General features: G+C 44.7%; 5 protein-coding genes across 13 annotated transcripts in view; 1 reads left to right on the plus strand and 4 right to left on the minus strand.

The window, feature by feature from the left end:
- The first annotated feature begins 14,340 nt into the window (after positions 1-14,340).
- cfap92 (cilia and flagella associated protein 92 (putative)) lies at positions 14,341-176,243 on the plus strand. 3 transcript variants are annotated; one of them, XM_038812705.1, is made up of 15 exons: positions 14,341-14,541; positions 17,677-17,796; positions 35,197-35,260; positions 51,486-51,607; positions 74,052-74,192; positions 105,747-105,931; positions 134,341-135,245; positions 138,628-138,822; positions 149,652-149,922; positions 155,372-155,536; positions 158,566-158,778; positions 162,421-162,565; positions 166,865-167,067; positions 174,409-174,590; positions 175,837-176,243. In XM_038812705.1, the coding sequence occupies exons 1-15, from the start codon at positions 14,367-14,369 to the stop codon at positions 175,886-175,888; spliced, it is 3,138 nt and encodes a 1,045-aa protein (XP_038668633.1). In that variant the 5' UTR covers positions 14,341-14,366; the 3' UTR covers positions 175,889-176,243. The 3 variants fall into 3 exon arrangements, with proteins under 3 accessions (XP_038668633.1, XP_038668634.1, XP_038668635.1); XM_038812706.1 differs by having other exon boundaries at positions 74,064-74,192; XM_038812707.1 differs by lacking the exon at positions 74,052-74,192.
- acad9 (acyl-CoA dehydrogenase family, member 9) lies at positions 176,244-243,258 on the minus strand. Its single transcript, XM_038812708.1, has 18 exons — positions 243,026-243,258; positions 228,641-228,734; positions 224,568-224,669; positions 224,315-224,421; positions 222,931-223,031; positions 216,042-216,120; positions 214,435-214,609; positions 212,479-212,552; positions 207,776-207,851; positions 200,205-200,275; positions 198,581-198,700; positions 197,763-197,891; positions 195,147-195,226; positions 192,360-192,486; positions 189,662-189,739; positions 184,827-184,955; positions 180,936-181,008; positions 176,244-176,442 (listed from the first exon to the last, which is right to left on the minus strand). The coding sequence occupies exons 1-18, from the start codon at positions 243,194-243,196 to the stop codon at positions 176,342-176,344; spliced, it is 1,887 nt and encodes a 628-aa protein (XP_038668636.1). The 5' UTR covers positions 243,197-243,258; the 3' UTR covers positions 176,244-176,341.
- A 21,421-nt stretch (positions 243,259-264,679) lies between these two features.
- iqsec1b (IQ motif and Sec7 domain ArfGEF 1b) lies at positions 264,680-841,873 on the minus strand. Of its 7 annotated transcripts, XM_038812710.1 has the most exons (15): positions 841,327-841,873; positions 698,229-698,258; positions 348,908-349,190; positions 331,735-333,017; positions 305,761-305,922; positions 300,891-301,013; positions 298,452-298,618; positions 293,940-294,079; positions 285,588-285,617; positions 282,738-282,863; positions 275,444-275,543; positions 275,130-275,291; positions 274,676-274,852; positions 272,603-272,652; positions 264,680-268,566 (listed from the first exon to the last, which is right to left on the minus strand). In XM_038812710.1, exons 1-15 carry the CDS (start codon positions 841,578-841,580, stop codon positions 267,979-267,981), a joined length of 3,675 nt encoding a protein of 1,224 aa, XP_038668638.1. In that variant the 5' UTR covers positions 841,581-841,873; the 3' UTR covers positions 264,680-267,978. The 7 variants fall into 7 exon arrangements, with proteins under 7 accessions (XP_038668638.1, XP_038668639.1, XP_038668643.1 ...); XM_038812711.1 differs by lacking the exon at positions 698,229-698,258; XM_038812715.1 differs by lacking the exons at positions 698,229-698,258; positions 841,327-841,873 and adding an exon at positions 537,324-537,458.
- Positions 532,697-533,050, minus strand: LOC119973212 (reactive oxygen species modulator 1-like; the record flags this gene model as incomplete). The annotated part of the gene is made up of 1 exon (XM_038810871.1): positions 532,697-533,050. A coding segment is annotated over one exon (234 nt), but the record flags the coding sequence as incomplete, so codon positions are not given.
- A 59,123-nt stretch (positions 841,874-900,996) lies between the features above and the next one.
- nup210 (nucleoporin 210) overlaps positions 900,997-1,042,500 on the minus strand; it is a 164,504-nt gene continuing 23,000 nt past the window's right edge. Inside the window, exons 4-40 of the mRNA XM_038812717.1 lie at positions 1,029,803-1,029,899; positions 1,026,404-1,026,554; positions 1,015,301-1,015,433; positions 1,013,234-1,013,392; positions 1,009,389-1,009,457; positions 1,007,271-1,007,377; positions 1,005,709-1,005,849; positions 995,503-995,640; positions 993,508-993,663; positions 986,965-987,163; positions 980,426-980,571; positions 975,651-975,872; positions 974,233-974,406; positions 973,703-973,895; positions 973,510-973,616; positions 973,239-973,343; positions 973,040-973,141; positions 970,160-970,288; positions 967,918-968,045; positions 967,609-967,744; positions 967,339-967,401; positions 966,510-966,689; positions 955,807-955,887; positions 951,164-951,295; positions 950,805-950,963; positions 943,651-943,742; positions 936,205-936,379; positions 931,332-931,507; positions 927,348-927,568; positions 927,115-927,251; positions 914,256-914,382; positions 912,410-912,556; positions 911,924-912,174; positions 909,593-909,809; positions 905,047-905,166; positions 904,896-904,970; positions 900,997-902,587 (exon numbers count right to left, since the gene is read on the minus strand). Of these exons, the coding sequence (XP_038668645.1) occupies positions 902,466-902,587; positions 904,896-904,970; positions 905,047-905,166; positions 909,593-909,809; positions 911,924-912,174; positions 912,410-912,556; positions 914,256-914,382; positions 927,115-927,251; positions 927,348-927,568; positions 931,332-931,507; positions 936,205-936,379; positions 943,651-943,742; positions 950,805-950,963; positions 951,164-951,295; positions 955,807-955,887; positions 966,510-966,689; positions 967,339-967,401; positions 967,609-967,744; positions 967,918-968,045; positions 970,160-970,288; positions 973,040-973,141; positions 973,239-973,343; positions 973,510-973,616; positions 973,703-973,895; positions 974,233-974,406; positions 975,651-975,872; positions 980,426-980,571; positions 986,965-987,163; positions 993,508-993,663; positions 995,503-995,640; positions 1,005,709-1,005,849; positions 1,007,271-1,007,377; positions 1,009,389-1,009,457; positions 1,013,234-1,013,392; positions 1,015,301-1,015,433; positions 1,026,404-1,026,554; positions 1,029,803-1,029,899 (5,267 nt within the window). The 3' untranslated portion in view covers positions 900,997-902,465. The remainder of the gene's footprint in view (positions 902,588-904,895; positions 904,971-905,046; positions 905,167-909,592; positions 909,810-911,923; positions 912,175-912,409; positions 912,557-914,255; positions 914,383-927,114; positions 927,252-927,347; positions 927,569-931,331; positions 931,508-936,204; positions 936,380-943,650; positions 943,743-950,804; positions 950,964-951,163; positions 951,296-955,806; positions 955,888-966,509; positions 966,690-967,338; positions 967,402-967,608; positions 967,745-967,917; positions 968,046-970,159; positions 970,289-973,039; positions 973,142-973,238; positions 973,344-973,509; positions 973,617-973,702; positions 973,896-974,232; positions 974,407-975,650; positions 975,873-980,425; positions 980,572-986,964; positions 987,164-993,507; positions 993,664-995,502; positions 995,641-1,005,708; positions 1,005,850-1,007,270; positions 1,007,378-1,009,388; positions 1,009,458-1,013,233; positions 1,013,393-1,015,300; positions 1,015,434-1,026,403; positions 1,026,555-1,029,802; positions 1,029,900-1,042,500) is intronic.

The raw sequence follows: 1,042,500 nt of genomic DNA on the forward strand, positions 1-1,042,500 counted from the left end.
GCTGCAGATAGTGTGTGGGGGCAGGGGCCCGCTGAAGCTGAGGGTGAGGCTCTTAAGGTTTCATTGAAAGTCTAGGCCTAATAAGAGTGGCGCGCAGAGGTAGGGCAAAACATAGAGTTTGAATTTTGAGTAGCTAGCGCCTCAGATTGTGAGTGTCGTGGCGGTGCGTCCCTGGATCTGGACCGAATGGGAGCCTGAAGCGAGTGAGATAGTTTGCCGCACTGGGAAAACGGGGAGCGAACAACGTCTTACCAGGTCTGGATGTATGAAGCTCTCAGTGCTCCCGGAGCCGAAGAGGCATGATGTTTTGTACCCGTTGATTTGGACCTCTGCCATCGAATTTCGCAGATGCTTCGGGCGTGATTGGTCCAGAGTGACTGCGCTGAGTTGCGGGTAGTCGGCGGCTCGATCAGCTGTGTTGGAGTGGCCCCGTGATGACTGCCCTCTTGAGTTCATAGTCGTGCTCTTCCGATGAGTTGTCCGAGCGTGGAGATGCAGGTCGGGCCCGTGGATCACACGTGGCGGGCGGCGAGGAAGATGGCGTCCAAGATGGCGGCCCCCATGAGTCGAACATGGCCGGCCGCGTGGTGGAGGTTTGCCAAGATGGCGGCCCACATGGATTGCACGTGGCGGGAGGGGGCGGAGTCGGGGCATAGGCCGCAGCGTTTCGGGCCCTGCGGGTATGGGGAGCGATTACTTTGTGCCGCTGGGGAGTTGGAAGCTGGGGCCCTTTTAGCGAGGCACACTCTTGCGTAGTGGCCTTTCCGCCCGCAGCTGCTGCAGGTCGCATCGCGGGCCGGGCAGTGCTACCGCGGGTGCTGATTCTGGCCGCAAAAAATGGCAGGCTGGAGCAGCATAGTGGCTGGCTGGGGCAGCATGGTGGCTGGGCAGCCGCGTAGCACAGGCCTGGGGGAGTCGCTGGTCGAGGGCCCATGATTGGGTCGCGGGGTCCGCGGGGAACGAGTTAAGGCTGCGGAAGGAGACCTCCATCGTGGTTGCAGCTTCCACAGTTGTTTCTCAGTCTTGGGCCCCCTTTTCCAGCAGTCGTTGGCGCACATAATTGAGGCCCGCTACAAAAACATCGCGTACAGCAAGTTCTCTGTGTTCAGCCGCGGTAACCGCTTGGTAATTACAGTAATTTGACAAATTATTGAGTTCCCTTAAAAATTCGGCGAGTGATTCCGTAGGCCGCTGGCGGCGAGTCGTGAACACATGGCATGCGTAAACTTCGTTAATGGGCGCTGCAGTATATGAACCAGCCGAGTTTAGTTGCGTAGAGATTCTGTGGCTCACCCTCGCCACTTAACTTCTGTTCCTCTGTCATTTCGGCTGTGCTCACTTCTGCCAGGTAGGCCTTAAAGCACCGCAGCCAGTGGGAGAAGATTTCTTTTGCCTCTGCATCCTGCAGGTCGAGTTCCAGGCGTCCAGACTTGAGGACCGATTCCATGATCGATCTTGACTGTTTTTAAGTAGATTAAATTGATGGAACCATCAATTCACCTGACACGTGTTTTCCGATATGAATATAGGGCGCGATTCTCCGCAAATGCCCCCACGGCAGCCTTCACGGCCACTTCCGGGGCCGATTTCCCCCCCCCCCCCCGGGCGGGGCTAGGAGCGCGGCCCCGTGCGTCACGGCGGCGCGGCCTTGACGACGGTCATCAAGGCCACACGTCAAGCGTCACGGCGGCTGACGCGGCCGATGACGTCAGCCGCGCATGCGCAGGTTGGACAACGCCAACCCGCGCATGCGCAGTTGGCGTCTTTCTCCTCAGCTGCCCGACCCTGGATCCAACCACCCTCGACACCGTCCCCGCCACCCCCTTCCAGAATTCTTCCAGTGCCGGGCATGCCCAGAACATAAGGGCATGATTCGCTGGGCTCCCCGAACACCTGGTGCACCTGTCCTCACCCCCAAAGAACCTACTCATCCGAGTCACAGACATATGGGCCCGATGCAGCACTTTAAATTGGATGAGACTAAGCCTCGCACATGAAGAGGAAGAGTTGACCCTCTCCAAGGCATCCGCCCAAGTCCCATCCTCTATCTGCTCCCCTAGTTCCCCCTCCCATTTAGCCTTCAGCTCCTCCACTGACAACTCCTCCACCTCCTGCATTACCTTATAAATGTAAGACACCTTCCCTTCTCCGACCCACACCCCCGAAAGCACTCTGTCCATCGCCCCCCGCGAGGGCCGCAAAGGAAATTCCTCCACCTGTCGCCTAGCAAATGCCTTTACCTGCAAATATCTGAACATGTTCCCTTGGGGGAGCCCAAATTTATCTTCCAGTTCACCCAGGCCCGCAAACCTCCCGCCAATAAACAGGTCCCTCAATTTACTGATGCCCACCCTTTGCCACCCCCTAAATCCCCCATCAGTGTTCCCCGGGATGAACCGATGATTTCCACCTAATGGAGCCTCCATCGAGCCCCCTGTTTCCCCCCTATGCCGTCTCCGCTGTCCCCAGATTCTTAGGGTCGCCGCCACCACCGTGTTCGTGGTATACCTCTTAGGAGAGAGCGGCAACGGCGCCGTTACCAGGGCACCCAGGCTCGTACCTCTACAAGACGCCATCTCCATTCTTTTCCACACCGCCCCCCCCCCCATCACCCATTTACGCACCATTGACACATTGGCCGCCCAATAGTACCCCAAAAGGTTGGGCAGCGCCAGCCCGCCTCTATCCCTCCCTCGCTCCAGGAAAACCCTCTTCACTCTCGGAGTCCTATGTGCCCATACAAAGCTCAAAATACTGCTAGTCACCCTCCTAAAGAAGGCCCTGGGGATGAAGATGGGCAGGCACTGAAAGAGGAACAAGAACCTCGGAAGCACCGTCATTTTGACGGACTGCACCCTCCCCGCCAATGACAATGGCAGCATGACCCACCTCTTGAACTCCTCCTCCATCTGATCTACAAGCCTGGTGAAATTCTGCTTGTGAAGAGTCCCCCAGTCCCTGGCCACCTGCACACCCAGGTACCTAAAACTCTCCCTGCCCTCCTAAGCGGGGGCCAACCAATTCCCTCCTCCTGTTCCCCAGGGTGCACCACAAACACCTCACTCTTGCCTAGATTTAGTTTATAGCCTGAAAAGGTCCCAAACTCAGCTAGCTGCTCCATCACCCCCGGCATCCCTCCCACCGGGTCCGCCACATACAGCAGCAGGTCATCGGCATACAACAACACCCTGTGTTCCTCCCCACCCCGCACCAAACCCCTCCATCTCCCTGAATCCCTCAATGCCATCGCCAACGGTTTGATTGCCAATGCAAACAGCAAGGGGGACAGGGGGCAACCCTGCCTGGTCCCTCGGTAAAGCAGGAAGTACTCCGACCTCCTCCCATTCGTGGCCACACACGCCATCGGGGCCTCATATAGCAGCCTCACCCATCTAATAAACCCTTCACCAAATCCAAACCTCCCAAACACCTCCCATAAGTACCCCCACTCCACTCTGTCGAAGGCCTTCTCCGCATCCAGCGCCACCACTATCTCAGCCTCCCCCTCAATCGCCGGCATCATGATGACATTCAACAACCTCCGCACATTCGTCTTCAGCTGCCTTCCCTTAACAAAACCTGTCTGGTCCTCGTGTACAACCCCTGGCACACAGTCCTCTATCCTGGTGGCCAGGATCTTTGCCAGCACCTTGGCATCCACATTAAGGAGAGATATGGGCCTGTATGAACCACACTGCTGGGGGTCCTTGTCCCTCTTTAAGATTAAAGAAATCAGCGCCCGCGACATCGTCGGGGGCAAAGTCCCCCCTTCCCACGCCTCATTAAGTGTCCGCACCAGCAAGAGGCCTACTAGGTCCACAAACTTTTTATAAAACTCCACCGGGAACCCATCCGGCCCCGGCGCCTTCCCTGACTGCATCTGCCTGATCCCCTTAACCAGCTCCTCCAGCTCAATCGGCGCCCCCAACCCCTCCACCTGCTCCTCCTGCACCTTCGGGAAAGATAGCCCGTCGAGAAAACTCTCCATTCCCCTCCTCTCCCCCGTTGGCTCCGACCGGTACAGTTCCCCGTAAAAGTCCTTGAAGACCTCATTCACCTCTACCCCCTTCCGCACCTCATTCCCACTCTTATCTCTCACTCCAGCAATTTCCCTAGCCGCATCCCGCTTGCGGAGCTGATGAGCCAGCATCCTACTCGCCTTTTCACCATGTTCATACACTGCCCCTTACGCCTTCCTCCACTGTGCCTCCGCCTTTCTAGTGGTCAACAAATCAAATTTAGCCTGTAGGCTGTGCCTCTCCCGCAACAATCCCTCCTCTGGTGCCTCCGCGTACCTCCTATCTACCTCCAGCATCTTCCCCACCAGTCTATCCCTCTCACTCCTCTCGCTCCTCTCCCTGTGTGCCCGGATGGATATCAGCTCCCCACGAAGCCTTCAGGGCTTCCCAGACCATCCCCACCCGGACCTCCCCCGCCATAACGGGCACTGGTCCCGCACCTCCCCCATCTCCAACTCCATCCAATGCGGAGCGTGGGTGGTCTATCCGAGAATAAACCCTATGTACATGGGAGAAGAAAGAGTACTCCCGTGTCCTCGGCCTCACAAACCTCCATGGGTTCACCCCTCCCATCTGGTCCATAAACCCCTCAGCACCTTGGCCGCCGCCGGCCTCCTACCCGTTCTTGAACTGGACCGATCCAGTGAAGGATCCAACACCGTATTGAAGTCCCCCCCATAATCAGACCTCCCGCCTCTACATCCGGGAAACGTCCCAGCATACGCCTCATAAAGCCCGCATCATCCCAATTTGGGGCATACACACTAGCAAGTACCACCTTCTCTCCCTGTAGCCTGCCCCTTACCATAACAAACCTACCCCGCTTATCCGCCACCACCTCAGATGCCTCAAATGACACATTTTTCCCCAGCTGAATCGCCACTCCCCGGTTCTTCACATCCAACCCAGAGTGGAAAACCTGCCCCACCCACCCCTTCCTCAGACGGACCTGGTCCGCCACCTTCAGGTGGGTCTCCTGAAGCATTGCCACATCTCAAATTTCCCCATTATCTTCATGATACGTCCGATGCTGCCCACCGGTTTCGAAATACATAACAAGTGGTCCGCACAATGAGACCCTGTGCTCGACACCCCCCGCTCAATCCCTCTCCAGTCCATTGACACCCTATGCGCCATTGCCAGCAGCTCTATTGCCCAGGCGAAAAGCAACGGGTGAGCAAACACCCCTGCCTCGTCCCATGATGAAGCCCGAAGTACCCCGAACTCCACTCAGTTCATCCGCATGCTCACGACCAGCGCTTGTATAACAACCGGACCCAATCTACAAACCCCTGTTCGAATTCTAAACACCCCAGCATTTTCAACAAATATGCCCACTGCACCCAATCAAACGCCTTCTCCGTGTCCATCGCCACCACTACCTCCACCTCCTGTCCACTCCAAAGGCATTATGATTACATTGAGTAGCCTCCTTACCTTAGCGGACAACTGCCTCCCCTTCTCCTTGTCAAGAAAGTGGTGCATCACACCACCATCGCCTTCGGCGGCTTGTCCGCCTACAGCCTCCTCCTCAGCGCCCTGTGCACTCGATCCACCACCAGAGACTGACTGAAGGCCCCCTCCCCATCAGGTTTTCCAGCATCCTTGCCATATACACACTGGTTTCCCCACCTTCAATGCCTTCAGACATCTCAACAATCCTTAAATTTTACATCCTGGAGCGATTATCCCAATCTTCCACCTTCTCCCGCAGGTTCGTCCGGCTCTCTTGCATCACTCCTAGTTCCGCCACCAACTAGGTCAACTGCTCCTCGTGCTCCCCCACCACCTCCTCCACTTTCAGGATCACCTAGCCCTGGGACTCTAGCCTCTGCTCAACTCGCTCGATTCCCAGATCTCAGTGGTTCCACCACCATGGCTAGATCTTCCAAGGCCTCTTTCCTCTGTTGCTGAAACGTATTGATCAGGAGCACTACCAACTGCTTCTTCGACCACTGGGCAGGCAGTCCCCCTTGTCCTTCACCATCTTTTCCTGTGGCTCACAAAGACCACTAAGATTCTCCAGCTTCCGCTGCTCTTCCTTTCTTTCACCACTCCTTGTCCATGGATCCATCCACCAACCACACCAGAGGAGTATTATCTTCCCAGGCACTCCTGTTCCTTTTTCCCTCTAATACTATGCCCTTTGGGCAGGAAAAGTCCAAAACAATACGCCTTGAGCGTGAACCACCAAATGTGCGACCACTCAATCTATGGCTGCCACCAGAAGTCCTGACTGGTGCTGATTTAACCTGAGGATCACCATAGGCGAGGGGCAAGATTGAGAAGGCGGGCCTTCATGAATAAGCCTCAGCATCACAAACCTGCTGTCCAGCCAATTGACTAAACAAGCCACACTGAGGTGCATTCCCTCGTCCTACAGCACAACCCAGCAGCTTGTCCTCTTCCCTCATTAGTGTCTGATCGAGGGAACCAGCTTCGGGGCGGAGTCCCTGCTGAAAATCACCTCCCTACTCTTGCTGCCAACCCTTTCTCTCCCTCTGCCGTGACCCTCATCCCACCATTTCTCACCTTTGGCCTGGAGTCTCTCAGTAATCCTGCATCTCTGGTGGGTGCATTGTCGGTAGCTACCACCCTTCCTGCTGGCACTGCCTGCAATGTGGCCTCTCATTGGCTGCCAGCTCTCGGAGGGAAAGGATCTCCTCCCCCAAGACCATAGATCCCAGGGATGACCTGCTGCTGTCTGCTTAAATGCCTGATGGGCACAATGTGGTGGGCCTGCCCCAAAGGAGGGCACATGGGCCTTTTACTGGCTTTCCAGCCAGTGAGCAGACACCCATTGCCTGCATTAAATCCCACCCTCCAAATCTGTAGATCTAATACTGCGACTATCAGGTTGATTCATTTAATATGTTTCAATACGATAAAAAAAGATAGTGAGATACAATGCAAGCGTGTTGGAAATTTCGAATACAATTACATTATTGCAGTGTCTTTAATCATGTGTTTCATTCTTTCTTTTGTTCATAAACTTTTTAATTTCAGTTCTGAAGAAAGGTACAAACACAAAACACCATAACCATTGTCCCCGTTATTTTTTTCTTGCACATGGCTTGTTCATTTCAGTGCATGAGACCTTTAAATTTGCATGTGGTATTTTAAAGTTAATGTGAGCGGCTTGTGTAATAAATTCCAGGTTGCTTCAAACCAAGACTGATTATTAAACCATTTTTTTACAGATGCTGACTAATCAGCTGTATATTCATAGCATTTTCTGTTTTTATTTCTGCCTATCATTTTATCACTTTAAAAGTTAGATTTATGTTTTTCTTTTACTTTAATCTGCCCTTTATTCCACATGATCTAATTGCCTGGAGTTAAGAAATGACATTATTACATCTCCTATTACTATGTACACCATCAACAACATGCGTTTATATCACGTCCAAAGATGTGCGGGTTAGGTGGATTGGCCATGCTAAATTGCCCGTAGTGTCCTAATAAAAGTAAGGTTAAGGGGGGAGTTGTTGGGTTACGGGTATAGGGTGGATACGTGGGTTTGAGTAGGGTGATCATGGCTCGGCACAACATTGAGGGCCGAAGGGCCTGTTCTGTGCTGTACTGTTCTATGTTCTATGTTCTATCACACCTTTAATATAGAACTTACAATATATATTTCATCTTGAACATAGAAAAAAATGCCAAGGTACTTCACAGAGGTATATAAAAAAAATAAAAATGCCAAGCCAAAGAAGGACATTTTTGAAGGAATGACCAAAGGTTTGATCAAAAAGCTGGATTTTAAGAAAAATCGTAAGGGAGGTGACGAAGATGGAGAGACAGCTGGTTTAGGAAGTGAATCGGGCGGTCCAGGCTGCTGATAGCATGGGTGTCAATAGTAGGGCAAAGGAAGAGAAAAGCACAAGAGATTGGAGCAATTTTTATGGGTAGTATACAGGGCTAGAGGAAGTTATAGGCTATGGAATCTCTTAAATAGAAGGAAGGCAATTTTAAGTTAGAGATGTTGAGGGATTGCAAGCCACAGTAGACCAGTGATTATAGGAGTAGTAGGCAAATGAGAATTTGTGTAGGAGAGGACACAACAATAGAGTTTTGGATGAGCTGAAGTTTCAAAGTTGAAAAATAGAAGTCAGTCAAGAGAAAATTGCAATAAACACATTCGGAGATGAAAAGGCCAAGAAGCTGCCTTTTTAGCTCCATGTCCCCTTGCGGATCTCCCGAGAATCCATGCTTAACCCTGTCATCCATATTCTTTTTTTTTTCTTTTTTAAATTTAGCATACCCAATTATTTTTTTCCAATTAAGGGGCAATTTAGCGTGGCCAATCCACCTAACCTGCACATCTTTTGGGTTGTGGGGGTGAAACCCATGCAGGCACGGGGAGAATGTGCAAACTCCACACAGACAGTGACCCAGGGCCGGGATTCGAACCTGGTCCTCAGCGCCGTAGGCAGCAATGCTAACCACTGTGCCACCATGCTGCCCTTGTCATCCATATTCTGATCATTGGCAGCATCATCTGAAAACCTGGAGCAGCATCTACACAGAGGGCTGTATTTTCTGCGCCCCTGCCAGGCATGTTTTCGGCGGGGTGGTCAGTAAAATAGGGCCCACCCCATCATCTTCATACTGGGTTGGTGGGTGCTGAAATCAGTATCCCTTCTGCCATATTTAATTACGGGTCAATTAGTCTTGTTATCGAGCCAATTGACCCTGACAATACGCTTCCCACACCATAATGTGTTTGACATGGGTAGTTGGGCTGGACTGGGCAACCCGATTTAAAATAAAATCTCCTCAAAGGGCAGGAAGAAAGAGAGGGGTTCTATCTTTGGGCCTGATGTTTGCTGATTAAAGGTCCTCCCCTCGCCCCCTTTAAGTGTAACCCCCTCCTTGCTTCTTTTTCCCCTACATCCTCCCCTGCGTATTATTCAGCCTATACACTGCTGATACTCAGCCCACCTCTCTATGTCTCAGGCTACTTGTTACATAATTTTCTTTCAGATAATCGTAGTAATTCCTTTCATCAAAGTATTGGAAAGATTAAGATAGGGCAGCAGTTGGATGAGACCTCAGAAACTCAGCGGTGGTGGAGAGGAGATCAGAAAGTCAGTTTGGAGACGAACATAATCCCCAAAATCCTGAAACAATGCTTTAATCTTCTCAATGTTTAGAGGGAACACATTACCAAAATTACCTGAGACAAATTATGATCAAGTAGTCTGATGAGAGGTAGAGCTGAGACAAATGTGAATATTGTTCCAGTTTTGCGCATTATAGATTGGATTGCGCTCACTCGCTAGGAATGAGCTGGGAGGTGGAGGGCGGTAAAATGGTGAGGGTAGGTGTGGGGGGGGGGGGGGGGGGGGGGGATGGCGTGCCCATCTCTCTGCTACCAGCAACATGGAAGGTGGAGGACAACCCTCTTGCCCAGAGGCCAATTGTACCATTTCATTTGCAAGTAAAAGCCTCTTCCCACTGCTGTTGGCACTTTACCAGCAGTGGATGGGAACTCCACTGTATAGAGAGAGAACCATGGTAGTTTCCCTGTGGACTTGGAGTGGAATTTTCTTAATCAGATACTCTGTGGCCCACATAGAGACCACACCCCTGGGCAATACTTCCACAGTATCACAACCCCCCCCCCCCCCCCCCCCCCCCCCACCCTCTCCACCCTCACTGCAACCTGCCTGTGGTCCCAGTAACCCAAACTCTACTCACATAGTTGCAGGGGGTGGACTGATCCTATGAGATCCACCAGCTGTGTGCAGTCCAAGCAATCACCACCATTCCTGGTGGCACTGCTGGGACAGCTGAGCTTCCAACTCTCCCACTGACACATCTATCTTGGAAGCAGGCTCTCGTTCTCCGAATAGATGCAAGTTCCAAAGGCAATTAACTAGTTGCTGGACCACTGAGAAATGCAGCTGGAGGTCCCAAGATGTCTAAGCCTAACCCTAACCCTAAGCTTTTGGGTCCATTTCTGTGGCTCCACCAAACTGCCTAAATTCCAGCCTATGTTGCCAATAGGCAGCTTATGGATGAAGGAGCTGAGAATGGATTTGCAACTTGATTTACTGCAGTGCAAGGAGAAGCTATTGCTAAAGATTATCTGGCTCTGATTGGATAGGAGAGAGTCAAACCAAACAAAAACTGTTCCACTGTTTGGATCCCGAATGAGAACCCAATTACTTTCAATTTGTAAAACTGTGAGGAAATATTACTGCACCACAGGAGTGATAACTATGACCCATAGGTATCTTTTATGTTAAAACAAACTTTAATTTAATCACAGAATTAATCACATTAGGAACAAGAAATAGTTTTACAGTTAGCAATTACAACAGTTCTTAAATAAAAGAAATAAATTATTTCCTAAACTTGCCACTATGTTCCAATTAAGCAAACCAATGTATATTAAATACCACTCAGAAATAAAGTTAACAACCAGGGTTTTGCTTGCTTTTCTACATGCAAAATCTTTGGAGAGAGAACCTTTCAGACTAAACTGAAACACCTCTATGTAGCTTCGAGTTCTAGGACCTACTGACTCTTCAGACAGACCTGGCTCATCCCATTGACTACAACACCTGTACCCAAAGCATAAAGCATTCTTTTCTCTCTTAGATGTCTCTTGACTTGTTTAGCCAGAAACAAACATAATTTTCTGCACAAATTATCTATATGTCAGGGTCCTTCAAATCTAAATAATATTGCATTAGCGAGCTATCTGTAAACAAGTAAATGTTTCTCAAAATCTATTAGCGGAACACTTCACCTGAAAATCAATTATAACTTCACTTTTAAGACAACTTATATCAATCATGCTGTATGTATCTTAACCCAGGATTCAATAACATTACTGCAAAAAATATAAAATATGAACATTTCTTACATTCATCACACACACAAAGGCAGATAGTAGAGAGGTGTTTGAGAAGGGCAATACGATCAAATATGTCAATGGCTGTGGAAAGAACAAGGAGCAACTTTGAACAATTGGTCAAGATTTCATTTTTTAAGACAATTACTGTAACAAACCCAAGGAAGAACTGATTAGTTTTTCATGAAGATGTTGATCTAGATTCAGTTCCTGAAATATTTTTAAAGAATCTGTTAACATTGGGGGATAGGGTGAATTGACTTTTTCATTTAGATTGTTTGTGGGTTGCTTGATTTGGAATGTTATTGATTATTTTGCAATGTTTGGGTTGTCTCAGCTGTTGTAGTGGAATTTGCCACAGCTGTCACAATGTGAACAGTGTTTTCAGAAAACACTGTTGGAAATGGATTGATCTGTAACCTCCTCAGTGAGATGGAAGCTCGTTTTTAAAAAAATGTTTTTTATTCTCCATTTTCACATTTTCCTCCAAAATTCCCACCCCACCCTCCAAACAATAAACGGTAACAAATACAAAGTCAATCCCCTTAACAATAACAACGATCCCACCTTCCCACCACCACAAACACCGGCCCACCTGTCAATATATGCATCCAATAAAACAAACCCTCCCACAGTGGAAACAAAAAAAACAAAGGAGAAAAAAGAAAGGAGTTCAGGACCGCCGATGGTTACCCTAGAGTCCACTCCCCCCTTCCCCCCCACCCGCCCCTGGTCACCCTAGAATCCACTCCCCCCCCCCCCCCCCCCGCCCCCCACACTCAATGCCGTCCAACCTCCGAAAGAGTACCGTATGTGATACCCAAGAGTTATAAACCCCCACCCCCTACCCTCCAACTCCTCCCGCCCACTGCCTCTTGTAAAACTCCTTCCCCCCAACTTTCCACCCCGGCTAGACCACTCGGACCCTGTTCTGCCAGGCTCCGATGGCCGCAGCCCTTCCCCCCACCTCACTCCCGTTCACTGGCCGGTTTAAACCGGCCAGCGCGGAGGCCCCTGCCCGGGTCCCTTTCCCTCTTGCCCGGCCCAAGGAAAGCCCAGAAATCCCCTTTTAGCACGCACACCCTGCATATCCACCTACACCCCAAAGAGCCCTCGCTTCGAGTGCAAATCCCATCACTTCCCTTGTCCAAATATATACACCATTGACTCCTTTAGCCCATACCCCCGGACGCAGTGAAACAAAAAAAAGAAGAGACAAAAAGACAAAAAAGAAGAACATAAGAAAATACAGTCCTGAGATTACATCGGCACATGGCCATTTCCCAAATTCTCAGTTCTGCCACAGTCCTTCTGCCTTCGCAAATTCCTCTGCTGCTTCCGCCGTTCCAAAATAAAAGTCCTTGAGCTTATACGTCACCCTCAGCTTCGCTGGATATACAATGCCGCACTGCACCTTGCTGATGTACAGTGCCCTCTTCACCCGGTTGAAAGCAGCCCGCCTCCTCGCCAGCTCCACCGTAAAGTCCTGGTATACACGTATACCAGCTCCAGCCCACTGCACCACCCACCTCTGCTTGGCCCAGCACAGGACCTTCTCTTTCACACAGTACCTATGGAAGCACAAAGTCACTACTCTTGGTGGCTCACCCTCCTTTGGTACAAGCCTCCCCGACTGATGAGCCCGTTCCAGTTCATATCGGGAGGGATCCTCCCCCTGCCCCAATAGATTCCCCAGCATAGCGGCAAAATACTCCGTCGGCCTCGGCCCTTCAACTCCTTCGGGCAGCCCCACAATCCTCAAATTCTGTCGCCTGGACCTGTTTTCCAGATCTTCCAATTTTCCTCGCAGATCCTTGTTCACCTCCATCACCTTCCGCATCTCCTTCCCCATCGAGGTAAGTTGATCACCGTGCTGCACCGCCATCTCCTCCACTACCTTCAGCGCCTCCCCTTGCGTCCGCACCTTCGCCATTGCACTCGCCACCACCGTCGTCACCGAGGAAATCGCCTCCTCAACCAGCACACTCAAAACCTCCCTCATCTCCTTCCTCATCGCCTCCAGGTGTTTTGTAAACTGCCTTTCAAATTCTGCAGCCGTTACCTTGGTTATTTCTTCAGCCTTCAGCAATGCGGCCTCCCCTGGTGCTCCAGCCTCCTTTTTCCCTGGTGACCCCGTGGTGACCTCTCCTCGTCGGGCCCTCAGCTGTTTTTGTACCGGCCGTTTTCTTGCTGATCCTGGACATCGTCTACTGCTGTGCCTCCTCTGTTCCTCCTCCGCGTCTTCTCCCTGCCTTTGACGCCTCCGTGGACCCTGGGGCCGGAATTAAAGCCCCGAAAATGCCATTCCCGATCGGGAGCGTCCGTTGCGCGGCCGCTTGAGATGGAAGCTCTTAATAAAAATATTTACTTTTCCACTTGGTGGTGAAACCAGGTAGGGAAAAGCCTTGGGGAATAAATACATAAGTTGCAATAATAGTGAGTTAACATAACCTGATGGAGGTAGGTGCTCCACTATGCTCCCTCTTCACTATTACTAATTGTTTTGGAATGTTGTGTTTTGTCTCAACTGCTGTTCTGAAATTTATCACAGCTGTCAGAATATGAGCAGAATTTTCAGAGCAGGTTGTTGGCTCTGGGTTCGCCTGAAGCTTCCTTAATACGATAGAAGTTCTTTATACAAAGATTTATTTCTAGCTTTCTGGTTGCCGAGCATCAACCAGGCAGGGTAAAGCCTCAAGGAAGAGCTATTTATTGCAAGAATGTTAACACAGTTGAGCGGAGGTATGCACTTACTGAGTGCCCTCTTCACTTGTTGGTCAATGTAATCATGTGATTGTGAAATGTGTATATTTTTAATTATAAAATGAAATATTATTTTGAAACATTATTTTGGACATTAGAAATTTCAGTTACTGAGAATAGCATGACCAACAATTTCACTTTTGAAATTGGAGCCTGAATGATTTAGTTAGCATCAACAAATCATGGAGTAGACATACACGATCAATAGGAAATGTGGAATTACAATGGGAAAAGATGAGACAGAAATGTGACAATAGCAAGTAGGGTTTGTAGACAGAATATGTGTGCAGTTAAGATTTACATAGAAACCATTTGACGACTAGTCTCATGTTGTTGCTGAAATGCAATGTTTAAACCAATTGGGCTTCACTCGACAGCATCTCAAACAATAATCATTGGTATTATTTTCTGACATTCCGAGGCAACACTCCCTTGAGGCTGAGCAGTCACACAGCATCCACATGTTCCTGCAGAAGGCGAGCACAAGTTGTCCCCTTTAAGTTGCCATGCAAAATATTTCAAAGGTTCCATGCACTTAGACAGACTGCGCACAGCAAAAAGAAGTTAGAGGGGGGCATTGTTCCATTGTTCTTAATTATCATAAGAAAGTTATGAAAATGTACAGTTTTGACAGGAGATAAAATTAAGGTATGTTTAAAACTATTTATTTTATCATAATACAATTGTAGGTTCTAAAGCCTTGGGATGATGGTGAACGGATGTGGTTGGTCTTCCATCATACTGTGGAGCTGCCAATCACTAAAGAACTACTGTTAAGACTAGGCTCTCATCCAATGACACTTCAAATATGGGACAGTAAAGACAAAGTGAGCTCCAAGGCTAAGTTTGATCGGCCCAAGGGTTTGCGACTCCTCATGGAGAAGGAGATAACAGGTGAGGCGGAAGCTGTGAAATGTTCTGCTATCTCAATAAATCTAATAAATAATTTGGCAGATTTTATGGGAAGAGCAATTCAAGTCATTAAACAAGAAAAACAAGGCTGATGAGGGAAGTCAAGGACAGCACAAAAACAAAAGAAAAAAACATGCAAAGTGGTAAGGATTAGTGGGAAACCGGAGGATTGGGAAGCATTTAAAAGCAAGCAGAGGAAAACTAAAAAGCAATAAGGGGGGAGAAGATGAAATATGAGTGCAAGCTAGCTAGTAATATAAAAGAAGATAGGAAGAGATTTTCAATATATGAAAGATAAGAGAGAGGCAAAAATATACATTGGACTACTGGAAAATGTGGTTGGAGAAGTAATAATATGAAACAAAAAATGGCAGAGGAACTGAATAGTTACTTTGCGTAAGTCTTCACAGTGGAAGACACCAGGGGGCTGCCAGAGCTCCAGGAGAATCAGGGGCAGAGGTGAGTGTAATGGCCATCACTAAGGAGAAGGTTCTGAGGAAACTGAGGAAAAGGTCTGAAGGTGGATAAATCACCTGGGCCGGATGGACTACACTCCTGGGTTCTAAAAAAGATACCTGAGGGGATTGTGGAGGCATTGGTGGTGATCTTTCAGAAATCACTGGAGGCAAGGAGGGTCCCAGAGGACTGGAAAGTGGCTAATGTAACACCGTTGTTTAAGAAGGGAGGAAGGCAGAAGACGGGAAATTATAGGCTGGTTAGCCTGACTTTGGTCATTGGTAAGATTTTAGAGTCCATTATTAAGAATGAGATCGTGGACTGCTTGGAGTGCATGATAAAATAGGACTGAGTCAGCACGGCTTCAGCAAGGGGAGGTCATGTCTGACAAATCTGTTAGAATTCTTAGAGGAGGTAACAAGGAGTTTAGACAAAGGAAACCAGTGGATGTGATTTATTTAGAATTCCAGAAGGCCTTTGATAAGGTGCCACACAGGAGACTGTGAAATAAGGTAAGAGCCCATGGTGTTAAGGGTAAGATTCTGGCATGGATAGAGGATTGGCTGACTGGCAGAATGCAGACAGTGGGGATAAAGGGTCTTTTTCACAATATACATTAATGATCTGGAAGAAGGAACTGAGGGCACTGTTGCTAAGTTTACAGATGATACAAAGATCTGTAGTGTTGAGGAAGCAGAGAGCTTGGACAGGCTAGGAGAGTGGGCAAAGAAATGGCAGGTGGAATACAATATGGAAAAGTGTGAGGTTATGCACTTTGGAAGGAGAAATGGAGGCATAGACTATTTTCTAAATGGGGAAATGCTTAGGAAATCAGAAGCACAAAGGGACTTGGGAGTCCTTGCTCAAGATTCTCTTCAGGTTAACGTGCAGGTTAGGTCAGCAGTTAGGAAAGCAAATGCAATGTTAGCATTCACGTTGAGAGGGCTAGAATACAAGAACAGGGATGTACTTCTGAGGCTGTACAAGGCTCTGGTCAGAACCAATTTGGAGTATTGTGAGCAGTTTTGGGTGCCGTATCTAAAGAAGGGACCCAAAAAGGAAGGATGTGCTTGCCTTCGAAAGGGTCCAGAGGAGATTCACAAGAATGATCCCTGGAATGAAGAGCTTGTTGTATGAGGAACGGTTGAGGACTGTAGGTCTGTACTTGGAGCTTAGAAGGATGAGGGAGGATCTTATTGAAACTTACAAGATACGGTGAGGCCTGGATAGAGTGGACATGGAGAGGATGTTTCAAATTGTAGGAAAAACTAGAATCAGACGATACAATCTCAGACTCGAGGGACGATCCTTCAAAGTAGAGATGAGGAGGAATTTCTTCAGCCAGAGGGTGGTGAATCTGTGGAACACGAAGGCTGTGGAGGCCAAATCACTGCGTGTCTTTAAGACAGAGATAGGTAGGTTCTTGATTAATAAGGGGATCAGGGGTTATGGGAAGAAGGCAGGAGAATGGGCAGCAGGGTAGCATGGTGGTTAGCATAAATGCTTCACAGCTCCAGGGTCCCAGGTTCGATTCCCGGCTGGGTCACTGTCTGTGTGGAGTCTGCACGTCCTCCCCCTGTGTGCGTGGGTTTCCTCCGGGTGCTCCGGTTTCCTCCCACAGTCCAAAGATGTGCGGGTTAGGTGGATTGGCCATGCTAAATTGCCCGTAGTGTCCTAATAAAAGTAAGGTTAAGGGGGGGGGGGTTGTTGGGTTCCGGGTATAGGGTGGATACGTGGGTTTGAGTAGGGTGATCATGGCTCGGCACAACATTGAGGGCTGAAGGGCCTGTTCTGTGCTGTACTGTTCTATGTCTATGTAATGGGGATGAGAAAAATATCAGCCATGATTGAATGGCGGAGCAGACTCGATGGGCCAAGTGGCCTAATTCTGCTCATGTCTTATGGTGTTCTTTGTCATACGATACAAGTAAAGCTATAATCAACATATTTCGGAGCTGGAAGCCCATTTTACAATCTAAGTACCTGAATGCAAATGATTTAAATGAGATAGTTGGGTTTAGGAAGGAATTGACTGGCCCTTCAAAGTATCAAAGATAAAATACGTTACGGTTTGTTCCGTTGCTATTCATAAAACACTTGTGAAATGACACTGTGGTGGGACAGTCGATTGGCCCGGCAACACACTTTGCCTTTGAATGAAACATCTTTCTCAGCTGTGCCATCAAAGTAGGAGACAAAAACAAGATGATATTCACTGGGAGACATATCAGTTGGATTTCCTTTCAAATTTATTCTTATATATTTTTTAAATTCCGCGTCACCTATAAATGAATAGAAAACTTGTTGGGACAACATTTGTGTCTTTAGGAGTATTTTGTAAAACAAACAAGGTATATGTTGTTGTCATTATTTTTTTTTTAGAAATTTAGAGTACCCAATTCATTTTTTCCAATTGAGGGGCAATCTAGCGTGTTCAATCCACCTATCTTACACATCTTTGTGTTGTGGGGGCGAAACCCACACAAACACGGGGAGAATGTGCAAACTGCACATGGACAGTGACCCAGAGCCAGGATCAAACCTGGGACCTCGGCGCTGTAAGACTGCAATGCTACCACTGCGCCACCGTGCTGCCCTTTGTTGTCATTATTTTAACAGTGTGGAAGGATCTGTCTGACTGATTGACTTTCCTTTTGGCAGAAGCAGAAAAGGTTTTGGTTCAGGATCAGTTGAAACTGTTAGAAAAGAGTCCCCTCGTGACAACCTATAAAAAGCCTGATGATATACACCCTGAAGAGTTAATAAATCTCATGGAACAAGGTAAGAATCAGAGGACACAAAATCTAGTTGTTGTGCTTGACAGTATTTTTATTTAATTGGTGCGTTAGGAACAGTTTTCTGAATAAGAAAGTGAAAGAAGTAGGAAAGCTGACATCTAGCATGATACTCCATTAATCCACGGACATTGACGGGCTTGATGAAAAGAGGTGATTGTCGTTTGCAAACAATAGAATTTGGGTAGCATTTCATTTACTATTTCTGCAGAAAAAGATTTTCTCTTCAGAAAATGTCATGGCTTGTGCCCTCAAAGTGAACAGTGTTATGGGCCAGGGTTTAGAGAGCCCCAAAGTGTATCATGAAGTTCTGCTGACCCACAACATTTACTAGATTGTGGTAGGGGGAGCACACGGCCCACTCTACAGGTGTGATACAGCAGAAATGGACAAGTATTTTTTAAAGCAAAACAATGTTGATTCTATGAACTCATGTTTACCTTTTTAAAACATACAGTGAACTTCTTAACAATCATAAATTCAAATACAACCCCCAAAGAATATAACACTAAGTAATCCTTAATAACTTCCCAAACGACATCCAGAAGACAAAAGAAGCACCTTTTAACAGAAGCACATCAGGTTTGCATTCACTGCTGAGAACATTTATAATTCTGAATAGACCAAATGATCAAGAGATAGTCATTTCATGGCAGAGAGAACAGCAGGGCACCTTCTTTGTCTGACTTCAGCTCCAATACTGAAAAACAAAACCAAAAAAACACACCCCGCAGCAAACAGCCTAAAAGGAAAGTAAAAAGCTGACAGCCCAGCTCCACCCACACTCTGATATCACTGATAAAGACCTATTTTTTAAAGGTATGTTTCTTAAACACCCATTTCTTAAAGGTACTCTCACATGACAACAGAGCTCTAATATAGCAGCGGTATAATGCATGTGTCTTACATGGTATAATACTTTGCTTTCTAAAATGTAGTGTATCAGCCAATCTGTTTTCTCTCTCTCTCTCTTGCTCTCTCTTTCTTTCCATGCTAACACTATGGGGCAAGGCAAGGAGGTAGGGCCGAGGAACTATTTTAGCCAATACAGGGATTGAACTAATACTGCTGTTGTTATTCTGCAATACCTCTAGCTATCAAATTCAGGTGCTCCTGTTTTTGGGTGCATGGCAGGCTCAGGGTTCATGCTGGGGCCCAGGATGCCCCCAATATTGTACCTGTTGCCTCATTACAATGGAGCTAGCACAGAATGAACCAGAGTTGGAAAGAAGACCATGATCTGGTCATTTCTGGTGGAGGAAAGGTTAGCAGGACTATTTCAGGCAGCATAAGCAAATGCAGGGGCGGGATGGGAATTTAAGTGAGTAGACACCACAGGGATCTGTGCTGGGGCCTCAAATTTTTATAATTTGGATTGTTAACTCAGATGATGAGAGAAAAAGTATGGTAGCTAAATTTTCAGATGACACAAAATATGTAGGAAAGTATGTTGTGAAGAAAACATACAGACTTTGCAAATGGATATAGATAGGTTGAATGAGTTGGCAAAAATCTGGCAGATTGATTATAACGTTGGAAAGTGTGAAGTTGTTCACTTTGGCAGGAAGAATAAAGCAGAATATTAATTACGTAAAGCAGGACTTCAAAATACTGCGTGCAGAGGGATTTATGTGTTCCTGTGCATGTCGCAAAAGGTTAGTATGCAGGTGCCGCATGTAATCAAGAAAGCTAATGGAATGCTATCCTTTATTACGAGAGTAATTGAACATAAATGTAAGGATGTTATGCTTTAGTTATACGGGGCCTTGGTCAAAGAGTCATAGAGGTCTACATCACAAGAAAGGCCCTTTGGCCCATCACGTCTGTGCCAGTTCACAACAGTATTCTTTACCCATTTTCCAGCACAATGCCTTGGCATTGCAAGTGCACATCTAAATACTTCTTAAATGTTATGAGCTCTGCTTCCACCACCTGTTCAGGCAGCGAGTTCCAGACTCCCACCACGCTCTGGAAACAAGTTTCCCCTCACATCCTCTCTAAACCTCCTGCCTCCTGCTTTAAATCTATGCCCCCAGGTCATTGATCCCCCCACCAAGGGGAAAGTTTCTTCCTGTGTTCTATGCCCCTCGTAATTTTATACATCTCAATCATGTCCCCCTCAGTCCCCACTGCTCCAAGGAAAAGAACCCAAGTCTGCCCAATCTCTCTTCATAACTAAAACTCACCAGGACAGGCAACATCCTGGGAAACCTCCTCTGCACCCTTTTCAGTGCTATCACATCTCTCTGATAATGTCAGAACTGCACACAATACTCTAGCTGTGGCCTAACCAAAGTTTTATACGGTGGGGAGTATGATGGGGCATAAGAGAACATTCCTTGTGGGCTGCACCAGAAGCAGCTGGTGGCACAGTGATATTCTGAGATGTGGGCAACGGTTACACAGTGGAAACCAAATTCACATGAACCTTCTGAAAGGACTTTCAGCTGTTTCCTAATGACAACAGGAGACTTGCCTTTTTGAAGATGACAGTGGAATTTCTAAGGCTTTCTCATACCAAGGAAGAGAAGTGAATGAAATATACCAACGAGAGAAAATAAATGAACCATTAAAATCCCTTATAATATTTTATGTTGTGTTTTGAGGTGGCATCTAGTTTTTCTATTTGAAAATTGGCTGGGAGAAACATAACACTAAAACCAATAATAAAACGGCAGAATAATAGATTTATTTATGCTCTTGCCTTTGTGGTGTTATAAATCCCTGAAAAACATTTCCTTATCAACCCTACTCTTATTTCAGGAGCTTGTGGCTCAGCTTGTAATATATTTTTAAAAATAAATTTAGAGTACCAAATTCTTTTTTTCCAATTAAGGGGCAATTTAGCATGGCCAATCCACTTACACTGCACATCTTTGGGTTGTGGGGATGAGACCCACGCAGGCACGGAAAGAATGTGCAAACTCCACATGGACAGTGATCTGGAACCGGGATGGAACCCGGGTCCTCAGCGCCGTGAGGCAGCAGTGCTATCAGTTTGGAATACTTAACTTGAGATGTTATTCTAAACTTTCAATTTTGAACTTTTGCTTTGGCGAAAGTGGGTTTTCAAGATTCACCACATTATAGTTAATATGATTTCTCCTGCATTTGCTTTTATTGTGATATTGCCGACATTGTGCTCCTGTTTTGGTTATTTTGTTTTGTGTCATTTGTCTGCCAGCATTATTTCCACCGTGCTCCTGGTGTGGAGACTAGGCTGCTCTTATTCTCAATGTGTCTGCACTGAGTGCAGTTGGGGACCCTTGCTGAACTTTTACCTTCACCAATACTCCCACATCCTAAGAACCCCCATAAAAATCCAGTGCTGCCACCCCCCCCCCCCCCCCCCCCCACCCCCCAGTAGCACAAAAATGCAGGACTCCCTACGTTGCTTCCAATTTTCAGCTCCTCTTTGTTGTTAAACCTCAAAACTCCAGCTCTTCTCCATCCCCTTTGAATGTTCCTAAAGCCTCGGCCATGCCCAAGTGCTTCCAAATGTCAGTAATTCCTAGTGCAACAGATCAATGCTCCTCACAGAGGAGTGACAAACCCACATTACAGCTTCCTCCAACCCCACCCATTAAGTGGTACCAGACATTCGAGACCCAGCCTGAGGGACTACTCAACCTCAGACCTTTACTTCCAAATTCCAACTTTTAAGAGTATTCCCATATGGCAGCCCTCTCTGCTAACTCCTTTGCAGACCCTGGTATTCTGAGAATACTGCCTACCTTCTGCCGACACCTCTATCCCCTGACTCAGTGCTCGGCTTGTGTCCTCATACATATACTTCTCTGACCCTTCTTTGAAAGTCTGTAACTGGCTAGTACATCCTGGTATCTTTTTTTTTCTTTCTTTTTAAAAATAAATTTAGAGTATTCAATTCATTTTTTCCAATTAAGGGGCAATTTTGCGTGGCCAATCCACCTACCCTGCACATCTTTGGGTTGTGGGGGCGAAACCCATGCAAACACGGGGAGACTGTGCAAACTCCATACGGACAGTGACCCAGAGCCGGGATCGAACCTGGGACCTCGGCGCCGTGTGGCAGCAGTGCTAGCCACTGCACCACTGTGCTGCCCCATCCTGGTATCTTTTGCTAATCATCTTGTTTTGAACAAAGTAAGAGATAAAAGTTGAATTCATGGATAAAGGAACATCTTAGCAATCATGGGTTGGGTTTCCATAGAAAAATGCAATTTGATCCCTTAAATATGAATAAAAGCATTGTGTCAATAAAAGCTGAATTAGTTCATATAGTCGCTGGTATACAGCATGCCTCACACAGCATAACACTCACATGAAGAAATCTCTCATGTATATTTTGTAAAATCAATCACTGCTTGCCTCCTGGTACTACATAATTGCATGCTTACATCCTTTTTTATATTGACATTTTGTATTTTGACAATGATTGGTAAGATTCTTAAGCACACTAACTCCACAGACCAATTACAGCATTCAAAGCAGTGAATAGTTACAAGTTACTTAAGACCAATGGATCAAATATAAATTTGCAAAATCCCTGACCATCAGTTGTGTTTTTATCGTCAACATTGCTCAGACGGCTGTTTGTGGGTGGCACGATGGCACAGTGGCTACCATTGCTGCCCCACAGCGCCAGGGACCCGGGTTCAATTCTAGCCTTCCAGTCACCGTCTGGTGGAGTTTGCAAGTTCTCCCTGTGTCTGCGTGGGTTTCCTCCGGGTGCTCCAGTTCCTTCCAGAGCCCAAAGATGTGCAGGTTAGGTGGATTGGCCACCCTAAATTGCCCTTTAGTGTCCAAAAGGTTAGGTGGGGTTATTGGGTTACGGGGAAAGGGTGGGGGCATGGGCCTAAGTAGGGTGCTCTTTCAGAGGGTCGGTGCAAACTCAATGGACCGAATGGCCTCTTCATGCACTGTAGTGATTCTATGATGCTACCTGAAAAATGTGGAACAAGTAAGTTAATCACATAATTAGCAGCAACCAAGGAGATTGCCAGAAAGTGATATGAATAGTATGGCCTGAGGCTGGCAAGATGCTCAAACCAAACAAACACAAAACTGTTCAAAATTACGTTGGGCAGTCTAACGTCATTTCATTTCACATACCAGCAAATTGAGATCGGTGAGCGTGTGCATGTGTCATATCTGAACCTGCCAATAAAGGGACAATTTCGGCCATTAACTGGCCTATTCAATGCAATTTTACATTGCTGATGCAAAGCTGCTGTTCATTGCACAGGCAAAATGGATGGGCGTGTGGTGATATGCATCACTGTAAATACACAAGGGGTTAATGTAGATACACTAAGGCACTGTAAATACACAATGGGTTAATGTAAATACACTGGAGCTAGGTAAACACTAGAGGGAGCACCAGAGACATTATGACACACAGACATTCAACCAATAGGTCAGTAAGATAGGACACGACCAATGGGCAGTCAAGACACATCCAGAGGTGACACTACCACAAGGGGGCTACCTATGTAAAAGGACAGGGCACACATGCTCTTTCTCTTTCCATAGGCGACACTCAGACACAGGGGCAGATCAGGAAGCATCACACCCACCGCATGGATTATAACTGACTGGTTAGTTAATCTAACCATAGTTAGATTAGCAGGAGAATCGAACCCAAGTAGGAGAATTGTTAACTGTTCAATAAATGTGTTAAACCTATCTCCAAGTCTGAACCTTCCTTTGTCAGAGTATACATCAAGGAAGCAGCTTATGCTACATGAAGAAGGATAACACAACAGGGCGGTCAACATTAACTTGTTTTAAAATTATGGGCTAGTGGGATAGAAGGCTTTTGACATCCAACTTTTCAAGCCTACCTAGTGTAGCCATGCTGGCCACGCAAAATGGACACTGAGCCAAACTAAAATGGAAGGCTGCTGAGAAACAGACAGTTCAGCCAGAACAGCAGTCTGCAAAGAGCAGTTTGCATTCTGCAGCAGCAGAAACCAGTTTGGGCTCAGGTGAAGAGACCTTAGCTAGGTGCAAATGGCAAAACGCTTTGCATGCTAATGAGGCCATCAGACTTGAACACCGACACAATAGATACATTTGGTTCTGAATGGACACATTCCAATCAAGACCCAGACATCGAGGCACCAGAAACCTCCGAACAAAAGGACATAAGAAACGCCCCCCTCCATCACGGAGACCCCTCGCATTGGGGAATTAATCCAGTATCGATAAGAAATTGATCCAATAGGTAGAGCCCGCCCGAGAAGAGGGAAGGACAACGGAACCCCTATAAAAGATAGGGACCTCGTGTTGTCCGGTCTGTTAAACCTGTGCTCCGGCCCCGACTGACACCTGGTATCCTGACTCCAGCCGTTGAGCACCAGCCGCCGAAACCGTAAGTTCAACGCTCGCTACGCGATCCAAGCCCGCTAGACTCCCAAGTGCCAGAACGCTTGCTGAAGGCTGCAGACAAAACCAGGACGAAGGCCTCGTTCTCTGACCTTGCCTGTTCCTGTTAGATAAGTATTCTGTTTGCTTATGTTTAGTTGTAGCTTAGTCTCTTAGTGTGTGTGCATGAGTATTTATTATTAACTGTATAATAAATATTGATCGTTTGAACTTGACTAATCGGTGTATCGTCTTTATTACTTTGAACTTGACCTTGGAATACTTGTGACGTTGCCTATACGGCAGCTGGCGACTCCAGAGCTTAAATAATTACATAGAACAGAGCCTAGCAGTGTTAAGCACACGTCGAACTCGGAGGCGTGTTAATACACTCCAATAAACGCGTTTTACGCCCATAGTAAAACGTGCAACATTTAGTGGCGACTCCGCCGGGACCCTGTTGTAAGTGGAAACACCACAGTGTCCAGGACCCTGAAATTTGAATTAGAACTCCAAATTGCAGAGAAAGAAAGAGATCACAAGTATTCAAGGTGTTCAAAATAATAAGCGAAATTCGGAAGTGTGTTTAGTGCATGCGTACTAACAGGGCTGTAAGGTAAAACTGAAAGCTTTTTGTTGCGACAAACTTTCGGTAGTTTTGTAATCGGAAAATAGCGTAAGCCGTACCCTTTTTACGAAACACCACCCCAGCAACCCCCTGTTCCAAATTATAAAAAGAGAGTCAGAGAAAATGGCCATGCAGGCAATGGAACGTCTGATGGATCCAGCAAAGTTTGTGGTCGCAGCGACCAGCAGCAGTAGCAGAGTAGGCCAGTGTCCCACGTGGGAGCTGGAACTCCGCAAATATCTGCAGGGAAAGGGATGGCCCCTTTGGAAAGAGTTTTGTGCAAATGAGGAGACAGGTCCCGGAAGTATAGGTCATACTTGGTGGGAGAACCTCTCTCAAATACACAAAAAGAGTTTAGGTAAAGCACGCAAGCCGATGGCGATTGTGTCCTGCTTGGCACAGTTGCGAGGCGCAGAGGAGGTCATCAGGACGCTCCGGGCAGATTTAGAGGAAAGGAACCGAATGAGTAAGGTCGATGTCAGGGACATCGAGAAAGAAAACCTGGAATTAAAAGGGAAGTTGGCAGAGAAGGGTAGAGAGGTGGATGATGCCAAGAGGGCTCACCAGTCTTGTCTAGCTCATCTGAACAGTTCCCAGACCCAGTATGAGAAAGCCTATCAGGACGTGCAACGTGCCGTTCTGATAAGACAGGAATCGGAGAAGCAGGTGGAGGCATTGCAGAGGCAATGTTCCGATCTCAAAGCAGCTTTGAGAGCACTCCACGCTGCAACGACCGAACAAAGACAAAGCACAGTTGACCACGCGAAATGCAGGAAACAGATTGCGGAATTGCAATCTCTGCTTTCGGTGCAGAATGGCTTCCAAAGCACCTTTGGAGCTCAGTTAGATGGGGAAAACGCCCCAGATTGGCAGGAATTAAGCGAGACAGCGCAGCGTTATGTTCAGGGAACATGTGCGCCCGCAGCTCAGCAGAAACGACAGGCACCCCAACCCCCCACAGCTCAGATCATAACCGCACCCATGAATCCCGTAACCACACAGAGGAAAGCCGAATCAGAAGGCGCCCCAGACATAACTTACACCACCCCGTTAACAGTAACCCAGCTAAGGGACGCTTGTGAAAAGATCACTCCGTTCCTCCCCACCGCAGACCCCCACCAGTTCTTTGCTAAAGTAAAACAGCAGGCTACCATGTACGGCCTGGATGAGAGAGAGCAGGTTAAGCTCACCGTGCTGAGCTTAGACCAGAGTGTAGTGGCAGCCCTCCCCGACCCACAAAACGTGGCAGGAGGCAGCCTAGAGGAGATGCACACTGCCATTTTAGATGCCATCGGGTACAATAGAGGTGACCCCGTAGAAGGATTGAATAAGTGCAGGCAGAAGAGATCCGAACACCCCACAGCATTCGCAGGAAGGCTGTGGATTCATTTCAGCGCAGTTTTCGGACAGCTAGATAGAGCGCATTTAACCCGCGAAAACATGGTTAAGTGGACGCGCACAATTATCTCACACGCAACAGAAGCAGGACAGAGCGCTTGCAATAGTTACGACCCCTCAGAAGAGGCCCATAACGAAAAATGGGTCCTCAAAAGATTGTCCCGCGCTTGGGAGCAATCGCTTCAGGCAAAAGCAAAGGTTAGATCCCCAGAAGAGGCTCAGGCTGCTGCAGATATCCAAGCAGTCAGAGAGCACCAGAAGCCCGCATGGGTAAATGAAGGCAAGAGCAGCCCTCAACAGAAAGGACAGGAATGCTATAACTGTGGACAGTTAGGGCATTGGGCAAAAGAGTGCCAAGCACCCCAGCGATCTCAGAGAGGCCAGCAGACAGGCACTCTGAACCGCAGTAAGGCAAAACCCATCCACAATGTAGCAGTACAGTCAGGACCCACCAATGTGGACGAGACGAACTGACGGTGTTCGGGCTCCCCCACTTGGGTCTGTGACACACTATGGGACTCATCAGGGAGGCCCGTAGTCACGGCAAAAGTCAAAGGGAAGCCCATAGAGTTACTGTGGGACACAGGAGGATCCCGCACCACCATTAACTCCACAACCACGGCACACGCAGACACGTGGCCGACCACCTCCACCATCACACTTAGCGGGTTCACCGGACACTCGCAGCAGGGACATATCACAGCACCCGTAGCGATCCAGCTAGGGAACATTAGCACAAGACACCCCGTAGTTTTAGTAAATCTTCCCCGGACAGCAGAACACATCCTGGGGATAGATTTTATGAACGCTCACAGCTTGTCGTTCGACCCAGTGAACCAGTGTGTCTGGCGAATGGCGAGATCAGACAGAGCACCAGCCACCCTCACAGTAGGAGACTACGCTAATCGGATTAGCGCAGTGGGAGAGTACTCATTCGACCTGACTACACTCCACACCGACAGACAAATTAAGGCCCTACTAAACAAACACAGGACAGCATTTGCAAGTCACCGTCATGACTGTGGCAGAATGACTGGACAAGTTCATGTTACCGGACAGGACCCCCCGACCGCAAAAGCAGTATAGATTTCCCCTCGAGGCAGAGGTGGAAATAGAAAAAGTTATAGGCAGCTTGTTGGACCAAGGTGTACTGAGAACGGTAGCCTCCACCAACAATGCCCCTATTTGGCCAGTGAGGAAGCCCGATGGATCATGGCGTCTGACCATCGATTATCGGGAACTCAACAAAGTAACCCCCGCAGTAGCCCCAACGGTAGCTACTAGTCCCGAGACCATGCTCAAGCAGGGTCTCAACGCCAAGTACTTCACGGTATTGGACATCAGTAATGGATTCTGGTCAATACCATTGGCAAAAGCGTGCCAATACAAATTCGCATTCACTTTCAAAACTCAGCAGTACACGTGGACATGCCTCCCACAAGGATTCCACAATTCACCCTCCATTTTCCACCGACAGCTGGCAAGTGGATTAGAGAAATTTTCCCGACCCGATTGTCTGGTCCAGTATGTAGACGACCTACTACTGCAGACAGACACAAAGGCAGAGCACATTTCGCTTCTGGCCGAACTCCTAGAACTCTTAACTGAAATTGGCTGTAAAGTTAACCCGAAAAAGGCCCAAATATTGGAAAGTAAAGTGATGTATTTGGGATCAGTCATCACGCACGGCAAACGCGAGATCGAATTCAAAAGAATTGATTCGATCGTCAAATTGCCCCTTCCCCAGAATGTTTCAGCCCTCCGGTCGTTTTTAGGACTGGTTGGCTATTGTCGGAACCACATCGACGGATTCGCGACAAAGGCCGCCCCACTTTCAGACCTCCTTAAGAAAGGAGCCCCCTGGGAATGGCTTCCGCAGCATACAGGCGCTGTGGAAGAGTTGAAACGAGCCCTTAGTGCAGCACCCGCGCTGCTAGTCCCCGACCAACTTTCACCGTACGCAATCGAGGTAGCGAGCACAGATCTAACCCTCTCGGCCGTGTTGCTTCAGGAACGGCACGAGCAGCTAAGACCAGTGGCTTATGCCTCCCGACTGTTAGACCCAGTAGAACAAGGATTTTCGGCCTGTGAGAGGCACCTCCTTGCTGTCTTCTGGGCAGTACAGTATTTCTCCTACATCACCGGACTAAACCCCATCACCATTCTAACCGAACACACACCCACACAGCTACTACTAGACGGTCGACTGAAGGACGGTTCAGTTAGCCAGATTAGGGCAGCTAGGTGGACCCTACTTTTACAAGGACGGGACATTACAGTGAAACGGACACGCACCCACACATACTTAGCAGACAACCTCCAATACCCCGGACAGCCCCATGACTGTGAAATTGTAGCTCCCCTGCATAACACAGGACCCTTTTTAGCAAAAACACCCCCCAGGAAGATAGGGAACCCAAAACAAAGCCCCCAGCCCACAGACACGTGTGGACCCTTGAGGATTTATGTAGACGGTTCCTCCACAGTTTTAAATGGTGAGCGTATCACAGGATGCGGCATCTATGTAGAGGACGCGCAGGGGCGCGCTCTCGAAGAGATAGCTCTTAAGTTACCAGGTCACTTAGGCGCGCAGGCAGCAGAGCTAGCAGCCATAGCGTACATAGTGGACCACCCCGATTCTTTCCCCAGCCCAGCAGACATATATTCAGACAGCTTATATGTCTGTAATAGCTTGACAGATTTTCTACCCCTGTGGAGGACACGAGGTTTTGTCTCCGCAGACGGGAAACCCCTTCCATCAGCCCCCTTACTCCAGCATATTTTAGCGAAAGCGAAGGACAGGACCTTCGGCATTATAAAAGTTCGAAGCCACCATAGGTCATCACCCCCTGGGAATGTAAAGGCCGACGCGTTGGCTAAGGCAGGTTCCAGGAGAGGACACTTATGGACCCCCCCAGCTAGCGCACCAGCTAGCGCCCCTGTGAGCGCAGTCCAAGTCTCACAGACTGATATTAAAGATCTCGTGGCAGCACAAAAACAGGACGGAGACCTCAGGGAGGTTTTCAAGGGAAACTTTGTGCCTGCTTACGAGCACTTTAAACACGCACTGACCACACATGAGGGTGTGATCATTAAGGACCGACTTTATGTGGTCCCACAGCAGGACAGGAATCAGATGATTGCCTTGTTCCATGACGGACACGGGCATCAGGGAATTGATGCAACAACGAGGCACCTCAGGCAACTCTGTTGGTGGCCTAATCTCAGGAATGATGTAACGCACTACATAGAGAATTGCCTGATTTGTGCTCAGAATAACCCGGAGCGGTATTCTAAGAAGGCACAACTTCGGCATACTCGCCCAGTTAACGGCCCTTGGACAAACCTCCAGATCGACTTTATAGGTCCATTGCCCCCTTGTAGGAATGGCTATAAATACGTTCTGGTGGTGATAGATACCTTTACCAAATGGGTAGAGGCATTTCCCTCGCGAACAAACACAGCTAAGACAGCTGCAAAGATCCTGACCCACCACATCTTCACGAGATGGGGTTTACCCCGAAGTATCGATTCGGACCAGGGATCTCACTTTACAGGACGGGTCATGAGGAACGTCCTGACAATATTCGGAATCAAACAGAACTTCCACATTGCGTATCATCCACAGTCCAGCGGGATTGTGGAGCGCATGAATCGGACCCTAAAAACTACCCTTAGGAAAATGGTTCAACAGAACAATTCCACATGGGATTCAGTGCTCCCATTTGCACTTATGTTCATAAGGAACACTGTCTCCACATCGACAGGATACACCCCACACACACTCATGACCGGACGCCCTATGAAAGGTACAGAATTCCTTTTAGGACTGGACATGACAAGCCCCGAAGTGACGGCCCTCACACATGAAAAGGCAGTTACAGATCTAGTTGAGACTGTGAGGTCTGCACAGCTCGCAGCCGCAGTCCAGCTAGGGAAACGCCGACAGCAACGGACTGCCTGTTTCAATAAGACCGTACACACCACAGAATTCCAGGTTGGGCAACAGGTAATGTTATCTGTTTATAACCCCAGCAGTTTTTTGGCTCCAAAATATTCCGGTCCCTACTCAATTTCGGACAAAATTAGCCCCTCCGTATACAGGATAAAGTATCCTAATGGGAAGACCGCGTGGTTCCATATAAACCAGTTAAAGGCATATGGAACACAGGCCAACCATGCTCACCATGTCCTGCTAGACGCAGCAGAACACTTCACCCCGCCCACCAGAAACACTTTTCCACCATCCCCCTCACAGACCAGTTCATCCACGGACTCGCCCACGACTCCGCCCACAGACCACTACAGACCACGCCTCGACACGCCCACAAGCTGCCACAGCAGAGACAGTAGGACAGACACTGACTCTGAAGACAGCGACACCACACAGCCATACAGCCCACACTGCACCAACTACGACCCCGACTCCAGTGACCCCATGGAAGTCACTTACCTCAAAAACCCCGAACCACCACCCGACCCCGACTACCCCGACAACACACTCGACGCTACACACTGGCACAGGGACAATTCCTACAGACTTGTCCGCAATGATGAAAGTGACCCCCGGTCACACAACTCCAAAATAGCATGCCTGATCCACACAAGGGTGTGGGATCCGGGAGAGCAGGACGACACGGTGTCTGACTCCCGACACGGCAACCCCTTTGTGACCCTGTTCACAGAGGCAGAATCAAAGTGAGGTGTCCAGATGATGTAAGATAGGAATCGTTTGAGGGAAACGATGTCCTTTCTGATGGAACCTGCACGTATGTTTGTCTTCGTTTCATGTTTGTTTGTCTCAGGATTGTACATTGTTCAGCTGGAGGATGGACATCTTCTTTTCAGCTGAAAAGATTGTGACCACCTCACATACACGTTAGCTTGTCTGCCGAAACTTTTGAGAACTTCGGTTTGATTGGAGATCCTTTCCAACGTTGTAAGGCCACACGCCAAATAGTTTATCTGCAGATATCTCTGAGAACTTCAGTGATGTCCTCAGTTGGAGCATCTTGGCTCCCTTGGTTTTTTAGGTGCCCCTCTATTCGGCGAAATAGAGGCTGCAAGTCATGGTAAACACATTCGTACCCGTTTTTTCCAGGTTACTCAGGCAGTGGACAAACGGCACTGAGGACCCGCCCTGTCTGAGAACCAACCCTTGGTCAGCCAAGCTCGGGTATGGCACAGCACGCCCTACCCGGGGATCCCATCCAACTCATACCCGTAGCGGCCCATACGCAACTCATTCGGACGTTTCTTTCCAAATTTTGTTTTCATTTTACGTTAGGTAGCCCTTCGGCCACCATCCCACATGCTATTTACATCCGGGAACATTCGGATGGTAAATCAGCTAAGCCTGCGAGACGGCTCGCAGAAGGAAGGATTGTTAGGTGTATGCTGGTCTTTAAATTCGCTTTTTGAAAAAAAAAATGAGGGGAGTCACAGGGTGTGACTTAGCCAGTCATTTTAAAGGGTCAATTGGGATTTGAAAGACAGATGCACTAACAAGTAAAGGTCTTAAACTGTGTATTGACAGATACTGTGCTTGATCCCAAAGGTTTCAAAGGACGAGACAGAGGTCGAAGCCAGGATTGTCAATACCGGAGGAAGAAGGAAGAGAAAGAAGAAGAACAGCAAAATGATGGAAGCCCACTTATTACTATTTAATGTCATATGTATATGTGTGGAAACAAGACACGTTTCCCCCACAACCCCCACCGTAAATGTTAGTACAACAAACCCCCAGTGCTCAGCTCTGATCAGCGAGGTTCAGACCTGGTGTACTAAATTCATGACGTGGTACTCCATGTCCTACATAATCGAATCACTGTTGGTGATTGCGATCCTCATCATCCTAGTGCAGACCCTCAGGTTGAGGAAATGGAAGAGGAGAGCCTCTCGTTCCAGCACCTCACCCATCTATAGAGTGCAATCCCCCATCTTCGGATTCCACCAAACCCCTCAACCCCTCACTGATTACAACACTCTGTAAATAAAATTCAGCCATGTATTATATTGTTCCATACTCGACTGCCGAGTTGGGAAGTGTGATGTTGTGGTGTGAATGGTTAAGATTTTAGAGTGATTAAATGTTTAAGTTAAGGTTAAGGTTAATAGTGATAGGTAGAGGTTCCCAGTTGTAGTAATGCATGTCCCTTTTGACATAGGGCCAAGTAGAGATGTTAGTTAAAATTTTTTTCTCTTCTTCCCATAGTTTAGAACAGAGTAGAACAGGAACTGGCAAGAGGTCAGAACACAAGGAGGCAAAGTACATAGGTGATCCTTCACAATAGTATGATTGTGAGGATCACAAGGAGGGAATGTAGCCATGCTGGCCACGCAAAATGGACACTGAGCCAAACTAAAATGGAAGGCTGCTGAGAAACAGACAGTTCAGCCAGAACAGCAGTCTGCAAAGAGCAGTTTGCATTCTGCAGCAGCAGAAACCAGTTTGGGCTCAGGTGAAGAGACCTTAGCTAGGTGCAAATGGCAAAACGCTTTGCATGCTAATGAGGCCATCAGACTTGAACACCCACACAATAGATACATTTGGTTCTGAATGGACACATTCCAATCAAGACCCAGACATCGAGGCACCAGAAACCTCCGAACAAAAGGACATAAGAAACGCCCCCTCCATCACGGAGACCCCCTCGCATTGGGGAATTAATCCAGTATCGATAAGAAATTGATCCAATAGGTAGAGCCCGCCCGAGAAGAGGGAAGGACAACGGAACCCCTATAAAAGATAGGGACCTCGTGTTGTCCGGTCTGTTAAACCTGTGCTCCGGCCCCGACTGACACCTGGTATCCTGACTCCAGCCGTTGAGCACCAGCCGCCGAAACCGTAAGTTCAACGCTCGCTACGCGATCCAAGCCCGCTAGACTCCCAAGTGCCAGAACGCTTGCTGAAGGCTGCAGACAAAACCAGGACGAAGGCCTCGTTCTCTGACCTTGCCTGTTCCTGTTAGATAAGTATTCTGTTTGCTTATGTTTAGTTGTAGCTTAGTCTCTTAGTGTGTGTGCATGAGTATTTATTATTAACTGTATAATAAATATTGATCGTTTGAACTTGACTAATCGGTGTATCGTCTTTATTACTTTGAACTTGACCTTGGAATACTTGTGACGTTGCCTATACGGCAGCTGGCGACTCCAGAGCTTAAATAATTACATAGAACAGAGCCTAGCAGTGTTAAGCACACGTCGAACTCGGAGGCGTGTTAATACACTCCAATAAACGCGTTTTACGCCCATAGTAAAACGTGCAACACTAGCTGTATTTAAAGGCCTCGTCACCCCTGGAAGGTTTGCTTGAATATTACAGCCTGAGGAAGGAGCTGCGCTCTGAAAACACGTGTTTGAAACAAACCTGTTGGACTTTAACCTTTAAGACTTCTTACTGAATATTACAGCACAGTGCAGCCTTTGTTGCAAGGCACAGGTCCTTGTGCATCTCATCTAATGGGGACAGTATACTCAGCTGGTGGGGCCTCCTCTAAAGGGAAGAGAAGGGCAGATGGGAGAGGAGGCCAGGTGTGTATGGGCACATCCCAGGTGAGACCATTGAGCGGGGAGGCATGGGCTCAGTTGGTGCTGGGCAGCAAGTGATCAAGGTGGTAGGGTCTGCACAAAACACCATTATCCAGATGCTAGAGTCCGTCGGCAGTGCTCAATCTACCTCCAAATGTCCGAGGTCCAGTGCCACAGGAGGCTCCACCTCTCTAGGGACACATGACAACAATATGCCAGATGATTAGGCCAGAAATCACCTCCAGCTGTGTGGGTGAACACCCCATTCCAGTGGCTTTGAAAGCCACAGGAGACACAGGGTAAGGATGTTGAGGCAGATGCGAGGAACTTTCATGCCGGGTTCCCATTGGACCCAGCACCCGACTTGTTCTCACCCCGAGCCACACTCACAGGCCAACCAAGAGACATGGTTCATGCTGGTCAGGGCTTAATAGGCCACCCAGCGTGATATTACATGGAGAACGCATCTTGGCCAGGAACAGGTTCTACATCTGCTTTCATCCCTACTGACTTTGTGCGCATGCCAAGTGTAATATTCAGAGCTGTATGTTGTTTTTTTTCTCTTCAGGGATATGCAGAGATTAACCTAGTTCCTGTGTGTAGCAGGTTTTATTCACAGTGCTTTAAAATGTCTACTCTCTGCTTCAGCTCTAGATTCCAGCTCTTTCAGCAGTTTGTTTACTTTTTCTGCTCCACATCCAACTTACTAATCAAGTGTGGTGAGCATAGTTCAGTCAACAGACACGCACATAACCAAACACAGAACAATTGAGCCATTGAACATTACACTACAGTCACATATGCAATTGCTTTAAATTGTCAAACAAGTTATAATTATAGAATCATCGTAAAGTATCAGCCCATCTTGTCCATGCCAGCCCAAGGACACAAGGTGCCCTTTCTAATCCCACTTTCCTGCACCTGGTCCATAGCCCTGTAGTCTAGAGCACTGAAGGTGCAGATTCAAGTACATTTTGAAAGAATTTAGTGTCTCTGCCTCCACCACCAACTCGGGCAGTGAATTGCAAGCCATTATTTATTGGTTAGTGCGGGGGCAGCACGGTGGTGCGGTGGGTTAGCACTGCTGCCTCACAGCGCCGAGGTCCCAGGTTCGATCCCGGCTCTGGATCACTGTCCGTGTGGAGTTTGCACATTCTCCCCTTGATTGCGTGGGTTTCGCCCCCACAACCCAAAGATGTGCAGGGTAGGTGAATTGGCCATGCTAAATTGCCCCTTAATTGGAAAAAATGAATTGGGTACTCTAAATTTATTTTTAAAAATGTATTGGTTCGTGAGATTGTTAAGAGAACACAAACACAGCTTAAATTTTCATGATGCATCAGGACCTCATAATTCTCATTATCGTCATCATGAGATACTGGCAGTAAAAATGGTTATTTATCATAGGATTTTTATACTAGTTCTTTTTTAAAGTTGCATTCTCTCTTTTCCTCAAATTCTTTCCATAATGCTGCACAGATGACGTTATCACATCACACATTGGATTGCCAGAAACCATCACGGGTGCTCACCAACCACAGAGGTAAAATAGCCATTCACTTTCTACAAGAGCATTATTGAAGCTGCACTAGCCAATACAATGGAAACACCAAAGATAGATTTCCTTTATCACTACCAAAAATTAAGTGTTGAAATCTACTTTCTGTTTGTCTTATAGGCAGTGTTGCACTAAGTGCTACATCACTGTAATATATAGCACTACCTTTAAGTACATTTATACCCACAGGGTGGTATTTAATTGGCCATAGAGTCTTGCCCATGGGTCAGAAAACGAGTGGGGAACACCCCTCAGTTCCATGGGGGAGCCACAATGGTATTAGCTGCCGTTCAGGGACAATTAAGTGGCTCCCATTGTGCCTTTCCTGGGATTCAGAACCCTGGCAACAGAAGTACTGCATGCCAAGAGTGACCAATCAGAGGCTGACAGCTTCTTGTTGCCATCAGCGCCACTGGGAGTGCTGGCAGCTGCCAGCAATGCAGCCACCAGAAACCCCAGATTGCCGAGGGATCCCAGGCCAAAGGTGAGTGAAGGTGGGATGAGAATCACAGGATGGGGTCGGGGGGAGAGATGAGAGCAGAGAGGTTGGAGATAAAGAAAGGAGGGTGGTTTCCAGCAAAGCCAGGTCCCTCAATTGGACACAGAATGCCTGATAATGAGAGATCCCGCCTATAATGCCACTGGTAAACCTCACAGGGTTTGTTGGATGACCATCAGGAGGCACAGTTCCCACTTCATCCCTGCACCACCGGGTTTTGCAGCCACTGAGTGATTAATGTGGGGCCTCTTCTGCGGTTAAGTGGACCCAGCTAAAAAGCAACCACTGGGACAGGCTGGATTCAATTCCAGCCACAGAGTTAAAACGTCAAAATGATTGGCTGAAGAACCAAAGAGTAACCAAAGAGTATTACTTGTGAATTTATGTCAGTGATCTTTCTGTGCACCAAGTAATATGATGGAATCTTCAAACAGAAACAATTATTCAAAGAGATCCCAAAGCACAAATACCAACCAATACACAAATTGTGACATATATGTTTCTGTACAGTGATTGGCACTTGGGCATATTTAACACTGGTTTCAGAGAACTGAGGGAAATGTTTCCAAATTGGTAGTATGTTTGTTACAATTATTATAATGACTTAATATGCCATGTGTGTTGCTTAAGAATATAATAAAGAACTTTATGTCAAAGTTATGTTCATGATGCTAAGAGGTGTGTGCAGAAAAATGTTTCTCAGTGAATCAGAAAAAAATAATATTTAAAAAAATATAAATTTAGAGTAATCATGGGGAAATTCAACCCACATTTAGATGTATATATTTTTTAATGTTTAATAAAAGATATGGGTTAGCATAATTAGTACTCATGTTGTGAAGGATAAATTCTTGAAATATATGGAAGATGGTTTTTTTTGGAACAGCATGTTGAGGAATCCAAGAGTAAACAGGCTATTTTACATCTCGCGGTGTGCAGTGAAAAAGGGGCAATTAATAATTTTGTTCAGGAGCCTTTAGGAAAGAGCGAGAAATTTGGGCCAAGTTTGAAAGTGATGTCGTTAATCCGAGATTAGGGCCGGATGTTTTCAACACTGCTGCCATTGATTTCCCCGTGGCCAGCGAGACATTGAAATATCTGTTCACATCGGTGGGACTGGAGGATTCTGTTGGCATGAATGGCTTGAAAACTCTGAACTAGGGTCTTATATCTAAACAAAGGTAGCAATGAACGTATGAGGGGCAAATTGCCTATGGTAAATTGGAAAGCATTTATAAAAATAAATTTAGAGTACCCAATTCTTTTTTTTCCAATTAAGGGGCAATTTAGCATGGCCAATCCACCCACCCTGCACATCATTGGGTGTGGGGGTAAGACCCACACAGACACGGGGAGAATGTGCAAACTCCACACGGACAGTGACCCAGGGCCACTTGTTTTGGTTTCTGGGAATTTCTCCCCACCGAGGCCACACTTTGGCAGCTGTACTGCACCAGCGAGCTGCAGGAACAGCTCCTCGCAGATCAGCGTGCCAATTTGACTGGCTGCCCTTCACCTCCGCAACCTTTTCCAGGAACGTCAAATCCCCCCTCACCTCCCACTCGTATGGGTAAGGCCACCTGGGCCCAATCCCTGGCACTGCCAACCTGGCACCTGTGCACATTGGCACTGACAGTCTGGCACCCTGACAGTGCCAGGAGTTCCAGGGCATCACCCTGCCCTGTTCCCGATCACCCGGGGGTCTCGAATGGTCTGTGAGAGCCCTTGAGGTGCCATTATGCCTGGTCCATGTTTGTGTGGAGCAGTACTGAAAGGCACCCTGGCGAGGTCTTGCAGGAGCTGCCATTGACTCCCGGGCATCCAGGTATTTAAATGAGCCATTAGCGAGGGCGAGATCCAGAGCGAGTCGTGTGACTTGCGATCGACCCGATGCCCGCGCTGAGCTTGATTAACCCGTTGTGCCAGATCCAACACAATGGGGTCACTGAATCACCCCATTGGTTAAAACGAAAGTACATTCCTTTACTACATAAAAACCCAGCATGGAAAATATTCCAACCATGGCTAATGAAAGAAATAAAGGATTGCCAAAAATCCTGTATAAATGTATAAATTTGCCAAAAAAGACATGAGCCTGAAAATTGAAAGCATTTCAGAATTCTGCAAAGGACGACCTAAAAAATGATTAAGAAGGGAAACATGGAGAATGAGAGTAAAGTCTTGAGAAACATAAAAATGGACAGTAAAAGCTTCTATATGTATGTAAAATGGAAAAGATGAACAAATGCAAACGTGAGTCCATTTCAAGTGGAGTCAGGAGAATTTATATTTGAGAATCAGGAAAAGGCAGAGAAACAAACAAATACAAAGAACAAAGAACAATACAGCACAGGAACAGGCCCTTCGTCCCTCCAAACCTGTGCTGATCATGATACCAACCTTTGCCAAAACCCTAAGCAGTTCCTTGAGCCGTGTCCCTCTATACCCATCCTATCCATGTGTTTGTCAAGGTGCCTTTTGAACGCTGTTAATGTATCTGTTTCCGCAAGCACCCCAGCAACACGTTGCAGGCACTTATCAGCTGTGTAAAAAAACCTGCCTCGCACATCTCCTCTAAACTTTGCCCCATGGACCTTAAACCTATGCCCCCTGGTGACTGACCCCGCCAACCTGGGAAAGAGTGCATGCCCATCCAGTCTATCCATGCCACTCATAATCTTGTAGACCTCTATCAGGTCACCCCTCAACCACTGTCTTTCTAATGAAAACAGTCTGAGTCTATTCAGCCTCTCCACATAGCTAACACCCTCCAGACCAGCAACATTCTGGTGAACCTCGTTTACATCCTCTCCAAAGCCTCCACATCCTTCTGGTAGTGTTGCGACCAGAATTGTGCACAATATTCCAAGTGCAGCCGTACCACGGTTCTATACAACTGTAGCATGACTTGCCAGTTTTTATACTCGATGCCCCTGTGGCGTTAACAATTGTACACAAAGACTCAAGTGAAGTACAAGAGAGGCTTTATTGCTGTGAGATGCTATTCCTCCGGTGGCAGCTGGAGAATAGTATCTCAGTGAAGCTAGCGCATGTTTATACACAAGCTCCCTGTGGGCAGAGCTAGCCGGCAGGGGCTTACCGGAGAAACATCCCCCTACTGCAAGCACACATATATACAGTGGTTGTATCACCACATTCACCCCCTGTAAAAAATGAGTCCGGTGGGGGTGACGTGGAACTATAATACAAAAGGTGATCTATGTACAAAAGGTCCAAACAACAGAAAACCAAGAGTCCATCCGGTTAGCAGGTCACAGGTTGAGCCGAAGCGGCGGTCGTACGTTCCGTTGTGATCGGCATAGCTGTGTTGGCGACGACGGTGCAGGTGTTGGCGGTGTTGGTGCTGGCCAGTGGCGGGATGACTCCGAGAGCGAGCCGGAATCTTCCATGTCCTCCAGTATGGGCAGGGGGACGAGGGATGGACCCGGTGGGGACGAATACGGGGGCACAGGGGAAAAGGAGGGTGGCGCGGGGGGGAAAAAAGGCGTGTGATCAGCACCTGAGGGAGCCAGGTCCCGGAGCGAGACTGTGTCCTGGCGGCCATCGGGGAACTCCACGTAGGCATACTGGGGGTTGGCGTGGAGCAGGTGTACTTTGTCCACCAGGGGCTCCGCCTTGTGGTGCTGACATGCCTACGGAGAAGGACTGGGCCCGGAGTCGTGATCCAAGTCAGGAGCGACATCCCAGATGTAGACTTCCTAGGGAAGGCAAAGACACGTTCATGGGTGTACTGTTAGTCGCGGTGCACAGTAGTGACCGAATGGAATGGAGCGTGTCAGAGAAGACCTGCTGCCAGCGAGCGGCTGGGAGGTTCCTGGACCGTAGGGCCAGCTGGACGGCCCTCCATACCATCCCGTTCTCCCTCTCTACCTGCCCGTTTCCCCGGGGGCTGTAGCTTGTCGTCCTGCTGGAGGCGATATCCCTGCTGAGCAGGAACTGACGCAGTTCATCGCTCATGAATGAGGATCCCCTGTCACTGTGGATGTAGTCGGGGAAACCGAACAGAGCGAAAATGGAATCCAGGGTCTTGATGACGGTGGCAGATGTCATATCTGGGCATGGGATGGCAAAGGGGAACCTAGAAAATTCATCGACCACAGTTGCTGAACGCCGACGCTAAGCTGCTGGCAAAGATCCTGGCCACTAGAATAGAGGATTGTGTGCCGGGGGTCATACATGAGGACCAGACGGGGTTTGTGAAGGGAAGGCAGCTGAACACAAATGTGCGAAGACTCCTCAATGTCATTATGATGCCGGCGGTGGAAGGGGAGGCGGAGATAGTGGTGGCGTTGGACGCGGAGAAGGCCTTCAATAGGGTGGAGTGGGAGTACTTGTGGGAGCATCGAGTGTCACTGTACGCGGACGACCTGCTGCTGTATGTGGTGGACCCGGTGGGGGGGATGCCGGAGGTGATGAGGATCCTTGGGGAATTCGAGGGTTTCTCGAGGTATAAGTTGAACCTGGGCAAGAGCGAGGTGTTTGTGGTGCACCCGGGGGATCAAGAGGAGGGGATTGGTAGGCTCCCACTGAAGCAGGCAGGGAAGAGCTTCAGGTACCTAGGGGTCCAGGTGGCTGGGAGTTGGGGGGCCCTGTACAAGCTCAACCTCACAAGGTTGGTGGAGCAGATGGAGGAGGAGTTTAAGAGGTGGGATATGTTACCGCTGTCACTGGCAGGGAGGGTGCAGTCCGTCAAGATGATGGTGCTCCCGAGGTTTTTGTTCTTGTTCCAGTGCCTCCCCATCTTTATCCCAAAGGCCTTTTTCAAGAGGGTCAACAGCAGTATTACGGGATTTGTGTGGGCGTATGGGACTCCAAGGGTTCGAAGAGTGTTCCTGGAACGAGGCAGGGATAGGGGGGGCTGGCGTTGTCCAACCTCTGTGGGTACTACTGGGCAGCCAACGCAGCGATGGTGCGTAAGTGGGTAATGGACGAGGAAGGAGCAGCATGGAAGAGGATAGAGGCGGCGTCATGTGTGGGCACGAGCCTGGAGGCGCTGGTAAAGGCGCCGTTGCCGCTCCCTCCAACGAGGTATACCACGAGCCCGGTGGTGGCGGCTACCCTCAAAATTTGGGGGCAATGGAGATGGCATAGAGGAGTAATGGGGGGCTCGATGGAGGCCCCGATACGGGGGAACCATCGGTTCGTCCCAGGGAGCATTGATGGCGGATTCCGGGGCTGGCACAGGGCAGGGTTTAGGAGGTTGAGGGACCTGTTTGTGGAGGGGAGGTTCGCGAGCTTGGGGGAGTTAGAGGGGAGGTTTGGGCTCCCCCCGGGGAGCATGTTTAGGTACATCCAGGTGAGGGTGTTTGCCAGGCAGCAGGTGGAGGGGTTCCCCTTGCTGCCCCCATGGGGGGTGCGAGATAGGGTGTTCTCGGGGATGTGGGTCGGAGGAGGGAGGACCTCGGACATATACCGGGTGATGCAGGAGATAGACGAGGCCTCGGTGGAGGAACTGAAGGGTAAATGGGAAGAGGAGCTGGGTGAGGAGATTGAGGAGGGGACATGGGCGGATGCCCTGGAGAGAGTGAATTCCTCTTCTTCCTGTGCGAGGCTTAGCCTCATACAGTTCAAGGTGCTGCATAGGGCCCACATGACGGGGACAAGGATGAGTAGGTTCTTCGGGGGCGAGGACAGGTGTGCTAGGTGCTCGGGGAGCCCAGCGAACCACGCCCATATGTTTTGGGCGTGCCCAGCGTTGGGTGACTTTTGGAAGGGGGTAGCAAAGACGGTGTCGAGGGTGGTGGGATCCAGGGTCGAGCCAGGCTGGGGGCTCGCAATTTTTGGGGTGGCAGTGGAGCCGGGAGTGCAGGAGGCGATAGAGGCCGGGGTCCTGGCCTTTGCGTCCCTAGTAGCCCGGCGGAAGATCTTGCTCCAATGGAAGGATGCGAGGCCCCCAAGCGTGGAGACCTGGATCTCGGATATGGCGGGGTTCATTAAATTGGAGAGGGTGAAATTTGCCCTGAGGGGATCAGTACAGGGGTTTTTCAGGCAGTGGCAGCCGTTTCTGGACTTCCTGGCGGAACGGTAGGGAAATAGGCCGACAGCAGCAGCAGCCCGGGGGGGGGGGGGGGGGGGGGGGGGTAAGGATTGGGGGGAGGGAGAACTGTGCACATGGGTTTGTGGAGGGTGCTATCTCCCTCTTCTTTGTTTTTTTTTTCTTCTTTTTTTTCTTTGTTGTTGTTTTTTCTTCTTTTTGTTTGAAGTTGCTATTGAAGCTGGGGGTTATTGTTCATGGGGTGTTACCGCGGTTGTATGTTAATAGAGCTAAGATGTTTATATTTTGTATTTTATTTTGTAAAAATTTCAATAAAAATTATTTTTAAAAAAAGAAAAGAAAAAAGAAAATTCATCGACCACACTAAGGATGTAGGTGTTGCGGTCGGTGGAGGGGAGGGGCCCTTTGAAATCTACGCTGAGACGTTCAAAGGGGCGGGACGCTTTCACCAGCCGCGTGCGATCTGGCCGGTAGAAGTCCGGCTTGCACTCGGTACAGACCTGGCGGTCTCTGGTGACTGCCCGTACTTCCTCGACGGAGTAGGGCAGATTGCAGGCTTTGATTAGGTGATACAAACGAGTGACCCCCGGATGGCAAAGGCTCTCGTGCAAGGCAATGAGCTGGTTCACTTGTGCGCTGGTACATGTACCTCAGGAGAGGGCGTCTGGGGGTTCGTTGAGCTTGCCGGGGCGATACAAGATCTCGTAGTTATAGGTGGAGAGCTCGATTCTCCATCGCAAGATTTTGTCATTTTTGATCTTGCCCCGCTGCGTGTTGTTGAACATGAAGGCTACTGACCGTTGGTCAGTGAGGAGAGTGAATCTCCTGCCGGCCAGGTAATGCCTCCAGTGCCGCACCGTTTCAACGATTGCCTGGGCCGCCTTTTCAACAGAGGAGTGTTGAATTTCGGAGGCGTGGAGGGTGCGGGAAAAGAATGCCACTGGTCTGCCAGTCTGGTTTAGAGTGGCGGCAAGGGCGACATCTGAAGCGTTGCTCTCTACTTGGAAAGGCAGTGTCTCATCTACTGCGTGCATCCGGCCTTGGCTATGTCAGAGCGAATACGGGCATAGGCCTGTTGTGCGTCGGCCGTGAGGGGAAAATGTGTGGACTGGATTAGTGGGCGGGCCTTGTCCGCGTATTGTGGGACCCACTGGCCGTAGTAAGAAAACAATCCCAGGCAGTGTTTAAGAGCCTTGGGGCACTGGGGGAAGGGGAGCTCCATGAGGGGGCACATGCGGTCAGGGTCGAGCCCCAGTAGTCCGTTTTGGACTAAATATCCGAGGATGGCCAAACAGCCTGTGCGGAACACACACTTCTCCTTGTTATACGTGAGGTTAAGGAGGGATGCAGTGTGGAGGAATTTAGCAAGGTTGGCGTCATGGTCCTGCTGGTCATGGCCACAGATGGTGATATTGTCTAAGTACGGAAAAGTGGCCTGTAGTCCGTACCGGTCAACCATTCGGTCCATTTCTCATTTAAATACCGAGACCCCGTTTGTGACGCTGAAGGGAACCCTTAAGAAATTGGTACAGGCGACCGTCCGCCTCGAAGGCAGTGTAGGGACGGTCCGATTTACGGATGGGGAGCTGGTGGTAGGCGGATTTCAGGTCAATTGTAGTGAAGACCCGGTACTGTGCAATCTGGGATTGACCATATCAGATATGCGAGGGATGGGGTACGCGTCGAGCTGCGTGTACCGGTTGATGGTCTGGCTGTAGTCCACGACCATCCTGTGCTTCTCCCCGGTCGTAACCACTACCACCTGGGCTCTCCAAGGGCTGTTGCTGGCCTCGATGATACCCTCCCGAAGCAGCCGCTGGACTTCGGACCTGATGAAGGCCTTGTCCTGGGTGCTGTACCGTCTGCTCCTGGTGGTGACGGGCTTGCAATCTGCGGTCAGATTGGCAAAGAGGGAGGGAGGCTCGACCTTGAGGGTCGCGAGGCCGCAAACAGTGAGGGGAGGTAGGGGTCCGCCGAATTTGAGGGTGAGGCTCTGGAGGTTGCATTGAAAGTCCAGGCCTAGTAAGAGTGACGCGCAGAGGTTGGGGAGAATGTACAGGCGGAAACGGTCGAATTCCACGCTCTGTACAGTAAGTTTAACCAGGCAGGAGCCCCGGATCGGGACAGAGTGGGAACTGGAGGCCAGGGAGATCTGCCGGTTGGCGGGGTGGACCGCAAGGGAGTAGCGCTTTACCGTGTCTGGGTGAATGAAGCTCTCGGTGCTCCCAGAGTCGATGAGGCAGGAGGTCACGTGGCCATTGACGAGCACAGTCGTGGAAGAGGGTGCCAGGTTGCGAGGACGGGACTGGTTGAGCGTAACGGAGGCGAGTAGCGGGCGATCGGCATCCGAGTCTGATGAGTCCGACGAGTAGCGGCAGCGACCCGAGTCCCGTGGTCCCGTCCCGAGGGGAGGACAAAATGGTGGCGTCTGGAGTACCTGTGTGGAAGAAGGTGTCGGCGGACAAAATGGCGGCGCCCATGGAATGCACGTTGTGGGGGCGGGACAAGATGGCGGCGCCCATGGAACACACATGGAGGCGGAGGGTGAAGATGGCGGCGCCCATGGTGCGCACATGGCGGGGGCGGCAAAAAATGGCAGCGCCCACTGATCGCACGTGGGATTGGGGGCAGCGGACGGCAGGGGAGGGGGGAATGTGGGCACGATAGCGGCAACCGTTCGGGACTGACACACCGCTGCAAAGTGGCCTTTCTTGCCACAAGCTTTGCAGGTCGCGGTGCGGGCCGGGCAGCGCTGGTGGGGATGCTTCTGCTGACCACAGAAGTAGCATCGGAGACCCCCAGGGTGCGTGGTGCGGCGAGCAGCACAGGCGTAGTGCGCGGGGACGGCTGGTGGGGGGGGCGGTTGCGGGGTCCACAAGGGGTAGGATGGGTGGGCCTGGGGGGCCCTTTGCAGGGTGAACGAGGGGTAGGACGGGTGGGCCGAGTGGTTAGCTGGGTAGGATCGTGCACTACGGGAGGCGGCTGTCATTGATAGCGCCAGAGTCTTTGTAGCCGCGAGATCGAGGGCGGCACCTTCCAACAGTCGTTGCTGGATGGGGTCCGATGCAATGCCCGTAACAAAGGCATCCCGCATGAGTACGTTTGAATGTTCCGTGGCCATGAGGGTCTGGCAGTCGCAGTCTCGTACTAGAGGTATAAGGGCCCTCCAGAAGACCTCAATCGACTCACCTGGCTGTTGGACGCGAGTAGAGAGTAGATGTCTCGCAAACAGGGTGTTCGTCGACTGTGCGTAGTTTTCATTGAGCAGTTCCATGGCCCTGGCGTAGTCAGGCGCATCTCGAATTAGCGGAAAGACACTGAAGCTGAGCCTTGAGTAAAGAAGCTGTCGTTTTTGAGCCTCCGTCAGGGAAGGGTCCGCTGAAGAGATGTAGGCCTCGAAGACTGCAAGCCAGTGAACAAAGTCTTTCTTGGCGTGGGGCAACTGCAGATCCAGCTGCAGGCGGTCAGGTTTGATCCTGATGTCCATGGTGTAAGGAAAATCTCACAGCAATAAATTGTGGCGCTAACAATTCTACACAAAGACTCGAGTGAAGTACAAGAGAGGCTTTATTGCTGTGAGATGCTATTCCTCCAGCGGCAGCTGTAGTATAGTATCTCAGTGAAGCTAGCGCATATTTATACACAAGCTCCCTGTGGGCGGAGAAACCTGTATTACAGGTATGGCCATTCATCCCCCTATTGCAAGCACACATACATACAGTGGTTGTATCACCACAGCCTCGTCCAATGACGGCTAGCATTCTGTATGTTTTCTTGACTACCTTGTCCACTTGTGTTGCCACCTTCAAAGATCTGTGGACCTGAACGCCCAGATCTCTCTGACTTTCTATATTCCTAAGAGTTTTGCCATTTACAATATATTTCCCCTCTACGTTAGACCTACCAAAATGCATTACCTCACATTTGTCCGGATTAAACTCCATTTGCCATTTCTCTGTCCAAGTCTCCAACCTATCTATGTCCTGCTGTATCTTCTGACAATCCTCAACACTATCTGCCACTCCACCAACCTTGGTGTCATCCGCGAACTTACTAATCAGACCGGCTACATTTTCCTCCAAATCGTTTATGTACACTACAAACAACAGAGGCCCCAGCACCGATCCCTGTGGCACAGGACACTTAGAAAATAATGGTAGGAATGGGAAGAGTCAACATGGATTTATTAAAGGGAAATCATGTTTAACAAACCTGTTGGTTTTTTTTGAGGATGCAACTAGCAGAACAGATAAGGGGGATGATGGAACCATCAATTCAGCGAACACGTGTAGTTGGATCTGAATAGAGGCTTTAATACACTTACAATAGAGCCAGCCTATTCGTCATTGAACTTCAGGTGAACTGGCAGGCTGGCTCTAAGGCACTGATCTTTATACATCGGTCCCAGGGGGAGGAGTCCTGGGCGGAGCCAAGAGAGGAGCCCAGTACAAACTCTCGCGTACTCCCAGAGCGACTCCCCCTGGTGGTCGGATAGTGCAACTGCACTTACAATGGGTAGATAACGAACATATATACATGGAGTGATATTGGCAACTATATATAGTGTGAATCACATTCACCACAGGGGAAACCAGTGGATGTGGCATATTTAGATTTACAGAAAGCTTTTGATAAGGTCCCACACAAGAAGTTGTTAAACAGAATTAGAGCACATGGAATTGGGGGGAATATACAGGCATGGATTGAGAAATGGTTAATGGACAGAAAACAGCATTTTGGAAGGAGTGGGTCGTTTTTCAGGTTGGCGGGATGTGACTGCTGATGTACTGTGGGGATCAGTGCTTGGCCATAACTATTCAATGATTTGGATGTGGGGATTAAATGTAATATTACCAAGTTTGCAGATGACACAAAACTAGGTGAAAGTGTGAGTTCTGAGGAAGATGGAAAGATGCTTCAAGGAGATTTGAAGAGACTTGGTGAGTGGGCGAAAAATTGGCAGATGAAATACAATGTGGCAAAATGGGTGGCTATCCACTTTGGAAGGAATACAAAATGCAGAGTATTGTTAAGTAGTGAGAGGCTGAGAAGTGTTGCACTTCAAAGGGACTTGCATGTCCTTGTTTATGAGTCTCTGAAAGCTAACACGCAGTTACACGAAACAATTAAGAAGACAAAATGGTATGTTGGCCTTTTTTACAAGAGGATTTTAGTACAGGAGTAAATATGTTTTTTCTGCATTTCTATAGAACCTTGGTGAGACTGCATGTGGAGTATTGTGTGCAGTTTTGGTCTTCTTATCCAAGGAAAGATATACTTGACATAGAGAGTCTGCAAACAAGGTTACTAAATTAATTCCTGGGATGGAGTGATTATCCTGTGAGAAAAGATGAAATGTACTCAGCCTTTATTCTCTGCTGTTTGGACGAATGAATGGTGATCTTATTCAAATATATACAATTATTACAGGACTCGGGCAGTTGACGCAGGAAGGGTCTTTATCTTGGCTGGGGGTGGGTGGGTGGGGGAGATCCAGAACTGGGGACACAGTCTCAGAATAAGGGGTAGGGGGCAGCATGGTGGCACAGTGGGTTAGCCCTGTTGCCTCACGGTGCCGAGGTCCCAGGTTCGATCCCAGCTCTGGGTCACTGTCTGTATGGAGTTTGCACATTCTCCCCGTGTCTGCGTGGGTTTGCTCCCACAACCCAAAGATGTGCAGGGTAGGTGGATTGGCCACACTAAATTGCCCGTGAATTTGAAAAATGAATTGGTCACTCTAAATTTAAAAAAAATAAGGGGTAGGCCATTTAGGACTGACGAGGGGGAATTTTGCACTCAGAGCGTGGTGAATCTTTAGAATTCTCTGTGCCATGGCACTATGAAGGCTCGGTCTTTGAGTAAATTCAAGTCTGAGACTGATAGATTTCTGCATACTGTAAACATCAAGGGGATAGTGCAGGCAAATGGTGTAGAATATCAACCATGATTTCTTTAAACGGTGGAGGGGCTGAAAAGGCTGAATGGCCTCCTCCTGCTCCTGTTTCTTAGGTTCTTATGTTCAAATCAAGAACTGAACTTCAAGGAGGGCAGCATGGTGTCCCGGGTTCGATTCCAACCTCGGATGTCTATCTGCATGGAGTCTGCACATTCTCCCTGAGTCTGCATGAGTTTCCTCCAGCTGCTCTGGTTTGCTCCCACAGTCCAAAAATTGCAGGGTACGTGGGTTGCCCCTGCTAAATTACCCCTTAGTGCCCAAAGGTTAGTTGGAGTTACGGGGATAGGGCAAGGGATTGGACCCGGAGGGTCGGTGCAGACCCGATGGGCCGAATGGCCTCCTTCTGCACTGTCAGTATTCTATTCTGTAATTCTATTCTATAAAATAATACCTACAGGATTCTCTCCTCAGGTTTATAAATAGAACTTTGTGGGATGTGATTAGTTGAGAAAAACAACCTGAAAATGTTGACCTTTTAATTAAATTTGCATTGGTGTTACACTATACTGGGTGACATCATCGCCATAGAAGATCCAACTGATGGATAATATTGTGTTTGCAGTTTGTCATTTTGACAAATTGATTTTGTAGTAGAATGCAGCATCATAGGTTACAGCTGGCTTTCAGGAGGTATGTGGGGAGGTCAGGTGTTGGCTGCATTTTACATAGATAATATAAAACAGTTGTTGCCAATTCCTGGCTTGCTCCTTGAAATTTGGATTGATTGATTATCTGTCAGTGATAAAACTAAGCATTTAAAAGTCAAAGCATTGATGCTTTAAGTCTCTGAAATGAGAAAAAGTGGTTGAACCTTTAATAATCTCATGGGCAGTGTTGTTCACAATAAAAAAAAGTCCTCCTTGCACGGTTTGGACATATTTCTCTCTCTCCTGTGTTTGAATTTTTTGGTTTTGCTTCCCCCCTGTGCATCTCATACATTTATTTTATTATCTCTGAATGTGATTCTTCTTACACACTCGCGGTATTTTACAGCCCCTCCTGCCAGTGGGATTCTTTGGTCCCAACAAAATCCATTGCTTGCCGCACTTTCAGGCCCCATTGCGGCAGGGCTGTAAAACTACAACCTCAGTTTCTTTTTTTTGTTAGTCTTTCTTTCCTCTTGTGTGTGTCTCCTATTCACTTGAACGTTTCATACACAGAAATAAGTGTTTCTTTCACTTTGTTGGTCGGGGAGTTGGGGAGTGGGGTGATGGAGGGGATGGGAAAGGAGCATAATATTTCAGTTGCCATGTGAAGCAATTTTGCTATCAACCAGAGAAGTTATTTCCCGGCCCCTGTGAGGAGCAATGGGTGTCCCGTCTAGCGTTTAATGAACCGTTAGGAGTCTCACATTGCCTCCACGGTGTAGCCCAACGCTATTTTAGTTCCATCAGGCACTTAACTGGTTAGCGTCGGGCCCTCCATGTGATCAAAGGCCCAGTGAGGTGGAAATCCCGCCCCTGAAAGCTGCTGGCCAATCAGAGGCCTGCAGCTCTCCATTGGCAGCAACAGTAGCTACTGCCAAAAATGCTTCAAGGCCAAGCCAATCGTTTTTGAATCCCTGGACACTGTGATAGGGTGGGATGCAGGTTGTGGTAAGGGAGTCGCTTGAAAGGGTGGATGGGGGTGTCAGAGGCAAGCCCAGGGGCTGGCTTTCAGGAACCCTTTGTTTCTGATGCTTGACCCCTGACAATGAGGGACAGCCATGAGAACATGGACAACTCAGCAGGGTTTGCTGGGCAGCCTTAAGGAAGCAAGTGAAGCATGGATTTCCTGTCTAACCACCCCGTTCCAGCATTGTGACTGCTCTAGTGGGCCCCATTAAAGGCTGCCTACTGCACATTTATATAACACCTATCATGACCACAGGACACCCTAAAGCACTTCACAGTCAATTCAATACTTCTGAAGTGGTGTCGCTATTCGGGAAAATGAATTCCAAAAATCTGGTGTTATATGGCTTGGATCCACGGAGTGACATACTTTTGTCAAAACTGGCCACTCCTATCTCATTGGCCGACCTGTGTCCACACAATATGGTTGACTTCTAAATTTCCTAGGGCATCTAAAGGTGGACAATAGATGTGATTTTGTTGTTCCAGTCACATCCTGAGAAAAAGCATATAAAAAAGCCTATTTGAGAAAGGTATGGTACCATTTTCAACAATGAGATAAACGACCAGCTAATATGGTCCATGTGGTATTAATTGGGGGATTAAATGTTTGCCATGAAATAAACTTCCCACTCTTTGAATAGTGCACTGCAATATTTGGCACCCACTCAAGGAGGCAAATGGATTAACATCTCATCTAAGTGAGCCACAGCCTTTTGTGGACCTGCAAAGAGTGCTCCTGATTTGTCTGTGTCTACAGTGTTTAAAAATAACTCTCAGTCCTACAGGACAACAGTGACTGCACTTCGAAAGTATTTAATTCTGTTGTGAAACACTTTGGGATGTCCAACGATCATGTAAGGTAGACTAGCCTTTCTATTTCCTTGGCCACCATTTGAGCAATCTCGAGCGGTCCCTTTCACGCGTATATTTAAGGGGCTGGTGAACACCTGTTTCAAACAGGCACATTAAAAGCCACACGAGCCAATATGGCATCAGTTGAAAAGTCTGCAGATTATGATAGAAATTCCCATATCGATTACCGATTTTAAACCCATCCCCAAAAAATAATAATAACTATTGTTAGTGCAAATACTTGAAGAAAGTAATTGTTCAGGATATTTGCAGGAAATAAGTCAGGATTTTTACGTGAAACTCTTGAGGTAACTAGTGATAAGTTTTAGTTTAATTTATGGATTAATTTCCGGAGCTGTGATTTGTGTGTCGATGGTCTTCACATTAATTCAGTAGTCTATTCCCTGTGAATATATTTGTGCTGCTCTGTTATCACTTGGATGGCACCAGCTTTCCAAGCAGCAATCTAATGCCCTGCAGGACGCTGACACAAAACTGGTGAGAGTGATAGCATTTTTATGCTAAGCAATGGCTGCTGAAACATGGAAAACAAGCGTGGGTATGAAGGGAGATGGTACGAGGATGGTTCAGCTGTGAGAGTTCTCCTATTATACATCAGAGGCCTTGCCTCTGACATCTTTCAAGGGCATCCCAGTGGCTCAGTGGTTAGCACTGCTGCCTCACAGTGCCAGGGACCCAGGTTTGAGTGCAGCCTTGGGTGACTGTTTGTGAGGAGCTTGCACATTCTCCCTGTGTCTGCGTGGGTTTCCGCCGGGTGCTCCGGTTCGCTCCACAGTCCAAAAATGTGCAGGTTTGGTGGGATTATGGGAATAGGGCAGGGAGTGGGCCCAGGTAGGGTGCTCATTCTGGGGGTAGGTCCGGATTTAGTGCCCTCCTCCTGCACTGTAGGGATTCTATAATCTCTGATATTTGTCACAATGCTGAGGCTGAGTATTTCTGTGGTTGGCTGAAGCAGTAAGAGCTGTACTGGTTAAAGATGATTCTCTTAAAATCAATAAATATTCCAAGTAATTCCAGCTCTGATATCTGATACTCTGGATCAAGGCACGTTATTTTTTATTTTTAACAGAAATGTTTGTCACCAATTTGTTTCTTCTTCGCATAATGACATGCAATCATTAATTTTCGCCTCATGAAAATTGTAGCACAGCCTATTTAACCAAAGTAACACACATGCAAACAAACTTACATTACTATAACGTGCAGGATTTAAGTAACTTTAACCAATTGTCATGTGATTGCTTATTCAGTGAGGAGAAACTATGCGGAGACCTTAACGAAAATAAATTAAAGTCACGCAGTTTTAGGAAGAAAATGAGTATGTCATCACGAATACATGTAAAGCAGGAGTCTCGGATAAAAATCGCAGAAGGTAAGTAAGCAAATATAATTTCTTGTTATTGAAATTAATAAATGAAAGACAGGGGATAGTTTTCACATTTCCCAGCATGGAATGGACAGGAGATGAATGAGGTGAGAGAGATCATTTCTCAGCACAGTCAGTAAGGGGGACCATAAGACCATAAGACATAGGAGCAGAATTAGGCCACTCGGCCCATCAGTCTGCACCGCCATTCAATCATGGCTGATATTTTTCTCATCCCCATTCATAGATTATCATAGAATTTACAGTGCAGAAGGAGGCCATTCGGCCCATCGAGTCTACACCGGCTCCTGGAAAGAGCACCCTACCCAAGGTCAACACCTCCACCCTATCCCCATAACCCAGTAACCCCACCCAACACTAAGGGAAATTTTGGATACCAAGGGCAATTTATCATAGCCAATCCACCTAACCTGCACATCTTTGGACTGTGGGAGGAAACCGGAGCACCCGGAGGAAACCCACGCACACACGGGGAGGATGTGCAGACTCCGCAGAGGCAGTGACCCAAGCCGTAATCAAACCTGCGACCCTGGAGCTGTGAAGCAATTGTGCTATCCACAATGCTACCGTGCTGCCCCTGCCTTTTCCCCATATTCTCCTGCCTTCTCCCCATAACCCGATCCCCTTATTGATCAAGAACCTACCTATCTCTTCTTAAAGATGTTTGGCCTCCACAGCCTTCTGTGGCAAAGAGTTCCACAGATTCACAGATTCTGGCTGAAGAAATTCTAGGTCAATCTAGGTTTCTGGGACTCTCCACATTTTCATGGTCCAGGCGAGCTACCACTATAAACCGCACGTCCCTTATCAGCTTGTTAATTAAGAGGTGGGAAACTCATGCTGCTGCACATTCCTAAGGTTTTGTAGCAGCTTAAAAGATGGTGTTGCTTTGTGGCTAAAGTAGGAAAGAAATACCATGGAACTGAAAGACAAGGCCTCTGGCCAACATGCATTGACGGATACTGCAAGTTGTCAGATGCAGCCTTAGAGACGCTGATGAAGCAACTCGCAATAGAAAGGTGATTCTCTTCCCAGCAGATGATTGGTAGGCAGCATAGAAGATTAGCGAGCATGTAATCACAGAATCACAGAAAGTCACAGTGCAGAAGAGGTCCTTCGGCCCATTGAGTCTGCACCGACACGTGCAAAACACCTGACCAATCTACCTAACCCCATAACTTTGAATGTTACGACCAGGGCCGGCTCAAGGCACCGGCAACTCGGGCTGTCGCCCGGGGCGCCATGTGCTAGGGGGCGCCAGACTCGGGTCCCGCGCATGCGCAGTTGGGCCGGCGCCAACCAGCGCATGCGCGGTGGCCACACTCCCCCAGTGTGGCCGCACTCCCCCAGGGCGGCCCCCCCCCCGGTCACACCCCTCGGTCCGCCCCCCGCTCGGGGTCCGCTCCCCCCCCCCGCCTCGGCCGTCCCCCCGCCCCCCCTCGGGTCTGCCCCGCCTCCCGCCCCCCCCCCCCCTCGGGTCCGCCCGGCCCCGCCCCCCCCTCGGGTCCGCCCGCCCCCCGCCCCGCCCCCCCTCGGGTCCGCCCCGCCCCCCCCTCCCCTCGCCCCCCCCTCCCCTCGGGTCCGCTCCTCCCGCCCTCAGCCCTCGGGTCCCCCCCCCCCCCCCGGTCCGCCCCCCTCTCGCCCCCCCCCCCCCCCAAGGGGCGCCGAAGTTCAGCTTGCCCGGGGCGCCAGCAACCCTAGGGCCGGCGCTGGTTACGACATGGCGAGTACCCATCCAGGTACTTTTAAAGGATATGAGGCAACTCCCCTCTACCACGCTACCAGGCAGTGCATTCCAGACCGCCACCACCCTCTAGGTAAAAAAGCATTTCCTCACATCCCCCCAAACCTCGCTTTGAACTTGCATCCTCTCATGACCCTTCAACTAAGAGGAACATCTGCTCCTTAAGCACCCTATCCCATACCCCTCATAATCTTGTGCACCTTGATCAGGTCACCCCTCAGTCTTCTCTGCCCAAATGAAAATAACCCAAGCCTATGGAACCTCTCTTCATAACCTAAATGTCCAATCCCAAACAACTTCCTGGTGTATCTCTGCACCTTCTCCAGTGCAATCACATCCTTCCTATAATCACACAGGTGCAATTAGCACTTTCTCCAGGGCCTGGTTGCAATGTTGGAAGAAATGTAATAATCATATTAGAAATTCCAAGACAGGACTCCCTTTCATGCTTTTTGCACAATCCCAGAGAACCCTTCCTTTGCCTCAGCACCATCAAACCTTCCCTTCCCCACTTGCCATGACCCTCCACTAATCAGCAGGGGAGACCTGACTTCAGCTGTTTTATAAAGATTCAAACCTCCAAATGCTGCTAATGCCTTCACTATTTCTCCTTCTTGACCACACCCACTGCTTCTTCCTGTTATCATTCACACAATGATCAGGCTCATTAATGTTGAAAAAGCTGAACCGGGGCACATCTATACATAAGTGACTTGGAGGAAGGGACTGAAGGTATGGTTGCTAAATTTGCTGATGATACAATGATAGGTCAGAAAGTAAGTTGTGAAGAGGACCTGTGGCCCAAGCAGCCATCTTTACCATAGATAAAGTGACTGTGAAAAGATCTGACAAATGGAGTATAATGTGGGAAAATGTGAAATTATCCATTTCAGCAGGAAGAATAAAGAAGAAGCATATTATCTAAAAGGTGTGAGATTGCAGGGCTTTGAGATGCAAAGGGTTCTGGGTGTCCTGGTGCATGAATCTCTTAAAAGATTAGCATGCCACTACAACAAATCATTAGCAAAGCTAATAGAACACTGTCATTTATTAAAAAGTGGAGAGGTAATGCAGGGAATTGGTGAGACCACATCTGGAGTACATTATACAGTATTGACGTCCTTATTTAAGGAAAGATGTAAATGCATTGCAAGCATTTCCGAGTATTCCCAGGCGAATACCTGGAACAGGCAGGTTGATGTATGAAGAAAGGCTGGACAGGCCAGGTTGTATTTGCTGAAGTTTATTAGAGTAAAAAGCGACTTGATTGAAATATGAGATTCTGAGGGATCTTGGCAAGGTGTTGCTAGCAGAGAATTTAAATATTTTTACGGCAGAGCTAGATAGATCGATTCTTGATAAGCAGGTGGTTGAAAGGTTATCGGGGGGTAGGTATGAATGTGGGGTTCAGGTTACAATCAGATATATTTATATTTGATATGCATATTTGGGCAGCATGGTAGCACAGTGGTTAGCACAGTCTGCACGTTCTCCCCGTGTCTGCGTGGGTTTCTTTCGGGTGTTCCGGTTTCCTCCCACAATCCAAAGTGCAGGTACGCTGGATAGGCCATGTTAAATTGCTCTTAGTGTCCAAAAAGGTTAGTTGGGGCTACTGGGTTACGGGGATAGGGTGGAGGTGTGGGCTTGGGTAGGATGCTCTTTCAAGGGCAGATGCAGACTCGATGGGCTGAATGGCCTCCTACTGCACTGTAAATTCTATGATTCCATATTGTCAGTATAGTGAAGGGTTAATAATTGCATCTATGTGCAAATCAAACACTACAGGGTGTTACTAATTCACTGTACATAAGACAGCCTCTCTAGGAATTCTGGGAGAAACTTGAAGGAGAGCTGAAGAGAACATGGAGAGAGCAGAGTGAAAGTTGAACAGAGGTATATAGCACGAGGTCAAGTTATAGTGTAGTTTAATAGTTAGATAGAATATTGAATACTGTAGTACAGATTCAATATCATTTGTTTATTGTCTATAACTCAGTAGAGTATGCGAACTCCATTTAATTAGTAGCGTAATAATAAATTAGTTTGATTCAATCTTTTGATTTTTATATCGTCTTTGTCAACACTACATCGGGCAATCCTGGATGAAAAGACAAAAAATACAACATATTACCAGTCGTGGTAATATAACAAGCAGGCTTGAAGGGCCGAATGGCCTACTGCTCCTAATTGATATGTTTGTACAATAGACATGGAGACAAGGGGGACAGGGGGACTGTTTTCCAAACAGCAAACATTCACTAATAATGAAGAGGCCGCTATCAACATCATTGGAAGATTCACAGGATTAAGCATCAAACATAGGGAGACTGAAGGTATATTTCCTTTATAATCTCTTTCGGCTCAACTCGTTCAGGTGCACACTGAGCATAATAAGATGGTAGTACAATGACCTGCTGATCTGCTATAGCTTTTTCTCGTAATTACGCTCTACCCCATAGCCCTCTCCTTGTTTCCTAGGTCAAATCAATTCTTCAGCCATTAGTTCCAGACTGCTAATGAAAAGCCTAGACATCATTGACCAGGAGCATCACATGGGAATGAGCACAGCCACTGCCCTCCTCCTGTGTTGCTGCCATTGGAGCAGAGTCTCCCTTGGAAGCACCAGAGCACTGAAATAGGTTACAGAGCAGTTTAACCAGGCACTATGGTCTTGCACTGAAATAAAGAATAGTTTCTAGTAGGAGCAGGGCTTGAGATACACAATGACCTGCACCCATTCAAAGTGATGCAGGCATCTTAATAATAATAATGATTAACACTTACATTAACACTGCAATGATGTTACTGTGAAAATCCCCAGTCACCACATTCCGCCACCTGTTCGGATACAGAGAATTCAGAATGTCCAAATTACCTAACGGCACGTCATTCGGAGTTTGTGGGAGGAAACCCACGCAGAGAGAGGGAGAAGGTGTAGACTCCACACAGACAGCGATCCAAGCGGGAATAGAACCCGGGACCCTGGAGCTGTGAAGCAACAGTGCCAAACACCACCCCACCGTTCTGCCCAAACTCATGGATTTGGAGATTGAAACACTCCCAAAAACTAACAAGACACTAAATGGGAAAAGTCTTCTGTTGAGAGCTTTCTTCCTCTTCCTTCTATGAGTAGCTTCTCTTCTCTTGTAATGATTATGGCATGCAGCACAGCACTAATTGCACAATTAATTGTGTGGCTGCATGCTATAGTTGGGGTTCCAAGATCAAACAAGATTAGTTTCACTTAAAGCTGTCCTACCCTAAATCCAGACTGTCTCTTGAAGGTGAGGTGCATTCTGGCTGTACAGAGGCTGGAACTGGTGAAGGAGTTGAAGAAACTACAGAAATGGCGCAACAATCCAGAGTGGGTTCTCCAAGACTCTCTCATGTAGCATTGGAAGCTGTGGTGCAGGAGGTGGACACCCCCCCCCCCCCCCCCCCCCCCCCCCCCCCCGCAACATGGAATCAAACCCTGATTGGAAAACCTGACACACCACCCCTTCCTTAGCCTAACCTGGTCCTTCATGCAGAGGTGCGTCTCCTGCAGAAAGATCACTTCCGCTTTCAAGCCCCTTCGGTACGCAAGGACCCCCGGGATCTTTTAACCGGTCCATGGAGACCTTGCACGTTCCACATTATCAGCCTTACTGGGGCCTTCGCCTCCATTTCCTCTACCATCCGCCATCCTCCCATTTTGGCTCTACCCCTGTTAATTTCACCCTATACCTGGCCCATCCAAGATGGCCCCTTTCTTGGCCCCTGACCATGTTTCTTCTCCAACCTCACCTCACCGAATCACCCTCCCTCCCCCCCTCCCCCCTATGGCCACCTCTTGGCCTTCTCCACCACCTCACTTCCATTCACCAGCATTACCTGCTAGTGTGGCAACTCCTGCCCAATGGCTTCACCCACTGACCCGCCCACCCCTCCCCTGCCCTCACCTCTCTGTTCTGTGAAGAAGGCCCCCCGCTGACCTTACTCTCCCCCACCTAAACAATGACTCATCTGGAACCACAGGTCACCTTTCCCAAGAACAAACAAACAGAAGGAGGGGGAATGGGGGCAGCTGTTCTCTTGCAAACATTTCATCCCAGCTACTCTTTGTCAACCCAACAGGAAAAAAACAGGAAAAAACCCTCCACATCAGAGGAAAAGAAAACCCCCCACTCCCTCCAACCCCCACTCTACCCATGCTCCCAATTACATCAAAGTGCCAGCACCTCGGTCTCCCAGAATTGTTCAGTTCAGTTCTCCCCCAGTGTATGCTCCTTGATAAGTCATTGGCCGCTTCTGGGGTCTCAAAATAGTATTCCTGGCCCTCATACATCACCCAAAGCTTCGCCGGGTAGAGCACCCCAAACCTGATCTACCATCGATATAGCACCACCTTGGCTTTGTTGAATCACGCATGACATTTTGCCAGCTCAGCTCCAATGCCCTGGTACATTTGGACTTTGTTCCCCTCCCATTCACAGTTGCACTTCTCCCTGGCCCACTGCAGAATCATCTCTATCTCCACAAACGTATGGAGCCTCACAAGCACCCCACATAGCGGCTACCCCATTCTAAACCTCTGCCTCAGAGACCTGTGCGCTCTGACCACCTCAGGGGCCTTACCCAACATACCCTCCGCCACCAGCCCCACCAGCGTCCTCGAAACATACCACGTGGCACTCACAACTTCCACTCGTTCAGGCAGGTCTACAATACGCAGATTCTGCACCCAATCTATTTTCCTGCTTCTCCACCTTTGCTCTCAACGTCTTGCAACGGTCTTCTAAGAACCCCACCTCCAATGCAACCACCCGATCGCTGTGTTACGATATCACCCTCTCAATCTTTCGGATCTGTGACCCCTGTGCATCCAAACATTTCTCCACACTCTCCATCGAGCCCTTCAGTGGTGCCACAGCCCCTTCGATGGCCTTCGAATGATCCTCCTGCATCTCCTTCCTCTGCTGGCGAAACCCTTCCTTGATGAAGGCCATCAACTGTTCCATCTGGGGCTTTCCAACTTGCACTAGCCCTTCCCCGTCCGCCATCCTTCTTCTGGCTGCTGCACCACAGGTCTCTTCCAACTCCTTGGCCAAGTCTTTCACCTTCTTACATAGAACATAGAACAGTACAGGACATCGGCCCACGATCGTGTGCCGACCATTTATTCGAATCAATCTAGCCTACACCCCTTCAATTTACTGCTGTCCATGTGCCTGTCCAAGAGTCGCTTAAATGTTCCAAATGACTCTGACTCCACCACCTCTGCTGGCAGTGCATTCCACGCACCCACCACTCTCTGTGTAAAGAACCTACCTCTGACATCTCCCCTATACCTTCCTCCCATCACCTTAAAATGATGTCCCCTCATGACAGCCATTTCCGCCCTGGGGAAAAGTCTCTGGCTATCCACTCTAGGCATGCCACTCATCACCAAGGGTTTTGTTTTTATTTCCATGCCTTCCGGTGTTTCTGTCTAAATCATTGGGTGTGGAACAGCTTATGCCGTTAATTTGGGCGAGTAAGTTGGCAAGAATCTGGAAGGCGGTCCTGCAGAGGGACCGGCAGTCGGGGGTTTGGCGCTGCCCAACCTGATTTATTATTACTGGGCGGCGACCGTGGAGAAGGTATTGCGTTGGTATGGGGGTCAGAAGGAAGTCTGGGTGAAGATGGAGGCTAGGTCGTGCAAGGGCACAATGCTGCGGGCACTCGCGACTGCCCCACTTCTGCTTTCTCCAGGACCTTTTTCAGGGAATCTGGTGGTGGTGGCCATGTTAAAAATATGGAGGCAATTACATCAGCAATTTTAATTGGGGCAGCGTCGAAGTTGGCTCCGATTTGGGATTATCACCTGTTCGAGCCTGCAAGATTGGATGCAAGGCTTAGAGGTTGGGAGGACAAGGGTATGATGGTAATGGAGGATTTATTCCTGGAGGGGTGGTTTGCAAGTTTGGAAAAGCTAGTGGAGAAGTACGGTTTTGTTGAGCCTGAAATGTTTAGGTACTTACAGGTTCGGGATTTTGCTAAGAGGGTTTTTCCAACCTTCCAGTGATCCCGCCATCATCGTTGTTGGGGAGGGCCCTGTCATTGGCGGGGGTGGAGGAGGGGAGTACTTTAGGAATTTACGGGGGGATTCTGGTGGAAGACATTGCGTTGCTGGTGGGGATTAAGGTCAAATGGGAGGAAGAGTTGGGAGGGAGATGGAAGAGGGGATATGATGTGAAGCCCTACGTAGGGTGAACGCGACATTGTCCTGTGCGAGGCTCGGGCTTATAATGTTAAAAGTGGTTCGTTGGGCACACTTAACAAGGGCTGTTTGAGTGGGTAGAGGATAAGTGTGAGCAGTGTGGGAGGGGCCCAGTGAATCATGTAGGTATGTTCTGGGCATGTCCTAAGCTGGCAAACATCTAGGGCTCCTTCTTCAGCACCATGTCAGGGGCTGGTTTAGCTCACTGGGCTAAATCGCTGGCTTTGAAAGCAGACCAAGGCAGGCCAGCAGCACGGTTCGATTCCCGTACCAGCCTCCCCGGACAGGCGCCGGAATGTGGCGACTAGGGGCTTTTCACAGTAACTTCATTGAAGCCTACTCGTGACAATAAGCTATTTTATATTTATATTTTTATGTCAGAGATCTTCCAAATGGAATTAGAGCCTGGTCTCCTACGGGCAATGTTTGGGGTGTCAGATTGGCCGGAGCTGCAGATGGGGCGGGGTGGGGGCATATGTCTTAGCCTTCGCCTCGCTGATTGCTCGCAGGCAGTTTCTGTTGGAGTGGAGGTCAGCTTCTCCATCCAGTGCCTCGACGTGGCTGGGGGATGTCATGGAGTTTTTGTACCTTGAAAAAATTAAATATCTGCTGAGAGGTTCGATTGGGAGGTTTTATATAAGATGGCACTATTTGTCACGTATTTCAAGGAACTGGTCACTGTCAGATGTTTGGGGGGCAGTGGGAAGTGAGTTGGGGGTGTTCTTTTGGGATGTTTATTTGTTTTATAAAATATAAGATGTAAAAAATGTTCAATAAAAATATTTTTGAAACAAAAGTTTGTTGGACCCTTGGGGCGGTATTCTCCACCGGCTCCAAAAATCGCGGAGGACGTCGTGAACTCAGCCGAGGTTCACGACGGCCTCGCGGCCTGCTCCCCGCACCTAATTCACCCCCACCCGGGGGGCTAGGAGCGGGCCCCCGTCGTTCCCAGTCGCGACCTCGGCTGCTGGAAATGACGCCCGAACGGCGCTTCGCGGATGACACCAGCACGCAAACGATGCGAACCCGCGCATGCGCGATGCCGTCTTTCTCCACCGCCGCTTGGCAAGACGTGGCGGCTTGATCTTGCCGGGCGGCGGAGGGGAAAGAGTGCGTCCCTTTTGGACGCAGGCCCGACGATCGGTGGGAACCGATCGCGGGCCTGTCCCCTCCGGAGCACAGTCGCGGTGCTCCCGTCCCAATCGGGCCCCTGGATGCCCCAAACGGGCATCCGGCGCCCGTTTCACAAATGCAGCGACCAGGTGTGGTTGCTGCCGTGGTGAAACGGGCGTGAAGGACCAGCCGCCCGGCCCATCGGGCACGGGGAATCGCCGTTCGCCGTGAAAAACGTTGAGCGGCGATCTTTCCGGGGGGGGGGGGGGGGGAGAATCGCGGGGCCAGGGGGGGGCTTAAAAAATGTCGGGAGGCCCTCCCACGATTCTCCCACGCCACGTGGGGAGCGGAGAATTCCACCCTTGATGTCCCACATTCACGGTTCGTTGTTTGTGTGTTCTACCGTGAATACAGGAACAAAATATTTATTTAACGCTTCTGCCATTTCTCTATTCCCCATTACAATATCTCCTGAAGCACCCATGTTTACCTTCAGTAATCTCTTCCATTTTACATATAAAAACATTTGCAACTATTTCTATATTACTTGCTTGTTTTTGCTCGCACTCTGTTTTCTCCCAGTTTATTAATTTCTTGGATATCCTCTGCTAATTCTTAAAACCTTCCCAATCCCAATTCTTTTGGCAACATTGTAATTTTTTTGTAATGTAATATTGTTAATTACTTCTCTCATGAGCTCTGGTTATACCAGATTCGGAGTGGAGACTTTTTTTGTCCTCAAGGAAATAAATAATATTAATGAAGAATTTTGAAATCTACTTGCGTTGTCCCTAGGGCAGAGGATGATTTGCTTCCACTCTGGTTCGATGTGATCTGAGGTGGCTGATAAGTCCAGTGCATGATCAGCCAATTTGCCTCACGCGAGGCAATTAGTGCTCCAAGGGTTGGGCAGATGAGATGAGGACTTGAGGTTTGTTCAACCTCTCTGACCCTTGACTTTGCACCTGCACGCTCCCAACCAATGCCTTCCCATTCCATTCTGGCTGGCCACAAACCGGGATTTTCATAGGTTGGGGATGTTGCTGACTTCAGGCGATACTTTGAGGACATCCCTGAAGCATTTCTGATATCCTCCTGAGAGTCTCCTGATGTGACCAAATTCTGAGTAGAACTGTTACTTCAGGAGTCTGCTATCAGGTGTATGAATGACAAGCGTGCCCATAGGAGCTGGTTTAGAGTGATTATTGGCTCGATTCTGGGCATGTTGGCTTGAAGGATGACTCTGCTGTTGGAGCACCTTTCTTGCCCATTGATTTGGAAGATCCTGCGAAGGCAGCGCTGATGGTACTTCTGCAGTGCTGTGAGGTGCCTGCTTATAGGTTGTGTGAAGCATATAGGACCACAGGATCACTGATAACCATGACTTGGTTTCAGGTTTGAGATTCTGGTCTTCAAATGCTCTTTTCCTCCGTCAGCCAAAGTTTGAGCTGGCAATTGGAGAAAATCATAAATTTTGTCATCCATTTTTTTTAAATTTAGAGTACCCAATTCATTTTTCCAATTAAGGGGCAATTTAGCATCGCCAATCCACCTACACTGCACATCTTTGGGTTGTGGGGGCAAAACCCACGCAAACACGGGGAGAATGTGCAAACTCCACACGGACAGTGACCCAGAGCCGGGATCGAACCTGGGACCTCGGCGCCGTGAGGCACAGGGCTAACCCACTGCACCACCGTGCTGCCTGAATTTTGTCATCCATGTCTGCCTTCGTCAAGAGGAGGCTTCCAAGGCATATCAAATGGTTCACATTTTTCACCGTTGACTTTAATCGATGGGGGAAGGTGCTGTGCCGATGGAGTCAACAATAAGCTGGGACTCATGTTCCCAGTGAGTACGCATACAAGCAACATCGGCATTCTGAAGCTCAATGACTAAAATGTTTGATTACAGTATTCCTTTAAATGTCATTCATCCTCATTGTCTTTAACGTTTGATCGAGTTTCACAATCTACGGATGCCAATTCGCACCTTTCTCCAACATGAGATAACCTAACCATCTCCCTTCGACATTCAATGACATTACCATTTCTGAAACCATACCCCCACCCCCAGCAGCAACATCCTGGGGGTCTGCGCCGAGTGCAAACCGCACTTCTACCGCCCCAAACGAGCGCATCTGATCAAGGCATCCAGCCCCTTTGAACGTCTCAGTATAGACTTCAAGGGTCCCCTCCCCTCAACAACCATAACACATATTTCTTGAGTGTTATTGACGAATACTCCCGCTTCCCTTTCGCCATCCCCTGTCCCGACATGACCACAACAACCGTCATAAAGGCCCTCCTATCCATCTTCTCCCTGTTCGGTTACCCCGCGTACATCCACAGCGACCGGGGGTCCTCCTTTATGAGTGACGAACTGCGTCAATTCCTGCTCAGCAGGGGCATAGCCTCTAGCAGGACGACCAGTTATAACCCCCGGGGTAACGGTCAGGTCGAGCGGGAGAATGGCACCATTTGGAAGACCATCCTGCTGGCCCTACGGTCCAGAGATCTCCCTATCCCCCGTTGGCAAGAGGTCATCCCCGACGCCCTGCATTCAATCCGGTCTCTCCTCTGTACCACCACTAATCAAACACCTCATGAACGTCTTCTTGTTTTCCCCAGGAAGTCGTCCTCAGGATCCCCTCTTCCGACCTGGCTGGCCACCCCGGGCTCATCTTGCTCCGGAAGCATGTGCGGGTGCACAAGTCCGACCCGTTGGTTGAGCGAGTCCAGTTACTCCACGCCAACCCGCAGTATGCGTACGTGGAGTATCCCGACGGTCGGCAGGATACGGTCTCGCTTCGGGACCTGGCACCCGCCGGCGTGCGGCCTTCTCCCCCTACATCAACACCTCCCCCCCAACTCCAATTCCCCCCGCGGCCCCACGACCCAGCGCACATGCCCCCTCTCCCCCGATTACAGCGTCACCACCACTGGCCCGGGGTACGGAGACACATCTACGACTGATGCTCCCGGAGGCAAGGACGACCATCAGCCCGATGTCACCAGCTCCATTGCGACGGTCCTCCAGAACACCATGGACACCCGACAGGCTGATCGTGTCCATCTGATGCGACCATGGGACATTTTTTTTTTGGACTTTGTTGTTATTCTGTTGCATCTTAAGTTAGTAGTAGTAGTATGGTTTTTTTGCCATGAGCCAGTGGGCAGCCTACCTTTCTCGATTTTCGCTGCTCATACCACCAGTCCTCGGACCCCCTCCCCCCTCTCTCTTCCACTTACACACCCCCCCCACCTTCTTTCTCCACAAGGGGTGAATGTGGTGGTATGAATGTGAGCACTGCCATTGGTGCAGAGCATTGGTTTCCCATTGGCTCTGGCTGGTCATGTGCCTCTCGTCCGATTGGCTGGGACTAGTCATGTGACTGCTCACCAATTGGTCGCGAGGCAAGTAGACCCCGCCTCTGAGGTGGGGTATAAGTACCCAGAGTTCCCGGCGGTCGGCCTTTCTCTGTAGTCGACCACCGGGCTAACAACTAGCTAATTAAAGCCACAGTTTGGATCTTCATCGTGTCTCGAGTCCAATTGATGGTACATCACTCACCTAACCAGCGACACCCACATCCTATGAAATAATAAGCTCTCTTGCCTTCGTAACTGACTTTAAGTTTAAAAGCCTGGTTTTAGATTTAACCATGCCACACTCAGATTTAACATGGAATTTTATAGTATTACGATTACCCTTTCCCAGAGGATTCTTTATTACATTTTTACTAAAGTAATAGCTAGCCCCTTGAAGGTGGAGGGGGTGTGAATTGGTAGGGTCATGTGACCTGATTGTCCACTGGGGAATGAGGGCGGGATCTCTGTGCAGAGTGTGGACTATTTCTGCCAGTCTCCTTGGTGATTCCAGTGCTGAGAAGGAAGGTATTGATTATAGTGCTCTGTATATAGTTGGTATTGATAATATCCCTGTTGTTGTTAGTTAGCTAACCGGTGGTTGCCAGTTATTGTATTTACTACACTGGCGACAAGGAGAACAACAGTGACTCAGATTGCAATGAGAAAAGAACTTTGAAGGAAAGTTCAGTTGCAAGAGTTTTAGCACAAGTCCAATCGAGTCTAACCTGTGAAAAAACAAAAAGTAGTCATGCCTCTCTTCAGAAAATTAGAAGCTTTCGATGCTGCTACAGAAGACTGGGAATATTTTTTCTGTGCTAATGAAATAGAAAGAGAGGATGATAAGAAAGTTATATTGCTGACTGCATGTGGGATCCAGACGTATAACACGATCTGAAGTTTCACATCCTCAGTTGCTCCCGGCACAGACATTTGCAGAGCTTGTTGAACTGGCACGAAACCCTCAGTAATATTACAAGGTACAAATTTAACTCCACGGTGAGAAGCCCAAGGGAGACCAGTGCAGTCTTTGTAGCAAGGCTAAACCAAATTGTGGATCACTGTGATTTTGGGTCAACATTGAATGATATATTAAGAGATAATAATAATCTTTATTAGTGTCACAAGTTGGCTTACATTACACTGCAATGAAGTTACTGTGAAATGTGGTGTAAACAATGCAGCTGGGCGACATGGTAGCACGATAGTTAGCACTATTACTACACAGTACCAGGGACCTGGGTTCCATTCCCGGCTTGGGTTACTGTCTGTGTAGAGTCTGCACCTATTCTCTTGTCTGCATGGGTTTCCTCCGGGTGCTCCGGTTTCCTCCCACAGTCCAAAGATGTGTAAGTTAGGCGAATTGGCCATACTAAATTGTCCCTTAGTATCCAAAAGGTTAGGTGGGGTTACTGGGTTAGAGAGATAGGGTTTAGGCGTGAGCTTGAGTAGGGTGCTCTTTCCGTGGGCTGGTGCAGACTCGATGGGCTGAATGGCCTCCTTCTGCATTGTAAATGCTATCATTCCATACAGAGAACTTTGTCAGCTGAATTAGGATTAACTTTTAAAAAGGTGTTGGAAATGGCACCAGTGATAGCAAGCGCCGAGATTGATGCTCAGGAGCTGCAAAGTGTACAGAATGACTAAGTCCACCAGTTAGGGCGGGAAGCTGCAAGCAGCAGTGGTGCCACGAGTGAAGGCACCGGTTTAAGTAGAGAGAGTAATGCAGAAGCCAGAAGAGCCACAAAGTAAAGTAGATTTCAACAACAGCCTAAAAATAATAGCGTCATTGGTGGGAGGGAAATCACTCCCCAGAAACGTGGAGATTTAGAGAAGCAGAGTGCTGCATGTGCAGAAGAAAAGGATATTTGAGGCACAAGTGTAAAAACAAGGAGGGGCTGCCCAGTACCAACAGAGTAATTAATCCAGTTCCAGTGTATAGTACAAAGGATTGCCCAGCTGGTGAATGGGACATTTTCTTGCTGAATAATGTGAATGCAGCCCTCCATCACAGTGGTGTTGTTAATGAACGGCCAGCAACTTAAGATGGAAGTAGACATGGGGGCATCAGTCACTGTCGTGAGCGAACAGATCTACCGATAACTCAAAGAAGAGGTTCAATCCCTGAGGTTGAGGGATACTGCAACTAGACTGGCCACATATACCAGAGAGGCTATAAAACTAGCATGGGTGACCATGACTCCTGTGAGTTATAGACAGTAATTTGCAAAGCTACCGTTGATAATTGATAAGGACTGAATTTCATGGGGCCGACTGGCTCCAGGCGATCAAGTTGAATTGGCTGGAATTTTTAAATTGAAAGAGGGGCATCTGCACAAAGTCATAACAAAATACCAAGACGTGTTCCAGGCAGAATTGGGAAAGATCAAAGGATTGGAAGCAAAAACCCACGTGGACCCGGAAGTCACCTCAAGATTTTTAGGGCAAGATCTGTTACCTACACATTAGAGAAGGTAGAGACAGAACTAAAACAAGTGGAAGACATGGGCATCATCAGGCCTGTACAATTTGCAGAGTGGACAGCACCCATTATCCTAGTAGACAAACCAGACAAGACCATCCATATCTGCAGAGATTACAAGCTGACGGTAAATCAAGCTGCAAAACCAGATATGACCTCATCCCCAAAATAGAGGATCTACATGCCAAGTTGGCTGGGGATTGGACATTGTATATGAGCCACGCTTCCTAACAGAACTGGACGATACTTCAAGAGGATATTTAACTATAAATACTCATAAGGGGTTATACCAATATACACGTCTACCGTTTGGAAGTTCATCTGCTTGTGCCATCTTCCAGCGAACTATGGAGAGTTGGCTGCAGGGTTTGCCTAGGGTTGTCTTTTATTTGGTCAACATTTTAATAACGGGATCCATTGAAGAAGAACATCTGGCCTATTTGGACAAAGTTTTGAAGAGATTTCAAGAGGCGGGAGTGCGCTTAGAAAAAGTGCACCTTCCATGCAAACGAGGTGGTTTATCTTGGTTATCGGGTGGATGTTCAGTGGTTGTAAGAAGATAGTACTCCCATGCGATGCATCACCTTAAAGGCAGGAAGCAAGTGAGTGAGTGGTGGGTCAGAAAGCCTTCTAACGGAAATACAACATGAAATATGTTATGAAAATCTCTAATAATATCCAAAGAATGACAGTATAGTAAGCTGCTAAACTCAAAGGGATGTTAATTGATTGTCAAAATGCAAAGAGAAATGCAAGCTGACTTAAAAAGAAAAGAGTTAAAGGGGGGATGTATTTCTTTCATTACTTTATTAAAATTGGGATCTGAAATGCTGGGCGTTTTGCATTAGTTGGATAAAGAAATCCCCACGGAGTTTGGAAATTGTTTGGCAGTAACAAATAAACTGTGCCGTTGAAAGTGCACACATCCTCACTTTTATGTTAAACAAGCCACAGGACAATTGAAACATCCTGTTCAAAAGAGAAAACAGTTGTTTCTGAAGCTCGGTTAATTCCCTCAAGGAAAGATCCTTTTTAGAAAACATCATGATCTCAACAAATGAAAACATATCCAATGAGAGATGAACAGCCTTTCTGCTTCTCAACACAAATTATTATATTTTTGTGTGGCTCAGCTTTAGTTGAGACCCTGGTTTCACTGAGGGTTTTTTTAATATAAAGTTAACAGCTTTGACTGACAAATTAAACAGCAGTGTGTCAAACAACAGTTTATCTAATACTACATTTCAAATTTAATACATTAGGATAATTACCTTAGCAGGTTTAGCACGACACACATTAAAGGGAATAATAGATCGATTTTAAATCAATAAGATCAAAGGATTGTAATGATATTAACAATGACCACAGAACAACCAGTTTATCGAACATTAAGAACACTTAACTTATGAAATGAAATGAAATGAAAATCGCTTATTGTCACAAGTAGGCTTCAGTGAAGTTACTGTGAAAAGCCCCTGGTCGCCACATTCCGGCGCCTGTTCGGGGAGGCTGGTATGGGAATGCTATGGCCGTTTTCATACCTCCATTTACAAATGGATTGTAATTCCATTTTGTATCTTTGGATGAACATTATTGCCTTGGTTTAAGTCTTTGCTTCAGACTACATAATTTGGCCAAGTTACATTCTGTGGCTGTTACAATTTTTGTCTGACTTTAATTGTTTTTACCTTGCGTACCTTTCAAACATGTTCATCCTTTTTGCTGATCCCAAGGTAAGTGAAGAATAGTAAATTTAGCGAGCTGAAGACGTATTTTCACCATGGAGGCAAGAATTGGGAGTTGGGAATTTTCTCAACATGGCAATCCCGCCTCCATCCTGACAGTGCCAACCAGTGAGATTTTCATTTCCCGTAGGGCAGGGTGGCCTGGGGTTGGGCCCGCCATCTCCCGCAATAGGTCTGAGACGGGCTGATGCAGAGGAGACCAGGTTAAGAGGCCCGCCTCAGTTCACCGAGGCATTGGCCTAGTTCTGCAGATCAGAGAAACCCCCCCCCCCCTCCCCCGCCTCCTTCACCTCCACTGACCCCCCCGCCCACTGCCTCAACTTATAATGGATTGTCATTTTGCATATGCCCCTTGGCTGGATGAACAGTTAGAGGAAGAGAAGTAGCAAGCTGGGTTGTTTGTAGAAGGCCCTACCCAACCCATATGAGAAAATCAACTTTCTTGGGTGTTTCTGGAAAGGAGTACAGGAGGAACCTATGCTTCACCAGACAGATGTAATTACCTCAGTGTAGTTGTGAGCAGCCTAGGCTAGTGAGGGCTGCATGAGTGGCCCTCCTTCATCTCACTGGGCTGCAAAATTGAAATTGGGTTTGTTCACTAACCATGACCCCATGAATAAGATTGGATACTTTAATACATGCCGAATATTTCATAACGAGTTATAGAAAATACTTCATGATTTATATGTTAATAGAACTATCATCAACTACAAATGGTAAAAACAAAATAAATACTTATACTTTCAATGCAGAGGGAGCGCATTGGCTCCCACAGTCAATGTTGTGTGCACGCACCTCACTTCACTTGCCCTTGCTTTACATGCATATTACTTAATGAAAAACGCTTATTGTCACAAGTAGGCTTCAAATGAAGCTACTGTGACAAGCCCCTAGTCGCCACATTCCAGCCCCGGTTCGGGGAGGCTGGTACGGGAATTGAACCCGCGCTGCTGGCCTTCGTCTGCTTTACAAGCCAGGTATTTAGCCCACTGTGCTAAACCAGCCATACCGGTAAGAAAAAAGCTAGATGGATGGAAATCAGCAGAATGTAGCAACCCTGCACCGAGGCAACAGTCAACAAAATGTCTTGTGGGCCACACTCAGAACCCAGATAGGTTGTCGCATGTGGCCTCTGGGCCACAGGGTACCCACCATTGCCTTTGCGAGTTTAGCTAGGTTTCACTTGACCTGGAACTTAACTCTGTTTATTTCCACAGATGCCTGAGCTGTTCATTGGATTTTCCTTGTTGGAGATAGCTATTGGCTGCCATTTGTGTGGCACAAATGTCGCTTGCCACTTATCAGGCCAAGCCCAAATGTTGCTCAGATCTGGCTACGTACTAGCATGGACTGTTTCAGCACCTGAGGAGTTGTTAATGAAGCTGAACATTATGCAATCATCAGTAAACATTACCAATTCTAATCTCATAATGGAAGGAAGGCCATTGATGATGAATGAAGATGGTTGGACCAAGGACATTATCTTGAGGAACTCCTGAAGCAATGTCCTGGAACTGAGTTGATTAGCTTCCAACAACCATAACCATTTTCCTTTGTGCAAGGTAGCTCCAGCCAGTGGAGAGATTTCCCCAGATTCTCATTGACTTCAGTTTTACCTGGGTCCAAGATGCAATACGTGGTCAAGTTCTGCTTTGATGTCATGGGCTGTCACTCTCGCCTCCCCTCTCGAGTTCAGCTCTTTTTTTTGGTCCATATTTGGACTAAAGCTGTAATGGAGGCAAGGAATCAAATCAGGTTACAAATTGTGGTTGAGTACAATTCTGCAGCTGCAGACATCCCATTGTCCTTCATAGATTCTCAGTTTTGAATTGCTAGGTTTCTTTCTAATTTATTCCATTTACCACAGTGTTCATGCTACACTAACAACACGATGGAGGCTATTGTCAATGTGAAGATGGAACTTTGTCTTCACAAGAACTTGTGCAGTGGTCACGTCTACCTATACTGTCATATATGCATCGGTGACAGGTAGGTTGGTGAGGACAAGATAGAGTAGCTTTTTCCCTCTTGTTGGTTCCCTCACCACCTGCTGAAGACCGAGTCACCAGGCCACTCTTGGTGATGGACATTGAAATGTAGCCAGAGTACATTCTGTGCTCTTGTCACCCTCTGTTCTTCCTCCATGTGGTGTTCAACATGGAAGAGGAGATTTTCTTGCTCATGTTTGACTTGATGTCATGCGACTTACTGGGGTCCTGAGGTTATGTTGTCGACTCCAGGGGAAACCTCTCCTGACTGTATACCACTGTGCTACCACCTTTGCTGGATTTGTGCTGCTAATGGGACAGGAATGGTGATGATGAAATCCCTGACATTGTCTGTAAAGTATGATGCGGTGAATATATTATACCTATAGTCAGCAACAATCAGGCTGTTGCTTGACTAATATTTAGCCAATTCTTTTATCACTCAAGTAATATATATGGGTGTAATTTCTACAGAGTGGCAGTCAGCGTCCGATTGCCACACCGTACCCACAAATTTCTTCCCCGTCTGTCTTGCCCGACCTTCTGACTCGGTCCAGGCAAGATCTAGGCAGAACAGTTGTCTCTAAAGCCCAACATTGAAGGTTGGGAGAGTCGGAGTGAAGGAGGACATGACCCCCTTTTTACTGCACCAGCTACTTTGAAGCAGGTAAGTTTAAAGGTCAGGTTGAAATCGACAGATGATGAAGTTAAATGGATAGAATGGGATGGGACGGTGGAAATCGGAGTTCCTGGATTGTGGTGGAAAGGTTGAACATTGAGGGAGGGCTGAGAACGTGGAGGGGTGGGGGTGGGGGGGGGGGGTGGGGGAGGGGGTTAGGGCATCGGGTCATGGGGTTGGGGATTGGGTCTGGCTGGGGGGAGAGTCACCTCAGGTCTGGGGGTTGAGGGCAGCTGGATCAGGGGGTGGTCCAGGCTAATTGGGTGGGGATTTGTGACAGAACATAGGTTGGGGGGGGGGGGGGGGCAGCTGAGTTGGGTCTGGGATGATAGCCAGGCCCACAGGTGTCAGGGGGTTGTATCATGTAGGTCCTGGGTGGGGTTGGTCAGGGTGTGGGGGTGTCCTCTAGGGGGTCGGGATGTGGGGAGGTGTGGTGGAATCCTGTGTGGAAATTGATCTAGGTGTTTAAAATAGTTATCCAGAAATTAGAAGAGGTTTTCATTCTTCTAACCTTCTTCTAACTATTAATGTAAACCTGGTGAATCTATCCAAAGTTAGCAATTTAAATCACATTTTTAGATGGTTCACAATGCACTGCAATTGCACAGAAGATTTTAGCACTTCTTGACAATTTCCGTACAAATGTTTACCTGGGAAGTTCCGAGAAGGATTCTCTGGTATACCTTTCAGCCGACTCTGGGGAGGCTAGAGGTTCTAGCCATAGGGTGTGATCTACCGGCTGCATTGCGATTGAGCGAGAGAGCAACGTGGCCAGTACATCCGGGGGAGGCCCTTCGCGGGCTTTCCGGCAGCCTTCACACCTCGCGGGATGTACCCAAGTCCTGCAAGGCTTCGGAATTAAAATCCCACCTAAAAGGGGTGTGGCCAAACGGCTCGTGCCTACATAGGTTTTAAATCTACCCAGGCAGACTTACTGGGGATCTACCAGCCTCCAGGATCTACTTCCTTGGGAGGCTGCAGCCGCGCACTGTTCAGTACTGGTCAACACAAATGTGGACCAGACTGAACAAGATCTAGTGGAGTATCCCGGACCATTGGAGGCCCCTGGGTGGCCAGCAATAGTGTAGGGTGGCCCCCGGCCCTCCCCCTAGAACATGGACACATTGGCACTGCCCAGCCGGTACCTTGACATTGCCACACTGTCAATGCCAAGGTGCCCAGGTGGCACTGCCAAGCTGGAGGGAGCACTACATGGGTGCCAGTGCATGGGTGCTCGGATGTCAGGGTGGCACTGCCAATGGTCAGGGCCCGAGAAGGGCCATGCCCGTGAAAGGAAGTGGAGGCGGAGTATGAAGGGTGGGTGGGGGGGGGTGGGGGTGCAAGACAGGCAAGTAGGGCCATCTGGGTTGTTGGGGGCCTGTAAGGGGCATGGGAAGGCTGAAGAGGGGGCCCCCAAGAACCTCAAGGCGGGGTGTCTTCACTTGGGGAGGGTTTGGGTAATGCCCATGTGTGTGAAGGGTGTATTGCCCATGGGTGGGGGAAGCTCACTTAGAGATCAAAGTACCCTTTCAAAATGGCGGCCCGATCTCTCGGCTCCCTAGGGCTGAAAGAAATTCCAAGTCTGGGTAAACTGGTGAAAAACTCCCCAGGACCCAAAAAGGTGTCGTTTTATAGCATTGAGGAACTTGCCAGCAGAGCCGTCGGAAATACTCCCTGCAAAACCCGCCACAAATGAACTTAGAAATGTTGCGGTTAAATGCCGCCCACAGTGTTTTTCTGAAAAGGTTAATTAGCTCGCGTGCAAGTTCTTTCCCTGATGTTTTAGCAGAGATGATGGGAGACTACTGTTACCAATATGATGACCCATCCATTCTTCTAGCCGGGCGGTCAGAGGCTGCAGACTGCAGCAGTATTGCACCATGAGTGGTATTGGTTGAGTGTGTGATGAGGAAGTAGATGTGCTGTGATCCTGAGAGAAGAAAACACACATTTCCGGCACCACTGTCACTCCAAATAGGGTGGGAACTGGCACTTTCAGAGAATCACCCTCTCCAATCCCTATAGGGAAATACTTTTGTCGTTTCCTCAGTGCTCAAACTGGGAACTTATATTGGAAATTCCGGGAAGAACCTTTCTCCATTCTTACTACTTTGTGGCACTGCAATTTTGGTGTGCCATTTTTTTTTGCAATAATGGTTAAAGGATCATGCACTTTCAAGGTAAAATAGTAAACATACAATTTGGAGTAAAGTTGCTTAAAAAAAATCTTTCCCCGGTGTTAAGGAGACAGGTTTCTTTTCTCTTGTTCCATTCAGTTATCTGGTGATCTGCCAGATTCCATCCAAAAGCTAAACAGCCTATCTGCTGCCATGTACCGGCTGCCCAAAAGGATAAGTACTGTTATTGTTGTTAAAAAGTATAAGGTCCTCAATAATTTTAGTGCCGTGCGAGTTTTGTGACAATTAGACATAGAATTTACAGTGCAGAAGGAGGCCATTTGGCCCATCGATTCTGCACCGGCCCTTGCAAAGAGCACCCAATTTAAGCCCACACCTCCATCCCATACCTGTAACCCAGCAACCCCTTTGGGCACTAAGGGAAATTTAGCATGGCCAATCCACCTAACCTGCACATCTTTGGACTGTGGGAGGAAACCGGAGCACCCAGAGAAATCCCACGGAGACATGGGAAGAACGTGCACTCTGCACAGACAGTGACCCAAGCCAGGAATCGAACCTGGGACCCTGGAGCTGTGAAGCGACAGTTCTGACCACTGTGCTACAGTGCCACTCATATTGCATTGGTGGGACCGGAAAGGATGCCAGCATTCACTCTGATTAGAGAAGCCCATTAGATCCCAGCTCAGTGAACAGCTCTTTTCTGTTTTTAAGAAGCAATGTGTGGCATTTCCAGCAGGCTGCTGGTACAAAGATAAAACACAAGCTGCCGCCCAGCAGGCAACACGTTTTCTCCCCTGGTCTGTGGGGGATAGTTGGTATCATATGTAGTGTTCTTTTTAATACACAAATAATGTTTGATTTTTCATTATTAAGTAGTCTAGGTAAAGGAAAGAATATTACGAGTCTAACTGAACCTAAGGATGCCCAGATTTCATTGCAGGCGAAGCAGCGAAAAAGGACAAAGAAAAAGCTCTACTTGGGAAAAAAGAGCAGCGTAATCTGAGAAAGAAAGGGGCAGAGAAACAGATCTCTGGTGTGATCAAGCTGGATAGCAGGCTTCTTCTTGCAGGTGTGTGGATGTATATAATACCAATATTTCTAAATGGTACCGAATAGGAAAGAGGTGCAACATATGTATTATTACAATTCTGGTGTGCAGTTGACAGTCATCTTCATCCCCATCTTGTTTATATAATTGTCCTCCTTTTGAAGAAAAATATTTTATTTTAACGAACTGAAATAACTGTTATAATACTTGTTATGATCCCAGCTGGTGTTATAAACGGACAGGAAGATCCCAGAATGGAACACTGGCTCAAAAGACTGTAACTTTGACGTTTTTTTCAACGTGGAGGAACAGTCACAGGGCCTCCAATTAGATTTTTAAAAATGTTTTTATTAAGGATCATTCATATTGTAGAAAACAAAGGCAAGCCTGACCCCACATCAAGAACAAAAGAAGGAAAAAAAAGAAATATATACACATCGGTTGGCATTCATAATTTACATCAGATGACTTTTGTTATTTGCAGTGTTTACTGCATCTTGATTTACTTTCTCCAGTGGGCGATCATTTCTAGCTGGGTTCCCTGCCTCCCTGTCCCCCCTTTTCTTCCTGAACCCCTCCCCTTCTGGTCTTCTGGCGTGCCCTCTTCCCTCATTAGTTTTTATGTCTTGTTTCTGTTTGGCTGGCGTGACGCCGTGTGTTATGTCGTTTGCTGGACATGGTTGGGTTCAACCATACTTACATAGAACAGTACAGCACAGAACAGGCCCTTCGGCCCTCGATGTTGTGCCGAGCAATGATCACCCTATTTAAACCCACGTAACCCGTATACCCGTAACCCCGTAACCCAACAATCCCCCCATTAACCTTACATTACGGGCAATTTTAGCATGGCCAATCCACCTAACCCGCACATCTTTGGACTGTGGGAGGAAACCGGAGCACCCGGAGGAAACCCACGCACACACGGGGAGGACGTGCAGACTCCACACAGACAGTGACCCAGCCGGGAATCGAACCTGGGACCCTGGAGCTGTGAAGAATTGATGCTAACCACCATGCTACCGTGAGGCCCCTGATGGATGGAGGATTACCTGGTGGATTACCTGGTGGATGCGTCCCTGCACTCCAGGGTTTCCCTTTGTTAGCGAGCCGTCCAGGATGGCTGCGGGGCTGTGGTCACCAATCTCCCCACGAGGTCGGGCCCCTGCTCTTCGGGCTTTCCCTTTGTCCAGGGCCGCCAACTCTGTGTGAGCCATGTGGGTGAGTCCCTGCACTCTGGGTTTCCCTTTGCTCAGAGACTGTCCACCGTGGTTGCTTGCGTGAGTTCCAAGTCACCACGTATGGCCTGTTTTAGCCAATGTGCTGCCTTAGCTGTTTTTGCTCCTATTTCTCCCCTATGGTACTTTCTGCCCTCCACTGTCTTCCACCCCCTCTGTTGTCCCCCCGTTCCTTCTCCTCATTGTTCCCTTGTTGCTGATGCGTATATCCCCCTTTGTCAGTTGCTCTCTCCCGTGCGGGAGGTGCGCTGCGGCCCATCTATCGCTCATGCTTCCTGGTGCTAGCTTTCCCACTAGTGAGGTGGCCCCCCTCCGGGTTCGGCTATGTATCCACCCATCGCCCGCTGCCTACTTTCCCTCCCTGCTGTTCTTCCCACCTTTTCTGCTGCCCTCGCTCTTTCCTTCCTCTGGTGCACCTTCCCATCCTCAAAACGAGAGAATGAAGTCCCGCGGAAATTGTCCTTCGAGAATGTTAGTTAAATTAATAAATAAATAAAGTCTCTTTGGGTGTTTTTTTCATCACTGTTCCTGCTGCCCTTTCTCCGGCCCATTCTCCAGGATGATTTGTGTACGTCGGCAGGAGTCTTGAAGAAGTACTCCCTGCTTTGGAATGTGACCCAGAGTTTGGCTGGGTACAGAATCCAAAATTTTACACCCACTCTTGCACAGGGTTGCTTTCACCCTGTTGAACTTTGCCCTACGCATGGCCAGGTCAGCCCCAATGTCCTGATAGATCCTGATCTGGTGACCTCCCCAGTTACAGTTTTCCGTCTGTCACACCCAGTGCAGGATTCTTTCTGGGTTTTGATACCGCTGCATTTTAGCGATTATCATTCTCGGTTGTTCTCTGGCCTTGGGTTTTGGACGGAGCGACCAGTGGGTTCTGTCTATTTCTGGTGGTTTGGCCCAGCATTTGGGCCACATAGTCTGTAGGGTCCCTGCCTTCGATCCCTTCTGGCAGGCCCACTGCAGGTTTTGGGGCCTTGATCGGTTCTCCCAATCCTCTACCTTTCCCCTCAGACGCCATGCGTCACGACCAACTTGTTTTTTCCAGAGCGGCGATCTGGTCGTTCTGGTCTGTTGAGGCTTATTCTAGTTCCTTTATAGTGCCCTCCTGAGCTTCCAGTCACCTCTCCGCCTTGTCCAGGGCTAACTGCATGGTCGCCAAAGCTTCCGGGACTGCCCCCCTGACCACTGCCTGAATGTCAGTTTCTGTCTCCTCTCCATGTTCTCTCAGTTCCCTTGAGTGAAATATCCTCCAACCGCCCTCTGGTGAGGGGGCGTTCCTTGTGTAGCGGGTCGGTCCTTCTCGCTCTGGCATGGGTTTTGTCGCCTTGTGCGTCCGTCGGCTCAGCCAGTTGTTTCTCCTGGATTTTCCCATTTCTTATCTCCTTTAAGCCTCTCAAGTTGTTGTTGCTCGGCAACTCCATTTATGTTGGTGTTGGTTTAGGTACAGGGATACTTTTTTTCACTGCATTGGCAGGCTATTTCAGGTAAAATTGCCTATTTTCGGGTTTATGGGATGTGCGACTACTCGGCACATCCCCATCACCGGAAGTCCTCTAATTAGTTTTAACAAGAAAAAACATTTATTCAACATGGAAAAATTGGATTATAATGCAATACTCCTCCTTTACTCCCCCATCTTAGCTTCACAATTCCACACTGATATTAAGGTTAACACGGATGGCAAAGCATATCTTAAGCTACAAAGGTCTCAGTAACATAAGGCCCCTTTAAACACACAAGATGGTTGTGGTCAAATACACTCTCCACTCTAAACTTCAAGGGAATGTTTGTGGATTTCTCCTCAGAATCCCCCAGATGATTGTCACGTGGGGGTTTCCACTTTTAACAACAAATCCGGTCCAGGATTTTACACCACCTCCTTTAGGATTTTTATGACTTGTCTGCTGTAGAAAGTGTTCACAATTATTTTGACTCCCAATTCCCATATTCCTACTGAAATGACATCAAATGTTTGGGTTACCTCTGAAGTCCCCGGTCCCACTTTAGATTTGGTTTTGCAATTGTCTCTTTAACTCAGAGCACTTTGTTTACTCTTCCTTGAATTCTACTGAAAAATACCCTGGTCTCTGTTTCCTTAACTCCAGTTGTCTTGGACATCCTTTCTGTCCCAATTCCCTGGTTATCTGGACAGTAACTGATACTCTCGAAATCCTGCCTCTTTGCCCCTTCCGTTCTATTTAGTCTTTCTTCTGGCAGAGTTGAGAGATGTTCACTTCCTTGTGTCCGATCCTCAATTGCAATATATCCAGCTAAAACTAAAACTTAAAAAGGTTTTCTTACAAGGCCCCCAGTTGCTAAGCAATACTTGCTAGTTCTATTTATTCTTCACACCGTAACCCTCTCTAAGCACAATCGAATCACAGTCGGAATTGAAACCAACCTCTACACATACAAACACCTTTTGTCCAGCATGAATCTAACTATGGGTATTGTAGTAATCCACGGGAGGCAGGAGTTCCGTCACCACACCAATATTTATTTACAATAACGATATTACAGGAGCAGCTACAAACAGTGCTGCTAGCAGTCCAGTCAACTTAAGACTGCTCACAAAGCCTACACATGTGATTATATGGGCCCCCTCAATGAGCTACCATTGAGGGAGCTCATACTCCAATTGGCCAACCAATAAAGCCAATTGGAGTTCATTACAGGGATTGTCCTTCAAGGCACGTAAACATTAAAGTAAACACACCTAAAACTATACCTTATTTCTAATGTTTATCATTAGAAATCTAAATCCCGTAAAACCACATTTGTTTTCCAAATATACTTTTTGTGTGTTTATATTTCTCTGTAGGATTTGTGCACTAACTGGAATAATTCTAGTCTTTCTTCCTGGTTGATAGTCTAGTTATGATTTACGGCTGAAGATGAGACAAATGAGATTTTGAAGTTTTCCTTTGTTAGCATTGCCATAATATTCAGAGCTGTGTGACCTGTGTCGTAATAATGGTAGGGTATTGCCTCAAATTAATGAATCCTCAGACTATTGGCATCTTTAGGATAGGCTCCTCGAATAGCCAAGAATCATGCTTTGATGCTGAAACAAGTTCTAAAGTTACAATAATATGCTACACATTGATAGGATTAACTTTATTATGTTAATAAAAAAAATAAGTAGAAATGAAACCTCAGTAACTCTACCCTTGCACTATTTTTTCAGTATTCTCTCTGCTCTCCTTGGACTGTGTCCTAGCTTCACCATTTAATTTTTTAATTACTTTTCACTACACATCTAAATACCCTACGTATCTTAATGCTTATTTTATTTTAACTTGTAGAAAAGATTCCAGAGAATGTATGATTAAGGTGATGATGTATCACTGACATCAGTCAGTCATGTGTTAGACTTGAGAGAGAGAGAGAGAAAGAGAGAGGTTGGAACACATACTGCTCAGGAGCAAGGTGTCTACTCTGTAACCTGTTTTGATGACGTACTGCAGCTTGGTGGCACAGTGGTTAATGCTGCTGCCTCACAGCGCCATGGACCCAGGTTCGATTCCAACCTGGGGCTGGGTGGAGTTTGCACATTTCTTTCCGTGTCTGCGTAGGTTTTCTCTGGGGGTTTGATGCACGATCAATTACACAAAGACAAGAGTTGAATAGAACTGAGGCTTTATTACACTAAGACAGGGGTGGGCGAACTACGGCCCGCGGGCCGCATGCAGCCCGCCAAAGGTATTTATGCGGCCCACCAAGTCATAAAAATAAAAAAAATAAAAAAAATGTAAAACAAAATGTAAAAATAAAAAAAAATGTTTTTTTTTTAAGGTTAATGGGGGGGGGGGGGGGGGGGGGGGGGGGCTGTTGGGTTACTTACTGGTATAGGGTGGATACGTTGACTTGAGTAGGGTGATCATTGCTCGGCACAACATTGAGGGCCGAAGGGCCTGTTCTGTGCTGTACTGTTCTATGTTCTATATGAGGCGCCCAGAATCATAACCGGGTGAAGTAATTATTTTACTTAATATACTATGCGGCCCTTTAAAATTGTGAATTTCTGAATGTGGCCCTTGCACGGAAAAGTTTGCCCACCCCTGCACTAAGATGTGTGGCCTCCTACAGCAGCTGGTGAAATGGCTGCTGTACATGGAGCACACCTATTTATACCCCGCCTACTGGGCGGAGCCAGCAGGCAGGGACTACCCCCGTACCAGTAGTATAGGGCCTTACCATACATACCCTAATATATAATGCAGTGGTTACAACCACAGTGTTCTGATTTCCTCCACAATCCAAAGATGGATTGAATATGATAAATTGTCCCTCGGTGGGGTTACAGACATAGGAAGGATGTTTGGGCCTCGGGTGAGGGTGCTCTTCCAGAGGGTTGGTGCAGACTTCATGGGCTGCATGGCCTCCTTCTGCACAGTAGGGATTCTATAATGAACACGTGTTATGCAAGCACTGACTACAATTTCTCCAGCAACCAAGAATCACACCTAGAGTCCACAGATCAGAAGGACCATCTCAGAATTAACTTTGTATTGCCTTAGTTTTAAGGCAGTTTTGGTCCAGTTTATCAGCTGAAATATTTATTATTAAAGCAAGTAGGTCAATCATCTCTTGTATTTTTGAGTTGCAGTTTTGCCATTCTATTGAACAGACAAGGTAATGTCCAACAGACGATTCTGTTGAAATGAGTTATCTTGTAATTGCATCAATCAGAATCTGCGATGTTTATATCAATTTCTTTTTAAAAAAAATAATTTTTATTGAAAAATTTTGTATTTATATAACAACAAACCACAATAAAATACCAACAATAACAATAATGATAACAGTCATAAACATTCGCCTATCCTCAATGAACAACAAAACATATTAACAACTTAAATTAACACAATATTAAGTTAAATAACCATAGAAAAAATAGAAACAATAATAAAGAACACCCTCTTCCCACCCCCCAGGTTGCTGCTGCTATTGACCAAGATACCTATCTTTGAGCCAGAAAGTCCAGAAAAGGCTGCCACCGTTTATAGAACCTTTGTACTGATCCTCTCAGGGCAAATTTGACCCTCTCCAATTTTATAAATCCCTCCATGTCACTGATCCAGGTCTCCACACTTGGGGGCCTCGCATCTTTCCACTGCATCAAGATCCTCCGCCGGGCTACTAGGGACGCAAAGGCCAAAACACCGGCCTCTTTCACCTCCTGCACTCCCGGCTCCGCTGCAACTCCAAAAATCGCGAGTCTCCAACCTGGTTTGACCCTGGATCCAACCACCCTCGACACCGTCCCCGCCACCCCCTTCCAGAATTCTTCCAGTGCCGGGCATGCCCAGAACCTATGGGCATGATTCGCTGGGCTCCCCGAACACCTGGTGCCCCTGTCCTCACCCACAGATAACCTACTCATCCGAGTCACAGACATATGGGCCCGATGCAGCACCTTAAATTGGATGAGGCTAAGCCTCGCACATGAAGAGGAAGAGTTGACCCTCTCCAAGGCATCCGCCCAAGTCCCATCCTCTATCTGCTCCCCTAGTTCCCCCTCCCATTTAGCCTTCAGCTCCTCCGCTGACGACTCCTCCACCTCCTGCATTACCTTATAAATGTCAGACACCTTCCCCTCTCCGACCCACACCCCCAAAAGCACTCTGTCCATCGCCCCCCGCGAGGGCAGCAAAGGAAATTCCTCCACCTGTTGCCTGGCAAACGCCTTTACCTGCAAGTATCTGAACATGTTCCCTTGGGGGAGCCCAAATTTATCTTCCAGTTCCCCCAGGCCTGCAAACCTCCCGCCAATAAACAGGTCCCTCAATTTACTGATGCCCACCCTTTGCCATCCCCTAAATCCCCCATCAGTGTTCCCCGGGATGAACCGATGATTTCCACGTATTGGAGCCTCCATCGAGCCCCCTGTTTCCCCCCGATGCCGTCTCCACTGTCCCCAGATTCTTAGGGTCACCGCCACCACCAGGCTCGTGATATACCTCTTAGGAGAGAGCGGCAACGGCGCCGTTACCAGGGCACCCAGGCTCGTACCTCTACAAGACGCCATCTCCATTCTTTTCCACAGCCGCCCCCCCCCCCAACCCCCCCCCCCCCCCAATCACCCATTTACGCACCATTGACACATTGGCCGCCCAGTAGTACCCCAAAAGGTTGGGCAGCGCCAGCCCGCATCTATTCCTCCCTCACTCCAGGAAAACCCTCTTCACTCTCGGAGTCCCATGTGCCCACACAAAGCTCAAAATACTGCTAGTCACACTCCTAAAGAAGGCCCTGGGGATGAAGATGGGCAGGCACTGAAAGAGGAACAAGAACCTCGGAAGCACCGTCATTTTGACGGACTGCACCCTCCCCACCAACGATAATGGCAGCATGTCCCACCTCTTGAACTCCTCCTCCATCTGATCCACAAGCCTGGTGAAGTTATGCTTGTGAAGAGTCCCCCAGTCCCTGGCCACCTGCACCCCCAGGTACCTAAAACTCTCCACTGCCCTCCTAAGCGGGAGCCTACCAATTCCCTCCTCCTGGTCCCCAGGGTGCACCACAAACACCTCACTCTTGCCTCGATTTAGTTTATAGCCTGAAAAGGTCCCAAACTCAGCTAGCAGCTCCATCACCCCCGGCATCTGGTTTAGCTCACCAGGGGCTGGTTTAGCTCACCAGGCTAAATCGCTGGCTTTTAAAGCAGACCAAGCAGGCCAGCAGCACGGTTCGATTCCCGTACCAGCCTCCCCGGACAGGCGCCGGAATGTGGCGACTAGGGGCTTTTCACAGTAACTTCATTGAAGCCTACTCGTGACAATAAGCGATTTTCATTTCATCCCTCCCACCCGGGTTCGCCACATACAGTAGCAGGTCATCACCCTATGTTCCTCCCCACCCCACACCAAACCCTTCCACCTCCCTGAATCCCTCAACGCCATCAACAACGGTTTGATTGCCAATGCAAACAACAAGGAGGACAGGGGGCAACCCTGCCTGATCCCTCGGTAAAGCCGGAAGAACTCCGACCTCCTCCCATTCGTGGCCACACACGCCATCGGGGCCTCATATAGCAGCCTCACCCATCTAATAAACCCTTCACCAAATCCAAACCTCCCCAACACCTCCCATAAGTACCCCAACTCCACTCTATCGAAGGCCTTCTCCGCATCCACCGCCACCACTATCTCAGCCTCCCCCTCAATCGCCGGCATCATGATAACATTCAACAACCTCCGCACATTCGTCTTCAGCTGCCTTCCCTTAACAAAACCTGTCTGGTCCTCGTGTACAACCCCTGGCACACAGTCCTCTATCCTGGTGGCCAGGATCTTTGCCAGCACCTTGGCATCTACATTAAGGAGAGATATGGGCCTGTATGAACCACACTGCTGGGGATCCTTGTCCCTCTTTAAGATTAAAGAAATCAGCGCCCGCGACATTGTCGGGGGCAAAGTCCCCTCTTCCCACGCCTCATTAAGTGTCCGCACCAGCAAGGGGCCCACTAGGTCCACAAACTTTTTATAAAACTCCACCGGGAACCCATCCGGCCCTGGCACTTTCCCTGACTGCATCTGCCCGATCCCCTTAACCAGCTCCTCCAGCTCAATCGGTGCCCCCAACCCCTCCCACCTGCTCCTCCTGCACCTTCGGGAAAGATAGCCCGTCGAGAAAACTCTCCATTCCCCTCTTCAATTTCAAAAGATAATTTTGATAACTTTTAATGTAGCTAGCATAATTGTGTGTATTGCTTTCATTTTACAACCGATTTCGCCAAAATGAAATGCATTATATTTAAACGAGAAAACATGCAAATTCCTGTCAATGTATCTGTGCTTCATTTTTTAAAGCAGTCCTGTATACATCTAAAATTGAGCAACTTTACAGTTTAAATTACAATTATTCCGCTAAACACTAATGTATCATATTTTTGTACTGGCATAGAAATTTTTGCAAAACTAGTCATTCAAATGTTCTAGATGGGGAGAGAAGCACATTCTTTTTGGTTCACTGGGATTCATTTCAGATGTATTAATGTCAAAATCCATCCTTTATAATCTGCTGCCGTTCCTTTCATTGAACTGGAATAAAAATACAAACTTTTAACAAAGAGAATGCACAAGCATCATCCCACATCCTGTGACAAATTAGCAACACATGGTGCACTTCCTAAATTCTTCAGCATTTCTTTAAAGATTTAATGATGCTTATTTTGAAGCTGTGTTACTGCATGGCTTTGAAGTCTTCTGCCAGGAGGTAGGGTTGGAAAGTTTTAATAACTGCTTGCAGACTGGTACCAGACCTGGCCCGTCTGCCTGACGGCTTTCTTTTGATGTGAACTTTTAGTTATTGCCAAAGCAGTTAACCTTGAGAAGAGTTTGTTTGTGAAAGCAGTGTTATGTACCTAAAAGGAACCAGACTAATCTAAATGTGGTAACTATTTAACTGGTATAAAATACCTAGAAAGTATATCTAAGGAGGCATATATATAAAATATTATACAAATCATATAGGTCTGAATTTTAGATCCCAAGCGGGAACACAGTAAAACATGTGGGTTGCCAATCTGGGTGTAGCAGCATGCAGGTTTAGCTGATTTTAATGGCTAGATCTCATTCGTATAGGGCTTCTAACATTTGGGACATATGGCTGGGCTGTCGGTGGCTGTCTGGCTGTTAAAATCAAACTACACGAGGTTACAACTACTGACCCAGGGTACTGTGGCCTGGAATGAGAATCCTAGGAGAGGAGCAGGTAGCTGGGGGCAGGGGAGCCCCGGTGTTTTCTTGTGGGGCGGCACAGTGGCACAATGGTTAGCACTGCTGCTTCACAGCTCCAGGGTCCCCAGTTCAATTCCAGCCTCAGGTGACTGTGTGGAGTTTGCACTTTCTCCCCGTGTCTGCATGAGTTTCCTCCGGGTGCTCCGGTTTCCTCCCACAATCCAAAGATGTGCAGGTTAGGTGGATTGGCCTTTCTAAATTGCCCTTAGTGTCCAAAAAGGTTAGGTGGGGTTACTGGGTTATGGAGATAGAGGGCTGGATTCTCCACCGGCGTGTTGCTCTGTTTTGCCGGCAGCCCGGGGGTTTCCCAATGGCGTGGGGCTGCCCCACAATGGGAAACCACATTGACTAGCCGGCGTAAAGGAGCATCCCGCCGGCGGGGTAAAATAGAAATGTGGTGCGGCGGGGTGGAGAATCTAGCCCACCGTGTCCAAAAAAGGCTGAGTGGGGTTATTGGTTACGGGGATAAGGTGGAGGTGTGAGCCTAAGTATGATGTTCTTTACAAGGGCCAGTACTGTCTCAATGGGCTGAATGGTCTCCTTCTTCACTGTAAATTCTATGATTCTTTCTCCTGAAAATTGTCGGAGTTGACCATGGAGGATGGCATCCTCCTAAAAGGCACCTTCGCCGTTACCTTCTTGTGTTCAAAGTTTCTCGTTCTGGTGGATGCCCACTCAAAGTAGCTGGAGGTCCACAAGATGGCGACGAGTACTTCCCAGCAAACCATCGAGTGATTGGGCCTTGCGTGTTCCACCCACAGAATCCCAGAGGTACTCGTGACCAATAACGGGGCTTCCTTCAAGAGTGAAAAGTAACGGGATTCACCACATCCCCACTGCCCCATACCATCCGGCATTGAATGCTTTGCCAGAGATGGGCGTGCAGACAGTTAAATGAGGGCTCAAGAAACAGATAGTTACTTGGTGGACACCAGACTGGCAAGATTTTCATTTTCATGCAGGACCATGCCACACGCAGTAACTGGGGTAGTCCCGGCTGAAATGTTAATAGGTCATGGATTTTGTGCATAGCTGAGTTTGATTCTGCCGGATATTGGCGTGGCGGTGCGTCATAACAAGATTTGCAAGGGCGTTGTCCAGTTCAATATTGGCCGCTTCGCACCTGACAATGCTGTGTTCATTTGTAACTTTAATGATGTGCTCATTGGCTCTCTGGGATTGTCATCCATCAAACAGGACCAGTCTCTTACCAAGTTAGAGTCCGGGGGCAACTAATGAAATGACACCTAGATCACATTTGCTCACGGAGATTGCTCCCTTATGATGTGCCTCAAAAGAAGCCTCTGGCTCTCTATCTGAACTAGCCTGCTGTGATGCCTCTGGTCTCTCTCAGAGCCGACATACACAACATTGTTTTATCAGACTCCGAGATGGAGACACAGACCTCGCAGGTCTCGGAACAGCGATTCCGCAGTTCAGCCGACTCCTGATGATCGCGCCACATTGTTCCTGCTGTTAATGCTGTTCAGCAGCGCGGTGTACGCCACCTGATCTGGTGCATCAGCTCTTCAAGACTTACCGGAACCGAAGAGACTCTGACGTTCTACTCCTTCTCTGTCGCTTGTCAAGGGAGTCTTCGGACTTTGGGGGGAGGAATGTAATATCGTGCACGGGGCCTACAGGGTGGGAATGCTTGTCTTTCCCGTGCTCCTTGCGGAGTATGAATTCCCCCATTAGGGGCAGGATATCTCAATTTACCCAGTGTATATAAGTTCGGCCAGTAAGGCACCGACCAAAGAAGTACCCAATTGGGGTCTACCGGGGAGTGTAAATATACTGGTTGTAAATAAAACTTTGTTCTTACCTTTACACGGTTTGGACTCCTGCATCCTTATTAAATCTGGATCTCTTCTGATTGTGGCTGCTGTTCTTAGTGGATTTTACCATTACTGCGTCTCTGTTCAAGCCTCTGGTTAAAATAGCAGAGCTCCTTCTGCATACTTAACAAATAAATTGTCTGCTTGGAGTTGGTTTCCTTGTCACCTGGAATTAAAATTGGAGTTGACCAGATCAGAGGGCGGCATTAATTTTCAACCTCTGAGCAAATGGCACAAAAGCAAATGGTAAAGTAGATGGAAAATAAAATAACAGCTATAAGACAGTATTTTTAACAATAAGAGGCCTAACCTTCCGTCTTCAGGATAGCACTGGGCGCTACCAGTTTTATATGCAACTCAACAAGACTCAATCTTGTTCTGTAAAGAGGTAAAAATTGATGAGATTGTGAAAGCTCGAAGATATATAAAAGTGGCGAAAGGTTGTTTGTGCTTCATATGCATCCTTGGTCAATTTGGAATGTGCTAACATTAAACAGTTTCTGACAATGCATACGAATGCTTAATCAACGTTTGCACATGGGAGTTGGCATTTAGTCTTTCTGCTCCAGCCTGCCAGGTAATGCAGAAAGTCGAGTAATATGACTTCCTGCCGTCCTTTACTTCACCTCCTCCGGAAGCAACTCCATGGCAGGTGCAGAACATTGGGCGCGATTCTCCGCTCCCCACGCCAGGTGGGAGAATCGCGGGAGGGCCCCCCGACTAATTTCACGATCCCCCGCGATTCTCTCACCCCCCGCTCGGAAGAATCGGCACTCGCCGTTTTTCACGACGATCGGCGATCCTCCGACCCGGATGGGCCGAGCGGCCTGCCGTTCGCGACCGTTTCACGACGGCGGCAACCACACCTGGTCGCAGCCGTCGTGAAATCACCGTGAGATGCCCGTTTTGGGGCTTGTAGGGGGCCTGGTGGGGAATGCTCGGGAGGGGACAAGCCCGCGATCGGTGCCCACCGATCGTCGGGCCAGCGTCTCAATCGGACGCACTATTTCCCTTCCGCCGCCCCGCAAGATCAAGCCGCCACGTCTTGCGGGGCGGCTGAGGGGAAAGACGGCCACCGCGCATGCGCGGGTTCGAGCTGTCAGCCGTCGTGACGTCAGCCGTGCATGCGCGGGTTGGAGCCGGCCAACTTGAGCATGCGCCCGTCGCGTCATTCTCGGCGCGCCGCCTTGACGCTAGCGTCAAGGCCCGGCGGCCGAGAATAACGGAGCGCTGCTCCTAGCCCCCTAGGGTGGGGGTGAATTCGGTGAGAGGAGCCGGCTCCGAGGCCGTTGTGAAACTCGGCTGAGTTCATGACGGCCTTCACGATTTTTCCCGGGAGCGGTGAATCGCGCCCATTGTTTCTTCCATTCAAATTTTTACTTTGCTCAACCACCTTACTAAGCTTGAACAAGTGCTTTCTACAAAAAAAAGTTAGGCGGTGGAAAATTCAGACACTTTACCTTTTAAGCTTTTAACAGCAGGCGTTTCAAAACTGCTGCTGCCATTCCTGAAAACCTACCCCCGCCTTCAGCAGACGTCCTCAAGAGCTAATTGGCTCCAGGAGCTTTTGAAGAATTATTATAATGAGTTGGCAGTGGGGATTCTCAGAAGTTGAGCTACACGTTGTCGTGTTAATCAGTCTGGGGTAACATGGACTGCAGCTGGATGCAGTTGTACTTCAAAGTAGACTCCAAACTTTGATGTTAGTTCAATATGCTTTGTGGAACTTGTTACGCATTGCACACAGTTCGCTGTGGGTTTGACACTCTACTAATCTAAGCATGCTTGCTATAACTAACTAGACCAGACTAGCTCTGAGCCACGTGTAGAAGGTGCTAACTGATATATACACCCTGACTGTCATTACACTTAAGAGGCAGAGTGATGACGCCTCGTGTGTTTTATAGTGGGAAATCCCCTTCTAGTGTTCTGCCTGGTGATTGGTTGTGTTCTGTCCTGTGTGTTGATTGGCTGTACTGGGTGTCTGTCACTGCCTGTCTGTATCTCATTATGTGCATGAGTGCATATCATGACACACATATCTCTGACTTCTGGTTGCGGCTATGCGGAGCTAAGCCGCACGTTCAGCAGCTCCTGCCAGGAACGGACCTTTGGGCTCTTTTTAGGGCCCCCAGCGGCACTTTTTCGACGATTCCCGACGTGGGAAGGAGTCAGCAGCAGTTCCCCATCGGTATATGGCCTGGACCAGGAGAGGGGCAAGCAAGAGAGCGGTGGCAGCGCCTAAGAAAAAGCGAGGGAAGAAGCACAAGATGGCGGCAGGCGGAGACCTAGAGGAATGGAGGCAGTGGGCGCAGGAGCAGCAGGAGACTCTCCAGCGCTGCTTTCAGGAGCTCAAAGTGGAGCTGCTAGAGCCGTTGAAGGCTTCAATTGATAAGCTGATGGAGACCCAGACAGCCCAGGGGGTGGCAATCCGGGAGATCCGACAGCAGGCCTCTGAAAGAGAGGATGAGGTCTCAGCCCTCGCGGTAAAGATGGAGATGCACGAGGCGCTCCACAAAAAGTGGCAGGAGCGGTTCGAGGAGATGGAGAACCGGTCGAGGCGGAAAAATTTGCGGATCCTGGGCCTCCCGGAGGGGCTGGAGGGGTCGGACTTGGGAGCCTACGTGGTCATCCTGCTGAATTCGCTGATGGGAGCTGGGTCCTTCCAGGGGCTCCTGGAGCTGGAGGGGGCCCACAGAATACTGGCAAGGAGGCCCAAGCCGAATGAGCCGCCACGGGCGGTGCCGGTGCGGTTCCACCGGTTCATCAACCGGGAGTGTGTGCTCAGGTGGGCAAAGAAGAAGCGGAGTAGCAGGTGGGAGAACGCGGTGGTGCGGCTCTACCAGGACTGGAGTGCGGAGGTGGCTAAGCGGAGGGCCGGGTACAACCGGACGAAGGCGGTGCTACACAGCAAAGGAGTAAAGTTTGGCATGTTGCAGCCGGCGCGTTTGTGGGTCACCTACAAGGACTGACACTTTTACTTCGAGTCCCCGGAGGAGGCGTGGGCCTTTGTGCAGGCCGAGAAGTTGGACTCAAACTGAGGGTTGGGTCGGGGGTCTGTATGTAACTGTGTTATTTTCTGAGGGGGGGCTTTCTGTTAAATGCTGGTTCTGTGTGGTATTCAGGGCGGGAGGACACTGTCTTTTTGCGTGGGTTCGGTGGATGGGCTCGAGGTGGGGGGTAGATTTGTAGTGTGGGGAGCTGATGGTGGGAAGGGGGCTGGGGCCCCGCGAGGGGCTTGGGCCGACAATGGGAGCTGCCTTCGAGGAGGTGGGGTTACGCAGGTGGAAAGCGCGGGCTTTTTCCCGCGCTGAGGGTGGATGGGGGCGGGGTTGGAGCAGAGAAGCGCGGGCTTTTTTTTTCTTTTTTTCCCGCGTGAGAGCGGGAGGGGGAGGAGGAGAGCCTGCTGGTGGGCACTGGGGAGGAGGGGTAGCCCCACGCTGAGAGGGGTCGGAGGAGTGGCGGGAGTTGCCGGGGTCAGCAGGAGTCAGCTGACTTACGGGAGTATTATGGAGGGAGTAACGCGGCTAGGATGGGTCCTAGCTGGGGGGGGGGGGGGGGGGTACCGTGTTGCTGCTGGAATGGCCAGGAAGGAGCTGGAGTATGCAGGGGGGGTCTGGATTGGGGTTTGCCGCCGTGGGGAACGGGCCGAGCGGGGTGCACTGGCCAGTGGCGGGCAGGGGAAGGGCTATGGCTAGTCGGCGGGGGAGGGGGGCAGGGAACCCCCTGATCCGGCTGATAACTTGGAATGTGAGGGGACTGAATGGGCCGGTCAAACAGGCCCGTGTGTTTACGCACCTGAAGGGGCTGAAGGCGGATGTGGCCATGCTCCAGGAGACGCACCTGAAGGTGGCGGACCAGGTTAGACTGAGGAAGGGATGGGTAGCCAAGTGTTTCATTCGGGGCTGGATGCAAAAAATCGGGGGGGTGGCGATCCTGGTGGGAAAGAGGGTGTCGTTTGAGGCGTCAAATGTGGTGGCGGACAGCGGCGGGAGGTTTGTGATGGTGAGCGGCAAGCTGCAGGGGGAGCGGGTGGTGCTGGTGAACGTATACGCCCCGAACTGGGACGATGCGGGTTTTATGCGGCGCATGTTGGGCCGCATTCCAGTTCTGGAGACCCCCATTGGATCGATCCAGGTCCAGGACGGGTAGGAGGCCAGGGGTGTTGAGGGGGTTTATGGACCAGATGGGAGGGGTGGATCCTTGGAGGTTTGCGAGGCCGAGGGCCAGGGAGTCTTGGACTGGCTCCCATGTGCATAAGGCCTATTCCCGGATTGATTTTTTTATTATGAGCAGGTGGCTGGTTTTGAGGGTGGAGGATGCCGAATATTCGGTGATAGTCATTTCGGATCATGCCCCGCACTGGGTGGACCTCGAGTTGGGGGAGGAGAGAGACCAGCGCCCGCTCTGGCGCTTGGAGGTGGGGCTGCTGGCAGATGAGGAGGTGGGCGGGCAGGTTCGAGGATGTATCAAGAGGTACCTGGAGGCCAATGATAATGGGGAGGTTCGAGTGGGGACGGTCTGGGAGGCATTGAAGGCGGTGATTAGAGGGGAGTTGATCTCCATCCGAGCCCATAGGGAGAGGAGGGAGCAGAGAGAGGGAGAGGCTGGTGGGGGAGTTGGTGAGGGTGGATAGGAGATACGCGGAGGCTCCGGAGGAGGGATTGCTGGGGGAGCGGCGTAGTCTTCAGGCCAAGTTCGACTTACTGACCACCAGAAAGGCGGAAGCTCCGTGGAGGAAGGCACAGGGAGCGGTTTATGAATATGGGGAGAAGGCGAGTAGGATGCTGGCGCACCAGCTCCATAAGCGGGATGCGGCCAGGGAGATTGGTGGAGTTAAGGATAGGGGAGGGAATGTGGTGCGAAGGGGGGCAGACATCAATGGGGTCTTCAGGAACTTTTACGGGGAATTGTATTGGTCTGAACCCCCAGCGGAGGGGGGGGGGGGGGGGGGGGGGGAATGGGGCGCTTCTTGGACCGGCTGAGATTTCCGAAGGTGGAGGAGGGGCAGGTGGAGGGACTGGGGTTGCCGATTGAGCTGGAGGAGCTGGTTAAAGGGATAGGGAGCATGCAGTCGGGGAAGGCGCCGGGGCCGGATGAGTTCCCGGTCGAATTCTATAAAAGGTATGCAGACCTGCTGGGTCCCCTGTTGGTTAGGACCTTTAACGAGGCGGGGGGGGGGGGGGGGGGGGGGGGGGGCTTTGCCCCCGACTATGTCCCGGGCGCTGATTTCCTTGATCCTTAAGCGGGACAAGGGCCCCCTGCAGTGTGGATCATACAGGCCGATCTCATTGTTAAATGTAGACGCCAAGCTGTGGCGAAGATCTTGGCCACAAGGATAGAGGACTGTGTGTCGTGGGTCATCCACGAGGACCAGACGGGGTTCGTGAAGGGAAGGCAGCTGAACACCAACATACGGAGGCTCTTGAATGTCATTATGATGCCGGCGGGTAGCGGGGGAAGCGGAGATAGTGGTGGTGCTAGACGCGGAGAAGGCCTTTGATAGGGTTGAGTGGGGGTACTTGTGGGAGGTGCTGGAAAGGTTTGGGTTTGGGGAGGGGTTTGTCAGATGGGTGAGGTTGTTATATGATGCCCCGATGGCGAGCGTGGCCACGAATAGGAGGAGATCGGAGTACTTTCGGTTATACCGAGGGACAAGACAGGGGTGTCCCTTGTCCCCCTTGCTCTTTGCGTTGGCGATCGAACCCCTGGCCATGGCGTTGAGGGAGTCGAGGAACTGGAGGGGACTGGTGCGGGGTGGGGGGGAGCACGGAGTGTCGCTTTATGCGGATGACTTATTGCTATATGTGGCGGACCCAGTGGGGGGAATGCCAGAGGTGATGAAGATTCTCAGGGACTTTGGGGACTTCTCAGGGTATAAGCTCAACCTGGGTAAGAGCGAGCTGTTCGTCGTGCACCCGGGGGACCAGGAGGAGGGGATTGGTAGGCTCCCACTAAAAAGGGCGGAGAGGAGCTTTAGGTACCTGGGAGTCCAGGTGGCCAGGAGCTGGGGGGCCCTACACAAACTTAACCATATGTTCTTATGTTCTTACAAGGCTGGTGGAGCAAATGGAGGAGGAGTTTAAAAGATGGGACATGTTGCCGCTGTTGCTGGCGGGCAGGGTGCAGTCAGTCAAGATGACGGTGCTCCCGAGGTTTTTGTTCCTGTTCCAGTGCCATTTTTAGGAGGGTCAACAGGAGTATTACGGGATTTGTATGGGCACACGGGACCCCGAGGGTGAGAAGGGTGTTTTTGGAATGGGGCAGGGATTGGGGGGGGGGGGGGGGGGGAGGCTGGCGCTTCCCAACCTCTGTGGGTACTATTGGGCTGCCAACGCAGCGATGGTGCGTAAGTGGGTAATGGACAGGGAAGGGGCAGCATGGAAGAGGATGGAGATGGCGTCCTGTGTGGACACGAGCTAGGAGGCGCTGGTAACATAGAACATAGAACAGTACAGCACAGAACAGGCCCTTCGGCCCTCGATGTTGTGCCGAGCAATGATCACCCTACTTAAACCCACGTAACCCGTATACCCGTAACCCAACAATCCCCCCATTAACCTTACACTACGGGCAATTTAGCATGGCCAATCCACCTAACCCGCACATCTTTGGACTGTGGGAGGAAACCGGAGCACCCGGAGGAAACCCACGCACACACGGGGAGGACGTGCAGACTCCACACAGACAGTGACCCAGCCGGGAATCGAACCTGGGACCCTGGAGCTGTGAAGCATTGATGCTAACCACTATGCTACCGTGAGGCCCCAAACAGCGCCGTTGCCGCTCCCTCCAACGAGGTATACGACGAGCCCGGTGGTGGCGGCTACCCTCAAAATTTGGGGGCAATGGAGACGGCACAGGGGGGAGGTGGAGGTCTCGATGGGGTCCCCGATACGGGGGAACCACCAGTTTGTTCCAGGGAGAATCGATGGCGGGTTCCTGAGTTGGCACAGGGCAGGTGTTAGGAGGTTGAGGGACCTGTTTGTAGATGGGAAGTTTGCGAGCCTAGGTGAGTTAGAGGAGAATTTTGGGATCCCCCCGGGGAACATTTTTAGGTATATGCAGGTAAGGGCGTTTGCCAGGTGGCAGGTGGTGGGCTTCCCTCTGTTGTCCCCACATGGGGTCCAGGACAGGGTGCTTTCGGGGGTGTGGGTTGGAGGGGGGAGGATTTCGGACATATGCCAAGTGATGCAGGAGGTAGACGAGGCCTCGGTGGAGGAGCTGAAGGGTAAATGGGAAGAGGAGCTGGGTGAGGAGATTGAGGAGGGGACGTGGGCGGATGCTCTGGAAAGAGTGAACTCCTCCTCTTCATGTGCAAGGCTTAGCCTCATATAGTTCAAGGTGCTACATGGGGCTCATATGACCGGGACGAGGATGAGTAGGTTCTTTGGGGGCGAAGACAGGTGTACTAGGTGCTCGGGGAGCCCAGCCCACATATCTCTTAGAAAGTAAATCATTGTATTACCCATCAGAACATGGCTCAGTTAGACCCACGAATGTGCTGTGGGCAGAAGCCATTGCTCCATTCTAAGTACACAGAATATTTATGCAGATTCTTGATCATACAATTTACAGTGCTGAAGGAGGCCACTCGGCCCATCGAGTCTGCACTGGCTCTTGGAAAGAGCACCCTACCCGAGGTCAACACCTCCACACTATCCCCATAACCCAGTAACCCCACCCAACACGAAGAGCAATTTTGGACACTAAGGGCAATTTAACATGGCCAATCCACCTGACCTGCACATCTTTGGACTGTGGGAGGAAACCGGAGCACCCGGAGGAAACCCATGCACACACGGGGAGGATGTGCAGATTCCGCACAGACAGTGACCCAAGCCGGAATCGAACCTGGTACCCTGGAGCTGTGAAGCAATTGTGCTATCCACAATGCTGCACCATTTATAGCCATGGAACCATTTAATCAAGTGACAGCCAATTTCAATCATTACCACTGTTTCATTGAAACACTCCTGTGAAAATGCAGAGAGACTGGTTTGCATGTTTGACTAAATAAAATGTTGCATATAACAAACAACTACTTGCATGTTGGACTTTCAACAATGACCTTTGCTTCTATTGTATTGCATTTGGTCCATACAGCTGGTTGTATTAATTGTGTGGGAGATTACCTCTCTGGAGATTTGGGAGCTCCGAGCTTGTATATCCAGTACTTCAAAGACCCAACTCATTTTACTATCAAGTTGGTTCATTATTATTACCTCAAAATCTGGAAGAAAAGTAACTGATATACTGAGTGTGATTTAATTTTCAATCTATCATCTGTAATTTTAGTTGCAACTCAAACTGATTTTTTTTTGTTTTATTTAGTCTTCTTTCATCTGTGGAATCACACAGGATTTTTATTGTGAGGAGGGGATACTGTGGACACTCCCACATTCTCGACAGTGCTGCACACTCTGGCCAGTTATTGGAGTGCTGAAGCATGGGAACATATTAATGTTCTCTTCCTCCTTTGCCAAGGCATCTCATCTTCACTAAGTGCTGCATTTGACCCAACAGTAATTGGCAGGCCTGCATCTAGGAAGGTCAGAGTACATATGTGAACCATGAAAATTTGTTCTCAATTTGAAGCATATTTCAGAATATGGTTGCACATTGTTCTGAAGAGTTTCATTTGCAGAGCTACAAAAATGAACAAGCTTTCTCTGAAAGTTCTTTTAAATGCAGACAAATGGATCATTTAATTTGGTAAGCGAGCAAAAAACCAAAGGAGCCAAGGCTAAATTTACAAGCTCCAAGAAAGATAAAAGATTAGAAGTAATTGTTCTACCCACAATAGTAACGGATATCACTTCCAGTGGCGGCGTTGTGGCAGTCGCACATACACGATGGCTCCTGCCAGGATACTTGGTTTTTGGCCTTTTCTACCTGGTTTTTGGGCAATTTATTTGAAGGAAATTGCTGTAATTTGATGGAATAAGACCCTCTTGTTTGAGTAATGTCCGGCAAAAGTAGTTCTAAGCAGAAGTCGGGCAAGGGAGCGCCATAAGAATCAAAGGTTCCCCGATCCTCAGTAGAGGGAACATGCTCCTACGATTGAGAGGTTGGTCAGCTTCTTAACCAAATGGAGGGGGCTTTGGCCTCAATTCAGGTGACCATGGACAAGATGGACTGGTGCACAGAGGTACATGCGGCAATGATTCAAAAGGTGGAGGCAGCGCTCTCTGACCACAGCGATCGGATTGCCTCCTTCGAGGCAGATTTGGCGGTGCTGGTGGAGGAACGAGTTCTAAAGGCCAAGGAAAGTCAGTGGGGAGGAGGTCCTTTCGACCCCTCTTGAGTTAGACCAGGCCCACAGACCACTGAGGCAGAAGCCCAGATCTGGGGAGCCATCATGGGTGATCAAAGTCGGGTTTCTTCGTTACGTGGATAAGGAGTGGATCCTGAGGTGGGCAAAGGACCGTCGAGACTGTAGACAGGAGGGGTGTGCCATCAGAATCAGATGTTGGGGCGGAGCTGGTGAGAAACTGTGCAGCATTTAATAAGGCCAAAGGTGTGCTGCAGAAGAGCTACGTGAAGTTTGGTGTGGTGTATCCGGCTTGTCATCAGGTAACGTTCGAGGATTGAGACTATTACTTTGATGCGCCAGAGGATATGAATGAGTTTGTCAGGAAGAACGGATGGAGGGTGAACTAAAGTGCTTGAGGACATTGGAGTTGGTTATTTGCTCAGTGTTAAGTTCATTTGTATTTGTTTTTGTGGGGGATTTTTGTAATGTGGACTGCGGACAGTGAAGATTCCTTTGTTTTGGGACTGGTTTTATGGGTATATGGTGGGCATCTTGGATGGGCCTGGCGCAGGTTGAGTCACTGCTGAATTTCCTCAAGGTGGATCTGACTAACCCTGGGTTGGGGGAGGGGGGAGCAGTCGAGGCCCCCGATCTGGTTGACAACTTGGAATGTGAAATCGTTAAATGGCCAGTAAAAAGGTCCTGGGTGTTTGCGCACTTAAGACATTTGAAGGCGGATGTGTTTTTTTTACATGAGACCCGTTTGAGAATTAAGCATCAAACAAGGTGTGGAAGGGATGGGTGGGGCAGGTATATCACTCGGGGATTTCATTGTAGGGCACTGAGGGCCGCTGTGATGGTTATTAAGAGGGAGGCTTTTTTTGTGGGCAATATAATGGCAAACTCAGGGGAGAGGTATGTAATAGTCAGTGGATCGTTGGAGGGCAAGCTGGTTGTGCTGATCAATGTGTATGCACCAAACTGGATGACACGGCATACATTAACAAAGTACTGGTGTCTATCCTGATCTTGATTCCCAGATTTATCCCTATGTGCTTTAAAATATATTATCGCCCCCCCTAACCACCACCATCAGGGCCTCCCAGAGTGTGGACGGTGAGATCTCCTTGTTCCTGCAGAACTCAACATGCTCTTCATTGGCAGAAGTTACCTGCTCACTCAAACTCTTAACCGTGAGCAGCGCCATGCTCTGAGAGACCCCCATGTAGATTGGACATGGTGTTGCTCATGGTTAAGAGTTTGAGTAAGCAGGTATCTTCTGCCAATGAGGAATATATTGAGTTCTACAGGAACAAGGAGGTCTTGCCGTCCACGCTCTAGGATGCCCTGATGGTACGGGTTAGGGGGGGAGATAATATATTTTAAAGCACATGGGGATAAATCTTGGAAGGTGGACAGGCAGAGGCTGGTGGACTCATTCTCGAGGTGCACCGCCCATACTCGATTGCCCTGATGCCAGAGTTATTGGCGGACAGAAGCAAGTTGCAAATTGAGTTTGAATTGTCAACGGGGAAGGCAGTGACCCACCAGCTGTGCCACTCGAGGGGAACTGTCTATGGGTATGGGAGGGAAGCCAATCTTTTGTTAGGTGAGGGTAAGCATGCGGAGGTCTATGGGCAGATGTTGGCGATGGAACAGGCCATTGTTGGACGAGGTAGGGAGGGGATGGGAGGATGAGCTGGATTTGGTCTTTGCACGTGGGTGTTGAGTGGGGCTCTTCACAGGGTCAACTTTACATCCTCGTGTGTGGGGTGTGGCCTGATCCAGTACACAGGGCCCATCTGACTGGGGCACATGTGAATGGGTTCTTCTCAGGGATGGGGTGTGGGTAGTGCTCTGAGGGCCGATGAGGCACGCACACATGTTTTGGTCTTGCCCAAAGCTTGTTAGTTACTGGGTCTCCTTTTTTGATACAAAGTCAAGGATTTTGTCCGTTTAGCTAGAGCCGTGTCCATTGGTGGCCATTTTTGGAGTTTCAGACTCGCTGGTGCTGCAGATGGGGACGTGGGCAGATGTCCTCGTCTTCACCATGTTAATAGCCCAGAGGCGAGTTATGCTTTGAGTGGAGGTCCCCAATGCTACTTAAGGCCTTAAGGTTCTCCATTTAAGCAATATTCTGCTTTATTTTATTCTTCCTCCCAAAGTGAACAACTTCACATTTCCCACATTATACTCCATCTGCCATATTTTTGATTACTCACTCACTCCACATAATTATATCTGTCTGCCAAACTCCTCAGGTAAAATCTTCCCCAAAATGCAGAGTGTTGGCTTGGCTCATGTGAGAATACCAGTGTGAAGCTCGCAGGCTTCCCAGCCGTCATTTCTTGTATTGAGCAACACCGTGAACTTTAAAAGGAGAAGCGAGATTCACACTGTCAGCTGAGTGGCAGGGCCTAAAGACACCGGCAAGGCCAGGAAAGCTGAGACTTAAATGAAAATCCCCCCTTCTTCCTCATGGGCATGGGGATCCTCTCCCCCCCAACATAAGAGAAACCTCCCCACAATGGGGCTGCCTAGAGTCAGGTTGGCAGGGCACAGCCCAGCCATGTCCCTCACCACCCAGCGGCTATACTTCGCTCCATGCCCCCTGCTTGGTCATCATGACTGGTTTTAATTTTTGAACACCAGTAGTGATCTCAAATGGAGATCTTGGCTGTGCAAATCTCATTTTTGCCCACAATGCGATTGGGCGGCCATTTCGGAATTTGTGCCCACGATCAACGTTTTCTGCACAACTTACTTCCCTACTTTCTTTGTATCATCTGCAAACCTAGCTACCATGCCTCCACTCCTGCCATTGATGTCATTGACGTAAATTGTAAAAGTTGAGATCGCAGCACAGACCACTTTGGGAGTGATGTGACCACCAATTCACTCGGAACACGATTGGAAGTAAACTGTGGTTTTAATAGTCTTACAACTGAGCCTGCCTGTGACCAGAAGAACTGAGGGCAGGCTCACACGGCAGCAGCACTTTATACTTACGGTAGTGGGAGGGGCCATGGGCGGAGACATGGGCGGAGCTGAGGGTGGAGCCCTGTACAAGCTCCTCATCTCCCCCTATGGGCAGAGCTGCGCAACGGCTCACAGACAGAGCCCACAAGGACACAATACCATACAATACAATACAGTGTGAATTACATTCACCACATTCACCCCCTGTAAAAAATCAAGTCCGGCGGGGGTGACGGGTCTACAGGTTGAGCCGGTCCGGTGGCTGAGTAGTCCATTGGGATCGGCGGAGCACCGGGGTTGCAGCCTCTTCGGGTAGCTGGGTGGTGACGGTCGGTGTGGGTATGGGGGTGGACTCCGGGGGTGTTTCGGTCTGAGCGCAGTTCCTGACCGGTGTGACGGACGAAGGGGGGGCGCAGGAAACCTATAGGCGCAGGGGTGCAGGGCGTGGGCAGGAAACCTATAGGCGCGGGGGCGCAGGGCTTGGCGGGTTGGGTGGGGTGTAGTGTGAGGGGTACCTCGGCGGTGGTGGTGATAGTGGTGGATCCTGCTGGCGCCAGGTCCCGGAGGGGAACGGTATCCTGACGGCTGTCAGGGTATTCAATAAAGGCGTAGTGTGGGTTTGAATGCAGCAGTAGTACCCTCTCTACTAGGGGGTCCGTTTTGTGTGTCCGAACGTGCTTCCGGAGGAGAACTGGGCCCGGTGTCCTCAACCAAGGTGGGAGTGAAGCCCTCGTGGTAGTGCCCCGAGGGAAAACAAATAATCGTTCGTGGGGGGTCTGGTTGGTGGCAGTGCACAGGAGGGGCCTAATTGCATGGAGCGCGTCGGGGAGGACCTCCTGCCAGTGGGAGGTCGGGAGATTCCTGGACCGTAGGGTCAGTAGGATGGTCTTCCAGACAGTCGCGTTCTCCCTCTCCCCCTGCCCGTTCCCCCTGGGGTTGTAGCTGGTAGTCCTGCTCGAGGCGATGCCCTTGTCGAGCAGGTACTGTCGCAGCTCATCGCTTATGAAGGACGAACCCCTGTCGCTATGCACGTAGCTGGGGAAACCGAACAGGGTGAAGACACTGTGCAGGGCTCTGATGACTGTGTGGGAGGTCATATTGGAGCACGGGGTGGCAAAGGGGAAGCAGGGAGAATTCGTCGATGACGTTGAGAAAGTACACATTTTGATTGGTCGAGGGGAGTGGCCCTTTGAAATCGATGCTCAGGCGTTCAAAGGGCCGGGATGCCTTTACCAGGTGGGCCTTATCTGGTCTATAGAAGTGCGGTTTGCACTCGTGCAGATCGGGAAATGCCTGGTGATGGCTTTTACCTCCTCGGTGGAGAAAGGCAGATTTCGGGCTTTGACGTAGTGGGTGAGCCGGGTGACCCCCGGGTGGCAGAGGTCGTTGTTGATAGCCTTCAGGAGGTCGTCTTGCGCGCTGGCGCATGTGCTGCGGGACAGGGCATCTGGGGGCTCGTTGAGCTTCCCCGGTTGATATATGATGTCATAATTATAGGTGGAGAGTTCGATCCTCCACCGCAAGATTTTATCGGTTTTTATTTTGCCCCTTTGCGAGTTGGCGAACATGAAGGCAACCGATCTTTGGTTGGTGATGAGGGTAAACCTCCTACCTGCGAGGTAGTGCCTCCAGTGCCGTACATCTTCAACAATGGCTTGAGCTTCTTTTTCGACTTGAGGAGTGTCGAAGTTCTGAAGCGGAGAGGGTTCGGGAGAAGAAGGCTACTGGTCTCCCTGCCTGATTCAGAGTGGCGGCGAGAACGACCTCTGAGGCGTCGCTCTCCACCTGGAAGGGGATGGATTCATCCACCGCCCGCATGGTGGCTTTGGCGATGTCTTCCTTGATGCAGTTGAAGGCCTGGCGGGCCTCAGCTGACAGTGGGAAGAGTGTGGTCTTAAATAGTGGGCGGGCTTTGTCCGCATACTGGGGGACCCACTGGGCGTAATAAGAGAAGAATCCCAGGCACCTCCTGAGGGCCCTGGGACAATGAGGGAGAGGGAGTTGTAAGAGTCCGTTGCATACGGTCCGGGTCGGGGCCCAGGACTCCGTTTTCCACGACATAGTCGAGGATGGCTAGTCTGGTAGTGCGGAAAACGCATTTCTCCTTATTGTAGGTGAGATTGAGTTTCTGGGCGGTTTGGAGAAATCGGTGGAGGTTGGAGTCGTGGTCCTGCTGATCATGGCCGCAGATGGTGACATTGTCCAAGTACGGAAACTTGGTCCGCAGCCCGTACTGGTCCACCATTCGGTCCACTGTTCGTTGGAACACCGAGTCCCCATTCGTGACGCCAAAGGGGACCCGGAGGAAATGGAAGAGGCGGCCATCTGTAGTGGCGGTCCTCTTGGCGGATTGGGAGCTGGTGGTAAGCAGACTTCAGATCCACCGTGGAGAATATGCGGTACTGGGCGATCTGGTTGACCATGTCTGCAATTCTGGGGAGGGGGTACGCATCGAGGTGCGTGAACCGGTTAATGGTTTGGCTATAATCAACCACCATCCGGAACTTTTCCCCGGTCTTGACGACCACCACCTGAGCTCTCCAGGGGCTGTTACTGGCCTCTATGACTCCCTCACGTAGGAGCCGCTGGACTTCAGCTCTGATGAATACTCTATCCTGCAGGCTGTACCGCTTGCTGCGAGTGGCTACTGGTTTACAGTTAGCCGTTAGCTTAGCGAAGAGTGGAGGGGGGTCGATTTTTAGAGTCGCTAAGCTGCATATAGTGAGTGGAGGTAGGGGTCCGCCGAAGCGGAGTGTGAGGCTCTTGAGATTACACTGGAATTTGAGCCTGAGTAAGAGTGGGGCACAGAGGTCGGGGAGTACGTACAGCTGAAAATGAGAGTAGCTGGCGCCCTGAATCGATAGGCTCGCGACGGTGCGCCCTTGTATGTGGACCGAGTGCGAGCCAGAGGTGAGGGAGATAGTTTTCCGTGCAGGGAAGATAGGGAGCGAACAGCGTCTTACCAGGTCAGGATGTACGAAGCTCTCGGTGCTCCCGGAGTCGAAGAGGCACGGTGTCTGTACCCGTTGATTTGAATGGACGTCATCGAGCTCTGGAGGTGCTTCGGACGCGACTGGTCCAACGTTACTGCGTTGAGTTGCGGGTAGTCGGCGGCTCGATCAGCAGTGCTGGAGTGACCCCGTGATGACTGTCTGCGGAGGTCGTAGTCGTCGAGGTGAACATCGGGTGATGGCCAAGATGGCGGCCCCCGTTGATCGCACGTGGCGGGTGATGAAGAAGATGGCGTCCAAGGTGGCCAACCCCGTGGATCGCACGTGGCGGGCGGCGAGGAAGATGGCGGCCCCCATGACTCTCACATGTCGGGCGGAGGCGGAGTCGGCAGACACGCTGCAACATTACGGGGTCTGCGGGCCTGCGAGTTGTGGGGGCGATTATTCTGGACTGCGGGGTAGTTAGAGGGTTTCGATTTTGCCAGGCATACTCTAGCATAGTGTCCTTTGCGACCGTAGCTGCTGCAGGTCGCGTTGCGGGCCGGGCAGTGCTGCCGTGGGTGTTGGGGCTGGCCACAAAAATGGCACGCTGGCGCTCCATGGTGGTGGGTGGCCGCATGGCGCAGGCCTGGGGCAGTCACTGGTCGGGGGTCCACGATGGGGTCGCTTGGTCCGCGGGGAATGAGTTTAGACTTTGGAACGCGACCGCCATAGTAGTTGCTAGCTCTACCATGTCCTCCAAGTTCTGGGCCCCTTTCTCAAGTAGTCGCTGGCGCACATAGTTAGACCGGAGCCCAGCAACGTATACATCACGGACAGCCAGTTCCATATGCTGGGAGGCCGTTACAGCCTGAAAGTTGCAGTCCCGAGCAACGGCTTTAAAATCGCGCAGGAAGTCCTCTCGTGACTCTGCGGGGCACTGGCGGCGGGTAGTGAAAATGTGCCGCGCATAGACCTCATTTATCGGCCGCACGTACAATCGGTCGAGCATAGCAAGGGCCTCAGTATAGGAGTCGGTACAATCTAGTTGCGTAGAGATGCGATGGCTCACCCATGCGTGCAGTAGACTGAGTTTCTGCTCCTCTGTAGTCTCGGAGATTATCGATTCAGCCAGGTAGGCCTTGAAACACCGAAGCCAGTGTAGGAAGATTTCCTTCGCCTCTGCAGCCTGCGGGTCGAGTTCTAGTCGATCAAGTTTGAGGGCTGATTCCATAGTAGTCTTCTTCAAGTTTTCTAAGACTATTAAATTGATGTGACCATCAATTCACTCGGAACACGATTGGAAGTAAACTGTGGTTTTAATAGTCTTACAACTGAGCCTGCCTGCGACCAGAAGAACTGAGGGCAGGCTCACACGGCAGCAGCACTTTATACTTGTGGTAGTACAAAGAACAAAGAACAAAGAAAATTACAGCAAAGGAACAGGCCTTCGGCCCTCCCAGCCTGTGCCGATCCAGATCCTTTATCTAAACCTGTTGCCTATTATCCAAGGTCTACTTCTCTCTGTTCCCCACCCGTTCATATATCTGTCCAGATGCATCTTAAATGATGCTATTGTACCCACCTCCGCTGGCAAAGCATTCCAGGCACCCACCACCCTCTGCGTAAAAAACTTTCCACGCACATCTCCCTTAAACATTTCCCCTCTCACCTTGACATCATGACCCCTTGTAATTGACACCCCCACTCTTGGAAAAAGCTTGTTGCTATCCACCTTGTCCATACCTCTCATAATTTTGTAAACCTCAATCAGGTCTCCCCTCAACCTCCGTCTTTCCAACGAAAACAATCCTAATCTACTCAACCTTTCTTCATAGCCAGCACCCTCCATACCAGGCAACATCCTGGTGAACCTCCTCTGCACCCTCTCTAAAGCATCCACATCCTTCTGGTAATGTGGCGACCAGAACTGCACGCAGTATTCCAAATGTGGCCTAACCAAAGTCCGATACAACTGTAACATGACCTGCCGACTCTTGTACTCAATATCCCGTCCGATGAAGGCAAGCATGCTGTATGCCTTCTTGACCACTCTATCGACCTGCAATGCCACCTTCAGGGTACAATGGACCTGAACTCCCAGATCTCTCTGTACATCAATTTTCCCCAGGACTCTTCCATTGACCATATAGTCTACTCTTCAGTTAGATCTTCCAAAATGCTTCACTTCGCATTTGCCTGGATTGAACTCCATCTGCCATTTCTCTGCCCAACTCTCCAATCTATCTATATTTTGCTGTATTCTCTGACAGTCCGCCTCGCTATCTGCAACTCCACCAATCTTAATATAATTTGCAAACTTACTCATCAGACCACTTATACCTTCGCCCAGATCATTTATGTGGGAAGGGCCATGGGCGGAGCCATGGGCCGAGCCGAGGGTGGAGCCCTGTACAAGCTCCTCATCGCCCCCTATGGGCAGAGCCGTGCAACGGCTCACAGACAGAGCCCACATGGACACAATACCATACAATACAATACAGTGTGAATTACATTCACCACAGGGAATCCACTCATCACTTCCTACCAGTTAGTCAAAGTTCCATCTAGTCAAAGCCCCATTTATTCATACTTTGTTTTCTGTCAACCATAAATCCCAATAAAAAGGTTAAATATGAACTCTCTTTCACAAAACCATGCTGGCTCTACCAGATTACCATGAGTTTTTCTAAGTTCCCAGTTATAACCTCCTTAATGATTAATTCTAACAACGTCCCCACGACAGACGTAAAGCTAAATGACCGATGGTTTCTTGTTTTCTGCCTCCCTTCGTGAATAGAGGGTTAAACTTGCTACTTTCCAATCTGATGGAACCTTTCTGGAACTTAGCAAATTTTGGAAATTGAACACCAGCATATTTTCTACCTCATTCGCCACCACTTTTAAAACTCTAGGATGGGGTCCACCACAACCCAGAGACTTGTAAGCCTGCAACTCCGTCAGTTTGCTCCGTCTCGCTTCCCTGATGAGTCACCAAGTTCCTCATTCCCTTTCACTGATGCAGTGACACAGGTAGAGCTGAGATTATTAAATATAAATGGAAGATGATCCCCATGCTTCCTGATTATTGTTGCAATGGCAAATAGATGGCAAAGAGGAGGGTGACTGTGTATGCACAGTGGTTGGCACTGCTGCCTCCCGGCGCGGAGGATTCAGGTTCGATCCCGGTCCCGGGTCACTGTCCGAGTGGAGTTTGCACATTCTCCCCGTGTCTGTGTGGGTTTCACCCCCACAACCCACAGATATGCAGGGTAGGTGGATTGGCCAATGCTAAATTGGATTGGATTTTGTTTATTGTCACGTGTACCAAGGTATAGTGAAAAGTATTTTTCTGCAAGCAGCTCAACAGATCATTAAGTACATGAAAATAAAATAAAATAAAAAGAAAATGTAAAAAAATGAATTGGGTACTTTAAATTTACAAAAAGAATTTATAGTTTTGTACTGAGAAAACAAGGAGAAATTGAGGAGAATTTCCTTTGCAAAGAGTCATTGAAATATTGTTTTGAGAATTCCAAGCATGTAAAAGATTAATATTTGAAGTAGATCAAGATACAGGATTATGAGAAGATGTAAAAGTAATGACACTGGCCTTGGATTGCTCTTGCAAAAGATCAGCTGACATTGAAATAGACAAAATCGCTTAATTCTGTTGAGAAGTGTTTATGATTTACTCAAATGGAAGTATTTCTCACTATTCAGCAGTTCTGCTGAAATTGGCAAGCTCTAAGTGACTCTGATTCATGGCTTATAGAATCACTACAGTGTAGAAGTAGGCCATTTGGCCCATTGAGTCTGTGCCAACCTTCTGAAGGTTGGCCCACACTCCTACCATATCCCTGTAACACCACCTCATGTTTTGGACATTAAGGGGCAATTTAGCATGGCCAATCCACCGAACCTGCACATAGAACAGAGAACATACAGTGCAGAAGGAGGCCATTCGGCCCATCGAGTCTGCACCGACCCACTTAAGCCCTCATTTCTACCCTATCCTCGTAACCCAATAACCCCTCCTAACCTTTTTGGTCACTAAGGGCAATTTATCATGGCCAATCCACCTAACCTGCACGTCTTTGGACTGTGGGAGGAAACCGGAGCACCCGGAGCAAACCCACGCCGACACGGGGAGGGCGTGCAGACTCCGCACAGACAATGACCCAGCGGGGAATCGAACCTGGGACCCTGGCGCTGTGAAGCCACAGTGCTAGCCACCTGTGCTGCCCTTGTGCTACCATGCTGCCCTTTGGACTGTGGGAGGAAACTGGAGCACCCGGAGAAAACCTACGCAGACACGGGGAGAATGTACAAACTGCACACAGTCACCCAATGTCGGAATTGAACCCAGTCCCTGGCGCTGTGAGACAGCAGTGCCAAATACTGTGCCACTGTGCCTCCCTTCTATCTTATCCTTGTCATATTACATATAATAAAATATTATAATATATATAGATTAGACATAAAATATTATATATTATAATAATATATTTAAATATATTATCCTTATAATTTGCGTAATTTAAGTGGTTTTGGTAATGATGCTCTTCATTCCACCTCCAGGAGATAAATCAGTCACAAATAAAATGGATGACTCAGTCGCTGGAATATTGGATGCCATTTTCACTGTATCAGTGGATAAATCACTCATGTCTGAGGAAATGGAGAGAGAATTGAATCCAATGGTCATTCGTATTATTTCAGCAAACTCAATGCCATCAACTCCTTTACCAATCCATGTACTAGAGGTAAGCTTGACTGGTTAGATTTCCATCGGAATGGATAACTTCACAAAAATAAATTTGAGTTTCCCATTAAAAGCTGAAAGAAAGACGCATTAAGATTTCACATTTTAAAACACTGACTGCAACAAATGACCAAAAACACAGGGTGAGATCTCCCAGCCCTTCACGCCGGTGGGATTTTACAGGCCCACCGACGGTGCATCTCTACCATGGGTTTCCCAGCTGTGTGGGATGGATTCAATGGGAAATCCCATTGACAGCAGTGGGATTGGCCACCAGCCAATGGCGGGCCACAATCCGTCGCCAACAAACACGACGCAGGGTGGCCAGAAAATCTCACCCACTGTTTTTGTAGGCAACTTATACTTTACACCGCTTAACAGAATTCCCCCTTTTCTTATTCTTAGCCCATCTGAAATAACACACTTCACAGGTGTAGTATACATTGTTCTTTATGTAGACATTCATTTTTTACAGAATCAATCCAAAGTGATTCTTAGCTCGCAAGGGTTTATTCCTATTATTTTCTCAGTCTGGTAACTTCTATCTTAAAATCATTTTTCAGAGTGAGATTTTCTTCTCCTGGAGACTCTCCCTCTTTCCCAAGCTAGATGACTCTTCCAGCCTCGCTTCCACTCTCCACGAATTTTGTCTTTCGATCTGAATGTGAGCTGCCCCCACAATCCTGCATGGTGAACTGTAGAGACTTTTCAGGCCTTTGGTTCGCTCTCTCAATCCAGACAGACGCAAAACTGCCTGTGATATTCAGTGACATTCTCGGAAAGTCTGTAACTTGACCTTTTCAGTGGCTTCCTCTGCGTCCTCTCCCATGGCAGTGTGATTCATGTGTGCCTTGTATCTGGGTAGAAATGATAACTAACTATCCTCAAGATCCCAACTCTCTTTCACTTTGGAACTAAAGGGACAGTTTAAAGTGCAACTATCATTCTCAATGCCTTTCTGGGATTTTGGAGACTCACAGCCGCAACTGTTAACATGTAGATGATTGTCATTGAAAGCATAAATATCTTGCACCTTCCTCTCAGTAAAACAAACTAAGGCTTCTTTTGAGCTACAACAATAAACTTCCCAGGCTTCTAGTCATGCAGACTTCGAAACATAACAATCTGATGCATCTCACAATTGTAATATGACATGACAAGCTAACTGAAAAATATCCAAAAAATGACTTTTAAAAATCTGATTTGAAATCTAAAAAGTACCTCAGACATATAACTTTGCGGTTACAAACGAGATGGCTCAAATTGTATTAACCATAGAATGGACTGAATTTTCCTGCCGGGACCCATTTATTGTCAAACAGTCTGAGCAACAATGGGAAGGAAATGGTTCAAGAGGCCTAAGATTGACTCTCCAGTACAGAAAGCGGGACAGATTTGCCTCTGACACCTGTCCCAGGCCTCCTCACTGTGGATGGAATTAGTTTTCCACTCCGTGCTTGTTATGCTGCATGCAAATGATGGCAGGTGAGGTTAACCAAAGGGCAAATTCATAAATTGAAAAGCAAGAAAGTTTTGTTGAATGTTTATAAAACTTGGGTTCAGCCACAGCTGGAGTATTGTTCTCAGTTCTGGGCACCACAGTTCAGGAAGGATGTGATGTGAAGGCTTAAGAGAGGGCGCAGGAAAGGTTTATGAGAATTGCTGCAGAGGTGATTCAGATACATGGATTGGTTGGAAAAACAAGGCTTGTTCTCCTTGGGGAAAGAGAAGGTTGAGAGGAGATCTGTTAAAGATGTTCAAAATCCTGGGAAACGTTGGACAGAGTAGATAGGGAGAAGCTGTTCACATTGGTGGAAGGGTCGGGAATCAGAGGAGACTGATTTAAGGCGATTGGCAAAAGAAGCAATGGTGACATAAGGAAGGATAGCTTTACACAATTAGGGCCTGGTCTGCACCAAGAGTATTGCAGATTCAATCATGATTTTCAAAAGGGGAGTCACATGAGCATCTGAAGAGGAATACTTTGCAGGCCTATGGGGAAAAGGGTGGGGGAGTGGGATTAGCAGGGTTGTTCTTGCAGAGAGTCGGCACAGACATGCGGTGCCAAATGGCCTCTTTCTGTGCTGTAACAACTCTATGATTCTTTCAGATATAATTAGCATTTGGACGGAGTTTTTGAACCAGTAGATGATGAAAGTTAGTTTTGGAAATTTCATTGATAATTTGGACATAATCTAGTTAAAACGGTGTGCTCCATTTGAGTTCAGGAAGGTTAGTTGCCAGGGGTGGCACGTGGCGCAGTGGTTAGCACTGGTACTATGGTGCTGAGGATCAGGTTCAAATCCTGGCCCTGGGTCACCGTCCGTGTGGAGTTTGCACATTCCCCCCATGTCTGCGTGGGTTGCACACCCACAACCCAAAAATGTGCAGGTTAGGTGGATTGGCCACGCTAAATTGCCCCACAATTGGAAAAAAAAAATAATTGGGTACCCTAAATTTAAAAAAAAGGAAGGTTAGTTGCCAGAGCATGGTGATGACATTCCACTTCCTAGGGTCAGAATTAACAGGAGAGAAACACGCATATTCCGAAACAGTCAAACGTTGAAAATAGATGCCACCCAGACAGGCTTTGGTCATCAATCCACAAAGCCTCCGGGCTCTGATGCTGGAGGGCTATTACTAATTACATTTTTTAAAGTCAGATTAGCTAAACCACCAATAGAGGAAAGCTTACAGCGTCAATTTGAATTATTACGGAAAGGTAAGGATATGGTTATAATCACTCCTTTATATGTTCACTTGCTGTCTATGAAGTAAAGCGGCTTAATGATTTTTACATGACCTAATTTTCTTGGCTAGCTGTCAAAAGGATTGGAGGAGGACATGGTGAGAATGTGTACAAAAGAGTAAGGCCACAAAATTGGAGAAGGCCCAGAAGCAGATATGATGACGCAAGCTTATTCCACATTTCTTGCTTCCGATATAGACAGCAAATAGACTTTGGCCTGCCTGCTAATTTAAATGAATGTAGCATATAGCCTGTACTATGAGCACTGTTGAGTAGCTGCACACCTGAGAAGTGTGCAAATTTGTGAGAGGTTAGCAGGAATTCCAGCTAACTTGCATTCCCACTAATTCCACCATCGCTTCCCTTCAGAAAATCCATCTCTTGCTTTACCGCCCTCATCAGGAGCCTACCATGTGCCTTTCAGATTCCAAAGAACTGCCACCTGGCCAGGCAGCTGTGCAAGAGAAAGAGGTGGTAGAGCATGTGCACAGTGATGAAGATGAAGCAGTGACACACTCCCTCATCCTTGCAACTACCAGCTTAGATTCTGATTTTGAGCATATTTCAGAGGATACCATCGAGGTGCAATTTGCATATGGTGAGACAAGGGGCTCAAATGGCCTTCAGCCAAGGTAGGGGAAAGGTTCATGCAGATGCCAGCTCTTCAGATAGATAATAATAATAAAAATAATCGCTTATTGTCACAAGTAGGCTTCAATGAAGTTACTGAAAAGCCCCTGGTCGCCACAGTCCGATGCCTGTTCGGGGAGGCTGGTATGGGAATTGAACCCGCGCTGCTGGAATTGTTCTGCATTACAAGCCAGCTGTTTAGCCCACTGTGTTAAACCAGCCCCAGGAGAGGTTGCAAATAGGTTCTGCTGCAGAGGACTAAGATGTAGGGACTTTGGGGCAGCTTACAGAATCAAGTTGATGGGTATGCACAATGAAATACTTGGTGCATTAGCAGGTCTTTGGAAGCATGTGGTAATGTCAAAAGACATAGAGGAGTCCAGTACCAAGGCTTTGCGAAGAACTTGGTATCCATCCTTTCCATTGTGGAATCGGTGGCCAACTGTACGAGCAAACCTGGCGACCTAACCATGAGGCAGCACGTGATAATTGGTGTCTCAGCTCCCACTGCAGCACCAGCAGAAGCCACCCACCCTCTGGGCGCTGCGTGGAATCTCCGACTGAAGTCATGCACGGTCAACTTGCTGCGATGCAAACTCAGATAGCGAACGTCATGGCTGCTGGCTCCAAAAGGGCTTTCAAGATATCACAGCAGCACAGCAATCTGTCCTGCAGTAGATTACCAGCATTGCTGAGGCATGGTTTGATTTATAGATTGAGGTTATAATGCAGATTTTCTGGTTGTTTTCATTTTTCCAGTGCAAGTTAGTGGATGTTGCAATGGTCAATAATAGAGGGAAGGTAATGTGTGGGATTGCTTGTGAATAGGGGTTGAGTACACAAGTGTCACAGTTGAACAAGCTCTTCACAGACAGCCCAGCCAGAAAGGGGTTGTGTTGGTTGCGTGTACACTAACTTCACATTCCCTGTACATCCGTGCGTTTGGTGTGAAATCACAGAGGAGAGATTCCTCCATTTTCTAGCTGCGAGCAAGCAAGGCAACAGGACTGTGAGGAATTGAAGATGGATTGTTTTGTTATAAGGAAGAGAGGGCCAGAGACACAAACAAGCCAGGATCTCACAACTGAATCTGCAGGATAGAGCTGTACAGGAGAGTCCACAGCAGGACAAAGCAGTGCTGGTGTGAGCTCTGTACAGAGCTCCACGGCCTCTGGTGACCAGCCAACCGAGAAAAAAAATTAAATCAGAAACAAAGCAGTATAAAGATGATTTCTTGAGGTACAACTTTGTTAATTTTTTCAGTTTATTAATCATTTCAATTCTAAACAAACTGAACCTCAAATTGTAAAGAAAGGATGATGATTACTTTTGCCGTGAAGAAATAAATGCTTTCCAAAAGTCATTGGATGTTTGGTAGGTGCGAATACAAAACCGAAACTACTACCTGTCCCACACACTGCTGCAGCATCAAAGATAACCGTGTTAGTAAGGGAATTGTCAATAGACTGGAAAGCCTTGTTCAGTCACATTTATCTGCGCTGATCAACAGTTTTTGTTGCTACATTCCAGAGGAAAAGTTTTCAATTTTAAAAGCAAAGAGGTGGGTGAAAAATCCTTTTGAGTTTGAGACCCCAGAGTCAATTATTAACTTACAGCTGACTCCAAATGAAGTGACTGGACATCTGTGCCTCACCTGTGACAGCACATTAAAAACACGCCACAAGTCCATGAGGCTGTTAGTATTCTGGAGTAGCGTCTTCGAGGAGTATCCAGTGGTGAGCGAAACAAGCATTCTGTTGCTATTGCCCTTCACAACGACCTACATGTGTGCAAAGTTGGACTTTCCGTCCTCACAAAGATGAAGACAGCACAAAGGAACCGGCTGAACTCTGCACCTGATATGCACATTGCCCTCTCCTCCTGTGAACCCGATTGGAGTGAGGTCATGAGGACCAAGTAGGCTTGCCTGTCACATTAAAGGTAAGCAAAAATGGTGTGTTGCGAAGGTTGGCTGACTGGGTCACAAAGGTTGGCTGGTTGGTAAAAGTGTGTCCCTGGAAAAAAATTGGAAAAACACTGAACTAAAATATCCTGTAAATTAATCTGTATGTATTTATTTCATTGGAAATGTATTCAAAAAATGTTAACAGCTTTAAATTTAAGGATTCTTTCATTTTGCATTTTTAAATATTTCAAATATTTGTTAGTTTTAAGATTTCTGACTTGAGCCTGGGGAGCATTTTAGTTTCATCTCTGAGGAAAATAATTCTGGGTAAATACAATAAAGTGGCCTTGTCTGACCCTGCAAACAAATGGACATGGATGTCAGAGAGTAGGTGCCACAGGCTAGCAGATACAGTGCTTCTTCACCACATTTCCAAGCAATGCATTCCAAATCCAAACTATTTGCTGTGTGAAAACATTTTTCATTCTTTTAATTCCGTCGCTCATTAATGTGTAGCTTCCAACTGGAGATACCATAGCTTCATTAGAAGCTGACTGAACATAAGAAGTAGGAAGTAGGCCACTTGGCTCCTTGAGTCTTTTTTTTTTTGCACAAGTATTTTCTGACATCGCTAAAATTGTTAAGCACACATTGGCAAAGAGGAAGCCCCTGAAAACAAATCTGACGAATTACTTACAGTTTAAGACCACTTTGCCTTTCCATTTCTTTGTGCCCCTTTCAGCCTTGGCCGCCAGCTTCTCTTGTGGCAGTCAGGCTTTTTGAGCTGCCTGGCTGATAATTTGCTGCAGGAGCCTTGGAGAATTGGAGTCTTACTTGCTTGTTTTTGTTTGTGGTCCATTCCTCTTTGAGAAGAAAGTAGGCACTCTGTGTGCCATCAGATGGAATGCAACCCACAGATTAGAAGACATTTTTTTCATAGGAGTGAGAACAGGTGCTGGCAATGAAATACCTACCTGGAGCTTTCTACTACTTCTGGATTGCGAAGGTTGGAGTAAAGAAACACTTGCAGGCTGAATAAACAGGTAAATATTATGGAAAATGTCCGCTGTAATAAAGGCAAGATGCAACAGCTGGAAAACATGCTTATTACAGGGCAATGTTGTATTGTGTAGTTGTCTTCTGCTGCTTTTGCTGAACATTGGTCCCATGTTTCTTATGTGCCAGTTTTGCCTCTCATTACCCAATACCTACCTATGTAATATTGCAGTGGACATTTACTGGAATTGGGTAGTTGTGTACTGGTTGTTGACAGTAGCACTCACTCCCAGTTCCACCTCCTTCCACTGATCTGGATTATACACTTTGAGAGCCGCCTTTCCATAGAATCCCTGCAGTGCAGAAGGAGACCAACCTAGCTAGGCCCACTCCCCCGCCCAATCCTTGTAACCACTACCTAACCTGCGCATCTTTGGATAAACAACCTAGTCTGATTTTCTGAATTCCATTCAGTAAAAGCTCAACTAGCTGGTTTAGCACACTGGGCTAAATCGCTGGCTTTTAAAGCAGACCAAGCAGGCCAGCAGCACGGTTCGATTCCATACCAGCCTCCCCGGACAGGCGCCGGAATGTGGCGACTAGGGGTTTTTCACAGTAACTTCATTGAAGCCTACTCGTGACAATAAGTGATTTTCATTCATCTCTGAACTCATGGTGGAGGCCTTGTGGCACAGTGGTAGCCCCCTGACAACTGAACCAGAAACTCTGGGTTTGAGTCCAACCCCAGGACTTATAGGTCACGGAAGAAGTGTTCAATACAGTTCAACAGGCTGATAATCAGCTCGGAAATCCTTCTACTACTACCCCCCCCCCCCCCCCCCCCCCCCAAACTATTCCCCAAGGGTAAAAAACTGTGGGTGTGAAGATAGGACAACAACAACTGAACCCACTTACTCTGGGACAAACAATTTAGTGTAATTAATTACACTCAGATGGCAAGTGGGTAAAATTGATCCATATTCACAATACGCACAAGGATCATTTATCTATCCTTACAGTGAATTGTTGAATATGAAGCCTGCTGGTGTATTTTAGTGAAATTGTAGTATGTTCACTGATTATCTAGCTTAAGGATTACTTTTATGGAAACAGTGTTTACAGCCTGGAAACTGAAAGGTGAAAGTTAGTTCATTGATTAAACACAGTTCTAAATGCCTGCAGCCAGGCTATAAGCACTGGTATATTCAGATAATTATAAAGTCAAATGCATATACTTTAGCATCATTTTTATTGCATGAACATGCTATGATTTAAAAACACCTATTACTTCCATGTAGAGTGAAAGAAACCTACCATGAGTACTATGCATTTATGCTCTCAAATAATAAACCATTCATGAAAGATCCTGGATGTCCAACAACCGTACCAGCTCCCTTTAGGTGCCTTGCCCAACTCCTTGAGAAGGGGCATGTGGAGAGAGGTTGAGTTGCCTAATCCCCCTTTCACGTAGCCACTGCAAAAGTTCACACATGGCTACAGGGATGGAGTGGACGTCTGTGTACATCTCAGGCAGGAACTGGGCATTCTGCTGGACCAGGTGCTCCATGACATCCATCATCCACCCCATAAAAATCTCGATGCACCATATTATCAGCCAGCAGGTGGACGCACTCCTCCATCTCATGGGCCTCCACCACCTCTGCTCGATATAACCCCCACCTCTCACAGCAGCTCCAGCACCTCTGGCAGGGTCAACCCCAGAGGCTTGTCACCCAACTTAAATGTTGCAGATGTCTCTTCCCCAGCCATCCTCCGAGTGCCAGTGAGGTTGACCGACATTGCCTCCTCCTGCTGCTGACGCATGTTTGTGCTGTGACCACCAGAATGCGAGGCCCTGCCTGAACTACATTGTGATCCCTGTAAAATGTGTGTCTCTCTGCTGGTGGAGAGTGCAGCTGAATGCTGTGATGTCTCTACAGGTACACTTTCTTCCCCCTACCCAATGTCCTCGGTCCTCCGTGGGCTGGAGGATTTATTGAACAGAGCATCCTTTCTGCCTTCCCGTCTTGCTGCCGGAACCTGTAAGTGAGAGAGGAGAGAGCGAGTGACTGAATGAGCTGGCTCCAAGATGGAGGAACGCATAACATAGGTTTCTGTGGGACTACGTTATGCATGGATCCTTACTGGATGGAGGCTTCCTACTGACTTCTCCACCTGCACAGGCTCAATCCAGTTCCTCCCCTGCCAGTTGGGATGCCCACTCCTCGAAATCCCTCTTGCTCTCTCACTCTCCTGTGATGCCTCAAACTTTCCTATGGAAAGAGAGAAGGTGAGGTTGCGAACAATTGGGTCTCATGTATCTTTCTCCGCCCCCTCCAGCTTGGTGATGGCGGAATGTGACTCAGTTGTCTGCTGAAAGGAAGCAGAAAGCCTGAACGCCAGAAGTTAGTAAAAGCAGTGGTACTAAAAAGTCCAGGTGCGAGTTAGACCAATATTGGTCACGGAATTGTCCATTTGTGAAGACGGAATACTACAGCTTCAAGAAGAAAGGTCATCTTGTCAAGGCATGTTGAAAGAATGTAAATGGAGAATATGCTGGCTGGTGGAAACATGCAGTCACTGCGTATTGTTATCGAACAGCACCAGGTCTTTGAGGGGTTGGTTGAGACCCAAATGTTCCAAAGCACAAGAATGTCCAGTGGAAATTCACAGGGCAGCATAGTCCATGTGGCATTGGATGGAGCTCTGGTAAACATGGAGGTCGACACTGGGGCATCAGTCACTGTGATTCCTGAATCGCTATAGCCTGAACTGTTGTGTCAACATCAATTGGAGAAATCACGATTAGAATTACGAAGTTATGGAGGAGAGAATAGCTCCACAATGAGAAATGTGTCAGTTCCAAACAAGGAGCAGTGTGCAAAATTGCCCAGCATTATCGTGAAGGGTAAAAGAACAGCCTTGTTGGAAAGGAACTGCTTAATAGCAACTTAAGTTAAACTGCTTCAAGTTTTTTTGCAGAGAAGTACGATGCAAGACAACGAGATTGGCAAGTACCCTCAGTTGTTTAGTAAAACTGTTGACCCAATTAAAGACTATAAGGGCAATGTAAGGATTTATAGGAATGCAAGTTTACTGCAGGTAGTGTCCAGTGCCTTGTGCTTCATGGCAGAAAGTAGAGCAAGACCTGAAAAGACTTGAGACTGAGAACACTATCTCAACAGTGGAACAGAATAATTGGGCTATTCCCATAGTGGCAGTACCAAAGTCAGATGGTGGTGTAAGGTATGTGGGGATCAGGGGCGGGATACTCTGTCCCGCCGTGCCACATTTATGCCCCGACCAGCCGGCGGGATTGTCCGTTCCGCCAACTGGTCAATGGGGTTTCCCATTGTGGGTAAGCCCCACGCCGTCGGAAAACCCCCGGGCACCGGCATAACGGAGAATCAGGCCGGCGGAGAATCCCGGCCCATATGGTAAATTGGGCACTAGAATTTAATCCACTTTTCCAAATGTGCCAAATGTTGCCAGGTGGCCAGATACTTTTTTTAAACTTAGATCTGAAAAATGCCTATTTTCAACTATACTTAAATAATGAGTTTAATTCTATTTGACTTTGTCCAATATACTTTTGTTGGCTGCCATTTGGTGTTTCTTCAGCCCTAGAATTTTCCAAGGTGTAATAAACCAAATTTTATAAGGAATTCAGGGAGTAGTGTGCCATTTGGATGAAAGTCTTATTACAGCTCCAAACAGCAGATCCTTGTTGACAGGCTGAATAAGATGCTCCAAGCTTTGGGAAGGCAGGGAGTTCAGGCAAAGGCGCATAAATGTTCCAAAATCCTGGAGAGAATTTGGGTCACAGGATAGACGGAGATGGGCTACATCCTACCAACAGTAAGGTTCAAACAATAAGAAATGTACCACATCCTCAGAATATGATTCAGCTGCGATTGTTTGTTGTCCTAGTTAATTACTGTGGTGCATTCAAACCAAATTTAGTAACCTTATTGCATCTATTGATGCACAGTACGGTGGCGCAGTGGTTAGCAATGTTGCTTCACAGCTCCAGGATCCCAGGTTCAATTCCCGGCTTGGGTCACTGTCTGTGACGAGTCTGCAGGTTCTTCCCATGTCTGCTTGGGTTTACTCCGGGTGCTCCGGTTTCCTCCCACAGTCCAAAGATGTGCAGGATAGGTGGGTTGGCCATGATAAATTGCCCTTAGCCTCCAAAAAGGTTAGGTGGAGTTACTGGGTTAGGGTGGAGGCGTGGGCTTAAGTAGGGTGCTCTTTCCAAGGGCCAGTGCAGACTCGATGGGCCGAATGGCCTCCTTCTGCACTGTAAATTCTGATATGGAGTAGGTGCTGTGATCTCTCATGTATTGATTAATAGTGAGGTGAGGCCGAATGCATTCCCCTCACAAAACCCTCAGTGCCAGTGAGCGAAATAATGTTCAGAACGTGAAGCATTGTCTTTGATTTTTGGAGTAAGGAAATTTCATAAATGCTTGTATGACCACTGATCAGAAGCCACTAATGGCTATTTTGCTCCCAAAGTCCCCAGCTTCAGCTGCGGCTCAAATGCCGAGATGGACATTGATTTTATCTGCTTATCATTCAGTACAGACCATCAAAAGATCATTGTAATGCTGATGAGTTGTCTAGTTTAGCATGCCCACCAAGGTAGGGCCCAACAGGGAAGATGTGTTTTTCTTTTCACACAGGGATGAGTTGCCAATCACACCTGATGATAATGGTAGAACAACTCATAGATACTGGATTTAGAAATCAGGCCTTTTATCATGTGTAAGAATGAGCTGCCAGATAAAGATTGTGTTATCATGGGGAGTAATTTTGAAAGGTACAGATTGCAGTTGCTATGTGATCTTTGTGATTAACACTTGGGTATGAGCTTGACAGAGAGTCTAGCGAGGAGTTATTTTGGTAGCCAGGATTAGATAAGTATATGGAATACACAGGGAAGGGAAAAAATGTAGAGAATATTCAGAAGCAGAAACAAAGCCACCATCGATACTTTGCAAGCATGGAAATGGGCAGCGAGAGTGTAGCAAAGCCTATGCATTGATTTTATAGAATTTGATGGGGGACAGCTATTCATTGTGATGGCCATTCAAAGTGGGTTGACAGACTCCTGATGAATTGAACAACAACTAGCAAAATTCTCGATATTTTGAGTAGTTTCTTTCTTGTTGCTTATGGATTTCCAGAGGAAATTCTGTCCGACAAGCAGCAAAGCAGACAGTACTAATTGTGAAATGTGCGTTTGTTGAACAAATGCTAGATAGAAGTTGGAGGAACAATGTCAGTTGTCATTGAATCATTTACCGGTGAATATTTTGTTTGTTTATTGCAACACACCTCACACTACTACCAGCAGAACGGCAGGTGAATTGTTTCTCAGAGGACAACCTAGAAAGGGTTTTCATTGCTGAAGCCACATTTAGCACAGTCAGTGGAAGAGAAATAAACTAGGCAGAAAGAGACTCTTAATGGTGTTAGAGTAAAAGAAAGACTTCTGAAGTTGAACAAAGAGGTTAAGATAAGCCATCATCATCATCATAAGGAAGAATCATGAAAATGTTTGGCCCTCGTACGTATTTAGTCAAGGTCTTTGATATGGATGGGTTAGGTTTGTACATCCAGATTGTTATGTTCTGTGTTGTGGCCATGGTGAAGAAGCACACAAAACATCTTGTTCTTTGACGTGGAAAGATAACTAACAAACTATAATACAAACGGTAACAAATAATCGAATTCTCCTTGAGCTACCTCTAATACGACTGTCCTATAGTACTACTAACTACCAACTACCGGATCTCTGGAGTCACATGGTGGATCTCTATTGCCACCTGCTGGCTGGAGGTCATATAGATAACTATATACATTAATAGATAACTACATATATTACTGTGCATATGCATATCACCGCACAGCTAACTTTTCACCTTCAGTTAGGCCATGGAGAAGCAGGGATTTGGGAAGAAGCGAATCAGTCTGTGATGAATAGGACAGCCAGTGTACCATGTGTTACTCCAATACAAGTTGCACCTGAAACCAGTTCAGATCCGAGTAAGACTCCGACAGACATGTCTAATGAAGTGAAAAATTCAATGGAAGATCAAGAGCAAAATTTGTCTTTGTTTGAGAAAACTTCTCCTCAGACTCAGGCCTAGGCCCAGATGGGTCAAGTTCCTTCCCAAAGTTCTGAAAGTTATTCTCTTAGGAATAAGAAACCATTTGTTAAGTTCGATTTTTAAATAAATGAAAAACAAGAGATGTAGTATACAAGTAGTATGGAGCGTAAACTTTCTCATTAAGGAGGAAGGAGTGTAATACCACCCTCTTATGGCCATTTGTATATATAAGCAAACTGGAGATCTATCAAACTAATACTAATAATGTTGATGCAATATTACTGGTTGGCTTGGAGCTAAAGCACAATTTTACATACATTTTGAAACGTATTCTGATTAGAATCTTTGTACCACTTTACCAGGCCCCTTCAGGTTACACCATGGCCCCCACAACTCAGTCATTTGGAAAGGCAAGATAATCATCACTCGAGTTATCTGTTTCCATGGTCACTGCTATTCAATAGTGAGCCAAATTAGTCCCTCCAATCTTTTTACTCTTTCTCCTCATTCCGGTGACTGGGCTGGCTGATGCACTGCATATAACGGCTTGTCCCAAGAATTAAGAGAACACATCCTATGAGATTTAGCATATTTGGAATATCTGTCAACGCTAATGATTATCTTAAAATTTGCAGCGTTGTGCTTATTTCTCCAAAATCATTATAATTATGTTGATGTATATATTGCTAGCAATTTGCAGTGATACGATGAACATCCATCTTTTTTTAAAATTTAGAGTACCCAATTCATTTTTTTCTAATTAAAGGGCAATTTAGCGTGGCCAATTCACCTACCCTGCACATCTTTTGGGTTGTGGGGGTGAAACCCAAGCAAACACAGGGAGAATATGCAAACTCCACACGGACTGTGACCCAGAGCCAGGATCGAACCTGGGACATCGGTGCCGTGAGGCGGCAGTGCTAACCACTGCCCCACCATGCTGCCCGAATATCCATCTTTACCCCTCGGTACCTTCCACCCTCTGTGATTAACAAACACATATATAACCCACAGCAAATCTGTATATTGAATTCCGAGATGGAGGTTGCAACTAACAATCCAGCTGAGAGATTAAAGAAAATGCTGCATTACATTCCCCATGTGATGTATGTTAAGTGTTTGGTGAAAGCATCCGAATCAAAACCTGCCTAGTCAGGGGCCATAGATCACCAACCCAACACGGTAAACGATTATGGGCGGGATCTGACGGAAAAGTTTCGAAGTGTCTTTTGTGGCAGGTTTTGCTGAGATTTTCCCGCTGGCTCTGTGGGTGAGTTCCCCACTGCCTGTTAACCACACATAGTCACTTTTCCTGGGCCCTGGGGCTAGCCCACACTTTGGGGAGATGTACTCACTGGCCAGACCAGCTCCTCCGAGGTCAGGCCACCATTTCGAAAAAGTGCCTCGATCTCTAAGACGACTTATGGGAGTGCCACACTCCACCATCCGTGGGCAATGATGCCCTGCTATGGGGTCACTGAGGGACCCCCTTTTCAGTACCCATACCCCTTTTTGGGCCCTGCCCCCTTCCAGGATCCTCACCCTTCACCCCCCCCACCTTCCAGCGGCCCTTCATATCCGCCCAGCACCCTCCCGCCTTTCATGGATATGGCTCCCCCAGGCTCTGACCTAGGCAGTGCCATCCTGGCATCAAGGCACCCTGGCACTGCCACCCTCACACTCTGGCAGTGCTCCTGCCGGTTTTGCAGTGCCACCTGGGTACCTTGACAGTGCTAAGGTGCCAGCCTGGCAGTGCCAAGGTGCCTGCGTTTCAGGGGATGGCCATGCGGCCACTGTGTCCTGTCCCTGACCACCCAGGGGCCTCTGAAGGCCTGGCAGACTCCCGGGGGCTGTTTCGCCTTGAGCGGACCGGTACTGAGCAGAGCCCGGCTGGGGACTCCCTGGGGAGGCCTCTGGATGTCGTGAACCGGTAGGTCCCAGGTGAGCACGCCTAAGTGGGTGTAAAATTTACTTAGGCACATTGTGGGCGGGATCCTGATCGCAACATCTCGTGAGACGCCGTTCGAGCGCGACGTGGCCGGTAGATCATGCCAGATGTAATTCACAGTGCCAAGATAAAAACACTTGTACAAAAATCGTAAGAGAGCTTAAAATGACCCCCTGCCGATTTATTGCACTTTTGCATTTGTACTAGGAATGTAAAGATGTACAGAGCCATAGAAGACTGTGTAGAGATCCATCTGGTCTGTTCCAATGTCTGCTAAATATCACACACACTTCTCAAATCCCTATTGTTAACTTTTCATCAGGTACTTATCCAATGATCTCTTGAAACCCTTGTCATCTCATGTCATTCCATTCTAAGCATTAACCCACACTTTGCATGGGATAATCAGCACCAAAGTAGAAAAAAAACAACTTTGGTCTACGTCCTCCTGTGGTGTCTGTAACTATGATAAACATAAATACGTTCACCTTGCCTGTGCCCTTTCGAACTGAGGAAACTTCAGTAAGATCACCTCGGATCTTCTCTTCACCAAAATAAAATTTTCTAACTTCTGCAACCTCTCTTCACAACTAATGTTCCTCATTTCAGCTATCAATTTAGTTGTCCCTCACTTCACGTTTTCCAATGCCGGGATGTGTTTCTCATAATCCAGGCACTGAGATTGTACACAGCATTCTGGCCAGAGTGGAAATAAAACTCTGTGCAAATGCAATCACCTCCTGAGGTTGTGCATCGTTCCTCTGACCATGCAACCCAAGATCTTATTTAACTGTGCTGGTGATCTCAGTGCTTTATCTATCTGTTTTTACAGATCATTTTCTTGTGACTCGTCCTGAACATAAGACCACAAGACATAGGAACAGAATTAGACCATTTGGCTCATCGAGTCTGCTCTGCCATTCAATCATGGCTGATATGTTTCTCATCCCCATTCTCCTGCCTTCTCCCCATAACCCCGATCTTCTTATTAATCTAGAACCTATTGTCTCTGTTTTAAAGACACTTAGTGAATTGGTCTCAACTGCCTTCGGCAGATTCACCACCCTTTGGCTATCATATGCCGAAACTGAACATTCTACAATCCAAACTATTGAACATCATGTGTCAATATGATGTGTAGTGGTATGATTAACATAGCTGCCTGCCATTGGTGCAGAACACCGGCTTACCATTGGCCCTGGTCGGTCATGTGCCTCTCGACCGATTGGTTGAGACCAGTCATGTGACGGCTCCCCGATTGGCCGAGAGGCTGAGTTAACCCCGCCTCCAGGGTGGGGTATAAATACCCAGTATGCCCGGCGGTCGTCCATTTACTGTAGTCGACCGCAGAGCTAACCTCTAGCTTATTAAAGCCATACTTTTGTACAGCAACTCGTCTCGCGTTCAGTTGATGGTACATCATGATGTGCGCGGCATAGTGGTTAGCACTGTTGCCTCACAGTGCCAGTGTCCCAGGTTCGATTCCCGGCTTGGGTCACTGTCTGTGCGGAGTCTGCATGTTTTCCCCGTGTGTGCGTTGGTTTCCTCCGGTGGCTCCGGTTTCCTTCCACAGTCCAAAGATGTGCAGGTTAGGTGGATTGGCCATGCTAATTTGCCCTTAGTGTTGGGTGGGGTTACTGGGTTATGGTGGGGTTGTGGGCTTGGGTAGGGTGCTCTTTCCAAGAGCCGGTGCAGACTCGATGGGCTGAATGGCCTCCTTCTGCACTGTAAATTCTATGAACTAAGGTTCAATTCCAACCTTGGGTGACTGTGGAGTCTGCATGTTCTCCCCGTGTCAGCATGGGTTTCCTCTAAATGCTCTGGTTTCCTCCTAAGCTCCATAGATGTGTACGTTGTCCATGCTCAAATGCCCCTTAGTGTCCAAATGGTTGGGTGGGTGTTCCGAGGGTAGGGCAGGGTCTGGACTCAGGCATGGTGCTCTTTCAGAGGGTTAGTGCAAACTCGATGGGGGGGGGGGGGGGGGGGGGGGGGGGGAGGGAGGGGGTAGTAATTGGATAGCTCTTTCAAAGAGCCAACATAGGCATAGAGGACCTGCTTCTGCGCTTTATGGTTCTTTCCATGCAAAACATACCAACATTATATTTTTTTGAACAAAATAGTAACAATTCTAACTGAATTGCTCATCTCTCTGCCCCCTGTTTTTTTGGTGGCATTAGAACCATAGAATACCTACAGTGCAGAAAGAGGTCATTTGGCCCATTGAGACTGCATTGACCCTCTGAAAGAGCACCCTACCTCGGCTCACTCCCCCACCCTATCCCCGTAACCCCATCTAACCTTCACATCTTTGGATACTAAGGGACAATTTAGAATGGCCAATCCACCTAACCTGCACACCTTTGGAGTGTGGGACGAAACTGGAGCCCCTGGAGGAAACCCATAAAGACATGGGGAGAAAGTGCAAACTCCACACAGACAGTGACCCAAGGGCCAGAATTGAACTCGGGACCCTGGAGCTGTGAGGCTGCAGTGCTAACCACTGTGCCACTGAGCCATTATAATCATTACAATGGTGCTGTTCTGCTTCTCAACTTCCCCACAGGGAACCAAGGTCTGGATTCTCCCAAAATGGGACAGGTCATGTCTCACAAACCTTATTGAGTTTTTTGAGAAGGTGACCAAACAGGTGGATCAGGGTAAAGCTGTTGATGTGGTGTATATGGATTTCAGTAAGGCGTTTGATAAGGTTCCCCACGGTAGGCTATTGCAGAAAATAAGGAAGTATGGAATTGAAGGCGATTTAGCGGTTTGGATCAGTAATTGGCTAGCTGAAAGAAGACAGAGGGTGGTGGTTGATGGCAAATGTTCATCCTGGAGTTCAGTTACTAGTGGTGTACCGCAAGGATCTGTTTTGGGGCCACTGCTGTTTGTCATTTTTATAAATGACCTGGAAGAGGGTGTAGAAGGATGGGTTAGTAAATTTGCAGATGACACGAAGGTCGGTGGAGTTGTGGATAGTGCTGAAGGATGGTATAGGATACAGAGGGACATAGATAAGCTGCAGAGCTGGGCTGAGAGGTGGCAGATGGAGTTTAATGCGGAAAAGTGTGAGGTGGTTCACTTTGGAAGGAGTAACAGGAATGCAGAGTACTGGGCTAATGGCAAGATTCTTGGTAGTGTAGATGAACAGAGAGATCTCGGCATCCAGGTACATAAATCCCTGAAAGTTGCCACCCAGGTTAATAGGGCTGATAAGAAGGCATATGGTGTGCTAGCCTTTATAAGCAGGGGGATTGAGTTTCGGAACCACAAGGTCATGCTGCAGCTGTACATAACTCTGGTGCGGCCACACCTGGAGTACTGCGTGCAGTTCTGGTCACCACATTATAGGAAGGATGTGGAAGCTTTGGAAAGGGTTCAGAGGAGATTTACTAGGATGTTGCCTGGTATGGAGGGAAGGTCTTACGAGGAAAGGCTCAGGGAATTGAGGTTGTTTTCGTTAGAGAGGAGAAGGCTGAGAGGTGACTTAATAGAGACATATAAGATAGTCAGAGGGTTAGATAGGGTGGACAGTGAGAGTCTTTTTCCTCGGATGGTGATGACCAATACGAGGGGACATAGCTTTAAATTGAGGGGTGAGAGATATAGGACAGATGTCAGAGGCAGTTTCTTTACACAGAGAGTAGTAGGGGTGTGGAACGCCCTGCCTGCAATAGTAGTAGACTCGCCAACTTTAAGGGTATTTAAGTGGTCACTGGATAGACATATGGATGAAAATGGAATAGTGTAGGTCAGATAGGCTTCAGATGGTTTCACAGGTCGGCGCAACATCGAGGGCCGAAGGGCCCGTACTGCGCTGTAGTGTTCTATGTTCTATGTTCTATGTCCCCACACTGGCGTAGAAATGTTGTTATAGAACATAGAACAGTACAGCACAGAACAGGCCCTTCGGCCCTCGATGTTGTGCCGAGCAATGATCACCCTACTCAACCCCACGTATCCACCCTATACGCGTAACCCAACAACCCCTCCCCCTTAACCTTACTTTTAAGGACACTACGGGCAATTTAGAACATATAGAACATAGAACAGTACAGCACAGAACAGGCCCTTCGGCCCTCAATGTTGTGCCGAGCCATGATCACCCTACTCAAACCCACGTATCCACCCTATACCTGTAACCCAACAACCCCCCCTTAACCTTACTTTTATTAGGACACTATGGGCAATTTAGCATGGCCAATCCACCTAACCCGCACATCTTTGGTCTGTGGGAGGAAACCGGAGCACCCGGAGGAAACCCACGCACACACGGGGAGGATGTGCAGACTCCGCACAGACAGTGACCCAGCCGGGAACCGAACCTGGGACCCTGGAGCTGTGAAGCATTTATGCTAACCACCATGCTACCGTGCTGCCCGTTGTTGTTGCACTCCCGAGTTTCACCTACCTTCAGGGGGCCAGCAGGGACCCCTGAGTGCTTCACACAGCTTTGGCTGCGGATACGGGCCGCCGCACTTCCAGTTTCGAGTCCGCCCATGCGCACGGCGGCGGCTTCCAGCGGCCGCGCCGAGCGCCATGGCAGACTTGGACCGCGGAGGCATCTGGGAGATGTAGCCCCCCCCCCCCCCCCCCCCCCCCCCGGATCAGCCATGCAGCTGAGGATCCGTCCAGCTCGATCACTCCCCCGGCCGCCCATAAGGCCCTCACCCCCCCACCCCACCCCCCGGTGCCTGATCCTGCCGCCCCCCACCAGGGCAGCTACGGGCTGAATCTGCAGCCACCACGCGACAGCACCGACCAGCCATAGCATATTAGTTCCATGCCATCGGGAACTCGGCCGGTCGGAAGCGGAGGATCACTGGGAGGGCCTTCGGCAATGTCCCCCCAGCTGCGCAGAGTAAATCCCAAAATCGCCGATTCTCGAGTCCCGGAGAATCGCCGGAGCGGTGCTGGCCCGATTTCGGTGCGAATGTTGATTCTCCGCCCCCGTGGAGAATTAAGGGGCAATCTAGCGTGGCCAATCCACCTAACTGCACATCTTTAGGTTGTGGGAGCGAAAGCCATGTAGACACGGGGAGAATGTGCAAACTCCACACGGACAGTGACCCAAGGCCAGGATCGAACCTGGGACCTCGGCACCGTAAGGCAGCAATGCTAACCACTGTGCTGTCCCGGCTGAGTTCAATTGTAATTCATCAGATTCAATTGGAAGCAGCAGCAGATCGGGAGTAGAACAGACCAAACATGTTCTATTTTTATAACTTTAATTTCAGTGCCAAAAGGAGCTGAGGCCTCACATGCAGTGGACTTGTTCCACCTTAGCATGCACGATGGCTCCAGATGTTGATTTTGTTACCTACCCATTGTTGTTGGGTGTGCTAACGGTGATGGGTCCAGGGTGGACCTATGTAGGTGCTTTTTCAGAGGGTCGGTTCAGACTCGATGGGCCAAATGACCTCCTTCTGCATTGTAGGGATTCTATGGACAAAAGAGCTGAACTCAAGAGGTGTGGTGAGAGTGACTGCCCTTCACAAGTGAGCAATTTACTGAGTGTTGCATAAAGGAGCACCAGCAAAGCTGGAGTTAATGGGAATTGTGGGAAAACTGCTGGTTGGAGTCATACCGAGTACAAAGGAAGATGGTTGCAGTTGTTGGAAGTCAATCATCTCAGTCCCAAATATTGGTACAGAAGTTCCTCAGGTGCGGTTCTGGGCCCAGCCACTCTCAGCTGCTTCATCAATGATCTTCCTTCCATCATAAGGTCAGAAGGAGGAATGTTCGCTGATGATTGCACAATGTTCATCATCATCTACGACACGCAATCTGAAGCAGTCGATGTCCAAATGCAGCAAAACCTGGACAAAATTCAGGCTTGGCCTGATAAGTGGCAAGTAACATGTGCACCTGATAAATGTCGCACAATGGACACCTCTAACTAAGAAAGAATCGAACCATCTCCCCTTAAAGGTTAGCAGCACTCACATTGTGAATGACGAGGACAGCAGATATTCATGGGAATACCCCCACCTGCAAGTTCTTCTCCAAGCGATTCACCATCCTGACTTGGAAAATATCACCATTCCTTCACTGTTGCTGGGTCAAAATCCTGGAATACCCACCATTCCTAACTATCACATGACGGCAGCGGTTCAAGAAGGTGGCTCGTCACCACCTTCTCAAGGGCAATTAGGGTTGGGCAATCAATGCTGGCCTAGCCAGCAATGCCCACACCCCATGAAAGAATAAAAACAAAACCAATGTGTCTGCTTTGTTTCAAGGATCACTTAGCTCTCATATCCTGAAACTGAACATTCTACAATCCAAACTATTGAACATCATGTGTCAATATGATGTGCGCGGCACAGTGGTTAGCACTGCTGCCAGGTTCAATTCCAACCTTGGGTGACTGTCTGTGTGGAGTCTGCATGTTCTCCCCGTGTCTGCATGGGTTTCCTCCAAATGCTCTGATTTCCTCCTAAGGTCCATAGATGTGTACGTTAGGTGGATTGTCCATGCTAAAATGCCCCTTAGTGTTCAAAAGGTTGGGTGGGTGTTCCGAGGATAGGGCAGGGTCTGGACTCGGGCATGGTGCTCTTTCAGAGGGTTAATGCAAACTGAATGGGCCGAATGGCCTCCTTCTGTATTGTAGTGATTCTATAAATATGATCGAAACTGTGTCCCCAGGATGGTAAAGTCCTATCTCCTGTGGTCATGTTACCATATGCAGAACAAGTAGTTTACAATTATATTGTTTGACTTAATAGCTCCTCATCTGTGGTGAGGAAGGGAACTGAATAAATTGTCAATACCCTGAACTGCTTCTTTGGTCCAAAAAATTGACAAGGAATACTTTCCATTGCATTACAATGACTGCAATTTGTGCTGGAGCTGTAAGTTTGGAGGAGAAGTGCTGATACAAAGTTTTTGCAGTTAGATAGTTATTGATTCTTTTACTGAAAGTATACGTTAATACAGCTCAAAATGTACCTATTTACTGTGTACAAACTCCACCTTAGGTCTGGATGCTTTTCCAGCCATTAGCAGCGAGCTTTTAAGAGAAGGGAAACACAATAAAATGTCTGAGAAAACCTGTACTTTTAACAATTTCATAAAATGCCAATAACAGCAACCTGTACTAAAACTTTATTGCATCTGTGGGAAATATGAATGATCGGCCTTGGACCAATTCAGAGCATCACCACTAATGGGGACTCCCTCAGCTCCCCCTCCAGAGACATCGAGGCAGTGTCCAGTACAATTTCCTCCTAACCAGATGGAAAATTGTGCTAGGCTTTATTGTTTAAACATTTCAACTGACCTCTGACTCGTCTTCAACAGGATCACTTATAGCCTGTTTAAGTAACCTGCCAGAAAATTGAACTTTGTACGAAAGCCATGCAAGCTCTATTGGTCTGAGCCAGATTTTCTGTTTTCCTGGAGTCTGTTTTACATCATGCCCCCCCACAGGCATTAATACTGGAAAAAACACACTTTAGTGTAGGTTGACCTTCCTCACCCATATTTTTCATGTGAACTTGGGGAGTGTTTCATTCCGACATTCATTCTTGAATGTTACTCTCTAGATAGCATGGATGGCAAAGACTAAATTAGTGTAGATTGCGTACGTTTGTTTTTTGTATTGAGAGCAGGTTAGATGGTTTGTGCAGGGTGAATACTGCTGGGGATACACACTGCAAAAGGTGTTGTGTTATGCTGCTCTGGATAACGCAGGCTGCTACTTGATGCAGTCTTAACTAAAGGATGCTCCAGACTCTCAAATGAGTTCAACTCTTTGCTAATCTAACTGTAATAACTCAGTCTAACTGTACCAGCTTGTTCTAAGCCACGTGCTGGGGTGTGATGCTGCTGATCAACCCCGTCTAACTCTCTAGATTTCTGTCTGTGGATATGTGGTGAATGTAATATGTTAATTCACACTGTCTTTGTAAGCGCAGTAGTGCTATCCTACCACTAGGGGAGCACTGGGAGCACTCAGGAACTTGTACTGGGCTCCACCCTTGGCTCCGCCCACGACTCCTCCCCCTAGTGCAGCTGTATAAATACCTGTGTCCAAAGTCAGCCTGAGTTCACTACGAGTTCATCGACAGGTAACAGGCTGGCTCTGAAGTAAGTCGATTAAAGCCTAGATTCACATCGGAAACACGTAGAACATAGAACAGTACAGCACAGAACAGGCCCTTCGGCCCTCAATGTTGTGCCGAGCCATGATCACCCTACTCAAACCCACGTATCCACCCTATACCCGTAACCCAACAACCCCCCCTTAACCTTACTTTTATTAGGACACTACGGGCAATTTAGCATGGCCAATCCACCTAACCCGCACATCTTTGGACTGTGGGAGGAAACCGGAGCACCCGGAGGAAACCCACGCACACAGGGGGAGGACGTGCAGACTCCACACAGACAGTGACCCAGCCGGGAATCGAACCTGGGACCCTGGAGCTGTGAAGCATTTATGCTAACCACCATGCTACCCTGTTGTTCACGTGTCTGGTGAATTCATGGTTCCATCAATTTAACCGACTGAAGAACAGTAAAGATCGATTATGGAAATCGGCCCTCAAGCCTGGACGCCTGGAACTCAACCCGCAGGATGCAGAGGCTAAAGAAATTTTCTCCCACTGGATCCGGTGCTTCAAGGCCTACCTGGCCGAAGCGAGCACAGCCAAAACTACAGAGGATCAGAAGCTAAGTCTACTGCACGCGAGGGTGAGCCACTGAATCTCTACGCAACTAAACCTGGCCAGTTCATATACTGCGGCGCTAGCAGTTCTCGAAAAAATGTATGTAAGGCCCATTAATGAAGTTTACGCTCGCCATGTGTTCACGACTCGCCGTCAGCGGCCTACGGAATCACTCGCCGAATTCCTAAGAGAACTTAATAATTTGTCCAATGACTGTAATTACCAAGCGGTTACCGCGGCTGAACACAGGGAATTGGCAGTACGCGATGGTTTTGTAGCGGGCCTCAGGTCTAACTATGTGCGCCAACGACTACTGGAAAAGGGGGCCCAGGACTTAGAAACGACTGTGGAAGCTGCTATAACGATGGAGGTCTCCTTCCGCAGCCTTAACACGTTCCCCGCGGACCCTGCGACCCAATCAATGGTCCCCGACCAGTGACTCCCCCAGGCCTGTGCTACGCGGCCGCCCAGCCACCATGCTGCCCCAGCCAGCCACTATGCTGCTCCAGCCAGCCACTATGCTGCTCCAGCCTGCCATTTCTGCAGCCAGAATCAGCACCTGCGGCAGCACTGCCCGGCCTGCAATGCGACCTGCAGCAGCTGCGGACGAAAAGGGCATTACGCAAGAGTGTGCCTCGCAAAAAGGGCCCCAGCTTCCAACTCCCCAGCGACTCGCAGTAATCGCCCGAAACGCTGCGGCCTATGCCCCGACTCCGCCCCCTCCAGCCACGTGCGATCCATGGGGCGGCCATCTTGGAAAACCTCCACCATGCGGGCGGCCACGTGCGACTCATGGGGGCCGCCATCTTGGATGCCATCTTCCTCGCCATCCGCCACGCGCGACTCATGGGGGCCGCCATCTTGGACGCCATCTTCCTCGCCGCCCACCACGTGCGATCCACGGGCCCGATCGGCATCTCCGCGCTCGGACAACTCAGCGGAGGAATTCGAATTAGACTATGAACTCAGAGGGCAGTCATCACGGGGCCACTCCAGCACAGCTGATCGAGCCGCCGACTACCCGCAACTCAGCGCGGTCACCCTGGACCAATCACGACCAAAGAAGCTACGAAACTCGATGGCAGGGGTCCATATCAATGGGTACAAAACGCCATAACTCTTCGACTCCGGGAGCACAGAGAGCTTCATACATCCAGACCTGGTAAGACACTGTTCGCTCCCCATTTTCCCCGCGCAGCAAACTATCGCGCTCGCTTCAGGCTCCCACTCGGTCCAGATCCAGCGGCGCACCGCCGCGACACTCACAATCTGAGCCGCTAGTTACTCGAAATTCAAACTCTACGTTTTGCCCGAACTCTGTATGGTGGTCGACTACAGTCAGACTATAAATAGATTTACGCTCCTCGACGCGTATCCCCTCCCCAGGATTGCAGACATGGTAAACCAGATCGCCCAGTACCGGCTCTTTTCCACGGTGGATCTGAAGTCTGCAGACCACCAGCTCTCAATCCGCCTGGAGGACCGCCACTACACGGCATTCGAGGCCGATGGCCGCCTCTTCCATTTCCTCCGGGTCCCTTTCGGCATCACTAATGGGGTCTCGGTGTTCCAATGAGCAATGGACCGAATGGTGGACCAGTACGGGCTGCGGGCCACGTTTCCGTACTTGGACAATGTCCCCATCTGCGGCTATGACCAGCAGGACCACGACGCCAACCTCCACCATTTTCTCCAGACGGCACAGAAACCGAACCTCACGTACAACAAGGAGAAATGCGTTTTCCGCACATCCAGACTAGCCATCCTCGGCTATGTTGTGGAAAACGGAGTCCTGGGCCCCGACCCGGACCGTATGCGCCCCCCCTTAGAACTCCCTCCCCCTCATTGTCCCAAGGCCCTCAAACGGTGCTTGGGATTTTTTTCCTACTATGCCCAGTGGGTCCCTCAATATGCGGACAAAGCCCACCCACTCTTTAGGACCACATGATTTCCCCTGTCAGCCAAGGCACGCCAGGCCTTCGACATCATCAAGGAGGACATCGCCAAAACGGCCATGCGGGCGGTGGATGAATCTACCCCATTCCAGGTAGAGAGCAATGCCTCAGAGGTAGCTCTTGCAGCCACACTAAATCAGGCAGGGAGACCAGTTGCATTTTTCTCCCGTACCCTCTCCGCTTCAGAACTCCGACACTCTTCAGTCAAAAAAGAAGCACAAGCCATTGTGGAGGCTATCCGTCACTGGAGGCACTACCTCGCGGGTAGGAGGTTCACCCTCATCACCGACCAAAGATCGGTTGCCTTCATGTTCGACAACTCGCAAAGGGACAAAATAAAAAACGATAAAATTCTGAGGTGGAGGATCGAACTCTCCACCTACAATTACGATATCAAATATCGACCCGGGAAGCTCAACGAGCCTCCGGATGCCCTATCCCGCAGGACATGCGCCAGCGCGCAGATCGACCGATTAAAAGTAATCTACAATGACTTCTGCCACCCGGGGGTCACCCGGCTCGCCCACTACATCAGGGCCCCGAAACCTGCCTTTCTCCAACGAGGAGGTAAAAGCGGTCACCAGGGACTGCCCGATCTGTGCGGAGTGCAAACTGCACTTCTATAGAGCAGACAGGGCCCACCTGGTTAAGGCTTCTAGGCCCTTTGAACGCCTCGCGATTGATTTCAAAGGGCCACTCCCCTCAACTAACAAGAACGTTTACTTCTTAAACGTTGTAGACGAGTTCTCCCGTTTCCCATTTGCTATCCCGTGCCCCGACATGACCTCCCACACAGTCATAAGGGCCCTGCATAGCATCTTCACCCTGTTTGGTTTCCCCAGCTACATACACAGCGACCGGGGTTCGTCCTTCATGAGCGACGAACTGCGTCAGTACCTGCTCGACAAGGGCATTGCCTCGAGCAGGACTACCAGCTACAACCCCAGGGGGAACGGGCAGGTGGAAAGGGAGAACGCGACGGTCTGGAAGACCGTCCTACTGACCCTCCCGTCTAGAAAGCTCCAAGTCTCCCACATGGCAGGAAGTCCTCCCAGACCCGCTCCACGCTATTAGGTCCCTTTTGAGCGACCAACCAGACCTCTCACGAGAGGCTCTTCATTTTTTCCAGGGGCACTACCACGGGGGTCTCACTTCCGGCACGGCTGCCACCCGGGGGTCACCCGGCTCGCCCACTACATCAGGGCCCGAAACCTACCTTTCTCCAACGAGGAGGTAAAAGCGGTCACCAGGGACTGCCCGATCTGTGCGGAGTGCAAACCGCACTTCTATAGACCAGACAGGGCCCACCTGGTTAAGGCTTCTAGGCCCTTTGAATGCCTCGCAATTGATTTCAAACGGCCACTCCCCTCAACTAACAAGAACATTTACTTCTTAAACGTCGTAGACGAGTTCTCCCGTTTCCCATTCGCTATCCCGTGCCCCGACATGACCTCCCACACAGTCATAAGGGCCCTGCATAGCATCTTCACCCTGTTTGGTTTCCCCAGCGACGTACACAGCGACCGGGGTTCGTCCTTCATGAGCGACGAGCTGCGTCAGTACCTGCTTGAAAAGGGCATTGCCTCGAGCAAGACTACCAGCTCCAACCCCAGGGGGAACGGGCAGGTTGAAAGGGAGAACGCGACGGTCTGGAAGACCGTCCTACTGACCCTCCGGTCTAGAAAGCTCCAAGTCTCCCAGTGGCAGGAAGTCCTCCCAGACGCGCTCCACGCTATCAGGTCCCTTTTGTGTAAGGCGACCAACCAGACCCCTCATGAGAGGCTCTTCATTTTTTCCAGGGACACTACCACGGGGGTCTCACTTCCGGCACGGCTGAGGACGCCAGGCCCCGTACTCCTGAGGAAACACGTTAGGGCGCACAAAACCGACCCCCTTGTTGAGAAGGTGCGCCTGCTCCACTCCAACCCCCAGTACGCATTCGTCGAGTTCCCTGACGGCCGTCAGGACACTGTATCCCTCCGGGATCTGGCACCCGCCGGATCCAGCGCCCCCTCTACCCCCACAGAAGGACCTCTCACCCTACACCCCATGCTGCCGCCCCCTGGCGCTCCCGAGCCCACGGGCTCGCTCCACCAGTTTCGCGCCCCCGCGCCGGCCAGCCCCCAGCGCCCCTAGTCCCCGGTCGAACCAGGAGAGTATGAAGCTCGGATACAACCCTCCCTGGAGTCCCCCATCGTACCCCAGCACACTACACCCATCCAGCCACCGCAAGAGGCTGCAACCCCGGTGCTCCGCAGATCTCAGCGGACAATTCGACCGCCGGACAGACTGACTTTATAGACTAGACCACCACCCCCGCCGGACTTGATTTTTTTGCAGGTGTTGAATGTGGTGAATGTAATATAGATGTATATATGTTAATTCACACTGTCTTTGTAAGCGCAGTAGCACTATCCTACCACTAGGGGGAGTAGTGCTGGGTGCACTCAGGAACTTGTACTGGGCTCCACCCTTGGCTCCGCCCATGACTCCTCCCCCTAGTGCAGCTGTATAAATACCCGTGTCCAGAGTCAGCCTGAGTTCACTACGAGTTCATCGACAGGTAACAGGCTGGCTCTGAAGTAAGTCGATTAAAGCCTAGATTCACATCGGAAACACGTGTCTGGTGAATTCATGGTTCCATCAGGATAGAGGCAGGGTGTGAGTGCCTCATCTCTTTTATTGTGTTTATGTCATGCCCCCTTGTGGTGATGCCACCTCTGAGTGTCCTGACTGCCCATTGGTTGTGTCCTATTCTGAGTGTTCATTGGTTGCATGTTTGCATATCATGACAAGAGGAACAGTAACATTTGCAGACAGACAAGGGTTTCAAATTGTGGACTGACAAAATGGAAGCTTCCCCAGAAGGTGATTTTGGATAATGTGACAGTATGAAATCAGATCATAAAGTCTGTATATGAAAGAAGCAAAGAGGTGTTCAAATAAAAAAAGTGAGAAAAGTCAATTACTTGTCATGTCCATTCATGATAATGGAATAATCAAGAGTTGATTTGAAAAAAATCCAAAAAACAGGTTGAGAATAAATTCATTTTAAAAATTGAAAGTTGCTAAGAATTTGAAAAGATTTGATTTTTTATTTTTGTGAATAGAAGAATATTGGTTTGTTAAAACTTTTAAGGACTTGCAATCCATTGCATCAAAGTATATTATAGTTTTAAAAAATTGTTTACAAAGCAAATTTTCCCAAGTTAGCAAAGAGAAAGAAAATAGCAAGACCATTTTTATTACACATTAAGCACATGCGATATTTTAAGGAACTCTTTCTTCTAGCATTGCAGGGTTTTTTTTAAACCTATGTATGCACAAGGTACTTCAATGTACAGCATCAGCATATATATAGTCTGAAGTTGTTAATCTAATAATACTATGCAAAATAAAATGACCTACTTTTTGTCCTAATTTTGTTTCTTTTCCTAGGAAACATGTGGCCCTGTGTACTGTCAGTATAAATTCTATGACTTGCCATGTCATCAGACTAAAGGCAGAGGGCATGGGACAGACATTTCCTTCAAGGATGTGAATGTGATTCTAACAGGGACCTACAATCCAGATAAACTCAGAGAGTATCTACTTGGGCCTCCACTAGAGATAGAGATTCATGACCGGGACAGAAGGCTGAAGACACAATCCCAGCCACCAGCGTTGTTTGGTTCTGAGACTGAAGATACCAAACTGAGCAATGTTAGCTTTGTCGGTAGTAAACGAACTGTCCACGATCCTTTCATAAAAACAAATAAATCTTGGGATCCTTATGGCATTGCTAAGGTGGCCTTTTCTGACCTTCTATATGGTGAAAAGTGTTTGAATGTTGCTGTATCCATACAGAACAGCAGATCACCAGATCCAATGGGTTACCAAACTGATGGATTGGATGGGCGCATTCTAGGTGTTTCAGGAGCCATTGATGGTCCAGATGACCACCCATTAACTGAAGGGCATTACTTGGAATCAAACTCTGTGCTTAATGTGAGAATTGAATTGGCTTATCCTTTATCGAGAAGAACGAATGTAACAAAGGAAATAGAGGCGTGCAAATTTGGTCGAGTTATTTACAATTTTGACTATAAAAACAAAGAGTTTCTTCACGATTTGCTAGGAATAATTAGTTTGATTAATTGTGAAGCACTTTGCCAGGATCCTATGTCAAATGATGAAAATGAAGCAGCCGATGCAGTACTTAAGATGGACATTGAGCCAAAGGAAAGCTACCATATGGATATTTTGACAGGCTTTCATTTAATGGATGGAAGAATCCATCTCTTCGTTTTGGAGGGACTGAAAAATAAAGGGCTCAAGAAATTGTGGGAAATGCTGCCAATCAGGTAGGATGAGCCAGTGCAACATACTGCTAAATTATATTTGACAAAGATAAAGCTACTAAAAATGTTTGCTTAAGCTTTATATCCAGGTAACAGAAAGGACAAAGAAGTAATAAAACCAAGAAAGACAGAAAGGATCAAGTTTAAACAATGCATTTATAAGTAGCTTTACAAAAAGTGGTAAAATGCCTGAGTTAGAAGTACTCAGCAGGATGTACTGTCGCAATAAATACGCTAGCAGGAGCTGGCACATGATTTGGTCCAACAAACTATCTTAATCTTCCTCAGCTCACTGACAGCGGATAACTAATGACCAGTAGGACATTTCATTCTGAAAGGATAATTTGTGTTTTTCTGTAGAAGGTCAAGCCACCATCTTTACCCATACCCAGAAAAGGAGGGAGGAGAGTTTAACAATCTGCTTGGAATTTGGCTTATGGCCTAAGGAGATTGACTGCTCATGCAAAGAGGAAAACGATATTGCACTAGATCAACTGCATAGATACATGCGGCACGGTGGCACAGTGGTTAGCACTGCTGCATCACAGCTCCAGGGTCCCGGGTTCAATTCCGGCCTCAGGTGACTGTCTGTGTGGAGTTTGCACTTTCTCCCCGTGTCTGCGTGGGTTTCCTCTGCCTGCTCCGGTTTCGTCCCACAGTACAAAGATGTGCAGGTTAGGTAGATTGGCCATGCTAAATTGCCCCTTAGTATCCAAAAGGTTAGGTGGGTTACTATGTTTCGGGGATAGGGTGGAGGTGTGGGTTTTCAGTAGGGTGCTCTTTGCAAGGGCCGGTGCAGATTTGATGGGCCAAATGGCCTCCTACTGCACTATAAATTCTATGGTTTAGTCTGAAACAGAGGCATCCATGAACTAAGTTATCTATAATTTATCATTTATAATATACATTGTATTTGCTGTTTTCTCAGAGTGGGAAAATATCTGATACATGTAAAAACAATAGTACCAAGAAACTGACCTTCAGTTAATCAAATTTTCAACTATGGAAGTGAGCAAATAGGAATGAATGCAAAAGAATTCAAAGAAAAGGCTGCATTTTGAGAAAGCTCTTGGAATGCTAATTGTTTGATAATTGGGGTTAAAATCTGTCTTTCCAGAAGCACCAGACACATTCCTTGTGAATGAACAGCCTGATTGACACCATGATTAATGGGAAAGGAGGGCAGCAGGATGGCGCAGTGGTTAGCACTGCTGCCTCATGGCGTCGAGGACCCGGGTCTGATCCTGGCCCCGGGTCACTGTCGGTGAGGAGTTTGCACATTCTCCCCGTGTCTGGTTGGTTTCACCCCCACAACCCAAAGATGTGCAGGGTAGGCGGATTGGCCACGCATATTGCCCCTTAATTGAAAAAATATTTTAAAAGATTAATGGAAAAGGAAATGGGACCTTGTGTAAAACAGGATGCCATTATAAACACATTTTACCAGTATCAATTTCACCAATATTGTATCTTTTATAACGTTTAAGTGTTCTTTGATCATAAATGATAGATTTATATACAAAGGTAACATCAAATAAAATTATTTAAAAAAAATATTTTTATTGAGGCATTTATATATCTACATCAAACACAGCCATATCAAAAAGCAAGCAACCTCCCCATCAACCTTTTTTAACCCCCAACACATCCCCCACTTCCACCTGCAAGTAGTCGCTGAACGGTTGCCATTTCCAGGCAAACCCCTCCACAGTCCCTCTCAAGGCGAACTTAGTCTTTTCCAACCTGAGGAATTCTGTGAGGTCGCTCACCCAAACACCCGCTTTCAACAGACCCGAGTCCCTTCATTCCAATAATATCCGTCTCTGGGCTACCAGGGAGGCAAAGGCCAAGACACGGCCTCTCTCGCCCTCTGCACTCCCGGGTCTTCTGGCACTCCAATAATTGCCAGTTCTGGACTTGGGACCACCTTCACTCTCAACACCTCAGACATAACGTCAGCAAACCCCTGTCAGAATCCCTCCAGCTTCAGACAGGCCCGAAACATGTGGACATGGTTCGCGGGCCCACCCACGCCCACCCACACCTATCCTCCACCCCCTCAAAAAACTTGCTCATCCTGGCCGCAGCCATGTGTGCCCTGTGGACTACCTTGCGCTTTGCATATGAAGTGGATGCATTCACCTTCCTCGGAGTCTCCGCCCACAACCTCCAACTTCCTTCCCAGCTCTTCCTCCCACTTCTCCTATCAGGGCTCCCTCCCAATCCATTAGCTCTTTATAGATTTCCAACACTCTACCTTTGCCACCCTGTTTTCGACACCACCTTGTCCTGCAGCCCTGGGGGCGGCAGGTCGGGAAAGCTCAGAACCTGCTTCCTAATGTAATCCCTCACCTGCAAATACCGGAACCTATTCCTGACAGGCAGCTCAAACACCTCCACCAACCCCTCCAAGCTCGAAAAGCTGCCTTGAACGATTAGGTCCCCAAACCGTTCAATCCCCACCCGTTGCCACCCCCGAATCTCCCCCCCCCCCCCCCCCCCCCCAATCCAGCTATCCCCCCAGAGAGAACCTATAATTCTCGCAGATCGGTGCCCAAACTGAAGCCCCCTCCAGCCTCAGGTGCTGCTGCCACTGTCCCACACCCTCAGGGCCGCCACCACTACCGGGCTTGTGGAGTACCTGGCCGGCGAGAACGAAAGAGGCGCCGTCGACAGTGCCCCCAAACTGCGTCGTTACAAGGGCCTGCCTCCATCCGCTGCCATACCAACCCCTCCCCTACTATCCACTTTCTTTTTTTAAAATATAAATTTAGAGTACCCACTTCATTTTTTCTAATTAAGGAGCAATTTAACGTGGCCAATCCACCTACCCTGCACATCTTTGGGTTGTGAGGGCGAAACCCACGCAAACACGGGGTGAATGTGCAAACTCCACATGAACAGTGACCCAGAGCCAGGATCGAACATGGGACCTCAGCACCATGAAGCTGCAGGGTTAACCCACTGTGCCACCGTGCTGCCCTACTACCCACTTTCAGACCATGGCAACATCAAGTAAAATTCTGACAGTGCAAATGTTTCGGTAGTGAATTGTACACAACTAAGATCATTCAGTGCCAGATTTACTTGTTTGTGTAACATTAGATATTCTGAAAAATATTACATTTATGCACATTCCCTGCCTATAAAATATTATTTACTGTTGGCACATTTTTGCCAGTCTTTTTCTATCGTTTGACTAAATTTCAAATTGAATTTTCCACCATTATGGTTTTGTAAGGAACCAATCAAATCACTCAAAATGCAATTTAAATTTTTCTCAGAACCTGGAAGTTATACCAGTAAAAATTGGCTTATGATCGCCCCTCTTCATATCAATCCACTTGTACAAAAAAATCTTTCTCTTTTTATTTACGTTTTTCAGATCTGTGGCTCATGAAGAAGAAAGGATTAAGGCTATGTACAATTCCGATTTCAGTTTTAAAAAGCGGTTGTATGGATACATGGACGATTATCTGTATCACGTCCATCTCCGTGAGCCCCTGCGTAATATCATAAAGCAACCGTTGCTGTATATCAGGGACATGACTCCTCAGGACTGCTTTCAGGCATTGTGTAGGTGAGATCTTCCTTTACATATGAAAATGAAATGAAATGAAATGAAATGAAAATCGCTTATTGTCACGAGTAGGCTTCAAATGAAGTTACTGTGAAAAGCCCCTAGTCGCCACATTCCGGCGCCTGTTCGGGGAGGCTGTTACGGGAATTGAACCGTGCTGCTGGCCTGCCTTGGTCTGCTTTCAAAGCCAGCGAATTAGCCCTGTGCTAATTAATTAATTTTAATTAATCAAAACATTGCAGTTAGTGGCCAGTCTGACAGAGATCATCACCATTTTCTCCCTTTCATAAAGCCTTCAATTTTGTCCATTCTTAAAATATCCGTGTGCAATGTCGCTGTTTTCAGTCACGAGAACATGAAGGAGATAAGTTCTTGGAATTTTGTTAATTGAGCCAGCTTGGAAGGAGTGCAAGAAAGGTCTTGGGTACCCCGTGTCATGCGAGTGTCCCTTTAAGAAAGGTTTTTGTCTTATCATGTGGCTTCAGTGATGCCAGTTTGTGGGTGGAGCTAGGCTGTGGTTGTGTATACATGGACGATTTCTTTATCATGTCCATCTCCGTGAGCCCCTGTGTAATATCATAAAGCAACCTTTGCTGTATATATATGGCGGCATGGATGCATTCCATGTCCTGCACTGGCGTGGGCATGCAAATCATAGAATTGAATCATAGAATCATAGAATTTACAGTGCAGAAGGAGGCCATTTGACCCATCGAGTCTGCACTGGCTCTTGGAAAGAGCACCCCACTTAAGTCCACACCTCCACCCCATCCCCGTAACCCACTAACCCCACCTAACATTTTTGGACGCTAAGGCAAATTTAGCATGGCCAATCCACCTAACCTGCCTTTCAGGACTTGTGGGAGGAAACCCGAGCACCCGGAGGAAACCCACGCAGACACGGGGAGAATGTGCAGACTCTGCAAAGACAGTGGCCCAAGCCGGGATTCGAACCTGGGACCCTGAAGCTGTGAAACAACAGTGCTAACCACTGTGCTACCGTGCCACCCCAGTAACATTTGTTCACATATCATTAACGGGCCCGACCCGGTAGTCTCTGCGGAGGTCTCCGGCCTCTTGCGAAGGAACCCCCTCCACCAGGCAGATTGACACTGGTGTGGTTCACTTTCTGTCTTTGAAAACGGGAACTGGGCATCATGGCTTCTGAGGGAAAGAGAGGAGGTAAGAAAACATCCCAAAGGTGAAACAGTGGGATGACAGTTGTTCTGCTGGCTGGGGGGGCATCTGCCAGGGCCGGGGCAGGAGTGGGGGTCGACCAGGAGATGGACCGTGGATTTGGGGTGTCCATGCACGAACAGGAGATGCTTGGGGAAGACCCTGCAGAACTTGAGCCTGCTCCAGAGGAGCTGAAGCCAGTGGTGACAATGGAAAAGCGGCTGCCTAACAGGCTGAGGAGGTGGGAATGAGGAGGTGGGAAGGAAGAGGTGGAAAAGAGGAGCTCGATCAAGACCTGTGTATACCGGCAGCGCCAGTCCTTCAAGGACCTGCCAGACCGAGCGTGTCGCCAATGACTACGGCTAAGCAGGGAGACCGTGCGACACCTCTGTTGGATGTTGGAGCGCCTGGAACTGCGAGGGTATGGGGAGAGGCCACCTGCTCCCAGTGGTCATCAAGGTGACAGTTGTAGTGACCTATACATACATCTGCCCATACACCCGGGGCTACAGAAAGATGTAACAGCCACAGCATCACTAGGGGGCAGCATCAGAGACGGGTCCAGCACAAGGGAGGATCCGCCTCTTTCAGAAGCACAAGGCTAGTGAGCAGCAGCAGACAGAGACAGCTCAGCACAGGCAGTTTACCTTAGCTTCACTGGTCATACCTCTTGACTGTATTATATCTAGTTAAGCTCTGGAAACAGAACAAACCTATTGAATAAAGTATTTGTGATAACTGGAAGTCTACAATCTTTATTCAGACTTAGATGATAACATAACAGTCACCCTGGATGTTTACACCAGGGGGTGCATCCAGGCACTTAGCGGGAACCTGCCTGTGATCTCCCAGACCTCCATGCACAGGTACAACCACATTGTTACGCATGCCCTACATCCCAGGGCGACAGTGTATCACCTCCAACATAGACTGAGCCCACCAGGTTGCCCGGGTAGTGGAATTTGCTGCAATCGCTGGCATGCCCCAGATCCGGGAGTAATCAATGGGATGTCTCCCTATGAGCACCAGCACACTCCCTGAATGTGCAGCTGGTGTGTGACCACTGGATGCACAGCGTGCACGTCTGCATCCGATAACCAGGCAGCGTGCATGAAGCCACTGTCCAGGCACACTCAACGGTTCATGGTACCTTTGTGGCACTCCTCCGGGTGAGGAGTTGGCTCTTGGGTGACAGGGGTTATCCGCTGCAGCCGTAGCTGATGACGCCTATTCCGGGGCTCCAGACCGGCGCGAAGAACGCCAAAAGCAATGCCCATGCAGCACCAGGGGCGTCAATGAGGCATGCATCAGCGTGCTGAAGGAGCGATTCAGATGCCTGGATCATTCTGGAGGGGCCCTGCAATACAGCCCTAGGAGGATCTTCCACATCGTCTTGACCAGGGTCTCCATGCTCACAGTCATGGAGCACAGAGAATGGGCCATGTCCCTCTGGGACTGAGACACATCCCTCTGGGGCTGGGCTCAGATCAGCGTGCACCAGGCCAATGCGCTCAACCCACCCCATCTGTAGCCCGTTGTGACCACAGCAATGTCCATTCGGCCCTGGTACATGGCTGCCTGTAACATGGCCGCCCTGTCCTGTGCCTCATCCACTGCCTGCATAGTGCCCCAGACCTTGGATACCCTTGATCCATAACCGTTATCTTTGCCCCCAAGACTTCCACCGCAGATGCCACCTGTGCAGTGTTGACCGAGGTGGCACACATTGTCGGCACTGCTTTCTGCTGCTGCAGTCGATTGGAAACCTCCAAGTGCACCTGCAGGTGCTGAATAGTTGCTGACATCCCCCTCATGCTCTGCACCTGCATCTCCAACATCGATGGGACCACCCTTTCCAGAAGTGCTAGGCCAGCCTGGACGGCAGATATTCCCTGGGTTGGCCATCCTCTGACCGTCTGCCCTCTCGGGTGTTCCTACCTTCACCTGATGTACAGCTGCATGTGTGTGGTGCGCACCAGATCGTGCTCCAGCTTAGCTGAGTGTCTTTGTGATTGTGACGTGCCGGTGATACAGTGACGAGAAGATGGTGTTGTCCCCAGACTTGTGTTCCGGTGTGTTGTGGGTTTGTGGCAGGAAGCAAGGGATCCCAGCCGGTCCCGCATCTTTGGGTAGTGACCCTGCTAGACACAATACAAGACACATGGTGATATTGCGGGTAGGTGTGGTGTGGAAGGGGGGCTGACGCGAGTGTCATCGGGACATCGCAGCGTATTGGGCGCTCTCTTGTTTGTCCCATGTCGGCCTCCGCCTCTGTGACTGCCCGCTCTGCCACCTCACCAACCAGGTTCAGCGCCCTCTGTTCCGCAATGGTGAGGACCCACAGATCTGGCGAGCTACCTCCATTCTTCTCCCACTCCCAGCGGTTATGGGTCGTCTTCTCCTGGGGGATAGATAATGGACAGCGTGAGACACACTGACGTGGGAAGGGCAGAGGGTCTGTGTGTGCGGGGCACCTGGCCATGGAAGGGGTATGGGTGCAGGGGACTGCTGGCGGCTAGGGTTTGGTAGTCCTTTATGGGAGGGGGAAATATGTTATGGTAGTGTGGGACGGGGGTGGACGTGGTGGTGGTGACTCACCCTGCCTGCACTGGGGGGTTGCCCATCCTCATCCAGTCTGGTCCACCTGGTGGGGCCACATGGGGAGGGGCAGGGGGAGTGAGAAGAGGGGTGTGGGCTGGGGAGTTGTAGGACGGGGTGGTGACTCACGCAGGCCGTCCTGAGGGGATTTTGTGGCTTCTTTCGGCACTGTTGGCTGGTCCTCGTGGCGGGGCCCAAAGCCTCTGCCACCTGTGCCCGGGCCAGTTGTCGGCGGTTGGCAGCCTCCTTCCCACCCTGGGGAATGGGACGCCCAGCCTCTTCTCTCCGTGGCATCCAGCAAGATCTCCAGCTCTGCCTCATTGAACTTCGGGGCCGCTCTTTGTGGTGCCATCTTCTTGGCTGTGTTGGGAGTGTTTATATGCAGCTCCAGCTTGTCAGGCTCTCCACTGCCAATCCTGACCTCAGCGAATCCGGCGTGAGTTGGAATTGCACGCGTTCCACATGCCGTGAGCGCTGGCCCCTGAGCAAGTCCTGAATGGTTCTGGGACTGGCACTCCAGCGGAACCATGGAACACCCCCATTCATTGCCCGCATCAGCACTTACTCTCTCAAATGGAGAATCCTGCATAGTGTTCCCGCAAGAACTGAAAGGCATGCAAATTGAGTTCCTGCTATAAATGCTTGCACCAATTTGTGACCGCGTGACCTCCGCGGAAGAGGGGTGGAGCATTGCGGAGGGGCGGAACTTGAAGTATCCAACCTGCTAATGAGATTTAAATCCATGCAAATGCTGTTCTGCTTGGGCCCGCCTGCGCAGGGCGTGAATTTCACCATCCCCGCCAGAGGGGGCACGGAGAATGGCGTTGAAATTGGCGCCCGGCTTAATCAGGATTTTTCAATTGCATGCTATTCTCTGCCCAATTGCAATTCTTGCTGCTGGTGGCGAGAAGACGAGAATTTAGCCCCATCTAAACAACTACATGTTCGCTCTAACTCAGTGGTTCTCAACCGGGGTCCACATGGACCCTGGGGGTCCATGTAACATTACTGGGGGTCCACACAAAAAAAATACCGAATTGGGGGTCCACGGTGATATTTTAGTGGTCCATAGAGCAATTCTACTTCAGAACAATTGTTATTACTGAGAATTAAATTTTTACAGTAATCTACGCCATATTAAAATACTAAAAGTAGAAAAATTCATGTAACTATGAATTTTTTATGGCAATCAAGTAGAAGAAAAAAACTTTACATTTGACAGTGTCGTAAATTTAAAGTTACCTAGAACAAACGGAGGTGAAAATCACCCATCTTTTCTCAGGTAGCAGGCAGCGACCTTAGATGTTTGTTTTCATGATGAATATTCACCTTTCTCTCTTTCTCGCACTGACAAAGGTCAAAGAGAGATTATAATCTATCTAATTTACCTTGAACGCCTTGTAATGCATACTGAGGTGGTTATCAAAGGGGAATTGTCTTCATCGTTTTACTGAACTTTGGGACTCTATTGTCTTATTTCTGGCTAACACCCAGCTTGGAGAACAACTGCTTGCAGCTAAATGTGATGTATTTTACTTATCTGATATATTTGAAAAAATCAATTTACTTAATAAACAGCTCCAAGGAAAACATTCTGATCTCATATCCAGTAAAGGTGCTATTACTGCTTTTCTGAGAAAACAGTTAGAGTCTAACTGCTACTCCAAATATAGAGTAGGAAATAATGTCAAAGATCAAAACTGCTGACAATAAAGTTAGTTTGAAAAGTCAATCTACTGATTCACAGCCTGTACACAATGGGCAACTCTTCACATTACCTCAGCTGCCAAATCGGAATGTAACGTGTGTGATAGAGAGTAAAGGTACGTTGAATGTTAGATTTGGTTCAGGAAGCCTTGAATTAGAAGGATGTGGGTTCACATCACACTCCAGAGGCTGGAGTATATAACCAGCCTGACACTGAATTTAATACAATTCTAAGAGAGTTCTGCACGAGGAGAGGTCCATCTTTTGGAGGAGTTGTTAGGCAGATACCATCTGGTATTATTTAGTGGATAAAGAAAATCTCACTATTTGAAGATGAGCAGGGAAACTCTCCAGTATCCTATTCGAAACATACTCCCTAACCAAAATGACTAAGTAAATTATCTGGCCATTTGTTTCATTGCTGTTTGTGGGATATTGCCGAGTTCAAACCTGACGTTGTATTTCCTCCAGTGAGCACACTTCAAAAATTCTTCATTGGCTGTAAAGCAGTTTGAAACAGCCTGAAAGGCGCCATTTAAATGCAAGTTTTTTCATTCTCTTGCCTCAAACTTTTTAGTTCCACACCATCCAGTTTTTGTTTTGAAAAATATTTTATTGAAGCATTTATATATATTTACACATCAAACACAATCATAAAACAAAAAAAACCAACAGGGCTGCAAATAATCAAACCAACTAAATATCTAACACCCCACCATCGCGCTTCCCGCTCTCCAACTCCCCAATCTCCTTTTGTTCCCCCCCCACCCCCGCTGACATCTTAACTGTTCCCAAAGAAGTCAATGAATGGCTGTCACCTCCGGGCAAACCCCTCCACAAATTCTCTCATGGCGAACTTTATCTTCCCCAGGTCACTCACCCACACCCCTGGTTTTGGCGGCCCTCCGGGCTATCAGGGAGGCAAAGGCCAAGATATTAGGCAAGACATTACGCAGAGGGTGGTGGGTGCCTGGAACGCTTTGCCAGCTGAGGTGGCAGAGGCTGGCACAATAGCATCATTTAAGATGCATCTAGACAGATATATGAACGGGCGGGGAACAGAGGGAAGTAGATCCTTGGAAAATAGGCGACATGTTTAGATAAAGGATCTGGATCGGCGCAGGCTGGGAGGGCCGAAGGGCCTGTTCCTGTGCTGTAATTTCTTTGTTCTTTGTTCTCTCGCCCCTTGGGCTCCCGGGTCTTCTGGCACTCCAAAGATCACCACTCCCAAGCCACTGCCAAGGGGCAGGAAAGGAGTTGCCACCTCCGGGCGAACCCTAACATCGACCCTCTCAAGGCGTCCTTGATTTTCTCCCAACAGAGAAAGCTAGCTATGTCCGATAGCCAGGTCTCCGACTTTGGGGGCTTTGAGTCCCTCCAAGCTAACAGTATCCGTCTTCGGGCTACCAGGGAAGCAAAGGCCAGAAGGTCTGCCTCTTTGTCCTCCTGGATTCCCGGATCTTCCAACACCCTGAAAATCGCCACCTCTGGACTCGGTGCCACCCTTGTTTTTAACACCATGGACATGGCATCTGCGAACCCCTGCCAAAATCCCCTAAGCTTCGGACATGCCCAGAACATGTGGACATGGTTGGCTGGTCCTCCTGGACATTTTGCACACCTGTCTTCTATCCCAAAGAATCTGCTCATCCGGGCCACTGTCATGTGAGCCCGGTGAACGACCTTGAATTGTATCAGGCTGAGCCTGGCAAATGTTGTGGACGCGTTGACTCGACTCAACGCGTCCGCCCATAGACCATCCTCTATCTCTCCTCCCAACTCCTCTTCCCACTTGTGCTTCAGCTCCTCGGTCTGCGTCTCCTCTGACCCCATAAGTTCCTTGTAAATGTCAGAGATGCTCCCTTCTCCCACCCACCCTCTGGAAACTACCCTGTCCTGTACCCCCTTGGTGGTAGGAGCGGTAAGGTTGAGACCTGCCTAAGTATGAAGTTCCGCACCTGCAGGTACCTGAATTTGTTTCCCCTCGCCAATCCACATTTCTCCTCCAGCTCCCTCAAGCTTGGAAAGCTCCCCTCTATAAACATATTCCCCCATCCTCTCAATCCCTGCTCCCCGCCATCTCCGAAACGCCCCGTCCATCCTTCCCGGGGCAAAGCGGTGATTATTACAAATTGGAGACCAAACCGATGCTCCTTCTGCTCCCACATGTCTCCTCCATTGCCCCCAGACTCTCAGGGCCACCACCACCATGAGGCTGGTGGAGTACCATGCCAGCGGGAACAGCAGAGGCACTGTTATCAATGCCCCTAAACTGGTGCCCTTACATGAAGCCGCTCCCATGCCGACCCTCCCCCCACCACCCACTTCTTGATCATGGCTATATTCATCGCCGAATAGTAGTTACTGAAGTTTGGCAGCACCAGCCCGCCCCCCCCCCCCCCCCCCCCCCCCCCCCCCACTCAAGCATCCCCTTCCTTAATCGTGGGGTCTTGCCCGCCCATACAAAGTGAGCGATCACTTTGTTGACCTGTTTATAAAAGGACCGCGGAATAAAGATGGGGAGACACTGAAACACAAACAGGAATGTCGGGAGGACTGTCATCTTCACCGTCTGCACGCTCCCAGCTAGTGACAACGGGCGCGCGTCCCACCTCAGAAAATCGTCCTTCATTTAGTCAACTAGTCGGGCCAGATTTAGTTTGAGCAGCCGTTCCCATTCCAGCGCCACTTGGATGCCGAGATACCGAAAGCTTTATCCTACCACTCTAAACGGCAGGTCTCCCAGTCGCCTCTCCTGTACCCTCGCCTGGACCGCAAACATCTCACTTTTCCCCATATTCAGTTTAAAACCCAAAAATCGGCCAAATTCCCCCAGAATCCTCATGATTTCCTCCATCCCGCCTGCTGGGTCTGATACATACAGGAGCAGGTCGTCTGCGTAAAGCGAGACTCTGTGTTCCACCCACCCAACCACCCCCCACCCCCCCCCCCCACCCACCCCCCACCAGAACACAATCCTCAATCCTAGAGGACAAAATTTTGGCCAGCAGTTTGGCGTTCACATTCAATAGGGATTTCTTTCTGCAGGACCCACACAGCTCCGGGTCCTTGTCCTGCTTCAGGATCAGTGAAATCATGGCCTGTGACATCGTTGGGGGAAGCACCCCTCTTTCCCTTGCCTCATTGAATGTCCTCATCAACAACGGCCCCAATATCCCAGAGAACTTTTTATAGAACTCCACTGGTTACCCGTCCAGCCCTGGAGCTTTACCCGACTGCATGGCCTTCAGACCCTCTGCTATCTCTTCCATCCCGATTGAGGCCCCCAGCCCTTCTACCAGCTCCCCGTCCACCTCATCCCCTCAGGCCCAGTTGGGGGTTCCGACGCATACAGCCTATTATAAAACTCGTTAAACGCTTATTCACCCCTGCTGAGTCTCCAACCAGGTTCCCATCTCCATCCTTTACTTTCCCTATCTCCCTGGCTACCTCCCTCTTTCTAAGCTGCTGTGCAAGCATTCTGCTGGCCTTCTCTCCAAGCTCATAAATCACCCCCCTCGCCTTTCTCAGCTGCTCCACCGCCCTCTCCGTGGTTAACAAGCCAAACTCCGCCTGTAGCCTCCACCGTTCCCTTAAAAGCCCTGCGTCTGGGGCCTCCGCATACCTCCTGTCGACCTGTAGTATCTCCTTTACCAGTCGATCCGTCTCTGCCCTGTCTACCTACTTCCTGTGGGCCCGTATCGGGATCCGCTCCCCTCTAACCACCGCCTTCAATGCTTCCCAGACTACCGCTACCAAAATTTCCCCCGGGTTGTTGACTTCCGGGTAATTCTGAATACATTTCCTCAGCCGCCCGCACGCGCCTTCCTCAGCTAAAAGACCCACATCTAACCTTAAGTGCGGGTGCTGGTTACTGTCTTTACTAACCTGTAGGTCAACCCAGTGCGGGGCATGGTCTGAGATTGTGATAGCCGAGTACCCCGTGTCCACCACTCCCGTCAGTAAAGCCCTGCTCAGAATAAAGAAATCAATCCGGGAGTACACTTTATGCACGTGTGAGTAGAAGGAAAACCCCATCACCCTCGGCTACCCAAATCTCCATGGGTCCACCCCCCCCTCATCTGCACCATGAACCTTTTTAGTTCCTTTGCCATTGCTGGCACCCTGCCCGTTTTTGAGCTTAACCGGTCTAAACCAAAGTCAATAACTGTGTTGAACTCCCCTCCCATGACCAATTTATGCGAATCCAGGTCCGGTATCTTACCCAGCATCCTCTTTATAAACTTCACATCGTCCCAATTTGGCACATACATATTTACTAGTACCACCTGTACCCCCTCCAATTTCCCACTAACTATAATGTACTGGCCTCCCACATCCAAAACTATTCTTCCCGCCTCAAACACCACCCGCCTGTTGATCAGGATCACGACCCCTCTCGTCTTTGAGTCCAGTCCCGAGTGAAAAACCTGTCCGATCCAACCTTTCCTTAATCTAATCTGGTCAGCTACTCTAAGGTGCGTTTCTGCCTTTGCGAGTACTTCTAGTCCTCCTCTCCATGCACCGATGTGGGAATCCAGTACACAATTGTCTCTTATCATCGAATTTTCAAATCAAGTCCGGTAAAAAATCGGGGGAAAAGGTCTGAAAGTCCCACCCGAGCGGGAGCCACCAAATGTGCGACTTACTCCTTCATAGCCACCACCGGAAATCGAAGGAGGGCTTTGTTGCCGGCGCCTTTGAAGTTAGGCACATCACTCTCAAAACTTATTTTTCTTATTTGTTCGTGGAAAGTGGGTGTTGGTAGCAAGGCCAACATTGCTGCACTTTGGTTAAAAATAAAATGTGACCCTATTATGATCATAAGTCTTACCGAGTAGTTGAATGAAGAATCTGGTGGTGAATTGAATGGTTTATGGTGGTGAGGTGATATGGCATTTGAAGATGCATTCACAGGCCTTGACCACTTGTGTGAGGTCATTGAACTTCTTGCAGCACACATGTAAGTGTTGAGTCTCTCTTTATGAGGATGTTAGCCTGAAGGTAGAATTATGCAACTGTCAACACAAATTAGATGATACTAAAGTAAGTACAGCAAATTTCTATTAGACTCTTCTGTCATCTAGTTGCTTGTAGTAATGTATAAAAGTTCAAACATGCCATAAATTATAGGTTGAGCTATTTGGATGCTTCCTAATCTATGAACAACAGCATTATACATTTAAAATCAGTGTAGAGCGTGCCCCCCACGCACTCATGAAAGCAGCAGAGCATGTTGTTGTTCCAATGGAGAATGAAGGTTCGTAAAAACCTTCTAATCAGTTTCCTTGCATGATATCTCAGCTGTGGCAGTTAAATTATAATTTAATCTTTCTTTTGTTTCTTAGACTTCAAGGTATATGCTCTGCGAAAAAGTTAAGAGAAGTAGCACAGTATGAACTCTTTCCTTCAGCAGAAATGGTAAAGACCCTGAGTCGTGAATTTGGAATCCCATCCTCTGAAACAGGTCCACTTACCACCAAGAACATATCAGCCGCCATAAATCAACCTGCTCCCAAACATAAACCATCAAAACGGATACATTATCCTGAGCTGGACATTTTCAATGAAAACTATTTACAGAGAAAAAAGGAGCAAATCATCACAGATCACATTCAGGTATTAGTTGGGCAAAATCAAAGTTTGCGAGGTGATATAGATTATTCCAGAGATTATTTTTCCAGGGAGAGGTGGTGGTGTGGTGGCATAGTGGGAATGTCAGTGGACTAGTAATCTAGAGGTCAAGGCTAATACTCTGCACCTTTTTGTTTCAAATCTCACCATGGCATCTGGTGGAATTTAAATCCAATGAATAAATTTGGAATTAAAGGCTAGTCTCGGTAAAGGTGGCCGTGAAACCATTGTTGCTTGCCATAAAAATCCACCTGGAGGGCAGCACGGTGGCGCAGTGGTTAGCATTGCTGCTTCACGGCGCCGAGGTCCCAGGTTTGGTCCTGGCTCTGGGTCACTGTCCATGTGGAGTTTGCACATTCTCCCCGTGTCTGCGTGGGTTTCACCCCCACAACCCAAAAGATGTGCAGGCTAGGTGGATTGGCCATGCTAAATTGCCCCTTAATTGGAAAAAATTGAATTGGGCACTCTAAATTTAAAAAATAATAAAAATCCACCTGGTTCACTGTCCTTAAGGGAAGGAAATCAGCCATCCTTACCTGGTTTGGCCTACATGTGACCCACAGCAATGTGATTTGACTTTTCTGAAATGGCCGAGCAAGACATCAGTTATATCAAATCACTATAAGAAAGTCAGGAAGGAACAAAACCGAATAACCACCCATCCCTGTCGATCTTGCAAATCCTCCTAACTAATATCTGTGGGGGTTTGTGCCAGAACTGGGAGCATGTCCTACAAACACGTTCTAGTCAAGCAACTGCCTGACAGAGGCATACTCAGAATTATACTTTACAGACAACATCTCAGACTCCACCATCATCATCCAAGGACAAGGCAGACCCACTGTACACAGTGGTATGGCACTTTGAAGGAAATTGCCCTTGGATTCCTCAACATTGACTCTAGACCCCATTAAAATTTCCTGGCATCAGGTCAAAATGGGCAAGGGAATCTGCTGCTGATTGCCGGCCACTGTTTGTGCCCCTCCATGTTGAACACCAATTGGAAGAAGCATGAAGGGTGGAAAGGGCACAGAATGTTTTTTATTAATCTACGGGATGTGAGGGTCGCTGGTTAGGCCAGCATTTATTGCCCATCCTTAGTTACCCTTCAGAAGGTAGAGGTGAGTTGCTTTCTTGAACCGCTGCAGTGATTGATGTGTAGGTACACCCATTGTGCTTTTAGGGAGGGAGTTCCAGGACATTGCTCCAGCAACAGTGAAGGAACGGTGATATATTTCCAAGTCAGGGTGGTGAGTGACTTGGAGGATAATCTCCAGGTGGTGGTATTCCCAGGTATCTTCTGCTCTTGTCCTTCTAGATGGTAATGGTCATGGGTTTGGAAGGTGCTGTCTAAGGAATCTTGGTGAGTTACTGCAGTACATCTTGTAGACGGTACACTTGGCTGCACTGTTCATCTGTGGTGGAGGGTTTAGATGTTTGTGGAAGGGGTAGCAATCAAGCGGGCTGCTTTATCCTGGATGGCATCGAGCTTCTTAAGTGTTGTTGGAGCTGCACTCATCCAGGCAAGTGGAAAGTATTCCATTACACTCCTGACTTGTGCCTTGTGGATGGTGGACAGGCTTTGGAGGGTCAGGAGGATTCTGATCAATGGTAACCCCCAAGATGTAGATTGTGGGGGATTCAGCGATGATAATACATCAAGGTGCAGTGGTTAGATCCTCTCTTGTATGAGATGGTCATTGCCTGGCACTTGGGTGGCACAAGTGTAACTTGCCACTTGTCAGCACAAGCCTGGATATTGTCCAGGCCTTGCTGTATTTGGGAATGGACTGATTCATTATCTGAGGAGTCGCAAATGGTGTTGAACTTTGTGCAGTCATCTGCAAACATCCCCAGTCTGACCTTATAATGGAAGGGAGGTCATTGATGAAGTAGCTGAAGAAGTTTGGGCCTAGGACACCACCGTGAGGAACACCTGCATGCAGTGATGTCCTGGAGCTGGAATAATTGCCCTTCAAACTCTACAACCACCTTCATTTGTGCCAGGTATGACCCCAGCCAGCGGAGAGTTTTCCAGCTGATTCCCTTTGACTCCACTTTAGCTAGGGATCCTTGCTGCCATACTCAGTCAAATGCTGCCTTGATGTCAAGGGCAGTCACTCTCATCTCGTGTACACTGATGTACAGTGAAATCCCCCACCCTGAGTACATCCAACCCAGCCAATTACCGCCCTATCAGACTACTCTCTTTCACCAACAAAATGATGAAAGGAGTCATCAACAGTCTATCAAGCGACACTTACTCAGCAATGACCTGCTCACGGATGCTCCGTTTGGGTTCTGCCAGTATCACTCAGCTCCTGACTTCATTGCAGCCTTCGTTCAAAGATGGAGAGAAGAGCTGAATGCTAGAGGAGGTGAGAGTGACCGAGTATGGCATCAAGGCAGCATTTAACCATGTATGGCATCAAGGAACCCTAGCTAAACTGGAGTCCATGAGAATCGGAAGGGGGGGGGGGGGGGGGGGTTGGACTCTCCACTGGTGGGAATGATACCTGGCACAAAGGAAGATAATTGTGGTTGTTAGACATTGGTGCAGAAATTTCTCAGGGTAGTTCCCATGGCTTCATCAATTACCTTTCTGCTATCAGAAGGTCAGGAGTGGGAATGTTCACTGGCGATTGCATAATATTCAGCATTATTCACGACCCTCATATACTGAAGCAATTCATGTCCATGTGCAACAAGACATGGACATCATTCAGGCTTGGGCCTAGGAGTGGCAAGTAACATTTGCAACCCACAAGTGCCATGAATGACCATTTCCAAAAAGATAATCCAACCATTGTCCCTTGACATTCAGTGACACTACCTCCACATCCTTGCGGGGGAGGGGGTTACGAGTTACCATTGACCAGAAATGAAACTAGACCAGCCATATAAGTATTGTGGCTACAAGAGCAGATCGAGACTGGGAATTCTGCAGCAAGTAACCTGCTTAATTCATGAAGCCTTTCATATATCATAGAATCATGGAATTTACAGTGCAGAAAGAGGCCATTCGGCCTATCGAGTTTGCGCCGCTCCCTGAAAAGAGCATCCCACCTAAGCCCACGCCTCCACCCCCCCCTCATCCCCGTAATCCAGCGACCCCACCAACCTTTTTGACACCAAGAGGCAATTTAGCACGGCCAATCCACTTAAGCACATCTTTGTGGGAGGAAACTGGAGCACCCGGAGGAAATCCACGCAGACACAGGAAGAATGTGCAAACTCCACACAGTCACCCGAGGCCGGAATTGAACCTGGGTCCCTGGAGTAAGGTGGCAGCAGTGCTAACCACTGTGTCACCATGCTGTCCCAGCTAAGTCCAGCTGCATGGGGCTGGTTTAGCACACTGGGCTAAATCGCTAGCTTTTAAAACAGACCAAGGCAGGCCAGCAGCACGGTTCGATTCCCGTACTAGCCCCCCCGAACAGGCGCCGGAATGTGGCGACTAGGGGCTTTTCACAGTAACTTCATTGAAGCCTACTCGTGACAATAAGTGATTTTCATTTCATATATAAGGCTCAAATTAATAATGTGATGGAATACTCCTCTCTTGCCTGGATGAATGCAACTCTTGACCAATAAGCTTGGCAAAATAGCTTGCTTGATTGGCATTCATCTATTACATTAAACATTCATCCACTCTATCACTGACATGCAGTGATAGCAGTGGATTACAGCTACAAGATGCACTGCAACAACTCACCAAACCTATTCGACTGCACCTTCCAAATCCACGACCTCGGACACCTCAAAGTGCAAGAGCAGCAGTGCACGGGAAACCACCACCTGCAAATTCCCCACCAAACCACACAGCACCTTGACTTGGAACAATATCACATTACCACTATCGCTGAGTCTAAACTCTGCAACTCCCCTCCTATTGCACTGTGGGTGTACCTACACCACTTAATCCAGAAGTTCCAGAAGGTGGCTGGACACTACCTCCTCAAGGGCAATTAAATGCTGGTCTTGCCAGCGATTTCCACACCTTGTGAAAGAATTTTAAAAAATCAAAAAAAACAAATTGCAAATATGAAAATTATAATCTTTATGGAAAAGAATATTCCAAGAATCAAGAATGTGCAGCACGGTGGCACAGTACTTAGCACTGCTGCCTCACAGCAACAAGGGCCTGGGTCCAATTCCACCATTGGGCGACGAGCATATGTGGTTTACATGTTCTCCCAGTGTCTGCGTGGGTTTCCTTCAGGTGCTCCGGTTTCCTCCCATAGTCCAAAGATGTGCAGTTTAGGTGGAGTGGCCATGCTAAAATTGCCCTTAGTGTCCAAAGTTTTGGTGGGGTTGCAGGGATAGGGTGGGGGAGTGGGCCGAGGTAGGGTGCTCTTTCGGACAGTCGGTGCAGATTCTATGGGCCAAATGGCCTCCTTCAGCACAGTAGGGATTCTATAACCGTTGAAAAAAAGATAAAACATAGAAAATACCTTCTGTTGCTCCAGCACTGCCCAATATTATTCTTGAGGTTTAATCTTGGTGAGAGGTTTAAGACTTGATGCAACATTTGTTTAGCACTGAATTCTTTACCTTGCCCTTCGTTGAAAATATTTAAGGCTGAGATGGATTTTTATTTTCTCAGGGAATCAAGGGATATGCGGAGAGGATTTAAGACCAATGATTGAATAGCCATGATTGCATTGCATGGCAGAGGTGACCCAAGGGTTGTATGGTCTATTCCTGCTCCTACTTGCATGTTTTTGCATTCTTATTATAAATAACTATTGTTACAATTGAGTTGCAAAGATAGGTTTCTACTGTTAGATTGTGAATACTTGCAGCAAATGATAAGCATGCATACTATAAACAAATGGAAACTGTGACTTGCTGGTGAAAAGCAGATTTGATCCTGTAGACCTTGTGGTCACGGGAGTATGCGGTTGTTTCGATCACGTAGACCCAGTGGTCACGGAAGAACGCGGCTACATAAGAGGTCACATGGTGGGAGGACAGGAGGTGTCCCCGGGATCTTGGACACAGCATGAGTACTGTATAAAACTGTTGAGCTTAGGAATAAAACTAGCTTTGTTGGGAGTCCTTGATGTCAGTGATTTAAGGAACCCGCAACATTCTAGCTCGCTCATGATGGTTCAGTCAAGAAAATAATTAACAGATATTTAAAATTGCATTTTGCTCCTATCCAAAAACAAAACACATCAGATGCCCAGGGAGTTAGCATTAAATATAGACCTACATTTCAAGAGGGCTCTTGCATTGGCCTCAACTACCTTGTATTTTGTGAAAGCTGGTGCACGCTTGTGATTTCAGGCTGAAGAAGTCTCACAGTTCAGACATTGAGGGTTAACTTAGGACGGTAAAATATTTTCAGATACAGGTATTCCACCCTGGTGTCTTCCCCCTTTTCAAACGCAAATAAGTCACTTGAGCACAAAATATTTTCATGTTTCAGGCTAACATTGACGCAGTTTACGAAGCTAGCAAAAAGCTGAAGAAAACCAAACGAGGAACAATCGCAACGCTGCCTCTTGAAGGAAAAGCTGTGTACATCTACTCCACTCAGACCTTGAACTCTGCTGAGCAGGCAAAGGAACTGCTGCGACAGGAAATGGCACTGGTAGGGACCAGCTTAGTCAACATACGTTACACACCAGTAATAGTCTCATCTGTAAATTAACAATTAATTTCCGACACAATAAATCAGTCATTTGTGACAAAGACGGAATTTGCATCAAAGTTAAAAATAAGCAACAATAAATGTCATCAACATCCTTAAACATGGGGACAATGGGCTAAAGAGAAAAACAATCAGGATATACATCTCAAAACTATTCTTAGAACTCAATGACTCCATGGATGAATGCAACTCGTGATGTGTGATAAAAAGCAGGAAATGTTGGTCCATATTGACCACAGCAAAAGGATGCTTTCCTTAATATTACTGCCCTTAGTTGAGCAAGGGTTATTGATTACAATTCTATGGACGCTGGAGCAAGTTTAGCTGTGGTGACCCAGACCGTGCAATAGCCCATCTCAGATATGAAGAGTGGCCACTTAGATGCATGCCAAAGAGCTGGCAGAGAAATAATATAAAAATGCTATATCGAGACTTAATGGTTTCTTCTGCATGTTCCAGACCCTAAATACTTCAGCTGATTTAACTTCTGCCCATGACACGTACTGCACATCTGTATCTTCAAGGTGTATAGCATTGCTACACTTTGATAGTGCTCGACCAGACAGCAACCTCAACATCCCCCCACAGGTCATGTGCAAGTTGCCCTTTTAATCTACTGCTCAGCTGAGGCACCACACACAAAAGCAAATCATGGGCCCGATGCATAAATAAATTGTCTATGGTGGTTACATTTTTGTACAGGGGGCAGCGCGGTGGTTAGCATTGCTGCCTCATGGCGCCGAGGTCCCAGGTTTGATCCTGGCTCTGGGTCACTGTCCATGTAGAGTTTGCACATTCTCCCCAATGTTTGCATGGGTTTCGCCCCCACAATTCAATGATGTGCAGGGTAGGTGGATTGGCCACGATAAATTGCCCCTTAATTGGAAAAAATGAATTGGAACTCTAAATTTATAAAAACATATATATTTTGGTATGGAATATTGAGGGAATGTTGAGGGCAGGGTGCCAGTGGTTAGCACTGGGCTCAGCCAGGGTCCAGGTTCAATTCCAAGCTGGGTCACTGTGCGGAATCTGCACGTTCTCCCCTTGTCTGCGTGGGTTTCCTCCGAGTGCTCCGGTTTCCTCCCACAGTCCAAAGACGCGCTGGTTAGGTGGATTGGACATGCTAAATTGCCCTTAGTGTCCAAAAGAGGATTAGGAGGGGTTATTGGGTTACGGGGATATGGTGGAAGTGAGGGCTTAAAGTGGGTCAGTGCAGACTCGATGGGCCGAATAGTCTCCTTCTGCACTGCATGTTCTATGAATAGGAGGTTGTACAAAGATGAATGAAATCAGGTGACGCAATGGTCCCAAGTTTCATGAAGAGAAAATCAGGTCGAGGAGCTTTATTTTGATTATATTTCAATCAAAATATTGATTATATTTTAAGTTTGAATTAGAGGGTGAGTTTAGTAGAATAAACTTTGTGTAATGAATCGAGGCTGGGATTGCAAGCTCCATTGGATCGAAGGAAGAAGGAATGCTTTCTTGGTGCTGAACTTAAAAGTGTTCAAAAATACTCAAAATGTTCAATTTCCAGCTTATCTTGTAAAATAATTTCTTTGGAAATCTTCATGAAACTTCCCTAGCTTCTTTTGCAACAATTCGTAAAAATATTGGTATTTAACGAACCCCCAGTGGAAAGACACTGGATGGATTCCAAAGACTTGCTATTACATGCCAGGGCTCCCCAGAATTGATTCAATAACCCAACCTAACTGAATAAGAGTGTTAGATAAATATTGGGTCCAACAGAAACAAATTTACACTGTAAGTAGAAGGTTTTTCTTTCTCTTCCTTCCCAGGAAAGATAAATTCATGGTTAACTGTACTCTGGGGATGATGTATGGCAGACAGTGGAAAATTGTGTATTGCAAAATCTGTATTTTCCCTGTGTGTACATTTTTCACTATTCCGTCACAGGTCAGTCATCTTGCTTGCCTACACAGCAGTGTTTGAAATGATAATTACCAAAGATGAATCAGTGGAGCGAGAAGCAAGTTATAGCAATTTTGTTTATATTATGGGCGATTTTCGTCTCACTACCACCATATTTCAATGCAAATGTAACAGTGACAAGTGAAATACTTCTGAAACAAACCTATCGTTCATTTGACAACCAAGGCCTGCCTGATGCAATTTTTAAGTGAGCCTTAAATTGTGAGACTAGTGGTGCTGCCCAAAACAGGCAGCATTGTTGTAAAAATAAATTCATGGTCCAATTTTGGTCTTATGCTGAGCCAACATTCATGATGCAACATTCTGCGTGGTCCTAAATGATGAGTGGCTGAACCAGCAGTCATTAAAGGGTCACTGGAGGCCACTCCAGCAAGATTCAGGTAAGCCTTTGCAAAAGGGCTTGAGTGGTTTGAGTGGTGCCACTGGGAATATAACTCTAGGCCCCACAAAAATCATGCAGCCTACAACCAATTGCTCCTTTGTCAGCCACTCACTACAGGTGTCCCTGCATTTTCCAGTGCAGCCACTGGATTCATTGCCCCTTGTCAGTTCACAAACTGACCGTCAGTGCTCGTTTAGCGTCCTGGTTTTGTAAGTGCCGACCATCAGCAACATGGGGGTCATAGAGTTTCACAGCACAGAAATAAGCCCTTCGGCCCATCATGTCTGTGCTTGCCATCAAGCACCTATCCAAATCCCATTGTCCAGCACTTGGTCCACAGCTTTGTGTGCTATGGCGTTTCGAGTGCTCATCTAAATGCTTCTTCAATGTGTGGTGTGGTAGCCATATCCACCACTTGTCCAGCGTTCAAACAAGACACACACACAAACAAAAATCGCACTCGCTGTCTGTAACCATCCCGTAAGGACAGGTGCAGACCAAGGCTTTGGGGCATTTATACAGACACAAACAGCTTAAGAGACAAACATGCCTATTTATTGAACAATGGTTTCAATATCTTGTAATAAAATATTAACGTCCATTTGTAAATGTTTTTTCTCCCTCACAGAAGCCAAATTATTACTTCACGTACAATCAAGAATTTATGTCAGCAACAGTGGCTCATGTGGATGTGGATATTGAGAAAAAGAGAGCAAAGGAAAGGTCAAAATCAGCTTGGTTAACCTCTGATGGATTCAGATATCCAGGATTCAAAAGCAGCCTCGATGCCAATGAACATTCAAAGAAACCTGATGACGCACGGATACATGACCTTAGAAAGGTTACATCCATGTTTCAATCTTTCAATTTCAGTGTTGAAGTAACTTGGTAATTGAAATGAACATTTGCAAAGTATGAATTATCCATAATGTCAACTCCCAACAGTTCAGAAAAGGTAGAATCAGTAAATTATTTGTTCTACAGGACACACGAGAATAAAATCACCCAAGAACCAATTTATTATTATAAAGATGAATCGCATTAATGTTCAATGAATTAGAAAGCTATCTTTGAGATTTGCGGGAAGTAGTAAATGTGAACAAAACAATTAATTTTTCCCTTGGTTTTCCATTACCATAGCTTACATTCTTAATAGGAATTAAAGTAATTTATTTGGGCCTCAAAAGAATTTGATACATGATTGAAATATCACAAATCTGGAATATATAGGGCGCGATTCAATGGACACGCAAATTGGGGCACCATTTTGGAAGGCTGCCCCAATTTTTCTCTCCCCCCACCCCTGTCCTCACCCCCAACCTTGGGGAGGCCACGGCATCCCACCCCCCCCCCCCCCCCCCCCCCCCCTCCACGACCCAATCCCCGGTAGTGCCAATTTGGCACTACCAGAGTGCCTGAGTGCCAGAGGGAGATGCCCTGTCCCCAGACCAACTAGGGGTCTTCAGTGGCCTGGGGGACCCCCCCGCCCCCCAGGTGCTGTTACGTCTGGTCCACATTTGTGTGGAGAGGGCCAGTACTGAATAGTGCCCTGGCAAGGTCTCCCAGGCACGACCATCGAGTTCCGGAGGTACTGGGTGAATCCGGCAAATGTATTTTTAAATGAGCCTGCTGATCTGGACCACGCCCAGTGAGGGCGAGATCCAGAATGTGACGTCTCGTGAGATTCTGTTGATGAGGTCGCTGAATTGTGCCCATAATGTATTCCATAAAATTAATAATTTCCTATATAGTTCAGCCACTTGTGTTGGAACACAATTTTTTACATGGACATGGAAGGAATCTGATTAAGATCCAGCACCTTTGAGACGTATAAACTGAAGAAGGGTCTAGGTAGGGTGGATAGGAAGAACCTAATTCTGTTAACAGAGAGGTGAATAGCCAGGAGCATAGATTTAAAGTAAAATAATTAAAGGAGAAGAAGTTGAGGGGAGTGGAGTAATTTTTTCCACCCGGGTGCGCTGGGAGTCTAGAACTCGCTGCCTGAAAATATATCTTAAAAAAACACTTGGTTGTGCACTTGTAGTACTGGAACCTACAGACCAAAAGCTGGAAGGTGGGATTAAACTGAATAGCTCTTTGTCATCCAGCACGGACACAATGGGCTGAAATTCTTTTTCTCTATGAAGCTTTCTGTTTCTAAATTAAGGTTAAAAAGGAAACTAAGGAAAAACACAGGAGGATGCATTAAGACAATACAGGTTAAAGGAATAGATAGACATCTGTCAAATGTAGATACGCTCGGCTACTTGCTCAGTTCAAAACTATTTAATTCAATTTATCAGATAATAATTCAACTTTGTTGTACTTATTCCTGCGCTGCTTCGAATCATAGAACAGTTACAGTACAGGAGGCCATTATGTCTGTGCTGGCCCTCTAAAAGAGCCATTCACCTAGTGCCATTCCCTTGCCTTTTCTGGGTACCTCTGGAAATATTTGCTTTTCAGGTAATGATCCAATTCCGTTTTGAAAGCCTCAGTTGACCCTGCCTGCAACATTCTCGAACGGTGCATTCCAGACTCTAACCACTCACTGTGTGAAGAAGATTTGACTCAGCTGGCCATTGCTTCCTTACCAATCACCTTCTGGTTCTCAGTCCATCCACCAACAAGAACAGTTTCTCCCCCACCTAATCTGTCCAGACCCCACATGATTTTGAACACCTCTTATCAAATCTCTTCTCAACCTTCTCCAAGGAGATCAATCCCAACTTCTCCTACATAATGAACCTCTTAATCCCTGGAACCACTCTTGTGAATCTTTTCTGCAGCCTCTCTTGTGCTTTCACATCCTTCCTAAAGTGTGGTGCACAGAACTGGACCCAGAACCAGTCATTTATACAGGTTTACAGAGCTTCCTTGTTGTACTTTATGCCTATACAAGAGAAAAGCCCAAAGGGAGGAATATCAGATGGGAAGACGTAGTCACAAAAAAGCCGAAAATATGAATGTCTCCATTGGCAAAAAATATGTTTAAGACAGATCAAAAAGGAATGTTTATTCATGGAAGATTTAAGGGGTAAATATTGAAAGGTTATTTCCATTGACCGGTGAATCTGTAATAAAACAAAGCCAGAATTAATACTTGGGGTATAAAGGGAATAATTTGGAAGGCCATTTTTGAAGCAGGATTATTTTTAATATGGAATATGTGATAACAAGATTTTCCTATAATCTTGTAAATCATCGCACCTAGCGAGGAAATTAGATAAACACTTGAATAACAAAGACACTACAGGTAGCAGTGGTGAGGAGCTAACATAGGCACACAGACCATATGGCTTCCTTCTGAAAAAGAAACATTTCTGCCATCTGCGACACAGATGCAGCTGCGATATTCCATCATTACAGGATGCAATAATACCAAAAAAGTAAGTTCATTGTAACATACAGCAGACTGCTCAAAACATTTATTTGACCCGCAATAAAATTTATACAACTGCCCTTTAAATTAATAGAACAACATTTTCTTGTCAAGGTAAATCCAAATAACCAGTACATCTACATGCACTCCTTCAATGCACGCTCTTCAATTACCACACACCAATTAATGATGCAGGTATCGTGTACTACGAAGCTACGTAGAGGAAATTCGATAACAGGTGCTCAGAATCATGAGGTATCTGGACACAGTCGATAGGGAAAAACTGCTGTCATTGTTAGAAGGATTGAGAACCAGAAGGCAGAGATGGAAGGTAATTGGCAAAGGAAGCAACGGCAACATGAGAAAACAACTTTATTGTGTAGTGAGTGGTTAGAATCTGGAATGTATTGGTAGAGAGAGTGGCGGAAGCAGGGTCTAATGAGGCTTTCAAAAGAGAATTGGATGATTAAGCAAAAAGGGAAGATTTTACACGGCGATGGGGAAGAGGCAGGCAAGTGGCACCAAGTGAATTGCTCCTCCAGACGACCAGCAGACGTTGCCATGACAGATAATAGGAGAGCAACAGGTGGTTCCTGATTTGCACGGGTATTCGGGCATTACTAAAGTTCATCAGCGCTTTTTTAAATAGGTCATCTCTTGCACTGTGCAAGTTCTCACTACACCTTTAGGATCTACAGCTGCCTAAACTCTCTGGAGGTGGCCAAAGAAACCACATTTAAAAGAAAAGCATTTACCTTAATGTGGAGACAAGAGGAACAGGTGTGCTTCTTCTATCTCCACATTAACACTGTGAGTTCCTATCCGCCTGCACTCAACCTCTACTCTGGACTTAACCTGCGGGACAGTTTGGCATCAGAAATCCAAATGGCCTGGATGAGTGTGCTGCATCAGAATGCTCAATTGATGCTTGAATCTCACTGGATTTACTCCAATGAAATCTGAGGATGATTTCAGCCTAACTTAGTCATCATTCTGGCACACAAATCCAGTCCGCCACTTCATAACTCATTTGCACATTGACTGCTTTGCTTTGTATTCTTTTTGTTACTGTTGATGGTGTGAATACTGGTTTTCATCTAGGCTTGGAAGGAACATATTCTGTATGCTAATGTGTACACACCAATCCTACCACGTGATAGTTGGAAATGGAATGAGAGGAATAAAGATTTTGACTTATACAAGAAGATAAAGTATTCACCACTACCAGTCAGTATTCATTTGGCAGGTATGTGCTTTGGTGATTAGCAATAAATAAAAAACGGACCTCATTGTAGAGTTTGTAAAGTATGATATGGAGGGTGTGATTCTCCCAAAAGGGAACAAAGCCCCCTAAGCAGGCGCGTTTGGCCGCATGTTTCCCAGCACTGGCATTGCTGAGATACACATGGCTAACTCGTGTTGAATAAGGGGCCTGAACGGGGAACGCGTGGCCAAGGCTGTACATAGCCCCGTTTTGCACAGTGGGGTGCTCCACTCGCCGGAACTCCCCATTTTAGCGAGAGGTCTCCAAACCACTCCCCAACTTCCACACCCTCCCCCCCCCAAACACCCAACCCAGCTCGATCGCACGCACGAGATTGCGTTGAATCGAGTAAGGCATTGTGAGTCACGTAGTTCCTGGGAGCAGGGTCTCCCGACTTTCAACGGGCACACTGCGCTGCAGTGAGCTGGTTTTCCGGTGCAGCGTGGCCGTTGGATCGTGCCCGGAATATTTATTAACTCTCAAGAAAAACAAAAGGAATATAGGAAAGAACAGTAGTGCTGAAACCACATGTATGGAAATGTGATACTTACATTTTCTTTTGAAACAACATTGAAATTAATATGAAGGATTCTACTGTACAAATGCTTAACATTTTACTTGAAATTCTCTCTCGGCTTATTTGGTACAAATTATATTTTAAATGTAGTAATGCATCTGCAAAATCAGTCATTGTTGTTGGCTGTCCCTCAATGCAATCAGAGTCACGGGTTTCTGGCATGGGGTCTTCAAGTGACTGAACAGGCCGATTCTCGACCTGCAGATCTTGGGAGCACATAGGACAAGGCTTCCTAGGAGGTAGCGGAATCCGAAGTGCAGGATGTGCTTCCTTTTCTTCTCTGCTGCCACTCCGTCTCATTAAGGCGTGTGGATTCAAACGTGTGACGCGATTTGATGGACAAGTTGTCGCCATTTTGAACAATTGGTTGTCATTAATGTCAATGTTGCCGCACCTCAAGGGGACCTTCAGATCGCCTTTGTAACATTTTCTTTATTCTCCCCTGGGACATTAGGCATTTGTAAGTTGAGAAAAAAAGTGCCTGGCGGGGAATTGGTTATCAGACATCTAGACTCAAGTGTCCATCAAAGTTGATTTTGCAGGAGTTTTGCTTGAAAGCTTGTGGAGCTGGCTTTAAAAAGGACAGCAGGGCTTTTTGATGGTCCTCACATTGATTCTGGAGGATGCGGCAGAGGCATTGCTGATGGAATTTCTTATGGGCTGCCTATCCATAGTCCAGGTCTCATTGCAGAACACAAGTCTGGTGATGACAACTGCTCTGTGTACTATGGCATTTATTGACTTGCAGAGGTCTTTGTTGTCAAACATTCAAGGGCAGTTTGTAGAAGGCTGAGGAGGAGCAGTTGATGCGGCATTGTATCTCCTCGTCAATAGTGACCCTTTGAGAGGTGGCTGCCAAAGTATGGGAAGTTCTCAACGTCTGGCAGTCTCTCCTTCAACATATACCAGAGGTGGAATATATGACTGACTAGGTCCGAGTTGTTATATGAGTTTTGTTTGGCAACATTCAAGGACAGGCCAAGTCCCTTGTATGCAGAATATGATCATGAAGAAGTTTCGTGGACATCTTTATCTAGACCCAACTATCTTCAGCTGCTTCATCAATTACCTTCCATCATAAGGGGTGGTGCACCATTCGTCACTCCTTAAGATACTGAAGCAGTCCATGACCTGCACAATATCCAGCTAGGCATGACTAGTGGTAAGTAACATTTGCGTCAAACAAATTAGTGCCAGACAATGATGATCTCCAATCAGAGAGAATCTAACCATAGCCCTTGATATCCAATGGCATTACCATCACTGAATCCCCCACTATCAACATCTTGGGGTGTTACCATTGACCAGAAACTGATCTGAACTAGCTTTACAAATACTGTAGCTACAAGGGAAGGTCAAAGGCTAGGAATCCTGCAGTGAGTAACTCATCTCCCTACTATCTACAATGTACAATTCAGGTGTGTGATGGAATCATAGAATTTACAGTGCAGAAGGAAGCCATTTGGCTCATTGAGTCCACACCTGCCCTTGGAAAGAGCATCCTAGTCAAGCCCATACCACCACCCTATCCCTGTAACCCCACCTAACCTTTTGGACACTAAGGGGCAATCTAGCATGGCCAATCCACCTAACCTACACATCTTTGGACTGTGGGAGGAAACTGGAGCACCCAAAGGAAATCCACACAGACACGGGGAGAAACTGCAAACTCCACACAGTCACCCGAGGCCGGAATTGAACCAGGAACACTGGACCTATGAGGCAGCAGTGTTAACCACTGTGCCACCATACTTTCCTGGATGAGTGCAGCTCCATCAGCACTTAAGAAGCTTGACACCATCCGGGCCAAAGCCTACTTGAATGGAACCCCATCCACATTCGCTCCCTCCACCACCAATGCATAGCAATAGTAGCGTACGCCACATGTAAAATGCATTACAGGAAGTCAGCAAGACTCCCTAGGCAGCACCTTCCAAACTCATGACCCCTCCATCTGGAGACAAGGGTAGCAAATACATGGGAAGTCTCCTTCTAAGCTATTCACCATCCTGACTTGGAAATAGATCGCAGTTCCTTCACAGTCGCTTGATCAAAATTCTGGAATTCCTCCCTAACAGCACTGTGGGTATGTCTACACCACATGGACTGCAACAGTGCAAGGCAGCAGCTCGCATCACCACCTTCTCAAGGGCAATTAGGGATGGAGAAGAAATGCTGGCCATGCCAGTGATGCCACATCCCATAAATTAAAAAAATCCCCAAAGCACATTTTTACGAAATTAGTGGAAGGGAAATTTCAGTCAAATACATGACATGACATGTTTCTACACAACTGATCCACAGCTTTATTTCAAAGCTAATGGGGTAGATTTTCTGTTTGCCACCTAGTGTATGGGTTAATTACCAAATGAACCACCTTCTTGCTATTTCCATTTATTATAGAATAGGAGTCGGCTATTCAGTTGCTTGAACCTCTTATGCTGATCTGTATCCCTACTCCATCGCCTGCCATGATTTCATATCCTTTAATACCCTTGACCAAAAAAAAATCGATCGGACTCCAATTTAAAATGATTAATTAACATAGTATTTACTGCTTTCTACAGGAGAGCTGACAGCATTGTTTGAATAATTTCCTAACTTTTCTCCTGAATGCCCTGGCTCTGATTTTAAGAATGTACCCTGTTGGCCTGGACTCCTGGAAAAATACTTTGCTAACCATCCTTTTCCCTGAGTTATTAGCTAAATCTGACTCTAAAGTCTCCATGCCACTGTCATAATAGCTGGAGTTGCAGATTTGGACATTTACTTGGCACTTATTAAGATCAAAAATCTTGCTGTGACTACAGTTATTAACATATCACACACTAAGCATTAAACATTGCATTTGACCATAAAAATTACAGGTATTTACAGAAAAATCACATTGGCTCTTTAAAATTTATTGGAACCTCAACTCATCTAACACTGAACTATTGTATAGCTTTTGCAGCAAAATGTAGCCATGCCAATGTAAATCATCTAATGGATTGTTGTTTAAGGAAAATTATAGCTGAAGAATGTCATAAAAGAATTGAAATATACTGAAGTGCACCAAAATCCAAATTGTTCTCCATAAGGAGTCTTCTCGTGCCAGATGGTACTCCCTGAAGAGTAATGCATTAAGCAGAATCAAACTTGAGCATTTAAACCATCTAAGTGCAGTTTCTTTCACTGGGTTGTGTGGTTCTTTATTTTGGTCAACCTTTTAATGAGTTCTTCCTATTCTTGCAAATCTAACCATCTCCCATTCCACTATGTGTGAAAACTATTATTTGGCTTTATGGGGTGGCACGGTGGCGCAGTGGTTAGCACTGCTGCCTCACGGCACCGAGAAACCGGGTTCGATCCCGGCCCCGGGTCACTGTCCATGTGGAATTTGTACATTCTCCCCGTGTCTACGTGGGTCTCACCCCCACAACCCAAAGATGAGCAGGGTAGGTGAATTGGCCACTCTAAATTGCCCCTTAATTGGAAAAAAATCATTGGGTACTCTAAATTTATTTTTAAAATAAATTTTTAAAAATATATTTTGCATTATGCCTTTCCCAAGAGATGACGTGTATAGTCATGGGACAGAAGTATACAATTGTGGAAGACATCATGATGCTATGGGACATCCTAGATGGAACAGCTGTCTTTTCCTGTTTGACATTTTTATATGTAATCGCAATTTAAACATTTCATGGGATCTTGCTTTTCAGGTGACACTTTAAGAGTTGAACAACTTGAAACTATTCATAAAAGTTTTGAGGATTGGCGCTCGAAACTTATAGCAGACAACACCAAGGATAAATGTTGTCCACGCCATACAGATTTTGGGTTACGGACAACTGAGCCAGATTCATGCACACAGCTAGACAAGCCTGCGAGAGCCACCCTCAAGCAGCCCGTAAGCTTTCAAAAGGTACTGTACATACAGTTTAATATATAGTACACAATTGTTTGAAGGATCTCCCTAAGTTTTGATTTCCTTTCAAGTCATTACAGAGTACATGCACGCTGAATTCCTGACATTTATATCTCACAACCTAGAGGTGGTCAACTTAGCCTCCTGAGGCTGTAATAGACGTTGTGATGTTGTAGTGTTTCTCAAGTCAAACACCATTATTTTGTTCAAGCTCTTTCCACAAAATGAAAAAATGTAGTCCCTAAATATATGTGGATTTAGTAATGCACGCTGACAAACATCAGTTCCTGAAATAGACCATTGAGAAAATTTACATCACATTATTGAAGGTGGAAATTAGAGAAAGGTCATTTGAGTTGTTCCCTTTGCGAGATTAATCCAAAACTTAATTACATTGCACTGCTCTCTTTCTGTAGCCCATACCATCTTCTGAAATATTTGTCCCATTTTTCCCCAAAAGGATACAGTGATCTCCATGTCAACTATTAATTAATTGTACCTACTTAAAGCAAGTTAATGAGGAAAGAAAATTTGCATTATCTGACAACTCTTCAGTTTGGAAAAAAAAGGCTTGATTCTTTCCTTTTTAAAAAAAATTCATTCATGGGATATGGGCGTTGTTGGTTGAGCCAGCATTTAATGCCCATTGCTAATTACCCTTGAAGTGGACGTCCCCCAAGGCCATAGGCTGCTCTCCCCTTTGAGAGAGAAAGCTGACTGGTGGTAATTTAATCTGAGGGACACTACACCTCAGGTGAGGCTGAGAAGGTGGAGCCTTCATGAATAACCTCAGCCAGTACAAGAATTGAACCCACACTGCTGGTGTCGCTCCGCTTCACGAACCAGCCAACTGAGCTAACCGACCACTGTCAACTGAGTGACTTCTGGGCTAATTAAAAGGTCAACCACAGTGATGTGGTTCTGGAGTCACATGTAGGCCAGACCAGGTGAGGATGGCAAATTTCCTTCCCTAAAGAACATTAGTGAACCAGTTGAGCTCTTTTGATAATGGTTTCATGGTCAACATTAGACTTTTAAATCCAGATTTTCTATTGGATTAAAATTTTGCCATCTGCCATGGTGGGATTCGAATCTGGTTCCCTGGAACATTACCATGGGTCACTAGATTCCCCTCAATTTATCAATGTGAGCAAGAAAGTGAAATAATATTAAATAGGCTAGAGTGATTCCTGGTGGAAAGGAAGAGTTAGCACCTGTGGTCAATGAAGATACGAGCCTTGGTTCAGTGGTAACACTTGTCTTTGAATCATAAAGTTGCAAGTCCCAGCTTATCCCCAGGGTTTGAATATAGGATGGCACTTCAATGCAGTACTGAAGGAGTGTTACATTAACTGCACAGAATTGTAAACGGTCACAACACAGAATGAGATTAACAAAGCTCCAACTCGTCTCTCAGATGGATGCAAAAGATTTCCTGGCACTTTTTGAAGATAAGAGCAGAGATCTCCTGGTGTCACTATCAACTATCTGTGCCACTGAAACATAATTTGGTCATTCTTCTTTGTCGACCATGCAATTTGTAAATTGACTGCCGTGTTTCCCTATTTTACAGTAAAAGCTTCCTTCCTTTTATCCAGATATTCTTAGAGATAGATGATAGCAGCCTTTTGTCCCATATTTGTCCGATTTTGGTTCACCCTCTAACTATCCAATGCTCCTCAAAATGATTAATTCTCTTCTTAAAAATATCCACAATTTTTTCCATACTGATATATTTGTGCATATATACCATGTTCTGACATCAGCCCTAAATTTGTCTTTTACTAATTTGATCCTAAACCACTTGTACTATTTAAGTAATTTCTTGAATCTAACTTTTTCATATTGCTTAGTATCTCCTTTCTCTCTATCAATATGATCAATTCTTTAAATGTGGTATTACTCATCTCTCAGCTTTCGTTTTACCGATTTGGGTTTCGCTGGCTAGGCCAGCATTTATTGCCCAGCCCCAATTGGCACTGCGAAGGTGGTGGTGAGCTGCTGACTTATACCGCTGCGGTCTCTGGTGTAGATGCACCCACAATGCTGTTAGGGAGGGTGTTCTTGGATTTTGTCCCAGCAACAGCTGCTTTCAGCTTCTCCATACTGAGGATTTGCCTCAAGACTGTTCTCTGAAAAGCCTTTAGTACTGCCCTAGTCAAGCCCTAAAGGTGTGGCCTGACGTGATACAATTTGATCGATTTCCTCTCGAGTTTTGTCTGCATATTTCAATATTCCAATTACTTTGCCGATGTTTGTATTCCTATGTGGACTCCTTTACATTTGTATTAGCCACTGTTCCACTTAACGGTTTTGTTTAATTTTACAGTTTGGGAGCTGCCTCCTCAGAATCGATTGTCTCACTCAATGGCAGCGAGCTTCTGAATCCAATTTGTTAATATAAAGTTGAAATAAGTGTAAAAACAATTCCTAAGATGCTCCATTAAACCACAACTCTTCTAACAAATGCACCTTTCTGTCTTCAGCAAACTCTTGGTCATTTGCAAATTTTACTTCCGAATTCTGCCTTGAGTAGTCTTTTGTGTATTACTTTGCCAAGTCTTTTTTGGAAGCCTCAGTATTCTATTTTGGTAGTTTTTTGTAGTTTATTGGAGATTGTATTTCCTCCAAAGAAAGTAGAGACTGTTAAGTCAATTCTGCGCAACTTTATCTGGACATGGTGGAAAATCAATGAATCTTTAGTTGCCCGTGTCTGCTTTGTCATCCTTTTTTCAAAAATGTACTACGATCTACCTGGAACCTATTCATTCAGCTCTCGCATAATGATCACGATGGTCACATAAATCTCTTGCATCTTGGTATGCTGGGATGAATAGCATCCATCCCAGGGATCGACTCATATTGATCCCTTTGAACCCAACTTCAATTCCAAATAATTCATATTGTAATTGGATTAATGCAATTTAGAATGCATACACCTCATGCCTTTGCTAGAAATATCCAGAACAAATAATCATTTGGTTTAATAACTATCTTGCGCCTAGCCGCTTCACGAGGACCTTTGATAGGGGTTCTCAGTTCTCCCCCGACTCTACAGAGTTGAAAGCATTTCTTAGTTACATTTTACATTTGCAGCCGAATAGTTTACTTGACCTATTTGCCCATCTTAACTGCCTGCTTCATATTGTTGCTTGTCCCTATATTCATCACAGTAACCTTTTTCACATTTCTGCCTTCAAATTTATTTTGCTTATCCTGATTTTGCTTCTAAAAAACTTGCCAGTCCATTGAGGATGAAATTCTTGACTTGCACTGTTAATTGATCCTATCTATATTTATCTTGCAGGCTCAGTCCTTATCCTGCAAAAAGTGTTGAATACGGTCCTTCCTTCCAATTTACATAAACTTGAACAGTTTGGGTTAAATGCTGGATCAGTGTTTTTTCCAAGTTTTTTTTTCCTGGGACCTAATTCTTCTAACCCACCGAACTTCAGGGCCTATGCTGGCTGCTTACCTTCAATGCAAAAGGAGAGCCTGCTTGGTCCTCACTATCTCACTGCAATCAGGTTCACAGGAGGGCAATGCACATATCAGGTGCAGAGTTCATTCAGCCTTCTTCATCTTTGCGAGAACGAAAAATCCAACCTCATGGATGTAGGGCAATAGCAACAAAATGCTTGTTTTACTCAGCACTAGATATTCCTGGGAGATGCTACTCCAGAATGCTGACAGCCTCATAAGCTTTTGCCTAATTTTTAATGTGCTGTCACAGGCAAGGTACAGCAGCATAGTCTTTTCATTTGTAGTCGGCTGTAAGTTAGGTGAATTGGACATTCTGAATTCTCTCTCTCTGTACTCGAACAGGCGCCGGAGTGTGGCAACTAGGAAATTTTCACAGTAACTTCATTGCAGGGTTAATGTGAGCCTACTTGTGACATTAATAAAGATTATCATTAAGTTAATGACGGACTATGTGGTCGCAACTCAAATGGAATTTTTCACCCGCCACTTTTCTTTCAGAATCTGAAACTTCTCTTCTAATTTGCCAGTACTTCCCTGCATAAGACACATTGGCTTTGCATCCTTATTTGCACTGGCACAATTGACAAAACCACACCTCAATAAATCATCTTTATACTGGTTTTCCCTGAATTAAGTTTTTTCTTTGTAAGCTGTTCACCAGAGGCCCAAGAGCTCTGTACTGAGCTAACCTAGCACTGCTTCTTGGGCTCTCCCGAGCAGCTTTCTCCAGCAGATGCAAGATCCTGGCTAGTAGGTTGACAGTCTTTTGTGCCTCTGGCCATCTCTTTCTTGTAAGAAAATGATTAATCTTCACAGTCCTCTTGCCTTGCTTGCTAACAGCTAGAAAATGGAAGAAGCTCTCCTCTGTGATTTGGCACCAAAAGCACTTGCATACAGAGCGCTTGATGTCAAGTGTACACGCAGGACCACCACGGGAATGTCGTCACTAATCGCTCCACAACCTTCCCGACACCCACCCACATGTCACAACCCATACTTTGAAAAACCCTCTCCTAGACTATTTAGAACACCACAATTTTATGATCGATGACCCTGAAGGGTGCAATGATTTCTATCTGCTGTTTGTTAATTGGGTCACTCATCATTACCAAGCCAAGATACTTATCACCTTTCTTGGCTTTTTTAATTTGCTTAGCAGACAATAAAAATGAATCTGATTTGCCAAATTCAATGCATCTACTTGAGTGTTTCCACATATAATACTGTTAAAATACAGCTAAAATACTGTTCTATTTTCACAGCATATTTCACTTTTAACTGTTGTCAAATATTTTCCTTCTGATGCTGGGGGGTGGACAACATATTTCTAATGTTACTCTAACCCATTAAAGTGGGTCTAACCACAGCAGCTCATTGTGCAAGTTTCCACAGGATTCACTTCTTTAATTTTTAAATCATGTCGGGTAATACAAGGCTATAATAATAATCTTTATTAGTGTCACACGGTAGGCTTCCATTAACAATGCAATGAAGTTACTGTGAGAATGCCCTAGTTGCCACATTACGGTGCCTGTTCGGGTACACAGAGGGAGAATTCAGAATGTCCAATTCATCGAACAGCACGTCTTTTGGGACTTGTGGTAGGAAACCGGAGCACCCGGAGGAAACCCACGCAGACACGGGGAGAACGTGCAGACTCTACACAGACAGTGACCCAAGCCGGGAATCGAACCCAGGTCCCTGCCACTGTGAAGCAACAGTGCTAACCACTGTCCCCTTTCCTGTCTACGTTTAGCTGAATGTATAGCCCAGTCTGTTGTTGTCATGACCATTCTCTTGTATCAGCTATATTCTTTAGTTCCCTAAGCAGCCTTCATTTCAGCCATCTTATTCGTTATACTTAACCCTCAATTGAGATTAGTTCAGATGAAAACATCAAAATAGAAAATAATGCATTCACAAAGGGATATTTTTGCTAATAATTTTTTCCAGTGCGTTTCAAAGCTTTGTGTCTAATTAGAATAAATAGTGTATAGTTATTCAATATGAGCTTCTTGTGTTAGCATAAACCCATCAAAACGTTTAATTTGAACAACCTGAGCCTGTTTGGGTGCTTGAGTCGCACAATTAACCCAGTGCTGCTGATAAATTATACTCTCTAAATCCACATAATCTTACAGCGTCCATAATATACACTGGTTTAATAAATCATCAGAAACTTCTTAACTCAATGCGTTTGCAAAAAAAAGATATTAAAATAATGTTTTATTGTGTTAATTATAAACATCATTTGTAAATTTAAAGGACATTTGTGCAAACAGGTGAGAAACATATTGTCAATGAAATAGGAGTATAGCCACATTTCAAAAGTTTAAAAAAACATTACATTTGATTTTTTATATATATATATATATATATATATATATATACACACACACACATTTTACACATATATAGTTATTTATATTTTGATTCACATTCTACACAGGATTTGCTGAAGGTGAGCGACCCAATTCTGACTGGTTAGTCGGAAGTGTGCACAAAAGTGCAATAGGTGATATTTTCTGTGACATTCCCTCTCTCATTGGTAACGCATCGGTTTCCTCCTCAGTGTCGGAAATTACTCGCATTGCATGTATCGACATTTAACTATTTGAAGGTTATCACAATACACGACAGTGGTGGCAATTTATGTCATAATTTAAATTTGTAGAGATTGGAAAAGCAATTGCTATATTCAAGCCAGCCTCAGTGACCTCTTTTTCAAATTCACATTGTGGTATCATTTTTGTTATGATTTTGAGAATATTCTTCACCGTTCCCCGCATTTTCCTTTGCCCATCAAACCAAACTGCACCCCACCCCCCACTCCCAAGACTCCATACACCGCCCTGCCTTAACCACGTACATGCATCTATTGAGTGTGTGTTGCCTCCCTTCATTCTCTCTCCAAGCTCATCTCATTCACTGGAGTCTCCCCATGCCCCCTAAATTTCATTTCCATTAAACTGCAGACTAACTTTTCTTTCTGGCCTTAAATGCTAGCTGAAATTATAAATGACTTCCCACTTCAAAACTATCAATCTCATCAAAAAAAAACTCTTGATTCATAATTCCATGCATACTACAACCTTATCTCTAATCTCGCTTTATTATCCAAAATACAGGAACATGTTATCGCCTCCCATTAAGTTGCCCATCTTTCCTCGAAGCGTTTTGATTCCCTCCAATTAGATTCCTGCCACAGCAATAAAATGGCACCAACCAAAGTCATAAATTATATTTTCTGTAACTGTGATGCATTAACATTCAATATTCTCCCTTTACCTTTGACAGTCCACCACTTCTCTATTGCTTGCTTCTCTGCTAATACTTTCAATTGGATTGCTTTCACATACCTATTCAATTGTAGCCAAAGAATCTGCAGCAATGCTCTAAGGATCTTTCCTTTCCTACAAAAGCCGCTCCATCTGCTTCCAGATCTGAAAACTCAAGACTAATCTAACATCCAGTCTTAAGACGAGCCACGATTTCCTCCAGTTGAAACAGGAATAAAGCAGAAGACAGTAGGTAGAATTTAATCACCCCCCCCCCCCCCCCCCAAACGAGTGAGCATGGAGATGTGAGGGGGGGGGGGGTGTTGATGGAGGTCCCAATGCCTTTTTGCCTCCCTCTGATTAAGTTTGGATGTGGCTTTCACACCCAGGGGCTAACAAAGACCCTTGTGGGGGTGTAGTTGGGTGGCCTTACAGGAGGGCATGTCCCCTGCAGTTTTCTCAAGGTTCTCCTCGTCTTAGAATTGCTATTACATACAGTAATTCTTTTTTAAAAAGCTTAAGACTTCAAATTTGTGATTAACAGTTTAAAGTGAATTGTGTGTTACTTTTGCTCTAGCATACAACTTACTCAGATGGTGAAGATTTGTTAAGGTGCAAGTCCCCAGATCAGCAAGAAATCACCAAAGGGTTTGCCCCTGGTTTAAATGATAAGCGTGGCTGGAAAATGAATTTGAACATAATTCCTCGTTATGACATGGAACACAAGAAGTTTGCTGACCTCAGAGGAAATGATTTCAAGTAAGAGAACCATAACTATAACGCTGATGTTTTGACAAAATTGATTTGAAACAGTATGCGCGACAGTGTTACTAAAATTAATTGGTTCAACCTTTGATTAACCCGTGCAACTTCTTTAATAGAAATGATATTTAAAATCTCATTTATAAACTAAATCAGTGAGGGGGTGGGGGGGGGGGGGGGGGGGGGGGGGGGGGAACACACCTGACTGAGGTATACAAAATTATGAAGACCAGAGATAGAAAATAACTTTCCCCCTTAGTAGAGGGGTCAATAACCAGGGGGAACAGATTTGAGCTAAGGGGCAGGAAATTTAGAGGTGATTTGATCATAAGCTTTTTTCACTCAGAGTGGTGGGAATCTGGAACTCACTGCATGACAGGGTGATAAGAGGTGGGATCCTCGCAACATTTAAGATGCATTTGGACAAGCACTCAAAAGACTACAGCATACAAGGATGCAGGCCCAAGTGCTGGAAAATGAGATTAGACAGTTAGGTGCTTGATGGCCAGCGCAAACACGAAAGGCCAAAGGGCTTCTTATTGTGCTGTAAAAGTCTATGACTCCATAACAATAGTATTGCACTTCTAATGGGGGCAGTTTCTGATTTAAGTATTTGCACGCAGGTTTCTTCTAGAATAAGATGTCCGTTCTTTCATGGAATGCGGGCATTGCTTAGGCCAGCATTTTCTGCCAATCCTTAATTGCCCTCAAGAATGTGGCGGTCAGCCAGCTCCTTGAACCGCTGCAGTCCATGTGGCGGAGGTAGACCCACAGGGCTGTTAGGGAGAGATTTCCAGGATTTTGACCCAATAACAGTGAAGGAACTTCACATTCTTCTGAACTAGATTGAATGAATTCTAGTGGCATCTTTTTGAGTAGCAATCAGTGTATTAATTAGTTCAACAACAAAAGGGTGCCACTTATTGGTCTTAACGTAGATATCAGGAGAGACCAACAGTTTAAAATCACTGAACAAACCTAGGACCTATACAACCGGAGAGAAGATCTTTATCCTCGATAAACTAACGTCAGACTAGCAGTGGCTGCAGACCCAGAGATGCCGTATTATGACCTCATATGCAGTTACTGTAGTTCAGCTGTCTATTACCCTATTCTCTCAAGTTAGTGAACAGTCTTAATCCTTGGTTTAAACCTGTGACAGTTTCTCTCAATTTATATCAATACCATGGCTTTATTCCATATTTAATCCATATTAACCTATCTCTACACTTTTATCCTTCAGCATATACTGCAATAAGCGCTCACGTATTTACAATCGGAACTCAATCCTTTGAATGGGGAAATGGAGAATAGCCACCTCTTCCAAGCAACTAATATTCTCACAGAAGTACTCTGATCTACTCTGAAAATAGAAATGAACGTACAACTAACCTGATTGTTTTAGACTTGGTGCTTTTGTACATTTCATCGATCAAACTGATATCTCATGCACTTGAATACTGGGCCACAAGATGAGTTGCAGTCATTCCTGCCACTGAAGTAAATTAACTTAAGACAATAGAATTGCCACAGACTTGTTAATAGTGAATCGGAGAGCTGAATGATATTGTATTCCAAATATGAAACAGATTTTATAAAATATTGCATAATCTTTACAGTCAAATTCAGTAAATCAGCTTTAAATCATTATTCGAATTTTACTTTCAGTTTTATTGCCTGATGTTAATATCCAGATATATATATGCACACACTTGGAAAGCTGTAGCCTGTTTGGGGTCAAATATGTTTTAGAAAGTTCGGTCAAGTGGATGTGAGCAAATATATGCTCTCTTATCCAGCACCTGTTGCGCTATTTTCTTAATGTTTTCATCAAGGTTTTCAGAAGAATCTAAAGGATAAAAACAAAAATGGAAGATGTATTATTACTGGGGGAAAACAGCTGATCCAGACTCTTGACAGTTGATTACACACCATCCTCGTCCAACAGCTCTCCATCATTGCACTTGACTGATTCCTTTCCTATCTAATTTTAGCCAGAAAATCACCATAAGTGGCTTATCTTCCCATTCCCACATAGTGACCTCTGATATCTCCCCCCAATAATCTATCCTTGCACCCCATCCATTTCTCATCTACATGCTACCCTTCAACGTCATCATCTGAAAACAGGTCAGTTTCCACATGCACGTGGTGACACCTAGCTCTAACGTACCATTACCTCGCTTGACTCTTCCACTATCCTAAATTGGCAACCTACATATGCGACATCCAATACCGTATGTGCAGAACTTTCCAGTAATTCAATATTGGGAAGACTGAAATCATTCTCTTTGGTCCACACCAGAAATTCTGCTCTCTCACCACCAATTTCGTACCTCACCCTGGTTTTAGGTTGACCCAGAATCCTCACAACCTCAGTGTTATAATAGAACTTGAATGAGCTTTCAACCACATAGCTGCGACATGACTAAGGCTGCTTATTTACAACTCCATCATGTTGCCCGTCTCCACCCCTGCCTCAACACTGAAATCTTCATTAGGTCATTGCTATCACCAGACCTAACTATCCTAATACTCTCTTGGCCAACCTCCCATGGTCTACCCTCCTCAAATTGAGGTGATCCCAAACTCTAGTGCCTGTGTCTTAACTCACACCAAGTACTGTTCATCCACAACCTGTACTCACTGACGTAGGTTGGCTCTCAGTTAAACAATGCCTTGATTTTGAAACCATCATCCTTGTTTTGAAAGCTGTCCATTGCCCAGCCCTTGCCTTATCTCTGTTATCTCTTGCATCCCTACAATCTTCCGCAACATTATTTTTCAATAAAGACAATTGTCTGTATCTGCAGAATTGTATCAGAAATATTTCCTTGTTTAAATGGCTCATTTCAGTTGATGTTTTTGTGCTTGCTCTCAGATGGCAAGTGTTACAAAGCAGCTTTATTCACCCAATGATGCCCAACCCAAGGACACCGAGTGTTGGCTGGACACACAACGGTACCCAGCTACATTTCCACAGTGCTTGGATTGGCATTCTTCTTCTTCTACCTTGAATGAGGTCACAATCATATTATACCAAAGATCTAAAATACGGAGTCTCTATGAGAAAAAATGACACACTTAACACACACTGCCAGAAAATGTTTAATCTTAATTTGAGTTGGAGGCCTTCAGTGGGGGCCACCATGCTAGCTGGGCGAGCTAGTTAATGGAGGTGAGGTGGGGTGTTGCCAGGAAAAAAATGTGGGGGAGGGGATTGGGGTTGGTTCTTTGTTTGGGGAGGAGGGGGTCGTTGACAAGGGTGTGGTTGGTGTGGCGCAGTTGGGAAGGGTAGTCAGGGGATAGTTCATATTGGTAATGAAGCAAGGTGGGGGTGGGAATGCCCCACACATCGTCGCAGGCTTCCATCTCCCTGATTTTAAAGAAGGATAAGGACCTGGAGCGGTGTTCGTCGTACAGCCCGATATCATTGTTGAATATAGATGCCAAGTTATTGCCGAAGATGCTGGCATTGCGGATTGAGACTGTGTGCCAGGGGTGATAGGCGAGGATCAGACGGGGTTTGTGAAGGAAAGGCAAATGTGCGGATGTTACTCAATGTAATTATGATGCCTTCAGAGGGGCAGGAGGTAGAGGTAGTGGCGGCGATGGACGGGGAGAAGACTTTTGATCGGGTGTAGTGGGCGTCTTTGCTAGAGATGCTGGGGCAGTTTGGGTAGGGGCAGGTGTTTGTGGACTGGGCCCTGCTGCTATTCAAGGCGCCGGTGGCGAGTGTGAATATGAACCAAGTGATTTTGGGCTACACTGTGGGTTGAGGCAGGGGTGCCCACTCTCCCCATTGCTTTTCGCCTTGGCGTTGAGGGATTGAGCTGGGGGAGGGTTTGCCAAGCATAGGGTCTTGTTGTATGTGGATGACTTGTTGTTGTATATCTTGGACCCGGTGGGTAGCATTGGAGATATAAATTGGGATATAAATGGAACATGGGAAAGTGTGAGGCGTTCCCGATTAATGCCAGAAGGCAGTAAAGGAGATTGGAGGAGCTGCCGTTTAGGGTGGTGGGGGCTAGTTTCAGATATTTGGGTAGCAGGTGGAGCTGGGCGGAGTTGTATCAACTGAACTTGGCTCGACTGGTGGAGTAGATGAAGGTGGATTTTAAGAGGTGGGATGTGCTGCTGCTGGCAGAGCGGCACAGAGTGAAAATGACGGTGCTGCCCAGCTTTCTGTTTGTGTTTCAGAACCTCCAGATCTTTGTCTGCAAGTCGTTCTTTTGGAAGGTCAGTGGGTTGATTACTGGGTTTGTGTGGGGCGGGTGCAGCGGGCTTTTTTGGAGACGGGGACGAGTGGCTTTGCCGAATATGATAAATTATTACCGGGCGGCGAACAATGCAATGGTGAGGAAATGGGCCATGGCGTGGGGCGGCATCATGTAGGGGAACAAGTTTGAGGGCTTTATTATTGGCACCTTTACTGTTCTCGCCAGCCAGGTACTCTGCAAGCCCAGTGGTGGTGTCGGCTCTAAGGGTGTGAGGGCAGTGGAGGGAGCATTTGGAGTTGGAGGCTGCCTCGCTGTAGGCACCGATTTGCAATAACCATAGGTTTGCGCCAGCGGGGCTGTATGCAAGGTTTAGGGGGGAACTGGCAGGCAGGAATTGAGCGCTTTGGGGACTTGTTTACCGGGGGCAAATATGCGGGGCTGGAGGACTTGGAGGAAGTGTATGAGTTGCCCAGGTGAATGGCTTTGGGAACCTGCAGGTTCGGGACTTTGACAGGAAGGAGTGCTGTCCTTTCTGGAGCTGCCGCCCCAGGGGTTGCAGGACAAGGTGTTGTCGAAGGACGAAATAGGGGAGGGAAGGTGTCGGATATATATAAGGAATTGATGGAGTGGGAGGGAGCCCTGGTGGGAGTCATTAAGCCTAAAAGGGAGGAGGCGCTGAGAGGTGGGGCCAAGACGTGGTTAGAGGCCTTGTGGAGGGTGACCTCGTCCTCGTTGTGCGCGAGGTTAAGCTTCATCCAGTTCAAGGTGGTGCACTGGGCTCATATGACTGTGGCGAAGATGAGTAGGTTCTTTGCGGGGGAAGAGGATAGGTGTGGGCATTGCTCGGGGGGGGGGGGGGCTGCAAATCGCGTCGCCTGTTTTCACCGTGTCCAAGACCAACGGGGTTCTAGGAGGGGGTTCTCGGACGTGATGTCTGCGGTGTTGGGGTGGTTCAGAGTCTGCAGGTGGCGATATTTGGGGTGTCGGAAGACCAGTGAGTCCAAGGGGTGAGAGAGGCCGACTTCTTGGCATTTGCCTCCCGAATAACCTGGAGATGGACTTTGCTAGGGTGGCAGGGCTCGGAGCCGCCAAAAGCAGGAGTGTGGGTGAGCAACCTGGCAGAATGCCCGAGGCTGGAGAAGGTCAAGTTCACTCTGAGAGGGTCGGTAGAGGGGTTCAGCCGGAGGCGGAAGCCGTTTATCGATTTCTTCAAGGAGGATTGATGGATCAGCAAGGGGGGGTGGTGTAAGGGGGTAAAAATGGGATGTTGCAGGGTGTTGATATCGGGGAGGGGGGGGGGGGCGGGTGTAGGGGGTTGTGGTTGTTTATTCAGTTGTTTTGCTGTTCTGATATTTGTGTATGTTTGAAAATGCCTCGAATAAAATAGTTTTAAAAACATTTTTAATTTGGCAGAAAAGGAAGATATAAGGCAGCACGGTATCACAAGTGGATAGCACTGTGGCTTCACAGCGCCAGGGTCCCAGGTTCGATTCCCCGCTGGGTCACTGTCTGTGTGGAGTCTGCACGTTCTCCCCGTGTCTGCATGGGTTTCCTCCGGGTGCTCCGATTTCCTCCCACTGTCCAAATACATGCAGGTTAGGTGGATTGGCCATGATAAATTGTGACCAAAAAGGTTAGGAGGGGTTATTGGGTTACGGGGATAGGGTGGAAGTGAGGGCTTAATGTGGGTCGGTACAGACTCGGTGGGCCAAAATGGCCTCCATCTGCACTGCATGTTCTATGTTTCTATGAGAGGAAAAGAAGAGCACTTCATATTTTAAGTAATTCTAACCTTTTCTTCTTTATGTATTCAATGAAATAATTTGTTTAACCATTCTGCAGCTGATATTAGTGATGGACACCAACTAATGTACACTCTCTGATTCCCTCCCTCCTTGTAAACATTTAGTTCATTCATCTAGTAGCACAGGCACATATCAGCTGAGCAAAATTCAGCGTCCTTTTTGTTAAAAAGCGATAAAGTTATTTACATTGTTCAGATTTTACTGTTGAAAACTACCCCTCCCAAAATATAGCACCAGAAATCACAGCAAAAGTAGTACTTATGCATATAGCACTTAGCAGCAGCCATTATCATCATTAAATTCATGAAATAACTCACTTTTCTGTAGTTGAGTCAGTAGGAAATTATTCTGGAAATAGACCCCAGAGCAAAAGGTGTTGGCAAGTAAAACCTAGGATAGAACGAGAGAACATCTGGAAAAGCCTTCAGGAAATCAAGTCAAGCCAAAGAGGAAGCAGACGCTGTCTGTCTGTCTCTCTTCGACTCTGGGAGAATGCCTTAAATCATACTTTTATACATTAACAGAGTATGCAATTCAACAGAAATACTGAATTTTACTCCTGTAGCCACAGCAGATTAACAAACAATCGAGAAATAAGAAATAGCCGTATTGTGCTTAAATGTATTACTGAAAATTTGTAACATTTTTGAAAAGGTCAAAACACTTAGGAGCTCGTAAATTAAATTAAACTATTACTGTGATAATCTGATACTCTTAATTTTTATTCAAGGAAAGTCCAGTTGTGAAGATGATCTCATTTGTCTAAACCTATTTCTGTAAACTTGTAATTTTTTGGAACGGATTCATAAGTAATGAATGTAAATTTTCCTTTAATTGATTCTTTGCAATTTTACACCCAATTTCAATCTCCGGGAAGTTAGATCTGTTTTACTTTGGGGTTTGTGTCTTCCAACATATGGGTTTATTAAATAAAATGGAAATTATGCCGCATAACATGTAATTTTGGAAATGAGCATAGGCAGGCATTTCTTTTGCGAATTTGATTATTTACAAATACTGTCTGTAAGCTTTGGAATGAAAGATTAAATCATTATTTTGGAACAGTCGTATTATTGTGAAATTTAATATGCACCACCTTTCAAGTAGACAAGTATGATATAATTGATTCCTTAGTTATCTTCTCTATGGAATAAACTGTGGAAACAAATACCCTCCATTTGTTTGACGGAAAACCAAAGGGGTTTTAAAATAACAACCATTTTATCTCACTTAAAAATTACAAAAGATAATAGAGGGACATTATAAACTTGACATAAAAATCATATATAGTCAGCGGGGGCGGGGTTGCATTGTTAGTAAGGAATGAAGTTAAATCAATAGCAAGGAGCAATATAGGATCAGAAGGCATAGAATCTCTGTGGGTAGAGTTGAGGAATCACAAAGGTAAAAAGACCCTGATGGTTGTTACGTACAGGCCCCCAAGCAGTAGTCAGGATGTGGGGCAGAGAATAAATCGGGAGATAGAAAAGGCATGTAAAAAGGCAATATTACAATAATCATGGGGGACCTCAATATGCAGATGGACTGGGAAAATCAGGTTGGTAGTGGATCTCAAGAAATGGAATTTGTGGAATGTCTAGGAGATGGTTTTTTGGAGCAGCTTGTGACAGAGCCAACTAGGGAACAGGCAATTCTGGATTTGGTGATGTGCAATGAGGCAAACATGATTAGGAAACTTAAGGTGAAGGAACCCTTAGGGAGCAGTGACAGCAATATGATAGAATGTACTCTGCAGTTTGAGAGAGAGAAGCTGCAATCAGATGTAACAGTATTACAATTAAATAAGGGTAATGACAAAGACATGAGGGAGGAGCTGGCCAGGGTTGTTTGGAGAAGGAGCCTAGCAGGGAAGACAGTGGAACAGCAATGGTAGGCATTTTTGGGGGTTATTAGGGAGGCACAACAGAAATTCATCCCAAGGAGGAGGAAACAGGCTAAGGCTGACGAGGGATGTCAAGGACAGCATAAAGGCTAAAAGCTTACAAAGTGGCGAGGATTAGTGGGAAACAAAATAATTGGGAAGCCTTTAAAAGCGGGCAGAGGACAACTAAAAAAGCAATAAGGGGGGAGAAGATGAAGTACGAGTGCAAGCTAGCTAGTAATATAAAGGAAGATAGAAAGAGGTTTTTCAATATATAAAAGGTAAGAGAGAGGCAAAAGTAGACACTAGACCACTAGAAAATGTGGATGGAGAAGTAATAATAGGAAACAAAGAAATGGCAGATGAACTGAATAGTTACTTTGCATCAATCTTCATGGTGAAAGACACCAGTGGGATGCCAGAGCTCCAGGAAAACCAGATGGCAGAGGTGAGCGCAGTGGCCATCACTAAGGCGAAGGTTCTGGGAAACTGAAATGTCTGAAGGTGGATAAGTCACCTGGACCGGATGGACTACACCCCAGGGTCCTAAAAGAGATAGCTGAAGAAATTGTGGAGGCATTAGTGATGATCTTTCAGGAATCACTGGAGACAGGAAGGGTTCCAGAGGACTGGAAGGCGGCTAATGTAGCACCACTGTTTAAGAAGGGAGGGAGGCAGAAGATGGGAAATTATGGGCTGGTTAGCCTGACTTCGGTCATTAGTAAGATTTTAGAGTCTGTTATTAAAGATGAGATCACGAAGCACTTGGAAGTGCATGGTAAAAAGGGACTGAGTCAGCACGGCTTTGTCAAAGGGAGGTCGTGTTTGACAAATCTGTTAGAATTCTTTGAGGAGGTAACAAGCAAGTTAGACAAAGGAGAACCAGTAGGCATGATTTATTTAGATTTCCAGAAGGCCTTTGAAAAGGTGCCGCATAGGAGATTTTTAAATAAGTTAAGAGCTCATGGTGTTCAGGGTAAGATCCTGGCATGGATAGAGGATTGGTTGACTGGCAGAAGGCAAAGAGTGGGGATAAAGGGGTCTTTTTCAGGATGGCAGCCGGTGACTACTGGTGTGCCTCAGGGGTCTGTGCTGAGACCACAACTTTTTACAATATACATTAGTGATCTGGAAGAAGGTACTGAAGGCACTGTTGCTAATTTTGCAGATGATACAAAGATCTGTAGAGGGACAGGTAGAATTGAGGAAGCAAGGGGGCTGCAGAAGGACTTGGACAAGCTAGGAGAGTGGGTAATGAAGTGGCAAATGAAATACAATGTGGAAAAGTGTGAGGTTATGCACTTTGGAAGGAGGAATCTAGGCAATGACTATTTTCTAAATGGGGAACTGCTTTGGACAGCAGAAGCACAAAGGGACTTGGGAGTCCTTGTTCACGATTCTCTTAAGGTTAATGTGCAGGTTCAGTCGGCAGTTAAGGCGGCAAATGCAATGTTAGCATTCATGTCAAGAGGGCTAGAATACAAGACCAGGGATGTACTTCTGAGGCTGTATAAGGCTCTGGTCAGACCCCATTTGGAGTATTGTGAGCAGTTTTGGGCCCCATATCTAAGGAAGGATGTGCTGGCCTTGGAAAGGGTCCAGAGGAGGTTCACAAGAATGATCCCTGGAATAAAGAATTTATCATATGAGGAACGTTTGAGGACTTTGGGTCTGTACTCGTTGGAGTTTAGAAGGATGAGGGGGGGGGATCTTATTGAAACGTACAAGATACTGCGAGGCCTGGATAGAGTGGACGTGGAGAGGATGTTCCACTTGCAGGAAAAACTAGAACCAGAGGACACCATCTCAGATTAAAGGGACAATAGTTTAAAACAGAGATGAGGAGGAATTTCTTCAGCCAGAGGGTGGTGAATCTGTGCAACTCTTTGCCGCAGAAGGCTGTGGAGGCCAATTCACTGTCTTTAAGACAGAGATAGATAGGTTAATAAGGGTATCAGGGGTTATGGGGATAAGGCAGGAGAATGGGGATGAGAAAATATCAGCCATGATTGAATGGCGGAGCAGACTCGATGGGGCGAGTGGCCTAATTCTGCTCCTATGTCTTATGGTTTTCTTCTTCGGGGGATTTCATCTGGAAAACAGATGAAAAGACTAATTTCTTGCTCCAACACTCAGAATTAATTTTCCTTTTGTCCTTGAAGACCCTTTGCCTTGCTAAAGGCAAAATTCCACATTATTATTTTTTGTCATTTTTAACTCAATTATTGAAATTGATCCTAAAATTTCAGAAGATCAATGTAATTCAGATGGTCTCATTGGAGATTTAAGGGAACTGATATACGTTGCATGGATAGAATGTACCTACCTCATGGTCATGATTGCGAAGACCAATACTGATGGAGCGACTAGCTCTCGCGATAACTGCCGTCATGGCATAAAGATTAATAAGAACATCAGCCACTCTCTTGACTACCAGTTGCTCTTCCACTATCGTCTGAGGAGGGGGAAGTCACAACTATGTTATAATAGGCTTAGGTTGTTAAAAATAGAACCTCACTAGAAATGCAGCAAGTTTCATCATTTCAATATATAACCCAATTTAGCTGAAAGCTTTCAAAAATATGGGGGTGAAATTCTTCCTTGAAAAGCAAGAGAATGTTTTGTTTTTCCCATCACAAACTACACATTATGCAATTTACAAACATGTGCTCTCTGACCTATCTAATTAAATGTTAGTTTAAAAATGACAAACAGGTTTCCCTGAAAACTACACTTTTGAGTGAAATAACCAAACTCTCTAAACCTGTGACAAAATAAGGGCTTTTAAATTAAGTACCAATCCAGTGGTTCTCTTCTTAACCTTTTCTCATGCTCTCTTCACACGATGGGAAGAGACCAAAACTAGACCCAGTACAGCTAAACAAAATCTTGTACAGGAACACTATTATTTTCTTTGTGCTATATTGATTGGACTATCCTAGCTACGCATCCCAGTCACCTGTTTTTTCTATTTCTTTCTGGTAGCTTTGGTGAACCTGCAGCAACTCATGCACTAAAACACTCACGGTTCTTTCATGTTCAGAGTAATTAGTTTAGAGCTCTGCATTATGCAACCCCATTACAACATAATTATCTGCAGTAAATGTAATCTGTCAAAAGCAGACCCATTCCCTCATCACACCTTGACCAGATTTGTCGTATTTTTTCTTCTCCACCAAGGTTTATTTAAGCACTAGCTTGTCATTCATGAATGCCCCTGATGTCTGGATCCAGATTATTACAGACTGTTAAGATTACCACTTTTCCATGGCACACTGTTTTAAAAGAATCTTATTTATCTAAAGACATCTAGCTTCACCATCAAATGCAAAATATTGCATTCAAATGAGTATTTCATAACACCATTAAATGCACAGGTAGTTTAATATGTTGGCCTGTTTAATCCCAGATTTATTTCCACCATTAAGTCGGGTTTGCTCATTCTTTTTATGATTGCTGCTCTCTTACTTGATTTTTTTCCCTCTCCATGCCACTTACTCCTTACAGATAGGCTGATCTGAATTAGCCCCATTCAATTTTCCTATTCTTGCTGCCCTCTTGTTAGAATTCATTCTCCGAACAGAGATCCAAGCAAACAAACATTGAGGTCCCAATATTCCACCCAATTGAAATGGGCCATATCCCTCATGTACTGAAATCTGACCAGAAAATACCAGTCCTAAAAAATGAAACTCGACATGCTGTAAAATAGAATGCACCTCAGAATAACAATGCTGCAACACAAACTAAATAACTGACAAAAGAGGCCCATTTCTCACTTGCAATGAGAATCCAAATGGAGGAGACGTAGGAATGCAAGGTGGATAGGAATGAACGATAGGAATGAAGGAATGAACGAAGGTCTGCGGTATGCACAATAATTAGAAAATCTACAACTCCTCTCCCGGAAGGGCCACACTCCACAACCTGGGTGTAGGTTGGGGTTTTTATACTGCGAGGTCCCGCCTTGTTAAGGGGAAACACTGCCCCCAGTTACCAGGGGAGTTCATACTTTGAAGTGAAGGGAGAGAATTGTATAGAGCATAGATGTTGGCCCCAGAGGGGGTCGTAACACAATTCATGACTTCATTTCTTTGTTCTTTTTGTTCTAGGAGGCAAGTTCTCCACATACATCCACTCTCTGTAAATGTATTTCTCTTCTGTAAAATGTGCTTTGTGGCTATTCCCAAAGCAAAAAAAAAAACATCCCACATGCATGCATCTCTACATAGATTTTACATTTGTGTACATTTGCTGTCAAAAAACCTGGTTTTACTTTTTTCATTATTTTACTCATTTAAAAAAAAAATCAACTCATCCCTTTATAAATTCTTACACCATATTTATATGTAATTATAGGGTGTGGTCATTAGATGGCACTATATTACATTTACTTGACAAATTGTTATAACTCGCGTTTCACCTTCAATTTTATACCTCAATAACAAATTTCTCATGACCAAAACAAGCTTGTAAAATTTTTCGAAAAAACAAAATGATACTTTTTCCACAATAAAATGGTTACATTTGTCCAACAAATGGTCTCGTGTCTCTTTTAATACCTTCATTACAGTTTTGCTTGATGGCCTTCCCTCAAGCCAAATATTGGTCTTGGTGGAATTCAGATTGTGGAGGCTAAAGTCTAAGTATGTGCAGTGTAGCTCATTTGCCAGAAAGCCTATCCATCAGTGGCTTGTATTGATGTGCTTTATTTGAAACTAGAGGCAACTTTGTAAAGCCTTGTGTGGGTAAAGTTGAAATGAAGGTTTTCTTTTTAAACAGCTGTGTGTGCGTATATGAATGATAGGAGTCTTTTTTCAGAGTCATCTAGACACATAGAAAATAGGAGCAGGAGCAGACTATTTGGCTGTACGAGCTTGTTCCACCGCCATTCATTATGATCATCCAACTCGGTAACCTGTTTCTGCTTTCCTTCCCATATCCTTTGATGCCTGGAGCTCCAAGAGCTATGTTTAACTCCTTGAAACAATGTTTTGGCCTTGACTGCTTTCTTTGGTAGCGAATTCCACAGGCTCATCACTCTCTGGGTGAAGAAATCTCTCCTCATCTTAGTCCCAAGTAGTTTACCCTGTATCCTTAGACTGACCCCTGGTTCTGGAATCACCCGCCATCAGGAACATCCAGCATATGCTCCGCCTCAGACAGGGTCTGCTGCCAAACAGCGCTGGGGACCTGGGTTCAACTCTGACCTTGGGTGATTGTCTGCGTGAAGTTTCCACGTTCTGTGTGGGTTTCCTCTGGGTGCTCCATTTTCTTCCCACAGCCCAAAGCTGTTTAGGTTAGGTGGATTGGCCATGCTAAAAAATTGCCCCTTAGCGTCCAGGAATGTGCAGATTACATGGGCTACAGGGATAGGGAAGGGGAGTGGGCTCTTTTGAAGGGTCGGTGCAGACTTGATGGGCCAAATGGCCTCATTCAGCGCTGTAGGGATTCCATGGTCCTGTTAGAATTTTATACGTTTCTAGGAGATCCCCTGCATTCTTCTAAACTCCAGTGGAAATGATCCTAACCTCAATCTTTCCTCATACGACAGTCCCACCATCTCTGGAATAAGTCTGATAAACCTTTGCTGAACTCCCTCTATAGCAAGTATATCCTTCCTCAGATAAGGAAACCAAAACTGCACACAATATTCCAGGTGTACCCTCACCAAGGCCGTGTATACCTGCAGCAAGACCTCCCTGCTCCTGTACTCGAATCCTCTCACTATGAAGGCCAACAGATCATTTGCTTTATTTACCACCTGCTACACCTGCATGCTTACCTTGAGGAATTGGTGTACAAGGACACCCAGATTCCATTGCAGATTTCCCTCTCTCAATATATAGCCACTCAGATAATCATCTGCCTTCCTGCTTTTGCTACCAAAGTGGATAATCTCACATTTAAATTGGTATTTTGTTGAAAAATTATTAATTTTCAATCAACAGAGAATGTTTCTAATCATCTAGGGGAGGTGGTGGCACAGTGGTATTGTTGTTGGAGTAGTAATTCAGATACCCAGGATAATGATCTGGGGACCTGGGTTCGAATCCCACCATGGCAGGTAATGGAATTTAACTCAATAAAATATCTGGAATTAAAATGAAACCATTGTTAACGGTCATAAAGACCCATCTGGTTCCTTTAGGGAAGGAAATCTGCCGTCCTTACCTGGTCTAGCCTATATGTGACTCCAGACTTACAATGTGGTTGTAAGGGCAATTATAGATGGGCAATAAATGCTGGCACAGCCTGCGATTCCCACGGGCAGCACGGTAGCATAGTGGTTAGCACAAATGCTTCACAGCTCCAGGGTCCCAGGTTCGAATCCCGGCTTGGGTCACTGTCTGTGTGGAGTCTGCATGTTCTCCCCGTGTGTGCGTGGGTTTCCTCCGGGTGCTCCGGTTTCCTCCCATAGTCCAAAGATGTGCAGGTTAGGTGAATTGGCCAGGCTAAATTGCCCTCAGGGTCCAAATTGCCCTTAGTGTTAGGTGGGGTTACTGGGTTATGGGGATAGGGTGGAGGTATGGGCTTGGGTAGGGTGCTCATTCCAAGAGCCGGTGCAGACTCGATGGGCTGAATGGCCTCCTTCTGCACTGTAAATTCTATGAAATCTCACTTTTTTGAAGACCATAAATTAAACATTCTAATTGCTATCACCTGAGATAGGGAGATGGCGCGTCTTTTCTCATTCTAATTTAATGTATTTTTAAATAAGAAAACAAGCTGTATTTTGCAGGCAAACAGAATTTCTGACGGTGATGGACAGGAAGAAGTATACAAGGCGTAACGGAGGGGAGGATAAGAGTGGATATATAATCAAGGGCAAGAATAGTAACAGTAGAGTAACAGAGGGGGGAGGATACATGGATTTTGTAGATAAAGTAAAAAACATAGGGGCTGAATTAGTGCTAGTGATAGAATTATGAGTACGAATGGATGGTGGAGGGAGTGAGAAGAACCCTGCTGAGGGTTACAATTGTCCTCCTGAAGCACCGACCAAAATGCAGCATATTTTCACGGCAACCTTTTCTCACTATAATCTTAAAAGATGCTGTCAAGAGCAGACTTTTAGCTTTAAATGTTTCAACTTTTGCAGAAAACGCATCTATTTTCTTTCCACAAGTACATTCCTTGGAATAGCAATATTTTAATTACCTTGCCATATCTGTAGAGTAAGCTTTCTACTGTGTTCCCCAAATTGTACACATTCTCTTCCATTTTCTTGGCACTCTCCTGCAGGAAACAATTCAAATATTGCCCTTAATTTCAAAAAGGAAGGATGTTATGCTAAACCTTTAGAAAGCAGTGGTTAGGCCTCAGTTGGAGTAGTCAATTACATGTCGCACGCCAGCACTTATTTGTTAAAGGCAAATCATATTTTATTAACTTGAGCAAGCTCATTGGTGAAGTAATGGTGCTGATTGAGGAGGACAGTGAGATCGATGCTGTGTATATAAACTTTCAAAAGGCATTTAACAAGGCACCATGTTATACATTTTAGAAAAATTGAAGCACATGGAATTAAAGAGACAGAGACAGCGTGGATACTAAATTGGCTGGAGTCAGAAAGCAAGTATTACGTTGAACATTTATTTTCCCACACTGGAGGGAAGCACACAGTGGTATCCACAGGAATCGTTATTAAGCCCATCGGTCTTTTTGATATAAATGTGCACATGGGTATACAGGAACAAATTGCAAAGCTTGCAGATGATCCAAAACCCAAAAATGTAGTAAACAATGAGGAGTTTACTAACAGATTTTTAGGAAAACCTGAACAGATTTGTAAAATTCGAAAACACATTGCAGATGAAAATTTAATGCAGAGAAGTGTGAAGTGAAGGTTTTGATGAGAAGAACGAGGTGAAGCAATTTGAGTTAAATGGCACAATTTTCAAGGGAGGCCTGGGCCTATCTCTGTCTCTTTAATTCCATGTGCGTCAAATCTTTGAAGACGGCAGGACAAGTTGAGAAGGCTGTTAAAAAAAAAACACAAATGGGATCTTGGCTTTGTTTAATAGAGGAATAGATTACAAAATTAAGGATGCTCCCAGAAACCTTTAGAAACACTGCTTAAGCCTCAGTTGGATAGTTAAGTTGAATTCTGAGCACCGCACTTCGGGGAGAATATCAAGTCAGGTATTTTAAATACACTTAATATAGGTAAAAAAAAAAGCTGTTTAAAGCATAAATATTAAATCCCAGTTTTAAAATGAAAGAAACATACAATTTCCAAACTCAGACATGAGTTTGGGAAACACAGAACCACTGATAAAAACATCACATTTTTCCAAGGGCAGGGGCTGAATCCCATGACAATAAGGTGGAAGCATTAAAGACTCCATTGTTCTGATTTCAGGCCACTTGTGATAACAGCCTGAACCACATTCCATAACATATGCAAGCCAAAACATTTTAGACTGTGTTAAGACAGTTTCAATTATATTTTCGGAATTATAGTATGATGAGATGACATAACGTCTCAATTGTTGCAGATAAGCAACAATTGGAAGTGGCGTTGCATCGTGAGGATGGACGGCTTGTTATCAAATCAAATGTGTTTTGAATATAGCTTAAACCAATTAGGATTATATTGGGGTGTGATCGGATCGCTTAAGACAGATATGAAATAGTATATCCATGGATGATTTGGCCACCATTTTAGACAGAAAGAGACAGAGAAAGAAAGGAAGAAAGAGACAGAGAGAAAGAGACAGGAAAGAGACGGAAAGAGACAGAGAAAGAAAGGAAGAAAGAGACAGGAAAGCGATAAAGAGAAGAAAGACAGAAAGAGAGAGAGAGAGAAAGGAAGAGAATTAGAAAAGAGTTCTGTATTCCTATTTCATTTTCATACTTTGACTTCAGCCGTTGACTTTTAAAGTTGTGTTCAGGCTATTGTCTCAGAAGATAATTCCTGTGATTCTTTGAAGAAAATCAAATTGTCTACAAACTACCTTTTAAATAAAATTCAAGTTGTAACCAATGAACTTCAAATAAAACAATTCTTATTTGCACCTGACAAGTTTTTAACTTGAATTTCTACTGAGTTTCAGCAATGTCTCAAGAACAACCGGTAAATTGAATAAAACTTCACAATCCGAAGATACAGCACCCTAAATTCTATCTCTCAACTAGTTAGTTTTGTGCATACATATTAACGGCATTGCTCTTGGTGCATCATAATACTCGAATAAGTCGCACTCTGCCCAAGAGTTTTGCGTCAACTGGGGACCCGCCATATATAGAAACCCATCGCCAGGCATAGGGATATTCAAATGAACCGCCACACAGTTTGCTCAAAGTGCAGAATTGTTTAAGAAGGACTGATCTTTAATACTGTTAATAATAATATTGTAAAATCAGTTCTTTAGTAACTGATAACGTTACATATAGCAGATGGGAAAATCTCTCGCCCCCAATTCCTACCCATGCTGCCTTTCTGCTATTTGCCTGCTTCACCTGAAATCTACATTTGAATTTCATTGTTTCATGCCAAAAATCAACAATAATTGAAATAAACCACGGATTTAATTTTTTTAAAAATGGAAAATGTATAGAATTGTAGACTTTAATCAGCAATGCATTGATAATAAGCCTAGAATGCCATTTAATAGAACACATACTTGGTATTATAAATCAGTGGGCCAAATTAACGGGCTTTGCATTACTCCATTTATTCCATACATACATAAACATTCTATGGAAACAGAAATATCAAAGTCTTTAATTATGTAATGCGGTTGATGACCTACTCTGTATATTCAATATTGGTTTCAGTAATTGCTGAAAAAATATTTCCCAAAATATATCTGATAAATAAAGACCAGAAATTGTGCTTTATAGGAATAAGTACCTCCAAACTCGGATGCACAACACCATTTTTGCCTGTAAGGCCGTAATCCACAGTTCTCCCAAAAGAACTTCCCAATCTTTTTCCTAACATCTCCAGCGCAACTCCAATGTTTCCTTTCTTCATCTGTCTGAAAGCAAACAGAAAAACCTCATGACTTAAAAATAGGGGGTCACAAAGAAATCACAGAGCCAATAAATATTACGTGCCGTTCCAGTTGCAATGCAACGTAACAGAAATTGCCAATAGGGCACAAGGACCCAGCTAACTGGAAATGAGATGGATGACCAGCACATCCATGTTGTTTGGTGGTGTTGGTTGAGGAATGTTAGCTAAGAACACTCATTTCTGCACTAAATGTCACTTCATAGAATTTACAGTGCAGAAGAAGGCCATTCGGCCCATCGAGTCTGCACCGGCTCTTGGAAAGAGCACCCTACCCAAGCCCACACCTCCACCCTATCCCCATAACCCAGTAACCCCACCCAACATTGAGGGCAATTTTGGACACTAAGGGCAATTTAGCATGGCCAATCCGCCTAACCTGCACATCTTTGGACTGTGGGAGGAAACCGGAGCTCCCGGAGGAAACCCACGCGCACAGGGGGAGAATGTGCAGACTCTGCACAGACAGTGACCCAAGCCGAGAATCGAACCTGGGACCCTGGAGCGGTGAAGCAATTGAGATAACCACAATGTAACGTGCTGCCCTGTTTGTCATAGTAGATGTGCTTTTAAATTTGGCAGCTTGGCTTCGACCACAGCCTTGTATTAGAATCATATCAGAGAATCCTCAGTGCAGGAGGCCATTCAACCCATCCAGTCTGCACTGACCCTCCGAAAGAGCACCCTACCTAGGCCCAATCCCCTGCCCTATCCCAGTCATCCCACCTAACCTTCGATCACTTTGGGACAATTTAGCAAGGCTGATCCACCTGAACTGCACATCTTTGGTCAGTGGGAGGAAACCCATGCAAACACAGAAGGCGCAGACTCCACACAGTCACCCGAGGTCGGAATTGAACCCGGGTCCCTAGCGCTGTGAGGCAGCAGTGCTGACCATTATGCCACCTTGCCGCCCAAGAAGCAAGGATACCACCGAGTTATTGTTAATACCATCTCAAAAGGCAGCACGGTAGCATTGTGGATAGCACAATCGCTTCACAGCTCCAGGGTCCCAGGTTCGATTCCGGCTTGGGTCACTGTCTGTGCGGAGTCTGCACATCCTCCCCGTGTGTGCGTGGGTTTCCTCCGGGTGCTCCGGTTTCCTCCCACAGTCCAAAGATGTGCAGGTTAGGTGGATTGGCCATGATAAATTGCCCTTAAGAGTCCAAAATTGTCCTTAGTGTTGGGTGGGGTTATTGGGTTATGGGGATGGGGTGGAGTTGTCGACTTTGGATAGGGTGCTCTTTCCAAGAGCCGGTGCAGACTCGATGGGCTGAATGGCCTCCTTCTGCACTGTAAGTTCTATGAAAAGCTGACAACTTTATTAAAGGTTCTCAAACGCGGTGTAGCAATTTCTGGAGTCCAAAGCCATTAACCGAGCAGGTAGGGGTATTAACCAATGGGAAAGAGACATGTATATTGCTTTGTCAAATTTTAGGCTTCTATATGGTCCACTTCTTGTTTTAAGCGCACAATCCACAGTGTCATTCTCGAACTCCGAAATAACCTGATAAAGTAGTTAGCCAAAATAAATGTTGAATTTCTTTCCACTTACAGTCTTTTGTATCAATAATAATGCAACTAGGCACCAATCATGATAGGTATATGAAGCCACAAATTTGAAAGCACAATTATTTCTTTATCAATAATTTCTAAAATAGGATATCAAGAGGCTTCTATGATGAACCCACCTGCCATCTGAAAACACAAGAAGCAAAACGTACATACCCAGCAGAGCCTATACAACAGAACAGATCTCAAATCAAGAATATAATTTTTCCCTTCTCAGAGAAAATCCGATCACTCTAATATGAATTAACATGTCCCTCTTTGTAACCGGCATCTTCCTTCATCCTATTGCCCCATGTTAGCAATTACAGTGTCAATGAAATTTAAGACCCTGGAGAAATTCGAATTTCTGAATTTATTCAATCTGTGAATGTGTCAAAATGAATATCCGAGTAGCCTGCTTAGATGTCTCGACCTCAAGAGCACTTATTTACTGTGTCCACCTGATTTCATTTTATACAGCATTTATTTCCTGAATTAACAGGAATATTGCATAATTTCCAAAAGAATGGCATCAAGCCTATTCAAACCTATTTCACATAGCTTTCAGCCTTTGTTACCTGATCATATTTCGTAACATAGTACTACAAAATCTTCAGTTCCATCGTTTGTCAAATTTTGTCCCAATATGAATGGTACAAGCTTTGATTTATTAGTAGAAATCCCAAGCTGACCCTTTTCACTTTACTTTAATTTGTTCTACAACAAGACGGGGCCCTCTGGATTTATATTTCGATATTGCAATTGCCGCATAATTACAGCCTTAAATCAGCCTTTAATCGCCTTTAATTACAGAATATTGGTAAAATTGATAAAAACATTCAAGTTTAAAATGAGCATAATTAAGGCAACTAACTCTGGGATCAGGGTTCAGTACTCTGGTTACAATGAAACTAGAGCTAAAGTCTAAGTTACATCAGTCATGGTTGACTCAATGGAATATCAAACACACTCTACACAGCTCTCAGTAACTGCACAGGCATGGATTATTTTTTGGGATGTGGTTCAGAAGGAAAATCTTTAGGACAAAATGAAAAATTGTTCAGGCTTGCATACTTTATTTTTCCAGTAAGGATTTTTCCTGCGTGCTGCAAACCTGTCAACGCCACGTACAACCGTAGAATTTCATTTGTCCCCTGCAATACATGAAAAAGATTAATTTATCCAACAAAAATGGAAGTTAGCCAATAATTTTTTTAAGTTGTAATTGTGAGATACATTTGATATGCCAACTAGTACATAAAGGTTTGGTTCAAAATTTTATTTGTGCAGAACACCCACCAAATTTCACAACCTATTACACTTGTTACTCGGTATAATCTCACCCCATCATACCCAGATAGGTCTGTATACAGCGATTTGATAGTGCTGCCAAACACTGCAGCCATACCATTGATCACAATGAGGGATGCTTATATTAGTATCATGACTCAACATGTACATCAGCAGCCATTCCAGAGATTTATGTTTTCATCACAAGAAATGGAGGTTTTGTAATCTGCGTTTAAAATATTAACCTCCAGTGACTGAACAAAAGCACAAACGCTGCAAAACTTAGCTCCATAGTGGCACTGCTATGGAAGTCCTAAAGACTTTGACTGCTGTGTGTTGCTGGCCATTGCCAATGAGGCTTGTTTAGTGCTCCATGCTGGGATGGGCACAAAGTGCAGGTCGTCACGTCAGGAGTGCTCAGATCGCGATGTCAAAAGGTCTTTCCAGTTGATTTGATGTACTTTGTGAAAACTTGCGACCACGCATGCCAAGTGTATGCATGTGCCAGTCACTTCCAGCTGAACACATGCACGAGGGACACCACACCCCTGCTATTTAAAGGATCAGCCACCAAATTTGCAATGAGGTGCTTTTTGACTTATTTCTTTGTGGAAGTATGGTAGCTTGCTTGTGGAGGCCACTTGGTGTATCCATTCAGGAATGCTGGTACTGGCAGAGTGTCAGGGCCAGGGCGCATGAATGTTACCATCCTGCGAGTCAGCACATTGTGCCTGGCAGTACCACTGCCACTCCCCCAGGGTGGCACCTCATTCAAGGAAAATGGAAGCTACCCAATATTTTTTTTTTTATAATTGTAATTGCGTGGCACATTTGAAACTCCAACTAGATTTCTTTAAAATATATTTGGTCACTGGATGTAGGCATCACTGGCTAGACCAGTGTTTATTGCCCATCCTAGATGTTGTCTCCTTCAATAGGGTCTCCAGCCTCACACTAGAGCGAGGATGGTACTGCTGGTGGTCGTAAAGGTCACAGTCACATTAAATTTTTATTATAACCGGCTCATTCTATCATTCTAGAGCGGGTGGGATGACAAAGAGCATCTCCTAATTGACCGTCTTTTGCTGTTCCTGGTGTTATTGGAGCCTCTTTGGGGATGGCTTGAAGGGATTCTTTCAGGGGTGTTGGTCCCATGCATTTGCTGCCCTTGTCCTTCTAAGTGGTAGAGGTCACAGGTTTTGAAGGCGCAAGAGTCTTGCTGAGTTTCTGTAGTGCATCTTGCTCCCACAATGCTACCATTGTGCGTTGGTGGCGGGGAGAGCGAATGTTTAAGGTGATGGATGGGATGCCAATCAAGTGAGCAGCTTTTTCCTGGTTGGTGCCAAGTTTTTTTGAGTGCTGTTGGAGCTGCACTCATGCAGGTATATGGAGAGAATGCCATCACATTCTTGACTTGAAGATCGTGTACATGAGTCAGGAGGGGAGTTACTCTGCAGAATTCTCAGCCTCTGACATGCCCTTGAGCAACAGTATTTATATAGCTGGTCCAAATCAGTTTCTGCTCAGCATGTTCACAATGGAAGATTCAGCAATGGTAATGCCATTGAATGTTAAGGGGAGATGGTTAGGTTATCTCTTGCTGACGATGGTCATTGCTTGAAACTTGTGTGGCACAAATATCATTTTCCACTTATCAGCTCAAGCCTGAAATGTTGTCCAGGTCTTGCTGCATATGGGCACGGACTGCTTCAGTTTCTAATTGAGGTATCCAAGATGATAAACCGTATTGATAAAGCAGACACAATATAGAACGGGAGATCATAGTTTTAAGATGGGGGTAGCAGATTTAAAACTGAGATGAGGAAAAATGATTTCTCTCAAAGGTTTGTGAATCTGTGGATTTCACTACCCAGAGTGTGGTGGGTGGCAGGACTTGAGTAAATTTGAGGAAAAATACAGGTTTTTAATTAATAATGGGTTGAAGGGTTATGGAGAATGGGCAGGAAAGTAGAGATGAGGCCGTGATGCGATCAACCATGATCATATTGAATGGTAGGAGCAAGCTCGAGGGGTTGAATTGCCTACTCCTGCTCCTAGTTCTTATATTCTTAGTATCCAAGTCTCAAATGTTGTGAACATTGTGAAATCACCAGCAACCATTCCACTTCTGACCTAATGATGGAGGGAAGGTCATTGATTTGATGCACATTGTGAAAATCAACCCGGAGGACCAACTCAAATCAGTGAGCGACTCAATCTGTTGGTAAAATCCATTAAAGTTACAACTTTGTTACCGTATACTTGTTGCAAAGATTTCTTTAAAAAATAGCGGCACACAATCAACGAGCTAAGTAATACCTCTCCACTTTTCAACATATTCAACTGTTAATCATCATTACCATTAAATTCAGTGACCAAACAATCGAGTTTTCAGCTTACCTCAAAAATCAGAAGTATTCTGCTGTCCCGGAGAAATCGTTCATAGGGATAATCTTTCATATAGCCAAGGCCTCCCAGAATCTGCAATGCTTCACTAATGCATACCCAGGCACCCTCAGAACTGTAAACCTGATCAAAATCACCATGATTAGGCATACTACACACAGAAAGTTAAATTAGTTACATTGAACAGCAAGGAAATTTGAGGGATTTGTTTTTAAAGCGATGATTGGAATTTAATGGCATTTTGGGGAAATAATGACCATAATAAATGAACAAGATTATAATAATAGCTCTTTGTGACATTTGGTACTTTTTATTCCAAAAAAGGACTAACGGCAAGACACTCTTAGCCACTGTACCACATACAGCAAGTAAAGCAAACTCAATTATGTAGGTACAAAGTTTGAGATGTGAACATTATAAAGCAGAAACATTGCAATTTAGTATTTCATTATCAATGGCTGATAAATGTCATGTCCTGTCACCAGCTGCCAACAGGAAAATGGTAGGAAAACACTAACTCCCAAGATTTACTTGGGGCCTGCAGAGGACCATTTTAATTAAATCCACAGTTGTTTAATCCAGTTATATATTTCATATTTTGACATTACATAGAGTTTACATTTTACAAGTCTACACATTGTTTCTGGATATTGATGTGGTAAGTTTAATTACTCATGCTCGCACATCTAAACTAATTCTCATGTAAAATGAGACATTTTTATATGAACACAGTTCCCCTTCCTGCTCAAATGTCACAAATCAAATCATCTAAAATAGTTTCATATAAATAAGTTTAGATTTTAGTCCACTACCTTCACCATGGCAGCTTCTACAGAACAATCTGGCTCTCCTGGCCGGTCCATCATTCCTGCAGTCAAGTAGGCCATGCTCTCCATTACATAGGCTTGCATTGCCATCAGTGTGAATTTCTCCTAAAGGAAACCACAACAGTAAGATCCATGAAAACTGACCAGCAAACTAACTCATATCATCTCCAGGTATAGCAAAACACTTTCCCTACTGCCCATCATTGGCAAAACAAACATGCTGTATTATTTTAAAATTAGTTCAAAAATTATTCTGAGGCTGTCAGCTAGTTGTTGCTGAACAAATGGCACCTGGTAGCACTGTCGACAAGACTTTCCATCACCCTCATGATGATTGGGAGCAGACTGATGGGGTAGAAATTGGCCAGATTGAATTTGTCCTGCTTTCAGTGCATAGAACATGTGTGAACAAATTCTCCACATGGTCGGGAAAATGTCAGTGCTCCATATTCTTCTGGAGCACAAGTTTTCACGACTACAGCCAAGGTGCTGTTAGCATCCACAGTTTTTTTCTGTATTCAATGCATTGGGCCATTTCTTGAGAGTGAATTGAATTGGCTGAAGACTGGCTTTTGTGATGCTAGGTAACTCAGGGAGAGGCAGAGACAGATCAGCTATTGGTACTTTTGGCTGAAGATAGCTGTAAATCACCCTCGTCTTTTGCACTGATACATCGGTTTCCATCATCACAGAGGATAAATAAATATATGGAGTCTCATCATCTGTTTGTTGTTAATTTATCTACCATAGCTTACTCAATGTGGCAGGACTGCAGAGCTTTGATCAGATCCCTTGATTTTGGGATTGTTTAACTCCTGGTTTCTGTTGAACATATAGGTAGTCCTATGTTGTAACTTCACCAGGTTGATACCTCAACTCTAAGTATTTCTGGTGCTCCTCCGGTCTCACTCTTCTGCACTTCTCATTGAACCAGGTATTTGCCATTGGTAGAGTGAGGGTTATGCTGGGTCATGAGGTTACAGATTATGGTTGAATACAACTTGCTGATGGTCCATATGATCCCATTGATATTCAGTTTTAAGTTGCAGGTCTCATCTGAATGATGCACGATATTAATGTCACACAACACAATGTAGGGTGTACTCAAGTGTGAAGGTAGGGCTTGGTCACCTAAAGACCGTGGTGTTCACTACTAGCAACAGCAATACTGCAATGAGCAGACAGATCGGTGAGGATAAAGTCAAGCAGTTCTTTTCCTCTGCTTGGTTCTCTCACCACCTGCTGTAGACCCAGTCTAGCAGTTATGTCCTTCAGGACTCCTCCAGCTCAGTCAATAGTGGTATATTGTCAATTTGCACTTTGTATGAATGTACACATTGAAAAATAAAGGAAGGTTATTTATACCATTTAAACATGCATCAATGTATCTCTACACAGAAATGATATAAATAGTAAACAATGAAAGGAGAACTGCTTTCTGCAAAATCAAGTTGTCACGGCTGCAAATGATCAACAATGAATAGATTCAATTATCTTTAATCCGGGTACCAGTTTTAAAGGCCATTTCGTTCTGTCAAAGTTATAACTCGATAAGCAGATTGTCATAAGCAGAGATTATTTACAAATATAGTTTCAACAAAAGGTGCACCTGAATCAGTCCAAACTCGCTCAGCTTCCTGTCAAATTGTTTGCGAGTGCAAGCGTACTCTGCTGTCATCTCTACAAAAAGAGAAAACCAAAGTGGAGATTTGAATTTTATCGCGTCTTATCCTGGCCCACAAAAACATTGCAGTGTAGTGACCATTAAGTACACAAGTACATTAGCACATCATCTAATCCCTACAGTGCAGAAGGCCATTCAGCCCATCGAGTCTGCACCGGCCGACTTCCGGTATGGACCATGGAGTAAGTGGTCACACACGAGGCAGCTCCTGCCCAAGGTTACAGAAAAGAGCTCTTTTTAATCAATACGGGGTGCAATTTTGATGAAAAGATGTAGGTGAAAGTTGGAGGAGTACTTTCCCCCGGAATGATATGTCTCTTGGTTACCAGACCCGGCAGAAACAGTGAAAGATTTGGCTGGAGTTGCAGCAAAGACAAAAGCCTCTTCCAGCATGCAGGCAGGGAAAGGGCAAGCTTAAAGGCTTCAAGCTGACTGGAGGGCCTTTATTAAAGCTGAATTCCAGCAGCAGAGGGAACAACTGTGAAAAGATCTTGTCAAGGCCATTGAAGAAGCGGTGATGAGACTTCTGGTGGCGGCCATGGAGGAGGTGGTCATGCATTCGGCAGCTCCCGTCTGGAACGAACTCTCGGACCTTTTTCAGGAGTTTTCACGGACTTTTTGGGGCAGATTGGTGAAGCGAACACTGCCAAAAGGATTCCCTCTCTGTTGTATGGATAGCTGGAGCAGGAGTGGCCGGGTGAAGTGTTTAAGTCCCAACAGACAGAAGCGTGCAGAGCGAGCACCGAGGCACGGCATGGCGGCCAGTATAGACCAGGGTGCTTGGGCGCAGTGGGCACAGGAGCAATAGGAGCTCCTTAGGGGCTGCTTTAAAAAGGACATGCTGGCCCCGATGAAGGCATCAATAGACCAAATGATCGCAACTCAGGTGACACAAGGGAAAGCAATTAAGGAGATGGAGAAAAAGCTATCCGACCATGAGGACGAGTTGGTCGAATTGGCCTTTAAGGTGGAGGCGCAGGATGACCTCCACAAAAAGTAGGAGAGGCTGGAGGACCTAGAAAACAGGTCCAGGAGACAAAACTTGAGAATTGTGGGCCTCCCCGAAGGTGTGGAGGGGTCGGATGCGGGAGCATTTGTGTCCAAGATGCTGGAGATGCTGATAGAAACGGGGGTATTCCCTCAACCCCTGGAGCTGGACGGGCCGCACAAATCCCTCGCAAGGAAGTCCAAGGTGAATGAACCACCAAGGGCCATGGTGGTGAGATTTCATCACTTCTCGGACAAGGAACTTGTCTTGCGGTGAGCAAGAAAAAGAACGGTGGAGCAGGTGGGAAAACAGTGTGATACGCATCTATCAGGACCTGGGTGCGGAGCTGGCCAAGAGGCGTGCTGGATTCAACCGGGTGAAGGTGACCCTCTTCAGCAAGGGGGGTGAAATTTGGGATGCTACACCCAGCGAGGCTATGGGTCACGTACAAGGAATGGCATCACTACTTTGAGATGCCGGACGAGGCGTGGTCATTCATCAAACAAGAAAAACTGGACTCGAATTAACTGACAGTTAAACTTTGGTGGAATGCGGCGGTGGGGCTGGTAACACGGTACCGTTTCTAACATAAGATTGTATACAATGTTGGGTGCGCGTAAGCGCTGTGGTGGTGGCTGGAGGGTGCAGTGTTTTCGGCAAAGTTGAGATACGGAGGGGGGAGGGGGTCCTGTACTTAGTGCGATTTTTCAGGAAGTTGGAGCCTTGGTTCAACAAGTGTCTCCTCACGGGGCAATGTTAGTGTCTTCTGTTTATTTTTAGTTTCGTATTGCTACTTACTCACTGGGGCTGGAGAGGTAGTATAATTGGTTTATTCATGTGGGGAGGGGGGTCCGGACAATGAGGGGAGGGGGTGATACTGCTTTGCTGACAGAGGAGGTATCAATTTCGGGGCACCAATTGAGAGTTGGGGGCGGTGGCTCCCATTGGGGGCGTTCGAGGAAGCGAAGGGCACGGGCCCGAGGTTGGCCAGAAAAGGGCGATGGCTAGTTGGCGGGGGGGTGTTAGCCCCCCATCCAGGCTGATCATGTGGAATGTGAGGGGTTTGAATGGGCCGGTCGAAAGAGCGCAAATGTTCACGCATCTAAAGTGGTTAAAGGCAGACGTAGCAATGCTTCAGGAGACACATTTAAAGCTCGCAGATCACACGAGATTGAGAAAGGGATGGGTAGGCCAGGTGTTCCATTCAGGGCTGGATTCGAAGGCCAGGGGGATAGAAATTCTGATCAGTAAGGGTGTGGCATTCGAGGCTGGGAGAATTGTGGCAGATAAGGGGGGGCAGGTATATAATGATGAGTGGAAAATGGGAGGGGGTCTGGGTGGTGTTGGTGAACGTCTACGCTCCGAATTGGGAGGATGTGGAATTTATGTGACACATGCTAGGCAAAATCCCGGACTTAAGAGTCACACAACCAGAGCATGGGGGAGACTTCAACAGTCATTGACCCCGAGCTGGACCGGTCGAAGTCCAGGACAGGGAAGTGACCGGCAGTGGCTAAGGAACTGAAGGGTTTTATGGAGCAGATGAAGCGGGGGGTGGATCCCTGGAGGTTCGCGCGGCCGAGAGCGAAGGAGTTCCCTTTCTTTCTCTCACGTTCATCAGGTTTATTCCCGCATAGACTTCTTTGTCTTGAGCAGGGCGTTAATCCCAAAGATAGCGGGGACAGAATACTCAGCAATCACAGTCTCGGAACATGCCCGCACTGAGTGAACCTGCGGCTTAGTGAGGAGAGAGGGCAGCGCCCACTCTGGAGACTGGATGTGAGGCTGCTGGCGGACGAAGAGGTTTGCGGGCGGATTAGCAGGAGCATTACCTGGAAACAAACAATACGAGTGAGGTAGCAGCGGCAACGGTCTGGGAGGCTCTGAAGGCAGTTGTCAGAGGGGAACTCATCTCAATTCGATCCCATAGGGAAAAGAGAGGAGGAGCAGAGAGGGAGAGACTGGTGGAGGAGATACTCCGAGTGGATAGGAGATACACGGAGGCCCCCCGAGGCGGGGGTACTGAGGGTGCGACGGAGTCTGCAAGCGCAGTTTGAACTGCTGACCACAGGGAAAGCAGCAGCACAGCTGAGGAAGGCAAGGGGGGCAGTCTCTGAGTACGGGGAGAAAGCGAATAGAATGCTGGCACACCAACTGCGAAAGAGGGAGGCGGCCAGGAAAATCAGGGGAGTAAAGAATACGGAGGGTAACACGGTCTTGGATCCAGGAGGGATGAACGGAGTCTTCAAGGAGTTCTATAGTAAGCTATACGAATCAGAGCCCCCGACGGGAGTGGAAGGGATGAGGCAATTTTTGGAACAGTTGAGGTTTCCAAAGATGGAAGAGGACCTGGAGGAGGGGCTGGGGGCCCCGATTGAATTGGAGGAGATTGTCAAGGGTACAGAGGGCGTGCAATCAGGTAAAGCCCCGGGGCCGGACGGTTACCAGGTAGAATTCTATAAGAAATTTTCGGAAATATTGAGCCCACTCCTGATGAGGACCTTCAATGAGGCCAGAGAGAAAGGAACCCTCCCCCCAACAATGTCACAGGCTTTGATCTCACTCATTCTTAAACGAGGGAAGGACCCGGAACATTGCGGGTCATACAGGCCGATTTCGCTTTTAAATGTGGATGCCAAATTGCTAGCTAAGATTCTGGCCACAAGAATTGAGGATTGCGTCCCAGGGGTGATAGAGGAAGACCAGACTGGGTTTGTTAAAGGCAGACAACTCAATAACAATGTCCGGAGACTTTTGAATATTGTTATGATGCTCTCAGAGGGAGGGAAGGCAGAAACAGCGATGGACGCAGAGAAAGCCTTTGACCGGGTGTAGTGGGAGTACCTGTGGGAAACGCTGGGGAGATTCGGTTTGGTGAGGGCTTTATTGGCTGGGTGAAATTGCTGTAACAGGCGCCTGTAGCAAGTGTATGTACAAACCAGCTGAGGTCAGGGTACTTCATGCTTCACCGGGGAACGAAGCAAGGGTGTCCCCTTTCCCGGTTACTATTTTCCCGAGCTGAGAGCCTCGATAAACTGGCGGGAACTGGTTTGGGGGGGGGTGGTGGAACATCGGGTCTCACTATACACGGATGATTTGCTCCTGTACATTTCGGACACTGAACATGGGAAAGAGCGAGTTGTTTGTGATCCAGGCCAAGGGGCGGGAGGAGAGAATGAAAGAGCTGCCGCTCAGGATGGTAGAGAAAAGTTTTCGTTAGGAAATGGGATGCCCTGCACAGGCTCAACCTGACCTGGTTGGTGGAGCAAATGGAAGGGGACTTTAAAAGGTGGGACATGCGCCTGCTGTCACTGGCAGGGAGGGTGCAGACCGTGAAAATGACTGTCCTCCCCAGATTTTTGTTTGTCTTTCAGTGCCTCCCCATCTTCATCCCCAAGGCCTTTTTTAAGCGGGTGAGTAGGATCATTACGGGCTTTGTGCGGGCGAAGACGACCCCGCGAGTAAGGAGATCGTTGTAGGAGCGCAGTTGGGTGGGGGGGGGGGGGGGGTTTGGCACTGCCTAACTTTTGCAACTACTACTACTGGGCGGCCAATATAGCTATGATTACGAAGTGGGCGGGGGGCGGGCACGTGGGAGCAGCTGGAAGCAGTGTCATGTAAAGGTACTAGTCTGGGACAAATTTAATCTGCCGCTAGGAAACACCTTTAAATATCTGCAAGTACGAGCCTTCCTGAAAAAACAGGTAGTGGCCTTTCCGACGCTGCCGCCACTGAGGATACAGGACAGGGTGGTCTCCGGCACCTGGGTGGGGGAGGGGAAGGTGTCGGATATCTATCAGGAACTACAGGAAGCGGAGGAAACTCCGGTGGAGGAGCTCAAGGGCAAGTGTGAGTAGGAGCTAGGTGAGGAGTTGGAAGCGGGTCTGTGGGCAGAGGTCCTGGGCAGGGTTAATTCCTCCCTATCATGTGCCAGGCTCGGTCTAATTCAATTTAAGGTGGTCCGCCGGGCACACATGACGGCAGTGAGAATGAGCAAGTTTTTTGGGGTAGTAGACAGTTGTATACCATGTCCACATGTTTTGGGCATGCCCGGAGCTTAGAGAGTTCTGGCAAGGGTTCGGGAGGGCAATGTCCAAGGTGCTTAACACACGGGTGCTGCCGAGTCCAGAGATAGCTATCTTTGGAGTGTCAGAAGACCCGGGAGTTCAGGGGCGAAAGAGGCCGACGTCTTGGCCTTTGCCTCCCTAGCAGCCCTGAGACGGATTTTATTAATGTGGAGGGACTTGAAGCCCCCGAGTGTAGAGACTTGGGTTAATGACATGACTGGGTTTCTCAGCCTTGAGAAAATAAAGTTTGCCTTAAGAGGGTCTACGCTAGGGTTCTCTCGAAGTTGGCAGCCGTTCGTCGACTTTCTCAGGGAAAATTAAAACGTCAGCTGCAGCAGCAATCTGTGGGAGTGAGGGTGGGGGGGTGAGTGCTTCATTGGGATGGTGTGGGAAGACTGGGTCGCGTGGGGTAATGTCTATTTAATGGTTATTGTATATTCTCTTTTTACGCTATGTTAATATTCACTCTAGTTTGTTCTGTTATTCTTGTTACTACTGTTTTATTATGAAGAATTCTGAAAACCTTAATAAAAAGAGTCTGCACCGGCCCTCCAAAAGAGCACCCTACGTAGGTTCATTCCCCCGCCCTATCCCTGTAACCCAACCTAACCTTTGGAGCCTAAGGAACAACTTAGCATGGCCAATCCACACAACATGGACATCTTTGGACTGTGGGAGGAAACCCATGCAGACACAGGAGAATGTGTAATTTCACAGAGACAGTCACCCAAGGTCCGAATCGAACCAAAGTTTTTGGCGCTTTGAGGCAGCAGTGCAAACCATTGTGCCACCGTGCCACCCCAAGATCCCACTAACTTCAATGAGTCTGACTAGTTCATCTATTTTTGAGAAGGGTGCAGGCCAGGAAACTCGTTAAACTCCTTACTCTTCTTCGGCTACTACTAAGGGCTCCTTAGCATCCTCCCGAGCTAACAGAACAGGGATTTTTAGTCGAATCCAGTTTTAGCTCAGAAGGGTTGTCTAGTTTTATGACAAGATTAGATGATCTCCTGTTTATAGTATGGAACTAGAAATCTAGAGACTGCAAGTTCAATTTCTACCACGGCAAATTATGAATTGTGGGCGGCTGATCAGTAAAACTACTGGGTCAGCGGACAAACTATTTGTTTAACAAGTAGAACCAGATCAGTAGTGTTCTTCAGGAAAATAAATCGGATTTCAGTTTAAATTGTAATCGACTCTGAATGCCTTGAGCATAAAAAAAAATAGCCCACCATTTGGCAATGTTCCCTGTAGCAAAGAGTGAGTGTCCAGATGGCTGTGTCACCTGCCCAGTGCCAGGGTTCAGGACATCTGCTCAAGGCTGGAGAGGAACGTCAAATGATTGGGGGGGGGGGGGGGAATCATGTTGTCCATGGTATAGAACATAGAACAGTACAGCACAGAACAGGCCCTTCGGCCCTCGATGTTGTGCCGAGCCATGATCACCCTACTCAAACCCACGTATCCACCCCATACCCGTAACCCAACAACCCCCCCCCCCTTTAACCTTCCCCTATCTAACATGTCGGCACCAAAGGTATTGGTAGAACTAGGAGAGGTTTATATAGAGAATATGAGGAGCTAGGCACTAAATTAAAAGGCAGAGCCTCAAAGGTAACAAAGCCTCGATTAAAAGAGAATGGGCTAATAGAATGTTCTCATTTCTTGCAAGGGAAATTGAATCCAAAAGTAAGAGACCATATCTCGCGTATTCTGTACGCTATTGGTCTGCTTATTTAACGGAGGATATAAATATATTGGAGTAGTTCAGAGAAGGTTTACAAAAATAATAGCTGGATTGTGAAGGTTGAATTGTGAGGAAAGTCTGGACCAACTTGGCTTTTTATCTACTGGAGCTTAGAAGAATAAAGAGGCAACTTGATTGAAACATACAAGATCCTGATGTATCTTGACAGGGTCAATGTAATCGGGATGTTTCTACTTGTGGGAGAATCTAGTACTAGTGGCCACTGTTTAAAAATAAGGGGTCGCCCATTTAGGACACAGATGAGAATTCCTTTCTCTCAGAGGATTGAGTGTTTTTGGAACTCTCTTCCAAAAGGCAGTGAAATCAGAGTCTTTGAACATTTTTAAGGCGGGGTAGATAGATTCTTGATAAGCAAGAGAATGAGAGGTCATCAGGGGTAGGCAGTAATGTTGGGGTGAGGTTACAATCAGATGAGCCATGATCTTATGGATTGGTGGAATCGGTTTGAGGGACGAAGCAGCTACTCCTGCTCCTAATTCATATCTCCACGTGCACCAATGTTTCAGGCCAACTAGGGATGGGAAATGTATGCGACCAGTGTTAAATAAACAAAAATTATACTCAAATTGTGCGGTAGAGCTCAGAGGTGTGAGCGTTACATACTTTACACAGCTGATGCTTATTCAGTTTTTAGTTGGTCCATTGGAATATTCATTTTTTGTAATCTCACCAATAAGCTTTTTGATCATTCCTGCAGATGCACTCCCCATGCTAAATCGTCCACTATTCAAGATCCTCATGGCCACCTGGAGATCATCAGAAATCACATTAATTCTTACTTCAATCAAAATTTCTATTGCATAAGGTTGGTTGTCCAAAATTCAACACGAAAAACAGTTTGATACAAAAATAGTTTTGGGACAAAAGAGGCAAGTTGTAAGTGATTGTGGACCGTATTATGTACTCTTTTATGTTCCCATTAAATAGCTGCATTATATTACAACAAATACATGTTCCATTTCCCTTCATCAATATAATTCCTACAGTACCACTGTATACATGATTCTCACAAGCCAGTTATCTTTTCAACCAAAAATAAAAATGGCGCAAGAGGAGATTTACCAGAATGACACCAGGAGAGACTTCCAGTGCCGGCCATGGAGTGTGGTCATACACAGAGTGGCTCCTACTTGACGGCATTGGTTTTATCTTTTTCTACCCGAACTTTGGGGAATTTGAACAGAAAGGTTGTGCGGAGAGTGCAGGGGGATTAGTTCTCCCCCAGATGGGCATGTCTGTTGGTTACGAAACTTGACAGAAGACAGTGGGAGCCCTGGTTAAGGAGTTGGAGGAGACTTGTGGCGCAGCATCAATTGCAAAAATGGCAAAGGGTTCACCGTTGACTGGAAGGCTGTCATTGGAGCAGCTGATGAGCATCATTAAGGATTAATTTCAGCAGCAGCGTAAAGAAATGCAGAGAACTGATTAAAGGCAATTGAGGGGGCAGTAGCACCTCTTCGCGGGACTTGTGGAATGGGTGAAGAGGAGCCTGGAGGTGCAGGGTGTGATGATCCAAGAGATGGAGAAGGTGGTGTCTGACCAGAGCGACCAAAGAAGCAAAATGTGTACTCTGCTGGTTGTTAAGGTTGTGCTATTATGTTGAATAGATTTGGAATAAAATATTTAAATAAAAGAATGACACCAGGGATGAGGGGCTTAAGGTGTGAACAGGCTTCACAAGAACCATTCAAACTTATCAAGCAACTTGGTAGAGTAAATAAGAAATTTATTTCACTGGCACAAAAGGTCAGTACCAGAGGACATAGATTTAACATAATTGGCAAAAGGATTTAGAATTTACTACCTGAAAGGGGTGGACAGCTTCAATTGTAACTTCCAAAAGGGAAGTGCGAAATTTGCCAGGCAGTGGAGAATGAGTAGGGGTGTGGAACTGATTACATAGCTCTTTCAAAGAGGAGGCGTAGATATGATGGGAGAAATGGCCTTCTTCTGTGCTGTATGATTTAATTAAATGTATTTTTCTACAGATAGTAGAAGCCCATAATAAAATAAACTCACTCTACATACAGGTAGGTTTTTGGGACGATACGTTATAGCCCCAAACATAAGCGATAATTGTTGTGGAGTGTCCAGTTCTCCAAATTGATACCAATGTACGTGCAGATATCTAGTTCTGTATATCTGCATGCTGGCACTAGCTATAATCTTCCGTGAGGTTTGGCTGCACTTGTAGTGTGGTGCATAGTCACATTATAATTGATCACAGCACCATAATGGTGATCATTAAATATCATCCAATTAAAGCAGCATTGGTATTTATTTTAAGCAGTTGATTCCCTATTGAACTCTATTATTTGGTTTGCGATGCAAATGTGCTCAGTATAACCAACAATTCCCAATATCCAAGTCTGACCTAAGCGAAGCTGACTGTAATCACACAAAACACCACATATTCTGTCAAGGAGACTGATATGACATTACCAATGAGAACAAAATTCAAACAGTTTAATGTCAATTTAAGCTGGAAGATTTATTTTTAAAACTGGTTTATAATACGCTGTGGGCACAAAATTCAATTACCCTAATCTTCAGACATGGAGTCGCAGTTGCAGTACGCCCACACCATTTTTGCAAGTATGTTGACTTAGACCAAAACTGGCCCCCTCACTGCATTTCCGTGATTGTGACATGGAATGGCAAAGCCCTGGTGCGCATTTCTGTGCAAGTGTCTTCTGCATAATTCTGTGGCCATGTAGCATTCAGTAGAAAGTGTGTTCGAGCCAGCCTCCCCTATTTAAAGACACAGTCCCCATTAGAAGAATGCTGTATCAATGCATTGCAGGCAGTTGCATAACTGTTATCGGCCATTTGCAGGCATTTGTATAATTCTTTTGGCCATTCACGGCAAAGCCATGTCACAGCAAGGAGGCAACTTCTAAATTCAACGACACATTCTGCTGGAAGTGCAAAGCCTGAAGGGAGGCCATGTCTGCTGGGAGTGCAAAGCCTGAAGGAAGGCCATGTCTGCTGGAAGTGCAAAGCCTGAAGGGAGGCCATGTCTGCTGGGAGTGCAAAGCCTGAAGGGAGGCCATGGCTGCTGGGAGTGCAAAGCCTGAAGGGAGGCCATGTCTGCTGGGAGTGCAAAGCCTGAAGGGAGGCCATGGCTGCTGGGAGTGCAAAGCCTGAAGGGAGGCCATGTCTGCTGGGAGTGCAAAGCCTGAAGGGAGGCCATGGCTGCTGGGAGTGCAAAGCCTGAAGGGAGGCCATGGCTGCTGGGAGTGCAAAGCCTGAACAGAGGCCATGTTTCCAGCAAGAAAGCAAGAAATACACCAGAGCAATCCTGAATTGAGTGGAAGGATATAGTAACGACAGTCAGTACCCAGAATGTAGCAGCATGGATCTGCCAGGGAGAAAGAAGTTTAATGACCTCACTAGAGTGGTCAAGATGGGTGAATTGGCACATCTCACAAACTCATTAATAATATTATTAGTGTCACAAGTAGGCTTACATTAACGTTGCAATGAAGTTATTGTGAAAATCCCCTTGTTGCCACACTCCGGCACCTGTTCGGGTATACTGAGGAAGAATTCAGAATGTCCAATTCACCTGACAAGCATGTCTTTCGGGACTTGTGAGAGGAAACCGGAGCACCCGGAGGAAACCCACGCAGACAAGGGGAGAACGTGCAGACTCCGCAAAGTGACCCAAGCCAGGAATCGAACCTGGGACCCTGGAGCTGTGAAGCAACAGTGCTAACCACTGTACTACGCTGCCTCATACCCACCTCTCATCCCTCAATGCACCAGCCCACCGCTACACCATGACACTCAGGACTCCTCCCTAACATCTAGACACTACACCTCACCCACACATACCTTTGAAGGACACCAATCACGTACAACATACCTTTGTCTCTACATGCCCCTCGTTATTCACCTACAGCAGGCATCATCCAAACATACTGACTCAGTCATTGACATTCTGCCCTCTCCCCTCACTCCTTGCAGGTGATGGTGGCACACAGTGGAGGGAAAGCCAAAAGTCTGATGCCGGACCAGCTTATTTACAGCCCCTCAGTACAGAGGAGGAAATGGTCCTTTGAATAAAGCTGGTGCAGCAGTGGCCACCTTGGATAATGCTACATTGCTGCCTTAGACACCATACCCACTAACCCCTATCCCTTGTCCTAATATATGCTGAGAAACTGAACTGCAGATGGAGCAACCATGAACCTCCTGATTTCCTCCCCACGCTCCTTCCCTTATTCCTCTGCTCCTTATGCTTTTGTGTTTTGATTGCCAGCTGCTCAGTCCATCCAACAAAAACGAGTCAAGGAGCAAGAAGAGGAAGCCCACTTGGAACTTGACCTAACCTCTCAGTCTAAGCTCAGATAGCAGCACAGCTGCATGCTTTAGATTCAGAATCAGCATGTGAAATGCCACCAGGCTTGGACAGGGGGAGAGATCATTTCATGTGCAAATGCCCTACAGCGAAAGGTCAGACACTATTTCTGCTGTAGAGGACTCAGATGAGGACCTTTTTGGGTTGAACTTATACACCAAGGTGCTTTGACAGGCCTGCCAGATAACCTTCATCGCTGGCTAGGAGCATGAAGGTGCGGCTTCACTATAGCACACAGCAACATCAAAGCTTGAAGCCCTAATTTTCCACTGGGAAATTGATGGGCACCTTTACGGTAGTTCTGCCTGACCAATCCAAGATGAAGCATTGGCTGGCTGCTGTCACTACTTCTACTGCAGCAGAGGCAAAGCCCTCCTGATGTAGCACTGCAGCAGCAGAAGCACAGGTCACAAGATCCCTAGCTACGGCTATTTAGTATATTTCTGCAGAAGCAGCTGCCATTGTGGATGGGGATCAGAGTGCTCGAAAGGACATGCAGGGTCTCACAGAAGTCCATCAATCTGTGCTCTAACAGATGCTGAGGTACCGCCCTTTGAGTTGCATTGACTTCATAGAGCACAATCCAGTTGTCCTCTATCAGGCCGAATCCATGGCTTGTTGGTACCTCTCACCCTGCCAGCCTAGACTGCTGCCACCTATGCCATGGTGGTGCAATCCAAAGTTGGGTCCTCAAGGGCCATCTGCAGTCTTCATCAGTGAAGTTATGAGCCTTCCACCAGCCGTGCAGCAGCTACTGGGATAGCTCTGCATAGGATAAGCAACACCCACAGGGCAAGTGCTAATGCAATAGACAAGGGTTTTCATTTCTGGGGTTTTTGGGTCATTGATTTGTTGCTGCGAAAAAGAATTGTGTGAAGGTTACTGATGTTGGCCTTTACTGAGTGATGTACGCTAGGGGAACTTTTTCATGGGGCGTTTAAATGGGAGTATTGCAAGGAGATGGGGAGTTAATATTTAAAATGAACGTAAAGTGAACCATTATTATTTACCTTAAATCCACCTCCTACTTCCCCCAGGACGTTTGCTACTGGGACTTTGGTGTTTTCAAAGTGAACTTCACATGCTGAAAAAGACAAGACCAGCATTTTGCTGAGTATAGAATATAAATCTTAATACAATAAACAGCAAACTAAAGGTTTTATAAAGGTTTCATCAAAATAGTTTACTGAAATTATCAAAGACTTTGCAGTGCGAAGGGCTTTTACCCATTTTCCACCCTCTAAATCACAAATTAATGAATACTCTCCCAGGCCCAACCATCTTCAGCGGTTTTATCAATGATCTTCATTCCATTTTAAGGTCAGGAGTGGGGATTCTCAGGATGACTGCTCAACATTCAGCACCATCCACAGCTCCTCAGATACAGAAGCAGCCTGTGTCCATATGATGCAAGACTCGAACAACACCCGGGCTTGGGTTGATAAGTGGCAGCTAAAATTTGCCATGCGCAAGTGCCACACAATGGCCATTTCCAACAAGAGAGAATCTAACCATTTTGCCATGTCATTCAAAGGGATTGCCATCGCTGAATCCCCACAATCAGCATCCTGGGGGCTTACCATTACCAGAAACTGAACAGAGTCAGCCAAATAAATGCTGTGGCGACATGAGCAGCTGGGAAATTTGGGTAACTCAACTTCTTACTCCCCAACGCCTGCCCATCACTGACAAGGCACTAGTCAGGAGTGTGATGGAATACTCTCCACTTGCCTGGATGAGTGTGGCTCCAACACAAGAACCCCTGAACTCTATCCAGGACACAACGGCCTGCTTGATTGGCATCCCATTGGCCACAATGACTATTCACTACCTCCACCACTGATGCACAGTGGCAGCAGTTTGTACCATCGACAACATGCACTGCAGCAGTGCATGAAAGCTTCTTCAAACACCTTTCAAATCCACACCTCAAACAATTATGATACAGCTTTACAAGTGTAAAGTGTCATTCCATTTGACATTAATTTTTGGAGAGATTTAAAACATTTAATTTTTTTTCAACTTTTCCTTTCTTGTTCTCCTCTTTATTTCCTTTTCTTTATTTCCATTTCTGCGCCTGATCTGACACTGGATTGTCCAGTCTTTGCTTCTCAGTACTGCACTATTCACTAAGGCCCCAAATATATTGCTTCCTTGTTGCACTCCATTAGCTTATCCTTTCAGCAGCTCACCGCAGGAAAAACTTTAAAAACCTGACACATGCAGGACCAGTTTCATTAACAGATGTTGTAAGATGCCCTGCTAAAGCAAATTATGGTCCAATATAGGTACTGACCATTTTTCGCAGGTGGTTAAAATGCAGAGATATCGAAAGCAAATTCTTCTTCAGTTAAAAGTACAGCAGATGAGACAAAGCGTATTTTAATTCAGATTTCTTAGAAATGTATTTCTGCATAAAAATGGTAGTGAAAATAATCTGATATATCAAGGGTTAAAAATGGGAAATGTGAGAAAATCTTTTACTAAATGTATAATCTTTGCCAAAGCACACATTTTTAAATGCTACATTTCTCTATCATGTTAGTCATAATTAATAGATTTCAATCTATCATGTGTTAAACATGCTTCCAGCTATACACTTCGAATTTCTCTGAGCGTCTGGGGCAACAATGATTCACCAATCATTGTTAGCATTCTGTACTAATCCTAAAAGTTTTCAATTCATACCGGTGAAAATATACGATTCGTTTTGCAACAAAATTCTTGTTCAAAGAATTTCCTTTCTGAAGATTAACAGCTGATAATCATTGTTACAATTTAACAGCTGAAACAAATCTTCAACAATAAATGGGAAAATTATTCTAACGGGTATTACCAATTTAACCAAAGATAGCAGCATATTAATAGAAACTCAATAAATAATAAGTCAAAACTCAAACTTGAAAATTCTTTATACAACAGTTAGAAAATCAAATGTTTTGATGTCAGCATTATGAGCATCTTACTATTGGATCCACGGATTCCTAGTTTGTCTTCTGGTTTCCCACTGGTTATGCCACCAAATTCTCTCTCCACCACAAAAGCCGTGATCTTGTCCTTGGTTGTACCATCTTTGTCAACCACTTCCGTTCGTGCAAATACTGTAAAAATGTCTGCAATTCCACCATTTGATATCCAGACCTGCAGCACAAGCCATTGGACAGCTGTCAGGGACAAGAATAACGGCTGCTGCTTTTCCCCCATCCTTACCACCAGATGTTGCACTGTTAGCTTAGTTCATTAAGTAGCTCTCCTATTTTGGGGTCAGGATTTCCGCAGAAATCGATAACATAATCTAAGCTGAACATAATCTTAACCGAACTCCGGTGCAGCAATAGAAAATTTCAGGCTCTTGGGATCAGGCATTCTTTTAATTTTCCTTTTATATGCTGAATTCAGATATTATCTCCCATGGCATCGCTCAGACTAAGACAGAAGATATTCAATTTGAACCAAACCAGCATATTTTCTTCACATTTTTTTCCTCCAAACCTACACCTTCATTTCCAGGACATTCTAAGGTTCCGGTTCGTTCCCCAGTTCTCTGATTGCTTCTTGGACATCTAACAATTTATGCCTCTATCGCAGACATTAACAAAAAATGTTATATTTTTTTTAGGCAAGTATTCAGATTAGGAGCTCTATCTCAAACGCGTAAGCAAATAGAAGTTTCACATTTTCTACCAACAAAACACAAGTAATAATTGGAAGCAATGTACATTTTTTTTTTAAGGTATCTCAGTTGGACCGGTGGTGCTCATCACTCTCTCGGTTCTGTACACGTTCTGAAATTTATAGTACAAGTTCAAATAACAATTAATGCTGAAAACATCAACTTTATAGATCAACCCCTCAGAAGTCATTGGACAGCCACCAGCAACAAGACATATAGCTGGTTTTTGTTTCCACATCCATCAGTTGTAGAGGCCCGGTGAGATTAGTTAAGCCTGCACAGATCAGGGATCAAACCAGGGGTTTCCATTTGTTTGGCTCAGCTACTCATTGCTGAGAACTACTTGACCATTAGGGACGAAAGAGAAAATGCTGGAAAATCTCAACAGGTCTGGCAGCATCTGTAGGGAGAGAAAAGCAGCTTTGACAAAGAGTCATCGGCGTGAAACGCTAGCTCTTTTCTCTCCCTGCAGAAGCTGCCAGACCTGCTGAGATTTTCCAGTATTTTCTCTTTCATTTCAGATTCCAGCATCCGCAGTAATTTGCTTTTGACCATTAGGGAGCTTTTACCATTTATTCTTAGTGAAAATCAGTGCAATGAAAGTCATGGAGATAGAATGAAAGAGCAGCAATTCCACATTGTGCAACGTTTGTATAAATATACAAAATATAATGGATTAGCTATTATGGTACAAAAGATTATGCAGCAATAGGAGTGGACTTTGTATATTAATCTTAAATACAAGAATGTAGGACATAGTTCTGTACTTCAGTCCTACAGATTACTAAAGAATCATAATAGTGAAGAACACTATAGTTTTAATTCTTGAATCCAACAAACAATTGTGAGATAAAACAAAAATGTTCAGGATTGTCAAAATTCTTTATGCGTTGTATTCACTTTTGAACCACTGAGTAAGTAGTGCTGTCCGTCATCGCTGAGAGTTGCCCTGGTCTGAATTGATGCTGCATCGCTCCCACTGAAAACACATTAATGAACATTTGTGATGGGTGTTAAGAATTAGGTATCAACATTTTTTATGCAAAGGAAGTTTAAATCAGCGAGTGTATGCCTTTTCTAACTGGAACAATACATGTATGAGTATCGCTAAAATAGACACGTGTTGAAGTTTTTCATCTTGAACTAATCAGGATATTCACAAGAATACCAGGTGTAAACAGAACAAGAATTTATACTTCATGAGAAGAAAGTGCTGATTGGTTGGCAAGTGGACTCTGACTGGTAGCTGCGTTGCCATGGGGAATGCACGGGTTAACTGATGATTGACCGTTAACTGTCAAGCTTTATTTAAATACAAACAGGCAGGTTGACTCGGCTTGGTGGGAAATGAACCAGAGAATGGCTGTCGCCTAGTTTGTTCAGCTGAAACAGGTGCAACGTGTGTACATGTTCTTTCTGTCTGAAAAGAACAGGGCTCCATGCATTATCTACTGGCATGAAATGTGTCATACTACAAGTCCAACTGATAATCTTAGATTGGTTGTCTGCTCAATTCTCAGCGCACTCAGGATTGTTTAGCAACTGTTGCCCAATCACAGAATGACATCTAATGTTGGACACTGTTTTGCTTTTTGCAAGCATGGGCTGGCTGGGTATAGTCAGTACCTCTCCTGCTGCAAACAGATGAAGGGACATGCTGGTTGATATAATCCACCAGTCTTTGGGACATATGGCCTACATACCTAGCATCACACCAGCACCGAAATGATTTGTGTGATAGGCAGAATGTCCGTTTGGCTTGATGGCAGCATCTAGTTAGTGGTGAACACCACTTGTGTTGCTCCTGTATAGTAGTAGCGTGAAATGACAAGCTTCACCTGTGGTTCACATTTTTGAATTACCTTACCCTACCAGGGTAATCGGAGGTAGACTGGGGACTTTTCAGGTCAAAAGGTGGCAGCATTAGGCCCACGACATACAGGGAGCAATGATCTGATCAGGGTAGCAATTACCTCACCGAATGGTTTTGAAGCGCCCTATTTCATCATCAAGCTGAAATTCTTGCGAATGGCCAGATGAGTGCAGGATTAAAAGCTTTGACAGGTTTTTTTTTCAGCAATACTAAAATTCTGTACTACCAAACAACTATATTTGCGTGGAGTATACTATTCTGACTAAGATGTACACATGATGTCCCAACATATGCTCCTGATTTCTCCATTTGGTGGATAAAAACCATATTGACAAACATTGTGTCTCAAGCTAAAATTGTTTAAACTTATTGCTTATTGCAAAGTTTTACAAAGATAAAATAAATCCAGATTACATATCAATCGAGTATTTAATGAAATAAAATATCATGAAACAAAATAAATAATTTCAAATAAACAAAAAGGTTACAAAGGTTTAAAAACATAAAGTCCATTTAGAGGGTGAACAAAACTATTTCATAGATAGCCTTTCATGAAATTGGAATGTCCCAAAGACTTTCATAGTCAATTAATGTTGACATGTAGGAAAATGTAGCAGCTAATGTACATTCAGCAAGATCCCATAACAGAAAATGAGACAAGTGATCAGTTTATAAATCAGCTTTGAAGATGTCGGTGGACCACTGTATGTCAGCCAGAACTCCTGGAGAACTTCTGCTCTTCTTTACATAGTGGCAATGAATGTTGTTGGCTGAAAGATTACTGCACCACCAATGTAGCATTACTTTAGTACTGCATTGCAATGCCAACCTTGGTTCCGTGCTTAAATCCTGCAGTGGAGCTCCTACTAAACCGTCACAAATGGAACTAAATATTCTGCTAAAGAACTGCAACAAAAGATGATCCAATAAAGAAAAGATAAAAAATTTTTTTTTTTTTTTTTTAAAAAGAGTACCCAATTCTTTTTTTTTTCCCAATTAACAGCCAATTTAGTATTGCCAACTCACCTACGCTGCACATCTTTGGGTTGTGGGGGCGAGACCGACGCAGACACGGGGAGAATGTGCAAACTTCACACGGACAGTGACCTGGGGCCAGGATCGAACTCGGGTATTTGGCGGCATGAGGCAGCAGTGCTAACCACTGCGTCATTGTGCCACCCCCCCCCCCCCCCCCGATAAAGTAAAGATGAGAGAATTATTTAATGCTGTGAACAGGTATGGCATTGCAGTGGATATGTTACCGTACCAACGATCCAGAGGCTTGGTCTAACTAATATCAGTCGGCAAGTTTACATACATGTTCGTTGAGAATTGGGAATTTTGTTTTAAAGAAGCTGGGAAAAAATACCGAGTTTGATCATGAAATGAAATGAAAATGAAATGAAAATCGCTTATTGTCACGAGTAGGCTTCAAATGAAGTTACTGTGAAAAGCCCCTAATCGCCACATTCCGGCGCCTGTTCGGGGAGGCTGTTACGGGAATCGAACCGTGCTACTGGCCTGCTTTCAAAGCCAGTGATTTAGCCCCTGATGGTGTCAGATTTCCATATGTCCTTGAGGGAAGGAAATCTGCAGCCTGTGTTAAGACTCCAGTTGTGTACCAAGACGGTACATTTTTGAACACCCTTTGAAATGGCCCTGCAAGCCACTCAAACTGTTGCAAAGATCACTGAACTTCAGCAAGAAAAGACATGGCCCATCGTCAACCTTTCAGTGACTGCTGCTTCCAATGAATGAAACAAATTGAAATCAAGATGTACAATAAACATGACACCTTCACACCATCTCTCTCAACGTCGCCGTTTCAATATTCAACAGACACACTAAATGTTAATCTGAAACAAATGCAGCGTGCATTTCAAATGCAAAATTCAAGGCTTCCATGAAACAAAACAATTTGTGGAATTTCACAATGTGTCAATAAGCCAACAGACCCGGACAGTCCTATGCCAAGTCTCTATTCTCGAACCTTATCCAACCCAGCTGAGATTTTGGGGTAGGATCAATATTTTGGGTCAGAGGGTCCATCTGATTGTTTTTCAGTAAATGCGGCAAGTGCACTTTTAGCAACCAGCTGACAACAGAATCGTCTTTGCTGTGAGGATCCAACAGTAAACAGCCCCTGACATACTGAGAACAGCCATTGGATTAAGTAGAAGCTGAGGCACGATGAAACTGCATCATTACATCACTATTTTTAAATGCTGACTGAACATAGTGATCATTAGCAGAAAGAGTAATGATAGGTAGGAGCAATTGAGAGAGAAAATAACTTGCAATATGGAGTATGATTAGGGGATGAAACTGCCCTCCTGATAAATAGCCAATAAAGGAAGCTCTGAAAGGATGTGTGTGCAGCTCTACAGAAATGTTTCTGACATCAACCACTTTAGAGGAAAAATGCATCATAAAATGTGAAAAGAAGAATCGAATCTATTATCCCATTGCTACTTCATTGTGTTGCTGCAAGCTGGAGTCTGATGCCACATGCGCTGATGATTTCAGAAAGTTCTGTTGAAGCAGATTTTTTGGTATCAGCTGGAATAACAAAATGATGAATAGAAGGGGTGGGGGGGAGGGGGGGGGGGGGGCTAGTTGACCCAAATGTTGGTAAAAAGAGTGTTTTATAGCTAGATGATCGTCACTGGTAGTGCACATGAATCACGTGGCTAAATAAGTACAGTTCAGAGCTGGGAACGTACCACAGAAGAAGCTGTTGTGTGCCAGCTTCTGAAAGAAACGTCCATCAATCCCACTCTCCTGCTCCTTCCCCCACATCCTTCTAAACCTTCTCCCTTCAAAGTATTTATCCAATTCGCTTTGTAAAGTTATTAATGAATGTGCTTCCATCACCCTTTCTTTCAGCCATTGCATTTTAGACCATATTGATGCACTGTCAGAACATTTCTGTCCTCATGTTGCCTCTGGTTTTGTCAATTAAAAGACAAAGGCAGAAGTTTGGTGTCCATGCACGGAAACAGCTCTTTGGAAGGAGATCAACGTTCTGTGGAAGCTGGCAGAAGCTAATCAGTGTAAAGCCTATGTGCTGCCTATTGCAGCCTGCCTGTGACATATGAGACACTGGGCAGGACTGTCCACGCAACCCACCGCGTGTTTCGTGGAAGTGGAGAGGACCGGCCATCTTCTGGTCCTGCCGTTGTCAACGGTGTTGCCTGTTGAATGTGTTAGAAAAACAAAGGTCGTTTTAAGGGACTTCTATTTGAATTGGTAAACATTAGAAATAAAGTATAGTTTTAAGTGGGTTTAATTTAATATTTCTGTGTCTGAAAGGGTAAACCTATAGCTAGATTCATGCCAGTCTAGGTGTTTGTCCGTGTGAGGTTGGGTTGAATTCCAATAGTGTTTCTATTGTGCTTAAAGAAGGCTAAGGCGTGAAGAATAAATAGGTCAAGAGCTATGCCACCAATGCTTAGCAACTGGGGCCTTGTAAGGGAGAGAAGCTTCTACGTTTTAGTTTAGCTAGTTTGATTGCAGTTGGAGACAGGATCTCAAGAAGTGAACATCTCTCAACTTTACAGGAGCTGCAACGAGGAAGGCTTCCTAAAGTAAAATGTACAGTCCAGATAACCAGGGAATTGGGACAGAAAACATGTTTAAGATAACAGGAGTCAAGTGAACAGAGACCAAGGTATTGTTCAGAAAAATTCAACGAAGAGTAAACAACATGTTCAGAGTTAAAGAGACAATTGCAGCAAACAGATTTAAAGTGAGACATCAGTCTTCAAACGTAAATTGCACATCTAATGCCATTTTAACCCAGTGTAGGAATCGATAGTGAAAGAAATTGTGAGCAGTTTGCACAGCAGTCAAGACAAAAAAATTCAAATAGGTTGGTTTACAGTGGGAGCCACTGGATTTGGTGGCTCCCACTCAAGGTGGCATTTTTTGGTCTTTTCCCCGCCGAAAGGCAAAGTTTTTGATGGAAAGAGGTGCAGAAATGCCTGTACAAAGTGTTGCTAGAGGATGAGTGCGCCGTTTGTTGCTCTTTAGGGGAGTATGGCTGGGGAGGGGGAGGAGGGGGCTCAAAGCATGAGCGTAAATCAGGTGCAATTCCACTCTGGCAGGAGAATTTCACCCATTGTGGAGGCAGCCATGTTTGACATTGTGACAACACCTTATATATTCTTTTGAGAAAACAGATATCACACTGCTGCAATAGCAATTCTTTAGATTTAACATGGCTTGAAGTTAGGACATTCTCTGCTATTTCACGGTCTTTTTGCCTTGTAGCCTTTCTGTAGGTTTGTCCAACTGTGATTGTGCAAAAATGGAGGTGACTCGATGAATACATCAAACCAAGCAACTGCTTTTAAACAATTACAAAAAAAAGTACCCAGGTCTGACCATATTGAAACAGACACTAAAGGAGAAAAGGACTAACCTCAGCTGCAGGCTATTAGAGGAGACAAATCCGATTACTGTACCCAGACTTCATAGAATAGATTTTCAAACTGGGGTTCCTTGACCAACACCCATCCTCTCACCGAAATCTAAGGAGTCCACAGGACCTTCTCAGGGGCTCACTGAATTTTCATTTTCTGGGAGGGCCCCCTGCGTTGGGAGCATAGCCGGGTTCAGAACCTGCACTACAGGTCTGATGCCCAATGCAATTTCCAAAATGGCCAATTAGTGGCCGGACGGTCCATTCACTTTCCAATGGAGGATGCTGGGCCATCTCTTATGGAGGCCGTCTGACACTACAAGTTCAGCAGCCACATTGGAAGCTGGACCTCTGGCATGTTTTCAACTTTACAAAAAACAAGGAGGCCCTAGCTGCCAGACTATCACTGGGGAACGGGAGCCACTCTGCAGGATGACTTGTGGCTGGATGGCAATTGCAGGCGTGGGTGAGAGGTGGTGCAGGCCCTGATCTTTAGCTAGAGGCCGGAACATGCCAATAACTCAGTATGACACTCTCTGACCACCAAGCTGCCTGCATGCCTACCTCAGGACCTGCCTCCACACCCCAACTAAAATTGAGCTTTTTGTTTGTGACGCTGCATAGGAATCCAAAAACCAATGCTTCTTTGGATGGTTTGAACTGCATTGCACAAATTAGGATCAGAGTACGAAAAACATGCATTTGAAAAAGTTTGTAAATTAGTTTTACGAAATACTCTGGAAACATGAAACAAAACTATGACCATTAAAAAGACCATCTCAGCTTCCCCATAAGCAGAAATAAATACTACACAGGTTGCCAATTGGGTGGAGATTAGGGAATGCCATAATGCCACCAACATCTTTTTTTTAAACATAAATTTAGAGTACCGAATTATTTCATTTGCCAATTAAGGGGCAATTTAGCGTGGCCAATCCACCTACCCTGCATATCTTTGGGTTGTGGGGGTGAAACCCATGCAGACATGGGGAGAATGTGCAAACTCCACACGGACAGTGACCCAGGGCTGGGATTCGAACCCGGGTCCTCAGCACCGTAGTCCCAGTGCTAACCACTGCACCACATGTCGCCCTCACTAACAACTTAATCCATTGATGTGCTTCATGAAAAACCTGCAAAACATGTACCTTATTCTGTTGTAACTATTCAGTCAAATAAATATTGCTGCAGGTATGATCAATCGTTACGTACACATTTTAAATACAATGCTAAAGACCAAAGGCTACAAAGTCAATAAATTTGTATATTTAAAAATAATTTGTAACAAGGCACCGAGACATCTTTGGGGTTGAGATGTTAATTAACTGACTTTAATTTTTCACAGTTCTAAGAATTTCTTCAAAATGTTACTTATTTTGGATAACACTACAGGTTAGTTGTCTTAAATAAAAGATGAAAAGTTTGTCCTTTCCTTAGGGAGAATGACTCTAACTCATTTAATAATTAATGAATACAGTTGGTTCCTATCTTACCTGCCTGGTTCTGTGAGACAAAACGCCGCAACGTGCTCTCCTGTTGCCAGTTTAGGCAGATACTTGGCTTTCTGCTCATCAGTGCCAACAATTAGGATTCCCTAATCGCATGCAAAATAAACAAGGATCAGTTTCTGATTCATTTGTGTTGATTACTCAACAGTAACCATATATACTCAGAGAATGTCCAGATTGCTTATACAACTGTATGATGGCACACAGCTGCAGTCTCTGAGACAGAGTAACATTAATTTTACGGCAACAAATATACTTACAAAATGGATCATGGAACAAGAGCACAAAGACAAAAAAGCAAACAGGGCAAATATTAACCAGTTTTAGGGCTCTTCAGTCCATTCCATGGAGTTGCCAATTTCATCCAGGATCATTCCGAAAGAAAACAGTTTATTGGACAAGTCTCATGCCATTTTTATCCCTCCACCTAGTTCCATTTCAGGTACTATATATAGGTATTAGTTTTCAATATGCAACATTTATCCAGAATCATAGAAAGTTGCATTGCAGAGAAAAGCCATTCAGCCTGATGAACCTTGACGCGTACTCTCTCCTCGAGTCGGAAAATTCAAAAACAACTAATCCACTGCAGTTTTCTGCTTCTCCTAAGTAAACTTGCATCTATTTTCTTCTCTAAACTCCTCCAAACATTGATTAATTTCTTCCCCTCTATTTGGACTAGTTGCATTTGTAATCTTGTCTGCTTCCATTTTCCCGATACAGCTGCTGCCCCAGAACCTATGCCTTTCCTCCTTTTACTACAGCCCTGTGCAAAAGCAAGGCTGATAAGGGACGCAGAGGGAAAGCAGGCTGGATTATGTTGAGAAACAGTCAGCTCAGGAAAAATTGGAAAAAGATCAAATTCTTGAGCCAAATGCAAGACTTCCTTCCCCTGCTTGCATAACCAAGGGCATGAAGCAAGGTGCCAACAATGCATACTGAATATCATACCAGGTGATTCTCTGCTAACTACATTATTGGTGTATCACAGGAATATATTTATTAAGCAACGGCAAACTAGGGTTTCAAATACTGTCTGAAAGGAGCTTCTGAAACCCTGTGTGAAGGAACTGAATGAACCCTAATTTACTGTCAATTTGAACTTTGCACCTTAATTCAACAGCCACAAGTCAGCCTCAGCAAGTCTAAACAATGTCACAAGCACCTTATTGCACAATTTCTTCTTTCACGGGGGGGGGGGGGGGGGCGGCGGGGAAACAGCACCCAACTTAAACCCACGCCTCCACCCTATCCCCGTAACCCCAACAAACCTTTTGGACAAGGGGCAAAAAGTTCTAGTCTTTTTCTTCAATTCAAATCAATAGTTTGCAATCTACATGGACAGTGCCATCACAAATATCTCAAATACCTTCAGTCCAATAGCTTGGTGAGCTGCCAGAGTAACAGCAATGGCCCCGTCCAATGAAGTGATCTCACCAATTCGTGCATACATGGTGTTTGATAGTCCGAGACCACCTGGAAAGAATATCCATCAACAGATAACACAATCACTGCATTGTGATGCTAAAATTCAAATAGGTCTGATAGTCAGAATAACTATTATGCATTATGTCGTTATTTTGCATAAGTAAAACACTTGTTACACGCGGTTACAAACTCACCATACTCGAGAGGAATCTGCTGTCCAAAGAGACCCAGCTCTTTGAGTCCTTTCATGGTTTCTGCCGGAATTATTGCCTCCAAATCAATGTTCTTTGAATCAACTGATTAAAAAGAAGACATTAACTTAAAATATTCATCTGAATATCTGCTAACATACATAACATGCATGCGCTACTATTTATCGATCAATTTTACCTCAAAATGAAAAGGTAAACGACGGATCATGTGCAAAAACCAATTCAAGGGGAGGACTGCTGCAACATACTGATTAGCTGCAGTCAGCAGTAAGGTCACGTAGTCCTATCGCCCACAAGTCAGCAGAAATAGCAAAACAAAGGAGAAACCAGTGTTATTTCCTATAGAATTGTAACATCTGGTATTCGGGCTTCTTTGTTCTGCAGCATTCTGGGTTGACCCTGTCGCACTGGCATAATGGGGCAATTGGCTGAAATTGACAAACCCGCACAAAATGTCATAGAATTGTAAGCACAAATTAAACCCAGTGCAAATCAAGTTAAAAGAAACAAAAATCCTGCTAAAAGTGAGCCCCCACTGGTGAAATGAATCCCCACTCAGGGTTTTTGCTAATTGCATTTGTTTCTGGCCCTGATTCAAGGAAGCTCGAAACATTTTGGGCGAATCGACATTATTGTTTTTACAAGCCTTTGACTGCAATTTTGTATCTAATTTACTAAGAAATGGACTCTTGTACCCGAATATAATCAGCAAATGGTTCTGTATTTAAAAGAAAAATAATTTTCAGTAATTTAAAACCAGGTTAATCTCGGGCAACACAAAGACAGAGATTAAAAGTGCTTATTTTAGTGATACTCATTTTTTAGGTGTGTTAATCACATCAAGTTACTATTCATAAATAGATCAATGTGTATATTTTAAAACAAGCTTTTTTTAAATTGTAGACTGCGAATTAAGACACTGGTTCTTGGCAGATTTAACATTTGGTGATATGAGGGTGTGTTTGAGCAGGAACCTGAGAGGGAAAACACTTCTCATATCTGGTGCAATTTGTAACTTCACCCAAAGTGGAAAGTCCACATCCATATCTCAAATCAGACCTGCACATCAATATTGCAATTTCGGATTGACTTACGGTGGCGGCCATTAAGTGAACGATCGCACACATACAAGGTGGCTCAAAGGTGTAAAAGTGTTGTAATTGGAGAGTTTGGATTCCTCCTCCGATGTGGGTTGTCTGCAGGCTATAATATGAATCGTAAGTTGGTACGGGGTCCTCGGCTGACTCAGAAGGCCCTTGTGTCGCGGGGGGGGGGGGGGGGGGGGGGGGAATTACAGACGTCTGTGTGTCATTGTTGCCCTCTCAGTGGACAACTGAGAGGCTGGTGGAACATCTGGTGGAGGAGTTCAGGAAGCGAAGGCAGGCGATCATGGGTGATCTGACAAAGGTGACTGAGGCCATTTGTGCAGCTCTGGACAGGGTGAAACAATGGTTGGAGGTATAAGGCCCGATGATTCGGAAAGTGGAGGAGGAGACTGTCATGCACCACGAAGGTTGGATTGCCTGCTTTGTGGCAGAGGTGGTGAGGTTGGTGGATCATGGGGTGGGGGTGAACATGGACTTGAAGAAATGGGATGCCCTCCGATGTCACTGGTGGGACGGGTTCAAATGATTAAAATGAATATTCTTCCAAGGCCCTTTTTTGTCTTTCAGTGTCTCACAATTTTTCTACTCAAATCGCTACTTATTAGGATTAACAAGCTCATTTTGACCTCTGTGTGGGTGGGTAATTCCTCCCCCCTCCGGTGTTGGGAGGGCATTCTTGCAATGGGATAAACAATGGGGGGGTGGGGGGGGGGTAGCATTATCTAATTTTATGACATCGAGAAAGTGTGGGGGTGGGTCTTGGATCTAGGGTCGGTTTGGAGTCAGATGGAGGAGGCTTCCTGTATAGGTCCGAGTTTGAGGGCACTAGTTACTGCTCCTTTTCTGTTTGCTCCAGCCATGTATTCTACAAGCCAAGTGGTAATGGCTTCTCTGAGAATATGGAACCAATTCAGACACAGCACTTTGCCAAGCTGGAGGAACGACAGATTTATACTGGCTGAGATGGAGTCAAAATGTAAGGTCTGGGAGAGGGAGGGGGGTGGAGAGTTTTGGGGACTTATTCGTGAAGGGTATGTTTGCTGGGCTGGACGATTTGGTGGGGAAGTTCCAGCTCCCAGGAGGGAACGTTTTTAGATATCTGCAGCTACTGAACTTTGTGAGGAAGGAACTCTCTTCATTTCCTCAGTTGCCAGTGCCCTCTCTTATTGATCAGGGGCTGTCCCTTAATGAGATAGGGGGAGGGAGGATATCAAATATTTATGGGCAACTGATGGAGAGGGAGAGGGTTCCGATGGAGGATGTAAAGGGAAAATGGGAGGAAGAGTTGCGTAGTATTTTTGACCGTGATTATGGAGCGAGGTTCATTCTACCTCCTTGTGTGTGAGACTGAGTTTAATTCAGTTTAATGTGGTATATTGAACAAACGTGACCAGGGTGCGGATGAACGCGCTGTTTCTGGGAGTAGAGGATAGATGCGAGCCTTGTTCAAGGGGCCCAGCGAACCACTCACATGTTTTGCTCCTGCCCCAAGTTGGTCAGGTTTTGGGCTTCCTTCTTCAAAACAATATCAGAGATCTTGGGGATTAGAGTACAGACATGCCCAATGGGGTCGGTCTTTGGAGCATCGGACTTGCTGGGGCTGCTGGAGGGGAAGAAAGCTGATATTTTGGCCTTCGCATCTCTGATAGCTCGGGTGGAGGGCATCGGTGCCATCTAAGGCAGCGGCATAGCTGGGGTCTTGGCGGAATTCTTGTACTTGGAAAAATTAAGTATGCCATGGGGGGGGGGATAAGGGATTTTACTCGAGGTGGATGCCATTCATTACCTTCTTTAAAGATTTGGTTGTCGTCAGCAAATAGCTGGGGGGGGCGGGGACTTTGGATTAAATAAGGGAAAGATGGGGTTGTGGGTAGCTTTTTATAGAAATTGTTTAAATCGGTTTGTCCTTTCTGTATGTTGCAAAATTGAAAATTTCTCAAATAATATATATTTTTTAAATAGCAACTCAGAAGGCAGCAGAACAAAAAAGCCCGAATTATAATTATGTAAGAAATAACACTGGTTTCTCCTTTGCTTTACCATTTTTGCTGACTTGTGGGCAATAGATTATGTGACCTTACTGCAGCTAATCAGTATGTTTCAGCAGTCCTCATCTTCAATTGGTTTTTGCACTGCTTAGATTTTAAGAGATACGGTTTTAACTAGTAATAAAGTTAGTCTTTACAAGGCTCATATCATCAGCATTTGAATGAGATTCCTTTCTGTACATTAAGCACTATCTGGCAATGTAGATCCCCATGACTACACACATTAAATAGTTTTACCTCTACACGATGGACCTAAAAGTCACCTAGAACAAGGAAATGGTCTGATGTTGTAGGGTATGATTTTAATACTGGAGGAGGACACGAAAACCCTTCATTCCTGAAGTATGACAGGCATTTTTACCAACCAGAAATAGAAAGCGGAGATGAGTGCATAATGCAACTGAACTCGGCATTCAAAGACCCAGGATAATACTCTGGGGCCATGGGTTCAAATTCCACTACAGCAGCTGGTGGAATTTAAATCAAATGATTGAATCTGATATTGCAAAGCTAGTCTCAGTGATGGTGATCATAAAACCATTGTTGATTATTGGAAAAGCCTTTCTGGTTACACTGATGTCTCTTCGGGAAGGAAATCTACCACCCGTACCAGGTCTGACCTACATGTGACTCAGTGCACACAGCAGTGTGGTTGATTCTGAACTGCCCTCTGAAAGGGCCTAGCAAGACACTCAATTGCAGGATTTGGGGAGAGGCAATAAATGCTGGCCTCGCCAATGATGCCCATATTCCATGAAAGAAATATTAAAAAAAGGTAGATGGTGAGCTCCTTAAAATGAACCTAGCCTGAAGCTTGAAAGATACTTATCATTAGGATAAATGACAACGCTGAACAGCGCGGCAGATTTACATAACCCACATTCGACAAATAAAAACACACCATCTTCATTGAAAAATCTTTCCACAGGAGCAACGAGTTGACTAATCTCCTCCAACTCTTCTTTACTGATCTCGGGGTAGGGGAAAACTTCTTGCTACAAAAGATAAACATAAACTGAAATTGCTTACAGCATACAATCCTTTTATAACACAGATTTAGATCAGCTATTTCTCCCTCCTCATTGGTGGCATTTTCTCCCCGGAAGACAAGGTTCACTCCAAAGAGTATATAATCCAGACTGACACTTGAGTGCAATGCTGCCTTGGTCACAATCTCGTTGTATTAGACTCAGATATGAGCTGCAACCACATACGCAATTGATAGTAATCAACTATTTCCTGATAGATCTAATAGGTAAAAAGGGCTATTTTTATGTAAATATGAAGACCCAGTTTTAATACCCAGTTTAAAATGAGCACTCATAATCAGCACTCATCACCTCAGGCCATGACAAAACACAGACACAAAAACCTGACACATGCATAAACTAATTGGAGATAAAAACAACATTTTCACTGAGCAAGATGAAAAAGCTATTGTTCTGATAAACATATTTTTGGGATTTGACTTTCGGTTCGTGAGCGGAGCGGCGGTAAATAAAAAGGGGCTCCCGCAGGACAACTAAGTCGGGGCATTTTTCAGGGGGTCTCCACAATGGGAGGAGGCGGGAATGGGAAAAGAATCCTAAGTCCTGCAAAATCGGTGGCAGGGTAACTGGGCCCTCGGCAGCGGAGCGATCCGGCGGCAGCAGCAGCAGCAGCAACAACAAACACACACACACCCCCCCCCCCCCCCCCCAACGGCACCAGAACGCAGGGCAGGACCGGAGCAGCGGCCCGGACCGAAGCGGGGCCGAGCCTGCAGAGAGGAGGGAGCGGAGGAGCGACCAATGATCCAGTCACCCCCCTCCCCAGCGGGAGAGCGCAGGGAGCGACGAGCGACAGCCGAGCAGCGGGGGCAGAGCAGCGGGGGGACCCCCCCGCAGTGACCACCACGAGGCAAGAACAAAGAGGCCTCTCACTCTCTCGACCCTGGGCGAGTGAGGGAAAAGGAAGGTAAAAAGGACTTTTGCAAAAACAAAACTCTGAAAAGAAAACTTTTAAAGAGGGGGGGGGGGGGGGGAGGATGTTATTATTTTTTCTCTTTTTGCACTCTTTTTCTCTCACCCAAAACAAGCCCACCTGAGAAGAGTTTTATAAAAGAGAAAAAATAAAGTTGTAAAGGAGAGAAGGGAGGAGAGAAGAAAAAGGGAACAAACAAAAAAAAATAGGGGGCGGAAAAGAAAAACAAGGGGAGAAGAAAAGAAAGTGAAGGGGGAGAAAAAATGCCAGAAGGGAGCCAAAGCAGAGGGAGACGGGGCAATGGGCGAGCCAGTTCAGAAGAGCGAACCAGCGCGCGAAGCGGCAGAACGGAGGTATCGCCGCATCAAAAAGAGCTGGACAGACAGGTGCCCTCTCCCCCAGGGCCAGGAGGGAATGGGAACTGGAAGGCAGCCTTTACCGAGGCACTGAGGGAGCATCAGCAGGTAAACAAGGCAGAGGCGAAGGCAGACATAGAGGCCGCAGTGCAGGCAGCAGTGGCCAAGGCCCTGACAGAGGTGCAGCAGGCCCTGACCAGATTTGAGGGGAAATTGGATGCCCAAGGGGAGAAACTGGAAGCCCAGGGGGCGACCATTAAGGAGCTGGAGAAAGCAGCGACTGACATGAGCGACCGGGACACGGCCCTGGAGAGAGAGGTGGCGAGACTGGGCGCAACACAGGGGAGCCTGAAGGGCAGAGTAGACGATGAGGAAAACAGCTCGAGAAGGCAAAATGTTAGATAGTGGGCCTGCCAGAGGGGATCGAGGGTAGAAACCTCACAGCATATGTGGCCGAGATGCTGGGCAAATTAGTGTGGAGGAAAACCTTTCCAAACCCACCAGAAATGGACAGAGCACATCGGTCGCTGCGCCCGAAGCCCAAGGCAGGAGTCCACCCGAGAGCAGTCATAGCTAAACTGCACAGGTACCAGGATACGGAAACAATCCTGCGCTGGGCCAGGAAAAAATAGAGCCTGCAATTGGGAAGGACACGCCATTAGAATTCATGAGGATATTGGGGCAGGTCTAGCTAGGAGACGAGCAGAGTTCAATAGAGCAAAAGCAGCTCTTCACAGGAGCAACGTGCATTTTGGTATGCTGTACCCAGCGAAACTCTGGGTCACATACCAAGAAAGAGAATACTTCTTTACAGCTCCCGCTGAGGCAAACGAGTTTGTCGAGGAACACGGGCTGGAAAACCACCAGCGAGGGTAGGGATGAGGGGCCCCTGGCAAAGGGCAACAACACGCCGACAGGGGGGTGATGAGGGGTGAAGCAATACCAGGTCCCCCACCCCCGCTACGGCAAGAGCACCCTGAACAAAGAGCAAACCACTGCCCGAGGGACCGCTCCAGATGGGAGGCCAGGCCCCAGCCCGAGGGAACGAGAGTAGTGGAGAAGGGAGAGCAAGCGAGAGGGGTGCAGAGTAGGATGGGGAAAAAGCAGGCAGAAAACCGCAGAGGCCAGGCAGGGGAGAAGCGAGACAGTAACTCCCGAGAGGGGGGCCACCGTACTAGCAGGAAAGCTAGTGCCGGGGGTACGCAACAAAGCAGGGCCGCAGCGCGCCCCCAACAGGGGGGAAGGCGCCAGGCAGGGGGTGAGGGGGACCACCCATCAGAGTCGGGAGAGCAAACGGAAACAGGAACAGGGGAAAGAGGGCCAAAGGAGGGGTATACGGGGGAGGAGGGAAAAGGGAGACACCGGGGGCAGGGGGTACACAGGGAGCAAGAGGCCGGTGAAGGGGGATGCAGGGAAGGATGGACAAACGAGGCTAGAAAAGGAACAGGGCTACACAGTGCCACAACCAAGGGCCTGAAACAAGGAACCGCTGCAAGCACCCACCCAGTACGGTCTCTGGGCAAAGGAAGACCCCAGAGTGCAGGAGACTGCCCGCGTGGCGGACGCACAGTGGGCGGCCATGGCGGGTGCCCCCGGGACAAAGGGAAACCCCGGAGGGCAGGGACCCGACCGCATGGAGAGAGCAGCGACAGCGGCCATCCTGGACGGCCCCCTAACAAAGGGAAACCCCGGAGGGCAGGGGCGCGTCCACCAGATAAGTATGGTTAATCCCACAGGAGCGAGGGGGCAGAAGCCCCCCATCAGGATAGTCACCTGGAACGCATGAGGACTCAACGGCCCAGTGAAGAGATCCAGAGTCCTCACCCACCTAAGAAATATGAAGGCCGACATAATCTTTCTCCAAGAGACACACCTGAGAGAGCAGGACCAACTGCGGGTAAGAAAGGGCTGGGTGGGACAAACCTACCATTCCTGTTATGGGACAAGGGCCGGGGGGTGGCGATCCTGATCGGCAAGAGGACAAGGTTTAGGGCGACAAAGACGGTTACAGACCCAGGGGGGCGGTACGTCATGGTCAGCGGGGCCCTGGATGGGGCGCTGGTAGTTCTAGTCAACGTGTACGCGCCCAACTGGGACGACACGAGCTTCATCCAAAAGACCATGGCAGAAATCCCGGACATAGCGACGCACCGACTAATCATGGTGGGGGGGGGGGACGACTTCAACTGTGTACAGGATCCAAAGACAGACAGATCAAACCCCAAAATGGGGAAAACCTCAAGCACGGCAAGGGAACTCAGTCACTTTATGGAGCAGATGGGAGCGGTGGACCCCTGGATATTCACCCACCCGGGGGAGAAGGAATTTTCCTTCTTCTCCCCCAGTACACAACGTATACACCAGAATTGACTTCTTTGTGGTGGGGAAAACGGTGCTTCTAGGGATAGACAAAGTGGAACACCCCGCAATTGAGATATCAGACCACGCCCCACATTACATGGACGTGCGGCTAGAGAAGGGCAGGGTCCAACGCCCCACATGGAGGTTGGACGGTGCCTTACTAACTGACAAGGCCTTCAACGAAAGGATAACGCGGGCCACAGCAGAGTACACTGAGAACAACCAGAACGGGGAGGTCTCACCCTCCAAGTTCTGGGAAGCGCTAAAGGCTGTACTAAGAGGGGAAATCATCGCTTTCAAAGCACGAAGAGAAAGGGAGGAAAGGGTGGTTAGACAGCAGCTGGTCGACTCCATACTGGAGGTAGACCGTAAATACTCCGAGGCCCCGACTGTAGAGCTCCTGGCGGAGAGAAAAGATTTACAAAGGAACTTTGACCTGCTCTCCACCAGAAAAGCAGTGCACCAACTCCGCCAGGCGCGTGGGACCCTGTACGAACACGGAGACAAAGCCAACCGCCTGTTGGCACACCAGCTGAGAAAGCAGGCAGCCACCAGAGAAATTGCACAAATCAGGGTTACCATAGGTACGTTAGAAACAGAACCAGAAAAGATTAACAAAACCTTCAAGGCCTTCTACCAAGAGCTGTACACCTCAGAGCCCCCAACGGGGAAGGCTGGGATGAAACGGTTCCTTGATGGACTGGACAGTCCAGTCGTGGGAGAGGGCAGAAAACGGGACCTGGAAGCACCACTAGCACTGGGAGAGATCATGGACAGCATTAGCTCCATGCAGGCGGGGAATGCGTCGGGACCGGACGGATTCCCGGCGGACTTCTACAAAGAATTCACGACAGCGCTGGCCCCGTACCTGCGGGAGATGTTCACAGACTCGCTAGCTAGGGGCACACTGCCACCCACTTTAGCACAGGCCTCAATCTCGCTGATACCTAAGAAAGACAAAGACCCAACGGAATGTGGGTCATACAGACCCATCTCACTGCTGAACGCAGATGCCAAAATCCTGGCCAAAATCCTAGCAAAAAGGCTGTGTACCTGAGGTGGTCACAGAGGACCAGACTTTGTCAAATGTCTGACAGCTTACCTCGAACATCAGGCGCCTGCTGAACGTGATAGTGACTCCCTCCGGGGAGAGAACACAAGAGGTGATCGTCTCCCTGGACGCAGAAAAGGCCTTCGACAGAGTCGAATGGAAATACCTCAGAGGTACTGGAGCGATTTGGGCTTGGAACAGGGTTCACCTCCTGGGTAAAGCTCCTATACAACGCTCCCATGGCGCGCGTACGGACCAACAATACCAACTCCCAATACTTCCAACTGCACAGGGGCACCAGACAAGGATGCCCACTGTCCCCGCTGCTGTTAAACCTAGCGATCAAACCACTAGCAATCGCGCTCAGAGCAGTAAAAAGCTGGAGGGGGATCCGAAAGGGTGGCAGAGAGCACAGAGTCTCACTCTATGCAGATGACCTGCTCCTCTACATTTCGGACCCACAGAGCAGCATGGACGGAATCATTGCGCTCCTGAAAGAGTTTGCCGCCTTCTCGGGCTACAAACTCAACATGAGCAAAAGCGAGATCTTCCCAGTACATCCGCAAGTAGGAGAGGGCAGCACTAAATGGGCTGCCGTTTAAACAAGCCCGATACAAATTCCGCTACCTGGGGATCCAAATAGCCCATGACTGGAAAGGGATCCACAAATGGAACCTCACCAGTCTGATGGAGGAAGTAAAAAAGGACCTGCAAAGATGGAACACACTCCCACTCTCCCTCGTGGAGAGTCCAGGCGATCAAAATGAACGTACTGCCCAGGTTCCTCTTCCTGTTTAGATCCATTCCGATCTACAGCAGGACGGAGGGACACTGACAGTCAGGGACCTATACACGGATGGCAGGATCGCAACACTGGACGAACTGACAGAGAAATTTCAGCTAGCCAGGGGGAACGAGCTAAGGTACTGCAGCTTAAAAACTTCCTACGAAGAGGGTTAATTCTTCCTCCTCGTGTGCGCGGCTTAGCCTCATCCAATTCAAGGTGCTGCACCGGGCCCACATGACTGGGACGAGGATGAGTAGGTTCTTTGGGGGTGAAGACAGGTGTGTCAGGTGCTCGGGGAGTCCAGCGAACCATGCCCATATGTTCTGGGCATGCCCGGCACTGGAGGAGTTCTGGAAGGGGGTGGCGAGGACGGTGTCGAGGGTGGTGGGATCCAGGGTCAAGCCAGGATGGGGACTCGATTTTTGGGGTTGGGGTGGAGCCGGGAGTGCAGGAGGCGAAAGAGGCCGGTGTGCTGGCCTTTGCGTCCCTAGTAGCCCGGCGAAGGATCTTGCTACAATGGAAGGATGCGAGGCCCCCAAGCGTGGAGACCTGGATCAATGACATGGCGGGTTTCATTAAGCTAGAGAAGATAACATTCGCCCTGAGAGGGTCGGTACAAGGGTTCTTTAGGCGGTGGCAACCTTTTCTCGACTTTCTGGCTCAACGATAGGGTACGGGGACAGTAGCAGCAGCAACCCGGGGGGGAGGGGGGGGGGGGGGGCGGACGATGACTATGTTTGTTTATTTAATTTAAATTTATTTTTAAGTTCTTCTGTTGTTCATTGGGTTTGGGGGGGGTGGGGGATGGGATACATGCGTCGATACGGTCTGGGGGTGATACAGTTATTATGGGTTATTTTGTTGCATTTCATTGTTTGTCGTTATGTTTTATATTTTCTGTAAAAAATTCCAATAAAAATTATATTAAAAAATAAACTTCCTACGAAAGGAGACAAGGACGTACCCACAACCGCCACGACAGACACTACTGGAAGAACTACTGGACGCAAGCATACTAGATAAAGGAAACTGTAGCGACATGTATGACCGACTGATAGAAAGAGCCGACACCGTACTGGACGCAACAAGAAAGAAATGGGAGGATGACCTGGGGATTGAGATAGGGTGGGGACTCTGGAGCGAAGCACTGCATAGGGTCAACTCCACCGCCACGTGTGCAAGGCTCAGCCTGACGTAGCTAAAAGTGGTACATAGAGCCCACTTAACAAGAACCCGTATGAGTAGGTTCTTCCCAGAAGTGGAGGATAGATGTGAACGATTCCAAGGAGGCCCGGCCAACCACGCCCAAATGTTCTGGTCTTGCCCCAGACTGGTGGAGTACTGGACAGCCTTCTTCGAGGCAATGTCCAAAGTGGTGGGGATGAGGGTGGAGCCATGCCCGAAAGTGGCGGTCTTTGGGGTCTCGGACCAGCCAGATCTATTCCTGGGGAGGAGGGCGGATGCCCTTGCCTTTGCCTCCCTGTTTGCCCGCCATAGAATCCTGTTTGGCTGGAGGTTAGCAGCACCACCCAGAGCTGCAGACTGGCTGTCCGACCTCTTGGAATCTCTCCAAATGGAGAAAATCAAATTCGCCATCCGAGGGTCAGACAACGGCTTCCACAGAATGTGGGAGCCATTCACTCGACTGTTCCGGGACCTGTTTGTGGCTAACGAACAAGAGGAAGGATAGCCAAGAATCAGGGGGAAATAGTCAAGAGTCAGGGGAACGTAGCCAAGGCATGAAAGGGAGAGATAGACTGGGAGGGAGGGAAGGAAGGGGGGGCGAGGGAAGGGGGGGGGGGGGGGGGGGGGGGGGGGAGGGAGACAGCTAAACCTGAGGGGGGGGGGGAAAACAAGAGAGGAGAACCAGCGAGGTGGGGGTAAGGGCAGGGAAATGGGATCCGGAAGGAAGGCACGGGATACCAAAACTAGCATGACATCTCAAGGAGTGGGGAACGAGGAAAATAAAGATGGAGGGTGGGAGGAGCAGCAGAAGCGGAGGCGAGCGCGAGACGGCAACGAGATCTGTCCGGGAGAAGCAGGCGACAACAACACGAAACACAGCCAAGTATAGCACACTGTAATTATCTCCCCGGCACCCAAATGTATATTTGCCTCCCCAATCCCCATTCCCCCCCCCCTGCAAACAGTCGCCTACTTACGTGTTGTGAATAATTTTAATAATAAACATATTTTCAAAGACAGTTTGACATTAAGAAATAAGCTGTACCAGTAATCGAGATCAAGGTCAAGTAAGCACCGTGGCAATATGAAGGCACCATTGTCCAGAATGTGGATAAAAGCAAAGTCAGCAGAAAACCAGTAGAAACCAGTCTTGATAATAGCACAAAATCGCATTCCATAGCATACACAAATATTCAAACATGAAACATTCAGAACTTATGTTGCACATTGAGGATTGACAGTTAACCATCAAGTCAAATGTATTTGATTCTCACCCAAACCAATTAGGATGACATAGAGGTGTAGACAGATAGCTTCAGACTGATAAAATTCTCTTTAAACACGATGGTCCGTACGGCCATCTTTATCCAGGATCATTCTATACTTTGATCTAACTACTCACTATCCTTATTTTCATATTTTCACTTTTCCACTCTAACTCTTGAAGTAAATGCAAGGTGTTTTGCTGTAAGCAAGAAACCATTTCTGTATTATTTTGAAAGTTAAATTGTTTATAAGTTACTTCCTTTTGCGAGCCGAACTTTTTAGATTTAAGTTTCTCTCAATTGTAATCAAGTAGAGGCAATAAAGATTCTTGTTTGCATCCGAGACGTTTAACTCCAATTTCTACTGAGTTTTAGTGTCGCAAGACTTCACTAATTCCGCATTACAGATCTCATCACCAAGTCGAGCATTTCCACCTCCGCACTATTGCCCAACATAGTCTCTGCCTCACGTCATCTGATGGTGAAACTTTCATCCATATCTTTGCTCCCTCCAGATTTAATTGTTCCAATGCATTCTTTGAGTTGGCCTCCCACCTTCTGCCCTCCATCAATTTAAGCTCATCCGAACTGCATCACCTGCATCCTACAGCGCATCACGTCCTCATTCACCCATCACCTGTACTCGCTGTCTTACACCGGCTCCTGGATAAGCAAAGCTTCAATTATAAAATGCTCATCCTTGTTTTCAAATCTTGTTATCTTACCCCTCCCTATCTCAGTAATCTCCTCCCGCTGCTAGGAAAACAAAGGTAGTTTTAAGGGATTTATATATGCACTGGTAAATATTAGAAATAAGGTGTAGTTTTATGGAGGTTTAATTTAATATTTCTGTGCCTGGAAAGGTAAAACCTGTAGTTAGATTCAAAGGTGTTGCATTTTGGGGATTGGTTTATTTCCAAATGGGTTTCTGTTGCGCTTAGAGGGGGCTACGGTGTGAAAGATAAATAAAAGGCACAAGCTTGTGGCTGTTGCTTAGCAACTGGAGGTTTTTGAAAGGTAAAAAGCTTATGTTTTAGCTTAGGTAATCTGAGAGAGGATCTCAAGGAGTGAACATCTCGCAACTCTGCCAGGAGAAAGACTGGATAGAACGGGAGCTGCAAAGAGGCAGGCTTCCTAAAGCACAAGATATAGTGCAGAGAACCAGGGAATTTGGACAGAAAGACTGTCTAAGAAGTCTGGAGATAAGCGAACAGAGACCAAGGTATTGTTTAGAAGATTTCAAGGAAGAGTAAACAAAGTGTTCTGAGTTAAAGAGACAATCACAATAACTAGATTCAAAGGGGACAGCACACTTTGGATGTAGATGAAGCATCTGATGCCATTTTAATAGTCTTGGAATCAGGAGTTAAGGGCGGCATGGTAGCACAGTGGTTCCACTGTTGCTTCACAGTGCAAGGGTCGATTCCCGGCTTGGGTCGCTGTTTGTGCGGAGTCTGCATGGGTTTCCTCCGGGTGCTCCAGTTTCCTTCCACAAGCCCTGAAAGACGTGCTGTTAGGTGAATTGAACATTCTGAATTTTTCCTCAGTGTACCCGAACAGGTGCCGGAATATGGCGACTAGGGGATTTTCACAGTAACTTCATTGCAGTGTCAATGTAGGCCGACTTGTGACAATAATAAAGATTATTCTTCAAGCGATTCTTCAAACATTCAAGGATCTTGATGGAATATAGGCACACGCACCATTTGCTGAAATTCACCACAAAAAATTCCCCAAATAGCAATACATTTTTCAGCACCCTGCCCAAAAAGGTCCTAAAATGTAAACTTGATATCAAATGTCTGATCCAATTAACACATTTCAACATCGCACAACCTGAATTCAAGGAAGAGTTAAGTTGCCCTTTAAATGCCACCATTTGATCTTTCTGAGCAGTCAGGGCAGTTTGACATATCTCCAGATGGATGTGCACCTCAGCCACTGCAACACTCACCCAAGTGTTAGCCTCATTATGTATTCAGGTTTTGTAGTGGAGTCTGAATCCACAACCTTTTGACTTGAGAGGTCAGATTGCTACTAAATGAGCCAAGTGACATTTAAGAAATGCACCCATCCACTGTCTGCAGGCGATCAAAATTCTTCATAAAATGCATCCACATATGGAGTTTAATTATGCCTGACCAGGCAGCAATGTGGAGAATTGTCATTTGCAGTAGGTACCCGCCAGGTTCAGGAGGGTAGAATCCTCTTCTGCCGAAATTCCATCAGGTAATAAAGTGGCATAACTTTGCGAGACCCCCCAACTTCTCTCAACGGATTGAAATGGGGAGAATATGGCAACTCAGAATCAGACCCCATGTCAGTTCATTTGAGCCATCTCCTCCCTCATCCACTCCTCCCCACAACCAGCTCCAGGACAAGACACTTTCCTTTCCACCTCAAAGACATCCACATTCACCACCCCACCCCTTCCCCCAGGGACAGGTACATCCATCTTCTCCGCCCCCTCCCCCTGCAGACAGGTATATCACCAGCACCCCCTCCCTGGAGAAGTACTTCAACCCCCTCCCCCAAACTCCAGGGACAGGTGCATCCTCCCCCCCCGGGGAACAGGTACTCCCCCCCCCCCCGGAACAGGTACACCCCCTCCCCCCCCCGGGAACAGGTACACCCCCCCCCCATGGAACAGGTACACTCCTCCCTCCCTCCCCCCCCCCCCCGGAACAGGTACACTCCTCTCTCCCCCCCCCCCCCGGAACAGGTACACTCCTCTCTCCCCCACCCCCCCCCCCCCCCGGGGACGGGGACACCCCCCCGGGGACGGGGACACCCCCCTCGGGGACGGGGACACCCCCCTCGGGGACGGGGACACCCCGACGGGGACGCCCCCCCCTCCCCCCCGGGAACAGGTACACTCCTTCCCCCCCCCCCCCCCCGGAACAGGTACACTCCTCCCCTCCCCCCCCCCCCCACGGGAACAGGTACACTCCTACCCCCCCCCCCCCCCGGAACAGGTACACTCCTACCCCCCCCCCTCCCCCGGGAACAGGTACACTCCTACCCCCCCCCCCGCCCCCGGGAACAGGTACACTCCTACACCCCCCCCCCGCCTTCGGGGACGGGTACACCCCCCCCCCCCCCCGCCTTCGGGGACGGGTACCCCCCCCCCCCCCCGCCTTCGGGGACGGGTACCACCCCCCCCCCCCCCGCCTTCGGGGACGGGTACCACCCCCCCCCCCCCCGCCTTCGGGGACGGGTACCACCCCCCCCCCCGCCTTCGGGACGGGTACACCCCCCCCGCCTTCGGGGACGGGTACACCCCCCCCCCCGCCTTCAGGGACGGGTACACCCCCCCCCCGCCTTCGGGGACGGGTACACCCCCCCCCCCCGCCGTCGGGGATGGGTACAACCCCCCCCCCCCCGCCTTCGGGACGGGTACACTCCCCCCCCGCCTTCGGGGACGGGTACACCCCCCCCCCCGCCTTCGGGGACGGGTACAAACCCCCCCCCCGCCTTCGGGGACGGGTACACCCCCCCCCCCGGCCTTCGGGGACGGGTACACCCCCCCCCTCCGCCTTCGGGGACGGGTACACCCCCCCCCCGCCTTCGGGGACGGGTATACACCCCCCCCCCCGCCTTCGGGGACGGGTACACCCCCCCCCGCCTTCGGGGACGGGTACACCCCCCCCCCGCCTTCCCGCCTTCGGGACGGGTACACCCCCCCCGCCTTCGGGACGGGTACACCCCCCCCCCCCCCCGCCTTCGGGGACGGGTACACCCCCCCCCCGCCTTCGGGGACGGGTACACCCCCCCCCCGCCTTCGGGGACGGGTACACCCCCCCCCCCCCGCCTTCGGGGACGGGTACACCCCCCCCCGCCTTCGGGGACGGGTACACCCCCCCCCCCCCGCCTTCGGGGACGGGTACACACCCCGCCCCCCCTCGGGGACAGGTACACCCCCTCGGGGACAGAGGTACACCCCCTCGGGGACAGAGGTACACCCCCTCGGGGACAGAGGTACACCCCCTCGGGGACAGAGGTACACCCCCTCGGGGACAGAGGTACACCCCCTCGGGGACAGAGGTACACCCCCTCGGGGACAGAGGTACACCCCCTCGGGGACAGAGGTACACCCCCTCGGGGACAGAGGTACACCCCCTCGGGGACAGAGGTACACCCCCTCGGGGACAGGTGTACCCCCCCCCCCCCGGGGGACAGGTACACACCCCCCCCCCCGGGACAGGTACACACACCCCCCCCCCCCCGGGGACAGGTACCACCCCCCCCCCGGGGACAGGTACCCCCCCCCCCCCGGGACAGGTACACACACACCCCCCCCCCCCGGGGACAGGTACACACCCCCCCCCCCCGGGGACAGGTACACACACCCCCCCCCCGGGGACAGGTACACACCCCCCCCCCCGGGGACAGGTACACACCCCCCCCCCCCCGGGGACAGGTACACACACCCCCCCCCCGGGGACAGGTACACACCCCCCCCCCTCCCCGGGGACAGGTACACACCCCCCCCCCCTCCCCGGGGACAGGTACACACCCCCCCCCTCCCCGGGGACAGGTACACACCCCCCCCCCCGGGGACAGGTACACACCCCCCCCCCCGGGGACAGGTACACACCCCCCCCCCCGGGGACAGGTACACACACCCCCCCCGGGGGACAGGTACACACCCCCCCCCCCCGGGGACAGGTACACACCCCCCCCCCCGGGGACAGGTACACACCCCCCCCCCCGGGGACAGGTACACACCCCCCCCCCCGGGACAGGTACACACCCCCCCCCCTCCCCGGGGACAGGTACACACCCCCCCCCCTCCCCGGGGACAGGTACACACCCCCCCCCCCTCCCCGGGGACAGGTACACACCCCCCCCCCTCCCCGGGGACAGGTACACACCCCCCCCCCTCCCCGGGGACAGGTACACACCCCCCCCCCCTCCCGGGGACAGGTACACACCCCCCCCCTCCCCGGGGACAGGTACACACCCCCCCCCGGGGACAGGTACACACCCCCCCCCGGGGACAGGTACACACCCCCCCCCCCCGGGGACAGGTACACACACCCCCCCCCCCCGGGGACAGGTACACCCCCCCCCCCTCCCCGTGGACAGGTACACACCCCCCCCCCTCCCCGGGGACAGGTACACACCCCCCCCCTCCCCGGGGACAGGTACACACCCCCCCCCCCCTCCCCGGGGACAGTACACACCCCCCCCCCCCCCCGGGACAGGTACACACACACCCCCCCCCCCCCCCGGGGACAGGTACACACACACCCCCCCCCCCCCGGGGACAGGTACACACACACCCCCCCCCCCCCCCGGGTACAGGTACACACACACCCCCCCCCCCCGGGGACAGGTACACACACCCCCCCCCCCCCCCCCGGGGACAGGTACACCCCCCCCCCCCCCCGGGGACAGGGTACACACACACCCCCCCCCCGGGGACAGGTACACACACCCCCCCGGGTGACAGGTACACCCCCCCCCCCCCGGGGACAGGTACCCCCCCCCCCCCGGGGACAGGTACCCCCCCCCCCCCCCGGGGACAGGTACCACCCCCCCCCCGGGGACAGGTACCACCCCCCCCCCGGGACAGGTACACACACCCCCCCCCCCCCCGGGGACAGGTACACACCCCCCCCCCGGGGACAGGTACACCACCCCCCCCCGGGGACAGGTACACACACCCCCCCCGGGACAGGTACACACACCCCCCCCGGGGACAGGTACACACCCCCCCCCCCCCGGGGACAGGTACACACCCCCCCCCCCCGGGGACAGGTACACACCCCCCCCCCCCCGGGGACAGGTACACACCCCCCCCCCCCCCCCGGGGACAGGTACACACCCCCCCCCCCCCCCGGGGACAGGTACACACCCCCCCCCCTCCCGGGACAGGTACACACCCCCCCCCCCCCCCGGGGACAGGTACACACCCCCCCCCCCCCTCCCCGGGGACAGGTACACACCCCCCCCCTCCCCGGGGACAGGTACACACCCCCCCCCCCTCCCCGGGGACAGGTACACACCCCCCCCCCCCGGGGACAGGTACACACACCCCCCCCCCCCCAGGGACAGGTACACACACCCCCCCCCCCCCCCCCCGGGGACAGGTACACCCCCCCCCCCCCGGGGACAGGTACACACCCCCCCCCCCCCTCCCCGGGGACAGGTACACACCCCCCCCCCTCCCCGGGGACAGGTACACACCCCCCCCCCCCCCCCTCCCCGGGGACAGGTACACACCCCCCCCCCCCCCCACGGGGACAGGTACACCCCCCCCCCACGGGGACAGGTACACACCCCGCCCCCCCGCCGCGGGGGATCATCCACCCACCTGGTTGATTTTACCCAGCATCAAATCCTTGGCATAAGCCAGACTCCGGCCGTCAGTGCTGAAGCAGCGGGCGGGGAGCAGCCTCGCGGCGGCGCATTGCTCCGGGAAGCGCTTCCCCAAGGCTGCGAGCAGACGGCAAGCGGACACACGGATCCAGGCGGCTCCGCTCATCTTCCCACCGAGGCTGCGGCCGGCTGCTCGGCCCTCACCTTTCACCCAGTGCCCTCCGAGCCGTCGCACTCTGATAACGTCACAAACGCTGGGACGATCCCACTGACTGCCGGCAGAGGGCAGGCCTGGCCACCTTCCAAAAGGGAACGTGTCTGAAGCCCACAAAAAGGCATTGGGTTTGGCTCAGTGTTAGAAAAGAGCCACCCAGCATTAGTATCCCCTTGTTTTGGACGGGCTCAACCAATGGAGCCATTAACAAAACATATAAAATGAGTATCATCACCCATGTCAGTGCCCACCGGCGGTGGAAGGTCTAAAGTGTGCCCAGTTGAGCCATAGTGCTTCCTCTGCATGGACACCAGAAGACAGAAAAGATCACAGAAGAAAGGCAAGAAGCCAGGTCAACCATCTCTGGGTTATATCTAAACTTGCAAATCGATTTTCATGTGCCAGGCTTTTAATAGTGTAGCGAAGATGTCTCTTTAAAAGCATTGGCTCCAGCCTTGCCTCCCCCAAAGCCTAAATTTTTAATTTGTGCCAAATGCCTTCATGGCCTCATCCCTCCCCGTCCCACGATCTCCAGCCAAACAGCGCTCCGAGAAATTAATGCTCCTCCAATTATAAGAATCTATGCAGCATTTTCTTCCCTGCACCATTGGTGGACATGCAGAGCAATCCCAAATGGAGGCTCCAGGCTCCCTCCCAGTCTCCTCCTCACGGGGGGAGACATCACTGAGGGAGAGACTTCTTTAACAGTAGCTGGCCATGTCACAAACCATAAAAGGTTGGAGGGATGGCTGGATGGAGGGAGGGCTGGCTGGATGGAAGGAGGGACAGTTGGAGGGAGGGATGGGAATTTGTGTAAATGTAAACCACGGCATCTCTCCGAAACTTCCAGTCATTCCATTGGGGATGGAAGCCCTAGATCTCATTGATAGGTGAGTGGGAAATAATGAAACATTGGATTAAAACAAAAACACAGAGGGTGTGATGGAAAAACAAATCCAAACTGCAAAATAGGAGTTCCAAAATAACAATTAGAAAAGATAATTGAAGCTTTGAGAACATAAGTGAATTGATGTATAAAAAAGAACTTGCAGAGCACTGGTGAGTAAAGATTTATGTTTGCAATTTCTTTTTTTTTAAAAGAACATAATAAATTGAAGCTGGAGTAAGCCATTAAGCTCTTTAAGTTTGCTCTGCCATTCAATGTGACTGACCTGCTACAACTCTGCTTTACCACAATATATCAATGTTCCTTGCTTCTTTCAGTATCCAAATATCTATCAATCTCTGACTTAGTTATTCTCAACAACTGAGCAAACACATCTCTCTGGGGGCTGAGATCCAAAGATTCACAACCCTCGGGAATGAAGAAATATTCTCTTTATTTTGGTCCTAAATGGTTGACCTCTTATTCTGAACCTGTGATCCTTAGTTTGGGATTTCCCCCCCCCCCAAAATTATATTTTATTTACAAAATTTATTTTAAAAAGTAAATTACACGACCAAAGTTGGCATTACATAAAGTGCAAGCCACATTAGTTTCCTGAAATATTGCTATGTTACCCTCACTATATTTACAATCACAAGCAATATTTATAAGATTCGTTACATGTCAAACATACAGCCAGAGGGATTTTACCCAGAGTCCAGCCCCTTGAAGTACTATAGTGGAAGGCCTTAGATTGTGGCCTATTCCCATTTTGCCAGCTGCCCTAAGCTTTAGTGAGTCCCCCAGAATGTAGTTCTGGAACTTGGAATAGAACCATAGGAAGGATACAGCAGAGAAGAGGGCCATTCGACCCATCTTGTTCATGCTGACCCAAAGCTACCTTAGGGTTCTTTCTAATCCCATCTTCCTGCACACGGCCCATAGCCCTGCAGTTTACAGCACTTAAGGTGTAATCCAGGCACCTCTTAAAAAAGAGTTTAGGGTCTCTGCCTCCACCACCAACTCAGGCAACAAATTCCACACACCCATTTCCCTCTGTTTTTCCTCATGGCCCCTCTCATACTTCTGCCATTTAGCTCAAATCTATGACTCCTAGTTTTTGAAATCTCTGCCAAAGAAACCAGGTTCTTCCTGGCTGCTCTATCTCTACCCCTCACAATTCTTTAATCCTCAATCATGTCACCCCTCAACCTTCTCTGTTTCAAGGAACAGAAGATGATGTGCCAGACAAAACACCAGGTCATGGACAACTCTTTGCACTGGAAGACTAGCAAGTTTTGGACAGACCAAAGAGTGTTTTTCACCGAGGTGATGGTCATCCAGCCACAGCTGATGTTTTTCTTGGTGTGTGAGCCTGAAAACAGCCCATGGTGCACCCAGCCAGTGGAACTATCCTCCCAAGCACCTACCCTGCCAACCCCATAAGAATGTGATATGGTTCAACAAAAACACCTCCATCTAGGGAATGTAGGCCTAGTCTACCCAATACCTCCTCACAGGTCAAATCCCTCATCTCAGGAATTAATCTGGTGAACCAATTTTTGCACAACGTCCAAGGTAAGGTTTTGTTTTTTAAAGGAAGCAATACTTGGGGCGCAATTCTCCGCACTCACGACGGTGCGGAGAATAGCGGGGTTCGTAAAATTTTACGGCCACGCTAGTCTGACGCCCTCCCGCTATTCTCCCCCCCCCCCCCCCCACGCCCGACTCCCGATACGAATCGCTGCCGCCGTTTTTTTACGGCCAGCAGCGATTTTCAGCTGGCCGATGGGCCGAAGTCCAAGCCCTTTACGGCTGTTTTTACGAACGGCAAACACACCTGGTCTGGCCGTTCGTAAAAACGGCCGTAAAGTGCCGATTTTTAAAACCATGGCACCGATTGGCACGGCAGTACCACGGCCGTGCCAAGGGTGCCATGGGCCCGCGATTGGTGGGCACCGATCGCGGGCAGCGGGTCCGATATCCGCGCACTCTTTGTCCTTCCGCCGCACCGCTGTATCACTTCGCGGGGCGGCTGAGGGGCATCCCGGCCCGCGCATGCGCGGATTTCGCGCAAATGCGCGATGACGTCATCCGCGCATGCGCGGGTTGGAGTCTTCCAATCCGCGCGTGCGCGGCTGACGTCATGTAACGCGTCAGCCGGCGCAAACTCTGGCAAGCGGGCTTAACGAAATTCGTTAAAGCCCGCGATGCCGGAGTTTACGGCGGCGGCATGCTAGCCCCGACCAGGGACCAGAATCGGTTCCCGGTCGGGGAGGGGGAGGCTGGCGTCAAATCCGGGCGGGTTTGACGCCAGCCTTACGATTTCTCCCTCTCTGGAAGAATCGCGCCCTTGGTATATCGTGAGCAGGATTCTCCAGTCTCCCAGCCATGTGGTTCTCGACAGTGCACTGTTCGCTGGCGGTGAGATTCTCTACTCCCGTCGCTTGTCAATGAATCCCAACGGCTGGAGAATTCTGGCCCATATTTTTGCTACATCCTTGCTCAAAAATACAGAAATATTCAGAGGATTGATCATGCACTTAATAATCTTAATCAAATTAGACTCCAGAAACTGCTAAATCCATATCTTGAACAATCTTATTTTTTTCCAATTTGAAGTATAACGTAATTTCCGTCAACCAAGACCATCAAAGCAATTGGTGTGATGACAGATCGGGGCACGGGAGCTCATCATCACAGGTTGTAATTCTGATCTAATGTACTTCTGGGTGTACAAATGTCAGCTTGCTTTGCGCTCACCATGTCCATTTTAGAATTCAATTAGTCATCTTTGTCCAAAGTCAGCAATAATTGACAAATATCCTGTTCTTTAGTTCTCTGTTGCCAGGTTACCCTGGGAACAGCAAGCTTTAAAGCATAAAACAAAGAAACACATACCAATATTTTCAGTGTGCTAAAGGTCAGGCAAGCTGCAATGGATGTGAAACTGCTGCAGCGTCGCGGTCACAGCCCAGTTACCAATTTGGTTTCAAAGTGAAGAAGACAATTTGACACTTTCTCAATCTCTCAATGCAAATGGAGTGATTCTCTTCATTCCCACGCAAAGGGCAAAGCCATGATTGTTGATATTTCTAGTTTTTCAGGTTATAGTGTCACCGTGAAGTCACCTATGCAATGTTACCGTGGGCAGTAAACTTCATAAATTACTTCCTCTCGCATGATTTTGAGCATCGACTTACGACAAATGGAAACCTGGCTTCTTCTCAAAAGCTACAAACATAACCCCCTTTAGGAACACATGCTCAACATCATTATGTTCCATCTTTATCAATGATCTAATCAATATTAATGATATGTCCTTTTTCCTGGTGGCCAACTTGACAAAATGATTAACTCATCATTTCAAAAACACAAAGAGGGTGATATTTCTCTCAGCAAGCACTTAATGGAAACTGAACTCTGAGTGGGCAAATATTACTTTAATGGACCATCATTTTTAGACAGACTTGCTGAAATGGCATAATACGATTTCTTTCATGTATTACAACAGTTTTGTGGGAAGTGCTATCAGGCTAACTGGCCTTTAGCTCTCCATTTTTTCACTCACTCCTTCTTGAATAGCAGTGTCAGATGTGCTATTTTTCAATCCACTGCGATTGCTGCAGAATTAAGGGAATTTTGCAAGATCACAACCAATATTTCTGCAGCCCCCATTTTTTAAGAATGCCAGAATGTAGACATCAGGTTCAGGGGATTTGTTGACATTCAGTCCCATTTATTTTATCCAGTACTTTTGCTTTACTGGTATTAATTAAAGTTCCTCAGTCAACTCTTAATTCCCACCATTTTTGTTTTTTTTTACTGTGTCTTCTGCTGTGAAGATAGTCACAAGTTGCTAGCTTAAGGTCTCTGCCATTTCCTTATCCCCCATTATAATTTATCATGTCTCAACCTCCAAGTTTATTTTTGCTTTTCCTTTTGACATAGATGTAAAAGTTATATTGTTCAAATATAGTTTGGACTAATTTATTTGCATATTCTATTTCACCCCTCTTTTGTTTTGGTCATCCTTGACTGGTACCTGAAACACCCCCAATCCTCAGGATGATTATAATAAAAGCAAAATATCACAAATGCTGGAAATCTGAAATAAGAATAGGAAATGGTGGAAAAACTCGGCAGGCCTGGCAGCATCTGTGGAGATAGCAACAGAGTTCATGTCTTGAGTTGGACTTTAAACATTAACTCTGTTTCTTCCTCCACAGGTGCTGCCAGACCTGTTGAGTTTTCCCAGCATTTTCTGTTTTCACTCAAAATGACTATTCGAGGCACTATTATTCGTCTCTTTTTATGTCATACTTCATTTTAGTTTTTATTTCAAAATGGAATGTAGGTTCGTTGCTCATCTGCCACAATACATTTTTGTTTAATTTCCCAATCTATTTTAACCAATGTGCCCCTCACACCTTTGTAATTAACTTTTACCTGCAATCATATTGTGATCACTTCCCTCCCAGAGGTGCCAGAACGCAATTGGGACTGGATTCCCTGATCTTTAGTAACGGACGCTCTTTCTCCAGATCATCCCTTCAATCCTTTCTGTATTGCTCCTGTCGTATGGCCTGATTTATATTACAAGAACACTTGTAGCTGAAGCTATAAATAATTTAGTAACATTAACTGTGGGTCAAAAATATACAAACAACAGATGAATAAATGTGACCATGCACAAGCAACCCCTCTCTCCCAGCTCCCTAGTCAGTCTGAGGTCACCTGACTCTAACATTCACTTCCATACTAATGAGATTCCTAGTGGTCAGTCGGTGAATTACAACACAACCATGATCTCACTACATCCCCTTTCCTTTGAAGGAATAAATTAATACACTATCATCAGTATATTTACATGTGATATCATTAGCCTGTGAGTCTAACAGTATTAATATTTTTCTTTAAAGTTTTAAAAACTGGTTTACCAAAAAAAAACATATAGACTCACATGGTCAGCAAGCATAGTATGTACAAATTGTCCAAATCTACAAATTGAGTTGATCAGGTTTTCTTCTGACTCTGGCTGATCTCCAAGTTTGACCTTGCTGCTCAGAACTTGTAGATTCAATGTTCTCCACGACATTCTCACGCTCAGGAACTGCTGAATTGTCTGACATTGCAGCTGACTTTAATTCTGACGTAGATTTGTCATCCATCACGTTATTGTGAAAGTCTTCTCTGGTTTTCAAGAGCGCACGACAATTTCTTTTTAAAACCAACCCTTCCTCTGTCCGTAAATTGTAGAAACGAGGTGGTACTTCTTCAAGTACAATGGCTTTTCTCGACCAATTGCCCGAAACTTGTATTCTCACAATGTCATCACTAAGAGGTGGTAAAGTTCTGGACACTTTTTCATAGAACTGCTTTTGTTTTGTTTTAATGTTTTGTATTTGCTGCAGTATCACTGCATTCTCCTCCTTTTCCAAGTATGGAATTGTGGTACGCAACCTTCTAATCATAAGTGACTCTGCTGGTGATCTAACATGTGACAATGGTACCTTTTTGTGACGTGATTTTGTAAGATATGGATCACATTGGCTGTCCATTGCATTCGGTAATGATTGTTTTACAATATGCACACTTTTTTCATTAAGATCTTTGGGATCCAAGCATCACCATTTTTTTGTTTCACACATACCATGGAATTTACCCCATTGGCAGGTTCTTCTATCTTCTTGATAACTTGTGGTTTCATATCTGATATGGGTGGTAGGGTGGATATGAGATTGAAATGCAAATCTACATCTTCAGCAATTTCACTACTAATAGATTGTATTGATGCTTTAGATAATGCATCTTCTTCAAATGGTATCTTGTTGGCAAATGGTGTGCACTAAAATCAGTGAACACATCAGAATTTGCTGATAATGTTCTCAGAATCGTTGGAGAGTTGATCCAATCCTTTGTGGATGCTATATACCAAACGAAATTAACTGTGTTCTTCACCACCAAACTCAGGTCACAGGCACCATAACATTTAATGCTTGAACCATTATAATCTCGCAGAGATATTTCGTGATTTCTTCTAATCCGCTGATTTTTTAGATGTTTTACATCAGTCATGCTGATTAAATTGGCTTTGGCACCAGTGCCTAACTTCAATTGGACCACTGTACCGTTCACTTCAAGTGGTAGCAGCCATTTCTCCTCATCGGCCGCATTTATTTTAAGTGCGGGAGAATTTTTTGATGTCTCCACAAAATTCTTCTCTGCTATTACTCCAAGAAACAATGATGTTTCATCACTGGAGACGGTCTCTTCCACTGTGCTGACTGATCTGGAGTTGAGCTTAGAGTAACAATTCTGAGCAAAGTGATTTCTTTCCTTTGGAACTGGAACAAAACAAATGTTAACTGTTTGTTCCAAGGACAGCTCCAATTCCCTCAGCAACCATTCCCTCAGCTTATTTTCATTTTTTTTTTTTTAAATAATTTTTATTGAAAGAGTTTTTCCATACAGACATTTACCCCTACTAATTTTTAAATTATTTACAACACAATCCCTCTAGGCAAATATCCCTCCCTCGCCCGCCCTCTCGCGCGCACCAGTCCTCCCCCCCCCCCCCCCCCCCCCCCCCCCAAGCAACAACTTAACAAACAAGGCAGCCTACAGTTTCAGACATGAGCAGCGAGCAGACTTGCCCGCGTTACAGTCGTGCATGTCCCCCCACGACCATTGCTGCCCCCCCCTCCCCCCCCCCGGGTTGCTGCTGCCACGACCCCGTACGCCTATCTCTGATCTAAAAAGTCAAGGAAAGGTTGCCACCGCCTGGAGAATCCCTGTACCGACCCTCTCAGGGCAAATTTGATCCTTTCTAGCTGAATATAGCTAGCCATATCGTTAATCCAAGTTTCAACGCTTGGAGGCCTCGCGTCCTTCCATTGAATTAATATCCTTTGTCGAGCCACTAGGGACGCAAAGGCCAGTATTCCGGCCTCCCTAGCCTCCTGTACCCCCGGTTCTACCCCGACCCCAAAGATCGCAAGCCGCCATCCTGGTTTGACCCTGGACCCCACCACCTTCGACACCGTCCTTGCCACCCCCTTCCAGAACCCTTCCAGCACCGGACATGCCCAGAACATATGCACATGGTTCGCTGGGCCTCCCAGACATCTGACACACCTGTCCTCACCCCCAAAGAACCGGCTCATCCTTGTCCCCGTCATGTGAGCTCTATGCAGCACCTTAAATTGAATGAGGCTCAGCCTCGCACACGAGGAGGAAGAATTGACCTTCTCCAGTGCATCCGCCCACGTCCCGTCTTCTATCTGCTCTCCCAGCTCCACTTCCCACTTGGCTTTCAGCTCCTCCCCTGATGCTTCTTCCGCCTCCTGCATTATCTTGTAGATGTCTGATATCTTCCCCCCTCCGACCCAGACCCCCGAGAGCACCCTATCACTCGCCCCCTTACTGGGGAGCAGGGGGAACCCCTCCACCTGCCGCCTAGCAAATGCCTTCACTTGTAAATACCTGAACATGTTTCCCGGGGGGAGCTCAAACTTCTCCTCCAGCCCTCCCAGGCTCGCAAACCTCCCCTCTATAAACAGGTCCTTCAGCTGCCGTATGCCCACCCTGTACCAGCTCTGAAATCCCCCGTCAATGTTCCCCGGGATGAATCTATGGTTCCCTCTTATTGGCGCCGCCAACAGACCTCCCATTTCCCCCCTGTGTCGCCTCCACTGCCCCCATATCTTGAGGGTGGCCGCCACCACCGGGCTCGTGGTGTACCTCGTGGGGGGGAGCGGCCATGGTGCCGTTACTAGGGCCCCCAGGCTTGTGTTGCCACAGGACGCCCTCTCCATTCGTTTCCAAGCTGCCCCCTCCCCTTCCATCATCCACTTGCGCACCATTGACACATTTGCCGCCCAGTAATACCCCGAGAGATTGGGTAGTGCCAGCCCTCCACTGTCCCTACTCCGCTCCAAAAAGACCCTTCTCACCCTTGGGGTGCCATGCGCCCACACGTAGCTCATGATGCTACTCGTCACCTTTTTGAAGAAGGCCCTAGGGAGGAAGATGGGCAAGCACTGAAATAAAAACAAGAACCTTGGGAGGACCGTCATTTTGATTGACTGCACCCTCCCCGCCAGCGACAACGGTACCATGTCCCACCTCTTAAATTCCTCCTCCATCTGTTCCACCAGCCTGGAAAAGTTCAACTTGTGGAGGGTCCCCCAGTTCCTTGCCACCTGCACCCCTAAGTACCTAAAGCTCTTTCCTGCTCGCTTGAAGGGGAGTCTCCCAATACCCTCTCCCTGATCCCCCGGGTGTATCACAAAAACCTCGCTTTTGCCCAAATTTAGTTTGTACCCCGAAAAGTCCCACCCCCAGCAGCTTATTTTCATGCGCACCAAACACAATTTTGTCCCAAATTAGACCATAGAATTTACAGTGCAGAAGGAGGCGATTCGACCCATCGAGTCTGCACCGGCTCCTGGAAAGAGCACCCTACCCAAGGTTAACACCTCCACCCTATCCCCATAACCCAGTAACCCCACCCAACACTAAGGGCAATTTTGGACACTAAGGGCAATTTATCATGTCCAATCCACCTAACTTGCACATCTTTGGACTGTGGGAGGAAACCGGAGCACCCGGAGGAAACCCACGCACACAATGGGGAGGATGTGCAGACTCTGCACAGACAGTGACCCAAGCCGGAATCGAACCTGGGACCCTGGAGCTGTGAAGCAATTGTGCTATCCACAATGCTACCGTGCTGCCCTCTACAATGATACCGTGCTGCCCTTATGGAATTATGGAAGATTCCACCGCAGAAAAATTACAGGTTTTAGCTTTTAACTTTAAATCAGTGATGAAATGATCTACGGACTTTTCTTGATTTGGGGCCTGTTGCTGTTTGAAGCGTTGCTACTTTATGCAAATCTGATTATCTCCTAAATTTACTGCACAAGAAACAGATTAAATTGTTGTTCAAACATACGCCAGTTGCTGTCCACATTGCCATGAAATCGGAGACTCAGTGGTGGCTTCAACGACTCCATGCAGTTAATTCTTGCAGTCTGAAAAATCTTCAAATCTCTGGACCTTGTGGCAGGCTTCACTCCATGATGTGATAGTTTTTTTCTCAGTGTTTAATATCATCGAGCCCTGGTACCATGTAATGTTCTTGTTGGATGGCCTGATTTATACTTCAGGAACACTTGTAGCTAAAGCTAGAAATTATTTATTAACATTAAGTGTGGGTCAAATATATACAAACAACAGATGAATAATAGTATGACCATGCACAAGCAACCTCTCTCCCAGCTCCCTCACACAGTCTGAGATCACCTGAGACTAACATTCACTTATATACTAATGAGATTCCTAGTGGTCAGTCGGTGAATTGCAACACAACCATGATATCACTACACTTTCCCTAAGTCCAAGCTTCAACATGTTCTGAAGTAGATCGAATGTAATGCATCCAAGTTTGTTGTCAATGTAAAGCTAGATGGTAACATGTGAGGGGGACACAAAGAGGCTGCAAAAAGATAGGGAAGGTTCGAGTGTTTAGGCAAGAAGGTGGCAGATGGCATATAGGTGGGGAAGCGAGAGGCTAATCACTTTGGCAAGAAGGATAGAAAAGTCGTTTTTTTTAATGTTAAGAAACGTTTTGAATGTTGATGTTGAGAGATTTTGGTGTCCTTGTACAAGAAGTGCTAAGTTAACATACAGGTAAAGTGAGCAAATAGGTAGGTAAATGGTGTGTTGGTGTTTGTTGCAATGGCCTCGGTGTGCATGAGTGAGGAAGTCTTGCTGCAATTGTACAGGGCTTTGATCAGACACATCTGGAATATCATGCATAATTCTGGTCTCCTTAACCAGGAAAGGATATAATTGCTTTTGGAGGAGGCAAGTGAGTGATTCTTGGAATGATAAGGTTGGCCTATAAGAGGAGGTTGAGTAGGACGGAACTATAGTCACTTGGATTCAGAAGACCAAGATGTGGTTGCCAGGATAAATGCTTAGAGTTTTGAAACAAACCGGAAATTATATTAGGATAAGGAGATGGCTGCAGAATGAGAAATCTCTTCTCTGCGGGTTAGGAATCTTTGGAATTCTCTATACCAGATGTTCAGTTGTTGAGCATATTCAAGACCGAAATAAATGGATATTTGGACTCTAGTGGTCACGGGAATCCAATGGGAAGTTGGAGTTGAAGCTGGGGATTAGACATGCTCTTATTAAATGGCAGAATAGGTTTGAGGTTCTATATTGCCCATTCCTGCTCATATTCCTTAAACTCAGGAGAGAGAAAAAAAAATCAGCCTGTTAAATCTTTTTCTTTTAAGATGTATAACCTCCCAGTTTTGGTATCTTCCTATTCATTGATGAGGACCACTGATGCTGCAGCTCTGGGTTTACCATTATTAAGCTCATAGCGCAGTCAGGCTCAGTGTTGATGAGAATCAAGGCACTGATGTTGTCTGAATCAACCGAGATGGGCAGAAGTGAGGAGTTTGAACGTGAAGAGTGTGAAGAGTTTCAACAGCAAAATTTCCAATTGGGAATGACATTTTGCCTATTTCCACCTTCTGTCTCACTGCCGACAGGCAGGCCACCTCAGCTTCAGCCCCTACCCACAATGAGAGCTCCTCAAATCGGGACGTTTCTTCAATTTTAAACCACCTCGATAATAGTACAGGTTGCAAATCCCTTATCCGAAATGCTGGGGGTTGAATCGGACTTCGGAACTTTTCAGATTTCGGAATATACTCTGCAGGTACGCCACGCGTTGAGAACTGCACATGCGTGCGGGAAGCGCTGGGAACTGCGCATGAGCAGCACACACGGCGAGAACTGCGCATGTGCGGCACGCGTTGAAAACAGCGCCTCACCCAGGCACCTTGTGGGATTTCCCATTCGTGACGTGCCGTCAGCGCTCAAAAGAAAGTGCAGATATCAGGATTTTTCGGGTTTCAGAGTTTCGGATAAGAGGGATGCTTAACCTGTAGTAAATCTGACTTTAAATATAATGTTAGTCTTAGTTAGAACTTGCACTATGCAATATTTTGAAAAAAATGAAGTGACTAAACAATAAATGTGATATTATAATGATCCGTGATGGGGTAGTGCTGCATACTTGAAACAAGTCTCGTTAATGGAGCAATATTTGATCAAGTGTATGGCCGTCAAACAGGTTACTGCCATTGTTTCTCCTCACCTTGACTTTAAACAGCACAGCCACTCGAACTTAACTGTCTTCTCAGGGTGTGGGCATTGGAGGCAAGGGCAGCATTTATTGCCCTAGGGGGTTGTTAGTTCACTCTGGAGAATAGCCTCGAGTCAACAACACTGATATGGGACCAAAGTCACACGGAGGACAGATTGGATAAACCCCACCGGTTGTTTTCTCTTAATGTAAACTAAATGAACCAGCTGTTTTCTTTTAACAATAATCCAACAGCTTTTAGCTTTTCATTTCCAGCCTTTTAAAAACTGATCTCAGATACTCACTCTACCATGGCACGATGTGAACTAATTCTCAGTAACATGACCACTGGACCACCGTACCAAATAATAATCACATGGCAAGCAGACTACGCTTTCGTCAAAATTAGAAAGCTGGATAGATTAACTTTCCCTTTGATGTTTTGTCTTTCCTTTGGCAAAGTGTCGTCAAAAATGAGAAGAGGCTTACATCTTACTTTGAATCTTTGACTCCATTTTAAAATCATTAGACACTTCATTAGCTAAAGGTTTTAATGCATTTTCTGCAATTTCCATGTCCAATTTACTGTCCTATTCTTCTCATTTCAATTAATTATCTAGATTTCTTTCAACAAGGTTTTTATGTTTAATTTGATCTTTTCACCAATTGTCTTGGCTTCTTCCATTAGTTTTCATACATGTACAGTGCATTGGCACTTTAACGAGATGAACGTGCCATTATAATTTTCCAAGATTCAGACCAAATCTTGGAAAACAAACTCATGTTTTCCTTCCATATGGCTATGTTAAATTGAAAACCTCTTTGATTTAAACCATGTATTAAAAATAGTGCACTTGCTTTGGAATGCATTACATGGTTTCATCATGAGCTGCGACATTTTAGTTGCATTTATTTATTTTCCTCAAGACCAATTTGGACAACCAGTACCAGTGCAAATCTGGAAAAAGGTTTGCTGCAAGGAGGCGAAACACATCAAATGGCCTGGTTCGCATTCTGTTTCCTTATGTTGTTTGGATCTGCAAGAAGTGGGTAGTACGGTAGCACAGTGGGTAGCACTGTTGCTGCACAACTCCAGGGTCCCAGATTTGATTCTCGACTTGGGTCACTGTCTGTGCAGAGCCTGCGCATTCTCCTCGTTTCTTTGTGGGTTTCCTCCGGGTGCTCCGGTTTCCTCCCACAAGTCCCAAAACACGTGCTTTTGGGGGAATTGGATATTCTGAATTCTCCCTGTGTACCCGATCAGGTGCCGGAATGTGGCGACTAGGGGCTTTTCACAGTAACATCATTATGGTGTTAATGTAAGCCTACTTGTGACAATAAAGATTATAAAGATAAAGAAAGGATTGAAAATATGCAGCCCTGCCGACATACTCCTGTCAGAACCCTTGTCAGAGTGTCCCTAGAAGTGCCAGAAGTTATCATCCGAGGTCCCAATCTTTATATCGTGGATTTCACCTTTTGCAAACAGCAACGTGAACTGCAGGATTGGACGATGGGTCAACCAAAGGATGTAGTTCCCAAATTCCTGGCCCCCAATCAGTTGGGCACCTCAACAATCATATCAGGCCATCGAATGGTGAATGACAGCTCCACCTCAGAGAGGAAGCTGGGTTGTGGTCTTTTCCATCAAGGTTTAATGGATGGCACTACCTTTGTGAGATAAGTGGTCCTCCCTCTTCCAAAAACACTGGACGTGTGACCAATTTACAAGGTAGCAAGAGTTGGTTCTATATAACATGCCCCACTTGGGCCCAGTACAGTATACCACTTCTCAGCTTTTAGGGGAAGGTGGGTATCCATCATTATCACTGCATTTAAGGAAATGTTTGCAATGCCACAGATAGACATCCTCAGTACGCAACCTCCATTCCCAATAGATTTTAAGCCCGAGTATGTTACATAAGGCATCAGTGGAGGTCTTGTTACGCATGACTGAAGATGGACCAACAGTTAATCATATCAGCATAGTATTGACTTACCTAGCCACAATATCTCGAGCAATGACTTATCTTCTGTTTCCTCACATTTAGGTCTGGAGGCAGTGAAGGATTTGTTCTTGTCCATTACCTCTTTATTTACAACTGTACCCTCAATAACACCTTCCATATCTACATTGACCTCCAGCACTACCTGTCCATTCAGTGTCACTGTGCTACAAGACTACTTGCCAGGTAGCCACTTGGATAATCTGTAATCTCATACAGTTAATATTAACTGGAGTGGGCATTTCACTCCCTGGCAAGCCCACTCTTTGGCCAGTATTTTCCGCTCCCATTAGCGTTGTGCAGGTTCAGCGATGGGAGTGGATAATATCTCGAGAAGTCCAAAGCCCTATTTTACGTTGGCGTGAAAGCTTGCCGTGGTTATCACGTGCTCCTTCAGTGACGGGCCACGTTTCCCACTGTTCAAATTTGGGAATCTCATTTGAATATATTTCCATATCATTATGGAGATCAAACATTAGAATCATTCCCCCTGCCCCAATACCGTCAAACAAAACAATCGATCCACGAGAGGTGGCACAATGGTGAGCGCTGCTACCTCACGGCGCCGAGGACCCGGGTTCGATTCTGACCCCGGGTCACTGCTGTGTGGAGTTTGCACATTCTCTGTGTCAACGTGGGTCTCACCCCCACAATCCAAAGATGTGCAGTAGAGATGGATTGGCCATGCTAAATTGCCCCTTAATTGGAAAAAGAAAATCGATCACGCCGACGTGATGTCACAATGACGTGAATCACGATTGACTTCAAAAGGTGTGCACCTAACAAGCAGCCCTCTGAGAGGAGCTCAGAGACGAGATCCCCTGTGTAACAAAGGGGGTTGGCCTGAGGATGCCAAGTCTTACTGGGGGTTAGCAGCCTTTTACTCAGGGGCGACCGGCCTGGCACTGGAAGGGGATAAAGAGCCTAGTTGAAGGATACTGGGGGTGTGGGTCAACTTGGGGGCCAGGTGCTTGAGTTTGGGGAAGAATGGGGGGTTGAATCGGAGGAGATCTGGGGGCTGACTAGTGGTAAACCAGTTTTGGCGGGGGTGGGTGGGTAAGACTGTCAAGTGCGAGGAGGTGAAAAACACCATTCCTGTGGTTGCCTTAGCTACTGGGGCAGTGCAGTGGGTCGGCGGGTAGTAATCACAACCTGATGTTTCTACTCAAATGTGGGAGAAGGCGGAGGCTTCTGGGGGTGGGATGTTGACAAGGGCAAGGTTAATGAAAGGACATGTCAGCGGTCACTACCCTGTTGCAGCTGCGATCGTTCAACTATAACTTAATTGACACGTCTGCAGTTAACTAGCCACAATTATGGCCACTCAAGCACCACTTGTGTATGGCGACCACCCTCTAGAAATTTGAGGCCCCTGGATGGCCCTGACCTTTTTTCAGGGCACTGTTGCATGGCAGTGCCACCATCCTCAGCCTGTGGAGCTTGAGCTGAAGTGATCACAGCAAGAGGGGATTCAGATGGACAAAAACACTCCCTGAGTCACGTGGATGGATGTCCCAGGGTGTCAACCAGGTGCTCCTCCGCCCCCGCGTGGTCCAAGGTTCCTAGTTTCCTCCTTGGGTTAAAGGGGCAGCTATTGTGGGCTTGAGAAGCTCCATCATCCTCTGGCATTGGCACTGCAAATGCCTGCATCATGGAATGCATGTCCTGCACCAGCGCAGGACAAATGTCTTGCACCAAGGTCTCCATGGCTGCCACTGCCCTAGCTATTTTGACCTCCACACAATCACCTCAGACATTGCCGAGAAGTCATCCCTTGCTGAAATCAGACATCCCTTTCTGATTTTCCCAAGTTTGCCTTTGGAGCTCCAGCAACTGAAGCATACCAAGTCCAGAGGCACGTTATCTAAATGGGACTCACCAATTCAGTATTCCCGAGTGCTGGGACCCTGGGATGACCCTGCCTTCATCTGCTGTGGATCTGAGTGTATGATGTGTTCACCAGATCGTGACCCTGAGGCTACTCTAGAACTAGGTCTCACCGAGGTGCATGCGTCTGCGCTGGTGAAAGGTGTGTTGTGAGTGTTGTGATGGTTCTTTGATATCGGGGTCCATTAATCCCTCCTCTGCTGATGTCAGGGTTGGAGTCAAGGACCTGACTGGTGGACTCCTTAAGCTGCTGCCCCGATGTGCCTGTGATAGAAAGGAAGTCATTAGTGCATGGCAGGGGCCTTTGGAAATAGGAGGCATGACTCTCAAGCATTATTGTTTGATTAACAATGCAGTGCTGGATCCCCACTTGGTTTATCGAGGCCGAGCTCACCATCAGTACAGGAGTGGTCAATGTCCTCCCTGGCCGGCTGGATGCCTCGGTTCTTGAGGTCTGTGAGTACCTCAAGTTCCGACATCCCTCCACCTTTTGGGATCTCTCCCTCTTGCCAGCTTCTCCTGCATGAAAACAGATGGAGTGTAAGCCGAACGTGTGCTCGGGCCGATGATGAGAATGCCAGCCATGTGTGGATGATGAGTGGGGCCAGCGAGATGATAAGAACACAACCCTTGAGGGTGATGAAGATGCATGTGGGTGAGCGAGTAATGGTGCCCTCGAGATAGCAACAAGTGAGATCACTGTGGATGTGTAATGGGGGTGAGTCGAGAGTGATGGGAAGGGTGAATTACTCTGTCAACACTGAATGGCTGTCCTCTTCTGCAGTGCGTTGGCCCTCCTGACACCTGCCACTGCCTCCCATACTAGGTTGGTGACCTTACTGGGGCTGGTTTTCTTCCTGTACAACGGTCAGGGGACATCACATCGAGTCTCCATTGCATCGAGCACTCTCTGCATGGAGGCGTCTGGCCGGATATCTTGGCAGTCATAATTTCATAGTGACCTACGAAGTGTGGCTGGTGTGCATTGGGGTGGCCTGTAAATATGGTGCCTCAAAGCGTATAGTGCTGAGGCGATGGCAAGGTGGGCGAATCCGAGGCCATCCACCAGCGATGTGGCATGGAACACATAGATGGAAATAATTGGCCCCAAGAGTCAGGCTATAGTGCAGGGGAAAACCTCAATTGCCATCAGCAGGCTCATCGCCGCTTTTCCTGCCTGCCATCGGCCTTTGTCAATTTCCAGCAGAATATCGCCCTTTTGTTTCCCGCTGTAATATTCGTGCCCTCACTGCCAATCACAGCGACTGTATCAGACTGAACCAAACGGTTTGCAAATGAGTCAGCCTGTTTGTCCAATTCATGCTGATAGCCTTTGTATCACTGCCCCTACCTTAATCTATTTGATGCCAAAGTCCTCTTCCACGATGTCATCTCCAGATTTCAATATCCCAAGGCTCTGCTGGACAATCTCCCATTCCATAAACCTCCCCGCCATAAACTGAAACTTATCTGGGCTTTTGCTGCTGTATCCTGTCCCGCACAATGTCCTCCTTTGTCTATCAGTCATGTCCTTGCCTTGCTGATTTATATAACTGTGTCGACTCCCCAAACTTCTCAACATGGCGTTTAGATATCTTACTGCCAAGCCCCATCCCATCTCTAAACCTCCTTCAGTCCTACAATGCCAACCCCACCAAATTCGCAGTTTTTCTGATTTTCTTCCATGCACCTCAACGTTTTGTGTGCAACTGTGCTTTTAGCCATCTATCAGAAAGAAACCCAGCATTAAATCCCTCCACCGTTATACCTCTTTTCCTTTAAGGTTCTTCTTGAAACCCCACCCGGGTAAGGTTTTGGTCATCTCCTCAGATGCGCTGATGTCCGTTTTGTGTCAGAAAACATCTCTCCGGCACCAAGCAATACTTTTTCTACATTGAAGATACTTCACAAGTAGCAAGTTGCACGAGTACAAATGAAAAGATAACTCTTCTGAAACAAAGATTTGACATGAAAATTAACTTTAAATGCATTAAAAAAATTATATTCAATGATCCGTGTGTACACACTTCCAAAATTATGAGCTGCAAGTGAATTTCTAACTATGGGTTTCCTCTGTGCTTCCAAATTATTTTGCCTCAGTGGCTTGATTGAAATTGGAACCCTGGCGTGTACACCCAATATATCCATACTTTAAGTTTTAGTGAAACTTCTCAATGGAGGACTTTTCAAATCTGCCAGGAATTCGTAGCACACAATAAACACAAAAATCATGGTGAAATAGATGATTGAATAGGAACAAAACATTTACTGATTTGTGTCTCTTTTGGTCAGCTGGATGGCTGAGGCACATGGAAACCCCATAGCCATACTTAAGAGTATCCAAACTACGGAGGGTAACCCATTATTGCCATTTAACCTCAGTGAACATGGTTATAATGCATGACGTGAGATACTAAATATAAAAAATACTCATCATGTAAGTGTGTCTGCAATTTAGCTAGATAATCTTCTAGGTAGGGGTGAAGATTCATGGAATTTTCCCTCAAGAATTTAAGCAAGCTAAAAGTAGAATCTACGGGCCCCGATTTTCACGATGGAGGTGTGGACTTCAGTTGGGGGAATTTCCTGGCTTGGCGTCCTGCCTCGGTTTAAAGGACCGTGTTAGATCTAATTTCACTTCAAGGAGGCAGGGGCAGGATCGTGTCATGTCCTGCAATCCTGAAAGCAGATCCTTTGTGGACATGAGAATGCCAAGACAGGTTGGTTAGAATGCCTGCCTCAGCTCCCGGGGACTCTGTTCCGGTTGTTAGGCCTCTACCCCTCACACTCAACCCCTGCATGCAAACTGCATCCCATGCCCTCTCATATCTCCATGCCACTCATGCCTCCACCCATTCCCATGCCACCTTCACAGCCACTCACCCAGTAACCAGCGTGGCCTCAGGACATCAGGAGCCATGTGGAGTCTTTTTTTAAAAAATTGCAACAATCAAATACAGCTCTCATTTCTACAATTGATAGTGAAACACAAATCCATTTTTTTAACCCAGTAAATCAAGTCATTAATCTCTCAGGAAAAAACCCCCCAAACAATTCTGTTATGAACATTCAAAGACAGCTAATCCTTTAATAGCATGTTTAAGCTGTCAATCAAACGGTGAAGTCAGAACTCCCTGCTGAGATAACTGTAGCTTTTGAAACTCAGCCAACCATTGATGTCAAAATGGACGAGATTCTCTCCTCATGCTACCAGTAGCAGAGTTCCTGGTGAGGCAGTGAATCCTGTCTGAGTGACGAAAACTGGGTTGACCCCAGACCCCCGCTGGCAGCAGGATCGAGGTTCACACCGTGCGCCAGCGGGAGGATGCAAATGAGTCATTAAGACACTTAGCCGGCCACACCATTCTCCAGTAATTTATTTCACTGCCTCGGACTGGACTGCTCTCCAGATTCCAGACAGGAGTCTATTTTCCAGGAGGCTTCCTGACATGGGTCTTTCTCTGGGGGGGGGGGGTCTCTGAGGTAGTCTGTTGGGGGGGGGGGGGGAGAAAGAGAAGATGTGGGTCGAGTCATCCCATACAGAAAATCAGGGGTGGGAGGCTGAATTGCGATGCTGGGGGGGGGGGGGTGGGCAGCCACAGGAATTTGCCATCAGGCCGCCCGCTCAAAATGGTGGTCCGATAGCAGGATTCCCTTGGGAATCCCTCGCAATGCATAAATTTGCATAACCAAGGATTGGGAATCGGTTCCCAGCAGGCGCGCAAATCCATTGCAATTCAGCTCCGGCAGGAGAAAATAATATCCCAGATGGAGAGTTGTGCCCAATAGCTCTTGGGAAATGTCAACAAAGAACTCTGTTGAAACTGCATGAAAACATCATCCTTTTTTAAAACCTACACCAACTGGTCTGTGAATCAAGGTAGTCCAACAGATTTTATTTTAACTCTCACTGATAGGTTTAGCCTGTTTTAAAAAAAAAACATCACATCATGACACTTAACAGGCCTGATTCACCATTCAAGAGTGTTTATGTCTACTCCCACCAATTTGTGACTCTCAGTACAGGTTCTTGGGCCAGGCAGAATGGGGCTTATTTGGACATAGCATTATTCAATTGACCCTGCTGAGTTTGGGCTTCCCACTTGTGTGAGTATAACTTTCCTCACAGACAAAAATTGGATCTATTGGAACAGGGGCAGGACTGACGCATCCAACAAATTTAAAGGTCTGTGGAATCTTCCAAACTCCACAGAAGACCAGCTCCATGACGTAAAGGGCTGCAGGTATTAAAGATTTTGAACTAATCTGTTATCTAGAAGATCAAAACAAAGGCTGGGACTTTCTCTAATGTCGGCAAAGGCCAATGTTGGGTGGGAAAAGCGGCATTGAAGCTGTCGACAGCAATGGCAGCATGCTCTGCCATATAATCATAGACTCATAGAATTTACAGTGCAGAAGGAGGCCATTTGGCCCATTGAGTTTGCACCGGCTCTTGGAAAGAGCACCTCACTGAAGCACGCACCTCCACCCTATCCCCGTAACCCAGCAACCCCACCTAACCTAAGGGCAATTTAGCATGGCCAAGCCACCTAATCTGCAGATCTTTGGACTATGAGAGGAAACCGGAGCACCCGGAGGAAACCCACGCAGACACAGGGAGAATGTGCAGACTCCACAGAGACAGTGACCCAAGTGGGAATCGAACCTGTGACCCTGGCGCTGTGAAGCCATAGTACTAACCACAATGTTAACGTGCTGCCCCGTCCAGCACTTAGAAAAAAATCTAAAGCCATTGGTCTCAATGCATCACTGACAGAACAGCTTCTCATTTGCCTGTCCCGCCATCAACTTAGACACTCGATGACCCGGGTGGCCATTCCAGCACACAGTGAGCAAGGCATGTGCAACCCCAGCACCTTCCCTGGCATAAAGGTGGCACTACCTGGGCATTACACAGGCTTTACCCAGGCACAACCCTGTCCTCCCCTGAGCACTACATTCACCTGACCTCCCCTGAGAGTGCTGCTCACCTGGTGCACATCTTCGGAGATCAGTCGCGCTTCACGCCATCCTGCCATCGCACCACCGTGGATGCATTTTTTGAGTGGGGGGGGGGGGGAGAGAGATACCAGCGTGTGGGTCTGATATTGATATGTTAATTTATTATAATGCTGTTCCAGAGTTCAATGTCGGGAAACACGGCCTGACACTGACCGGGGGGGGGGGGGGGGGGGGGGGGGGTTAGGGGACAATCGCGTCATGCTTTCATGTCAGCGAAAAACATGACTTTGCACTTCTCGCAATATTTTGCGCTCCCGTCGCCGAACCTGCCTGGCGTGAACGGGAACGGAAAATCCCAGCCAAAACATAAAACACAGCAGTGATAACCTTACAACAATCCCAGATATCTAGAACAGTACATTTTTAGAAAATATGAACGACAGTATGAAAACAACAGGCAGCTTCAAAAATGTTATCAAAATTCCAAGGAAGCCACTAAATAAAAAAAAAGACAAAAGTAGTAGTCTTGTATGGTTTATTTTACGTTCTCCACATTGTCACAGTCATAGTTTGACATGGATAGGGTTGTATACTACTTACAACTATAATGCATAATAAAACGAAAGCACTGCTCTCTCCTCATGTACACAAAAAATGGATCATGAGCCTTGTAGAACAGTTGCAATGCATGACTAGTTGAAAGCAACTGAAAATGAACTAACAGTCTGTTTTCAAGAACTCATCACTTGCAATAAGCAAACAATTTGGCATGGGCTGCCACAGATGTACAATAGACCCAAGCATTATGGTAGTTTATGGACAGAAGGAACGCAACCCCAAAGCGACTGGGCATATTTGTAGTACTGATTTACACGCTATGTACAAATTTGAAGGATTGCTGACTCATTAGCCCCATCACCTATTTCATTTCCTATGTCCCTCCCCATCTCACCCTTAAGATATGGTATTCCATTCTTCGATTATGTACACATTTACTTCTTTATGTTTGCAGGCAGAGGTGGCATTGCCAAATGATATTTTACAATGGGTACAAACCAAAATGCATGCTGGAACTGTAGCAACACACAGCTTTACATGAGACAGTAATCTAACATCAAGAGTTTCACTTTGTATTTGCCGACTTTCATTCAGTTCTTTGTTACGAGAAGCAAGCAGCTGCTGCAGCATGCAGTGCACGATGGGAAAAGATTTGACATCAGATGGTTGCATTTTTCTTCTTTTTTTAAAAGCAATACAATACGTGTACACGAATATTAAAGTGATCTTATCCAAAAAAATACATCGTCATACATTTCCATTCTTAACTTAAAAAAACAAATACAAATACACATTTTTCGGGTTATTCCAGAAAAGATCAGGTCCGCAAGATAAGGTGGGGGATTACAGGCCACATAGTGTATTCTTCCTCATCTGGCATCATCTGGTAGAAATTATTTGCATCAGCCAAATATGTATGTTAAATATCCAACACATCTTGATGAAAGTATACAGTCTATTCTGATTTTGACAAATTAAATATGCCATGTGTTTGAACTTGTTTACACATCAGCACCCACAAAACGTGCACAGTTAAACATCAGCTTGGACAAACTCATTATACAGGTGTTTAAGCAGTAGAAATAAAAAGAATCCACACTATTCCCAATTTAATTACATTTTTATTTACAATGAAAATTCATGATAATTTCAAACAATTTATGCACAGTATATATGTAACAGACAAAAGTCTTCATATGAAGGAGCTATTGTGCAATTTATCGAGGTCCAGGGACCTTGAAGCTCACCCTTCCCACCACTATCATCTAGAATGGCAACCAGATCTTTTTTGGAACAGATTTGAGATTACAGTTAGACTATACTTATAGATACAGAGGTATGAAGAAACAGTCTAAGTATTTTAATATGAGATCATCTCACCTCAATTACACTTAATGCCAACACTGAAATTTTGCAAATATACAGTATGTAGAGTGTAGCCTCACCATATTAACATTAAATGTCATGCAAGATAGCCTGTTTCATTGAGAGCTTAGTCGTTCTCTATACTGCAAGGAACAGAATCTCAGGAATCAGTCTGACTCCAAGAGATAAGACTTCACAATCCGAGATGTTTTAAGAATGATTAAATCAACAAACCTGACATTTATTCTCACCTCTCAGTACATAATAAGAAAAAATATTGCACATACAGGAAACAAAACTTAAAAAAAAGGCTAAACTCTATTTGCTGTATTTGCTCATTATAGCACCTAACAAAGTGCTCAGTTCATACGTTTGCTGGTATTTATGTTTGGTGAATTTTCTTTTTGTCAGAATAAAAAATATTAGTCTGAGCTAGTCTTTTATCTTGGAATGGTCCAAACCAGAAATGTTCCTTCAGTTTTCAGCAGACCTCTCACTTTTGTCACGGAATATATTATTTTGCAAGCTTACTATTGCCGCTCGCTGAAACAGTGCGTCTGCTGTAATAATTTGATATTAGATGGGATCACCAATCTATTTTTGAAATATAGGGACCACGTTTTAAATTTCAAAAACAAGTATGATAGTGATGCGAGTGAGAGATGTACTCAGCCTGCTGAGTGCAATGTATTTTGAAGCAAAAAAATATATATATTTATCTTCTGAAAATTATCTTGTAAGAAAAAAAGGAATTTTTACCTTTGTGAATTTTAATGCTTTATTCCGCAAATTTCTCTTGAGTGGGCTTCTGAATATTCATGAGTGCACGTATGTACATGGGATTTTGTTTTTTTTATACTGGACTCTCAGGTGTAAATGGATGAAGTAAATCTGGATCTATTCTGAACGCATTCCCTTCATTTTCTCTGCCTGATAAACTGTTACTGTTGTAACAACGGATGCCAAATCCAGATGACCAGATGCCATTTCAGTAGCAAACTGCACCAAATTGCACAGTTAGCTCACTATACTAATTTCAATACTGATAAGTCAAATAGGTTTTCATTTTTTTTCTATTAAAATATGCATGTTATACACAAAGCCGATTTTGATTAAAATAGTATGTGATGATATAGTTGGCACACTTAATAAAGATTACAATCTTGATGTATTTGTTAGTTACGGGGGAGGGGCTACCGTTGAATAAATACTGGAATTGTTTAACAATGCTCAGAATTCCACAATTTTACTTTAAGGTTCTTTGCTAAAAGTAATCAAACCCATAACTTTCTTCTTAAACTTGAGGCTTGCTTTGCAGCTCCAGGGTGCTAAGCATTACTTTCCATGCGCAATCAAATTATTTTATCACCAAAGAAACAGAATTCAAAAAGCCACCATAACAATCTTCTGCCTACACAAGGGTTTCGTCAATTGTGAGAAACCAGCATCTTAAACCAAGTTTAGAATCATTTGATCCACAGCATATTCTTTTGTAACAGGTTCCTATATCTGAAATAACAGAAACGCTATCAGGCGCTCCAAGGAAAAGAAAATAATGCTGTAACATCTGCTGGAAGTGTAATAGCAAAAGCACTGTAAAGTGAGCAGAACAGAAGGCAAGTCTGCCTCAAGCAATGCAAAAAAAAATGATACCAAGGATAGCTTTAACCCGAGCAGCCTAAGGGATGTAGCCAATTATTATATTTTACTGGCATTATGCTGGGAATGTGAATTCTGATACTCTGATGGGATGCTGTCTCTAGCATACAGCAGTAATTTGACTGGTTAAAATTAGGAAGTCAGATTGACATATTGCTGCATTTAAGTGTCTTCACAACCATCAGTGCAGCTTCTGCAATATTATAAGTGTACAATGTTCTCAGTTCTATCTTTTCACCTAGACTATTGTGCTGATGCCACTTGTGTGTTTAGTCTTGCTACTGGCAGGAGCAGAAGGGGTTTGCTGGCCATGGAGATGCTGCGGGTGCTGTGAGTGAGCAGGATGCTGGGCGTGGGGAGTGGGCACAGGAGGATGAGCTGCGTGGGGGTGTGGTTGTACATAGGGAGCATGTTGGGAATGTGATGGGTGTTGGGTGTGCTGTATGTGCTGGTGAAGCTGATGGGGGAGCTGTGCATGCTGAGGTGGGTGATAGTGGTGGTGGTGATGATAAGGAGGTGGGAGAGGCTGGGTCTGTTGCATGTGACAGAATTGGGAGTGAAGTGCATGCAGCTGCTGTGTCTGCCCCTCTGTCTGGCCGGGGTGATGTACAGCTGAGGAATGTTGCTGATGTGGTGGATACTGAACCTGCTGAGATGTCCCTGGTACAGAATAACCCTGGGAAGAGGATTTCCCTCTTCTACTGCCAAACAAAGAACCAAGCAGTGATGATGAATTTGTCAACGTCTGGTGAGGACGGATTGGACACTCTGCTCGTGTAGATGTGGTGGCTCTTCGACGCGCATGAGGACTGCTAATGACTGATCCCTGGAAGAAAAAGGAAAATTATTTTATTTACTGAAGGAAGCTATTGAAAAGTAATTTACACAAATATTGATATAAAATATTACTTATTTTTATGGACCAAATAAAATTTAAAGACCAATGAATCATTATAACAATTGGATCCCTTCTCCAATGAAATGTTAAAGATTATTTATGTATTGTATCATAAGACTTTATGATTTATTTAAAGCACAAAATGGGATGGGTTTTGATTAAATGATGGGGAGTACTAAAATTCACTAAATATTATGTTTTTATAAAAATTAATGCAGCCAACGGATTAATCCAAAAATATATAATCTCTCAAACTAAATCTTTGGGGACGCAATTTCCTCTGTGAAAGTTAACAAGTTTTTGTAGTTTTCTAGTTTCATCTGAACTTTCAATTTGGGTATTTTTTTTAAACATAATTTTGCAGAGAGAAAAAAAAACTAAACACAAAACTCAAGCGTACTTTAGCATCTGAAGTGGCTGCTAGAGGTGGTTCACGTTCGTCTCAAAATTACTTTTTTTTTTTACGGTTGGCATTTACAAGTAATATACGAGCCTGGATAAGTCAAATCCTGTTAAAATTGCATGAGCAAAGGACAGCATGGTGGCGCAGTGGGTTAGCACTGCTGCCTCATGACGCCGAGGTCCCAGGTTCAATCCCTGCTCTGGGTCACTGTCCGTGTGGAGTTTGCACATTCGCCACATGTCTGTGGGGGTTTCGCCCCCACAACTCAAGATGTGCAGGATAGGTGGATTGGCCACGTTATATTGCACCTTAATTGGGAAAAATGAATTGGGTACTCTAAATTAATTATTTTTTTAAATTGCATGAGCGAAGATGAATTCCTGACTATGATCAGAGAAAATATTTTCACCATGATGTTGCCAGAGTCTTTGGAATAAAACCGGAATGTTTAAATGACATCGTGAGTTGAAACTTTCATTTAAACATCACACTCTTCAAACCTACAGCTGTAACTGTAACCCAGTCTAGGAGGCATGATCCACAGCTAACCCACAAATCCCGTGGACTGCATATGTGGGCTTGTTGCACAGGGGTTTTGTAATAACTGATTCGATTAGTGGATTTCTTGATTTTAACAAATACAGAGCAAGGGAACTTCAACTGCAACAACTGAAAGTCAGCCACACTAAATGTAATGACTAAAAGTCAATTGTGTCAGGATAGCTTGAAAATTAATTGGGCTAAGGAATTCTCAACATCATGAGAATAATGTGATGAAGTGATAACTTAAAATGCAGCACTTTTACCTAACTGGGAGGGGGTAACAGGCCTGGTCTAACTAGTGTTTGCTTCAGTCTCTTTGAATGCTGGCTAGTTATACAAGTTTCACCTTCCTATAGAGACCTTTGCCATGCTGTTCTCTGAAATTCCTCTTCCTCAATCTCTCCACTTTCTCTACCTTCACAAATCTTCTCGTCTTTTTTTCAAGTAAGCCTTCAGTTATCGTGGCTTTTCATTCATCATGAAGCGGCACGATGGCACAGTGGTTCACACTGCTGCCTCACAGCACCAGGGACACAGGTTCAATTCCGACCTTGGGTGAACGTTTGTGTGGAGTTTTCACGTTCTCCCCACATCTGTGTGGGTTTCCTCTGGGTGCTCCGGTTTCCTCCCACAGTCCAAAGATGTGCAGGTTAAGTGAATTGGTCATGTTAAATTGCCCATTTGTATCCAAAAAGGTTAGGTGGGATTATGGGGATAGGATGGGGGCGGGGGTGTGAGTGGGGTGCTCCTTTGGAGGGTTGGTGTAGACTCGATGGGCCAAATGGCCTCCCTCTGCACTGTAGCGACTCGATTGATTCATTCATTCCCTTTACCCATTTTAATTCTTGACTCAACAAAACACCTTTTTATGATATCCTGAATATAAGTGCAGATTTTTAATTGACTCATGCCTTGGTAGCATCAGGCAAAGTTCATCAATTGGGGTTAACACCAAAACAGCCCAACTGTGCAGTATCTGTTTGCTCAATAAATGGCCACAGATGTGTACACCCTGCATGCACTAATACTTTGCCATCAATCTTGCCAAACTATCTGTTGAAAAAATTAGCGGCTTTCCCTCTGGCTCTTAATAAGTGTACCCAACTGCAACTTGGTGAGCAACATGGTAATAAACAAGCAAAGAGACTTTTTCAATGAAAAAAAATACTGGTTTCTAAAACTACTCTGTTTATCAAATTATGAAAGTTGTGTCAGAGCATGCATACATCGTGGCTTTGCCTGGATATTAACTTCTCCCAGGTAAATATGCATAAAGCAAAGAAAGACAACACAAAAATAAAATTTTCCTGTTACGAAAGCAAAATGGTCAGTAAGCTATTAGGATTAGAACGCCAACAAAAGCAACATTTTAAGATGGAATTGCTTTGTCCGGGGGTGGTGGTGGTGGGGGGAGCAGAACAGATTGTAATTTCAGCATTCTTTTCAGATTTGTGGTCTGAAATCCTTCATAATTAATGCATTCAAGTTATTCTGCAATCACAGTATCCCCCTCAAAAAAAATGTATACTTTTGTTCTGTCGTGATTCCCCATCTCCATCCTAATTCAGGAGAGCAGGATAATCTAACCAGCCACATTATCCAATGTTTTTGCTGGCTTTCCTGGATGGAAGCAGCCGGAGGGTTTAAGGGACCAACATTTCCTCTTCCACCAGAACTCATTTATTCTTTCCCTCCATGCCCGTATTTTGGATGAGGGTGCCGGGAAACCCCAGGTGATTGCAGAGTGTGAACGTCCGTACTCTTAGCTTTGGAGTCATCGGCTACATGTTAGGAAAACAGATAAATGCAACATTCTTAAAACATTTTCCTAATTTTTGATTAATGTCCTGACCAAAGGGCATTCAGCTGCATGGTTCTGTGATGTTGCGCACCATCTTTGTTACTAATTGCTCAGCTGAAATAGATCCCTGAAATATAGCTGCTAAATTTATAAAGGATGATTCAGTTGTGCTACAGATTCATAGCGAGCAGAAATCTTGAGTTTATCTCAGAACCCAGCAGCCACCGTGGTGAATTTGTTTGTGTTTTTCTTCAACTCTTCCATCAACATAATATTTAAACAGAATGAACACTGCCGTGGCTTTTCTTCTGACATCCTACTTATATATACAGTCTAATTGTTCATTTCAGAAATTTAGTAGAAACAGGACCAAAGGACTGGACATACTGTGATACAAGCCATTTGCAAATGGAATACAAATTTCAATAACACCTTTCAGAATGTACAAGACTATCACAACAAAGACATTTGCACAGACAATAATCAGTGAAGAAATCAAGAAAAAAGAACAGGTTGAGAGAAATAAAAATTGTATACATAATTACGGACGTTTTTGTGTTAAAGTAGCAAGTTTATTAACCTTAATGCCATTACATTGTAAACATGCATGGGCAATACATGAACTTGGGACAGGGAGGTGTGGGTGAACTTGGGACAGGGAGGCTTGGATAATGAATGAATTTTCATGAAATCCACAATCAGTTCATCTACTCTATCCAGTTTTTCTATGTGTTTCCATTCAATGCGTTCAACTAAAGTACAATGGTGCTTTAACAAAAAGAACTAACAACTTAAGAACTCAAAACCTTGACTGAGAACCTTAAGTGTTATTCTGCAAACTGATAGCCAATAAAACAAAGGAGAAAGTATAAGTGCAGCTTATACAAAGCAAAAAAATGATAAAGCGAGTCCACGTTCCAACGTTCCAACATGGCACGTGTTAGTTTATTCAGCATTACACATGCTGATGATTTCAAAAGCTTCAGCCTAATCGCTGCCAGCAGAACCACATTTAGCTTATTCCATCAACAATGGTGTGCCTTGTCAAGAAGCCTAACTATGCGCGCGAGCATTAGGTGCACATGGCAAGCAATTCACACATGCATATTCTATGTGGCAGGCAGGTTACTTGTTGGAAGAAAGCAAAAGGATGCAAAACAAATGCTTTAAAAATATACATTATACATCCAGCTACAGATCAATTACTTCCTACTTACTTCCATATTGCTGTCTAGCGATCCTGCACTGCTGCGGCGCCCACGCTTGCCTGCCCAGGACATGCAATACCAAAGATTAGAAACTGAGAATTAACCCAGGGGCCACATCTTTGTACCCAATGCATATGAAAGGGTCTCGGCACACAGTACAAGCTGAGCACATCTAGTTGGGAACGAGCAGGCAAACTCGAAGGAAACTGAACAGCATATTATGGGGGATTGCTGCAGGGTGTCTAAATATTAAAGAAAGAACCTAAAAGTAACAATGCATCATTGTTACATCTCATTGTTGATTGAGAAAACTTAGCATTTTAAATGAAATGATCCAAACAATTAATGCTACAGTTTTAAAAGTTGATTCTTTTTTGTTTAGAATTCATACAAATACGGGTGTATATTGTATAAAAACATACTGCAGATGTAAAAAGAAAAAAAAAAATCAGCAACATGGGTAATGGCTATTTTATTTTCATGGAAGCTACATAAATGATGAGCTTGACCAGCATTTGTGGTTAAGTATAGGCAACAGAATGAACACATCACTAAGCCTTTCCTTAATGTAATCTTGCACTATTTTGTTTTTAAAGCAGCATCCATTGATCTGTGAAAAACTGGACCTCCAGTGGATTTCATTTTTCTACTCTGAGTGGGTTTTAAAAAAAGTAGCGAATAAGAATACTGCGGAACTCAGGCCAAATGGTGAAAGATGACAAGAGTCTCTTCAAAAGAGGTGCAAATCCCAGCTTGTAACCAATGACCTTGCCTAAATATGGCATGTTTTATTGAAATGTGGGATGTGTAGAATTGAACACTCCATGTCAATGTTTTGCTAACATGAGAAATATTTGAACCTTTTCAGAGAATGGAGTTAAAAAAAAGCAGAGGTTAGAGATCCCGGACTAATTTGGGAAAGCAGTCATTTTGGAGTTTAGCAAATCAGCAGCTTTAAGAGAATCAGTGTATATCACATGAGAAAATAACTGTGCAACATCCATAATTGAAATCAACTTTAAAAGAGGAAACAAACAGACTCGATACCAAACATTACTCTGCAAGCGCAATAAACTAAGCTGTTTTACTGGAGCTCCCTTTGATTTTGTACTGCCATTATACATTGCCATATTCCACATTAAACAAAAACAATGCACTTGGAAATGGTTGAACATATACTTGAGTCAAGCACAACACAGAGAATTTCCATTCAGATACATTGCACAGGACTTCTCTATCCTAAATGTAATCCTTTCGAAGAAAAAACATTTCCTGAGTGACCGGAACACACAACATGTTAATTTGATGACTGGGAAGTTGCAGTTTATATTATCCAGCATTTCAATAACTTAAAATTTGAATCAGCAAATAATTTTATTTAAAATGGGCGAGATCGTCTGACTGTCCACACTGGCAGGATCTTCCGGCCCTGCCAAAAGTGCACCCCCGCCGCAGATTTCCCGGCAGCGTGGGAAATCCCATTGATCCCACTGCTTGCGAACGGCGGCAGGCTGCCTCCCGCCACCAAGAAACCCGCTACGGGGAGACCTGAAAATCTCGTCCAATATGTACTTCGTAGTTAAGATGCTGCAGAGTGTATTTCTGGATTCATCATCCGACAATACTAAACTTCAATGGTTTGCTCTGGTCAAAGAAACAACAGGCAGGCTCATATTTCCCATAAGAAAATAACGTCTGTACTGATTATTAACTATATTAACAGAATTTATTTCACAATGTACAATATAAATTCTTTGATGTTGCTCAAAACGTCCGAGTACCAAATTTGCAGAAGATTATAAAAGTCTACATGCAACATTAATAAAGTTAATACATAACTGAGAATTAGGAAATACATTTGGTCATTCTCGAAATAAACCTGGAAAAGATTGTAAGTGTGTACGTAGTATGTGACATTTTACAGTGTTGAAAAGTTTACTCAAAGGCGATGTTTGACCATCAACATCTGTTCCTACTGCAGAACAGCCCTCTCATTTTCACCAGGTCAAGCAACAGCAAAATTATATTTAGCTTTTCAACACACTAACAAAAAAAAATCACAATAAACAGCTAGCCTCTTACCTGCTTCTGAGAGATCCCTCAGGGAGCTACTTAATGCAGTCCTCTTCAGCCCCTCTCCAGTGGTATAACTGTCATCCAGACTGGTCCTGCCTAATGTGCCAATCCCAGGATCCTTTTTCAGGCCTGAACTCTGAGAGATACTGGGGCGTACAATTCCTTTCTGTTTCTCAAGTTCAGCTGAAGACAAAATGTTGAATTACATTTTCTTGTAGTGCAAGACGAGAAAGGGCAACTGTGCTAGATTAATACAAGAGTTGCCATTGAAAAGCATGATTCTTTAGTTTTTCAAGTTTTCAGTAAGTATATTTCAATAGAGCTTTCAATATTAAACTGCTTCAGCCAGCAAAATGATAGGCAAGGTAGATTTGCAATTTGAAGCCAATGAGCCAATTGCGGTTCACAGCTTGAAATAAAAACTACACCGAAAGTTGGTTAGATGCAATTTTGTACTTACATTCTATTCTGTACTTTTCCATCTCTTGAACTTCTGCAATAGACTCACGAAGGTCATCAGTGAATTTCTTGCGATCCTGTGGGTTGGGGGCATTGAAGTTTATCAGGATTTTGATGTCAGCACCGGAAATAGCTGAAGTAAGTCGGATTCCATTTGGGTAATCTATGAAAAATAAAAAGGAATACGTCCCACGTTAAAAACTTTTTCTATTGCAATGCAGAAGCCCAATCACCAGCAAAGATATCATGGTTTCTAGATTTTATTTTGATTTGAGGTATTTGAAAAAGCAGACTGAAAGTTGCTCAAGTCCTTACACTGATTTTCAAAGAGAAGAACTTGTATCCCATACAAGGAAAAGGATTGCCGGAAGCTGTAGGTCACTGAATTTTTCTTCTTTTGAAATATCTTTGTAACCTGGACAGATAAAGTTTGAGGTTATAAGATGATCATGCAAAACTTAGATGACCAACATGGCTGCTGAATAAGCAGCATCAGATTCTCAACATTCTATGAAGCAGAGATTTCAGAATTCAAATATTTTATTTATGTTGACCTTTAGAAGTCCTCCATTTGGGAACATGTTAATCAGTGTTTTTAAACAATGTCCTTGCATTCCTTACTTTAATGTTTGCATGCACTTGAACTGTGCTACTCGTGAAAAGTCCATTTACAGATTAGGTTTGCACAAAACACACACGCACTCCTGGTTTTTCATAATTAAACTTCCTAACTGTCATCAAATCAGGAAGAAAACCATTATCAGGCATTCAGTTATTCGTGTCATTTGCTCGGGGGGGGGGGGGGGGGGGGGGTCAATGTAGCGAAGATTTACCAGGCTGGTTCCTGGGATGGCAGGACTGTGATATGAGGACAGACTAAATCGATTAGGATTATATTTAGAAGAGTGAGAGGGGATCTCATAGAAACTTACAAAATTCTAAACGGATTAGGAAGGGTAGATTCAGAAAGATGGTGGGGAGTCCAAAACTGGGTTATAGTTTGAGGATAAGGGGTAAACCTTTTAGGACTGAGGTGAGGAGAAATTACTTCACCCAGAGAGTGGTGAATCAATGGAATTCACTACCATAAAAAGAAGTTGAAAAGGCAAAAACTTTGTGTAATTTCAAGAAGGAATTAGATATAGCTCTTGGAGCTAAAGGGATCAAGGGATATGGGGGGAAAGTGGAATCAGTGTATTGAATTTGAACCTGATGATCAGCTATGGCCATAATGAATGACGAAGTAGGCCTGAAGGGCGAAAGGCCTCCTCCTGCACCTATGTTTCTACGTATTTCACTGATAGTCATAAAAATCCCCAGTGATTAAAGTATTGTTTTGGAAATCATTGTAGATTGGTGTAAACTTTATATCGGCAAATATATTGCAAACTGTAATTCCTAAAATTCAAAAATTGCTCAAAAGATTTACTTCCTTTGAGGTGAACCCTGAAACATACTTATTTCAAACCATAATCTTACTTGCAATCTTTGGAAAATCATTTGCATGTGCAAATTGACTTTTGGAAACGGATCAATTTTTTTGTTATTCAATTTTTTAAAAATGCTCTGAAGGACTTTTTGAAAACAATCTGAATTATCGAACAAAGGTAAAAAATATAAGTGCTCAGCTGGAAACCAAGTATACTAGTTACCCAGAGGTATACTCCAAAGAGATTATCCTGAATCCACAACAGGATGTTAGATACCAACATAATCATACCAGGCAGCACGGTAGCATTGTGGATAGCACAATTGCTTCACAGCTCCAGGGTCCCAGGTTCGATTCCGGCTTGGGTCACTGTCTGTGCGGAGTCTGCACATCCTCCCAGTGTGTGCGTGGGTTTCCTCCGGGTGCTCCGGTTTCCTCTCACAGTCCAAAGATGTGCAGGTTAGGTGGATTGGCCATGATAAATTGCCCATAGTGTCCAAAATTGCCCTTAGTGTTGGGTGGGGTTACTGGGTTATGGGGATAGGGTGGAGGTGTTGACCTTGGGTAGGGTGCTCTTTCCAAGAGCCGGTGCAGACTCGATGGGCCGAATGGCCTCCTTCTGCACTGTAAATTCTATGATAAAAATACTCTATGATTCCATTTATAAATGAAAACAAGGCAACTGAAAAGGAGACCAAAGCCTAGAAAGAGAAACGGTAAACTTATAATGAAAATTTGCAAAACCAAATGGAAGTAAAGGATCTGCAAAAGATGTAAAGCTCTTTATATTTTTAATCCACATGGCAGCTGTCATGCTTGTGTTAATAACACTGCTATTTTCAGGGTTTAATTCTATATATCAATGTGCCACAATACCATACAGACTATTTTTAAAATAGCAACATTGGCAATGCTTTAAGATTACATTTACCACCAAAAGTTTGCAAATTATTCTGGGACAAAAATATAAATTCCCCTTTTAATATAATGTACAAAAAACACCCAATTTGAAATGTTTAGATTTTCAACAAGAGACTTTGCTATTTCCTCATCAGCAAAGGAAAAATGTGCATCAAAGACTGAAGGAAGGAAAATGCATCGAGAAAAAAGGCTTGCATTCCATGCTGTTCCAAGACAAACAATGTGAACACCATTCTTCATCTGTCTCAATAGGTGGAACGTTCACCTCAAGAGTCAAAATCTGTGGGCTCAGACCCTAATCCAGAAGTGGAACACACACTACAATTCAATGGAGAACTGCACTGCCCGAAGTGCCAGCTTTTGGATATGAGTTCCTGGGATTTCAGTCACTAAAAGAGATCCCCCAGCACTATTTAAAGAATTGGGGTCCTGCTGGCTTACATTCCCCCCCTCCCCCCCCCCCCCTTCGACAGTCACCACCAGAAGCGGATGAATTTTCTGGTTAGGTTGGCGACCCCGGGTGGAGGATCATCCACTCGGCATTTTTGGTTGAAGATTACTGCAAATGCTTCATCCTAGTCTTTTACACAGATGTGCTGGGCTCCTCCATTATTGAGGATGGGGATATTTGTGGAGCCTCCTCCTCCAGTGAGTTGTGTAATTGTCAACCATCATTCACAGCTGGATTTGGCAGGACTGCAGGGCTTAGATCTGAAATGTTGGTCTGGAATCACTTCGATTTGTCAATTACTTGCTGCTTATGCCATTTGGCATGCAGGGAGTTATAACTTCACCAGGTTAACACATCATTTTTAGGTATGCCTGGTGTTGTTCCTCACATGCTATCTGTACTCTTCATTGAATCAGGGTCAATCCCCTGTCTTGGTGGTAAAGTGGAGGATATGCTGGGCTGAGGTCACCGATTGTGGTCGAGTACAATTCTGCTGCTGCTTGTGCCCCTCTGTGCCTCATGGATGCAAAGTCTTGAGTTGCTGGAATCCTTTGAAGTCTATCCCATTTAGCAGGGTGGTAGTGAAGCATTTTGCGATGTTCCTTTTGTTACCAAAGTTCTATTCAAGCAGGTTTAGGAGAATATTCGGAATAGAATTTATATTTCTTATTGTGTTTTTAGTATGAGATGAAAAGATATTGAACTCTCTAGCTTTGCTATTATTTAATCTGACATTAGATGCACACGCAGTAATTTAACAGTTAAAACTAGACAAATCAAACTTTCAAAAATAGAACAAAGCATCCAAATACCTAATCTGGGGTGGGATTCTCCCCTACCCGGCGGGGTGGGGGGGGTGGGGCGGGGGGTCCCGGCGTAGCGGAGTGGCGCCAACCACTCCGGCGTCGGGACTCCCCAAAGGTGCGGAATTCTCCGCACCTTTAGGGTCCAAGCCCTCACATTGAGGGGCTAGGCCCGCACCGGAGTGGTTGGCACCACGCCGACTGGCGCCAAAAGCGGCACCAACGGCCTTTGATGCCTGATGCCCGGCACCGGCCGAAAGGCCTTCGCCGGTTTGCGCATGTGCCGGTGGGTCAGCTGCCGCTGACATCACCACCAGCGTATGCTCGCTGGGGGATTCTCTTCCGCCTCCACCATGGTGGAAGCCGCGGCGACGGCGGAAGAAAGAGAGTGCCCCCTCGGCACTGGCCCGCCCGCCGATCGGTGGGCCCCGATTGTGGGCCTGGCCACTGTGTGGGCACCCCCTGGGGTCCGATCACCCCGCGCCTCCCCCAGGACCCCGGAGGCCCGCTCGCGCCGCCGATCCCGCCGCCACCAGAGGTGATTCAAACCACGGCGGTGGGATTGGCCTCTCAGCGGCGGGACTTCGGCCCATCGCGGGCCAGAGAATCTCCGCAGGGTCTTGCTGATCAGCAGGCCGTGATTCCCGCCCCCGCCAATTCCCGGGTGGCAGAGAATTTCTGCCACGGCGGGGGCAGGATTCACGCCGGCCCCGGGCGATTCCCCGACCCTACAGGGGGTCGGAGAATTTCACCCCTGATATTTTAACTAAAAATGGTCTACTGCCAAATTAAGTTGTTGTACGTACTTTGGTTATTAACGATTTTCATTGGGGCTATTCTGGATCTTAAATGAATCATTAATATGCACACATACAAGAACAGATTTTCATTCATCTAGTACTTCAGCATCCAGGCAGATTGAAATAATTGAATTGAAACTTTAGCAAAGGCAGAAACACAATTTAAATTTGGAAGCCATTTAGTCTATGGATGCATAGAGAGTTCAGATGCTGATCACCCAGGATGTAATTGAATAGAAGGTCTTGAAGGGTTGAATGACCTACTGCGGATTCCTACATTCCTGCTCAAGTTTCCTTGCTTTGCCTAAATTCTAGAAACTTTATTTCACAAATTTCTGCCATTATTTGCAGTAAACCTGACTTACAGTAGATGGGAAAGCTTGTTTTAGAATTTCTTTCAGTTGTATAAATGCAAATATTTATGCATCAAAGATTAATAATCTGGGGCACGGTAATGAAATGGTTAGCACTGCTGCCTCACGGCGCTGAAGATCGGTGTTCGATCCTGGCCACGGGTCACTGTATGTGTGGAGTTTTCACATTCTCCCAGTGTCACCCCAAACCAAAGAAGATGTGCCGGGTAGCTGAATTGGCCACAATAAATTACCCCTTAATTGGAAAAAAAAAAAGAGTTGGATATTCTAAATTTAAAAAAATCAAGGATTAACAATCTGCAGTTATGAAAAGTTTTGTCCAGTGCTTTGAAAGGAAACTTACACATAGTCAGATCGCCAATGTACTAGAGATGATATTCGAGCAAAGAATAATTTTCCTATCAGGAAACTTTTAGTGAAGGGGATACTCAAACATTTAAATGGAGTACATGACTCACAGATTCCTCTTGATGGAACTTTATATTTACTCTTACAAAGTGAGAAGCACTTCCCCAAAATAACAAATATCACCAAAATAATAAATATCGCAAAGAATTATTATCAATTTAAACGTCCCTTCGTGGCTGATTTTTGTTAAGGAGCATCCAAGCTATGCGCGAATGAGATTGTTAGGAAACGGACTTGTGGGTGTTTCTCAGCTCAAGGCACATAAAACAATCTAAATAATCAAAAGGCTTTGAAATAAATCAAAAAGATATATATAACATGCTGCTGAAATTTGAATGGGATCCAGAGCCCTTGCCCTCTCGAACAGTGATACAGTTTAAGAACCTTAATTTCAATATTCTGATTTTCTAATTTAAATGGCCCTACAATTGCTTCAAATGTATTTAAATGACACAGCACACAATTAGTGACCTTTACAAATAGATAGAACATGCTGTGAATACCAAATCATTACACTGTTCTTTCCAATGTTTAACGGAAGATGGATTAACTCTGATATGAATATTAGGGTAATTTTAATTACTGTTTTCTAACAAAGTGATTAGTTAATTGTTACCAATTTTTGCTAAAGCCGAACATACTAATAATTAATTGTTCAGCGGAAAGAATCTCAAGCAAAGCAGATTTTATTTCAATTTTATTCAAGCACAAAAACATTTCTCAAACCGTTGCCTTGATTAACCAGAATTGTGCAAATCTATGGGCAGTGGAAGGAAAGGTTGGCTTTTCTCTCCCTTAGTCATCTGTGGAACTTGGAAGAACAATTTCAACACTAAAATGTTCGAATGCTCATTTTACTCATCTTGTAAAAGCATTCTGTACATTTCAATAGAAGATAAATGTATCACAAGATTCCTCTCTCTCCTTCTCATTTTATTGTTAGTTATTTTATATGTGCAACAAAACAGAGTTAATTATTGATTTTTTTAGGGTAAGGATCCTTTGAAGAAGAGTGATCATAATATTTTGAATTTCATACTGAGTTTGAATGTGAAGTGGTTAAATCCAACCTAGGGTCTTAAATTTAAACAAAGCCTATTATCTAAGTATGAGGGTTGAGTTGGATAAAGTAGAATATACATGAAATGTGTCTTATGCTGAGAAATACCCACAAATCTGTTCCATAACAATCTCATTCCCACATAACTTGAATGTTCCTCATCAACAAACAAGAGACCAATATCTAATAAAAGTAAGCAACTTGAATTGATTAAAATTAAAGAACTAGATAAATGAAATGTGGCTAAAAAGCTATCAAGTCCCTGAACTTAATGTCCTATAGTATAGGGCTTTAATAGAGGTGGCTGCAGAGATAGCGGGTGTATTGGTTTCCACCTTCCATAATTTTCTAGATTCTATTACAGTCTGCATGTATTGGAAGATGGAAAATGTAACCTTAGTGCTCAAGAAAGGAAGGAGAGAGAAAACAGAACTGTATGTCAGATAGCCAGGCATAGTTTGTAAAGAAAATGCTCGGTTTTATCATTAGTGACGTGGTAACAGGGCACTTAGAAAATCAGAAAATTATCAGGCAGAATCAACACATTTTTGAGGAAAATTGCATTTGAAAGATCTATTAGTTTTTTGAGAGTGTAACTAGCAGGGTAAATACGTGGAGGGGGGTAGGGGTAATGATAGTGGCAGTGAATGTAGTATATTTGGATTTTCAGAAGGCATTCGATGAGGTGCTACACAATAAATCATTCCACAAGGTTAGAAGGCATTGGATTGGAGGTAATAAATAAGCATGGATTGAAAATTAGTTAATGGGCAGTAACCAGAGAGTAGGAATAAACAAATCTTGTAACTATGAAGTACCACGAGGATCAATGCCTGGGCCTCAGCTATTTATTATCTTTATCAATGAATTAGCAGGGGGGAACCAAGTGTAATATATCCAAGTTCACTGAGGATATAAAGCTGGATGAGAAAGTGAACAGTGAGGATGGCATTAACAGTGCAGTTGGATATAGACAGGTTAAGTGAGTGCGCAGGAACATGACAGCATAATGTGAGGAATTGTGAAACTGTCCAGTTTGCTACCATCTGCCAGACTTTGATAATGGGGGTCAATAGGCTTTCAACGCACAAAATTTAACTTAATCACCACCCAAGACAGAATTTTTGATTCCCAATATTTGAGCAGTGTCGAGTTATTCCAATATCAATCAATGGAATGCCCTAATCAGAGAAATCAAGTGAGACAGTCCAAATTTGCTAGAATTAAGTCTCAGAATTACCTGAAGATGATAACAACATTACAAAGTACTGCACTAAGGAACAGTTTGAAGATTAGGAGTGATGCGGTGTTAAAGCTGTTTTAGCATCCAATTGAATCTTAGTTAAGTTGAATGGTTACATACCACAAGGAGGTCATTAAACAAGAAGATTTCTCGCTGATGTAAGCCAAGTTTCTGTGGTTTGTTGGGATCTGGAACCTCAAATAATCGGCAATAGCAGACTAATCTTCGATGGGGTAGGGAAAGTACCTGAAATGACAAAGATCAGCAGAGCATTTCAATACCATTCATACTGTCACAACAGATCATGCAGGTGACCTTGAGGTTTATGTTGAGAAAACTATCAAGGTGCTACGGATATCTTTAAAACTTAAATGTTCGAAAATTGGGATTAACCTTGTTCTCATAAAAACATTTCAACTACACAAATTTATTGTCTAGATTGAATACTGATCGCAAAATATGTTTGCGCAAAATCACCATGTCAACTTTCATAGAAACCTCTCACATCAATAATTCCTTTTCACAGAAAATTATTTTTCTATTTCTACAGGCTTTTGTTATCTTTCAAGAATGGTACATTATTAACTACATGCATATTATTTTGCATTCCTTGAAGATGTTTAAACTCCATGATCAAATTGAAGCTTTATTATCCCATTAGACCTATTCCTTTAACTTTGCATCATGTACAATATAACCAATTCAAATAGATTATCTGGTTATTATCTCACTGCTTGTCATTTCTGGGAGTTTGCTTTGCACAAATTGGCTGCCATGTTGCCCTCATTATAACAGTGATTACACTATAAAAGTACTTTATTGGGATTTCCTGAGGTTTTGAAATGTAAGTTTATTCTTTCTGTTACAGTCCTTTTGTATCCTTCTCCCTGCCATCGTCCACTCTCATCTCCAACAAATACGAGGTGCTCATGAATTTATTTGTCACCAAGGCCAACTGATGAGCTGCCAATTCTCCTCCCTTGCCTTAGCCCACATGCCAAACTTCCCTTCAGGTTCCTCCCGTCAGCCCCAACCTTGAACTGACATCTTTCCCTAGCTCATCTTCTCCATGAGAATTACCAACTGCTCTATCAACCTTACTTGCATCAAACTGCTGACTACCCAACTTACCTTCCTGATCTTCATGCTTCTTATATTGGTATAAACTCCCAAATCCGTGCCCATTTTGCTGGCAACTCTATCTTTTGAGCGCCCATTATCAAGTTTCCTCCCCTGTCACAGGCAGAGTAAATCAGCAGAAACTTCGGGCAACTGCACGTTTGCAGTTAAACTGTTGAAATCTGAAAGTTGTTGTTCAAGTTTGCAAGTTGTTGTTCAAGTTGGCTGGTTCCTTCAGATGAACATAGAACATACAGTGTAGAAGGAGGCCATTCGGCCCATCATGTCTGCACCGACCCACTTAAGCCCTCACTTCCACCCTATCCCTGTAACCCAATAACCCCATCTAACCTTTTTTGGTCACTAAGGGCAATTTATCATGGCCAATCCACCTAGCCTGCACATCTTTGTACTGTGGGAGGAAACCGGAGCACCCAGAGGAAATCCACGCACACACGGGGAGAATGTGCAGACTCCACACAGACAGTGACGCAGCGGGGAATGGAACCTGGGGCCCTGGCACTATGAAGCCACAGTGCTATCCATTTGTGCTACCATGCTTCCCTACACTGGTATCTCAGAGTTGGCATTCAAGATAAAATTGGTGTATCTAAATGATATTCACTAAACTTGACTGATCAAATTAAGGCGTGTCCAGAAATTTTTTAACCGTGTGATGGGTCTTAATTACTACCGGAAAATTACTCTGGCATGGAAACTGAATATTTAAATGTGGAGTCTCATTCCTTCAGAATTTAATCTTTTGGTGATACAGGTTTAAAAAAAAATCTTTTTTTTTCTTGTCCAGGTCTCTTGTGTCCAGCAATCTGATTGGTTAAGGAGATACACGGTCGGTTGCAACAGTGAATGCTGGGAATATTCAGCAGGTCAGACAGCACCTCGAGAGGGAGAAACAGTTAGCATTTCAGATATGATAAGAAGCCATTGATCTGAACTTTTAACTGTGCTTCTCTCTCCATAGATGCTGCCTGACCAGCTGAATATTCCCAGCATTTTCTGCTTTTGTTTCAGATTTCCAGCATCTGCAGTATTTTACTTTTGTACACAGTGTTTATATCACAACAAATTCTAGAGCAAACACCCAGAAGGTCGTGGGCAAATGTATGTGTAATGAAAGGTTTGCGCTGTTTGTTGGCAGCAAACCACAAATACTGGACCAATGTATTTTCTGCAATTCTGACACTGTGGTGTCATATTGAGGGAATACTGCTCTGCCGGAAGTGCCTTCTTTCAGATTCAATGTTAAACTGAAGCCCCATCTGCTTGCTCAGGTAGATGTTAAGAACCCCTGGCACCACTTCCAAGAAGAGCAGGTGAGTTAACACTGATGTCCTGGGCAAAACTGATCCCCCAATCAATATCACAATAAAAGATTATCTGGTCATTATTACATCTCTCATTGTGGGAGTTTGCTCATTTACTGTGTTTCTTACATCACAACACTGATTATATACAAAAGTACTTCATTGGTTACAAAATGTTTCAAGATATGGTCATGAAAAGCACTACAAAAATCCATGTTTTTCTTAAAAATGCTATCGCAGTATTCAAATGGGCAGGCTAATACCACCTTTAGAGTGAAATCAAGGATGAGTGCTAAATATAGCCTTGCCACTATCCCATGAACAAATTAGAAAACATGTTTGCTTGCCAATTGCAAACTTTTAGCATTCCTAAAAATCAACATTGTGGTCATTGCATTGTCAGTATGCAAGACCTAATGCAGTTTCTATTGTTCCTACAGTGATACATTGAATTTATTTACAGCATCAAAAACCTGCATTTAAAATAATATAATGAAAGTAGGTCAAAACGAAAAGAAATACCTACACAACCAAGTCCATGATGTAGAGATCCAATCTGCAGAAGAAACACGGACACAGTAAATTAAGTTTCAAAGGGAAACGGGATTTCAAATCACAACACTGTAAGCATATTGTGCTTTAAAACTAATTTGGACCAAACAAAATATAGAAACATATCATATATTATAGATTTGTGCAGTGGTTGAAATTTAGTCCAACGACATTGGACATTTTAGGCTATTAAAAGTTTTGTCCGATTTTCAATCTTCCTTTCCTAAGGAAAAGTATAACTTCCCCACAACTTTCATTCTTCGTGTGAGCATCCTGGGAAATCGCTCCATCAAGTTTTCTTGCTAATTAATGGGAACAAACTCAAGTACTATTGCTGACTGTATTTCATTAATTTCATTATTAAACGGAATTAGATTTTTAATGTTTTTATTTAATGCAACCTCAACAAGAACGGTTGAGAGATGACTTAGTACGGAATTGTGACTTGGGACGCCATCGACCAAATATTCTATTGGCCTGAAAGGTGTAGAAAAGGTTAACTGATCAAAAATAAATAAATCAAGCTTCATCAGTCCGGTGAAGTGAGAGAGCAGACAACTTGTATGGGGAAAACGTGGAGATAAACAACTCCCAAGTGGATGGAGGTAAAATAGTGCCTTGAATCCGAGACAAGATATCTGGGTGTGAAGGTCACCATGTTCTCACTGTTTGGCATTGGAAGCCAAGATCTTGACAGTTCGATATGACTTGGGTGGGCACAGATGGTTTATTGACAGCCTTTGTCATTCGACCATTCAAATGATAGCTACTAGGCAATGATTTGGTTAAATTCTCCATAAACATTGGTGTGTAGATAAAGTACAAGGAGGTATACCTTGAACACAGATTGTGAGAAGTTTTTACATATGTTGTTGATTAATGCCACTGTACCTGGGGCAGAACAGGAAGCCTTTACATGGACATCAGCCTCGACCGAAAATGGAGTGGTAATGCGGTTACGTTTTGATACTCCTGTCTCAGACATTAGCATGTGTCAAGTTTTTTTTTTAAACCTATATACCAAATAAAATATAACGACTGTCACCAATTCCCATTATCTCTTCAAATTTGGGAAAAGGTTAACTGGCTCCCTATAATTGGCCCAATTTCCTTACACTTGTTTCTAGAAAGGATTTTTAGATATATTACCTGCAGATATGGCCTATAATGTTACCACTCTGTGAACCAAATAACTATATTCAAAATAAAGGAAATTCAACAGAAAAAGTGGACTAAAATGACCAATGGGTTCATTTAAATTGTAAGTCCTGTTTATTTAAAAAAATTCATTGAGGGATGTGGGTTTCGCTGGCTGTGCCAGCATTTATTGCCCATCCCTAATTGCCCTCGAACTGATTGGTTTGCTGAGCCATTTCAGAGGACATTTAGGAGTCAACCATATTGCTGTGGATCTGATGCCCAGAGCAGGTAAGGATGGTTGATCTCCTTCCCTAAAAGACATTAGTGGGCCAGATGGGTTTTTACGCCAATTGACAATGGTTTCATGGTCATCATTAGACTTTTAATTCCAGATTTTTATTGAATTCAGATTTCAACATCTGCCATGGTGGGATTCGAACCCAAGTCCCCAGAGCATTACTCTGGGTCTCAGGATTATTAGTCGGGTGACAATACCAAAGTGCCACCGGCTCCCTGAGTTAACATTTAATATGCAGTGTTGAGTGCTTTTTCAGTGTATCCAGTTCCCTTGAGTTCAGCAAAGCAGTGTTTAAAATTCTTCAATGTTAAGGGTCAATTTTCCCCCTTCCGGGCATTAAAACGGCAGAATTGGAACATCAAGTCAGTAATAGGGTTTGCCAAGATTAGATACAAAGTGCAGGGAAGAGCAGAAACAGCTTGTAGCTAAATCTCTTAAACAAGGCAGCCACAATTTAAAGGTCAAATTGCATTCTGCCGGAAAACTAAAATTGGCTGATGAATGACTTTGAACATTGTGATTTGCAGACACCGTTTTGAAGGTGGTTCAAGTAAAAGTGCAGCAAAGGAGGATTTCCTTTTTGGGACCTTGGTGCACACGTTGAACAGAACCCACGTTCAGCAGGAGGTATGGCAAACTGCCAATGGATATTGACAAAACAGAGAAGAAAGGTTAGTAATTGCCAAGAAGTCTGCCAGAGTAAGCTGAACCAGTATTTCACGATGCAAAGCATATGGGCAAATTGGGCACATCCAAAAGGGTTTAATCTCACCCCATTTTGCCACGTTTGCAGCTGAATTCGAAGATCACAGCAAATGCAGTTGGAACACAGGGCAACGTGATGCATAACAATCAAAATAAACCCAATCGAATCAAGGTGAATAGATCACACCCAACACTCAGGGCATGAGAATATAGCAGAGTGGAATTTGGAGGAGTCGCGAACATTAAGAGGTTAAAATATCACCCCTTTCTTGATCATTCTTCTTCCCCTTATTCACTCCTTTCTACACTCCAGGATACCACCATGACTCACCTCATCAGCAATATAACCTCTGTCTGAAGGAATGTCTTGGTAATCAACATCCTAACTTGCGTTTCTTTTCTGTAACTTTCAGTGAATTCAAGGATCAACGCGATCTCAATGCTAAAAATGCCAGCAATCTCAGCCTCCTCCATTAATCACTCATTTTATGGTGATCTTTAGGGGACCCAAAGCCTTGTCAAATAGGCAGTGTTTGCTGCCAACACGGCACAGACACACTTACACATTTCACTCTGATGTCATTGTGAGTGATGGAGATTGTGGTTGCACCAATTGACACAACTGTGATGTAAAGTACCAACTAATCAAAACAATCCAACGTCTCTACACACAAGTCCATTCATTTGCTGCAGTGTATATTCCATCCAAACTTAGTTTGGTCAAACAGGCAGTCCCAATTTGCGGTGTTCATCATCTTGGATGCACCTCATCCTCTTTATAGGATTCAGATCAATCTTGCACTCTTCTCAGCTTGATGCACTATCAATTGCGACGGGACGAGAGTATAATGTAATCGAGGCTTTATTACACAGAGATGTGTGGCCTCCTACGGCAGCTGATGAAATGGCTGCTGTACGGAGAGCACACACATTTATACTCCGCCCACTGGGCGGAGCCAGCAGGCAGGGATCTACCCCCAGACCTGTAGTACAGGGGCCTTACCATAAAACCCATATATACAAGATAATACATCAGTGTTGACCACCACATTCACCCCCTGTTAAAAATGAGTCCAGCAGGGGTGGTGGAAACTATTATACATACAGATTGCTTTTAAAAATTACAGAGGTTACAAATTTAGATGATCCGGTGCCTTGATCTGTCGTCGAGAGCGCCGCAATGCTGGTGGCGACTCGGGCGTCGGCTTGGTCTTCGGTGACTCTGGGTGCGTGTCGAAATCCTTTTCATCCCCGGGTGGGAGCAAGTGGGGGCTGTGCCGGGGGAAGGGAGGGTGGCGCCGGGGCGGGGGGGGAGAAACCAGCTGGTGCCAGGTCCCCGAGGGAGACTGTGTCTTGGCGGCCGTCAGGGTACGCTACGTAAGCGGACTGCGGATTGGCGTGGAGTAGCTGTACCCTCTCAACCAACGGGTCCGCTTTGTGGAGTCGCACGTGTTTACAGAGGAGAACAGGTCCTGGAGCTGCCAGCCACGTTGGGAGCGAAACCCCGGAGGTGGACTTCCTGGGGAAGGCAAAGAGACGTTCATGGGGGGTTTCGTTAGTCACGGTGCACAGGAGCGACCGAATGGAGTGAAGTGCGTCGGGGAGGACCTCCTGCCAGCGGGAGGCCGGGAGATTCTTTGGTTAGCGGGATGTACCGCGAGGGAGCAGCGCCTTACCGTATCGGGGTGGATGAAGCTCTCAGTGCTCCCGGATTCCAGAAGGCAGGATATCTCGTGCCCGTCGACCTTCAGCTTTGTCGAAGCGGTCGCGAGGTTGAGACTGGTCAATTGTGACCGAGGTGAGACGTGGCTGGTCGTCGGTGGTTGCAGGTGATGAGTGGTCTGATCAGGTGCCCGACGAGCAGGTGTCCTGAGGCGGGTAAGATGGCGGTGCCTATTGGTTCTGAGACAAGCAAGATGGCGGCACCCACGGGCCGCTCATGGTCCGAGTAGAGGAAGATGGCGGCGTCCACTGGCCGCACGTGGGGAGGCCGGGACAATAGCGATGATTGAGCGGGCCTGGCACACTGCAGTAAAATGTCCCTTCTTGCCACAGGCCTTGCAGAGCGCGCTACGCGCCGGGCAGCGCTGTCGGGGGTAGTTTTGTCTGTCTGCAGAAGTAGCATTTGGGTCCCCCGGGGTTGGTTGGCTGCCAAGCGGCGCAGGCGTGAGGTTGGCTGGGGGCGGTCGCTGATGAGGTCCATGATGGGTTGGCCGCCGGCGGGGCCCACGATGCACGGGGGGGGGGGGGGCTGTGCGGTTGGGGGCATAAGTCTGTACGTTGCGCGAGGTGACCGTAAGCGAGAGCGCTAGTTTCTTGGTCGCTGCGAGGTCAAGCGTGGCCCCTTCTAAGAGGCGCTGGCGGATGTAGTCAAACCCTGTGCCCGTAACGAACACGTCTCTCATCAGCAGGTTCGAATGTTCAGTGGCCAAAACGGCCTGGCAGTCACAGTCTCTCACCAGGGCGAGCAGGGCACGCCAGAAATCTTCCACAGACTCACCGGGAAGTTGGTGCCACATGGACAGGAGGTGCCTGGCGTAGATCTTGTTGGTCCACCGAGTGTAATTCTCCTTCAGTAGCGCCATGGCTTCTGCGTAGGTTGGCATGTCCTGGACGAGAGGAAAAACGTTGGAGCTCAGCCGCATGTACAGAATCTGGAGCTTCTGGGATTGGGTCTGGCGCAGACCCGTGTATGCTTCAAAACAGGCTAGCCAATGTTCGAAGTCATTTTTGGCGTTGTCTGCTTGAGGATGCAGCTGCAGGCGATCTGGCTTGATGCGGAGGTCCATCTCTGAAAAATCTCTGTGTAATAAATTAATGCACTATCAATTGCAACGAGTCGAGAGTAGAATGTAGTCGAGGCTTTATTACAGAGATGTGTGGCCTCCTACAGCAGCTGACCAAATGGATGCTGTATGGAGAGCATACACATTTATACTCCGCCTACTGGGCGGAGCCACCAGGCAGGGATCTACCACGTACCTGTAGTACAGGGGCCTTACCGTAAAACCCATATATACAATATAATACATCAGTGGTGACTACCACACAGCCTCAATATGCTGTGGATATATTGGTTTGGTAGGACCTGTGTAATAGAAACCATGCAAATTTATAATCCGCACAAAACAATTGTAACTTTCAACTCGAGTTCACGTTATCAGCACAGAAAATGCACCTGCTGTAGTGAGGCCATATCACTAACATTCCCAATAGTCCATGACTGCACCAAATAGTTTTAAACTTCAAATTGGGCATTTGCTTCAGCTTGTCTAGGACCCAAATGCTTTATCCCTGCACAGGACTGGTATAAATAAAGAGCTGTTTGCTGCTGACGTGTCCGACGAATGACAGAAATGGTGTCTGCGCATGTACAGTCAAGTGCTCATGTACAGACCTCTCCAACCAGGCTTACTCACTCTTCCAACGTCTTCCATCGGGCAGGAGATACAAAAGTCTGGGAACACGCACAAGCAGACTCAAAAACAGCTTCTTCCCCGCTGTTACCAGACTCCTGATGACCCTCTTATGGACTGATTAACACTACATCCCAGAATGCTTCACCTGATGCCGGTGTTATGTAGTTACATGGCGCACCATGTGTTGCCCTATTATGTATTTTATTTTCATGTACTCAATGATCTGTTGAACTACTCGCAGAAAGATACTTTTCACTGTACCTTGGTACACGTGACAATCAACAAAATCCAAACATAATCCAATCCAATCCAGAGGGTGTCAACAGCCATTTTGCGTTGACAAGGGACACAGTGTCAAGTATTGTATGCTCGGTTGCGTTTTAATGCCATGTGGAGTGAATCAAATTGACTTAAGATTGGCATGTGATGATGGGGCCTTCAGAAGGTCAAAACGATTATCCACCAGATGTTTTTGGTTAAAGATATTTGCAGATGCTTCAGCCTCGTCTTTTGCATGTGTGCTCAGCTCAGCTCCCCTGCCACTGAGGAAGATGTTGTTCTTGGTCCCTCTGCTCCTTTTACTTTATCAACTGCATCATAGTTTGTGACAGGATGTGTCAGGACTGCAGAGATTTTACTTGATCTATTGTTTACCTATGTCCATAGCCTGCTGCTGCGGCTGTTTGTCTTTCGTGCAACTGTGCTGCAGATTTGCCAGGTTGGCACCTCTTTTCAGGTAAACCTGCTTGAGTTGCCAGTATGCTCCTCATTGAACCAGGGTTGACAATCTTGTTTGATATGGTGATGTTGCAGGCCTGAAGGAGTGGCGGATGAGCCAGCATGGACTGCAGGTTGTGGAAGTTTAATGTTTTGCTGCTGCTAATGGCCCATAGCAACTCATGCATGCCCAGGTTTGAACTTGCATGCCCAGGTTTGAACTACTAGATTTATTCTTAATCTCATTTAACACTTGGAGGTTGGCTTTAGCATGAAGGCAGTACTTGGTCTCCACAAAGGACAATATAGTGGTCACTTCTACCAATGGTATCATGGACAGATGCATCTCCACCAATTCAATTAGTGATGAGATCAAACAGGAATTTGCTCAGGGTGGTTCTTGTACTGTCTGTTGCAAGTCCAGTTTGGCAGCTGTGTCCTTGACCACTGAATAGATGTGACAAGTTACTGAACATCACCTCGGTGACAGCCAGCCATGTTGGTAGGAATATAGCAGAAACATCTTCCTAATGTTCAGGGTCCTACTTTTCCCTATCCTGCAAGAGGGTAATCATCTCAAATCTGTCCAACACTTTTAAGTTCTCCAAATGGCAACAAAACTCACTGCAGCAGATAGCAATAATCTTGATTATCTTGGTGGAACCATTGTAAAGGTACTTTAAATCTGCTTTGAGTTGTTGACAATGTGTTGAATACTGATTCCTGTAATTGCAAGGGCACGCTGCTGAATGTGCCGCTGTTGCAATCTTCCTTGATCTTAGAATCGGATAATTACCTTACAAACAGGTTACTTGGCCCATCAAGATTGTGGCAGAGTTTTTCTACATAAGCTACCCAAATCATATTGTCGATAATTTGCATATCATTTCTAGGATTTTACATTAAAATGAGACTCAGGATCATTTTTGCCAAGAACTCTCCAGGCCATCTGAAAAGTGATGTAAAACGCACAATGGGTACACAGAGCAATCTCCATTCAATTTCTCAGCCCTAATTAAATGTTCCACTACAGTGCCACCAGCCATGGTAACTGGGAAATTAGCTGTATAGAATCTTGCACTTTAGTATGTTTTTTCTGCGGTTTAATTACCTTAATTTATGTGCCACTATAAATTTAATAGAGCCATTCTTTTAAAGGGTGTTAACAAGCGAAATACGGTGGAAGACGTAAATAATGTAAGGTCAGAATGGTGTGTCATTTGTACAGCCCAGCTCCCCTGGGAGAATTTTCAAACTTTGCATTTTAGTAGGTTGCTATAAAGATTCTCAGATCTCCATTCCAGGAATCTGGTTGCATTTTCAGCTGGGTAATATCTGACTGTTCCTTGCACTTTACAGCAGCTTTGATGCATCTCCATGATTAAGCATATTTCTGCTAAGTGAGTAATTTCAAGGTCAATGAATGATCATTTTAAATATTTCATGCATGCTTTGTGCCACATAATTTTGGAATCACACACTTATGAACAAACTGTGTCCACATTTAACTGACCACAACTGTCTTCGTGTCGACATGAAAAGTCAGGTTAGTAATTAGCCTTAATCCGAAAGGACTTTCGTGGAAAATAACTTTAAATTAAGTCCAAGGACAGGCCAATTGCACAACAATGTGCTGATGCAATCAAAATATTTCAGGTTAAGGGTCTAAACACCCATGGTTGGGGCAGCACGGTGGCACAGTGGTTAGCATTGCTGCCTACGGCGATGAGGACCCAGGTTCGAATCCTGGCCCTGGGTCACTGTCCGTGTGGAGTTTGCACGTTCTCCCTGTGTCTGCGTGGGTTTTGCCTCCACAACCCAAAGATGTGCAGGGTAGGTGGACTGGCCACTTAATTAGAAAAAATTATTGGGTACTCCAAATATACAAAAAAAACATTAAACATCCATGGTCCAGAGCTGCAGAGAACATTTTACATTCATGCCACCTCTTCTTTTGAATGGTTTTATCTGAACTCTTACCCTCCGTGCTAAATACACAATTATTCAAAGAGCATTATACTCTGCCATTGAATGTATGTGAACTTACTGGTTTCTTTCCCACAATCAACTTCTCAACCTTCTGAACCTGGGAGACATGATCTTCATTGGTCTTGAGTTCCCTTTTGCGGATTCGTTCATAAATTCCTGTAAGCATTTCTCGAGGGATGTCTTCTCCATCATCCACCCCTGCAAGACAATCCTGGTTAGTTTCCTAATTATACTTTATTTTCTTACAGCGACAGGGTGATCCTTGTAGTAACAGCGTCTATAAAGGGTTAATGTGTGACTGGCTTCAGGACAAGCCTCACAATGATGTAAGAGAACACATGATCCACATCTAACGGTCTGTCGAGTATTGGACAGAGCAGAGTGTACAAGTATGGAGCCAGCTCCTACCTTGAACTCTGCTGTACATATGTGCATAGTTCCTGTAGTTAAATATATACAGTTAATCCATTTAAGACTATGAAGACTTCATTAAGACCTACCTATCCAACACCCTACAGCAATCCTCGCTTGAAAGTAATAAAAGGTACCTCGTACAGATGAAACTTTGCTGTGGAAATTTTGTGCATGGTAGAATGGCAAAATTGTTCACAAAAGTCTTTCTTCCATGTAGATCTAAAGTTAAAGAAAATTGTTACATTTTATCTGCAACCCGATTATACTTTTGCAGATAAAATGCAACCGGGGAGCGTGAAGAGAGACATTTCCTATAATCCAGACACCCATCATGTCCGAGGACTGGATGTTGAACCAATGGCTACTACTGACAGGCACACCCAAAACCTCTTGCAAATACACAATGGGTGAAGGATTTCAAGGAAACACTGCCAGACAGTGGAGAGAGATTGCAAGTGACAAAGGAAGAGTCAAGAAAGTCTTCGGCAGAGGAAACAAGCTGCGGACTGCGCTCTCTCCCTTTTGAAATAAGCGAGTTGCCTGGTTTCAAGAAGCTCCAGCAGAAACACACCAGCGAACTGAGATCATGTAATAACTGCAGCATCCTCTACATCAGACTGCACCCAAGAGATCAGCTAACCAAAATTGATTGCAACATTTAAAATCTAACCCTCAAGAAGAAACAAAGGACAGTTAACCAAATATTCTTTTACTTTTTATTAGACCCTAATGCCCATCATCTCTGATACCTGTGCATTTGTCCAGTGTTTGCAGAGGGCCGATGCTTAACATTGCATTTTTATTGTCTATCTTGAGTTTAGTGGTAAATAAATTTCCTTTTATGGGCTCAAGAAAGCTTGTTTGATTGACTCATTATTTTTTATAGTCCAAATAGTTCACTACATTCAGATTTGGAAAAGGTATATACTTGTAAGAAAAGGAAACATAAACGTTTGTTATGACCAATCAAGAAGGTTTAATGGAGGAGAGCCAGTTCACCCCTTCTTACCTGGCCATAGCAATGCTCTTTCCACTGTGGAGCATGCATGTTGCAGCTTCATTAATTAGGGACCTCATTTTTAAGTCTGCATGGTGCTGTTCCTGGCATTTGCAATTTATTTACTTGTTTGGAAATCAATCTTTTAATGTACATTTACATTTGCGCCACACAAATGCCAGGCAATGATCATCTACAAGAGAGGATCTAACCATCACTCCTTGACGTTCAATGTCAGCCCTGGATCCCCCACAAACAACATCCTGAGGGTTACCACTGATCAGAAACTGAACTGGACTAGCCATATTAATACAGTGGTTACCAGGACAGATCAAAGGCGAGGAATCCTACGGCAAGTAACTCACATCCTGACCCCCCCCCCCCCCCCCCCCCCCCCCCCCAAGCCTGTCCACCATCTACAAGTAAAGAATGTAATGGAATACCCTCCACTTGCCTGAATCAGTGCAGCTCCAACAACACTAGAAGCTCTACATCATTCAGGACAAAGCAACCCACTTGATTGCTCCCCCTTCCACAAACATTCAATCGCTCCACCACAGATCAACAGTGGCAGCCGTGTTTACCATCTACAAGAAACACTGCAAGAACTCGCCAAGGCTCCTTAGGTAGCACCTTACAAGGTCATGACCACTACTATCCAGAAGGACAAGAGCAGCAGATACCCGAGAACCCCACCACCCGGAGATTCCCTTCCAAGTCACTCATCACCCCCGACTTGGAACAATATCGCCGTTCCTTCACTGCCGCTAGGTCAAAATGGAAATTCACCACCACCAACTGAAGGGCAACTAGGAATTGGCAATAAATGCTGGCCTAACCAACAATGCCCACATACCGTAAATGAATTTTGAAAATAGCATGTATGAAAAATCACTTATTTCAAAATGTAATCATTTCATATGTAGGAGGTCCATCAAAAAAATCATTTTAAAATGCAGCTGCTTGGAAATTGTGCGCTCTTTTCCTTCCTGGATTTCATAGAAAGAAGATAAATGTTTGGGCTTGCAGCTGCCTATGCTGTCAGAGTCATTTGTGTTCTTCATCTGCTACAAGTCACTGTCATCTGTATCTGACAACACAGCTTAAACAAACAAATGTAGACATTCCGTCTGATGCTTTTTGTTCTCGTTTCCGGTAACTTCCTTATTTGGGAAGTGAAACAATACAGGTACACCTATTTGAGCTAACTTTTCCATTTGCTGATGCCTGCATTTTCTTCCTCCATTCTTTTATTCTGTTCCCAACTGCTCACCACCTGTCAATGCTTACTTCCCATCACTGCTACAAGTCATTCCATCGACTTTCTCAGTTTACCTTAACAGATTTGACTAACCCATGGCTGAAGGATCCAGTTTTAACTCCTACGCTCCCAGTTTCTCTTGAAGTTTCTCAACTATTTGCAAAACTGTGCAATTTATCTGCAACTCTTCTTACCACCTTGGGTGAGCTAAACAAATATAAACAAATATATATCATTGCCCTCAAGCAGTTGAAGTTCAGGGCTCTTGATTTATTTTTTTACTTAATACACATGCACAAGCTCAACTGCCGCATTATGCTTTGTGCAAACAGTTTGTAATAATAATGTTTCAACTCATTTGACAAATTACATCACAGCTCCAGTGTCCCAGGTTCGATTCCCAGCTTGGGTCACTGTCTGTGCGGAGTCTGCACGTTCTCTCAGTGTCTGCGAGGGTTTCCTCCGGGTGCTCCGGTTTCCTCCCATCGTCCAAAGATGTGCAGGTTAGGTGGATTGGCCATGATAAATTGCCCTGAGTGTCCAAAAAGGTTTGGTGGAGTTACTGGGATAGGTTGGAAGTCTGGGCTTAAGTGGGATGCTCTTTCCAAGGGCCAGTGCAGACTTAATGGGCCGAATGGCTCCGTCTGCACTGTAAATTCTATGATTTGCAAGTCTGCTGATGGGCCACAAAAAATAGATTTGACAGCATAGGTATCAGTGGCATAAATGCCAGCAGCCATTTTGCAGACAGCCAGAATCAGAATTAAACCAATAGTTTGAAGGCAGCTTCAAGAACAGGTCAGAGGCTAGGAATCCTGTGGCGAGTAGCCCCCTACCCTTCCCCCAAAGCATTTTCACCATCTACGAGGCACAAGTCGGGAGTGTGAAATAGTCTCCACTTGGCTGGATGAGTGCAGCTCCAACAACACTCAGCTCGACACTATTTGGTTCAGTGATTGGCATCCCACCAAAAACATCCACTCCCTCCACCACTGGCGTACAGTGGCAGCAGTGTGTACCATCTAAACGATGCACTGCAGAAACTCATCAAATCTCCTTAGGCAGCACCCTCCAAACACACGACTGCTACCATCTACAAGGACAAGGGCAGCAGACACATGACCACCTTGAATTCCCCCTCCCAAAGTAACTTACAATCCTGACTTGGAATTATATTGCTGTTTCTTCACTGTCGCTGGGTCAGAATCCTGGAACTCCCTCCCTAACAGCACTGAGGGTGTACCTGCTCCACAGGGACTGCCCTGAACCGCAGGGACTGCAGTGGTTCACGATGGCAGCTCACCACGACATTCTCGAGGGCAATTAGGGATGGGTAATAAATGCTGGCCCAGCCAGCGACACCCACATCCCATAAATGAAGAAAAGAAGTTATTCATTGGGTTATCTTCAACTCACAATTATGTTTGCTAACTATGCAGACAAAAGCCTAACACCTATCCTATTGGCTCCCTTCATTATTTGAAAAACGTGCTCCTCATATTACTCATAATACTTGCATATTATTTCATTTCATTTTCATTTCATTTTTCATTTTCATTTTATTTTCATAGAGGTTTGAAATATACAAACTTCTGTGCCGCACTATATCCGTTCAAACATATGAAGCAGGATTCTCCATCCTGCCAGCCCTGTTCTCTGGTGCGGTGTGCCACCGCTGGCAACGGGATCCTCCGTTCCAGCAGCCAGCCAAAGGGATTTCCCATTTTGGCCAACCCACGGCATCAGGAAACCAGCTGGCGTGGGTGTGCTGTCAGCAAAATGGAGGATCCCGCCGACATAGAATCCCGCAGATGATTTTTCATGACAATGGGTGGAACCAGTTTATGAAAAACAACACTGTGGCCTATTAAAGAAAGTGACAGTTCAGTGCTGCTAACCTCGTAAGTTCTTGACAAAATCCTCCAGTTTCATCTTGCGTTCTGGTTTCACATTGGGGCTGTACATGTCGGTGTTCAACAAAATAATTGCAAAGGCTAGGATGAAGATTGTATCAGGATTTCGGAACTGTCGCACAACCCCAGAGTTGCAGATACAGTATCGTTGGCTACAAGAGAAGAATAGAAAGTATTGTATGTTATAAACAGGGAAATTATGTTAATTGAGAATTAGCTGTGCACAAGACTCTTTAAAAAAAAATGAAAACTCATATGTTATCATCTATAAGGGTGTGATTGGGTCAAAGAAAGAAAATCCTGAGCGGCAAGAGCGGGTGGGAGAGAACCTGTGATTGGAGGAGCTGAAGCAAGCCAATGTCGCTGACACACAATCAGTGATCTGAAGAGCAGTCCCTTCTCTCTTGTGTTGGTTCCTCCTCCAATCACAACTCTGCAGTCAGTTCCCACTCTCAGTCTGCAACGGCAGAAGTTGCAAATTTGTTGAAGCCCTATACCAGCACTGAAGATTACAATATATGTTTAAGATGGTCGGAAATCTCCTGGTTTATGAATTAAAACCAGGGGGTTGTTTGGGGGGGGGGGGGGGGGGGGGAAGAGAGAGAGTAGAGACAAAACAAGAAGGCTGGAAAAATCACTGCATCATTTTGTGTACGCAAATTTTATTTTTAGAATGAACCATGTTTACTACTGTAGCTTTATTTTCAAGCCAGCAACTTGTGATGCAATGATAATGGTCTTTGAAACTATCAGGAAGGCAATCAAAAGTAGTTTTCAGTATTATGATTGTCACACTGGAACAACTTTACGTCAAAATATAGCTGCGATGGCCAGAGTGAAAAAGAATTACTTCAGTGCAGTTAAAGATCAGTGTGATATGTGTGTGTGTGTGCACACATCAGTGTGTGCGCCATTTCGAAAAAATGAAAATGGGAAAAGAAAGGGAAAATTAAATTTTCTTTTAATGCAAAATGGAAGCCATTTGGAATCTTAATGGCAGGGCTTTGTCCATTCCTTCCTGGTTAATTATCCCATGGTGCAAAAGCTCATTTCCGCAGAGATCACTTTCCCCCCCTCCGAACTGCTGCACATTTATATGATCTTAATCCCCAAGATCATCCTGCATATTTGAAATCTCATAGTATTCAGGTATCCAGCACAAAGGTAAGGAACATATTTGCCATCTGTTTTGGTTTGTTTTTCCAGGGCAGATAAAGATGAAGGCAAGAATAAAAACTCATCGATTCCCCATGCCAGCCTCTTTTGTTGAGATACCCCAAGGAATTTGTTATAATTGCTTAGCTTCTTTCTATTGGTTGGGAAACTCCTATCCTGGAGTATATTTGCATCTTGAATTTATTAGAAGCCCCAAACCGAAACTTTAAAGAACACTGATTTTGCCTCAATGTTGTGTCCAATTCTGTGCACAGCCCTTGAGGAAGGATTTAGTGGGGAGTTCAGGAACTTTCTACAAGAATGTTTCCAGAGTGAGGAACTTTAGTGACACGGGTAGATTGAAGAAGCAGGCTTTGTTCCCCTTGGAGAAGGAAAAGTTGAGAGGACATTTGACAGAGGTGTTCAAAGTCATCAAGAGTTTGGACAGAACAGATAGGGCAACACGGTAGCACAGTGGGTAGCAATGTGGCTTCACTGCGCCAGGGTCCCAGGTTCGATTCCCGGCTGGGTCACTGTCTGTGAGGAGTTTGCATGCTCTCCCCGTGTCTGCGTGGGTTTCCTCTGGGTGCTCCGGTTTCCTCCCACAGTCCAAAGACGTGTAGGTTAGGTGGATTGGCCATGATAAATTGCCCTTAGTGTCCAAATAAAGGTTAGATGGGGTTACGGGGATAGGGTGGAAGTCAGAGCTTAAGTGGGTCGGTGCAGACTCGATGGGCCGAATGGCCTCCTTCTGCACTGTATGTTCTATGTTCTAGAAAAGTTGAAGGTTTTGATAAAATTGAAGAAAGCTTTCAAGAAAAGGTGGACATTACTGGACTATCCACACATTGGATAAAACAAAAACCTGAAATTACCCCTTTGATCATCACATATTTAAACATTTGGAATTGGAATTTAAAAGTCATTAAATAAGTGCAGAAGTTCAGCTATTTGTAGTCAGATATAGGTGTGAAGTTGAGAATTTGTAACTGAAGGATGCAAAGCCTCATGGAAGTTGTATGTGTAATGCCTCAATCATATTGTTAGTAATCTAAATGATTGAGCAATTTAGTCTTTTGATACAAGAATAAATGAGCACTTAACAACATTGCTTTTCATTTGTATTGTGTGAGAATGTCTGGAGACGAGGTGAAATCCAATTTTAAACTCTGTTGCTGAGTTACTTAGTCACTCAAGAAAAAAAGTGTTTTTTTTAAAACCAGTGGTAATTACGCAGGAATAATTTTCAATAACCCTGAATCCCAATACCTGAAAGCCTCGATGAGACGTTCTACTTTCTGAGCTTCTCCTTGGACCCGAATGTGTGCCTGGAACTTCCTGAGAGCTTCATCTAACTCCATTCCTGAAAAATCCATCTCATCAACAACACAGCTGAAATAAAACAAAAACCTGTGATGACTTGGTGTGTTTTAAACATTTGGAAAATACTCTGCTATTAAGAGTGCAAGAAAGGAGACCTTTTTAAGTGAGTATCTTTGTAAAATGCTTAGCTAATCCCCAGAGTGCAAAATTGTTTCGGAAAAATGTTACCCCCGAACCATTATTTTGGATATCTGCTGTTATTGTTCATTACTTATGACTGTCCCTCAAAAATTGGGTTCAGCAATTCAGTGGTTACAGAAACAGCCTTGGAATTTTTCCCGTCATAACAAAGCCATTTAGATTCCACTCAATGGAATTGATCCATTGAACTCAGTGACTAAGCCTTCGGTCACCCTTTCTGATATGTCCTACTTTGCCTCAATGTCTGTTTTCCTCATGGATGTGAAGCAGAGACCATTAAATTAGTCAGTCCCAGAGTTAAAAAGGCATGGATGAGGGAGAGTGGAGGCTCTCACCTTGCTGACATTCTTAAATGCCCCTCTAGTCAATCAGCTTAATATTTTGAACAAGTAACAGCCCAAGAAAAGTGGGAAAAGCCTTTAGTTGTAATATATCTAGTCTAATGGAAAAGCCTTTGATAAAGTTCAATTAGAAATGGTTGCTCTATACAGGTGATGGTGGTTCAACGTAAAGCCGTGAAATAATTGGCTACAAAGTAAAGAAACAGCATGGACTTATTGATGGAGCGATGCGGGCTTGCAGGAAATTGGGCATCTTCTGCCTTTGATGAATAAATGCAGAGCAGGACATCATGCATACTGACAATCAAATTGCAAGTCTATAGCCTGCATGAAATTGAAGAAAAGTAATGTAATCTTAAATGTATAGTGAATACTAATTGGGACTTGTTGCTACAATTAATTAACACTTATTGATGGAAGCAGGGAAGAATCATAGCATAACTAGAAAAGAACTGTACCACTGAATGTGTCAAGTCATCTCAATACAAACAAAAAAATCCAGCAATGGATTTAGGTATCTGAGCAAAAAAGACTTGTGAAAAACAGACTAGAATAAAGACACCTAGGGGCAAATTAATGATTTACCACAATCCTGGTGTGTGGTGCTGTGTTGTCTTAAATCTTTTTTGCAGCATTTAGTTATTCCTGTATTGCATCAACAGGCAGCATGGCAGGATTAATTGAATAGCTAATAACAGGTCCTCAGTAGTGAAGTTACAAACAAGTGGCTCAGCATCTATCCTGGGGTGCATATCGACTTCAATTTATATCAACAATTAAGGTCTAGAATCGCAACGTACTTTATGTATATTTCCAGATCATACTAAACCTAGGCAGGGTGTGGGGACAGTAGACTCTGACAAAGCAATCACTGACAGCTTTCGTTTGAAAAAAAATATGCTTGCATAAGTTTAAAACAGTACTTTATTAGACTGGAAAGTTAAATGAGCTCCTGTTACTTGCCTTTGGTGAATAAATGCAGAGCAGGACATCATGCATACTGACAATCAAATTGCAAGTCTATAACCTGCATTAATTGAAGAAAAGTAATGTAATCTTAAATGTATAGTGAATACTAATTGGGACTTGTTGCTACAATTAATTAACTGCTCCCCACTCAAGCTACAAACATGACTGCAAACATGCACCGGTAATGTTTCAGATCTTGTGACATGCAACAGAAAGGGAGTTTGGTCATATTTCACACCCCAAGAACATTTCCGTAATTTTAGTATCCACTTAGGATCAGTCCTGTCAAATTTGCTGTTTCGACAGGCTTATTTTCCTAACCCGAACCCTAACCGTAATTCCTTATAGTTGTCTGGAAACTGATAATGATAATCATCTTTATAAGTGTCACAAGTAGGCTTACATTAATGCTGCAATGAAGTTACTGTGAAAATCCCCTCGTCACCACACTACCGCGCTTGTGAAAAAAAAAAATGAAAATCGCTTATTGTCACGAGTAGGCTTCAATGAAGTTACTGTGAAAAGCCCCTAGTCGCCACATTCCGGCGCCTGTCCGGGGAGGCGTTCGAGTACACAGAGAATTCAGAATGTCCAATTCACCTAATAAGCACGTCTTTCGGGACTTGTGGGAGAAAACCGGAGCACCCGGATGAAACCCACCAGACACGGGGAGAACGTGCAGACTTCGCACAGACAGTGACCCAAGCCGAGAATCGAACCCGGGTCCCTGCCGCTGTGAAGCAACAGTGCTAACCACTGTGCTACCGTGTCACCCATATGTGTTTGCCTGATAGATATTGCATTGCTTGCATATTTTGATTGCAAATTCATTAATATATGCAACTCAATTCAGTAACCACTCAACTAAACCAAATGCACTGTTCGGCACACTCTCACTGGAGTCAAAAGGGAGTGTGGAAACAAGATGAAAAATTGAGATACGTCCAGCATTTATGTGACTGCCACTCCAGGGGCCAATCAACAGCCTCAGATGACATGCATGTTAGATTCTGCAGATGACTGACAGCTTTATTTCATTATGAAAAATAGTCCCACATTTAAGTTGAGAATTGGAAAGTATGTCTTCATCAAGTTTATTGCAACTCTTCAGTTCTTCTTGGCCCGCTGAGATGGACATGCACAACAGGAAACTGTTAGGATATAGATTAATCCCAATGTACAATTTTGTCTTATGGTCACTGATCCATTTTGTTAGGAGATAACTTAAGTGTTGTGTATTTTTGTAAAACCCGAGGAAGAAGTACAAGCTAAAAGTTCTGAAACACGATGGACCATACCGGTTATTTTTTAACTTAAATTTTTAGTAAGTTAGTATAATATTTTGTAGATAAATATGTACTTCTGTTCAACTCCTGGGTAAACATACATTAGCAGGCGTATATAAAAATATACATTTGTTCCAATGGAATAAGGCATTATCACACAGTGTGTTCTTTGGCACTGATCATGAAAAAATAATCTGTTCAAGCCTTAAAGATGAGACATGCACATCTTTAATATACAAAATAATATTTTACAGGTATAACCTAATCAGCAGTAAGAAAAATCAAAGTTGGAAGACAACTAACATTAGCTTTTTTAAAGCATAGAAAGCAACAGATAGGTAGATAACAGCAAGCAGCATCAAAATACATTTGTAAAAAAGCTATGCTTGCAGATGACAAGGAGGAGAAGTCTGGCTATGCCTGTCAAAGGACAAGTGGACAGAAACATTAAAGCATCCAGAAATTGCATAGTTGTCAAAACAAATCATTTTTAGATCATTCTTCACAAATCAATACTGTAGCCAAATTCCATATCCAGTCAATTTAGCTCAGGACTCTAACATACAAGGCAAATTCAACCTCAGCGTACACTCAGTTATGGGGAAAATGATGGAAGAAGCTGTCAACGGTGTTATCTAGCTGCACTTACTCACCGATTACCTGTTCAATGCTCTCAGCTTGGGTCCTGCAAGGACCACTCTGCTTCAGTCCTCATTACAGACTTAGTCCAAACATTGAAGAAAGAGTTGCATTCAAAAGGTGAACCAAGAGTGACTGCCCTTGACATCACGGCAGCATACAACTGAGAACCACACTAAGGGGCTCAAGGTCACTGAGAATAGGTAATGGTGGGGATCGGGGATGAGGAAGAAGGAGGAAGTGGCTGGACACTTACCTGTATGAAGGATGTAGTATGTTCATTGAAGGCCATTAATTTCAGCCACTGGACCTCACAGCAGGAATTCTTCAGAGCACTATTCCAGGCTCAATCATCTCAGCCACTTTATGAATAACCTCCCTTCTATCACTAGTGCAACACTTATCAGCCCGAGTCTGGGTGTCGTCCTGGATTGTTGCATGTGAACATGGGCTGGTTCATTATCAGAGTTATTTTTGGAAAGAACCTGAACTACTCTGCAATCAGTGAACAGACATTCTATCTACCACCAATAAGACAGTGCTGCCCGTGTGCAATGCCTGAAGGATAAACTGCAGCAAGTCATTGAAGTTTCTTCAGTCACACCTTCCAGAGCTTCAACATCCACAACCTAAAAGGACAAGAGCAGTCACGGCATCGGAATTTTAAGTTCCTCTCATATACCATCCCAACTTGGACACAGATCCCTTGTATTCCTTCTTCATCACTGGGTCAAAACCAAGAACCATGACAGTTTACTTACCTTAAGAATTCAACAATTTGAGAAGGCTCATCACAACCTCCAAGAGCAACTGGAGATGGATAATGAAGTGCTGGTCCAGGCACTTTCTTTCATATACAGTACTGAGGGAAGACTGCATCTTTTGAGGTGGCATATTTGATTGAGTTGTTAAGGGGAGGCTGTGGTGTAGTGGCATTGTCGCTGGACCCGTAATCCAGAGACCAGGGTAATGCTAAAGGCCCGAGTTTAATTGCTACCAAGGCAGATGGTGAAATTTGAATCCAATAAAAGTCTAAAGATGAAACCATTGTTGATTGTCATAAAAACCAACGTCCTCAGGGAAGGAAATCTGCCAACCTTACCTTGTCTGGCCGACATGCGACCACGGACTCACAGCAATGTGGTTAAATACATTTTAAAATGGTCACTCAGTTCAAGGCCAATGATTTTAAAAAAACAAGGCCTGTAGGTAGATGTAATAATTCTAATGCACGGTTCAGAGAAGCAGGGATACCTCCCAGTTAACAGTCAGCATTCCTTCCCTCAGCCACCAAAAGTAGATTATTTGAGGTTTACCCTCCAATATAGAAAGCACACAAAAGCTGAGTGATTTCAAACTAGTGAATGTTAGAATACTTACTCAAGTACATCTCGGTTGAACTGCTTCTGACGATTGCCTAAAAACTCGCCAATCATTTGCCGGCTGAGGCCTTTCCTCTGAAGAAGGAAGTGAGCAACCCCAACAGGGGTATCGGGAACAAATCCACGCTCAATTAAATACTGCACGCCTTTCTCAGGTTTTCTATGCAAAGAAAAGGAAAATGAGAGTCAGACATTGAGATTTTCTGTGTTCTGAAATATACACCTTGAAATCTCAAAATATTTATTATTACACAATGTGATTGCAGCACATCCATATTTTCAGACTGATATACAGTACTGGAGACAACAGGAACCAGGTAATGCCCCCCCCCCCCCATGGATACGGAGGACCAGTCCCCCTCACGGCCCCAGACCCCATGGACACAGGACCCCCCCCCCCTCCCCGGAGACCATCCCCTCAAACGCAAAAGGGAACCCTGACCAACAGATAAGGTGCGCCTCCCCCCCCCCCCCCCCCCACACACACACACACACCTCCCCCCCCACCCCCACAAACAATGGAGCTCCCTGTGGGGGCCCCCTGTCACTGCTATTTTACACCATGTGGTGAACTCGGGCAAGATTGCTGCCAGTATTTTAGGAGCAGATTCAGTTGTCATCCACTGATATTGCTAAATGCAATCTCCGCAACAGCATCAGGTTTGAATTGCTACTGAACCAGCAATGAAAATGCAACAGAAAGTAAAGCAGCACCTTTCAGCCAGAACCATCAAGGCAGCAAATTAGCTGGTCGAGCAGAAGCTTGCACTGCAAGAGCTGATTTGCCACTCAAGGTTGAACATATAGGCCTGGCCACTTCCCCAATACTCCCCATACTCTTATCTCATGGCAGCACCTCAAAAAATATTCATGTAAAACAGTCACACGATTTCCATTTGCTTGCAAAAGGTATCTTCTTTACAAGAAAATTTCAATAGAGCCCTTTCGAATGAATAACCCTTGCCCTACATACTCCAATCTTCCTATTCAGTTAATGCAGTATTGAAAGTCTTAATAGAATCCTCTTAATTTCTGTGGCGCTGTTTCTGGTGCACTGATGGAGACAGATTTTGATAAAATTCCGTGTGCCTATTTATTCATTTTCTAATGTTACACAACCTTCAATATGACAATTCAAAATTCTGCTGAATGAAATTAAGTGATTGACACGTAATGCCACCTGAATCAGGAAACAGAGTGAAAGGAGGTGTACTTTGTGCACTTCTCTCTAAGCAGTATTTAAGTAGATTTTGAGTCTTGACTGCACTTCCAAATGTAAACGGGCTTTGAATCATAAAATGGGTTTCAGGAGGCCATTAGGCTAGACATGTCTTGGCAGTTTCTCAGCCAGAGCAGCTAGGCCAGTCCTACTACCGCAAATCTTCTCTCTTCAGATAATTACTTTCAAGTATTGTTAGCCTTTCTAACACCTCTTTACCAATTTTTAGCCCATCCAATATCTCAGCTACCTCCCGTTTCCCCATAACTTTGTATCTTCTTCGTTGGTCAAAACAGCCATCTAATACCTCAGCCGTGCCCTCCTGTCCCCATGTGTAAATTTCTTTTGTGGTGTTTGATCAGACTCATTCTTCATTTTGCTACCCTTTTACTAGTTATATGCAGAGAGACAACTTTTGGTTTTCTTTTTATGTTATCTGTCTGTCTCTTCTCACACACTCTCCTTGGTTCTTTTAATTCTTTTTTCACTTCCCCTCTAAACTTTCTATATTCAGCTTGGTTCTCGCTTGTATACCACTTGAGCATACACATCCTTTTTCAGCTTCATCTTATTATCCATCTCTTCCATCATCCAGGGAGCTCTGATTGCCCCAACCTTATTGCAAGGAAGTGTAAAGTAATTCATTTTGGTTGTAAGAATGGCGAAGCACTATATAAACAGGCATACTTCTAAAGGTGGTGTGGGGGCAGAGGGACCGGGGGTATTTATGTATCTACAAATCACTGAATGCAGTCAGGCAGGTTGAGAAAGGTAATAACGCATACAACATTCTAGTCTTTATTAACACGGTCTAGAGTATAAAAACAAGAAAATTATGTTAAATTTATGTAGAACACTGGTTTGACTTCAACTGGAGTATTGCACCCAGCTCTGGACAGCCCATTTGAAGAAAGATGTGAAAGCACTCGAGAGAGTGCAGAAAGGATTTGTGACAATGAATTGCCTCATTCCTGGAACCATTTACATGGATAGTTTGGAGAGCCTGGAGATAGTCTCCAAAGATTGAGAGGAGATTTGATTGAGATATTCAAAATCATGAGGGGTCTGGACAGAGCAGGTAGGAAGACATTATTCTCATTGGTGGAAGGATCGAGGATGAGAGGACACAGATTTAAGGTGGTTGGCAAATGAAGCAATGGCGAACTGAGGGGAAACTTTTATTTTAAAGTTGTGTTACGATCCAGTAAGGGGCCGTTAACATTTAAAGAGAAATCCAAAAGCCCTATAATTAACTGATAGAACCACACCACACAAGTTCACATTTTAAATGTAACCAAACGTTATTATATACTAAAAAAAAATGATACAAAGCAAGCACCATTCGCCTAACAATATAGATTACAAAGAGGTATACTATAAACTCAGTTGTACTAGTTGGTTCTCCCAAATGTGTTCCTTTCCAAGAATCTTAAAGGTTCATTCACTTTTCCTGGAACTAACCCAAGGTATTGAGAGAACGTAGGTTTTTAAAATATATATTTTTGGGGAAAAGTGTGTCATTCTGTAAAGGAGGGTGTCCGTGTCCGTACATGTAAATGATTGAATTAATCTGGGAAAAGGTTAATGGAGACAATTTGTCTGCAAGAATTGAGACAGTAAAAGGAGTGAGGGTGCTAAAGGCATGCATTTGTAATGAAACTACGGTCAAGTTGTTATATAGGCTTTTAAACTTGGAAAGGTTTCATTTGGAAACAAGGGGAGATTATTTTAAAAAATTTTGAACCAAAAGCAGGGGCAATAGGAAAGACATGAAAGATTTTTATACTTTGAAAAGTTAAAAAAAGTGCGTAGAACAAAAGAAATGGAGGACAAACAGGCAAATGATATAGAAGACGCAATGCTGAGCTTTTTTATGATGTGGAGATGCCGGCGTTGGACTGGGGTGAGCACAGTAAGAAGTCTTACAACACCAGGTTAAAGTCCAACAGGTTTGTTTCAAACACGAGCTTTCGGAGCACGGCTCCTTCTTCAGGTGAATGGAAAGGCTTGTTCCAGAAATGTTTATATAGACACAGTCAGAGATGCCCCGGAATGCGAGCACCTGCAGGCAATCAAATCATCAAAGATGCAGAGAGAGAGGTAACTCCAGGTTAAAGAGGTGTGAATTGTCCCAAGCCAGTTCAGTCGGTAGGCCTCTGCAAGTCCAGGCTTGTTGGTGGGGGCCGAATGTAATGCGACATGAATCCCAGATCCCGGTTGAGTCCGCATTCATGCGTGCGGAACTTAGCTATAAGTTTTTGCTCAGCAATTTTGCGTTGTCGCGTCTCCTGAAGGCCTCCTTGTAGAATGCTGACCCGGAGATCAGAGGCTGAATGTCCTTGACTGCTGAAGTGTTCCCCAACTGGAAGGGAACAGTCCTGCCTGTTGATAGTCGCACGATGCCCGTTTATTCGTTGTCGCAGTGTCTGCATGGTCTCGCCAATGTACCACGCTTCGGGACATCCTTTCCTGCAGCGTATGGAGGCTGCTGTTTCCTGCTGTTCTGAAGGCTGAGGCTGAAGCAGGGGCGGAGAAACTACGACATCTTCTTCGCAGCCTCCAACACATCATCAGCGAGGATGGACATCTTGCCAAGGTCATCCCCACACCCCCACTACTGGCCTTCAAACAACCGCGCAACCTCAAACAAACCATTGTTTGCAGCAAATTACCCAGCCTTCAGAACAGCAACCACAACACCACAAAACCCTGCCAGGGTAATCTCTGCAAGACATGCCAGATCATCGACATGGACACCACCATTACACGTGGAAACACCACCCACCAGGTACGCGGCGCATACTCGTGCGACTCGACCAATGTAGTCTACCTCATACGCTGCAGGAAAGGATGTCCCGAAGCGTGGTACATTGGCGAGACCATGCAGACACTGCGACAACGAATAAACGGGCATCGTGCGACTATCAACAGGCAGGACTGTTCCCTTCCAGTTGGGGAACACTTCAGCAGTCAAGGACATTCAGCCTCTGATCTCCGGGTCAGCATTCTACAAGGAGGCCTTCAGGAGACGCGACAACGCAAAATTGCTGAGCAAAAACTTATAGCTAAGTTCCGCACGCATGAATGCGGACTCAACCGGGATCTGGGATTCATGTCGCATTACATTCGGCCCCCACCAACAAGCCTGGACTTGCAGAGGCCTACCGACTGAACTGGCTTGGGACAATTCACACCTCTTTAACCTGGAGTTACCTCTCTCTCTGCATCTTTGATGATTTGATTGCCTGCAGGTGCTCGCATTCCGGGGCATCTCTGACTGTGTCTATATAAACATTTCTGGAACAAGCCTTTCCATTCACCTGAAGAAGGAGCCGTGCTCCGAAAGCTCGTGTTTGAAACAAACCTGTTGGACTTTAACCTGGTGTTGTAAGACTTCTTACTGAGCTTTTTTAGTGTTGGCTGTATGGGGCAGAGCTCCTAGAAACAGCTCTGGGCTTGGAAAATATCTGAATCAGCCATCCAGTCATGTCAGAAAAGTCTTGCGCTGTAAAAAGCATTCTTGTCCTGAAATTTCTTGGAATTCCATAGCAGAGTGGAGTGAGTTTGAGACGGTCATGTGGTAAGCCTTCATTAAAGCTTTAGAAATTTGCCTCGAGTAGTATTACAGGATTTTTATAATTAACCATCTGTTCAGGGAGTGTTGCGTTGTAGATGTTTATTTGTGGGTCTGACTTTATAGGGAGTCTTTTCGGGGGAATGTTTTGTAAGACTAAGTTTAACAGTGTAACTGTAATCACGTGTGTTTACATTTTCTTCTTACTAATAAACCTTTTACTTTGAATTTTTTAATTCCCTAAAGTGTGACTGGATTTTTTTCTGCTGACATAAGTAGTTTCCTTCACATTTTTAGAATACGAATAAAAAGGCTATGGCCTTAAGACAAGTTTCCCGCTGAAATTTGGTTGCTCAGCAACTACAATCTGCTGTGGTCATAACAGTATGCCACAGCCCCTCCTGAAGTCACTTATATTTATTTTGTGTACCAGCTATTCTCCAAATTATGACACTTCATTGGATCCTTCCATTATCTTTTGGATTAAGCAATCTTCCAATTTTCTTCAAAGATCTCAATCCAAGCCAAAGCCTTGCTTCCTTCGTGCTTATGGATTTAAACATCTTGGTTACTAATGGCCCACTGTGCTCCCTCAGCTGCAGTTCTGTTCCTGATTCCTCAGCATGTTTCCAGTTCCTGATGGGTTATTTCTCTTTGCTCTTCCAAGCCGACTGCTTCCAGGCCAATTGCAAAGTGCCTTCTGCCACAAGGACCACGGTAGATTTTTTCCTCTAGTTTTGAGCTAAGCAAATCTCCCAGTTTTCTTTCCCTCAAGTATTCGAAAAATTAGCTTGAACCTCACCCGCATTCCATGCAGTGAACAATAAAGTTAGTATTTTCTCTGCTTAAGGAAAACCTATGATAGAATGCCACTGTTGTTTATTGCTTTGGCAATTCTACGTCGAAGGTAAATGTAAGGTAGCTTTTAAATGAATTGACTACAAGAATCTTTGAATTGCACTTACTTCAGGGCTGCTTTTTCTTAACTGGATGTTTCCATTCACCTTCATTTAACACTTTAACCACCAAGCTAAAGGTTATATTCTAAAACATATGATTCATAAACCAGATATTTGCAACAGCTGTGAATGGTTCAGATCTTTATGCACTACTTCAATGTGAGAGGCAGATTTAATCTTGGCTTCCAAAAGAGAATTGGATCATGATCTGAAGAGGATAGATTTGCAGGGTCATAGAGAAAAGCCATAGAAGCAGTACTTGTTCGATTACTCTTGCAAATAGTTGACACGGACATGACGAGTTGATCGACCTCCTTCTCTGCTGTAACCATTCCATGATCCCATGAACTCCTCTTTAAAGCAGTCATTGTTCTGTTACAGTTTTGCCTGGCAATGTTGGATTCTAATTTATTGGACCCCACTGAAAATTACCCTCCCCCAATTAAATACTTTTACTTTTTATCGTCCCTTTTCCACAGCCAACTTAAAACATATGATAACGGGGCTTCCGGTGGCAGCCTTGGAGTGAGTGGTCGCACAGTTGGTGGCTCTCGTCTCCTGCCTGAAGGGCATTATATTTGAGAGAAAAAGGTACAGGAGTGCCTGGGGAAGAGAACAGTCCTCTGGTGTGTTTGGTGGAAGGACCCACGGACAAGGAATAGTGCCTGAAGGCATTGAAGGTGCGGAAGCCGCGATCTATGTGGCAAGGATCCTGGAGAAATTGGTGGGGGAGGAGCCTTTGATCGGCCCATGGAGGTGAACCGAGCGCAGCGGGCACTGAGGGGGGAGGCTGCAGGCGGGCCAGCTGCAAATGGCCACGGAGGTACGCTTGCACCGCTTTCTGGACAAGGAGAAGATCCTTCGATGGATGAGGCAGACCAGGAAACGTACCTCGGAAGGGAACAAGCTGAGAGTGTACCAGGATTTGGTGTGGAGTTGGCGAAGAGAAGGGCGGGGTTTAATCGGATTAAGGCTGCCCTCTTTAAAAAGGGGGTGAGGTTAGGGGTATTGTACCCAGCCCGCCTGTGGGTGACTTTCCAGAAGCGAGAGCTCGATTTTGACAGGCCAGAGGAGGCGATGAATTTTGTGAGGGACAATGGATTGGGAGGAGTGTGAAGACATTGAACTTTGGAGGAGTTGGTGAGTATTCTGGGGCGGGTTTGCTGGTGAGTATTCTGGGCCAGGTCTTGGCAGGAGCGCAGTGGTGGGGAGAGTGCCATTGTTATTCTTTACGGGTTGACAGCTATGTTGGGGGGGGGGGAGGGGGGGCATTTAAAGGGAGTGAGGTGGGGTGTTCCCAGGAGGAAGTGGGGGTGAAGGTGGGGTTGTTTTTTTGTTAGAGGGTGGGGGGCTGCTGATATGGGTGTGGTTGGTGTGGCACGGTTGGGAAGAGATTGATGACAGTGGACACGAGAGGGCGTGCCAGGAGGGTCGCGTGGGCTGGAGGCTGGCCCCATGGAAGATGTGGGGTTGAATGGGCCAGTTACTTGGCCTTGTGTGCTCACGCATCTGAGGAGTTTGAAGGCGGACATGGCTTTTTTGCAGGAGACGCACCTGAAGCAGGGGTGTGGGTGGGCTGAGAAAGGGATGGGTGGGGCAGATGTTTCACTCGGAGCTGGACATGAAGACGTGGTGGGTTGCATTCAATATGGGGCATATTGTGGCCCAATCCGCCGGGGGGGGGGGGGGGGGGGGGGTGTGTCACAGCCACCACGCTGCGAGAGGCACTCAAGGCTGAAGTCAGGGGCTAGTCTATATCAATTCGGGAGCATAGGGTGAAAACGGAGGGGGAAGAAGAGGGCAAGGCTGGTGGACGAGATTGAGGGTGGACAGGACGTATTTGGAGGTGCCAGAGACAGAGCTGCTGAAGGAGAATCAGAGGCTCCAGGTAGAGTTTGGACTAGTTTCTAGGGGGAATGTGATGGGGCAGCTGCGAAGAGCCAGAGGCACAGTATATGAGTATGGGGAGAAGGCAAGTAGGATGTTGGCCTATCAGTTGAGAAAGCAGGTGACGGCGGGGAGATCGGTAGAGTTAGGGATGATAAAGGTAAGGTAGTGATGGACCCGGAGGGGGTGAATGGGGTGTTTGAGGCGTTCTACAAGTCGGAGCCTCCAACCAGGAGGGAGGGGATGTGACAATTCCTGGATGGAGTGGAGTTTCCCTCAAAGTGGAGGAGGGTATGCTTCAGGGACTGGGGGCCCCAGTTGGGCTGAGGAAGCTGATGGATGGTATGGGGACAATGCAGTCAGGGAAACCTCCGGGTCCAGACGGGTTCCCAGTAGAGCTTTAGAAAAAGTTTGGGGTGGACCGGAGGACACAGCTGGTGAGGAGGCATAATGAAGCAAGGGAAGGGGGAACTCCCCCCTACATTGTCGCAGGCGTCCATTTCCCTGATTTTAAGAAGGATAATGACCCGAAGCAGTGTGGCCCAATATCATTACTAAACATGGACATCAAGTTATTGGCGAAGGTGTTGGCTTGCAAATTGAGGACTGTGTCCCGGGGGTGATAGGCAAAGATCAGACAGGTTTTGTGAAGGGGAGGCAGTTGTCAGCGAATGCGAGGAGGCTACTCAATGTAATTATGATGTCTTCGGAGAGGTAGAAGGTAGAGGTACTGGTGGCGATGGACGCAGAGAAGGCATTTGATCGGGTGGAGTGGGCATATTTGCTGGAGCTGCTGAGGCGGTTCGAGAGGTTTGTGGATTGGGCACAAGCGGCAGTCGCGAGCATGCGGACAAACCGAGTGAGTTTGGGGTACTTTGGATTCCATTGTGGGATGAGGCAGGGGTGTCCGCTCTCCCCATTGCTATTCGTCTGGTCGATAGAGCCGTTGGCAATGGCGCTTTGGGCGTTGAGAGACTGGAGATGGATTGAGCGGGGGGTGGGGGTGAACACAGGGTCTTATTGTATGCGATGACCTGTTATATATGGTGGGCAGCATTGGAGGCCTTATGGAGATCCTGGGAGTATTTGGCCAGTTTTTGTAATACAAATTGAATATGGCAAAGAGCAAGGTATCCCCGATAGAGGCCAGAGGGCAAGATAGGAGACCAGGGGAGTTGCCGTTTAGAGTGGTGGGGGCAAGTTTTTGGTATTTGGGTATCCAGGTGACGCGGAGTTGGGCGCAGTTGCATAAACTGAACCTGGTTCCGTTGGTGGAGCAGATGAGGGTGGACTTTAAGAGGTGGGATGTGCTGTCGCTGGCAGGGTGGGTGCAGACTGTGAAAATGACGGTGCTGCAAAGGTTTGTTTGTATTTGAGGGCTTTGTTGTTGACACTTTAACGTTCTGGCCAGCCAGGTAGTCCGTGAGCCCAGTGGTGGTGTTGGTGCTAAAGGTGTGGGAGCAGTGGAGACAGCATCTGGGGTGGGAGGGTGCCTCACTGTGGACGCTGATTTGTAATCAGGTTTGCACTGGTGGGGCTGGCTGCGAGATTGAGGGGGTGCGGCGGCTGGCAGGGGTTGCGTGCATTGGCGACTTGTTTATAGGGGGCACATTTGCGGGGTTGGCCCCGCGAGAATGGATTTAGGTACCTGCAGGGACTTCGTGAGGAGAGAGGTACCATCCTTTCCTCGGCTGCAGCCCCTGCGATTGCAGGACAAGGTGCTGTCAAAGGAAGAAATAGGGAGGGGAAGGTGTCAGAAGACTATAAGGGGTTGATGGAGTGGGAGGGAGCCCTGGTGGGGGATTTAGAGCGTAAATGGGAGGAGGAGCTGGGAGGGGAGGTGGGGGCTAAGATGTGGGCGGAAGCCTTGCGGAGGGTAAATGCACCCTCGTCATTTGCCAGGTTAAGCCTCATCCAGTTTAAAGTGGTACACAGGGCTCATATTGGGCAGCATGGTGGCACAGTGGTTAGCACTGCTGCCTCATAGCTCCAGGGACCCGGGTTCAATTCCAGCCTCAGGTGACCGTGTGGAGTTCGCACTTTCTCCTCGTGTGTGCGTGGGTTTCCTCCGGGTTCTTCGGCTTCCCCCCACAGTCCAAAGATGTGCAGGTTAGGTGGATTGGCCATGCTAAATTGCCCTTTAGTGTCTAAAAGGTTAGGTGGGGTTACTGGGATAGGGTGGAGGTGTTGGCTTAGGTAGGGTGCTCTTTCCAAGGACTGGTGCAGACCTCGATGGGCCGAATGGCTTCCTTCTGCACTGTAAATTCTATGATATGATGGTTGAAAGGATGAGAGAGTTCATTGCGAGGGCAGCGGATAGGTGTGGATGGTGTGCGGGGAGACCAACAAATCATGTCCACATGTTTTGGGTGTGTCCACGATATAGAGGGTTCTGGCAGGGGATCTCAGACGTGATGTCCAAGGTGCTGGGTATGGAGGTGGTTCCGAGTCCAGAGGGTCGGAAGACCCGAAGTCCAGGGGTAAGAGGGGCCTATGTTTTGGCCTTTGCCTCCCTGACAGCGTGGAGACGGATTTTGCTAGGGTTCTGGAACTCGGAACTACCAAAAGCGGGAGTGTGGCTGAGTGACCTGGTTGAATTCCTGAGGCTGGGGAAGGACAAGTTCGTTTTGACGGGGTTGGCAGAGGGGTTCATGCGGAGGTAGAAGCTGTTTATTGATTTCTTTAAGGAGATTTAAGGGGGCAGCACGGTGGCGCAGTGGGGTAGCCCTGCAGCTTCATGGCACCGAGGTCCCAGGTTCAATCCCAGCTCTGGGTCACTGTCCGTGTGGAGTTTGCACATTCTCCCCGTGTTTGCGTGCGTTTCACACCCACAATCCAAAGATGTGCAGGGAAGATGGATTGGCCACACTAAATTGCCCCTTAATTGGAAAAAATTAATTGGGTACTTTAAATTTATATATATAAAAAAGGAAGTTTAAGGGACCAGCAAGGGGGTGCGAAGAGGGTTAAAATGGGGAAGGTGGCACGCGTGATGTGGGCGGCGTCAGGTGGGGTGTGGCTGTTTATTGAATTGCTCTGTTGGTCTTCTAATTCTTTTTGCAAATGTGAAAATGCCTTGAATAAAAATATTTTTGTCAAAAACAATCACTGCCCCCAAATGTGTTCCTATTGGCGCTTGACCCATTTGACCAACCTCACTGCCCAGAACCAGATACTGCAATGCCTCCATCCCCATTGGGTCAAAATCATACTGATCTTGAAAATTCTCTTGAATTTCTGCAGAATGAAAGGAATTATTATTACAGCATTATGAGGAGATGTTGGCATGGTGATTATGTCACTGAACTTGTAATCCAGAGGCCCAGTCTAATGCTCTGGGAACATGGATTCAAATCCCATCACAGCAGCTGGTGGAATTTGAATTCAATCGACAAATCTTGAATTAAACTAGTCTCAGTAATGGCGACAACGATCATCGATTGTCATAAAAGCCCATCTGGTTCGCTCACGTCCTTTAGGGAAGGAAATCTGCCATCCTTACCTGGTCTGGCTTTCATGTGACTCTTAACTGCCTAACAAGCCACTCAGTGCAAGGAAAATTAGGGACAGGCAACAAATGCTGGCCCTGCCAGCAACACCCATATCTCATGAAAGAATAAAGAAAAAAAAATAAGTATAACTGGGACAGCCAAATGTACTTTACAGAACGGAAATAAATTAAGATAAATTAGATATCAATTTCTACTACCCGAATTCCATTGATCACTGTTAAATTCACAATGATCATATTATCACTGTCTGTGACAATGTCACTGTCTGTGCATGTTCTCCCCGTGTCTGCGTGGGTTTCCTCCGGGTGCTCCAGTTTCCTCCCACAGTCCAAAGACGTGCTTGTTAGGTAGATTGGCCATGCTAAATTGCCCTTTGTGTCCAAAAAGGTTCAGAAGGGTTATTGGGTTAGGGGGATAGGGTGGAAGTGAGGGCTCAAGTGGGTCGGTGCAGACTCGACAGGCCGAATGGCCTCCTTCTGCACTGCATGTTCTATTTCTGGTCTCCTATGCTCTTTGTGGAGAGAGAGTAGAAAATTATTATCCTTTTGTTTCCTGCACTGTTGGCAGTGAACCAAGTGGTACAGTATATTATTTCTGACAGGCTGAAAAAATGCCCGTGCCTGTAATACTTGCACAGAGAATAAATAAATTATTTTATTCCCTTTCCTTCCATTCCCTCCAATAGGACATCTATTATTCACTTTCCCTAGCTGTCAGAATATCCTGGCGGCCCTCTCTCAAGCCTCTTTTCAATGCTGCCCTGTAACCAACAACCATCTAGGGACATTTACCCTAGAATCTGTTCATGCTTCGTGTAAGCGAGTGGCCAAGCAGCACTCCACCCAAAAACAGGACAGCTGACATCTGAAACCCAGCATGGAACTGGAACATGGTAGATACGCCACAAGATGTCAAGGTACATTAGTGTACAGAATTATTGTTTTGAAGGAAGACAAATATTTCTGCTTCTTTCAATTTCATCTGCCCAAGTCCTTGTATAATCGCAGTATGATACCCATACAGCAGGAGGCATCCTGATGACTGTCTAGAACAGCCCATTCCTTCTGCTACATAAAATATTGGAATTCATTAATCCACTTGATGTACCATTAATCCACTGCTAGACGATGAGAGCGAGAGAACATAGGCTTTATTACACAAGAACTTGCCTGCCTCAGGCGGCCGGTCTATGTACCGTCTGGGGAGGCGGAGCCCACCAGGGTTCCAGTAAACTAGATGGAAAAGGGATCATATTACAGTACTCCACAGACAACTTATTCTGGTGTATACATTCACCACATTCACCCCCTGTTAAAAAAAGTGAAGTTGAGCGGGGGTGAAGTGGGGTCATCAATTGTTCAGGCTCTCTGGGTCCAGACTGTTCTATTGGACCTCCTCAGCCCTGGCAGTGCGGCGGGTGCTGCCGATGTAGTTGTTGAATCTGGAAGTGTGTTGTCTGGAGCTTCGGTCCGGCGTGTCGGCGACGGTTGAGGATTGGGGGTAGGCAGGGGAGAGGTGGATGGCGGCAGGGGGTTGGTGGATAGCAGTAAGGGGAAGGTGGATGGCGGCAGCGTAGGCTCTGGACAGTACAGGAGCCCCCGGGGGGGGGCGTAAAGGGTTGGGGGGTGGCGGTGGGGGGGGGGGGGGGGGGGGGGGTTGCGTTGGTGTGGTGGTATGATTTGCATAGCTGTCTGCCATTGGTGCAGAACACTGGCTTACCATTGGCCCTGGTCGGTCATGTGCCTCTCGACCGATTGGTTGAGACCAGTCATGTGACGGCTCTCCGATTGGTCGAGAGGCTGAGTTAACCACGTCTCCATACCAAGGTATAAATAGTCGGAACGCCCGGCGGTCGTCCATTTTATTGTAGTCAACCGCAGGGCTAAGTTCTAGCTTATTAAAGCCTAACTTTTGTATAGCAACTCGTCTCTCGTGCAATTGATGGCTCATCAATTGGCATGGGATCCAGCAGTGGCCAGGTCCCGGAGGGAGACCGTATCTTGTCGTCCGTCTTGGTGCGCGACGTAGGCGTGTTGGGGGTTGATGTGCAGCAGCTGGACCCTCTCGACCAGGGGGTCGGTCTTATGGCTCCTTGTACGCTTCCGGAGACGGACAGATCCCGGCGATGTCAGCCAGGATGGAAGAGAGATCCCGGAGATGGACTTCCAAGGGAAGACAAAAAAACGGTCGTGAGGGGTCTCGTTCGTGGCTGTGCATAGGAGCGATCTAATGGAGTGGAGCGCATCGGGGAGGATCTCCTGTCAGCGGGGAATCGGGAGACTTCTAGACTGAAGAATGATGGCCTTCCATACGGCCGCGTTCTCCCTCTCCACCTGCCCGTTTCCCTGCGGGTTGTAGCTTGTAGTCCTGTTCGAGGCGATGCCTTTGTTGAGTACGTACTGACACAGCTCATCGCTCATGAACAAGGTGCCCCGGTCACTGTGGACGTATGCAGGGAAACCGAACAGGGTGAAGATGCTGTGCAGTGCCTTTATAACAGTGGTTAAGGTCATGTCGGGACATGGGATAGCGAAGGGGAAGCGGGAGTATTCGTCAATGATGGTCAGGAAGTATATATTACGGTTGGTGGAAAGGAGGGGCCCTTTGAAGTTGATGCTGAGGCACTCAAAGGGCTGGGAGGCCTTTACCAGGTGGGCCTTGTCTGTGCGGCTTGCACACCGCCCAGACTTGGCAATCCCTTGTCATGGCCCTGACCTCCTCGGTGGAGTCGGGCATGATGCAGGCTTTAATAAAGTGAATAAGCCTAGTGACCCCCGTGTGACAGAGGTCAATGTGGATAGCCCGAAGTCTGTCATCTTGCGCGCTGGCACATGTGCCGCGGGACAGGGCATCTGGGGGCTGGTTGAACTCCCCAGAACGATACTTAATATCGTAACTATAGGTGGAGAGTTATATTCTCCACCTCAAGATTTTGTTGTTTTTTATTTTTCCCCATTGTTCGTTGTCGAACATAAAGTCAATCGACCGTTGGTCGGTGACAAGTGTGAACCTTCTACGGGCTAGATAGTGCCTCCAATGTCGCACAGCTTCCACAATGGCTTGCGCTTCCTTCTCAACAAAGGAGTGTTGAATCTCGGAGGTGTGGAGGGTTCTAGAAAAGAAGGCTACTGGCCTGCCCGCCTGGTTGAGGGTGGCGGCCAGGGCGACATCTGGCGCATCGCTCTCTACCTGGAAAGGGATGGACTCGTCCACCACGTGCATCGCGGCTTTGGCAATATCTGCCTTGATGTGGCTGAAGGCCGTGCAGGCCTCAGTCGTCAGGGGGAATATAGTGGCTTTGATAATTGGGCGGACTTTGTCCGCATAGTTGGGGACCCACTGGGCGTAGTAGGAAAAGAGCCCCAGGCAGTGTTTGAGGGTCTTGAGGCTGTGGGGAAAGGGAAGTTCTACAAGGGGGCGCATGCAGTCGGGGTCGGGCCCTAGGACCCCGTTTTCCATGACATAGCCGAGGATGGCTAGCCGTGTTGTGCAGAAAACGCACTTCTCTTTGTTATATGTGAGGTTGAGGGATTGAGCGGCCTGGAGGAACCTCTGGAAGTTGGCGTCGTAGTCCTGCTGATCATGGCCGCAGATGGTAACATTGTCCAAGTACGGGTATGTAGCCCGCAACCCGTACTGGTCCACCAATCGTTCTCTGGAAAACCGAGACCCCATTAGTGACGCCGAACGGGACCCTGAGGAAGTTGAAGAATTGGCCAGCTGCTTCAAAAGCAGTGTAGTGGCGCTCTTCGGGTGGATCGGGAGCTGGTGGGAGCAGACTTCAGATCTATCGTGGAGAACACCCGGTACTGCGCGATCTGGTTGACCATCTCCGCTATGCGGGGGAGGGGGTACACATCAAGTTGCGTGAACCGATTAATGGTCTGGCTATAGTCCACTACCATCCGATTCTTCTCCCCGGTCCGGACAACCACCACTTGTGCTCTCCAGGGGCTGTTGCTGGCTCGATGACCCCCTCCCTCAAGAGTCACTGGACATCCGACTTGATAAAAATCACGTCTTGTGCACTGTACCACCTGCTCCTGGTGACGACGGGCTTACAGTCGGGGGTGAGGTTCGCAAAGAGCGAAAGGGGGGAGGGAAGGGTGACCTTAAAGGTCGCGAGGCTACATACAGTGAGGGGGGGTAGGGGTCCACTGAATTTTAGGGTCAGACTTCGGTGACTGCATTGGAACTCGAGTCCAAGCAGTAGCGCGGTGCAGAGGTGAGGGAGGACATACAGTTTAAAATGGCCGTACTCAGCGCTCTGTATCGCGAGGTTCGCAACACAGTACCCCCAGAACTGCACTGAATGTGATCCGGAAGCAAGGGAGATTGGGACACGGGGTAGATGTGGATGGAGCCTTACCATGTCGGGGTGGACAAAGCTCTCTGTGCTCCCGGAGTCGAAAAGACAGGGAGTCTCGTGCCCATTGACCCAGACGGCCATCATAGAGTTCTTCAGGTGTTTTGGCCGCGACTGGTCGAGGGTGACTGCGCCGAGCTGCGGGTAGTCCACGTGGTTGGAGGTATTGGGGTCGCAAGATTGTTCGCACGTGTTAGTTGGTGTTGAAAATGGCAGCCAATATGGCCGTCCCCACGGGTCGCACGTGTCAGGCTGGGTTAAAGATGGCGGCCCCCACGAGCTGCACGAGGCGGATGACGCGTCTGCAGGGGGCGGTACCGGCAGGCATGCAGCCACATTGTGGGTCTGCAGGCCCGAGGGTCCGTGGGTCGGGCCTGGTACGCTTTCGACTTCGGGGCTTTGGATCGGGCCGGACAGACTCAGGCGAAATGTCCCTTTTTGCCGCAGTCACTGCATGTCGCGGTACAGGCTGGGCAACGCTGCCGGGGGTGTTGGCCCTGACCGCAGAAGTAGCAAGGCGGTCCCCCGGGCTGAACGGGCAGCCACGCGGAACAGGCCTGGGACGTAGTCAGGTCTGGTGAAGGCCGCGTCTGTGGTGCCCACGAGGGGTTTGCTGGGTCTGCCGGGAATGCGCCGAGGCTCTGGTATGCCACCTCTAACAAGGAGGCTAGCTTTACCGTGTCCTGTAGGTCATTGGCCCCATTTACTAGCAGCCGCTGCCGGATGTAGTTAGACTGGACCCCAGCCATGTAGGTGTTCCGGCTCGTCGGCTTTCACATCCCTGTAGTTGCGGTCGCGGACGAGTAGGGTCAGGCTCTCCAGATACTCGTCCAGCGATTCTCCGGCGCGTTGTCGGCAGGTAGTGAGGAGGTGCCACGCAAATCCTTTGTTCACGGGCTTCACGAACTGTCTCTTTAGAATCGCAACCACCGCGTCGTACGTGGCTGCGTTCTGAATCGTTCCCGAGATTCGTTGGCTCACCCGGGCCGTGGAGGAGGTGCAGCTTGAGGGCGTCGGAGGGAGGCGTTGCAGAGGAGTCGAGGTAGGCATCAAAACAGCGGAGCAAGTGGGAGAAGATTTCCTTAGCTTCTGCTGCTCATGCGTCGAGTTCCAATTTATCAGGCTTCAGAGCGGTTTCCATAGTGATGTCTTTGTGTAATAAATTGATGTACCATTAGTCCACTGCTAGACGATGAGAGCAAGAGAACATAGACTTTATTACACAAGAACTTGCCTGCCTGAGATCGCTGTAACAACTGAGCGCCGCCCCAGGCGGCCGGTCTATATACCGTCTGGGGGGGGGGGGGGGGGCACGGGGCGGAGCCAGAGGCGAAGTCCACATGGGTTCCAGTACACGACATGGAAAGGGATCATATTACACTACTCCACAGACAACTTATTCTGGTGAATACATTCACCACACCACTAAAGCAAGGTGACGCCAATATAATTATCCAATGTTGATGCCAAATCTTTAAGCTTCCCATATTTCTAACATGCAAAAAGTGTAGAATATATTCACTTCTCAATAGTGTGAAAAATCCAATGAGCACATTGGGAAAGGAATACACAACTTGCAGTTTGAAGGTCATTTAATTGGACATCTTGGTTTTGGATTAGACTAGAAAACTGACAAATCATTACAGATGCAAGATCGCTACAGCAGCCCTGATATACACTGGGCTGGGGAGGATTTCAGTGTGGGGGAGAAATTGTAACTCTAGCATGTTCATTTAAAAAAGAAACTACAGATGGAGGGGTGGCAGGGTGGATGGAGCATGGTTGGTTGGGATTGATCCAACTCTACACTGAGACTTGCGCAGTCTAATCCGAGACACACACAACCTAAACCGGGAATGATGAATCAGAATGTATGCATTAGATTTAATTAATCTGCAGAAAGCAAATAAAGAGAGGGAAAGAAAGATAGGATTAAGAAGAGGTTAATAGAAAGGTGAGGAGCTGACAGAAATAGTTCAAAGAAAATTCATCTCCAATACTAATTATTTCTGGACAAGACTCCATACTTCTAAAATTAAATTTTCAGTACCAGATTGTTTGGCAATAATTATGACAAATCGCACCATTATAAATTCACTTACACGTGAATGCAGTGGCCCCAATGTTTCTGGTGTGTTTAAAGGATAACTAGTGAGCGAATCCTACAACTTTATATGCTTGCATGGATTCAAATGTCAAGTCTATTGGTAAGGCACTGTTATCTATCACTGTTATTATAGTCAATGGACAAGCAGAACTCCAATTACAACTTAAGGATTTCCACCTTTAACTGCACATGTGAGTACTCAGGAAATAACTGTGCTAATTGCTCCATAATAGTGTTTGCACTACTCATCTCACTGCTGCTCTCAACACCAAAACTGGCCGATCTTTAGATGCAATAATTTGCCACAAGCCATACATACAAGGCATCGACCCCTTGGTGCAGGAATGAGACACAACCTAACTCCTGTCCCCACCTGCCGTCCTCCCAGTAGCAGTTGCTCATTAACAAACAAAGGCTGTAGCCCTGGCCAATTTTCCCATCTCGTATCCTATGAATATTGAACAATTTGTTCAATTCCCAGTTGCCACCCCAAATGAGATCAACACAAGTTGGCACTGAATTCTAAACACTCATCATCTGCATGCAGACTCGGAAAAACACTTGAGCCATCCGAGGGGATTAAATGATGAATTTCGTCAAAAGCTTAATTACCATTTGATCAATTTCTTTCATGAATGCATTCGACACTGGGTAAAGTATGCAGAGGTTATCCCTAATATCCCTACAGTGCAGGAGGCCTTTCGAACCATTGAGTCTACGTGGACCCTCTGAAGGAGTACCCAATTTAGGCCCATTCCGCCTCCACCCTCACCAACACATCTTTGGACATTAAGGAGTAATTTTAGCACGGCCAATTCACCTAACAGCGGGGGCGGAATTCTCTCCCCCCCCCCCCCCCCCCCCGGGTGGGAGAATCGCTGGGGCGCAGAGCGAGTCCCGCCACGGCACCCGATTCTCCCACCCCCCCCAAACCGGCGCAGCGAAATTCACAGCTGGCCGCTGGGAGAATCGCCACTCGCTGTTTGTAATGGGCGAGCGGCAATTCTTCGGCCCGGATGGGCCGAGCGACCTGCCCAACACGACAGGTTCCCGCCGGCGCCATCCACACCTGGTCGCTGCCGGTGGGAACAGCGTGGGAACGCTGGAGGGGGGTGGCCTGTGGGAGGGGGGGGGGTGAGGGGGGTTCTTGCACCGGAGGGGGGCCTCAAGAGGGGTCTGGCCCACAATCGGTGCCCACCAATCGGCGGGCCGGCCTCTCTGAAGGAGGACCTCCTTTCCTCCGTCGCCCGGCAAAATCCATTCGACATCTTCTTGTAGGGCGGCCGCAGGGAGGACGGCAACCACGCATGCGCGGGTTGGCGCCGACCAACCTGCGCATGCACGGGTGACGTAATTTACCCGGCGCGCGTAAATTACACGGCGCCGCTCCTAGCCCCCCGGGGGTAGGAGAATAGGGGGCTGGGAGCGGCCTCCGACGCCGGAGTAAAACACTCTGGTTTTCACTCTGGCGTCGGCACTTAGTCTCCCGATGGGAGAATTGCGCCCCATATCTTTGGACTGCAGATCAACTTTATTGGCATCATAATGCATGCTTAAGCCATTGCTCAATAAGAACAGGATTAACCAAGAAATTTTAGATGTTACAGGGAATCGCTTCATTTGGTACTTATGGATTTTAGAGCTGATTCCTTAGGTGCTATATAACACCTTAGAGCCTTTTTATGAAAATGAAGGCAAATGGCATTAAAAAGAACATAACCAAACATAGAAAGGTGGCTTGGAGTAACAGATCAGATATCTAAGGGAGCTACATGGGTCTTTAAAAGCTGGAGTGCAGTTACAAAAGGCCATCAATTAAATTCTGGATATTGTAATAGACCCAGAACAACCAATCTTTTCGGGGAGGGGTGCATACACCAGAAGATGCAGTGGGACTGCCAGGGAATAGCCCGGGAAGTTCAAACTTCCAATGGGAAATTACCCTGCATCAGGAACCATCCAATACCCAGATTCAAATTGGAATCCTTGGATGGTACCGACTGACCAGCAGACCAGCTCCCCAGGAAAAATTAGAAGAATTCAAACCAATTCTAACTCTGGGTAACTCGATTACTGACTTCGCAAACCTCCCACATGAGGCAACCTTGGTCCCCCCCCCCGCTCCCCCCCCCACCCCCACCATCTCAGTCTAGCCTCCAGAATCCCGCTCCTCATTCTACCTCTCACCTCCTCCATCCCCATCCAACCTCTCACCTCCTCCATCTTGCCCACTTAGCTTCTCCATGACCTCGCCGAAGTGGCTGGGACCTTTAAACTGACCTGCTTTACGGCTGTTAGTGCCACAAAAAAGGGTCATGGTTTCACTTCCCCTTACACTTTTGCTCTAGACTGACTACCTCGAGAACCTACTGCACTGCACTTTGCTCACCCGGCCTGAATTGGATGGATGGGTCAGGAAATTGCTGGTCCCGACTAAGGTAGGGAAATGGGCCATAGTGGCAATCTGACTTGAAAGATTTTGAGAGCGTACACAATGAAATATTATTTCCATTGGTACACAAATGATCAACAAGTGAACACAGATCAAGCTTTATGAAAAGGTGATGAGCGTTGCCCTTCCTCATAATGGCTTCCCCCAAACCACTCCCCTTGCACCCCCAAGAATTCCGACCAGCGACACGGGTTAGCATTTGAAACAGGGACAATGGCAGCTTTTGATTAGAAACATATTTGGGTGAGAATTTGAAGGGCAAGGGTATAAAAGAATAATGAGCAAAGATCAGGAAAACAGGTTTGAAGTAAATCGTCTTGAGTTGAGAAATTGCACGAGAAGAGATGCAATGATCCGAATGGCCTCCTTTTGCATTGTGAGTACTATGATTTTATGAACTTTACCAATTTTGTTCATCACTAAGGACACAACAGTATCATTATGTGTTAGAGTTTCAGAATCACAAATACAGTCCTGGGCAGCTGTATTCAGGTGATCTAAACATTTAAGCCTAATTTTATCCTAACATCTATTATATTATGGTTATCCGTGCTCATTTGAATCCATCTAATGCAGCCTTTCCAGTCACTATGGCTTAATTCTCTACTTCAGGTTGCCAGTGTGACCATATCTGTTGTGGCTCGCATCGTATCATTCACTCCCACAATTTTCATTTGGTAGTTAAGGATCCAGTGTGTTGAATTGTAGACCCATTAGTAGCTACTTTTTCATCTAACAGTTATTTTGCAAAGGAAAAATCTTTGGCAGTGCCATTTGAGGCCATCCTTTTGTATACAATAGGATGACAAATACTCTAGTTCATGGAAATGTTGCAAACCTTTTCACTTTTAGTTCAAACCAGATTAAGCCAAGTGCATAATGGCCATTTTAATACTGCAGCACTAATGGGATCAACAACAAGTTCTGGTCACTAATATCAAACCAAGCTGACCTGGTTAGTAATGTCCTTTTTGACAATAATTAAAGCAACCAAAATCTGCAATAAAAAAGTGAATTAGGTTTCCACTAGGTGACTGAGAGTATAGTGATATACTGCTTCTGTGCTCAGGAACGAGCAGGACCATTTTTGCAAAGGTCCATTTCAGGTAATATAATTACATTCTGGATGTCCACTCTTTCTACAGAATTTTCAAAAAGGAAAAGTAAGATGAAATCAAAGGCTTCTAAATGAGCTAATCGGATATGCCACAAAAGGTAAAACAATTGTACAGCTAAATGTTAGATAAGTGCAAGTTATTGCTGATAATCTTATCTGTGCTAGAGAATAGAGGCACAAAGTTTGGCATGGTTGGGGTGGGGATGCGTGGAGGGAAGAGCAGGGCCTGCAAGGGGTGTGGTGTTCAGGCCTTTGGAATGAGGTTGGGTTCTGGTCTCGGGGTGGGATAGCGGCGCCTGCAAGGGGTTCAGACCTCTGGAAAGGAGCTGGGGGTGGGGGGTTGGGCCTTGGAGAAAGATGTGCATATGGGGGAGGGGGGGGGGGGGGGGGGGGGGGCTGCACGTGCTTGCGTGTCCAGCATTCCAGCAGCACTATTCCCATATGAACGAAAGGAGCAGCAGAACTCCTCCCATTAAAAATGACAAAAAGGCAAGATCTAAGAACGGTTTTTTTTTAAAGAGGAGAACTTTTCAGTTAGACGTATATATAGAAGAAATAAAGAAGTCTTCCCCAAGTTAGGCACAAACCTATTGCACAAAAACAATTTTTTTTGGTGGTTTGGCTCTTCAACACAATAGTAATATTCCTCAGCGGTTTTGTCAATACTCTTGGGAGGTGGGTTCCGTGGCTGGAAAAGTTTGGGAAACCCCGAGTTGTGGCGACACGCATCAAAATTTTGAAGGCTTGTATACACTGTCTCAGATAATTTATTACTTCACATGAACATTTTTTTGGCAACACGTGAAGGGAAAGTTTTAATTGAAGGGAAAAGGAGGAAGTCCTTGTAACTGAATGATATAAATAGATGTTTTAGCAGTCACCAGGCAAAGCTGGTTGTTATGAATATGGTTGTTGCCTTTTTAAGAAATCATGGTTCATGGAAGATTTTCCTCTGATAATCACGGTACCCAATTATTTTGTGTAAAACAAACAAATGAGGTAATACAAATAATATTGCCAAACACTTTTACCTACTAAAAAAGAAATTATTAATCTCTCATCACATTTCTTCTCTGACCTTTCCTTATCCTCTTTCAATTTATCCATCTTAATGGGCTTTTTTTGATTTATATATTAGTTTATATTGAATGGATGGGTGGTATGGTTCTTTTGAACTTTGTCTTTTGTGACCCACATTTGGAGTACACAAGTACTAATAGCAGTCAATTCCAGAATACACTCACTGAACTCTTAACTACACAACGCCATGGATTACTTTAGTTTTTACATTTTGAACCTCCTAAAATCTAATTCTGCATGACCAACAATGGGCACCAAACATTGTCCAGCCCCACTTGTACAGCTCACAATTAAAACAGAATGCACTTTTTACTACAATATAAAAACAGAGGATTACTTAGCAAAGCATTATGTATGCTTTTTAAATACTATGCTGGATTTTGTGTCCAACTGCTTGTGCATTCAAGCGAAGCAGTGAAGAGATAAACCCAAATGCCATAAGACCAAAAAAACCATAAGACATAGGAGCAGAATTAGGCCACTCGTCCCATCGAGTCTGCACTGCCATTCAATCATGGCTGATATTTTTCTCATCCACCTTCTCCTGCCTTCTCCCCATAACCCCTGATCCCCTTAATAATCAAGAACCTATCTACTTCTGTCTGAAAGGCACTCAGTGATTTGGCCTCTGCAGCCTTCTGCGGCAAAGCGTTCCACAGATTCACCACCTTCCTCCTCATCTCTGTTTTGAAGGATCGTCCCTTTAGTCTGAGATCGTGTTCTCTGGTTGTAGTTTTTCCTACAAGTGGAAACATCTTCTTCACATCCACTCTATCGAGGCCTCGCAGTATCCTGTAAGTTTCAATAAGATCCCCCCATATCCTTCTAAACTCCAACAAGTACAGACCCAGAGTCACAAACGTTCCTCATGCAACAAGTTCTTCATTCCAAGGATCATTCTTGTGAACCTCCTCTGGACCCTTTCCAAGGCCAGCAAGTCCTTCCTTAGATACGGGGCCCAAAACTGCTCACGATATTCCAAATGGGGTCTGACCAGAGCCTTATACAGCCTCAGAAGTACATCCTTGGTCTTGTATTCTAGCCCTCTCGACATGAATGCTAACATTGCATTTGCTTTCCTAACTGCCAACTGAACCTGCACGTTAACCTTAAGAGAATCGTGAACAAGGACTCCCAAATTCCTTTGTGCTTCTGATTTCCTAAGCATTTCCCCATTTAGAAAATAGTCTATGCCTCCATCCCTCCTTCAAAGTGCATAACATCACACTTTTCCACAGTGTATTCCATCTGCCACTTATTTGCCCACTCTCCTAACCTGTACAAATCCTTCTGCAGCCCCCTTGCTTCCTCAATACTACCTGTCCCTCTACAGATCTTTGTATCATCTGCAAACTTTGCAACAGTACCCTCACTTCTTCTTCCAGATCATTAATGTATATTATGAAAAGTTGTGGTCCCAGCACAGACCCCTGAGGCACACTAGTCACCGGCTGCTATCCTGAAAAAGATCCCTTTTTCCCCACTCTCTGCCTTCTGGCCGTCAGCCAATCCTCTATCCATGCCAGGATCTTACCTTTAACATCATGGGCTCTTAACTTATTTAGCAGTCTCCTATGCAGCACCTTGCCAAAGATCATGACCGCAGTTAGCAAGTAACTGGGACATAGATATGGAACTTGGGTATTTGCTTGGCCACATTTTCTGCTATATTTGTGCATTCAATTTCCTCATATTCACTTTTGTACAAGTTTTCACTAAAGTCCTAGATGGCTAGCTCCGATCCTGAACTGCCACAATCATATGAGCCAGCCATAAACCTTGAACTGCATTTAGTTTGGGCCAATATGACAAAAATAAATGCAACCATGTGGAGCTAATCAGACAAAGTGAGTAAAAGATCACAATTGTTTCCTGTTTTAACAACAGGACATTGAAATGTATTCCTTATTTAACACATAGATGGATTGATGCTGAAAGAAATATTCATAACAAGCAATGGATCACTTGAATAGAAAATGTATAGGTTAATCATTTGCATTTATCTATGGGGAAATTTGAAGAAAATTCTCCAAGATAATAAAATAAAAATTCCCTGCATGCAGAATATCATTTTCCCAAGAACGAGTGCAATCTACAGCCGTTGCTCAACAGATTTGTAAAGCGTTTCTTCCAAAACAGTGGCACATGACTATGCCTAACCGAAGAGATTGGGCTTTCCAATTTTTAGATGACCATTCACACCATGTGCAATGTGAGGATCTTTTCTTGAATTTCATTCAATTTGTATCGTAATTCGTATACATTGGACTAGTAATACCGAGACCCAAGTTAAGGCTCTGGGTGACCCGGTTTCAAATCCCACCATGACAGATCAGGAAATTTGAATTCAATAAAAACCTGGAATTAAAAGTCCAATGACCACGAAACCATTGTTGATTGTCGTAAAAACCCAACTGGTTCACTAATGTCCTGTAGGGAAGGAAATCTGCCAACCCTACCTGATCTGGCCTACATGCGACTCCACATCCACAGCAATTCCCCCTGAAATTGCCAGCAAGCCACTCAGTTCAACGGTCAGGCAATAATTGCTGGCCAAGCCAGCGACATCCACATTAATGCATTTTAAAAAGGAGTGGGCTAATCCACAGATAGTCAACATTTTCATTTTCAATTCATTTTCCAGCATTTTTCAAAAAAAAAGAGCAGTCTGCCAGCATCTTAAAAACATCCCAGTCCCAGATTCCAGCACACGCAGAAATTTGCTTCTTTCTTAAATACATACATGTATACAGATTTAATCACAATTTAAGAACCCCTCATGCAGTTGTCTATACTTTAATTATTAAGAGCTCAGCAGCCACAGGTCACTTCATACATGATTTCCAATCAAAGAAAAGACACCCGAGTTTATATTTATCCAAATTCCACACACTCTGAATGCTAACAACACTTTGCATCTAAATCATAGAATCCCTGCAGTGCAGTAGGGGGCCAATCAGCCCATTGGGTCTGCACCGACCCTTCGAATGAGCATTCTGCCCATTGACAAATGTCCACCCCGTCCCATCTCCGGAATCCCACAACCTAACCCGTACATCCCTGGACATTAACGGGCAATTTAGCATGGCCAATCCACCTGACCCACACATCTTTGGACTGTGGGAGGAAACCGGAGCACCTGGAGAAAAGCCGCGCAGACACGGGGAGAACGTGCAGACTCCGCACAGACAGTCACCCAAGGCTGGAATTGCACCTGGGTCCCTGGCAGCAATGCTAATCACTTTGCCACTGTGCCACCCTTCATTTCAAAATTGTGTCCCAGGCGTCGTCATAGGATCCCTACAGTACAGAAGGAGGAAATATTTAAGAAAAAAAAGAAGTTGAAAGGATATCCCTGGTAATAGCCAGGGAGCAGGCTGTCTACTCATGCTATAGGATGTTCAAGAGCCTTTAACCATTTCAAACATTTTTTGTTGATTTTTAATAAGGTGAATTAAAGGATGTTATCCTGGTGGGAGAATACTGAATCTACAAACTAACAATTTCCTCCTTTGCAATTTATTTTCTAAAAATCAGCAAATCCTCAAAAACTGTGAAACCATGGGGCAGAGAGATGCTGCCCATGACTATGACAATTAATCACAGCGCGGCACTTGGAAGTCAGCTTTAAAATCCACATCCCAACATTCGAATCTAAACATGGTGTGTGATAGAAAGATGAATGAAATTTCTACATACTTATTGAAGAGGTTTAGACCAATCCGGTAGTGACGTTTTCGGATGATATCATTGCTAAATGCAGGAGAATCCCAGCTGTTTCGGGTTTCCTTGTGGTATGTTTGTTTGCTCAAAGTTTGCTCTCGTAAACTGTCTCTGGAAGAGGACTCAGAGCTACAGTTTATTGTATCGTTGGAGTTTGAAGTGCTGTTGATACTGTCATTATCCCCATCAGAAAAATCAGACTCTGATTTGCTTTGCCGATTTGCCGAGCCATTGATAGCCAGGTGGCTGTCAATCTGCCGTGGTCGATGGCGGGTAGGTTCATCATCACGGTGGAATACTCTTGTGGGTATTGAATGTGGGATGTGCTTGGGACTTCCACGTTGGCTGTTAGGGCTATGCTCATACGCATTTTGTCTCTTTAGTGAACCTCTCTCTGAACGGTCACTTAAATCCACTGAACTATCGCTGGGTGGCTCAATAGTTAGTAAAGGGAGATGATCAACACGAAGCCTCGATTCCTGACACTCCAAAGAAGGGGTGCTCCTGCAGCTTGTGTCAGTGTCTGGCTTGTCATCCCTGTGGGTCATTGACCAGTATTCCTGGGCAGAATTGACAGACCGGAGACGGAAATCTGACTCTGTGCTGGATGGCCTATCTACAGATTGTAAAGACACAGGAAGTGGAGGAGAAAGTTCTTCCTCATCAATATACAAGGTAACATCACTATAAGAAGCAGACAATTCATCTAATTTTCTTCGCTCAGCATCGCGTGCAGATTTAGCATAAGATACACTATCCAGCTCTTCCTCTTTTTGGAAGTTGTCTTTGTAACGTTTACCCTGGTCAGTAGATTGCCCATCATCTGTGTGCAAGCTGCGACAATTCAGTGCATCATCTATCGATTCTGCAAGCGATTTGACTTGCCTCGAGAAAGCATCCTCAAGCTCAGTTATTGCATCTGCAAAATCATTGTTTGCAGCCGGAGATTTGATCACTGCTGAACCTCCGAGATCACCACAATCTGACTGAACGATGGCTCCGACCTTTCCTGCATCATCAGTCATGGACATCTGTTTCCCCTCAAAAAATGAGCTGTGGAGTTTCTCAGGTCCTTCAAAAGAAAACTGCATTCTCATATTGGACAGAACAATGCGCCTGGACATGCGATTCTCAGACATAGAACTTCGGAGCCTTTCAAAGTTTTTGTTCATTTGATATTGGCGGAATGCGGTCTGAATGGTTCGAGCGGCATGTCTGGTTATGAAACGTCCTCCATATTTACGCTCAAGCATCTCCACCTAAAACAAAAAGGCCAAACATTTAATAATCCAATTTCAAACAGAAATTAGACCAAACCAGACAGTAATTTTGTAATGTATTTGAAGGACCAATTTTGCATAGTTTGTCATGGCTTAATTCCTCCATTTACAACAGAGTAATGTTATTCAATTTTAATATAATGTTCAGTTGCTAAACTGGTATTTTAACTGAAGTGCGTTCAAATAAATAATAGGATAATTCACATTGGAATAAAGAGGATAAAAAAATAGGAACTACAGGATCAGATGGATGAAGCCTAATATTTATTGTGCCAAGGCATAGAAGGCAATGGGCCAAGTGTTGAGAAATGGGATTAGAAGAGTTTGGTGGTTGTTTTTGACTGGCGCAGACGTGATGGGCCAAAGGGCCTTTTCTGCGCTGTATGACTCTATGACTATGACTCTTATGAAGTAAGTGGGGTTGTTTTAGTGTAGTCTATTCTGAGATATTTGCTAATATACATCTTTCCTTTCTGGGAATAGTGGAAGTGTGAATGTATATTTTCTTCCAAGGACTGTGTGCCATATGGAAATAATGGTTTGGATATTGGCTGGAATTCTCTAGCCATTGCGATTCACTTTTCCCAGCGGCAGTGCATCCCCGCTCAGGGGTGTCCCGGTGGCGTGGGGTGGCTTCAATAGGCAATTCCATTGACAAGCAGTGGGAAGTCAGAATTCTGTCACCAGTGAATGGCACGCCACTAAGAAACACTCGGCTGGGGAACCAGAGAATTCCGCCCATTGTTTCTGGGATGACAAAAAAAATCCATCAATAGCATTTGCAGATAATCCAGTATCAGCATTCTGCTCAAGGTCGGCTTTGTACACATCCATTTTACTGAACAAATTGCTTTCCTCCAACATGCATAATTTCTGCCCACACCATTTATTTATCAACTGCTACTAAAATCTTAATGCATTTTCTCATTAACTCAATGCCTGACAACAAAAAGGTTTGCTGCCTGCTTCCTTGCATCAATCCTTAACAAGCTACAACTCATCCAAGATATTACTGCCCACTTCTTTACCAGCGCCAAGTGTCATCCTCTCATTACCCCACCTTCTGCGAAGCTTTATTTGCATCTTTTGCTCCAGCATATCAATTTTAAAATTAATGGTCAAATCCATCCTTAGCATTGGTCTAACTTAATTCAGTGATCTCCAGCGAGTGTGTAGTACGGTGGACAGATTTAAACAGTAGAAGGGGTGATAGACAAGGCAAAAGGGGCAAGGCAAAGTAATGTGCTAACACACCAAAAGATGGGTCCAAATGAGTTGTAAATAGTTACAGCAGAACTATTAACAGCACCTGTTGCCCAGAGAAACAAGAGTATCTGTTACGATCTGAAGTTGGAGCTCAATGTTGAGGCAGGAAGACTGCAAAGTGTTCCACAGGTTTCTCGTAAGCGTCATGGAATCAACAAAACAAGCCGATGACAGAGATCAGAGTGCAAGCAGCATGTAGAATTAAATTGGCAAACTCAGTATCGCACATGTTGACTGAACAGAGGTGTTCTGCAAAGCGATCACCTAATGTACGTTTTCTCTCAGTGTAAAGAACACTGCATTGTGAGCAGGGAATGCAGTATACTAATTTTAAAGCAGTACATCACTGTTTCATGTCGAAGAAATGTTTGGGCTTCTGGAGGGTGAAAGGAAGTGAAGGAGCAGGTGCTAAAGCTCTTGCACTTGCACAGCAAGGTACTGGAGAAGGGGAGTGGGCAGTGGATGAGATGGAACAGTGCTGACAGGGGATAGGCGGGGATGATGCTTTTGTTGGTGGCATTGCACAGGATGTGGTGGAAATGTCAGAGAACGATCTGTTGAATGTGAAGCATGATGGGGTGGCAGGTAAGGAGAAGGTGGGATCTTTTGAGATTCTGGGAGGGAGGGAAAGAGGCGAGAGTAGAAATGGAGGAAATGTAACCACACAGTTGGGGATCCTGTCAACCACAGCTAAAGAGAATCATTGGTTAAGGAAAAAGGAAGACATTTTGGAAGCTATGGTGTGAATGATGGCACAGGAGCAGATGTGCTATAGGAAGCAGGGTGGGGAAAAGTGCAGTCAAGATAGCTGTGGGAGTCATTGGACTTGTAATCAATATTGGTGCACACCCTAACCTCTGATAGAAATAACGGTAAGGCAGGAAAAAATCACTGAAGGGCTGTGTGAAGAAAATGGAAGAAACTGGATGGATTTTTCCCAGTTTGAGCTGAGAGCCAGAATCAGCACCATTGCTGTCATTCATGTAACAGAAAACCATGAGGAAGGGCATCTGAATAGGCCTGGAACAAAGAGTGGTTCACACACACAGCAAACTGGATACAAAATTGGGTCAGTGGCAGGAAACAAAGGGTAATTGTTGATGGGTGTGTTTGAGAGTGGAAGAAGGGGTCCTGTCGGGTTCAGTAGGGCTCAATACTTGCCCTCCCCCTGCTTTTTGTGGCATATATTAACAATTTGGACGTAAATGGAGAGGGAAATGATCAAGAAGTCTGCAGACCACACAAAAATTTGCTCTATGATAGTGAAGATAACTGCAGTTGTGAGGAGGATATCAATGGACTGGTCAGGTGGCAGAAAAGTGGCAAATGGAATTCAATCCGAAGTGTGAGGTGATACATTTTGGGAGATCAAAATAGGCAATGAAATACACAATTAACAGGAGAATGCCGAGCGATGTAGAGGAAGCAAGGAATCTTGAGGTGAACATCCACACGTACTTGAAGGGAGCAAGACAGGTTGATAAGATAGTTAAGAGAAAGCATATTTATTAACTTAGGCACAGAATCCATGCAGGGAGGTCATGCTGGAGCTATATAAAACATCAGTTAGACCACAAGTTGAGTACTGTGTGCTGTTCTGGTCACTTCATTATGGAAAGAATGCAATTGGATTAGAGGGGGTACAGAAAAGATTTACGAGAATGTTGTTAGGACTGGAAAAGTGCAACTGTGAGGAAAGATCAGATTGGTTGGTGTTGTTTGCCTTGGACCAGAGGAGGCTGAGGGGAGATGTGACTCAGATGTACAAAATCATGAGGGGCCTGCATAGAGTGGATGGGAAGGGCCTGTTTACCTTAACAGAGAGGTCAGTGACTAAGGGGCATAGATTTTTAATGATTGGTAGAAAGATCCGAGGGCAGATGAACAAAAGGTTCTTCACCCAGATGGTAGTTGGGGTCCAGAATTCACTACCTGTGAAAAAGTAGTAGAGGCAGAAAAACTCAATTAATTTAAAGATGTCTGGATACGTACCTCACTTGCTGTAACCTGCAGGGCCGCAGACGAAATGCTGGAAAGTGGGATTAGACTGACTGGCTTCTCTCTCAGCTATTTAAAATTTTGCTCGTTCATGGGACGTGAGCATCGTAGGCTGGGCCATCATTTATTGCCCATCCCTAATTGCCCTTGAGGGGGCAGTTAAGAGTCAACCACTGGAGTCACATGTAGGCCAGACCAGGCAAGGACCGCAGATTCCCTTCCCTAAAGAACATGAGTGAACCAGATAGGTTTTTAAGACAATTGTCAATGGTTTCATAGTCATCCTTTAGACTTTTAATTCCAGATTTTTATTGAATTCAAATTTCATCATCTGCAGTGGCAGGATTTGAACCTGGCTCTCCAGAGCATTACTCTGGGTCTCTGGCACAGGCACAATGGGCCAAGTGGCCTCTGTGTGCCGTACAGTTTCAATGATTCGATGATATTCCACGAAAAGTCCAGCATACCCATGGCCTACTTGAGATGCGGCGAGGCATTTTTATTTGGAGGAAGTTCAGCCTGATGGAAAAGAGCTTTGGTAAATAGGGGGACCGTTTGGACCTCCATTCAAGGAAGAATCGGCACTTGCAGGCCACTGCACAGATGATGGAAGTGTTGAAGAATTGAATGCCCGTGTAAAAAAGGAGACAGAATATGGAGGTTAAAATGCCGTAGAGTAATAGGAGAGTTGTGGGTGTAGATGTAGAATAGACTGGACAAGGGAGATATAAAGGGCTGAAGTAGGAAGAAATAAGATCTAACAATCATTTAATCATCCTTAGTATTGCAGAGCAATCTCAAAACAATCCCCATTTAGTAATGTAGCAATTAAAGTTATTTTCCATTTCCAAATCACTCACTATTGCAGGAACATACTGAGATTCTAATGAGGCTAAAAATATAAATTTATCATGCTATGATTATGCACAATGGGTTCACATAGCGGCCTGATGTACCATTTTAGAGCTCTCAAGTCCTCATTTCTTAGCTACCAAATATTGGTATCAATCCAAATAATAAAAATAGCTTTCTCCCTCCTCTATTACACATATGTATTGCCAAATTGTCAAAGAGAGATAAATATTGAGATTCAAAGTTGTGTTCACTTGTTCCAACCTTTGTGCAATAATTACCTTTAAAGCTATTAAATATAATTTCTTCAAGATTGAGAAATATTACTGGACATCACTCAGGACGAACATCCATTACTAATTTCGGAGTGGCTCAAATGAGACTGCAGTCAGATCCTTGTTGGAAACACATATTCCATTTTGAAAACAGCTAATAATGTAATCTAGCATTGTCTAATGCGAGGTCGCCATAAAATGCATATACGGAAAGAGTACGTCTTGATGCGTTTCACATTAATGCCACTTTGCTGTTTGACAATGCAAACCTAGTGCCATAAAGTGCCTTTATAGCTCATTTCAAATATTGTTTCATCTTCAGTTTTCAGAAAAAGCAGTTTGACGCGGACCGGGGAAGGGGAGGGGGTGAGGCTGACAGGAAAGGGGTGGGAGGGGCACGCGGACCTGAGAATGCAATGGGGAGGGGGGGGGGGGGGGGGGGGGGGGAGAAGAAAGAGTGAAGCAGGCCAAGACCGGGGGGGGGGGGGGGGGGGGGGGGTGATGTGGACCGAGGGGGGCGTGTAGAGCAAGACCCGGACCGTTGATTTTGGGGAGCAATGGACGACGCAGACTGGGTTGGAGATGAGGGGTGGGGATGCAATGCAGACCAGTAAAGGGGCGGGGGGTGCAACACGAGCATGGACCGGGGAGGAGGGGGACACAAAAGTGAAGCGAATAGTGATATCACCATGAGCTAATGGCTGATGTGTCTCCCTTTCTCCAAAATTAGAGATTGCTTCTAAGCAGCTGGGAGATTAAAACTATTAAAATTTTAAATAAAGCATTCAGTTAGCTCCCTTATATTTAAACCACATTAATAGCTGGGAAGTGATTATTTATTAAGTTTTCTCTTTGTATGGGGTATTAGCAAGGCTTATTATTAGTAGTTGATGGTTTATAAGTAGGAACAAAGTTTCTTCTCTAAAAGATAGATAAATGGCAAGGCTGCACCAAGATCGAGGGTGCATATCATGTGCTATGTGGGAATTTGAGGATGCACAGGTGTCCAAAATAATCATACATGCAGGAACCATCACCAGCAACTCAAACTGTGGGTTGTGGCCTTGAACAGCAGCAGGCATCACTGCAGAGCATCCATGAGTTTGAAAGCCTTGTGTACAGCAGGTTTATAGATGTACTCATGCTGTAGTTTAAGAATATGCAAGGAGGGGGGAATGGCTGGCCACCTAACAGCCTAGAAGAAACATGCAGATAGTGCAGGAGTCATCGGAGTGCATCTCATTCTCCAACAAGTATTCAGTTTTGAATACTGATGGAAGAGGTGGTGTTGCTACAGAGTGCAACCAGAGCTAAGCCTGTGGCATGACTGGTGACTCAGCAGTACAGGGCGGCAAAAAGGTGGCTGAAAGAGCAATTTTGTTTGGAGATTCGATAGATGAACAGGCAGGCATTTCTGGGGCCGCAAACGTGAAACCATGATGGTATGTTTCCTCCCTGGTGCCAGTATCAAAGATGTCACTGAGCAGTGAACAGCCAATTGTTGTGGTCCAATGAATGGGAAAACAAAAGAGGGCTGACATTCTGAAGTCAGGATTTAGGGAGTGAGGTAGGAAATTTGCATGCAGCACCTTAAAGTAGCAAACTCTGATGATACATGGCTAAGACAGCTGTGCATCAGTTATGCTCAAATCCACATTCGTAAGACTTTGCAGAGCCAAAATGGAGGTGAAACCTGGGTAAAGGGCTAGGATTGGAGAAAGGAAAGGTTTTATCGAGGACATGGAGAGTAAAACATGAAGATGATATGATGGTTGTAGCAAGTCAATTATTTCAAAGGTTTGATGATGAATGGAAGGCTAAAGGCTAGGCAACTGGGAGCTTGAAAGTGCAATTGTGATTTACCCGGTCAGAGATGATTGGGGAGAGGTCACTGGAGAAGGAATTGGGGTCGGAGGGATGTTGTTATGCTGATGTGTTACAAAACGTGGTCAGAAACGTGTTACAAAAAACAAGACTTCAGGTAGGCATTATGTAGGGGAAGATGTGCACAAGCTGATTCCCGCTAGGGTATTATTCTTTTATCTCTTTTCGCCCAGTTTCTGGGGGTATGTTTTGTTTAAAAAGCCACTTGTATATTGGAATAAAGTGCCTACATAGAGGAAATGCCCAGGAAGAAAACGCCTGAATGCAGAAGGTTGTAGAATGAATCTGAGGCTTCTTGGGGCTTGTCGGTGGAGAAAATGGTGGAGGCAGTCTCTATGACTCCGGCCACTCCACCTACGGCTCAGATGCTTACTGGCACCTTGGCGGCACAATTTGAGATGCAACAGTGGGTAGTGTTGATGGACCTCCATGAGTCGATGGAAAAGGCCAGGGCTCCCATTCGGTTGACGTTGGAGAAGACGAACGAGACGGTAAAAGTGCATGGCTTCGTGATAAAAGGTGTGAACGTGTCGCTTTCAAGGCTCAGATTGCCTCACTGGAAGCCGAGATATTTCTGATGGCTGAGGAAAATAAAGTGCTGAAGGTCGAAGTGAATCGTTCCGTGTTGTGGGGTTGCCAGAGGGGATGGAAGGCCCAACTCCCGCAGAGTATTTTGCAAAGATGTTTGGGAAAATGGTGGGGAGGGTGGACTCGCACCCCCTGCCGAGCTGGATCAAGCCCAACAGAAACTCCGACAGAAGCCCCATCCCAATGAACCACTGTGAGCAGTAATTGTGAAGTTCTACAGCGTCCAAGAGAAAGAGCAGGTCCTGAAATGGGCAAAGGAGCATCACAATGGCAAATGGGAAGGTCACACCATCAGGATTATCAGGCTGTAGGAGCAGAGCTGGAAAAGAAGTGGCCGGCATTCAACAAGGCCCACGCCACCAGTTTGGGTGTACCCAACATGGCTTAGAGTGACATTTGAGGGGAAACATTTTTTTTGATGTGCGGAAGAGGCGGATTATTTTGTAAAAAGCATGGGCTGGGTGCGGGTTGATGCAAGTTTTTGAGACTTTTTTGGATGTTGGGGGTGGGCATGTGGATTGGAGAGGTGTTGGGGTACCTTGTTCATGTTCATATTTGCATTTCTTTGTTCTCGTGTGGGTTGAATGTTTCGCAAGTTGGACTTGGCTGGGGGGGTTTTAATGCTATGGCGGGTGGGAGGGGGGGGGGTGATCTATTTGTTATAACTGTTGTGAAAATATGTAACTCCCTGTTGGAGTACAATATTTTTAAAGGATTTTTACACTTTGTATCCTTTTTCTGTGAAACTCTAGCTGCAGGGAAGCTCCCGCCCAAAGAGTTAGCTAAAGCGAGAGGCGGGGGTGACTGCAGCTCATTATATTAGTTTTGTTTTAGATAAAGAGCTTGTGTTTTGTTGTCTGGTGTTAGGTTTATTAAAAGTAGGTTTTAGTGGTTTTTGCTCTCTTTGTTTTTTATAATGCATATTTGGGTATTGTATTGTTTGAGGGGGGGGGGAAAGAGGGGGCAGGGGTAGTTTTCTGACAGTGGCTGCAGATTCTTCTTGGTTTAGTCTTGCTAATGGGTTTGACGGCCATCTTGGGCGGGCCTGGTTTCTGTATTTTCTATGGAACTGTTGGATAATCCGTCTTGGTGGAAATGGCTGACTCTGGATTGAGGTGGGGTGGGAGGTTCCCAATTAGTTTGATCACCTGGAATGTCAGAGGGTTGATTGGCCCAGTGAAATGGACGAGGGTATTTGCTCACCTTAAAAGTTTGAATGTTGATATGGATATGGCATTGTTAGCGGACAAGAGATTTTGCGAACATATGTCCACTGCCATTGGGGAATATATTAAATTTAATAAAAGTGAGTTCATCTCTACTTCTACGCTGTGGGAAGCCCTCAAGGTGGTTATTGGAGGTGGGGTTGGAGGTGGAGGGTGGGGAGGAGAGATAATTTCCTACAAAGCGCACATGGAAAGGACTGCGAGGGTGGAATGGCAAAGGCTGGTGGATTCTATCCCTGAGGCGGACCATCAATACTCATTTGCCCAACCCCAAAGTTGCAGGCAAGCAGGAAAAAGCTGCAGACACAATTTGAATTATCAATGGGTCAGGCGGTGGCCAGCTGCTATGTTCAAGGGGTGTATTTTACGAACAGGAGGAGAAGGCCAGTTACCTTTTAGTCATCAGCTGAGGCAGCAGGCAGCTTCCCGGGAGATTGTGCAGATAAGGGACTTGCATGGCAGTCTGGCATCCACCATGCTCAAGGTCAATGTGGCTTTTGAAGCATTTTTTGGGGATCACTATAGATTGGAGCCCCCGGCGGAGTGTTCAGCCATGATAGATTTTTTGAATGCATTATCTATCTCAGAGGTGGAGAGGTGGCAAGAGTTGGAATCCCAGAGAGGAAATTTGGAAATGTATTGGGTTGATGCAGATGGGCAAAGCTCAAAGCTCCTGCCATCTTGGCTTCCCCATTGAGTTTTATAAGAAGTTTGCTGATCAATTGATCCCCCTAATTTTAGATATGTTTGACTCCCTGTCCACGGGTTCGTTGCCCATTACACTTGTGCAGGTCTCTATTTGCCTGATCCTTAAGAAGGACCAGAAGCCTACCGCGTGAGGGTTGTATCGACTTATTTTGCTTTTGAACGTGGATGCCAAGATAGTCGCAGAGGTTCTGCCACTGCGGTTAGAGTCCTGCCTCCCAGAGGTGATCTTGGAGACCAGATAGGCTTCGTCAAGGGTCAGCAATTGTCGGCTATTAAATGTTGTCCTCTCCCCCTCCTCACTACCCGAGCTCTGGATGTGGAAAAGGTGTTTGATAGGCTGGAGTGGGGATATTTCTGAGATTCTTGTGAGGTTTGGATTTGGGCAAACTTATGTATTGGATTAGTTTACTTTATAGGGCTCCCACTGCTGGTGTTTACACAAATGCTTTGAACTCTGATTACCTGCCGCTGAATAGGGGCACGAGGCAGGGATGGCCATTGTCTCTGCTCCTATTTTCTTTAGCAAAAGAATCGCTTACCATAGCGCTGAGGTCTTCCAGTAAGTGGAGAGGGATAAATCAGGGAGGAGTGGAGCATAGGGTGTTCTTGTACACAGATGATCTGCTTCTTTATATTAAGGAGCCAGTATCCACAGCGAATTAGATAATGAAGCTACTTAGGTGTTTTGGCACCTGTTCTGCGTAGAAGTTGAATTTGGATAAGAGAGACTACTTCCTCATTAACCCCCCGGTGAGGGGCGCCCATCTGGGGATGTTACTGTTTCACCTTGCCAGATCTAGCATTCGTTATCTGGATATCCACGTGCCCCACGATTGGGACTTGCTTTGTAGATTAAATTATACTAATCTGGTTAATGGGGTCAAATCTGACTCACAGAAGTGGGTTAACCTCCCCCTGTACTTTGTGGGCAGGGTTCAGACTATGTTTTTTTTTTAGAAAATATTTTACTGAAGCATTTATAAATTTCACAGTTTAACAAATTAATATTCTAAACAACCTAGCGGCCCGACACACGCAACCACTTCACAATAACATATCCATAAGGGCAGCACGGTAGCCTTGTGGATAGCACAATTGCTTCACAGCTCCAGGGTCCCAGGTTCGATTCCGGCTTGGGTCACTGTCTGTGTGGAGTCTGCACATCCTCCCCGTGTGTGCGTGGGTTTCCTCCGGGTGCTCCGGTTTCCTCCCACAGTCCAAAGATATTCAGGTTAGGTGGATTGGCCATGATAAATTGCCCTTAGTGTCCAAAATTGCCCTTAGTGTTGGGTGGGGTTACGGGGATAAGGTGGAGGTATTGACCTTGGGTAGGGTGCTCTTTCCAAGAGCCGGTGCAGACTCGATGGGCCAAATGGCCTCCTTCTGCACTGTAAATTCTATGATAAATTCTATGATAACATAACATTCCCGCCCTATCCTAACTATCCGTATATTAGATTCCCTGTCCTTATTTTACACTGCCATGCCTCCCATTATCTACCCCCCCCTTCTGCTGACGTTCAGTTTTCCTTAAAGAAGTTGATGAACGGCTGCCACCTCCTAGCAAACCCAAGTTGAACCTCTCAAGGCGAACTTAATCTTTTCCAGCCTGAGAAACCCTGCCATGTCGCTAACCCACGCTCCTGACTTTGGAGGCTCAGAGTCTCTCCTTCCCAGCAAAATCCGTCTCCGGGCCACCACCAGGGAGGAGAAAGCCAGAACATCGGCCTCCGCCCCCCCCCCCCCCCCCCCCCCTCTCTTGGCACCCGTATCTTCCGATATCCCAAATATTGCCATTTCTGTATTCTGAGTCACCCTCCCTTCCAGGACCTCTGACATGACGTCCGCAAATCCCTGCCAGTATCCCCTCAACTTTGGTCACGCCCAGAATATATGCACATGATTTGCCAGTCTTCCCCCACAGTGTCCACACCTGTCCTCCACTTCCTTGAAAAACCTACTCATCATGGCTACCTCATGTGGGCCCTCTGAACTACCTTGAACTGGATCAGGCTAAGCCTGGACACGACTAGGATGAATTGACTCTCTTCAAGGCCTTTTCCCATAGTCCGACTTCCAGCTCTCCTCCCAACTCTTCCTCCCACTTCCTCTTCACCTCCCCGATTGGGACCTCTTCCCACTCCATCAATTCCTTGTACATCTCCGAGACCCTCCCCTCCCCAACCCCTGTTTTAAACATGACCTTATCCTGTAGTCCCGTCCGGGGGAGGTGAGCAAAGCTTGGAACTTGCCTCTGGACAAAGTCCCATACCCGTAGGTACCGAAACCCGTTCCCACCCGGCAACTCAAACTCCTCCTCGAATGCCTCCAGGCTCAGAAAGCCACCCTCAATGAAGAGATCCCCAAATCTCTCAATCCCTGCCCGCTGCCACCTCCTAAAGACCCCGTCCAGCCTCCCTGGCACAAACCAGTGATTATCACAGATCGGTGACCACACCGACGCCCCCTCCAATCTCATGTGCTGGCTCCACTGTCCCCACACCCTCAGGGCTGCCACTACCACTGGGCTTGTGGAGTACCGGCCGGCGAGAACGGCGGAGTGCCGTTAGCAAAGCCTCCAAACTCGTACCCTTACACGATGCCGTCTCAACTCGTTCCTACACCGACCCCTCCCCCACTACCCACTTCCTAACCATCAATATGTTGGATGCCCAGTAATAGTTCATGAAATTCAGAAGGGCTAAACCCCCTCCCCGCGCCCCATTCTAAAAGAAACTTCTTCCCCCTCAGGGACTTACAAGCCCATACAAGACCCAAGATCGCCGCGTTCATCTTCTTGAAAAAAGTGTGGTGATAAAAATTGGAAGACATTGAAAACTGATCACCAACCTCGGGAAGACTGTCATCTTCACAGTCTGCACCCTCCCTGCCAATGACAGCGGGTGCATATCCCACCTGCGGAAGTCTCTTTTCATATGCTAGACCGATCTGTCCAGATTTAACTTGTGGAGCAGACCCCAGTCCATAGCCACCTGAACAGGGTTCAGACTATTAAATGAATGTACTCAAAACATTTTTTAATTGATTGTTCAGTGTCTCCCCACTCACCTCCCCCCCCCCCCCCCCCCCCCACCCCCCACCACCCACCACCCCCCACCCCCCCCACCCCCACCCCCCCCCGCCACCCACCAACCCCCCCCCTCCCCCTCCCCCTCCCCGCCCACCCCCCCCCCCCCCGCCCACCCCCCCCCTCCCCCGACCCCCTCCCCCTCCCCCCCTCCCCCCCCCCCCCCCCCCCCCCCCCCACCCCCCCCCCCCCCCCCCCTCCAAGAGTCCTTGTTTGTGAGAATTAATAAATTAGTGTCCTCTTTCACTGGGCGGGTAAGACCCCAACGTTCACAGGGCCTTCCTCCAGAGACAGGGTTTATTTAGTGTTTTATTATTGGGCAGCCAATATTGAAAAAGTACTGGGGTGATTTAGTGATCCAGGTTGAGTGTGTGGGGGGGGCAAATGAAGACGGGTTCTTGTAAGAGTTCCAGCCTCGGGGAGTTAGTGACAGCAGTTATTGTTCCCTCCAGAAAGAGTTTCATTGAATCTGGCATTGGTGTCCACCATGAAAATCTGGAAGCAGTTCAGACAGCATTTTAAACTTAGCTCCATGTCTTTGCTGACCCTTATCTGCAGTGATCACCTCGTTTTGCTAGCGGGTGTAGACTCTACATTTAGATCATGGGAGGGGAAGGGTTTGGGGGATTTTCGTGAGGGAAGGTTTGCCAGCTTTAAGATGTCTGAAAAATTTCAATTCCCTGGTTCCATTCTTAGATATTTTCAGATTCGTTATTTTTTTGCGTGAGGTTTTTCCCTTGGCACCACTCTCCTCCCTGGTGAAGAGGATTTGGTCTTCAGTCAGGTCTGGTACGGGGAGCATTTTGTGTATTTAGGGCCAGATCCCATCATCGGAGTCGGCTCCGTTGGAGGAGGTAAAGGTGAAATGGGAGCGTGAATTGGGTCCAATTCTGGATGATGAGATGTGGAGCGAGGCTCTTCACAAGGTCAACTCCACATCCTCTTACACTCGACTTAGTCTGATCCAGTTCAAAGGGGGTGCACAGGGCTCATTTGACAAAGATGAGGATGAGCGTTTTTTTCTCTGGAGTGGAGGATAGGTGTGAGGATTATTCTCAGGGGCTGGCTAATCCACTCATATTCTGGTCTTTTCCAAAGTTAGTGAGCTTCTGGATCTCTTTCTTTAGCACCATGTCAGAGCTCCTTAATGTCAATCTGGAGCCATGTCTGCTGGTGGCAATTTTTGGGGTATCAGACTTGCCGGTGCTGCAGGCGAGGGTGAAGGCAGATGTCCTAGTAGCCCGGAGAGGAGTTCTGCTTGGATGGAATCTTCTGCGCCGCCCTTTGCCTCGGCTTAGCTTGGTGATCTCATGCCGTGTTTATATTTGGAGAAGGTCAAGTACATCATTAGGGGGTCGGTAGAAGGGTTCTACCCAAGATGGTGGCCATTCATTTCCTTTTTTCCCCCCCAAAGAGTTAATCACCATCAGTTGTTAAAGGGTTTGGTTTAATATTGGGGGGTTAAGTTAATTGGGGTTCTTGATTGTTTATGGTGTCCTTTTTACATTGTATCTTGTTCCAAAAACTGTTTCATATTGTTTGTTTATCATGAAAGATTTTCAATAAAAATATGTAAAATAAAAGAATTGCAAAACATTTTTACAAACAATGGTACGATGGGCAGTGGTTAGCACAGTGCCAGGGGCAAGGGTTCAATTCTGGCCTTGGGTAACTGTCTATGTGGAGTCTGCTCATTCTCCCCGTGTCTGCGTGTATTTCCTCCGGGTGCTCCAGTTTCCTCCCACATCCAAACATGTGCAGGTTAGTTGGGGTTATGGGTTACAGGACAGGGCGGCAAAATGGGCCTGGGTTGGATACTCTTTCAGCCAGTCAGTGCAGACTCAATGGACCGAATGGATCATCTACAATGGTTTTATCTACAATGAAGTGTATTCAAGTAGAGAAAGCACAAGAGGTGGCAATTTTGAGAAAATGGCTGTCAATATATAGGTCGGCGAGATAGTAGAGAGGGCAAGGTTATGGGAAAACATCAGTGAGTCAAAACAATGGAAATACTGAGGTGATTTGAAATCTCTGCAGATAAATCATCGGAGTACAGAGGCAAAGGGCGTGCAGCAAGTTTCGCGTCAAGTTGCCCCACTCAAAGTTGTTTTGTTTTCTCATTGTTTATGCTTGGGGCTCTTTTTTCAATTTACACCATCATTTCAGCTTCTTCTAATGCAATTTAGGCTAAAGGCCACAGGGAGAGAGGGAACAAGACAAGAAGCTGCTGGCTGAGAGAGAGAGAGAGAGAGAGAGAGAGACACACACAGGAAAAGGAGAGACAGAATGGGAAAGGAAAACAGGCAAAACGTTAAGCTGAGTTTCAGGAGTGTTGTGGGAGAGACACAAATTGTGCTACACAAGACTTGTTGGGGTGGTTGAGCGAATTTTAATTCATTCAGTTACAATCAGTGATTTAATTTATTTTGCATGTTATTCCAGCTGGGAATACACAGTGTTGCACATATACAATCCACTATTTCAACTTGTCTGCGCAATCCAAAACCATACCCTGGCATTAATTTCTAAAGGAACCCATGATTTATTTAAAGTTGTGATGTGGAGATGCCGGCGTTGGACTGGGGTGAGCACAGTAAGAAGTTTTACAACACCAGGTTAAAGTCCAACAGGTTTGTTTCAAACACTAGCTTTCGGACTGCTCCTTCCTCACCTGAGGAAGGAGCAGTGCTCCAAAAGCTAGTGTTTGAAACAATCCTGTTGGACTTTAACCTGGCGTTGTAAGACTTCTTACTGTATTTAAAGTTGTGTCATTCGAAGTTGTGATTTTCAGGAATGCGACCATAACATTAAATGAAGACTTCCTGGAAAGGAGAAATGATATCTTATGAAAAAAGTGGAGTGGGTATTTGGGAAACTAATAGGGAACAAAGATTTTAAAGGGGAGGCAAGAGGGAAACACGAAGGTGAGATGCTTATATGAGAAAATCACACTTGAAGTGTAGAGGGATAAGATCAGGTAGGTATAATATTTGGTAATAATAGCTACATTACTCATCAGAGGTTTGTGCTGGACAGAGGTTAGAAAATAACATCTGGAGAAATTTTAGCAAGCGGTAAATATACTATTTGGTAAGTCAATGGGAACATCGGAACAGATGCGGACCATTCAGCCGCAAGGCTGTGTCTGTGATTTAATTTCCCTTAATACTATTTTTAAAAAGATTTTTTCAAGGGGCAATTTGGTGTAGCCAATCCACTTACTCTGCACATCTTTGGGATGTGGGGGTGAGACCCACGCAGACACGGAGAGAATGTGCAAACTCCACACGGACAGTGGCCCAGGCCCGGGATTGAACTCGGGTCCTCAGTACCGCGAGGCAGCAGAGCTAACCACTGCGCCTTCGTGCCTGCCAACCTTAATACTCTTAACTTAATATTTTCAATTTAAAATTTTCAACTGACCTAGTCTCAATAGCTTTTTGGTGAAGAGCTTCAGATTTTTAATATTTCTTTTGTGAAGAAGTGCTTCCTTACATCACCCTAATTGTTCTGGACTTACCCACCACAGAAAATACTTTCCTCTCTACCTGCCCCATCAAATCCTTTAATTAGAGAAAAACCTCAATTAGATCACTCCTTCTACAGTAAAGGGAATATATATTTTCATCAGCGCCAGGATGTCCAAGCATGTGTCTGAATTCAGGTTGTGAATGGCAAAGGCCTTGTTTGCAAGTGAATGGACTGAAGAGAATTGTGGAGGGGTTGTCATCATTCCGCAAGAAATATTTCAAGTTAGCCAGTTAACTCAGAAGTGCAATCCAAACAAAATTGTTTTAAAGAGATGAAGAGGAATGTTGTTTGAAAGTTGTATCTCGTCGAACCTTTCATGAACAGGTCCTGTACCCTCACTCGGGCAATGAAGTACTACTTTGTTCTGTGCAATTCATAATTCATTCATTTGCCTTACGCATTGGCATATAGACCAAAATAAAAGCAACAGTAGGTTTGCATGCTCATTACCTGTTTATCCTGCAGATCTGAGGAGAGCTCATAGCTTTCTGACAGTGATCTGGAGCGCTTGATTGCGTCTTCCTCAGCTTGCTTTCGTAGTATGGAGGTGGAATGTTGAAGCTTAGGCCGCCTAGGCCGCTGCTGACCAGGTGAGGCAGAAAATGATACCAGAGATGAACCATCAAACTGATCAGGGCTGGCAGCAGCGCTATGAGTTATTGGCCCCTGGCTAAAGCTTGATGGGCTGTCGAGAGAGGTGCCAGTCTCACTTCCTGGGGCATCACCCTCCACACTAAAAGGAAGGAAAACAATTCCAATCAGCAAAGGACAGAATTTTTTTGTACCTATTCACAGATCTAAAGATTTCAGTCAGTGATACATACTAAAGTAAACTCTGGATGTATCGAAAGACAGTTGATACAAATGATCACGTGCGTCAGTCTTGTGGTTTTCTGATAATAAAATCGTTCAAAGTACACATTGGCTCGTAAAACCACAGAATGTTCAAATACTCCAAAGGGATCAGGGAAGCCCTTTCAGCTGGATAGTTCTGGTCGAATACCTAAATTCACTCAGCCTCAACCAAACTGGTGATCCTCCTGCTGAAAGCAAAGTTTAAAACTAGCTACATTGTTGCCTTCCATGGTCATCCAACATTTTCTTCTCATCAACGCACGAATCAACAAACAAGTTGAAAAATACACACAACCTCCACATGTGCGGCATTCTTCCCCAGTATCCTTCAAAGGGTCAGTTAAAGATAACAATAATTGATTGTATGCCTCTTTTTGACAACTGAAACAATCCTGTGAAATCAGCAGATAGTGCTGATCTTTCAGTGCTGATCTCACCCTGCAAGTACATTTCTACCATTACTTTCCTGACCTTTGGAGCAATGGCAAAGCAATTATCGTTTATGGTATGCACAAAGGCTTCCAGGATACATTTCAACAAGATATCAGAGACAATTCGGGTTTGTCTCAATAAAATGAATATATTTGCGGATAGAATGCATCTTAAACAAATTTAGAAAAAGGAAGCTGAATTTTTTTTAAAATGAGTCGGATAAAAATCATTCTATGCCAACCAAAGGTGGATTTACAATGAAACATACCATACCTAGGCTCAGGGTCTCGACCAGTGGGGGAAGGAGGGGGGCGGGGGTCCACACTGGCTGCTGTCTGTGGGCGCCAATCAGAGCCTGATAATTCTACATCTGCAGGCAATGCAGAGCGCGTCAGACACTGATTGGTCGAGTCCCCTGAGAGCAAGAAAACAGCCTGGCCCGAACGTTGAGGAGCGCGAGGCAACTAGGCGAGGAGGATGAGGGACATAAGCAGAAGATCCTGGGTGGGATTCTCCAATCCCACAGCAGAGTGTCTACGCCATCATAAACGCCATCGCATTTTACGATGGCGTGAACGGGCCGCTCCCACATCTAATTCTGGCCCCGATAGAAGGCCAGCACGGCGCTGGAGCGGTTTGTGCCGCTCCAGCTACGGATCCCGGCGCGAACTGGGCACTGTGGGATCTGCGCATGCGCAGCTGCGCCGGCACCAATGAGGAAATGCGCAGTGGCGCCGGTGCCAACGTGCTTGAGCGCAGTGGCCTCCTTTAACGCGCCGGCCCCGACGCAACATGGCGTAGGGCTACAGGGGCCAGCGCGTAGGAAAGGAGGCACCCAATCTCAGAGGCTGGCCCGCCGATTGGTGGGTTCTGATCGCGGCCCACGCTACATCGGAGTCCCATCCCAAGGTCAGACCTCCCCCCACCCCCACAGGCCGCCACCCGACCCTTACACGCCGAGGTCCCGCAGGCCCAGAGCAGGTTAGAACGGCGCCGGCAGGACTCGGCTCCTTTCCTATGGCCGCTCAGCCCTTTCGGGCCGGAGAATCGGCGGACCGGCGCCGTGCCAACCACGCCGGCGCCAATTCTCTGCACTGTGGAGAATCGCATGCTGGCATCGGGGCGGCGTGGCCCGTTCACGGGGATTCTCTGGCCCGGTGCAGGGCTGGGAGAATCCCCCCCTTTTGTGGAAAAAGATGCAGCCAGCAGGTCTCTGAACCCAGGGATGAGGTGGTCATGCCAGGCAGACGAGGCAAGACGCGAGGCAGAGGTCACCAGCCTAAGTGAGCCAGTTGGTCAGCAACCGCCGAGCAGTTATGGGATCAGGCAAGGTACGACTCTAGGCAGCCAGGACCGAGGGCAGGCCAGCCAGCAATAGCAAGGAGCTGAATCAAGCTCTATTAAGCATGGGGAGCTGACAAGTGAGGCAGGAGACTGCCTTGAAGAACACAGTCAAGCAAGGTTAGGGAGATTGAGAGAATTTGAAAGTGTGAGCGGAGACAGTGAGGTGATAGGGGGAGGAGAACGTGGGTGGGTGGGGAGGGGGGCTGCTGATAGCCAGACTTTCAGACTTGCACTAAAACAGTGATAAATTGGTATATTTGTGTGGCTTGTACATTTGCATTCTATGGGATGGGGGTTCCCAGAAATGAAGGTAAGCAGGGGACCAACCTCTGATTTCAACGTTACACTTAAAAAAAAATTTTTTTTTTTTTTAAATTCTCCTCCGTTTTCACATTTTCTCCCAAATTTACACCCAACAATAAACAATAATCAGTAACGAATGTAATGTCAATCCTCATATCAAGAACAACAATCCCATCCTCCCACCAAACCACAGGCATTGGCCCGCATGTTAACATAAACAAATGACAAAAAGGAATCAGGAATCACCCATAGTCACCATTAACACATACAGTCCCCCTCCCCACAACACTCCTAGCCCCCAACCCCCTAATGTTCGATGTGATCCAATTCTGGAAAGTGTATAATGACTAACGCCCATGAATTGTGGAACCCGTCCATCCTTCACCTCAGTTCAAATTTGACCCTTTCAAGCATTAAGAATTCCAGCAGGCCCCCCCACCACGCCAGGGCACAGGGTGGAGAGGTTGATCTCCACCCTAACAGGATCCACCTTCGGGCGTTCAACGAGGCGATGGCTACAACATCTGTCTCCGTGCCCATTTCCAACCCCGGCTGGTCTGACACCCCAAATATGACCTCCCGAGGGCCCGGGTCCAGTTTCACGTGCACCAAAGAACAAAGAATGGTACAACACAGGAACAGGCTCTTTGGCCCTCCAAGCCTGCGCCGACCATGTTGCCCGTCTAAACTAAAATCTTCTACACTTCTGGGGTCCATATCCCTCTATTCCCATCCTATTCGTGTATTTGTCAAGATGCCCCTTAAACGTCACTATCGTCCCGGCTTCCACCACCTCCTCCGACAGCGAGTTCCAGGCATCCACTACCCTCTGTGTAAAAAAACTTGACTCGTACATCCCATCTAAACCATGCCCCTCGCAGCTTAAACCTATGCCCCCTAGTAACTGACCCCTCTACCCTGGGAAAAAGTCTCTAACTATCCACCCTGTATATGCCCGTCATAATTTTGTAGACCTCTATCAACAGGGTGGGAGTTCCCAGAAATGAAGGTAAGCAGGGGGCCAACCTCTGTCCCTCAACCTCCGTCATTCCAGTGAGAACCACTTTAGACTAAACACGTCCCTACAGTAATCCTCCATCTTAGACAGGACCAAAACATATGAACGTGGTTTGCGGGGCCTCCCCCGCAACGTTCACTCACATCTTCTACTCTCTCAAAGAGCCGGCTCAACCTCACCCTTAAGGTGCGCTCTATACACCACCTTCAGCTGTATCAGCAACAACTTCGCACACGAGGTGGAGGCATTAACCCTCCTGAGCAGCTCACACCGGAACCCCTCCTCCATACCCTTGCCCAACTCTTCCTCCCACTTTGCCTTGATCCCTTCTAGCGGCACCTTCTCCTCCAAAACAGCCCCGTAAACCAACGTTACATTGTTAAAGCATATATGTTTTCTGAATCGTTCTACAGAAAAAAAACGGAACATGTAGCGGAAAAGTACTTTGATAAATGGTTCCCAAAGTGCATTTTACAACTTTTCATATTTCAACCGGCTAATGGCAGCTTCAAAGTTGGAGCAAAATTAAGAACTGCAGGAATAATAACGAGTGTGCTTTTACATCCTTACTCAACAAGACTATTATTTGGTAGGATCTCCAGCAGAAACACTAATTACAAATAAAATAAAAGCAACAGGTTTTTAATTCCAGACCAAGCAAAAATTCACAATTCAATGCCCTTGAAGAGTTTGTGCCAATTGATAAAACAGTTAAGCAGCAGTAAAGCCCATACTATTCTAAGCAGAAAAAAAATAAGCTGGAAAGTAAGTGCCTTGTGCAATCATTGCAGAATTGGAATTTAAAATGACCTCCCGGTGGCTTTGCTCATGGATAGCCCAGAACCTGGAGGAGAGTTTCTGATGTTTACCACTCTTGTGTGCAAACTACAAAAAAAAACGAGCTTCAAACATACTACTTACCTCGACTTTACAAAACATGCTCAAGATTCTTGGGTCTTAACTACAAATTTTGTCACAGTTATTTACACGATTACAAAAAATATTATTTTTCTACCTCCTATTTTACACTGAGATTTTGCAGTGTGTGCTGAACTAAGTGGTATTGCATTCACTGAGGTTTTCTTCCCTCCATTGACCCTCTAATGACCATCACTCACCACAGTTTGGGAACTGATTCCAATCACAATATCCAAGCTCAGTATCATTGTATCTTAAATATTCTTGTTTGGTTTGACTGGGTAGAGTGGTGGTACTTGTTAGAGGTCCTTGGAAGGTTTGGGTTTGGGGCAAAGTTCGTGGCCTGGGTTTGGTTATTGTAAGCGTCGCATTCCCTGTGGCAAGTGAGAGAATGAACAAGCCAAATTTGGGTTCTTTTGGGCTGTATGAGGGGACAAGCTGGGATGCCGGTCATCACCATTGTTGTTCGTGTTGGCGATTGAGCCTTTGGCAATTGCGCTCTGATCTTTGAATGTGTGGCATTGTAAGAGAGGGTAGAGAGCACAGGGTGTCTTTATACGCTGATGATTTATTGTTGTGTGTGGCGAATCCACTGGAAAGTATGGGGAGTATTATGGACATATAGACATAGGGTTTACAGTGCAGGAGGCCATTCGGCCCATCGAGTCTGCACCGACCCTTGGAAAGAACACCCCACACCTCCATCCCACCCCCGTAACCCAGTAACCCCACCTAATCTTTCTGGGCACTCAGGGCAATTTAGCGTGGCGAATCCACCTAACTTGCACATCTTTGGACTTATTGGGGAAATTTGTGTCTTTTTCCAGGTATAAATTGAATGTTGGGAAAAGTGAGATCTTCCCCGTGAATGCTGTGGGGCTGAGTGCGAATTTGGGGGCCCTGCCGTTTTAAGATGGCTCGGGTTAGATTTTGGTATCGAGGGATTCAGGTGGCACATGACTGGGCTAACATGCATACTTGGAACTTGATGGGTCTGACAGAGGGTTGGGGGGGGGGGGGGGGGGTGATTTCAAAAGATGGGACACCCTGCATTTGAGATTGGCAGGGAAGGTACAGTTGGTAAAGATGAATGTTTTGTCAAGATTCTTTTTTTTGTTTAAATCACTCCCAAAGCCTTTGTTCCAAAGATGGACAAACTGATCTCGGCGTTTGTTTGGGCAGCCAAGATACCGAGGGCTAGTAGGGGCCTATTGAAAAGGCAGTGGCGAGAGGAGAGACTAGTGCTCCCTAATCTGCTGCATTATTATTGGGTGGCAAACGGTGAGATGAGACGATGGTGGTGGTGGAGGTGTTTGGGGGGGGGGGGGGGGGGGGGGGAAAGAGAGAGAGAGAGAGAGAGAGGAGTCAAACTGGGTGCAGCTGGAGGGGGGATCTTGCAGGGAGACGAGTTTGAGAGCTCTGGAAACTGCTCCGTAGCCTTTTTCCTCGGGACGTATACGAGCAGCTCAGTGGTAGAGTCTTCAGTTATGATCTGGAATCAGTTAAGGAGGCACTTTAAATTAGGGCATATGTGGGAACCATGGGTTTGGACCAAGGGGGATGGATGGGATGCATGGGAGGTGTCAGTAGGAAGGAATAGAGAGGGATGGGTCCCATTTGCTGAGGGTAAGTTTGTGGGGTAGGAGGAAATGCAAAATAGGTTTGAATTGTCGACAGGGAGCGAGTTTCGATATTGGCAGGTGTGGAATTTTGCGGGGAAGGAACTGCTTTGATTTCCTTGGCTGCCGAACTATACACTGTTGGAGACGTTGTTGGTCCCAGGTGAATGGGGAAAGGGAAGATTGGGGATATTTATGGATGGTTGGAAGAAAAGGGGCTTGCCCTCGTGGACGGGATCAAGCTGAAGTGGGAGGAAGATTGGGGATCGTGATGGGTATGGGGAAATCTGGAGTGAGAAAATGCATCGAATCAACTCAACCTCCTCCTGTGTGAGAATGAGCCTTATACAGTCTAAGATGGTACATAGGGTTCATATGTCTTGGACCTAGATGAGCGGGTTCTTCCCAGGAGTAGAAGATGTGAGCAAAGGGTGTGGGAGGGGACAGGTGAAACATGTAGCTCTTGGGAGGCGGTGTTTGAGAGTCTGTTGGGGGTTGTGGGAGTCAGGGTAATGCCGGACCCTATGGTGGCCACCTTTGGGGTGCCGGAGGCGCTGGGACTGCAGGAGCATTCCGTGGCCTTCATCTCGGATTGCCCAGCGGCAGATACTACTGAACTGGAGGTTGGGGCTTGCTTGTGAGATTTGTATTAATTTCTTAGGCTGGAGAAGATAAAGTTCACTCTTAAGTGGTCGGAGAAGGAATTTTACATGCGTTGGAGGCCGTTTCTGTCCGTGATTGAGGAATTGTTGTCGCGGGTTTGAACAAACTGTACGTACTTTGTTTTTTTATGCTTTGTTGAGGTGCTTGAATGTGTTTGGATTTTTAATTCTCGTTTGGTTCTGGTGCGAACATCAGTCACTTGGCAAGACAAACTGTTGAACTCAAACAAACATTTTAACTTTTTGCTTCAACTACTCCAGTCTCAAAAGAAATATTTTCTACAGCAGTGAATATTGTAACACTGAAGGAGAATGGAAAGTGCAACTACAATGGTGCAAATGTACAGCGAAAGAAAATACACCATTTTATCTTAAATTAAATCTGTGGGAAGGTCACAAATGCCACATTTATGTCAGGAGTACTTAATATATTCAAAGTGTTCTATGCAATACATGTGAAGCGAACACCCAATACATTTTAATCCTATTCAGTTCAAGGGCTTATATCTAAAGTCATATCCTGATAACAATCCCAAATCATTTCATTCAATACTCGATAATGAATAAACCATGGGTTTATTTAGTCACTTAATGTAAGAAATCAATTATTCAGTAAAGAGTAGACAAGCTTCCCGTTTCACATCAAGCAATGGGATCAGCTGCCTTACAATTACCTCAGTCTTTGTTAAATGTTCTTTGGAAGTAGTAGGGTGGGTGCTTAGGGATAAAAAGTGGAAAAAGAGGTAGAGGCAGAGACAGCAAACAATATTTTTAAAGGTAAAAAAAAACCCTTCATATTTGTAGAGGAGATTAATCAGTGTTACCAAGCCCAAATAAGGGTAGAAATCCACACCTGATTTTGTTTGCCACAAAATTACGCTTCTTAAGCAAACTGGATTTACAAGTATCAGTACAATAGAAGTGTGGGTCTATCTTTAAAAAAGTCTAGAATATAATTAAACAGCAGGGGTAGAAATTTGAGGATGGGAGTGATTGCCGATCACTATCCCGAGATTTGGTGCCTAACGCACAGCGGCTGACTCTCTAACTCCCTCTGTCACTCAATGCTCAGTTGAGCATTGATTAGCAGTGGGGGTTGGGGGGGGGGGCTCAGAGCTCCAACATCTTTGGGGGGGGGGGGGTGAGAGGGTGCCCCAACCCACCCCCCTCTCTACCCGAGATGGGGCAAACTTTAAGTGTCACTTTCCCATCCTTACTACACTCGCCAGTTTAAAAATTGAGACTGGGATGGATCGGGCCTTCAAAAAGGCCAATTAAGGGCCTTGATGGTTGGAGTTTAAGCCCCTGTCCTCCTAAGCTTGAAATCGCATGTAGCTTCTCAGGGGAATCCCATCCATTTAACATTACACATCACACACCTCCGCCCCCCCCCCCCCCCCCCCGCCTCAGAACCCAACTTTGGTGAATGGGGGGGGGGGGGGTGTAAATGTCTGCTCTGCTGGTCCATGGGTACGGTGGCTTTGGCCAAGAAAAGAGTCCAGGCCAACTATCCTGGACATTTGTTCACAATTTACTCTTATGCAATAAGACGGAAAGTTTCTTCTCCCAACACATGGGTATGGCCGTACAGTAGTTTTGGTACTGGAACAACAATAGACACCCTAAACTAGTAAATCCAGAATTGAAATCCAACCTTGGCAGTTGAAAACTTGAATATGGCATGAAAAAAAGTCTACAAATAAAGCCCTGATATCTGTAAAAATTATAACTCACAGTGCTTCGGGAAGGAACCCTGGTTTAACTGCTTATTTGATTCCAGTCCCACATGAAAGTTGTGTCTTCTACTTGTCCTCTTAAGCTACTGTTGAATCAAAACTGTTTGCAGCAGTTTAAGGTGGCCCGGATTTATTTTTTCAGGACAATTGTGGATGAGCAATAAATGCCAGCTTTTCTAATAAATGGCTAACCGGTTAAGTCGATGATTCCAAAAGATATTTTTGCTAACCCATTCATTCAGAGACTCCCACCCCATGCCCAATCCCCTCATTTGAAAGAAAATCAATGGAAAAGAAAATTGGGCATATGTGTAAAATGGTGATTTGCTATGACTCCACTCTGCAGTTCTGGCAAAGACCAACTCCATCCCACTCCCACCCATCCTCTAGAATTTTCCATTGAGAAAATTTTGGTTTGCTCAGTTAACATGATTGCTCGAGATAAAAAGTAGCAAATAGCACAATATCAGTACTACACAACTTAATAAACTTAGAAAGATAAACAAACTATTTGCTGACTCATCCTTATGATTAAGAGGCAACGACTGTCTACTTGCCAAACACAAATTATTTTGAGTCTGGAGAATTTCAAATCCTAGAATAAACCGGGATCATTACACAAGAACATATGAAATAGGAGCAGGGATCGTCCATACTTCCCCGCAAGCCTGCTCTGCCATTTAATATCATGTTTGATCCTGGACTTCAACTCTACTAACCTGCCTGACCCCAAAATCCCTTGATTTCCATATAGCACGGGAATCTACCAATTTCAGTCTTGAATATCATCAATGGCTAAGCACACCACCCTTAAGGGGTAGAGAGTTACAAAATTTCACAACTTCAAAGCGAGATGACTGAGTCATCTCAGTCAGCCCTGCGGAACCCCACTTGCCACCAAGCCAATTTTGTATCCAACTTTCAACATCCCCTCCCCCTCCCCCTGATCCATGGGGTATTATTTCTTTAACCAGTGTCGGTCATCAAATCCAGGAGACCTGTCACTTTCAGACCCATTTGTTTTTTCATTACTTTTTCTTTCAAGTTATTTTAAATTCATCACCCTTACACCAGAATCTCGAGGGGCTGAGAGGCAGTGTTCCCTCTTCCTTCTGGTATGCTTTTATGTCTTATATGGTGAAGACAGGTGCAAAATTTTCTTCTCTGCTATAACTTTGCCTCTCTCAGCCTCAATGTTTACTTTTGATACTCTCTTCCAGTTTATCCTTCTAGAAGCTCTTACAATCTGTTTTTATATTTCTAGCTATTTTACTCTCTTATTCGATTTTCTTCTTGCATCAATCTTTTGGCTATTCTTTGCTGACATCTGAAACTCTCCCAATCACAGACACACCACTCTTCTTGAAAATATTATGAGACTTGTCTTTTACAGTCCTTAGCATCTTCAGTTAGCCACAAATGGATCTTTTTCGATGGAGGTATTTCTCAATGGAACAGATCAATTGAGAATAATGGAATATTACTCTGAATGTTGGCCTTCTACCATCATAGCTTTTAATCAAATTTCCCAATCTACCTTACCCAACAGTTCCCCAATACCTTTGTAATTGGCTTTATTCAAGTTCAATATTCAAGAGTTACCCTTTCCCCCCCAAAGCCCTACAATTGTTTTCCCTTTTCAGATAATGATTTAATTTCCTTCTGAAATCAAGAGCTGGTTTTTAAAGCAGATCAAGGCAGGCCAGCAGCATGGTTCAATTCCCGTACCAGCCTCCCCGAACAGGCGCCGGAATGTGGCGACTCGGGACTTTTCACAGTAACTTCATTGAAGCCTACTTGTGACAATAAGCGATTTTCATTTCATTCCATTTTCATTTCATTTCATCTGCAACTGACTCTGCCTCTATCAAATTTACAGGTGGTGCATTCCAGTTCCCAATCACTCGCTGTATCAAAATGCTTCTTTTGCCAATCATCTTAAAATCCATGCCCTCTGGTCCTCACTCTTTCTACCACTAGCAACAGTTCACTTTATATATTAAAAATTACCTTTTTACTTATTTATTGATTAATACTCCACTCAACAGTACAGCGTTTTATTGGGCAGTCCATAAACTACTGCCACCAAGTTCCCTTCCACTGGTTACATCTTATCTCCACTCATACAGTTTCCTCTTCCCAGCCAAGATCTTTATGCCCTTCTGCCATCTTTCATTATCAGGGCTATCCCACTCCTGCTTTTCTATTGCTTGTCTTTTCAAAATAAGTACCCCAAAGTATTTATTTCCCAATGCTCTGGAGCATCATATGGACTTAAAACATGAACTCGGTTTCTCTATCCCTCCACAAATGCTGCCAGACCTGCTGACTTTTTCCAACCTCGTCTGTTTTTATTTCCCAACCTTGGTCACCATGCAACCGTGTCTCTGAAATAGCTATTAGGTCAAAACCATTTATCTTGATTTGTGTCATTAGTTTTCATATCTTGTTATAAATCCTTCATGTATTTCTATAAAGTGTCTTTAATTTCACCATTTTACTACTCTTCACTGATTCAATCTTATTCAATAATGCATAAATACTGTTCAACTTTTTGGCCATTCTGATCATCTTTATTCAAACCGCGGCATAGCTCTGGTGGTCCCAACGTTTCCCTTAGATTTATAAATTTTCCCTCATTTGAATTCTCCCCACATTATCCTTATTTTAAAACTTTATCTACACAACTTGAATATTACAGTGACAGTTAATTCATGGATATAAATGCTGATAAACACTCCTCAATACACCAAACATCTGGGTATGATATAACTACATAGCATTTTAGGTTCTATAACTGCTCTGTCGACTTCCACAATTAGCAATGGCTGGAATGAATGTCCCCAAGCAATGCCAGAACAAATCAAATAAGAAGTGAAGAAACAACCCCATCTTTCTGTGATTATATTCTGATCCAAAGTGAATAAATCTGTTTTACACTTGTTTTCTCTCCCCAATTTCACCCCTCACTTTCTCGAATGTGCCAATTTCTGCAGAACTAGCTTTCTACATGTAACAACAGCCCCCCCGTACTTTACCAATGCAATCCCTCAACGACAACTGTCTGAAATACTCGATCACTATGCATCACAGCCAAGTCAATCCTGTTCCCCTGCTATTGTCCACAGATGGGACGTTTTACCAGACGTGGTCAGGGAAAGCCAACAGAGGTGGGGACATCAGAATGAGGGAGGAAACAATTTGTCAATGATGTTGCAGTCAGCTGAAGTCGACCAACTCCCTTCATTGCAGTGGTCAACTAATTTAGCGTAGAACACAGTTCCTTCTAGTCACTTTTACACTTGGATGATGCATGCATTTATCCGCTTGCACATTACCAGAATACTTCTGGTGGATAAACAAACCACTTCCATTTATATAGTGCCTTCAGTAAAACATTCTACGGTGTTACGATGAAAATGCGAAAGGCAAAACATTCCTTTTTCTTTTTGATTCTGTAAGCTGGTCCATTTACATGCTATGAAACTGCACAATTCCCTTTTCAACAAGGGGTTTAATCGTTCAAATCTCATACCAACACTTAGTTAGGGTCATGGTTTCAAATTGAATAAATAAGTATATGAATCCTTCAGTGGTGTATGGCCTATACTTAAAGGTCATTTTGCATTTGACTAATTATGCAGAATTGCCAGATTTATACAAAATGCATTCGTCAATCATGAAAAGGCAACTGTGATCAGTCTCCCAAGCAATGAAGCGTGGTCTGACTGTCAAATGTCATTGTTCCAGAAAAATATGAACCCTAATGCTTTTAACTATTCGCAAGCTAGCTTGTACAAATAATTGGGAAAAATTGAAAATGTAAATATGTTAATATCAGAAAATAAGTAGTGTATAACAAAGTTTCTGTTCTAATGCATCAATGCACTGCAACCAAAGCAGGAGTAATGGAACACATAGCAGAGCAATATGAGGAAATGCTCTGACTTCTAAAACAGTATTAATAAAACCCATTCTCACCTGCTGAACCTGCGGAGCGTACTGAACATGGTGCAGATTAACACTTGGTTCACCTAGATTCACTATCAAATGATACAACATTTGATAATCCAAAAGCCAGATGAATCAGTGTCTGAGACTGTGCCAAAACGGAAAGCTTTTCGACTCCATTCTGATACTTAAAAATGCCAACCTGCCTCGGATCTTGTTAAAGATGAGTGTAAGAGTGCCGCTTAAACAATTTGCGAATGGATTGATCTTTTCCACAGCTGAGACAAGTGAATACAATACAGTAAGTGTTCTAATGTTATTTCTTGCTGCTTCTTTCATTGCAAGCCCTAGTCTTCAGCTGTTCAGAACCACCAATCAGAAAGGAGTGCGACATAGGATGACATAGCCTGCAGATAAAATCCAGTTTTTTTTAATGTTTATGCTTCACAGGAAATCAAGCACATCCTGCTATTTCCATTGCTGTTTCCCTTATGATGGGTTTCATTTTCTGCTTGATTCATTTTACTTTCTGAATAGATATAATAGTAGCTTAAAAAAGGAACCTCTGCGGTATTAGCATTTTAATCAGAGTAAATGCTGCCAATGTATAAAATGCTGCCATTGTATAAATAGTCAGAATATCCACAGAATTTCAAAAATATTTTTGATGAGAGAATATTGATACACCAATGCCAACATTATCCTTATTGAATTATGATTGCTTTTGCATCTAAACATCAGTCTGAGCCTATTGGGCTCCACAACAGAGTCCAACCTGCGAGATTTTCTCTGTAGTGTTAACTGAATGAGCAACACGAGCCCCATTTTTCCTTTAGTCGTCAAACAGTAGAGTACCGATGTGTTATATTCCAAATGATTTCTGTCGTACAGATTTCTAAGAAATGCATTGCAATATCCTGCTTCTTGACATTCACATGAAGTGTGCATTACTATTGAGTCCTGTCTGCAGTGGTTAACAATCGAAAATCTGGGAGTGGGCTGTTTATATTACAGCACGAGGCGCCATACTTCTCTTCTGCAAGAGATAAATGTTCATGTGATTAGGAGGATGATCCTGCATGGTCATTCAGTTGAAAATAATCAGAAGTGAAATTCAAACCCAAAGGAAAAACACGTGGAGGAAATGGAAGGGAAAACCTGGAAATGAACTGAAGGACTCAGTGCAGCTCTGTTCCTGAAGCAATTCATTGAAATATGTGATTACATTCCTCCAAGTGCATAGAATCCAGCAGATCTGATTGCTGAAGATTGCACCCAACAAGGCAAATTCAGATCTACAGCCGTGAAAAGCCTAATAAACAAAAGTGGTACTAATAATGCTTTAAAATGGTTTAAAACAAATACTTGTACAGCTGCACAAAGTCAAATAGATGGACTTCATAAAACCAAATTACACTCGAGCATTGAGGACCACAAGAAGCAAAAATAATCACATATCATAAAGCAAACAATCTTCTTTACTGGCAAGGAGCAAGATGCAACCACTACATATATTAACTGCTGCGCTGCTGTCTGCATAGATATATCAACCTGCATAGCAGTCTCATTGCTGAACTGATGAAAGTAGACCATTAATAGCGAACACTGGAGTGTGACCTCTCAAATAGCAAAACATCATTCAGTTTCCTTCAGCCCAGAAAATAATTTGAAAACCTTAATCTGATAAATATTTCTCAATATCTGAACATAATCCTGCTTTCCTGAATGAATCAGAAGCATCTATTATTGAATTTATAGAATGTCTTTGACTGATTGTGTACTTGAAAGCTCCTTCACAAAATCTGCAAATCTAATATGCCACAAATCAGAAAAGTGCTTTAGCTTAGAAATCCCCTAGGTGCTCTAAATGTAATTTATGCACATTCAGCTTTGACGGAAAAGGTCTTTCGAAGCCACAATTCATTTTATGGTGCTTTATCAACCCAAGTACAAATTCGCAATACAACTTGCCGTGACAATTTAGAAAGATGCATTTTTCCGTGACATTCAAGAATCGTTCTGCGTACAGAAATGGTGCACAAAAGTATCTTGCAAAGCATGCATGATCAGTGTTGCATTACCAAGTGCCAATTAATTTCACTTCTTGTAGATTATAACCTGGGTTTTCAATACAGTCAAATATACTGCAAAAAAGTAAGTACGGACATGTTGGAAACTATTTGCACAAAACAATCCAGTCGAGCGTTTCCCACCCATTTGCCATACTGCAGAAAAATATTTGAAAGATAACTGCAATCAATCATATTTCAATTGATATTACTGTACTGCTGACTTAGCAGTAGAAGGTAACAGTGCTCATCTTGTAGGTGGCTGTAAAATGCATTGAACTGTCCAGCTATAATTAAAATTACATATACCTTTTAACAATAAAGCATCTACTTACAAATACTTTTTCAATAAAGGTTTAACATTAAAAACAAAAGTTTTGCTAATCATTCTAATCCTAGGTGTGCAGTTTAATTTACAATAATGAAATAACATAGAATACATGCTTACCTACTATCCAATTCAAGCTCCAGGAAAGACTGGGTTCTTTCAGATGTACAATGTAAACACCACATGGCTATAACAGTAAGTGGAAGGGGAGGGGGTGTCCAATGTGTTAACAAAACTCCAGTTCAGGTAAGCATTGTAAAACAATGAGGGCGTGACGTGCATATGTGGCAAAACCATGAGCGCTCCAACAGAACCCAGGAGACTCGAGCAGCTCAGTATCTAATATCCTTTTGGCTTCAGAAGAAAATGAAATTCAACAGTGTATGGCGAGGAGGCGATTGGCCTGTTTGGGAGTGGTTGATTGATCTAGTTAATCAACCTGATTTGTTAAAAGCTTTTCCCAGGGAGCTATTTACCACTGGAAGGCAATGCTGTAATCATATTTGATGCAGATTGTCAGTGCAAACAGCAATACAACTGGGAGTTGGTCCATGTGATGTTGTGTAGGCAGCTCTATTAATAGACGTTTTCAGACAGATAAATGTTCGAGCCTGTCTTTACCAATTTATTGATACCGATCAGCTTTGTGCAACTATGGCAGCCTGCAGTTGAAGGAGGTGGGTCTCCTTATCCTCAAGGTTTGTTAACTCTTTCAGGAATGCACAAACTGGACTTGTAATCACATTTCTGAAGGTTTAAATTGCTTACTCTCCTGCATTCAAACTTCAATCCACTGATTTTAAGGGAAATCATACAAGTAACAAAGAAAAGCTATGAACAGTTCCTCAAAGAGTTACTGCCTTCATGACAAAACTAAATAAACCACTTTCTCTCGTGTGAAGTTTCTACAGCATAATAGCATTTTTTATGTTCCTTTATGGGATGTGAACGTCGCTGGCCAAGCCAGCATGTAGTACACATTCCTAATTGCCCTTGAGAAGGTGATGGTCTTCAAGAACTGCTGCAGTCCATCTAGTGTAGGTGCACCCTCAGCGCTATTTGGGAGTTCCAGGATTTTGATCCAGCGACAGTGAAGGAACGGTGATATATTTCCAAGTCAGCTGGTGATGCATTTTGAACCAATTCACTTTGCGACAGCATTTTGTAAGGTTTTGCACCTAATGGGTTAGGTTTCATTACAGGCACGATGGACTGAATGGTCTCTTTTTATGCTCCATCATTCTCTGATTTGATGAAGCTGGTGCACTTTTTAAACTAAGGTCTCATAAGTCTTCAGTATCATTTTGAGCATTGCATCCACAACTGCTCAAGTCTAATCCAAACATTTCCAAACTACAAAACACAGTTCAGCATTTTTGTTTAAAGGAACAACCAAATTATATAGAACAAAAATCGTCTCTAATTGTAGGCCTATCAAATCTTGTTTTCTGGGTCAACTTGCTGTCTGAATCAAGCAAAAGGCCATCATGTTTAAGTCTCCATGCTAATTAGGAAGCAGATCAGTGGAGTATCTGCTTGTTTTTGAGAAAATAGATCTGTGGAGTTTCTGCTTGTTTTTGAGGAAGCAGAGTTTCTGCTTTTGTTGCTATGGAGTGCATATGGAGTCCACTTACTGAGTGAGCTATTGCTTAGGGGCTCCTCGTATACAAGGGGACTATTAAAGCTACACAGCTTACCAGTATAGTTCTGGCAAGCTTTCAACTGTCTGTTCAGCTAGGATGGCTCCATCAATTATTGGCTTACAGTATCGCCCAAGTTGATTTGGAAGAATCCTGGGATCCCTGGAATTCCCTCATACTCTGCCTGGTAGAGGTTTCAACTTACCAAATCATCAGACTGCCTTGATTCTGAACCTTCATCATCAGCTTCGAGCTAACTCAATCCATTAACCTAATTTCCATGAAAGATATTCATTACACAATTGAAGACACGTTTCAGTCCTCAAACTGGTTTGCAGTGGCTTCACATAAATGGCCTGGTCAGAGCACAACTCTAAACTTGTTATGGAGACTATAACTGAACCAGTTTTATAGAAAAATGCGTCTGCCATCACAATATGGGCATTAACTGTGATGTTTCCAGGTAATACCTGAAACAGGCAGATTCAAAAGTTTCTGGTTGCCACACTACAAAATAAATGTATAAAGCACTTGGAAAAAATGCAAAAACAATGTCCAAAAGTGACACCAGAGGAAAGAGGGTACAACTATCGAGAGAGAGAGAGAGAGAAAGAGAGAGAGAGTGTGTGTGTGTGCGCGAGAGAGAGAGAGAGAGAGAGAGAAAGAGAGATTAGGCTAGGGTTCTTTTCTCTGGAAAAGAAAACGCCGTGAAGTGATATGACGAAGGTCTTTAAAAATCACATGATAGGAAGATATTTCTACTTGTGGGAGAATCCAAAACCAAAACCAGAAGCCAGTTATAGTCTCCATAACAAGTTTGGGCAGCTCGGTAGCATAGTGGTTAGCACAGTTGCTTCACAGCTCCACGGTCCCAGGTTCAATTCCCCACCGGGTCACTGTCTGTGTGGAGACTGCACGTTCTCCCAGTGTCAGTGTGGATTTCCTCCGGGTGCTCTGGTTTCCTCCCACAGTCCAAAGATGTGCGGGTTAGGTGGATTGGCCATGCTAAATTGCCCTTAGTGTCTAAAACATGTTAAGTGCACGTTACTGGGTTATGGGGTTAGGGTAGATACGTGGGCTTCAGTAGGGTGTTCTTTGTAAGCGCCGGTGCAGACTCGATGGGCCGAATGGTCTCATTCTGTACTGTAAATTCTATAAATATATAAGATAGTCACTATTAAACCCAGGAGAAACTACTTTGCTCAGCGTGGAGCTTACTGATTGATGGTGAGACAAATAGCATAGATGCATGTAAGGGGACGCTAGAGAAGAACATAAAGGTGAAACAAATAGAAGGATATGTCGATAGGGTGAATGGAAGGAGTTTTGCGTGCAGCATTCGGCACAGATCTGTTGGGCCAAGTTATCTAATCACGTGCTGCAGAATTCTATGCAGCTCCGTGTAAAATGGCTCCCACAGTATTGCGAAGAATTAGTTCACACATCTGATATACGGGTGAAGTGTACATCGTGGTAAATTATCACATTTGACAATGTAATTTTCTGGTCAATTACTCCGCAGTAGCAGTACAAGATTCTGCAAAGGCAATTTTTTTTTATTTTTAATAAAGATACAAGAATTCTTAAAGAGAAAAATTACATGGTGTGAAGAGAGTCAAAAAAAAACATGTGACTTTTCTCATCAGTCCAACTACAGTGATGACACCATGTTTTGGAATTTCAGACAATGCTTTCACAGGAGTGCCTTGATGTAATTTATGGTGCCAAAACTGGGTTGCTGAAGTTGGACAAGGTTTAAATTGTTCTTCTAGCGGGGATCTGGGCAAGCATTCAAAGACAACAAACAACAATTTGACATGTTAGTTATTCACACTCAACATAACAATGCTATTCCTTTGGACTCAGCTACTGTCACTAGGTTGCTTGATTTTGTTCTGGAGGACTAAAAGCTGACACTGGCGAGAGAAAGAACTGATTGTGCATAGTCAAATCAGCTCCTTGCATGATTATTGGAATAAATCATTCTGTGGGGAGTTGCAAATTTCAAAAGTAAGATTGTCAACGTAACTATACAGAACTTACTTTTCCTTGACTAAGATAGAGGAATCATAAAATTCACAGTGCAAGAGATTGTCATTTGGCTCATCAAGTCTGCACTGGCCCTTGGAAAGAGCACCCTACCCAAGCCCATGTCTTCACCCTAACCCCATAACCCCACCTAACCTGCACATCTTTGGACTGTGGGAGTAAACCGGAGCACCCGGAGGAAACCCACACAGAGACAGAGGGAAATAGTGCAAACTCCACACAAGACAGTCACCCGAGGCAGGAATTGAACCTGGGACCCTGAAGCTGTGCTAACTACTGTGCCACCGTATATCAAGAATCATTTCAGAAGGAGCAAAAGGAAAAGTCAGCAAACTCAACTAAGTGTGCAGGACAGCTTATTAAATAATAATTTTATCTATAAATCTACACCAGTATTTTATCTAGTTGCAAAATGTTCACTGAATATCGCAGGTCACTTTTTCATTCGAGTTTATTCCTTTTTTCAGTCCCTCTTGCATATGGCTGTGTGGAGTTTGTACTTTCTCCCCATGTCTGCATGGGTTTTCTCCGGGTGCTGCAGCCTCCGCCCACAGTATAAAGATGTGCAGGTTAGATTAGGTTATGGGGTTACAGAGATAGGGTGGGGTAAGTGGGCCTAGGTAGGTTTCAGAGGGCTGGTGCAGACTCGATGGGCCAAATGGCCTCCTTCTGCACTGTAAGGATTTTATGTCCTGTACTCCAGCTAAGGTCTCACCAATGCCCTGTACAGTTATAGCAAGACTTCCCTACTTATGTACTCCCCTTGCAATGAAGGCAAACCTTTCATCAGCCTTCCTAATTCCTTGCTGTACCTGCATGCGACCTCTCTGTGATTCATCTACGTGGACACCCAGATCCTCCTGCACTGCAGCATTTTGTGGTCGCGCTCCATTGAAATAATATTGTGCTTTTCTAATCTTCTTGCAAAAGTGGACGAGTTAACATTTTCCCACATTATACACCACCTGCCAACTCTTTGCCCACACATTTAACCTATCTATATCCATTATCAAAATCTTTGCATCTACTTTACAACATGCTGTCCTACCCATCTTTGTCCCATCAGCAAATGCGGTTACAATAAAGTCAGTCCCTTCATCCAAGTCATTAATATAGATTGTAAATAGTGGAAGCAGTAGAAGTAAATCCGTGTGACACATGCTACTAGTTACAGTTTGCCGACATGCAAAAGACACATGTATTCTGACTGTTACTTGGCTAATCCTCGATCCAGGCTAATACATACACCAACACCACATGGTCTTATCTTGTGCAGTAACCTTTTATCTTGCACCTTTTTCAATGTCTTTTGGAAATCCAGATACCATAGGTGCAGGCATATTAAGATGACCTTCGAAGCCTCAAAAAATCCCTCCAAACACAGGGGACAACTTACAGCGAGTACAGAAGTAAACCACCGGTGTGGGTGGTCACTATTTTGAGATATCATCAGCTATCAGATATCTGACACAGAGCGCTCGTGTCTTAAAATCTGGTACATCATTGCAAGACAGCCCATTTCACTTGCTTGGTGCTGTGTGCCTGGCACTGGTAAGTAAAACGCACCTATGGAGTGAAAAATGCGAGCTAGCATGTCATGGCTCAAAGGAGCGGGGGGCAGGGCAGGGTGTCAACTATGTACAAAACATGATGTTCGGGGATGAAAAAATTGTGTCATTTCAGACACCGGGTTGACTTTTATGCCTAAACCACATCAAATGGTTCCCTTTTGTTTAGCCTTCTTGTTACATTCTCAAAACTCCCAACAGATTGGCCTACTCCTCCTTTTACTGTTTGTATGCCTATAGAATACATTTGGATGAAACCAGAAAATATTGAAGCTACCCAGTATCCCAGGCAGCATTGGTGGAGATAGAAACAGAGCTAATATTTCAGGTCATGACCTTTCATCAGAAGAGGTGGACAAGGGGAGGGGCCAAGGGAAATAAAGAGGGGAAGGTGAAACGCAATGTGAGGGAAAGAGGACATGTGGAAGAGGCGTCAAGAAGCTGGTAGGTACAGCGAGCTAATAATTTCCTTTTTTGACAGAAATACGTCATCAACAGGAAAAATCAATTGTCCTGCAACAAACTGCTCATAACAGGCATACTCGATATTTGTCTCAGCAATCTAAAACCAGAATAATAACCACATTTCCATCTGTTATTACTAAATCGGTAATTCTTAGCAAAGAAAAATTTTTTTTTTTTTTTATATAAATTTAGATTACCCAATTATTTTTTCCAATTAAGGGGCAAGTTAGCGTGGCCAATCCACCTACTCTGCACATTTTTGGGTTGTGGGGGCAAAACCCACGCAGACACGGGGAGAATGTGCAAACTCCACACGGACAGTGACCCAGAGCCGGGATCGAACCTGGGACCTCAGCGCCGTGAGGCGGTTGTGCTAACCACTAGGCCACCGTGCTGCCCTAGCAAAGAAAAAAAAAAGACCACCTCGAGGTCAAGATGAAAACAAATGAAAAGACCTGCGTTGCAAGACTTTTAACGCAAATTATTTTTAAAAATAAATTCTACGTCAAAAAAAGATCACACATCAACCTGATCTGGAGCTTGTAGTGAACGCAGACAAAGATATTGGCTAAAATAAGTTTTAAAAATGCATATGGCCTGAATTTTCAGAACAAATTGCCTCCTCTCACATTTGACCTTTGTAAAACCTGATTATTGATAAGCTGAAAAGTAAATGTTACAACACATGCATGGCCACTAACGAAACTTCAGTTACAATTACTTATTAACTTTAAGCTATTGACGGGGAATTATCTCATATAGAACAAAGAAAAGTACAGCGCAGGAACAGGCCCTTCGGCCCTCTAAGCCTGTGTCGAGCATGATGCCCTAACTAAAAATCCCTTCTGCCCTTACTCAGTCCGTATCCCTCTATTTCCTCCCTTTCATCTACCCATTCTGATGCCTCTTAATGTTGTTTGTGTGCCTGCTTCCACCACATCCTCTGGCAGTGCGTTTCAGACATCCACCACTCTGCGCGAAAAACTTACCCCGCACAGCTCCCTTAACTTTTCTCTCTCACCTTGAACCTGTGCCCTCTCATAGTTGACACTTCCACCCTTGGAAAAAGCCTCTGACTATCCACCCTGTCTATGCCTCTCATAATTTCGGAGACCTCTATCAGGTCTCCCCTCAGCCTCATTCTTTCCAGTGAAAACAATCCTACTTTATTCAACCTCTTCTCATAGCTAACACCCTAGAGATCAGGCACACAATACTCAAAATGCAGCCTAACCAAGGTTTTATATAGCTGCAACATGATTTCCCAACTCCTGTACTCAATGCCCCGGCTGATGAAGGCAAGCGTGCCATATGCCTTCTTAATCACCTCAGCCACTTGTGTTGCCACTTTTAGGGAACTGTGGATCTGCACACCCAGATCCCACAGTATATTAATGCTCCTAAGGGTACTGCCATTTACAGTATAATTCATACCTAGATTTGATCCTCCAAATGCATCACCTCACATTTGTCCAGATTAAACTCCATCTGCCATTTCTGTGCCCAAGTCTCCATTGTATCTATATCCTGTGGTATCCTCTGACAATCCTCAGCACTATCCGCAATCTTAGTGTCATTCGCAAACTTACTAACCTGACCACCCATATTTTCCTCCAGGTCATTTATATATACTACAAACAACAGAGGCCCCAGCACTGATCCGTGCGGAACACAACTAGCTACAGATCTCCATTCTGAAAAACATCCTTCCACTGCTACTCTCTGTCTTCTATAACCAAGCCAGTTCTGTATCCATCTAGCCAGCCCACTCTGAATGCCATGTGATTTTAGTTTATGTCCCAGTCTGCCAGATTTGAGGCATAAAAAAAGACAAGAGGTGAACAAAGTTTAAAGCAAGCCTATCTCTTCAATTCCAACACCCTTGTCCTCTGCATTGCATGCAAATGGCTAGGCTACTTCTGTTCTTCAAAAGCAACTAAATCCTGTGGTGTAAAACAGGACAAAGCCCCAGCAGAAATCAGAATTTGATCACTTTGTTTCAAAACATCTTACATTTGTTTTGAATGTAATAAATTGACATCTATAGAATTCCATAATTGTACAGGAGGATGGCCATTCTGTACTTTGCCTGTTCCACCATTCAATTAAGATTGTGGCTGATGAATGTCACAACTTCAATTACCTGCCTTGCTTCTGTGATTCTTAATATTTTTGCCTCACAATATCAATCTCAGTTTTGAAATTCTCAATTAACCTGCCTCTTGGCAGCCATTTAGGGGAAGAGAGAGATTTCCAAATTTATTTTAGCTTTTTGTGAGGAAATCCACTTTGGCATAGTTCTAATCTTACCTAATTGTGTTCCTGTTGCTCCTGTAAGAGGAAATGGATCATCTCTTTGATCCCAACAAATCATTTAACATCTTTTAAAACAGCTTCAGTTAGATCTCCTTTTAATCTTCTATATTCAAGGGAATACATACCTAGTCTATGAAACCATCCCTCATAATTCAACCCGTTTAGAGCTGTTCAATCTGGTGACTATGCGCTGCTTCCAGTCCAAGGTCCTATTCTTCCTGAGTTGCCCTGTCCGAGGTGAGTAAAAGGTAAAGTCGCTATCGTCCCAGATGACCATAGGCTTTGAGGGGGAGAGCCGAGTGGTGGTGATCTAACCTGAGGACCACCACATCTCAGGTGAGAGACAACGTTGAGAATGTGGTGCCTTCATGAAGGAGAGGTGAGTGCCCTCAACTAAATGTAGTGCTCCAGATGGGTTCTCACAAGAGATTGGCACAGGTGTAAGACAACTTCAACCTCTTTCAGTATTCAAACCCACCTTCAATTAATCTTAAAAGTTTTGCATCCGTCTGCTAGATTTTTAAGGATTCCTGAACTTGAATGCCTTGGTTCTGCATATCCATCATTCCTAACTTCTCAAAACCTATAAAATACCTCACTATATCTTTTAGATCCAAAGTGAAGGGTCTTACACTTTCCACACATTGAACTCGGCTTTCCAGTTTTGCCCAAGTTGTCTGCAAAATTAATACATGATTAAAGAATATTTCCTCTGTTCACCAGCAGGCATAATTGTAGCCATGTTATTTCTAAACAAATATACGAGTTTGCAACATCTAGCAAGTGCTGGGAATTGTCCCCAAGAGTGGTAAATGGGATGACGAACAGCAAGATGGAGAGGTCGCTTGTTCCAGCATCAAAAATGCCCAATGCAAACACACTCAGGACCTCAAGTCACTGGCCATCCCATCACCCCCTCCTTAGCGGCTGCAAGTCTGTTTGTAATAGACTGCAAATTTCCGTGAGCAAGTCCTTTGTGAAATGGAGACGTAACATTATCTTATCCACGAAGGTTGAGGCAGGGAAAGTGTTCCCTGATGACCTTGGGTGGATATAGTGTCCTGTTCAGAGCCCGTCTCCCTGTTCTCCCTCTTTCAGAAGCTTGTTCTCCTGTGTATCATCTCTGCTCACTCTCCTGGTCACAATATAAATCTAACAGGAATCACAACTACAGCATCCATGACTGGGAACAAATGCTATGAACACAACTCATGAAGCAAGAATCAAGGAGTTTTATCATGTGCCACACCACTTCTCGCAGACCTCACCAAATTTAATGGCAAACCTAGAAATAAATAACAGCCAATACAAATCAATGAGCAATCAACAGGAAATTCGAGAATGACCACTTGAAATAGCACAAGTTGGGGAGTAGCTCTGTGGACCATGTTTTGATCGGTTGCCGAAGGCTGCACTGCCTCTTTCATTATTAACAAACCTTTTGTTGCAGTTTTGTTTTGTTGCACTTCAGCTCCATGCTCCTCATCTGCGGGCCCCCGGTGCGGAGAGGGGTGGGTCAGGAGGCGGACCTTCTTATGAACCTGTTCCTCGGCCAGGCTTGAAACCTTAATTCTATTTCTCTCTCTACAGACTGGCTGAGTAATTTCAGTACTTTGTTTTTATCCTACAATTGTGTGCAGCAATTACATAGCTGTATCTTTATCTCCTCCAATAATGCAATTAAAATATTGTTGCATTTAAATCTTTGAAGGCAAAATTTTAACACGAGTGCCATTAATGGCTACTACCTATAATACTCCTGTTGACGACATTGCATTCATTACCGATTATTGTTTATTCCTGGGTGTAAATTTGGGAGAAAATGTGAAGAAGGAGGAGAAAAAAAATATTTTTTAAAAAATGCTCCTGTTGACATTTTCGTCCACCTCACCTCTTGGCTGCAAATCCCCATGTCTCTTTTACTGGTAAGTCTACCTCCAAAAGCATAGTTTCCATTTTCATACAATGTACAACTTTCCGTTGCAACATCTCAACTCTCCATTAATCCAAAATTTGAATACAAATTATCTTGATTTACATAAACTAGCTCCCAAGAGATGGTATTTGAAGAAAAGTTTTAAAGGAATACACTAGTTCAGCAGCCGGACAACACAGCTCTGCTTCTAACCCAAACCAACTTTTAGTCATGCCACAGGAAAGCCACTAATTACCCACTGATTTAATGTCTTTTCCTTTACCGTTTCCAAATTTGGTGTCATGTACTATTAATCTTGCCCCTTTATTTTGATGTTATTCAATACAATTCAGTCGTCTCAGTTCGAGGACAATACAACGATGACCATTATTTCAACAATAATTTGGAATAAAAATCGAAAACAAATTGAGAAAATGGGAAAAGAATTGAACAAAAGGAATCCTTCCAAATAGGAGCACAATGTCTCACATTTTTATTATTTGTTAAAAGTATGTAGGCTGTGCTGGCTAGGCCAGGATTTATTAGCCATCCCTAATTGCCCTTGAGAAGATGGTGGTGAGCTGCCTTCTTGAACGGCTGCAGTCCCTATGGTGTAGGTACACCCACAGTGTTGTTGGGGGGGGGGACTTTCAGTAATTCGACCCAGCAACAAGGAAAGAACAGCAATGTATACCCAAGTCAGGATGATGAGTGGCTTGGAGGGGTACTTCCAGGTTGTGGTGTTCCCAAGTATCTGCAGCCTCGTCCTACAAGATTGTAGTGAGTGTGGGTTTGAAAGGTACTGTCAAAGGAGCTTTGGTGAGTCTCTACAATGGAGGTGGAGAGAGTGAATGCTTGTGGCAGGGATGCCAATCAAGCGGCTTTGCCCTGGATGGTGTCAAGCTTCTAGAGCAGGAGTTCTCAACCTTTTTTAACCCATGGACCCCTTTTCCTCTTAATTTTTTTTTGTGGACCCCCATAGCCATTCCACAGAAAAAAAAGCTTCTTATATGCGTGGTAAACTAATCCTAAAGTCCATCTACCTTACCGTGAGGGTTGGAAACGGATTAGCGGTATTTTCGTACATTGCCAAACTTATTCTAATATGAAAAGTAATGAAAAAAACTTTTTACTGACTAAATTGAACTAAATTACTCTAAAAATAACCAATTCATATCAAATATACATATGTTTCTAGTGATTACTGTGTTAAAGAGAGAGAGAGAGAGAACATAGAACATAGAACAGTACAGCACAGAACAGGCCCTTCGGCCCTCGATGTTGTGCCGAGCAATGATCACCCTACTTAAACCCACGTAACCTGTATACCCGTAATCCAACAATCCCCCCCCATTAACCTTACACTACGGGCAATTTAGCATGGCCAATCCACCTAACCCGCATATCTTTGGACTGTGGGAGGAAACCAGAGCACCCGGAGGAAACCCACGCACAAACGGGGAGGACGTGCAGACTCCACACAGACAGTGACCCAGCCGGGAATCGAACCTGGGACCCTGGAGCTGTGAAGCATTGATGCTAACCACCATGCTACCGTGAGGCCCCGAGAGAGAGAGAGGTGAATATTCATCATGAAAACAAACATTTTTTTCATCTACTTAATTCTCAGTAATAACAATTGTTCTGAAGTAGAATTGCTCTATGGACCACTAAAATATCACCGTGGACCCCCAATTCGGTATTTTTTTGTGTGGACCCCCAGTAGTGTTACATGGACCCCCAGGGTCCATGTGGACCCCGGTTGAGAACCACTGTTCTAGAGTGTTGTTGGAGCTGTACTCATCCAGACAGGTGGAGAGTATTCCATCACACTCTGACTTGTGCCTTGTAGATTGTGGACCGGTTTGGGAAATCAGGAGGTGAGTCACTCACTGCCAGATTCCTAGCCTCTGGCCTGCTCTTGGAGCCACAGTATTTATATGTGGCTAGTTCAGTTCAGTGTCAATGATAACCCCAGGGCGTTGACAATGGGTGATTTAGTGATGGTGCTGCCAATGAATGTCATGGGGCAATGGTTAGATTCTCTCTTGCTGGAGATGGTCATTGTCTAGGACTTGCTACTTGTCAGCTAAAGCCTGAATGTTGTCCCGTCTTGTCGCATTTGGACATCGACTGTTTCAGTTTTTGGGATGTCGCGGATGGTGCTGAACAAATCATCGGCAAATATCGCCACTTCAGACCTTTTGATGGGAGGAAAGTCATTGACAAAGCAGCTGAAGATGGTTGTGTCGAGGACACTCCCCTGAGGAGCTTCTGCAGTGATGTGCTGGTACTGAGATGACTGACTTCCAACAATCACAACCATCTTCTTTGTGCTAGCTATGATGGAGCTTTTGTACCATAAACACTCTAATCAAACATTAGCTACTAAAGTTTATATCGTACCGACTAAATTCCCTTGAGTGCCCAGGAAATGTAGAGCTAATAGACTAAAGGCTGCCAGTCTTTGCAACTAATTGATTTGTTTTGAAGTTCTAGTTAATGTTATTAAAAATAGACAATTTATAAAACAGAGTAAGAAGAGCTATGTCAAACCTGGAATACACTAATCAATTGGTAGCATAAACTCCTCACAAAATACATTGATCTGTTATAAATGCAACTTAGTTATTAAAACAGGCAGCTTCAGAGTTTGCTACACAATGGTGCATAATGATGTGCCACAGTGCTTTCTTTTCTTTAAAAACATTACAATTTCAATGATGGGTGCAAAGTGAAATTGCATCATTCTCAACAAAAGGAAACTCCTCTCTCTGTGAGCATTCCTCATTTTAAAAAATCTTTAAGTGGCCCCCTTCTAATTGTAGATTTTTTTCTGACAGTATTCTTGCTGCGGTTCTCGTGTGAATGAGGAGGAACAATTCAGTGCGAGTAAACTTCAAATTGATCTACAACTCAGTACCAAAGATGTTCATGACCTAATCAAGTCAAGTCCAAAGATGTGCAGGTTAGGTGGATTGGCCAAGCTAAATTGCCCTGAGTGTCCAAAAAAGGTTAGATGGGATTACTGGGTTACAGGGATGGGGTGGAGGAGTGGTCTTAGGTAGGGTGCTCTTTCCAAGGGCCAGTGCAGGCTTGATGGGCTGAATGGCCTCCTTCTGCATCGTAAATTCTATGATTCTATGACTATAGCAACGAAAGGCAGAAATCCTTACCCAAGCATGGAAAATCCAGAAGTTAGTCCATGACTGCAGATAATTTGGTTCAACCAATTCTGTGTCATTGTTTACTTTTCATGCAAACATGCAGTGGTCATCATCCCCTTGCCTTTATCTATCTGGCAGCAAGGTGGTACAGTGGTTAGCACTACTGCCTCATAGTGCCAGGGTCCTGGGTTCAATTCCAACCTTGGGTGACTGTGAGAAGTCTGCACGTTCTCCCCGTGTCTGCGTGGGTTTCCACCGGGAGCTCTGTTTCCTCCCACAGTCCAAAGATATGCAGCTTAGGTGGATTTGCCATGCTTAAATTGCCCTTTACTGTCCAAAGATGTATAGGTTAGGCTACAGGGTTGCGGGGATAGGGCAAGGGAGTGGGCCTAGGTAGGGTGCTCTTTCGGAAGGTGGGTGCAGATTTGAGCGGCTGTCTAATCTTAAACGTTGATGGGCGACATGGTAGCACGGTGGTTCGCACTATTGCTTCATTACACCAGGGTCCCAGGTTCGATTGCTGGCTTGGGTAACTGTCTGCGCAGAGTCTACACGTTCTCCCAGTGTCTGCGTGGGTTTCCTCCGGGTGCTTCGGTTTTTTCCCCACAAGTCCCGAAAGACGTGCTGTTAGGTCATTTGGACAGTCGGAATTCTCGCTCCGTGTAACCGAACAGGTGCCGGAGTGTGGCGACTAGGAGATTTTCACAGTAATTTCATTGTGGTATTAATGTAAGCCTACTTGTGACAATAAAGATTATTATTAATGTAGTATCTGCTTTAATTATCAATCCTGGAAATGAATTCAACAGCCTCTTTACTGAGTGAAATGATTGTTGTTCTGTTTTCTGTTCCAACATATCTTGCATTTAATCTTGCCTCTGTGCAGCCCCTTATCATTTTAGATCCTTTAACTGCTAGAAATAGTTTCTTCTAACAGGATTTCAAATACTTCCATCATATTTTCCCTATAATCTTCTCGCTCTAATGAAAAAAATGTTTCAGATTTTCATGGCTTTCTTCTTATTTGTATTTTCTTATAACAGGCAGAATTCTAGTGTATCGGAGTTGTACCCTCCCTATAATCTTCAAACCCCTCCCCACAGTATGGCACACCATAATTTTACATAGAAACACAGAAAATAGGATTAGGCCCTTCGGCCCATTGAACCTGCCCCTCTATTCATTATGATCACGGCTGATCATCCAACTCCGTAACCTGTTCCCCCCATTTCCATTGCTCCCTTTAGCTCCAATAGCTGTATCGAACCCCTTCTTAAAAACATATAATGTTTTGGCATCAACTGCTTTCTGTGGTAGAGAATTCCACAGGCTCACCTATTTCTGGGTGAAGAAATTTCTCCTCTCAATCCTTCTTGGTTTTCCCCATATCCACAGACTGACCCCTGGTTCTGGACGCCCTCATCATCGGGAACATCCTCCCTGCATCTGCACTGTCTAGTCCTGTTAGAATTTTATAGGTTTCTCGGAGATCCCCCCTTATTCTTCTGAACTCCAGTTAATATAATCCTAACTGAATCAATCTCTCCTAATTCGTCAGTCTAATCTCGAGATGTATACAGCTTCGTTGTCATCATTCATTGGGATATCTTAGCATTTATGTTGCGCACCTCATGATAAAACAAAAGATTCCATTGGCTTTTTAAAAAATAAAGTTCATTAGTCCATGGTGCTTCCTTTAATACCCTGTGAACCTGTACCCTCAAATCCCTTTGATCGTTGACAGTAGTAAACCTACTTCCATTCAGAGTATAATTATCCAAAAGTATATCTTGAAGATGAGTGACATACTTTACACCGACAGCCACACCACAATACATATTTCTTCCAACAGTTGAATTATGTTAAATATTTGCAGTTGACTAGAGTATCACAACGTATGGTACACAAATATCTTTTGTATAATGCGGCACGGTGGCACAGTGGTTAGCACTGCTGCCTCACAGTGCCAGGGACCCGGGTTCGAATCCAACCTTGGGGGGACTTCCTCCAGATGCTCTGGTTCCCTCCCACAGCCCAAAGATGTACAGGTTTGGTGGATTGGCCATGCTAAATTGCCCCTTAATGTCAAATACAGGTTTGGTGGATTGGCCATGCTAAATTGCCCCTTAATGTCAAAAAGGTTTGATGGAGTTACGGCAATAGGACGGGGGAGTGGGCCTGGTTGGGTGCTCTTTCAGAGGGTTGGTGCAGACACGAAAGGCCGAATGGCCTTTTTCCTCACTGTAGGGATTCTATGAGGTTATTCCTGGTCATCTGTTGCATCTACCTGCTCATCAGTTCACTTAATGTGAGATGAAATCTCATTCTTCATGGATAAATTGTTTTGCTTCAAAGCTGAAAGGAAATGTTCAAGCAACTCAAGAAGAGTTCACATGCACCAGATAAAATTACATCACTTCATTAGTGATACAGAACTTCCTCCATGTCCGTGTGGAGTTTGCACATTCTCCCCATGTCTGCGTGGGCTTCACCCTCACAACCCAAAGATGTGCAGGTTAGGTGGATTGGCGAGGCTAAATTGCCCTTTAGTTGGAGTAAAAATAATTGGGTACTCCAAATTATAAAACAAAAAAGAACTTCCTCCAATTGAACATTCAGAATAGCTAAACCATCAAATATACTTGGCTCCATCATACTTTCTGGCTGATTACTCAGGTTGAATCAGGCTGTGTACATTACCGTGTACTGTTGGACTATTTTTGAATTCAACACTTCACGCATCACCAGATCAATTCTGCACAATATTACCTGTCGTTACTGAAACCCTGGTCATTATTCTTCTGGCTGCCTTCTGAATTACTTTCTCTAATAACTTGTTTATTGCCCTCCCAGAGTCCATACCAATAAGACTTCAATTGTTCCACCACTCACAGCTTCACCTGCTTTCCTCACAGCCTCACCCGCTTTCCTCACAGCCTCACCCGCTTTCCTCACAGCCTCACCCGCTTTCCTCACAGCCTCACCCGCTTTCCTCACAGCCTCACCCGCTTTCCTCACAGCCTCACCCGCTTTCCTCACAGCCTCACCCGCTTTCCTCACAGCCTCACCCGCTTTCCTCACAGCCTCTCACCTGCTTTCCTCACAGCCTCACCTGCTTTCCTCAGCCTCACCTGCTTTCCTCACAGCCTCACCTGCTTTCCTATGCTAAAGGTGCAATGTAAATGTTGTGGTGGAAGGGAGAAAGACTCACAGGGAATGAATAGAATAAGTTAAAACTGCATTTGGCACGGGATATCTTTAAAAGAGGGAATTATCATTTCATCAATCACTGACTTGTTGCGTTCAAGTTATTTAATATTATTTGTACTGCATGTCCATGTGCTTTCAGAAACAGGGGGAAATTGACATTTTAACATGTGGCATAATGAACAGGCCTGAGACAAAGATTCTGCATTTGTATATGTCTACCAGTTCCTTAATTGTAACTTACAGATATGAGATGGTACAAGTTAAAAATAGTTACAATGTTGTCAGAATTTCTACATTTCCAATTAGTTGAAAATTTTTAATTTTCTGTTGCAAGACAATCATAGCCAGGCTTACATTCAGATAATACCTTTCCTGAACCATCAGGCAAGCATGGTATTATTTTGTTCAGTTGGTGTCGATAGGAAGCAAACTGCAGCGTAATTAATGTAATTAAAACAGATCCATACTGGCAAAAAAAGTAACAGAAAATAAAAGAGCACTTCTACTTATCCGCGTTTAAGGAAATAAAATCGGATTAGCTCAGTGCATGCAACTATTCCTTTGGTAAAGCCCTGCCCTTTGTCATTTTGCTTTGCGGCAGTAAGACTGCCATTAACCTGTCATACAGAAACGGTTTTCTATAACGCATCCATCTTTTGCCTACTTTCAGATTATCTTTTAAGATTATTTCATGATATGGAGAAATGTAAAAGCTTCAGCCCATCAGCAATTCTCACTAATACTCTTTAAATGTGGCCATAATGGAACTTTCAATTCAACTATTAAGATTGCACCACACAATTCACATCAGGAAAAGAAAACACACGATAGACATTAGGAGGCTGAGGACAGAGTATGCATTGATGTTCAACTGGGTTTTACAAGACTGATTGCATGCATCCTGTCTAAATGATTTCTTGAGTGAGAAAGGAGGAGGAAACCATTCCATCTACCTCTCAAATTTGATCTAAATGCCCCTGTTCATGGCACGCATTTTGGAATGGTTGTGCAGAAAACTGCATCTCGTGATTGGCTGGTAAGGTTTGGGGATGTTCAAGTCATCCACTTTCCGAGTATTTCTGCGCATGCTGTGATATTATGAGAAATGTACAGAACTGTAAGGGTTAATGTTATGTCCGAATCAACCACTAGAGGGAGCTGGACGTAGAACTATATAAAGCAGTAATGCTAAGCCTTCTGGGAGGGTGCTGAGGAGAAGACTAAGAGAAAGACAACAGGAAAGCTAGTGTGAGTAAGAGCAGATCATAGTTATTGTATTAGTGTAGAGATTACTGGTGGATGTGTGTAGATTGTACATATATTGTCAATTGTTTGTTATATAGAAGTAAGAGGTCAAATTCAATTAAGTAGTGTAAATAAATCTTCAGCCTTGTTTAATACAAAAGCTAGTTGTGGTCTTTGTGAACACTATGCCAACCATCCTATGATCTGAATCTCAAAGAACACCACACACACTACGGAATTTCCGTGCAAGTGTTTAATTCTAAATGAATGAGGATTAATTCCGTTCATTGGTTAGTTATCTTGTGCTGTAACCTGTTCCAAAACGCCAGTGTGCAGTCAAATAGGATATACTGATAGTAAGTGATTGCTGCCAAAAGCTACTAAATGGTATATCGTTAACAGATGAGGAGGTAAAATATTTCATCAGGGATATAAATGATCATGTCCCATTTTAGATTTCTTAATAACAAGCTTCCCTGTAGACCAAGTTTTGAAAAATATCTACTTATTTAATTTTTTCAAATGAAGGAGCAATTTTAGTGTGATCAATCCACCTACCCTGCACATCTTTGGGTTGTGGAGATGTGACCCAGGCAGACACGGGGAAAATGTGCAAATTCCACACGGACAGTGAACTGGGGCTGGGATCAAACCTGGGAACTCAGCGCCGTGAGGCAACAGTGCTAACCACTGGGCCACCGTGCCGCCCTATTTAAAAAAATTATTAAAATAACATTTTACTGCATACAAATAATCTCAAAGACTACATATGAAAATTGGTGCAAAGATAGTATGAGGAAAGACTAATTAGGCAAGAGGACCAAACATTTTTAAAAATCCAATTTGAAATCCAACAGCACAATTTTCGATCTTGGGTTCTTGCTTATTTAGTAAATTCATTAAAACGAGGCAAGAACGGAGCTAGTCCTGTTAGGCAGGAAAGAACATTTTGCGGCAAAACCGGAGCTGATGGGCTACTTTCAAAACAGAAATGGTCCGGACACAGCGAAGGTCTGGGCGGCACGGTGGTTAGCACTGCTGACTCAGCGCCAGGAACCCGGCTCAATTCCAGCCGCGGGTGCCTATCTGTGTGAAGTCTGCACTTTCTCCCCGTGTCTGCGTGGGTTTCCTCTGGGTGCTCCTATTTCCTCCCACAGTCCAAAGAAGTGCAAGTTAGGCAGATTGGCCATGCTAAATTGCCCCTTAGTGTCAAGGGATGTGCAGTTTTGGTGGGATTATGGGAATGCAGGGACAGGGCAGGTGAGTGGCCTAGGTGGGGTGCCCTTTCAGAGGGTCGGTGCAGATTCAATGGACTGAATGGCCTCCTTCTGCACTGTAGGGTTTGTATGATTCCCTTAAATGGGAAAGGTAGGGCAAACAAAGATCTCCCTGGATGAAAACGGAGATAGAAATTAAGATGAGGAAGAAAAAGTGTGCTCATGACACGTGTCAGGTAGAAAGTACAGCTGGGAACAAAGATGAATACAGAAGGTTCAGAGGGGATGTATAAAAGGCACATCAGAGATGCAAAGAGAGATTATGAGAAAACATTAAAGGGAATCCCAAAGCCTATTATAAGCAAATAAATAGTAAAAGGGTGGAAGAGGGTATGGCTAATTAGAGACCAAACATTTAATTTACACATGGAGGCTGGGGTATTAAATGAATACTTTGCTTCCATCTTTACAAAGGAGGAAGATGCTACCCAGGACATGGTGACAGACGGGGAAACTCTGCCCCGAGAAGGGTTCTAAATTGAGAAGGAGGAAGTGCTGAACAGACTGTTGGTTCTCAAAGTTGACAAGGCACTGGGACCAGATGAGTTGCATGCAAGGAGATTAAAGGAAGTGAGAATGGGCATTGTAGGGCGCTGGCCATCTCTCCTATCATCTCCAGACTCAGGGAAGGTACCAGAGGGGAATTTCAAATGTTATGCCGTGGTCCAAAAAATATTGTAAGGATAGCTCCAGCAATTACAGGCTAGTCAGTGGTGGACAATCTTCTGGAAAATTTATTCAGGATAGAATTCATAGTCACATGGAAAAATGTGGGTTGATAAGAAGAGCCAACATGGATTTCAAAACGAGAAATCATGTTGAAATAATTTGCTTGAGTTTTTTGAGGAGGTAACAAAGATTCGATGAGGGTAATGCTGATTATGTGGTGTACATGGACTTTCAATATATTTGATAAAGTGCCATACAACAGACTTCCGAGAAAAGCTGTAGTTTATGGCATAGAAGGGATAGTAACAACATGGATACAAAATTGGCTGAAAAATAGGAAAGAGAGAGAGAGTAATGGTCAATGGATATTTTGGGGTTGCAGGAAGGTTGGCAGTAGTGTTACCCAGGGGTCAGTATGGGACCCTTGCTTTTCCTGATCTATCTTAATAATCTAGATCTTGTGTGCAGGGTACAATTTCAAAGTGAGTGGATGACACAATAATTGGAAGTATTGTAAACTGTGAAGGAGAGTGCAGAACTTCTTAAGGACATAGGCAAGTAGGAGTGGGCAGATATGTGGCAGGTGCAGTTCAATGCAGAGAAGTGTGAGGTGATGCATTTTAGTAGGAAGAACATGGAGAGACAATATAAAATAAGGGGGTGCAGGAGCAGAGGGACCTGGCTGTATATGTGCTTAAATCATTGAAGGTGGCAGGACAGGTGGAGAGAGCAGTTAATAAAGCATATAGTATTCTGAGCTTTATTGAGAGGGGCATAGAGTACAAGAGCAAGGAGGTTATGCTGACCTTATACAAGACACAAGTTAGGTCTCAACTGAAATTTTGTGTACCGTTTTGGGCGGCACACTATAGGAAGGATGTGAATGCATTCCAGAACATCGATTGGAGAGGACAGTCCCTTGCAGAGAAGGCAGCTCAGAGGAGATTTGATAGAGATGTTCAAAATTATGAGGGGGAGAAACTGCTGCCACTCATAAAAGGATCAAGAATGAGAGAGTACAGATGTAAGAAAGTAAATAAGAAAATCTGACAAGTAGTCCAGGTCTGGAATGCACAGCCGGGAAGTGTGATGGAAGTAGGTCTGATCAAGGCATTCAACAGGGCATTGGATGCTTATTTGAATGGAAACAATGCACATGGGTTGGGGGGGAAAGGCAGGGGAATGACACTAGTTTGTTCCAGCGGTGCAGTCACAATTGGCCAAATGGTCTCCTTTTGTCCCATAGCAATTGTGATTGAGTGCCATATTTATTGTTCCTCATTAAATAAAAATTACAGCAAAATCCATTCACTTCACTAAACTGAATCTTAAGTTTAAAATGACATAATGTTATGCATTTTAAGCAGAAAATGAAAAGACGCTACTAGAATCTGTCCTGTCACACTCCATCAGTATTGCACTGAAATCTTAGCCTTGTTTATGTACCCCAGTCCTGGAATAGGACTTCAAATCACAACCTGCTGAGCAAGAGAGGTGACCTTTCACGGAACCAAATGACACCGTTTTTTATATTGCCATCTGTTACAGTTCCATAGACTCAAATAGCACTTACACAGACTGAGCACACAATATCACAGCACCTTTATTCAACAGCAAAAATACACATAGCAAAAAAACAAAATGATAACACAACTTCAGAAATATAGGTTACTTAGACAGAAATGGGATGAGACTTTCTTAAAAGCTATTGTCATGAAAGCAGAGGTAGTTTTAAATGAGCTTTATTTGTATTGTTAAATATTAGAAATACGGTACAGATTTCATTGATTTTAATTTAGTGTGTCTGTGTAAGGAAAGACAAGCCCATGGTTAGATTCATGTTAAGTAAAGGTGTTTGCATCTGGCAGCTTTCGCTTCAGTTAGAACTATGGTCCTGTTGTGCTGAGGGGGGTTTACGGCATGAAACGTAGACGAGTGTGGAGAAGGGAAGAGATGTCGCTTAGCAACCAGGGCCACCCTTAGGGTAGGAAGACTTTTTGTGATTGTGTTCAACTGAATGTATAGCTGTTGGCAACAAACAGGAATCTAGAATGTGAGCAGCCCTCAGCTTTGCTGGAAGAAAAGCCATACAATGGGGGTTATGTTAAGAAAGCCAGTGCCAGAAATCTAAAGGACAGCTACTTACAGAGATTAGAGAAATTAAGAGAGGTTTTCAGGATGTCTGAGGTTAAAGGGATAGAGTTAAAATAATTATGGAGCAATCAGTGGCTATTTTTCAGAGTTTGCGTAAAAGCATTCAAGACATAGAGAATCCTGAAAGGAGAGTTTTCAATCCTGGAAAACTCCAGTTAAACTCTTGTTAAAACAGTGACAAGGAAGATTTGTTTTGAAAGGATAATTGGAAAACAGAGGATGATTATGGATGAAAACAGCTGATTAAAAGCATTGTTGAAAGAATATTGTAAAACATGTCTTTTTGAGAGTGGAGTTTGGAAACACTCATGTGTCAATCTTCTGGGGGTAGTTAAAGGAGAAATCTACGAAAGATCAAGCGAGCAGCATCTGCCATTTGGTTTCAGTGTGGGTGTTATCCTTGAGATCTGTGTACATTTTTGTAGATAAGGTGGCGTGAAGGAGTATTGTATGGTAATCAAACCTTTCATGTTTCATAAATGTATATTTCTTGTTTATGCTTCCACGTTTTCTACAAAAAATAAAACATTATGGTCTTCTGAGCCAGGATCTCAGTCTGGGACCTTCCCGTCCAGTAGTAACACCAACTGGGTTACTATCTACACATGATTAATATTCAGCAGAATCCTTACAGCATAGGGAGGTGGATATTCGGTCACTCATGTCTGCACTTAGTCTTCGAATGAGCACCTCCCCTCCAGCTATAACCCTACCTTCTCCCATAGTCCTGTACATTCTTTTTGTTCGGACAACAGTCTTGCTCCCTTTTTGAATGCCTCAATTGAACTTGGCTCTGCCAGACTCGGGCAGTGCATTCCAGGCTCCAATCACTCGCAGCGCAGATTTTTGCTTCTTTTGACAATTATTTGAAATCTGTGACGTTTTGTTCTCGATCCTTTCTCAAGTGGAAACGGTTTCTCCCTATTATCCGGCCCAACCGCCTCAGGATTTTGAATACCGCTATCTAATCTCCTCTCAGCATTCTCTTGCGACAGAAGCAAAATCAATTTATAAATGAAAATTTTCACAAGAAATTGCAATTGTATGTTAAGTGCACTTAGAAGTGTTGTATCATAACAATGTAACTTTATGATAGACTGTACGTTTTTTGTTTTTCTCTTTGCTCTTTAAAAACTCCCCAAAATGTTTATCTTGGGATATGGTGCAGGGAGGGGATTTGGTGGGATGGGGAGTGGCCTTCTTCTCGGCTCTGCTGCTCTGCAATTGTTGATTAAAAGATACAAAAGTGGCCTCAGGGCAATTTTTCTGTCGCCGCAAGGCCACATAAGATCCATGCTCAGCTTTGCCCTGAACACTAACAGCAGTATCAGCCGTCAGTCTCAGAGTGTCAGCTGTGGTTCAGTTGGTCGTACTGTTGCCCCTCAAGTCCCACCCCAGGGCTTGAGTACACAAACAAAGCAAACAATCCTGTACTGAGGAAATGCTGCACTGTGGAAGGTGACATCTTTCAGATGCGACAGTAAACCAAGGTCCTGTTTGCCAGCTTGGGAAGATCATATGGTACGGTTTTGAAAAAGAGCAGGGAAGTTAACCCTGTGCACTGGTCAATATTTATCACTTAATCAACATTATCAAAATCAGATTATCTAGTCAGTATCACAGTGCTGTCACTCGAGAATTTTCTGTTTGCATCCACAACAATGGCTACACCTGTAAAGCTTTGGGATGCTTAATAGCTGTGAAAAGCCCTCTATGAATACATATCTATAATATTTCCTTATCAGTAACCCCTCCACTGTTGCTTTTGGCACACAATTTTTGCAATTTGCAGGCTGCAAATTTTTACTGAGGTAAAAGTAAAAAGGATGTAATGATACATTTATCCAGTGCCATTTACCCAGTGAGCATAATGGTTAACTCGAAACATGTTTCTAAAAATTATTTTATGGGATGTGGGCATTGCCAGCTGGGCCGCCATTTATTGCCCGTCCCTAATTGCCCTCGAGGGGGCAGTTAAAAGATAGCCTGGAACCATTCTTGTGAATCTTTTCTGCAACCTTCAAATTTCACCATCTGCCATGGTGGGATTTGAACCCTCTTCCCCAGAGCATTATCCTGGCTTTCTGGATTACTGTTCCAGTGACAATACCACTGGGCCACTGCCTCCCCATATAAAATAAAATACGGCATCAAAGAAACATAGTTGCTTGAAAGTCTCTCTATATACACAAACTATTGAAAGGGCAAGGCAGTTTAAGTATGGGGTTAATAAAGCATATGGACTCTGGACTAATACGGGATTAAGAGTACAAAAGCAAGGGAACCTGTATTAACTATTGGTTTGGTCTCAACTGGAATATTACATCCAGCTCTGGCCACTACACTAAAGAAGACAATGAAGCTATGGAGAGGTTGCAGAAAAGATTCCAGGGATGAGGAACGTCAGTTATGTAAATAGATTGGAGAAGCTGGCGTGGTTCTCCTCGGAGAAGAGTCATTCAAGAGATTTGATAGAAGCATTCTGGACAGAGAAGGTAGGGAGAAACTATTGCCATTGGCAGAAGGATTGAGAACCAGGAGGTCTGATTCAAGGTGATTGGCAAAAGTAGCAATGGGACCCGCTGAATTGTCTTTACAGTGAGCTGACACAGACTTGGCAGGCCGAATGGCCCCCTTCTGTGCTACAATAATTCTATGGTGTTAATAAGGGGCTGGTTTAGCACAGTGGGCTGTTTAGCACAGCTGTCTTGTAATGCAGAACAAGGCCAGCAGCACCGGTTCAATTCCCGTACCGGCCTCCCCGAACAGGCGCCGGAATGTGGCGACTAGGGGCTTTTCACAGTAACTTCATTGAAGCCTACTTGTGCCAAAAGCAATTATTATTATTATTACATTCAATTTGATTGTGAAACGCAATTATAATGGCAATATTAAAATTCTAAAATTTGTACATCCATCTGCCATTTATAAAGTGCCTGCCAAATTTAAATTATTTCAATACTTCTTCTTCAATATCACAAAACCCAAACTTTTACCATCGGTGACTTCGGTTTTGGTTACGTATTTCCGTCTACTGTACATACCCTTGAGTTTAGTAGTCTCAATTGCTTCTAAAAATAACTTTAACTAACCTTCCTCACCTATTTTAAGACCTGTTTCTTTGACCAACCTTTTGATCAGCCCTGGCACATCACTCACCAAAAAGCACAAAAAAGGTTAAAATGTGTGCTAGCATTAACCAAAATATGCTCCTTACATGCCAGGATGAACCATGCTGTAAAATATTTATAATGAACAGTAAAATCCAAGGGTTTAACAGAATCAGATACCTTGGGTTGGATTCTCCATTTCAGTGGTTAAATGCTGGTTCAAATGGAGAATGCATGGGAGTTTTATGATGCCAAAATCGGTGCCTATTCCTCGATGATTCTGGGACCAGTGAGGGGCTGGCAGTGGTGCCGGGTGAAACTCCCGACTCCCATGCCGAAAATGGCCAGAGAAGGGCCGGGTCCCTGGCCGTGCATGTACACTGTGATGACCTGCAGCAGTCGCGCCGTACAACATGGTGCTGGCCGTACACATCTGCCATCACGACCCACAGGCCACCCCCTAGCCACCCCCCACCAGCCCTCGCGGAAGCACCCCCAGCCAGCAGCACGCATACCTACCGAGTGTGGCACTGCTGGACACCCTCCGCAGCCGCCACGCCGGGTTCCCGACCGCTGAAACCACACATCACCCACGCGATTGGGAACTTGGCCCATCGGGTGGAACATCACGGGAGGACCATCCGATGATGCACCAAAGCCGTTGAAACAGCATGCGGCGAGCAACGCGATTACGCCACTTCCGTGGGATTGGAGCATAGCTGGCCAATTTCAAACTGGCACCAGCCCCAATTTGGGTGTCGGAGCCCATTCTCCTCCCGATCACCGATTATGAAATCAGCGCCAGGGCGACAGAATCCCGCCCCTTATCTTTTGCATATGCCTCAACGTGCCTCTCTAATCATTTCAAAGGCAAAATGGAAATATGCTGGTTACGATCAAGGCTGGATATAAATAGTCACTCAGACACCACAAGCCCGGTGGTGGCGGCGGCACTGAGGGTCTGGGGTCAGTGGAGAAGGCACAGGAAGGAGGAGGGGGCCTCAGTTTGGACCCCAATACGGAACAACCATAGATTTGCTCCGGGCAAGATAGACAGCGGGGGGGGGGGGGGTTTAAAGTCTGGCATAGGCCAGGCATTAGAAGGCTGGGAGACCTGTTTATAAATGGGACTTTCCCTAGCTTGAAGGCGCTGGAGAAGTTCAGCCTACCCCTGGGAAATGCCTTCAGATACCTCCAAGTTCGCGACTTTCTCAAAAAACAGGTCGGGACATTTCCCTTGCTACCCGCTCGAAGGATACAGGACAGGGTGGTGTCTGGCATCTGGGTAGGAGGGGAGGATGTCGGACATCTACCAAGAACTGCAGGAGGCGGAGGAAGCGCCAGCAGAGGAACTGAAGGGCAAGTGGGAGGAGGAGCTTGGCAAGGAGCTGGATGAGGGCCTGTGGGCTGATGCCCGGGGCAGGGTACATTCCTCCTCATCCTGTGCCAGCTTCAGCTTAATTCAGTTTATGTTGGTACACCGGGCCACATGACAACGGCGAGAATGAGCAAGTCCATATTTCCATGTCCATATGTTCTGAGTATGCCCGGCACTTAAAGAATTCTGGCAGGGCTTTGCGAGGGCTATGTCCAGGATTTTGGACATGGGGGTGAAGCAGTCCAACAATAGCGATCTTTGGGGTGTCGGAGGATCCGGGAGTGCAGGAAGCGAAAGAGGCCGAGGTGTTGGCCAATGCCTCCCTGGTAGCCCGGAGACGGATCTTGTTAATGTGGAGGGACTCGAAACCTCCGAGTGTGGAGACCTGGGTTAGTGACTTTGCTGGGTTCGTGACTTTGCTGGGTTCCTCAGCCTGGAGCAAATAAAGTTTGCCTTGAGAGGGTCCTTGCTGGGGTTCTCCCAGCGGTGGCAACCTTTCCTTGACTTTCTAGGGGTGCGGTAAAATGTCAGCAGCAGCAGCAATCGGGGGGGGGGGGGGGGGGGGGGGGACTGTCTATTTAATGTCGATTTTCTTTTTGTATAATGATAACAGCCACCTAGTTTTGTTAAACATTTTTCGTTTATTTTTCTGTTATTAGTTATGTAAAAATTCTGTTTGAAAAAAGCTTTAATAAAAACACATTTAAAAAAAAAGTCACTCAGCTTTGATTCATAGCAAGTACTTATGTTTGAATAATAATGCAAAATAACCATCATGCAATACTTCTTCACATCAGATGGTTATCTTGCTCAAATTAAACAAAATAACTAACCTGCTCCTCCTCCTTTAAGACCATTTCTTTGACCAACCTTTTGATCAGGCCTGCAATATCTTTAGATCCATGCTTTCCCGATTACGCCTGAAAAACAACTTGGGATGAATTTTCATTTTCTAAGTTGCTATAAAAATGGGAACTGGTGCTGTTATGGACTTCCTCCACACCCTGACCCAGACAACAGCTTTTCCTCAAGAGCTTTCAATTTTAAGATGTTCCCTATTTTTGTCACTGTTGTTTTCAACGCTGTTCACAATACAAAGTGCGGGCCTGGGCCAGACAATCCCTGTTTTTTTTCACCCCCCCCCCCCACCCCAGACCAGGGACTTTCTATCAGAATGGGTGAGGTGCGCATCGATTGTTGATAGCCGAGCAACATTGTGGAATACGCTCGTCAGGGGAAAGTAACATTTTATTCTTTTATTTCAGTAACTCTCATCTTTTTTAAAAAAATGTGAATTTTGCTTCAACACAAAGCAGTTAAGTGTAACTTTTCTTTATCCCGCTCCCCCCCCCCCCCCCCACCCCCCACCAACCCTTTTTGCATAAAAATGATTTTAACATCCCAAAATGTGACAGTATATGTTGTTACATTATACAAGTGCAATGGAAGTGTCAGGCTTCCATTTAGATATGGTTACAATGCTGTAATCAGATGCTTTTTTTTTCTCTCCCTCTGTAATCATTATTAAAAGTCCACTCCAGTTCATCAAACATCAGCATGTTCATGTGCTGATGAGACAATTCTTGAAAAGCTGCAGCATCAGGTTTCTGTTTTACAGGGAATGTGGCCCGGATGAAGCAGGCAAAATTTCAATCTCAAATGATCAAAACTTACAATACATTGTTCTGAAACTTCAATGGTGCATAATCCTGGTGGCTTAACATTGGTAAATATTAGGACCAGGAATTCAACAAAAACAGATTTGAATTTAAAACAAAGCTGCAAACAAATTAAAATAGAGCCAGTATTATTTCAAATTCATCAACAGCAACGTCTTTTTATAAATGCAGCAAGCTCTAAAGTAGTGTTTTAGCTTTTAATCAAAAAGCCTGATTGGATCTTCTGATTCATTTCTAAGCTACAAGAGAACTTGATTTGTGTTTATTGCTTGATTTAAGAAAATGCCACCAGGATGTAGTCTTGCCGGTACACAAGCTAAACTTCCATTTGGGAGCATTTGAATATCCAATGCTGATCAAAAGTACAATACAGCTTTCTCTGTGGTTTTGTTTAGTCTTTGACAGCAGCATGGTTGATCATGCTGCTCCCTAGCAGGGTGGGACCTGTAAGCATATTGATTGTGTCGATGGAGATGTCCACAGAGATGCTCTCAATCAGCAGTGTGCTGACTCAAAGATACTGTGGATGAAAGACAACATGAGGATTAAGGGGAAAAATAATGAGGATTTTTTAAAAAAATGGATAATGCAGGATGAGACATGATTTTTAAAAAATCATTTAAGGAGTTCTTTATCACAATGTTTGACAATAAATCAAAACATTTGACAAAAAACTCGAAAAGCAATGATTTATGAATGCTGCTCTCACACTATTTTACTGAGCCATAAACAACACTCATCTCTTCACACACCCCCTCAGATCCATTCTCATTCACACTCCCTGCCCCATATGTTGGACAAGTTATCGGAACATCAAATGCTAAATTAACACATCTTGTCATCATTATGCTAGATTTCACATCTGGATCACCCAAAGCAAAAATAATTGATGCCCACCATACCCCCATTTCCAAACTCGCCTCAGGGAAGGGCATTTACTCAGACAGGAGGGTGTAGGTTCGTAATCCAGTCTCATTCCCGCCTCTGCCTTAATTACATCTGAGGTGAGAAGACTCGTTCACAGCCTTCCCAGCATGATGTCAACTGAGGCTTTTAAGTGGCCAATTAAGGGCCTTACCTGGGGCAATCATCATGCAGGGAGCACAAAGAGCCTGCGGGCTCCCATGAGGGGTCCGTTATTGTCAGCACTCGGTGCCTGATCGAGGGATCCGGTATGTGGAAGAAAGGGCCTACTGAGCCATCTGACCCCCCCCCCCCATCCTTTCTTCTGCTCCTGTGCACCCCCCACTCCAACTTGTGGCTTCCTCCCCCTCAACCCCAATCCTGCCCTCACCCACCTATGAAAGAGAGAAGTGGGCTGTCCCAAAAGGAGGCAATGGGAGCTCCTGCCATCATCAGTGGGCGAGACCCCCATCACTTAGATTAAATTCCACCTAATAGGTCAATTATTTTTTTGTCACTTGCTACCATTCATGTTGGAATTGTTATTATGTAAATACCAACATATTTCAAAACAAGCAGTAGCTTTGGAGAATCGCAAATTGCCAGCAATGTGAAGAACATTTTGTCGTTCAAAGACAGAAAAAATATTTTTCTCAAAGGTTTGCCAACATGTGTAGATTTAGACCCCGACACTGGTGTACATAACTAGTTAATGAATTGAAATATGGTTGCTGACTCAAACAACAAAATATTTCCTTGGAACCCTGGCTGATTTTCCCCTCTCGTGTCTGGGGACTCCGATGTTCTGCATCATCCCCACTGAAACCACACCCAAAATTCATACTTTAAACAATTCTTTTTGGAGTCACTTGCAATTTTTGACTGCAATCAGGAAAATGCCTGCAACAAATACAACTCAGGCTAAGTAGCCACATTTTCGGCGTGATAATTTAAGCCTCAGACTTTTAAAAATTTAATTAGGATGCTAATGAAAAGGAACAATATTCAAACGGAACAAATACAACGGGACAATGAATAAAAGTGCTAATAATAGTATGTGCTACCAGGGTATGCACTGTTGTCAGCAAAAAAGCCAACCAGGTATCATAACTATTTATTACAATGGAGGTTTTTAAGATTGTGGTTTTGGTACACTTTAATTTAGGTCAAAGTGATGTTGGTCATGTGATCTGTTCTGATGTCTGCCCAGGTTAGAGATTATTAGGGAAAGATGGTGCATGATGCTTATGCTTGGAGGCAACAAAACAGCCCGTATGGATAGACCGAGGGAGCGATCTACCGGCTGTTTACGCGGCGGGATACTCCGGTCCCATGCCAGCGCACAGGTTTCCCGGCAACAAGGGGTGTAGTCACCGGGAACTCTGTTGATAACAGAGGGGTCGATAAATCCCTCTGGCTGGCTGCCTCCACCACTGAAAAACACACGGCGGGTTGGTTGGTAAATCCCGCCCCGAGTCTCCAAAATCCCAGAAAGTGCCAAGCATATTGTTCGCAAACAGTGGCGCTTCTAACTGTCCATATATTTCTGGGGGCAGCACAGTGGTGCAGTAATTAGCACTACTGCCTCACGGCACTGAGGACCCGGGTTCGATCCCAGCCCCGGATCACGGTCCGAGTAGAGTTTGTACATTCTCCCCATGTCTGCATGGGTCTCACCCCCACAACCCAAAATGATGTGCAGGGTAGTTGAATTAGCCACGCTAAATTGCCCCTTAATTGGAAAAAAAAATTGGGTACTCTAATTTTCTTTTTAAAACCTGTCCATTTGGTCCCAAGATGAAAGAGATTTGGGCTCTCAAATATAGCTAATCACCATTTCTAACTGGAAAAAACCTAATTTGGTTCATATTGCCATGGAAATTAACCTCAAAAGGGGTAAGGATTTCTAAGATATCCCTGCAAACAGTTAGTCTGGCAGAGTCAGGAGAGAGCACAAGTGAGCGACACAAGCATCTAGGGCCAAAAGGTTCTATGGTTCACCGTTCCAGAAAGTAGGTGGAAGCTCACGCTTGGATTCCAAAGTCCAAATTTGAGGAGAGTTCAAATGACGCTGGAAGATTTGTCTAGCTTTAGCTGGAGGGAGAAATCTCCATAAAAATCTTGACCGACGAAAGACAGTTCTAAAGTTAAAAGTTTGCAGGCCCAAAGATCCTTGATATTAAATTCAGATTGTTGATATTTCTTGGCAAAATATCATGTGTCCTAAGGATTTGAAGGGAATACAGGAAACATCAATAGTATTATTTAAAAGTTTGTTGAAAGCAGTTTGGGTAATTAACTGCCAAATTTTGTTTGATGGCACGCTTGTGAAGCACCTGGAGATATTTTACTAAATTATTATAGTCAGTCCCAGAGATATTTCAATTTCAGATGAAACAATAACATCACTATCAGTAGCCAGAGTGTTGCAGCCTGCAGGAAAGCATCAAGGTTTACCACTGGCCTTTAAAAGAAAGCTGCACAAAATGATCTACCGATGTCGGTGATATGGTTTCTCCTTTTCCCGACAGCAGTTTAATCTGGTGCCAAGTTCTGGGTATGTCTTGTTGTGCAGCAATGTCAGCAAGCAGGAAACCAGCAATCACATTAAAGCATTCACACACAGCAAACCAGGAGGTTAAAAGCCCTCATCACCCTTGACACGTTTTTAAAAAAAGGCTTCTTTTTAATTTGACATTCCACAAATAGAAAATTAGCTTCTTGGAGCCAGTGAGGGCATTTGGCAGTATTAATGAGATTAGCATGCGTTAAAAACCCCAGTTGCATTTCATTCAACAAGGTGTTGAATGGGTTTCAATAGCATGGCAATAAGCTTAAGAGGGGAGGTTCTCGTCAATTCAAGCGATTTCCCGTGGATTGCAGTCTGGGTGTGCCAAAACAGTGCACCTCTAGAAAAGTGTCTAATCACTGACAGCATCTTCTAGATTTCTGTCTTATTCTGCAATCCAGACACTACCCATACATCGTTTTGTCGGATGGTTGCCAGTGCAACTCAATTGTCCAGGGAAAGTTAGCTCTTGTGGGCAAATGCCTGGTAAACTCTGACGCGGGAACATCCAAGAGGGATTCACGAGCACATCATTGGGGGACCTCCCCTCAAATGTGATAGTGGGGAGCAGACAGAATCAACAAACAGAATCTGGATTCATATGCCTTTATTTTCCTATTTCCACTAATTACAGTTAGACTGCTTTGGAAGAACAAGTTAGCAGAGTTATGCCATTCAGGAGGGAAATCAGAAAGCACTTTTTCATGTAAAGGTTTGCATAAATCTAGAATTCTCTCCCCGCAAAAGACTGTGGATGCTGGGAGAATTGGAGCTTTCAGGTTTTAGATTGATAGGTTCTTGCCTCCAAGCGATGTGGTGCAGAATTTTATGCAATTCATGTGGGTGCACACCTGACCTGAAAGGACGTGAAATTGCACGAGAATACATTGGGCATGCATCATCACGTCATCGCACAATCACTCATTTAGTGGGTGGACGCGAGAAGCACACCCATCGACAAACAAACAGGCATTTTAACCAATTGAGGCTGATTGAATGGAATTTTGTATGACCTGCCCACGTTTGTAGTTGGTGGTCAGACAGCCTTTATGCTTTGAGATGCAACCTTGATCCAGGGTCAGGGCTCAAATAAAATTTTAAATGGTGTCTGCAGACCGAAATTTGTGTTTCTCAGACACACTTTTGCAGCATTTTTCCATTGGAATTTTTTCTTTTAATAAGCAGGTCTGGTTTCCCGAGGCAGCACCACATCGACCGTCCCCCTAAGGGACCACATTAGAAAGGCCAGCCTGCACCCTCCCATTTATCCCTGCCCACCCTCCTCCAACCCTCCCCGGAAGCGCTGAACCTTTCACAGTGCCGCTGGCTGGCGCAAGATCATGCTCTGGGGCCAATCACGACCGGAAGCGCAATTCAAACCTGTTTTTGGTGCCAATTATGTGCACCCAACCATCACAAATTCAGTCCATGGAGTTAAGCTGGATAAATTAAATTGAGGTATGCATCAGTCAAGGTCAAATTCAATGGCTGAAGTACTTTAAATACAGTAAGAAGTCTTACAACGCCAGGTTAAAGTCCAACAGGTTTGTTTCAAACACAAGCTTTCGGAGCACTGCTCCTTCCTCAGGTGAATGCATCAATGGCTGAACGTAGTGTTGAAAAACCTACTTCTATTGTCACGAGGCTGTACCCCTATATTTTGAAAATATGGTCAACTGTCTGGACATATTGCAATTTGAAATGAGATGGAACAATTGCGTTAAAAATGCAAGGGCACTGCCAGGGTGAAGTGAAAATCAAACAAATCACCCCCAGGGATTGTGAACAGGAAGACATTTATTATAATTGAGAGATCCACCAGAATCCATCGCTGTCTAAGGAAGAGACATTAAAATGTAAAGATCTAAATATTGGAACAATGGCCGTCAAAGAAAGATCCACACAAAACCTCTTGGAAATGCACAATGGGCGAAGTATTTCAGGGCAAGGCTACCAGCCACTGCAGAGGGATTGTGAGAAGGTGTTCAACGAAGAAAGAGGCCGAAAGATGGTTCAGAAGTCAACAAGAGAACCAAAGAAGTGCAAAATCTTCTAAACCTGACTATATCCATGAAACCAGCTAATCTAAACTTGCCGCAATGTTTGAAAATCTACCCCTCAAGAACATAATCTTTTAGCATCTTTTATTGGACTTGCGTGCGTGAGCATGTTACCAAATGGCTGCATGAGGGCAGACATAATTTATTATTGTTTCTAGTGTTTATTGGTCAATAAATGTGCTTTCTTTCACTCAATATAACCTTGTATGATTGGCTCCATATTGATCTCAACTTAAATTGTTAACTACATTTGAATTTGCAAAAGGCAAATCTTCGTGAAAAAGAAACTCCAACCTTTGTTGTGGCCAACCAAGGAGATTGCATAGAGGGGAGCCAGTTAATCCCTTCTCACCTGGTCATATTAGTATGTAATAAAATAAATTGTGTCATTGGCAGAGATAATTAGGTTCGCAGAAATGTTCTGGTCCATTGATACCTACTTTAGGACAAAATGCATCAACAAGACAAATGATTGCTGCTTTAGAGTCTTTGGGGGGAGGGGGGTGGCAGAGAATAAATCACATTTACTTCATCGTCCTAGGTTTATACACAGAGATTATTTTTGATCAAATTCCAGATGAAGATTGAACAGAGGTATTGAATACTTGCAAGAATCCATGCAGCAACTAAATGGTGAAATATTACCAAAAGTTCAGTCCATCAGAGTAATGAATGTGATATTCCAAAAAAAGGGGACTGTCATTGGCGAGTGACAGAAGTAGTACAGCACTACCACTCACTTTATGATTGATAGTTGAGCAAACTTAATGACTAGATTTGCCTGTCTGAGGTTCACCTGTGATTTCCACTCGAGTCTGAGTAATGATTTTTGCAACTCCAGATACTTGCATATTTCTATTTTTGATACAGCAGTGCCCATGATTTTGAGTAAGCCCACATGATCTGGGATGTGGGGCAGGGGTGGGGGTCATTGTATCAAGAAAGAACAGGCAGAATATTGATATTTGGCGTGGAGAGCCTTCATTAGAACCCAGTGTTAACAGGGACATGAGTTTTTGGTTTAGAATCCTTTTTCAAAACTCTTTCACGGGACATGGGTTTCTCTGGCTTGTGATTGCCCATCCCAATTTGCCATTAAGGTGGTGGTAGTAGTCAGATGATGCACACTGCTGCCACTGTGTGTCAGTTGCAGCTGGAGTGGATGTTGAAAGTGGTGGATTGGATGCCAATTAAGGGGGTTGCCCTGACCTGGATGGTGAACAGCTTCTGGAGTGTATTACATCACACTTCTGACTTGTGTCTTCTAGATTGTGGACAGGCTTTGGGGAATCAGGAGGTGAATTACTCACCGCAAGAATCCTACCCTCTGACCTGCTCTTATAGCATAGTATTTATAGGGCTAGTCCAGTTCAGTTTCTGGTCAATGGTAACCCCTAGGATGTTGATAGTGGGGAATTTTGCCACTGAATGTCAAGAGGAGATGGTTGGACTCTGTCTGGTTGGAGTTGGACTTTGCTTGGCACTTGTGTAATGGGAATGTTACTTGCTACTTCGCCCAATGGATGTTGACCAGGACTTATGGCACTGGACATAGACAGCTTCCGTACCTTAGCAGCCGTGAATGGTGCTGAACACTGTGCAATCTATGCACATGTCCACCTTTGACCTCAAAATAGACGGACGGTCATTGGTGAAGCAGCTAAAGATGATTGGGCCGAGGACACTACCCCGAGGAACTCCTGCAGCAATGTCCTGGAACTGAGATGACTGACCTCCAACAACGACAATCATCTTCCTTTGTGCTCGGCATATCCCCAACCAGCAGAGAGCATTCCCTGATTCCCACTGACTCTAGTTTTGTTAGGAACCCTTAATGTTACACTCTTTCCAAGTGTTGCTTTGATGTCAAGGCCAATCACTCTCATCTTACTTCTCAGTTCAGCTCTCTCGTCTATGTTTGGACTAAGGCCCTGGTGGAACCTAAAGTGAGTGCCAGTGAGCAGGTTATTGCTAAGCAAATGCCGCTTGATAGAATTGTTAATGATCCCTTCCATCACGGAGTAGACTTATGAGGGAGGGGGGGGGGGGGGGGGGGGGTAATTGTCCAGGTTAGATTTGCCCTGTTTTTTGTGGACAGGACATACCTGGGCACATTTCTACATTGACAGGATGATTCCAGCATTGTAGCTGTTTTGGAACAGCTTGGGTGGGGGTACAAATAATTCTAGAGCACAGGTCTTCATTATTATTACTGGAATGTTGTCAGGGCCCATAGCCTTTGGAACATCCAGTACCCTTCAGCCATTTCTCAACATCACATGGAGTGAATCAAATTGGCTGAATAATGGGATCTGTAATTCTGGGAACCTCAGCAGGAGGCCAAGACGAATCACACATTGGGCACTTCTGGCTGAAAATTGTTGCAAATGTTTCGGCCTTTTCTGCTGCATTGATGTACTGGTCCCTCCATCAATGATGATGGGAATATATGTTGTGCCATGTCCACCACCATTAACAAATGGATTGCAGGACTGCAAAGCTCAGAACTGATCCGTTTGTTGTGGTATTGGGGTAGCGCTCTCTCCTACTGCCTTTGCTGTTTGGCATGCAAGTGGTCCTGTGTTGTCGCTTCACCAGGTTAATAAGTTATTTTTAGGTATGTATGGTCCTGGCATACCTTCTTGCACTCTTCATTGAACCAGGATGATCCAACTGTTTGCTGGTAATGGTAGAGTCATGAGGTTACAGATTGTGGTTTAATACAATTCTGCTGCTGATGATGCCACACAGTGCCTCATGGATTCCCAGTTTTGAGTTGCTAGATCTGTTCCAAATCTATCCCTTCGGAACAGTGGTCATTCCACCCAATACAATGGAGGGTAACCTTAATAATAAGAAGGGACTTTTTCTACACAATGGCTGTGCAGTGGCTAATCCCAACACAACTTCAAAGTTTGTGGAATCATCAGACATTCCTCCCACTTCACGCCAAAATTAATTGCCCAATTATCGACTGGGATAAAGTCCTGTAGCTGTTCGTCAATTTTGCATGGCCAAATGTAAATGTTACACTATAACTTGCAGCACTGAACATCACCACTTTCTTCAAATGGAAAAGGATTATTCATAGCCTGTGCATGGCTCAGCAATGATTAGCTGACAGGTAAATTCAAGACGTTTACAACACAACAATTTCACATAAACAGTTTCATTTTCAGATGTGGCCAAGGAAATTTATAATATTAATTTAAAAATAAACTTCAGCTGGGAGGGGTGGGGGTGGGGTTAATTACACTTGCACGCCCTAGTCTAACTATCCCCTAACCTCCAGCCTTGGATACTGCACTTGATCTTAACTCCCCATATGTAGCATTCTGGAAGACGGGCTAGTAACTTCAAATAGACTGCAAGTCCAGCAACCACTCCACAAATTACTTAACCAACTCTAACATCAAAAGTCTGAGTGGGTAGCCTTGCCCTGCATTTATTCTGGCAGGGCCACTGGATAGAACACTTTCTGGTAAAGAAGACTTCTTTTGTTGCAAGATAAGACTCCAAATCACATCTCGTGCTTATTTGTCAGCTGGTCATGTCTCAGTTCCACAGAGGCCTGGAACAATCTTGGCAGCAGAAGGAAGCAATGAAGACCTCCAGAGGCAATGGTTATGTAATGATTTCAGAAAAAGATCCATGGAAAGAAAACAAGCTTTAACTGAAGAATATTGGGAAGAAAATTACATTTTTATTCATCCAATTGTTTGTCAACAGCTTTCTGGAAAATATATTTCGGGACATGACAATTAATACATTACGTAATGAGATGGGATTAATCAATCATCTCAGGAATGAAGACACTAGGTAGCAGTGACCAAAATATAATTGAATTTTACATTCAGTTTGAGGGAGAGAGGAGTGGATCCTAGACTAGGTTTTTAAACTGAAAAAAAGGGCTATTATGAGGGCATGAAAGCAGAGCTGGTTAAAGTGAATTGGCAAATTAGGTTAAGGGATAGGTCAAACATTTAAGGGGATATTTCAGAATACACAGATTAGATACATTCCAATGAGTAAGAAAACTTCAAGGGATAGATACACCATCCGTGGTTAACTAGAAAGGTTAAATATAGTATCAAACTTCAAGAAAAAGCATATAATTGTACCAAGACAGATGAAAGGTCAGAAGATTGGACAGAATATAAGGAACAGCAAAAGATGCCTAATAGATTAATAAGGAGAAAAAAATTAGAGCATGAGGGAAAGCAAGTCAGTAATGATAAAAACATTTTAGTCTCTATAAACATAAGAGTCTCTATAAATATTTTAAAAAGAAACAAGTTGACAAATTGAGTGTCGGTCCTGTAGAAAGTGAGTCTGGAGAATTGATAATGGAGAACAAAACGTTGACAGATGAATTGAGCAAGCATCTTGCATGAGTCTTCACTATATGGGGAGAAGATGTTTCCATTTGTGGAACAATCTCGAGCTAGGGGTCACTATTTAAAAATAGGGATTGCTCGTTTAAAACAGATGAGGCAAAATTATTTATTTGACGGTCATGAGTCTTTGGAACACTCTTTCTGTGAAGGCAGCATGGAAGCAGAGCCTTTGAATATCGTTAAGGCAGGGGGGTGGGTAGACTTATGGTTAGCAAGCATGGCGATGGGTTATCAACAGCAGGCAGGATGCAGATTTGAAGTTCTCAGATCGATCATGATCTTCTTAAATGGCAGAGAAGGCTAGCCCTGTTCCTTGTTTGTCTGTTCATACAAATAAGAAAGAAGTTGTACTACATGTAGCATGCACAGTTAGGACAAAGATTGAGATTGGAATCTCAAAATTTCCTAACTGTAGATTAGGCTTCAAATGCTGTAGTCATAAACCAGTACCATCCAACAGAATGTGCAAACTGACAATAATGGCTTTAGAGGAGGCATCCTAAATCAATATGAAATTCCAATTTAGCTTGAATTATCCTAAGGATGTGGATGAATTAAAGATAGCAAAGTACAGGCTCTTCCATTGTGCTCGCTATCTTGTGATACAATACAGCCTCCCTTTAGTTTAGATTATAATTGTAGCTCACATTCCTAACAAGGTGCTCTGGTATTAATAAAAGTGTCTCTGCTGTTTTACAGCCAGAAAAAGAACATTTATTACTCCAATCTGAATGGAATTTATGCAAAACATCCAATAAACATACCATTTACTGAAACAAAACCAAGACACTCTTTAAAAAGCAGATAACGTTGAGTTCAAACTGTTTGCTTTGTAGGATATAACATTTTCATTACAAAACATTGGAAAAATGTGTTTTGCTAAAAGGATGTTTCCGGAAAGATTACTTCACAGGGAGTTACCCACAGCTCAAAGTACAATAAGCACCACAAGCATGGCTGACCCAAAACAAAAAAAAATTAACCAGACTAAAAAAAATTCAAACATTTTTAAAATAAGATTGTCAAGGACAGAAATGGTTGTTTTTATAAGGGGAGATGTTTAATTAAATAGATTCTATAGAAGCAGTCTAATCCCATTTTTATGTGGTACCATTTTACCAGAAATGCCAGTTTTACAAAATTAAAGTGATTGGGTTGTAAACTAACAATTGGCACTGGCTGTTCTCTTCAACCATGTGAAATCATTCAAACCCTGATAAGTTGTGGAGGAAAGCACAGAGCGGACATTTAAGGAGCGCTTACATGTTTAATGGGAGAGAATCCCAGGCAGAGGTTTTCTCTGAGTACAGGCAGATCTCTGATGTGGCAATGATTAAAGACAAAGACAGGGTCAAATTGGTCTATGAGAATCTAATAATAATAATATTTATTATTGTCACAAGTAGGCTTACATTAACACTGCAATGAAGTTACTGTGAAAATCCCCTCGTCGCCACACTACGGAGCCTGTTCGAATACACGGAGGGAGAATTCAGAATGTCCAATTCATCTAACAAGCACATCTTTTGGGACTTGTGGGAGGAAACCGGCGCACCCGAGGAAACTCACGCAGATACGTGGAGAACGTGCAGATTCAGCACAGTCAGTGACTCGAGCTAGGAATCGAACCTGGGATCCTGGCACTGTGAAGCAATAACCACTATGCTACTGTGCTGCCCAAATCTAGCTGAGCACTCGATGGACCTCTGTCTCTCTAAACAATAAACAAATGACCACCAACTGAGGGGGAGGAGGTTGGATCTCAGAACTAGACCGAGACTCAATGTCAATAGTTGGAGCTGCATCCACTGCAGCTGCTGTCTCCACCACCCCGGGAATAGCCATCTCCCCAAGAATCAGATTGCTGAGAGCCATTACTGCCACCTCACAGCTTTATCACGCATGATCCACCCGGATCTGCCACCCATCTAGGGGATTTTCATAAGGGGCTGGTTTAGCACACTGGGCTAAATCGCTGGCTTTTAAAGCAGACCAAGCCGGCCAGCAGCATGGTTCAATTTCCGTACCAGCCTCCCCGGACAGGCGCCGGAATGTGGCGACTAGGGGCTTTTCATAGTAACTTCACTGAAGCCTACTTGTGACAATAAGCGATTTTTTTTATCACCTCCAATGCATCCTCATCCTCCAGGTTTTCAAAAGCGATGAAGCTGACACCGTGGGTGCCATAGCTATGGATCTCAGAAGTATGACTCTTGGGGAGACATATATTCCTGGAGCGGGGGAGGACGCAGTTCCAACAACCAGCGACACTGAGTCTTGGTCTTGTTCCGAGATCCAAACTATTCCCTTTCAGTTACAGGTACATACTTTCTCTATTGTTTAGCGGACAGTTGGCGATCCGTTAACTTCGTAGCCCAGCTAATTGGCCAATTTGTCCACACCAATGTACCAGAGTGAGAGAGGCTGGCAGCTGCTGATACATCCAAGGTGAAAAATACCTATTTTATGGAAAATCCCTTTTCACAGAATAAGCTCGGCCTGACCCATTCTGTAAAAAGGGGAATTGCCCGCTCAAGAACATTTCAGTGGTTTTGGAATAAAATTTAGACTGCACCAATTTAATACTGGCTCCAACATCAAAACCAAACAAAAATGGAAATTTGGCTCCTTAATAGCGGGCCTAGAATTAGCCGACACATCCAACCGTCTTGGGCCGTCCCTTGGGATCAAGGGCGATTGGTTTTCAATCGAGTTGGATATGTTTGGAGATGGCTGGTATATCCAATGTGCCATCTGCAGACTCCACCGCACGCCAGGCAAGCGGTGCACAAGGGATCAGGCAGATAAGGTATTTGGAAGGCTGTACACTCCATCCATCAGCTTGATTGCTGCACATTTTCAATTAAGTCTCAATGTGTTAAGTATCTTCTCCATTTTCGTCAGTCACAAGCCAGGGATTCCCATGGGTCAGGGGTATGTTTGACCTCTTCGGGGATGCTCTAAGGACATCCCTAAAACATTTCCACTATCCGCCTGGGAGTTGCTGGCAGTTACCAAATTCCAAGTAGAGCTGTTGCTTCGGGAGTCCAGTGTCAGGCATATGAACGATATGCCTCACCTTGTGGAGCTGTTTCTGAGTCATTAGCGCCTTGTTGCGAGGCAAGTTGCCTTTGGAGAGGAAGCTGTTTTTGGACTGCCCTTCTTGCCACTAGATTTGGAGAATCTTGCGAAGCCACCTCTGGTCATGTTCTTTGGTGCTTTGAAATGTCTGCTGTAGGTTGCCCAAGTCTCCAAACCATACTGGAGCATGGGGATCACTGCTGCCTGCTAAACCATGATCTTAGTATTGGGTTCGAGATCCTGGCCCTCAAATAGTCTTTTCCAGTGGACACAATGAAGCACATTATCACCCGGTCCAAAATGCAAGACAGTTGTGTCATGTACAATGTCATGGCTGAGACCATTTGAAAGGACAGGCCATAAAACAAGGCTGGTTCCCACGAGTGTCGTATGTGCAATGATCCATGTCGTTTTTTGATTTTTCTTTAATAGATTGAAGACAAGTATTAGTTTCTCAGAAGATTATTGTGATGAGTTTATTTTGTTTTTTATTGATTTATGGAATGTGGACGTCTTTGGCTAGGTTAGCATTTATTGCCCATCCATAGTTGCCATTCAGAAGGTGGTGATGAGCTGCCATCTTGAACTGCTGCAGTCCCTGAGTTCCCGGGCTGACAAGTGGCAAGTAACATCCCTGAAGTGTAGCACACCCACAGTGCAACTAAGGAAGAAATTCCAAGATTTTGACCCAGCGAGTGACGGGACAGCGACATATTTCCAAGTCAGGATGATAAGTGACTTGGAGGGGAACTTCCAGGTGGTCCCATGTACCTGCTGCCCTTGTCCTTTTAGATGATAGTGGTCATGGATTTGGAAGGTGCTGCCTTCCAGTGTTGCTGAGTTCCTGCAGTGCGTCTTAGGGGCAGCAGGGTAGCATGGTGGTTAGCATAAATGCTTCACAGCTCCAGGGTCCCAGGTTCGATTCCCGGCTGGGTCACTGTCTGTGTGGAGTCTGCACATCCTCCCCCTGTGTGCGTGGGTTTCCTCCGGGTGCTCCGGTTTCCTCCCACAGTCCAAAGATGTGCGGGTTAGGTGGATTGGCCATGCTAAATTGCCCGTAGTGTCCTAATAAAAGTAAGGTTAAGTGGGGGGTTGTTGGGTTACGGGTATAGGGTGGATATGTGGGTTTGAGTAGGGTGATCATGGCTCGGCACAACATTGAGGGCCGAAGGGCCTGTTCTGTGCTGTACTGTTCTATGTTCTATGTCTTGTAGAGGTTCACACTTCTGGTGGAGAGATTGATGTGTGTCTGGAAGGGGTAGCAATGAAGTGGCTTTGTTGTCCTGGAATGGCATTGAGCTTCTTGAGTGTTGTTGGAGCTGGACTCATCCAGTGGAGAGTATTCCATTACACTCTGACATACGCCTTCTAGAAAGTGGACAGGCTTTAGGAAGTCAGGAGGGGAATGACTCACCACAGGATTCCTAGCCTTTGACCTGATCTAATAGCCACCATATTTATATGGCTAGTCAAGTACAGTTTCCAGTCAATGGTAACCCCCAGAATGTTTACAGTGGGGAACTCAGTGATGGTATTATCATTGAATGTCAAAATGCGATGGTTAGGCTCTCTCTTGTTGGAGATGGCCATTGCCTGGCACGGATGTTATTTGCCACTTGTCAGCCCAGCTACTATTCAGGTCTTGCTGAATTTGGACATGGACTATCTCTATTGGAATGGTTCATATAAACAGGTTATACACATTACTACTGGAAGTAAACACAAAATGCCTATAGTTTCTGGCATGAACAATTTAATTATATTCAATAAAATGGAGTGCATAACATTTATTACATTTAGTAGTGAAGAGACAGCAATAACTATTTATTAGTATAACGCTAGTTCCCATCAAGTCAGATTTTGTTTTTGTTGTCGAGTGGAAATGGGTGGGGTAAAACTGGCAGGTGGACCATGGGGCCTTTTTTCACACTTTAGTAGTTTGAAGACCATTGCATTAAAGGCACTATAAAAATGCATGGTGTTATTAATGCAAACTGTCAACTAGCACGCATTAACACTTAGCTTCGAGCAGAAGTTTAACCTGGTAATTCACTCAACACAAGACAGCAGAGATTCTGAATTAGACATTCCGTCATTATTAGAAACAATCAAGATATCCAAAATAACTGAGCAAGGTGCAGTATTTTAACATAGGTCATATGGTGAAGACCAGCATCTTTATCACCACAAAGGTCACCAGAAACCGATAATAGAGAATAGCTATTTCAAAATATTTCCTTTCAGATGCAGGGAAACATACAACACATGTGCTGTTATTTGAATGCAAACCATTGTTTTCCAAGGGATGGCGCTCCCTTTACAGCACAAGTGGGGAGATGAAACCAAAACAAGAATATTTCGCCATTCTGAAGTATTTTAAAGCTAGGCAATAAGGATGTGATGTCACAAAATATTTCGTACACAGCTTTGGTAGTCTGAAACGCACCTCCCCAAAATGCTGTTCCGTTTGGGTTAATTGAAGATTTCCAAAGTGAAATTGATAGATTTGTGTTCGATAAGGATGTTGAGGGTTATGCAACCAAGTGAAGTTACGATACAGATCAGTAATGATCTAATTGAACGATGGGACAGGCTCAAGGTGCTGAATGGTCTATTCATGTTCCTAGAAATTTATTATGAATCTAAACAGAACTCGAGATACTGAAAAGGGATTGATCAGTGAAAGGGAAGATCATTTTCAAGCAGATGCACCCATAATTAATTATTCTCTGAGTCACGCTATTGAACACACAAAACTAACCTTCTCACCTTTCAATTACCCAAGGTGCTTGCATAGTTGACGTTTTCATCTGCATTCTAATCCTGTCAACAATCAAGCTAATAAACCTCATTCCAAAAGGTGGAACATCAACGAATGTTTTTCACAGAACGGGCACGGAGCATCATTGTGGGTTATTTCTGACAATTTCCACTTGTATCGTGATGATTGTGCTACTGAAATCAGCAAATTTATGGAGAGGGTTTAATAGTTCCACTCAAACTTGCTTGAGAGTATATTTTGCACAGGTTTGGTGAACTGAAGCATATCTCTGCAGTTTCCAATACTTTAGTGTGCCCCCCTTTGTCTCAGGCCATTTGCCTTCTTCATCATTGCCTTTGGATCTTCACTGTCCCAACACTTAACTCCATTACTGTCAATTTCAAACATACATTATTCTTTTTCTTTAGGCATTATGACCTTGGTTCAACTTTAAATGCAGAGTTTGTGAAACTAATATTACAGGATGAGTATGAATTCTACTATTTATCCAACCCCATTTGATTCTGCAAAACAATTCCACTCTCACAAGAGAACATCCAATTCATATAGAGTGGGCTTGTCTAAAGTACAGCCTAGGGGTTGGATGCGGTCCGCCAAGCCCCTCAATGTGGCCCCTGGCAACAGTTTATAAAATCCATGTCAAACAGGTGTGTTTCAATGGAAGATTATTCTTGGAGCTGCTCCTTCAATCAAGGGCCAGTTCTCGCCCGCATTTCCTTATCATAGGTGGACTAATGAGCCTTTCAGCAGCTGGGACCAGGTTGGCACGTGTCCTTTTCAGGGTTCACAAGGGCGAGTTCGCGGTGGAGGCCAGGAGGGCGAAGTTTTAGTGGGCCTTGGGAGGGGATACTGCCATGGTCAATATGTGGGGGTGAGTGAGAGTGAACATGGGAGTGGGATTGAGTGAGTGAGCGTGTGGATGGAAGAGAGTGGGAGAGTGTGAGAGAACGGGTTGGTGGGCAAGTGAGAGAGAGGGGGTGGGTGTGTGCGAGCACATGGGTGAATAGGCGAGTGCAAGAGAGCGGGTGTGTGAGGGCATCAGCGAGAGAGATGGAGTGTGTGTGTGGAAGTAGGTGCGAGACTGCGTTACACTACCTCAGCTTTCTCACTCACTCTTTCACCAGACACAAATGCAGCCTCTTACACTGACCCACATCCACTGACCTCTTTGGACGTTGGTTATTTTGTTACTTACTCTTCCTTAACATAACAATTTATTGCTGTGACATTGCTGTACTATTGCTCAGAAATTGTTACTTTTCTTAAAACCCCAACTATTTATAAAATTTAATTTACTTTTGTGCCAAACTTGATCTGTCTGAAATTTGCTCATCGGCACCTAGAATGACAAAAATATGCAAATGTTCCCACCCGAGCGAAAAGGTTGGACAATCTGATACTGAGGAAATTAGTTGTTGATCTTTAAACAAAACCTTCTTTCAACCATCTTTCAAAATGATGGTTTATTTCTGTTGCGCATTTTGGGCAAGAGTGTCTCACCAGAGATGCACAATCATTTTTGTGCATCATTAATCTAGTAAGAAGTCTTCTAACACCAGGTTAAAGTCCAACAGGTTAGTTTGGAATCATTATCTTTCGGAACACTCCGAAAGCTAGTGATTCCAACAAACCTGTTGGACTTTAACCTGATGCTGTAAGACCTCTTATTGTGCCCACCCCAGTCCAATACCGGCATTGCCACATCATCATTCACCTAGTTACATTAGTAGCAAATCAATAATCATGCCTAATAATCAACACAATTTACAATAGATCTCTGTTTGCTCAGCAGATTGAATGCAGAATGCCCCTTGATCACATAAACTGCTGATAATTCTGGTGCTGAAACATCCACTCCTAATAGTCACTGACACACCAATTTTTAAAAATGCTTTCAGCTGAGGGGGTGAGCACAGAATTAACACTTAAAAAGAATTCCTACTTCAAACATAACGGATTGGAGTTACTTCTGGATCAAAGCTTTGTTGGGCTCTCAAATATTCAAACAGCAACCATAACAATGTTTCAGGGATGTTCTGTAGTCCATCAAGGTTACCACAACTTTGAAACATAAACACATCAATAGAATTAAAAATCATATTTTCATCACAGGATCAGCTCTACAAAAGGTGTCGAAACAAGAGTAAAGTTAAGATACTAAAGATAATTTCTGAAGCAATAATCTACAAAGCAAACAGAATTCTAAACTTATAGCTTGAAAAAGTATACACGTTTAAATACATGCTGCTTCAACAGTACAGTACTTTGACTAACCCAACGAAATATACTGCCCATTGCTTTGCTTATTGGGATAGGAGGGAGATCTTCAAGCCTTAGTCTAATAGCAGAGAAAACTCAGAACACTAACAGCAGAGATTTGCGTTAAATGAAAATACCATAGAAACTAGCACTCTTCTGCCTTGATTTGACGCAAGTGAGAGAGGCTCATAATGAGAATCCAAGATATTTAACGGTATAGTAGGCAAATCCATCAAATTATACCATGATAGTCAAACAAGGGAAGAAATCACATCCAACTCGAGCCCAATTTAAGATTGACAACAAACAAGTTTTTCACAAACTATAAATGGGATTCTGGGTAAGTTGATAGAAGTGGGGAAACATATAACCCGGGATTCTCTGATCCCGCGGCCAAGTTCTGACGCCGGCGTCAAAAGCGGCGTGATGACTCCAGCGTAAACGGGCATCCAGGCCCAGGCGTTCACCCCTTCCGCCGGGGCTAGTACAGCGCCGGAGTGCTGTCCGTTGCTCCGGCGCTCGAAAGCTGGCATGCCACGGCCAGCGCGGGTCTGCGCATGCACGTGGGTTGCCATTTCCTCACCGGCCCCCGGGCAACATGGCAGAGCCCTACAGGGGCCCAGTGCGGAGGAACATAGTTGCACCCCAAAATTAGCCCGCCCGCTGATCGATAGGCCCCGAACGCAGGCCTGGGCACCGTGGAGGCCCCCCTGGAGTCGGATACCCCCCCCCCCCCCCCGGGACGGCCCCCGGAGCCAGAACTCAGAGGTCCCGCAGGGTGGAACATACGTAACACACGGCAGTGGGACTCGGTTGAACTCTGCGGGCCATGCGTGGAGAATCGGCGGGGCGGGGAGGGGGGGGGGGGGCCCGACCGGCAAGGCAGCGACCCCATGGCAGAGATTGGCACCGATTCTCCAGTCACCAGAAAATCAGCGACCCGGCATCGGAGCGGCGTGGATGCGGTTCTCGCGCCCGACCCCCAGCGATTTTCCGATTCGGCGTGGGATTGGAGAAACACAGGCATAAAAACCTGTATTTACGATATGTGCTGAAGGCTTATTAAGGGTGCAATGGACTAAGGCAATGTGAAAGATATCTTCATCCATATAACTTGTGTGGTTTTCTAAAGAGAGGTTTGCGATGAGGCCCATGTAACAGAACCACTGTGTTTGCAGCAAGTTGTGCCTCACGCGAGAAAATCAGAGAATTGAAAAATTAGAAAACATGGTATTGTGCTAGCAGAATTAAAAACCAACTAGCACTTTCACTTCCATGGAAGTAATCAGCTTTTCCGTTTTCACACTTACTTCATATTGAATAAATGTTTCACTAAGTGAAATATGGCATATCTTCAAATTCTAGAGTGTTTCAAAATCTGCAATATAAAGTTGCAATTATAAAAATATTTCTCAAAAATTGAAACTTGTAAAAAATGAATTCTCCATACTTGCTTCACAATGAGATGCAGAAAAATGCAAGTTACTTGGAAATAGGCAGCCAGCAATTGAGAGAATCCAATATGTACTATTCTATAAAAATTATCTAATGTCAGGGTAAACTGATCCCAGTGGACTTTATGTTTCATCTACAAAGGCATGACATTCAGTGAAAACATAACATCTTCTGCCCATAAGTTTCAAGAAACCCCTCCATTGACTGTTAAGAGGAACCAATACTAAACACACACAACCACAGCTGACTTCAACGTACATCACCTCAGAGAGCCCTTATGTAAAAGAGGGCAATTTCAAAGGTGCATAATGTTTGATCTATACTCCTTCAGGAAACCCTCGTCACAGAAAGAATGGATCAGAACGTACCCTTCAAAACATTTATGTTTTATTGAAGTGCTCAATCATTGTAATTTCTAATAGGATGAAGTCTGAGAAATGAGAACGATTCTTTCCCTACACGTTTCACTTTTTGTTTTGAAGATGCACCACTACAAACATGAATATAGCCTTATAAATATTTATGTCTGCTTGAAGATGATCCAGGTCACAACATTAATGGGCCAAAACTATTGCAAATGTTCGGTTTTGCAACTATGGAAAAACTGTAATACGGATGATTCAGAATAGTTAATTGACCTGAGGATTTCTATGAAATTGGAATTAAATAATAACACAACGTGGGCTTTCCTCTCTCTTCCATTAACATGTTTAACCAAACCTATGGTGATTATAACTTGGCCATACTGCCCCACATAACTAAATTGCCCTGTCGATCTCAATTTATTCAGATTATCCACTTTCAAGACAGTAAATATTGAAAAATCTCAGGATCAATTGAAAGCTTATCAATATAAACTAGGATTTATTCAGTTTGGCTACACATCATCGACAGGAAACAAATGTATACATGACCTCAGCCGCAATTGATGCTGGGTTTATTGAGCTTTATCATCACACGTCAATTTCAATAAAAAAGTGTGCTTCTTCTAGAGAAATATAGAGTGCATAACATTATGCCACTGAACAACCACAAAACAAAAAGTAGCTAAGGTATCTTCAAGCTTCACTTTTTCTCCAAAGCAGAGTTCTAACTTACATCATCAAATCTGCCCTCTATCTGTTCCCTCCGTTTCATTCCTTCATCATATCACACTATGAATACAGGGTACTTCGCAAGGAAAGCTACTAACAACACGAACGCTGTCCTACTGCCGTACAGTAAGTAAACACTAATAAAGTAGAGGCTTCTGTGGACAGTGCTTATTCATCAGATTACTACTGTTACTGCAGTCACTTGCTGCACTGCATAATTCACCTACCTCTGACTTCATGCTTTTGCGGACCATGAATAAATAAAAACACACAGCTGGAGCTGTCAAGGTTCTGGATGCAGTGCAATTGCAGTGACTGTGCGGCCCAGAGGAGGATGAAGCTGTAAAGTGCCTCGTTGTGGAGCTCAGGGCAGGCCTAAATCCAGTCATCAGGATTTACTGATCAGCAAAATCATATAACGTCGATGTGAGGGGCTGTATTTTGTGGCTTTCTCAAATCAGCAGCTTTCATGATCTACTGTAACCCAATGCGTGCTTCTCCGATAATTGCATCTTTTAAACAATCAGGTTTCAAGGTCGCTGCCTGCTAAGCTTCAGCATAAATCAGAAACAGGCATCAATACTTACTGAATTTGAACGTCACATGTGCTGGAGCATCACGTACAAAAAGCCCAAGCTATTGTTTCTCTAAATATATCTCAGTGCCCTTCTATCCTTTAGACCTGCAGGTAAAAGTAAGTGGCTACCAGGCTGCAGAGCCAATGTATGCAGTTGGCATCAGTAAGGTCAGTGACAATGACATCTTGCACATCAAACCCACAAAGCATGCATTGATAAATCAAGAAAGATTTTGTTTCATTTTTTTATTGCCAGGAAAGGAGAGACTGAATTACTCATGTACAGTCTCACAGTCTGTACTTCAAAGCCAATGCAATTAACATGCGGATCGCTTTTTCTGATAGAATTCTGTTGAAGATTTTCCTTTCACTTAAAAACCTTGCATCTATTTATAAGCCTCAAGAGGATCAAAGTTACTTGCTCCAATTACATGTATAAAACAGATAGTTCTGCTCTATTGTTCCACAGTTCAGGGACACCATAACAAAATGCAACGAAGTAGTAATCTTCATTGCTCTCAAGCGGAGCAGTCTGGGCTGAAAGTTTCTCTCCCGACCAGGTGAGAATCCACATTGGGAGGCACAGTGTGGAGGCGTGCGGGGACACAATTTCTAAACTTCCCAGCCAATTCCTAATGGACACACTTTTCCCTGTGAGGTAGGGTGCATCACAAACCGACGCTCACAGCGATGTCGAGATTGACTTTTGAATGCCTGCAGGAAATCCAACGTCCCTTGACACCGGTATTTTCAGCAAGGCGGTTGGATAGAACATAGAACATAGAGTGCAGAAGGAGGCCATTCGGCCCATCGAGTCTGCACCGACCCACCCAAGCCCTCACTTCCACCCTACCCCCGTAACCCAATAACCCCTCCTAAACCTTTTTGGTCACTAAGGGCAATTTAGCACGGCCAATCCACCTAACCTGCACGTCTTTGGACTGTGGGAGGAAACCAGAGCACCCAGAGGAAACCCACGCAGACACGGGGAGAATGTGCAAACTCCGCACAGACAGAGGCCCAGCGGGGAATCGAGCCTTGGGCTTTGCAGCTGGCGGTGTAAAGCCACAATGCTAACCACTGTGCTACCATGCTACCCGTGCCAGAGGTTTGTGGGAACCATGGCAGGTAAGTCAATGCCAGGCATGTTAATTCATGAGCCTTTGGGGTTGCCTGCTGTGAAATCTAAAAACTTTTTGACAGTTAAGTTTAAAAGGCCTTGCCAACTTAAAATGTTAAATGTAATGGTGTATGATGATTTAAGTGTGTTGTCAATGCAATGGTTCATAATAGGCCTGACTCCTTAAATGCTAAATGACCAATAATTGGTCCTCATTGTTTAAGTGCTCAAATGCATGAGAATACTTTATCCAGTGGGTAAGGTGCTCTTCTGCAGTCAACAGTACTGAAAATCTGATTCAAATAGGTCATCTGGATACCTTGCTGCAGTTAAAATCTGAACAATTGCCAGATGTTTGTGATTGAAACTCCTTTGAGCTTTCGACAAAAAATGGAGCAGACTGCTGGACATCTGGTCAAGCAACATAGTGTAATGAAGTGAGTTCTTTAGGGCCAATTTATTCAGCTGTCTTATACATCCATTATGAATGCATGGCTGAGCTCCAAACTTCACTAATAGATCTAGCTCAGGAGGTAATGGTTACACAGCTGAAGGGGACTGTGTGCTTTGCTTTATTGACAGTTTTATCACCAGATATTCTGATTAATGCGTTGAAGATTTTTTTGAATTAGTCATTTTGACAGATTAGCGAGCAGTTGAGATGGGATCGTGCTTTCTCAAGCAGAGATTCAGTGGCTGAATTTGACTGACAATTTTCTTAAATGTCTCATGAGTTCAGTATGTTACAGATTCTGAGTGAATGGGCATGGAGGAGGCATGGGGGTGACACCCATGGAGGCAGCATGTGGATGAACCCACAAAGAAGGCATAGTGGGGGTAAAGAGAGCCCTTTGGAGGAGGCTTTAGGTGACCCATGGCAAGGTGGGGGTCAAGGAGGAAGCTTAGGGATATGACCACAGAGGATGAGAGGTGAGAACCTGAGAGTTTAATAACCATTCACAGAACTGGACCAATATCCCAGGGTTGAGAGGTGGGCCAATTAGCCACTCTGCCTGAGCAAATATCCGCTGCAGTTCCAGCTTTCATCCTGCATTAGGAGGCATCGACCCCGAGTCCAACCTGATCCCCACTATGGATGCTAAAAATTCAGGGTAAATGGCTGACTTTCAGACATTGGGAATGAGATATCATGAAATTACCCAACTTGCTCTTCCAGACTCAAAAGGGAACATCCAGGGCGCGATTCCCCCAGCCCCGCGCCGGGCCGGAGAATCAGCGCAACCGCGCCACGCTGCCCCGACGGTGGCGTGCGATTCTCCAAGGTGCGGAGAGTCGGCGCCATTTGCGCCGGCGCATTTGGCATGGCGCCATTTGTGGGCTGCTGTCCGCGGCTGGGCCGCCGATTCTCCGGCCCTAATGGGCCGGCGCCGTTCACCCCTGGGCGCTGCCGGCGGGAACTCTGCGCGAAGGATCGCGCTACTTTGTTCCGCTTCCGGCCCCAGAACTTCCGCGCCATGTTGAGTCGGGGCCGGAGTGTTGAAGAAGTCCCCCGCGCATGCGCGGGTTGGCGCAGCGCCCATTTGGCGCTTGGAAGGGAGGCTGGAGTGGCGTGAACCGATCCAGCGCCAGGGGGCAGAATTGGTAGTCCCCACGCCTGTTTTGCGCCGTCGTGAAATGCAACGGCGATCATGACGGCGCAAACACTTAGTCTCCATTTTGGAGAATTGCGCCCCCAGTGTCTTATTTCTCAGGTGAGGTCAGAACGTTGCATGTTTTTCTCAGCTTTGATTACAGTCATTTATCAGCTGCAAGGAACAGAGTCCTCCTGGCTTCCTCATTCCAACTTGATTTTCCCTTGTGTAATCCACTGGCTGGGTTGATGGTGGAGGAGTTTTCCTTAAATCACTTACATTTGCAGTACTCAAGACTATATGGATCTTTTAGAACTCTGAATGTACCTTCATTGATGTCACTGGGCTTTCTTACTGTACCAAGTTAATGAATTATGAAATGATGTTTAGTGAAAAAACCCCAACAATATATGGACATTAGATTGTGTAAAGTTATTTGACCTGATGGTAAATTCTATCCCCAAAGAGATCAGTAAGTATCCATCCACTGAGTCATTTGCAGAAATGTTTAAAACTTGTGCATTGCTTCTTAATAATTCACCTGGCATCACACTTGGCATCAAAAAGGGCATCAATTTTCCATGTCACTTATAAGCAACTTTTCTATCAAAGTTGACTTTAGTAACATTTCATTCCATTAAATTTTCTGTACAAAACAAGTCCATTTGTACAGTAGTCACGGACAAACGTAACTTGTATGTTCGGCTCTCATGGTCAGTTTCTGCTTAAACTTGCATGCATTTCTCTATACAGCTGGCATACTGCAGAAGTTGAGCATGACAAGAAATGACAGTAACATAGACCAAGTTATTAGCTCATACAGAAATCGATGTACTGAATAGATCACCAACAACACCATTTCTTTTTAAACATCCAAATGACAACAGTGGGAAATTGCTGAAGCACCAGTGGGGAATTTTCCGCTCAATCTCGTCAGTGGGATTTTCCAGTCCTCGGATGGTGAATGGTGAACAGCAAACTCCCGTCCACAGGTTTCTCAGCAGCAGGGGGGGGAAGGTGGCTGTGGATTCAGTGGGGAATCCCATTTACAGTGGGATCAAGTGGTGGGACCAAGACAAGAACACGCCGCTGGCCAATGGTGGGGCACGGGGGGGGGGGGGGGGGGGGGAATAAGGAAAATTCTCCCCCCCCCCATTCACCCCTTGATCACCATTGTTTTCAGCAAGGGAGCAAGGATACAAAAATTGGCTTCCAACTTGAAGAGTGGTGCAAGAGTTGCAGTAAAATATGGATACCATAATTGATGGCGTAAGTCACTTATTTCATAACATCTTTCTTCCACACCATTTAGAAATCTTCCATACCAAACTCATAAAAATAGTGCAAGTCTACAGGAAAACCAAAACAACTGTTATGCAAGCCAGACAGGGGGGGGGGGGGGGGGGGCAAGTTTAAATTAGACTAATTAAAGGAAAAGGCAACAAGACAAACAGATCAGCATAGAGCGTAAAGTGGCATTCAAAAAAGAAAAGGGGTAAAAATAAAACCTGAATCAGAAATATGAAAATTGGTGCTGGTGGTGACGGGAGTGCTGACTTGGTCAGAAACTTTTTACTTTGAAAAGAAAATACGTGAACAACAGCTGGAAGAGAAGAATGCCAATCCCACTGAATTACAAGATTGAACTTGGGAAACAGAAGAAAGGGTATAATAAGTTTGCCGATTGTGCTACTGGACCAGCAACATAGGTGACAAGTTGATATTCCACCGTAGCAAACAATGAAATGGAATTTAGTAAAAGCTGGCAGGTCATCTACGGGATGGCACCATAATGATCGTGGATGACCGGAACTGCCATTAAAAAAAAAACAATTGGTTCACTAATGTCCTTCAATTAAGGGAATCGGTTCCCCTTACTGGTCTTGTCTATACGGAACTCTGGTCAGGCACTAAAGGATTAACATTGATGATGGATAATAAATCTGCTTTACCATCAACACCATCCCAAACACAGATAAAAACAAAGCAATGAGAATAGGATCTTTCAAAGGCAGAATATGCCATCTGGCTACAGAACATTCAACTAATTTGGAATGCATTTAAATATACCCTGAATGGAGAAATTCATTGCAAATGCAACCTGAACCTAGGTCCTTCCAGCTCAGAGACAGGAGCTTTATCAACTGAGCTACTGTGGCTACATTGTTGTTTTCAAGTCAGCATTCTGAACAAAATCATATGGTAGTTAATTTTGATTCACTTGGGCAAAATAAGGATTGTACTATTGAAAAAAGTGTGAACTGTAATAAGACCTTAACTCTTTGATGTCTTAATTAAAATTGCTATACGTACCAGAAAATTAACACAATTATCAACATGCCTCCTTACCACCCTATTCTGAAACAAATGATAATATAAATACAAGTTATTGTTGTCAAACCTGCTGTCAATCAGAAAAATGGCCCAGAGTTTGTGTTTACAGTGGTGGCACAATTGTCCTCTCTTCCCGACATTACTCGACAAAACTGACAGCAGCTTCAGACATCTGCACATGTGCAACGAGATACAGAAGTTCACAAGCTGCTGTCAGTGACCCTCTGCTCCTCCATAGGATATGCTTATTAAAGTAGTTAGAAATTAAAAAAACAAACTAATCTGAACTCACACGTTTTGCATCATTATTCCGGCTGTAAAATTCTTCGAAAAGGTGATGCCTTTTGTAATGAGGGATAACTGAGGTTTTAGTAGATTACCAGCTCATCATTACTTCTGAACAACCTCTGTAGCCCTGAAAAACTAATTTTCTTTTGTGGAAAGTCAAATTTTGCTGTTCCATGCTATACAAATTCCACAGATTTTCAAAATAGTAAACTTTTTAAAAAGGTAATTCTACATTCCAGCTTCCAACTGAATTGTGTGCGTGTCACAATCGTTATTTTACTTTCTGTAAAATTCAGAAAAGTGAAAGATAAAACCAGCTCGTCGGCCACTGATTAAACGTCTGAAAATTTATCCACGTGATTGGCTTGACTACATCACTGTAGCTGAACTTCAGTGATCCCTTATTGCCGCCAGAATAAAAGTCATGTCAGGGAAGGTGAAATCCACGTCACAGGGCTCGCTAAATGTTTGTGAGTAGCCACGGTCAACACTGAGTGGTATCACTTCGCTGTCGACCACAAAATCCAGGTCCATAAAGTAATTTATCTGAATTTTAAGGGCATTTTAGCAAAAAATTGGACTGTAATTAAATTAAATCCATTGGGAAGGCTAATTTATTCTATCATCATTCCCACTGGCCACAAGTTTAACATTAAGCTTCATAGTCAATTACTTCAGTTAAAACATACTTAAATTTAATAAGAGATTAGCAAAATATAAATGCTAAGAAGCTGAACATTTTCAAACATAACGTTACCAGCATTGAGAAACAACAGGCAATGTTTTATTAGACATCCTATTTCAACCTAATAATCAGCTGCTTATCTTTTGATATGTGCAGGTAAAGTGGGGTATACAATATGCACAAGCAAACAGTCTACGGTATTTATTTAATAAACACTGTGTCAAGGAATGACCAAAACTAGTTTCATGACATTACACAAGGCTATCTTTTAGAGCATTAGCCAGCCTGCACATAATTGATTACTCCCAGTTTCAAAGGAAGTATGAAGATTTTTTGTAAATTGAGAGGATCACAATCATCCACACAGCTTTCATCTCACCTGCCCGTGGGGGAATAGGCGATCTCAAGTATTTTTCTGTAACCCACAAATACATCTAGGATTATAATTTGTACGTCTGTCACAATCTGTTATTGCCTGTGATGCCCATAGGTAATGAATGTCCCAATACAGGTTCCCGTGATGCTGAGACACCAAAATAGATTGGGAACCAGAACACTTGAGAACAGCACGGCTGAATGCAATTGCAGACTCTGACCACTGAATGGCATTTTCCCACAAATGGCTCGAAATTCTTTAAATTCATTTTGTAGCTTATTTTTCCTTGGTAACAAAGCTTCATTAAGTCCAAAATTAACATTTAAACAATTGCAAAAATATCAAAATGTTACACATTTAATATTAATATGATCAAATATATTCAGTGAATTGCCTTTTTCAACTTTAACTTTTCCATTAAAATTATATTCGAAGGCCTCCACCTTTCCCAAAAGCCTGGACTTGAAGTTGACAATTTTGCCCACGTCAGAAATGAATTTGGGTTCTGAAGAACATCTATTGTAAGGGTGGAATTTGAAGATAGAGTTTTTATTCAATTTTTCAAAATTATTCGAGTCAAATTTCCAACAGTTTGCATCCTAAAAATGAGAGATTTTGAAAAACTGAATTATTGCACCTTCGAGCATGACAGTAATTAATATAGGAGAAAGGCAAAAGATTTTACTCATTTTTTCTTTTAAAAAGAAAATTTAAAATCGGAGGCAAATGGTAGCACGGTAGCATAGTGGTTAGCACAGTTGCTTCACAGCTTTCTTTTCTCTTTGCCTGTACTAATTACTGTCACTCTCCAAGGCACAATGATTCAATTTTTCAAAAACTCAAATTTTAGAAAGTGAACTTTTGAAAATTTGACTCCTAATAATTTTGAAAAATTGGATGGTCTTTGCTTACGATCAAGGATGTTGATGAGAAAAGAATCATGTATTTTATCATTGCTTCCAAATTCCTTGGAAATACTGTTAGCAAGGGCAAGGGACAGATAAGCAGCAAATAACAAGGCCAGCTGCTTTGTTGAACTGTGAGCAAACCCATCATAAACACTTACAGTTTCTGAAAGAAAAACATGCATTTATATCATAGAATCCCTACAGTGCAAAAGGAGGCCATTCAGCCCATCACGTCTGCACTGACCGTCTGAAAGAGCACCCTACCAAGGCCCCACTCCCCCGCAACTCCGTAACCCCACCTAACTTTGAACACTAAACAATTTAGCATGTCAAATCTACCTAACCCACACATCTTTGACCTGTAGGAGGAAACCGGAGGAAAGCCATGCAGGAATGGGGAGAATGTGCAAACTCCACGCAGTCACCAAAGGTTGGAATCAAACCCGAATGCCCGGCGCTGTGAGGCAGCAGTGCTAACCACTGTGCTGCCTGGTGCATTCATGACCTCAGGGCACGCCAGAGTGATTTATAGCCTATGAAGTACATTTAGCGTGGTCATTGTTGTGATGGACGCAAAGCAGCAGCCAATTTGCACACAGGATCCTACCAACATGATATTATCCAGATAATCGGTTTTATTTTAGTGACAATGATGGAGGAAAAAACATTGACGAAACACCAAGATAACTGCCTCAACCTTCAAAATGATGCAATGGGATGTTTTACATCCACCCAAGTGTGCCGACAGGACCTTGGTCTCACTCTTCAACCAAAAGATATTTCACCAAGTAACACGCCTGAAAAAGATTTTAAAAGGTATTCAGCTCAATATCTTTGGGGTAAACCGCCTAGCCAGCACATCTTTGGGTTGTGGGGATGAGACCCATTCAGACACGGGGATAACGTGCAAACTCCACACGGATAGTGACCCGGGGCTGGGATCGAACTCGGATCCTCAGCACCGTGACGCAGCAGTGCCAACCATTGTGCCGCCATGCTGCCCCTCGCACAAATATATCTTGAAATAGCATCATGAAGAAGGATGGCATTAATAATTTTATCACAATATTTTTCTTCATTGCATAATTTTCTTCAAAATGTTTTGAATCGCGCTACAATGATTCTTGGCATCGCAGTGTACTTATAGATCTAATTGCAATGAATCAAAAATAAATACTACATTATATTTATATTATTAATGATCAATTACTGAATCTGAATAAGTTATTAGATGCTAACAGACTGAACATGAATGGTTCCAATTATTCACATCTTGGAAATCAATTTGGTTAACTGTTGCGATCAATGCAGTTAAATTAGGTTTCCTCAAACAGTACCCAAAATAAAAATGAATCATACTGATGTGATAACATTTCAGTTTAAATATCTGTTGCTGATGTTGCTATCGGACACAGGGACCAACACTTGAATTTCTGCTAATCCGCAAATGGTTGCTGGCAAAATTAAATAGAAAATAAGGGAAAAGATCATTAAAATGGTTAGCGATGCAAGTTTCATAGAAAACATTACTCTGTGCTAACATAATGATACCAGTTAATTCTTTTTGAATAAGGGAATGGAGGATGACTGCAATTGTATTTTGTTCTGATTAGTGATCGTGTCCGTTGCACATTTATTTCCTCCTTTTAAAATTTGAACCAGCATTGCATCCAAATGGAACCCTTGTACCAATCATTTAGTAACACAGAAGCAGGAGCAAGACATTTACACCCTTGGCTTGTTCCACCATTCAATCAGATCATGATTAATCTGCATCTCAGTTGAGGTTACCTGCCTTTGATTCATATTCTTCGAACACCGCTAATAATTCTCAGCTCTTAAGGACCTCATCATAACATTCAACTAGATTAGTCAGGCATGATTTACCATTCACAAGTCCATGCCAACTCTCTCTTGGTGAACTTGGATCTATATAGTACCTCTCATGTAAAAAGGTATCACGGTGCTTGACAGAGTCAAAATAAAACATACAGCCCATTTGGGAAATAAAAGTCTTTATCAAAGTGGTAGGTTTCAAAGAAAGTTTTAAAAGAGGAAAACAAGACAGAGGCATAGGGGTTTAGGGAGGAAATTCCAAAGCTGAAGACAAGGCCACCAATGGTGGAGCTAGGAAGCTCAAGTGGCCAGAAGCACAGATACCTTGGAGGTTCATGGGACTGGAGGAGATTATGGAGATGGGGAGGGGCAAGGTTGTGGAGGGTCTTGAAAACAAGAATGAGAATTGCATCCCATTTGGTTCAGTCTCAGACAATGTCCAGTGTGAGGGATGCAATCCGTGACAATGGAGCGGAGTGCGTGGCAAAGAGTGAAGACATGCTACAGTCTTCCAAATGTGTAACTGGAAGAAAGTTCTACTCATTCTATACTGGATGTCAGATCAGCACTCTAACAACTTAAAGACCCACAACCAAAATTTGATCAACAATCTTCTAATCTTCAATGTGATAATTCAACTCGGCAAGGGGATCCTTTCCAAGGCCAAGCAATGCATCAGGTCAGCCCTGGAACAAGAATCCGCCATCTTAACATGGAAGTAACTTTTGGGGCAAAATGCTCTTGGTCGTCCTTAAAATGCACTGCATCAACATCCTGAACTTCAAGAAACCCATGTCTCCAATGACCAACAGCTATCCGATCTATGGATATAACCTCTCAACCAGTGACTACCATTGGAAATATGGTTTGGCCACATATCTAAAGAACACCATTGAAGATCCCACCTCCCAAATGAAGATGCAGCTACCAACACGACTGCTATAAAGATAGCGGAGCTGAACATCAATAATGCATATAAAGTCCCAAACTCAAAATGGCCGAAACCAGCACTCCCAAGTGCACCAATCTCAGCTACATATGTTTTTGATTTTAACAGTCAGCACACTATTTGGGCTACGGGACAAATGAAGCCAATGGCATGCAGAAAATGATCTGCAACTGGTCTTCAATTCCAAGCAATAAGCAGAATTCCACGCTACTCATTGGCAATGAGGCTACATTTCAAACCTCACCATTTTGTCCAAAGAGTAAAGTCAGAACACAAATTCCACAAAATATTCTGACTTCCTCAACATTAGGCCCATCATCACTTTGTTAGCTTTGACAAAGGGTCATCCAGCCTCAAAATGTTCGCTCCCTTCCCTCTCCACAGATGCTGTCAGACCTGCTGAGATTGCCCAGTATTTTCTGTTTTTGTTTCAGATTACAGCATCCGCAGTAATTTACTTTCATCCCATCATCACCTACATCAGTTTTGAAATACTTGTGATCTCATAAAAAATAATTCCATGTGCGTGCCTATTGCTCAATAATGCCCAAAGATAGCACAGTGGCTAAGCTGACTGTAACTGCAATAGCGAAATCATGAAAATAATTCCCACAGTCCCGGATTATCAGATTGTTGGTCTCCTGACCACCACAGTCAAAAAGAGCATCCCTGAGACTTCAGGGAAGGCTGCACTCCCTGCTGGACACCGGAGGCCCAGAGCCTGTTTTAGAAATACAATCAGTCTGCCAGCCCACAGGTTGCAATGTTCTTGCTCGAGTCTCTAGATTCAGCCAGACGCCAGCAATGGATTGAGATCTGGCTTCACATACTGCAGTCAGTATGACTGGGCTCTCCTACATTGTCTTCCAGCCAATAGTCCGATGGACTATTTGATCTCAAAATGTCTGGCCCAACTCCATAGCCTCCAATTAGTGGAGTACAAAAGTACTTCTCAGCAAGAACACCAAAGGAGAGGTACATCATCAACTTCATTGAATAATGACCATGATTCCTCTACAAACCCTTCCCCCATCAGCATAAATGTGGTGAGGAAGGTTTTTTTTTTTAAAAAAAAATGTTTTTATTAAGGCATTTATAATTTTAACAATTGAAAGAAGATTTAATGACAAGGAAGAAAGGGAAAGGTGGATGGCAGAGATAGTATCCCCTGGAATTTCTTCAACAGCTAGACTCAAAAGGGGCTCCAGTGGCTTGTGGGACCATACAGCAATGCCATAGAATCAGGATGCATCCCAAAAGTAGGACAAGAGATGATGGTCTGTGCCATAAAATAGTCTGTTCCCTAGCTGATTCCACAATGTAGCATTCCAAACGATTGACCTTAAATGCACTTGACGGTTATGGCCTCAAGGTTACTTTGATAATTAAAATTGCCCACAATTATTGCAGTGCCTTTCTTAGAAGCTCCCACTATTTCTCAGTTTTTATGGTCTACAATTTATCTGTTGTTAGAGGGCCTATAAACTAGGCCCACCAGTGATTGCTTTCATTTGCTATTTCCTACCTCCACCGAAACTTGATCTTTATGAGCCAGGATCATTCCTCACTATTGTACCAAATTCATCCTTTATTAATAGGTCTATCCCACAATTCTTTTCCTTTTTTCTTATTCTTCAATAGTGACAAATATCCTTGAATATCCAGTTGTTTTTTCAGATGATGTTTATCAGGACCGTCAAGATTAGATCCTTGGGATATACCAGAGGTAATTGTGCAGGAATAGGAAGAGAAGCCACCAATGGTGGTTCCCTGGCCACAATTAGAATGGAACCAAACAAGTGCAATCCCATCCAGCTGGGCTAAAGAGCAGTGCTCTGAAAGCTAGTGATTCAAAACAAACCTGTTGGACTTTAACCTGGTGTTGTAAGACTTCTTACTCCATTGAAATTAACAACAAATTTGAGTCTGCATTTGTGCAGAATAATGCAAAAACCCATTAGTTGCCGTCACTGATTCGCTGCTTTTCCAGAAGGGGTATACCTAATATTGCTGAAAAGAGAATGATGATGCCAAAGTATTTTGTCTCACACTCATCAGGACAAATGCACAAGCCAAATTGTGTCCGCTCACAACAATTCATACTACAGGCGAAGTCATTGCTGATTGGTTGGCAAATCAACTTTGATTGGCCGACGCATTGCCTGGGAGAAATTAAAAGGAAGCACAGGTTGCCAAAGCTTTCAGGTAATTCAAAAAACGTCGCAAAGCTTAACCATAATATGTTAACAAAGAACGGGTCCCTGCCAATGAACGCATGTCACTTCTAGCGAGCTCAAAAGAGCCATCTTTAAGTGTTTGACTGAGTATCTTAAACTGGTTGCTTTTGTTGCTATCAATGCCCTCAGGGTTATTCAGCAAGTGCTACCCAATTGCAGAATCATATTTAACAGTAGACTTTTCATTTTGGCTTTTACAAGCGTGGTTGTTGGAGTATGGTCTGTATTCTGTCTATTTCGAACATGTTGTTTGATTCATTCAGCCCACTGCTAGGACATATGGCTTACATATCTGGTACTACACCGAAGTTCATACACAACATTGCTTAATTATATGGTGGGTAGAAGACGTTTTGGACGGACAGCACCAACTTATTAGTAGGAAATACCACTTGTGTTGCCCTTGCATAGCAGCAGTGTGAAATGGCATGCTCAATATGCTGTCCAACATTTAAAAAAAAAGATAACTTGCCTTTCCAAGGCAATTTGAGGTAGACAGGGCAGTTTTCAGGTCCGAGGCAGTCTTTGCCCTATTTGCCCTTGGTTTATTGTGTTTGTCCTGATAAGTGCAAGGTGAAAAGCTTCAGTAACATGTCTCTTGGGTTTCAGCAATGTTAAAGTTCTGTACTGAAGGGATATTGAGTTGCACTATGAAGCTTAAAATCCAAATCACTCCCAAAGACAATGGGTTGAATTTCGCTGTAGAAGTATCAGTGCTCAAAGATGATAAATCAGACAACCTTCCAGCAACTGCACATGTGGTGTTAAATACAGAAATCAGGAACTTCCAGGATCCTCTGCCCCTCCAGGAAGTTCTATAATGGTATCTCAATGAGACAATCCGCACTGAAATATATGGAATGATGTGGAGTTGCTGCAGTGAAATAATATAGAACAACTAAATTCACACAAGAAAGTTGGGCTTATCCAGTGTAAGTAAACATTTAGTGGTGCAATAAGACTTAGGTACTACTAAATAACCTCTCTGGCATTGAAAATTAACTTCTACAAGTATGGAGTCTCACCCTTTCAGATTTTAATAACTGTTACCGAATTAAAATGTTTTTCTGTTCCTTTTCATTTCTTAACTCTGAATACCATCTTAATTTTTCTTTCACTTCCTGCTTTAGACTTTGTGCTGTTCACCAACAAAACCTTCAACCTTTTTGGTTAAGGAGATGGTTTGTTTCTAGCTCTCTTTACACATCCTCCATCTCCTGTAGAGGGTGCCATGCTGAAATGGTACTCCAAAGTATCAATGTAAAATCCTTCAGTCTGTCAGCAAGTGCAAGTGTAACAAATAGTTGGTGCTGTTTTTTTTAATTATCATAAGCAAATCCAGCTCAATATATTTGAGTCCCAGTTACTTTCTGCAACCGTCTCATTTTTCTGTCACAACCATTCTTATGTCATGCTAGTTCTGTGACGCCAATCAATTTTAAGATGATCATACATTGACTTTTCAGCCCTCCCAACTTTTGTTGTGCTATTTTCTCTTTCTCCAAGGTTAACTCCAGTTGCTGCAACATAGCTTTATTTAGAATGAATTTTAAATGCTTTCACCTGTCTTCCTTATAGAAAAATAGGTATTTTTGCTTTCCACTGGCTTCCCCATTCAGCCCTGCTTGTCCTCCCGATTTCAGTGTTTTGGGATTCAAGTTGCCTGCCCTCCTCTGACCTGGCACCATACCTGCAACACTTGCCCACTTTTTGTTCCCCATGTACTCCTTCACCACCTTCTCTTTGGTCATGTTTGCCGTCCTCAAAAGTGCTAGCAACAATCACCCTTCCTTCACTTGGTTCCCAGGAATTAAGCCCAAGAAACAAGCAATTTTCCCAAATACATGAAGTATTTCCACTGTACTTTTGAAAAACTTGCCACTTTTCCATTTTACTACCAAGATGATAGCTTTCAGGCCACCCTGGTGGGAAGCAGGTAAGAAAATAACAGGAAGAATATACAGGGAAGGTACAGTAGGCAATGAGGATTGAATGGGAGAATGCAAGGCTAGATGGTGACAAATTGAACAATATCAGGGTGTAGAATGATTGAGCAAGTTAGGAGCCAGCAGATATTGAGAATGGGAAGGGGGAGATATGAGAGGGGCGATTGCAAGGCTGGCAGAGAGTTGGCAGAGGAGGAGGTGGCTATTGGGACAAGAATGAAGAGGGAGGTGAGAAAAGGCAGAAGGAGGAGTTGGAAGAGATGTGAAAGAGGTGAATATTGGGAATGAGGGAGAGACAGACGGAGAGAGAGGGATCAATGCTGGAAAAAGTGAGAGGAACAGACTATTAATGGGGAGGATATTGTGGGTAAGTAGGAGGCTCTGGGGGGGGGGGGGGGGTTGCATACATGTATCCTTTTTATTTTATTTTCTGCTGCTACCTGCAGCTCTCCCCGCACCCTCCTTACTGCACCTCCATCAAAATCCAATCTGCAGCCTTGGATAGACACTCCCTCCATGCAAGCTCAAAAGACACCCCTTGAACCCCAACTGACAGTGCCGCGAACAAGACCAATTTGAAAATCCTTTGTTTAAGTAGTGCTTTATTCTAGACAACAAGAATAAAGCAGAACAGACAAATGATTGAACAAAAGTCTTCATCATTGCTTTGTTATTGTAAGGTTACCCCGATAATGCTGATCAATTAAATATTTCCAGGTGCTGTGCCGTGAACCAGAAAATTCAATGAGATGAATTTAGTGAGGTGTGTAAAATAGCTTCTCTGGCAAAGGTACTGGCGGTTAGAATGGAGGACTGCATACCGAAGGTGATTGGGGAGGACCAAACTGGGTTCGTGAAAGGTAGGCAGCTGGCGGCCAACCTGAGAAGATTACTTAATGTGATAATGATGCCCCCGGCGGGCAGGGAGGTGGAGGTAGTGGTGGCGATGGACGCCGAGAAGGCCTTTGACCGGGTGGAGTGGGACTATCTATGGGAGGTGCTCGGACGGTTTGGGTTCGGGGAGGGACTGGTGGATTGGATCAAATTATTATATCAGGCCCCGAGGGCCAGCGTCAGGACTAACAGAGAAGTGTCGGAGTACTTTAGGCTGTACCGAGGGGCCAGACAGGGCTGCCCGCTCTCCCCGCTGCTGTTTGCGCTGGCCATAGAGCCGCTGGCGATTGCGCTGAGAGCCGCAGAGGGATGGAAGGGGATGGTGAGGAGCGGGGTAGAACATAGGGTCTCTCTTTATGCAGACGACCTGCTCCTGTACGTGTCGGACCCAGTGGCTGGGATGGGAAGTATACTGGGAATGTTGAGGACGTTCGGCCAGTTTTCAGGATACAAATTAAATACGGCCAAGAGTGAAATGTTTGTGGTACAGGCAAGGGGCCAGGAGAACAGATTGAGAGGGCTACCGTTTAGGCTGGTTGAGGAAAATTGCCGGTATTTGGGAATCCAGGTGGCACGAGACTGGGGCAGGCTGCACAAGTTAAATTTGGCCAGGGTGGCGGAGCAAATGAAGGGAGAGTTTCGGAGATGGGATGCACTCCCGCTGTCAGGGAGGGTGCAGACTGTAAAGATGACAATCCTCCCTAGATTTCTGTTTGTTTTTCAGTGCCTCCCGATCTTTGTTCCACAGTCCTTCTTCAAAAGAGTTAACAGGATGATCATGAGCTTTGTCTGGGCAGGAAAATCCCTGCGGGTGAAGACGGCGATGCTGGAGAGGAACCGCAGCAAGGGAGGGCTGGCTTTGCCGAGTCTGATTAATTATTACTGGGCGGCCAACATCGCTATGAGAAGGAAGTGGATGGTGGGTACGGGGTCTATCTGGGAGCGGGTGGAGGCAGCTTCGTGCAGGGGCTCCAGCTTGGCAGCCCTGGTCACGGCTCCTCTACCGCTGCCGCCGGCCAGGTACTCCACCAGCCCGGTAGTGGTAGCGACTCTGCGGATATGGGGCCAGTGGAGGAGGCATGTAGGGGAGGCGGGGGCGTCGGTTTGGGCGCCAATCTGCGACAACCATCGGTTTGCCCCCGGGAGTATGGATGGGGGGTTTTGAGTATGGCTGCGGGCGGGGGTGGGAAGGGTGGGCGATATGTTCCTGGAAGGGAGCTTTGCGAGTTTGAGGAGCTTGGAGGAGAAATTTGGGCTGGTAAGGGGAAATGATTTTAGGTACCTACAGTTGCAGGACTTTGTTCATAGACAGGTCCCATCTTTCCCACACCTCCCACCAATGCGGATCCAAGACAGAATAGTCTCTAGGGGGGGAAGAAGGGGAGGGTAGAGTCTCTGATATTTATACGGTGCTCATGAGGGAGGAAGGGTCCCAGACGGAGGAACTGAAACTTAAATGGGAGGAGGAGCTAGGCGGGGAAATGGAGGACAGGCTGTGGGCAGAGGCCCGGAGTAGGGTAAATTCGACCGCGACATGTGCCAGGCTTGTGCTGATTCAATTTAAGGTCGTTCACCGGGCCCACATGACGGTAGCTCGGATGAGCAAATTCTTTGGGATAGAGGACAAATCCGCTAGGTGCGCGGGAGGACCAGCGAACCACGTTCACATGTTTTGGGCATGCCCTAAGCTTAGGGGGTACTGGGAGGGATTTGCGGGCGTCATGCCCCGGGTGCTAAAAACAAGGGTGGCGATGGGTCCAGGGGTGGCAATTTTTGGGGTTTCGGAAGACCCGGGAGTCCAGGGGGAGAAAGAGGCCGATGGTTTGGCCTTTGCTTCCCTGATAGCCCGGCGACGAATACTATTGGCGTGGAGGGACTCAAAGCCCCCGAAGACGGAGTTGTGGCTTGCGGACATGTTGAGTTTCCTGGGTATGGAAAAAATTAAGTTCGCCTTGAGGGGATCTGTGCAGGGTTTCGCCTGGAGGTGGCAACCATTTATTGACTTCTTTCGGGAGAGTGAGCGTCAGCAGGGGGTGGGGGGTGGGGGTAGAGTAGAGTAGAGTAGGAGGGATAAAATGGCGGGTAGTACCAGTGGGAGGGGAGCGGGCTTGTGCAATATGTTACGGTGGAAGTATTGAAAGTACGTGGATGTTTGCACATTTTTGCCTTTTTTGCTTTCTTTCTGTTGATGTCTGTAACTGTTTACAAAGCCAAAAGCTACCTCAATAAAATTGTTTATTTAAAAAAAAGAAAATATCTTCTTTGTTATCATGCAACAATACGCAGGGCTTTCGCTGAAATCAGTTTCCTAATAATTCATTGCTGTTCAATGTTACTTTGCAGTCTGTTAACATAAAACTCTGAATTATAGCACCATCTATACGTGAATAAGAATTTTAATGAGAAACAAAGTAGAATGAGAAATGCTGATTTTAGGTTTTTAAAAAAAAAATTAACACAATTTAAATGACTGCAGACCTTCGAAAGGTGTTAGCTTCGGGACACAGTGAACTCCAAAATGCACTTTTGCTCTTGACTAACTAAAATGTGAATTTCATCAAACAGAATCATTTTTACCTGCTCTTCAGGGACTCGTGTAGGCCAGGAGAGCTTGTGCATCTGCTAGAATTGTAGCAGTAAACTCATACTTTCACATATTTTTAGGCCAGAGGGTGACTTGCTTCATTAAACCTCCTATCATTATCTTCAACTACTTTTCATATGGCTTTAACTTTGCATTCATTGCAAGGCCCCTTCTGTTTTAAGATGATAAAAAAAATCCAAACATTACTGCTATTTATTATTTGGTACTAATGCATTATGCATTAAGTTTCTCATGTGGTAAATAAGAAAACAATCCCCAATAAATAAAAAAAGTGTAACAGTATCCATATATTTCTCACTGCAAATTTTCTGATCGCAATAGACTCAGGAAAATAAAAATTGCAAATGTAAAGCATGGATGCGGTTATTGATTGGGTTTTACAATGCCATCAGTAAAATATTGAAGTCTTGTTAATTCCCAGAGGAAATCCATTTTAAGTCAATATACAATCACATTTTGCCTAAACCTCAATTTATTTTAATTGCTAGGAACCAGTATATCTCTTCAAGTAGCATTTCTGCATATCTTCCAAATGCAACACACGATTTATGACTAAGTTGCCCTTTCAAGTATCCAGCACGAGATATTTGCACAAGAAAGGCTGCACAATAAATTAGTAAAATAAAACTGCTGATGATCATTTCGATTGAGAGAGAGCATCTGATTCATGAAGTACTTGGCTGGTAAATTTAACATTTTCAAGATAAAGCATAACTTTGTATTATGGGCGGTGTTTTGTGACTGTCATTGGCTCAGTGTGTTCTTTATCCTGCATACTCTGGTGATATCTTGTTAAATGGATAATCACAAAGCAAAATTGCTTTAATTGAGTCCTGAGGACAGATTGCCTTATGGAGATCTACAATCTACAGTGGTGCTCATGCTGAAAGGTGTAACAAAGGGAAAAGCCACCAGCTGGTCCAGACACCCAGACAGCCCCTTCTGGAAAAGCCATCAGCAATGTAAAAACTAAAATGTCTTTGTGAGTCTGCTCATTATTCTGAGGCTAAAGAATGGCTGGAGCATCTGCAGAACCATGCTCATCACATTTTGATTGATGATAATTAGGAAATAATAAATTGAGTAAATAAGATCATCTGCTAAATATGACACTTGCTTGCAACACAATTACTGCAGGTCAACTCAATAAAGAAAATTCTACGCAGATTGCATTTCAGTGTGCAAAAACTGTACTCCACCTTTTAAACAATCATATTCCCTCACAGCACGATAGGACTCATCTTTGGCAAATGATTTAAGCCACAGGACCAAGTCAATGTGCGCTTCACGAAATTAAAAAGAAAAACAAAATCGATTAGAAGTTTTAAATAAACATAGAAAATGCCGTGAATACATGGTTTATGATATTTTCAGTGCATGCCCTTCATCAAAACCAGGTGTTCTGATGTGTATATATCCAAACCAGCATAACCCGCCTTTTTCCCTTTACAAATATAGACTGATCTGCTGTGCATTGCCAGCATATTCTAACCCCGTGGCTCAATCAGCTTTGCTTTTTCTATTTACTCGATCCCTTAACAAAGGTGTGAGGTCGGAAAAAAACGTTCACCCTTTGGCACTGCATCTTTGGCGCTAAAATTTATTCAAAGATGGGGATCTTCCATGTTTTGCATCCAGGTGTGCAAGAACCACCATTTTAGAAGATTGACATGGATCTGAGTGCATCCTTTTCACTGTACCTAATAAACACAATGTACCCAAATCATTGCTGCATCACCAGTTTACAGCAAGAAGACAGAGCATCTCTGTGCATCCTGCTTTACAGAGTGGGAGTCCATTCCAATACGGTTCCATGCAGAATTATAAAATGATCTGTTCATATACACACCCTACAGCTTGGCTTTTGTTCACATCAGTGTGAATTTCCACTACCACAAAAAACTGGATCCTTTTCAAACACACATTTATCAGGGTGAAGTCATAATTACGGCATTGTCATGTCAGTTACATGGAGGTGATAGGGTCATCACGACATGGGCTGGAACAGCTATATTAATCATTCATTTTAACAGAAAGGTGGTGTCGACCTGGAAGCAATGAGCACCATATGTTATTTCCCCCCCAACCCTTGCAGCTATTATTAAAGCCTAGGCAGAGTAACAGATGAGGGAACTGGGAAAAAAATCAATCAAACTGGGACAGAATCACAACACCAAACTGAGGCGAGAAACTGATCCAAGAAATAGAAAATACTATTTTATACTAATATTGAAGGATATTAAGTCACTATTTTTCTCTTAAAGGAAAGGAAACAAAAATTAAAACAGTTACTTCTGCCCACTTGCGTTCATGCCTGATGTGAGTTGTGTTAGTTACATGGTGGCTTCCCTGTCCCCATAATGGAAATGTTGCTGTGACATATCTACCCACACCAATGGGGATGGGTCAATAACCTTTATCATCATGGGAATAAATATAATTATGGGACTGTCTGGTCATTTTGTAAACCACCTGGGTACAAATAACTACCTTAACCTTGGAGAATAGCACTTTGCTACATATTAATTGGATTTTTACACAAGTGTAAATTATTTCTTTGAAAAATAATTTCAGGCTCAAGAAATTACAATGCCATTGGGAATGTTGTCTCAGCTTGTTAAGATGCATTTTTCCACCCTCTTGTGTCTCTTTTGCTCAGTAAGGGCACACGTACAGAAGTGTGTGCACAGGCAAGCTCTCATGGGACTACATGTTTGTGTAAATCATGGAATTGAGTGTGCATCAACAAAAAGGCCTGTAAAGGTTACAAAAATGCATTAAATAGCTTTACTTGTTCAATTACGCTCTGAAGAGACCACATGGGTTTACGGTCCATTTATTAGCATCAAAAAGATTGATAGCAACCATTATATATTTGAAAATCAGCACCTTATTCCTTGCTGCTCTAAAAAAAAAAATTCAGGCTTATGATGATGACATGGGAACTAGCTGCAGCAGGCCCAGGCTACAGAAGATAAGTGAAGAAAAAATATGGACTGACTTTGCATTTTCAGTTAAAATTAACAAAGCAATTCTGCACCAAACATTCGTACTGATGCCAAATGTCCTTTGCACAATAGCTGAATTCAAAATCGGCCGCTAACTATGAACTCTTGGTCTTCACTTCCTAAACTTAACAGTAGTAGCATGTTTAAGTTCTTTGTTTAAAATAGAGAGTTGAGTTGTTAAAGCATTACCAGATTTGTTCATGGGACAACCCTAAAGAGCAGAGATTTATTGCTTTTAATTGAGATCGGGCAACATATGCAGGGCGACTACGTTATGGTTCAGAGGGCTGAAATGGCTGCTACCACATAGTTTCAGGACAATTATGGTCTCTTAGATCTGTATTCCTACACTGGTGGGATTGAATAATCTCAATCTTGGTCAGGCTTCAATATTCATGGTGCCTTACAAACCTTTCACAAATTATTTGCAAAATAATGAGGTTTTTTTTAAACTGGAGAAAGATACCAGTCTTTAAAGGACATGACAAGAGAAGGCTATAACATTTTGTGGAGAAAGTTACAAAACTAAGTGAAATCTAGTAGCTCCCTCCAATAACATTAAATGTTGCTGAGGCACTGTCTGGATCTTTGGAAGGAGAGTTTCTGGACCAACTCCAAGACTTTATTGCTTCAGCTGAAGAAACATATTCATGAACTAGAGAGTAAAAATATACTTTGGTGTAACACATGGATCTGGATTTTTACTTCCCGGATCTACATGATGGACGCCACATAACAAAGACAGGTAGGTCTTTTGAGGGTCAAAGTAACAATATTTTCTAGATTTTGTTCAGGGAGTTCATTGATCTTTCAGTTGGTGCCTTGCAATTGGATAGCTTGGAGGCTACGCTCAACAGTTTTTAAGCATAGAAATCCAGATTATATTTCAGGTCTGGGGTGGCTTCAAACTTGCACTTGTGCTGGTAAGTGTATGAACATGAAAGAACAAGCTTGCATATTCTGTAGTTACTATGAATCACTTGATGAACAGCATGAACAAATTAAACATTCCACATCAATAAATGGGTTACTCATCAGCAATCAGGAGACAGGGTAGTTAAATCAATGCAAGCATTTAATATCAATGAATTATAGAGCTCTAGCTCCAGAAAATGGAAGTAACAGAAATATATAACTCAGAAACAACCGACTAGATACAAAAAGTGAAATGTTTCCAAATCCTGGTGGGAGGGCTTTTTCGGAATAAGGACAAATGGCTGACATAGTTTCTGAAAAATAACTGCAAACTGAAGCAAAGCTTCGTTTTATTGCCAACACTGGATAGCAGTGCTAATTTCACATTATCCAAATCCTCAGAAATAGATTTCTCAATTTCATGCTGTCAAACTTGTAACAGTTTACTACGAGAAAAAGACAAAATGTGGACAACACCATATTATATCCTCCTCATTGGATTGAAGGGAAGCACTTGCCTTTCTAAAATCTTTTTGAGTACCCAGTGTTTGGAAATAGTGGCCAACACAGAATTGGATTCAACATATCCACCTTTTGTGATTAACCTTTAATTTTTAGGATATGACTTTAAGCCATAATAATAACAGCTAAATTTATGACCAGTAATGGCCAAAAATTAATATTTCCCACTAGCATTATGTAGTGTGACCATCCAATTCCTGATATGCATTGATGATTTAATAAAGTCATGATAAGGGGGCCTCTAGGCAACAGTGATCATGACATGATAGAAGTTCATGTTCAATTTGAAGGGGAGAAGTTTGAGTCAAACAATAGTGTTTTAAACCTGACTAAAGATAATCATACGGGTATGAAAGCAAATCTAGCGAAAGTGAATTGGGAAATTAGGTTAAAAGGTAGAACAGCAGAAATTCAATGGCAGAATTTTAAGGAGATATTTGGTACCTCACAGTGAAGGTTTATCCCAGTGAGAAAGAAAGGCACTTTGAGGAAGATACGTCATCTAAACTCAAATAGGGCAGTTAAGGACAGTGTCAATTGAAACAAACATGGTACAAATCTGCAAAGATTAGTGGTAGGTCTGAAGGTTGGTCAAATTTTAAGGACTGGCAAAGAATGACTAAACATAAAGGGAGAAAGAAAAGTGAGAGAGAAAGCTAGGTAATAATATAAAAGCAGATAGCATTTAAATAATTGACACAAAAACAGAAAACACTGGACCAATTACAGCAGACCTGACAGCATCTGTGGAGATAGTAGGGAGTGAATGTTTCAAAGCTAGCGAGAACTGGAAATAGGGTCGTATTTATTCCGTTGTAGGGGTGGGTGTGGGGGGGGGGGGGGAAGTTGAGCGGTTGGGGGGATGCATGGAGCGGTGGGGCTGGGCCAGCGATGGATGGAGATTGACAAAGATGCCGTGGATAGAAATTCAAAAGGAATGTAAACGGGGGTGATGAACGAAATGAAAAGAAAATCGCTTATTGTCACGAGTAGGCTTCAATGAAGTTACTGTGAAAAGCCCCTAGTCGCCACATTCCGGCGCCTGTTCGGGGAGGCTGGTAGGGGAATTGAACTGTGCTGCTGGCCTGCCTTGGTCTGCTTTAAAAGCCAGCGATTTAGCCCAGTGAAGGATGCTGATAGTGGCACATAAAGAGATTAGAATGAGTGAATGGCAGAACAAAAGGTGAGCAATGTGTCAAAGGATAACTTGCTGCAGTTAACTCAAGTGGGATGGGGAGAGGGGGAATATTGATGAGGGCAAACAGATCAATGGAAGAAATGAAACTAAATGGGGTGAAGGTGGAGGAGAGTTCACAGTCGGAGACTGTTGAAACTCAGTGTTAAGTCCGGAAGGCTGTATCACGCCGATTCGGAAGATGAGGTGCTGTTCCTCCAGTTTGTGCCAGGCTTCACTGGAACATTGCAGCAGACCAAGGACGGACATTGGGAGCAGAAAATGCAACAAACCAGATTGAAGGAGGTGCACGTAAAGTGCTGCCTCACTTGAATAGTGTGTTTAGGCCCTTGGGTGGTGAGTATGGAGGAGGTAAAGGGGCATGTGTTACACCATCAGTGATTGCATGGTAAGATGCCGTGGGGACAGGGTGAAGTATTGGAGGTGATGGAGGAGTGGACCAGAATATCCCAAGAGGGAACAATCCCAGCAAAATGTTGACAGGGAAGAGTGAGGGCAAGATGTGTTTGCTGGTGGAATCATGCTGGAGCTGCTGGAACTGGCAGAGGGTGAATCTTTGAATGCAGAGGCTGGTCAGGATTGGGGGGGGGGGGGGGGGGGGGAGAGAGGGGGAAAGAGACCTTATCCTGCTTCTGGGAGGGAGGGGGTGAGAGCAGAAATACGGGAGATGGGTCGGTCGTGGTTGAGAGCCCTGTCGACCACACTGGGTGGGAAACCATGATTAAGAAAGAAGGAAGAATGAAGACATCAGCAGCACCATTTTGGAACGTGGCACCATCGGAACAGATGCGACAAAGGCAAATGAACTGGGAGAAAGGGATGGAATCCTTAAAGGATGTGGAGTGTGAAGAGCTTTAGTCGAGATAGCTGTGGGAGTCAGTGGATTTGTTATGTATACTAGTGGGCAGTCTATCCCCAGAAATTGAAATAGAGGGGTCAAGGAAGGGAAAGGAAGTGTCGGAGATAGACCATGTGAAGGTGATAGAGTGGTGGATATTGGAAGCACAATTAATACATTTTTCCAGGTCCAGAGAAGGAACATGAAGTGGATGGTTATGTAAAATTTTTGATATTTAGCAGGGTAACTGAAGCTAGCGCTGGTCTTCTGGAGTGTGTGTTTGGGGAATTGATCATGGAAAACAAGGAAATGGAAATGGCATTGAACAGGGTTCTCTAGGTTTGTCCTCATTATAGAACACTTAGAAAGTTTTCCAAAGACAGTTGAAAATTAAGAGGTGAATTTGAGGGAGAAACTTAAGATAATTACCATCACAAGGGAAAAGGTGTTGAGAAACATTTAGACCTAAAAGCTGACAAGTCCCCACAACAGATGAGTAAAATCCTGGGGTTTTAAAAGGAGCTGCGTTGGTTATAATCTTCAAAAATTCATTAGATTCTGGCAGTGTCCCACTGGATTGGAAAATAGCTAATGTAACACCTTTATTAAAAAATCAAGGGAAGCTGAAAGCAGAAAACTACAGACCAGTTAGCCTAACATCTAATGTCGGAAGATGACCAATGACCACTACCAAGCTGAAAAGGTAAGTTACCACCTCTCTCCTTCACGGCAGCACGGTAGCACAGTGGTTAGCATGGTTGCGTCACAGCTCCAAGGTCCTAGGTTCAATTCCCGGCTTGGGTCACTGTCTGTGCCGAGTCTGCACATTCTCCCCGTGTCTGCGTCGGTTTCCTCCGGGTGCTCCGCTTTCTCCGGTGCTCCAAAGAGGTTAAGTGGATTGGCCATGCTAATTTGCCCTTAGTGTCCAAAAGGGTTGTATGGGGTTACTGGGTTGAGGGGATAGGGTGGAGGTGTAGGGCTTGGGTAGGGTGCTCTTCCCAAGGGTGCAGACTCGATGGGCCGAATGGCTTCCTTCTGCACCGTAAATTCCATGTTAAATCCATGTTAAATCAGTTCCACCTGCCGCCCCAAATTCCCAAACACGCTGCCCCACACAAATCACTGGCTGACACGTCACACCCTACCACATCAGATTTCTGTGCTTCTTCTTCAACACACCCAGGTACCCACCAGCACAACCCCTTCATATCCAGGTGCTGTGCCCTCGCATACCACCTGCTAAAGACCCCCGATCCATCAAGTGTGCGACTTTGTCCCGGCACCACAGGAGAAGGTAGCCCATAATAAAATACAAAAGGACCAGGATGGGGGGGGCGGGATGCCAGATATCAGAGCCCTCACCCGAGGAACAGGCCCTGGCGATTGAGAACTTGACCGAGGAGAGAGCAGCCACCGCTAGTAAAGTTAGCCTGCACCACAGAGGTTAGGATCCACTGCTCCTACGCTATGATGACCTGTCTCAAGTGAGCAGTTCACGCCAGACAAAATGATCCTCTCTCTCTCTCACTGACTCAGTGTCCATTGTCTCGCAGAATCTCCGTCTGAAGAGTCCAGGTGTCCCCCCTCACCCTCAGCATGCAAGAGAACACTTTGGAGGAGGGCTCAGAGGAGGCAACCAGTGAGGCATCACATCGATCACCCGCACCTTCCACCAGTGTAGAGACACGCACCTTCCACCAGCGTTGAGACACACACCTCAGTGGGCGACATTCGTAGACAGGCGTCTGGCGCACAATTTAGTGAGCAACAGTTGCTGATGCACATCAGCTGGAGGCAGGAACATCCAGAGGAGACAGCAGTTGGAGGTCTGCTAGATCCCAGGACTCAGCTGGCTCCCAGTCAGATGCCGAGCCTCTGGACAAGATTCTCCCAGAGCTGAAGAAGATGATAGGGCAGAGACATGACATTCAGGAGGGGATGTCAGTGACGTTCCAGTGACTGCCTAGCCAATTGGAGGAGTCGCAAAGGCTTCGAGCTCAAGAGATGGTGCTGACAATGTGTGGCACCGAGGCCAACACTGACAGGGTGGCAACTGCAGTGGAAAACCTGGAGCACTGTCAGCATCTTGTGAGGTGGTGTCCAAGGCAAGGCTCAGTCCTTGACGTCCATGGCTGAGGGCCTCATTATCATGTTCCAGTAGCTGAGGGGCATGTCCCAGACACAGGTGGACATTACCAAGGCACTCCAAAGCATGGCTCAGTCACTGCCCAGTCACTGAGGAGCATCGCTGAGGGCGTCAAAATCAGTAGATGTTGGGTCACTGAATTTATTCAAGGCAGAGTCAGTCAGATCTTTGATAGACAAAAGAGTCAACGGTAATGTGGACAAACAACAATGTAGAGGCACAACTAAATTAGCCACAATCACATTGAACGTCGGAGCAGTTTCAAACGATTGAATGGCCTTATCCTGCTCCAAAGTCCCTGTTCCTAAGACTGTGTTTGGAAATTCATCCCTAATGTTGATCACTTCCTGCAGGAAGAGCATTATGATAATCTAACTTCTGCCTTTCACCAGTTCAGTTTTAATTAACAGTACAAGTCTTTCTACACTATGTACCAGCTAATGAAAAGTAGAATGATCAACTCCATTCCTCCTTTCAATGCTCAAAGCCCATGTGATGTTTTATAACTCATTCCCCAACACCAGGGTCCATCATGGCAGCTTCTGTATTTGAATGTTTTCTCAATGTCTCAGCGATCAGAACTATACATAGTATTTAAATTGTGGTCTGAACAGATACCAGTACAGATTGATCAGAACTTCCTCTGGCCCTCATTATTCCACCATTGTAATGATCTGTTCTTCTCCAGAAATCATCTTTTAAAGAAAGCAACTGCACCTACTTCTGACATGCACTGCCGGTACGCATTTGTTTTCCCAAACATCCAGGTCTTGGAAAGTAAAACAAACACGTTGCAGCACAAAACATCACGAGAGCAATAGCATTTTCACACAATTAATCTCAAAATTGCTGTGTAAATTTAGTTTAATATGTCTCTAAAATCCAAGCTACTTATTCTGTGAAATGCCCAACATAACTAACCAGTGAATACGCTGCAGCTTTATATTTTTCTTCGCTTAGATGAGAAGCCTTTGACCAACAAATTCCTGTTACAGACCATTTTGCAGGTGATCTAACAAAGACCATAAGCAGTCTTGCATTCATGCTGTGAAAGCCCATTCTACATCAGAACCCAGTGGTTTGCAGAAGCTGCAACTTGTTTTCTGATAGCATTAGTTGAGTTTCATTGTGAATTAGCTATTGGCGCAAAGCATCTCCTCTAGCGCCACCTTATGAAATATCTTGCGCCCAAATGTAAAATATGAATTGAATAAAATTTGCCAATCGTTGCTCCGCCTGAAGGATGTGCTTCCTACGCTTGGTGCCAGTTGCGTACATTCATGGACCAGAAATGCAGCACAACTGGAATCTTTCAGTAAAAATAATCTTTTTTGGCAGGAGTTTCTCAACATAACGTTTAAATAGGTAAGCATTCTGTTGTGAAAATCTTTTCTATTGCCCCAATAACTTTGAAACAACAAAATACAAGATTTGTATTGCAATTGTCACAGTGAGAAGCAACCGAGTTCACTGAACACAGTGCACGGTTTGAACTCCTTCAACATCATAACTTGTAAGAACTGAGGATCTATGTTGCTGATTACTTGGCCATCAGTAAATTGCTTGCATATCAGGTCCCAGAATCACTGGTCACCAGACCTCATCACACTGCAACTATTTTGAATACAAGTACAGGAGTTACCCATGGTATCCTGGCCAACATTCATCCCTCAATCAACATCTCAAAAACAGATTTTCCACTCATCATCACATTGCTGTTTATGGGATCTTACTATGTGCCAACTGGCTGTCATGTTCCCTACATTGCAGCAGTGATTATTCTCCTAAAGCACTTCATTGGCTGGAAAGTGCTTTGGAGGGGAGCTGCGTTTATGAAGGGTACTATATAAATGCAAGTTTTTTTGTAGAACCTTTCCCATTGTTGGGCCATCCCAAACTGCTTCATAGCCAATTAATTATTAAGTAAAACTTATTTTCTCAGCAAATGCAGAGCCCAGGTTCTATAAACAGCAAATGAGCTAAATAATCTGTTAATATATGTTGGTGGTTTTGGTTGAGAGATAAACGTTGACCAGATACCAGAAGTCCCTCCATGGGATTGCTGGCAGTCTCCTGAACATGCTGGTGTGGCCTCAGTTCAGCATTCCCAAAGTTACTATCTCTGAAAATGTAGCAATGCCTCGGTGCTCAGCTTCTCATTATTCACAAAATAAGATTAACATTAAAGAGTACCATTGCGGAACCAAACTGACTATTTATTTTATTCATTCAAGGGATGTCGGCCTCGCCAACCAGGCCAGCATTCATTGTCCATCCCTCACCGTCCTTGAGAAGCCATGATGTGGAGATACCGGCGTTGGACTGGAGTGAGCACAGCAAGAAGTCTTACAACACCAGGTTAAAGTCCAACATGTTTGTTTCAAACATGAGCTTTCGAAGCACTGCTCTTTCCTCAGTTGAATGGAGCAGTGCTCCGAAAGCTCGTGTTTGAAACAAACCTGTTGGACTTTAACCTGGTGTTGTAAGACTTCTTACCGTCCTTGAGAAGGTGGTGGTGAGCTGCCTTCTTGAACCACTGCAGTCCATGTGGTGTTAAGTGTACCCACAGTGCTGTTCTGGAGGAAGTTCCAGGGTTTCGAACTAGCAACAGTGAAGGAACAGCGATATATTTCCAGGTCAGGGTGTCAATGGCTTGGAGGGGAACGTTGGTGATGATGTTGCCATGCACCTGCTCCCCTTGTCCTTCAAAATGGTAGTGGGTCACGATGGATTCTCCCATCTCTTCGACAGAAATGTTCAGCAAAAAAAAATAAACAACCTGTTGACAATCAAGGTTGATGCGGTCTCTTGTGTAACGTTAGGCTGCATCCCGATTTATAAACAGGAGTTAATTAATAATAGACTGAAGCTAGGGGATTAATAAATTATCCAAAGTGTCCCTCCCACCACTAAACTTGCTGAATTTGACACCTGGAATCTTAACAGAAGGTGGAGAATACACAGTACATTTAGAGCTACAGATATCATTTCAGTTGATGAGCAAACTCATTCTTTTTGCTTAGCCGGGATTCATCAGCTTGCAGTTTTTAAATTCTTTTTTAAAATTCGCTGGAACTCCATTTCGGAAATCAGGCAACTTTCTTTTAGGAAGACTGGTCCCAGAAATACTGACAGTTACTTAAGTGGTGGCTGGATTAAACTGAAGGGCAAAACCAACTCCTACTGCCTTTTATTTGGCAAAGGTCTGATCTACACCTCTGCCTCGTAATTATGCAGCAACCATGGCAATTGTACCTCTGCTACAAAGTGGTTCGACCTGCTGTCAACACTCAAGCAGCTTGAATTTTGGAGGAGAGATTGACAGTTAGTGGAGTTGCTTTGCACAAACCTGCAGTGCAACTGAATCCCAGCCTCAGCATTGTGTCACATCAGATGTCCTAACATTAACCCCGTAATATTATTCAGTAGCTGTCAAAAACACAATGGCAGCTTTCAATGCAGATGTACAGTGATCCCATTGTTCGTTTGAGATAATCTCATCAACGAATAAAATAAAGGGGAAACTTGAAGGGAAATGAATAAAAAATATTTAAAAGATTGATTTTAAAAACAAAGAAAATTGATAAGGATAATTGAATAAATAGAGTGAACAAACAGGAAAAAATGCAACCGATCCATATTTTTCTGCAATTACTGAAGCGATTTATGTTTAATCTCACTATTGGAACTATTAACCATGTAATTTCTGGGGAAGTAATGCAATTCCAGATTGAAAAGAGGAGGGTTGAAACCTCACAGTTTATCATCTCAACAACAAAGTTTTATATGAAAATGAAAGTCACCATAGTCCCAGAGAACCATAGGCTGCTCTCCCCTTTTTGAGAGAGAGCACAATGTGATGTAACACAATGGAGGTGATTTAACCCAAGGGTCACAGCACCTCAGGCAAGGGTTAAGATTGAGAAGGCAGGGCCTTCATGGATAACCTCAACTGGTACAGGAAATGAACCCACACCGTTGGCCTCGCTCCACATCATAAACCAGTCATACAGGGCAGCCTCTGGCGCAGTGGTTAGCACTGCTGCCTCAAGGCACCAAGGACCTGGGTTCGATCCCAGCCCTGGGTCACTCTCCGTGTGGAGTTTGCACATCCTCCCAGTGGCTGTCTGGGTCTCGCCCCCACAACCCAAAGATGTGCAGTGCAGGTGGATTGGCCACGCTAAATTGCCCCTTATTTGGGAAAATAAACATTGGGTACTTTAAATGAAAAAGAAATGAACCAGCCCTCCAGCCAGCTGGCTCAGATGCATCATCAGTATCCAATTTTTTCCGTTACTCAAACAAGGGTAAGTAGCATGGTTGCGCAAGAAAGATAAAAATGTCAAGTATACGTCATGCAAAACAGTTTTACAATATCTTAAACAGTAAGTGAATAAATCCCATTCTCGTCGTGCAAGGCTGAGCCTCATTCAGTTTATGGTAGTTCACAGAGTACATATGACGGTAGCACGGATGAGTAGGTTGCTTTTTCAGGGGGTAGAGGATAGGTGTGGGCGGTGCACGGGAGGCCCACAAATCACGCCCACATGTTTTGGGATGTCCGAAGCTGAAAAGGTTCTGGCAGGGGTTTGCGGACATAATGTCCGAGGCACTGGGGGTGAAAGTAGCCCCCAGTCCAGAGGTAGCGCTCTTTGGGGTGTCGGACTACCCAGGAGACCAGGGGGCGAGAGGGCTGATGTCTTGGCCTTTGCTGTCCTGATAGCCCGGAGACTTCTTGCCTGGATGGAGGGACTCGGAGCCGCCGAAAGCGGGGGTGTGGGTGAGTGACCTGGCAGAATTCCCGAGGCTGGAGAAGGTCAAGTTCGTCCTGAGGGGGGTTGATTGATGGGTTCGCTTGGAAGTGGAAGCCGTCCACTGACTTCTTTAAGGAGGATTAAGGGGTGAGCAAAGGTGGGGGTAAGGGGGTTAAAATGTGAACGGCAGGATGAGAGAAGGGGCGATAATGGGCAGTGGATGTTGGTTATTTATAATCTAAGATTTTTCTTCTGCTTTTGTTTGTTTCTATGAAAACACCCAAGTAAAAAATATATATTTTTTAAAGTAAGTGAATAAACCTATCCATGTGAATGTGTCAATTAATGCAAATGGATAGTTGAGGAGTAAGGCATCATATATTTTTATGTGCAAGATTAGAAAAAAACACATGAGTATATGGGAGAGAATGCACAAATCTGAGCATGTGCCCAGAACGCAAATACACAAAAAATACGGTAGTCCAAAAAAGGGTTTATAATGGCTCCATGTTTGTTGTCAAAGTCGCAGTGAGACCAATGGCATTCCCCATTTTTTATGTGTAAATGGTCCTGCAAACAGCATGAGAGTAAATGTGCAGTTAAGTCACATTACCTAGAAATTGCTGTACGAGCTGTGCTACTCCACTACTGCTTTTGTGAAGAGTTCTGCTTTACAAATCAATTATATTGATTGATGTTAATTGCTATATTTGCACAATAAGTATTCACAAAATGTACCATAAAAGGCTCCAGTCTTTGCTTTACAAGTGCAAGTAGCCTATAACTTTGTTTTCAGAGGTTGATTCGCTGGAATTAACTATGACAAACATACACGCTTACTCCTTCAAGTATAAATCCATAGAGATTTAACAAATATTAAAATTGTTTTAAATTGTACTTTTCCTTTCTTGCTTTATCCCCAATGCAGTTTTCTTTTCTTCCTCGTCTTGTACCTGATTTGATGCCCACTCTACTAATTTTTATACTTTGTCCATTGTTCCTCTGCTTATTTCTCAATCCTTACATCTGGTAGGTGAAGGAGTTGCGCAGGTTCAGCTGTTCCCCTTGCCATAGCGTAATTAACTCACACGTCACAGAATTCTTATGGTGCAGAAGGAGGGTGTTTGGCCCATTGTGTCTTCACCGTCACTCCAAATGAGCATTATCACTTAGTGCCATCCCCCTGCCTTTTCCCCTTAGCCCTGCTCATGGTTTCTATTCAAATAATCGTCTAATGCCCTAATGAATGCCTAGGTTGAACCTGACTCCACCACACTTCCCGGCAGTGCATTCAAGTTCCAAACCACACTGTGATTTTTGCATCACATTTGCTTCTTATGCAAATCACTTTAAATCTGTGCATTCTCGCTTTTGGTTCTTTTATGAACAGGAACAATTTCTCATCATCTACTGTGTCCAGCCCCCTCATGATTTTCAGCATCTATATCAAATCTCCTCCCAGTTTTCTTCTCTCCAGGGGGGACAGCTCCAACCTCCCCAATCTATCCTAATAACTGATGTTTCTCATCCCTGTAACCATTCTTGTAAACCTCTTCTGCGCTCTCTCCAACCTGTTCACATCCTTCCTATATTGTGGCACCCAGAACTGCACACAATACTCCAGCCGAGGTATGTCTAGCGTCTTGTACAAGTTCAGCATAACCTCTTTGCTCTTGTATTCTATGCCCCTCTTAATAAAGTCCAGAGTACGATGGACGGGATTCTGTGATCCTGAGTCTAAGTGTTGACGCCGTCAGAAACGCCTTCGCGTTTCCCAACGGCGTTCACACAACCTCAGGATCAGCAATTCTGGCCCCTACAGGAGCCAGCACAGCACTGGAGCGGTTCATGCCGCTCCAGCTGCTGATCCCGGCATCAAATGGGCGCCGCAGGATCCTCACGTGGAGTGGCACCGGTGCCAAAGCGCTCATGCGCAGTGGCTTCATTCAACACGCCGGCCTCAACGCAACATGGCGCAGGACTATAGGGGCCGCCGGCCAGAAAGGCCGACCTGCCGATCGCGGGCCTGGCTACATCGGAGGCCCCCCCAGCGTTGGATCCCCCCCCATCCCCCCAAACACAGGCTGCCCCCCCACCCTTCCACGCCAAATTCCCACCGGCGGAGAGGTGTGGACAGCGCCGGCGGGACTCGGCGTTTTTACAACGGCCGCTCGGCCCATCCTGCGGGCCGGCCATGTAGAGCGGTCCCTGACTGGCGCCACGCCGGCGCCAATGGCACCGTTTCTCCGTTCTGCAATTATTGAAGCGATTTATGTTTAATCTTACTATTGGAACTATTAACCATGCAATTTCTGGGGAAGTAATGCAATTCCAGATTGAAAGGAGGAGGGTTGAAACCACACAGTTTATCATCTCAACAACAAAGTTCTATATGAAAATGAAAGTCACCATAGTCCCCGAGAACCATAGGCTGCTCTCCCCTTTTTGAGAGAGAGAGAGCACAATGTGATGTAACACAATGGAGGTGACTTAACCCAAGGGTCACAGCACCTCAGGCAACGGGTAAGGTTGAGAAGGCAGGGCCTTCATGGATAACCATGAAGCGGTCTCTAACCAGAGCAGTCCCTGACTGGCGCCACGCCGACGCCAATGGCACAGATTCTCCGCTCTGCAGAGAATCCTCGCGTGGCACGATTCGTGCCGGTCACAGGGATTCTCCAGCCCGGCCCCGGGCTGAGAGAATCCCGCCCTATAAACTTTATTGACTGCTCGCTCCACCTTTCCTGCCATCTTCAATTATTTATGCACATATACAACCAGGTCCCTCTAATCCCACATCCCTTTAAGAATTTTACCCCTCACATTGTCTCTACATGTTCTTTCTAGCAAAGTGCATCACCTCACATTTCCCCGCATTGAACTTCATCTGCCACCTATCTGTCCACTCCACCATCTTGTCAAAGTCCTTTTAATGTTTGACACTGTCCTGCTCACAGTTTACAATGCTTCTCAGTTTTCTATCATTTGCAAACTTTGAAACTGTCTGCTTCACACCAAGATCTAGATCGTAAATATATAACAGGAAAAGCAATTTACCACTCAAAACAATTAAAAACCCAGTTGTGTGTGAGGAAATCGGAGATGTAGCAGATGCCATTATATATGCCCTCCGACAGCAAGACGGACCATTATATATTAGTCAAAAAAAATCTAACGTCGTAAACTAAAATAGAAGAGCACTGGAAAATTGCAGCAGAGAATGGAACAAACAAAAATAAACCAATATGTTGGACTTGTTTATATGGAAATAAACAGTAGAAAATTAGTCACAAACTGGCGTTGAAGCTCTTTAGGAGAGCCATAATTAATTCAGTTTCCTACTTCTGCAACCACTGATGCAAGCCACATACGCAATACTGTTGATTATAGTTGCCTCCTACCTTCATAGGCGGACTCCAGGTTTTAGATTTGTATATTACTGTCTGTTAGAAACATGATCATGTACAGAGATTTGTCAGTTTTGCTATTTCCCAAAACCTCTGCTCTCCCAAAATCCACAACTACCCCTTGAAAACAAACGTCATGCAGGTGACAACTGCACCAGTGCACAACTGGTGACAGACTAACCAAACAGAACCACACAATCAAGTAAACAAAAAGGAACACAATGGCACCCAATCAGCAGCTGAAGGTTCCAGTTTCACCATTACCTCACTTGTTTGAGACAGCCAGCCAAAAGTTGAAGTGATGGACTCAATCCAAGTGTGGCTCAGTTTGCTAGCTTGGACATTCATTCTAGACACACTAATGAAAAAAAAAACGGGAGCAGTTCTGTTTGGAATATGTACTTTGCACGCTCTAGACATTCTTTCATGAGGACGTCATTGTAAAGCAGATTCATGTCCTATTTACAGCAGACAGCATCTATTAGAGATAGACGTGGCATTTTATAAAAGGTTTTTTTTAGTTAATCACACTGATCACTGAAATAGAGTAAAATCCTGAAATTTCAAAGTTAGAGCTGATGACAGTCTGTCTTTCCTTTTGGGGCGGATTGCTCAATTATCGGTCATGTCGAAGTTTATATATTCTGGCATCCTTCTGGTATGATCGCTGCTTGGTTGGTTCGCCATCAGTTTTCCTTCAGAATGTACTGTGCGCAAATCCAACCCATTGAAATGAAATAATCTGCCATCAATTCTGAACAAAAATGGACTGCCAGCTACTTCCCCAGTGATCACACATCTTAAATATTAACCCAGTGTCAGGAATGCTCAACAGCTGCCCTGAATATTCACCGATATCGGTAGTCACAGAATCCCCTTCAGTATTTTGTCCAACGTTAGAACCACACCTACTTTCCCCAAAACAAGGCTCAGCAGCTCAACTGGTTCTCTCGCAATCCTCGCCATGCATAACTTTGCATGGCGAAGGACAGTGAACTGCTTCCTAATCTGTGCTCTCAGCGCAGTTGCAATTCACCTCCGGCAGGAGAACATAGGGCAGGATTCTCCATTGCCATCGACGGAATCGTATTCAGTGATCGGGCGGAGAATGGGTTCCGATGCCCAAATCGGGGCTGGCGCCAGTCCACCCCCTTCAAAATGGCATAATTGTGCTGCACGCGCCATTGTAGGCGTTGGCACATCACGGGCTTGCCCTCCCCCGATGCTCCGCCGCCGATGGGTCGCATTCGAGACAGCACCTGACACGTGTCATTTCAGCCGTGCAGAAATCCGGCGTGCCGGCTGCGGACTGGGTCCAGCGCCGCCACATTCAGAAGATGGGATCCGTGCTGCTGGCTGGGGTGGGGGGGGGGGGGGGGAGGTGGGAGGCTTCTGCTAGTGCTAGGGGAGAGGCTTCGGCGAGTGCTGGGGGGGACTGGTGGGGGGTGGCCAGGGGGTATGGCGGGTCAGGTCCTCGCACAGCAGGCACCATGTTGTACGGTCTGACCACTGCAGGTCGTCAGCCGTCGCATGCGCGGCCCAGGACCCAGCCATTCTCTTGCCATTTTTGACGCAGGAGGAGTTTCACCCGCACCGGTCTAGCCCCTCACCGGTCCAGGAATCGGTGTCAGTTTCACGCAGATTTTTTGGTCGTAAAAGAACACACATGCTCCGCTGGTGCTGGCACTTAGCCGTTGAAACAGAGAATCCAGCCCACAGTATCCCAAACAGAGAATACTGGTCTTTATTTATCATGGGTCCAAATACTCTTTGTTGCACTATTCAGAAACCACAGGAGATCAAATGCTTCCTCAAGGACAAAGGACTGCTCTCATATCACAAAAGTGTGCTATTGCCAACTCTTTAGGAATAGTTTGCTAATCTTTTCTCCTACCATGTGACATGAAAAAGAACTGGAATAAAGAAAGAAACCATGTATAACTTAAATCCTAAAGTGTAATTAAACCCAAACCTTTAACTCTCACCCACAGTCCATTTCAATGGAAATAGTTCGAATCTCTTATGACTTCCTTTGGCGACATCATTGCAGATTCTAAGCAGTGTGAGAGGTAATGCTCAATACTGCTCAATGTATTTATACATACCATAATAAAAATCTAATTGCATGAAATTGTCAACTTCACAACAGTTGTTTCAAAATCTCCTTGCGGCAGTTTTCTGAACACACTTACTCACTCAAATGCACAGGCCCATGGAGACCAGGTGCCTTTTGACACCCCAAGTTCAGCACCATTCCTCATGTCTCACATTTAACTCAAAGGATTGAATCTTTCAAACTGTAAAAATATTCAGCAGTCGGGATGATTGTGAGGTCCCAATCTCATGTGTAGTGGCAGTGCGCCTCCTGGGGTAATTTTACAGATGCGCCTAATTAAGAAGCCACCTCTGGGAATGGCGTCCAGTGAGGGACTGGTGACACGCTGTTCAGGCGAGAGGGTAAGTCAGCACATGATACTGCAAGGCTGATGCAGCCTGTGTATGCAGACGGCGTGCTGCTCGTGTGCAGGAAATGCAAGATGAATGCACAAAATGGAGTGCACAAAATGGAGTGAAACGGCTACACGCATTGAATTCCACTTCCTAACACCAGCACTATTTCTTATTGCAGTCTCCAGGAGATTGGAAACAAATTTCAAGTCTTTGCCTGCGGTGGACCTCAAGCTTGCCAATTTGCATCTTAAGTGGGTATATTTAATTTATTTGCCTCAATGCTCCAACCGCCCACTCTGCATCTCCTGATACCCAGCGGGGAGGGGGCCCTACGGAATATCTCATTTATTCCAGAAAATTGCTGCTGATTGGTTGCTGATGGGCCTTAATTGAATAATTCTCACTGTTGCCAGGCAGGTTGCCGCCACTGCATTGAAACTTCCAGGAAAAGTGTGAGGAGGCAGGAACACATCGGGGAACTGGCATGGCCTCTTTCTCCATGTTTTTCCTAGCCGCCCACCTTCCAAGTGGGCCGAGTCCCTGGAACAACCCCCCCCCCCCCCCCCCCCCCAAACAAACATTGAAAGTTTGTTTCAACTGTGGAAGGAATCGAATCAGAGCCTATTCCAGCACTCACGAGAACGGTGGCATATATATTTTTTCTTACTCGGTCATGGTACTGAAATCAATTGTAGTGGCCCTAGTGCTGCCCCCATCATCAAGACTTAAAACTTGTACTTCTTGATCTGTACAGCTCAGCACCATCATGGCCAGTGAATTTACCAAGGAAGCAATAAGAAATCTGCACATCTAGGCCAGGCACACAATTAGAAGCCATCTGCCTAAAGAAATTGTACATTAAACCGCAAGAATTCTATATTTGCCAACAACTAAACAGCGTCACCCCATTCTATAGACGATCAGCCTGTTTTTCCGGAGAGAAACAAAATCTTCAAGAGGATTCAAATCCTGGAATGTGATCCACATGTAATTCTGTCACACCAAAAGATAAATGAGCTTGATGTCGTACCTGATTGTCCTCACAGAGATGCAGTACTTCCACATTAGATTCCACATGGCATTGGCATTGCCAATTTCAGCATTTTATTCTTGTGGACGCTGGAGTTCGATGATTGCAGCAGAGAAAAAGGCTGCTTTCAAGAGCAAGCAAATGATTTCCTGGTGCAGCCAGTTAATGACTCACAGACATGAACTAATTTCCACCGCAACTTCTTTTAAGGAAAATGCACAAAGCATAAAACGAGAAAACAGTACAGAGTTACTTCGTTTTGTTTCTCATTGTACTTGGCGACGTGGAATTGTTTCCCTGATCCACATTTTGTTGACCGTTGAAAACAATGCCGAAAGTGAAAATGCATGACGCTCACAATTTACCAAGTAAGGTAAAAGTCCAAACAGTCCTATGAGGTTTGACTGTCGAGTTCACCATTGGGTAAAGCTGACTGACTGTGGGGCCCCTGAATATCACTTTCCAGAAGACAGCGAGCATTCAACAATACACCCTAAATCATCTGGTGAGGACAGTTTACCCTCGCAGCTGCCTGCATTTCTAACTTGTCTAGTATGATAAAACATTACATATGTAGCTAATGACGAATAGTTCTGCATTTTCCCATAAAACATTTGACAAGAAACTGTAAATTGTGGTTTTACAAATTGTTTGCATCAGTGAAGTCACTACTTAAAGATTTCACAATTTCAGAGTGCAAAAATTAATATATTTAGAGCATTATGAATCCAAATCTGGAAGCATTTTGCTCAACAATCCCTCCAGTAAAAGTTTAAGTAATAAGACTGCAAAACACGGACTGGACTTTAGGCTACTGTAACTTGCAGCAAAGTCATCAGAACAGATTGTCAGAGCACATCAGCAGCTGTCAGAGTTCACAAATATTGCAACTGGAATGTTTCATTGAACCCTTCCCAAAACATCCAGAATGTTCCATTTTTCCATTTACGTAAACAGTGCTATTTGCTGATAATTTAGTACGAGATAAAATATTTTGTATACTTTTAAAGAGCTCTCTGAAGTATATATTCTTTTGGTAAATATAAAACTACTCACATTTTGCTTAAGTGAATAAATTATAATTCATTAAAACTGTCAGGCGTCAATTTTATTTTAAATTGTTCCTCATTAATAGCCAAGGTGGCAATCTTCTTGTGGCTGCTGAGGTTACTACCTACTGTATTTTAAAAATATTAATTCTTGGGGCTGTGGGCATCGTTGGCTAGGGCAGCATTTATTGCCCGCCCCTAATTGCCCTTGAGAAAGTGCTTTCTTAACCTGCTGGAGTCCACATAGCGTAGGTAAACCACAGTGCTGTTAAGGAGGGAGTTCCAGGAATTTTACCCAGAGACAGTGGAGGAACGGCAATGTATTTCGAAGTCAAGATGGTGGGTAGCTTTGAGAGGAACTTCCACATGATGCCATTGCCATGAGCTGGATTGTCCTTCGGGATCCTCCGCTTCACTGGCAGCACACTTCACGCCCACTAATTTCCTGAAGGCGTAGGGGTGCCCACAATAGGAAACCATTGGATGGACGGAGGATCCCACCTCATGTGTTTGCTGCCCTTGTCCTTCCAGGTGGTTATGGTTATGTTGTTGAAAGGTGCCATCTAAGGAGGCTTGGTGAGTTTCTGCTATGGTTGGTACACACTGTTGCAATGGTGGAGGGAGTGAATTTTGAAGATGATGGGTAGGGTGCCAATCAAGTGGACTGCTTTGTCCTGCATGGTGTTAAGCCTCCTGAAAGTTATTGGAGCTGCACTCAAATAGGCAAGGGGAAAGAGTACTCCACTCCATTACACTGATTTTTGCCTTCTAGATTGTGGACAGCTTTGGGGAATCAGTGAGTTATTCATTGCAGTATTGCTAGCCTCTGACCTGCTCTTGTAGCCACAGTGTTTATATCGCTGGTCCAATTCAGTTTCTGGTCAATGGTAACCCCCCCTGGATGTTAATATCTGTCCTCACAAAAAATAGTCACAGTAGAAGAGGCAGTACAGAGATTGCACAGGATAAAATAGAGAAAGAGTTGATGTTCAAAAGGTGGCAATGTGCAAAATAGAGGAGTCACCAGGTTCGAATGGTTTGCTGAGAGGGAAAGATGTGAATTGCAGAGACTCTGTTCACGGTCTTCCAAGAGGACCCGAAAATCTGCAAATGTCACCGTCCTGTTCAAAAAAGATAATTTTTTTTAATGAATTTTACGGGAGGTGGATGTCACCGGCTGGACCAGCATTTATTGGCTGTCCCTAATCCCCTAAAGGGGATAACACCAGTCATTTCAGGCCAGTTATCTTAATATGTCAATGGTGGTGACTCAAAAATAAAACCAGAACATACTCAGCCAGTTTGGCAGCATCAGTAGACAGAGACACGAGTTCTGGTTTCAGGTTGATGATTTTTCGTCAGAAGTGGGAAAAAGTTTGAATGTAATATGTTCCAAGTAGGTAAAATGCACCTTAGAAGAGAATAGACAGGTTATGAATGAGAATTCCAGAGCCTTGGGCCTAGGCAGCTGAAATGATGACCGTCATTGGCCAGCAGTTAATATCAGGTATGTGCCAGATGCCAGATTTGGGGGCGGTGGGTTAATGGAGATCCTGAAGAATAACAGGCTGGGGGAAGATTACAGAGAAAGGGAGGGCCAAAACCAATGAGGCATTCAAAACGCAGGTGAAAATGTTAAAACTAAAACATTGTTAGAGCAGGAGCCAATGTAGGTCGACAAGCACAGAGCTGATGGTCAACAAGCACGCAACCTGGCGCAAGTTAGGAGACGGACATCATGCTTTTGGATGCTTTCAAGTGTAGAGAGGGTAGAATGTGGAGGCTGGCCATGAGTAAATTGGGATAATCACGTTTAGTGGTAACAAAGGCATGAATGAGGGTTTCACCAGATGAGTTGAGGTATGGGAGCCAGCAGACTTGGCTGTAATGTGGATGTGGGGGTCAGAAGCTCATTGCAAGGTCAGATGTGAAGCCAATATTGAGAATGGTCTGGTTCAGATCAAAAGGAGTGGGAAGCTGTTGGTGGCTCAGGAATCACGTTAGGTGGGGACTAAAAACAATAACTTTGGTCTATCCAGTATTTAGTTGGAGGAAACTTTTGTCATTCCAGTATTGGAATTATACTAGCAGTCTGACACTTTCGAGAGAGGTGCTGGTGAGGTGGAGCTGAAAGTCCCCAACGTGGAACCTGACATTGGGTTTTTGGATGATATCACCCTGGGTAACATGTAAATGAGAGAGAGGATGGGTCCAAGGATAGATCCTCAAGAGATTCTAGAGGCAGCGATGCCACGGCAGGGGTTTAAAGTTTAAAGAGCAGAATATTTTTTCAAACTTCAGATCAGGTCAGTTATACAGACCTGATCCGCCTTTCAAAGAGCATTTACGTCTTCCATCAATTTGTGATTCCTGTCTTATATGTTAAGGCCTTCGCAACTGCTAAAACAGGGCCCACTTGAACTCAGCCCCAAGATCAAATCCAGTCCCATGTTCTGGAGTGAAGTGCAAACTAAAATAATCTATGCATTTTCTATCTGGAAAACAAATGCCACCAAGATGGGCACAGAATTTTGATAACACGGCATGTGGTTCAAAATTGCTTTGTTTGAATAAACTATTTATATTTAAAGTAAGACTCACTTCCCGTGGGCAGCACAGTTGCACAGTGGTTAGCACTACTGCCTCACAACTCCAGGGTCCCAGGTTTGATTCCTGGCTTGGGTCACTGTCTGTGCGGAGTCTGCATGTTCTCCCAGCGTCTGTGTGGGTTTCCTCTGGATGTTCCAGTTTCCTCCCACAGTCCAAAGATGTGCAGGTTAGGTGGATTGGCCATGATAAATTGCCCCTTAGTGTTCAAAAGGTTAGGTTGGGTTACAGGGATAGGGTGGAAGCCTGAGCTTAAGTAGGGTGCTCTTTACAAGGGCAGGTGCAGATATGATGGGCCGAATGGCCTCCTTCTGCACTGTAAATTCTATGATTCCCCTTTAAAAATGATTATTGCATTGTAAGAAAATGGTAAACTTTTCAGTACACAATGCAAAATGCATTGATGGTCAGCCCTTTGCGGTTAACGCCTTCTGCTTCCAGGCAAGCAAGTACATTACCCTTTCATGCAGTCTTCGGAAATCAGTCAGAATAAACAACATAAATAATTCTGAGACTTTCATGCATAATTAAGCCCGGTTCATCTGTTTATGGCAATTCAAAGATAACAGCACACATTTTAGAAATTGTTGGCAACGGGAAAGCTAGTAACATTCATTTTTGAACATATGTCGCCAAGGATGGATTTAAACATATTATTAAATGGGAGTGCCCCTAAAACAATGATTTATTTTTGATGGTCAAGAACAGTTTCTCATGACTTCATTGTTTATTAGGGAAATTGATTGAGCATTGTCTAAGGTTGGTTCTGCCAGAACTGTTGTATCCATTAAGATACTAGAGTTACGCAGATGAACATTTCCAAAAACATTAGTTTACACGTAATTTCTATAACAATTCTTTGCATCGAATTCTAGCAATTGCAGCACATTTCACTGAAAACTGGAAGTATACAAATAGGACCTTTGGATTATGGGCATCATGATAAAACATGTATTGCCTCGTGATTAATTCCGCTGCAAATACATGTTATAGTGCAGCAACTGGACTTAATGGCTTTGTTAAACTGGTCAATGCTGGTCACATCCAATTATCACTTGCACTCCAATATTTAAATTCCAAAATTTAAAATACAGGTTCTGGAGTGAAAATGTTGTAAAAGCCGATCTCAATAACCTTCAGCAATAAATGAAATCCCCATAAATAAACGTTCCTCACATCAGCCTGCACCTGGGTTTAGAAGTTCAACTGTTTTTGTTTGTCGCAACGCACTTTTGTATCAATATTTCCAGGGCGATGAATATATTTCCCATGGCTGGAAATACAAGCTCATCATTCAGGGCATTGAGAACCCAGGTTCGATCCAGGCCCCAGGTTACAGTTCTTGTGGAGTTTGCATATTCACCCCGTGTATGCATGGGTCATACCCCCACAACCCAAAAAGATGTGCAGGGTAAGTGGCTTGGCCACGCTAGCTGAAAAAAAGAATTGGAGTGCACAATAGCAAGTACATTATGGGTTGGGGTTTGTTGCACGTTTTGTTTTTAGATGTCCTCATACAAATTATAATTCGGATTAAAAAGTAATGTTCAAAAATGGCATCTCATCACATCCCTGGGATGTACCAAATCTTTCATTTTTTTTTAAATTCCCTCTCGGCAGCACTCATTATTGATATATAGGCAAACATGCCCGCTAATTTGCGCACAGCAAGGTACCAGAAATCAGTAATTATATGCTTGACCAGACAGACAATAGGGTTTCCCAACTCTTCCCGCCAGCGGGATCTTTCGGTGCCACCAAAGTCGACCTCCTGCAGCGTGCTCCCTAGCTTTGGGGCGGGCGAGCCATGCGAGAGCCCGTAGGCTTTGGTGGAACGGGAAGATCCAGTTGGCGGCCGATGGCTTGTCATAGCGTCCACTGTGGAGAAACCCACCGCCGATGGGGGAAGAGGGCTGACAAGGCCAGCCAATGTTTCCGATGCTGCTGGCTGAGGAAATAATGGTGGCTCAGGCAGAGGTTCTCATCCATTGCCTTTCCTTTTACAATAATTTCCATGGCACCTCTTAATGCTTGCAAACATTATACAAACAAGTAAATGTGTCTACTTATTATTTTTTGTTTTATTTAATGGGAAATTCTTGCTGGTACTGAGCAACACTTTTGCCCAGATGTGGAGCTTTTCAGCCCAACACATTTGCATGTCATGTTCAAAGTTCATCCTGCCTCTGTATGCTCGAGTTAAGTCACATGGAGGTGGGTAAATTGTCACTGGATATGGCAGGCTGCCCATACCATCTCTCACTTTGGTTCAGTACCAAGTGGAGTGGAATGCACCTGCTGAAAATGGATGCCGTCTCCCTGGCAACACGCCATGGACCAAGTAACATGAATCCTGAGACCAGGCAGCAGTTTCAAGTTCCTCACATCCTGTGTAAGAAGGTGGCTGGGGACCAAAATGAGACTATGTCGGTGATTAAACTTCATGGCCTAGATGTTATAATCTTCAGGGATCAAGATTAATTTTACTTAAACTCGTTTGCATTGGTGCGTCCCAGGAAATCTTCAAGTGAACCCCAAAGGGGTTACGGATTCACAGCTGAGATCCCTGGATTTAAAAAAAAAAAACTTCATTTATGGGATGTGGGCATCACTGGTTAGGCCAACATTTATTGTCCATCCCTAATTTCCCTTCAGAGGGTGGTGGTGAGTTGCCTTCTTAAACCGCTGCAGTCCCCGAGGTGTAGGTAGAGCCACTGCTGTTAGGGAGGGATTCCAGGATGGTGCCTCAGCGACAAAAATATGGCGATATATTTCCAAGTCAGAGTGGCGAGTGACTTGGAGGGGAACCTCCAGGTGGTGGGTTTCCTAGGTATCTGCTGCTCTTGCCTTTCAAGATGGCAGTGGTCGTGGATTTGGAAGGTACTGTCTAAGGAACCTTGGTGAGTTACTGTAGTACCATCTTGTAGATGGTACACATGGCTGCCACTGTTCACCGGTGGTGGAGGGTTTGAATGTTTGTGGAGTGGGGAGCAATCAAGTGGGCTGCTTTGTCCTGGGTGGTGCAAGAGCTTCTCGAGTGTTGTTGGAGCTACACTCATCCAGGCAAGTGGAGAGTATTCCATTACACTCTTGACTTGTGCCTTGTGGATGGCAGACGGGCATTTTTTGGGGGCGTGGGGTGTCAGTAGGCGAGTTACTCGCCATAGAATTTCTAGCCTTTCACCTGCCTCGACAGCCACAGTATTAATATGGCTAGTCCAGTTCAGTTTCTGATCAATGGTAACCCCCAGGATGTCGATTTTGTTTTTAAAATATTTTTTATTCTCCTCCTTTTTCACATTTTCTCCCAAATTTACACCCACCAACAACAAACAATAATCAGCAACTAATATGTCAATCCCCATATCAATAACAGCGACTCCATCCTCCCACCAAACCCCAAACATCAGCCCGCATGTTCACATAAACAAATGACAAAAAGGAATCAGGAAATCACCCATAGTCACCATCAACACCCCCCCCCCACCCCACCCCACCCCCCGTCCCCCGTGTTGTTCCTCGTGTCTTAATAAAGCTCGTAGTCTCAAAATTGGAGAAGATGCTTTATTGTGAATTCGTTCTCTCTTCAGAGCTTAACTTACGGCTACCTCAAATGCTGCCTGCTTGTCTCTGTGTCCTGCTATGAGTTCTGCCTTCCGTGAAGTGTGTCGTCACTTCCTGTTCCTGTGTTGATAAATAGCTCTCCCGTGCTCCCTCTAGTGCTTGCTCAGTTGTATTGCATCTACTCAGATCTACGATCACCACACCCCCATCCCCCCAACCCTCCCACCCACGCCCCAACTAGTCTTCGATGTTATTCAGTTCTTGAAAGTGCATGATGTATAATGCCCATGAATTGTAGAACCCCTCCATCCTTCCCCGCAGTTCAAACTTAACCTTCTCAAGAGAAGAGAATGCCAACAAGTACCCCTGCCACACCAGGGCACAGGGTGGAGAGGCTGCTCTCCATCCCATCAGGATCCGCCTTCGGGCGATCAATGAGGCGAAGGCTACAACATCTGCCTCTGCACCCGTTTCCAACCCTGGCTGGTCCAGCACCCCGAATATGGCCACCTGGGGCCTGGGCCCAGTTTCACACGCACCACTTTAGAAATTACCCTTAAAAACCTCCTTCCAGTAATCCTGTGGCTTTGGACAGGACCAAAGCATATGAACGTGATTAGACCCCCCCCCCCCCCCCCGGCAACGTTCACACATCCTATACTCCTTCAAAGAATTGGCTCATCCTGGCCCTCGTGAGGTGTGCTCTGCATACCACCTTCAGCTGTATCAGTCCCAACCTCGCGCACGAGGTGGAGGCATTCACTCTCCGGAGCACCTCACACCAGAACCTCTCCTCCATATCCTCTCCCAATTCTTCCTTCAACTTTGCTTTGATTCCTTCCAGTGGTGCCTTCTCCTCTTCCAAAATATCCCCGTAAACCGCTCACACTGCCCCCTTCTCCAGTCCCCCTGTCGGCAGCACCTCCTCCAGCAAAGTGGAGACCGGTTCCACTGGGAAGCTCTGTATCTCCTTCCTGGCAAAATCTCAAACCTGCATGTATCTAAACATTTCCCCCTGCTCCAGCCCATACTTCGCTTCCAGCTCCTTCAACCCTGCAAACCGACCCCAAAGAAACAAACCTTTTAGTGTCTTAATCCCTTTCTCCTCCCATTTCCCAAAATTTCCATCCCACCTACCTGGCTCAAATCTGTGGTTCTCCCGAATTAGCATTTCCCTTGACCCTGCCTCCAACCCGAAGTATTGGCGAAACTGCCTCCAGATTTTCAATGAAGCTATTATTACCCAACTCCCTCAGTACTTCCCGAGGCCATCGGGAGCGGCGCTGTTGCTAGTGCTTTCAATCCCAACCCCCTCCACAAACTCTCCTCCATTCTGACCCACTGGGAATCAGCCCCTCTGACCCAGCCCCGCACCTTCTCCACATTCGCCGCCCAGTAGTAATAAATCAGGTTCGGAAGACCCAAACCCCCTGCCTGCCTTCCCCTCAATAGCAGCACCTTTCTCACTCTGGCCACCTTCCCTCCCCACATGAACAAAGTAATCCCTCAATCTCCCTGAAAAAGCCTTTGGCAGGAAAATCGGCAAGCATGGAAAAATAAACAGAAATAGTGGCAGCATATTAATTTTAACCGCCTGTACCCAACCCGCCAGTGACAGAGGGAGACTATCCCACCTTGCCAGATCAGCTTTCACTCTCCCCACCAAACTAGAAATGTTGTACCTTGTGTACAGGACACACCTGGGCAATTTTCCATATTGCCACGTAGATGTCAGTGCTGCAGCTGTACTGGAACAGCTGGGCTAGGGGTGCAGCAAGTTCTGGACCAGAAGCCTTCAATATAGTACTAAATTGGAGCCAACATCGCAAAGCTAAGTCAAATGTTATTGTAGTTTTTTTTGTTAAAGATTTACATTTCATGTCAACAGGAGTTCCATCCAGATGATTAGAATCAAATGTTTCAAAAACAATGTTCACAATATTAGAGTTCTGCTGATAGGTCATCGATCTGAAATGTCAACTCTTTCTCTCACCTCGGATGCTGCCAGATCGGACCATTTCTGGTTTTATTTCAAAATATTTTGTTCAGTTTAAAGGAATTGACAAAATATTAAATTTGTTCTGAATTAAAACTAAACAAAATGAGAATTAAATACAAGCTTTAGCATTATCAGAGTCCATAAGTAAAGGTTCCTTTAATTAGAAACATAGAAAATAGGAGCAGGTGGAGGCCATTCGACCCTTCAAACCTGCTCCGGATTCATAATGATCATGGCTGACCATCCAACTCCCATATCCTTTAACCCCCACGCCCTAAATGCTTCTTCTCTAGCTACTTCTTGAAAACATGCAATGTTTTGGCCTCAATGTCCACAGGGCTGCCACTCTCTGGTGAAGAAATCTTTCCTCATCTCAGTCCTGAATGGTCAACCCCATATCCTCAGACTGTGATCCCTGGTTCTGGACACACCCACTATCGGGAACACCCTTCCTGCATTTACCCTGTCTAGTCCTGTTAGAATTTTATAGGTTTCTATGAAATCCCTCCTAATTCTTCTGAATTCCAGCGAACACGATCCGAACTGATTCAATCTCTCCTAATACATCAGTCCGTCATCTCAGGAATCAGTCTGGTAAATCTTTGCTACGCTCCCTCTAGAGCAAAAACATCCTTCCTCAGATAAGGAGATCAAAACTGCACACAATACTCCAGGTGTGGCCTCATTAATGCCCTTTGTAACTGCAGAAAGACATCCCTGCTCCTTGAAGCCTCTTGCTATGAAGACCAACATACCATTTGCCTTCTTTACCGCCTGCTGTACCTGCATGCTTACCTTCAGTAACTGGTGTGCGAGGACACCTAGGTCTTATTGCACATTCCTCTCTCCTAATTTATGGCCACTGAGATAATAATCTGTCTTCTCGTTTTTGCTACCAAAGTGACTAACCTCACATTTCTCCAAATTATACTGCATCTGCCATTCATTTGCCGACTCACTTACACTTGTCTGTTTAATTCCTTCCAGAAAATGGATCAAAGACCCTCAACAATTATTCCACAACCCAAAGAACATCTGCACTCTTAACATTGTACCTGATCAGTACCTGTGCCTCACAGGTCAGGAAGTCGCCAGGTTTGGTCGCTGGTCTGCATGGTAAATGGCCTCTGAACTCCAGAAATTGAGAGATTTGAGTGTGTTAGTTGAGGAGAGCGTGTCCGATTAGTACCAATGGTTCAAATGTCTATCTTTATGGATGAACTAATGGAAAAGAGTCAGCTGTTTTATGGGACCCAGTATCAAAAGTAGCTCTGAAGAGGAGTCATACAGACGTGAATCATTGACACCTTTTGTCTCTCCAGAGATACTGCCGAGTTTATCCAGCATTTTCAGTTTTGATATCAAAAGTAGCGGCTTCTTTAGCAAAATAGTCTGGAGGTGACCTCATTTGACTTGGGTTTAATCTTATCAGGTCTGCTAGGAGTAAATAGTGCATTTTAAATGCAAAGCTTTCCAAACTGGGAGGAATTTGGAATATATCCCTAGCCTCACACCAAACAGCACTTCCTATCAAGCAACCCTAAAGTCATCCCCAGTACCACAGTCATGAAATCATCCACATGAGAACTGAGGAGGCTGGATAGTCTCTAGAGAGATTTATGAATGAAATTGGAAAGAAGAAAATTACAGCCATTTAATTCATATTATCCATTTGTAGGCCAGAGCTTTCCAATTCTGTGCTCATCAGTCCAGGATTTTCCCTCTATACAAGTGACAGGGAGGAAATACCCAGGCTGGTAAGGACGGAAGCAGAAATCTCCTGACTATAATCTTCGGCAGTATTATCAGTGCTTTTAACTTCATATAATTACACTTAACATACAACTACATTTCAGCACATTGGTAAGCTAATCATTATAATTTAATTGCATTAACACTGCTTATGTCAATATCACAGTCTCTTAAAGGAAAATGAACAAGCAGAGTTGTCAACTTATAATATTTATATTGCGCATTTAACAATGAAATATCCCAGACACTTCAAAGGACATTAAAAGGGAAATATATGTAAGGAACTATTAGGTCATAAGGCCAAAGGTTTTGTCAAAGAGGTAGCTTTTAAAAGAACGATCTTAAAGGAGGAAGTCAAATAGAGAGGCAGAGACGAAAATACCTGATGGTGGGGCAATTACAACTGGGAGATCCCAAGAGGTCAGAATTAGAGGAGCTCAGATATCTTGGAGAGTTGTGGGGCTGGAGGAGATTACATAGATAGCAAAGGACATGGTCATGAAAGGACTTGAAAGCAAGGATGAGAATTTCAATATCTGGATGTTGCTTGACTGGGAGCCAATGTAAATCAATGAGCGCATGGGTGATATGTGAACAGGATTTGAACAAAGTTAAAACTTTAATCTTGGGTGATCTCAAGATTATGGAGGGTAATGTGGGAGGCCAGGAGTGAGTAGAATATCAAGTTAGGAAGCAGCAAAAGTATGACTGAGGGGATGGTTGGAAGCTTAACGTGGGATCGAATGTGACACCAAGGTTTCAAACTGATGGTTTAATCTCATATTGCTGCCTGGGAGAGAGATGGAGTCAACGGTAAGGGAACAGAGTTTGAAATGGGAACCAAAAACAATGGTTTCAGTCTTCCCTATATTAAATTTGGAGAAAATTTCTCCTCCTCCAGGACTGCATTCAAATAAACAGTCCGATAATTTAGCAACAGGAAAGTAATCACAAGAGGTGGTGGTGAGGCAGAGCTGTGTTTTTATTCAGCATTCATGCAAAACTTAATGCTGTGCTTTCAGAAGATACAGACAAGGGGCATTGTGCAGATGAGAAATAGGAAAGGGGTAAGAGCTGATCCTCAGGGGACACCAATGGTAATGGTGTTGGGTCAGGAAGAGAAGCCATTGCATGTGATTCTCTGGCTACAATGAGGGAGATGATAATGGAACCCGTAAGAGCAGTCCCCCACCCAACTGGATAACCATGGAGAGGAGCCAGGAGGAGGATGGCGTGATCAAATGTGTCAAAGGCTGCAGACAGTTAGAAAAGGACAAGGAAGGAAAGTTTAATCTTTGCCACAGTCACATCAGGATGTCTTTTGTGACTTTGATAAGAGTTGTTTCAGTACCATGGCATGGGCAGAAACCTGATTGGAGGGGATTCAAACATGGGAGTTCCAGGTAAGATGGGAATAATTTGGGAGGTGACAACAAGTTCAATGGCTTCCAAGCAAAAGCAAAGTTGGAGATGGGACAGGAGCTTGCAAGGACAATGGGGGGACCAAGGGGTGGTTTTTTGAGAGGAGTAATGAAGTGCAGATTTAGAGAGAGAGGAACAGCACATGAAGCGAAAACCATTTACAGTATTGGCTAACATCAGGACCAGGAGGGAAGGTTGGATGATCAATAGTTTAGTGGGAATAATATCAAGGGAACAGGAGGTGGGTAAAATGGGTAAGGTGAGCTAAGAGGACATGAAGGTGAGAAACTGAGAAAATCTGGAATAAAGACTTCGACCATAATTTCTAATATTTCACTTCAAAATGCCACACCGACTTTGCCATGCAAGGTCATCACTATTTATCGGACAGGATTCTCCAACATACTCCAGCGACACCATTACTTGATTGCGTGTGATTTCTGAATTTACAGAAAGATTAGCAGACACCAAGATATCCAACAGGGAAGTCAGATGAAATTTATTTACCAAGGAATGGTAAGAATGTAAAATGAGCTACCACAGGGGGTGGTTGAATTGAATAGTATAAATGCATTTAAGGGTGAGTTGATAAGCATGTAAAGGAGGAGGAAATAGAGAATCATGACCAATTTAGATGAGGAAAAATAGGAGGAGGCTCAAGTGGGGCATAAACACTAGCATTGACTACTTGGGCAGAACGGTCTGTTTCTGTGACTTTTTTTCCCCATGTACTCCTGTGTACAAAGCCAAAGTAGTGTTTTAAAGACTTGATAAAATATGGCATCACAAGTTCCTTACAGCAAACGGATAGCACTTGGAAGTCTTGCTTATCTAACAAATAGTCAATCAATGCCAGAATTTAAAAACTGATCCAGCTAAAAACATTACAAAAAGATTTCCAATTTGTGATAAAAAGTCAGTACTCAATTTCTACAAAAACATCAAGCTGCTCCAGAGGAAATAAAGCAGCTGCTGACAATGAGTCATGACAACATTGTGGGGCTGAGTGACTCTACTTGTTCAGCTTCAAGCAACAGTACCACACCAAACAAAATCCTTGTAGAGGGTCAGAGGCCCTCTGACTGGATCAAAGATATCAAAACAAACTGCTTTGAAATTTCCTCTTTCTTTTTAAATAATATTTTATCCAATTTTTCTTTGGAAAGCACAAGAATTTAAGCGTAAAATGGCAGGTTAGTATTATAATAATTCTTCAGAACAAAATTTGGAAAATAAAGAATGTTCATGACAGTAGAGATTAATAGGGTCATTTGGGGAAAGGGTAAAGCTGTGTTGAATCTCTACAGGGCTTACTATCCCATCGACAACTTGCATCAATAGAGATTGTAACAGAGGGCAAATAAAGAACCCTAAACAAAATGAACAATGAGCCAAGGAAGGGTGCTAAAAATCATGGTCAAACTGCTGAGCTTCAAGAAAGGTAATCAATATGGAGAAGGCAGAGAATGAGGTGGAGGGTTTTGGGAAGGAAGTGTCAGACTGTGGGGACGAATGGACTGAAGGACTGCTGTCAATGCTGAGGTGAAGAGAAGGCGAAGGATGCCCAAGAGGACAAAGTAAGAAGTCTGACAACACCAGGTTAAAGTCCAACATGTTGGACTTTAACCTGGTGTTGTCAGACTTCTTACTGTACTCACCCCAGTCCAACGCCGGCATCTCCACATCGTAAGAGGACAAAGCCAGAGAAACTGGATAGAGTTCATTATTTGGGTGGAGGATTACAGAGATAGGGAGTGGCAAGGCTAAAAATGAACTCTAAAACAAAGATGTTTAATTGAATTTTGAGGTATCGAGGTATCAGAAGTCAACGTAGGTCAGTAAGGTCGGAGATGATGGGCAACTACAAACATTTACATAATGGCAGCAGAGTTTTGATTGAATTATAGTTCAGAGGGTGGAGGAGGGGAAGCTAGCTAGAACATTATTGGAATTGTAAAGCCCAGATGAGACAAGGCATGGGATGAGTGATTCAACAGCAGATGGGCTGAAGCAGTCATCTTTTTAGCATGTTGAAATCTTCCAAGAAATGTCAAAGATGTATGTAGAAACGGCAACACATCAAGTTGCTCAACCAGAAATCATTGTACATTCATGTCCCTGTATAAATAATCCAATCAGAATTTGAACAGATGCTATGGCTCGTTTTGAACTGAAAACTAAAAAAGTAAAGACATGATTGAAATGCTGTTTAGCTAACATGCAATAATCAGATCATGATCCATGTAGCATAGATTAAATACGACAGCCGAGTGCTAAAACTTAAACCAATCCATTACTTTCACACCATGTTAAAATTATGCAGGATTCATATAGAAACACTAGGTTCCCCCGCCCGCCGCAGGAACGCCAAGGGCGAGCTGTTTACAACGGGAAAATCCATTCGCCTTAGGCGGGATTCTCCAGTTGCCGGGCAAAAACGTGTCACAAGTAGGCTGACATTAACACTGCAATTAAGTTACTGTGAAAAGCCTCTAATCGTCATGCTCCAGTGCCTGTTCAGGTACACAGAGGGAGAATTCAGAATGCCCAATTCACCTAACAAGCACGTCTTTCGGGACTTGTGGGAGGAAACCAGAGCACCCGGCAGAAACCCACGCAGACACAGGGAGAACATGCAGACTCCGCACAGACAGTGAGCCAAGCCGGGAATCGAACCTGGGACCCTGGAGCTGTGAAGCAACAGTGCTAACCACTATGCTACCGTGCTACCCATTTAGGAAATATAGAAGAGTTACAAAAACATCAATGATAAAAAGCAGCATTTTAAAATCTAATGTTGTATTCAAATTTCATTAAAGTGTCTACTTGTTGAAAAAATTCTAAACCAGACAGTTCAGCTCATTTTAATTCCAAATCTGTCTTAGTGGCTCTAGGAAATGTCTACATGTAGTTTTCTTCCAGAAAAAGGGATGCGTCCATTAGTACAGTCTTTATGCAGGATTTTGGCAAAAGCCAAACATATTCAAGATGCTTTACCAGAGCGATGTCTGAGTAATTAATCAAAAAAGTCACAAATTAAGCATGCAACTTAATGTCTGGAAGATTTTCCACCAAGGAACCCAAAATAAATTTGAAAATTATTTCACCAAAGTTCATGTCGCACTGATACGGAGAGACTGATTAAACAATTGTATTGAACATTTTAACAGATGTCAAACAAAAGTGATAGCTGAAGTACATGATTCAAGAAATAGCTATACAAACACTGCGCTTATTCTTAATTACCAGTGCGCTCGATCAGAACAGACATTAATCTGCATTTTCCATTAGCATCAAATTCCTGTTAACAGTAAATTTTTGGGCCTCAGTAAGCACTTACGCAAAACACTGCAAAGTTGACCAGATGTATTAATATTTAACTTGCAAATCATATTTACTTTAAAAATTTAGCAAGGAACAACCAATTGTAAAACATTTAGGTTGACTTCTCCATACGTTCTTGGAGATGCTTTCAAAACAGATCAGATATTGTTCAAAGAATTAGTGATGAGGACAGGCCGAAATGAATGGAGTAGTGGAGATTCATTTGTTAAATAACTCAATTTGTACCATAGCAAAATACTGCAGATGCTGGAAACCTGAACACGACAGAAGTGCTTGGCACGCCTGGCAGCATCTATGTACTCCCCCGTCAGGCTCAAAATGGGGTCAAAAGCCCACAGTCTTGTGGGCAAGTCACGTGTTACAATTTTCCTCGATTTTGTCAATTGTGGTCTGAGAGCAGGCTTGCTGTCCAATTATCATTGAATTTACAGTGCAGAAGGAGGCCATGTGGCCCATCGAAGCTGCACTGACTCTTCAAAGAGCACCCCCTACCCAATCCCACACCCCCACCCCATCCCCACAACACAGTCACCCCACCCAACACTAAGGGCAATATTGGACGCCAAGGGCAATTTAGCATGGCCAATCCACCTAACCTGCACATCTTTGGATTGTGGGAGGAAACCGGAGCACCCGGAGGAAACCCACGCACACACGGGGAGAACGTGCAGACTCCGCACAGACAGTGACCCAAGTCGGGAATCGAACCTGGGACCCTGGAGCTGTGAAGCAATTGTGCTAACCACTATGCTACCGTGCTGCCCCAATTAATGACATTGTATAGGTTTTTGCAGCTGGAGGGCCAATTCGAGGCCTTCAAACTTGAAAGCAGCAACGGGATGCAATTCAAGCAATGAGGGAAGGGGGCACTTGAAAATGAGACACCCTCTTCAACTCTTTAAAGAATGGCCTTTGCAGCCAAGTCTGCCCCCAGGAAGCCACCTCCAGCTAAGCTATACCTACTGCCTCATCACGTGCAGGTCAACATGAAAATCCCAGTCAGTCTTCCTCAGCAAGCCTGTAAAATCGCTCAATAGACTACTTGTTTGCACGAAGTCCAGGGATGGAGTGGGAGTGGGAGCCAGGAATCGGCATGCAGGCAAGGGGCACAAAATTCACATCCACCTGCCTCCAATCCCAACACAAGCGGAGCTCAAAACAAATAGCCTACCCAATGTTTTAGGTCATGGATCATCAATTTTGTTCAGCCAAATTTATTTTGCTCTATTTAAACTTGGCACCTTTTAAACAGCTTATGGTTGGCAGTCAGTGTTGGAGAGTGGGATTTAAATGATCACTGGATGAAAGGAGATGCAATAGCAATAACATCAGAAACAGCCCGTCAAGAAGCTGCTGAAGCAGAGAGAGAAAATGGGAGTCTTGGATAAGAAAGAGCAACATATGGAACCACAAGCTGGCTTGGTGATCCTGTTCATGTTGGACTAAGATGCAGAGCCTAACAGTGCTGCATGTAGGAGTTGTTGCAACATATGAAGAGGGGGCAACTAATGGCAGGGAATGTAGCATTAGGCCAGGAAGAACCAGAAGCTGGAGGTGATTGTAGAATCAACAGGGGCATGAAAGCTTCAGCAAGTTAAGTAATGCCAAATGACATTTATAATCAAGATCAGGAAACCAATAACCAAAATCAACATGCAAACAAAGGTCAGAATCAGGAGCATCTAGTCTGGCTATACAGGACAGGTGGAAAAGTGGTTAGCACTATGGCTTCACAGCCCCAGGGTCCCAGGTTCGATTCCCGGCTTGGGTCACTGCCTGTGCGGAGTCTGCACGTTCTCCGTGTCTGCGTGGGTTTCCTCCGGGTGCTCCTATTTCCTTCCACACGTCCCGAAAGACATGCTATTAGTTCATATGAACATTATGAATTCTCCCTCTGTGTACCCGAACAGGTGCCGGAATGTGGCGACTTGGGGATTTTCACAGAAACTTCATTGCCGTGTTAATGTAAGCCTACTTGTGACAATAATGATTATTATTATGTAACTATTGGGCCAATACTTTATTACAAACAGATTTTTGAAAACAAAACAAAATTCATTCTTATTCACTGTAAAAATCGTAAACCTGTTTGAACCATGTCTCCTGTCTCAAAGCCGTTTCATTTGTTAATGACAGGGCTGTTGGCTCCACTAGCTAACTACATCCCAAGTATTCACACTGGCATATTAATTCTTAATGTGCACTAGGAGTTCCAAAAAAGATTAATCGAATTTTCAAGTTGTACAAGACAAGTTGCTTGCTCTTAAGCTGTCCTTATCGGGGCCATTGATTCCAAGTTAATGAAATGTAGCTCTGATGATTGTTATGTGGTGGCTATATGGTACACACTGCTGGACATGCACATATGTGGACGCTGAAGATAATTGTGAAGCCCCATCAGTGTCATGTCACCATTCACCGTTTATGCTCACACATGAAGACTGGCTAATTAGGGAAAGGAAGCAGAAGACCACCAAAGTAAATCTTAAAGGTTAGTAGAGGCGAGACTGGGGAAGAAAAGCAGAAAGGCGAGGAAAAGTAGAAAATAAAACAGCGAGTGCAAAAGGGGAAGAGAGAAGAAATAAGAACACAATTGCCAACTGACCCTGGAAAAGCAAGGAGTGTGCCAGCTTCAAACTAGATAACAGTTGGTTTGATGTTCACCACTATCATTTTTTTATTCCTCCGCTAAGATCTGAAACTTTCAGTATGATCCAGTGCCAGAACTTCAGCCATTTTTAATTATCACAAAACAAAACAATGTACTGGGTGGTCCATCTGCCCACTTCTTGCTGGCAACGACCAAGGAGAAATTTAATCTCACAGATTTTTCAAGCTCATAGAAAGGTAATTTTATATTTTGATCCTGGGATTTGGTGGGTAGGAATGGCAGCTTCCGGGAGAAACCGATCTTTCAGTTGTTGCGGTCACCAAAATATTTACAGCTCTATGCTAAATGGAAATAGTAAACGCATGCTTCAACTTGGAGCCTGTACAATGCTGAAAACTCCATGCTGTTATTCACAACCCATTAGTTAACGCTCCTGTATCTCCCCTGAATTTTAATCCATCACAAAAGGGCAATCCTTTGGGGAGCTCTGAGTTCAATGTAACATATTCAGCTTTTTGTTTTGGTAGCTATGATGTAAATAGCTACCATAGCAGCGAGCAACAATGAACTTCATTGGCATTACCCTCACATTATAGCTGTTCTTTAGAAATCAAATTGCCACATGAAACTTCCAGGTTTGGAGTTCCTGAAACTGAATCAGTACCAAGTTTTAAAATAAATTTGGGAGGTTTTGTTCCCACATTATGATGAGCATACTGAGGTAATTAATTCTGGTTTCTCAAATGTATATGTTTTCGAATAGGAATTAAATCCTTACAAAAACATGCATGCACAGAAACTTGCAACAAAATCAAATCCAATTCATTGCAATATCCTTTTCATTAAGATAGAAAAGACTATTTGCGGAGCCTAAACTATGTGCTAAATTGTGCTAATGCTTGGATCTCTTGTGCAGCTGTAAAAGCAGACCGAATTAAATTAATTCAAGTGCAAAACAAAGTTAATGCAACAGCAAAACAGATAATTATAAACGCACTCTTTCATACGATGATTATGATGCATGTGGATCATCTCCCTCAAAAGATACAATTTAAATAATGACTTACCTTTTATAGAATCCATGAATTGGTTGCAGACACAAGAACTGCCAATAATCCAAACAAAAAGATTTTAATTTCAACATTTTTAATTTGTTGAGCTCTTCTTCCAGGAAGTTGCTTTAAAGAATCCACAATAAAATTCCTGTTTCGTCTTCAGTATTAGGTTCGCATTAGCATTTATACTCACAAAGCAGTTCAGAACAAATCTTGGGGCTCCATTCTTCAAAACGCCAATATTTTTTTAAAAAAGAGATGGTTATGAAGCTCTCATACTCATTTAGCTTCCTGGGATGAAAACTTATGACAAGGACAACAGCACATTTTTACCCCAAGTTATTGGGGCTTTTTAAAATCGACTTGTGCTTACAGAGCCCACTCAGCATATCACGCGTGGTAATCAGTCCCTCTTTGTCATGTGAAACCTGCTTTTACCCTGCAATTTTAATCCAGGCGTGAGAAACCTTAAATGCTCATTGTTTTCCTGGATTGCTAAAGATGCATCAAAAAAAAAATACTGAGATCTGGGAAAATGCACGATGATTTTCCACACAAGACCAGATAGCTCCAATTTAGCTTTCCTTTTCTACTGAAAGAATAAGAGGCTGAGCTGTAGTAAGTACAGTACGAACACAACTGTGCCTTCACCGGACACTTCAATTCAGAACTACAGCTGCTCCATTGTCTGCCAGTGAGTATGAGAAATGTGGCTTTCCCAGTACCCGGAATGACAACGAAAACAATACCTGACTCAATCAGGGTGTTAATTATGCCTTATCTAATTCCCAGCACCCATTGCCAATCAGCTCTCGGAGCAAAGGAGCTAATCATTTGTACCACATGGTGCTCAGTGGGCAATTTCCCAACCGTAGGAGGTTGCAAGCGAAAGCTGTATAGATAGGCTGATGGTCGTTGCTGTAGCAACTGGATCACACGGATAAAATCTGGAGTGGAGCATGGGTGACAGTTCACTCACCAATTATGAAATAATGTGCTTATTATGGTAAAATTGCAGACATCACAAGCAACTATAATAGAATGACAGCATGAAATCAAATACTAATGGAGTTTTAACATTAATAAGTTCACAAAAGTAGATGTATGTTTACATACAGATGTTTGATAGTTCCTGAATTCATCATATTTTTTTCTTCTGTAACAAGGGGGATCACAAAGCTTTGCTCCAAACACCGTTATTTAACACTTATAAAATTCCTCTACAATGCACAACATAATTTAAAAGTGAAGACTCTTGGTAGAAGGGCAAGTTATTGAAGCATCATCTAAGATATGAGTTTGCTTTTATTTAACAAAATAAAAACTACCCATTAGTCTACAGTAATAGATGCTCCTTCACATCAGTTGCAATAGTTGGTCAAATGTCAAGTGCTAGTGGCTCTGCTCTTTTGTGCTGGAAATCTAAGTTATGATAATGAGTAATGTTAGAATCTGCAGCAAACACAAAAGAGCTCGGTTAGAATGCAGTATGATTGGCCACAATGTAACGTTACAAAGCAATCCTAAAACTGGCCTGCCCCTAAAATACAGAAAGGCAAACAAATGCCACTGTTTTTCTAGATTCCTCCTATGATATTTAAATTTATTTGAAGATTTCTTCATATATTGCCATCGCGATTAGAAAAAAAGCGATGGAATTAGAATAAAGGCCTGGATTTTCATCCTCGGGTGTTGGGAAAATTCCCAGCTTGGCCCACCCGCCTGGGCAGGAAATTCCCGCAGAGGCAGGATTTTCATTGCTTGGAGTGGACTTGGGCTGGAGTCAGGCCAGCTGACCTGGAAAAAAGTGCGGAGACAGCCATAGGGTCTGCCGGGTGCGGAGGTGGGTTGCTAAATAGGCTCTCCTCAGTGCCATGGGACTTTTTTCTCCAGCGAAACAGAAAGCCCTCCAGCTCTCACCCCTCACTTTCCCTTCACCCTCCAAACTTGCCCCTTTCCCCATCCATGCCACATCATGCCCCTCACCCACCCATGTCTCCTCATGCTCCCAATGCCAAGCTCTACCCTTCTACCAACCTACACAGGCTCCTGACACCTATGCCCATTTATCATTTGAATACTTTCTAGAGCTAATGAACCCCAAAATGCTATGTATTACAAAAACTTCCCAAAAAATGAATCCACTGACCATCCACTGGGGCGGCACGGTGAGACAGTGGCAAGCACTGACTGCGTGGAGTTTGCACATTCTCCCAGTGTCTGTAGGTCTCACCCCCACAACCCAAAGATGTGCGGGGTAGGTGGATTGGCCATGCTAAATTGCCCCTTAATTGGAAACAAATAAACAAACAAAAAAAAAAAGTAAAATCAAGGATGCACAAGTGGCTCGATTTGCAGAGACCACAGAAGATTGCAGGGCTGGGGGATGTTCCCAAAGTAGGGCAGGGCCAGGCCATGGAGTCAATTTTAAAATCAAAGCAATGCCGAACCAGCAGCCAAAAGGAGCACAGGATGAATCGGACTTGGTGCGATTTATGATACATGTTTGGGATTAAGGTTCCAAATGTCAGATTTGTTGAAAGGATGATAGGGCGGGATTCTCCAGTCGCCGATACCAAAATCGCGTTCGGCGATCAGCCGGAGGATCCCTGGTTGTGGCAAGGTTGGGGGCGGCGCTGCTTTTGCAATGCTCTGTCCCCTTGAAAACGGCGTACTCCCACCGTTGGGACGTCCTCGGGACGTCACCCAGGGCCCTCTCCCAATGGGCCGAGTTCCCGACGACGTGGACCATGTGTCCTTTTTATTTTCGTGAACCCGGTGTGGCAGCTGTGGATTGAGTCCAGCGCTGCCACAGTCGGGGGGGGGGCTGTTACCTGGGCAGGGGCGGGCTTTGGCAGGGGTTGGGTACACTGGTGCGAGATGTTCCAGGGGTGGCAAGGCTGATTACAGGGGGGCAGATTTTGGCAGACGGGTCCGCACGTGGTCAGCGCCATGTTGCACGGTACAGCCGCTGCAGGCCACCGCTGTGCTCACGAGTGCGACCACAGACCCAGCCATTCTCCGGCTGTTTCCGCAGATAAAGCCGGGGGCTTTGCGCTCTGTGCCTGCTAGCCTCCCATCAGATGAATGATTGGTGCAGCTTTTGAGCCGTTTTTTTCTGCGGTAAAACGCCACTGTTGCCATGCCAGCATCAGCATTTAGTTTTCAAATTGGGGAATCTAGCCCATAGTCATTGGTTTGACAAAATTCTGCAATATATTTGAACAAATAGTCAGATAAATAGTGCCTTGTCCTGCAATCGGATTTGATTCAACCTACTCAGTATTACTATAGTACTATAAATCGGTGATGGTGGCATAGCGGTATTGTCACTGCTAATAAACCAGTAGACCCAGAATAATTTTCAGGGAACCCAGTTCAAATCCCCGCCACTGCAGATGGTGAAATTTGATTTCAATAGAAACGAGGAATTAAATGTCTACACATGACCATGAAACCATTGTTGAGGTTCGTAAAAATCCATTTGGTTCACTGATGTCCTTCAGGGAAGGAAATCTGTCATTCATACCTGGTCTGGCCTACATGTGACTCCAGACCCACACCCACATCAATGTGGCTGACTCTTAACTGCCCCCTCAAGGGAAATCAGGGATGGGCAATAAATTCTGTCCAAGGCTCCCCACGTCCCATGAACAAATAAAAAAAAATCAACACCATGGTAGAACATAAACCAACATCCTGCTTTTGGTGTACGCAAAGCTGCAGTTTTGGAACAGAATCACAAAGCTTTCCTGATGGTTTAGGAAAGTATTCCTCTCTCCAACAAAACTATTACGAAAATCAAGGTTTATAAATTAATATCTCAAAGGAGTTGCCATTCTATACCACCAACGTGGCCGGGTTCACCTACATGGCACTGCAAATGTAAGTGTGTGTGTGCACTCGAGATGTTTCAACATGGGATAAAACATGTTTTGCTACAATGCTGCAGTTTTATAGATTCAAAACTTTTAACACGGATCAGTCAAAATGGAGAAAAAAGGACTCAAACGTATTTGATGATTCATGTCACGATGACATAGAGACAGACGTAATATTAATACACAGAGTAGGTATTGCTCCTTTAAAGCACAAAACTGTATAATCAACACTTATAACTTTCGAACATTGTCCTCAAAATAAGCCCACAACTAATATTTATATCGCACCGGCATTCAGACTTAAAGTATAACCATGGTCACATGGATACAGACAGAAAGGTATTATCTCTGCCAGTGCCTCTAGCTTTATTCCACATTTCACCGATAACAGCATCTTCAGTGAACATTGGCGGCCGTTAATCATATTGCACGGATTTCCTTTTCATCTTACAACTGCATACTTATCTTACCTACGCACACATTTCTGTGACACATGTCAAAACTGATTTTAAAAATGAAGTGATTCTATTTTAAGATTTCTGACGATGCCACCAAAGGAGGATCGTGGTGGCAGTTTTGCTAAAACACGACTGTTTATGTTGCTCAGAAAAGAGTTTGTTTTGCAAAAGAACACAACTCGGAAATACAGCAATGCATTCAGATGAGTTTAAGAAAAAGTTTAAAACATTGGAAATTAGTCGAGATACACTGCGTGTACACAACCATTGTGGTGTGGACATTCTTAATTTTGCGCGCAGGGTATAAATTATCTGTTGCGACTCTCTGAGAGAAGGGGCAATTTGATTGACGTAACTTTTGTGAAATTCTGCAACGAAGGAATCAGAAGGCAACCCATCTATTTCATGTGAACATAGGAACTGGAGTAGACCCTTATAGCCCCTCAATCCTGATCTGCCATTCAATAGATCATAACTACCTGTACCCTAACTCTATCTACCCACCTTGGTTCCATATCCCCAATATGCTTCCTTCACAAAAATCTATCAAACTCTGATATAAATTTGTTAATTCAGCCAGCATCTACCACGTTTTTTGGTAGTTTCACAATCCAAAACGCTTGGTGTGAAGAAAAACGTTTACTAACCTCTATCATAAGTGGCCTGGCTTTGACTTTCAGGTTGTGTCACCCTGTCCAACTTTCCCCCCCCAGCAGAAAAAGTCCCTCTCCATCTACTCAATCAATTCTTTCAAAAGCCCCGGAAAAAAAAACACAAACCAAAACATTTCTGAACTTTCCCAGAGAATACGAACCTAGTTTATGAAATGTTTCCTCATAAATCTAACCCTTCAGCCCTGGCACCACCTTCATGATTCTGCGTAGCAATCCTTCTGAGGTCAGTGGATCTTTTGCGAGGTGTTGAAACCATATACAGTACTTCAGATGTACTTCCTTAAAGAATTCAACTAGGTTTGTTGGACTTGACCTACATATTACAAATCCATGTTGGCTCTCTCTAGTCAGTTCATATGTCTCTTCTGTCATGTGAGAATGCCTTTAAGAATTGGATGTTTAAGAAATGTACCTTTAGGAAATGAAGCTGATCATATTACTAAAGTGATGTCGCGGGGGGGGGGGGGGGGGGGAGGAAGAGAAGAGCTGAGCTCACTTCTGCTTTTTGGGAGTTTTAGTTTCAGTTTGATAGAAGCTTGAGTGTGGCTGTGAGCTGCATTGCTGGTGATCTCTGCCATGAAGGACTATCTCTTAATCCTTTGGTGAAATCGGAATCGTAAAAAGGTCTCAGTATTTAATATAAATCGAATATGCTTCTATTTGAATAATTTGTTAAGTCTTTTGGATGTGTAAAGGAACAGTTTTCAGGATTGGGTAGCGTTGTATTATTTTCAGGGTTATCTTTGAAGTAGGGGGCGTTAAGAAATCCAATGTTTATTTGAAAGGTTAGTTTGAGTTCATGGAATAAACATTGTTTTGTTTTAAAATCCACGTGTCCATAATTGTAATACTACACCTGGGGGAACAAGCCGTCTGCTTCAAAAGCAACAATCCATTAAAGCTGGGGGTTGGTTGAACTCCATGATACATTTTGGGGTTCTGAAAACACCTCTCTCCATAACAATTGGGGGTTCGACCAGGATAAAAGTCTATCTATTGGATTGGCTTTTGTGAACTTAAATACAGTGAAGGATTGTTGCTTTTCCGGTGTGGTATTTTAGTTTAAGTGTGTTGTGGACAATGGCTCTTTCAGAAGCTCAGATGTTTTGGGTGGTGGAGACTGTCACACGCAGTACCTTGCGGACAGAGACTAAAAGCAAAAACATTGCAGTTAACATTACCTGACAAAATGCGAAAAGATGAGGTAATTATGGCGGTGGCTAAGCATTTAAAGTTGCCTGAGACACAGTTTGACTCATTGGAAATGGCAAAAATTCAGTTGCAAATTAAACAAATGGAACATGAGAAAGAATTAAAGCGGCTTGAATACAAAAGAGAGAGCGTGGAAAAAGAAAGAGAGGAAAAAGTAAAGGAGAGAGAGGAAAGGAGAAAAGAAAGAATAGCCCCAGTAGAACAAAAAGAAAGAGAAAGGGAGATACAGATCAGGGAAAAAGAAAAAGAGAGAAAGTTTGAACTTCAGAAAATGGCCATGAAACAAGACAGTCAGTTAAAATTGGCAGACATAAAGGGAAACGTACAGTTGGATGATAGTGATGAGGATAGTGAGAAAGAGCGTCAAAGTCGAAGGCATGGCGGAGATCTTTAAATACGTCCAAGCATTGCCAAGGTTTGACGAGAAGGAAGTGGAAGCATTTGTTTAGCTACCTTCTCAAATGAAATGGCCACAGGACATGTGGGTGTTACTAATTCAAACAAAGATGGTAGGTAGAGCATCACTACCGGAGGAGGTATCTGGAACGTATGAGGAGGTGAAGAAATCCATCTTAAGTGCATATGAGCTAGTGCCTGAAGCTTACAGATGAAGGTTTAGAAATTTAAGGAAAGAATCTGGTCAAACATACATGGAGTTTGAAAGGCTCAAACAGAGTAATTTGGATAGGTAATTTTGATAGAAGAAATCCAGGAGGGTGGAAAAGAAATGAAAAGTTTCAAATGTTTTCACTGTAATAAACTAGGCCATGTAAAGTCACAGTGTTGGTGGTTGAAGAAAAGCACTGGAAAGGCTGATGTGGTAAAACAGGATAAGACAGTGGGATTTGTTAGAGTGGTAAAGGAAAGCTCAACGGAAGCGAAGGAGGTGCAAACAATTGCACAGCCTATTCAAGAAGTAATTGTTAAGAAGGTGCCAGATGTCTTTAAAGAATTTACTTGTGTGGGTAAGGTTTACTCATGTGCATCAGGAGGAGCAGGTAAAGAAGTCACAATTTTAAGAGATACAGGGGCTAGTCAATCGTTTATGGCAAGAGATGAGGAATTATGTAGTTTGGGAAGAATGTTGCCAGAAAAGGTGGTGATATGTGGATTTCAGGGTGAGAGGAGTAGCGTTCCATTATACAAGGTAAGGTTGGAAAGTCCAGTGAAGAGTGGTGTAGTAGTAGGAGTAATAGATAAACTATCTTGTCCAGAAATACAATTTATCTTGGGTAATCATATCGCTGGATCGCAGGTGGGAGTGATGCCTACTGTGGTTGATAAGCCAGTGGAAAATCAGACAACTGAAGTGTTGAAGGACGAATATCCTGGGATTTGTCCGGATTGTGTAGTTACCCGGTCGCAAAGTCCCAGGTTAAGACACGAGGAGAAATCAAAGAGTAAAGATGAAGTTGAAGTGCAATTATCAGAAACGCTTTTGATCAGATGGTTGAAAAAGAACAAGAACAGGTGGAGGATGAGGCGGATATTTTTAGTTCAGGAAAATTGGCGGAGTTACAACAGAAAGGTGTAGAATTAAAACTGATGTATCAGAAAGCATATACGGAAGAGGAATCTGAGAGTATACCAGAGTGTTACTACCGTAAAAATGGCATAATTGAAGTGGGTTGCAGCCAATGGAGCTCACCCATTGTGATGGTACCTAAACCAGACTGTACCCAACGGTTGTGTGTGGACTATCAAAAGGTGAATGCAGTTACAAGAACGGACTCTTATCCTATCTCACATTTGAAGGATTGCATTGAGAAAGTGGGACAATTTGCTTTTATTTCCAATTTCCAGACATGGAAAGAACATTTTAAACATCGTATGGAGTTCTTCGATCGACTTCAGGCGGGGGTATGGTGATGAACCTCGCCAAAAGTGAATTTGGAGAAGCCCGAATCACTTTCCTTGAGGAGTTTCCGATACCCACAAGACGAAGGGAAATAATGCAATCTCTTAGCGTGAATTAATTTGATCAAACCTTTGTAGAAAGGATTTGTAGCGTGGTTACTCCACTGATGGAATTGCTGAAGAAAAGTAAAAAATGTCAATGGACAGGGGACTTTCAACAGGCATTTGACTACATGAAAGCTGTAATCACCAATGCTCCTGTATTGGAGAATTACAAGGGGCTCTGTGGTCAGATTGAACTAAAGTTTCTGATTCTAAAGATAAATGCTGAGGAGTAGAGGAATGGATGGATCGTGCAGAGACTTTGTTCAAAGAGACTGTCAATCGAGAAGGTTTTCGGTTGGAGGAAGACTGGGAAAAATTGACTTTATTATTATCCCTGTTTGCGTGTGTTGTTTTTTTCAATGAAAACATATATTTACTGTGTGCATTTCTTAGTGGATGGTGCAAAAGTGAAAAATGAAACCACCTTGAAGTTGATGGTTTATTTTTTTTCTTGGGGGGAGGTGTCATGTGAGAGTGCCTTTAAGAATTAGATGTTTAAGAAATATACCTTTAAGAAATGAAGCTGATCATATTACTGAAGTGATGTCATGGGGGGAGCTGAGCTCACTTATGCTTTTTGGGAGTTTTAGTTTCAGTTTGAAGAAAGCTTGGGTGTGGCTGTGAGCTGCATTGCTGGTGATCTCTGCCATGAAGGACTATCTCAATCCTTTGGTGAAAGCGGAATTGTAAAAAGGTCTCAGTATTTAATATAAATCTAATGTGCGTCTGTTTAAAAGATTTGCCAAGTAAGTCTTTTGGATGTGTAAAGGAACAGTTTGCAGGATTGGATGGTGTTGTATTATTTTCGGGGTTATCTTTGAAGTAGGGGGTGTTAAGAGATCCAATGTTTGTTTGAAAGGTTAATTTGAGTTCATGGAATAAACATTGTTTTGTTTTAAAAACCATGTGTCCATAATTGTAATACTACACCTGGGGGACAAGCCATGTGCTTCAAAAGCAACAATCCATTAAAGGTGGGGATGGTTGAACTCCATGATACATTTTTGGGTTCTGAAAACACCTCTCCCATAACACTTCATTTTTTACATTTTAAATTTTTTTTCCCAAGGGGCAATTTTAGCGTGGCCAATCCACCTACCCTGCACATCTTTGCATTGTGGGGGCAAACATGGGGAGAATGTGCAAACCACACTGACAGTGACCCAGCGTCGGGATTGAACCTGGGTCCTTGGTGTCGTGAGGCAGCAGTGCTAGTTCATATTTCTCGGAAGGACTCAGTCATTATTCTTAATTATAGATTCCAATAACGTTCCTCCAACAAGTGTGAATAATCAGCAAATTGAATTAAAAGGACATTGGCTGGCTGATTTGACCCAACCAGGTGTGGCAAAATAAAAGGTTGGCCTTGGAACAGGAAATTTGGTCAATCGAACAGATTTCATCAGACAAAATATTACGTTAAGCTGCTTAAAAAATAATTTCCAGCATTCTCCGGCCATTAGGATTCTCTTTACCCGCTGGCAGCGCACCCCCACTCGCAGGTTTCCCAGCGGTGTGGGGCGGCTTCAATGGGAAATCCCATTGACAGTTGCAGGAAGAGAGAATCCCGCCGCAAGCGAATGGGGCGCGGTGGAAAAGCTCACAGCTGAGGGACCAGAGCATCCTGCCCAATGTATTGAAAAACACAATCGCATTTTCAAAGAGCTCTGCAGCAAATCGAAGGAAAGGGGAAATCGGATTATGGCTTCTCGATATGCTCACTTGTTGCCTTGTAAAATAAAACAGTTTAACAATTCTTATCGCCTTGTTTCACATCTTTCAAACAAACTTCAGAAAGCTTGGCCAAGCACATGTGAAGAAATGCTCAAATAAGTCACTGCAACTAAATCATTGAAAGTCTTTGAAGTTTCCACAATCGAATGATGAAGACAAGGATTACTAAAATCTAATATACAGGAAATTATTGACAAATCAATTACATTTTAAACAACTCTGACTCTGATGTCTTCTAGGGTTCAAAAGAAAACTATTTAGTACAGGCTTGCTATTTTCAGGATTTGATCTCAAGTGCCTCTATTTATTTGAAAGGTTGTAATAACAAGTCTATTTAGAAACAGTTGTATAAATAACTACTAATTATGTTAGCGTTTGATGACATGCAGCTGCAATGAAATGCTCCTTAGTTTGCTCAAATGGCTGATGCTTCACCAATTTACTCAAATATTAATTTTCTCACACAACATTAGGTTGAAAAGTGGATTTGGAGCCATTGTGAAATAAAGAATGTGAACAAAAGTTTGCTATTTTGTGGTCCATTGTTCAGGTCCGTTATCCATTTCTGAAATGATTCTTGCATTGCTCTGCCATTGGATTTATACAGTGTTCTAACTAGATTAAAGAAGTCCTCCTTATCCATGTTATATATCGTCATCACTAGCTAAAATCACTAGGTCTCAAACAATACCACAGATCATGGCAGGTAAGTCCACCCAATGGACCAGACAACCCCATATTTCCAGCCATGAAAATTATATTTTTGCATGTTCCACCCTGCTTTTCAGCCACATCCTATACTCGCATTAGTAGCCAGCCTCAATGTTTCTGCCCACAAACACATGTTGTACCAATTGGTACCTTATAACTGGGTTCAGCATGACGTGCCCACTCTGTATCAGATTCCACGGACAATGAATTTGAAGGGATTTAAAATAATCTGATTGTCGTCAAGAGTACCTTTGTACGGCTAATTTACTCAGTGATCCGTGTCACATGAATTTAACATAGATTACCCATGTTCTTTTCCCACATTTCAAACTGACATGCACCCAGACAGGCGATTGGTTCAGTCAACCCCTGTTTTTGGAAGGATTTTTCAAAGCTTCGAAGGTCGACTTGTACACCGACATCTAGGGCACGCATTCCAGTTAAAAGAAAAGGGGCTTGATCAAGCCCTCTTGAGCTGAACGTTCTCACTTCTAAATAAGGAACATCTGGTGTTTCTTTCAGCAATGACTTCATTGTCTCATTTAGGAGAGTTAACTAAATTTATATCTACTCTTGACATAATCCACACCCAGACTGTTCCAATAATTTGATTATTCTCCACCTTCAAAGGCTGAAAACAGTTTGTTGAAACCAGGCTATTAGCCTAATGCAGAATATAAACATTACTCTAAAAACCTCACACCCTTCCCCAGCAGTATTTTGACAGCATTTTATGCAGCTGGGTAATTGGTGTTATTATGCCGTCTTTGTCTCCAACAGCTGAACTTCCAATTTCCTCAGGCTTCACATTAGGTGATCCCATGATGACAATGTTACAAAGCCGTTCTATGGATTTTCACTTAGAAAACTAGAGCTATCTAGTTGGAGATAGATACACTGCGAATATCAAGAAAATCTATTGTGATGCAGTATGGTAACTAAGCAGAATAATTCAGAAATATTCCTTCAGAAGAACACCCTCTCTCTAAGATGACATTGCTGATAGGTTGGTTCCGTACACAATAAGTACCAATACTCAGAAGATGATTGGGTAGTAGAAATAAAGCTCGCAGTTTAAGCACAGTAGAAATTAATTTCATAAAACCGGGGCTGGATTCTCCATTCCTGCAGTTAAGTGCCGATGCTGATGTGGGACCCATGGTGTTTAACGATCAGCAAATTGGTGCAAACCCCTCACTGATTCTGGTACCGGTGAGGGGCTAGCACCAGCGGTGCATGAAACTCTGGCAGATGGCGCAGAAAACGGCTGGAGAATAGCCGGGTCCTGGGCCGCGCATGCGCTTGGCTGACGACCTGCAGCGATCACGCCGTACAACATGGTGCCTGCCATGCACGTAACCAAACCCGCAAATCGCGACCCCATGTCACCTCACACCAGTACCCCCAGCTGTTGCAGATGCCCCCCCTCAGCCAGCGGCACGGATTCCGGCCCAGTGTAGCAGCGCTGGACACCGCCCGCAGCTGGCACGACGGGTTCTCGAACGCTGCATACACGTGTCCCGCGCCGTCGGTAACTCGGCCCATCGGGGGTGGAACATCACGGGTGCAACCTAATTAAACGGGCAATGTCATTATCTAGAATTCTTTTTAATGACTCGTTTTTAATAATCAAGTAATTAAGAATTAAAAATTAAAAAATGTGCATCATCTATGGCATAGCCAATAAAATACATCTGCGGTTAGTACGGATTGCTGACTAATTTAAGGGTCAAGATTTAGGTTTACACATGTGTGCAGGCTTTGGCGTAACCCAAGATAACCTGGCCAATGACTTTTCTATAGAAAGAAGAGTGGAAAAAAAATTAAAGGTGGGGGTGACAGGGGAACCCAGGGCGAAGGAGACAAAACCCAAGCAAACCACAGAATGGCAACAGACAGATATTGAACCACTTGGAAGTCTTAAAATAAATAATTTAGAAAATGCCAACACATCACCCACACTGCAATTGTTGGGCGGCAAAGTGGTTAGCACTGTTGCCTCACGGCACCTAGGATTCAGATTCGATCCCGGCTCCGGATCACTGTCCGTATGGAGTTTGCACATTCTCCCAGTGTCTGCATGGGTCTCACCCCCACAACCCAAATATGAGCAGGTTATGGGTAGCACTGTTGCTTTGCAGCTCCAGGGTCACTGGCTTGATTCCCGGCTTGAGTCACTGTCTGTGTGGAGTCCGCACGTTCTCCCCGTGTCTGTGTGGGTTTCCTCCGGGTCTTCCGGTTTCTTCCCACAGATCCCAAAAGACGGGCTGTTAAGTAAGTTGGACATTCTGAATTCTCCCTCTGTGTACCCGAACAGGTGCGTGGAATGCGGCGACTAGGGGATTTTCACAGTAACTTCATTGCAGTGTTAAATTAAGTCTACCCGTGACAATAAAGATTATATTATATTATTATATTATTGCTGGATTGGCAATGACAAATTGACCCTTTAAAAAAAATCCTTATCCACACTGCAACAGCAGGTGGCCGTGCTGAGTGAGCAGATGGCTGTGAATGCAGGAAAGGTATTTGATGTAATCCAAAAGAAACAACTGAAAACAGAAGAGACGTTATGGAGGAAAAGTGGAAGAACAGCAGAACAAAGTTGACGAGACTCAGCTGAATTACAAGAAAACACAAGACGAAGAAATTGAGATTTACAAAGGAAAGAAAGGATTTTCACAGGCAGCACGGTGGTACAATGGTTAGAACTGACCTGGGTTCAATTCCAGCCTTGGGTGATTGTGTGGAGTTTGCATTTTCTCCCAGTATCTGCATGTGTTTTCTCCGGGTGCTCCGGTTTCCTCCCACAGTCCAAAAGTGTGCAGGTTAGGTGGATTGATCATGCTAAAATTGCTCCTTGGTGTCCAAAGATATGCAAGTTAGGTGGGGTTGTGGGAATAGGGCGGGGGTGTCAGCCGAGGTTGGGTTCTCTTTCAGAGGGTTGATGTAGACTTGATGGTCCAAATGGCCTCCTTCTGCATTGTAGAGTTTCTATGGTTACCCTACAAGGACCTCTTGGCGCAAGTTTATTCCTGTGGAAAATTGCGAAGTAAATCAAAATGAATTTAGTTTCCCTTTGAACAAACTGAGAAATAATTGGCTGCAAAGACTCAGCAATGCTCTATATTCCAGGTGGAAGCCAAGAGGTACAAGAAAGAGACTGAAGAACCAGCTGAATGGAAAAGAGGGGCCACAAAGGGAAAAGTCACAGAACTTTCAGAGTTGTGAGCTGATAATCGAGCAATGAAAAGCATGATTACAGAACTAAAACAAGACTCCACCAGTGACAGACCAGGTCAGCAGTTAATCTAAAGTGAAGGATGTGGTAGTATGACTAGGGGTATTACGGTACCTTAGAAGTGAGCTGCTATTGGTGCAGAGGACTCGCTGCCCATTGGCCCGGGTAAGTCATGTGCCTCTCAGCCGATTGGCTGAGAGGTAGGTAGCTCCGGCTACACGGCGGGATACAAGAACCCGTGCTTCCTGGCAGTCGGCCATTCTTCTGTACGCCTGCTGCCGGGCATACATCTTGTGCATGAAAGCCTTTTGTTTGGATCTCATCTTCGTCTCGTGTCCAATTGATGGTGCATCAAAGGACAAGGACAAAGCTCTGCTGCAGATGGTAAAAGGAATGACAGAAAGAGGATCAATTCAAAGTGGTTCATATGGAGCATACGACAGTGGCCAGGATGAGCAGGTTCTTTGAGGAGGTGCGAGGTTGGGGGGGGGGGGGGGGCACGGACCATGTCCACATATTTTGGGCTTATCTGAAGCTGGAGGGAGGCAGGGAAGGTGGGGTGTTATTGGTTATAAGACTTCCTGTTTGTTCTCTTTTTCTTGGTTTTGTTTTGTGTATATTTATAAATCCCTTAATAAAAATATATATTTTTTAAAAAAGTGACATGGCTGAAATGAGAATCAATAACTTAGAATGTCAAGTTAAATCATTGCAAGAGAAAGCAAACGTTCTCACGAAAGAGCGTGAAGAATGTCAGAACCAACTAGCAGAAGTAAATTTGCAGAAGGTGAGCTGGAAGGATGACGGAGAGAATTCGTGAAAGGGAAACTCAATAGAAAGATGTTGATGCTGGGAAAAGGAGAGAGATTACTGGTGAGTCACAACTGCTGATTTAATGCAGAATTGGCAACTAAAGCCGATGAAAAGTTGAAGAAAAGCCACGACGTTCTTGAACTTCGATCCATCCTGAAGAACATGACAGATGAGATGCACAGTATGAAATATCAAATCCAGACTTTAAAAGATGATGAGGAAAATTCTAAGAAACAGGTTGAGAATCTAACAAAATAACTGAAAGAAAGGAAGTAAGGGGGAAAGTGCAAGGCAGAGAAGACATAGTCAAAAATCAAAAAGGGCAGCAGTACAAGGTACAGTGACTGAGGGGAGCTCAGTGAATAGGCCCAGTAATACTAAAAGGAATAAAACTGGAGATGTTAAGATTCAAAGCAGAGGTAAAAAACCCAACATAAGTGTACTTTACTTGAATGCTCGTAGTATTCGGAATAAAGTAAATGAGTTGATGGCGCAAATCATCGTGAATGACTATGATTTAGTGGCCATTACTGAAACATGGTTAAAGGATGGTCACGACTGGGAGTTAAATATCCGAGGGTATCAAACTATTCAGAAGGACAGAGAGGATGGTAAGGGAGGTGGTGTAGCTCTGTTATTTAAGGATGACATCCGGGCAATAGTAAGGGATGACATCGGTGCTATGGAGGATAAGGTTGAATCCATTTGGGTGAAAATCAGAAATAGTAAGGCGAAAAAGTCACTGATAGGAGTAGTCTATCGGCCACCAAATAGTAACGTTATGGTGGGGCAGGCAATAAACAAAGAAATAACTGATGCATGTAGAAATGGTACAGCAGTTATCATGGGGGATTTTAATCTGCATGTCGATTGGTTTAACCAGGTCGGTCAAGGCAACCTTGAGGAGGAGTTTATAGAATGTATCCACGATAGTTTCCTAGTATGTAATGGAACCTACGAGGGAACAAGCGGTCCTAGATCTTGTCCTGTGTAACGAGACAGGATTGATTCATGATCTCATAGTTAGGGATCCTCTCGGAAGGAGTGATCACAATATGGTGGAATTTAAAATACAGGTGGAGGGTGAGAAGGTCAAATCAAATACTAGTGTTTTGTGTTTAAACAAAGGAGATTACAAAGGGATGAGAGAAGAACTAGCTAAGGTAGACTGGGAGCAAAGACTTTAGGGTGGAACAGTTGAGGAACAGTGGAGAACCTTCCAAGCGATTTTTCACAGTGCTCAGCAAGGTTTATACCAACAAAAAGGAAGGACGGTAGAAAGAGGGAAAATCGACCATGGATATCTAAGGAAATAAGGGAGAGTATCAAATTGAAGGAAAAAGCATACAAAGTGGCAAAGATTGGTGGGAGGCGAGAGGACTGGGAAATCTTTAGGGGCCAACAGAAAGCTACTAAAAAAGCAATAAAGAAGAGTAAGATAGAGTATGAGAGTAAACTTGCTCAGAATATAAAAACAGACAGTAAAAGTTTTTATAAATATATAAAACAAAAAAAGTGGCTCAGGTAAATATTGGTCCTTTAGAGGATGAGAAGGGAGTTTTAATAATGGGAAATGAGGAAATGGCTGAGGAACTAAACAGGTTTTTTGGGTCAGTCTTCACAGTGGAAGACACAAATAATATGCCAGTGACTGATAGAAATTAGGCTATGACAGGTGAGGACCTTGAGATGATTGCTATCACTAAGGAGGTAGTGATGGGCAAGCTAATGGGGCTAAAGGTACACAAGTCTCCTGGCCCTGATGGAATGCACCCCAGAGTGCCAAAAGAGATGGCTAGGGAAATTGCAAATGCACTAGTGATGATTTACCAAAATTCACTAGACTCTGGGGTGGTCCCGGTGGATTGGAAATTAGCAAACGTGACACCACTGTTTAAAAAAGGAGGTAGGCAGAGAGCGGGAAATTATAGGCCAGTGAGCTTAACTTCGGTAGTAGGGAAGATGCTGGAATCTATCATCAAGGAAGAAATAGCGAGGCATCTGGATAGAAATTGTCCCATTGGGCAGACACAGCATGGGTTCATAAAGGGCAGGTCATGCCTAACTAAGTTAGTGGAATTTTTTCAGGACATTACCAGTGCAGTAGATAACGGGGAGCCAAAGGATGTGGTATATCTGGATTTCCAGAAAGCCTTTGACCAGGTGCCACACAAAAGATTGCTGCATAAGATAGAGATGCATGGCATTAAGGGTAAAGTAGTAGCATGGATAGAGGATTGGTTAATTAATAGAAAGCAAAGAGTGGGGATTAATAGGTGTTTCTCTGGTTGGCAATCAGTAGCTAGTGGTGTCCCTCAGGGATCCGTGTTGGGCCCACAATTGTTCACAATTTACATAGATGATTTGGAGTTGGGGACCAAGGGCAATGTGTCCAAGTTTGCAGATGACACTAAGATGAGTGGTAAAGCAAAAAGTGCAGAGGATACTGGAAGTCTGCAGAGGGATTTGGATAGGTTAAGTGAATGGGCTAGGGTCTGGCAGATGGAATACAATGTTGACAAATGTGAGGTTATCCATTTTGGTAGGAATAACAGCAAACGGGATTATTATTTAAATGATAAAATATTAAAGCATGCTGCTGTGCAGAGAAACCTGGGTGTGCTAGTGCATGAGTCACAGAAAGGTGGTTTACAGGTGCAATAGGTGAATAAGAAGGCAAGTGAAATTTTGTCCTTCATTGCTGGAGGAATGGAGTTTAAGACTAGGGAGGTTATGCTGCAATTGTATAAGGTGTTAGTGAGGCCACACCTGGAGTATTGTGTTCAGTTTTGGTCTCCTTACTTGAGAAAGGACGTACTGGCACTGGAGAGTGTGCAGAGGAGATTCACTAGGTTAATCCCAGAGCTGAAGGGGTTGGATTACGAGGAGAGGTTGAGTAGACTGGGACTGTACTCGTTGGAATTTAGAAGGATGAGGGGGGAACTTATAGAAACGTATAAAATTATGAAGGGAATAGATAGGATAGATGCGGGCAGGTTGTTTCCACTGGCGGGTGAAAGCAGAACTAGGGGGCATAGCCTCAAAATAAGGGGAAGTAGATTTAGGACTGAGTTTAGGAGGAACTTCTTCACCCAAAGGGTTGTGAATCTATGGAATTCCTTGCCCAGTGAAGCAGTTTAGGCTCCTTCATTAAATATTTTTAAGGTAAAGATATAGTTTTTTGAAGAATAAAGGGATTAAGGGTTATGGTGTTCAGGCCGGAAAGTGGAGCTGAGTCCACAAAAGATCAGCCATGATCTCGTTAAATGGTGGAGCAGGCTTGAGGGGCCAGATGGCCTACTCCTGCTCATAGTTCTTATGTTCTTATGAAAGAGTCTAAGGAGCAGTCAGTGACCGTGGAAGAAAATACCTTGGTGAAGTTGTTAAAAGAGATCTGCAGATATCTCAAACAACTGAACTCACCAGAGTTGTTGTTGAGCTGAATGAAAGCATTAATACGCTTTCAGGAGAATTGAAAATTAAGAGTAGACAAACATTTGGGTGAAGTCATGAAAGAAGTGGAAATGAGGGTTTCATTTTTGAAAAGTAAACTTCCAAGTAGAATATGGCAGACCCCACAGAAAAAGAAATACCCGCCCATTCTGGGAATGAACGGAATGAACATACCTTTAGGAAGGAGCAGGACAAACCCAGTGTCTGAACAAAGCAAGCGGGTTGTCGATCAAGAGAAATGCAACTCAAAAGAGTGCAAAAAGTGAATCAGACGATGACCTCAAAGCACTGGCCTCACAGAATGCTACGAATCGAACTCTGACGGCAAAGTCAGCCTGAAGCAAATCAGTCTATCACTCCTCCGAATGTGAAAAGATTGAGACCTGGAAGAATTGCAAGGGCTCCTGCATTTATAACACACAAGAACACAAGAAATAGAAGCAGCAGTAGGTCACTGGGGCCTCAAGCCTGCCCTTTAATATGATTATGGCTGACCTATGCTAACCTCAACTCCTTTTCTGTGCCAAAACCGCACAGCCCTTTATTCCTCAAATCTATCAAATATTTATCCACCTCAACTTTGAACACTTCTAACGATCCAGCCACCACTAGCCCCTGGGATAGGCAATTCCAGAGATTTACCACCCTCTGCTAAGAAATGTTAATGCATCAGTTTTAAATGACTGGCCCTTTGTACGAGACTCTCCCACTAGTGAAAACATTTCACCATCTACCCTGTCAAGCCCCCTCAGGATCTTATACAAGGAATACAGGCACAGACTATTTAGTCTCTCTTGATAGGACTACCCTCTCACCCCAGGAATCAACCTGGTGATTTTACGATCCGTTCTTAGGTAGGGGGATCAAAACTGCATGCAATACTCAAGATGTGGCCTCACCAATACCCTGCAACAAAATCTTCCTATTTTTAAACTCCATCCCCTTTGCAATAAAGGGCAAAATGCCATTTGCCTTCTTAACTACTTGTTTGACCTGTCCGCTAGCTTTTTGTGATTCAGGCACTAGAACACCTAGATCCCGCTGTACTTCCCATGATCGAATAACAGTGATGTGGGCGTCGCTGACTGGGCCAGCATTTATTACCCATCCCCAAGGGCCTTCAAGGGAAAACCACATTGCTGTGGATCTGGAGTCACACGTAGGCCAGGTAAAGGCGACAGATTTCCTTCCCTAAAGGACATTAGTGAATCAGATGGGTTTTTACGACAATCGACAATGATTTCAGGGTCACCTTTTTTGACTTTTAGTTCCAGATTTTAAAAAAAATTGAATTCAAATTTCATCATCTGCCTCGGTGGGATACGGACCCAGGTCCCCACAGCATTACCCTGGTCTCTGGATTACTAGTCCAGCGATAATACCACTACGCCACTACCTTCCCTAGACCTGCAGTCTCGCACCATTTATATAATAATCTGCCTTTTGATTCCTCCTAACGAAGTGCATGACCTCACACTTTCCCACATTAAATTTACATTTCGCCCAATCACCCAATTTACCTATATACTGTAGCAGAATTACAACAGTCTCATCAAAACATACCCTTTCATCTATTTTCATATCATCGGCAAATTTGGAAATCTTACATTCTATTCCATTCCTCTAGGTCATCTATGTAAATAGTGAACGATTATGGGCTGAGAACGGACTCCTGCAGCACTCCGCTAGTTACATATATTTCCATTTCACAAATCCTTCTTGTACGCTACCCTGGCTGGTTTGGTTTGTCCAACCAATATGCAGATTAAAATCTTCTACAATAATTGCAGTTCCCTTCAAACATGCCTTTGATATTCCCCCATTTATGCTCTGACCACTTGAGGGGTCACTTTTTGGGGGTCTATAGGTTACTCCCACCCTCATCTTCCTTCCCCTGCTATTAATTATTTCAACCCAAACCGATTGTACATCACTATCCGCTGCCTTTACATCACGACTCAGCACTGCTCTGAAACCTTTCTTGATTAACAACGCTACCCCACCTCCTTTCCCCTTTGGCTGTTCTTTTAGAACATTGTATACCCTGGAATGTTGAACACAGTCCTGGTCACCATGCAACCACATTTCTGTAATAGTTAATACATCATACTCATATATTGCAATCTATGCTACCAACTCATCTATCATGTTGCAAATGGGGCAATGACTTGAGGGATGGCGGGGGGGGGGGGGGGGGGGGGGGTGAAAGAAGGGGTAGCACGTAAAGAAGATTGCATTATAAACGCATGTTGGCTAAAGGCTCGGGTGGAGGTGTAGTATAAAAGGTGTTTGGCAGGGCAAGGGTTATAATAATAATCTTTATTAGTGTCACAATTAGGCTTACTGCAATGAAGTTACTACAAAAACTCCATAGTCGCCACACTACGGCACCTGTTCGGGTACACTAAGGAAGAATTCAGAATGTCCAATTCACCTGACAAGAATGTCTTTTGGGACTTCTGGGAGGAAACCGGAGCACCTGGTGGAAACCCACAGGGAGAACATGCAGACTCCGCACAAACAGTGACCCAAGCCGGGAATCGAACCCAGGTCCCTGGTGATGTGAAGCAACCGTGCTAACCACCGTGCTACCGTACCAACCTAAAATGTCAGACCGGGAAAACAGAACCACCTCATAGTGATGTAAGGAGTCATGTAGGGAGTCACATGATAGTAAAGAGTGTAGAAGAGTCTGGAAGAAGCCAGCCAACTTGTGGCTGCTCCCAAATGTGTCATAAATGCTCTTTATCAAAAACTTGCTTCTGTCAGGTAACCATAGTACTTATTTTCTACGGCCCACACAAATTGGTCTCTGATGACTTGGGTATTGACACACAACGGTATGAGTTTCAACCATTTGCATCTCCTTGCAATAAAATGGGTTTCTTCTTGCATCCATTCTGTTGGGAGTCCATACCGAAGCCAAGAAGTTTACAGGTCCATTGTGAAATAAAGTTATTTGGACAATGACAGCCCTTAATCCACACAATACATTTGTTGGATTTTAATGTCTTCTCAATCAAATGTCATCCTGAAAGGTCATTTGCATTTTAGAAGTGAAAGGAGGGCATCTTACCTCTCAACTCCATTGTTTCAAACTATTCTCCATTTTGTTTTAAGTAGTTTTATAAAACTCCCATGTGTGAGCGAGAACAGTTCAAACATAACCTCCCTGCTCTTATATTTATGGTCACGCATCCCGTGTGGAATCTCATCCAACTTGCCTATCTATCCTGCGAGAATGCCACCAGAATGTGACACTCCTGAAACGTTAAACTCTGTTTCTCGCTCTAAAATATTCTGCTAGACCTTTTGAGTATTCCTAGTATTTTGAGTTTTTAGGTCAGATTTCCAGCATTTGCAGTTTTTCAGTTTTGCATTTCATCCAGGCTGACAATATATCCACTTCCATAGATGCTAAACCATCTCATATTCTCGGTCACTGTTTATACCATCCCGTATTTCACACTCCTCCCAAGCAACCAAAATAGCTGCATTGTCCCCCTCTTTCTATGTTCTGTAAGACAAACAAAACCATCTTCTGCCTTCACATGTACAAATTACCTTTTCTTGTCTCTAACCAGCCTCTGCTGTGAAGAGGTTTAGATCGTCATCCTAGTGTTCTTTATGTACTTGTCTTTAGGTTATCCTCAGTTTGATTTGCCAATATTCTTTGCATTCCCTCTCCTTGCATTCTTAATTTCCACTCCAGCACTTTATATTCTCCTCCATGCTTTTCGAAGTCTTAAGTTCTTGACATCTGACATAAGCTTCCATTTTTGTCTTATCTTATGTATACTCTATGACTTCCAGGAGTCCCTCCTTTTCCCTCTCTGGGAACATACTTGCTCTCTTCTTTGGATATGCCCCCCCTCCCACCCCACCCCCCCCCAAAAAAAACACACACACACACACACACACACACACACACCCTCCTTTGAAAACCAGTTGATGCTCAGATATTGATTTACCATCAAGCAGCTTTTTCCAGTTCACTTTTGTTAAATCACAGCTCGGTTTAGTCAAATTAATCTTTTCCTAATGGATCTTTGTCCTTTTCCATAACTTTGCTAAATCTGACTAAATAACGATCACCAAAATGTTCTTCCACCGGCCTCTCTTCAATACCAAAAGGACTGCCCCTTTTCTTGTTGGGGTCGTTACTTGCTGGCAAAAGAGAGTTCTGAATGCATTTTTGGAATTTTTCATCCCCCATGATTTTATCATGGCTAATATTAGGGAGTTGAAGTCTCTTAATACTGTCCAATTGTTTCCGCACTTCTCAACAATTTGTCTACATCTCTGCTCTTCTAACTCCCTCTGACTGTTTCATCGTCTGTTACATACCAGCTGAGCAATTGACCCATTTATGTTCTTCAGTTCAACCCATAAGGCGTCATTTGATGATCCTTCTGACCTCTCTAAAGTTTCTTTAATCACTCATCTCCCTTCTCAATCTGAAAAGCTTGTAACTAGGAATGTTGAGTTACCTTTCTTTCCCTTTAAGCCACGCTTAACTAATAGCTACAATGTACATTCCAAAGTGCGCCTTCAAACTGAATAGTTTGTTTCATTTGTGGCGGGGTCTGCTGGGAGTTTCTCCCTGGCTCTGTTGGCTAACCACACTTAGTCACTTTTTTGGGCTCTCGGGAGTTACTCCTGCACAAGCCCACACTTAGAATCGCTGGGGAGCTGAACTCACTGGCTAGACCTGCTCCTCTGAGATCAGGCCACCATTTTGAAAGGGTGCTCCAATTTCCAAGTGGGCTTGTGGGCCCCCCACAACCCCCACCATGGGCAATGTCACCCCCCACACACATGGACATTATCCCACAACTCTCCAATTGATGACACCCTGTTATGGGGTGGCAGAATGCTCCACGCCTTCTTTTCGGGTCGTCCCCTTTCGTTAGGTCCTCGTTAGGTCCCTTCATAATCACCCTGCAGACCCCAACACCCTTCATACCCACCTCCACTGTCCTTTCATGGGCATGGCTCCCCTGAGCCCTTGACTTTTGACTCTGTCACCCTGACACTCAGATGCTGCCACCCCTGGTAGTGTTCCTCCCGGCTTCACAGTGCCACCCAGGCACCTTGACAGTGCCTGTTTCCAGGCACAACGAACAGCAGAGCAGGAATTTGGAGCAGAAAAAAAAAATCAGGTTATCACAATTTGACATATACCATACTGGGAAAAGCTCCAGTGTGTTCAGGTACTGCAGAGTAGCTAACCAAACAAAATAATCACTTATTTTGCACAACAACTCCCTCTAGCTGCGTGTACATCATGTTTTCACCGCCTCCAGTAACACTAAACCATCAATTTAAAAGTACTCAGCACATGAATACAAACAGCAATGTCAAACAAGTTGGTACCTTGGGATTTGAGCAGGTGGAACACCCTCTTATATCTTACTACTAAAATCAGAGTACTTCCTTGTTTATGGAGGTAATTTTCAGGATGTCACAGCCAATATAGGATTTGGAATGTTGTCAAGCATTAAATGTTTCCATTCATTTGCCCACTCATCGATCAGAATCCTTTGGAAGCTAATTGCAATGTTAATTCTGCTGCGTGAAACCAGATCATCTTCTGAAAATTTAGAGGAGATTTTTCTTTTGATATCCTTTATTTATTAGGAATGTTGAAAGAAACTTATGTGGAATTCAAATTGCAATTTTCCCATTTATGGATCCGCATCTTGAGCTCATTTTCACTGAGATATTTTAACAGTCCTGATCTTAGCCATTTGTCTCTTGAAATGCACCCATATCAAATGATTTTTGAATAACTAATATCCACTAACTTTATTCTGCGGACTGTAACAGCAGTACCTTTCAAAGGCGTGGCATGATGGTAAGCACTGCTGCCTCACAAGCACCAGGGCCCGCGTTCGATTCCAGCCTCGGGTGACTGTGTGGAGTTTGCAATTTCGCCCTGTGTCTGTGTGTGGGTTTCCTCTGGGTGCTCTGGTTTCCTCCCACAGTCAAGATGTGCAAGTTAGGTGGATTGGCCACATTAAATTGCCCCTTAAGTGTCCAGGGACGGTTAAGGGGTATTGGTATAGGATGCGGAAGTGGACTTATGGGCAGCACAACAGCACAGTGGTTAGCACTGTTGCTTCACAGTGCCAGGGACCTGGGTTTGATTCTTGGCTTGGGTGCCTGTCTGTGCAGTCTGCACGTTCTACCCGTGTCTACGTAGGTTTCCCCCGGGTGCTCCGATTTCCTCCCACACGGCCCGAAAGACATGCTCGTTAGGTGAATTGGACACTCTGAATTCTCCGTGTACCTGAACAGGTGCTGGAGTGTGGTGACTTGGGGATTTTCACAATAACTTCAGTGCACTGTTAATGTTAGCCTACTTGTGACACCAATAGGGGCTGGTTTAGCTCACTCAGCTAAATCGCTGGCTTTTAAAGCAGACCAAGCAGGCCAGCAGCACGGTTCGATTCCCGTACCAGCCTCCCCGGACAGGCGCTGGAATGTGGCGACTAGGGGCTTTTCACAGTAACTTCATTGAAGCCTACTCATGACAATAAGCGATTTTCATTTTCGTTTTCAGACTATTTTTATTAGGTGCATGACTCTTTCAGAGGATCAGTGCGGACTCGATGGACTGAATGGCCTCCATCTGCACTGTAGGGGTTCTACGATTTTTCTACTTCTACGATCTAGAATTCCCCTTCTCAAGTTCAGTTTTTATCAAATTGCACTCCCTCAATAATTTCTCTATTGGATGCCTTGAAATTATTTCAAAGGTTTTTAATGTGTTTTTTAATAAACTGGCTGGTCTGTGGTTTCCAAGTTTATTATAGGAAAGAAATAACTGGCCCAAAATGTCTCGGCACAGCAGAGAGCAGCATAACACATTTTTGGTGAAAGGATGTGTGCAATTGATTGACACAGATTTGAACTGAAAATTTCCTCCATTGTGCCACTTCCAAAATTCGCCAAACCACTTGTCATTCATTCACACAGCTCCAATATAATTTCACTCAAATTTCTACTAGTTATGCCAGGATAAGCCGGAAATATATCCTGAATGACCTGGGGTAAAGTGGTGTGTTGGTGGGTGGGTGTCCATGGTTGGGTTTGTTTAGATCAAGTTGGACTTCAGATGTTACAATGCCAGTGGAGTGAGATATGCGAGAAGGATCATCACTGATGAGCCTGAATGGGTGAGGGAACAGATGGCAGATTCACTGGACAACGTGTGGAATTGGATGGATATCGCAAAGAAATAACAGAGCAGGTGAGTTGCATGGAGAGCAAGAGTGAAAGCTGGACTTTTGATTTCACACACAAAACGGTCCACAGGAAGTGTTCCTCCTAAGCTATGTGACTAGATGGCAATCCATGAGCTTCCACATAGGCAATGCACAAGTCCGCTCCTTTAGGTTAATTTCTTTAATGGGTTGTGGGCATTGTTGACAAGGCCAGTATTTGTTGCACACCCTCAATTGCCCCTGAACTGAGTGGCTTGCTTGGCATTTCAGAGGGTAGTTAGGAGTAGACCACACTGCTGTGGGTCTGGAGTCACATGTAAGCCAAACCAGGTTGGGATGGCAGATTTAATTCCCAAAAGAGCATCAATGAACCAGTTGGGTTTTTACACCAAAACGATGATAGTTTCAAGGGCATCATGACCGAGACTAGATTTGAATTTCAGATTTATTTTTCTTTAATTTAAATTCCACCAACTGCCATGATGGGATATGAACCCATGTCTCCGGAGCATAAGCCTGGATTACTATTCCAGTGATATTACCACTACATGGAATCATAGAAATAGGTGCAGAAGTAGCCCATTTGGCCCTTCGAGCCTGCGCCACCATTCAATATGATCTGGGCTGATCATGAAAATTCAGTATCCCACTCCTGCTTTCTCTCCATACCCTTTGATCCCTTTAGCCGCAAGGACCATGTCCAGCTCCCTCTTGAATATATCCAACAAACTGGCCTCAACAGCTTTTGTGGTAGAGAGTTCCATAAGTTGACAACTCTATGAGAGTTCTTCCTCATCTCAGTCCTGAATGGCTTACCCCTTATTCTTAGGCTGTGACCCCTAATTCTGGATGTCCCCAACATCGGAAACATTCTTCCCACATCTAGCCTGTCCAGTCCCATCAGGATTTTGTATGTTTCTATGAGATCTCCTCTCATTCTTCTAAACTCCAGTGAACACAAGCTCAGTCGATCCAGTCTTTCTTCATACGCCAGTCCTGCCATCCTGGGAGTTAGTTTGGTGAACCTTCGTTGGACACCCTCAATAGCAAGAATCTCCTTCCTCAAACTAGGAGACCAAAACTGCACACAATACTCAAGGTGTGGGCTGGATAACTGCAGCAAGACATCCCTACTCCTATACTCAAATCCTCTCGCTATGTAGGCCAGCATGCCATTAGCTTTCCTCACCACCTGCTGTACCTGCATGCCAAGTTTCAGTGACTGTTCCACCATGACACCCAGGTCTTATTGCACTTCCCCTTTTCCTAAACGGCCACCATTCAGATAATATTCTGCTTTCCTGTTTTTTGCCACCAAAGTGGATAACCTCACATTTACCCACATTATATTGCATTTTCCAAGTATTTGCCCACTCAGCCAGCCTGTCCAAGTCACCCTGCAGCCTCTTTGAATCCTCCTCACAGCACACACTGTCACCCAGCTTAGTGTTATCCATAAATCTGGAGATTTTGCATGCAATTCCATCGTCCAAATTATTAATGTATATTGTGAACAGCTGGGGTCCCAGCACTGAATGCTGCTGTATCCCACTCATCACTGGCTGCCAATCTGAAAAGGACCTGTTTATTCCCACTGTCTGCTTCCTATCTCCGAACCAGTTCTCTATCCACATCGATACATTACCCCAATGCCATGGGCTTTAATTTTGCTCACTAATTTCTTGTGTGGGACCTTGTCAAAACTACATCACCATCTCCTGAGATGAGCATGGCTGAGCAAAAAAATAAATAAATAAAAAATAAAGGTTCCATACATTTAAACTATAAGCTATACAGCCCAAAACAAAAATTATAAAGCACAATTTCCATGTGTCCTTTGCATTTAGAGATAAAGTTCATCGCAGAGTGATAGAAGAACCATTGTGGCAGAGAGGAGTTTACATTTCTCTAATTGTTATGGGCCAGGGTTTGGAGAATCCCAAAGCGTATCATGGAGCTCACCTGAACCACAACTTTTAATAGATTGTGGTATGGGGAGCACATGGCACACTCTACAGGTATGGTACAGCAGACATGGACCCGTGGTTTTTTTAAAACAAAACTGTTTATTCTATGAACAAGTTAACCTTTTTAAAACAACCAGTAAATCAAATACGCCCCCCAAAGAATACAACACTAAGTAATCTGCATGCCATCCTTTTAACATCCAAAAGACTTAACAAACCTTCAAATAGGAGCACATTAGGGTTTACATTCAATACTGAGACCTTTTTACAATTCTGAGTTTGCCAAATGATCCATAGATAGTCTTTTGATGGCAGAGATCAACAGCAGTGCAGCTCACTTTTAACTTCAGATTCAGCTCACTGAAAAACACAAGACACACCCAAGCTCTTTCTCAAGCTGAAACTAAAAAGCAGAAGTGGAGCTCAGCTCCACCCACACTGACATCACTCCAGTAACATGAGCTGCTCCATTTCTTAATATACATTTCTTAAACACTCATTTCTTAAAGGGTGCTCTCACATGACACTAATGATAAAAAGGAATGAAGCCAAAGTGAGCGAACAATATAACTAGGTGGCCCAGCTGACCAGTTTAATGCAATGAACAGTCTACCTTACAATCTGCGGATTTGAGGCTATAAAGGTGGTCTGAGAATCCTGGGTCAATGATCCAAACAACTGAAACAGAGAAATGAGCAGCCGCTCACACAGATTAAATAAAAATAACTACGTTGGTATTTTCTTCTCCCTTTGCAAGCAGCCTCCTGCTGGGTTTCACAACTATCGAGCTTTTGGGTGGACTGGAGCAGCAGCATAACTCTACCTCCCCAACCTTAGGTGCCCCATAATTGTCACTAACACATCTTGGAGGAAGTTTTAAAATGCTGCACTGGCAATTCCACTCAAATTGCCAATTTGAATTGAAAGCTATTTAAAGAGGCAAGAGGGATCGTTCTTCTTTTTGAAAATGGAGCTGTACTGTAGGTTGAACAGTCATTATCTCACATGGCATGCATATAAATAAGGGATGCCAGAAAATCCGCTTTTAGTTCAAGCAAAAATCTTGCTAATACGATATTTTTCTAATTAAACTTGAAAATTTCAAACACAGAAAAGTAATTTGAAATTTCACAAACTATACCCAGTTGATCAACATGCAGGTTTCTACTGACTAACAGAGGTTACTAGTCTTGCAATACACTAGGGGAACAGGTGCTGCTCAGCGGATATCAGTTGCGACACACAAGGGCAAATGATCTTTTGTTTTTCACTTGGTGCTGATGAAAGCAATCTCTCAAAACTGATGGTGAAATGTATAGAACACTAAAATCCCAAAATAGAACTGACCTAATGGTGTCAGGGAATGAAAAGATTTATTCTTGCTGACTCAGTAAAAGAAATATTCACCTTTAACAGATATTCGTATAGGTTAGTCTGAAGAATAGTACACTAAATATATGTATACATACACACACCAGTTTTAAAAAATGTTGCTGGGCACATCCTGCAGAACGAAGCAACAATGTTATCACTGAATCCAAACAATCGTTTCAAGCAATCGAGAAGCTTAAGAATATTATCCATATGCTATAGGATCCTCTCCAGGACTTGAAAAAGTTATTACTGTTCAAGGGCACAATAGAATAAAGGCACCCCAAAGCAAACTTTTTTCCTCCAGGACCAAGCTGTTCATTTGAAATTATGGGCTGGATTCTCCGGTCCCCCAGCCGCGTGTTTCTCCATGGTGCGCAGTTCGCTGGCGGCGGGATGCTCTCTTTCAGCCAATTGTTAATGGGATTGCCGACTGAAGTCACCCCAAGCCATTGGGAAATCCAACGGGGCTGGGGTACACTGCCAGCAGGAAAAGGGGGTTCCAACGGCTGGAGAATTCCAGCCTATATCTGACAGGCATGCTTCAATTGGGGGAACATTTGTGACAGTAATGCAAAAAAGCAGGATATCTCGACTAGGAAAAAAAAAATCCCCAGTCTACTTGTGGTGAACAGCTTTTAATCACATTATGCTTCCACTATTGCATAAAATAAAAATACTATTTAATAGATGGAATATTGGAGATTGAAGTGCAAAGGCTGTGCGTGTGTGTAGGTGTGTGTGTTGGGGGGGGGGGGGGGGGGGGGGTGGAAACAAGGCAAAAGGGGAGGCAGCATGAGGTGGCAACTTAACTTACTCTTCCATAATACTCTTCCATAATACTTCAAATTCAAATAGTTAATTTTGAAGATAAACGTGACAGCCAGCAAGATCCCAAATTGGTGACGATTCAATGAGAAATGTTGACAAGGATACAGGGAGAATCCCACATTCGTCTTCCATTAGTGCCATGGATACTTTTACATCCACCTCATCAGACAACTTTAGTTTAACTTCTCATCCAAATAAAGAGTTTGATGATAACGCACAGCCCTTTAAATACTCTATTGGTGTGACAATCTGAATTATCTACTTAAACCTCTGAGTGGGTTGTAATCCGGGTTACATTTACTGATGGCATTTCTTCATTCAGGGTCATCACCTACAAGTATGTAAGATCTGATGTCAGCCATTTAGGAGTCTGGATTTTAGTTTGCATTTCAATTATCTTAAAATTTAAAAATGAATTGAATTAAATCAGAACAAAAAGGAGATATGAACTGTGCTATAATTTAAAAGATGTAATTATTTTCACATAATTAGTAGTTTGCATACTTTCAAAAGGAGTTAACACAAGCTATTCAATGAACTATAATCTTTTATACTTTATACATGTATATTCTTCAGATTACATAGGATATATGGCACAGAAAGAGCCCATGGGCCGAACCAGATATTCAGTAAAAACATTAAAAAATATAATTGTGTGCCATTTAATAAATTCCTGGTTGATCCATCAATAATCTCAAGTCTGCATCCCTCCTTTATAAAAAAAAAAAAATTTCGAGTACCCAATTAATTTTTTCCAATTAAGGGGCAATTCAGCTTCGCCAATCCACCTACCCTGCACATCTTTGGGTTGTGGGGGCGAAACATGCAAACAAGGGGAGAATGTGCAAACTCCACATGGACAGTGACCCAGAGCCAGGATTGAACCTGGGACCTCGGCGCCGTGAGGCTGCAGTGCTAACCACTGCGCCACCGTGCTGCCCTAAAGTCTGCATCCCTCCTAAACCTCGACAACCTGTCACCCCCTTGCTTACAAAGAATCAAATCACCTCTACCTTAACAATATTCAAAGCTCTGCTTCTGCCACCTTTTCAGGAGGATCCCAAAGACTTTCAAACTTCTGAGTGAAAAAAATTGCCTGATCTGTTCAAATGAGCGACCTCTTATTTTTGAACAGTGACCCTTAGTTCCAGATTCTCCCATAAAGAAGAAACATCCTCTCCTCATTCACCCTGTCAGGACCTCTCAGGATAGGATCTTGTGTGTTTCAATCAAGTCACCTCTTACTCTTTTAAACTCCAGCAGATACAAGCACAAGGTCTGTCCAACCTTTCCTCATAAGACAACCCACTTGTTCCCAATATTAGTCTGGTAAACCTTCTCTTAATTGCTTCTAATACATTTACATAATTCCATAAATAAGGTGACCAATACTGCACACAGTACTCCAAATGTAGTCTCTCTCATGCCCTGTTGAAGCACAACTTAGCTATTTTTGTATTGAATTCGCCTCGCAATAAACAATAACATTCCATTAGCTTTTCTAATTATTTGCTGTAACTGCATAGGAGCCTTTCGTTTTTCACGTCCTAGGACACATAGATCACTCTGCACCTCAGAGCTCCACATCTCAGACCAATTAGATATGCTTTGCTATTCTACGTACCAAAATGGACAGTTGCACATTGTCCCACATTATATTCCAGATCTTTGCCCATTCACTTGACTTGTCCATATCTTTTTGTAGCCTCCTTATGGCCTGCACAATCATCCCTTCATCCAAGTCATTTGTATAAATTGTAAGCAGTTGAGGATCCAGCAGTAATTCCTTTAACACACCAAAATCTTGAAAACCTGAAAAAGACCCATTTATGTCTACTCTCTGCTTCCCGTTAGCCAGCCAATCTTCTAATCATGCCAGTAGGTTATCCTCTATAAAATTAGCCTTTGTTTTCCACAATAACCCTTGCTGTGGCACTTTATCAAATGCCTTTTGGAAATCTAAGTACAGTACATCCACTGGCTTGCCATTATCAACAGCGCATGTCATTTCCTCAAAGATCTCATAAGTTGGCAAAGCACGATTTTCCTTTCAAAAATTATGTTGACTCTGCCTGATTAACTTGAGCTTATCCAAATGCCCTGCTGTAACCTCTTTAATAATAGCTTCTAACAGTTTCCCTGTGACAGATGTCAAGCTAAGTGGTCTGTAGTTTCCCACTTTGTGTTTTCCCTTCCTTTTTGAATAATGGCGTTACATTTGCACTCTTCCAATCAATTGGGACCTTACCAAAATGTAGGGAGTTTTCTACCATTTATTTTTTTCAATTTCCAAGTAAAGGGCAATTTAGCGTGGCCAATCCACCTACCCTGCACATCCTTGGGTTGTGGGGGCGAGACCTACACAGACACGGGGAGAATGCAAACTCCACACAGCAGTGTCTCGGGGCCTGGATCAAACCTAGGTCCTTGGCGCCATGAGACAGCAGTGCTAACCACTGCGTCCCCATGCCACCAGCGAGTTTTGTAAAATTTAAACCAACGTATCGGCTATCTTGCTAGACACTTCTTTTTAAGACCCGAGGATGAAGTTCATCAGGACCCGAGCTCTTGTCAGCCCAACAATTTACTCAGTACCACTTTTCTGGTGACTGTAATTTTCCTGAGTTCACATCTCACTTCTGTGCCCTGGATTTTGGCTGCATCTGGGATGTTATTTGTATCCTCTATAGTGAAGACTGATGCAATACACCTATTCAATTAGTCTTCCATCTTGGTTTTCCATGATCAATTCTTCACTCACTTTCTATCGGGCCAACACCCACTTTGTTCACTTTTCTTTCTTAAGCATTTATAAATACTCTTTCTATATGATTTTAAATTTTTGGTTGGCTTTCTCATACTCTTTTAGTCATCCTTTGCTGTTCCTTATATTCTGTCCAATCTCTATGCCTTCCACCTGTTATCTGCACAATTATATGCTTTTTCTTTAAGTTTGAATTAGCCATTCTCGTTAACCATGGATAGTGAGTCTGTCCATAGCATTTTTCTACTCATTGTGAAGTCTGAAATATCCCCTTCGATATGTAGCTGTGGAGAAACGAGTTTTCACTGCACACTCTCTACCTTCCAAGAAATATGCCCACAAAGACTTAGTGAATGCTGGTATAGATTTCCCCTTTGCAGGCACGAATGATTTTTGGTATCAGTTCAAGGAGATTTCCAGCGTTCATCAATAGCAATGTCATCAAGCAGGCTAATCAGTGCATCACTTTGAACATTTCCCACAAAGAAAACCAGGAAGTGAAAGGCAGAGAGGGATATTGATACATAAAAATGGGATTAAGGCAAAAAACTGAAATATCAAATGCATTTTTATATTTTAAAAGAAAATATAGGGATGATCATACTGGAGATTTTACACAAATATAGGATTAGGTTTTCAGGGACAGAGAGGTTGTTCTGTACGATTTTAGTTTACCATTAAAAATCCAGTTACTCCTCAATCGACCAGACATAACCTTTTCAAAAGAAGAGTCTGTTCCTCTCTCCACAGATGCTGCCAGACCTGCTGTGTTTTTCCAGCATTTTCTGCTTTTGAGAACTTTTTCCACGGGGTTTTTTTGGACAGTGAAACTATTAGCATACAAATAGAAGCTGACACCATTTCAAGTAATTTCTCCAGATTTATACCTGGAGGGATTGCAACTGGAGAACTCACCAAAGCAAGTTCTGGATTTTTGTATTGAACTGAATCTGCAGACATCAGAAGTTGCTGTCAGTTTCACAGGCCTAATGACAGCAAATGCTGACCGCTTTTGCCATGATTACACCTTCACGGTCCTGGCTGGCATTTCATTTAACAGATGCAAACGGCAAAACGAAAACGTCATTTGACTTTTTTGACCTGCGCTTCCGTGGGAGAGAACATCAAGAAAAGGAGTAGAGAACAGCATAACATTTAATGCATACAGCTGTGCGTGTGAATACACTGTAATAATAATAATCATTATTGCTACAAGTAGGCTTACATTAACACTGCAATGAAGTTACTGTGAAAAGCCCCTAGTCGCCACAATCCAGCACCTGTTCGGGTACACAGAGTGAGAACTCAATGTCCAAGTCACCTAACAGCACGCCTTTCAGGACTTGTGGGAGGAAACCACAGACCCCGGAGGAAATCCACGCTGACATGGGGAGAACGTGCAGACTCTGCACAGACAGTGACCCAAGCCGAGAATTGAACTTGGGACCCTGGCGCTACATCTGTTGGCTTTTTTTTTTTAAAAAGCTTGACGAGCTTGCTCTCAACATCAAATTACATGGTTTGAAGCACCTCTGTCACATGCAATGGCATATTTTATTACACTGCTTCTAGGGAGGAAAGCTAGCTCCCATATGACCGAAACATCAATCCATGACAGTGAAGGACATTTATGAAGACAATCTGAACTTTGTGAATTCAATAGCTGCAAATCAGAAGTGAAAGAAAAATCAGTTACATCGCCCAGAATTAAGAGTTGAACAGATTCATGAAATAGAAAGGTGAAGATTACAATCTTCAAAAGGCAAAGATATAGAACCCCAATATGAAACGGATGCACCAAACACCTCTGCTTTCATAGCTAATTTTTCTTTGCATCTATGTTTACCAATTAGAATTGTAACTGAATCGCAACAGATTTCAAAAGTCACTGAGCATATTGACCCAGTGTCACAGTTCAATTGTGTCCTAAGCTGGGTGGCATGTGGCACAGTAGTTAGCATTGCTGCCTACAGCGCTGAGGACCCGGGTTCGCATACTGATCCTGGGTCACTGTCTGTGTGGAGTTTGCACATTCATAGAATTTACAGTGCAGAAGGAGGCCATTCAGCCCATCGAGTCTGCACCGGCTCCTGGAAAGAGCAACCTACCCAAGGTTAACACCTTCACTCTATCCCCATAACCCAGCAACCCCACCCAACATTAAGGGCAATTTTGGACACTAAGGGGAATTTATCATGGCCAATCCACCTAACCTACACATCTTTGGACTGTGGGAGGAAACCGGAGCACCCGGAGGAAACCCACGCACACACAGGGAGGATGTGCAGACTCCGCACAGACAGTGACCCTCCGAGTCTGCATGGGTTTCAACCCCACAACGCAAAGATGTGCAGGTTAGGTGAACTGGCCAATCTAAATTGCCCCTTAATTGGAAAAAAATTATTGGGTACTCTAAATTTATTTATTTTTTAAAATTGTGCCTCAAGGAATGGCAAAAGTCAACAGTAATCTACAATTCCAATGGTTCGTGATGGAAACATTACCTTTGCAACTTGTTCCGATCAGCTTAAGTTGAACATTTCTTTAAACAAACATCCTTCATTTATAACAAATATTTGATCTTGTTATTTTCTGCTGATTATAATTCCTGTTATGACACATTCCCATATGGTTTGATACACACACCCACATGCAAGCCAATGGTTAATTCAAAGACAGAAGAAACCCTTTCTTTCAGTCCACGTATTTCCAAGATAGGTTTTTTGTTAATTTGTACAGGATGTGAGCTTCACTGGCTAGGCCAGAGTTTGTCACCTATCCCCAATTGCACTTTAGAAGGTGATAGTGACCTGCTTTCTTCAACCACTGAAGTCCGTGTGGTGTTAGGTACACTCACTATGCGGTTAGGGAGGGAGTTCCAGAATTTTGACCCAGCGACAGTAACGGAATGGCAATGTATTTCCAAGTCAGGATCGTCATCATGCCCGAGAAAGACCAACAAGAAGCAATTTTGTTTTCTGGTTTCAATCATGTTTCCATCCTCCCTTCCTTAGCTCTGCAGCTGGGGTGGGTCCAATTTTTAAAATCCCTTCACAGTGCCTCCAGGTTTCTTTGGCCATTTTAAAAACAACAAATTTAAATGCAGCTAATCTAGTGTGAAAAAAATGAAATGAAAGTCGCTTATTGTCACAAGTAGGCTTCAAATGAAAAGCCCCTAGTTACCACATTCCAGCGCCTGTTCGGGGAGGCTGGTAAGGGAATTGAACCGTGCTGCTGGCCTGCCTTGGGCTGCTTTCAAAGCCAGCGATTTAGCCTTGTGCTAAACCAGCCCCATTGATATGGTGTGTCACCATGTTTGCATCAAAATGCACATTATTATTACAATGGAAATGGACAATGGCCATGAACATAGCTCAATGCCAATTTCCCATAGAATTCATAGTATCCCTAAAATGCAGAAGGAAGCCATTCAGCCCAGCGAGTCTGCACCGACCCTCTGAAAGAGCATTCTACCTACAGGCCAATCCTCCACCCTATCCCTGTAACCCTACACATTAATCATGGCCAATCTACCTAACCCGCACATCTTTGACTGTTGGAGCAAACCCTTGCAGATATGGGGAGAGCGTGCAAACTCCACACAATTACCCAAGGCCGGAATTGAACCTGGGTCCCTGGCGTTGATGCAGCAATGCTAACCAATGTGCCTTCGTGCTGCCCAAGATAAAATATGGTAACTAAAATAAGAATCTACAGTAAGTGAAATCAAAACCTATTACTTAGATTGTTTTCCTCTTATGTAAAGTTCATATAGAAAGTCAGTCTTCAGCTCACTTTGCCAACAGCCTTCCATCAAGTGTCCAGATAAACTGGTAGCAAATGACAATCTGAACATATGACAAACAGGAAATGACTTGGTGGCTCCAGCATAATGGCCCCACAATCATGATAACTGCAGTACATCCCACCTCAGTGGCCAGGTAATCATCTGGGAGGTTAAAATTAAACGGGGCTAACCAGGGAAAACAAAACTCAGAAATTCCTCTCTGGAGGGGGAGGCTGAGATAGTGGTAGCACTGGATGCGGAGAAGGCATTCGATAGGGTGGAGTGGGAATACCTGTGGGAGACGCTGGAACGGTTTGGGTTTGGGGAGGGATTTATCAAGTGGGTGAAGCTGCTGTATTCGGCCCCGATGGCGAGTGTGGTTACAAACGGGAGGAGGTCAGAGTATTTTGGGCTCCATCGAGGTACCAGGCAGGGATGCCCCCTATCCCCCTTACTATTTGCATTAGCGATCGAACCGTTGGCGATGGCACTGAGGGGTTCAGGGGGGTGGAGAGGACTGACAAGGGGAGGGGAGGAACATCGGGTATCACTCTATGCGGATGATTTGTTGTTATATGTGGCGGACCCGGAAGGGGGAATGCCGGAGGTAATGGAAATACTAGCGGAGTTTGGGGACTTTTCGGGATATAAATTAAATGTGGGTAAAAGTGAGGTCTTTGTGATACACCCAGGAGATCAGGGGGAGGGAATTGGGCGGCTCCCCTTTAAGAGAGCAGTAAAGAGCTTCAGGTACTTGGGGGTGCAGGTGGCAAGGAACTGGGGGACCCTCCACAAGCTGAATTTTTCAAGGCTGGTGGAGCAGATGGAGGAGGAGTTCAAGAGGTGGGACATGGTACCGCTGTCGCTAGCAGGGAGGGTGCAGTCAGTCAAAATGACGGTCCTCCCGAGGTTCTTGTTTCTGTTCCAGTGCTTGCCCATCTTTCTCCCCAGGGCCTTCTTTAAGAAGGTAACTAGCAGCATTATGGGCTATGTGTGGGCACATGGCACCCCTAGAGTGAGAAGGATTTTCTTGGAACGGAGTAGGGACAGTGGAGGATTAGCGCTACCCAATCTTTCCGGATACTACTGGGCGGCGAACGCATCGATGGTGCGCAAGTGGGTGATGGAGGGGGAGGGGGCAGCTTGGAAACGTATGGAGAGGGCGTCCTGCGGCAATACAAGCCTGGGGGCGCTAGTAACGGCACCATGGCCGCTCCCCCCCACAAGGTATACCACGAGTCCGGTGGTGGCGGCCACCCTTAAAATCTGGGGGCAGTGGAGGCGACACAGGGGGGAAGTGGGGGGTCTGATGGCGGCGCCACTGAGAGGGAACCACAGGTTTGTCCCGGGGAACACTGGCGGGGGATTCCAGAGCTGGCACAGGGCGGGCATCAGGCAACTGAGGGACATGTTCATAGAGGGGAGGTTTGCGAGCCTGGGGGAGCTGGAGGAGAAATTTGAGCTCCCCCCGGGGAACACGTTTAGATACCTGCAGGTGAAGGCATTTGCCAGACGACAGGTGGAAGGATTTCCCTTGCTTCCCGATAGAGGGGTGAGTGATAGGGTGCTGTCAGGGGTCTGGGTCGGAGAAGGGAAGGTCTCGGACATCTACAAAATAATGCAGGAGGTGGAGGAGGTATCGATAGAGGAGCTGAAAGACAAGTGGGAAGCGGAGCTGGGAGAGCAGATAGAAGATGGGACATGGGCGGATGCCTTAGAGAGGGTTAATTCGTCGTCGTCGTGCGCAAGGTTGGGCCTCATCCAATTTAAGGTGCTGCACAGAGCCCATATGACGGGGACTAGGATGAGTCGGTTCTTCGGGGGTGAGGACAGGTGTGTTAGGTGTTCGGGAAGCCCTGCGAACCATGTACATATGTTCTGGATGTGCCCGGCACTGGAAGAGTTCTGGGAGGGGGTGGCGGGGACGGTATCGAGAGTGGTGGGAACCAGGGTCAAACCAGGGTGGGGGCTAGCGATTTTTGGGGTTGGGGTGGAGCCAGGAGTACAGGAGGCAGGGGAGGCCGGAATATTGGCCTTTGCGTCCTTGGTAGCTCGGAGAAGGATCTTGATTCAGTGGAGGGACACAAGGCCACCAAGTGTTAACACCTGGTTAAACGACATGGCAAGCTTCATCCAATTGGAAAGAATCAAATTCGCCCTGAGAGGGTCGGTACAGGGGTTCTTCCGGCGGTGGCAGCCCTTCCTGGACTTTCTGGATCAGAGATAGGAACTGGAGGCCGAAACAGCAGCAACCCGGGGAGAAAGGGGGGGGGGGGGGGGGAGGGAGGGGGGGGGGGGGATAGCAACGAAGGGAGCACGTCAGCGGGGGGTCGCGGGCAATGACTGCCTGAGGCCATCAGCAGAAAGGGAAAAACGGTTTGGTTGCTAGACTGGTAGCGCGGGGGGGGGGGGAAGAGGGTGGGGGGGTGCGCGCGGGGGAGGGCGTGGGGAGGATTTTCCAGGGGGGATTTGTTGTGTTATAATTTAAAATGTAGTAGGGGTAAATGTTTGTATCGAAAAATTTCAATAAAAATTATTTAAAAAAAAAAAAAGAAATTCCTCTCTGACCTGTGCAATGTCAGCACACAATGCAAACTGCCAATGCATTGGAGGCTTACTACGTAGAATCATATCAGCACTGATGTAAGCCATTCAACCTAAATCCATGCCAGCTCTCACATGGCAATTCACTGGGCCTCATTCCAACATGCTATCCCTGTCGACCTGCAAATTAATTTCCCCCAATTGCTGTCACAACATTTTCTTCACTTCGGACTGACAATGTTAGCAAGACTGTTACTTTATCAATAAATAAATTATGAAAATGCAACTTAATATCAAAACCTTCCTGGCAAACATCCAAGCTAGGCAAGGATGGCAAGATATATGGTTTTCCAATTGACTCTTATTAATTTACCCACCGTAAAGCTGCTCAGAGGGAAACCAGAGTGAACAGGATGATAAAATAATGTTTAGCGTTAAGCGGAAAAGAGATTTCAAAATGGGCATTATTGAGAAGGAAGGATGGAGGAGGGGAGGAAGTACTTGTTATTTGAAATTCTCCAAAATATTATTTGCCTGTATTTTGCAACAGGAATAATGGATAGGCTACCAGTCCACAATGTTATAAACAGTAAATCGGACAGCAACTTCCAGTGCCTGCACAATTATAGTTAAAAATAGAAATCCAGATACTAGTGTGCAATTTACCTGCTCCTCCATAGATCTTATGATATCATTATCTCACCAAAAGACTTCACATTCAAACACACGAAGGACAAAGTTGGAAGTTCTGGTACTTATCCGTGCGAAATGCCAGAGAATAAGTTAGGGCTTGTGCACTCATTTTAATAAATTTTAACTGTGAAACAACTTCTCTGTACAATAACATTACTTCTAAAGGAATGTTAATTATAGTAGATTTTTTCTCTGCATTCTTTGCAAGAAAAAATTCTTTGCATGCTTTCTCTCTCCCTATTTCAGTTTTTTTTCCCTCTCGGATTACTGCACTTTATGTATATATTACATTGAGAACTATTCAAACTTACCTTCCCATTCAGACTCTGGATACGTCACTGAGGAGTCTTAATCTGATTTTTGAAGACACATCTCATTACTCGCCTTGTTTACACAGTAATCTGTAGAGAACACCTTGCTGCCTCAGACTCCCGATGACCAAATTGCTGCTTGCTCCACAGTCCAGATTATATGGGCAGCTTTATGCATAAACTAACAGCATGCGCAGTTGTTGCTGATGGCAAAATGTGGCCCCATGTGTTTTCCTTTTCCTGCAAGTATTGTGACGCATGCAGGATTATAAACATTTGGTAATTTATGGGTTAACATCCTGGGGTTAGAGTGTGTTTGACTGCAGTAACCATATTTTTAAAAATAATATAGTTTTGCAAGACCAGAAAGTTTTTGGAGCCAGAGGTGAAATTGATCAGAGTTGAAGGCCTGGGCTAATGTAATGTTTGACTAGGGAGAGTCCCTGGGGAGTTAATTTGTTTTCAGCTTGTGGCGATTATGCCATTGCTGGGTGGAGCCAAGGTGTTCAGGCATTTCGAGAAAGCTTGAGTTAATTTCTAATCTGTCTACCCTATTAAACCACTTGCTCTCTCAGTAGGATAGATTTGAAAAAAAAGAGTGAAGGTATTTAAAGCAGTGCAGACTTGTCTGAGGGTGAGAAGAAAGTTGAAACAGACTAGTCGAAACAGCTTTTTGGGGGCATCTAGCTAGATTCTGCAGGGGTTCTTGCAGGAACCAAATTCATTCTGAAAATCAAGCATTACTCTGTGCCATTGAGATGGATTCAGAGCTGTATTCTTTTTCCTTTCTTGTTTAATTGGGAATAGATATAGTAATGAGAGGTATGGTATTTACAGTATTGAGTAGGATTGTTTAAGGGGTAATTGTAAGCTATTTTCAGGTGTATGGTTAAAAAGTTTAATACTACATGAATAATATAGTTTTACTTTAAAATACCAAATCCCTATTTCTTTGTACAATCACTCCTGGAGCGAAGTATTCTTTCCGCACAGTCTTGCAAAAATAAAATATTGGCGTTTCGGTCCAGTATCCTAGCCACCATTGGGGTCTGGTCTGGGATCGTAATAATCGGCCAACGTGCCTTTTCAGGACGTAGACACGCAACATTTGCACGTTCAATGTGGAAATAGAAAATGATAATTGGTTCGATTTTGTAGATAATAACAGTGAGGCTAACAGCTGCTGTCATTATGCAATAAGTCAGACAGTACCATAACTGCATCTGCCCATGCACAGTTAAACTTGGGAATCCATAAATTGCTGTTAATCTGCTCCTCCACAGGCTCTGCTATATCAATCATTGCCAATAGACTAGGAACGGGACAGTTTCCCACTAAAGATATCACAAACAATATTCAGCCAGGTGCATTCAGGAATAAGTGATTTTTAAAAAAGTGTGTCACAAGTGATAATGATAGCTGAACAACTTCTCTGACTCTGAAAATTAAGTATTTAGAAGTATTGCCTTTCATTCTTTTCTCTTACACTCACGCTGAACATAATTTGCTTTTCCCAAATTTTATTTTGCTGTGTGTGAGGTTTAAATCTGGGTTAGGCACTACATGCTCCAATTAAGATCCTTCCAATCTATTGGCTGAACAGTCATACTGCTTCTGCTCACAAATGCCCTGTTGAGGGCAAAGCTCGGGATCAGACACTGAATTTGGACAAATCCCCACTCGAAAGCCAACCAAAGCTTTGTGGGCAGTTGTCAGTGCAATTAATGCCAAACGTCATTCCTCTTCTGTTGATTGCAAAATCAGGATCAATGAAGAGTTAATGAAAAGGTAATGGCTATAAAAAGGCCACATTGTGAGATAAGCAGTACTTGGCCAAATATGACAAGGCAACAAAGTCACTGAACAGGACAACGAATCAGCAAGATAATAGAATCTCCAAAGAGGAGAAAGAGAGGTATAAAAAGTAATTACAGATATTACTATCAAGCAGAAAGTAAGTGCAAAGGATAATTCTCCCAGACAAACTAACACTAAATTGGAACTCAAGAATTATATGGTGACACGAGGGCCCACTAAAGACGATTATGAGAATCATAGAAAATCGTGTAGTTGGGAGGTAAAAAGGTACATTATAAGGGCCAAAATTAAACCGACATGAATGATAAAACACATGAAAGCAAATACCAAGGGTTCTTATAAATCAAAAGAGCAGACATATTCAGTAATGGGATGGAAGAGGAAAGATGAAAGTGGAAACATCAAAGTCTGCTGAGAATATTGAATTTTGTCCTTAATTTCTGGCATGTATTTTTCTTTCCAGACCAATTTTTAATCCAATTTCTATCTTCCATATCCCTTAATCTTCTTGTATAATAATTATCCTGTTAAGAGTCATATTTGATTTGAAATGTTAACTCTGTTGACTCTTCCCAGAAGCCACCAGACTTGCTCAGTACTTCCACCATGTTTGGCTCTTAGTTCAGATTTCCAGTAACTGCAGTATTTTGGTTTCATTCCCTTCCACTTCTTTGATTTACAATGTTGCACCTTCTCAAAGCTTTCCTATAGTCCACGTGCATCCACTTAATCCACCTCATCTATTATATATCAGTTTTGACCCTGGATAAGACCTTCCATGTTATTGTATGATTCGTTTAGGGACCAGTAATCTTTTGTGTAAAGTAGACAGAGTTTGAGATCCAAACCACTTGCTAAGAGATTAAAGCCACCAGATTCCATGGTTTTGACCAAACAAAATAAACTTTATTATACAAGGTCAGAAAGATAAAACAATTCACAATATCTAAATTGTATTCAAACATTCAGGGCTAATATGTGTTACATGTGAATTAACAGGCAAGTGTGGTTTAACAGCCACATTACACATTAAATAGTAAATGCGACCAAGGTAGATCAGTGGATTTATCAGCAGTCCAACCTGGCATCAGTAAACACCGAGTCAGCCAATCTCATTGAAACTTGCTCTCTCTCATGAGGGATTGCAAACTTCATCTTTGAAGACCTTGCATTGGAATTCTCTCTAAAAATCGCTCCGGCTGCCTTAACAACAGCTGACCTCTCAGGGTTTTAATCTGGTCTCTTGACACTCTATTCATGAGTCTGCACTCCAGAGTCAACAGACAAGCACAGCATGAGCTCTTCAACTACACTGAGCAGAATACTAGTGCTCTGGGCAGCAGTGGCGCCGTGGTTAGCACTGCTGCCTTACAGCGCCAAGGTCCCAGGTTCGATCCCGGCTCTGGGTAACTGTCTTGTGTGAAGTTTGCACATTCTCCCCATGTTTGCGTGGGTTTCGCCCCCACACCCCAAAGAGGTGTAGGGTAGGTGGACTGGCCGCACTAAATTGTCCCTTAATTGGAAAATTGAATTGGGTACTCTAAATTTTAAAAAATAAATACTACTGCTCTAAAAGGTTACCTTTACCCCAGCAGCCCAGAACACACCACCTCAAAGAATCCTATCTAGATTTTCCAAACGTGATTTTTGTTTTTGAAGTCGATGTTGGTTATATCTCTCTATTTAGGTACGTGTCAATGAAGACATTTAAAAATTTTCCTCATCAAAGATTTTAAAGTAATTACTTGGATTAGCTTGGTCTCCCTTCTCAGATCTCTTCAGTCTGCCAGAGCACTTCCACCCACAAGCGTCAAGGTGCTGAAAGTTAACTTCTAGAGCCTTGGTAATTTTCTCCCATTTCCTTAGAATCATACAATGTGTCCCATTGAGTACCAGCTTCCTAGTCTCCATCATCATCTACCTCATCTTGCTCTCAACCACTTCAATATACCCCTCCCCTCAAATATTCATCTCTCGCGAATAAAAGCGAAATACTGCAGATGCACTAAATTAAAAAGAAAATGTAGAAAATGCTGGAAAAACTCACCAGGTCTGGAATTGTTATGGGCCAGGGTTTAGAAACTCCAAAGTATATTATGAAGCCCAACTGACCTACAACCTTTATGTTGAATTTGGCTAGGATGAGCACAAGAGCCTTCACTTCAGGTATGATTCAACAGTCTTCCAGGCACTTTAATCAAAATAAGCTTTATTCCAAGAACTTAGTTAACATTTATATAAACACACAGTAAGAATTTTTAGCAATTACAAACATAAAGACACCCCATAGCTACAGTAATCTATGTATTACACTTAATGAATTCCCCCTTAACTGTTCCAATTCAAAACCCAAATCCCAGAAACCAAAAACCCCTTTACAAGGGCATGGCCCAATACTCTGCATTCTCACTTGAATAAGACTGGCTTTCCCCGTGATTCTGACCCCATCTTACTAGCAGGTTTAAACTATTCTGGAAAGCAAACAATATCAAATGCCACCACCAAAGTGATTTTTACTGGAACAGATATTTAAAATGGAGAGAGAGAGAGACAGGTAAACACTACTGGTCTCTGTATGAAAGCAAAAGCAAAAACAGCTCACAGCCACAGCTCAGCTCCACCCACAAAATTACATCACTGAAGCCATGTGATAAGACAAAAACTTGTCTTAAAGGGACACTCCCATGACAGGCATACAGACTTGAATGTTAACACTGTCTCCACAGATGCTGCCAGACCTGCTGCATTTTTCCAGCGTTCTGTTTTTATTTCATCTCTCTTCAAGTGCCATTTTTTGATTATATGTCAGTTTGCCTTCAGAGTCCTTTCATCAATATGGTTCCTTATTCTGATTTTTAGTCTAGTTTCAGAACACTCCCCTCCCTCCCCAGCTTCACTTATTGCCACTCAACACATTTTCTGATTCTCCAATAGTTTTTTCATTATTCTAATCCTTACCAGTACTCTTTCACTTTTCATTGGTTTCTAATCTACCTAGCCCTAACATCCTAAAACTACCAGCAGTTGCACTGTCTTAAAGTTTGGTGTTCGATTTCCATTAACGCTATTAATGCAACGTCTTCTGTAAAATAATTGCTTCCAGTTTTCCAACTTTATTTCCCACGTGAGTTGCAATTCATGCTTTTTCTCCTTTTTGTTCAGTTATAAAGAAGTTATCTTTCACTCAATACCTTCTCATTTATAACTTGACTGTTGAATTTTCATATCTGATCACATCCTTTCAGAATTCTGAAAGGTTCCAGGATAACGGACTCTTAACCTAATGAAATTAGCACAAGTTTATCCAGTCTCCATTCAAAACCAAAGCTTTTTATCCTGGTAGCAGTCATTTTCTTCATGGTTGAAACATCCTTTCTCAACAGCACCCAACCCTTTCTCTACAAATATCTTCAATAAACCAGATTAACTGGTCATTCATCTTTGCTGTTTGTGGGACCTGGATGATGCAGAATGGCCACCATACTAACTATGTAATCAATACTGCTTAAAAATTATGTAACATGAAGTGTTTTGATCACCTGTTTTGTCTAGAATTGCAGAAGGAACGCAACAATAATCCTGCTCCCAATTAATGCCATTGATTATTAAAATCATTTGTAATTTTGAGCCCATTTTTACTTTTAACCATTGTACAATAAATCCTTGCTTAACATTGTAGTTGCGTTCCTGAAGACAACAATAAGCAATCAGATTTTCCCATTATAACCAACATAAAAGTTGTAGGTTCTGTTGGGCCTTTATCAGAAAAGCATAAGAATGTTATACCCTGCAATTGGAACTACTTTACATATCTAAATTCCTATATTTTGTAAATTAAATAACTTTTGAAGTAAAATTAAATATGCTCACTGCCCAGCTCGCTGCTTCCCCCTTTTCCCAACTCAACGTCTCTTCTGTTTCCTGACCCTCCCTCTCCCAAACCCCACTATGAGCAAGGATTCAGCAGTGGCAAGAGACAGGAGGAACAACATTGAGCTGTAGGATTGCAGAGGTATGCCACAAGCTGGACAGATGGCAAGAGGGAAGGTCAGAAACAACAGAGAGGATCGGTTTGAGGGAAGGGCGGCAGTGGGAGGGAATATTGACAGCAGCCGAGAGGGCTAGGGAGAAGAAAAGGCTGCTCCAACATGGTACTGATTGAGTCGCATGGCCCTCTGTCAGACCCAGCATGAAACATTAAAACTAAACTTGCGATGCTAAACAAGAAAAAGGGAGCTATTAACTCGTCAACGCAGAAGTGAAACAACTTCAACTGGGGTTGACTGTATTTACAAACTCAAGTGTACCCAGCAACTATAATTACTAAATCAGTAATTACAGAACTAAGATTTAATATCTAAATCAGTAATTACACAAAATATAATTACTAAATCAGTAATTATAGAACAATAATTTTGAGCAATCCCTTATCTCAACACCATGCAATACTTTTGTAGTGCATTAGGATACACTGGCCAGGGGAGGGGTTTAGTGGGGGAAATGAAGTGTACATTTACCAAAATGGTACCTGGGTTAAATGACAAAGAAATGGCACAACCAGGGTTGTATTCCCCATCATTTAGAATTTAAGGCGTCTTATGATCGAGGTTAGAGAAATACAAAGGCAACACCTCGGGTAGATAGAAATTATTCCTGCTGGTGGAAGAGTCTCGGGTGAGGGGGAGGCTTAATCTAATAATTAGCAACAGAACTTTCAGGAATGAAATGAGGAGACACTCCTGCACATAACAGATGATCGAAGCTTGGAACTCTCATCTGTCAGATCAATTGTTAATATTCAATCTCAGATTTTTGTTAACTAAAGATATTATGTGGAGTTATGTCATAAATCAGGAATAATTTCAATGAATGGTGGAAGAAGCTTAAAGGGCTAAATGACCAAACCTTCTGTTTTAATGTGGTTCAGAATTTCAAAACAAAGTTGAATAAATCTCCATAAATCCTTGGCTAGGAATAAGACCAAAATCAATCTGACTACTTTAGAATATTATAGTAGATGAATGGCATTCTTCATTATTTTAAAAATATATTAGGAGTGTAATCCATGACATGTATTTCTGTTTGAGAAGCATTTATTTATCTCAAGTGGCAAAAAAACTATTAATTTCAGAGCAGGATTATTAATTAAAATGATGAATCCATTGTATATTATTGAATGTATTGTTTAACACTGTTCAGAAATAAAAGATTTCTCCAAGTTGTCTTTCATTCAAGTGATGCAGCCGATAACTTTACAGATATTTTGAGACAAATGAAATCCATAGAATCCTTGCAATGCAGAAGGAGGCCTTATGCCCAACATTTTTATTTCAGATTTCCAGCATCCATAGCATTTTGTTTTTGTACCAGTCATTTACATTATTTGGGAATGACATGGGATTTACTTCACTTCAAATATCTTACCAGGAAAGATTACACAGCTAACGCAGCTGGTCTCCAAAACAAATACCTTTCAGTGGTTCCTTCAAATATCGATCCAATTATTTCACAGCATCCACTTCCCTGGACAGTTGATAACGTGCATTCACCACCCTCTGCCACGAGTAACTAACATTAAATAGCTCACCTTCACTGTCCCCACGTTCCTTCATTCTAGATATGATGAGAATCTCAGAACCTATTATCCAGTTTCAATGTACTCATTCCTTCGGCATCTTCAGTGTTTCGTGGGCAGCATGGTAGCATGGTGGTTAGCATAAATGCTTCACAGCTCCAGGGTCCCAGGTTCGATTCCCGGCTGGGTCACTGTCTGTGCGGAGTCTGCACGTCCTCCCCGTGTGTGCGTGGGTTTCCTCCGGGTGCTCCGGTTTCCTCCCACAGTCCAAAGATGTGCAGGTTAGGTGGATTGGCCATGCTAAATTGCCCGTAGTGTCCTAAAAAGTAAGGTTAAGGGGGTGGTTGTTGGGTTACGGGTATAGGGTGGATATGTGGGTTTGAGTAGGGTCATCATTGCTCGGCACAACATCGAGGTCCGAAGGGTCTGCTCTGTGCTGTACTGTTCTATGTTCTATGACCATGTGGAGGGCAGAATCAGGAAGTTTGTGGAAGACACAAAGATTGGCCGGGTGGTTAACAGTGAGGTTCAGTGTCTTCGGTTACAGGAAGATATAGACGGGATGGTCAAACGGGCAGAAAACTGGCAGACGGAATTTAACCCTGAAAAGCGAGAGGCTTTTCCAACTTTATTGTCCTGCAGGGTGTCCTGCACTTTGGAAGGAGTAATTTAACAAGTAAGTATTCGATGAATGGCCTGACACTGGGAAGTACCGAGGAACAAAGGGTCCTCGGCATGTTTGTCCATAGATAAGGCATATGGGCCACTTGCCTTTATCAATCGAGGCAAAGATTATAAAAGCAGGGAGGTCATGTTGGAGTTGTATGGAATGTTGGGGAGGTCACAGCTGGAGTACTGTGCGCAATTCTGGTCGCCACATTACCGAAAGGATGCGATTGCACTGGAGGGGGTGCGGAGGTGATTCACCAGAATGTTGCCAGGGATGGAACACAAGTTATGAAGTGAGGTTGGTTAGGCTTGCGTTGTTTTCGCTGGAGCACAGAAGATTGAGGGACAACCTGATCGAGGTGTACAAGATTGTGAGGGGCATGGACATTATGAGGAGAATTATGAGGAGCAGCTGTTCCCCTTAGCTGAAGGGTCAGTTATGAGCGGGCACAAGTTCAAGGTCAGGGGCAGGAGATTCAGGGGGATTTGAGGAAAACCTTTTTTTTCCCCCCCCAGAGGGTGGCGATGGTCTGGAATGCACTGCCTGGGAGGGTGCAGAGGCGGGTTGCCTCACATCCTTTAAAAAAGTACCTGATTAGGCATTTGGGACGTCATAACATTCAAGGCGATGCCCAAGTGATGGCAAATGGGATTAGGTAGGCAGGTCAGGTGTTTTTCATGCATCGGTGCAGACTTGAAGGGCCGAAGGGCCTTTTCTGCACTGTATTATTCTGTGATTGTTTCCCCGGAGCCTTCTCTTTACCAGAGTTAAGGGTTCTTGGCTATTGAACCTCAGTTGCCTTAAATGAGGTTAGCTTGGTTGCTCTGTCCTGTTCTACCTCCAGCAGCTGGTTTTCCATGCTGTGGCATGCACCCACAATCCTATGTAGTACTACAGGCATTGGTGCAAAAAGCACACTGCCTGCTAATCACATTTTATGTCAACAGGTCACAAGTCAGGCACAATGTTTGCATGTCTCTATTATCCACATGACTCAAAATCTCTTGTGCATTTGTTTACAATGGTCTTAATGTGCCTCCTCGAACTTTGCAGGCTGCATCAATGGCTCATAAGAAATACAAGAGAGAGTCCTAGGCATTCCAGACTCCAGAGCGTTCTGCTGACAGGGGGGGCTGGTTACATCAGTTGGCAGTACCTGAAAGTATGAGTCACGTCAACAAAATTGCAGAATCATCCATCTTCCAACAAAAATCGTATCAGTTCTGCATGATCTTACCCAGCATAGCATCTCAGCTACGACCCACTTTGTGGGATCAATTAAACTAACAATGATCGATTATTTAAAGTTGAATCCAGCTTAGGCTATGATACAACAATTATTAAATTAGCTCCACAAGAGCAAGGGCAGGTCATTCAGCCGATTATTCCTGTTCCAGCAATTCTACTACATCATGACTGATCTTTTCCAAAGTCTACCCGCTCATCCTTGCTGAGGTACCTAGGCGATTAGTAAGAAAGGGTTGACCAAAACATGGTCAAGGGGGGTGTCCTGCGCTGATTCAGTGACCGTGAAGGACTGTTGGGAAGCCTAGAAATACTCAGCAGACGAGACGGAAGATAATGTATCACCCAGAATCTCTCAACGGCTGTTCTGCTAGACGAAGGCTGCAGCATAACAACCCCCCCCCCCCCCCCCCCCCCATCATCTTAGTTCCTTTAGCATTGGATCAAGGTTTAATTTTGTCAAGACACGCATGAAAGCTGGTGTGCAATGGTTTCTCCACACAGATGTCATGCACAGGCTGTTTCCTTCTGTGCACACCTCTCAAGTCCTTTTGCAACCAGCCAACGGCGACATAAGGAGTGCGACGTCTGGAAGTTTCAAGAACAATATATGGCCGGACAACACACATGACAACAAATGCCCTACATGCCATAAAGTCTGCAGGTCCTGAATTGGCCTCACCAGCCAGATTTGGGCTCATGGAAAGGAATATCCTTACTTAGATATGGGATGCTCCTTTAATCAGTCTTTACTCAATATCCCTCTATTGATCATAATCATGAATAACTCAATTGAATCAGCATTCACAGTTTAGTTGGCGGGGTGGTGCTATTTGGAAGAATCTTAATCTTCATGAGAGGCATAGAAACATGGAAAACAGGAACAGGCCATTTGGCCCTTTGAACCTGCTAAGCCATTCAATGTGATCATGGCTAATTATTCCAAATCACTAACCTGTTCCCGTTTTCCCCCAATATTTATTGATCCCTTTAGCCCTAAGAGCTATATGCAACACCTTCTTCAAAACATACCCTGCGGGATTTGCCGTTGGTGGGATCCTCTGCTTCGCAGGCAACGCACCATGCCCGCGGATTTCCCGACATCAGGGGGTGGCAATAATGGAGAAGTCCCCCCCCCCCCCCCGGCCGACTGCGGGAACGGAGAGAATCCCGATGCCGGCAGGAGTGCGCCATGCTGGAAAGCGGGACTGGCAGGACAGAGAATTCCGCCCAGTGTTTTGGCCTCAACTACTTTCTGCGATAGCGGATTCCATAGACTCACCACTCTCTGGGTGAAGACATTTCTCCTCATTTCAGTCCTAAATGGTTTACCCTGTATCCTTAAGACTGTAATACCTGGTTCTGCACTCCCCTACCATGGGCAAGATCTGCATCTATCCTGTCTAGTCCTGTTAAAATGTTATAGGTATCTAGGAGATCCCCCTCATTCTTTAAACTCCAGAAAACATAATCCTGATACATCTGTTCCGCCATCCGATGAATCAGTGCAGTAAACATTTACTGCACTCTCTTGAGAGCAAGAACAACCTTCCTCAGATAAGGAGACAAAAACTGCACACAATATTCCAGGTGTGGTCTCACCAAGGCCATGTATAATTGCAGCATGGCATCCCTGCTCCTGTACTCAAATCCACTTGCTTTGAAGGCCAACATACCATCTGGTTTCTTTACCGCCTGCTGTAGCTGCATGCTTATCTTCAGTGACTGGTGTACGGGGACACACAATTCTGGGTGCACATTCCCCTCTTTCAAGCTATAGCCATTCAGATGGTAATCTGCCTTCCTGTTTTTGCTACCAAAGTGGATGATCTCACATTTATTCACATTATACTGCATCTGCCATACATTTGCCCACTCACTCAGCTTGTCTGAATCACACTAAAAATTTCCATCTCACAGCTCACCCTCCCACCCATCTTTGTCTCGTGAGAATTTGGATACATTATATTTTGTTCTCTCATCTAAAACATTAATATATATTCTGAATAGTTGTGATTCCAGCACTGATCCCTGAGGTACCCCACTAGTCCCCATTTGGAAAATGACCCATTTATACCTACTCTTTGTTTCCAGTTTGCCAACCAGTTTTCTATCCATCTCAATACACTATTCCCAATCTCTTGTGCTTTACTTTTACACGCTAATCTCTTATGTGGGACTGTCAAAAGTCTTCTGAAAGTCCCAATAAACCACATCCACTGGCTCCCCACCGTCAACTCTACTAGTTACATCCTTGAAGAATTCCAATAAATTTGTCAAGCATGATCACTCTTTTGTTAAACCATGTTGACTCCGTCCAATCCTGCCATTGTTTTTGAAATCCTCTGCTATTAAATATTTTACAATGGACTCCCGCATTTTTCCCCTGCAAATCACATTCATATGATTTGATCCTGCCCAAAACTGTTAGGGGTATTGGAGGGAGGTCTTTAGGGTAATCTCAAGCGTGGTGCATATGAGATTCTAATCAGATCCCCTAGAAGCCGTATTCGGAGTGTCAGATGGAAGCGGGTGTGGAAGCAAATGTCTTAGCCTTCGCCTCACTAATCGCCCAAAGGCAGATTCTGTTGGGGTGGAGGTTGGCTTCTCGGCCCTATGCATCGGCATGACGAGTGGACTTCCTGGAGTTCTTAACACTTGAGAAAGTAAAGTTTAAGTTGAGGGGGAGGATGGAAGGGCTCTACAACTCATAGGCCTTGTTCATCATGCATTTTCACGAATTGGATAACATTGAATATTAGGGTGAGGGGAGGGTTTGGAATGTATAAATTAATGATGATTCTTTTACATTGGTGTCTGTATTCAAAATAATGGGAGCTGTTTGAGGGTGGGGGGGGGGGGGGATGAGGAGAATTGTTGGCTAGGGATTGCCATTGTATTTGTTGTTACTGTTAATTATTTGTTGTTATAAATATGAAGAAAATGTGAAAAAGGAGAATAAAAATATATATAAATACAATTGATACAATTCAAGGTCGTTCACCGGGCCCACATGACAGTGGCCCGGATGACAGTGGCCCGGATGGCCCGGGTTAGAAGATAGGTGCGGAAGGTGTGCGGGAGGGCCAGCGAACCATGTCCATATGCTCTGAACATGCCCGAAGCTTAGGGGATCCTGGCAGGGGTTTGGGAATGTCATGTCCAAGGTGTTAAAAACAAGGGTGGCACCGAGTCCAAAGGTGGCAATTTTCGCAGTGTCGGAAGACCCGGGAATCCAGGAGGAGAAGGAGGCAGACATGCTAACCTTTGCTTCCCTGGTAGCCCGGAGACAAATTCTATTAGCTAGGAGGGTCCCAAAGCCCCCAAAGACAGAGACCTGGCTAACTGACATGGCTAGCTTTCTCTGTTTGGAGGAAATAAAGTTTGCCTCGAGAGGGTCAATGTTAGGGTTTGCCCGGAGGTGGCAGCCGTTTGTCGACTTCTTTGCTGAAAATTAACCGTCAGCAGAAGTGGGTGGGGGGTGGGGGGGGGTCGTTACATTAGTTTAGAGCAGGGGATTAGTAAAGGTGGGACCTAACTGTAAGGGAGGAAGACGGCTTTTGCACTATGTTTATAAATTCATGTACATTGTTTATTTTGTTGTTGTAAAACCATAACTAAGTCAATAAAATGTTTATTAAGAAAAATAAATACAATTGAATCCCCTATAACTGTTGCATTCCCACACTATTTACTCCTCCCCTGTGCAGCAGAGCCAACTGTGGTGCAACAAATTTGGCTGTTGCTGCTTTCCCCTTAGAGGCCATTCGCCCCAACAGTATCCAAAGCGGTATATCTGCTTTGCAAGGGAATGGCCACAGGGGATTCCTGCACTGCTCTGCCTGGTGGTTGCGCATTCCCTTCCTGTCTGTGGAGTCTTAGCCTGCAGTGTGACCACCTCTCTATACATGCCACTCTAACTCCAAAATCCATGCTTCCCACAGCTGCAGCTGGAGACACTTCCTGCACACATGCTGGCCTCAGGCACTGGAAATATTCCAGGCTTCCCACATAGGGCAGGAGGAGCACACCACTGCTTTGAGCTCTCATGCCATAACTTACCCCATTAAATTAAACCTTTTGGATGACATTAGACAAACAATATCAATTACTCTAGGGCCCCTCTAGTCCTTGTTACTAACATAGCCCTCACAAACTGCAGACCACACAAAATATAGACAGTACAACTATAAGCAATGAGAATAGAAAATACTTAACCGATTGCACTCACCCAATTAGCTGCTTCCCCTTCCCCGAATCATGTTTGCATCCTGATGTCACCTCAGAAGCACATGCTAGCACTCTGCTCACAATCTCATTCTTTCTTGCACTCCTTTATCCCCCTTATCCTATATTCGGTCTTGCGCTCTTTTATCCTCCCATCTCTGCTTTCCAAGAGGAAATAAATTCTCTGCAAATATCCTGTTGATTTTTTTTTTGCTATCATTTTTTACACCTTGATTAGCCTTCAACCTTCTAAACTGAAAGAATTAAAACAGGTTTATGCAGCCTGTCCCCCAATTTACCCTTCATACCTGGTATCATCCTGATGTGTGTTGTCACGCATTTATCCTGAGGGGCAGCATCCAAATTCACACAGGGGTCTGATCAAAGCACTGCCAAACTGAAGGATCATATCCGTATTTTTGCGCTCCAACTCTCATGAAATAAAGGCCAATGTTCGATTAGCCTTTTTTATTTTTTTTTATACATGTGCACTAGATTTTAATGATGAATATTGCGCCTAATCTCTCCTCCATTGCTCCAAATTTCGTACTATTCACAAAACATTTGGATCTATCTTCTTTGAATTCTTGCGCTATTTTGTATTGAACACTTATTATTCATCCAATATCAAGTTATTGATCCATTTTTGATAACTAAGTTCGTAATCAACTAGCCTCTGACTGCATAATACTGTAACGGAAGAGTTTCTATTTACACGTTAAACTATTTTCTTTGTGTCTGTAGTGATTCCTACCGAGTAGAAATTATTTGCAGAGGAACTAAGCACAGAGCTGATTGATATGACTATGTCCTTTTACATCAGTAGCTTTAAGCAAGATGACCAAAAAAATAGAACATCTGGACACCTTTCTATACTTCTGGCATCACACAAAAGCTCTGGACCACAAGCTCAATCCATTATTCCTACAACCTGGTTGTTGACAGAAAAGTAACAAATCGTAAATTATGTTGCTACTGTTAAGTGTTTTTATTGTCTCAAACAAACCAAAGGATTTATGGTATTTTCACCATAAACGCAAGATATATTCAATTCTTCAATGATGATCACGAAACCTGTATGTCTGCTATACTTCCTTCAATAGTGCTCTATGTCTTCATAGGCACAGAGGTGAGTAGAAATGGGTACACTGCTAAATAAGGCCATATTTAGTTTAAAAAAATGAATAAATGTTGCCACAGTCCCAGAGGATGATGTAGGCTGTTGAGAAATGACTGTTGGTGCTCCAAACTAAAGGACACCAAACATCAGACGAGGGGCAAGGTTCAGAAGGCAGGGACTTCATGAATAACCACAGCCAGTAAGAGAATTTAACTCAGGCTGTTGGCATCGCTCTGCATCATGAACCAGTCATCCAGCTAACTTGAGCTTTATTTAAAAAAACATTATTATTTTTCCAAGGGGCAATTTCAACACGGAGAATCCACCTACCCTGCACATCTTTTGGGTTGTGGGGCTGAGGCCCACGCAGACATGGGGAGAATGCGTAAACTCCACAGAGAGTGACCCGGGGCCAGGATTGATCCCGGATCCTCAGCACCGTGAGGCAGTAGTGCTAACCACTGCACCACCGTGCCACCCCAGCCAACTGAGCTAACCGACCCCTCTCATATCCAGTACATTTTAAGCAAAATGTGCAAAACAACTAGATACATTTTGAAAGAATACTACAAAATTAACAACCAATGCTTAAAAAGAACTTACCTTTGCAAGATCACCAAATGATCGGTCAGAATAGAAGCAGCAACAAGACACGAATAGATCTTTTCAACAAGAACTGCACTTAGTTCTTACCATGCACTCCCATTGTACATGAAAAATTTATAAATGGAGGTCAGTTAAATATTTTATAAGTAACATGATTCATAAAGCACAGTCCCGATTAAGTTTCAGGATTAATCTAGTTAATAGAACTAGTTGCACAACCGTTAAGGAAAGCTCAGCATCAACACATCAAGAGCTGTCCACTTCCATGCTTGTTTGAGGATGCTTCGTATTTAATGGAAAAGTTTAAAGTGGCACTGATAAACACAGCAGCATAATGGCATAATTGGCATTGAAAATAATTTAATTTAGGGCTGAAATCTGAAAAATATTGCATCACTTTGCACAGAACATTGAAGAGCATTAAACTCTTCAGTGCATTTGGGAAACAGCAGCAACCCCTTCAATCAATTCTGCTGAACAATTGATTTAAGAAACCTGTTCAGGTAGCACAAGGAATCGTTATATTGATGGAAAATTAAAAGATTTAGGATGCAAGATCTGGAGGTTTTGTTGAATCCGGTCCAATGAATCCAGCCTAATGAAACTACATAAGTTTTGAGAATTGAGTGTCTGGTTTGGCCATGTCAATGGGCATTTTAAGAGTCAATCATATGGGTTTCATGGTATTCATTAGACTTGTAATTCCAGGTTTTATTGAATTCACATTTCACCACCTACCATGGTTGGATTCGAACCTGGGTCCCCAGAGCATTACCCTGGGTCTTTGGATTATGAGTCCTGCGACAGCACCACTACGCCACTGCTTCCCTCTCTACAAATGCTAATCTGGATGAACTTCACTGTAACTCCCAGGTAGAAGTGTTAAGTATTAATATCCTCTCTTGCTTTACTTATAGATATTATAATTTAGGATCGGACTCAAAGATCTCATGTTCTTCAAAATTATCAAGTTAGTACTGAGAGCTGCTGGAGATGAACATCTTTTGGAACTTAAACCACGGCCCTCCAGCCTCCTAATTTCCAACAATATTCTTGGGCAGCCACAGGCGGTAATGTAGCCTGAAACTTGCCATTCCAGAAAACCCATGACGGAGATCGGTAAGTGTTTCCTTCCTGCCGGCATCCGACCCTCATTTGTGTATAGAAATGGGACATTTATACAACTTCAATATTGTAAAACATTTCTGACGACTTAAAAAAGATGCAAAAGCGCACACCAAACATTTGTGGGAGTCAGAACAGGTACCCAAACACTTTGTTGAAGAGGTGAATTTTGCAATTGCTTTAATAGGGAGTCCTGGTAGTTGGGGCCAGACCCTAAAGGCTTTGGCAGCAATGATGGAGCAGAGAAATGGGGATAGAGGGGCCCGGAAGAGCTGCAGTACTGACGTTACTGTGAAGGAAGATGATTTTTAATTATGACGCATAGGACCACAAGATGGGGCAAGTGAGTTTAAGTGCAGAACAGAAATTAAGCACTGGAATTTTTGATGTTGGGTATAGAGACGTGGGAGGACAAGGAGAATGCTGGAAAAAAAACAGATGGGACAGGCAGAGATAAGGATTTTAACTCCTTTTTCCACCAGCTGTCCTTAATTGGAGGTACTCTTGAAGGCAACCTCTTAATAGGATTCCTCCAGTAAGATCATGCAAGCAGATGGCCTGCTGTTGTTCCCGATCTCAATGGGTTTATTTTATCATAAGCCGAGTTAAATCTTTGTTTCACTCACTGAACTACTTTTCATTTTCAAATATGCTTGGAACAGGAACCCTGACGAGCTATTTCCCTTGCAAGACCGTGGCACTAAAAGTAAGGATGGCATCCAATTGTTACTCTGCCTCAGACCAAACAACGCCTCACAAACCGGAATCTTCTGGAACGTGTAAATTAGTGCTGCATTAGGGGAGCCTCACCTCTGGGTTTCGTTTGAAATTGAAGCCACATGTGTCCACTGCAGCACTTTGTAATGCCCTGCATTTTAGTACTTTTGATTCCTTAATTTTGGGGTAGTGGGGCAAAGTATTCATATTTTATCATTTTGTATCCTGTACATAATGAACTCCTTCCGTTTGATGAGAAGATTATAAATATATGAAACCTATATTGAGGTGAATTATAATCGGACTTGATTGTAAATTAGATGCATTGAGTTGAAATTAAGAAATGTATTAAATTTTGCCACACTGCTCATTAATAATTGCGAAACATCTTTGAATCGGAAAATAAGAAAATATCGAAATTCCTGTTTAACAATGCCTGATAGCTTAAATGATTAAAACCTTGCTCCAGGTAAATTGCTTTGTTGACTTTTGATCTGTGGTATTTGATGTACAAAGCCATAGAATCATTTCTTCAAAATGTCAGAAGAAAATTGATTCCTGAACATAAATGACTGCATAAAAAAATAAAGTGATGGCAAAACTCATCTGGCAGTGTCTGTGGAGAGAGGAATAGAGTTTAAATCCAGTATGACTCTTCTATGGAATAAATGATTGCATCTTAGCGGAGTAATAATACTACTTCTGTAAAATGGCACAGTCATCGAGACACATTTATTTTCCATTCTTAATGATCAGAGAATCTTCGTTCTTAAATCAAATTTCAGTATGTAGTCCATCGTCACCATCCAAGCAGTTCCCAAAATGTATATTTGTTGTTATGACAATTCAAAGAACATGGTGCGAGACGATTTACAGTTTTGCATAAATAACATTTTATTGAGGCGGGATTTTCTGGCCGTTCACACTGGTGGAATCTTATGATCCCGCTGAAGCCGCGCCTCCACCACAGATTTCATGGCGGAGGGGGGTGCATTTGTCGGGAAACCCCGTTGACAACACCGCCACGAGCGAGCCGCCCTCCGCCGGGGGGGGGGGGTCCTGCCCATACACATTTGCGGCACCCGTTTTGTTTGATGATGTTACATAATTTCCAAGTAGAGGATATTTATAGTTTTAAGGATAATAGATATTACCTACCATTTGTATACAAGCCCACCTGTTTCCAAAGACCATATGAAGAGATGTTTGACAATACATGAAAACAACACAGTTGGTTCAACTTAATCATTAAACGTGGTGCCTCCGTATGTACCAATGGATAAACTAGAGAATGAGGGAGAAGAGAATAAGACCATGATAGCATGGCACACTCCTTCCCATGTCGTGAGTGCTCGTCCAGCACACAAGAATATAGGATACAATCTTTGCGCTAAATTCGGGCGTGCACCAGAAGACATCTCCCCCAACTCAAATTATACCAGAGGCATCAATTGTTACGTTCCTTGTATTGTTCTCCAAGATAGCAAAAGTCGTACTGTTTACTGTTGAAGAATATAGAGTTATAGGTTTAAATCAACGCTAGTCTATTTTACATGACTTGAAATGGTTCACCCACTCTACTGAGTAACAGCTAACAAAATAATAGTATTGAATCTATGCTACAGTATTAATTATCTCTCACTAATACAACCTAAATTCTAACTCAACCTCACACTATCCTTCTTCATCAACTTCTCCAACAGCTTCTCTAGCATGCAGCCTTTTATATCTACATGAGCATCATCTTGTTAACCCATAATTACATATCATGCATCAATAACATTTTATTTTTTTTAAATAATCTTTATTGTCACAAGTAGGCTTACATTGCAATGAAGTTACTGTGAAAAGCCCCTAGTCACCACATTCCGCTGCCTGTTCGGGTCCACAGAGGGAGAATTCAGAATGTCCAAATTACCCAACAGCACATCTTTCGGGACTACTGGTAGGAAACCGGAGCACCCAGAGGAAACCCACGCCGACACGGGGAGAACGTGCAGACTCCACACAGTGACCCAGCCGGGAATCAAACCTGGGGCCCTGGTGCTGTGAAGCCACAGTGCTACCCACTGTGATACCGTGCAGCCCTGATGCCCTTTTCTAAGGTACAAGACCTTTCTGTACTTTTGCAGTAACCAATCAACGATTCTTTAACCCCAAAATAATGAAGAAAAAAAAATAGAAAAATTGCAAGAACATTAGTTCTAAGAGGATATTTTTCGTATGACTAGAAGACACAACAAACCTCCAGAATCGTGCATAGCGATCATCATTCCATATATTTACATCGAGGACCAGAAAATGTTCATGTAGTGGGTTCAGATTATATTCATTGCAGTCAGCACCTCCCAACACACCAGCAATGATGGGATAAAAAGATACTACCAAGGGCAGAGGCTCTCAGGATAACAGATTACCAGGGTATAGCCATGTGCACATGGCCCCATGGCGCACGTCCTTAAGCACAAGACAAATAAGGAAAAAGCTGTTCATTCGGATCCTCAGTCAGCCTCCCAAGACACTCAGGCCAAGAAGGAATATCCAACGCATAGGTGAGCTAGAGGATACCGCAATCAGTAAGATATGACTTGGCACTGTACACGCTCATAAACAGGAGCCAGCAAACCAAGGAAATCCACACTGTGCCGAGACTTGCTACACAACTGACCACACTCCTCTCTAGCCACATCGGAAGCACCACTCTGGCCCCGTCGACACAAGACTCTAGCGATGAAATCCCACAAACGAGAGGAATCGTCAAGATACTCACCGAGTCATGAGGGGTATGACTCTCCCCCCTCGATTCAATAAGGGAAACCCCCGAGACCCAATATACCAAATCGGGCCTTGTATCAGCATCCTACCTGGTGTAGCACAGTGGGCTAAATAGCTGGCTTGTAATGCAGAACAAGGCCAGCAGCGCGGGTTCAATTACCGTACCAGCCTCCCCGAACAAGCGCTGGAATGTGGTGACTAGAGGCTTTTCACAGTAACTTCAGTGAAGCCTACTTGTGACAATAAGCGATTATTATTATTACTACCTAGAATATAGCACAGGATATGCACTCCAGGAATAAATAATTATGGGTTGTGAATCAGGATAAAAAAAGTATTAAATGATTAGTCGCACGAGAGCTGGCCAAAACACAGCTGCTCCCATGCTCACATCATGTGATCCCCCCCCTCTCGCGCCCAGGAGCAACTAGGTTGGGCTATGTGCCAAGAACGGACATGGATTGATTTTTATGCTCCCACGGAGAATTTGTCGTCGTTAGTTTTAAGCTGTGGAGTCGTAAATTTTAAGCTGTGGAGTATCAGGAGAGGCCAATGCTGAGGTTGCCCTGGCTCCGATTGGGTAGAGTGCAGGTAAAGTGATTACACCCTCGCCGAACTGAAAAGCAAAGATCAGACATTGGAAGTGGATAGTGCGATAAATCACGCAAAAGCTACAAAATGGCTGAGGGTGATGGTCAATGTGATCAGTGATCCCCTTGACATACAGAATTTCATTTTGTTATTTGGCCACGGAGAAATTAGTTTATGGCAGCAATCAACATGGATTGGAGAGGCAACAAGATGTTTAAGAACTTTAAACAGGAAATAAAGGGTGGTATTTCGTAAGGACCTTCTATTACACAAGTGGGGAAGCAGAATTGAACAGATTGAGGTACCTAACACTGCCCCATTCGCATATCACAATCCTGGCAAGTAACATTACCTGTACAGTGTCTAATATTGTACCACAAAAGGAGAATATGTATATTGACTAAAAAAGAATTTTGTATCAGCTTACTTATGTACAATAGTTCTTCTCCACTGAACTGTCACTTCTCTTGAAAGCTTTTGGTCTTTCTACCTCTCCCTACCTTCAAACACATCCAAAGAAACTAGGTCTTCAATAGTACTTTTGGTCCTATGCCATAAATCCCTTTACTCTCTACTGAGCACATGCCTCTTTCCTTCCCTTCTTCTTTTTTTAAATAAATTTAGATTACCCAATTATTTTTTCCAATGAAGGGGCAATTAGCGTAGCAAATCCATCTACTCTGCCCAGTTTTGGGTTGTGGGGGCGAAACCCACGCAGACACGGGGAGAATGTGCAAACTCCACACGGACAGTGACCCAGAGCCGGGATCGAACCTGGGACCTCAGCGCCGTGAGGTGGTTGTGCTAACCACTAGGCCACCGTGCTGCCCTCTTCTCTTCCATTCTAATCAAAAACTCAAAACATTCGCAGACATAAAGGTTACGATGAATAATGTAAGGTTTTGCTGGTGAATCACCCAAAACAGATAATGCCCTTCTTTTGTTAGGCATTGAAACTACTAATGTGTTTTTGGGGAGAGAATGGGCAGAATCAGTGACATCCTGATTGAAAAATAGCTTGAAAATGAAATGAAAATGAAATGAAAATTGCTTATTGTCACAAGTAGGTTTCAAATGAAGTTACTGTGAAAAGCCCCTAGTCGCCACATTCCGGCGCCTGTTCGGGGAGGCTGGTATGGGAATTGAACCTTGCGACTGGCCTGCCTTGGTCTGCTTTAAAAGCCAGCGATTTAGCCCTGTGCTAAACCAGCCCCTTCCTCAGTGATGGTAATTTGCTTAAACCTTTGCAGCATTGCACCTCTCTGTCCCTACCTTATCGCCACTGCAGTGAAAATCCTTACCTTTGCCTGTGTTACCGCGACATTTTTCCCAACACTCACCTTGTTCCATAGCTCACGGGAGGGCATGCAGTGGTGTCCTGCCGCTAGCCCCACCAGGAGATGGCTGCTACTCCGGCAAGCAGAATGACGAGGTGCCCTCAGAAGATGCATTAATTAAATTATTAAAATTTGCAGCCACAGTTGCCAGGCTGACATTGTGATGGGGGACCTCCTCCCCAGAGTAACCTGAAACTGCAGCCCTGTGGCAGAACCATCTTGGAGGTGCTTTAGATATAACTAAAAGTGGCCTCCCTGGTCTACCAGGGAGGGACCACGAGACTGTCTCCAGGGATTTGGGGCTGGTTCACCCTTGGTATAATCCCAAAAATGTTCCCAATTCGACCCCAAGTGGCCTGTTAATTGCCGCTTATGGGATACTTGACACTGCTGGATGGGTAACCATTTTGGTTGCTCACTCTCCTCCTGCAGGATTGCCCAGAAGTAGAAACGTATTGACCTGCCAACCCAACAGTGATCCTTCAGATTTCCCTGTTGGGTCTGATCAAATTCCGGCCATCATCTGGGTTCATACAAGATGAATGATGCAATACTGGAATTCAGCCAATACAACAGAGGAAGGGGGGGGGGGGGGGGGGGGGGAGAGAGAGGAGGAGGAGGGAGAGAGAGAGAGAATGAGAGAAAGAAAGAGAGAGAGTGAGGAGTGGAGATTTGTCTTGGAAGCGATCTACCAATTCAAACCAAACTGGAAATTTACCTTCTAGCTAATACATTTTACTCTGTGAATCTAAAGCCTGACTTCAAAGTTACTGCAGCACATTTCTATTTCTTGACAACACAGAACACCAACAGGGCCGCATCAGAAATATCTGACAGCTTCCCGCTGCCAACTATCGAACATGCTTAGTATTTGGACACGCAATGCCCATTATCAGTAATTGGAACCACCCTACTGTGATGAACCATAGAGATTCATGTATAAAGGTAGTATAAACTTTAAGAGAGAGCCCTGGTTGCAACTCTATTTTCTTATCAACTCATTGAACTATTCTTAGTCACATTTTTTAAATGTCTTTGAATATATAAAGTTTAGAATTTGTGCTGACATTTCCACGCTATTTCAGCTAATTCTTTTTTTTTGATGCAATAGTAATTCATACACTTTAATCTCCATTATTATACAGCTGATAATCAAAGGGACAGAGACCGGTGATACATTATCTGCAAGTCTTGAAATTTCAGCAGAAAGAGAAGAATGGTCGTTAGCATCTGATTCCCATTCCAATCGCCATGAAGGTTCCAAATGTGCCTCCGCTCTGCATCATGGTCTTCCCCACACCACCCAGCTTCTCTCGCCCCCTCAGTCCCAGCCGGAGGCATGAGAAACTGCCAAAACATGCACCATGCATACCAACTGCACAGCCCATCATGAAGCCCATTCGAACTCTGTTGAAGTAGCTGGGCTGTGACTGCCCGTATGGTCCCACTGTGACTGGCAGCACGGTAGCATTGTGGATAGCACAATTGCCTCACAGCTCCAGGGTCCCAGGTTAGATTCCGGCTTGGGTCACTGTCTGTGCAGAGTCTGCACATCCTCCCCGTGTGTGCGTGGGTTTCCTCCGGGTGCTCCGGTTTCCGCCCACAGTCCAAAGATGTGCAGGTTAGGTGGATTGGCCATGATAAATTGCCCTTAGTGTCCAAAATTGCCCTTAGTGTTGGGTGGGGTTACTGGGTTATGGGGATAGGGTGGAGGTGTTGACCTTGGGTAGGCTGCTCTTTCGAAGACCCGGTGCAGACTCGATGGGCCAAATGGCCTCCTTCTGCACTGTAAATTCTATGATAACCGTGGGCTTGGGGGGGGGGGGGGGTCTGATTCCCAGTCCTTCAGGCTGACATCACCCTGGGGGAAGTGATGCACGTGGCTGGAGGGGGCGTCTTCAGCTAACTCATTCAACAATCTGCGCCCTAGTTGCCACATTCCGGCGCCTGTTCGGGGAGGCTGGTACGGGAATTGAACCCGCGCTGCTGGCATTGTTCTTTATTACAAGCCAGGGATTTAGCCCACTGTGCTAAACCTTAAACTTTGTCAAGAGGTAGGCTTTAAGCAGCATCTCAAAAGGAGTAAAGCAAAGTAGAGGGGCAAATCAGGTGATATTGCAGAGATGATAATGCTAGACCTTCATGGTGGTGCTAATGTGGGATCGGAAACGCATCTTGGGGTTAAGTATGACACAAAATTGTGAACAGACTGGCGTAGCCTTGAACTGTCGCCCGAGAGAGGGATGGAGCCGCTGGATAAGGAACAGAGCTTGGAGTCTAGATGAAGAACAATGGCTTGGTCTTCCCAATATTTAATTGGAGGACGTTTCTGCTCATCAGATCATGGATAAGCAGCCTGATAATTTAGCAACAGTGGAGGTATCAAAAGAGTTGGGTGGGTGGTTGAGCTGGGTGTCATCAGCGCATTGTGAAAACCCATGCGCTTCAAGATGATGTTTTTATGGAGCGGCAGGTGGTTGAGAAATAGGAGAGGGGCAAGGGGTAGATCCTTGGGGGACACAAAGGTAACAGTGTAAGAATGGGAAGAGAAATTATTGCAAATGAGAGCTGGATAAGAATGGAACAAGTGAGAGCAGTCCAGCTGGGCAAGGGTGGAGATGTGCTGGGAGAAGATGGTGTTGTCAACCGTGTCAAAGACTGTGGACAAGTTGAGGATGATGAAGATTACCTTCTTCACAGTCACATAGGATACAATGTTTGAATTTGGTGAGAGCTTTTTGGTTATTGTGGCAGCGGTGAAAGCCTGATAGAGGGGGCACGGTAGCAGTGGTTAGCACAGTTGCTTCACAGCTCCAGGGTCCCAGATTCGATTCCCGGCTTCGGTCACGGTCTGTGCGGAGTCCGCACGTTCTCCCAGTGTCTGTGTGGGTTTCCTCCTGGTGATCTGGTTTCCTCCCACAGTCCAAAGGTGTGCAGGTTAGGCCATGCTAAATTGCCCTTGGGTGTCCAAAAAGGTTGGGTGGGGTTGCTGGGTTACAGGGATGGGGTGTAGGTGTGGACTTAGATAGGGTGCCCTTTGCAAAGAGTTCAGACTCAATGGGCTAAATGGCCTCCTTCTGACTGCAAGTTCTATGAATAGAGTCGGACCTCCAGTTCCGGGTTAGATGGGTGACGGCAACACATTCAAGGACTCCAGGAAAAAGTGAACTTGTATTATGGTACTGTCGCTTGCAAGGACAGTGTGGTCAAAGGGTGGTTTTTTCAGGAATTGTGAGATTATGGCAGGTTTAAAAAGGAGAGGGGGACAACACCTGAATAGAGGGAACCGTTAACCACATCAGCCACCATGGGAATCAGAAGGGGAACTTGAAAGAGATGAAGAAGCAAATACCCTAGATTTTTTCTGCGATTTTTCATAAATTAATGTTAATGCTTCTTTTCTCTAACAATTCAAGCGAACTAGACAACGGCAGAAACTATTCTAATTTGCAATAAATGCAAAAAAGCAAACTTCAGAAATTAATGGTATTGCACAAAGAACACTTGAAATAAAATATAAGTAGGCAATTTGCTGCATCATGTCCTCTCCGACATTCAGCAAGATCGTGGCTGATCTGACTGTCGCCTTAATGGCACTTTGACCCCCATAACTCAGGCAGCACAGTGGCAAGCTCTGCAACCTCACAGCGCCAGGGATCCTGTTTCAATTTTGGCTGTGTATGACTGTGTGGAGTTTGCACGTTCTTCCTGTGTCTGCGTGGGTTTCGTCCCACAGTCCTAAAGATGTACAGGTTAGGTAGGGTTACGGGGATAGGTTGGGGGAAACAGGCCTAGGTAGGGTGCTCCTTCAGAGTGCCGGCACAGACTGGATGTGCCGAATGGCCTCTTTCTGCACTGCAGGGATTCAATGAACCCTAGAATCCTTTACAGATCAAAAATCAGGTTAACGCAGCTTTGAATATATTCAATGACAGCCTCCATTGCCCCCTAAGGAAGAAAATTCCAAAGACTAATGGCTGCTTCAGAAATTCCTCCACATTTCCATCTTAAATGGGAGACCCCCAACTGTGCCCCCTAGTTCTTTATTCCATCACAAATTAAACATCCTCTCGGTATCTACGTTGTCAAGCCCCCTCTGAACCTTGTGTTTCAATACAATCTTCTTCAATTCTTCTAAACCTCAATAGGTGTAGGCCTAACATTTTCAATGTTTTCCTCATAAGATAACCCCTTCATCCCAGGAATCAGCATGGTGAATCTTCCATGAATTGTTTCCCACTCAATTATATCCTTCCACAAAGACCAAAACTGTATACAATATCCCAAGTGCGGTCTTAATGTCTGTAACAAGAATTCCCTGCTTTTATACTCCATCAACTGTTGATTTAAAAAACTGATGATTTAATTGGAATTGTATAAAAAACAGTCCATTGACAAAGAAGAATTGTTAACTTAGTCTTTTCTTTTAAAAAAAAATGCTGTCCCTAACGAATATTAATAGTTCGTGAGGTCCAAGGGGCCAAAAGACTGAAAGTGGTTAATAATAAACATGACCTTGGATGCTTAAACAGAACAACGCAAGGAGAAGGAAGCACACATCTACATACACACAAACACCCAGGTGAATCAACAGTATTTCAAATTGGAAGCTTCAGATTTCTTGGAACTGAACAAGCTGGAATTAACAATCGCCAGCAATATTTGCTCCAAACTGCAACTACAATTTCTGTGTTACCTGACACAGTTGCAATATAGTAAGGATGGCAGTCTTTCATGACTTTTCTCTCCATAACCGATCATCCACAATTTATTTGTAAATGACACCGCCAAATGCTTCGGCAACAAATATTGCAGGCATTCCATTTTGACCTTGGATAAAAGATCAGTCTGGGCATGCATGGAAATGATCAATTTAAAAACCTGACTTCTATTGAATTCCCCTATAATTTCTCATTTATTACACAAAACATTTGGTGATCTCTCTCCATACTAAATGTAGACAAAATAACCACAATATGCACAGGAACACCAATGGCTTACAAATCAACACTGAAGACGATGAAATGCAAGATTTGTCCAGCTTGCTCATCGACAGGAAACTATTTTTTGATTTATCATCAGAAAGCCATAAAATATCTGTACGCCGAGATTCAAATTCTGAGATGTGCAGTATCCCCCATTGCTCTTAGTGAGTTTGACATGCAATTGTTTTTCACTACATCAAGCTAAAAATGTACGACAGCTTCTTGATTAAAGAATCCCCCATTCCTCACTGCCACCACCGTGTTGAAAATTATTTGACCCCTCAGGTTACAGATTTTGTTTTAAAACGGTTCAGTATATTTTCAAACTGTACAAGATTATGTGGTGTCAAGATATATTATGCAAATTGTCATCCTTACCCGTGGCTATATGCTTACGCATTTGCCACAACGTTTTGCAATGAGCCACTAAGTTAGACAGTCCCCATAAGCTTTAAAATGTGGCTTTGATAGCTAATCGCATTATTACTGCATACCTGGCTGCAACCATCTTATACGCTACCTTGTACATTATAAGTTATATTTAAGCATTTCTAGCACAAGTGGAAAACAAAACGTCCATTATAGCATTAACATAGAGCCAGTTGCTACAGCCGTTTAAATCACTGGAAAGGGCTTCCAGTCACCAGATGACCCTATGTCCATCTCTTAATGCTATTACCCACTAACTATTCAAGACGTAACCTGTTATATGCTGCAGAAATATATGGGGTAACTGTGTACTTACAAATGACAATGTCTACGGGCCATTTTGAAGCTGTGTCACCTTGATAATCAAATAAAAAGCAGAGCTGGTTGATTGGGTTATTTCCAAAAACTAATCACTGGACTTCCACATTTCTTCCAGCTCAATTAAAAGGGTGAACATAACAGAGGGGCTTGATGCAACCACAGAACAACTGCATCAGCTGCATACAGCATTGGGTTAAGACATGAACGGGTTACAATATTTCATCAACAGCTCGGTGCTGTGCCATATATTCCAAGCTATTAAAAATAATTTTACCCCAAATAAACAAGGTAATCATTTAATTTACACTAATCAAATATTTAAGTAACGCAGTCACATATTAATCTATTTTTCCACCTCTGTTGAACCAAAGTAGTTCAGTCCAAAATAGTGACTGTTGATTGGTGTTTCATCACCATGGAAACCACAGTTATCTGTTGAGGCAAATCATAGTCCCTTTGACACTGGCAAATCAATTTATAGGCATCGACTACGTAACAAGTGGTGATATATTTTGGTTTGATGAACAATTGGATAATTAGCAAGGTTGAGGAAGATTAATTTTAAAATCCTTGAGATTTCAATTACAGCAATTATTTAGAAAATCTTTCCAATTTACAGAGTGAAAAGACAGTATGTTAGAACCCATTATATTTACAGGTATAAAGCAGTTTTCAAAATTGTGCTCGTTTTAATTCCACATCGGCATTTCTTTTACTTGATGCATGAGCAGTTTTTTCTTCTATTATCACAGCTGCTGTAATTCCCTATAGCTGCTCAAATTAAATACAGTATTTCACTGTTCACTGATAAAATTGTAAGACAGAAAATGCGTGTGTTTTATGGTATATCATAAAAAAGTCTCTTTATATAATAAAATCATAACATTTGGCATAGTAGTAATGTCAGTGGACCAGTAATCCAGAGCAAGATCTAAGGACCCAGGTTCAAATCCCACCATGGCAGATGGTGAAATTTGAATTCAATTGAAAAGTCTAACGGTGACCATGAAACCATTATCGATTGTTGCAATATGTCCTTTGGGAAAGGAAATCTGCTGTCCTTACCTGGCCTACGTAACTCTGGAACCACAGTAATGTGGTTGGCTCTCAAATGCCCTCTGAAATGCAGGACAGTTTGGGATTGGCAACGAAATGTTGGCCCAGCCTGCCACGTCCTGCAAACGGAATACAAAAAAACTCCCCCAATTGACGCGGTTAATTTCCTAACGCAAGATGGATTAGTACTAGTAATGCCACAGATTCAGTCCCCATTTTGTGCAGATACATCTGCACATCTGATTTCGACAGGGTATTCAAAAAGGCACCACATTTAATCTTGGCATAAAGAACCGAAAAACTAATCAGCCATGAAATGCATAAATATTTCTGCTGATCAATGACCTGCAAGAAGTCGAGGTAGAACATTGACAATTACCTAAAGTATTGACTAGGATAATAAGAAAATCTAATGAGGGGCACATTTTTCCGAGGTGGCCGCCAGGTAGTTCCTTCCTCGGTATATTGAAGGATCGATAAAGGGTAAATGCTCCATCTGGATGCAGTTTGATAATGGTCCAATTATGGTGCACAAGTCTTGGGGAATTCTATTTTATCAATGGAATGAAAGCACATTGCAAAAGGAGTCAAACGTGAAAATTAGACTTAGAGCAGGTTTTGGGGGAATAGGGTGTTTAGAGTCAGAGTCACAGCATGGACACAGTCCCTTCGGCCCAACTTGTCCATGCTACCCAATTTTTAACCACTAAGCTCGTCCCAATTCCCCACATTTGGCCCGTACCCTCTATACCTATGTAACTGTCTAAATACTTTTTAAAAAGACAAAATTGTACCCACCTCTACTACTGCCTCTGGCAGCTCGTTCCAGACACTCACCACCCTCTGAAAAAAACGCCCTTTTGGACCCTTTCCCCTTGCACCTTAAACCTATACTCTCTATAGTTTTAGACTCCCCTACCTTGTTGACTATTTGCCTTATCTATGCCCCTCAGTATTTTAAAGACTTTTATAAGATCACTCCTAAGCCTCCTATGCTACTGGGAAAAAAGTCACACTCTATTCAGCCTCTCCTTATAACTCAAACCATCAAGTCCTGGTTGCATCCTAGTAAATCTTTTTTGCACTCTTTCTAGTTATATAATAGGGGTCCAGAAATGTACACAGTATTCAAAGTGTGGCCTTACTATTGTCTCCTACAACTTCAACAAGACGTCCCAGCTCCTGTATTCAATGTTCTGCTGAATGCCTTCTTCACCACCCTGTCCACCTGTGACTCCACTTTCAAGGAGCTATGAACCTGTACACCTAGATCTCTTTATTCTATAACTCTCCACAACACCCTACCATTAACTGAGTAGGTCCGGCTCCGATTCGAGCTACCAAAACGCATCACCTCACATTTATCTAAATAAACTCCAACTACCATTCATCTGCCCACTGGCCCAATTGATCATGATCCCATAGCAACCCTAGATAACTTTCTTCACTGTCCACTATGACACCAACCTTGGTGTCATCTGCAAACTTACTAACCATGCCTCCTAAATTCTCATCCAAGTCATGAATATAAATAACAAATAACAGTGGACCCAGCACTGATCCCTGAGGCACACTGCTGGTCACAGACCTTCAGTTTGGAAAAACAACTTTCCACAACCACCCTTTGTTTTCTGTAGTCAAGCCAACTTTGTATCCAATTGGCTACCTCACCCTGGATGCCATGCAATTTAAACTATGCAACAACCTACCATGTGGTATCTTGTCAAAGGCCTTGCTAAAGTCCATGTAGACAACTTCAACTGCACTGCCCTCGTCTACTTTACCCCTTCAAAAAAACTCAAATCAAATTCGTGAGACATGATTTTCCACTCACAAAGCCATGCTGACTGTCCCTAATCAGTCCTTGCCTCTATAAATGACTGTAGATCCTGTCTCTCAGAATACCTTCCAACAACAGCAGATGTTAAGCTCACCGGTCTGTAATTCCCAGGCTTTTCCCTGCGGCCCTTCTTAAACAAAGGCACAGCATTTGCTACCCTCCAATCTTCAGGAAACTCACTGTGGCTGTCAACAATTCAATTATCTCTGCTAGGGGATCCGCAATTGCCTCCCTAGCCTCCCAAAACATCCTGGGATACATTTCATCAGTTCCCAGGGATTTATCTACCTTGATGCGCTTCAAGACTTCCAGCACCTCCTTCTCTGTAATATGTACATTCCTCAAGACATCAATATTTATTTGCCCAAGTTCCCTTAGATCCATGCCTTTTTCAACAGTAAATGGTGATGAGAAATATTAATTTAGGATCTCCCCCATCTCTAGTGGATCCGCATATAGATGACCTTGTAGATTCTTAAGAGGCTCTACTCTCTCTCTAGTTACTCTTTTGCCCTTTATGTATTTGTAGAAGCTCTGTGGATTCTCCTTTGCCTTATCTGTCATAGCAACCTCATGTTCCCTTTTTGCCCTCCTGATTTCGCTCTTAATTGTACTCCGCCAACTTCTATACCCTTCAAGGGATACACTTGATCCCAGCTGCCTATGCATGGCTTTTGCCTCCTCCTTTTTTTCCCCAGGGCCTCAATATCCCAAGTCATCCAGGGTTCCCTACTTCTATCAGCCTTGCCCTTCAATCTAAAAGGAATGTGCTTATCCTGAACCCAGGTCAGCACCCTTTTGAGAGCCCCCCCATCATTTTAAAGTTCTTGTCTAATCCCATCAAAATTGGCCTTGCCCCAATTTGGGCCAGACCGATCATGCTCCATAGCCCTTCCTTATTCCCCAAAAGGAGGTCAGGTTTTGCTCCCTCTCTAGTCAGGCCATCCACATACTGAATGAGAAATTCTTCCTGAATACACCCAACAAATTTCTCTCAATCCAAGCCCTTAATGCTATGGCTGTCCCAGGCAATGTTGGGAAAGTTAAAGTCCCCCGCTATTACCACCCTATTTTTCTTGCAGCTGTCTGTAATCTCCTTACATATTTGATCCTCAATTTCCCACCGACTATTTGGGGGCCTGTAGGGCAATACTATCCAAGTGATCTCTCCTTATTTTCTACCCATATAGACTCAGTGGGCGAACCCTCGGATATATCCTCTCTCAGTACTGCCGTGATATTCTCCCTAATCAAAAATGCAACTCCCCTCCTCTCTTACCTCCTGCTCTATCTTTCCTATTGCATCTGTACCCTCGAACATTGAGCTGCCAATCCTGCCCCTCCCTTTGCTTGTCATATGAGGAATGGTTGAACATCCTGGGTCTGTACTCATTGGAGTTTAGAAGGATGAGGGAGGATCTTATTGAAACTTACAGGATATTGCGAGGCCTAGATAGAGTGGACGTAGAGAGGATGTTTTCACTTGTAGGAAAAACTAGAACCAGAGTACACAACATCAGACTAAAGGGACAATCCTTCAAAACAGAGATGAGGAGGAATTCCTTCAGCCAGAAAGTGGTGAATCTGTGGAACTCTCTGCCGCAGAAGGCTGTGAAGGCCAAATCACTGAGTGCCTTTAAGACAGAGATAGATAGGTTCTTGATTAATAAGGGGATCAGGGGTTCTGGGGAGAAGGCAGAAGAATGGGAATGAGAAACATATCAGCCATGATTGAATGGTGGAACAGACTCGTTAGACTGAGTGGCCTAATTCTGCTCCAATGTCTTATGGTCTGAGCCATGTTTCAATAATAGCTGTAATATCCCGGTCCATGTATCCATCCATGCCCTGAGTTCATCTGCCTTGCCCATCAGGCCTCTTGCATTAAAATGAATACAGTTTAATCTGAACTTCACTTGCTCTATGCCCTGATTTCTCAGACCATCTGTCCAGTCATGTTTTGTATACTCTCCCTATTTTTTATTTCTCTTAGCCTTACTGGACCCATTCACTGAGTTCTCCACAGTCTCTGTACTCTAGCCCTTTTTGGTTTTGGTTTCTCTGCCTTTCACTTTTCCCCTTGCTGCCTTTTGAGTTGGAAAAATAAAGGGCGAAATTCTCCGACCCCCACGACGGGTGGGAGAATAGCGGGAGGGCCTTCCCGACATTTTTGCCGCCCTCCCGCTATTCTCCCCCGCCCCCGCCGAAGTCCCGACCCGAATCGCTGCCGCCGTTTTTTTACGGCTGGCAGCGATTCTCAGCTGTTAGATGGGCCGAAGTCCCAGCCCTTTCCGCCGTTTTTATGAACGGCAAACACACCTGGTCTTGCCGTTCGTAAAAACGGCGTCACAAACTCGCTTTTTATAACCATGGCACCGATTGGCACGGCAGTACCACGGCCGTGCCAAGGGTGCCATGGGCCCGTGATCGGTGGGCACCAATCGCGGGCAGCGGGCCCGATGCCCGCGCACTACTTGTCCTTCCGCCGCCCCGCAGTATCCATTCGCGGGGCGGCTGAGGGGCAACCCGGCCCGCGCATGCGCGGGTTTCACGCAAAAACGCGATGACGTCACCCGCGCATGCGCGGGTTGGAGTCTTCCAAACTGCGCATGCGCGGCTGACGTCATATGACGCGTCAGCCGGCGCTAACTCCAGCAAGCGGGCTTAACGATTTTCGTTAAGCCCGTCTTGCCGGAGCCTACGGCGTCGGGCTGCTAGCCCCGACCGGGGACCAGAATCGGTCCCCGGTCGGGAAGGGGCGCGCTGCCGTAAAACCCGCCCGGGTTTTACGGCAGCTTTACGATTTCTCCCGTTTTGGGAGAATCTCGCCCAAAGTTTGGAACAACATGGTAATTGGAGAACTGAAGTAGAAAAACATTTGAGGAAATGTGGGTGAAACGCCACTTATTTATCTCATGCAAATGAAAACAGGCTTAAAAGGCCAAAAAGACATTAAAAGACTTAAAAGGAGGGGTGGCATGGTAGCACAGTGGTTAGCAATGTTCTTTCACAGCTCCAGGGTCCCAGGTTCGATTCCCAACTTGGGTCACTGTGGAGTCTGCACGTTCTCCCCGTGTCTGTGCGGGTTTCCTCCGTGTGCTCCGGTTTCCACCCACAAGTCCTGAAAGACGTGCTGTTAGGTGAAGTGGACATTCTGAATTCTCCCCGTGTACCCGAACAGGCGCCGGAATGTGACGACTAGGGGCTTGTCATAGTAACGTCATTGCAGTGTTGATGTAAGCCTACTTGTGACAATAAAGATTATTAATTATTATTAAATGTCTATATGCTTAACAAATTGTTACAATTCAGGCCATTGCATCATGTCTAATACAACTATTTGCTTCAATAGGTATCTTAGGTCGTGGTATATAAGTCGACCCAGCATTTAAGTTGACCTGACATAAAATAACAACCTCATTCTCCCAGCGCCAAAAGCCATGCCTTTGCACGTACTCACCATAAACTGGTGAGAATTTAGTGAAGATTTTAGACCAACATCTTGCAGCCGCTTTAAGTAACAAAACAGCCTGTTGTGGCAGAAGTCCAGAGCCTACCAAAAGACCTCAATGCCAAAATTACCTGTTTCCTGTAATCCATCATCAGTGACAAAAAACATAGAGGACCTATTAAATCACATCGGAAACATGGATGAAATACCCACATGAATTTCGATCTGGCCAGAAGCTAAACTGAAGTGGAAAGTTTTGAAAGTAGTTTCAGAGAAAATGACAGAACATGAAAAGATAACCTCCATTGCCAGATGAACAAAGTTAAAGTGGAGGGTAATTATCAAATGTGAAACCATACTCAACATCAAGTTTTCTGCAGGAGTTTGTGTACATCCATGAAGACAGTTGGATGGATGAGGATGAAGTGAAGTTATGGATCAGTAAGTAACATGTGGTAGGCAGCCGGAAGATATACATAAAGAATGCAATTTAGTTGAGGCACATTCAAATAACCGATGAGATCAAGAGGTGGGTGTGGAGAAATGACACCCAGGGATTCTAATATCCATGGTTCAATCTTTGGGTGCGAGCCTCAACAAGCCAATCGAGGATCATGTTTGTATCAAATTAAACAGGCGGATGGTTGACAGAGAAAAAAACCTTCACAAATAGCAACAGCATGTGTGCTGCCCCGTTTGATGTGTGTGGCTTGATCGTCAAATTGTGGGATGCTATTACTGCACCAAGTGTCATCAGATCACTCAAAAAACATGAAATGTCAAATTCAACAGATGGAAAGGAAGATGATTTGATATGGAGGATTAATTCTGAAGCTGAAAGCACCACATCTGATCCAAAGTGGGATCCTTATGATGATGCCATCGCCAACGTAACTCGGAACTAATTCTATTAGCTTTGCGTTGGATGTTGAAGACAATGAATCTGACTATTTTAAAATGTTCGGATTGTGGTTAAAGGTATCATTGTACAATTAATTCATTTAATAAACTGCACCACACGAGTTCAGGAAGAATTACTGGTATTATGTTTTTGTTTCAAAATGGCAACCATACTGGGAGTTCATATTTTAGTCTTGGTACATAAACTCAACTCATGTTTTTGGGAGGATTGTTGAGGCTTCAAAAGGTCAACTTATACACTGTGATCTATGGTCAGCCCTTTCTCGCAGTGATCAAAATGCAACTTTACGTAGGCCACAAATAATGGAGTCCCATAATGGCTGAGCTTGGGATACCAACATGCGTTCTTAATCTTTCGGATTTACAGAATGTACGTCAACTGACCACAAGGTCAGGCAGAAAGCTACAATCCATGCTTAGAGCAACAGAAGCAAGATAAAGAATAAACAATGACAACAAAAAATGCTGGAAAGACTCAACAGGTCTGGCAGCATCTATGGAGAGAGAAACCATTTCGATTCCATATGACTCTTTTCAGAGCTCTGATCCCTCAACGAAAACATATTTGGCAACTTCTCAATGCTATTTGGGAGATCATGATATGCACAGACTGCCACATATTTTGCTACAGTGGGGAATTTCGATAACTGCTTTACTGGCTATAAAGTTCTTTGAGATGTTCTGACTTGTGAAAATCTAGATATACAGCAAGTAATTTATTTACATCTATGTGCAGAGAATTAGAGCATGGTCGTGTATCAAAGTAAAGCAGTTTCAAATTGAAGTTTTATACATACCTTTGTAATGCCAGCCGTGAGTATGTGCCAAAGTCTCGGGGGTCATGATTCTTATGCAGAAAAATAATTTTAAAAAGTGGTGCAATGTGTTGCTTTCACAAATGTAGCTGTAATAGATGGTCTGAACGGAATAGAAGTATCACCACTTCCTTGATGTATATTTCACAAACATATGTGGCAGAAATTGTAGTATTAAAAATATCAGATACCTATTTGCAGTTTGTTACCATAGTATGCAGGTAGCCCACGGATTTTTATCAAGTGTTGAGAAAATCAGACAGTCAATTTAAACTTGCTCACCTATGCTAAGCTCAACTTATTTTTGTCTAACAAATTCTCTTGAACTCCATGGACTTATTATTGCAAAGAGTGGGACTTGAATCCATACACCATGCAGGACATTGTTAAGGATGAAGATTCTTCAGTGAGGCAAATGAATCTCACACGAAAACGTGTCCATTCTCGGACAAACAAAATTCCAATTTTCAGTGCTGACAAATCACTGCTACAATTTAAAATGATTCACAAATAGGAATGGTGTCATAAATTCAAAAAGCAACCAAGATCATCCAAAAAAATGCTGAAAATACATATGGCAAAACATAATTTGTTCAGGCAGAAATAATCTTGAATACTTTCCTGCAAGGGTTAAAGCACACAACTTTCAAGCCATATTGGTACTGTTAAGCTCTAAGGCAGAAGAGCACAATGAGAGACATGGAATGATTTAAAAAAAATGTTTATTAGAATATTTTTCATAATAATCAACCCAACCAGAATAAAAGAATGCAAAAAATCCACTAGCAATTATAAAAGTAAAAAGAAAACACTTGAATACCAAAACTAACCCAAACCCTCAACAACGGATGGTGACTAACTTTTAAAAAAGGACAAAATGGCTGCCATCTCAGATAGAAGCTCTCCGCCGATTCCCAATGGAGAGTTTGAACTTCTCCAAGTGTAGGAATTACATTAAGTCACCCAAACAAGCAGGAGCACTGGGCGGAGAGGAAGACTTCCAAATAAGCAATATTCACCTCTGGGCTATCAGAAAATGGCGACAACATCCGCCTCTTCCGCAGACTGAATCACCAGAGAATCCAGCACCCCAAATATGGTCATCAGCGGACACTGGTCTAAATCACATGGAAATCTCTGACATGGTCTTAAAAAAGGAAGTCCAGAAGCCGATAAGTTTGGGGCAACCAGAACAGGTGTGTGTGGCTAGCCAGGACAAGAGAACAGCGATCACACCTCTATCAACATTTGGGAGAAATCCACTCATCCTTGCCCTAGTCAAGTGCATCCTATCTACCACCTTAAACTGAATTAGGCTCAACCCAGCACATGAGGATGTGGAGTTGACCCTGTGAAGGGCCTCGCTCCAAACCACCCCTGTAAGAATGGGGCCCAATTCACTTTCCCACTTTGCCCTCACACGCTTAACGGAGCAGAATCCGATGAAAACATATGGTCACATAGGTCTGAAATAGACTGCCTTTTACCTACCGGTGGACATTCGGGACCCAAGCCAGCCAACCTTCACGACACACCATTATTGCTTACCTTAATGCGGCAGATGAGCCTGCTTGGTCCTCACAATCTCACTTGCTTTGTCATTCAATGTTACATTTATGCTAAGGACGTCAGCTGACGATTTAAGTTCCCACTGTATCCATTGAAAAAGTTTTTTCCTCAAATTCGCCATGCCTTTGAAGGTTTGAGGGTTTTATTATTTGTCAGTACTTCCCTGCATATAAACACACATGGGCATTGCATCCTGATTTGCATCGTCACAATTAAAGCCATACCACAAGAGATCATTTTTGTATTGCTTTGTTCCCGTTTTCAAGTTCTTCTTAATTGTCTGCTCACAAGAGGCCCTGGAGCTCCGAACGCAGCTCACACCAGCACTGCTTTGTCTTGCCGTGGACTCTCCTGAAAAGCTCTCTCTAGCAGATTCAGTTGAGATCCTGGCCTGTTTGTGTCACTGGCCCTCTCGTCCTTATGACAAAATAATCCATCTTCAGTTCTTCACACAGCCCTGTTGCTTGCTTGCCAGCTGCTACAAAATGGAGGCATCTCTCCCCCATGATTTTGGGCCCAAATCACCAATGTACAGGGTGCGTGGCGTCAGTGTACATGGTGGGTGTGTGACCTTCTCTCTGCCGCTGCCTCTGGTGGAAATAAATTTTATTAAAATTTAGAGTACCCAATTATTTTTTCCAATTAAGGGGCAATTTAGCATGGCCAATCCGCCTACCTTGCACATCTTTGGGTTGTGGGGGTGAAACCCACACAGACACAGGGAGAATGTGCAAACTCCACACAGACAGTGACCCAGGGCCGGGATTCGAACCCAGGTCCTCAGCGCTGTAGGCAGCAATGCTAACCACTGTGCCACCGTGCTGCCCTCTGGTGGAAATACTTCATTGTTCATACTTAAAGGCTGGTCACAGCCGGCATTCTTTTCTTTTATTTGAAAATTTATTTCCAATACTTGATTTTTCCAAGTTTATGACTTTTTAACTATTGAAAATTAAAACAATTTCAGTTGAACATCTGCACCCTGTGGGCAGCAAGTTAGCACAGTGGTTAGCACTGTGGCTTCACAGCGCCAGGGTCCCAGTTTTGATTCCCAGCTTAGGTCGCTTGTCTGTGCGGAGTATGCATGTTCTCCCCTCGTCTGCGTGGGTTTCCTCCGGGTGTTTCAGTTTCCTCCCACAAGTCCCAGAAAAGACGTGCTGTTAGGTAATTTGGACATTCTGAATTCTCCCTCTGTGCATCCGAACAGGCTCCGGAATGTGGCGACTAGGGGCTTTTCACAAAAACTTAATTGCAGTGTTAATGTAAGCCTACTTGCAACAATAAAGAATATTAAAATTTAAATTAAATTACATTTAGAAATTTTAACAAAGATAGAAAAAAGTACAATTTTGTTTTTATCTTACAAATGATCACTTTGGACAAGATGAAATAACTTGTCAAACACACATGTCACAATACTGGTTCCACTGCATTGCACTATCCTAACATCGAAGTCATCTCCTTTTCCATTCTGACCAAAAGCTGGGTTCATCCTGGTTTCCAGACAGTGGTGACACAAACTGATGACTTTGGAGGTTTCTTCAGTGTTGACATGTGTCAGCCATATTGACTGGTCTTGTTTGATTGGTATTCCTGGCTGACAAAGTTGGCCTAGCTTCCCTCTCACTGTCCAGTAGATGCATCCAGTTACAGACTGCTGACCACTTCCCAACCAGTACTTCACATTGTGGGAGTGCAAGCGGACATTGTGCTGGCCATTGTACAGCTTGACCACGGAGCTGCAAGTCGCACCTGGCCAATCAGTGGCGGGGGGCAAGCCGAGCAGTGCATAGAGGGCGAGCACCAGAGCGAATCTCCAAGCTGAGGTCACCACTGTTAGCATCGCGCACCCACATGGACACTCGTTATCCACTGTCCCCACCCGCTGTGTGCGTGGTGACCAGCACAAAGCGCAGCCTTGCACCACCACCTCCCCCCCCCCAAATCGCCACAATCAAGGGCTGCATTTTTAAAAGCCGGACGCAGCCGTTGTAGGCTTCTTCCCGCGATCGGGAATGCTGCAACCAATCGCTCCGAGACCCTCCTGACATCCACCCACTGGTCGCAACCCTGAGTTTGAATAACCCTGGCATAGAGAGGCACCCAATGCTCCACCCCATCCAGACTAATACCCTGACACTGACGAGAGGACCTCAGCACTATAGAGTGCGGCTCTAGCATCAAGGGGAAAGGGAGTGGAGCAAGTGGGCTACCCTGCCAAGTGCCCCTATTCAATGAAAACCTTCATACGGACACTGGCAGGAGGCTCATTATACATTGGTGCATCCAGGAAACAAATTTCTGCCCAAATCCAGACCTCCGAAGAATCTCAGGTAAATACTCCTATTCCTCTGTCAATTGCCTTCACCAAAGATACTATCACCTCCTGTTTTGGGGGGGGGGGGGGGGGGGGGGGGGGGGGGGGGGGGGGGGGGGGGGGGGGGTTTAACAGGTGACGTATATTGGCCGACAATGGTCGACCTTTCGTGAAGCCCGCTTGATCCTCCGACATTATATTTCAGGCAAAGATCTAACCAGAGCAGCAACACCTCAGCGAACAGTCGGACGTCAGCATTCAAAAGTGAGATACGACGGTATGAGAGTGCAACGCTCCGTCGGGTCTTTGTCCCTCTTCAGAAGCAGAGAAATAGAGGCTTGAGTGAGGGTCGGAGGCAGCGACCCCGGGATAGGGACCCATCAAACATGTCCAACAATAAAAAGGTACAAGCTGCTCCAAGAACTTCTTGTAAAATTCTCAATCGGAAAGCCAACCGGACTGGGTTGACATCAGCCTAACATATTTCAGAATTGGATCAGGGCGTAACGGGGAGTCCAACTCACTGCTCCTATCCACCTCAACTGGGATGGGCAGAATGTCCACAAAATCAGACATGACCGATTTATCTGCCGGGGGCTCTGATCTATAAAGATTGCGATAAAAGGATTTAAAAGTCGCATTAAGGGAATAGGGATAACCCTGGGAATTACAGGCCAGTTAGTCTTACTTCGGTGGTAGGCAAAGTAATGGAAAGGGTACTGAGGGATAGGATTTCTGAGCATCTGGAAAGGCATTGCTTGATTAGGGATAGTCAGCACGGATTTGTGAGGGGTAGGTCTTGCCTTACAAGTCTTATTGAATTCTTTGAGGAGGTGACCAAGCATGTGGATGAAGGTAAAGCAGTGGATGTAGTGTACATGGATTTTAGTAAGGCATTTGATAAGGTTCCCCATGGTAGGCTTATGCAGAAAGTAAGGAGGCATGGGATAGTGGGAAATTTGGCCAGTTGGATAACAAACTGGCTAACCGATAGAAGACAGAGAGTTGTGGTGGATGGCAAATATTCAGCCTGGAGCCCAGTTATCAGTGGCGTACCGCAGGGATCAGTTCTGGGTCCTCTGCTGTTTGTGATTTTCATTAACGACTTGGATGAGGGAGTTGAAGGGTGGGTCAGTAAATTTGCAGATGATACGAAGATTGGTGGAGTTGTGGATAGTGAGGAGGGCTGTTGTCGGCTTCAAAGAGACATAGATAGAATGCAGAGCTGGGCTGAGAAGTGGCAGATGGAGTTTAACCCTGACAAGTGTGAGGTTGTCCATTTTGGAAGGACAAATCTGAATGCGGAATACAGGGTTAATGGTAGGGTTCTTGGCAATGTGGAGGAGCAGAGAGATCTTGGGGTCTATGTTCATTGTTCTTTGAAAGTTGCCACTCAAGTGGATAGAGCTGTGAAGAAGGCCTATGGTGTGCTAGCGTTCATTAGCAGAGGGATTGAATTTAAGAGCCGTGAGGTGATGATGCAGCTGTACAAAACCTTGGTCAGGCCACATTTGGAGTACTGTGTGCAGTTCTGGTCACCTCATTTTAGGAAGGATGTGGAAGCTTTGGAAAAGGTGCAAAGGAGATTTACCAGGATGTTGCCTGGAATGGAGAGTAGGTCATACGAGGAAAGATTGAGGGTGCTAGGCCTTTTCTCATTAGAACGGAGAAGGATGAGGGGCGACTTGATAGAGGTTTATAAGATGATCAGGGGAATAGATAGAGTAGACAGTCAGAGACTTTTTCCCCGGGTGGAACACACCATTACAAGGGGACATAAATTTAAGATAAATGGTGGAAGATATAGAGGGGATGTCAGAGGTAGGTTCTTTACCCAGAGAGTAGTGGGGGCATGGAATGCACTGCCTGTGGTAGTAGTTGAGTCGGAAAATTTATGGACCTTCAAGCGGCTATTGGATAGGTACTTAGATTAGGGTAGAATAAGGGAGTGTAGGTTAACTTCTTAAGGGCAGCACGGTAGCATTGTGGATAGCACAATTGCTTCACAGCTCCAGGGTCCCAAGTTCGATTTCGACTTGGGTCACTGTCTGTGTGGAGTCTGCACATCCTCCCCGTGACTGCGTGGGTTTCCTCCGGGTACTCCGGTTTCCTCCCACAGTCCAAAGATGTGCAGGTTGGGTGGATTGGCCATGACAAATTGTCCAAAATTCTATGATTAACCTAGGACAAAAGTTCGGCGCAACATCGTGGGCCGAAGGGCCTGTTCTGTGCTGTATTTCTCTATTTCTCTATTTCTATTAACCGGAGGAGTGGCGGAAACAAGGTTACCTTTAAATGGAGTATCTGAGTGATCTCCTGATAGGCTGCTTGCTGTTAGAGTTGTTGGGCCAGAAGATGACTGGCCTTCTCCCCTTACTCATAAAAAGGGCCCCTGGAGTGTTGTAACTGACATACCGCCCCGCTAGTAGACAATAGCTCGAACTGGGTCTGTCATTTTTACTTACTTGCCAATAGCTCCAGAGTAGGATCAAGCAAACGCTGGTGATGCGCCTCAAGAATGCAACCTACCTGCCTCTGCTGCTCCACTTTTTGTTGTTAATATATATGCCCTGTAGAGATACCTTCCTCGTGTGGGAGCCTTGTAGGGGGGAGCTGTAATTGAATCAGATTTGTTAGATTATATAGTGGTCTATGGAAGTGGACACGCTCACTTCCGGTAGTGGCCATGACCAGCTAGGTCACACAGACGGCAACTCCTGCCGGGACCAGGATTTCGGGCCATTTAACGGAGCGGCAGTGGCACTTGTAGGGCGGGTATCGGCGTGGGAACAGACGCTGGAGATGTTCCCCCTGTTACTGTATGGAAGGAACCAGGAGCGGGGCCGTAAAACATGAAATTGCAGGAAGGAAGACAGAGCGGGTCCAGGAGTTCAAAATGGCGCCCGTCACAGATTGGGAAACATGGGCCCTGTGGGCCAGAGAGCAGCAGAACTTCTTGAGGATCTGTTTTGCTGAGCTAAAATTGGAGATGTTGACCCCTATGGAGGCCTCCATGGGAAATATGGCAGAGGTTCAGAAGGTACAGGAGAAGGCAATCAAGGAGGTGGAGAGGAAGGTGTCAGAGAACGAGGACGAGATCCTGGGCCTGGCGGTCAGGGTGGAGGCGCATGAGGCCCTACACAAGAGATGGCAGGAGAGGCTGGATGACCTTGAATATAGATCTCGGAGTCACAATCTGCGGATCCTGGGCCTCCCTGAAGGTGTGGAGGGGGCGGACACGAGCACATATGTGACCACGATGCTGGGGACGCTGATGGGTGCAGGGGCCTTCCCACAGCCCTTGGAGCTGGATGGGGCGCATAGGGTCCTCGCCAGGAAGCCAAGGGTGAACAAACCACCGAGCGCGATGGTGATAAGGTTCCACCGCTTTACAGACAGGGAATGGGCCCTGCGTTGGGAAAGGAGCAGAGCAGCAAGTGGGAGAACGGTGAGATTTGCATTTACCAGGACTTGGGAGCTGAGCTGGCGAGGAGGCATGCGGGTTTGAACCGTGCCAAGGCGGTCCTCCACAGCAAAGGGGCGAAGTTCGGGCTCCTGCATCTGGCGAGACTTTGGGTAACGTACCAGGACAGGCAGAATTGTGCTGCTTTGCTGACTGACGGGGAGCCAGTTGTTGGGGATAGATGGAGTCGGGCTGGGGGCCTCCGGCAAGAGAGCTGGAGCGAGTGGGGGGCGCGGACATGTGGCTGGCCGAAAAAGGGAGATGCCTAGCCGGCCGGGGGGGGGGGGGGGGGGGGGGGGGGGGGGGGGGGGGGGGGGGGGAAAGGAAAGAGGTTACGTGGAATGTGGGGGGCCTGAACAGGCCGGTCAAGAGATCATCCCGCGTGTTCTCGCATCTAAAAGGGTTGAAGGCAGACCTGGCTATGCTGCAAGAGAAGCACTTAAAATTCGCTGACCAGACGAGGTTATGGAGGGGATGGGTGGGCCAGGTGTTCCACTCAGGGCTAGACTCAAGGACCAGAGGGGTGCCAATTTTGGTGAGTAAATGGGTTGCGTTTGAAGGAGGGAGCATCGTGGCGGACAAGGGGGGCAGGTACATAATGGTGAGTGGCATGTTACAGGCGGCCCGGGTGGTTTTGGTGAACGTGTATGCCCCGAACTGGGATGATGCGGAGTTCATGAGGCACATGCTGGGTAAGATACGGCGAAGGAGTTCTCCTTTTTCTCCCACGTCCATAAAGTCTACTCGCGGGTTGACTTCTTTGTGCTGAGCAAGGCGTTAATCCTGAGGGTGGAGGGGGCTGAGTATTCAGCCATTTCGGTCTCGGACCATGCCCCGCATTGGGTGGACCTGCGACTGGGGGCGGAGCGGGGGCAGCACCCTCTTTGGAGACTGGATGTGGGGCTGCTGTCGGATGAAGAGGTGTGGGCAGATAAGGAGGAGCATTCAGAACCATGTGATAATGAATGACACGGAGGAGGTAACAGCGGCAGCGACTTGAGAGGCTATGAAGGCAGTCATCAGGGGGGAGTTAATCTCTATTAGGTCCCACAGAGAGAAGAGGGCAGAGAGGGAGAGGTTGGTGGGAGAGATACTTAGGGTGGACAGGCAGCACGGTAGCCTTGTGGATAGCACAATTGCTTCACAGCTCCAGAGCCCTAGGTTCGATTCCGGCTTGGGTCACTGTCTGTGTGGAGTCTGGACATCCTCCCCATGTGTGCGTGGGTTTCCTCCGGGTGCTCCGGTTTCCTCCCACAGTCCAAAGATGTGCAGGTTAGGTGGATTGGCCATGATAAATTGCCTTTAGTGTCCAAAATTGCCCTTAGTGTTGGGTGGGGTTACTGGGTTATGGGGATAAGGTGGAGGTGTTGACCTTGGGTAGGGTGCTCTTTCCAAGAGCCGGTGCAGACTCGATGGGCCGAATGGCCTCCTTCTGCACTGCAAATTCTATGATATCTATGATGAGGTACGCGGAAGCCCCCGAGGGGGGGGCTGTTAAAGGAGCACCGGAAATTACAGGCCGAGTCCGATTTGCTGACCACGGGGAAGGCGGGGGCACAGTTGAGGAAAGTGAAAGGGGCAGTCTGAGTATGGTGAGAAAGCCAGTAGGATGCTGGAGCACCAGCTGCACAGGAGGGAGGCGGCCGGGGAGATTGGGGGAGTGCGGGATAAGGAAGGTAACACGGTGTTGAGCCCAGAAAGGATCAATGAAGTCTTTAAGGAGTGCTACGGGAAACTATATGAGTCAGAACCCCCAAGCGGAGGGGAAGGGATGAAGCAATTTATGGATCAGCTGAAGTTCCCAAGGGTGGATGAGGAGCGGATGGAGCGACTGGAAACCCCAATTGATTTGGAGAAGGTAGTTAAGGGACTGGCATATATGCAGCCGGGCAAGGCCCGGGTCCAGGCGGCTTCCCTGTCAAATTTTGTAAGCAGTTCTCTGAGCTACTGAGCCCACTCCTGCTCAGAACCTTTAACGAGGCGAAGGAGAGAGGAGCCCTCCCCACGACGATGTCGCAGGCACTGATCTCGCTCCAATGTGGGTCGTACAGGCCGATATCGCTCCTGAATGTAGATGCCAAATTGCTGGCAAAATTTCTGGCCACCAGAATGGAGGACTGTGTCCCAGAAGTGATTGAGAAGGACCAGACAGGTTTCGTTAAGGGCAGGCAACTGTACACGAATGTGAGGAGGCTCCTGAATATTATTATGATGCCCTCGGAGGGAGGGGACGCAGAAACAGTGGCTGCAGTGGATGCGGAGAAGGCCTTTGACAGGGTGGAGTTGGAATACCTCTGGGAAGTGTTAGGTAGGTTTGGATTCGGGGAGGGATTCATAGGGTGGGTCAAGCTACTGTATCAGACACGAGTAGCGAGCGTGTCCACGAACCGGCTGAGGTCAGAGTATTTCAGGTTGCACCGAGGGATGAGGCAGGGGTGCCCCCTGTCCCTGTTACTATTTGCCCTGGCAATTGAGCCGTTGGCCATAGCGCTTAGGACTTCAAGGAACTGGTTCGGGCGGGGGGGGGGGGGGGGGGGGGGCAGGTTTCCCTCTACGCGGACGACCTGCTGTTGTATATTTCGGACCCGCTAGAGGGGATGGGGGAGGTCATGTGGATACTGGGGGACTTTCGGAGCTTCTCGGGGTACAAGCTGAATGTGGGGAAAAGTGAGCTGTTTGTAATCCACAGGACGAGACACTGGGGGTGCTCCCGCTCAAGATAATGGAGAGGAGCTTTCGATATTTAGGTATACAGGCGGATAGGAACTGGGATGCCCTACACAGGCTCAACTTGTCTCGGCTGATAGAGCAGTTGGCAGGGAGACTTTAAAAGGTGGGACATGCGCCCACTTTCCCTGGTGGGAAGAGTGCAGACTGTGAAGGTTATGGTTCATCCCAGATTCTTGTTCGTTTTTCAGTGCCTCCCCATTTTCATCCTCAAATCCTTTTTCAAGCGGGTGAACAGGATTATCATGGGATTGGGGGGGGGGGTTTGGCACTGCCGAACCTCTGCAGCTGCTATTGGGCGGCGAATGTGGCCATAATTAGGAAGTGGGTAATGGAGGAGGGGTCGGCGAGGGGTCGGCGTGGGGGCGGCTAGAGGCAGCATCATGCAAAGGCTACCAGCCTAGGGGCACTAGTAACGGCACCGCTGCCGTTCTCACCGGCATGGTACACCACAAGCTCAGTGGTGACGGCAGCACGGAGGGTCTGGGGTCAGTCGAGGAGGCACAGGAAGGAGGAGGGGGCCTCAGTTTGGACCCCGATACGGAACATCCACAGATTTGCTCCGGGCAGGATAGATGGGGGGTTCCAAGGCTGGTGGAGGGCAGGCATTAGAAGGATGGGGGACCTGTTTACAGATGGGACTTTCCCCAGCGTGCAGGCACTGGAGGAGAAGTTCGGCCTACCCCCCGGGAAATGCTTTCAGATATCTCCAGGTTCGGGACTTTCTCAAGAAACAGGTGGGGACATTTCCGTTGATGCCCTGAGCAGGGTGAATTCGTCCGCATCATGCGCCAGGCTCAGTTTGATTCAATGTAAGGTGGTGCACCGGGCTCACATGACGGCAAGAATGAGCAGGTTTCTTGGGGTGGATGACAGGTGCGCGAGATGTGCAGGGAGTCCAACGAGCCATGTCCATATGTTCTGGCGCTTAAAGAATTCTGGCAGGGCTTTGCAAGGGTTATGTCCAGGATTTTGGACACGTGGGTGAAGTCGAATCCAACAATAGCGATATTTGGGGTGTCGGGGGATCCGGGAATGCAGCAAGTGAAAGAGACCGAGGTGTTGGCCTTTGCCTCCCTGGTAGCCCGGAGACGGATCTTGGTAATGTGGAGGGACTCAAAACCCGAGCGTGGAGACCTGGGTTAGTGATATGGCTGGGATCCTCAGCCTGGAGCGGATAAAGTTTGTCTTGAGAGGGTCCTTGACGGGGTTTTCCAGGCGCTGGCAACTTTTCCTTGACTTTCTAGGGGAGCAGTAAAGTGTCAGCATCAGCAGCAACGGTGGGGGGGGGGGGGACTTGTTGATATAACGTGTATTTTCGTTTTGTATAATGATAGCAGCCACCTCGTTTTGTTAAATATTTTGCGTTTATTGTTTTTCTTTTTGTTATGTAAAAATCCTGGTTGAAAAAAAAGGAAGTGGACATGCTTACAAAACGTATTAGCTGACAATGTGGTATCCAATCTCCTGGATGGAAGGTCAGTGCACCAGAGTCTAGCAATTAATCAGAATTTTGCAGATTCAAGTTGTATTTCAAACGTGGCCACATAATCTACTCAAATCTCTGTCCATTACTGATGTAGTGCTTGTGTATTAGTTGTGCCACCTTTGAGAAGGGGCATGAAATAGAAACCCCATCTAGCTATAATAGTGATGAGGTTGATATAAAGGACCCATACATGACCCAACTACACTACTGTTGCATTGGTCAACATTCTCCTTCAGAGACAAACAAAATTACTTTGTTTGATAACAATGACTGCCGTTCAAAATCAATGCTTTCATCAAATTCTAAAGAAAACCTGGTCCTTCAGTAAACAAGGCAGACACACACACAATATTCTGATGAAGCCCTGATTGCTTTCAACCGAAGCCATTTGCAACACGTACTAAGGGAAGTCATGAAAAACACTGGTTCATTTAAAATCAATTCTGTTCAAGAGCAAGTGACATATTGTGCTGGCAACTGGTGCATACATGGATTATCACTGATAGCTTTTAACATAAGCCATTTACCAAGTCAATGGGGGTACCAGACATTCCAGTATCTCACCATGCAAATCAATAGCCGCTGCATCCGAATGACAAATTTGAGGGGAATCTGAGTTCTGGCTTTTGCACAATATTCCACAGTACCTGGACATCGTTTTATTTTTTATTATTATTAAAATGATTGAATTATGACTTCTTGTTTTATTTTTGTCATCACATTTTGGCACTTACCACCTTTTTCAATAAACTAATTATTTAACTACTTGCACCTTTGCCTCAACAGGTCTAGACAGAGGATGCCAACACCTGTATGAATGGAATAATACTTCATAATGCATTAAGCAGATTCTATCACAGACAGTAACGAACGACCTATGGGAATGCTATCCTTGATGTACAGAATAGAGAATGGAGGGATTTCCTTCAGAAGTTATGCAATAGTTCGGATTTCACCTGGTTTGGGTCGGGTGGAAAATTGGGTGTGGATCTACCCAGTTGGATCCACTCATTTATTATCTTAGAACTGACTTTCAGATTTTCACATTGATATTTTCTGTTGTTAGAACACTGGACATAAAAATCTTTGGAGTCTCTGCTTTGTGTACTTTGCATTCATTTTGTACCAAGGCATATGCTGCAACAATTATATGCTTCCAAATAATTGGCTTACAATACTTTTACAAGTGACAAAAAATTTATGTATTAAATGTAGGATTCCACGAGTTGCACACATCAACAATTATAACTAGAATCACTGTATTGCTGAAAAAAACATTTCATCAAAGCTTTTTACCTTGCACTCATCAGGGCAACCCACGAATACCAATGTCTGGTGAAATTACAACTTTATATTGTATGACAGGAGGGTGCTGACTGTTTGGCAAGTGAACTACGACTGATAGAGGCATTGCCATGAAGAATGCAACAGTTGATGGTGACTGACAGTTAAACGTCAAGCATTGTTTGAAAATTAAACTAGGCAGCTCGACTGAGCGGTCAAGCATTGCCCTGTGTAATGAACCAGCAAATGGATATTACTTATTTTGTTTAGCTGAGGCAGGACAATGTGTGTTAATGTTCTTTCTGTCCACAAAGAATGGAGTCCTGTGTTTTCATGTATGCAGCTTCTAGTACGTGCCACAATGCAAACGCGAAAGTATTTTGCCCATTGTGAACAGCGAAAGGGACCTGCTGTTTGACACGATCCACCAGTCTTTGGGATACCATGCTTGGAAAACGCAAAGCAGTGCACAACATTTGCTAAATAATCATCAGTGTACTAAAAATTACGGTGACAAGCAACTTAAAATAATCAGTCGGGACAATTGCGAGCGACAATTTTTCACCATTTACGATGATATCAAAGAGATTGGTTCCATCATCACAGTTGCTCCTTTGAAATCTGCAGTGGGCAAGTATTCACTGACAGGAACAAGTAAATACCCCACTAAATAGAGTGCTGTTCCAAGAGATACTCGAGACATTTCTCAGAGCTTGATGACCTTCGACAGCTATCAGCCATATACGAACTTGATGCAGAACTCTCATTATGTGACTTTTGTTTTGCCTGTTGACATGGAAGGAGTGTACCTTTCACAGACAATCAGATGTGAAATGCCTCAATCTAGCAAGACTATCAAGACAAAAAAGTTTGGCATGTCGTAATAGTTTCTTCAGCCATCAAAAGGACAGCAGCAAATTATTTCATCTGACCTCGCCAAGTTCTGAGGCTGCCTTCCCATCATTTCTCGCAGATGGAAAAATACAAATCAGTGATTACACTTTCGCCACAAGGTGAACAAGAGGGGCTGGTTTAGCTCACTAGGGGCTGGTTTAGCTCACTGGGCTAAATCGCTGGCTTTTAAAGCAGACCAAGCAGGCCAGCAGCACGGTTCGATTCCCGTACCAGCCTCCCCGGACAGGCGCCGGAATGTGGCGACTGGGGGCTTTTCACAGTAACTTCATTGAAGCCCACTCGTGACAATAAGCGATTTTAATTTCATTTCATTTTCAAGTAGTGGGGTAGGTTTTCATCACCATGTCAATAATCTGACAGAATGAACGGACTGTCTTTTATTGAACTCACTGGACTTTTGAACAAGTGCAAGGGAGTTCTGTATTTGTATTTAATTGTTGTAAATGGTGGATGTTAACTAGGGATTCACTAGTGCTCCAATAAATAGGAACAGGCTGAAACTGTAGTAGTTTGGTTAGAAAACACATGTTTGTAAAGAAATGCTTACAAAATATGTAAAGATGGGCTCCGGTTCCATTCTTTGTCACCGACCGCTTGATTTACCAGAATTAAACGCCGAGCACTACCAAACATTTATCCCTCAAACCACATAACTGAAAAGATCATCTAATTCAAGTTTCTTTATTTTATTTTCTGTCTCCAAGACCAGTGGCAATTAGCTTGAAAGATCAGTATGCCTCATGATAAAGCTAAATCAACATAATTGCCTCATTGGAAACAGGAAAATTGAAAAAGAACTTCTAATGAGGCAGATTTATGTCGTACACTATTTTTCATGAAATAATTTTGTAGATAGTACTCATTGCCATACTCTACAGCACTGTCAAAATAAACATTTCTGGCAGACTGCCAATAAATCAAATGTGACAGATGAAATTTTTCAACAGGAGGAGGAATAAATCAAACATATATTAAAAAACTTAGACTTAGCCCATTGGGTGAGCGGGAGCCAGGAGCTACAATTGCCAGCATGCCTTGGGTATTTTCACACGTGTGCAGATTGGAAGAGGGCAGCACAAGGTTTTGGAATTCCCAGGGGGCATGCGTGAAGAGAGGGGGGGGGGGGGAGAATGGTGTTAAAAGCAGGTCATGTGACCCAGGTGGCGGACACTATTTCGGAAAGGGGTCCCAGGGAACAGGGAGAGGGGTCACAAAGACATATCAATTAAGAAGAGTAGAGAAAAAGGCTCCAAGTAGAAAAAGGGTTGGAGTTGGCAGACATAAGGGGTCACAGCTCATGGGCAGCCACACAGGAGGCCAGCTGAGGATAGGCCCGGGCATTGCAGGCCCAGGTTCGCAAGGAGCTATGGCCATCATTGAGGGCGGAGGACTGGCCCCGGGCATGACAGAAGTCTGAGGAGATGTCCTGGCCATTGATGAGGGATCATTGAAGCCCCAGCCATTGAAGAAGGCAGGGGCTTTTTGGTGACTGTTCTGCAGGCTATTGGTGCAAAGGCCCTTCTTCAAAACACAAGTGTCTGCTTGGTGCATCTGAAGAGCTGAAGTGGTGCGTTGAGTTAATGATTGAATGCTGACTCAGGAATCCAGGTGAATGGAGTCTCAAGAGAACGAGTTAGGAACCCTGTGAGATTGGCTGTCTTTTAGGCCATTGAAGATGGAGCAACATTTGGAGAGAATTCCAAAGTTAGATGTTCGAGGGTGAAGACTGCGATCCTTCGTTGTCCAGTACTTTCCTGGAGCGGAGAAACGACGACATCTTCTTCGCGGCCTTCAACACATCATCAATGAAGATGAACATCTTGCCAAGGTCATCCCCACACCTCCACTACTGGCCTTCAAACAACCGCTCAACCTCAAACAAACCATTGTTTGCAGCAAATTACCCAGCGTTCAGAACAGCGACCACGACACCACACAACCCTGCCAGGGCAATCTCTGCAAGACATGCCAGATCATTGACATGGATACCACCATTACACGTGGAAACACCACCCACCAGGTACGCGGCACATACTAGTGCGACTCGACCAATGTAGTCTACCTCATACGCTGCAGGAAAGGATGTCCTGAAGCGTGGTACATTGGCAGACACTGCGACAACAAATGAACGGGCATCGTGCGACAATCACCAGGCAGGAATGTTCCCTTCCAGTCAGGGAACACTTCAGCAGTCAGAGGCATTCAGCCTCTGATCTCTGGGTAAGCGTTCTCCAAGGCGGTCTTCAGGACACGCGACAACGCAGAATTGCCGAGCAAAAACTTATAGCTAAGTTCCGCACGCATAAGTGCGGCCTCAACCGGGATCTTGGATTCATGTCGCATTACATTCAGCCCCCACCATCTGGCCTGAACTTGCAAAATCCTACCAACTGTCCTGGCTTGAGACAATTCACACCTCTTTAACCTGGGATTATCCCTCTCTCTGGATCTGTAATGATTTGATTACCCGCAAATGCTCGCATTCCAAGCATTGTCCGGCATCTCTGACTTTGCCTGTATAAATGTTTCTGGAACATACCTCTTCATTCACCGGAGGAAGGAGCAGTGCTCCGAAAGCTCGTGTTTGAAACAAACTTGTTGGACTTTAACCTGGTGTTGTAAGACTTCTTACTGTGCTCATCCCAGTCCAACGCCGGCATCTCCACATCATGGCACTCCTTTGGGAGCAAGAACATCCTTCCTCAGAAAAGGAGACCAAAACTGCACACAATATTCTATGTGTGGCCTCACCAAGGCCCTGTATAAGTGCAGCAACACATCCCTGTTTCTATACTCGAAACCTCTCGCAATAAAGGCCAACATACTATTAGCCTTCTTTAATGCCTGCTGCACCTGCATGCTTACCTTCAGTGACCGGTGCACAAGGACACCCAGGTCTCGCTGCACACTCCCCTCTCCCAATTTACAACCATTCAGGTAGTAAGTAATTTTCCTTCCTGTTTTTGCTTCCAAATAACCTCACTTGGATTCATCTGCCTTTTATAGGGAATTTTGGTGTGTTCAACCACTGTTTGCCTGTTAATTCATATGACACTCACGTTAACCCTTAATGTTCCAGTACTGGGTTGATACTGTAAATTGTTTATCTTTCTGATATTGCATAGTAGTCTATTTTGTTGTTCAATATCCATGGAATCTTGTGGCCTTATTCACTGAGCAAGTGATTTGAATCTCTGTCTACGCTAAACAAAATGCTATTTGTCCCTAACTGGATTGTACCAAAAACTTGGTGACCTGGTCTAGAGTTGGAACACAAAATAATCTGGTAGTTACAAAATAAAGTGTAAAGGCAACAAAATGATTTTTATCAATTACATTTTATGTTGTCAGTTTTACTGTTTTACTGTTTACGTGGTCTTCCAGAACATTTGAAGCAACAATTGGGCATCACACATGCTAGTGAAGCACCTTTTACACAGCTTTCTATTGTTAACATTTAAGCAAGCAAGCCCGTGTGTTGTTTCGTGAAAAGCTCTCATTTCTTTTACAATTCGATTCAACAGGGACTGAATAACAGCACTTCATTTTCGACATGTAAACAGATCATTTATCTTTCATTTAAATACCACTGCCGTGGGAAGATCTGCCCTGTGTTTTTTTTTTAATGTTTGCATGTCTTGAAATTTAGGAATGTGCGCATTAACACTTGGATGTTTACTGTGCGTGTAACTCCACATCTAACATGATGGCTCTCCAAATTTCTTTATAAAAATTGGCTCTCTCCAGTGAATTTCCACTGAATCAGATGATGTCCCAAATAAAACTCTGGGTAGGTCGCCGATCTTGTACCAAATATCAATAGTCAGGAAACTAGGATTCCATGGGGACTTCAAATTAAATTTGTGAACATACTCTTCATAATTTAATTTACAATTTTGGAACAGCATATATGGGCAACCTGAATATTATATGCAGTGAAGTATTTTACACGGGAGGTGGTGGGGTTGTGGTATTGTCACTAGTATATTAATCCAGAGACCCAGGGTAATGCTCTAGTGACCTGGGTTCAAATCCCATCAGGGCAGATGTTGAAATCTGAATTCAATAAAAATCTGGAATTAAAAGTCTAATGATGACCATAAAACCATTGTCAATTGTCGTAAAAATCCATCTGGTTAATTAATGTCTTTTAGGAAATGAAATCTGCTTTCCTCGCATGTTGGCTCTAAAAATGTTATTCACTGCAATTAGGGATGGTCAATAGATGCCCACATCTTGCTGTAAAATTGAAGACGGTGTTGTCTTTTCGCAACTTGTTAAAAAGATTGCCAGCCAACTCAAGGGATACCTTACATTCAAATCAGTTCACCCTGAATGTACAAAGGATAGAAATGTATTTGCTACTCACAAATGCACCCCCAAAATCTGCATCCAGAGGAGACACAACCTTTGGGAAGACCAAAATTAAAGGTCCACAAGGAGCAAAGTGTTTTGGGATGAGTGATTAATTTACACCAGTAGAATTACTTTAATTCTGCTCCCAGAAAGCTGAAAGTGAATTAAAGTCACAATTGATCTTTAAGAAAATTTACTTAAATGCTTAAAAAGGTATCAATTGAGGGCTAGAGTTCCCACCCAGTAGATACCATGACACTCAAATGTTAGAATGAGTTCAGATGAAAAAATAAAGAAAGGAAGAAAATAAATCAGGAGATAGAAAAGATATACAAGAAAGGCAATATTACAATAATCATGGGGGACTTCAATATGTAGGTGGAATGGAAAAATCAGGTTGGTAGTGGATCCGAAGAAAATAAATTTGTCGAGTGTCAAAGAGATTTTTTTTGGAGCAACTTGTGGTAGAGTCCACGAGGGAACAGGCAATTCTGGATTTGGTGATGTGCAATGAAGTAGACTTGATTAGGGGATTAAGGTGAAGGTACCCTTAGGGAGCAATGACCATAATATGATAGAATTTACCCTGCAGTTTCAGAGGGAGAAGCTGCAATCAGATGCAACAATATTACAATTAAAGAAGGGGAACTAAAAAGACAGAGGGAAGAGCTGGCCAAAGTTGATTGGAAAGGAGCCGAGCAGGGAAGACAGCAATGGCAGAAGTTATGGGGTTATTCGGGAGGCACAACAGAAATTCATCCCAAGGAGGAAGAAACATGCCAAGAGGAAGACGGGGCATCCGTGGCTAACGAGGGAAGTCAAGGACAGCATAAAAGCAAAAGAAAAAGTAGATAAGGTGGCAAGGATTAGTGGGAAGCCAGAGGATTGGGAAGCCTTTAAAAGTGAGCGGAGGATAAGTAAAAAAGTAATAAGGGGGTGAAGGCGAAATTCAAGCATAAGCTAGCTAGTAATATGAAATAAGATAGCATCCGAGTTCTTTTTTGTTAAGGGTAAGATACTGGCATGGATAGAGGATTGGCTGATTGACAGAAAGCAGTGAGGAGGGATTTCTTCAGCCAGAGGGTGGTGAATCTGTTGAACTTATTGCCGCAGAAGGTTGTGGAGGACAAGTCACTGAGTGTCTTTAAGACAGAGATAAATAGGTTCTTGATTAAAAAAGGGATCGGGGTTATGGGGAGAAGGCAGGAGAATGGGGATGAGAAACATATCAGCCATGATTGAATGGCGGAGCAGACACGATGGGTCGAATGGCCTAATTCTGCTCCTGTGTCTTATGGAAAACAACCTCACTTCGGCCACTAAAGAAGAAATCAGTTTAGACTAAATCAAATTTAGGTTCCAAGCAAAAGCAGCTCAATTTTGTAGGAGGAATCCAAACGCCCCATCGATCAGTACCCGAGATAGGACGCGTATCTCTGGTTTAGTCAACAAGCTCAAAATAAAAGGGCTCACATATGTAAAAGCACATCTGCAACTTGCTTGATTGTACTTTGGACCCTTGCACTGAGCAAAAACTAAAATTCTAGGAATAGCTGCTTAGTTACATAAATTGCTAGAATGTCTTATTACATAGAATCATTGAATTTACAGTGTATAAGGAGGCCATTTGGCCCACAGAGTCTGCACTGGCCCTTGGAAAGAGCACCATACTTCAGTTCACACCTCCACCCTACCCCCCGTAACCCCATCTAACCTAGCGGACAGTAGTAGCAGCAGTAGTAGTAATAATAATAACAACAACAATAACACCAATAATCTTATTGTCACAAGTAGGCGTCAATGAAGTTATTGTGAAAAGCCCCTAGTTGCCACATTCCGGCGCCTATTCATGGAGGCTGGTACGGGAATTGAACCTGCGCTGCTGGCATTGTTCTGCATTGCAATCCAGCCGTTAAGCCCACTGTGCTTAACCAGCCACTGAGGGGAAACTTTAGCGTGGTCAATCCATCTAAACTGCACATCTGTGTACTGTGAGAGGAAACCGGAGAATGCGCAGGAAACCCACGCAGACACGAAGAGCAAGTGCACTCTATGGGCCAAATGGCCTCCTTATACACTATAAATGCTATGATTCTATGTAACAAGATATTCTTGCAAGTGCACACTCCACATAGACAATCATCGGAGGCTGGAACTGAACCCAGGTCCCTGGAGCTGTTAGGCAACAGTGATAACCATTGTGCGGTCCCAAATAAGCAATATATGTTTCCTGAATTCTGAGACAGTTCCTCAAAAAGAGGCTACTCATTTGGCAAGCACCCAGAAAAACAGGGCTTACGCTTTCCTGCTTTGAGTGCAATTGTATATGTAGCACCAGAACAAAACCCATGCAGACAAGTGCCTGTGCCATGTCTACTTAAATAGAAGTAAATGGGAACACTTGTAGATCCTTGGAGGCTTTTGAGTTATACAAAAGTGCAAGTCTATCTTTCTCTGTGACCAGTCATCACCTCTATTTGCTGCTTCGGAGCGCTCCGAAAGCTAGTGATTCCAAACAAACCTGTTCAATTTTCACTTGGTGTTGTAAGATTTCTTACTGTGCCCACTCCAGCCTAATTCCGGCATCTCCATATCATGTAGCAACAATAGCGTGAATGAGGGTCTTGTGTTAGATGGGCATAGACAGGGAGGGAGGAGTTTGGCAATTTTATTGATCTGTGATGGAGGGGTACGAGATTGGAAGCGTAGTTTTGGATTGAACAGCACATGGCTATATGAGGAGAAGGATAGATAGACTGACTCAGTGGCAAGGGTAGAAAGTTCATTGTGGAGTCAAAGGCAATGATTTTGGTCTTCCACTTCTTGGCTGCAGAGTTAATTATTGCCCATCTTAGACAAAATACTGGCCAAACAGTTTAAAGATGATCAAACAAAGTAATACAAAGGTGGAGCTGGATGTAAACAGCTGGAAGTTGACCCCATGTGTGCTGATAATATTGCTAAGGGAAAACAAAGAAAACTGGTTTCCTGCAAGCATGGCTAACAAGCCATTATAAATACTGAAGTTCAAGAATAAATGCGTTGGAGCCATTATAGTGACAACTTGTCCCATCTGGAGATTCAATTGATTAACCGCAGAAACATTGCTCTCAAGTATCATGGTGCTCGCCAAACCTCAGCACTTTGTGGTATTCACTCTGAGCTGTAAAGCTTCATATAACTTATTGTGAAATTTGTTGATAAACTGTCCTGGCCTGCTGTTTCATTGCAAGTGCATTTTTAGTTCAGAATCAGCCTTGTAATTGTGGTGTTCTCAAATACACATAAGCAAACAGTTTTGCTTAATTAAAAGGGAACAGATCTAAATTTGCAACAATTAACTTTAATCTAAGCAATGATGCATTTCATTAATATTAGATTACAATACATTAGGAAGGAAATACATTCAATATTTGAATAACCTCCAAAATTAAGTGTGGCTTGGTTATTTCGAACACACCATTTTGTTTCCTGCAATTTGTATAAGACATCAACTTGCAACAGAGGCACAAAGAAATGGGAACACTCCCTTGTAACCTCAGATGCCCCTGTAAACTATTTCTTAAGGGAAAGGCTGTCTAGACAGGTTAAACAATACTCGCACTGTTCCTTGGATGCAGAAAATTGCATGCTAATTTTAAAATATTCAAAATTATCTGAATCAGAATGACTGAAAAGAAAACAATTTATTGTCTTCTCCCATCTGTAGGTATAAAAGCTGAGGGACTCGCATGGATTGTGTTACTAAGACTTTTGATAAACTGTAAACCAGGGTGGCAAAGTGCACTGCTGCCCCAGAGTGCCAAGGACCCGGTTCAATTCCAGCCTTGGGTGACTGTGTGTGGAGTTTGCACATCCTTCCTGTGTTTCCTCCAGGTACTCTGGTTTCCACCCACAGTCCAAATAGGTGGATTGGCAATGTTAAATTGCCCCTTGGTTTCCAACGGTTAGGTGGGGTTATGAGGATAGGTCAAAGGAGTAAGCAAAGAGAAGGTGCTCTTTCAGAGGGTTGGTGCAGACTTGATGGGCCAAATGGCATCCCTCTGCACTGTAGGGATTCTATGATGGTTTAAAATTGTCAACTCGCCCTCTCTCCCAATGTTAACGAACATTTAAAAAAAAAATCCAGCATCTGAATCCACATCTGCACCAGAAACGAATCAGCTCTTCCTTGGGTCATACGGTATTTGAGTATTAAGTTTGGTTGAACTCCCTATTTGTTTTTGAAGTATATTGTTTACAGACTAACAGGGGTGAAAACATTACCTCTGCCCACTTTCAGTGTTAGTGGTAATAATAGCTTTGCACACATCTGTGTGGGTTTCCTCCGGGTGCTCCGGTTTCCTCCCACAGTCCAAAGATGTGTGGGTGAGGTGGATTGGCCTTGCTAAATTCCTCTTTAGTGTCCCAAGATGTGCAGGCTAGGTGGGGTTGTGGGGATAGGGAAGGGAAGTGGTCCTAGTTAACTATTATGAAGTTTTGGATGTCCCATTATAGAAATAACATTAAAGAATTCAAAGAACACAGCATCAGGTTTTCAGTGATACCCATGATGAGAAACCATAGTTATGAGGTGAGGCGGTCATATTTACAACAAATGAATGCAAGATGAGAATTATTATATTTATTTTTAAATCATGAATAGGTTTGATGGACTGAAAGAGGAAAACTCATTTGGTTCAGAAATCAAGGGATGTGGGCGGACTGCCTGTGTGGAGTTTGCACGTTCTCCCAGTGTCTGCGTGTGTTTCCTCCGGGTGCTCCGGTTTCCTCCCACAGTCCAAAGATGTGCAGATTAGGTGGATTGGCCATGCTAAATTGCCCTTAGTGTCCCAAGATGTGCAGGCTAGGTGAGGCTACAGGGATAAGGTGGTGAGTGGCTGGAACTGCATTGGGATGCTTTTGAACTTATATAATGTTTGAAATTACTCTTGAAACATGTACATCTGATGTGCTAAGTGTCATTTGACCAAGATGACCAAGGGTAGGTTTTGGAAGCAGATACATTAATGGTGTTCAAAAGGAATCTTGACAAATACATGGATAGGATGAGCATAGAGGTATACGGCACAAGGAAGGTTGGTATCATGACCGGTGCAGACTTGGAGGGCTGAAGAGCCCGTTATTGTGCTGCATGTTCTTTGTTCTTTGAGTGGTCTTAGGTAGGATGCTCTTTCGGATGGTTGGTATCGACTATATGGGCCAAATGGACTCCTCCTGCACTGTAGGGATTCTGTGAACATCAATGAGGAGAGGCATAGAGAGCAAATAATTTGGATCCATCATTTTTGTATAGAGTATTATTGAGACGGATACTTAAGGAAATATTAATTAACAATTGAAATAGAGGAAGATAGAAGGATGTCAGGAGGAGAGTGGGATATATTGCACTTATAAAGCATCATTACGCATGAAGGGCTAAGTGGTTGTCCTGTATCCGTCAACAGCTCCATGGGATAAAACATGCTCATTAAAGATCTGTTCAGAATTGACAGGAACAACAAGGTGTTTCATGTGAAACATCAAAAAGACAATGATCTTAAAGCCATAAAGACAACTTCTTTTGTTTAGGCTTGCAGTCCCGTTTTGAAGACCAAATAAAAATTGCAATTTTTCAGTGTCCCTTCAATTACCAGGTGTAGCAGGGGAGTCATGCGGAGTGCTGACTCCGACACATGCCGGGCAACAGGTTTCACCTTCTGCAGGGCACTCACTGTGGGGCAATCCTTTGTGTCCTGAGTGTCAGACCAGAGTTATCCATTTTAAACTGTTCATGGTTCAGATTTTCCGGTCTCCGAATGGTCAAACCTCAAAGGTATTCTGGAAAATGCGCTGGCAGACCCCTCCGGAAGTCCCAACACAAGGACATTGTGGGAATTGCCCAGGAGTTTCAACTTTCATTGAGCCATTAATCTTCGTCTGGAACCCTCAAACTCGGATTTAAGTTTGAAGACTTCAGATGGTTCTGACTTGCGAAGCACAATAGTTACCCAGGAAAAGTTAAAAGGATTAACCAGCTCCAACTCCTGCTACTGACTACCCTCCTCAACTACACCTAACCCCTCCCCCCGCCCCCCCCCCCCCCCCCCCCCCCCCCCCCCCCCCCCCCCCCCCCCCCCCCCCCCAAACCCTTCACCTCCGTACCTTCCACATATTTATTTTCTCTTAGCTGGTCAAAATGGTTTTGGGACATTTAAACTTGCCAGTATATGGCATCTAGTGACGTAAAATGATGACATGGTTTGGCTTCCCCTGACACTCCTACACTACAAAAGGAGGATTCCAGAAACTGTATGCTCCACATTTCTCAGCAGGCCAGGTTCGGACGTCCAGGCAAGATATCTGGAGCTCCACTAAACAAATAGGAGCAGAGCAGCAATTCGACTCTGATTGCCACTTGTCTGAAGATCCAGTCCCATTTATTTTAAGGTAACCTTTTGCATGGATGCACTTATAGGTTTGACGCAAGGTGGAATAAAGGGCCACTGTGCAGGAAATATTCCATGTGCTGTATTCCTGCATTGTACAATACCAGTGGGCATTCTCAGTCTTATTGATTTCTCCTCTGCTCGAGATTGAAATGAATTCTAATGTAGATTCTGATTAAGATACTGCAGGAAAAGCAAATAGTCTAAATATTGCTACACACTCAGATAACAGTGAAAAGAATATAATCAAGCAAAAAATACAATGAAGATCACAAAACACTGGGTAATACGTATAAAATTTGAAAATACAGTAAACACTGAGTAAGCTGGGCTGTTTATGTATGCAGGGTGGGAAAGTCTGAAATTGAGGATGAGGAGGAAACACGAGTGTGATCGAGAGGAAGTTAGGAAAAGACATCGAGTAGAATTTGAATACAGAAGAAATCAGAGTGAATTTTGTAAGAAGTCTTACAACACCAGGTTAAAGTCCAACATGTTCGTTTCAAACACTAGCTTTCGGAGCACTGCTCCTTCCTCAGGTGACAATGCATTGTCTAGCATCTTTGAATTTGTCTATATAGATGTTTCTGGAACAAACCTCCTCATTCACCTGAGGAAGGAGAAGTGCTCCGAAAGCTAGTGTTTGAAACAAACATGTTGGACTTTAACCTGGTGCTGTAAGACTTCTTACTGTGCTCGCCCCAGTCCAACGCTGGCATCTCCACATCAAGACTGAATTTTGAATAGAGAAGGAAGCAATTAATGTGCCTCTGACAAGTCAGAAATAATTCCAAAACAATATCAGATTTAGCAACAAAACGTCAATGCATATCACCACAGACTGCAAACAATGAAGGGAAACTCCAGGACTTTGTAACAATGTTGTACGAGACAGGCAAGTGATGGAAAAAAATACTGCAGTTTAAGTTCCAGCAAGTCTTTACCCCATCACATTTTCAGCAAAACTACCTATCACAGTCGATGGTCTAGATTACCAGATGAAGTGTTGGCTAGTGTAGACATGGGAGATGAACATACACTTCCAACACTGATGAAGGTTGAACTCAATTTTATTAACTACTTCTAACTAACTAACACACGATGACTGTGGGTCTAAATGATGCTAACTTAAACTAGAGACCTAAGCCTTGTCCGAACCAGTTGATTCTCTCAGTACATGGTGTGAGTCTGTGCTGGGCTGGTTGAGTTCTTGTTACACTGAGAGGCAGTACCCAGAATGAGCAGGAGCCGTGGTGCCCTCTACCTTTATAGTGTGTGTATTCTAACTGGTGATTGGCTGCGGTGTTTGTACATGTTGATTGGTCCCAGTGTGTGTCTGCACCATGATATACAGGTGTATATTATGATACCAGCAACTTTGAAAGGTCTTTTTTTTAAGCTGGTCAACTTCTGAATATTCGAGTCGGGTGCATATGCAGGAAGGCAGATAATACAACACTTGAGACATCTCTCTTAGAATTGGTCAAGTTACTCACATTTTCCACAGTTTGTTATGATGCACCTTAACACAACAGGGCTAACCACTGCATCTCCCATTGAGCAACAGGTAACCCCAGCATTGGCTGCTGGAAATTTCCCAACATGCAAGTTTCCCACTTAATTTCCAACTCAAATCCCCGATAGAAAATCACACCATCTGGAATTGAAAAACTATTTACTGGCATTTTATTTTTAAAAACAGTGAATAATTAATATCAGAATTAGATTGAGCAAATTGCTTTTCATAATTTTACTTGCGTCATTTGTAGCATTTTAAGTATTTTAAGCAGCTTCTACATGGTCTTTAAGTGAAGAAAGAAAATGGCAACTTAAAATGGCACAAAGTATTTGAGTGATTCAGTTTATTTTATGATAGTCACTGGATTCACATTGCAATGTTTGTAACAAATTAATTTGGGGGTTTCCGGTGCTTAATGGTTATGAATTGGAAGCTTTCCGACCAGCCAAGTTAATGTTTTTTCTCCCCCAATTGCTTTACATTTGAGCCAATAATTACATTTTTGCCTGTTGTGTGTTTGAATGATCTGACACTATGCTACACTCCTGCGACACAACTTGTAATTTGATTGAAGCAAACTGCCATTTGCCTTTCTACAATCGACCTGCAGAGGGAGCCACACAAAAAATAATTGTGTTAAGTTGAAAAATGAAAATGGAAATTTAAGTCGAGAGAAATTAAAGGGCCACAACACAGATTCCAGTTCCCTCACTTTCCCTCCACCTCACTGGAAATCAAAGTTAGCCCCCCCTCCACCTCACTAGAAGTCAAACTGATTCTCTGCCTCCCCCGCCCCCCCCGGCCCTCCACCTCACTGGAAGTGAAACTGATGCCCCTAAACGATCTTCTAACTTAGGCATGTTAATTATTTCTTGGCTGCAGTGAATTCTTTTACACTTGTCGCCAGCTGATAGAATCGGCCTCTCTAAAACCACAGAATTATTTGTTGTAGCGACTGTGAACTAGTGTTCTGTTGAAAAACACCCAATACAAATGAGCGATAAAATCTAATTCTCAGTTTTTCATTCAAATGCATTTATTGCATTTATTCAGCTTAAAACCATAGATGCTCATTCTGCTGGACTAAAATAAGTCGTTCATTTCTTAAATCTGGCAATTGCACATTTTGAAGACAAATAACCATTGTACATAACTGGAGAATCAAATCGAATTGTTGTGCCTGAATAACTGAATCTGTGAAAAACCAACTAACAAATCATCACGTGGTCAATGCAAGCAAATGCACGGAAGATTCAGTCAGCTTACAAATTTGCAACACGTCTACAACAATCCAAACAATTCATAACATATTCCTCAATGATCTGATTGCGGAATTAGGTGGAAGCTCGGTTTACAACTTAATTTCTAAAATTATTTTCATGGGATGCGGGTGCTGCTGCCAATGTCAGCAATAATTGTTGCTCCCTAACTGCCCTGGAGGGTGGTGGTGAACCACCTTCTTGATCTGCTGCAGTTCCTGTGGTTCACGTGGTTTAGCTACACCCATCGTGCGGTTAGGATTTCACCAAGAACAAGTTAAACAATAATCTTGTAGTTTACACCAACACCAAAATATTACACGTCTGGGCTGGGTAAGATGATGTCGGGAGCGTTTCCTCAATATCTTTGCACGTACCGATTCCCGGCTTGGATTACTGTCTGTGCGGAGTCTGCACGTTTTCCCTGTGGCTTGCCTCCGTGTGCTCATTTCCTCCCACATCTCCTGAAAGACACACTTGTTAGGTGAATTGGACATTCTGAATTCTCCCTCAGTGCATCCGAACAGGCACCATAGTGTGGCGACTTGGGGCTTTTCATATTAGCTTCATTGCAGTGATAATGTAAGCCTACTTGTGACCGTAATAAAGGTTATTATTATTACATACTCGCGGGTGCTTGGGCAAATTGGATCATTGCCCATCGGCAATTTAAGAGCCAATTAAGGTCATTAAAAATCCAACTGACAGCAATTTGACGCTGCCTGTGCGATTTTGATCTTATTGTACAGGCAAAACATGTGGGCCCCCATTATTGTTTTGCACTTCCTCATACAAAGATGGGATAAAATGTCCCCTGCTCTTGCAATCTAGCCCTCTTGACATGAATGGTAACATTGCATTTGCCTTCGTAACTGCCGACTGAACCCGCACGTTAACATTGAGTGAATTATGAACAAGGTCTCCCAAGTCCCTTTGTGCTTCTGATTTCCTAAGCATTTCCCATTTAGAAAATAGTCTATACCTCTATTTCTCCTTCCAAAGTGCATAATCTCACATTTTTCCACATTGTATTCCATCTGCCACTTCTTTGCCCACTCTCCAAACCTGTCCAAGTCCTTCTGCAGCCCCCTTGCTTCCTCAATATGTACCTGCCCCTCCACAAATCTTTGTATCATCTGCAAACGTAGCAACCGTGCTTTCAGTTCCTTCCTCCAGATCATTAATGTATATTGTGACAAGTTGTGGTCCCAGCACTGACCCCTGGGGTACACCACGAGTCACTAGCTGCCATCCTGAAACAGACCCTTTTATCCCCACTCTCTGCCTTCTGCCAGTCAGCCAATCCTCTAATCATGCCAGGACCCTTAACACCATGGACTCTTTATTTATTTAACAGTCTCCTATGCGGCACCTTGTCAAAGGCCTTCTGGAAATCTAATCACGTCCACTGGTTCTCCTTTGTCTAACTTCCTTGTTATTTCCTCAAAGAACTGTATCAGATCTGTCAGATATGACCTCCCCTTGACGAAGCCGTGCTGTCTTAGTCCCATTTTATCATGCACTTCCAAGTATTCCGCGATTTCATCTTTAATAATGAACTCTTAAATCTTACCAATGACCGAAGTCAGGCTAACCGGCCTATAATTTCCCATCTTCTGCCTCACTCCCTTCTTAAACAGTGCTGTTACATTATCCACTTTCCAGTCCTCTGGGACCATTCCTGCCTCCAGTGATTCCTGAAATATCATCATCAATGCCACCACAAACTCCTCAGCTATCGCTTTTATAACCCTGGGGTGTAGTCCATCTGGTCCAGGTGATTTATCCACCTTCAAACCTTCAGGTTCCCTAGAACCTTCTCCTTAGTAATGGTCATTGCACTCACCTCTGTCCCCTGGTTCTCCTGGAGCTCTGGCATCCCACTGGTGTCTTCCACTGAGGCAAAGTAACTATTCAGTTCGTCTGCCATTTCTTTATTTCCTATTATTACTTCTGCCGCCACATTTTCTAGTGGTCCAATTACTATTTTTGCCTCTCTCTTACCTTTTATATATTGAAAAAAAATTCTTCCTATCTTGCTTTATATTACTCGCTAGCTTGCACTCATACTTCACCTTCTACCCCCTTTCTCCCCCATTATTGCTTTTTTAGTTGTCCTCTGCTCGCTTTTAAATCCTTTGGCTTCCCACTAATCCTCACCACTTTGTATGCTTTTTCTTTTGCTTATATGCTGTCCTGGACTTCCCTCGTCAGCCATGGATGCCCCGTCTTCCTCTTGGCATGTTTCTTCCTCCTTGGGATGAATTTCTGTTGTGCCTCCTGAATAACCCCAAAACTTCTGCCATTGCTGTTCCACTGTCTTCCCTGCTCGGCTCCTTTCCAATCAACTCTGGCCAGCTCTTCCCTCTATGTCTTTGTAGTTCCCCTTCTTTAATTGTAATATTGTTGCATCTGATTGCAGCTTCTCCCTCTCAAACTGCAGGGTAAATTATATCATATTATGGTCACTGCTCCCTTAGGATTCCTTCACCTCAATTTTCTAATCAGGTCTGCCTCATTACACATCACCAAATCCAGAATTGCCTGTTCCCTAGTAGGCTCAGTCACAAGCTGCTCCAAAAAAAACATCTAGACATTCCACAAATTCCATTTCTTGGGATCTACTACCAGCCTGATTTTCCCAGTCCACCTGCATATTGAAGTCCCCCATGATTATTGCAATAATTGTCTTTTTTACCTGTCTTTTCTATCTCCTGATTTATTTTCTGTCCCACCTCCTGACTAGACATCCACCACATGGAGGTAGACTCAACCCAATAAAAACATTGTACTTGCAATAAAATGTTCCTTAAGAGTCCAACCTAGAAATGCTGCACTACACAAAGCCCTCCGCTTACAAGCCTGTGCAACATCTGGCCAATATACAAAGCATGCAACCAACTCAGCCTATTGATTTGGGGAACATGTTTATGAAATCTAACATAAAAACAGCATACAAATGTGCCACATCTAACAAAAAATGCAAAGTAATTAACACAAACATTGTCACCCATGGCATGCCTCCGTTGTGCTCAAAATGCCTTAAACCTACGCCTGTCAGTGCTGTGCCTTGGTGTCCCTCTCCCTGGCTGGCAGGGGAATTGGAGGCAACCTGCTGACTTTGCTGTTGTGGTGGCCGTGATGACTCTAGCTGGCTTCTTCTGGCCACTAGTGCCAGAATTGGCTCCAGCTGGGAAGAAGCATCTAGCCGCATGGCGTAGCACTCATCAAATGTCACAGCATCACAAATACAGCAGTGGCTGGTAGAGGGGCAGAGGAGCTGCTGTATCCATAGTGTAGCTGGCCACCCAGCACAAAACGTGTTTGGGTGGGAGTGCATTTTGCCTCTGTTTCCGGCTGTGCCAATCTCAGGCAAACGCCAAGGGGAAAGTTCATGCAGGTATTGACACCTTTATTCTACAACAGGATCAATTATTTTGAATTACATTTTGTGAAATCTCAATTGAGTGCACTATCCTCTCATCTCCAGGAGAGGGAAGATAGATCCTAACTTCTTAAACTGGCAGGAGGTCATTAATTTTTCAGAGCAATTCGTTTAATGACTGAAAGGCTGTCATAAAATGTTTTACAATACATTTCACCGGGTGTAAGTATAGAGGAAAGTGAAATGTCATTACAGATAGACATTTTGCACTACAACTTTCCAAAAGTCTATCTGCCAGTAATTAAACAAGGCTTACTGGTCAGGCTGTTTTCTGGCTTCTCCAGGAATGAAATTTTCAACTGATGTCTTACACAAACCTCCAAATTGTAAGTTCATAATAAGCAAGACTGGCATCAAGGCATTTGACACTTGAAATTAAAGAGGTTTGTTCCGTGGCTTGCACAAAAGCCACTGGTTGGGGGAGGGCGATCACAAACCCCCGCCATAGTTCAAATCCTGCTGTCCAGTCCTATTAATTGCACACAAAAAAAGGCTCTAGAATACACAACATAATTTTACCCACATTGTGTGTGTTTGAAAACATACAAATGAATAGATTATGCAAACTAAAAATCTACCAATTGCATGAAATGAGCTCGGCACTATTTTCCCGTCCTTCAGCTCTGCAATAGCCTTCCTGAAATTCTAATTCTGGTCATGCCAGAGTATTGACGTTGCTTCAAATGTAAATAAAATTTATTCCATAATAGCTCAATGGGCTGCAGCAGTTGGTTGTTCACCCATTGAACAGGAAACCCTATCAGAGATTTCAACTTCACTGAAGTACAACACCATATATGCATTTTAATGTTATTTAAATAAAGTGGGAAAAATACAAAGCAAAGAAAGGAGTGACTAGTTCTGAAGTAATTTTTGCTTGCACTGTGGCTAACGGAACAACATCTTCTGCACCATTACCATTATCTTAGTCTATTCAGCTCAATGTGCTTTCATTATTCAGTAACAAACTACATTAACTAAGACTTACAAGAAAAACATGAAGTTAATCTATTGAAAACAGTGTCAGCTGTTGACGCTCTTAACTATCGTTAACATTAATTTGCAACATAGTCACTCAATTGTCTTTCTGGTACACCGCTAACAATACACGGTGCAGAATATTAATCCAAGTGTATAAATTCAAAATTGAGGAATGAAATCAAAAAACCTGCTGTTTAGTTCACATGTCAACACTTTTTTGGATGTACACAACATCGATATTGAACAATTTCAACCTATTATGTGAAAGTGTATTCCATAACGCTGTTCAATTACATTTTGACAGCTCACAATGAATGCTGTACCATTCAATATCAAGTATAGATCATTGAAAGATGTTCTTGCCGTAGAGAGAGTGCAGCAAAGGTTTACCAGATAGATTCCTGGGATGACGGGACTGAAATAAAATCTGAGGAGGAATTGAGTTGGTTACGGTTATAGCTCCTGGCGTTCAGAAGAATGTGGGGGTTGGGGGGGGAAATCTCAGAAACCAATACAATTCTCACAGGACTGGACAGGATAGATGTGAGAAGGATGTTCCTGATGATGGAGGAGTCCAGATCTAGGGTCACAGTGTGAGGATACGGGGTACACCATTTAGGACGAGAAGTGAAATCTCTTGAAAGTATCACTCTCTGGTAGCTACACAGAGTGGTGAGCCTGTGGAATTCATTACCGCAGAAAGTAGTTGAGGCCAAAACATTGTATGCTTTCAAGGAGGAGTTAAATATAGCTCATAGAAAACTTGGGCGGGGGTGAAGAAGTTGGGAAGAGGCTATTGAGTTGGATGATCAGCCAAGATCATAATAAATAGTGTGTCACGATACCAGACCAGACCCCAACTTTTGATAGAATCTCAGGCAATAACCTCAAACAATTTTTTAATTTGTAAAATTGTGTGGAAAGGATAATTCACACCTGGAATGATAACTCTGGCCAGAAGGCATCTTTTATGTTTAAAAAAACAACAATTTAAATGCATAATTTCAAAGAATTTACAGTGCCATTCAGCCCATCGGGTCTGCACCGGCTCTTGGAAAGAGCACCCCACCCAAGCCCACACCCCCACCCCACAACCCAGTAACCCCACCCAACACCAAGGGCAATTGTGGACACGAAGGGCAATTTAGCATGGCCAATCCACCTAACCTGCACATCTTTGGACTGTGGGAGGAAACCGGAGTACCCGGGAGGAAACCCACGCACACACGGGGAGAACGTGCAGACTCCGCACAGACAGTGACCCAAGCCGGGAATCGAACCTGGGACCCTGGAGCTGTGAAGCAATTGTGCTAACCACTATGCTATCGTGCTGCTCAAATAATGAACCATATTATCAAAGAAATAGCTTTACAAATCAGTTAAATAGTTCTCAAGGAAAAATTGGAACTTACTATCCATGTCTGCTACTAATTCCAATTAATCAACCTAATACAGTTCAAATCCCACTTATGAAGTTAACAAAATTATCTGTGTAGATACTTTTAGGGAGTGACCCAATAGATTTCACTTCAGTCTGAAATGGTACACCCCATATCCTCAGACTCCTCCCATTAATTACATCATCTGTATCCTACTACGTTCCATGTCATGCTCAGCTAGGACTAAATGCACTCCCTCAAAATTATCTACACTCCAAGGAATGACCCAAAATATAAGAATTGTTCCATTAGCTCTTTATCTGTAACCCAGTAAGTGGTTGGAATTAATGACACCTCACCTTTGACACCTTAATTACAGCTTTAGCAGATGTATTCCCGGCATGCATTTTAAACCAGGGTTTGTAAATAATATTACTGCCACAAATGTGAAAGGTAATGTATATCAATGTCTTCGTCATCACAGACGAGGCAGGCTCAAGAGGCTGAATGGCCCACCCCTGCTCCTATGTTCTATGTTTTCATGTAAGCACGTCAAGGATAGTGCTGAATGAGAGCAGTAATGCCTTGGTACCACCATTCCTAGTTCCTTTACACCACTCTCAACATGGAATATATCATTGTTGTTTTTTCGTTCTGTGTCAAAGTCTAGGAATTTCTTCCCAAAACAAGGTCACAATGAAAGGAAAACCAAGAAATAATTAACAGAAGTTATCAAAAACACTACAGTGTGATCTCTTATTACGGAGGTGTACAATATACTGTATATGATGTCACTTGTGAATTGTGTATTCAGAGATTTCCATAAAGAAGCCTCAATTTTTTTCTCTCTCTTAGCAACTTGTTGCAAGTTCTTCTTTAAATCATTGAACTTCAAATATGAACAGCATTAAAATTCAGTAAAACTCCCCATAATTTCTCAGCACACTTGCCATATGTTGACGCATTGGGTGCTGGAACTGCCAATGACAACGCCAATAGAGGTGTTCAGTGGAGAAATGGCTAATAGGTAGTATTAGCTTTTCAGTTCCATTATTCCATAGAAACATGGGACTTAAAAGCAGGAGTAGACAATTCAGCCCCTTTGAGCTTGCTCTGCCATTCAATAAGATTATGGCTCGTCTGGTTGGGGTCTCAATCCCACTTTTCCATCTGCTCACCCCCCCCCCCCCCCCCCCCATAACCCACTGAAAAACTGTCTGACTATGCCTTGAATAAATTCAATGACCCATCCTTGCTGAAGAGAATCCCTTTGATAGAAACAAATTCTCCCCATCTCTGTCTTAGACTGTAGATCTCTCACTGTTAAACCATGTCCCCTTGCTCTAGTCTCCCCCACGTGGAAACATCTTCCTGTTATCTACCCTATCAAATCCCCACAGGATCTGCTATGTTTCAAAAAGATCACCTCTCATTCTTCTAAACTTCAACGTGTATAGGCCCAACCTGTCCAGTCTTTCTTCACAAGATTAACCCCACAATCCTAGGAATGAACGGAGTGAAACTTTTCTGAACTGTTTCTAATGTATTTATATATTTTGTTGAAAAAAAAGAGAACAAAAAAGGTGCACAGTATTCCAGATGTGGCCTCAACAAAGTCCTGTACAGCTGCAGTAAAATGGCCCTACATTTATATTCCATTCCCCTTCTCAGAAGTTCTGACGTTCCATTTGCCTTCCTGATTATTTGCTGTACCTGCGCACAAACGACAAAATGATCTGTCACAGGCATTCCCATCACTGCAATGATCCCGCCAACAATTAATATTCTCACGGGGTGAAAAAGGAGATTCACATACTAATTCAGCCAAGTATATCTGGAATGAAAGCACATTCATAGTTATTTTATCAAGCCACCCACCGGCATATGGAGAATGAGTGTGCGTGACGATATGGCACCATAGGTGATTCACATACCATGTGCTCGCAATCCTGATGCCCTTGGCTATTGTTGTTTTATCTTGTCTCACCCCAGGAAATATATAATTCATGTGCATAACTGTATAGCACCCTCAGAAAGGACACAGTAGTTAATTAATTCTTTTATAGACATGAAGATACTCAATTAAAATAAAAGCGAAATACTGCGGATGCTGGAAATCTGATATGTTATAACCTGCCTGCTTACCACTGGCTGGGGACTAATGGCAATCCCACAATCCTTTGGGAGTATGAGCTTCCCCAATGCGGAAGGTGGAGAAATCATTAGCAGATTCCCTGCATAAATAAAGCTGGCCAGTTTGAAACTGGCTAGCGGAGAGTGAGCAGCGAGTAAGTTGCTACTGCTGTTGTATATATATGTTATTGTAAATAAATGTTATTTCTTTCTATCCTTCAACTCGTGTTGGATTCTTCGTGGCCCTCACAAAATGATACTTAATAATTATCTCAGAGTACCCCGTCATTCAACATGCTTTAACTTTTTCTTCACCGTTTAAAAATAGGGAAAATACCAAGACAAACATTTCAGAGATTCAGGTTGCATTTCCTAAATGTATACAATGCAAATGGGAAATAAATGTATTATTTAGAATCCAGTTATTGATAAAATGTATGCAAGTAACTGTTTGGAGACTTGTATGTTGCTCATATCTTTGCTTGTGAATTCTTGGAGGAAGTAACCAGATTTTCTTTTTTACTAATCCCTGCTTAGCCTATATTTAAACTCTAAGCATCTTAATAGCTCCTACCAGCTCACTGACCACCCTCTGTAATTTTTCTTTTTATTTCCAAAACAGTGGGCGGGATTTGCCAGCAGAGGCGGCCTGTCATTGGCCAGTAGCAGGACCTTCTGGATCCGTGACTGTCAACGCATTTACTCATTGTTCTCACCCTCTGCCATTGGGGAATCCATAGTGGGGGGAGAAGAGGTCGCCATCGGCGGGAGCGGACGATCCCACCAGCAGGAATGGCCAGAAAAGTCCATTCATTTATTTCCCTCATGTCTCTGCTCTTCCAATCAACCCTTTCTAACAAGTTTCTGCAAGTTCATATGGTCATCCCAGTGAGCACTATTCCCCGTCAACAGATGTAATATTTTTGTACCAGTAGTTTCCTATTAATGGTTCATAACCCATTAGACTCTTGATAAATTTCAATTAACCATACAAATTGTAGGGTGCCATTTAACTGACCATGCATGCCAAGGTTGCAGCTTTGTTCAGAACCATACAACTTTGAATCTTGTTCTCTGCTTCCTTGCTTAGTATCCTTTCATATATTCTCCAAATACAGGAATATTTGGTTCCCTCTTGTGTATCATTAACACATCTTAAAAAGCTAGTTATGGCAATACGGTCTATAATTGAATTGCACCTGGGCCAAGTAGAGGGGCAGCTAATCTTACAACAGATGCATCGAAGCTAAAGCCCCTCACATGAACAACTGAATAAAGCAATTGGGCTAGTGAGTTGTAGTATTCAACTTGGGCATCAAGGTGGCTGGCACTACACGTGCTACCCTGTCCATTATGCTGAAGTTTTAGCTAATGAGGAAATTATGACAGTTGAACGGCATTACCTGGAGACCATATATGGGATCATGCACCCCTACATCCAGAACTTAATCCACATCATGATTAGGTTTCAGTCAGGGAAGCAACTTCTGCTGATGCTGTGCATTTGATGGGATATAATGTGCATCCATGCTGTTTTCAGCACTGTAGTGGCAAGGTACACATTTTACTGTGAACAGCACTGCTCAATGCCATAAGAAATCCAAGAATATAAAAAATAAGACCATTGACAATGCCCCGCATTAAACCTTGCAGTTTGCCAACTTGAAATTGTCCCCTTTATCACTACTCTGCTTCCTGTCCATTAACTAACCCCATATCCATACTAATATATTACAACCAACTCCATGAGCCCCTGTGGTGTTTTGTATTACTTTATGAGGCACCTTATTGAATAACTTTTGGAAATCCAATTTTTCAACCTTTATTGGTTTGCCTCTGTTAGAAAAGAGTTAGTACTGAAATTGAATGGGGGCTTTAATTGTTTAATAGATTGCACTCATTGTTTAATAGACTCCAACAATATATAAAGGAGAGACAGGTGGCACTGTTGTTGTGGAGAAGTGATTACTGAACATAATAAACACAAAGTCGAAGTCAGACCTTGCTGACCAGTTTTTATTGCAGAGCGGCCTTCAGAGCTCAACATACACCTCAAAAAAAACAATACATTTTTCAAACAGGATTTCCTTTTCATAAAACTATGTCTGATCAAGCTATGATTATTTTTTTTTTAAGTGCTTTATCAAGACCTATGCTAATAGATCCCAGCACCTTCCGGGCAACTGGTGTCAGGTTAACTAGCCTGGGATTCCCCCTCTCACCCTTTCTTGAATGGTGGTGTTACATTTGCTGCCTTTCAATCCACTGGCACTTTGCTAGAATCTAGTGAATTTTGTAAAATGATGCCCAACACATGCACCATCTCGGCAGCTCTCTCTTTCAGAACCCTAAGATGTAGACTATCAGGTCATGGGGATGTGTGGATTCTGGTCCCTTGAATTTCCCGTTTTACTTATTATCAATCACTCATTTCCTCACACTCATTAGCACCTAGGTTACCCATTATTCCTGGCATGCGCCACTTGCGAATAGCACATGTTAAACATGCACATATTAAAGTTGTCTAATGCCTAGCTTGTGACTATCCTTTCTTTTGGCGGTAGGTGGGGTCATTTTAGCTTTAAACAGCTTCAAGCCAGCAAAACTGGTAATGGAAGCATAGAGTTGGGGTGACCTGAGCCAGAAAGGCCTATTGTACTCCAGGGCTCTAAGTCAGTCTTAGAACAAAACCTGCAGGGTCGACAGGTTAACCTGCGCACAAAGACCTTCCCTTTTTCACTCTTGGCTGAAGCTATCTGTGCAGCCCAAAGACCTATTTCATCAGGTGGCCTCAGCTGGTTGAGCAATATAAATTTAACAGTGCTCTGTTGTGGTGAAATGTGGCAATATGAAAAGGGTACAACTCTAAGATAGGTGCTGGAACAGAGACACGTTGGGGTACGTCCACAAATTGTGGAAGGTGGCAGGACAGGTGAAGAAACCAATTAAAATAGCAATGGGAATCCTGATTCTATAGAGTGAGAATGTACAAAAACAAGCAAATTATGAAAAATCTTTATAAAGCACTGATTCGCCCTCAACTGGAGTTGTGTCCAATTCAGAGCATCAGACATCATGAAAGCCAAGGCAGCAATTTACTGGAATTTTTTTTATTTCGTTCATGGGACGTGGGTTCCGGAGGCTGTGCCAGCATTTATTGCCCATCCCAAATTACCCTCAAGGGAGCAGTTAAGTATCAACCACGTTGCTGTGGATCTGGAGTCACATGTAGGCCAGACCAGGCAAGGATGGCAGATTTCCTTCCCTGACGGACATTAGCGAACCAGATGGGTGTTTATACAACAATTAACAATGGTTTCATGGTCATCATTAGACTTTTAATTCCAGATTTTTTTTGAATTGAATTCAAATTTTCACCATCTGCAGTGGCGGGATTTGTACCTAGGTCATCAGAGCATTACTCTGGGTCTCTGGTCTACTAGTCTAGTGACAATACCACAATGCTACCGCCTCCCAGCAACATGTTCCATGGATGAAGAAATACATGGATACCTTTATGAAAGCCTGGTTAAGTAAAGAAGGAGATTTGATAGAAGTGCTCAAAACAATGAGGGGTCGAAATAGGAACTGCTCCCATTGGCAAAACTGTCAGGAGCCAGAGGACGGACGGACGGGCGCACATGCACACAAAAATATGAAGCAGTTTCTTACGATCTGGAAAGCATTGCCTGAAAGGATAGCAGTGGCAGATTCAAGTGCGACTTCCAAAAGAAATTTAGATAAGTACACAAGTTGTATAATAATAATCTTTATTATCACAAGTAGGCTAACATTAAGATTGCAATGAAGTTATTGTGAAAAGCCCCTAGTCGCCACATTCCAGCACCTGTTCAGGTGCACTGGGGGAGAATTCAGAATGTCCAATTCATCTAACAAGCACATCCTTCGGGACTACCAGAGCACCTGGAGGAAACCCATGCAGACACAGAGAAAGCGTGCAAACTCCGCACAGACAGTGACCCAAGTTGGGAATCGGATCTGGACCCAGGTGCTGGAAAGCTACAGTGCTAACCACTGTGCTGGGGGGAGTGGGGCGAAGAGAGATGACAGAGCTACAGGGAAAGGACAAGGGATTGGATTTGATTTATTGTCACATGTACCGAAGTACAGTGAAAAGTTTTTCTGCAGCCAAGGGAACGTACACAGTACGTACATAGTAGACAAAACAATTTTTTGATTATGACTAACTGGATTGCTCCAGCAAAAGGCTGGCATGGTCATGATGGGCTGAATGGCTTCTTTCTCCACTGTAACAATTCTATAATGATGCAAGACACAGCTTGTCAAATTCACATGCATTGCATACATGTGATAACTTGGACATAAGTATTTTTCGTAATCATGGGGTTATATTTTGAAAGAGATAGTCTGCACTTCATAGACAAACAGAAGACCTATATAGGGTGTATCTGTGGCTTAACTAGAGTCTTGGGCTCGATGGTGAGTTTCCATGCATCGTTCATCTGGTTGCTCGCCAAAATATTCTGTACTTTTTTTTCTCAAAATGTACTATTTCATACTTAACAACAATAAACTGCATTCACCACAATCCTGTCCAGTAAAAAAATTGTACATCTACACTTATAATTTCTTTCATTTCCCCCAACAGTTTGCTATTCCCCAGTTGCTTACAACAACATTTTGAGATTACTTCCTTTGTCTAAATCATTTACATTCATGAAGAATGGAAGGTCACAGTGCAAATCCTTGAACCACATCATGAGCCACATTAGCTGCTGTGTACTGTTAATATTTTTTTCTTTTTTGCAAATCTAATTTGTCAACTCAAAGTGTAGTGTATTAGCATTGCACAAGACTGCATTTAATCCAGTAGGCAAGTGGAATAATTGTTGATCTTCAGGGAGAGAGACTTCTGCAAGAGCAGATTACTGAAAAAGGAAAGCATCTAAATCGTAAGAGACAAGGTCTCCTTACGGACACTGCAGTGAAACGATCAGGAGAAAATAACTATAAAAACAATCTATTTTTTCATCAGAATTGAATTAAACGCTTGAAGGTATAATTACAAATGGAGTAATTTCAAAAGACTCAAAGCTCAAGCGAGGACCAGGATAAATACAATAATAAGTCAAGAGGGGAAGAGGAAAATGAGATTGGCAAAGACAGAACAGGAGCAAAGAATGGCAGTTACATGAAAGCGAACCCAAAAATATAATTGGGGTGAAAATTAATACACTGCATGTCCTGGAAAGATGGATTCTGCTTAAGAGTGGATAAGTTGCCTGGTCTGGATGGCATTCCAGGTTGCTGAGGAAGTTGGAATGGAGGTGAAAGACATTGTCATAAGCTTCCCTAGATATGAAGGAGGCGCCAGAGGATTGAAGAGCAGCACCTTTATTCAAGAAAGGGTGCCGGTTAATTCATTAACTATTATTAGTTACTGATGGACAGCTTAATATGAGCGATGGGCAAGGTTTTAGACACAAAAATCTGGAGGAAGAAAAATCAACAGGAACTGGGAGTTGTTTCGGTTAATTAAGGATTTGTAAAAGACAGATCATACTTGACTGCTAAATGAAGTTTTTGACAAAGGAAACACCATAGATGTTATCAAGTGCCTTCTTGAAATCCATGTAGACAATGTGGTTCACAAAATTGAATCTCATGTGGTATAGGATGGCGTATTTAATTGGACTTTTAATAATCGGCTGAAGGACAGAGAACAATGAGTCACAGTAAATTGGTGTTTTTCAGCTGTTCACGTTAATTGATGGTACAAAGACTAGGGACGTCACAAATTTAAGGTGTTGAGCAGGAAATGATGGGGAGATGCCAGGAAGAAATCTTTTATGCATGGGCTGGTAATGGCCTGGAACTCGGTGCCTTCAAAGGGTGGTGCAAGTGGAGATAATGAGTGATATCAAAAGGAAATTGGATGGGCACTTGGGGGTGGGGGTGGAGGAAGAGAGAAGAGAGAGAAATAAACTTCCAGGGTCAAAAGGATAGTGCAGTGTAATGGGACTGACTGGATTACTCTGCAGAGCTGGTGGAACCGAGAGATGGGCTGACTGGATTCCTCCTGTACCATAATGACTTTACGACTCCATGACAATGAGCTGCTGGGGGGGGGGGGGGAGAAGATAGCTCAGAGCTTACAGCTAGAGAATCACTGACTATTACACAAAAGCGAGGATGCTTGATCTTCTAATTTGTGTCTGATAGTATAATGCTCTTTGGCTTTGACAAATTGCATTACAAGCTCAGACAAAATTTGATTAGGTTCACCTGTTCATTAAAAATACCTGAAACTTTTTTCAATTAACATATCCTACCATTTAAATAAAGGAAGCATTGCTGTGCCACTATCAAAGCTGCTTCTGGCTCAACTCCAGCTATCCAGTGTGGTTTTCGGTACTGAGTATCACATTGGACTTGAATCTGGATCAATCCCCAAGTGATCGTTGGTATTAAAAGTAATCTTTACGTTTTGCTGCCAAAATCAGCTGTGGTGTTAATTAGATAACAGAGGCAATGTAGTGCTATTAAATTTTGAGAAATAAAGCAAATGCATAATTTTCACTGCCTTCCCTGAATCTGCGGTTGGATACAAGGCCTTATCTCTTGGTAGGTCTCTTCCATTTTTGGGATCAGTCCAAAATGATATTACTTTTCCAAATATACCTTAAAAGATCAAAATGATACAATATTAATATTTTGTCCGGTTTTAAAAAGAAAGCCATTTGAAACTACTTTCCATGCTATAGTGAAGCGTTATAGTTTATTTAATGTACAATCTTAAATTAAGGATATTATATAAAAAGATAAATTAAATGCAGCAGACTGTACACCCAGGTGCTTAAAGAATCTGTTGCATTAATACATGCAGAAAAAAACAGAAATTCCCATGTTAATAAATTGTTATTCTTTCAGAGCTGATATTGATCCGGGTCAAATTGTTTGAGATGCAATAAGAAAGAATTGAAAAATTATGAGGCACTGTTCAGCCGAGATCCAAAAGTCTTGTTTATTGTTGTTCCACGTAATGGAGTTGAATCTTAAGTTTGAAAACAAAATTTAGCTCTTAAAACGGTTAATTGCCAAAACATGTGCATCATTGAGTACATGTAGAGTATAAGTAATCAACATTTTACTTTCTAACACATCTCATTCATCTGTATTTATTTTTAATTAGAAATGAGCTCAGTGGTATTAGCGAGTTGTAATCAGCCTTTGCAAATGTTTGGAGAAAGTAGTAAAATAGTCATATGCCCGTCATCAGCTACAGGGAGATTCTTAAAATTCCTTATTTAACTCATTTATATTCCTTTGGTTACTCATGCCTTGCATACAAATACAGTATTTGTTCTTTACTTGGAGGGTGAATCTGTCAATCAGCTGGTACCATGCATGCTCGTAAAATATGGAAGTCAAAATTAACAATCTGTTCCAGCTCATTTGATTCTCCAATTAAATTAGTTTGACCAGTCCGGTCAAAGCAAAATCAAATGCATTCCATTGGGTCTTAAATTTCTAGTGCCACGTGTTCAGCTATCTCAATGTTATCATTACGTAAAGTCTCTACACAATGCAAAGAAAATATTGTTAATGAATCCTGTATCCAGGGAAGCCAGAGCCTTATCAATACTTTCAATTCTGTGTAAGCTGAAAGTACCGATTCCATCAGCTGTTTTGTGTAATATTTTGGTTGCACTCAGTTTTGAATTGCCCCAACCCATTAAAAACTGGAACAAATCTCTTGTGCTTGTCCTTGTGGTTTCAGAGCACTTATCTTCTTTATTTATTCTTTTGTGGGACGTGGGCATGATTAGCAAGGCCAGCATTTGTTGCTGATCCCCAATTACCTGTTTGATGGGCTCTCTCTCTTTCCAAACTCCTGCCACTCCATGGGATCTCCCTCTCTCCAAACTCCCATGTCTCCCTCTTTCTCTCTCTCTCTCTGGCTTCCATCTCTGATCTCATGGCACCTCTCAAGCCTACGTCGCTCAAAATCAGCTCTTTCTCAAATTCAGAGCCTATCACTCTCCTCCTTTCTTCTAACTTTATTTCACTGGACATACTCATAACCTATGTCAGTGCAGTTTGGCCATAATGTGCATCCTGTGAGATGTGGGGAAGTGGTGCAGGTACAAAGTGCACTCAATAACTTAATCTGCAGGAAATATCACCAGATGAAGAAATTTGAGCACTGGAATTGCAGCACCCGAATAGCACTAGGAGTCATGGTGGTGCATTTGCAAGGCTGAAGATTACGTGGATGGTACATTTATAGAGGCGAGCACATCGCAGCTATGAGGGGTAATGGGGGATACCAGAGTATCGAAGGGAAACAGGCAGGTAATACAGGAATCCCCTGAGGCTACGTCGTTCCTACCACATTTTCATTTTGCATATTGGAGAGTGAGATGGTTTCTCAGAGGACTGTAGCAAGAGCCAGGTTTGTGGTACCATGAGTGGCAAAGGTGTACAGGAGGAGAGGAGGAAGAGTGCAAATGCTGTAGTGATAGTGGATTCCATAGTTTAGGGAATGGTCGGGCATTTCTGCGGCTGCAAACATAGAAGCATAGAATTTACAGTGCAGAAGGAGGCCATTCAGCCCATCAAGTCTGTACCGGTCCTTGGAAAGGTCACCCTACCTAAGCCCACAGCTCCACCCTATCCCTGTAAACCAATAACCCCCATCTATCCCCGTAACCCAAAAGCGCCACCTACACTTTTTTAAATTTTGGACGCCAAGGACAATTTAGCATGGCCAATCCACCTAACCTGCATATATTTGGACTGTGGGAGGAAACCGGAGCACCCAGAGGAAACCCATGCAGACATGGGAAGAACATGCAGACTCCACACAGACAGTGACTCTAGCCATTAATCGAACCTGGGACCCTGGAGCTGTGGAGAAACTGTGCTACCGTGCTGCCACATGACTCTAGAATGGTATGTTGCCTGCCTGCTGCCAGGGTCAAGGATGTCCGTGAGGGGCTACAGAATATTCTTTCAGGGAGGGTGAACAACGAGAGGTAATTTGGACATTCTGAATTCTCCCTTAGTGTACCCGAGCAGATGCCAGAATGTGGCGACTAGGGGATTTTCACAGTAACTTCATTGCAGTGTTAATGTAAGCCCACTTGTGACACTAATAAAGATCATTATAATAAAATGGTGGTAAAGAGTAGGGATTTAAGAAAAGGTGGCTTGTATGAATGAATGAATGAAATCGCTTACTGTCACAAGTAGGCTTCAAATGAAGTTACTGTGAAAAGCCCCCAGTCGCCACACTCCGGCGCCTGTTCGGGGAGGCTGGTACGGGAATCAGGAGAAAAAGCAGAGCTTTTAATCAAGTACTTTGCATCTGTCTTTACAAAGGAAGATGCTGCTACCCAGGCTGAGGTGAGAGAAAAAACACTGGAAAGAATTTGCGAATGAAAGGGTGGTGTAAGAAAGACTAGCTTTACTTAAATTGATACAGTATCATGACCGGCTGAGGCTCATCCAAGGATACACAGCAAGGTAAGACTGAAAATTGCAGAGACACTAGTGATAATCTGACACAGGGGTGGTGCCAGATGGCTGGAGAATTGAAAATGTTATAGCAGTGTTCCTAAAGGGGTACAGAGATAAAGGCAGCAACTACAGACCAGTCAGTTTGACATCAGTGGTAGGACAACTTCTGGAAACTATAGTTCGGGACAATATCAACAGTGATTTAGAGCAGTGCAGGATAATTAAGGAAAGTCAGTATGGATTCATGACGGGTAAAGAATGTTTAACTAACATACAGCAGTTTTTTGAGGAGGTAACAGAAGGTTGATAAGGGCAATGCCATTATATGGGGTATGGATTTCCAAAAGACATTTGATACAGTTCCACACAACAGACTTGAGAGCAAAATTCTAACCCAAGGAATAAAAGGGAAAGTAGACACAAGAAAATAAATTGGCCGAGTGACAGGAAACATATAGTAGTTAGCATTGGCGAGAGTACAGAGGAGATTCACAAGAATTATTCCAGGGATGAGGAATTGCAGCATCAAGGATAGATTGGAGTGGATGGGATTATTTCCCCAGAGAGAATAAGATCCTGAGAGGTCTGGACAGGGTAAATGGTGAGAAATCATTCCCACTCAGAGAGAATCAAGAACTAGAGGGTACAGATTCAAAATAACTGGCAAAAGGAGCAAAAAAGAAGCACTGCACTTTTCAACTAGAGGGTGATTGGACTCTGCAAAAAAAACTCCTGCAAGGGTGGAGGCAGGTTTGATTGAGCTATTCAAATGGAAATTGGATTGCTATCTGGAAAGAAAATGTGTGCAAGGTTATGGGGGTAATCAGGGGAGTGGGACTAGATAAAATCCTCTTTCAGAGAGCCAGTGAAGACTTGGTTGGCTGACTGGTCTTCTGCACTGCAAAGATTCTGTGAAGGGTGGTAACTCCATGCTGCAGGCCATGGGGGCAAAAGGTACCCGTTTGGAGCAGCGGTGTTCTGAAGATCTGATATTGTGTTTGGAAGATGAAGCTTCTGTGTATTCAGGCGATACAGGGGAAAAGAATCTCAAAAAGTGAGATTGAAATTCTGAAAGGTGGGTCATTGCTGAAGATGGGAGAGACCTTTGAAGAGAATTCCAAGGCAAGATCATTGGATGTGGGTTTGGAAACCTTCATGACAAAGACAAAGTTCCAAGTGAGATTGCTAATCTCACAATATGGCTAGCGTCTGGGTAGGTTGAGAAATCCATGGAATCTATTTTGGTCACACATGTTATCTAGTGTGTAGTGTGCCGAACCAAAGTTTGCCTGTTAATTCATATACATCTCATAATTACCCTGAATGTTAGAGTACAAGATAGATAGTGTAAATTGTTTTTAAACTTTGATGCTTGTTTGCTTCTAACCCATGGATTCTTGTGGCTTTATTCACCTTGGAAGCATTTACAACTCAAATTTTATCTACCTTCAACACAATGCTATTAGTACCTAACTGGATCTTGTCCTGGCCAAGGATCATAACATTCATACTTTACCGGTGGAGCAAGTAGCCACATCTTCCCTGGTCCATACTCAAGCAGTTGAGAGCTGTCCAGATTTGTTAAAACCTGGAACATCACCGCTCAGAATCAAGTTATCAGGTTGTGGCTGGTGACGTCTGAGGTCAACTAGCAAGTGTGCGATTGCGAAGTGGAGCAAACGTTATTAGGGTGTGGAGTGTGTACCAGTGGGATTTCAGATGCCTGAATGGGATTTTTATTTTGAAGTCCGGTGTCAGAGAGAGCGCTTCAGTGGCTGCCAGTTGATGACATTCTTGGAGGAGGATATTTTCACTGTGGACATCAGGAGGCTCAATGGCTGCTAACATAGGTTGCCTCTTCAGTTGCATTCCAGAATAATCCTCACGATAGGGAGACCATAGCTTTTGCGTGGTCCCACTGCGAAAGCAAGCATTTTAACTTGGAACTAACACTGTCAAGAAGGCGACTGAACCCTACCCACCAGGCTCATGGTTAAGTAGTAAAGGTCTGGAGAAAGGGAGTACATAACTGATGCAACATTTATTTGGTTCTCTATTGAGTTCACAATTCACGATAGATCCCGGTTACCAAGCTGTACTATTCCAGCATGACAACAGCAAACAGTGGTTTGCACTTAAACCTTATACCAATTCTAGCTTTTGATCCCTACATTCCACACCTGCTAATATTACATTAAGGTACATAATGCAGACTTCAGATAACATGGAACCAGAAAGACACAGTCATGTCTGATCGCACCCAATGATTCCATTACCATGGTTACAGATCCATCCGAACATTTGATTACTCTTCTACTATAAACAGTTCCCAAAGCTTTCTGACCCCATTTCACTTTTTCAGTTTCTCATCTGTCTACCAAGGGCCAGTGGGACAACTCGCCCACAAAACCACAAACGCATGTAAAATAAAAGAGGGAGGTGCAAAGTTCTAAATATTAAAAGATTACAGCCATGCATTTTGGATGAAAGAGTATCAAGAATAATTAAGGCAGAATCTATGAGCAGCTGCGACACGGTGGCACAGTGGCTAGCACTGCTACCTCACAGCCAATTCTGGCCTTGGATGACTGTGTGGAGTCTGCACGTTTTTCCCGTGTCTGCGGGATAATATATAAAATATATATGTGTACAGATCTATAATGTACAGATCTAATGTATAAATATTATAACATCCTTCAAGACAGCAGAGGAATAGCATTCCCCCGTATATTAGGGCTAGGTTTAAACATCGGTCATGAAGTGCTTTGAGATCTGGATTCATAGATGGGCATAAAAGAGCAAACTTGGGTGCGCATAATCACATAAGTAATATACCTGTGCCAACATTTTTTATCTTTTACCACTAGGTATGCACTTTATGTCCAGTAGTAAGTGCCTCTGGCCACAAACAAATAGGAAATTCCACCCCTCTGAAACAGTGCAGTGTAAGCACAAGCTAAATGGACTGGTTCAAATTTGGGATGGGGCCTGGTTCCTCTTTCTTTTTAAGCAAAAAATTATGTTGTGAAATTGTAATCAGGGTGCCTGTCGCTTTTCATTCAGATGTTGGGAATAGTCATTGTCACCATTCCTGCCTTACTCTTGCCATGGGGCAGTATTCCTACATGGAACTGGGATACAAACCATTCTAAAGTAAAGTTGGGCATAAGAATCTTCAGATGAAATCAACATTTTTATCCCCCGACAACTTAACTCTTTGGTTGGAACAGCTCCCCATCCACTAAGTATACCATAGTCCATTTCCAATATTCAAAGTCTAAGTCTGCAAGGCAGTACTTTAAATGGTGCAGACGTCTACTTATTTATGTAAAGGACTTGACAGCTGGTAATTGATAGGAGATCAATATTGCAGTCGACTGATGGCTGGATTGTTCACCTCACTGCACTTCTAGAGATGGGTTACGGCACTAAATTTTCTGCCTGGCAGATTTACTGCTTGCCGCACAACTATAAAGCTGGCATTGCGGGCAGATCAGCTTCCCACTGTAAAAAGTACCTGATCAGTGCAATTACGGGGATCCATTGCCAAAGTGGTATAGGTGAAAATAACCAATATTTACTCTCTTGTCTATACGCATCAGAGCCAGAGAATTATATTCCATGACAAAATATCCGTCTCTCAAAGTCGGAATTTAAATATAACGGGATTGCATCCAAACAAATTTCAGGAAGTACTATATTTTCTAAGTCCTCGCACTCTTAATGATTTCCCAGTTGCTTCTTCTGCACTCATTACTGGTAGAGCGAAGCATACATATCAGCTGCAAAGATAATTGGTTATTGCAACAACCTTCAGAGTTTACAAATACTCTGCTCCAGTTACTTATTGTTGAATTCAGAATCTAATTTTAAACAGCAGCAGTGAGCAAGAAATAGAACACACCGATTGCAAGAATAGTTAGTTACTATACCACCTGGTAACCTCCATCACTGAGAGGCAAATAGAGAACCAATATTTCAAAACAGACTCCTCATTAAAAGTTCCAGTGACTGGAACAATCTGCTGAGAAACTGTTTCAGGATCATGGCTTGGGAGGGGACCATTAGCAAAATGTACCATCAGCATCAATGAATTGGTGCGGCCAAGTCAATTTCATGAGGGGAACCTCTGCTGCAATCCGAAATATCACTAATGATTCAGAAGTTGGAACAAAAAGTTTAAGTTTAATGGTAAATATTTAAGTTCAAGCTCTGAAAGTTGAACAAACTATTGGAAAGTCTACAAATGCTTCTGCAGACAGAAACCAGGGATTACATATTTGAACAGTCTGGGTAATTTCTCTGATTAGTGAAGGACCATCTAGTGAGGGGTTCGGTATCAGAAATCATGACCTACTTCATTACAAGATTAAAAGAAAATATTGGAGCAATACTAACAAAGATGTACATGTAAGTTGTACAAGTTTGAGAAATGTGACATCTCATTGAATATCTAAATGATGAACCCAACAGCTTCATCAATGAGATAGTCATTAAATTCACAATCTAAATTGGGAGCACTCGAAAATCAGAAATGAATTTTTAATTAAAGTAAAAATCAGTTAATTAGATCAAATTTGGAAGATATCAGTAACAGCCCTACAAATACTAACACACAGTTGCGGCCTAGAATAATAAATTATGTTATATATTACTAAAATCTGACATGTTGGAATGGCCAATTTACAACGAATAATTTTGAAATGTTTCTAAAAGCTGACTAAATTATACACCATCTGTTCGATATTTTACACCTGAAAATCTATTTTTCACATGCTACATGGCAGAACGTGTAATACGTCACATTCTGCAATATAGACAGAATACTTTACAAAAAGAAAAGTTGTTATTTTGAAGTTAAAGAACTGTATCCATATTGCAGCATGTTAATAGTAGGCAGTGGATGCAGAGCTTTATCATTTTGTACTATAACTACAATGTGAAGAAGTCTTCTCACCTGCTACCTTTCTTTTTTGAAGTTCCACTTCTCCTATTGTGATTAAAGAAAGTAAAGTCGCCATCGTCCCAGATGACCAGAGGTTGCTTTCCCCTTTTGAGGGGGGAGAGCTGACTGGTGGTGATTTAATCAGAGGTTCACCACACCTCAGGCGATAGGCAAGGTTGAGAAGGCAGGGGCCTTCATGAATAACCTCAGCAGGTAGGGGAATTGAACCCGCGCTATTGGCCTCACTCTTCCATCACAAACTAGCCATCCAGCCCGAGGGCTCGGTTAGCTCAGTTTGAGAGACAGCTGTTTATGGACAACTGGTTTGTGATGCAAGGTCAGCAGCATGGGTTCAATTCCAGTGCCGGTTGAGGTTATTCATGAAGGCCCCTCCTTCTCAACCTTGCCTCTCACCTGCGGTGTGGTGACCCTCAGGTTAAATCACCACCTGCCAGGTCTTCCCCTCAAAGGGGTAAACAACCTATGGTCACCTGGGACTATGCTAACTTTACCTCCCATCATAAATAACACTGATGTGGAGGTGCTGGCGTTGGACTGGGGTGAGCACAGTAAGAAGTCTTACAACACCAGGTTAAAGTCCAACAGGTTTGTTTCAAACACGAGCTTTCGGAGCACTGCTCCTTTCTCGGGTGAATAAATAACACTGACGGCTTCCAAATATCATTAGATCTACGAGACAGAGCCTCGGATGAACCAAACTTGAAAACCAGCTTGCAAGGTTATCAACCAGTGGTGAAATACAGTATAAACAGTAATTTACAGGGGTTGATTTGCGGGACTATCCCATCTTATCTACACAATCACCATCAACCCAAAATACCATGGACACAATTTTACTCTCCACTTCCACCATTCCATCGCAAATAAAATTGCATCAAAAACATAATTTTCTCAACTGTTGCAAAGAGCTGTTACAGCAATTTACCATCTCATTATAAAATGTGATTTCACCTCCACAATCTGAAGGAGGAAGCAACTGCAGATTTTAAATCTTCAAATCGGAAATTTCAGATAGCAAAAGGCTGAGTTTGAAAAGTGAATGGAAGTTGCAAGAAATGTCTTTGAAGACATGGACTGCAGATGTTTTTTTTTTATAAATTTAGTGCACCCAATAAATTTTTTCCAATTAAGGGGCAATTTAGCATGGCCAATCTACCTAGCCTGCACAACTTTTGGGTTGTGGGGGCGAAACCAACGCAAACACGGGGAGAATGTGCAAACTGTACACGGACAGTGACCCAAAGCCGGGATCGAACCTGGGACCTTGGCGCCGTGAGGAAGCAATGCTAACCCACTGTGCCACCGCACTGCCCTGACTGCAGATGTTTAAGAAGGCAGCTCACCACCACCCTCTTATGGGCAATTACTTTTTAAAAAATACTTAGAATGCCCACTTGGTTTTTTCCAATGAAGGCCCAATTTGGCGTGGCCAATCCACCTACCCTGCAAATATTTTGGTTTGTGGGGATGAGACCCACGCAGACACGGGGAGAATGTGCAAACTCCACACGGACAGTGGCTTGGGGCCGGGATCGAACCTGGGACCTCAGCGCCGTGAAGCAGAAGTGCTAACCACTGTGCCACCTTCTGCTCCTCTCATGGCCTAGCCAGTCATTGCCACCTCCCATGAATGAAAAAATTAACATGATAATTTAGTTGAAATAATACGTTATGAAATACACATTGTGAAAGGTTTAGAAAATGTATTACTTGCATTGGTTCCAATTGATGCAGAAACAAACAAATGTTTAGAAAATGAATTCAAACGAATAATTAATTTAATAAACTGAAGAACTTCCGTCTGATTCTGGTGTTTGGATAATTTTCAAAATATTTATTTCAGAGGAAGAAAAGGTCTATAACACAACACAAATGAAAGGAAACATCTATGGAATTTAGCAATAACTGTTCTGATCAGATATTTGGCACAGAGGTGGATAGGAGGTACGCGGAGGCACTGGAGGAGGGGTTGCTGGGGGAACGGCGTAGTTTGTTGTTATATTTTCTGTAAAAAATTCCAATAAAAATTATTTTAAAAAAAAGAAAGATATTTGGCACAGGAACTTATTTATTTTAGACTAAGTACCAAAATGCAGCCGATTATATCAGCAAAGACAGAGTTTGAGGGTGGGGTACAAGAAGTCAGCAGCAGTCACAATTTAATCACCTGACCTGAATCTGCTTCTATTAAACGGAACAAATAAACAACAAAATAAGATTCTGAGGAAAGGAAATTGTTATGAATTAAATCACAATTGTATTCAGTACTTTGCATGAAGAGAACTCCAAGGAAAAGCGATCGGGGTGACTTTGGGGCAAAATTCCTCTAATGCGCATATGACAGACAAAAAAGGATATTTTTGTTTGCATTTGTGCCCAGCACATTCAGTGAGCTTTTGTCAGCCAAGTGTGTTGGCATATGCTAGGAATTTAGCACAATTGAATGACTCATCTAAAAGTACCAACAAGAATGTTTGAATAATCTTGATCTACCCCTTCCTGCCAAAATTGTTAGCAACGTTATTTTTTTATGTATTTTGGAATTAAACACACCATTTAGTGACTAAATATAAGTAATGATAGGACTCAGTTTGGCCGGGCTGTTTTGATTAGTTAGTTCAAAAGACACATCTGTTGGAGCGTGGTACCTGGCGCTGGGGCGCATGACACACACATGCGGCTACCAATGCATAGTTGGGTTGAGGAGAGAGGTTGTTGGTGGAGAACAAATACAAAAAGTAAGGGAGCCAAACAGCAGTTATCCTCGCTAGGAGAGAATGTTTCTGGAGGGATGGAATCGGGGATGAGGATGAAAAGAAGATAGAAATGACATGAGAGGAACGGCGAGGGGATGAGATGATGGAATTGGTTCAATGTGGCAGAATAGCAGGTTCAGTTATTTGACGCAAATGATTCCAAAGCCATCCTTTGTGCTAAAAATAAAGATTCACTAGACGTGAATAGAAAATTTATAGAAATCATGACAGCAAAGACAGCCCACCACTTTCTGAATCTGCATTCCTTAAACTTATAAATTTAGCAACTCACTCAGTCGTGTTCAACTTTGATGACACCATTTATGCCCAAGCAGATGGTGTGACCACAGGATGTTGTGTCAGTCCAAAAAGACCCTCTGCCTCCCATACAATTGGACAATGTGGTGTATGAATTTCAGTGGCAGTGTGAAGGCAGTTCATACAACCCGACAATTGTCAGACTGGATCAAACAGCATATTGCTTTGGGTTTTTGTAATAAGCAGAGTACAGGCTATATTCAACGAGCACACACTTGCAAATCTCAAAACAAAACATCGACTGAAAGATGTGATCCCACAATTGGGCAGCACTTGCTGAACAATCCTGGGTGTGCCAATAGCTACACAAATAACCAAACTCGTAATGTGGCTTACTTAGGCTTGCTAATATACATTCATAGGCAGGGATCTCCTCTCCAAAAAAAACCCCCAAAAAATGAAAGGAATGAATTCAAGCCTTACACATATTTGGAATTACTTACAAGTTTGGGAAGTAGCCCATCCCTTTTTCCTTGACAATGCCTCGGTCAGAGTCAACTTGCTATCCAATCAGCAGCACCTATTTTCCTGAAGTGTGAATTATGGAGATGGCATTCTTGCATCGGTTCTAATGAATGCTAAATGAAAAGCTTCAACTTAATGTTAAGTGGAGGTCAGCAGCAGCAGCAGCAAACCAGAGGGGGAGGGGGGGGGGGGTTATGGGTGGTGGATTGATTTTACTTTTAAAGGGAAGATACCCCACCTTACTTTAAGTTGTTAATTTGTTTTTCTTCATTATTATTATGTTTTTTGTTGTTTTTTTTCTGTGGTGGTTTGTAAAATTTTGTAAAAATTTTGAATAAAAATAAGTTTAAAGCCCCCAAGCGTGGAGACCTGGATCAATGACATGGCGGGTTTCATTAAGCTAGAGAAGGTCAAATTCGCCCTGAGAGGGTTCTTTAGGCGGTGGCAGCCTTTTCTCGACTTTCTGGCTCAACGATAGGGTACGGGGACAGCAGCAGCAGCAACCCGGGGAGGGAAAAGGGGGGGGCGACAATGACTATGTTTGTTTATTTAATTTTAATATTTTTTAAGTTCTTTTGTTGTTCATTAGGGTTGGGGGGGTGGGGGGATGTGATACATGCGCCGATACGGTCTGGGGGTGTCACAGTTATTATGGGTTATTTTGTTGCATTTCATTGTTTGTCGTTATGTTTTATATTTTCTGTAAAAAATTCCAATAAAAATTATATTAAAAAAAAAAATAAGTTTAAAAAAAAAGAAAAGCTTCAACTTGATGTGTCTCTTTTCAAAAATATTCAAGTTCTGTATTACTACACAGCAGATGTCATACAGGTGGGAAAGCTGGGGAATATTCAAGGAATGAGAGGAGAAGAAATGAAGATGACAGTCAATCCATTTTCACATATAGAGACTTGAACATGGGTTGGTGCTGAAGTTAGAGATGATGGGCAAGGTGACACCAGTGTGTCACTTTACTTTCTCCAAGATGATCCACTGACCTCGTGAAACTGCAGTGGAGTGATCATATAATCCCTGCAGTACAGGAGGCGGCCATTTGGCCTGTCGAGCCGACACCAACCCTCCGAAGAGGCACCCCACTCAGGCCCACACTCCCACTCTCTGTAACCCCACCCTGTTATGAAAATGAAATGAAAATCACTATTTGTCACAAGTAGGCTTCAAATGAAGTTACTGTGAAAAGCCCCAGTCGCCACATTCCAGTGCCTGGTCGGGGAGGCTGGTACGGGAATTGAACCCGCGCAGCTGGCCTGCCTTGGTCTGCTTTCAAAGCCAGTGATTTAGCCTCGTGCTAAACCAGCCCCAGTCACGAAGGGTCAATTTAGCACGGTCAATCTACCTACCTTACACATCTATGGACTGTGGGAGGAAACCGGAGGACCCAGGAGGAAACTCCAGCAGACAGGGAGAAAATGTTCCAACTCCACACAGGCAGTCACCCAAGGCTGGAGCTGAACCCGGGTCAGCAGTGCTAACCATTGTGTACCCTGCCGCCCCATAAAAACAAGAAGCCAAAATGAATTGCACAGAATGCAGCAAACATTCAAAAGCTTCTGTAGGTGAATAGCTTACAAGAAAGTTGTGAATATAGTTCTAGAACAATGCTGCAGTTGCAATACGGATTTCACGGTACTGAATACTTATTTTTCTCCTGCTGAATAAAACTTACAACAGAAGGCACAGAGCACAGATGGGCAAATAGGACTCAGCGGGTCATGCCCCCTTTGCAAGGTTGGTAATCAAAGTCAATAGCTGGAAGGCAGTAAACAGCATGGTAACAAAAGCTTAGGCAAGGACGTGTTCTTGTACAAATACTGCAGCAAATGTATAACTATGACTCTGACGTCGCATAATCCATCTCTGCAGTCACGTGCGTAACTGCACATATTTATTCTTTATTCCATCTTTATAGGTATGTCAGGCCACAGGACCATCATTATGATCTGTGCCAGCAACAAACCTCACCACATCATCCAACATCATCACAATTTGAAGTGGGAGACAGGCAACACAAAGACGAGCATTCTCCTGAAATTTACTGACTTACTTTCGGTCTCGCGGTTCTCATTCACCCTCACCCCCACACACCAATATACACAACTCACCTAGTCAGACAGTGGGCGAGTGTGACTCGTGGGCACACACTGCGAGTGAGCTGGACACAAACACACCAACTTTCTCACACTCTAATGGCCATTTTTATTAGTTACCTTTTTTAAAAAAAAACTTAGTTCATTGCTTTGATATTATTTTTGATCAAAAAGTTGTTTTTTCCTTCATTCCACATTCTTTTTTTGAAATTCATGTTTATTGCTGTGCAAACCGTACCTTCCAGAAATTTGCTCTTCGACCCGGAGTATGAATGGAAATTAGACCCCCACCACCACCACCCTGCCAAGTGAAAAGGGTGGGCAAGCCTGATCTACAGCTTTTGTGCAGAGTTCCACACTTCTACTACCCTTGACATGAAGCACCTCCGAACTTATTTACCAATGGCCCGACTCAAAATTTAACATGGATCCTTCTTCAACTGGTCATCAGAGTAAGTAGATGATTTACACTTATTGTGGATAGTCCTTGGAACTGTATTTATCTGGAAGGACTTTTGGCTCTGGCTTACTTTGATAGCCGTTCAATTAATTGAAGGGTTCATTTTGGGAGGAACATTTTCTGATGAATACAACGGGTCTTCAGGCCAGCTACAACGTATTTCATGACCTCCATTTTACAGTACATGAAATGAAATGAAATGAACAAAATGACATGAAAATCGCTTATTGTCACAAGTAGGCTTCAAAGGAAATTACTGTGAAAAGCCCCGAGTCGCCACATTCCGGCACCTATTGGGGGAGGCTGGTACGGGAATTGAACCGTGCTGCTGGCCTGCCTTGGTCTGCTTTAAAAGCCAGCTCTTTATCCCTGTGCTAAACCAGCCATCTCATGTCTGTAACCCGGTTTCACAATTTCAAGCATTGAATAGATGTTGGACTTGAAATTTTAAAATCTACTGCAGAAGTTCAAAATAAATATTTATTTGTTACGCATTTAGCCACTGAAATTATTGAAAAGGTTCCCAGACCATAGTTAGTTTGAGTAATGCGAGTATTTGTGCATACTAACTGTAGATCATAGCAGGTTATGATTAAAGAAAATATTAATTTTCCACCTTGATCAAAATGATATAATTTTAAATGCTGGATTATAAAGTTTCTCCCCATTTATGAGCTTGCATTTTCATTACGATTCAATAAATTTTAAAAATGTCTAAAGTTCTAAGAAATATGGAGAAGGAACAGATTGCTGAATTATATTAAAGGTGCCCTGGGGCAAAAAACATTGTTTTTTTTAAAAGTCCCAGACAGGAGAGAGATTTGATGAAACAGCCGAGCATGTAGTCTCCCAGCACCAGTCCATGGTTATGCCAGGATCAAATCTATCATGTGATTATGGTATTAACGGTTTTAGATAATAACATGTATATAGGTCAACCCTAAACTGCAGTTAACTGCCCCCACCCAGAATAACAGTAACTCTCTATAGTCTGCATACCTACATTAACCGCTTGCTTAATAAAAGACAAGATACAAGTAAGCATGGTAACCTTTGATGCGGCGTGGATAACACCATATGTACAAATGTATGGATTACATAGATACATAGAAGATAGGAGCAGGACATGGATCTTTGGCCCCTCGCGCCTGCTCCGCCATTCATTACGATCATGGCTGATCATCCAACTCAATAGCCGAATCTTGATTTCTCCCCACAGCCTTTAATCCCATTAAGTGATCCCATTCTCCCCAAGTGCTATATCCAGCTATCTCTTGAATATATTCAACATTTTAGCATCATCTACTTCCTGTGGTAATGAATTCCACAGGCTCACCACAGGAAATGTCTCCTTATCTCTTTCCGAAATGGTTTACCCTGAATCAGACTGTGACCCCTGGTTCTGTACACACCCATCATTGGTAACATCTTCCATGCATCTACCCTGTCTAGTCCTGTTAGAATTTTACAAGTTTCTATGAGATTTCCCCCCTTATTCTTCTGAACTCCAGCGAGAACAATCCCAACCTACTCAATCTCTCCTCATATGACAGTCCCGCCAACTTGGAAGGTCTGGTAAACCTTCGCTGCATTCCTGAGAGAAAGAACATCCTTCCTCAGAGAAGACCAAAACTGCACACAATACTCCAGGTGTGGCCTCACCAAGGCCCTGTACAATTGCAGCAACACATCCCTGTTTCTATACTCGAAACCTCTCGTAATGAAGGCCAACATACCATTAGCTTTCTTTACCGCCTGCTGCACCTGCATGCTTACCTTCAGCGAATGGTGCACAAGGACACCCAGGTCCCGCTGCACACTCCCCTCTTCCAATTTACAACCAACCATTCAGGTAGTAATCTGCCTTCCTGTTTTTGCTTCCAAAGTGAGTAACCTCACACTTATCCAAATTATACTGCATCTGTCATTGATTTGCCCACTCGCCCAACCTGTCCAGATCTTGCTGTAGGATCCCGGCATCCTTGTCATAATTGACCCACCCAAGGGGTTACCCTAGGGGTAGCAGGAGACTATTTGGCCCCTGGAATCTGTTCTGCCATCCGGGAAGGTCATGGCTGATCGGATTGTGGCTTCAACACTTTCTTGCCTACCCCCATTATCCTTTGACTACCCTTTGACTCTATCTACCTCTGCCTCAGGAATGTTCAATGACCCTGGCTCCACGGCTCTCTGGGAAGAGAGTTCCACAGACTCACGACCCTCAAGACAAAAAGATTCATCTCATCTCGATCGGAAATGAAGACCATTCATGTACCAGAACACCCAGATCCTTCTGTACTACCGAGTTCTGCAATCGCTCTCCATTTTTTTCTTCCTGCCAAAGTGGACAAGTTCACGTTATACTCCACCTGCCATATATTTGTCCAGTCGCTTAACCAAGGTCCATCCCTTCACAGACCCTTTCAACTTGCTTTCCTACCTTTTATGTCATCAACACACATTTAGGAACCACACATTCGGCTCCATCAGCCCAATCATGGTGTGAATAGTTGAGGCCCCAGCACTGATGCCTGGGACACTCCATTTGTCACACCTTGCCAACCTAAAAATGACTCATTTATACTTACTCCGTTTTCTATTAATGAAACCAATCCTCTATCCATGCTAATATGTTGCCCCCTGTACTATGAGCTCTTATTTTGTGTAGTAAGCTTCCATTGATGTGGCACCTTATCAAATACCTTCTGGAAATCTAAGTACACCTCAGGTTTCCCTTTATCAACATTGCTTGTTACTTGCTCAACAAAGTCTTATAAGTTAGTAAAACACTACTTCCTTTCCAGAAAACGATGTTGGCTTTGCCTAATTGCATTGAGATTTTCTGTGTCCAGCTACAACTGCCTTCGCAATAGATTCCAGCATTCCCCAATGACAAATGTTAAGCTAACTGGTCTGAAATTTACGACTTTCAGTTTCCCTTCTTTCTAAATAGAGGGGTTACATTTGATATGATCAGATCATTAGCACGGTGATGCAGTGGTTAGCATTGTTACCTCACGGAGCCGAGGTCCCAGGTTCGATCCCGGCTCTGGGTCGCTGTCCGTGTGGAGTTTGCACATTCTCCCCGTGTCTGCGTGGGTCTCACCCCCACAACCCAAAGATATGCAGGGTAGGTGGATTGGCAGGTAAGACAATTGGACAAAACGTAAAAATCAGCAGAGGAAATGGCCAAGTTACTAAATTGCCCCTTAATTGGAAAAAATTAATTGGGCACTCAATTTATTTTTTAAAAAATATGATCGGATCATTTCTGAATCTAGGGAATTTTGGAAAATTACAACCAATGCATCTCCTATCTAAGCAGCCACGTTAAGACCATAGGATGAAGTCCATCAAGACCTGGGGACTGGTCAGATTTTGCTTCTAATAATTTTGTCATTACCCTTTCCCAGATGTTTGGAACGGTTTGGTTCCTATCTCCATTTTACTGCTTGGTTTAACAATTATTTTCTGGATTGTTATTTTTAAATGAAGACCGACACAAAACATGTATTAAATTCAATTGCCATTTCTTATTTTCCATTACTAATTCCCCAGTCTCACTGTCTCGAGAGGACTAACACACTTTACTTACTCGTTGCCTTTCAAAATACCTAAAGAAACTCTCACTAGTTTTCACTTTTCTAGCTAGCTTTCGCTCATACTCTATTCTCTCCTTCCTTATTAAACATGGAAAATAATGGCTGCTTCGAGCCTGCTCTACCATTCACTATGAACATGGCAAATCCTCTATTTCAATGCTTTGCTCTGATACTCTCCACATGCTCCTTAAAAGTCGAGAAGTCGATATCCTTCTTAAATATATTCAGTAACTTGGCCATTTCCTCCGCTGATTTTTACGTTTTGTCCAATTGTCTTACCTGCCACCAAACATCATGGGCTATCTTTAATTTCCTTAGTTTGCCACTGATGGTGTGTCCTAACCATAGAGTTTTCTTTCTCACTGGAATGTATCTTTGCTGGTGTTATGAAGTACTTCGGAAATGTTTCCCCTTGGTGGAGGAATCAATGACCAGGGTGCATGGATTTACGGAAGGTAACAGGAGCGGGAGGGTTTTGAGGAAAATCCATTTCGCCTAGAGGGTGGTGGGAGTCTGGAACTCCCTGTCTGTAAGGGTGGTGGAGGCAGAGATGCTCATAACATTTAAGTAGTAGTTAGATGTGCACTTGCCCCTATCCCCCTTACTCTTTGCATTAGCGATTGAACCGTTAGCGATGGCACTGAGGGGTTCAGGGGGGTGGAGGGGACTGACAAGGGGAGGGGAGGAACATCGGGTCTCGCTCTATGCGGATGACCTGTTGCTGTATGTGGCAGACCCGGAGGGGGGAATGCCGGAGGTTATGGAAATACTAGCGGAGTTCGGGGACTTTTCGGGATATAAATTAAATCTGGGGAAAAGTGAGGTCTTTGTAATACACTCGGGAGACCAGGGGGAGGGAATTGGGAGGCTCCCCTTCAAAAGAGCAGTAAAAAGTTTCAGGTACTTGGGGGTGCAGGTGGCAAAGAACTGGGGGACCCTCCACAAGCTGAACTTTTCTAGGCTGGTGGAACAGATGGAGGAGGAGTTTAAGAGGTGGGACATGGTGCCGCTGTCGCTGGCAGGGAGGGTGCAGTCAGTTAAAATGACGGTCCTCCCGAGGTTCTTGTTTTTGTTCCAGTGTCTGCCCATCTTCCTCCCTAGGGCCTTTTTCAAGAAGGTAACGAGTAGTATCATGGGGTACGTGTGGGCACATGGCACCCCTAGAGTTAGAAGGGTCTTTTTGGAGCGGAGTAGGGATAGTGGAGGACTGGCGTTACCCAATCTTTCAGGATATTACTGGGCGGCAAATGCATCGATGGTACGAAAGTGGATGATGGAAGGGGAGGGGGCAGCTTGGAAGCGTATGGAGAGGGCGTCCTGTGGCAACATAAGCTTAGGGGCACTGGTAACAGCACCATGGCCGCTCCCTCCCACGAGGTATACCACGAGCCCGGTGGTGGCGGCCACCCTCAAGATCTGGGGGCAGTGGAGGCGACACAGGGGGGAAGTGGGAGGTCTGATAGGGGCGCCACTAAGAGGGAACCACAGATTTGCACCGGGAAATACAGGAGGGGGATTTCTGAGCTGGCAGAGGGTGGGCATTAGGCAACTGAAGGACTTGTTTGTAGAGGGGAGGTTTGCGAGCTTGGGAGAGCTGGAGGAGAAATTCGGGCTCCCCCCGGGGAACACGTTCAGGTACCTCCAAGTGAAGGCATTTGCCAGACGACAGGTAGAGGGGTTTCCCGTGCTTCCCGACAGGGGGGCGAGTGATAGGGTGCTGTCGGGGGTCTGGGTCGGGGAGGGGAAGATCTCGGACATTTATAAGATTATGCAGGAGGTGGAGGAGGTACCAGTAGAGGAGTTGAAAGACAAGTGGGAGGTAGAGCTGGGGGAACAGATAGAGGATGGGACATGGGCAGACGCCCTAGAGAGGGTCAACTTGTCGTCGTCATGTGCGAGACTGAGTCTCATTCAATTTAAAGTACTGCATAGAGCCCACATGACGGGGACAAGGATGAGTCGGTTTTTCGGGGGTGAAGACAGGTGTGTCAGATGTTCGGGAAGCCCTGCGAATCATGCACACATGTTTTGGGCATGTCCGGCACTGGAGGAGTTCTGGAAGGGGGTGGCAGGGACGGTGTCGAGAGTGGTGGGGTCCAGGGTCAAGCCAGGATGGGGACTTGCGATCTTCGGGGTTGGGGTGGAGCCGGGGGTACAGGAGGCGAGGGAGGCTGGAATATTAGCCTTTGCGTCCTTGGTGGCTCGGAGGAGGATCTTGATTCAGTGGAGGGACGCAAGGCCGCCAAGTGTTAACACCTGGTTAAACGACATGGCAAACTTCATCCAATTGGAAAGAATCAAATTCGCCCTGAGAGGGTCGGTGCAGGGGTTTTTCAGGCGATGGCAACCCTTCCTGGACCTCTTAGATCAGAGATAGAAACTGGGGTCGTGACAGCAGCAACCCGGGAGGGGAGGGGAGGGCGGGAGGGAGGGGGGGGGGGGGGGGGGGGGGGAGGGTGTGGGGGAGGGGAGGGGGGGGGAGGGGGCGCGCGGGTAGGGGGTGGGGGGGATTCTTGTTAAGTAGGGGGGTTTGACTTTGCGTTGATATAATTCAAATGTAGGGGGGGTTAAAATGTTTGTACTCTGAAAAATTTCTTCAATAAAAAGTATTTAAAAAAAAAAAAGATGTGCACTTGCAATGCCAAGGCATACAAGGCTATGGGCCAAGTGCTGGAAAATGGAATTAGAATACTTGGGTGAGAGGGAAGCATGTGGCGCAGTGGTTAGCACTGGGACTGCAGTGCCGAGGACCCAGGTTCAAATCCAGGCCCTGGGTCACTGTCCGTGTGGAGTTTGCACATTCTCCCCATGTCTGCGACGGTTTCATCCCCACAACCCAAAGATGCGCAGGTTAGGTGGATTGGCAAAATTGAATTGGAGAAAAAAATAATTGGGTACTCTAAATTTATAATAAAAAAAGAATACTTAGGTGGTTGTTTTTGACCAGCACAGACATGGGCCAAAGGGCTTTTTCTGTGCTGTAGGCCTTTGGGACTGTATAAATGTCTGCAACTGCATCTCTTCCTTACTATCGCTTTACCCAATTTCCCAGTTCACCTTAGCCATCTCGGTCTTCATAATTGCTCTTACTCAAGAGTAAAATATAATAATAATAATGTTTATTAGTGTCACAAGTAGGCTTACATTACCACTGCAATGAAGTTACTGTGAAGAGCCCCTAGTCACCACACTTCAGCACCTGTTTGGGTACACAGCGGGAGAATTCAGAATGTCCAATTCACCTAACAAGCACGTCTTTTGGGACTTGTGGGAGGAAACCGGAGCACCCGGAGGAAACCCACGCAGACACGGCGAGAACATGCAGACTCCGCACAGACATTGACCCAAGCCAGAAATCGAACCCGGGCTCCTGCTGCTGCGAAGCAACAGTGCTAACCACTCTTCTCTCCCTCAAACTGAATTAAAACCTCAATCACCGATTTAAAAAGTGACCAAAAGCTAGTTTTCGCAGTATTAACACAACTCTGTACCAGTTATGACCATAGAAGCTTGGCAGGCAGCTGAATTGGCGAGCTCAAAATATCTGTTATTTCATGCTGCTGGTAAAAAAAATCTTTTCGGTGGGGTTTACAAATGCCACATATTTAATGTCATGTAATTCCATTCTAATTCTCACCCCACACCTAGTGGTGTACTAAGGCAGACCTCCGTCGGTATCCATATCTAGCTATTCTTCGGACAGGTTGCTAGCTTGTCGCCAAATCAAAAACATTCCTCACAGCTGGAGAACATAGGGGCTGGTTTAGCTCACTGAGCTAAATCGCTGGCTTTTAAAGCAGACCCAGCAGCACGGTTCGATTCCCGTACCAGCCTCCCCGGACAGGCGCTGGAATGTGGCGACTAGGGGCTTTTCACAGTAACTTCATTGAAGCCTCCTCGTGACAAAAAGCGATTTTCATTTCATTTCATTTTTCATTCCTCTATAAAAGTGCTCAAAAAAACGATTCGAGTGCAGGAATGTTTTACTGCAATTGTATAGGATGTTGTTGATGCCATCGCTGGAGCATTGTGGGCAGTTTTGGTACTGTTATGAGGAAGGATGGTCTTGCTCTGGAGGGAGTGCAGTGAAGGTTTATCAGACTGATTCCTGGGATGGAGGGACTGCCACATGAGGAGAGACTAAGTCAGTTGGGAAATATTCATTCCAGTTTAGATGAGCGAGAGGGGATCTCATAGAAACTTGTAAATTCCAATCGGATTAGATAGGGTAGATTCAGAAATAATGTTCCCGATGGTGGAGGAGTCCAGAACTAGGGGTCATAGCTCGAGGATAAGGGGTCAACCTTTTAGGACTCAGGCGAGGAGAAATTCCTTCACTCAGAGTGATGAATTTGTGGAATTCACTACCCCGGAATGTATTTGAGAACAAATTGTTGTGAGATTTCAAGAAGGAATCTGATATGGTTCTTGGGGCTGAGGGACCAAGGAATATGGGGAGTAGGCAGGATCAGAGTACTGAATTTGATGATCAGCCATGATCATAATGAATGGCGGTGCAGGCTCAAAGGGTTGACTGGCCTCCTCCTCCTTCTATTTTCTTTCCATGTTTCGAAGTATAGTAATCTTTTAGGAGTAATTTTTAGTTCTGAGGAGATTAGAGTTTAAATTGTAGACAGTGGCAAGAAGAATCAAGCATGAAGCTGAAATGCAAACACACTGCCTAATTGGGTTTGATCAAATAGCGATGAAAGACTAACTTTGGAAATCTTGCGTGTAAATATTCAGCGAAATGAGAAATAGAATAATGTCTTGGCCCAGTTTAAACATAGAGTAGAATTGCACTGCAGGCTGTGCTGAGGATATCTCTCACTACTTTAAACTTTAGTTTTCCCTGGTGTCCAGGTCTTTGAACACTCTGCAAAACTGATATGAAGGAGGGTAGCATTACTGCCCTCCAAGATACCCAATAGTCTATTTTTTTGACAAGGACTTGATTTTTAAAGTTATTAGATGCACCACATCAAAATAATTATTCCATACGTTGTGAATTATATCTAAAAAAAAACCAACAGTTTGATGACATTATTATGCAATCTCCTCTTCCATTTCCAGCCTAGTAATACACCAGGAAGAGTGTAACATGAAAAGCTAAAGGTCAGCATTTCATGAGTTACAGCTCTTATATTTTTCATTTTTTTAAAAAGGAGACTAAATAATCGCGAGAGCCTTCAACCATTTGGTTCGCAGTAATACCAGCATTGGCTATTGCTCTGCCGTGACCAACATCCCAGATTAGGACTGCAATCTGCTGCTGTAGATTGCCTCAGCAATTTCATTTTTGATACTTGGATTGATCTGTCCAGCATGGTGGCAAAAGGTTCAGCCTCAAAACAAATTGGTCCAACCTGCCGAGCCAATGCTATACATTCTGAAAAGAGTGTGTGGAAGCTGATCCCTTTCCTGGAGTTCCAGATGGAGGCAACAGGTACACATGAATTTGGGAATAAACACTTCTCGTTGTGCTGCTAACATGCTCGGCACTGTGGAGACAACGCCCCAAACATCAGCATCACACATCATTTGTTATTTGTAATTTGAGAAGCCTCTGCGAATAAGTCAGTTACCATACAACAAAAAGATAATAATGCTCAAGAAACGCAAGTGATAGCGTACTGCTTGGCTCATCAAATCCTAACAATTCTCAAATACTTTAAACAGAGGGCTTATGGCATTTTGAATGGGAAAGAGAGCTACTCCATCTGGGTCAGCAGGGAATTGAGGAGAATTCTTTTACTCCGATGGTAGAGGTCTGGAGGTCACTGCAAAAACGGCAAGAGGCAGAAACATTCATGGGATTGAAAAAGTAGTCGTATGGTCTCAGGGGACTTGTAAGAGTGTTACAATACTGCAACACTGTAATCCAAAGACCATCGATACACATGTGCATCTTTGTCTTAATCCAAGAAACCACTTTGCCTTGCTGATGCAGGTGACATTAGAAAAGAAAATAGGTAATAAGAGAACAGGGAAAATGAAACCTTGCGGAATTTTACAACAATATGATGCAACGAACAGTTAAGGAATGTTGGAGAAGCTGATGAACGAATCTCCCACCAGCAGACACCAGCTCCCCCAACCTTACCCAACAAAGATTAGAGGCATTATGAGGTTTAAACTGAGTGGATATGAGGATACAAGGGATCTGAAGGAAATTTGACCAAAACAAATCAAGGCAGGATCTGATGAATATAAAGCATTGCAGAGGGCACTAAAAACACAAGTTAGAGTACTGAATGACCCAGAAGTCCAAACCAAAAGTCATGAGATAATTGCAGAAGCTATACTTTTGTCAGGTCAAGAAGCCAACCTTTGTTTTAAACCCTGTAAAATTACTATATAATCCCTGTGAGAATTAATAATGCAACCCAAGTACATATCGGAAATGTAGCAAGAAGCCAGAGATGCCGTAGTAGAATTTAGTAACCCACATTCACCCCTACCCTGCCCGTCATTAAAAGAAGTAGCACAATCCAGAACAATGCCTGAATAACAGTAAACAAACTAGAAGATGAAGTGTGGTCAAAATCCCAGAACAAGAATGGTCTCAGTAATGCTCAATGTTTGGTAGTCCTGATAATCCTGATGCACTGCTGTGTTATCAGACATGCCGGAAGTGTCAACTGAACCACCAAATCAATAATCAAGCCTTGGCCATCAGTTGAAAACACAAGATTGAAAGCAAAAGATCAAATGAAGTTCTCCATCTTATGATGGGGGTTCTATTATAAATAAGCAATGTTGTGTGCGCGCGTGTATGAATACATGTAAACCCAAATGAAGTGAAAACAGCTTGAAATAGGTAAAGGATTAGATGGTGCTGCAGCTTCTGTTCCACTTGAAGCTACTTCTTTAGAAGCAGAGCTAGTGGAACGATTATTCTTACGTGATGACAAGCTGGCCTGAAAAGGAGCCAGATGAACCTGGACAACCATTATGAACAACTGACTAGCAGGCCTTGTGGTAGTCACCACTGTTGTATATATCACATATGAGATGTAATACGGTAAGGCTCCTGTACTACAGTTACGGGGGTAGAACCCTGCCTGCTGGCTCCACCCAGTAGGCAGAGTATAAATGTGTGTGCTCACCAAGCTGCGGCCATTTCGGCAGCAGCTGTAGGAGGCTACACATCTCTGCTTAATAAAGCCTCGATTACTCTCTACTCTCGTCGCGTCGTAATTGATAGTGCATCAGGCCTTAGACCTAGCTTTGTGCATAAATAACTGCTAACAGGGAAGTATGAACAAAGAAGTCCCTGAAAAGTAGGGTTGAAGGCCAAAAAGCTATTCAAGAGAATTTTCAAACAAGCCAAGGAGAGAGAGAAAAGGAAAAAGAGCTGCTAATGAATGCCAGCTACCCTGCTCTAACCGCCAGCCAACATGCTCTAACTGGAACAGCACTCTACCTCTCATGGTCGCATGCTTCTGCAAAATGATTAATGTGTTCTATTCCATCTCAACTCCGATTAAACTCAACATCATACTGGTTTCAGTCAATCCTGATTTAATTTAAGCGCAATTTGCTGTCAGTTAAAATCACAAGGTTAGCCGCTGGGAGAAAGTCGGGGTCACAGCCTTAGAATAACATTTAGAACTGAGAGGGGGAGACATTTCTTCATTCAAAGGCTGTGAATCATTCAAATTCTTTATCCCAAAGACTATGGATGTCCAGTCATTGAAAATGCTCAAAACGGAAATTGCTAGATTTTTGGACATGAAGGGCAGAGAAAGCGAAATTGACACTGTTGATTAACCATGAGATAGAACATAGAACAGTACAGCACAGAACAGGCCCTTCGGCCCTCAATGTTGTGCCGAGCCATGATCACCCTACTCAACCCACGTATCCACCCTATACCCGTAACCCAACAACCCCCCCCCCCTTAACCTTACTTTTATTAGGACACTACGGGCAATTTAGCATGGCCAATCCACCTAACCCACACATCTTTGGACTGTGGGAGGAAACCGGAGCACCCGGAGGAAACCCACGCACACAGGGGGAGGACGTGCAGACTCCACACAGACAGTGACCCAGCCGGGAATCGAACCTGGGACCCTGGAGCTGTGAAGCATTTATGCTAACCACCATGCTACCCTGCTGCCCGGTGGAATGGTGGACCAGGCTTGTGGGGCAAATTATGGCCTACTTCTGTTTGTAATGTTTTTCATGCCCATGGAAGAATGTTTGGTAGCACAGAAGAAAATATATGAAAACCATTGTGGTGTTCATAGATCTGAGTGGATGCAAAACAACTGAGCAAGCACTAGAGGGAGCACGGGAGAGCTATATATACACAGGGACAGGAAGTGACGACACACTTCACGGAAGGCAGAACGCGTAGCAGGACATAGACACACAAGCAGGCAGCATTTGAGGTAGCCGTAAGTTAAGATCTGAAGAGAGAACAAATTCACAATAAAGCATCTTCTCCACATTTGAGACTATGAGCTTAATTAAGACACGAGGAACAACACAACCATATTTGAAAATCAAAAGCAGTATTCAGATTTTTTGGTCATCTCCCTTCTTCCCTCTCTTAAGCTGCAGGAAACTCCGCATCTGTGAGGTGGAAAACGATGAGGCATTAACCTTGAGATCACAAGCAGTGATCAAACAAAGACAAATAGTTCATGCTCAATAACTATGGGGGCCGGTTTAGTTCAGTTGGCTGGACAGCTGGTTCGTGATGCAGAGTGACGCCAATGGCATGGGTTCAATTCCTGTGCTGGCTAAGGATATTCATGAAGGCCCCAACTTCTCAAACTTGCCCCTCGCCTGAGGTGATGCTCAGGTTAAATCATCACCAGTCAGCTCTCCCCCTCAAAAGGGGAAAGCAGCCTATGGTCATCTGGAATCATAGCGACTTTACTAAATGTTGAATAAAGCATTATCTATCCAATTGCATGTTGGTTCAAGGAGCAAAAAACAGTATTTAAATTGTCTTTAATTAGGTTACATTTCAGAGTCTGAAACTGTCTGCATTTTGACCCAAATTCCCAAAATGCAGTTATGGCCAATTGGCAGAGATTAAAAGCTTAGAATATGACCATCTGTGGAGAGGAAAGCCTCCTTATGTAATTTGAATAATTTGCACAACCTGAAGTCATGCAGCACTGAATTCATTTCAAGGTTTTAACTAGGATTATTAAAGCTGCAAGTCATTCTGAAGGGATGCTGGTCTGAAAACCTCTCTTCTGTTTTCAGCAGAACGACCTGAACACTTTTCGCGTGGAAGAATAATTCTGGCCATTTGGTTAGATAATCTGTCTTTGATTATACAAAATCTGATACCTTTTAAAAATCCTCACTATTTTGATCATTTACAGTAATTCCACTTGATGATTTTCCAAAATAAAATGAGCTGGTCAAAGATTTCTGGGTGAAACCAATCTGCTTCTAAAACTACAATGCTTATAATTCCTATGGTATCCAGACGGATTAAAGCTGATTCTGAAACATATTTTCCTGCAGATGTTAGAGGAACTGGTATTGTAATTCCTTGAATCATGATTTAACTATCCTCATGAACTGCTCCTTCCTTCACAATGACCTTTCCCATCTCTTAGTAGATCATAGTATACCTCATGTTTGCAGCTGGCAGCACACCCCCCACCAGCGGTTTCGCGGCAGAGTGAGATGGTTTCAATGGGAAATCCCATTGACAAGCGGCGGGAAGATAGAATCCAACTGGCAGTGAACAGCGTACGTTCGAGAAACATGCAGCCGAGGGGCTGGAGAATCCCACCCATTATCCTGAGGTAAACATTTTTTTTAAATTTAGAGTACCCAATTATTTTTTTCAATTAAGGGGCAATTTAGCGTGGCCAATCCATATGGAAGTAGCTCTGTTACCCGCATCATTGGAGTGTGGGGGGGTGGGGGCCTTGCAGCAGATGAAGGAGGAACATGCAGACCATGAGCTTCATGTGAGTGGTGGGACAAGATGATATAACAGCTCGTTACGAGCAGAAAAGGAACTATGGTCCACACTTTCACTTTTGCTTATGATGTATGCAAGCTAAATGTGGGCGAAGCATCAACTATTCAATCTCCGAACCCAACATACTCCAATCTTGCTGCTCGAGTCTCAAATTAATCTGGACTCAGACCCGGGATTCGGACCCGGGTCCTCAGAACCGCAGTCCCAGTGCTAACCACTTCACCAGTTGCCACCCATTAACTTACCTCATTGCTCACTTTATTAATTTTGGAGTGTAATTAACAGTTGCTAATTAGTTTTTGTGTTGATATAATAAACAGTTATACTATGCTAACATTTCCAAATGTGCACATGGCAAGAACATACCAGACTTTTCTATTCGTACAGCAGCTTCTGCTGAACCCCAACAAAAAGAAGCAGGTAATACCAATCCATCAGAAATGAAGATCGGCATTTCCTGGTTGAACTTTTGGATTCACAGGAGACATGCCTTATCTCTGGTAGCATATATTTACTCAAACAGAACTCAGTTCTGAGTTTCATATTTCTAAAGCTTCCCCATGTATTCAACATTGACATTTCTGTGTGCACCTAGATGTAATTTCCTCCGGAGCCAGTTATTTGAAACATCCAGAACACTTTTCAGGATATTATTCAATATAAAATATATAATTTAACTAATGAACATTCTTGACAACAACGTAACAGTACTTTAAATGTTTACAGATTTGATTACCTAAATATCAAAGCACTTTCAATGTAGGAAAGAAAATGTATACATTTTACCTAATTGCATCACAGTTCCCAATTGGTAATACAGCATCCTTATTTTCACGGATTGTTACGGTAATCCAGCAGAACCCTTGGAAATGCAAGCTGGCAAGTTTATTAATATTGCTATAAGTCTATTAGATTTTCAAATAACAGGTAATTAACAAAACTGATCGAAGGGGAAAAGGAAATATTAGTGATGTTACAGAGCTGAGCTTTCGCAAGTCGACGCAAAATTAATATTGTTCATATTTGTCGCCTAATACACTCTAAAGTCAATGTGTAATTGCTGCAATGCAAAGTGCTACAGTGTGATGGAAAATGCCCATGATTCATCAGATAACTTAGCAATTTCAGCTTTGTTGAAGTAACACTTGCACTTGACCTACCACCCCCACACAAATTGATGCACAAGTCATCTGGGCTGTCCTTTGGCACCTCCTATCCATTAGTTGAAGAACAGCATTGCCGAAGGTCACATCTACCCATTCTCTTGGTCACGGAAGGGTAGGGTAAGGGAAGACAAGGAAGTGTTAAAACGTGATAGAGTGCATTATTACAGACATACAGCTGGACAATACATTGTCCTGGAGTTGGCTTGTCATTTAGATATAGTCATTCCAGTCCTCCATCAGTTTACTATGTTGTATAATATTCATGACTAATATGAAGCATTAAATACTTCAGCCCAAGAGAAAACAAATCTGCACACCTGCACTACTATCATGCCTTGCCCCTGTGCTTGCATTAAATTATTGCCAATGGCAGAGAAGCTCACAATAAATACTAGAGAGACTGTCTGTCTTGTTTTTTTTTTAATTTACAAGAATGATAGAAAAAATGAGTACACGAGCAGGAAGGTGTTGGCCAAATGGGTCTCTTTTCTTTTCATCATAGAATTCATAGAATTTACAGTGCAGAAGGAGGCCATTCGGCGCATCGAGTCTGCACCAGCTCTTGGAAAGAGCACCGCACCCAAGGTCAACACCTCCACCCCATCCCCACAACCCAGTAACCCCACCCAACACTAAGGGCAATTTTGGACATTAAGGGCAATTTATCATGGCCAATCCACCTAACCTGCACATCTTTGGACTGTGGGAGGAAACCGGAGCACCCGGAGGAAACCCACGCACACACGGGGAGGATGTGCAGACTCCACACAGAGTGTCCCAAGCCGGAATTGAACCTGGGATCCTGGAGCTGTGAAGCAATTGTGCTATCCACAATGCTACCATGCTGCTCCTCTGATAAAAGAGGCTGAGCGGTGACCTAATATTATTAAGGTTTTAATAGAATTGAAATGGACAGAACATAAGCAGGCTATCAACTTATAAAGACAGTCACCAAAAAATCCAAACTTCTTCACCCAACAAATGTGGAACTCACTACTATAGGGAATGGTGAAATCCAACAGATGCATTTGAGAGGAAATTAGACAAGCATAAGATGATAGATTTAGATGAGGAAAAACAGGAGGTGGCCCAAGTGGCACATAAACATTTGACATGGGCAGACTGAACACATCCATTAATCATATGGAAGTAGCTCTGTTACCTGCATCATTGGAGTGTGTGGGGGTGAGGGCCTTGCAGCAGATGAAGGAGGAACATGCAGACCATGAGTTTCATGAGAGTGGTGGGACAAGATGATAACAGCTTGTTACGAGCAGAAAAGAAACTATGGTCCACACTTTCACTGTTGCTCGTGATGCATGCAAGCTAAATGTAGGTGAAGCATCAACTATTCAATCTCCGAACCCAACACACTCCAATCTTGCTGCTAGAGTCTCAAATTAATCTGGACTCAGCCTCAAGTTTCCAACCATTACTTTCTATTACATTTCACACTGTATTAAATGCTGCCTTGCCTTCGCAAATCAACACTTCTGGCCATGTGTCGAGTTGCTGAACATTAGATTTGTATAATTCAACAATGAAAAAAGATACGCAACATCCATAGTACTGTCCTAATTGTAAAGGTGTTTCTTTTCGATTAAGGGGATTCCAACTTGCATCCAATTTAGCTCTAAATTCTAGCATCAACTATATCAGAGTTCCAACTCTGCAGCAAGGATTGTTTGGTAAATGGCAGTGACTAGTGAGGTAATTGATTTCTACTTGGAATCGCCTCCCAGTTAAGAACGGGATTGTTGTTTACCATCAGCACACAATATACATTCCAGTTTGTTGAAAACAAGCATTTGTTTTGATTAAAGATGCACATACATCCAACAACTTACTTTTGGTCCTTTTGTCCATTCATTTGTTTGAATAAGTATATAATTTAGAATTATATGTTAAATGGTAGCTGTGCTCACAATTATGACTTGTGACATTCTAAGCCTGATTATGAGCATTGAACGCAACTTTCCTGAATATGTTGGTTTGATGCACTCAAGCTAATTCTAATGAAATATTAGCACTTTTGAAGTTGAACCAGTTTTATAGAGTCTGATGCTGGTATGTTGAAAATTGGAAGTTACGCACAACCTTCTAGATTTTGACTGGACCACAGTTCAAAATGGTTGCGACTGGTTCTTGGTCAATGAAACACACTTCATTAGTACTAAAATTGGTGCAGAGAACAGTTACACAAGTAAATTACAGCATCTAGAGACAGCCAAGTTTCATAGTTGAAGAAAACGTTACATTAGAAGATCAAACTTAAAAATGTTCCTTTTGACAAGCACCACTGTTGTACTGTATGGCACAACCGTCTCGAGCACAGTCAACAAATATTGTTTTTCCCAGGAAAGAAACAGAAAATTACATCTTCAAACTGGTAGCTTCATAATGTCACGGTGCCATTCGGAAAGGTCAGACCCTGACAACCATTTGTGTTTTATGTTGAAACTGCGTGGGAATTTATGCTCTCATGCTCTATAGTGGTCATCATGAACTTTTCTGGCTCCCCTTTTTATTCCCACCTATTTGGTAATTCAATTGTCTCAAACCCAGCTATTTGGTAATTCAATTGTCTCAATCAGCCCAAATGTAGATCTCTGCCCCATTGCTGTCCTCCATTTAAACAAGAAATCAGTGCACTTGAAAACCAGGCAATCTTGGCAGAGAGATTCATAACTATAATGTTTGCACATTTGAAGAATTGATTGGAAACATTTGTCTCAAATAATTTTAGATGTTCAATAATGGTCAAAAGTTTAAGTGGCAATTTTTAAACATTCCCTCATTTGATCTCCATTATGCTCAAAAATGAGGTGCAAATTATATTATGCCTTTTGCACACATTTAAAACCATATTCATCTTGGAATCAACTCGACCAATGTTTGATAGGCAAAGATCATTTTCTAATCAAATATTTGGGATCGCACTCTGTACAATGTTAGCTGTGGCTCAATCGTTTGCACTGTGCCTTTGAGTCACAAGATCCTGGGATCAGGGCCATTCCTCGGTTATAGTGCAATAATCAAAGCTTCAAAAACAGAAAATACTGGACAATTGCAGCAGGTCTGACAGCATCTGGAGAGAGAAGGGAGCTAACACTTGGAGCCGATTGTCGAGCGCAGTAATGAGAGTGTGCTGCCCTATCAGAAGCACTGCCTTTTGGACAAGACATTAAGGACACATTCAGCATGCTCAGGTGGATGTAAAAGATCCTAGGACACTGTTTCGAAGAGGAGCTAGGGTGATATCCCCGGTGTGCGGGCCAATATCTATCCTTCAATCAACATCACAAAAAAAGATGATCTGGTCATTATCACATTGCTGTTTATGGGAGTTTGCTGGACTGCAATAGCTCCTATATTATAACAATGACTAAACTTCAAAATGTACTTTCACAAAGCGTTTTGAGACAAAACAGAAAATGTTCAAGTCTGGCAGCATCTGTAGAGAGAGCAAGAGAGAGAAAAGAGCTAAAGTTTAAAGTTGAATATGACTCATCTAAGGAAGTGAAAAATGTGATGGGTTTTATGCCGTTGAAAGGTTGAGGAACAAAAGAGAAGGTCTGGGATAGGGAGAGAGATTGACACATATATAATGGAACAAGAGACTAAAGGAGTGATAATGGTTGTAGCAAAGAGACAAAGCAACTGTCCAGAGTGAAGTTGAATGGCAGAATAAACAACAGTTGTCAAAAAGCAAAAACATTGAAAAATAAGATCCAGACTGCTGGCACATGACAAAAAAGCAAGATCAGACTGGTGGACCGGAGTTCATTTCCTGAAAGTGTCAAACTCAAATGTTGGAGTGTCACGTGATGAGAGTGCGGGAATAGCTGTGTTCCTGTGAGCTCTGGCACTCCTCAGCCTATAATGCTTTCATTGATCGTGCTCACACAGCTCGTGCTTAACTAATCCAGGAGTGAGAACTCCATATTGTGACCCTGGAGGATTTCTGGCTCAACCTTGGTGACAAAATACAGAGACATTAAGAAAATAGTTGACCAAAAAATAAATGCAGTCAGAAGTGACGAGGATGGAGCCGACACCACAACATGACGACTTACTGGGTGAACAGACTCTCAATTCAACATGCAAAGGCTGGGATGACGGAAGAGGGCCCTCGCCCCTGTCAACACATGACTGCTAATATTATGGAGGTCATTGACGAGAAACTAGGTCTGTTGGTAAAATTTATCAGTGCTCATTCTATAGAGCTTCAAAATACAAAAAAAAGGTTAAATAAAGCGGAGGAGGAGAGAATTAGTACTGTTGAAAATGTAACTTGCTTTGTAGAGTTCCACTTACAATCCTTGGAAAAGCAGTTGACTGGTATATCAGAATTCCTCAACGACCTGGAAAACCGAAGCCGAAGAAAGACCGTCTGGATTGTTAGTTTGCCAGAAGGAGGCGAGAGTAAGCTCCCAGTTAAATTCTTTGAGAGCTGGCTGCCAAGTCTTCATTTAGAAATGAAAGGTGGGCACATGAAATTAGAAAGGGCACATCGTATCCTGTCTTGGAGTCGGAGGGACACCCAACAACCCCAGCCCACAATTATCCATTTTCGTAACTTCAAGGATGGTCAAAAAGTATCGGAGCCAGTAGACAACATCACCTTGCTCTATAGGAGGAGAGCGTCTCTTTTTTTTTTATTTCTGGCGGCGATCCATCAGAGACACATGGGAATTGATAACGTTAGAAGGTGTCCTTTTTGTGGCACATTTTGTCACCTCTTCATTGAGGAGAATGACTCCTTGGTGTAATCATGGAAAGTTTGTGGGTATATCCCTTCAGGGCCTCACATTTGATGAGGATAACCCCCTCTCTGTTTCGGCCAATTTTACTTCAAGCTGGTGGTCCAGCATTTTACTCTTTCTGCTGTCCATGTACAAAATGACCAAGCCCCTTGTAAGGCCTTTGCAAGGGGCTTGGTCATTTTGTACATGGACAGCAGAAAGAGTAAAATGCTGGACCACCAGCTTGAAGTAAAATTGGCCGAAACAGAGAGGAGTATGGTAAGAATCGTAACTCTTCAATGCTGAAAGAAATTAACGCTACCCGAATGGCACTGGACTCCTTGCTGACTCAATGTGCTGAGAGGAGGATAAAGTTTATCAAACAAAAGCTGCATGAGTTTGAAAACAAACAGTAGCTATTTGCTTTCCTTACGAAGGTGGTGGTGGACACTATGGCTATTTCCTGTTGAGCTCAATTCCAAGGGTAACAGGATGATTAAAACAGGATATTATTGTATATTTAAAAGCTCCTATGCCAATTTAAATAAGGTCAGTCGGGGGATGCACTAGTACATTTAAAACACTTTTTCCTCTTCCTTTAAACTTCCAACAGTTTTGGAGGACCAAAGCCCGACCCTAAATGCTCCCATTTCCAAGGGGGAAGTGATATTTACCTTGAGGGATCTTTGTTGGGTAAGGCTCCAGAGCCTAATGGCTTTGGGAGTGAATTTTAGAAGGAATTTAAAGACTTGCTATTAAATCCTCTGATTGATAAGTATAATCATTCATTCAAAGCAGGTCTGCTACTTCAGTTGCTTCAAGAAACGAATATTTCTTTAATTTTGAAGGCAGAGAAGAAGCCCGAGGAAATTGCATCCTATAGGCCGATTTCACTTTTTTTTTTATAAATTTAGATTACCCAATTATTTTTTCCAATTAAGGGGCAATTTAGTGTGGCCAATCCACCTACCCTGCACATCTTTTGGGTGGTGGGGGCGAAACCCACGCAGACACGGGGAGAATGTGCAAACTCCACACGGACAGTGACCTAGAGCCGGGATCGAACCTGGGATCTCAGCGCCGTGAGGCAGCTGTGCTAACCACTAGGCCACCGTGCTGCCCTGCCGATTTCACTCTTGAACGTAGACATGAAATTGTTGTCTAAAATACTGGCATTGCATCTATAAAACAATTCTCCCCCTGATTAAGCGGGGTGATCACACTGGGCACAGAAAAGGCAAACTCCTGTAACAACGGTAGGAGATTAAATATTATTCAGGTCTTTCAAAAGCAGGCGATAAGACAGTTTAGTGACCTCATTAGATGCAGAGAAAACCTTTGACCGTTTGGACTGCAATTATTTATTCTACACACTGTGGAAGCTGGGAGGGAGTTTGTTAAGTGGATACATGTCCTTCGTAAAAATCCTCTGGCAGCAGTTCTTATCAATACTTATAGATCTGATAATTTTAGTCTTTAGAGTAAGGGACTAGGCAGGGTTGCCCTTTATCTCAATTGTTGTTTGCAATAGCTTTTGAACCTCTAGCAGAGGCAATTAGACAGAATCCTTCGATGTTTGCGTTGTCCAGTGGTGAGAAACAACAGGAGATCGCGTTATACGCAGATGATGTGTTGCTATTCATGTCTAAGCCTGACGTCTCTGTTCCTGCTATTACTGATATTGTGGGTAGATTTGGCTCCTTCTCAGGCTTTAAAATTAACTTTGTGAAATCTGAGGCTATTCCTCTGGGAAGGCTTGGGGGAGATCTCCTCCTCTCTTTTCCTCCCTGTCCCCCCCCTTAGGGGTGCTTCGTTATCATCTTTGAACAACTGTGTCAACAATATGATGTTCCGAGATATTCCTTTTTTTACATCTACAACTTTTATTCTCAATAAGACATCTCTCCCTACAACACTACCCTGTAATCTACAGAACCAATACAATTAATTAGCAAGTTTTATGACACATTGGGCGCAATTCTCCCAGCCCCATGCTGGGACGAAGAATCGCCCCGACGCCGGTGCGCGATTCTCCGAGGTGCGGAGAATCGGCGGCATTTGCAGCAGCACATTTGGCGCGGCGCCAGTAGCGGGCCGCTGTACGAAGACGGGCCGCCGATTCTCCGGCCCGGATGGGACGAGCGGACGCATGGAAAAAGCAGTGTCCACACCTGCTCACTGCCGGCGGGAACTCTGCGCGAAGGGTCGTGGGGGGGTTGGCTGTGGGGCTGTGAGGGGATGTTCCCGGGGTGGGGCCTCAGATGGGGCCTCAATCGGTGAGCCGGCCTCTCCCCCCTCTCCCCGGGCCTACTTTGTTGCGCATCTGGCACCAGAACACGCACGCCATGTTGTGTCGGGGCTGGAGCATTCAGTAAGGCCACCGCGCATGCGTAGGTTGGCGCATCGCCATTGCGCATGCGCGAGTTGGCGGCGCCCCCAGTGCACGCCAGGAAGTCAGACTGGAGCGACGTGAACCGCTTCAGCGCTGTGCTGGCCCGCTATGGGCATTCACGACGGCGCGGACACTCTGTCCCGTGTCTAGATCCTGTACGAATGTACTAGAGACTCTGCGGTCTTGGGAAAAATATCTTGCATTGAATATTGATGAGGAAACGTGGGGCACTATCTGGGAAAGTGCCAATTGGATCGCAATTCAGTAACAGAACGATTGTAACATCTGCATGTTACAGCAAGCTTAAGACACAGGATAGAACCCTCTGAATCCTCACTGTGCCTGGAGTTCAAACTAGAGAGGAGACGATACACAGTGTGTCTGATCCTGTTCAAAATTAAATCCTACTGGTCGGGCATACGTAAAGAGCTTGAGAAGATATTTGTTACGGCCTCAAGAGTTTGATCTTTTGTTCTTGGCTTTGAGGCTCCCAGACGGAAAGATAATTGATGCCAATGACAAACGGCTGTACAACACCCCAACATTTGCAGCACAGAAGAATATGTTTTGTTCCTGGATTAGCAATAGGCCTCCTTCTGTTCAGAATTGGCATTACGTTTTATGGATTGCATCCCAATGGAATTTCTAACCTGTATACTCTGATCCAAATTGGATGCATTCCAAAAGGTGTGGGGTCCATATCTCAAATACTCAGGCCCCATAGCATCTGGCTGACTCCAACAAAGATTTCTGTAGGTTATGTAATACCACATCTACTATACTAGATGCAATGGTGTGTACCACTTTGCCATGATTTCACGGCTTTATCCTTCCCCACCTCCACCCTATTTACTTCTCCTTTCTATTTTTTGTATATATGGAAGCACCAGGTTTACTGAACTGCATTGGTTTTCTCCTGAACTTGATAACATTGTACTGTACCAGCTTGGAGTGTGTTGAATTGTTTGTAAAATTGGAAAAATTCTAATAAAAATATAACATTTTACAAACTCAAATGTTGAGTACAGCCCAGAGGCTGTAAAGTACCTAATCCAAGGATGAAGTGCTGTCCGCAGGCTGGCATTAAGCTTCACCGTAACACTACAGCATGCAGAAAGCAAGGGAGAGAATTGAAATGACAAGTAACTGGAAGCTCAGGGTCATGCTTGCAGACGGAGTGAAGGTGCTCCGCAAAGTGGGGAGGTGGAGGAATAGTGGTATTGTAACTCGGCTAATAATCCAGAGACCCAGGAGTTTTGTGGATGGCACAGTGGTTAGCACTGCTGCCTCACAGCACCAGGGACCCAGTTCAATTCTAGCATTGGATGACTGTCCAGTGTTAAGTTTGTACATTCTTCCAATGTCTGTGTGGGTTTCCACTGGGTGCTCTGGTTTCCTTCTTCAGTTCAATGATGTGCAAGTTAGGTGGAGTGGCCATGCTAAATTGTCCCTTGGTGTCCAAAAGGTTAGGTGGGGTGACTGAGTTACGGTCAGTGCAGACCCTCTGAATGGGCCATCCCCAAGCTGGCATTAAACATCATTGTCATACTACAGCATGCAGAAAATGGGCCGAATGACCTCCTTCTGTACTGTTGGGATTCTACCACTTCTAAAGCATCACCCAATCTGCATGCAGTCTCTGCAGTGTAGAGAAGACCGCAGTGTGAGCATTAATGTTGTTGACTGTTGTGAAACCATGGCCAATGAAAGATTCAGTGGCATTTTGGAGTGAGAAGAAATTAATTACAATAGAATAAGGCACAAGAGACGAAAGCTAGTTGAGGCTTATGGTAGACTATGTCCACCACATATTAACCAGCCGTCAACGTATCAATCTACCCTAAACTTATCCTTCCTTCATTGTTACCATCATTGTCAACCGTGAGGAACACACTGCTCCTCCTCCTACTCCTGCTGCACTTGGTACCAACAAAGTAGGTTCCGCATCATTTTTTTGTTTTAAATGATTAGGATAAGAGACTGAGTCAGAATTAGTTTTCAAAAAAATGCTGGGTTTTGTTTTTCTATCAGCAGGGAATTCTTACATCAGTGGATCAAAGTACAATTCCTTTATTTTCATATTTAAAGTATTTCTAAATCTGACAGGATAGATGTTTGGTTTGAAAAGTAAAATCACCTTCTCTTGATAAAGTTGAAAGGAATACACTTGTACATTGGAATAGTCAGTACATTGTGCACACCACAGGAATAGGCTGTTGTTGGGGCTCAGGATAATTTGACGCTTGATTCTGAGATACGCTCCGTCAAGGAAATCAAACTCTCAAACGTCCTTTGCAGAACACTAGAAGAAATATGTATCTTAAGCTTCCAATGTGCATAAAAAATCCTGAAGATTCTAAATCCACTATTGCAAAACGTTCTTCTAGGGAAGTAGGCAAGGACTTCAGCTCATTGAGAGTTGAATAAGTTGAATAAATATTAACTTGTTCCAGTATTACCAATGCCACCAAATGTAAAAAAAGTCCCATTGCAGACTGCATGAAATCTAGGCTGACACTTGTGATGTCATATTGAGGGCGGACTGCATTGTTGGAGATCGCTGGAATGTGGCAACTAGGGGCTTGTCACATTAACTTCATTGAAACCTACTTGTGACAATAAGCGATTATCATCTGATATGATATTAAAGCACTCCAAAATTTTCCTGGATCACCTGGGGCAGCATTCTCCAATCCCGCGGCTGAGTGTTACGACGATGTTTACGATGGTGTGAATGGACCACTCCCACGTCTAATTCTGGCCCCAAAAGGGGGCCAGCACGACACTGGGAGAGGATCTGCCAGCTGCAGATCCCGGCGCGAACTGGGCGCCGCAGGATTCGCGCAGGCACAGTTGCGCCGTTGCCAACGAGGACATGCGTAGTGGCACCAGTGCCAACGCACGCATGCACAGTGGCCTCCTTCAACGCACCAGCCCCGACACAACATGGCGCAGGGCTACAGGGGCCAGCGCGCAGGAAAGGAGGCCCCCAGCCACAGAGGCCGGCCAACCGATTGGTGGGTCCCGATCGCAGACCAGGCCACATCGGAGGTCCCTCCCAGGGTCGGACTCCCCTCCACCCACAAACCCTCCCCCACAGGCTGCCACCCGACCCTTACACACCGAGGTCCCGCCGGCTCAGAACAGGTTAGAACGGCACAGGCGGGACTCGGCTCTTTTCCTACGGCCGATCGGCCCAGAGAATCAGCTGCCGGCCCGGTAGAGCGTCCCGCAACTGGAGCCACGCGAACCACGTCGGCACCAATTCACCACTCTGCGGAGAATCGCTTGCCGGCATCGGGGCAGTGTGGCCCATTCGCGGGGATTGTGCGGCCCGGCGCGGAGCTGGGAGAATCCCGCCCCAGATACCTAACCCTGCCAGCATTGCTTCTTCAACCATGAGATCACAGATTCTCTCACCATTAATTTTCTGTTTGTGGGACTTTTGGAATAAAAAGGCGCTCTATGAATACAAGTCCTTTCCTTTTGAAAACTTGCAGTTTAAAGTTCTCACTTACACACCTGAAGCTTGTGCCTTTTCCCCTTTGCTTAGCTACCAGGATTCTAACCAAAGTATCTGAGGTAAGAACTGTTGATCATTCAAAAAATTATATTGATCCAGAGGAGCAAATACTTTGTGGGAGTGACAATGATATTTATTTCACATGCAAATTTGAGAGCCATTAGTGATCATTGTATTCAATTCAGCTCACTGATTGGCAGAGTGAACATGTCCAAATTATCAAGAAAAATAACTTATAAACACAAAGGAAGAGATTCTAACTTTATTAGATATAACTACCAAAGAAAAAAAAACTATCAATTGCTAATTGGTTGGAACTGAAACTTGCTAACTCCATTGCTCCTGCAGAACACAGTCTGATACAATGCACCATTGCTATTTCAGGGTTTGCACGGAAGACAGTAAAAAAAAAATGGCCGCTATTTTGTAATACTTGCACTTCTGTATTATAATTTTAAGAATCCTACTGGCACTTCACTTCAGAACATTAGTCTTCCCCAAAATAGGGAGAAGGGTGGAAATAAATCTTTACTCACACCAGTCATTTACCCCATTTATACCCGAAAACTGGGATTGATCAATCAATCACCCTAGCAATCCTTCCACAAGCATGGTCAATATTCATTTCTCACGGAATGGTAGCACAGTGGTTAGCACTGTTGCTTCACAGCTCGAGGGTCCCAGGTTCGATTCCCGGCTTGGGTCACTGTCTGTGTGGAGTCCGCACGTTTTCCCAGTGTCTGCGTAGGTTTCCTCCCAGTCCAAAGATGTGCAGGTTAGGTGGATTGGCACTGCTAAATTGCCCTTAGTGTCCAAAAAGGTGAGGTGGGGTTACTGGGATTGGGTCGAGGTATGGGCTTAAGTAGGGTGCTCTTTACAAGGGCCAGTGCAGACTCGATGGGCCAAAAGGTCTTCTTCTGTACTGCAAATTCTATGATTTATGAATGCGTGTTCACAACATACCAACACCCATGCATTGGATGCTTTGCAACATTTTCAATGTTGTGTGTCACATTTGACATCTCAGATGTTAACCTTGCCTTTTATTTCGAACAAGTTTGCAGCTTAAAAGATGTATCATACAATTTAAGACATTTAAATTTGATTGTAAACTCAATAAACGTGACCAGAAGGGGAATTACTCTTTTTTGGGCTGCAAAGAATTCTTTTTTTTTTTTATAAAAGAAAAAGTATTTCAAATCCAAACCGAACAAGGTATTGACATGACAAAACAATAATATAACTATACTCTAGATAAGAAATAAAAGCCATACCTGGCAAATGTGATGCAAAAAGAAAATTAGTTTGTTGTTCCAACACAAGCAGTATTCTAAATTTTTTATAGAGAATCTGAATCTCAACTGTATCCCATGCATTTAATGCTGACTTTATCCTACATCCAACACCAGCTGAAGTGGGCCCTTTAACAAAACACACTCATGCTTATCACCGTCGCTTACTTTGTAAGCTGGAAAATTTACTCCCAATGAAAAAGGAGGATATTAACTTTGACATCATTAACAAAACCACAGAAGACCTATAAAAGCAAGCATTAACCATCCTCAGAGTTACAGCAAAGTATTAGATTTTGAAGTAATGCAGAAGAAATTAAACATCTCATCGATAAAACCTACAGCAATTGAGCTTCCTACTAATTAGATGTAATATGTTGACTACTCCACAAAACATGATGTGGAAATGCCGGTGTTGGACTGGGGTGAGCACTCATGTGTGCGGAACTTGGCTATAAGTTTCTGCTCAGCAATTCTGCGTTGTCGCGCGTCCTGAAGGCCGCCTTGGAGAACGCTTACCGGAGATCGGCGGCTGAATGCCCTTGACTGCTGAAGTGTTCCCTAACTTTAAGGGAACATTCCTGCCTGGTGATCATGAGTACAGCCTCAACCGGGACCTGGGATTCATGTCGCATTACATTCATCCCCCACCATCTGGCCTGGGCTTGCAAAATCCTACCAACTGTCCTGGCTTGAGATAATTCACACCTTTAACCTGGGGTTACCCCTATCTCGGGATCTGTAAAGATTCAATTACCTGCAAATGCTCGCATTCCAAGCATTGTCTGGCTTCTTTGAATTTGACTGTATATATGTTTCTGGAACAAACCTCTTCATTCACCTGAGAAAGGAGCAGTGCTCCAAAAGCTAGTGTTTGAAACAAACATGTTAGACTTTAACCTGGTGTTGTAAGACTTCTTACTGTACTCCACAAAACAGTTGACAATTTACGACTTTTTTTCCTTTCTCTGGAACAGGTAGATTATGTGAAACTCAACAGAAACGTTGGATGCATTCATGTTTTCTCCTTAGTTTTTGGTGAATTATAGCAATGTAACCGGTTACATTTGATACTTACAAAATATATACTGTGTTACAGTAGAAAATAAAACTCTTGTTGTAGCACTCGAACATTTCAGAATCTCTAAGCTACGGTGCAGCACGGTTAAAACAGCCTCTTCAGTTAGTCAGCCACTCATCACTCAGATCAGCATTATCCTTGGGATTCAAAATATCCAAGGGAGAAAGGATTACCTCTGTATATAAGATTTAGCACAACTTGAACACTCCAACTGGGTCAACCGTATTTGGAATAATTCTATCTGCTGTCTATTCACAAGCTGGCTTCACAAGTTGCAACAGTTACGGGGCAGCACGGTAGCATGGTGGTTAGCATCAATGCTTCACAGCTCCAGGGTCCCAGGTTCGATTCCCGGCTGGGTCACTGTCTGTGCGGAGTCTGCACGTCTTCCCAGTGTGTGCGTGGGTTTCCTCCCGGTGCTCCGGTTTCCTCCCACAGTCCAAAGATGTGCGGGTTAGGTGGATTGGCCAGGCTAAATTGCCCTTAGTGTCCTAAAAAAAAATAAGGTTAATGGGGGTTGTTGGGTTACTGGTATAGGGTGGATACGTGGGCTTGAGTAGGGTGACCATTGCTCGGCACAACATCGAGGGCAAAAGGGCCTGTTCTGTGCTGTACTGTTCTAATTCTAAAAGTTAATTTTGTACAAGCTCAACTTATTTATAATTTAGTTACTTATAATTTAGGCTCTGGTTCCAAGATGCTTTGTATGTTGTATCTCATTTATTCTTAACATCCAAGCTCCCAGCTCTTCTGTAATCAAATACATCCTCCGATGACCATCAACCCCTTTATTGCCCAAGTTACGGTTTTCAAAATTAACAATGCTGATTGCTCAGGGGTTATCACCATTCCAAAGCACACCCTTCATGTACAGTGTAGACAAATGAGTGTCAGAAGGAACTTGGTTAAAGAGTAGAAAGTACAGTATGATTTGTCTGAAAAGGCACAGTCTTCACATGGTTTAGAATTTCACCACCAAAAAGCAGATTATACACACATCTGGAGGTATAAGCAATTTATCACTCGTGCAATTTATTTTACAATTTTCAAAAAGAGATCTTCAATTTGTGATCTGAGGCTGGCAGAAATTAACACAAAACATTTTTCAAGGGTTTGTACTCTGCATTTTCAATGTTACACAAATTAACAAATTTTCAAATTAACACAAATAGCAAATTCACCGGAAAGGGACCTAGCAACATAATTTTGAATTTATTTGTAAAGTAGGGTAGCATGATGGCAATGGTTAGCATTGCTACCTCACAGTGCCAGGGACCCACCAATTTCAATTCTGGCTTTTGAATTTGTGTGGAGTTTGCACATTCTCCCCGTATCTGCGTGGGTTTCCTCCGGGGGCTCCTATTTCCTCCCACAGTCCAAATATGTACAGGTTAGGTTACGCGGTTACAAGGATTGGGCTGAAGCAAGGTGTTCTTTCGGAGGGTCGGTGCAGATTTGATGGGTCATTCTATGATTCTAAGTGATCTATATAATTTAAGGAAAATTGGCATCAAATCAGTTGGTTGAGCTCACACTGTAATGGATTTGTTCCAGTTGTGTATGGTTTACATCATCCTGGGGATTATCGTTGATCGGAAACTGAAACTGAACTGGACTAACCATATAAAGACTGTGGCTACAAGAGCAGGTCAGAGGCTAGGAATTCTGCAGCAAATAACTCACTGCCTGCTTCCCCAAAGCCCGTGCACCATCTACACTGCACAGGTCAGGAATGCGATGGAACATTGTCCACTTGCCTGTATGAGTGCAGCTCCAACAGCACAAGAATCTGAAAGGGATCTGGGAATCCACTTGAACAGTCAGAGAGATCTAGTGTACAGGACCACAGGTCAGTGAAAGGGGCAACACAGGTGGAGAAGGTCGTCAAGAAGGCATACGGCATGCTTGCCTTCATTGGCCGGGGCATTGAGTATAAGAATTGGCAAGTCATGTTGCAGCTGTATAGAACCTTAGTTAGGCCACACTTGGAGTATAGTGTTCAATTCTGGTCGCCACACTACCAGAAGGATGTGGAGGATTTAGAGAGGGTGCAGAAGAGATTTACCAGGATGTTGCCTGGTATTGAGGGCATTAGCTATGAGGAGTGGTTGCATAAATTCGGTTTGTTCTCACTGGAACGACGGAGGTTGAGGGGCAACCTGATAATTGAAGTCTACAAAATTATGAGGGGCATAGACAGAGTGGATCGTCAGAGGCTTTTCCCCAGGGTAGAGGGGTCAATTACTAGGGGGCATAGGTTTAAGGTGCGAGGGGCAAGGTTTAGAGGAGATGTACGAGGCAAGTTTTTTTTTTGTTTTTTTTTGTTTTTACACAGAGGGTAGTGGGTGCCTGGAACTCGCTGCCGGAGGAGGTGGTGGAAGCAGGGACGATAGTGACATTTAAGGGGCATCTTGATAAATGCATGAATAGGATGGGAATAGAGCGATACGGACTCAAAGTGTAGAAGATTGTAGTTTAGTCAGGCAGCATGGTCGGCATGGGCTTGGCGGGCCGAAGGGCCTGTTCCTGTGCTGTACTTTTCTTTGTTCTTTGTAAATACTCACTTCCTCTGCCACTGACACATAGTGGCAGCCATGTATACCATCTACAAGATGCACTGTAGCAACCCGACAAAGGTGCTCGAGACAGTGCCTTCCAAACTCACAACCACTACCATCTGGAAGTTAAAGGGCAGCAGACACATGGGAGCACAACCACCTGCAAGTTCTCCTCCAAATCACTCACCATCCTGACTTGGAAATATATCACCGTTCCTTCACTTGTGGCTGGGTCAAAATCCTGGAACTTCCTCCCTAACTGCACTGCGGGTGTACTTGCACCACGTGGTCTGCAGCAGTTCAAGGCAGCAGCTCACACCCCATGAATGAATAGAAAAAATAAATACACAAGAAAATGTTGGATTGGATGGAACAACATCAAGGGGTAGCATTCATTTCTTGCTGTGGTACAAGGCCAGTGATAACAGATTGCTGGGCCATCATACACAGTATCTGACAATCCATTCCAATAACTACAATTGAACTGAATGTCGGGCGCGGTGTACAATGGGTGGCAGATCTGATATCACCTATTTTGCTTCATGAGCCCAGATGAACCTCTACCTCCAAGTCCCCTTGTTGCACGGCAAGGGATTTCAGCACAGCTGGTCAAAGTTAAATTCAAGATGAAGATTGCAAACAAAGCAGAATGAGCATCCAATGATATTATATGAAAGTATACACAAGCAAATTTTATACCGTCTCATCCTGTACATTTTACTTTCAATTTCTCTAATTTATTTATAGCGCTACCATATTGTTTCACAAATAGAACAAGTGGGTGGCAATCATTTAGTTCCAAAGGCTTAATATATGCTGAATTTACCCAAACATAATTTCCACTCGTTAGGTTAATAACTGTACGTTGCTGATGAGATCTAAACTAAAAGCGCAGGGTTGTGATTCAGTTGGAGTGTCCATTCTAGATAAATAATCTATTCAACACAAAAACACAAATTGGATCCATTTGTAATCATTTGTGCATAACTATCTATGTATGCAGAAGAGATAAATTGCAACATCACATTGCAATATTCCCTTGCTTATAGTCTTGGACTCTAATTCTTCTTTTTATCTTCGATAGCATCTGAATTTCAATGGGGATGTTACAACTAATGCATGACATCAGTAGCCGACGCTTCATATTTCCAGTCATTTAAAAAAAAAATAACACCCTTCATCACTCCCTGCCACTGCCAACAACGATATTCATTCAATCGAACAGCAGGTACAAAAAAAAACTTCCTCTGTTGCATTGTTTCCAAAGATATGAATTGGCCGACAGGTGCGAGAAACAGAACCCAGGTTGATTTTTAGGGCGTGCATTTTTGATCCCCTTATCTAAGGGTATTAGCAAGTTAGAAGCAGCTCCAAGAAGGTTCACTCGACTGAGGCCGATTTAGCTCAGTTGGCTGGACAGCTGTGTGGGGTTGCAGAGGCCAACAACACTGAACATCCTGAGGAGCCAGAGAGTGTGATATAGAAAGGATGTTTCCCCTCATGGGAGAGACTAGAACGAGGGGACCCAGCTTAAATGTAAGGGGGTCTCCCTTTTAAGATGGAGATGAGAAGAATATTTTTTCTCTCAAAAAGGTCATGAACCTTTTGAATCTCTATTCCCCAAAGAGTAGTGGATTCAGGATCAATGAATACTTTTAAAGGCAGAAGTAGATAGATTCTTGACTAACAAGGGAGTGTAAAGTTACGTGGGGTAGACCGGAAAGTGGAGACCGCAATCAGATCAGCCATGATCTTATTGAACAGCAGGTTCATGGATGGCCAACTTCTGCTCCCAATCCATATGTTGACTCGATTTTCTCTCCCTTCTCAAGAGGGTAAATGGTTAGGGGTACATCGAGTATGTTCATTGAGATCATGTTCAAAATTAGAAATTCAACATATGAAGGCAAACCAATCTCACATCGCTGCCTATGCATGAGAGAACACCAGGAGAGATATTTTGTCAATCGTGGACCCTTCCCATCACTATCAATAGGGCATTATTGCAAAGCTGCTCCCAGTCTTTTACTATAACCAGCTGTTGTGGAGATGCACAAACATGCTCCAGAATGATTTTGGAAACTCAGCCAGAAGCTATGACGTATTGCATTTTATACCATGTTATCTGGATCACTACAATTGGTTGGGTCATTTTCACTACAAAAAGCAGAAACTGCAATTGGCAGCTGGGCATCCTATAAATGAGTGCAATTGATTCTCATGCCAACACGAGTAGAGTGTTCTGCAATCTGTGTCACTCAGGTTGTGGTCATGAATAAAGTTTGCTCAAAAGTGAAATGTTTTTTCTGTCTGTAAATTATACAGAGCCAAAAGCCCATTAATCTAGAAATTGCAGGATTTATTGCATTTACATCTGCTGACTATGCTTTTGCTGCGTCATGCTTATGTTCCCATCTCACTCCTTTCTACATTTATTACAGAGGACCATCTGTGTTATGCCACCAAGTGCACACAAAATAGCAGTTGGCCTGATGAGTGCTGCAAGGCAGATATATAATGAAGAGCGTTCTGTCAAATGGTAAATCTGAGAATTTTCAATGAAGCCCACAACGTGCTGCAACTTGGACAGTAATTTTACAGTACACTAGCTGTCACTGATCTGATAGAATATAGAATGGTTACAGCACAGAAGGCCATTCAGCCAGTTGCATCTGTGTTGGACTTCTGAAGAAGCAGTTCACCAAATACCACTAACCTTTTTTCCCTGAAGCCTTGCGATTTATTTTTGCTTTTCAGATAATTATCCAGTTCCCCATTGCAAGCCTCAATTGATCCTGCCTCCTCCACACTCTCAGGTAAAGCATTCCAGATCCTAACCACTTGCTGCGTGAAAAGGTTTCTCATGTCATCATTGCTTCTTTTGCCAATTACCTTAAATCTTTGTTTTCTGGGAACAGTTTCTCCCTATTTACTCGGTCCACACGCCTCATAAGGGTTTTCACAGTAGCTTCATTGCAGTGTTAATAAAGATGATGACTTTGAGCACTCCTATCAAATTTCTTCAACCTTCTCTCCTGCAACATCTTCAATCTATCGATATAACTGAAGTTCTTCCTTATATGCCGATGATTCCTAATATTGACTGGAAAAGATATAGTTCGAGTACATTGGATGGGTCGTTCTTTGTACAATGTGTGCAGGAGGGTTTTCTGACACAATATGTTGACAGGCCAACAAGAGGTGAGGCCACTTTGGATTTGGTTTTGGGTAATGAACCAGGCCAGGTGTTAGATCTGGAGGTAGGTGAACACTTTGGAGACAGTGACCACAATTCGGTGACCTTTACGTTAGTGATGGAAAGGGATAAGTATACCCCGCAGAGCAAGAGTTATAGCTGGGGGAAGGGCAATTATGATGCCATTAGACATGACTTAGGATGTGTTGGTTGGAGAAGTAGGCTGCAAGGGTTGGGCACACTGGATATGTGGAGCTTGTTCAAGGAACAGCTATTGCATGTTCTTGATAAGTACGTACCAGTCAGGCAGGGAGGAAGGGGTCGAGCGAGGGAACCGTGGTTTACCAAAGAAGTGGAATCTCTTGTTAAGAGGAAGAAGGAGGCCTATGTGAAGATGAGGCGTGAAGTTTCAGTTGGGGCGCTTGATAGTTACAAGGAAGCGAGGAAGGATCTAAAGAGAGAGCTGAGACGAGCAAGGAGGGGACATGAGAAGTCTTTGGCAGGTAGGATCAAGGAAAACCCAAAAGCTTTCTATAGGTACGTCAGGAATAAAAGAATGACTAGGGTAAGAGTAGGGCCAGTCAAGGACAGTGGTGGGAAGTTGTGTGTGGAGGCTGAGGAGATAAGCGAGATACTAAATGAATACTTTTCGTCAGTATTCACTCAAGAAAAAGATAATATTGAGGAGGAGAATGCTGAGACCCAGGCTATTAGAATAGATGGCATTGAGGTGCGTAGGGAAGTAGTGTTGGCAATTCTGGACAAGGTGAAAATAGATAAGTCCCCGGGGCCGGATGGGATTTATCCTAGGATTCTCTGGGAAGCCAGGGAAGAGATTGCTGAGCCTTTGGCTTTGATTTTTAGGTCATCATTGGCTACAGGAATAGTGCCAGAGGACTGGAGGATAGCAAATGTGGTCCCTTTGTTCAAGAAGGGGAGTAGAGATAACCCCGGTAACTATAGGCCGGTGAGCCTAACGTCTGTGGTGGGTAAAGTCTTGGAGAGGATTATAAAAGATACGATTTATAATCATCTAGATAGGAATAATATGATTAGGGATAGTCAGCATGGTTTTGTGAAGGGTAGGTCATGCCTCACAAACCTTATCGAGTTCTTTGAGAAGGTGACTGAACAGGTAGACGAGGGTAGAGCAGTTGATGTGGTGTATATGGATTTCAGTAAAGCGTTTGATAAGGTTCCCCACGGTCGGCTATTGCAGAAAATACGGAGGCTGGGGATTGAGGGTGATTTAGAGATGTGGATCAGAAATTGGCTAGTTGAAAGAAGACAGAGAGTGGTAGTTGATGGGAAATGTTCAGAATGGAGTTCAGTTACGAGTGGCGTACCACAAGGATCTGTTCTGGGGCCGTTGCTGTTTGTCATTTTTATAAATGACCTAGAGGAGGGCGCAGAAGGATGGGTGAGTAAATTTGCAGACGACACTAAAGTCGGTGGAGTTGTAGACAGTGCGGAAGGATGTTGCAGGTTACAGAGGGACATAGATAAGCTGCAGAGCTGGGCTGAGAGGTGGCAAATGGAGTTTAATGTGGAGAAGTGTGAGGTGATTCACTTTGGAAAGAATAACAGGAATGCGGAATATTTGGCTAATGGTAAAATTCTTGGTAGTGTGGATGAGCAGAGGGATCTCGGTGTCCATGTACATAGATCCCTGAAAGTTGCCACCCAGGTTGAGAGGGTTGTGAAGAAGGCCTATGGTGTGTTGGCCTTTATTGGTAGAGGGATTGAGTTCCGGAGCCATGAGGTCATGATGCAGCTGTACCAAACTCTGGTACGGCCGCATTTGGAGTATTGCGTACAGTTCTGGTCGCCTCATTATAGGAAGGACGTGGAAGCTTTGGAACGGGTGCAGAGGAGATTTACCAGGATGTTGCCTGGTATGGAGGGAAAATCTTATGAGGAAAGGCTGATGGACTTGAGGTTGTTTTCGTTAGAGAGAAGAAGGTTAAGAGGTGACCTAATAGAGGCATACAAGATGATCAGAGGGTTAGATAGGGTGGACAGCGAGAGCCTTCTCCCGCGGATGGAGGTGGCTAGCACAAGGGGACATAGCCTTAAATTGAGGGGTAATAGATATAGGACAGAGGTCAGAGGTGGGTTTTTTACGCAAAGAGTGGTGAGGCCGTGGAATGCCCTACCTGCAACAGTAGTGAACTCGCCAACATTGAGGGCATTTAAAAATTTATTGGATAAGCATATGGATGATAAGGGCATAGTGTAGGTTAGATGGCCTTTAGTTTTTTTTTCCATGTCGGTGCAACATCGAGGGCCGAAGGGCCTGTACTGCGCTGTATCGTTCTATGTTCTATGTTCTATGATTTGTTGTTACACGTGTCAGAACAGAGTGTGTCAACAGGTGGAATACTGGAGCTGCTTCAGGTGTTTGGGTCATTCTCGTGGTACAAATTTAATCTAGACAAGATGAGTATTTTGTGGTGTCTCGGTCGGGGGTGGGGGGGGCTCCCATTCCGTTAGGCAGGGAGTCACTTTAGATACCTGGATGTGCAGGTTGTTCGGGATTGGAGGGCCTTCAGTCATAACAGTAGGAAAAACAAATTTGCAGACAGATCAGCTGAATTTGGCAATCCTGCACCTGGGCAACAGTCAACAAAATGTATGTATCAGGAATATAAGGGGCTGGATTCGCTGAAATAGAGGCTGAGTGCCCGCGGCATCGTGAACGCAGCGCGTTTCACGACGGCGCGAAACGCGCGTGGGCCCTACCGATTCTGGCCCCCACATGGGGCCAACATGCGCTGGAGCGGTTCATGCTGCTCCAGACTCCCTTCCTAGCACCAACTGGGCGCCACGACAACCCACGCACGTGCGGGGGACTTCCTCAACGCACCGGCCCCGACGCAACATGGCGCGTTACAAAATAGGGCCGGGGCTGGAGAAGCCAGCCCGCCAATCAGTGGGCCCCGATCGTGGGCCAGACCCCATTGGAGGCCCCCTCCGGTGAAGGAGGCCCCCCCCACACGCAGAGTTGCTGCCGGCTGCGAGGTGTGGACGGCGCCGGCGAGACTCTACCGTTTCCGCGTGGCCCATCAAGGCTGGAGAATTGGCAGCTCTTCCGCGGACAGCGGTCCGCGACCGGCAGCGCACCAAACGTGCTTGCGCAAATGGCGCCGATTCTCTGCTCCTCGGAGAATCGTGTGCCGGTGTCGGACGGCGTGGCGCAATTGCGCCGATTCTCCGGCCTGGCGCAGGGCTCGGAGAATCATGCCCAGGGGTCCCAATACCAAACCCTGAAAAATTCCACTAAACACCTTCCTCCAGTCCAGAAAATACCATTCACCATTACCCTTTGTTTCATGTCACTCAACCAATTGTCTCTTTTATTTTATGAGCTCTATCTTTTCTCACAGGTCTGTTGTGTGGCACCTGTCAAATGCCTTTTGGAAATCCATGTACACCACATCTATAGTATCGCCCTCATCAATCCCGTTACCTCAAAAACCTCAAGTTAGTTGAACACCATTTTCCCTCAACAAATCTATGCTGGCTTTTCTTAATAAACCCCATTTGCCTAAATTACTATTAATTTTGTCACGAATGACCATATCTAAAAGACTCTCCTCCAGACGATAGTTGTTCCTGGGCTCATTTTTCCACCCGTTTTTGTACAAGGGTGTTACATTTGTATTTCTCCAGTTCTCTGGCACAACCCAGCGTCTAAGGAATATTGGAAAATTGTAACCAGCACCTCTGCAATTGCCACACTCACTTCCCTCAGTATCCTTGGATGCATCTGATCCAATCCTGCGTGTTATCAATTTAGGCACATAAAACCTATTTTAAGCCCAACTGTTTGAATGGCTAATCTTTCGCCAGGATAAGGACAGCATCATTTTCTTAGGTACAGACTGATTCAAAGGTTTGATTCAATACCGCAGCCATACTGCTCCCTCCATGCATAAATCAACATCTCTCGCCGTAGTTTTATTATTTATATACCTATAGAAGACTTTTTGATTCCTCTTTATGTTTCTTCTCACTCACTCTTTGCTTGCCTGATTTGCTTTTTCAATTCCCTTCGAAACCCTTTATGGTCAGCCCCATTCTCAACCATTTTATTTTCTCAACATCTGTCATACGCATACTTTTTATGCTTCATCTTAATCTCCATCTCTATTGCCCACCAGTTTTATCTAGATTTTCGCACAGAACGGCATCATTAGCTGAAAATAAACTCAACCAGCAATATCAAAATACAGAGGAAACCTTGAAGGCAATGGAAAAGAGACAAAGCAACAAAAATGCAATTTGCCCTTTTATATGGGTAGCCCCTTGTGGTAGTGTTACCCCTGGGTGTGTCTTGGCCGCCCATTGGTCGTGTCCTTTCTTACTGACCTATTGGTTGAATGTCTGTGTGTCATAATGTCTCTGGTGCTCCCTCTAGTATTTACCTAGTTCTAATGTATTTACATTAACCCCTTGTGTATTTACAGTGTCCTAGTGTATCTACATTAACCCCTTGTGTATTTACAGTGATGCATATCACCACAAAACCCATGCAAACTCCGCACAAGCAGTCACCCAAGGTCGGAATTGAACTCGGGTCCCTGGAGCTGTGAGGCAGCAGTGCTAACCACTGCACCATGTTGCTCCCAAAATTATTTTGGCAAATACTTCACGCTCTTGTGTGTGCACAAATTTGATAGATCTTTGCTACAAAGCTGAAAGGATGTCGCATCTGAAATAGGCCACTCAGATTTATCTCATTTTTAGGACGTCCTGAGCAACCTCCATTGTGCCTTCAAGCTTAAGTACTTCTGCATTGGCCAATGTCAGAAGTTTGAATGAAGCTAGTTCTCGGTCTGCGGCCGTACATGCCACAAGAAACAGAATGAGATCACATATGTAAACTTGGATATATACGTGTTCACCACAGTGATTACTTCCAGAAAACATTGTAGCTATACAAGTAAATGCGCCCAAGGATTTTACACGCCTTTCAAATGAATGTTTCACTTTACAGATAGGGAAAGCATCCTTAAAAGTTTGTTAAATCCTTGAGAATTACTACCTCTCGATAGGTCAATTAGAAATACTTAGTCAGAATTTCTTTGTAACAAACCAATCCAACATATGAACTCAAGTGGAGCCCATTTGTTACCTAGGAGAATGAATTGTAAAAGCCATGATGGAATTAACTATTGTTAATGTTATTATTTGATCAAATGGATGACTGAATAATTGACTGGAAGTATGCAGCTTCTTGGGTTAGCATAAATAGGTGAGCTCAAAATGGTAAGATTTTCTCAATCCCTATTCTTTATGAAGCCCAGTAATTGAAAATCTATTTGATATAGAAAAGTCTACTTGATATACAACAGGTAGGATTTTCTCAATTCCATATTCTTTATTAAGCCCAGTAATTAAAAAATCGACTTGATATACAGCAGGTAGGATTTTCTCAATCCATATTCTTAACGAGGCCCAGTAATTGAAAATCCACTTGATATAGAAAAATCTACTTGATATACTAGAGGTAGGATTTTTTCAATCCATATTCTTTATGAAGCCCGGTAATTAAAAATCTACTTGATATACAACAGGTTAAGAGAAATCCTAAAGGGAATGCATAGCTTGGACTAACAATCAGGGACCTAATGTTCTGAAACAATGTGTAGATTAGGATGTGCATTTGCCTTTCAGTTATCAAACTTCAGCTGAAACTATTGCTACATAAAATATTTTACCAGGCAACACGGATGTCAGGAGCTAGCAGACTGCTGTTCAACTACTCTCCGTATAGTGTAAGAAAAATGTAATATTTTGAGTAGTCTTTAGGTTTGTGGTATTTTGTGTCGTGATGTTTTTTCTATGCGTGTCTTTCTTTGCCGACATATTCTGACAAATTGAAACTGCCCAGAAAATTACACTATCTCATTGATTTGACTGTGAAGCTGTCAGAGCGTCAGTATTTTGTACACCTCCACTACTGGTCTCAGGAGCTATGCAGTAATTCTTCCCAATCCATCCATTTCTTTCAGCCTACACCCTATTTCACTCATGCATAAGTAATCACCTTAAGTCCCTTAGTTTATGCTCACTTTCTAACCACTTGAGGTCACTCCGCATGTAAACATTTTCAATAATATACACGTCATTCTTCTCTATTATTTGGCCTATCATCTGTAGCCATCAGCACCAATTAAATTGCACCTCAATAATAGTGAACACATTTTGGAAATAAGGGAAGAAAAAGACAAGACAGGAAAACAAAGAAAATTGGAGGAGTTGTGTTTCAAAACTCTGACTCCTGGAAATCCTCTTCCAAACTTGTAAATGGCAAAACAATGCAAAGGTAGCCAGTCGGGGAACCAATTTATTTAAGGCTCCAGATGTGGCAAACATGAAAAATTACAATGCCGAAGGTAAAAAATTCAGATTGATAAAAGAATTCATGCCGCAAGCTTGCAATGCAGATTCAGGACAAAGCAGCATCACAAGAGGGCGAGATCTCTATGCAGGAGACCAGTTTAATACCAGATATCCATTAGTGCTCTGCAGGTTCATATAGTTCTGTGCTGGTCACAGTCACCTTTCTTCAAGCACTGCCCATCATTCACTGCTGCATGGTATCTTTGTTTACCAAAAGAGAGTTAGGCACAGGCAGAGCGATGCAGGGAGTGAGTGACACGCCAAAGATATTTCACACAGCATATCACTCAATTTAGAGGTACCTACTGAGCTTACTCTTATTGGCAAGGCCATTTTGTTTTCAAATCTTAAAATATATGTAGTTCTGATTAATAATGAGCTCGGAGTTGGGCCCAGCATGGTAACAAATTATTGCAGCATAGTTTTTCCAGCTCATGGTTTGAGACAAAATAGTAGGAGGTAGTTAGAACAACATAAACAACTTGTGAAAATAAAAATCAGCAAAATAAATGGGTTGTACACCAAAACCTCATACAGAAATAAATTAGAGAAGTAAACGGTTAACTGACTGTATTCCCGCGTGCATATTTTATTTACTTCGTCAGATTGTGCAGATAGGTTTGGTTGACTCCATGGCAAAATGGCCCAGATATTGTGGCAGTAAGGTTATTCACAATTGTCAGTGTTACTCCTTTAAGCTGACTGAAATTTCTGGAGTCTGTACCTGTGCCACTTAAACGCAGAAGTGAGGAGATTGCTCAGTAATTCGATGTTTCCCTATGGGGTGTGCTGTTGAGAGCCCCCTGCAGTAAGGCAACAAAGTAGGAATTACTGATCCGACAAACTTGGCCTTTTACCGGATTACTCCCTTGAAAAAATTCCAGCTTCTCGAACCTGGTTTCACTGGATTTTTAATGATTTACTAGTTCAAAGTACTCAACAACTTCTGTCCCCAAAGATCTAATTTTATATTTGTGGAATGTCAAATTTTTCCCATGATAGTAAAAACAAAATCAAAAATGAATGTTTTGGTGCAATATTTCAGCTTCGACTATAATTATACATGTATGCCTCATTTATTTCAATCGAGTGAAACATTCAGCACATTTCCTACTTTGCGGTCTGAGAATGCTTCAATGCGATTGGTTGCTTGCCGTACTTGATGACATCACTGCAGTTCGAAACCAAGGAATCCTCTTGACTTGGTTGATGTCAGCTTTAAACCGATATCAGGCAAGGGAAAATGTCAGGCAAGAGGAAAACCATACCACAAGTTCGAGAACCTTGTGGGTTAGCAGTGAAGTTAGCAGCAAATGCCATTGTTTCATTGCTGACTGCAAAATCTAGGTCAACATTAATCTTCAGCTTATTTATGGCTAATTCAGAAACTCACTATTTAAATTCTATTCTATTCACCCATTGTGGGCAGCATGGTAGCATAGTGGTTGGCACTATGGCTTCACAGCTCCAGTGTCCCAGGTTTGATTCCCAGCTTGGCTAACAGTGTGCGGAGCCTGCACGTTCTCCCAGTGTCTGCGTGGGTTTCCTCCGGGTACTCCGGTTTCTTCCCACAAGTCCCGAAAGACGTGGTTCTTAGGTAATTTGGGAATTCTGAATTCTCCCTCTGTGTACCCAAACAGGGGCGAGTGTGGCGACTAAGGGCTTTTCACAGTAACTTCTTTGCAGTGTTAATGTAAGCCTACTTGTGACAATAAAGATTACTATTTCTTAAAAAGGTAATCTCACCAATTCTGAAAGCTCAAATGGTGAACCTCCTTCACTCAATTCTGCCAAAGCTAACTGAATTGGCTCATCCTTCCTAATCATTATCTCATTTCTTCAGTTTAATCTGGTGAAAGAGGCATGAATTTGTAGCATGATGTCCTTGCCGATGATATAGCCCACATGTTCCATCAGTCCAATCCGCTTCACTCCACTTGCACGTGCTATTTCCAGCTCAACTTTGCATAGTTGCTCCACATCAAAGAGTCTTTGGCTCTGCTGTTCAGAATTGCTGCTGAACACAAGCACCTCCTCTAATTGCATTGAATCCTATTTGAAGGCAGGGCCATCATCTATTGTCCATCCCTAGGCGTCACAAACCCTAACCCTGACTTCTTGAATCACTGCAGTCCATATTAAACTGTTCGCCATGGAATAGTGACATATTTCCAAGTCAGGATGAAGTCTTAGAGGGACACTTAGATGTGATAGTGTTCCCGTGAGATTCTTACTCATCCTTCTATATAAAAAGGTTGTTGATTTAAAAGGTATTGGAGAAGAAACCTTGGTGACTTGATGTAGGTACAGCAAATAGTCAAGATGGCAAACAGACTGTTGGCCTTTATTGCCAGGGGGATGGAGTATAAAAGTAGGTTGGTCTTGCTACAACTGTACAGGACAATGGCAAGGCCACAGCAAGAGTACCATCAGCAGTTTTGTTCACTTTACTTCAGGAGGGGCATACATTTTGGTGGCATTTCAGAGAAGGTTCACTCAACTGATTTCTGGGATGTAGAATTTGTCTTCTGAGGAAAGAATGAGCAGGTTGCGACAATATTCAGTGGAATTTAAATAAAAGAGGGGTGAACTTATTGAAACAAAATATTTTGTGGGACTCGACAGGCTACGTAAGAGAGAATGTTTCCCCTCATGGGAAAATCTAGAGCAAGGGGACAATTTCAAAAATAAGAGGTCCCATACTTAGGACTAAGATGATAATTAGTTTCTTGTTTGAAGGTTGTTTGTCTTTGGAAGTGTCGCCCTCGCCCCCACCCAGCAAGCAGTGGAGACTGGGTCATTGTGTATATTCAAGGCTGAATTAGACATATTTCTGACTGACAAGGGAGTCAAGGGTTATAGGAGTCAGGCAGGAAAGTGGCATTACGGCCACATCAGAAAAGCTATCATCTTATTGACTGGCATGGCAGGCTCAAGAGACCAACTGACCTACTCGTACTCCTGTCTTTTTATGTTCTAATGTGCAACCTGTAGATGGTGCACAACGCAGTCTCAGTATTATGTTGATGGATGGAGTAGATATTTTAAGGTGGTTTTGGGAGCTGATAAGAGAATTGCTGCTCTGGATTGTGTTCAACTCCTTTTGAGGTCAGTTCCTGTACTAGACTCTATATTTAACACCTTGCCTAACATAATCCATGGCCATAACCCAATCTGAAGGTTCAAAACACGACCTCCCCCAGACCCCTAGAAAGTACAGATTCCATGTCCTGTGCCACCCCATTTGTGTTTCTCCTAAACTCCCTGCTGTCTAAATACCCCACAAGCAGTTTCTCTTCCACACCCCCATTAAAGCCATCCAGACGCTAGATCAGGGGTGGGCAAACTACGGCCCGCCAAAGGTCTTTATGCGGCCCACCAAGATCAAGTCATAATTTTTTTTTTTAAATTTAAGGTTAATGGGGGGGGGGGGGGGGGGGGGGGAGCTGCTGGGTTACTGGTATAGGGTGGATACGTTGACTTGAGTAGGGTGATCATTGCTCGGCACAACATGTGTTTCATGTGAAGTTTCTACTTTAAAATATTAATTAATAAAAATTAATTGCTTTTTTTTCTTTAAAAACCTTTTATTTTGGCTATTTTAAATATTAATTATTTTACTTAATATACTATGCGGCCCTTTAAAATTGTGAATTTCTGAATGTGGCCCTTGCACGGAAAAGTTTGCCCACCCCTGCGCTAGATCAATGCCAGACAGAACTAGCACCTTTAGTCAACCTGCTCATGCCCTCTTCTTCCCCTGCACAAATGCAAATTCTTCGACCGCATAAACAGCAAGTCTCAACATCCTGCCTAACTTCTTTTCTCAGTGGGTGTTACATCAATTTCTGGATGGCCTATCATCAGTTTTGTCAGTTGCCTCCTGTTTTCCTGCACATAATAGGCAAAATCAAAATACAACCTCAAATGCAATGTCAAAGTGAATTCAGAAAGTGCTCAAAAAGTCCTCAGTACTCCCTGGATTCTTTAGCAACTAAAACACAATTGATTTCAATTGGCTTGATTACAAAGAGCTTGTATCGACCCTCCCAACAGGTTTAAAACTTACTGGTTGTGAACAATTTTTCAGATCAAGGTCCTTCTGCCACTCCTTTATGGGATTAATTATTAACAAAACTGCAGGCAAGACTCCACTAAGATACTAGATCTCCCGTGGTGCTGCTCACCAGAAGTCTGAAAATGAGTGGACGTATTGCATCTGACAACACCTTGAAAATAGTGAACTGCATATTTTTTTCTGTCAATGTGGTTTCAGATACAGTTAAAATTCAGACATATGGCAATATGATTGACTCTTAACTACCTTCTAAAACAGTCCAGCAAGCCATTCAGTTGAATCAAATCGCTACAGAAAAGTTGGAAGAATGCATCAAAATGGACGACTCAGCATCAAGCTAGACCCCAGAAATAATAATTGCACACCCTGCACAACTAACTCTGCAATGTCCTTCTCATTAACATCTGGGGAACTGTGCCAAACATCGGGAAAGCTGTCCAACAGGACATAGTCAGGCAATGGTGCAACATGGTCGTATTCACCAAATCACATCTTACAGGCAACGTCCCAGACACCCCACCACCATCCCAGGCTGTATCCTGTCCCACTATCAGGACAGACCTACCAGAGGTGGCAACCGTAAACAAGATAGATATGTCCTCAATATTGGCTCAAGACCACACAAAAGTTTCACTGTATCAGGTCAAACACGGACAAGAAAACTTCCTGCTGATTGGTGGCAAGAGAGGAGGTGCCAATGATGAACTAGTGCTCCTACATGTTGAACACCACTTGAAAGAATTAGTATGGATAGAAAGAACACAGAATGTAATCTGGGCAGGGACTTCAATATCCATCACCAATGGTAATGAGGGGCACTACCACTGACTGAGCCGGCTAGAATGACATACCTGTCAGACTGGGCCAGCAGTGTACATAATGAGAGAAGCAACAGGAGGAGAAAATCTGCTTTACCTACCCTCACCAATCTATTTGCTACAGATGCATCATTGACAGTATTGGCAGGAGTGATCCAACATTTGAACAAGGAGCAGCAGTAGCCACTCGGACCCTTAATCCTGCTTTGCCATTTAATAAGATGCTGGCTGATCGGACTGTAGCCTCAACTCCACATTCCCACCTACCCCTCACCACCTTACTCCACATGCCCATCTACCCCTCACCCCCTTGCTTATCCACCTCCACTTGAAAAATATTCAAAGTTTCTACTTCCACCACCTCAATGTCTTTGGAAAGTTCTTCCTCATGACCCGCAGAAAAAAATTCTCTTCACCTCCGTCTTAAATGGATGATCCTTTATTATCAAACAGTGGCCCCTAATTCTAGATTCTCCCAATTCCTCTCTACATTCACCCTATCAAGACCCCTCAGGATCTATTGTGTTTCAATCAAGTCACCTTTTACTCTTCTAAACTCCAATGGGTACAAGCTTAGCCTGACTAAACGTCGCTCAGAAGACAGACAGCCTGCTTATTCCAGGTATTAGTCTTGTAAACCTTCTCTGCTTCCTCTACAATCCAATAATCACTATATAGATCTTGTGAATGCAGCTTACAACAGACAGAGCGAAATGATCCCATGACCAATGGATTAGATCAAAGCTCTGAGTCATGCCACGTCCAGACCAGAATGGTGGTGGATAATTACACAGCTAACCCAAGGCAGCAACTTTGCAAATATTCTCAAACCAGATGGAGGAGCCCAGCACATCAGTGCAAAGACAAGGCTGAAACATTCAAGAAGATCTTCATCCCAAAATGCCATTCATCTCTGCCACCTCTTCAAATCTCCAGTACCTTAGATAGTCTTTGACTAATCAAAATTTTTGGACGAAAACAACAAAATATAATAAAGGAAACACCATGGATGTTGTCTATATGGATATGAAGAAAACATTTGACAAAGTACCACATAAAAGGTTGTACGAAGCTCATTCAGGAGCAAGGAGAGAGTCAGCTTGGATGAAAATGTAAGGACACGCAAGTAGTGGTAAATAGTAATTTTTCGGATTAGTAGACGGCTCCCCAAGGGTCAATGCTAGGGCCATTGCTCGAGGCACAAATGATGGATATTGGAATTCTAAAATAAAGAAAAATTTCAAATCTGGCCAGTGATACCAAACAGCGGTATGGTAAATAGTGAGAATGATACCAACCAACTGCAACAGGACATAGATAACCTAGCAGAATGGCAAACTAGTTGGTCGATGGAATTAACCTAGCAGAATGGCAAACTAGTGGTCGATGGAATTAACCTAGCAGAATAGCAAACTAGTGGTAGATTGAATTTAAGACATTGAAGGACGAGGCGATATATTTTTAGCAAGGGAGATAGGGACACACAACATGGTACATTTTTAAAGAGCATGCAGGAACAGAAAGATCTGGGGGCTCATGCACATGAATCTTTGAAGATGTCAGGATATTAAGGGAGTGGTTAATAAAGCATATGCGATATTGAACTTCATAAATACTGTGTTATGATCTGGATAGAGACCAATAACTCATTTTTAAAAATTAACTCAAACTTCTAGTTAATACCTTAAAGAATGACACATTTCATGTTTTAAGCCTTTTACTGTACCAAAACATAAAGCATCAATGACGAAACACTATCTTTGTAGGAAACCTTAATTTAAACGTTTCTTTTTGCACAACAAAAGTACACTTCACAGATAAACATTACACTGTTCTTTATGTAGACATTAAGTTCCCCTGGAACCAGTCTAAGGAGATGATAATAATAATAATAATAATAATAACCTTATTGTCACAAGTAGGCTTCAATGAAGAAACTGTGAAAAGTCTTTAGGCGCCACATTCCGGCACCTGTTTGGGGAGGCCGGTGCGGGAATTGAACACGCACTGCTGGCATTGTTTTGCATTACAAGTCAGCTGCTTAGCCCAGTGTGCTAAACCTGCCCAATTATTGGAAGCCAGGGGTTTAATTCTGTTCATTTCCTTCCTCAGTCTGGAAACTTCTAATATCAGAATTGTTTTTCAAGAGCAAGATTTATTCCCTTAGAGATCCTTCCTCTAATGCAAACTAGGTGAATCTTCCAGACTAGTTTACACTCCTCATGAATTTGATCTTTCGATCCAAGCACAAGCTCCCAGCCACATGCTTGTGAGATAAACCACAGTGTCATGCTACCGACAGCTGCTCTCCCTCTCCCAGATCCTGGCAGACTAACATTATCTCAGTTTTGAGGGCTATCTTGGACCCTCCCTGTCTCAACGCCCATATCCTTGACAACGTGCATCTCATGGGCCTTGCTCATCATTGAGACACCAACTCTCATCTTGAAAGTAAATGGACAATTAAAAATGGATGTTAAAAAAGCAAGGAAATAATGCTGAATTTGAGCAAAATCTCTGATTCAGCCACAAGTAGAGTATTGCATCCAGTTCTGGTCACCACATTTTAGAAAGGCTGTTATGAGGTTGGAGAGGTGATTTACTAAAATGGTTCATTGGATGATAAATTCTAGCGGAAAGGTTAGATGAAGAAGCTCTGATTATTCCCCATGGAGCAAAGGAGAATGTTAGGATGAGGGGTGTGGAGAGAGAAATGTGACACTTTTACAATATTATGGCTGGTTTGGAAAAGACAAAGAAAAGCTGTTCTCAAAGTCTAGGGAACATAAATTTAAGGTTTTGGGCAAGAGATGTAGGGGTATTTGAGGAAGAATGTTTCTTTAAACAAAAGCAGCAAGTAGTAATAACCTGGAACTTGTGGCTTGTGAGGTCGGTGGAAGTGGAGACGATCAAAGCTGAGTATTTCTGGCCTGTTTTTTTGGCGTGAATCCCTATTGGGTTAATTAAAACGAGATCTGCTTGCTTCACTGCACCATTCTAGCCATTGACAATTATCCCAATCCATTTAAAATATATATCTTTGTTATTGGTCATGATCACTGGTGTTAGTGATTCTTTCACTTGCTCAAAATACAAGGTTCACAGTAATCAGAAATTCACAGGCCTCACAAGTATGAGTCATTGATAAGAAATGATCGAGTACTACATAAATGACCTGGAGGAAGGTATAGGTGGTCTGATTAGCAAGTTTGCAGATGATACTAAGATTGGTGGAGTTGCAGATAGCGAGGAGGACTGTCAGATAATACAACAAAATATAGATAGATTAGAGAGTTGGGCAGAGAAATGGCAGATGGAGTTCAATCCAGGCAAATGTGAGGTGATGCATTTTGGAAGATCAAATTCAAGAACAGACTATATGGTCAATGGAAGGGTCCTGGGGAATATTGATGTACAGAGAGATCTGGGAGTTCAGGTCCATTGAACCCTGAAGGTGGCAACGCAGGCTGATAGAGTGGTCAAGAAGGCATACACCATGCTTGCCTTCATTGGACGGGGTATTGAGTACAAGAGTAGGCAGGTCATGTTACTGTTGTATAGGACTTTGGTTAGGCCACATTTGGAATACTGCCTGCAGTTCTGGTCGCCACATTACCAAAAGGATATGGATGCTTTGGGGAGGGTGCAGAGGAGGTTCACCAGGATGTTGCCTGGTATGGAGGGTGCTAGCTATGAAGAAAGGTTGAGTAGATTAGGATTGTTTTCGTTGGAAAGACGGAGGTTGAGAGGGGACCTGATTGAGGTATACAAAATTATGAGAGGTATGGACAGGGTGGGTAGCAACAAGCTTTTTCCAAGAGTGGGGGTGTCAGTTACAAGGGGGTCACGATTTCAAGGTGAGAGGGGGAAGTTTAAGGGAGATGTGCGTGGAAAGTTTTTTACGCAGAGGGTGGTGGGTGCCTGGAACGCTTTACCAGCGGAGGTGGTAGAGGCGGGCACGATAGCATCATTTAAGTGGCATCTAGACAGGTATATGAACGGGCAGCAGCAGAGGGAAGTAGACCTTGGAAAATAGGAGACAGGTTTAGATAAAGGATCTGGATCGGCGCAGGCTGGGAGAGCCGAAGGGCCTGTTCCTGTGCTGTAATTTTCTTTGTTCTTTGTTCTATATAATGGAAGTATTATAGAAGTATTATAGAAAGGGTCACTTGCATGACGCCTCAATTTCAGCCTTAACTGATAAGAGAACTTATGTTCTATAGGGGGTGTCAAACTGTACTTGTGAAATGCGTCACCTACATAATTACCAGAATTGTATCTTGTGTGCGCCTGTCATGTAGCGGATTTTTAAAGATATTTCACCTGATAAGTCATATTTCAGGGCCTCACATCGGTGAGCCCAACTTTATTAAAATGAACGCCTTATATGTTCAATTCACGAAAGGTAAATAAGACATAGGTAATTAGCACTATTGAATGGATCAGAAACAAAAACCTAGGCCTTAATTTTTTTTTTAAAGAAAATAACTATCTAGCTTAAGCTGCTCTGCAACAGAAGCTATGGAGTTAAAATGCCGAGTGTGAATTTGGTATGACTTTTTTTTTTAAACCTACCTGTAAACCTTTAAAGGGCCAATTTCTGTACAAAAAGTTGGAATCTGTCTGGAGGTTATTGTGCTTGGATTGTGACATATTTTCTGGGTTGCAATATCATCCTCTTCGAGTTGATTGCAGTTCATGCTAACTGCATAGCTTCCCCTTTTTTTCCCATCAAAAAAAAGCAAAATACTGCAGATGGAAAGCGGAAATAAATATAGAACGTGCTGAAAAACTCAGGATAAGTAGCATCGGAAACAGAGTTACCTCAACGGTTTCTTCCTCCACAGATGGTGCCATTACCCTTTTTGATCTCGACTTCAAAATATAATGCAAGGAAGCTTCCACCCCTTTGGGTCCTCATATAAATGCTGCTCCTCCTTTAGCCTGAATGCTTACCAACACAGAATATCCAGCAGAGGGCAGGAGAATGGAGTTGCTAATTGGCTGTTGCGGGGAAAATTTACATCAGTGCATTGCGGTCACTCTATCCAGAAAGTGTACCTCAGCAAGACATCCTCTGTGTTCAAGTGAAGGCAAGCATCCAGCAGAGGGAAGCAGAGCGGAGCCGTTGATTGGCTGTTGCAGGGAAAATTTGCATCAGTGCATCGCGGTCACTGTATCCAGAAGGTGGTTTGTGGAGGAGCAGTTGTCAAGTGTCAATAGGCTTGGGAAATAGGCTACGGCTATTCGGGGGGGGGGGTTTAAACTAATTTGTCAGGGGGGTGGGGAAAATGAGCTGTAGTCCAGAAGCCAGTGTTGAGTGTAGTGAGGTACTGAGGAGGGTATCATGGTCGCAGAAGTGTACCGGCAGACAGAAAGGTGGGTTGAAGTGTGTCTACTTCAATGCAAGGAGCATCCGGAATAAGGTAGGTGAACTTAAGAGCGTGGATTGGTACTTAGGACTACGATGTTGTGGCCATTACGGAGACATGATTAGAACAGGGACAGGAATGGTTGTTGGAAGTTCCGGGGTATAGATATTTCAGTAAGAGTAGGGAAGGTGGTAAAAGAGGTGGAGGAGTAGCATTGTTATTCAAGGATAGTTTAATGGCTGCCGAAAGGCAGTTCGAGGGGGATCTGCCTACTGAGGTAATATGGGCTGAAGTTAGAAATAGGAAAGGACCGGTCACATTGTTAGGAGTTTTCTATAGGCCCCCAAAGAGTAATAGAGATGTGGAGGAAGAAATTGCAAAACAGATTATGGATAGGTGTGGAGGTTTCAGGGTAGTTGTCATGGGTGACTTTAAACTTTCCAAATATTGATTGGAACCTCTATAGGTCAAACAGTTCGGATGGGGCAGTTTTTGTACAGTGTGTGCAGGAGGGTTTCCTGACACAATATGTGGATAGGCCGACAAGAGGTGGAGCCACATTGGATTTGGTACTGGGTAATGAACCGGGCCAAGTGTTAGATTTGTTTGTGGGAGAGCACTTTGAAGATAGTGACCACAATTCAGTGTCTTTCACTATTACAATGGAGAGGGATAGGGCCAAACAGCAGGGCAAGGTTTATAAATGGAGGAGGGATAATTATGATGTGATTAGGCAATAATTAGGGAGCATAAGATGGGAACAGAAACTGTCAGGGAAAGGCACAAATGAAAAGTGGAGCTTGTTCAAGGAACTAATACTGAGTGTCCTTGATAGGTATGTCCCTGTCAGGCAGGGGGGAAATGGCTGTGTGAGGGAACCATGGTTCACAAAAGAGGTTGAATGTCTTGTCAAGAGGAAAAAGGAAGCGTATGTAAGGATGAGAAAACAAGGTTCAGTTGGGTTGCTTGCGGGTTACAAGGTAGCAAGGAATGAGCTAACAAAAAAAACAACAAAAAAAGGGCTTAGGGGAGCTAGGAGGGGGCATGAGAAGTCCTTGGCGGGTCAGATCAAGGAAAACCCCAAGGCTTATGTGAGAAATAAAAGAATGACCAGGGTGAGGCAAAGGCCAGTCAAGGACAGTAGTGGGAACTTTTGCATGGAGTCAGAAGAAATAGGAGAGGCGTTGAATGAATACTTTTCTTCAGTGTTCACCAAGGAGAGGGGCCATGTTTTTGAGGATGAGAGGGTGATACAGACGGGTAGGCTAGAGGAGGTAAATGTTCTGAGGAAGGATATATTACCAATTTTGAAAAACCTTAGGGTCGACAAGTCCCCTGGGCCAGATGGGATATATCCAAGGATTCTTTGGGAGGCAAGGGATGAGATTGCAGAGCCTTTGGCTTTGATCTTTGAGTCCTCACTGTCCACGGGGATAGTGCCAGAGGACTGGAGAGTGGCGAATGTTGTTCCTCTGTTCAAGAAAGGGAATAGGAATGACCCTGGTAATTATAGGCCGGTTAGTCTTACTTTGGTGGTTGCTAAGTTAATGGAAAAGGTCCTTAAGGATAGGATTTATGACCATTTGGAAAGATGCAGCTTAATCCGGGATAGTCAACACGGATTTGTGAAGGGTAAGTCTTGCTTCACAAATTTGATTGAATTCTTTGAGGAGGTAACTAAGTATGTAGATGAAGGGAGAGCAGTTGATGTCAAATACATGGATTTTAGGAAGGCTTTTCATAAAGGTTCCCTATGGTTGGCTCATGAGAAAGTAAGGAGGTGTGGGATAGAGGGAAATTTGGCCAATTGGATAAGTAACTGGCTGTCACACAGAAGACAGAGGATGGTGGTGGATGGAAAACTTTCAGACTGGAGACCAGTTACCAGCGATGTACCACAGGGGTCAGTGCTGGCTCCTCTGCTATGTGATTCTTATCAATGACTTGGAGGAGAGGGCTGAAGGGTGGGTCAGTAAATTTGCTGATGACACCAAGATTGGTGGAGTAGTGGATGAGGTGGATGGCTGTTGTAGGCTGCAAAGAGACATTGATAGGATGCAGAGCTGGGCCAAAAAAATGGCAGATGGAGTTTAACCCCGTTAAGCGCGAGGTGATTCATTTTGGTAGAAAAAAATTTGAATGTGGATTACAGGGTCAACGGCAGCGTTCTGAGGAATGTGGAGGAACAGAGTGATCTTGGGGTTCATGTCCACAAATCTCTGAAGGTTGTCACTCAAGTGGATAGAGCAGTGAAGGAGGCCGATAGTGTGCCAGCGTTTATTAACAGGGGGCTTGAGTTTAAGAGCCATTGGGTTATGCTGCAACTGTACATGACCCTGGTGAGACCACATTTGGAGTATTGTGTGCAGTTCTGGTCACCCCACTGTAGGAAGTACGTGGAAGCATTGGAAAGGGTGCAAAGGAGATTTACCAGGATGCTGCCCGGTTTGCAGAATCGGTCTTGAGGAAAGGTTAAGGGAGCTAGGGTTTTTCTCTTTGGAGCAGAGGAGGATGAGAGGCAACTTAATAGAGATTTATAAGATGGCGAGGGGGTATAGATAGAGTGGACGTTCAGAGACTATTTCCTTGGATGGATGTAGCTGTTACAAGGGCGCATAACTATAAGGTTCAGGGTGGGAGATATAGGAGGGATGTCCGAGGTAGATTCTTTACTCAGAGAGTGGTTAGGGTGTGGAATGGACTGCCGACTGTGATAGTGGAGTCGGACACTTTAGGAACTTTCAAGCGGTTATTGGATAGGCACATGGAGCACACCAGAATGACGGAGTGGGATAGCTTGATCTTGATTTCGGACAATGCTTGGCAGAACATCGAGGGCCGAAGGGCCTGTTCTGTGCTGCACTGTTCTATGTTCTATGTAGAATATGATTGACTATTCATCAGATGTTGCTGTTGGTAAGTCTTGATCCTACTTGGCTCTGCCTGAAAATCCTGTCTCTAATGAAAGACAAGTGACAGCCCTACCAGGGGGACCAGAACATGGAGCAATTGATGTAGTTTTATAAAACAATGCATTTTATTCGTTCATGGGATGTCAACATCTCTGGAAAGGCCAACATTTGTTTCCCACCCCCAATTGCCCTCAAGAATATGGTGGTGAACCACCGCATGGACACCTGCAGTCTGCGATGTGAGGTACTCCCAGACTGGTGTTAGGGAAGTTCCAGGATTTTCATCTGGCAATAATAAAGGAATGGTCATGAATTTCCAATTCAGTACAGTGGAAAGTTTGGAGAGGAATTTGAAGGTGGTGGTGCAACCTGCACAATTTTGGACTGTGGGAGGAAACCACGCAGATGCAGGGAGAGTGTGTCAACTCCACACAGACAATCGCCCAAGGACACAATTGAAACCGGGTCGCTGGTGCTGTGATGCAGCGGTGCTAACCACTGTGCCAATGATTACCCCCAGATGCAAATAATGGGGCAATTCAACAATAGTAATTCTGTTGAATATTAAGGAGAGGCAGTTGGACATTCTAGTTACAGATAGCTGTTCCCGGGCACTTTCATGACATGAATATTAGCCACAAGCATGGGGATACACAATTTATACAATGAGGTTTTAAATTCAGTTTGTCCTTGACAAGAACAGAAATTATTGAATTAATTGTAAGAAGGAGAGTTCATACATACAAAATGCAAGGAAGCAAATCAGCTTTAATTTCAGGAGTGTGAAAGGAAATAGGGTCATTTAGCAGTTATGTTTGATGTTCAGTTTGTACTAAATCAACATCTTGATGAAGTCACTGCAGAAAATGGGTTTTAAATTTCATTTGCATAGATTATTACATTTAACACCTTTAAACAATTAGGACAATGCAGCGGTGACTATGCAATCATCACACAAATTGTTAAAATGTGTGCAAGTTTTGTTCTAAAAATGTAATTTCTCCTGAATTGGGAACGATGTGAAAAACTGGGTACTATATATACACCAGTGTGGATTGCACATACTAAATGTGCACATGAACCATGCACACCTTTCATATGAATAAAACTGTATTTTATGACCCAATTAAAGATCACAAATCCCTACAGTGCAGAAGGAGGAAATTCGGCCAATCGAGCCTGCACCGACCCTCTGAAAGAGCACTCTTCCCAAACCCACTTCCCCATTCTATCCCAATAACCCCTTAACCTAACTTACACATCCCTGGACAGAAAGGGGCAATTTAGCTTGGCCAATCCACCTAACCTGCACATCTTTGGACTGTGGGAGGAAAGCGGAGCACCAGGAAGAAACCACGCAGACATGGGGAGAAAATGCAAACTCTCCACACAGTCATCCAAAGCCGGATGAACCCGGGTCCCTGGTGCTGAGAGGCAGCAGTACGAACCACTATGCCACCCATATATGCTCCCAAAAGAAAACAAAATCAAAGTATGTTACTAAAATTTGACTTATTCTGAATAATATAGTGGATGAAATGCTGTAAAAAAGTATTTGAATCCTTGATATTTCTGTTAAATTTTGTATTCATTGCTCAACAGCCACACAAAAAAAATCAATCCAAAGAAAGAGAAAAGGATAGGCTTTAAAATAAGTGAAAGCTTTACAAATTATGAAATTTGTATGCATAAAGTAGATACTGGTGCCGTTATTTGTAGTTTTATACGACATGTTCACTTTTGAATTATCTGCAGGCGGTAATGCAGTGTGTTTATCTTACTCGGCAATTTAAAACTAAATGTTACTTATTAAATGCTCACAATTAAGGAACCTCCTGGAGTCGAGGCTAGAAGCAAATTTAGAAGTGTGTGCAAACTGAAATGCTGCATTCCAATTGTTTCAGATCAATCATTAAATCATAGGTATTTTGAGAACCAGTTTGGCCCCACATTACAGATCACAGCGTCTCCAAGTGGGATGATTCTGTGAAAGTACAGCCACCTCAGGAATCTGCACCTCCACCATGTCACCACAGATTAGGTGCTAACCAACGTCATTGGATAGTATCCACCCCCATCACTGGTCTGCTGGATGCGCTGCAGTAAAACACAATCAGAAAGGACAGCAGCAGCCACATGGGAAAGTTCCCACTTTCAATTTCCTTTCCAGGTCAGGTATTATTCTAATTTAGAAAAAATATCACTATTCTTTCATTATTATTGAGTTACATAGAACATAGAACATTACAGCGCAGTACGGGCCCTTCGGCCCTCGATGTTGCGCCGACCTGTGAAACCATCTGAAGCCTATCTGACCTACACTATTCCATTTTCATCCATGTGTCTATCCAGTGACCACTTAAATGCCCTTAAAGTTGGCGAGTCTACCACTGTTGCAGGCAGGGCGTTCCATACCCCTACTACTCTCTGAGTAAAGAAACTGCCTCTGACATCTGTCCTATATCTACGTTCGTGAAAGTCTCGATCGAACATGAACTTGAATAATGTCTTAAAAGTGAGGAAATGTTCCAGGATGTTTCACAGAAGCATTGTTAAAAAAAGTACATTAATAAGCACAAGCCACATGAGGAGATGTTAGGTTAGATGACCAAAAGCTTGATCAAAGAGGTAGGTTTTAAGGTGTGTCTGGAAGGAGGAAATGAGGTGGAGAGATGGAGGAACAGTAGAGCTTGGTGGTGCCATGACAACTGAATGCATGGCCATTAATGCCAGAGTCATTATGATTGGGAATATACATGAGGCCTGAATTAAAAGAGCACAGCTGTCTTGGAGGTTTTTGGGGGCTGGAAGAAATTACACAGATAGAGAGGAGCAAGGCCATGGTGGGATATGACAAAACAAGGATGGGAATTTTGAACAAAGAATACTACAAAACAGGAACATGCCCCTCGGCTCTCTAAGCCTGCGCCAATCATGATGCCTGTCGAAAGTAAAACCTTCTGCACTTCCAGGGTCTGTATTCCTCTATTTCCATCCTGTTCAAGTATTCATCAAGATGCCACTGAAACAGCACTATCTTATCTGCTTTCAGCATCTCCGCCTGCTGAGTGTTCCATGCACTCAACACATCTCCTCTAAGCTTGTGCTCTAGTAATTGACTTTCCACATTGGGTAAAAAGCGTCTGACTATCTACTCAGTCCATACTACTCATAATTTGTAAACTTCTTTCAGGTTGTCCCTCAACCTTCGTTGTGAAAACAATCTGAGTTTATCCAACCTCTCCTCAAAGCTGATGCCCTCGAGACCAGGCAACAGCCTGATAAACCTCTTCCATACCCTCTCCAAAGCATCCACATCCTTCTGGAAGTGTGGCGACCAGAATGGTGCAAAATATTCCAAATGTGGCCTAACCAAGGTTCTGCTCCGACCGATGAAGGCAAGCATGCTTCTTGACTGCCTTGCGGGTCGGTCTAGCGCAGTTGGCTATACAGCTGGTTCATGATGCAGAGTGAGGCCAGCAGCGCGGGTTCAATTCCTATACCGGCTGAGGTTATTCATGAAGGCCCACCATCTCAACCTTGCCCCTCTCCTGAAGTGTGGTGATCCTTAGGTTATACCACCTCAAAGGGGAAAGCAGCCTATGGTCATCATGACTTTGGCGACTTTACCTTTATCCACCGGAGTTGCCACATTGTGATCTGTGGACCTGTACGCCTCTCTCTGCCTATCAATACTGCTAAGGGTTCTGCCATTTACTGTCTAATTCCCACCTGTATTAGACCTTCCAAAGTTCATTACCTCACATTTGTCCGGATTAAACGCCATCTGCCATTTCTTCGCCCAAGTTTCCAACCGATCTAAATCCTGTCGTATCCTCTGACAACCCTCTTCACTATCTGCAATTACACCAATCTTTGTCATCTGCAAAAGTCAATACTTGCTTCACCGGGAGCCGACATAAGCCAGCAAGCACAGGGGCGATAGAGGAAACGACATGCTGAGAGTTAAATCAAGGGCAACAGAGTTTTGGATGACCTCACGTTTAGAGCATAGAACATGGGAAGCCAACCATGAATGCGTTGTAATAGTCCAGTCCAGAGGTAAGAAACCCTATGGGCAGCACGGTAGCATGGTGGTTAGCATAAATGCTTCACAGCTCCAGGGTCCCAGGTTCGATTCCCGGCTGGGTCACTGTGTGTGCGGAGTCTGCACGTCCTCCCCGTGTGTGCGTGGGTTTCCTCCGGGTGCTCCGGTTTCCTCCCACAGTCCAAAGATGTGCGGGTTAGGTGGATTGGCCATGCTAAATTGCCCATAGTGTCCTAAAAAAAAGTAAGGTTAAGTGGGGGGTTGTTGGGTTACGGGTATAGGGTGGATATGTGGGTTTGAGTAGGGTGATCATTGCTCGGCACAACATCGAGGGCCGAAGGGCCTGTACTGTTCTATGTTCTATGAAAGATACAAATCTAACACCAATATGTGAACATTAAACTCTGCGCAGTTGGAGAAAGGTCAGTGTTGTCTTCAGGGAAATTACAGATGGATAATAACTAAGACCTTGAACAATTTTAAAATATCCAAAACTCTTTTACAAGATCAAAGGTTTTCAGAGCTGTGTCGAACCTAGGCCTGAAGTATGAAGTAGAAAAACTTTTGAACCTAGACTTCAGACATGGACACCCAAAACCAGTGGCAAAATACTTGCCACCGAATTACATAGTAGGTATCAACTATTATTGTGGATCAGCAAATCAAGTTCTTGACAATTGCATATGGAACCATGAACACTTTTAGAAAAATATATAGCTTGTTAAATTGTTATGGACAAGGGAGAGAATTGAACTGAAAATCCCAATTCCCTTTGGTCCATAATCAGTCTCGTTCAATTTTGATAAGGCCCTTGTCTATTCCCTGTTCTCATCCCCAACCACTGCACAGTCCATTAGAGTTGGGTCAATTTTAAAGTCAGCAGCAGCAGACTTTCCAAGAGGAGTGTGCGACTAAATAATACCCTTTGTTTAAATCCATAAAAGATCTATCACTATTTCAGTCACACAACACACGTCCAACATAGATTAAATTAAAGAAAGGCACTTCTGCACATAATAAATTCAAACATAATGGTTCACAGTTCATGGGCCCTTCAGAGTCCAGTGAAGGAGGAAGCCTTTCCCAATCGCGAATTGAAGTTCAGGCAAACTCAGATGGCTGGGGTCAAACCCAGATTAGTCAGTGTTCCTTTGCAGTAAAGGCTGTTCAGCAGGTCATGTAGACAAATGGTGATAACCTTTGTACCAGAACCTTTGTACCAGGAGTCCAATTTCATACAGACAAATTTGGAGTTCTTCAAAAACAGTTTGGAGGAGGCTTTTAAAAGACTTTAAACCTCACAAGATGACGCAGCCCTTCTTCACAGCTGTGATGCTGTTGTTGGTTTTCCATAGACTGCCCAATCTCTCAATTTTTGGAGAAAGGGATTTCAAAATCAGAGAGCAGTTTTGATCACATGATTAATGGCCATTGGTACAAAATGGAAGACAAATTTTGATCTTTCCTAGTGAAGCAGGAGTTCCAGTCATGTTGTCAAAAAGCCAGGTGTACTACAAAAGGTTGATAATGGTCTTTAACATTTCATTGTGGATGCTTTGTCTCGATAGCACTAGTTTGTTACATGGCAGACTTGGAGTCAGAAAGTCTGTTTATACTGCCTGCCTTCTGGAGTAAGCCATGATAATAGCCGGTGTGAAATTCCAGAGGCAAGTGCTGTGTAGGCATGTCCCTTCAAGGAAGACCCCTGCCCATTACAATCCAAAATATGACTTTCCAGAAAGCTTGCTCGGCTGAAGATGCAAACGTCGAGTGAGTGGCCCCCTCAACAACCTGCTTATAATTAATCAGGTCCATTTTAAAAGAAATACAGGCAGGAATTCTCCAGTCTTTGGGATTCACTTTTCCTGCAGGCAGCGCACCTAGGTTTCCCAGCGGCATGGGGCTGTTACAATGGGAAATCCCATTGACAAGCGGCGGGAAGATGGAACACTGCTGCCAGCGAATGGCTCGCCGCCGAGAAACACGCAGCTAGCGGGCCGGAGAATCCGGAACACATTCTTCAAACAATTGTAATATCTTCATGCCTACACAGGTCTGACAATATTAATGCTTTTAGTTTCTTCTCCCAAACTGTAAAACACGTATATAAAATGAAATGATTGCAGAGAATATTAATTCAAGTCAAAAGTGCAACAGGCTGGCAACATCCCCATATGTGGCTGATGATGGTGTCTACCTCAGTGCTGTTCCACTGAGAAATTTCCATTGGTTCTGGCTCATTGTTCTTCTGTCCATTTAAATTGCTACATATCAGTTTTGCCACAAGGAACATTTTGAGAGCTGCAGCAGTCAAGCTTCAATGTATTCAGGTGTCCTGCCTCGTCTTTGCAGGAACAGCAGGATCTCTGCCCTTGAAGCGATAATTAAGATGCTCATTACAAAGCACAGCATTTGTTAAATGTTCCCAGTGAAATCTCCCACAGCTAATCACTTTCGAGTAGGTATCACCAAATGGCAGTGTATTACTCCTTTCTATTTTGCGAGAAACAAATTTCGCACTGCCCCCAGTTTTTCTGCATTTCTCCAGATACTTAATCCTTACTGACACACAGTTCCACATGTACCTTCCAAGTCCTTATCCACCGCAAGCAAGTGGCAACTCTTGACGTGTCTGCCTGGATAGCTGGAAGGCTATTCAATTATAGAAGCTATCACAGCTGAGCCTGATACCACATCCACCGGGTGGTCCACATTTCCGTGCAGGGGTCACTGGACAGTGAGCTGGAATGTGAAATACAGGCTACTGTAATTTCCCCTCCTTCGTTGTCAGGAAAAGAGGCCGCTGCAGTCCCCCCCCCCCCCCCCCCCACCCCGCCCCAGCGGTCAAACCCTGCTGAGCTCAACTATTGCAGCACTGACTAATGATGAGTCATGCAACCTTTGCAAACTATCTGGGAAATTCTATAACATGTTCGAAGCATTTGCTTGAAAAAGTGATTTCCACCCCCCAGAAAGCATAACTCTAACGATAACCGACAACATTAAACATAGGAAACCATCTCAGCGCACACATTGCACTCGGATTTGCGTCAGAAACACTTGAACGTTAAATGATCATTGAATTGATCTACCTTTTCAAATAAACATATTCTTCCCACCACCACAAGATGTGAAACAATCGTCTGGTGTTGTTTACACAGTAAAACATATTCTTCCCACCACCACAAGATGTGAAACAATCGTCTGGTGTTGTTTACACAGTAAGAACAAAGCTCATTCCGAAAATATGGAAACCCGAATCAGCAGTCCACAAATTACAGACCAGAGCAGTCAGGAAGGTGTTAATAAGACTTGAATTGAGCACATTTTGGTGCCAATGACCTCATCATAACAAAAGCGCCCACAGAATAGATCAGATTCATCTCAATTAAACTCAACTTGCGTCCATTAAAACCTGCATTAACATCTAAATTGTGTTTGAATTATTCCACAACAAATCACCCCCACCTCAGAATTTAGAGTCAGCACAGTGCTTGTATGCACTAGCACAGTGATGCACGCAGTTGACCAGGAATACACACATACTGACGGCCAGCAAATCGAGAGTTATCACAGGTTGGGAGAAAGCTCAAACCACTATAGCCTCATTCATGTTCAACATAGACTTAAATAAATTAGTGGCTTCTGCTTTATTAATTTAAACTTACTGCCGCAGAATCACAGAATAATACAGTGAAGATGCCCTTCGGCCCATCGAGTCTGCACCATCTGCAATAGCGTTACATCTTGTTTTACCAAGGGAACTAACTGTGCATTTTCTGTAAAGGGAAAGAAGTGGACCTCCAATTTGTTAATTTTACAATTGGTTACAGATAGACACATTGTGCATTCAAAGCTGTAAAGTCATTGTTTAAAACCAATATATAGACAATTACAATAAATTCTTTAATAATAATCAACAAAATACTGCAAATTCTGGAAATCGGAAATAAAAACAAAATGCTGGAAAAGTCTGGCAGCATCTATGGAGAGAGAAATAGCTTTAATATTTTGAGTCCATACGACTCTTTGGGGCTAAAGGGAGGGAGAAATGTGATGGATTTTACACTGCATGAGGGAGCAAAGCCGGTCAGGGATAGATGGAAACCGGGAGAACATCAAAAGGTGCATAGGGCACAAGATAGAGGAAGCGTTCTTGGCAGTGTGAAGGGCTATATAAGATGCTAATAGTGGCATAAAGGTAAGATAGCAGAATGTGTTCATGGAAGAACAGAGGTCCATGCTCAATTAAAGCAAAATTGAAGGATAAGTGACAGCTGGCTCAGTTAGGGAGAGAGAGGAGGGTTCTTGCATTGGGACAAAAAATGTTTTCGATAAAAAAAGGGTCACGGTGGAGAAGGGTCACAAGTCTAAAGTTATGGAACCAATGTTCGAGTCCAGAGGGATGTTACAAGATGAATTGAAGATGTGCTGCTCCTCCAATTTGTGTTGAGCTTCACCGGATCATCGCAGAGGCCAAGGACAGACATGTGGGCCTGAGAGCAGGATGATGAGTTGAAATGGCAAGCAACAGGAAGGTGGGTATCATGGGCTTGTGGACTGACTGAAGTTCTCCACAGTGGTCATCCTGTCCGTGTTTAGTCTCCCCAATACAGATTGAGATCACATTGGGAGCAGCAAACATAGAAGGCCAAATTGAAGGAGATGCAAGCGATTCTTCTTTTTTTAAATATTGAGAACTTTTAATCTGGAATCTCTCTCTCTTTATAAACACATACATACATGGCCACAAGAAAAACTGAAACAAATAAATTAGTGCATTCTGCATGAATAAGCTACCTTTAATAGTCATACTGACCACCTTTTGTATCCATGCACTCATTTCTGGTGAATCAGGTGGACGCTGTGGAATATTGTCATTGGTCTACTAATCCAGAGTCCCAGGTTCAAATCCCACGGCAGTTGAAGTTCGAATTCCATTAAAATCAGGAATTAAAAGTCTGCTGATGACCATGATTTCATTGTCAATTATCATTAAAAACCCATCTGGTCATTAATGCCCTTTAGGGAAGGAAATCTGCCGCTCTGGTCTGGGCTCCATGCAACTCGAGACCTACAGCAATGTATTGGACTCTAAATGACTTTGTAAACCACACCATTCAAGGGTAATTAGGGATGGACAGCCAGGGACGCCTGATTCTCATGAATGAATAAAAGGTGGTATACAGACGTGTACAGTTCCCATTGAGAAAATATTCTTATTTATCTTTTTTTGACACACCCGCAGATCAAATTTCATGTACCGGGTATGTACCCAAACCTTAACAGCTAATTCTAGATGTATGTATCCACCATTGTGTATTTCTAAGAGAATCTTCATCACCTTCCCTTCTGATATGCGCCTGCAACTTTGGGCCTCAGGAGCAGTAACGTGGCCAATGTTTTATAAAGTTTCCCTGTTGCTCCACAGAGTCCAATCTTCTCCAGTCAAAATTAACATGACCCTTCAATGGGACCCCAAGATCAGTTTGCTCCAAGTGTAATACCAGCAACAGTCCGAAGTTAAACCAGATTTCTATCCTACTCTTATCTGGGAAGATCCATAGTGCCTCAAGCCAGAACAATGCTAACGGGGCAATCGCAACAATGAGGCTGGGGGAGCAGGAAGGGAGAATATGAGCATTGTGGTCTGGTTTCAATCTAAAAACTGACAAGCCAGACAAACAGACCACTGGATTATCACTTTGCAGACCACTGGATTATCTGAGTTTGGTCCCGAAGCATGGACCCAAGCTTCTAATCACCTGTTAATTCAATTCTCCACCTTGCTCCCACCCTTACTTTACGATCCTTGGCCTGCTGCAGTCTTCCATCACTCCACATTCAATTCAAGGCACTTTTCACAGCACTTTTGACCAGGCACTTCCCAAAACAGAGTTCAACAATGATGGCAACTTCGACCTCCATTTTTTTTTTTTTTTTTGCTGGGTTGGCTTCACTCTTTTAGATGACAGTTTTTCAGGATCCTGCCAGTCACACCTCCTCGAGGCACATCTTTTGTTTCTCATCCCATTTCTACTCCCTTTGAACTTACCCCATGAAACCTTTTATCATGCTTTTTCTCTGGGGACCCTCTTTTACCAACCAGCCAACCTTCACGAGCCACGCTGGACAACCTTTGTGACACACCATTTCCATTTACCTTTATATGCGACAGATGAGCCTGCTTGGTGTACATTATCTCACTTCAATCAGGTTCACGGGAGGACACATCAGATGCAGACTTCAGCCTGTTTGTGCAGTCTTCATTTTTCTGAGGATGAAAAATCCAGCCTTGCTTGTGTAGGTCGTTGTGGTGGGCAAAGCAGCAAAATGCTCATTTTACTCAGCATTGGATACTCCTCGGAAACGCGAGAACTGCACACAGTACTCCAAATGTGGCCTTACCAAGGTTTTGTACAACTGCATCATCAACTCACGGCTCTTAAATTCAATCCCTCCGCTAACGAACGCTAGCACACCATAGGCCTTCTTCACAGCTCTATCCACTTGAGTGGCAACTTTCAAAGATCTATGAACATAGACCCCAAGATCTCTCTGCACCTCCACATTGACAAGAACCCTACCGTTAACCCTGTATTCCGCATTCATATTTGTCCTTCCAAAATGGACAACCTCATACTCGTCAGGGTTAAACTCCATCTGCCACTTCTCAGCCCAGCTCTGCATCCTATCTATGTCTCTTTGCAGCCGGCAACAGCCCTCCTCACTATCCACAACTCCACCAATCTTCGTATCATCTGCAAATTTACTGACCCACCCTTCAACTCCCTCATCCAAGTCGTTAATGAACATTACAAACAGCAGAGGACCCAGAACTGATCCCTGTGGTATGCCACTGGTAACTGGGCTCCAGGCTGAATATTTGCCATCCACCACCACTCTCTGTCTTCTATCAGTTAGCCAATTCGTTATCCAACTGGCCAAATTTCCCACTATCCCATGCCTCCTTACTTTCTGCATAAGCCTACCATGGGGAACCTTATCAAATGCCTTACTAAAATCCATGTACACCATATCCACTGCTTTACCTTCATCCACATGCTTGGTCACCTCCTCAAAGAAGTTAATAAGACTTGTAAGGCAAGACCTACCCCTCACAAATCTGTGCTGACTATCCCTAATCAAGCAGTGTCTTTCCAGATGCTCAGAAATACTATCCCTCAGTACCCTTTCCATTACTTTGCCTACCACCGAAGTACGACTAACTGGCCTGTAATTCCCAGGGTTATCCCGATTCCCGTTTTTGAACAGGAGCACGACATTCGCCACTCTCCAATCCTCTGGTACCACCCCTGTTGACAGCGAGGATTAAAAGATCATTGCCAATGGCTCTGCAATTTCATTTCTTGCCTCCCATAGAATCCTTGGATATATCCCGTCAGGCCCGGGAGACTTGTCTATCCTCAAGTTTTTCAAAATGCCCAACACATCTTCCTTCCTAACAAGTATCTCCTCGAGCTTACCAGTCTGTTTCACACTGTCCTCTCCAACAATATGGCCCCTCTCGTTTGTAAATACTGAAGAAAAATACTTGTTCAAGACCTCTCCTATCTCTTCAGACTCAATACACAACCTCCCGCTACTGTCCTTGATCGGACCTACTCTCACTCTAGTCATTCTCATATTTCTCACATATGTGTAAAAGGCCTTGGGGTTTTCCTTGATCCTACCCGCCAAAGATTTTTCATGTCCTCTCTTAGCTCTCCTAATCCCTTTCTTCAGTTCCCTCCTGGATATCTTGTATCCCTCCAGCGCCCTGTCTGAACCTTGTTTCCTCAGCCTTACATAAGTCTCCTTCTTCCTCTTAACAAGACATTCAACCTCTCTTGTCAACCATGGTTCCCTCACTCGACCATCTCTTCCCTGCCTGACAGGGACATACATATCAAAAACACGCAGTACCTGTTCCAAAACTGGTGGAAACAAAATGGGCATAAGTTACAATCTGAAATTGTTGCTCCCAATATTGAATTCAATAAGTTGTAAAGAGGAGATGCTTTTCCTCTCGTTTTTGGCACCTTTGCTTCGGAATGAGCTTCATTTAAAAAAATACACATTCAAATGTACAAAAAATATGACTGACAAGATGATTGTATAAAATGCTTTGTATACATTTTGGTCAGTGTGGACGTAACTGTTTACATGGTGCGACTATAAAGGAAGTCAGACAGGCTTTGAGTTTAACAAAGAAAGAGGTTGGTATTATTTATATTTAAACCAATCTAAGTAAATCACCAAAAATGGACTCCCAACCTTTGCACACGCAAGGACACAAATACAGATTGCAGCAAGGGTTTGGTTTGTAACATCACTTCTCTCTCTAGCAGCCTGTAATACGAACAATTATTGCATATTCCAATTTTAACTCGATTAGCTCTTTTGAAGGTCTTTTTGTCCAAGCAATTAAAGTCTTTCAGAGCCGCCAGTAGGTGGCACATTTTCCTGGGTGAATTTATTGTATGACTATCTCCTCTCTGGAGGTTGAAATGTATATTGTAATGTAGATTAAAGTCACTTTAGCCTTTTTGGGTTGTGGGGGAGGGAGGGGGGGGGGGGGAAGAGAACACTTCCCGTTTCCCAGCTGATGAATTAAAATCAATATTCGATATAAGCAAGTTTTCAGAGCACAATTAAACACTTTTATGGCAACACCATGTACAGCTATTTGGTTTTTCTTGGTGCATTAATCAGGTGGTCTTCTTTCAGTCCCAGAACTATAGCTCTTTATTTACAATATGAGAGCCCAGAACATCAGTGCAGGAAACAAAGCTGCAGCATTTGTAACCATCAGCCTGAAGTGCTGAGCAAATGATCCATTTCGGCCTCCTCCTGAAACTCATCACGCCACATGATACCAACAAATAGCTCAAGACATTTGATATAGCAAGGGCTATGAGTCCTAACAATATCCTAGTTGCAGTACTCTGTTCCCAAGCTAGCTGCACCCGTAGCCAAACTGCTCCTGTGCAGCAAGATGGAAAATTCCCCAGGTCTGTCTTTCCCAAAAATATCAGGAGAAATCCCAAATCTGACCAAATACCACCCCCATCGGACAATGCGTAATTGCCAGCCAAGTGATGGAAACGGTCGGCAAGAGTGCAATCGTCTGCCAAATTTGAAATCTTTTGACGTTTATTTCACCTTGAGCAATAAAATACTGGAGGGAGTTAAATTTAATAGAAGAGTTCAGCTCCCTGGAGAACCTATCGATTGCTTTATTAATGATCTCTATAGGTTGGCAGCTAGTTGTGAATATGGCGATGCAACGTAGCCTGGACAAGGCTTAGGCAGGATAATAATAATCATAATCATAATAGCTTGTCACAAGTAGGCTTCAATGTAGTTACTGTGAATAGCCCCTAGTCACCACATTCCGGCGTCTGTTTGGAGAGGCCGGTACGGGAATTGAAGCCGCGCTTCTGACATTGTTCTGCATTACAAGCCATCCATTTATCCCACTATGCTAAACCAGCCCCTCCAGGTTAGCTAGACGGTCTGAGCTACGTGAACAACAAGCACTTCATGGGGCAGAAAGCAACCCTCAGTCCACCGTATCAAATCACAAAAATGTCGGGACCAGTCAAATCCGGGAAAGCAATCCCAACCCCAGAACTGCGCAACAGAGTGACCTCGCCAGTGCTGCATTGCAAAGTGCCCTTGCGGGCAAAATCAGTATCCTGCAGGTACTGGACATGCTTCCACGGCAAGTGACAGGGACATTTTAGTAAACTGTGCAAAAAACCCCAGTATTGCACAGACATCCCAACGGTCATTCAGGAGATCGAGACTGAAGACCCAGAAGATGCACAGCCATTCTTGGGAAGTATCAGAGAATGCAGTTCTTCCTATTGGAGTGCGGATACCTTATTAAGTGATTCTGAACTCCCCTCTCAAGACATGCTTTAAAATCTTAATTCAAACAAAGCTTTCCCCAAGCTGTTTACATGAAGGCGCCACCTTCAGGGGTTCCACTCTCCTTTCAGTATTCCTTTTGTTTCGAATTTCCACATGCATCTATACTTGCGTGAAAATTCCTCAGGTACTCACTCCATTGTGCCAAAGACTAGAAATAATGGCACCAAACCTTGCAATTGCTTCAGATGGGTCTTGAGCTTCTCACTAGCCAATTTCACCAATTGCTTCAGTTTTCGATGAACACTGCACCGTTCCACTTCCTGTCTTCTGTTTTATTCACATCTTCCTGGAAACTTCACAGTTTCCATAGCTAGCTGCTCTTTAGTTTCTGGTGTCCTTTTTGGGAAGTCTCTTTTTTGCAGCTCCCTTGTCCTGCTTCTGGCAGGGCTGAGAGAACTGTTTTATCTCTAGCTTCCTCGCTCCATCTGCCCTGGATCCAGTTAAACACAAACCAAAAAGGTCTTCATCATAAAAGGTGGACACTGGTTATTAAGCAACACGTCACAAACTCTCTAACCTCAGTACAGACAGTCTGAACTGAAACCAAGAAACCACATGCACATCAAACACTTTAGTTTAACATGAATCTAACTAGAGTTTTACCCTTCCTTACACAAAAGCACCAAATTAAACTCCCTTAAATCTTATACCTTATTTCAAATATTTAACAATGCAATTATAGATCACTTAAAACTACCTCCGTTTCCTGTCAGAAAGTGCCAGGATAATAAGGCCCTGTATGCCAGTTCCAGTTATTTTGGTGGATACCAAAGACTCTGGAGTCCTTCTAGTGTATTGCCCAACACACTTCACTCTAGCACTATGACCACAGGAGTGTTGCAGTGTATAAAATGCAACTTAAGTTAACTACAACCATGTAGACACCAAGATATTGGCAAAGGTGCTGGCATCAAGGTTGGAATGGTGTCTCCCAAAGGCGATTGGAGAGGACCAGGCGGGGTTTGTGAAGGGAAGGCAGTTGTTCTTTCTCCGGCAGAGGGGAGGGAGATGGCGGGGGTAGTGGCACTGGACGCAGGGAAGGCATTTGATTGGGTAGAATGGGATTATTTTATGACTGTACTAGAAGGATTTAGAATTTGGCCGGTTTGTGGCGTGGGTGCGTCCTATGTGTTCTATGTCCTCTCCATTGTTGTTTGCTTTGGCTACAGGGCCCTTGGCCATTGTGCTGAGGAGCTCAGGGTTGTGAAAGGTGTTGGGGCCTGGAGCATAGGATGTCCCTATACGCTGATGATCTGCTGTTGTATATTTCGGATCCGAGCACGTCTGTGGGCAATATTATGAAGCTGCTCCAGAGTTTCGGACGTTCATGGATATTAATTGAATCCAGGAAAAAACGAGTATTATATGGTCTCCCCGCCGGGAATGGGAGCAGGGATGGGGATGCTGCCATTCTGTCTGGCGGAAAACCACTTTAGGCATTTGGGGGTGTAGGTGGCCCAAGATTGGGCAGGGCTTCGGAATTTCAATTTCACTAGCTTGGTGGGGAGGGTGAAGGCCGACTTGTTGAGGTGGGACAATCTCCCTTTGTTGCTGGCAGACTGGGTGCAGGCAGTTAAAATCAATGTTTTGCTGCGATTCCTGTTTTTATTTCAATGTCTGCCAGACTTTTTAACCCAAGTCATTCTTCAAGGGGGTGGACAAGTTGATCTCCTCGTTCATTTTGGGAGGGGGAGGGGGGAAAGAGGTGGTCAGGATTAGGAGGGGTGGGGGGGGGGGGGTTGTCTCCCAAACCTGCTGTATTATTATTGGACAGCGAATGCAGAGAAAGTTTGGGGTTGGAGGGAGGCTCTGTGGGTAAAGATGGAGGTGGGCTCTTGTAGGGGGTCAGGGTTGCCAGCACGTGCAACAGCTCCGCTCCTGATGGCCCCTGTAAAGTACTCAATGAGTCCAGTGGTGCGGGCCACTTGGAAGATTTGGGGGCAGCACTTTAAGCTGGGGGTCAGGGAGAATGGATGAGGGGTTTTGGGGATGGGACGAAAGAGGAACTAGGGAAATAAAGGATTTGTTCCCTGGGAGTGGGGCGCTTTGTGAGCTTAGAGGAGCTGGGACAGAAGTATGGGTTGGCCAGGGGGAAGGGTCTAGGTACATGCAGATGCGGGACTTTGCAAGGAACATTTGCCCGACCTTCCCAATAGTGCCAGCCTCCTCGTTGCTGGAGGTTGTGCTGTCCGCGGGGAAGGTCAGAGAGGGGGATCGTTTTGGCAATCTACGGGAGGATGCTGGAGGGTGCCCATGGAGGGGGAAGAGCAGCTGGAGAGGAGGAGAGGGGGGGGGGGGGGTGTTAGAAGAGGGACTATGGTGTGAAGTGCTGCGGAGGGCGAATGCCTCAACTTCATGCGCTAGGTTGGGGCTGATACAGCGGAGGTAATTGTGTAGGGCGCACCTTACAAAATCGAGAATGAGCCGGAGGTTCGAGGGACGGAGGATGTCTGTAAGCGATGGTCATATGTTTTGGTATTGACCGAAGCTGGGTAGACTTTGGAGGACGGTGTTCGGTACAATCGGAGGGGTCTTGCATGTGGTTGTGGAGCTTAGTCCTGTAGAAACCCTATTCGGGATATCGGACCGGCCCAAGTTGCAGGCGGGTATGGAGGTAGCTGTCTTATACTTCGCCTCGCTGAACGCTCGGAGGCAGATCTTGTTGGGTGGAGGTCAACTTCTCCACCCTGTGCCTCGGCGAGGCAGGGGGACCTGGAGTTTGAGAGCCTGGAAAAGGTGAAGTTTGAGCTGAAGTGGATGAAGGAGGGGTGCTACAATTGTTGGGATTTGTTTATCATGTACTTTTGGGAATTGATTACCGTTGACTGTTGGGGGTTGGGATTGTTTTTGTATTGTGAAAATGGTGAAAGTCTGTCGAATAAAAATACTATTTTTTAAAAAGTTCAATTACCCACATAGAACTCAGAGTTTCCAATGCAGCAGGTAACAAAGCTTTGTCTTTTCACAATCTTCAAGCATATAAATTCAATTGCCAATGTAAGATTAATAATAAGATTTTATGTAAGTCATCAAAACAAATACACACTTCTGCTTTTTTCTTCAAAACTGCATTTTGTTTAAACAAAGACCAACAAATTCAGCAGAACTGAAAACAATTCTATACGGAGATATTAAGGCTTCCTTACGAATTCAGAGTATAACTTTTATAAAATACAGCTACATTGTGACCAATTGTATGTACACATACGGAATCAATAAAGATCTTGCCAATTTACATGATCACTGACTTAGACACATAATCCAGTCAGGTAAAGTACAGCAAAGATGAAAGGCGACAAATGATCAAATAACATGTAATAATGGCCTGCTTTTCCTATTAATATCTACTAGATACATCAAATAATTTATGTACGTTTTGACAACCACAACATAAGTTGGGGTTTAGTTCTAGTGAGCAGTTTTCCTTTATTTATGCAATTCAAAAGGAGTTTTGCCAATTTTGATGAGAATTACAGAAGACCGAAAAGTTTCAGATCCCTCTTATCTAAAGAGAAAATGTGGAATACAAGATCAACTCTTCTTGAATAATTACGCATCTACAAATAACCTTCCTTCTCCTTTTCAAAGCTGTTTCAAATGTTTGACTGTGCTAAAGACGCCAATTTGAGAATTTCATAGAGCAGAGAGCCAGGAGTTACACGGCAAGATTCCCTCTCCTTCCGCCAACTTCCACACATCCATTCTGCAGTAAATTGTGGAGGAAATTGGATGGAGGCACCTTACTTCGATTCGCCGTTAACCCAATTCTCCATTATAATTTTCTTCCGCCCTTGAGCGTGAATGGCTTACAGCATTCACTATAAACCCACCATCACATAAATGGCATCTAAAAATGGCACCTGAAGAAGGAGCCGTGCTCCGAAAGCTCGTGTTTGAAACAAACCTGTTGGACTTTAACCTGGTGTTGTAAGACTTTTTACTGTATCTAAAAATTGAACATTGGATATCTCTCCTATACCATTCATGAACTGCCTCAATAAAAGATAATCGTCGTACAAAAGGAACCCTTCTCATCAAAAGATGAGTCCTTCGTAATAGGATAGTGAATTCCATCAAACTTTGCTGCTGAAGGAATTGTTGTTTTGCATTTTGGTGAGCAAACCTGCCAAGAACTGCAGCATTCCGGCTGGTGTAGTGGAAAATTTTTAAACCCTTAGCCGGGGCTGGTTTAACAGTGGGCTAAACAGCTGGCTTGTAATGCAGAACAAGGCCAGCAGCGTTGTTTCAATTCCCGTACCAGCCTCCCCAAACAGGTGCCGGAATGTGGCGACTAGGGGCTTTTCACAGTAACTTCATTGAAGCCTACTTGTGACGATAAGCAATTATTATTATTATTAGCTATGAAGCTGAAACACCAGAATGTTGGGTAAAGAGTCATCTTTAAAAAGTTCCAATATCAGAAACTGTCACAGAATCACAGGAAATAACAGGAAGGAGACCATTCAGCCAATCATGTCTATGCCAGCCAACATGAACCAATCCAACCTAAACCCACTTTCCAGATCGTTGTCTGTAGCCGTGTAAGTCAAGTTACTTCCAAGGGAATATCTCCTTTCAGCCTATCTCTTACCCTAAATCTATGTCACCTGTTAATGGACCCCTCAACCAATGGCCTTTCTATCCACTCTAATAACATCAATTGTTTCTCCCCTCAGACTTCCATGTTCCACAGAAAACAACCCTCGTTTGTTAAATTTTTCCTCAAACCGGTAACTACAATTCTCCACCTCACACCACACCCTCAGAAACCTCTTCGGTTTCATCTCGAGTGACAAGCACATCTTTCCTTTAGGACGGTGACAAGAACTTCATGATATACTCCAGCTGCTCCAAACTAATGATTTAGACAGTTCCAGCATAACCTTCCAGTTCTTAGTGCCTCAGCTAAAGCAGCCCGTATGCTTTCTTTGTCATCTCATCCATGTAAGGGCAGCACGGTGGCCTAGTGGTTAGCACAACCGCCTCACGGCGCTGAGGTCCCAGGTTCGATCCCGGCTCTGGGTCACTGTCCGTGTGGAGTTTGCACATTCTCCCCGTGTCTGCGTGGGTTTTGCCCCCACAACCCAAAAATGTGCAGAGTAGGTGGATTGGACACGCTAAATTGCCCCTTAATTGGAAAAAATAATTGGGTAATCTAAATTTATAAATTTAAAAAAAAATTTTTTTTAAAATCTCATCCATGTATCAAGCTACATTTAGGGTTTGGTGGACATGCACTTGAAGGTTCCTCAATCTCTCTATACTTCCCAATGTCCCCAATTTTTACTGCTCTGAAGCTTTTGGACTTCTCAGAATTACTCATATTTGCTCTTTTTATCCCTCCTACTTTTTGGAAATCTATAGTACATTCCCAGTAGCTATTTAGCCCTTTCTTTATTTTCAGTCTAATCCATGTTCCCTCATCTGATGATCCTTCTCCATATCATCCCTTCTCACAGCTAGAATTGTTTTAAAAACTATTTTGTGACCTCCCACCACTGACTCATCTGAAAACCCTGCAACCTGCAACGTTGATTTGCCATTCCTGCCCTTCAGTCAGACAACTGCCAGTAATATCTACAAAGTCATACTTACACCTGTGCTTCTCCCGCCTCGCCTGCCGCAAGAACGCCACGGGCAAGCCGTGCACAATGAAGAACTCCATTGACCTCGGGTGGGATTCTCCGATCGCCGGGCGGACGTGCCAGAGAATCCCACCCGCAGTTTTGATACGCAAGTCCTCCATTAATAGCCAGCCAAGCTGAAATTCATAAATACATTTAAAATTTACATTTGTACAGGACTGGCTAGCTCAGATAAGATTTTGTAAAGTAGAAACAGAAAAATTGTTTCCTTTCATCACGGCAATTGTGTAAACTACAATTTGATTTGGATCTACAAATGAAATAGGACAGTCAATTCCAAGTGAAAAATTAACAGCTTCAATTTGAAACTAGCAGAAAACTGGTGAAATGTATCCTCAAGTTTGCAGTCAAATAAAATAAAAATACAGTCATGCTGTAAATTGGTTTTGATTTTACTTTTTCCACTGATGAAAATAATTGTTTTGGTATTTTCAAGCAGAATAAAAATAGTACATGTTGCCAGGTTAGAGTCATTTATTTTTAATTCACACAATAAGCATTCTCTAAAAAAAACACTTCTTAGCATGACCTGAATGAAGCTTTATAAATTAATTCCTGAAAATTGTTCAAGGAACATGATCATTAAATTTACACAGGAATACTCCACCTGTGAGATGGCATAAATCCGACAGAAACATCCTGAGTAATTGTGAATGTTGCACATGTTCAAATTGGATATTCTGCTTTCAGTTAAAACATCAATCTGTGTGGGTAAAATTTATCCCCATATGTAAACCATTTTGTAGACACCAATGTCTTGCATGGAAAAACTGGGAAGCACTTAACTGCATTTAACAGCGCTCCGTTATTTATACACAAATTAGACAGCAACTTCGGGCAAGCGTAAATGGACAGTGAAACATGTAAGCCAACATACCATTTCAATGCTATGAAGGGTCTTTAATTACATACCAAAACAGCCCCCGGCACAGTTATAAAGCACGGAGTCTCATTCATCCAGATTTTACATTGTTTGAGACTTCAAAACCTTTTCCTTAAACTTTTTTCTTCTTTTTTTTTTAAACCCCACTCAATCCAATCTTGCTTTTCTCTTCCTTCGTTCACTTTGTTCAGCTCATTTGACATTGAATTCACTTTTTCTAACTCTCACTTCCGATTAATTAACAGTCCAGGTTTTGTGGTCAACGGCAAACGAAAAGCAGCATAATTAATTTCACTTACCAGAGACTTTTTTTTAAAAAGGGTTTTTGTACCAGAAGTTGCAGTAATTAGAAATCCATTTTAGCACTGCACCCTCTGTGGGGATTTAAACAGGGCAATCTACAAGGCAGCTCAACCAAACTAAAGAATTCTGAATGAGCAAAGTCTAAACCATGAAGAGCAAGTTGCACTATTTAATTCAATGCTAAATGATTTACAGAAAACAAAACACAGCAGGAAAGAAAGGAGTGCGAGAGAGAGATAGGGAGATAAAAGACAAAAGACAAATGAAAAGGAAAACAAAATTAAAATCGCATGAATGAGACACTTATTCCCACACCACTTGTTTGCTGATATAGCCTGAAGGCTTCAGAGCAAAGTATATAATATAGCTCAAGCATAACTGAGGTGTTGCACTAAAAGCATAGACTTGGATTATATTTTTAATAGCCCTCCCAGAATGCTCACAAATCATCAGAAAATATTTAGACAATTGTAAGCAATGTTATTAGGAATTTAGACAAGTGTTAGAACTGTGTAATATCCATTGGACATGCATACTCAATGTGAACATATTTTATGAATTTGTTCACAGTATGTAGGTATTACCCATCCTTAACTGCCCTTGATATTTGCTAATGGCTCCACAGTCTTCACATTCTGAAGCAATCCATACCCACGGACAACATTCAGGTTTAGGCTAATAAATGGCAAGTACATTTGCACTGCAAAAGTGCCAGGTAATGACCATCTCCATAAAGAGAAAGTAATCATCTTCCCTGGTCATTCAATGGCAATACCATTTATGAATCTCCCACCATCTACAAAGCAAAAGTCAGGAGTGTGATGGAATACTCTCCACTTTCCTGGATGGGAGTGCAGCTTCAGCAACAGAAGAAACTCCACACCATCCTGGACAAAGCAGCCCACTTGACTGGCAACTCACCCTAAATATTCATTCCCTCCACCACCAGCTCATGGTGGCAGAGGTACGTGGCAGAGATATAAACCAAGATGCATTGCAATAAATAACCAAGGTTTTTTCAACAGCACCTTCCAAACACATGGGGCGGGTTTCTCTGGCCCCATTCGCCCAGCAGCAGGAGAATCCCGCTCGAGGTCAATAGAGTTCTGCATCGTATGCGGCTCGCTCGTGGTGTTCCTGTGACAGGAGGGGCGGGAGAATCCAGCCCATGATCTCTACCACTTAAAGCATCAGCAACACAGATCAGATCTCCACCTGGAAAACTCCCCTCCAAAATCGCAGACCATCCTAACGTGAGGTATACTGCTGTTCCTTCACGGTCGCTGGGTCAAAATCCAATAACTCCCTCCCTAACACCACTGCGGGTGTGCCTACAATGTATGCAGTGGTTAAAGAGGACAGCTCACCACCACCTGCACAAGGCCAATTAGATATAAAATAAATGTTGGTCTTGCCAACAGCACCCAGATCCCATGAGGAAATACATTTAAAAATTGCATATCTGGCATTCACATTCTATAAACACTGCACTTAATTGTTCTGCCACTTTCCACAGATGGTTAATAACATTTCCTGCCGTCATTAAATTATCCTCTGACAAACTCGAAGCATCATAGGTGAGCGATTAGAAATATGATCCAAGTCTCAAAGTGCATTTCAGTTGTGCTTAAACTATATTAAATGGTTTGCTCTGAAGCCTTGCAACTTCATTAGTAAAAGTAGGGGTTTAAAAAAAAAATGTTATGGGTAGAATTTACCAGCTGTTCACACCGGTGGGATATTCCTGTCCCACCGATGGCGAACTGATTTCCCGGCGACAAGGGGTGCAGTCAACCGGAAATCCTGTTGACAACGGCAGGACCAGAAAATCCTGCTGGCGGGCCGCCTCTGCCGCCAAAAGAGGGCGGGGTTGCTCAGTAAATCCCGCCCTATATTTTGACTAAAATGGAACTACCTGAAGGCTGGCAATTCTATTCAGGAAATCCTGCCAGCTTGAAAGAAATGAGATATTAACAGCTAGATGGACCCAAGGCAACAATTCCTTTGTTTTTGCTGCTTCTCAATCAAGCTAGAACCCAGATCATACTTATTAACACCAGAATTCAACCCCTTCAAACTCTACCAGACTTTGCTGACCCCAATACTCTAGATCACTCTGGTCCCCTCAGTACTCTTCTATCCCTGGACCCCACTGCTCCAAACATCTGCACCCCACTTCCATTAATTTCAGGATCTCCGAAACTTTCCGTTCATACTGTGTTGGCATTTCATGATTGCCACTGAGCCCCGTTTGCCCTCAGGCTCAACAATCATCAAACTCTTCAATGCTAGCAGTTTCTCCAAAGGCTGCAACCCAATCCTCTGACCTGTACTTAACAGGTCTTTTCTGATTTCTCCTCAAATAGAGCATTCTCGAGCTGGCTTTCTGAATTCCACTCCTCTCTGCTCTGTTCACACAGCAGGTCTCATGCTCTGCACCGACACTTCAAGCTTATGCGTCTCCTGGTTAGTTGTTCTGCATATGGACACGGCACAATGCATTTCACACTTTATGTACTTCATGTTTTAAACTCAAATCAACGGGGAAGGACTGGCACGCATATGGGGAGCTATAGATAGAATCGCAGTTGCAGTAGTTACGCATTTTGTGAAAACGGTGTGGAAGCCATTTATTAATACCTGTCTTTGGAGGATGGAGTAGATCTGGAAAACAAAACTTGGTATTATGTCTAGACAACCAGCTCTCCCCAATGAATCATACAGAAAAAATGGGACATTCCTCCTATGCTTGTGCCAAAAATTATAACATTTGGAAATCTTGATGCATCTTATGCAAGCTGATTTTGAACATGAGAAATTGATGCTAAAATAAAGATGACCGAGTAATCAAATAGAAACAAAATCTCTTTTTGCAGCATTAGTTAAGTAACCGGTTGTAAATTCAGAATGAAGAGAAGTCATTTTCAGAACTGAGGAATTAATTTCATATAACCAGGTGAAATGAAAGAAAATGTGAATGCGTCACACACATCTGTACGTTTTAGCGAAATTTAATTGCTGGGGAGTAAAGTCATAGTGGACTCCAACTTTGTACTGGAAATGGGTCAATTGGTACAAGCAGTAACCAAATCACGAATCTTCCCACTCAAAGCACCTACAAAGGGATAACCTCACAACCTTATTGGCATCCTATTGAACTGATGCACCTCCATTCCCTGGTCTCTGCCAGATCAAAACTCGGCACCACCTTGGTGTTTTCCCTTCAGAATGTCCATTCAATTACAAAATAACCCCTCGCTATCCATGAACTTGTGATGAGACGGGCATCCTTTCTATGTATCAGATTTGCTTTATGGGTGGCAACACAGTACTGCACACTGAAGCCTCTGCATCTGGCTATGGTTTCTACCAAAACGCTGGCTGATGCTTCGCATTCCATGCTGGAAGCATGAGTTTCTAGTCTCTATGGAAGATGTCCAGCAGACCGGTTGGTTATAGTTTGGGTTGAATGGTTTGCGTGAGTTCATTGGTTAGATTTGTGGAGCTAAGTGACGGCACAGCACCACCTTCAGGTGAGGATGCGTAAAGTACCCAATTTAAGTTGTAAAATGGAATGTAAATTCCCCATTCGTAACTTCTTTCTTTCCCAATCCTATTCTCTGCCTTTAAAAAGGTACATTCTACAACAATTATTATATAATTTTTTTGGAAAATATTTTATTAAGGCATTTGTGATTTTACAACAAGAACAGTAAACCATATACAAACAACTATAAACATAGTGCAAAGACCCTCTACCGCCCTCACAGGTCCCACCTTCCTAGAACAGTAATCTAGACAAACCACTCCCTCACCCCTGACGACAGTTAATTTTCTCTAAAGAAGTCAGAAAGCAGCTGCCACCTCTGGACCCGAGCATTGACCCTCTCAGGGCGAACATGATTTTCTCAAGAATGAGAAAACCAGTCATGTCATTGACCCAGGTCTCTGATTTCAGGGGCTTCGAGTACCTCCATGCTAACAGTATCCGTCTCCGGGCTACCAGGGAGGCAAAGACCAATACGTCAGCCTCGCTCGTCCCCTGGACTCCCGGGTCCTCTGACACACTGAAAATCGCCACCTCTGGACTCGGTGCCACCCTTGTTTTTTAACGCCGTGGACATGACATCTGCAAACCCCTGCCAGATCCCCGAAGCTTCAAACATGCCCAAAACATGTGGACATGATTTGGCTCCAAACTTTTCCGGCCCGTACTCAATTTCGGACATAATCAGCCCCTCGGTATATAGGATAAAGTACCCCAACAGTAAGACTGCGTGGTTCCACATTAACCAGCTAAAGGCTTATGGAACACAGTCAAACCACTCACACCATGTCCTGCTAGACGTAGCAGAACAACTCACTCCGCCCACAAGAGACACATTTCCACCCTCCCCCTCACAGACCAGTTCCTCATCGGACTCTACCTCAACTCCTCCCACTGACTCCAGACCACGCCCCGGAACGCCCACAAGCTGCCACAGCAGAGACAGTGACAGTGACAGTGACACTGAGGACAGCCAGAGCACTCCACCCTACAGCCCCCACTTCAACGACTTCGACCCCGACTCCAGTGACCCCATGGAGATCACTTACATTAAAAATCCAGACCCACACCCAAACCCACCACCCAACACTGATGACCCCGACAACCCTCCTTCAAATTTAGACCCCACGATTTGGCACAGGGACAATTCTTGGAGACTTGTCCGAAACGATGAGAGTGACCCCCAGTCACACAATGCAAAAATTGCATGCCTGATCCATACAAGGGTATGGGATCCGGGAGAAGAGGATGACTTGATGTCTGACTCCCGAGACGGCAACCCATTTGCGACCCTGTTCGCAGAGAACAAAGAGAAGTGAGGTGTCCAGATGATGTAAGAAGAGGAACCGCTTGAGAGAAGCGCTGTCCTTTCTGATGGAACCTGCACGCATGTTGGTTATGTTTGTATGTTTGTTTGTTAAATGTTTGATTTGGAGATTGGCCACTTGCTTTTCAGCCGAAAAGCTTGTGACCACCTCACATGCACGTTAGTTTGTCCGCCGATATTTCTGAGAACTTGACTCAGCTGAAATGTCTGGAGCCCAGCTCAACGTTTGACTAGGAGCATCTTGGCTCCCCTTTTTTTTTTTTAGGTGCCCCTCTATTTCAGGAATAGAGGCTGCAATTCCACAATGACTACATTCTTGCCTGTTCATTTCAGGTTGCTCAGGCAGTGGAGAAACGGCATTGAGGACCCGCCCTGACTGAGGACACCCCTTTGGTCAGCTAAGCTCGGGTACAGCACAGCACGCCCTACCTGGGGATCCCATTCAACTCTTACCCATCGCGGCCCATACGCAACTCATTCGACCTTTCATTTCTAAAGCTTGGTTTCATTTTGTTTAAGGTAGCCCTTCGGCCGCCACTCCATATGCTATTTACATCCAGGAACATTTTGGGATGGTAAATTGCAACACTCTGCGAGACGGCTCACACTGGTTTAAGATAAGTATATGCCTGGTCCTAAATCCGCTTTTGAAAAAAAAAATGAGGGAGTCACATGGAGGTGACCATCATAAAAGGAAAATTGGAACAAGAGGACAGATATGCTTAAAGTCAAGATATTAAGCTGAACACTAACAGATAATATGCTTGATCCCTTAGCTTTCGGACGTTCGAGAAAGGAACCAAAGCAACAGCACAGCAAGATCCCAGGAAGGAAAGAGAAGAGACAGAGAAGATGAAGAGCACTCGAATTGCTATGTTTTTAGTTTATGTGGCATCTGTGTGGTTGCGCGTGGACGCAGACCCACTTTCCCACAGTACAACGTTTGCTAACTTCTCCCAAACCCAGACCCCCCCCAGCCCAATCAATGGCAACAGTACCCCGACCTGGTGTACCAGATTTCTGACATGGTACTCCATGTCGTATGTCATAGAATCACTTTTGGTGATCGCAGTTCTCTGTATTATAGTCCAAACCCTCAGGATGAGGAAATGGAGAAGGAGAGCCCACCGCTCTCGTGCCTCAACAGTGTACAGAGTACAATCCCCTATTTTCGGATTCCACCAATCCCCCCAACCCCTTGATGTGTAATAAAGGATTTAATTTTGGTGTGATCTGTAAATAAATACTTTTGCGGATGTATTATAATGTTCTGAGCTCGACTGCCAAGTCAGAAAATGAAATGTAATGATGCTGTTGTGTGAATGATTAAGGGTTTAGAATGTTGTAGAATGTTTAAATATGAGAGGAGAGTAGTTTATTGAGGATAGTTAGGGGTTCACGATTCCAATTGGTAATGCATGTCCCCTTTGACATAGCGCCAAGCAGAAATTGTTAGTTAAAATTTTTTTGCCATATTTGAGGAAAGGATAGAAGCCATGGAACTCGCTGAGGTCAGGGGACCCAAAGACACTATACTTGGGTGATCCTTCATGATTTCTCATGAGGATCACAAGGAGGGAGCATAGCCACCAAAGCTGGCCATTCCCTCAATACAAAATGGAGGAACGCAAAGCTTGCAGGTTAAAATAGACAATGTTTGCAGCACAAACAGGCTGCACCAAGCCAATGTGTATTCTGTCTGCTAAGAGAGCAGACAGCACCGAAACGAACATTCCGTATTCTAATGAGGCAATCTCCGGGATAGTTAACATAGCAATGGAACGATCCCAGGGACAATGGACACAAATAGAGAAGTGAAGGCACCTGAACGCCCGCCCAGTAGCCAAGAGATAGCCTCAGTATTGGGGGGATTCAAACAAATCGACTGGGAAGAGACCCAATCGATTCCCAGCAGGAAAAGGGTCCGCCCAAAAGGGCGCGAAGCCCTAGGACCTATAAAAGACAGGTCCCACACTTAGTTCGTTCTTCTTAACCAGCCCTCCTCTCTGGACCAGCATCTCGACCAGCTTTTGCCAAAGAAGACCTTGAACGAGAGAGAGGAGAGGTTTAGGACAGCAGCCGACAGCAAGTAAGTGTCTCACAACGATCGCTACCAGAGATAGACACTCCTGACCCCTTTTTAACCCGTACCAACCTGAAGTCTGCAGACCAGGCCAGAGCAAGAGGCCTTGTCCCCTGATTCGGCAGTTCCCTTTGAGATAAGTATTGGTGTATTTAGTGGTAGGAATAGTTTAATCATCTTAGCGTGTGCATGGATAGTATTCTAATTGTATTATAATAAACTCAGTTGTTTGAACTTACTAATTGGTGTATGGTTTTATTGCTTTGAACTTGACCTTGAAACTTGTGGCGGTATCTTAATGATACCTGGCGACTGCAGAGCTAAGTAACGAAACAGAGCCAAATCGAGTGTTAAGCACACTCACCCAGAACGAGCAACAGGACGTGACCCTGCTTAACGTATATGCCCAGAGACCTACCTCTATCTCTCCACCCAACACATCCTCCCATTTGTGCTTTAGCCCAAACCGATGCTGCCTCCGCTCTCACATGTTTCCTCCACTGCCCCCAGACTCTTAGAGTCGCCACGACCACCGGGCTTGTGGAGTACCGGGCCGGCGAGAACGGCAGGTGTCGTGATCAATGCCCCTAAACTCGTGTCTTTACAAGGTTCTGCCTCTACTCGCTCCCACACTGACCCTTCCCCCACTACCCACTTCCTAATCATGCCCATATTTGCCGCCCAGTTGCTGAAGTTCAGCAGCGCCAGCCCACCCTCCCCACGCTCCAGCATTACCTTCTTCACTAGCGGGGTTTTACCCGCCCACACAAAACCGGAGATCACTTTATTTACCCACTTGAAAAAGGCCTTTGGGATAAAGATGGGGAGGCACTGAAACACAAACAGGAGTCTCGGGAGAACCGTCATTTTCAGTGTCTGTACCCTCCCCGCCAGTGATAACGGGAGCATTACCCAACTTTGGAAGTCCTCTTTCATTTGTTCTACTAACTGGGTCAGGTTTAGTTTATGTAACAGCCCCCAGTCTCGTGTCTCCTGGATCCCTAAATAATGGAAGCTTCCTCCCACCACGCTGAACAGCAGCTCTCGGAGTCTCCTGCCCCCTTGCCTGGAGCGCAAACATCTCGCTTTTCCCCATGTTCAATTTGCACCCCAAAAATGGCCAAATTCCTCAAAAATCCTCATGATCTCTCCCATGCCCTTTTAATGGGTCATAAACATACAGGGGCAGGTCGTCAGTGTATAATGAGACCCTGTGTTCCACCCCACCCTGGACCAGCCCCCTTCAAGCTCTTAACGCCATAGCCAGTGGCTCAATGGCCAGCGCGAACAGCAACGGAGAGAGGGGGCAACCCTGCCTAGTCTCCCGGTGCAGTCTAAAATAGCCCGACTTCAGCCGGTTCGTTCGAACATTCGCCTCTGGAGCCTGGTACAGCAGCCTGACCCAGTCGATGAAACCCCAACCAAACCCAAACCCGAACCGCCCCAACACTTCCCACAGATAGTTCCATTCCACCTGGTCAAAGGCCTTCTCCGCGTCCAATGCAACCACTACCTCCACCTCCTTTCCCACTGGGGGCATCATGATTACATTCAAGAGCCTTCAAACATTGGCCGTTAGCCGTCAACCCTTAATGAACCCCATCTGGTCTTCCCCTACCACCCACGGGACATAGTCTTCTATCCTTGAGGACAAGATTTTCACTAACAGTTTGGCATCAACATTCAACAGGGAGATCGGCCTGTAAGACCCGCATAGCTCAGAGTCCTTCTCCCGCTTCAGGATCAGCGAGATCGAGGCCTGTGACATTGTTGGGGGAAGAACACCGTGCTCCCTTGCCTCGTTAAACGTCCTCACCACCAGTGGGCCCACATCTCAGAGAACTTTTTATAAAACTCCACTGGGTAACCATCTGGTCCCGGGGTCTTGCCTGACTGCATGGCCTCCAGTCCATCTGCTATTTCTCAGTCTTTTCAGTCTTCCAGTCTTTGCTCCACCCGAATGACCGACTCCTTGATCGGGTCCAGACATTCCTTTTTTTGCTTGGCAAAGCCCTCCCGAATAAACTCCACCAGCTGGTCCAGTGTCCACTGGGCCACCAAGCCAGTACTCTGCAGATCTGCCATGCTTTCCTTTGCTGCAGAACCTATACGTATTTGCTCGATTTGGTTCTTCCTTGTTGCGAGTTGCAGCAGACAAAACACACAAATCAAAGCAGAATCTCTTTACTCCGATTTGGTATTGGGGACATACAGGTGGCCATGGAGCAGAGAACAGTGGGGAGAGCGGGTCTGGTTTGTGCAATGCACAGCACGAGAACATGAAAATGTATGACACACCTTTATAATAATAATAACCATTTATTGTCACAAGTATGAAGTTACTGCGAAAAGCCCCGAGTCACTACATTCCGGCACCTATTCGGGTAAGCTGGTACGGGAATTGAACCCGCTCTGCTGGCCTTGTTCTGCATCACAAACCAGCTGCCTTGCCCACTGAGCTAAACATATTTAGAAGATGAATGTTGACTTATTTGAGCAAATAAATTTGTACTTCAAATGTTGGAGAATAATAATAATCTTTATTGTCACAAGTAGGCTCACATTAACACTGCAATTAAGTTACTGTCAAAATCCCCAAGTCGCCACATTCCGGCACCTGTTCGGGTACACGGAGAGAGAATTCAGAATGTCCAAATTACCGAACAGCACGTCTTTCGGGACTGGAGAGGAAACCAGCGCACCCAGAGGAAGCCCACGCCGACACAGTGAGAATTACAGACTCCGCACAGTGACCGAAGCCGGGAATGGAACCTGGGACCCCGGTACTGTGAAACAACAGTGCTAATCACAGTGCTCCTGTGCCGCCCTTATGTTATGCTTGATCAACTGCTCTACTTTCAACCTCCATCTCCATTCTTTCCTCTTGATTCCTCTAAAGTAGACACATAAAAGTTTCAGGACCACAGAGCTACATGATTATTTGGCCCAGTTGAGTGGTGAGATGTGTGGGTGGTTCAACAGGCCAACACACTTCCTGATATAACAGAAGGAACTGTTAGTGTTAAGGTAGTTAAAAGTCAAAATATGTTGGTTTGGGACTGGAGTCACTTACAGGAAGGTTCCTTCCCTAATGAGCATCTGTGAATCAGCTGGATTTGGCAATTCGACAGCTTCAGATACCAGCTTTTTATTTAAAAATTCTCAAACTGACACAGCAAAATGAGTGTGTTCTTATGAATGACCAAGCTAGAAGCCTGTATTACAATTGCATTAACAACTGTGACACCACTGCATTCTTTTTACGTTACTACCCTTTCCAAAATGTTGACCGAAAGGTTTGTCAAAATTATTTAAGTTAGAAAACATAGAAAAATACAGCACAGAACAGGCCCTTTGGCCCACGATGTTGTGCCGAACATTTGTCCTAGATTAAGAACAAATTAATCTACACCCCATCATTCTACCGTAATCCATGTACCTATCCAATAGCCGCTTGAAGGTCCCTAATGTTTCCAACTCAACTACTTCCATAGGCAGTGCATTCCATGCCCCCACTACTCTCTGGGTAAAGAACCTATTTCTGACTTCCCCCCCCCTATATCTTCCACCATTCACCTTAAATTCATGTCCCCTTGCAATGGTTTGTTCCACCTGGGGAAAAAGTCTGACTGTCTACTCTATCTATTCCCCTGATCATCTTATAAACCTCTATCAAGTCGCCACTCATCCTTCTCCGTTCTGATGAGAAAAGGCCAAGCACCCTCAACCTTTCCTCATAAGACCTACTCTCCATTCCAGGCAACATCCTGGTAAATCTCCTTTACACCTTTTCTGAAGCTTCCACATCCTTTCTAAAATGAGGTGACCAGAACTGCACACAGTGGGCGAAATTCTCCGACCCCACGCAGGGTCGGAGAATTGGCGGGAAGCGGCGTTATTTCCGCTCCCGCAGGTTTTTGAATTCTCCCGCCGGTCATAAACCGGCGTTGTGCAAATCCCGCCGGCAGCCTGTGAAAACAGCTGGCGCCGGCGGGATTTCATTTTTTTTTTAAAACTTACCTCAAATCTCCGGCCCGGATGGGCCGAAGTCCCGCCACTGGGAGGCCTTCTCCCGCCGCCGAGGTTTAAACCACCTCTGGAACGGCGGGCTCAGCGGCGCGAGCAGGCCCCCGGGGTCCTGGGGGGGCGGGGGGCGATCGGACCCTGGGGGGTGCCCCCACGGAGGCCTGGCCCGCGATCGGGGCCCCCCCGCTCACTCCGCGGGGCAGTGCCGTGGGGGCACTCTTTCTCCTTCCGCGCCGCCACGGCCTCCGCCATGGCGGACGCGGAGGAGAACCCCGCATCGCGCATGCGCCGGCAGTGACGTCAGCGGCCAGCTGCCGCTGACGTCACTGCCGGCGCATGCGCCGACCGCCGAAAGCCTTTCGGCCAGCCCCGCTTCCGACTGCGCCGGGTGTTTGCGCCAGTCTACCGGTGCAAACTGCTCCGGCGCGGGGCTGGCCCCCAAAGGTGGGGAGCCGCGACCCCTGAGTGGTTGGCGCCACTCCCCTACGCCGGCACCCTCCGTCACGCCGGGTAGGGGAGAATCCAGCCCAGTATTCCAAATGTGGCCTTACCAAGGTTTTGTACAGCTGCATCATCACCTCACGGCTCTTAAATTCAATGCCTCTGCTAATGAATGCAAGCACACCATAGGCCTTCTTCACAGCTCTATCCACTTGAGTGGCAACTTTCAAAGATCTATGAACATGGACCCCAAGATCTCTCTGCTCCTCTAGATTGACAAGAACCGTACCGTTAACCCTGTATTCCGCATTCATATTTGTCCTTCCAAAATGGACAACCTCATACTTGTTAGGGTTAAACTCCATCTGCCACTTCTCAGCCCAGCTCTGCATCCTATCTATGTCTCTTTGCAGCCGACAACAGCCCTCCTCACTATCCACAACTCCACCAATCTTTGTATTGTCTGCAAATTTACTGTCCCACCCTTCAACTCGCTCATCCAAGTCATTAATGAAAATCACAAACAGCAGAGGACCCAGAACTGATCCCTGCAGTATGCCACTGGTAACTGGGCTCCAGGCTGAATATTTTCCATCCACCACCACTCTCTGACTTCTATTGGTTAGCGGGTTCGTTATCCAACTGGCCAAATTTCCCACTATCCCATGCCTCCTTACTTTCTGCATAAGCCTACCATGAGGAACCTTATCAAATGCCTTACTAAAGTCCATGTACACCACATCCACCGCTTTACCTTCTCCACATGCTTGGTCACCTCCTCAAAGAATTCAATAAGACTTGTGAGGCAAGACCTACCCCTCACAAATCCGTGCTCACTATCCCTAATCAAGCAGTGTCTTTCCAGATGCTCAGAAATCCTATCCCTCAGTACCCTTTCCATTACTTTGCCTACCACCGAAGTAAGACTAACTGGTCTGTAATTCCCAGGGTTATCCCTTATCCCTTTTTTTGAACAGGGGCACGACATTCACCATTCTCCAATCCCCTGGTGCCACCCCTGTTGAAAGTGAGGCGCCGCTGTTGACAGTGAGTTTAATTAATTCTTTTTCCCCCACCTTGCTAATACTGGCCCCATTCGTAACAGAATGTTGATTTTTGATTGGGAGCTTTCACTCCTGCTTCCATGAGCTGAGTTTGACAGGTACTTCTCATGTGCAACACTTTCCAGGATGATACACACATAAATGGTGGAAGACTTCAAATCTAGATTAGAGTAATTTTTCCCATTTTAGTCTATTAGCCAATCTCCAACACTTCCATGCAATTTAAGCCTATGTCAGATTGGATATCCAAATATTGTGAAGCATCCATCTCATCAATTGCTGCTGTCAGAAACTGAACATTGTATCATGCAGATAAGTGAGAATGTAAAATGATTTATGCATCAGATAAAAGTCTTGGAACTTAGATCACTTGATTAATTACTGGTGACAAAAAAACAACTTCAGCTTTAAAGAACTCAGTAATCCAGAGCCATCCATGTAATTGCTTTGAAATGCCATTAGAAAATTGACTTTTTTCACATACTTCAAGGAGTTCCAATTGAAAGTGCATATATTTGTACATACAAGCGCTTATGTGTATTTCAGTCCAATTTTCACCCATCTGATGATCTCCACTTTTCTGCTACTGAAATCCTCAGCTAGGCTTTCATTACCTCTCGATTTGACTATTCATTCCTGGCCAGCCTCCCATAATCCAACTCTCCATAATTCTCAGAGTACCCAAAACTCTGCTGTCCATGCCCTACCTCAAACCCAAGGCCATTCACCCATTGCTCAAGCGTTTGGTGAACCTACACTTAGCTCCCGGATAAACAACACCTTAATTTTCAGATTCCCGGCCTTGTTTTCAAGTCCCTCAAAGGCTGCATATCTCCTCTAGCCCCACCATCTTAAGATATTTGCGCTCCTCTAATTGTGGCCTTTTGGACATTCCTGACTTCAATTAGGGCAGCATGGAGGTGCAGTGGTTAGCACTGCTGCCTCAAAGCGCTGTGGACCCAGGTTTGATCCTTGTGAAGTTTGCACATTCTCCCTGTGTCTGTGTGGGTCTCATCCCCACAACACAAAGATGTGCATGTTAGGTAAACTGGCCACGCTAAATTACCCCTTTATTGGAAAAAAAATGAATAGGATACCTCTTATTAATTCCTGATTTCAATTGATCCAAGGTCGTTGGCCATGCCTTCAGTTACCTAGGCCCCCAAGGTCTGCCATGCCTTCAGTTACCGAGGCCCCCCAAGATCTGCAGTACCTCTCTACCTTATATTCCTCCTTGGAAAAGCTCTCCTTCAATCCCACCTTTTTGGCATTCCTCCTTGGAAAAGCTCTCCTAAAAACCCAACCTTTTGGCTAAGCTATTGGTGATCTGCTCCAATATTTTTCTCATGTGGTTCAGCATCATATTTTGTTTTATGTGAATTGCCTTGGGACGTTTTATTACCAGAAAGGTGCTATACAAGTACAAGCTGTTGTTGATTTAGAAAGGAATACAATTCGAGACAGCTCATAATAAGTTAGGAAATAAATTTGGACAAAATTTTCATGATTGCACAATGGAATTATTCCATCAAACTACAAGTTGCAATCCATTATCTTAAAATGCAAAATAAAAATATCTCCTGATTTACTTTATAGCCATTGTCACTCAGACAGAAACCATTAAAGATATTTATATTGGTACTTCCTCTGCAGACATCATGCATATGTTGTCCTCATGGGACAATCAACAAACAATTCTGTGATTCAATTTCAAGGTCCAATAACAATGAAACGTGACTTGAAACTCTTGGACAGGATTCGCCGCACCCCAACGCCGAAATCGCAGGACGGGGAATCCATTTCTCGGGGGGCGGGTCGATCGGAGGGCTGGGGGGGGGGGGGGGGGGGGGTGGGGGTGGGGGGGGCCTTGTATGCAGCCGGGCAATGTTCATGCGGGCAGTCAGGGTCGGACACGTGGCCGATCGGCGAGGTCTATTTTTAGTGTCCAACTCTGCGGTCTGAGTCCTCCATGAATCACGCCGCAGCCTCTGGAAGGCCTCCGTCGTGCGCATGCGCGGCCTCTGACCCGGAAGTGCGACGGCCTGTATCTGCAGCAAAAGCTGCTAGATTTACACCGGGTCCCTGCTAGCCCCCTGCAGGGCTAGGAATTAGCGGCCCTTCTATGCCAGTTTTTCTGGCGTGAATGTCCACAGTCTAGAGAATCTAGCTCCTTCTTTCTCCCTCCACAGATGCTGCTTGACTCATCGGGCATTTTGCGTTTTATTTCAATTCTTGATTCAACAGCTCCAAGCACAGCAATCCAAGTACTTTTGACTCCCAAAGGCCTGGTGCTGCACTACATGGGCAAAAAATAATTTGGGGGGGGGGGGGGGGGGGGGGGGGGAAGAAGAAAAAGATCAATCACGAGTACTGAAAATGTTTAAGGATGTGCACAGCAAATCTATTTCTCAAAAATCCAACTGCATTTAATTCTTACATTGCAATACTCACCAAAGGGAAAATATCTAAGGAAGGATGTGCTAGCTTTGGAAAGGATCCAGAGGAGGTACACAAGAAAGATCCCTGGAATGAAGAGCTTGTCGAATCAGTAAAGGTTGTGGGCTCTGGGTCTGCACTCAGAGTTTAGAAGGATGAGAGGGGATCTTATTGAAACTTACAGGATACTGCGAGGCCTGATAGAGAGTGGACGTGGACAGGATGTTTCCACTTGTGGGAAAAACTAGAACCAGAGGACACAAATCTCAGACTAAAGGGACGATCCTTCATAACAGAGAGGAGGAGGAATTTCTTCAGCCAGAGGGTGGTGAATCTGTGGAATTCCTTGCCGCAGAAGCCTGTTGAGGCCAAATCACGGAGTGTCTTTAATACAGAGATAGATAAGTTCTTGATTAATAAGGGGATCAGGGGTTATGGGGAGAAGGCAGGAGAATGGGAATGAGAAAAATATCAGCCATGATTGAATGACGGAGCAGACTCGATGCACTGAGTGGCCTAATTCTGCTCCTTTGTCTTCTGGTCTCATCAAGCAAATTGTCTTTGAACACTTTCCTTATTATTGGAACTTTTGGTAGCATCTCAAATGATTACTCAATACATTGGCTGCACAAATATTGTTGCAGTTACCATTCTCTGGACCAAATTTAAGAAAAATCACTTCCGTCATTTGCATCTTAATCCATATTATCTAAAGATGGACAGTCACAATACACCATTGGGATTACTTCAGTTTCCTTCAGATTAAGAATAGCATGACACATAAATCTGGTTTGGGCCACTTTTTCAATTCAGATATCGAACATTTGGCAATTCAGATTTTAACAAGGGGGAATTGCAATGCCATAACTCCCACAAGTCCATACTTCCATGATCAGATCCCTGTAAAGGGTATATATATTATTTCTTAAATTCATCAGGGAATAGAAGAATGCACAACCCATTAGGTTTAAGTGGATTCAGAATCACCCACAACAAAGACAAGAGTTCTCGCAAAACTCAAAACCCAGTCTGGCTTGCAGATGTTATGCAACCTTATGCTAATTCTGATGTTGTGAGGCACACAATGTAAACAACTGTTCAGAGGGCATATGTAACCAAGGAATTGGGCGAGTGTGTATTAGAATGATTGTGCTATATAATCAAAACCATTGAATGGCAGCATTGATAGAAGAAGGGATAATGAAGAGGAAAAGGGAAGAGGTCAAGCAAGAGGGGGAAGTCAGAAGTTTTACAATAATTTGTTGTGCTTCTTGGGGATAAGGACATCATAGGAAGTGTTTTAAATGTTAATCCAAAAAAAATGGCTCAACACCACAAAAATCAGAATAGCTTGGCACCAAAAAGACCACACTCGAAGAGTCTGGGGTGGGGTGGGAGGAATGAGGCTGAGGGAGCAAGATGGAATGTAAGCAGGAATGAGAGTACAACCATTGTGGTTGGAGGCTAGGCTTGCTGGACTGCCAGAGGGCTCCAGACTTTTGCTTCACAGTTTAGCAGTTAAGTGTCCAAGCAGCCTTAGCCATCAACACGAGCTAGCAACACTGGCATGGTGACACAGTAGTCATCACTGCTGCCTCACATCGCCAGGAACCCTGGTTCAATTCTGGCCTCGAGTGATTGTGTGGAGTTTGCACATTTTCACCGTGTCTGCGTGGGTTTCCTCGGAGTGCTCTGGTTTCCTCCCACAGTCCAAAGATGCCCAGGTTAGGTCAATTAGCCATGCTAAATTACACCTTAGTGTTCAGGCATGTGGCATTTAGGCGATCTAGTAACAAGGATCGGGCAGGGTGTGCGGGGCAATAGGCCTGGGAAAAGCGATCTTTTGGAGTGTCGGTACAGAAACAGGCCGAATGGCCTCCTTCTGCACTGTAGGGATTCTATGAAATGTCATGAGTTAGCTTTCCCAAATACATGGAGCTATCTTTTTTAATTTTTAAACCTAAATGAACGTCACTCTAAAGAAGCATGACTTTATAGGCCAACTTCAAGCAAATGTCCTTCCACTGTAGCGCCACTGCACACAATTAACGTCTGTTCTACACTTTGATATCTGGATTAACCCTTGGGAAGCCTTCTTCAGCAAAGGCTACCAGAGAATCATCTTGTGGTAATGGGAACAGCCTAATACACAAGTGGAGACCCATGATTGTCAGCATGTCCATATTTACAGAATGAGATCAGTGGTTTTAGTTCAAAACTAGTGCCACCCACTGAACTCAACGTGCTGGATGGAAAAACCAAGCAGCATTATAGAAATACAAAGCATTGGGTGTGGATTCATGCCCACGATTCCTCACGTACAGGAAGTTCCACTCAGCTCCACTATCACAGAAAAACAGAACAGCAAGCCTATATTTTTCCACTGGAAAGATGGAGAGGCAATGAAATCAGAACTCTTATTCCAGCCCACTCAAATCTTCCAGTTGGTCAAAACAGTGCTATTGATATCATGAAATGGCCGAGCCCTGCATGAGCCAAAACGTAGTTTAAATTCTCAGAATGAACAAGGTGACGCAAACATTCATCCAATTCGGCAGGAATTGATGTGGAAAAGTGGCACGGTAAACCATTAAAGGAAAAATTCAACAAATGGATTATTTAAATATATATTCTTAATTATGATACTTTGAATGTAAAAAGCATGCTTCTTCAACCTCAGTTTATTGAATGTTTCTCTCAAATGCGGACTGTTTACATACATGCACAAGAAATGGGTGCGCTCCTGGACTTTTCTAGCAACGTGAATGCCCAGTATTTGCAAGAGTAAGATCATGTCACTCATTTGCAATGCATCAACTCTCAGCAATTAGAGAATTAGAAATATTTAGTAAAAGCTAACAAAGAGGTAATGAATAGTTGATTGGGGCTAACACTAAATTTCTCTTGTTGCATATTCACTTTGCTCCAACCCATAATACTTTTAACCCATCCATCAGCAGCATAGCGATACACAAGCAGCCAGTTCTTTGCTTTGCAGGTGCAGTCTTACTAAACAAAAAAAAAAGAGCACTTCCAGTTTAAGCGTTTTTTCTTCACTTTCATTCGTCACTTCCTCCACTCCCATTTACTTGCCCAAACAAAGGGCAGGGAACTGCCTGGCCAGACTGCTCACTAGCCAGCTAATTGGAATAATGACTTGCCACTACTCAGGTCACTTCAGAGGTGGTGGAGAAAACGTTACTCTTATTGAGTGCTATCAATCCAGTTTCCAGGAGACATCACATCAAAAATGCTGTCAAAAACAGAAGCAAAAAAAAACTGTTTTCAGGAAAATAGCTGGACCCGTATCCAACCTCCCCAATATCGTACAGATTGAGCTCATTATTTCTGTATCTATTGAATTGTACAATTCCTGTGGATTGATAGGAAATGCATAGATTTTTTTAACCGAGAAAATTCTGACAATTCTCCTCCACTGCTACCGTCTTATTTTTATTACTGCACATCCTATTTCCTGTCAGATGATAGCATCACTGGACCAAAAAGCTTTCTGTGCAACCTGTTCCACTATTGGAAAAGATCTGTGGCTGTGTGATTGCTTAAAAATAAATGCTTGCAAAGGCCTATTGCAAATTAATGATGTGATGATTTAATACGACAATCACATTTTTATTTTCACAAACTACAAGATCACGTCAGCAGAAAAATGTTCGAAGCACCACACCAAGAACCTGCTTTCTTTAGCAGAAAAAAAAACACAAACTTGTTGCAAAACTTAGGTATTCAAATTGTTAAGATAAAAGCCTTACTTGAGTGTCAGTAACACACGCAAATCAATTGCTGTTGTAAGGTTTTGAACAATAGGGCCGGAACTAGGATTTGGTACAGTGAAGGTATATTTTCTAAAAAGTTAAGTAGTTCAGACGCTTGGAAGTGTTTTAAGTTGATAAAAGAGTTTGTATTGGATGGGCTGTCTCTACATTAAATGTTGATAAGGCACCAGGACTGGATTAGATACATCCAAGTATACAGGGGGAAGCGAGAGTGAAAATTGTACAGATATATCGGCCTTGGTTTTCCAGGCTTCTTTCGTTACAAGAGTACAAAGAACTCTATAGCACAGGAACAGGCCCTTCGGCCTTCCATGCCTGCTCTGATCAGGATGCCTCACTAAACTAAAACCTTCTGCACTTCTGGGATCTGTATCTCTCTATTCTCATTGTATTCATGTATTCGTCAAGGTGCCTCTTAAAATACCACTATTGTATCTAATTCCACCATCGCCTTAGCCGTGCTCCAGGGACTCACCACTCTGTGTAAAAACACTTGCCTTATGTCCACTAGTAATCGAATTTTCCACCCGGGTCTGACTATCCACTCTGTCCATGCCACTCATTTTTGTAAACCTCTATCAGGTCATCCCTCAACCTCCATAAATCAGAGTTTATCCAAACTCTTCTCATAGCTAATACCCACCAGACCAGGCAACATCCTGGTAAACCTCCTCTGTACCCTCTCCAAAAGAATCCACATCCTTCTGGTAGTGTGGTGACCAGAATTGTACACAATATTCCAAATATGGTCTACCAAGGTTCTGAACAGCTGCAGTGACTTGCCAATTTTTATACTGCGTGTCAGAGCACTGGAGAATTGGTAGAATTTTATAGAAAGGCGGCAAAGGCACAATTATCAAATAAAGGGTACAATGGTGAAGGGAGTGCAAGAGCAGAAGTTGGAATTTTGGTTTTTCTTTATGGAACGTGGGCACTGGTTAGGTCAGCATTTTTATTGCTCACTCCTATTTGCCCTGGCGAAAATGATGGCAATCTGCCCTCTTGAAATGCTGCACTCCATGTAATGCAGGTACACCCACAGTCCTGTCCGGAAGAATTCTAGGATTTTTACCCTGCAACAGCGAAGGAACAGTGATTTTTTTTTAAATAAATTTAGATTACCCAATTATTTTTTCCAATTAAGGGGCAATTTAGCGTGTCCAATCCACCTACTCTGCACATTTTTGGGTTGTGGGGGCGAAACCCACGCAGACACGGGGAGAATGTGCAAACTCCACACGGACAGTGACCCAGAGCTGGGATCGAACCTGGGACCTCAGCGCCGTGAGGCGGTTGTGCTAACCACTAGGACACCGTGCTGCCCCAGGAACAGTGATATAGCTCCAAGTCAGGATGATGTGCAGTTGAGGGGAACGTGTAGGTGGTGGTGTTTCCATGTATCTGCTGCTCTTGTGCTTCTAACTGGTAGAGGTTGTGGGTATGGAAGGTGGTGAATTCCACAGGTTCACCACCCTCCAAGTGAAGAAGTTGCTCCTCATCTCAGTTCTAAATGGCCCACCCAGGATCCTGAGACCTTTGTTATGATACCAATTGACGTTAGAACTGGATGGGAAGATCCCAGAATGGAAACCTGGTTCAAAAGACCATAACTTTTACTTGTTTTTTTAAAATAAAAAAATGGAGGAAGTGTCACAGAACCGCTAATTAATTTTAAAAACAAGGAAAAATCATCTACCAAACATGAACAAATTGGATTATTATAAAATACTTCTTTATCCCCCTCCCCTTTTGCTTAATAAATACACAGATTTTAGGATTACAAAGTACACCTTAAGCTACAACAATCCCATTAACAAAGTCCCTTTTCAACAAACAGGATGACTGTGGTCAATACACACTGCATTCTGAACCCAAGTTAGTGTCTGAGATTTTCTGCTCAGAGATCTCCCAGATGATGGTCTTAAAGTCTTAACTCACAAGTATGCTTTCCCTCAGCTGTTTCCATTTCTAAAACTAGATGTTTTACAAATGATAGTTTTAAATAATGCTTCTGCTCTACTTTTGTTTTTAAACAGCGGATCCACGATTTCATAGCAGCCTCTTTAGGATTTATGTTTCTTGACTGCTGTGCAAACTGCTTGCAACTGCTTTCACTCTCAATTCCCAGACTGTATTAAAATGGCATCAGATATTTAGAAACATATATAGAAGCAAACATAGAAAATTGGAGCAGGAGTAGATCATTTGGCCCTCCAAGCCTGCTCTGCTATTCATTACAATCATGGCTGATCAACAAATTCAATACCCTGATCCCACCTTGCTCCCATAACCCTCAATCCCTTTAGCCTCAAGAGCCAAATCTAATACCTTCTTGAAATCACACAATGTGTGGGCATCAATTACTTTCTCTGGTCGTGAATTTCACAGATTCACCACACTCTGGGTGAAGAAAGTTCTCCATCATAGTCCTAAAAGCTTTGCCCCTTATCCTCAAACTATGACCCCTAGTTCTGGACTCCCCATCATTGAGAACATTCTTTCTGAATCTACCCTGTCTAATCCTGTTAAAACTTTATTAGTTTCCATGAGATGATCTCTACCTCTGAAGTCTGCTGTCCCACTCGGAATCTAATTACGGTCTCTATAACTCAGAACATTTTGTTTACTTTTCCTTGAATTCTTCTGAACAATACATGGTCTCTGTTTACTTAACTCCAGACTTCTTGGACACTTCTCTGGTTTCCTTAATTGCTCTTCAGATCTCTGCACTTTTGCAATACTATGGCAAAGTTGAGCAAGATGTTCCCTCTCCAGCCTTCTAAAACCAATGTTTCTAGCAGAGCTGTGAGAGCTGCTTTCGCTCTCACTGCCTATTTCCAATTGCCATAAAATTAGCTAATCTAAAACTTAAAAGCTTCTCTACCTTACAAGGCTTTAGTTGCTAAGCAACCACAGATTTATTTTTTCTTCACATCGTAGCCTTTTCTAAGCACAATAGAAGCACAGTTCGAATTAAAACCCACCCCAACACATACAAACAGCTATGCTCAGCATGAATTTAACTGTAGGTTTTATCCTTTCAGGCACAGAACATTAAATTCAACCCATATAAAACTATATCTTATTTCTAATGTTTATCAATACAAATATCAATCCCTTAAAACTACCTTTGTTTTCCTAACACTGTGACCCCTTGCACTAGATCCTCCAGCCCTAGGAAACAACATCCCTGTATCCAGTCTGCCAAACCCTGTCAGAATTTCGTACATTTTATTCTTCTAATTTCCAATGAATACAGGCCCAGTTGACCCAATCGACCCTCTACTACAATCCTTCCATCCCAGGAATCAGCCTGATGAATCATCACGGCACTCCCTCTATGGCAAGCATATCCCATCATAGACAAGGCCAAAATTGCACACTATACTCCTTGGAGAAGAGACATTCAAAATCTAATCGAGGTTTTCAAAATAATGAGGGGTCTGGACAGAGTAGGTAGGGAGAAACTGTTCCCATTGGTGGATGAGTTAAGAACCAGGGGAACAGATTTAATATAATTGTCAAAAGAAGCAATGGAGACTGGAAGAGAAAAAAAATCTTTGATGCAGCGAATATTTAGGACCTGGAATGCATTGGAGTACACAGTGTGCAGGAAGGGTTCAATTGAGGTCTTCAAAAGGGTATTGGATTATCTGAAAAGAATGACTTTGCAGGGCCGTGGGAAGACAGTGGGGGAATGGTACTGGGTGACTTTTTCCTTTAGAGGGCTAGAACAGGCATGATGGACTGAATGGCCTCCTATGTTGCTGCAACCATTCTGTAAAGAGATTACATGGATATACTGACCAATTAGAATATACTGTGATATGAATATCAGCAATTGAGATAGCCAACTGGTGGAATACTTTGCCTGATACAACAGCAATCAAAAGCAATTGTTCCTACACTGAATATAGACAATAGATGTAAATTACTTAACCTCCATTTCTAATTAAAGTCATCACAGCAGAAATTTCTTTAGCAAATAAATATTTTCATTAAAGCATCTGCAAAGCCACAGCATGAAGCTTAACCATTTAACAATTCACTGCATTGTAACAGAACTTAAACTCATTTACCAAAAGAATAAAAGATCATTGCACGAATGAGCAATACAGATTAAATAAGCTTCATTACAGACTGTACTGGGGCATGAAAAAAAAAACGTTAATGAATCCATTTTTTTTGCATTCAAAGCACAAGTTCCACTGCTTCCAGATTTAAGTGTAATCAGTCAGCCCATAAAACACAGAAATCAAAGGGCACAGTTTTATTTAAATACCGCACTCCAATGGGAATACCGTGATACGAAGAGTGGTGACTGAACACAAACCTGACACTTCTTGAGCTCTCTCCTTCATACCTATGGAGTAAAAAGCAAATAATTAGTCCAAAAGTGAAACATGAAAAGGATTTCCAGAAGCTTTGCACTTAATTTGATGCTTTCAAAATTTCTACCAAAAAAGGTTTCAAGTAACAAATAAATGCTCAGAATCAGTTTAAAATTGCACTGAAACAAGACTTTTTATTCAATGTTAGTACAATGGATACAATACAATTGACAATTTATAACACTGAACATCAAATGAAAGACTAAATCTAGACCCAAGAATATGGAATAGAAAAAACGCTTCCAAGATTTTTTTTTCTAAATGAACAATTTGGGTTAGTTTTTTTACCCCTCCCCCACTAAAATTGGATCACAAATACATGTAAATCCACTGCAAGAGAATACACACCCGGGGCTAAAATAAAATCATGGTTTTAAACTTAGTGTTATAAATTGAGTGTAATGAACAAAGTGATTTTTGACGAGAATTCATTTCTTCCATAATACATGCATACTCCCACTGAAGTGCAATGTTCAAAGAATTCATATGCACATTAACTGCATCCTTAGCATAATCTTCCTCATGCAATTTCAGACAGCATTATTCTGCTGACTTCCTATTAAAAGGTGTAAATTTATGAGCTACGGAATGATAACAGACTACAATCACACATTCCTTTTTTAAAGAGGGCATGCAATGTGTTAAGGAAAGTCAATTCCAACAAGGACGGTACGTATAACTGCACTAAAAACAACTTAAATGTGAAACATCAACAGAAGCATGAGTGCATAGGCACACGTGAATACTATGACAAAATAAATTCAAATATTTAAAGGTGGACTCCGGGTGACGGCGGGCGGGAGGCAGCCGCACACTGGAGGGCTCCCACTCAGGAATAGGGCTTTCGGAGTTTTAACGCCCGGTCCTAGGGGCAATGGAGGCTGAAAAGGCTGTAAGAAGGCACAGGAAGGAGAAATGTCCAAGTTTGGGAGAAAAACAGCCGTGAAAAAGGGGGTTAACGGAAGTCCGCTGGTGAGTGAAAAAGTCAGCGCAGGAACTGTAAGGAAAGCTGAGGCTGGAGCACCAGAGGGGGCCGCATCGCTCACCAGCAGAAGAAATGACCAAGGTGATGGCGGTGGAAATTGAAAAACAGTTCACAAAGCATATAGAAGCGATGAAGGAGGAGATGGGGGCAGTATTGAAAGTGCTGGTGGAGGAGCTGATTCCACAGTGAGGGCGGCGGTATCAAGCGCAGCGGCGGAGGTGCAGGAGCAAGGTGAGACACTGAAGGAAGTGGAAGAGGCATTATCGCAGCACAGTGATCACCTCACCTCGATGGCGAAGGAGTTGCAGAAGGTGATGGAGACCAACAAGGGTCTGCGAGTCAAAACGCAAAACCTGGAAAACAAATCCAAGCGACAGAATCTGGGGATTGTGGGTCTGCCCGAAGGGGTGGGAGGCCCGAGGCCGACGGGGTATTTTGCCACGATGTTGGCGAAGCTATTGGGGGAGGGGTATGATCCCTCCCGATATGACGTGGATCGGGCTCATCGGTTGCGGAGGCCTATAACAAAGGCGAGTAAGCCGCCTAAGAGTAGTAACTCTGTTTCCGTAGGTATAGCGTGAAGGAGAAAGTCCTGTGCTTGGCAAAGCAGAAGCAGGTAGTGCAATGGGCTGGTGCTGGTATACGCATACCAGAACTTTACGGTGGAGCTGGTGAGGAGGCAGGCTGCCTTCAGCCGGGTGAAGAAGGCACTGTACATCAGCAAGGTGCAGTGAGGCATAGTATATCCAGCTAAATTGAGGGTGACCTACAAATCCAAGGACTTTTATTTTGGGACGGCGGAAGCAGCAGAGGAGTTTGTGAAGGCAGAAGGACTGTGGCAGAATTGAGAAATGGTAGTGTACCGATGTAGCCTCATGTAACTTTATTTTTTTCACTACGTGCTGGTGTATGTACGAAATGAGTCAATGCTGTATATGTTTGGACAAGGGAAGAGATGTGACTTTCATTTGCAATGATGGTTCTTTGGGGCTTGGGTGTATATGCGGGGATTGTATGCTAAAGGGGATTACTTGGTTCTCCTGGGATCGGGCAAGGGGGAAGGAGACCCAGGCGGGGTCCTCCACGCTGGCCGGTTTAAGCTGGCCAGTGAGCATGAGTGAGGTGGGGGGAGGGGCTGCGGCCATCGGAGCCTGGTAGAACACGTCTCAGTGAGTGTAGTTGGCGGAAGGAAGAGAGATTGGGGGGGAGGAGTTTATAAGAGGAAGCATAGGGGAGGAGTCTGGGGGTGTCTACAATTCATGCATGTCATTCATGGTACTTTTTGGGGATTGGATGGCATTGAATATAAGGGGGGGGTGGACGGTTTATGTCAATGGTAACCATAGGCGATTCCCGATTCCTTTTTCTTTGTTCTTTTTTTAAAATCCACATTGGGAGGGTTTGTTTTATTTGATGCTTATATTGTCAGGTAGGTCGTTGTTTGGGGGGTGGTGGGAAGATGGGATCGTTGTAGTTAATAAGTGGGTTGACATTGTATTTGTTACCGTTTACTGTTTGTTGGTGGGGTGAAAATTCTGAAGAAAATGTGAAAATGGAGAATAAAAAATAAAAATATTTATTAAAAAAAGATGTTGAAAAGTACTTTTGGCATGATGGGAGATATTTTGTTGAAATCTACTAAACGTAGGTTTTACAAATACCCTCTTGCACGACAAAAAAACTTCCACAGCAATATTATTTTTTTGGGGGGGGGGGGGGGGGATGTTTTACTGTATCCATTAACTGTTTTGTCCATTACGTCCCAGCCTGGATCTTAAAATGTAACTTACACTTAAATCTACTGGGTCCCCTTTATACTTCCGACCCAAAATCAAAATCATGGTTTCGGCTGAAACTTAAATCGCCAAACATTGCTGTTATCTGTGGATTAAATTTTCAAACTGACATGAGAGACCTTGGCAAATGCCTCCTCAGAACTCAACTATCTGCACCTGTTGGATTACCTCCGTTACTATCTTAGATACCACGTGAAAAGAACTCCTGCATGTTTGTAAGTAATTCTAAATTCCAAACCATACCGATACTTCTGTTTTTTAAATGCTCATTTACTACAATCCTGTAGAATGCCCGTGGGTGTTTTTCCATGTAGGAATACTTAGCTTAGAATTACTAGATTTGTGCCTTGCTCTTTTTAAAAAAACTGTAACTCTAGTTACCATCCAAACCTTCGTACATACAGTAGTTATGGAGCCCTGAAAAATATCAAAACGTCACAATTTCTCACTTTGTTGTCATTTAATTCCTTGAGAATATGTTTTTTTTTATACAAGACGATCACATCATACAACATATTTTGCTGGTATAGTAAAGATGTGCTCAAATCTGCCAGGCTCAGCCTGATACAATTTAAGGTTGTTCATCGGGCTCACATGACACAGTGGCCCGGATGAGCAGATTCTTTGGGGCGGAGGACAGGTACGCAAAATGTGCGGGAGGACTGGCGAACCACGTCCACATGTTTTGGACATGTCCAAAGCTTGGGGGATTTTGGCAGGGGTCTGCGGACGTCATGTCCACGGTGTTAAAAACAAGGGTGGCGCTGAGTCCAGAGGTGGCGATTTTCGGGGTGTCAGAAGACCTGGGAATCCAGGAAGAGGAAGAGGCAGACGTTCTAGCCTTTGCTTCCCTGGTAGCCCGGAGACGGATACTATTAGCTTGGAGGGACTCAAAGCCCCCAAAGTCAGGGACCTGGCTATCAGACATGGCTAGCTTTCTCTGTTTGGAGAAAATTAAGATCGCCTTGAGAGGATCACTTCACCCGGAGATGGCAACCGTTCGTCGACTTCCTTGCGGGAAATTAACCGTCAGCAGACCGGGGGGGGGGGGGGGGGGGGGGTAGTAGTTTAGATTACAGTAGGGGGTCAATAAGGGTGGGACCTGTACGAGAGGTAAATGGCTTTTGTGCTATGTTTATGGTTTCATGTATATTGTTTATTTTGTTGCTGTCACTATGCCAAAAATACCTCAATAAAATGTTTATTAAAAAAAAACATGTGCTCAAATCAAGTACATGCAATTATGGTTGAAGTTGAGTGAATAGAAAAAATGTTTGAGCCAAATTAATTGCAGATTGTTGTTAGCAAACGTTGCAGATTGACAATTCAAAATTTCCAGTTCCATTTCTGAACTCAACATGAAATGACCCGAATGTTTGTTTTTTAAAAAAAGTACTTTTGCGAATAGAATTCTGACAAGATCAAAACATTTAAAAAATGACAAGCTCCTATGTAGCTCATGCTACTACTGTCGATCACCCTACTGCACAAATACTTGTTGACATGCAACTGCATCAAGTGCAAAAAAAGTGTCATCCAGCACCAGTTAGTATAGCTTCAGCTCGTCTATGCTACCATTTGGAAGGAGACAGAATAAATAATTATCAGACAAAGTAATATTTGTGTTTATATGTCACATCATACAAAACATCTCACTATTACTTTGTAAAAGAGACTGATATAAGCAGAATGCATGTGCTTATATTTAAAATGTCCTAACCAATCACAATGTGAGAATGGTCAATACAGGAATGAACTCCATGAAACACTAAGGCTGAAATTCAATTATCACTCGGTGGAAAGTTTGACAGCTGGGGGGGTGGGAGCTTCCATCTTCCCACTTTTGCCCAATGCCCACGTGTATGTCTGTGTGTGCGTTGGAAAGAGCCCTTGTTGAATGCCACTTTGTGCCTGGTCGATCCTGGATCAGGAAAGAGGGGCACTGCCAAGAGCTGCTCACCCATTTTCTCTCCATCCCCCACCCCCCCCCCAAACACAACTCTTGCTGTCTCCGCACCTCGCCCTGATCCCACCATCACTGGGTCCCTTGGCAATTCTAGGCCTTGGATCCATTACTGGCAGCAGCCACCAGCTCCCGGTGACAATGCTGAGCAATGAAGAGCTGCCAGCCTCTGATTGGCTCTCAATGGGTGGGACCTCTGCTCTCAGGGTCCTTGACCCCTGGGGAAGACATGCTGCTGCCCAGTTAAGTGAGTGATTGGCACATCCTACGGCAACTCTCCCAAAATGAAGCAACAGAGCTCCCACTAGCTGGGGAGCCCAGCAGCTAGTGAGGCCCCCGTCACTCACATTAAATTCCATCCCAAGTGGGATGCATTTAGGGCTATCCAGATCACAGGTTATCAGTGCATTCACCAACATTCTTCAGTCTCAGTACAATGTGATATTCTATAAAAATACCATAAAACTATTTCTTAGCACAGAACCTACATCCCAATATCTTTGTAATATATAATTGCACAGTCAACATTCCAAAAATTGCATCAGCAATTTATCTACTGTATATCAAAGTACACTTTTTAAAAGTAGCATTGTTTCCTTGCCTACACAAACCAAGCTTACAGAAAGTGATTAGCACAGGAATTTCTACAATGGCCTTCTAATCAAAGTTTCAAGCACACCCTACTTTTCAGAGACCACTGCGTTTGGAGCCAGATAGGGTTAAGGATGACAGATTTCCTTCCCCGAAAAGGACATTAGTGAGCCAGATGAATTTTTACAGCAATCGATGATTGCTACTGTCATAATATCCAATCATATATATCATGAGATGCAGACAGGCAGTGATTGACACACAGGATAACCAATGAATACACATGACACAGAACAACCAATCACCAGACAGGACACCACCGCTATAAAGCCCACAGGGCATTAAGGCTCTCCCTCTCTCACAGGACACGGCTAGGGAGATAGTCGCAATGCACAGGCCAATGAACATCATCACCATGTGATAGAGAGCTAGTCTGCTCAAGCCAGTAGGAGGTTATCAGTTAGGTTAATAGAGTGTCAACCCACAGCAGATTATGTACAGCAATCAACAGGTTCAATAAAACAGTGTTGGACCATCTCCTGTGTCGGAAGCCTGTTTCTCATTTTACTGCATCCAGTTGCAGTCAATGTTAGACCAACACAGATAACACATCAGCTACTATGACCGGCAAATGCACCATCATCGAAATCAACCTTACTTAAATTCCACCAGCTACCCTAGCAGGATTGAAACCCATGTCCTAAAGCATTAGGATGGGCATCGGTATTACAATAATATTATCATTAGGCCATCATCTTCCTAATGGTAAAACCACCTCAAAAACAGTGTAAAATGAAAATTAAACTGGACTTTTTGAATTTCTCAACATTGTGTCATGTGAGAGTACCTTTAAGAAATGGATGTTTAAGCAATGTACCTTTAAGAAATGCAGCAGCTCACATTAATGAAGTGATGTCAGAGGGTGGGGGTGCTGAGCTGAGCTCACTTCTGCTTTTGGTTTCAAGTTTGAGGAGAAAGCTGAGTGTGTTTGTGTGTTTTGCAAAAAGCGGCAAGAAGGAAACACAGAACTGGTCTGTTAATGTCTGAAAATCCAAAGACCATAAGTAGATTGAATATAACCTCATGTCTGTTGTTAAAGATGAAGTCTTTTAGAGGTTTGAAGGAACATTTTGAGGGATTATTTAGTGTTGTATTATTTTCGGAGTTATCTTTGAAGTAAGGGGTGTTAAGGGATCCAATGTTTATTTAAAAGGTTAGGTTGAATTCATGGAATAAACATTGTTTTGTGTTTAAAAACCCACGTGTCCATAATTGTAATACCACACCTGGAGAACAAGCAGTGTGCTTCAAAAGCAACAATACATTAAAGGGGGAGATTGGTTAAACTCCATGTTACATTTTGGGGTTCTGAAAACACCTCTCCCATAACAATTGAAAAAAGAAAGAGGCAGATCAGCACTCCTAAAACAAAAAGTTGGAATTTTGGGAAAGCAGATCAAAGTTATGTTCAATTTCTTCACAAGAATCTGCTTTTGAGCTAGCACCCTTAATGTCATCACTCTGGAGCCTTTGTCATTGAAGCATTCTTTAAAAATTCACTTTTGGAAAATGGATATCAATGTCAAGAATTGGTTGTAGGTATGACTTCAGACATACCCATTTAAACTCCATTGCCCGTATATTGGACTTAGGAGAGCTAGAAGGGGCATGAAAAAGCAGTGGCAGAAAGGATTAGGGAAAACCCCAAGGCGTTCTACACTTGTGTGATAAGTAAGAGGATGATCAGAGTGAAAGTAGGGCCAGCCAGAGATCGTGGAGGGAACTTGTGTCTAGTGTCTGAGGAGATAGGGGAGGCCCTAAATGAATATTTTGCTTCCGTATTCATTAGAGAGGGTCTTTGTTGCTCATGAGAACAGCGTGAACCAGGTTAATAGACTCAAACAGGTTGATATTAAGGAGGAGGATGTGCTGGAAATTTTGAAATACATCAGGATACACAAGTCCCCTGGGCCTGACGGAGCATACCAAAGATTACAACGGGAAGCGAGGGAGGAGATTGCTGCGCCGTTGGCGATGACATTGTGTCCTCACTCTCCACTGGAGTAGTATTGGATGATTGGAGGGAGGTGAATGTTGCTCCCCTGTTCAAGAAAGGGAATAGGGAAATCCCTGGGAATTACAGACCAGTCAGTCTTACATCTGTTGTGAGCAAAATATTGGAAAGGATTCTGAGAGATACGATTTATGATTATTCAGAAAAACATTGTTTGATTAAAGATAGTCAGCATGGCTTTGTGAGGGGCAGGTCATGCCGCACAAGCCTCATTGAATTCTTTGAGTATGTGGCGAGACACATTGATGAAGGTTGGGCAGTGAGTGTGGTGTATATGGATTTCAGTAAGGCATTTGATAAGGCTCCCCATGGTAGGCACATTCAGAAAGTTAGGGGGCATGGGATACAGGGAGATTTGGCTGTTTGGATACAGAATTGGCTGGCCGAAAGAAGACAGCGAGTGGTAGTGGGTGGAAAGTATTCCGCCTGGAGGTCGTTGACCAGTGGTGTCCCGCAGGGATCTGTTCTGGGATCTCTGCTCTTTGTATTTTTATAAATGACTTGGATGAGGAAATGGAAGGGTGAGTTAGCAAGTTTGCTAATGATACGAAGGTTGGTGGAGCTGTAGATAGGTGTTGAGGGCTGTTGCAGGTTATAACAGAGCACGCAGAGCTGGGCTGAGAAGTGGCAGTTGAACCTAGATAAATGCGAAATGATTCATTTTGGAAGGTCAAATTTGAATGCTGAATACAGGGTTAAAGGCAGGATTCTTCGAACTGTGGAGGAACAGAGGGATCTTGGGGTCCATGTACATAGATCCCTCAAAGTTGCCACCCAGGTTGATAGGGTTGTTAAGAAGGCGTATGTGTGTTGGCTTTCATTAACAGGGGGATTGAGTTTAAGAGCCGCGAGGTTTTGCTGCAACTTTATGAAACCCTGGTTAGACCACACTTGGAATATTGTGTCCAGTTCTGGTCACCTCATTATAGGAAGGATGTGGATGCTTTGGAGAGCGTGCAGAGGAGATTTACCAGGATGCTCCTGGATTGGAGGGCATGACTTATGAAGAAAGGTTGAGGGAGCTAGGGCTTTTCTCACTGGAGCGAAGGAGGAAGAGAGGTGGCTTGATAGAGGTGTACAAGGAGATGAGAGGCATGGATAGGGTGGATAGCCAGAGACTTTTCCCCAGGGCGGAAATGACTGTCACGAGGGGACACAGTTTTAAGGTGATTGGAAGAAGGTAATAGTGGAGATGTCAGAGGTAGGTTCTGAGTGATGGGTGCGTGGAATGCACTGCCAACAGAGGTGGTGGAGTCATAGTCATTAGGGACATTTAAGTGACTCTTGGACAGGCATGACAGCAGTAAATTGAAGGGGTGTAGGTTAGGTTGATCTGAGATTAGGATAAATGGTTGGCACAACATCATGGGCCAAAGGGCCTGTACTGTTCTATGTTCTATGTTCTGTTAGATTTTGGAATTTTACTATATTTCCACAGGGTGAATTTGGAAAGAGAGTTACAGTTAAGTAAAGGGCTTTAATTTAAATCTGGATCCTTGCTCTTTACAGCCATGGTTTACTGTTAAGACAAAAAAGAATAGTTAGGCGGCATAGTGGTGCCGTGTTTAGCACTGCTGTCTCACGGCACCAAGGACCTGGGTTTGATTCCGGCCCCAGGTCACTGCCCGTGTGGAGTTTGCACATTCTCCCAGTGTCTGCATGGGTCTCACCCCCACAAACCAAAGATGTACAGGGTAGGTGAATTGGCCACGCTTAACTGCCCTTAATTGGGAAAAAAGAATTGGGTGCTCAAAAGTTGTTCATTAGTCAGGCATTGATTTTAGTCAAGCAAGTTTGTCAAATATATAGGACATCGCTGCTCATTATGTCTCATTTATAAGTAGCCTCAGAGTTATTTGGCTTAATCCAGTCCCCTAAATAATGTCATTTTTTTCCAAAACAGTCGGAGCCATAAGGGTGGAGGAGAAAAATGCACACAGGCATCGTCAATCCCACTGGGCAGGATTCTCCTGTCTCGTCCGTGGTGGGATCCGTTGTGAGCAGGAATGGAAAATTTGGCATTCCGGCCAGACCTCCTCAACTTGCAGCTGCAACACAAAATTCCAGCTACAAACGAGGACCGATGATTTTGGCCATTAGATCTCGAAATTTGATACGCTCATCAGCGCAAGTCAGAACCAAAAGGCTAGCCAGAAAAATAACGGCCAAGTCAGCTGATGACTATAGGAAAGTGCAAAAAACTAGGTTCCTGTTTAGGTGATCAACTGATATTGATTAAATTCAGCATGGAATAGTACTTGATAAATTCACTTGCTGCCTAAGCCCCTTATGAAAATCCATCCTTGTCTCAAGAGTTTTCAATATACCCTTAGAAATAAACTGGAGAATAACACACAAGAGTGCTTGAAAGACAAGAAATACTAGTGTTAAAATCCAAAATATATTATTGCATAATTAGATAATGGTCTTACAACTCTAAAACAGCATTATGTTTGGGCAACTTACAGGAGTGACCAGTGCAAGGTGGCCAAGGGTCAGGTTGGCTGTAAAATGCTCTCAAAAGCATGAATGCTAAAACTTCCAGTAATACTTGATAAATTGGTGCTGTATGTGACTTCACAATCCTGCTGATTGCTTTTTAAAAAAAACTTCTACGACATAGTATTGACCAACTAGGTGTACGGGAGAACTGACATAGCAAGATGAAGCTGTGGGTTGTTGAGCAAAAGTGGAACCTGAGCCGCCAAGAACATGGGTCAGAGCAAGGTCAAGCAAGGGGAAGGAAGAGACGTTTCAAGTACATTTCAAGGAGGGGAAGGTAGGGGGACCAAAAATCAGAGCTCATTAGATGGCAAGTGATATAGATAGTGATTGCATGATCAGGTGAAGTCCTCAGGCTAAACCAGGTTGAGAGGGGAAGTGAAGATGAAGATGTGACTGGCAAGGAGAGAATGGGGATAAAATGGCAACTCTATTTAAAAGATGCCTGGATGAAAAAGGCTAAAAATCTTCCACCAGCATGTAGATAATAAGTGAACTTTAAGGGGGGAGGCAAATCCAATAGGGCCAAAGAAGGTGCTTTGCGCTTAAAGGCACAAAGCAAGATGAGAGTACTTCACAACTACCTTCCATTGCTGTTTACTACTGAAGAGAATACCGGCAAAATATCAATAGGAACAGAAATGGTAGAGGTAATGGACAGGAAGAAAATTGTCAGGCAGGATGTACTGGAAAATCTGGCTATGCTTACAGTGGATAGGGCTGAACTTAACGGCTTGCATTCCAATTTTAAAGAGGAAGTGGGGGTGGAAGGCCTTGCCATAATCTTCTAATCTTCCTTTAATATGGGAGAGGTGCCGAAGGATTGGAAAGTGGAAACCATGACACGCCTTATTCAAGGAAGAGTGCAAGAACATTCCTTGCAAGTACAAACCAGTCAGTTTAACAGTGGTGGGCAAGATTTTAAAAACAATAATCAGGAACAAATAATTAACAGGCACTTGGAGAGGCTTGATTCGATTAAGGAGAGCCAGCACAGATGTGTAAACAGCAGGTCATGTTTGATTAATCTAATTGAATTTTTTTTAATGAAGTAACAGGGATGTCAAAGGGAATGCCATAGACGTTGTCTATACCAATTTTCAGTAACCATTCGACAATGCACCACAAAAAGCTGGTTAATAAAATTGACGCTCATGGAATAAGAGTCAGTGTAAGCTTGGATGAAAAATTGATTTCAGGTTAGAAAATAGCAAATCGTGATAAATGGCTGTTTCCGGGCTGAAGGACAGTAGACATTGGCAAGTCCTGGGGCCGAGAAAGGGAAGAAGAATGTCAAGCGGAATTCAACCCAGAGAAATGTGAGGTGATGCATTTGGGGAGGCCAAACAAGGCAAAGGATTACACAGCAAAATGGGAGAATAATGAGAGGTGCAGAAGAAGTCAGAGACCGTGAAGTGAATGTCCGTAAAGGTAGCAGCGCAGGTTGAGAAAGTAGTTAAGCATATGGAATCCTTTCATTTGTTAGCCCAGGTACAGAATATATGAGTGTAAGGAAGTTATGCTTGAACCACATAACTAGTTCGGCCACGCGTACTGTGTGCAGTTCTGGTTACCTCATTACAGAAGAGCTATAATTGCACTAGGGAAGATTTATAACGATGTCGCAGGACTGGAAAATTACAGCTATGACAAAAGGTGGTTGCACCCCTTGGAATAGGAGGAGGCGGCAAAACTAGATTTGAGATTTACAAAATTGGGAGGGGTCTGGATAGAATGAATGTGAGGGGCCTATTTACTTTACCAGAGGTCAGCAACTAATAGGCACAAGAAAAGTGACTGGTAGCACTATTCCAGCGATGAGGATTTTGCTTTTCACCCAAAGGATTGTGGGGGTCTGGAACTCTCTGCCTGAAAAGGGTTGCAGAAACCATCAACTCCATTTAAATGATGCCTATATAGGCACCTCTGGTGCCAGTCACTGATGGTATAAGCACTAGAGGACACAGGTCTAATGTTTTGATCAAGAGGTGCAAGGGTGAAATGCGAGGAAGAATTTTTTTTCATGCTGTGAGTGGTAATGACCCGAAACTCCACATCTCCATTTCCAACACTCTCATAGGCAATCACCGATTTCAAAAAGAAATTAGATAGGCATTTGAGGGAAATGAACATGAAGTGCTTGCGGGCATGGCGGAAAAGTGGGGCTGATTAGATTGCTCTATAGAGAGCATGGACTCGATGGGTCAATTGTACTCGTGCTGTGCTAAATGGCTCTATGACTCTTGAATCACTGTCTTGAATCACTCGTATGGGTCAACATCAAATCATTGAAAGTCAAGGTCTGACCAGAACCATTGAGCTAAAGGGAAGATGAAAGGCTAACCCAAACTTTGTAACACCTACAGAACAAAGTTCCATGTCTACGTAAGTATTTCTTTATATCACCAACTTACACAAATATATGCTAGCTCAAGAATATCTCTCCCGACCAAAATTCTCCAACAGCAGTATCCACATGACCCGAGTCAGTAGTTTGACTAGAGTGGTAGAATCAGTTTCCATAAATTAACGCAGGCAATCAGATTCAACTGGAATATTCTGGTGGAAATTACAGTTATCCAAAATTTATACTTCACATCTTAAATGTGCAGATTCGTATGATTATTAAATGTTTTTTTTTATGGTTTGATTACTTATTGGGCTGGAATGGAAAACTTAGAATCCCAAAACCTGGTCAACTGAGTACAGAATGGAATATATTTACCTGCATACCACTTGGTTCAACAAAGGTTTGTATGCTACTGTTAGAGTTTTGTGATCATCTAATGGGAGGTGGACATGGCCCAACCCCCATCTCAAGTCGGCCAGAAGCTGACTAGCCCGATGCCAATCTGCCCCACAGCCATAACATGCCATTGACGGATACGTTGGAGAGGAGTGAGACTTCTGCCCATCACTTGGGAGGAAGTCATGCTCTGGGGATTTGTCAGCCAATCTGACTGGCTGGCAGCCCCATCACTCCCAGCAGCACCAGAGCTCATTAGTGACTGCTGCCGGGACTACAGGAAGGTCAAAGAGGGACATGACTGCTCAGAGAAGGCACGTCCTGTCAACGAGGTGGGAGAGTGACAGGTGATGATGGGGGTGGGGAAGGTGCCCCCAATGCATGTCCCCCCCCCCCCCCCCCCAAATGAGGTAATGAGGTGCCCTTATCCTTCTTTTCTGCCTTTAAAAAGGGCCTGCCCATTCCCACCAGACTGCCCATACCAACTGTGTTATGTCATGTGCAGCATATTACTCAGGGCATTATCCTGGTTATGGATTAATTGTTTGTTTACATGTGGCAGAATGCCTGCCAATTTCAGCGCATGCCTACTTTGCATATTACGGGGATCGGCTAGCCACGCGTCCTATTGCACATGTGCCCCACCACCACCCCCCAACCCTCTGCAGAAAACAAGCTCAGCAGGGGCATATAAAATCTTGCTCTTTATTTCCTCTAGCTTCAGATATTTCAAATAACCCCACATCAAAATCTTCCCCAACATGTCCTTAAGAAAGTCCAAACCTAATCCACTGTCCATGACTCAACTACACCTAAAGATCAATCTATTGGTACATAAACCAATAGAGAAAAAAGCCAATGTAAAAGACAGCAAATCCCTATGTAACATCTACCTTTCCAGTGCTACTGTTTAGCAATTGTATTCTGTAGTCTCCAAGCTATTTTATCTTTATTTCCAAAGAAGCCAAGAAACCAGGCTGATCTTGACAATATCATTGTGCCTTCGGATGCCATCACATATAGATTTAGAGGGTTTAAAAATGTGTGATTCATACAATTCATTTGAAAAGTAATACCCCTTCAAATTGATGATTGAAGAGAAATGAGACACCACACTTTTAAAAATGCTATCCAAGCATAAATGGGTATTTAAAATACATTGCTGATTATTTGCAATTTCCAGCGGAATCAACATCTTCTATAATGATTGACAGGCAAAAATAACTTGTGATAATTTCCTATTTCAATCTTCATGTTTGGAAAGCCATAGGTCTTCAGATAGCCTAAAAGCAAAACTTTATTCACTAGACTACCAGTGACAAAACTGAAAAATACAGGGAAATGTGTACATAACCAAAAACAGATCCAGCATGTTGTTTTGAAGACTGCAAAAAAAAAAAAAAAAAAAAAATTGCTGACTCCTTCACTGAAAATATTTGCCTGAAGCAGAATGATATTCTCTCAAAGGCTGGTCAGTCAGAGATACAAAATGTCTATTCCAGTTTGTGTCATTATCACAAGCAGAACTGGATAAAAATTATGCATCCTTTGATAGTAAACAGCAGGCAGAGCTCTAAATTGCCAGGAGACATCTTATTGCATCTACAACAAAAGACATTTTGCAGTGCACAAACATCCTGTGACTAAACATTAGGAAGAAACCAGCGCCCACTTCTGGACTCTCTCGCTCGTGGTAGCGGTCACGTAAAATATATTGGGAGCTCTTAAACGCCAACAAATACTGGATGAAAATATTTTCTGAATGGCTCAGAATTAATGCCATTCCCAAAGTCTATGTTTTTATTGTTCCTCCCCTTCTCACTTTTGCCCTCCCAGTTGCTTAAATCCTTTGTGCAGCAAAACAGTTTCAGAGAGAAAGAGCAAGCAATCGATACCCAGGATTCATCAATAATATTGCATAACATGGTAGCATATTCCAGCAATAGTACTGAAGACTTGAGCTCCACAACCTGCCACATCCCTCGCCAAGCTGTTCCAGTTGGAGTCATACCTGGCACAAAAGAAGATTGTTGTGGTGTTTGGAAGTCAATCATCTCAACTCCAGGAGTTGCAGGGGTTCCTCAAATTGAGCAGTCTGAGGCCCAACCATCTTCACTGCTCGTCAATGATCTCCCTTCCATAAGGTCAGAAGTGGGAAGTGGGATGTTCACGGATGACTGCACAATGTACAGCATCATTTTTTGGGGACCTCTTTATTGAGGAGGGTTTCCCCGAGCCTGGAGGAGGAGTTTGAACTACCGGGTGGAAATAGGTTCCGGTACCTGCAGGTACGGGATTTTGTCCAGAGGCAAGTCCCCAGCTTTCCTCACCTCCCACTAAGGGGACTACAGGATAAGGTGTTGTCCAAAACAGGGGTTGGGAGAGAGAAGACTGGCCGGCGTTTTGGTATTTGCCTTTGCCTCCCTGATGGCCCGGAGACGGATTTTGCTGGGATGGAGGGACTCTGAGCCTCCAAAGACAGGAGTTTGGGTCAGTGACCTAGCAGGGTTTCTTAGGCTAGAGAAAATTGTTTGCCTTAAGGAGTTCATTACAGGGGTTCGCTTGGAGGTGGCCTTTCGTCGACTTCTTCAAAGAAAATTGACCGTCAGCGTGGGGGGTGGGGGGGATGGGAGGGGGCGAAGAGAAGCATGGAAGTGACGATTAAGGGCAGGGAATCTAATGTATGGGCAGTTAGGGTGGGCTTAAAAAGGTTAAAATGTTAAAATTAGAGATACCTCAATAAAATATTTTCTAAAAAACAAATTGTTCAGCATCATTCGCAACTTCTCAGATAATGAAGCAGTCCATGTCCAAAAGCAACAGGACATGTACAATATCCAGGCTTGGACTGTCAAGAGCCAAGTTACACTCTCGCCACACAAGTGCCGGGCAATGACCATCTCTTACAAAAAAAAAAAGAGGATCTAACCATAGCCCCTTGACAGTAAATGGCATTACCATCACTGAATCCCACAGAACCAACATTCTGTGGGTAACCATTGATCAGAAACAGAACTGGACTAGCCATATTAATAACTGTGGCCACCAGAGCAGGTCAAGGGCTAGGAATCCTAAAGAGAGTTACTCACCTCCTGACACCCTCCCCCCCAAAAGCTTGTCCCCCAACTACAAGGTACATGTCAGGAGTGTAACGAAATACTCCCCACTTCCCTAGATGAGTGCAGCTCCAACAACTAGAAGCTGGACAACATCCAGGGAAAAGCAGCTCTCTTAATTATTTAGATTAGGATATGGAAACCGAGCGTTTATATGGGATTAACACTGCTACTGATGTAGCATTTCAATACCAACGCATACTGGTTGGGGTATACAGACAGTTGCCATGTTTCAATTCCCATGCAATTCAAATTCTTCTTTTCCTTGAGATGTGATACCATGAACCACAACTTTGTACAGGCAGCTCATTTATTGGACAAGCTAGAAATTTGATGAGGAAATCACTTCTAAGAAAGACATGGGAAGCACTTGGAGAAAGTGGCATGGGACAACAAATGCAATGCAATGTCCATCAGGCAACTAGAAACTCTCTGATGGAGCAGTGGAATGGTGACAGAAAAAGTCACCGTCAGATAGGAGGTTCCCCTTTCAATACAGGAATGAATAGATGCCAAGGCATAGCTGTTCACGTGGCACAAAATGTGACCTGGGCCTAGCAAGGCAGATAAAACAAATTATAAATTGGACCAGGGCAGCCAAGGCAAGCCTCCGTTTTATTTGCCCTTTACCCCATGGATCTGCACTATTGCCACAGTTTTGAAACACGCAAGGTGGGCAAAGTGGAACTTCTGGGTGTGCAGCGCTTCGATTTCCAGAAGGCATTTGGCAAGGTGCCGCGTCAGAGATTACTATACAAAATAGGAGCTAGTAGAGGAGTTGGTAGCCAACAGAAAACAGAGTCGCACAATTAGGTCATTTTTGGTCGTCAAGATGTAAATGAGTGGAGTGCCACAGGGATCAGTGCTGGGGTCTCAAACAGCTTACAATCCATATTAATGAATTGGACAACAGGATTGAATGGAAGGTTGCTAAATTTGCTGATGATACAAAATAAAAGTAGGAAAGCAAGTTGTGAAGATGACATTGATATCCCTTTGCAGTCTCCATAAGTGAGCGAGCAAAACTTTGGAAGATGGCGTATAATGTAGGAAATGGTGAACTTGTCCACTTTGAATAGAGAGACTGCAAAACTTGGTGGCACTGATGAATCTGGGGGTCCTGGTACATGAAATCACAACTAGTTGATATGCAGGTAAAACATGCAATTAAGGTGGTAACTGGAATGTTGTCAATTAGTGCAGGAGGAATGGAATACAAAAGTAGTAATGCTTTTGTACAGTTGTTGTAGGATGTTGGTGAGACCATATACTGTGCACAGTTTAGGTCTCTTTATTTGTTTAAGGATATTATTGCATTCGATGCAGTTCAGAGAAGGTTCAGTTGGTTGATTCCTAGAATGAGGGGGTATCTTATGGGGAAAGGTTGGGCCCGTGTCCATTAGAGTTTAGAAGAATGGGAGATGATATTATTGAAATATAGAAGATACTGAGGGGACTTGACAGGGTGGATGCTGAGAGGATGTTTCCCCTTGTAGAAGTGACTGGAACTAGGGGACAGTTTAAAATTAAGGTGTATCCCATTCAAGAGGAAGAATTTTTTTCCCCCTTCAGAGGGTCTCGAGACTTTGGAACTCTATTCCCGAGAAAATGGTGGAGGCAGGGTAATTGAATATTATTAAGGCTGAATTGAGGGAGTCAAAGGTTACCCGGGTGGGCACGAATGTACACTAGATGCCACAATCAGAGCAGCTGTGATCTTATTGAATGGCGGATCAGATTCAAGAGATCACATGACTTACTCCTGTTCATAATACGCATATGAACACACTCCTGCTTTCCACTCAAATCAGCAGGAAGTACTTCATTGCAACTCTTTGCTGCATGCACTTACACTCAAAAACTGCCTCTGCCAGCACAACTACTTCTCCCTATTGTGCACACTGGCTAGGTATTTACAGACTACATTAGGAGCCTTTAACTAGGCCACATATTCGCCAACATCCACCCTTCTTGAAGAAAAAGAAGAAGTCGAACACTACAGGATGGGGGTGGTGCTTGGAGGGAACCAGAACAGGGGAAAGTCCCATCAATCTAAACACTATGAAAGAGCCTTCAACATTATTGGAAATGGCTGGCAACCAGTGGGATTGACAGCTGCAGCCAATGAAATGTTTGCGGCTGGTCGTAGGCCTGTTCAAAAATTGCAATTGGACAATTTTGAGTATCTTGATGCCATATTATGGGAACCTGCTGACCCATGGTACTCCCGTGTACAGCAGCATTCAGCAACGTCTAGAACATAGAACATAGAACAGTACAGCACAGAACAGGCCCTTCGGCCCTCAATGTCGTGCCGAGCCATGATCACCCTACTCAAACCCACGTATCCACCCTATACCCGTAACCCAACAACCCCCCCCTTAACCTTACTTTTATTAGGACACTACGGGCAATTTAGCATGGCCAATCCACCTAACCCGCACATCTTTGGACTGTGGGAGGAAACCGGAGCACCCGGAGGAAACCCACGCACACAGGGGGAGGACGTGCAGACTCCACACAGACAGTGACCCAGCCGGGAATCGAACCTGGGACCCTGGAGCTGTGAAGCATTTATGCTAACCACCATGCTACCCTGCTGCCCCCTACAGTCTGTCGGAATCAAACCCGGGACCCTGGCACTGAGGCAGCAGTGCTAACCACTGTGCCACACCAATAATATCCACATGGGATTAAAAGAAAATGGATCAGACTAGAACATGTTTCAGCCACTTAGTGTGGATGCCCAAGAGAAATCAATAAGCTGAGAGGCGGTTCTGTCACTGAACTAGTAATCCAGAGACCCAGAATCACCTTCTGGGACCCAGGTTCAAATCCCACCAAAGCAGATGGTGAAATTTGAAAACAATAAAATCTGGAATTAAAAGTCTAATGATGGCCAGGCCATGAAACTCTTGGTCGATTGTCGTAAAAATCCATCTGGTTCACCGATGTCCTTTAGAGAAGGAAATCTGCCGTGCTGGTTTGGTCTGGCCTACATGTGACTCCAGATCGACAGCAACGTGGTTGACTGTAAATGCCCTCGCAAGTCACTCAGTGCAAGGGCAATTAGGGGTGGACAATAAATACTGGTCAGGCCAGCGACACCCACATCTCCTGGAGGAATAAGTGTGTGGAGAATAGCCATTGTCCTCAAAACAGTCAGCCTCTCGCTTGGTGCGCAGAGTAGAGGAAACGGTTCTACATGAATCAGTTAAATCAGCAGGCTCAGGCCTAGTGTTGCCAATCACAGAACATTATTGGAATGGAAGCCCTTATCGCTCACAGTGGCAGTCAATAACATTTTTGACTTGGCAGGAGGAGGGGGCAGGGGCATTGCTGAGGAGAAATGCTGTGCAAACATAAGAACATAAGAACTAGGAGCAGGAGTAGGCCATCTGGCCCCTCGAGCCTGCTCCGCCATTCAATTAGATCATGGCTGATCTTTTGTGGACTCAGCTCCACTTTCCGGCCCGAACACCATAACCCTTAATCCCTTTATTCTTCAAAAAACTATCTATCTTTACCTTAAAAACATGTAATGAAGGAGCCTCAACTGCTTCACTGGGCAAGGAATTCCATAGATTCACAACCCTTTGGGTGAAGAAGTTCCTCCTAAACTCAGCCCTAAATCTACTTCCCCTTATTTTGAGGCTATGCCCCCTAGTTCTGCTGTCACCCGCCAGTGGAAACAACCTGCCCGCATCTATCCTATCTATTCCCTTCATAATTTTAAATGTTTCTATAAGATCCCCCCTCATCCTTCTAAATTCCAACGAGTACAGTCCCAGTCTACTCAACCTCTCCTCATAATCCAACCCCTTCAGCTCTGGGATTAACCTAGTGAATCTCCTCTGCACACCCTCCAGCGCCAGTACGTCCTTTCTCAAGTAAGGAGACCAAAACTGAACACAATACTCCAGGTGTGGCCGCACTAACACCTTATGCAATTGCAACATAACCTCCCTAGTCTTAAACTCCATCCCTCTAGCAATGAAGGACAAAATTCCATTTGCCTTCTTAATCACCTGTTGCACCTGTAAACCAACCTTCTGTGACTCATGCACTAGCACACCCAAGTCTCTCTGGAACCATGGAACCATGGAACCATGGAACCCCATCATACTTCTGGACATGCATGGCAATAGGTGCTGAACAGTTTGCTTTCACAAACAAAGCCGTTGAATGCAAGTAGCTGAAGTGAGCCATTTCCCTTGTAGTATATTATGGACGGGGAGAGGGGATGGAATTACTTTTTCCCTTTTCACCGCAGTTTCCTGCAACAAGATGCATTTTACAGGGAACGGTCAAAACCTTTTTGAGTTGTGATTTACAGTATTAAACACAAAGCAGGTTTTGAGCCAAGTTTAAATCCAAAATGTAAACCCAGCAAAACACACTTTTACTCCCTCACATGCACAGACATACGCACAAATAAAGATGGATTACCAAGACAAAGCAGACGTGTTGTATTTTTATTTGCTAATAACCAAGTAGGTAATCACATGTCCAAAGTTCAGTCCTTTAAAAATGACCTGAAAGTAGGTCTAGATAGATTCGCTCTTGTGGTTTTATGGATGAATGGAAGTTGGAAGTCTCTGGGGTCTCCACACCAAGGCATGGCCAAATATTGAAGAGGGGAGGCTTCAGGTGGTAACAAATTAGCCCCCCTCACTCCCTGCCAGGGTTGAGTGGTTGTTAGGCAGGGCTGTCTTCTCCTTGCTAGAGGTTGGTCCTTTTTGTCTTGTTGGTTTGCTGACTCATCTGTCCCTTTGGAGGTCTGTTTTAGTTCTCTCTCCACCCCTCCCCCCACAAAAAAAAGGAATAATTACCCTCCATGGAACTGCTAGCCAGTTAAAAGTTAGAAACCACTGGTACACATTGGGGTTTTAATGGCAGTTGTTCACATCTGCTTGGCATAACTGGTTTCTCTGCATCTTTCTTTATAAAAGGGTCCAGTTTACAGGCACTGTGCCCAGGCAGGTTATTGAGTTTCGGCAAATATCAAGTTCACAAATAGTTACACATTGTGAATGTCTCTTCAGGGGAGGACATCATAGTCATTTACATTTGAATAACTTTCCAGAAGCAGGTTCATATCCTTTGCCTGTGCAGAACTCTCAGAAGGTTACCTGACCCTTAGCGGCCACCATGAGGCAACATTTTGACCACTTTTCAAAGTCAGTTTTCAAAAGTCATCATTGACTGAAGTCTTGACGGTTAGAAATATTATATTCTGGCAGGCATGACATGATGGTCACAGGTAACCCGGGTTCAAATCAGATTAATAGTGATTCAGCAATGCAAGGACCTTAACTGAATGATGCACTGCTGAACAAGTTATGGCAACTTGCTGCCAAGAAGGGACATTGCTCCGTGACAGCCTCCCTAGAGAAACAAACGTTCCTTATGCACTGCTCTTCAGGACTGCAAATCATGTTGTCCTGGAAATAGGACATTTGAGAGGATAGAGGATTCCTGTGAGTAATCCCATTCTAGTTCATCTCCCTCTAGCTGCACTTCCATTTGCTCCTGCCACATGTTGTTGCTCATGTTCCAGACCATCATCCTCTTCCCAGAAGGACCATGAAACTATTAGCCCCTCAACATCCCAAAGCATTTTAGTTATTTTACAAGCATTTTAGACATTAGTCTGATCAGATGAAAAAACATTCTATTTCAGTGAATTTACCTGTAACATATTTTGTCTGTAATACAGATCACCATACTCATACCACGATTTGGCTCAAATTTCATATTCATAGAACAACAGAAATATTTAATCAGTAACGGTTCAGGAGTTTTAATCAAGGTGGTTCCTTACATTGAGTCAGGAAAGAAAATGCAAAGTGTTCTTTTACACATTCTGTTGTATACCATTCTCGCGTGGATTTCACGTCTCCAAATGGGGGAAGACAGCAGTGAAACTTGAAGTGTATTGGAGAGTGCACTGAAACAGTGAGCAAATTACCAACAATATAGGCCAGAATTACAGCAAGGAAAGAAATGGGAAAGTGGATTAAATGTATGCAGGAACTTTCACTTTATGATCTGACATAAAGATCATAATTTTGCCCCAATTTGCCCCAACACTGGAGTTTTAACTCTGCAGCATATGATGTAACAGATGCCCACTGAGGATTCTACCAAATTGACAGGCGGGACTTTCAGAGACCACTGGGGAGAAGGCACTGGATAAGGTAGTTCTGAACTTTGGGGCAGGAGTTGGGATGCATCAGAGATCAGTGACCCAAGGGATTGGAAATGGGTGGTTGAGATGGGTGGTTGAGGGGAGTGGGTGAAAGATCAGAGGGGTTTGAGACCTAGTGGGATTTGGGGGCCGTGTGGTTTGTCTGATTACAGGTACGGGAGGCATGCTACATCCAACAGGTAGGTGGAACGGTACTTGCCTCTTGTATCCAACAATGCTCACATATCCTTTAGTTGCCAGGTTGCCTGAAGCACAGGAAACATGTGCTACGAAGCGGTCATACTTGTGATGGTGTCCCATACAGCAATCCTTCAATACTCTGTTTGTTCCCCATCTCCAACATATGCAAGTCATTTTAAAGACTTATGCTTCACAGCTCCAGGGTCCCAGGTTCGATTCCCGGCTGGGTCACTGTCTGTGTGGAGTCTGCACGTCCTCCCCGTGTGTGCGTGGGTTTCCTCCGGGTGCTCCGGTTTCCTCCCACAGTCCAAAGATGTGCGGGTTAGGTGGATTGGCCATGCTAAATTGCCCGTAGTGTAAGGTTAATTGTTGGGTTATGGGTATACGGGTTACGTGGGTTTAAGTAGGGTGATCATTGTTCGGCACAACATCGAGGGCCGAAGGGCCTGTTCTGTGCTGTACTGTTCTATGTTCTATGTTCTATGACTTCACAGTGCAATCTTCCACAGCTACTGGTCACTGCTAAAACATGGCTTTTTTAACAATAGGTTATTACTGTTTGTTTGCTCCATTGTCTGAAGCAAAAACTTGTCACTGCACCACAGCCCAAAATTACAGCCAGTCATTCTCCCACAAAAACCTCAAATTGGCCATCATCGCGAATCCATGACATCTTCATTCTTCCTTTTTCCCAGGGTAGAGGGGTCAATTACTAGGGGGCATAGGTTTAAGGTGCGAGGGGCAAGGTTTAGAGGAGATGTACAAGGCAAGTTTTTTTTGTTTTTTTTTTAAAACACAGTAGTGGGTGCCTGGAACTCGCTGCCGGCGGAGTTGGTGGAAGCAGGGACGATAATGACATTTAAGGGGCCTCTTGACAAATACATGAATAGGACGGGAATAGAGGGATACGGACCCAGGAAAGTAGAAGATTTTAGTTTAGACGGGCAGCATGGTCAGCATAAGTTTGGAGGGCCGAAGGGCCTGTTCCTGTGCTTTACTTTTCTTTGTTCTTTGTTCCTACCCCTCCATCTTCTGCATCATTCATAAACTGGCCATTCTTCCACTGATGTGTGCTGTACAAAAAAGCTTCATTCTTCTTGATGTCTTAAATCAGTGGGCTAAACAGCTGGCTTCTAATGCAGAACAAGGCCAGCAGTGTGGGTTCAATTCCCATACGGGCCTCCCCGATCAGGCACCGGAATGTGGCAACTAGGGGCTTTTCACAGTAACTTCATTGAAGCCTATTGTGACAATAGCCGATTATCAGAGGAATACTGGCTACCAGTTGGACTTGATGCAATTAATTCGACAAAACATGTCACTATGGTACAACACTTTCCAAAGAATATTAAAACAAAGAATTTTTTCAGTGGCCAAACTTGGACACGAATGGTGGCCTAAAATTCACACTCAAGGATGAAACAATGAAATAGCAAAAGTAAAAAAGTAAGTAAAGTCGCCATGGTCCCAGATGACCAGAGACTAGTCTCCCCTGAGGGGGGAGAGCTGACTGGTGGTGATTTAACCTGAAGATCACCACACCTCAGGCAAGGGGCAAGGTTGAGAAGGCCCACCCTCATGAAAAACCTCAGCCGGTACAGGATATGTAGCAATACATATCACAGGTGGTGTTTAACAAATTTGTATTTATGTAATAGCTTATCAAGGCTCCAAAATGCTTCACAAACCTTTTTAACCTTTAAATAGACAGGTTTTTTTTTGCCAAGTGTCTGGTATACATAGAAATATCAGTGTATTCAAAGGCCACTAAATCAAGCTGCCTCTTCACCTGTAGACTACTTATTTGCCAGGTATAAAGTGAACACTTTTTGTTTTTTAAATTGGGACATGCTTCATGTGCCGAAGTCCATAAAGCAGAGATTTGTCCAGCCAAGATGTAGGGGTCACAGTCTTCGTAGCAGGCATCTTAAATAGCTTAAAACTACAGAACCCATTAACTAAAAGTCAAAGCAGAATGCCGAGGGTGCTGGAAATCGGAAATAAGTATAGAAACTGCTGGAAATACTAAGGTCGAGCAGCGTCTGTGGAGTGCGAAACAAATTCTGTGAATTCTATTCCTCTTCACACATCCGAGTTACTACTTTGCAGCACACCTCTGCTCAGTCTGCAAGAATGGGCACGAGCTTCCAGTTGCTTGACATTTTAATTCACCACCTTACTCTCATTTCTTGTCCTCGGTGAATCTCTACGCAGGCTCCGAGGTACAAGTCCTCATCTTCCCATTAAGCATTTCACAATTTTCCGGACTCAACACAGAGTTCAACAATTTCAGTCCATGAATTCATGTTCAACTCGAAATGTCAACTCGATTTCTCTCGACACAGATGTTGCCAGATCTGCTGGGCTTTTCCATTCACAAAAGAACATTGATACACTTCCCTATTGTTTAACTAGTAATACTCAGGATATTTGGAGCCAAGTGGATATTGGTCCTGGGTAAACATTTTTCTTTCCTGGTTTTAATCAACCAGTTTAGTTAGTCAATTAACAGTGCCCTGACATTTTCAAGATTTCCTTGGTTCATGTATCAGAATATTAAATCTACTACATTGGACTGGTTACATTCTCAATATTCATTATCAAGTGGAGCAGGCTCAATTGTGAAGGGCGCAACTTAAGCAGCAGTTACCAGCTGGTCAGTTAAGAAGAAGTGTGTATTCAAGACATAATTGGAAGAGCAAAAGAAACCCGTATTCCTAAGAGAGATGATATTGGTGTTCTCACATATTTTATCTTTTTTGACTAGACTATGCAGCTTTACATGTGAAACAATGGTCCCACCATCTGCTGGTAAGGAGCTTCAGCAACTCGCCGGTTTGGGGAATCAATGACTTTTTTTTTTAAATGAAAAAAGGCTCAACTTAATTTATAATGCATTCAATAAATGAGTTTTAAAATGTGAGGAATTTTATTAAAAGGGTAGCCAGTAATGTCACTCGGCTAAAATCTCAAAGCAGAAAAATTAAGAATTTGCTTCAATAAGCTGTCAAAGGTTTGGAGGCTTATAATGTTCAGGAAATGTGGATAAATAGCAGTCGCTTTAATTTTACTAAAAATTTGATAATTGTATTATCAAAATAAATTATTCCATAGCAATCATTGTGAATTGTGTATTGTCACGCATCGTCTCTGTAACCTTTTTTAAAAATTTAGAGCACCCAATTTTGTTTTCCAATTAAGGGGCAATTTAGTGTGGCCAATCCACCTATCCTGCACATCTTTGGGTTGTGGGGGTAAAACCCATGCAGACAAGAGGAGAATATGCAAACCCCACGCAGACAGTGACACGGGCCAGGATTGAACCCGGGTCCACAGTGCCGTAGGCAATAGTACTAACCACTGAGCCACCATGCCGTCCGACGTTGTCTTTATCAAAAAGGTTCTGTCATGCATGGTCCGTTGGACCAGATGACCATTCAAAGCTGATATCAATCATTGTCAGATGAAGTGTATCTTTGGCTTCATCGCAGGTTATCTAATCGTTTGGGACTCATCTTACTGATGTTCAGTGGTACCAGTATCAAGCCTTGGGCCGCCTTCTGGAGGACAGAAATGACCATGCCTTGCCCTCACACATTTGTTAGCAACAAATGAAAAAAGGAGTTAGTACCAAATTCTGACCAGGTTCACATGAAGGTTGCATTTCTACACATACAGCAACTTGCACTTAAAAAGCACCTTTCACAACTTCAATGTCCCAAAGCACTTTACAGTCAATGATAACATTTGAGCTGTGGCCACCATTGTGATGTAGCAGACAATTTTCATACAGCAACATCTCAAACAACAATACGATAATGACTGAATAATCAGCTGACTTCTCGTCATGTTAATTGATGGGCAAATATTAACTAGGCAAATGCCCACAGCACATCTCAGATGGTAACAATAACAGACCTCATACGCAATAAACATTAGGAGGGAATTTAAGGTGGGTGCCGAGATGCCTGAAGGCACAGCTGCCAATGATCAGAGCAGCAGAATTGTTAAAAGGTTACAGAAACAAGGAGGGGTGAGACCAAGTCAAGATTTGAACAAGATAACTATTATTTTAAACTCATCACGCCAGCATGTAAATACCAAGTAAGCCATTTGCGATCTCTTTCCTTCCCAAACCACCCATGGCAAGCATATTTGCAGAAGGAAGGTGATAACAAAAAGCCAGGTCAGTGACTTTATTTTTAAGTATAAAATATCAGAAGCATGCAAAGCATGAATTTTAAACACTGACATGACTATGTTCCAAGAAATACTTGCTTATGTAGCCATGGCCATTACATTCACTTATTTGATGTGTGACAGGAACAAGAAGTGACAGGATAAAATCTGCAGTGTTCACGATTTTGAGCAACTGAAAACTTCATCACAACTTAGTGACATATGCACACTGTCCTAGAACTTTTGCAAGAGCGTAACCCCCATAAACAATGTCGAAAGATCTGATGTACAAAGTAAAAAGGATAAAGATCATGTTAAATCCACGTATTTTAAAAATAACCGAGAACACATAGCAGCTCTATTACAAATATTTAGAAAAAGGGTGTAGTGCCAGAAGTGGTGGTTAGTGTAGTGATCCAAGATAAAAAAAACATCTCAAAATCAAAAATGTAATAATGAATAGGCAGCATGGAGTTCAAAGGGAAAAGGTTGACTGATTTAAATATGCACACCTGGATCCCGCCCAGCAAAAGAAAAAGAGACCCAGATCCCAACACACCAAGAGATTCCATTGAATCTCACAAGATGTTTCGAGTATCGTGATTCTCAATCCAGTCCGCTCACCGAGTTTCAATGGCTTCGTCCCGACACCAAGTGGGGCGTGACAAGGCTGCTGAATCACACCCTGAATATTTTAGAAGTTAAAGGTTAACCATAAAAGGCATTTCCTGGATACTAATCTACAACATATTTTTCTGTACGACTCTAGATTTTGCAACTCCACAATCCCAAGTTAAAACTGCTCATCATTTATAAATATATCCCTTTCAAATGGATCTGCTTCAGAATCAATTGCTTTAAATAAAACAAAAATACACAAAGATAACATTGCGTGATAAATTAAAGACCAATTACTTTTATTTTCAAATTTAATAATATTCTCTTGTAGTAGCATATCATAAAAACAGTTTTTTTTAAAAAAGGAAAAGGCAATTTGATCCATTCGTTGTCGATTTTCCATTTAGATAGAATCTGGATATCTAGATTCTTGCACTCCCCCCCCCAAAAAAAAGAGCTTTTGCCGAAATACTTGGATTTCTATTGGGTAAACTGTAGAAGTCAGAATATTCATCTATATCGGATTACAACATTGGCTTGCTACCATCCACATTTCACCCTCACCAGCCTTTCGTGCTAGAAAGCAGGTGTCTCGACCTAGAATTTTCAATATTACACTAGGATATTTATTCAGCACCCTTTTGGAAGGAGCCAAGTAACTGTGATTCTGCTCTCAATATACCTTACTCTGGAGGCAGGAAACTGACATCTCAATCTGCAATTGAAGGTTTAATATTAAATGTGGATCCTATAAATTTAACACACTCAAATTGCCTGTTACCATTTATGTCTATGAGCATATTAAAAACACAATTCATGCCCAATTCAGTTAAGTTTAACTTTAATTTGCTCAATTTTACAGACCAAAATCTGGGAACCATCCTAGTTGGTCTTCTCTACGACCTCAAGACAAGGATGTTTTAAAAAGATCCAAGTTAAGTTTAAGATTCCATGAGGACTTCCGGTGACGGCGGGCGGGAGGCAGCTGCGCAACGGAGGCTCCCGTTCGAGAACAGCATTTTCGGGGCTTAAAGTCCGGTCCCAGGGTCCACGGAGGCGTCAAAGACAGGGAGAAGGCACAGAGGAGGCACAGTGAAGGCACAGTAAAAGAAAATGTCGAAGATCAGCAAAAAAACGGCCGTAAAAAAAAACAGCTGAAGGTCTGTCGGGGAGTGGAAAGGTCACCGCGGAGTCACCAAGGAAAAAGGAGGCTGGAGCACCAGGGGAGGCCGCATTGCTGAAGGCTGAAGAAATAACCACGGTGATGGCTGCAGAATTCGAAAGGCAGTTTACAAAACACCTGGAGGCGATGAGGAAGGAGATGAGGGAGGTTTTGAGTGTGCTGGTGGAGGAGGCGATTTCCCCGGTGATGACGGCGATGGCGAGCGCAGTGGCGGAGGTGCGGGAGCAAGGGGAGGCACTGAAGGAAGTGGAGGAGACATTATTGCAGCACGGTGATCAACTTACCTCGATGGGGAAGGAAATGCGGTAGGTATTGGAGATTAACAAGGATCTGCTGCAAAACAGATCCAAGCGACAGAATATGAGGACTTCGCTGCCCGAAGGAGTTGAAGCGCCGAGGCCAACTGAGTATTTTGCCGCTATGCTGGCGAAACTATTGGGGGAGGGGGAGGAACTCTCCTGATATGAACTGGATCGGGCTCATCGGTCGTGGAGGCCTGTACCAAAGGCGAGTGAGCCGCCAAGGGTAGTAACTCTGTGCTTCCGTAGGTGCAGTGTGAAGGAGAAGGTCCTGTGCTGGGCCAAGCAGAAGCGGGTGGTGCAGTGGGCTGGAGCTGGTATACGTGTATACCAGGACTTTACAGTGGAGCTGGCGAGGAGGCGGGCTGCTTTCAACCGGGTGAAGAGGGCACTGTACTTTAGCAAGGTGCAGTGCAGCATTGTATATCCAGCGAAGCTGAGGGTGACTTACAAGCTCAAGGACTTTTATTTTGGAACGGCAGAAGCAGCGGAGGAATTTGCAAAGGCAGAAGGACTGTGGCAGAACTGAGAAATTAAGAAATGACCATGTGCCGATGTAATCTCAGGACTGTATTTTCTTCTTTTTTGTTTCACTGCGTGCGGGTGAATGGGCTAAAGGAGTCGATGTTGTATATATTTGGACAAGGGAAGTGATGGGACTTTCATTCAAAGTGAAGGCTCTTTGGGGTGTAGGTGGATATGCGGGGTGTGTGTGCTAAAAGGGGATTTCTAGGCTTTCTTCGGGCCAGGCAAGGGGGAAAGGGACCAGGGCGGGGGCCTCCATGCTGGCCGGTTTAAGCCGGCCAGTGAACGGGAGTGAGGTGGGGGGAGGGGCTGCAGCCATTGGAGCCTGGCAGAACAGGGTCCGAGTGGTCTAGCTGGGGTCGAAAGTTGGGGGGAAGGAACAGAGGTTGTGGGGAGGAGTTTTACAAGAAGCAGTGGACAGGAGGAGTTGGGGGGGGGGGGGGGTTTACAACTCTTGGGTATCACGTACGGTACTTTCAGAGGTTGGACGGCGTTGAGTGTGTGTGTGTGTGTGTGTGTGTGTGTGTGTGGGTGTGTGTGGGTGTGGGAGGGGGGGGGGGGGGGGTGTGAGTGGACTCTATGGTGGCCATGGGCGGTCCCGGACTCTTTTTTTGCTCCTTTGTATTTTGTTTCCACCATGGGAGGGTTTGTTTTATTGGATGCATATATTGACAGGTGGGCCGTTGTTTGGGGTGGTGGGAGGATGGGATCATTATTATTGTTAAGGGGATTGATTTTGTATTTGTTACCGTTTACTGTTTGTGGGTGGGGTTAAGTTTTGAAGGAAAATGTGAAAATGGAGAACAAAAACATTTAAAAAAAAAAAAGTTTAAGATTCCACACTACACTGAGAAAACTAGCAAAAAGATTAAATATTAGTACAATCTTGACTTTTTTGGCATGAAAAGTATGTCACGTATCATTATACAGAACTGTTATTGCAAGGTGCATGCTTTTAACAAGAAAGTTAGAGGTGCAAACAATGATTGGTATATCTACAATATAACTGCATTCAAAAGCAACTGAATTGTTACAATAAATAAGCTGCCTTGAGCTGGATTTAGTGCAATATAAATAAACCCACAAAATAGTCGGGACCTCATACTTAAGCAATGTAGATTACTAATTACATAATACAGACAGATCACACATGGCATTGTTCTGCAGGTAATCTGATGTCTAGAGCAAGGTTTTGAAGTGGGGCTGCAAATCTTTAACAGTCTGTCCCTTACGAGTTGCTGGCCTGGTAAATAGGCAATTGGGGGTAACTCATAAGAAAGTTTCAGTATATTGGAGGCTGCTATTAAGTTATCAGTTCTAGTTTGTCGGAGTGACCATATCAAACAAGTTTCTTTGCTGGAATACTTTTCACCATGTAAAGGATGATATATGCCTGAGGCCAGGAGGGAGAAACATAGATAGCCGCAGAAAGGCAAGGAAGAAGGATCACTGCTTCAGATGCACCCTGCCATAGTTTGTTGAACAACTTGCAAATCCCGGGTGTTTAGCATTGTCGTCAAGGTGTTTAGTCCGACTCTTTTCAACAAGGTATGCGTGTATCCTCCTAATGATCTGATGAAATCAATCGGACAGAAAAATGCAGGCTTTTTCTTTAAAACGCGGAAATTACTTGAACCACGGAATCGCCAAAGAAATTGCCAGTACAACAATGTCCTTAAAACAGAACCAATTTCTTGGTTGGCGAAGGTAAAATTATTGTACTTCAGAAATACACGAGCTCTCCAATGTATTCATAAAAAAGCAAGAGAAGTCAGTGCAAATTTCTTGAATTTAACGGACACATTAAAAATCATCTTGAGGGCTGGCAAGATGTTGTCACTTCCATATGTCCCAAAATAACTTGCTATAAGATTGGCCTTTGCAGTCTTATTTTTTTAAATATAAATTTAGAGTACCCAATTAATTTTTTCCAATTAAGGGGCAATTTAGCGGGGCCAATCCACCTAGCCTGCACATCTTTGGGTTGTGGGGGCAAAACCCACGCAGACACAGGGAGAATATGCAAATTCCACACGGACAGTGTCCCAAAGCCAGGATTGAACCTGGGACCTCGGTGCCGTGAGGCAACAGGACTAACCCACTGCGCTACCGTGCTTTGCTGTCATAATTTAAGGAGCAATAAAGTAATTACTTCACATCTGATTAATACTTTACTAGCCTGATAAATTTGATCAGTTAAAATACATTTAGAGACAATGAATTCCTGTCAAGTTCGGAATTGGAAGAATTGGGTGATGGATGACATTACTGCAATAATAATAATCTTTATACTGTCACAAGTATTGGCTTAAATTAACACTGCAATGAAGTTACTGTGAAAATCCCCGAGTCGCCACATTCTGGTGCCTGATCGGGTACACAGAGGGAGAATTCAGAATGTCCAATTCACTAAACAGCACATCTGTCGGGACTCGTGGGAGGAAGCCGGAGAACCCAGACCGCGACATGGACATTTAAATCCACAGCATGGCAGGCCTCATTTATAATTATGCTCAGCGAAAATTGTGTTAATTTGGGTTGGTCAGACAAATAACACGAGGAGTAGTAAGTTCAGTTGAAATCATCATCAACTGATGTACGACTGCCCTTTTTTAAAAAATTTAAAAGTGCTGATACAAATTTCCGCATTTTTTCCCCAGTGTCAAGAAGGTTTGCTATTGAAAATCCACACTGCATCCCTTCTAAGTAAATACCATTTTGCAGAAAGCTGAGTATTCAGTGAAGAGGAACTGGCTTCATAAGCGAGTAGTGCAAGGGGACAGAAGCTTAAACATATAGATTAAACCCATAGCCTTGCTGCAGTATGCAAAGACGAACTGATGATTTGTCTGACGCACATAATCACAGCACCACGCTCCCACACATGTTGATAAGGTGATTTAGAGCTTTTCTATCGGCCAAACGTACAATAGGATTAAATTGGCAGCAGCCATATCACAAATGAGAACGGAACCCCGAACAGGACCCAATAAAAGTAAACTAAGGCATTTTGCAGCAATCTGAGAATGTGCCAGAACAGCAAGTGGAGACAAAATTATAAACCATGGCTTTAAAAGTTTGAATAACCTCGATGAGGGGAAAAAAACAGAATTGCAGCAGAGATAAAACTTGGCAGAGGTCCTCCATTAGTTATTCAAATAAAAAAATCACCAAGATTAATAACAAAATATATTTTCAGGAATGCCATAAAAGGTAAAGTAATCTTTATTTCTAAAGTAACAGCCCAGACCCATTCACCCAGCTAAGAAAATCCAATAGGAAGGGCAGCAAATCTGGCCAAAAACTTAGGGCGCAATTCTCCGCTGCCCACGACGGGTCGGAGAATAGCGGGAGGGCCTTCCCGACATTTTTCCCGCCCTCCCGCTATTCTCCCCCCCCCCCCCCCCCCCACGACACGAATCGCTACTCGCCGTTTTTTACGAACACAATCACACCTGCTCTCACCATTCGTGAAAACGGCCACAAAGTGCCGTCCCGGACAACCATGGCACCGATTGGCACGGCCGCGCCAAGGGTGGCATGGGCCTGCGATCGGTGGGCACCGATCGCGGGCAGCGGGTCCGATACCCGCGCACTATTTGTTCTTCAGCCGCCCCGCAGGATCAGTCCGCGGGGCGGCTGAGGGGCATGATGGCCTGCGCATGCGCGGGATTGACACGTCTGCGTAATGACGTCATCCGCGCATGCATGGGTTGGAGCCGTCCAACCCGCGCATGCGCGGCTGACGTCATAGTGCGCGTCAGCCGCCGTGACGCTTGGCGCGCGGACTTAGCGACGGTCGCTAAACCCGCGATGCCGTGTTTCATGGGGCCGCGCTGCTAGCCCCGCCCGGGGGGGGGGGGGGGGGGGGGGGGGGGGGGGGGGAGAGAATCGGGTCCTGGGAGGGGGCGCGGAGGCTGCCGTGAAACACAGCCAGTTTCACGGCAGCCTTTACGACTCGCCGCATTTGCGGAGAACGCGCCCTTATTCTTTCAGGTCAGAAGCCTCATTTCACAAAAGTAGAAGAACATCTCGGTTGAGAAAACTCCACGCGATCAATTCTGGGTTCTGCCAAAATTGAAAATTGCAGTTTACATTTGAAGTCCAGTTGGAATGAATGACCAAGTGGTTATATAATGTCTCCTGTGCCAGTCTTGTGTGTTTTGGAAGGATCCCAAGTATTTTACTCACACTCTGAGACATTCATTGTAATGAGTGCCCTTCCTTTCCCAGATTCCTTTGCCGCCTCAATGCTGTCCTAGGGTAACAGGATTGTGCTGTCCAGAAAGTTTTGGTTAAATTTGTACATCAAAAAATGATACGTTTTAATGACGTCGAATCACTCGGCATCATAACTACTCAGCATTACATTGAACGCACAGCACAGAAACAGACCATTTGCCGTAACTCATCCATACTGATGTTTTACCTCTTCCCAACCTATTTCATCTACTTCTGTCTGCACATCCTTCCATTTTCACTCACAAACTAATCGAACTTCACCTTAAATACATCGATGCCTCTTGGCTGAGCTTCCTGCAGCAGCAATTTCCTCAGCCAGACCACTCTGGAGAATTCTCCAGAGACAAAGCTGATGAAAGTTACAATGAAAGTGGGGGCCAGGTCAGAGTTTAAAACACAAGGATGAGAATTTCCATTGGAGAGTTGGGAAGCAAAATAATTTACCAAGGACAAGGGTGAACAGGACACGGTGAAGAGTAAGATACAGACAGGAGAGATTTTGATGAGCGAGAAGTGTGGAGGATGGAAGCAAGTCAGACTCAAATAGTTATGCCCAAAGGTGACAAAAGCATTAATAATTTGTTGAGCAATAGATGGGCTGTGGCATGGCAATAGCAAGCGACATTACAGACTGAAGTGTACAGTTTGTGATGGACGATATGAAAGTCAAAAACTTTACCTTGGGATCAAATAGGATGCCAAGACTGAGACAATCTTATTCCACGATAGGCTGCGGCCAGGGAGGATGGTTGAATTTGCGGCAAGCGCACACAGTTTGTGACAAGGACTGAAAGTTAGCTGGAAAAAAATTGCTAGTCTAATATCACTCTTAGTGAGTGCAGTCTGACAGAAGCAGTGAAAGGTTTCAGAGGGATGGTAAAGAGATAGAGCATGGAATTGAATGTCATATCTGTGGATGATATGATCAAGCAGCAGTGTGTATAAAGAGGAAGACTAGGAGACAAGCTTCACTAATGAACTTGAGGAGGTAATGGAAGCGAGAAGAAAAGGCATTGGTGGAACGGCCAGGCTATTGATAAGACAAGAAATAGGAGCAGGATGGTGGCTCTCTGGCCTCTCAAGCCTGCTCTACCATTCAAAATGAACACGGCTGATCGGATTGTGGCTTTAATCCCACTTCCCTGCCTCACCCACCAACACCAAATATCCCACCCCTGCCTGACCCAACACCAACCCTTCATGCCCCCCATCCCCTGCCTGACCCACCAACACCAACCCTTCATGCCCCCCATCCCCTGCCTGACCCACCAACACCAACCCCAACCCTTCATGTCCCCAACCCCCTGCCTGACCCACCAACATCAGCCCTCCATACCCCACCCCCTGCCTGACCCACCAACACCAGCCCTCCATACCCCACCCCCTGCCTGACCCACCAACACCAACCCTTCATGCCCCATCAGCTGCCTGACCCACCGACACCAACACTTCATGCCCCATCCCCTGCCTGACCCACCAACACCAACCCTTCATACCCCATCCCCTGCCTGACCCACCAACACCAAACCTCCATACCCTACCCCCTGCCTGATCCACCAACACCAACCCTCCATGCCCCATCCCCTGCCTGACCCACCAACACCAACCCTCCATACCCCACCCCCTGCCTGACCCACCAACACCAGCCCTCCATACCCCACCCCCTGCCTGACCCACCAACACCAACCCTTCATGTCCGCCATACCCTGCCTGACCCACCAACACCAACCCTTCATGCCCCATCAGCTGCCTGACCCACCGACACCAACCCTTCATGCCCCATCAGCTGCCTGACCCACCGACACCAACACTTCATGCCCCATCCCCTGCCTGACCCACCAACACCAACCCTTCATACCCCATCCCCTGCCTGACCCACCAACACCAAACCTCCATACCCTACCCCCTGCCTGATCCACCAACACCAACCCTCCATGCCCCATCCCCTGCCTGACCCACCAACACCAACCCTCCATACCCCACCCCCGCCTGACCCACCAAAACCAATCTTCCATATCCCACCCCCTGCCTGACCCACCAACACCAACTCTGCATACTCCATCCCCTTACCTGACCCAGTAACCCTCCATACACCCATCCCTCCGCCTGACCCACCAACACCAACCCTCCATACCTCACCCCCTACCTGACCCAGCAACCCTCCATACACCCATCCCTCCCCCCGCCCCCGCCTGACCCACCAATACCAACCCTTCATACCCCGCGCCCTGCCTGACCCACCAACACCAACCCTCCATACCTCACCCAGCAACCCTCCATACACCCATCCCTCCGGCTGACCCACCAACACCAACCCTTCATACCCTCAGCCCTTGCCTGACCTACCAACACCAGCCCACACCCTCACCCCAAAACCATCAACCCCTTTGTGAATCAGAAATGTACAAAATTTAACCTTGAATATATTCAATAACCCTGGCCTTCATCCTCTCTGAGAAAGAGAATCCAAAAATAATAACCTTCAGAAGAAATTCCTTTCCCCATCGAAAAAAATAAACCCCTTATTTTTAAGGTGGGCCCCTTAGTTTTAGATTCTCCTGCTGCACCCACCCCAAAAAACATATCCTGCAGCATCCACTCTGGCAAGCCCCATCAGGCCCTTGTATGTTTCAGTAAGAGTACTTATTCTTCTCAGCCCATTAAGCATTAGTCCAACATGCTCAACATTTCTTCAAGGCTACCATTTTATCCCAGGAATCAACCAAGTGAACCCTCTCTGAATTGCCTCATGCACAAGGATATCCTTCTTTAAATGAGACGACCTAAACTAGTACCTGGTACTTTGGTGTGGTGTCACCAATCTAGTGTCCAGTTACAACAAGGATTCCCTAATTTTATACACCCTCTTTGCAATAACCTTTGAAGGAACCAGGTGAGAAGTCTCACGGGGGAGTAGTGCGAGAGAACATACGGTAACTATGTCAAAGGCTACAGAGAGAATGCAGAGAACAAAGAAATTGACTCAGAAATCAGCAACGGCCAATTTTGGCCAGGGAAAGCGCGTCAACAACAATGCCGGCTTGTTCCACTATACTGTACAGCACACGATGAAAAACATCTGCAGGCACGGGCTCAATGTCATATCGCTGGCGGGTGGCCACTAATTTCCCCCACCTTGCCATCACCTCAAGCGCTTCAATGATCCAGGCACTATAAATATAGGCCACCCCCGTATACACGTGCAGACTTCAAAATTCATTCAGAAGTCATGGTTGTTAGATTCAGGAAATATTCTGCACCCCAAGTTTAAACAACACCTCCCTCGAGCACCTGCTGGATACAGTGGGGGCCCACCGTGATGTGCTGTACCCATGCTCTGGCAAAGACCTGCAAAAGACTAGGGATAGCACAGTGATTATCACTGCAGCCTCACAGCACCAGGGAATCGGTTCCAATTCAGGTCTTGGGTAACTGTGCGGAGTTTGCACTTTCTCCCAGTGCCTGCGGGTTTCCTCCGGGTGCACCAGTTTCCTCCCACAGTTCAACGGTCCGCAGGCTAAGTGGAGAGCCATGCTAAATTTCACCTTAGTGCTCAAAAAATTAGGTGGGGGTGCTCTTTCAGAGGACCGATGCAGACTCGATGGGCCAAATGGTCGCCTTCTGCATTGTAGGGATTCCATGATTCTAGGTCTTCAGGGAGAGAGCTATTCAGGGCAGCACTACCACAAGGCAGTACAAGGCAGCAGGACCCTGAAAACAGGCCATCCAGGCCATAATCCACCAGAGGATACCCACGAAGGTCATCACAAGCAGGGCGTAACAGAGAGCAGGCTTCCTCCATCTCCACTGTGGATGTTCGGGATGCAAGGTAAGGAAGCTTTAAAATTTGTAGTTGGACAGCATGGGCACAGGTGTTAATCACTTCGACAGAACATTCATTTTTGTGAACAAACTCCTGCTAATTTCACCCTTTTTATGGTCCATGGTTATGTGTGTTCCTGTCAGTCTGAAGTGAAAAATTGATTCCTGCTCAAGATAAGGCAGGGTTCTCGGTCCAAGATTTCCTCCCTGAGCTTTGTTCAATCTTCACAGCATATTGATAGTGTTCCTTCACAGTGATTGAACACATCAGTCATGCCTGTATCTCAATGGGAATTGTGCGTGCCAGAATGCTGTGGATTTGCATCAGAGCTCAGTTATTCTCCATGATCTCTCTGCAGCTGTAAGGTGTGGCTAGCCCCCCATCCAATCAGCTTCTGACTCCAGCAACACTGTGGTCCTCAAGGGTAAAGCCCATGAAAGAAACCATAGAAATCAGGAGAGGTGAAACCTGCCCCACTACATCACCATGATATGACCCAAGTAATTGAGAACAAACAAGCTGCCATCAGCCAGACAGGAGTCAAGACATTCACATAAGCTCTGTGAGGATCTTTGGATTTTCTTCACTGCTAGTTGTAATCATCCTCTTGCAATGAAGGGACTATGGGCATCTGTCGCGTATTCATGACAGGAGCCTTACCACAGAGGGTGTATACTGCCATCAGTCAGACACAAGTGCAATGCTCACAGATTCCATGTGAAGATATTGGGGTGTCCTCACTGCATGCCATCATCCTCCTCCATTCAACTAGTGGCAATGAGTACACTCCAAGCTCTCTGCCTCATCTGATATGGGCATGGCCCCATCCACGCTGACAAGGACCTCCTTGGCCTCATCTCCTTCGACACCCTCTCAATGGAGGGGAGATGTTGCATAGGCAATCGTCACTCACACCCCCCCCCCCCCCACGTGGAAGGCATCAATCAGGTTGTGCAGATTGCAGCAGATACCAACAATGCACAAGACGTATCGCAGGGCTCCACCAGACGAGTCCAGGCACCGGAGCCTCATCTTCAGCATCCCTATGGTTTGTGTGATCAAAGTGCGAGTTGCAGCATGGACCTTGTCGTATCTTGCCTCTTGTGCATTCTGTAACCTCCTCACAAACGCCATCAGCCATGTCCTCAGTAGGTAGCCTTCGTTCCCAAGGAACCAATCCTGCAGCCTCTGTGGACTCTAAATTACATCAGGGATCGAAGAGTCGTGGCTGCAGACCAGTTGAACATTCAGCAAGACGAAGTCCTTGGGCTTCACATAATTGACAGCTTAAAGCCAGGGAGCTCAAGAGTGCCACGGGAGTGTAGTCAATGGCACCTAGGGAAAACCAGAGATCTGCACAAACCCAGCTCTTGCTTCCTGGCTTGTCTGATCCCAGTTAAAATGCACAAAGTTGTGTGCCCTTCGAAGATTGCATCTGTGACCTCGTGGATTCATTTGTGTGTGTGGAGGCTTTCAAAATCCACAGAGGTCATGTGTGCAGCCCTGCCAGAGGCATAGGGAGAGAGAGGGGGAGAGGGAGAGAGGGAAAGAGAGAGAGAGAGAGAGAGAGAGAGAGAGGGGGAGAGTGTGCTGTGGTCACTTTCAATGACAGTGGTTGCCCTCCAAGCTACTTCTGGCACCAAATCCTGCAGCACGAGCAAATCTGACCCATCAGTTCCCTAGACACATGCAGTCTTCGTGACACTGGTTCTCAACATCTGCTGGTATGTTCAGTGCTGTCTGTCAGCCCCGAGTCGAGTGAGGCACCAACAAACAATGGCCCTACCACCCCTCCCTCTTCACAATTCTGCTTCCGTCTCCGGCGAGCCAGGCACCTCCATTGAAGTTATAGTCTTCTCTCCGGCCTATGAGCGAGACGAATGGCAGCGAGATCACCAGGCTCCATGTTCCTGATGGTCTTCCCAGTGTAGTTTCAAAAAAAAAAGAGACTTGCCAGTTAGTATTTGTCCAAGAACCACGTTCTGTCCATTCATCATCTGCAGCTGCCTCTCAAAACCCATCGACTCATGCTCTGCTCACAACATGGATGCCCTGTCCGGACTTCACATGCTGGTTGGGCAACACCCTAAACCACCCAACCTTGTGGCAACAGTTTTGGCCATGCCACTGCATCCTGAGCTCTCACCTCAGGCATGGGCATTGCCATGTTTCACTCCAAGGCCTTGCACTCAGCTTGGCCCATTGGGAAGGGGTTGTGGGGGGGGGGGGGGGGGGTACTCGTCAATAGGCACGTCAACACACGCCAAGGATTAGGAGTTGCTCTCCTCGGGCAATGTGACATGGCCACTTTTCTAGGAGGATATGGTAGCTCATCCAATCGGCAATGGTACAACCACACCTTAACAGCCATAGGATCATAGAATTTACAGTGCAGAGGCTATTCAGCCCATCAAGTCTGCACCGGCCCTTGTAAAGAGCATTCTATTTAATCCCATGCCTCCACCCTACCCCCACAACCCAGTAACCCCATCTAACCTTTTGGACAATAAAGGGACAATTATACTGTGGCCAATCCACCTAACCAAAGTCATTGGCTTTGAAAGTTTGTGCGCCAAGGGTTAAATGCCCAGCAGCAATCATTAGCACTCACACGAGTGCTGCTCGAGTGGGCGCAATTGCATGAATGGTCAATTGAGCTCAAGCTGCAAGGTCTCAGTGGCAATAGAATACTGATCATTGGCAAATTTGTCCATCAGCCTTGCCCTTGCAAGCTTCAAGAAAGGAAAATCTTGCCTGACTAATTTATTAGAGTTCTTTTGAGGAAGAAGTGGGTAGAGAGTGGAATAGATATGTTGTATTTGAACTTCGAGAAGGCGTTCGACTAGGTACCTCACAAAAAGTTAAGTTGTAAAATAAAAAGAAGAACCCATGGTCATAGATCATAGAATTTACAGTGCAGAAGGAGGCCATTCAGCCCATCGAGTCTGCACCGGCTCCTGGAAAGAGCACCCTACCCAAGGTTAACACCTCCACCCTATCCCCATAACCCAGTAACCCCACCCAACACTAAGGGCAATTTTGGACACTAAGGGTAATTCATCATGTCCAATCCACCTAACTTGCACATCTTTGGACTGTGGGAGGAAACCGGAGCACCCGGAGGAAACCCACGTACACACGGGGAGGAGGGGCAGACTCCGCACAGACAGTGACCCAAGCCGGAATCGAACCTGGGACCCTGGAGCTGTGAAGCGATTGTGCTATCCACAATGCTACCGTGCTGCCCTACTGGTGTTGGAGGTAGTCTATTGGCATGGATAGAGAATTGGCTAATGGGCAGGAAACAGTTGAGTGGGGAAGGGGGTTCTTTTCAGGTTGACGACCTGTAACCAATGGGGTTCCACAGGATCAGTCCTGGCACCACAACCGTTTGCAATATATATATATTAGTGACTTGGAGGAAGGACGCAAATATACTGCAGCCAAATTTGCAGACAACACAAAAATAGGTGAAAAGGCAGGTTGCGAGAGGAGCACAAAACATTTGTAAAGAGATCTGGATAGGCTAAGTAAGTGGACAAAAGGTTGACAAATGGAGTATAATGTGGGAAAATGTGAGGTTGTTCATTTTGGAAAGGAGAACAAATGGAGAGTATTATTTAAATATAGAAAAACTGCAGAAAGCTGCAACACAAAAGGATTTGGGAGTGCTTGTGCACAAAACGCAAAGCTAGCACACAGGTGCAGCAGGTTATCAAGAAGGTTAATAGGATGTTGGCCCTTATTTGAAGGGGGTTGGAGTAGAAGAGTAGGGAAATCTTGCTGCAACTGTACAAGGTACTGGTGAGACCACATCTGGAATAGAGAGCACTTTGGGCCCCTTATTTAACATTTAATTGGAAGTGGCTCAGAGATATATTTTTTTAAATTTTAGAGTATCCAATTATTTTATTTTCCATTAAGCGGCAATTTAGCATGGCCAATCCACCCACCCTGCACATCTTTTGGGTTGTGGGGGTGAGACCCATGCAGACACGGGGAGAACGTCTTTCTCCACAAAACAGTGACCCAGGGCCGGGATTGAACCTGGGTCCTCGGCACCGTGAGGCAGTGGTGCTAACCACTGCACCACTGTGCCGCACAGGAGGCGGCTCAGAGATGGCTGACTAGGATGATCCCTGTTATGGAGGAATTGTCTTATGAACAAAGGTTAAACAGGTTGGGACTCCTTGGAATTTCGAAGAATGAGAGGTGATTTCACGGAAACATATAACCCGCACATCTTTGGACCGTGGGAGGAAACCGGAGCACCCGGAGGAAACCCCGCACACACGGGGAGAACGTGCAGACTCCACACAGACAGTCACCCAAGCCGGGAATCGAACCTGGGACCCTGGAGCTGTGAAGCAACTGTGCTAACCACTATGCTACCGTGCTGCCCGCAATCATAATCAGACCGTTACGACACATCACTGTGGATGGTGTATTTGACATGGGGGTATGATTCTGACATATGGGCCCAATATTAGTACGTTAATGTATTATAATGACCTTCCCAATGGCAGGAAACGTGGCCTGCTACACGCAGCGGGAGGGGCAATTAAGAACTTTTAAAATTAAACTTGAACTGCTTGAGCACACCTACAATGGATTCTTGCCTACAGCACACCACTACAGGACTGTGAACTGGTGTTACGGAAGCACTGCACTACAACTTAACTATACATGTTGATCTTGCAATCAGAAGAATGGTGGTCATATTCTTGCAGAACACCAATATCAATATACCATGCTGCTCATGGGGAGCTGCTCGTACCATTTGCCCAACAAGCATTTTAATCCATATCCACAAAATCAAAATACTCGGAAAATGAAAGTTTGAACTCAAAACAGAAAATGCAGGTCAAACAGCATCTTAGGGGGGAAAAGAAACAAGAGGTAACATGTCGGCTAAGTTACCTTACATCAGAACAGTCAACAGTTCCTCAACCTGAAACATTAACTCTTTCACTTCTCCCCAGATGATGCCAGTCTTGTTGAGCATTTCCTGTATTTTCACTTTTTAGTTCAAGCCCATACTAGTCAACTGATCTCTAGCGACTATGCCTACATTTTGAAGGGGGGGGGGGGGGGGGGGGGGATATCAAAAGGTAAAGCAATTTAGGGCAATGGGTGTCAGATTGGGGAAGAAGAAAAAAAAAGTCAGTTGGGTCTCCATCTCATCTCAGGATCAGGGTCATGAAGACCCAAGTAATGTCCAGTAATAGCGGGTTTGGAATAAACTAGCTATCTGTGGGAGGATTCAATGTAATTCCCAAGCAGGACCTGTCAAATAAATGTGCATTTTGAATTTGCATTACAATTTTTTTTTAAACCATTTTTGGGATGTCAAGTTGACAATTGAACTTCACAGATCTGAAACGTCAATCCAGTCTCTCTTTACAGATGCTGCCTGACCTACTGAGTGTTTTCATTATTTTCGGTTTTTAAATTGATTGGACATCATAGTTCAATGTCTCCTATTTGAACATGTGGTGGTATGATTAACATAGCTGCCTGCCATTGGTGCAGAACACCGGCTTACCATTGGCCCTGGTCAGTCATGTGCCTCTCGACCGATTGGTTGAGACCAGTCATGTGACGGCTCCCCGATTGGTCAAGAGGCTGAGTTAACCCCCGCCTTTAGGGTGGGGTATAAATACCCAGTACGCCCTGCGGTCGTCCATTTACTGTAGTCGACCGCAGGGCTAACATCTAGCTTATTAAAGCCATACTTTTGTATAGCAACTCGTCTCGCGTTCAATTGATGGTACATCAGAACATACATACAAATTAGGAGCAAGGTTAGGCCGCTCGGCCCCTCGAGTCGTGTTGGCTCTGCCATTCAATAAGGTCATGGCTACTCTTCTTGCAATGTCAACCTCACATTCCCGCCTATCCCCAATTTACTCCTAAGTTAATCAAGAATTTAATTCACCCTGCATTAAAAATATTCCAAGACTCTGTTTCCTACTGCCTTTTGAGGAAGAGAATTTCAGAGTCTAATGATTGAAAAAAAAATTCTTCTCATCGCTGTCTGAAATAACCTCAAGTGTTAATTGGCAACATTGTCAGAGGAGCTCATGGGCCCAACATGATGGAGATTCTACATTTACCAAACATTATGGTTCCTTGGTGAAATATTACATGAAGCATTCGTGTACCTATCATACACCCACATCATTAAAAGTCTTGCATCGAGTAACCTTTCAAAGGAAGCGCACCCGAAACGTATGGTCTCGGGCATCACATCTTCAAAACATGACACAGCTGTAGGTCTTAGATAAGCAGTTAACGGAAGCAAGTTTGCTTAAAAATTTACTAAAAGCAGGCATGTCAAAAAAGTAGCATGAGACACGTGAAGAACAAATAACTAGCAGAAAAATCGAGCAATCAAATCCTATTCACAACTTTGCAAGTAGCACAAAACCAGCCAAATTGCTCAAAGGTGATGACTGGAGAGTTCTGGCATCTGCTGCGAGAATAAGTGAGCCAATCATTTGAGTTGTAGCTTTCACTCTGCTTCTCCAAGAACTGCGATATCTAACAGTACACTGTGACAACTTAGCGTAAATAAAATATACAATTAGAGCTGCGAAAGGAGTTGGGGCATCATTTCACATAGCTAGTAAAAAAAAAAAACTGAATTCAACAGCATTATTTGCAATTATTTTATTGCTGACAGACAAACTTGCATTGATATGGTACCTCCCAGAACCACCAGATGGGTCAAAATGCTTTCCAGCCAGTGATGTACTTTTGAAGCTTAGTCCGTGGGGCATGGGATTGGTGGTCTGCCCATATCGCAGAGCAAAGAGCCAGAGACATCATACTGGTTGTGTTGACAGTATTTTAATGTTTCTCTTGCAAGTGTGCCCCACTATCCCAATTACGCCGCCTCACTATCCCCACCTTCCCACCCTTGCCCCCCCCCACAAAACTTCCCTTCAACTCACACTCCACTCTTCACCTCTACCTACTACATTCCCCCAGTGCCCTCAGGTGATCCTCTATGTGCTTGGCCAACCTTGCTCAACTGCCACCTCCTAGGTGCATCCCCAGGTTGTACCCATGGCCTTCAATACTCTTGGCATGTGTCCTCTGGAGGCTCTGGGGCCAGAGTGCCCCGGCGCACTTGTTGGCGGCACATGCAGCCGTGCCGCCCTGCTGAGTGCTGGCTGCAAGGCACTAACTCAGGGGTCGAACTCGGGAGTGGCTGGTGGCCACCAACAGCAGTCCATAGGCTGGGTCCGGTTTTGTCACCCAGTGCCTCCTCCTCCCAGTCTGTGCCTGTAGGGCCCTGGAATTCACCTCGGGACCCCGGCTGCGTGTGCGTGCGTGTGTCCTGCAGCACCTCATCGTGTGTGTGTGGGGGGGGGGGGGGGCCAGCACGGCGCTGGAGCGGTTCGTGCCACTCCAGCTGCAGATCCCGGTGCACCCTTGGGATCCACGCATACGCAGTTGTGACGGCACCAAGGACATGCGCAGTGGCACCAGCGCTAACGCGCGCATGCGCAGTGGCCTCCGTCATCACGCCAGCCCCGACGCAACATGACGCAGGACTACAGGGGTCGGCGGGTAGGAAAGGAGGCCACCAGCCACAGAGGCTGGCCCGCCGATTAGTGGGCCAGGCCACATCGGAGCTGCCCCCCAGAGTTGGACCCTCTCTCTCTCTCTCTCCCCCCCCCCCCCCGCCCAAAAGGCCACCACGCGACCCTTACACGTTGAGGTCCCGCCTGCCCAGAGCAGGTTAGAACGGCGCCGGTGGGACTCCGCCCAGCCCATCCAGGCTGGGGTCTCGATGGGCTGACAGTGTAGAGGCGCCCGCAACCAACGCTGCGCCAACTACGCCAGCGCGGCCTGCCGCCGATTCTCCGACTCGAAGAGAGAGTCTGAAGAGAGTTCAGACAAAAGGTCGCTGAACTGAAATATTGACCGTTCCCCTCCCTCACCACAGATCCTGCCAGACCTGCTACGCATTTCCAGTTTCTTCCGCCCTCCTCGATTTCCCTAGCAGTTTCCCAAAGGTGGTGCCATTTGCGATTTGTGCTTGATTTACCCTTTTGACTTCTATGTATCTGCACATCTAATCCTTATGAGGGGTTTATATAATGCATAATCCTTTACACCTCCGCCACCAACTCCATTAGCCTTTCCATTAAAGCTGGAAGCGCAACCCTTTAAACTATTGTTCTCTGTCCTGTATTTATCTTGGATTGCTCATATCAATCCAATAAAAGGCAACTGTGAGTACAGTCCTCTAAATGTCAGTTCTGATGACAGGTTACAGCCAAAACGTGAGTTTAACTCTGCTCTTTCCACTCGTACATCAACAGTTTCTGCCCGGGTTAGGAAAAAAAACAGAACAGCATTCATAAAATGTGCGATCATCTTTGGTATAAACATGACAGAACTTTTCCCTCTTATCTTCAAAATTATTGAATTGATTCATATTCCTGTGGTTACTTCTTGTGTCACAATGCGTAACATTTCTAGATTTAAAATTCTGGATTTTACTTTCACTCTAAAATGAATGGAGGCTCCTTGCATGAAGAAAATTGCTTGCAAATGAATTGTCTTTTGCTTGTGTTAATAAATTGTGCGCACACAGTAACCTTTCCACGTCTCTAATTTCCAAACTTCTCTCAATTACTGACCTTGCCAAACGCATGTTTGCTAACTGACAGGAAAGGCATGTGCGTTGTAGCTTCCGATCACTTAGCTTTATTTTTTTGCCTTTTTTTCCCAAAAAGAAAGGTTGGTGTTCCTGTCATTTTCCCCCAAAGTACACACAGCATCTGACAGCTTTCCTCCAAATATCCCTTCCAGTCATGTTGCCATAACTGTTCAACTCAGCAGGTCTGAAGTACACAGGCTTAAATTATTTCTGAGAAAAAGCAAAAAAAAAAGATCTATACCTCGTGAAAACAGCCAAGCCTTTCTAACAGTCAGATATTAAAGTAGTCTAGCCCCCAGTACAAATTCAAATCCATTGGTCTCAATTGCTTTCAAGTCTGCAGATTTCACTACTTCATAAAAACCTTGCATCAAGCACAAGTTTAATCACAATTGTTGAGAGTCTTTGAAACTGACACGTACATTCAAGCGAATCACAATTGACCCAAGTGTCTTCAACGTAATTTTATTTCCTGTCGTTGGACACATTGAACCAAAGCACATTATTGCTGCGTTCAAATAGTTTAGCAGTTTTGCTCAAAACATCACAATGGGAGGAGCGCCAACAAGAGAAAGGAATTATACTTCAAATAATTGATGGAATTTTAAACTGGAATATGGATGACAGGAGCAGGAGTAGAACACGCAACCTCTTGAACAACAAAGAATAAAGAAAAGTACAGCACAGGAACAGGCCCTTTGGCCCTCCAAGCGTGCTGCCCATCTAACCCAAAACATACCATCTCCTTTGACACACTTCGTGGCAATCTATCACAGTCAGCTTGAAAATTTTAATTGTGCAAATATGGCCAAGTGAAAACCATGGTGCATATAATCAACAAGCGCCCCGATCTGTGCTTCAATGGCAGCCTCAATGCCCTACACCAGGCTGATGACGAGGCTGCCACCTTGCTGAAAAATTTCAATTTTGACATCTAGCTGTTCATCAGTGCATACAATAGTAGTAATCATAGCAGTACACAACATTCAGCACCATTTGCAATTCCTCAGATGCACAAATAGTCTGTGTTCATTTGCAGCAAGACCTGGACAATATGAAAGCTCGGGCTGATAATTAGTAAGTATTCACATCACACAAGTGTCAGGCAATGACCACCATCAACAACACAGAACCTAACCATCTCCCCTTAATATTTAGTGGCATTATGGCATTGCCAAATTCCCCCCCTAACAACATCCCAGGGGATTACCATTGACCAGAAAAAGATCTGGACCAGCCATATAAACACTGTGGCTACAAGAGGTCAGGGGCTGGGAATTATTGTGGAAAGCAGCTCTCCTCCTGACTCCCCAAATCCTGTCCACCATCTTACAAGGCACAAGTCAGGAACATGATGAAATACTCTCCACATGCCTGGATGAGTGCAGTACTCAAAATGTTTGCCACCATGCAGGACAGATCTGTCCACTTGATTGGCACCCCATCCATAATCCATAACTTTCACTTTGCCCACCACCAATGCACATCAACAGTGTGTACCATCTACAAGAAGCACTGCAGCAGTGCACCAAAGTTCCTTCAACAGCACCTTCCAGACCCACTACCTCTACTGCCTGGAACAACAAGGGCAACAGACACAAAGGAACATCACCACCTGCAAATTTACCTCCAAGCCCCACACCATCTTAATTTGGAACTATATCGATGCTCCTTCACTGTTGAGACACAAAAACCTAGAGCTTCCGTCCAGCAGCACTTTGGCTATACCTGCACCAGGTGGACTACAGCAATTTAAGATGGTTCAAGGGCAATTAGGATTGGGTAACAAATGCCAACACAGTCCACAAAGAAAGAGCAAAAGATTCTGAATTTGTGTCCTGTACACCCGAGTCCAGGTACTTAATGTACAACCAGAAAAGCAGCAGACCAAATACTGGCCCTGGGAAACCCTGTGTGCAGGTCTCCAGTATCAAACAACGGCTCATCGCTATTGTCTGCTCCAGTTGCTCAGGCAATCTCGCAACCAGGCTGCCACAGCTGGTTTTATTCCATGGGCTTCAATTTTACTGAAGAGCCTATTCGGAGGCACTTTATCAAATGCCTTTTGGAAGTCCCTGTACACCGCTTCAACCACGCTTCATGGCGTTAATCAACTCTGTCTCATCAAAAAAAGTAAATGGAGTTAAACACATTTTGCCGTGGCAACTCAAGTGTAGATTTTTCTAAATTAATCCACACTTGAACCTGTTAATTTTGTCCTAAACTACCATTTAAAAGCCTGCTCACCACGGAGTTAAACCCGACTGGCCTGCAGTGCGCAACACTCTAGCTGTCTGGCTTCACCCCATGTCAAAGGAACATGAGAAGATTTATGACTAGTACCTTCACATTTTCCACCTTTGAGGGTATATTCACTGCCTATATATCTATTCAAATTCACAGAAAATGAACAGAGCCCTCTCTTCAGTTTATTCTAGCTACTGTTGTTAATCATAGGATCTTCCTGCTCTTCAGAAATGTTGTGGAGTCCACATTGGATTTGGACTTCAATTTGAAATGCCAGTGGCTTATATGAAGTTAAAGAATTCCTTATGAAGCAACAAATATAAAACTTCCATCAAACCACAAATCTTTAAATCAGTCTGGATTAAATCAGATTACAAAACAGGCAGTCATAAGCTTTATGACTTGGCTTTAAATGAAGTTACAACATTTTTCAATGCATGTAATGAAGAACAATATTGCAGGGCAATAAGCAATCTTGCATCCAAGCTTAAAAATCAAAATGCATTGCTGCACAACTCAACAGCTATTTAGTACAATTAGTTCCAATATGTTTATTCAAAAATAATGGCATTAAAAAAATGAATTTCAGTATGGTTCTCCCACTAATGGTATAATCGCGAAGTCAAATAGAATAAGTACGATCAATACAGCCACAAGAGTTGGTTTCCTAGAAGCTCTCATCACTTCAGTAACTATCAGAAAACAATGATATAAATAGTCGTTTTCGCTGTGTCCTCTGCTTCCAAATAAAACATTATGCCTAGATCAGGGTTAATTTAACATTTCATAGAATCACAGAATCCCTACAGTGCAGGAGGCCACCATTTGGCCCATCGAGTCTGCACCCACCCATCGAAAGGGCACTTTACCTACCCATGTCCACTCCACCATATCGCCATAACCATATATCCTAACCGGCACATCCCTGGACACTAAGGAGCAATTTAGCATGGCCAATTCACCGAACCAGCACATCTTTGGACTGTGGGAGGAAACCGGAGCACCCGGATCAATCCACACAGACAGGGGGAGAATGTACAAACTCCACACATACAGTCACCCAAGATCGTAATTGAACCTGGGTCCCTGACGCTGTGAGGCAGCAGTGTTAATCACCGTCATTGTGCCACCCTTTCCTGCTCCAAGTCTCATTTGACATCATTCAAGTGAAAAAAATACAATAAAATCATCAAGCTTTGGAAGTCCAGTTTAAAATCTATAAAATTGAAACCAATATGGCAGACTTATTTTAAATTATAAATGCTGGAACAAATGTATTAGAGCCTACAGATTAAAGCGAACAATGTAAATTTACTGTAGGTCAGGGTTTCCCAGACCGCGGAACCCATCCAGAATCACAATACTACAGTGCAGAAGAGGCCCGTCTGCACCGACGCATGAAAGGCCCTGACCTGCCCAACTAATCCCAGTTGCCAGCACTTGACCCATAACCTTGAATGTTTTGGCGTGCCGTACTCATCCAGGTATTTCACAGGTTTTCCTCGGCAGGTACAGCAGTTTTGTCCTTCCAGCTTGCCAATCAGAGGTAGCCTTCAGACTGCACCGACTTCTGGTAGTGCGCTAGCCAGCCTATCAGCAGCCAATGCACTGACAAGTTGGCCTCAGATTGCTGGTATTTCCAGGTCATCCAAAATCAAGTTAAACAGTCAGGCAAAGCAGAGAATGAAGCCGACCGGACATCCACAGAGCGGCAGAGGCCGGGGCAGCCGAGGGATGCATGTGTGCGTGTAGCAGTACTCCCAGTATTAAATGAAGGTCAGCAAATCAGCATCACTCCTCCCCATTAAAAATGACAAAATGATAAGACTTGTTGAAAGAACTTTTTAATTATAACAAATGTATACATATAAGAAACTGTTTTAAAATTTGTTTTGTATGTTTGTACCTATTGCGCCTGTTATGGATGCCTGGTCAGCTCTCAACAGATGCTCAGAGACTGGACCAGGACCATAACCTTTACGGTGCGGAAAGATCGATTCGTTCCAAGAGAGGTAATATAAGAAATAGGGCTTGGTTATTTTATAAACAAACTATTAAAACAAAAGAAAGCAATATTTAACTTCTCAACTTCAATACTAACAGATCACATGTAGTTTCTTAACCTTAAAACACACTAGCTCCCATTAAACACCATTTTAAATAAACATGCAACTCTCGTTCCACTTAGACAGGAAAAGGTATATCTTGCATTTTGGAAGCAATTTCTCTTCTGGTAGGGACATTCGTTCTGAACCCTTTTTCCAAACGCTGCTTAGGTGACAACTTTCATGACCTCTCACGGTCCATTTCGAAAGCCTTCTCTCGTGTAACTTTCAGCACAGGATTCTTTTCTGCTCTGCTTCCAAGCTCCACGCAGCCCCTCAGACAAAGGTTCTCTGCTAGGGTGCTCAGACTTCAAACCAACAGCGTTATATTGGCTGTTTGATGACCTACTCCCTTTATACAAAAGAACAGAGCCATACTATTGCTATGCAACTAACCTCCCATTGACAAAGAGGCCATCAGACTCTAACGGGCTAATGGCTGGTCGGACAGGGGTGTCCCAAAGAACAATGGATCTGGGCATGGCTCTGTATTCCCACACACCAACAAGCTTATGTCTGACTGGAACAATGTAACTAAGCCAGGTGTGGGTGTATCCCTCTGACTCTGTTTAACCCTAAAGTGCCTGCTACATTGGGGGTTAATTTCAGGACCCAATTTCCCAATATGTCCCTCGTGTAACATGCAATAAAAAATTTTATGGCTCAACTCTTCACCATAATAATATTTCTTAAGGGTTCTGCTGGTGCTCTTGGGAGGTCAAACAGGTTTCATGGCCAGAAAAGTTTGGGAAACCCTGCTCAAGGTGACAATTGTAGCTGTACTATCAAACAGTAATATCAGCTTTTGCAATTTTGATTCAAGTATGGGAAACTTTGTTTTGACCTTCAGGTTTTTTTTCCATTACTTTGAAGTGCAACAATAATGTGGATCAGGTGATTTGAATGTCCAGTATTGGCTTCACCAGAATGTGTTGATATTAGATGAGAAAAGTTACATAATAGACGTTATTAATTAACTCAAATAAGGAAATGTAATGGAGATATATTGAATGGTCCAGTGATATTACTCGGTGTTTTTAAAAGGACACTTCGTCATAGGTTGTTATTAGGCAGACGCAATGATCACAACTTGACGAGTTTTTGACAAATACGAACAGGGAACTGGGATTAGCAAATTGAAAATTTGAGTTCATCACTAACGGCCAAATGGGTCTGTAATTCTGCCTGAGCAAAGCACCCAATAAGGCAGTCCATGTTTCAATAGTGTGTGCGAATAATCCAACCTGGTTTAACCAAAAGTTTTAGATGCTGCATAATTTTAATAGAACCACAGAATTCTTACAGTGCAGGAGGCCACGAGTCTGCATTGACCCTAGGCCCACTCCCTTGCCCTATTCCAGAAGCCTCATAACCCCACTTAACCTGCACATCTAGGACTAAATTAATGGTGCTAAATTTATATTTGCTAATCACTGGCATAACTTGAACAGTTACCAGAGGAAAATTAGCTTGAAGCAAAAGTAAGAGCATATCTTTGAACAAAACACACCATGAAGAACTTATTTTGCAAATGCACTTAATCTTAACCCGAATATACAATCAGGAATCATTCAAGACATCTGATCATACTTTTAATTACTGCATTCAGAAAGACATATCATTAAAATATTCTTGATTGGCACCTCCAATAGCTCAGTGAGTAGTGAATTATGCAGACCAAGAATGTGGTGGGTTCAATCTTTGGTTTGTCCTGATTTAATTAATGTTAGGAAGAATTTGGTGCAGCATTATTCGCTCCTGTACTATGGATCAGGAAAAGCGAATAGCAAATTTAATTGTGCCGTGGTCGACTCCCGATTGCTGGTCAACACTTAATGCTGGAATAAATGCATGGGTAGGATCAGGATTTACTGCAATAATTAAAGAATCTCATTGAAATGTTAGCTTTTTTAGGGAAGGAGGGAGGATACAAAGGGCACACACACTTCCAGATGTACACCATTTCTGCAGAAGACTAAAAGCAGGCAATGTGAGCTCATTAATTTCCAGGGGAAATAAGGATTGCAGATGGTTTAGGATTATAGATATACACAGAATGATTAAATGCTCCACAATTGGTCCCAGCATCTGGTCAGTGCTGAATACCTTCATTGTATTGGAGTATGAGAAATGGAGCAATGAAGGGGTGAGATAAATAGATAGGGTAGAGATCATGGCTGTCCTTTCAGAAAGTCTTGATGGGTCTAACTCTTTTTCACTCATTGTCACATATGTTCTTTTGAGCATAATTGAAAATAAACAAATGCATATCCACACCTCACTAAAGCTAATCCTCAAAATGGATTTGACAGACATGTATATAACTCATTACATACATTGACCAACGCTTGACCAATCGCTTGCCGACAACCGTCTGCAAGTGGAAAAGCAGAGATGCCAATTCAATAGATATCCTAAAATGAGAGAATTAATACCCTCCGAACTAGTTTTATTTGACGTTACAATTTCAGCACTTACTTTTTAAGGCAATGTTTTGAATAAAGGCCTTAATTTTCAGGGGAACTCCTCAAATAAGCAATTATAATTTTCATGCTCAATGGTATATTGTACATAACATCAGGGGGGTCGGTTAGCTCAGTTGGCTGGACAGCTGGTTTGTGAGGTGGGGCGGTGCCAACATTGTGGGTTCAACGCCCATACCTGCTGAGGTTACTCACGAAGGCCTTGCACCTTCTGAAACTTGAGAAGTGGTGTGACCCACCAATTTAAATTGCCACCAGTCAGCTCTCTCTCAAAGGGAAGAGCTGCTTATGGTCCTCGGGGACTGTAACAACATTTACATAACATTAATGCTAAGAGCCAGAACAGTACATCACCAGCATCTAATCTGTATTTAAATAGATAACTTCATTTTGTCAATCATGTTCTTTATTTTTGATGCACAAACAACCTTGCTTTATGTGCCAAGAAATTAACAAGAGACCCAATTACACTTAACTACATAGTTTTAGAAATATTTTGTGAAATGTGATACAGCAGTGCTTAAAGGCCACAATCCCAAACACTACCTGCAGTCCAACTACTGCAGTTAATATTGATTTTCCGAGTCTGGGGGGGGGGGGGGGGGGGGGGCGCGGAGGAAGTAGCACAGCAAGCATTGGAACAGCAGGAAAGCCCCATCAGGAAGCAGATGCAACGTCAAGATTAGTGCGACCAATTACTACAAATCGGCAGGAGGCCCACTTGCTGCTGTGCATGAATACAACTGATTACAAAGAATCCAAACAGCCCATGAACAGTTATCAGAAAAGCATAAACTCCTATTTCAATGTACAACATGAAGTGAAAGTAACAAACAATATATGTGATTCATGTAGTACATTTTCACTTAGATCTACAGATATCCTATATATCTGCAAACTCTGGGTGGTCATTCTTTATAAGAAAACTAGCTGTTAGGTCAATTAAATTATATACTGGCCTTGCACCTCAGGTCATAGTTAGGAACCTCATAGCCAAGAGAAGAGTCTAAGTGAAACTAATCATACAATAGGACTTTAAATTTTCAGCAATTGGCAGCAAATTAGTCAGAGAACGATGGATGCCAGATAACAGGAAACTCTTCTGAAGTGGGGACTGAAACATTTGCTAATAGAGTTGAGGGAGTTCCTGGTAACAATGTGCCAACCTAGAAAAATCACAAAAACTGATCAGTGTCATAATATACATCTAGGTATATGATGGTGTGCAGACAGGCAGTGATTGACACACAGGATGACCAGTGAGCACACAGAACACAGCAGCCAATCACCAGACAGGACATGACCACTATAAAGCCAGAGGGCACCAGTTTTCCCGCTCTTTCGGGATCCAGCCTCTGAGACAGTCAGAGCTCGTGAGCAGCAACTAGTACAAACACCATGTGGTAGTCAGATAGTCTGGCCAGGTTAGCCGCAGGTCTCCAGTCAAGTCAGCATAGTGTCAACCCACAGTTAAGCATGTATTATAGTTAGTTGTTCAATAAAATCGTGTTGCATCTCTTCAAGTGTTGGAAGCCTGTCTCTCTCTACATTGCATCAAACGCAGTCCACGTAGACCCAGCATACCCAACACATCAATCAGTTCCTTCTAAACAGTCTACAATTCTCAAAGGTGACAACTGAAGAACGGTTCTCATTACAATCCTACATTACATGCAAAAGCAGGAGTTGTGTGAACTTGGCATGTGCTGGAAGAGAGAAAATATATATGAAATTAGGTGTGGACCTGCAGTGATTACACCAGGATCCCAAATAATGAACTAATAACCAGAGTGGTGATGGTGATGTTGCAGTTCACTCAGGCCGTCAGAGTTGCTGTGGCAACATGCACTTTTACATCCATTGTCGTCTGAAGCTATGATAGTGATGGTAGAGACCCCAATGGTCTATCCATCCCAAGGCTGACCTGGAATTTCTCCCACTTTTACCACCTGCTGTTGTGTTGGGAGGATTTGCAGATTGATGACCAATCTGTTTGGCTGCATTATTAACGCACCTTCCTCAGCCACCATGTCCTGGAATGGGGCTAGAACCCAGGGCTTCTCGGAGGCAGGGAAGTTACCTATTGCATCACAAGACCTCCAATAATTACAGTACAAGTTCCATGTCCGCCATGATGGTAAGAATTTGAATTCAGCTAAACAAATTTGGGAATAAAGACAAATCAGAAACCTCAGATTGCAGTGAAAACCCAACCTACCACTAATATCTTAGGGAATTCAACTAGCCATTCTTACTGTACTATGCAACTTTCATTCCACACTAACATGGCTGGCTCTTAACTGTTCTTTGACGTGGATTTATGAGCCACTCAGTTGCGTCAACCCACCATAAAGGACTAGCAGCATTGTTGGGAGTATGCCCACAATGCAGGGTGGAGCAGTCGAAGAAGGTACTCAACACCATCTCCGAGCAATACTTTGCGTCAACACTAAGGAAATGAATTTAAGCAAGACTGAAGCAGCACAAATAGTGAAGACTACTTCATGCTTACACAGACCATTCAATTCAAATGGAGGATAAAAATTAAATCAAAAGTCAGTTTAGCTATTCATTGAGCCATCACGGAAACTCAGCAACGGTTTACAGGTTTTATCATTTTGGGTGTCAAACTACCAATTAAAAGCAAATAAAAGTCTCAACAGCAAAATCATTTTACAATTATTAATCAAGACGTCCAAGATTTTGCAACAAACAATCCAATTAGAAAAGTCAGAAGCGCGTGCCAACACACTCCAGACAGCAAACGTTTAAATTGCAATAGCACAAGTTTAAACAATTGCAGTTTGTGGAGAGTTCAGCAAATACAAGTAGAAATAAATCATTAACAGAAGAAAAGCGGAAATGTATTCTCGCTCTCTGCTGGTTTAGCACAGTGGGCTAAATAGCTGGCTTGTAATGAGAACAAGGCCAGCAGTGCAGGTTCAATTCCCGTACTGGCCTCCCCGAACAGGTGCCGGAATGTGGCGACTAGTGTCTTTGACTAGGGCCAAGAGGTACAGGAGTGTCTTAAAAAGTGAGATAGAGGTATCTTGGTGGGAATTTCAGAGTTAGAGCCTACGCAATTGAAAATGGGACCTCCAGTGGTGGAGCAATATAAATCAGGGATGTGCAAAGGGCCAGAAAAGGCCAGGCCTTGTTTTGGGGGGGGGGGTGAAATGCAATGTTCCATGACTGGGAGCCAATAGAGAGGAGTGGGCGCAGGGATGATAGGTGAAGGGTACTTGGTGTGAGTTAAAACAGACAGCAGAATTTGGAATGACCTCGAGTTAATGGAGGATAGATTATGAGAAACCAACCAAGAATGTATTGGAATAGCCGTGTCTCGGAGACAACAAAAACAGGATTTTGGTAGCAGAGAGATGAGGCAGGTTCGAATTCAGGTGATGTTACAGGAGGTTGAAATAGGCAGCCATAGTCTCAAACTGTTGTTACAAATCCCAAACTTACTTTGCTGGACAGAATGGAGGTTGGGAACTTCAACTTCCAATGAGCCTTGGGGATTTTGTGCATGCACAGACCAGGAACGAGCTGCATATGTGTATATCTGCATTTTTACCCAGTGCACTTGTGCACACAAAAACAATTCAACATCCTGAGTCAGCACTGTGGGCTAAATAGCTGACTTGTAATGCAGAACAAGGCAGCAGCAAGGGTTCAATTCCCATACCAGCCTCCCCGAACAGGTACCGGAGTGTGGCGACTAGGGGCTTTTCACAGTAACTTCATTGAAGCCTACTTGTGACAATAAACGATTATTATTGGACGGCCAAGAACAAGAGTGCTATCATCGACAAATGTCCCAGGCGAGGGAGAGGGTGAAGTCCCAAAAGGCAGAGCATCAGAAGAGGTCCCACCTTCATTTTAAAAGGAGCAGAAAAAAAGGCTCCGAACAGTGAAAGGGCTGTAGGTGGCAGTTAAGTGAAGAGACTCAGAAGAATTGCCAAAGATCCAAGAAGGCTATCAAAAGTTGGGTGACTTCCAATACCGTGACAGGGACAGAAATTGGATTATTTGGGGATGGGAGAAAACATGAAGTTCTTGGAAAGATGAACATCAATTTGAGAGACAACAGCACATTAATGGACTTTTGAAAGGAAAGGGAAGTTAACTCTGGGGCAAGTCATTTGGCGTTAAGAATTGGCTTCTTGAAGAGAGGCAGATGATGGTACATTTAAAAAGGAGGGGAATAACTCCAGAAGAGAGAGATAAAGAAACATTAACAAAATTGGCTAACTGTTAGGACAACACCCCAACATTTGTTAGGATACTGGACAAGAACACCAAACAATATTTTTTTAATTTGTAAAACTGCGAGAGAGGATGCTTCACTCCAGGAGCAATGACGCTGGCCAATCGATATATTTTATGTTAAACAAAGTTTAATTTTAACACAGAATTAACTGCATTGCCAAAAAATAGCTTTACAATTATCAGTTAAAAGTTCTTGAATAAAAGGGAAAAACCTGGTAACTAACTATCTACACCGGCCACTAATTCCAATTAACAAAACCCAATGCAGTTCAAATTCCACTTATAAATAAAGTTAACAACCGGTTTACTTGCTTAGCTGTGTACTGACCTTTGGCGAGAGATCCTTTGAAAAAGTAGATCCAGTACACTTCTGTCTTGTTCCATGCAAATCCTGTGGCCAACTGTCCAACTTAAAATATTCTAGCAGGCTGCAAAACTACAGTCAAACCTAGCTCCTCCCATCAATTGCATCATCTGTACCCCGCTAGGTTTCAGGACTTGCTTAGCTAGAACGAAACACCACTCATTATTATCCACATTCAAGGGAATCTTCAGCAATGATTCTATTCACCCTTTATCTATAAACAAGTAAATGGTTGAAATGATTACCTCACCTTTTACCACCTCTTTAATTATAGCTTTAGTCAACTCACTGCCTGTATTAAACCACATTTTTTACCAACATTATTGTCACAAATATGAAATAGAAAATATATTAGTTACTACATTCATCACACTAACAAGGGGACAAGGAGAGATAGGGTTGTCAGCAAGTTAGTAGAAATGCGGTTGAAGGCACAGGATAGAAAACAAGAGTTAGGGTAAATGCTCAAATTGCAGAAACTCAGAAGTAGTATACCCTAGAGATCACTATTGGGCCCACTTGTGCTTTAGATATACAGCGACATGGAGTTGAGCAAAGGAATACAAATCTCAAAGTTACTAATGACACAAAATAAAAGATTTTTTCAAGAAGCAAAGCAACCATCAAGAGATTTCTGAAAGACAGAAAGGGCAGCATAGTGGTTAGATTAGTGTCTAATGGGCAGCACGGGGGCTCAGTGGTTAGCACTGTGGCCTCACGGCGTCAAGGACCCAGGCTCTGGGTCACTGTCTGTGTGGAGTTTGCACATTCTCCGCGCGTTTGCATGGGTTTCGCCTCCTCAACCCAAAAGTTGTGCAGGCTAGGTGGATTGGCCACGCTACATTGCCCCTTTTTTTTTTTTTAAATATAATTTTTATTGGAATTTTTTACAGAAAATAAAAAACATAACGACAAACAATGAAATGCAACAAAATAACCCATAATAACCGTACCACCCCCATCCCCACCCCCCCAACCCCAATGAACAACAAAAGAACTTCAAAATAAATTTAAATTAAATAAACAAACAGTCATTGTCCGCCACCCCTCCCCCCCGGGTTGCTGCTGCTACTGCCCCAGTACCCTATCGTTGAGCCAGAAAGTCGAGAAAAGGTTGCCACCGCCTAAAGAACCCTTGTACCGACCCTCTCAGGGCGAATTTGACCTTCTCTAGCTTAATGAAACCCGCCATGTCATTGATCCAGGTCTCCACGCTTGGGGGCCTCGCATCCTTCCATTGTAGCAAGATCCTTCGCCGGGCTACTAGGGACGCAAAGGCCAGCACACCGGCCTCTTTCGCCTCCTGCACTCCCGGCTCCACCCCAACCCCAAAAATTACGAGTCCCCATCCTGGCTTGACCCTGGATCCCACCACCCTCGACACTGTCCTCGCCACCCCCTTCCAGAACTCCTCCAGCACCGGGCATGCCCAGAACATATGGGCATGGTTCGCTGGACTCCCCGAGCACCTGACACACCTGTCTTCACCCCCAAAGAACCTACTCATCCTTGTCCCAGTCATGTGGGCCCGGTGCAGCACCTTGAATTGGATGAGGCTAAGCCGTGCACATGAGGAGGAAGAATTAACCCTCTCCAGGGCATCAGCCCATGTCCCGTCTTCGATCTGTTCCCCCAGTTCCCCCTCCCACTTAGCTTTCAGCTCCTCTACTGACGCCTCCTCCGCCTCCTGCATAACCTTGTAGATATCAGATATCATCCCCTCTCCGACCCAGACCCCCGAAAGCACCCTGTCGCTCACCCCCCTCGCGGGAAGCGAAGGGAATCCCTCCACCTGCCGCCTAGCAAATGCCTTTACCTGCAGATACCTGAACATGTTCCCCGGGGGGAGCCCAAATTTCTCCTCCAACTCCCCCAGGCTCGCAAACCACCCATCAATAAACAGGTCCCTCACTACATTGCCCCTTAATTGGGAAAAAAATTAATTGGGTATTCTAAATTTATAAAAAAAACTAAATAAAAAGAGAAGCGTCTAACAAAACTGAATGTAAGTATGAGGTAATGTATTATGGGGGGGGGGGGGGGGGAAGAAGAGTATAACCTGAACAGAAAACTAGTAGAGGGATTTCATTGAATTTACAGTGCAGAAAAAGGTCATTCAGCCCATCGAGTCTGCACCGGCCCCTGAACGAGCACCCTACCTAAACCCACACTTCCACCCTATCCCCATAACTCACCAACCCCACCCAACCTTTTGGACAATACAGAGCAATTTAGTGTGACCAATCCACCTAACCCACCCATCTTTGAACTGTGGAATGAAACCGGAGCATCCGGAGGAAACCCACAGACACAGGAAGAACGTGCAGGCTCCGCACAGACAGTGACCCAAGCCGGGAATCGAACCTGGGACCCTGGCGCTGTGAAGCAACAATGCTAACCACTGGGCTACCATGCCACTCCATGGAAGAACAGAGAGGTTCAAATACAAAACAGAGATAAAGCCGATAAAAAGGCCAGCACATTTTGACTTTTATCAATAGCCGTTTTGAGTTCACAATGTAATTATAAATATAAGCAAAATATTACTTCATACGATACATAATTATGGCTTAAGCACTACAAAAGGGACATTGAAGTCAGAGGGCATACAGTGTAGATTTACCAGAGATTGAAAACCATAATTACATAGAGAAGGAGACTTGAAAATAGTTTCTCTGGTAAGAATAGCTCTGGTTACAGTGTTTATAGGAAGCATCTTCCTATTTGATTATATGTATGGATGACTTTAACTAAAGTGTGAGCACGTGATGTCATCTGTAGCAAGGGCTTTCAGTATTGCCACAGGGAGCTTGTGTATGTGTATAACTACTGCTGGTGTCTGTAGTCGAGGTGTATTATTATCTCTATACTTTCATAAGTAAAGAAGTTTGAATTTTTACAACATGTTTGACTCACTGTGGTCAAGTTACTATAGTCTCATCATTAAATTTAATAAAATGTCTTTAAAATCACAGTTCAGACAGGGCAAATCGGGAAACACTATTTTCTCTGAGAAATTATACAGAGGGGTCATCAATTTAATAGAGGGGTGATCAATTTAATGTTTCACAAAATGAGAAAGGACAGAGGTTAGGAGGAATACATTTAGAATATCATTAGAGCATGGCATTCTTTCCCACATGGAGTGTTTGAGACAGAGACCATTGCCTCTGATAATCGTTCAAAAGCCGAGTAAGAAGTAACACTATGGGGGCAGAAGCAAACAGGCTGGAAGACTAGTTTTAGAATTGCTCCAGTTTATACAGTCAGAACAGGTATGATCAGCGGAAAATTATATTAATAATAATATTAAGATTACTATAATTATTTAAAATATTCTGTAGGTCAGGCAGAATCTGTGAACACCGGGAAATGTAATAAACGTGGGCGGGATGGAAAAGTGAACGAAAAGGAAGGTCTGCGATATGGAATAAAATAGGTGAAATTAAAGGGCAAAAGGGTTGATGGTGCAAGGCCAAAGGGAGGGGTAATGGGTCACACCAAGAAACAAAATATGCGTCTAAAGGACACATAAATGGCAGAATGATGAAAAAGGAAAAGAGAAAAATAACACTCAAAATAAGCCCTGCATAGAAAAAAAGGAGACAAAAATGAACACGGATTATGGTCTGAAATTAGTGAACTTAATACGGAGTCCAGAAGGTTTTACAAGTGCACAAAGACATGAGGTCCAATTTCAAGCTTGCATCGAGTTTCATTGGAACACTGCAGGAGGTCAACATGAGAGCAAGATGGAGAATTAAAATGACAGGCAACCGGAAAGCCCAAGAGGCTTGCGGACTGAATGTAGCTGTACTGTGAAGCGGTGACTCAAATGGTGCCGTGTCCCAAGGTCGTGCAGACCACATTGCAAGCACTGAATATAATATATTATAATAAATCATTTTCTCCCAGAAATGAGTGTTTGGGGCCTTGGGCAGTGAAAGGAGTGAGATAAATGGGCAGGTTTTCCATCTCCTGTGAATTCTTTGGAAGAGGATTGAGAAGTGGACCAGAGTGTCACTTCGGAATGCAGGAAGGGGTGAAGATAATGTGCTCGATGGTTACATCACAATGGACGTGGCAGAAATGGTAGAGGATGATCCACAGCTTACAAGTGGTTAGTGGGATGAAAGGGGAGAAGGAACCTGATCATGATTCTGGGAGAGATGCTAAGGGCAGATAGAAGTAGGGAATATGGGATGGATGCGGGCGAGGACCCCGTCAACCAAGGTGAGGGAGAATCATTGGTTCAGGGAAAAGGAAGACATGTCAGAAATGCCAGCATGGAAGGTTGCATCAGTAGAACAGATGTGATGGAGAGGAAGAAACAGGAGAATGGAATGGATTCTTACAGGGTGTAGAGAATGAAAAAGTGCAGTTGAGGTAGCTGTGGGCTGATAGTGAATATTTGTTAATGGCCTATTCCCAGAAATGGAGACAAAAAGTTGATCTTTCTTCTCAGATGCTGCCTGGCCAGCTGAATATTTCAGCGTCCACTGTGTTTCTTCTGTGTTTTGCTTTTGTATTGTAAAAAGCAGAACGGTCTCTTTACTGTGCTGTAAACTTTAGTTCTATTTAAGCAACTAGTCAAATGAAGAAGACAGATTAGAAGGCCCAAAGATTTCTTCTATTGGATAAATGTCCGTCAGAATAAAAACAAATGAAAATCATTTCACTTAAAATCAATGCACGCGATTATCTGGCCGTGCTGCGCTTGGGCGAGTGCACAACGTGGCCGGAGAATCCTGGGAGAGCCCTTCCAGCAGCCTCCGCACCTAGTGGGATTCACCCAAGTCCCGCCAGGCATCGGATTCAGAACTCCACCCAAAAGGGTTGGGATCAAATGGCGCATACGAAATAGGTTTTAAACCTACTTACACAGGATGCACCAGCCTCCCTCGATTCTCCAGTGCCCTCAGTGAGGCTGTACCTGGGTGCCGATCAGTAATGGTGCACAAGAATGTGAACCAGGCTAAACGGCACCCAGAGGCTCTTCCAGGCCATCAGAGGCTCCTGGGTGGCCAGGGTCAGTGCAGGGTGGCCTCCTGGCCCTCCCCCTAGAATGTGGGAAACTTAGCACTGCCACCCTGGCACTGCCAAGGTACCTGGGTGGCACTGCCAAGCTGGCAGGAGCAGTGCCTAGGTGCCGGTGCAAGGAATCCCACCATTTTCTCTTGTCTTGTTTGCAGCTGACAAAAATGGAGGAAATGATTTTGGGTCCCTTTGGCCCTCGTACACGTTCCTCCAATGGAACCTGTTGGATGAAGGTGAAGCCTTCCGGTGTCGGAAAGTATGGAGTCTCCATCTGTCCAAAGTTCTGCATTTTTTTCCGATCAAATAACCCCCCCCCCCCCCCCCCCGGCCGAACTTGTCAAAAAAAAAATGAATAAACCCCCCCCCCCCCCCCCCGGAACTTGTAAAAAGCTGCGGCCATTTTTTTTTTAATTTAAGCGGCACGCATGCGCAGTGCAGCCGCATTTTTTTTTTTTTTAAAAACATGTTCGCGGCTATTTTGAAGGCTGCTTGCAGCCGGCATTATTAACAGCCGGCTGCTGCGCGCAGATTTCCGCGATCAGGAGCGCCGCGATGGACAGCGCCGCGACCCTCCCGACACCAGCCCACGGGTCACACCCCCGAGTTTGACAATGCCTGGGCTAAACCAGTGAGAAACACCCCAGGGCCTCAAAAAAAGGTGACTAAATGTCATTGGATAGTCTTGGGGAACTCACCAGCAGAAAGCCCCCTGAAAAAACCCGCCACAAATGAATTTAAGAATTTTTGGGGGAGAGAATTGCACCGTGTGCGTCAAACCTGTACGCACAACCTTTACTTTAGTGGCCAGTCTGCATTGCAGGTCATGTGATCAACTTGTATCAGTTAATGTAACTTTTAATTCCTCTGGTAAACAAATATTTATAAAATGAAAAGATATATCAAGGCAAATGCAAGGAAACAGCGCAAAACAATTTCAAAATCAATCTGAAATTTCCACAATATAAGTGAGAAATAAAACTCTGGGGGGAAAAAAAAAAAGAGTCAAATATAAAAATAAGTATTTCAACTTTAAGCCACCTTAATTCATACGGAAAATTGCTATTTAGATTCCTATCTTCCATTCCCCCCCCCCCAAAAAAACGTAAGGATCAGTTTTCGTAACCCGCACTTTTCATGAAGGATGGCATCCTGAGCTGAATCGAACAGAATATCTCAAGTTTCTTTCACACATTATATGCTATTTCACAAAACTACTCACCAATCCCCATGAGCATAGCAAACCAGGAGACTTAAGGTCAGCCACATCATCAGCTTGCAGAATGTTTTAAATACATTTAGCAGCCTCATAGTAAAACTAAGATGCAAATTTGTATGTAAAAAAAAATCTACAAATGTCAGGTTCCCGTGTTAATCTACACTTCTTCAAGCTGCATGAAGGTCATGTGCATTCCATCAGGGATTAACATAAGAGGGAATTCACTTGCACTGCCATGTCAATGCATCGCATAAGGGGCAGCACAGTAGCATTGTGGATAGCACAATCGCTTCACAGCTCCAGGGTCCCAGGTTCGATTCCGGCTTGGGTCACTGTCTGTGTGGAATCTGCACGTCCTCCCAGTGTGTGCGTGGGTTTCCTCCGGGTGCTCCGGTTTCCTCCCACAGTCCAAAGATGTGCAGGTTAGGTGGATTGGCCATGATAAATTGCTCTTAGTGTCCAAAATTGCCCTTTGTGTTGGGTGGGGTTACTGGGTTATGGGGATGGGGTGGAGTTGTTGACCTTGGGTAGGGTGTTCTTTCCAAGAGCCGGTGCCGACTCGATGGGCTGAATGGCCTCCTTCTGCACTGTAAATTCTATGATAACTAGTGTTTAGTAGGGCAAGAGGAAGGATACATAATGTCTGCATGTGTCATAAACTCTTTAAACAAGGGGCAGCAGTGCTGCCTCACAGCACCAAAGTCCCATGTTCAATCCCGGCTCTTGGTTACTGTCCATGTGGAGTTTGCACATTCTCCCCGTGTCTGTGTAGAATTTGCTCCCACAACCCAAAGATGTGCAGGGTAGGTGAATTGGCCACGCTAATTTGCCCCTTAATCAGAAAAAATGAATTGGGTACTCCAAAAAAAAAATTTTTTTTTTTTTAAAACTCTTCAAACATAAAATAGGCATTTTGTCCACGGTGTCTATTTTAGCTCTTTGAAGCAGCTATCCAGTTGGTTTCATTTCCCCATTCTTTCAAAACCCTGCAACCTTTCCTTCTTCCAGGTCTCACTTAATTGTTTCTTTTTTTTCACTAAGGGCAATTTTGGACACTAAGGGCAATTTATCATGGCCAATCCACCTAACCTGCACATCTTTGGACTGTGGGAGGAAACCGGAGCAGCCGGAGGAAACCCACGCACACACGGGGAGGATGTGCAGACTCCGCACAGACAGTGACCCAAGCCAGAATCGAACCTGGGACCCTGGAGCTGTGAAGTAATTGTGCTATCCACAATGCTACCGTGCTGCCCCTCAATTAAATATTAAATTGTTCCTCTTGCTCTGCCCAATCTCCCTTTCCTAAACTATGGCAGGGGAAGTAATCCAAACATCACTCAAGTTTTGTTTTGCAATCTAATGAACAATACTCCAGCTAATTTTGTGTCACAAAGTTAAATAAAGACTTGCAGAACCATCAATGAAATCCACTGCAAATGACAAACAGGAAATAAGACTAGCAGACGAGATTGTAATAGGGCTGTGGAGCTTGCACAATACCAATAATTTATAACATGGAGTGTACAGTACTTCCATTCTCTTTTGCAAGTTCCATATCCAGTCCACTTCAGTACCCAAACTAAATGTATGCAGTTACTGAATCTGCTCGATATATTAGCCAAATGTTAATATCCATGTCTTTGCTCTTATATTAACACAAATGTTAGCTCATCTATTTTAAATGGTTTAAACATTTTGGTTCAAATAGCCTACGCCATATCATTGTGTTTATCCATCTACAAGGAGGGAACACGGGCAGCAATGTAGCACAAGTGGATAGCACTGTGACTTCACAGCGCCAGGGTCCCATGTTCGATTCCCTGCTGAGTTACTGTCTGTGAGGAGTTTGCACGTTCTCCTCGTGTCGTGTCTGCCGAATGCTCCGGTTTCCTCCCACAGTCCAAAGACGTGCAGGTTAGGTGGATTGGCCATGCTAAACTGCCCTTAGTGATCAAAAAAGGTTAGGAGGGATTACTGGGTTACAGGGATAGGGTGGAAGTGAGGGCTTAATGTGGGTCGGTGCAGACTCGATGGGCCGAATGGCCTCCTCCCGCACTGTATGTTCTATGTTCACATGACCAAGTGTAGCATCAAGGAGCTCCAGCAAAAATGTGAATCAAGGGGAAAAATTCTCCCCTGTGTGGAACCATACTTAGCACAAAAGGAGAATGGTTCTATTTGTTTAAGTCCAATCATCTCTGTCCCAGAACATTGCTATACAAGAGTTCCTCAGGGGAATGCCCTTGGCCCAAACAAAGTTAGCTGCTTCAGCAATGACCTGCCCACCTCACGAGTTCAGACATATGGATATTTGCAGTGTTCCATGCCTTTCACAACAGATACTTAAGCAAATCGCCAATATTCAGCAGGACTTGAGCAACATTCAGGTTTAAAATGATCAAAGACTGTCACTGGGTAAGCCTGTCCCAGCTGTTAAATTTTGGTCACGTAAATCCTATTAAATACTGAAGCAGATGGTGGATTATTCTTCCTGTAGTGACGGTATCAATCTGAAAATAACCTGATAAAACACGATGACCACTGCCATTTCAAAGATCAGCAGGTGGTGCCCAGAGAACTATTGGGGAATTCCTGCGGTGGTTGCCACACTGATGATTTGGAGGCAATTGCGACAGCACTTACAGGTTGAGAGTGGGGTCGAGGCTGAAGCCGATCCGGGGATGATTGGAGGGGCGGTTTGCAAGCTTGGAGGAGTTGGGATTTCCGCGTGAGGGTTTACAGTATATGCAGGTGCGGAACTTTAATAGAAAGGTTTTTCCGACCTTTCCGATAGTGCCTGCCTCCTCATTGTTGGAGGAGGTGCTGTCGGTAATGGGGTTGGTGAGGCATCTCGGCTATTTATGGGAGGATTTTGGAGGAGGATAAGCTGTCTGTGGAGGGGGTTCAGGCCAAGTGGGAGTTGGGGATGGCGCTGGAGGAGGGACTGTGGTGTGAGGTGCTGCGGAGGGGAATGTCTCAACCTTGTGCCTGAGGCAGGGGTTGGTACAGTTGAAGGTGGTGCACAGGGCGGATGACAAAGTCAAGGATGAGCCTGCTGTTTGATGGTGTAGAATATACTTGTGAAGGGTGTCGGAGGGGCCCAGCTAATCATATTCTGGGTCTGCCCAAAGTTGGAAAATTTTGGGGGTCATTTTTCAGTACCATGTCGGCGATCCTGCATGTGGATTTGGAGTCCTGTGGGCCATATTTGTTTTTACGAAAGCTTTTGCAATCAGAAAAAACAAACAAAAAATAAGGTGGCTGCTGTCATTATACAAAATGAAAATACACGTTATATCAACAGTTCCCCCACCTGAGCCCCCCTCCCCCACCCCCACCCCCATTGCTGCTGACACTTTACTGCTCCCCTAGAAAGTCAAGGAAAGGTTGTCACCACCGGGAGAACCCCATCAAGGACCCTCTCAAGGCAAACTTTATCCGCTCCAGGCTGAGGAACCCAGCCATCTCACTAACCCAGGTTTCCACACTCGGGGGCTGAGTCCATCCACATTAACAAGATCCGTCTCCGAGCTACCAGGGAGGCAAAGACTAACACCTCGGCCTCTTTCGCTTCCTGCACTCCCGGATCCTCAGACACCCCAAATATCGCTATTGTTGGACTCGGCTTCACCCGCGTGTCCAATATCCTGGACATAGCCCTCGCAAAGCCCTCCCAGAATTCTTTAACAGCCGCGCATGCCCAAAACATATGGACATGGTTCGTTGGACTCCCTGCACATCTCACGCACCTGTCCTCTACCCCAAAAAACTTGCTCATTCTCACCGTCGTCATGTGAGCCCGGTGTACCACCTTAAACTGAATTAAACTGAGCCTGGCACATGATGCCAGGGGCTGATTTAGCTCACTGGGCTAAATCGCTGGCTTTTAAAGCAGACCAAGCAGGCCAGCAGCACGGTTCGATTCCCGTATCAGCCTCCCCGGACAGGCGCCGGAATGTGGCGACTAGGGGCTTTTCACAGTAACTTCATTGAAGCCTACTCGTGACAATAAGCGATTTTCATTCATTTTCATGCAGACAAATTCACCCCGCCCAGGGCATTAGCCCACAGGCCCTTCTTTAGCACCTCGCTTAGCTCCTCCCCCCACTTGCCCTTCAGCTCCTCCACTGAGGCTTCCTCCGCCACCTGCAGCTCCTGGTATCTGTCCGACACCTTCCCTTCTCCTACCCGGATGCCAGACGCTACCCTATCCTCCTACCCGGATGCCAGACGCTACCCTGTCCTGTATCCTTCGAGGGGGTAGCCGCGGAAATGTCCCCACCTGTTTTTTAAAAAAGTCCCGGACATGGAGGTATCTGAAAGCATTTCCCGGGGGCAGGCCGAACTTCTCCTCCAGCGCCTGCACGCTGGGGAAAGTCCCATCTATAAATAGGTATCCCATCCTTCTAATGCCTGCCCTGTACCAGCCCTGGAACCACCCCGTCTATCCAGCCCAGAGCAAATCTATGGTTGATCTGTATCGGGGCCCAAACTGAGGCACCCTCCTCCTTCCCGAGTCTTCACACTGACCCCAGACCCTCAGTGCCGCCGTCACCACCGGGCTTGTGGTGTATCGTGCCGGCGAGAACGGCAGCGGTGCTGTAACTAGTGCCCCTAGACTGGTGCCTTTGCATGACGCCGCCTCTAGCCGCCCCCTCCTCCATTACCCATTTCCTAATCATGGCCACATTAGCCGCCCAATAGTAGCTACAGAAGTTCGGCAGTGCCAACCCCCCCCGGCAAAAAAAACGGCTACGCTCCAAGAATAGTCTTTTGACTCGCGGGGTTTTATTTGCCCACACAAACCCAGTGATAATCCTGTTTACCTGTTTGAAAAAGGATTTTGGGATGAAAATGGGGAGGCACTGAAAGACGAAAAGGAATCTGGGAAGAACCATCATCTTCACAGTCTGCACTCTTCCCGCCAGGGAAAGCGGGAGCATGTCCCACCTTTTGAAGTCTTCCTCCATCTGCTCTATCAGCTGTGATAAGTTGAGCCTGTGTCGGGCATCCCAGCTCCTAGCCACCTGTATACCTAAATGTTGAAAGCTCCTCTCCACTATCTTGAGCGGGAGCTCCCCCAGTGTCTCCTCCTGACCCCTAGCGTGGATTACAAACAGCTCACTTTTCTCCACGTTCAGCTTGTAAGCTTGTACCCAGAGAAGCTCCCAAAGTCCCCCAGTATCCGCATGACCTCCTCCATCCCCTCTAGTGGGTCCGAAATATACAACAGCAGGTCGTCCGCATACAGGGAAACCCAGTGCCCCCCCCCCACCGGACCAGCCCCCTCCAGTTCCTTGAACTCCTAAGCGCTATGACCAATGGCTCAATTGCCAGGGCAAATAGCAACGGGGACAGGGGGCACCCCTGCCTTGTCCCTCGGTGCAACCCGAAATACTCTGACCTCAGCCGGTTCGCAGACACACACGCTACGGGGCCTGATAGTAGCTTGACCCACCCTATGAATCCCTCGCCAAATCCAAACCTCCCTAACACTTCCCACAGGTACTCCCACTCCACCCTGTCAAAGGGCTTCTCCACATCCATTGCAGCCACTGTTTCTGTGTCCCCCTCCCTCCGAGGGTATTATAATATTCAGGAGCCTCCTCACATTCGTGTACAGTTGCCTGCCCTTAACGAAACCCGTCTGGTCCTCCTCGATCATAGTCCTCCATTCTGGTGGCCAGAATGTTTGCCAGCAATTTGGCATCTACATTCAGGACGATATCGGCCTGTAGGACCCACATTGAAGCAGATCCTTCTCCCTCTCCAAAATGAGCAAGATCAGTGCCTGTGACATAGTCGGGGGGGGGGGGGGGGGGGAGGGCTCCTCTCTCCTTCGCCTCGTTAAAGGTTCTTCGCAGGAGTGGGCTCAGTAGCTCAGAGAACATCTTACAAAATTTGACAGGGAAGCCGTCCGGACCCGGGGCCTTGCCCGGCTGCATGCTAGCCAGTCCCTTAACTACCTCCTCCAAATCAATCGGGGCCCCAGTCCCTCCACCCGCTCCTCATCCACCCTTGGGAACCTCAGCCAATCCATAAATTGCTTCATCCCTTCCCCTCCCCTTGGGGGTTCTGACTCGTATAGCTTCCCATAAAACTCCCCGAAGGCTTCATTGATCCTCTCTGGGCTGAACACCGTGTTACCTTCCTTATCCCGCACTCCCCCGACCGCCTCCTTCCTGCGAAGTTGGTGCGCCAGCATCCTACTTGCTTTCTCCCATACTCAGACTGCCCCTTTCACTTCCCTCAACTGCACCTCCGCCTTCCCCATGGTCAGCAAATAAAACTCCACCTGTAATCTCCAGCGCTCCTTTAGCAGCCCCCCCCCCCCCCTCGGGGGCCTCCGCGTACTTCCTGTCTACCCTAAGTATCTCTCCCACCAGCCTCTCCCTCTCTGCCCTCTCCACCTTCTCTCTGTGGGACCTAATAGAGATTAACTCCCCATGATGACCGCCTTCATAGCCTCCGAAACCGCTGCCACCTCCCTGGTGTCATTTATTATCACATGGTTCTGAATGCTCCTCCTTATCCACCCACACACCTCTTCATCCGCTAGCAGCCCCACATCCAGTCTCCAGAGAGGGTGCTGCCCCCCCTCCGCCCACAGTCACAGGTCCACCCAATGCGGAGCATGGTCTGAGACCACAATGGCCGAATACTCAACCCCCTCCACCCTTTGGATTAACACCTTGCTCAACACAAAAAAGTCAATTCGCGAGTAGACTTTATGGACGTGGGAGAAAAAGGGAGAACTCCTTCACCCTAGGCCGCGTGAATCTCCACGGGTCTACGCCCCCCATCTGATCCATGAACTGCCACAGGGCCCTGGCCACTGCCGGTCTCGTTCCCGGCCTGGACTAAGACTGGTCCAACGTTGGCTCCAAGACAGCATTAAAGTCCGCCCCGCCCATAATAAAGTTACTTGTCTCCAAGTCTGGGATTTTACCCAACGTGCGCCTCATGAATTCGGCATCATCCCAGTTCGGGCCATACATGTTCACCAGCACCACCCCTGCCCCCTGTAGCTTGCCATTCACCATTATGTACCTACCCCCCTTGTCCGCCATGATGCTCCCTGCTTCAAACACCACCCATTTACTAACCAGAATTGCCACCCCTCTGGTCCTCGAGTGGAACACCTGGCCCAACCATCCCCTCCTTATCCTAGTCTGGTCAGCGAGTTTTAAGTGAGTCTCCTGCAGCATAACCATGCCCGCCTTCAACCCTTTTAGATGCGAGAACACGCGGGACCTCGTGACCAGCCCATTCAGGCCCCTCACATTCCCCGTGATCAGCCTGGATGGGGTTTAACCTCCCCCACCGACTAGCCATCTCCCTTTTTCAGCCAGCCACGTGCCCACGCCCCCCGCTCTCTCCAGCCCTCCGCCAGAGCCCCCCCAGCCGGACTCTCCATCCGTCCCCAACAACTGGCTCCCCTTCAGTCAGCAAAGCAGTACCCCTCCCTCCCCCTCCTCATCCCCCACTCCCACCCCACCTGCCAAGCACCCGCTTAGCACTGACTTCCCCCCCCATTGCGCTTCCGTACGTCAGCTGACCCATGCTGACCCCGGCCGCTCCCACCTCTTATCTCCAAACCTACTATTGTCTCCTCCTTCAGGCCCCCAACCCCCCCACAGGGTAACAGGGCAAGTGCCATCCAGGCGTAGCCGTCGCCCCGGAAACAAAAAAAAAAACAGGAATAGAAAAGCAAACAAACTTAAGTTCTACAAACAATTTTACACCAGGCCAACCCTCGATTACACATCCCCGCCAGCGCGTTTCACTCACGTGCAGCTGCCCCTTAGTTCAAGTCCAGCTTTTCGTGCCTAATGAATGTCCACGCCTCATCTGACGTATCAAAATAATGGTGCCTGTTCTGGTACGTTACCCAGAATCTCACCAGATGCAGGAGCCCGAACTTCACCCCTTTGGTGGTTCGTTCGCCCTCTGCTTCCTGGTGAGGACCCTATGCGCCCTGTCTAGTTCCAAGGGCAGCGGGAAGGCCCCCGCGCCCATCAGCATCCCCAGTATTGCAGTCACATACATGCTCGTGTCCACCCCCCCCTGCACCTTCAGGGAGGCCTAGGATCCGCAGATTGTGACTCAGAGACCTATATTCGAGGTCACCCAGCCTCTCCTGCCATCTCTCGTGTAGGACCCCGTGCGCCTCCACTCTAACCGCCAGGCCCAGGATCTTGTCCTCATTCTCAGACACCTTCATCTCCACCTTTTTGATCGTCTTCTCCTGTACCTTCTGAACCTCCACCAGCTTTTCCATGGGGGCCTTCATAGGGGCCAGCATCTCCGTTTTTAGTTCTGCGAAGCAGCTCCTCAAAAAGTCCTGTTGCTCTCTGGCCCACGATTCTCTATTTGCGCCGGCCGCTATTTTGTCCTCCTGGACCTGCTCTGCCTTCTTCCCAGCAATTGCTCATTTGAAGGCCCCTGGTTCCCTCCATACAGGTTCCCTCCATTCCCTTGCTCCTGATTCCCTCCATACAGCACCAGGAGGAAGCTCTCCAGCGTCCGTTCCCATGCCGGTATCCGCCCTTCAAGTGCCACTGCCGCCCCTTTTAACAGCCCGAAACCCCGATCCTGGTGGGAGTCGCCGTGTATGCGACCTAGCTGGTCATGGCTGCTACCGGAAGTCCTGTGGGCCATATTTTAACCTGCCAGAGTTGCAGACGGGAGCGGGGCAGATATTTTAGCCTTTTCCTCGTTGACCGCTCGCAGGCGGGTTCTTTGGGGTGGAGGTCAGCTTCTCTACCCTGTGCCTCAGTGTGGCTGAGGGATCCAATGGAGTTCTTATATCTTGAGAAGGTGAGATTTGCCCAAGGGAGGCAAATCCGTTTATTTTGCATTTCGGAGAGTTGTTATCATCAACTGTTGGGGGAGTGGGTGGGGGCACTGGTGCAGGGCTTATTATATTAGGGGATGTAATTTTTTTTTTGTTCTGTAAAATGTGAAAATGCTAAAAAAATTTAATAAAAATACTTTTTTTTTAAAAAAGATCAGCAGGTTGGGTGGGAAGCGGGCTGCTCCTGCTTAAATCGTTCTGTTAGCAATAGAATCAGCTAAAGGCTGGAAGCACTCAGCAGCTCAAACTCCAGTGCTGAGTCTTTGGCAGGCCCAACAAGATCATTTTTTAAACAACGCACAATCCTTGAGATTTTAATAGAAGGACCAGCATCTTGTTCCTTCTCCAGTTGTGAACAAGTTTGGGAGTAGAAATTGTGATAGTAAGCATAAGCAATCAGGTATATAAATGATGAAACAACCTCCGACCAGCAGGTGGCAGTGTAAATCCACTATGTGACACTGTACCTCAAAGAGTTGGAAGATAGACGTGTTCGTGGATAGTCATACTTGCAGTCGCTCTAGGATAAGTATATTAGTATTAGTAGTTTGTAAAAGTTATCTTAACCACACATTTGTTTTATAATAAAACACTGACTGACTCACCAAGAACCAAACATTCTACTGTGCATCATTCCTACTGGCCAAGCACCAGAATGCAACAGAAATCTTATTTCACTTGGAAGGTTGAGCTCAAATCCCATTCCAAGGTCTTTAGCACATAGTAAACACGTCTGTTTACTGAGTGAGTATTGTGATGTCATATGTCCTTTAAATAAGATGCAATCAATGTGGACCCATGGAGCTTTATTAGGTGGCAGTATAAGATCCCATACCATTATACATGTCACAGAAGTTCAGCACATTTGCCCAATATTTATTTTGAATGAACATCTAAATTATATTTTTTCATCATTATCAACTGCTGCTTGAGAACGGGTGTGTAAATGAGCTGCTGTGTCACCTATTGTGACGATTGGAAGATTAGGAAAATTGGATTCTAAATGTAGTAGGCAATTCAGCGGTTAAAGGTCTAGGATTAGTGTGCATTTGACTGCAGTCATCATGTCTTTTTTAAAAAGAAAAGAATTTGGTTTGCTGAGCGGGAGTGGTTTGAGCAGCCAGCAAGTGAAATTGGCACAGGAGTGTGTTCATCAGTCTGGGCAAATGCACAATGGACTGACTGGGGACTGGAGAGGTCCCCGGGGAGTTATTGTGCTTTTGCAGCCTGCAGAGATCATGTGTTTTCCAACTTGGGGAGATGAGGTCATTGCTGGGTGGAGTTCAGAAAGGCAGAGAGGCAGTGAGGTTGAAGAAGTTTTGAAAGAGAGAGAGAGAGAGAGTGTGTGTGAGGGCAGAATGGAGTTCTGATCTATCTGACTGAGTCCACAATTCTTTCCAAGTAGGATAGGTTTTTAAAAAAAAGTGTAATAATATTATAAAGCAGAGCAATAATGTCTGAAGACAAGGAAAACAACCTAGTTGAAGCAGCCAGAGTCTAAAGGGAATCAAACCAGGGCCAAATCTGGTTTATAAAGCAAGTATTACTTTGAGCCCTGCTAATTTTAAGCTGGATTAACAACTGTATGTTTCTGCTTTGTTGTGTTAAGGGGTAATTGGAAGCTGTTCTTTTCAGGTGCGAAGTTCAAAGTTTAATATTGCATTCATAATAATTTAGAGATACCGAAGCCCTATTTTTTTTTCATGCAATTAATCCTGGAGAGAATCTCAAATCAATTAAAATATCGGGGGTTCGGTCTAGTATCCTAGCTACTGTTGGGGTCTGCTCTGGGATTGTAATACCCATGGACATCCTGCAAAAATTTCAAATCAATAGAAGGTTATTCCTTTCAGAGAATGTCCCATCCAAATTTCAATTTCAAATTAGCAGGGCTCCCAAAACCTACATTAGCCTCTTCCAGAATTTTTGAACGCTTAACTCTGCTGACTTGGGGGGTGGGGGCGGGGTGGATGATAATGTAGAACTTCAAAAGTATATAGACAAATTGGTGTAATGGGCATGTAGTTGGCAGATAAAGTGATTCATTTTTCTGGAAGTAACATGCAGAGACAATACAAAATAAGAGGTAGAACTCAAAAGCGGGTGCAGAGGGACTAGGATGCACAAGTCATTAAAGGTGGGCAGGACAAATTAAAAACAATTAATAAAACTTCCAGTATCCGAGACTTTATTAATAGGGGCATAGAGTACAACAACAAGGAGAGTTATGTTGAACTTGTATCAGTCACTAGTTCAGCTTCAGCAGGAGCAATGTGTTCAGCTCTGAATGCCGCACTTTCGAAGGGATGTGAAGGCATCGAAGAAAGTGCAGGAAAGATTCAGCAGAATGTTCCTGGAATGAGGAGCTTCCATTATGAAGATAGATTGGATACATTAGGACCGTTTCCCTTAGAGAAAAGAGGAGATTTGATAGGGATATGCAAAATCATGAAGGGTCTAGACAGAGAGAAGCCTTACCCATTCAAGAAAGGAGCAAGAAGGAGAGGGCACAGATTTAAAGTAATCAGTAAAAGAAGTAGTGACAGGAGGAAATTATTTTTCATGCAGCAAGTGGTTGGCATATGCAATGCTCTGCTGGAAAGGTAGGTTCAATCAAAAGGCAATTTGATTGTTATTTGAAAAAGAAAGATGCACGAGATGGCAGGAGAATTCTCATTTGGCGAGCTGGTGCAGACACAATGGGCCAAATGCGTCCTCTTGCTCCATAACATTTCTGTGATTTCTCCCTGCTAAGTCTTTTGCCTCGCCAAGCATCCGCAGTGCTTTCTTTGATGAAATCTATTCTCGCTCAGCCTTCACAATATCAACCTTATCTCATCTTCCACTACGCTACTCTTTTGTGCTTCCTTAAATCTTTACCTTCCTCATCAACCTCTTGTATTTGCCACCTACCTCTTCACCTTGACACCTCAAAATTTCAATTATGAATTAAGCCATCTTCAATGGCATCCTTAGCTCCTTTAGATGTGTCAACATTGAAGATTAGATCGGATAAGTACAGGAAAGGGGGTTGAATGGACAAGGAAACAGAATGGGTAAATGAGATTAGAACAATTTTCCACATGCGAGATAAATATTGACGCGGATTGACCTGTTTTTGTGCTAATAGCTTCTGTGCATTTCCAGGACCATTCAACAACATTCCCCTTGCAAACCTGTTCAAAGTCAGAATGCATAAAAAACTAATTTCATCCCAAGTAGATATTCTAAAGATTACTGTTTACAAACATATTAAAAGGAAGAAATTATTAATGCACGAGGTTGTTAGAAGGGGCAGAAACATCCTCTCATTCTTAAAAGGAGGGGACACAATCAAAGGCAAGAAAAATAAACCTCAGTTTACTTACTGGTAGCAATTATTCATAATAACAAGGCACTGCACATCTCTTTACGAAAGATTGGTAGTAAATGTTCATGGTTACAGACTTAATAGATATACTAGCGACTTTTCGACAAATCTTTTGGAAAAGCTTTTAAGTTGTACACCCCCCCCCCATCAACTATTCTTGGTTATGACAAAATATAACATACAACATATAGCATTCATTGGTCTTGTTTTCACATTGCAAAGGTTCCTTTAACTTGGCTAGAAATCACAAGGACTTCAAAATGTAACTGCAATTAAAATCCACATCACAGCCAAGAACAAGGTTGCAAGGACAGGCCAAGGCAATTTTCTGACTGAAAGGTTAGAAAGAGTAGCTGAGCCACATTCAGATACACTGAGACACATGTCTGACAGCCAGTTATTTTAAGACAGTTATTAAAATCAAAGAAGCTCCAACAACTGCTTTCAGACATGACTAATGAGCTGAAAGCGGTTCAGAAAGTTTTGATTGAGGGAGAAAGAAGAATCAGATCAGTTGAAACCCTCAAGAGAAAAGCAGGTTAGATCTAGTGAAGAAGCTCCAGCAACTGCTTTCAGACGTGACTAATGAGCTGAAAGCTGCTCGGAAAGTTTTGATTGAGAGAGAGAGAGAGAGAGAGGGGGAGATAAATCAGATCAATTGAAACCTTCAGTGGAAAGCAGGTTAGACCTCGTGCCAAACTAGAAAAGAGAATATAAAATGTTATGTACAAAGGAATAGATTAACATACAGATGGCTATTTCTTTTCCTGAGGAATGGTTACAGAGGATGCATTTATTTATTTATCCATCTTTAGTTCAACAAGCATGCGCAATAAAACTATTCGGGAGTGAAATTAGGAAAGACTTCTTCATGCAAAGGGTGGCAAAGTTGGGAACATTCTTCTACAAAAGACGATTGATGTCAGATCAACCAAACCTTCATCCGCAAGGTGACCTGTTGAGCTATACATCTGTAAGAACTGTATAGAATTGGTTACAGCAATAATACAATATTAGTTTAGCAGAAGGGGAAGGCATTCTCCATTTTCTTTTGAGGAGCTGTATTTAGAGTCATAGTCAGAGCTGGATTTAGTGTTGGCGACAGGAGTTGCTATCGGGGCCTCAAGCACAGAGGTCAAACCTGCTTGGTCAGGGCAGGCTAGGGCTGCATCAAGTCAGTGGCAAACATTTAAATGACCCCACTCCCAAGAGCAGTTTGTCCTCAGCAACACCAGAGATTGATTTTGATTGATTGATTGTCACATGTACCGAAGTACAGTGAAAAGTAATTTTCTGTGGCTGGGAACAGTGGCCACTGCTGGGACTCCACCTGGAGGAGCACACAAAGAACCTGCACGCTAACAACCAGATAGGTGGGGTTGGCGAGAGCAGGCACTTTTCGTTGACCAAAAAAAGTGCTGCAGGAGGATCCCCCCTGTTGTGTTCTGCAGTTGTCCTGAGAATCACTTGAAGATACACACAGGACATCTACGTGTTCAACTAGAACGATGATTTATTGTCAAACACGTCGAAAGATAACTGACAGATTTATATACAGACAAAGTTGCTTGAATTGCTCGGGAGCTTGTCTAAGTGCAACTATCCTGTTGTATGGGTCACTCCAGTCATGTGATACATGTCTGACACCACCTGCTGGCCGGAGGTCATAACCATGATTACATGTACTGGTACTCAACTTATACATCCATACAACCATATACATTTGTGTGTTCATGCATATCACCACACATCCCACTCCCCATGAAGCTTTCAATTTATTACTGACAAACAAAAATCACAAAGGCAGTTTGTCCATGCATTTCCATGAGGGAAGATGTCTGTAACTGGTCCCTGGGCAGGACCTTCTCTGCTGTTAACAAGGTGGCAGGAAGATGGATGCTTCGCTGGCCTTCTTTCCGCACCATTTTATAGACCTTCCCTTTGTGTGCGTGTGTGTGGGGGGGGGGTGGGCGGGGAGATAGTAGGAGCGCCGGTAGAGGGAAGGAGCGCGCAAGAGATGGTAGAGAGGGAGAGCTGGCAGCGAGCGAGAGCTGGCAATGAGCGAGAAAATGAGCCATAGAAGACTGCCATTTGACCACTTAGAATCCATGCCAGCTCGCTGCAGAGCATCCCAGCCAGTCTTATTCACCCATTCGATCCCTTTAGCGCTTATTCCGTTTTCTTTGGAAATCATGGTCTTCTCCACTTCCACCACCCTTGTAGGCTGCAAGTACAGATCATTACCAGTCACTACGTACAAAAGCTTTTCCTTGTATGCCCCCTGCATCTCGGCCAAATCTTACTGCGTCCTCTAATCGTGTGCTAGTAATTATTTTTGTGCATTTTGTATGATCTCCTAGGAGATAAAGGGTTAATTCTCAATGCCTGCTTATGGCCTAAGTGACTGTAGTCAAATCAAAGTCATACTGTAACAGGAATTGACTGTGTAATGTGGAAGGGCAAAAGGGAAGTTGGAACAGATGTACAAACCGTGTTACCAAGTGCGATCAAAGGATATGCTTGGAATGTATAGATCAATGGGCTTTAGAACTCTTAAACTAAACAAGTGCAAGTATTATTAAGTCTGGCTAGTCCATCAAAAGTTAATTATAGGTTGTTGAGGTGACAAGACGTACTGGTGACTGGTCGGTGACCATTGGCAAACTACATCTGATTAAAACACAACGGCAACATCAGGACACAGGAGGGTTCCTGGCTGCAGAGAGTAGAGAGAGAAGATCTGCTGCACAGATTTGAAGACTACATCTTCTCCCCCCTCCCCCCATTTCAATTACACAGTCTGGTCTTGAAACCTCTTGCACCCAGTCAAACGTACCATCAGCCATTGGGAACACCTTTGATCTCCCCTCGATCTCCTTTGCTCCAAGAATATCAGCCACAGGTTCTCCAACTTGCAATTAAAATCCCTCATCCCTGGAATAATTCTGGTAAACCTCCTCTGCACCCTCTCGAGGGCCCGCACATCCTTGCGAAAGTGTAATGACCAGAACTAGATGTAACATTCATGACCCAACTAGACTTTTATGAATTTTGACATATAAACTTCCATTATATCATCGATGTTTACAACGTGAACGACGGCCATTCAGTTCAATGTGATGATACCAGCAGATCAAGCAGCACCCAGCCTAATCCCACTTGAATGCAGCACACGCCGCTGCCACTATGCATCGGTGGTGCAGGGAATTAATCTCGGAAGGTAGATGGGGGTGGCATTCAAGCAGGCTGCTTTATCCTAAGAATGGTGTTGAACGTCGAGTGTTGCTGTTGGAGCTGCACTCATCCAGGCAAGTGAAGAATATTCCATCACACTTCCGGACTTGTGCCTTGTAGATGGTGGACAGGTTTTGCAGAGTCAGAAGGAAAGTTACTCAACTGCAGGATTCCTCGCCTCTGACCTGCTCTGGTAGCCACAGTATTTATATGAACTGATCCAGTTATGTTTGGGGATAGTGAATTCCAAAGGGGGACAGTTAGATTCTCTCTTGTTGGAGATGGTCATTACCTGGCACTTGTGTGGCACTAACGTTACTGCCATTTAACAGACAAAGCCTGAATGTTGTCCAGATCTTGCTGCATAGTGGCATGGACTGCTTCAGAATCGGAGGAGTTGTAAATGGTACTGAACATGTGCAATCACTAGAAAACACTCCCACTTTGGGCATTGATGAAGAAAGGAAGGTCATTGGAGAAGCAGCTGAAGCAGGGGACATCATCCCGAGGATCTCGTGCAGTGGTGTCCTGGGATTGAGATGCTTGGTCTCCAACAACCATAACCACCTTCCTTTGTGCCAGGTATGACTCCGTACTGACGTAATTTTGACAGGGCTCCTCAATACCGTATAAATTGCTCCCAACAGAAACTGGATTTACTTGGCCCTCCTCAGCCCCCAGCGCCAGATCCAACAATGCCACCTTCCCAGTTGCGCCAGATCCAATAATGCCACCTTCCCACTTGCACCAGATCCAGCAATGCCACCTTCCCGGTTGCGCCAGATCCAATAATGCCACCTTCCCACTTGCGCCAGATCCAATAATGCCACCTTCCCACTTGCGCCAGATCCAATAATGCCACCTTCCCACTTGCGCCAAGAACATAAGTGAACAAAACGATTTCCCTAAACATATTTCAGAAATTCCACACACTGTTTTACTCAACAGAAGGAAGCCATTTGGTCCACCAAATCTGCACCTACCCTCCGAAAGAGCACCCCACCTAGGCCCACTCCCCAGCCCTATCCCCGTAACCCCACCTAGCCTACACTTCCTTCCACACGAAGGGGCAATTTAGCATAGCCAATTAACCTAACCTGCACATCTTTGGACTTGTGTAGTTCAATAGAGTGTAGTTCAATAGAAGTTTGCTCCTCTATCAGACCTTACCTTCACACTACATGCTTGGGAATATAGCACCAAGTCAAGGCTGCTATATTTTCCTGGTTTTCTGCAAAAAGCTAGAAAACCTGGCCATCCAAGTCTTACATTTACTTGGGTCTCGTCTCTTCCATCTCACTAGACAATGATTTGTCCTTTACGAGGAATAGGACTTTAATTATTCTTCACAATGGAGTATATGTTGAAAGGCTACCCCAATTACATCGTAAAAGTGGCTACAAAGTTTGAATTTGAACCAGACTGCCACAATATAATATCCAATGGTTACTGATATTTCAATTCTGCAGTATGTCATGTTGCCATGGAATTATACAGAACAGACAGCCATTTGGCCTCCATCAGTAGAATGATTCAATTAGTCACACTCCCCTGCTCTTTCTGTGTAGTCCTGTAATTGTTTTGCTTTCAATTATTTATCCAATTCTCTTTCAAAATGTTACTGCCCAATCTTCTTCCACTCCACTTTCAGACAATTCATTCCAGGTTATCACAACTTGCTGTGGAAAATAAAAAAAAGTTTACACATATTACCTTTGGTCCTTTTCTCAAATCCCAATCCTCAAGTTACCAACAGTCTGCCCTTAATTGTCAAACATTAAGGGGACAGAATGGTGGCACAGTGGTTAGCATGTCTGCCTCACAGCTCCAGGGTCAATTCCGGCCTCGAGTGTGTGGAGTCTGCACGTTCTCCCCATGTCTGCGTGGGCTTCCTCCGGTTTCCTCCCACGGTCCAAAGATGTGCAGGTTAGGTGGATTCGCTATGCTAAATTGTCCCAGTGTGTCCAAAAGCTTAGGTGGTGTTACAGGGATGGGGTGGAAGCATGGGCTTGGGTAGGGTGCTCTTTCCAAGGGCTGGTGTAGACCCAATGGCCTCCTTCTGCATTGTAGATTCCATGATTCTACCAAGGAGTCGGAATTCTCTCCTTAATCTCAGCACCCAGGAGAACCTTCCCAGCTTCTCTGCTCACATAATTGAATTCCTCATCCTTTGTACAATTCTAGTAAATCCCCTCTGCTTTCTGCAATGCCATAGCATCCTTCCTTCAGTAATGTAATGGCAGCCGAGGTCTAATCAGTACTTATGAAAGCTTACTTTCTTGCTTACATATTGTATACCTCAAATGTATAAAGTGTAAAAATATTTTTTAAAGTATTCATAATTACCAGGATGTTAATGCTCAGCAGCAAGAATATTTGCATCTGAGTAGATTTGCAAAGTCACCAGAGGTACAAGATGTATTTATTAATCATTCAGAGCTCTTTCAGAATTGATTCCCTTTTCAAATATGTACAATTATAAAAACATCCTTGCAGGAAATGGAGACTAATGTTTAGGAACTGGGGAATTTTAAATTAAAGTTTAAATAGCTTGTCAACAGGAGATGGAACTGCAGTTCATCTCATTTTAGATATATCTATATACGGTCAAAAAAAGACTGGTCACAATATCCTAATGTTATTTCACCTGTAGGTGGTGCTCTGTAGATAACATTGCTCTATTTAAATACAGTGGGTCTCGACGAATACTGCAACTGTCCTACTGTACTGACCCACCATGTTACATTCTCCCATTGCCTGCCAGCCAGATTGTCCCCATTTTCCCTCTCTCTCTTCCCCCACATCGGGAGCATGGTAGCAGTGGGTAGTACTGTTGCTTCACAGCTCCAGGGTCCCATGTTCGATTCTCGGCTTTGGTCACTGTCTATGCGAAGTCTGCACGTTCTTCCCGCATGGGGAGCACGGTAGCTAGTATGGTTGCTTTACAGCTCCAGGGTCCTATGTTCGATTCCCGGCTTGGGTCACTGTCTGTGCAGAGTCTGCATGTTCTCCCATTTCCTCCAGGAGCTCCGGTTTCCTCCCACAAGTCCCGAAAGAAGTGTTGTTAGGTGAATTGGACATTCTGAATTCTCCCTGTGTGTACCCGAACAGGTGCCGGAATGTGGCGACTAGGGGCTTTTCACAGAATGTTTGCCTACTTGTGATAATAAAGATAATTATTATTATAAATTAAGAGTACCCAATTCATTTTTTCCAATTAAGGGGCAATTTAGCGTGTTAAATTCACCTACCCTGCACATCTTTTTGTTGTGGGGGCGAAACCCACGCAGACACGGGGAGAATGTGCAAGCTCCACACAGACAGTGACCCAGAGCCGGGATCAAACCTGGAACCTCAGAGCCGTGAGGCAGCAGTGCTAACCACTATGCCACCGTGCTGCCCTGATAATCATTATTATTAGATGAATGTTACCTCCCAAATCCACACTTCATTGTTTCACTCATTGATACACCAGCAGAGTTCCAAGGTGTTGTTTATGCAAGCTAATCATTTGCCATTACTGACATTTTGCTCGCAGACAGCCTAACAGAAGGAAAGAATAATCGATATCCTGCATTATGCTATGCACGCCCATCAGAATTGTAGGCATCTTAAACTAGTCACATTTTAAGCAGTTTCATTGATCTCCTCAGTCCTAACCATCCACCACAGATTCTACTGCAAACTCCCTCGGTGCGATTCTCCCATGCCGCGCCGTATGGGAGAATCGTCGTTCACGCCATTTTTTCCCACAGCGCCGGTCCTACACCGGCAGGCGATCCTCAGAGGAGCGGAGAATCGGTGCCATTTGCGCCGGCACGTCTAGCACGGCGCCAGTCACAGGCCGCTGACCGAAGCCGGGCCACCGATTCTCCGGCCTTGATGGAACGAGCGGCCGCACGGGAAAAACAGAGTCCCGCCGGCGCCATTCATACCTGGTCACTGCCGGTGGGAACTCTCCACGTAGGGTCGGGGGGCGGCTTGTGGGGCGGGGGGAACTTTTTTTTAAAAAAAATAATTTTTATTCAAATTTTTCAAATAAAAATTTTCTCCCAACAATAAAATAAACAGAGTATAAAAATAAACCGAAAGAACCCCCCCCCCCCAATATAGAGCAACAAATTAATAACAATACAAAAAAACAAGAAAGTAGCAAACAAACAGTCGCAAAAACAAACCCCCGTAACAGATCCCTAACCCCACCGGGTTGCTGCTGAGATTGACCACCCTCTAACCCTCCGCCAGAAAATCGAGAAAGGGCTGCCACCGCCGGAAGAACCCTTGTACCGACCCCCTCAGGGCAAACTTGACCTTCTCCAGCCTGATGAACCCGGCCATGTCGTTAACCCAGGCCTCCGGGCTCGGGGGCTTCATGTCCCTCCACTGCAACAGAATCCTACGCCGGGCTACTAGAGACGCAAAGGCCAGAATGCCGGCCTCTCTCGCCTCCTGCACTCCCGGCTCCGATGCTACCCCAAAGATCGCGAGCCCCCATCCCGGCTACACCCTGGAGCCTCCAAGAGTGGGGGTGTCAATTACAAGGTGTCACAATTTCAAGGTGAGAGGGAAAAGTTTAAGGGAGATGTGCGTGGAAAGTTTTTTACGCAGAGGGTGGTGGGTGCCTGGAATGCTTTGCCAGCAGAGGTGGTAGAGGCGGGTACGATAGCATCATTTAAGATGCATCTGGACAGATATATGAATGGGTGGGGAAGAGAGAGAAGTAGACCTTGGAAAATAGGCACCAGGTTTAGATAAAGGATCTGGATCGGCACAGGCTGGGAGGGCCGAAGGGCCTGTTCCTGTGCTGTAATTTTCTTTGTTCCTTGTTTGACCACCCCCCCCCCCCCCCCCCCCCGAGCACCTCCCACATCTGTCCTGTCCCCCAAAGAACCGGCTCATCCTGGCCCCAGTCATGTGTGCCCTATGCAGCACCTTCAGCTGAATCAAGCTGAGTCATGCGCAAGAGGACAAATTACCCTCCTCAGTGCGTCCGCCCACGTCCCCTCGTCGATCTCCTCCCCTAGCCTCACCTCCCACTTAGCTTTCAGCTCTCCGACGAGGCCTCCTCCTCCTCCACCTGATAAATTGCCGAGATCCTACCCTCACCGACCCACGTCCCCGAGAGCACCCTATCCTGCACCCCCCCCCCAGGCGGCAGTAGCGGAAACTCCGCCACCTGCCACTTAACAAACACCCTAATCTGCATATATCTAAAATTGTTTCCAGGGGGAGACCCCACTTCCCCTCCAACTCCTCTAAAGTCGCAAAACTCCCGTCAAGGAAAAGGTCTGATGCCTGCCCTATGCCAACTCAAAAACCCACCATCCATTCTCCCTGGTGCAAACCGGTGATTGCCCTGCCTCAGGGCCCACCTGAGGCCTTCACATTCCCCCCCCCCCCCCCTCTGCTGCCTCCACTGTCCCCACATTTTGAGGGAAGCCACCACTACTGGACTCGTAGAATACCTTGCCGGGGGAGTGGGAGCGGGGCAGTCACCAGCGCCTCCATAGTCGTGCCCACACAGGACGCCGCCTCCATCCTCTTCCATGCGGCACCCTCCCCCTCCATCACCCACCTATGGATCATTGCCACATTTGCAGCCCAGTAGTATCCACACACGTTGGGCAACGCCAACCCACCTATCCCTGCCTCGCTCCAGGAATACCCTCCTCACCCTCTGGGGTCTTGCGCGCCCACACGAACCCCAGAATACTCCTGTTAACCCTCCTAAAAAAAGCCTTCGGGATCAATATTGGGAGGCACTGGAAGAGAAACAAGAACCTCGGGAGCACCGTCATCTTAACTGAATGGACCCTACCCACCAAAGAGAGTGGCAGTGTCCCACCTCCTGAACTGCTCCTCCATCTGTTCCACCAACCTCGAAAAATTTAGCCTATGCAGGGCCCCCCAGCTCCTAGCTATCTGGACCCCAAGATATCTAAAGCTCCTCACCGCCCTCTTCAACGGGAGCTCTCCTAGACCCCCGGGTGCAGCACGAACAGCTCACTCTTCCCCATGTTGAGCTTATAGACCGAAAAATCCCCAAAGTCCCCAAGTATCTTCAGCACCTCTGGCATCCCCTCCCCCCGGCCGGATTTGCAATGTACAGCAGTAAATCATCCGCGTACAGCGACAATCGGTGCTCCTCCCCCCCCCCCCCCGGCGCACAATCCCCCTCCAGTTCTTCGAGTCCCTCAGTGCCATGGCCAAGGGCTCAATCGCTAACGCGAATAGCAGGGGAGACAAGGGGCACCCCTGTCTCATACCAGGGAACTTACCTGTACATCTCCTGAAATATTCCAGCAGCTCTCTGAGGGGGTGGAGGAGGGCCTCTGATGGGGGTCTGGCCCTGCAATCAGGGCCAACCGATCGGCAGGCCTGCCTCTCCAGCCCCGGCCCTATTTTATTATGCGGCTGGCCCCTGAAACCCCACGCCATGTTGGGTTAGGACTGGCGCGCTGAGGAAGTCCCCCCGCACATTCGCAGGTTGGCGCAGCCCAACTGCGCATGCACGGGTTGGCGCACCGCCTATTTGGCACCAGGAAGGGAAGCTGGAGCGGCGTGAACCGCTCCAGCACAGTGCTGGCCCCCTATGGGGGCCAGAATCTGTAGTGCCCAAGCCTGTTTCACGCCGTCGTGAAACGCGGCGGTGTTCACGACAGCGCGAACACCGTCTCCATTTCGGAGAATCTCGCTCCTTGGGTGTTCTGAAGTGCCATTTTTTTTTCTAGGAAGCCAACCACAATTCAATTCTGTAGAAGTCACATGGACGTTGTTATGCTCTGTGTTATGGCCGTGGTAAAGATCAACACAGAACATCTCATTCTTTGACTAAGATGATGATTTATTAACAAGATGAACACTTGGAAAGGTCACTAACAAACATGATACAAACCGTAACGAAAAAAATTATTTCAGTGAATTCACGTGGAGCTGCTTCGAGTGTGACTGTCCTCTTCTACAACTTACTACCAACTATTGGATAGCTTGAGTCACATAATACCATAAGACATTGGAGCCAAACTTAGGCCACTCAGCTCATCGAGTCTGCTCTGCCATTCAATCATGGCTAATTTTTCTGATCAGCATTCTCTTGCATTTTGCCCATTACCCCGGATTCCCTTATTAATCAAGAACCTGTCTCTGTCTTAAAGGCACTCAGTGATTTGGCCTCCACAGCCTTCTGCAGCAAAGACTTCCACAGATTCACCACCCTCTGGCTGAAGAAACTCCTTCTCATCTCTTTAGCCCGAGATTGTGTCCTCTGGTTCTAGCTTTCCCTACATGTGGAAACATCCACTCTTTCCAGGCCTCGCAGTACATCTCTAGCGCCACCAGCTGGTTGGAGGTCGCATTGGAAACCACATACACTGATAGACAATTATATACAAAACTGTGCACAGGCATATCACCTCAAGACGTGAAACATCAACTCTTTCTCTCCCTCCACAGATGCTGCCAGACCTGGCGGATTTATCCAGCATTTCCTGTTTTTTTTATTAACTACAATTTATACTGAGCTACCACACTGGACTACTTGAGCCGCCTTACATTCTTGTATTGGTCTACAACAGTCGTCTTCCCACTTTTTTTATTCTCCTGCATCTCCCCCCCCCCCCCCCCCCCCCCACCCCCCACCCCATCACCAAATACACCCAGCTAGTACAGGAAAAGTATTAGGAATCTTGTTGAGTTCCTGTCCTCCCCCACAGAGCCACATGTTACCATGCCCCAGAAGATCGGTCATAATATTCCTCTCGTCATTATCTAGTTCATGGCCCTTTTCCTCACCAATGCTCTTGTACTCTGTATGGCTCATTGCTCTATAACATCCTCTGGTCAAAGTCGAGTGCTCGCTTCTCCCACAGCTGCATACACCATCTCCCACTAAGCGCTTGCTCCATAAGCGCAAGCAACAGCTCAACTACTTTCCATTTCCTTAATCACAACTTTTTACACATTCCGCAATCACTTTCTCCCACATGGAGTACAGACAAAGACGGCCATAGGTGAGGAGAGAAGAAGCAACAAAGGTTAAAACCATAAAGAATAATCAGGGTATTTTAGTAACGAAGAGTAGAGAGGGAGCATAACAGATAAAATGCGACATATTAGGGTAGCTGAATAATAAGAAGTGTGAGGAGAGAAATAAAAGGGTGAAATAATATTGGGCAGACCGGAGGCGCAGCGGTTAGTACTGCTACCTCACGGCATCAAGGACCCAGGTCACTGTCCGTGTGGAGTTTGCATATTCTCAGTGTCTGCGTGGGTCTCACCCCCACATCTCAAAGATGCACAGGGTAGGCGAATTGGCCACTTTAAATTGTCAAAAAAGAATTGGGAACTCCAAATTTTTTTTATTTATTTTTTTTTAAAAGGATGAAATAATACATGCAAATGAAGATGTTAAGTCATTAGTGGGCCTTAGGATCATGCTGAAGCTATAAACTGCCAATCTGGGTGAGACCACAAAAAGTAATGTTTGGCACCAGCAAACATTAGAAAAGCAAAATGGTGGCATTAAAGTGGTGGAAAACCAGTAGGGGTTAAGGTCAAGTAACAGGTCAACCTGTTCCATGGGCACAATCCCCCAGAATCATCTTTCAATACCTCCCTCAGCTATATTGTTTCAAACTACATTCCTACCCAGCAGCATTGAAGGGTAAAGCACATCCATACTTAACAGCACTGACTCCTTTCTTTAAGCAATAGATTTTAAGCAGCCACATCCTATATTTTCCCTTCTCTATATTTCCTCCTGTAAGGGCCTTTTCTGTTGATTCCCTTATTTCTTACTTTTATTTTGCTATTATCATTTTGATCCATGGATGGTTAATAGACATATACTTTTTAAGTCATGCCAAGGATGCAAGCAACTCAAACAGATAAAATAGCACACTGTACTAGATTTCGAACAGCAGAACTCAGACTTTGTGGCACCCGAGAGAAAGATTGGAGGGACACTGTTTAATTCGTTGGCTGGTGATCAATGAATTGGCCAAAAGGCCATATCCTTCCTGGCAACAGGCGGTGATTGGGTCCGACCCAAGTGGGACGGTTTTCAGAGAACCAAGGAAAAGACGGTCAGGTCCTGAGTTTCTCTCTCTTTCTACAGAACAGATGCATAACTAGTGTATTTCTGAAGCTACAGGGAACATGGATGAATCTACAGTAAAAACCATGACAGACTAAAAGCAGAAACCTTGAACTGAAAGCCTCGACTGAAGGAAGGTATGCTAAAAGACACCCATCTAAAACAAAGACTCTTATCCTTTTACTTTCATCATCATTTTTACACCCCTCTCCTCCCCTCTGGTTCTCTCCTGTGTATGTGTCGAGTGCAGGTGAGTTAAAGAGTGGGGGGGGGGGGGGGGGATTAGATAATAGTTAACCAATTGTATTTGCTGCATATTATAGTGGTTATTAATAAAATTGTTTAAATTTACAAACTTGGTTCAGTGGGGCTGAAATTGACCACGCACTAGCGATTGCAAGATTCCATAAACATATGCATTGCTTATGCATCACCAGTTCTTCTATTTGGAAAAAGCGTGTTTGGGTAACAGTTCTTTAAAAATTAATTCATAAGGTGAGAGCGTTATTGGAAAGGCCAGCATTTATTGTCCATCTCTACTTGCCCTTGGGAACTTGGTGGTCAGCCACCTTCTTGAACCACTCTAGATCACATGGAGCCTATTTGACTTTGTGGTTTGATACAACTGAATGACTTGCTAGGCCACTTCGGAGAGCAGCTGGGCATTGACCACATTGCTGAACATCTGGAATCATATGTAGGACATAGAGTTACATAGAATTTACAGTGCAGAAGGAGGCCATTCGGCCCATCGAGTCTGCACTGGCTCTTGGAAAGAACACCCTGCCCAAGGTCAACACCTCCACCCTATCCCCATAACCCAGTAACCCCACACAACACTAAGGGCAATTTTGGACACTAAGGGCAATTTATCATGGCCACTCCATCTAACCTGCACATCTTTGGACTGTGGGAGGAAACCGGAGCACCCGGAGGAAACCCATGCACACACGGGGAGGATGTGCAGACTCCGCACAGACAGTGACCCAAGCCAGAATCGAACCTGGGACCCTGGAGCTGTGAAGCGTTGTGCTATCCACAATGCTACCGTGTTGCCCTGGACAGACCAGGTAAGCAAACATTTTCTTCCCTGAAGGACATGAGTAAACCAGGTTCGTGTTTTACAACCTGGTGGGTGGCACGGGAGCTGCGGGCAGCTTATGGGTGGCATGGTAGCACAGTGGTTAGCACTTTGCCTCAACAGCGCCAGGGTCCCAGGTTCGATTCCCGGCTTGGGTCACTGTCAGTGCGGAGTCAGCATGTTCTCCCCGTGTCTACCTGGGTTTCCTCCGGGTGCTCTGGTTTCCTCCTACAAGTCCCGAAAGACATGCTGTTAGGGGAATTGAACATTCAGAATTCTCCCTGTGTACTCTAACAGGGAATGTGGCAACTAGGGGATTTTCACAGTAACTTCATTGCAGTGTTAACATAAGCCTACTTGTGACAATAAGGTTACTAATTAAAACAATGGTAACACGAGCCTGGGGGCGCTGGTGACGGCACCGCTGCTGCTCCCTCCGAGGAGGTACACTACGAGCCCAGTGGTGGCAGCAACCCTCAAAGTCTGGGGGCAATGGAGGCATCACAGGGGGGAGGTGGGGGCTTCGGTGTGGTCCCCGATACGGGAGAACCATCGGTTTGTCCTGGGGGAAATGGATGGGGGGTTCCAGAGCTGGCACAGGGCAGGTATTAGGAGGATGGGGGACCTGTTCATTGACGGGAAGTTTGCAAGCCTGGGGCAGCTGGAGGAGAAGTTCGGGCTCCCCCCTTCAAGTACATGCATGCAGGTAAGGGCATTCGTTAGGCGTCAGGTGGTGGAGTTTCCGCTGCTGCCGGCACGCAGGGTCCAGGATAGGGGTGTGGGTTGGAGAGGGTAGGATCTCGGCAATTTATCAGGTGATGCAGGAGGAGGAGGCGGCTTTGGCGGAGGAGCTAAAAGGTAAGTGGGAGGAGGAGCTGGGGGAGGAGATCGACGAGGGTATGTGGGCGGATGCCCTGGGAAGGGTAAACTCTTCCTCCTCTTGCGCAAGGCTCAGCCTGATACAATTTAAGGTGCTGCACAGGGCGCACATGACCAGGGCAAGGCTGACCCGGAAGTGAGGACAGATGTGGGAGGTGTTCGGCGAGTCCAGCAAAACACCCACATGTTCTGGGCATGCCCAGCGTTGGAAGAGTTCTGGAGGGGCGTAGCGCGGGCGGTATCAAGGGTAGTGAATTCCAGGGTTAAGCCAGGCTGGAGGCTCGCAATATTTGGGGTGTCAGATGAGCCGGGAGTGCAGGAGGTGAAAGAGGCCGGTATTCTGGCCTGTGCGTCCCTGGTAGCCCCGCGCAGGATTCTGCTTCAGTGGAGGGATGCAAGGTCCCCAAGCGTGGAATCCTGGATTAACGACATGGCAGGGTGTATTTAATTGGAGGTGGTGAAATTTGCTTTATGGGGATCTGTGCAAGGGTTCTTCAGGCGGTGGCAGCCGTTCCTAGACTTCCTGGTGGAGCGTTAGGAGATGGTCAGCAGCAGCAACAACCGGGGGGGGGGGGGTGTTCATGTTTGGCTGGGGATTTACTATTGTTTACTGGTTAACGTTTATTTGTTTACTTACGCACTTTTGTTTTTGTTGTTTTATAATTTGTGTAAAGGGGCGGGGTTTCTATTTTTCCTTTCTGTTATTTATAATATGTGAAAAGTTTGAATAAAAATTATTTAAGAAAAAAACAATCATGGTATTACTGAGGTAAGATTAATCAGATTAATTGATTAAATTAAATCTCCCCCAGCTGCGATGGCTGGCTTTGCACCCAGATGGTTGGATTTGTAGCCATGTCTTCAAATCATCGTAGTTCAAGCATCTGGATTACTAGATGGACAATATTGCCACTATATCATCCTCCCATCAACCACCTCAAAATAAAACTGCTGCTTTAATAACGTCTGTCGATTCTGTAAAAAGAAAATCCAACCCTACTGTAGGATATTATTTAATATGTTTCAAATCTATTTCATTTGGAACTCCTATTTAATTTATAACATTTGGCTAAATATAGTGCAAACACCTTTCAGGGATTTCTAGTTCCCCCAATTTTTCATTAAGAACAAACAGCCAAGTCTCTGGGTCTGTATTATTTATGATGTAGCTGTTTAGCAAGCTTTCATAAATCCGTCTCCATTGGCCAGACAGCATAGGTGTCACTGCTGAATTGGCCATGATTAAATGATCTATCCTTCACTCATGCTCCACTTCTATTGCCCTCACCCCACAAAAATATTTACTGGGATTAATGACGAGGAAACTTGGATCTTATTAGCATTTTTAATTAAAGTTTTAAAAGGTTAGGTAGAGTAATTTATTTTGATTTGACAACTGGCAAGTGTGTATTTCATAGATTTGATTAACCGCAGTAAAATGCCCAAGATTACACCATTGTCCGCGATGACACCAGTTACAAAGTGCGCAGGAACTTTAATCACGTAGTTTTATACAATGCTTTAAAATGTCTACACCATGCTTCCAACATCTTCTATTCTCGCAAGTCAACACCCAAGCCTAACAAGTCAAGTAGTGAACACAGATCTGTAACCAGACTCTCAACCAATCAGAACTGAACCATTGAAATCAACAACAAAATTGTCGTTTTAAAGTGAATGTTGTTTAATGAGACAGAGAAAATGTTTTGTTTTTTTAAATGGTATCCTTTCTACCTCAACTTGTACTGTTCCAAATGTATGGGATATAATTTCAAGAGAACAGGCTAACACACAGATAGCAGCTGCATGTATTAGCATGACGTTTTGACAGTAAAGGGCATTACAGGTAAGCCTTGATCCTGTCCTTGACCAACATTGATACACATGCAGTTTTCAGAATACTAACTGAAATATCCCGGATTTCTTTTCTTTCACCCAAGTGCTGAAAGCAATTTTAAATTGGGCTAACACCCCAGTTCGGATCAACTGGTCACAGATGTTTATCCTTTTTCCCATTCCAGTTAAAAATGAGACAAAAAAAACAGGGGGTGCAGAGAGGAGAGAGAGAGAGCATACGCATGGAGAGAAAGAGTGTGCCCCAGTGAGAACATATTAAAATTCTTGGAAATTAGAAGTTAGAAGTCTTAGTTGCAAAGGGATTTAGTGTGTATAATACAATTGGATTGACAAAAGTCTTGAAGATTCTACCAAGAGAGTAGGGACCATGGGGGGAAACACCCCAAAAGCCAAAGAGCCAAGAGAAGACCCCAGAATTTCTGGGATGCATAGGAAAGGCAGCATATTGTGCCATTTCTCAATCAGTGGAACATTAAGTATCAATCTGTGTTATCCAATAAACCTGGTTAGTTTTCATTCTAAATTAGTGATAGAGAGGTTGATTTGCTGTTGAAGTACATCCCAAAATATTCAACTTCATAGCGTGTTTTCACAAGAGTAACTTATTTAAACAACTAGTTTAGTGCAGACACCAAACATATGGGATAATTTGATGTTAAGAAAGGGTCAGATCAAATAATAAGTGAATCAAATTGACTGAAGACTGGCATTTCTGAAGGTGCAAACCACAGGATATGGCAAAAAAAAGATGTATTTGGCACTATTGGTTGAAGATGGTTATGAATGCTTCAGCCATTTCTTTTGCACTTGTACTCTTTTCCACCATGATTCATGGAACCTCTAGCTCCTGTTCATTGCCCATCACCATTTGTGATTAGACAAGACAGGACTGGAGTTATTGTACATTGCTCTGCGCTCTATAGCATGCAGTTTCTGCTGTGTCATATACACAGGTGCCATAACTTCAATAGAGCAGCATCTTTCTTGTGCAAGACTGGTGCTGACTATCCATTCTGTCTATGCCCCTCATAAGTTTGTAGACCCCCATCAGGTCACCTCTCAACCGTCTGTACCAATGTTACTAGAGTTGGAGGCTTTAGAGAGGGTGCAGAAGAGATTTACCAGGATGTTGCCTGGCATGGAGGGCATTATCTATGAGGAGAGGTTGAATAAACTCAGTTTGTTCTCACTGGCACAACGGAGGTTGAGAGGCAACCTGATAGGAGTCTACAAAATTATGAGGGACATAGAGTGGATGGTCAGTGACTTTTTCCCAGGTAGAGGGGTCAATTACTAGGGGGCATAGGTTTAAGGTGCGAGGGGCAAGGTTTAGAAGAGATGTATGAGGCAAGTTTTTTTTTTAAACAGAGGGTGGTGGATGCCTGGAACTCGCTACCGGAGGTGATGGTGGAAGCAGGAACGATAGTGACGTTTAAGGGGCATCTTGACAAATATATGAATAGGACGCGAATAGAGGGATGTGAGCCCCGGAAGTGTAGAAGATTTTAGTATAGACAGGCAGCATGGTTGGCGCAGGCTTGGAGGGCCGAAGGGCCTGTTCCTGTGCTGTACTTTTCTTTGTTCTTTGTCCTTTCTTATGGCTTGACAGTAAAGTCAGAATGAGGGGATATGCCAGGCCACTGGTTACAGATTTGCATGTAATACAATTCTGCTAACGGTCAATTGCACCTCGTAGATGCCTAGATTTTCAGCTGCTAAAGTTGTTCTAAAACTAGTCCATTTAGCAGAGTAGTAATGAGTCACAGAGTAACAGTTCCCTCAGTGTGAAGACTGCTCTTTGTTTCTACAAGGGTTGTGTAGTGGGTCACTCTTATCACTACTGTCACAGACATAAATAAGAGGCGAGATTGGGGAAGATAAAGTCAAGTCCATTTTCCCTCTCTTAGTTCTCTCACCATTTGCTACAAGTCTAAACTGACAGCCCTGTCCGTCAAGGCTCAGCTGGTAAGACACTCTTCATGATGCACGTTGAAATTCCTCACCCACGAGTACACGCTGTGCTCCTGCTGTACTCCGATGCTTCTTCCTAGTTGCACTCAACATGGAGGAGTATGGATTAATCAATTGAAGGTTGAATGACTTCCTGAAATCCAGGTTAGCAATTTCCACTGCCTTATTCACCACAAACACCATCCTGAAAAAGTGCTCCAGTGAACTGGTCAGATTGGCTCGACTTGTGACTGCATGCTGCCTCTAATCAGACACAATGGGTACAATTTAACGGTCTGGTCACGCTCGACTGGTGTCGTGCACGGCCAGAGAGCCTCCGGAGAAGACTCTTGCATGATTTATGAAGCTCAAAACACCTCTGAGATTCAACAGTCTCGCCCAATGGCTTGCTCCAGATCAGCATATTGAAATGAACCATTAGGCCAATTCAAATACGTGTCCACAGGATTCCTCCCAGCACCTGGGACCTAACAGTCGCACCTGCAAGACGTCCCTGGATGCCATTTAGTACCAGTTTCCACAAACATGGACCTGGACCAACTGTATGGTTAGGGGTGGAGAGGGTCTCCCAGGCCATTAAAGACACCAGAGTGTGGTGTGGACAGGGCAGGGTGGCACCCTAGCCCTCCCTCTGGCACCCAGGCACTTTCAGGGTGCCCAGGTGCCAGGGATCAGGCACAGGACGACAGATGAGGGCAGCCAGAGAAAAAGGTGCCCCGCAATCTGCGAGGAGCCTTTCCTGCTGGGCTGCAGCCGCAGAGAAACACCCACTAAACGTGCCAAAAAACGGACAAATTTGTTACGGTTAAATCGCGCCAACTCACTACAGCTGTGTCAACGGGCAACATCTGATTGATGAAAAGGAGGGTGTCCAATTTTGGAAAATCAGAGTACTCAACAAAAGTAGGAGGCAAATCCATACTTGGGATATTTTGGTTTCATTATAAAAAGAGATGGAACCACAGGTTGTCCATTATATTTCAGAAGAAAAAGGATGTCATTTTTAAACTTTATCTAGAATGGTCTTAATGAGAAAATGCTGGTGCTTATAAATAGATGGGCAAAGATCAGCAGATTCACATACATACGACTTGGGTCTGGATACTTTTCCTGTTCCCTCTCTATGTACGTGCAAAGTTACCACAAAGTAGAGTCTCAGGTGCAATATTTAACTTTTCTTTACTACACAACTTTGTATCAACAATGTATATTGCTTATCCTCTCACACTTCTCTCCCAAAATTCAATGTGTCCACAAATCTAACTACCACATTCCATGTTGCACCCATATTCATACAAACAACTTCTCCTTCCCCAAAAAGTAATGAAGCACCACATCTTGTCTTCCACCATGGAGAGTTGGGTGATGGTGTCTTCCCCATGGAGAGTTGGGTGATGGTGGGGGGGGGATTTAATCAGGCAAGAGAGGGGTGGTGGGCACGCTGCCACATTCCAATCTCTACCCCGATTAAGTCTACAGGAGGTAGGTCTGTGGCGAGCCTTCCTGTACCACTGCCAATTGAGGCACTCGTGGGAAATTAATTAGGTGCCTCATCCTACTGCTGTTATCAACCCAACGGCAGGCAGGGGGTTCACTATGCAGGGAACATGATGAGCAAATCTCGAGGGTGTGTTTGCTTGTGGGAACCAGAGGTAACCATCTTCAAAGTAACTCACCAACTGATCGAGATCTGACAACAGGAAGGAGGGCCTGCTGAGAACACCTCTATGCCCAAGCTTCCCATCCCCAGCCCGCATGAATCCCAGCCAGCTAGCCCATTCCCACAATCACTTACCTATGCTTGCATCCCTCCCAATCCAAGGCCTTGGCTGGGTATAGTATCAGCAATAGCTACCATCTATCTGGTGGTGTTGCCGAGTACAGAAGATTGGCCAGCAGCTCTCAAATTGATAGGTCCTCCACCCTTGGGGTCCTTGATCCAGGAAGAATGCTCCCCTATCAAGTGCCAAAGTGGCACGTGTGGTTGGGGCCTTCCTGAAGAGAGGCAGTACAGGGAATTTGCCACCTCTCTGGCATGCAGCCAGGACCCTTGTTCGCTTCCATATGATTGCACAAGATCATTTGAAAATTTTGCATATTATCCATTTCATTTTACCAGTGACATACTTTCAAGTTGAAAATTTTAAGGTGCAGTTTCGCATTTAGCAAATTATCTGGCGTGCATTAATACAAACCAAGAAAATATTAAAACATGCTGCTGTGCAGAGACCTGGGTGTGCAAGTGCATGAGTCATAAAAAGTTGGTTTACAGGTGCAACAGGTGATTAAGGAGGCAAATGGAATTTTGTCCTTCATTGCTAGAGGGATGGAGTTTAAGACTAGGGAGGTTATGCTGCAATGGTATAAGGTGTTAGTGAGGCCACACCTGGAGTATTGTGTTCAGTTTTGGTCTCCTTACCTGAGAAAGGACGTACTGGTGCTGGAGGGTGTGCAGAGGAGATTCACGAGGTTAATCCCAGAGCTGAGGAGGGGGGGTTGGATTACGAGGAGGTGGAGTAGACTGGGACTGTACTCGTTGGAATTTAGAAGGATGAGGGGGGATCTTATAGAAACATATAAAATTATGAAGGGAATAGATAGGATAGATGCGGACAGGTTGTTTCCACTGGCAGGTGAAAGCAGAACTAGGGGACATAGCCTCAAAATAAGGGGAAGGAGATTTAGGACTGAGTTTAGGAGGAACTTCTTCACCCAAAGGGTTGTGAATCTATGGAATTCCTTGCCCAGTGAAGCAGTTGAGGCTCCTTCATTACATGTTTTTAACGTAAAGATAGATAGTTTTTTGAAGAACAAAGGGATTAAGGGTTATGATGTTCGGGCCGGAAAGTGGAGCCGAGTCCACAAAAGATCAGCCATGATCTTATCGAATGGCGGAGCAGGCTCGAGGGGCCAGATGGCCTACTCCTGCTCCTAATTCTTATGTTCTTTATGTCAGTTCAGATTACATCCGAGGCCCATTCAAGGGGACCACTATATATTACCTTTAGTTTATGCCATTCCACTTTGGTATTAATTCAAATAAATGAGATAATGTAGGAAGAGATTTTTTTCTGCAACACATTTTAGATATTAACCGAGAGGGGAAGGGGGATTCCAGCAGACAGGTAGTTAAATTTGAAAAGCCAGTGTTACAAAGAAAGTAAAGAAATGTAAAAAAACACATGAAAATAATTTGTAAGATTGTTTTGAAGCCACAAGCAAATTTATGAATATATGAAGAGCAGCTAGCTAAAGCAGAATGTGACCATGTTAAAGTCAGATGGAGGTGTGACAACACTGAACATTAAGGAAATTGCAGACTTCTCAAATGACTTAGTAATTTGTATCGGTTTTGACAGTGGGAAAAGAACAAAATGCCAATGCTATTAACGCATGTGAAAATCAGTCAGAGAGGAATTTATAATGTATATTTACGCAGCACCTTTAAAGTATTAAATGTTCCTCACACTTCACAGGAGCAGTACTAAACAAGTCACACGAGTAGATTATCAGGACAACGTCACAGAGATAGAAATAGACAGGCTTACTAATATCACAAATATCTAGTCCAAAGCCCATCTCAGGGCCAAATGTGACCATTCCCTTAAGGTTGTGAATTGATTGGTTTCATCAAGACAAAAAAGGAGGGAGGGGGCAAGTTTGACGTTGACCAAAAACAATGGCTTCAGTCTTCAGTATTTAATTGTAGGGCATTTCTGCTCATTTGGTACTGGATATCAAATAAGCAGTCCGATAGGGACAGCATGGTGGCACTGTGGTTAGCATTGCTGCCTCACAGCTCCAGGGTCCCGCGTTCAATTCTAGCTTCGGGTAACTGTGTGTGGAGTTTGCACTTTTCTCCCCGAGTGTCTGCATGGGTTTCCTCCGAGTGCTCTGGTTTCAACCCACAGTCCAGGTAGGTGGATTGGCCATGTTAAATTGCCCCCTAGTGTCTTAACAGGTTAGTCGGAGATAGGGTGGAGGCATGGGCTTAAGTAGGGTGCTCTCTCCAGGGGTCAGGCAGACTTGATGAGCTGAATAGCCTCCTTCTGCACTGTAAATTTGATTCTATGATAATTTAGCAACAATAGGAGGAGGAGTTGAGAGGTAGACATGGGCAAAACGGACTGTGGATTTAATACAAGTTAAAAAAAGCAAGAACTAATAAGGGACTGAAGACAGCCAAGTCTGCAGGACCAGATGGTTTCTACTGCAGGGCGTTTAAAAAAAAAAAAATAGGAAATCACAAGTCATAATCTTCGAAAGTTTTCTATATTCAGGAGTTGAAAATGGAAAATCACATGTCACTATTATTTAAGGAAGGAGAAAAATAAATCTCGTCAGCTTATCATTTGAAATTCAGAGTTCCTGAGCACTTGGTAAAGTAGGAACTGATCAAAACGAGTCAGCATGTGAAGGAGAGGTAATAGCTGCACAATCTAGTTGATTTATTTAAGAAAGAAAAAAAAGTACCAGAAAAAATGTGGCTAGGGAAAGTATAATCATGGTCTATATAGACTTTTCTGAACAAAAGATATTCGCAGACATGAAAGTAAGTGGATGGAAATTGGAGCAGTCCTGGAGACAAGAGTTGGCAATTGGCTGGGAGGAAGATAGTATTTTGATTGGAGGGAGTGTCCCCAAAATCTGTACCAGAACCAGATTTTTCCACCAAACATATAATGGCATGTGAAGGAACAGGCAGTTACCTATTCACATTTGTAAGTGACACCGGTTAGGAGACATAGCAATTGTGAAGAAATTATAAAGCCACAAATTAAATGATGGGCAAAATTGTAGCCGATCAAGTTCAATGTAGGAAAATAGATCATCCACATTTGCTGACATTTATAAATCGAGAGACCAGTATCTTATTGGGACTATTAGTCATCAACTAGAAGAATTACGCCACAAAATTTCGTGTTTTAAACTTTTTTTTTTTTAAAGCTGTACAAGAGCTAAACAAAGTGCTTTTAATTTAACTGTTTTTTTAAACCACATTTTACTTGGATTACTGGTGAGCTCATCAGCAACAAAGGAGGACAGAAACATAATCTCCGATTGGTGGAGCAGCAAACACCAGTGGCTGTGAATGTGCTGAGGACTGTAGGGCCAGAGGAGGGTGAAGTCGCAGTGTGCGTGAGCAGAGCGTGTCTGCATGTCTGCTGTATGCACGTTTCTCTCACAGTCTCACCAATGCATAGACAGACCCCCTCACTGGGTGTGGGTATGGAGGTCCACAAAACTGGGAATGAGGCTGGCCCTCACACACTCACGCTCTCGTCATTTATTTTAATTTAACCGTTTATTGTTGTGACATTGCTTTATTTTTGCTCAGCAATTGGGTTTTTCTCAATAACACATCTGTCCAAAATTTGCTCATCAGCCCCTTCAGTGTGAACAAATTTGTGCTGCCTCCACCACCACTTCCCCCGAATGGAAAAGGTTGGATATGCATGCTCTACAGGGCTCTTTCGCTTCCCTGGGCCCAAATCAAGGTGTGCCACAGCATTCAGAAATTCACTGATTCTCCTCGGTGCTCCTGCTATTGTCTGAAGTATGGGATTTCTTGCGGCCTTTCCACTGGCAACTAGCTAGGCAAACGCATCACCATTGTGGACTTCTCAGCTCATGCATGGGCCTCTCTCCCTTCCTGCTTCCAAATGAGAAAACACCCTGGGGTTTCTTACAGCCCTCTGCCACTGGACTACAGCTCCTGACAGGTTCTCTTTTGTTCTTCTCAAGGCTGCTTCCAGGCGGACTTCAAATCCCTCTTTTGATAAAACTAAAAAAAAAAGCTATCCCCACAGTAACATGGCACATCTGGGACATCAAGACACAGATTTGATCTTTTATATCCAATTCCCAAACTTCCCTATTGTTCTTGGAATCCACAGAAATAATTTATTCAGACAACTGTAGAGATCCCACTCCAACAAGAAAATTAGGTCACCATTCTTTGTTATTTACTCACTTTGAACTCTGACCTTAAGTAAACATAGACTGTGCTTGGCAGTTGTGCTGGGCAATTACTGATTTGTTTACCAGCTGCTCAACCAGAGAGATATACATGTATGAGGTGGTAATGAAATATTGGCTCCCCTCACCCCCCAGGGATTGAGCAAACGTGAGCATGTTGTTTCAACCTAATAGAGCCTTGGTCTGAAATTATTCAGAGTGCTGCGCCCATTTCAAGGGGCTTTAGAGAAGAACTTTCACCAGAATGGTAGCTAAGACAAAGTTATGAGGACAGTTTGCATGAACTTGGTTTGTATCCTTGAGTACAGATGATCAAATGGAGATGTATAAAAAATTGAACAAGGTAGTCAGGGAACTTATTTCCTCTAGTATGGAAATCCAGAATATGATGAATAGCTTAAAGATGACAGCTGGGCAATGAAGACCCATGGAGCCACATCCCACGCAGGACTGGGGCAAAAGAGAAAATACATGGTTAATAACAAGTAAACACAGCATTCTCCGATTAGCAAAATGCAACATCTAGTATGGCACTGAGCTTCACTCATCAGGGAATTTCCAGATCTGATCATTTTCTAACAGGGATAGTAGCACTAAAATTGATTTTAAGAAAATCTGAAGATTAATCTGCAGGTCCCCATTTGCAATTGCTATCCCTGCCAAAAGTAATAGAACTTTTAGTCATCCCAAGTCAAATAGCCTATTTATACTAGTGTCTTGTTCCTCTCTCCACAAATGTTGCCAGACCCGAGTTCTTCCAGCATTTTCTGTTTTTATTTATACTCATTGTCCAATTAGATATCAATGGGATGATTACACAAGTGCATCACAGGAAATGGCAACACTGAACCAATCACAAGGCAGCAACTTGAGAAAATGAATACAATTGGAAATAGTGGAAGAACAGATATAAGAGGGAGGCGCCATATTTGGAGTAATGTGTGCAGTCTGGGTCTTCACAGCCATATGGGAATGAGTGGATTGTCCTATGGGGAGAGATCAGTAAACTAGGTTTATATTTGCTTGGGTTAAGATAAGAGTTGATCTCATATGAAACATAAGACTGCTAAGGGGCTTGACAGGGTAGATGCTGGACAGATGTTTCCCCTGGCTGGGGTGTCTAGAACACAGACCCACAGTCTCAGAATAAGAGGTTGCAAAGAAAATGTAAACAAGAGAGGCAAAAGGTTACAGACGGAATTGAATTCAGTGTTGAGTTCAGAAGGCTGTGAAGTGCCCAGAAGAGGAGATGTTTCATCTCAAGCTTACATTGAGCTCCAGGTGAAACATTGAGCTCCAGGTGAAACACGAAGAGGATGAGAAGGGGCAGGTCAGTGTGAAACCAAGGTGCAGCAAATACCAAAATACAGCACTACAGCTTAAGCATAAACCTCATGGGCGTGGGGGGGGGGAATGGTTATAAACTATTGTTCTTTGGTTACATAATATCATGCATTAAATGTTGTTCTGCTCCCCGTTCCCTTTTCAATCCTCACCACAGACGCTGGTTAATCGGCTGAGGGTTTCCAGTATTTTCATTATCCCACCCAGTTATTGCCTGTCTACTGCAGCAAACCTGTCATTTTATCATCACTTGAAGTGACTCATTACATTGCGATTTAATTAAGGCACTGCACCACCATTGAAATAATTTTTACTTTCCTATTAAAAAATTGGAAGCCTGATCATAATTTTCATAAGTGGTTTATAGTGATATCACTTAAAAATCAATCCAGATGAATTCTAGGCTGCAGTGATAACTTCACAATCCAAAATTAGCACTACTACAAGTTTGATTTCCCTCAGCATTTCTGACAATTGTAAAAACCCATTCCCAAATATGCCTTGGGTGAAGGAAATGTCCAAATCATTAACTTAGTCAACACACTGCTTCAGATATTTTCCATTGTACAACCACATATCTTGCTTCTCTTAAGCAATTACAATTAAGCATTTTAATAACAAAATTGTCAAACAGCTTTAAATAAATAGTGCATTATTAATTTCTATCGCTAATTTTCTGGAATAAAAAGAACTCAATTCACTAACTGGTAACGATACTAGAACAAGTTAGTCTTAAATTACTAAACATAGCTTTGCCAGAATTAATCTATTGTCAGGTTTGAATTATAAAAACTGGGGGTAAAATTCTGTCTGTCTGTACTCCATTACAAAAATCAGCAACTCTTTCCCATGTTTCCTGGGTGAAAATATCATCCAAATCATTGCTAAACAGCCAATATTCATTATGAAGACCACACATTTCCACTACCCAAACAAATGGCAAACATTTTAACTTCACATTTAAAATTTGAAACTCCCATGTTTTGTTTAAAGTTTCTTATCCCGCTTCAGTTACGCAGTTACATCACCAAGTAACCAAACAGATTTATTCTTTATACGGTAAAATGCACGATTGAACAATGTGCAAAGTAGATTTGATTTGAGGTTGTGCGTTTATTCGCATTAGGACAAGCTTATAAAACAAAATGTGGAAGGCAAGGAAGAGGGAGAAAAAAGAATGCGGGTTCCCAAGAATGCGATCATTCCGAATTCCTTTGTGCCATGATCTTCATCAGTTGAACATTATGCAAGTGTTCCCACAAACAAGTCCCGAGGACAGCTTGCAGGGTAACTAACACCCCTCCAGGTTTGCTTTTATGCACTGTATGAGCCAGTTAATAAATGAAGTAATATAAAATATTGCATTGATATACAATGAAACCTTCAGCATGCCAACTTGGAAATTTGTGGGAAAGACATCAGAATTTGACTTCATGGCATATCTCGGCCGGGGGATTCTCTGATCCCGCGCTGGGTCGGAGAACTGGAGGGGGGGGGGGGGGGGGGGGGGGGGGGAAAAAGAGTGCGCCGTTCCGACGCCAGGCAGCCGATTATCCGGCGACCGGAGAATCGGTGCCAAATGCGCCCGCAGGGTCACCACCGCGCTGGTCGCAGCCGTTGAAAGCGACTCCCCCAGCGATTCTCCACGCCTTGACGGGTCGAGTGCCCGCCGAGTTCAGCTGAGTCCCGCTGCCGTGGGTTACGCATGGCCCTACCCGGCGGGACCTCGGGAGTTCTGGCTGCAGGGGCCGTCCTGGTGAGAGGGCATGGGGGTCCCGACTCCAGAGGGGGCCTCCACGATGGCCAGGCCCATGATCGGCGCCTACCAATCGGCAGGCGGGCTAATTCCAGGGGGCCTGTGTTCCTCCTCACCAGGCCCCTGTAGGGCTCCGCCATATGGTCCAGGGCCAGCATGCCGATGCAGCAGACAGCACTTCGGCGCCATACTAGCCCCCGAGGAAGGGATGAATGCCTGGGCCTGGAGGCCCGTTGATGCCGGAGTTGCTCACGCCGGTTTTGATGCCAGGTCAACACTTAGCCGGGATTTCGGAGAATCCCTACACTCCTCTTGTTTCTTCATGGTTGTCAGATTTGCCTTTCAAGTGCCACTCGTTTCATTGTTCAGGCATACCATAAATATTAGCAGTTGTTCATCAGATAATGTATTTACACAAATGGTAACAATACTGATAATTTCAATAGCCTGAGGTGTTTGGCAAACAAATTTAATTTGTCTAGATTTTGAGTACAAGGAGCCTCAATAACGGAAGCATTTCTTCCCATCGCAAAACTAAGCTGCTCTTATCTTCAGACAGTTTTTATCTGCTACACGCCCATGCAAAATGCAGAATTCTTTGACAGCAAATATACTGTTTACCCTAAAATTTCATACACAAGTATATAAAAGCTTGAAGCTAGAACTCTTTCTGTAACGTGCACTGCCCCATGTACAATTAATACTACACAAACAGTTTTACCACATTACGGGTTTAACACATTTCATTTATCATAATTGTATTCCATGACATATACACCCCACCCCCAGCTCGCACATTAGGATGACTAACTGGAGGTCATGGACCACAAAATGTAAAAAAACGGTCACAATAAAATTTATAGTTCATGATTATGAAGCAGATTTCACACACCGATCTGTAGATTGCTTTACACCTAATTTACTGCACATCATATATGACAATGCCTTTATGCTCGAGATCAAAGGCAAAAATCAATCAGACACAGATATTTTGCACAGGTTCAATGGTTTCAGACTTGGATTTCAGCGATCATACCCTATTCTAGTGCTAGCAGCCTCTGCATTTCTTTTTCTTCTTTCCCAGGTTTATTGTACATGTCCAATAGAACGATTATTTGAAAGTTCACATATTTCTGCATCCCCATTCATTATTAAAGCATACTTTAACAGTTAAAATGCTCAAGACAGTTGTTCTAAATTATACAATTGGAGGGATTACTGAATCACAAGAGTGGATATTTTATACATGAACATTTAGCATATGTTGCTAAAATGTTAAGACATATCAAAGCATACTACTGGAAAATATCTTGCTTCCCTGCCTGTGATTAAGTTTGACACTTGAAGCTTTTAACTTTGAGGGTAATGTCTCCCCAGTATGACTTTAATATTTAATCATATGCTGGCTGCAATGTGAATTTGCAAAAATCAATTCCCTGGCCAACCAAAAGTTCGCCAGACTTTCCGTAGCAGTGATTTAATAGCAAAAGTTAACAGTCCAGAATGTCGTTCAACCAAATAATAAGTTTGTGAAAAAGGAATATTTCTACCTCTGGTCAAGTGAAAAGCAAGGCACTGCTTATATCAGGAGAGAAATTATCTGCAATCATGCAATTTTGTTATGCAAATTACTACTTTGCAAGGGATTTTAATCTTAATAATGACCATGAAATAGATGTGATATACGGTTGTAATGTTCAGACAAAATATTCCCTCTCACCCTGCAAACTGTCTCTGCTTCATAATATTTATTTGCCAGTTCCCTGGTTTCTTACAATGGATTCCACTGCTACTCAAAAAAAAACTTAGCGAAAAGGATTCTACAACTTTGCTGGTACATGGCTCAGAGTCCTTCATCCATGCCAGAGCAAGTGAGGACCTGGAAAATTTATCTTTGGAGAAATTAGCATATATTTAATAATGATACAAATAAGTTAACATTTCATACACGAGATTATAAGAATTAACATGCTTGGAATTCAAGTCAATAGCATGGATAGGAAATAGACAGGAGAGCTTTAGGCTAAAATGATCATTCTTAAATTGATCGGAAGTGACAAATGGTGCTCCCAGAAAGTCACTTGTACCTCAGCATTTTACCCATACAAATGGGAATAGCAAGGAAAATATCAAAGTCTGTAGCTTTATGAATACATATTTCCAAGAACTATTTTGCTTTTAAAAAGTAGAACGTCATCACATTATTTGGGAACGGGCCTTGGATTTCTTTTTTTTTATTATTTTTTTTTCAATCAGAAAGTTACATGTTCACTTTGGACTGTGAGAAAACTGCCTTTATCCAAAAGTGACATGACCTCAGCGAAAAGACCAACAAGGCATCCAAGGAGTTTCCTTAAACTTTAATTGCCGAGAGAGAAAAGTTATAATAATCTTTATTATTGTCACAAGTAGGCTTACATTAACACTGCAATGAAGTTACTAAGAAAACTCCCGAGTTGCCGCACTCCAGCGCCTGTTCGGGTACACAGAGAATTCAGAATGTCTAAATTACCTAACAGCACGTCATTTGGGACCTGTTGGAGTTTTCCTATTGGCCAGTAGGTGTTTTGCCTCTTATACACCAACCTCTGCAGAGATCTTCTTTGCTTCGTCCTTTTTGTTGTCACATGTGCCCAATATTGTGTTGGGATTTAAAAGGGGTTATATATACACACAATTCCATTTCCAGGTTACAAATTGTACGCTAACCATTTTTTTCAAACTTGTTTTTTCTTAAGTTTTGCCTCCTTATAAAGCAATTACTGAGTTTATTGAAAGGCTGGTTAAATTAGCTTTTATTCAGTCTAACGGTGTAAATAAACAATTGATGATTTTGATGAGCGAATTAAACATTTAGACTAAAGGTGCATCCTGTAGAGTAGTGTGCTCGAGAAACTGTGTACTGCTCCCAGTCATAACAATTGGTACTGAAGGAGGATATATGTTTATTGTAAGAGCAGCTGGATCGCTGTTCGGGAAAAGAACAGAAACCATCACCTCAGATTTAGAATTCTGTTTAGGACAATTTTGAGTTATAGGTTCAACATTATGCATCCTATTTTAGAAATAATATACTAGCCATGCAATGAGGACTGGGATAATTCATTAAGATTGCATCCAGATGAAGCCACTTAAACTCTCAAACCAAGCTAACTAATGAGCTGAGACTCAAGGGGAGAATGTTGACTTGGGCACCAAAATAACTCTGTGCTCTCCCTTGAAAAGGCTCCAAAGTATTCTCCTTTGAAAGGACTCCAAGGTCTTCCCTATTCTCCTGTACTGGCCAAGTTTATCATCCAAGACATAACATTTTCACCAATGCACCAATGCAGCACTCCTTCAGTACTGCTCTGAAGCAGCTTTCCACATTGGTTGCTCAGGCAGCAATGCAGGGCTTCAAGCCAACAACCTTTTGGCTTGATCAGCATACAGAAAAAAAAACAAGGGGCTAGAGGTTGGTATAACTTACAGGTAATCATTGCTGTGGTATTACACAGTTCTGCAGGACACTAGTCATAGTCACTGGACTGAATGCTTATCCTGGAATCAACGTCCATTAGAGACCAGGGTGTGGAATCTACCAGTTGACACAAAGCAGCCATACTGAACAATCCCTGCACCAGAATTAGCGTCCTCCTTCCTTAGCTAAGGTTTTAGGGCAAGCTGCTCCCGTCTCCATGGGCAGCTCTTCAGATGGAAGCATTCCATTTCAGGTCTCACGTTCTAGGGTGGGGACAGAGCCAACAGTGGGACAAGGGGGATTGTGGTTTGCACAGGCAGTGGAAGTACTGCAGAGCTAGCAATGAAACTCCTGCACTTCCATCACTCTAAACATTTAGATAAAAGTTTTTAAACTTATTTTTACTGTGGCTGTTGCTGGTGAGGCTGCATGTTCACGCCAAAACAGAGGAGTACAGCACATCCGAGATCAGCTCTACTCAAGGGGTTATGTTGAAAGTGGCAGGACAGGTTGAGAAACTGGTTATAAAAGATATGTCCATATATAGAAATGAAAAATGAAAATCGCTTATTGTCACGAATAGGCTTCAAATGAAGTTACTGTGAAAAGCCCCGAGCCGCCACATTCCGGAGCCTGTTCGGGGAGGCGGGTACGGGAATTGAACCGTGCTGCTGGCCTGCCTGGGTCTGCTTTAAAAGCCAGCTCTTTAGCCCTGTGTGCTAAACCAGTCCCTTATGAGAAAGCCATAAGAAAGCTTATGGGTTCGGAGGACACGCAAACCGAGGAGCTGAAGCAAAAGTGGGAGGAGCAGCTGGGGGAGAGATAGAGGAGGGCCTCTGGGTAGACGTGTTAGGAAGGGTCAATACTACCGCAATGTGCCAGGCTCAGCCTTATCCAATTTAAGGTTGTTCACCAGGCTCACATGACAGTGGCCCGGATGAGCAGATTCTTTGGGGTGGAGGATAGATGTGCGAAGTGTGCGGGGGGGGGGGCCAGCGAATCATGCCCATATGTTCTGGGCATGTCCAAAACGGAGGGAATTATGGCAGGGGTTTGCTGACGCCATGTCCACAGTATTAAATATGAGGGTGGCAATAAGTCCGGAGGTGGCGATTTTTGGGGTATCGCAGGACCCAGGAATCCTGGAGGAGGAGGAGGCTGATGTTCTGGCCTTTCCTTCCCTGGTAGCCCGGAAGCGTATATGGCTGGCGTGGAGGGACTCAAAGCCCCCAAAAATCGGAGACCTGGCTTTCAGACATGGCTGGCTTCCTCTGCCTGGAGAAAATGAAGTTCGCCTTGAGAGGGTCTCTGCTGGGGTTCGCCCAGAGGTGGCAACCATTCGTCGACTTCCTCGCAGAGAACTACAGAAAGGGGGGGGGGGGGGGGGGAGGTTAGCGTAGGTTAGGGGGGGTAAGTAATGGCAAGGCTTGTGGGAGAGGGAGGTGGAATTTGCACTATGTTTATATTTTTCTTGTTATGTATATTGTTGATTTTGCTGTTGTTGAAATCTCAAAGAAATACCTCAATAAAACGTTTAAAAAAAAATAAAAGACATGCCGTGCACACTGCATAAAATTCAAGTTTGAAGACTGAAGTTTTCGCCAAAAAGTAGGGCATTAACTTTTACACAATAATATTTGAGGGGTTGAACGCCATTCTCTTGCTATCGCAGAGCTGCCAGGTCGGAGATGTTTCCAGCTAAACCCATCCCAAAAGCAGTATAAATGTATTTTTAAAATTTTTTATTTATAAATAATGACGACATAATCTCTGTACGTCAAATTCAAAAGCAAAAGCCATATACTGATGTATACCAGTTCATTCTTTATGGTACAGAGAATATTACTGCTTAGCAGCAGAGCAAGCCCTAATAGGATACATAAATCACCCTCCTCGCCTTCAGAACCAATGTCTTCTAATCTGCTTCTTGAATGCCATGATATGGACCAATATCTTCTTCAGCAATCACATTGTCATCAGCTATCTTTCTACAAATACTAACTGTGCCATCAAGTGAATTGGCTAATCCTACAAGTGCTTTAATGACAATTGCCCTTCTAATTTCATCTCTGGCATCTACAGGACTGGTAACATCAAGAGTCCATATGCTGCCTCCCTTGGTTAATGCCTTCCTTCCTCCAACCATCCAGCATTTCACTTTTTTCCCAGGTTATTCCTGAAGGGCATGTTTAAAGATAGGCAATGGTTGAACTAGGCTGGTTAGACCACCCAGAAATCACTGCAATATCATGGTTTTGTGGTCCAACTACAGCAGCACCATTAAAGGTGTGATCTGTACATGTCCCAGGTGAGGAGACTCTTTCTTTGCATCATCTTCTTGTTCAAGAACTCCAAAAACTTTCCTCAGCCACATTTTCAACCACCTTCATCCATCTAACTTTTAATTGGGAATATGGATTACTCCTTTTGGGAATTACTGTTTTGGGGAGGGTTTTTCCTCACTGATATCATCATTGGTTTAAGCTTTGCCCCATCAGCCATGCCCAACAGCACAAAGGTGATTCCATTCTTTTCATGGCCAGTTGTCTTAACCAACACCGTTCAGTTTTGACTGGTTGCGATGCCATGGGAATCACACCCACACTCCCAACACAGGCTGATCTGTATCCATCCTTCTGCTGATGCTTCATTGTAAACTGCTGAAATGTGTTAAGGGGGTTGTCAAGTTCAGTTCAAAATTGTTCCTTTTCATAAACCTGATACAACATCCAGGGCTGCCTTTGAAATCTGGAATGCCCAATTTTCTTGTTTGTTTCCGAGCAAAGATTCAGAACTTGAGAAACAGATTCCATTCTGGCAATTTTCATTGGCATATTTTGCAACTAGTTTTCCAGCTGTGTGTTTTCATGGTAGGTTTTCCCTCAGTTGGCGCATTTATTCTTGAGCATCTGCCCAAGTTGTGTGGAGAGCCGTCTTTCATCTCGAACAGCCTTCTCCGATATCTTGTGGATTCTCTGGCTGTGGCACAACTATTTTGTCTGCTCTACAAAAACTCTAAGTTGAACTGGGCTTTGTATCTACCTTCCTTCTTGACACAATATTGCCATACAACAGGGCAGGATTGGTGGGAATGTAACAAACACCAGTGAGTTGATAGCCTTTATGTCACATGTTGATGCACACAAATACTAGCAAAATAGCTGCCGTTGATGCGGTGCTATAATTCTATCAAGTAGGTTTAAATTAGGGTAGGTTTAACTTCAATGGCAAGTGGATTTTAAATATTTTGGCTCAAGGCCAGGGGTCGACGTTTACAAGGATGTACATACAGTATGTGATCCCTCACTTTTTAAAATTGAGGCATGGAGCATAAAAGGAAAGAGGTTATTGTAAACTTTTAGAAATCACTGGTTCAGCCACAACTGGAATATTACATTCATTTCTGAGGGCAATACTTTAGGAAGGATGTAAAGGCATGGGGGAAGGCACAGGAAAAGGGACTTCATTTACAAGGACAGATTGCAGAAGCTGTGGCTATTTTCCTTAGAAAACAGAAGGTTGACATTTGATGGAGGAGGTTTGAGAGGTCCAGACATAGTAGACAGGGAGAAGTTTCTCCTATTGGTGGAATGGTTGTGAACCAGAGTATTCTGATTGAATGTAATTGGCAAAGGAACCAGAAGTGACAGGAAGAAAAACGTATTTTATTACACAGTGGGTTAGGACATGGCATGCACTGCCTGTGTGGTGGAGGCAGACACAAACATTGCAAGGCTGTGGGGGGAAAAAGGCAGGGGAATTGAACTAGCCGAGTTACACTTGCAGAGAGCCAGCAGGGACACGTGTGATAAAGGCCGCCTTCTCCACTGCAAATATTTTATGATGGTTGCCATGGAATCCATTAGGAACCAACCACATAGGCAGAATGAAGTTTGAGGTTCTGTTGAGAGCATTGGAGGAGCCAGGTTCAAATTAGAATGCAGATCCTCACAAGTAATGATCTTTGAATTGTAGCCCGAACCAGAGGAAAATTGGCATGGGGCAAGCAGATTAAAGTTAAGTTGATGGCTGGAAGTAGTGTAGGACATGGATGGAGCTTTTCATTCATGGGGTTCTGGCACCAGGGAGCTGTTCTGTTGTAACAGGCTCCCCTCAAAATAGACGGAGACCAATGTCCTGATAAGGTAAATAATTAAAGCTTTAATAAGGAGGCGACAGAAGAAAGAGAACTCAGAAATGAGCAACATTAAATCAATAAGAGGAATTACAAGGTTTCCATGCTGAGTAATGATTTGGATTTTAAAAAATAAACAGAGTGCGCAAGTCAGGAAGGGTCAAAAAGCGTAACGGTAACGGAGGCATGAGCAACTAGGGTTACAAGAAAAATCATGAAAGCTAAAAGCACAATATTTAAAAATGTTAAGCATTCACAATGAAATCGATTAATTAAAAGTACAGGCAATTAATGGTTGGATCTAATAGCTGCTACGGAGACCTGGTTTTGAAGTGACCACGGTTGGGAATTCAATATTCCAGGATACAAAAAGAGTCGAGAAAAATGGTATAAGGAGGGGTTACTCTGATAAAGGATGGGTTAAAGACAGTAGAAAGAAAGGATCTTACCTTAGAAAGATACAGGATCATTTTGGGTGAAGCGAAGAAATAAGAGATGGAAATCACTGGGAGCGGGGAAGAAAGAGTAGTTTATAAGCCCCTAGAAGTAGTTTAGTATGGACAGAGAACCAATCAGGGCAATTAATGGTACATACAATGAGAGCAATACAGTTATCGGTAACATTAATCTTCATTTAGCGTAGTAGTAAGTAGTATAGAGGATGAATTTATGGAATTTGTTCAGAATAGTTTTCAAGATCAGATACATCCAGTATAAAAGGAACTCTGGGGAAGAGTGATCACAATAAGGTTGTGATATGTCCAAAATTAGGATCTTAAACCTGAACAAGGTAAACAATGTAGGTATGAAGGGCCAAGATTGGGAAACTAGATTTCAAAATATTATAGTAGGTAAGGATTGGGAAACATGAGAAACATTTGGAAAATTGATTCTTATTTTGAAAAAAAGTGTGCATGCCTTTCATAAAAAGGTCCCTCCAGGAAAGGTGAACCAACTGTAGCTCACATGCATTTATGAGATTTGAACATAAAATTGAAGGCCGACATTTTTAATGCCACCAAAAATAGTAAGCCTGAGGATTAGGGCCATTTTAAAATTCCACCAAGGATGAAGTAATAAAGAAAAGGAAATAGGATACAACAGTAAACTGGAGAGAGACTTAAAAACACATCAAAATTTCAACAGGCTATGTAAAAAGATTACTAGGGAACATGGGTCCATGGTAGCACAGTGGTTAGCACTTCATAGTGCCAGGGTCCCAGATTAGATTCCCGACTTGGATCACTGTCACGTACGCTCTACCCGTGTCTGCGTGGGTTCCCTCCGGGTGCTCCGGTTTCCTCCCACAAGTCCTGAAAGGGGTGCTGTTAGGTGAATTGGACATTGCGAATTCTCCCTCCGTGTACACGAACAGGCACCGGAGTGTGGCGACTAGGAGATTTTCACAGTAACTTCATTGCAGTGTTAATGTGACAGTCATAAAGATTATTATTAGAGACAAAGGCAGGAGAAAATACAAATGGGAAATAAGGAAATGGCAGACACTTAAAACAAATACAATGTCTTTGTCAATTCTGACAACAGCTTATATCATGACTTTAACATAATGAAATGTCTCCAAGCACTTCACGTGAGCATTATAAAACAAAATATTACACCAAGCCACATAAGGTCATATCACAAACATGGTCAGCGAGATAGTTTAAGAACTGACTTAAAAGGGCACGGTAGAGGGCAAGGTAGAGTGGCAGAGAGGAATAGGAACTTGGGGCCTAGATAGCCAACAGGATGCTGCTCTGAAGCTAAAAGATGTCCTGCCTATCACACAAATGAATAATGTAGTATATGAATTTAGGTTCTGGTATGATGCCACTATATAAGCGGTACGTCCAAGTGACTGGCGGTTTGCATCAAATAAGATGCCTGCCAACTGTTCACAACAGAAAAGTACTGGCCATTCCCAATAAGGCTGTGCTTGCAAACTCAAAACATAATGGCTAAAATAATATGATTCCACTATTGAAAAGCGCAATAAGGATTGTTTAGCAAGTGCAAAGAATTATACTGAAAACCAATTCAAGATTAGTCAGGTTCAGTGTGGCTCTCTTACACATGTTAGAAGATACATACACACAGGACCATGGTCTTTGACAACAGAAAGAATATGCCCACTCATTGCACATTTTCCAACTAAACAGAATCCTAGAAAGGCAGCCATTCACTAGTTCATTCCCCATGGTAATCCTTTGACCAGAGTGGACCTGTCAAGTTTGAATTTAAACAAAAGCTTGAAAGTTAATGGTTCCTCAGTGCATTCTCTATGGCAGCACATCTACTGGAGTCCAGTTGCCAACCAGTCAACACTCTTCTTATGCAGTGTCAAATTGTTGTTCCCTTTACAACTGGTATTCTTGCGTACCTCTCCTGATGAGCGCAAGACGATAAACTTTGACAGCAGGTCTTTTTTTCAAGCAATAATCAAGTTCTGCACTTCCAAACGACTAATTACCAGAAGATGAAGGAACTGAAGCTAACCATAACCCTATGAGTCCCTTGGAACCAATTGTCTACATTTAAGACTTTTTAAAGATGAGGTGGCTACAAAAATAGTGGATGCATTCCTTTTCATCTTCTAGTACTTGCTAGATTCTAAAAATGCGCCCCATAGATTAATAATAACCATTATTATTTTCACGAGTAGGCTTACATTAACACTGCAATGAAGTTACTGTGAAAATTCCCTAATTGCCACACTCCGGTGCCTGTTCGGCTACACACAGAGGGAGAATTCAGAATGTCCAATTCACCTTTTGGGACTTGTGGGAGGAAACCGAAGCAAACTCACGCAGGCATGGAGAGAACGTGCAGACTCACCAAAGCAGGAATCGAACCCGGGACCCTGGTGCTGTGAAGCAACAGTGCTAACCACAAGGCAGCAAATACAACGTTGCCTTTCAAGAAAGGAAGGGGAGAGAAAAAAAAGGACTAGGGAAAATGCAAGAATCTGTCTGGGATATGAAAATAGGTGTCTTAAAATTTTGATGGGTAAAGTAAATGTATTTTACTTTAATATTTGTAAAATACTTTGTATTTCTTTAATATTTTGTAAATTTTAATGCAAAACAGGTACAGTACAGAAGAATCATTGCAAATATAAAAACGATAAGGCAGGTGGTCAGATTTTATGAGCTAATGCTTCCTGTTTAAATATCAGATCAATAAGAAAAAACATTTCAGGGGAGTGACAGGATAACCATATAAACAAGATCCGATAACATCTCGGACCACATACCTTTATGTATTACGAGATCAAGGTTTACAATATGGCTCAAGGGAAATCTAACAGGCGTAGGTCAGACAAGACAGAGCCTATTTTGAGGCAGTGTTCCCACGCTTTACAGAACGCATCAGACTTAGAACGGTTCACAGATGTCAAGAATTCTACTGGAATACATTCAATGACCAATTTATGCCAGTTTTGAATTGAAGGATACTTGTCACTGACTCTGGAGCAGAGGATTTTTTTTATGAGCTTCAAAAGTCAGGATTAATGAGTGATTCTCCTATCTGCAAGGCCCAGCATTAGGAATCAAGGATTAAGTTCGAACGTCCTGTCAAATTTTCTCCAAGGCTCCCTAACTACACCAGACCAATAGGATGGAATTTTAACACGGGTCCATACACAGTGTACATCACCACATTTGAGTACCAGGGACTTCGCACATCGGGGATACAGGAGGTTCAAACTAGTGTCTCAGTTGCGTAATAATCTAGTAAACTTTATTGTGTCACAAGTAGGCTTACATCAACACTTCAATGACGTTAGTGAGAAAATCCCCTAGTCACCACACTCCAGCGCCTGGGATACACGGAGGAAAAATTTAGAACGTCCAATTCACCTAACAAGCACGTCTTTCGGGATTTGTGGAAGGAAACAGGAGCACCCGGAGAAAACCCACGCAGACACTGGGAGAACAGACAGTGACCAAAGTGGGAATCGAACCTGGGTCCCTGGCACTGTGAAGCAACAGTACAAAGCACTGTGCTAATATGTGCCACACATACAAATAATGCAGTTTCTTTGGCATAGAAACATAGAAAAATAGGAGTGGCCATTCAGCCCTTCGATCATGCTGCATCATTCTTTCTGATCATCCAACTCAGCAATCTGTTCCTGTTTTCCACTCATATCTTTTGATCCTTTTAACCCCAAGAACTATATCCAACTCCTTGAAAACAGACAATATTTTGGGCTCAACTCTTCCTGTGGTAGCGAATTCCACAGGTTTATCATTCTCTGGGTGAAGAAGTCTCTCCCCATCTCGGTCCTAAATGCTTTAACACTGTATCCTTAGACCCCTGGTTCTGGATGTCCCCAGCATTCGGAACATCCTCCCTGCATCTACCCTGTCTGTTCCCGTTTGAATTCTATAGGTTTCTATGAGATCCCCTCATTCTGCTGAACTCCAGCGAATATAATCCTAACCGACCAAATGTCTCCTCATACGTCAGTCTTGCCATCCCAGGAATCAGTCCGGCAAACCCTCTGTAGCGGGAACATCCTTCCTTAGATAAGGGACCAAAACTGCACACAATATGCCATGTGTGGCCTTACCAAGTCCTGGATACAGCACCAAGACATCCCTGCTCCTGTACTCTAATCCTTTCACTATGAAGGCTAATATACCATCTGCAATTCCTGCATGATTACCTTCAGCGACTCGGACACCTGGGTCTTGTTGAACATTCCCCTCTCAATTTGTAGCCATTCAGAAAATAACGTGCCTTCCTCTTTTTGCAACCAAAGTGGATAACCTCACATTTATTCACATTCTACTGCATCTGCCAAGCAGTTGCCCACTCACTCAACCTGTCCAAATCACACTGAAGCATCTCTGCATCGTCCTCACAGCTCACCCTCCCACCCAACATTGTCATCTGCAAATTGAAATATTTAGTTCCTCATCTAAATCATTAATATATATTGTGAATAGCTGGGGTCCTAGCACTAATCCCTGCGGATCCCCATTAGTCACTGCCTGTCATCCGGAAAACCAGGTTCTCTTTCCATATCAACACACTCACCCTAATCCATGGCATTTTAAAAACCTCTTCTGTGGGACCTTGTCAAAAGTTTTCTGAAAGTCCAAATAAACGACATCCACTCGCTCCCCTTCATCAACTCTGCTAGTTACATCTTTCAAGAATTCCAGAAGAGGAGTTAAGATGCAAAGTTTTATTCAGGATAAAATCTCTTGAGTCGCAGAAAAAAGGAGTTTGGGGATGTCAAATTGTTGGGATAGCTGCTCAAAGGATGACAAGGAAGCATCAGGTGAACATATCTCCCAGCCTACAATACCTCTCTCTCCCCCAAAGTAACAAATCCATGGCCCAGAAGACCTGGTTGCCCAAAAGAGTGCAAATTAGTTTAGATATCCCTTCCAGTTGGTGGACCATTCTCCACGCTATAGGATTTTATCTAGCAGAACTGGTCCTATTTTCCCCCCCATGAAGAACAAGGCCTACAATGGGTAAGCTGACGGATTCACTTCAATATTGAGCCAAATGGAAGCAGGATCCTTTGGAACCAAATCCCTTATAAATCTAAGGTTAGAGACCAGTTGATATAGCCTGATATTCAGGACACCCAAACCCCACTTTGGATAAATAACAATAATCTTTATTGTCACAAGTAGACTTACATTAACACTGCAATGAAGCTGCTGTGAAAAGCCCCGAGTCGCCACATTCCAGCACCTGTGCAGGTACACCGAGGGGGATTCAGAATGTTCAATTCACCTAACAAGCACTTCTTTCGGGACTTGTGGGAGGAAACCAGAGCACACGGAGGAAACACAGGCAAACACGGGGAGAATGTGCCGACTCCACACTGATAGTGACCCAAGCTGGGAATCGCACCTGGGACCTGGAGCTGTGTTACCGTGCTGCCCTGGGAGCTACAGCTATGCAAACTTTAGACAAGGCTTCTTCTTATCCCAAATAAACAAATTGATAACTAATCTCCTTTGAGACTCTAGCTTACAAGATTGGCAACATCTGCAAGGGATATAGCAATCTCAGCAATTCATTTCAAATCAAGACAATTCTGTCCAGCCACGAGACCAGCAGGGAAGACCAACAAGTCAAATCCCATCTAATAGAAGCAATCAACCGAGGTAGGTTAGCTCCATATAACTGCCTAAAAGGCATAATTGTAACCCCCAGGTACTTAACCCTCAATGACGACCACCTAAAGGAAAATTGGCAAGGATTGGAGTGGGGGTTTTCCCCTTAAATCTCCCACTGGGGTAGCCTTGCCTTTTGCAAACTTAATATGATAACCAGAGAAGGCACAAACCCTATCCACCATAAGGATGGCACGGTGGCACAGTGGTTAACATTGCCGCCTCACAGCAGCAGTGACCCTGGTTCAAATCCAGCGTTGGGTAACTGTGTGGAGTTTGTACATTCACCAAGTGTTTCCTCCGGATGGTCTGGTTTCCCCCCCTCAGTCCAAAACTTTGTAGGTTAAGTGGAGATGCAGGAGCAGGGGGGTAGTGGGCTTAGGTAGGGTGCTCTTTTAATAATAATAATCTTCATTGTCACAAGTAGGCTTACATTAACACTGCAATGAAGTTACTGTGGAAAGCCCCTTGTCGCCACACTCCAGCGCCTGTTCAGGTACACGGAGGGAAAATTCAGAATGTCCAATTCACCCAAAACCACACCTTTCGGGACTTGTGGTAGGAGACCAGAGCACCGGAGGAAACCCACACAGACAAGGAGAACGTGCAGACTCCACAGTCACCCAAGTCGGGAATCAAACCCAGGTCCTTGGCGCTATGAAGCATGTGCTAACACTGCTACCGTGCTGCCAATGATCGGTGCAGACTTGATGGACCAAATGGCCTCCTGCACTGCACATTGCAGGGATTCTGTGAACATCAGTAATACTGGGAACGGAGACATCTGGCATTGACCCAAACAGAAGCACATCATCCGCATGAAACGCATGAATCCGCAATTCTAATGCTGCTTCTCCCCACATCCCAGCCCCAATATCAAGGGGTCCTGCACCAGTGACGATAGAGGCACAGGATAAGGCGGCATAATTCATTCCAGCGACCTCGCGTGGTCTTCGAACTTCATCAAAGCCTCAGCGCTTCAGCTGCATCGCCATCAAAAAGTGCTGGAAACCTCTCCCCCTTCATGGAATCAGCTCCCACTGCACCTCACTATCTCCAGGAACCTCTGGCAATCTTGTGCACACTAATTATTATAGGCCTGGGACTTTGATTGTCCCTCAGCCTTGTAGACAGGATACGATGCGCCATTCCCAATTTGGAACGCCCAGCCTTCACATCCAGCTTTAGACGACGTGGTAGCCAGTTCACCTCAGCCAGCACCATGTTGAGAAAACAGTCAAAGGTCAAGTTACCATACTGAAAAGGCAGTTCCAGCCCCGCCGAACACAAATTCTAGATTTCTTCACGTTTTTCAGCATTTCCTCTCCAATACTTATCCTGAATTCTTCCAGGGAAGTATTAACAATAAACAACTTTTGGATTAGGCAAGCATGTGGCTGGTAAACAGGATAAAAAGCAGATTATTTTTTTAAAAAAGGAGTAGCACCAGAGCCTGCGGAAAAGCTGCTATTCCCATGCCCGCAACACATGGTCAGTGCTATTTTTTCCTTTCATGAGATGTGGGTACCGCTTGTTGGGCCTGGATTTGTTACCCATCCTTAATTTCCCTCAAACCATTGCTTGTTAGGCCATTTTAGAGTAGTCAAGAGTGAACATCGTTGCTGTGGGTCTGGAGTCACATGCAGGCCAGACCTGGTAAGAATTGCAGATTTCCTTTTCAAAAGGGATTAATAAACTAGATGGGTTGAACAACAACCAATGATAGCTTCCTGGTCACCATTACGGAGACTAGCAAACAATTCCACCAGCTACTGTGGTAGGATTTGAACCAGTGTTGTTTTTTTTTTAAACTTGGTAATGGCATATAGGCAAGACAATATTTATTGTTCATTCCTAATTGCCTTCGAGAGTGGTGGTGAGCTGCCTTCTTGAACCACTGCAGTGCATTTGTTGTAGCAACAATGTTTCCTGAGCATTGGCTAGAGCTTCGAGATGACTAGTTCAGTCACAGATCACCATCTCTCCATAACGTTAATTTGCATCAAATGACTTAGCTGCCAAAACCAGATATAATGGATCCAGGTTTGCTGATGTTACAAAATACAAAAAACACAGAGACAGTAATGATATAGGCCGGAATTCTCCGACCATTGGGATTCTCTTTGGGGCAGTGCATGGAAAATCCCATTGACAAGCGGCAGAACTCAAGAATCCCACCCGCCAGTGAACAGCAAGCCACCGAGAAACATGTAGCTGGTGAACCGGGGAACCCAGCCCATAAATAAACTGGTTAAGTGAATTGAAAAAGACATGACAATCTAGTCGGAAAAGCAAATGATGTTTAAATGGCTAAAGACCGGGAACTGCTCTTATTTTAAATCGTTTTACACGAGAACATGCACATACAGTAAGCAATACATTATACTCCAATCCATTCGTAATAAAGACAAAGAGGAAATATGTTTTACTGCAATTGTATTGGGCAGGCTTATACCTGGGAGTACAAAGTACAGTTTTAGTCCCCTTACCCAAGGAAGGATATTAGGAAGATTAGGAAGAATGTAACAAAGGTTCACTAGAGTGATTTCTGTAACAGAGGATTGTCCTAAGAGAGGTGGAAGAGAGTAGGCTTATATTCCTTGTAGTTTCGAAGAATAAGAGGGCATTGCATTAACACGTGTGGGGGGGGGGGGCGCGCGGAGAAATACATATCTGAACCCCAACAAGCACAGGGGTAACCCTTCCTCCCCACCCCCAGCACGCACCACCTTCCCTTCCCGTTTCCTTCCGTCTAAACATCAGCTTCTCGACCAGTAATTATAGATAATACTCCACCTTTATATTCTTCTCAACTCTGTCTCAAATGTGCAGGAATTCCTCCCTTGTCTTTATTGCAGTAATGGTGCTATACAAATTAAAAGTGGTCATCGTTGGCCGGTATAAACAAACTTATGCTAACAAATCATCTGTTCAGAGATTGGAACCTACAGCCTAAAGTAATTTTGAAGCTACATATCTAAATTACAAGGTACCGATTTAATTACTGAGAGTTTAAAAAATTCAATTCAGTCAAATTAAAATGATATGGTGAATTCTATTGTGGGTTTTGTTGCAATATTCCTTGAAGGGATAGCAGCAGACCATCACTAGAAGGGAAGTGCAACATGTGATCCAGACTCAATTTCACACTGGCCCATGAGCAGCACACACAGTTCTACTGCTGATGTCGTCAAGTTTTCTACTTTTGCATAAATGTTCTCTTTTGCCTGGTCTCAATTAATGAATCCGCAATATGTTGAGACAATCCCTTATGAGTAATTGCGCATTTTATTATAAAAATACAACATATTCGGTTGAGAAGTCATCAAGGAATAAATCAAAGGTATTTCCATATGAAATACAAAAAAAAAACTCAAATCTCAATAGTTAGAAAACTTCAACTATCTGTAATTTAACTGCGCGCTACTTGAGAAAGCAATTACCCAAGAAGTCATGAATAAGATTTACAATTTTAGCACATTTCACAACTTCAGAACACATTTGAAGTGCAGTCACAGTTATAATATTTCTGTATTTTCCACACAGTAACCAACTTGCACTCAAGCTCACATGAACAGCATTGTGACAATAACTAGAAAATCTGTTTTTGTGGTGTATTCGCCCAAAATGTCAGAAAGGGTCTTGGTTTAAAAGTCTTTGAAAGACAACAAATTCTAAACTACGGCACACTGTCAGAATCAGAATGTCAATCTTGATTTTATCATCATTATAATCGCAACCACTTAAGAATCCAGGGATGAAAAAAATACTAATTAGACATTTAAAGTGCAGTAATGAAATGTTACTTGTGCATAACTTTTAAAAGTCTTTAAATAACTCCAATTTATGAAACATTAGTCAGTTTCTAAATGATATCTTGCTTTGGATAAAAAGTAACATATTAACTTTACTCAGACTATATAATCAGCCTGCAACCATTTGATTATACAAAAACACTAAACCGTCCTACGATTTGCAAAGAAAAATCAAAACCATGATAGAAAGAGCAAAATCTCAGCAACTAGAAATCTTGTTGAAATTAGATATTTGTAAACAAAATAATTAGAAGGCCAAGCTAAAAATGGAAACCTAGGCAAATTGCATGCCAATGCTTACCGACTAAAGTACAAATGAAGAAAGATGTTTACAAACTGCAAACTATAGATAAGGTGACATCCAAATATCATTTGGGGCTTGCCGAAAAACAGCAGCTTCAAGCATGATAATTTTTTTAAAAACTACCCTATAGCTGCTGGTGATATTTCACGGATGCGAAATGAATGTACCAAATAAAATTCCAATATGTTAACTTACCAGTGTAAAAAAAATGATACAATATTGCAATAGAGTACAGAAATAGTTGTTTATTTTTGCAACCATTTTCTAAGCCTCACACTATACACACTCTTGAAAGTTTTGTGCATCACACTGCAGTGAGGAGCGGAAAGATAAGTACTCAAAATTAATTAATTCCACCTTCATTTTATATACACATTCCCGCTGACTGCCCACTGTGAACTTAGTGCCACAGGTCGTATGGCACCACAGGCCACCCCCCTCCCTGGCCATGCCCCCCCACTCCCAGGCCACAGCTACCCAACCTCCCCAGGCCACAGCTACCACCCCCAGGCGTCCTCTAGCCCCAGCCAACCCGTCAATGGGATGAGCGTGTTCCAGCGTAACTACTACCATCTTGTTGGCTCGGATGGTGTGTGGGGCGAATTAAGTGTGTATATATGTGGCTGCAGCTCGTCAGCCTCCTGAGTGTCAATCACGGACCAGACGAATCAGACACCATTTTTCTTTTTTTTTTTAAAGTAAGTATTTTTATTAAGGTTTTACAGAATTTTTCATAATAAAACAGTAGTAACCATAATAACAAAACAAACAGGAGCGAGCATTAACAGTGCAAAAAGAGAATATACAATAACAATTAGACATTACCTCACGCGACCCACTCTTCCCACACCATCCCAATGAAGCACTCGCCCTCCCTTCGCCCTCCCTCCCCCTCCCCCCCCCCCCCCCCCCCCCCCCCACGGATTACTGCAGCTGACATTTTAATTTTCCCTGAGAAAGTCGACGAACGGCTGCCTCCTCCGAAAGAACCCTAGCGTAGAGCCTCTTAAGGCAAACTTTATTTGCGAGGCTGAGAAACCCAGCCATGTCGTTAACCCAAGTCTTTACACTCGGGGGCTTCGAGTCCCTCCACATTAATAAAATCAGTTTTCGGGCTACTAGGGAGGCAAAAGGCCAAGACGTCGGCCTCTTTCGCCCCCTGAACTCCCGGATCTTATGACACTCCAAAGATCGCTATCTCTGGACTCAGCACCACCCGTGTGTTAAGCACCTTGAACATTGCCCTCGCGAACCCTTGCCAGAACTCTCTAAGCTCCGGGCATGCCCAAAACATGTGGACATGGTTTGCAGGGCTGCCCTTGCGCCTCATACAACTGTCTTCTACCCCAAAAAAAAACTTGCTGATTCTCACTGCCGTCATGTGTGCCCGATGGACCACCTTAAATTGAATTAGACTGAGCCTGGCACATGATGAGGAATTAACCCTGCCCAGGACCTCTGCCCACAGACCCACTTCCAACTCCTCACCTAGCTCCTCCTCCCACTTGCCCTCTAGCTCCTCCACTGGGGTTTCCTCTGCCTCCTGTAGTTCCTGGTAGATATCCGACACCCTCCCCTCCCCCACCCAGGTGCCGGAGACCACTCTGTCCTGCATCCTCAGTCGCGGCAGTGTCGGAAAGGCCACTACCTGTTTTTTCAGGAAGGCTCGTACTTGCAGATCAGACACAATATTTCATTGGAATCGGTCATGTGCCACATGGCGCCAGTGCTAGCCCCTCAAATGGTCGCTGAATTGATCCAAGTGCGGCGCCAGTTCGGTTGCAGAAGTCCACGAATCCTGCCCCAGCATCAACACCTAGTCTCAGGAATGGAGAATCCTGTCTCATAACACCCTGAATTTAAAAAGAATACATCCCACCTAGACTCTTACCAATTACTTCAAATCATTGCCCTTTGGTTATCAAGTCTCCTAGCACTGGATCAAAACCCTTCATATACTGTTAACGTAGGGAGCCCCAGGATTCTTACCCAGCTGGAATATATTTCAAAATCAGGATGATGTGCAACTTGAAGGGGAATTGCAATTGGCACTGTCACAAAACACCTTCCAACCTGGTCATTCAAGGTCATGGAATTAGAAGATGCTGTCGAAGAAACTTGGGAAAACTGCTGCACCCTGACCATCCTTTATTCTTGATGGCGCCCGGCGCCCAGCTTCTTTACTGTTGTTGAAACTGCACCGGTTAGAGCTGCAGTCTCACGGCACCGAGGTCCCAGGTTCAATCCCAGCTCTGGGTCACTGTCCGTGTGGCGTTTGCACATTCTCCCCGTATTTGCGTGGGTTTCGCCCCCACAACCAAAAGTTGTGCAGGGTAGGTGGATTTAACGTGCTAAATTGCCCCTTAATTGGAAAATAAAAACGAATTGGGTACTCTAAATTAGAAAAAGAAACTGAACCCATCAAGGTCAAGTGGACAGTATTCGATTGCTCACCTGGTTGAGGCATTGTAGATGGTGGAAAGGCTTTGGGGGTCAAATACCTCAGAATACATAGCCTCTGGCTTGCTTGTGAAGCCACAGCACCCATGTAGCCATTGCTGTTAGATTTATGGTCAACGAGGGCAGCACGGTGGCACAGTGGCTAGCATTGCTGCCTACGGCGCTGAGGACCAGGGTTCGAATCCCGGCCCTGGGTCACTATTTGTGAGGAGTTTGCACATTCTCCCCGTGTCTGCGTGGGTTTGGCACCCCCAACCCAAAGATGTGCAGATTAGGTGGATTGGCCATGTTAAACTGCCCCTTAATTGGAAAAAATAATTGGGTTCACTAAATTTATTTTTAAAATAAATAAATAAAAGATTTCTGGTCAACGGTCACCTCTAGAACAGCACTCCCAACTTCTTCTCAGTATGACCCAATTCTAATGGCCCAGGCATCACGTGACCCCAGAGGGGAAAACTTAGGCAGCCGGGCAGGGAGGTTTACAAGAGTTGTGGAGTGGGGGGAGAGGCGATTGTTGTGGCTTCAGGTATTGAACATGGTGGGAAGTGTTTAAACTGCAGGTTTTCAAAATCCTCTCTTTTCTCAGCTTTTTTTGTTGCAGTAGCTTTCATAAGACCAGAAGACATAGAAGCAGAATTAGGCCACTCAGCCCATCGAGTCTGCTCCGCCATTCAATCACGGCTAATATTTTTCTCATCCCTATTCTCCTGCCTTCACCCCATAACCCCTGATCCATTTATTAATCAAGTATCTATCTCTGTCTTAAAGACACAGAATGATTTGGCCTCCACAGCCTTCTGCAGCAAAGAGTTCCACAGATACACCACCCTCTGGCTGAAGAAATTCCTCATCTTTGTTTTAAAGGATTGTCCCTTTAGTCAGAGATGGTGTCCTCTGCACTAGTTTTTGCTGAGAGTTGAAACATCTGCCCCACATCCACTCTATCAGCCCTCGCAGTATCCTGTGAATTTCAATAAGATCCCCCCTTATCCTTCTAAACTCCAACAAGTGCAGACAGAGTCCTCAACCATTCTTCATACATCAAGCTGTTCATTCCAGGGATCATTCTGGTGAACCTCCTCTGGACCTTTTCCAAGGCCAGCACATCTTTCCTTAGATACGGGGCCCAAAACTGCTCACAATACTCCAAATGGGGTCTGACCAGAGCCTTATACAGCCTCAGAAGTACATCCCTGGTCTTGTATTCTAGCCCTCTTGACATGAATGCTAACATTGCATTTGCCGCCTTAACTGCCGACTGAACCTGCACATTAACCTTAAGAGAATCGTGAACAAGGACTCCCAAGTCCCTTTGTGCTTCTGCTGTCCAAAGCAGTTCCCCATTTAGAAAATAGTCTATGCCTAGATTCCTCCTTCCAAAGTGCATAACCTCACACTTTTCCACATTGTATTTCATTTGCCACTTCATTGCCCACTCTCCTAGCCTGTCCAAATCCTTCTGCAGCCCCCTTGCTTCCTCAATACTACCTGTCCCTCGACAGATCTTTGTATCATCTGCAAAATTAGCAACAGTGCCCTCAGTCCCTTCTTCCAGATCATTAATGTATATTGTGAAAGGTTGTGGTCTCAGCACAGACCCTTGAGACACACCACTAGTCACTGGCTGCCACCCTGAAAAATACCCCTTTAACCCACTCTGCCTTCTGCCAGTCATCCAATCCTCTATCCATGCCAGGATCTTACCCTCAACACCATGGGCTTTTAACCCTCAACACCATGGGCTTTTAACTTATTTAACAGTCTTCTATGTGGCACCTTGTCAAAGGCCTTCTGGAAATCTAAATAAATCATGTCCACTGGTTCTCCTTTGTCTAACTTCCTTGTTACTTCCTCAAAGAACTCACACAGATTTGTCAGACTTGACCTCCCTTTGACAAAGCCATGCGGACGTGGACAAGCAAGGAGAGTGGGCAATCAAGTGGCAAGCGAAATACAATGTGGTAAATGTGAGGTTATGCACTTTGGAAGGAGGAATCTAGGCAGAGACTATTTTCAAATGGGGAAATGCTTCAGAAAGCAGAAGCACAAAGGGACTTGGGGAGTCCTTGTTCACGGTTCTCTTAAGGTTAATGTGCAGGTTCAGTCGGCAGTTAAGAAGGCAAATGCAATGTTAGCATTCATGTCAAGAGGGCTAGAATACAAGACCAGGGATGTACTTCTGAGGCTGTATAAGGCTCTGGTCAGACCCCATTTGGAGTATTGTGAGCAGTTTTGGGCCCCATATCTAAGGAAGGATGTGCTGGCCTTGGAAAGGGTCCAGAGGAGGTTCATAAGAATGATCCTTGGAATGAAGAACTTGTCGTATGAGGAACGGTTGAGGACTCTGGGTCTGTACTCGTTGGAGTGTAGAAGGATGAGAGGGGATCTTATTGAAACGTACAAGATACTGCGAGGTCTGGATAGAGTGGACATGGAAAGGATGTTTCCACTTGTAGGAAAAACTAGAACCAGAGGACACCATCTCAGATTAAAGGGACGATCCTTTAAAACAGAGATGAGGAGGAATTATTTCAGCCAGGGGGTGGTGAATCTGTGGAACTCTTTGCCACAGAAGGCTGTGGAGGCCAAATCATTGAGTGTCTTTAAGACAGAGATAGATAGGTTCTTGATTAATAAAGCGATCAGGGGTTATGGGGAGAAGGCAGGAGGATGGGGATGAGAAAATATCAGCCATGGTTAAATGGCGGAGCAGACTCGATGGGCCAAGTGGCTTAATTTTGCTCCTATGTCTTATGGTCTCGGCCTATTTTATCATGCACTTCCAAGTACTCCGCAATCTCATCTTTAATAACGGACTCCAAAATCTTACCAATGATCAAAAGCAGGCTAACCGGCCTATAATTTCCCATCTTCTGCCTCCCTCCCTTCTTAAACAGTGGCGTTACATTAGCCACTTTCCAGTCCTCTGGGACCCTTCCTGCCTCCAGGTGATTCCTGAAAGATCACCACCAATGCCTCCACATTTTCCTCATCTGTCTCCTTTAGGACACGGGGATGTAGTCCATCCGGTCCAGGTGACTTATCCACCTTCAGACATTTTCAGTTTCCCCAGAACCTTCTCCTTAGTGATGGCCACTGCACTCACCTCTACCTCTGCCTCTGCCCCCGCCCCCGACCCCCCCCCCCCCCCCCCCCCCGATTCTCCTGGAGCTCTGGCATCCCACTATTGTCTTCCACCGTGAAAACTGATGCAAAGTAACTGTTCAGTTCATCGGCCATTTCTTGGTTTCCTATTATTACTTCTCCAGCCACGTTTTCCAGTGGTCCAATGTCTATTTGTCAATCAAACCTCAAAACAGGCATCTGTTAGGCCACGCCCTCCATTCAAAAGGAAAACACTAGGATTTAAAGTGACCTTGTAGCTGTTAGTCTTCAGTCTGGAGCTGTATACAGCAGCCATTGCTGCAAATCTCATCTTGTGACCTCAATGGTAATCATGGTTGCAGTGCTGGAAACCCCACTAAATGTGTCGGAGGGGAATTCAACAATGAAAATGCCATCCACCACCTTAGGAAAGTGGTGACACAATTTTTTGGAGATGGTCACTGCCTGGCATCTGTGTGGCACGAATGTTACAGGCCAATCAATAGTCAAAGGAATTTCTCTTGCTCTTTGGCACAGACTACTTCAGTGTATGGGGTGCTGTGAATGTAACTGAACACTATGCAATCTTAATTTGACCGTCAGAGGGAAAGCCCTACTGTTAGATGCAAAACAGTTGCATGTGGCTAAATATTTTGGAACAGAAGCCTTAAACTGAGATGTGACCAAATAAATAAATTCTTAAAGAAATGAAGCAGCATCTAAAATTCAACTGTAGCCCTAACGGAGAATTGTAGAATTCCTACAGTGCAGAAGGAGGCCATTCGGTCCATCGAGTCTGCACTGACCCGGTGATAGAGCCACCCCACCTAGGTGCACTCCCCCACCCCATCCTCAGAACCCCACCCAACCTGAACATCCTTTGGACACAAAGGGGCAATTTAGCATGGCCTAACCTGGCAGAATAATCTATTTCAGCGGCAAATTATCTTGTGCATTGCACTGTTTAGCATTCCTGTTCTAATAAAACAGCTCATCATTTAATTGATTGCAAGTACGTTCATGGGAGAATTGCTAACATATGTACTAACAGCCATATATATTGTTGTAGATGGAAAAACAAAACAGATTTTGGATTCCAAACGAGAGCTTGAAACTTTCCAGCAGAATGCTGACATGCAATTCTCTAGTAATTTAAGGGCAGCTATAATGTTCTGAATTCCCAAATTCCCACAGAGAATTGAGCAGCAGCCTTAAATCTAGACTAGCAGCTGTAAAACACCACAGTACCCTAACCTACCCATGCCAAGACAAATGGCAAGGGTATCTGCGTATCCACGAATAAGCAAGCAACCATCTTGCCTGTAATATCCCACCAATCAGAACTATAATTTAGTTTTCTTCATCGCAATAACCTTGCTAAAAGTTACAAGAAGGAAAGCATTTGCTTTAGTGTGGAAAATTGTGGTTGTGGGAATTAGGGAGAGCACTATTTTTTGAGGGAAGTTTGTGCTTTTGTTTTATTTCCCCTCTCCCCTTCAGTGTTGCTGAAAATAATATATACTGTCAAAGATATGTTGATTGGATGAGGCATTGCCATGGAGAACACACCATGGAACTACTGTCCCCCATGCTTTTGTTTAATTCAATAAAGGCACAATGCCTGGACATGTTCCTTTTGCCTGCAGAGGACAGGTCACCTCATACCCCTTCTTTAGGGCTGCAGGATACCAATACCAGGAGCAGCAGAGAAAGGAAACTCAGCCATATGAAGTGCATATGTATATGCTTAAATTTACTCTGGGTAGCGTGTTAGAGAAAAAAGCAACAATTCTTCCACTTGCTTTTAATGCAAAGTTGCTTCTCTCCTGCAGATTGTCTTTACTGAAGCAGATAAAGGATGTGAAAGGATTTACAGCATTCATGAATTTTCAGGCAATCAGCAGACGTGTCTTTGTCCTTTGATCTGTCCAACATATACACGGCGCTCAATTGAATTGCTTTGTTACTTTCCCCACTACATTCTCAATCCCCTATGACCCCACTACATTCTCAATCCCCAATGACCTTGACAGTTTCCAGCCCACAATAGCTCATCTGATGCTTTTAGCTGGCTCAACAAAAAGTGAAAATAAGCCAATATTCAGTCAAAAAAAAGTCAAGGCAGAAAGATAAGGCAGCATGCCCTGGTTATTGGAGACTTCATACTGCACCATGTTATGCAAGGCAAAGTCTTTGCCAAAGTAGTTGTGTTTTCCAGCTGCTAAGCATATTTCATAGCAAGTTAAGGGCAAAAGGAACACTCACTGCGTTACATGTTTGCAGCAAGGCTTTTGATAAGGTCCCACATGGGAGACCGGTAGCAAATGTAAGAGCCCATTGGATCCAAGAAAATTTCGCAAATTGGATCTAAAATTGGCTGAGTGGCAGGAAGCAGAGGGTGGTGGTCAAAGGGTGTTTTTTTTTTTTGTTTTTTTAAATTTAGAATACCCAATTAAGGGGCAATTTAGAGTGGCCAATCCACCTGCCCTGCACATCTTTGGGTTGTGGGGGTGAAACCCACGCAAACACAGGGAGAATGTGCAAACTCCACACGGACAGTGACCCAGAGCCGGGATCGAACCTGGGACCTCGGCGCCGTGAGACAGCAGGGCTAACCCACTGCGCCACCATGCTGCCGAGGGGTGTTTTTCTGACTGGAATCCTGGTTCCAGGGGGGTTCCACAGGCATCAGTGATGGGGCCCTTGATGTTTGCGCTTTACAAATGATTTAGATACGAATGTAGGAAGGTTAATCAGCAAGTTTGCGGATGATACGAAAATTGTAAATAGTGAGGAGGATAGCCTTCAATTACAGGAGGATAGAGACCAGCTGACCAGTAGCAAATGGAATTCAATCCGGATAAGCGTGAGGTAATGCACCTGGGCAGGACAAACACAATGAACAGCAGGACCCAGGGAAGCACCAAGGATCAGAGGGATCTTGGGATGCATATACACAGGTCATACAAGGCTATGGGCCAAGTGCTAGAAAATGGGGATTTGAATGGTTGGGTAGTTGACCAGTGCAGACGCCATGGGCTTTTCTGTGCTTTATGACTCGATCACAGATAATGTTTCCTCAAAAAAACTATAATCTGATTAATAGCTAAAAGGATAAAAGTTGGAGGATCAGAGGGCATGCAGTGTGTCCCAAATGAATGACTGAAGCACCTTTGCAAAAACAAAAGCTGAAGATTGATGACAACTGGAGAAATATTTTTCATTCCTGAGGAATGGGGAGTCAGTTGAACTGTTGGAATCAGAGAGATTGGCCAGACATGTTAAAGGAGTAACTGGGAGGTCTTTAAAAAATGGGACGAAGACTGTTCTGGTTCTCTTTGACTGTAGATCCTTTAAGACAAGAAACCAGCGTAAAGATGTTACCAATTAGAAAGGAGCATTGGAATTCAGATAATTCCAGCATGAAGGAGTCATAAGTAACAATTATACCCTTAAAATACTTCCATGCCTATGCTAAACAAATTAGAATGAATCACATTCATATGCAGCTATGGAAGAAGTAGGGACTGAAAAAAAAAATCAGCAACTCGTAGCACGGCAAGATATAAAATCAGGTGCCCAAATTGTAGCTGAAGGATAATACCAAATACTGAAAAGATGGAACAAAATAATATTGTCATGTGAGAATGCCTTTAAGAATTGGATGTTTAAGAAATGTACCTTTAAGAAGTGAAGCTGATCATATTACTGAAGTGATGTCACGGGGGGGGGGGGGGGGGGGGGGTGAAAGAGCCGAGCTCACTTCTGCTTTCTGGGAGTTTTAGTTTCAGTTTGAAGAAAGCTTGGGGGTGGCTGTGAGCTGCATTGCTGGTGATCTCTGCCATGAAGGACTATCTCTTAATCCTTTAGTGAAATCAGAATTGTAAAAAGGTCTCAGTGTTGAATATAAATCTAATGTGCTTCTGTTTGAAGGATTAGTTAAGTCTTTTGGATGTTTAAAGGAACAGTTTGCAGGATTGGGTGGTGTTGTATTATTTTTGGGGTTATCTTTGAAGTAAAGGGTGTTAAGAGATCCAATGTTTATTTAAAAGGTTAATTTGAGTTCATGGAATAAACATTGTTTTGTTTTAAAAACCACGTGTCCATAATTGTAATACTACACCTGGGAAACAAGCAGTGTGCTTCAAAAGCAACAATCCATTAAAGGTGGGGATTGGTTGAACTCCATGATACATTTTGGGGTTCTGAAAACACCTCTCCACATAACAATATGCTGAGGAATACAACTATAAAATTGTTTGGAAGGCTTTGATTATTTAAAATAATGTTCATCTACTTGACCTACCATCGACACTGATGTCATTTCCAGGAAGGCTTATCACAGTTCCCCACAGTGAGAATTGAGCTATGCCAAAACCTTGAGTTATTAAGCAAACTAGAAATGTTCCCATCAATACCTGGAATTTAGTGATGGTCTTGTTTTAAAAAGAAAGTCTTGCAAGAAATAGCAAATAGAAACTGGTTGTATGCTATAGCCCTTAAATAGGTCTTGAAAGAAATAGCAAATAGAAACTGGTTGTATGCTATAGCCCTTAAATAGGTCTTGAAAGAAATAGCAAATAGAAACTGGTTATATGCTATAGCCCTTAAATACTCTTATGCAGGAAGAGATCACATTATAAACAAACTGAAACCATTTTAAAATTATAACCATCGACAAATCCAGCAGGTTGGAGAGAAGGGGGGGGGGGGGGGGGAAGAGAGAAAGTCAACAACAACAAAAAATGCTGCAGATTTGTAAATCATGCTGGAGAACATACAGACCTGAACTGTCAGAAAATTATTTTCTAATGTAAATGTTTTATTTTTTTTCTAGCCTTTCTCCTCGTGAGGTGAACAAACATTGGGGAACAAAGTTATACCTCAGGTTTGTAGCTTCAAGGAGTGTCTGCTCACACATTCTATAAAACACACCAAACCAAAAGGTTGTCAGATGCTAATGAACATGTTTTGGTATTCCCCCAAAACCTGCAAACAATGGCTGAACAAATTGCATCCCATTATGCTGGGGGGAACTCTTTGCCCAGCAGTCAGAAAAGGTCCCGTCTTGGGTTATGAACATGGGAGATAAAGAGGAAAAGGCAATAAGTCTAGTTAGAAAAGTTGCAGGGCAGTCTGGTCTAAAGACTGCAAGATGGTGATAACACCAAAGAATAAATAAAAGTCATGCAAAATAATCCAAATACAGAAGTGCGGCATCTTATTATTTTTATCATAATGGTTATATTTTTAAAATTGCCGCAAAGAGAAAAGTATGGAGATGCCACACACTTGAGTTTTCTCAAAACCAATGCAATGTTTATTCTGGAGATGTTACTTCATAAAGTCGAAGATGGAATAGACAAACAAAACCCTGTGCAAACACTCACTACAGATCATGTCATGTTCCACCAGTAGAAATATACTACTTAAATACATAAGAATAGGACACCAGGGCAGGCTGTACTGGGGAATTCAAGCAGAACTGCTCTTCAAGTTTGCCGTTCTCACAATGACAGACAGGTATTTTTGTCATGTCATATGTGTTTTCCAAAATATTGATAAACAGACTTGAGGGCACATGTGAAAGATTATGGACTTGCATGTCAAGATGAATGGGTTGTAGGACGACATGTGGCACAGTGGTTAGCACTGGGACTACGGAACTGAGGACCCGGGTTCAAATCCCGGCCCTGGGTCACTGTCCATGTGGAGTTTGCACATTCTCCCCGTGTCTGCGTGGCTTTCACCCCCACAATTCAAAGATGTGAAGGTTAGGTGGATTGGCAACACTAAATTGCCCCTTAATTGGAAAAGAAAAATAATTACGTACTTTAAATTTTTTTTTTAACTTTTAAAGTGGAATGGGTTGTTACATCACTTGATCTACACCATGATGCAAGTAGATGTGGGACAACAAAAATCAATTCTGGCATGCAAAGTATTTGTGATGAAGGTATTAGAATAGATGACCAAAAAGCTTGGTTGAAGATACAGGTTTTAAAATGGGAGTCTTAAAAATATCGATGACGGAGGTGAAGAAACAGACGCTTAGAGAAGTCTATACTGCAAAAGGCACAGCTGCCAGTGATGGAGTGAAAGAAGTGGACGATGCACAAGAAATCAGAGTTGGAGGAATGTAGAGTTGGTGAGCGGTTGTAAGGGATGAGACAACGATAGAAAGGGATGAGACAATGCAAGAATCTGAACACAGGTGAGGATGTGGAACAGATTTTTGGATGAGCCCGAGGGTGAAAGATCCAACACTTGACCCGATTTTGGTGCCTTAAAAGTCATCAAACTTTCAATGAAAAGTCTCAACCAGGTATGGTGCTAAAGAAATAAAAAAAGGTGGAGACAGACAGGGAGATTGTGAGGGAAAGTAAATTTGCCAGAGGATTAAAAATTGGATTTAAGCACAATCCAAGCATGAATCAGTCGATGTCAGAAATACGTAACGTTGCACCCAATTCTTTCTGCTACATCCACGTTTAAACCAACACAACCCAAAATGGCCAGCACCTAACTCTTGTATAGCAAGTACTCTTGGCATGGCTAAATGCTACAAGAGTAGCCCATAGATGCTGTGTGGTTGAGGGAAGAAAAGGATCATCCATATTCATCAACCTTTGATGTTCATTAGCTAAACTAGCCATTTACAGAAGTATCAATTTTCTAAATACCAGTGAGCCTAACATCAATGGAAGGGAAGTTTCTAGAGTCCATTATCAAGGATTTCATCGCAATGCATTTGGAAACTAGTGACTTAATTAGACAAAGTCAGCATGAATGTAAAACAGGACAATCATGCTTGATAAATCTACTAGAATTCTTTGAAGATGTAACTAGTAGAGTTGACCAGAGAGAACCAGTGGATGTGGTTTATTTAGACTTTCAGAAGGCTTTTGACAAGGTGTCACATAGCAGATTTGTATATAAAGTTAAAGCACATAGCAGTATTTGGACAAGCTGAGAGGAGTTGGCACATGCATGGCAGATGCAGTATAATGTGGATAAATGTGAGGTTATCCGCTTTGGTCGCCGAAATAGGAAGGCAGATTATTTGAATGGGTGTAGAGAGCGAGAGGTGTCCCTGTGCAGTAAAAAAGGCAAATGATATGTTGGCCTTCATAGCAAGAGGATTTGAGTACAGAAAGAGATGTTTTACTGCAATTGTGTTGGGTATTAGAGAGGCCACAGCCAAAGTATTGTGTGCAGTTTTTGTGTCCTTTTCTGAGGAGGGATGTTTTTGCTATGGAGGGAGGACAACGAAGGTTTACCAGGCTCATTCTTGGGATGACAAGACTGTCATATGAAGAGAATCCAAGTCGGTTAGGATTATATTCATTGGAGTTTAGAAGAGTGAGAGGGGTTCTCATAGAAACATTCGAACAGGGTTAGACAGGGTAGATTCAGAAAGAAAGTTCCTGATGGCGGTAGGGTCCAGAATTAGGGGCTTTTTCCCCAATTAAGGGGCAATTTAGTATGGCCAATCCACATACTCTGCACATCTTTGGGTTGTGAGAGTGAAACCCATGCAGACACGGGGAGAATGTGCAACTCCACACAGATGTTACCCAGGGCCGGGATCGAACCCCGGATTGACTGTGCTGTGAGGCAGCAGTGCTAACCATTGTGCCACTGTGCTGCCCTTAGGGATCATAGTTTGAGGATAATAAGGGGTAAACCTTTTAGGACTGAGGTGAGGGGAAATTTCTTCACCCAGAGTGAGTGTGAATCTGTGGAATTCGCTGCCACAGCAAGTAGTTGAGGCCAAAACATTGTGCAATTTCAAGAACGAATTAGAGATATTTCATGGGGCTAAAGGGATCAAGGAATATGGGGGAGAAATGCAGGATCAGGGTATTGAACTTGATGATCAGCCATGATCATAATGAATGGCAGAGAAGGCTTGAAGGGAAAAATGGCCTCCTCCTGCTTCTATTTTCTATGTTTCTTTAACAACCTGAGGAAAGTTCTCTTTTAGAGGCCGATGGAGTCTCGTATGAAATGCTAATACAAGCTCTTGAGATACTGCAGTGTGTGTAAAATGTAAAATGTCAAGACCGTTTCTTCAAGAAAATCTGCAACTAAGGCATGGTGGAAATGAGAGAATTCACAGCACTATTATTGTTTTAATTGCACAGTGGAGACTATATTGGTCACCTACTACATTGTTCTATTGCTTCCAAAGATGAGGAGACAGTATAATTTTTAAGCATGTAACAGTAGCAGCTGAATGTTTACAAATGAGATTACACAGAAGCAAAGCACACAAGAAACTAGCAGTGCAATATTCCTCTTGCTACAGGATCCATTCTAAAAGAGCCTTTAGAAGGTCACTCCAATTACCTTTAAACCGTTTGCCTGGTGAAATGGCACAGGCCAAAGATCTCCAAGGGAGCCTCCTGAGATTCAACTCCACTCAAACTAGACACTTCAACCAGTCAGATGGTTGTCCAAACAGGTACATTTTTCTTTGAACATGAAACAGGTTTCTTTGATTAAAAAGACTCGCTTTCAATAGTCAGACTATTTATTGATCACACCAAAGAGATGTGAACAACAAAATCGCTCAACGGTTGGTGGAATTGTTCAACCTCAATAGCTATCTGCAACAGAAACTATTTAGGATGCCTCAAACATACTTAAACCACTGAAAAAAAATATTTGGACTGGACAAACAACTAAACGTAACCTTTGGATGGTGGTGTAGTGGTAAAATCACTGGGCCAGTCATCTAGAGATCCAGGGTAATGCTCTTTCGACCTGAATTCAAATCCCACCACAGACAATTAAATTTTAAGTCAATAAAAATCTGGAATCAAGTCTAATAACGTCCTCAAAATCATTGTCTATTGTTATAGGAAACCCACCTGGTGCAAGAATGCCCTTTAGGGAAGTAAATCAGTTGCCCGTGGTCTGGCATACATATGACTCCAGACCCACAGAAACGTGGTTGACAAATGCTAAAAAGTCTGAAAAGAATAAAACCAGATGGACCACCCAGCATCGATCTACACCCCGGGAATGATAACAGCCCTGTCGATTCTACAAAAGTCCTCCTTACTAACATCTGGGGACAAAATTGGGAGAGCTGTCTCACAAACTGATCAAGCAACAGCCTGGCAGAACCTTACCAGACACCATCATCCCTGGATATGTCGTGTCCCAGAAGAGGTGACGGCACAGTGATATAGTCAGGAGGGTGTCCTCAACATAGACTCCGGCATCAGCTGATGAATCAGTCCTTGTCCATGTTGAACACCACTTAGGAGAGAAGCACTGAGGGTAGCAAGGGTGTAGAATGTACTCTATCACAAGTAGCTCACTATCACCACTACAGACAGAGCTGCTGGATTGGGTCTGCAGTGGATGGCGGGGAGCCAAGAGGGAAAAACATACTTGACCTCATCTGGACCAACTTGCTTACCACAGATGCATCGGTCCATCGTGGTATTAGTAGAAGTGACCACCATGCTAAGGTGAGAGAAATTTCACATATCCAGCAACTCAAGACTGGGCAACGAGGCATTGTGGGACATCAGCAACAGCAGACTTGTACTCAGCCACAATCTGTAACCGGGCCCGCCATATCCCGCACTCTGCTCTCATCACCAAGACAGAGAATCAACCCTGAGTCAATAAAGAGTGCAGGAGCACATGCCAGGGGTAGCACCAGTCAAACCTAAAAACAGTGCGTCAACCTGGTGAAGCTACAATACAGGACTACTTGTGTGTCATACAGCATAAGCAGCAAGTGATTCCACTACCAGCAGTTCTGCTACATCCAGTCGGGACAGGTGGTAGACAATTAAACACTGTAGGAGGTGGCTCCACCAATATCCATCCTCAATGATGGGAGAGTCCAGCGCATCAGTGCAAAAGTTGCATTTGCAACAATCAGCCAGCAATGCTGAGTGAATGATCCATCTCTTCCTCCTCCAGGGGTTCCCAGTATCATATATACTGTGGGTAGCACAGTGGTTGCACAGTTGCTTCACAGCTCCAGGGTCCCAGGTTTGATTCCTGGCTTGGATCACTGACTGTGCGGAGTCCGCACGTTCTCCCCATGTCTGCGTAAGTTTCCTTCGTGTGCTCCGGTTTCCTCCCAGTCAGAAAGATGGTTTGGCCATGCTAAATTGCCCTCAGGAGTCCAAAAAGGTTAGGTGGAGTGTTATGGGCCAGGGTTTAGAGAACCCCAAAGTGTATCATGGAGTTCATCTGACCCACAACTTTTAATAGATTGTGGTTATAGGGCAGCACGGTGGCCTAGTGGTTAGCACAACCGCCTCACGGCGCTGAGGTCCCAGGTTCGATCCCGGCTCTGGGTCACTGTCCGTGTGGAGTTTGCACATTCTCTCAGTGTCTGCATGGGTTTCGCCCCCACAACCCAAAAATGTGCAGAGTAGGTGGATTGGCCACGCTAAAATTGCCCCTTAATGGAAAAAATAATTGGGTAATCTAAATTTTAAAAAAAAAAATAGATTGTGGTTATGGGGAGCACACATGCCTACTTTACAGGTGTGGTGCAGAGCTTTAAAGTTCTTTTAAATTAAAACAATGTTTATTTATGAAAACAGTTAACACTTTATAAACCCACATTAGCAACTATCAACACCAATCATCCCCACTGATACAATATTCTATAAGTAACCCTTAATCTTTCCTTGCAACATCCAAAAAAACCATTTTTAACACATCAGATTTAAATTCTCTACTGAGAGCAGTTATTACTTTTAAATTACCCAAATGAACACTCTTGAACTTGAAGATATCCATGCACATCTGCTGGCTTTCACTGCAGCTCTTCATTCTCAAAATGAAATTAAACACCCACAGACACACCAGCTTTTGTTCAAAGCCAAAGTGAAAGCTCCACCTGCACTGACATTACTGCAGCTATTCCATAAACTGACTTCTTAAAGGTACATCCACTACAGCTATTTAATAAACACCCATTTCTTAAAAGGTACTCTCACATGACAGAAGTTACTGGGTTACGGGGGGAGGGTGGAGGTCTGGGCTTGGGTGGGGTAATCTTTTGGCTGGTGCAGACTCGATGGGCCGAATGGCCTCCTTCTGTATTGTAAATTCTATGATTCTAGTCTTCAGCCAATTCAATACACTCCACACTGTATTAGGAAACGGCTGAAGACATTGGATAGTGCAAAGGCTATGGGCTCTGACAATATTCCATCAATAGTACTGAAGACATATGCTTCAGAACTTGCCACATCCCTAGCCAAGCTGTTCCAGTGCAGCTACAAATTTGCATCGGTCTGATAATGTGGAACATTGTCCAGGTATGACCTATACACAAAAAGCAGGACAAATCAAACCCAGCCAATTGCTGCCCCATCAGTCTACTCTCAATCAGTAAAATGACAGAAGAGGTCATCAGCAGTGCTATCAAGTGGCACTTACTCAGCAATAACCTGCTCACGGACACTCAGTTTGGATTCCACCAGGATCACTCAGCTCCTGACCTCATTACAGCCTTGGTTCAAACAAGAGGGCAGCACAGTAGCTAGCATAAATGCTTCACAGCTCCAGGGTCCCAGGTTCGATTCCTGGCTGGGTCACTGTCTGTGCGGAGTCTGCACGTCCTTCCCGTGTGTGCGTGGGTCTCCTCCGGTTTCCTCCCACAGTCCAAAGATGTGCGGGTTAGGTGGATTGGCAATGCTAAATTGCCCGTAGTGTCCTAAAAAGTAAGGTTAAGGGGGGGTTGTTGGGTTACGGGTATAGGGTGGATACGTGGGTTTGAGTAGGGTGATCATTGCTCGGCACAACATCGAGGGCCGAAGGGCCTGTTCTGTGCTGTTCTATGTCTATGGAAAAAAAAAGAGTTGAACTGCAGCAGTGAGGTGAGAGTAACTGCACTCCACATCAAAGCAGTACTTGATTGAGTATAGCATCAAGAGCCCTAACAAAACTGAAGTCAAAGTAATCAGGGAGAAAACTGATGGTTGGAGTAATACAAAAGGAAGTTAGTTGTGGTTATTTTTGATGGTCAACCATCTTAGTTCCAGGACATCACTGCAGGGGTTGCTCAGTATCATGTCCCAGGTCGAACCATCTTCAGCTGCTTCAATGGCCTTCCTTTCATAAGGTCAGAAGTAGGGATGTTTGCTGATTATTGCACAATATTCAGTATAATTTGCAGCTTCTCCAATTCTGAAGCAATCCATGTGCAAATGCAGTGAGACTTGGACAATTTCCAGGCTTGGGCTAGCAAGTGGCAAGTAACATTCATGACATGCTAGTGCCACATAATGACCATCTCCAACCAGAGAATCTAACCATTGCCTTTTGACATTACCACCACTGAATCCCTCACTATCAACATCCTGGGGTTAATATTGACGAGAAATTGATCTGGACTGGCCATATAATTACTGTGGCAGGTCAGAGGCTAGGAATCCTCCCGACTTCCCAAAGCCTGTCCACACCTACATAGGCACAACTCAAGAGCGTGATGGAATATTCTACAACCGCCTGGATGAGTGCAGCTCCGACAACACAAGATTGGCATCATCCAGGAAAAAGCAGCCTGATTGGCACCCCATCCACAAACATTCACATTTCTTCCACCACCAATGCATTGGCAGCTGTGTACACCATCTATACAATGCACTGCAGGAACAAACCAAGCCTTCTTAGATGGTGGTGGGTTTGGAAGGTGCTGCCTAAAAGGACAAGGGCAGCAGATACATAGGAACATAGCCCTCCAAGCCACTTGCTATGCTGACTTGGAAATAAGTCACCATTCCTTCAAGTCAATCGATCATAAATCCTGGAACTCCCTCCCCAAGAGCACCGTTGATGTACCTACACCACATGGACTGCAACAGCAAGGCGGCAGTTCACCACCACCTTCTCATGGGAAATTAGAGATGGGTAATAAATGCTGGCCTAGCCAGTGATGTCCATGTCCTATGAATGAATTAATTTTCAAAAACCAACACCAAACCAATGGCAACCTGACTTCCCATGAAACTAAATACCATCTCTCTACACCTTGCGTATTGATTTTTTTCCCCTCAACAAATGCAGAAAATTGTCTCAGATCACAACTTTACATGAGTCAGACATATTCAAGGAAATACAATACAGAAATGATCTTAGTCAAGGATTGTTTTTCTTTTAAAACATGTTCCCTCTTCTCAAAGTCATCTTTCAAAACTCAAGCTTTCCACTGAAATATACAAAAGATACACTCAACAGTATATTTTTATTAGCTCCTAAAATCCGGTTTAAAAATCAGTAATGTAACAACGCCTCGTGTTCAGTTTTCTCTCCCAGTCATTTAACACTTATGAGCCTGAAGCTACATGATGATATAAACTGGCATCACATCGCAACATAGACATTTTCAGATACTAAAAAGGAAAAGCTCATTTTGTTTATTTTATTCCTGCTTCAGACCATAACTGGATGTAGTACCTAAATGAATATTTCACTGGTAAGATATAGAGCAAGCTACTACCCAAAGATGTGTGTGTTGTGTATGTGGATGTGGGTTAAAAGGCAAAGCATGCATGAACCATGTGAAATCTTAAATCAGGAAGTCTCATGTAATAAGCCAGCCAGAAAATTGCTTGGGACTGTATTTGAACACTGCAATGTGTTTCTGGGGCAAGAGAATGCAAGGGGAAAAGGGATAGCCCTGGCTCATTTAAATAAATTGACTCGAAAACATTCACTATTTCACTCTCCTCGCCGCAGATGCTGCCAAGCCTGCTGAGTTCTTTCCGGCATCTGCAGTATTTTAGCTTTTGTGATTTGGTTAAAGGATTGGCTTGTTGGGTCAAATGGAAACGTTAACTCTAATGCTTTCTCTCTCTACAGATGCTGCCAGACCTGCTGGGGGGGGGGGGGGGGGGGGGGGTGGTTTCTAGCATTTTCCGGCTCTTGTTTCAGATTCCAGCATCTGCAGTATTTTGCTTATTTTCGAGATTTTTGTTGGGATGAGAAAAGGACCACGTTGTGGTATTTTTTTTTTAAAAAGACGTCCAAACTAACAACCTCCTCCACACACCATCCCGCCCATTTTCTGATGCCTACTGAAGGGTCCAGACAAGACATAAAATAAAATCTCAGGTGGGCCACACGGTGGCTCAAACCTCCTGCACGACGAGAGAGGGGGGAGAGAACTTGGGAAGGGTGCAGAGATCCCAGTGGCGCCACTCCCTCCCCCCGGCTTGTGGAGAAGCTGTCAGGGACACGAGCCCTGCCTCACGCTGGCCTGCCGCGACACCTTCCCGCCCGCTGCCTGCCTGAGGGCGGAAAGGGACAACACTCCCAGCTGCGGAGTGCTGACCAACTCTCCCCGTGGACTCCAAATCAGACCCGAGTGACAATCAGCACAGGGGAGGGGGTGCACACCAACACAATGAAACAATTAGCAACGTCATCAGCGAATAAAGAGCCAATCACAACAAAAATAAATGTAGCCCTGTAACCCCAACAGACAAGTAACCGAACCCGCCTTCAGCCTTGATGGGAGAGGATATTGAAGCTAACGCTTGCCACAAAGCCCATTGGGCGTTTTATTTTTTTTGAGGATAATATAAATTGAACTTGCTGCATTGATAAATTCTGATCACATTTATTTGGGCGCAGGTATATTTTCTCTGACCCCCCCCCCCCCCCCCCCCCCCCCCGCCCGCACCCACCACTCCAAGTTTCATATCAGCATTTTGCATTGCTCGCTTCAACTTGTACTCCTGGTTACAGCTCCAGTGGCATTTTCTCTGCTGTCATGTGTAGATCTCGATCACCCTGCACCCGCGGGACATGTTCTGCTTGTGCTTAGACATGCACCAGCTACCTTTCCTTTCGGTTCTACGTGGGCAGTTGATAAGACAACTGGAGTTAAAATTTCCCCTTAGAAAAAAAAAGTGAAACATAAAAACGTTCGGCCCTTCGAGCCTGCTCCGTCATTCATTATCATGGCTGATTATCCAACTCTATAGCCTGATCCCGTCCCCTCCCCCCAATATCCTTTTATCCCCTTCGTCCCAAATGCTACATGGAATGCTTCTTGAAATCATACCATGTTTTGGCCTCAGCCAAGGAGAAATAATATTTCTGCGGGCTCACTTTAATTAAAAGAAATACCAGGGTTTCAAAGGAATAAAAGCTGTCACTGGGGAATACGATTGTGAAACAAGGGCGAAACTTCTCTTTGGAACATTTTACCATTCAAAAATAAAAGAGAGAGTCTGGGTGTGTTTAAACGGGCTGGGATAAATCATTCCACAGTAAATCTTCAGCAGTTATGAGGTCACTGACACCTTGTTATTTCATTCGCCCAAACACAAGCGCAATTCAATAGTTATTTACATTATCGAAATAGGCAAAACCGCGAAAGCATTTCAGATAAATATACAAGGGCATCCTCCACGCCCGGAGGCAGGGGAAAGTGTCGGAAAAGTCAAGGCCATCTCTGGGAGTTTAGATACTAAATATATCGTGGATTATGGATTAAACAAATCGACTTATCAGAGTGGCAAGATACCACAGATGTTGACGGGTAGCATAGTGGTTTCACTGAAGCAGCATTCCTACTTCATTTCTGACAACGCGCATTATTATTCGCGCAGAAAGTCCGCTGTTAGCGCTCTTCAATAAACAAAAATCGTTCGATTTTTGTGGTTGAAATGTTTCCCCAAAGTAGTGAGACTGTGTTGCTGCCGGCTCACCTCAGGACCCGACATTCGTTCGGTTTATGGTCCCCTTGCATTTCTAACATAATCCCCTCTAAATACCTCACCGCGTTAGGCTAAAACACCAGAGGTAGGGGACGCCAGATATATGCTGTTGTGAATGTTGAAGTTATTTTCTCTCTATCGACCTGTGTAAAGGGGGGGGGGGGGTAAAAGAGGAGTGGTTGGGCAGCCTGAGGATGGACGATTCTTAAACGTCAAGTAGAATTTTGACTCACGATTGTTTGTTGGGGGTTCTTTTTTTGTGGGGGGGGGGGGGCGGGAAGAGAGAAGAGGAATTATGAATCTTACTTTTCAGACTGATCGCGCGCACACACAAAAAAAAATCATCAACTTCAATTCACACTCAAAATTTTGCTGGTCTCCACCACGATTTGTTTATAAAAATAAGTTTTCGTTGGTGTTAAAAGGATCTCCAGACAGGCACTATTATCGGGCTACGCCACTAAATGAATGAAAACAGCAGCCCCTGTGACAAAACGCAGTAGCTTCACTTTCTGCAGCTGCTTCCGAAATGATCATAAAACTCAAGAAGCAATAGGCACGGTCAGATGATTACTCAGTTCCTGGAATTACTAGAGATGTATTAAAATTACCCCCCCCCCCCAATCATCATCCAAAACCCGCAAAAGGATAGGCTCTCTGGAGAAGTCCCCTAATTTATCAGACTCTCTTCTAGCTGCCCTCATGCAACTTGAATCAGTCCAAGCTATTCCGTCCCTGCTAGTTTGCTTTTTCCCGCTTTGGAATATGTATATATTTTTTTAAAAACAACAAATATAGTTCGCCTCTTGCTGACTATTTCTGCAGCACATGAACGAAAGCCTATACTTTACAGGAATAACGGTTGTTCGTGTATCACGAGATGCCTGCACACTTCAGATTAACAACTTGCAATCTTAAAGCAGCCCGTAAAGATGCGCAAAAAAAATGCAATCTTAGTTTCGGGATAAGGGGGTAACACTTGGCAAATGTAATTATATTGGATACAGAATCTGGAGTAGAGTATCAGCAGATCTTACTTTTCTTGCTTTAAGTCCTCTTTAATTGATGCTAGAGGCGTGTAGTTGGTGCTCTGCAAGCGGCAAGTGGCCAGATGCCGCTGGTGCTCCTCTTTGAGTGAGGCATTCTCCTTCCACAACTCGGCCACTTGCTGCTCCAGCTCCTCGATGCGCTTCTTCTGATTCTCCAGCAACTCTTGCTGGGTCTCGATTATTTTATTCAGCTCTTTGAGGTATTCCACGGCTCGGTTCGGGTTCTCCGCTGCGCCTTCCATGGCGAGGAGACGCCGTGCACCAGAGTCCGTCCTGTGTCCGCGACAAATCAGATCACCGCCTCCCCTGAGCTGTGAGGTAAACGCCAAGCGCCTTCCCCCAGCTGCTTTCCGCCATTGTTTGTTTTGCACTGAGTGAGTGAGTGAGCGGGTGGCTGGAGATTTGGCCACAGCCGCATGCCGTCCAGCTGAGCTCAATGTTCATCACACGTACCGCCTTCAACGTGCCTTTCACCAGCTCGCTACACTTAATTGAAGGAAATGCATTTAAAAGGGCAATTTCCCGGTCCCCCACCCCTTCGCCGATCTTTCAACCCCTTTATGCATCCGGCTGCAGGGGTAAAATGTGACAGGAAGCCAAGGGTGTTTGACTACAATGGATTGAGTCAAACTTCATGCAGCTCACGGTGGGCCCCACCTCATTGTGCGTAACCCGTTAACCGAGCTGGAGAATGAAGTCGCACCCTGGTAGGATTTCTCCAAACTGCAAGTTTGAAATAATTCCCATCCGCGAACTTTGTGCTGCCGCCTGGCAAATTGTTCAACGACTCAGTTTAATAAAATGCAACACAAAACACACAACAGCAAGACGTTTGTGCACCAGATGCTTCCAAAATCAACACCTCTGAGTTAAATAGTGCCCTTCGTGGTGCCAAAAATGCTTTACAGCCGGTGAATTAATTTGGAAGTTCATCTGCGCACAGTAAGATCCCACCGCCAGCAAAGTGATCAATGGCCGGTTCATCCATTTATTTTTTGAGGTGAGAAATTAATATCGCCCAGGGCAGCAAGGAGAACTGCCCAGCTTTTCCAAATAACATTGCGGGGGATCTACCTGAAAGGGAAAAAAAAGCTTAGTGGCATATCCAATAAAATAAGGTGCCCTCTGGAGTGCAGCAACCCCACCCACCCACATGCTGTACTGACGTGTCATTCCAGTCTCTGGAACACAACTTGAACCAACAAATAGTGAGATGATGTTTTATTTTTTGGTGATGTTGGTTGAGTGATAAATATTGATCAGGATTCTCCTGCCCTCTTTTTAAAAAAAAAATAGTGACACAGGATTAATTAGATTAATCCGAGGAAGCAGAGCCTCTGATATCTCCACGGAAAGTGCAGCAGCGCAGCACTTCCTCAATACTGCACTGGAGTACCAGTCCAGATGTACTCAATCAAGCCTTTGCAATGGGCTTTGAACCTACATCATCCTAACTCAAAGGAAAATGTGTTCGATTGATTTTTTGAGGGTGGGGGGAGGGGACCCAGAGGGGACCCAGCCAAGTGCTTCTCACAAAGAAGATGGAATGCTTTACTGCTATTGAGCGAAAAGGGATTGGATTAATACTTGAACAGGAAATATATAGGGGAGTGGCAGAAAAATGGGATTAAACTGGATCATTTGGTTGAAGACTTGGCACTGGCCACTGAACCACACAACTTCTTTTTAGGCTGTAGTTCAATGATTCTGATATAATAATATAATAATAATATTTATTAGTAGGCTTACATTAACTCAGCAATGAAGTAAGGGCAGCACGGTGGTGCAGTGGTTAGCACTGCTGCCTCATAGCGCCAAGGTCCCAGGTTCAATCCCAGCTCTGGGTCACTGCCCATGCGGAGTTTGCACATTCTCCCTGTGTCTACGTGGGTTTCTCCCCCACAAACCAAAGATGTGCAGGCTAGGTGGATTGGCCAAGCTAAATTGCCCCTTAATTGGAAAAAATGAATTGGGTACTCTAAATTTTTTTTTTAACTCTGCAATGAAGGTTCTGTGAAAATCTCCTAGTCGTCACAGGTACAATGAGGGAGAATTCAGAATGTCCAATTCACCTAAGAAGCAGGTCTTTCAGGACTTGTAGGAGGAAACCAGAGCGCACGGAGGAAACCCACGCAGACAGGGGGAGAACGTGCAGACTCCACACAGACAGTGACCCAAGCCGGGAATCTAACCTGGGACTTTTAAAAGACAAGCATCAATTTTGCCAATACTTCACACACAATTGATACCATGAGCATTGATATGATTTGCATCATGTTTCAATAAATGGTTTGACAGATAATTTTCACCAAACTGCTGCCTGTTAAATTCAGCCGGGTTTTTTTGTGTCCTGATCTGAAAATCACTGAAAATGTAAAGGTTTTCCGTGCTTTGATCAGGATTTTGCACTTCAACATTATTCTATAATCAGAAACTCCCTCCGAGGAAGTTGAGGAAGTGGAAAGTTGTTTATCATATTGGAATTAGAACTAAATTGGAAATTGTTTGGTCCACTGAAATTCTGTGTTTTGAAGAACATTCCGTTCAGGTTAGACACCCACTTGTTTGAAATTAACTACATAAGTGAAAGTTAATAATAGAAAGTATAATAGTGCTCATCGAAACAACTGGACCACTTGTTTCCCCACTAAAAATAAACTAAAAGTAATGTTCTCGAAAAAGCCTTTGATCATTGCATTGACTGCAAAACAATCCCACTTCAAATTTAGGCTGTTGGCAAAGGTTGCCTTTGTTTAAAAACAAAATTGTGTGGATGCAGATAACCCTGGAAATACTCAGCGGGTCAGACAGCATTTATGAAGAGATAAATAGAGTTAACTTTCCTGCCTTGGTATTTGTTTAAAAACCATTAGACCTGTAACATTTTCCAGTTCTGAGTCATTCTCCACTGATGCTGCATATTCTGCTGAGTATTTCCAGCGTTATCTGTTTTTATTTCATAATTGTGCTGGTGGACTCATATTTATATTAATGCAGCATCTTGCCCTTGTAAATTGCAGTATAAATCTTGAGATTGGGGTTTAATCTAACCTCAAAGAGGAAAACAGTGGGAAGTCTTCAAGCCAAAACTGTCTCACACTATATGGGTTAAACATCACATAAAGTGTGGTGTCAAAACATAGCTTTAAATGTGTTAAGGTAATCAATAGGACTCTCAGCGTTTCTTAAACTTACTTGGTGTCGGTTTGTGTTTAGAAGTGCAGACACTTCTAATCACACTTATTAAACAGTTACATTTTAAACAATGCATGTGCATGTGAACTCAATCTGTAAATATGACAACCCGAGTCAAAAACATAAACCAAGTAGCAGCCCCTAGATTGACTCTCGGTCAGTTACAGACAAGTATGTTTTTATTTTAGAGGAATAATTGCAGAGAGGACCACCCAACCTCATGATTCTGTCCAAGCTGGAACAGCAAGCTGCGGAAAATATGTGTGCCCACCAGAGCTTTGAACTTCAGCCATCTCAAGGCTGGAAGCTTGACTGAACAGCCTCTGACAATTACTTGCACCTTTTTATTAAGCACTGGAAAAACATGCATTCAGCCAGCTTGACGCATATCGAATTACATTGTGAAATGCGTCTTTTACAACTGTGCAGGCTCCCAATGCCATTCTAACTCTTCCATATACTCTAGACTGTTCTCAACAACTGGGGCCACCCTGAACACCTCAGAGTCCTGCTGAGGATGCACCCATTCATGCCACAACACTCTCATACACCAGCATATAAGGTTAGCATACAGCTGGGTTAGAGTTAGGTAGAGTTGGTTAGAATGTGCATGTGAGAATGCACTGGCCGCACATGTGCAGGAGCTCGCAGTGATAACAGGGATGGCTCAGGAGGCAGCTCAGTGGAGGGTGAGGTCTTCACCCACAACTACTGAGCAAGACAGAGATCAGGGCCTCAGGTGTTGATCAATTAAAAGAAAACTGCCTGCATACAGCTGCTCATAAAAGCAACTGCACAATGTTATTGGAAATTTTGTCTAGGCATTTTACCATCACAACTGAAAGTGTGGAGGAGTCTGCTTCTACTTTGACAGTATCAGCTTGCATGGTATTAGAGTCTGCAGCTGACCATAGATAGCATGGCCTCCTCCATCCTGGATGAACCTGTGGGGCAAGTAATTGGTGAAGCCTTCAAGGAGATAGTCATTTCACAGAATCTTTACAGTGTGGAAGGAGGCAATTCAGTCCATCGAGTCTAGGCTCTCTGAAAGAGCGTTCTACCTAGTTCCTCTCCTGCCTTATCCCGTAACCTTGCGCTTTCTTTCTTTTCAGGTAGCAATCCAGTTCTCTTTCAAATACCTCGATCAAACCTCCTTCCGCCACCCTCTCAGGAAATTCATTCCAGACTCCAACCACCCTCCAGGTGCTGTTTAGCACAGGGCAAAATCGCTGGCTTTGAAAGCAGGCCAGCAGCACGGTTCGATTCCCGTAACAGCCTCCCCGAATAGGCGCCGGAATGTGGCGACTAGGGGCTTTTCACAGTAACTTCATTTGAAGCCTACTCGTGACAATAAGCGATTTTCATTTCATTTCATTTTTTCATTTCATGTCCTCACATCACTTTCACTCCTATTGCTAATTAGTTTGAATTTGTGCCCCCTAGTGACTGATGCTCTCTTGAGTGGGAACAGTTTATCACAATTTACCCTGTCCATACTTTTCAGGATCCTGAATACCTCTATTAAGTCTCCTCTCAGCAATGGGATTGTTGTTATTGATATGGCGATTGACATTGCATTTGTTACTGATTATTGTACATTGTTGGTGGGTGTAAATTTGGGAGAAAATTTGAAAAAGGAGGAGAATAAAAATATTTTTAAAAAGACTCCTCTCAGCATTCTTTCCTCCAACCTCTCCAATCTATCTTCATAGCTACAGTTCTTTATCCCTGCAATCAATCTTGTGAATCTCCTCTGTATTGTCTCCAATGTCTTCACATCCTTCCTCAGGTATGGTGCCCAGAACTGGACGCAGTACTCTAGATGAAGCCTAACTAGTTAAATATGTTTGGCGGCACAGTGGTTAGCACTGCTGCCTCACAGCACCGGGGACCCGGGTTCAATTCTAGCCTCGGGTGACTGTGTAGAGTTTGCACATTCTCCCCATCTCCGTGTGAGGTTTCCTCCGGGTGCTCCAGTTTCCTCCCACAAACCAAAGATGTGCCGGTTAGGTGGATTGGCCATGCTAAATTATCCCTTAGAGTCCAAAAGATTAGATGGGGTTATTGGGTTACAGAGATAAGCTGGAGGCATGGGCCTTGATAGGATGCTCTTTCAGAAGGTCGTGCAGACTTGATGGGCCGAATGACCTCATTCTGCACTGCAGTGTATCTATGATTCTAAAATGACCTTCTTACACAATTTCCCAATTAATAAAGTCTGAGATACTATGTGCTTTATTAACTGACATAAACTACAAGAGCGGAGAGGTTATGTTGGAGCTGTACAAAACTTTGGTTAGGCCACAGCTGGAGTACTGTGTGCAGTTCTAGTCGCCTCACTACAGAAAGAATGTGATTGCACTGGAGATGATGCAGAGGAGATTCGCCAGGAGATTGCCTGGGATGGAGTATTTGAGATATGAAGAGAGGCTGGATAGGCTTGGGTTGTTTTATTTAGAGCAGAGAAAGCTGAGGGTGGGCCTGATTGAGATATATAAGATTATGAGGTGAATATGATTATGATAGGAAGCAGCCGTTCCCCTTAGTTGAATAATCACTAGCGAGGGGAGCATAATTTTAAGGTGAGGGGCAGATGGTTTAGAGAGGATTTGAGGAAACATTGTGTCACCCAGACGGGAGTCTGGAATGCACTGCCTGGGAGGATAGTCGTGGCGGGAAATGTCACAACATTTAAAAAGTATGTGGATGAGAAGTTGAAATGTTATAGTATTCAAGGCTACAGGCCAAATGCTGGAAAGTGGAATTAATGTAGATTTAGTGTAGTTTTGTTGCTGCAGGCACAATGGGCCAAAGGGCCTCTTCTGTACTGGATGGCTCAATGACTCTATAACTGCTCTGTCAACCTCCCCTGTCATCTTCAATGACATATGTATATATACACTGAGGTCCCTCTGTTTCTGCACCTCCTTTGGAGTTTCTCTCTTTATTCTATACTGTCTCTCCGCAATCGTCCTATCAAAATGAATCACCTCACACTTCTCTATATTGTACTTCATCTGCCACTTGTCTGCCACCAACATGTCTATGTCCTTTTGAAGTTCAAGACAAGCTAATCACAGTTGACAATATTTTCAGTCTTCATATCATCTGCAAATTTTGAAATCATGCCCTGAACACCACAGTCTAGGTCATTAGCCTTCCATCCTGCAGAACCAAAGACATGATGAACCATATGGGAGTGGCAGTGACAGACTGGAACACAAGGACAGGAAATTAGGAACAGGAGTAGACCTGCTCCACCCTTCTATAAGACTTATCTGATTGAAGCTGCAACTCCATGTTCCTGTCTGTCCCTCATAAGCCCTGACTGCCTTGTCGATCAAGAACCTAGTTGCATGTATAGATCTCTCTTAGGATGTCAGTATGTTTGCTCCATCGCCACGCCTCAATCAATATCTATAATGGTGTCAGTCATCCAGCTGCGTCAGATTACACTAGAAGAGGGCAGCACGGTGGCGCAGTGGGTTAGCCCTGATGCCTCACGGTGCTGAGGTCCCAGGTTCGATCCTGGTTCTGGGTCACTGTCCGTGTGGAGTTTGCACATTCTCCCCGTGTCTGCGTAGTTTTCGCCCCCACAACCCAAAAGATGCGCAGGTTAGGTAGATTGGCCATGCTAAATTGCCCCTTAATTGGAAAAAAATGAATTGGGTACTCTAAATTTATTTTAAAAAAGAAAAATAAAAGATGACACTGGAAGAAACCTAATGGCACCCATGCCCTCTCATGTTTGAGCATCCAGGTGATACACTCAAATAAACTCTGCATGAGAAACATGAGTTTCAACCATCTCTACAGCTGCCACCTGGATTTTTCAGAATTGGTGAAATGAGCTGACCTTCTGTTTAGATAGGAACCATGGGCTGCATTTAATGCTGCCCGTCTCAGTGAGAAATAAGGTTGCTGGGCCCACTGAGTAAGAAACAAGGTTGCTGGGCACACTCAATCATGGTGGAGACCCCAGATCAATCTCCCGGTGGTAGTAATACCAGGTAGCAAAACAATAATTAAATTGTCAATGCTTGTGAAATTGTTGTGCAACGGGATATTATTTCAAATTTCTAATTCCAGACTTATAATTGTATTTAAAATCCACCAGCTGCCATGGTGGGATTTGAACCCATTTCCCCAGAACATTAAGATGGGCCTCTGGATTACTAATCCATTAGTAATCCATGCCCCCCCCCCCCCAACCCAGCATCCTGCAACCCCCACTCTGTGACTCCCAACCCGCCCTTACTAACGTTTGGTCTGGGGTCCAACAGTGATCCTGGACCTCAGTGGGTGCATTTTTAAAGTTTCTTTTTGCAGGATGTGGGCATCTATGATTAGGTCAGTATTTATTGTCCATCACTAATTGCCTTGCCTTTGACGAGGTGGCGGTGAACTGCCTTGTTAAACCGGCGCAGTCCATCTGGTGTAGGTACAGTGCTGTTCAGGAGGAAGTTCCTGGATTTTGACCCAGCACGGTGACGGAATGGTGATATCGTTCTAATCCAGATTGCTGTGTGGCTTGGAGGAGAGCTTGCAGCTGGTCATCTATGTTCCCATGCATCTGCTGCTCTTATCCTTCTAGTTAGTAGAGGTCGTGGGATTCGAAGGTGCTGTTGAAGGAGCATTGGTGAGTTTTTGCAATGCATCTTGTGTACAACATCTTGGCCCACTGCTGCCACTGTGCTTCGGGTGGTGTGGGGAATGAATGTTTAAATATTGTTAATGGGTGCCAATTAAGTGGGCAGCTTTGTCCTGGGTGGTGTCGAGCTTCTCATGCTTTCTTGCAGCTCCTGCCATAGTGTTGCTGGGCAGCTAGCAGTCTCTGATTGGCCAACAGCTCTCAGTAGGCAGGACTTTCACCACTGGGGATCTCAATTGTGGGGAAGGCTTGCGGTGGCCACTTAAGTGCTTGAAAGGCATTGATTATTTTAGGCCTCAACCACAGAAGAGACAGGGTTCCCCAGGGGGCGATGCTTTTGTGGGCCAAACAGAGTCCAGACAACTATGGGTTGACCCTCGCTAGCTAGGGGCACACTGCCACCCATGCTAGCACAGGCCTCAATCTCGCTGATACCTAAGAAAGACAAAGACCCAACGGAATGTGGGTCACACAGACCCATCTCACTGCTGAACGTGGATGCCAAAATACTGGCCAAAACCTTAGCCAAAAGGCTCGAAAACTGTGTACCTGAGGTGGTCGCAGAAGACCAGACGGGCTTTGTCAAAGGTAGATAGCTTACCTCGAACTTCAGGCGCCTGCTGAATGTGAGTGATAATGACCCCCTCTGGGGAGAGAACACCAGTGGTGATCGTCTCCCTAGATGCAGAAAAGGCCTTCGACAGAGCTGAATGGAAATACCTCATAGAGGTACTGGAGCGGTTCGGGCTTGGAACAGGGTTCACCTCCTGGGTAAAACTCCTATACAACGCTCCCATGGCGAGCGTACAGACCAACAATACCAACTTCCGATATTTCCAGCTGCATAGGGGCACCAGACAAGGATGCCCACTGTCCCCGCTGATGTTCGCTCATGCGATCGAACCAATAGCAATCGCGCTCAGAGCAGTAAAAAGCTGGAGGGGGATCCGAAGGGGAGGCAGAGAGCACAGAGTCTCACTCTATGCAGATGACCTGCTCCTCTACGTTTCGGACCCACAGAGCAGCATGGATGGAATCCTCACGCTCCTGAAAGAGTTTGCCGCCATCTCGGGCTACAAACTCAACATGAGCAAAAGCGAGATCTTCCCAGTAAACCCACAAGTAGGGGGGGGGCAGCACTAAAGGGGCTGCCGTTTAAACAAGCCCAACACAAATTCCGCTACCTGGGGATCCAAATAGCCCATGACTGGAAAGGGATCCACAAATGGAACCTCACCAGTCTGACAGAGGAAGTAAAAAAGGACCTGCAAAGATGGAACACACTCCCACTCTCCCTCGCGGGGAGAGTCCAGACGATCAAAATGAACGTGCTGCCCAGGTACCTCTTCCTACTTAGATCCATTCCAATCTACATCCCCAAGGCCTTTGTTCAAAGCACTGGACAAACGAATCATGACGTTCGTATGGGGGGGGGGCCAAAAGCCGAGTGGGTGCGCGTGGAAGAGGCCTCCTGCAAGGGGACCTCCCTCTGGGCCCTCGCCATGGAGGCACTCCCATCCCCACCCAAAAAACCCTCCAGCAGCCCAGTAGTAATAGCCACCCTCCAATCCTGGAACCAACTACGGCAGCAATTTGGCCTGACCAAAATGTCGGACAAAGCTCCCATCTGCAACAACCATAGGTTCACACCAGCACTGACTGACGCCACCTTCAAAAGGTGGGGGCAGGACGGAGGGACACTGACAGTCAGAGATCTATACACGGACGGCAGGATCACAACATTGGACGAACTGACAGAGAAATTCCAGCTAGCCAGGGGGAACGAGCTAAGGTATCTACAGCTCAAAAACTTCCTATGAAAGGAGACAAGGACTACTCACAACCGCCACGACAGACACTACTGGAAGAGTTACAGGATGCAAGCATACTAGATAAAGGAAACTGTAGCGCCATGTATGATCGACTGGTAGAAAGGGCCGACACCGTACTGGACGCAACAAGAAAGAAATGGGAGGAGGACCTGGGGATTAAGATAGGGTGGGGTCTCTGGAGCGAAGCACTGCATAGGGTCAACTCCACCTCCACGTGCGCAAGGCTCAGCCTGACGCAGCTAAAAGTGGTACATAGAGCCCACTTAACAAGAACCCGTATGTGTAGGTTCTTCCCGGAGGTGGAGGATAGATGTGAACGGTGCCAAGGAGGCCCGGCCAACCACGCCCACATGTTCTGGTCTTGCCCCAGACTTGCAGGGTACTGGACAGCCTTCTTCGAGGCAATGTCCAAAGTGGTGGGGGTGAAGGTGGAGCCATGCCCGAAAGTGGCGGTTTTCAGGGTTTCAGACCAGCCAGATCTATTCTGGGAAGGAGGGAGGACGCTCTTGCCTTTGCTCCCTGATCGCCCGCCATAGAATCCTGTTCGACTGGCGGTCAGCAGCACCACCCAAAGCTGCAGACTGGCTGTCCGACCTCTCGGAATCTCTCCAAATGGAGAAAAACAAATTTGCCATCCGAGGGTCAGACAATGGCTTCCACAGAACATGGGAGCCATTCACGCAATTGTTCCGGGACCTGTTTGTGGCCAACGAACAAGCGGAAGAATAGCCAGGTAGCCAAGAATCAAGAGAAATTCACCAAAGCATAAGAGGGAAAGATAGACCAGGAAGGGGGGGGGGGGGGGGGCAGTGGACAGCTAAACCTAAGAGGAAAGAAAGGCGAATCACAAGAGGAGGGGAGGGGGGGAGAGGGATGAAACAGGGAACAAAAAATGAAAATGAAAATTGCTTATTGTCACAAGTAGGCTTCAATGAAGTTACTGTGAAAAGCCCCTAGTCGCCACATTATGGCGCCTGTCCGGGGTGGCTGGTACGGGAATCAAACCGTGCTGCTGGCCTGCTTGGAAATGAGAGCCAGAGGGAAGGCACGGGATACAATAACGAACATGGCATCTCCAGGAGCAGGGAACGAGGAGAATAAAGACAAAAGGCGGGAGGAACGGCAGAAGCTGAGGTGAGCGCAAGATGGCAGCGAGATCCGTCCAGGAGAAGCAAGCGACAACACCAACACCAAACCCATTCGAGTATTGCCCACTATAATTGTTTCTCTGGCACCCAAATGTATATTTACCTCCCCAATCTCCACCCCTCCCTCCCTCCCCCCCACCAACAGTCGCCCACTTATGTGTTGTAAATAATTTTGCCAGGTGTACAGAGTTGCTGCTGTTGAGCTGGTGCACAATACCCTACCAGTTACTCTATTTTATTTTTTATTGTATTCTTTTTTACTATTTACTATTTTCTTTTCTTTGGTATGTTTGGGTGTGCCCTTCTCTTCTATATATGTGTATGTCTCTTATCCTGCGTACATAGCGGTAAATATACTTTGTTCAAAAACCCAATAAAGAACATTTATTAAAAAAAACTATGGGTTGACCAAATTGGTGTCAAAATTATAGTTCAATTTCCTGATGCGAATAAATTAATCTCTTTTTCACATTTGCGAGATTGGTGTCTGTTCTTTTCCATTGCAACTTGTTTATCAACATTATAAAAATGTCACTGATATGTACGAAGGATGGCTGAAAAAATGAGTACCACCTTGTCCTTATCATCACTTTTGATGAGCAAATCGATGAAATCTTATTCCCTGTTTTATCTGGCTGCTGGGAATTGTGCTGTCTTCGTCCTTCCTGTTCACCCTGACCTTCACCCAATCTTTCCTCATCGGATTCTATTGTTGCTGTGGTTCCTCCAACTCCCATAGTTGCCTAATCATGCTGTGCAGAATGCAGCACACAACTGTGATATGACCCATTTTATCTGGGGCATGTTGCAGCACGTCCCTGGAGTAATCAAGTCACTTTAGTTTCAAGATGGCAATGTGTGTTTAATGATGTTGCTGGTGGTCACAAGGCTATCATTGTATCGATGCTGCTCAAGCATAATGGAGTCATGGAGAGGTGTCATCAGCCAGGTGTAGAGCAGATATCACAGCCATCTCCTGACATTACTGGAGGGGAGGAAGAGACTAGATGTGTTGCATGATTAAAGCATTGTGGCAGCTGGCAGCAAAACCGCAACAAATTTGCATGATTCTTTGGCGGGGATCACACATTAGTTGGACATTGATGGATGACGGCCTTCCTGTTGAGAAAAGCTCCTGGCTCATCCTCTGGTCCCCTGATAGTTGTACGTGGGCAGTAAATGATGCCCTGTACAACCAGTGCTGAAAATCCCAGAGCTTTTTCACATTCTGGATGCTGCAGATGTACTGATTGGTGCTCTTAAAGAAGGGCTTCAGTAACCTATTTAAAGCAGCTTTGCACTGCACACTGGGAGATGCAGGTGATACCTCCTGTGGCAGCCAGGGTGTAGCCTGAGGTGAAACGTTCAGGACAATGTGAATTCCACAGCAACCAGCCAAGGATAGTTGCAGCTATTGATGCAGGAAGCTGATCAGATCTAAAACACCATGGCTGATGAAGCTAAGCCTCCTGATACACTGTTCTACTCAAATGCTCAGAACACTTAATCTTTGATAATACTCTATGGGTTAGGTAAAGTCATCTACAGGCAGATACCTCACCTGCTGAAGACTAACAGACTCATTGGCTGCTCAACTTGGTTGCAAAAACTGCTGTGCCTCTTGCTGCCAATGTAGTTCTTCCACCGACTGCTCATTTACTCAGTTAGAAAAAGCAGAAAGGGCACCCACGATAATCTGAAAATGTTTATTTTAGGTGAATAAGGCAAAAAAAGATGAAAAAGAATCAATTATCCAAACTCTGAAATTCATTAATCCAAAACACATAGAAATCCTATTAATCAATATTAATGGAAAGCCACATGTCTTTAAAGTTTCCTGCGAGTTGTGTGAATTGATTACTGAGGGGTGGCCTTTATTTGATCTGTGGCAGCAGGGAAACACCAGTGGAGAACACCTGAGGTCTTGTGCCATTTTAGTTCCTGTGCTTCGTTTAATCAATCCAATGTTGTCTCCCACCCTAAACCAGCAATTCTGACATTTTTTGAGGTGTATTTTCACACGCACACTGTTTTTCCCTTTGGGGAATGGTGGGGAAGGAGTGGAAGGATTTCCGAGCTGGTTACCAGCAATATGAATCGCATTATGAACACTCCCTCCATGGCCAACAAATCCTGGCATTGAACCACCAACCTGGAGCTTCTGGTCCAGTGATAGGGACACCACCAGTGCAACACAAGGCCTCCCTGTCCTGACATTAGGGCTGGTGCTAAGGAATGGAAATTTGCTCATGAATGTTAGGAAGCCAGGAACAGAGGAAAATGTTAATGCTGGGCAAGGGCTCAACAACCAACCATGGCAAGGGTTAAGAGGCAAGAGGTGGGGAGGCCCAAGACAACTTGCAGAGGGTCTGGATACTGCTACATCGCAATTAACAATTGTATTGAGGCACCTCAGAGGGGGACATGTTGTACAGAGAAAAGTTGAATTCTATTGTGCTTCCTGTAATTTTCTATTTGAAACGTTTTTGCCCTCAAATTGAATGCCTAACAGGGAATGTATGCTGTAAATATCAAGAGTATTACGATTGTATTGAGGCATCTAAGAGTGGAAATGCATGAAGACAAATTCAAATGTATTGTGCTTGCTGTAATTTCCCAGTCAGGATGTTTTGTAATGTGCTTTCACAAATTTTATGAATAAAGTATATTTTTGGTGAAAACAATTTCAGCAGTTTAGATGGAGCATGCCAGCTCTTTTTAACGTGCACGGACTTTTCAGAAAAATAATATTCTAAAAATTAAATTGGCCATTTTGGGATTTTGAGTAACTCCCACTTGGCTTCTCTAAGAGGCTGGACACCAAGTTTGCCTGTGCCTCCCTCTGAGATATCTTGAAAATCATATTGCAGGACTGATAAGCATCACTGGGCTGCAACTTTGAAATTAAAATTAGGCCCTTGTTTATCTTCAACAGGAGTCTTGCCTCACTTTAAAATCAGTGATGCTGGGTGGGAATGGACAATAATTACACTTGGCCTGATCTTATCTCATCTCATGCACCATTCTCATAGAGAAGAGGGATTCGTATCGAGGCTGAAGTCAGTTCAGGACAGAAACTGGGAAAACAATGAAATTCCCCAATTTGACTGCTCGCCTGTTCCATTCCTGCTGGGTGGTTAGGTTACATCATCGGTGGATGCTGAGAAGTTGCAGCATAAATGTATCGACAAAGCGTTTGGCTTCGTGTTGATTGAAAATAGAAAACAAACACATTTGACCTTAAAAAAGGCAATGAGCCAATTTTTAAAAAATATATACTTCTCAGTATGTTGGCAATGTATCACCTTTAAATGCACTCTTTTTTGTGTTTTGCTGACTTCACTCTGATTCTTGAATACTGATCTGCCTCACATGAACAAAATATGACAATCAACACACAGGGTGCAACATTTAAAAACTATTCATGATTGATCACATAATTGAGCACATAAATTCCTCCAGAAATCTAATTTTCTGGGATGTTTTTGGTCCTGTTATAGCTTGCCTCTCTGAACTCCAACTGCACATAATTTCTTAGCAAGGAGAAAAGGGAGCTGGATGGTTTCTCTGATATTGTCCTTTAACCAATCTCCAAGAGGCGTGGCCTGCCATGGGTTGCCCTCTTTGATGTGCTTCCAGCCCCTTGCCATCCAGGAAAGAAAACAAACCAGACTGGTCTAATTTACAGTCAGGTACAACAGACATTACAATCCGGAAAGGGGAATAAAAATAGTGAAAGAGGGCATGTAAGGTACTCTCGAGGCTTTGGGATGGCGGGGCTGTTATATAAGGAGAGATTGACTAGGTTAGGATTGTTATTGCTGGAGTTCAGGAGAATGAGGAGAGATCTCATAGAGACTTACAAAATTCTAACTGGACTAGATAGAGCAGGAAATATGTTCCCAAAGGTAGGTGTGTCCAGAACCAAGGGTCACAGTCTGAGGATTCAGGGTAAACCATTTTGGACAGAGATGGGAAGACATTTCTTCACCCTTAGAGTGGTGAGCCTGTGGAATTCATTACCACAGGAAGTAGTTGATGCTAAAACATTGAATATATTCAAGAGGCGGCTAGATATAGCACTTGGGATGAATGGGATCAAAGGCTATGGGAGAACGCAGGATTAGGCTATTGAGTTGGATGATCAGCCATGATCGTGATAAATGGTGGGGCCGGTTCGAAGGGCCAAAAGGCTTCCTCCTGTTCCTATCCTCAATGTATCTATGTATGAAATCAGCACACGCTCTGTCTCCCATCACTGAGATTGAGAACTTGCTGTAAGGGGAAACAGATTAGTACCTTTTTTTATCAATGTTCAACCTTGGGGCCATTATGCTTTCCACGTCAACATAAATTCAATCTCCAGTCATGATGTGAGCTGACTCTATTGGCCAAAAAGTAGCCCAACACCTAGATGTTTCTGCTGGCTTTGTAGGCAGTCGAAATGCAATCTAGTTTGCTTTGCATCTCTGCATTCGATGGAGGTGCATTCTGCACTTGCGCGTCCTTAAAAATGTATTGTGGAGACCACAACTTGCTTCTGGTGTGGCGATAAGCTGAAATTCCTTCTTGGGTTTGCAGCCTGTATAGCCAAGCTCTGAGTAATATCCGATACACACCCTATCCAGCAGGTTACTGACTTTAAACGTGGAGCAACAATCAAATGATGACGCATGATTCTACCACTGGGGAGAAAGGATTACATCTCCTAGTACTTGTTTTAAAAAAAAACACATTGAGAACAGCACATGTTGCGTGGCTTTCCTTACCCAGATGGATTGTGGAATAAAGGAAATGGTTTATGGTGAGGAATTGCAGCTCTGGCATCTTTACAAAAATGTACAATTATAATGTCAAACAGAACATTCTTTCAGTCATCATCGGATATAGGATCATCCCTAATCCGGCGGGGGGTGCAGAACTCTACAAATGGGGGAGCTGCAAAATAAATTCTGTATTTTACTCGCTTTTAACCAGTACTCCAACTATGTTGGAAGCGTTTCCAGAACCATTTAAGCTGTTTCCCTAGCAATAAGTCACTCTCAATTACATCATTATTAGTTATTATAAATCTATTCTAAACGTGATATAGCATTCAGCGTTATTAAACTGTCGTCCCCTATACTTCATGTTATCCATTTAGGTTTAAACATTGGACGGATTTGGGCAGATTTGTACTTGAGGGGGTTTTATGTGACAGGAAGGGGTGAAATGCCATGTGAGATAAGCAAAGTTTCTCCAATTACTTTCCAAGTCCTCCACCTTCAAACATTCCGAGGCATAATATGACATTCTTGAAGTTATCGCCAAATGAAGTGGAAGTTTTTTTTTGGGAGCTTAATTAGCCCAACTGTTGTTGTGATGCCAGAAAGCAATTATGCAGAACACCTCCTGTTGGGGGTATCACACATCCTTCCTGCCAGCAACGCCAACACACAATCTGATCCACTCCAATGACACACAGTGCTCGTCCCCTTCTGCTGTTGTGCGCCGCTCTCGTGTGGCTTTTTCCTTCAGCAGCCTCGGTCTTTTCCTTCTATACCGGATGCTCTTTTAGTCGAGTCTGTTATCAAAACAATAGCCGGAAGAGTTATTGGAGCTCAAACGGAAACACTGACGAGGACCGTTTTTCTGAGCAGTGTAGTCGAGAGTTAAGTGCTGATGGTTTAAGGCTGCAGGTCCTCCAATCATGGAAATGGTCCCGTAAAACAAAATGTTCAATAAAATAGACATTTTCCCCTGTGTTCTCGCCACCTGCCCGCCTTGGTCAACTGAGGACTCCTTATCGTTATGGTGCCAAGTTTTCTCATCACAGAAATACTATAAACGTGGGAAACGTTCATTTAGGACGAAGCTATGAAACAAACAGAGCTCCCTCCCCACTGCCACTGGCTGAGGGAGTTGAAAGGGACTGCACATGGCAGGCTGCCCCCCAACAGGCTGTCCATTAGAAACGCCCCGATTTGTCCACGTCCACTTTCTTCTGCTGTTTGAAGCCAAACTTGGCAGGAGGAAGCGGCAGCACTCCAAACACGCGTCCCTGTCCCCTGGGAATGCCCATCGTCTGGGTCCTCGCAGCGTTTCATTGCAGAATCTGCCCTGCAATAGGCTCCCCCGCTTTCTGTGATATTGTGTTGCCGAATGAGACAGAAAACCTTCCCCGGATTCATTCATAGTTTATACCGTAGCCGGATTAAACATTAATGTTGATGTTCCCTGGTTATTTTGTTTTGTAGTTGAACTTATCAAAACGTAAATGTATCGAAGAACATTGCACCTCCACACAAACAACAGATGTCAGAGCAACCAGAAGGATGCGCTTCATTATGTCAGGTTTCTTCCAAGTTGAAACAATGTATACAATGCCAGTTGTGAGATGGAGTGTTTCCAATTCATTGCCCACCCGTTCATTCAATAAAATCGTTCCTCTTTAACAACAGGTTTTAAAAGTAGCATACCGATTTTTATTGCTGTGCTAAATGCAGTTTCCATAGCACCAGCCTGTTAAGCCCTGTTGTGTTCTCAGTGACATTTATAATCAGGGGAGTTCACAGATTTGAGTTACTGTTTCCCACGTTCCAGTAGCTTCTGGAAAGAAAAACAGGCCAGTATAAAGCGCTTTGGGTGCGGCGCCTTGAAGTCCTGACAGGCGCTGGGTGACTGCAACTCGTGTTTTCTTTACACTGGGAAGGCTGATGCTTTTGAAGGCAGCAGTCAGCAGTGCCGGCTGAGCGTTGCCATTTTAAGAAAGTGTCTGATGACTCCACCTCTAGTTTCCACTTATTTCTCAGCCTGTAGGGAATGGGATCATCAGCCTCGTTGTTCACCCTAAGGGATAGGAGTGTTTTGTTTCTTGTAAACTGAAAGTACATCATCGTGTTGGAGACTATTTATTACCATTACAAAGTATGCATATCACACTGGAAATAGGAGCCTTGGACCATTCGGCTCCCATGTCTGCTCCATCGCTCCTATCATATCGCAGCCTCTTCCCTTTCTATCTTTAATACCTTGACAAATTATAACACCCGTTTTTCAGTTGCAGAGGAGCAGCACAGACACGGCAGCTTGCGATTGGAGTGCTCCACTTGCGAGGAAGTGGGTGACGGTGCTTGAGGTGGTGATCAGATGAGACTGGGGGAGGCGGCTGCCTGGACTGGCTGGTCAGAAGGCTGCTGGGTGGACATGACCTCACCGAAAGCCATGACCTTACCAGCAAAGGCCATGACCTCCCTGGCCAAAGCCATCACCTCCCCGGCCAAGGCCATGACCTCCCCCGGCCAAAGCCATGACCTCCTCGGCCAAGGCCATGACCTCCCCGGCCAAAGCCATGACCTCCCTGAGCAAGGCCATAAGCTCCCCGAAAGCCATGACCTTACCAGCAAAGGCCATGACCTCCCTGGCCAAAGCCATGACCTCGCCGGCCAAGGCCATGACCTCACCGGCCAAGGCCATGACCTCCCCGAAAGCCATGACCTCCCTGGCCAAAGCCATGACCTCGCCGGCCAAGGCCATGACCTCACTGGCCAAGACCATGATCTCCTCGGCCAAGGCCATGACCTCCCCGGCGAAGCTGTCTCACAAAGCAGTGAGTGAGTAGGGGGTTACGAAGAGGAGCTGCTGAGTGAGTAGGAGTGTAGGAGGGGCAGTTGCGAAGAGGGGCTACTGAGTGAGTGGGGGAGGGGCAGTTGGAAAGAGGGCTACTGAGTGAGGGGAGACTTGGGAAGAGGGGCTGTTGAGTGAGAGTGAGTGGGGAAGGGGTTTGCAAGAGGGGATGTTGAGTGAGAGTGAGTGGGTTAGTGGGAGGAAGAGTTGGAAGAGGAGCTGTTGAGTGAGTGGGAGAGCGGGGTTGGGGGCGGGGCTGTTGTGTGAGTGGGGGAGAGGGAGTGGGGGTGTGGGGGAGTGGGGAGTGGGGGGGTGGGGGAGGGGTAGTTGGAACGGGCTGGTGAGTGAGTGGGGGAGGGGTTTGGAAGAGGGGCTGTTGAGTGAGTGCAGAGTGGTTTGGAAGAGGGGCTGTTGAGTGTGGGGGAGGAAGAGTTGGAAGAGGGGCTGTTGAGTGAGTGGGATAGGGGAGGGGCTGTTGAGTGAGTGGGGGAGTGGGAGTTGGAAGAGGGGCCGTTGAGTGAGTGGAGGAGGGGGAGTTGGAAGAGGGACTGTTGAGTGAGTGAGTGCAGAGTGGTTTGAAAGAGGGGCTGTTGAGTGTGGGGAAGGAAGAGTTGGAAGTGGGGCTGTTGAGTGAGTGGGATAGGGGGAGGGGCTGTTGAGTGAGTGGGGGAGTGGGAGTTGGAAGAGGGGCCGTTGAGTGAGTGGAGGAGGGGGAGTTGGAAGAGGGGCTGTTGAGTGAGCGGTGGAGAGGGAGTTGGAAGAGGGGCTGTTGAGTATTAGTGGGGAAGGGTTGGAAGAGGGGCTGTGTAGTGAGAGGTGGGGGGGAGATGGAAGAGGGGTTGTTGAGTGAGTGGGGGAGTGGGGTTGGGAGAGGGGCTGTTGAGTGAGTGGGTGAGGGAGGGGGAGTTGGGGAGGGGCTGTTGTGTGAGGGTGAGGGAGAGTTGGGGGAGGGGCTGATGTGTGAGAGTGAGAGGGGGAGGGGTGGAGTGGGGAGGGGGATGGGGGAGGGGTGGGGGAGTTGGAAGAGGGGCTGGTGAGTGAGTGGGGGAGGGGGAGTTGGAAGAGGGGCTGTTGAGTGAGTGGGGATGGGGCAGTTGGAAGAGGGGCTGCTGAGTGAGGGAGGGGGTTTGGAAAGAGGGGCTGCTGAGGGAGGGAGGCGGGTTTGGAACAAAGGGCTGCTGAGGGAAAGAGGGGCTGCTGAGGGAGGGAGTGGGTTTGGGAAGAGGGGCTGCTGAGGGAGGGAGGGGGGGTTTGGGAAGACGGGCTGCTGAGTGAGTGAGGGGGTTTGGGAAGAGGGGCTGCTGAGGAAGGGGGGGGGGGTTGGGAAGAGGGTCTGCTGAGTAAGGGGCTGCTGAGTGAGGGAGGGGGTTTGGGAAGAGGGGCTGCTGAGTGAGGGAGGGTGTTTGGGAAGAGGGGCTGCTGAGGGAGGGAGGGTGTTTGGGAAGATGGTCTGCTGAGTGAGGGAGGTGTTTGGGAAGAGGGGCTGTTAAGGAGGGAGGAAGGGGGGTTTAGGAAGAGGGGCTGCTGAGAGAGGGAGGAGAGTTTGGGAAAAGGGGCTGCTGGCTGAGGCAGGGGTTTGGGAAGAGGGTCTGCTGAGTGAGTGGATGGGGTGGGTGTTTGAGAAGAGGGACTTCTGAGTGACTTGGGAGGGATTTAAGAAGGTCGCTGTTGAGTGACGGGAGGGGGAGTTGGGAAGGTGGGCTGCTGAGTGAGTAGGGAGAGGGTTTGGGAAGAGGGGCTGCTGAGTGAGTAGGGAGGAGGTTTGGGAAGAGCGGCTGCTGAGTGAGTAGGGAGGGGGTTTGGGGAGATGGGCTGCTGAGTGAGTAGGGAGAGGGTTTGGAAAGAGGGGCTGCTGAGTGAGTAGGGAGGGGGTTTGGGAAGATGAGCTGCTGAGTGAGTAGGGAGGGGATTTGGGGAGATGGGCTGCTGAGTGAGTCGGGAGGGGGTTTAGGAAGATGAGCTGCTGAGTGAGTAGGGAGGGGGTTTGGGGAGATGGGTTGCTGAGTGAGTGAGGGGGTTTGGGAAGAGGGGCTGCTGAGGAAGGGGGGGTTGGGAAGAGGGTCTGTTGAGTGAGGGAGGGGGTTTGGGAAGAGGGGCTGCTGAGTGAGGGAGGGTGTTTGGGAAGAGGGGCTGCTGAGGGAGGGAGGGTGTTTGGGAAGATGGTCTGCTGAGTGAGGGAGGAGTGTTGGGAAGAGGGGCTGTTAAGGAGGGAGGGAGGGGGGTTTAGGAAGAGGGGCTGCTGGGAGAGGGAGGAGAGTTTGGGAAGAGGGGCTGCTGGCTGAGGCAGGGGTTTGGGAAGAGGGTCTGCTGAGTGAGTGGATGGGGTGGGTGTTTGAGAAGAGGGACTTCTGAGTGACTTGGGAGGGTTTTAAGAAGGTCGCTGTTGAGTGACGGGAGGGGGAGTTGGGAAGGTGGGCTGCTGAGTGAGTAGGGAGAGGGTTTGGGAAGAGGGGCTGCTGAGTGAGTAGGGAGGAGGTTTGGGAAGAGCGGCTGCTGAGTGAGTAGGGAGGGGGTTTGGGGAGATGGGCTGCTGAGTGAGTAGGGAGAGGGTTTGGGAAGAGGGGCTGCTGAGTGAGTAGGGAGGGGGTTTGGGAAGATGAGCTGCTGAGTGAGTAGGGAGGGGATTTGGGGAGATGGGCTGCTGAGTGAGTCGGGAGGGGGTTTAGGAAGATGAGCTGCTGAGTGAGTAGGGAGGGGGTTTGGGGAGATGGGCTGCTGAGTGAGTGGGGGGGGTTTGGGAAGATGGGTTGCTGAGTGAGTAGGGAGGGGGTTTAGGAAGATGAGCCGCTGAGTGAGTAGGGAGGGGGTTTGGGAAGATGGGTTGCTGAGTGAGTAGGGAGAGGGTTTAGGAAGATGAGCTGCTGAGTGAGTAGGGAGGGGGTTTGGGGAGATGGGCTGCTGAGTGAGTGGGGAGGGGGTTTGGGAAGATGGGCTGCTGAGTGAGTAGGGAGGGTGTTTAGGAAGATGAGCCGCTGAGTGAGTAGGGAGGGGGTTTGGGGAGATGGGCTGCTGAGTGAGTGGGGAGGGGGTTTGGGAAGATGAGCCGCTGAGTAAGTAGGGAGGGGGTTTGGGAAGATGGGCTGCTGAGTGAGTAGGGAGGGGGTTTAGGAAGATGATCCGCTGAGTGAGTAGGGAGGGGGTTTGGGGAGATGGGCTGCTGAGTGAGTGGGGAGGGGGTTTGGGGAGATGGGCTACTGAGTGAGTAGGGAGGGGGTTTGGGAAGAGCGGCTGCTGAGTGAGTAGGGAGGGGGTTTGGGGAGATGGGCTGCTGAGTGAGTGGGGAGGGGGTTTGGGGAGATGGGCTACTGAGTGAGTAGGGAGGGGGTTTGGGAAGAGCGGCTGCTGAGTGAGTAGGGAGGGGGTTTGGGGAGATGGGCTGCTGAGTGAGTGGGGAGGGGGTTTGGGAAGATGGGCTGCTGAGTGAGTAGGGAGGGGGTTTAGGAAGATGAGCCGCTGAGTGAGTAGGGAGGGGGTTTGGGGAGATGGGCTGCTGAGTGAGTGGGGAGGGGGTTTGGGAAGATGGGCTGCTGAGTGAGTAAGGAGGGGGTTTGGGAAGAGCGGCTGCTGAGTGAGCGAGTGGGTGGAGTGGGTTGGTGCATAGAGGCTGCTGGCTGAGTGGGAAGGGTGGTTCATTGATATTTTTGCAGCTAACATGTTTTCAAAACATGCCGTTCTCAATTTTGATTTCACCGTATTGTTAAAATCCGTAGCACTTTTCCAGCCTGGGTAGAGGATTCCATCAGTCTCCTGACGTGTGTCTTGTGGGAGTCAAAGGTTACTTGCTGCAGAATTGCCAGTTTCTGATCTGCTCTTGATTTGATTGGTCCATTTCAGTTTCTAGCCAGTGGAAATCCCCAGGATGTTGATAATCAGGATAGAACATAGAACATAGAACACTACAGCGCAGTACGGGCCCTTCGGCCCTCGATGTTGCGCCAACCTGTGAAACCATCTGAAGCCTATCTGATCTACACTATTCCATTTAGATCCATATGTCTATCCAGTGACCACTTAAATGCCCTTAAAGGTGACGAGTCTACTACTGTTGCAGGCAGGGCGTTCCACACCCCTACTACTCTCTGAGTAAAGAAACTGCCTCTGACATCTGTCCTATATCTATCACCCCTCAATTTAAAGCTATGTCCCCTCGTGTTGGTCATCACCATCCGAGGAAAAAGACTCTCACTGTCCACCCTATCTAACCCTCTGACTATCTTATATGTCTCTATTAAGTCACCTCTCAGCCTTCTCCTCTCTAACGAAAACAACCTCAATTCCCTGAGCCTTTCCTCGTAAGACCTTCCCTCCATACCAGGCAACATCCTAGTAAATCTCCTCTGAACCCTTTCCAAAGCTTCCACATCCTTCCTATAATGTGGTGACCAGAACTGCACGCAGTACTCCAGGTGCGGCCGCACCAGTTATGTACAGCTGCAGCATGATCTTGTAGTTCCGAAACTCAATCCCCCTGCTTATAAAGGCTAGCACACCATATGCCTTCTTAACAGCCCTATTAACCTGGGTGGCAACTTTCAGGGATTTATGTACCTGGATGCCGAGATCTCTCTGTTCATCTACACTACCAAGAATCTTGCCATTAGCCCAGTACTCTGCATTCCTGTTACTCCTTCCAAAGTGAACCACCTCACACTTTTCCGCATTAAACTCCATCTGCCACCTCTCAGCCCAGCTCTGCAGCTTATCTATGTCCCTCGGTATCCTATAACATCCTTCAGCACTATCCACAACTCCACTGACCTTCGTGTCATCTGCAAATTTACAGATGTTATGGATGTTAGCCATTTTATTGCCACTGAAGTTCAAGGGGTGATGGCTAGATTATCTCTTGGAGATGGTCTTGCTTGGCACTTCTGTGGTTTTCAGCCCAAGACTGAATGTTGTCCAGATATTGCTGCGTCTGGACTTGGTTGCTTCAGTTTCTGTGGAGTGGCGAATGGTGCTGAACATTGTACAATCATTTATTTTTCTTTTATAAATTTAGAGTATCCAATTATTTTTTCCAATTCAGGGGTAATTTAGCGTGGCCAGTCCACCCAACCTGCACATCTTTGGGTTGTGGGGTGAGACCCATGCAGACATGGGGAGAATGTACAAATTTCACACAGTTACCCGGGGTGGGATCAAACCCGGGTTCTCTGTGCTGTGAGGCAGCAGTGCTAACCACTGCGCCACCGTGCCACGCAGAATATTGTACAATCATATGTGAACATCCCCACTTCTGAACTTATGTTGGGTGGAAGGTAATTGATGAAGCAGCTGAGGATGGTGGGGCTAGGACTTCCTGTGAGTTAAGACATGGGCTGCAGAGTTTTGGGTAGCCTCAAGTTTATGGGAAGAATGTGGGAAGCATTCGGGAATGCCTTGGAGTAGTCAAGTCCAGAGGTAACAAAAGCATGAATGCAGGCTTCAGCTGCTTAGACAGGGGCAAATTTGGGCAATTTTACAGAGGTGGAAATAGGTGGTCTTAGTGGTGGTATGAGTATGAGTTTGCGGCTCATCTTGGCATTAACTCGAACACCCCATCTTGTGAAAAGACTGGTGTCATTTGAGACTGTTGCCAGGGAGATGGATGCAGTCAATAGTTAGGGAATGGAGTTTCAAGCAGGGACCAAAAACAATGGTGTCAGTCTTCCCACTATGGAATGGATTGGATTGGATTGGATTTGTTGTCAAGTATACTGAGGTACAGTGAAAAGTATTTTTCTGCAAGCAGCTCAAACAGATCATTAAGTAAATGAGAAGAAAATAAAGCACATGAAAATAAAACCAAAGGGAAGAATGGGAAGAATTGTCTGCTCATTATGTGCTAGATGTCAGAGAAGCAGTCTAATGTAGTAGCCACAGAGGATTTCAGAAAGGCGATGGTGAGGTGGAGCTGAGTGGCCTCAACTTGCAGGTGGAAATTAATACTGTGCCTTCAGGTGATGTCGTCAAGGGGCTGTATGTGCATGAGAAATATGGAATCACTCTTTGGGGACACCAGACTTAACAGTGCAGGAGCAGGAAGAGAAGCTATTGCAAGTACTTATCTGGCTGTGATGAGGATGGTATGGTAAGTCATGTCAAAGGCTGGAGAAAGGTCGAGAACAATTTAGAGAGAAAGTTTACCTTCGTCACAGTTACATTGGCTGTCATTTGTGATAAGAGCCATTTTAGTACAGGGCAGAAACCTAATTGGAAGGATTTAAACCTCGAGTTCTGGAAAAAATGGGAATTAATTTGAGAGATGGCAACACAACGCAAGGACTATGGAGAGGAAAGAGGTTGAAGATGGAGGTGGGAATTTGCAAGGGTGGAAGGGTCAAGGGTTGTTTTATTTTTGAGGAGAGAGGTGATGGAGACAGATTAAAGGTCAGACGGCTCACAACTGAATAAGGGAATCATTTAGCATGATGGTTAATGATGGGGGATGTTCAGCAGATTGATGAGGATGATATCAGGGGAGCAGGAATGGGGAACTAACTCAAAGACAACATGAGCTCAGAGAGGACATGAGGGGAGATGGGAGAGAAAGCTCAGAGAAAGGGCTGGAGGGAGCATTAATGGAATCTTGATTGGGTGTGCTAAGTGGATAGCAGGTACAGGGCAGGGGACACTGATTGGATTGTCTCAGTCTTAAGTCACAAAGTAGCACATGAGCTCCTTGCACTGATTGTTGGGGGTGAGGGTGGAAGGGACTAGGAAGAGGGCTTTAAGAAAACGGTTTGCAGTGGAGAAACAAAGCTGGGGTTATATTTGCATTCCAGAATGATCCTGGAATAGTGAACAGTTTTAGCAGCTGAGATCAGTCTCCCATGGTCCAGTCAGATCTGGTGAATGGCTACCCTGACTTTGTTTTACTGCGTGCTCGTAGAATATTTTACTCTTTTGTTTTACGTTCCTCGGTAATTGAGTTTCATACTTCCTAATCCCTTGCTATTCCCCCTTTGCTGTGTGCCCCTCCCCATCTGTATACTCAGTGTTTCCCCTGCCAGTTTTTCTTGTGTCTTTATTCTACTACAGCATCTCCATATAGTGTGCAGTTCTATTTTTTGTTTAGCAGAACATATATTTTCCTGACCCTTGTTGCATTATCTGCGTCTTCAGAATGATCATCCCCTGGCCCATGTAATCCTGTGTCCTGGCCTTCACTACTTGGCACAGGAATTGGAGGCAACAGACAGGGCCTCAAGCCTGAATTCCCATAGGATTTAGACCATCAGACCATAATACATAGGAGCAGAATTAGGCCACTCGGCCCATCGAGTCTGCTTCGCCATTCAATCATGGCTGATATTTTCTCATCCCCATTCTCCTGCCTTCTCCCATAACCCCTGATCGCCTTATTAACCAAGAACCTATCTATCTCTGTCTTAAAGACACTCAATGATTTGGCCTCCACAGCCTTCTGCTGCAAAGAGTTCCACAGATTCACCACCCTCTGGCTGAAGAAATTCCTCCTTATCTCTGTTTTAAAGGGTCATCCCTTTAGTCTGAGATGGTGTCCTCTGGTTCTAGTTTTTCCTACAAGTGGAAATATCCTCTCCATGTCCACTCTATCCAGGCCTCGCAGTATCCTGTAAGCTTCAATAAGATCCCCCCCTCATCCTTCTAAACTTCAACGAGTACAGACCCAGAGTCCTCAACCGTTCCTCATATGACAAATTCTTAATTCCAGGGATCATTCTTGTGAACCTCCTCTGGACCCTTTCCAAGGCCAGCACATCCTTTCTTAGATACGGGGCCCAAAACTGCTAACAATACTCCAAATGGGGTCTGACCAGGCCTTATATCGCCTCAGAAGTACATCCCTGGTCTTGTATTCTAGCCCCCTTTACTTGAATGCTAACATTGCATTTGCCTTCTTAACTGTCGACTGAACCTGCAAGTTAACTTTAAGAGAATTGTGAACAAGGACTCCAAAGTCCCTTTGTGCTTCTGATTTCCTAAGCATTTCCCATTTAGAAAATAGTCTGTGCTTAAATTCCTCCTTCCTATGTGCATAACCTCACACTTTTCCACATTGTATTTCATCTGCCACTTCATTGCCCACTCTCCTAGCTTGTCCAAATCCTTCTGCAGGCCCCTTGCTTTGATCTTTGTATCATCTGCAAACTTAGCAACAGTGCCTTCAGTTCCTTCTTCCAGATCATTAATGTATATTGTGTAAAGTTGTGGTCACACCATTGTGCTGCCCACTCACCTGAAAATTTGCTTTCTCAAGGTTTTAAAAAAAATAGAAAGTCAATGCTCCTTACCGAAGTCCCAACTTTATCTTAAAAAAATCAAAGCTGCAAATATTAACCTCACTCCAAACATGATGAATACCAAAAGTCCAGTTTCCTTTACTTATCTAATTGCATTGGATCGATTGTCTACTTTCTGCAAAGTATCCTCTAATTCCTCCGAAATGTAATCTTTTATTTCATCGAATAAAAATATTGTTCTTTTATAAAAAAAGACATTCTATTTTTAAGCATGTGTAAAGGTCTAATCAAGTACTTGTTGCACATGAATCACACCTCTTCCAACAACATCGATATTATCACCCAGTTGACGTCATTGCAGACACTGGGAGCATTTGAGAAAACAGACTGAGGATTAGAAAGATCACTCCAAAACTCATGCTGCCCTTATAAATTGCGATTCGTAACAATGGTGTGTGGTAATCACTGCAGCTTAAAAAAAATTATAGTCGTGACTTTTCACAAATTATACCTTATCAGGCAGGTATGTATATCCCAATCAGATTCTCATATGTCGCTTCCTGAACATAATGAATGCATTTGTCAAACCTCAGTAATATAATTAGGAAGCAGGGGTCATACAGCAACTCCGGTTAAGCTAAGGCTCACAATGAGGTTTTTTTAACAATAATGACGGTTTCTTTGGAATTTGCATTTTGTGTTAGGAGAGTTGGATACATGTAAAGACTTGTTTTAAGTTTAAAAAGAAACACTGTCCCTTTTTCTGAGAGCAGCGAGAATACACACAATTCGAGATCAGAAGTTTTGCTTTTGCTGCCTGTCATAATATACATCTAGGTATATAATGGTGCACAGACAGGCAGTGATTGACACACAGGATGACCAGTGAACACACAGAACACAGCAGCCAATCACCAGACAGGACACGACCACTATAAAGCCAGAGGGCACTAGTTTTCCCGTTCTCTTGGGATCCAGCCTCTGAGACAGTCAGAGCTTGTGAACAGCAACGAGAACAAACACCATGTGGTAGTAAGATAGTCTGGTCAGGTTAGCCTCAGGTCTCCAGTCAAGTCAGCATAGTGTCAACCCACAGTTAAAGCATATATGATAGTTAAGAGTTCAATAAAATCGAGCTGCATTTCTTCAAGTGTTGGAAGCCTGTCTCTCTCATCACTGCAGTAAACGCAGTCCTCGCAGACCCAGCTTACCCAACACATCACTGCCAAAATGGTTCAACCATCCTACCAATATCAATGTTCACCTGACAAGCTCAAAACAGCTAATGGTGACTATTAAAATATACTTTTCAAAAAGAAAATTGATTTTCTGACCCTACGAGTCACAGCGACCACTACCTGATATTGCCAGATCTAGTGAGGCAACATCAAGTAATTTTGCTGTTGCTTCTTAATGGTGTGAACCCACAAAACGCCCGTACAAATTTAGTACATAATTACTCATTGCACTGCAATGTTCTTATGGGTCTGGAAAAGGTATCAGCACACAAAGTATGCAAAAGTAACACGTGTCACAAGTACAACATGAGCCAACGCACCATACAAGCTATAATATTTCCTAATAGGTTAATTTGTTGGCTGTAGACCCAATGATAACACATATTGTTTAAGTTGCTGTTTAATCTGTTCCATCTGTGTGTGCGATTCATGATTTCTATTACTTTTGCTTTAGGTGTAACAGACACAAAATCTGGAGAGCTGTGGATGGATTTAATCTTTCCCAATGTATTCTCACCAACTGTTGGGGATCACTGACGTCAAGAAAGCAATGTCACCAAGCAGGCAAAGAAGCCAATCAGGTTGGAGGATTCTCATAGTCAGCAAACCAGGAAGTACTGAAGCAGATTGTATCACAGTTTTTATAAGTTTACAGAAAGCAAAACAAAGATTACAACATACACATTGGATTAAGATAATCACCTAAATATAAACAAACTAAAAATACAATATTTTTTATAATTTGAAAAATCTATGGCATTTTTGTAATTAAAAGGAGAAATTTGGCATTGTACAAATACATTTTTTTTTCAGGACCAGAGAGTTTGTTCATCAATAATTATTTCACCATAAAAAAAGACAATTGCACATTATTCAAACAAAGCTTAGATTTTTCATGGATTTTTATAAGCCTAAAAAGTTTCTAATTGATTTAAATATGCAAGGACTTCAACAGGGCACCCTGCGGAGGAGCTGGGATTCACTGACACCAAGTCCTGGACTTCCATGTTTAACTATGTATGTGTGGACATTAGATACTGCTGTTTCTCAGTTATGATGGGGATTGCTGATGTTGTACCTTTAAAACCTCTGATATGTTCGACCAGTTTACTTACTCAAAAGTTTTACCCAGGTGCCCTTATTTGCGAGATGAACAAAGGACAAAACAGGTTCACAGTTTAATGCAATTTTATTCCCAATTCTATTACTAAATAAAATATGACTCCGACTCACAGCTGAGCTTTGGGTTTTACCCACACTTAGTAAAGGAGGCTGGCAGGTTTCGATCACTCGATGTTGATGTCTTCTCTGGGTCCGAAACCCAGGGTCCTTTCTTCTTGCGATGGTGGTGTCTCGGGAACGCCCAGGTTATCACTCAAGATCAGTTTGATGTTCCTTTATTTATACTGGGAAGCTTCGATTGAGTCATAGGTAACACCCACCACTGGCCATTGCCCTAGCCAGACCCCAACTGGTTAATGGTAAAGACAGGTGGTTATCCATGGTGGTTCAATCAAGACCCATTGTCCTCTGAAGCTCCCTTTGTCTGACCAGCCATCAGCTCATTATGGAGTCTGATGGCTTCTTTTGTCTGATCTTTGTCCTGCTGCAAAGTTGATCACCTGTGTCTGGAAGTTTGTTACATTTTCATAGACTTGGAGTGGGTAATCCCTACATCCATATGGCAACATAGGTTTGTGCCATGACTTGATGCTTTTGCAAATGGCTAGTATTGATTCCAGCCAGGGTCTCGTAAGATAGTCTCTGTTCCTGGCCTATGTGTGTCTTCTCAGCCTGTTTTCCACACTGACATGCACCATCATTAAAGCTTCAAAATCCAGGGCAATGTTTAAAATCATCCACCAAACTCCACCCTCCACCCAGTTAGCCAAACCACTTGACTCAAATGTAGGCAGGATAGACGTACCAGGTATCTTCACATTTGTGAAGAAGTTAGATCTTTATAAAGGAACAATAACTTATGTGATTATTCTTTAGGCTAACTGAATTAAATTTCACAAATCAACATGGGTTTTGAAACCAAACTACACTCCTGCATGTGATGGCTAAAATCATCGTTATTTAATTTAGCCAGTGTCAGATTATAGGTGAGATTAGCTGCGACTGAGACAATTTTGCTCCTTCTAGATATTTCCTGTTGCCCTTCACCACTCCTCTTTTGGACATGCAAGAGGTTGATGCTTTAGAGCTAAAGTTAGAGAATACCTGTCTCTTACCTAACATGATAATCTGAACTTTTGTCAACCATGCTAAGCACATATATATAGGTTTAATGTGCTCGTGTGAACAAAGTAATATTTTCAGTTACTGTGAATTCAGAATCATAATTCCCTTTGATGAAAGAAAGAGGCTTTCCAATCACTTGTACCACATATTTTTTTTTTAAATTTAGAGTACCCAATTATTTTTTCCAATTAAGGGGCAATTTAGCGTGGCCAATCCACCTATCCTGCATACCTTTGGGTTGTGGGGGTGAAACCGACGCAGACACGGGGAGAACGTGCAAACTCCACACGACAGCGACCCAGGGCTGGGATTCAAACCCGGGTCCTCAGCGCAGCAATGCAAACCACTGCACCACCGTGCTGCCCCACATATCTTTTTTTAATTATATATTTTCATTAGAGTTTTTCCATTTTTACAACTCACACAATAAACTCAAAACTGGTAGAGGTGCTGCTGCTGCACACATGAGTACAGAAAAATACAAGAGAATGCCAACAAAATTGGTTCAGCTTAATCTTTAAACTTGGTATCTTTGACTATACAATAACAAAGAACATTGCGTGAATAAGCTAGAGAATAGGATAGAAGAGCATAACGCCATGTAAACATGGCAATATGGTGCACATCAACATGTAAAGCAAGGTCGATACACTGCTACATAACTTAAGGAAAACCTTGTAGGAGCAAGTCAAACATAGCAGAGCCTATACCTTTCAGAATACATCCAATTTTGAATGGAGTATCTAAGTTAGGAATTCTATATGGATATATTCCATTCCAATTCTGAATTGAAGGATAATTATCGCTAATACATGAGCAACTAATGATAGGGGAATCATTAGTGTCAATGATTCCCCTATTAGGAAGAGTCTATCTTCTCAAGCTCTATGTGTACCAGACCAGTAGGATTGAATTGTGACACATAACTACACACAGTGAATGTAGTCACCCTCGACTACCTTGCACGTTTGGCCCAATGAGGATATAGCAGGGTCAAAACTCTGTCTCAAGGTTGGTGTAGACATACAGATAGTGTAATATTTTCAATTGTGTTTCTTTAATTCTATTACAGACTGAAATTCTATTGGCATATTCCCATATATTACCCCAGGTCTCCTCATCAGTACTGACTGCCAAGTCTTTTTCCCATGGCTGCAGTGTTTCTAATAAACTCACACAGGATCTGGAATACAGAGTGTCATAAAACGTACTAATTAATTGCTTAGGTTCCGCTAAAATCAGGAATTTCTTCCCACTGGAGTGATTGAAGTGTCAAGGTCAAGTGTCAAGTGTCAAGGGGGGCTGGTTTAGCTAGTGGCTGGTTTAGCTCACTCGGCTAAATTGCTGGCTTTTAAAGCAGACCAAGCAGGCCAGCAGCACGGTTCGATTCCCGTACCAGCCTCCCCGGCCAGGCGCCGGAATGTGGCGACTAGGGGCTTTTCACAGTAACTTCATTGAAGCCTACTCGTGACAATAAGCGATTTTCATTTCATTTCAGGTGCCTAGTTTTCTTATTGAGGATAAAGTCTCCAAGTTGCAGATACTTAAAAAAGCAGTATCAAGTTGTTTGCATAGCTGTTGAAAAGATGACAAGGAAGCACGACTGGACATGAACTCAGCCTACAAAAATAATATAATTTGATATAATCTTTATTATTATCACAAGTAGGCTTACATTAACACTGCAATTAAGTTACTGTGAAAATCCCCAAGTCGCCACATTCTTGCGCCTTTCAGGTACACAGAGGGAGAATTCAGAATGTCCAATTCACCTTCCAAGCATGTCTTTCAGGACTTGTGGGAGGAAACCGGAGCACCCGGAGGAAACCCACGCAGACATGGGGAGAACGTGCAGACCCCGCACAGACAGTGACCCAAGCCGGGAATCGAACCTGGGTCCCTGACGCTGTGAAGCAACAATGCTAACTACTGTGCTATTGTGCCACGCACAAATACCTCTATCTCACCCGATATTGAATCCATGGTCCGTAAGACCTGGTGAGAAATCCTGGTTACCCTGACTGGGAGAGAGTGGACATTCATTTTATTCTTCCTTTCAGCTGACAGATCATCCTCCACGCTCTCGGAGTATTGATAATTTTCGGATTCTCACACTTGGCAGGCACAGCCTCGAAATCCCTGTAAAACAACAGCTTGTAAGGAGTTAATCGAATGGCCTGCTTCAATATCAAGCCAAATGCAGAAGGGATCCTCTCTGACCCAATCCCTTATCGACCTAAAATGCAAAGCTAATTGATACATTTTAATATTCTGTGCTGCTAACACCCCTTTCAACTGGGAAGCTGCAGTTTGGCTAGTTTTAAAAAAGGATTTTTTTCTTATTTCATATAAAAGAACTGAGCTTCCCATTAATTTCCTTTAGGACCTTAGCAGAAAGCAAGATTGTCAGCATCTGTAAAGGAAACAGTAACCTAGGCAACATGTTTAATTTAATTAATGCTATACTGCCCAGCCAGGAATTCGGTAAGAAGGGCCAATGGAACAGTACCCACCTAATAGACACAATTAACAGGGGATATTTGCTCCATACAAATGTTTAAAGGAGGGGGTGACCACTATACCCAGGTAAGTAAACCCCGAAGGGGACAACCTAATGGAAAGTTTGGAAAGGGGGGGGGGAGGTCTCCCTCTGACCCCATCTAATGGCATAGCCTCAGTCTTTGTAAAATTAATTTTGTAGCCTGAGAACAAGCTAAATCTATCCACCATGCCAATAATAGCGGGAACAGAAGGTTCCAGTTTAGACACAAACAGCACCGTGTCATCTGCATAGAGCGTGATCCTATGCTGCTTCTTTCCACTATGTAGCCCAAAAACCGAAGGGTCCTGACTAATTGCCTCTGCCAAGGGCTCTATGGCTATTGCAAGCACTAACCCGGATAATGGGCACCCTTGTCTATTCCCCTGTTGGAGACAAAACATCTCAAACCTATTATTTATTTAGCGAATGCAATGTCTCTAAGCCAAGCAGTATTTTCTGGTCCTGCTGTGTTGAGTGTGGATAGGCATCTGCTGAGTCTGTGTACTGGACATTCTTCTATGATGTGGTGCATAGTTTTCTCTCTCCCACAAGCACATAGGGGGCTGGCACTAATGCCTCATCTGTGGAGGTTGGTCAAACAGGGGCCATGGCCGGTCCTGAACCTGTTCAGGTGGACTGCTCTTTCCTTGGAAGGTTAAAACCTGGGAGCTTAAGAGAAGAGAAGAAGCGCTCCATCAATGTCAGTGCATCCCCACATTGGTCTGATTTATATAAATCAGTATGAAAACCTTTAAATGCTTTATTGATATCCTCCGTTTTGATCAGTCTGTTACCCTTGGTTGGAATCTAGCGCAGAGGGAATAGCTCTAGAGTCAGCCTTCTTCCATGTCAAAAAGGCCATGTGTCTACTGGGTTTGTTTCCAAATTCATATAACTTTTGTTTCACAAACTTCAATCTCCTCTCAGCCCGCTGTAAGGAGACCAGTGCAGCAGGGGTTGCTCAAATTTCTTTCAACATGAAGCAGTTAGGACTCCTGCCATACTCCCTCTTTGCTTCCGCATGTTACTTCCAACAGGCGCTGCCGCTTCAGCATTTTGTGCCTTTTGTTGGCCGTATAAGAAACAGGCATCCCCCTAGAATAAAGCTTACATCGGAGACGGAATTGACTGAATAGAAGAGGTCAAATTCCATCTTAAAATATGTGGGAAAAGAAATGTCCCTGAGCAGAGTCGCGTGGAATCTCCATGAGCTGGATTGGGAGGGGAGAGGGGGTTCCCCAAGTAAAAGCTCCAGAGAAGCAGGAGCATGATCGAAAATCATTACTTTGCCTATGGAGCGGGCTGCCACCAAGAGCAAGATTGCTCTTGGCAAGAAGAAATAATCAATTCTGGTATGACATTGATGAGGAGCAAAAAACAAAGTGAATTCTTTATCCCGAGGATGAAGAGTTCTCCACACATCTAAGTACCCCACCTCCTTGCAAACTAACGCTCGTGCCCTTGCCTGTTAGGTGAGCAGGGGGGTTCTGGCTACTGGGAGTTTGTCCATCTCGGGGTTAAGGTGACAATTCAAGTTGCCACTTTTAAAGGAACTAACTGATGCCAGGGTCAGCAAAGTCCATGAAAATTTTAGTAACAAAATAAGGGGAATAATTTGGAGGACCATAGACATTCATTATCAAGACACATTTCCACATAAAAGGCCGTTGACAATCACATCTGAGAACCAGTTGGCGAAACCTGCCTCGCCCAGTCCCACCTCAGCTTAAAGTGTTCTTTGTCATTGATGCACGATCAATTACACAAAGACGAGAGTTGAATGCAATCGAGGCTTTAATATACTAAGATGTATGGCCTCCTACAGCAGCTGGTGAAATGGCTACTGTACGGGCGGCACACATATTTATACTCCGCCTACTGGGCGGAGCCAGCAGGCAGGGAACTACCCCGGTACCTGTAGTACAGGGCCTTACCACAAATCACCTAATATATACATCAGTGGTGACTACCACAGTCACACCCTGTTAAAATTGAGTCCGACAGGGGTGGTGGAGAACTATATACAAGTACATGTTTTAAAATACAGAGAGAAAAAATTTGAGTTTGGCGGGGTGGAGTAGAACTATACAGAAGGATGATGTTTTAAGAGTCCCGATCAAGTTACAGGTTCAGTCGGTCTGGAGCCTTGATCTGCCGCTGGGAGCGGCGCAGTGGTGGCGGCGATTCCGATGTCAGTCTGGTCCTCGGTGACTCCGGGAGCATTCTGAAATCCTCGTCATCCTTGGGCATGGGCAGGGGGAGGACGGATTGTCCTGGGGCGGGGGTTGCGGCTGGGTGTGCTAGGGGAGGGGAGGGTGGTGCCGGGCCGGAGGGGTGTGTGTGTGTGGAACCTGCTGGTGCCAGGTCCCTGAGGGAGACAGTATCTTGGCGGCCGTCGGGGTACGCTATGTAGGCGTACTGTGGGTTGGCGTGGAGTAGCTGTACCCTTTCAACCAATGGGTCCGCCTTGTGGTGTCGTACGTGCTTACAGAGGAGTACGGGTCCTGGAGCTGCAAGCCAAGTCGGGAGCGAAACCCCGGAGTTGGACTTCCTGGGGAAGGCAAAGAGATGTTCATGGGGTGTTTCATTAGTCGCAGTGCATAGAAGCAACCGAATGGAGTGTAGAGCGTCGGGGAGGACTTCCTGCCAGCGGGAGGCTGGGAGATTTCTGGACCATAGGACCAGCTGGACGGCCCTCCAGACCGTCCCATTCTCCCTCTCCACCTGCCCGTTTCCCCGGGAGTTATGGCTGGTAGTCCTGCTCGAGGCGATACCCTTGTTGAGCAGGAACTGATGCAGCTCATCGCTCATGAATGAGGATCCCCTGTCGCTGTGGACGTAGGCGGGGAAGCCGAACAGAGCGAAGATGGTGTTGAGGGCTTAGATGGTGTTGAGGGCTTTGATGACGGTGGCAGACGACATATCAGGGCATGGGATGGCGAAGGGGAATCTGGAGTACTCATCGACCACACTGAGGAAGTATGTGTTACGGTCGGTGGAGGGGAGGGGCCCTTTGAAGTCCAAGCTGAGGCTTTCAAAGAGGCCGGAGGCCTTCACCAGGCGCACACGGTCTGGCTGTTAGAAATGCGGTTTGCACTCCGCACAGACCTGGCAGTCCCTGGTGATTGCCCTGACTTCCTCGATGGAGTAGGGCAGATTGCGGGCCTTGATGAAGTGGTACAAACGTGTGACTCCCGGGTGACAAAGATTGTCGTGCAGAGTCCGGAGTCGGTCCACCTGTGCGCTGGCACATGTACCTCGGGATAGGGCATCAGGGGACTCGTTGAGCTTACCGGGGCGATACAAAACCTGGTAGTTGTAGGTGGAGAGCTCGATCCTCAACCTCAAGATTTAAGCGTTTTTGATTTTGCTGTTAAACATGAAAGCTAACGACTGTTGGTCAGTGAGGAGAGTGAATCTCCTGCTGGCCAGGTAATGCCTCCAACGCCGCACAGCTTCAACGATAGCTTGGGCCTCTTTTTCGACGGAGGAGTGCCGAATTTCGGAGGCATGAAGGGTTTGTGAAAAGAATGCCTCGGGCCTGCCTACCTGGTTGAGGGTGGCGACTAGAGCGACGTCTGATGCGTCGCTCTCAACTTGAAATGGTAACGTCTCGTCGACTGTGTTGCATCGCGGCCTTGGCGATGTCGGCCTTAATATGGTTGAAGGCCTGGTGAGCCTTGGCCGTTATGGGAAAAGGAGTGGATTGGATGAGTAGGCGGGCCTTGTCCGCATAATTTGGGACCCACTGGGCGTAGTAAGAAAAGAACCCCAGGCAACGTTTACAAATGTTTGGGGTTTTTTGGATCCTGCAATGGTACAGGCAAGTCTCTTACCCGGGAAAGAGGGGGTGCATGCGGTCAGGATCGGGCCCCAGAACTCCGTTCTGGACCACATAGCCGAGTATGGCTCAGCGGTTCGTGCTAAACACACACTTCTCCTTGTTGTAAGTTAGGTTGAGGAGAGTGGCGGTGCGGAGAAATTTGGCAAGGTTGGCGTCAGGGTCCTGCTGATCGTGGCCGCAGATGGTGACATTGTCAAGGTAAGGTGGCCCACAGCCCGTACCCGTCGACCATTCGGTCCGTTTTCCATTGGAAAACTGAGACCCTGTTGGTGATGCCGAAGGGAACCCTGAGAAAGTGGTAGAGGCGGCCATCTGCCTCGAAGGCAGTGTATGGGCGGTCCGCCGTACGGATGGGGAGCTGGTGGTAGGCGGATTTTAGGTCCACAGTTGAGGAGACCCGGTACTGTGCAATCTGATTGACATATCAGATATGCGTGGGAGGGTGTACGCATCGTGTTGCGTGTACCGATTGATGGTCTGGCTGTAGTCCACGACCATTCTGTGTTTCTCCCCAGTTTTCATCACTGCCACTTGGGCTCTCCAGGGGCTGTTGCTGGCCTTGATAATGCCTTCCCGAAGCAGTCGCTGGACTTCGGACCTGATGAAGGTCCTGTCCTGGGCACGGTACCGTCTGCTCCTGGTGGCGATGGGTTTGCAATCTGGGGTTAAGTTTGCAAATAGGTAAGGTGGGTCGACCTTTAGGGTCGCGAGGCCGCACACAGTAAGGGGTGGTAGGGGCCGCCGAATTTCAATGTTTGTCTCTGGAAGTTGCACTGGAAGTCCAGGCCGCGTAGTAGGGCAGCGCAGAGGTTGGGGAGGACGTAGAGGCGGAAGCCGGTAAACTCCATGCCCTGGACAGTGAGAGTGGCTATGCAGTACCCCCGGATCGCCACAGAGTGGGACCCGGAGGCCAGGGAGATTTTCTGATTGGCGGGGTGTACCGCGAGGGAGCAGCACCTTACCGTATCGGGGTGAATGAAGCTCTCGGTGCTCCCGGAGTCCAGCAGACAGGAGATCTCGTGCACATCGATTTTCATGTTTGTAGCGGCGGTTTCTTGGTTGTGTAGGCGAGACTGGTCAATCGTGACCGAGGCGAGACGCGGCTAGTCGTCGATGGTGGCAGATGATGGGGTGCCCTGGGGGCATGGGTCCTGGTACGATGGCGGTGCTCACGGGCCACACGTGCCGTGGGGAGACAAGATGGCGGCGCTTGATGCTCCTGGGGAGGACAAGATGGCGGCGCCCATGGGCCGCACGTGGTGGGGGTTGAACAAGATGGCGACGCCCACGGGCCGCACGTGGTCCGAGGAGGAGAAGATGGCGGCACCCACTGGCCGTACGATGGGGGGTTCGGAACAATAGCGGCGACTGAGCGGGCCTAGCACACCGCAGCGAAGTGCCCCTTCTTGCCGCAGGGCTTACAAAGGGAGTTCCGGGCCGGGCAGCATTGTCTGGGGTGTTTTGGCTGCCCACAGAAGTAACATCTGGGGTCCCCGGGGTTGGTTGGCGAGCATGCGGCACAGGCGTGGGGTTGGCTGAGTGGGGTCCCCGATGGGGCGGCCGTCTGCGGAGTCCACGATGCGTAGGAGGGGGCTGCGCGGCCGGGGGTGGAGGCCTGGATGTTACGCGAGGCGATCGTCAGTGAGAGAGCAGGCATTTTAGTTGCTGCAAGGTCTACCACAGTCATCCTAATGAGTCCTGCAACAAAGCTATGTCAACTTTCTCTTTTTTTAAGTAATGACAAAATCCTTTTTCTCTCAATGGGATGATGTACTCCCCGTACACCTCAAGAAAATTGTTTTAGTGTAGCTACTGCCATTGCTCAATCAGCCAGAGAAAATTTAGGATATGTCATTCGTGGCACATTTGGCCGGCCACCAAAACACACCCTCCCCATTTCCCATCGTGCTAGCTGCACCACAGATACAATATAACATCTTTTTCTCGGGTAAGAGACTTGCCTGTACCATTGCAGGATCCCAAAAACCCCAAACATTTGCAACACCAATTCTGAGGAGACATTCCTCAATGTGTGTGAGGAACTGTGGGGACTACCCCTCCAACCACTCCTTTGTTACATTCAGGAAACATACTCCTCAGAAAAGAGGAGAAAAGTTAAGCCAGAATGAGAATGGGCGCCAAGTGCCTCTCTGCATTTTGACCCCACCCATGAAGATCTAAACTACACATCCATCTCCCAGCAGTGGCGCTACTTTTATTGATCATGATTAAAGTAAGGAGACCTAAGCAAAGATTACTACCATAAATATATGGATAAGAAGAAAAGACAGATAACTATCATGCAGCCCCATTACCATACGACCTACACAGTGACCCCCTTAGTTAGAAGGGTCTTTTCCATTAAAACTAAATGGAAGTCCCTGAGATTCCTAAGGATAAAACATTCAATATAGTGCTAAACTGGTAAAACCTCCCTGCTAACATGATAAATAGCAACATAGGATCCAGCAGGAAGGATTATAATAGGGCTAGAGTCCGGATTTTACAATGAGCTGCAGAAAGTTACTCCAAGTTATTGCCTTCCATGGTGGATAGGGAGGTGCAGGAGGAACAGCAGCAGTTGATAGAGGAGATTTAGAAGTAGATGGGATATGTGTGGAGGATCCGGGACTTTTGGCGAGGAGGAAGGAGTTACAGGCGAAGTTCGATCTTCTATGCACGGGAAGGCTGGCAGCTGAGGCAAGTGAGGGGGGTCGTTTCTGAGTATGGAGAGAAGGCCAGTTAGTTGCCGGTGGGCGATTTGGAGATGGGACTGGCGGCTGGTAGTGGCACCGGAGCAGGTGAATAAGGTGTTTGAAGACTTCTGTCGGAACTTGTATAAGTCGGAGCCACTGGAGGATACGTTGGATATGAGGGAGCTCCTAGAGCGACTGGAGTGTCTGGAGCTGAGGGAGGAGGAGAGGGCAGGACTGGAGAAATCAATCGGGGTGGAAGAAGTGCAGGCAGTGATAGGGAAGATGCAGTTGGGTAAGGCGGTTAGGCCGCATGGGTTCCCAGTGGAATTTATGGACAAAATTTAAGGATAAGTTGGCAGCACTGGTAGTAAAAATGTTTGAGGATGCAATGATTGGGTGAGTATTACCCACGATGATGGGGCAGGCATCCAGCTCACTTTACTTTAAAAGGAGAAGTATCCGTTGGAGTGTGGGTCATATTGGTTCATTTCTCTACTGAAATGGATGCCAAGATATTGGCAAAGGTGCTTGAGCTTAGGTTGAAGGAGTGCCTCCCGAAGGTGGTCAGTGAAGATCAGGCAGGGTTCATTAAGGGTAGGCAAATGGTAATGAATGTATGCCGGCTGTTGAATGTGGTGCTTTCTCCGGCAGAAGGAAGGGAGTTTGAGGTGGCGTTAGATGCAGAGAAGGCGTTTGACAGGGGGGAGTGGAGCTATCTCTTAGAGGTGTTGCAAAAATTTGGGATTGGGTCTAAATTTGAGGCATGGGTGAAATTGCTCGTAAAAGATCTGTCAGTGTATGAAGAAACGATATGAATGCGGGGTACTCTGCACTATTTTGGGAAACGAGGCAGGGGTTCCCCATGTCCCCCCTTCTGTTTACGTTGCCGATAGAGCCCTTAGCCATTGTGCTGAGGGGTTTGGACTTATGGAAGGGGACAGTTAAGGGTGGGGGAGGGGGTGGGGGGAAATCTAGCATAGGGTGTCTCTGAACGCGCACAATCTGCTATTGTACATCTTGGACCTGAGCTCTTCGGTGAGGGATATAATGCGGTTGCTTCAGAGATTCGTGGCGTTTTCGGGGTAGTGGACCTAAGATACAAGTTGAATTAAGGGAAAAGCGAGTATTTTGTGGTGTCTACTCCAGGTGCAGAGGTGGGAGTTGGGGGGCAGGGGGTGATTGCCATTCCGAATGGCGACAACTTATTATTTTAGTATCTGGGGGTTCAGGCGGGCAGGATTGGGCACGACTTTGTAAACTCAATTTCACGAGCTTGGTTGGTAGGGCGAAGGATGATTATTGCAGTGGGATAGTCTCCACTCATTGTTGGCAGGCAGGATGTGAAGATGAACATTCTGCCGCGTTGTTTGTTTCTGTTTCAATGTCTGCCATTCTTTTTACTAAAGTCATTTTATAAGGGGTGGATAGCGTGGTGTCGTCATTTGTGTGGGCAGGGAAGGTGGCTGGGCTGAGGAAAGTGGTGCTCCAAAGGGGGCGGAGGTTGTGAAATTGGCCCTTCCAAACTTGCGATATGGAGACGGAGGCTATTTGGCCCAGGGAAGTATTTGGGTAGCTATGCTGAAGATTTGGAAGCAATTCCGCCAGCACTTTAAGTTGAGGGCAGGCTCGAGGGTGATGCCAATAAGAGGGAACCATGGGTTTGAGCCGGGAAGGATGGACGCGAGGTTCCAGGGATGGGAGGAGAAAAGGGTGAAGGAGTTGAAGGATTGTATTTGGAGGGGCAATTTGCAAGCTTGGAGAAGTTTGGGGGTGAAGTTTGGGCTCCAGCGTGAGAGTACTTCAGATACATGCAAGTGGGGAAATTCGCGAGAAAGATCTTCCCAAACGTTCCGGTGCACCGTCCTCTTCATTGCTGGAGGAGGCGCTGTCGGTGATGTAGCTGGCGTGTGGGGTCATTTTGGTGATTAACGGTAGGATCATGGAGGAGGATAATGTGTCCATGTAAGTGATTAAGGTCAAGCGGGAGGAGGATCTGGGAATTGAGTTGGAGGAGGGATTATGGTGCGAGGTGTGCAGAGAGTTAATGCCTCAACCTTGTGCACAAGGTTGGGGTTGATTCAATTAAAAGTGGTGCTTGCAGCGCACCTAACTAAGGTGAGGATGTGCCGGCTGCTTTAGGGGTTGGAGGATAGCTGCAAGCGGTGCGGGAGGGACCCAGCTAATCATGTTCATATGTTCTGGTCCTGCCTGAAGTTGGAGAAATTTTGGGGGTTTTTTTTACCACCATGTCAGAGGTCCTACACATAGATTTGGAGCCTGGTACCCTGCTGGAGTTGCAGACGGGAGTGGGGCGGATGTCTTAACCTTCGCCTCGCTGAGCGCTCGCAGCCGATTTCTGTTGGGATGGAGGTCAGCTCCTCCCACTGCGCTTTGCTGTGGCGTGAGGATCTAATGGAGTTCCTGTACCTGGCCAAGGTGAAATTTGCACTGATGAAGGGTTCCACAAGAGATGGGGTTTGTCTATTTTACACTTTGGGGACCTTGTTGCCGTCAAGAGGTACGGGGGTGGTAGTTTGGTTGTGGAGGGTTTGTGTTTATTATTTGCAAAAATGTTAAAATATTGAATTTTTGAGCCAAAATATTTTTTCATAAGTTATTGCCTTCCATGGAGTTCACATAAGCCAGGGCCTTAGCCGGATTGTCGAATATCTTTATGGAGTTGTTGGACACCACCCTTTTCAAAAATCAATTTAGAGTACCCAATTCATTTTTTCCAATTAAGGGACAAATTAGTGTGGTCAATTCACATACCCTGCACATCTTTGGGTTGTGGGGGTGAAACCCACGCAAACACAGGGAGAATGTGCAAACTCCACACGGACAGTGACCAGAGCCGGGATCGAACCTGGGACCTCGGCGCCGTGAGGCGGCAGGACTAACCCACTGCACCACCGTGCTGCCTTCGGACACCACCCTTACTGTCACAGGATAAAGCAGGGCATAATTCACCCCAGCAGCCTTTCTAACTTCATTGAAGCTTCTACACTTCTGCTGAGTCGCTTCCCCCTTGCAGAGCCAGATCCCACACCATGTCTCACTGCTTCCAATACTCTCTGGAGATCTCTGAATATAAAAATTGATAATTAACAGGCTGGGGTCATTGATTTTCCTTATGCCTGAAAGACAGGATACGATGCGTCCTTTCCATCTTAACTCAGCCAGCTTTCGTATCCAGCCTAAGAAATCGTGGCAGCCAGCTCTCAAAGAATTTAATAGGGAGCTCACCCTCCACTCCTTCCAGCAAATTGGCGATCCAGACATATTTCTTCTGGCCTAGGTTCTCCCGGATTTTGGAAATACCGTGAAGCTAGTTTTCCCAGGATTGCAAGCGAGCCTCAGCTGAGAAGTTGCATTTTCGACTGTCACGATTCTCTCCTCCGTTACATCAAGCCTTTTCTGACTATTCTGCATTCAGTCTCAAGAGCACTAATATTCTGTGCCAACAAGCAGACTTAAATGTCAATTACTTTAATGGTGTTCACAGTCATCACCTGTAAAGCCCTCGAGTGTGCTGGATCAAGGGCCCACTCAAGGATCAGCTGCACCCCAGTTGTAACTGACAAAAATTCAATTGTTGTCAGGACATTTGAAAATGTTCGTCAAGTTCTCCAGGTCCTCACTCTGGATATTAACTTCTTTCATAATTGTCGATATGAACAGTTCGGAGGTGAGCCTCTGCACAGATTCCTGTAGTAGTGAAATCTTCACAGTTAGCACTGAAAGCAGCACGATTGCAATCAAGGTCCATTCTGGAGTTTTATGAATGATATTTGTGTTGGTTAGCCTGAATTTTATCAAAACTTCTCTTTGGATTCCTCAGCACTTTTTCACCACCACTTAGCCAGAAATATTCTCAGGACTGACTGTAGGCTATTCAATCCCAGATTGGATAGATATTTGCCATATCAACAGGATAATGAGAGGATTAAAGGATCAGTAATGCAGAGACCCCAGCAATGCTGCTATTCCCACACCAACACTGCTATTCCCACACCAACACTGCTATTCCCAAGGCAATGCTGCTATTCCCACACCAACACTGCTATTCCCACACCAACACTGCTATTCCCACACCAACACTGCTATTCCCACACCAACACTGCTATTCCCAAGGCAATGCTGCTATTCCCACACCAACACTGCTATTCCCACACCAACACTGCTATTCCCACACCAACACTGCTATTCCCAAGGCAATGCTGCTATTCCCACACCAACACTGCTATTCCCACACCAACACTGCTATTCCCACACCAACACTGCTATTCCCACACCAACACTGCTATTCCCAAGGCAATGCTGCTATTCCCAAGGCAATGCTGCTATTCCCACACCAACGCTGCTATTCCCACACCAACACTGCTATTCCCAAGGCAATGCTGCTATTCCCACACCAACACTGCTATTCCCAAGGCAATGCTGCTATTCCCACACCAACACTGCTATTCCCAAGGCAATGCTGCTATTCCCAAGGCAATGCTGCTATTCCCACACCAACACTGCTATTCCCACACCAACACTGCTATTCCCAAGGCAATGCTGCTATTCCCACACCAACACTGCTATTCCCACACCAACACTGCTATGCCCACACCAACACTGCTATTCCCAAGGCAATGCTGCTATTCCCACACCAACACTGCTATTCCCACACCAACACTGCTATTCCCACACCAACACTGCTATTCCCAAGGCAATGCTGCTATTCCCAAGGCAATGCTGCTATTCCCACACCAACACTGCTATTCCCAAGGCAATGCTGCTATTCCCACACCAACACTGCTATTCCCAAGGCAATGCTGCTATTCCCACACCAACACTGCTATTCCCACACCAACACTGCTATTCCCACACCAACACTGCTATTCCCAAGGCAATGCTGCTATTCCCAAGGCAATGCTGCTATTCCCACACCAACACTGCTATTCCCACACCAACACTGCTATTCCCAAGGCAATGCTGCTATTCCCACACCAACACTGCTATTCCCACACCAACACTGCTATTCCCAAGGCAATGCTGCTATTCCCAAGGCAATGCTGCTATTCCCAAGGCAATGCTGCTATTCCCACACCAACACTGCTATTCCCACACCAACACTGCTATTCCCAAGGCAATGCTGCTATTCCCACACCAACACTGCTATTCCCACACCAACACTGCTATTCCCAAGGCAATGCTGCTATTCCCACACCAACACTGCTATTCCCAAGGCAACGCTGCTATTCCCACACCAACACTGCTATTCCCACACCAACACTGCTATTCCCACACCAACACTGCTATTCCCAAGGCAATGCTGCTATTCCCACACCAACACTGCTATTCCCAAGGCAATGCTGCTATTCCCAAGGCAATGCTGCTATTCCCAAGGCAATGCTGCTATTCCCACACCAACGCTGCTATTCCCAAGGCAATGCTGCTATTCCCACACCAACACTGCTATTCCCAAGGCAATGCTGCTATTCCCACACCAACACTGCTATTCCCAAGGCAATGCTGCTATTCCCAAGGCAATGCTGCTATTCCCAAGGCAACGCTGCTATTCCCACACCAACACTGCTATTCCCAAGGCAATGCTGCTATTCCCACACCAACACTGCTATTCCCAAGGCAATGCTGCTATTCCCAAGGCAATGCTGCTATTCCCAAGGCAATGCTGCTATTCCCAAGGCAATGCTGCTATTCCCAAGGCAATGCTGCTATTCCCACACCAACACTGCTATTCCCACACCAACACTGCTATTCCCAAGGCAATGCTGCTATTCCCACACCAACACTGCTATTCCCACACCAACACTGCTATTCCCAAGGCAATGCTGCTATTCCCAAGGCAATGCTGCTATTCCCACACCAACACTGCTATTCCCAAGGCAATGCTGCTATTCCCAAGGCAACGCTGCTATTCCCAAGGCAATGCTGCTATTCCCAAGGCAATGCTGCTATTCCCACACCAACACTGCTATTCCCAAGGCAATGCTGCTATTCCCAAGGCAATGCTGCTATTCCCACACCAACACTGCTATTCCCAAGGCAATGCTGCTATTCCCACACCAACACTGCTATTCCCAAGGCAATGCTGCTATTCCCAAGGCAATGCTGCTATTCCCAAGGCAATGCTGCTATTCCCAAGGCAATGCTGCTATTCCCAAGGCAATGCTGCTATTCCCACACCAACACTGCTATTCCCAAGGCAATGCTGCTATTCCCAAGGCAATGCTGCTATTCCCACACCAACACTGCTATTCCCACACCAACACTGCTATTCCCAAGGCAATGCTGCTATTCCCACACCAACACTGCTATTCCCAAGGCAATGCTGCTATTCCCAAGGCAACGCTGCTATTCCCAAGGCAATGCTGCTATTCCCAAGGCAATGCTGCTATTCCCAAGGCAATGCTGCTATTCCCAAGGCAATGCTGCTATTCCCACACCAACGCTGCTATTCCCAAGGCAACACTGCTATTCCCACACCAACACTGCTATTCCCAAGGCAATGCTGCTATTCCCAAGGCAACGCTGCTATTCCCACACCAACACTGCTATTCCCAAGGCAATGCTGCTATTCCCAAGGCAATGCTGCTATTCCCAAGGCAATGCTGCTATTCCCAAGGCAATGCTGCTATTCCCACACCAACACTGCTATTCCCAAGGCAATGCTGCTATTCCCACACCAACACTGCTATTCCCACACCAACACTGCTATTCCCAAGGCAATGCTGCTATTCCCAAGGCAATGCTGCTATTCCCACACCAACACTGCTATTCCCACACCAACACTGCTATTCCCACACCAACACTGCTATTCCCACACCAACACTGCTATTCCCAAGGCAATGCTGCTATTCCCACACCAACACTGCTATTCCCAAGGCAATGCTGCTATTCCCACACCAACACTGCTATTCCCAAGGCAATGCTGCTATTCCCACACCAACACTGCTATTCCCAAGGCAACGCTGCTATTCCCACACCAACACTGCTATTCCCAAGGCAATGCTGCTATTCCCAAGGCAATGCTGCTATTCCCAAGGCAATGCTGCTATTCCCAAGGCAACGCTGCTATTCCCACACCAACACTGCTATTCCCACACCAACACTGCTATTCCCAAGGCAATGCTGCTATTCCCAAGGCAATGCTGCTATTCCCAAGGCAATGCTGCTATTCCCAAGGCAACGCTGCTATTCCCAAGGCAATGCTGCTATTCCCAAGGCAATGCTGCTATTCCCACACCAACACTGCTATTCCCACACCAACACTGCTATTCCCAAGGCAATGCTGCTATTCCCACACCAACACTGCTATTCCCACACCAACACTGCTATTCCCACACCAACACTGCTATTCCCAAGGCAATGCTGCTATTCCCACACCAACACTGCTATTCCCACACCAACACTGCTATTCCCAAGGCAATGCTGCTATTCCCACACCAACACTGCTATTCCCAAGGCAACGCTGCTATTCCCAAGGCAATGCTGCTATTCCCACACCAACACTGCTATTCCCACACCAACACTGCTATTCCCAAGGCAATGCTGCTATTCCCAAGGCAATGCTGCTATTCCCACACCAACACTGCTATTCCCACACCAACACTGCTATTCCCAAGGCAATGCTGCTATTCCCAAGGCAATGCTGCTATTCCCAAGGCAATGCTGCTATTCCCACACCAACACTGCTATTCCCACACCAACACTGCTATTCCCAAGGCAATGCTGCTATTCCCAAGGCAATGCTGCTATTCCCACACCAACACTGCTATTCCCACACCAACACTGCTATTCCCAAGGCAATGCTGCTATTCCCAAGGCAATGCTGCTATTCCCAAGGCAATGCTGCTATTCCCAAGGCAATGCTGCTATTCCCAAGGCAATGCTGCTATTCCCACACCAACACTGCTATTCCCAAGGCAATGCTGCTATTCCCACACCAACACTGCTATTCCCAAGGCAATGCTGCTATTCCCACACCAACACTGCTATTCCCAAGGCAATGCTGCTATTCCCACACCAACACTGCTATTCCCAAGGCAATGCTGCTATTCCCAAGGCAATGCTGCTATTCCCAAGGCAATGCTGCTATTCCCACACCAACACTGCTATTCCCAAGGCAATGCTGCTATTCCCAAGGCAATGCTGCTATTCCCAAGGCAATGCTGCTATTCCCACACCAACACTGCTATTCCCAAGGCAATGCTGCTATTCCCAAGGCAATGCTGCTATTCCCAAGGCAACGCTGCTATTCCCACACCAACACTGCTATTCCCACACCAACACTGCTATTCCCACACCAACACTGCTATTCCCACACCAACACTGCTATTCCCACACCAACACTGCTATTCCCACACCAACACTGCTATTCCCAAGGCAATGCTGCTATTCCCACACCAACACTGCTATTCCCACACCAACACTGCTATTCCCAAGGCAATGCTGCTATTCCCAAAGCAATGCTGCTATTCCCAAGGCAATGCTGCTATTCCCAAGGCAATGCTGCTATTCCCACACCAACACTGCTATTCCCAAGGCAATGCTGCTATTCCCAAGGCAATGCTGCTATTCCCACACCAACACTGCTATTCCCACACCAACACTGCTATTCCCAAGGCAATGCTGCTATTCCCAAGGCAATGCTGCTATTCCCACACCAACACTGCTATTCCCAAGGCAATGCTGCTATTCCCAAGGCAATGCTGCTATTCCCACACCAACACTGCTATTCCCAAGGCAATGCTGCTATTCCCAAGGCAATGCTGCTATTCCCAAGGCAATGCTGCTATTCCCAAGGCAATGCTGCTATTCCCAAGGCAATGCTGCTATTCCCACACCAACACTGCTATTCCCAAGGCAATGCTGCTATTCCCACACCAACACTGCTATTCCCAAGGCAATGCTGCTATTCCCACACCAACACTGCTATTCCCAAGGCAATGCTGCTATTCCCAAGGCAATGCTGCTATTCCCACACCAACACTGCTATTCCCACACCAACACTGCTATTCCCAAGGCAATGCTGCTATTCCCAAAGCAATGCTGCTATTCCCAAGGCAATGCTGCTATTCCCAAGGCAATGCTGCTATTCCCACACCAACACTGCTATTCCCACACCAACACTGCTATTCCCAAGGCAATGCTGCTATTCCCAAGGCAATGCTGCTATTCCCAAGGCAATGCTGCTATTCCCAAGGCAATGCTGCTATTCCCAAGGCAATGCTGCTATTCCCAAGGCAACGCTGCTATTCCCAAGGCAATGCTGCTATTCCCAAGGCAATGCTGCTATTCCCAAGGCAATGCTGCTATTCACAAGGCAACGCTGCTATTCCCAAGGCAATGCTGCTATTCCCAAGGCAATGCTGCTATTCCCACACCAACACTGCTATTCCCACACCAACACTGCTATTCCCAAGGCAATGCTGCTATTCCCAAGGCAATGCTGCTATTCCCACACCAACACTGCTATTCCCAAGGCAATGCTGCTATTCCCACACCAACACTGCTATTCCCAAGGCAATGCTGCTATTCCCAAGGCAATGCCGCTATTCCCAAGGCAACGCTGCTATTCCCAAGGCAACGCTGCTATTCCCACACCAACACTGCTATTCCCACACCAACACTGCTATTCCCACACCAACACTGCTATTCCCAAGGCAATGCTGCTATTCCCAAGGCAATGCTGCTATTCCCAAGGCAATGCTGCTATTCCCACACCAACACTGCTATTCCCACACCAACACTGCTATTCCCACACCAACACTGCTATTCCCAAGGCAATGCTGCTATTCCCAAGGCAATGCTGCTATTCCCAAGGCAACGCTGCTATTCCCAAGGCAACGCTGCTATTCCCACACCAACACTGCTATTCCCAAGGCAACGCTGCTATTCCCACACCAACACTGCTATTCCCAAGGCAATGCTGCTATTCCCACGCCAAAACTGCTATCCCCACGGCAACATCACGTGCTCCCCAACAATATATTTCTTACATGTGGCTTTCATTCCTTGAAATTGCTTTGATGGACAACTATCCTAACTTTTACAAGTCGGCAATAAACTCGATTTATACACTATGTCCCCTAAAATCTGCTATTTATATCATAAAAGCATACTTTAAAGTTGACACTTGGATCACGTAAACGCGATGAGTTATACCAGCAGGAAAATCACTATCCTGGAGGATATAAAACAGGACAGAAGGCGGGAACCTTGATTTTACTCTAGATTTTCCAGTGACTAAGAATTAAGAAAGAAAGGCATTGATTTTCCTGGCTTCATGTTTTGCAATCCCAACACCTAATTAATCCAGGATCGGAATGCACATCCCACTGTTTTGGCAAGGTGGTGGTGGGTCTTCTCCTGACATTGGCTCTTCTTTTCACCAAGCTCCAGTAATCCTATCATTCAGCAATTTTCCGATTTTCATCCAGCAATGAAGAAGAAATGCGACAAGGGCATAGTATCCCTATAATCTCGCTGCAGTTTTCCTTCTTAATGGTGGACTTTCAAGTTTCAAATACAAGATCGTTCTTTTTCCTGAACATATGAGCACATTATTAGAAAATATCGAACATGGAACCGATAATAAATCAATGAGTAATATTTATCATTTAACAGTTTTTTCCAGCTGAAATTAATTCTTCGTGCATTGCCAGCACATTATCCCCCAGTCAGAAAGGAGCAGATTAAATCAATGACGAATGTCAAATTTTGGCTGGAACCCAAATCAATCCTTAAACACAGCAAGGTCCCTCTAAACTGCAGCAAAAAGCGGTGTTGCAAATTTCAACATAATCCAGAGGTCATCTGTGATTTAAAAAAATATCCACTTGTGATATGATTCCTATAATATGGTTTCATAAATACATATGCAGATTTTAGAATGGTATCAAATAGATTTATTTCTCTATTAAATTGAGTTTGTGACTGTTTTTTTTCCCAGATGTGCAACAAAGCTTTGTAGAATATTTAGACTCAGAGCTTTGAAAATCTCTCAATACTTTGGGCTTTCTTGAAAGGGCGGGGTTGTGGGCGCCTGAAACTCGCTGCCAGAGGACATGGCAGAAGCAGGTATGAGACTATGTTTAAGGGCATCTTGACAAATACATGAATAGGATGGAAATCGAGGTCCCCAGAAGTGTAAAAGGTTTTAGGTTAGATGGGCAACACAGGTTTGGAGGGCCGAAGGGTCTGTTCCTGTGCTGTACTTTTCTTTGTTCTTTTGGCGTCCACACTGAAGACAGGAAAAAGTAGAAACTGTACAAATCTCAAAAAATCAAAAACTGTCAGGCCTAGTTTTAATATGTTTCAAGTACTTTTGTACAAAGTATAACACTGAAAATGAAGTAAATTCTGTGAACGTATTACTAAACTGTGAATGTTGGAATTAAACATGATTACTAAAGAAAGCCAAAAATATTTATTAAAAGTCAACTCTTGTAGTGTTGACCTCTCTTTTACCAGTCTCTGTTGTCTTCATGTATTCAAGTTTTTTTCTCGTTCCTTAACCAATGGTTAACAGCTGCAGGTAGAGGTTGTTGGGTAAACATGGCCATCAGTGGCTTCCTTCCCATCCACCCTCAACCATTTATGGTTCACCTTCCCCTTGATCCTCTACCCTTTACCTTTCACCGCCTCCTTCCCAGTCCTTCCACACCCTACATACCACTATTTATTCCTTTTTAATTGACAACTCTTGTACTCTGTCCTCTCTTTCTTCACTTATTCACATCACTCTCAAACCTTGACCTATATTCCCATTTGTTCCCAAGGATACTCTCAATCAGTTTACGTCTCGTCTTACCCGTTTCTCCTTATTTACTTACAGGATTCTTTTGCAGTTTATTAAAAAAAACAATTTATACTTGCGCTCGCTCTGCATTTGTTTATTTTTACTTCTTAATCATTAGTCTTTGAAATTAGAATGTTTGTCTCATAGATGGAGCCCATTTGCATTGACCTTTTCTAACAGTCAACAAAACAACAATGGTAAAACAATTAGTTGTCTTCAAAATACTACAGGTATTGTATTGTCTGCAAATTCAATTAACATGAAAACTATCAGTATCTACCCCACCCCCCCCCCCACTCAGTTTAATAATCATTAACATAGAATAAAAGTCATTTTACAAAACCAATATCAGATGAAAACTAATGCAAAACCAAATTAAGGTTTTAACCAGAAAAGTGGTCTGAGAAGAGAGCTATGGAAATTATTATTATTACCTACAGAAGGAGGCCATTTGGCCCATCGGGTGTGCACCGGCCCTTGCAAAAAGCACCCTACTAAAGCCCACACCTCCACCCTATCCCCGTAACCCCGCCTAAACTTTTTGGACACCCCGGCAATATAGCATGGCCAATCCACCTAACCTGCACATCTTTGGCCTGTGGGAGGAAACCGGAGCACCTGTAGGAAACCCATGCAGACACGGGGAGAACGTGGAGACTCTGCACAGACAATGGACCCAAGCCCGGAATCGAACCTGGGACTCTGGAGCTGTGAAGCAACAGTGCTAACCAATGTGCTACTGTTCCACCATACAGAAGGAGAGGGAGCCACACATGTATAGAGAAGGCAGACCAGGGCTGGGGCGCAGAAAACTGAACGTGGAACCATCTTATAGTGGAGTTAAAGGAGTCGGGAGGTACAGCAACCATAGTTGGTGAAACACAAGAGTTCCTTGAACTGTGTAGGGTTGGAGACACTTAAAAGGTAGAGAAGGGTGAGGGAATTTAAAACACATGAATGCGAAATTTAAATTGGAGTCAATGTAGCTCAGCAAGCATTGGGATGAGGCGTCAGATAGGATAGGGTAGCAGAGTTTGGGATGAGCTAAATTGCATGGAGGATGGGAGGTCAGATTGCGCACAGAGTAGGTCCCCAAAGACAGCACTTAAATAAATATCTAGACAAGCTATTTTCAGTGCTTGCGGTTGGGGGATATGTTTAGCGAATTCCCTGCCTTCTTTATATGGTGCCCTGAGGTGTTTGGCATATATCTATGCAAAACAAGTTGTTAAATTCAGCAACCCATCTGAAAGCGGATACCTGACAATTCAGGAATTCATTAAAGAGTCAGCCCAGATATATATTTGGGGCTTGAAGCCACAATTTTCTGACGGAGTGGTAAATGTCTCCACTGAGCCAAGGCAGTATCATTTATTAGAAAATGCTTCAATGTTAAATAGTTGCAACAACGGCAATAGAAACATGGTTTAGTCCACTAGCTGGGGGAAAAAATTCATTATATGGATAGAGAACTTCCACTTAGGATGGTAATGATTAGCAATGATAACTTGCTTCAATGGTGTATAAAAATAGATGAGATGGCACCTATGATCAGTAATAATCACAATGCTATTTAGCTTGTCATGATCTGCAATTTAACATGCTCGAGAATTAACATCAGGGTGCACAATTTTAGAAAAGCCAACTTCAAGGCATCAAGGCAAAAAACTGAAACAGATCAATTTGGGCAATCATTTGCTTCCTCAGTTAAAGATAAAAGGAAAACCTTCAAAGGTGTATTGATGAGCAAGTAGGATAAATAATTAGCAAAATTACTAAACACAGATTTTATTTAAAAAAACTAAACCTAAATGGATTACCAACACAATCTGAAGTGAAATTAAAAGGATAAAAGGGAAAAGAACCCACAGGGAAAATGCAGGAAGCTTTCAAAGCATGTTAAATGGGTTGGGAGAGGGACAGAAAAAAAGCTAGAAACGAGCAGAGCTGCGCATGTTCAACACGGAGAGAATATCATCCTGTGCTTATAATATTGATGGTTAAGGAGATGACATGAACTGTAAATATGCCAAAGGTTAAAATTAAGGATGAATGGAAAAGAGTTAATATACGTCTCGAATTATTCATTAGATAAATCTATTGTGACAGGCCTTTCATTAACAGTAATATTGCAAGCAGATTTTCCAACTTTTATATCAACAGGATGGAGGCGTCCATAGGCTCAAAACAAATCCAGGTGATATTTATCTGCAAGTACGAAGAGAAAGCCAGGATGAGACGTGCAAAAATATTGACCATTGCAGAGTCAGTGAATACCGAATAGATGCTGTTACATTGGAAATAAGCTGGTGCAGTATCCATATTCAAAAAAGACAATAAAGCTAATCCGGGTAATTATAAATCCATTATGATTACTATAATGAAATATGAAAACTGTTAACTTTGGTGGGGACAGGGGTGTATAAGGGCAGTACGGGATTTTGGGCAACTGAGCTTGAGGAATCAGCTGGGACAGACAGGTCTGTAAATCAGAACAGTGGCAGGTGTTATTTAACACTGATAAATGTAAGTTACTGCATATTGTCATATATAATGGATGGTGTAAAACTGGCTAAATGCAACATTGAAGAGGATATGAAGTAAGAGTACGCTTGACACTCAATTTGTCAAGCTTCTGTGAAACAATAATGTAGAACGCTGCACTATATTGCTATATCAGTAGAGCATAAATCTGAAGGTGCCATATTAAAATTATCCTGGTGAGATCCAATCTTGCATATTGTATATCATTTTGATAAGCAAAAGTAAAGTATAAAAGTATCTATTTGATTGCATTGTTGCTGATCCAGATGTGGAGTGACCAAGCAAAAGTCAATGCCAATGTGTGCAAATAAACATCTCCAATGACAATTATCAATATGACTACAGAAAATGTTGTTACTGGGGACTAAGTTGGCCAAGCTAAAAAAAAACTATAAAACCTTTGAAATGGTCAACAAATTGCCTTTATATACCACCTTTTAAAATAGAAACACATTATATGGCGCAATAGAGATAGGCAAGGAAAACTGATACGGAGTCAAGATAGTGGTGATTACAAAGTTCAGTCAAAGATTTGGGCTTCAAGGTTTTTTTTTAAATTTAGAGTACCCAATTCATTTTTTCCAATTAAGGGGCAATTTAGCATGGCCAATCCACCTACCCTGCACATCTTTGGGTTGCGGGGGCGAAACCCATGCAAACACAGGGAGAATAATCAAGAGTTATTATAAGTAAAGTCGCCATAGTTCCAGATGACTTTGGACTGCTTTCCCTTTTGTGGGGGAGTGCTGACTGGTGGTTATTTAACCTGAGGGCCACCACACTTCAGGCGAGGGGCAAGGTTGAGAAGCCGGGGCCTTCATGAAGAACCTCAGACGGTATGGGAATTGAACCTGCACTGTAGGCCTTGCTCTGCATCAGAAACCAGCTTTCCAGCCAACTGAGCTAAACCTGCTAAAAGTAGCACAAAGCGAAAAAAGCTGATTAACTCAGGAAGAGAAATTCAAAGACATGAGACCCAAGTAGTTGAATGGCAATCGTGGGGCAAAGAAAGGGTATACACAAGGTATTAGTGTAAGAACAGAAGCCAGAAGAAAAATGTGGATTTAAAAATGGGTGTAGTGATAGGTAGGGAGGCGCCAGGGTGGGGTTTAAAGAGGAGTGCCAGCAGAGATGAGGGATCTGGTAGGCACCTTCTTCCTGAGAAGTCGATCAAATTCACAATCAGGGAAGAGACTTGCATTTGGTGTCAAATCATGTCAAAGCTAATTTGTCACTCAGTATCAAAGATAATTGGGGGGCTTGGGCAAAGAGAAAATATTCATAGGAACGCAGAAAATTATTTGGAGAAGGGGTCATGGAACATTGCGGAGAAAGAACTTGTGCTGTTTGCCCAAAACATCACCCCCTCCGTGTGTTTTTCAGAGGCTACTTCAGTGCAGTGATGGCAGCCTGTCCAGCAACAGCAGCAGGAAACCAATTAAGGCTCATCATCAACCAACTTGTAATTTTCCAGTATTATATTTTACCTGGATCGCCACAATGGCTGCAGTATGTCAGCGTGCAGTACAGAACACCAGAGAGAGCATCATGTCAAAAAATCAAGTTTACCACCATAAGATGCAAATCAGCAAACCCAAGGTCCTCTGTAAGCAGAGGTTTGCAATTTTCTCCCAATGTCCTGGAAATGTCAGTAAACCATAGTGTTGGTGAGATTTCACTCCTCCATTTTGTCTAGCTTTCTTGCACATCCAACAGCATTCTCAGTGCGTACACAACAAAAGCTGCTGGTTGGCTCCCTTTCGTACTTGCCCTCAAACCGCTAAAGCCTTCCTTCCATTCCTTATTGGGCGATGGTCTCAGTGATAGTCTTGTCATTAGGTGTCTCAGGTAAAATTACCCTGGGAGACGTGCTGCTGCTACGAATGTGGTTAGGACCCAAAAACTATCCCCGGTGTTAAATAGTTTAGACGGTTGGAAGATCTAGGCCACCGGTTCCAAGGGAGCCGAAGACTTTATTGATAATGCTGAACCTGGTCAAAGTGATGTGGAGCAAAGCCAAGGTTTTGCAGACTTGTCTAGCCTGGGATATGTCTGCTTCAAAAGTGAGCTGACTTCGCTTAGAGGGAGGTAGATTTGACAATATTCTTTCACAGATATGCAGGAGCCCTTCTCAGAAATAAAGACTTGGGCAAATTTATAATAAATGGGAATCACTAAATAAATAAACATTTGAAAACAATGAGTTATGGAAAACACAAGAGAAAGTCAAGAATGAAGGATTTGGGCAGCATGGTAGCCCAAGTGATTAGCACTGTGGCTTCACAGCGCCAGGGTCCCAGGTTCGATTCCCTGCTAGGTCACTGTCTGTGCGGAGTCTGCACGTTCTCCCCCTGTCTGTGTGGGTTTCCTCCCACAGTCCAAAGACCTGCAGGATAGGTGGATTGGCCATGATAAATTGCCCTTAGTTACCAAAAAAGGTTAGAACGGGTTATTGGGTTACGGGGATAGGGAGGAAGTGAGGGCTTAAGTGGGTCAGTGCAGACTTGATGGGCTGAATGGCCTCCTTCTGCACTGTATGTTCTATGAAGGAAGAACAATCCATTCAACAGGGGCCTATTTCTCATCCTCCCACCACAACTAGTACCTTATCATAGAACGATTTCTGTATTAGTCAGCAGTCCAGAGACAGGGATCTCATTAAAATATACACTGGATCCATGTTTGAATGTTTGTTGGCAGTCACAAGGAAGCCATTGGAGGTTCACAGCTTCGAGGGCAGTTACTGGCGCAAGTGAAGGATCTTCACTACTGTCGGATGGGATGGTTTCCTGCGACTGGGCTGAATTGCTGAGTGATGGTTTCTGTCTGAAACAGAATCCTATGCCAAAGGTAACTTTTCTGCCTTGAACTGTTGTACCCAAGTTCAAATGATGCAGCCACCGTTGCCAGTGATTTTTTAAATTGTTTTTGTAGTTTAAAAGTAATGACATAATAAAGAGATAAGGTGGAGGCTGTTGTTCTTGCAATCATTAGCAACATGCCATTTCTTTATTTTTATCTATACTCCACACCACATTAACATTACAGCTATTTTATAAATTTTCTAATTTCAGTTGCTTCAGTGTCTACTCAGGTTTTCACTCAACTTGAAATATATAATTCCTATATATGCATTTGCTATTAGTTGGCCCAGTTACATTACTGTTCCAAACCTTTCTGCAAATTTTAATTTCTCCTTCGGTTTCTACGGCTTTCTCTATCTTTGTGCCGGAAATTGATCAAGCTTGCAATGGGTTCGATATTTTAAGATATTCATGTCCACAAGAAACCCCTTGGACCCCCTCCCCCCAATTTGCTGTTAGACATTTACTTTTATTCATTCATGAGATACAAGAGTCGCTGGCAAGGCCAGCATCAATTGCCCTCGAGGCGGTAATAACCAACTTATTGTACCATTGCAATCTATGTGGAGTAGGTACACTGCTGTTAAGCTGGAAGTTCCATGAATTTGATGCAGTGACAGTGAAGGAATCATAGAATTTACAGTGCAGAAGGAGGCCATTCAGCCCATCGAGTCTGCACCGGCTCTTCGAAAGAGCATCCTACCCAATGTCCACACCTCCACCCTATCCCCATAACCCAGTAACCCCACCCAACACTAAGGGCAATTTTGGCCACTATGGGCAATTTAGCCTGGCCAATCCACCTAACCCGCACATCTTTGGACTGTGGGAGGAAACCGGAGCACCCGGAGGAAACCCACGCACACGCGGGGAGGATGTGCACAGTGACACAAGCCAGAATCGAACCTGGGACCCTGGAGCTGTGAAGCGATTGTGCTATCCACAATGCTACCGTGCTGCCCAATGGTTATACACTTCTAAGTCAGGATTGAGAGAGACTTGGCGGGCACATTGTCAGCAGTGGAATTCAGAGGTGCCTGCAAGCAGTGGAATTCAGAGGTGCCTGCAGGCAGGGAATTCCGATGTACCTGCTGACCTTGTTCTTCTAAGAGGTGGAGGTCACAGGCACAGGTTTGGCAAGATCTAAGTTGCTGCAGCGTTTCTTGTAGATGGTGCACACTGCAGCCATGGTGGGCCTGTGGTGAAGGAAGTAAATATTTAAGGCAGTGGTGTGCCAATCAAGTTGGTAATTTTGTCTATTAATTCTGGCAAGTGGGGAGCATCCCTTCACTCCTGACTTGCGCCTTTTTAGATGGTGGACAGGTTTTGGAGAGCCAGGAGGCGAAATACTGTACTTGCTGCAAAATTCCCAACCTCTGGCCTGCTCTTGTGTTTTTGGTTAATGATGAACCTGAAGAGTATGAGGGATTCAATGGTATTGCCATTGAATGTCATGGGGAGATAGTTATTCCTTGGCACTTGTATGCCATGTTGCAATATTTGGCACTTGGTATTTCAAGCCTGAAGGTTGTCCAGATCTTTCTGCATGTATCCACGGACAGCTTCATTATCTGAGAAGTTGGGAACGGACAATTTGTATTTATTCTTGCAAGTGCTGCTTCTCGGTACTTTTGATGACACCTTTCAATATTTTGTTGATGATTGAATGCAAGTTGATTTGCCCTTTTGATTGACACAATACTTCACATTTGCAAATGCTCAAATTCCAACTTTGAAATAATTTTCTCATCCTGTTCCACAGCTTTTAGCTTTTCACATCTTTCTTTTGGGATCTTAAAGCCTTCGAGATTTTCAAACCTGCATCATTTACATTAAACAACACAGGAGACAATTTGACCCATTGAGCTGCTCCAATGCCTTAAAAGAGCTATCCAATTTCACCCCATTCTCCTGCCCTGAAAATATTTCTCTAAAGTATTAATCCATTTCCCTTTTTAAAAAAACAATTGAATCTGCTTCCATCACCATTTCACCCGATTATAACTTACTGAATTAAAACCGATCTTGCTTCTGGGTCTTTGCCAATTACCTGAAATCTCTCTTGGTTACCGACCCTTATGTCACTGGAAATTGACTTTCCTTATGGACTCTTATCAAACCATTCTGAACAGTTCAAATATTCCCCTTAACCCTTTATGTCACACCCCTGGAACCAAACTAATAAATCTGCCCTGCATCCTCTCCAAGGCCTAGACTTTTTCCCTAAAGCAGAATTTGGCACCAGTACTGCAGCTGGGGCCTCACCAATGATTCATGAAGGGTTAGCAAAGCTAGGTTTCTTTCATAATCTCCTTTTTATAAAGACAAGGATCTGAGGTTTGTTTTTAAATAAATAGCCTTCTCAATATGTCCTGCCACCCGCAAATATTTGTGTTTCCCCCTCCAGGTCTCACTGCTCCTGCATCTCCTTTAAAATTGCCAGTTTTTACTGCCAACAATAAAATTATTTTGAACATCAAGTTGAAAATTTATTAACCCAGGATGCTGTCTAAATCCATATTGTTTCAACAAATCACTACTTTATTAAAACCTGCAAGCAAATCTCAGAATGACTTCACTTTAAAAAAAAACTTATTTACAAAAACATGGAAGCATTATGTCAATTCCTTCCTATACCACAGATTAACACCATTTTTCACTGGGATTGCACCCCATATATTTCCTTTTTAATCTCTTTCAATAATCCAGGGTAAAGACCAGCTGACCCATTTCAGATCTTCCTAGTACCTACACTAAACCAAATTCAGAATCCTCTCTGGTATGTTGCTCAATAATTCGGGAGGGAGTATTCCCAACACTCCCCATCCCCACATGAAAAATCTCCCCCAAATCTTCAGTTTTGTTCTTCACAAATTTAACCTCCTTTCCAGATATCTCTTACTAGTATGATACGAAAACATGTTTCATTACGGTCAGTGCCCTTTGTCCTACTTTCCTCTGATTCCACAATAATCTCTTTAACCTGGTTTAACACATGCTACATTTGACCAAAAGTGCACCCTTGATCTATATATAGTCCATATGGGAATATAAGTGTTGGATTCTTATTTTGTTGGTTAGAGCTACTAGATTTTAATTCTTCCAGCAGGGTTTCCAATGAAAGACTCACTATGAATATTTAATACTTGCTAGGCATCCCAAGAACAAGCAATCTAAAAATGATTGATAAACATGTATATGTTCAATTAAACATTACCAAATAAAGACATTAATAAAGAATAATGTCTTTGGTGACATTTATTATTTGACAAACTCTTCTTAAAAAAAAAAGCATCACTTTGAAAATAAACAAAAACACTCTGGTAGTTTCACTACACTTCATATTCTTATCTTTCATTAGTTACAGTGGTTTTTAAGGCAGGTCAGTGATACAACTTCAAAGTTCAACACAAATCAAATTCACATGAACAGGTAAATCAGGGTAAATTAAATGATCACATGATGCTGAGCATTTGGTCTGTTCAAGTAAACTCAGCATTTAAGATACGCTGCATAAACTTCACATTTAAAAAAAATTGAAAAATCACATTTTAACTACAAGCACAACCTTGGTTCGGCCACAGTACTGAGGTATTGTCAGTCATAGAAAAGCAAAGAGATTTATGTTTTCACACAGGAGGATCAATATTAAATGTCTGAAAAAAATGAATGGGTTAATTGGATTTACAATGATTGCAAATTACCAAAATTATACTTCATGCATTGTTAAAAAGCTTCCATTTACTCAAGTTGAAGCTCTTTACTGTGATAATCCAAATGTAAATATTAATACCATAAATTCCCTAGATAACAAACATAGATGCTCAACTTTAAACATTACAATATAAATTTTACCATTCTTCCCTTCTACAATTTCACAGAAAAATGCAATTCGGGCTCTTAGTTGCTCAAATCCAGGTTAGATATTACAAAATATGCAAATAAGCACAACTTCAAAACAGCCAGTCAAATAAAAAAAGCTTCAGATACTTTCACAAACAGTAAAAAAAATACAAGTATAATTTCATACTGCAACATTAATAGAACCATTAACTGCAAAACACAATTTGAATTCCACTGTTTGCTACAAAAAATAACTAGTCAGGATCATAGAAAACACATTGATCTACCACAGGGTTCATTTTTCATGTGGATGGTCACACCTCACTTTGAAGAAATTGTTCAATTCAACATTTTAGAGATACACATTGGAGAGAGCTTCCAAATGGCTCAAACGTTTTGCTAAGAGCTAACTGAGCCATTGAGACCTGGGCTTAATTCCTGGTCTGTTCTCAGTTAACCTGTCTAAACTGGAATGATACTTGGGTACTCTGATTGAGTGGCCTCAATCCTCTAGAGCAGAGGAGAAAGGAACGACTGGCGTCCCTGATCACTGTACTACCACCCTGTTGCAATTGTTTACTCATAAAAGCCAGGTCAGGACAACACAGTGCATGGCTATGATGCCCGTAATTTTGAACAGCCTGCTGACACTACCCATCCAAGCATCACTAGCAAAGCAGGATACTTAAGGTTGAGTAGTAATTGTGCAAACAGACATCAACAAGAGTGGGTGGGGGAGGCATCAAATGCCTTTATGAGAGGTAGGGATTAAAAATAAAAATAAAAACAGAAAATAAGGCACTATAATTAAGAAAGATTGTGGACAGATGCTCCTTGGTTGTATTGGGTATTCCTTTTTTCAAGTGTTTCCCGGTGAAGATCCATTGGAATGATAACCTGTACTCCACAATCGATACCGTGGACTGCTTTTATCACTGGAGTGCATGCTCGTATTAAAATGAGCAGGTGGAGGAGAAAACCCTAAAGGGAATCAACAGAAGTGAAACTTTAATACAGTTCCAATTTATTACTCTATGAAGTACATGGCTCTTAATCCATGCAATGAACATTTAAAACAGTGTGATCCTCCAAGATGGCTTATAAATTAGCCAGATGAAAAGGACAGTTTGCTATACCGGGCCTGGGTTGTTTAGTGAGAACATAGGGAACATAGAGAAATACAGCACAGAACAGGCCCTTCGGCCTACGGTGTTGTGCCGAACCTTTGTCCTTGTTTAATCATAGTGTCCAAAATTCTATGATAATCTAAGGGCAATTTATAATGGCCAATCCACCCAACCTGCACATCTTTGGACTGTGGGAGGAAACCGGAGCACCCGGAGGAAACCCACGCACACACGGGGAGGATGTGCAGACTCCACACAGACAGTGACCCAAGCCAGAATTCGAACCTGGGACCCTGGAGCTGTGAAGCAATTGTGCTATCCACAATGCTACCATGCTGCCCTTAAGAACAAATTCATCTACACTCCATTATTCTACCATAATCCATGTACCTATCCAATAGCTGCTTGAAGGTCCCTAATGTTTCCGACTCAACTACTTCCACAGGCAGTGCATTCCATGTCCCCACTACTCTCTGGGTAAAGAACCTATTTCTGACTTCCCCCCCCTATATCTTCTACCATTTACCTTAAATTTATGTCCCCTTGTAATGGTTTGTTCCACCCAGGGAAAAAGTCTCTGACTGTCTACTCTATCTATTCCCCATATCATCTTATAAACCTCTATCAAGTCACCCCGCATCCTTCTCCGTTCTAATGAGAAAAGGCCTAGCACCCTCAACCTTTCCTCGTAAAACCTACTCTCCATTCCAGGCAACATCTTGGTAAATCTCCTTGGCACCTTTTCCAAAGCTTCCACATCCTTCCTAAAATGAGGCGATCAGAACTGCACACAGTATTCCAAATGTGGCCGTACCAAGGTTTGGACAGCTGCATCATCACCTCATGGCTCTTAAACTCAATCCCTCTGTTAATGAACGCTAGCACACCATAGGCCTTCTTCACAGCTCTATCCACTTGAGTGGCAACTTTCAAAGATCTATGAACATAGACCCCAAGATCTCTCTGCTCCTCTACATTGCCAAGAACCCTACCCTGTTAACCCTGTATTCCGCATTCATATTTGTCCTTCCAAAATGGACAACCTCACACTTGTCAGGGTTAAACTCCATCTGCCACTTCTCAGCCCAGCTCTGCATCCTAGCTATGTCTCTTTGCAGCCGAAAACAGCCCTCCTCGCTATCCACAACTCCACCAATCTTCGTATCATCTGCAAATTTACTGACCCACCCTTCAACTCCCTCATCCAAGTCATTAATGAAAATCACAAACAGCAGAGGACCCAGAACTGATCCCTGCGGTACACCACTGGTAACTGGGCTCCAGGCTGAATATTTGCCATCCACCACCACTCTCTGACTTCTATTGGTTAGCCAGTTCGTTATCCAACTGGCCAAATTTCCCACTATCCCATGCCTCCTTACTTTCTGCATAGTGGGTTAACATATTTGTCTAAGGAAAGAAAAAATTCCAATACAGCCCAGATTGAGGTGATAAAAATCTGTGCCTTCTGGCAGCTATTAAGACTGGCATGTAAAATAAGTTTAACTTCAACCACACAGATGCACAACCAAAACTCACCAACAATTTGAAGTAAACTATTGTCATAGAACGCAAGGACTCACATTGTTCTACCAGAAAAGAAGAGCAAGTGAATATTGTATCCAAGGCTGAGACTAGGTTGAGACAGAATGAAAGCAGCGTTTCGCTTTCTAGGTGCTGTTTTGTGATTGAGATCAACACGGAATTCAAAAAAGTGTGGAATGAGATGGGTTTGTTTCTACCCCCCAATTCCTGCGTGAAACCACTGAGTAAACCTCAGCGAGAATAATTTTTAAAAAATACTTAATAAAAGGGTCTCAGAATTGTCAAAAGCCAGGATGCTTTAGATGTTAAATGCGTAGGGATATATCACAACTACTTTGTAATATACAAATCCAGCCAGGAATATAGATTAAAATGTGAACCAACTGATATTAAAACCAATTCAAAATGAAATTATGAAATTTCAACACATTGTCTCATCTTTTATTTTGATTGGAGTTCAAAAACCAGAGCCAAAACGTTAAACGTCCAACATATTTAGATTTAACAGATTCCCAAAGCAAGAACTTGATCAACAAATTAAATTGTTATACAACATCAATTTCCAAAATTGAACAGAAATCTTTGATAATGAACACCTTACAAATAATAAGCATTACCTCCTCGAGGCGGGGTCCGAGTAATAAATGCTGGGTGATAAACTGGCTCCCGTGGCGAAAAGAATGCATGATAGGCTGAAAAAAATTAATAAATATTTAAGAATAGCAAAATCATATCAGTTAAACTTTTCTTCAAATTAGTAGTTCTTACCAATAATCATAATTGCAGTTGCCGCAAGTAGGGCAAAGATTGTGAAGAACATAACTTGGTAAGACTGAACAAACTGCTGGAAGAAACCAACGCCTTCCCAGTGAGCTGCTGTGATATCAGCTGAGAAAAGACAAACGGAAACAGTTAAAACACTTTGTAACATTGCGTGCCTGAGAGTTACACATATTCGCAGGTTTCAAAACATTGTGCATTAGATTTGATTAGAGTAGTGTACTCATGAAGGCTTAAGCCATTGAAAGCACTACAACACGGACTAAATCAAATGGATGTAAATAATCCCAGCTTCACTGCCAACTTTGTACTGAGTAAAAGGTCTCAGATGTGGTAAAGATACTGCAATTGGCTTAATGGCCCTGGACAAACTTAACTGATCTCCAGTCACCCACAACAGGAAATATTAGAATGCATACAAGGGTAAACTGGATAAACCTTGGCTTTAGTTCTGTCCACAGTTAAACTGCCCAGCACATACGGACTGGGCACAGACATAAAAAGTAGCCATTTGGATGAGATGACAGAGTGGCTGGCACGCATGGAATTACAGCCCTGCTCAAATGTTAGCAGCTATGAAGAGGAAATAATGTCACGAAAATTATTTTTCTCTCTCCTTCACCCATTTTGTAAAGTGTCATGGCTCAAGCAGAAGCTTGGCAATCTAGGTTCTGATAATTGATGAACAAATCCATTTCTTGGCAACAACTCAAAAACAAATATGGGGACTACTAAATGAAAGGTCTGGTTGTGTATCTGGATCATGTTTCCACTCCAGTTGGAAGATGCCTTGTTACAGTCCTGAGAATTTGTTCAGGAGGAAGGGTGGTGAGTGAGGCACCCATGTTAATAATGGTGTCAGGACAAAGGAACAAGAATTTCTTCCGTACTATGCTTTCTATCTTACTGAGCATGTTACCCTAGAAAAACATGAGCTGGCCATATAATTTTGAGTTTAAACACAAATATCAGGTCAAGACAAATGATGGCGCCTTTATTGCCTAAAGATAGGGACATCAAAATGTAAATTAAAAGCGAAATGCAAGAACAATAATTGGCCGCAAAAATTGGCAACTGTAGTTTTTTATTAAATTTAGAGTAGTCAATTATTTTTTTCCAATTAAGGGGCAATTTAGTGTGCACATTTTTGGGTTGTAGGCACGCAAACAGGGGGAGAATGTGCAAACTCGACACTGAGAGTGACCCAGAGCCAGGATCGAACCTGGGACCTCGGCCCCGTGAGGCAGCAGGGCTAACCACTGTGCCACCGTGCTGTCCTGGCAGCTGTAGTTTAATCAAAACATTTGCTCAGCAGCATCACCATAAGGTGATGGCTGCCACTTGGTTCACATCAATCTTTACAATAAGGTGCACTTCTAGAAATAACATGTACAGCTCAGTTGCATCTCTTTAATAAGATGTAAATCAAATATCAGTCAACAAGATTAGCACATTGCTATGCATGATTGTTGCTTCTGATTGGAAGGGAGTGGCATTTAAGCTGTTTTGGCATTTAAGGTTAAAGTTGGGTTAAATGTCAATGCAATATCTTAAGAGGAAATCTGTCAAGCCAACTGCTTAGATAAGAATAAATATAAAAAGCACCAAAGACTAAATGTGAATACAAAATCTGATTCCAATTCATTTGTCTATACTGAACCTCGATTACTCAGATTCTTTACTCTCCTTGTTCAATTACACATTCTGGACACCCACAGCCACAAACCAATCTTCGAGATGCACAGTTTTAAATAATTGCACTCTTGCCACAGGTTGAACAGACCCTTCTAGCCTGCCAGGGAGCTACAAATGAATTAGTTTTTGAGATTCCTGCAAAGGCTGTACCTTCCCTATAAAGTACAAAAGTAGAAGGTTCCTTTATAGGAACTTTGGCCATGACTTAAAGAGCTTCCATTTCTGGAAAATCCTGGTGATTATGTAGGTAACCTTTACTGCCTCACTCTAGCAATTCAGAAAAAACATTTTCCCGCTACTCTTAAAAATAAATTCAGAAGGAACCCTGTCCTGACCCGCTGAGATGGAAAACTGGTGAATAGGAATTGTTGTTGGGGCTTAGAGGCAGCTGCAAACAGATTCATTTTACAGTCCTTACTGCCCTCTCCTGAACCCAAGTGTGAAGTTCACTGCTTCAGAAGATTGAACAGCTGAATGTACAGTTTAGATAAACTGGCTACTTCAAGATATGATAGGACTTCCCTTGCTGTTGTACATCAAAACATTTTCACTACTTGTTCCACCACAACATCACTAGTTAAGAAAGGAATTTTTATTAATTTGACCTGCAGGTCACGGAAGCTGCAAATGATCATCTAAGACAGGCAAGCAGAAAATAATCCAATATCTATCGCTACAAGGATGTCAATAGTAGGCTACGGAAACTGGTGGAATAGTTTGGCACAAGGGTTAAAACTAGAAGTAATCTTCAAAAATATTTAAATGTTCAAAGAGAATGGGCCAAAAAATGGTGAATAGCAGTCAACCTAATTAAAGAATAACGCAGTGTCATGCCTGTAGGTAAGGTTGACAGAGCTATTGCTTTCTGGTAATTATGTGATCAAGTAAGAAAAGGATTTAGGTAATACTAAAAACAGATCAGGGAAGATTTACAACCAATGCAGAGAAGGCATAGCCAAAGCAAGAATTGTATTGGGCTGTATTAAGAGAGCCATTCAGCATAAATTAAAAGCATTGCAATGTTATTTAACAGGTTGATCATTAGGTCATCTGGAGTACAATGCCCAGTTTTCATCTGTTAACACTTTTCCACTTTTTGTCCCCCAAAAAAAAAGGGGCCTCACGGTAGCATGGTGGTTAGCATCAATGCTTCACAGCTCCAGGGTCCCAGGTTCGATTCCCGGCTGGGTCACTATCTGTGTGGAGTCTGCACGTCCTCCCCGTGTGTGCGTGGGTTTCCTCCGGGTGCTCCGGTTTCCTCCCACAGTCCAAAGATGTGCGGGTTAGGTGGATTGGCCATGCTAAATTGCCCGTAGTGTAAGGTTAATGGGGGGATTGTTGGGTTACAGGTATACGGGTTACGTGGGTTTAAGTAGGGTGATCATTGCTCGGCACAACATTGAGGGCCGAAGGGCCTGTTCTGTTCTATGTTCTATGTAACATAGTGCAAAATATTGTGGCCTTGGAAAAGGTCACAGGAGAGTTAAAAGAATGATACCCAGCCTGAAGAACCATAGTTACTCAAAGGATTTAAAAAACTGTCTCTATTTATTTCAAAGCAGCATGGACTTTGAAGTGACCCGATTGAGGTAGAGAAAACAAACATGTTAGTTTGCATGCCTATTGATAGCTTGACAGATTGTGCACAAATTATGCAGAAATAAGAATAGGATGGATGTTGGAAGTTCTTCTTTACCCAGAGTAGAGAGACTCTGAAATGATTTACTTGCTTGTAATAGTGACTCTGCACATTCAAGAGAGCACGACTGGCTCTTGGCTGGGGCAGAGATGACATTTATCCAGGTAACACGGCCTAAAGAACTACTGGCCATCAGATTGACTGGCAGCTGTTCAAGGCTGTACTTCCTCCCGAGTGAAGGGCAGAAGTCCCACCTGTAACCAATTAATGCTCGTTGGAGTTTGAAATCACTGCATGGCAAGACAGTGGAGACGTGTTCCTGCCAACTCTTGGGATAGCGGAACAGGAAACCCCACCATCTTTCAAATCCTGGTCATAGTCATCAAGATCACCTGGCTGCCCAATTTCCTGGCTCTGTTTTGAAATTGTCTTGTCTCTCCCAGTGGCTATGTTGCTAAGAGGAGGGATGTGTCTATTCAAGATGCTCTAGATATCAAGGCTTGATTGGCCAACTGGTCCAATCATGCCAGACATTTATCACCAGGATAGCTCCAAATTTCTTCTTGCTAATGAACAAAGGAATTGGCATGTTATAAATCTCTTCAGTCGAGTGTTCTGTTCTTATTTTCCTGGAATTGACTTCGTTTTATGTCTTTTTTAAACAAAGCATGCATTTATATATATATGACGGAATAGTTCATAACAATTTAGAACCATAGAATTTACAGTGCAGAAGGAGGCCATTCGGCCCATCGAGTCTGCACAAGGCCTTGGAAAGAGCACCCTACCCAAGCCCACACCTCCGCCCTAACCACATAACCCAGTAACCCAACCTAACCTTTTGGACACTAACGGGCAATTTAGCATGGCGAATCCACCTAATTTGCACATCTTTGAACTGTGGGAGGAAATCGGAGCACCTGGAGGAAATCCACGCAGACACGGGGATAAAGTGCAAACTCCACACAGACCATTACCCGAGGCCGGAATTGAACCCGGGACCCTGGAGCTATGAGGCAGTAGTGTTAACCACTGTGTCACCGATCCGTCCCAAACTTAAACCTCAACCAGCTGCTGAAAAGCTGTCTGGCCTGCTTGTTATATATTTCTGCAGAGTCAGCCTATGCAGGATTACTGAGTTCATACAATAAGTACTTCTATACCAATTCTATCAAAGATAAACAAAATATATAAACTTACGTTGTGCTTCTGTACTTTTATCAGAAACATGCAGGACTTTCACTGGAATAGAGACTGACTGGTCTGTCATTGAGTTGGAAATGACAACCGTTGTTGACATTGGTCCCTGGCTTATTAGCCTGGTGTCAGACAAGGTGACTGTAAACTTCACATAGCTTTGTAGCCCATAGAATCTTTCCTTTTGTTGAATAATTATCAATGGTGATCCTGGTTTAACCTAAGGGGAAAGAAAATACTCCTTATATTACCAAACACATAGATTACACATTTTATAGGCTAGGAAGAGAAGTGACATGCTTTATACAAGTATGCTATTGAAAAGCAACCTGTTTACAGTGCTAACTAGATGATAGCAATACTTATTCAACAATCAGAGTATTATTTGGCACAAACTGGTGGATTTCCAGCCTCTCATTTCATTTCCTGAGTCAAATGTTTTCTAGATACCCCAGGGGAGAGGTAACCCCTTCTAGAATTCTTGGCCACCTGTGAATTGGGGCAGGGGTTGGTAATTATGCACAAGATTCAATCTGGTACAGAAAAACAGCCAGGAATGCTGTCAATAAAGGAAAAGAAAAGGCAAGGGTGTGATCCATTTGAAAACTCCCATACAGCCATATGGAGCATCATGGTCTGGCCACGTGGTAGGATTTTTATAATTGTACATTGACAAGCACTTGCATTTCAATCCCACCACCCAAAATGTCAATCTATTTATTTCAAAGTTTCTTCAATAGTATAAAGGAAGTTGAAAATCTAGCAGTTCAGAAAAACAGAGTTCAAATATATGTATAAGTACGATTTGTATAAAAGGTATATTACATAAATATATAAGGGCGACACAGTGGTTAGCACTGCTGCCTCACAGCGTCAGGGACCGGGTTCAATTCCTGCCTGAGGTGGCTGTCTGTGGAGTTTGCATTTTGTCCCCGTGTCTGTGTGGGTTTCCTCAGAGTGCTCCTGTTTCCTCCCACTGTCCAAAGATGTAAAGGTTGAGTGGATGTAAAGGGGCTAAATTGCCCCTTAACGTCCAGGGATGTCTAGGTTAGGTGGGGTTCTGGGGTTGTAGGAATAGGATGTGGGAATGGGCCTAGGTAGGGTGCTCTTTCAAAGGGTTGGTGCAGACTTGATGTGCTTAGTGGCCTCCTTCTGCACTGTAGGAATTCTATGCTGTAGGTAATATATGTAACACCCCCCCCCCCCCCCCCCCCCCCAACCTAGCCCCATAACCCCACCTAATCTTTGGTCACTAAGGGGCAATTTAGCATGGCCAATCCACCTAACCTGCACATCTTTGGACTGTGGGAGGAATCTGGAGCACCCGGAACCCATGCAGACACGGGGAGAATGTGCAAACTCCCTCAGTCCCCCAAGGTCGGAATTGAACCTTGCGCTGTGGGGCAGCAGTGCAAACACCTTGCCACTGTTACACCCAAGGTCATATATGTATGTGTAATATTGGAATGTCCAGATGTAGAGAAAATATGAGTTTCAGGTATGCTGATTTTCAACATCGAAAAAATACTTAAATTGTTCTACAATTTTACTGATCAAGTCATCTTAATTCTTTTTTTAATAAATGTTTTTATTGGGTTTTTGAACAAGGTATAATTACCGTTATGTACACAGAATAAGAAACATATATATATACACACATATTTAGAAGAGAAGGGCACACCCCAACATAAAATACAATACAATATGAAATAGACTAACTGGTGGGGTATTGTGCACCAGCTCGACAGCGGCAGCTCTCTACATCTACATCTGCCGGGGGAGGCAAATATACATTTGGGTGCTGGGGAGATAATTACAGTGTGCATCAAGTCACTTAATTAAAGACGATTTTTCAAAGAACTAATTCTGGTTTCACATCATACCATAATAAAACAACAATGTCACAAACGTATGGTGTGTTTTTATCTTTCAAAATTTGCTATTATTGTGTGTTCCAACATCTGTGCAATACAATATATGCTTGGGCCTTTGCCATGGCTCTCAACTTTAGCAAGCCAACGAGTTTAGCAGCGCAAATCAGTCAACAAACAAATAACCCTATCTACTGCTGCAAGTTTATCAGTCCTAAAGAGTTAGTACAGGGGAGTTTTAATGATTATTCTAAAGTAATGCATCAGCTCCAGTTCAAATATGTTCACTCCAGGAACAAACAAGTACCTTCACTATCCATTCTCTAAGCATGGTGGAAATAATGCAATCAAAGCTGAAGGAAATTATCTGGTTCTACATATCAATGACAGATGTTTAACATAAAAATCACAATTAACAAGGGTATCAAGTACATAAGTTAAGACATGCCAGTTGGTCCCTTACCTCTAGATTCCCAAGGATTTCAGAAGTTCCAAACACTGTAACTTCTGTCGATGTATATAGGTTGCTCAAAAGGATCTCAGAATGGTCAGCATAAAAACCAGGTAAAAATGGAATGCTAGCACCAATTTGTTCTCCGATGAAATGAGAACCAAGTATCGAAGCTTTGACATTGACAGATGTTTTGGCTTTACTAAGTACTTTAAGTTGGTGATCAGTCAATTTCTGCATTGTAACAGAACAAGTGTAATGTCCTAACAAGGAATGAAGACAGTTATTCAAGTGCAACTACTTACACAACAAACACATTTCTTTTGTTTCAGGCACCAATATAAGCAAAATACATAGAAGATAGCAAATCAGTGCCAAAGCTGTCTGGAAATAAGCGCTAAATGAAATATTATTCCATAAAACGGTCAATTTACTGTAAATCCTATATGTCTAACTCACTGATGAGCTACTTATGTAGAAACTAATTTTTAAAAATACCTGTGTGTGTATCAAATCCTGTTTGAACATTAAACAAATCTTCAGGCGGGATTTCTATTGCACCATTATTAAAATACAGATCGCAAGTGACACTGGATTCGGGGTTTATTTTAGCAACGGCTTCAACATGTGCAGCTGTACAGTCTCCTGAAAGGAGAACAAAAAGAAATTTTAAATGATACAAACTAAAGATGACCAGTTTTCTTTCAACATGTGAAACTTTTCACTACAATGTTTGGTAACTCACACAATTTGTGAAAAATCTTAGCATTCTGACTAATTTCGTAGCATCAAGCTGAATAAATTTTTTTTACTCAAATAGGAAACACATTGGGCGGCATTCTTCCCAAAGATTTCCAAGTGTGATCTCAGACAGGAAATAAGTTTATAAGATACAGGAGCAGAATAAGGCCATTGGACCCTTTAAGTCTGCTCCACCATATGATCACGGCCTTAACTCCACCGTCCTGCCTGTTCTCCATTACCCTTCAACCCATTATCAGTTTAAAAATCTGTAACTCCTCCTTAAATTTACTCACTGTCCCAGCATCCACAACATCTGGGGATAGTGAATTCCACAGATTCACAACCCTTTGGGAGAAGTAATTTCTCCTCAACTCGGTTTTAAATTTGCTAGCTCTTATCCTAAGACTATCACCAGAAATGATGTATGGTTCCCACCGAATGGTTGGGCACAATCCAGATTGTAATCCACCCATACTTAGAAGTTTTTTTGCCGGGGGGGGGGCGCAGTTTTGCACCGGTATTGAGAGGGATGGGGCCTAAACAGGTCAGAAGCCCGGTTTCAGAGAGATCGGGGCGCCAATATTAAAGGGGGCCCCAATCTCCAAGTGACAATCCAATATTTTTTTTTTATAAATTTAGGTTACCCAATTATTTTTTCCAATTAAGGGGCAATTTAGCGTGGCCAATCCACCTACTCTGCACATTTTTGGGTTGTGGGGGCGAAACCCACGCAGACACGGGGAGAATGTGCAAACTCCACACAGACAGTGACCCACAGCCGGGATCGAACCTGGGACCTCAGCGCCATGAGGTGGTTGTGCTAACCACTAGGCCACCGTGCTGCCCCTTGTGACAATCCAACATAGCTGGCATCACGGTTTCAGTGCCGCCTTCTCCACCTGACCAGCCTCACTGACATTGACCCCCACAAGTTGAGCAACACCCCACCTCCTTCATGCTGTCCCTTCGTTCCCCCTTCAGGCCCCACCTGGCCCCCATGGCAGTGCCAACTGCCAACCAGGCAGTGTCAGGTTTCCATGCCCCAACCACCCAGTGGCTCCAATGTCCTCTGAGCACCCCCCCCCCCCGATGTGGTTGTCAAGTATGATCTCCTGTAATGGCGATCAGTAGTTATTTTTGCTGGACTCGCACTGTGCCGCCGGGGGGGGGGGGGGGGGGGGGGGGGAAAGAGAAAGAACACCGGGAGGAAGGAGAATCCAGCTTGAAAGGGTCACACATTATTTAAATACTGATTTAAATATGTTAATCTGGCTCACACCCAGCCAGGATGTGAACCAGATTACGTCATCTGCAACGAACCGAGAGCATCATGCACTGGTCGGCACCCACCCCACTTTGGGGCTCTCCCACTATTCTCCTGGCATTGCGGGATGTGCGGTGGGTGCAATATGGCTGGAGAATCTCTCCCAATATTTGCTATTTCCACAGGCAACAGGCAATATTGTTTTAGCCCGTGAATTCCAACTTTCAGCTCAACTCTCATCAATATAGTATATCTGGGTTAATTAAGTGGCAAACCACAGACGGCAGATTAACTTGCAATCCAAGAGTTCTCATGACCTCAGAACGAAGAAATTACCTTTCAAATTATTGCTGTTCTCCCCTATGATAACCGACACCTTAATTGGTGAAGTATCAGGTAGGCTCGTCAAAGGTGCACCATTCTGAACTTGTGCAACAGTCTTCCAAGCACTCTTAACCATCAGCTGGAAAATAGATTAAGACTTGGTTAAAGAATCGTTTATAATATAAGAAATAGGTGAAGTAGGATATTTGGTTATTTGAATCTGCTCTGCTATTCAACACTGTTGTGGCTAATCTTGGACCTCAATTTCACTTTCCCTCACTATCCCCATTTTCCCCAATATTTAAAGATTGACTGACCTCGGTATTGAATGTGCTCAGCGACTGAGCAGCTACTAGCATCTGTGATAGGGAATTCCGAAAGTTCACAACACTGAGTGAAGAAATGTTTCTTCATTTCAGTACAAAATGTTTGAATCCCTTATTCAAAGGCTGTGACTCCTAGTCCTAGACTTCCCAACCAGAGAAACATGCTCCCAGTATCTATCCCATCAAACCCCTTGAGCAGCTTACTGTGTCTTTATGAAATCACCTGACATTCTTCCAAATGTTAGGGTTAATCGACCAAGCCTATCTTTATAGGATAATGCCCTTATCTAGGGAATCATTTCACTTGGCCTTTGTCTATCCCTCAAAAAGCATATCCTTCCTTGGCTAAGGAGACCAAAACTTTACACAGCAGTCCAGGTGTAATGTCACAAAGAGCCTATATAATTGGAGTTAATCTTCCTTTATTCTGATACTTCAATCCCTTTGGAAAACACTAACATCCCATTTATTTTCCAACTGCTTTGTATACCTCATACTAGCATTCTCTTGTTCATATAAAGGGACACCCAGGTCCCTCTGAATACCAACATCCATCTATTTTCCTTCCAAAGTGAATAACTTTGCATGTTCCCACATTATATCCCACCTGCTACACATTTACTTATCCTATTTATATCGCTTTGCAGTCTCTTTATGGTTTGCTTCACCCACCTAGCTTTGTATGGTCAGCAAACATTGTACTTGGTCCCCTCATCATTGATGTCGATGATACATTGTTGACACCCAAACACCCAACTAGTTACAGCCCGTCGCCCCAAAAATGATTTGTTCAGTCTATTGTTTTCTGTCTATCAATCTATACTTCTATCCCTAATCCCATGAGCCTTACTTTTATGGTATAATCTCGAGTGGCACCTTGTTCAATACTTTGTGTGGTGTGGAGAGATAGGTTTGCAGCCAGTAACTTAGTTAATTAATAAATATAGAGTGATGAAATAACTTGGTACATATTTTACAGCAATGGCACAAATATATCCAACAGTTCTGTGGAATTTAAGTGGTAGAAGGGTGTTTTTGCCATGAAATAATGTAAATTCAATTAGTTTATTAATGAAGAGTAATTTAGCAGTGTGAACCACTGAAGAAATTAGTAACGCAGGTTGGAGGTCTTGAACATTTAACGCAATCTTCATGTAAAAATTAGGACTTTAGTTTGAATGGAAATCTCTTCACTTAATTTTACGGCACTTTCAAGTTATCTGGGCTGGTTTAGCTCACTCAGCTGAATCGCTGGCTTTTAAAGCAGACCAAGCAGGCCAGCAGCACGGTTCGATTCCCGTACCAGCCCCCCCGGACAGGCGCCGGAATGTGGCGGCTAGGGGCTTTTCACAGTAACTTAATTGAAGCCTACTCGTGACAATAAGCGATTTTCATTTTTCATTTCATCTTCTGATATTTTCCTGCCCTATAATTGCAAAGATTAAAAAATAATAACTGTCAGCAGTGTTGCTCTCACATGGACAAAGTGACTGGTTCCAAGGTTGGGAACAGTTGTGGGGGAAGTCTGGAGATCAGAGCTTCAAGACATTATTTATGATGTGATCTAATGTAATATCAAACATCAGAAGATAGGAGAGATTTAATGCTGATTTCAGAAAATTTTATTTTTTAATGCACTTAACTAAGATTTCAACATTGCGATAAAACTAAATATGCTTTGAAGGACAGTGGAATGAAATTTAACTTTTATTTCTGTACTCGATAATTCTAAGGTAGATGTGAGTTGTTTCCAAGTGAATATTTGTCTTCAATAAGAAATCATTTAAATATATGTATACAAATGCAAGATAAAATATGGTTGGTGTGGAAGGTTACAAGGTGCTATATGTTCTCTCTGGGAACTGCCATTAGCACTCTTCCCTTGGTTTCTGTGGCTATTAGCTCTCTGTTCCTTTGGTTTCTGTGGCTAATACTCATCTTTCATTCCCTCACCCCACAGTATAAATATTCCCCACTTTCTATGTCTTTTAGCTTTGACAAAGGGTCACCTGGACTCGAAACGTTAGCTCTTTTCTCTCCCTACAGATGCAGCCAGACCTGCTGAGATTTTCCAGCATTTTCTCTTTGGGGTCATGTTCTGTAGACTGGCCGAAGTGAAAGAGGTACTATAGAATATGTAGTTTAGTCTGACCCCACCCACCCACAAAACACTGCAATTAATTGAAATACACTGATTGATTAGAGCTTCCACTTTTATGATGTTAGACTTGCTTTGAAAACCCTTGCAAATGTTTCACCTTGTTGAATAAGGTGCAACTGGGTTAAATGTACACTAACTTCATAATCTATAACTCTATAATTACTGCTAAACACAGTGATCCCGAAAAGCGAATTTCATGTATCTGTAATGCCAAGTTTCACTATAATGACAAAAAGCCCATGTATCTTTTAAAAAAAAGTTTATTCTAACTTCCCGCTAATCCCTAATTTATTTCGCTTTCTGAAAATATACTTCACCCCCCCCCTCACCCTCACTTATCCAGGAAGCCTTCCACTGACCCTCGGACGGTGTACTTAATCTTCTCCAGGTGGAGAAATTCTGAGAGGTCAGCGAGCCAGTCTGCAGCTTTGGGTAGTGCTGTCGATCACCAGCTGAGCAGGATTCTCCGGCATGCGATTACGGAAGCGAAAGCTTCCATGTGTAACACTGGCTGCTCAGATACCCTCAAGATTGCCACTATTGGGCATGACTTCACCCTCACCCCCACAACCTTGGACATTGCCTCGGAGAACGCTGTCCAGAACCCAGCAAGCTTGGGGCAAGCCTAAAACATGCGGGTGTGGTTGGCCGGGCCTCTCTGGCACCGCTCACATTTGTCCTCCACCTCCGGGAAGAACCTGCTCATTCGGGTTCTGGTCAGGTGCGCTCTGTGCACCACTTTGAGCTGCAATAGGCTTTGCCTTGTGCAGGAGGAGGTGGAGTTCACCCTGCTCAGTGCTTCGCTCCAGAGTCCCCATCCTACCTCTGTCCCCAGTTTGTCTTCCCATTTTTCTCTGGTCTCGTCAAGCGGAGTCCGGACTCTGTCCAGTAGCTGTCTGTACATGCTCCCACACAGCCCCCCCCTTCTCGTTGCTTGTGCCTATCAGGTCCTCTAGTAGTGTCGTTTCTGGGGCCCCAGGGTACCCTACTGTCTCTTTGCGGAGGAAGTGTTTTATTTGGAGGTGTCTCAAATCCTGTCCTTTTACTAGCCTCCACTTCCTCGTCAGTTCATCCAGTGTCGTCAGTCTGAGCCCTACGTAGAAGTCCCCGACCGTCAATATGCCCCCGTCCGCCTCCATCTTTTGAAGGTGGGATCCAGCATGGCTTGGGGGGGGGGGGGGGGGGGGGGGGGGGGGAAGAGAGAGAGAGAGAGAGAGAGAGAGAGTCTGTGATTGCCGCATATGGGACATTTTGGTTATCCTGAAGTGTTGTCTCAGCTGGGTCCACGTTCTCAGCGTGGCCGCTTCCACTGGGCTAGTTGTGTACCTTGTTGAGGAGGATGGGAGTGCTGCTGTGGCCAGGGCCCGGAGGGTCGTTCCTTTACAGGATGCCTCCTCCATTTGTACCCGATCTGTGTCGGGTTCTTATACCCATCCCCTCACACTTTCTGCCGTTGCTGCCCAGTGATAGTATTGTACGTTTTGTAAGGCCAAGCCCCCTTTGATTTTCCTTCTTTGCAGTCACTGTTTGGGAATTCTCGGGTTCTTACCCACCCCACCCCACACACAAACACCATGATTAGACTGTCTACATTTTGGAAAAAGCCCTTGGGGATGAAGATCGGAATGGATCTAAAAAGGAAGGAATCTCGGCAGTATGTTGATCGCTAGATTTCTGTGCACTGCTTTCGCAGAAATCATGAGCAAGTGCCTTTGTTTTGCTGCGGACCACAAAACTCACACTCTAGTTCTGGTCAAAGAGGATTTAAATGTATCAAAAAGGATCCATGGAAGAATGATTATATGTTTCCATCAAAGGATATGGAGGCAAAAGCGGGATTAGGCTATGGAGTTGGATGATCAGCCATGATCACAATGAATGGTGGAGCAGACCCAAAGGGCCAAATGGCCTACTCCTGCTTTCTATGTTTCTATGATCAAGGTGTTCCAGGTCTTAGCTAACTAATTTAATGACCACATCAAGCAAATGTCGTGTTTGGGGGGGGGGGGGAACCATTGGACTGAGAAATATATATACATTCGGGAAAAAAAAACCCACTGGTATTCAGCAAAGAGCACAGTGGTGTAACAGAAATAGAAAATCCCCAAGAGTCAAACAAGTTGAGAGATCCGAAACATTTTTTCCTTGGGCTTCCGGTGGCAGCGATGAGTGAGTGAGCCGCACATTCGGTGGCTCTCAGTCCGGCGGGATTTGAGGACCTGGTTCCCTGGTGTCGCGGGACTGCGGAGCGCTGGAAGGACGGCCACGGAGGTGCTGAGGAGCGAGCAGAGCTGCATGGAAGCGCGCATGGAAGAGAGCAGAAAGCAGCGAAAACGGGAGAGGAAGGGACAAAGGCAAGGTGCAGGGGAAGCTGACCTGGGAGCAAAGATGGCGGACCTACGGACCTGGCGATCCAGAAAGCGCTGGAAAACATGCTGCAGGTGATAAAAAGCAGTATTGAATCGTTGAAGCGGGATAACTTGGACCCGCTTCAGAAGGCAGTGGATCAGCTGAACCGGAGATTGGATGCCCAGGACGAAAACATTAAGGAGCTGGGGGAGGCGATGGCGGACGCGCAGACGATTGCTGCACTAGAAGTCGATGGGTTGAAGGAGAGACAGAGAAGACTGCTGGACAGAGTAGAGGAGCTGGAAAATAGAGCCCACAGACAAAATCTGAGGATCATCGGCCTCCCGGAGGGGGCCGAGGGAGCAGATGCCACAGAGTTTGTGGCTGACCTGTTGATGCAGCTGATGGGGGCTGACGCCTTACCGCGACCGCCGGAGCTGGAGGGGGCACATAGGGTACAGGCGAGGCAGATGCGTCCAGGGAGTCCCCCCGTCCGATGGTGATCTGGTTCCACAGGTTTGCAGAGAAGGAGCGGGTGTTGCAGTGGGCAAAGATCGCTAAGAGCAGCCCGTGGAATAATAGTGTTCTTCGCATTTATCAGGACCTAAGCCAGGAGGTGGCCAGGCGTCGAGCAGCCTTTAAACAAGTTAAGGAGGTTTTATTTAAAATGCACGTGAAGTTTGGTCTGCTCTTCCCGGCCCGTCTTTGGGTCACGTGTCAAGGTCAACATCATTACTTCACCGAGCCTGAAGAAGCAGTGGATTTCGCGAGGGATCAGGGGCTGGTCCCGAAAAAGGACACACGGACACAAGTTAGGGTCCGAGAGTTATTGTTTGGGGGGATGCCTACTGTGCCTGGACTGACGGTCGACTGTTCACTGCTTTAAAGGTGCCAAGTGTTGTATTTTTGGCAGCTTTTGCCTACGGGGGTGCAAACCCCCCTCTCGTATGCTCTTTTTCTTTCTTTTTTTCTTTCTCCTTTTTCTTTTTGCTGTTGTTGGTACCTTTCGTCGTGTTCTTTGGGTGTGCTGGAGCCTTCATTGTAATATAAAGGTGGTCGGTAAGCAATGGGGATTAAAGATGTTGGTTGGGGGTTTTTATGTCCATGGTTTTTAATGTTTGTTTCGGGTGGGTGATATACAGGTACTGTGTTACTGTGCTGCTATTTTATTAATGCTCAGAAAGGGACGTGGGTTAACGTTTTTATCTGTGTGCACAGCTGGAAATGTACTGTACCCGGAGCAACCTCACGGTGCTGTTTGATGTCTCCATTTCGTTTGATCTTTCCCATTTTAGTGAGACTGCTCCAGTGGGTCGGAGTGGGGGATGGTGTGTTGATGAGTGGGGTGATGAGGTCGGGGAAACAATGGGAGTGAGACAAGTGGGCGCCGGAGGGATGAGTCACCGAGCTAGCAGATTGGCTAGTCAAAGGAGTCAGGTGGGGGGTGTGAATACAGCCAGTAGATGGCAGGGGTGGGGTTATCGGGAGATGTTGCTTGGGGGGGGGGGGCAAGTAATTCTGATGACGTGGGAGGAGTCTGAAGTAGATTATGGAGATGAGGTCGGGGGTGGAGGCGGCCAAGAGCGGCGCAACACATGGGCCAGGGGTGGGCCCAAGTAAGGTTATGGCTGACTGTGTGTGTGTGTGTGTGTGTGTGTGTGTGTGTGTGGTGTGCGTGCCCCGAACAAGGCTGATCAGCTGGAATGCCAGAGGACTAAATGGGCCAGTTAAAAGGGCACGTGTGTTCACGCACTTGCGGGCTCTAAAGGCGGATGTAATTATGTTGCAGGAGACACATCTGAAAGTGTCTGACCAGACTAGGCTAAGGAAGGGCTGGATCAGCCAGGTCTTCCACTCGGGCTTGGAGTCTATGTCCAGAGGGGTAGCAATTATGATCAATAAGCGGGTTCAATTTGAGGCAGAGGGCGTAGTTGCAGACGGTGGGGGCAGATTCCTTATGGTAAGAGGCAAGCTGGAGGGGAGGGGAGTGGTGCTGGTGAATATATATGCTCCGAATTGGGACGACGCTGACTTTATTAAAGAGTGCTGGGGAAAATCCCAGACCTAGACTCACGCAAGTTGTTGATGCGGAGAGGGGGGGGGGAAACTTTAATATGGTCCTCGACCCGGGGCTAGACCGGTCATGTCCCAGAATGGGTAGGCTCCCAGCAAAGGCAAGGGAGCTGAAAGGGTTCATGGAGCAAATGGGGGCAGTGGACCCATCGAGAGCCAGACAGCCGACGGGAAGGGGCTATTCGTTCTACTCGCATGTTCATCAAGTATACTCTAGAATTGATTTCTGTATCTTGAGCAGGGACTGTGTAGGGGAGGTAAAGAATATGGAATACTTGGCAATCACCATTTCGGACCATGCCCCGCATTGGCTGGACCTGCAGGTCGGTGGGGCGAATTACCAAAGCCCGCAATGGACGTTACACATAGGATTGTTGTCGGAGACGACGATATGTGAGAGACTGTGGAAGTGTATACAAAATTACTTGCAGGTGAACGATACGGGGGAGGTTTCAGCAGTGACCCTGTGGGAGGCGCTGAAGGCAGTAGTGAGGGGGGAGCTGATCTCAATTTGGGCTCACAGGGATAGACGGACAGAGCAGAAATGGATAGATTGGTTAAGGAGATCCACCGGATAGACGAGGAGCATGCGGGGTTCCCGGGGGAGGACCTACTCAGGGAAAGACAGAGACTGCAGGCGGAACTGGGGGTGCTATCCACGAGTAGGGCCGTGGAACATCTTAGGAAGGCAAGGGGAGTGGTGTATGAGCATGGGGAGAAGGCCAGCAGATTGCTAGCGCAGCAACTCAGGAAGAGGGAGGCGGCCAGGGAAATAAGTAGGGTGGTGGACAGGAAGGGGAGCAGAGTGGAGGACCTTCCAGGACTGAATAAGGTATTTCGGGACTTTTATAGTAAGCTTTACACTTCAGAACCCCCGGAGGAGCCGCAGGAGATGAAACAGTTCCTGGACGGACTAACCTTCCCAAAAGTAGGCGGGGGGCTAGTGGACGGGCTGGGGGCCCCGATTAGAGTGGAGGAGGTACTGGGGGGCCTAAAGGCCATGCAGTCGGGGAAAGCCCCGGGACCGGATGGATACCCAGTAAAGTTTTACAAGAAGTTCTCAGAGATAGTGGGACCGGTCCTGACCAGGGTTTTTAATGAGGCGAGGGACAGAGGGACCCTGCCTCCGACGATGTCGCAAGCCACCATCTCGCTGATATTAAAGCAGGACAAGGATCCGGAATCCTATGGGTCATACAGGCCAATCTCCCTGATTAATGTGGACGCCAAGGTCCTGGCGATTAGAATTGAGGACTGCGTACCGGAGGTGATTGGGGATGACCAAACAGGGTTTGTTAAAGGCAGGCAGCTGACAGCCAATGTGAGAAGATTGCTTAATGTGATTATGATGCCCCCGATGGGCAAGGAGGTGGAGGTAGTAGTGGCAATGGACACAGAGAAGACCTTCGACCGGGTGGAGTGGGACTATCTGTGGGAGGTTCTTGGACAGTTTGGTTTCGGGGAGGGACTGGTTAACTGGGTCAGACTATTGTATCAGGGCCCAAAAGCTAGCGTAAGGACGAACAGGATAATGTCAGAACAGGATCACGTCAAACTACATCGCAGGACTAGACAGGGATGCCCACTCTCCCCGTTGCTGTTCGCGCTGGGCATAGAACCGTTGGCGATTGCGCTGAGAGCTGCAAAGGGGTGGAAGGGAATGACGAGGGGGAGTGGTAGAGCACAGGGTCTCTCTCTTTGCGGATGACCTGCTCCAGTACGTGTCGGACCCACTGGCCGGGATGGAAAATATACTGGAAACATTGAGGAAGTTTGGCCGGTTCTCAGGGTACAAATTAAATATGGCCAAGATTGAGATGTTTGTAATGCAGGCAAGGAGCCAGGAGAATAGGCTGAAGGAGCTGCCATTTAGGCTGGTTGGGGAAGTTTCTCGTACTTGGGGATACAGGTGGCACGGGACTGGGGCAGGTTACATAAGTTAAATTTGACTAGAGTGGTGGAACAAATGAAGAGGGAGTTTCGGAGATGGGATGCACTCCCGCTGTCACTGGCGGGGAGGGTGCAGACGGTAAAGATGACAATCCTCCCGAAGATTCCTGTTCATTTGTCAGTGCCTCCCGATCTTTATCGCATGGTCCTTTCTCAAAAGGACCGGCAAAATCATCATGAGCTTTGTCTGGGAGGGAAAATCCCCGCGGGTGAGGAAGGTGGTCCCGGTGGATTGGAAATTAGCAAACGTGACGCCACTGTTTAAAAAAGGAGGTAGGCAGAAAGCAGGAAATTATAGGCCAGTGAGTTTAACTTCGGTAATAGTTATGCTGGAATCTATCATCAAGGAAGAAATTGCGAGGCATCTGGATAGAAATTGTCCCATTGGGCAGACGCAGCATGGGTTCGTTAAAGGCAGGTCATGCCTAACTAATTTAGTGGAATTTTTTGAGGACATTACCAGTGCAGTAGATAACGGGGAGCCGATGGATGTGGTATATCTGGATTTCCAGAAAGCCTTTGACAAGGTGCCACACAAAAGGTTGCTGCATAAGATAAAGATGCATGGCATTAAGGGTAAAGTAGTAGCATGGATAGAGGATTGGTTAATTAATAGAAAGCAAAGAGTTGGGATAAATGGGTGTTTCTCTGGTTGGCAATCAGTAGCTAGTGGTGTCCCTCAGGGATCCGTGTTGGGCCCACAATTGTTCACAATTTACATTGATGATTTGGAGTTGGGGACCAAGGGCAATGTGTCCAAGTTTGCAGATGACACTAAGATGAGTGGTAAAGCGAAAAGTGCAGAGGATACTGGAAGTCTGCAGAGGGATTTGGATAGGTTAAGTGAATGGGCTCGGGTCTGGCAGATGGAATACAATGTTGACAAATGTGAGGTTATCCATTTTGGTAGGAATAACAGCAAACGGGATTATTATTTAAACGATAAAATATTAAAGCATGCCGCTGTTCAGAGAGACTTGGGTGTGCTAGTGCATGAGTCACAGAAGGTTGGTTTACAAGTGCAACAGGTGATTAAGAAGGCAAATGGAATTTTGTCCTTCATTGCTAGAGGGATGGAGTTTAAGACTAGGGAGGTTATGTTGCAATTGTATAAGGTGTTAGTGCGGCCACACCTGGAGTATTGTGTTCAGTTTTGGTCTCCTTACTTGAGAAAGGACGTACTGGCACTGGAGGGTGTGCAGAGGAGATTCACTAGGTTAATCCCAGAGCTGAAGGGATTGGATTATGAGGAGAGGTTGAGTAGTCTGGGACTGTACTCGTTGGAATTTAGAAGGATGAGGGGGGATCTTATAGAAACATTTAAAATTATGAAGGGAATAGATAGGATAGATGCAGGCAGGTTGTTTCCACTGGCGGGTGACAGCAGAACTAGGGGGCATAGCCTCAAAATAAGGGGAAGTAGATTTAGGACTGAGTTTAGGAGGAACTTCTTCACCCAAAGGGTTGTGAATCTATGGAATTCCTTGCCCAGTGAAGCAGTTGAGGCTCCTTCATTACATGTTTTTAAGGTAAAGATAGATAGTTTTTTGAAGAATAAAGGGATTAAGGGTTATGGTGTTCGGGCCGGAAAGTGGAGCTGAGTCCACAAAAGATCAGCCATGATCTAATTGAATGGCGGAGCAGGCTCGAGGGGCCAGATGGCCTACTCCTGCTCCTAGTTCTTATGTTCTTATGAAGGTGATGCTTAAAAGGAGCCGCAGCGAGGGGGGACTGGCATTGCCAAATCTGATCAACTACTACTGGGCGGCTAACATAGTTAAAATAAGGAAATGGATGGTGAGTACGGGGTCTATCTGGGAGCGGGTGGAGGCGGCTTTGTGCAGGAGCACCAGTTTGGCAGCCCTGGGCACGGCTCCCCTACCGCTGCTGCTGGCCAGGTACTCCACCAGTCCGGTAATGGGGGCGGCCCTGCGAATCTGGGGCCAGTGGAGGAAGCATGTAGGGGAGGTGGGTGTGTCGGTCTGGCCTCCAATTTGTGATAACTGTCGATTCGGCCCCGGGAACATGGATGGAGGGTTTCGAACATGGCGGCGGGCGGGGGTGAGCGATATGTTCCTGGAGAATTGGAGGAGAAAGCTGGGCTGGAAAGAGGAAATGACTTTAGGTACTTACAGGTGCGAGACTTTGTACGCAGACAGGTCCCATCCTTCCCACGCCTCCCGCCAATAGGGATTCAGGACAGAATAGTCTCTAGGTAGAGTCTCGGATATTTACAAGGTGCTCATGAAGGGGGAAGAGTCCCAGACGGAGGAGCTGAAACTCAAATGGGAGGAGGAACTCGGCGGGGAGTTGGAGGACGGGGTACAGGCGGAAGCCCTGAGTAGGGTAAACTCAACCGCAACATGTGCCAGGCTCGGCCTGATTCAGTTTAAGGTCGTTCACCGGGCCCACATGACGGTGGCTCGGATGAGCAAATTCTTTGGGATAGAGGACAAGTGCGCTAGGTGTGTGGGAGGACCAGCGAACCACGTTCTCATGTTTTGGGCATGTCCTAAGCTTAGGGGGTACTGGGAGGGATTTGCGGGGGTCATGTCCCAGGTGCTGAAAACGAGGGTGGTGATGAGCCCAGAGGTGGCACTTTTTGGGGTTTCAGAAGACCCGGGAGTCCAGGAGGAGAAAGAGGCCGATGTTCTGGCCTTTGCTTCCCTGATAGCCCGGCGACGAATACTGCTGGCATGGAGGGACCCAAAACCCCCGAAGACCGAACTATTGCTTTCGGACATTTCTGGGTATGGTAAAAAAATCAAGTTCGCCTTGAGCGGATCTGTATTGGGGTTCGCCTGAAGATGGCAACCATTCATCGACTTCTTCGCGGGAGATTGAACGTCAGCAGCGGGGTGGGGGAGATTTGAGTAGAGTAGGAGGGATAAATAGGCGGGTCGTGTCTATGGGAGAGGAGCGGATATGTGCATTATGGTTTGGTTGAAGTGCTGGTTTTCCGTTGATGTTTGCATATTTCTGTAATCTGTAACTGTTTACAATGCCAAAAAATACCCCAATAAAATTGTTAAAAAAAAGGAAAAATCTTTCCTTACAGGATAGACATTATGTGGAACAAATTCTTAGATTAAAAATCATTGATTTGGAACCAATTAGCACCTTTTAAACTATGTGAATAAAGAAAATTAAGGATTATTGAAATATTTATACTGCTTTAACTTGACAGGCGAGGGAATAAGAAAAACAAATGTTTTGCAAAGTAAGGGACTAAAAATTGGGAGGGCAGGGAAGTGCGTAACAAGAACAGATGCATGTTTAAATAAAAGCAAATTACTGCAGATGCTGGAACCTGAAACAAAAACAGTAAATGCTGGACAACCTCAGCAGGTCTTGACAGCATTTGTGGAGAGATTTAGAGTGGGATTCTCTGTCCCGCCAGATCTGTTTTCTTGTGCGGCACCCCCCCACCGCAGCAGGATCCTCCGTCCCGGCAGCCGGCCCCAATGGGGTTTCCCATTGTGGCCACCCCCACGCCGTCTGGAAATCTGCGGGCGTGAGTGCGCTGCTGGTGAAGTGGCCAATACCGCTGACAGAGAATCCTGACAATAGTGCCTTTCATGACTTCAGGACATCCCAAAATCACAACAGTCATTAAGGTTCGTTTGAAGTTTAGGCAATGTTGTACTGATCCTATATGGATGTTGAATGGTTTAAGGTCTGACTTTTTTTCCCCCCATATTATTTTATTAAATATATATTTTGTAAATATAAGCAGTTTGTGGCTGAACCTCACTGTTATCCACCATTTTGAGGTACCACCCCTCTTCCCCTCAACACAAAATTATTTATACTATATGTATATATTACAAACATTTTTGGAACTTTTCAAGCACAGTATTGAAATATGTTCCCAGCTATTTTACAGGAAAGTATCCAATTGTTTTATTGAGCCGGTACAATTGTTTCAACAAAAATAAGCGATCTACGAAATTTAGTCAGAAACAAATTAAAACTCATCTCAAATATGTCCCCCATTACCAAAAGGGTTTACCTCTTTGTAGGTTTTTAGATGTCCTGGTACTTCATAATAGACAGTGACAGACCCAGAATCTCTTGCAACTGCAGTGCCAGTCTTTGGGTTAATCTGAAGAATATTACTTGAAGATGAACTCCAAACTCCTAATTGCGCTGTAAGAACAAAGATGAAGTTCTGGTTTTGATCATTGTATATTATTAGGTATTCACATGATCTCAAACTGTTACCAATGACATTTATGTACCTACCTTCCTGACTAACTAGATTACTGCTGAGACAGATGACATCACCAACCACAACTTCTCCCAGTAAATCAGGATAAATGAATTGTTCAACGGGCAAGGGAATATAATCCGCTATTCCGGTATGCTCCGTGTCCCATACTCTCAACAAAGTCAGTCCCACATTCACAGCCCTTATTACAAAGGTGTTATTACTGGTTCCTTTGCCAATCTGCAACAGGTCATCCCTTCAAAAACAAAAGAACAGTTAAGATATAAATAATGAACCCACTTTATTTATATGTTGTGCCATTTCTTCCAAGAACGCGATAGAAATGAATAATTTCAGGATTAGGTTGCGTGCTCCAAATAATCCTCAAGCTAAACATATTTGTGGAAAGAGTTCAGGTAGACTGACTGAGCCAGTATCTGGCAGTATTGGGAGACACTGAGTCCAGCATATTTAAGGAGAGGGGACATAGGAAAATTAAGCTCAAACTGCCCAGATCCTTTTAAGAGCATTGGCCAACACCACCTATCTCTATTGCTTACCCTTAGAGCACTTGGTGAGTTTCCTGACTCACTGCCTTTATTGGACATTAATTTCCACACACAGTGACAAATTACCTTTTCAAGTTCAAACCCAGCTTGGGTCACTGTCTGTGCGGAGTCTGCACATTCTCCCCATGTGTGCGTGGGTTTCCTCCGGGAGCAACGGTTTCCTCCCACGGTTTAAAGATGTGCAGGTTAGGTGGATTGGCCATGCTAAATTGCCCTAAGTGTCCAAAAAGGTTAAGTGAGGTTACTGGGTTATGGGGATAGGGTGGAGGCGTGGGCTTGGGTAGGGTGCTCTTTCCAAGGGACAGTGCAGACTCGATGGGCCGAATGGCCTCCTTCAGCACTGTATATTCTATGATTTTATGAAGTCAGAGAGAAAAGGATTTAACTAAATTTGGAGCTAAACAGAGAGGGGAGGCTTGCCAATGATCAACATGATCAGCCTGTGGTACTGAAAACAGGCTGAGAAGATACACATAGGCCAGGAACAGAAACTGTCTCATGAGACCCTGGCTGGAACCGATATTGGCTATCTGCGAAAACACCCACGTCAAAGCATAAACCTGCTGTTGCTAAATGCATTTTGTGATTACCCACTCCAAGTCTATGAATATTTAACAAACTTCCGGACACAAGTGATCAACTTTGCAGCAGGACAAAGATCAGACAAAAGAAGCCACAGACTCCTTAATGAGCTGATGGCTGGTCAGACAAAGGGAGTTTCAGCGGACAATGGGTCTTGAATGAACCACCATGGATAAACAGGAGTATCCCGTCTTTCCCATTAACCAGTTGGGGTCTGGCTCGGACAATTGCCAGTGGTGGGCGTCTACCTGTGACTCAATCCAAGCTTCCCAGTATAAGAAAGCAGCATCGAACAGATCTTGAGTGATAACCTGGGTGTTCCTGAGGCACAACCATCGCAAGAAGAAAGGACCCTGGGTTTTGAACCCAGAGAAGACATCAACATCGAGTTATCGAAGCCTGCCAGCCTCCTTTACTAAGTGTGGTAAAACCCAAGCTCTGCTGTGAGTCGGAGTCATATTTTCTTTAGTAATAGAATTGGGAATAAATTGCGTTGAACAAAAATATTTATACACACACACACACATATATATATATATATATAATATATTTATACTATATACACACACATTCATACATGTTGGACATGAGAAAGTTGGATAACTGAGAAAAAATAGCAGATAAATCGCAACAAAAAAGTTTTGAAATATTCTGCTTTATTTTTTTCTTAGTAACGGAAATACCTACACTAAATGGTGTACTTCACAAATAACATGACTAAACATAGCTACTGAATTGCAGACAAGTAAGACTGAAAGAGATCGATGACTAGGAACACTGAGTTCATTGTGGCTGAATGGTTCACAACTGGCCAAAAACAGGTTATGGCCCCTTCTCGTAGTCCACCCTCCCTTCCAGAGAGATGAGACTCGACTGCCACGGATAGGGCCAGATCACCGCCCACTTCCAGTGCTCCAAAATCACCTCCAGTGCAGCTAGAACCGAAGACCACTGAGCACCTACCCAGTCTCATAGAACATACAGTGCAGAAGGAGGCCATTCGGCCCATTGAGTCTGTACCGACCCACTTAAGCCCTTACTTCCACCCTATCCCCGTAACCCAATAATACCTAACCTTTTGGTCACGAAGGGCAATTTATCATGGCCAATCCACCTAACCTGCACGTTTTTGGACTCGGGGGGGGGGGGGGGGGACCACACACTGCAGCACCCGGAGGAAACCCACGTAGACAGGGGAGAACATGCAAACTCCGCACAGTGACCCAGCGGGGAATCGAACCTGGGACCCTGGCGCTGTGAAGTGCTATCCACTTGTGCTACTGTGCTGCTCCAAACCCATGTTCAATCAACGAGAATGAAGGTCTCTCACAGTGCTCACAAATCTACAGAACACATTTCTAGTACACTCATCCTAAAAATCACTTCAAATCTTTTAGACTTAAGAGTTCTGGGCACGTTTAGCCAGGTGCTTCCCAGTGTTTGCAGTGCTGGGAACGACCCCACTATATGATGGGACTCGGCTTCTTTTCCAGGCCTTGGTGAGGTATGCTCCATCGAGGCCTCACTTCGGCTCATTTCCTGCACTAACAAACGCAGCTCGCAAGTGCAGGAAGAGAGTGTGGCACTGTTTGAACTCCCCACCATGGCCTCAGGACACCCCCCCCCCCCCCCCCCCTCCCCAAATTTACCAATTAGGGCGCCCTCAAACCCCCACCCCACCTCAAGGGCAAGGCACCCCAAGGCCAGATCTCTGGCATGGGAAAGATGCCACCTGGACACTGCCCTTGCCAGCCTGGCAGTGCAATCTGGGCACCCCGAGTTCCACGTTTGTGGAAACCAGTGCTAAATGGCGCCTGCTCGGGGCCTCCAAGGCAAAGCCCTCAGCTCCCACACGTTGGGCAACTCCGGTGAAGAGGTATTGAAGTGAGCCTGAATATGCAAATCTGGATCCTACCCATTGACAGCGGGATCCACACCTGTGAAGCCGCACAAGATCTCATTAGACCTTGCGAGGCGTAACAAGGCCAGTAAATCTCACGAGAGGCACCTTGCGAGATTTACTAGCCTTGTCGCGTCCCGAGTTCGGCGTGATGGGGCCAATAGATTGGAGCCCTATTCTCAATAACAGATCTCATTATCCCAGATGCTGCTACATTGTTTATAGAACTACCTCCTCCGTATCTTGGAAGTTATATCTTGGAGGGTAGCGGTGGAACAGTGGTTAGCACTACTGCCTCACAGCACCAGGGACTCGGGTTCAATTCTGGTCTTAGATAACCGCCTGCGCGGAGTTTTCACTTCCTCCGGGTGCTCTGGTACTTCCCACAACCCAAAGATGTGTAGGCTAGGTAGATTGGCCATGCTAAATGACCTAGAAGTGTCCAAAGATGTGCGGGTTAGGTTAGGTGGGGTTATGGGGATAAGGTGGGGAGTAAGTCCATGTAGGGAGCTCTTTCAGAGGTCGGCGCTGACTCGATGGGCCAAATGGCCTCCCTCTACACTGTAGAATTCTGATTCTATGGTTCTACGAGATACCAAGTTTCCATCTCTGGGGCCCACTTCCCATTACTCCCAGGGTCAACCCCAATATTATGTTAGTGCCCATGGTAATACTATTTATCATGACATTTCTGGTCTTTTAAAACCTCTCTCTTATCATAGCAACACCATGGAAGATTCACCCCCTCCTCTCGCAATATACTTAAAATACACACAAAATGTGAATTAATGCAATTTCACAAAGGAGCCACAAATAGACGAGTACATACAACCTGTTAATTGTACGATTAACACTGCATTAGTGTATGGTTCTATTAGGCCCTGAGGTAACAGTTAATTTGTAAAGCCATGGATACCACATATTAACTTTTCAATATGGATAGACAGTAACAACCATCATTGGTTTACCTGTTCATAGCAAAGTTTACTATTGTATTCTGAGCATGGAAGGTGTCTCCAGAATGGTCATGGAAATGAACAGTCAAAGTTAAAGTTATCCCCACTGGAATGGCTGATGGAGACTCCTTGTTAAGTGTATGCATTACCGGACTTGTGCTGATTCTCAAGTAAGAGACAGGTGCAACCTAAAAAGTATGGAAACCACAAAAGGGAGCACAGTGCATAATACCACAATTTCCTTTGCAAAGGTATCAAAAATAAACCAAAATTTAAGATCAGCATAAAGGAATTTATCTGCTTTGAATAAACAAAAAACGATTTGTCCAATTTCTAATGTTTTTCTTTATTGCTTTAAAATAGGTCCAAACCCTCCCCATGGAGTTTAAAGTTATAACCTAAAACATTGTATTATTCCGAAACCACTTTAAAATAAGCTAAATTATTTTAATATCCAAGGAATGTTTGGATCATACTGAAATTCAAAACACTGGTTTAGATGGTGAAAAGGTCAACTAGGCAGTTTCAGATATCCTGGGTGAATCAAGTGTAAAACAGAAACTTCCACTGGAAGTAGGGGATATTAGAATGTGGTAATTTTAATACATTACCAGCAGGTATCTCAAGACATCACACAGTTAAAAGATAAACACCATAACATGGCATATTTTATGAAGATAGACTAATTTTACACATGTTACAGCTGTCCCATTCTCCGGAAACTGAAGATGCCTTTTTTATATACAATGTAGGAATAGTGTATTTCACAACCCAAGGGGTCCTAAAGCATATTACAAACAATTAAGTACTTTTGTAAGGCAGAAAAGTGCAACAGCCAAATTGTGGACAGCAATGTTTGCACAAATGGGATTAGAGTAGTTAGGTGGTTTTGACCGGCACAGATGCGATGGGCTGGAGGGCCTTTTCTGTACTGTAGACCTCTACAACTTTAAATAGCAATGTGACAAATGCCAGATAATCTATTTCAGGGAGTCTGATTGAGGGAAAAATGCCATCTTGTACACCAGAATGCCCTGCTCTTCAAATTGTGCCACAGGGTCTCAGTGCCAGAAACAGTGCGGAGAGTAGTGGACCCAGCCAGTTTGAAGAGATGTAGGGGAGGAGCTCACCATTAACAAAGTGGGAAATGCAAAGAAATTTTAATTCAAAAAAACAAATTAAGTGAAATAGAGGTGCAGCGCCAGGTGATGTGTTGTTCCTGCATGATGTGGGAGCTGGTGGACCCCATTGCAGTTCCTAGTGAACACATCTGTAGCAAGTGTTGGTTGTTTGAGGAACTTCAGCTCAGAGTTCATGAGCTGGAGTCTGAACTTGGAACGCTGTGACATATCAGGGAGGGGGAGAGTTACCTGAGCCCTTTGTTTCAGAAGGCAGTCACACCCCTTATATTAACTACCTTCAATTTGGCCAGTGGTCAGGGACAGGACGGTGTGAATACGAGTTAAGTAGGTAGAGGGATCTAAGAGGGTATGGGTGCAGGAGCCTCAGCCCTTGTCCAACAGGTTTGGGATTCTTGCTCCCTGCCCAGATGAGAACAGGGACTGTGGGGAGGATGAGCAAACTGACCACAGCACTGTGGCACAGGGAGCCATTCAAGTGTGGGGGACAGAGAAGAAAAGATCCAGTTGTCGTGGTCCACATCAATACCAATGGCATAGGTAGATTCTAGAAGGGGCTACATTAAAAAGCAGAACCAAAAAGGTCACAATCTCCGGATTACTACCTCAGCCACGAGCTAATTGGCACAGGGTCAATAAGATTAAAGAGGTAAATGCATGGCTCAAAGGTTGATGTGGGGAAATGGTTTTGAATTCATTGGACATTGGCATCAGTACTGGGGAAGGAGGGAGCTGTTCCGATGGGATGGTCTTCACCTGAATCAAGCTGGGACCAGAGTTCTGGTGAATCACATAACTAAGGCTTTAACCTAAATAGTGGTGGGGAAGGTTCAGTTGTATGGTAAATTGGAAAATCAAAGTTAAAGGAGAAGGTGAGAGTGCAGGTTAATGATGAGAACTTTAAACTAGCTATAGGGGCCGAGGGCTCAGGACAGGTTAGTCAAGTTTCTAGAATATGTAATAGAACAGAATATGGAAAGTGGCAGGAATCTAACTTGAGGCACAGCAAAACAGGGGGGCAGTCAACGCAAGGCTGAGGGTGTTGTACCTGAATGCGCGCAGTATACGAAATAAGGTAATTGAGCTTGTTGTGCACATTGAAATTGGCAGATATGGGCGGTATGTGGCACAGTGGTTAGCGCTGGGACTGCGGCACTGAGGACCCGGGTTCGAATCTGGGCCCTGGGTCACTGTCCGTGTGGAGTTTGCACATTCTCCCCATGTCTGCGTGGGTTTCACCCCCACAACCCAAAGATGTGCAGGTTAGGTGGATTGGCCATGCTAAATTGCGCCTTAATTGGGAAAAAAAATAATTGGGTACTCTAAATAAAAAAAAGAAGAAATTGGCAGATATGATGTTGTGGGCATCACAGATACATGGCTGCAAGGGGATCAGGGCTGGGATCTAAACCTCCAAGGATATGTGCCCTATAGAAAAGGACAGGCAGATGGGGCGGGGTTGCATTGTTGGTAAGGATTGAATTTAAATCAATAGTAAGCAATATAGGGTCGGAACGCATAGAATCTGTGTAGGTAGAGTTGAGGAATCGCAAAGGAAAAAAGACCTTGATGGGAATTATGTACAGGCCCCCTAGTAGTTAGGATGTGGGGCAGAAAATCAGGAGATACAAAAAGCACATAAGAAAGGCAGGTGCACTGGGAAAATCAGGTTGGTAGCTGATTCAAGAAAAGGAATTTGTGGAATGTCTACGGGATGGTTTTTTGGAGCAGCTTGTGTTAGAGTTCACCAGAGAACAGGGAATTTGGTGATGTGCAGACTTGATTAGGTAACTTAGACCTTTAGGGTTCACCTGCAGTTTGAGGGGGAAGCTGCAACCAGATGTAATGGTTTTACAATGAGTAACGGTAACTACAAAGACATGAGAGAGGAGCTGGTCAGATTAGATTAGAAGGGGAGCCTAGCAGGGAAGATAGTGGACCAGCAATTGCAGGAGTTTTTAGGGGTTATTCAGGAGGCACAACAGAAATTCATTCCAAGGCAGAAACATGCTAAGGGGAGGATAAGTCAACCATGGCTGACAAGGGACGTCAAGGATAGCATAAAAGCAAAATAAAAAGCATACAAGGTGGTGAGGGCTTGTGGGAAGCCAGAGGATTTAAAAGCAAGCAGAGGCCAACTAACAAAGCATTTAGTGGGGGGAGAAGATGGAATACGAGTGTAAGCTAGCTAGTAATATTGCAAAATAGTAAGAGAGAGGCAAGAATGGACATTGGATCACTGGAAATTGAGGCTGGAGAAGTACTAATGGGAAACAAAGAAATGGCAAAGGAACTGAATAGATACTTTACAGCCGTCTTCACAGTGGAAGACACCAGTGGCATACCTGAACTTTTCAAGAGAGTCAGGGGGCAGAGGTGAACGTAGTGGCCATCACCAAGATGGTGCTCGGAAAGCTGAAAGGTCTGAAGGTACATAAATCACCAGGACCGGATGGATTACAACCCAGAGTTCTGAAGGAGATAACGGAGGAGATTGTGGGAGCATTGGTGGTGATTTTTCAGTAATCACAGGAGGCCAGGAGAGTCCCAGAGGATTGGAAAATGGCCGATGTAACATCCCTATTTAAGAAGGGAGGGAGGTAGAAGACAGGAAATCAGAGGCTGGATAGCCGAGCTTCAGTTGTTGCTAAGATTTTAGTCTTATTGTTAAGGTTGAGTTTGTGGGGTACTTAGAAGTGCATGGTAAAATAGGACTGAGTCAGCATAGACACAGACTATTTTCTAAATGGGAAAAGGCTTCGGATATCAGAAGCACAAGGGGACTTAGGAGTCCTAGTTCAGGATTCTCTTCAGGTTAACACGCAGATTCAGTTGGCACACAGGAAGGCAAATGCAATGTTAGCATTCGTGTTGAGAGGGCTAGAATATAAGAGCAGGAGCAGGGAGGTACTGTTGTGGCTGTATAAGGCTCTGGTGAGACCACATTTGGAGTATTGTGAGCAGTTTTGGGCCCTGTATCTAAGGAAGGTTGTGCTGGCCTTGGAAAGGGTCCAGAGGAGGTTCACAAGAATGATCCCTGTAATGAAGGACTTGTCATGTCTTGTGAGGAGTGATTGAGGACTCTGGGTGTGTATTCAATGAAGTTTAGAAGGATGGGGGGGGAGGGGGGGGGGGGGGGAGGGGGAGAGAGAATCTCATTGAAACTTGCAAAATTACTCAGAGGCCTCAGATGGAGTGGACGTGGAGAGGATGTTTCCACGATTAGGAGTAACTAGAAGCTGGGAAACAGCCTCAGACTGATCCTTTAAAACAGAGGTGAGGAGGGATTTCTTTAGCCAGAGGGTGGTGAATCTGTGGAACTCATTTCCGCAGAAGGTTGTGGAGACCAAATCACTGAGTGTCTTTAAGACAGAGATAAATAGGTTCTTGATTAGTAAAGGGATCATAGGTTATGGGGAGAAGGCAGGAGAATGGGGATGAGAAACATATCAGCCATGATTAAATGGTGGAGCAATGGGCAGACTCAATGGGCCAAATGGCCTAATTCTGCTGCTATACCTTTTGGTCTTATGGAAGTTTGAAATAATAGATAGTAATAGAGATCAATTTGAAGAGCCACGTTTTCTCTCTCCCACCAATTTTACCACAGTAAAGCTTTGAAGTTTGTCTCCTTCTCAAATATTCTGGAAAATTTGAAATTATTGAAATATTTCTCAAATAAAAATTGTAATGGAGTTATTTTTAGACAATTCAAATTAATCAATTTAATCATAGTTATTTCTTACCTTAACTGCAACTGTGATTGTCTGGTTTATACCAAACTGTTCTTCAGATATCACTTCAATTGTTGAAGTTCCAGTTATGGGACCAGAAGCCAGAAGTCCATTTTCATCCACTTGAATCACAGGAGTTTTGTCAGAAGAGTCTTGTACTCGATAACTGAGAGAAGCCACACCATCTCTGCCAATCAAGCATCACTGTGATTAACTAAAATGATTTTCTAGTTGCTAAAGGAAGGTGATACTTTTCAAAAGTGAAGCCCTTTTGTATACAGATATCACCATCCAACATTTGCAGTGTTTCATCAACCCTATCTGATCACCTATCAATGGTGATGGTATATAGGCATGCACATTTTCTTAAAAAGAACCAGACACAGACCAGAGTTGGGAAGGGAAGAAAGATTGAGAAAGTCAGGTGATCTGATTAGTTTGGAGCCAACTCTAATCCAAACTAGGGGATTAATTGTTGAACACGCTCAGCATTGTACTAAAGCAATAGACCCATGACCAGTCTGTCACTGGACCTAAAAGTAACTTGGAAATCTCCCAGAAACAGAGATACAAACATAGTGCGTCAATCCCTCTGACAAGTAGGAGAGGGCTTTATCTTTTAAAACAAGCAGTAGCTGCAAGTTCAATTCACCTTTCTGGTCCTGACCCTCCTCAGCTATGTTTTTATCTTGTTTCAAAGTTTGTGCTGTAGTGTTTGCCAAATTTATTTCACTCGTGTTGGAAACAGTTCTTTGATGAATATCACAGGCTCAACCAAACCCTTTTGACAGCAAACATGAATAAAATGCAACATGCTGCTCTGGGAGTAACACAGGTGCTGCACATGCACATATTGGAGATCAAGATATAGGTTTATTTTAAGCGCTCACTTCATACTAACAGCTGAAGATAGTCAATTCCAACAAGTGCAACAAGTGCATGCTGAGCCCAGTAGCCTGGAATTGCTGTAATTCCAAACATCAAGAGAAACTGTATGTATACATTTAAACCAGAGTCCCGATTGCCAAAGCAATTCTTCACCCAGCTCAAGGCAGGAACCCGAACTAGAGGAGGAGAAAGGAAGTGCTTCAAAGACACCCTGAAGGCTTAGCTCAAGAAATGTAACATAGACATTAACACTTGCTTAGAAGAAACTTACCTGGAGGAACCACCTGATTGAAGGAACACAATTCTTCGACAACACGCAACAGCAAGAGGGAACCCAGAAAAGGAACATGAGAAAGGAATGCCAGCAGTCTCAAGTAAAAAGAACAATTCCAGCTCCCAGAAACATCTGCTGAATGTGCGTTCAAAGATGCTGCTCTAGTATAGGGCTCATCAGCCACACAAGAACCCCAGAACCCATGACCAGTGACAGAATTTCTTAGGTGTTCAATTATACTAGTTAGTGAGTGATTGCCGAAGACTACATTTAAACCACATGCAATCTCCATCAAGCCTTAGTAATCGGTGCCTTCAGTCAAATTAAACAAATCCAAACTTATACCCCAGCCGCACTAGGATACATTTGGAAATATTAACTGACAGACCAATATAGGTCTTCCAACAGATACTATTTCCATTTTGTGTTTTTAAAAATGCTTTTCTTCGGGCAACTCTTACAAAAATTATTTAAAAGTGTTCCATTTTCTACTTTGTCATTGCAATACGTTTGTTTCTCATTTACTTCGTTCTCACATTGCCTTTTAATCTGGTCAATTTATACTTTGAGTTTATCTTTGTACTTGTCAGAAATGAATGAGCGTTCTCTTATTGGCTTTGTTCTGCTGCCTGGGAATAGATGTCTCCCTTAATGTCTCTGTACGGTTGCATCACTAGCTTAGACTTTGACCTGCTGTCAAGCACTAGCTTGATCTCAGGCAAAGAATAACAATCCCTACCTAATAGCACTGTAGGGGTATCTTCACCACACAGACTGCAGCGGTTCAAGAAGTGACACACCATCACTTTCTCAACAGCAATCAGGGACGGACAGCAAATGCTAATCCTCTCAGCAACACTTGAATTGCATGAATAAAGAAAACATTCATACAGATTAAGTTATTTCTCATTCTTTTGCAATTAGGAAAAAGAATGAGCGCAAATTTTAATTTAGGCAAGTTAGAGTGATCTGGCTCCTCCAAAACGGATTGTAGAAGAGATTCATGTTTATAGGAGTTACTATTTGTTACATCCTGCATACCAATGTTATTTAGCTGGCTGCAATCTTACAAAATTCCCCAGATTCTGGAAAGGTCCCAGGAATTGGAAAACCACAAATATCACGTCTGTTTAAGAAAGGAGAAACAGAAAGCAGGAAACTAGAGGCCAATTAGCCTAAAGTTTGTCATTAGAAAAATTCTATTATTAAAGCCGTAGTGTAGGACATTTTAAAAAATCATACACAATCAGGCTGAGTTAACATAGTTGGATGGCACACTGACACGGTGGTTAGCACGCCTGCCTCAACCTCAGGAACCTGGGTTTAATTTTGACCATGACCGATTGTGTGGAGTTTGCACGCTCTCCCCATGCTTGCGTGGGTTTCCTCCGGATGTTCCAGTTTCCTCCCACAGTCCAAGATGAGCAGGTTAGGCGGGGTTATGGGGATAGGGTGGTGCAGACTCAATGGCCGAATGGCCTCCTTCCGCAGGATCCTAGCTTTGTGAAAGAGGTAGTGGTGACTAATTGGAGTTCTTTGAGAATGCAAAGAAAGGATAGATGACATGGAACCAATAGAAGTATTTGGATTTACAAAAGTCATTCAACAAGGTGCCACATAATAGGTTACGACACAACATGAGAACATATTGCGTTGGTGGTTATATATTACGATGGACGGTTGATTTGTCATGTGTACCGAGGTATAATGAAAACATTTTTCTGTCAGCTGCTCAAACAGATCAATAGAGGAAGAGTGAATTGTTAGCAAACAGTCGTCATAAAAAGGCTATTTTTAGGTTGGCAAACTAACTAATGTGAGTGCCACAGGGATCAGTGCTGGGGTCTCAACTATCTTTGGTATAGATGAATGATTTGGGTGAAGGGACAAACTGAATTATAACCAAACTTCCTCATGATACAAAGATAGGCAGGAATGAAAGTTGCAAGGAGAATACAGGTACAAAGAGTCTGCAAAGGGATATAGGCAGATTAGGTGAATGGGCAAAAATCTGGTAGATGGAGTAATATTTTTTTTTTTTCCGTTCAAATTGCTTTATTTGGAGATAAGCCAAAGAACACTTTCTACAAGTACACTTCAAAATCCACCAATATATAGCTTAATCGAACCATTCAAGTTTACGTTGGTACAATCAATTACATGAGTGGGACAGACTACAAACATAAATTAAACATGCACAGAGCTTTAGAGTGCTGCAAGCAGCAAGGGATAGACAGTTTAGGTGTTCAACTGCTGTCTTTACCCAAGGTGTGCTTGTCAAATAAGTACTCAGCCATTCTGTTTTCAGGAGCACCCAATCTCCGCAGGTTGGTTACATGGTCTCCCGAGTAGCTTGATCGATTTGACCTGTTCACCCAGATAGTGGGTCTCCAAAAAATCACAGAGATGTGGGTCATTCCTGTCTGTAGCCAGTTTATGCAATTCTTTGAGGAAAGGTTAAGCAGGCTGTGCCTATACTCACTGGAGTTCAGAAGAATGAGGTGATCTTATTGAAACATACAAGATTCTGAGAGTACATAATAGGGTAGATGCTGAGGGGATATTTACCCTCATGGCAGAATTAGAAATGGAGACAGTTTCAAAGCAAGGATCATTTAAGATGGATGTTAGTAGTAATTTATTTTCGAGAATCATTAGTGTTTGGAGTTCTCTTCGTAAGTGAGTACTGGAGGCTGCGTCATTGAATGTACAGCTTTATTTTAATTTTTTTCCATTAAGGGGCAATTAAACATGGCCAATCCACCTACCTTGCACATAGATTTACATAGAACATACAGTGCAGAAAGAGGCCATTCGGCCCATCGAGTCTGCACCAGCCCACTTAAGCCCTCACTTCCACCCTATTCCCGTAACCCAATAACCCCATCTAACCTTTTTTGGTCACTAAGGGCAATTTCTCATGGCCAATCCATCTAATTTGCACATCTTTGGACTGTGGGAGGAAACCGGAGTACCCGGCGGAAACCCAAGCAGACACGGGGAGAACGTGCAGACTCCACACAGACAGTGACCCAGCAGGGAATCGAACCTGGGACCCTGGCGCTGTGAAGCCACAATGCTAACCACTGTGCTACTGTGCTGCCCTAAATCATCTTTGGGCTGTGGGGGTGAGACCCACACAGATACGGGGAGAATGTGTAAACTCCCCATGGTCACCGTGCTGCCCAGTTAGACAGTGTTTTGATTGGCAAGGGAGTCAAAGGTTACGGGGAGCAGGCAGAAAAATGGCATTAAGGCCATATAATCTTAGAATGCCTACAGTGCAGGAGGCCATTTGACCCAGCGAGTCTGCACCGACCTTCCGAAAGAGCATCCTACCTAGGCCCACTCCACCGCCCTATCCGTGTAAACCTAAGGCACTAAGGGGCAAATTAGCATGGCCAATCCACCCAACATGCACATCTTTGGACCGTGGGCGGAAACCCTCGCAGACACAGAGGGAACAATCAAATTCCACACATTCATCCAAGGCCAGATTTGAACCAGAGTCCCTGGCACTGTGAGGCAGCAGTGTTAACCACTGTGCTACCCCTTCATGACTTTATTGATTATTTGGAAGACAACTAATGAAAACTCGGCAATTTTAATAGTTAAGCATCAAAACTTCAATTCCAATTATTATGTAAGGTTATTGACCTGAAACAAAGTCTGTTGCTCTCTGCAGATGCTGTCTGACCGAAATCCAGCATTTTTCATTTCAGATTTTCAGCAGGCACAGTCTTTTGCTTTTGCAACCAAGTAGTTGTTAAGGCTCTTCAAAAAGCAATTTTCTTTTTTGTTGGGTTGCTTTTATTTTAAAAAAAAAGGTTGGTTAGGTTTTTACACTCCAGGTTCTGGGAAGTCAGTGAAATAGGGATGATGGACAATGATTTGACATCAGCAATCCGTTTTGGTCAGATAAAGCTGATTCAAATGGTGACCGTTATAACTCCAAATAAATAGAGATCAAATTGAACCCATAAATGTGTCTTAAAGACCATCGTCGATCAGCATTAATTGTTGCAAGGCAAAAGATTTGTAAAAATAGTTACTGTATTTTAAAGGCATAGTGAATTACTGCAAGTTTAAAAACAAGTTCAATTTGAAACTAGGTAGCTAGGGTACAAATGATCCAGCCTTGTTGCAGTTTGCTCAAGGTCTACATAATAAATTCAGTGGCCTGTCTCTATAATTGATACACACTTCACTACGATTGCATGGGAACGTTTTAGATCATTTTTATTTTTGCCCGTGATCAGAATTAAAGCAGAATATCAGACACTCTACGAGAAGTCTGTCAATTTGCAACAGGAGTGTAACTAAAACAGAAAAGCCCCAAAAATGGAAGAATGGATCCGTTTGTGAATCTGCTAAAGAGGGGAAGCATAATGCGGACATTATGTATGTTAAAATTTGGAGTTGCATAAATTGCACTAAAATGACCTGGATCTTAATTGTAGTCTTGTTTTTACCTTAATGTATAAAAAGCAGTTCAATGTCACATTCTCCCCGTGTCTGTGTGGGTTTCGCCCCCATAACCCAAAGATGTGCAGAGTAGGTGGATTGGCTATGCTAAATTGTCCCTTAATTGGAAAAAATTAATTGGGTACTCTAAATTTATTTTTAAAAAAGCAGCTCAATAATTTGAAATAATTTTATGAACTTAGTCTGCTGTGACAAACTCCGATAGTTACCTTATTGGCATTCGGAGATCGGGAGTTTAGAAGCCAGGAACTACAGTTCCCAGTGAGCCTCAGTCTCCTGTGCATTCACATGGACAGGAAGTGGCTGCATTTGTGCATTTAGTGGTTTTCTTGTCTTCAAGCTGGGAACCTGAAGTGCAGAAGGAAATAAAAATGTAAAACAGTCAGGTGACCTGGAACCAGGACACCATTGTAGAGGTTGTGTCGTCCCAGGGAGCAGGACAAGGGAAGGGGGACAGGGAGAAGGTCCCAAACAAAGATCATCCCAAACAAAGGAGTAGGACAGAAACAGGTCCCAGAAGAACGTTGCAAGTTAACGACAAGGGTAAAGATCAGAAACAGAGCCTGTTAAGTAAAGTTGAAAGAAAGGAGTAGAGGAAAAGGCTCCACATGAAAGAAATCTGGGGGAAGCACACTTTAAATGAATATCCAAGGAAGTAGCTGATGGTTGATGACTCCTTCCTGTCGACGTTTAGAGCAATGGTCTTCAGCTGGTGATGGCTGAAGATCTGAAAGTGTGCTTGGAAGGTGAAGCTTGAGCGTATGCAGAGATCTGGGACAAAAGAATCTCAGAAGGCGAAATTGAAACCCTGAGGAGAATCCTGTTGGAACGGTCAGAGTAAGAGCGACGTGTGGGAGAAAATTCCCAGGCTGGTTCCAAACACGGAAATTGGAAATGCTTGTGAAAAAGACACTGGGCAGGATTTTCTGGACCTTCTGATCCTGAAAGCAACCCCACAGCGGATTTTGTGGTGGTGGGATGAGTGAGTTACATGAAGTGCCGTATACATTAGCAGGACCAGAAGATCCCAAAGGAAATGTTGAACAACCCTGCCCATTATGAGCCCAGTTGGCTCATGGTATGACAGATGTCTGGGTGAGTTGTTGAGCTATTCATAGAAACTGTTTTGGTCGCATCTGTCATATATTTTGGAGTGTGGATGTATCTGATCACAGTTCGCTTCTTAATTCACATATACTGCATACTTGCCCTGAACATTAGAGTATAGAATAGATATGGTAAAGTATTTAATCTGTTCAAGAGATAGCTAGGGTGAAGGATAGTGTTGAGTCATTTTGTGTTTGCATAGAGATTTACCTAACCTTTTCTTGTGTAACATAGTTCATTTTTCTTTATTAAATGTTTTATTTTTGTGCTAATAGTTCATCAGCAGACTGTTCACAAACCGACCTGCAAAGTTTCTTAAAAAATAAAATAAAAGTTAGGATCAATCAAGACAGGTTTCATTCTGGGAACTGCTTGACCAGTCTGAAGATCAGCTGGGATCATAACACTGCTTTCAAGAAGGAAGAAAAATCTGCACAAAGACCAGGATAGGGGATTTCTACTGGGTCCTGCTATTGTGAAAACGTATACAGAGCAAAGTGAAACAATTCCCATAAACGCAAGATGCTCAGACTGCATAGAAGAGATGTCACAGCAGAACCAAACAAATAGTGACAAAAACATATTTTAAGTAAAACGAAGAAATGGATTGCTGCTCTAATTTAGGTTTCTCCCCCCCCCCCCCCAGAGTTACACATTTAAATCATACAACATTAATTACCAATCTATCAGTTCTTAAAACTTACCGATTTGTTTGAAGTTTTAGCAAAGAGTTTGGCGACATTAGTACCTGTTCTGCCTCAACTTTAGGGTTGAGCAAATGTAATTTTTCGAACACCTAAAAGGAAAAGCAATTTGTTATTGATGGCCCAAATTGTCTAAAACTACAAGTAGCCAATCGCTATAAAGACACCATGAAAGGGAAAAGTGGGGAGAGAAAAGCAGTGCAGAGAGAAAAAGGCAGAATTAGAATGGAGCCAAAATAAGCAATGTTGAGACAGACAGATAAGACATTAACTGGATGTAATTTGCAATGTCACAAAAAAAATTAAGTTTGGTCTATCCTGCAATATTCCAGTGAAAAGATGTACGGGCCTTTCCTTTGATGTCTGCATGCAATGCTGGATTAACATAGACATAGAACATTTAGTGCAGAAGGAGCCCATTCTGCCCACCGACCCACTTAAGCCCTCACTTCCATCCTATCCCTGTAACCCAATAACCCCATCCAACCTTTTTCTTTGGACACCAAGGGCAATTTAACATGGCCAATCCACCTAACCTGCACGTCTTTTGGACTGTGGGAGGAAATATGAGCACCTGGAGAAAACCCACGCAGATGGGATTTCAATACTGATCTGACAACAGGGCAGCACGATGGCACAGTGGTTAGCACTGCTTCCTCACAGCACAGAGGTCCCAGGTTCGATCCTGGCTCTGGGTCACTGTCCGTGGAGAGTTTACACATTCTCCCAGTGTCTGCATGGGCTTCGCCCACACAACTCAAAGGTGTGCCGGGTAGGTGGATTGGCCACGTTAAAATTGCCCCTTAATTGGGAAAGAAATGAATTGGGTACTCTAAATTTATTAAAAGAAAATATTGATCTGACAACTGCAGTTCCATGTTCTGGCCACCAAGTGGGTCTCTGGAGCATTTATTAGGGTTTCAATCTCACTTGTGTCAGCCAACTTGGTAGAACAAATCAGGTAATTATTTGTTTTTTTTAAATCTTAGCAGATCATTCACCTGATTTCACATTTAGAGAACCTGCTTTTTTCTCCTGGCCACCTAATACATTATCTGAAAGATTTATGACAGACCGACTTAGTCAACTGTGGCAGAAGGTCTTTCCATTAAACAAGAGAACAATATATGTATTTACAATGATCAGGGAATGATAGAATTTTAACAGCACAGAATCACCATAGGGCTTGTCCCTTTGAAAAAGCAGTCCAATATCGTCCCACGTCCCAGCTTTAACACAACCATGCAAATTGGTTCAATTGTCTTTTGAAAGTTTCTATAGACTTCAATTTCACTACCGTTTCAAGTAGCGCTTTCCAGAAACTAAATGCTCTGAAGAAATTCGTTTTTATGCCAATTATTTTAAACCTTTGACCACTGGTTACTGATCCACATGCCAGAAGAAAGAGTTTCTCCTTACTCTGTGAAAACCTCTCTCAATTCTCAATATCTTAATCTGGTCTCTCTTTATCTGCTCAAAAAGAATACCAAATGCTCCAATCTTCAAGGACTTGTATGCACCCTCAGGTTCTTCTCTTCTTGTTTCCCACTCGAAATAGAGTTATAGAGTATTGCCTCTCCATTTATTTTCTCCTACGGTAGCAGTGGTTAGCATTGTTGCTTCACAGCGCCAGGATCCCAGGTTCAATTCCCGGCTTGGGTCACTGTCTGTGTGGAGTCTGTACGTTCTCCCAGTGTCTGCATGGGTTTCCTCTGGGTACTCTGTTTTCCTCCCACAAGTCCCGAAAGACGTGCTGTTAGGCGAATTGGACATTCTGAATTCTGCCTCAGTGTACCCGAACAGGTGCCCTCCTGGAGTGGGGTGACTAGGGGTTTTTCACAGTAGCTTCACTGCAGTGTTACATAACATAAGAACTAGGAGCAGGAGTAGGCCATCTGGCCCCTCGAGCCTGCTCCGCCATTCAACGAGATCATGGCTGATCTTTTGTGGACTCAGCTCCACTTTCCGGCCCGAACACCATAACCCTTAATCCCTTTATTCTTCAAAAAAACTCTCTCTATCTTAAAAAGATTTAATGAAGGAGCCTCAACTGCTTCACTGGGCAAGGAATTCCATAGATTCACAATCCTTTGGGTGAAGAAGTTCCTCCTAAACTCAGTCCTAAATCTACTTCCCCTTATTTTGAGGCTATGCCCCCTAGTTCTGCTTTCACATGCCAGTGGAAACAACCTGTCCGCATCTATCCCATCTGTTCCCTTCATAATTTTATAAGTTTCTATAAGATCCCCCCTCATCCTTCTAAATTCCAACGAGTACGTTCCCAGTCTACTCAACCTCTCCTCGTAATCCAACCCCTTCAGCTCTGGGAATCTCCTCTGCACACCCTCCAGCGCCAGTACGTCCTTTCTCAGGTAAGGAGACCAAAACTGAACACAATCCTCCAGTTGTGACCTCATTAACACTTTATACAATTGCAGCATAACCTCCCTAGTCTTAAACTCCATCCCTCTAGCAATGAAGGACAAAATTCCATTTGCCTTCTTAATCACCTGTTGCACCTGTAAACCAACGTTTTGCGATTCATGCACTAGCACACCCAGGTCTCTCTGCACAGCAGCATGTTTTAATATTTTATCATTTAAATAATAATCCCTTTTGCTGTTATTCCTACCAAAATGGATAACCTCACATTTGTCAACATTGTATTCCATCTGCCAGACGCTAGCCGTAACATATCCAAATCCCTCTGCAGACGTCCGGTATCCTCTGCACGTTTTGCTTTACCACTCATCATAGTGTCGTCTGCAAACTTGGTCCCCAACTCCAAATCATCTATGTAAATTGTGAAGAATTGTGGGCCCAACACGGATCCCTGAGGGACACCACTAGCTATTGATTGCCAACCAGAGATCCACCCATTAATCCCCACTCTTTGCTTTCTATTAATTAACCAATCCTCTATCCATGCTACTACTTTACCCTTAATGCCATGCATCTTTATCTTATGCAGCAACCTTTTGTGTGGCACCTTGTCAAAGGCTTTCCGGAAATCCAGATATACCACATCCATTGGCTCCTCATTATCTACCGCACTGGTAATGTCCTCAAAAATTTCCACTAAATTAGTTAGGCACGACCTGCCCTTTATGAACCCATGCTGTGTCTGCCCAATGGGACAATTTCTATCCAGATGCTTTGCTATTTCTTCCTTGATGATAGATTCCAGCATCTTCCCTACTATCGACGTTAAGCTCACTGGCCTATAATTACCCGCTTTCTGCCTACCTCCTTTTTTAAACAGTGGTGTCACGTTTGCCAATTTCCAATCAGCCGGGACCACCCCAGAGACTGGTGAATTTTGGTAAATTATTAGTGCATTTGCAATTTCCCATGCCATTTCTTTTAGCACTCTGGGATGCATTCCATCAGGGCCAGGAGACTTGTCTACCTTTAGCCCCATTAGCTTGCCCATCACTACCTCCTTAGTGATAGCAATCATCTCAAGGTCCTCACCTGTCATAGACTCATTTCGATCATTCACTGGCATGTTATTTGTGTCTTCCACTGTGAAGACCGACCCAAAAAACCTGTTCCGTTCCTCAGCCATTTCCTCATCTCCCATTATTAAATCTCCCTTCTCATCCTCTAATGGACCAAGGTGTTAATGTAAGCCTACTTGTGACTCTAATAAAGATTATTAGTATTAATTCTGTTGTAGGTCTGCCCCCTTTCACCAGTCTATGTCTGGTAGACTGCTTTTATGAAACCTGCTGTTATGCTCACTATTTACTAAGATTTGCATCTTCTATGAACTTCAAATTTACACTCCCACTCCCTATGCTCAGTGCTAGAATGCCTATGAACATATTAAAAAATTAAACAAGAAAAGCAATGATCCTGATAACGACACCAGGGTTCCCAGTTCCATACTTCTCGCAAGTTGAAAGAATACCCATTCTGGACGAGTTTGTTTTCTACCCCTTAGTCAATTATGTATCACCTGACCACGGTCTTTTTAATCCCATCTGCATTCATTTTCCAAATAAGTCTCTTGTGATGGTTTATCATTGCCGTTTCTAAGTGCATATACATAACATCTGCTGTATTACCCTCATTCAACCTCTTAATAATTCAACAGGATACTTAGGGAATGACTTGCTTGTACAAAGCCATCTCCCTCATTAACCCTGCTTCTCCAGGTGATAATTGCTTTTGCCCTTGACAACGATCTCTAGTAATTTAACCACCACTGATATTATATTGATGAAATTCTTGTGTCTATATTAGTGAAACTGAAATACCCTATTATGACTATTATTTTTACATTTCTCCGAACGTCTACAGAGTTGCTCTTCTAAATTCTTCTCACTATAATACCTAGAAAAGCACAAGCTCCCTTTCTGTTCTTGAACACTGAACAAGTAGGTTAAAGTCTTTGAACAATCAAGCGTACTGATCCCATGTGGAACTGTAATATTTTTGATCAATACTGTTATCCTCTTGTCTTTTACAGTGCAGAAGGAGGCTATTCGGACCATTAAGTCTGCACCGGCCTGTGGAAAGAGCACCTAAGCCCACACTTCTACCCTACACCATCCCCGTAACCCCACCATACCTTTTGTGGACACTATGGGCAATTTAGCATAGCCAATCCACCTAACCCTAGTGCCGTATCCCTCTAGACCCATCCTATCCATGTATTTGTCAAGATTCCTTTTGAACAATGTTAATGTATCTGCTTCCACAACATCCCCTGGCAACGTGTTTCAGGCACACTCCACCCTGTGTAAAGAAAACCTGCCTTGCACATCTCCTCTAAACTGTGCCCCACGGTCCTTAAACCTATGCCCCCTTGTGACTGACCCCTCCACCTGAGAAAGAGTGCCTGCCCATGCACTCTATCCATGCCTCTCATAATCGTGTAGACCTCAATTAGGTTGCTCCTCAACCTCCGTCGTTCTAATGAAAACAGTCCGATTCTATTCAGCCTCTCCGCATAGCTAACACCCTCCAGACCAGGCAACATCCTGGTAAACCTCCTCTGCATCCTCTCCACAGCCTCCACATCCTTCTGGAAGTGGGCAACTAGAATTGTGCACAATATTCCAAATGCGGCCGTAATAATGTTCTATACAATTGTAGCATGACTTGCCAGTTTTTATATTCAACACTTTCTTGACTACCTTGTCTACTTATGTTTCCACTTTCAAAGATCTGTGGACTTGTACGCCCAGATCTCTCTGACTTTCCATATTCCGAAGAGTTTTGCCATTTACTGTATATTTCCCCTCTATGTTAAACTGACCAAAATGCATTACCTCACATTTGTCCGGATTAAACTCCATTTGCCATTTCTCTGCCCAAGTCTCCAACCTATCTATGTCCTGCTGTATGCTCATCATAGAAACTTTACAGCACAGAAAGAGGGCAACGTGGTGGCACAGTTGGTAGCATTGTTGCCTCACAGCATGAGGGACCACGATTCGATTCCGATGTTTGGTGACTGTGAACTTTGCACGTTCTCCCAATGTCTACCTGGGTTTCCTCAGTGTGCTTCAGTTTCCTCCCACAGTTCAAAGATGTGCAGGTTAGGTGGACCGGCCATGTTAAATTGCGCCCAGGTGTCCAAAGGTTAGGTGGCGTTACGGGGGGGGGGGGGGGGGGTTCGGGCAGGCTAGCGAGCCTAGGTAGGGGGCTCTTTCAGAGGGGCTTTGCAGACTCGATGCACCGAGAGGCCTCCTTCAACACTGTAGGGATTTTATGACACTCGGCCATCTTGTCTGTGCCAGACAAAAAACGGGCCACTCTGCCTAATCCCACTTTCCAGCATTTGGTCCGTAGCTGTGATGGCGTCCAGGGTGCATACTCGGGCATCTTTTAAATGAGTCGCGAGTTTCTGCATCTACTACACTTTCAGGCAAGTTCCAGACCCCCACCAACCTCAGTGACAAATTATTTCCTAATCCCTCCTCCAATCTTTTTACCAGTCACTTTAATCTATCCCCATAGTCACTGACCTGTTGAAGGATTACATATGTTTTGTAATGGAAGGATTACATAAGTCTTTTTAACTATCTACTTTTTAACTACTGTCCTGCTATCTTCAGGGATGTGAACATTCACTCCAAGGTGCCTCACTTCTTTCACATCTCTCAGTATCCTCCCATTTATTGTGTAATCCTTTGCATTGTCGGACCTCCCCAAATGCATCACCGCACACTTCACTAGGTTGAATTTAGTGTGCCACTTTCACGTCCATTTGACTAGTCTAATTGATAGCTTCCCAATTCTATCCACCTTGCTATCTACCACCTGACCAACTTGTGTGTGGTTCACAAACTTCTTGATCTTTCTCCCTACATTAACATCCAAATCATTAGTACATTCCACAAAAAGCAGGGGACCAGGTCCTGAGCCCTGCAGAACCCCATTGGAAACTGCCTTCCACTCCTAAAAATGTCTATCTTTGTTTCTCATCACTCAGCCAATTTTGTATCCAGCTTGCTACATTTTCCTGGATCCTATGGGGTTTTATTTTTAAGCCAGTCTGCCATGCGGGTCCTTGTCAAAAGCCATGCTACAATCTATACAGATCACATCAATTGCAATATTCCCATTAACCCTCCTGGTTGCTTCCTTAAAACATTCAATCAAATTAGTCAGACAAAACCTCCCTGTACAAATCCAGGCTGACTGTCAATGCTTAATGCATGCCTTTCTAACTGGCAGTTGCCCACTACAAAATTGCCCACTACAAAAGGTCAGGTTGACTGCCTCCCTTTTTAAACAAAAGGTACAAAGTTTGCAGACCTCTAGTTCTCTGGCACATTCCCCCCTGGCTTTTATTTTTTTAAAAAGCCTGGTGTACATTTCATCCAGCCCTGGTGATTTATCCACTTTGATAGATGCTAATCCCCTTAATACCTCTTTTCTCCCTATGTTTATCACATCACATATTTCACATTCCTCCTCAACCATAATGTCTGCTTTGTCCCCGCTCTTTTTGTGAAGACAGATAAGAAAGTATTCATTAAGAACCATACCCACATGCTCTGCCATTTGGTTCAGAATTTGCAGGGCTACACTTTGCAGAAAAAGACTCCAGTCCATTTGTCATTTGCTTTCAATTCAATCTCAAGAATGCTTTGTCTCATGAACATGCCAAAAATGTGACAAGGAGATGGCAGCAGTACCTGAATCTGCATTTCATCTGACAATTCTCTGACTTTATTTTCAAATTGTCCAGCCATTGGATCTGTAGCTTTTACAACAACCTTCAGTCCAGTCCTGCCTTTCACTCGGCTGTACACATACATTGCAAAGTTGTTACTTGCTGGAAGCTGAAAAGCTGCCTAAAACACAAAACACATTCAAAAAACAGTGTTAAATTCTATAAACCATAACAAGAAAATGATAAAATAGTTTCAATATGTGGGGATTACATTTCACCTTGAAGATTATGTGCACAGTCAGACACACACACTAGTTTTACACAATATACACAGGTAAGAGATGTAAGCAAATATTAATGAGACTCAACAGCTCAGTTTACCTCAGAATGCCTTGTGCCAAGGTCAATAATGTCCCTTTTAGTGACAGACCAATGAAATGTCAGTCCTGGTATTGCATTACCAAATGTAAATGGTGTCTGGTTGCTTGTAATTCCCATTACATAGACTGGCATCTGTGAACAAAGAAAATTCATCAAAACCAATGTGACATCAATCACTGTTACTGTAATGATGCGCGCTCACTGACTTCTTTAGAAACATGAAAGGTATTTATTAATAAGAAAAGCTGTACAGAGCCCTAGAGCAGCAGAATGGCTACCGTAACCCCTCCAAGTCTTCTGCCTGAGAGGGGACTCCACCCCCTAGTGTGATTACCCACTTCAGATCCCAATTTGTTCCTCAAGACAGGTGATCCTCTTCTGTTGTGTTGCCCTTAAAGGGACAATCACCACATCCCTTCCCCTTTAACTCTGCTTTATACAATCTTCAATAACAAGTTCAAAATTATTTTTAAAATATAAATTTAGAGTACCCAATTCATTTTTTCCAATTAAGGGGCAATTTAATCGAGGCCAATCCACCTACCATGCACATCTTTGGGTTGTGGGGGCGAAACCCACGCAAACACGGGAAGAATGTGCAAACTCCACATGGACAGTGACCCAGAGCCGGGATCAAACCTGGGACCTTGGCGTCGCGAGACAGCAGGGCTAGCCCACAAGTTAAAAATTCTAACTAAAGATTATACACGAGTTGGACATTTATGAATATAATCTTTGATTGTTTTACAGGATACAGAAAAACAGTGTAACACTGAAGTCTGAGAGGCCTCCATGAGGGCGACATTAACAGTTTCAGTAATGGGTATCTCTTCTGGCACAGACAGTTTATTACTACTTCCTTCCATGGAGACATCAGTTATATTGAGAACAGACTGGTTAGGTACTTTGGTGTTTACAGGTTCGAAAACTTTTCTTGATGGCAACACTGACTACTGGAGCATCTCTCTACTACACAAGTGATCCACATGTTTATGAACCATCTGTTCCTCCATGTCTACTGAGTACGACAAGAGTCTGGTCTCAAACAATAATTCCAGTGATCTAACTTGATCCACGACTGAAGTTTTATATTATGACACCATGTAATTTATGTACTTAATGTGTTTTTTTAATGCTGCAGTGGTGATGGCTCATTGACAAGATTTTGAGGTTTGTGTTTAAACATAAACATTTTTAATGTTAAGCTTTAACCATGTACAGTTCCAAATGTAGTTTTGCATGGAGCCCATCCATGCAGGCTTGCTGCTTAGAGTTCTGTCCTCGACTGTACTCTGACCATGTGACTACATACATCACTCTGTGGGGGGTGCCACTCTCCACTCCCACATTTACCCTTGCTCTGCCAGCAGCCTTACATTATAATGCATGCGGGCACATATCGTCACAGTCTTAGGTCTTGACAGTGCTTTCACAATCTCGGTCTATCACATGTGAAGGAATGACTGTAGTACTCTGGGTCGTGTGAAGTTTCTTCTCTTTCCAGCACTTCAATTTAGCATCTCTTTCAAAGAACAAAGGAAAGTACAGCACAGGAACAGGTCCTTCAGCCCTCCAAGCCTATGCCAATCATGCTGCCCGTCTGAACTAAAATCTTCTGCACTTCCGGGGTCCGTACCCCTCTATTCCCATCCTATTCATGTATTTGTCAAGATGCCACTTAAAAGTCACTATCGTCCCTGCTTCCACCACCTCCCAGGCACCCACTACCCTCTGTGTAAAAAAACTTGCCTCGTACATCTCTAAACCTTCCCCTGCACCTTAAACCTATGCCCCCTAGTAATTGACCCCTCTACCTGGGAAAAAGCCTCTGATTATCCACTCTGTCTATGCCGCTCATAATTTTGTAGACCTCTATCAGGTCCCATCAACCATTTTATCATATTAGAGCTTGCACTTTCGCATTCGTGAGATCATTTCAGTAACCTTGTTCTGCACTTTCCCATTCGTGAGATCATTTCAGTAACCTTGTTCTGGAATGTAATTTGTCTGTTCCTTTCTCTGTCTGAATTGCTGCTTCTGCTGTCAACTTGATTTTCTTCCAAATCCCTACACACACACACGACTGCGTGGAAAAATTTGGTTCCAACTCCATCTACAAGTTTGCTGCCGATACGACCGGATCTCAAATAATGACGAGTCAGAATACAGGAGGGAGAGAACCTAGTGGAGTGGTGCAGCGACAATAATCTCTCCCTCAATGCCAGCAAAACAAAAGAGCTGGTCATTTACTTCAGGAAGCATAGTACTTTACACACTCTTGTCAGCATCAATGGGGCCGAGGTGGAGATGGTTAGCAGTTTCAAATTCCATGGGGTGCACATCTCCAAAAATCTGTTCTGGTCCACCCACGTCAATGCTACCACCAAGAAAGCACAACAGTGCCTATACTTCCTCAGGAAACTAAGGAAATTCAGCATGTCCACATTAACTCTTACCAACTTTTACAGATGCACCATAGAATACATGGGGCTGGTTTAGCACAGGACTAAAGAGCTGGCTTTTAAAGTAGACCAAGACAGGCCAGCAGCACGGTTCAATTGCCGTACCAGCCTCCCTGAACAGGCGCGGGAATGTGGCGACTAGGGGCTTTTCACAGTAACTTCATTTGAAGCCTACTTGTGACAATAAGCGATTTTCCTTTCAGAAAGCATCTTATCTGGCGGCATTACAGCCTAGTATGGCAACTGCTCTGCCCAGGACCGCAAGAAACTTCAGAGAGTCATAAACACAGCCCAGTCCATATCACGGACTTGCCTCCCATCCAGACTCCATCTACACCTCCCGCTACCCGGGGAAAGCGGGCAGCATAATCAAAGACCCCTCCCGCCCAGCTTATTCACTCTTCCAACTTCTTCCATCGGGCAGGAGATACAGAAGTCTGAGAACACGCATAAACAGACTCAAAAACAGCTTCTTCCCCGCTGTTACTAGACTCCTCTTATGGACTGACCTCATTAACACTACACCCCTGTATGCTTCATCCGATGCCGGTGTTATGTAGTTACATTGCGTACCTTCTGCTGCCCTGTTATGTACTTTCTTTTATTTCCTTTTCATTTCATGTACTTGATGATCTGTTGAGCTGCTCGTAGAAAAATACTTTTCACTGTACCTCAGTACACGTGACAATAAACAAATCCAATCAATTTTTCATTGGACTTGATCTTATTTTCTAGTTGCTTTTCACAGAGTTTAGCTTATTTTCCATTGTCTCATTAATTTCTCATTCTTCTTAACTTCATTTTGTCAATTTGTTCATTTTGTTGTTTTAATGTCATCTCCAGAGCTTTGATTCTTTTTGCAGATTCCTCCGAGTTCAATAGTTCAAAGTTTCATCTGAAGTTTTTAATTTCTGCATTGTTTCCTCCTGAGGAAATCCATCATGTTCTTACTGGTCATATATATTTCACAGATGGAACCTTCCTTTCTACTGGTCTTAACTTCAGCTAAATAATTTTTTTGCTTCACTGCTGGTCTCTGATGAATTGTTGACTAGTTTCTATTCTGCAATTCTTGCGTCATCCTTCATCTGGTCATTTAGCATTTCTCATCATTGCCCTCCCTCCGGGGTCTTTCAGTGCCTTTTCCTTGAGGTCTTTGCTGCTTATATACCTCCCCCCCCCCCCCCCCCCCAGGATATTCTCCAATTTTCCAGACCATTGCTGTTTGTTTCTCCTTGTGGTTGATGCTTCAATACATTGCCATATTAAATGCATTGCCACATTAAATGCATTGTCACATTATATGCATTGCCACATTAAATGCATTGCCACATTAAGACTGTCATCTATTTTCTCTCAGCAGCTTGTGTTTGTGTTTCCGTCCTGTTGAAGCCTTGGTGCTAACCTGACCGCTCTGCCTTTGAATATTTATAAAACTTTTAAAACTTCACTTCCTTTTACGAATGTAAAGATTTCTCAAAGCGATCTCTGCAGTTTTTCTTTCCTAGCTGTTTAGAAAGTCTATTTTCCCCTTGCTTTTGACGTGCCCATTTCTTTTGTTGATCTCACTGCAACATACAGTGCTCTCATGGTTGTTTTCAAAACTCATTTTAAAACTTATTTTCATTTAAACAGGTTGAGGTCATCTCATTTAAAAACTTGCTGCAGCACAAAAAAAGTACTTCAAGTTCCTTTTTTCCCCCCAATCTCAAAGTCACAGCTTTTGCTTCGGAGGGCTATTTTCTCTTTTTTTCCCCCATACATTTCTAAACTTCTGACTCCATCGGCCAATTCAGGTCTGCTCCGCGCCCACCCCTCGGGGTCTGGCAATATCTGAAATGGGTCTATTTGCGCAAAGAGACACATTTGGGTGAGTATTTAGCTTTTCTTCAGACTTGGATTAAAACAGGATACTCACAGGTGTCGGGCCAGAGGCTGTGTCATCATAATCCATTTTATCCTTGTCGCTAAATGAAATGAAGCATGCTCACGATTTATTTATAAACACAAAAGGTATTTATTGATAAGAGAACCTGCAGAGGCCAACTGCCTAGAGCAGCTCACACTCCAGTCCCTACATGCTTTCTGCGTCTATTGCCAAGAGGTGCGCTGTAATGACTATAATTCATTTGTTCAAGAATCCAGATCTTTTTGGTCTCTAAAATAGGAGTACGAAATTACCAGAGTGCCGGTCTTCATTCTTGTAATGGGTGCATGTATTCTCACAGCTTTAAGTTGAACTACTTCCACTTCTACTTCATCCTTGAAATAAATAGAAACAGTTTATACGCTATAGAACTACTCGAGTGGTTAAACAAACATTTCATTCTTAATTTGAGGCTTTGTGCTAAGAAAGTTAAGTGGATAAGCGCTTGCAAAAGGCCATTTCTTCAAACGAAACACTAACAGACAAAGCCAACACACAGCTCATTGCAAAGGATTGATCCACATGGCTAACTTCTATTTAAAAAATATACAACACAGGGCCAATGCAACATAGGTCATTACCATACATCCAAGGTCAGAAATTTAACTCCAGGGGCAATACTAGCAAATATAAACTTTTTTGCATTTGTTATACGGTGAGGTTATATAATTAGAGCAGTGCTTCATCCATAATTGTTAAAGTCACTATTCATAAAATGAGGAAAGGATGAATCTGGAGCCAATCTTCTCCTTAATCCAAGTTTATTCACAAGTCCACAGAATACAGGCTCAAACTCCCTTGTTGCTCCCCTTAACCTGGTGTAAACTGCTTTTTATACACTTGGAAGAGTTCCCTAATCTTTGCCCAATTGGTGGCAACTACTCTCAATTACAAACTAAAGCATGCATTCCATTGTAGCAGAATTCTAACATTAACAATAATGAGTTAGCATTAGAGTCAAACAAAAATTGCTTGATTGCGAATAAAAAGTAAATCGGAAAATTCATACTACATACTAAGAGCAGCATGGTAGCACAGTGGATAGCATTGTGGCTTCACAGCGCCAGGGTCCCAGGTTTGATTCCCCGCTGGGTCACTGTGCGGAGTCTGCACATTCTCCCCGTGTCTGCGTGGGTTTCCTCCCACAGTCCAAAGATATGTGCAGGTTAGGTGGATTGGCCATGCTAAATTGCCCTGATTGTCCAAAAAGATTAGATGGAGTTATTGGGTTACAGGCATAGGATGGAAGTGAGGGCTTAAGTGGGTCAGTGCAGACTCGATGGCCCGAATGGCCTCCTTCTGTACTGTATGTTCTATGTAGATTACTATTCTTGATAAGAGCCTTTTCTTGGTGGGGTAAAAGCAGAAACTGGTCTTGTCTATCTGATTTATGATCCTATCTATTTTATTGTCTGACTACAGTGAAATGGAAGCCAGATTTAGATGAACTGTTTAATGTAATCCTAATAGGAATCCTAGTCCTAGAATAAATCCCTAATTTAGGAAAGATGCTGGTGCTCGATTATTCTCTACAAAGTATCTCTAAATTAAAGGGGCATCTTGCTTCCAATTAAACTGGGTTTTCCTGCAGTCATTGCGGGAACAGCCCAATGCTGGAACACAGATATTGGGTGTACTCCAGAACGGTTTACAGATGGCAGAATAAATGCAACATCACAGTGAAAGTTAAGATGTATCTACCTGTGTACCTTTGTTAAATGGGTTTTACCGCCAATAGATAAGGGCAGAAGTGTATATTAAGTAGGTTTTAATAAAAATTGTTTTCATTTGTATAATATCTTTCATAAGACACCACTAAGTGTTTACAGGCAGTTAGTTCCTTTAAAATTCAGTTTGTTTACATAACAAAGGGAACAGACAACTTCCATATACGATCAGTAATATGACAAATACAGGTTAGCGAGAACACCGGTTGAAAACTCAGCTTTCTCAGATAATGCTCAGATCTTTTGTAAACATCCAAGCATGATATGCAGTACTCCCTCACTACTGCACTGCAAGCTTAGTCCTACAACGGGGCTTGAACTCATAACCTCGTCTCTCAGCAGCAATGTGCCATCATTTGAGCACTTGGTAACTGCATCCAAAGACAACACTATCAATGATGTCAATCCAACTGATTTAATCGTAAAGATAATCAGGTGGATGCTGTTGCAAATTAAATTAACAGTAAAAATTGGCGAGTTCTAATGTTGTCCCTTATTTTTAAACTTTAGAAGTTAAATAGTATCATGGAAACTTTACAGTGCAGGAGACCATTCGGCCCATCGAGTCAGCACCAACCTTTGGAAAGAGTATCCTCGCTAGGCCCACGCCTCGATCCGACCCTATATATCCATGTATCCCCGTAACCCAGTTACCCCACCTAAAGTTTTGGACACTAAGGGGCAATTTAGCATGGTGAATCCACCTAACCTGCACATCGTTGGGCTATGGGAGGAAACCTTGGATGAACACTAAGCATTGTATATAAGTAATTGTATATAGAGCTGATCAGGATCCACAATCAGGATGGATGCCTATTCACAAAATGGTCAGCTTATTTAACTACATTATTCATGGGATGAGAGTTGGGAAGATGAAAGAAAGTAGTATATGACCACACTTGGAATATTATGTCCAGTTCTGGTCGCCTGATTATAGGAAGGATGTGGATGCTTTGGAGAGGGTGCAGAGGAGATTTACCAGGATGCTGGCTGGACTGGAGGGCATGTCTTATGAAGAAAGGTTGAGGGAGCTAGGGCTTTTCTCACTGGAGCAAAGAAGGAAGAGAGGCGACATGATAGAGGTGTACAAGGTGATGAGAGACATGGATAGAGTGGATAGCTGGAGACTTTTCCCCAGGGTGGAAATGGCTGTCACAGGGGGACATAATTTTAAGGTGATTGGAAGAAGGTATAGGGGAGATGTCAGAGGTTGGTTCTTTACACAGAGAGTGGTAGCTGCGTGGGATGCACTGCCAGTGGTGGTGGTGGAGTCAAGAGTCATTAGGGACATTTAAACGACTCTTGGACGGGCACATGGACAGCAGTAAATTGAAGGGTTGTAGGTTAGGTTGATCTTAGATTAGGATAAATGGTCGGCACAACATTGTGGGCCGAAATACCTGTACTGTGCTGTTCTATGTTCTATATAGGCCAGTGAGCCTTACTTCTGTTGTGGGAAAAGTCTTGGAAAGGTTTATAAGAGATAGGATGTATAATCATCTGCAAAGGAATAATTTGATTAGAGATAGTCAACATGGTTTTGTGAAGGGTAGGTTGTGCCTCACAAACCTCATTGAGTTCTTCGAGAAGGTGACCAAACAGGTGGATGAGGGTAAAGCAGTTGATGTGGTGTATATGGATTTCAGTAAAGCATTTGATAAGGTTCCCCACGGTAGGCTATTGTAGAAAATACAGAGGCATGGGATTCAGGGTGATTTAGCAGTTTGGATCAGAAATTGGCTAGCTGATAGAAGACAAAGAGTGGTGGTTGATGGGAAATGCTCTGACTGGTGTCCAGTTACTAGTGGTGTGCCACAAGGATCTGTTTTGAGGCCGTTGCTGTTTGTCATTTTTATAAATGACCTGGAGGAGGGCGTAGAAGGATGGGGGAGTAAATTTGCAGATGACACTAAAGTCGGTGGAGTTGTGGACAGTGCAGAAGGATGTTACAAGTCATAGAGGGACATAGATAAGCTGTAGAGCTGGGCTGACAGGTGGCAAATGGAGTTTAATGCAGAAAAGTGTGAGGTGATTCATTTTGGAAGGAATAACAGAAAGGCAGAGTACTGGGCTAATGGTAAGATTCTTGGTAGTGTGGACGAGCAGAGAGATCTCGGTGTCCATGTCCATAGATCCCTGAAAGTTGCCACCCAGGTTGAGAGGGTTGTTAAGATGGCGTACGGTGTGTTAGCTTTTATTGGTAGAGGAATTGAGTTTCGGAGCCATGAGGTCATGTTGCAGTTGTACAAAACTCTGGTGCGGCCGCATTTGGAGTATTGTGTGCAGTTCTGGTCGCCACGTTGTAGGAAGGATGTGGAAGGATTGGAAAGGGTACAGAGGAGATTTACAAGAATGTTGCCTGGTATGGAGGGAAGATCATATGAGGAAAGGCTGAAGGACTTGAGGCTGTTTTCGTTAGAGAGAAGAAGGTTAAGAGGTGACTTAATAGAGGCATACAAAATGATCAGAGGGTTAGATAGGGTGGACAGTGAGAGCCTTTTTCCTCGGATGGTGATGTCCAGCACGAGGGGACATAGCTTTAAATTGAGGGGAGATAGATATAGGACAGATGTCAGAGGTAGGTTCTTTACTCAGAGAGTAGTAAGGGCGTGGAATGCCCTGCCTGCAACAGTAGTGGACTCGCCAACACTAAACACATTCAAATGGTCATTGGATAGGCATATGGACGATAAGGGAATACTGTAGAGGGACTTTAGAGGGGTTTCACAGGACGGTGCAACATCGTGGGCCGAAGGGCCTGTACTGCGCTGTAATGTTCTATGTTCTATTACTCCATTCCATTTCAGAAACATCCCAACAGTTTATGTTAAGGGCAAGAGGATCAGGCAGGATCTAAATCAAGAAAACAAGCCCTGGAGACATGTAGAAAAATGTTGCAATTGCCAGTTAATGTTTGGTTTAGTGAATTTGCTCAGAACAGTTAAATGCAGAGGTTAAGGAAAGCCAAGCAGTCAATTTCCTGGTCAAGTCTTCACTGGTAATAGTGAGGAAAGGATAAAAACAACAGGTAAATGCCAAGTCTTAGATGGCAAGAAGGGTGCCCTTCACACAAGTGCTTCTATAAATTTACATAGAAAAAAGTTAATTTGAAACAAAAGACCACCATGGTAGGATATTGTGAAGGATACAGTCAAGTTTTAAGTTGGCGGATTCATTTGGATGAGAGACTGAATGACAGCATACTAAAGTAGGGCCAGGACAAAATTACTACGCATGAAGAGGAAGTAACATGAAGGTAGGAGAATTGCCAATGCATCATGCACCTTGTTAAGCAGGGCAAAGAACTGCTGTCCTAAGTACTGTAATAAGAGATCCTGAAGTTTCAACAGTATACATACAAGAAGTCCAGACTGCAGAAAGTGCAGCAATGGATTTATTTAGAACAAAATTGTGCATAAAATAAAGCAATTATTTTTGACATTGTTGAGATTATGTTTTTCCTGTTGTGTTCTTCCAAAGTACTGGGAATAAAGGTTGATATACTGCAGTAAAAGGATTTCAACTGTTCAGTACAAATAACCCTAAAGGTACACTGAAAGAAGTTGATCTTGGCCTCGTTTTACTTTCAATTCAGGAAGCATAGGTACATACAGCACGGAGCTCAAGTGTAGCGGTCCCTAGCTGGCCACATTATTGCCCATAACAAGATGAGGGGAAATTTCTTCACTCAAGGAGTTGTGAATCTATGGAATTTTCTCCCCCAGAAGGGATTAGCATCTCAGTTGATAACAGAGGTCAATAGATCTTTTGAAAATTTATGAAATCATGAAGTATGGGGACATGGTAGAGCTGATTAGACGTTTGGTCATGATCTTACTGACATGCTGTATGGCCTACTCCTGCTTACATATTTATGTATCAGTTACAGAAACTGCCATATGTTTCCTTACTTGTTCTGTTGTTGTTCCCCTGTTGGGTCTCTAAATCTTTCCAGTTCTCTTGAAAGGTTACCAAATTGAAAGGTTAACTCTATCTTCTTCCAGAGATGCTGCCTGTGAGGTTTATCTAGCATTTTCTGTTTAACTTTCAACATTTGCAATATGTTGATTTTGAGTGGGTTAGAAAGTGGGTGGACTATGATTTATTAAAACATGGGGGAAAATTATGCGTTCACATGTTGAAGCCTGTGGTAAAAGTCCTGAAAACAGACAAATATAACCACATGGCTGATAATGTAATAACACTGTGAATTGCATCAATTATTTTTAGCCAGTGTATCTTTACCAAAGAGCTAGAATCATGTTTTGGAAATGGTTCCATTAACTGGCATAATGAATCATGTTCTTCCAGAGACCAACACAAGTTGTTAAAGGTATATCTGCTTCATGACCACCAAAAAGAATAGAAACTATCAGCAGGCCCTACAATGCAAATGCTTAGATAATCAGAAAGGAGAGTATTCCTAATATGGATAATGGAGATTCATTGCAGTCAAATGCATAAGAAACCACGTGGCCTAATTTAAGTTTCAATGGTACAAAGCTTTGACAAATCACAAAATCAAGAGGGAATTATAAATCATGACAAGTGTAATGGGAATTACACTCCACTGAATTGTTAAATATATACTTAGTCTATATGACACTTATTATAACATGTTATCTGAAATTGATGCACAAATTGCAGACTGGGTTGACAAAGCGAATACCCAAGTGAGTGCCAAAAAGGCATACCCCAAGATCCACATGAAAAGTCAATTAACCTCAAAACTGCAGGAATCCGGAAAATTGTCTGCAGCATGGTAAACTACAGAAACTTCAGACAGGAATCAAGGAATTCCAAGGTGAGGGGCGTTAGGGAGTATGATACCCCACGGCTCATCAATGAAAGCACTGCTGATTCTAAATTATATTAATGACAAATTCAAAAACCCAATGTAAATGAGTTAAGTTTACAGTTGATAATTAAGTGAGGGACAATGGAATCTAAAAAGTGCTCATACAATATGGCATGACTATGGTAAATATGTATGTGGGCAGACAAATGGCAAATTCAATTGTACAGAAAAAAAAAATGGATGATGGACATTCAATAAATGAAGCTGAAATCACCAAGAATTATGTTAAAAGGTACCTCAGGGTCATGAATATGATATTCTGCATGTTCAATTCACGTTTATATCAAATAAATAGAATAAGCCAGAAGAGCTTTTCATTAAACAATATAGTGATACATGTTAAGAACTGTCAATTTCAGCCACTAGCAATTGCGTTCAGAGCAACAAAAAGCTGGAGGGGGATCCGAAGGGGTGGCAGAGAGCACAGAGTCTCACTCTATGCAGATGACCTGCTCCTCTACATTTCGGACCCACAAAGCAGCATGGATGGAATCATTGCGCTCCTGAAAGAGTTTGGTGCCTTCTCGGGCTACAAACTCAACATGAGCAAAAGCGAGATCTTCCAGGTACACCCACAAGTAGGTGGGGCAGCACGAACGGGACTGCCGTTTAAACAAGCCCGACACAAATTCCGCTACCTGGGGATCCAAATAGCCCATGATTGGAAAGGGATCCACAAATGGAACCTTACCAGAATAATGCTAGGATCCCAAAAAGGTCTTGCAAAAAACAAAATCCGGCGGGGGGGGGGGGGGGGGGGGGAAGAGAGAGAGGAGAGAGAGAGAGAGAGAGGTTGCCCTCCCAAACCTACAACTCTACCACTGGGCGGCGGCGGCAGAACGTGTAAGGGGATGGATCAAGGATCCAGAAGCCGAATGGATGCGCGCGGAGGAGACCTCCTGCAGGGAGACCTCCCTCCGGGCCCTTGCCACGGTGGAACTCACATCCCCACCCAAACAACACTCCAGCAGCCCGGTGGTAATAGCCACCCTCCAGTCCTGGAACCAACTACGGCAGCAATTTGGCCTGACCAAAATGTTGGGTAAAGCTCCCATCTGCAACAACCGTAGGTTCACACCAGCGCTGACTGACGCCACCTTCAAAAGGTGGGGACAGGACAGAGGGACACTGACAGTCATGGACCTATACACGGACGGCAGGATCCCAACACTGGGCGAACTGACAGAGAAATTCCAGCTAGCCAGGGGTAACGAGCTGAGGTACCTGCAACTAAAAAACTTCCTACGAAAGGAGACAAGGACGTACCCACAACCACCACAACAGACACTACTGGAAGAGTTACTGGATGCAAGCATACTAGATAAAGGAAACTGTAGCGACATGCACGACCGACTGGTAGAAGGGGCCAACACCGTACTGGACGCAACAAGAATGAAGTGGGAGGAGGACCTGGGGATCGCAATAGGGTGGGGACTCTGGAGCGAAGCACTGCATAGGGTCAACTCCACCTTCACGTGCGCACGGCTCAGCCTGACGCAACTAGAAGTGGTACATAGAGCCCACTTAACAAGAACCCGTATGAGTAGGTTCTTCCCGGAGGTGAAGGACAGATGTGAACGGTGCCAAGGAGGCCCGGCCAACCACGCCCACATGTTCTGGTCTTGCCCCAGACTTGTGGAGTACTGGACTGCCTTCTTCGAGGCAATGTCCAAAGGGTGGAGCCATGCCCGAAAGTCACGGTCTTCGGGGTTTCAGACCAGCCAGATCTATTCCTGGGGAGGAGGGTGGCGCCCTTGCCTTTGCCTCCCTGAGTGCCCGCCGTAGAATCCTGTTCGGCTGGCGGTCAGCAGCACCACCCAAAGCTGCAGACTGGCTGTCCGACCTCTCGGAATCTCTCCAAATGGAGAAAATCAAATTCGCCATCCGAGGGTCAGATGACGACTTCCACAGAACATGGGAGCCATTCACTCAATTGTTCCGGGACCTGTTTGTGGCCAAGAAACAAGCAGAAGAATATCCGGGTAGCCAAGAAACAGGAAAGTAGCCAAAGCATGAGGGAGAGATAGACCGGGAGGGGAGAACAGCTAAACCTAAGAGGAAGGAAAGGCGAAGGGGAGGGAGGGGGCAGAAACGGGGAGAGGGGGTAGAGGGAAGAGACAGGGAACAATAGAGGAGAGCCGGGGAGGCGGGGAAACATTAACAAACTTGGCATCCACAGGAACAGAGGAAACGGGGAAGACGGGAGTGCCGCAGAAGCGGAAGTGCGCACGAGACGTCAACGGCAGCGAACTCAGTCCGGGAGAAGCAAGGGACAACACCACGAACGGATGCCTACATAGGTGTGTAAATAACTTTGCCAAGTGTACAGAGCTGCTGCTGTTGAGCGGAGGCATAATACCGTCCGTTGACTTCTCGGGGAAAATTAAAACGTCAGCAGCAGCAGCGATCCATAGGGGGGCAGGGGGGGTGAGTGCCCCGTTGGGAGGGTGTGGGAAGACTGAGGTGCGTGGGGTAACATCTATTTAATTGCTATTGTATATTCTCTTTCTGCACTATGTTAAAGTTCACTCTAATTTTCTGTGTTAAGATTATTACTATTTATTATGAAAAATTTTGCAAAACATTAATAAAAAAATATTTTTAAAAAACTGTCAATTTCTGGCTGCTGAGAAACAGGGAAGGTTATTGACAATTGATGCAGTGCAGAGAATAGCTATATGGCTGATATCTAATGTATAAGAGTGTAATTGAGAGGAAAGATTGGAGAAATTTTATCTTTGAAAGGCAGCATTCATGACATGGTTCCGAAGAGTACAAGAAAGCATAATATAAAGGGGGCACAGTTTCAAATGAAAAGTAAGCTTCAGACTGATATTAGGAAAAGTTTCCTCATGTAAATGTTGTCTCAGTGCCAGAGGACCGTAGACTTCTCTTCCCTTTGAGAACTAGCTGGCGGTAATTTAACCCGAGGGTCACCACATCTCAGGTGAGAGGTAAGGTGGAGAAGGCGGGCCTTCAAAAATAACCTCAGCCGCTACAGGAATTGAACCCGCACTGTTGGCATTGCTGCACCTCAAGAAACAGCCATCCAGCCAACTGTGCTGACAATAAGCAACACATGGAATGGACTTCAAGATAGAATAGTGGAAGTGAAAACCATTGAACAAACAAGCAGATGTTGAAATATCAGAACATTAATGTCTTTGTGGATAAATGAAGGGTGGCCTTATGGTTACTTTTATTGATAATTTCCTGTGATATAATCATGAACTGTTTTGAGCAGAAAGTTAATACTTGTTTCGGAGGAGACACAGACCGAGCAGCTGAAGCGCAAGTGGGAGGAGGAGCTGGGAGGAGAGATAGAGGATGGTCTATGGGCGGATGCTTTGAGTAAAGTCAACGCGACCGCAACATGTGCTAGGCTCAGCCGGAGGTCGTTCATCGGGCTCACATGACAGTGGCCTGGATGAGCAGATTCTTTGGGGTGGAAGACAGGTGTGCAAAATGTGCAGGAGGACCAGCGAGCCAATGTCCACATGTTATGGACATGTCTGAAGCTTAGGGGATTTTGGCAGGGGTTTGCAGATGTCATGCCCACGGTGTTAAAAACAAGGATGGCACTGTGTCCAGAGGTGGCGATTTTCAGGGTGTCGGATGATCCGGGTATCCAGGAGGAGGAAGAGGCAGACGTTCTAGCCTTTGCTTCCCTCGTAGCCCGGAGACGAATACTATTAGCTTGGAGAGACTCAAAGCCCTCGAAGTCAGAGTCCTGGCTATCGCACATGGCTAGCTTTCTCTGTTTGGAGAAAATCAAGTTCGCCTTGAGAGAGTCACTGGGGTTCGCCCGGAGGTGGCAACCGTTCGTCGACTTCTTCACGGAAAATGAATCGTCAGCAGGGGGGGGGGGGGGGGGGTGTTTAGTTTAGCTTAGAGTAGGGGGTCAATAAAGGTGGCACCTGTAAGAAAGTGAGACGGCTTTTGCACTACTATGCTTATAGTTTCATGTACATTGTTTATTTTGTTGTTACAATACCAAAAATACCTCAATAAAATGTTTATTTAAAAAAAAAAGAAAGTTAATACTTGTTTTGAATAATGACAAAATATAGAAGTTATTTCATGGCTATTATTACAAGTGAACAGATTAAAATTAAACTCATAACATTAAGGGTATCCTAACTGTTGGTTCAGTTAGGGAACCTACAGCCTCAGTAAACACTTCTGAATTAACATGCTATAATTTGGTGCATAAATTTTACATAGATTCTCTCGTGTACCTTGGAGTAAAAGACAACTCAAATGCAAAAACTGTTCTGTTTAGCACATATTTTCCTTGCAGGCATATAAAAATTCTTAAAATTTAAGTAAAAAGACTTCAAGGCACATCAGATTTCGAAATCCCATCTCGTACCTGAGAGATCACCACTACTTTGCCACTTTCAGCGTCAACTGCTTGAACTACACCAGTCACTTTGCCGTTCCCAATTGCAAGTCCTTTTACATGCCCAATGTTATTTACTGTTGCGAGGTTTTCATCGTTTATAGAAAACAGGATGTTGGACTGTGGCTGTGGACCTCCTTCAGAAGTAATCTGTAACATAGCGATGGATTAAAATTAGCATCTTGAAGTATCCACTTTCTAATTTAAAATCATTTTAACATTTTGGACCTCCAACTAAAGAGAAAATACCCAACAGGTTTTTGTTCTCAAGCCAAGGATACAGTAAAAACAAAATCTCTGGGAGTAACAGTAACCCGAGCTGTTTTCTCACCATGATAATTTGAAGTTTTATAGTACAAGAATGACATTAAGATGCTGGAAAGAGGTATTTTACTGCTATGTAATATTTGCAATGAGCTTGTGAAAATCTTTTGAAACCACCTTTGGTTGCCACATTTAACAATAGATTAATCAATACCAAAATTAATATTCTTTAATCCAAAACAAGAAAAATGAGGCATCATATTTTGATTCTGTACTGTGAACATCCAAAAGATGTGCAGGTTAAGTAGATTGGTAATAATCAATGCACAGGGTTTCAGGGATAGGACGAGGGGGTCAGGCCTGGGTAGCATGCTCTTTCAGAGGCCGGCGCAGACTCCTTGAGACAAATGGCCTCCTTCTGCACTGTAGGAATTCTACGGATAACAATTGAGTTTGGGGAACCAAATTTACTATCTTTCAATAGATCGTTGACATTTAGGCTGTTAGGAACAATCACATCCTGGACACCATGTACCTGCATCATTGCCCCCACAATGAGTGTTACTTTTCTTGGAATCAATCGGAAGGGATGAAATACCTGCAGAACAGAAATAAATTTATTTAAGATTCAAATTACATTGATTCTAAGACTGGGATGACACCAGAAATCCTTTCCTCATTTTTAACATATGCAGCATCAGCTTTTTTGTGACTGCGCCACACAATTTTCTGTGCCTTTTAGCAACATAGATAACTGGGCATTTCGAATTATTTGTTTTACTGGAAGAGATAAGGTCAAACTCACTTCTACTTGCTGAGGTGCAGAACTTAGCTTTTTGCCATCTTTGCTCGTTACAGTGGCTGTCAAACTGGTCTGACCTATTGCTTTACCCTGAACTGTAAAGCTTGCGGTGTAATCATCAAGGATTTCATCAAGTGGCCTAAAAGAGGAAATATATGTTCAAGAAACAAGGGCTGACAAATCAAGCATTGAAATGGCGAAGATTGAAAAACATCTTAGCACCCCAACAGTGACATCAGTGGAGCCCTTTAATCTAAGGTTAAAGGGATTGAGTTAGGCATTCTTGCAAAACTGAAAAAAAAAATTACTTACTCTAAAGAGAGTATTTGAGAGGCTGCTTTCAGCTTCAAATTCATGAATTGGAAGTATTTAGAAAAGAAAGGTTTTTTTGAATAGTCCAGCACTCGCACAAAGGCCTTAACTGTGTTACCAATCTCCACCTGAGGAAGAAAAAATAGATATGAAAACATGTTACATTAAAGATTTAGATAATTTAAGTTACACATGCCATTAGAAGTGATGGTTTTTCCTTGTGACTTTTTGCACAAACCTATCAGCCGGTGTGCAAAACCAAGCTTAATACTATTAATTTTATCTCTCAATATCGGATTCCTAGGATTCTCTTTGTTCTCAAGAACAATAATATTCTTTTTTTTAAATTTTAGAGTACCCAATTCATTTTTTCCAATTAAGGGGAAATTTAGCGTGGCCAATCCACCTGCCCTGCACATCTTTGGGTTGTGGGGGCGAAACACACGCATACACGGGGAGAATGTGCAAACTCCACACGGACAGTGACCCAGGGCCGGGGTCGAACATGGGAACTCGGCGCCGTGAAGCAGCAGCTCTAGCCACTGCACCACCGTGCTGCACAAGAACAATAATATTCTTGATCACAAAGGTGCGGACTAAACGAGGAGAGAGAAGTAAAATACTGTGGCTGCTAGAAACTGAAATAAATACAGAAGATGGTGAAAATGCTCAGCAAACCTGTCAGCATTTATGGACAGAGAAATGGAGTTAACGTTTCAGACTGATACCTTGTGAAACTTAATTATCTTAAATGTTAACTCAGTTTTTCTCTCCTTTGCTAGATGCTGCCAAGCCTGCTGAGCAGTTTCAGCATTTTCTGTTTTTTGATGGCCTGACGAATAACTTATGCAGCAATATAACCTCCTTTAATTTATACTTTCTCTCTCTTCTGCCAATAAAGCCTAGATTTGCTGTTCCCATTGCTGCGTAGCAATTGGGTTAACTTTCATAGTTAGAACAAGCCCTTTTATCTCTTTGCTCAACAGCCTGCTACACTTCACACAAATGCTTTTTTGGCTTTTTGCTCTATGCTAACTAATTGTAAACTTCTTTGTTTTTTTGTTTGAAAAACTCATCAGCACAGTTTTGACAGCAAGAGGGTGAAAGGGAGAACTAAGTGTGCTTAGATCAGCCAGAAGACTGTGCTTTGTAAAAAGGTGTTAAATTCTATGGAGATAAATGCAACTAATATGAAGTTTGTAAAATGTAGTCTGAATATCTCCAGTTTAATTCTGCAAAACATATTCAGGCAATAAATTTTAAAATGATCACACAGGAGACCATTTGGTCAATTGCTACTTCTACTGCTAGAGCAATCCATTAACCTTACTCTATCCATTAATCTCACTATAACGGCAACAGGTTGTACAGCACCTGCGGGGAGAGAAACAGTTAACATCACTGACCTTGCCGATTCTATTTCAAGACCCATCTTTTGTTTCTTTCCCTGTTCCAGTACAATCTCTATTTGCCTTGTACCGTCATCTTTCCTACCTTCCACACTATCAGAGACCTTCCCTTTTAATCCTCCACCCACCTCCTTTCCCTGCCTTTGCACTTACTTAAAACCTGCTACATCTCCAACTTTTTCCAGTTTTTCTCATGACCTGAGTATTTCCAAAATTTTGTTTCTAACTTCAGATTTCTAGCATCTGGAATATTACTTTTCCATTAATCCTACAGCCCTGCTTCTGCCCCCTAAACCTTCGATGTTCCTCAATTTTGAGTATGAATCTAATTTTCCCTGAAAAGATGTAATTGATCCTGTCTCAGCTATTTGCTGCGGTAAAACATTTCATGCTCAAATAGGACATTATATAAAGAAATTTATTCTGATGGCTTTCCTCACCTGCTGTCTAATCTATTACTGCCTCCACAAGCAGATAAAAATTTATTTCTGAACCGACTATCAAAATCTTTGAAAATTCACAATTGTCTATAAAATTTCCAATGGCGCTCTCTTTATGTGTTTCTTCTCATAATTATAGTTGCTCTTGTTGAATCTAAACTTTATAGACTCTGTGGCTTTAATGATGCGGCTTTTTTCTTACCCAAGTTTTTACCCTGATTGCATTCTATTATCATGTAGGAATTGAAGTTTACTTCTTTGCTTTTATGTTTAATATCTTCATTTTAAAAAACTATATGTGTGATTGACCTTTTATGGTTCGTCTTTCTGCACTTTCAGGAGAAATAGAAATAAAAATAAACTTAACAATTAAGCCAATGATGTTCAACCAACCTTATCCACAACTCGTACGTACAACTCCAATATATCAGACACGTGTACTTCAGCTCTAGCAGGTCCCAAAAAAGCAAGGCACAAATCATGGACTAAAACCGTTAAAATTCCTGGATGCATTGGGTGCACCTGTACAATACAGAAAAATAAAATGGTTTGTGGATTGCATAATTTTAGAAACTCACATCAGCCTGAACCATTGGCATGATTCCACCAGTTTGACTGGGATTGCAAATACCAGTGGCCTATATTGTCAACTCTGCCAGAATATGTGGGATTAGTGAGAAGTCATTCTACTTGCATGGTCACAAGGGGAATAGCTCCAGTGCCTCCCCACATTTGGAGACCACAAAATGTGGTGTTGGTGGTCAAGTTGGTAGGGGCAAGAAAGAAGATATTTCTTCCTTCCCTGTCTACCCTGCCTGTATGATCAGCAATCCTGTACCACGGAGACACCTCTGAATTGTGCCTCAACATTTTCAGGGTTCAAACCATTGGGTTGGCATAGAGTTCCATCCACCACCGTAACAAACCCAATTTGACACACTTATCTCCCCAACACACACTAGATTTTAAGCCTGAAGTAATTCTCAGCATAGAGTGTCCCCTGTTCTCAACACCTTTACCTCAAGTCTGTGATCATACTTAGAGCATGAGGCTTTGTTCCGAAACAAAGCCACAGGAAACTTCAGCCCCATCTGGGACTCAGCCAAGCTCTTGGCTAGATTTTGACCATGGCACCTAGATATTGCCAATGTGAAATAAATGCTTCCAATTAAAATAATTTTATGCCAAAAACAAAATTGTAGTTTTCATTACCTGGGATGAACAATAAGAGTGTAACTAAATGAATTCACAGTAAGACATCAATAAACCATTGGAACTTTATTTGGGCACAGACAGAAATCCAGTTGAATGGTTGCTTTGCACCCTGTGCAGGAGGGCATTCCAGGAGCAGCACCTGGCCAAAAAATGGGGTGTGACCTCATGAACCTGCAACACAGGATTACTTGCATGCCAACCAGAAGCAGTGTGCAATAGACAGAGCTTTCTGATTCCACATGCAAAGCATCTCAGATCCAAGCTCTGCAGTCCTGCCATGTCCAGTTGTGAATGGTGTAAACAATTTAACTAATTGGAGAGGAGGCTCCACAAATATCTCCAGCTCAATGATGGGAGAGCACCCCACCTAAGCCCATTCCCCTGCAATATCCCCATAACCTCAGCGAACCTGTACATCTTTGAACACAAAGGGGCAATTTTGCATGACCATATCATCTAACCTGCACATCTTTGGACTGTGGGAGGACTTCGGACTGTGGGAGAAAATTGAGAGTACCCGGAGAAAATCCACACAGACACTGGGAGAACGTGCAAATTCCACACAGACAATCACCCAAAGCCGGAATTGAACCCGGTCCCTGGTGCTGTGACAACACCAGGGCTAACCACTGTGCCATCATGCTGCCCACCCACCACTACAAATGTTCATTCCCTCACCAGCAATGTAGAGTAACAGCAGTGTGTATCATCTACATGATGCACTGCAGCAACTCACCAAGGCCCCTTCAACAGCACTTTCCAAACCCACCAACTTTGCCACCTGGAAGGACAAGGAAACCCCCCAGTCTGCAAGTTCCCTTCCAAGCTACAGGACATTCTGAATTAGAACGCTGCCATTCCTTCACTGTCACTGGATCAACATCTTGGAATCCCTACCAGCACCATGGGTGAAGGTACCCCTTTTTTCCACGGGAAATAAATACTAGTCTAGCCAGTGACACCCACATCCGGCGAAATAATTAAAAACAAAACAAATATCCACAGATGTTGTAATGATGTGAAAAAATTTCCTCAGCCCAATTTCCAAATAAATTTGGAAATATTACTGAATATTGCCATTCTGCAATATCTCTTTTGCAATGATGAGTTTCATGAGTTTTAATTTTGCTTAGCTTCATGTTGCTTGGTCATGTGTCTGAAGCTGATTAGTGATCTGACAACATTTAACAGGTCTATAGAGCTATACAAATCCAGACCTCATTTTCAGTAGTTACATTTTGCAGTTTGCTTGAAATCAAATCCAGGCTTGCAGACTTAACTGCAGCTCAGCTAGCAGCTCATCACTCAGGAACAAAAAAAAAGTGTTAAATTCAGAGACTTGCTGGCTGAACCATATGTATCAGCACCCGAGCTAAGTTACTGAATACCTTGGTGGTCTAGAAGAGTGGCAAGTAAAAATGTAAGCAGCATTTAAAGTCTATTTTCTATTCATTTATGGGATGTGGGCCTTGAACTGGTTGACTTTCTAGGCTATTTCAGATGGCTGTGGATTTGGAGTCACATGTAGGCCAGATCAGGTAAGGATAGATTTCCTTCCCTGAAGGATATTAGTGAACGAGATGTTTTTAAAAAATGTCAGTTAACAATGGTTTCTTGGTCACATGCCAGGTTTTCATTGAATTCTAATTTCACCATCTGCCGTGGTGAGATTTGAATCCCAGTCTCCAAGGCATTTACCCTGGATTACTAGACCGGTGACAATGCCAGTCCACTTTTAGTGTAAGACATGAAAAGGAGATATTACTTGGCTTTTAAAAAACCTCTTTAAACTAGGTTTTTGAATGAGATTTATAATTATCAGAATGACATCTTTGAAAAAATGCTGCCCAAGAACTTTTTGTTTATAGACAACTCAATAATGTTCTTAAATTAATCATCCAAACTTGCAAAAGTTTTTACCTAACTTTGACGACTGCGTTCCATCTATTCAATGCTTTTAAACTACTGGGCAGATTAATTCAATGGAATCAAAGAGCCAAGAATATACGGGAACTTCCAACTTCCCCCACAGTATGATGCAGATAATGATTCACTTACCTGAGCAATGGCCTGAGCCTCCTGATAGTTGACCCTTGCTAGATTTGTTGCACTTGTATTAATGAAGAAGTATCCTGATCCTTCCTGGAGTGAAAGCTCTGCCTTTTAGACAAAAAGATTGAACGCTCTTGGTTGTCATAAAAATTGATTGCAAAACATATCTGAATTGACCCCGTATCCCAAAATAACATGTTTTCACCTTAACATTAGGATGGTTGTAAATGGTGATATTATCCGGGATGACTTTAACATCTTCCACGAGCAACAGTTCAATTGTAGCAGCTACAGGTATCAATGGATCATACTGTTAGAGGAATATCAAAAAAATTAGAATACGCATTATCCATTTTAAATTACATTATCCAGTCAGAAGTTAAAACTATCACAATATATTTAAACCATTTAAAAAGAACCATAATTCAGTTACCCAAGACTGCACTAATTATTTTTACTTTAACTAGGTGACATACCCTAGTTTTAACTTTAGCTGCACTGAGGTGCTCCTGCTGATAGCCTGTTGCAATTGCTGTGATAGAAGTAGTCCCCGATTCATGATGAACCAGCACCGTCTGCAAACCTAATTTTAAAAAACACAGTTCAAATAAGCAAACTGTCCAACTTTTTGCAATACATAAACCAGCTAATTTTAAAACATATTAATACCATGTTGCTTCTTTTGCCCATTTCCATGATCTTTTTCATTCATTTGCATTGGCATACTGAGCTCGATGCTGGCTAGGGAAAGTTTTGATGATTCCCAGATAATGCTAAGGGAAGAAAAGTTGTCAAATCTACGTCCTTGCTGATCATATGCTTCCAAGTCAAGGATTGGGTTACGATAGTTTGACACTGGAACCTAGAAGAGAAGCAGTACCATTAAAAGTAGTAAAAGAATCCCATGTACTGTAAATATCAAACAAAATGCAACTGTATATAAAATTGAAAATGCAAATAAAAATATTTAAAAAATATATATATTTTGAGTAATTTTCTTTTCAGACAAATGAAAATGATTGAAGATCCTATATCAAAATAACAAAATGCCAATGAAGAGAAATTGACTTGACATATTTGAAGCAACTGCGTAAATAAAGTGTAATCTGACACGATTCCTTATTTCTAAAATTGTTGCGAAGAACTGTGTTAGGGCCTGTGATTTTTCAAATTTAGAACACATCCAAATGGAGGCTTACCACTTGTTTATTTTGTTGAAGCAAAGGACATGATAGGTCCAGTTGTGGATTCAGGTACACAGGAACCAATGTGAGCCTGGATGGAGGAGTGCAAATAAACTTGACAACAGCTGGTTCCACTGCTGGGGAGGTATTTTTCAAACTAGGCTTGTTCCCTACCGTCAAAGCCAGAACCTAATGAAGAAGAAAATACATAGTTGCTATGACAACATCCCAAAGTTCCACGCTGGGGTTAAAAAAAACAGCCAATTAAACTCCACTCAGGAGGAAAACAATGTTTTCTTTATCAAGTATCAGAAACATTATCAGAAATTACAGATATACTAGTTCCTCCTACGTATTCATGTCATTGTTGTTGTTTGCTGTCACACTTCAAAGAGTGCTGCAGTGCCTTTGAAGCATTTTCTTTTTTGTCCCCACAATTTTATCAGTAGGAATGCTGTCCAGGTCTTGCTGCATGTGGGCATGAACTGCTTTAGTTTGAGTTGTTCTGAATGGTACTAATCACAATGAAATCATCAGCACACATCCCCACATCAGATCTTATGATGCAAGAGATTCATTGATGAATCATTTGAAAATGATTGGGCCTAGGACACAACCCTCAGGAACGCTGCAGAACTTAACTAGGGCTGAGATGACTGATATCCAATAACCACTGACACCAACCAGTGCAGAATTTTCCCTATACTCTCAAGGATTTCAATTTTTGCCATTGTATTCTATTTGATAGCACTGTCAATGATTCCTTCCACCACTTCATTGATGACTGAGAGTAGACTGATGGGGAAGTAATTGACCAAATTGGATTTGCCCTTTTTTCTGTCGTCAGACCATACCTGGCAATTTTCTACATGATCAGGTTGATGCCAGCATTGCAGCTGAACTGGAATATCGTGGTTAGAGGCATGGCTAGCTCTGAAGCACAAGTCCAAAGTACTGCAGCAGAGATGTTGGCCAGGCCCATAATGCTGTGTTCAGAGCCTTCAGCTATTTCTTGATATCACATTGCGTTAATCAAATTGACTAAAGACTGGCATTTGTAATGCTAGAGACCTCAACAGGGAATCTGAGACAGATCATTTACTTGGTACTACTGGCTGAAGACATTATTTACCATGCATAAAGAGTTAATATAATCAACTGATAATGGCACAGTGTTGTAGCATGTATGCCAGGGGCTGGTTTAGCACAGTGGGCTAAACAGCTGGCTTGTAATGCAGAGCAAGGCAGCAGCGCGGGTTCAATTTCCGTACCGGCCTCGCCGAACAGGTGCTGGAATGAGGCTAGTAGGAGCTTTTCACAGTAACTTCATTGAAGCCTACTTGTGACAATAAGCGATTATTATTATTATTAACTGCCATAAAGAAACTTAGTTCAGTAGCACAAGATATAGAGAAAAGGTAATTGTTTCTCACCTGTTCTCCTAATGCTGTACATGTAGCTCTCACCACATGCTTCGGTTGATTTCTAAATGCTGGGGAACTAATCACATGAAGAATAATACTTGCTTCATTTTCAGCTGTAAGATCTGTGAAGAATTTTGAGGGCTCCAAGACCCATGGTCTGGGTCCCCCCTCAAACAGCATATCCTTTGAGGATCCCAAAGTTACCAAAGCAACAGATACTGGATCGATAGCCTGAAATTTAAAAACATTATGGGTTCAACTGCTTCAAGACTATGACATACCTTGGGCTGGATTCTCCGCCACCGGGATGCTCCATTTTGCCGGCAGCCCGGGGGTTTCACGATGGCGTGGGGCTGCCCCACAATGGGAAACCCCATTGACCAGCCAGTGAAATGGAGCATCCCGCTGGCGTGCTGAACCAAAACTCTGGTGCGGCAGGACGGTGAATCCAGCCTATTATCAGCAAACACTTAAAAACTAGATTCCTACTCTGTAACTTCATTTTGTTTCATGTATTGAAGTAAAATTCAAGGTAAATATAGCAGAGTAGTTTCTAAACATGACACCAAAGATCAGTCCAAATTGAGGAGGAGGACTGGGCATTAATATGAAATATACTCATTATCACTCCGGAAGATTACAGTGTGTGGGAAATGACTTGACAATCACTTGTAAATGTTAGGACTTTGCGGTTTCAGAGGTTAATTTTTATGGGAAAGGGGAAAAACAATGCTTTGAATTTCAAGTTGTGCAATCATAGGAACAAAAGGAACTGGAGTAGGTTAGACAGCCTCTCCAACCTGCTGTGCCATTTAATTATAATGTTTCCGTATCTCAGCCCATTCTTTTAATATACTGTTATTAATAAACGTCAAGTTTTAACATTTTTACGCTTGTTCGGTGAATTCATAAAGCAAGAGTTTCTATTTCATAAGGTTAGTGCTGAAACATAACAGTAATATTTCTTCTCATTCACCTCACCGATTTCAGCAGGATAAGCAATGCATTGTCAAATTTTACTTGGCAAAGTTTGCACCAAATTATCCCGCAGCAGTTTTGCCAGTCAATCTTAGATCTTCACAAAACTTCTCAGTGCCAACTCATTGTTGCATTCTATCATCTCTCTGAATTTTAAACTGTTGATTCCAATAAATAAGGATTTTGCGCCAATTAATCCACATCCTTTCTCTCAATTTTTTTTGGGGTCCCAAGTTATTATTTTGCGACCATTGATCCTAAACACTTTCTTAAATTATGTTTATCAAAGTATATGCATGTACGATCAATACCTCATCTCTCATTTGCTTTGACAGGAAGAGGTTTCAAGTATTTTTAAGTTAGTATACAAATTATAGAACTGTATTAACATAGATCACTTCACGCACTAGCCAACCTGTTCAATTGTGTTACATATTTCAACAATTTCAATACATTTGTAATACCTAAAGAGAGCTGAAAGTTTCTTGAATTCGTAGCTTCAAATAAATCATGAATGTTCAGTAATCAAGAATAGATTTCTCTCAGTGTAACAATGTATCCTTTTGCTTACAGAATAACAGCACCCACGCACAAGTCCTTTCTTAAAAAATCAGCGCAAGTTAACGGTGAGCTAAAATCAAATATCTACGACAAATTGAACTAAATAACACACAAAGCAAACAAATGTTGGCCATGATATCTATTATTTTTTAAAAAATTTAGAGAGTACCCAATTATTTTTTTTCCAATTAAGGGGCAATTTAAGGTGGCCAATCCACCTAACCTGCACATCTTTGGGTTGTGGGGGTGAGACCTACGCAAACACGGGGAGAATGTGCAAACTCCACACGGACAGTGGCCCGGGTCCAGGATTTGAACAGTGCTGTAGTCCCAGTGCTAACCACTGTGCTGTGTGTCGCCCCTATGAAATCTATTTTTAATAGAACTTTCCCCTTTGTGCTACAGGTGTTGGGTTAAAATCATGTGGGCAGCATTCCCATAGAATATACAGTGCAGAAGGAGGCCATCTGGCCCTTGGAAAGAGCACCCTACCCAAGCCCACACCTCCACCCTAGTGCCACCTAACTTGTTTTTAGACACCAAGGGTAATTTAGCATGGCCAATCCACCTAACCTGCACACCTTTGGACTCTTCCTTTTATTTTCAGAAAATGAAAACAGCAGCTGGCATTTGAAATGCTGAATATTATTACTAGTCCAAAGATGTGCAGGTTAGGTGGATTGGCCATGATAAATTGCCCTTAGTGTCCAAAATTGCCCTTAGTGTTGGGTGGGGTTACTGGGTTATGGGGATAGGGTGGAGGTGTTGACCTTGGGTAGGGTGCTCTTTCCAAGAGCCGGTGCAGACTCAATGGGCCGAATGGCCTCCTTCTGCACTGTAAATTCTATGATTACAGTAGATGCCCAAACAACATCAAAGCCTATACTATTTACTAATCAGTGTATTACAGCTGTGAAATTAAGAGGTCTGCATGATAACCAAGGAGGAGAGATTCTCAAAAGCAACGGTATATCAGAAATTAGAGTGAAAATTCTTCCCTTCAACAATAAAGATGCCATTCGAATGCAAATTGCCATCAAAGGGGACCCTAAAGTAGTGGTTCTCAATGTTGTGTAGCATGGCACACCAATGTACTATAAAAAATTTGAGGCACACCTATTTTCTTCAACTGAGCTGCCCTCTCGCAAAAACCTTTTGCCTCTAAAATTTCTCAAAACAATTTAAGTTCACAGAGAAAGCCTCATCACCATTTGCACGTCAAATACAATATTGGAGCCTGTTTCTCCTTTTCTTAACTTTATTGCTTCCTTCCTCTTATCTCGGTTTTCTTCCCTTACCGGGAACTTGTTTTTTTAAATTACTTCCCCCTTCTCTCGTTTGTTTTCCCAAGCTGTCTCTCTCACTTCTCTCAGTTTTTGGGCCCGTTTTGTTTTTGCACAGGCGCACGGGCCCACTGTCTTCAACTCTGTGGTTGGCATCTCCAATTCCCAAAGAACCTGGAATCTCCTCTGCATGCGTCAGCCAGGAAAGGGCTGCACACACGCACTTCAGAATGTTTTATACTGGCACATTGGCATTGGTCTGAAATGTTTTTTGAACAACAGACTTTTGGGTGAGCTGAGGTTTGTAGATCACGGAGGATGGATGCCTGCTCCCAGGTACGGGTGGTACAATGGTTAGCACTGCTGCCTCAAAGGGCCAGGGACTCTGGTTCAATTCTGGCCTTGGGTGACTGTGTGGAGTTTTCACTTTCTCCCCATCTCTACGTGGGTTTCCTCCAGGTGCTCCGCTCCCACTGTTTCCTCCCACAGTCCAAAGATGGGCAGGTTAGGCAGATTGGCCATCATAAACTTCCCTGTAGTGTCCAAAAATGTAGAGATTAGGTGGGGTTAAGGGATAAGGCAGGGAACTGGGCCTAGGTAGGGTGCTCTGTCAGAGAGCTGGTGCGGACTTGATGGGCCCAATGGCCTCCTTCTGCACTGAATTCTATGGTTGTATAATAATCTGAATGTGCATGCACCAGCTGGGAAAGGGCCATGAATGCACTAATCTGACTTTTTACACTGGCCTAACCAATGTAAAAAAAATCCGAATCACACATGTGCAGCCGATTCCCAGCTGGCACATGGGTGGGAGGCCCAAGATTTATCTGGACTTGGGAGATGCCGACCACAGAGCCGAGAACAAAGATTAGATTTAGTTTATTTTGCTCATGTTTAATCATTTTGAATCTTATTTTGCATCACACTTGTGGAACCTTCATGGAACATCGGTGTTCCACAGCACAGTGGCCGGAAACCTCTGCCCTAAAGCACCTCAGAGCTGCTCATGGTGATTTTGAAAGCATTCTTATGACAAGATGGGCTGGAAAGCTACGTGAAACTCTGCTGATTCTTTTTTTAAAAAATGCAGAAACCATAAATTTCTTCACCAACTTCAACCCGCACTGTGATCACCATCTCAAGCTAAGCAAGACTGTTCAGGAGCTTGGTAACCTGTTTATTGACAAACCAAGTTTCCAATTCCATATCCTCACAAAGACTGCCTTTTTCCAACTACGTAACAGTGATTACACCGCCTCACTTTAACCCATTTGTCCCCAAAAACCCTCATACACAGCTTGGCTACCTCCAGACTCAATTAGTCCAATGGCCTCTTGAGCAGGCATCCATCCTCCATGATCTATAAACCTCAACTCACCCAAATGTCTGTTGTTCAAAAACCATTTCAGACCAATGCCAATGTGCCCTTTATCGCGCTTTGAATTCCTATTCCTTAAAATCACAGGCATAAAATTCTCATTTTACATGGCCTCACCATTCCCCATCTCTAACCTGTGACAGCTCCATTGTTCCTCCTGAAAGTATTGTCCCTGAACACAGCAACATGCAAACCCCTACTGCTGGCAGCCATACCCTGAGCCAAGTAACCTCTATACTTTGAAGTTTCCTCCTAAATTCCAATGGACCTTCATCCCCTTTCCTCTTTTACTGCACCTCTTAAAAGTAAAGCTTTTAAATTATTTCCCCCAATCCCCTTTTGGCAGGATTACAGTTTTTCTTACACCTCTGAATTGTTCTGAATTGTGTAGGGAGACGTGTTGCCCAAATTTAAAAATGGTAAAAAGGTAAATTGTGGAATTTTTCCATAAATGGCAACCCGAAAATGCGCGCAAACATGGAGAGACCACAACATTAAATTATCATTTACACATAATGGAAACAAGTGCTTATGTAGGCAGAAAAAAACCCCTAAATACAAACCTTTTAATTGTTAATACTTACTTTGAGTGGCACATATGCAACAATGGTGATGGTGGCAGTAAGGTACACATGACCGTGACTGTAACTAACCACAAGAGTGGTGTAGCCCTGAGCCTCAGCTTGAACTCTTATTCCACTGCAATGCTTAGGACCTGGTTCCAATCTCCCTGTCAATAAACAGGATGGATAAATAAAATTAACTTTTAAACAGAATTATTTTAAAATGCTGTACACACAGGCAGAATCCATTTTCTTCTGGCCTCAGTTAAATTCTTCCCCTTTCGGAACATAGGCAGCTTTGGAATACCATAAGGCCCTCGAGTCATCATGCCTATCCCTTCCAGAATATGCATGAGTCACTCCATCATAGACTACATGAACAATATTGAAATGGTAGAACACTAATGGGAATGTGTCTATCGTGCCATAAATTTCCTACAAAACAAAAAAAAATTACATTTATCCTGATTGAAAACTGGTCAAAAGTGGTCATATTGTATTAATCCATCCTAATTAAACAGGTAAACAGGTGTAAAATTGAAATGAGCTCTCGGATTCAATGTACTGGATGTTAATAGCAGAGGTAATTGAAAAATTCATAGGAGATTTTGGATCAGGAATATTACTTCATAAACTTAGTTTTGAATTTTATGATACATTGCTTCCAGTACAAAATGTGGTATGGCGTACAAATCAACAATGCAAAAGAAGTTTTATGTGCAATCTGTCTTTGAAGATGCATCACCCCACCCCCTCCCAATTCTCTCCTCCATGCTGAAGCCATAAAACTCTGTGGCGGGATATTAATCTACAGACATGGGGCGGCACAGCGGCACACTGGTTAGCACTGTTGCCTACAGCGCAGAGGACCCAGGTACGATCCCGCCCTCAGGTCACTATCTATGTGGAGTTTGCACATTCTCCCAATGTCTGCATGGGTTTCACCCCCACAACCCAAAGATGTGCAAGTTGGGTGGATTGGCCACACTAAATTGCCCCTCATTGGGAACAACAAAATAATTGGATACTCTAAAAAAAAATTTTAATGAATTAATCTACAGACACCTTACCTGAACAAAAATTCATTTGTACAATTTGACAGTGTGATATTTCAACTGGATGGTTTATCAGGGAGAAAAAGAGGCACATTGGCACTGAACCTCAATACTGATCGCACCCAAAGTCCCTACACACATCAGAATGTTGGCTAACCATCCCCCTCCCGAATCCAGAAGTGTCGAGGTCAGCTTTTACTCCACACTGGTTGAAATCAGTCACTCAGTAGTGACTAGAAAATGAAGGACCGTTCTAGTTTGTAAGGTTCAGCTGTCTGCTGGCTAAATTCTAGTTCCACCAAAATGGCTTTAATTGAAGGCACCTGTCATTTTGTTGACATCAATAAGATATTTGTTTTGTCATGAAGAAAAGCAAGGCAATAAAAATTAAGCCAAAAAACAAACCTGCATTACAAGCTTAAATTCCTTTCTACATTATGTATAGCACAGTAAAAATAGAAAAAATAGAAAAGATCGAGACAGGAGCTACAAGAATGATTCCTTGATAATGAACCTCTGCTTCGTAAAAAGATTCAAGGTCCTGGATCTGTTTACTTCAGAGTAAATATATAAAAATGGAGACAATCATGTGTTCCTTTTCTTTGCTGATTTCAGGAGATATAAATAGATAATTTTCAGCTCAAGCTCCACAATTACCCAACCTTGGTATCAGCTCAGGGCAGACCAGCCAAATTAGACTTGGTGACGGCTTGATAAATGTCTATTAAGTAATTTAAAGGACTGTATAGCATTCCTATTTCAGTTCTGCAAATTGGGAAGGATTGGAGACACAAAATTAAAGAAGAGTAGGATCAGACTGGGCGTAAAGTCATTCTGCTTTTCTCAAGAGTAGAGGGCCTCTGGAATACATGGCTGGTATGGAGAGTGTAGACTTTCAGTGGGATTCTCCACTGGCAGGATTCTCTATTGCGCCAGAAGCGCACCTACGAGTTTCCAGGCGACGTGGGGTGGCTACAATGAGAAATCCCATTGGTAGACAGCGGGAATGGAGAATCCCACTGCCAGCAAAGCCATGCCACCCAGGAAAACGAGGCTGGCGACCAGAAAATCCCATCCTTTTATCTTCAAGAGGGAGTTGGCCTGGCTCACAACTGGGACCGAGATCATAGTATAGAACAGTTTATTGATAATGCTTGCCTACAACGTTTGATCACAAAGCCTGCTCACCTATCTATATTTTCCACCACTTGTGCTGACAAGACCAACATGGTGGCAGTGTGCTGCTCATCACTGGCTTGACCTCCTATTCTCTTGGCACTTTACCTTGTTCCAACTCTCTTTTGATTCAAAAGCAATGTTCTCGACTGCCCTACAAAGTAGGATCACAATTTTCCCAAGATAGCTTCACTGCTTTCCTCCCTCAATCTCTGAACTTAAACTTTTACATCCTTGGGTGATTTTAACCCATCTCAACTCATTGTGTTCTTTCCTGAATTCACTGCCTTCTTATCCTCCCAAAATCTCTCCTTCCATGTAAACTCCCAATCTGTATTCACAATCACCCTCTTGACCTTACTATTTCATAGAATTTACAGTGCAGGAGGCCATTCTGCCCATCGAGACTGCACCGGTCCTTGAAAAGAGCATCCTATCCAAGCCCACACCTCCACCCTATCCCCAAAAGAACATAAGAACTAGGAGCAGGAGTAGGCCATCTGGCTCCTCGAGCCTGCTCCGCCATTGAATGAGATCATGGCTGATCTTTTGTGGACTCAGCTCCACTTTCCAGCCCGAACACCATAACCCTTAATCCCTTTATTCTTCAAAAAACTATCTCTATCTTAAAAACATTTAATGAAGGAGCCTCTACTGCTTCACTGGGCAAGGAATTCCATAGATTCACAACCCTTTGGGTGAAGAAGTTCCTCCTAAACTCAGTCCTAAATCTACTTCCCCTTATTTTGAGGCTATGCCCCCTAGTTCTGCTGTCACCCGCCAGTGGAAACAACCTGCCCACATCTATCCTATCTATTCCCTTCATAATTTTATGTTTCTATAAGATCCCCCCTCGTCCTTCTAAATTCCAACGAATACAGTCCCAGTCTACTCAACCTCTCCTCGTAATCCCCATAAACCCACCCCATTTTTTTGGACACTAAGGGCAATTTCGCATGGCCAATCCACGTAACCCGCAATCTTTGGGCTGTGGGAGGAAACCGGATCACCCGGAGGAAACCCACGCAGACACTGGGAGAACGTGCAGACGCCACACAGACCGTGACCCAAGCTAGGAATCGAACCTGGGACCCTGGAGCTGGGAAGCAACAGTGCTAACCACTGTGCTGCCGTGCTGCCCAAATTGGATCTTACTCATTCCTTAATAACAATCCCAGAGAAGGCCATAATACTGATCACTTCCTTGCATCACTCTGCACCCACATTCCCCTTTCACAACCCAACTCTACCTAATTTTGTATCTGCCTCTGGAAAGGTCTGTTCCCCCATTTACTCACAAATACCCGTTCAGCCTTTTGGTCCTCTATTCGCCATAGCATTTCTGCAGCTATTGACTTATTCAACCGAATCCTCGCTGCCACCTTTCATGTCCTAGTCCCCAATAAGACCGTTACTCATTCTCACTCCGCTGATTCCCCGGTGCGGCATTTATCTCTGCTCTAGTCCAAGGCATGCAGACTTTAATGGTGGGCGAGCTGGAAGCGCATCCTATCCACGAGATCCACTTCTTGCTCCCTTGACCTTGCCCCTGAAATCCTGATAAATCCGAATGCTGCTGCGCTCCCACCTCACATCCCAATTTTCTTTGGCACAGTTCAGCACCCGCTCCTTTGCCTGGTAACTGTGGAAACACTATCACCGCCGGTGGTGGCTCGTTCGCTCGTGGCCTCAACTGGAGTGTTCGGTGGGCCCTATCCAGCTCAGGAGGGGACATCTGTTCCTCCACATCAACTTTGCAAGCATCTGGGCAAAGTATTCGGTTGGCCTTGGGCCTTCCTCCCCTTCCGGCAACTCCATGATCGTGAGTTCTGCCTCTTCGACCTGTTCTCCAGGTCTTGACTTTTGCCTGAAGGTCCTTATTTCTCTCCTCCATCACCAGCAGCTCAGCTTCCAGCGAGGATATCTGGTCACTGTGTAACGACAAGGTCTCTTCCAACTCCTTCAGCATCTCTCCATGTGCACTGCTTCCAAAGTCCTTCCCAATTTCTTTCTTATTGGGCCCAGTGCATCCTCCACAGACTTTGAGGGTCTCCAGCATCTCCCTTCCTTGCCCCTCAAAGTGCTTGCTGAATTGTGTCTCAAAGTCAAATGCCATTACACCCGTCAGCGTATCGACAGTGATGGGCGCAGCCCCATCAGATGAGGTCGCCTCCGCCATCTTTGTTCCCAATGAGCTTTGCAACTTTTCTGTCTCTGCCAAAGGACTACCACTCATACCCTTGTTTCCAACATTCTTGTTTACGGTATTCGGCATTTTCTCAAAGTACTGTTAGATGGTTCGGGTTTGTCAACCAATTTCCCCTGGGAACCGGGCTAAAAAGGACTCTGGCGGGAGCTACCTTATATAATCATAGAACTTACATTGCAGAAGGAGTCCATTCGGCCCATCAAGTCTGCACCAGCCCTTAAAAAGGACACCCTAATTAAGCCCACGCCTCCACCATATCCCCATAACCCAGTAACCCCACCAAACCTTTTTTGGATACAAGGACAATTCAGCATAGCCAATTCACCTAACCTGCACATCTTTGGACTGTGGGTTGAAACCGGAGCACCCGAAGGAAACCCACGCAGACACGGAGAGAATGTGCAGACTTCACACAGACAGTGATCCCAGCCGGGAATCGAACCTGGAGCTGTGAAGCAACTGTGCTAACCACTGTGTTACCGTGCTGCCCTATGTGCGACATTCTCCTCAATGCCACCACCGGAAGTCTGTCCAGCGTCGGTTTTATCCTTCCGGGCACAGAAACATTAAATTCAACACACTTAAAACCATATCTTATTTCTAATGTGTACCAATACAGATTATAAGTACCTTTGTTCTCCTAACACACCACCACCTCTCTCAACTCCTCTACTGTTGCTAAGTTATCAGACTGCTGATCTGACATCCAACACAGGATGTGCCGAAATTTTCTCTGATTAAATAGTGGGAAGGCTAAAACCATGTTTCTCAGTCTCTGCCCCAAACTATGTTCCCTTACTACTGACTCCATCCTTGTCCCAAGAACAGTCTGGGGCTAAGGCAGTCTGCTCACAACGTTAATGTCATAGCTGATCCGAAGATGAGCTTCCAGCCTCACATTCGTTCAATCACTAAGACTGCCTGTTCCCATCTCTGTAACATCACCTGACTTTGCCTCAAGTTGCAGCTTCCTGTTGTTGAAACTCTCATTCAGGAACCTCCAAAAACAAACAATATTCCATCAGCAATCTATGTGGCTGGTTTAGTACAATGAGTTAAGACAGCTGGCTTGTAATGCAGAACAAGAGCAGCAGCGTGGGTTCAATTCCCGTTCGAGCCTCCCCGAACAGGCGCCGTAATGTGGCGACTAGGGGGTTTTCACAGTAACTTCATTGAAGCCTACTTGTCAAAAATTAAATGAAATGAAAATTGCCTATTGTCACAAGTAGGCTTCAAACGAAGTTACTGTGAAAAGCCCAAGTCACCACATTCCGGAGCCTGTTCGGTGGGGGCTGGTACGGGAATTGAACCGTGCTGCTGGCCTGCCTTGGTCTGCTTTCAAAGCCAGTGATTTAGCCCTGTGCTAAACCAGCCTCTAAATAAGTGATTCTTATTATATTATTATGTATAAACAAGCCATTGGTATTTGAAGCTTGTTTTTTAATAACTTAATTACAACATATAAAATATAATATACAACTATTTCTTACATTCATCACACTATATCTTAACTTAAATGAAGTCCTGTTCATCAATCACTCTTGCGTTCTCTGACCCACATTGCAAGCAATGTCTTAATTTAAAAATTCTCATCCTTATTTGGAAATTGCTCCATGGCCTCGCCCATCTCTAATTTCCTCCAGAGTCACAACCAACCCACTGAGATGCATGCGCTCAACTCATTCTGGCCTTTTGAGCATCTCCGATTTCAATCACTGCATCAGTGGTGGATATACCTTCAATGGCCTGGCTGTTAAACTGTGGAACTTCCTCTCTGTAGTTCTCCATCTCACTACCACACAGTGTCCTCCTTTAGCACCTTCCTTAAAACCAGTCTTTTGAACCAAGCCTTTGGTCATCTGCCCCGATATCTCCTTGCACAGCTTGGTGTCAATATTTTGTTACATAGTGCACCTTTGAAGAGCCTACGGATGCTTTATTACGTTAAAGGTGTTATATAAAAACAAGAAGTCAAGTGCTTCACAGCCCAATCTTTTGCTCCAGTGAAGATGCATGCAATTTACTTGCTTGAAAAAGAATTATACTGAATCAGAAATTACTGGTCGTTTTGTCTCTTCCTGCAATTAGATCATAACATGAAATGCATTTTTCCTCATTACCTTCTGTAGTTTTGAAAACACCACGGTTTTCAATCTCTACCACAAGATCAAAATGGGAGCAGTCTGTTAACATGACTTTTTCTTGTGTTTCCACGTTCCGGAGACCGTAAATCTTGAGCGGCAAATCCAGTATTTGTCCAACTCGAGCTTCTACCTGGCAAGGTGTGAACTCCATTTGGATTGGCTCGATTACATAAACCTTCAAATAGAAAAAGCATTGAAACATTAATACAAATTAAAATCAAAGCATCACAACTACAAACTATTCAACTTGCTAGCCATCAAACCACTGAAGACATATGGTGTTATAGCGGAGGATTAAATATTGATTTTAAATTTACTAACTATGAACCGGCAGAAGCTTATAGCTGCTTTGTGGATAGTAAGCAAACAAGCTTTTGTTTTCAACACGTCATCCTAAACATGGCAAATTTTGCTTCATATTTCCTGAATACTGTAATGAAGTATCTACAAGACTTCGCTCTCGAGTCTGAAGTGGGTTTTGGACTCAATTACTTCTGACCCAGAAGGCAGTATTACCAATGTTATAAAATTCAAAGTCTTCGTGACATATTGGTGAAATAGCACTGTAATCAGTTATCACCACTTTTTGCACAACACAGAGCTCAGTTTCAATTTTATTGCAGTCGCACAAATTTCTGGTGCCACTATCACTCCTTAATAGGAATAAAACAAAAAAATGATAGACAAGTCTGACACTCAATTTAAAATAAGGGCCAAGGTATGTGCTAACCTTGAGACTTCCTAATTGTTCTATGCTTGTTTTGTTGTAAATCAATATTTTCAATCTGGTAGCATAATGAAATAGTACACCTTGTTTATGTAAAGACAAGCCATTTTTTTTGAAAAAGCAACCAAACAGTTTAATTTGCCAAATTGAAATTCTTTTTTAAAAATAATTTTTATTGGAATTTTTTGAAAAATATATATCAACAAAACAATAATAACAATAACAATAATAGTAATAAACACCCCCCGGCACCCGTAACAAGGCATATAACAAACCCCCCCCACCCCCAATAAACAGAATAAATTAACAATAAGCAAATTAACTTAAACACTATCCCCCTAAACCCCCCCCCCCGGGTTGCTGCTGCTGCTGACCTACGACCTTATCTTTGAGCCAGAAAGTCAAGGAAAGACTGCCACCTCCTAAAGAACCCTTGTACCGACCCCCTCAGGGTGAATTTGACCCTCTCCAGCTGAATGAATCCTGCCATGTCGTTAATCCAGGTCTCCACGCTCGGAGGTCTTGCATCTTTCCACTGCAGCAAGATCCTCCGCCGAGCTACTAGGGACGCAAAGGCCAAGACATCGGCCTCTTTCGCCTCCTGCACTCCCGGCTCCACCCCAACCCCAAATATCGCGAGTCCCCAGCCTGGTTTGACCCTGGATCCCACCACCCTCGACACCGTCCTCGCCACCCCCCTTCCAGAACTCCTCCAGTGCCGGGCATGCCCAGAACATATGGGCATGGTTCGCTGGACTCCCTGAACACCTGACACACCTGTCCTCGCCCCCAAAGAACCTACTCATCCTAGATCCGGACATGTGGGCCCGGTGCAGCACCTTGAACTGGATGAGACTAAGCCTCGCACATGAAGAGGAGTTCACCCTCTCCAGGGCGTCCGCCCATGTCCCCTCCTCAATCTGCTTCCCCAGTTCCACCTCCCACTTAGCCTTCAGCTCCTCTATCGACGCCTCCCCCACCTCCTGCATTCCCTGGTAGATGTCAGACACCTTCCCATCCCCGACCCACACCCCCGAAAGCACCCTATCCCTTACCCCCCTCGGGGGCAACAAAGGGAACCCCTCCACCTGTCGCCTAGCAAACGCCTTGACCTGAAGGTACCTGTACATATTCCCCGGGGGGAGCTAAAACTTCTCCTCCAGTTCACCAAGGCTCGCGAACCTCCCGTCGATAAACAGGTCTCCCAACTTCCTAATGCCCGCCCTGTGCCACCCCACGAACCCGCCATCCATGTTCCCTGGGACAAACCGGTGGATCCCCCGCAGCGGGGCCTCCACCGAGGCCCCCACTTCCCCCCTGTGTCGCCTCCACTGCCCCCAAATTTTGAGGGTAGCCGCCACCACCGGGCTCGTAGTGTAGCTCGTTGGAGGGAGTGGCAGCGGCGCCGTTACCAGTGCCTTCAGGCTCGTGCCTCCACAGGACGCCATCTCCATCCGTTTCCATGCTGCCCCCTCCCCATCCATTACCCACTTACGTACCATCGAGACGTTAGCCGCCCAATAGTACCCAGAGAGGTTGGGCAGCGCCAGCCCCCCTCTATCCCTGCCCCGCTCCAAAAAGACCCTCCTTACCCTCGGAGTCCCATGTGCCCAAACAAATCCCAGAATGCTGCTGTTCACCCTCCTAAAAAAGGCACTCGGAATGAAAATGGGGAGGCACTGAAACAAAAACAAAACCTCGGGAGCACCGTCATTTTAACGGACTGTACTCTACCCGCCAACGACAGCATGTCCCACCTTTTAAATTCCTCCTCCATCTGCTCCACCAACCTAGTAAAATTGAGCTTGTGCAGAATCCCCCAGCTCCTAGCCACCTGAACCCCCAGGTATCTAAAACTCCTCACTGCCCTCTTTAGTGGGAACCTACCAATCCCCTCCTCCTGATCTCCCGGGTGTACGACAAACAGCTCACTCTTGCCCAGGTTCAATTTATAGCCCAAGAAACTCCCAAACTCAGCAAGAATCTCCATCACCTCCGGCATTCCCCCCCACCGGGTCTGCTACATACAGCAGCAAGTTGTCTTCATACAGCGACACTCGGTGCTCCTCCCCACCTCGCACCAAACCCCTCCACCTCCGCGACTCCCTAAGAGCCATGGCAAGAGGCTCAATTGCCAACGCAAAAAGCAAGGGGGCACCCCTGCCTCGTCCCACGGTGGAGCCTAAAGTACTCGGACCTCCTCCCATTTGTCGCTACACTCGCCATCGGGGCCTCTTACAGCAACCTCACCCATTTAATAAACCCCACCCCAAACTCAAACCTCTCCAACACCTCCCACAAGTACCCCCACTCAACCCTGTCAAAGGCCTTCTCCGCATCCAATGCCACCACAATCTCCGCCTCTCCTTCTGCTGCCGGCACCATTATCACATTTAGTAGCCGTCGCACGTTAGTGTTCAGCTGCCTCCCCTTCACAAAACCCGTCTGATCTTCATGTACCACCCCCGGCACCCAGTCCTCTATTCTAGTGGCCAAGATCTTCGCCAGCAACTTGGTGTCTACATTCAGCAGTGAAATCGGCCTGTATGATCCGCACTGCAAGGGGTCCTTATCACTCTTCAGGATCAGGGAGATTAGCGCCCGAGACATCGTCGGGGGCAGAACACCCCCCTCCCATGCCTCGTTGAAGGTCCTAACCAACAGGGGGCCCAGCAGGTCCGCATATTTCTTATAGAAATCAACCGGGAACCCATCCGGTCCCGGCGCCTTCCCCGACTGCATATGGCCAATCCCACTGACCAGCTCCTCCAGCCAAATTGATATTTTGATAAACAACCTAATAATCTCGTTAATCAAATCATCCTGGATACATACAAGGGAAACACCGAGAATCACATACGCAACTGACCAAAGTTGCAGGGAGAGAAACTCTGATCAGAGCTTTGTTTGAAGAAATAGTTCTCGGGCTGCATTAAGACATGGTGATGAAACACTTGAGGTAAAGTTTTAGGCTTCTTTTAAAAGGGTCTGCACAAACCTGGGAAAAATATTAGTCTGCATAGTATTTTGCAGGTCTATACACATCTCAATCTGAACACCTACCTATTACCTTACGGAAGGCATTAAAGTAAATGGAATAGTGATGGCCTTAGCTATTAATGACCTTGTGCTAGGGGAAGCACGGTAGCACAGTGGTTAGCACAGTTGCTTCACAGTTCCAGGGTCCCAGGTCTCCCCGTGTCTGCGTGGATTTCCTCAGGGTGCTCAGGTTTTCTCACACAGTCCAAAGACATACATGTGGATTGGCCATGATAAATTGCCCTTGGTGTCCAAAAGTAAAGGTTAGGTGGGGTTACTGGGATAGGGTGGAGGTGTGGGCTGAAGTAGGGTGCTCTTTCCAAGGGCTGGTGCAGACTTGAATGGCCTCCTTCTGCACTGTAAATTCTATGATCTATGATCTTCTAGTCAGTTTATTATACTTCTGTTTGTTCAGACTTATATGCTAGGATTGACTGTAAATTACGAGTCAAAACAGCACAACTCCCTCAAAAGAGGATCTGGGAAGTGAGAGGACTATGCATCTTCATAATCAGTTAAATTGGAGAATCCTTACTCTCTGCGTCAGTAAGAGTAAACATAGTTAATTTGATACCAAATCATACACAGCAAACAAAACAGAGAAGGAAAAATGATGGGATTGAGAGATGCACATTTACATTTTGTTAAACTGATAATAAGGACTTCTTTAAATATATAAAAAGAGCGAGGTCAAAGTGAACATTGGCCCCTTAGAAAATGAATCTGGGGAGATAGTTATGGGGAACAAGGAAATGGAGGAGGAGTTAAACAGATATTTTTCACCAGTCTTTGCAGTGGAAGATACTTCAAACATCCTATGAATACTGAAGCGAATTAAATACCATCACCATCACTAGATTTGTATTAGACAACTAATGGGGTTAAAGGCAGATAAGTCGCCTGCCCCCGATGGCCTGCATCCAAGGATCTTAAAGTAAGTAGCTGCAGAGATAGTGTATGGATTGGTTGTAATTTTCCAAAAATCCTTGGAGAAGTACCAGAGAATTGGGAAACTGTCAATGTGACACCCCTATGCAAAAAGGGAGGGAGGTAGAAAGTGGGTATCTCTAGATCAATTAGCCGAGCATCCATTGTTGGAAAACTGAGCAGGAAACAGAGTGTCGATAAGGGGTTAATTTCAGGTTGGCGACCTGTAACCAGTGTGATTCCACCGGGATCAGTGCAGGGACCTCAAACATTTACAATATATATTAATGACTTGGACGAAGGAAACATATGTGCTGTGGCCAAATTTGCAGACGACACCAAAATAGGTGGAAAAGCAAGTTGCAAGAGGGAAACAAAGAGTTTGCAAAGAGACATTGATAGGCTAAGTAAATGGGTAAAAAGTTGGCAAATGGAGTATAATGTGGGAAAATATGAAGTTATTCATTTTGGAAGGGAGAACAAAAGAAGAGTATTACTTAAATGGAGAAAAATTACAGAAAGCTGCACCACAGGGATTTTGGGGTATTTGTGCATGAAACACGGAAAGCTAGCACACAGGGGAAACGCAGAGAGCTAGCACACAGGGTCAGCAGGCTATCAGGAAGACTAATGGAATATTGGCCCTTATTTCAAGGGGATTGGAGATGCGGAGACCACATATGGAGTACGGTGAGAAGTTTTACCAAAGAAAAGGTATTATTTCAGGTGGTTCAAAGATGGTTCACTAGGATGATCCCCAGTATGGAGGGATTGTCTTCTGAGCAAAGGTTAAACAGGTTAGGACTCTACTCATTGGAATTCAGAAGAATGAGAGGTGATCTCATTGAAATGTATAGGATTTGTAAGGGGCTTGACAGGGTGATGTTTCTCCTATGGGAGAGTCTAGGACCAGAGGGCATAGTGTCAGAATAAGGGATGCCAATTTGGGATTGAGATGAGGAGGAATTTCTTCTCCTAGAGGACGGAGAGTTTTTGGAACTCCTTGCCACAGAGAGCTGTGGGAGCAGAGTGCTTGTGTGTATTTACGGCTGAGGTAAATAGATTCTTGCTCAGTAAGGGAATCCAGGGTTACTGGGAAAGGGCGGAAACGTGGACGTGAAGAATGCAAGATCAGCTATGATCCTATTGAATGGCGGAGCAAGCTCAAGGGGTCAAATGGAGTATAAGATTAGGAAAGACTTGGTACAACCATACACAGTACTGCTGAGATCCCATCTGGAGTACTGCAAGCAGTTTTGATTCCCCTACCCAAGGAAAGATACTATTTCATTGAATGCGGTTCAGAGATGGTTTACTAGGATGATCCCTGGTATGGAGGGATCGTCTTCTAAGCAAACTCTTCCCAGTTCTCATGGTCTAAACTCAAACAATAATAAAAATCTGAAGGAATAAGATTTCACACTTGTAAAAATTGTCAATAGCAGAGGGATAGTTTGAGCGCAATTATCACATCATTAACAATTTACATAGTGGAATCTAACTTGCCCTGTGAAGTTTAGTGATTCTATAAGTGCCACACACTCATGTCCTTCCATGTGTTTCAATGCCAAGTCTCTCAGTAAGATGCCATTAACTGTGGCTACTGGAGGAGTAAAACAAATTAGACAGCAACTGTCTGCTTTCTGTGATTTAACTGCACGTGCCAATGGCAGATGTTGCAGTCAAAATTACACTTCACTAGCATCAATGCTTCACTTGGTTTTACTGCAAAGTCAGGGCCAAATCCGAGAACATAGTTACATTTCACTTTTGTATTTCCCAAAACATTCATGAAGTCAAGATAAAAATTTTAAAAACCATTTTACCATCATTTGTCCATAGTGTAACGGGTTCTGAACATCATGTGCTTGTATTACACTGAGCCCTATATCGCTTGCTGTTGTCATAAACCCTTTAACGGTCACTGTTGCCACAGCCTGGTTGGAAGACGACCAGGTAAAATTTCCACTCCCACCTTCTGCCTAATAATGAATTAAACATATATTATAATGAATAAATATCAAATGTCAATAAATAATACTGCAACTCTAATCACATTCAACAGAACCTCATTCTAATGCATTTGGAAATGTGTATTCAATACTTGGGCAAATTACTGGGATATTATATTAATTATGACTTTGGCAAAACAAACTATTATGCCATAAAAGCCTGGCCCAAGCATGGAGAGATCAGCTGAATCCCAGACGTGGCACAAAAGATTTCTGTAAAGTTGAAGTCAGTAGGGATCAGGGTGAAACTCTCTGGGAGTCATACCTGACAGCAAGACAATTGGTTAGATGTTGGAGGCTAGTCATCATTTCAGAATTCACCAGCGCAACATCCTGGGTCTAAACATGCAGCAAGATTTGGTCTGGCTTATGAATGACGTGTAGGATTTGCATAACACAAGTCCCAGGCAATGAGCAACTTCAAGGAGAGAGCATCCCAAGGACTCCTTGAAGGTGAACATCAAGAAATGTGTCATATTCACCACAGACTGGGGACAAGACAAACTATTTGGGGAGCAATCTCAAGCAGTGGTATCGTTTCCTCAAAGAATATAGCTAGCCAAGGACAAATGGCAAGCAGGAAGACCAGCAGTCCCCCCCCCCCCCCCCCCCCCCCCCCCACCCAAATAAAATCAGACAATTCATTTTTGACTTCATATTGGTGTCTCACAGGTATTGAGAAGGGTGTTACAACAGCTTTTTATTCAGTGGGTTTAGATGCAAGTTAGATACTTTGTTTCCTCCACAGTTTCCTGCCTACGAGCATCTTTCTGCCTCTTCTAGAGGTTCAACAGAATTGTCATCAACAACGTCCTGGTGTCACCACTGACCAGAACCTCAACTGGAGCAGTCACATCATGCCATGGCTTCTACAGCAGGTTAAGAGTCCAAAGAAGTGCACAAATATGAATATATTCTTTTGCACTGAAAAAATAAATAAGCAACTAATTGAAGAGCAATTTTGTGTGAAGATAATTTTCATTATTTCTCACTGAGGCAAGTTGCGAGGCCTTTAATATACAGACTATAGTCCTCACAAAACCAGTGAGAAAGTTTGATGTTTTCATTCTCTGAATGTATGTCACCAACCATCAGTACTGTACTGTTCAACCTATTTTAAATCATTCATCTGAGAGGTTGATAATCTGTAGAGTATTGAAAGGATGAAAAGAAACAGGGATAATGTCCAAGAACAATCGTCAGTATTTGTTTCCATTAATTATTGAATGTGGCCGTTTCTTGTATGCGGTCACCTGTTTGCAATTGAGCGCGACTGTGATGGCAGATCTGCATGGCTTTCCAAATTACGGTCAAGAAAGAAATGCCTGATTTGTTGGGGCAGCTGGGCTTTCTAACTAGCCTTTGGTTCTTTGCCGCTGTATTCTGCATTGTCTGAAGGACAGAACACCACCATTTTGAGATTGCTCTCCAAACAGGTTGTTCTTGTTCTATTTCTCTCAGACTGTGGTGGGTGTGATACATTTCCTTGAATGAAATAAACAAAATAAACTAATACCGAATTCCACCTACAGCATGGGACTTGCCATGGTGACATTGCCTTGCGCATATAGAACATAGAACAGTACAGCACAGAACAGGCCCTTCGGCCCTCAATGTTGTGCCGAACAATGATCACCCCACTTAAACCCACGTAACCCGTATACCCGTAACCCAACAACCCCCATTAACCTTACACTACGGGCAATTTAGCATGGCCAATCCACCTAACCCGCACATCTTTGGACTGTGGGAGGAAACCGGAGGAAATGAATATCAAAGAATACATTCTGTTAACAGAATAAAATGCACCTTTATCGTATACTGATAAGTTCCAGCCATCTGCTGCCAAGGAAAGGTCAAAATACTTGGTGTAAGAACAATTGGATTATAAATTTCTACTTCTTGTTGGTTTCGCACAGGGACCGGCAGGGAATGTACAATTCCATTCTGAAAGTCAAAATGAACAAAATAAGATGCAAATATATTAGCATAATTAGGAACTATACATCAATAAGCATAATAAAGGCATTTTCCAGGAACTGAGGCAAAGACAAGATAACGAACATTTCTAAACTTTTAAAAATATTTGTTTTTTTATTCAAAAAGGCTTTTTTACAGCAACAATGCAACAAACCTCAACACAAACCCTTCCCTGCCGCCCCCATTGACAGCTGAGAGTAACCAGTTCCCTGAAAAAGGAGATGAAAGGGTGCCATCTCGAGTAGAACCTTTCCACCAACCCCCTTTAATCTTCCCAAAGTACAAAACTTTCATCAGGTCCCCAGTCAGGATAGGGCACCAGATGGCACCGGAGACCTCTACCTGAGCAGAACTCTAAAAACGGCCACGGTTCCAACTGAACACCCAAAATCACAGAGTGTCTAAAAAGGAGACCCAGGACTGACAAGCTTGGGCCAAGACCAAAACACGTGCGTGACTTGCCGGTTCACATCAGGGAAGAACCCACTTATATGCACCCTGGTCATGTGTCCCCCTGCTCACCTTGAACTGGATCAACCTACACACGAGGGGGTGAAGTTCACCTTGCGAAGAGCCTCACTCCACATTCTCTCCCCCCCCCCCCCCCACCACCACCAAAACAAAAAGTCAAACCCAGCTCATTCCCCCATTACTTTTTGAATGAATCCTGCTCCATCGACTACATCTGCCCATAAACATCCAAAACCTTGCCCTCCCCAACGCGGCCAAGGACAAGACCTTGTTCAAAAATGAGTGCACACTACCAGGAGAAATGAAGGAAGCTCCTTAAGTGGGTGGTACAGTAGCTAGCACTGTTGCTGCACAGCACCAGGGACCTGGGTTGGGTCACTATCTGTGCAGAGTCTCGGGGGTTTTCACAGTAACTTCATTGCAGTGTTAATATAAGTTTACTTGTGACACTAATAAACATTTTTATTATTATAATAAAGCAGAAGATCGCATACCTGAAAACCTTCATTCTTGGGAACTGGAATTTCTCCAAAAACTCATCTAAGCCGGTGAACCTACCCTCGAGAAATATGTCCCCAAACTTCTCCCCGCTCTCTCCCTCTCCCATGCCCTGAACAATGAATCCAGGCCATACGGCACAAACCTATGGTTCCCGAAATAGTGACATGGAGCCCAGTTTAAAATGCTGGCCACGGTGCAGGCACAATTTGCTTGATCCTGAAAAAGGTCAAGGATCCCATAATGTGGGTTGTATCGACCTATTGCGTTGTTCAACACAGAAGTTAAGTTGTTTGCGAAGGTGTTGGCGACGCATTTGAAACTCCGGAATCATTCAAACATATTCAGCAGAAGAGGGACCAACTTACCCGCAAACTGTTTGTAAAATTCAATAGGGAATCCATCGGGACCTGGTGCCTTGCCAGTTTGCACTCAATGAATGCCACTCATAACCTCCCCCCTCTGACCTGTCAATGCCTCCAACTCCTGCCCCACCTCTGAGAAGGTGAATCCATCCAAAAACTATCATTGATGAACACTCCTCTGGGGGTTTGGATGTCTACAGCCCTCGGTAAAAGGTCTGGAACACCTCATTAACCTTCTCTGAAGTGGAAACCAAACCATCGCTCGAGTCTCTGATCTGCACCATCGCCTGGGAGGTTGCCTGCCATCGCAGCTGGTGCGCCAACAGACAGTTGGCCTTCTCCCCATACTCATAAAATGGTCACCCTCGAGCATTGCAGCTGGCTCACCGCCCTGTCCATTGATGTTAACAAATTCCATCTGTAATTTATTTCTTCCGGTTAATAACTCTGGCGTCAGGGCAATAGAGCACCTCCAGGATCGAATCCACCAGCGTCTGCCTCTCCATCCTTCCAGATTTATCCCTATGCACCTTTTTATTTTTTAAATTTAGGGTACCCAATTCATTTTTTCCAATTAAGGGGCAATTTAGAGTGGCCAATCAACCTACACTGCACATCTTTGGGTTGTGGGGGTGAAACCCACGCAAACACGGCGAGAATGTGCAAACTCCACACGGACAATGACCCAGAGCCGGGATCGAACCTGGGACCTCAGTGCTGTGAGGCAGCAATGCTAACCACTGCGCCACTGTGCTGCCCCATCCCTATGCACCTTTCAGAGATTATCTCCCCCTAATGACCACCTTCCGAGCGTGGAAGGTGAGACCACCTCATTCCTTATAAACTCAACATACTCTCAAATGACGGAGGATATACGCCCAAAAAATCTCGTCTGCAAGCAGCACCCCTGCTCCAATACTAGGTCTACAAAGTGCAGAGCATGATCCAAGATAACAATTGCCGAATATCCCTCCCCCGCCCCTCCTCAACCCAGGGAGCAGGGACCTAGCCACCACGAAGAAGTCAATCCGAGAGTAAGCCCGATGGACGTGGGGAAAGGAAAGAAAACTCCTTAGCCCTCGGATACTTAAATCTCCATGTGTCTGCCCCCGCTCCCTACAATTAGCTGATGAGAATCCAGATCTGTGATAGAAGCAAGAACCTTATTAATGAATGCAGTATCATCCCAGTTTGGTGCATACACATTGACCAACACCACTGACGTGCCCGCCAATGACCCACTGACAGTTATGTACCTCCCACCTGGGTATAATATATTAACCGCAGAAAATGACACACTCTTATCAACCCCCGCGCCCCACAATCAAATCCCCAGTGATATCCTTGCCCCACCCAGTCCTTCTGCAATCTTGTGTGATCCTTAATTCTCAGCTAGGCCTCTTGTATAAAACCCACATCTGCCTTCAAACTTCTCAGGTGCTCAAACACCAGAGACCCTTTTACTGGGTAATTTAACCCCCTAACATTCCGGGTTATCAGCCTGACAGGTGTCCTCTGACACAATCCCACCCCTCCCACCCCAGATCAACCATATACGCCATGTGAGGCAATCTTGCAGTGCCTTCAACCTGCGCCATCTTGGGGCCACCCAAGATGGCTGTCATACTCCCATTGAGACAGCACAAAAACAAAGATACCCCACCATCAGCAGATTACTTCTCTCAGACCACTGCACCTGAAAACCAAAAGAACAAAAGCTCCTTCCGTCACCCCCCCCCCCCAATTCTAATCAAAACAAAAACCTAAGCTCATTACCTTAAAAAAAAACCACGGTAAAAAGCTGCAGATATCTCCACTTCACCACTCCAATTAATTCGCTATACTGCTAGCAGAGTGACCCCCGCACCGGGTAAAAAAATTGAAAACAACTAAACAGTATTCCAGCGATCAGTTCCCTGCCCAGGCCAAACTTTAGTACAAAACAATAGAGGAAAATAAACACCCAAACAGCTCCAAATGTATAATATACTAACCCCCAAATCACTCAGATAAACACTCAACAAAGCCCTATGCCCTACCCATAGTACAAAAATCCCACAATAAATACAGGTACAGATGAACCTAGCAAACAAAATCAAATATCTGAGTCTTAGTCGTTGAGCACTTTGGTTCACCCCAGTCCATGCTTCTTGACGGGCTCATTCGCATCCTTGATGCATCGAAGTAGTAATCTCTCTCCTTGAAGGTCACCCAAAGATGAACTAGGTACACCACACTAAATCTCACATTGCTCTTGCACAACGCAGTCTTAGCTTTCTTGAACGGAGCATGCCTTCTCGCCAGCTCTGCTTTAATGCCCTGGTATATTCTGATGGTGTGGTCCTCCTATGTACAGCCTTGATGGTCCTCCGCCTACCTCTGGACTCGTTGCTTGCCCGGATATATATGGAACCCAATGATGATTGCCCGTGGTGGCTCTCCAGATGTTCGCTTCAGTCTCATCGACCGATGGGCCCGGTCCAATTCAGGAGGGGCTGGCAAAATCCCCTCCCCTACCAACTTTCCAAATATCTTAGACATATAGTCCGTGGTTGGAGCCCCCCACAGACCCTCCGTAGCTCCACGATTCTTGCGTTATGCCATCTGGAGCGGTTCTCCAGATTGTCAGTTTTGGCCTTCAATGCTTTATGCTCTTAAGCCAATACTGTGTCTCTGCCTCCAGGGAGGCAATTCGGTCATTATCGTCGGAGAGTGCCACCTCCACCTTGAAGCTAGTCAATACCTTGGTTGACCACGGAGAGGCGTCTGCCATGTTCCCTCCAATGAAGCTCAAGAAACTTCAGAGTCTGATGACGATCCCTTGCCCGACTTCTGCCTTGTATTGTATTTGTTGGACATTACTTTTATGAGGAAACCCTATCCCTTCACACTAAATGAATTTCGCCCACAAAAACGCTAATAAAGCAGGCAAGAAGGGCCAAAATCAAAGTATCCTGTCGGCAGTCACCGCGAGTGACTGTTCACCACATAGCCACCACTGGTAGTTGCTTATTTAAAATCTTAAATGTCTTTGTTAATGAAACCAAAAATGTCAAGGTCTGTTATCTGCAGTTTAATACAACTACTTCAACAGTATGCGGCCATGTTTTCACTGATCCAAAAGCAGATTTTTGGTAATCTATACAAAAACTTCCAAAAACAGGGAAAGGGTACTGTCAGTGGACTAAATCTGCAGAAGCAGGGTAAAGCTTGGAGGACCTGCTTTCAACTCCTACCATGGCAAATGGGGGAAATAGAATACCAAAAAAAGTCTGTAATTAACGACAATCATGAGACCATCTAGTTCACCTGTCCATACCTGATCGACCCACTCACCAGATATTACAATGGCAAACAGCCTCATCAGCCCTGCAAAGTCATCATTACTAAAAACTGGGCAGGGTCGCTGCTAAAATTGCAGGAGCTGCCTCTTAGACTAGCCTTGCATTCATACTCACGGAGTCATACTCACAGAATCATATATCACATATACAAAATGTTCATTGCCTGGTTAGTATGAAACAAGGTGAATTTCATAATAAATGTCTAATTATATCCATTAGACCACATTTTACTTTGCTGCTACAATAAAGGGAAGTCTAATATATAAAAAGCATGCATTGGGTGGTACTGTAGCACAGTGGTTAACACTGTTGCTTCACAGCTCCAGGGTCCCAGGTTCAATTCCCAGCTTGGGTCACTGTCTGTGTGGTGTCTGCGTGGATTTCCTCCGGGTGCTCCAGTTTCCTCCCACAGTCCAAAGATGTGCAGGTTAGGTGGACCGGCCATGCTAAATTGCCCTTCGTGTCCAAAAAGATTACGTAGGGTTACTGGGATGGGGTGGAGGTGTGGGCTTACGTAGGGCGCACTTTACAAGGGCCAGTACAGAATCGATGGGCTGAATTACCTCCTTCTGCGCAGTTAATTCTATAATTCTATGAGTGCAAGTTCTATAAATATGAACAATTTATTTTTTTCAATTCAAATCATCTTTGATACAAATCAGCATCCTTCAAGTAATCAGAGGATACTTTCAGCACTTCAGAGAATCATAAATATCTTCACATCCATGGAGCTCATACTGATGGGTAGTAACTGTTATAATGCAAGAGGCACAGTGTCCATTATGTCACTGGTGGAATTGGGGGGGGGGGCAAAGAGGAAATAGGGAGCCACAGGGAGGGGGAAGAAATGGTGGGAGGTGGTTGGGGGGGGGGGAGAAGAGAAAGTACAGAATGGAAATCCCACGGGGGGGGTCTCCGTGACCAGGCTTGCAGCAAGTGTTTGTAGCTCGAAGAAATTGCTGCCCAGAGTTGATGAGCTAGAGTCTGAGCTTCAGACTCTGCGGCACATCAGGGAGGGGGAGAGTTACCTGGACATTCTGCTTTATGAGGCAGTCACACCCCGTAGATTAAATATCTCAAATTCGGTCAGTGGTCAGGGACAGCAGATTGTGACTGCGAGTGAAGCAGGTAGAGGGATGCTGAATTCAGAAAAGGAGGAGTCTCAGCTCTTCACCTTGTTCAACTTGTACGAGGTACTTGCTCCCTGTGTGGATAAGGAAAAGGACTATAGGGAGGATGAGCAAGCTGATCACTGCACCGTGACACACGAGCCCATTCAAGCAGGGGTAACAAAAAGACAAGTGGTAGGGGATTCCATAATTAGGGGAACTGATGGAATCCTTTGTAAGCAGGACAGAGTCCCACATGGTATGTTGCCTATCTGATGTCAGGGTGAGGTACATCTCTTAACGGCTTGAAAGGATATTGGAGCGGGAGGGAAAGGATACAGTTGTTGCGGTCCACATTGGGGCAAGCAACATTGGTAAGATTAGGAAAGAGGACATGTTCAGGGAATATCAGGGACTAGGAACAAAATTAAAGAACATGTCCCCAAAGGTTATAATTGCTGGATTACTACACAAACCATGTGCAAATTGGCATAGGCATGAGGAAATTAGGGAAGTAAACACGTGGCTGAAGGAGTGATGTGGGAAAGAGGGGTTCCATTTCATTGGGCACTGGAATACGTATTGGGAGAGGAGGAGTCTGCCCATTGGGACTGTCTCCACCTGAACGGATCTGGGACCAGCACCCTAGCGGAAAGGATAAATAGACTTTAAACTAGCAAATGGGGGGATATAATGAGGGGAAAGCATCCAGTGGAGATCATATTTGGGGAAGAGAGAACGGAGGAATAAAAACTGTTATGTATCGACCCCCTGGTAACAGTTTTGAGGATAAGATTGTATAAATTCAGAAATTAGGCATGTGTGTAGCAAAGGCAGAGTAGTATTTATTAATGAGGAATTTTAACTTGTACTAGACTGGGCAAGGCAGAGGCAGACAAGCACTTGTCAGAAAGGTAGTAAATTTCTGGAATCGGTGCGGGATAGTTTCCTGCAACAATATGTTCTAGATGCAACAAGGAGACAGGCAATATCAGATTTAGTTATAGAACATAGAACATAGAACAGTACAGCACAGAACAGGCCCTTCGGCCCTCGATGTTGTGCCGAGCAACGACCACCCTACTTAAACCCACGTAACCCGTATACCCGTAACCCAACAATCCCCCCATTAACCTTACACTACGGGCAATTTAGCATGGCCAATCCACCTAACCCGCACATCTTTGGACTGTGGGAGGAAACCGGAGCACCCGGAGGAAACCCACGCACACACGGGGAGGACGTGCAGACTCCACACAGACAGTGACCCAGCCGGGAATCGAACCTGGGACCCTGGAGCTGTGAAGCATTGATGCTAACCACCATGCTACCGTGAGGCCCCCATTACTCAATATGTCTGCTGTGTCCCTATAATCCCCTGAGTAATGAGCCAAATTTAATTAGTCATCTAACTGTGTGTGAAAATTTATCAAATAGTGATCAAAACATGATTGAATTCAGTGAAGCGTTTGAAAATGAAAAGCACGATTCAGATACTAGAATTTTTAGAGTTGGGTACGAGACGAGACAGACTGCCCACGGTAAACTGGGAAGATCTATAATGGGTCTAATGACTGAAGATCAGTGGGGAATATTTAAAGAAACATCTAATGAGATACAGAGTATGTACACCAGAGAGGAAAAGGCTCCACTTCACAAAAAAAAACACAGCCATGGACAACTAAAGAGTTTAGGGACAGCATAAAACCAAGGGCGTACAAAATTGAAAAACACAGCACAGATTCAGAAGAATGGGATAGATACAAAGACCAGCAAGGTCACAAAAGCAGGAAAACTGCTTATTAAAGGAAACTGGCAAGAAACATCAAAATCAATAAGACAACATTTTAATAGTTAAATAAAGGGAAAGTGGTTGGTGGAGAACAATGTTGGCCGACTAAAAACTGAAAATGGAGATATTACCGGTGATTATAGGGACACAGCAGACATATTGAACAATTACTTTGCCTCAGTATGTACAGTTGAAAAGGAGGATAACTTGCCAAAATTCTGAAAAGATAAATAGTCAATAGAGGACAGGGATTTAATATGATTAATGCAAGTACAGCATCAGCAACTCGGAAATTTATGGAACTAAAGAGTGACAAATCCGCAGCACCTGATGGTTTCCATCTGAGGATGTTAAATGAAGTAGAGGAGCATATTATAGATGTCCCAACTGCAATCTTCAGAGTTCCCTAGATTCAGGAGTTGTCCCGCAGGATTGGAAAATTGAACATATCACTCGTAAGAAGGGTGAAAGGGGGAAACCAGGGAATTACAGACCATTTAGCCCAATATTTGTGGTGGGGAAACTGCTGGAGTCTATAATCAGGGATAGGGTAACTGAACAACCTTGAGCCAGCATAGATTTGTGAAGGGAAGGTCATGCCCAACTAATCTTATTCATAGAATCATCAAATTTACAGTGCAGAAGGAGGCCATTCAGCCCATCGAGTCTGCACCGGCTCTTTGAAAGAGCACCCTACCCAAGGTCAACACCTCCACCCTATCCCCTTAAACCAGTAACCCCACCCAACATTAAGGGCAATTTAGCATGGCCAATCCACCTAACCTGCACATCTTTGGACTGTGGGAGGAAACCGGAGCACCCGGAGGAAATCCACGCACACACGGGGAAAACGTGCAGACTCCGCACAGAGAGTAACCTAAGCCGGGAATTGAACCTGGGACCCTGGTGCTGTGAAGCAATTGTGCTAACCATCATGCTACCGTGCTGCCCTTTAAATTATTGAAGCGGTGACTAAGGTAGTGGGCAAGGGAATGCCTATGAATGTTATTTACATGGATTTCCAGAAGGCATTTGATAAAGTCCCACAAAAGAAACTGTTAACCAAGGTGAAAACCCACGGAGTGGAGGACAAATAATTGACATGGTTAGGAAACTGGTCGAGTGGCAGGCGACAAGAGAGTGGGGACATTGGATAATTACTCTAATTGGCCAGAGGTGACTAGTGGTGTATCATAGGGATCTGTGCTGGGGCCTTAATTATGCATATATAAGCCATATAATCCAAATTTGCTAACGGGACAAAGTTGGCATTGTAGACAGCCTAAATTATAGCATAAAATTGAAAGGAAATATTGACACGACTAGGTGAATAGGTAAAATTATGGCAGATGGAATTCAATGTAAGCAAGTGTGAGGTTGCAGAGTACAGTGGGCGTCCAAAGGGACTTGGGGGTTCAGGTGCATAGGTCCTTAAAATGCCAGGAGAAAGTGCAGAAAATAATTAAAAAGGCTAATGGAATGCCAGCCTTTATATCAAGGGGATTGGAGTGCAAAGACACAGAGGTTATGCTGCTGCTACAAGACCCTAGTTGGACCCCATTTGGAGTACTGTGAGCAGTTCTGGGCACCACTCCATAGGAAGGATATTTTGGCCTCGGAGGGAGTGCAACATAGGTTCACAAAAATGATACCTGGACTACAGGGATTGAGTTATGAGGAGAATTTACATAAATTAGGCCTGTTTTTGCTGTAATTTAGGTTAAGGGGTGATCTGATCAAAGTACACCGATATTAACAGGGAAAGACAGGGTAGATAAGGATAAACTATTTCCACTGGTTGGAGATTCTAAAACTTGGGGAGATAGTCTAAAAATTAAGGCTAGACAGTTAAGGAGAGATGTTAGGAAGCACTTCTTCACTCAAAAGGGTTGTGAAAGCTTGGAACTCTCTGCCACAATCAGCAGTTGAAGTTAGAACCGTTGTTAATTTTAAATCGGAGACAGATAGATTTTTGTTCAGCAAAGATATTAAGGATATGGGCCAAAGGCACGTATATGGAGTTATACCACAAATCAGTCATGATCTGATTAAATGGTGGGACAGGATCGAGGAGCTGAATGGCCTACTCTATGAATATGCCCAGGCCAGTGTGCATCTGCAGACAGGTATCAGCAGCCATCCTGTGTTGCCGTATTGCATTGACAAGAGACACGGTTAACTAAATGACTAGATTCTATATTTCCTTTCCAACTGATTTAGGATTTAAGGTTGGTCAGAACAGCAAGAGCACTCCCATGCAGCTCTCTTGCTGGGGTGGGGGGAGGGGGGGAAATTAAATGTTTTATCTTATTCATTGAAGAGAGATTTAAAAAAAAACACAAAACCCTTTCTAACTTTAGGTACAACATTCTGTGCACTATTGGTTTCAATACACTTGGCCATTGCTAAATGATGGCTGTCAGTAAATGGGAATGGATTATAAGACAAAAACTAACCTGAGAAACCACATTGGTTAATGAAGCATCAATTATTGTTTGGCCTTTCTTCAGAGCCTGAACACGATGGTATGATCCATTTACAGAAGACTCCAGCATTTCAAAATACTCCTTTGGAATTTCACTATTAATTCGGATATCCTAAGTTGCCATAAAGAAATGGTCTTTCGTAAAATGTTAAGCACAAACACAAATAATTTGTCTTCTAACATAAATGTAATACATCAAAATGGCTAGGACCTATGATAGCAGATACAAAATATGATTTAAAGTCTCAAGTTTACAAAATCTGGCATTAAAACACTCAAGTTACAAACTCTGGTAACACAGAGTGCCTCAACTGTATTGTACCATTTGTTTAGCAACTCCATCAAGTTAATATTTCTGACATAGTTAATTCTCATTATTTGACACGAAATATTGAACATAAAAAAAAACACGATTCCAAGTAAATGACAATTCCACAAATGAGGGCTTAATGCAACCTGGTCTTCGGACTATTAAAATAAAAATACAATCCTCTTTTAAAGTTTGTCTGGAGGACCGGCACTGTTCAGGAGCGCGAAAATTATGTCACTTTTCCAATCTCCAGCAGGTATTTAGTCAAAACTAACTTGTTTCCAAAGCTTAAAATGGAATATAGAAAAATAGTTTTGTATTGGGCCAACATCTCTTGAAACAATGGCTTGAATGAAACATGCAGCAGCTATTAACACAATACGATCAGCAACTTGATGCAAACATTTGGCACGGCAATTTCAACTTTGCGTCCTGAAAATGGCATTGCGCCCTTCACCTCCTCGTTCATTTCATGACATTGTGGCATTTGCAAATTAACTACCCATTTAACTCACCATGAATATTATGTCCAGCAATCAATAGTGGAAGTACCCTTTTAATGACTGCCAATTAAACTCTCTGGCTCCTAAATTGAGCAATTAAAGGCAAAGAGCCTCAATCCTTTTGGATTTTTAAAAAGCCAAATTTAAAATTACAAAATGTTCTTATTTTGCCTCCATCTTTATCAAATCTATGTTTCCCTCGGTTAATCTTCATTCCTGACTTGAATCTACCGATTGTAATTCAACCATCTCTCAGTTCTTCCTGTTTATTGCTCAATCTTTAAATTTCATCTGCTGAGGAGATATACTGTCGGTCCCATTACTTACCAAATTACCAGATGCCCCATTTCCCTTGCTGCACCTTTATCAGCTCAGAATTCCAGGACAAAATGTTTGAGCTGAAGAATGCTCCAGCTAACTCTGATCCTTTATACAATCCATAAAAATGTGCACATATTTTTTGAGTGAAACAAAAATGTATAAACATAGTCTACATTATACAATTTGCTCCTTGTTCCAGTTTTACAAATTTCCAAGGGGATTGTGAGGGGTAAACCAGCAGTTGCTGCGTCATTGTGGAATGTCATCAGTTACAAAGAATATTGGGACACTGCTTCCCAAATTGCACAATTGTTTTGTTCTAACAAACACGACTGCCGTCTTAGAAGAATTTACATCACAGCTTTTCCAGTGATGTATAATTTATTATGTAAGACTTACATCAGATAGGTAAAGTTTATTACTTTCTTTATCATACACTTCGATAGTTATACCATAGACTTTGCCAGTTTCCAAAATCCATCTGTCTCCAGGGTGCACTGTAAAACCTATACATAAATATGAAAAAAAAGTGTAAAGATTCCTTGCCTTGAACATAATATTTTTCTAACCTCCATGTCCGAATGAATGGCCTTGTTATACGAAGACAAATTCACACAATACTTTTCCCTTTTGCATCCTTAAACATATCAATTTTCTCTTAGCGTTTCGCATCCTTAAACATATCAATGTGGGATTGATACTGTCATAAGCTAGTGTCAAATTCCTTTGACTGAGCTACAGGAGATCGAGATGAAAATTGCACCCGTGTCAAAGGGGCGTGAATCTGTGCATGTCAATGTATATCTTTGCCTTCTCAATGGAGAATGAACTACAATGAAGCAGTTATCATCATTCCACTTCATTGTGTGAAGTGGAATAATAGGCACAGTGCTGGAGATCTGAAACAGAAACAAATCGCTGGAAGAATTTAGCTTGTCTGACAGCATCTATGGAGAGAGAAAACTGTCCAAATTATTCTTCAATTTGATGGTCATTGTGATTCATAAGTAAAAATATTTTAAAATAGATAGTACATTTCGCAAGTTCTGATTGCAAGTGCACAAAATTGTTTATAGAGCGTGACAGGGTAGATGCAGGAAGGATATTTCCCCTGGTTGGGGGTGTGGGGCCTAGAAACATTGGGCACAGTTCCAGAATAAGAGGCAAACAAACCGAAATGAGGAGGAATATCTTCAGTCAGAGGGTGAAGAGTCTTTGAAATTCTCGGCCCCAGAAGACTGCCGAGGTACTCAAAGCAGACATTGATTGATTTCTAGATACTAGATACCAACGACATCAAGAAATACAAGGAGAGGGCTGGAAGATGGCACTGAAGTAGAAGATCAGCCATCATTTGGTTAAATGGCAGAGGAGGTTTGAAGGACTGAACAGCCTACCGCTGCTCCTATGAAACAGGGCTAATGTTTCGAATCAAATATGACTTCTTCTGAACTGAAGACTTCTCGGTCACAACTGAATTATGATTCAGGTAACTTTCTCTAAATGGATGCTGTATCCACAATTCTCAGAATTAAGAAATGGATGGAACATAAATAGAATCTTCCGTCTTCAAAGGATTGATCAATTGTCCTCAACAACCTATTGACTGTTTTGACAACTGTAGCAAAACCTCAGCAACTATCTGTTCCAGAAGGTTGCCGTGAAATCTTTGGATAGGCCCATCTATCAAGGACATGCATTATTTTATGTCGGAGCATTCAGTGACGGACACATATCTGGTCCATTTCCAAAGCAACTTGAAACGAGCAGACCAAGTACAGAAAAATGTTATACTACGCAGAAAGAAAAATCTATTAGTTGAATGGTTAAAGCTTTTTAAGATCATTGTGTGGAGTTTGCACTTTCTCCCCGTGCCTGCGCGAGTCTCGCCCCCACAACGCAAATATGTGCAGGCTAGGTGGATTGGCCATGCTAAACTGCCCCTTAATCGGAAAAACATAACTGGGAACTCTAAATTTTTTTTTAAAACTATTTAAACGAACAAATGGCCAAATAAACACAATTATGTTTTGTCTTTCTTGTTGAGTGGCTACTTGAACACAAATTGCTGAGAATTAAAAAAATACAAACAAGGTAATGATTCTACAATAAGGCCTTATGTAGCAGCAAAGACCATGTGGCTTTTCTGGCTGCTGGAACAATGTACAGGAACAAGCTATTTGGATGATGAACATGATATCTTATTCTTCAATTTATTTAAAAGCATACTAATTCAATGTTAGCATATAGTGTGCTTACCAAATTAACTTTGACTTAAAAGGATAAAAAGAATGTATGAACTGCAGTACTTTGGAACATTCTGAAAGCAAGGGAGTTCTTTGGCTTTCTAATACTGCAGGTGAAATGAAACTGATATTCTGATCATTTGTTTCAATATCCGAAATGGGCAGAAAAATCAATTCTCTGACTAGTTTATCTTTTTGCAAATGTAAGACGACAATTTACTCGGATTTTTCCCCCCCCAAGAATGATAGAACTTTCATTTTAAATACTAACCCAAGTAACGTGGCTCAACGACATAAATTGTGCAGTTTGGTAACCTGGATACACCTTGCATACGAATACCTAAGCCAGTTGTTAAGGTTATGCATTCTTAAAACTTATCAATCTATTTTCTCAAATAAAATTAAGATTTCTAGGGATTTCAAAACATTTGTAGAGGCCAATGAATATAATACAATTGCCATAAAGCATGACATTAAAAGGGTTAATTTCTTATAGAACTATTTTGTTGACCAGTTCCAAAGCTCAATCCAAATTTTTCATACTGCTTTACAATGTTTCACTACTTTATGTCTCAGGGAAATAATGCTATAGCTTTTCTGGTTCACGCGCTTCTGGTTAGGCATTCAAATATCAATCTATAATCCAGAAAATTATGAAATCTAGAAATGCCTTAGCCCCAAGCAATCTGAACGAGGAGGCTATAATATGATGACCTAGACTTTGGTGTGCAGGACACAATTACAAAATTTGCAGATGGCACAAAACTCGAGAAATACTATGATCCGAGAGGATGTCAGTGATAAACTTCAAAAGGACAAAGAAAGGTTGGTAAAATAGGTGGACAAAGTGCCAGATAAAATTTAATGCAGAGAAGTGGGAAGTTATTCATTTTGGTAGGAAAAGGGAGGCAATATAAAATAGCGGATACAGTTCTAAATCAAGATCAAGAATCTTGGTGCATACGTGCACAAATCATTGAACAGTGAAAGTGAAGTTGTGAAATATGGAGATCCTGGGCTTTACAATTAGGGAGAAATATCCTGGGCTTTATAATTAGGGATATAAGAGCAAGAAAGTTATGATAGACGTGTATAAAACAATGGTTTGGGTTCAACAAGTGCGACCCACTCTGGACACAGCAATTTAGAATGGATGTGAAAGCATTAGAGTGGGTACAGAAAAGATTCATGAGAATAGTTCCAGGGATGAGGAACTTCAGTTATGGGGATAGAATGGAAATACTGGGACTGTTCTCCTTGGAGGAGAAGGTCGAGAAGAAATTTGATGGGACATGTTGAAAATCACAAAGGGTTGGGACAGGGTAGAGAAGGAGAAACTATTCCTACTGGAGGAAGGGTAGAGAACCAGTAGACACAGATTAAAAGTGTGCAGCAAAAGAGGCAAAGGTGACATGCGGATATTTTGCAGCAAGTGGTTAGGATTTTGGATGCACAGCTTGAGAGTGGAGGCAGATTCAACTGCAGCTTTCAAACTAGAATTCAATTATTTGAACTATACAAATCCAAGGCTATTTATTTTCAAACCCCTTGGAGGGTGTGAACAGTCATGCAGTCGATCAGAAAAATAGGTGCTAGGGCAGCATGTGGCGCAGTGGTTAGTACTGGGACTGCAGCGTTGAGGACTCGGGTTCGAATCCCAGCCCTGTGTGGAGTTTACACATGTCTCCCCATGTCTGCGTGGGTTTCACCCCCACAACCCAAAGATGTGCTGGTTAGGTGGAATGGCCACGCTAAATTGCCCCTTAATTGGAAAAGAAAAATAAATGGCTACTCTAAATTTATTTAAAAAAAAGAAAAATAGGTGTAGATGCAATCCTGGACCTTAACAGCTGCAATAAATAGTGGTCTGGATTTTGTGGTCTGTGGTGAAGCAATGATCTTTGTTGCGAGCAGAAAAAACATCTGCACACAAAGATCAATATGGTGCTGACCTCCTTTTTCCCGATGTCATGTTGCTTCTACTACGTCAAGGGGATTGCCAGATGTCCAGCAGCTGTGACATCAACAAACAGGATAGTATTCTCATGGATAGAAAAACAAAGTTGGAAGTAATTTTTGCATTTTAATTAAAATTTTCAGATAGTGAAATAAATGACGACTGGATCAGGACAGGAGGAAAGATAAAACTAATTTTAAATGTGGATTTTTAAAAAATCATAATGGAGAAACCCAACAATACGAAAGTACAAAATTAGCTTCTCAGGGCAGTGACAGTCTCACAGCAATTATCATGTTTGTGTGCTACAAAACAACCCATGCAAAGCTCATTCAAAAAAAGTGGAATTTCCCAAGTTTTCTTTTATAGTGAGGCTCGTGCAAGAATTGTCAATCTACACACTTCCCATAGATTGCACACAGTGGGGTCCCAAGCACATCCTTGGGGAACTGTAGAGTCAGCGCTAGCAACTTCTGGATTACTGCATCACTATGCATATGTATGGACTCCAGAAGTTGCAGCTAGTTTCAGTAAAGTAATGGTGTCCAAGAAGTCTGAGTATTTAGCATTGTTCATCATGAGAATTGTGCTCAAATTCTTGATGTTAAAGTCCTTTCCAAAGCAGCCAACATCCCACTGCTCTGAGAGAACCTAGGCTGGATGGGTCAAAGATTTGTGCATCAGTCATGCATCATCCAAGGATAAAAGACAACAGAATCGGATAGCAATTTACTTGGTTACAGTGGAGAGCATATGCACCCCAGCAGTGCATCCACACCTACTTTCTGATGATGTGGAGATGCCGGCGTTGGACTGGGGTGAGCACAGTAAGAAGACTTACAACACCAGGTTAAAGTCCAACAGGTTTGTTTCAAATCACTAGCTTTCGGAATACTGCTCTTCGGAGCACTCGGATTCAACTGAGGAAGGATTGTGCTCCAAAAGCTAGTGATTTGATTGACCACAAGGTTGCAAAACTGGCAGACATCAGACAAAACTAAAAGCCATTTTAAACATGTCTTCATATTGTACCTGGAAGTTTAGAGGAAAAAGCATCTACTTCCCCTCATTTCCCCTTCATACCCTCCCAAATTTGGCATTGACCAATCCATAGGGTGGAACCAACTGGAGCAGTATTATGATCGCCTGTCTGGTCTCCTGCTTTTCAGATACCAGAATTTCAATGAACGAAGGAATTTATGAGCTAATATTTTTCATTTTAAGCAATTAGAGATTCTGATTTGGTGTTAAATCAGAGGTTAGAGCAAGAGAAGATTAGTTAAGAGTGGGGAAGAGGTTTGATTTAGATGTCAGAAAGAATGTTTGAACAGTCGGCTGTTAGGATGGTTGTAACCTCAGGATTGTTGTAAACTTAGTCCAAAACGGATTTTGAGAATTGCAAACACATGCAAGGTGTTCGTTAAAGTTACAGGAGGAGAACTGATGAACCAGGAATTGGCTGAAGATCAGACTCAACATCAGAGAAAGCTGGAATCATCATACAGCACTTAAAAACTCAGGTCTTTTTTTGTTAAAGCAAAAATTCCATTCAAGAAATAGTTAAGCAGTAAGAACATAATTACTAATACTTGTTTGGCTATATAAACTAAAAACAACCAACTTTCATAGGTGGACTCTGCTTGATTGAACACCAAATAAGAATCCCTATGATGCAAAATTATGTTCAGTTTACTGAGGCTATCATACTAAAGCTGCAAACAGCTACAATATCTGACATCAATTGGGTTTTGCAATTTCTAAATAGAGTTCCTGTTGTTATTGAAAATCCTACTGTTACACAAATTTAGATTAGATTGACAAGAATCCATATGGTAGCTGCACAAAATGCATGAACTTTGACCTGTTGTCCATTGAGGATGGGAGTATTCTGCATCCAGAACACTTAAATAGCTGCCTGTGCATATCATTAACGCAGATTAAGCAATGAGCGAAGATTTGTCAGCTGCAAACATGCCAAGGTTGGAAAAGCAATGCTTATATTGCTGGATAAATAGCTGGCTCTTTTCAAAATGTAACCATGCCATGCAGGTGCATTCAGTAAGAGCTTGGGAAGTAGATATGAGATCATTAGCATTATGTTACTTCTGAAAATGATTTATCATTTAGTTTCTGCAAGGTGATCAAATAGCAAAGGATACTTTTATGCATCAGCACCAGGTTTGTTTGCCCTTGCTGCAGTGCGGTTACTGTTGACGTGGCTTGCTTTAGTTTGCCCACTGGTTGATTTGCATCTCCCCCTGGACTTACTATGCTATTTTGCAGCTCTAATTCATACTGATCAGAAGGCATCATTAGTCCTGGAAAAGAAAAAAAACAAATTTAGTTGATAAGGTTTAAATTGCAAAGCTTACAAACAAAACATGCAATGGACGTTAGCTGAAATAATCATCTGAAGATGATTTCCAACAGTCTTTGAATTCACTTCAACGACTTCTTGGTTGGCGAACATAAAAGACTACCATAAAGTAGTAGGAGAGGCCGGAACAGTTTCATTCCACAAATAAGTCTGGCTCAAATTACAGAGCAAAATGGAATTTTGCTTCAAAAGGCAAGAAGCAGAATTTTTCATGCAGGTGACAGCAAATTTAGGTTTGCAGTGGGTAAAGCAAATTTCTCTCCCACAGACAGGAAAACAAAAAAAGAGTGGATTCTAGATGGTAACGGCATCAAGAAATATGGGGATAGTGTGGGAAAATTGCATCAAATTAGAACAGCCATTATCTAATTGAATGGTGGAGGAGGCTCGAGGGGCCGAATGGCCAACTCCTGCTATATGTTCGGGAAACTCCAGTTGAATGTCTTTACCTTCTGCTTATTGAGCTGTGAGCAATATCTTGATCTGGAAGGCGGCTCTGGAACCTAGAAATTTTAGTCAGGAGGAGGAGGAGGAAAGTGGTGATAGGTAGAAACAACGCAACGTTGGGACGAAGATTACGTTTGATATATACGAGATGGAAGTCCCGAACAGGTTAAAGGGTTCTAAACAAATGATCAAAGCTAGTAGTTATTACAGATTAATCAAAGAGATATTAATAATGGTAGGAAAAAATTATCAATATTGCTGTGGAGTATGATGCCACCATGGGGCATTTTAAAAAATGGATGACAACAATTCCAATCAAATTACATATCAGAGTAAATTATTAGAGTTTAACTGGAGTGTTATCTGAATATAGTAGTCAATTTGGATTTAGAGCAGAAATATCTTTCCTGACCAACCTCAATAGACCTTTTCCAATTAAATGTTGAAAATCAACCAAATGGTCTGGGGTCGGCTTCCGTAAAGCTGTGTGTGGAAAAGATAGCACTCAAGTTCCAGGTTTGTTGTATTTATGTAAATTTTGTGAATGAGTGAAACAAAGCTAGCTAAAGGCACATGGGCGAGAAGAGAGAAACAGCAGTTGGTTGTTTGTGGAATTTTGTTGCTTCGGGAGAGGGAGAAAAATGCGAGTGGATTGAATCGAGAGTGCTGACGCAGGGTCACAGGGATTGGTACTGGGAAGACCACCATTGTTGGTTGGCTTATGTCAAGGAACTTGAATTCAGAAACTCTGCGATTTAGCAAATTTAATTCCAATGTATTGATCACAGTGTGAAATTAACATCCAGGTATCAGCCTTAAATTTGCCTTTTACTTATTTGAATGTATACCCATGCCCTAGTCAGGCAATTTACTTTTGAAGTAATTTTCTTGACACTTTTTCTACATCATTCACCATTGCATCCTTCTATAAATTCACTTCTTAGATGTCTTTCAAGATGAAAGCCGACATTTCTCCACTCTTACTTGTGTGTGACATTTAAGTTTTATAGCTTTTCATTGAACTATTCAGATGCTTGATTGCATCTTGTGTGCTTCAGGTGTCCAGATTTAGAGCAAAAATTAGTGCCATGTCTGGAATACTATTTCAAGCTTAAATTTCAAGAGTAGGACAAGGGAAATAGACAGTTCGAAAGCTAAGAGACAAATTTAGTGGTGATGCTTCTAACAATAAATTATTTCATGGAACAGATGTTCAGGTGGAGTACAGAATACAAAAACCTTGAATGCTATAAAAGGGACATGTATGCCATTTTTCTGGTCAAATGAAGAGTACTTTATGATCATGCGGCTAAAATGTGACAGGCTGTGAATGTCTTGCGTGCAGATTTCTTAGCATTTTTTACTCAGGTTTCAATAAATATACAAGAAAAAAAAGACAAACCTGTGATCTTCCCTTGTCTTATCTTTTGAACCCGATAATGAATAGAGGTGCCCACCATCAAGTAAATATCATAAGCTGGATTCAGCATAATATTTTCCAGGATAAGGAGTCGTACCTCTGCAGCTGGCACATTCTTGCGAAGGAGAAATGACAGAATGGGTGTTTTAAAATTTAAGGTAAAGAAAATCAATAATACTGATTAAATATTGGGTGCAACCTTTTTTTGGAGGTAACAGAATTGTTTAAACCAGTCACTGAAATCACATTACAAGAAAATGTATAAACAGTTCCTGCTGTGAAAAAGTACCGTACCAAGTTTTCAGCGAATCTTTAGGGTGCATACACTATACATCAGAAAAATCTCCAACTTTACTAAGTTATTCCACCAAATGAGGTTAATTGACCCTCAAAGCTTGTGTTCATTTAAAAATGGTAGCGGTACAGTAGCACAGTGGTTAGCATTTCTGCTTGAGCACTGCCGTCTCACGACGCCGAGGTCCCAGGTTCGATCCCGGCTCTGCGTCACTGTCCGTGTGGAGTTTGCACATTCTCCCCGTATTTGCGTGGATTTCGCCCCCACAACCCAAAGATGTACAAGGTAGGTGGATTGAACATGCTAAAATTGGCCCTTAATTGGAAAAAATAATTGGGTACTCTAAATTTATAAGAAAAAAAAAAATCACTGCTGCTTGATAGCGGCAGGGACCCAGGTTCGATTAACGGCTTGGGCCACTATCTGTGCGCAGTCAGCACGTTCTCCTGATGCCTGCGTGGGTTTCTTCCGGGTGCTCCGGTTTCCTCCCACAAGTCCTGAAAGATGTGCTGTTAGATAGTTTGGACATTCTGAATTCTCCATCAATGTACACGAACAGGTGCTGGAATGCGGTGGCTAGGGGATATTCACGGTAGCTTCCTTGTAGTGTTAATGTAAGCCTACTTTTGACAATAATAATTATTATTAAAAATAACACTGCAACTCACTCTGTTTAGCATCTTCTCCAACAAAGGGCAACAAATAAATCTGTACATCTCAACATCGCAAACACCAAACTGTTGACCTGCACAGGTGGGTCGACCACTCAATTTGTCAGCATCTAGAAAACAGTCAGCCTCTAATATATTTACGCTTGCTGCTGAGCCCACTGACACAATGGAACGCTTGCAAAAATTAATTTATACTGTAATTACACAGAAGTTTGAACTGCCAGTATCAGTTGTAAATATAGTATTGATTTTGCATAACTTTATCTCTAATCATAGAAAAGTTGTTTATCCCTAGAATTGCCAACTAGATTTCATCTTTACCAAAATAGCTTCACCAAACGTAAACCTCTCCCTATAAAATACCCAAACAGTTCCCTAACATTTCAAGCAGAGCAGATGGATTAATTGCATTTCCCTTGCCTCCTGCAAGAGGATTTCTGCAGAAAGGAAGGATGAATCAATTTTTTGAAATAGTTATTGCATCTTTTAGCAATCAACATTTGAAAAAAAAAGCATGGAACATCATTTAGGTCATTGGATGACATACCATCTACCGGATTTCAAATAAATCTAAATAGGACTGAGATTTCCTGCATCCCCTCTGGTCATAATAACAGACCACTTTAAATCCCATCGTATCCGTTTTTGATACTTTAAAAAAACTTCTTCAACAGTACCTTCTAAAACCATGATATCTACCATCTAAAGAGGACAAAGGCAGGACAAACGCAACAGGCACATGGAAACACAACCTGCAAGTTCTCCTCTAAGTCATGCATCACCCGACTTGGAAATATAATCGTTGTTCCTTCATCACTGGTCAAAATCCAGGAACAACCTACCCAATTGCACTGTGGCAGTGCAAATACCTTAAAAAAGCAGTTAGATATAGCACTTGGGATGAAAGGGATCAAAGGATATAGGAGAGGGGAGGAAGAGAGGAGGAGATGGAATTGGATGATCAGCTATGATCGAAATGCAGGGTGGAACAGATTCAGGGGCTGAACGGCCTCCTCCTGCATGTATTTTCTATGTTTCCACACAGCAATTCAAGAAGGTGGCTCACCTTTACCGTCTCAAAGACAATCCAAGATTGGTAACATATGCTGGCCGAATCCTCTATGGTGAAGATAATTGTAGGAGGCTCTGCCTTCTCCATATTTTCAATTAACTTCCCGAATCACTTGCTATATGACCAATGCTCACTTTTAACTATTTTCTTTAAATATCTATAGAAACTCTTACTATGTCTCTATATTTCTGGTTGGCTTTCTCTCAATCTCATTTTTCTCTCACAAAATCTTTTGATTATTTTTTGCTTTTTTAAATCTGTTCGATCTTCTGACCTGTCACCCATCTTTGTGCAAGTATGTACTTTTGCTTTAAGTTTGATACTACACTGGTCCCAGCATGGTTCAAGTGTAGACTGCCCCAATGATACAGGCCCCACCTTACCCAGCACTGGTGGCAGTGCCCCATAAACCAGAACCCACTTCTCTCGCACCAATCTTTATACACAGATACATAGAAGAATCTTTGAGACACATATTTATTTCTCTATGTACTCCATATGCCAATTCGCAGATGGTTCTTCCAATAATCCAGAGATGATAACTTTGGAGGTTCGGATTTATAAATTTAGTGCCTGGTTCCCCATATGCTCTATGCAGAACTCACCCCCAGTTAACATAGGAATTAGGAGCAAAATATCTTGCTCCGCCAATCAATCAGATCATGGCTGATCTCTTATTGGTCTCAAATCAACCTCCATACCTGTTCCACATATCCATTTAACTCATTTTTAAAAATTAGAAATATATATCTTGAAACCATTTAATGACTCAGATTCCACCGCACTAAGGGGCAACGAGTTCCACAAATTCAACACACTCTGCAAGAAGTAGTTCCTCTGTAGATCAGTTCTAAATCTCTCACCTCTCACCCTTTATCTGTGACCTCTGGTTCTACCTATGTCATTGGTACCTTAATGGACTATGACAACTGGATCCTTTGTTACTGATAATGAATAAACATTCAAAAGTGGTCTCTTGTTCTGATGAATATTAAACAGGCCGTACAAAGTTCAGGACTAACCAAGATAATTAATCCAGCACACCACGTGTATCAACGCAACATAGAAGCTCCTTCTGAACAGAGGTGTGAGATCTTCTCAACGGAATTTAGAACACAAATAATTGATGTTCTTGTCCTCCAGGACTTTGATCTAATGGAACCCAAGCCATTGCATATGCAAATCCATGGATTCCACAATACAGATGCTTGAATATCTGTGATGTTCACTACCCTAATCACTGTTTATTCCATTTGTCTTGTAACTTTGTTTTCTGTTCATTCAGTTTTCATTCCAATTTACCAATCAGTCTTGCTAGCAAAGTATTCCACTTACAGTACAGGATAGTGCCACTGGCAGAAGGGAGAAAACAGGACCCACAAAAAACAAGTTGCCACAGGAAATTCTATCACTATTTATTGGAACATTTCCTTCAACTTAAAACCTGTGGGACAAAACCCTAAAAAAGAAATCTCAGATGAGCAAAAGCTGGTAGTTTGAAAACCAATAGTTTTAGTGTAACCCAACCAATTTCAGATTACTCAATTTAGAATGCCATTTTGTACCAACACGGAGATAAGAAGCGTTTACTGCATTATTGGAAATCAGGCAGATCAGTCAAATAAAAAGCCTTAATTGTAAAACAATAAGCAATTAACCAATAGATGTATTCACCAGGCTGGTAATATAACCTGTGACGCAATGTTTGTGATGTTTTAGAATTACACATAATTTACATTTTATTTGATGTACACAAGTCTTAAATCAGGAGAATTATAAAATGGTGTATAGCCAGGCAGTATGGGGAGATAAGATGGCATTCTCAAGACCTTTTAATGGCATTAACGGAATGAATGGGACTTTATTCAGGTCGCCTATTCAGGTTGCCTCAATTACAAGTCTGCAGAGGGCAGCACGGTGGCACAGTGGGTGAGTATTGCTGCCTCACGGCACCGAGGTCCCAGGTTCAATCCTGATTCTGGGTCACTGTCCGTGTGGAGTTTGCACATTCTCCCCGTGTTTGTGTGGGTTTTGCCCCCACAACCCAAAAATGTGCAGGCTAGGTGGATTGGCCACTCTAAATTGCCCCTTAATTGGAAAAAATGAATTGGGTACGCTAAATTTATTAAAGTAAATAAATATAAATCGAAAGACAGTTAAGTTGATCAATAATTGTTTGACACTTTGACTAACTCTGGATAAGAGATATAACCTAAGAAAAGCCAGTGTTTCGTTATTTACAGATTATCAACCAATTGGCTATTTTCAACAATCTGGCTAAAATGGGCTTCAAACATATTTAAGGTATAAAATAAAAGGTCTTGAGAAACCATTTCTGTTAACACAGGGCGGCACAGTAGTACAGTGGTTAGCACTGTCGCTTCGCAGCTCCAGGATCCCAGGTTCAATTCCTGGCTTGGGCCACCGTGTCCAGTCTGCACGCATTCTCCCAGTGTCTGCGTGGGTTTCCTCCGGGTGCTCCGGTTTCCTCCCACAGTCCAAAGATGTGGTTAGTTGGATTAGCCATGTTAAATTGCCCGTGACCAAAAGGGTTGGGTAGGGTTGCTAGGATGGGATGGGGGTATGGGCTTAAGTAGGGTGCTCTTTCCAAGGGCCAGTGAGGACTCGATGGGCAGAATGGCCTCCTTCTGCACTGTTAATTCTATGATTGTTCATATTTTGAGATCACCACTTCATTTTTTTTTTTTAAAAAAGGTTAACGTTAAGCTTTCTCCTCTTACTGATGAATACTTGCCTTTTTATCTTTCTACCTTCTTGGTTAATAATTTTGAATTTTTTTGAATTCATCATTTAAAGTGTTCATTCTTGCCAGATGGTTAAGTCTTGCAGAACCAGATTTGATTTACAATTCAGGAGTGATTACAAATAACTCGAACTCGAGACTTCCGGTTGTGGTGATGCAGAGCTAAGCCGCACGTTCGGTAGCTCCCGCTGTTTTTGGCCTTTTGGGCTCTTTTAAGGGCCCGCAGCGGTGCTGGTTGGGCTTTTCCCCATGTGGGAACACTTCCACTAAGATTATCTGCTGGTGGATGGACTGGACCAGGAGCGGAGCGGTCAAAAAATCGGCTTTGGAGCAGAGAAAGGTGTGAGGCAGGAACAACAAGATGGCGGCGGGCGGGGAACCGGCAGCGTGGCAGCAGTGGGTGCAGGAGCAGCAAGAGCTGCTCCATCGCTGCTTCAGAGAGCTGAAAACTGAGATCCTGGAGCCATTTAAGGCCTCGCTGGACAACCTCACGGCGACTCAGGCGGCTTAGGGTGCGGAGATCCGGGAGCTACAGCAAAAGACCTCAGAGAGCGAGGACAAACTCCTGGACCTGGCAGTGAAGGTGGAGTCGCATGAGGCACTCCACAAGAAGTGGTTAGCAAGGATGGAGGAGATGGAGAACCGCTCCCGTCAGAAAAACCTGCGGATTCGGCCTCCCAAAGGGGCTGGAAGGTTTGGATTTGGGGGCCTATGTGGCTGTGATGCTGAACTCGCTAATGGGCGCGGGGTCGTTTCAGGCACCCTTGGAGCTGGAGGGTGCCCATCGAGTGCTGCTGAGGAAACCCAGGCCAAATGAGCCGCCTCGGGAGGTGCTGGTCCGTTTCCACCGCTTCGTCGACCGTGAGTGTGTGCTGAGATGGGCGACGGAGAGGAGTAGTAAGTGGGAGAACGCGGAGATCAGGATCTATCAGGACTGGAATGCGGAGGTGGCAAAGAGAAGGGCTGGTTTTAATCGGACGAAGGCAGTGCTTCACAAGAAGGGAGTGAAGTTTGGCCTGTTACAGCCGGCACGCCTCTGGGTCACGTATAAAGACCGCCAGCTTTACTTTGACTCTCCGGGTGAGGCCTGGGCTTTTGTCCAGGCAGAGAAGCTGGACTCGAACTGAGGACTGGGGAATGATGTACATGGTCTCTGGAGGCTTTGTCCTCCTTAGTATCCTTTTGCTTTTATTGATTGTATTTGATGATGCCTTTTTGCTGTTCGGCTTTTTCGATTTTTGGGACTGTTTTTGGTTTACTTGGGTGCCTTTTTTGTTCTCGTTTCACGGGTGGAGGGTTGGGGAGCGGTTTCGCAGTCCTGTTGGGTCATGTGCCCTTCTTTTCCCACGTGTTGGGTCTGGGGGGGGCAGGGTTTGGGATGGAAGCGCGGGAGGAGCAGTAGGCGGGGCCGGCACTGAGTGGTGGTGAGGGGGGGGGGAAAAAAGAGAGTGGTGGTTCTGTTGCATCGGGGGGGTCGTTGCGATGGCGGGAGCAGCCAGGGTCAGCAGGAGTCGGCTGACTTACGGAAGTTACGCAGCTTGGGGGGGGGGATACCGGTTTGCTGCTGCAGGGGCCGAAGGGGAACTGCTGGGGGGGGGGGGGGGGGGGGGGGGGGGGGGGGGGGGAGAAGGAGACGGACAGGCCTGGGGAGTTCTGCGGGCACGTGGCGAGCCGAGGGAGAGCTATGGCTAACCTGGCGCAGGGGGAGAGGGAAGGCCCCCCAGATTCGGCTGGTTACGTGGAACGTGAGGGGGCTGAATGGACCGGTGAAGCGGTCCCGGGTTCTGCCGCACCTGAAGGGGCTGGGTGCGGATGTGGCCATGCTCCAGGAGACGCACCTTAAGGTGGCGGATCAGGTGAGACTGAGACGAGGTTGGGTTGGGCAGGTATTTCACTCGGGGCTAGATGTGAAGAATTGAGGGGTGCCGATTTTAGTTGGCAAGTCATTGTCGCTTGTGCCATCGAGTGTGGCGGCGGACAGCGCAGGGAGATACGTAATGGTGAGTGGTAGGCTTCAAGGCGAATGGGTGGTTCTGGTTAATGTGTACACCCCCAACTGGGACGATGCGGGCTTCATGCGGCAAATGTTGAGCCGGATCCCGGACCTGGAGACTGGGGGGTGTGATCTAGGGAGGGGATTTTAACACCGTGTTGGACCCAGCCCTGGATCATTCGAGGTCAAGGATGGGTAAGAGGCCGGCGGCAGCCTCAGTGCTGAGGGGGTTCATGGATCAGATGGGAGGGGTGGACCCCTGGTGGTTTTTGAGGCCGGGGGGTAGGAAGTTTTCCTTTTTCTCCCATGTCCACAAGGCCTATTCCCGGATTGACTTTTTTGTCCTCAGCCGGGCGCTAATCTCGAGAGTGGTGGGGGCGGAGTATTCGGCGATATCTATATCTGACCATGCGCCCCACACTCGGTGGATCTGGAGTTGGGAGTGGGGATGGATCAGCGCCCGCTGTGGAGGTTAGATGTGGGGCTGCAGGCAGAGGAGGAAGTATGTGGGCGGGTGCGTAGGGGTATAGAGGGGTATTTGGAAGCCAACGACAATGGGGAGGTGCACGTTGGGGTGGTCTGGGAAGCGCTGAAGGCAGTGGTCAGAGGGGAGCTGATAGCTATTTGGGCGCACAGGGAGAGGGCAGAGAGGGCCAACAGGGAGAGGTTGGCGGAAGAAATGGTAAGGGTGGACAGGAGGTATGCGGATGTCCTGGAAGAGGGGCTCTTGAGGAAGCGTCGCAGTCTCCAAGCGGAGTTCGACATACTGACCACCCGGAAGGCGGAGGCGCAGTAAAGGAGGGCGCAGGGGGCGGTGTATGAGTACGGAGAGAAGGCAAGCCGGATGCTGGCCCACCAGCTCCGGAAGCGGGAGGCAGCGAGAGAGAAAGGGGGAGCCACAGATGCAGGAGGGAACCTGATGCGGAATGGTAGGGATATTAATGGGGTGTTCAGCTCCTTTTATGAGGGGCTGTACCGGTCGGTGCCCCCTAGGGAGGTGGGCGGGATGGACGGCTTTCTGGATAAGCTGGAGTTCCCAAGAGTGGAGGATGAGCGGGTGGAGGGTCTGGAGGCCCCAATCGAGTTGGAGGAGCTGATGGAGGCGCTGGGGAGCATGCAGAGCGGGAAAGCACCGGGGCCTGATGGGTTCCCGGTGAAGTTTTACAAGAATTCTTGGGGGGGGGGGGGGGGGGGGGGGGGGGGGGGGAAAGAAGAATAGTAGCATCGATGGATGCGGAGAAAGCTTTCGATAGAGTGGAGTGGAGCTACCTGTGGGAAGTGTTGAGGAGATTTGGGTTTGGTGAGGGATTCATTAGTTGGGTGAGGCTGCTGTATAGTGCCCCGGTACCGAGTGTGGTGACGAATGGGAGGACTTTCGGTTGTCCCGGGGACGAGGCAGGGGTGCCCCTCGTCTCCCCTGCTCTTCGCAGTAGTTTCTTCGGGCTATAAGCTCAACGTGGGGAAGAGTGAGCTGTTCGTCCTGCACCCGGGGGGCCAGGAGAGGGAGATAGGAGAGCTCACGTTGAAGAGGGCCGTGAGGAGCTTTAAATATCTTGGGTTCCAGATAGCTAGGAGCTGGGGGGCCCTGCATAGGCTAAATTTTTCGAGGTTGGTGGAGCAGATGGAGGAGGGGTTTAAGAGGTGGGACGCGTTGCCACTCTCATTGGCGGGGAGGGTCCAGTCAGTTAAGATGACGGTGCTCCCGAGGTTATTGTTTCTCTTCCAGTGCTCCCCATTTTGATCCCGAATGCTTTTTTTAGGAGGATTAACAGGAGTATTCTGGGGTTCATGTGGGTGCGCAAGACCCCTGAGGGTGAGGAGGGTATTCCTGGAGCGAGGCAGGGAGGTAGGCAGGTTGGCGTTACCCAACTTGTGTGGATACTACTGGGCTGCGAATGTAGCAATGAACCATAGGTGGGTGATGGAGGGGGAGGGTGTCGCATGGAAGAGGGTGGAGGCGGCATCCTGTGTGGGAACGACTTTGGAGGCACTGGTGACGGCCCCGCTCCCACTTCCCCCCGGCAAGGTATTCTACGAGTCCAGTAGTGGTGGCTTCCCTCACAATTTGGGAACAATGGACGCAACACAGGGGGGAAGTGAAGGCCTCAGTGTGGGCCTCGATATGGGGCAATCACCGGTTTGCACCAGGGAGAATGGATGGTGGGTTTTTGAGTTGGCATAGGGCAGGCATCAGGCGGATGGGGGACCTTTTCCTCGACGGGAAGTTTGCGACTTTAGAGGAGTTGGTGGGGAAGTGGGGTCTCCCCCCGGGAACAATTTTAGATATATGCAAATCAGGGCGTTTGTTAAGCGGCAGGTGGCAGAGTTTCCGCTACTGCTGCCTAGGGGGGTACTGGATAGGGTGCTCTTGGGGACGTGGGTCGGTGAGGGTAGGATCTCGGCAATTTATCAGGTGATGCAGGAGGAGAAGGAGGCCTCTGTGGAAGAACTGAAAGCGAAGTGGGAGGTGGAGCTGGGGAGGAGATCGACAAGGGGACGTGGGCCGACGTACTGGGGAGAGTGAATTCCTCCTCTTCTTGCACACGGCTCAGCTTGATTCAGCTGAAAGTGCTGCATAGGGCACACATGACTGGGGCCAGGATGAGCCGGTTCTTTGGGGGAGAGGACAGATGTGGGAGGTGCTCGGGGGGCCCGGCGAACCATATCCACATGTTCTGGGCGTGTCCGGCGTTGGAGGGGTTCTGGAAGGGGGTGGCGGGGACCTTGTCCAAGGTGGTCAGTTCTAGAGTGGAACCAGGCTGGGGGCTCACGATCTTTGGGGTAGCATCGGAGCCGGGAGTGCAGGGGGCGAGAGAGGCCGGCATTCTGGCCTTTGCGTCTCTAGTAGCCCAGCGTAGGATTCTTTTGCAGTGGAGGGACGCGCAGCCCCCGAGCCCGGGGTTAATGTATGGCCGGGTTCATCAGGCTGGAGAAGGTCAAGTTTGCCCTGAGGGGATTGGTGCAAGGGTTCTTCCGGCGGTGGCAGCCCTTTCTCAATTTTCTGGCGGATCATTAGAGGGTGGTCAACTTCAGCGGCAACCCGGGGGGGGGGGGGGGTTAGGGATCTGTCAAGGGGGGTTGGCTTTGCGACTGTTTGTCTGCTACTTTTTTGCATTTTGTATTGTTATTAATTTATTGCCTTGTATGGGGGGGGGGTTCCTGTTTATTTTTGTATTCTGTTTATTTTATTGTTGGGAGAAAATTTGTTGAAAAATTTGAATAAAAATTATTTTTTAAAACACAAATGACCCAAACTCCACAAGTCAATCTTAAGACTATACACTGAATTACATGTTTTCTTTCAAGACTCCCCTTGCACACTCAATCACAAGGGAATAGAAATGTTAAACTTTCGGTATAGGAAGGAACCGGAAAACATGCAATGGCAAGTTAGTATTAACTTTGCTTTGCAGCTATAAAATTGACTGATTTATTGCTGCAAATTGTGAACTTTAAAGCTTCAACAGATACTTTGAAGGTTCACATACCCTCCGAAAAGCTGTATGATGATTAAGACATTGGCCATAACTTCCTCAGATTGGAAATGAGGGACAGATTGCTACTCTAGCAATTGAGCCGTGCTTCAATTCTAAAGCACCTGTCTTGCCCAACCTTCCCGACTCGGACTGACTGAGCCTAGCTGCTGTAAAGCAGGAGAGTTTAAAGGTCCCATCGAAAGGGAGAAGTTTTGAAGGCAAGTGCATCGGGATGTGCGGGTGGAAGTTCGGAATTTGGCAGCAGGCTCATGATGGGAGGCCGGGTTGGGTCAGGTCAGTGCAGGTAAGGTGGGTATGCGGGGTCACCGGGTTTGGGGCGGGGAGGGGGCTCATGTAGGGCTTGGTCTGGGTCTTGAAAATAGTTACTCTGTAGATGGAAGTGCTTTATCCCTTCTCACTCTTTCAAAGTAGCCGAGAGCTAAAACTGGCAGAACCATTCCAAATTAGCAATTTAAATTGCTTTGTCGGGTGGCCTCCAGCGCAGTGAAATTGTCCAGGGGAAAGTTAGCCCTTCTGGACAATTGCCGGTTAAGCCCTTATCTGGGAACTTCGGAGGGGGATTCCCCAACTTATCTTTGGGAGTCAGGAAGATATGGGCCGTTACTAAAAATAACACCTATGGAGGGAGAAAATGATGGTTTAGAATTCATTTGCAACAATGAATAGTATCTAATCGTAAGTTTAACAATGGCAATGAAAGCTCTAGTAGATTGCCTGCTTGTTTATAACATCTAACACATAACTTGAAAGAATGAAAGAAAAGTAATTTATAAATTCAGCAATATTAAATGACCTTGTAAATTGCTTCTTGTATTTTTCCTTTCAATTTTGAATTTCCAGTTTTCATCCCGGACACCAAGACAGTATCCCCTTGTTTGCCATGTTTCTCCATTTCAGATATGTAAATAGGTGGAGTGTAGGTAGATTCAGAAAACTTAAGTATCCTGCAACAAAAGTTCATTTTATTTACACAAGTTATTGGTTCTTTATTGCAGAGAAATAAAGGCAGACAAATTATCCAGAAATGTTCACATCAGCTGACTTATTTGTACAAAATATGTAGCTCATAATAGCTGCCTCCCATCACCTCAGTACTATTTACAATGCAAGATAATAAACGGAATGCTCAGTTTCAGACGCCCAATCTGCTATCCCATTAATGGTTTGATGCTTCACTGTTTTTAGTGCATTAGGGAAAAGGGAGGGAAAGAATGTATCTGATGAGGACTTGTGTCATCGGATGTTTAAGAATGCGAATCATTTTCAGGAACCAAAACATTTAAAAATACTGTTTAAAGTGATACTAAACATGAAAACATCACCATACTGTATAAAATAAAAACAAATATTTACATTATGTATAAAATGCTTTGTGAACATACAAATATTAAACCAAAATATGTAAAGGAAATTACTGATTACTCCTCTCCAAGAAGTCAGTGGAACATAATATAATGTACTCTTATACCATTCTTAATAGTTTATACTAACAGAATAAATACTTCTTAAAAACAGGTTCAAATCAGACTAAATATTAAACCTACTAAGCTCTATTTAATAGTTAGACCCCATTCACAATAGTAACTGTCATGCACTTTCCTCAGAACCAGAATCAAGTGCTGTTCTACAAAGTGCATTTTTAAAAAATGTGGGGGTTAGGGCAAATTTCAGGAAGGTTAGTCAAGGGAGGCGAAAAAAAATCAGCATCCAGAAATTATAGCCGACAGCAACCCGACAGCTCCAAGGGCTTCCGCTCTTCCTCATATCGAAATTTCATTGATTCCAAGGACTTTCTGCTCACTAGTATCGCATTCATACATATTCAGGAATGCGGATCAAAAATATTTTTAATTTTAAAAAAGATGTACAACAAGAAAATCCTACTTTGCATACAACCTACAAGCTTACCTATTTGAATCTGGGGACCAGCAGTTATTGTCCCAGGTTGGGACACTTGATTTAAAAGGGGACCATGCTTTATACGTGAAAAGCAGAAATAAGGGACTCAAGATTGCACACTCATCGGCATGGAAGCGGAGATTGGCACTTAACATCTATCAAGCACCTGCCCTGATGATAACTGCAGTATCAGATGGAAGTGCAGCACCTGCCCTGATGATAACTGCAGTATCAGATGGAAGTGCAGCATTGGCTATGAAAGTGCTCGGTGCATCAATTGTACTTTAAACAGCACAAGCCACTCGTGTATGCCGATAAGAGGTTGAGGAAGTAATAGTGGCTGCCTGAAGGGTGGAATTATTCCATAAGCAATTTTGTCAGAGCATATGTGGAATGCACTCATGGATGATAGGAATATGAACACTTTGCAATGTTTCCTTTGTAATCCGCCAAGGGTAAATAGCTCAGAGACGGTGTTCTGACTGGTTCCTACGCACCAGCTTCTTAAAAAGCAAACCCATCTCCCTCATTTCAGCCTGGATAATCTCGGCAAGGAGCTGCAATCTTAAGTCATTTCACCCTTCCTTGAGCTCACTGAATGAATTTGCATGAGACAAGGCTCGTCAAATCAAATGGAAAACACCAGGTGTAACAATCTGATAGTGAGAGCACAGTTCTACATCACATAATTTAGAGGCTATATGACAAGGCCCCTTGATACTTTTGGATCATGAAACTTAAACAAACTACAGGACAATTTTGGTCAAATCATTTCTTTCTTATTGTTAATTTCTTTACGACAGACATGTTTGGCAAGAGAAAAAAGCTAAATATGTCAGACAACACTTTCATGAAATACACAAGGTGAAAAATCTACTCTAGTTACCCTTTCAGATGCTCCAAGTCGATTAATGCAAGTATAATTTTTCTTGAACGTTGATTAAAACTCCACACAACCTCTTCAGAGCTCATTAAAAAAAATTACAAGTCCATGTAATATGCTCTCTAATATACTAGTATAAAATGTGAAACTGCTGGAGGCAGATCGGGTGCTCAAAAAGGAAGTTTTTCTATTTTGTTCCACTAGTTACAGATACATTAAAATATAGGCTTGTTCTATTTGCTCTTCTGGTGCCACTGATGAAGTAGCAACAAAATAATTCTAATAAACCATCGGTTTGCCCCCGGGAGCATGGGTGGGGGGTTTCGAGCATGGTGGCGGGCGGGGGTGGTAAGGGTGGGCGATATGTTCCTGGAAGGGAGCTTTGCGAGTTTGAGGAGCTTGGAGGAGAAATTTGGGCTGGTAAAGGGAAATGATTTTAGGTACCTACAGTTGCGGGACTTTGTTTGTAGACAGGTCCCATCTTTCCCACGCCTCCCACCAATGGGGATCCAAGACAGAATAGTCTCTAGGGGGGAAGAAGGGGAGGGTAGAGTCTCTGATATTTATAAGGTGCGCATGAGGGAGGAAGGGTCCCAGACGGAGGAACTGAAACTTAAATGGGAGGAGGAGCTAGGCGGGGAAATGGAGGACAGGCTGTGGGCAGAGGCCCTGAGTAGGGTAAATTCGACCGCGACATGTGCCAGGCTCGGGCTGATTCAATTTAAGGTCGTTCACCGGGCCCACATGACGGTGGCTCGGATGAGCAAATTCTTTGGGATGGAGGACAAATGCGCTAGGTGCGCGGGAGGACCAGCGAACCACGTTCACATGTTTTGGGCATGCCCTAAGCTTAGGGGGTACTGGGAGGGATTTGCGGGAGTCATGTCCCGGGTGCTAAAAACAAGGGTGGCGATGGGTCCAGGGGTGGCAATTTTTGGGGTTTCGGAAGACCCGGGAATCCAGGGGGAGAAAGAGGCCGATGTTTTGGCCTTTGCTTCCCTGATAGCCCAGCGACGAATACTATTGGTGTGGAGGGACTCAAAGCCCCCGAAGACTGAGTTGTGGCTTGCGGACATGTCGAGTTTCCTGGGTATAGAAAAAAATTAAGTTTGCCTTGAGCGGATCTGTACAGGGGTTTGCCCGGAGGTGGCAGCCATTTGGGGGGGGGGGGGTTAGAGTAGAGTAGGAGGGATAAAATGGCGGGTACTACCGGTGGGAGAGGAGCGGGCTTGTGCAGTATGTTACGATTGAAGTATTGAATGTACGTGGATGTTTGCACATTTTTGCCTTTTTTGCTTTCTTTCTGTTGATATCTGTAACTGTTTACAAAGCCAAAAACTACCTCAATAAAATTGTTTATTAAAAAAAAGGAATTCTAATAATAGCGCCGGATACATCCAGGCTGCATACCGCAATGCATTGTGAGAGTCTGAATATCCAACAGCTTCCGCATCTTTCACTATATTCCATTCAAATACTAATCCTGCCAATGTGCTGAATGTGTTGCCTGTGAAAGAGAGAGAGCATTTTAGTGTTTTCAGCACAAATTAATTTGCAACAGTAGCAGTAAAAAGCTGACAGGTGATGGTGACCGGTAAACATTGCATGACACTTAAAAAAGCAAACTGTTGACTGGTGCTCGAAAAGCAAATGAAAATGAGTGCAAAAGAATTCTACTTTTTTCCCCCAAATGGAATAATACATCTCGTCAAAATACTACTGCAACATCTTGTCTACTGACATGAGAAGAAATGTTCGCTGAAGAGCAGGGCAATATGCAAAATTCTGGGTAGCATTTCTATAAACTGGAGTTTGCAATACAGGATATTGTGTCTGTCAAATAAATGATATTTCTGTCTTTCAAATCCTGAATATTCAGCGAATTTTCTAACTGTACAATGCTCTAAGATAGTCCATGACTGCACCACAGCTTAAATTGCATCTCTTTGAAAATGGACATCTCCATTTGCAGGACTCTTCCAGATATCAGTTATCAAAGTGCTTATATAACAAGTGCTTCAATCTCATGAACTTGTGTTTTGATTGGAAATGCAAATTGCAATTATGACATCTGCAATGATTTTACAATGCAGAGATACAAAAATTAGCACAGCTAGAGAGAAAAAGGTAAATGTTGAGAGTCCAAAAAGACTCCTGAAACAGACCTGCTGAGTTTTTCCAGCACTTTTTATTAAATTTCAAATCTCCATAGAAGGGTCCCCTTTAATGACCATAGAAGGGTCCCCTGGACAACGTCTTCATTAAACGTTCTCAAATTACACAGACTGAAATTGCAATGCACAGTATCAGCAACAATGGATTGAAGTCGTTGTTACCAATATTATATCGCAGGATTTTAATTGTTCAAGAACCACCTTTCACAAGCATTATTTAGATATTCCTCCTTCCTGCCAATTTATGAATGCAACCTTCTTTCCAGGATTTAATACTTACTGCTGCTTCTGATTCCTTCCTGTTGCTTTAACATAGAACATTACAGCGCAGTACAGGCCCTTCGGCTCTCAATGTTGCGCTGACCTGTGAAACCAATCTAAAGATCATCTACACTATTCCCTTATCATCCATGTTTATCCAATGACCATTTGAATGTGTTCAGTGTTGGCGAGTCCACTACTGTTGCAGGCAGGGCATTCCACACTCTTACTACTCACTGAGTTAAGAACCTACCTCTGACATCTGTCCTGTATCTATCTCCCCTCAATTTAAAGCTATGTCCCCTCGTGCTCACCATCACCATCCGAGGAAAAAGGCTCTCACTGTCCACCCTATCTAATCCTCTGATCATCTTGTATGCCTCAATTAAGTCACCTCTTAACCTTCTTCTCTCTAACGAAAACAGCCACAAGACCCTCAGCCTTTCCTCATAAGATCTTCCCTCCATACCAGGCAACATCCTGGTAAATCTCCTCTGCAACCTTTCCAATGCTTCCAGATCCTTCCTATAATGCGGAAACCAGAACTGCACGCAATACTCCAAATGCGGCCGCAGAGTTTTGTACAGCTGCAACATGACCTCATGGCTCCAAAACTCAATCACTCTACCAATAAAAGCTAACACACCGTACGCCTTCTTAACAACCCTATCAACCTGGGTGGCAACTTTCAGGGGTCTATGTACATGGACACTGAGATCTCTTTGCTCATCCACAGTACCAAGAATCTTACCATTAGCCCAGTAGTCTGTATTCCTTTCACTACTTCCAAAATGAATCACCTCACACTTTTCTGCATTAAACTCCATTTGCCACCTCTCAGCCCAGCTCTGCAGCTTATCTATGTCCCTCTGTAACCTGCAACATCCTTCTGCACTGTCCACAACTCCACCGACTTTAGTGTCATCTGCAAATGTACTCACCCATCCTTCTACGCCCTCCTCCAGGTCATTTATAAAAATGACAAACAGCAGTGGCCCCAAAACAGATCCTTGTGGTACACCACTAGTAACTGAACTCCAGGCTGAACATTTCCCATCAACCACCACCCTCTGTCTTCTTACAGCTAGTCAATTTCTGATCCAAACTGCTAAATCACCCTGAATCCCATGCATCCGCATTTTCTGCAATAGCCTACCGTGGGGAACCTTATCAAACGCTTTACTGAAATCCACATACACCATATCAACTGCTTTACCCTCATCCACCTGTTTGGTCACCTTCTCAAAGAACTCAATAAGGTTTGTGAGGCACGACCTACCCTTCACAAAACCGTGTTGACTATCCCTAATCAAATTATTCTTTTCTAGATGATTAGAAATCCTATCTCTTATAAACCTTTCCAAGACTTTGCTCACAACAGAAGTAAGGCTCACTGGTCTATAGTTACCGGGGTTGTCTCTACTCCCCTTCTGGAACAAGGGGACAACATTTGCTATCCTCCGGTCTTCTGGCACTATTCCTGTAGACAATGACGACATAAAGATCAAAGCCAAAGGCTCAGCAATCTTCTCCCTAGCTTCCCAGAGAATCCTAGGATAAATCTCATCCGGCCCAGGGGACAACTATTTTCACACTTCCCAGAATTGCTAACACCTCCTCCTTATGAACCTCAAGCCCTTCTAGTCTAGTAGCCTGTATCTCAGTATTCTCCTCGACAACATTGTCTTTTTCCTGTGTGAATAATGACGAAAAATATTCATTTTGCACCTCTCCTATCTCCCTCGGACTCCACGCACAACTTCCCACTACTGTCCTTGACTGGCCCTGCTCTTACCCTAGTCATTCTTTTATTCCTGACATACCTATAGAAAGCTTTAGGTTTATCCTTGATCCTACCTGCCAAAGACTTCTCATGTCCCCTCCTGGCTCTTCTTAGCTCTCTCTTTAGGTCCTTTCTAGCTAACTTGTAACTCTCAAGAGCCCTAACAGAACCTTCACGTTTCATCTTTACATAAGCCTCCTTCTTCCTCTTGACAAGTGATTCAACTACTTTAGGAAAGCACGGTTCCCTCGTTCGACCACGTCCTCCCTGCCTGACAGGTACATACTTATCAAGAACACGCAGTAGCTGTTCCTTGAACAAGCTCCACATTTCAATTGTGCCCATCCCCTGCAGTTTCCTTCCCCATCATATGCATCCTAAGTCTTGCAGCATCGCATCATAACTGCCTTTCCCCCAGCTATAACTCTTGCCCTGCGATATATATCTATCGCTTTCCATCGCTAAAGTAAACGTAACTGAATTGTGGTCACTATCACCAAAGTGCTCACCTACCTCCAAATCTAACAAATCTAAATCTGGTTGGCCTATCTACATACTGTGCCAGGAAACCCTCCTGCACACATTGGACAAAAACAAACCCATCTAATGTACTCGAACTATAGCGTTTCCAGTCAATATTTGGAAAGTTAAAGTCCCCTATAACAACTACTGTGTTACTTTCGCTCCTATCCAGAATCATCTTTGCAATCTTTTCGTCGACATCTCTGGGACTTTTCAAAGGCCTATAGAAAACTCCCAACAGGGTGACCTCTCCTTTCATGTTTCTAACCTCAACCCATACTACATCAGTAGATGGGTCCTCATCAAACGTCCTTTCTGCCACCGTAATACTGTGCTTGACTAACAATGCCACCCCGCCCCCTCTTTTACCACCTTCCCGGAGCTTACTGAAATATCTGATTTTCTCTCAGAAATCAAGCTCGGTCTTGCCTTGGGCACAGTTTTCACAAAGTGACCCGCCTAGCAAAGATTTCCCAGAAAGTATTCTTTTGGTTCAACAGGCAAATTCACACCCTAGTGTGGCAATATGCCAAATAGGTTCCTTACTGGTCTGTTCAGAGTGAGCCTACCTCAACCAGAGCTGAAGAGGACAGCTACTATAATTAATCTAACTGACGAGATCAGCAAAGAAAAGGAGGAGGAGGAAAGCCCAGAGCAATACCAGGAAATAGCTTGCGAAGTATCTCCAAGTCAGCAAAACAAGATTGAACAAGTGATACATTAATAGACGACACAAAGGGCAGTGATCAAGGAGGAAAGGCTGTCTTTGCAGTGTATGGCTGTCTGATTTGCAAATTCTGCATAATTTTGGTCAAATCATGCAGAGTGAAACTATTAAAACCATGCGTTTCTAAAAGGTAGCAAATTTAAAAAAAAAACAACTTTCAATATCCAAATAGATCAACTATATAAGGAACAGAAGGACCTCAAGCTTACTTCACCCGAGCAAATCCATTAAAGCTCAAATCTTCACAGGGATCAATAATAAACCAGTAGGCTCTGTGTCTAGGAAATACTTACCTTGACATTAGTGCCATTCAAATAGAAATCTACAGGATGACAATCAGATACTGTGAACCAGATTTTCCTGCAATCCAAAGATCGGCAACTTAGACAGCAAGTTCAGGCATCCAGTGTACCTCTCACTTTCAATAAGTTCCTTCATACTAGAATGCTAGTAAATCAAAGGATATAAATGTAAATGTTGCCACAGTCCAGAGGACCATAGACTGGTGATGATTTAACCCGAACATCACCACACCTCAGACAAGGGGCAAGGTTGAGAAGGCCTTCATGAGTAACCTCAGCCAATACAGGAATTGAACCAGTGTTCTTGGCGTTGTTCTGCATTACAAACTAGCCATCCAGCCAACTGAGCTAACTGGCCTGGCACTGGTGAAGGTTCCCAGGTATGCCCTGTCCACAAAAAGCAGGCAACTTAAACCTAACCAATTACTGCTCCATCATTCTACTCTTGCGATCATAAGCAAAGTGATTTAAGGAGACATTGACAGTGCTACTCAAGAGGGGGGCTATGCCGAAAAAAGGGCTAGCGCGACGGAAAATCCCGCCACATGTGTGAATATGATCATCTCTCAATATTCTAAACTCCAATAGATACAGTCCCAGGCTTTCCAATCTTTCATCGTAAGGCAACACCCCACTCAGCTATCATTTGAGTAAATTTTCTAGAACCCGTTCTAATGTATTTCCTAAATAAGGAGGACAAAAACTTACACAGTACTCTAGATGTGGTCTCACCACATCTCAATACCCTGTACAACTGTAGGAAAATATCCTAACTTACAACATTTCATTTGCCTTACTAATCACTTACTGTATCGACATACCAACATTTCCCGATTCAAGTATTAGAATACCCAGATCCCTCTGTTCCAGAGTCCCACAACCTCTCACCATTTGCATAATGTGCGGCTTTTCTATTATTCCTGCTCAAGTGGGCAAGTCCACAATTTCCCACATTATACTGTATCTACCAATTTGTTTCCCACTCACTTACCCTCTCTATGTCTCTTTGCAGACTCCTCATGTCCTCTTCAGAACTTACTTTCCAACCTATTTTTGTGTCATCAGCAAATTTAGCAACAATACATTCAGTCCCTTGATCTTGTTAGGATACTAGACCCCAATATTTGTTAGGATACTGGACGAGAAACACCAAGCAATTTACAATTTGTAAAACTGAATGGAAAGGATATTTCAACTCAAGAGTGATGACTCTCAGCAATTAGTATATTTATGTTATAACAAGCTTTAATTTAAACACAGAATCAATCACATTCCCAAATAAATAGCTCTACAAATAACAGTTGAGGAAGGGAAATTAACATAAACCAACTTAGAAGCATGCTGGGAAATGCTTGACTATAGTTCAACACTGCTTTTGGACTAAAATAAGTAGGTCAGGTAACAAACAAAATACTGCTTAATATTCTGGTCTCGGCCTTATTATGAAAACACATTGTCCTCCGAAAGATAACAAAATGTGTACTCTAGTTGTTCTTAGCCAAGGGCAAGAACATACGTACTAGTATTTCATCTTGCGTACTTCCAAGGTCTATTTAATATAAACCTGCCTGTTTACTTCAAGCTGTTATTTCAGACTATAAAAATATGCATTCTTCAATTGAATCTCAAGAGTGCAGTGCCTTGGCTTCGCAGCTGGAGCACTCTCTCTCCGCAAATATATTTGTGTAAATAAATTTCCTTAAATTGAACCTCGAGAAATTTGTTGTTATTATAATTTCCACATCAACAGTCAAATAGTTTTTAAGTGAAAGGAAAACCTTGAACCCATTATCTTCACCTGCCGCTAATTCCAATTAAGTAACCCATTAGAGTTCAAATGCCACTTATAAAGTTAATGAACTAGGTTACTTGCTTATCTCTGCCGACTGTTGGGAGAGAAACCCCTTTTCAGGAACAACCTGAAAATCCTTCCGTCTTTTGTCAGACTCTTCTGCTCAATCTAATAGCATTTGGAAAAACTGCGAGTGACAGACAGACTTGGCTCTTCCCATTATTTATATTACCTGTATCTCACAAAGATGTCCATGGCCTGCTTAGCAAGGACTAAACACGATCCCTCAAATTATCTACATCCCAGGAATCTCCAACAATCAAAACAACATCTCATTTGCCAACTAGATGTAATAAGTAAATGGTGAAAAAGCCTGGTTACCTCACTTTTTACAACATCTTCATTACAGCTTTAGCAAACATACAGACTGGATACCTTAACCTATGTTCTTTAATATTACTGCAACAAATAAATATTGTAACGCAGGTTTCAATAATATTACTGCAACAGTTAAGCACATCTATCAGTTCCCCTTTATCCAAGTTGCTTGTTACCTCCTCAAAGAACTCCCAATAAATTAGCCAAACATGATTTTCCTTTCAAAAAACCATGTTGACGCTGCTCACTTGTTTGAGAAAAGTGTCCCTCAATTTTTCCTATGATAGATGTTACTTCCTGTTGCCTTCCTTTCTTAACTAGAAGTGTCATATTGGCTATTTTCCAATCTAATGGAGCCATTCCAGATTCTAAGGAGGTTTGGAAAATTAAACCCAATGCATCTACTATCTCATTAGCCACTTTCCTGAAGAGCTTAGGATGACATCTATCTGGACCTGGAAACATGGCAGTTTTTGGTTCCAATAACTTTCTCAGTACCTATTTTCCGATGATTGTAATTGTTTGAAGTTCCTCCCTCCCTTTCACCTCCTGATTCGCAATTATTTCTGGGATGTTATGTGTATCCTCCACAGTGAAGACAGATGTAAACTATCTGTTCAATTCATCCATTTCCTTATATTCCCTTATTAATTTCCCATCTCACTCTGAGAATCAACATTTACTTAACTTTCTCTTTTCCTTTTTAAAAAAATATTTTTATTGAAATTTTTAAATGATGAACAAAATGAAACAAGTTAAGTTACAATGCAAAAAACCCACAACAAACGCACGTAGATATTGGTGTCCTTCAGGGATCCGTGTTGGACCCACAATTGTTCACAATTTACATAGATGATTTTGAGTTGGGGACCAAGGGCAATGTGTCCAAGTTTGCAGATGACACTAAGATGAGTGGTAAAGCGAAAAGTGCAGAGCATACCGGAAGTCTGCAGAGGGATTTGGATAGGTTAAGTGAATGGGCTAGGGTCTGGCAGATGGAATACAATGTTGACAAATGTGAGGTTATCCATTTTGGTAGGAATAACAGCAAACGGGATTATTATTTAAACGATAAAATATTAAAGCATGCTGCTGTGCAGAGAGACCTGGGTGTGCTAGTGCATGAATCACAGAAAGGTGGTTTACAGGTGCAATAGGTGAATAAGAAGGCAAGTGAAATTTTGTCCTTCATTGCTAGAGGGATGGAGTTTAAGACTAGGGAGGTTATGCTGCAATTGTATAAGGTGTTAGTGAGGCCACACCTGGAGTATTGTGTTCAGTTTTGGTCTCCTTACTTGAGAAAGGACGTACTGGCACTGGAGGGTGTGCAGAGGAGATTCACTAGGTTAATCCCAGACCTGAAGGGGATGGATTAAGAGGAGAGGTTGAGTAGACTAGGACTGTACTCGTTGGAATTTAGAAGGATGAGGGGGGATCTTATAGAAACATATAAAATTATGAAGGGAATAGATAGGATAGATGCGAGCAGGTTGTTTCCACTGGCGGGTGAAAGCAGAACTAGGGGGCATAGCCTCAAAATAAGGGGAAGTAGGTTTAGGACTGAGTTTAGGAGGAACTTCTTCACCCAAAGGGTTGTGAATCTATGGAATTCCTTGCCCAGTGATGCAGTTGAGGCTCCTTCATTAAATGTTTTTACTGTAAAGATAGATCGTTTTTTGAAGAATAAAGGGATTAAGGGTTATGGTGTTCGGGCCGAAAGTGGAGCTGAGTCCACAAAAGATCAGCCATGATCTCATTGAATGGTGGAGCAGGCTCGAGGGGCCAGATGGCCTACTCCTGCTCCTAGTTCTTATGTTCTTAAGAACGGCAATAACTTAAACAAAACCCCTTAACAACTGATAGTGATTAACTCTTTAACGTATGAAATGAATGGTTACCATCTTAGGTAGAACCCATCCACTGACCCCCTAATGGTGTGCTTGACCTTCTCCAAATGCAAGATCGACACGAGGTCACCCAGCCAAGCACTGCGGAGCAGAGGATCTCCACGCAACTCGTCTCCAGGTTATTAATGAAGCAAAGGTGAGGTCATCGTCTGCAGCACCGGCGCATCTGATAACCCAAAAATGGCCACCAACAGATATGGTTTCAGATTGACATTAAGTATGTCTGACATAAGGAGACCCAGAAGCTCAATAACCTAGGACAAGACCAGAACATGAGTGGGTTAGCCAGCCCCTGAGAATACTGCTCACACCTATCCTCCACTCCAGAGAAAAGAAACACTCATCAAATGAGCCCTGTGCACCCCCTTGAACTGGATCAGACTAAGTTGAGCATAAGATGATGTGGAGTTAACCCTGTGTGTGAAGAGCCTCACTCCACATCTCATCATCCAGAATTGGACCCAATTCACCCTCCCATTTCAACTTTACCTCTTCCAACGGAGCTGACTCCACTGGTAGGATCCAGCTGTAATACATTAAGGGCGCGATTCTCCGCTCCCCACGCCGGGTGGGAAAATCGCGGGAGGGCTAGGCGACTCATTTCACGCCCCCCTGGCACCCCCCGGTCGGAAGAATCGCCGGTCGCCGTTTTTCACGGCGACCGGCGATTCTCTGACCCTGATGGGCCGAGCGGCGTGCCGTTCGCGTCCGTTTCACGACGGCGGCAACCACACCTGGTCGCTGCTGTCGTGAACATGGGCGCCAAAGGCCCGTTTGAAGCTTGTGGGGGGCGGAGAGGGGAGTGAGCACCACGGCCGTGCTCGGGAGGGGACTGGCCTGCGATCGGTGCCCACCGATCGTCGGGCCGGCGTCTCAAAGCGACGCACTCTTTCCCCTCTGCCACCCCGCAAGATCAAGCCGCCATGTCTTGCGGGGCAGTGGAGGGGAAGACGGCCACCGCGCATGCGCGGGTTTGAGCCGTCAGCCATCGTGACATCAGCAGCGCATGCGCAGGTTGGAGCCGGCCAACCTGCGCATGCGCGGCTGACGTCACATAGCATCAAGGCCCGGCCGCCGAGAATAACGGAGCGCCGCTCCTAGCCCCCCGGGTGGGGGTGAATACGGTGAGAGGAGCGGCCTCCGAGGCCATCGCGAAACTCGGCCGAGTTCACGACAGCCTTTCCGCTTTTTTCCCGGAGTGGAGAATTCTGCCCAAAATGCCCCCCCTCCCCCAAAACCTGGCCGAAGACAAAATCCTCTTCAACTGAGAGGAGGGTGGTGCCAAGGGAAAAGATGGAAAAGCTTTTACATGAAAAATCATGAATCTGAAAATAGTAAAACAGATTGGAACCAGGGAGTTGAAATTTTTCCAACAGCTCCATAATTATGGCAAATCTTCCTCCACGAACATGTCTCCAAATCCTTCTGCTCCCATGACCTAAAAGTTGAGTCTAAATCCGCTGGCAAAAAGGGGTGATTACTGCAGATAGGGGGCAGCAAAGCATGGAGTTAAGTTTAAAATGCTGTCTGAACTGCTTCCAGATTCTCACGGTGGTCACCACTACCAGATCGAGGAAAATCCTGCCAGAGAAAATGGCAGCGATGCCATTACTAATGCGCCGAGGATGGAACCCTTAAAAGAACTCACTTCCATTTGCCCCCATATGGAACCCGGGTTACTTTCTCAATACTGGCTTCCCAATAATAAAATAATAAATTGGGCAAAGTTTAACCTCCTGACTGTCCATCTCTCTGGAGGAACGTCCAATGGATCCTTGGGATCTGACCGGCCCAAATGAAAGGTGGCACTAAGTTGTTCATTCTGACAATGTAGGAGTTGCGGAGAAAAGTGGGGAGACACTGAAAAATATATAAAAATCTCAGGAGCACATTTATTTTAATAGCCTGAACCCTTCCCGCCAAGAACATTGGGAACATTAACCAGACTGGTATCATTTAATTTATGAAGCAAGGCCCAATCACCGGCCACCCGGATCCCGAGATAACAAATGCTAGATCACGCAAAGTGAAAAGGTAACATCCGCCAGATGGGCTCCCCTCACAGGGAAGGTTAACCTTGTATTCACTCTTATCCAAATTCAATTTATACCCAGAGAAGTAGCTAAAACTCCTAAGTAGCTTCATTATCTCATCGAATGTGGATGCTGGGTCCTTAATATAAAGAAGCAAATCATCTGAGTACAAGGACATCGTATGCTCCACCTCTCCCCGATTTATCCCCCCCCCCCCCCCCACTTGCTAGAAGACCGAAAAGCTTGGCAAGCGGTTCTATTGCTAAAACAAATAGGAGCACAGACAATGGGCATCCCTGCCTCGTGTCCCTATTCAGCAGAAAGTAACCAGAGTTCAAAGTGTTTGTGCAAACACTAGCAGTGGGGGCCCTATACAATAAACAAATCTAGGATATAAACAAATCTAGGATATAAAAACTTTCGTCCAAATCCAAACCTCCCAAGAATCTCAGAGGTATCCCCACTCCACCCCATCAAACACCTTTTCCACATGCAGGGAAACTATCACCTCCGGGTGCTGAGGAGGGGGAAGAGGACAACATTTAATAGCCGACGTAAATTGGCCGACAATTGCTGACTTTTAACAAAGCCTGTCTGGTCTTCAGAGATCATCTCTGGGAGGCAGGACTCCAACCGCAGTGCCAGCACTTTTGAGAATAACTTGGTGTCTGCGTTCAAAAGTGAAATAGATCGATACGATTCACATTTTGTAGGGTCCGTGTCTTTAAGGATCAGGAAATAGAGGCTGCGCAAGTGCAACAGGCAACAAACCCTGGGACAGGGAGTCATGAAACATATCTAAAATTAAAGGGATCAATTGTTCAACAAACATCTTATAAAACTAAGGGGGAAGCCATCAGGGCTAGGAGTTTCACCCGCCTGCATCAACCCAATGCATTTCCGAATTTCCTCCAGGCCCAACAGGGGTTCCAACTTTTTCTGCCTCTCCCTCTTCACCACTGGGATGGATAACCTATCCAATAATTCCATCATAGGCTGAACTCTCCAGGGGAACTCCGATCTATTGAGATCTCGATAGAATATTGTCACCAAGCGGTTGGGAAACCAGACGGCCACTCGAGTCCCTTATCTGCACAATCTCCCGGGAAGCTCACTTCTATTAAATTTAATATATTCCCCAATGGCGGTGGACATATGTTTGCAAAGTCTTTTGCCCACTAACAATGTTGCATCAAATCTCCATGGTGGGAGGGATCAGAGTCATGCCAAATCCACAAAATGTAGTCTGAAATCACAATTGGCGGGTAACCCGCCCTTTCCACCAGAGGGAGAAGAGCCTGGTCACAAAAATGTCAATAAATGAATATACCTGGTGGACATGGGAGCAAAAAGAAAAATAATCACCCAGGTGCAAAAAACACAACAGATCCGCAACATCCAAAAAAGCTTCAAAAATGTTAATCAATCTGCACCCAGCCCATGCTTTATTACAAAAGAATCCGCCTTCTCCAGTGCACAAGTCTTTCCCTTCGAAAGTCACTCTTAGCCACACAGGTACACCACCCAAAAACGGACTCCACTTTATACAGGGCAGCTTTGACCAGGTTGAATTCCATCTGCTACTTTGTCAGCTTGGCTCCTACATCCTGATAAAGCCTGATGGCATGGCCTTCCTTTTTATAGTCATGATGTTCCTTTGCCCATCTCAGGAACCGCTCCTTTCCTGAAAGCGGTTAAATTCCACAATAACTGCTCACAGTGGTTTGTTAGGACAGGGGCAACTGGAGTGCCCAGTGTGCTTGATCCAGCCTGGGGGGGGGGGGGGGGGGGGGGGGGGGGGGGGTTGTCGCAAGTCCACCCTCCCCCATCTTCCCCGAATACACTGTGGGAGTTGAGCCTTCCATCCCCTCTGGCAACCCCACAACAGTGATATTTTGCCTCCTTGACCAATTCTCTAAATCATTCATTTTGGTCCTCAGTGCTGTATTCACCTCATCCAGAGGCATCTACACTTCCAGAGGGGCAAACTGGTCGCTTTGCCTCAAAAGAGACACTTCCATGCCTTGCATCACAGAGTCATGTGCTTTTACCAATTCCGAATAGGAGCCAGGACCTCTTCCATCAATTTGTGGAGGTCTCCCGACAGTACCTGCCATTGCTGCTCAAATTCTGTTGCCAAGGTGTAAGCACCTTGACCGTTAGTGGAATGACCGGAGTCACATTTTCTCCAGTGACAAGCCCCAAGAAGCCTCCAATATAGTCGATGAT

The sequence above is a fragment of the Scyliorhinus canicula genome, chromosome 11, assembly GCF_902713615.1.
Source record: "Scyliorhinus canicula chromosome 11, sScyCan1.1, whole genome shotgun sequence".
Lineage (NCBI taxonomy): Eukaryota > Metazoa > Chordata > Chondrichthyes > Carcharhiniformes > Scyliorhinidae > Scyliorhinus > Scyliorhinus canicula.

Excerpts from the sequence above, each read along its gene's own strand:
- cfap92 (XM_038812705.1), top strand. The coding sequence starts at position 14,367 with ATGTGGTTGGTCTTCCATCATACTGTGGAGCTGCCAATCACTAAAGAA. Across the intron at positions 74,193-105,746 it reads TAGCAGGCTTCTTCTTGCAG|GAGATAAATCAGTCACAAAT; the intron begins GTGTGTGGATGT and ends TTCCACCTCCAG. Across the intron at positions 167,068-174,408 it reads AGCCCGTAAGCTTTCAAAAG|CATACAACTTACTCAGATGG; the intron begins GTACTGTACATA and ends CTTTTGCTCTAG.
- acad9 (XM_038812708.1), bottom strand. The coding sequence starts at position 243,196 with ATGAGCGGAGCCGCCTGGATCCGTGTGTCCGCTTGCCGTCTGCTCGCA. Across the intron at positions 200,276-207,775 it reads AATGATCAAAAAGCTTATTG|AGATGACAGCAGAGTACGCT; the intron begins GTGAGATTACAA and ends CTCTTTTTGTAG. Across the intron at positions 176,443-180,935 it reads ACTGACTCAACTACAGAAAA|ATTCTTCTGAAAACCTTGAT; the intron begins GTGAGTTATTTC and ends TTTATCCTTTAG.
- iqsec1b (XM_038812710.1), bottom strand. The coding sequence starts at position 841,580 with ATGGAAGGCGCAGCGGAGAACCCGAACCGAGCCGTGGAATACCTCAAA. Across the intron at positions 301,014-305,760 it reads TTCAACCGAGATGTACTTGA|CTGTGTTGTTGATGAGATGG; the intron begins GTAAGTATTCTA and ends GTTTTATTTCAG. Across the intron at positions 298,619-300,890 it reads CGTCTCATCGAGGCTTTCAG|CCAACGATACTGTATCTGCA; the intron begins GTATTGGGATTC and ends CTTCTCTTGTAG.